General features: G+C 39.7%; 1 protein-coding gene and 1 non-coding gene across 6 annotated transcripts; one reads left to right on the top strand and one right to left on the bottom strand.

Moving 5' to 3' along the window:
* Window positions 1-413,097: 413,097 nt before the first annotated feature.
* SORCS1 (sortilin related VPS10 domain containing receptor 1) lies at window positions 413,098-993,484 on the top strand. Of its 5 annotated transcripts, none has more exons than XM_042238466.2 (27): window positions 413,098-413,889; window positions 628,371-628,438; window positions 724,883-724,982; window positions 783,260-783,418; window positions 805,357-805,430; window positions 836,234-836,298; window positions 856,314-856,432; window positions 859,573-859,662; window positions 866,862-867,041; window positions 877,041-877,187; window positions 884,920-885,022; window positions 885,287-885,363; window positions 887,705-887,796; window positions 889,069-889,176; window positions 890,662-890,779; window positions 892,270-892,400; window positions 894,999-895,112; window positions 910,697-910,868; window positions 937,270-937,456; window positions 949,365-949,498; window positions 951,721-951,844; window positions 957,520-957,632; window positions 962,422-962,553; window positions 971,881-971,980; window positions 988,069-988,174; window positions 988,299-988,459; window positions 990,239-993,484. In XM_042238466.2, exons 1-27 carry the CDS (start codon window positions 413,332-413,334, stop codon window positions 990,301-990,303), a joined length of 3,597 nt encoding a protein of 1,198 aa, XP_042094400.1. In that variant the 5' UTR covers window positions 413,098-413,331; the 3' UTR covers window positions 990,304-993,484. The 5 variants fall into 5 exon arrangements, with proteins under 5 accessions (XP_042094400.1, XP_042094404.1, XP_042094402.1 ...); XM_042238468.2 differs by having other exon boundaries at window positions 413,210-413,889; window positions 989,963-993,484; XM_042238469.2 differs by having other exon boundaries at window positions 413,274-413,889; window positions 993,199-993,392.
* TRNAW-CCA (transfer RNA tryptophan (anticodon CCA)) lies at window positions 955,674-955,746 on the bottom strand. Its single transcript has one exon. It is a non-coding gene; the product is annotated as a tRNA-Trp (tRNA).
* Window positions 993,485-1,153,433: the final 159,949 nt, after the last annotated feature.

Here is a 1,153,433-nt window from a genome sequence, read left to right as displayed (position 1 = left end):
TTATTCTTTCTCTTAAAATGCATTTCTAGAATGCAAGCAGAGAAAATAGTGACTATATAGGAAATAATGAACACCCTGATTAAATTTCCAAGAAATCCAACCAACAGTATGGTAAAATTCTTCATTATAAAGATATATGTAAAGGGCAACAAATTGTGCTTGAGAATATAAATTGCCTAGAGTGCTAAAAATGCTAGTTAAGCATTAATAAAGGTATAGAAGACATGCAAACTGTTTTTCATTAGATATATTTTGTTTCTGTATTCTAAAATAGGACAATAGTAACTTTCAACTTTTATTCAATAACAGATAAATCAGCTCATATATATTTTGATGTCACAAAGTATTGAAGCTTAAGATAAAACTCTGTCCAGTACTTATAGTCAAAAATAGTTGGTAAATAAATGGGTTAGGGTAAAAAGAAAAGTTCAGCAAATTAATGAAGTAGGGGTCTGCTTATGCTTCTAATGTGAAAGGTGACTCAATTTTCATTTGATCAGAGTTAATCATAAAAACTTAACTAAGGGAAGTCCTAAAGTAAACTAATATAAGAAGTTAAAACAGAAGTAAGAAGAGAAAAAACGTATTAATGGCCACTCATCACCATCAGGAGAGACCATCACACTGTTAACAAAGTATTACTCTTGATGGATAGAAACGTGCCTAATAAACTTGGCCGTTACATTTCTCTGCTCCATGCTTGAGATAGTTATTGATCTCTGCCTATGACACATATTTATGATGCCTTTGTCACCAGTCTTTGTGTAGCTTAAGAGGCTGGTGGTCTTGACTCATTCTTTCTACGCTATTCTTATATAACTATTCTTCAGAAGTGTTATTTGAAAGTCTGTGGTTTAACTGATTTGATGCATGGGTTCTAGGTGGCTAAAGGCATTTGCTCAGAATCAACTCCCCTTTACCACTTGATTTCGTATTAAACATGCCTGCCTATTGCTACATGTTCTCATTTGTCTCCTGCTCTGCTTCTACTTTATCATGCAGATTCAGGATGCATGTAAAGTGTCTCACTCTTTTTGCCCACACTGCAGCTCTTTGTCTCTAGATGGTCTAGATTTTAAAACATAGTACCTTTTTCTACTGGAGATTACAAAGATCACCAATTTTTCTCACTAAGCTCACTACAGGAACTCAGAGTATAACTTTATGCCACACTTACAAGCATGCAGACTTTACTTCAGTCCCTTTTGGAATAATATTTTTAATTAAGGAAAGCGAGGAATGAAAAGAGAGATGGAGTGAAGGAAAGAAGGAAACAAGGAAGGAAGGAAAGAAGAAGAGGTTTATGTTTTTCTATTTTTTATGCCTCCTAGCATAGCTCATAAGCAATATGCCCTTCTCACATCACTCTCAAACCAAGAAGACTAAAAGGGGTACATATGAATCTTGTGATTTATTTACTCTATAGAAAGTCCTTATTTTAAGGTTGAAATTAGAAAATAGATCATTTAAATAGTTGAACATAGGTGTCATTGCTGCTTTTCAAGCTTTCTGGGAAAGCTGCAAGATGACTGATATACCAGCTGTGGTTGAGAGGCAAGAAATCTGCCCCTTCACTCTTTACCCACCGTTTATAATCGTTGCGACTTTCTGTGATCATTTTCCCTGATTTTATGAGCTGTTGGTTTTTCATGAAGACATGCTTGATTGTCTCCAAGAGTTCTGTGTTCCAGCATTGTTTGCTGGACTTGCTCCAAATAGTGTAGTCCAAAAAAAAGATTCAGAGGGCTTCCCAGGTGGTGCTGGTGGTAAAGAATCCACCTGCCAATGCAGGAGAATCAAGAGATGTGAGTTCGATCCCTGAATTGGGAAGATCCTCTGGAGGAAGAAATGGCACCCTACTCCAGTATTCTTGCCTATCAATCCCCTGGACAAAGGAGCCTGGTGGGCTACAGTCCATGGGGCTGCAGAAATTCACATACCACTGAGCACATAAAAGAAAGATTCTAGGTGGTAGGTGGCATAGGTAGTGTGGTATGCTAAGGTAGCTGATTTGATTTTTATGGAGGTTTAATCCTAATCACTGAGCTATATCTGATTGCTGATCAAACTTTGTGATAGAGGTTCTCATTTATATTCTGTGCTGCTCATTGGTAAGCATAAGGGACCATTATAAGGAATGAAGGTACCTGCCCTTTGGGACAATAAAGTAGTTGCTTCTGTTGATTTAAAACAAATAGAGTGTCAGATATTTCTTAAGAAAAAATGGATTTATTGGAGGTCAATAGAGAATCGCAATTCAGCATCTGCCAAATATGGTTAATCATGTTTAAGTGCCCACATAGCAAGAGAAGAAAAATGCTTTTATAGAGGGTAAAAGGAAATCAGGAGAGCTATAGTAAACAAAAATGCCATAGATTTTCATTGGCTGAGTCCTTGCCAGGAAAAAAAAAAAGTGTGCTTTTTCTTCCCTTTGGCCTCTGAAATTGACAAAGGATGTGAGAGTTTCCCTTTCTTCTCTGTGACCTCTATTTAATTAAGGTTCCTATTAATTAATTTTTTACATTTCTCCTTTTGGATCAAGATCTTTCTCTGAAAACATCACTCATCAAGAGTCAGGTTTTCTAGCTTCTAGAAACCTTGGGGAAATTATCTCATCTAGTATTATTTGCTTCAATTTAAGGAAATTTTACTTTCAGTTTGCCAGATAATGTGCAGGTTGAGTCAAGTGTTTGGCATTTCCTTTAGATATGTCGCATGAATCCAAGAATCTATTCCTTGGAGTTTCGTAGCACAAGAATTTTTTAGCAGTACATAGATGGGGAAACAGTGTAAACAGTGTCAGACTTTATTTTCTTGGGCTCCAAAATCACTGCAGATGGTGACTGCAGCCATGAAATTAAAAGACGCTTACTCCTTGGAAGGAAAGTTATGACCAACCTAAATAGCATATTCAAAAGCAGAGACATTACTTTGCCAACAAAGGTCCGTCCAGTCAAGGCTATGGTTTTTCCTGTGGTCATGTATGGATGTGAGAGTTGGACTGTGAGGAAGGCTGAGCGCCAAAGAATTGATGCTTCTGAACTGTGGTTCTGGAGAAGACTCTTGAGAGTCCCTTGGACTGCAAGGAGATCCAACCAGTCCATTCTGAAGGAGATCAGCCCTGGCATTTCTTTGGAAAGAATGATGCTAAAGCTGAAACTCCAGTACTTTGGCCACCTCATGCGAAAAGTTGACTCACTGGAAAAGACTCTGATGCTGGGAGAGATTGGAAGCAGGAGGAGAAGGGTTCGACAGAGGATGAGATGGCTGGATGGCATCACTGACTCGATGGACGTGAGTCTGAGTGAACTCCGGGAGTTAGTGATGGACAGGGAGGCCTGGTGTGCTGCAATTCATGGGGTCACAAAGAGTTGGACACGACTGATTGACTGAACTGAACCGAACTGACCTGATAGGCAACTTCCCAGTGAGACTGAAGAGAGTTCTTCTGGAGATGTCTTTCCCAATAGATGAAATCTCCATCTGAGATAAGTCAGAGAAACCAGGTTGATAAGTTTGGCCGACTATTTTAAGTTCCTCAGCTACTCTGTGAGGTTGTTCACTTAGTTTGGAAAAATTTTTGTTCCTCGCAGTTCAGCTTTAGTCCAGGGGACATAAGAAATTAAGGATTTAGCTTTTGTATCCTAATAAGACTCAATTTTCAAGGGATAGTTTCTGATAAATTCAGAGGAAAAGGAAATGGGGAGAGTTTCAGAGGAAAAAAGAAGTACCAAGAGAGAAGTAGTATGGGGGAACTGAGAGTATGGAAGCGTTGAAGAATAAAAGGGAAGGAGGAAGATGACACCAGAGATGGAGCCTGAATGTGAGCATCTTAGGGAGAAAAACAAGCCGGTGTCGAGGCAGTCTGAGGCAAGAAAAAAAGGAATAAGAACCCGAGGCTCCTGGAGCCATATCTCTTTAACTGATTATTTTGGTTAGTCTTAAAAATCTTAGTTTGCAGAGAGGTGATTTCAGGCTACCGATAATGAAGAGAAGCCTCAGAGTATCAATCAAAATAAGCATTCCATTCAGTTCAAGAATTTTCTGAGTTATTGTAATCCAGTTTGGTTCTAACAAAGTTGAATTTGGGTATTTGAATTTCCCCATAATGGCCAATGATAATTTAAATTGCCTTTGTTCATGTAGGTCTATTTAGTTAAAACTGTATGTGAGGAAGGACCACAGTTTTTAAACATAAAATAAGCTGGCGTCTCTGTGCAGGGCCACCTTCAAAATATTTAGATAACTGGGGGCCACTTCTGAGAGATTATTTTTATAGAGTAAAAGAATGATTTTTAAACAGCTTATAGCTCAAACAGCTCAAATCAAACAAATTGCTATAGATACAGTCTGCAGGTCTAACACCAGCCAGTTCTTAGGAAACAGCTTGGTCCCAGAGAAGCCCACGCCACAAGCTTCTCATTCAGTTTCCAATTCTAAGGGAATTGGGCTGACAGCTGAATTTGCACCATTCAGTGCAGAAGAACCTGCTCCTGAAGGAATGGGCTAAGAGCATCTCAACCAGCTTTGTTTGAAACACTCTGATCTCAAAATCATAACAAAGCACCTTAACCAGAAGGAATACAACCTTAAAATACACCCCAAATAAAGCCTGGAGAGTTTCAAATGTGAAGGGTGTGAGGGCAAATTAAAGAGAAATGCTCAAATTCCAAAGTCTGTGAGAAAAGCAGTTGAGCTCAGTGGGCTCAATTTGTGGGCACTACATCTTTTTGCTCAGCAGCATTGGAGCCTTTGGAGGGGCAGGGAGGGATCTTCTCTGGTCCCTGTATCACAATGTTGATCATAAACAATAGACCATAAGATATTTCTCCAGCAAAAATGGGTTTATTCAGCATTAAATTGCAATTCAGGCTATGTAACCATGGCAAACCACGTGAAAGAGCACGTAGAGCAAGAGAAAGAGAACACTTTAACAGAGAAATAAAGAAAATTGGAAGGGCTACAGAAACAAACAGTTTAGGGTTGTTTATTGGCTAAGTTCTTCCAGGATAAAAGAGGGGTCTTTCTTCTTCCTGTTGGGTTCTGCTAATATTGCAGAGTGTGACAGTTTCCCCTTCTGGTATACTGATTTTATTTCATTAAGGTTTCTGTTTATTAATTTTGTATAACCCAAACTCATTGCTCTCTTTTCTAAAATACCGTTAATCTGAAATCCAAGATTGTAAAGAAAATGAGATTCCAATTAGAGAGATTTCCTAGTGTGAACAAGGCAATTATTAAAAATTGTTTTACAGCCTCCAAAACCAGATAGTTCAGAGCAAGTTCTGTGAAAAATACAGTTTCTTCATTTGTCTGTCTTTCTACCCTTTCCTGTCTGCACTGTGTCCCTCTTCTTATTCTAACTCTGATCGTTCCAAATTTGGTGTAACCAACACAACCCCTCCCCAATGCTTTGTCTCTTCTGTGAAGTATGTGACACTGCTATTAGGAGAATTTGACTGTTTGGAGTCTTAAAAGAGCATCTCAACTCGATATTTCTAACTGTGACCTATTTCTCTTCAGCAGACAGTTCTTTAGCTTCTAGAATCATCATGCCCTCCCCAGAACTCCTCTTCTTCAAACAATCTTCTCTTTCAATATTCATCAGCCCAGTAAATGATATCACTATCTCATTTGCAATCCAAGATATTTTTCCATTTTCTACTTTCTCAAACTTAGATCTAATTGTTACCAATAGTTGTTAACTTTGCATTCAGTGCTATTTCCCAAACTGTCAATACCTTGCCAACTAAAGAATTTCCCAGTGTATTTTTTCCAGCTGAATTACGGCAAGACTCACAAAGCTATTGACTCTAGTTTTTGTCCCTTATCATCCATATCCCCACCGTCCCTAGCACAATTTTACTACTATACAAATGGGATGTTGTTTCTTCTTGTTTAAAATTCCATGATGGTTTCCTACATCTCAGAGTGTAAAGCTCAACCTCCTTAGTTAAAATTACATACCAGCCTCTTCATGATCTGTCAGCTTTCTCGTATTATATGCTCGTCTTTCCCACTCATACCCTTTGGCTCTGTGCACATTTGAAGGTTCATGCTTCCAAATGACTCTGCACCAGTGCGCACACTATTTCTTCTCAAAATGCTTCACTTACCTTTCTTTCCCTAGAGAATCAGAACTGAGACCTCAAAACAATACTAAAATATTACCTTGTTCCCTTTCCAAATTGTGAACCAACTAATAACTTTTCCTTTGCATTTTAATTTTTATTCTTTAGTCTTGTGCTGTTTTCTAATTCAATATGTTCTGATGTTTCCACAGAACTGTGAATTTAGAATGTCATGGACTATTTAGAATTGATGAAATCATTCAAAAATAATAGAGGATACTTTTACTTCTAGCCAAGAAGAGGTAACTAAAGCTAAATTTACCTCACTGCACAAAATAACTAAAAACTGGAAAATAAAATATAAGAAACAACAGTTTTTAAGACATTGTAAACCTGAGGACAGTGATCTCTGAAAATGGACAAGGTTGACTGTGGTTAACAGCTTATTGCCTAGAGAGCACACCTGGGTGATAACACAGTGAGGGGAGTCCCCAGGGAAAGACTGGTGGTCTTCTTGAGTTGAGGAGATGAAGCTAGGCATCTTAATTTCATGGGTGCAGTCACTGTCTGCAGTGATTTTGGAGCCCAAGAAATAAAGTCTGTGACTGCTTCCATTGCTTCCCCATCTATTTTACAATATATCAGTTAAACTTTATCACAAAGATATTTTCCCATATATCCACATATTATCTGTAGTTCAGTCAAGGAAAATATATAAATCTAGTGTATATAAAATCTAGTGTAATATGAGGGCTTCCCTCATAGCTTAGTTGGTAAAGAATCCACCTGCATCGCAGGAGACTCCGGTTACCCACTCCAGTATTCTGGCCTCGCAAAGAGTAAGACACAACTGAGCGACCAACTTTCACTTTCATTTCAGTGTAATATTATGTAACTCATTATCTTGGTAGGTTAATGACAAATGGCACAGATAGACATTTGATTCCATATCCAGAATATAAATTCCTCAAAGCAAAGCTTATGCTACATGCTTTTAAGATATTAATCAGGATTTCTTAATTTTGGCACTGTGACCTTTCAGTTCAGTTCAGTCACTCAGTCGTGTCCGGCTCTTTGCGACCCCATGAAACACAGCACACCAGGCCTCCCTGTCCATCACCAACTCCCAGAGTTCACTCAGACTCACGTCCATCATGTCAGTGATGCCATCCAGCCATCTCATCCTCGGTCGTCCCCTTCTCCTCCTGCCTCCAATCCCTCCCAGCATCAGAGTCTTTTCCAATGAGTCAACTCTTCGCATGAGGTGGCCAAAGTACTGGAGTTTCAGCCTCAGCATCATTCCTTCCAAAGAAATGCCAGGGCTGATCTCCTTCAGAATGGACTGGTTGGATCTCCTTGCACTCCAAGGGACTCTGAAGAGTCTTTTCCAACACCACAGTTCAGAAGCATCAATTCTTTGGCGCTCAGCTTTCTTCACAGTCCAACTCTCACATCCATACATGACCACAGGAAAAACCATAGCCTTGACTAGATGGACCTTTGTTGGCAAAGTAATGTCTCTGCTTTTGAATATGCTATCTACGTTGGCCATAACTTTTCTTTCAAGGGGGCCGATAATTCTTGGTTGTGAGATCCTGTCCTATGCATTATAGTATGTTTAGCCACATGCTTGGTTTCTAGTCAGTAGATGCTAGTAGCATTTCTCCTCCACAGCTGTGACAACCAAAAATGTCTCCAGACACTGCCACATATCCTGTAAGGGCAAAATTGTCCCTGTGCTAAGAAAGACTAATGTAAATAAATTTTTAGCATAGTTCTTCAGCAGTATTTTAAACAGAAAATGGAGAGATATTTGGATGAGCATTCTTCCATGAGAGCAATGGCATATGAAAGAATGGTTGGCAGGACAGCTTGAAGGAGGAAATTGCATCTACATTCTGATGGAGTTCAGAGTATGTCACCTTGTCATATTGAATATTTTAAGGAGTCTGAGATAATGGCAGAAGCAAGGAGGTCTCCCTGACCTTTCTCTCTGCCATTCTCCCCAGAAGCAGGTCTTGAGACCCTCATGTGATGAGTGCCTTCCCTGTACTAGAAGAGGGAAGAAACATCCTTATCTCCAAGGCTGAGGGACTCCAAGAAGAACTCACAGAACAGACACTGTTAAATTTCTCTCACTTTACAACCCTTAGTTCATACTCTGTCCTATCACATTTCTCCACAGCTGTCCGCTCCCCATCAAACTGAGCATAAAGCACTCCACTGTAACCGTTTCTTTAGGTCTTTGTTTCCTTATGAAGGCTCCTATGTCACACAAAACTTCCATTGCATAAATGTATATGCTTTTCTCCTGTTATTCTGTCTTCTTCAGTTTAATTTTCCAACCCAGACAGGGGCCATGAGAAGGTCGAGGAAAATTTTTTATTCTCTTACATTTCTTTTTTTATTTGTATTGACGTATAGTTGGTTTACAACGTGGTGTTCGTTTACTCCTCTACATTTCTTATCTGTTATAACCCCAGAGCTGAAAATCCCCACATGCTCAAGATCAGAAACTGACTTATGGATTAATGAATTAGGAAATGAATGTCAATGAAAAATTTTAACTTGCAAATTGGACTTGCCAATTATTTTCAAATTCCTTATGGATATGCTCAATGGGAGAAAAAAAAAGTTATTTGTTGTGTTTGATGTTAAGAATGTTATCCCAAATCAGTACGTTTGATTCGACTCAGGAGAGTACAGTTCCAAATAAGGTAAAATGCTATGCTGTCTTTGCTGATTCAATTTTATTTCTCAATATATTCTTGCCTCTCTAGGGTAGGAATCTCATATCCCTTGATCACTGTTATGTTTCCCTCGCTAGCTGAGCGGCAGCTAAGTACTATACATTATTGAAAATTACATACACTCATATGTGAAAAAGTTTAGAAATTTTCAAATATAAAAGTAGAGAGTTCCCCATCATTGGAGATATTGCCCAAATGATTACATTTCCCAAATGATTACACAGTGTGGATCTTATAACAAGAAAGCTAGCATCAGATAGAAGTTGAACTATATGATCGGTAAGACTTTTTGCCTATTCTGACCATTATATTGTAGAGTTCCATTAACTTTATGCCTATAATTTGACTACTTTTTATACAAGTGTCCTAGCATTTCCCAAAAGATGAAGTACCTTGACATGTGAGATGAGAGAGCTGAACCTCTTGTCATGGGGCCATGAGATGAACCTTTTATTAATGGCTTAAAGACATTTAAAAAGTCCTTCTCTTCTTCTTCCAGATCATCTCACCCTGTTACATAAATTTCAGAATTTATAGGTTTCCCAGAACTGTTGTAAGAGGCCCCCTTGCTAGAGGCTAACTGAATAAATTTTTCTTCCTAAATGGTGGTTAACGACGGGGTTTCTCTCAGGGAATACACCACAGAAGCCAAGCTGTAGTCAATAAAACTTATGTTATTAAATGTTCCTCAAGTGCTGCTCCAAAGTGCCATGCAAATGTTACATACTGTGATGTGTGTGCATTCCCTTCCTTGCGGATGTATTAAGAGAGTAAATGGAGAGCAGTAACAGCAGTCTTTAGGGCCTCCTAGCTCCTGGAGTACCTTTTTCTGGGGACAAAATCACACTGGTTGAAATTCCTTTTCTGATGGAAATATTCTTTATTGGAAGACATCCCCAGAGCAGCATGGTCTGTTGCCACACACAAAAGAGCATCTTAGTTTTAAAAATAACACCTTCTGAAGTTTTCTTAATCTGTCTGGAAATGATTATGTGCCATTTGGGCATTTGCCAGCTTATTTCATCTCCATGCACATATTGCTTGATAAAATATAATTTATTGTTTTCATTTCTCAATATAAAAAAAGCATCAGCATTTGAGAGCGAATAAAAATAATAATTAGTAATAAACAATGGCTTCAGAATGCTGAAAAATCTGCAAAAGGGACTGCAGTAGATTATGAAAATGGTCATAATACTTTGTAATACCTCTGATTTAAAGATGAGGTTTCAATCCCTACCTGTTCTGCTGTGCTGTGGTATTTTGACTTGTCTGTGGCAAAGATGATGACGTTGTGCAAGTTCACAGTCAAGGCTGCAGGATAGCTTGCAGCTCCAGCTGTTAGTGCTTTTGTATTGTTACACCCCTGTGCGAAGAAATTGAGGCTTATAGACTCCCACTTTTGCCAAATTTGACAACCTGCCAAACAGGTTGGAAGTGAACATGTTCTTCCTCACCCAGTTGCTAGTCAGTCTGCTACCTATGGCCAACTGACTACAGACTTCTCTTCCAATAGTGTATATATGTTAATCCCAAATTCCCAATTCATGTCCCCTTCTCTTCCCTTTAGTTAGACATGTTTGTTTTCTATGTCTATGAATCTATTTCTCTTTTATAAATAAGTTCAGTTGCACAATTTTTTCAAGATACCACATATAAGTGACATCACATATTTGTCTTTCTACGTCTGATTTACTTCACTTTGTATGATAACCTCTATGTCTATCCATGCTGCTGCAAATGGCACCTTTTTCATTCATTTTATGGCTGAGTATTATTCCATAGTATATTTATGTGTGTGTACATGTGTTCTTTATCCATGTACCTGTCAGTGGACATTTAGGTGGCTTACATACTTGACTACTGTAAACAGTGCTGAAATGAACATGGAGGTGTATATATTTTTTTCAAATTAGAGTTTTCTCCAAAGTGGGAACGCTGGATCATATAGTAGCTATACTTTTAGTTTTTTAAGGACCCTCCATACTGTTCTCCATAATTGATGTGCCAATTTACATTCCCAACAACCAGTATAGGAGGGTTCCCTTTTCTCCACACCCTCTCCAGCATATATTATTTGTAGACTTTTTGATAATGGCCATTCTGATTGATATGATGTATCACCTCATTGTAGTTCTGACTCACATTTCTCTAATAATTAGCAGTGTTTGGTAGTGTTTCTTGTGCTTGTTGGCCATCTGTATGTCTTCTCTGGAGAAAAATCTATTTAAGTCTTCTACCCATTTTTTGATTGGGTTGTTTGCTTTTTTGATATTGAATTATACAAACTATTTGTATATTTTGAAAATCAGTCCCTTGTCAGTAGCATTGTTGTCAGCATTTTCTCTCATTCCGTGAATTGGCTTTTTGTTTTGCTTCTGGTTTCCTTTGTTATGCAAAAATTTTTAAGTTTACTTTGGTCTCATTTGTTTATTTTTCTTTTATTTTCATTACCCTAGGATACAGGTCCAAAAAGATATTGCTGAAATTTATGTCAAAAAGTGTTCTGCCTATGTCTTCCTCTAGGATTTTTATAGTATCTGGTCTTACATTTATCTATTTAATCCATCTGAGTTTATTTTTATACAGTACTAGAGAATGTTCTAATTTCATTCTTTTGCATGTAATTGTTCCATTTTCTCAGCACTACTTATTGAAAAGGCTGTGTTTTCTTCATTGTATATTCTTACTTCTTTTGTAGTAGATTAATTGACCACAAGTATGTAGCTTTATTTCTGGGCTTTCCATCCTGTTCTGTTGATCTTCATATCTATTTTTGTGTCACTAGCATACTGCTTTGATTACTGTAGATCTGTGGTATAGTCTGAAGTCAGGGAGCATGATTCCTCCAGTTTCATTCTTCTTTCTCAATATTATTTTTGCTATTCAGGGACTTTTTTGTTTCCATACAAATTTTAAAAGATTTTTCTTCTAATTCTATAAAAAATGCCTTTGGTAATTTGATAGGAATTTCATTGAATCTATAGCTTGTCTGGTGTAGTATGGCATTTTAACAATACTGATTCTTCCAATCTAAGACCACAGTATATCTTTATATGTGTTGAATATTGAAACAATCACGTTTGGTAAATGTGATTTTTTTCTTAGACGACACTTATAGTAAATTCAGTTTAAATCAGTCAAAGAACTCCCAGTTGACTCCCCCATTATTGTGAGCTACAAAAAAAAAAAAAAGGTGATTGTTTTAAGGTAACGAATTTTAGTATAATTTGTTACATAGCAAAAAATATCTGAAAAGTAAATTGCGCCATAGGAATGAGGTAATGTGGTGACAGATTTCAATCATATGCCTGTTTTTAACTTCTCTCCTAGAATGCAGATGTATCAAAGCAGAAAACTCACTTTTCTTGCTTGTGGCTATATGGCCAGTAACCAAGACAGTAAACAAGGAAGAGTTAATGAATCCAATTTAGTGGCAAATACTTTCAATGTGACACTGTATTAATTTTACACTATTCTATCCTGCTTTATATGCTAAGAAAACTGCTATCAAGAGGCAACCTCTGTCCAAGTCAAACTAAAGGTCTCTCGCATGAGTGTAAGTTGAATTTTCCTCTTATCCTGATACACAACATTACACAAGGATCTATAGTAAGTAGTCTTTCTCTATCCTCACCTCTTCTTTTTGTCTATAAAGTAGAATTTAACATACAGCATGCCTTGCCTCAATAGTCCAATAATTAATCAGTCACAGGTACCTTGTTACAACTGGTTTTAGAGCTGTGTTACTGTCAACTGTAGTATCTAAAGATACTTGTCTTTGGAGAAAATAATTTTATCTACAGTTAGACTGTGATAATGATATAAGAGACACAGCTCAGTTGTAGTCTGAAATAACTACTCATGAACAAGAACTTCATGCCCACTTCGGGGAATAAACTACTCTTGAGTGGACCATGATTTGGAAAAACAAAAAAGCTAGAGATTATATTTCCTTGATTAGGTATAGAAGATTAGCAAAATATTACCCTGACACATTCACAAAAGGCAACAGCAGTCTTATAAATTTTATAAACACAGATAAACCTGACAAGTCTTAAGCTAATATTGGATGAGTAATGTCAATGTATATGCAGGGAAAATAAATTAACAAACAAAAACAAAGACAACCTACTATTTCAATCAGTAGTGGAAAGAGTCAATGTTATAACTTAAATTTTAATAAATTCTGAACTTCGTATTTGATTGTTACTAACTACGGGCCACAGTTGACTAATTCATATTGTTTATGTAAAATAAATGAATATGTATTACATAAAAGAAAGGAAATACAATGTTTATCTTTTATTTAGTTAATAAATTGATGTGGGGAAATGATGGGATTAATCAGTTAATGTCTATCAATTTCCTACAAAAATTTTAAATTTCAAAATGTTGCTGATTAATAAACAGCAAGAAAATCTAACATTATGTTTTTCTAATATTCTAATAAAAATCTAATGTTCTGATTAGTAAATGCTATCCCTATGCCCCACCCCTCTAATGTGGATTCTTAGATCAGCAGCCACTAAAGACGAAAGATTTAAAATTAAAACACTATTTTACTACTGCAGCAAAGGCATGTATATATATATATATATGGTTAAAGACAGATAACCACCTTTTGAAAATATTTTAGTTTTTTCAGCATATAGTTGATTCAGATAATCACTTTTAAGCCTGTTCATCTAGCATTCCTTTGATTAAATGACTGATGCCCTTTAATCATGGTGAGGATGACAGGAGTAAGGTAGAACAACTAAGGAAGCAGAATAAAGAAGCTTAAATTAGTCCCCCTTTTCTCTGTGTTGTTCAACACTAGAAACACTAGCTGGCATCTAAGTATAGGTTTATATATGTACACAAATATGTATACATATATAACTAGTTCTACAGTTTCACTAGTCACATTTCAAGGGCTTGGTACCCACATGTGACTACTGCTTGGCATTTAAGGCAATGCAATATAGAAAATTTTTATCATCTCAGAGAAGTCTGTTAGAGAGCACTGTACTAGAGTATAATTTAATCAGTTTTGAATCCCACTCAAAAGCTATATACCACAGCCAAGTATGGATGAAATTTTATTTTAGATAAAAACTTTTGTTCATATTATTGTTTTAAATTGAAATATAGTTGATTTGCAATATTGTGTTAGTTATAGGTACACAGCAAAGTGATTCCATTATATGTATACCTATTTTCAGATTTTTATTTATTATGTTTTTATAATATATTACATATTGTTCCTGTGCTCTACAAAAAATATTTCTTATCTATTTTATACACAGTGGTGTTATCTGCTAATCCCATATTCCTAATTTATTTATGCCCCAAATTGAATGATCATGTTTTTTTTGTCTGTAAATCTATTTATGTATTGTAAATAAGTTTGTTTGTATTATTAATACTCTCTAGTTTTCCTCTAAGTTAAAAATGCATGTAGCAAAGCTTCTCATTGAATTTAAAATGTTTGTGCTCATGATGGCTCTTTAAGAAAAAGTATAATATATGCATTGATTTCTAAAGTTATTTAACCTAAGAAACCTATTTTTAAAGTTTTTCACTGGGATGTTCTTATTAAGAACTCACAGTTTTGTTGGCAACATTCAGTTTGCTTTATCAAAAAGTACCAGCTAGCAATACATAAATTATAGCAATCCTCCTCAAAAAGCCTCAGATTTTCTCTGCACCAGGGAAAGTTGCTCATCCAAGAAAAGTTTATGTTAATGGCAGAGCCTGAATATCTTCTCAAATTTTTTTCTTATCCTATAGATGTAGTAGATTATTAAAACTAAACATTCACTTATTGAATTTTAATAACTCAAAGAATACTGGTGTGGGTAGCCTATTCCCTTCTCCAGTGGATCTTCCCGATCTGGGAATCAAACTGGGGTCTCCTGTATTGCAGGCGGATTCTTTACCAACTGAGCTATCAGGGAAACCCAAACAGCAATAGACAAGGTTTTTTCAATCATTCTAACCTAAGTAAGGGTAAGGAGAGTTATTAAGATTCAGTTTCATAATAACTTTTGTGATCTATCAATTCCAAAGTGTTTACATCAGTCCTTTAAACTCATGAAGAAGAGAAAGAGTGACAGAAATTCAAATAACAAGATAGGTCTTGTTATTCCCCTTTCAGTTAGCAACCAAGGCTCACGTGTGTTTCTCTAACACAGAATTGGTTAGTGATGGAGCTGAGACGGAAAAACAAGACTTCTAATTCCAAAAAGCCTTTTCCTCCTTCTTCAGCCAAAACTCTACCAATGCAAGTGGCCCTTCTTGATGGGAAGAAAAGGAATTTTAGACTCACACAAAGAATAAGAGTTGGAATAGGTTATCCTGTTAAAAAAGAGTGCAATGAGAGGCAAAGAGCAGTCATCGGACCATAGGGATTCAGAAATCTGGCTGGAAATATATTTGTTTCTTTACTAGGGTTCAGTTCCACCACTTGAGAATGATTTTTTGAAACTCTTGGGTCTGCCTTCTCACCTCCTGGTTCTATTCTCTGAATCTTTTTTTCCTTTAATTGCAGTTCTTTTAAAATGTTCATGGGGTTCTTAATGTTTTGATGTTCTGTTTATTAAAAGAAATCACACCTGCAAATCTTTACAAGACAGGTTCCTCTCTGCTTGGGCTGAGAACCAGAATGCAGAAGACAATACTCTTTAAGATTCTTAAAAGCCTCTTTATCTTGTTAGCAGCGCCTATGAAGCATGGCTTTAAATTCTTTCAAAATCTTAACAAAAGACTTTGATTTTAAAACTTTTAAATGTTATTTATCCTGTTGACAATTTTTACTTTGAGAGAGGAATCTGGCTTTTGGATAGTATGGTAATTATAAAATAGGTTTTTTTTAAATCTAGAAAAGCCAAACTTATCTACATTTCATAAAATGTTACTCACAATCAGAATAGTTATGTATCCACATTCAAGATAGAAAGATAGATAGATGTCCATATTTTGTCAACAGTCATCAAAAGAGACAGATGGCACTTTCAATGATTTACTTAGTGATCATCTTAGCCAAACCACCAGCTCATTACATGTATTTTATATTTTCCATTTTACCCCAGGTGACAAAGTTGTTGCCAAGCTTTTTGCCACCATATTACAAGGTTGATTTTTATCCACACTCTAGTACTCATTTCTTCTCTGTCTTTCCAGCCTTCACCATAAGTCTGCCTAAACTTATTTTAACATGTCTACCACCCAGTCCAATTTCAGTGCCACATTTCATAAAGTTGTTTTTTTGTAGCACCCCAATACTAGCTACCAAATTCTATTCCAATAAGCTATTGTTTTGTAAAACATCACTCCAAAACCTAGTGGCTTAAATTATAAACATTGTAGTTCAGGGCTTTGGGCAAGGCTTGGGCTGTGTAATACTTCTGTTCACATGGAATGAATGTAGGTCAGTGGAATGCATTTGTCTGCAGGATGAGCTGGTCTGGAGGGTCCAAAACAGCTTCATTTACATCTCTTGTGACTCGGTGTGGACATTATGGAGATTTTAGGTTTGGATTTCTTACTCATTGGCTGATCACTCTCAGAGAGTTTTTTAAAGAGCCCTCCATGGGAGCTACATGCTTTTAATGACCTAGCATCAGATACCTCAAAACATTACTTTTCCATATATATTTGGTCAAGCAAGTTTACCAGGTTCAATAGCAGGGAATTATATATCTTCTAAGTACTAGGAAAAGTAGCAAATAATTTTTCAGTCACCTTTAATCATGAAAGTTGGTTTTTCATGGGACTGTGAAGTGTAGGTTCACACTGGATACAAATAAAAATTCCAGATAATTTTTTGTTCTCCCAAGAGTTTTTACTTCTCTACCAGTTTTTTCCCCCTCTGAAACCTTACTGTTGTCTGAAATTTATACATTTTTTCAATAGTCAGTTAGATTCTTTATGTTATAAATGACTCAAAATCTGACTAAAATAAGATATACAGATACACTTTTTTTTTTAAGTCTTGGTCCAAAGAATAAATTTTCTAACTCAAGTAACAGAAGAGACCATGGTGGCTGAATTCAGATGATATTTAAACCAGGGGACCAAATTATGCCATCAGGTCTCAGTATCTCCATTTTATGACTCTAAGCTGATTCAGTCGTAGGTCTATGCAATGGCAAATTTTCTACAAGATTTTTTAGGCCTGTATATTCCCATGTTCAAATCCAGTGACAAAGAAGCTTATATTTTCAGTAATTAGAAAATAGTTCCAGGATTAGTTCCGATTGGATTTGAAGCAATGATTGTGAACAGGAAAATATAAACAGTGGGCCAAGATCATGTGCCTGGGAACACATGCACTCCTGGAGCAATTCTGTGTGTGAAATCATCTGGATTCAAAAAGCATGAAAGTGGGACAGATGCTCCCATAGAAACAACATATTTTTACTAAGAAAATAGAGACGTGATGCCAAGAGGCAGATGCAACAACTTTCTATCACGCTTACGCTCTTACTTCATGTGAAGAACTGGCCCACACCAACTGAAGCTATTGAATCCATCCAAACCTTACAGGTCTGTCTACGATACCAATTCCTCTATGAAGCTGGCTTTGACTCATTCACCTGTTCTCTTTCCTGCACTGGATGCCCTTCAAAATTTAGGTCAAGTTAAATGTAAACTTTTTCATTTGGATTTATATAATAAGCCTTTCCTATAGTTGTTCTTGCACTTATGTTAGATTCTTCACAAATGTGTACCATTCTTAGAAGAAGAAGCTCTGTATTAGTCATCTTTGATGCCTTTGCAGACCTAGTCCGATAGCCTATACTTAGCAGATATATTGTAAAGATCTGTTGAATTAAATGAGCTTAGTGGACATGGAACAATAGACTGGTTCCAAATAGGGAAATGAGTACATCAAGGCTGTATATTGTCATCCTGCTTCTTTAACTTATATGCAGAGTACATCATGAGAAATGCTGGGCTAGATGAAGCACAATCTGAAAATCAAGATTGCCAGGAGAAATATCAATAACCTCAGATTTGCAAATGACACCACCCTTATGGCAGAAAGTGAAGAAGAATGAAAGAGCCTCTTGATGAAAGTGAAAGAGGAGAGTGAAAAAGCTGGCTTAAAACTCAACATTCAGAAAACGAAGATCATGCCATCCGGTCCCATCACTTCATGGCAATTAGATGGGGAAACAGTGGAAACAGTGGCTGACTTTACATTTCTTCGCTCCAAAATCAACTGCAGATGGTGATAGCAGCCATGAAATTAAATGACACTTACTCCTTGGAAGGAAAGTTATGACCAACCTAGACAGCATATTAAAAAGCAGAGACATTACTTGGCCAGCAAAGTTTGTCTAGTCAAGGCTATGGTTTTTCCGGTAGTCATGTGTGGATGTGAGAGTTGGACTATAAAGAAAGCTGAGCGCCAAAGAATGATGCTTTTGAACTGTGGTGTTGCAGAATACTCTTGAGAGTCCCTTGGACTGCAAGGAGATCCAACCCATCAATCCTAAAGAAAATAAGTCCTGAAAATTCATTGAAAGGACTGATGCTGAAGCTGAAACTCCAATAGTTTGGCCCCCTGATGCGAAGAACTGTCTCATTAGAAAATACCCTGATGCTGGGAGAGATTGAAGGCAAGAGGAGAAGGGGACCACAGAGGATGAGATGGTTGGATGGCATCACTGACTCAATGGATATGAGTTTGAGTAAACTCTGGGAGTTGGTGATGGATAGGGAGGCTTGACATGCTGCAGTCCATGGGGTCACAGAGTCAGACAGGACTGAGCAACTGATCTGAACTGAGTGACCCCATGATTATAAGATAGTAACTAAGGTTTCGTTATATATTTTTAAAATTTAACAATATTCTTTTAATTCCTTCTTTCTTTTTTTTTTTAAATTTTCTGCTGTGAATAGTTAAAGGTGATCCATGCAACTGATTCAAAAATTATGACAAGGGACTTTCCTGGTGGTTAAGACTTTGCTTTCCGGTGCAGGGGGTGTGGGTTCAACCCCTAGTACAGGAACTAAGATCCCACATGCCTCACACCCAAAAGAACAACCCAAAATATAAAACAGAAGCAATATTGTAACAAATTCAATGAAGACTTTATAAATGGTCCACATCATTTAAAAAAAAATATGAGAAGGTATCTTCTGAAGGGGTCTCTGAGTAAAATGTCTTCGGTCTTGAAAAAAAAGATTTTTTCCATGTCCTTGCTGAGATGTTTCATATTAATGGGACATATATAGCTATAGCAGATAATGTGTGGCCCTTAGTGGAGTTACCTTGACAGATAAGGCAAACACAATGAGTCTGGAAAAGCATAGATTAAAAGAGCACAAGCTGAGTTGCTGCTATCAGGCTTCTGTCTTAATAATCTATGAACTGCCAAACCCTTCATTTGATAAATGTGTTCATTGTTTAGGCCAGTGGTGTTGTGTTTACTTATTGTTTGTAGCCAAAAGCATCTCTATTAGTGACCAGAGTCTGGAATGGAATATGGGTTTATTGTTTTCCAACTTAGGGATTTTTCCAAGAGATTTTTATATTTAGTGAGAAAGAAGAACTCTGCCTCCTGGGAAATAGTGCCATTTGTGAGTCTGAGCTAACCTGATGGAGAGTATTGTTTCCCTGGATACCCATTTCACAGATATAATGCTTAGGAAATAACATGCTAGCATCTTTAGATAGCCTTGGAATAATAGAGCTGCATTCAGAATATAGTTTCTGTCCTTAACCATGTTTCATTTTTACCTCCTATCTTATCTGAGAACTGACCCTTTCTGGTGCAATGTATTATAGCAGATTTTTCTGCTTGTTATCTCAGCAATGCTAGGTAGGAGGTATGCTGGCTCTTGGTCACTTGATGTGTACAAAGTGATCGGCTGAGTGTGTGACTCCAGAGAAAACAAATCCCAAGAAGCAGAGAGGAAGAATGGGAAACAAAGGACAGAAAGAAAACTTTGGCCAATTCCGCCTCTAGGATGAAAACATCATCCTGATTTTTATGTTGAAATATGACCAGGTCTAGACTTAGAAATTGGTGGTGACTTGAACTTACAGTTCAGAGCTTTTGTGTGGATGAATGAGGAATATTTCATAAATCATAAGGCAGAAATTGTTCCTGGTCATTCTTTCCATCTTGCCATCTTAGCATGGCAATTATTTTGTGTGGGTATGCCCTGAACAGGTATTTAAATCAAGAAGCAGAGAAGGGAGTAGAGAATCATGTGACTGGACAATAGTTATTTTCCTTTGTTCAAGTTTTGGCTCCTTTGAGCTATGTTTCCTAAACATGGCACAGAATCAATTGTCACATTTTCTTAGAGAGTTGTGGTACCATTAAAACAAAATAAATAAAAAAACTAGTCAGTGCCTTCTTATTTGTTGTGATTTATTTTTCCAGTTTTATAAATTAAGCACCACAGTAAAATCCACCCTGACTTCTAAGTGATGGGCAGATGAAACTGAATTATAATTTAACTTCCACAGTTTTAACATGTGTTTTATTTCCCAAAGCAAAAATATAGCTCTGGAATTGGTATTTTCTTTCTTTTTCTTATGAGCTGATTAAGACCTTTTCAATTGGCATGATTTAATAAACTGCCCTTTTATTGTCTGTGTTTACAATGAATTTATTCATTAAATATTTATTGAACATTTACAATATGCTAGTCTTCCTGCTAGAGAGTGCATTAATTTCCTATCACTGATGTAACAAACTGCCACAACCCTAAAACAATACTATTTTTTCTTAAACTTCCAGGAGTCTAAAGTCTGAAATGAGTTTTACAGGCTAAAATCAAGGTGCCAGCACAGCTAGTTCCTTCTGAAGGCTGCAAGGAAGGCTCTGTGTCTTGCTGCTTCTACTTCTAGAGGCTACTGGCATTGCTTCATCCGTTGCTACATTCCTCCAGTCTGTCCTATCTGTCATCAGCCTCCTATTACTCATTGTGCTCTCCTGCATCCCATTTGTAAGGATTACTATGGTTAAATCAGACCTACCTGGATAGTCCAGTATAGTCTCCACATCTCAAGGTATTTAACTTAATTGCATTGCAAAATCCACTTTTCCTTATAAGGTAGTATTTACAGCTTTTGAGGAGTAGGAAGTGAAGATATCTTTTTCTGAAGAGGGCCACTTTATTAACACACTTAATTCCAGTGCTTTTATAAGAATAAATGCGAGAGAAATCCTTGTGAAATATGAGGTCAGAAGAGAGAAGATTTATATACAGCTGCTGCTAAGTCACTTCAGTCGTGTCCAACTCTGTGTGACCCCATAGATGGCAGTCCATCAAGATCCCCCGTCCCTGGGATTCTCCAAGCAAGAACATTGGAGTGGGTTGCCATTTTCTTCTCCAATGCATGAAAGTGAAAAGTGAAAGTGAAGTTGCTCAGTCGTATCCAACTTTTCGTGACCCCATGGACTGAAGCCTACCAGGCTCCTCTGTTCATGGGATTTTCCAGGCAAGAGTACTGGAGTGGGTTGCCATTGCCTGCTCCCTATATACAGCTGAGGACACAGTAAATGTTTACTAAAGGGGATGACTGAGCTGGAATTTGAAGTATGGGGATATTTGGGGCAGAAGTGATGCTAATTGAGATGTTTTTTAATACTTTCTGAGAGAGTAAGTGCTTTACGAATTCCTTCATTTGTTATAAGTGCCTCATGTTGTAGGAACTACTTTTATTCCATTGTGGTTATCAGGGGATAGGGAGATTTGCTCCAAATTACATAGTTCATGACTGGGCATGCTCTGCTGCAGGCGATCCAGGATGAGGTAATAGGAATGGTAAGGGCAAGGACATAGAGGCGAAAGGAAAATGACTTTACTTCCTCCACCCCCTACACCCATCACAATGGCCCCATGTATTAATACAAGTCTCAAGGCCCTGGTTGGGCAGAGAAGTTACCTTGTGCAACAAGAAATGTGGACACTAGAGACATCAGACACGACTGAGTGACTTCACTTTCAATTTTTACTTTCTGCTTTCATGCATTGGAGAAGGAAATGGCAACCCAATCCAGTGTTCTTGGCTGGAGAACCCCAGGGATGGGGGAGCCTGGTGGGCTGCCGTCTATGGGGTCGCACAGAGTCGGACACGACTGAAGCGACTTAGCAGCAGTAGCAGCAGCAGAGACATAGGAAAGCTAATGTATCCCAAAACTCTTAAAAAGAACTCTGCTTTTTTTTTTTTTTTCAGTTAGTAAAAAAAAAAAAATGTGTCATCTAGAAAATATTCATCTGGCATAACAAACTTTGTACTACAGTGTGACTTTAGTTAGCGATATTGTGTTGCATACTTGAAATTTGATTAAGAGGGAAATACTTAAGTGTTCTCACAGGAAAGAAAGAGGAAGGAAGAGGGAAAGAAAGAAAAGGAAAACAGTGACTATGATGTGATGGGTATCTTAATTAGCTTGATTATGGTGATTATTTCATAATGTATACATATATCAAAATCAAATTATATACCTCAAGCATGTATAATTTTATTTGTCAATCACATTTCAGTAAAACTGGGAAAAAAAGTGACTTCTAAAATTGGGTAGAAGAATCCCTTTTGCTGAGCCATGAAGCCTCTAATACATGGGTCAAAAGCATCCTCATTTTAGAGGAAGGTCTGGTACCAGTCCTCCTAGTAGATGATTGGAAAGGAAGATGATTGGAATGATCAGAAGGAAACTGAAACAAACACATGGCTATACCCACAGAGTTATACACTAACGGAAAGATGGCAGCATAACTTGTATTTATGCAACCACTAAAATTTTGATGTGAATCTTTAGACAAGGAAAGGTGCAGTATCTTGTTAACTGGAAAAAAATAGGTCACAGTCTCATAGTACTTCAGTTCAGTTCCGTCGCTCAGTCATGTCTGACTGTTTGTGACCCCATGTGCTGCAGCACGCCAGGTTTCCCTGTCTATCACAAGCACCTGGAGCTTGCAAAACTCATGTCCATTGAGTTGGTGATGCCATCCAACAATCTCATCCTCTGCCGTCCCCTTCTCCTCCTGCCTTCAATCTTTCCCAGCATCAGAGTCTTTTCCAAGGAGTCAGTTCTTTGCATCAGATAGCCAAAGTATTAGAGTTTCAGCTTCAGCATCAGTCCTTCTAATGAATATTCAGGACTGATTTCCTTGAGCATTGACTGGTTGGATCTCCTTGCAATTCAAGGGATTCTCAAGAGTCTTTTCCAACACCACAGTTCAAAAACACCAATTCTTCGGCACTCAGCTTTCTTTATGGTCCAACTCTCATATCCATACACGACTACTGGAAAAACCATAGCTTTGACTAGACAGATCTTTGTTGGAAAAATAACGTCTCTGCTTTTTAATATGCTGTCTAGGTTGGTCATAGCTTTTCTTCCAAGGAGCAGGCATCTTTTAATTTCATGGCTGCAGTCACTGTCTTCAGTGATTTTGGAGCCCAAGAAAATAAAGTCTATCACTGTTTCCATTGTTTCCCCATCTATTTGCCATGCAGTGATGGGATCGGATGCCATGATCTTAGTCTTCTGAATGTTGAGTTTTAAACTAGCTTTTTCACTCTCCTCTTTCACTTTCATCAAGAGGCTTTTTAGTTCTTCACTTTCTGCTATAAGGGTGGTGTCATCTGCATATCTGAGGTTATTGATATTTCTCCCGGCAATCTTGATTCCAGCTTGTGCTTCATCCAGCCCTGCATTTTGCATAATGTACTCTGCATATAAGTTAAATAAGCAGGGTGAGTGTATACAGCCTTGATGTACTCCTTTTCCTATTTGGAACCAGTCTGTTGTTTCATGTCCGGTTCTAACTGTTGCTTCTTATAGCAACTTAACACTTCAGTTTTGTCTAAAAATATGAGTACAGTACTTTGGATAAATGCTGAGAGAACAAACAAGCATTAGCTTTGGTTATATTTGCTTGTTGAGACTATAGATGATTTCTATTTGTTTTCTGTTTGTTTTCCTTTGGTTCTATCCTTACTGCCCACTCCAGCACCCCCCCCCCCCTTTTTAACACTGAACACAAATTTTATTTGTAGTAAAAAAAAAAAAAGATGTCAATAAAGAACTTTTGAAAGAGATCTTAACATTCTTTTTCCCCTCTACATCACTGTAAATGTTGAAAATAATTTATTGTATTATCTCAGGGATGTTCCTGGGGCCTCAAAAGAAAAAAGAAAGAAAGAAAAAAATGAACATTCCAGAGTGGAGAAGCATGAACATGAAAATGTTTGAGAAAACAAAGTAGGTTTTGCAGCTTTTCCTCACACTGACTTGTTTATCAGTGGGATGATTACAACAATGAAGTAGGAAGAAAAAAAATAGTTCAATTACACTTAATTAGTTCCAGTGGCTGTTGGCTATTTTAGCCCTCATTTATGAATATTATTAGCAGGCAGACTGAATCTTGTGTTGCAACCTATGTAAAACAGGTTTATTTTCCTTTCTTCATTTTTTTTTAATTCTTTGTTTGCTTTCCTTTTCCTTGGCAAACACTGCCAGAGTAATGGATTAAATTACTGTTAAGCCTATTTTATGAGATATTATTTTAGCAGGTCCTATAAGACAGTAATAAGGAGAAAATTCAATAATATTGGCATGATAAAGTGAAAACTATTAATAAGTAGAAAGAGTTCATCATAGTCATTAGATCTGAATGTTGGAAAGAAGCACAGTATGACAGAGGTTGGCAAAATTGCATTACCAAGTCATTTAATTTCTATATGGAATTTTTTAGTAAGTAATTAATATAAATAGTTCTGACTGGTTTTAAAAACCATGGATACTGACAAAAATAAAGGAGTAGATGATGGGAAGCAGATGGATCATTTAATTTATTTCTCAATTACAGTTGACATATCAGGCACAGAAACCTGCAAGTCATCTATTTCTTTATGGCCCATTTTGCAGCTGTGTTTATTGTCATAAGAAATAAATACATTATCTCATTAATGGAAAGCTGAATATTTTTTATTCCAAAAAGCACATTCAAATACAATGCTTCTTCTACAAAAGGAGCACAAAATGTGGGGAGGGAGAGGGTATTTGCCCAGCTGAATGCTGCAGAGGAGGAGGGCCTGTGTGGAGTGAAGGTTTCAGAAAATAAGATGTAGTCACAGCAAAGTGTAACCTGTTCTTGTTTAGATATGATCTACTAGTCATTCTCAGAGAGCCATGCTATCAAACAGAGTCACACTTGTAAATCTTTATGCATTTCCTAGTTAATGCATATTGTATCTGAGATGCAGATGGATAATAAACTTTATTACAGTACATTTTAGAGTCTCTTTTCAACTAGAAGTGCCAGAAAGACTGGAGGAAATATCAGAGCCTACTTCTAGTGCTGTATTTAATGTTGTAAAAACAATATACGTTGGATTAGGAACAAATAGGTGCTTTATTCTCAGGTGAACAGATGGACTATTACAGTCTAATGGTTTCCCCACTAGAATACTACAGTTTCTGGTGGGTTTTGTTTGGAGTGGTTGCTAAAGATTGACTCTAAGGATCAAAAGGCATACAGTTTTTGATTACTTACTGTTTCTTCACTTTGAATTAGGAACTCATCTGGTCTATAAGTATTCAATATAGGTAAGGATTATAAAAAATGGGAACGTAATTATTGAAAACACCATCTTTGGTTTTATTTGAACCTATAACCCATTAATTAATCCCATTCATTAATTCTCTTATTATATCCTTTGTTATCTAACCATATGGGTCACCTTTATTCAATAGTTGTATCCACTAAAAATACATGCAAACCAAATCTTGGGAATATTATATTTAATATACATATCCATAGAGATCTTTATACAAATCTTAAGTTTTTCACATTTTACTTTTATGACCTCAGATTATAGATCTATTACATTGATGCAAAAGTAATTGTGGTTTTACATTGCTGAAGTTTGCCATTTGATACTGGAATACATTCTTAAATAAATATGGTTATGTTATACTTCATTTTAATGTGCATTTCTTGCTTTATGTTTTTTGCTAATGACTTATTATGCTGTGCTGTGCTGTGCTTAGTTAGTCAGTCATGTCAGACTCTTTGAGACCCCATGGACTATAGCCCACCAGGCTCCTCTGACCGTGGGGATTCTCCAGGCAAGAATACTGGAGTGGGTTGGCTTGCCCTCCTCCAGGGGTGCCCTGCCCTCCTCCAGGGGATCTTCCCAACCCAAGGATCAAATCCAGGTCTCCCACACTGCACGGGGATTCTTTACCATCTGAGGCACCTGGGAAACCCAAAAATACTGGAATGGGTAGCCTATCCCTTCTCCGGGGGATCTTCCCGACCACGGTCTCCTGCATTGCAGATGGATTCTTTACCAGCTGAGGTACCAGGGAAGCCCAATGACTTATTACTTACTGTTTATTTTACATCTATTTTATACTATGGAAATGATGTTAGACCGAAAGCAAATTTGAGCAGTTTTTAAAATTAATGTTCAGAATGGGTGGTAAAGCAGCAAAGACAACTCACAATATCATCAATACATTTAGCCCTGGAACTGATTATTAATAAATGTACAGTGCAATGATGGTTCAAGAAATTTTGCAAAGGAGATGAGAGCCTTGAAGATGATGAGCATAATTACTGGCCATTGGAAGTTGACAATAATCAACTGAAAGCAATCATCAAAGCTGATCTAACAACTATATGAGAAGTTGCTAGAGAACTTAATGTTGACCATTCTATGGTCATTCAAAATTGAAGCAAATAGAAAAGGTGAAAAAGCTCAATAAGTGGGTGCCTCATGAACTGACTGAAAACAAAAAACAATCATCCTTTGAAGTGTCATTTTATTTCTTGCAACAACAACAGACAATTTCTTATTTCAACTGTGACATGTGATGAAAAGTGGATTTTGTATGACAACTGGCAATGAACAGCTCAGTGGTTGGACCAAGAAGAAGCTGTAAAGCATTTCCTAAAGCCAAACTTGCACAAGGGAAAAGGTCATGGTCACTATTTGGTGGCCTGCTGCCAGTCTAATCCATTATGACTTTCTGAATCTTGACAAAACAATTATGTATCAGCAAATCAATGAGATGCACTGAAAATTGCAATGCCTGGAGCTGGCATTGGTCAACAGAATGGGCCCAACTCTTCTCCGCAAAAACACCTGACCACACATTGCACAATCAATGCTTCAAAAGTTGAAGAAATTGGGCTACAAAGTTTTGCCTCATCTGCCGTATTCACCTGATTTCTCATTGACCAATTACCACTTCTTTAAGCATCTCAACAACTTTTTACAGAGAAAACACTTCCACAACCAGCAGGAGGCAGAAAATGCTTTTTAAGAGTTTGTCGAATCCTGAAGTGCATATTTTTACACTACAGGAATAGACAAAGTTATTTATCACTGGCAAAAGTGTGTTGATTGTAACGCTTCCTATTTTGATTAATAAAGATGTGTTTGAGCCTAGTTAAACAATAACAAATAGTATCATAAATTAATACCTCTGGCCCTCAGTTTTCTAATCTAAAACATAGGGATGATAAGAGTATTTCATTGTCTTGGGACATTAAATGAGATAATTCCTGTGAAAGATTAGAAAAATGCCTAGCCCAGAGTAGGCACTAAAATTACTGCTTTAATATTATAATATATATGACTGCATCATAACATGTTCATATTATATATTGTTATAATCTTTGGTATATAATGAAAAACATAAAATACTCCACTAAGGTGGGGAAATTTATTATATGTATCGTGTATCAGCTTCCTCAGTATGTAAGTTTTGAGCTTTGTGTTGGATAAATTCTTAAAGCAGACTATTTGTATACCAGTTTAGAATATAGAAAAAATGACTCATGTTCCAATAAAGCATGCTAATCCAATAAAACATAACTTCAAATACCTTGTATCTCCATATAAAGCTAAGGTACAAGCCTAATGTACAAACCCTAAAGCTTCAGAAAGATTGCCAATGATTGAGCTAAAGTTAAAACTTTGCTCTAATGATAAATTTGATGTCATTCAAGTCAATTGAGGGAGAGTGGTTTGGATGACAGCATATTCAAATATCTGCATATCCTATGACTATACACCTATCACACACATACACACATCTGGAATTTTGGGGTCTATGCATTTTTGGAGATCTAGTGTTGCCTGGCTACAGTGTTCTCATCCCAGAATACTTCCAAACGGTGTATGTATTTTATCTTTCGATGCATCTATAACAGAGAGAAAAGCTGACTAGAGAAGAGAAAGGAAAAGTTAGCAAAGGAGAGAGATTGGGTCTGATTCTGATTTGTAGGGTGCTAAAAAAGGCTTCAGGAGAAAAAATATGAAAGCCAGTGAATTGGTTACTATATGGTGTGTCATTTGATTGATGCTTTCTTCATGACTTCTAAGTCTTTTTTTCCCTTAAAAACCTCTAAATCTTCAGTGAAATAAAAGTTAGTGAATTAAGCGTGTGGCTATGGCATTGATGGGTTAAGCATTGAAAGACTGAACATTAAATCTGGTTTAGGGTCTAGGAAACAAATAAGGACACCCATCCCACAAAACAGGAGAAGTCGAGGAAACTGAGGCCCAAATGAAATTCAGAGAAATATTTTGGGGAGCTACAGACTCCCACAAGCCATGGGATTGTTTGTGTCCTATACTTAAGTAATTTTGCCTAGATCTTTAGCAAGCATCTGAATTGCAGTTACAATTTACAAGGCACTTACCACTGACAGTTTGTCCCCTAGATATGCTATGTGAGTAAGAGCATTGGCTCTCTAGACAGTGATAAAGAGGTAGGATGATGCTGCAGCTAAGTCCTCTGTAGAGTCATCTGTAGAGGATATTTTTATCTTTCAACAATGATGAACAAAGAGAATGCAGCCCAGTACTTCTGATTCTTCTCAGAAGTACAGTCTGTGAAACTCTGGGCTGTCTCTCTCTGTGAAGCTCAATTTTCCTGAGTTTATAGCTCAGCTTACTCATGAGCAAGCTCAGACAGTCATTCTCTTGATCCCCACCTGGTGGGGTGTTGCATGAATAATGATGACAACAAGGAAAAGCAGGCCTGAGGAACCATTGTTAGAAAGCAGGAGTGGCTGGCACAGGTGTTCAGGAATGTGAAAGGGTGTGTGGGTTCCTTTAAGATGCCAATTCCATGAGTCTCAGTAGGCAGCAGCTGGAAAGATAAATGAGGAAACAGAGTTTTAATTTCATACTTAAGTCACAATTACAATAGAAAATAAGTGAAAGGTGGTGACTGTTTCCCTACAGTGACTTTAAACTCATTTAAAAGTTATATGACTTGGCCATCAAGTGGCAAAAATTAAGACTGACATAGACGACTTCAAGTTTTTAGTTCAATGTTGCCTTCTTCAACATATATCATGTCTATCTCAAATTAGAACTAAGATTAGACATGAATTTGTGTATATTTAAAACACAAAACCTTGGAGAGAGTATTGGAAGTATCTGGCAGAGTATTGTATAGGCATGCCTGCATTTGAGCATGTCAGACAGATGATGAAGTTGCATCCAAACAAAATGCATGACAAAATTGATGATTTCTTCCTAAAAATGGATACTGTAATTAAGTTTGGCAGCCAAAAGAGAAAATTATCTGTTCACTATCATGATTATTACACTGATTAATTTGTTCTAAGGCAATTAGTTCAAGTAATCTTTTGAATACTGTTAGCTATAGATTTTATTAGACTGTATGTAACAGAAAGCCTATGATAATATCCTAGCCAAATGGAGATTATTGATACTTATGATGTAATAAGAATCCAAATTTGAGTAGTCCTAGGCTTCTGCAGCTGCTTTAGAAACCAGGGTCCGTCTGGCTTGCTTTCTTGCACAAAGGCTTCTCTCCTTCTTGCCTCAGTGACTGTTTCAGGTAGAAGAAAGAAGTAAAAAGGAACTGTAATGGTTGCATTAGCAAAGCAAAGGCTTTCCAGAAATTCCCAGTAGATATTTGCTTACACTTTGTTGGAGAGAAGAAAAGTGAAAAACAAGGGAGAAAGGGAAAGTTACATCCAACTAAATGCAGAGTTCCAAAGAATGGCAAGGAGAGACAAGAAGCCTTTCTTCCATGAATAGTGCATAAAACCAGAAGAAAACAACAGAAGGGGGAATACTAGAGATCTTTTCAGGAAAATTGGTCACAATAAAGTACAGAAAGAGTAGAGACCTTATAGACATTGAAGAGAGCAAGAACAGATGGAAAGAATACACAGAAGAACTGTAAAAAAAAAAAAAAGATCTTAACAAACCAGTTTACTATGATGGGTAGTCAGTCACCCAGAGCCAGACATTCTGGAGCGTGAAGTCAAGTGGGCCTTAGGAAGCACTGCTGTTAATAAAGCTAGTGGATGCAATGGAATTCCAGTAGAACTGTTCAAAACCCTAAAGGATGATGCCATCATGATGTTGCATTCAATATGGCAGCAAATCTGGAAGGCCTAGCAGTGGCCACAGGACTAGGAAAGGTCAATCTTCATCCCAATTCCCAAGAAGGGTAGTACTAAAGAATGTTCTAACCATCAGATAATTGCACTCATCTCCTATTCTAGTAGGTTCATGATTAAAATCTTGCATTCTAGGCTTCAGCATGTTAACCAAGAATTTCCAGATGTCCAATCTGGGTTTAGAAACATCAGAGAAACCAGAGATCAAATTGCCAACATTCGCTGGATCATAGAGAAAGCAACAGAATTCCACAAAAATATATACCTCTGTTTCATTGACTGCACTAAAGCTTTTGACTGTGTGGATCATAACAAATCATGGAAAGCTCTGATAGAGATGGGGACAGATCTTACCTGTCTCTTGAGAAACCTGTATGTGAGTCAAAAAGCAACAGTTAGAACCCTGTATGGAACAGGGTTCTTGATTGGTTCAAGACTGAGAAAGGAGTACAATCGTGCTGTCTGCTGTCACCCTGTTTGTTTAACCTATACGCTGGGCACATCATGAGAAATGCAGGGCTAGATGAGTTATAAGCTGGAATCAAGATAGGCTGGAGACTCATCAATGACCTCATGTATGTGGATGATACTGCTCTAATGGCAGAAAGCAAAGAGGAACTAAAAAGCCTCTTGATGAAGGAGGAGAGTGAAAGAGCTGGCTTAAGGCTAAATATTAAAAAATACTAAGATTGTGGCATCCAGCCCCATTACTTCATGGCAAATAGAAGGGGAAAAGGTGGACGTAGTGACAGATTTCCTCTTCTTGGGCTCTAAAATCACTGTGGATGATGGCCCTAGCCATGAAATCAGAAGACGATTGCTTTTTGGCAGGAAAGCTATGACAAACCTAGACAGGATGTTGAAAAGCAAAGACACGACTCTGCTGAAAAAGGTCCATATAGTCAAGACTATTATCTTTCCAGTGATCACGTACAGTTGTGAGACCTGGACGATAAAGAAGGTAAAATGCAAAAGAATTGATGTCTTCAAACTGTGGTGCTGGAGAAGACTCCTGAGAGTCCCTTGGACAGCAAGATCAAACCAGTCATTCTTAAGGGAGATCAATCCTGCATCCTCACAGGAAGGTCTGATGCTGAAACTGAAGCTCCAGTATTTTGCTCATATGATACAAACAGATGAGTCATTGGAAAAATCCTGATGCTGGGAAAGAGCAAGGGCTGAAAGAGAAGAGGCATCAGAGGATGAGATGGCTGGATGGCATCACTGATGCAATGGACATGAATTTGGGCAAACTTTAGGAGATGATGAGGGATGGGGAGGCCTGGCGTGCTGCACTCCATGGGGACGCACAGAATTGGACACTACTGGGTGACACTACTGCAGCCGTGAAATTAAAAGACGCTTACTCCTTGGAAGAAAAGTTATGACCAACCTAGATAGCATATTCAAAAGCAGAGATATTACTTTGCCGACTTAGGTCTGCCTAGTCAAGGCTATGCTTTTTCCTGTGGTCATGTATGGATGTGAGAGTTGGACTGTGGAGAAGGCTGAGCGCCGAAGAATTGATGCTTTTGAACTGTGGTGTTGGAGAAGTCTCTTGAGAGTCCCTTGGACTGCAAGGAGATCCAACCAGTCCATTCTGAAGGAGATCAGCCCTGGGATTTCTTTGAAAGGAGTAATGCTAAGACTGAAGCTCCAGTACTTTGGCCACCTCATGCGAAGAGTTGACTCATTGGAAAAGACTCTGATGCTGGGAGGGATTGGGGGCAGGAGGAGAAGGGGACGACAGACGATGAGATGGCTGGATGGCATCATGGACTCGATGGCAGTGAGTCTCAGTGAACTCCGGGAGTTGGTGATGGACAGGGAGGCCTGGCGTGCTGCGATTCATGGGGTCGCAAAGAGTGGGACACGACTGAGCAACTGAACTGAACTGAACTGAACTGAACTGGGTGACAACAACAATACTATGTCATTTGCCTTCTCTTACATTCAATAACTAGAAAAATTAAAAATTAGCTATGCTCATCACTAACCAAAATAAATAAAGTTTATATAAAAGAGAATAAAAGTAGAAAGGGTATCCTGAAGACAATGAGCCCTGTCTGCTCCTATGATGGTCTTGTTCAGATGAGCTTCTGCTGTGGAGGAATCTAAGCCATGAAGCAAATATTATTAGTTCATTTACTCACTAAGCAAATGTTGATTGAGTTATTATAATAGTGGTACAAAGGTTAGATACAGCCCATCCATTGAAGTATATTATGGTCCAGTGAGAGAAACAGACCCCGGATGATTGCCCAGCAATCTGGTCTCTGCTGTGAGTGGAGAACCATAGGCAGCCTACTAAATACAAGGGCAGCTGACCTCCCAGGAAGGCAGTGAGTGCAGTCTTTCCAGATTAGGGACCCTCTAAAGAAACACTTACACTTTACATTTCAAAAGGATGGTCTTGATTATCATGTCAATTAAGCTGTAGGAAATTTCAGAGTAGATGTGCTATGTTTTAACTATGTGATCTTGGTCAATTGCTTAATCTTTCTGAGTATCAATTTTCCTCTACTGTTTTTATGAAAATCTCAGGACTAATAGATTAAATGAGCTAATAATAAATGAAATGACCTTGCAGTGGTAACTACTAAATTATTGTTGACTGAAAACAAGACTTAGCACAAATTCTACCACAATCTCCATTTCATAGCTCAGGCCAATGTGGTTCTGAAATGTTATCTACCTTTTCAACAGTCTCACAGTCAACAAGTGAAAGAGCTGAGGCCCCTAGCCCAAGAAATCTGACTCTAAATGTTACCTGCTCTACACCATTTTCACCTCTACCTTGGCATTAAAAAACATCCAGTAGATACAGATTTTGCTGTGGATTGTAACATTCACACAACATCCATGAAGAAACTGTTTGTTTTATGAAGTCATCAAATTGGGGTATTTTGGTCTTTCTGTCCCATCACTTCACATCCAAGTGATCAGATTCAAACAACAATAATAGAAGATATCTCCTGTTTTGAAAGCACTGTAAAAGACACTAAGAGTACATTACCTATGATGGCAGATATAGTGAGACTCCCTGGTGGAACTCTCATATCTGAAAGTATTCTTGCTTTCAGGAATGTCTAATGTGTTTATAAATATTAGCTATTTTCCCCCAAGAGCTTTCAAAAAATACTTGAAATTATATTTAATGAAATGTACAACATGAGGATGGGAAACATTGAGGGCAGGAGGAGAAGGGGATGACAGAGGGTAAGCAGGTTGGATGGCATCACTGACTCAATGGACATGGGTTTGGGTGGACTCCAGGAGTTAGTAATGGACAGGGAGGCCTGCCATGCTGCGATTCATGGGGTCACAAAGAGTCACACATGACTGAGCGACTGAACTGCACTGAACAAATATCAAAACAGGGTGAAACTGTCTAACCCAAAATTCCAAATCAATGCAACAAAGCTCAAATATACCTAAATACAACCACCAAAAGAAAGAGAAGAATTAATTAATAATGAGTAATAGTGATGGGGTGAAATCAGAAAATCTAAATTTAAGGACTGCAATGTTGTTAGATATAACACTCAGTAATGATTTTCCTAGAATCAAAGACTTCCCTGTAGCTCAAATGGTAAAGAATCTGCCTGTGAGGCAGGAGACCAGGGTTCAGTCCCTCAGCTGGGAAGTTCCTCTGGAGAAGGAAATGGCAATCCACTCCAATACTCTTGCCTGGAGAATTCCATGGACAGAGAAGCCTTGAGGGCTACAGTCTGTGGGGTCGCAGAGTCGGACACGACTGAGTGACTAACACACAGAATCAAAGTAAAAACTTAAATAGGACATATGACAGAGTTCTTATTGCATAATAAAAGGAAGTGGTTCTTCCTATGTAATACAAGAATGGAAGCCAAATTTTAATATTTTCTTTTTCAAAAAGCAAAGATCATGGCATCTGGCCCCATCACTTCATGGCAAATAGAAGTGGAAACAATGGAAACATTGACAGACTTTATTTTCTTGGGCTCCAAATTACTATGGACAGTGGCTACAGCCATGAAATTAAAAGATGTTTGCTCTTTGGAAGAAAAGCAATGACTAACCTAGACAGTGTATTAAATAGCAAAAAGATTACTTTCCCTACAAAAGTCTGTATAGTCCACGTTTTTCCAATAAGTCATGTACACATGTGAGAGCTGGATAACAAAAAGGCTGAGCGCCAAAGAATTAGTGTTGGAGAAGACTCTTGAGAGTCCCTTGGACAGCAAGGAAATCAAACCAGTCAATCCTAAAGGAAATCAATCCTGAATATTCATTGGAAGGACTGATGCTGAAGCTGAAGTCCCAATTCTTTGGCCATCTGATGCAGAGAGTGGACTCATTGGAAAAGACCTGATGCTGGGAAAGATTGAATACAGGTGGAGAAGGGGACGACAGAGGAGATGGTTGGGTGGCATCACTGACTCAATGGACATGAGTTTGAGCAAACTCTGGGATATGATGAAGGACAGGGAAGCCTTGCATGCTGCAGTACAAGGGGTCTCAAAGAATCAGACATGACTGAGTGACTGAACAACAACTAAATTTGAAGTCACAAGAAGCCTAATTTTGTAAGTTTGTTAGGTTCTTGATATTTTAAAAATATAGATATCTTACTTATCAATGTTCTAAAAGAACTATTTTAAAGTAGGTAACTATCAACAGATGTGCCTAAGACCAAAATTGGTTTGATGCTAAGATATAGAGTAGACATGGAATCTTTTGAGGAACACATGTGTTCTGTTGCTCTGGACAAGCAGGGATCTGTAATTGTGTTGGTTCTATAAAATCAACAAGGGTCTCACACTAGTTACGACTTTGCAGGCAGCTGTCTACAGAGAATAAACCAATTACATCTCAGAGAAAGGGGCTGGAAACTCCAGCCTTGCCTTTAATTGGCATAATATTGTTTTCAAACATCTTTTCCCAATGTCCCCTAAGTATTTGAGAAACAAAGCTTGTTTTATGCTAATTTCAGTGAAATGAAGCAGGAAGACAAATACAGATACCTCTGTTATACTATCAGTTCAAAATTATTTTCAAGTAGTACTTAATTTTATCATTTTCATCTGTACATTCCTACCATTTTAGTTTATTAATTTTCTTCTACACTGTACCTGGCTGATAGCCTAGTGCAGTGTCTCCAGGGGAGAATTATTTTATGAGAGGAAAAACCCAACAATGCTGGGATGTGTTTATAAGTATACAACTTCTGTGTTTACTTAAGCATTGGAATGTCATATCAATGAAACAAAAACAGAAATGGAGTCCTTTGTGTGTGTGTGTGTGTGTGTGTGTGTGTGTGTGTGTGATTGGAGAACTGGATATTGGAGAGACTTGGAAGGCATCACATTTGGCAATCAATGGCTGGGGCTGGTATTTAAAGAAAGCCCACACATTCATTAAAATCACTGAACAAAAATCTCAGCTTCATATGAATAGACATAGTGTTTTTCCTATTTCATTTTTAATATATTTATGAGAGAAAAAAAATCTCACTTCATCACTGACAGTTCCATCAGAGCACTTTTGACTTACAATTGGCATGCAAATGCCTGGGTAAATTGTTCTGCAGATTAATTCCTATTTAGTGCAGAGGAACATCCCCAGGGAGACACAGCAGAATCACTGACCTGCACCGTATTAAACCCCCATAATCCAGAGATAGAAACTGCCTTGAAATAAAGGGTTGGGTGAGGAAGGTGGGGAGAGAGTATAGAGTTTTTACTATAGATGTGGAAGTGAGGGCCAGTGGTAAACCTTGGCTATATTTTTGATCTCGGATTCTCCAGATCTGCCCCCAGCCCTCAGCTTTATGTCTTACCCAAATGTTTCTTTAATTCCATTTTAATTTTATAGTAATAATAATGAATTTTAGTTTCCTAAATTATATATTCTTGTTGTTTCTTACCCATAGCATTCCTTTTTTCACCACTGTACGTGTAGATCAGACAAGCCAATAGCTAGTCATACCAGTTACAGTAAATTAAGGTCATATTGCTCATGTAAACTCGTCTCATATAAACTCAGAAAGTCTCCAATCCCTCTATCTGAATGTAGCTATATTGTATTGCATATCCATCAGCTTTTAATATCTTAAGTGGAGCCAGAATTCTCATATCATTTTCATAAGCTTACTCTATGAGATATTTAAGGTTTATACATGTAACAACCATTCCCAACATCAATCAACAAATACTAATGCTTCCTTCTAAGAGAAAGACATAGTGTTAACCTCCAAAAGACTTAAAAATAGCATCTCTGTTTTCATGGAGCTTACAGAACACAAGGGGTAACAGGACAACCATAACAAACCAGTTCTATCAGTCAGAAAATTAGGAAGTAAGAGCTCACAGTATCTATTTATATACTGATTCAATGAATATTAACGGTTACCCTGACCTGGCCTCTATGCTAGATTCTGCAACTACATTAATGAGTAAAACCCATAAGACTTTGCTTCCTTAAACTGCCAGTGTTTAATGAAGTGGCAAGCATTTAATAGTCAATCAAATAAATCATGCAATATCAAATTCTTTTGAAGAAATAGTCCAAACTACTATAAAGGAAAAAAACAAGAGGACTTAATTTATATTGGACTCTCAAGACACCCTGTCTGAAGATGTGAATTTTCTTCTGAATATGGGAATAAATGAAGTGAGGTGGAAAGAAAGGAATTCAAAATATTAGTTTGAACCCAGGAAAGACATGATATTGGTGCATTTAAAAATAGAAAGAATGCAGATGTATCATCCAGAGGAAGATAAATGTGATTAGATTTAAGACGGTAGGCAGGGTTGTTATGGGAGAGATGGAGCTTCAGTTTTGATGGACTGCTACAGAAAGTATTCTTCCTGTGATGGGGTAAAAAAGTGTGACCCTCTCTGTAGAGCAATGGTCGTGGTCCCAACAAATTTCATCAGTTATCGTCATCCATACTGAAGTTATTTCCAAAGCCCCTTGGAAAAGCAAACTATGAAATACATTAAATCAAAATTTATCTGAAAGAAGCTCAGCTATCTGCTTCAATTTTTCCTTTGGTTTCCCTCATGGAATAATATGGTTTCTGAGCATTCTTCCGTGCAGTTTTCCAGACATATTTTGGCATTTGGCGCCTGTCTAGTTCCTGGATGCTCAGTGATAAAATCGGATTATGGGAAAAGCTTTTTCATAAACATTCCTCCATGTCTTCCCCATACTGCATTTCTATTTCTCCCCCAAGTCCCATCCACATCAATATACGTACACCATTCCCTAGAAGGCAATGGCACCCCACTCCAGTACTCTTGCCTGGAGAATCCCACGGACGGAGGAGCCTGGCAGGCTACAGTCCATGGGGTTGCTAAGAGTCGGACATGACTGAGCAACTTCACTTTCACTTTTCACTATCATGCACTGGAAAAGGAAATGACAACCCCCTCCAGTATTCTTGCCTGGAGAGTCCCAGGGACAGGGGAGCCTGGTGGGCTGCCATCTATGGGTTCGCAGAGAGTCAGACACGACTGAAGTGACTTAGCAGCAGCAGCAGCAGAGAGACTGCAGTAATCTAAATGGTTAAAGCTCAGAGATTGTGCCATTTGAACTGAATGAGTCATGGCTTTTTTCTCTTTGTTCTCTTTATTGCCCATAAACACTGAACATTTAGACAATATATTTGATTTCCTAGCCTACTTTGAGGTTAGCTGGTACCTAAAGTAGGTCAATAGGAGAAGGAAATGGCAACCCACTGCAGTATTCTTGCCTGGAGAATCCCATGGACAGAGGAGCCTGGCAGGCTACAGTCCATGGGGTTGTAAGAATTGGACACGACTTAGCGACTAAACTGCCACCACCAAAGTAGGTCAATGGGAGCTAGAATAGGTTAAAGAGTAAACACTAGGAGAGATCAAATGTGGCAGAAGGTAAGATGGGAGAGGTAAGCAATCAATTTATGGAAGAAATGCATGAGAATATATTTCCCTTGCTCCCACTGAGCAGAGCCTTATGGGAGCATGCCTATATCAGTGACAGTTAGCTCAGATTCTGGAGGGCACAGACCTGGGGGTTGAAGCCAACAAGCTGAAGATGGCTAAGGAGAAAGATGGAAGCACTTGTTTATTGATGGTGCCAGTGTGATGCTTAATAAATAAACCCTGGGAAGACCGTCTATATATTCCTTAGTGACAAAATAGATTTATATATTCTAATTCAATTTTAATTGGACGATTCCATTAATTACAGCTGAAATCTATCTGATATGAGTCCATTATATACTTTGTGGGTTTCTTCACCCTACTGCCTTTTATACCATGTTTAATTTCCAACAATGCTAGAAGGAAGGTGATGCATTCTCCTTAAATTCTAAGAGATGGAGGAAATTTTAGAGGTAATAAATGAAGCTGATCTGTGAAAAGTACATAGACTGACTACATTTTGAAGCATATATAAATTATATTTATTCTGAACTTACATAAAACACACAATTTTGATTAAGGTAGATTTAATATCTAGGAAAATGTGAGCACTAGAAAGGACTGGACAGGAAACTGCATGCCCTCTGAGATGTAAGCATGCTGCTGTTGTTCAGTTGCTAAGTTGTGTCTGACTCTATGTCACCCTATAGACTGCAACATGCCGGGCTTCCCTATCCTTCACTATCTCCCAGAGTTTTCTCTATTTTTATGTCCATTGAGTCAGTGATGCTATCTAACCATTTCATCCTCTACCACTCTCTTCTCCTCCTACCCTCAATCTTTCCCAGCATCAGGATGTTTTCCAATGAATCAGCTCTTCTTGTACCAAGTAGTCAAAATATTGGAGCTTCAGCTTCAGTATCAGTCCTCCCAGTGAATATTCAGGCTTTATTTCCTTTAGGATTGGCTGTTTTGATCTCCCTGCTGTCCAAGGGGCTCTCAAGAGTCTCTTCTAGTACTGCAATTCAAAAGTATCATTTTTTTTTTGGTGCTCAGCCTTCTTTCTGGTTCAACTATTATATCCATGCATGGCTACTGGTAAAACCATAGCTCTGACTACAAATATTTGTTGGCAAAGTGATGTCTCTGCTTTTCAATATGCTGTCTAGGTTTGTCATAGGTTTTCTTTCAAGGAGCAAGCATCTTTTAATTTCATAGCTGCAGTTGTCATCCACAGTAATTTTGGAGGCCAAGAAAATAATTCTGTCACTGTTTCCAATTTTTCCCCTTTTATTTGCCATGAAGTGATGGGACCAGATGCCATGATCATAGTTTTTTGAATGATGAGTTTAAACCAGTCTTTTCACTCACCTCTTTCACCTTCATCAAGAGGCTCTTTAGTTCCTCTTCATGTTATGCCATTAGAGTGGTATCATCTGCATATCTTAAGATATAAGCATACCCTATTACAAAATAATACTCTTAACCAACTCAAGGCTCATTCAACTCTGACATTTGAGAAAGGCAGGCTCTAACACCTGCAATTGGTCCTCTGGGTGGGCTGCAGTTAATATAAACATGGCTAAATCAGGAAGTGCTATTCATGTCTCCTGACTCTTGTCAGCAACACTCAGTGGTCTAGGGAGCAACATTAAAACAATACTAGCCACATGACTAAATTGTGACTTTTGTGTTGGTTTAGTTACCTATTTGCCTCCAACTCATCTCTTGTCAATAGTATTGAGATTAGCTGAAAGAAGGTAATTGCTTCTCCTAGTACCTTGTAATAAACAGGTATTTTCCTCAGGGTAAATTCATGCACACCTCCAGTTATACTTGAGAATTTGGGGAATTTAAAAATGACACACATGTTATGACTTGTTGATTTTTTGTTCACGAGAGAACGTTTTTAATTTGTTTAATTATTTTTCAAGTTGGGTTTTGCTTCACACTTACTGACCTCTGGGAATCTTACTGTAATTTATCTATTGGCTGTGGCTGACCCTGTTGAATATAATGATCTAGATTATTAGTTTGATATTTTAAGAAATAAAGACAGCTTCATTATTGAGAAAAATTTACATGTTGATTATTTTATTTCCGAGAACATGGGCTGGTTACATGGAAATTACGGGAGTATAGTCAGTAAATTGATCCCCACAAGTGCACTGTGTCCCCTGGGCTGGACTGCTGTTCTTAGTAGCAGGATTTGTTGCTTAATTGCTTTCACCAGCATGTCAGGCTGAGGTTGAAAAACAAACAACATGTTTCAAAATGTCTTCTCTTCTAATTAAGTATGACGGAGTAATTTGCTTCAATCTTACACCAAGTCAGAGTTTGACAGTATTTTATTCTTCTTATAATGTTAAGAAAAGCAAGTTAATAAAAGCATGTAATAAAAATATGTGTCCTTGCACAATATTTTTAAATGAGATGTCCAAATGATTTTTACAATTTTGCTGAACTCACTGTTATAAATATTAATTTTTAAACTGATGTCATCCCTATATTATCATTAATGAACTAAGGAAAATGAGGTCTAGATGCTGAAATCATTTGGCAATTATTCAAAGAGTTGGAGTGTCTTCTCTCAGGAAGAATTATGAAAGGTGAAGTGTCATTGTTGGATGGAAACATATTTTATACATTCCTCAGTAATTGGGTAATCAGTGGAGTTATTTCTGATATTGGGAGTGCTGAGAATTCTTTACACAGACTATTAAGTAAAAGACTTTAACTCAACAACTATTACTATATCTTGACTGTGTTTTTGGAAGTCAGCCCTCCTGCCTCACACACATCAAGCCAGTTATAAAATTGAGATTACAGATAGTTTGCTACTCATGTATTAAAAACGCCTAGCATTTACTGAGGAAAATTAGGTTCAATGCTTGAAATTCATGATTCTCCAAACAATCCTGTAGGAAGTTGAAATACTATCCATTTTACCACTGTAGAGAATGAGGACCTAGGAATTTACAAATCATGTTCTGGAAGGGATTCGAATAGAGGCTTATTTTGTTATTTCACAGCTAAGATTTTAACCCTCTGTGCAACTCAATGTGCACACCTCTGAGCATGTATGCCTGCACACACATACACACACACACACACATACATACACACACATGCATATATGCAATTCAAGGTAGGTTGCTGTAGGGCTGATGCTAACTATTGTGAAGGAGTGGAGAAATAATTTACTAATTGGGTAAATTAATAAGACGCAAAGCCAATTGTTCCATTAAACTTTTCCTACCGTATTATAAAAGGATTTGGTGTCTGTTGCAAAGAACAACTATAAGACATGACTGTAGGCTCCAACTTGAAAGCCTGAAAGCAAAATTATGAGGCACCTCCTATGCCCAGATAGAGATGCACTAAAAACTACCTGAAGAAATCCAGTACAGACATGATCAGAGCATAATCCTGTTAATATTTGCTTTAAAATACTTACTTTTTAAATGCAGAAAATCATTTTAGATACAAACTTTGTAGTAAGCAATTATATACTAATTTCCCAATGAATTTTTAGAATGAATATGGCTAGCAGGAAATATCATGCTTAAGAATTTTTAACTCAAATATCTAAATATAATAATATTTTCATTTTAAAGATATTATTAAAAGATACTATAAAGTTGGTTTGGGTAAGGAGTAACTTGAAAAGGACAATTGTAAAAGTAAATACATATGACAATAAAAGTAAACAGGACCTAGATGAGCACTTAACACATGGTAGATGCTAATTCAATATTTGACAGATGACTGAATAGCAATTGTAATGCAAAATGATAAGTATTGCCTTGTAGTGTGTGAACATTTACTATGGTGAAAATTTCACTGGGCAATAGCAAAATGTCAGTGTCTTGAGATTTTATTTAAGGAATAATATATAAAAAGATGTTTATGGGGAAAATAGAAAAACATCTTGCATTTGAATCACATATAAAAATAATAGTTATTGTAAATAAGATTAAAAAAATTCTTCAGTGGCTTGTTTCATTTAAGATTAAGATTTTGAACAAATAATCACTATGAAATTTTTCAAAAATAATGAAAGATGATTTATTCCTCAAAGATGATATACCCAAGGACAGAGAAATACTTCCTTTTCTTTTCCAAATAAGTTTTAGATTTTTCATTTCATGAAATTATCTTAGGAAAAATTCCTTTATTTTACTTCTGTGTTCCAAAAATGAAAGATACCTTTTTCGGCCTAAGATTCTACTGGTTAAAAGTAATATTAAATTGAACTTTAAAAGACAGTGGGGTTTTTTTTACACTGACTTTTTTTCAAAATATAAAAGAGATATATTCAGAATCAATATTATCTTAGTGGTGACTGCTCAATGACTTGTATAAAATAATTAGTCTTGTTTAGAATAACAGGAAGCACACAACAGAAAATATAGTTAAGATTTAATTTTAAAGTAAGACAGCATGATTGCCTCTCTGGCAGAATAACAGAAGACAATATTCAGCTCATCCTTGTTAAATTATTAAACTAATTTCCTTTTTACAAAATCATCAAAGTTTGAAGCAGAAAACGGAAGTGGATTTCCAAGTGAAACTTCTCTAGCCAGCAACATGGTCAAAGAATTAAATTACTTTGGCTTAAATGCATTATATATTCATTGGGCTTATTATAGTCCAAATAAAAGATTTATTTTTTTTCTGTTAAGAATAAAGTTTAGTATGAAATACAGAACAGAAATTTACTAAACTTTTGCTTAATTTTGTACTCTTCTCAAATCTGCAGGATTTTTTTCTTTTCTTTTTTTTTCCAGATGATTCATAATAAGCTAATGAATCTAATTCATTCCGTTTGTATCAATGTTAACAACAGATGTTGTATGGAGTACTGGTTTTATGCAAGGCACTATGTGTGCTAGGAATTGGCGCTAGCGGCTGCTGACCTACTGAAAAAGACTAATTTGAAAGATGCAGTTATTTTCCAACTCCAGCAAAAGCAAAACTCTCTGACTTCTGTGCCAGGAAACTGAGGCTCGTTCACTCTGACAGGATTGGCACTCTTCTCAGACCCACTTAGAAGCTTTTTACCCAAATTATTGTATTAGGAAAATTATTGCTGCCCTTGCCTGAGTATTTACTTTGCAAATTATTCTTGCAAGGTCATTTTGGTTTCTGTGTAGTAGGAAAAGACTGTTTCTAAGTAGTAGGAGTTCAATATTTTTCCTGGGTTTTTCCCTCAGGAGCAGGTAAGTCAGGTTTAATGCTCACTTCATATTAGTGCATGTCCATTAGTGTATACCCCATGTCAGCACACACCTGATAATAGTCCATGTTATCATAGATCAGCCCACCTCATGGTAAGGTGTGTTCCATTTTAGTGTATGTCCTATGAGAGTGAGAATCCTTATTAGTGTATATTAGTGTACTTTTCATGTTATCCCTTGTTAATGCATACCTCAGATTTGCAGAAGTATCATTTTAGTGTGTATCCATGTTAATGCATGTCCCATGTTAGCTTACATATCAAGTTAGCACCCAGTCCATATAAACACATACATGCATGCTCAGTCACTCAGTTGTGTCCAACTCTTTGTGACCCCATGGACTGGAATCCACAAGATTGCTCTGTCCATGAAATTTTTCAGGCAATAATACTGGAGTGGTTTGCTGGAGCCTGGTAGGCTAGAGTCCATAGGATTGCAAAGAGTCATACACAACTGAGCAACTTTATTGGTTCACTGGGTTGACGGTTCCTCCTCGAGGGCGTCTTCCCTACCCGGGGATTGAAACCACCTGTCTTGTGTCACCTGCATTGGCAGGTGGATTCTTTACTACTCACCTGTGTGAGGAGGGTGGCTTCAAAATCACTTGGATGATGACTGCAGCCATAAAATGAAAAGATGCTTGCTCTTTGGAAGAAAGCTATGACAAACCTAGACAGTGTATTAAAAAGGAGTGACATTACTTTGCCAACAAAGGTCCATCTAGTCAAAGCTATGGTTTTTCCAGTAGTCAGGTACAGATGTGAGACTTGGACCATAAATAAGGCTGAGCACTCAAGAATTGATACTTTCAAAATGTGGTCTGGAGAAAACTCTTGGGAGCCCTTTGGACTTCAAGGACATCAAACCAGTCAATCCTAAAATAAATCAACACTGAATATTCATCTGGAAGGCATGATACTGAAGCTGAAGCTCCAATACTTTGGCTACCTGATGGGAAGACCTGACTCATTGGAAAAGACCCTGATGCTGGGAAAGATTGAAAGAAAAAGGAGAAGGGATTGGCAGAGGATAAGATGGTTAGACAGCTTCACTGCCTCAATGGACATGAATTTGAGCAAACTCTGGGAGATAGTGGAGGACAGAGGAACCTGGCCTGCTGCATTCCATCAGGTTGCAAAGAGTCAGACACAACTTGGCAACTGAACAACAACATATAAACACACTTTCTATTTACCATGTTAGTGCAAATCCCACTTTAGCACACATCTTATAATTCCCCACATTTAAGAATTGAGGTACAGAAGATCCAGAAATGGGGTTATTTCTAGGTAATGGCATTTGAGGTATAGATTTCTTCTATCTTTCCTCCTGCTTTTTTGGGTAATTTCTATGATCTAGGTCTCAGATGGGCATTCTGGCAGGAAAGGAGATGATTGAAAAATGGAATCAGTAACCTTCTTTGTGTCTTTTTGGCCAGTGTTGCCTTTTTGGCCTTTCTCTAATTACAAGACAGTCAAGGAATCTAGGGTTTTACCTTTTATAGATTCCTCAATAGGAAGAGGTAAGCGGAAAAGTGGGTGAAAAATAGAAATGGTGTGGAGGCGGTCCTAACATGGCGGAGGAATAAGATGGGGAGACCACTTTCTCTCCCACAAATTCATTGAAAGAACATTTGAGCACCGAGCAAATTCCACAGAACAACTTCTGAATGCTGGCAAAGGACATCAGGCACCCAGAAAAGCAGCCTATTGTCTTCGAAAGGAGGTAGGACAAAATATAAAAGATAAAAAGAGAGACAAAGAGGTAGGGACAGAGATCTGTCCCAGGAAGGGAGTCTTAAAAAAGAGAAAAGTTTACAAACACCAGGAAACACTCTCTCTGGAGGGTCTATGGCAAGCCTTGGAATCTCAGAGGGCAAAATAACAAGGAGGAAAAATAAATAAATAATTAAAACCCATAGATTACATGCCCAACAGCAACTCCCAGCGGTGCAACAGCCCAGATGCTTGCATCCTCCACTAGCAAGCCAGGGGGAGGGACAGGGAGGAGAGGGTGGCATTGCTTAGGACAAGGACCAGGCCTGATTGCCCTGAGGGCAATCTGAGGGAACTAGCTTGAGACAGCAATTCATACTGGGATAGCTACCCCATGATCCGGTGCAAAGCCCTAACCACCGCCAGGTACAGTCACAGAACAAAGGACTGAGCAGAGTTAGCCGGCTGCGGACCGGCCCATCCCCCGCCAGAGACAGGCAGGCGAGGGAAGCCAGAGCCAGAAGGGGGCAATTGCAGCCCCAGAGAGACATCCTATACCAAACTGCAAGCAGACTTCATTGCTAACCAAGACTTCTTGGGATTCTGGACGGTTGACATCGGCTGGGAGGGTCTCAGCTAGAGATCAGCTTCCCAGAAGAAAGGAGGCACCCCCCTTGTACACCCAGAAAACCGAGCGGCTGGGACAGGGAAGGGGATAAGTTGCAGCTTTCAACTGGGGTCGACTATGCACACCAAGGACCTGGTCACCTGAGCTGCTCGGACCTGGGACGGGTGCAAAACGCAGGCCCAACCAAGTCTGTGCCTTTGTGGAGTACCCGAGAACCTGAATCTGAGTGGCTTAGACCTGGGAAGTGCATGCAAACCAGGGCCTGCATCAGACAGTTCCCGGCAGAGCAACGTAGAGTCTAAGCAGTGTAGACTTGGAAAGCACACATGCCATGAGCAGGGGCAAACCCAGTGTGGCTGAATCACTGTGAACTCACGCCAGTGATATTTGTTTGCAGTCCTCCTCAAAGCACGACTGAATAAGCAGGCCTAAAAAAAGTGACCACCACCGTGCCCCTTGTGTCAGGGCAGAAATTAGACACTGAAGAGACGAGTAAACAGAAGAAGCTAACATAAACAGAGGGAACCACTTTGGAAGTGACAGGTGCAATAGATTAAAACCCTATCGTTAACACTGACTACATAGGAAGGGGCCTATAGACCATGAGAAGTACAAGCCGGACCAAGGAACTATCTGAAAATGGACTGACCCACACTGTCTGCAACAGCCCCAGAAAAAATCTTAGACATATTTTTACTCTTATCATTTTTAAAATTAAAAAAATAATTTATTATATTTAATTTTTTATTTTTAAGTCCCCATTACTCCTTTAATTTTAATTTTTATAACCTACTATTACCTTGCCACAAAAAAGAAAGACCCTATTTTTAAAGAAAACTTCATATATATATATATATTTTATAATTTCTGTGACTTTGTTTTTGTTGTTTTTTGTTTGTTTTAATATTGTATTTTTGAGAATCTAACCTCTACTCAAGATTTTTAATCTTTCCTCTTTGGATTTGTTATCAACTTTATACCTTTAAGAACCCAGTCTTCAGTACCCATTTTTACTTGGAAGCGAGGTTACTGGCCTGATTGTTCTCTCCCCCTTTTGACTCCCCTTTTTCTCCACCATGTCACCTCATCTCCTCTCTCCCCCTTTTCTTCTCTACCCAACTCTGTGAGTCTCTGTGTGTTCCGGGCTATGGAGAACACTTAGGGAACTGATTACTGACCGGATCTGTCTCTCTCCTTTTGATTCCCCCCTTTATCCTCCTGGCCACATCTCTCTCCTTCCTCCCTCTTCTCTTCTCTGTGTAACTCTGTGAACATTTCTGAGGGATCCAGACTGTGGAGAGCACATAGGGAAGTGATTACTGGCTAGCTTGCTCTCTCCCCTTTTGATCCCTCCTCTTATCCTCCTGAGGCTTCCCTGGGGGCTCAGATGATAAAGCATCTGCCTACAATGCAGGAGACCTGGGTTCAATCCCTGGCTTGGGAAGATCTCCGGAGGAAGAAATGGCAACCCGCTCCAATATTCTTACCTGGAAAATCCCATGGATGGAGGAGCCTGGTAGGCTACAGTTCATGGGGTCGCAAAGACACAGTCACTCAGACACAACTGAGTGACTTCACTCACTCTTCTCCTCCTGGTCACCTCTGTCTCCCTCTACCCTCTTCTCTTCTCTGTGTAACTCTGTGTACCTCTCCGAGTGTCCCTCACTGTGGAGAAACTTTTCATCATTAACCTAGATGTTTTATCATCCAGGAGGAGCTACCCCGCACCCGAGGCCAGAGGTGGTGGCTGGGCAGATCAACCCATGTCCAAGGATCCCTGGCTGTGCTGGCACAGGAGGGCCTAGAGGAGCTATCCCACGTTGAAGGTCAGGAAGGATGGTGGTGAGGAGATACCCTTCGTTCAAGGTAAGGAGCAGTGGCTGTGCTTTGTTGGAGAAGCCGTGATGAGATACTCCACGCGCAAGGTAAGAGAAACCCAAGTAAGATGGTAGGTGTTGCAAGAGGGCATCAGAGGGCAGTCACACTGAAACCATATTCACAGAAAACTAGTCAATCTAGTAACACTAGGACCACAGCCTTGTCTAACTCAATGAAACCAAGCCATGCCCGCGGGGCAACCCAAGATGGGCGGGTCATAGTGGAGAGGTCTGACAGAATGTGGTCCGCTGGAGAAGGGAATGGCAAACCACTTCAGTATTCTATCCTTGAGAACCCCATGAACAGTATGAAAGGCAAAATAATAGGATACCGAAAGAAGAACTCCCTAGGTCAGTAGGTGTCCAATACGCTACTGGAGATCAGTGGAGAAATAACTCCAGAAAGAAAGAAGGGATGAAGCCAAAGCAAAAACAATACCCAGCTGTCGATGTGACTGGTGATAGAAACAAAGTCCGATGCTATAAAGAGCAATATTGCATAGGAACCTGGAATGTCAGGTCCATGAATCAAGGCAAATTGGAAGTGGTCAAACAAGAGATGGCAAGAGTGAACGTCGACATTCTATTAATCAGCAAACTAAAATGGACTGGAATGGGTGAATTTAACCCATGACCATTATATCTACTACTGTGCACAGGAATCCCTGAGAAGAAATGGAGTAACTATCATGGTCAGCAAAAGAGTCCAAAATGCAGTACTTGGATGCAGTATCAAAAACGACAGAATGATCTCTGTTTGTTTCCAAGGGAAACCATTCAACGTCACCATAATCCAAGTCTATGCCCCAACCAGTAATGCTGAAGAAGCTGAAGTTGAACGGTTCTATGAAGACCTACAAGACCTTTGGGAACTAACACCCCAAAAAGATGTCCTTTTCATTACAGGGGACTGGAATGCAAAAGTAGGAAGTCAAGAAACACCTGGAGTAACAGGCAAATTTGGCCTTGGAATGCAGAGTGAAACAGGGCAAAGGCTAATAGTTTTGCCAAGAAAATGCACTGGTCATAGCAAACACCCTCTTCCAACAACACAAGCGAAGTCTCTACACATGGACATCACCAGATGGTCAACAGCGAAATCAGATTGATTATATTCTTTGCAGCCAAAGATGGAGAAGCTCCATACAGTCAGCAAAAACAAGACCAGGAGCTGACTGTGGCTCAGATCATGAATTCATTATTGCCAAATTCAGACTTAAATTGAAGAAAGTAGGGAAAACCACTAGACCATTCAGGTATGACCTAAAACAAATCCCTTATGATTATACAGTGGAAGTGAGAAATAGATTTAAGGACCTAGATCTGATAGATAGAATGCCTGATGAACTATTGAACAAGGTTCCTGACATTGTACAGGAGACAGGGATGAAGACCATCCCCATGGAAAAGAAATGCAAAAAAGCAACATTGCTGTCTGAGGAGGCCTTACAAATAGCTGTGAAAAGAAGAAAAGTGAAAAGCAAAGGAGAAAAGGAAAGATATTAGCATCTGAATGCAGAGTTCCAAAGAATAGCAAGAAGAGATAAGAAAGCTTCTTCAACGATCAATGCAAAGAAATAAAGGAAAAGAATAGACTGGGAAAGACTAGAGATCTCTTCAAGAAAATTAGAGATACCAAGGGAACATTTCACGCAAAGATAGGCTTGATAAAGGACAGAAATGGTCTGGACCTTACAGAAGGAGAAGACATTAAGAAGACGTGGCAAGAATACACAGAACTGTACAAAAAAGATCTTCAAGACCCGGATAATCACGATGGTGTTATCACTCATCTAGAGCCAGACATCCTGGAATGTGAAGTCAAGTGGGCCTTAGAAAGCATCACTACGAACAAAGCTAGTGGAGGTGATGGAATTCCAGTGGAGCTATTTCAAATCCTGAAAGATGATGCTGTGAAAGTACTGTACTCAATATGCCAGCAAATTTGGAAACCTAAGCAGTGGCCACAGGACTGGAAAAGGTCAGTTTTCATTCCAATTCCAAAGAAAGGCAATGCCAAAGAATGCTCAAACTATTGCACAATTGTACTTATCTCACACGCTAGTAAAATAATGCTTAAAATTCTCCAAGCCAGACTTCAGCAATATGTGAACCGTGAACTTCCTGATGTTCAAGCTGGTTTTAGAAAAGCAGAGGAACCAGAGATCAAACTGCAAAAATCCGCTGGATCATGGAAAAAGCAAAAGAGTTCCAGAAAACCATCTATTTCTGCTTTATTGACTATGCCAAAGCCTTTGACTGTGTGGATCACAATAAACTGTGGAAAATTCTTCAAGAGATGAGAATACCAAACCACCTGAACTGCCTCTTGAAAAATCTGTATGCAGGTCAGGAAGCAACAGTTAGAACTGGACATGGAACAACAGACTGGTTCCAAATAGGAAAAGGAGTACGTCAAGGCTGTATATTGTCACCGTGCTTATTTAACTTACATGCAGAGTACATCATGAGAAATGCTGGACTGGAAGAAACACAAGCTGGAATCAAGATTGCCAGGAGAAATATCAATAACCTCAGATATGCAGATGACACCACCCTCATGGCAGAAAGTGAAGAGGAACTAAAAAGCCTCTTGATGAAAATGAAAGACGAGTGTGAAAATGTTGGCTTAAAGCTCAACATTCTGAAAACAAATGTCATGGCATCCTGTCCCATCACTTCATGGGAAATAGATGGGAAACAGTGGAAACAGTGGCAGACTTTATGTTTTTGGGCTCCAAAACACTGCAGATGGTGACTGCAGCCATGAAATTAAAAGATGCTTACTCCTTGGAAGGAAAGTTATGACCAACCTAGATAGCATATTCAAAAGCAGAGACATTACTTTGCCAACAAAGGTCCGTCTAGTCAAGGCTATGGTTTTTCCAGTAATCATGTATGGATGTGAGAGTTGGACTGTGAAGAAGGCTGAGCGCCGAAGAATTGATGCTTTTGAACTGTGGTGTTGGAGAAGACTCTTGAGAGTTCCTTGGACCGCAAGGTGATCCAACATGTCCATTCTGAAGGAGGTCAGCCCTTGGATTTCTTTGGAAGAAATGATGCTAAAGCTGAAATTCCAGTGCTTTGGCCACCTCATGTGAAGAGTTGACTCATAGGAAAATACTTTGATGCTGGGAGGGATTGGGGGTAGGAGGAGAAGGGGACGACAGAGATGAGGATGAGCCAGGGGATGAGATGGCTGGATGGCATCACTAACTTAATGGACGTAAGTCTAAGTGAACTCCGGGATATGGTGATGGACAGGGAGGCCTGGCGTGCTGCAATTCATGGGGTCACAAAGAGTCAGACATGACTGAACGACTGTACTGAACTGTTGTATAGATGGAGAAGTCGTGAGGCTACTGTAAGAATAAGACTGAAAACCAGAGGCAGGAAGGCTTATGTCCAAATCCTGAGAACACAGAGAACTCCTGAATCCAGGGAACATTAATCGATAGGAGCTCATCAAATGCCTCCGTACCTACACTGAAACCAAGCACCACCCAAGGGCCAAGAAGCTCCAGAGCAAGATACACCATGCAAATTCTCCAGCAACACAGGAACATAACCCTGAGCCTCAAACCCATTGACATTTCAAAACTTATTACTGGACACTTCATTACACTCCAGAAAGAAGAAATCCAGCCCGACCGACCAGAACACCGACACAAGCTTCCCTAACCAAGAAACCTTGACAAGCCACCCATCCAACCCCACCCACAGCAAGGAACCGCCACCATAAAGAGAAATAAGCAACTGCCAGTATACAGAAAGGCCACCCCAAACACAGCAATATAAATAAGATGAAAAGGCAGAGGAATACCCAGCAGGTAAAAAACAGGATAAATGTCCACCAAACCAAACAAAAGAAGAAGAGATAGGGAATCTATCTGATAAAGAATTCCAAATAATGATAGTAAAAATGATCCAAAATCTTGAAAACAAATTGGAGTTACAGATAAATACCCTGGAGGCAAGGATTAAGAAGATGCAAGAAAGGTTTAACAAGGACCTAGAAGAAATAAAAAAGAGTCAATATATAATGAATAATAAAATAAATGAGATCAAAAACACTCTGGAGGGAACCAACAGTACAATAATGGAGGCAGAAGATAAGATAAGTGAGGTAGAAAATAGAATGGTAGAAATAAATGAAACAGAGAGGAAAAAAGAAAAATGAATTAAAAGAAATGAGGACAACCTCTGAGACCTCTGGGAAAATGTTGAACACCCCAACATTCAAATCATAGGAGTCCCAGAAGAAGACAAAAAGAAAGACCATGAGAAAATCCTTGAGGAGATAATAGTTGAAAACTTCCCTAAAATGGGGAAGGAAATAATCACCCAAGTCCAAGAAACACAGAGAGTCCCAAACAGGATAAACCCAAGGTGAAACACCCCAAGACATATATTAATCAACAAAGATCAAACACAAAGAACAAATATTAAAAGCAGCAAGGGAAAAACAACAAATAATACACAAGGGGATTCCCATAAGGATAACAGCTGTTCTTTCAATAGAAAGTCTTCAGGCCAGAAGGGAATGGCAGGACATACTTAAAGTGATGAAAGAAAATAACTTACAGCCCAGATTACTATACCCAGCAAGAATCTCTTTCAAATGTGAAGGAGAAATCAAAAGCTTTTCAGACAAGCAAAAGCTGAGAGAATTCAGCACCACCAAACCAGCTCTCCAACAAATGCTAAAGGATCTTCTCTAGACGGGAAACACAGAAAGTGTGTATAAACTTGAACCCAAAACAATAAAATAAATGGCAACGGGATCATACTTATCAGTAATTACCTTAAATTTAAATGGGTTGAATGCCCAACCAAAAGACAAAGACTGGCTAAATGGATACAAAAACAAGACCCCCATATACGTTGTCTACAAGAGACCCACCTCGAAACAAGGGACACATACAGACCGAAAGTGAAGGGCTGGAAAAAGATATTCCATGCAAATAGAAACCAAAAGAAAGCAGGAGTAGTAATACTCATATCAGATAAAATAGACTTTAAAACAAAGGCTGTGAAAAGAGACAAAGATGGGCACTACATAATGATCAAAGGATCAATCCAAGAAGATATAACAATTATAAATATACATGGACCCAACATTGGAGCACCACAATATGTAAGACAAATGCTAACAAGTATGAAAGGGGAAATTAACAATAACACAATAATAGTGGGATACTTTAATACCCCACTCACACCTATGGATAGATCAACTAAACAGAAAATCAACAAGGAAACACAAACTTTAAATGATACAATAGACCAGTTAGACCTAATTGATAGGACATTTGAAGTGAATTTCCTAATTGAAATGTCCCTAATAGGACATTTCACCCCAAAACAATGAATTTCACCTTTTTCTCAAGCGCACATGGAACCTTCTCCAGGATAGATAACATCCTGAGCCATAAATCTAGCCTTGTTAAATTCACAAAAATTGAAATCATTCCAAGCATCTTTTCTGATCACAATGCAGTAAGATTAGATCTCAATTACAGGAGAAAACTATTAAAAATCACAACATATGGAGGCTGAACAACACACTGTCGAATAACCAAAAATCACAGAAGAAATCAAAAAATATATCAAAATATGCATAGAAACGAATGAAAAACACACACACACATACAACAACCCAAAACCTATGGGATACTGTAAAAGTAGTACTAAGGGGAGGGTTCGTAGCAATACAGGCTTACCTCAAGAAACAAGAAAAAGGCAAATAAATAACCTAACTCTACACCTAAAGCAACTTGAAAAGGAAGAAATTATGAACCCCAGGGTTAGTAGAAGGAAAGAAATCTTAAAATTTATGGCAGAAATAAATGCAAAAGAAACAAAAGAGACCATAGCAAAAATCAGCAAAGCCAAAAGCTGGTTCTTGGAGAAGATAAATAAAATTGACAAACCATTAGCCAGACTCATCAAGAAACAAAAGGAGAAAAATAAAATCAACAAAATTAGAAATGAAAATGGAGAGATCACAACAGACAACACAGAAATACAAAGGATCATAAGAGACTATTATCAGCAATTATATGCAAATAAAACGGACAACTTGGAAAAAATGGACAAATTCTTAGAAAAGTACAACTTTCCAAAATTGAACCAGGAAGAAATGGGAAATCTTAATAGACCCATCACAAGCACAGAAATTGAAACTGTAATCAGAAATCTTCCAACAAACAAAAACTCAGGACCAGACAGCTTCACAGCTGAATTCTACCAAAAATTTAGAGAAGAACTAACACCTATCCTACGCAAACTCTTCCAGAGAATAGCAGAGGAAGGTAAACTTCCAAATTCATTCTATGAGGCCACCATCACCCTAATATCAAAACCTGACAAAGATGCCACATAAAAGAAAACTACAGGCCAATATCTCTGATGAACATAGATGCAAAAATCCTTAACAAAATTCTAGCAAACAGAATCCAACAACATATTAAAAAGATCATACGTCATGACCAAGTGTGCTTTATCCCAGGGATGCAAGGATTCTTCAATATCCGCAAATTAATCAGTGTGATACACCACATTAACAAAGTGAAAAATAAGCCATATGATTATCTCAATAGATGCAGAGAAGCCTTTGATAAAATTCAACATCCATTTAATATAAAAATCCTCCAGAGAGTAAGAATAGAAGGAACATCAGTTCAGTTCAGTTCAGTCGCTCAGTCATGTCCGACTTTTTGGGACCCCATGAATCGCAGCACGCCAGACGTTCCTGTCCATCACATACTCCCGGAGTTCACTCAACTCACTTCCATCGAGTCAGTGATGCCATTAAGCCATTTCATCCTCTGTCATCCCCTTCTTCTCCAGCCCCCAACCCCTCCCAGCATCAGAGTCTTTTCCAGTGAGTCAACTCTTCACATGAGGTGGCCAAAGTACTGGAGTTTCAGCTTTAGCATCATTCCTTCCAAAGAAATCCCAGGGTTGATCTCCTTCAGAATGGGCTGATTGGATCTCCTTGCAGTCCAAGGGACTCTCAAGAGTCTTCTCCAACACCACAGTTCAAAAGCATCAACTCTTCTGCACTCAGCTTTCTTCACAGTCCAACTCTCACATCCATACATGACCACTGGAAAAACAATAGCCTTGACTAGATGGACCTTTGTTGGCAAAGTAATGTCTCTGCTTTTCAATATGCTATCTAGGTTGGTCATAACTTTTCTTCCAAGGAGTAAGCGTCTTTTAATTTCATGGCTGCCATCACCATCTGCAGTGATTTTGGAGCTAAAAAAAGATAAAGTCTGCCACTGTTTCCACTGTTTCCCCATCTATTTCCCATGAAGTGATGGGACCAGAAGGAACATACCTCAACATAATAAAAGCTATATGTGACAAACCCTCAGGAAACATTATCCTCAATGGTGAAAAATTGAAAGTATTTGCCCTAAAGTCAGGAACAAGACAAGGATGCCCACTCTTACCACTACTATTCAACATAGTTTTGGAAGATTTGGCCACAGCAATCAAAGCAGAAAAGGAAGTAAAAGGAATCCAGATTGGAAAAAGAAGAAGTAAAACTCTCACCGTTTGCGGATGACATGATCCTCTACATAGAAAACCCTAAAGATGCCACCAGAAAATTACTAGAGCTAATCAGTGAATATAGTAAAATTGCAGGATATGATATTGACACACAGAAATCCCTTGTATTCCTATACACTTACAATGAGAAAACAGAGAAATTAAGGAAACAATTCCATTCACCATTGCAACAAAAAGAATAAAATACTTAGAAATATATTTACCTAAAGAAACAAAAGACCTATATATAGAAAACTATAAAACACTGGTGAAATAAATCAAAGAGGAAACAATTAGATGGAGAAATATACCGTGTTCATGGATTGGAAGAATCAATATAGTGAAAATGAGTATACTACCCAAAGCAATCTACAGATTCAATGCAATCCCTATCAAGCTACCAACGGCATTTTTCAGAGAACTAGAACAAATAATTTCACAATGTGTATGGAAATGCAGAAAACCTCGAATAGCCAAAGCATCTTGAGAAAGAAGAATGGAACTGGAGGAAACAACTTGCCTGACTTCAGTCTCTACTACAAAACCACAGTCATCAAGACAGTATGGTACCGGCACAAAGACAGAAATATAAATCAATGGAACAAAATAGAAAGCCCAGAGATAAATCCGCACACCTATGGACACTTTATCTTTGACAAAGGCAGCAGGAAAATACAATGGAGTAAAGACAATCTCTTTAAAAAGTGGTGCTGGCAAAACTGTTCAACCACTTGTAAAAGAATGAAACCAGAACACTTTTTAATACCATACAAAAAGATAAATTAAAAATGAATTAAAGATCTAAATGTAGGACCAGAAACTATTAAACTCCTGGAGGAAATCATAGGCAAAACACTCTCTGACATAAACCACAGCAGGATCCTCTATGACCCACCTCCCACAGTATTGGAAATAAAAGCAAATATAAACAAATGAGACCTAATTAAAATTGAAAGCTTCTGCATATCAAAGGAAACTATAAACAAGGTGAAAAGACAGCCTTCAGAATGGGAGAAAATAATAGCAAAAGAAGCAACAGACAAAGTTAATCTCAAAAATATGCAACCAACACCTGCAGCTCAATTCCAGAGAAATAAAAGACCCAATCAAAACGTGGGCCAAAGAACTAAATAGACATTTCTCCAAAGAAGACATAGAGGACTAACAAACACATGAAAAGATGCTCCATGTTACTCATTATCAGAGAAATGCAAATCAAAACCACAATGAGGTACCATTTCACACCAGTCAGAATGGCTGCTATCCAAAAGTCTACAAGCAATAAATGCTGGCGATGGTGTGGAGACAAGGGCACCCTCTTACACTGTTGGTGGGAATGCAAACTAGTATAGCCACTATGGAGAACAGTGTGGAGATTCCTTAAAAAACTGGAAATAGAACTGCCATATGACCCAGAGATCCCACTGCTGGGCATACACACTGAGGAAACCAGAATCGAAAGAGACACGTGTACCCCAACGTTCATTGCAGCACTGTTTATAATAGCCAGGACATGGAAGCAACCTAGATGTCCATCAGCAGACGAATGGATAAGAAAGCTGTGGTACATATACACAATGGAATATTACTCAGCCATGAAAAAGAATGCATTTGAATCAGTTCTAATAAGGTGGATGAAACTGAGCCTATTATACAGAGTGAAGTAAGTGAGAAAGAAAAACACCCATACAGTATACTAACACATATATATGGAATTCAGAAAGAAGGTAACAATAACCCTGTATGGAAGACAGCAAAAAAGACACAGATGTATTGAACAGTCTTTTGGACTCTGTGGGAGAGGGTGAGGGCAGGATGATATGGGAGAATGGCATTGAAACATGTAAAATATCATATGTGAAATGAATCACCAGTCCAGGTTTGATGCGTGATACAGGGTGCTTAGGGCTGGTGCTCTGGGTTGACTCAGAGGGATGGGATAGGGAGGAAGGTGGGAGGGGGGTTCAGGATAGGGAACACATGTACAGTCATGGCAGATTCAAGTCAATGTATGGCAAAACCAATACACTATTGTAAAGTAAAATTAATTAATTAATTAATTTTAAAAAATAGAAATGATGTGACCAGTGTAGTATCTGGTAGTGATTAGAATGTGTCAATACAGTTGACCCTTGAGCACCAGGCATAGCAGGATGGTTAGTGGTGCCAGCACTCTGCAGAGTAGAAAAATTATATTTTAAACATGTGATCTCTATATATGCTCCATCCCTCCCCATCCTCAGATCTGCATCTGACTCCACTAATCTTGGATCCTATAGTCTTAGTCTTTACTGCCAGGAGCCAGCACGGGAGGTCCCACCCATGACAAAGGTCATGAGGAAGAGCCCTGACAGGCAAAGGCGGGGTCAGGACTCAAAAGGATCCCCTAGATCTGCTTGAATATCTACCTCAAAACCAAAATCTGTCTGTTTACTGTTTGCTATACTATACTTTTCTGACATTAAGTGGGGGGTTGGGGGGGGCGGCTATCCCCGATCACCTTTCTCTAAAGAAAATTAACTTAGAGTTCTAGTTAATAAGTCTCTTGGGCTTAATTGGAGTGTTTCAGTTCAAACCCCTCTGATAGCTTTCTAACCTCCCTGACAGGTTCATCTGGACTTTTATAACTACTCATATGATAGTTTATAGCCTCCCAACCACGAGAGGCACAGGAAGCTTATAACGTTCTAGGAATGTAGAGCCTTTTGAGGAGTTAAAAATCATTATAATAGAACTGGTTAAGGGTTTCATTGTTGAGCCAATACTTGCTGCCAAGTTTTCATATCCTTTATTTGTTGTGTACCCAGAAGTGCATTAATTAATATAGTTGGTATATAGAAAAAACAAGTAGCAACATAGATCTTTGAGTTAAGTACGTTTTTTGTTGTAACCCACTGCACCTTTGTTCTATAAGGATGTAACTTTATTTAGGAGTTGAGGGTGATGCAGATTAAAGAAAAACACTTGAAGGGAAAATGAGTTTTTTGGTTGTTTAACATTCATCAAGGAAAAGAGCCATAAAATGTTAACAGGCCTCTTGGCCAGAAGATAATGTAAATCACCTGAGACCTTTTGCATATGGAAAAGTATGCAGAAAGAAAGCCTGGTATCAATAAGGGTCAGGACTGCTGCCCCTTCGTGACTCTGCATCTTCCATTATGTAAAACTTAGGGTATATAAGCACCTTTTGAAAATAAAGTTATGGGATTTTTGCACAAGCTTGGCCTCTCTCTTGTTAATTCTTTCTCTCTCTCTCTCTCTCTTTCTCCCTCTCCGTCCCTCTCTTTTTCAGGCTGATCCCTTGGAACACAAAGGCTCTCTGCATTCACTTTTCTGCCCAGGCTTCTAAGACCCACGTGAGAGGGAGCCCAAGGTGGGGCGCCCTCTGCTGTTCAAGCAGGCGCCTGTGGCCTACGTGAACAGAGCAAATCCCTTGTCTTGTGGCTTTTTTTGGTTTTCTGTGTAAACCAAGGAATATCAGCCTCTTTCTCTCCTCTATTTTCTTAACTGTTTTCTTATCTCTCTATATATATCTCTAAGTCTATAAGTCTATATCTATATACCTCTCTCACCTCGCTGTCCACACTTCGGATACCCTGGATCCAACCAGGGCTGGACCCCAGTAATTTACTATTTTAAAAAATTCATATATAAGTGGACCTGTGAAGTTTTAACTCATGTTCAAGAATCATCTGGACTCCTATATTTTATACAAGGAAGAGTTATATTAAGAAGTTACATTAAGAGTTTATATTAAGAAGAGTTATCACTAAAAGCTCTGTGCAAGTTATTTACAACTTCTGGATTTTGGGTTTTTCCAGTAGTCACATATGGATGTGAGAGTTGGATTACAAAGAAAGCTGAGCACCAAAGAATAGATGCTTTTGAACTGTGATGTTGGAGAAGACTCTTGAGAGTCCCTTGGACTGCAAAGAGATCCAACCAGTCCATCCTAAAGGAAATCAGTCCTGAATATTCATTGGAAGGACTGATGCTGAAGCTGAAACCCCAATACTTTGGCCACCTGATGAGAAGAGCTTATTCATATGAAAAGACCCTGATGCTGGGAAAGACTGAAGGCATGGTGAGAAGGGGATGACAGAGGATGAGATGGTTGGATGGCATCACTGACTCAATGGACGTGAGTTTGAGTAAACTCCTGGATTTGGTGATACAGAGAAGCCTGGCTTGCTGCAGTCCATGGGGTAGCAAAGAGTCAAGACATGACTAAGCAACTGAACTGAACTAAACTGAATATCTGATGTATTTCTTTTCAACTATGTGGGAGAGATTTTTTAATCAAGAAACTCAAATTATCTTAAAATTGTATTGAGTTAGTAAAGCACTGGTAAACAATCACTACTTATGACATCTACAAAGTAAAGAGATTTGAGGGACCAAGGTTATATCCTTTATTTACTTAAGATTGATTTATTTCATTTTTCTAGGCCCTTATGGCAGAAAGTGAAGAGGAACTAAAAAGCCACTTGATGAAAGTGAAAGAGGAGCATGAAAAAGTTGGCTTAAAGATCAACATTCAGAAAACGAAGATCATGGCTTCCGGTCCCATCACTTCATGGGAAATAGATGGGGAAACAGTGGAAACAGTGCCAGACTTTATGTTTTTGGGCTCCAAAATCACTGCAGATGATGACTGCAGCCATGAAATTAAAAGATGTTTACTCCTTGGAAGAAAAGTTATGACCAACCTAGACAGCATATTCAAAAGCAGAAACATTACTTTGCTGACTAAGGTCCGTCTAGTCAAGGCTATGGTTTTTCCAGTAGTCATGTATGGATGTGAGAGTTGTACTGTGAATAAGGCTGAGTGCTGAAGAATTGATGCTTTTGAACTGTGGTGTTGGAGAAGACTCTTGAGAGTCCCTTGAACTGCAAGGAGATCCAACCAGTCCATTCTGAAGGAGGTCAGCCCTGGGATTTCTTTGGAAAAATGATGCTAAAGCTGAAACTCCAGTACTTTGGCCACCTCATGCGAAGAGTTGACTCATTGGAAAAGACTCTGATGCTGGGAGGGATTGGGGGCAGGAGGAGAAGGGGATGACAGAGGATGAGATGACTGGATGGCATCATGAACTCCTTGGATGTGAGTCTGAGTGAACTCCGGGAGTTGGTGATGGACAGGGAGGCCTGGTGTGCTGCAATTCATGGGGTCACAAAGAGTCGGACACTACTGAGCCACTGAACTGAACTGAACTGAGGCCTAAAGTTTGATTTAGTCAGTTTGGTAAATGCCATTACATTACAGATAACTCTTTGAGATATCCTGGGTTTTCTACATTTGTCCAATGGACTTCCTGAAATCTGTTTCCCTCTCTAATATTTATTCCGGCATCCCTAAATGTCCTCTGTGGTTATACAAGCCTGCCCTGGGCATAGGTGTATGTATTGATGTGAGGCTGACTCTCAAGAGAGGTGATTCTTCCATATTTATTAAATCAGCTTCTTGACACAGTTCTATGTTAGCATGGTAGATGTAGGATATTTGTAGTCACATCTACTTTAACTTGGAGAAAGAGATGTCTACCCACTCCAGTATTCTTGTCTGGAGAATTCCATGGACAGAGGAACCTGGTGCACTACAGTCCATGGGAATGCAAAGGGTTGGACACAACTGAGTGACTAACTCTCTCTACTTTAAATTTCACTTTTCAAAGCACCTCACCTTGTGGAGCTTCAGGGACAAATTCAATCCTTAGCACTTCTCATTCTGATGTCTTACCCAGTTTCAGCTTTTGTTTTGTGTTATGTGCTTGTATATATGAACTTGGATTAAAAGTGGATTCCTAATGCTCTCTCCTGTCATCAGTGGGAATATCCACAGGAATCCAAAAGTGTTGAGAAAGTAGCAGTAATAGGGAGTCTTTCACTGTCTTGGCCTTCTGGTATTTTAGACCTCCTTCAGGTTGAAGATACTAACACAAAGTAGAAACTCTTTTTACTGTTTAAAAGTAACATTAATAACATGGAGAATATTAGTGAAAGATCAAAGAATGCACTTAATGTGCATCTAAAGATGTTAAAGTGAAATTGAAATTGTTAATCACTCAGTCATGTCTGACTCTTTTCGACCCCATGGACTGTAGCCTATCATGCTCTGTCCATGGAATTCTCCAGGCAAGAATACTGGAGTGGGTCACCATTTCCATCTCCAGGGGATCTTCCTGGCTCAGGGATCAAACATGGGCCTCCTGAATTGCAGGCAGATTCTTTACTGTCTGAGCCACCAGGGAAGCCCCAAAGAGGTTGAAGTTGGTTTTTTTATAAAGGAAAGCAGCAGGCATTAAAAACTGGGTTTCAGTTCAGCTCAGTCTCTCAGTCGTGTCTGACTCTTTGAGACCCCATGGAATACAGCACCCCAGGCTTCCCTGTCCATCACCAACTCCCAGAGCTTGCTCAAACTCAGGACCATTGAGTCAGTGATGCCATCCAACCATCTCATCGTCTGGCATCCCCTTCTCTTCCTGCCTTCAACCTTTCCCATCATTGGGGTCTTTTCCAATGAGTCAGCTATTCACATTAGATGGCCAAAGTATTGGATCTTCAGCTTCAGCATCAGTCCTTCCAGTGAGTATTCAGGACTGATTTCCTTTATGATGAACTGCTTTGATCTCCTTGCAGTCCAAGGGACTCTCAAGAGTCTTCTACAACACCACACTTCAAAAGCATCAATTCTTCAAAGCTCAGCTTTCTTTATGGTCCAGCTCTCACATCCATATATAACTACTGGAAAACCAAAGCTTTGACTAGATCTTTGTTAGAAAAGTAATGTCTCTGATTTTTAATATGCTGTCTAGGTTGGTCATAGCTTTTCTTCCAAGGAGCAAGCGTCTTTTAATCTCATGGCTGCAGTATGAGAGCATGATTGCTTACCGTTCATCTGCAGTGATTTTGGAGCCCAAGAAAATTAAAGTCTGTCACTGTTTCCATTGTTTCCCCATCTATTTGCCATGAAGTGATGGGACCAGGTGCCACGATCCTACTTTAGATGTAATATGAATAACAATGATCAAGAAGATAGAAAATGCTATTACTGTTTCTTAAGACTCTATCAACAGTTTGGAAAACCACATCACAATGTAAACTTATATACAGCTTCATTGTCAGCCCAATTGTCCAGGTTATTTAAAAATAATTAACTACAACTATTTACACTGCTCAAATAATTAACCCCAATGTTTTAAAAACTTGAATATAAGACTTGAAACCATAACAGTTCTAGAAGAAACACAGGGGGAAATTTTGTCTTGGTAATTATTTTGTGAATGTAATCTCTAAACTACAGGAAAAAAACAAGCAAAAATAAGCAAATTGGACTACAGAAAATTAAACAACTGCTGCAAAGCAAAGGAAACAATCAACAAAATGAAAAAACAATCAATGGAAGGAGAGAAAATATTTGCAAAAGATGTGATAAGGGTTAATATAAAAATGTAGAAAAAGGGTATATGTCTCAATAGCAAAAAAAAAAAAATCTTATTTAAAATTGGACAAAGCATTTGAATAGACATTTTTCCAAAGAAGACATACTAATGACTAGCAAGTACATGAAAAGGTTATTAGCATCACTAATCATCAGAGAAATGCAAATCAAAAACCATCAAATAGAATCTCACACCTGTTAGAATGGCTTTTATCAAAAAGACAAGAGCTAATTAAAAAAAAAAAAAAACCCACAAGAGGTAACGAGTGTTGATAAGGATGTGGAGAAAGGGAACACTTGTACACTATTGATAGGAATTTAAATTGACTTTACTTCTCGATATACATCTGAAGAAAATGAAGTCAATATCTCAAAGAGATATTTGCACTGCCATGTTCATTGCAGCATTGTTCACTATAGCCAAGATATGGAAGCATTCTAAGCGCATGTTGAGGCATAAATGGATAAAGAAAATTTTATATTATGGGCTTCCCTGGTGGCTCAGAGGCTAAAGCATCTGCCTGCAATGCGGGAGACCTGGGTTCGATCCCTGGGTTGGGAAGATCCAATATAATGAAATAATTTAGCCATGAGAAAGAAGGAAATCTGCCATTTGTAACAATGTGGATGAACCTAGAAGACTTTCAGTTCAGTTCAGTTATTCAGTCATGTCCAACTCTTAGCAACCCCATGGACTGCAGCACACCAGGCTTCCCTGTCCATTGCCAACTCCTGGAGGTTGTTCAGATTTATATCCATGGAGTCAGTGATGCCATCCAACCATCTCATCCTCTGTCATCCCCTTCTCTTCCTGTCTTCAATCTTTCCCAGCATCAGGGTCTTTTCCAATGAGTCAGTTCTTCACATCAGGTGGCCAAATTATTGGAGCTTCAGCTTCAGCATCAGTCCTTCCAATGAATATGGGAAGGATTAATATTGAATACAGCATATTAAGTGAATTTAACCAGAGAGAAACAGACAAACACTATATGATCTCACTTATCTTAAAAAAAAATAAATAAAGTTGATTCATAGACATGAAATAGAATGTTGGTTTACCAGGGGCTGAGTGATATGGTTGACTGGGAGATTCTGTAGAGGCCTTCAGTTATAAAATGAATATACTCTGGGGTTCTAATATAGAGCAAGTGGACTAAAGTTAATAATACTGCGTTATGTACTTGCATTTTGTTTAAAGAATATGTCTTCAGCATTCTCACTGCACACACACAGAAATAATGGTAAATATAGGAGGTGGTTGATTTGTTAACTAGCCTGATTGTGGTAATCATTTTACAGAATTTATGTACGTCAAATCATCATATTGCACACTTTGCTGCTGCTAAGTCGCTTCAGTCGTGTCCGGCTCTGTGCAATCCCATAGACGGCAGCCCACCAGGCTCCCCCATCCCTGGGATTCTCCAGGCAAGAACACTGGAGTGGATTGCCATTTCCTTCTCCAATGCATGAAAGTGAAAAGTGAAAATTGAACGTGAAGTCAGTGAGTCGTGTCAGACTCAGGGACCCCATGGACTGCAGCCCACTAGGCTCCTCCATCCATGGGATTTTCCAGGCAAGAGTACTGGAGTGGGGTGCCTTTGCCTTCTCCGATTGCACGCTTTAAACATACACAAATTTATTTGTCAATGATACCTCCTTAAAGCTCCATTATGCAGTATTTTCAAGCTTTAGGAGATCATTTGATTTATTTCAGGACAGACGATCGTTCTTACTCTTTTGGAAATGTTCTCTAGCTCTAGAATCTTTAATGTCCTCAATTTCCAAATTCAAAAAATGTCTTTGAATTTTAAAGTTAAAATCCAAACATAAAAAAGCTTACATCAACATTTCTGTGACATTTCTGTAACTCTCTCTCCCCTTTCCAGTTTTGCTCCCCCAGAGGAAAGTTCTTTTAAATGACTTAGAGATATTTATGTTGGTACTTCTAAATAATTTATGTACATTGATATGTTTAAATTTTCTTGGTTTGTCGAGTTTCTACATTATCTACTTATGTAGAATAATCACTGTGAAACACACCACTATATCTCTTCTTCCCCATTCTCCTAGTAGAGTTGTATCAAATGTTTTTTGTGTGTGCTCAGTTGCTCAGTTGTGTCCAACTCTTTGTGACCCCATTGACTGTAGCCCACCAGGCTCCTCTGTCCATGGGATTTTCCAGGCAAGAATGCTTGAGTGGGTAGCTATTCCCTTATCCCTGAGATCTTCCCAAACCTGGGATTGAACCTACATTTCCTGTGTTTCCTGCATTGGCAGGCAAACTCTTTTATCACTGAGCCACCTGGGAAGCCCCACCAGACGTTTTAGTTAAATGTGTAATCACCATTTAAATTGTTTTATAAATGGCTTATATTATTATATATCTGTTGCTCATCTGAATTTTTACATGTATGTTTTGTTGCGTATCATCTGCTCACTAAATAGATGAATAATACCAAATAATCATGGGCTTTTTTGAGGGAATATTTGGGGTCTCCTAGAGTTAATAATGATTGTTTTTTGCTTGCATAATCTATAGTGTGCTTACCATCATTTACTTTTGTTACTATTAATATGTGGAGATCAGTATTTTTACTATTGTTAGTTTCATTTTTGCTCCCATTTAACTTGATTAAGTCTTTCAGAGAATCTATAAGTTCTTTTTTTTTTTTTTACATAATTTCTCTAGAACCTTCCCTCCTGGAGCTTACATTCACCAGCCATTGTATGTGTTGCTCTTTTCCCTTACTCCAGAGTTATTGTTTCCTGAAACTTGTCTTTTCCTTTTATTGGATTTATTCCCCACATTTTGCTGGGAAACAACCTCATTAACTTTTAAAGAAAAAATTCTGGGAGAAAAAAAAAAATGAGTCATTGCATATCTTAAAAGGTTTTTGTTCTATCTTCATCCTTGCTTGACATTTTGGTTGAACATATAATTCTAGTATACAGTGATTTTCCCTCATAATATTACTGAAGCTATGGATCTGATGCCTTTGACACCTCCAGCTGTTGTTGTGAACCCTAGTGATATTCTGGTCTTTGTACTATTTCAGCCACTGTGGAATATTTTACAGTCTGCTCTTTATATCCCTGATGTTCTGAAATTCCAAAATATATTCCTAGATTTGAATTTATTTTTATTTATTGTGTTGAAATAATAGTTAACTCTTTCAATCTGCAAATTAGTGTCATTTCGTTTTTGGGAATTTGGAAAGTATGGTAAAAGTATTGTTTCCTACTATATTCACTGAAAACACATTTGCTTCTTGCTTCTTTGAGGCTCTGGGAACATTGTCTGACATAAACATGATGATTTCTAAACTCATGCCTCACTCCCCACCACCTCATAGCATGCTCAGTCCAAACACCATGCATTTTTCAGGCCCTCTCTTTTTCTTCCTTCCACTCATTCAAATTTTATTAGTCACCAGTGCTGAGCCCAAGTCCCAGGAGCTCTAGCAAAACCTCTGAAAATTCTAATTTTCATGTGTCTCTCATTTGGAATTTTGTTATCAACATCTCACATTTTAGCACCAAATTAAATGCATGGCCATAGCCGTGAGAGACAGTAAAGTTACTAGTTTTCTGTTGTTGTTGTTATTATTGTTCAGTCACTGAGTTGTATCCAACTCTTTGCGACCCCATGGACAACATCATACCAGGCCTCCCGGTCCTTCACTTTCTCCCAGAGTTTGCTCAAATTCATGTCCTTTGAATCAATGATGCCATCCAACCATTTCATCCTCTGCCATCTCCTTCTCTTCCTGCCCTCAATCTTTCCCAGCCCCACTGTCTTTTCTAATGAATCAGCTCTTCTCATCTGGTGGCCAAGTATTGGAACTTCAGCATCGGTCCTTGCCATGAATATTCAGGGTTGATTTCCCTTAGGATTGACTGGTTTGATCTCCTTGCAGTCCAAGGGACTCTCAAAAGTCTCCAGAACCACAATTCAGGAGCATCGTTCTCTAGTGCTCAGCCTTCTTTATGTTATACAACTTTCACATCCATGTATGACTACTGGAACAATCATACAGTAGTCTATACAGACCTTTGTCAGTAAAATGATGTCGTTTATTTTTAATACACTGTCTAGGTTTGTCATAGTTTTCCTTTCAAGGATTTTTTTTTACCAATCTCTTTCATTTAGTATCTCTCTCTTATTTTCTCCCTTTACTTTGAGGTCAAAATACTTTAGGTAACTTAAATAGCTTAGTAACTAATTATGATAATGTTGATAATAGTTGTAATAGGTTAGAACTTTAGTTTTTATAGAAAATCTAATATTGTTTCAAACATTTTCCCTTGATATCTTCTTCCACCACTTCATCTCCCAAATAAACTATACAAATTCTTTTCAATTTTCCCAACGCTACATCATTGTAAATTACTATGACATTTTCTTAGAGAAGACAAAAAAGTTTTCTGAATGCTTAAAAAAAATAAATTTAGAAAGTGAAGCCCTTCCTTTCTCATGATGTCTGAAATACAAGCAGGCTCCAATGAAAAGGAACAGGAATCAGTTTCAGTGTTCTCAATGCACACTTTGTTATTTTCCATCTAGTACAGTATATTAGATGCCATTAGCCATATCTAAGTAGGCAGGAAAAAACTATTTCCATTAGATGTTTTCACTCAGATGAGACTTTTTAGGTTTCTCTGTTCTACCTAATATGTGCATTTTAATTTAAATATATTCTTAATAAGAGCTGAAGAAAACTCATCTCACAAAATTACCAATGTGCATTGATTTCTATGTAATAACATATTTTAAAAATTCATCCAAATATTTCTTAGTCAAGGTCTTAAATAATCTACTTGTATTATTTTAAAATGTATTCAGTTGCATTTGTAATTATATAGAGCATTTTTAGTAGTGGAATACATGATGTGATTGCAAACTTTCCAACTTCTATTTCCAAGCACATTATCAGAATCCATGAAATACCAAAGAGTTTGCCTAAAACAGAGATCTTCAGGAAGCCACCTGATGAAAACCTAGGAGAGGCAAAGTTCTGAAGGTTAAGGAAATCAAAGGCAAATATAACTAGATACCAGAAAGTGAGGTTTTGAGATGGGAAATAAAAGAAATCCTAATTTACATACAGTACTTTGGAGGACATATGTTCTGAGATAAAATGCCAACTGCTTAATTTTCATATTCATGGAAAATCTTCACTTTCAATGCTTTCATTTCAAAGGAATCTGCCAGGGATGAGGAAGGAGGTTAATTTTGACATATGAGTGATAAAAATGAAATGTCAGATTTCTGGACATATCCTACTAAAGGTAAACTGATTGTTTCCCTCAAGACGGTGCTCACACTGTTTCACTGAGATGCCTACTCTCCGTTGAATCTAAGTAAACAGATAACTTGCATATAATCAATAAAGTGCAGCAGAAGGGACACTACGTGACTCTTAGGCCAGGTGCAGCTTCTACCTGATTTGTTGGAACACCTGTCTTTGTTGCCTGGCTACCATGTAAAGAGTTTACCTACCCCAAAGCATCCATACTTTGAAGAAGCCAAGCCAAATAGAATTATAATATGTAAATTTTAATGTTGGTAGTACTAATCTTTGAGTCATTCCTGTCATGTGAATGCATATGAATTATCCCTTTGATGATTCTAGCCTCCAACTGTAGCATCACCTCCAATTTCCAAGACTACCCACCATAGGCCCTAGACATCATGAAGAAGAGTAAGGTGCCCAACTGAATAATAATTAATTTCCCAACTTGTAGACTCTACCATAATAATAAAATGACTATTTTAAGCAAATGAGTTGAAGGATTGTTAATTTGCTACAAAGAAATTTAAACCAGAAAGACATTTCTGATTTGCAGTTTGGAGCATTTAAAAATTATATATGCACCACCATTGGACAAAGAATACAACAAGTTGAATGAAACAGGTGTGATTTCTTATTTGCTTTGTAAATTTTTAAGTGAGTTGGTTGGAGATAGAGAATGTAAATAATAAACCAAAGAATGTTTGTTTGAACCAATGTGTACTTTGAGCAGAATTTCACTTTACGTACTATTTCAAAGGCACTTCCCAGGTAGCTCAGTGGTAATGAATCAGTGCAGGAGACACAAGGAAGGTGAGTTCGACTTGTGGGTCAGGAAGATACCCTGGGGTAGGACATGCAAGCCATTCCAATACTCTTGCCTGGAAAATTCCATGGAAAGAGGAGCTTGGCAGATTGCAGTCCATGGGGTCACAAAGGGATGGACATGACTGAGCATGCATGAATGCACTATTTCAAAAAAGGATATGCAAATACCTTCCTTGATGCCCTTTCTCTTTATATTCATCCTGTTAGCATATTTTGCCATTTTGAGTCTTAATTTAAAAGTCCAGTTCCCAAGATTTTGTTCCACTTTCCACAGTGTCACAAAGAATGCTAGGGTACAGAAATATTGCTAGACTCTGAGCATCACATGCTTACTGACAATGAATGCCACCCTTTGGAGATGTCCTTAGGAAGAATTAAGATTCCAAACTGTGCTGTTTATGAATTTCATATTGCCTTTTGTCAGGAGACAGGACCTTTAATTAAACCTTGAGTTTTTACAGTAATGTGTTCTGCACCAGCCTGAATCTTGATCTCCACTGATGTGCTCTATTCTGTTTTACTCCACATCAGTGGACAGGTTGCAGCTCGCTTTTTTACAAGCATGTTTCATTTGAATTTGGAATGGATGCTTCAAAGTACAAGTGAAATGGACTGGCATTTTTCCTATTTTTCTAAAGCACCTAACCTTGGAGATAGCATTGCTTTTCCAAGGTTTAACAGCTAGTTAGTATCTCGTTTAGGACTAGAACCCACAGTAAAGAATTTAAGAGGTAATTTAACAAACTTAATGGAGAACCCCTCTAGCACCAAATATTAGGTTAATAAACCAATAAGACATTTTCTTGTTCAAAAAGACTGAAAGCATGCTCCAGAAAAGAGACTTTGCAGTCAGCATGGTAAAAAAAAACCTGAAGTCTGAACCGAGCACAATGAAATTACAGAGGGGGAAATAAATAATTTTGAGTTAAAAGGAAAAGCTGGAGTGTTTTTTTTTTTTAATTTATTTATTTTTAGTTGATTGATGGTTGCTTTACAATATTGGTTTGATTTCTGTCATACATCAACATGAATTAACCATAGGTGTACATATGTCCCTTCCCTCTTGAATCGCCCTCCCACCTCTCACCCATTCCCACCCCTCTAGTTATTACAGAGCCCCAGTTTGAGTCATATAGCAAATCCCCACTGGCTATCTATTTGCCTATATTAGTATATATGCTTCCATGCTACCTTCTCCATTCTAAGTCATTGAGGAGGAAAATTATGGTGTTGGCTATGAGCCAGAGGGGAGCAGTGCTCATGCTGTCATGCCCAACCCTTTGAGACCACATGTTCTGCAGTCTCCCAGGCTTCTCTGTCCATGCAGTTTCCCAGGCAGGAATACTGGAGTGAGTGGCCAATTCCTCCTCCAGGGAATCATCCTAACCCAGGATCAAACCCATATCTCCTGCATCTTCTGCATTACAGGCAGATTTTTTAACACTAAGCCACCAGGAAAGCCCAGAGGGGAACAGAGGAGCATTTAAATGTGTTCCAGTCTTAGGGAAGAGAATGAGCAAGGACTCAAAGCGCCTAGCCTATTGAGGGGGCCAGAGGGCATTGCACGTAACTAGAGTGGAATCCAAAAAATGCCGGTAGGGATACAAGCAGACTAATATATTGGTGTCCCTCTAGACCATTATAAATAAATAGATATCAGTGTAAGTACATGCACATACATCTGCAAATATTCATTTACTTTTTAAAGAGTGGTTTACTGTCAATTGAGATAAAGATAAGGAAAAAGATTATTATTAAACTGTTTGGTTTCTACTATAGTGAAAAGGTCACCTCTACCCTAATTTTGGACTTCCCTGGTGATTCAGATGGTAAAGCATCTCCCTGGGTTGGGAAGATCCCCTGGAGAAGGAAATGACAACCCACTCCAGTATTCTTGCCTGGAGAATACCATGGATGGAGGAACTTGGTAGGCTACAGTCCATGAGGTCGCAAAGAGTCAGACACGACTGAGCGACTTCACTTCACCATAATTTCACCTCTAGCTCATCTTTTGTTCCCTGGTTAGTGTCTCAGATTGAATTGTAATGACCAGATGATGAAATTTAGGCTTGCATTTCAGATGTCTCAATGTGTAACCCAAACAGTCCAGCAAAATGTTACTTAATAGCCAGTATAAAGTTTCCCCCAAATGAAATGTAGTCAGTGAAATATTTTCCTTATTGTAACAATTTGTGTACTGTTTTAGTGTACTGTTTAGTATAGATTAGTGTTCTGAGCAACTAGTTTCCCAGCATGTCCCAGCATGGCCCTTTGGGCTGAAGCATGGGTGTGTGAGGGGAATTGAAAGTGACAGAGGGGAAGGCTGATGGCAAATGGTCTTGTGTGTTTGGTTACAACATTTGAGTAAATTCTTCAGCCCATTGAAAGGGTCAGGGAGGAGGGAGTTCTGTGTGTGTGTGCGCACGCGCGCATGTGCCCATGGGCACATGCTGGACCTCCTCTGGGTCTGGCTCTGATTCCTCCTCTGGAATTAGTTTTTAATGCTTGGAAAACAATCTCACCGGTCTTATTTAGTCTATAACTTAACAGATAGTTTTAGCCATGAAATAACCTAACAGACTGTTTAAAATCTTGTTGCCACAAATTAAGTGGTTTCCATTTTCTTTCAGCTTCATTATTAATTTTAGTTACCTTGCCTTTAGAACCTAAATTCTTCCTTCCTAACTCACCCTCAGTATCCTGGTCTTTCTATACTAAGCCCAGGACTCTTTTCATAATATATACAGATTATAACTTTATTTTTTAATATAGAGACAAAGTTGTCTTTCCCTCATTGTCAATGTGCGTGCATGTGTGTGTGTGTGTGTGTGTGTGTGTGTGTGTGTGTGTGTGAGCTCAGTTCCATTCAGTTCAGTCACTTAGTCATGTCCGACTCTTTGAGACCCCATGGACCACAGCACCCCAGCCCTCCCGGTCTATCACCAACTCCCGGAGTTTACTCATCTCCATTGAGACAGTGATGCCATTTAACCATCTCATTCTCTGTCATTCCCTCGCTTCCTGCCTTCAATCTTGCCCAGCATCAGAGTCTTTTCCAAGGAGTCAGCTTTTCACATCAGGTGTCCAAAGTATTGAAGTTTCAGCTTCAACATCAGTCCTTCCAATTAACACTCAGGACTGATCTCTTTTAGGATGGACTGGTTGGATCTCCTTGCAGTCCAAGGGACTCTCAAGAGTCTTCTCCAACACCACAGTTCAAAAGCATCAATTCTTCTGCACTAGCTTTCTTTATAATTCAACTCTCATATCCATATATGACTACTGGAAAAACCATAGCCTCTATGAGACAGACCTTTGTTGGCAAAGTAATGTTTCTGCTTTTTAATATGCTGTCTAGGTTGGTCATAACTTTCCTTCCAAGGAGTAAATATAGTAATGCCCTACTGTCTGTGAACCCCATGGACTGTAGCCTGCCAGGCTCCTCTGCCCATAGAATTTTCCAGGCAAGAACACTGGTGTGGGTTGTCATTTCCTTCTCTAGGGATCTTCCCTACACAGGGATTGAACTCACATCTCTTACATCTCCTTCATTGACAAGCAGGTTCCTTACCACATTAAGTCAATAACTTGGCCAAAGTACTGTACTGTCTCAAAACTCTTCTTGTGAAATGACCTGAGTGACCTAAAGTAATCGTATCACAAGTTGTTGATGATCTCAGGAGACAAGGTACACAGAGAACTAGCACAGTGCACATGTAACAGATGTTCCATAATAGGTGCTAATAATAAGTTTCACTGGATTAGGTCAGGCAAAGGTGTGTCTCAATATAGCTCTGCTCCTATTGTGACAAGCTAAAGGGACTTAAGGCCTTCAACAGAGTAAGACATCATTGAACATTGTACCCCTATTAGATTTAATGATTTTCTTTCTTTTGAACTTTTTTTTTCCTGTAGAATATGTAGTGTCATTTCATTCTACCAAAAACTTTGAGCATGTGATTTCAGTATTCAGCTGTAAATCTGAGGACAGAGAGTAACTCATGAATTTTGACGCCAGTTGCTTTCTGAGTCTAGAACCCAACATGGAACCCATAGTGCATTTCACTTGGCCTCATTTCAAATGGCACAGTGCATTGCAGTGATACAAAGTACATATAAGTACAGTGCAGGCCATGATTATGTGGAACGTGTTCCATAATTTTAACAAAGCCAGGTATTACCTTGGTGTCTACTTTCATGTATATCCATTCTATTTAAGTCAGCTAAAAGAGCAATCAAGTTTCAGTGAATAAAGCTACTGCCTTGGAGAATTGGAAAGTATTTTCTTCTCTGACGGTGCATTGCTATATAATTTTCTGAGATATTGTTCATTCTAGGGACAAGATTGCTACATTATACAAGGCTCCTTTCAAATCCAAATGCGTTACGCCTAAGATTTTATGTTACTCACTTCTGTCATGTCCGAGTTTTGTGACCTCATTGACTGTAGCCCACCAGGCTCCTCTGTCCATAGGATTTCCCAGGGAAGAATACTGGAGTGAGTAGCCATTCACTTCTTCAGGGGATCTTCCAGATGCAGGGATCAAACATAGGTCTCCTGCATTGCAGGTGGGTTCTTCACCAAAGAGATATAAGAGGTGCTGATTTGATATCGTGTGTGGGGAAGATCCCCTTGAGGAGGGCATGACAACCCACTCCAGTATTCTTGCCTGAGAAATCCCATGGACATAGGAGCCTGGCAAACTATAGTCTAAGGTGTCACACAGAGATGGACACAACTAAAGTGACTTAGCATGCACCTACATAGCAGACTTCATACATTACACAAGGCTGCTTTCAAATCTAAATAGGTTACACCTAAGACTGCAGAAAACTTGGGAGGTGCCTCTATAGTCCCTCTAGTCCCTGACTGGAAAGGAACTTTGAAATAACTTATTTTCATGATTTCCAACCTTATTTTAGCTGCTGATACTTTTTTGCCTCTCTAAATCAATCTTGGACAATTAATTCAACACAAATAGTACATAGAAGCCAAGTCTCTGATTAAAGATCCAGATTTTCAGCTTAGCATCTCCCATTCCTAATACATGAAATTTTTTAAATGTGAAAAGTCACTTAACTTTTCTGAGCCTTATTTTTAATCTTTGAATGGGAAAAATAGCACCTGCCTTAGTTCACAGAGTGATTGTAAAAATCAAACAGGTAATTTATGGAAAAAATATCTTTAAATTTAATATATGTCTAGAATATTATCAAGGCATGAAAATGGAAGCACACAAGTTAACACATTTTAAAATTAATAAATTGTGGTATAATCTAGAAGTATTCTAAAAAATGTAGAGAATGAAATGTTCTTGGTAGTTTATGTAATGACTCTTTTCTGGATATTCTTTGCTCAACCCAAGAATTAGGATTTAGCATATTGGGGGCTTGGGGATAAGTATATACTTTCTGCTGCAAGTAGAACAGAGTAATGTGCATTTGCTCTTTCCTAGATTATCTTCTTTCCACTTTCCTCTTCTGTCTAAGTTCTTCATTCTTTTTCCTTCGTGTTAGGACCCATATTGTTTCTCAGGATACATTGGGTACATTGCTCACAATTGCCCAGTAAGGCTGGGGATCACACAGTCAGGATTTCATTAGCATGGTTTGTGTCTCAGGAGTCAGAACTTTGCTGTTGTGAATTCTGACCCCTCTGGCAGCTGTTTTGTTTCTTCATAGAGCACTCTCTACATTACAGCTTCCCTTGTGGCTCAGATGGTAAAGAATACATTATAGCACACTAAATGATCACCTGAAGTGGTAAAATCTTACTGGGATCCATATCTCTGGAGACTAACAATTTACTAATAGAACACTGTAAGTCCCTCTTCTCTCTTTCTTGCACATTTTGAATGGAAACCAAGTGTTCTGTGTAGAGAGAGGGAGAGAATCCTGAATGTGTTTAGTAGAAAGAGGAACATAGAAACAGCTTGTCTGTGAACAGGAGCTGTAACTTCTTGGGCTAAGATGTGTTTATCCATTTTCAAACCTGGCGGACTTTCTTGTGAAGGGTAAGATACGCAAACCCACAGGCTTCCTGTAAATGTGATGAGAAAATAAACTCTGTGCTCTAGAGGCAGCCCTGGTGCCTCCCGATGTCTCATGTCTCTGTACTGCCTCAGAAATCCAGTTTCTTATATGCATGCAGACATTCTGCTGCTTAGAGCAATAATCCAGTTATGCCAAAAGAGGTGGTGACAACAGCATTTCTATGTCTTGGTCTTGCCCTTCTAATTGTGATTGCTCATGAAGATATTGGCCTTCAGTCTATCTTTGGAATCAGCAGAAAACAACCATTTTCCATTCTGAAACAGGCATGATGACTGATTGGAGTAGGTATAAAAATCACTCTCTGCTTTATGATGTGTGGATTAATGAAAGTATTAAACCATTCTAATGATAGAGAAGGAAATTATTTCCACTGTAGTTGGAAGAAGTAAAACTGTTCAATCTTAAATTAAAGAGGTCTAAAACTTTGCAAGCTCATCAAAAGTGCATGGGCAACAAAGAGGTACAAGTTTATAACCCATTCTGGAGTACCTTAAGTTCTTAACATCTATCATTTTTCTGCTTCATTACTGTTGGTGTGCTTCTCAAAAGCTTCTGGGGAAACTAATTTTTGTAGAAAAGAATAAATAAATGTAGGTCAGGCTAATATGTTTTTTTCATAGGGAATATAGGGATTCCCCCCCCCATTTTATTAACTTGATGCCCGTTAATTTTATTTCATTGACACTGTTGCCTTTGTAACAGCTGGGTCCTGGCTTGAATGGTATGATCTACCGCTCAAAGATTAAATCTGAACGTGGACAAAATCCAAACAATGTCATTCTTGAGAAGGTCACAATTTGTGTGCATACCCCTTAAATTGGTGAGATTGGTCGAGTTTTGTTTGTAGAGTCAGCATAGGCTTGCAGAAAATAGGAATATAAAAAGTGATGTCAGATATATGTAGCAAGCATCTCCTGTTAACACTTTTTCCTCTCAGTCCTTCATCTGATTTCAGAAAAAATTACAGTCCCCAGTTTAACTCAGACTCTGACCAACTTTGCTTGAATTCCAAATCTGAGGGCACCTACCCTTTGCTTAATGAGGTTGTGTCCTAGGAAACTGATAGGAACTTGTTGGGCATTCATGCATGCACAATGAGAAAGTTCAGTCCATTAAGACCGTGGAACTACCTTAGCCACTGGGCGAGGAGCTTAGAAACATACACTTCCCTTTTCATTCCCTGGGCAAGACATTTAGAGAGCCATTTCACATCTTCTCAAAAGTCATCGTGGGGTCAATCATCCTAACTGTGTCCAAATCAATAACTTGTCCTTGTATTGGCTTCATTTCATTTCCCCTGTCTCTCATACCTGCTCTGTGAGGTTACAATAAATAGTAAACTACATTCTCAGAAAGTTTTATCTCACGCTCAGCTTTAAGGGGAACCCATACGAAGACAGGGCTTTCATGATAGCTCAGCTGCTAAAGAATTCATGTGCAATGGAGGAGACCCTTATCTGATCCCTGGGTTGGGAAGACCCCCTGGAGGAGGGCATGGCAACCCACTCTCGTATTCTTGCCTGGAGACTTCCCATGGACAGAGGAGGCTGGAGGGCTACAGTCCATGGGGTCACAGAGTTAAACATGACTGAGTGACTATGCATAGCACACAACATACACTAAGACATTTCTATTCTTTAAAAGATGTTATTTATGGGTCACATGTGCTGTTCTCACTTCTCTCCCCACCACTAATGAATCACAGAATTCTTCTACATTCAGCCAAGGAATGGCTTTACAAACCCTTTCATTATAAAGTCCAGATTTATCACTCTTTTTTATTTGGCACATATTAACCTTTCTCGCCTTATGAACCCTTCCTCTATTCCCGTGTTAACATGTCCTCTGCCTCTCTGGAATCAGTTGCTTTCTATAAGTGCATAAAGAACTAAGTCCTCCATCTGTCTCTTGTGTATTTCATTGTAGATACTGTGCAGCAGGCGAGGCTACTCTTTAGCCTGTTTCCCTTTCTTATGTGTCACTCAGTGGAATTTAGGATTCAATTTTCTGTCTCACAAAGTTTCAATCATTATTATATAGTCAGAGCTTTGATTACAGTAGAAACTTCAAATGTCACCTCTGAAAAGAACATGTTTCTACCATTTAAAACCACTGCCCAAGACCATTTGCCCCCAAACCTAAATTAGGTCCATCTCTACACTATCATTCTCCCAGAGACACTGCATGTTTTAGTTCAAGACGTTTTTTTTTTTTTTTCAATCTTTGACTTCATAATTTTTTCTCCAACTTACTCACATGGTATCCCAAAGTTTCCATTCCTGTATGCTAAATCAGACTTCTGAGATGCTAAACATGTTTTGATTTCTTGACTCCAAATTATTTTCCTCTTTCATCTCTGAAACCCTGTAAGTTTGTCCTTTAAACTAAAATGTGTAAAAATTACTTCCAGAGCTAAGAATGAGAAAACAGTATGGACATTCTGATACCTATTTTTCTCCAGTTATTTCAAAGTAGTGTGAAGGTGGCTTGTATCTCTGGATAATTATTACATCTTCGATATCATTGCACATCAGAGACTTACCATAAATAATTATTGATAGAAATTATTAATGGATAAATCATAATGGATAACATTCATTAATCCAATAATGGATCAACATCCATTAATTATTAATGGATATATTGAAAATGGCTGGAGGAAAGTCAATAATCTTGAATAAATATCTTGACAAAATGAAATGAAGAATCTAGGCAGTAGAGATGAGAGTTGTTCCTTAATCTCACATCTTGTAGGTTATTGTAAGTTTCTGAAATAAACCTTGAAAATTTCAATTAAAAAGAACATAAAGGGAAAAGCACGTCTCTGAATGCTCTCTACACATGGGCAGGGAGGAATGCTTTATGGGATATGACTGCCTGATGTGCTGCAATTCATGGGGTCACAAAGAGTCGGACACGACTGAGCGACTGAACTGAACTGAACTCTTATGCAAACTTGCCACTTCTTAGTCCACGTTTTATTCTGGTTGTTGCTGTACCTACCAGTACAGTTAGGTGTAAGCTGATAGCACTTATGCTGAGCTGCTTGTTTCTATCCCAGACATTGCCACTGACTCTGAATTGGATACCTGTAGAAATCCACTCAACCATTTTGATGCGTGTGCAAACCTAGACATGGAAGTTATTTAATACCCCAGTGAAAATCCTGCCATCAGTGATGAAGGAAACTAATACATAACAGTCCCTCTTTGTCCCTTTGTTGGAAAATCATGGTACTTCAGAAGATTCACAGTGAGGTTTAGTCAGTTACAATAAACTTAGTAAGTCATTCTTGAGCTAGTTTTCTTTCCTTCTATAATTCAGTCTTAGAAGACCTCATCTCAAATTCCCTGGGATTCCTTCTAACAACAAACGAAACAATATGCAAGTCTTCATCTGAGGCTTTAGTGGGATCTAATTTAAGATGGTCTGAATGAGAACTGGCCTAGAAAACAGACCTTCAGGACAGATTTCTGAAACTGGATCATTCACAGTTCAGTGACAAAAGGCTCCCCAATAGTGATGATAAGTGGATTGATGACAACACCTGGGATGTGAAATCATCATGATAAACCAGATTGTCACTAGTGGTACATTATAATTAGATGACATAAGAAGGTAAGGTACAAGCAGAAGATATTAAGAAGAGGTGGCAAGAATACACAGAAGAACTATACCAAAAAAAGATCTTAACGACTCAGATAACTGTGATGGTGTGATCCCTCACATAGAGCCAGACATCCTGGAATGCAAAGCTAAGTTGGCCTGGGAAAGTATCACTATGAACAAAGCTAGTGGAGGTGATGGAATTCCAGTTGAGCTATTTTCAAATCCTAAAAGATGATGCTGTGAAAGTGCTACACTCAATATGCCAGCAAATCTGGAAAACTGAGCAGTGGCCACAGGACTGGAAAAGGTCAGTTTTCATTCCAATCTCAAAGAAAGGCAATGCCAAAGAATGCTCAAACTACCGCACAATTAAACTCAGCTCACATGCTAGCAGAGTAGTGATCAAAATTCTTGAAGTCAGCCTTTAATAGTATGTGAACCATGAATTTCCAGATGTTCAAGCTGGTGTTAGAAAAGGCAGAGGAACCAGAGATCAAATTGCTAACATCCACTGGATCTTCAACAAAGCAAGAGAGTCCCAGAGAAAGATCTATTTCTGCTTTATTGACTATGCCCAAGCCTTTGACTATGTGCATCACAACAAACTGTGGAAAATTCTTCAAGAGATGGGAATACCAGACCACCTGACCTGCCTCCTGAGAAATCTTTATGCAGGTCAAGAAACAGTTAGAACTGGACATGGAACAACAGACCGGTTACAAATATGGAAAGGAGTAGGTCAAAGTTGTATATTGTCACCTTGCTAATTTAATTTATAGGCAGAGTATATCATGTGAAATGCCAGGCTGGATGAAGCACAAGCTGGAATCAAGATTGTTGGGGAAAATATCAATAACCTCATATATGCAGGTGACACCACCCTTATGGCGTAAGGCAAAGAAAGAACTAAAGTGCCTCTTGATGAAAATTAAAGAGAAGAGTGAAAAAATTGGCTTAGAACTCAACATTCAGAAATTGAAGATGATGGCATCTGGTCCCATCACTTCATGGCAAATAGACAGGGAAATAATGGAAATAGTTTAGTTCAGTTCAGTCACTCAGTCGTGTCTGACTCTTTGCTACCCTGTGGACTGAAGCACGCCAGGCCTCCCTGTCCATTATCAACTCCCAGAGTTTACCCAAACTGATGTCCATTGAGTCAGTGATGCCGTCCAACCATCTCATCTTCTGTAGTCCCTTTCTCCTCCCATCTTCAATCATTCCTAGCATTAGGGTCTTTTCAAATTAGTCAGTTCTTTGCATCACATGGACAAAGTATTGGAATTCAGCTTCAGCATCCGTCCTTCCAGTGAATATTCAGAACTGATTTCCTTTAGGATTGACTGGTTGGATCTCCTTGCCATCCAAGGGATTCTCAAGAGTCTTCTCCAACACCACAGTTCAAAACCATCAGTTCTTCAACACTCAGCTTTATTTATAGTATAAATCTCACATCCATACATGACTACTCTAAAAACCATCGCTTTGATTAGATATACATTTTTTGGCAAAGTAATGTCTCTGCTTTTTATTATGCTATCTAGGTTGGTCATAACTTTCCTTCCAAGGAGCAACCATCTTTTAGTTTCATGGCTGCAGTCACCATCTGAAGTAATGTTGGAGCTCAAAAAAATAAAGTCTGTCACTGTTTCCGTTGTTTCCCCATCTATTTCTCATGAAGTGATGGAACCAGATGCCATGGTCTTAGTTTTCTGAATGTTGAGCTTTAAGCTGACTTTTTCAGTCTCCTCTTTCACTTTCATCAAGAGGCTCTTTAGTTCTTCACTTTCTGACATAAGAGTGGTGTCATCAGAGTATATGAGGTTATTGATATTTCTTCCAGTAATCTTGATTCCAGCTTGTGCTTCATCCAGTCAAGGGTTTCTTGTATTCAGCATGATGTATTTGGCATATAAGTTAAATAAGCAGGGTGACAATATACAGCCTTAACGTACTACTTTCCCTATTTGGAACCAGTCTCTTGTTCCATGTCTAGTTCTAACTGTTGCTTCCTAACCTGCATAGAGATTGTTCAAGAAGCAGGAAAAGTTTTCTAGTATTCCCATCTCTTTCAGAATTTTCCACAGTTTATTGTGATCCACATAGTCAAAGGCTTGGACATAGTTAATAAAGCAGAAATAAATCTTTTTCTGGGACTCTCTTGCTTTGTTGAAGATCCAGTGGATGTTAGCAATTTGATCTCTGGTTCCTCTGCCTTTTCTAAAACCAGCTTGAACATCTGGAAGTTCATGTTTCACATACTGTTGAAGCCTGACTTTGAGAATTTTGAGCATTACATTGCTAGCATATGAGATGAGTGCAATTTTGTGGTAGTTTGAGCATTCTTTGGCATTGACTTTCTTTGGGATTGGAATGAAAACTGACCTTTTCCCATCCTGTGGCCACTGCTGAGTGTTCCAAATTTGCTGGCATATTGAGTGTAGCACTTTCACAGCATCATCTTTCAGTATTTGAAAAGCTCAACTGGAATTCCATCACCTCCACTAGCTTTGTTCGTAGTGATGTTTCCTAAGGTCCACTTGAGTTCTCATTCCAGGGTGTCTGTCTCTATGTGAGTGATCATACCATCACAGTTATGTGGGTCATTAAGGTCATTTTTGTACAGCACTTCTGTGTATTCTTGCCACCTCTTCTTAATATCTTCTGCTTCTGTTAGGTCCATACCATTTCTGTCTTTTATTAAGCCCATCTTGCATGAAATGTTTCCTTGGTATCTCTAATTTTCTTGAAGAGACCGCTAGTCTTTCCCATTCTATTGTTTTCCTCTATTACTTTGCACTGATCCCTGAGGAAGGCTATCTTATCTGTCCTTGCTATTCTTTGGAACTCTGCATTCAGATGCTTATACCTTTCCTTTTCTCCTTTGCTTTTTGCTTCTCTTCTTTTCACAGCTCTTTGCAAGTCCTCTGCGGACAGCCATTTTGCTTTTTTGCATTTGTTTTTCTTGGGGATGGTCTTGAACCCTGTTTCCAGTACAATGTCATGAACCTCTGTCCATAGTTCATCAGGCACTCTATCTATCAGATCTAGTCCGTTAAATCCATTTCTCACTTTTGCTGTATAATCATAAGGGATTTGATTTAGGCCATACCTCAATGGTCTAGTGGTTTTCCCTACTTTCTTCAATTTAAGTCTAATTTTGGCAATAAGGATTTCACGATCTGAGCTCCATTCAGCTCCCGGTCTTGTTTTTGCTGACTGTATAGAGCTTCTCCATCTTTGACTGCAAATAATATAATCAATCTGATTTCGCTGTTGACCATCTGGTGATGTCCATATGTAGAGTCTTCTCTTGCATTGTTGGAAGAGGGTGTTTGCTATGACCAGTGCATTTTGTTGGCAAAACTCTATTAGCTTTTGCCCTTCTTCACTCTGAATTCCAAGGCCAAATTTGCCTGTAACTCCAGGTGTTTCTTGACTTCCTACTGTTGTATGCCAGTCCCTTATAATGAAAAGAACATCTTTTTTGGGCTGTTAGTTCTAAACGGCCTTGTAGGTCTTCATAGAAGACAAGAAATGGGAACAGTGAGAGGCTTATTTTGAGGGGCTGTAAAATCATTGCAGATGGTGACTGCAGCCATGGAATTAAAAGATGCTTGCTCCTTGGAAGAAAGGCTATGACCAACCTATATAGCATATTAAAAAGTAGAGACATTGCTTTGCCAACAAATGTCCATCTATGTCCATCTATGTCAAAGCTATGGTTTTTCCAGTAGTCTTGTATGAATGTGAGAGTTGTACTATAAAGAAAGCTGAGCACTGAAGTATTGATGTTTTTGAAGTGTGGTGTTGGAGAAGACTCTTGAGAGTCTCTTGGACTGAAAGGAGATCCAAACAGTCAAACCTAAAGGAAAACAGTCCGGAATATTCATTGGAATGACTGATGCTGAAGCTGAAACTCCAATACTTTGGCCACCTTAAGCACAGAACTGATTCACTGAAAAAGACCCTGATGCTGAGAAAGATTGAGGGCAGGAGAAGGGAATAACAGAGTATGAGATGGTTGGATTTCATCACTCAATGGACATGAGTTGGACTCAATGTACATGAGTCTGAGCAATCTCTGGAAGTTGGTGCTGCACAGGGAAGCCTGACATGGTGCAGTCCTTAGGGTCGCAATGAGTCAGACACAACTGAGTGACTGAACTGGACTGAACTAAACTGAAGAATATAAGGTATTATCATATTTAATGATGCTATTTAAACAACCATTAAAAGGTGAATCATTCATTTATAAATGTTTTAGTGTTGATCGACAGCTTTTGAAATCTACAATAATGAATGCAACGTGCTCAGAGTTAGCCAGTTATCAACTCATGGCATGCTATGAGACTTAGAGTGGCTCTATGGTAGTATTTAAATAGATCTAGGACTCTAGAAGTGTCAGGGTGAATGTACTAAATATTAAGCTCAAGATTTAGCTTTAAAGCTAGGAGAGCTACAAAGTAGAGTGACAAAGCCTCAGTAAGTTTGATACAATATAAACAAAATTATGGGAGGTAACTGAAATCTTTGAAAAGGACATTTAATTGATCAGTATAAGTAAAGTGAATGCCTATATTTTCCCCTAAGAAACATGGCCAGAAGAAGCAGCAATATACTCCGTTTAAGAATTGGCCTTGTGGTACAGCCAGTAGTTCCCCTGTGTCAGATGCATTAAAAAATTGACATCTGTTCTTTTCAGTATTGGCCTCACCTTCCCTATCACAGTCACACTGATAATATGATTACATTTCAACTCAGCCCAAATAGAGAAATACAGTGCATATATTAGGAAAACACAGTTTATATCCTCCTCCCCGCCACCAATAGTGCAATATCTGCCTATTGTTTACCGGAAGAAAGTAAGAGGAGCATGTGTTAGGATGAACCTTGAGGATGTTGGACCAATGAGGCTAAACAAAATGCTGGGCAGAAGATAGACATGAGAGCTAGTGAACAGAAGGCTCACTGCAGGTGTCAAAATGAAAAATTATGCTGTCACTGAGTTTTCAAAGGAAAACCAGTCTTCATGGATTGAAAGAAAGACTGTGTCCCCTTTAAGAAGGATTCTAATGTCATTACCTGAACATATGATAAATAATGCATTCATGCTAAGTCGCTTCAGTCATGTCCAGCTCTTTGTTATTGTATGGACCATAGCCCGCCAAACTCTCCCATCCATGGGATTCTCCAGGTAAGACTACTGAAGGGAGTTGCCACACCTTCTTCCAGGGAATCTTCCCGACCCAGAGATTGAACCCACTTCTCTTAACGTTTCCCTTATTGGCAGGCAGTTTCTTTACCACTAGCATCACCTGGGAAGATTTATAGTCACTTACAGAAGACTTGTACTCTAGAGAAAGAATTGTGCCCATCATTACTTATTGACTTTTGGTAAGAAGTCTGAATTAATATTGAAATTAATGCTTTGGTACAACCAAAGTAGAATCCAATACAATGTGGATTTACAGAAGTCAGATCATAAGTGGAGTACTGGTAGGTTTAGTGGATTTAAAAACACACCCTAGAACCAGAGTACATAATTGGGATGTAGCCCTTGGCAAAATCCTACCATTGACTTCTTAGTGGAATACGAACAAGTCCTCCACACCTCCTCAATGAGATGACTTCCCAAAGTAAAGTATCAACACAATAGCCCTCCTTTTAGGGGCTTTTTGAAGGGACTCTAGCCTGTGACCAATGCCTCAATGCATAAGACAGATCTTCTTTCTAGATCTTCTTTCTAGATCTTCTGTTAGAAACTGTTGAGAAAGAGAACATCACTTACTGCTAACCTTGGCAATATTTGCTGCACACCTGTACCTGCAAAGGACCACCTTGCAGGGGAATATGCTCCAAAACAAAGCCATCACTGCATAAAAGCAGAAGGGAAATATGGAAAGAAATTGATTCCTAATACAGCTATTTGACCATGGATTCAGACTTCTTTAGGTTTCACATTTGGTTTGACCAAAATATTACATTGTGTTCTAAAGCCAATATGAATTATATTTTTGTCACAAGCAACCCAGGCATTTATTTCTGAGTTGTTTGGGCCAATGGTGACATTCACTTATCAGGCCACAGTTGTGGAAATTGCCTATTTACAGTTAAACTTGGGCATGGAGGTAGCAATGTATACTCCAGGATATTAATGAGTGTCAAACATTTGTATCCACTAATGAAGTAGTACCTATCTTTTAATGATCAGAGTAAATTAACAACACCTCTATGATTTTTTTTTCTTTTCCTACTGAGGAGGCAGAAATGACCAAGTGCAACTTCAGGTTTTAACCTGAACTCATGTTACCTAGTTAGGTGAGCTACCATCCCAGTTTGTCTAGGGCTGATGACAATTCTGGGAAGCAGGACTTTCTGTTTAAAACCTGGATGGTCCCATGCAAACCAGACAAGTTGGTCACCCTAACCTTAGTTAAGGTATTCCCTGATCAGAAAATAAAAGTCTCTATATCCATGGGAACACTATGAAAAAATGCCCTGAGTGGTTCACCGGGAGGGTTTGAAGCAGGCCACTCTTATCTTTGGGATTTTTTCATAAATTCCAGACCTGTATACTCTACTTATAGTAACAGTAATGCCATGTGATGACTGTTGGTTTAAGTTTAAAAAATACTACCTAATACCTAAAGTCAACACAATCTGGTGCCTCAGCTATGCCTTCAAGAGGCAACTATTACTGTAGTTTGTTCCACTAACCTTGATGTATTATGTCTCTTGAAGAGATTAACGGTTTGTCATAGCTTGAGAGCCTTCTTATGAATTGGTATTAATGTAAATGTTAGTGGATCTGAGCAGTTCGAAGGATGGACTATTTTAGAAACTCCCTGTGCCTGTTTAATGGAACACCTGTAGGACCTACTTAGCCATTTCTAATACCTGTGCAAGTCTGAAAATGGAAAAAAGTTAAAACTCAACAAGGTAATCTATGACCCAGGGTAAATATTCTCCTTTCCTATTCCTTGCACATAAAGTATTGAAGCTCTTTCTACATGGAGTCTCACAAAATCCCTTATGGGATCCAGCCCCATTTGCTCCTAGCAGTGATAAACTTGACAACACACTGCTAAGTTTGCTCCTCTTCCACCCCTGTTTCACCTCTGTTCCTTGGGAACAATTACCAAAATAAACTAGCTGCACACAGCCTTGTTTCAGACTATGATTTATAGGGTGTATGGGTGAGTTTCAGATATTATTAGCCTAAAACCAAAACCTTAACACTTTGTCTAAGGCAGAACTCTTCCTTGCAAGTGATAAAACTCTAATCAGAACTGGTTTAAACCCATGAGGTGACTCATTAGACAAATGACTTGTTAACTCAATGAACCTATGAGCCATGCTGTGTAGGGCCACCCAAGATGAATGGGTCATGGTGAAAAGTTCTAACAAAACATGACTCACTGGAGAAGGGAATGGCAAACCACTTCGGCATTCTTGCCTTGAGAACCCCATTAATAGTATGAAAAGGCAAAAAGATATGACGCTGAAAGATGGACTCCCTAGATCAGTATGTGCCCAATATGATACTAGAGGAGAGAGAAGAAATAGCTCCAGAAGGAATGAGAAGCTGATCCAGGGGAAACAACACCCAGTTGTGGATGTGTCTGGAGATGAAAGAAAAGTCCAATGCTGTAAAAAACAGCATAGGAACCTGGAATGTTAGGTCCATGAATAAAGATAAATTGGAAGTGGTCAAACATGGCAAGAAGATGGCAAGAGTGAAAATCAACATTTTAGGCATCAGTGAATTAAAATGGACCAGAATGGGTGAATTTAATTCAGATTACCATTATATCTACTACATTATATCCCTTAGAAGAAATGGAGTAGCCCTCATAATCAACAAAAGAGTCTGAAATGCAGTACTTGGGCGCAGTCTCAAAAATGACAGAATGATCTCTATTCATCTCCAAGGCAAACTATTTAATATCACAGTAATCCAAGTCTATACCCCAATGAATAAAACTGAAGAAGCTGCAGTTGAACGGTTCTATGAAGACCTTTAAGACCCTCTAGAACTAATACCTTAAAAAGATGTCCTTTTCATCATAGGGGACTGGAATGCAAAAGTAGGATGTCAAGAGATACCTGGAGTAACAGGCAAATTTGGCCTTGGAGCACAAAATGAAGCAGGGAAAAGGCTAATAGAGTTTTGTGAAGAGAACACAGTGGTCATAGCAAACACGCTCTTCTAAAAACACAAGAGACAACTCTAAACATGGGCATCACCAGATGGTCAATACTGAAATCAGATGAGTATATTCTTTGAAGCTGAAGATGGAGAAGCTCTATACAGTCAGCAAAAACAAGACCGGGATCTCACTGTGGCTCAGATTATGAAACCCTTAATGCCAAATTCAGACTTAAATTGAAGAAAGTAGGGAAAACCACTAGGCCATTCAGGTATGACCTAAAGCAAATCCTTTACAATTATACTGTGAAAGTGACAAATAGATTCAAGGAATTAGATCTGATAGACAGAGTGCCTGAAAAACTATGGACAGAGATTCATAACAGGGTACAGGAGGCAAGGATCAAAAAAATCCCTAAGAAAAAGAAATACAAAAAGGCAAAATGGTATTCTGAGGAGGCCTTACAAAGAACTGAGAAAAGAAGGGCAGCAAAAGGCAAAGGAAAAAGGGAAATATATATCTTACTGAAAGCAGAGATGCAAAGAATAGCAAGGAGAGATAAGAAAGCCTTCCTAAGTGAACAGTGCAAAGAAATAGAGGAAAACAATAAAATAAGAAAGACTATGTCAGGCTTTATTTTGGGGGGCTCCAAAATCACTGCAGATGGTGACTGCAGCCATGAAATTAAAATAGACACTTACTCCTTGGAAGAAAAGTTATGACCAACCTAGATACTATATTCAAAAGCAGAGACATCACTTTGCCGACTAAGGTCCGTCTAGTCAAGCCTATGGTTTTTCCAGTAGTCATGTATGGATGTGAGAGTTGGACCGTGAAGAAGGCTGAGTGCTGAAGAATTGATGCTTTTGAACTGTGGTGTTGGAGAAGACTCTTGAGAGTCCTTTGGACTGCAAGGAGATCCAACCAGTCCATTCTGAAGGAGATCAACTCTGGGATTTCTTTGGAAGGAATGATGCTAAAGCTGAAACTCCAATACTTTGGCCACCTCATGAGAAGAGCTGACTCATTGGAAAAGACTTTAATGCTCAGAGGGATTGGGGGTAGGAGGAGAAGGGGACGACAGAGGATGAGATGCCTGGATGGTATCACTGACTCGATGGACGTGAGTCTGAGTGAGCTCCGGGAGATGGTGATGGACAGGAAGGCCTGGCGTGCTGTGATTCATGGGGTTGCAAAGAGTCAGACATGACTGAGTGACTGAACTGAACTGATAGATCTCTTCAAGAAAATCAGAAATACCTAGGGAACATTTCATGCAAAGATGGACATAATAAAGGACAGAAACAATATGGACCCAACAGAAGCAGAAGATATTAAGAAGAGGTGGCAAGAATACACAAAACTATACAAAAAAGATCTTAATGACTCAGATAACTTTGATGGTGTGATCACTCACCTAGAGCCAGACATCTTGGAGTGCAAAGCTACATGGGCCTTAGAAAGTATCACTATGAACAAACCTAGTGGAGGTGATAGAATTCCAGCTGAGCTATTTCAAATTCTAAAAGATGATGCTGTGAAAGTGCTACACGCAATATGCCAGCAAGTTTGAAAAACTTAGCATTGGCCACAGGATTGGAAAAAGTCAGTTTTCATTCCAGTCCCAAAGAAAGGCAATGCCAAAAGTGTTCAAAGTACCGCAGAATTGCACTCATCTCACACACTAGCAATGTGATGCTCAAAACTAAAAAGTCTCTTGAAAAAAATGAAAGAGAAGAGTGAAAAAGTTGACTTAAAATTAAACATTCAAAAAATGAAGATCATGGCATCTGGTCCCATCACTTCATGGCAAATAGATGGAGAAACAATGGAAACAGTGACAGACCTTATTTTCTTGGCCACCAAAATCACTGCAGATGGTGACAGCAGCCATGCAATTAAAAGACACTTTTTCCTGGATGAAATGCTATTACAAACAAAGACAGAATATTATAAAGCAGAGACGTTACTTTGCCACCAAAGATCTGTATATTCAAAGCTATGGTTTTTCCACTAGTCATGTATGGATGTAAGAGATGGACCATAAAGAAGGCTAAGCACTGAAGAATTGTTGCTTTTGAACTGTGGTGTTGGAGAAGACTCTTGAGAGTCCTTTGGACTGCAAGGAGATCAAACCAGTCCATCCTAAAGGAAATCAACCCTGAATATTCATTAGATGAACTGATGCTGAAGTTGAAGCTCCAGTTCTTTGGCTGCCTGATACAAAGATCTGAGTCGTTGGAAAAGATCCTGATGCTGGGAAAGACTGAAGGCAGGAGGAAAAGGGAAAACAGAGGACTCAGTGGTTGGATGACATCACCAATTCAATGGACATGAGCTTGAACAAGCTCCCAGAGATTGTGAAGGACAGGGATGCCTACTGTGCTGTAGTCCTTGTGGTCTCAAGGAGTCAAACAGGACTGAGAGACTGAATAACAAGCAAGTCTGGACCCGGGGGCTCATATCATTTTATTCGTGTGTGGTCCTTTTGCATCTTTCTGCTTTGCTTATTTTCTCTGGTAGCTTCTTTTTAACTTGATTCCCTCTGTCCTCCACTGTCTCCCAGAGTTTGCTCAGATTTGCTTCCATTGAGTTGGTGGTGCTATCCAACCATCTTGTCCTCTGCTGCCTGTTTCTCCTTTTGCTTTCAGTCTTTCCCACCATAAGGGTCTTTTCAATGAGTGGGCACTTTGCTTTTCTAACCTCTGTCCCTAAACAAAACACTCAGCCCTCCTGCTGGGACTCCAGGTTCTCTTCCACTGCTCTTCCTGGTATACACACATTATGCCTCTAAGGTCAGCTAACACACCTCCAGTGCCCTCTGTGAGATTCTCCATTTCTTTACATGACCATCATTCAGGGAAAGTCACTCACTCCATCAGTACCATTTAACATTGTTATCTTTTGTGTGTGAGAGAGCATTCAAGCAGCAAGGGACACCTACCAGGGTCATCAGAATTCGCTGATGCATTTTGTCAAGTACCAGGGAGTCTCCATAATAAAAGAGAAGCAGGCTGAGACATTTTGAGTGGCTCAATTCATCATGGAACTAACAGGACATATGCGGTGGACGGATGGAAAAATACCAAGGGGATCAGGGAGAAATGTATTGCTAAAAAATGCCTAACAGAGCTTCTTTTTTTATGTTTACTTCACACGGCTAGGACTTGAAAATGGATCTGTTTTTCAGGAGCTCATGCAACAATTCTATCTTGAATCTCAAGGAAGTTGCAGTCTCTGCTTTCGCTGCTGCTTGTCAGCTGTGTGGTGGGGAAACAGAGCCATCTTGATTGGATCAGGGACTTCTCCACCTACTCATGTCAAAGGGACTAAAAAGTATTGCCTATTATAACTATTAAGTTGTCCATGGTTGGTGCTCAGTGCAGCCTATAGTGAAGGATTTGCTTCCTGGGTGTCCTAGTTAACTTTAGTGCCTGTCCTTGGGCTGCACCTAAATCTTACTTGTCATTTCGTCAAGCGGCATTATTTTATCACAATATGAATGAAGGGAGAGAGCATATTAGGTCAGTGCATGATGCCTTAATCTTACTGGAAAAGGGAATCACTGTGTATGGTTTATTCATGATAAGGTCAGGAATGTCATTTTCACGCTAAAGAGCACCCAGCAATGAGAGCATGACTCATGCAGTGTCAGGTGGGCCAGGTGCCCTGGAGGCCCTGCCAGACCCCTCCACCCCTTCTTATAGCTCCAGAAAGAAGATTAATTCCCAAAAGTCTCAAGTAGTGTGTTTCTTGATTTCTTCTCTAGCTCAATTTAGGATCTTCATTAAGTAGCTCTATCAGAAAGATCATGCGCCATTTTTCAGAGGGCACATTATTCCTAAACAAGATTATGTGCACAATGGCCTCACATTTAAATATCACACAGTAGATTTCTACCATAATTCCACATTTAATCTTGTCTTTCCACTGTCTATGGATTACATTCCAAATGTTTGGCTTGTCAAATTAAAATTTTCAGCATTCTGCCCCAACGTGATATTTCAACCATAGCTAAAAATCACACATTGTCCATTTCAAAACTATACTATGTCCACTGATGCCTAATGATGTTACAAATGTTTTTCATTCAGTGTGAAATTACCTTCTCTTACTTGGCATATTCTATATCTAGTCAGATGTCCAATATCCAAAGATTTATGAGAAATCTTTCTAAATTCAGCAAATGTTAATCCCTCCATCCCTTGTGCCTCTTAAGAAAAAGGGCTTATTTTTATTATATTAGAATTGTTAGTCACATTTTGCTACCAGATTTAGCTTTTGTCACTGCTTCACATAATTGGTTTGTAATAAATTTGTGCCTCCCTCTTGACATTTTTTCCTTTATGCCTTCCTTTCTTCTTCCTTTCTTATTTCATTCTTTTTGCCCCTTTATTTAATACATGTGTACTTATACTTGGAGAAGGCAATGGCACCCCACTCCAGTACTCTTGCCTGGAAAATCCCATGGACCGAGGAGCCTGGTAGGCTGCAGTCCATGGGATCGCTAAGAGTTGGACACGACTGAGCAACTTCACTGTCACTTTTTACTTTCATGCATTGGAGAAGGAAATGGCAACCCACTCCAGTGTTCTTGCCTGGAGAATCCCAGGGACAGGGGAGCCTGGTGGGCTGCCATCTATGGGGTCGCACAGAGTCGGACACGACTGAAGCGACTTAGCAGCAGTAGCAGCAGCAGCAGTACTTAAACTATTTATAGCTAACTACATGTTCAATACTGAAAAAAAAGACGGCCTTCCTGGCCTCATAGCATTTTCATTTCAGTGGTATGACTCCTGTGCCTCACGGTGTATGCTGAATAGTGATATGTTGTTGTTAGTTGTGTCTGACTTTTATGCGACCCCATGGACTGTAGCCCACCAGGCTCCTCTCTTCATGGGATTTCCAGGCAGGAATATTGAAGTGGGTTGCCATTTTCTTCTCCAGAGTAGTGATACTGACCATGGTATTTATGACAAAAGTTAGTTTTACAACTTGGAAGAAGGTCCTCATGAAAGTTAAGCTCTTACTCCCCTAGAGACTGTGAGATGAAGGACTCTCTCTTCCTTAGTGATTACATTTCACAGAAATGACTCTCAGATTCTTGAGAAGGATATAGAAAGCTAGCAAGAGGCTTTTAAAAAAAACTTTATGTCTGAAACAGACAGATTAAGAATTTACAATTGCAAATTTTCTAAAGAAACTATCTTAAGAAAAGGGAGGTCAGGGATCTCAAGTCAGGAAGAAGCCTGTCTAAAGGTGAGGTGAGCCGAGGGCAATGTTAAGTTCTCTCAGTGTGAGTGACTAGACTAGGACAATCTTGGATGAGACAACGTTGCTCTGCTCCTCGTAGTACCTCATTCTCCAGGAAAGTAACTCAGACTTGTCCCCATGTCAGATTCAGAGGTCAGAGAGTCAGAAATAGAGTCTGACAAGACTGCTTGGGGTCTAGGCTCAGACCTGGCATACTGTCGCACTACATTCCTTTGACCAAATTACAAGTCTTCTTATAAGAAACCTAAAAATGTGGCAATTAATTCCACTTTTAATGGAGGGAATAAGGAGGTATGGAAACGCAAGTCACTTTGGAAAATGCCATAGGCTGGAAAATCGGGGCATTTTGGCACCAAATTAATCAATCAAGTGATTCTCCTCACAGGACTGTAATTGCCAACGGCAGAAATACATATATTATTTTGAATCTCTGAAAACCAAGACTTACTTCTCTATAATCAGTAATACAGATTTTTTAAAATAGTATATTCTGAAACTTTCTCATAGCTACTAGTGTAGAAACCACTTAGTAATCCATGAATTATATTTTAGCAGTCTTGTATCTATTAACTTAAATTTCAAAAAAAATGAATGTGTTCCCTCTGCTCGTAGCCAGCATGTGAAGCTGAGTATTCAACATACTTTTCACAGTGCAGAGAGCCTGCCAACTTGCATATTGCTCCTAAACTTCTGTTTTCTCCCTGTGGTTTCTGTCTGTACTGTCTCCGCCTGTGGTATCACACGTTCACCCATATTGAATAGATCTCTTGGTTTGGGCTGAAGGTGGAAACTTGTGGGGATATTTAATGTGAAAGAATTCACAGGACTGATTGTCTATAATCATGCATGCTGGTAACTAAGTCGTTCAGTCATGTCCAACTCTGTGCGACCCCATGGATTGCAGCACACCAGACTCACCTATCCTTCACTCTCTCCCAGAGTTTACTCAAATTCATGTCCATTGAATTGGTGATGCCCTCCAACCATCTCATCCTCTGTCCAACCTTCTCCTCCTGCCCTCGTTCTTTCCCAGCATCAGGGTCTTTTCCAATGAATCAGCTCTTCGCATAAGGTGGCCTATGTATTGGAGCTTCAGCTTCAGCATCAGTCCTTCCAATGAATATTCAAGGTTGCTTTCCTTTAGGATTGACTGGTTTGCTCTCCTTGCTGTCCAAGGGACTCTCAAGAGTCTTCTCCAGCACCACAGTTCAAAAGCAATAATTCTTCACTGCTCAGCTTTCTTTATAGTCCAACTCTCACATCCATACATGACTACTGAAAAAAGCATAATTTGACTATATGGACCTTTGTCAGCAAAGTGATGTCTCCACTTTTTAATACACTGTCTAGGTTTGTCTAGGTAACTAAGTTATTGATACTCAATTTGAACACCTATAAATAAAAGTGTTGGATTTGGGTTTTTCCAGTTTTAGGTCCTCCCCTACCCTCGCCGGAATTTAGTACCTGTATGCAGTTTGTCATGAAACTTTTTGACAGAAACTTTCAGAGATATAAGCTCCTTTAAAAATCTTTGTGGTGTGTGATATTGTATGTATGATGTCTAGAATTATTATTGTTATTATTGTTCTCTTTAAATGAGTGTTTTTTATATGTCAGGCATACATTACCTTATTTAGTACCCGCCTCAGATAATCCAGTAAGAAATGTACTATTATCCTTATTTTACAACTGACATTAAAACTAAACAAAGCTCTTACACCGTTGGTGGGAATGCAAACTAGTACAGCCACTATGGAGAACAGTGTGGAGATTCCTTAAAAAATTGCAAATAGAACTGCCATATGACCCAGCAATCCTACTGGTGGGCATACACACCGAGGAAACCAGAATTGAAGGAGACACATGTACCCCAATGTTCATCACAGCACTGTTTATAACAGCCAGGACATGGAAACAACCCAGATGTCCATCAGCAGATGAATGGATAAGAAAGCTGTGGTACATATACACAATGGAGTATTACTCAGCCATTAAAAAGAATACATCTGAATCAGTTCTAATGAGATGGATGAAACTGGAGCCAATTATACAGAGTGAAGTAAGCCAGAAAGAAAAATACCAATACAGTATATTAACACATATATATGGAATTTAGAAAGATGGTAATGATAAATCTGTATGCGAGACAGCAAAAGAGACACAGATGTATAGAAGAGACTTTTGGACTGTGAGGGAGAGGGAGAGGGTGGGATGATTTGGGAGAATGGTACTGGAACATGTATACTATCATGTAATAAATGAATCGCCAGTCTGTGTTCGATACAGGATACAGGATGCTTGGGGCTGGTGCACGGGGATGATCCAGAGAGATGATATGGGGTGGGAGGTGGGAGGGGGGTTCATGATTGGGAGCTCATGTACACCCATGGCAGATTCATGTCAATGTATGGCAAAACCAATACAGTATTGTAAAGTAAAATAAAGTAAAAATAAAATTTAAAAAAAAAATAAAAAAATAAAACTAAACAAAGCAAACAAAAAGCTCTGAAACTTGAAAGGAGATTATCCAAGTTTCCATAACTAGGAAATTATTAAATCTTTGTTAGGTTTGGGTCTATATGTTTCCGGACTGCCCCAGTGACTTAGCAGTAAAGAATCTGGCTACAATATGGGAACCACAATACATGTGGGTTCAATCCCCAGGTCAGGAAGAACCCTTGGAGGAGGGCACAGCAATCCACTCCAGTTTTCTTGCCTGGAGAATTCCATGGTCAGAGGAGCCTGTTGTAGGCTACAGTCCATAGAATTGCAAAGAGTCGAACACAACTGAAGCATCTTAGCACGACATGGCACGGCATGTGATTCAAAGATCATGTTCTCTTACACCAGCTCTGTTCCCCTCTACATGCAGAATAAGAGCAAGCAACAGTTGGGCCTTTTCAGGAGTCTTTACAAGGTCCAGAAATATAAAAAGGACAAGTTTCCATTCTTGATCACTCCTATCCCAATCAATATATTCCCACTATGTTCTTTAAAACCAAACCTCTGTATCTTACCTTATCCAATGATAGTGTCAGAAACCTGATAATACTGTTTCCAATATTTATAGTTTCAAAGTATTTCCCATACATATGTTTCAATTTTAAATCTTTTCCACTAAGAAACTACTGAGTGTGACCTTAATTTCTGTGCTACAAATATGTATATATGTATTCTGAATATACCATATATTTACCGTGATTCTGGATTTCAAAATATAAATACATTTAGTCACAGTAATCCATAAATTAAAAGCCAAAATTCAGAGTGGCAGTGTACTGATATTGTCAACCTCTAAACAGACAGTGGAAAAAGACCCACAGTTTTTTGCCTTGCACTGAACCTTTGAAAGTGGAAATTGGTCATGCTTAGTCCTTTAGTTGTGTTTTTTTTTTTTTTTTTAATGGAGCTGGTCATTTCCTTAGAGGCACCACTAAAAGATGAGGAAAGCAAATAGTTCCACAAAAAACTGCACAGGAATCTTAAATTAATCTCCAGAGGCTGTGGAACCAGAGGGAAAACTGTTGGGAAGACTGCATATATTGCTTGCCTATGTTTATTTAATGTACATCGAAATGTTTTCCTGTGACCTTGACTTATATATTTGAAAATCCAATAAAATTTGGAAGCTTCTCTTTGTTTTGAGGAATGAATTTCAGAACTATATTTAGAGTGGCCAGCATTCTATATTATCACCGTGAGGGACATGTTAAAGGAGCAGAATCTATGTGTCAGAATCAAGCACTCGTATACATACACTGAATGCCCAATGGAGGCCACCTATTAAAAGCTCTGCTCTTGAGTAATTTGTCGAACAATTATGGATGCATATGTGTGTGTACAATTTATTAGTTGTGTGCATACTAAATAGTAAGTGCTTTAGAGACATCAACTCCCCACAAGCCCTAACAGGTTAGTATTATCTCCATGTGGTGGCTAACTAAATGATTGATTTAAAATGTACAATCTTTGAACATATAATCAGGATATATGTTTGTATGTATGCAGTGTGTTAGGCACAGTGGATGATAAAAAAAAATTTTGTGGAATCATTGGCAAAATAAGTGTTATATGAAATATCAGTAAATAACACAAAATATACTATTTTATCCCCAGCAGTAAAAGAGTTTCTAGGCAAAGGGAGTTCTTTTAGGGGAGGCCTAGCGGAAATAGCATAAGGGAACAACTTTTCCAATGGCGACAACCTCATAAGCAAAGACATTCAGGAGGAGAACTGTAATAACAACATTGTGAGTTCAAAGATTTGTATTATTTATCAATACTAATATTACAAAGGAGGGGCTAATGTTAATTAAGGGAAGGATGGATAATCTGGGAGAATTCTTCAGAAAACAATGCATTATAGACTGTTTGTCTCTTTGGAACTTTCTCTTCCTCTCCCTGTGATTCTGCTGTGGCTGCTAACCAAGGGATGTTCCACATTTCTTTCCTAGGAAAAGTTTGCACCAGCTCAGCCAATAGCACCCATTTTGAAGACTGAAGTGAATGGATAGCCTCTGTGATCATCAGCATTAAGGGCCACCTAGCAGTGCAGCTGCTGGAAGTCAGGGGACTAGTACCCCAGGACAGGATCCACCTAAGTCAGAACCCAAGCAGCAGCCACAGCGCTAAGAACCTGACAGAATTATGATGATGTAAAAGAGTCACCAAACACAGCCCTCCCCACAGGTATAATTTCAGCTCCTTTCTTTATCTTTCCATGAAGGAGAATTTCATAGCTTTAACCACAAGGGACAGAAAGACTTTGGGATCGCTAAACAAACAATAAATCAGGAGAACATTAATGTTTATTATAAAACATTCACAATGCATATTGTTCTACTTTGTCTTATTTAGACATCCTAAAGTGCATCAGAAGCTGGGTAAAAATGCATTTTTCAATCACCAAACATCATTTATTTAACTTGTGCTGCTGGTTTATTGTTTCTTTCATGGGAGTAGTTTCATATACTGCTGCTTTCAAGAGAGCACTTTCTTTCTCCCTCTCCCCTTTCTCCACCCCTCTCATCACTTCCATCTCTTTACCAGTCAGTTTATATGACCATTGTTCCTCTTTCCCTTTACTTCCTCATCACTTTCCGTCTCAGAAAGAGGATCTAACTCCAAACAGGGTGAGTGTGTTTGGTCTCTCAGTTGTGTCTGACTCTTTGTGACCTCATGGAACTTTCTTGCCAAGTTCTGCTCATGGAATTTTCCAGGCAAGAATGGAGTGGGTTGCCATTTCCTACTCCAGGAGATCTTCCCAACCCAGGGATCAAACCCAAGTCACTGATGTCTTCTCAATTGGCAGACAGATTATTTATCACTAGCATTGCCTGGGAAAATGATAAGAAACCTAGAAAATTATCTTCTAAAGGGGTTATTTTCATTTACCTCCAAATAACCTTTTTTTATTCCTGACCCACACCAAAACAAAAAGTGGTGACTTGCCTACCTTCACACCTTAAATGTAAGTAAGCTTTACGCATTATATGTGGTTTCTTATGTTCATGGCTTACACTACTAAAATTTGAAGTACTGGGTAGAGTAGAAATAAATCTGAGTTTATAAAGAGGTTTAACCTGTATTTGTTCCCAGTGGATCTTGTGCTCTGGATAGGCAGTGATTGGATAAGCTTCTCATGATTCATAGAAACATAAATAAATTTTCTAGTAACAGATTGCAGTTAGGTTCAGATTAAGCTTGTAATAACTATGTAGGCTTTGTTGACAAGGAGCTGTTTCAGACATCATAGGTGAGGAGGTGTGTTGAGACTTCCAGCTCAATGGCCAGTTCTGTCTCAAGTGTCCTCAAAAATATATACATGCAACTGATGAGGCCTATCACAGCTATTATAAAGCGCAAAATAAATCTCCAAGAAAGGCTTCGGATTCAACATGAATTCCTCTTATGTAGAATAAAATGTTCAGTCACTAAACTTAAGAAACACTGGTGTCTAAGCAAGAGGGGATGAGCTAGGTTTGCACCTAGAAGGAGTTAAGCTAGGCGATAGTAAAATCGTCTGACCAGATAGATGGAAAGACTTCAGAATGGAAGCCAAAAGGTAGTAATGGAAGCTACATCTCTCCAGGTCTGGACTGGACAGATTCTCACTCGTGGTAAAAAAAAAAAAAAAAAAAAAAGTCCCACAATGTCCTCACAAGATAACTTCTCATTACAAAACTAAATGTTAAGGCATGTGTTTGAGAAAAAGGCATAAGAAGAAATAGATTTGTTCCTCTTCTTTCTGCCTCTAATTCATAGCATAGAAAAGAAAGAGAGAGCAGATAATGAGGGAGATGGTGGGAAGAATGAGTGAATGAACATGGAAACATGATAAGAAGCAAGGAATAGGGAAGGCTGGAAGAAAGCTTAAGGCATATGTGTCAGTCATTTAGTGACCTGCAGGACAGGTGTAATCAGGTTGAAATGACAATCAATGGTATTCAGAGAATAAGAATAGGAAAGTTACTACAGTGGCGACTTTCAGCATGGGAGCTGGAATGCATGAAACCAGAAAAGGGATGTTGTTGCAAAGTCAGTCATCCTAGTTTTTTCTCGGTATCAGACCATGACTTAGACCTAGAGGGTTTCTTGTTAATTGCATGAGTCCTTGGTTCTTTTTGTAATCTGTTGGTAGTAGCACCTTTTTCTTTCTCCCTCTCCCTCTATTCTATTTTCCGTTTCTCTAAATTAGTGCATTAAATACTCTGATCATGAGACAACCACATGGTTGGTTCAAATGTCCCAGTTTGATACATGCTGATTATAGCCGAAAATAATGAAGGGAGGAAAGATCTGAAGTAAATGACGTAGATTCAGAGAGTGGAGAGATAAACCTGGGTGGGATATCCTGCATTAAAATGTATAAATGTCATAAATACTGCAGCTTTACTAAGTCTGTGAATCTTGCTGAGACTCAGTTTTCTCATCTTCTAAATGTGAGTAAACACATTTATCTTGTGATTGTGATGGAGAATGAAATACAGAAGTGCTTGACATGGTTCTTTCCACTGAATGTTACAATATTTCATAAAAATGAGGTACACAATCCAAGATTAAGTTCTTGATACTGAGGAAGAACAAGAGACAGTATAGGCTTCTAGAAAGAACTCTGGCTTAGGACATAGTTATTCCATCCCTTTGATGTACCAGCACTTTGCATTAGATATGCCATTTTGGTTTCCGAGTTTCAGTTTGTATATCTGCAAATGGAAATGATCTACTTTGTGGCTTTTTAAAAAGGATTATTTATAATGCCCAGGAAAGAACAACTCAGTCATAGAGAGGGATAATTTATGTGAAGAGGATATGGAAAGAGTATGTGTCCTTTTTATGCTGCCTCTTGAATTAGGCTATGGAGATCAAATTAATAATGAGTAGTTCAGGTAAAGTTTATCAATCCCTGAATAGAAGATGCAGAAATTGCTTTGACATATTACTTAAAGCTTGAGGAACACCTCTCATTAGCAATGGAATTAGTGTCTAATGTTGGAAATGGTGGGAAAAAACAGGGTAAACTGGTGAGCATGTTGACAACTACCAGCATGATTATCTTGTTAAAAAGGGCAAAGAAAATGTAAGAAACAAAGCTATCAGATAATCACCATAACAAGCAGTGTTTGCCCCTGTCAAATTGACTTGTCTTCCTGACTAAACATGCAGCCAGATTTCCAGGAGTTTTCAGATCCCAGAAAATTAACTTCTGGGAACCCAGGACATGGCTATTTGCCTCCTCTATATTCCACATTACTACTTCTCCGTGTTTCAGTCTCTCTCTCCTTCTCACTTTCCTCTTTGTAGAGCCCTTCTGTCTACTATGGAAGCCATATGATTGAAGAAGATAGCCCCCCTCAACTCTGAAATGTGTGTATTATAATCCCACACAAAAGTAACAACTCACTCCGTTCAAATCATCCCTGAGTCTGCATTCAGAACGCCTATTAGAGAGAAGGCAATGTTTGCTCAACCCGTATCGAAGGCCAATGGGTGATTCAATCTACTGTTCCAGAGGTTCAGGGTCATTCTGTGGTCAAGGAAAACAGTATGAGTTAGTACAGAACATAAATAAGCAAGTCTTGCCTAAGGAGATAGGGCCAGTTTCCTGTGCTACCAAGAGCACTTAGTGAGAGACTGTTTTTCTCACTCATTGACTCTGTTCACGTGAAGTGATGGGAGGTGGACGTATGGAAGAGAAGGAATGCTCAACTGGACCAAGTCAGAAGGGAGCAATTCGATGCAGTTTTCCCCTGCCAGCCAATCAGAATAACAGAGCGAACCAGACTTTTCCACCACTCTTGTCATGTTTCAGTTTCCCATCAGAATGTATTTATTGCTTAGTTTAAGCTAAGGATTTTCTTGGGGAGTCAGGGTGAAAGAAGTTTATCCTGACTTCCTGTTCAAATAAAGGAGCATAGCTAGAGTGAATGCACCAAATCTCATTAATATAAAAGCATTAGTCCAGTAATTATCTGTATTGATGGTTAATCAACTTTCCTATTAAGTGAAAGAATAAACTCCATGGTATTTTCCCACTCATTAAGGATACTGCCAGATGACAGTCTCTACATTTTCCTTTCTCTACACCCTAAATTGCAGAGATAAATTCTACTGTCATTTTTATGGAAGCCTCTATATGAATCTGAAACTTTTATTATGTTAGCATTTGCGTTGACAAATTTCCAAAACTAGGTAATTGTAAGGTCTTGTAAATCACCACACTTGTAAATCATCATCATCACCACATTAATGAAGAGTGACAGGAGAAGCTGACCAGAGCTATAGGGGTGTCAGACAGTCTTTGTCCTCTTTCTGAGTATCTTAGCCAGCCCCTACTCCTTCCTCCAGCTCAACTATCTGAGCAGCAGTTCAGAATAATTTCAGCAGAGGATTGGAAAATTGGTTATATCTCAGCTTAATAATGGATTAATAATGCTCTTTAGAATATGTGTTGTAAAGAATTCTGTGTTGTTTCTATATCGGCATTAAATCACTTGGAATATGATTGAAAATTGATGCGTAATTATGCTCAACCCAATCTCTCTCTCTCTCTCTCTCTTTCTCTCTCTCCACCCACTAACTACTGTATGAAATAGGTACTGTTATCTTTACAGGCCAGGCATCTGAGGGAGTAGTGAAATTGGGAATCTAGGCCAGGAAGTCTGAATTTAGTACTCTTAACCCCTGTGCTGTGATTCATGGGGTCGCAAAGAGTTGGACACGACTGAGAAACTGAACTGAACTGAACTGAACCCCTGTGCTATATAGGCTCCAGATTGTAGGGAATTAATGCTGATGGTGGAGCTAGTGGTAAAGAACCCACCTGCCAATGCAGGAGACAACAAGAGACTGGGGTTCGATTCCTGGGTTGGGAAGATCCCCTGGAGGAGGGCATAGCAACCCACTTCAGTATTCTTGCCTGGAGAATCCCCAGGGGCAGAGGAGCCTGGTGGGCTACAGTCCATAGGTTTACAAAGAGTCAGACACGACTAAAGTGACTTAGCATGCCCAGCCCGCATGAGGCACAGATGCAGGACAGTCAGGTAGAGAGTTTCGTGAGCTCCGTTACGTGCTCCTTCATACCCACCAGCCTCACTGCTAACTTAATTCAGATCCCTCCTTGTCTCTTTGACTTCCGCAGTAACCCTATGGGATAGTTGTAGTTACTCTTAAATATGCATCTTTAGGATGGTCACTCAGGACAGTGACCACTATAACGCTAAATAAGGAGAGCTCCAAGTATATTTTGCTCTTTAGTTAAGATATTGGCATTTGGAGAAGGGATCCATTGAATCATAAATGCAGATGCATTTGCAAGTCCCTCTTACATCTCAGCAATGGTATATTTCAATGAAGAAAAGTTAAAGGAACAAGTTAAGAAGAATTCTGGTTGCTGTGTTTATGTATATTTATTGTCAAATAGTATCAAATCCACTTTGTTGAAGGTAAATATTTTGTGAACTCATTTGTGTTTATAATTCTTATCTGTCAGTTATTTATGCTTTATTTTGAAAGGCAACAAATTCATAAAAATTATAGTATTAGAAAAACTTCCATCAACCTCTTTTCATTATTCTATGTAATTTGTGTTTAGAGAATTTGTTTCAGGTTGATTTATTTTTATCAAACCTTTGCTTGGAAACATCTCTTTTCTGCTTATGATCAGCACAAATAAATCTTATTCTCCTCTTTCCCAATCCATTTCCTAGGCAACACACACAGATGGTCAATAGTTCACAAAAGTAGGCAACAGACCATGTAAATAGCCTTCAAATTATTACCAGTGCATCTTCGTAATAAAGCCAAACTTCTGCATGAGAGCTGATTGCGTGTGCACACCTCCATATCATTTCCCCTGGGAAAGGCAACAACCAGTCTCCCCAGTACTATGTGATTTTAGCCTATTATCAGCATGACTGCTTCTCCACATCAGAGAAACATCAGAGAGCATCAGAGAAAGAAGCCTCAATTGGCAGGAAAGGGGTTCATTTTCTGTATTTTTTTTTCCAGAATCAGAAAGGTTTATCTATGAGAAATGAGAGGAAAGGGGATCTGTCAATGTGCCAAGTGGGAAGCCAGAACTGTGCCCACCTACCAGCTAGAAGAGAGGGAACACTCCATGACATAGTGGAATGAGTAAGGGCTATTATGCATACAGAGCCAGAATCAATCCTGTATGGATCATTCACCATCTGTGAGACCCTCAAGTAGGTTTCTTAATATTTTAAAGTTTATTTCCTCATCTGCAAAACAGAGATAATGACAGTCCAGATTGTTGTGCTGTTTAAATGAGATAATGTCCACAGTACTCTGGCAAAATGTCTGAATCAACATAGTTGTTCAGCAAAAGCCAGTTCACTACTGTCCAGTAGCTCCCAGCAGAAACTAAGATTTAATTTGAGTCCCAAATCCATCATTTCAGCAAAGGCCTTTGGTTAACTGCCAAATGAACTATTCTATAGGAGAAAGATGTCTTCTCTTTTGTTGAATACTAGGGCTTTCCTGGTGGCTCAGAGGTTAAAGCATCCGCCTGCAATGTGGGAGACCCGGGTTCGATCCCTGGGTCAGGAAGATCCCCTGGAGAAGGAAATGGTAACCCACTCCAGTATTCTTGCCTGGGAAATCCCATGGACACAGGAGCCTGGTGCCTACAGCCCACAGGGTCACAAACAGTTGGACAGGACTGAGCGACTTCACTTTCACTTTCAGTGATATCAAGGCTGGTATTTCTCCTTCTTTTCATATGTACATGTATGTGTGTGTGTTGGGTGCTTGAGTAGGGCTGTCCAATAATTTCAATGTTATTCTTCCTTCAATCCATTTAGCTCCCTCTAATTATTTAACTTGCCCTTTCTGCATAATTTTACCTTCTGCTCCCCTCCAATGTACACTTGAGAAATCATCACTTTTCCATACTCCATTCAGTTTGGGTAAATAATATATCCCGGTTCTAGGGGTAAGCATATAATTCAGTCTCTTGCCAGTTAATGCTTTTGTTGATCTTTTTATTATAGAAAATTCAAGAAGACCACCTTTTCCTCCATAGATGGTGGGTCAGAATCTAACATACAAAGAACTTTTCCCCAGAATGTGTCCAACATTGGGATAAAGGAAAGGAGAGTAGATTTTGTTGGCATGATTTGAGCCTTTAGATCCAGCTATATATGGAGAATGTGTAAGCACAGGATGCTAAAGGGTGAGAGACTTCTTTTCCAGACTGAGGTCAGGGAGCCAAAGATGTCTTCCCTGAGAGAAGTGTTTGTCCAGGGTTAGCCATGAAAAGAATGTAGGTAATGTGAGTCTTGAAAAAGAAGCACAAGTGCACCACTGCATTAATATGGAAGAGGAGAGAGGTCTTGGCAATGGGAAGAAATTAAGAAAGACTGGAGATGATGGGGCAAGTATATGGTGAAACATCTTTGTCATTGGCTTTTTCATATTTTTCTTTTTAACTCATCTCCCCTTAACAGCAAAAGTGAATGATGAAAAAGGTTTTCAACAATTAGTGGAAATATTCGAGACTACGGGTTTCTGAGGAAGGAACACTGAATTATCTGGATGATAAAACATTCAACAGTTCAAAGAAATGGGTAGAACAATATATCAATAGGGAAACAAATTAAAATACTATTTACTACCAGCAAAGTGGTTCTAAATTCCTAGCAGAGACAGAGAGGACTATTTTCTTCATATATATCTGTGCTTAAAGTGGTTTCTCATGCATTATGTAAAATATTCTCTCTTTCTATGCCTTCTCTGTTTCCTCCTTTAATCTATTCCTTTCTACCTCTTCTGGAAGAGCCCAGCAAATTCTTCCCATATAAGCCCAGCCTGCAGTTTACACTGTCTTCCATAGCTATTATTTTGCCACTATATGTACTGAAGTTCAATAAATATGTGTTGAATGAATGAATACATGAATATTAAATGAATGCATTGAATCATTTGTTTATTTATTCAGTAATTAACTATTGATCCCAGATTATTGGAAACTGAGGATTTGGAAGTAAAATCTTCATTCCTTGACCTCAAGGAGCTCACACTTTTGTGTACCAGTGGAGAGTTTCCTGAGAGCAGGATTTGTTTCTTCTAAATATTTCCCATTTTGATATAGTTACAGCATGAATACATTTGAATTGACTTACCCTATTTTGTGCATTATGAAAAAGGGGTCAAGTAATTTTCATTACTAGAGAGGTAGAGTTGCTCTGAAAGTGGGGTAAAGCCGTGTGTTTGGTGAGTTCCTTATATCTGCTATGAAAGAGTCAAAAGCATTGTAGGGCTCCAGAAGCCCTAGCTTGTTGAATGCTGAACACTTTGTATTTTCATACCACAGACCTCCCAGAACTGAAGTCCTGAGGTAAGGTTAGGGTTTACAAGTGACAGGATGCCTGGGATTGAGCTATATCATCTATAGTGTGAGCAAATATTGATATCCTCCTAAGGTTAATTGTCCCTTTTGGCTGCAATGTGGAATGATGTAAAAGCTGGGAAGAAGGAAGGAGAATTGCTTTCAGTTAAATAAATTTTTAATGCTAAGGTTCTAAATTATCCCAGTGTTAATAGATTTGCTTGAGTCATAATTCATGTCAGACTTGATCAACTTTGAATATTTTAACCAGATATGAGCTACAATTATGTATTCATTGTTACATTATAAGATACTTGAACATTAGAATTTTTCTGTTTATGGTGGAATTTTTTTATTTTCTATTTTTTGATAAAGAATATGTAGCACAAAGTGGAAGGTAGATGAAGGAATTTCAGTCTTTCTTATCAACTTTTAATTGGGAAAAGTTCCCTAGCTTCTCTGTGCCTCTGTCATCTCATCTAAAAAATGGCGATAATATTCCTGGTTGATTGAGCTGAAAGTTTATTCAGGATTCTGTGAGGACACTGTCATGGCTACTCCCTGCTCTCAACCTCCTTCTGACTCATTCTTTTCTTTTCTTTTTTTTTTTTTTTCTTTTTCTTTTTTTTTTTTTATTTTTTTTTAGTTTTTTATTTTTTAAATTTTACAATCTTTAATTCTTACATGCATTCCCAAACATGAACCCCCCTCCCACCTCCCTCCCCATAACATCTTTCTGGGTCATCCCCATGCACCAGCCCCAAGCATGCTGCATCCTGCGTCAGACATAGACTGGCGATTCAATTCACATGATAGTATACATGTTAGAATGTCATTCTCCCAAATCATCCCACCCTCTCCCTCTCCCTCTGAGTCCAAAAGTCCGTTATACACATCTGTGTCTCTTTCCCTGTCTTGCATACAGGGTCGTCATTGCCATCTTCCTAAATTCCATATATATGTGTTAGTATACTGTATTGGTGTTTTTCTTTCTGGCTTACTTCACTCTGTATAATCGGCTCCAGTTTCATCCATCTCATCAGAACTGATTCAAATGAATTCTTTTTAACGGCTGAGTAATACTCCATTGTGTATATGTACCACTGCTTTCTTATCCATTCATCTGCTGATGGACATCTAGGTTGTTTCCATGTCCTGGCTATTATAAACAGTGCTGCGATGAACATTGGGGTACATGTGTCTCTTTCAATTCTGGTTTCCTCGGTGTGTATGCCCAGAAGTGGGATTGCTGGGTCATAAGGTAGTTCTATTTGCAATTTTTTAAGGAATCTCCACACTGTTTTCCATAGTGGCTGTACTAGTTTGCATTCCCACCAACAGTGTAGGAGGGTTCCCTTTTCTCCACACCCTCTCCAGCATTTATTGCTTGCAGATTTTTGGATCGCAGCCATTCTGACTGGTGTGAAGTGGTTCCTCATTGTGGTTTTGATTTGCATTTCTCTAATAATGAGTGATGTTGAGCATCTTTTCATGTGTTTGTTAGCCATCCGTATGTCTTCTTTGGAGAAATGTCTATTTAGTTCTTTGGCCCATTTTTTGATTGGGTCGTTTATTTTTCTGGAGTTGAGCTGCAGAAGTTGCTTGTATATTTTTGAGATTAGTTGTTTGTCAGTTGCTTCATTTGCTATTATTTTCTCCCATTCAGATGGCTGTCTTTTCACCTTGCTTATATTTTCCTTTGTTGTGCAGAAGCTTTTTTTTTTTTTTAATTTTAGTTTTTTTTTTTTTTTAATTTTAGTTTTTTTTTTTTTAAATTTTAAAATCTTTAATTCTTACATGCATTCCCAAACATGAACCCCCCTCCCACCTCCCTCCCCATAACATCTTTCTGGGTCATCCCCATGCACCAGCCCCAAGCATGCTGCATCCTGCGTCAGACATAGACTGGCGATTCAATTCACTTGATAGTATACATGTTAGAATGTCATTCTCCCAAATCATCCCACCCTCTCCCTCTCCCTCTGAGTCCAAAAGTCCGTTATACACATCTGTGTCTCTTTCCCTGTCTTGCATACAGGGTCGTCACTGCCATCTTCCTAAATTCCATATATATGTGTTAGTATACTGTATTGGTGTTTTTCTTTCTGGCTTACTTCACTCTTTATAATCGGCTCCAGTTTCATCCATCTCATCAGAACTGATTCAAATGAATTCTTTTTAATGGCTGAGTAATACTCCATTGTGTATATGTACCACAGCTTTCTTATCCATTCATCTGCTGATGGACATCTAGGTTGTTTCCATGTCCTGGCTATTATAAACAGTGCTGCGATGAACATTGGGGTACATGTGTCTCTTTCAATTCTGGTTTCCTCGGTGTGTATGCCCAGAAGTGGGATTGCTGGGTCATAAGGTAGTTCTATTTGCAATTTTTTAAGGAATCTCCACACTGTTCTCCATAGTGGCTGTACTAGTTTGCATTCCCACCAACAGTGTAGGAGGGTTCCCTTTTCTCCACACCCTCTCCAGCATTTATTGCTTGCAGATTTTTGGATTGCAGCCATTCTGACTGGTGTGAAGTGGTACCTCATTGTGGTTTTGATTTGCATTTCTCTAATAATGAGTGATGTTGAGCATCTTTTCATGTGTTTGTTAGCCATCCATATGTCTTCTTTGGAGAAATGTCTATTTAGTTCTTTGGCCCATTTTTTGATTGGGTCGTATATTTTTCTGGAATTGAGCTGCATAAGTTGCTTGCATATTTTTGAGATTAGTTGTTTGTCAGTTGCTTCATTTGCTATTATTTTCTCCCATTCAGAAGGCTGTCTTTTCACCTTGCTTATATTTTCCTTTGTTGTGCAGAAGCTTTTAATTTTAATTAGATCCCATTTGTTTATTTTTGCTTTTATTTCCAGAATTCTGGGAGGTGGATCATAGAGGATCCTGCTGTGATTTATGTCTGAGAGTGTTTTGCCTATGTTCTCCTCTAGGAGTTTTATAGTTTCTGATCTTACATTTAGATCTTTAATCCATTTTGAGTTTATTTTTGTGTGGGGTGTTAGAAAGTGATCTAGTTTCATTCTTTTACAAGTGGTTGCCCAGTTTTCCCAGCACCACTTGTTAAAGAGATTGTCTTTACTCCATTGTATATTCTTGCCTCCTTTGTCAAAGATAAGGTGTCCATATGTGTGTGGATTTATCTCTGGGCTTTCTATTTTGTTCCATTGATCTATATGTCTGTCTTTGTGCCAGTACCATACTGTCTTGATGACTGTGGCTTTGTAGTAGAGCCTGAAGTCAGGCAAGTTGATTCCTCCAGTTCCATTCTTCTTTCTCAAGATTGCTTTGGCTATTCGAGGTTTTTTGTATTTTAATTAGATCCCATTGGTTTATTTTTGCTTTTATTTCCAGCATTCTGGGAGGTGGATCATAGAGGATCCTGCTGTGATTTATGTCTGAGAGTGTTTTGCCTATGTTCTCCTCTAGGAGTTTTATAGTTTCTGATCTTACATTTAGATCTTTAATCCATTTTGAGTTTATTTTGGTGTGCGGTGTTAGGAAGGTCATCAAGACAGTATGGTACTGGCACAAAGACAGACATATAGATCAATGGAACAAAATAGAAAGCCCAGAGATAAATCCACACACATATGGACACCTTATCTTTGACAAAGGAGGCAAGAATATACAATGGAGTAAAGACAATCTCTTTAACAAGTGGTGCTGGGAAAACTGGTCAACCACTTGTAAAAGAATGAAACTAGATCACTTCATTCTTTTCTTTGTATGTTGAATCTTGAGGCAGTCCTTCACATTGTATTTTCTCCCTAGATTGTACAATTATTGAGGCCAAAGATAAGACCTTATTTGTTATCGTCAAACAGCATAGGTACTAGTTAATGTACTTGGGAGAGAAGAGAGAGAAGGAGGAAAAATAATGTTTATTCATTTACTCATTCAGTAAATATATACAGGAGAAAGTATCATATGAATCCAGGTATTAGTAGTGTTTACACCAGTGAGACAATGTGGTTTCAACCTCAGCTGTCCTTGTGCTCCTCTCCTGGGAGAACAGTTTATGGGTATTATATCCACTTTATCATCTCACAAAACTCTTAAAGACCTAAAGCAGTGGAACATATCTAAACATCTACTGAATGGATTGGGGAACAGAAGATCAAGCTGGAAATATAATGACTGACAAGCTTTTCCTAGTGTTTTTCTCTGAGTACTAGTTTTCTCCAGCAAATGTGACAGGATTACTTGATGTCTGGGAAAGAGCATTCCCTCTTAGTTCAGTCTTGCTTTTGTTCTCTAGAACAAGTGTTTTATATAACCCATATATTCTATATATTAGCAAGTAAATATTTATAAACATAGAGTACAGTTGAAAGAATGTATGTTTTGGAAAGAGTAGATCCTAAGTTCTACCACCACAGCTCTACCACTGATAATCTAGGCCTTAAGAAAAATTGCTTAACTTCTCTGAACCTCACATTTCTCCTCTTAAATATCATATAACAATACCTACCTCATGGTGAGTCTTGAAATAATGAATGTCGATAGCCTGATCTGCGTGTAAGATAAGGGATAAGAAATAAAGACTCTAAAATGTTTAACATTCTAAAATGCCAAGATTCAGAAATCAAATTTGAATAAAATTCTCTATCTGACAAATATTAATCTGTTCTGTCATAAACCTAAATATAAATGTATCTGTCTTTATTTAGTTCTTTGTTGGTGGGAGAGAACTATACTCACTTTAGAATGAAAGTCAAGACTTGACAAACTCCCCAGCAAGAGTCCAGTCTTGGTAGCCACCTTTGGTCCAGGAGCACCTGCTGCTTCCCACTGGATCACACATTTCTGATGGAAGTGTTCTCTATGGATAGATGACAGGATGTCTCAGGTCATACCCCAAGTCAGGGAGCTGTTTCTAGAGTTAGTATGTTATGTCCTGAGATTCTGTAATCACTCAGCAGCCTCTCTTCACAGATTTAACTTCCTTCCAAATGACCTAATGTTGCAGATAAATGCTTCCTGTGGTATGGGAATTTATAACAGGCAGTAATTAATTACAGGTTAAGAAAATAAAATAGGAAATAAGGAAGTGATTTTAAAGTTCTAAACAGAGTCAAGGGTTGAATCTAAACAAATTGGCTTCCTGATGAAGCATTTCTCCAGGGGCTCTGCATAACCTTCTATTTTAATGAGCATTTATCAAGACTAGAGGCTTTTCTAGGCTGCTGCCACCCAGTTACCATGAAAAAAAAAAAAAAAGGCTGAAGAGTCTAAACTCTGTAACAGATCCAAGATTGCTGTATTCAAAAGGATATTATACTAAAAAAATTACACTACAGCCTGGGATAATTAATTTTTCCTTTCTCCAAGTTGCCGCCCAAGGGATCTTATTAGAATGTTATGATTGTGTAGAGTTGAGACTTGGAGTGGATGGGATTTGCTCCGTCAAAAGTCTCTCTAAATTAAAACTGAGGCTTCCTCATCTTCAAATCTGTTCTACTATAGCCCACTCAGCCAGGGAATTAAGAAATTTCTGTGTTTTTGTCAATTACAGAATGACTTATGTTTCAATTATTGATACCATAAGTGACCCTTTGATATTCTGAATCATTGAATTAGCCATTCAAAGATGGTCTTCTCTTTTAAGTGGTCATTATAAAGAACCTGCTGAACAGCAGGAGATGTGGGTTTGATTCCTATGTTGCGAAGATCCCCTGGAGAAGGAAATAACCACCCATTACTGAGCTGTATTTCTGCCCTGGGAAATCCCATGGACAGAGGAACCTGATGGGCTATAGTCCATGGGGTTGCAAAAGAGTCGATCATGACTTAGCAATTATACAACAACATATCTTTCTACTTAAAATAGGACATGTGCATGCAAGACATTACTTTGTACTGTATGCTTTTTAAATAATTGTATAAAGTAGTTCTAATATCACCACTGGCTGCTGTGAGAAGTGAAGACTTCCCAAAAGTCACAGTTAACCAATATTAAATAGGACTTTCAGTTCAGTTCAGTCACTCAGTCGTGTCCGACTCTTGCGACCCCATGAATCACAGCATGTCAGGCCTCCCAGTCCATCACCAAATCCCGGAGTTCACTCAGACTCACATCCATAGAGTCAGTGATGCCATCCAGCCATCTCATCCTCGGTCGTCCCCTTCTCCTCCTACCCCCAATTCCTCCCAGCATCAGAGTCTTTTCCAATGAGTCAACTCTTCCCATGAGGTGGCCAAAGTATTGGAGTTTCAGCTTTAGCATCATTTCTTCCAAAGAAATCCCAGGGCTGATCTCCTTCAGAATGGACTGGCTGGATATCCTTGCTGTCCAAGGGACTCTCAAGAGTCTTATCCAACACCACAGTTCAAAGCCATCGATTCTTTGGTGCTCAGCCTTCTTCACAGTCCAACTCTCACATCCATACATGACCACAGGAAAAACCATAGGCTTGACCTTAGTCGGCAAAGTAATGTCTCTGCTTTTGAATATACTATGTAGGTTGATCATAACTTTTCTTCCAAGGAGTAAGCGTCTTTTAATTTCATGGCTGCAATCACCATTTGCAGTGATTTTGGAGCCCAAAAAATAATGTCTGACACTGTTTCCACTGTTTCCCCATCTATTTGCCATGAAGTGATGGGACAGGATGCCATGATCTTGGTTTTCTGAATGTTGAGCTTTAGGCCAACTTTTTCACTCTCCACGTTCACTTGCATCAAGAGGCTTTTTTGTTCCTCTTCACTTTCTGCCATAAGGGTGGTGTCATCTGCATATTTGAGGTTATTGATATTTCTCCCGGCAATCTTGATTCCAGCTTGTGTTTCTTCCAACCCAGCATTTTTCATGATGTACTCTGCATATAAGTTAACTAAGCAGGGTGACAGTATACAGCCTTGATGTACTCCTTTTCCTATTTGAAACCAGTCTGTTGTTCCATGTCCAGTTCTAACTGTTGCTTCCTGACCTGCATACAGATTTCTCAAGAGGCAGGTCAGGTGGTCTGGTATTCCCATTTCTCTCAGAATTTTCCACAGTTTATTGTGATCCACACAGTCAAAGGCTTTGGCATAGTCAATAAAGCAGAAATAGATGTTTTTCTAGAACTCTTGCTTTTTTGATGATCCAGCGGATGTTGGCAATTTGATCTCTGGTTCCTCTGCCTTTTCTAAAACCAGCTTGAACCATTGGAAGTTCATGGTTCACGTATTGCTGAAGCCTGGCTTGGAGAATTTTGAGCATTACTAGCATGTGAGATGAGTGCAATTGTGTGGTACTTTGAGCATTCTTTGGCATTGCCTTCCTTTGGAATTAGGATGAAAACTAACCTTTTTCTGTCTTGTGGCCACTGCTGAGTTTTCCAAATTTGTTGGCATATGGAGTGCAGCACTTTCACAGCATCATCTTTCAGGATTTGAAACAGCTCCACTGGAATTCCATCACCTCCACTAGCTTTGTTCACAGCGATGCTTTCCAAGGCCCACTTGACTTCACATTCCAGGATGTCTGGCTCTAGATTAGTGATCACATCATCATGATTATCTGTGTCATGAAGATCTTTTTTGTACAGTTCTTCTGTGCATTCTTGCCACCTCTTCTTAATATCTTCTGCTTCTGTTAGGTCCAGACCATTTCTGTCCTTTGTCGAGTCCATCTTTGCATGAAATGTTCCCGTGGTATCTCTAATTTTCTTGAAGAGATCTCTAGTCTTTCCCATTCTGTTCTTTTCCTCTATTTCTTTGCATTGATCGCTGAAGAAGGCTTTCTTATCTCTTCTTGCTATTCTTTGGAACTCTGCATTCAGATGCTTATATCTTTCCTTTTCTCCTTTGCTTTTTGCCTCTCTTCTTTTCACAGCTATGTGTAAGGCCTCCCCAGACAGCCATGTTGCTTTTTTGCATTTCTTTTCCATGGGGATGGTCTTGATCCCTGTCTCCTGTACAATGTCACGAACCTCATTGCATAGTTCATCAGGCACTCTATCTATCAGATCTAGGCCCCTAAATCTATTTCTCACTTCTGCTGTATAATCATGAGGGATTTGATTTTTGGTCATACCTGAATGGTCTGCTTCCCTGGTGGCTCAGAGGTAAAAGTGTCTGCCTGCAATGCAGGAGACCTGGGTTTGATCCCTGGGTTGGAAAGATCCCCTGGAGAAGGAAATGGCAACCCACTCCAGTACTCTTGCCTGGAGAATCCCATTGAGGGAGGAGCCTGGTAGGCTACAGTGCACAGGGTTGCAAAGAGTCGGACATGGCTGAGCTACTTTACTTTACTTTTGAATGGTCTAGCGGTTTTCCCTACTTTCTTCAATTTAAGCCTGAATTTGGTAATAAGAAGTTCATGATCTGAGCCACAGTCAGCTCCTGGTCTTATTTTTGTTGACTCTATAGAGTCACCATGACCCGCCCATCTTGGGTTGCCCCGCAGGCATGGCTTGGTTTCATTGAGTTAGATGAGGCTGTGGTCCTAGTGTGATTAGATTGACTAGTTTTCTGTGAGTATGGTTTCAGTGTGTCTGCCCTCTGATGCCCTCTTGCAACACCTGCCATCTTACTTGGGTTTCTTTTACCTTGGGCTTGGGGTATCTCTTCACGGCTGATCCAGCAAAGTACAGCCATTTCTTCTTACCTTGCCTGAGGGGTATCTCCTTACCGCCGCCCTTCCTGATCTTCAATTTGGGAGGGCTGCTCTAGGCCCTCCTATGCCCACATGATGAGTGTCAAAAAATTATGTGGTTATGGTAAATAAAACCTCTATTAATCAGAATAGAGCATTTATGTAATATTAATATCCTAATATTCTATTAAATATTTTGGAATCAAAAATATGTTTTTTTGGTGGTATAACATTTTTGGTTTCCCTGGTGACTCAGTCCATAAAGAATCCACCTGCAATGCAGGAGACCTGGCTTTGATCCCTGAGTTGGTAAGATCCCCTGGAGAAGGAAATGGAAACCCATCTCAGTATTCTTGCCTGGGAAATCCCCTGGACAGAGGAGCCTGCCAGACTACAGTGCATGGGATTGCAAGAGTTGAACATGACTTTAGCAACTAAACCACTTAAACTACATAACACATTTACATTTCTACAGGTAGGAGTTGGTGTCTAATTCTACAGGCCTTGAATATATCCTGACCTTGGTGACTTGCTTATAGCAAATAGAGTGTAGCAAAATTATGCCTCACAACTTCTTTCAAGGCTGGATCATAAAAATATGTTAAAAGCCTTTGCCTAGCTTTCTCTTTTAGAACCCAAAATACTATGTAGGAAATCTGTCTGCTCTGAAGTTGCTATGCTGGGGAGACCACATGGATAAACTACTAGAGAAAGATGAAAATGCCTGAGGAGATCCAGCTGATTCATCCCCGAGGTCTGAGTCTTCCCAGTTCATGTACCAGACTTGTGGATAAAGACGTTTTTGAGGCAGGTTCAGCCCCAGCTGATGCCTGTCTTTAACTGCAAAGATGCCAAAGAAGGATTGCCTAGCTTAGTTCAGACAGTACCAAGAGCTATGCGAGACAATGATGTTAAAGTCTTGATCTTACCTCTAGTTTGGTGTATATTATTGCATAGTAATAAATAACCAAAATAGGAGAATAGTGACAGGAACAGCGTGGCTGGAGGGAAAAAAATATATATATATATATATATATATATATATATATATATATATATCATGCTGGGGTAAAAGTAAAATAAAACTGGAAAGTATGGTTAGACCAGACTAAGAGAACCTTGAATGTTGGGCTAAAGAGTTCAACATTTTCTCTTTAACAAAAATAAAATACTTGACATCTTCAGAAGACAATTATGGTAGGATGGTACAGACAATCACTTGGAAAGAGGTGACCAAGTCTGGGCAAGATAATTACTGGAAAGCTCTAAGTAGCACCATGAAAGCCCTAAAAGAGAGAAGTGAAGATAAAGAGACTGACTCTAAATTCTTTTTAAAAAATCCCATTTTAACTTGTGGGGGATCAAATACTCCTGACTTATTCTTGTTTTGTTATCTGTATAGTGTCTTACACATGCTGACACGTGGCAGTCCCACTGCATATATTCATGGGCAAGAAAACAATCGTGGCTTAATAAAAATACTTTGGGATTGATAGAGGGGGGACTTGGTTCTGTTATTGGCTTCACAACTTACTGATCATGTAAAAATTAAATAAACTCCACGGGACTCATTTTCTTCTATTGAAAATGCAATAATATTACATGCCTCAAAGGCTTGCTGCAAGCATCTAATCTTCATTTTAAACCTCTCCTTGGCCAATTATATATTACCTCTGCGATGTTGTATAGGCAGACCCTTCGAAACTCAAGTCTCTAACCCCAATCTGTCCCCCTAATTCAGAACAATATATCCACCTGACATGGCCTAGTGATAATTCAGAATAGACATATAAAATAAAATTAGCCATTTCCTTGTTTCAAATCCTCTACTGCCACACAGTCTAAAATATGCTCTTTCAAAGGGGCAGTGACTTAACTGAAAACTAAATTCCAGTGACAAAATCTGGCCCCAGTAAGAGACTATTAGAGGAAAATTGTTTGATTTGGGAAATTGTCTGACACTACTTACATTTTTTATCTCATACCCAGCTATCTCTTCTAACCAAATTTAGATGTACCCACGTTACCTAGTGAAAGCAGTGACTGATTTTCTTTTCTTGGGCTTCAAAATCACTATCAATGGTGACTACAGCCATGAAATTCAAAGATGCTTGTCCCTTGGAAGGAAAGCTATGACAAAATTAGACAGTGTATTAAAAAGCAGACTTGTCACTTTTCTGACAAAGGTCTGTATAGTCAAAGCTATGGCTTTTCCAGTTGTTATGTATGGATATGAGAGTTGGACTATAAAGAAGGATGAGTGCCGAAGAATTGATACTTTTGAACTTTGGTGCTAGAGAAGACTCTTGAAAGTCCCTTGGGCTAAAGGGGATCAAATAGTCAATCCTAAAGGAAATCAACCCTGAATATTCATTGAAAGGACTAATGCTGAAGCTGAAGCTCGAATACTTTGTCCACTTGATGCAAACAACAGTCTCATTGGAAAAATCTCCGATGCTGGGAAAGATTGAAGGTGAAAGGAGGAGGGGGTGGCAAAGGATGAGATAATTAGATGGCATGACTGACACAATGGACATAAATCTGAGCAAACTCCAGGAGGTAGTGGAGGGCAAAAGAGCCTGGCGTTCTATTGTCTAAAAGGTCACAAAGAGTCAGGCATAACTTGGCAACTGAAAGACAAGTTTCATCTTGTGCTTTCATTTATTGTTTAAATATGAATGAATTAATGAATGGCAAGAGTGATGTGCAGTGTAAATATGTGTAATTGATTGATTTAAAAGTCATATGCCCACATTAACATACTTTAGCTCACCTACAGCTAACTCAGCTGCAGTCCGAAGGAAACGACAAAATGTTACATAAAATATGTAACCAGAACACCTGATGATGTCATAGACAGTGTAGTGTCTGTGATTATATACCCATTGCCTGTTGTCTCCAGAATATCTCGATTTTCTTTACTTAGAAAGCACAAAGTATCTATGGTGACTGTGGGGATTCTCTGAAATCATAGGATGAAAACTCAAATCATAGTTGACACATGGGATTCTGAACAATATTAATTTGGACTTCTGAATTTGAAGAAAATCAGATGACACAGCTGAGTCTATATTTTGTAACCAAAGTGTTACAAAATGGATTATAAACAAACCATAAGGAAATAAACCTGTGATAATTTCCCCTTGCTGATGAAACTTGGAAAGGGATTCTAGACCAAGGATTTCTTTGTACCTCTGGACCTTACCAATTTCTCTTTGTACCTCTGGACCTTACTCTGTGATACCTCTTGTCAAGGAAAACTCTAAGCTAGATTTCAAATCAATCTTAATTAAGATTATAGCTAAGAACTTCCCTTCTAGTCGGAATAATTGAACTTTTACTCAGTGTAGGCCTGATGCATCATTTTACATAATAAGAGATGTGGAATAAATTGTAGCTCTTCATCCTAGAAGCTTCTTATAAGTCAGTGGGATGGAGAGTTTTGAAGAGTTTCTTCTGCTCATTTTCTTAGTGCTGTTCCCCACCCCCCTTTCTTTTTTTTAGCAGCCTGAACTGATTTACATTTTATATTTGGCAGGTTTGGAGGCAGCTGGGACAGAACCTAGGTTTACTGAGGGTGACTGAAGAAGCTTAGGCTGATGGAAAAACACAAGCCAAACTCTAATCTGCATAAAAGGAGGCCTGGTTGCCACCACCCAATATGTCACCTGTTTTCTGGCCATCCAAACTGGCTTCTGTCTTTCTTTCCAGATGATCATCTACATGAAGGTTCAGCTGTCTCTGATTGCAAGGAATAAGTCATGACTAGCTGGTGGTGCTAGTGCTAAAGAACCCATCTGTCAGTGCAGGAGACATGAGAGACAGGTTTGATCACTGTTTTGGGATGATCTCCCAGAGGATGTCTTGGCAAGCCCCTTCAGTATCCTTGCCTGGAGAATCCCATGGACAGAGGAGTCTGGTGGGCTACAATCCATAGGGTTGCAAAGTCAGACACCACTGAAGCGACTTAGCACAGCATGCACAAGGTAATGCTACTTACTTCTATACCCTAGATATAATAAAAGTGAAGTCATTGCTCCTCTCAAAATCCTTAAGAAATCATTCGTTAGGAAATGGTTAGAAGGACCCTAGATCATAATAAAAATAAATTACTTTTTTCAGTAGTCAAAAAAGCTGATACTTATATAAACTAAACTCATTAACACAAAAATATTTCAATGCAATTAGAGGCAATGTTTACCAAATAGAGCTATTTAATAACTATATTTGAAATGTGTTATTCATCTAAAATGCTAAGCATAAGCTATAGTCTCACTTACTCTCAATCCCAGAAATGCAAATAATATTTCTAAAAGCATAATGTTTCTTGAACACAATGAAGACAAAGCTAAGTAGATCAGTAACAAAGAAACTTCCTAGTTATAGTAGAAATTAAAAGGGAAAGGGCTGATTCCAGTTTCAGTAACACCCGGAGTACTTTGTATTATATTAAACTTCCTTAAATAAAAATTTAAAATTTCAGAAAAAAATCATAAAAATAAATTTGCAAGTATTATAGAATGAGAAAGAGCAGGCAAAAATGTGAGATTAATTGAGCTTCGAATGAAGGAAAAAACATGTGTGACATCTTTGTTTTATAGATTTTATCCTTGGGAGGCACTCCACATTATTATGACATACTTCTACTTTAGAAAGCTATAGGATTATAGGTGTGGTGTGGTAGATGACAGAAACTGTAGCTGCCATAGTGACTGGAAATTGAGAGAATAACTCAAAAAAGGAAAGAGCCACAGTTGGGACAGCTCCAATATTTACATATGAACTAGCCTCAAATCCATAGCCAACCCCTGAATTTCACATGTACAGGGAAAACTCCTAAAACTCAACAGAAGCAATCATGGAAAAACTGAAAATACTAAGTAGTAGAAATTTAAGCTACTCACTAACACAGGGGAGGGCTTCCCTTAAGGCTCAGATGGTAAAGAACCTGCCTGCAATGAAGGAGACCCTATTGAACTCCTGGGTTGAGAATATCCCTGGAGAAGGGAATGGCTACCCACTCCTGTATTCTTGCCTGGAGAATTCCGTGGACAGAGGAGCCTCATGGGCTATAGTCCATGGGGTCACAAAGAGTCAGAAACGACTGAAAGACTTTCACTCAATCACTCACAACAGGGGAAGATGAATGAAGAGTTTAGAGTTTGAATCCTACAAATTAAACAGGTGTGGTAAGAACACTGAGGTTTCCATTAAAACATCAGAGAGGCTAAGCCTTATGAATAGAGACTGGATCCCAGGACTAAGAATTCACCATAAGACTAAGGACAAATCTAAAGAAGAAGAAAAAAAAAACTGACAAATATAAGCAATGCAAAATTTCAATGTGATGAACTAATAATTTGTTTGCTAAGATAAAATGAACACTTCAAAGGAAGGTAGCAGAGGCTAGAGTCTACAGTGTACCATTTAAAATGTCCAATGTACAGTCAAAACTTTTTTAAAATGTGAAAAAACAACTATTTTAGCTAGGATTGAGAGAAAAAGCAGTCAATATAAAAAGTGTCACTATGACAGAGTTGCCAAATTAGCAGAAAAGAAGTGATCTCAAGGTGAAAAATCAACGGACTAATTCTTGTAAAACAAAGTAAATAGGAATTCTAGGATCTCAGAGTGAAATATTTAAATTGGAAAAATAGACCAATTGTCTTAACAGTCAATTGCAACTGCAAAAGAAAATAGGATAACGATCAGTAAAAATTACTCAATCTGAGAAGAGTGAAAAATAGATGAACAAAGACTCAATTACCTGTGAGATGAGGACCAGTGACTTACCATGTATATAATAGAACCCCTAGAGGAAGAGGAGGAAAAAGTAGTGGACTGCTTACTGAGAGTTACAATAATTATCATGCATTAAGACTGTGAAAAGAAGAGAAGCAAAAAACAAGGGAGAAAGGAAATATATAAGCATCTGAATGCAGAGTTCCAAAGAATAGCAAGCAGAGATGAGAAAGCCTTCCTCAGTGAGCAATGCAAAGAAATAGAGGAAAACAACAGAATGGGAAAGACTAGAGATCTCTTCAAGAAAATTAGTAATACCAAGGGAACATTCATGCAAAGATGGGCTCGATAAAGGACAGAAATGGTATGGACCTAACAGAAGCAGAAGAAATCAAGAAGAGGTGGTAAGAATACACAGAAGAACTATACAAAAAAGATCTTCATAACACAGATAATCACGATGGTGTGATCACTCACTTACAGCCAGACATCCTGGAATATGGAGTCAAGTGGGCCTTAGAAAGCATCGCTATGAACAAAGCTAGTGGAGGTGATGGAATTCCAGTGGAGCTGTTTCAAATCCTGAAAGATGATGCTGTGAAAGTGCTGCACTCAATATGCCAGCAAATTTGGAAAACTCAGCAGTGGCCACAGGACTGGAAAAGGTCAGTTTTCATTCCAATCCCAAAGAAAGGCAATGTCAAAAATGCTCAAAGTACCACACAATTGCACTCATCTCACATGCTAGTAAAGTAATGCTCAAAATTCTCCAAGCCAGGTTTCAGCAATATATGAACCATGAACTTCCTGATGTTCAAGCTGGTTTTAGAAAAGGCAGAGGAACCAGAGATCAAATTGCCAACATCTGCTGGATCATCGAAAAAGTAAGAGAGTTCCAGAAAAACATCTATTTCTGTTTTATTGACTATGCCAAAGCCTTTGACTGTGTGGATCACAATAAACTGTGGAAGATTCTTCAAGAGATGGGAATACCAGACCACCTGACCTGCCTCTTGAGAAACCTGTATGCAGGTCAGGAAGCAACAGTTAGAACTGGACATGGAACAACAGACTGGTTTCAAATAGAAAAAGGAGTACGTCAAGGCAGTATATTGTCACCCTGCTTAGTTAACTTATATGTAGAGTACATCATGAGAAATGCTGGGCTGGAAGAAGCATAAGCTGGAATCAAGATTGCCGGGAGAAATATCAATAACCTCAGATATGCAGATGACACCACCCTTATGGCAGAAAGTGAAGAGGAACGAAAAAGCCTCTTGATGAAAGTGAAAGAGGAGAGTGAAAACGTTGGCCTAAAGCTCAACATTCAGAAAACCAAGATCATGGCATCCTGTCCCATCACTTCATGGCAAATAGATGGGGAAACAGTGGAAACAGTGTCAGACTTTATTTTTTTGGGCTCCAAAATGACTGCAGATGGTGATTGCAGCCATGAAATTAAAAGACACTTACTCCTTGGAAGGAAAGTTATGACCAACCTAGATAGCATATTCAAAAGCAGAGACATTACTTTGCTGACTAAGGTCCATCTTGTCAAGGCTATGGTTTTTCCTGTGGTCATGTATGGATGTGAGAGTTGGACTGTGAAGAAGGCTGAGCGCCAAAGTATTCATGCTTTTCAACTGTGGTGTTGGAGAAGCCTCTTGAGAGTCCCTTGGACTGCAAGGAGATCCAACCAGTCCGTTCTGAAGGAGATCAGCCCTGGGATTTCTTTGGAAGGAATGATGCTAAAGCTGAAACTCCAGTACTTTGGCCACCTCTTGAGAAGAGTTGACTCATTGGAAAAGACTCTGATGCTGGGAGGGATTGGGGGCAGGAGGAGAAGGGGACGACAGAGGATGAGATGGTTGCATGGCATCACCAACTCGGTGGACACGAGTTTGAGTGTGATCTGGGAGTTGGTAATGGACAGTGAGGCCTGGTGTGCTGCGATTCATGGGGTTGCAATGAGTCGGACACGACTGAACAACTGCACTGAACTGAACTGAAGAACTTACCGTGTTCTAGGCATTATACTAAAGCCCTTTCATATAAAATGCCACCTTTATTTCTATGAACTCCATGTTTTAGGTATTAGTACACCCCAGTTTTATAGATGTGTAAAATGAGACTCAGAGAATTTAATTGACTTTCCCAGGTTCCTACAGTGACAGAGAAATCTAAATGCCACACAGTTTGAGTCCGACCAACCCCCATGCTTGTGCATCTGCCACATATTACCTATCATTAATGTAAGTTTCGTGAATTATTTCAAGTATTCTAAATCTGCTGCCAGTGCAGTTTTAATGGAGGTATTATTATTCATCCTCTACTATCAAACTAAGAAAGAAGTGTTCCAGGTATCATCTTGTCATAGCAAGATTTTTCAGGTTGGGAAAAAAAAAGATGTAATGTTTGAAAGCCAGTTGTCGTGAGCTTGCAAGAGCCAATTATACATATCTTTTTCCAGGTCCATGTTTAGTCACATCAGGCTAGTAGCTTGAAAATGGCATAGTACAACATCTACACTGTTCTACCATTGGCAAATATTATAAACTGGAGCTTTATTTCCCCTCCCATACTAGTTCCTCTCCCTCTCTACAGAGCCAGCTATAAACATTTGCAGTGTACCACTGACATTTAACAATATACCTCTGAGTCCTATCCTAATGACTTGAAATAAAATCTATTTTTCCATAAACATGCATACACACACACACACACAAATCAAAGATAACATGTATCTTCATGTACCATATACATCAAGAGGCAAATTTATCAATTTAGATTTCTCCCTATATGTGTTTGCCACTTTCTTCTCTGTATTGACCCCATTTCAAACAAACTCTTACTTTGTGATGAAAGATGGCTAGAGAATTTCCAAAAGAAACAAAAAACATCCCTCTCTTGCTCATTCCAAATACATCCTGATTAGTTTTATCAATTCTAAGTTTGTTCCCTATCTGCGCATCTAATTTTGTGGCTAAGAGAGAGGCTTAATCCTGAATCACACGCCTCCCTCTGGAGCTGGAAGTGGGGTCAGCCCCTCCCAGGGTATGGCACTTGAGATAATAGAAACTACAGTTCCTCCAAGGGAAATGACATTTTTACCAAAGGGGGATTCTAAGTTACATGGCTGAAATAATAATAGACATTCACTGCAGAACACAGCACATACATGAATATTCTATCTTAAACCATGTGTGGAATAGGAATCAGTATCGTTCCTAGGCCAAGGCATGAGAGAAGGCTGATAATACTGTTCTAAGATTATAGAGACTTTTGACCACTCTACAACACGCGAGTCTTTTATGCACACTGGAGGCCTCTCTCACACAACATCTTTCTTGCCACAGAAGTATTTGAATAGGATCTCAACCAAATTAATTAAGAATCTGCCTGCAATGCGGGAGATCTGTTTTTGATACCTGGGTTGGGAAGATCTCCTGGAGAAGGGGAAGGCTACCCACTCCAGTATTCTTGCCTGGAGAATTCCTTGGACTCTATAGTCCATGGGGTCACAAAGAGTCGGACATGACTGAGTGACTTTCACTTTCCTTTTCCTTTCAACCAAATTTCTTAGCAACCCAGTCTTGTCCACATCATGCCTTAGTGCAGTCTGGCCACTTAGCACAGTCCCAGAGCAGTGTGGATGAATGACACTAACCTGGTTAAAGGATGGGGAAAAAAACAAACAAACAAACAAAACAAAAACAAGGAAAAGCAAAAACTTTATTTTTCTAATGTTACAAGAGTATAAGCAAGAACATGAGTTTAATCTTCCATGGGTTTTTCAACCACGATCTGGGATTTAGCATAAGAAATATTAAATGCAATTTGAAACCTTGAAACAGAATGTGAATCTATGTTTTAGTTTTATTTAAAATGAATGAGGCTGCCAGTTCCCATTTCAGCAACAATATTTTATAAAGCTCTGCTTTGTAGATTGATCCTGCTGCACACATGGATTACCAGAGAGGTACTGCTGGGGGTTTCCAAAGCAGAGGAGTGGTCCTTTGAGACACAGCTACAGAATCAAGAAGAGGCAGGTAAATCTCTGGCTCTCAACTTATTTTTCCCTTTTTCACATCTACTTGCTTTTTCAATAGGGTCACATTGCTCTCACAAATGCTTCCTCTGCCTTGGATATGTTTGCTGCTGCTAAGTAGCTTCAGTCGTGTCCAACTCTGTGCGACCCCAGAGACAGCAGCCCACCAGGCTCCCCCGTCCCTGGGATTCTCCAGGCAAGAACACTGGAGTGGGTTGCCATTTCCTTCTTCAAAGCATGAAAGTGAAAAGTGAAAGTGAAGTTGCTCAGTCATGTCCGACTTCTAGCGAACCCATGGACTACAGCCTTCCATGCTCCTCCATCCATGGGATTTTCCAGGCAAGAGTACTGGATTGGGTTGCCATTACCTTCTCCAAGAGTACAAGAGATATATTTGCTATCTCCTTTTGCCCAAAATGAAGCTGGTCCCCATAATTCCAAACCAGGGTCAAAGTGAGGACAAGAGACTTTGTTGGTCAAATGTGTGGTCAGATTTCACTACTATAAAAAGATGTGTGTGTTCTCTATGTTGGATCAAGAGACCACTTTTTCTCAAAAACCAATGCTGTTTGAAATCACTGCGTCTCCGATCCTGTGACTGTGACTTTTGGAAGCACTTACACAAATGTGTATGCTCTTCATCTTCAATTGTTGTTGTTTTTGTCACTAAGGCCTGTCCAAGTCTTTTGAAACCCCATGGCCTGTAGCCCACCAGGTTCCTCTGTCCATGGGATTTCCCAGGCAAGAATACTAGAGTGGGTTGCCAGTTCCTTCTCATGGGGATCTTCCCAACCCAGAAATGGAACCCGCATTTCCTGCGTGGCAGGCAGACTCTTTTTCCCTGAGCCAAATACATCCTTTCAACTCTCTATTAATCTAAACTTTATTACAACTTCAGATTTATTCATACCATTCCTTTTCCCACCGCAATATCTCTTTCTCTTTCATCCATCCAATCTACATCCTGATCTCATTTTAAGACCTGCCTCATATCATATCCCCTCCTTCTCAAACCATTAGCTTCTATGATAGCTGATGACTGATACCCTTCAGGATTTGTGTTTACAGTGCTCAGTCATGTCTGAATTCTTTGCAACCCCATGTACTGTAGCCCACCAGGCTCCTCTATCCATGGGATTTCCCAGGCAAGAATACTGGGGTAGGTTGCCATTTCCTCCTCCACTTCCTGACCATCAGCGTGATTCATTTTAATATTTAATCATGAATTTTTTTTCTTGTGTATTTTTTGTGCTTTTTTTGTTTCAGTTTTTACATTTTTAGAGCCAAGGCCACCTCCACACACCTAAAGAGCTGGCCCCACAATTTTATATTCCTCATTATAATAGCATTTGTTGCTGTAGTGACCCCGATTACTTCCTTATACATTATCACATTTCTCTAACTACTGATTTCTTAATTCTCAAATTTGATGTATTTCAGTATTATCTAGGGGGATCAAAAAAAGAGAAAATGACACATTCCTGAGATTTATTCCTGAGGCTTCAGTTCAGAAGATCTCGGACAGATTCAGGTATTGTACTTTCTTTTTTATAAAATTAACCAAAATTATTCTGAGGCTCGTGACTCAAGACTGAACTCTGAAAAAATGTTTATATCAAACTTTTAATTTATTCTTTCCAGTGTCTTCCTGAGTCATTAGTAAATTGTTGTCCTAAAAGAAAAAAAAAAAAAAAAAACAAGAGAGAGAGTGTGAGAGAGAACATCCTGCTATCTACACAGCCACACAACTAAGCCTGAAAATAGAAGAGATTTATCTTCTGAATGTGAAGTTTAAAGACACCTCTCTGCCTCTGGGCCAGTAGATGCTGAGTGACCCAAATTTCTCTCACAACTGAATTGTCTTGATGAAAGGGTTCACAGAGAAGAGTCATATACTTGGATGGCCAATCAGTTGCACAACACTATCAGAATTTTCAAAGAATATTAGCTGGAATCCCAGGCTATCATTTGCCTAAGAAATCATGCAATATGATTATGAATCAGATTGGATTACTTATCACCATTTAGAAACATAAATCGGGGTGGAGAGTGGGGTCATCTCGTAGGTATAGGTTTCTTCATATTTATTTATCTTATAAGAAGCACTGGGGGTCAAATAGGAAGTTGAGATGCTTCAGTGGCTCATCCAGTGCCCACTTACAGCTCCAGTGAGGTTTTCATTTGTGAAGCTCCAGAGAGTATGGACCAGGGAGGCTCAGGAGAATGGTAGCAGAATGGTTACAATATCAATGGGCCATGCCGATTCCAAGAGACATGAGTCCTGATGCCCAGTCTCTATAAATTAACGATAACTATCTTTGTTAGACCCTTTGCTAAAAATTTTTATTCATTTTCTCATTTGAGTTTCCGAACACAATTACCATGGTCCATTTTGCAGCTGAAGAAACCATGTTACAGAAGATTAAATGATTTGCCTAATAGTGCAGAGCTTTTAAGTGGTAAAATGGGGATTTGAAGCAGGCAGGCTGACTCAGAGACTACACCGAACTACTAAAATATTGTGTAACTGCTTCATATGTTACAGATCTCAGATAACTTAATCTATATACACCTATTATATACGGGGTACCTATATGCTATATTCTATATATATGCTCTATTATATATGGGTACCTATATTCTGAGTACTGCATAGGACTAACCTATATTTCAAGTAAAACAAATTACGCAAGAGAGGCAAAGTAAAGTTAAATGCCTACAGTGCCCTGACACATAATATGGAGGATATAATTCCAGTTCAAAGGTAAGAAGCATTTACCTCCAACCCATTGTGGAAATGCTGATCTAAAATTGCAAGATCTCTTAATGTTGTTTTCTGGAAAAGCATGTGAAATATTTGAATTTTAAATATTAACTAAAAAGACTGATAAATTTAAAAAAATTTCTCTAGAATGCTAGCCTGACTTCTATGCATTGTACAAATGTAGCCTTATTCATAGAAGTAGGGTTTGTACTAGAAGAGAGAAGGAAATCTCTTAGCCAACCAGGATCTATAAGGTCTTGGCCCTATAATAGATCTGAGTGTGAGGTATCGTCAATGTATATTTTCTTAACATCTTCAATTCTAGACCATTCTAAATCTTCATATTCTATAGAATATGAGAAATCATAACCTTGATCTTGAGCAACTTACTTTATTGATATGATTGAGAATATGGAAATCACATAAATAAGATTGATAAAATTGATCTGAAATTTCTTTTGCAAAAGCTCATGGAAAGAACGTACTCCCTACCTGTTAGAAGCAATTGGAAATAAAATAATTTAAAAAATTAAACCTTATCAGGCATAAATTAGAAGAGAACTATAAGAATAAGGTCACTAAAACTCTACCAGTAGAAATATATTTGAGAAAATTGTTTAAAAAGAAGCTAGTATTCTAGGTAAAGGATTTTGTCAAAATGCATAGCCATATGGGAGAGAAGAGTCAGGAAGTTAAGTGTTTTCAAATAGCTATAGGTTGTTTTAATAGAGAGAAGATTCAAATTTTTCCTTGATAGATATAAGGGTTAGAGTTAGTATTGATTCAAAGTCAGCTTTTGCTTTGGTAAAGGGAAGCACTTCTCAAAAGTATCACATGTAGATAAGTCTGTGCCAAGAAATAGTGAGTTCCTCGTCACTAAAAATATATAAAGCAAAGCTAGAGGAACAAACATTAGGACTGCTGAAGGAGACATTTGAGCATTAAAAGATGGGGTGAATATAGTGCTGGTTTACAAACTTGACTGCTCATCAGAATCAACAAGATCTTGAAACACGGAATTATAAGAGAGTCTGATTCACTAGGTCTATGGGAAGTCTAGAACTTGTGTTTAGGATAAGCAATGGCTTCCCTGGTGACTCAGATAGTAAGGAATCTGCCTGCAATGCAGGAAACTCAGGTTTGATCCCTGGGTTGGGAAGATCCCTTGGAGAAAGGAATGGCTACCCACTCCAGTATTCTTGCCTGGAGAATCTCATGGACAGAGGAGCCTGGTGGGCTACAGTTTATGGGGTCACAAAGAGTCGGACACGACTGAGCAGCACCACACAGCATAGTACAGTGATGGAGCAGGAAGACGACTGCATATGCTGCCAAATGCATGTTGCATTCTATTTAAGAAGAAAGGTGCCCCTGGAATTAGGGATCCTGGAATAGCAGAAAGGAGGTGACTCCAGGAAGACGGTAACACCTATGGTAGCTTTGTGAGCCATGGCTCATGTAAAGTCTTCTGCCTCACCCAGAACAGTCATGATTACCTGTCTCCCAACCCACCCTAGAGCACTCAGAGCCTCCCATAGCCTATGAATGAAATTAATTCAAAGGACAAAAATAATGAAGAAGGAAGCTGCGAAAGAAGAATCTTTGGGGGCAAAAAATATTTTCCAAATGCAATGAGATTTATCTGATTAATGCCTTGGCTGCTTGCCTATATCTTCACTAAGAGGCAGACAGAATTTTCTGAAAAGGAGCTGATTGAGCAGGAATGTGGTGAATATATAAAGCATACTCAATGACAAACACAGTCATGGTGACTAGTTTCAGAGGAGGGGCAGTGCTCATGGCACAACAAATTTCCATTTCTGATGCCTCCTCAGCAGCAGAAAGCCAACAAGGGCACCTTATGATGATCAGATGGCTCTGTGAAACTCGTTAGTTTTATTTTCCCTCCAGGACAGGACAATGGAAATAAGAAAGACTTTTTTTTTTTTTTTTTTTTAGTCTAAAGCAGAAAAAATTTTGCTAAATTAAAAATAATTCTGGATAACTAAAGGTCAGTCAGATCTTATGGCTCTTTCTTCATTAACAACAACAAAAAAACATCCAGTATTGTTGCTTCAAGCTCTTTGTTTTTTGGAGTTTTTTTAATCAAATGGACATTCTGGCAGATGCCATCAGCAGGGCCAAGTAAGGCTCATGTTACATTACCAGAATCATAAATGGCCAGCTTTGCGTGCATGCTCACTTATATGTGGCTATTTGCAGTGCCATGAACCGTAGCCTACTATGCTCCTCTGTCCATGAAATTTTCCTAGGCAAGAATGCTGAGGTATTCTTTACTCTAAGGGGATCTTCCTGACCCAGGGATCAAACTTGCATCTCCTCCATTGGTAAACAGGTTGTTTACCACTGAGCCACCTGGAAAGCCAGCCAAGAAAAAAGACAATTTTATATATGTATGTATGTACAATTTTATATATGTATGTGACCAACCTAGACAGCATATTAAAAAGCAGAGACATTACTTTGTCAACAAAGGTCCATCTAGTCAAGGCTATGGTTTTTCCAGTAGTCATGTATGGATATGAGAGTTGGACTATAAAGCAAGCTGAGTGCCAAAGAATTGATGCTTTTGAACTGTGGTGTTGGGGAAGACTCTTGAGAATCCCTTGGACTTCAAGGAGATCCAACCAGTCCATTCTAAAGCAGATCAGTGCTGGGTGTTCTTTGGAAGGAATGATGCTAAAGCTGAAACTCCAGTACTTTGGCCACCTGATGTGAAGAGCTGACTCATTTGAAAAGACCCTGATGCTGGGAAAGATTAAGAGCAGGAGGAAAAGGAGATGACAGAGGATGAGATGGTTGGATGGCATCACTAACTCAATGGACATGGGTTTGGGTAGACTCGGTGTTGGTGACCGGACAGGGAGGCCTGGCGTGCTGCGATCCATGGGGTCACAAGGAGTTGGACACGACTAAGCGACTAAACTGAACTGATGTGTGTGTGTGTGTGTGTGTGTAGGTATGTATGTACATATAGGCTTCCCTGGTGTCTCAGACGGTAAAGAATCTGCCTGCAATGTGAGAGACTCAGGTTCGATCCCTGGGTTGGGAAGATGCCCTGGAAAGGGGAAGTGGCCCCCCATGGTAGTACTCTTGCCTAGAGAATCCACATGGACAGAGGAGCCTGTCAGGCTACAGTCCATGGGGTCGCAAAGAGTTAGACTCAGATGCAACTGAGTGACTTACACACACACACAAACACACACACACACATATACACAAGTCATATAATAATACTATAACTATATATATATATACTCACGTAATAGTATATCATAGGGCTTCCCAGGTGGTACTAGTGGTAAAGAATCCGCCTGTTAATGCAGGAGATGTAAGAGACATGCATTTGATCCCCGGGGTCGGGAAGGGCCCTGGGGAAGTGAATGGTAACCCATGCCAGTACTCTTGCCTGGAGAATTCCATGGTCAGAGGGGCCTGGAGGGCTACAGTCCTTGGGACCACAAAGAAATGGACAGGACTGAAGTGACAGCTCAAACACACACATATACTCATATAACAGCATTATAACTATATTTCAATCTTTTGAATAATACTTTTTCACTAGAGATTGACCTTTCTGGAAATAGCAATGGGACAATTGTACAGTATAATTTTGCTTACCGAGGTTCGATGTTCTTCAGAAATAAGACTGCAACAACAAAGGAAATCAGAAGGCCTCTGACACATGGTGATAGTTCTCTTTATGAACTGGACCATGTTGACATAATCTCTGAAGCACAGAGTATCTGTGAGATATCAAGAGAAACTATCTTCAGATCTTGTTAATGAATGTAATCTGGATGGTACAGAAAAAGATTAGATAGAAAACCAAGTTGGAGGCCTCTCATAATGAGACAGTAAGACTGTTGTTGAAAAGTTAACTGAGGCATGTTAAAAATTTTAAGATTCTATTTGAGCAAAAATCTATTTGGATTGGACAGTCCCAAATCAGAAAGGTTGGACGTGCTCCATTGACAGGAGCTAGGGGAAAGTCTCTATACTCCCTAGAAAAGAGACAGAAGCAAATCAAGGAAATTATGTGATTGGTGGTAGCTTAAGCAGCTACTTTATTTGAGAAAGCCTAGTTGGCTGTGATTGGTTGTCCGTAGATTTTCATTTCTTCACCTTGAGGTATTACAGACAAGTTTTGGTTTGCTTATGTAAGGAAATTGCTGCCTAAAAAATTCAAGCAACCTCAGTCTGATGGTTTCCTTGTTTAAATAATATAACAGTGTATAGCAGTAGATATTTGAAACTTGTTTCAGATAAGATTTGTGCCATTTACCATGGCATGTAAATAGCATGTACTCAATTAATGTTTGTTAAACTGGTTTGAATTTGGAATGTGAGTAGACATAGAAGTTAGAAATGATTACCAGATATAGTGCCTGAATCAGGGGTAGACAGACTACTTCCCAGAGGCCAGCTGCCTGTTTTTGTAAATAACATTTCTTTGGAACACAGGCATGCCCCTTTGTTTACATATGGTTTATTGCTGCTTTTGTGCTACAGGGGCAGAGTTTGAGTAGTCATAGCAGAGACCATATGACCTTCAAGTCTACAAGTCTAAAATAGTTACCCTATGGGACTTCATGGGATGTTTGCTGACATCTATTCTGCATATTTGTAATGGTGATGGTAAGAAACACAAGAAGTGGTTTCAAAGTGGGTGAAAGATAATGAGTTGAATTGCATCAGTTGGTTCTGCAAATAACTGTTATTGCTGCAAGTAAGAAAAAAATATAAAAGAGATCGTAACAAATATGTGTTGCCAGTGTTATATCAACAGATGATCTTTATATTTAAGAAATATGACATTTTATATTTTTAATGAACTGGACTCTTTAGTAAAGTGTGATCTGCAAGGCGGTCTGGAAATACAATATAAATAACATCCAGACATTAGGAAGGAAATGAATAATTATTATTATCACTTTTTCCCACATCTCAATACTGTTTTATGAAGAATAAAAAAGAGATCTATCAGAATTGTGTATTAGTCAGCATGCTATCAGGAATTAAAACTCCACTACTTATTTCAACAGTGTGAAATTATTACCAAAGTCAATCAGTCTGGGGTGTTCATTGGAAGGACTGATGTTGAAGCTGAAACTCCAATATTTTGGCCACCTCATGCAAAAAGTTGACTCACTGGAAAAGACCCTGATGCTGAGAGGGATTGAGGGCAGGAGGAGAAGGGGACGACCAAGGATGAGATGGCTGGATGGCATTGTCGACTCGATGGACACGAGTTTGGGTAAACTCCGAGAGTTGGTGATGGACAGGGAAGCCTGGTATGCTGCGATTCATGGGGTCGCAAAGAGTTGGACGCGACTGAGACACTGAACTGAACTGATTTAGGCAGAGAAAGGGGAGGTTAGCCTCCTTTGATACTGAAAGTCAGGATGCTTATGAAGAGACTCATAGACTAAGGAAAAAGACTCAACGTTTCACAGTTCTTAGCCTCACTCAAATCTATTCACTATTCTCACCAGTTTTCATAATCCCTTTCATCTTTAGTAATGCCTTGATTATCACATAACAGACTCTTCAAATGTGTGAATTTAACTTACATTGTAATTCTGCAACTCAAACAAATGTATTTTCAATAAAATTATCAGTAGGGTCATCCTTGCAGATAAAGAATTAGAGAATCTTTCAGGAACATCAAACATTCACTCTAATCCCTTGATAATCATTTAAACTAGAGGTTTAAAAGTCAGAGCTTATAATTTTCTATTTGTGATCTCTCCAGTACAGTCGCAAATAGCCTTACTGCTCCTATAGTCCTTAAAGCTACTATTACAACCATAGTAGTGAAGTACTTCACTGACTAGGTCCTTCAAAGCACCTACTTGGTAAACATAGCATCACATTCAAGCTTACTCTGAACCTCAGTAGATTCAGTTACACTCTAACACAAATATTTTACTGTGTGTGCTTTACCATTTATCATTCTTTACTAACCAGAGTATTAAGTGGACACATACTGCATTTTTACTAAACCTGTATAAATATTTTGTTTCATTATTTACATATATGCTATTATATATATATATATATATATATATATATATATATATATAATATAATACTTTGATTTTTAGGGGGCTTCCCAGGTGGTGCTAGTCATAAAGAACATGTCTTCCATGCAGGAGATGCAAGAGACATGAAATGGATCCCTGGGGTGGGGAAGATCTCAACCTATGGCAACCTGCTTCAGTATTCTTGCTGGAGAATCCCATGGACAGGGGAGCCGGGGGCAGGGGGGCTGCTGTCCATAGAGTTGCAAAGAATCAGATAAGACTGATGCAACTTAGCATGCACACACATGCACTTTGGTTGTTAGAGATTAATATTACCTTGTGATTTTGATAAATTAATTAGCCTCCTCTAGCAGTTGTTTTGCAAATTTTATAAAACTGTTCAGTCAGTTCAGTTCAGTCACTCAGTCGTGTCCGACTCTTTGTGACCCCATGAATCGCAGCATGCCAGGCCTCCCTGTCCATCACCATACCCCAGAGTTCACTCAGACTCACGTCCATCGAGTCCATGATGCCATCCAGCCGTCTCATCCTCCGTCGTCCCCTTCTCCTCCTGCCCCCAATCCCTCCCAGCATCAGAGTCTTTTCCTATGAGTCAACACTTCGCATGAGGTGGCCAAAGTACTGGAGCTTCAGCTTTAGCATCATTCCCTCCAAAGAAATCCCAGGGCTGATCTCCTTCAGAATGGACGAGTTGGATCTCCTTGCAGTCCAAAGGACTCTCAAGAGTCTTCTCCAGCACCACAGTTCAAAAGCATCAATTCTTCAACATTCAGCCTTCTTCACAATCCAACTCTCACATCCATACATGACCACAGGAAAAATCATAGCCTTGATTAGACGGACCTTAGTCGGCAAAGTAACGTTTCTGCTTTTGAATATGCTATCTAGGTTGATCATAACTTTTCTTCCAAGGAGTAAGTGTCTTTTAATTTCATGGCTGCAGTCACCATCTGCAGTGATTTTGGAACCCCCAAAAATAAAGTCTGACACTGTTTCCACTGTTTCCCCATCTATTTCCCATGAAGTGATGGGACTGGATGCCATGATCTTCCTTTTCTAAATGTTGAGCTTTAAGACAACTTTTTCGCTCTCCTCTTTTACTTTCATCAAGAGGCTTTTTAGCTCCTCTTCACTTTCTGCCATAAGGGTGCTGTCATCTGCATATCTGAGGTTACTGATATTTCTCCTGGCAATCTTGATTCCAGTTTGTGTTTCTTCCAGTCCAGCATTTCTCATGATGTGCTCTGCATATAAGTTAACTAAGCAGGGTGACAATATACAGCCTTGACATACTCCTTTTCCTATTAGGAACCAGTCTGTTGTTCTATGTCCAGTTCTACGTGTTGCTTCCTGAGCTGCCTACAGATTTCTCAAGAGGCAGGTCAGGTGGTCTGTATTCCCATCTCTCTCAGAATTTTCCACAGTTTATTGTAATCTACACAGTCAAAGGCTTTGGCATAGTCAAGAAAGCAGAAATAGATGTTTTTCTGGAACTCTCTTGCTTTTTCCATGATCCAGTGGATGTTGGCAATTTGATCTCTGGTTCCTCTGCCTTTTCTAAAACCAGCTTGAACATCAGGGAGTTCACGGTTCATGTATTGCTGAAGCCTGTCTTGGAGAATTTTGAGCATTATTTTACTAGCTTGTGAGATGAGTGCAATTGTGCTGTAGTTTGAGCATTCTTTGGCATTGCCTTTCTTTGGGATTGGAATGAAAACTGACCCTTTCCAGTCCTGTGGCTACTGCTGAGTTTTCCAAATTTGCTGGCATATTGAGTGCAGCACTTTCAATTTCAATTCATTTTATTTTATTGATTGTATTTCTGTGTCAATGATTTTATTTCTTCATGTCAGTGATTGACCTCTGGTATAATGTCACAGTGGCTGTGACGGACCACACACAAGCCTGGCAGAGAGGGGGCAATGACCGAGACTGCCAGATTGTGATGGCTCAGGAGCGGCCGAGAGGTTCTCCTTGAACTCAATGTTCAAGGTCAGCAGGGGCGACCTCATCCAAGGTAGGGAGCAGTGGGTTACGTGTTGCAAGAGGGCAACAGAGGGCAGACACACTGAAACCATAATCACAGAAAACTAGCCAATCTAATCACATGGACCACAGCCATGTCTAACTCAAAAAACCAAGCCATGATGTGTGGGGCTGCCCAAGATGGACGGGTCATGGTGGAGAGGTCTGATAGAATGTGGTCCACTGGAGAAGGGAATGGCAAACCACTTCAATATTCTTGCCTTGAGAATCCCATGAACAGTATGAAAGAGCAAAATGATAGGATACTGAATGAGAAACTCCCCAGGCCAGTAGGTGCCCAATATGCTACTGGAGATCACTGGAGAAATAACTCCAGGAAGAATGAAAGGATGGAGCCAAAGCAAAAACAATACCCAGCTGTGGATGTGACTGGTGATAGAAGCAAGGTCCGATGCTGTAATGAGCAATATTGCATAGGAACCTGGAATGTTAGGTCCATGAATCAAGGCAAATTGGAAGTGGTCAAATAGGAGATGGCAAGAGTGAACATCAACATTCTAGGAATCAGCAAACTAAAATGGACTGGAATGGGTGAATTTAACTCAGAAGACCATTATATCTACTACTGAGGGCAGGAATCCCTCAGAAGAAATGGAGTAGCTATCATGGTCAACAAAAGAGTCCAAAATGCAGTACTTGGATGCAATCTCAAAAATGACAGAATGATCTCTGTTCGTTTCCAAGGCAAACCATTCAATATCACGGTGATCCAAGCCTATGCCCCAACCAGTAATGCTGAATAAGCTGAATTTGAACAGTTCTATCAAGACCTACAAGACCTTTTAGAACTAACACCCCCAAAAGATGTCCTTTTCATTGTACGGAACTAGAATGCAAAACTAGGAAGTTAAGAAACACCTGGGGGAACAGGCAAATGCGGCCTTGGATTAAGGAATGAAGCAGGGCAAAGGCTAATAGAGTTTTGCCAAGAGAACACACTGGTCATAGCAAACACCCTCTTCCAACAACACAAGAGAAGACCCTATACATGGACATCACCAGATGGTCAACAGCAAAATCAGATTGATTATATTATTTGCAGCCAAAGATGGAGAAGCTCTATACAGTCAGCAAAAACAAGACCGGGAGCTGACTGTGGCTCAGATCATGAATTCTTTATTGCCAAATTCAGACTTAAATTGAAGAAAGTGGGGGAAACCACTAGACTATTCAGGTAGGACCTAAATCAAATCCCTTATGATTATACAGTGGAAGTGAGAAATAGATTTAAGGGACTAGATCTGATAGACAGAGTGCCTTATGAACTATGGGTGGAGGTTCGTGACATTGTACAGGACACAGGGATCAAGACCATCCCCATCGAAAAGAAATGCGAAAAAGCAAAATGGCTGTCTGAGGAAGCCTTAAAATAGCAGTGAAAAGAAGAAAAATGAAAAGCAAAGGAGAAAAGGAAAGATATAAGCATCTGAATGCTTTGGCCACCTCATGCGAAGAGTTGACTCATTCGAAAAAAGCCTGATGCTGGGAGGGATTGCAGGCAGAAGGAGAATGGGACGACAGAGAATGAGATGGCTGGATGCATCGCTGACTTGATGGACAAGAATTTGGGTAGTCTCTGGGAGTTTTGTTGGACAGGGATGCCTGGCATGCTGTGACGTTGGGTCGCAAAGAGTTGGACATGACTGAGCGACTGAACAGAACTGAACTGATAATTTTGAACAGAAGAGGAAAGAGGAAGCATGTGTGTTTGCTTCTTTATCTTAAAGACAAAGCATCCACTATTTCACTATTTGGTATATGATGTTTTCTGGGAGTTAAGCCTTAGGAAGACTTCCCAGTTGCGTTGGTGGTAAAGAACCCTCTTGCCAATGCAGGAGAGGCAAGAGAAAGGGGTTCAATCCCTGGGTTTATAGAATCGCAAGGGTCTATAGTGTCGCAAAGAGTCAGACTTGACTGAAGAGACTTAGCACACATGTGGGTTTATATATATCTGTATCTATCCTTTTTTATTATATTGAGAAAATTCTCTTCTATTCTTAGCCTCTAAGAGTTTGTTTATTTTATAATGGGTAAAATTTGAGCTTTTCAAATACACTTGTATAAACATTGAAATGATCATATGGTTGAATAGATTCCTGCCATATAACTTCAGTTCAGTTCAGTCACTCAGTCGTGTCCGACTCTTTGCGACCCCATGAATCGCAGCATGCCAGGCGTTTCTGTTCATCACCAACTCCTGGAGTTCACTCAGACTCACATCCATCAAGTGCATGATGCCATCCAGCCACATCATCCTCGGTCGTACCCTTCTCCTCCTGCCCCCAATTCCTCCCAGCATCAGAGTCTTTTCCAATGAGTCAACTCTTCACATGAGGTGGCCAAGTACTGGAGTTTCAGCTTCAGCATCATTCCTTCCAAGGAAATCCCAGGGCTGATCTCCTTCAGAATGGACTAGTTGGATCTCCTTGCAGTCTAAGAGACTCTCAAGAATCTTCTCCAACACCACAGTTCAAAAGCATCAATTCTTCAGCGCTCAGCCTTCTTCACAGTCCAACACTCACATCCATACATGACCACAGGAAAAACCATAGCCTTGATTAGACGGACCTTAGTCGGCACAGTAATGTCTCTGCTTTTGAATATGCTATCTAGGTTGGTCATAACTTTTCTTCCAAGGAGTAAGCATCTTTTAATTTCATGGCTGCAGTCACCATCTGCAGTGATTTTGGAGCTGTATGTCTTATTGCTAAGTTATTTTGACAATTAGTTATCTTAGGTCTGCTTGTTTGAAAATTATTATTTAGAGAATTTGTTTTTTTTATAAATTATAACTCTGACCAGATAGTTTTCTGTTCTTTGTTTGATCTCGCTTTCAGTATTTTGAAATATTAAAGATGTGGCTTTGTTTTCTAGTTTGCCCACTTCCTGAAAAAAGAAGTATGGCAATCCATATATTTTTTCCTTTTGTATTTCATGTTTATTTTCTCTGGCTACATTCAAGATTATTCCTTTATCTTCATATTTCAGAAGTTTCAATATGACATGTTAATGTGGTGTGCATCTGTTTTAATTTGGTCTTTTTTAAAATTCTAAATAAGGATTTCTGAATTTCATGGTTCTATATTTTGTCATCATTTATTAATCTTAGAAAATTATTGACCACTATCACATCAAACAGTTTTTGAGCAAACATTTCTCCTTTCCTTCCATTTGGGACCCCAATTACATATGTTGGATGCAAGATATTGTCCCATGACAGTTTGCTACTTTCATCACTGTTTTCTTCAGCTTTTGTTTTATTTTAGATAATTTATGTTAACTTATTTTCAAACGTGCTGATCCTTCCTGCGCTGTGATTGTGTCATTGGAAAAATTTTTGATAATACTACATATGTTGTATGCCTATTTATAATAACTTTATTTACACAAGCCCTCCTTAATTCACAAAGCTTCAGTAATACATACACATGTTAGGAGAATCCACAGTGTGCAAGTAACTTAAATATAATGTGTCATCCTAACCCAAATAAAGCATCTATGAAAAATATGCATGTAAGGTTGTTCACATGAAGGTACTGGACAACCTACATCTTTTGTGGTAAAATAGAAAAGGCAGAAAAATAGGTTTATTAACTAGCATTTGAAGCTGACATTGTGCTTGGGTTAAAACACCCTCACACCTAAATTGGCCTCATATGAATAGTAAATCATTGCTACATACCCCCATGCTATAATGGAAGGAGGTTCCTGGAGCACAAAATATTTCTTTAAAGTGTTCCTAAGTAAACTCCCTTCCTCCTATAGCCTTTCAAGGATAAATATGTGTATATAATAATATTATATACCAAATTTTATAAATAAGAGTTAGCTCTCTTTGCATCATGTGGCCAAAGCATTGGAGCTTCAGCTTCATCAGTCCTTCAAATGAATATTCATGGTTGATTTCCTTTAGGATTGACTGGTTTGATCTCCTTGCTGTCCAAGGGACTCTCAAGAGTCTTCTCCACCACATTATGAAAGCATCAGTTCTTTGGTGCTTAGCGGTCTTCATGGTCCAACTCTCACATCCATACATGGTTACTGGAAAAACCATAGCTTTGACTGTATGAGCCTTTGTCTTTGTTGGCAAAGTAATATCTCTGCTTTTTAATATACTGCATAGGTTGGTCATAACTTTTCTTTCAAGGAGCAAGCATCTTTTAATTTCATAGTTGCAGTTACTATCTGTGGTGATTTTGGAGCCCCAAGAAAATAAAGTCTGTCACTGTTTCCATTGTTTCCCCATCTATTTGCCATGAAGTGATAGGACCAGATGCCATGATCTTAGTTTTTGGAATACTGAGTTTTAAGCCAGCTTTTTTCACTCTGCTCTTTTACCTTCATCAAGAGACTTTTTAGTACCTCTTCACTTTCAACATTAGGGTGATGTCATCTGCATATCTCAGGTAACTGATATTTCTCCTGGCAATCTTGATTCCAGCTTATGTTTCATCCAGGCTGACATTTCACATTATATTCATTGGAAAGATTGATGCTGAAGCTGAAGCTCCAATACTTGGCCACCTGATGTGAAGAGCTGACTCATTGGAAAGACCCTGATGTTGGAAAAGATTGAAGGCAGGAGGAGAAGGGGATGACCAAGGATGAGATGGTTGATGGCATCACTGACTCAATGGACAGCAGTTTGAGTAAGCTCTGGGAGATGGTGAAGGACAGGGAAGCCTGATGTGCTGCAGTCCATGGGGTCACAAAGAGTCAGACACGACCAAGCAACTAAACAGCAAGAACTTTGCGTGCAAGTTAAATAAGCAGGGTGACAATATACATACTTGATGTACTCTTTTCCCAATTTGAAACCAGTGCATTGTTCCATATCTGGTTCTAACTCTTGCTTCCTGACCTGCATACAGGTTTCTCAGAAGGCAGGTAAAGTGGTCTGGTATTCTGATCTCTTTAAGAGTTTTCGACACTTTGATGTAATTCACATAGTCAAAAGTTTTAGCGTAGTCAATGAAGCAGAAGCAGATGTTTTTCTGGAACTCCTTTGCTATTCTATCATCCACTGGATATTGGTTCTTTGATCTCTGGTTCCTCTGCCTTTTTAAACCCAACTTATACAACTGGAAGTTCACAGTTCACATACTGTTGATGCCTAGCTTGATTTTGAGCATTACCTTGCTAGCATGTGAAATGAATGCAATTGTATGGTAGTCTGAACATTCTTTGGCATTGTCTTTCTTTGGGATTAGAATGAAAACTGAACTTTTCCAATCCTGTGGCCACTGCTGAATTTTCCAAATTTGCTGGCATATTGAGTGCACAATTTAACAGCTTCTCCTTTAGGATTCGAAATAGCTGTGCTGGAATTCCATCACTTCCATAACTTTGTTCATAGTATTACTTCCTAAGGCCCACTCGACTTCATATTCCAGGATGTCTGGCTCTAGGTGAGTGACCACACCATCGTGGTTATCTGGGTCATCAAGACCTTTTTTGTGTACTTCTTCTGTGTATTTTTGCCACCTCTTCTTAATATCTTCTGCTTATTTTAGGTCCATACCATTTCTGTCCTTTATTGTGCCCATCATTGCATGAAATGTTCCCTTGGTATCTCTGATTTTCTTGAAGAGATCTCTAGTCATTCCCATTCTATTGTTTTCCTCTATTTTTTTGCATTGGTCACTGAGGAATTCTTTTTCATCTCTCCTTGCTATTCTGTGGAATGCTGCATTCAGATGGGTATATCTTTCCTTTTCTCCTTTGCCTTTTGCGTCTCTTCTTTTCTCAGCTATTTGTAAGGCCTCCTCAGACAATCATTTTACCTTTGCATTTCTTTTTCTTTGGGATAGTTTTGATCATATCTCCTGTACAATGTTATAAACCTCAGAGTACTAGAACTATGGATGGAGGTCCTTAACGGCAAATATAGTTATATATTCTATTGGGTTAACCAAAAACATGGATAACCTTGAACAAACTTTTTGCCCAACTGAATATTTACGTACAGTAGGAAGGTAAAATATGTGCCAGTATGGTTTTACTATTCTGTTACCTTAGTTAAGAAAACCTTTATTTGTATGTGCATGCAGAATAGTCCAGGTATATATATGCATAAGTATTTTCATATTTTCATCTATTTCATAGTGTTTGGGCTTAAATAGCAGGTTAATCTGTAAAGACATTACTCCAAATCAAATAAATTCTCATTCCACTTGTTATAAAATCATTTTGTTAAGTAAAATTCAAAGTAATATAATAAATAATTATGTGAGAAGACAAACATAAAACAAAAATATTATTTAACAAGAGGAAATGGCTTATCTTTCATAGTGAAACAGTATATGGGAACTCAAATGAAATAGTCAAAAGAGTAGAACTATTTTGACTATCCAGTCAAAAAGAGTAGTACCACTCAAAATTCTCAATTCCTCACTCTCTGTTGTATTATTCTTCCTGTATAGGCCACAAAAATATACCAGAGATGATGAAATATTATTCCTTCTAGAGGAAAATAAAGGAGTCAGAAGTGTTTTTGCAATAGTTAAATGTTATATATAAACCATGTTCTTCAGAATAAAGACAAATAGAGAAAATGTGTTGGACTAGAAAGGTTTTAAGAGAGACAAATAAGAAGGAAAGCAAAGCACTAGATTTGGAAAATCAAACTATAAATTGGGAGACAGAAATTCTGGACTTCTCTCAAGTTTCTGTGTCTACAAATAATTATATCAATTGCCAGATAACCCAGAGCAAACAGGAGGAAGAGTCACAGAAATAATTTGGACTCAAAAGCAAGGATTTAGGAAAGTGAAACTTATCAGGCTGAAAAATCCAGATAGAAAGTTTGGAAGTGGAATGTATTGTTAAAATTCTAGCCCTCTTGTGCATTCCCTGATCAATGAGCAAGTTTAGGGGATTTGAATAAGAAACAAAATATATGGGAAAACAATCTCCTCTGCAAATTGTAAGTACTGTCTCAAGGTCAAACAGCATATTCTCAACACCAAAAATGGTGATATTTCTAGAAAGAACAAAGCAGTCAGACTAATAAGGGCTGCTATGAAAGCCCATGTGCTTAAAATAGGAAATGAGCCTCATTCCCATGCTTATTGCTCTTGGAAATTTAGAAAATTGGCAGATTTAACAAAATGTAGACATCACATTTCCATCAGATGTTGATGATGATAAATTCCAAACATCTTGATTTCTCAATTCTGATATTTTTATCATAAATCAACCTATGCATGATTCTTTGACTGACTGTGGGTTTGAAATCAATTGAATGTTTTAGAATCAAAAAGTCAACTGTCTGTTTCTTGAGCCAAGGTTTTGCTGGATCACAGCTGTTTTGATACAAGGTTCTTGAGGCAGGCCTGAGTTATCAACTGTTACGCTAGTCAGTACTCAGGTGCCAGAATATGACCTAGAAGCTGACTGAGTAAATAATTCCAATGAACTAAAAAATTTCAATCCTTTAGCAACTATGGATTCATGACTACATATATTTATTCCAGGTAAAGCTGAAACCTGATATTCCTTAACTTCACAAGAAAAGCTCATATTCATTGAACTAGTCATTGGTACAAGGGACTCAAAGCTAAATGAGGCACAATCCCTCCCCTCATTATCCTCACTTATAGTTGTTTGAGAGCTTTGAAGGTTCTATGTTGTATAATACACTTTATTATATAGATATCCTAGGATTTGATGATATTACCCAGAAGTGTGATATTAGCCAAAAGAATGATATTAGCCAGGAGGTCAGATTTGCATGTAATTGAATTTATTCCAAGAAAAATGTGAATATTTGAATTAGAGACAAGTGAAAGAGATGGGAATACCAGACCACCTGCCCTGCCTCTTGAGAAACTTATATGCAGGTCAGGAAGCAACAGTTAGAACTGGACATGGAACAACAGACTGGCTCCAGAAAGGAAAAAGAGTACGTCAAGGCTGCATATTGTCACCCTGCTTATTTAACTTATATGCAGAGTACATCATGAGAAATGCTGGGCTGGAAGAAACACAAGCTGGAATCAAGATTGCTGGGAGAAATATCAATAACCTCAGATATGTGGATGACACCACCCTTATGGCAGAAAGTGAAGAGGAACTAAAAGCTTCTTGATGAAAGTAAAAGAGGATAGTGAAAAAGTTGGCTTAAAGCTCAACATTCAGAAAATGAAGATCATGGCATCTGGTCCCATCACTTCATGGGAAATAGATGGGGAAACTGGAAACAGTGTCAGACTTTATTTTGGGGGGCTCCAAAATCACTGCAGGTGGTGATTGCAGCCATGAAATTAAAAGATGCTTACTCCTTGGAAGAAAAGTTATGACCAACCTAGATAGCATATTCAAAAGCAGAGACATTACTTTGTCAACAAATGTCCATCTAGTCAAGGCTATGGTTTTCCCAGGGGTCAAATGCATCAGTTCTTCGGTGCTCAGCCTTCTTTACAGTCTAACTCTCACATCTATACATGACCACAGGAAAAACCATAGCCTTGACTAGGCGGACCTTAGTCAGCAAAGTAATGTCTCTGCTTTTGAATATGCTATCTAGGTTGGTCATAACTTTTCTTCCAAGGAGTAAGCGTCTTTTAATTTCATGGCTGCAGTCACCATCTGCAGTGATTTTGGAGCCCTAAAAAATAAAGTCTGACACTGTTTCTACTGTTTCCCCATCTATTTCCCAGGAAGTGATGGGAGCAGATGCCATGATCTTTGTTTTCTGAATGTTGAGCTTTAAGCTAACTTTTCACTCTCCTCTTTCACTTTCATGAAGAGGCTTTTTAGCTCCTCTTCACTTTCTGCCATAAGGGTGATGTCATCTGCATATCTGAGGTTATTAATATTTCTCCTGGCAATCTTGAGGGTCCCTTGGACTGCAAGGAGATCCAACCAGTCCATTCTGAAGGAGATCAAACCTGGGATTTCTTTGGAAGGAATGATGCTAAAGCTGAAGCTCCAGTACTTTGAACACCTCATGCGAAGAGTTGATTTATTGGAAAAGACTCTGATGCTGGGAGGGATTGAGGGCAGGAGGAGAAGGGGACGACCGAGGATGAGATGGCTGGATGGCATCATGGACGCGATGGACGTGAGTCTGAGTGAACTCCGGGAGATGGTGATGGACAGTGAGGCCTGGTGTGCTGCAATTCATGGGGTCGCAAAGAGTCGGACACGACTGAGCAACTGAACTGAACTGAACTGTATGGATGTGACAGTTGGATTGTGAAGAAAGCTGAGCACTGAAGAATTGATGCTTTTGAACTGTGGTTTTGTAGAAGACTCTTGAGAGTCCCTTGGCCTACAAGGAAATTCACCCAATCCATCCTAGGGAAGATCAGTCCTGGGTGTTCATGGACAGACTGATGCTAAAGCTGAAACTCCAGTACTTTGGCCACATCATGTGAAGAGTTGACTCATTGGAAAAGACCCTGATGCTGGGAGGGATTGTGGGCAGGAGAAGAAGGGGACGACAGAGGATGAGATGGCAGGATGGCATCGCTAACTTGATGGACATGAGTTCCAGCATGAAACAGGGGTTGTGGAATGTAGAGGTTAAGCAAGAATTCAGTTCAGTTCAGTCATTCAGTCATGTCCAACTTTTGTGACCCATGAACCACAGCACACCAGGCGTCACTGTCCATCACCAACTCCTGGAGTTCATCCAAACCCATTTCCATTGAGTCGGTGATGCCATCTAACCATCTCATCTTCTGTCGTCCTCTTCTCCTCTTGCCCTCATTCTTTCCCAGGATCAGTGTCTTTTCAAATGAGTCAGCTCTTTGCATCAGGTGGCTAAAGTATTGGAGTTTCAGCTTCAACATCAGTCCTACCAATGAACACCCAGGACTGATCTCCTTTAGTCACTTAAAGGTAGAGTTATAGGACTTGTGGAACAACTGTGGAGAGAGGTGAGTGAGAGTAGGGATTGTGGATGGTTCCATGGTGTTAGGTTTGGGCAACTGGATAATCGTATCATTCATCAAAATATGAATCATAGGAAGAAGAAGGACAATATTAGAAGGAAGTAATGTTTACGTTTTTTTCAGGTCAAGAGGAATTTCTGAGTTATCTGTGTAAAGATATTTGCAGGAATATATGGGTTTTGAATTCAGTTGTGCAATGACCCAGGATGTATTGAGATTTTTTTACCTTAGGAGGGATTGCCTTAGTGCAGATGTAGAGAAGAAATTTAATCATAAGATGGGTGTTTAGGTTAAATGCCACACATATTGACTGATATGTTATAAAGGTTAGGTTGTAGTACTGGAATATTTAGTAATATATCTGCTTACATTAGTACCTAATAATGATGATGTTATCCACTTACCTAATAATGATGATAACATACATAGGATTTTTTTAAAATGGCTCCTATGGTCCTCTCCTCCCAGCATCCACACCCTTTGATACATTAGTGTCCCTTTGTACCTCCTCTTATCATCATGAGCAGTAGGAGTTCAGTTCAGTTGCTCAGTCATGTCCGACTCTTTGTGACCCCATGAACCACAGCATGCCAGGCCTCCCTGTTCATCACCAACTGCCAGAGTCTACCCAAACCCATGTCCATTGAGTAGGTGATGCCATCCAACCATCTCATCCTCTGTCGTCCCCTTCTCCTCCTGCTCTCAATATTTCCCAGCATCAGGGTCTTTTCAAATAAATCAGTTCTTCACATCAGATGGCCAAAGTATTGCAGTAGGAGTACCCAACCTTAAATCTGGGCCAACTGTCCCCTTACTTTAGATGATAGAATTCATCGCAAGTTCTGAGTTGAAGTTTCAAGATGTCTTACATACTTCTACTCTCTGTCTCTTCAAACATCACCACTACCGTGATAGGAAGTCCAAGCTAATCTGTTGGAGCATGAAAAATGATGTGGATTAAAGTCCCTGCTGACCCAGCCAAGGCCATTACAAAGCAACTAACTAGCAGCTGACATACCAACTGTAGCATAACCAAGCCCTATGGCACTTCCCACTGACCTCTAGTCTCTTCAGCAATAGCAAATGCTTGTTATTTCAATCCACTAATTTTTTTAATATTTTCCTGACTGCTAAAACCTCTTTGAATGTTTAAATCATGGAGTTTTTTAAAGGAATTCTGAAAAAAATATTAATCAGAATATAAGGTCTAAAAAGATTTCAGTGATTAAATAGATATTCAGTTACATGAAAAAGTGGCTTTTGTGTTCTGTGATGCATATATATATGACATGTTCATATATTTAGGTTATGAATATTCATATTAATATGTTCACATTGTCATACATTAAGCACAGGAACATTTTTCCTGGTATCTGAATCACTTGTTGTAAAGAAATAGTCATTCAGATCCTTGGGATTCAGATCCAAGGCTAAATTCCATTGTGTACACTCATTATTATCATGGCCCAGAGCAGAGGCCCCTTTACTCTTCACTTTCCTCAATATTTTTCCTATTTTTCGTAAGCTCGTGCAGTTATGAGGTGAGGTGAGGTGCAGCCGCTCAGTCGTGTCCGACTCTTTGCGACCCCGTGGGCTGTAGCCTACCAGCCTTCTCCGTCCATGGGATTCTCCAGGCAAGAATACTGGAGTGGGTTACCATTTCCTTCTCCAGGGGATTTTCCCAACCCAGGGATCGAACCTGGGTCCCCTGCATTGGAGGCAGACACTTTAACCTATGAGCCACCAGGGAAGCTAATAATGGGCAACTTACACCTTGTGTGTGTGTGCTAAGTTTCTTCAGTCGTATTACACAGCCCTGTGGACTAAAGCCTGCCAGACTCCTCTGTCCATGGGATTCTCCAGGGAAGAATACTGGAGTGGGTTGCCATTCCATCCTCCAGGGGATCCTCCCAACCCAGGGATTGAACCTGTGTCTCTTAAGTCTCCTGCACTGGCAGGTGGGTTCTTTACCACTAAGTACCACCTAAATGTGGTACTGTGAAGAAGGCTGAATGCCGAAGAATTGATGCGTTTGAATTGTGGTGTTGGAGAAGACTCTTGAGAGTCCCTTGGACTGCAAGGAGATCCAACCAGTCCATTCTGAAGGAGATCAACCCTGGGATTTCTTTGGAAGGAATGATGCTAAAGCTGAAGCTCCAGTACTTTGGACACCTCATGCAAAGAGTTGACTCATTGGAAAAGACTCTGATGCTGGGAGGGATTGGGGGCAGGAGGAGAAGGGGACGACCAAGGATGAGATGGCTGAATGGCATCATGGACTCGATGAACGTGAGTCTGAGTGAACTCTGGGAGATGGTGATGGACAGGGAGGCCTGGCGTGCTGCAATTCATGCGGTCACAAAGAGTCGGACACAACTGAGCAACTGAACTGAACTGAACTGAACCACCTAACTAAGAACAGATATATTCAGGAGAATTTTCATCAAAATAGTTATAAAGGGATACTGCTCTGCCCCCTCAATCTCCAATACTTTCAGCATTTCTTTAAAAGATGATTTCTAATTAAAAAGAGATTCTGATAAAATTGTTCCATTGACCACATGCTACCACTGACGAGGAGCCCATGAGAGAAGGACTATGGCTTGTCCTTGTACAGCTTCCACATGCTCTGTTTTAGATCCATGTGGGCCCATCTCGTTGACTGGATAAAAGATATTTTTCAGTAAATGATTTTCAGGCCCAAATCAGTCTACCAGCCCATTCACTCTTGGCCCAGTCTTCTACTCTGGATTTAAACTGGACTGCTTCCTATATATCACAGCCTTCCTGCTAAACTGCACTCTTCTAAGGTCCCAGGCAGCCTGAGATTCAGAGAGTGGACCAGCTTCTTAAAATCACATAAAGCCTTCTTGCCTAAGGCTGGCTCTGATGGGCCCAGCTTTCAGGGCTGGTCAAGGCTCTTTATTGAGGACATAGGACTTTGCTCTGCTCTGACATGACCGTGTTTCTCTTGGGGTCCCAGGTTCCACTGTCTCTTTTTACTTGACTATTGTATCCCCTTTCCAGTCTGCCTTAATAGTCCCAGTTCTGTTTGATGAATTCATAAAGATAAATAAAAATAGGCAGGCTTCCTGCATGCATGGGTCTTGTTCTTGTTTTTAAAGTGGGATCAATTTTCAACTGGGCTTCCCAGGTGAATCCACCTGTCAATGCAAGAAACACAAGAGATCACCTAGGATATGGCAACCTGCTCCAGTATTCTTGCCTGGAATATTCCATGGACAGAGTAGCCTGGCAGAGCTACAGTCCATGGGGTCACAGAGAGTCCCCACACCTGAGCCACTGAGCATGCATGCACATAATTTTCAGCTGTGACTTTCTGTGCCCTATAGGGGAGTGGAAGCCTTCCATTAATGCTATCTTAAGGGATGACATTTCTGCAGGTAAACATGTAATCACAAATTGAAACTATTACTTATCATCCAACCCCTACCCTGTAAATGAGCACAATTGATCTGATAGTAAGGTCAGGAGGCGCTCTGACTTCAATGTGAAAATCTAAATTTGTACAACTAAATCCAAATATTAATGCCATTCTCTTCAGAATACAAAAGTACTAAAAATACAAGTTAAAAGTGTTGACAAGGATGTGGAAAAATTGGTAACCTCATACACTGCTGGTAGGAATGTTGAGTGGCATAGTTGCTTTGGAAAATAATTTGTAACTTCCCTAAATAGTTAAGCCTATAATCATCATATAAATCAGAAATTCCTCAACAGAGTGTACTCCCAAGAGAAATAAGATCATGTGTCTACCCCAAAATTTGTATATAAATGTCCATAGCAGCATTGTTTATGATAACCAAAATCTTTATACAATTCAAATGTCCATCAATTGATGAAGGAATAAGTAAGATGTGGTATGACCACTGATGGAATATTGTTTGGTAATAAAAAAAATGTGAAGTACTGATAGATTCTACAGCATAGATGAACCTTGAAAACATAAAAAGCAAAAGAGGCCAAACACAAAAATAAGCATGTATTTTAAATTCCGTTTATATAAAATATCAAGAACAGACAAATCTATAGAGACTGAAACAGATTACTAAGAAGGGCTGAGGAGGTTTGGTTGAAGGCTGAGTAGTGTAGCATTTATTTTGGGGACAATGAAAATGTTCTAAAATTAGATGTGGTGATGGATGCTTGTTTGTGTGGATATATATTGAAAGCCATTGAAATGACGTATGGTGTGTGAATTACATCTCAGTAAACTGCTTTAAAAAATGAAACAAAATAAGCCTTTAAATGTTCAGAATATTCATTGCAATTTTCCCTCAAATATTGAATTGTGCTAGTGAATTGCCATGATGGATAAAATGAGATTCAGGTTTTAAAGCCTATTACTGTAGTATAAAATAAGGCCCTGAGGTGTGAGAATTGAGTAGATTATATTGCCGCCTGTGGCCCAGTGAAGTCTCTTTTCAAAGTGGAGAAGTCCCATAAATCTATCAGCCTGATTTTTCCCTATAGGACTTATTGGCATGAATCAAATACAAAGCCCCTGAAATGTTTCTTACAATCATCTCCCTGAGAGTCAACCCTTTTAGCTGCTAATCCAACTTTAATTGCTCTTGACATAGGTGAAATTAGGGAACACAACAAATACAATCTAGGATGATCCCTCAAGTCTATGAAGGTTCACCATCAACAAGATTTTACTGTCTGAGTAAATATATATATATACACAGATATAGGTATTTAGTAAAGTGTTTCATATGTATACATATGTATATGTAGAACATATACATTATACATATATATTTACTTATTTATATATTCTTTACCATTCATATTATTGTTCAGTCTCTCAATCATGGCTGACTCTTTGCAACTTCATGGACTGCAGCACACCAGGTTTCCCTGCCTTTCACCAACTCCCGAAGCTTTCTGAAACTCATGTCCATTAAGTCAGTAATGCCATCCAGCTGTCTTTTCCTCTATCATCCCTTTCCGCTCCTGCCTTCAGTCTTTCCCAGCATCAGTGTCTTCTCTAATGAAGCAGCTTTTTGCACCAGGTGGCCAAAGTATTGAACTTCAGCGTCAGCATCAGTCCTTACAATGAATATTCAGGGTTGATTTCCTTTAGAATTGACTGGTTTGGTATCCTTGCAGTCCAAGGGACTCTCAGGAGTCTTCTCCAACACCACAGTTCAAAAGCATCAATTCTTCAGGGCTCAGCCATGGTAAACAATCGGGTGGTCCTAGTGATAAAGAACCCACCTGCCAAGGCAAGAGACACAGGAGACTTGGGTTCGATCCCTGGGTCAGGAAGGAGGGAATGGCAACGCACTCCAGTATTCTTGCCTGGAGAATCCCACTGACAGAGGAGCCTTGAAAGCTATGGTCCATAGGGTCACAAAGAGTTGGACACAATTGAAGCAACTTAGCATTCACATGTATGCATGCACACACACATATATACACATATACATACTTGGTTGGTGTACCCTAAAGGATGGTGACCTTCCTTTATAAAAAATTGTGCAACTTTAAAGTCAAGCTATTGTCCTTAGTAAAGATAGTTTGTGATCCTCTTGGGGAAGCTAGAGTGACACCAGAGGATGGGGATAAGAGAGGTGCCATAACAACCCAGTGTGCCCTTCTTATGGAGGATTAAACCTGTACAGCTATAACCTGTTATTCTCATTCCTATTACAGTGAATTGATCTTTATTTCGTGTTTTCAAGAAAAGTTTGTCTTCAGTTAATATTGGGTTTTAAATAGCAAATCTTGGCTTTAGTGCTTTGTTGGTAATCTCTCTGAATTCTTCATACCATCTTCGTTGGGGGCTGCCATGTCCCAAGGATATAGAACCTTTAGTGTTCCAGGAGACTATCTTCATCCAAGATTTAGTTAAATCTGTGGACCCAGATCTATCTCATCAGCCTTGAAGTCAGAGATAACTAGAGGTTCTGTCTGTTGATGTCTCTTCTCTGATATTAGTCATTTGTCAGTTTTAAAGTTTTTATTTCACTAATCTAAGACCACCAGCCTTGTACTAGCATCTTATCTGACATGGGGTCATTGGATGCTATTCTTGTACCTTGGAAGATTATAGTCTGTGCAGAGGGTGTGGTGATGTGTATGTGTGTGTGTGTGTGTGTGTGTGTGTGTGTGTGTGTGTGTGTGTTTGTGAGACAGAGAGAGAGGAATATATTAAGAAGAGCAAAGTTATTAAGCAGTGTAGTAATATAATTCACTCAGTTTATAGTCACAAAAGCTAACCTTATAATCATCTTAGTTGGGAGATGATACAGAATAAGCCACAGGTTTCTCTAAATCTCATTTTTCTAATCTGAAAAATCAGCAAAAATAGTGAATCAGTTACAGCCTTGTCCTGAAGATAAAATATGTACGATACATGAAATTACTGTAAATATAAGGCAGTCTTTTACAACACTAATTTATGTGACCCCTGGTTCAGATGGTATGTGTATTAAAGGTTCAGAAGAGGGAAGAGCAGCCTTTCACACTGTGTGGGTCCTAACCAATGCTCCGCTTCCCTCCTCATGAATGTGGTGTCCTATATTTTGATTATTTTCCTTCACAAAAATAAAGTCTCTCTTCAAGCTGTTTCAAACCATGGAGCAGCCAGGGCAGGCTCTGAGCATCCCACAGTGTGAATCAGCCAAGTACTTCCTTTTCTCTCTGCATTTTCAATAGAATGCAGGCAGCTGACCCTCTGAGAACAGGCTCCAACTATAAGCTCAATTATGTGAAATATGCACCCTGGGGCACTTGCAGCTGCCAATGGAGGGAATTTGGGAAATTAGATTGAGAAATTGGATTGAAGTTGTAAGCACTGCCAATTTGCATTTTCCAAAGCTTCTAGAGACTGAGACTACCACTTAAAGGATTAATGGGTAAATGTGTTGACTCCCTTGCAAGATTTTTGCTGCTATTAAATAAATTTCTTAACTAAGGATCAGTTCCTTTCATGAAAGTAGCATTGCACTGGCCTGAATGCATGCAAACAACCCATAACCTTGTTCCATTGAGGCAGCCAAAATATGACCGTCAGTGAAGCAGGACAGAAACCTATTATACGTTGCTTTAAGATTTGACTACTTGAGCAACATATATGCCTTTTGCCTGAAGCTAGATTATGCTGCAAAAATGTGCCCTAATCCAAGATGGTTAATTCTAAACTGGATCTTAAGATGTGAATGGAGATTTCTACTGCAGACACCCTAATATATTATAAAACCAGCAGATGATTTTGGGGGGATTTTGAGGCACATTACTCAGATTTCCTATTCCTGACCATCAGTGATGGTCTTTACATTAATCAAAAAACAATCCCTCCAGGCTCTTCTGTCCATGGGATTCTCTAAGCAAGAATCCTGGAGCGGGTTACCATGCCTTCCCCCAGGGGATCGTCGCAACCCAGGGGTCTTTTACATCTCTTGCATTGGCACTAGTGCCGCCAGGGAAACCCGTCCTCACTCCTACTTGTAATTGAAAAAAAACACCAAGAAAAGATCTAGTATAAGCCATTTACCCCGCATGTGTGCTGTGTGCTCAGTGGCTTCAGTTGTGTCAAAGAGTTTGCGACTCCACAGATTGTAGACTCCCAGGCTCCTAAGTCCATGGGATTCTCTAGGCAAGAATTCTTGAGTGGGTTCCATGCCCTCCTCCAGGGGATCTTCCCAACCCAGGGATTGAACCCACATCTCCTGCATCTTCTGCATTTGAGGTGGATTCATTACCCACTAAGTCAGTCACCTGGGAAGCCCTTATCCCGTATCATGACTTTCAGTTAGGAAGGTGAAATCACTGTGAAAGCATGAGTTTTACTTTGAGTGTCAACCGAAATCAGTGGTGATGATCTGGGAGTACTTCATTAAGAGAGATTCTGAGGTCATTTCTACACTCAAAGTGGGTTTCTTGTTGGAAAGTAAAGTGCTTTGAAGGAGGTGCAAGGATCAATCATCAAGGACTACTCTAAGTTTCAGTTCAGTTCAGTTGCTCCGTCGTGTCTGACTCTTTGCGACCCGATGAATCGCAGCATGCCAGGCCTCCCTGTCCATCACCAACTCCTGGAGTTCACTCAGATTCACGTCCATCGAGTCAGTATTGCCATCCAGCCATCTCATTCTCTGTCGTCCCCTTCTCCTGCCCCCAATCCCTCCCAGCATCAGAGTCTTTTCCAATGAGTCAACTCTTCGCATGAGGTGGCCAAAGTACTGGAGTTTCAGCTTTAGCATCATTCCTTCCAAAGAAATTCCAGGGCTGATCTCCTTCAGAATGGACTGGTTGGATCTCCTTGCAGTCCAAGGGACTCTCAAGAGTCTTCTCCAACACCACAGTTCAAAAGTTTCAATTCTTCGGCGCTCTGCCTTCTTCACAGTCCAACTCTCACATCCATACATGATTAGAGGAAAAACAATAGCCTTGATTAGACGGAACTCAGTCAGCAATGTCTCTGCTTTTAAATATGCTATCTAGGTTGGTCATGACTTTTCTTCCAAGGAGTAAGCGTCTTCTAATTTCATGCTTGCAGTCACCATCTGCAGTGATTTTGGAGCCCCAAAAAACAAAGTCTGACACTGTTTCCACTGTTTCCCCATCTATTTCCCATGAAGTGATGGAACTGGATGCCGTGATCTTCATTTTCTGAATGTTGAGCTTTAAGCCAACTTTTTCACTCTCCTCTTTCACTTTCATCAAGAGGCTTTTTAGTTCCTCTTCACTTTCTGCATAAGGGTGGTGTCATCTGCATATCTGAGGTTATTGATACTTCTCCCGGCAATCTTGATTCCAGCTTTAGCTTCCTCCAGTCCAGCGTTTCCCATGATGTATGCTGCATATAGGTTAACTAAGCAGGGTGACAATATACAGCCTTGATGTACTCCTTTTCCTATTTGGAACCAGTCTGTTGTTCCATGTCCAGTTCTAACTGTTGCTTCCTGAGCTGCCTACAGATTTCTCAAGAGGCAGGTCAGGTGGTCTGGTATTCCCATCTCCCTCAGAATTTTCCACAGTTTATTGTGATCCACACAGTCAAAGGCTTTGGCTTAGTCAATAAAGCAGAAATAGATGTCTTCCTGGAACTCTCTTGCTTTTTCCATGATCCATCGGATGTTGACAATTTGATCTCTGGTTCCTCCGCCTTTTCTAAAACCAGCTTGAACATCAAGGAGTTCACTGCCCACGTATTGCTGAAGCCTGTCTTGGAGAATTTTGAACATTACTTTACTAGCATGTAAGATGAGTGCAATTGTGTGGTAGTTTGAACATTCTTTGGCATTGCCTTTCTTTGGGATTGGAATGAAAACTGACCTTTCTCAGTCCTGGGGCCACTGCTGAGTTTTCCAAAGCTGCTGGCATATTGAGTGCAACACTTTCACAGCATCATCTTTCAGGATTTGAAACAGCTCAACTGGAATTCCATCACCTCCACTAGCTTTGTTGGTAGTGATGCTTTCTAAGGCCCACTTGACTTCACATTCCAGGATGTCTGGCTCTAGATGAGTGATCACACCATTGTGATTATCTGGGTCATGAAGATCTTTTTTGTACAGTTTTTCTTAATATCTTCTTAATATCTTCTGCTTCTGTTAGGTCCATACCATTACTGTCCTTTATCGAGTCCATCTTTGCATGAAATGTTCCCTTGGTATCTCTAATTTTCTTGAAGAGATCTCTAGTCTTTCCCATTCTATTGTTTTCCTCTATTTCTTTACATTGATCGCTGAAGAAGGCTTTTTTATTTCTTCTTGCTATTCTTTGGAACTCTGCATTCAGATGCTTATATCTTTCCTTTTCTCCTTGGCTTTTTGCCTCTCTTCTTTTCACAGCTATTTGTAAGGCCTCCCCAGACAGCCATTTTGATTTTTTGAATTTCTTTTCCAGGGGATGGTCTTCATCCCTGTCTCCTGTATAATGTCACGAACCTCATTCCATAGTTCATCAGGCACTCTATCTATCAGATCTAGGCCCTTAAACCTATTTCTCACTTCTACTGTATAATCATGAGGGATTTGATTTTTGGTCATACCTGAATGGTCTAGCAGTTTTCCCTACTTTTTTCAATTTAAGTCTGAAATTGGGAATAAGGAGTTCATGATCTGAGCCACAGTCAGCTCCTGGTCTTGTTTTTGTTGACTGTATAGAGCTTCTCCATCTTTGGCTGCAAAGAATATAATCAATCTGATTTCGCTATTGACCATCTGGTGATGTCCATGTGTAGAGTCTTCTCTTGCATTGTTGAAAGAGGGTGTTTGCTATGACGAGTGCATTTTCTTGGCAAAACTCTATTAGTCTTTGCCCTGCTTCATTCCACATTCCAAGGCCTAATTTGCCTGTTACTCCAGGTGTTTCTTGACTTCCTACTTTTGCATTCCAGTCCCCTATAATGAAAAGGACATATTTTTTGGGCGTTAGTTCTAAAAGGTCTTGTAGGTATTCATAGAACCATTCAACTTCAGCTTCTTCAGCATTACTGGTTGGAGTATAGACTTGGATTACTGTGATATTGAATGGTTTGCCTTGGAGACGAACAGAGATCATTCTATCATTTTTGAGATTGCATCCAAGTACTGCATTTCGGACTCTTTTGTTGACCATGATGGCTACTCCATTTCTTTTGAGGTGTTCCTGCCCGCAGTAGTAGACATAATGGTCTTCTGAGTTAAATTCACCCATTGCAATCCATTTTAGTTTGCTGATTCCTAGAATGTCGATGTTCACTCTTGCCATCTGTTTGACCACTTCCAATTTGCCTTGATTCATGGACCTGACATTCCAGGTTCCTATGCAATATTGTTATTTACAGCATCGGACCTTGCTTCTATCACCAGTCACATCCACAGCTGGGTATTGTTTCTGCTTTGGCTTCATCCCTTCATTCTTTCTGGAGTTATTTCTCCACTGATCTCCAGTAGCATATTGGGCACCTACTGACCTGGGGAGTTCCTCTTTCAGTATCCTATCATTTTGCCTTTTCATGCTGTTTATGGGGTTCTCAAGGCCAGAATATTGAAGTGGTTTGCCATTCCCTTCACCAGTGGACCACATCCCTTATTCTCAAAACAATCTGTAATCTCTTAGAACTCTAAGCCAAACTTTAAAGGAACATTAGTCTTTTTTCATGATTCATTAGTGGGAAATGGGGGAATCCTCTGTTGACACAGCTCCCTCAGTGGCACAAGATAAGAGTTTTTCACATGCATTCACACCAACATTATCCTACTTGGAGGGAAAAGACTGGCCTTTATTTACTGAAATGTATTACATTTAGTTATAGCTCACATCTTACTTTCAAAGCAGAAAATTTTATTTCTTCAATTTTTGTCACCCCATAAGAAATATTCCTGTAAAATTTCTGGTATGGGGTCTTTCCACTTCAGTATGAATTAGAGTGGGTGATATCTGATCTTTAGAATGGGAAATAGGTTTCAACCTGGATACCTCCACTGATCACTTGAGGCTGCCTGGGGTAATGTACTGATGAAGATAGGAGACTATGTTCCAGGTGGGGCAGGGATGAAGGAATCCATCAGTTGACTATCAACGTCTACCATAGGCATAAGAATGGAAGAGTGGAAGCTGATGTCTTATATCATTGGCTAGTAAGAATGTATTATTGAATGTAAAGAACACCCAAGACTTGTCTCTACACTAACCTTTGTTTCTAACACATTGTCTGATAATGGTGAGTGATGTTACCACTGATCAAGATAATCTCCAAAATAAAGAAATGCAAAAAGGCAAAATGGTTGTCTGAGGAGGCCTTACAAATAGCTGAGAAAAGTGAAGGGCTAAGGAGAAAATGAAAGATATACCCATTTGAATGCAGAGTTCCAAAGAACAGCAAGGAGAAATAAGAAAGCCTTCCTTAGTGATCAATGCAAAGGAATAGGGAAAAACAATAGAATGGGAAAGACCAGAGATCTCTTCAAGAGAAATACCATTAGAGATATCAAGGGAACATTTCATGCAATGATGGGCACAATAAAGGACAGAAATGGTGTGGAGCTAAAATAAGCAGAAGATATTAAGAAGAGGTGGCAGGAATACACAGAAGAACTACACAAAAGAGATCTTCATGACCCAGATGATCACGATGGTGTGATCATTCACCTAGAGCCAGATATCCTGGAATTTGAAGTCAAGTGGGCCTTAGGAAGCATCACTACGAACAAAGTTAGTGGAGATGATGGAATTCCAGTTGAGCTATTTCAAATCCTGAAAGATGATGCTGTTAAAATGCTGTACTCAATATGCCAGCAAATTTGGAAAACTCAGCAGTGGCCACAGGACTAGAAAAGGTCAGTTTTCATTCCAATCCCAAAGAAGGCAATGCCAAAGAATGTTCAAACTATCACATAACTGCACTCATCTCACACACTAGCAAAGTAATGCTCAAAATTCTCCAAGCAAGGCTTCAACAGTATGTGAACTCTGAACTTTCAGATGTTCAAGCTGGGTTTAGAAAAAGCAGAGGAACCAGAGATCAAATTGCCAACATCCATTGCATCATTGAAAAAGCATGAGAGTTCCAGAAAAACATCTACTTCTGCTTCATTGACTAGGACAAAGCCTTTGACTGTGTGGATCACAACAAACTGGAAAATTCTTGAAGAGATGGGACTATCAGGCCACCTGACCTGCCTCCCTAGAAATCTTTTATGCAGGTCAACAAGCAACAGTTAGAATTGTACATGGAACAATAGACTGGTTCCAAATTGGGAAAGAAGTACATCAAGGCTGTATATTGTCACCGTGCTTATTTAACTTATATGCACAGTACATCATAAGGATTGCTGGACTGGATGAAGCACAAGGTGGAATTAAGATTTCTGGGAGAAATATCAACAACCTCAGATATGCAGATGACACCACACTTTGGCAGAAAGTGAAGAAGAGCCCCTTGATGAAAGCGAAAGAAGAGAGTGAAAAAGTTTGCTTAAAACTCAACATTCAGAAAACTAAGATATGGCATCTGGTGGCATCACTTCATGGCAAATAGATGGGGGAACAGTGGAAATAGTGACAGCCTTTATTTTGAGGGGCTCCAAAATCACGGCAGATGGTGACTGCAGCCATGAAATTAAAAGATGCTTGCTCCTTGGAAGAAAAGTTTTGACCAACATAGACAGCATATTAAAAAGCAGAGACATTAGTTTGCTAACAAAGATCTGGCTAGTCAAAGCTGTGGCTTTTTCCAGTAGTCATGTATGGATGTGAGATTTGGACTATAAAGAAAGCTGAGCCCCGAAGAATTGATGCTTTTAACTGTGACGTTGGAGAAGACACTTGAGAGTCCCCTGGACTGCAAGGAGATCCAACCAATCCATCCTAAAGGAAATTAGTGCTGAATATTCATTGGAAGGACTGATGCTGAAGCTGAAACACCAATATGCAGAACTGATTCATTTGAAAACACCCTGATGCTGGGAAAGATTAAAGGTGGGTGGAGAAGGGGATGACAGAGGATTAGATGTTTGCATGGTATCGCTACTCAATGGACATGAGGTTGAGTAAACTCTGGGAGTTGGTAATGGCCTGAGAGATCTGGCATGCTGCAGTCAATGGGGCTGCAAAGAGTCGGGCATGAATGAGCAACTGGACTGAACTGAACTGATATTACCATTTGAGCTTTAATCAGTAAGTATTAGAAGGCTGTTTACTAATACATAATATCACAGGATATTTTTTATGGTCTTTTACATTTTATTCTAATATAATTTCAGGCTTATAAAAAGTTATAAGAGTTGTACGAAGAAGGTGTATATATCATTTCCAAATATTAATATGGTCTCTCTTGTTTTCCCTTTCTGTGTGCATACACATACAACTGTGTTGACACTGTTACTTGCTCCCTCTTCATGCCTCCCTCTGCCTTACCTTCTCTCTCTTCTCTTTGTCTTTCACGTGTTTATATATCTGCCTGCAATCTATCTCTACAGATGCTTATGCTGCTGCTGCTGCTGCTGCTAAGTCACTTCAGTCGTGTGCAACTCTGTGCGACCCCATAGACAGCAGCCCACCAGGCTCCCCCGTCCCTGGGATTCTCCAGGCAAGAATACTGGAGTGGGTTGTCGTTTCCTTCTCCAATGCATGAAAGTGAAAGTGAAGTCGCTCAGTCGTGTCCAAATCTTAGTGACCCCATGGACTGCAGCCCACCAGGCTCCTCTGTCCATGGGATTTTCCAGCCAAGAGTACTGGAGTGGGGTGCCATTGCCTTCTCCGACACATGCTTATACATGTGTATATTTTTTTAAACTTTCAAATAATTAAAAATAGAACTGCCATATGATCTGGTGGTCCCACTTCTGGGTATATATCCAAAAGACATGAAATCAGTATCTGCACTCCCATGTTTTTTGCGTCATTGTTCACAATACCAAGACTTGGAAACACCCTAAGTGTCCCTTCATGGAAGGATGAATGTGATAGAGATCTATCTATAACTATATCTATGATGGGACATTATTCAATCCTAGAAAGGGACAAAATTCTTCCATTTGCAGCAACCTGAATGAACATGGAAGACATTACACTAAGTGTAATGTCAGAGACAGAAATACAAATACTGTGTTACCTCACCTGTATATGAAATCTAAGAAAGTCTATCTCACAGACATATCTTATTTACCACTATTTTACATACCAGTTTTAACATCTATTAATGAATTTTGCTTGAAAAAAATTTATAATGATTATTGCCAGTTGACAATTTTCTATACTTACTACTTAGATTTTTACTTTATAATAAGAAAGAACTTTTCATTTATTTATATAGAAGTGGACTCATTAATTATTTTAGTATATGGGTTAGCAATTCTTTACTATCATTATATTTTTAAATATGCTCAAATGATCTCAGATTTAGCAAATGGTGCCCATGAAGCTGGTACTCTTTGAACACTTCTTTACTTTATGGCACAAAATAATATTCTAGCATATCTTGCTCTGTTCTACCCTATCTCTGAAATCAACCACTTCTCCACAGTTTCCTAGATTCTTTTTTAAATTAATTTTTATTGAACTATAGTTGCCTTACAATATTGTATAAGTTTGTAATCCTAGATTCTTTAAATAGAAAATGATATAAGAAATCAAGATCAGTGCTCCGTGTTACTTGAGGATCACTGCTTCTAAGCTCTCTTAATGCACAGAGTTAGCAACTATATGTACATACAAATACGTATACACAGGTACATAAAAACTCATGCATTTATACCTCTACGTATTTCTCAATTTATCTATATTTATTGATGTATCTATATACATACACACACGCACACACATATATATGAATATGTATTCTGAACCAAACATCTATAATTATCTTTGTTTATATTAAAATCATAAGTTCATACTGATACTACCAACTCCAATGAGATACTAGAGTTCATAATGTTCTTCTCCCTTTCAAACACTTCTTATGACAATGAGAAACCTGCCTCCAATTTGCTACAATATAGTTGCTTAATTTGCTTAGCCTCAGAAAACACAGAAAGTTGTTTTCAGAATTGTTAACCCATCATTTTGTGAAAAAGAAACCTAACCAAAGTCCAACGTATTTTAGAACTAATTTTGTCTTTAGCCTGAGGCATATAATCTAAATACTGAAAAGTTGAAAAGTTACCTGATTTAGCTTTTTTCCCCCCCTCTTTGTAATGCGGTTACACTATTTCTCCAGATATAGCCTGTAAAATGCTTCTAGTTGTACTGTGTTTCAGAAATCCCTCATACACATTTTTTTGTTTTTGAGAATTTGAAACATTCACAGTATTGTAAAATTCAGTGTTCAAAACGGTATGCTCAGAGAAGCATCATGTCCCGTCTTATACTTCTGTACTTTCCAGCTTTCTTACCCATATCATGTAAGTGACTGAAATTATGGATCTGTGGTTTATATTCCTGTGTTTTTTATATGTATAATTAAAAAATACAGGCATATTTTCTCATTTCCCTGTCTTTCTTACACAAAGAACAGCATACTTCATAAAGTTGTCTGTATTTTGAGTTTTTCACTAAATTGTTTATCTGAAAAATTACTCCATGTTACAGAGATCTTTCTCATTCCAATTATTTTATTCTGGCTGTATTTTACTACATTTTGTGACTATACCACCAATTACTGAACTGTTTTTTCTATGTATTAGCACATAAGATGTTGTCAGTATTTTGCATTTTTAATCAACATTGCAATGCATACCCCCTTACGCATGAATTTTCCTATTTTAGGAGATATATCTTCAGAGTAAATTTGTAGAAATTGGATTTTTAGGCCTCAATGTGAGCACACATGTCTTTTTGTTGAAAAAGAAAATTTTTCCTCTATAAGTTTATTAGCAAAGTTTATTTCAAATAGCATCACATGAATATCAGAGTGACTGCTTCTCCACATCTCCACCAGCAAAGTATTATATATTGTGTGTGGGTGCATGCTTGCTCAGTCATTTCAGTCATGTCTGACACTTTGCAACCCTATGGACTGTAGCCTGCCAGGCTCCTCTGTCCATGGGATTCTCCATGCAAGAGTACTGGAGTGGGTTGCCAGGCCCTCCTCCAGGGTATTTTGCTGCCCCAGGGATTGAACCGGTGTCTTCTGCATCTTCTTCATCCTAGGCAGATTCTTTACCACTAAGCCACCCCACAAGCCCATTATATATCACCATATTTATTTTATTCTTGCCAATCTGATATATAAGAAATGGTAACCCAGCACAGTTTTATTTTCTGTTTTGCCAGTATGAGAGAGATTAAATATAGTTTCATATCTTTATACATTTCCTGAGAATTATTTGAAAATGTGTATTGCCTCTTCTTTGTCATACTTTGGGCAATTTGTCAAATGTATTCAGAATTCTTTACATCAAGAATATTAATTCATTTGAGATATACATTGCAAATTTTGTTTTCACCTGTGTTTTTAATTTGGATATAAGAAAATGTTGCCATTCAATTACTATTATGATGTTAAATTAATTAATATTCTATTCTACTGAATCTAGACATGAAAAGACCTCAAATATAATGACTAATGCCACTAAATAAATAGGAAAATTGAGCTTCAAAGAGACCAAATTGTCCAAAATCAATATATAATGTGCGTGTATATAAACAGCTGTGTTAGTCTCTCAGTCTTTTCCCATTCTTTGCCACTCCACGGACTATAGCCCACCAGGCTCTGCCCATGGGATCCTCCAGGCAAGAATACTGGAGTGGGTTGCCATGGCCTATTCCAGGGGATAAAAACAGATAAATACAACATATATACACATTTTACATATACATGTATAAAATAAACCATATACATTTAAACTTTTATTTTTTTAACGCAGGGCCCAATCCCCAGCAGTGCCTAGAACTTGAAGTACAAAGAGGTTGGGGCTGGACCCCTTTCCCTTCCCTCCTCCTCCCTCCACCCCCAGGCTCTGCAGGCACCCATAGGTGCCCACAGGTACTGACGACTGGCCTCATCAACCAGCTCTTCCACTGGCTCAGGAGCTGCTGGGACCATGAGGCATTGCGCAGCAGATGGATAGCCACGTGTTGGTAGGCGGGGTTGTCGAGTGAGGGCTAGTTGCGGGGCACATGAACCATCTCGTGCTGGTGGGCGGGGTCATCCACGAGGGCGTGAGGAGGTGGGCTGCATGCAGCTGACAGTTTCCTTTCTCTCCTGTGGAGCTGTGAAGGGTTGGTAGCTACCTGTCCATGCTGGCCTGTTTCATGCTCCCCACCGAGGTCTTGTCGCGGGCCACTGGCCAGGGCACACCCTCCAGCCACTGGGATTGCCCAGCTTGTCCCTGTTCACAGGTTTGTGCTGAGCCACGAGGCCATGGTCTGATGGCCAGTGTCCGCAGTGCGTCCTTAACATTGCTGGGCCGAAGCCCCTATGCAGGCAGGGCCAGGAAGTCGCCCACCACGTGGCAGGACAGGTAAGCGGCAATTTGATAAATGTAACCATAAATGTTTAAACTTATTAAACTGGTTGTTCCTGAGGATACGGTGATGAGGATAATCAGAGATGATTGACCTTGTCAGCAAAGTTATTGTGACTATTTCTAACGGAGTAAGAAATGAGCTACCACTTAAAGTATGCGTTAATTAGGAGATGATTGAAGGAGAGTAGGATCGTAGACCAAAAAGAAGACAGTGTGTCTGTGGAGGACAGTGATTGTAAGGAGCAGAGGCAGACAAGCTAGTTGGCTGTCACCTGAGAGAAAGGGCAGAAGGGTATGAGGGGCCTGTAGAGAGAGAGAGTGGCTAATTGATGTGGTTCTTGAAGCAAAAATTAAATCATTTAAAGTGAAGAAAGGGAGATGACAAGATCTTGTTTTGCTTTGTAAGCAACCAGATTATTTGTCAAATGAAGAATTGATAGAGTGGGACTAACTTAAAAATATATATATTGAAGTCTAGTTGATTTATAATGTGTTAATTTCTGCTGTGTGGCAAAGTAATTCAGTTATGCAGGTGTATACATTATTTTTCATATTCTTTTCCATTATGGTTTGTCACAGGGTATTGAATGTAGTTCCCTGTACTATACTATAGGACCTTTTTAAAAATCCATCTTATATATGTAATAGTTAGCATGTGCTACTTGCAAACTCCAAGCCCAGCTCTCCCCTACTCTCTTCCCAGTTGTCAACAAGTCTGTTCTCTATGTCTGTGAACCCGTTTCTATTTCATAGATACATTCATTTGTGTCATATTTTAGATTTTACATATTAGTGATATGGTATTTATCGTTCTCTTTCTTCAGTTAGCATGATAATCTCTAGGTCTATCCCTGTTGCTGGAAGTGGCATTATTTCATTCTTTTTTATGGCTAAGTAGTATTCCCTTGTGTATATATGCCACATATTTATCCATTCCTCTGTCAATGGGTGTTTAGGCTGTTGCCATGTTTTGGCTGCCGTGAACAGTACTATTACGAACATAGGGGAACATGCATCTTTCTGAAATATGGTTTTGTCTGGATATATGCCCAGGAGTGGGATTGCTGGATTACATGGCCAGTCTGTTTTTAGTTTTTTGAGGAAACTCCATACTGTTTTCTATAGTAGCTGCACCAATTTATATTCAGAGTGGGGCATTCTTGAATTGAGGTAATGGATTCAGAAACTCTTGATCCAAGCAAAGTTTTTACTGATGTGTTTATGATATAGATTCTTTAATCAAAATTTAGCTTTGAGTTCTTTCTGTGTGTCAGGCCCTGGATTCTGGGCTAGAAGTAGAAAGATGTAGATAGCTATAAACAATATTTAAGTGCTATAATGTACAGTACACCTTTATAAATTGTATGTGAAGTGTAAGGAGGCTATTTTTAGGATGACACTCAAGTTTCTGGCTTGTGAAAACAAAACATACTTCCCTTGTAGCTCAGCTGATAAAGAATTTGCCTGCAATGCAGGAGACCCAGGTTCGAGCCCTGGGTTAGGAAGATCCCCTGGAGAAGGGAAAGAATACTCCGGTATTCTGACCTAGAGAATTCCATGAACTATGTAGTCCATGGGGTTGCAAAGAGTTGGACATGACTGAGGGAATTTCACTTCACTTCACTATGTTTGGGGAGGAAATTCAAGTCTTTGGACTGGACATTTTGAGAATTTATAGTTATTAAGACAGTGTTTGGAAGATGTCAAAGATACACCTAGTCAATTGAATTCAGAATGCAAGAGATTTGTGTGTCAGAGATGCAGGCCAGCTTACGAGTTGCCTGCAAATAGTTGGTATTCAACAGTGTTGGTAGGTAAGATCCTCTAGGGAGAGTGAATATAATAGGAGGAAAAGAGCAGAGCTTGTATTTAGCCTTGAGGGGCAGTAAGCTTGGCAAGATATTTAAGAGGGAAGCTAGAATAGCATAGTGCCATGGAAACTAATTGGCTGTAGTTTTGAAAGAAGCAGGAATGTATATACTGATAGTGTCGAGTAATTCTAATAAAGCAAATAAAGAAGAACCAAAATTATTCATCTGATTTAGTTAAACAGATCCCATTCTTGAACTTCATAAAAGCTGGGGAGTGAGGGAGAGGTGAGGAAGTGGAAGCAAATGGGGGAAGTTTGGCTGAAAGGAGGAAAATGGGAGATTAAAAGTTGGAAATTTTTCAATGAAAACATGTAAGTTTTCTTTGGGTCTGAGATTCTAATTTTTTTTCTCCATTTAGTTTAGTTTCCTGCTTTATCAAACCTCCCAGATGTGGATTTTTGGTTTTCATAGGTAGTACCCCCAACGATCAGTTAAGAGAACTCACCCAGGTTCCGCAGTACACATGAAGATCTCACAATAAGCAAGTCATTTCAGAGAATAAATGCCCAGGTTGCTGTTGGAAGGGTTCCCAGGATGGGAAGATAACATTTAACAACCACCATAAGGGTTTTATCTTTATTAACCAAAGTGCAACTCTGGGGAACATCTCAATATGAATAAATGATGCATTTGCTAATGCGGCCAGCATTCAAAAGTTACAAATTTATTGCTTTACATGACAAGTAATAGTGACAGTTCTCTTTTCCTAAATAATATATCTCATTAACTGAAGCTGTGTGTTTTCTTAACACTAACTCACTCAGTGCTGTCACTTTTCTAAACACAAACTGCTTGAAACTGATAGATATTCTTTATGATCCCTGAAACTCTGCATCTCTACAACTCCTTTTGTTTTTGAGTGAGTTTTATTGCGGCAAAGAGGTTGCAAACTAAGACTTGTCACTTTCTGGTGGCAGTAATTTAGCATCTAATGAGCAAAATTCATAAGGCCCCCCAAAAGCTCAGTAGCTCAGGAGCTGATGCTGGGGGCACAAATGGAATTGACTTTAAAAGGCAGTGAATGTGACTCAGAAATGGAAATCAAGCTGAGAAAGAATTCTCCAGTGTGTATGTGAGAAGGAACAAAAAGGAAATACTGAATTCTGACAATTAGAAGAAGTTAAACCAACTAAAATGGGCAGCTGATGTCTTGCTAGTAATGTTAATAAAACAATAATCATGATATTAACAATAGCCCTCATTTATCAAGTGCCAGAGACTGTTTGAAAGCTCAACTTGTTTCATCATTCCGTTGTGAATTTTGCAAATGTTTTAATTTCTTGAAACTCCAATTATAAATCTAAAAAATGGAAATAAACATAATGACTGAAGTCACAAAGCAAGCTTCAAGTCATTGATTTTAAATCTAGGTTCATTGTTCAAACGCTTAACCATTATGTGCATCATTAAACGTGTAATAAGGATCTTTCCACACATGGCTACAAATAAGCTATGTGATTCAGTAAGGGAGAGGCTAAGTGAAAGGTTTAGGTACGAATTTTGCCCCATATGTAAAGTAAGGAGATTGAACTAGACAAATTATCCAGTCTTATTCAGAGTGAATCATTTATCCTTTCTATTGCGAGAAATTTCTGCAGAATGGCTGCATCTAAAATCCCTACTGTCACTGCTGGAGAAAACAAAACTTTAATAGTCATTCACAGCCAAGGCTCCAGATGTATAAACAAAGAATTAAAAAGATGAATGAATGAATGATCAAAGGTCTATGTTGGTGGCACTATTTTAAGTGCTATGGAAATATAATAGCAATAGTAAGAATCAGAGTCAAGGCAGAGATAACAGTTTCCTCTGACATCCCTGACCTGAGATATTTTCCTATATAAGAATTCTTAGGCTGGGTGGAATACTTCGATGTCATCAGAAGGATCTGTCCCTCATTGTTGGTGCAATGAATCTAATGTTTTCTTCTTCCATTTTAGTTTACCAGTATGCAGTGTTCCTGAAATTCATAATGTATTTTCCAATAGATTGACTCTTACTGATGCAATTAGGTGGCTATCCTTAAGTACAGATATGTTCATAAGTCTAAACTTATTTTAATATCAGGATCTCTGGGACCAAAGAGTGCATTTGAACATCAAATACAACTTCATAATGCATATCATATATTGGAAAACTTTATATTCAAATCAATTTTCTCTGATGTCAGTACTAATATATTGAATTTTTGCTTAATATTTATTTGGCTTATTTTTTGTGTTATTTCTCTTTGGTGTATCTCTTATAATCTGTATATGAAATGGTTATTTAAAAATCTGGAACACATTTTTTAAACATGAAAATAGAATCAATTTATTAACTTACCATTGCATTTATATTTCAGTTCTATTGGTTTTTTTCATCATTTATCTCACTTTCCCCTCCTCCCTTCTTCCTACATTCTGTTGTCTTTACCATCTTTTTCTCAACTACTTTATTTTTTCTATAGATATTTGCTATTTTGTCTTATTCATTTGAAAATTGTAATAATTATTTTGTAGTCTCTTTTACTTTGTTTTCTTTTGATTTATTAGAAAGGATGATTGATTTTATTCTATAAATTCTATTTAATATTTATATTTTAATCTCATCTCATTTTTAACATATTTTTATTTTTAAAAATAATAATAAGGTTGTGAAAGCAACCCAGGTGTTCATCAGTGAATGAATGGATAAATAAAATTCTGTATATATAACAGGAGAATATTGTGCAGTCGTAAAAGGAAAAGAAATTCGATATATGCTCCAACATGGATAAACCTTGAAGACATTACATTAAGTGAAATAAGCCAGTCACAAAAAGGTTATTATATGATTCCACTTACATGAGGTACTTAGGAGACAGAAAATAGAACAGTAGTTGTCAGGAGCTGAGGGGAAGGGAAGACTGATGTCTTCTTGTTTAATCAGTATAAAGTTGAAATTTCACAATATGAGAGTTGTGGAGATGGATGGTGGTAATGTTAGAATAATTTTTATGTATTTAATGTCACTGAACTAAACACTTAAAGGTGGTTCTGGTGGTAAATTTTTTGTTTGTGCATTTTACAAAAAATAGAAAATTTGGGAAACAACCCTATGGTGATGCGTTTTGCTTTGTTTTCCTGTGGCTGGTTCATGCACTCGTGGATTTCTACTGAGTTTTAAAATTTGTTCTGCCAGGAATCTAGGAATTCATTGATTCTAGATGAGTTTTGTTGCCAATGCCTCAAACAGAAATTTCAAATTCATGCAGTTCTTTAAAATGTGAGTCACAAGCTATCTGTGGTCCAGATTTAAGTAGTGATTTCTTGAAGTTTTGTTTGTTTGTTTTTTAAATCTCCTTTTGTCCAAATACTATCACAAATACTGCTTATTTCAGCAGCTAGAAGGAAAGGGAGTATCTCATCAATTTGGCAAAGAGAGATGAATGTCAGAAGTGAATTAACCAAGATTATTCATAATTTGAAAACAGAAATTAAATGTTTAGTCTTATATTTATAGTTTTCAGTTACTTCATGTTTTTATATATCTATGCATGAACTCATGCCATGAGTTAAAAATACAGAATTAACATATGGTAAAAAAAAAAGGAAATAAAAAACTATTAAAGTATTAGTTAACTGAAATACTTTCTAATCCAATAATTCTACTTAGGAATTTACCCTAAGGATATAACTGGAGAAGTGTTTAAAGAAATACATATATATATATATATATATATATACACACACACACACATATATATGACTGTGTATATGAATGTTTATCACAGCATTGTTGATTATATTAGAAAATCTGAACCAAAGTACAGTCCAGTGATGACTAGTTAAATTATGACATCAATACAATAGAATATGATAAAGCTATTAAAATGATGTTATGTAAATATATTTATGGAGGTAGAAATATGTTTATATTTAGTTGTTTTTATAAGTTACAAGATGTTATTTTATAAATCCACTTTTTAAAGAAAAATTACAGAGAGAAAAATATGTAGAAGCTTACATATCAAAATTAATCGATTTTTATATTGTGTTTAATAATTTTTATTTTCTGCTTTATGATTATTTTTAAATTTTCATTCAATGCATACATAATTTTATGCAAAGTACTTATCAATGAAGATTTTGAGTATTTAAGATATTTTTCTTTAGTTAGGTTTTGCTGAAATGAGTACTTGCAACTGGCTAACAAATATGAAACCTAGAATCTTAATTTTTTTTTCAACTGAGATCCAATTAGTCAAGCTAATATCTAGCTTTTAGAATTAAAATGTGATCATCTGAATAATTCATGAATTGGTTTTTTCCTGCTTCCTGCTGGGGTCATGGTACCCACCCATGGGCTGTCCAGAATTGGAGAGAAAACAAAGCTTCTCTTGCATGGGAGCTACAATAGAAATGTCATATTCATTTTCATCGTGAGTCATTCTACACCCACTCACATCTCTTTCCTGATACAGAGCAAACACTTAAGGATTCCTTCTGTGACATTCTGACTTCAAAATTTATCCTCCTTTAAGTCTATTCTTCTGTCTTATAAGACGTCGTCAAATGGAAGAAATATGACTCTCTGAGCATCTTGTCTCCCAGAGAAAATTTCCTTGTTAGAATGGAGGCAGTGTGGCCTCAGGGCCCCTTGTAGATAGCTCTCCTTCATTTTGTGAAACTATGAAAAAAGACCTAAGTGAGAGTCATAGCTCAGCTTATGCTAACTGGCTTGAGAATGCTAACTGCTAATTGCTAAGTAGGTAATATAAAACATGCATTATGACAGCATTATTTTAAAAAATATTGCATTTGATCAAATTGTACTAAAGTGTTTATATTAGATTGTGTTGATGAACTGATCTGAAAATATTGAGTGCTGTGAATGCCAGTAAATTAACTGTAGAGTGAATTATTCTATAATGATGAAGACTGGGATCTTAACATTCTTTCTTCTTACTCTGAAACTCCTTTTATTATTTTTTGTTTTATAATTATTCCACATTCAAATTAAACAACATATGTATCAAGGCACTTACTTTCTTCTGTCTCTGCAGTTTTAGATATGTCCTTCATTCTACTTTGAATGCCTTCTCTTTTTATATTGCTTATGGAGCTCCTGTCCTACCAAATATTGCCTCCCAGAACCTTAATTGCCTTGCCTCCAGAAGCAAGGGTCCTTTCTTTTCAGATGAATGGTGTGTCTTAGTGCCTAGCATATATCCGATCTAAGTTGAGACCTAATGAAAGCTAGTTGCTTTAACAAATCAATGGATAGACTCTAATATATAGCCCATAAGGTATATCTATACATTTACATATAGCTATTTAGTTACAGCACATGTAAGTATATAGATATAGCACATTTTTTTTAATGCCTTACATTTCTTGGGAGCACACATTTTCTTCCTGTTTTGATGCTAAGTCATTTTAGGCCAGGGATTAAGTCATTGGTATTTCTGTTCTCTTTTATTGCAACAGTGATAGTCACAGTTTTTCACATAGGTTAGGAATTCAATCAAATTGATTAAATACAAGACGTATATAAATGAATATACTTATTGCCATTGTGCATGTTTTATACCATTCATATTGCAGTATTCTGTTACAGTGTATTATATGTCTTTTCATTTTTATTGAATAGTAAATCAATCGAAGAAAAAACTTGCATCTTGTACATATTTATACATACTTTACCTTTTTCCACTTTCTGTGTCTGAAGTTGATCTCTCATCATGCACTCATATTGTGTTTGTTGAATAAATGAGTAAATGCACAAAAAGATACCTTCACATCCTTCCAGTCAGCCTTTTATTTACTCTCTTTTTCTTGTATTTGAGGTATCTCATCCATGCCAAACATTAACTTTACTCACTGTATATTCCAAGTACTCAGCCCAGCCCTGCTCACAATCAACTCCATGTGTTTGTCTCTATACTCATAGAAGAGCTCATAATTTAGAGTAGTTGGAGGAGGTAGAATTCATGCTTAGCTTTAAGAGAAAAGAGTGCTCACAGTCTCCCTCTCTATCATGATGATAATGATTGGATTGTACTTACTTTGGGGCATGGCTAGAAACTGAGTTTATAGCAGGAAGGGTTAGGCTAGGCTGCTCTGAACACAGATCCATACTTTGGGTTCTGAGGACACATCCAGATGACAAAATTGAGAGATCAGTCTTGAAAAAGCTAGAGAACTTGAAGATTATGGTCCGGGCAAGATGGGAATTTGGGAAGTTTGGCAGCACAGAGGAATCCAGGACTGGCACCATTCCGAAATGAAAGGAGTCAAGCATTTGGCAAATGGAAAACTTTCTGGAAATGACCTTGATTAATGCTTTCAGTTTAAGAGTAAAGGAATAGCAAATTCACACTTAAAGAATATAAGAAGGAAACAGAGCTATTATGGCATGAAAAGGACAAATCACAAAATAAAATGCTAGTAATATAGACATAGTAATTAAGAACTTTTATTCATTCAGCAGCATTATTAATAATGAAAAGGAAAATCACAGATAAGGAGAAAAAATTTTCAATATGTTTAATAAATGGCTTGCTACCAAAATACATAAATAACTCCTTCAAAGTTATCATTTAGAGGTTAATACCAACAGAAAATAGATAAAATAATTGAAGCACTTTTTCACAGAATGAGATAAGGCAAATAACTGCATAAAAAAGGGTGTTCAAATCCCTGTCATTATGATATGTGAATTAAAACTATTGTGAAATACCTGTACATGTACTAAACAAAATTACTAAAATGATAAAGACAGACAGTAGTAAGCATAGATGATAATGAATCTAGAAACTCTCTTACTGCTGGTTTGAGTGTAAATCTGTTAAAACACCATTTAAAACACTTCACAGCAAGCAAAACTGAATCTGTGCATATTTTATAAAGTAATGATCATATTCCTAGGTATCTACCCAAAAGAAATTCTGAAACTTCAAAAGATCTGTGCAAGAATTTCCAATAATAGTTAAATAAATCATAGTATATTTTTATGTTGAGCTAAAAATCAGTAAGAATGAGTGAACTATAACTGTACACAGCCATATGAGTGCATCTCCTAGTAAATAGTGAGTAAAGTACATACCATATGATCACAGACAATGGTAACCTATAATACTAGAAATTAATGTAATAATTACTTTTGGTTATAGGGATGGGGCAGGCAGTGGATAGATAAAGAACATAAGACTTTTCATTATGAGAATATTGTAAATTTGATTTTGGTGCTAGATTCAGACATTTATTTTATAAAAATTAGTTTTGTTCTATTTTAATTTTTCCTTTTTGGTGTGTGAATTCAAAAATAAACATCTGAAGCATCTAAAAGGTTATTTGTCATTTTCTCTACCCATGTCTTTTTCTTTTATTCCTTTCCCCTTCACTCTCTCTACATTAATTTCTTATTCTTCTTTTCTATTTTTCTTTATTTTATCTCATCTGTTTTCTCAATCTGCCCCATCAAATACTTCTGTTAATTGAAGCTCGTGGACTGTGGGTTTCCTGACTGAGCCCAGACTTTCTGTGTCTCTACACTTCTCTACCTGTTAAGAGTGCCCTCTGCCCTTGTCTCTGTTTCTCTGATGATGCCCAAACTTCATGAACCACTAGATCCCCATTTCTACCATGAATCCTTCTCTTAGTTCTCCAGCTGGCATAGACAGCTCCCTCTTCAGAGATTCTGTCTTACACACTTGCCACTTACCTACCATTGCACAGATGGTATATGTACCTCAAAATATACATTTGTGGAGACATATATGCCCAGCAAATAGTAAGTTCTCAGGCAGTGCTTGTTGATCAATTCATGGTGGCTGGAGAGAAAATGGGAACCAGAGACATGTACTTTCACAGGCTTATTTGATCCGTCTTGTAATTCTTTCAATAATCTGTTCTCTGTACATTTTCTGTTATGACTTGTCCTTCATTGTTTCTTGGTTCTCTATTTTATTTTCCTCCTGTTTTATTCTCTCACTTCCCTTATCCTTTGCCAGGAGGTCGTATCCTTTTTTTCCTATTCTTTCTTTGAAAGATTTCCAAGGCTCTGAAACCCCCTCCTCCTCCTTTCTCACCCTCCTCTTCAGTTCACCCACCCACACACTCTTAAGTAATTCAAGTTTTATTTAGAATGAGTAAAAATAAAATTGCTCCAGGGCACAGACCATGTAGGCCAAGCTTTGCCTGGAGACAGTATTTACAGCTGAGTGATAAACTGGGATTGTTATCAAGGGGTTGACAGCCTGTTAACTAAAGCAAGGCTAGAAATTTTGTCATAAGAATTGCTGAACATGGGAGAGTAAATACTTAATGGCTCCTGCAGTAAAAATAAGTGTGTAAATAGCAACCAGCATAATAAGAATTACTATGGTCAGTTTGGGGACTGAATTGTGATAAGGGTAAGCCTATGAGGACAGACTCACCCTGGCTTGAAGACATTACATCCAGAATAAGACCAGGATCTGTTGGAAGTCTAGGCTGACAGATTCTGCAATATGGGGGTCTAAGAGCTTGTCCCTAGACAAATAGTAGCTGAGTAACTCTTTCTAAAGCTACAGAGTTTCCTGTCTCAAAGTAATAAAAGTATAATAAAGACTGGGATTCAGATAAAGAGAACAAGGCAAGAAGCTAGTTTTGCAGACTGGATCACAGATTCCCCCCACCCACACCCAGGAACCCAGAAGAAATAATTTATTAGGTTCAGTGAATGAAATCCAAGTTCCTTCTGTGTCCAGGGATGAGCTACATTTCCCCTTGCTCTTAGACTTAGCTATGTTCTTAAGTTGTGACCAATAAAATGTAGGGGAGAGGAAGTTGTATATGACCCCCAGGCTTGCCTGTTAATACTGACTCATGCACACTCCCATCCTCCTTTCCCCAGCTGTGGCTGATTGGAGAAAAATTTGATATAGTGGTTCTCAATATAGAAGCCTAGAATGTTGAGTTACTCCTTAAAGAGGGTCATTCAGAAAACAAAGAAAGAAAGAAAGAAAAATTAGAAACAGACACGTCTACTTGCACTCAAAAAACCTTTCTCAGCTTGTAGATTGCATAAGACATCAGCTTTCATTTTGTTAAGAAGTTAAAAATGGACAGAAATTAGCCTACCATGACAAATTATAGGATTATAGAATAGTCGATAGTAAGCCTGACCAGCATGGTTCATGGGTTGATTATGATCTTCCAGTTTTTGCCATTCTTCTTTTTTGTTTTGTGTTTTGTTTCCTGGTTGGTTTAAAAGTCCTCTTTATTCCTAGAAAACAATCCCAAACCTCATTCGATGTGATTTGGATCAGTGGACTCCCACATCCTCCATATTTAGGGGTGATACATGATTCAGGCCTGTATAGTCAGCATATTCAGTCTCTCAGCATCTTAGTTATACAGGGATTCATGATCAAAAAATGGGTTCAGTCAAAATGAATCTTTCTGATAGCTAAGTAGTTACAAGAATGTCAAGCTGGATCTTCAGAGGGTCTTTATGAGGGAAAAAAAAAGCCATCCTGAGAATGAAGCTAACATGGCTATTCAGTTGCCCAGTCATGTGCAACTCTTTCTGAACCCCATGGACTGCAGTACACCAAGCCCCCTGTCCTTCACCAGCTCCCAGAGTTGCCCAAGTTCATGTTCATTGCATTGATGATGCCATCAAGCCATTTCATCCTCTGATGCCCTCTTCTTCTTCTGCCCTTGGATCTTCCCAGAATCAGGAAATTTTCCAGTGAGTCGTCTGTTTGCATCAGATGACCAAAATACTGGAGCTTCAGCTTCAGCATCATTCCTTCTTGTGAGTATTCAGGGTGGATCCAACATTCAGAAAACGAAGATCATGGCATCTGGTCCCATCACTTCATGGGAAATAGACGGGGAAACAATGGAAACAATGTCAGACTTTATTTTGGGGGGCTCCAAAATCACTGCAGATGGTGATTCAGCCATGAAATTAAAAGACACTTATTCCTTGGAAGGAAAGTTATAACCAACCTAGATAGCATATTGAAAAGCAGAGACATTACTTTGCCAACAAAGGTCCGTCTAGTCAAGGCTATGGTTTTTCCAGTGGACATGTATGGATGTGAAAGTTGGACTGTGAAGAAAGCTGAGCACCGAAGAATTGATGCTTTTGAACGGTGGAGTTGGAGAAGCCTCTTGAGAGTCCCTTGGACTGCGAGGAGATCCAGCCAATCCATTCTAAAGATCAGTCCTGGCTGTTCTTTGGAAGGACTGATGCTAAAGCTGAAACTGCAATACTTTGGCCACTTCATGCGAAGAGCTGACTCATTGGAAAAGACCCTGATGCTGGGAGGGATTAGGGGCAGGATGAGAAAGGGATGATAGAGGATGAGATGGCTGGATGGCATCACTGACTTTATGGACATGAGTTTGGGGAAACTCAGGAAGTTGGTGATGGACAGGGAGGACTGGCCTACTGCTATTCATGGGGTTGCAAAGAGTCGGACACAACTGAGAGACTGAACTGAACTGAACTCCCTTAAGATTGACTGGTTTGATCTCCTTGCTTTCCAAGGAACTCTCAGGAGTCTTCCTCAGCAGCACAGTTTGAAGGCATAAATTCTTTAGTGTTCTGCCTTCTTTACAGTCCAGTTCTCACAACCATACATGACCAGTGGGAAGACCATAGCCTTGAATATACAATCCTTTGTGAGCAGAGTGATGTCTCTGCTTTTCAACACACTGTCTAGGTTTGTCATCGCTTTCCTGTCAAGAGGCTATTGTCTTCTGATTTCATGATTGTAGTCACTGTCCACAGTAATTTTGGAGCCCAAGCAGAGGAAATCTGTCACTACTTCTACCTTTTCCCCTTTTATTCATGCAGTAATTGCACAGGGCCAGATGCCATGATCTTAGTTTTTTTGTTTCTTTTTTTTTAAATATTTAGTCTTAAGCCAGCTCTTTCACTCTCCTCCTTCACCCTCATCAAGAGGCTCTTTAGGTCACGTTCTTCCATTAGAATCATATAATCCACATACTGGAAGTTGTTTACGTTTCTCCCACCTATCTTGATTCCAGCTTGTAACTCATCCAGCCCAGCACTTTTCATGATGTGCTCTGCGTACAGTTTAAACAAACAGGGTGATATCAGACAGCCCTGTTGTACTCCTTTCTCAATCTTGAACCAATCAGTTATTCCATACATTCTAACTGTTGCTTCTTGACCTGCATACAAGTTTATCAGGAGACAAGTAAGATGGTTTGGTATTTCCATCTCTCCAGACCGTGAAATTCCTGATTTTCAAGCTGGTTTTAGAAAAGGCAGAGGAACCAGAGATCAAATTGTTAACATCCGCTGGATCATGGAAAAAGCAAGAGAGTTCCAGAAAAAACATCTGTTTCTGTTTTATTGACTATGCCAAAGCCTTTGACTGTGTGGATCACAATAAACTGTGGAAAATTCTGAAAGAGATGGGAATGCCAGACCACCTGACCTGGCTCTTGAGAAATCTGTATGCAGGTCAGGAAGCAACAGTTAGAACTGGACATGGAACAACAGATTGGTTTCAAATAGGAAAAGGAGAATGTCAAGGCTGTATATTGTCACCCTGCTTATTTAACTTATATGCAGAGTACATCATGAGAAATGCTGGACTGGAAGAAACAAACACAAGCTGGAATCAAGATTGCCGGGAGAAATATCAATAACCTCAGATATGCAGATGACACCACCCTTATGGCAGAAAGTGAAGAGGAGCTAAAAAGCCTCTTGATATCAGTGAAAGTGGAGAGTGAAAAAGTTGGCTTAAAGTTCAACATTCAGAAAACGAAGATCGTGGCATCCTGTCCCATCACTTCATGGGAAATAGTTGGGGAAACAGTGGAAACAGTGTCAGACTTTATTTGGGGGGGGGGGGCTCAAAAATCACTGCAGATGGTGACTGCAGCCATGAAATTAAAAGACGCTTACTCCTTGGAAGAAAAGTCATGACCAACCTAGATAGCATATTCAAAAGCAGAGACGTTACTATGCCAACTAAGGTCCATCTAGTCAAGGCTATGGTTTTTCCTGTGGTCATGTATGGATGTGAGAGTTGGACTGTGAAGAAGGCTGAGTGCCGAAGATTGATGCTTTCGAACTGTGGTGTTGGAGAAGACTCTTGAGAGTCCCTTGGACTACAAGGAGATCCAACCAGTCCATTCTGAAGGAGCTCAGCCCTGGGATTTCTTTGGAAGGAATGATGCTAAAGCTGAACCTCTAGTACTTTGGCCACCTCATGCGAAGAAATGACTCATTGGAAAAGACTCTGATGCTGGGAGGGATTGAGGGAAGGAGGAAAAGCAGACAACAGAGGATGAAATGGCTGGATGGCATCACTGACTAGATGGACGTGAGTCTCAGTGAACTCCGGGAATTGGTGATGAACAGGGAGGCCTGGCATCCTGCGATTCATGGGGTCGCAAAGAGTCAGACACGACTGAGCAACTGAACTGAACTGAACTGAACTGAACTGAACTAAACTGAACTGAAGAGCTTATTAAAAAGCAGAGACATTACTTTGTCAACAAAGGTTCCTCTAGTCAAGGCTATGGTTTTTTCCAGTGGTCATGTATGGATGTGAGAGTTGGACTATAAAGAAAGCTGAGCGCAGAAGAATTGATGCTTTTGAACTGTGGTATTAGAGAAGACTCTTTAGAATCCCTTGGACTGCAAGGAGATCCAACCAGTCCATCCTAAAGGAGATCAGTCTTGGGTGTTTATTGGAAGGACAGATGTTGAAGCTGAAACTCAATACTTTGGCCACCTGATGTTAAGAGCTGACTCATTTGAAAAGACCCTGATGCTGAGAAAGATTGAGGGCAAGAAGAGAAGGAGAGAACCGAGGATGAAATGGATGGATGGCATGACCGACTCAATGGACATGAGTTTGGGTTAACTCCGGGAGTTGGTATTGGACAGGGAAGCCTGGCGTGCTGCGGTTCATGGGCTCGCAAAGAGTCGGACACAACTGAGTGACTGAACTGAACTAAGAGCTTTCCACAGTTTGTCATGATCCACATGGTCAAAGGCTTTAACATAGTTGATGAAACAGAGATAGATGTTTTATGAAATTCCCTTGCTTTTTCTATCACCCAGCAGACATTGGCGATTTGATCTCTAGTCCCTCTGCCTTTTCTAAACCCAGCTTGGACATCTGGAAGTCTTTGGTTTGCAAAATGCTGAAGTGTAGCATGCAAAATTTTTAAGCTTGACCTTACTAGCATGGGAGATGAGTGCAGTTGTCAAATGGTTAGCACGTTCTTTGGTGCTAACATAGTAGAAAGCAAAACTGAGACAGAGATAGCTTCTTGATAACATTATTTGAACACACAAATCCAACTATTCCTGATTGAAGCAGCTTTGAACATTTTATTGATGTAGGCAATTTTTCTTTCAAGAAAGTGCAAGCGGACTTTCCTGAGAAACAGAATAAAAATAAATGATTTGAACCTTTTTACCTGACTTCTTGGTCTTCCCAGGTGGCTCAGGGGTAAAAAGGACTTCTGCCAGTGCAGGAGACACAAGAGACTTGGGTTTGATGCCTGAGTCACGAACGTTCCTTGGAGTAGGAAATGGCAACCCACTCCAGTGTTGTTGCGTGGAAAATTCCAGGGACAGAGGAACCTGATGGGCTGCAGTCCACAGGGTTGCAGAGAGTCAGACACAACGGAGCGTACACACACACACACACACACACACACACACACACCTAACTTTTTATCCAGGTTGGATAAAGTAGTTCCAGATAAAGTTAAAAATGAGAAGAGAAAATGTGTGGAGCAGGATATCTCCCTATCTGGTCATCATTCAAAAGGACATATAATACTGAGTTATTACAGAGAGAAAACTCAATAAATGTTTCTGATGGATCAAGTATATATCTCACACCATGCAAATAATATCTGACTATAATTTTTTATTTCATATACAATCCTAATCATAAATCTTCCTTATACTTAGTATGACAGTATGGTTTATTATTCAAGCTGACATACTTTTGAGAGTGAAATAACTGTTAATAATTACACTGAATAACATGTATAAACCAATTATTCCAGGGCAAAGCTGGGCATATTTTCTCCTACATATAAATACAAAATTTTGATGTGAACTTATACAGAAACTATTTGCTCAAATCCCAGTGATAATACCCAGTTCTCAATTTGTCTCTTTAGAATATAGACAACAATAAAGTGAAGTATGAGTATGAAAATGGTAAGTATGATAATACTTACGAGGAACTTAAGTATTATCCAGTGAGGTTTTCAGTCCTCCTAGTATAAAAAATATTTTGTGAATATATGTGTGTGCATATATATGTGTCAGTGAATTTTTATGAAGACATTGACCATAAGAAGCTCTGAAGTCATTGTGATCTTCTAGAAAATAATTCTTACTCTATTCAAATTCTTAACAGGCTGTTCTAAAGTTCTTTCTTTTTTATCCACCTATTGATTAAGGATCTGTTTATTAAATTTTTAGTGGTTTGTTCACTGTGCTGAGACATAGACCAATAATAAGCAGTTAAAGAAAAAGGGGAAAAAACGCTCAGAAAACCAATAAGAGGTTCATATAAATGAAGCAAATGTGTCACTTTTTAAGATATATTAAATGTTGCATGAGGGTAGAAGGGATTTAACAAAAAGAAGAATGAATCCAAACACTGAAAGGCCAAAATTTTGGAATTTTGCCTTCTTATCTGTAGTCAAGTCAGCAGGAAGGCTTTTAAGTATGTGAGTGAGCTGGTTCTGAAGACTATATGGTGGCTATGATACCATAGGGCTGCAGTTAATGATGAAAATAAGAATAATGATCATGAACATCTGCTGGACTTCTGCTATTGTCTGGCTGTTGTTACAGTGTTTTACATGTTTTAACTCATGTAATCATCATACAATCCAGTAAATTAGTTATTTCTACTCACCCCATTTTATATCAGAGGAAAACAAGACATTAAAATGTCAAGGCACTGTTCAGTGTCATCAAGATTACAAATAATTTTACTGAGATTCAAATCCAGACTTTTTCTTCAGATTCCACATGGAATCACTAAATTAGAAGAGCTTCTGAAATGAACAGACCTCAGCTAAGGAGAATAAACATAGGAAAAATGTGAAGAAACAAGGTACAAGGTGTAACTTCAGAGTTGCAAGATTTTGATTTTCTAATTATATGGCAGTGTGATGGCAAGTTCCAGAAAGAGGAAAGAACTGGGGATCATTTTACATTTATATCTAGAACTGTTTAACGATGGTATCAGAGAAGAACTCCAACTTCATAAAGCCAGAAGGAATAAGAACATGGATAAGCCAGCAAGCAAGCTGGCCTGCATTAGCTGCGTGGGTACAAAAAGTAGACAGTGAGACTCGATGGATCTGAGTAAGACAGGATGTCAATCACTGCACAGCAAGGAAATAGCCAGGCTCTGAACACAGTAGCACTGATCTCCTACCCCCAAGGTTCACAGAGTGATGTGATGGGCTTGATGGCATCTACACACTGAGTGGATTGTACTGCAGCTGGGCCAAGGGCAAGTAAATAGGACAGTCCCCAGTCTCCAGGGATTAAATGGTAGAACTAAAGTCATGCTACCTCAGTCTTGGACAAACTAATTGCCTACACAAGTAGCAGCAGAAATGGCTCAGGATCAGAGGATAATTAGGCCTTGAGGTTTGGCATATCCAAGAATGGGTAAGAACATCAGGGCCGTGACCGGCAGCCTCTCCTAACAGTGATGACTTAGTCAAGATAAGAACTACATACTGCTCATTTTTTAAGAAAAGGTAATAATTTCAGTATATATGAGAATGTAATGAATTAGAGATACTATTAGGATATCCAGAAAGAGCTACACTCCTAAAACCAGTGAGAAAAATTGGGAGTGAAAGCAAACATTCAGTAATTACGAGTAGGTAGTTAAAGCCATACAGAGAAGGCAATGGCAACCCACTCCAGTACTCTTGCCTGGAAAATCCCATGGATGGAGAAGCCTGGTAGGCTGCAGTCCATGAGGTCGCTGAGTCGGGCACGACTGAGCAACTTCACTTTCACGCATTGGAGAAGGAAATGGCAACCCACTCCAGTGTTCTTGCCTGGAGAATCCCAGGGACCGGGAAGCCTGGTGGGCTGCCGTCTATGGGGTCGCACAGTCGCACACGACTGAAGCGACTTAGCAGCAGCAGCAGTTAAAGCCACAGCTGAAGAAAAAATAAATGGAATTCTTTTTTGCTTTACTTGCCTAAAAACATGAAGAAATGAATCCCGATTGAAATGAATCCCGATTTCTCTTTCCTGTCTGTATTTCCCACTTCTTTAAAGCCCAACTCAAGCGTGACCCCTAGTGCAGTTTTTAGGACAGTATTGCCATTCACTGATATTAGGGATTGGCAGACTAACTGGCAGGTAAATGAAACATGTTTTTGTGTATGTATGTGTGTGTGAAATGTTATCTAAGAACATTCATTTTCCTCATATGAGTTCCTATAGCATGTACTATCGTGATCATTTATTAGTTCCCATGTGTATAAAACCTTTTGCAACTCATTTTTTTCCTACTTATGTTCCATTGGCTTGGAAAATATTTAAGGACAAGGGCTACTATTAAGTGAACATCTTTATATTCCCCACAGCTTCCAGCAAACTGCCTTGTCTGAGATTAGTACTAAACAAAGGCCTTCATTTTGACACAAGCAAGCAGAAGCACAGTACATATTTTGTGTTTGTATCTATGTTCCCCAAAGAGGAAAATGTCAAAGAAATAGCTTTCATATTTGACCATTAAGTATGTGTCCATCACAGTACTCCTCTCATTATCTACATTTTCTCATTTAATAACATTTAATCACAGCAAACCAGAAAGGCTAGCATTATTATCCCCTTTAAACAGATGATGAAACTGGGACTCAGAAAGAATAAATCATTTGTCTAGAAATATAAAGACAGAGAACAGGAACTGGGTTTTATGCCTAATATATCCAGATCCAAACCCCATATTAAACACAAGTATAACTTGTTTACACTTTTTATACTGCTGCTTTCTTTGAGAAAGTCATAGCTGTTAACCAATAGCTGTTATTTCTAGAATCTAAATTTTAGGAATAAGACTGTCCCTTTCCAGATTACAGCCAACGAGTAAGCCTTAAGTGCAGCCAAAAATGAAGGACCTGAACACCACAGGTGTTAGGGAAGTTCCAAATTAATGGTCTGCCCAGCTCACCCTACACAGCAAGACATGGCTACATCTACTTTCCTAAGGGTTAAGAGGCTGAGGATGATGAAAGCAGATCCTCTATGCTCCCTCCTCTTGATGATAGGAACAGCAGGGCCCTGCCCAACTCATTTGCTGGTCAAGGTGACATTATTAGTAGTAGTCAAGGGTTTTTCATCCACCAAGTCTTCTTAAACCCCATTACTGAATGGAAGTTTTCATCTCAGACAGTTGACCTTTTGGTAGCCTGCTCAGACTATGAAGCAGTCTAATCATTTAGGCCAGGTTACTCCATGTTTATACAGGCTGCTTTGGCAGCTTCCAAAAGACCTCCAGCAGCCTGAAGTCCTTTCATCAAATCTTACTCATCTCTAATCTTCGTGTATATTTACTTGCATTTTATACTTTATTTCCTGCCAGCTACCAATTATGGTAAATATTAGAATGATTTATGAACAACTAATTTCTAAGCAAACACCCTAATTAATCTTCACAGAAATCCCATGAGAAACCTTGTGCCCCTATTTTTCAGATTAGAAAGCTGACACTTAGGCATTTGAAGTGACATGCACAAGCTTACTCTGACAATAAGTAGCATCACTTCAGAGGTGAATTCAGCTCCTGTTAATCTAATTGCTTCTCTACAGCAAAGCTGCCTGTCAAATAACACTTTGCATTTGTTTAGTGCTTTACAGTTTAAAATTTCTCACCACATAGATGATCTGACCTCATCCTTTACAGTGGCCCTGATGAATAAGGAAGGCAGGCAATATTCTCTTCTTTTATAGAGGAAGAAACTGAGGCCCAAAGAGTTTAAAATACCTGTTTGAAGGAACTTAGCAAGTGAGTACCTGAGCCGAAGCTGAAAGCTGCTCTCAAGAGAGTCCCATCATTGCTCTTTCGAGTGCCATTCTACAAGGCCACTTATTCCAGAAAGTTCCATTTTCTAACTGTGTCTTTCCTGTCAATGAGAAAAGGACGTAATCATGTTACATTTTCAAAGGAACATGCAGTCGACTGAGAAAGTAATATTTAGGTGGCACAAAGATGGTGCAGATGGAAGGAAGATAGCACAGTGGAGAGCTCTTGAGTACCCTGATGCCAAGAAGTACCCTGCTGCTCAAGGAACAGCATGTGAGAATCAGGCCTCTGGCTGCAAGGGCTTTGTGTTGTAGCCATACAAGCCCTATAGCAAAACTTTGTAGCCTGACTTTGGCATCCAGTAGATTCAAGGCCATGTCAAATGACCTTGGGCTATTTACATGTCTTACTTCAGTACCAGTTTCTTCATCTGAGAACTGAGGTAAAAATAATGCCTACTTCATGGAAAATTTGGGAGGAGGAGGATGTAAATAAACATGTCACAAATACACAGTATTTTGTGACTGAAGAGAAGGAGAATGAAACGAGGGTGCACATATGAATGGAGGTGATGATGTGTGTGAGTGGAACGGAAAGGAAATAGACAGGAGATTGAAGTCTGGCTTTATCTACTGCCTGTGTCCAGAACTTATTGTGAGTTTAAAATATCAAATTTATTCTGCTTCTCTCAGTCTTGTATTGACATGACAATTTGCAAGGCAGTTTCATAGAAATACCTAGAAACTAATCTTCACAGCCATCAAAGAGAGATACTAGAGGGGAAATTTACCCCACCTTATCCATATTGTCTGTTCTGTATATGCCCACTAGACAGGGAAAGGAACATATCCATGGAATGATGAGAGGGAGAGCTCAGAAAAAGATTTTTTAGGCCAATATACCCATTTTTGTGGGACTTACATAGCACAGCCACAGAACTTGGGCTTGAGAAAAATGTTAGAAGTCATTCATCCATCTTCTAGCCAACTCTGGACATCCCTGTGATGATTTTGATGTTGAGTTCTCTTCACAATCTCAAATTTTTTCCTTTGGCAGAATTTTTCACCTTTGCTCAAACATTCCTCTAGGCCCAAATTCCAGTATTTACCTTATTCTCTTTTCTATTCATCTAAACAAGAGGACTCTGTTCCACCCAATAGGATTTACTCACTGACAGTTAAATCAACCTACATTTCCAAATGCTATATCCTGCATATTTAATTACTAGGTTTGGAATATCTTTTCTCTCCTTTCATCTAAGCTAGATGTATTCATCCTGTGAGGAATAATTTATATTTTTCCCCACATATGATCCATCCTTAGCTCACACCAATCTCTCCTTTTAATTTTAAGCCCATATTTTTATTCAGATTGTTTGGCAGTTGATCATACATAGAGTTGCTTGTGATTCATTAACATGTACTCATGCCTCACTCTCGTACCCATATTGTCTCCTCCATAAGAAAAAGAAAGATCATTTTAATTTTTTGTCACCTACATTGTATAGGCTGCCGCCTAGCAAGTATTAATATTTAGAAAAATATTATTTGAACAATACCTTTAAATTAAAAAGAATAATCTTTCTTGGCATTGTAATTGATTCAGCACAGCATAATTAATAATGTCTTGTGTGATAAATAATGATAGTGCCCATTTATTGGGCACTTATTTGACAATCCCTGTTGTACATGCTCTGAATGGAATATCTAGTCTTATAGTTGTAATAACTCAACCCATGGCAAAATAGAGGAAGAGAGAAGTTAAGTTGCCAAAAGTACACATCTAGTAAGATGGTGGGGTTGAGTGTTGATCCCAGGCTGTCTAATCTCAGAGACCACATTTTAAAACTACTTCTTTCCCTGGTGGCTCAATTGGTAAAGAATCCAGCTATAATACAGGAGACTGCTGGAAATGCAGGAGACCTGGGTTCAATTCCCTGGAGAAGGAAATGGCAACCCACTCCAATATTCTTGTCTGAGAAATCCCAAGGACAGAGGAGCATGGCAGGCTACAGTCCATGGGGTTGCAAGAGTTGGACATGACTTAGCGACTAAACTACTACTTATATTTCTCCTTAGTACTTGGTTGACCCTGGAATTCCTTTACAAGCAGTAGATCCTTGTAAAAAAGAGATTTGTTGCTGGTCATAGTGTTGAGTGATAAGATGACATGCTGCTTCTGCTGCTGCTGCTGCTAAGTCGCTTCAGTCGTGTCCGACTCTGTGCAACCCCATGGACAGCAGCCCACCAGGCTTTCCTGTCCCTGGGATTCTCCAGGCAAGAACACTGGAGTGGGTTGCCATTTCCTTCTCCAATGCATGAAAGTGAAAAGTGAAAGGGAAGTCACTCAGTCATGTCTGACTCATAGCAACCCCATGAACTACAGCCTACCAGGCTCCTCCATCCATGGGATTTTCCAGGCAAGAGTACTGGATTGGGGTGCCATCACTTTCTCCAGACAAGATGCCATGGGGGAAAGCTATTCTCATCTAAGATTTCTGGAAAATAATTGTTTCTGAATAGAGATTTCCACTCCAGTTTTATTCTGTCATATCTACAGTGAAAGAAGAAGTGACATTAAATGCATGTACTTTTATACCTGCTCCCAGCATTTTGCCCTGGATTCCCCTTTCCATAATTATCCTTATTTCTTTCTTGTAAAACATATAATACCCAAATAACAGAAAGGCCTCCTGTGTTACCATTCCCATTTCCTGGGTGATTCTTCCTCACTCTATTCAATATACTCAACTCATTCATTCACTCAACCTAGCTCTTGTTACTTCTTTTGAGTCAGTTGCTATCTTAGACACAGTGAATAGAGTAGGGAACAGGACCAAGTGTCATCTCATGGAGTTTACATTTTATTCTATGAGAAGGAAGTCAATATTCATATATGAGGGGGAATAGCTAGTACAGATGTAGAGCTTATGAACAAGTGAGACAGTGAAATAAGTGATAGTAGGGACCCATGATAAGGCAGGAGAAGATGGGATGCAGAGCACAGGCCAGATTAGCCTCGGGCAGGAGGGTCTTTGGCTCCACCATCACTAGAGGGAAAGAGAATGGTAGCCAGAGTGCGAGCACTAGTTATCTTCTCTGAGCAGGTTGAGATGGACTTTCAAGGCAAGTAGATAAAGTTCAAAATAACCACCACAGGAGAGGGGTGTTCTGTGAAAAGAAACATTGAAAGAGGAGGGGAGTGATGTTGAGAGCCTGTTTGTGTTTTATAACCACAAAATTTATGGGCATGCCAAATTTCATGGGTTGAGTAATGATGAAGTCCCAGAAGTATTCCACGCATTCCAGGGTCACATCAACTCTCCTGCCATATTTTCAACTACACTTGGTTTTTAAAATATTCGTTAATATGTCTGATGATCACCTGAGTTTGGGAACCATTAATTTGCATCACTTGCATTTCATCTCATCCCAGCCTCCTGAATCAACATTTCCAACGAATAAACAATGAGGTATAGGGGAGGAGGTTGGGATCTCCTCTGTCAACAAGCTGAGGCTTTAGGCAAATCACCTCTCCACTCTGTTTCTTCATCTATAGAAGAATGGAGAGTAGGTTAGAAGATCCCCCAAGTACCTTCCCCTCTGCTGTTCTTTGATCCAGGTAAGAGAAAGTAGTGTGAAATGAAAAGACAGCAGCATCTTGACCAGTTACCCTTCCTCTCTCCCTCCCTCAGCCTCCTTGAAATCCAGAAAGCAAAGCCTATACTCTCTCCCCCTTTATCTCTCTTTGCGCTTAAGGGATGTCTGAGCTAAGGCATGCTGCGAGATCAAGAGAAGCGAGGACTGCCTTTAACAGATTTCCTCTGTACATTAATGTCACAAGTGACAAGACAATTTTTACAGGGAAAAGAGGAAATGTACTTGTTTTGTGGGAATGAAAGTTAGAGATTAAAACTTGAAGATTCACAGAGCGTTTTGGGGAACTTTAAAGACAACTCTACCCTAAGAAAACTCTTAGATTTCCAGGGGGGGAGCTGTTTAGTCTATTTTCTGTCTGTAATCTTTTATGGCCTTTATGAGAAAAATGGTTGCATGTTACTCATAGTAACCAAGATGAAAAAAGAAATGAAAGTTGGTAGCTCTGTGATAGATTTAAGAGATCTTGATGCCAAGCCTCTTCCTTAAAGGAGTTATAGAGGAGCTGACTGGGTCTGTGTCCTCCAGTCACTAAGGTATACATCAGGACTAATAAAAATGAGGACATGTATTGCGTGTATTAAAGCCCTGTTATTAGGTTGGCACAGACATAATTGTGATTTTTACATTGTTGAAATTTGCCACTTGATATTGGAATACATTCTTAAATGTGGTTTGTTATGCATCATTTTATTTTATTTTTTACTATTTCCTTTTTTAAAAATTTATTTTAATTGGAGGCTAATTATTTTACAATATTGTATTGGTTTTGACATACATCAGCATGAATCCACCACAGGTGTACACGTGTTCCCCATCCTAAACCCCTCTCCCACCTCCCTCCCCATATCATCCCTCTGGGTCATCCCAGTGCACCAGCCCTGAGCATCCTGTATCCTGCATCGAACCTGAGAGGGAGAGGGTGGGATGTTATGCATCATGTTAACACACATTTCTTACTTTATGTTTTTTTGCTAATGATTTATTACCTGCTGTTTATTTTCTATTTACTTTAGGCTATGGAAATGATGTTAGACAAAAAGCAAATTTGAGCAATTTTCTTATTTGAGTTCAAAATGGGTGGCAAAACCCCGAAGACAACTTGCAGCATCAACAACGCATTTGGCCCAGGAACTGCTAACAAACGTATGGTGCAGTGGTGGTTAAGAAGTTTTGTATATGTACCACAGCTTTCTTATCCATTCGTCTGCTGATGGACATCTAGGTTGCTTCCATGTCCTGGCTATTATAAACAGTGCTGCGATGAACATTGGGGTACACGTGTCTCTCTTGATTCTGGTTTCCTCAGTGTGTATGCCCAGCGGTGGGATTGCTGGGTCATAAGGCAGTTCTATTTCCAGTTTTTTAAGGAATCTCCACACTGTTCTCCAAATAGTGGCTGTACTAGTTTGCATTCCCACCAACAGTGTAAGAGGGTTCCCTTTTCTCCACACCCTCTCCAGCATTTATTGCTTGTAGACTTTCGGATAGCAGACATTCTGACTGGCGTGAAATGGTACCTCATTGTGGTTTTGATTTGCATTTCTCTGATAATGAGTGATGTTGAGCATCTTTTCACGTGTTTGTTAGCCATCTGTATGTCTTCTTCGGAGACTGGAACCTATTATACAAAGTGAAGTAAGCCAGAAATAAAAACACCAGTACAGTATACTAATGCATATATATGCAATTTAGAAAGATGGTAACGATAACCCTGTATGCAAGACAGCAAAAGAGACACAGATGTACAGAACAGTCTTTTGAACTCTGTGGGAGAGGGCGAGGGTGGGATGATTTGGGGGAATGGTATTGAAACATGTATATTATCATATGTGAAGTGAATTGCCAGTCCAGGTTCAATGCATGAGACAGGGTGCTCAGGGCTGGTGCACTGGGATGACCCAGAGGGATGGGATGGGGAGGGAGGTGGGAGGGGGGCTCAGGATGGGGAACACATGTACACTCGAGGCGGATTCATGTCAATGTATGGCAAAACCACTACAATATTGTAATTACCCTTCAATTAAAATAAATTTATATTAGCAACAACAAAAAAAAAAGTTTTGCAAAGGAGACAAGAGCCTTGAAGATGAGGAGCGTAGTTGGCAGCCAACAGAAGTTGCTAACCACCAACTGAGAGCAACACCAAAGCTGAACTTCTTACAACTGCAGGAGAAGTTGCCGAAAGAACTCAACTTTGACCATATTGCAGTCATTCAGCATTTGAAGCAAATTGGAAAGGTAAAAAGCTTGATAAGTGGGTGCCTCATGAGCTGATGGCAAATCAAAAAAAAAAAAATCTCGGTTTTGAAGTGTCATCTTCTCTGATTCTGGACAACAACATACTATTTCTTGATTGGATTGTGACTTGTGATGAAAAGCATGTTTCACATGACAGCCGGTGATGACCAGCTCAGTGACTGGACTGAGAAGAAGCTCCAAAGCACTTCGCAATGCCAAATTTGCACACAGAAAAATAGGTCAGGGTCCCTGGTGGGCTGCTGCCCTTCTGATCCACTATAGCTTTCTGAATCCTGGCAAAACTATTACATCTGAGAAGTATGCTCAGCAAATTGATGAGATGCACTAAAAACTGCAATGCCTAAAGCCGACACTGGCCAACAGAAAGGGCCTGATTCTTTTCAACTACAGTGCCTGACCACACGTCCCACAACCAGTGCTTCAAAGGTTGAATGAGTTGGGCTATAAAGTTTTTCCTCATCTGCTATATTCTTCTGACCTCTTGCCAACCGACTACCACTTCTTCAAACGTCTTGACAACTTTCCACAGAGAAAATAATTCCATAACCAGCAGGACAGAAAAAAACACTTTCCAAGTGTTTATCAAATCCCGAAGCATGGATTTTTATGCTACAGCAATAAACAAACATTTGTCATTGGCAAAAATATGTTGATTATAATGGTTCTTGTTTTGATTAGTAAAGATTTGTTTAAACCTAGTTATAATGAATTAAAATGCATTCTCTGAAACCGCAGTTACTTTTGCACCAACCTTATTAATAGAACAGATATCCAATACTTATATAATATGAAGGCGAGTTCTCGTAAAACTCTATAACAGAGAAAAATACCTTTTTCTCTATTCATTTATTCTCTCCATTTACTCTCTCTCTTTTGCTATCTCAAATTCTTCTTATCTCCAAGCATGTGTCAGTATCCTCAATCTTTAAGTACTATCTCTTGGATTGTTTGTTACTAATTCATTTCTCTATTATTCTTAATAGAGTTTTCAAGAGTCTTTTAAACAAATGACACCATCTCAAAATCCTCACCTGTTATTAACCATTAGACCTGTCATAAAATGGGAACTCTCTATTTCCATGAAAACTACTCCCAGCAAGTAAATCAACAACCTCCATGTTGCTTGATCCAGTACAGGCTTCAATTTCCATCTTAATCTTTTGACCACATTCAACACGCATAATTGACTGTTACTATTTCTAACTTCTGTGATACTATACTCATTCAATTTTTTTATAACTCGTGGACCATTCCGTTAGTCTGTGTGTGCATACACACACACATGCGTGTATGTATGCCCACAGATGTATATATGGAGTAGGGGCAATATGCATAAAAGTAAATACTTAGCACTTTCATTCAATGATTTATTTCCATACGCACACATTTGTGTAATGACCATCCAAACAAAGATATAGAATATTTTTAGAAGTTTCTCGTGTCACTTCCCAGGCAATACACTTCTCAAAGAGGTAAGTACTGTTCTGACTTCTGTAAACATATATTGCAAGGCTCCCAGGAGCAGCAGGAGATGGCAAGGCACATTAGTCCACACGTCTCTGTGTGAGAACCATTCTTCTAATATCCCACTGACCAAATCAAGTAACATGGGCAAGCCAGGTTAACGGTGGAGTAAGAGATCCCCCTTTTTATTAAGAGGAACTGCAAAGGCACATTACAAAGGAATGTTTCCACTTTTGCTAAATATACAGAGAGAGGAGGAAGATAGAGAGATGTGTCTGTGTATTGTCTCCCTGTTTACCACCACTTTTGATGTGGGTAACATTTCACCATGACAGGGACCAAGCCTACAGTGTTTTCCTATTGGTCTTTAGTGCCTAGTCCACTGGCTGTTGCATAGATATTAATAAATATTAATAAATATTGTGTTCAAGGGGGACAGATGACTAATGGTTGGTATGTATTTAAGTTCAGATTTCATAACTCTCATTTGGTGCTTAGAGAAAGGCCTTTCAACAGAGTTTTGTAGATCTGCAGAAACAAGGAACGCAGGGTAGTTAGTATGCAGATTATAAATATGGCTGATTATTATAAACAGATTAAGCCGAGGTGACAGTCTTCTCCAAATTTCTACGTTCCAATGCAAGAAAAGATCTGTATTCTTTTGCTTTCTTAAAAGAACCATGCTTCTGTTTTGTTTACTTCTTTGTTTTCTGGAGAACTTTTTATTGTCTCTTTAGTTTTTGATTACATTGGATAAAACTGACAGTGATAATAACAGCTAGCATTTGTTGAGTGCTTTCAATATGGCCCACCTGCAGTGCAGGTGACCCCAGTTCGATTCCTGGGTCCGGAAGATCTGCTGGAGAAGGGATGGTCTACCCACTCCAGTATTCTTGGGTTTCCCTGGTGGCTCAGCTGGTAAAGAATGCAACTGCAATGCAGGAGATGTGCATTCGATCCCTGGGTTGGGAATATCGCCTGAAGAAGGGAAAGGCTACCCAGTCCAGTATTCTGGCCTGGAGAATTCCATGGACTCTGTAATCCATGGAGTTACAAAGAGTCTGACACAACTGAGGGACTTTCACTTTCAATATGGTAAGCACTGGGCAATTATTACATTTAATAATTGCATGTAATTATTAAAATTACAATTTAATTTTTTTAGTTTTTTATTTTTTAATTTTAAAATATTTAATTCTTACATGCGTTCCCAAACATGAACCCCCCTCCCACCTCCCTCCCCATAACATCTCTGTGGGTCATCCCCATGCACCAGCCCCAAGCATGCTGTATCCTGCGTCAGACATAGACTGGCGATTCAATTCTTACATGATAGTATACATGTTAGAATGCCATTCTCCCAAACCATCCCACGCTCTCCCTCTCCCTCTGAGTCCAAAAGTCCGTTATACACATCTGTGTCTTTTTTCCTGTCTTGCATACAGGGTCGTCATTGCCATCTTTCTAAATTCCATATGTATGTGTTAGTATATTGTATTGGTGTTTTTCTTTCTGGCTTACTTCACTCTGTATAATCGGCTCCAGTTTCATCCATCTCATCAGAACTGATTCAAATGAATTCTTTTTAACGGCTGAGTAATTTAATTTTACAATTAATAAATAATAATTCAATTATTGCATTTAATTCTCAAAACTTTTCTATGTAGCAATATTGTTATTGTCCCCATCTCATTGGCTAGGATACTGAGACTAAGAGAAATGAAGTAACTTTCTTATGGTATCAAAGAAACAATGTGGTGGAACTAGGACTCAAACACAAGACTGTTTCCAAGCTCATTATCTTAAGTGCTATGCATCCTGGCTCTCGTGATTATATTTATTTGGAACTTTTAGAGTTAAAATTTAGTGGAATTTATCTGCAAAAACAAGTTTTTAGAATTATGTACAACTTTTAATGTTTCCTGGTTCAACATCCAAAATTTGAAATGTCTCTGCAGTGTACTTGACAAGCACTTGCCTCATTATTTTTGTAATCTCATCAGTGATAAGGGAGCTAACAACTTTACTAGAAAGCCTATGACATTTCTAGGGTAGAAAATTTATTTTACAACCAGAGTGAGCTTGAAACCCAACAGATCCTCTTGAGTTTGTAGGTGGGCTAATCTTATAGTCACCCATCTTAGTGTCAGTGAATTAGTAACTGGAAATCAAAAATAGGCATCTAATGGAAATTAAGTTGAGATGCATTCATTTGATTACTGGAAAATCATTTATGGCTTCCCACCTCAGAACTCAGTATTTAAATTTACATGTCAGATCATAAGTGAGTGAACAGACTTGGGATGGTATGTTGACTGCATACTGGGGAGGAGGACAAAAGAGTGAAAAGGTCTGGTCACCAGGCTCTGTAATTGGGGCAGGTACTCAACACTCAAAGAAACAAAGTAGGTGGACCCCTACTCCCAAGATTCCAATTCAGTACACATTCCTTTCTGCTTAAAATAACCCTGTTGATGTTAGATTCTCCCCAGTATCTCTTTCTAAATTAGATTTGTTTAGAAGGATCAGAAGCCTCCAGGGGATCTTCCCAACCCAGGGATCGAACCCAGGTCTCCTGTATTGCAGGCAAATGCTTTAACATCTGAGCCACCAGGGAAGCCAAGAGAATTGGCAAATGAAATAAAATATTCTCTCAGTATTGCCAGCTTTGGAGTGTACGGTGTTTGGGAGTGTGCAAATATGTGTGGATTCGGGAAGATGAAACAAAATTCTTCTCCAGAAATCATGAAGCATGAGAAGTTCCCCACCCGTGTCTCAACAAGAACTCACACATCATCACTTGGGAAGGAGTTAGACTCCTCTCATAGCAAAACTGAAGTAAAGGATTGTAAATATCAGTGTTATTTCTTTCAATAACTGCTATTGCAGATCTGTTTCACAGAACATTCTCCCTGGAATTAGTCCCTGAGGAAAAGATTTTATCCTCCCCTGCCCCCTCATCCTTTGGTCCTGGAAAACTGAAGAATACAATTGTCCTCTTGTTTGGACATCTATAAAACCCATTAGCTTATTAAAGGATGTGGCAAGTACAAAAATTGAAACAAACCACACTCTTAAACATAACTATATATCACTGATTTCCCCAAATAAAACTTTTTAGTAGGCTATGGGACTACTGTCAGGAAACACAAGCTACCGCTTACTGTTGCTCAAGTCGTACACTGTGCAAGTTGAGGATGACTGTTGCCTTTCTCTTCTCCTAAATTTGTGTAGCTATTACAACAATTTTCCGGCAGATGGCAATAAAATTTCTTAAGGTAGGGATGCCTCCCCCCCGCAACTCACCTAAATTCACCCTTTACAGATGCAATGAAAATATCACGACTCATTTTAGAGCCATGGTCTTCACTGGCAGTGGAAGAGATTCTGCAAACCAGGACATGGTTCTTTTAAGGTAATAAGCTGAGTTGTATTCCTTGAGGGTTTTTTAAAGACATAAAATTAGTGTTCCAGGAAACATTAAACTCAATTGCCCTCACATACCCCAATACCTTCAACCAGAGACTTTTTTTTTTTTTTGCTTTCTCTTCTTTAGAATCATAATAAAACCAGTCAGCAAACAGATGGGTTTCATCCCTGACCTGAGACAGTGAGCCATGCCAAACACCAGAGTTCTTTGCCCCAGGGCAGTGGGATTCATGGACTTCATTAATTCTAAGAGTCCAGTTACCTGTGAATTTATAGAGGTCACCTGCTGCAGGGATTGGACATTGAGCTGGTAGACAGGGTGTCTTGTTTCTGATTCTGACTTTGTGACACATATGATTATGATATATCAATGGCCTCCTATTTACCTCAATTTTCTCATGGGGAAAATTGAGATGATCATATCCATCATTTCTGTCTGTCTTAATTGTGGAGTTGGGATACAGTAAATTGACCAAAAAAATGTGGAAGGTCATTATAGACCATAATTTACTATATAAAACATAAAGGTTTTTAAAATACTATTTCAATTTTGTCTTTAAGGCAAAGATCACGAGGTCTAGTCTTTAAAGGACCAGTTAGGTAGTTGTGCCAGCTATTAAGCTATTGATTCTTAACTTCCAACCCACCTTTCTTTACACTGTTTTGTAACCTTCGGTTATGAAAACAGTATTTTAGCTTAAAAGCCACTGCAAACTCTGTCTACAGAAGCAACAAAAGGAGACGGAGAGGTTAGAGGAGGGTCAAATAATTTACTCTTTTTGTTTTGCTTCCTTTTCCTATTTTACTGCAATTCCTGTTTTTTGTTCTGTTCCTACTTCTGCATTTCCGATTTTATCACTACCAGCATAGCATTTCTCTACCTCAGTAACCACAGTACATTCCAGAACGAGCAGTTAATTCCAGTTTGCAGATTGTCAAACTTTTGCAGATTGTCTCATCATACCTCCTCCAGACACCCACACAAGGCAATGCCCTTTTCTGCAAAAGTCCAGGTTGCAGCCTCAGAGGTTGATTTCATCTCTGCAGGGGCCCTCCCACAGAGTTTCAGGTTTAACAAGTACAGTCTCTTTCCTGATTTTCTCCCAGCCCCAGGGGTGGCAACTGCTTATAGCTGTGTAATTTCCAGTTCCTCAACTGGCTCCTGATTAATACAGAAATATAAATTACTGAAGTAAGCTTGGTCTAATTGTTATTCTTGCATACTTACATTTGATTTGTGTAGTAAACACACAGTGGTCTTTTATTTGCATAGATTTACGTGATCTTCCTCTATTTATTGTCCAGTCTTTCTTTCTGCCTTTTAATGAAGCATGTAATGTTCTCACACTAGCTCAGTTTATCCATGCCTGCTAAGCATATGTCCAACGAATATTTCACTTAACATTAGTGGAAAAGTTAAGCACAGCTGTAACAAACAAGGACAACTATCACGGGAACTCAGGATTTCGGGGAAATTGGGAGAGATGGAGAAAGTGACAGACTAGAGATTGCACACCAAAGGTGATGACTGACTCAGTTCCTGCCGACTGTTACCAGGGAGGCGTGAGCTTATGTCCCTGTGTCCCCACATTTTTCAAAAGAAGCCAGAAATCCAGAGCTTTGTATCCTAAATTTAAGTGCACTTAAAGTTACTGGAAAATAATTTTAAATATCATGCTGGCCAGAATCATGTAAACCAAACAGTAGCCATCTGTGGTCAGATCTTGCCCAGTACCTGTCAGAGTTGCTTTGTAATAGCATTTGATCTTATTTCTATAAACCAAGTTTTCATGCACACACTCATACTTTCAGATAATCACATTACAACAGAAGAATGAACACCTTGTATCTAAGAAGAAAAGCACAGTTATTAATGGAAAGCATTGATCTCATAATCATGATTTCAGAAAAGACCTATTAAGAAGTTATCTTTATAACTGAATCAGTTCAAGGGAAAGTTGCTGTTGAAAGGTTTTGAGGAATAGAAGCTAGATTAGAAACAAAATGCTTTAAATTAACTTTTTAAAATCACTTGAATATACTTGGCATTTTCTTCTAAAATATAAACCTCAGAATAGTAATAGCAAGTTCCAACCCATGAACAGTACAGCAGTTACTTGTACAGAGACACTGCTGTTCACTAGGGGACTTATGATAAGTTTTGGAAAATGCTGATGGCAGGCTATTACCTTTCCAATACTGTATGATTTTAGAACTTTTTAATTGTATGGAACTGAAACAGATTTGGAGTAAAGGATATTATTGCATGTGATGGTGGGTTGTAAGCATAGTGTTTACAATAATGGGAAGATGCCTGTTTTAGTTTCAGTTCAGTTCAGTCGCTCAGTCGTGTCTGACTTTTTGTGACCCCATGTATCACAGTACGCCAGGCCTCCCTGTTCATCACCAGTTCCCGGAGTTCACTTAGACTCACGTCCATCGAGTCAGTGATGCCATCCAGCCATCTCATCCTCTGTCGTCCCCTTCTCCTCCTGCCCCCAATCCCTCCCAGCATCAGAGTCTTTTCCAGTGAGTCAACTCTTCGCATGAGGTGGCCAAAGCACTGGAGTTTCAGCTTTAACATCATTCCTTCCAAAGAAATCCATTTAAAGTCAATTAATTTGTCAACAAATTATTCATTCCATTGGGCCACCTACTAGTCAGCTGAGAAACTGTGAAGGATGCTTTTCTCTTCCTCTTCACTTCTGGTCAACCTGTTTAAATTACCTAGATTCCCTCCCTATCTTATTCCATTTCCACCTGTCAGAGCAGTACTGAATTTTCACTGCTCACTTAGGTAGATAACCTTTTCTAAAAAGACCATTTTTAAGCAGTTTTAGCTTCACAGCAACATTGAAAAGAAGGTATTGAGATTTCCTAGAAATTAATGAACTAACTGACACACTGTAATTACCTAAAGTCCATAATTTACCTTATGGTCCATTTTTGGTGGTGTACGTTTTGTGGGTTTAATGTGAATGACATGTGTCCATTATTATAGTGTCATACAGTGTGTTTTCACAGTCCTAAAAATCCTCTGGGCTCTGCCTCTTAGTGTTTACTCTTGTCTCCCACATCTGACAATCTTGTGTCTTTTCCAGAATTCCGTTTATTTGGAATAGTACAGTAAATAGTCTTTTTAGATTGGTTTCTTTAAACTGTTAATGTGCATTTAGGTTTTCTGCATATCTTTCATGGTCTGATGGTTTCTTTTTAGTACCAAGTAATGTTTTATTGTTACTATATTTCATAGTTTATTTATCCACTCATCTACTGTAGCACATCCTAGTTGCTTCTAAGTTGGGACAATTATGATTAAGGCTGCTGTAACCATATATTTGTTGGTTTTTAAGTGGATATAAGTTATCAGCTTCTTTAAATAGATACAAAAGGATGTAATTGATGGATCATATAGTAAGAATATGTTTTTGCTGGTTCACATCCTTACCAGTGTTTGGTGACATCAGTATACTGGATTTAGGTCATTCCAGTAGCTATGTAATGGTATCCCATTGTTGCTTTAATTTGCATTTCCCTAATGACACATGATGTAGAGCATCTTTAAATATGCTAATTTGCAATTTTTATATGTTCTTGGAACAAGCATCTGTTGAGATTTTTGGTCCATTTTTTATTAAATTGTTTTCTTGTTGTTGACTTTAGAGTTTTTTGTATAATTTGAATGCCAGTCTTTATCACATATCTTTTGCAAATATTTTCTCTCAATGTGTAGCTTATCATCTTTTGATACTGTCTTTCACAGAGCAAAAGTCCAGCTTATCGTTTAACTGTTTTATGGATTTTGACTTTGGCATTGCATTGAAAAAGCCATCCCTATACCCACAATCATCTAGGTTTTTGTAGAGTTGGTTTTGGTGAAGAGTATAAGATCTGTGTCTAAATTCTTTTTCTTTTTGCATAGGGATATCCAGATTTTCTAGCACCATTACTTGTAAAGACTATATTTGCCCTGCTTTGCTTTTGCTTGTTTGTCAAAATTAGTTGACTGTATTTGTGTGGGTTTATTTCTGACCTCAGTACCATTAATCTACTGTGTACTTTTTCACCAACACGACATAGTCTTGCTTACTGAATCTTTATTGTGATTCTTGATGTCAGGTCGTTCAAGCCTCCACCATGTTTTCCTTCAATATTATGTCAGCTATTTTGCATTTTTTCTTTCCATATAGTTTACAAACTTTTAAATATCTTTCATTGATTTCTCTAAATTGTTTTGTTTTCTTTGTTGTCTCTTGGTAGACTCTGTGTAGTTGGCTCCCATGATTTTGTACTCTGTCTTCCTTCTAAGAATCCTTTCAGTGAGACTTTCCACTGCCTCTGCTTAAATATTTTATTTTTGAGATTTAATTTTCAGTTCCTTTGCTTCTTTCTCAATATCCCTATGCTGAGCAATTTTATTAAACTTTTCACTTTAATTAAAATATATGTTCTGATAGATCCTAAAATTATAGGTTGAGTTCCATCCTCTTTACTTGATTTCAGACAAATCACTCTACTTCACTGTTCAGTTCAGTTCAGTTCAGTCGCTCCGTTGTGTCCAACTCTTTGCAACCCCAAGAATCGCAGCACTCCAGGCCTCCTTGTCCATTACCATCTCCTGGAGTTCACTCAGACTCACGTCCATCGAGTCTGTGATGCCATCCAGCCATCTCATCCTCTGATGTCCCCTCTTCCTCCTTCGCCCAATCCCTCCCACCATCAGAGTCTTTTCCAATGAGTCAACTCTTCGCCTGAGGTGGCCAAAGTACTGGAGTTTCAGTTTTAGCATCATTCCTTCCAAAGAACACCCAGGGCTGATCTCCTTTAGAATGGACTGGTTGGATCTCCTTGCAGTCCAAGGAACTCTCAAGAGTCTTCTCCAACACCACAGTTCAAAAGCATCAATTCTTCAGCATTCAGCTTTCTTCACAGTCCAACTCACATCCATACGTGACCACTGGAAAGACCATAACCTTGACTAGGCGGACCTTTTTTGGCAATGTCTCTGCTTTTGAATATGCTATCTAGGTTGGTCATAACTTTTCTTCCAAGGAATAAGCGTCTTTTAATTTCATGGCTACAATCACCATCTGCAGTGATTTTGGAGCCCAAAATTATAATAAAGTCTGACGCTGTTTCCATTGTTTCCCCATCTATTTCCCATGAAGTGATGGACCAGATGCCATGATCTCGTTGTTGGACATCCAAATGGCCATCAGTTAGGCATCTTCACTTCCAAATCAACCATCAGTCACTAGACTCACTTGTTTCTTTCCTTATAGTATTTATCAAGTCTTTCTAACTTATCCCCATTCCCACAACTGCTGTCATCTCAATTGAGGCCATAATGCCTCTCTTACCTGAATTCCTGCTACAAACTGTGAACAAGTCTTGTAGGCTCAAATCCTGCCATAAACCAACCAATTCTCCACATCATGGCTAAAAAGTTTTACCAAAGCTCAATTATGAGCCACTGTCCAGCTTACAAAACATGCATTGACTTGGCTTATAAATATTATCGTCATCTAACCTGTGATTGACTTTATGGCTTTCTTTATATATTTCCTTTTGCATCTTTTACTCCTGTGTTAATACAAGCAATTGCCATTTCACTGAAATTGCCTTAATCTTCAATTTAATATGTCAACTGATTGGAGATTCCAAACCTCTTTTCCATCCTTCTATTAAGTATTCTTAATAGAAGGCCATCTAAGATATGGGGGGAAAACCTTGATTCAAAGTCATCCAGGTACAGTTATAAATTCTTGTTGTACACTCAATAGCTTTATAATTTTGTGTAACAGAGTATTCTTTCTGCATCATCCATAAAATGAGGATTATAGTATCTACTTCCCAGAATTTTTGTGATGATTAAATGAAATAATGCATGTAAAGTGATGGACACGAAGTAGGTGCTCTTGAAATGGAAAGAGCCTTGATGGCGGAAGCAATGATAATGAAGGTGCTGAGGGATGACAATGACAGGGGAATAATGATGGTGTTACAAATGCCTTGGTCAGGATGCAGACTCTGGACCTTCTAGCTTTATAGTCCAAATATAGCACTGAGGCCTGGCCAGTCTCTCCAGGCTTCTTTGGCCTCCATAATCTCTGACCTTCTCCAGCATGAAAATGTGTACCACCACAAAATTCATTTCAGAAACACATTCACCTTGAAGGGTTAGCTTCTGCTTGATGTATTTTCTTACTCAGGGATATTAATCACGTTTTGAATTTTACTATAGTATTTGGAAGCTCACAGATATTTTTCTTATTAAGTCAATCAATATGCACAATATACTTGAATTAAATCATGCCACATAGCAAGCCCTATATAAATTTTAGCTGCTATTAATATTTGTATCAAACCTATTATCAGTATTACATGTTACTTCATGTAATTCTTGCAACAACATACTATGAAGTAAGTAGAGTGGATTTTTAAATTCCCAATGAACAGAATAAGATACTCCACCTTAGAAAAACCTAGTGATTGCTAGCATTTAGCTTTCTGCTCAAAGATGGGATATTTCTTTGCTTAAGATGACTTTTCCCAGCACCTGGTGCTTGGCTCCTCACATAGCAGGTGCTCTCCATCGCTATTGTTAAATGCTTATGTAGCTGATTTGGAAAGACCATAGGAAAACATTGGCTCAGAAGCCCATTTAGGTCTAAGTCAAGTATAACATCCATATTATATACAAAAATAAGAATGAATAACTTGATTCAAACATGTATATACAAATAAATGACAACTAAAACTAGATGCTATATAAACTGTATGAAAGCTTTGCTTGAAATCACAAGGTCTGTAATATGTGCTGACCCTTCAGATATCCTCAAATGACTTTAACTGCTTTTTTAAGAAAAGTCTGAAAACGGCTAGTGATCAATACAATACTTAGGGAAATGAACAACAGAAGTAAGTTTCCAGGCTCTTGACTGGGACAAAAATGAGATGATCTCAATGATTATCTCTTCAGATAAGGTTCACTTATGAGTAGACCTTGGTGTTTCCCTTTATAGAATGTAGTAAAAGAGGCAGAGACATGTAAACTGCTTAACTCACAACAATAACTTGTTAAAAAAACAACAACACATATTTAACTGAGGTCAAGAAAAACAAGTGTTCTAAAGTAATTCTGGGAAAGATTGAGGGCAAGAGGAGAAGGGGGAGACAGAGGATGAGATGGTTGGGTGGCATCACTGACTCAATGGACATGAGTTTGAGTAAACTCAGGGAGATGGTGAAGAACAGGGGAGGCTGGCGTGCTGCAGTCCACAGGGTCACAAAGAGCTGCACATGACTTAGTGAGTGAACAACAACAACAAGAGTGACTTGAGCCCAGTGGTGGGGGAGCATCTGCATTCTCAAGGGCCACCAAGCTCAGGCAGACTTTGCACTAGAAGGGTATGGGGGGGGGGGCGGCATGGGGCAGTGTCTGTGCTACATCAATAATTCATAGAACTCCAACCATTTTTTTAAACAGTGTTCATCACTCAATATCTAGTATTATTTTGATAAATGCACCAGGATAATTTAAGGTGATAACTGGTGAAGGAGTATATGAGCTTCTCTCTGTATGATTTTTGCAACTTTTCTATAAATCTAAAATTATTCAAAAATAAAATTTTTATTTTAAGTTATACATTATGTTTTCCATTAGAGTGCCAAGCATACAAAGGATGACTTGGATAATTAGGGAATGTTTCCAAGAGAAAATGATTGTTAAAGTCTTTGTGAAAAATGAGTAGTGGTAAGTAAGTTGGGGCAGGGATAGGGAAGTAAATATTTAATAGCCTAATGTTTTTTTCCAAATAACATTTCACATCTTGCTGTGTCAATTACTGAATTTCATCAGTTTTATTCGGTACAAGTAGTTTCTGGACTAGATATACACTAAATTATTTTGTTATGAATATTTAGGGTATTAATATTTTTCCCCTTTTTGTAACCAAATCTGTAGGAAACATTATTTCCACTTACATTTTAAGAACTTGTTTAATTTTCTCCCAGTAAACTGTAATCTTCCTGAGAACAACAGCTGTGCTTATCTTGTTTACTCATTAGTCCCCAAAATATGGTATAATACTTAATAAAACTTCATTGAATAAATGAAGATGTAGTGTATGAAAAGCCATGAAGGAGGGAAAAAAAACAGTAAGGCATGTAAGAAGCTTAAAAGTAGTGTTTTTATAGCTGGAATGAAGGATGCCCATTGTGAAATTTGAGGAGACAGGAAATAAATTGAAGGGGTGACATTCACCCTCCAATACAGTCAACAAAATGTTTATTTCAGACACAGTCTGTGTCCTGCATTGTAACTAAAAAGTAAGGAATATATTTGCTCACCCAGGGAGTTTTTTAAGATTGTAGGAACTACAATATGAAGGACTTTTCTTTCTCTTTGTCTTAAAAACTGTAAGAAGCTTTTGAAATATTTTAAAATAGGAATCTTATATCTTTGCATCAGCTGTAGTTCTGTAGAAAGAAACAGAAAAAGGCAATATTAGGAAACAGAAGCTCAGTTAGAAGTTTGTTGCACTAGTCTGGGTAGAAATGATGGATGCTTCCACTAAATTAATTGTTTAGAGACTACAAAGGAGTGGGGTCTGGAGGGGCAGCTAAGATTAGGAGGATGTGATGTGGTGGCACCTGTGAGAGGAAATTTAAGAGGAAGACACTGGATTAAGATCAGCTAGGAGTCAGCATCAGCTATACTATATAACTGATTTGTTGTGGAGAAAGACGAGAAAAGAAATGGAATATGGATCACAATTTGATGGCTTGCATCATTGGATGAGGGGTGGAAATAGCACACACTGAGAAACATAAATTGAGGACAGTGCAGTCTGTTATGGGTATGGAAAGGTCTTTTGGAATACATTTGAGTTAGATTTCACTCTAAAGCTCCTAGGTGAAGATGCCCAGAGAGTGCTTGAGTATCCTGATTTCTAGGGAGAGAGCTCTGGCTGGAGATACAGATGTATGTAAATATTGATTTGAATGGCCATATCTCTAGTCTTTTATATAATCATTGTAAGTGAGTTTACTCAGGGACACTAAGGAGACAAGAAGGAAAGATAACCTAGAGTGGACCGTGGAGAATGCCAGTGTTCAAGATAAGAAAAAGAGGAGCATAAAAAAACACATTTGGTGGAGCGTGGGGCGTTCGTGTTCACAGCTGAATTCTACCAAAAATTTCGAGAAGAGCTAACACCTATCCTACTCAAACTCTTCCAGAAAATTGCAGAGGAAGGTAAACTTCCAAACTCATTCTATGAGGCCACCATCACCCTAATACCAAAACCTGACAAAGATGTCACAAAAAAAGAAAACTACAGGCCAATATCTCTGATGAACATAGATGCAAAAATCCTCAACAAAATTCTAGCAATCAGAATCCAACAACACATTAAAAAGATCATACACCATGACCAAGTGGGCTTTATCCCAGGGATGCAAGGATTCTTCAATATCCGCAAATCAATCAATGTAATTCACCACATTAACAAATTGAAAAATAAAAACCATATGATTATCTCAATAGATGCAGAGAAGGCCTTTGACAAAATTCAACATCCATTTATGATAAAAACTCTCCAGAAAGCAGGAATAGAAGGAACATATCTCAACATAATAAAAGCTATCTATGACAAACCCACAGCAAACATTATCCTCAATGGTGAAAAATTGAAAGCATTTCCCTAAAGTCAGGAACAAGACAAGGGTGTCCACTTTCACCGCTACTATTCAACATAGTTCTGGAAGTTTTGGCCACAGCAATCAGAGCAGAAAAAGAAATAAAAGGAATCCAAATTGGAAAAGAAGAAGTAAAACTCTCACTATTTGCAGATGACATGATCCTCTACATGGAAAACCCTAAAGACTCCACCAGAAAATTACTAGAGCTAATCAATGAATATAGTAAAGTTGCAGGATATAAAATCAACACACAGAAATCCCTTGCATTCCTATACACGAATAATGAGAAAGTAGAAAAGAAATTAAGGAAACAATTCCATTCACCATTGCAACGAAAAGAATAAAATACTTAGGAATACATCTACCTAAAGAAACTAAAGACCTATATATAGAAAACTATAAAACACTGATGAAAGAAATCAAAGAGGACACTAATAGATGGAGAAATATACCATGTTCATGGATTGGAAGAATCAATATAGTGAAAATGAGTATACTACCCAAAGCAATTTACAAATTCAATGCAATCCCTATCAAGCTACCAGCCACATTTTTCACAGAACTAGAACAAATAATTTCAAGATTTGTATGGAAATACAAAAAACCTCGAATAGCCAAAGCAATCTTGAGAAAGAAGAATGGAACTGGAGGAATCAACTTGCCTGACTTCAGGCTCTACTACAAAGCCACAGTCATCAAGACAGTATGGTACTGGCACAAAGACAGACATATAGATCAATGGAACAAAATAGAAAGCCCAGAGATAAATCCACACACATATGGACACCTTATCTTTGACAAAGGAGGCAAGAATATACAATGGAGTAAAGACAATCTCATTAACAAGTGGTGCTGGGAAAACTGGTCAACCACTTGTAAAAGAATGAAACTAGATCACTTTCTAACACCGCACACAAAAATAAACTCAAAATGGATTAAAGATCTAAATGTAAGATCAGAAACTATAAAACTCCTAGAGGAGAACATAGGCAAAACACTCTCAGACATAAATCACAGCAGGATCCTCTATGATCCACCTCCCAGAATGCTGGAAATAAAAGCAAAAATAAACAAATGGGATCTAATTAAAATTAAAAGCTTCTGCACAACAAAGGAAAATATAAGCAAGGTGAAAAGACAGCCTTCTGAATGGGAGAAAATAATAGCAAATGAAGCAACTGACAAACAACTAATCTCAAAAATATACAAGCAACTTCTGCAGCTCAACTCCAGAAAAATAAACGACCCAATCAAAAAATGGGCCAAAGAACTAAATCGACATTTCTCCAAAGAAGACATACGGATGGCTAACAAACACATGAAAAGATGCTCAACATCACTCATTATTAGAGAAATGCAAATCAAAACCACAATGAGGTACCACTTCACACCAGTCAGAATGGCTGCGATCCAAAAATCTGCAAGCAATAAATGTTGGAGAGGGTGTGGAGAAAAGGGAACCCTCCTACACTGTTGGTGGGAATGCAAACTAGTACAGCCACTATGGAGAACAGTGTGGAGATTCCTTAAAAATTGCAAATAGAACTACCTTATGACCCAGCAATCCCACTTCTGGGCATACACACCGAGGAAACCAGAATTGAAAGAGACACATGTACCCCCAATGTTCATCGCAGCACTGTTTATAATAGCCAGGACATGGAAACAACCTAGATGTCCATCAGCAGATGAATGGATAAGAAAGCTTTGGTACATATACACAATGGAGTATTACTCAGCAGTTAAAAAGAATTCATTTGAATCAGTTCTGTTGAGATGGATGAAACTGGAGCCGATTATACAGAGTGAAGTAAGCCAGAAAGAAAAACACCAATACAGTATACTAACACATATATATGGAATTTAGGAAGATGGCAATGACGACCCTGTATGCAAGACAGGGAAAGAGACACAGATGTGTATAACGGACTTTTGGACTCAGAGGGAGAGGGAGAGGGTGGAATGATTTGGGAGAATGACATTCTAACATGTATACTATCATGTGAATTGAATCGCCAGTCTATGTCTGACGCAGGATGCAGCATGCTTGGGGCTGGTGCATGGGGATGACCCAGAAAGATGTTATGGGGAGGGAGGTGGGAGGGGGTTCATGTTTGGGAATGCATGTAAGAATTAAAGATTTTAAAATTTAAAAAATTTAAAAAAAATTAAATAAAAAAAATTAAAATTAAAAGCTTCTGCACAACAAAGGAAAATATAAGCAAGGTGAAAAGACAGCCTTCTGAATGGGAGAAAATAATAGCAAATGAAGCAACTGACAAACAACTAATCTCAAAAATATACAAGCAACTTATGCAGCTCAATTCCAGAAAAATAAAAGACCCAATCAAAAAATGGGCCAAAGAACTAAATAGACATTTCTCCAAAGAAGACATACGGATGGCTAACAAACACATGAAAAGATGCTCAACATCACTCATTATTAGAGAAATGCAAATCAAAACCACAATGAGGTACCACTTCACACCAGTCAGAATGGCTGCGATCCAAAAATCTGCAAGCAATAAATGCTGGAGAGGGTGTGGAGAAAGGGAACCCTCCTACACTGTTGGTGGGAATGCAAACTAGTACAGCCACTATGGAGAACAGTGTGGAGATTCCTTAAAAAATTGCAAATAGAACTACCTTATGACCCAGCAATCCCACTGCTGGGCATACACACCGAGGAAACCAGAATTGAAAGAGACACATGTACCCCAATGTTCATCGCAGCACTGTTTATAATAGCCAGGACATGGAAACAACCTAGATGTCCATCAGCAGATGAATGGATAAGAAAGCTTTGGTACATATGCACAATGGAGTATTACTCAGCCGTTAAAAAGAATTCATTTGAATCAGTTCTGATGAGATGGATGAAACTGGAGCCGATTATACAGAGTGAAGTAAGCCAGAAAGAAAAACACCAATACAGTATACTAACACATATATATGGAATTTAGGAAGATGGCAATGACGACCCTGTGTGCAAGACAGGGAAAGAGACACAGATGTGTATAACGGACTTTTGGACTCAGAGGGAGAGGGAGAGGGTGGGATGATTTGGGAGAATGACATTCTAACATGTATACTATCATGTGAATTGAATCGCCAGTCTATGTCTGACGCAGGATGCAGCATGCTTGGGGCTGGTGCATGGGGATGACCCAGAAAGATGTTATGGGGAGGGAGGTGGGAGGGGGGTTCATGTTTGGGAATGCATGTAAGAATTAAAGATTTTAAAATTTTAAAAATAAAAAACTAAAAAAAAAAAAAACACATTTGGAAGTCACGGTCAGAGTGGTGGCAGGGTTAATAGGTCAGAATGATTTAAGAGGTGTATTAAAGTGTAGTTCAGGAAGTAGGAATAATTCCACACTACCAAATGTGAATGAAGGAATCAAATAATGATGCTCTTATAAGTGATAGGATGTACACAATTGGGAAGTCATCCATAGTCTAAATTAGAGCAATCCTAGGCACTGTGCCAGTTCATAACAGGGAAAACTGCATTTAACTTATACAACAGCTTATGAGACAGGTAATATAATCCTAATTTTACAGATGAAGAAATGTTAGCTTAACTAACTGATTCACAGCCACACAACTAGAGATAAAACTCATAATCAGACCTAAGAATGCTGATGCCGAAAACTGCACCTTGAGCAACTAAGCTCTACTGTGCCACCCACTGACATACCTAATTATTTTCAATTTAGCACTGGACAGCTTAGAGTTTTATTGTATCCTTCAATTTTTCATAAACGTATTAATTCTCAAATGATACTCTGAAAGTATCCTTTGGACTAAGTCATATCATATGCCTCAGTGTGTTCCCCCAAGTTTTTAGTCCAAAACAAGTTACCCATAGGTGTCGCATAAATTCCATTCAACAACTTATATTGAAAAGAAATGAGCATTTAAAGCTTTGGAGTAAAGGCAGAGAAGCCAAATTGCAGTCCAGTGACACAAGTGGCAGATCGAAGGTCACAATCAACTCTATTGACTATAATCCCTGGTTCTAAGAACCAAGTCATTATACTTCTCTAATGATTTATGACTGAAATTTCCAAGGTTATAAGACTATGCTACACAAATGAGGTCATACTCACATCTCAGGGGCAGGTCCTTTGAGCTTAGAGTCTGGAAAAACTATTGTAGAAGGAGCATACTTTTCATCTTCCAGCTAATAAATAAATCACCAGTTGTTTTATATTTCAAAACATCTGAACAGCACTCCAGGGCTCTGTAAAGGTTTTGTTTTCTAGGTCCATGGCACGCAAGCCATTGTCTCAATTGTGTGCACGACTATCTACTTAAGAGACACCATGGATTTTGCATTCTTCTGAAAAAGTGGACACCATGGATATATTTTGCATAAAACTAGCTGCCATAATGTAATTAGAGGGGAAATAAATTTTACCATCTTGATGACAGCATGTGAAACCCAAACTAGGCAATATAGTTGGCTTTGAGAAAATGGAATCTTGTATTTTTTGACAGTGTAATTATTACCGTGTCAGCTTATTCAACTTTTTCATAAAATCACATAATACTTCGCAAAGATATTACTTTTGCCATCAAATATCACTTTGGGAAATGTTAATAATTTAGGAACTTCTTTCTATATTAAAAATGGCTAAATTACTAAATGCATGAAGTGCCATAACCTGAGAGTCCTCCCATCTTGAAAGTTTTGTTTGAATAGCTCAGTCCCAATGTGAAACATTGGAGAGGCTCAGAGACTCAGAGGGCAGCATTAAGTGTCTACTGTCTGGTACTGGGAACCCTGATAGTCAACAGCTCAGTCGCAAAGAATTTAGGAAAGTAGCCCTACTATTTTTACAAGAGAGTTTTCTCTCTAATAAAGTATTGTTATAAGTTCATTTTTTAAACATACCTAAAGGAATGTCTTGAAAGACTCTCATTTGAGGTAAAGTACACTGATAATTGACATTTCTTTTTACTCTTTTTTTTTTTTTTAACATTTTATTTTTTATTTATTTATTTATTTTTTTTTTAGTTTTTTATTTTTTAAATTTTAAAATCTTTAATTCTTACATGCATTCCCAAACATGAATCCCCCTCCCACCTCCCTCCCTATAACATCTTTCTGGGTCATCCCCATGCACCAGCCCCAAGCATGCTGCATCCTGCATCAGACATAGACTGGGGATTCAATTCACATGATAGTATACATGTTAGAAGGTCATTCTCCCAAATCATTCCACCCTCTCCCTCTCCCTCTGAGTCCAAAAGTCCGTTATACACATCTGTGTCTCTTTCCCTGTCTTGCATACAGGGTCGTCATTGCCATCTTCCTAAATTCCATATATATGTGTTAGTATACTGTATTGGTGTTTTTCTTTCTGGCTTACTTCACTCTGTATAATCGGCTCCAGTTTCATCCATCTCATCAGAACTGATTCAAATGAATTCTTTTAACGGCTGAGTAATACTCCATTGTGTATATGTACCACAGCTTTCTTATCCATTCATCTGCTGATGGACATCTAGGTTGTTTCCATGTCCTGGCTATTATAAACAGTGCTGCGATGAACATTGGGGTACATGTGTCTCTTTCAATTCTGGTTTCCTCGGTGTGTATGCCCAGCAGTGGGATTGCTGGGTCATTTTAAGTTGATTTTTAGAATTTATTTACATAAAGTAAAATTCACTGCTTTTGGTATAGACTAACATGAGTTTTCACCAACATATTCAGTCCTATATCTACTACCATAATAAAAATACAGATCAGTTCTTCCACCCCCTCCAAATTCCTTTGTTGTGCCCTTTTATATTCAATCTCCTCCACCCTATTCTAGTCACTGGCAGCCACTGAGCTGTTTTTCATTCCTGTAGTTTTGCTTTTCACTTTTGTATAAATAAAATTATACAGGAAGCAACATTTTGAGTCTGAATTTTTCATTTAGAATAATGCACTTGAGAGTCATCCATATCATGTGTATCAAAATAGTGTTGTGTAATTGAAGGATACTGTTTCATTGTATAGAATGCCGTAGCTTATTTATCCTGAAAAAATACATTTGTAATGCTATGATGGCAGTATAATAATGACAAATATGCAGGTGCTTTTTGTGTGTCAGGCATTATTCTAGCTCAGTCCACATACTGCCAGTTGGGGGAAGTCATTGAGAAGACGTGACCAAGAGTTTGACCTGTGAGTTGGACCTGGACAACTGGAGGCTCATCACCCTCTTTCCTGTCCTTAGAATATGCCTCCCGTTTGCCTTTTCCATTCCCAGAAGTTGCCCTAAGGATATAGCCTTGACATAATACTGTGGTAATGAGACTATCTGTACTGTTCTGAACCCGCTTAAGGCCTCTATATAAAATTTTAAGATTCTGACAGTGGGGGAGATGCAGAAATCCACTTATCTTGGGGGCCACCCAAAACAGCCTTGTAAGTAAGTTCCCTTGCTTATTAAACCTGCCACTTACAAATCTGAAGAAGTACGGCTGCTTCTTTCTTTGCTCTCTCTGTCCTCTGCATTAGGAAGGAAGTCTGTTTCATTTTACACCTGATAATTTCCTAAGAAGGTTCATAAATTAACAATACCTCACTTAATTTTGTCATCAAATCACTACTCAACTTCATAGAAAAGAAAATGGAGGCAAAGTATTATATTACCTCCCTAGGACCACACCATTTATAAATGTCATAACCTACACTTGAATCTGAGGAGGCAAACCAGAACCTATCGTTGTAACCACTATCATAAACTGCTCCCCAGTAATAGCTAACAATTATCGAGTTTTTCTTTGGACCATGGCAAGCATTTTCTCAATTGATTTTTACATGAATAAGGGTAGTTTGAGAAAAATGGAGTTTTCAGAGATTATGCAACTTGCCCCAAATCACACTGATAATATTACCTAATTTTCAACAAAATTGTGAAAACTAGGCCTCAGTACTTTTAGGGGTATTAAGTTTTGATCAGTTTCTGGCTTTCAATTGTTTTATAATATCTTACTACAACATTGCATTACCAATTCTTCTCAGCATGCAGAGAACGTTTTGCAATTCGGATAACTTGTTGGACATTGATACAAATCATCTTCCAGCTTTTAGGATTAGATAATAAAATATATTTGATACAAAAGATATCTAGTCTCTATCTTGATTTATTTCTGTCTGTGGAGAATTGGAAACTTTTTTTAAAGTCTACTATTCCTGATTCAAATTATGTGGAGTTGACATATGAAAAAAATTATATTTATTTTAACTTCATGTTGGTCCTAAAGAAGCTAAATCTTTATTCCAGAATACAACTAATAACAAAATTTGTTCCTGGATTGCTTATGTTATCACCTTATCATGAGCACTGTAGAACTGGAAACAACAATCTTCTGTAGAAATGACTAAAGGAAGGATCTGCTTTTATTTTTCAGCTGTTTAATAGTAGTAATAATATGGCTCATGACTTTAAGAAAAAGATCTTGAAGTACTCTGCTGCTGCTGCTGCTGCTAAGTCGCTTCAGTTGTGTCCGACTCTGTGCGACCCCATAGACGGCACCCCACCAGGCTCTGCCATCACTGCGACTCTCCAGGCAAGAACACTGGAGTGGGTTGCCATTTCCTTCTCCAATGCATGAAAGTGAAAAGTGAAATTGAAGTCACTCAGCCATGTCCGACTCTTAGCGACCCCATGGGCTGCAGCCTATCAGGCTCCTCCATCCACAGGATCTTCCAGACAAGAGTACTGGAGTGGGGTGCCATTGCCTTCTCCTACATATTATAATTAACACTTACTGTACTAAGGACATAGATATTATATCAATTTTATTGAAGCATAGGATATAGAAAGCAAATTTGAGGGCTTAGGGTTGAAGTCATGGCCTGCTGATAAAAATAATGTTTTCTGGTAGAGACAGATTTATTACATGAAAGACGGAAACAACGAGCAGCAAACTCTGTTACCTAACATTTCATCAAATTGGCACCCTGTACATCCCATTGGTCCTTTGGATTATTAATTTCTCACTAACTTGCTGTATGGACCTTCCCATATGGCTCAGTAGAATCTACCTGCCAGGCAGGAGACTCAAGTTCGATCCCCTGGGTCGAGAATATCTCATGAAGAAGGAAATGGCAAGTCACTCCAGTATTCTTGCTTAGAGAATCCCATGGACAGAAGCGCCTGGCAGGTTTTGGTCCATGGGGTCGCAAGAGTCAGACACGACTTAGTGACTAAACAGCAACAAGGACAACGGACTTGCTGTATAAGAAACATGTATCATGTATACTCTTTCCTACCCTCATTTCTGGATTCATTTATGATATATTATTGTATGGGGGCGATATCTTGTTTCTGAACAACCTTAAACATTGTGGTCAGCTATCTCATCTATGATTTTTTAGTCCCATATATGTTTGGCTTAGTATAGGATATTTACCATGCAACAAAAGATGTGTTCTAAAGTGAGATTAGGACAGGACCAGCCTTAATATGGAGCAAGGATTATGGCACTGTTTCTAGTTCTTCATGTGAGTGGTAATTATCAACTACTTGCAAATTTTAGCTCAGTACAAGGTGATTTTTTTTTTAAATAATTGGAGTTGTCCAGAATAGATTCGTTTGCCTTTGTAGGCAGTGAATTATAAAGAAAAGATTCCTGCATATAGTGGGTGATTTGACTAGATGCAGAGCAAGGCTTCATCCAGTTCTAAGAATCTGACTAGAAAATTAGTTTCAACTTTTAATAATAAATTTATTGAGGTATAATTTACATATGATAAACTCAATGCTTAAAATATATAATTTGATATGTTTATTTTGCCATGTTAACCATTTTTAATTGTATAGTTCAGTAGTATTCAGTCAGTTCACACTGTTGTGCAACAGCTCTACAGAGCACTTTCATCAGCACATTCAGCAAAACTGAAACTCTATATCCAACAAACAACGCTCCACCCTCTTCTTCTGCCCAGATCTTGTAATCACCATTCTGTTTTTTGTTTCTGTAAATGCCTCATATAAATGCAATCCTACATCCTCGTCTTTCCTGTAATTGGTTTGTTTCACTTAGCATAGTGTCCTCAGCTGTCATCAGTGTTGCAGCAGGTGACAGGATGTCCTTCCTTGTTGATACTGAACAGTATTCCATTGTGTGTATATACCACATTGTCTTTATCATCGATGGCATCTGGGTTGCTTCTTCCTCTTGGCTATTGTCAACATACTGATATGAACATGGGCATGCAAGTATATCTTTGAAATCCTGTTTTCACTTATTTTACTTATCCAGAAGTGAGATTTCTGAATTATTTGGTAATTCTGTTTTAATTCTTTTGAGGAACCGCTATACTGTTTTCCATAGTCCATAGAAAATTTCCATTCCAATTAAACATTCCTGCTTACAGTGGTCATGGGTCTAAATCCTCCACATCCTCTGCAACATTTTAAAGAACATCTTGTTGTTCTTTAAAGTGGCCATTATAGTGGTTGTGAGATTTAGTTCAAACTCTTATAACTAGGAAGTTCATGAATTGAAAACCACAAAATTTTCCTGATTCAGATAATTTTCATTGTTACTAATTATAAATATCTTTGTACAAGCTACTTCACCTCTCCTTGCAGTTTTTCCAAGACATTAGATGAGAGTAAGAATAATAATAATACATACCCTAAAAATAGAGTTTTGTGTGTTATATGTGGTATATATAGAGACAGGTATATCTACAAACATAGTATGTTGAAAGATATAAATATAGATAAATATATGTGATGGGTGATTATACATGATTGAATACTTATGGTATTATAGATATACGGTGACTTCTTTGGCAAATTTTTCTACATAGCTGCCTTCCATTTTCTGTCAATCCCCACTTCCCTAGTGTTATGCCCAAGTTGCGAAATCTCCCAATAAGCACCAGGGAGCCGATATCCAATGCAAAAGCAAGAGAGTTTTTATTACCAAGCTCGAGCTGGGGCTCCCACCCGATACCGACGCAGCGGCTATAGGGAGGAGCCACGAGTTCTGGGTTACATTGCTTATATAGGGTATTCTCGCGCAAGAAATTTGAAAAACGGGAGTTTCTGGGTTGGGAGACTAATTGGTTACCTTCTGTGGAAGGGTTAGGTGTTGGTTTCTGATTGATTCTTATTTTCCCGGGCTGGCCCCAGGTTCTGATTGGTTCTCATTACCTAGGTAGACTACGTTAAGTCAGGAGATTTTGGTCTGGGGTCTGATTGGCTCGAGGGTGGTGGGGTGAGGTCAGGGGATTTTCAAAGGCTCCTGGATTTTTAAAGGCTCTTTTCCTGGACCCTTACAAAATGGAGTTTTTTGTTAACAAAATGGAGTAGCTTAGGTCCTTCACTAGGATCACATCCTAAATTAATTTTTTGCCTAGAGTCTTTGTTTCAGAGTCTGCTTCTAAGGAAATCAGACTAATACAAACACCTAAGCCTTTCAAATCATGCAAATATATTTATTTAAAGTTTGAATTAGGAGGAGTATATTTGATGAACCTAGCATAGTTCCTGAAAGTTGTCTTTATTACTTGTGTTACTATTTTGATGGTTATATTCATCATATAGAATGAAGAACAGTTAATAATTCTTTAACACCCTCCCCATCTCTTCCTGTTGAGGGAGAATGATAGCTCTATATAGGGCACTACACAATCAGAGGTTGAGAATCTCAGGCCTGAGCAAGACCAATAGCAGCACAAAGGCCATTTCTCCATGTCTGTTAGCAAATATAAGGGCTGTGTTTGACAGTCTCATTTGTTCCTCTGTATTTTCTCTCCTAATCATCAGAAGATGAGCAGTATGAAAAATGAGTAGAAATAAGAGTTTCTTTGCAGATTTAAAGAGTGTTTGAGCTTCCTGAGGGCGATTCCTGGAAAGAATTATGTAAGAGTGGATTTTTCTGTTCTGGTGAGGCCCACATCGAATGCTGTAATCTTTGGAAAATGGTAGGGATATAAATGAGTAGCAGTCAAAACATACTATAGGCATGAAGATGCAACCTCCTATTTTCTTATGAAATCCTTCCCTTTTATTGATTTCTGCCTGCTCTAACCTATCTCAATGATCATTTGGATCCTCTGGAGGTGGGATCAAAAGTGAATTTTTAAAAAAAAATGTCTTCCATCTTTGTCTGACAGCAACCTCTGCACAATTCAAGTTCCATATCTTCACTAAATCCTTCCTAGAAGTCACCCATCCCCAGATCAGTGTTTTTCTTCTCTTCCCCATGTTTCCATTGTGTTCTGTACTTCTGCCTTTGTGATTATCATTTTGTATTAAACTGCATTTACTCTCAGCCTGGATTGAATGTGTGCTCTTAGGGGATAGAAACAAAACTTTTTTTTTTTTTTTTCTCTCTCTCTTCCTCTGGGATTGAGCATAATGTATGGCATATATTTATAGATAAAAGTTTACATATTGTCATTAAATCTATAAACTGTTTTATTTCAGTGACTTGAGAGCAGTGGACATTACTGACCACCTACTCTGTGCTAGGCACTCTGCTAAATGCTTTATAAGATTCGTTTAATCTCACAAATGCTCTATACTTTATCAGTGGCTGCAAAACAAACCATCTTAAATTTAGTTGCTTAAAACAAAAGCCACTGAGCCTCTAAAGTTAATTTTCAGAGGGCACTGCCTTGGGCATGTGCAAGATCACCCTGGAATGACAGTGGTTGTAGCCAGTCTCTTTCTGACTTTGTAGCCAGTCTCTTTCTGACTGTCTCTCTCCCTACATTTTTGTTAAATTCTCTCTTTTAGTATGACACCTACCTGTTAGTCTCTATTCTTTTCTGGATCATTGCTCAGTTGATATTTACAATGCCACAACTAATATTGCTCAATTGATATTTCCACACAACCTGAACCAAGTAAATTTGTGACCTTTTACTGAACTAGTTTTTGAGACCAGTCCTTGAGATTTGTTTTGACCTAGTGGTGGACTTTTCTTAGTTGTCTCTTTCCTGTGTTCTCATGGGTAAACTAGGTGGCCTATGGTTTAGCTTCTTATTCTCGGGAAGTTACATGCCGCCTCTTATTTGCTGATCATCATAATATCCATTTTGGGGAGGGAAGTAGAGTTCCCTTGGGATTGAATTGCACCATACTTTGACAGATGATGCTGTGAAAGTGCTGCACTCAATATGCCAGCAAATTTGGAAAACTCAGCAGTGGCCACAGGACTGGAAAAGGTCAGTTTTCATTCCAATCCCAAAGAAAAGCAATGCCAAAGAATACTCAAATTGCTGCACAATTGCACTCATCTCACATGCTAGTAAAGTAATGCTCAACATTCTCCAAGCCAGGCTTCAACAATACATGAACCATGAACTTCCTGATGTTTAAGCTGGTTTTAGAAAAGGCAGAGGAACCAGAGATCAAATTGCCAACATCTGCTGGATCATCAAAAAAGCAAGAGAGTTCCAGAAAAACATCTATTTCTGCTTTATTGACTATGCCAAAGCCTTTGACTGTGTGGATCACAATAAACTGTGGAAAATTCTGAAAGAGATGGGAATATCAGACCACCTAACCTGCCTCTTGACAAACCTGTATGCAGGTCAGGAAGCAACAGTTAGAACTGGACATGGAACAACAGACTGGTTCCAAATAGGAAAAGGAGTACATAAAGGCTGTGTATTGTCACCCTGCTTATTTAACTTATATGCAGAGTACATCATGAGAAATGCTGGGCTGGAAGAAGCACAAGCTGGAATCAAGATTGCCGGGAGAAATATCAATAACCTCAGATATGCAGATGACACCACCCTTATGGCAGAAAGTGAAGAGGAACTAAAAAGCCTCCTGATGAAAGTGAAAGAGGAGAGTGAAAAAGTTGGCTTAAAGCTCAACATTCAGAAAATCAAGATCATGGCATCCGGTCCCATCACTTCATGGGAAAGAGATGGGGAAACAGTGGAAACAGTGTCAGACTTTATTTTTGGGGGCTCCAAAATCACTGCAGATGGAGACTGCAGCCATGAAATTAAAAGACGCTTACTCCTTGGAAGAAAAGTCATGACCGACCTAGATAGCATATTCAAAAGCAGAGACATTACTTTGCCGACTAAGGTCCGTCTAGTCAAGGCTATGGTTTTTCCTGTGGTCATGTATGGATGTGAGAGTTGGACTGTGAAGAAGGCTGAGCACCGAAGAATTGATGCTTTTGAACTGTGGTGTTGGAGAAGACTCTTGAGAGTCCCTTGGACTGCAAGGAGATCCAACCAGTCCATTCTGAAGGAGATCAGCCCTGGGATTTCTTTGGAAGGAATGATGCTAAAGCTGAAGCTCCAGTACTTTGGCCACCTCATGCAAAGAATTGACTCATTGGAAAAGACTCTGATTCTGGGAGGGACTGGTGACAGGAGGAGAAGGGGACAACAGAGGATGAGATGGCCAGGTATTGGAGCTTCAACTTCAACATTAGTCCATATTTAGGGTTGATTTCTTGCAAGATCGACTGGTTTGTCTCCTTGCAGGCCAAGGGACTCTAAAGAGTCTACTCTAGCACCACAGTTCAAAGGCATCAATGTTTTGTTTCTCAACCATTTTTATTGTCCTGCTTTCACATCTGTACATGACTACTGGAAAAACCAGAGCTTTGACAATACTGACCTTTGTTAGAAAGTAATGTCTCTGCTTTTTAATATGCTGTCAAGGTTTGTCACTGCTTTTCTTCCAAAGAACAAATGTCTTTTAATTTCATGGCTGCAGTCACTGTCCACAGTGATTTTGGAGCCTAAGAAAAAATCTGTCACTGTTGCCATTGTTTTCCCATCTATTTGCCATGAAGTGATGAGACCACATGCCATGATATTAATTTTTTGAATGTTGAGTTTTAAGCCAGATTTTTCACTCTCCCTCATCACCTTCATCAAGAAGCTCTTTAGTTCCTCTCTGCTTTCTGCCATAAGGGTGGTGTCATCTATACATCTGAGGTTATTGATATTTCTCCCTGCAATCTTGATTCCAGCTTGTGCTTCATCCAGCCTGACATTTTGTATGATGTACTCTGCATAGAAGTTAAATAAGTAGAGTGACAACATACAGCCTCTACATACTCCTTTCCCAATTTGAACCAGTCTTTTGTTCCATGTCCAGTTCTAACTGTTGCTTCTTGATCTGCACATGGTTTTTGCAGGAGCCAGGTAAGGTGATCTGGTATTCCCATCTCCTTAAGAATTTTCCACAGTTTGTTGTATCCACACAGTCAAAGGCTTTAGCATAATCAGTGAAGCAGAAATAGATGAATTTCTGGAATTCTCTTGCTTTATCTGTGATGCAGCGGATATTGGCAATTTGATCTCTGGTTCCTTTGCCTTTTCTAAATCCAGCGTGTCCATCTGAAAGTTCTCAGTTCACATACTGTTGAAGCCTAGCTGGAAGGATTTTAAGCATTACCTTGCTAGCTAGCATGTGAAATAAGCACAGTTGTATGGTAGTTTGAACATTCTTTGGCATTGCCCGTCTTTGGGATTGGAATGAAAACTGATCTTTTCCAATCCTGTGGCCACTGCTGAGTTTTCCAAATTTTCTGGCATGTTGAGTGCAGCAGTTTAACAGCATCATCTTTTAAGATTTTAAATAGCTCAGCTAGAATTCCATCACCTCCACTAGCTTTGTTTGTAGTGATGGCCACTTAACTTCACGCTGCAGGATATCTGGCCCTCAGTATTGATCACACCATTGTGGATTTTTTAGTTTTGATTGTGTAGGGTTGGTGCCCCTAATGTGTGTGTTGTTCCAGGGTCAACTGTACTCCTTAGAATGGTGTCCCAGGAATTTGGGGATAGCTCTTAAATGCTCAATGGGAATCATAATTGCCAGATTTTCTGTACTTGCTATTGGTGGCGACTAAATCACAGGACCCATGAAAGTTTTGAGGGATGACATGTCGAAATTGTAAATTTGGGGCCCATGTTACTTCTGAGGCTACATTAAACAAATATATGGCAGTGGACATTTCTGAGTGGATAATGATTGTGGAAACAAGTAACCCAAAACAAACTTAAGTAACTTCACAAAATTGCTGAAGCCACCCTGCCACCTATCTCGATAGTCTTCCCATGGTTGATCACTGCTCACCCTTTTAGAAACAGATCTGTGATACTTCAAAGGACAGTGGTTCTTGACCAGCAGCATAAGCATTAGAAAGGAACACTGTTCACACCCCACATTTATAAGTAAAATATACTTTACTGGATATTTTAGGAAAATCAGAAGAAGGGTTCTGAGTGCACATTCAGCCTGATGTCCTTGGAAGTTCTATCCTACTGTCTCTTTCCTTGTCTCCTCCTCTAGGGCTGTCTTGGGAGTTTCAAGTCCTTTTCTTTTATGAGTTGAGTTTTACCGTCACTTGGCATCAGGCCCTCAGAGTTCACCTCTGCACTTAACCCCTAACAAAATGAGTCAATAAAGCCATCTTCGACCAAGAGGGAAGTTGTGATTGTAGATGCCCATTTCAGAAGATAGAAGGCAAAGGAATTTGGGCCCATACCTAGAAGTGATAAGTCACTAAATAGGCCCTTGGGCTTCTCTGGTGGCTTAGACTGTAAGGAATCTGCCTGCGATGCAGGAGACCAGCTTCGATTCCTGGGTCAGGAAGATCCTCTGGAGAAGGGAATGGCAACACACTCCACTATTCTTGCCTGGAGAATTCCTTGGACAGACGAGCCTAGCAGGCTATAGTCCATGGGGTTGCAGAAAGTTGGGCATGACTGAACAACTAATACATAGGCCCTTGACCAGAAGTGTGACATGACATTAACATTGAATAATTCCTATGAATTACTTCCTATATACAGACATTTTCATATACAGCATTTGGTTTATTGGTATTTCAAAGATAAGAGAAGTGAGACTCAGAGAAAGCCTGAGTGATGACTTTCCCAGAGTCATATAGATTAAGTGAATGATAGAATTAAAATCTATGCCAGAACCCACATCCAAAGCTGGTGTCCTTTAAATAAAAATAAATTAGACAATTTTGTGTGAATAGGCACAATTATCAGGAAAAGAAAATTATTGGCCTTGAAGTGGCACTCTATTTTGGAAGGTGGGAGAAAATGGTGGGAGGTAGAGGTGAAACTCTCAGCAGATGAAGACTCCGCACAGGAAATACTCAGAAATACCCCAGGCTTCCAGTTTGTTCTGAATCAGTTGAGGACCAAGAGGTACCCAAAGCAAAGAGCAGCAGTTTAGCAGTCTGAACTTTCACAGCATCACCCTTCTCTGGGTTGTGAATCAGGTCCCAGAGAAATCACAGCAGGGCCAGGCAAGGTGGGAAATAGATATTTCCTCCCTGAATGTGAGCCAATGCAGCTTTGTCACTCCAGTCAGTTCCTATCAACTTTCTCGGCTGTGTTTATGTCCTCTTTGAGGTTTCTTGATTCCCTGCTGGGCCTCTAATAGACATGTGAACCCAGAGTGCAATTGTGAAGTCAAGAAGGGTGAGGCGAGGGTAACAAAGGAAAAAAGAAGGACAGAAGGAAAGGAGTCCATACACAAAATCCATATCTGTTCAGTGACATGATCCAGGAGTTTATAGGGTCACACAGCAGAGAGCCATCTCTGGCAGGCAGACATTTCTGTGGAACTTTGTGCAGGCCCACGCATCAATATGATTACAGGAAAATGTTGGCAGGCCCAGCAGGTCAGGCTGCCATTTTGATTCTAGGAAGATAGGAGCCACTCAAAGAGGATTTTGGACATCTTCTCTGTATGCTCTCTGGTCAAGCATGGCTTCTGTTCACAGTTCCATGAGGGTTATATTTTTTTGTGTTCGCAGAGACATGGCACACTCACCATTCCTTGTTTACATGGAATAGATTGCTCTTCTGTGGGTTGAATCTCTCTGCTGGAGATGAGCAATGGCCCTCAGTGCTTATACCATCTTATTTGAGATAGCTGTCAAGAATGGAGAATAGTAGATCCTATTTGAGTTTCAAGGATAAAATTAGGATATTCATAAAAGCATTGCAAATAATTGTGTTCACATGATTAGTTTTAGATATATTGCTCAGTAACCAATGCACTTTTATGAATAAGGAACTGGGATAAATTATTTTATATATTATCATTAACCCCGACCATGTACTTTTTTTTTTTAATTGAAGGTTAATTGCTTTACAGAATTTTGTGGTTTTCTGTCAAACATCAAGTATCAGCCATAGGTACACCCAAGGCCCCTTCCTCCCAAAACTCCCTCCCATTTGCCTCCCCATCCCATCCTTCTGGATTGTTACAGGGTCCCTCTTTGAGTTCCCTGAGTCATACAGCAAATTCCCATTGGCTATCTGTTTTTAAGTTTCCATGTTACTCTCCATACATCTCACCCTCTCCCTTCTCCCCTCCCTCCGTGTCCATAGATCTGTTCTCTATGTCTGTCTTTCCACTGTTGCCCTGAAAATGAATTCATCAATACCCTCTTTCTAGATTCCATATACATGTCAGTATACAATATTTATATTTCTCTTTCTGACTTACTTCACTCTGTATAATAGACTCTATATTCATCCACCTCATTAGAACTGACTCAAATGTGTTCCTTTTTATGGCTGAGTAGTATTCCATTGTGTATGTGCACCACTGCTTCTTTATCCATTCATCTGTCGATGGACATTTAGGCTGCTTCCATGTCCTAGCTATGATAAATAGTGCTGCAGTGAACATTGGGGTACATGTGTCTTTTTCTTTTTTTTTTTAATTTTTATTTTTACTTTATTTTACTTTACAATACTGTATTGGTTCTGCCATACATTGACATGAATCTGCCACGGGTGTACATGAGTTCCCAATCATGAAACCCCCCTCCCACCTCCCACCCCATATCATCTCTCTGGATCATTCCCGTGCACCAGCCCCAAGCATCCTGTATCCTGCATCGAACATAGACTGGCGATTCACTTATTACATGATAGTATACATGTTTCAATGTCATTCTCCCAAATCATCCCACCCTCTCCCTCTCCCTCACAGTCCAAAAGTCCGTTCTACACATCTGTGTCTCTTTTACTGTCTCGCATACAGGGTCATCATTACCATCTTTCTAAATTCCATATATATGTGTTAGTATACTGTATTGGTGTTTTTCTTTCTGGCTTACTTCGCTCTGTATAATTGGCTCCAGTTTCATCCATCTCATTATAACTGATTCAAATGTATTCTTTTTAATGGCTGGGTAATACTCCATTGTGTATGTGTACCAAAGCTTTCTTATCCATTCATCTGCTGATGGACATCTAGGTTGTTTCCATGTCCTGGCTATTATAAATAGTGCTGCAGTGAACATTGGGGTACATGTGTCTCTTTCTATTCTGGTTTCCTCGGTGTGTATGCCCAGCAGTGGGATTGCTGGGTCATAAGGTAGTTCTATTTGCAATTTTTTAAGGAATCTCCACACTGTTCTCTATAGTGGCTGTACTAGTTTGCATTCCCACCAACAGTGCAAGAGGGTTCCCTTTTCTCCACACCCTCTCCAGCATTTATTGCTTGTAGACTTTTGGATCGCAGCCATTCTGACTGGTGTGAAATGGTACTTCATTGTGGTCTTGATTTGCATTTCTCTGATAATGAGTGATGTTGAGCATCTTTTCATGTGTTTGTTAGCCATATGTACATCTTTTTTGGAGAAATGTCTATTTAGTTCTTTGGCCCATTTGTTGATTGGGTCATTTATTTTTCTGGAATTGAGCTGCATAAGTAGCTTGTATATTTTTGAGATTAGTTGTTTGTCAGTTGCTTCATTTGCTATTATTTTCTCCCATTCAGAAGGCTGTCTTTTCACCTTGCTTATAGTTTCCTTTGTTATGCAGAAGCTTTTAATTTTAATTAGATCCCATTTGTTTATTTTTGCTTTTATTTCCAGTATTCTGGGAGGTGGATCATAGAGGATCCTGCTGTGATTTATGTCAGAGAGTGTTTTGCCTATGTTCTCCTGTAGGAGTTTTATAGTTTCTGGTCTTACGTTTAGATCTTTAATCCATTTTGAGTTTATTTTTGTGTGTGGTGTTAGAAAGTGATCTAGTTTCATGCCTTTGCAAGTGGTTGACCAGTTTTCCCAGCACCACTTGTTAAAGAGATTGTCTTTTCTCCATTGTATATTCTTGCCTCCTTTGTCAAAGATAAGGTGTCCATAGGTGTCCTCAGGGTATATGCCTAATAGTGGGATTGCTTGGTCATATGGGTTTTATTCCTAGTTTTTTAAGGAATCTCCATACCATCTTCCATAGTGGCTGTATCAGTTTACATTCCCACCAGCAATGCAAGAGGGCTCACTTTTCTCCACACTTTCTCCAGCACTTATTGTTTATAGAATTTTTGATGATGGCCATTCTGATTGGTGTGAGGTGGTATCTCATTGTAGCTAACCATGTAGTTTTAAGTAAATATTATGTCTTCCAGTAAAAGAATTTGAACATTAGAGAGCTAAGTTTACTTGTCTAAGATAATACAGCTCACACATGGTAAAACTGGGATTAAAATTCTAGTTCCTCTCTCTGAAATGTTAATACTATCTCTACTGAATTCTCAATCAACAAAATATTCAGAGGTTTGTGTCACAGTAAGAGCTTTGTTTGGAGTCAGAAAAATTGAGTGTGCTCTATATGCTCTGTTTCCTAATAAGTTGTTGAAGGCTTGCTTTTTTTCCCCATAATTGACACATCTGATTCTTTTTTCTCAGAAAAGACATATAACAAAACACTGTATAGTATTCTTATCATATCAATTAATCAAACTTATCATCAGGTTTTTTCCCCCATATTTTACTCCTTATCCATAAAGTACTAAGTGCTGTATCAATCTTTCTCAGAAGGATAGTTTCTTTCTGAGACATCAGACAAGGAAGTTATGCAGCATGATTGCAAATGGGATAGACTTGGTCTCCATAGTGTAGAAGCGAAGTGGTGTCATTTCAAGGATCAGAGTTACATTTCAGTGGAAGAGAAGGTCAGAAGAGTGATAATGGACAAATTTAAAACACACGGGGCATCAGAGGGCTAGTGATCTAGTCCTAAATATTCTACTATCTCATGGAAGGACCCAGTAAGGAAGGCTTCTTCCCTTTGGGTCTCAGTGGAGTCACATATAGAAGGAATCATTTACTTAATTCGCATTTGTGTCTGCTAAGCGGTTTCAGTTGTGTCCAACTATGTGTGATCCCTTTGACTGTAGCCTTCTAGGCTCCTCTGTCCATGGGGTTCTCCAGGCAAAGATACTGGAGTCTGTTGCCATTTCCTTCTCCAGGGGATCTTCCTGACCCAGGGATCAAACCTGCATCTCTTAAGTCTCTTGCATTGGCAGGTGGGTTCTTTACCCCTAGTACCACCTGGGAAACCCAATTCACATTTACATCTGCTTAAATTTCAGACATATAGTTAGCAAAATTAGAAACTTATTTGAAAAAAAAAAGATAAGTGTAAATACATGTGAAGATAAAGGTATAAATAATTTATTCAAACCCTCTAGGAATTCTCATTTTGTTTGTAGGGATTACCAGTTGGTATAGGAATTCTGGGAATAAAATTAATAATTAGCAAAGAAAGGAATATCATTAATACCCTTAGCTCTGCAATAGAGTGGGCTACTGCAGGCAATAAATTTTTAAATTATCATTTAACATAGGCTTCCCTTTGAAATATATCCTGACCACTACAGAGTTCAAATTGTTCTAATAAACTTTATTCTGAACACCAGAATAATAATAGAGATAAGAAGCACTAAGTTGAAACCCAGTTAGTTACAATGACCACAGAATTTTAACAGCAGTGTTGTTGCTTAGGGTGCTATGATTCCACAGCATAAAAACACAGAATGTTAAGGGTGTCAGACAACGGGAAGACTAGGAGAATGTGAATTGGATCCACAAATTTCTGTTAAGACAGCATTTAGATAAGCACCCTATTTTTATCGTAAAGGCAAAAATCAATTATATTATCTTTCTAAAATGAATATATATATACATATGTATATATATTTGAGTAGTTGAAGATTAAGAGAAACAAATTCTTATACCCAGACACTTAGAAACCATGGTAGTCTCAGATCATGCAACTATTGTAGATGAATAGGAATCCTTTGCATAAAGTTAGAATGAAGCCCTGTCCTTGAACAGATACCAAAGTTTATTAAGGGTATGGAGGCACAGCACTTGGACAAGATAAGCAGCAAAAAGTATCCACTCACAGAAGTCAGTGCCCAAAGTTCCAAGACATGGTGTTAGAAAACTAAAATTTGTATTATGAGGATAGGAAAGCAAATTGCACAACACTTTTCCAAGTATTGGAAAGTATATTATCTTGAAAAGTTGAGAATAAGAAAATCTGTTACCTGGCAGTTACATGCTGGGGCTCTCCCTAGAGAAACTTGCTTACATTTTCACACATAGATATCTATAAGAGCATTCAATAATTTTTTAAAGTGAAGCAATCTAGATTCTACTCAATGGTAGAATGGATAAATAAATTGTACTATGGTCATACATTGAAGCACTATTCAGAAGCTAAAATGAATGAAATAAAAAAGTACCATCTAAGGTTGGACATCCTAGAAAAGAGACTCCAAGTCACACATTTCACACAGGAAGTTTACTGGGCATTGCTCTTGGGAACAACATCTGTTAGGGAATAAATGAAGCAGAACTGGACAGAAAATTTTCCTGCGGTAATACAGCCATAACAGAGACCTCAGTTAACCCCATGTGGGGCTTTGACACGGGGATGATTTTCAAAGTTATCCAAAATCTAGATAAGGGCCAGACCTCTGTACCTTAATTGGCTAATTATTGGATAGTTGCTCCTGGGAAAGTGTGACCCGGGGCAAGGCACATACTCACCTTTGGCTAAGGTCAATTCCTAGAAAAAGCAATCCCTGGAGAAGGTCTCAACTGAGAACAACCAATAGACAACAAGCACATCCAAATCCTGAGTGGCTCAGTTCTGAGATTTCTGAAAGAAAATATAAGAAGCATACCAAAACGTCCAGAATAGACATGCATCAAAGTGATTTTATATCCTAACATAATGTTGAAGCAAAAAGCAAGATACAGAAGAATACAGAAAAGCACAATGCAATCACTGTATAACATTTAAAAACATGAACAGTGATGCATGTTATGAGACATCCATAAATAAGAAATAAATGCATTAAATATGAATAGTAATGAAAATATCAAGTTCAATATAATAGTTACTACTGAATACAAAAGGAGATGTATGTATATTTTCACTATCTAGGTGTCTAGATGATGTATATTTAGTAATTCACAGAATTCTTTACAAATATTTATATGTTTGATATATTTTATTGGGAAATAATAAAACTTTAATCTGAAAAATAAAATTACGATTTTTAATAAACTCATTTATCCATCCACTTATTATATATATACACACATATATGTATATATATGTATATGCACATAGTTGTTTTATGGCTGAGTATTCCATTGTATATATGTACTATACATTTTATGTGTGTGTATATATATATATTATATAAAATACATTTTAAAACAGACCTTAGGTCTAAAATCAGCCTCTTAAATGCTAAGAGAAACAAGAGAAGTATAAGGTATGGCCCTTGTTCTCAAAGGGCTTTATCTAGTCTGGGAAATACAAGACCAACAAGAAAATTAAGACAATAATGTAAGATTTATGTAGTTGTTGGGCTTCCCTGGTGGCTGAGACAGGAAAGACTCTGCCTGCAATGCCAGAGATGGGATGTGAGCCTGGATCTGTAAGATCTCCAGGAGATGGGAATGGCTATCCACTGCAGTATTCTTGCTTGGAGAATTCCATGGATAGAGGAGCCTGGCAGGCTACAGACCATGGGTCACGCAGATTCAGACATGACTGAGCAACTAACACTTTCTTTCACTTTATGTAGTAGTCGTTGTTCAGTCTCTAAGTCATGCCCACTCTTTGCAATCCAGTGGACTGCAGCCCTAAGCCATGCCTGATTCTTTGCAACCCTGTGGACTGTAGCCTGACAGGCTTCCCTGTTCTCACTGTCTCCCAAAGTTTGCTCAAGCTCAGGTCCATTGAGTTGGTGATGCTATCCATCCATCTCACCCTCTGTCACCCTAATCTCCTCCTGCCCTAAACCTTTTTCAGCATCAGCATCTTTTCCACTGAATCAGCTCTTCACATGAGGTGGCCAAAGTATCAAGTGTTAGCATCAGTTCTTCCAGTGAATATTCAGGATTGATTTCCTTTAAGATTGACATGTTTGATCTCCTTGCTGTCCAAGGGACTCTAAAGAGTCTTCTCCAGTACCACAATTCAAAAACATCAGCCTTCTTTATGATTAAATTCTCACATCCATATGACTACTTGAAAAACCATAGCTTTGACTATACGGACCTTTGTGAGCAACATGATGTTTCTGCTTTTTAATATGCTGTCTAGTTCTGTATAGGATCAGGTGTCTTTTAATTTCATGGCTGCAGTCACCATCTGCAGCGATTTTTGAGCCCAGGAAAATAAAATCTGTCACTGCTTCCACTTTTTCCCCTTCTATTTGCCATGAAGTGATGGGAATAAATGCTCTGATCTTTGTTTTTTTTTTGAATGTTGAGTTTTAAGCCGGCTTTTTCACTCTCTTTCACCCTCATCAAGAGGTTCTTTAGTTCCTCTTGCTTTCTGCCACTAGAATGGCATCAGCTGCATTTCTGAAGTAGGTGATAGTTCACCTGGCAAACTTGATTCCAGCTTGTGATTCTTCCAGCCTGGGATTTTGCACAGTGTATTCTGCATGTACATTAAATAAGCAGGGTGACGATATGCAGCCTTGATGTACTCTTTTTCCAATTTTGAACCTTCCATTGTTCCATGTTCAGTTCTAACTGTTGCTTATTGACCCTCATATCAGTTTCTCAGGAGGCAGATAAGGTGATCTGGTATTCCCATCTCTTCAAGATTTCTCCACAGTTTGTTGTGATCCACACAGTCAGAGGTTTTAACATTATCACTGAAGCAGAAGTAGATTTTTCTTTGGAATTCCCTTGATTTCTCTATGATCCAACAATTGTTGGCAGTTTGATCTGTGGTTCCTCTGCCTTTTCTAAATCCAATTTGTACCTCTGTAAAAGTTTGGTTCATGTACTGCTGAAACCGAGCTTGAAGGATTTTGAGTGTTACCTTGCTAGCACAATGAGCACAACCGTACAGTAATTTGAGCATTCTTTGGAATTGCCTTTCTTTGGGAGTGGAGTGAAAACTGACCTTTTCCAGTCCTGTGGTTGTGCTGAATTTTCCAAATTTGCTGCCATATTGACTGTAGCACTTTAACAGCATCATCTTTTAGGATTTGAAATAGCTCAGTGGAATTTTCTCACATCCACTAGCTTTGTTCATAGTAATACTTCCTAAGGCCCACTTGTCTTCACACTTGATGATCTGGCTCTAGGTGAGTGACCCGACCATCATGGTTATCCAGGTCATTAAGACCTTTTTTGTATAGTTCTTCTGTGTATTCTTGCCACCTCTTCCTAATATTTTCTGCTTCTGTAAGATCCTTACCTTTTCTGTCGTTTCTCATGACCATCCTTGTGAAATGTTTTGTTGGTATCTCCAATTTTCTGGAAGAGATCTCTAGTCTTTCCCATTCTATTGTTTTCCTGTATCTTTGCACTGTTCACTTAAGAAGCAACTTTGTTATCTCTCCTTGCTATTCTCTGGAACTCTGCATTCAGTTGCATGTATCTTTCCTTCTCCTTTGCCTTTCACTTCTCTTTGTTTTTTTCTCAGCTATTTGTAAAGCCTCCTCAGACAACCACTTTGCCTTCTTGAATTTCTTTTTCTTGGGGATGGTTTTGGAAGATTTATGTAGGAGAACCTATGTATAAAGTGAAGATATTGCTTTAAACACTAGCACACGGTACAGGCTGTCTCTCAAGGACCTGGATAAAGTTAAAAGAATGTGAATGTGAAGCAAGAACACAGGAAAAATAAAACCCTCTTTGAGTTCTTCACTTTCCTTTCCAGGATGCAGAGAAATCTATTAACAACACCTCTGTTATTTCAAATGTTTCTTACAGTACCCTAAAATCCTACACCAAGAGTGATCTTCATTTATAGTATGTCTTTCATGAAAATATCACAACTCTTGTAGAGGGGTATCAATGATAGGACATGTATTAATCAGTCATTATGATATCCTGTGTAAGGTAATACTTGTAACTATGTTTCTACCTTAAGAACTTTTTATTTATGAAGGTATATATTTATACCAGAAGATATCTTTCTTCTTAGTGGAGAACCAAGTGATTTACTATAGGAGAGTTCTGGGTGCTTGACAACCAATTTTGAAGGATTGTATAAACAGGATTTACTTACCACTTAAAGGAATGGCCAGAACACCAGGGAGGACCTATCAGTACTGATATCTATACTTATATCTGTAATAACATCTCTGGCTGCCTTTAAAAATTGTTGTGCCATTGTCCTCCATGAATCTCCTTAAGCCCACAATTTGTTGTGCTTGATATTGTTTCATTGTTTATGTAGGAGATGCACTGGATAATTTTAGAGGTAACAATGTCCAAAATGACTTCTAGTCATGTGAACATAATGGGATAGCATTGTTGGTTTTTTTTTTTTTTTTTTTTTTTTTGCCTCTGTCCATAAATAATCTAGTTTGAGAGGCAAAGGCTGAGCGCTGAAGAATTGATGCTTTTGAACTGTGGTGTTGGAGAAGACTCTTGAGAGTCCCTTGGACTGCAAGGAGATAAAACCAGTCCATTCTGAAGGAGCTCAGCCCTGGGATTTCTTTGGAAGGAATGATGCTGAAGCTGAGCTCCAATACTTTGGCCACCTCATGCGAAGAGTTAACTCATTGGAAAAGACTCTGACGCTGGGAGGGATTGGGGGCAGGAGAAGAAGGGGACGACCGAGGATGAGATGGCTGGATGGCATCACGGACTCGATGGACGTGAGTCTGAGTGAACTCCGGGAGATGGTGATGGACAGGGAGGCCTGGCGTGCTGCAATTCATGGGGTCGCAAAGATTCGGACACGACTGAGCGACTGAACTGAACTGAACTGAGAAGCAAAGGAAAGTTCAATGTTGTGGTATATCAGTGTTCTAATAATTCTCCAAAAAATGTCTGATGCAACTGAGCCCATCCAAGGTTATGTTATTAAGCCACCGGTATTTGTGATACCTTCAAACCCAGCTGCTCATTCAGCTTTCATTTTTCCTTCGTGAGAAGCTATTTAATTTTGCGTTATATTTCACATGCTTTTGCATTTTTATTTTTATAACATCCTCATAAATTAGCGATATTTCATGAGGAAACTGAGGTCTAGAGAGACTATGATTTTGCCTTAGGTCAGATGGTGGCCATTACAAAACTAAATTTAGAACCAGAAAGTCTTTACCAGTTTTTTTAATCTACCTGGTGACTGGTCATTGAATATTGCATCGAAATGTGAACCAAGAAGTAATGTCAATAAGATGATAAAATATGAGCTACGATTACCACTCAACAGAAGTATAATTTTTTTTATTGGAGTATAGTTACTTTACACTGCTATGTCAGTTTCTGCTGTAAAACAAAGTGAATCAGTATATCCTCTTTTTATTTGAATTTCCTTCACTTATAGGTCACCACAGAGACCAAGTAGCGTTCCCTGTGCTATAGAGTAGGTTCTTATTAGTTATCTATTTTATACATAGTAGTATATGTATATATGTATTGTATTTGAAGAACTTTCTCATTGGAAAAGACCTAACTCTGAGAAAGATTGAAGGCAGGAGAAAGGGATGACAGAGGATGAGATGGTTGGATGGCATCACCAACTCGATGGACATGAGTTTGAGCCAGTTCCAGGAGTTGGTGATGGACCTACTCCAGGGAACCCTGGCATGCTGCAGTCCATGGGGTCATACAGAGTCAGACACAACTGAGTAACTGAACTGAATTGAGTGTATGTATATCAGTCTCAATCTCCCAATTCATCCCACCACCTTCCTTACACCTTGGTATCCATACATTCTTCTCTACATTTGTGTCTCTGTTTCTGATCTGCAAATAAGATTATCTTTGCCATTTTTCCAGATCCCACATATATGCATTAGTATATATTTGTTTTTGTTTTTCTTTCTGACTTACTTCACTCTATATGACAGCCTTTAGGTTCATCCATATCTCTGCAAATGACACAATTGTGTTCCTTGTTATGGCTGAGTAATATTACATTGTATATATGTAACAAATCATCTTTATCAAGTCCTCTGTTGATGGACATTTAGGTTGTATCCATGTACTGGGAACTGTAAATAGTGCTGCAGTGTACATTGGGGTCAATGTATCTTTTTTAATTATGGTTTTCTCTGGGTATATGCCCAGGAGTGGGATTGCTGGGTCATATAGTTACACTATTTTTAGTTTTTTAAGGATCCTATGTAATGTTCTTCATAATGACTGTATCACTTTACATTCCCACCAACAATGTAAAAGGGCTCCCTTTTCTCCACAGCCTCTCCAGAATTTATTGTTTGTAGACTTTTTGATGATGGCCATTCTAACTGGTGTGAAGTAATACCCCATTGTAGTTTTGATCTGCATTTCTCTAATAATTAGTGGTGTTGAGCATCTTTTCATGTCTTTTTTGGTCATCTGTATGTCTTCTTTGGAGAAATTCAGATTCATACTTTTGTGGGAGTCTATCTAGTCCAGCAATGAAATTCCAGCACAACTTTGGAGCTAAAACAATCGAGAATCAGTGCATCAAAGAAGGTGAGAAGAACAGTTTTACTTTACTTGTGTCACTCCTTCTCCAAGGTAGCATAGATCAGTACCTAGAGAGACCTTCTTGGCCTCTAATTCCTCCCACAAGTGAAAGTGAAAGCATAGGGTGAATGAGTCCCTGGGTGACCTGGCCATTACAGACACTGCCCAGAATGTCACTTCCTTCTTTCCTCAGCCAGATTACTGAGGAGATCAGCACCGCTGAGTCATTGGGAGAGGCTGAGACCAGGGGAGAGAAGTTGCACACCCTACCAATCCCACTAGGAGAAGGAAATGGCAACCCACTCCAGTACTCTTGCCTGGAAAATTCCATGGATGGAGGAGTCTGATAGGCTACAGTCCATGGGGTTGCAAAGAGTTGAACACTGCAGAGTGACTTCACTTTATTTCTTTCTATAGCTCCTTTTTGAGAAGGAAATGACAACCCAGTCCAGTGTTCTTGCCTGGAGAATCCCATGGATGGAGGGGTCTGGTAGGCTACAGTCTATGGGGTCGCAAAGAGTCATACATGACTAAGCAACTAACACACACACACACACACACACACACACACACACACACACACACACCCCAATTCCCTATAGACTTCAATGGGAAACCTTCCCATAAGCTACTTGGGACACCTTGATCGTGAACCCATCCCACATGATGCATGAGTATGTCAAATGCTTTGTGTCCCTCACTGTCACCCTCTCCAAGGTTGGATCCAAGTACACCCCTGTAGACACTGAGAACAGGTGTCTCAGACAACTTGACTCTGGGTGACTGAGAAAATGTACACAAAACTAAGCAAATCACACCACCCTAGGAAAAGAAATAAGAGATTATCAACACAAATTATTGCTTTGCAGAATAGAGAAGGTGTTCAATCTTAAGAAAAAAAAATCCCCCACAAGATGTGGAATGAGCACATTGATATATGAGAAAGAAATGTAAGAGAGTCTTCAATCCCTGTCCAGTCTGCTGGTAAAGGTGTTTCTCTGCCAAAACTAAATCATAGAGAGTGAAGGAGATGATTGCTTCTTCAGTTGCAAAGGCAGCAATTAAAGACTTCAAGGAACATGGAAAGTCAAGGAACCATGACACAAAAGGAACAAAATTATGTTCTTGTAGCCAATCTGAAAGAAATGGAGATCTGCAATTTGCCTAACAAAGAATTCAAAATAATTGTTTTACGGAAGCTCAGTGAGCTTCAAGAGAACACAGATAGAAATTCAACAAAATCAAAGAACAATACTTGAACAAAATGTATTCAATAAAGAAGTTCAATAAAAAATAGAAATCATAAGAAAACCAGAAATTCTAGAGCTTGGAATACAATGAATAAAATTAAAAATGCAGTAGTGAGACCCTTAGCAGTAGGCTGGATCAAGCAAAAGAAAGCCTAAGGATTTTATGGTACATCTTCAACAGAGCTAACATTCTTATAATGGTAGTCTCAGAAGATGAGTGAGAGAAAGAGGCAGAAAGTCTGTTTAAAGAAATAATGAATGGGAATTCCCTGGTGGTCCAATTGTCAGGACTCTGCTTTCACTGCCAAGGGCCTGCATTCACTCCCAGGGCTTGAGTTCAAATCAACCAGCAGGACCAAAAAGAAAGAAAAGAAAGAATGAAAGAAAGGATGAAAATCTCCCAAATCTGGTGAGATATATTTACATCCTGGTCCATGAAGATAAGAAATATACAATTAGGTTAAACCCCCAAATACTTCACAGATACATATTAAAATCAACCTGTCAAAAATTAAAGACAGTATAAACTTTCAGTTATAAGATGAATAAAGTCTGTAGGCAGTTATACCATAGTGACTATACTTGAAAATATTTCATTATATAATTGAAATTTGCTAAGGGAATAAAACTTGTGTTCTAAAAAAAAAGAAGGTAAATATGTGAGGTGATAGATGTGTTAATGAGCTTATGTAAATTAACTTGATATACTTAATATATATGTGTATCAAATCATCATGTTGTATGTATCAAATATAATTTGTCAATTGCATGTCAATAAAGATTAAATAAGAAATAAAAAAAAAACTAAAAAAAAATTAAAGACAGAAAAGATCTTTGAAAACAGCAAGAGAACCATTTCCAAGCTCGGTGTATGAGGTAACCACCACCCAGATACTAAAGCCAGACAAAGATTAAATGGATTGTTTGAGGATTTTACTATTGGGTTATATGAACTGTTTATATACCTTGGATATTAACTTGTGCTCAGATAAATAAAAATTTAAAAAATAAAAAATGACTGCATGTTTTCATGGGTAATGTTTGGGTAAATGTTAATCAATAAGTGCTCTCCCTCTTTCCCTGCTGTCTGGTATCATTCACTAATCAACTGAGTGACCTTAGATAAATAATTCCACTTCTCTATATTTAAATTACCCATTTTACATATTAATAGGGTTAGCTGAGACAAGTGTTTTTCAACATATGTTTGACAAGATACAGCAACAGCTGAAAGAATTCTGTCATCAAAGTGAAAGTCACTCAATCGTATCCAAATCTTTGCAACTTTTCCCCAGGCCAGAATACTGGAGTGGGTGGCCTTTTCCTTCTCCAGAGGATCTTGCCAACCTAAGGATAAAATCTGGGTATCCTGCATTGCAGGCAGATTCTTTACTAGCTGAGTCACCAAGGAAGCCCAAGAATACTGGAGTGGGTAGCCTATCCCTTCTCCAGGGTATCTTACTGACCCAGGAATCGAACTGGGGTATCCTGCATTGCAGGTGGGTTCTTTACCAGCTGAGATTCTGAACATATCTGGGGGGGGAATGTATTCAGTATCCCTTATATCTATTCTTTGTTGTTGTTCAGTCAGTAAGTTGTGTCCGACTCTCTGCATGGACCCCATGGACTCCAGCATGACAGGCTTCCCTGTCCTTCACTATCTCCCAGAGTTTGCTCAAACTCATGTCCTTTGAGTTGGTGATGCCTTCCAACCATCTCATCCTCTGTCATCTCCTTCTCCTCTTTCCCTCAATCTTTCCCAGCATCAGGGTATTTTCCAATGAATTGACTCTTCGCATCAAGTGACCAGTGTATTGGAGCTTCAGCTTCAGCATCAGTCCTTCCAGTGAATATTCAGGTTGATTCCCCTTAGGATTGACTGGTTTGATTTTGCCGTCCAAGGAACTCTCAAGAGACTTCTCCAGCGCCACAGTTCAAAAGCATCAATACTTCAGCACTTAGCCTTCTTTGTGGTCCACCTCTCACATCTGTACATGACTACTGGTAAAACCATAGCTTAGAGGTTAACCATTAATAATCTAAAGGCTCTGAAAATTTCTACATACCTATTAAAAAGTCTATTAGAAAAATTATTTGAGCGTCATTTTTAATGGTTGTCAGCCAATGATAGAGAATTTGCTAAGCAAATAAACTTGGAGTAAATTCAACATTTCTGTTGAGCCAGAAAATAAGAACCATGGCTTTCCTTACTGAGGGTAAGCTCCTTACTGCATGCAGAATTCGTCAGTTACAAATTCCTGTTAAGAAATATATCCATATAGATCTTGCTTACCCCCTTTCTAGGGAAATAATAGCTCTTCTTTCTCATCCCTAAATGTCATCTGTGCAGCAAAGCATAAATAAGAGCAGTAATCAGAAGAAATATGAAAATGATCTAGCTCAGAACAAAAGAACAGCAGATGGCAGATTTAACTTCTCTTTATAATGTACAGTGGGAGGAAATACTGAGGTGCATTTAGTCATTCTGATTTTTGACTAGAGGGAAAAGGAAGATCTAAGAGTGTTGCTCTTCAGGCACTTGAACATTTGTTGTGGGGCAGATTTATAACATCACAGAAGCTCATACTGTAAGAGAAAAAAGCACACTAACTCCATTAGCTTTATAATAACAGATTGCAGCCAGTTTATGACTGTGCATTTTACACTTAAAGAAAACTGAGTAATACAGTCCAGTGTTGGAGTTACCTTACAAAAGATTCTGGGTTCAATCCCTGGGTCTGGAAGATCCCCTGGAGAAGTGAATGGCTACCCACTCCAGTATTCTTGCCTGGAGAATTCCATGGAAAGAAGAGCCTGGTGGGCTACAGAGGGGTCCATGGGGTCACAAAGAGTTGGATACAGCTGAGCAACTAACACTTTCATTCACTTCACATAATCTTTATACATATACATCAGACATGTAATGACTACCCAGATACCCACATGCCCATGTAAGTGCAGAGCTCATGGATTTTTTTCTAAACCAAACATACCCATGCAGTCAACACTCAGATTAAAAACAGACCTCCACCAGCACCAGTGTCCTTTCCCTTATGATCTTTTCCACATTGGTCCCTACTGTATAGATGTAATATCCTTGCTGACAACATGTATTAGTTTTGACTGTTTTTGAAATTTACATTAGAGTAAAACTATGCAGTATTTACTCTTTCATGTGATTTCTTTAGTTCAATAAATATCAATATCATTGTGTATATGTCTTTACGTATTCAGCCATGGATTAGCAATTGAGAAATTTCCAGTTTGGGGCTATTATAAGGAATATTGCTACGTACATTCTGTCATTCCATATATTACCTTAAATTTTTATTTGGTCACATCTGTCATCTCTCTTTTCAGTGTTTCAGTGGTGCTCAGCTGTAATCACCCTGTTCTAGTTCAGTTCAGTTCAGTCTCTCAGTCGTGTCTGACTCTTTGCGACCCCATGAATAACAGCGCACCAGGCCTCCCTGTCCATCACCAACTCCCGGACCTCACTCAAACTCATGTCCATCGAGTCGGTGATGCCATCCAGCCATCTCATCCTCGGTCGTCCCCTTCTTCTCCTGCCCCCAATCCCTCCAAGCATCAGCGTCTTTTCCAATGAGTCAATTCTTCGCATGAGGTGGCCAAAGTATTGGAATTTCAGTTCTAAGGCCCTTGTAATTACTATTTTTCCCATACCTGTCAAATCCTTGAGGTACTGCACAACTCCTCCCGTCAGTATCTTGCCCCAGTTCAGCAGAGATAAAAGCCTTTGCCAGTGTAATTGCATGCCAGTGGTTATTTACCAGTATTCCACTTTCCACTAGTAATGGATGCCTGGTTTCCAGCTAGCCAAAAAGTGCTTCATATCCGGAGTCTTCTCCTTAGAAGAACAAGCTGTCTTAGGTCAGATTTTCTAAAAGGAGCCCCCAAACTTAGAGTATGTATTCAAGTGGATTAATTAAGTAAATGTTCACAGAGAAACTAGTAAGTGGGTGGAGAAAGTACCTCAATGAAAATAAAGCCAAGCTAGAATTCAATTTCAGTTGAAGCCCTGTTCTCCATCTGATTTCACAGGAAGAATCAGAATCTAAACAATTCAGAATTCGTCCTACATCGATAAAAGTTGAGCTTTTGTATTATTTACCAAGTATTTACTGGTCGTGAGCTGCTGTGAAACAGGGTGGGTGGTATGACTCATGAAAATCTCTAGAACTTCATAAAAACTAAGTGCCCCTCGTAGCCTAAAGGCATACTCTAAAGAAAGTTGGTGGAAGCCCGTAACAGGAAAGCTAATAGAAGCTCAAATATGATTTCAGGGGAATAGTAAAGGGGATTAGGATGAATCTGGGAAGAACACCAAGAGCATCTGCTGCACTTCTGTAGCTTTTCTGGCACCCAGAGAGCACTTTGGTAATGTAGTATCATGTTAGTACTGACGCCTGGGAATTTGCTTGGCATTAAATATTTTTTACATCCACTGTCTTCTTCATTTACAGTATCTAAGTAGGATAGGCAGAAGAGATATTATCTCTTATAATTGATGAAGAAATAGTTATAGGGTCATGAAATTAGTAAGTATCACAGATAGGGCCACAGCCAAATAGTCTGACTTCTTGTCCAAGTCTCTGGTTCTCCCATTAACGGATGCTCCTTATTATATCTTTGAGCATCCCCTAAACTTTTCACCTGTCCAAAGCAGTTTTCTATCTGTGAGTCACTTTTGCTGCCATCAGTCAGTTTTCAACAGAATTGATATCTGTAGTGCATCAAATTCCAAATATGTGATCAGCAATATGATAACAGACGCGGGTGACATAGGCTTCTGAGGTAGCGCTAGTGGTAAAGAACCCGCCTGCCAATGGAAGAACATAAGAGATGCAGGTTCCATCCCTGGGTCGGGAAGATCCTCTGGGGGGAGGGCATGGCAATCCACTCCAGTATTCTTGCCTGGAGAATCCCATGGACAGGGCCTGGAGGGCTATAGTCCATAGCGTTACAAGGAGGCGGACACGACTGAAGCGACTTAACATACACACAGAACAGGTAACACAAAAGAGAACAAGAGCAGCTCCTTTGTCTGTAATGGACTTATGATATGTTACATGTTGAATTGTGTCCCTAAAATGATATGTTAAAGACCTAACCCCCATTACCTGTGAATCTGCCCTTATATGGAAATAGGTTCTTTGTAGATTTACTCAGGTTAAGATAAGGTCTCGAGGGTGGGACTTCATCCAGCAAGACTGGTGTCCTCCACTAGAAGCCAGGGAAGAACAAGGAAGGATGCTTCCTCTACAGGCTTAAGGGAGCCTGGCCCTACTATCACCTTGAGTTCAGACTCCTGGCCGCCAGAAATTTGAGACGATAAATTTTTATTGTTGTAAGTCTGACAGACTGTGGCTCCGTTTTGGCAGCCATAGGAAACTAACACATGATTATTGAGGAAATACAAGAATATCAGGCATGATAAGACTTAGCATATGACTGATAAATGTAGAAGTGAAGTGAAGTCGAAGTGAAGTCGCTCAGTCATGCCCTACTCTTTGCGACCCCAAAGACAGTAGCCTGCACCAAGCTCCTCTGTCCATGGGATTTTCTAGGCAAGAGTACTGGAGTGGGTTGCCGTTAGACTTACTTTAGAATCTTGAAACTGGGAGGTCTAGGTTTTAACTTTGTATAAATCATTTGACCTCCTTGAATATTAAGTTCTTCATCAAAGGTATCTTGTTCCTGCCTCAGACATCAGTCAAGTGAAGGAGCAGTGAAGCAATGAGTAGTGAACAGTACTGCTGCTGCTGCTGCTAGGTCGCTTCGGTCGTGTCCGACTCTGTGCGACCCCATAGACAGCAGCCCACCAGGCTCCCTCGTCCTTTGGATTCTCCAGGCAAGAACGTTGGAGTGGATTGCCATTTCCTTCTCCAATGCATGAAAGGTGAACAGTACTACCTGCCCAGTTTCTGTCTTAACTTGAGAGGAGAGATTCACCTATTACTTTTTAATGCTGGTGTAAAAGCAAGAGTCTTTTTATAATTTTTTTGAAAATATTTCAAAAGCACCCAAAGATACAAAAAGTTCTCTGGAGTTGGGCTGCATTTAACTTCTCTTTGCAAATTTCTGGGAAGTTGCAGGCATTTAATTTGTTAGGCTTCCTTACTTAACTAACAGACATTCATATATCTGTGCCATATCAAAGAGAAGACAGAGATAAAATGAGGAGATTTTGTTATAAAGTTTGGGTGACGGTAGCTCCTCAGGAAAAAGCCAAGCCACAGTAAGGATATTAAAACCTGTGCAGAATTGTAAGAAATAATTTATGTCATGGGAATACTGCACCAAGGTACTGTGCATAGAAGACAGATGTTTGGAATTCAGGCCCTCCCAGAGAATGAAAAGTTCTGCATATATTCACAGCTGTCTCCTCTCAGGGTTAGGTTTTGCTCCAGAGCCAGTTTGAGAGTCTTATTTCAAATAAAAGCTCTTCTTCAATCTGTAATGAATTGAGATTCCAGCAGGTAGGACTCATTGAGTGAAATTGTTCCTTGCTCTGATACATTCATTCACATCTCTGAGCTATTTAGAGGAAATTATCCATAGGTTTTGTATTATTAGTTTAAAAGCTGTTGCAGTTGTTCTGTTTTCATCAGTGTAACTTTAAAACATGTTAGAGCATTAGTGGGAAAATATATTTTCAATACATCTAACTCTCTATTGCTGGAACTGGGACATCTGAAATTTTATTTTTCATTTATAACCAATTGCATAGATAAACTTGAGAAAAGTTAGCATTCTCCTAAAAATATCGTAAGCTGTAACTCCCGCTTGTTAAGCCCTTTATTAGACTTTGTCTGATCTGGGTATAGTGAGAGAGAAAAGGTGCCAAATTCCATTGTTGAAAGCTACTCTGTAATTGGTCACCTGGTTATATAAATTGAGTTTTTGAATTTCATGTAGAATTTGATCTACCATGCTAAATTCAAAATGGAATTCAAATTATCCTCTGAGTTGCATATAAGATTGTTTTTGTGAATATAATAAAAATATAAAAAGATATTCATGAAGGAAACATTGAAACGCTGGGGAAATAAGTGATGAGCATGTTAATGCCTTCATAGCGTGTCATATGGGTTTTCCTGTCAAGAAACTTTAAATATCTAAAAGAAGAGAATAAGTAAATGCCTAAATAAATAAATACTCCTAGGAAGTAAACGAATGAACTTTGAAAGAAAATGTAGTTGTATCTTATTATTTTGCTTCAGATGGTGATTGCAGCCATGAAATTAAAAACGCTTACTCCTTGCAAGGAAAGTTATGACCAACCTAGACAGCATATTCAAAAGCAAAGACATTGCTTTGCCAACAAAGGTCTGTCTAGTCAAGGCTATGATTTTTCCAGTAGTCATGTATGGATGTGAGAGTTGGACTGTGAAGAAAACTGAACAACAAAGAACTGATGCTTTTGAACTTTGGTGTTGAAGGAGACTCTTGAGAGTCCCTTGGACTGAAATGAGATCAGTCCTGGGATTTCTTTGGAAGGAATGATGCTAAAGCTGAAACTCCAGTACTTTGGCCACCTCATGCAAAGAGTTGACTCATTGGAAAAGACTCTGATGCTGGGAGGAATTGGGGGCAGGAGGAGAAGGGGATGACAGAGGATGAGATGGCTGGATGGCATCACCAACTCGATGGACATGAGTTTGAGTGAACTCCGGGAGTTGGTGATGGACAGAGAGGCTGGCCTGCTGCAATTCATGGAGTCGCAAAAAGTCAGACACAACTGAGCAACTAGACTGAACTGAACTGAAGCCAAAGCATTTTTTAGTTGATATTCTGTTTATTTGCTTCATTTGGTTTTGCTTTTCTTTTAAGAAATGAATGATTGTTGATCAGCATGAGGGAATGTGGACCTTTTTCTTCCCGAGGTCATTGCTGTAATGTTAAACATTCAATGTTTGTCTATAGTTAAGAGTAGTATATAGTTGATTTTTGCTTTTAAATAATCTGAAAACTGTCTTCTGGAATAATTCACCCAATTATAACTAATATTATTAATGAGATAGTAGGTTTATAGCTCCCATCTTTATTTTCCATTTGTCTTGTGTTTTCTGATACTTTTTGTTATTCTTTCTTTTCTTCATTTGAATTAACATTTGAATTAATTTATTTTATTTTATTAATACATTAGTTAAACATTTGTAAATGTTATTAGGTATTTTGGAAATGACAGAAGGCATGCTAGACTGATTAGAACCTAATGAAAATCATTACTTTTACCCTTTACTCTTCCTATTATAACTTTAAAATTTAAAAACAGTATGTACTTCATTTTTAAGTTGTCTTTCGTGGATTATCTGCTAAGTCAGACATTATTTTCTTTAACTACCTTTTGACTATCTTCTTATCCTGAGTACATGTACTTGAAAATTAACTTAGTTTTATTTTTTCCTTTAAAGATAGTGTCTATTATTGATATTAATACTATCAATAATTTTAATAATACTTCTTTCTCTCTGATTATCAGCATTGTTTGCATGATATACCAAAGTGCACGTTGTGTGTGACGTATATGTGTCCTGCTCAGTGTTTGATGAGCTCCTTTTGTTTTTAGATGTATCTTTTAATAGTGTAATACTTTCTCAAGCATTTTGTCTTCAGATATCAAATTTCACTCTCTTCACTCTCTTTTTTCTATGATTCCACTTACACATTTTTGCCATAGCCCAAATCTGATTGATTTTCATCTTGTACATTTTATAATTCTCTATATAATTCTTTATGGGAATTTTTGTTGGAATTGGTTGATTTTGTGTTCATGAGTTCTTCAGTTAGCTGATAATCTAGTGACTGAATAATAGCCCCTTCTTTTTTCCCCACTTGAATTGAAGTATAACATATACAATACTCACCAATTTAAAGTGTGTGATTTCAATGGGTTTTGATAAAAAAGGTGTACAATTTTGAGTCATAGAGAAAAACAAAAACTAAATGTTGAAACCAAAATTATCCTCAGAAAAAGTATCTGAGCTTTTTCTATCTTTGAAACCTCTTACAGCAATCTACAGTGATAATACATACACTGAAAGATATCTAGAGAGCTTTGAGACATTGCTAGTAGTTTAGAAGGCTTCTTAAGAGTAATTTCTATAATGTATTTAAAGCAACTATGATTATAAGGTATGACTATTTATCAAACTTAGCAAAACTCTCAGAAGTCATTCTGGAGCTTCATTATTCTACTTGTTGCTGACAGTAAGGAAACTTAGTTTTCTAAGTATGAGAGCATCTTAGGAATTTATGTCAGGCTTCTTACAGCTTCTTCAGTCATGAATCAGGAAACATCATTGCGATTTTCACCTCTGTCCAAATTTATAATGCTGCAGTTATAATTTAGTTTCAAATCACCTACCCTTCTTTTTACATGTATGTGAGAGTAGAGTTTAAAAGACAGTGTAATTCAGCATCTATTTTTCTTCATATAAAACAAGTTTTTAAACATTGAGTTGATGAGGAAATAGCATGGCAAAGGATAGATACAAATGTCCATTTTCAGACTCTAATGTGATAGGTAAATTCTAATAGGGAGTTAGTGGAATAAAGTGAAAGAAGGGCCAGGAATCACTATAAACAACTGTATTTTTCAGAGCAGCGGCATAGGGGTTGGGTATACCAACCCAAATTAGGGGGTTATAAAATCCAGGAGGAAGTATTAGGGTCTATTTCCATTCAATGTTTGTTGATTAAATTTAGAATTAACCTTAACGAAACAGAGAATTGCACAGTTTTATGAATCAATGTGTATTTTATTTTCTTTCCCCAAACAGTCTTTGTAAAGTTACATAAAGGAAATAAAACAGGAGAGGAGGGTATATTTATAAATACAGTGCAGTAAGGAGCAGGCTCCTGTTTCTACAAATCCTGGAGGAGGTGACCTCGTGGACTATTGTGATCATTACAGTCACCACGAAAGGCCAGCCAGCATTGTTGATGAACCTGGGCACTCGGTTTTACTGTTTTCTCACTTTATTCTTGTGTGAGATACCATCAGAAGGAGTGCTTGTTTTCATAGTGTACACACAAAAGATATGGAGCAAGTGGGGCTAATGACTTGAATATTAGGGACAGGAACCTGGCACTTTTTCCACAGAATTCCCCTGATTCAATTGTGAAAATGGATTTTCAAATCAAACAATTAAATCTCAATTTTGTGCCTACAACAGTAATCCTGTACAAATAAACTGATTTCTCAGAGACATGCCAGTTCAGTTCAGTTCAGTTCAGTTGCTTAATCGTGTCTGACTATTTGTGACCCCATGAATCGCAGCACGCCAGGCCTCCTTGTCCATCACCAACTACTGGAGTTCACTCATCCCATGTCCATCAAGTCAGTGATGCCATCCAGCCATCTCATCCTCTGTCGTCCCCTTCTCCTCCTGCCCCCAATCCCTCCCAGCATCAGAGTCTTTTCCAGTGAGTCAACTCTTCCTTTGAGTTGGCCAAAGTACTGGAGTTTCAGCTTTAGCATCATTCCTTCCAAAGAAATCCCAGGGTTGATCTCCTTCAGAATGGACTGGTTGGATCTCCTTGCAGTCCAAGAAACCCTCAAGAGTCTTCTCCAACACCAGAGTTTAAAAGCATCAATTCTTTGGTGCTCAGCCTTCTTCATAGTCCAATTCTCACATCCATACATGATCATTGGAAAAACCATACCCTTGACTAGACGGACCTTAGTTGGCAAACTAATGTCTCTGCTTTTGAATATGCTATCTAGGTTGATCATAACTTTCTCCCAAGGAGTAAGAGTCTTTTAATTTCATGGCTGCAGTCTCCATCTGCAATGATTTTGGAGCCCCCAGAAGTAAAGTCTGACACTGTTTCCCCATCTCTTTCCCATGAAGTGATGGGACCGGATGCCATGATCTTGGTTTTCTGAATGTTGAGCTTTAAGCCAACTTTTTCACTCTCCTCTTTCACTTTCATCAGGAGGCTTTTTAGTTCCTCTTCACTTTCTGCCATAAGGGTGGTGTCGTCTGCATATCTGAGGTTATTGATATTTCTCCCGGCAATCTTGATTCCAGCTTGTGTTTCTTCCAGTCCAGCATTTCTCATGATGTACTCTGCATAGAAGTTAACTAAGCAGGGTGACAATATACAGCCTTGATGTACTCCTTTTCCTGTTTGGAACCAATCTGTTGTTCCATGTCCAATTCTAACTGTTGCTTCCTGACCTGCATATAGGTTTCTCAAGAGGCAGGTCAGGTGGTCTGTATTCCCATCTCTTGAAGAATTTTCCACAGTTTATTGTGATCCACACAGTCAAAGGCTTTGGCATAGTCAATAAAGCAGAAATAGATGTTTTTCTGGAACTTTCTTGCTTTTTCCATGATCCAGCGGATGTTGGCAATTTGATCTCTGGTTCCTCTGCCTTTTTTAAAACCAGCTTGAACATCTGGAAGTTCACAGTTCACGTATTCCTGAAGCCTGGCTTGCAGAATTTTGAGCATTACTTTACTAGCATGTGAATAGCTCAACTGGAATTCCATCACCTCCACTAGCTTTGTTCATAGTGATGCTTTCTAAGGCCCACTTGACTTCACATTCCAGAATGTCTGGCTCTAGATGAGTGATCACACCATCGTGATTATCCAGGTCGTGAAAATCTTTTTTGTACAGTTCTTCTTGCCACCTCTTCTTAATGTCTTCTGTAGTCACCATCTATAAGTCTAAGCTAATAACTGATACTAGAGTTTTGTGAATTAAATACTATGATATGTATAAAATAATATGTGAAATACACAGTCTGGTCTGTATGATTAAGTGTATGGGAAAGAATCTTTAAAAGGAGGAGAGAAAGAAAGAATATCTTATCCTAAACAGGTTTTTAATCCACTTTTATTTACATTTTCAGTTTAAGAGAAACCTGATTCTCAGTATTCTAATCCAAATAATTACATAATTAAACAGCATATTTCCAGACTAATTTTCCAAAGAGCAATTTAATGGTTTACTTTTATAAATATGTGAGAATACAATGTAATTGTATTTTAACTTTTAGATCTGTTCAAGAATAATCACTGGAAAATGTTTAAGATTGAGGATCTAAATATTTTAGGTATTTAATGACACAGACAAGTAGCAGTTTCTACTATTTTCTTAATGTTAGGGAAGTGCATGACTGTGGCAGGGAGAAGGCAAATCAAACAGAAACAACATGTTTGAAAGTGACTGTTTCCCCCATCTCCCCAGATGGATGCAAGAACACGTGCACACACATAAACACACATACTCATACACACACGTGCATACACAAAGCAATTCCCTACAGCTCTTTTTCCTGGGCTCTGAACTTTTCTTCCCCATCAAAGTCATTCTTCCTTGTCCGTGAGGCAAAACCTGTGTTGCTACTGGATGGCCTTGTTCCTCCTTCCAGAAGATGGGGAATTCAGAAGATTCTTTTCTTTTGAACTGTCTCTGTACCTTTAACAGCTTCATTAAAATATTTTAGGATTTAAAAGCATCAAATTATAATTATGTTTTACATAAAGGTTACATTTACTAACATTCTGGAGACTGGTCCCTCTCCAACTTGGGATTGTCAGTGTGTGTTTTAGGTCATTGTGCTTAATGTTACTGGTAGTCTTCCAATTTCCTACCTGAAAGTATGTGCACAACAGCACTATAAACATTTCTGAGGTCTTAACAAGAGATGTTACAACCACGCCTTTGATGTACCTCTGCCATAAGACCGAGTTTTACATGGAGTGTGCATGCATGCTTAGTCACTCAGTGGTATCTGATTCTTTGTGACCCTGAGGACTACAGCCTGCCATGCTCCTCTGTCCATGGGGATTCTCCAGGCAAGAATACTGGAGTGGGTTGCCATGCCCTCCTCCAAGGGATCTTCCCATCAAGGGATCAAACCCAGGTCTCCTTTATTACAAACAGATTCTTTACCATCTAAGCCACCAGGGAAGCCCAAGAATACTGGAATGGGTAGCCTATCCCTTCTCTAGGGTATCTTCCTGACCCAGGAATCGAACCAGGGTCTCTTGCATTGCAGGCAGATTCTTTACCAGCTGAGCTACCAAAGAAGTCCTTTACATGTAATAATCAATACTTTATCTTATTCTGGAGCCATTTGTTACTTAGAGACCCTCTTCCCAGCAGAAGTGTTAAAACTTCTTGCTTGACTCATCTCCACAAAATTCTTTCTTGCTTTCCTTCATTCCATATTTGTGTCCATTTTTGTCCATAGTTCGAACTCAGAGTCTAACCAGTATCAGCAATTTTCCTTATTTCCACAGTCTTACATTACACTAAAATAATTTCAGAATTGCTTCACCCATACCACTTAAACTTAAGACAAAGAGCTTAGTTAACTTCCTCCCATCCCAAATGAGCATAAACAGGTAAATGAATCAAATTCTATGCATACAAATTCAGTTGAATTATGTTATTTTATTTTATTTTGTTCATTTTTCCTTTAATGTGGCCATATTGTCTATTTAGGATTAAATTGGATATATTTGTCTTGGTATGATTTGTTTCAGTTCTCTCCTTTTAATGGATTTAGTGGGATTTTTTGGTTTATTCATTTTATCTTATTTTAGGACATCAGATGCCTCCATAAATCAAAAGAGATACTGTGGCATCTCTTTATATAAATGTATCCCTTTTGTATTTTATAATGTCTTTTACTTTATTTCTCCCGCACACACGTTGAACTCATGATAGGTGTTTGCTTTGAGTCTCCTATCAAATTTTTAGTTCTTAGGGAAAGAGTATTCACACAGAGAAGGAGAAATGTTATTATCCCTAATGCAGAGCCATGGACACAGTTGAGCAACTGAACTGAACCGAACTGATAACAGAACCAGAAGTAACTCAGAATTGAAGCTCCATGGTTCTTGGTGGATATCTTAGAAAAGAACACATATATCCAATTGGTAGGGGTTTAAATTAGTTTTAAATTATCATTGCCTTGGATACTTAGTGACAGTGAGGTTCTCAGTGACCATAATTTACAACAATTATGAATTGCATGAATTATATGAATTACAACAATAAATAAGAAATTAAGAACATCATTTATAAGTACTTTGGCACACTAACTTAAAAAGGGGCTAGAGAAGAATATCATCCCATCATCCAGCAGGTATGAGGCTCTTAGGGATGTGCATGTCAAGATGTGTAGGGCAAAGGGGACCTCCATAAGGTCAACTGTGCAGTACTACCATAATTGACAATAGTATAATGTTAGCTAATAGTTTTTTGAGTCATATGTATATATACATACACACAGATATATCTATATCTATATCTATATCTATATCTATATCTATATCTATATCTATATCTATATCTGAGGAAGGCAATGGCACCCCACTCCAGTACTCTTGCCTGAAAAATCCACTGGACGGAGGAGCCTGGTAGGCTGCAGTCCATGGGGTCTCACAGAGTTGAACACAACTAAAGTGTCTTAGCAGCAGCATATCTTTATCTATACACACACATCACATCTTTTAAGAGTTGCTCTCTTTGGAAGAACTGAAGAAAATGCATGAAAAATAAAATTAAAAGAATGTCAATCTTTGGAAAATAATTATAATATCTGTTCTGTTTTGGCAGGGAAAAAAAAAAAAACAGGTAATTTATTTATTTATTTTTAAAATTTTGCCCCCCATTGGCCATTGTTAGCTCTAAGGACACAGCCACAGCCATAGCCACAGGATCTGTTAATATTGTGGTAATTAATCCATGCTGTATAATGTCTCATTATTTCAATGTATGCTTCCTGTGCATTGCCAAGATGCAATAAAAGAAAATTAAAATAACCAAAGAGGCATAATTTATGGCATTTTTTTCTAAAGCATGCTTTTAAATAACACTCCGTCAGAACAATGTCATCAAAGACATTTGGGGATTACATACTGTACTATTAATAAATAGTTGGGGTAAGATGAATTATGTTAGTAATGGCGAAGCAACTTAGATGTATATTTTATAGTGTGAAGAAATGGTTTCCTGGGGGAGGGTGTGAAACATCCTTCATTTGTCACCACATGAGCACAAATAAGTTATGGGAAAGAGGTACTGGGAAAAATGTCAGAAGATCTGTGAAGATAAGGATCAGGGGCCACCCCACCCACAAATTCAAGGATTTTTTTTTTTACTTTATTTTACTTTACAATACTATATTGGTTTTGCCATACATTGACATGAATCCACCACAGGTGTACATGCGTTCCCAAATATGAACCCCCCTCCCACCTCCCTCCCCATAACATCTCTCTGGGTCATCCCCATGCACCAGCCCCAAGCATCCTGTATCCTGTATCAACATAGACTGGCGATTCGTTTCTTACATGATAGTATACATGTTTCAATGCCATTCTCCCAAATCATCACACCGTCTCCCTCTCCCTCACAGTCCAAAGGTCCGATGTACACATCTGTGTCTCTTTCACTGTCTCACATACAGGGTCATCATTGCCATCTTTCTAAATTCCATATAAATGTGTTAGTATACTGTATTGGTGTTTTTCTTTCTGGCTTACTTCACTCTGCATAATCAGCTCCAGTTTCATCCATCTCATTAGAACTGATTCAAATGTATTCTTTTAATGGCTGAGTAATACTCCATTGTGTATATGTACCAAAGCTTTCTTATCCATTCATCTGCTGATGGACATCTAGGTTGTTTCCATGTCCTGGCTATTATAAACAGTGCTGCGATGAACACTGGGATACATGTGTCTCTTTCAATTCTGGTTTCCTCGGTGTGTATGCCCAGCGGTGGGATTGCTGGGTCATAAGGCAGTTCTATTTACAGTTTTTTAAGGAATCTCCACACTGTTTTCCATAGTGGCTGTACTAGTTTGCATTCCCACCAACAGTGTAGGAGGGTTCCCTTTTCTCCACACCCTCTCCAGCATTTATTGCTTGCTGACTTTTGAATCGCAGCCATTCTGACTGGTGTGAAGTGGTACCTCATTATGGTCTTGATTTGCATTTCTCTAATAATGAGTGATGTTGAGCATCTTTCCTTGTATTTGTTAGCCATCTGTATGTCTTCTTTGGAGAAATGTCTATTTAGTTCTTTGGCCCATTTTTTGATTGGGTCGCTTATTTTTCTGGAATTGAGCTGCATAAGTTGCTTGTATATTTTTGAGATGAGTTGTTTGTCAGTTGCTTCATTTGCTATTATTTTCTCCCATTCCGGAGGCTGTCTTTTCACCTTGCTTATAGTTTCTTTTGTTGTGCAAAAGCTTTTAATTTTAATTAGATCCCATTTGTTTATTTTTGCTTTTATTTCCAGAATTCTGGGGGGTGGATCATAGAGGATCCTGCTGTGATTTATGTCAGAGAGTGTTTTGCCTATGTTCTCCTCTAGGAGTTTTATAGTTTCTGGTCTTACATTTAGATCTTTAATCCATTTTGAGTTTATTTTTGTGTGTGGCGTTAGAAAGTGATCTAGTTTCATTCTTTTACAAGTGGTTGACCAGTTTTCTCAGCACCACTTGTTAAAGAGATTGCCTTTTCTCCATTGTATATTCTTGCCTCCTTAGTCAAAGATAAGATGTCCATAGGTGTGTGGATATATCCCTGGGCTTTCTATTTTGTTCCATTGATCTATATGTCTGTCTTTGTGCCAGTACCATACTGTCTTGATGAATGTGGCTTTGCCGTAGAGCCTGAAGTCAGGCAAGTTAATTCTTCCAGTTCCATTCTTCTTTCTTGAGATTGCTTTGGCTATTCGAGGTTTTTTGTATTTCCATACAAATCTTGAAATTATTTGTTCTAGTTCTGTGAAAAATATCGCTGGTAGCTTGATAGGGATTGCTTTGAATTTATAGATTGCTTTGGGTAGTATACTCATTTTCACTATATTGATTCTTCTGATCCATGAACATGGATTATTTCTCCATCTATTAGTGTCCTCTTTGATTTCTTTCATCAGTGTTTTATAGTTGTCTATATATAGGTCTTTAGTTTCTTTAGGTAGAGATATTCCTAAGTATTTTATTCTTTTTGTTGCAATGGTGAATGGAATTGTCTTTAATTTCTTTTTCTTTCTCATTATTCGTGTATAGGAATGCAAGGGATATCTGTGTGTTGATTTTATATCCTGCAACTTTACTATATTCATTGATTAGCTCTAGTAATTTTCTGGTGGAGTCTTTAGGGTTTTCTATGTAGAGGATCATGTCATCTGCAAATAGTGAGAGTTTTACTTCTTCTTTTCCAATTTGGATTCCTTTTATTTCTTTTTCTGCTCTGATTGCTGTGGCCAAAACTTCCAGAACTATGTTGAACAGTAGCGGTGACAGTGGGCACCCTTGTCTTGTTCCTGACTTTAGGGGAAATGCTTTCCATTTTTCACCATTGAGGATGTTTGCTGTGGGTTTGTCATATATAGCTTTTATTGTGTTGAGGTATGTTCCTTCTATTCCTGCTTTCTGGAGAGTTTTTATCATAAATGGATGTTGAATTTTGTCAAAGGCCTTCTCTGCATCTATTGAGATAATCATATGGCTTTTATTTTTCAATTTGTTAATGTGGTGAATTACATTGAATGATTTGCGGATATTGAAGAATCCTTGCATCCCTGGGATAAAGCCCACTTGGTCATGGTGTATGACCTTTTTAATATTTTGTTGGATTCTGATTGCTAGAACTTTGTTGAGGATTTTAGCATCTATGTTCATCAGTGATATTGGCCTGTAGTTTTCTTTTTTGTAGCATCTTTGTCAGGTTTTGGTATTAGGTTGATGGTGGCCTCATAGAATGAGTTTGGAAGTTTACCTTCCTCTGCTATTTTCTGGAAGAGTCTGAGTAGGATAGGTGTTAGCTCTTCTCGAAATATTTGGTAGAATTCAGCTGTGAAGCCATCTGGACCTGGGCTTTTGTTTGCTGGAAGATTTCTGATTACAGTTTCAATTTCCTGCTTTTGATGAGTCTGTTAAGATTTTTTATTTCTTCCTGGTTCAGTTTTGGAAAGTTGTACTTTTCTAAGAATTTGTCCATTTCTTCCACGTTGTCCATTTTATTGGCATATAATTGCTGATAGTAGTCTCTTATGATCCTTTGTGTTTCTGTGTTGTCTGTTGTGATCTCTCCATTTTCATTTCTAATTTTATTGATTTGATTTTTCTCTCTTTGCTTCTTGATGAGTCTGGCGAATGGTTTGTCAATTTTATTTATCCTTTCAAAGAACCAGCTTTTGGCTTTGTTGATTTTTGCTATGGTCTCTTTAGTTTCTTTTACATTTATTTCTGCCCTAATTTTTAAGATTTCTTTCCTTATATTAACTGTGGGGTTCTCCATTTCTTCCTTTTCTAGTTGCTTTAGGTGTAGAGTTAGGTTATTTATTTGACCTTTTCTTGTTTCTTGAGGTATGCCTGTATTGCTATGAACTTTCCTCTTAGCACTGCTTTTATAGTGTCCCACAGGTTTTGGGTTGTTGTGTTTTCATTTTCATTAGTTTCTATGCATATTTTGATTTCTTCTGTGATTTATTGGTTATTCAGAAGTGTGTTGTTCAGCCTCCATATGTTGGAATTTTTAATAGTTTTTCTCCTGTAATTGAGATCTAATCTTAATGCATTATGGTCAGAAAAGATGCTTGGAATGATTTTTTTTTTAATTTATCAAGTTTAGATTTATGGCCCAGGATGTGATCTATCCTGGAGAAGGTTCTGTGAGCACTTGAGAAAAAGGTGAAATTCATTGTTTTGGGGTGAAATGTCTTATAGATATCAATTAGGTCTAACTGGTCTATTGTATCATTTAAAGTTTGTGTTTCATTGTTAATTTTCTGTTTAGTTGATCTGTCCATAGGTGTGAGTGGGGTATTAAAGTCTCCCACTATTATTGTGTTATTGTTAATTTCCCCTTTCATACTTGTTAGCATTTGTCTTACATATTGCGGTGCTCCTATGTTGGGTGCATATATATTTATAATCGTTATATCTTCTTCTTGCATTGATCCTTTGATCATTATGTAGTGGCCTTCTTTGTCTCTTTTCACAGCCTTTGTTTTAAAGTCTATCTTATCGGATATGAGTATTGCCACTCCTGCTTTCTTTTGGTCTCTATTTGTGTGGTATATCTTTTTCCAGCCCTTCACTTTCAGTCTGTATGTGTCCCTTGTTTTGAGGTGGGTCTCTTGTAAGCAGCATATAGAGAGGTCTTGTTTTTGTATCCATTCAGCCAGTCTTTGCCTTTTGGTTGGGGCATTCAACGCATTTACATTTAAGGTAATTATTGATAAGTATGATCCTGTTACCATTTACTTTATTGTTTTGGGTTCAGGTTTATACACCCTTTTTGTGTTTCCTGTCTAGAGAATATCCTTTAGAATTTGTTGGAGAGCTGGTTTGGTGGTGCTGAATTCTCTCAGCTTTTGCTTGTCTGTAAAGCTTTTGATTTCTCCTTCGTATTTGAATGAGATCCTTGCTGGGTACAGTAATCTGGGCTGTAGGTTATTTTCTTTCATCACTTTAAGTATGTCTTGCCATTCCCTCCTGGCCTGAAGAGTTTCTATTGAAAGATCAGCTGTTATCCTTGTGGGATTCCCCTTGTGTGTTATTTGTTGTTTTTCCCTTGCTGCTTTTAATATTTGTTCTTTGTGTTTGATCTTTGTTAATTTGATTAATATGTGTCTTGGGGTGTTTGCCTTGGGTTTATCCTATGTGGAACTTTCTGTGTTTCTTGGACTTGGGTGATTATTTCCTTCCCCATTTTAGGGAAGTTTTCAACTATTATCTCCTCAAGGATTTTCTCATGGTCTTTCTTTTTGTCTTCTTCTTCTGGGATTCCTATAATTCAAACGTTGGAGCGTTTCATATTGTCCTGGAGGTCTCTGAGATTGTCCTCATTTCTTTTAATTCATTTTTCTTTTTTCCTCTCTGATTAATTTATTTCTACCATTCTATCTTCTATTTCACTAATCCTATCTTCTGCCTCCGTTATTCTACTATTTGTTGCCTCCAGAGTGTTTCTGATCTCATTTGTTGCATTATTCATTATATATTGACTCCTTCTTATTTCTTCTAGGTCCTTGTTAAACCTTTCTTGCATCTTCTCAATCCTTGTCTCCAGGCTATTTATCTGTGATTCCATTTTGATTTCAAGATTTTGGATCATTTTCACTATCAATATTCGGAATTCTTTCTCAGGTAGATTCCCTATCTCTTCCTCTTTTGTTTGGTTTGGTGGGCATTTCTCCTGTTCCTTTACCTGCTGAGTATTCCTCTGTCTCTTCATCTTGGTTATATTGGTGCGTTTGAGGTGGCCTTTCTATATTCTGGGAATTTGTGGAGTTCTCTTTATTATGGAGCTTCCTCACTGTGGGTGGGGTTGTATCAGTGACTTGTCAAGGTTTCCTGGTTAGGGAGGCTTGTGTTGGAGTTCTGGTGGGTGGAGCTGGGTTTCTTCTCTCTGGAGTGCAATGGAGTGGCCAGTAATGGGTTGTGAGATGTCAATGGTTTTGGAGTAACTTTGAGCTGCCTGTATATTGAAGCTCTGGGGTGTGTTCCTGTGTTGCTGGAGAATTTGCGTGGTATGTCTTGCTCTGGAACTTGTTGGCCCTTCTGTGGAGCTTGGTTTCAGTGTAGGTATGGAGGCGTTTGATGCACTCCTATTGATTAATTCCCTGAATTCAGGAATTCTCTGATGTTCTCAGGCTTTGGACTTAAGCCTCGTGCTTCTGGTTTTCAGTTTTGTTTTTACAGTAGCCTCTAGACTTCTCCATCTATACAGCACTGGTGATAAAACATCTAGGTTAAAGATGAAAAGTTTCTCCACATTGAGGGACACTCAGAGAGGTTCACTGAGTTACATGGAGAAAAGAAGAGGGAGAGGGTAGTTAGAGGTGACTGGAATGAGATGAGGTGGGATCAAAAGAGGAGAGAGCAAGCTAGCCAGTAATCACTTCTTTATGTGTGCTCCACAGTCTGGACCACTCAGAGGTGTCCACGGAGTTATACAGGGAAGAGGAGAGGGAGGAAGTAGACAGAGGTGGCCAGGAGGATAAAAGAGGGAAATGAAAAGGAGAGAGACAAATCCAGCCAGTAACCAGTTCCTTATGTGTTCTCCACCATCTGGAACACACAGAGATTCACAGAGTTGGATAGAGAAGAGAAGGGGAGGGAAGAGACAGAGGCCACCTGGTGGAGAAAAAGGAGAGTCCAAAGGAAGAGAGAGTGGTCAAGCCAGTAATCTCGCTCTCAGGTAAAATTGGGTAGTGAAGTTTGGGTTTTTAAATGTACAAAATTGACAACAAAAAACAAAAAGCAAAGATTAAAAATCTAGAGTAGAGGTTGGATTTTCAAAAATACAATATTAAAGGAAAGAAGAAGAAGGAAAAAAGAAAAAAAAAAAACAAGAAAACAAAAAACAAAGCCACAAGAATTATTAAAAAAAACACCACCAACAACCACACAAAGACTATATATGTTGTTTGCTTTAAAAAATAGCCTTTTTTTTTTTTGAAAAGTAATAGTAGGTTATAGAAATAAAAATTAGAGGACTTAACAATTTTTAAAAGTTAGGAAAAAAAAAAGAGAATGAAAAGAAGAAAAAACAACCCCACAACAGCATCAACAAAAAACAAAAACAAAAAAATAAAAATAAAAGTAAAAAGGAATGATTGTAAAAATAGTAAAGATATATCTGGCCCTTTCTCTGGTGTTGTGGGCAGTGTGGGGTCACTTCCAAGGCGGTTCCCTCTGTTTAACTTCTGTTTGCTGGACTCTTCAGTGTCTGATTTCCGTCCTGACACGGGGTGGGGTGGGCGGTGGTGGACACTTTTTTTTTTTTTTTTTTTTTTTAGGCTCACTTGTTCAGTCGCGCTGTGGGGAGGGAGGGATGCTGCAAACAAATAACACTGTCGTGTGCACGCAGTGTCTCAGCTCTGCTGAGCCTGTCCCTGCTTGCAGCGCACAAACCACTCAGGCTCTACGTTGCTCCACCGGGAACCATCTGAGGCCGGCCCTAGGCTGCATGCACCTTCCCAGTCTAAGCTGCTCAGGTTCGGCGCTCAGGTAGCCCTCAGAGGCACAGATTCGGTTGGGACTGCGTTTTGTGCCCTTCCCAGGTCCGAGTAGCTCAGGTGTTTGGCAAGCGCGGTCGCTCCAACTTGTCGCCTTTCCTGTCTCTGCTGCTCAGTTTTCTGGGTGTACCGTTGGGGCCCCTTGTGAGGCAGATGGTGACTGTCCAGCACCCCCAGAAGTCTTAGCAAAGAAGCCTGCTTGCAGTTTGGTAGGTAAAGTCTCTCCGGGGCTGCGATTGCCCCTTTCCAGCCTTTACAGCTCTGGCTCCCTGTCCCCGGGGGGGATGGTCTGCAGCCGGCTTTTTCCATTCTGTCCTTTGTTCTGTACGCGGTCCTGGCAGTGTCTTATGTTTGAGCTCTTCACGTGGTAGCTATCCCACAGTCTGGTTTGCTAGCCCAAGTTACTTCGTTCTGGTTATGCGTGGGGCGTTCCTGCCCGATTCTTACAAAGCACTGCAGCCCGCGCCTCCCGCGCCTCCCACGCCTCCCTCAAATTCAAGCATCTTTTGACTGAAGAGAGAACAATAACTATAGCAAACTGGTGGAGGGGGCTGGTAAAGCCAGCTTCCAGTTTCGTCCTGCTGTCTACAGAGAGTCGTGGTCATGGAGATCCTATCGTGGATAAATTAGTTCTCTGTCTCTAAGGTGATTCTTATGGCTTGGGGGTCCCTTATAAACACAATGGCTTCATTTAAAATCATGTCTGGATGTGTGCAAACCTTATTTCACCACATAGATCGGAACGGTACAAAGAACAAAAGAGTTGAGTGTTATGTGGGTGAGAAAAAAAAATAACAGGGACTAAAAAGAATACATTATACATTTTCATCGGAAAAGGCGATGGCACCCCACTCCAGTACTCTTGCCTGGAAAATCCCATGGACAAAGGAGCCTGGTGGGCTGCAGTCCATGGGCTCTCGAAGTCGGACACGACTGAGCGACTTCACTTTCACTTTTCACCTTCATGCATTGGAGAAGGAAATGGTAACCCATTCCAGTGTTCTTGCCTGGAGAATCCCAGGGACAGGGAAGCCTAGTGGGCTGCCATCTATAGGGTCACACAAAGAAGGACACGACTGAAGTGATTTAGCAGTATACATTTTCATTTCCATTTCATTTGTAGTTTTGATTTGCATTTCCCTGATAATTAGTGAAAAACAAAAGAAAGTACAACTGTAGGAACACTGGTATGATTCCACTTATGCAAGATACCTAGAACAGTCAAAGTCGTGGAGTCAGAAAGTACATTGGTAGATGCTAGGGGCCCAGGTGAGGGAGTCAGGAGGGGAATGAGGGATTCATGATTAATAGGGACAGTTTCAACTGAAAACTGTAATTTTCAGTCTACAGTTCCCTGTAGAGAGGGAACATACAGCTATGAGAAATATGCTCAACATGAGTAGATAAGGCAGATTTTCAAAACGGTTATACTGATACCCTCCAAATATAAGTATATAAGAATTTTGATTGAATATTAAAATAATAATCAGGTATTTTTCCATCTTTATCATTTTGACACTTCTGATGATTCTTTAGTGCTATTTTATTGTTTTAAGTTTGCATTTCTCTGGTGATAAATCTGAGTACTTTTCATAGCTTCATTAGCCCCTTGGATATCTTACTTTGATGTGTCTCAGCATCTCTTCTATCTTTCCTACTGAACTATCTCTGTATTTTTCTTATTGAATTTTAAGAGTCAATAATAAATATGATTAGTCTGTCTAACCCCTCTCACCCAAATTTTCTTACTCCGTGCAGGGTGCATTTTCTCTTTTAATTTGCATCTTTTAGTTGACTAGCATTCTCAATTTTAACACAGAAAAATTTATTATTTCCTTATTGTTAATTCTCTGCTTAAGAAAATCTAGTCAACGACAGCATTTTTTCTGATACTGTCGTTTAAAGCTTCTATCTTTCCTTCTTAAAGTAGGTTGCAACTAACCTAATTGGCAGAGATAACATCAGTTTACAAAATAGCATACTTTCCCACTTTTGTTGTATGTTAGGTTACCAAGTAAAAATGAGTGAATTTCTAGGAGTTTTACTTCATTCCATTGTTTATTTTATCTATTCTGTGCCAAGACAATGATGTGTTATTATAGTATGTAGTAGATTTTTTAAGGAGAAGGCAATGGTAACCCACTCCAGTACTCTTGACTGGAAAATCCCATGGATGGAGCAGCCTGGTAGACTGCAGTCCATGGGGTCGCAAAGAGTTGGACACGACTGAGCAACTTCACTCTCACTTTTCACTTTCATGCTTTGGAGAAGGAAATGGCAACCCACTCCAGTGTTCTTGCCTGGAGAATCCCAGGGACTGCAGAGCTTGGTGGGCTGCCATCTATGGAGTTTTACAGAGTCAGACACGACTGAAGTGACTTAACAGCAGTAGCAGCAGATTTTTTAAAGTCTTGATATTTTCAGTATAAGTCCATCAGCTTTGTTCTTCTTCAAGACTATCCTGACAATACTTGACCTTTTGCATTTCCACATACATTTTCTAAAGAATTTATTGGTTTCTGGGAAAATTACTAGAATTTTTAATGTAATAAAAATCACTGGCTCGATGGACATGAGTCTGAGTGAACTCCAGGAGTTGGTGATGGACAGGGAGGCCTAGCATGCTGCGATTGGGGTTGTAAAGAGTCGGATACAACTGAACTGAACTGAACTTATTGTAATTATATGGTATTTATAGATTATTTTGGAAGAACTGACATCTTTCCGGTACTTAGTCTGCCCATCTGTGAACAGGGATTGTTTTTCATTTTATTTTGGTCTTCTTTAATTTGTCTTACTTATGTTTCATAACTTTTGGGATAGATATCTTGCACAAGTATTAGAAGAGTTGTTCCTAGGTGATTTATTTTTAATACTAAAATAAAATCAAAACTGGAATCAACCGAATGACTTTCAACAGTAAAACAGATAAACTTTGGTACATTCATATATAAAAGCTAACCAGAAAAGTCTATGTGCTGTATGATAGCAGTTGCATGACAACTTGAGAAAGGCAAAATTACGGATATGGCAAAAAGATCACAGGGTGTTTGGAAGCTTCCCTCTTGGAACTTCATTGCTGCATCCCATAGGATTTGAGTCATCATGTTTTCATCTTCATTTGTCTCTAGGTGTGATAAACAATGTAACTTTATTGCAAACATGTGAATCACCATTTCTGAAGAATTTGAGGGGAAAGAGGCTGATCCAAGTAACTTTTGCAATTAGTGATATCTGTAACACTAAAAGCAAAAGAAACAATATATAAGTACCATACTTTAGTTGATAAAGCTGCTTCCTATGGTAGTATGACTTCACAATTTGATACCACTATACATGTTTACTGGAACTTAAAAATTAGCCAATTGGATCATGCATGACAGGAACAAAATTTCTCAGTGTTGGAGTAGAAATTTAAACGTAAGCAAGGTGGAGAAGCTAGACTGATCTGTGTGTTAATGGATTAGTGTTGGAGAGCTCAGTATACAATAATGTTTAGATTCAGTTCAGTGCAGTTCAGTTCAGTCACTCAGTAATGTCTGACTCTTCACGACCCCATGAATCGCAGCATGCCAGGCCTCCCTGTCCATCACCAACTCCCGGAGTTCACTCAGACTCACGTCCATCGAGTTCGTGATGCCATCCAGCCATCTCATCCTCGGTCGTCCCCTTCTCCTCCTGCCCCCAATCCCTCCCAGCATCAGAGTCTTTTCCAATGAGTCAACTCTTCGCATGAGGTGGCCAGAGTACTGGAATTTCAGCTTTAGCATCATTCCTTCCAAAGAAATCCCAGGGCTGATCTCCTTCAGAATGGACTGGTTGGATCTCCTTGCAGTCCAAGGGACTCTCAAGAGTCTTCTCTAACACCACAGTTCAAAAGCATCAATTCTTCGGTGCTCAGCCTTCTTCACAGTCCAACTCTCACATCCATACATGACTACTGGAAAAACCATAGCCTTGACTAGACGGACCTTAGTTGGCAAAGTAATGTCTCTGCTTTTGAATATGCTATCTAGGTGGGTCATAACTTTTCTTCCAAGGAGTAAGCGTCTTTTAATTTCATGGCTGCAGTCTCCATCTGCAGTGATTTTGGAGCCCAAGAAAATAAAGTCTGACACTGTTTCCACTGTTTCCCCATCTCTTTCCCATGAAGTGATGGGACCAGATGCCATGATCTTCGTTTTCTGAATGTTGAACTTTAAGCCGACTTTTTCACTCTCCACTTTCACTTTCATCAAGAGGCTTTTAAGCTCCTCTTTACTTTCTGCCATAAGGGTGGTGTCATCTGCATATCTAAGGTTATTGATATTTTTCCCGGCAATCTTGATTCCAGCTTGTGTTTCTTCCAGTCCAGCATCTCTCATGATGTACTCTGCATATAAGTTAAATAAGCAGGGTGACAATATACAGCCTTGATGTACTCCTTTTCCTATTTGGAACCAGTCTGTTGTTCCATGTCCAGTTCTAACTGTTGCTTCCTGACCTGCATACAGATTTCTTAGTGGTTACTTACAGGTATATCTATAGATGTAAGTATATGAATGAGTTAGTATTCGACTGGCCAAAAAGTTCCTTCAAGTTTTTTCATAAAATGTTTTTGGAAAACCTAATATATACGTGTATTTCATTGCTGTGTCAGGTGGGAGGGCTTAGAAATGATAGAAAGCCCATGATGCACGTATTACTTGATCTTTAATGCCTAGAAGCCAGCTGAAAAAAGGGTTCAACAGCCAAAGCAGGAACAACTGGGCAACAAGATAAAGTAGTTCTGGGTTACAACCCCAAGTATAAAATAAATATCATGAATCCATCCTGATAAATGATTGAATAAGTAAATAAACAAAAAAAGAAGAAGCAAATCTCCCAAGCAAAAGAATCCAAATAATTTATGTGCATCCTCTGTCCTCTCCAGATGTGAGATGGCTTTCTACTCTTTAAATGTGGGCTGCAAATAATGACCTTCTTCCAAAAAGTCCAGTAGGAAAAAGAGAGAGGAGGGAGAAAAATTTTACAGCGGAGAAATCTGACAAGACTTCAGCCAAGTGATCAAAGTCAATGTCAGCCATGATAGCCATGTTAATCATTGATACAATTTAATGAAAATGACCCTTTATTTAAACTTTCTTCTTTCTGCCCCCAACTCATAATACCAGTCTCTGCTTAGTTGCTCAGTTGTGTCTGACTCTTTGTGACCTTTTGACTATAGCCCACCTGGTTTCTCTGTCCATGGGATTTTTTCAGGCAGGAATACTGGACTGGGTTGCTGTTTCCTCCTCCATGGGATCTTCCTGACCTATGTATCAAACTCTCATCTCCTGCATTGCAGGCAGATTCTATACCCACTGAGGCATCAGAGAAACCCAGTCCTAGTCTAATCATGGGGAAAATATCATGCAATTTCTGTTTGTGAGACATTCTACCTGACCAGAACTCCTCAAAATTGTTTGGATCATAAAAAATCGAGGAAAGTCCAAGAACTCTCATAGTTCAGAGAAGTCTAAGGAGAAATCATAATTCAGTGTAATGCAGTGTGGTATCCTGCATGGGATTCAAAACAGTAAAAAGAAAAGAAAAGAGCACATTAATTTTAAAAAGGGAGGAGAAAAAAGGAAACCAGAATAAGATGTAGTCTTTAGGTAGTCATATTGCTTCAGAATTGGCTCATTAATTGTAACAAATGTACCATACTAATGTAAGATGTTAAAAATAATAAGGGAACCTGGGTTTGGGATTTTTGAGAATTTTCTGTGCTATTGCCATAGATGTGTGGGGTTTCTTTTGTGTGTGTGTGTGTTTTTTTTTAATCTATTCAAAACTATTCTACAATTGAAAGATATTTTAGGGGAAATTGAGAATCTTTTTCTCATTTTCCTTTGTCTTTAGGCTTCTGAATAAAATACATTATATATTTCTGTAATGACCTTGAATCCATAGACCTCATTAATTCACTTATTAAATTTAATTTTTTTAGATTTGTATTTGTATTTTTTTGGTTCAAAAATCAAATCATTTGAGAATAATGACAGGTTTTTTTTTTTTGGGGGGGGGTTGCTCCATTTTTAAACTATGTGCTTTCCTTTCATTTGTTTCTCTTGTGACATTAGTTAGGACTTCCAGTACACGCCACAATTTCCTGTCCTGTGTAATGTCCTTGTCACATTTTGGAATCAAAGTTAGCTGGCCTCAGAAAAGGACAGTTAAGAATTTGCCTTGCATTATTTTTTTTTTTCCTTTCTTTTTGGAAATGTCTGTTGAAGATTGATGGTACCCTTGTCTTAAGTACTTCTCTTAAATTACCAGTGAATTCATATGAATTTTTGGTTCTTCTTCAGAGGAGGTATATTTTTTAAATAACACTTTCAACTTCCACATAATCAAGAATCTTCAGTTCTATTCATTTTACTATAAGGTTCGGTCAGTTTCACTTTCTAAGTATTTTCTATCTCAATTTATTAAATATATTGGCATAAATTGTTCATAACATAAAGGGATTTATTTTCTTTTTGATACCCATAAGATTAGTAATGATGTTCCCTTTTGTGGGGGCTGGAAGAATGAAAAGGTAATAAAGAAAGAACATAGACAATATAAAGATAAGTTTAAATTTGATTGAATATCTAAAACAGCAAAAATGACAGAATCTTGAGGGGACTGTAACAGCATAAGCATGAGTAGAATATACTCTGACCATTGTAAACAATAGGTTTTTCTACATGACCAAAAAACCAGGAAGACTTTGGATACATCTGCAGATAATTCTGTGTTATGATCAAACGCAATATAGAAGAAAGCTAACCTCAACTACTTCTAATATTTATAGCCAGAGTAGGTAATAGCAACTGTGTGCTAATCAACATTTTTAGTAATGGTGGGAGCCTTGGTAATCAACCTTATGCCTCATATAATTGTAGTCAAAACTAAAATCAGGAAAGGAATAGAAAACCCTTAAGTTACATTTCACCACTTCATAATGTTGCTCTTGATTAACCCAGCTAGTTTGACTTTATTCAATTGCCAAACAAAGTCTTGAGCTACCAGTTGTCTGGTAGCTAACTACTTCATGTGAGGGCACCGTTCATATCCCTCATTTTGTCAGACTCCCAGAACTGGTAGTGTATGCCGAGTGGGGAAGATTAAGAATGAAGGAGCACTCCAATTATGATTTTCTTTCTTCTATACATTCCTGTTTTTCCATTTAAAGAAGACTGTTCAGATACACACTACTACATACAAAATAGATAAATGACAAGGTCCAACTGTATATCACAGGAAACTGTATTCAGATCCTGTGATAAATGATAATGGAAAAGGGAAGAAAAAGAATAAAGGAACAAAGGGAAAAGGGAAGGAAGAAAGAATGGAAATAATGTTATCAACAAATATAGAAAAATGTGAATAGTAAAATCTAAACATGCATGAGGTGATGTTTACTGCAAAAATGTTTAATCATTACTGTTTGTTTCCAAATAATTATAGTAAAATGCTGGAAATATTATTAAAGTGACTAGAAGAGACATTTATAGTCAAAATTCAAATTTTAGAAAAGAAAAAAAAGTCAAAACCAAGTATCTCACTTTCCAGTTGTGGAAGAAACTTAAAAAAAGGTAAATAAAGTACAAAAATTGAAATGGAAATAAATAAAATAGTTAAAGAAAGATACAATAAAATAGTGTACATTTTTTTAAATTTAAATTTATTTATTTTAATTGGAGGTTAATTACTTTACAATATTGTGTTGGTTTTGCCATACATCAACATGAATCCGCCACGGGTGTACACATGTTCCCTATCCTGACCCCCCCTCCCACCTCCCTCACCGTACCATCCCTCTGGGTCATCTCAGTGCACCAGCCCCAAGCATCCTGTATCCTGCATAGAACCTGGACTAGCGATTTGTTTCTTATATGATATTACACATGTTTCAATGCCATTCTCCCAAATCATCGCCCCTTCTCCCTTTCCCACAGAGTCCAAAAGACTGTTCTATACATCTGTGTCTCTTTTGCTGTCTCACATACAGGGTTATTGTTACCATCATTCTAAATTCCATATATATGCTTTAGTATACTGTATTGGTGTTTTTCTTTGTGGCTTACTTCACTGTGTTTATATGGGCTGCAATTTCATCTACCTCATTAGAACTGATTCAAATGTATTCTTTTTAATGACTGAGTAATACTCCATTGTGTGTATGTGCCACAGCTTTCTTATCCATTCAGCTGCTGATGGGCATCTAGGTTGCTTTCATGTCCTGGCTTTTATAAACAGTGCTGCCATGAATATTGGGGTACATGTGTTCTTTCAATTCTGGTTTCCTCGGTGTGTATGCCCAGCAGTGGGATTGCTGGCTCATAAGGCAGTTCTATTTCCAGTTTTTTAAGGAATCTCCACACTGTTCTCCAAAGTGGCTGTACTAGTTTGCATTCCCACCAACCGTGTAAGAGGGTTCCCTTTACTCCACACCCTCTCCAGTATTTATTACTTGTAGACTTTTGGATTGCAGCCATTCTGACTGTCATGAAATGGTATCTCTTTGTGGTTTTGATTTGCACTTCTCTGATAATGAGTGATGTTGAGCATCTTTTCATGTGTTTGTTAGCCATCTGTATGGCTTCTTTGGAGAAATGTCTATTTAGTTATTTGGCCCATTTTTCGATTGGGTCATTTATTTTTCTGGAATTGAGCTGCAGGGGTTGCTTGTATATTTTTGAGATTAGTTGTTTGTCAGTAGCTTCGTTTGCTATTATTTTCTCCCATTCTGAAGGCTGTCTTTTCACCTTGCTTATAGTTTCTTTTGTTGTGCAGAAGCTTTTAATTTTAATTAGATCCCATTTGTTTATTTTTAGTTTTATTTCCAATATTCTGGGAAGTGGGTCATAGAGGATCCTGCTGTGATTTATACCGGAGAGTGTTTTGCCTATGTTCTCCTCTAAGAGTTTTATAGTTTCTGGTCTTACATTTAGATCTTTAATCCATTTTGAGTTTATTTTTGTGTATGGTGTTAGAAAGTGATCTAGTTTCATTCTTTTACAAGTTGTTGACCAGTTTTCCCATCACCATTTGTTAAAAAGAGATTGTCTTTTCTCCATTGTATATTCTTGCCTCCTTTGTCAAAGATAAGGTGTCAATAGGTGTGTGGATTTACCTCTGGGCTTTCTATTTTGTTCCATTGATCTATATGTCTGTCTTTGTGCCAGTACCATACTGTCTTGATGACTGTGGCTTTGTAGTAGAGCCTGAAGTCAGGCAGGTTGATTCTTCCAGTTCCATTCTTCTTTCTCAAGATTGCTTTGGCTATTCAAGTTTTTTTTTTTTTTTGTATTTCCATACAAATTGTGAAATTATTTGTTCTAGTTCTGTGAAAAATATCGCTGGTAGCTTGATAGGGATTGCATTGAATTTGTAGATTGCTTTGGGTAGTATACTCATTTTCACTATATTGATTCTTCTGATCCATGAACATGGAATATTTCTCCATCTGTTAGTGTCCTCTTTGATTTCTTTCATCAGTGTTTTATAGTTTTCTATATATAGGTCTTTAGTTTCTTTAGGTAGATATATTCCTAAGTATTTTATTCTTTTCATTGCAATGGTGAATGGGATTGTTTCCTTAATTTCTTTTTCTACTTTCTTATTATTAGTGTATAGGAAGCAAGGGATTTCTGTGTGTTGATTTTATATCCTGCAAATTTACTATATTCATTGATTAGCTCTAGTAATTTTCTGGTGGAGTCTTTAGGGTTTTCTATGAAGAAGATCATGTCATCTGCAAATAGTGAGAGTTTTACTTCTTCTTTTCCAATTTGGATTCCTTTTATTTCTTTTTCTGCTCTGATTGCTGTGGCGAAAACTTCCAAAACTATGTGTGCTTTTTAACATAGGTACTAAAAAGATAGTCAAAAAAGCCAAAAGTTATTTCTTCATAGGGATTAAGAAATAATAAAGCCTTAAAATTCTGATCAAGGAGAGATGGACAGAGACAAAGAGAGAGAGAATTAACAATACGTATCAGTAGATAAGACTACAGATTCTGTAAACATTGCAAATAAAATAAAAACATATTTTGAAAAACTATGTGCACGTAAATTTTAAAACAAGTGTACAGATTTATTTTGAAAAACACAAAAAGTGATAGGAAGAAATGAGAAATTGCATAGTCCTTTATTTTAAAATGTAAATCTATATTTTAGTATTAAATAATTAAATGTATTTATTTCAAAACTACCTGGCTCAGCTATCAAATGGAAGAATATTTCTAAATTCTGCCATTTATTTAATGAATAAATAATGCCAGTTTTATACAAAAACTTCAGAGAAAAAGAAAACCCTTAAAACACTTCTCATTTCTTTGAGGCAGGCATAGCTTTGATATCAAAACTTGGTAGAATTATAACAGTAAAATAATATCACAAGGTTCAGTCTGTATTAACATAGGTTCAAAATTCCTAAAAAAATTATTAACAAAATTACTATAAGGAAATTTTAGTTAAAATATTAATATGTACAACAATCACATGGGATTTATTTTAGTAGTGTGTTGGTTAATCATTTGAAAGTACTTGATTGCATTACACATCAAAGATTTTTTTAGACATATATTACCATAATTGATGAACATGCATTTGATAAATTTCACCACCCATTCAAAAACTGTCAGCAAGTTAAGAATAGATGGGAATTTCTTTTCAGTAGTGCCCTGGATGTCCTAGCCAGTACAATAAGGCAATAAGGTAGACTACTATCTGATAGACAGATGGCAGATATAAAAGTAAATGTCAGTAAATAAAGAAAAAAAACCTTTATTAATCAATTTTAAAAATTCTATATTGAAAGTTTTTTAAAAAGAAATCTACCAACAAACTGAAAATTGTAAACAAATTTAACAAAGTTCCTGAATACATTTCCAACTGTAAGATCAAATGTGTTTCTACATGTTAGCAATAAAAAATAATAGAAATACAATTTCAATAAATGAAATTTACCACATAAAAATAAATATTTATGAATAAATCAAAAAAATCACTTCTACACTGAAACAGAATGTGTTGCTGTGGGAAATTATAGAATAAATAATTTGGAAGATAAGTAATGCCCATGAATCAAAAATCTAAACAATGGTAGAATGTCAGTTTTCCTTAAATTTATCTATAGGTTCAAGCCATTCCATTCAAATTTATAATAGAAAATCTAACTAATTAACATTTTGTAAATGTATTAAGATTGGCATTCTGGATCTGAAATTTACATGGAAATAAAAAATGTCTGTAAGAACCAAGACAATCTTAAAGAAGAGCAAAGAGCAATTGTGCTACTAGATATCAATATAAAACACAATAATTGTTTCAGTGTTCTTTTGGCAGAAATGACGACAAGTGGGCAGAGAGAGTATAATAGAGTCCCAAAACAGATCAATATATGATGGGCACTTTGTTGCTGTTATTCAATCACTTAGTTATGTCCAACTCTTGGCAACTCCGTGGACTACAGCACACCAGGCTTCCCTGTCTTTCACCATCTCCTGGAGCTTGCTCAAACTCATGTCCATTGAATCAGTGAAGCCATCCAACCATCTCATCCTCTGTCATCCCCTTCTTCTCCTGCCTTCAATCTTTCCCAGCATCAGGGTCTTTTCAAATGAGTCAGCTCTTTGTATCAGTTGGCTAAAGTATTGGAGTTCCAGCTTCATCATCAGTCCTTACAATGAATATTCAAGACTGATTTCCTTTAGGATGGACTGGTTGGATCTCCTTGCTGTCCAAGGGACTTTCAAGAGTCTTCTCCAACACCATAGTTCAAAAACATCAATTCTTTGTTGCTCAGCTTTCTTTATAGTCCAACTCTCACATCCATATGTGACTACTGGTAAAACCATACCTTTGGCTAGACAGAACTTTGTCAGCAAAGTAATGTGTCTGCTTTTCAATATGCTGTCTAGTTGGTCATAGCTTTTCTTCCAAGCAGAAAGTGTCTTTTAATTTCATGGCTGCAGTCACCATCTGCAGTGATTTTGTAGCTCAAAAAAAATAAAGTCTTTCACTATTTCCATTGTTTCCCCATCGATTTGCCGTGAAGTGATGGGACCAGATGCCATGCTCTTAGTTTTTTGAATGTCGAGTTTTAAGCCAGCTTTTTCACTCTCCTCCTTCACTTTCATCAAGAGGCCCTTTAATTCCTCTTCACTTTCTGCTGTAAGGGTGGGGTCATCTGCATATCTGAGGTTATTGATATTTCTCTCAGCAATCTTGATTCCAGCTTGTGCTTCATCCAGCCCAGCATTTCTCATGATGTAATCTGCATATAAGTGCATTGAAACATACCCAAGAGAACATAAATCCACCAAAATATGAATTTACCTTTCTTCATAATGGCTCAAACCTAGAAATTACACATGTCCATTAGCAGTAGAATAGATAAATTTTTGTACATCCATCAAAAGAACAAAGTACTGATACACATGACTACATGGAAGAAATTCACAAAGTTTATGTTCAGCTATAGAAGCCAGATACATGTCGTACAATTCTGCTTATATGATGCTTAACAACAGATTAAAATAATCTGTGCATTAGAATTTCGAAAAGATTACCTCTGTGGAAGTATTGACTTAGATATCAGGGCTTTGTGGAGGTCTGGAAATAGTCTATACCTTTTGTGTTTACCCAGGTGATTACATATGAAAAATGTATTGAGCTATGTGCATAAGATACTTTATTATGCCTTTCGTTTAATAAAGGGAAAAAGAGAAGTAAGAATTTATGAATGAATGAATGAAGCATATGCTGTGCTACCTCATCTTGTGTTTATTAAGCACACCTGACCATAGCCTATCAGGAAAGGATGATTGGTGCTGTCTTTAATGTCCTGAGTGATCATGATGTCTATTTTACTGTGAAGGAGGTAAGCAGAATGCAGTTGACCATGGGATCCACTCACTGTACCGTATACTACCTCTCAGACATTACCTGCTAATGGAGTATTGATATAACCTCATTAAAGTTTATCTGAGGCATCAGGTGAGGATGATCCTCTGAGGAGTTGAGGTGTTGTCCCTTAAACTTTATGTTATACTTTGAAACAACAGGTTTTATGTAGGGTAGTTTCCCAAACAGGTAAAAAGTGTGGGTAAGCAAATCAGAAGATGGATTTAGAAATGTATTCACTCACCATCATTCTCAAAGATACATCTGGAAACTCTCTTCTCCATTGTATTAGTTCAGTTTTCCAGGACGAGGATGCTTCCACTAAAAAACGAAATGAAAGTTCTATTAAACCTGACAAAATAGATGCTGTTGGTCATTTGGCTTCTTCCTGTGTGATATAAGCAGGAAAAGAAAGGAACTACTATTCTGATAGAAGTAATCTTCTCAATTATCATGAGATCTGGTTGCTATTAGATAATAGATAGGAAGAGATGCCTGTAATTTAGGGTATTCACTGCGATCTATTTTGGTACTTCTATCCCCAGCAACAGCCCTAAAGGGGCAATTACAACCAGAGCTTAACAAGGACATAATAAATAGATCAGACCTTGTAAGAATACACATCTGATTTATGCCACAGGATAATCAGTCTAGAGGAGCCAAAGTGCAGGACTAATTTTAAGGGGATTTTAGAATGTTTGGTAGAGAACAGGGTGTTTAAAGCAAAGGGTATCCCAACAACAAGTGCTGTAGAAGAAGCTATATTCTTTGTCTCTATCTCCATCTCTGTCTCTCTCCCTTTTAAATATAATAGGCCATACATCATTGAAGTATCAATGAAAAGTTGAGCTAAATTTAATATGGTGCTGGGTGGATGCATGGTGAAGAAGATGGACTGTAGCAGACACTGTGCTGCTCAGCACAGAACCATGCTCTCCTCCAAATATCCTCACATGTATGTCTGTCTTGAAGGTCACTTCTACCAGCTTTGCCTACATATCAAGTATGCTGAACATTCCAGAGAGTCAGTATCACCTGGGAGCAACCTTCAACAAATGAGGAATGGATAGTAATATACAAATGCTGTCTCAGTTTTTGGGTAAATCTGAGAAACATGAATGGCACTAGCTTCAAGAGTTGTCCAAAACCAATAAGCCTTGTACAACCAGTGGTACCTTGCTTCATGTGCATCTTCTATTAATTGCCTCCACTTACCTATAGCTTATCCCCACTTATCTACCAGAGTGTCTTAGAATTACCTCTGATAGAATCCTTATGTCAAAACTGGCTTCTTAGAGGACACAAAACAGAGTGCTATATGCAGTATTGCTTCATATATTTTTAAACACAACAAAAAGCTATACGTCACGAAATGCATTTATTGTGCCTTTGATGGCAACTGTTCATTAAAAAAAAAAAAAAAAGCAAACATTGAGTTTAAAAGATAGGGGAAAAGGCCCCAGCTTTAGTTACTAGGTGATCTTGAAAAAGTCATGTAACATCTCTCGATGTCATTTTTTTCCATTGTGAAATGAACTCTTGATGCAAAACTAGTACTATATAATTCAGTTATTTGCATTATTCTACTGAATTTTTTTTTTCCACTCCTACCCTTTTTCTTCTGTTTCTCTCAGGCATGGCCTCTGCACCACATCATTTTCAAATACATTATACAAATTATATTTTTGTCTGGTTACTATGGTGATCAGTGCATCTCGAATGCTCGGTTAGAAGTGCTGAATTTTGTTCTCATCAAAAATAATTCTTATTGTTCCTGTTATACCTTGCAGAAAGTAGAGAAACCTATGAACTGGTGACTGGTAGAACTTGAGCATCTGAACACTTGCTGAAACCCCTGCGGTAAGAGAAGGAGAGGCAGAGACGAAGGAGTACAAGGTAGTGGCCCCCTTAATAATTGAAAAGTAATTTTGAACAAAGGATCAGTGATTTTCTATAACTCTGGGACAATTTACCTCTACTTTTAGCAGTGAGCCAATTAAGTAGGTGGTGAGTGAGGACTACTGAAAGATAAAAAAGCGTTTGAAAGTTGCAGTTAAATTTCAGACTAGTCAGATTTTCCAGGGCATAATTCTTTAAGTGACAAATAATAGACTCATGTGAATTTTCCTCTATCAGTATCTCTGACTCCAACCTAAAATACTTTCCACTAATGCTTCACAATGTCGATGAAACCCCTACACTTCCTTAAAAAGTATTTGTTTTCTGAGGTTTCTGTTTTCTGAGTTTACAAGATAGCATACCTTGGGCTGGATATAGGCCATATATAGGTTTTTTAAATAAGGTAACCAACAGTTCTAGTTTTCCCTGGATGCAGGACTTTCAGTTTTAAAACTGGGTCTATCCAAGGCAAGTCAGGATGAGTTGGTCACTCTAGTTTTTTTCTTTGAACTACGCAGTATTTAAAAAAATGATATTTTGAATCAATATCCCATATATTAAAATAGAGAAATTCTACATAGTTATTTAGAATTTGAATTTCTTTTGTAAAACCATACTTGGCAACATGGGGCCTTCAAAACCTCATAAGTATTTGAATGGCAGCTGTTCTTTCCAGAGTTGAGGTTAAAGCTCTCCACTTTGCTGCTATCCCCACTTCTCCCTGTTGTCTCCCAACAGTGTGACCAGGACACTATCTTCTCTCTGATGCTGTTTTTCTTATCTTCGCCTAACTTTTAACTATTTATAATACCTGCCTTGCCCCTTGGTGTTTTTAAGATCCCAAGCTACATTTTTCAAATGTCACTTTTTTTCTTTGCTATAAAGGTCCATCCTCTTGCTACACTCAGAGAACATATTCTTATATTTAAAGATGATTCAACCATGCTTTGACATACTCTAAAATTTGAGTCGAATATTTCCTTTTATACTTTTCCTCTCTTGCACATCAATAGAACATTCATCACATGATGGTTAAGTTATTTATTTATAAGTATTTCTATTTCCCTGGAAACTACTATATACAGAAGGAGAGACAGAGAGAGAAATAAACATTTAATGTATCATCAATGTACTTTTAGTATAAAATCTGCAAATTGTAAGTTGAAGGAGAGAGGTAATATGGAGTAAGCTTTGAAGAACGAAAAGAACTCATTTAGACAGGTACAATTCTGCTGATGAGGATGAAAATTCATAACACTTTGTATAGCAATGCAAAGAAAAGTGTGTGTTCCTAATGATCTATCAATTTCACTTCTCAACATCTGCCTTAGAGAAACAACTACACCTCATAATGCCTGCAGGGTGATGCTCCTTTTAGCTTTTATTCAGATTGTGAAGATTTGGAAACAAATGACAAAGAATGGAGAGAGAGTTAAATTGTGATATGTCTATTAGGAAATATTACTAGAATTCAAAGAAGAAGATAGATATTTACTATTTACTATCTTTTTAAGTCTTCAAAACAGCAATTTAAAAAAGCAAAACAAAATATGCTGTACCGAAATATTACATATACACAAATATAACTGAAACTATGTGTGTAAATATGCTAGGACATGCATTGAAAAAGAGTCTAAAAAAAATAAAAAATAAAAAATAAAAATAAAAATTAAAAAAAAAAAAAAAAAAGAGTCTAGAGGGAAACACCTAGGTGGTAAGAATGAGTATCTTAGGATGACAAAAAGATTTTAATGTCATCGGAGGGGTCTTGAAACTGAAAGTCACTCAGTCATGTCCGATTCTTTATGACCCCATGGACTATACAGTCTTTGGAATTCTCCAGGCCAGAATACTGTTCCCTTCTCCAGGGGATCTTCACAACCCAAGGACTGAACCCAGGTCTCCTGCATTGCAGGCAGATTCTTTACAAAGGGGGCTTAGGCTATTTAATCTTTTTTTTTTTTTTTTAAGAGGGAGAATTAAAAATACAGGAAAAGAAATAGCAAGCATTCATATTACTATCACTGATAATCACCCACTGTTAACTGTTGCTTTTTGCTTCCACTTAATCATTCAAAAATAAAATGCATGCTTATTATAAAAATCTTAAACACTGTGGAATAACACAGATAAGTGAAAATAACCCAGCTCAGAAAGCAAGTATATTTTTTATTAGATGTACATCATTCCAAAAAGTCTTCTTAAGACTGTAAACAAATAAACCCTGAGGTATATATACAGAATTATTTTCCAAGTGTGTCCTCATAATGCAAATTGATGCTCTTTTTAGTAAAAAAGTATAACAGAAGAGCGTAAACTAAAGCAGCTCTTGAATTTAAAGCATGTGATGCATTACCACAGAGACATTATTTCCTAAATTGTAGTTTAAACTCTAAATAATAAAAGATTAAGAAAAAAATGAGGGTAAAAACATAATATGTTTCTTTAACTTTGTGTTTGTTTTAAGGTAGTATCAGTTCACTCCTGCTGTGAGAGACAAGGATAATTGACTCCTTGTCTTCCCTTTTACCTTCTGATATTTCACTTTACATTGTCAATTCTAAGTCTGTTCTATAGCATAATTTGATATAGTTTGGCCTATAAATTTATTAACTATTCACCATCAGTTCTTTGGTGCAGTTTATCTATTCCTGAGAGGTTTTTAAAATATCTTAAATCACAGTATTAGAACTTTTTTTAATTCAAGAAGGATTCACAGGTGTTTTATTCCCTGAGATATTTCATGTTTCAGATTGCCTGCCTATTGGCTTTGAATATTCTTAGATTACACTTGCTTATCTTCAGAACATTGTTTCTGTAGAGGAATCGGAGGTCTATCAGGTTTTTTTATCCTGTGTTTTTCTTTTTTCTTTTTTTTTTAACGTCTGAAGTGTCTTTCTTTATTCTTAAAGAGCTTAAATAGTAGCTTGTATATTTTGTATCACATTTCCATGGACAGTTTCACAGTCTTTCAATATTTAGATATACTGTACCCAATATTTGGATACAGTTTTTTGGGTTTTTTTAGGATATGTTTTATTAAGTAGCTAAATGAGTTTCTCTTTAATATTAACTCAAATACTCTAGTTATTCTTACATTGGAATGTGTTTATCAATTGTCCGTTTATCAGTGATCAGTTCTTATTTTAATGAATTAAAATTATTTTTAATGTAGTAACATCATATAAAAAAAAGCCAAGCAATTTCCCTATGTTCCTTGAAATGTTTTTTTTTTTCAATTTAGATCTGAATGTTTTTATTCTTCAGCATGTCTTTATTTTCTTCCTTTTCTTTCAATTAGATTACTTGATCTAGGGAATTCTTGGAAATTTTATCAGTCCCACACTTCACTGCATCACACTAAAATGTCACTGTTTTGTCAGAGACAGCCTGTTTGTTCCCTTTTTCACAAGTTTGTGATTCTCTTAAGTCAGTAAAAAGGTGAAACTTATTAATTGTGCTTCTTTCCCAGCTGGGTGTACTAGTAAGAATTCTCCGAATTTTATTGACATACTGAGAATGTTTGGGATTTTGGGGATCCAAGCAAGAATCAAAGTCTCACTGTAGCTCCCGACTTCACTCCAGACTCTCCTGTTCCTTTCGTGTTCCACCTGTTTTTGAAGACTACAAATTTCAGTTCTAAATCCTAGATTCATGAGACTCATTTGGGAATTTATTTTTTTACTGCAAATACCTAGGTTCTGTTTCTCACAAAATGGATCTGGGTTGAGAGGTGAACATCCTCTTGTTTTTTTTAAAAAAAAATTATTCGATAAATTCTAATAAGCAGGCAAGTTTTAGAACTACTACTACATCATTCTCGGCCTCTCTCCTTGTTTGACTCTATTAACAATTGCTTTTTAGGGAGTGGAGTTTTTTTTTTTTTTTCAGTTAATTAAGGGTAAGAATCTGAGAGACAGCATCAGTTCACTCTCTCAACATTGAAATACACTGCATTTTTCAGAATAGGCTATTTCTGTATCAAACAGTCTCCAGTATCAGTCCTATGACAATAGTTTTCGTAGCATTGTATAGAAAACATCTAACATAGATATTTTTGATGGTGTAACACTCCTGAGCAGTCAGAGACCATAGATATCCAGATTTTGGTTCCTCTACGTTCAACACATGATTTGGAAATTATGCTGTCATCATCCAGCTGGCAGGTGGGGGAATGGAGAGACGATAAACAAAGCACACTTCTCCTCACTGCCACTAGTCTGGAAGGCACTGTGTCATGTGAAGTGAAGTAGGTGCTCAGGCCCATAAGGACAACCAGCCACTGGCTACCACAGAGGCTCATTAATGATTGCACGGTTTTCCACAACAAATACTTGTGTATTATTAGCTACAACTAAATTCGGTCTCTAAATAAAGAAGAAATTAAATAATTTCGACAAAGAGATCAGGCAGTGAAGAGATCAGGTTGCTTAGAGAAAAGAGAGTTTTCTGAAGAAAAAAAATAATGGTGGATTGAAGAGAATAAACAAACCCCCAAAAGGAGAACATGGACTTCTAGGCAGATAAATTTAAATTGAATAGCATTGGCAACAGTAGCCACAAAGTTTCTTGGTCAGGGGCAGAAAAATGTATCAAACCATCATGAATTAGAGTTCGGAAAATCAAGCAAGATCTTTGCCAAATTCCCCAAAGATAGCAGACAATGATGGTATGTAGTTAGGCATTGTAGTTAGTCTTGTTCATGACTTCATGTCAGAACAGGTAAAATGACGTTCTGTTTTCTGTGCTCCCAAATCATTTCTTTGACCTTTAGGTACAGAATTAGAGAGTCAAGAATGTTTATAAGAAAAACAAATCTAGAAAGTAAAGCCAACAACAACCTCCAATTTCTTGTGGAAAAAGTGGTGACAAAGCTAGATAAATAAGGGTCTTCGTAATTTGGGAGGGAAGAATGGCTTTGCTTCCTGCAGATGTTTAGAATGAAACTATCTGTTGAAACAAAGCACCACTGAGTTCTCTCCCCAACAAATTCCCAGAGCTTCCATCTAAGAGGAAACTACTGAGGTTGTAGTCTGCAGCTGAATAACCTCACCATCTCTGTTTGTATTCTTCCCTGCCATACGCTATCTAATCTTTCAGAAACACTGGTGGAATGGTTCCCTGAAATGCGGTGCTGTCTGTTGGCTGGACCCCAGCTCTGAGTACACATTCTAACACAGTTCTTGGCACACGATAGGGGTTAGTCATACGAATAAATGCATGTTTACCTACTTTGCCTTCTGATAAATAGTCTTTGAAAAAATAGTATAATGGAAATACTTTGGAGTCTAGAGAACTGAGTCCTAATTTCCATTCTGTCTCTAACTTAAAATGTGGCCTTGAATCACTCTGAGGGTTTTGCAACCTGAAGAAACACCTGGTCTCCAATTTTTTTAAAAACCTAGCATTTTGTGGTTCTGTTTGTTTGCCAATCCTCTAGTTAATCTGTGTTGAATTTTGTGGTTTGTTTTTTTTAGTTTTTACAATGTTATGTTGGTTTCTGCCATACAACAATGCAACTCAGCCATAATTATACATATATCCCCTTCCTCTTTACCTTCCCTTTCCCCGCCTCCCATGTAGGTCAGCACAGAGCACCAGACAGGGCTCCCTTTGTTATACAGCAACTTCTCACCAGCTGTTCACTTTACACATAATAGTGTTTATATGTTGATGCTACTGTCTCCATCAGCGCTACTCTTTCCCTCCCCAATGGTGTCCACAGGCCCATTCACTACAGATGAACAGAAGAAGAAAATTAGAAAAAAGAGTCAATTCTTACATGATAGTATACATGTTAGAATGTCATTCTCCCAAATCATCCCACCCTCTCCCTCTCCCTCTGAGTCCAAAAGTCCGTTATACACTTCTGTGTCTCTTTCCCTGTCTTGCATACAGGGTATGTCTGACGCAGGATGCAGCATGCTTGGGGCTGGTGCATGGGGATGACCCAGAGAGATGTTATGGGGAGGGAGGTGGGAGGGGGGTTCATGTTTGGGAACGCATGTAAGAATTAAAGATATTAAAATTTTAAAAATGAAAAAAAAATAAATAAAAATAAATAAAAAATAAAATTTAAAGAAAAAAGAGTCAAATTTTGCTAATAGAATGTATTAAAATAAAATGGTTTTAATCAGTGCCTTGTTATTATATGAACTTCTAGTAATCATGTAGCGAAAAAACAAACATGTCTCCATCTCACCTTCTCTATGAAACTGAGCATACAGAGCACACATTCCCATTAACTGGGATGCTATATGTATTTCTTTCTCCTTGGGCTGTGTTGTCTTCTGGGGCTTAGGAGAGATGTTGACATTCACAGTTCACAGTCAGTAATGTATTGAAAATTAGCTGGACACTTGGAATATGCTAAGCAACTTAAAGTGTTGGAGACATTTCGAGACGTTAAAGCTAATCACTCCAACTGGAATTTATCCAGAACAGCCATGGAAAATGCATCGTGAAGATTTTATTGACTATAAGTGGCAAAGACCTTGATTTTATGTGTCCTCTAAATGACAACACCTCTCTTCTCCCAGTTGTCTGCCAAAAGTAGGGGAAGACAAATTGATCTTCTCAACAGAGATTACTTGGACCTAAAATGTCACAAAACCATTCTTGTGTGTGTGTGTGTGTGTGTGTGTGTGTGTGTGTGTGTGTGTGTTTCCAGAGGTAACAGCAACATAGAAAGTCTGTAGAAGGCCAAGTAATAGAGACTCAAAGTCTTGAGCTTCCCTGATTTCTAATTCTCAGCCTGCTAATTACTGACTGTGAGGCTTGGACAATAAATAAAGCAGATAGAGTACCTCATGAGAGTCCTCCCAAGAATCTTTAGGAGTCTCCAGGAATGCCCCCCATTTATTAGCCAGAATGTCTGTTCTGATGTCTTTTCCTGCTCTTTCTCAATTTCATCCACTTAAGGTCTTTATGATAACACCATTGTCTGTCTGGAGTACCAGCCCCTTATGCTGCAAAGTTCATCAGCCCTGAAAGGAACAACAGGTGTCTCTACAGCATGGGGGAAATTGTCCTTACCTGCTCTACACAGCCTTTTGTCTTCTAAACTCCACATTAACGTTACTTGGGCTATAGACTCATGGGGCTACCATTGAAATAGCTCCCTCACCATCTCTCTTAACCAGTCTCTCCTCAGGAACCTCAGTTGGTCCTCAAAACTGGACCAACTGACTGGACAAGGGGATGCATCCTCCTCTTTCTTTCCATCCCTCCCGTATCAACTGGCAGTCATGTATTTGTCTAGTCACTAGGTTGTGTTCGATTCTTTTGCAACCCCATGGACAGTAGCTCAACAGTCTCCTCTGCCCATGGTATTGTGCAGGCAAGAATACTGGAGTGGGTTGCCATTTCCTTCTCCAAGGAATCTTCCCAGCCTGGGGATCAAACCCGCATCTCATGCACTGGCAGGCAGGTTCTTTACCACTGAGATACCTGGGAAGCAACAATTAAATAACTACCTGCCCAAATCAAAGCCTAAGGAAGCAAAATCTATGCATGTCAGTTTATGCAATTGAGTGCTCTCAGGAGTCATTTCTCCATAGTTTTTTTTTTCTTTCTTTCCCCAAACAGCCCGGTCTGGATCCCATTCTGAGTCACTCAAGAGTCTCTGCTAAATGATAACTAAGGGAGATATAGCTGATGGAAGTTGTGGGCCCTGCCCAAAATCCTCCCTGCTGTGACTTTAGCAAAGAGTTTTGCTTCTTTAGAATGTTATCACTTCAGCAGAGGGTAGCCCTGCATTTCTTTGTGACTTAAGCAATGCCATTACTGCCTAGAGAATGGAGAGATAGGGGATTTACTGCTTGACAGACTTCTTAATAAGTCATTGGCCTCACAGAGGTGCTTTTCCTTAATTTATAGGGGAAGTGATCAATCACTGGGAAATACATCCTGCTCATTAAAGTGAGCCGTTGGCCTCTGGCCAACTCATCACCCTGAACTACAGGGTCTGGGACAAGGGAGTGAGGGACAGCCTGTCTCTGCCACTGATTTTCAGGGCACAATTATGAGTTTTATCATTGCATCAGAGGCCTCAAAGTGTATAAAAAAGCTGAGACTTGGAAAAACAGTTGTGTGGGATGATATATGAGAAGAGAAGAGATTTATATTTCATATGGTTACTGAAAGAAAGAAGCTTCCAGCTCTTCCTGAAAGTATAAATGATCCTTGTAACAGGGATCATCTGTAAGACTTGGAAACCTGATGCTCAAACTTGGGATTGTGAAATGTACAGTGAACACTAAGCTATCAAACTCCTACACCTTTCCTTTTCAGGGTAAGGGGAAAGGGCAGGAGTAAGATTAGAAGAAACAGGAAAGCAAGGGGAAGGACAGGAGGGACAGGAGGAGTGAAAGAAAAGAGAAATTGAACTCTTCAAATCAGGGAATGAGAAGAGAAAGCGGAAGTTAAAATCAGAAGGCATATTGTGTCTAAATTGCTCAGCAGTCTGGCAGACATGACTCAAATCTAATGTCATTCTTATTTTCAAATGTTCAGAATCACTAAGAAATCGCTGTTTTTCTCCCTGTCGTTTGTAGAAATGAAAAGAAAAAAAAAAAAAAAAAAAACAGACTTCAGGGCAGCTAGGCAAACATCCCATATCACACTTGCCTGAGCTTCAGCTGGTTCTTTGGACCCCAGAGAGGCAGCTTCTGGCTTACTGTTTCTTGACCCACAGGTCCCCTCAGTGAGCCCCTTGCCCTCTGGAGAAGAGGAGGGCCTTGGTGAGTAAGAGCAAACGGGAGCTATTTTGCTGTCTTACTTTTATCAAGGCATTGCTATAAGGGCTTCTGAAGATTAAATTATGAAATAACCCACCCTCCCCTGGTAATTTTGTTTCTTTCAGTCACGGCTCTTGTAGGAGAATCCATCTATCTCTCTCCCAGTACAATCTACTCTCAGAGACATTTCACGGTGAGATGTCAGTGGATTTATCTTTATGTAAACCCTAAGTCTAAAAGCATTAATTGCTAAAAGTAGAATTTAGTTTCAGTTTAGCCTGTGAGAAGTCTGTAGTTGTCCAAGATCCAGTGAAATCACCCTTGATGTGATCTCAAAAATCCTAAGAGACCTTGCCTCTCCCCAGGTTTCAGACCCTATATTCTACTGTGACGTTTCTTTTTTTTTTTCCCTCTCAAACCATCGTCCAATCAATACAGAGTCTTTTTATGTGTTCTTTCACCTAGAACTCTCTTTGACTGCTCATCACATAGTAAAATCAAGCTTAGCCTTTACATCTCAGCTCACCTGTCACTTCATGGAAGACTTCCCCACCTTCCCGGACTGGGGCAAACCTCCCTACTCCTGGTGCTGAAATTCCTGTGCACTACTCCTCTATAGCATTTACCATTTGTTTCTTATTGGAATCATTCTATCAATGGCTATCTTTTCCTCTCCATTGTAAATAAGGAGTCTGAAAGTATATATGCATTTTTAGCATTGTTTTCTCAGTACTAAATGCAAATCTAAGGGGGTAATATTCCAGACAAAAAGGCAAGATATTTTAAAAGCTGTAAAGTATGAATAAGTCTGACATGTCCCAGCCAGCAGAAGACAGAGAAATAGCAGAAGATGAGATCAGGGAGGAAGATAGGAACAGATCATGTAGAAACTCCAAGGTCTAGTTCCAGATTTTCTTCTAAACAAATGAGAAATGTTTGTTTTTCCATTTTTCCTCATTGAAAAGGAATATATATACATATATATATGTATATATATAAAGATATAAATTAAATGTATAAATTAAAATTTATATACATATATTTGTTTTATTTTACTTTTAATTTTTTCAAAAATACTATCAATTTCCCGTATACCTTTCAAGCAGCCTTCCATAATATAAACACCTGCACACTATCATCAAAATCAAGAAATTTACATTGATACCACTAACTAAACTACAGACTGGATTTCGTCAGTTTTACATGTACTGTGTGTGGGTGTCTCTATCTGTAGTACTATGAAATCACATCACATGTGTAGATTTATGTAACTAGCAATACAGGATATAGAACAATTCCATCATCACAAAGGAACAACCTCATGTTACCCTTTTATAGCCCCAATTACCAACCTTATATCTATCACTATGATTTTGTCATTTCTGCAGCGTCATATAAATGGAGTCATATACCATGTCACTTTCGCAGTTGGCTATTTTTGCTCAGCATAATGCCCTTGTTTATAGTCATCTTGCAGAGATGAAATGGACACCTGATGCAACATTTGGTTTGAATGTCAACATTTGATTTGGATGCTACACATTCACCAAGAGGGTATGGGAATGTTTATTGCTCACAGAATGTGGCTTTTTGGTGAAAGCATAATATTCTCCCAATCAGGTACAAAAATGTCTTGAAAAAAAAGCAGGGGCCAGCTATCTTTGGTTTATTATGATCAAGGAGTGGGACTGTGGTGAGGGTTACTAGATGCAGCCCAGGGATTTCAGTTTTGCATACCCAACTGCATTCTGTCTGGATGCAGAATTATATGATAGTTCCAGTGGCAACACACTCCAATATTCTTGCCTGGAGAATCCCATGGACAAAGGAGCCTGGTAGGCTATAGTCTAAAGGGTCACAAAGAGTCAGACATGACTGAGCGACTAAGCACACACACAACTCCCAAAACACAGGTACAACTGGACATCTACTCTGTGCCAAGGATTGTCCTTGATGTTGGAGACCAGAGATGATGAAGATGCTATACTTGCTCTTGTGAGCAGACAGATTTGCTTGCTTGAATTTGGGCATTATAAGCAGCTTTGGATGAAATAACTAAATATATGTTATAAAATACTTTTCTATTGTGCTCTGCTGTGAGGCTGTTGACTGGGTTCTTATCACCTCTACACTTCCCAAAATGCCTGAAACTTAATATATTTTTTATTAAAATAAGCATTTTGTCGGGAAGACAAAGCAAAAATAATGGAAAAACTTGAACAATATTATGAAGGTACAGTAAAATGCAGTAATGTAATTCAGATAACAAATATTTATTTACCTGAATTCCATTTTGGAAGGCAATATAAGAAATGAAATTCCTGTTTACCTTTTTTTTTTAAAAAAAAAGCAAACCTTGCTACGTTATGGGAAGGTGGCAAAAAAAAGGTGTACTGAAATCATTCTAGAACATTTAGAAAGAATATATGAACACACAAGGAAAGCAAAGCACATGTGGTGGGAACGCTAGCAGGTGCAAAATGCTCACTCTGCAGTATTTTGCAGACATTTAATTTATGCTTTGGGAAGCAAGCAACCCTGCATCATGGTTAGTAAGGGGAAAGGGTGCAGTTGAGGTTTGGCTACAAGTCATGAGATCCAAAAGGCAACAGGTATTTGTTTTGAATACATTTATGCTATAAAATAGCTATGATATTTGGCTACTGGAACATTTTGAAAAAAAAAATCTGCTCCTATCATTTATAATCATAACATCTCACTGGATATCAGACAGTCATCCCTTTCTTGCCTCAACCCTTCAGTGAAAATTGATAGGTTTTGCCTTCAAATTTCTATGTTGGGCTACTTATCGGTTTTAAACATATTGTTAGCTATCCTCTGTAAATTACATTTCTCTCTTAAATCTAAGAAAGAAAAAAAATTCTATTTTAGTTCCTGATAACTGCTAGGAGAGACGACTGGAGTCATTTGGATAGCGTGTTCTGCTCTACTGCCCATTTTAAAATGCCTCCAGTGTCCCTAAATTGTGTTCCTAGATAGTAAATTATCAGTTTTCTCTTCTATAGATTTTAACATATTCCCATCAAGTAATTTTATTACTAACTCCAACCACATGTTTGGGGTCTAATGGCCCTGTCTTATTTCCTGCTAGTTCCCAAATAATCCCCTTGGTTCAGAATTCTATCTTCTCTGCCTTCAGTCATCTCTCATAACCAACGGGCAAAACTATAATCTAGCCTTTGAGACTCTGGGGCACGGATGGATAATCACAGTTTTCTTTTTCCATGGCATTCTCCAGGCAAGAATACTGGAGTGAGTTGCCATTCCCTTCTCCAGGGGATCTTCCCAACCCAGGGATCAAGCCCCTGAGTCTCCTGCGGTTCCTGCATTGCAGGTCGAGTCCTTACTACTGAGCTTAAAAATAAACAGATTGCCTGTTATTTCTTCAACAAAAAAACAAAGCAAAACAAATGAGTTTATTCGGAATCAGTGGACAATTGCAATTTGGAGTCTGCAACCACAGCAAGCCACTTGCAAGCCCCTACACAGCAAGGGAAGGAGAACTCTATATATAGAGAAAAGAAAGTTGGGACTGCTACCCTCAGCAAAGAATATGTGTCTTTTCATTGGCTGTGGGGCTGAACTGTTGCCAGAGAAGAGGAATATTCCTTCTTCCTGATGGCTCTGCTAATCACTGGAAGTGAGAGCTCCCCCTACTGGTTTTCTGACTCTACATAATTGAAGTTTCTCTTTGTTAATTGTTCACATCCCAGATCATTGTACCTCAAAATCAGCTATCTGATAGCAGATCAGTGGAGCCTCGATGTGAAAACACAAGAGCATCCTGTTGCCTATTATTTAGAGTCAAATGTTTGTGGTCCCCAAGGCAGGCTTTTATCAAGTGGGGAGTTGACTTGGAAGCATTAATCATTGATGAGAACTTTCTCGTTAATGCTTTGTTTTGCATTTTGTTAGCCAGAACTCATTATTATTTAAAGGTATCTCTAGATATTCTGATGATTTTTATGAATACAACAAAATTCCAAGATTTTGTCTCCTCTCTCTTAGAGTCATCTTCTTAGAAGCTTGCAGGTATTTCACTCCACCTGTTCTCTTTCTCACTGTCTTCTATTTAGGCCTAAGAGAAAGACACTTCAGCAAAGATGTGGGTTCTGACTGGGTATGGTCAAGAAATTCAGCTGTGCCCATCAGTTTCCTGGGTCAGAAAAACACAAGTCAGACTTGGTGACAGAAAGAGGGCTGGGAAAGAGGTGAAAGCAAAGACTCACCTGAAACATTTTGGCCAATTGCAGTTTTGAGATGCCATTTTTGTTTTTTAATCTGGATGTAAAGGACTTAAAGTCTGCAGTTATTCTAAATGTGTTCTGTTGAGTTCCATAGTACATGGAAATGCCAACAATTCACAATTCATTTCTGACATGTCTTTTTCTTAATTTAAAGTTTAGACTTAATTAAAGAAAACTTTGGGTTTATCAGGCTTTCATGGGGTCATGTCCTTAATTCTTCTGATAATCCATTTGCCCAGCTGAAAAAGTAGAGTTATGTCACTTTAATCCTTTCAGAGTTTCTTAAGGTAGAATGTGACAGGCACATTCTACAAGATTTTGCCCTTAGGTTGTATCTTAATGGCAGTGTCCAGAGTTTGGGCTTTGCCCTAAAGTTTTATTTGAATGGACAAATATTTGAAATGATTGAAAACTTTGATTGTTATCTTGAAAGCTTGAAATGTTTGGGCTGTTTATCAGTTCAGTTCAGTTCAGTCGCTCAGTCGTATCCGACTCTTTGTGACCCCATGAATCACAGCACGCCAGGCCTCCCTGTCCATCACCAACTCCCAGAGTTCACTCAGATTCAGGTCCATCGAGTCGGTGATGCCATCCAGCCATCTCATCCTTTGTCTTCCCCTTCTCCTCCTGCCCCCAATTCCTCCCAGTATCAGAGTCTTTTCCAATGAGTCAACTCTTCACCCGAGGTGGCCAAGTACTGGAGTTTCAGCTTCAGCATCATTCCTTCCAAGGAAATCCCAAGGCTGATCTCCTGATCTTCAGAATGGACTGGTTGGATCTCCTTGCAGTCCAAGAGACTCTCAAGAGTCTTCTCCAACACCACAGTTCAAAAGCATCAATTCTTCGGCGCTCAGCCTTCTTCACAGTCCAACTCTCACATCCATACATGACCACAGGAAAAACCATAGCCTTGACTAGATGGACCTTAGTCAGCAAAGTAATGTTTCTGCTTTTGAATGTACTATCTAGGTCTATAGACCCTGTCAATTATATTTGCAAATCTTTTTTTATCTGAATTCATCAAATTCACTTAGTAGCCATCAGGTCACATTTTCAATATTACAACTCAAAACCATTTAGCTGAAGGTTCAAGATAATTAGTAATATCCTGTGTTTTCCAAGTTACCCCAGGGGATAGACATGCCAAATATGTTGCCGCTGCATAACTTGGGTTGCCACATTCTCAGCACCCTCTAAGTGTTTTCTCACTGTTCGTTACCAGTCCTAGAGACAATATTTTAGACTTCCGTTATGGTAATGTACCACTTTCAATACAAATTTCTGTATCAGTCAGCTAATGCACAATAATATTGCCTAATAAATCTTCCCAAGTATCAGCCACTTACAACAACCAGTACCTGTTCTTATTTTATGAGTCTGTACACTGCCTACAGTTTAGCTTATGGAGACTGACTTAGCTCCAGGCTCTAGGCCCATATATGTTTATTCTGAGGTCCAGATGGAAGGAACAGTAGCTATTCAGAGCATGTTCTTCTAACAGCAAATCATTGAAGCATAGAAGGACAAACTTCTGAGCACAGTTAAAACTTCTGCTTCTGTCATATCAATTTAAATTCCGTTGGCCAAAACATATTACATGCCATGCCCAAGGAGTAGTCTCTGCTCACCATGAAGCCATCACAAAGTTGTGATTGTTATTATTCTTCTATAGAAAAATGAGAAATTCTAGGAACAGCAATGGGAGAAGGAAATGGCAACCCACTCCAGTATTCTTGCCTGGAGAATCCCAGGGACAGAGGAGCCTGGAAGGCTGCTGTCCATAGGGCCACACAGAGTCAGACATGACTGAAGCGACTTAGCATGCATGCATGCATTAGAGAAGGAAATGGCAACCCGCTCCAGTGTTCTTGCCTGGAGAATCCCAGGGACAGAGGAGCCTAGTGGGCTGCCATCTATGGGGTCGCAGAGAGTCAGACACGACTGAAGCCACTTAGCAGCAGCAGGAGCAGGAACAGCAATGTAATCTACCATAGAATCCAACCCACTAGGCCAATGAGATAGCTTTTATTGAGATTGAACAGTTACTTTTGATCTAAAGAACTAAAGGACAGTCCTTTTTGCTATATAATTGAATTTGAGGGTAGGGAAAAGCTAGTCTAAAGAGAAAGAGCAGAATGAATCAGAACAACCACTGCATAAAGCGAAGTATGAGAGGCACAGAGGACTCCCTTGATCCTTGACATCTTTCCCTTTCCTGCTTTTAATTCCTTCCTGAGGCTCAAAAGTTTTCTTCTGCTTCTTAAAGACCCTTTCCTTAACCTTAAAATATATTTCAGTTTTATTTTTAAATTAGGTATATGTTTTTGGTCTTCAACCCCATTTCTGACAGAGTTCCTAAAACAATTGGAATTTCTTAACTGAGGAGATAAAGTATCTTTTGTTATGTTAATGTGATGGCCTTTGTTACCTATTAGGTAACCAAAGAAACAGGGCTGATTGCCAAAGAAGTTAACCATTTAATTAAGGTTTAGAACTTTCAGTCCCACCCCCAAACTCCAGGGAGGGAAAAAGGGCTGGGGACTGAGTTCAGTTGCCAATGACCAATAATTTATCAAGCATGTCTGTGTATCAAAGCCTCCTTAAAAACCCAAAAGGGTAGGGTTTTGCAGGCTTCAAGTGAGTGAACACACGGAGATTCAGGGAAAGCTGCACACTCAGAGAGAGCGTGGAAGCACTGAATCCTTTTCCATGTACCTTGTCCTGGGCATCCCTTCCATCTGGCCATTCCTGAGCTATTTCTTTTTATCATCAGTTGGTGATCTAGTAAGAAAAATGTTTCTTACTAGAAACATTTTTGAGATCTTGGCTCAAAAACATTTTTGAGATCAAGCCAACATTTTGGCTTGAGATCTTGAGCCATTCTAAAAAATTAAACAAACCAAAGATCGTGGTCACTGAAACTTTCAGTCTTATCTGGTAGGTCAGAAGCACTGGTGATGACCTAGTTTTGTCATGATCTAGGTTTGTGGTGATGACCTAGCCTCTGAAGTGGTTGTGGGAGGGAGTCTAGTAGGACTGAGCCTTTAACTTGTGAGATCGGATGCAGATCAGTTCAGTTGCTCAGCTGTGTCTGACTCTGCGACCCCATGGACTGCAGCATACCAAGCTTCCCTGTCCATCACCAACTCCTGGAGTTCACTCAAACTCACGTCCATCGAGTCAATGATGCCATCCAACCATCTCATGCTCTGTCATCCCCTTTTCCTCCCGCCTTCAGTCTTTCCCAGCATCAGGGTCTTTTCCAATGTGTCAGTCCTTCACTATGGACGATATACCTTTTTAGGGGAAAATGAAGGCCTTACCTCTTGACATTTTAATATCTATTGATCTTCAGTCTTATCCAGGTATTCACTGGCCTAAAACAGTTCTGTCCCTCTCCAGGGCTTTATGGCTGCTATGCTATGTCTTCATAGAATATTAGAACTGGAAAAAACCTTAGAGTTATTCATTTTCCAGATGAAAGAACAGACGACTGGAAAGATGAGGCGGCTTGCTCAAGGTCATTCAGCTAGTGGTGACAAGACTGATGTTATACTCTGTTTTACCCCATGTTTCACTTTGTCATCCAAACTAGTATCTGAAAATGAAGAACTTACAAATTTCTTTGGTTAGTTTCCTGCTAATTTCAGCAAAAACTACAACAATATACAACAAAGATAATAATAACAAAATGGTCTATTTTTCCAGCTTCTTCTTAGCTCCAGATGATGTACTTAGATATTAAATCTAAAGTTTTGTAGTCAGGAGACAGAAATACAAATGACTTTGAGTAGATTTCAGAAATCAGTATGAATTAAACACATTCATAGAACCCAAATATCTCTAAACGCCAATTATCTTTGAAGGGCCCACTACAGGATCCAATAAGAGAATAGAAAGGCCCTCCCAGAACCCCCACAAAACTCAAGACCCAGGAATACTCAGCAGGTAACCAGCAGTATGATCCAGAAACAGGCTTCATTAAAGCACATAGCAGTGTACAAAGCTAGACCACCTGCATTGTTGAGACCTAGAATTTGTTCAAAACAGATAGAATAAAAGAGAAAAAGGAAAAAAATTAAAAATCAAAGCTTTAGTTAGCTCCAAGAGAGATAGTTTGTGTTTGCTCTAATGTCCCATGAGAGGGTGTATTCATGAAGTAACTATGCCTGAAAATTTACAGCTGTGCAGTTGGCAGTTCAGATATAGGACCAAAATATATAGTGAGTTGGAGGATGAGCCTGGTGATTGCTAGCACCATATGTGGGAATAATGCTTGTGACTTAGATGTGGAAAATGTATGTTTTCAAATTTGAGACATCTGTAGGTACCATGTTTTGTACCATGCATACAGGTAACAAAGAGAATGGCTCAAGATGCTATATTCACAGGTAGTTATTACCAGAATCATCAAAACCTCAATGATTTGTGAGAGAAATAGGTAGTGAGTGCATTAGAGTTTCAGTCAACAGAGCTCACTAGGATTGAGGAGTTGAAGGAGGGCTTCCCAGGCCCCACAATTCTGGCTTGAGCTCTGCACTCCCACTCTGATTATCTTTTACTGGAATCTTTGGGTCCTCACCCTGATAGTTCAACATAGGTTGTTTTGGTAGTATCCTTGTTAAACACTTAAATCCAATCAGGAAGTTTTCTACAAATGGTGACCCTAAGACTGTTTCTAAGATTTCCTCATTGTGCTTTCAAATGATTAGTCTATGTGGAATACTCTTTATCAGCCCAGACTTAGCACACTGATTGTTTATATTCTTCTATTTACATGATTTTCAAGCTCCTATGTCTTCCTAAGAAAGGCCGTCAAACATTATTTATTCCTATTTCTACAAATGTCCAAGTCTTTTTTTTTCACCCCAGCAATAACTCTGAAATAGATTTCTTTCCTCCAGATTACTAATATCACTTATTTTTTACACTGCTACCTGCAAATACTGAATTTTAAAGTTACCACTGCCAATTTATTCATACCCTTGAGTGACTGAGCTTCTGAATGATTGAGGAATTATTCCTACCTATAATAGGGAATCTCTTCACTCTTCTCAGCCAGTCATTACATCAACATGAATTAGAATATCACAGTTAACCATATCACAATTAGTGAGCCATTAACAGAACTGCTCCGAGAGCCTCTTAATTTTTTCAAGATATAGTCAATTGTTGTTATCCTTAACTAGTAAATAGTATTATCATCAGTTTTTGCTGGTAAATATTTAACAATCAGCTCTCCAGGTAAACAGTCCTGATTTCAACTATTCACTGATTTCCATGGTGTAAATAGTCCCACCATGTCTGACTTAAAGCAGCATATTTGAGATGACTGAACACAGAATTGGGAAAAGAAGCTCACAATCAGCTCTTTTGAGCCCATATGAGGTGGTTCCAACAACACCAGTGAATAAGCATTATTTAACAATGCACATTTTGCTGTAACTGAATAAAGGTGTCATTATTTTTCAATGGGTTTACAGTTTGAGGAAAAAGAGCATATGCACACAAAGCATGCATATCTTCATATATATTCTAATGAAGTGTGAAGCATAGGGGGATTTTTTTTCAGAGTTCACAGTGGAAAGGTAATTATTAGTATGGATATTTTAGTATATGGAAAATGCCGTGCATGTTATCATGTTTAATAAGAAAAACAGAAGTCTATTACAAGGTATTTGCACATGCTTAAAATACTGCTTTGATGAGTTAAAAAGGCAGCAATTAAATTTCCATGTTGAGAACCCTTTTTTATTCAGTTCAAGTATTTTGAACAGCCACCCACAGGTCTCTGAATTTGGATGGTTACTCTCTGTTCATTCTCCAGGATGTAATGTACAAAGTGATTTATTCAACAAAAACGTGTATAACATACTCTACCAGGTACTGCACAAAGAACTACTGGTGAAAGAGAATGAAATGGACAAGTGGGAGGAACAATGATATTGATACGGCTGCATATTTACCTGCACAGTGGTATGATCATATCTGCTATGAAAGGAATGTGCAGGGTATTATGAGAACTCATGACAGGAAATTGATGTAGAATGGAAGTAGAAGTTCTCTGAAGATGTGATAATTAAACAATGACAGAAATTTTGAATGGAATTTAATTAGAGAAAGAGAAGAGTATTGGAAGGTACAGTAAAAGCCAAGGGAACTGTAGCACATATAATCTCCAAGGCACTGAGGGGTGACACATTTTAGAAAGTTGACTGTTGTGGACTGAATGCCAGGGAAGGGAAGATGGCCAGAGATGAAGCTGGAGAGACAAGGAAAAGCCAGATCAGGAAGTGTCTGGGGGATAGTTCCCTAGAATTTGAATTTTATTCCAAGAAGTAAGATAGTCACTGGGATTGGGGTTGGACAAAAAGTAAATGGGAGAGTGATATGATGAGAGGTCCCCTGAGGATCTCAAAAATATGGCATTAAACATACATAACATGAAGCAGGTCTTGATTCCATTTAGTACATTTCTGCTTTGGGGATGATATAAAGAAATACTTCTTTGAACATCACTCCTATTTCTGGGCATCTTTTTACCAAAAAAAAAAAAAAGGCCCAGATGCTAAGAATATCATCAGATGGTTTTATCTTTGTGGTGTCCATCTGGACAGGGCTCTCTAGACTATCTGACAGATGGGTGGGGGAGATCTGATGCTTTGTGTCTCTGAGAACAATAGAGACTTCCTGAGTGCTACCTGTCAGCCTCTTATTAGTTACAGGAATCCAGTACTTTGAGAATGCGGAGTTCAAAAGTGATGGAGAGGAAGATGCTTTGGGGGTGGGGGATGGGAGGGGAGTGGTTGTCTGTGGACAAAGCAGCAGATTTGTTCCAGTTTTAGAATTTGGAGGAGAGTTCTGTTAGCTCTGCACCAAGATTTCCCAACCCCTCTAGCATAAATGCTCAAAGTTCTGTTGTGAGTGTTAACCTGGATAGAAGTAGATTTTTAAGTGGTTAAATATCAATTTGAAGTTAACAACCTGAGACTTGACCATATTCATAGAAATTACCTAAATAAGCAGCTTGAGGTTCATTTCACACAGAGAGGGAGAGGAATTAGACCGGAGATTTGGTATTGATTCTCAGCTGCTGCTGCCTCCTCAGCTCCATTGATGGCTATTGGGGACATGTTTTATTTTTGTCTACTCTGAACTCATCCTTTCTTACAATGCGTCCCGGTAATACAAGCTTCCTCTCTGCCTCCTCCTATCAAAACAAACAAAGAAATTTCCTCGCTTCACTAGATGCCGCTTCTGCTTTGTTTCTTGACTTTCAAAATTTTTATTCTTACTGATTTTTTTATGGTGGTAAGATTGAGTAAAGGGAAATGTCTCAAGAATTCAACACAAGAATATCATATTGTGAACTCCCTAACAGTCAGCTCCATTATATGATAGAATAAAATCCCAGGAGGTATAGTAAGAGGGCAGTCATCTGCATTACTTAAAACTCAGCTGGACAAAAAGTCATGGAAAATGTGCTACCAGGACCGTCAGAGCTTCAGCCAAATGAGAATGAAGAAAGTGAACCTGAAAGATTTAGCTTCTATCCTCATTTCAGTTTTTCTCTAGGCTGAACTGTGAAGCCCCTGCTAAAGTCAGCTATATGTGTGCTTATTTGCTCAGTCATATCTGACTCTTTGCCATCCCATGGTCTGTAGACTGCCAAGCCTCTCTACTCATGGGATTCTCCAGGCAAGAATACTACAGTGGGTTGCTATTTGCTTCTCCAGGTTATCTCCCCAACCCAGGGATCAAACCAGGATCCCTTGTATTGCAGATGGATTTACTGTTTGAGCCATCTGGGAAGTCCAAAATCAGCTATTATCTATAAACAAAAAATTTCTTGTTTCACTGCTGCCACGTTCCTTATACTAGGGGGAAAAGCAATTCTTCCTTCAGTGATCAAGAAGCAGCATAGATGCTCAGTTAAAAAATTTCAGATCCAAGTTGTAATTCTGGGCCTGTTCCCAATTCTGTAGCAATCCTATGGAAATGATATGGGAAAGGTCAGTATGTAACACTTCTACAAATGTACCTAATTATATTATACATTTCTTCCTAAAAATTTTATCCACAAATCAGTAATGCTTTCACCTCACACGAAAAAACACTATTTTCTGATTATAAGGTATTATAACAATTACTCTATTTATGTATTTCTTTCTTTGTTTTTTTAATATGTATCAGCTAAAAGTCTGGCTCCAGACCAAAATCCTATGTGATCTTTCAGCCTAGTCATTGGCAATTCCAGAGCTTTGCTTGGCAGGCCCTGGGGGAGGGGAAGGTAGCTGTCCTCCCCATGCAGACTTGGTGTACTGTCAGGGCATTTTCTTCAAGGACTGGAGCAAGCTGTAGTCAAGGACTCAGGCTCAGGAACTTGTATTCAGAGGTTTCCATGTTGAAAGCCTCTGCTGAGGCACTTCCTAGGAGATTTTGCCAACACCTCCTCATCAGAGGTCTTGGCTTAAGTACTTTTCCTCACTCTGAGTTTATCTTCATGCCTACCTCTTCCCTCCCTTTGATCCTAGGTCTTGTAAAAAGTCAGGAGCCTTTTCTGCAGAGCTCCTCCGTAGTGAGACGGTTCCCTCCTCTGTGATACATGTCATCTGAGCCAATCCAGGGCCCATTCTGTAGGCAAGATGGGACATTGTGGAGCTGATACATTTTTTAAAATCGCTTGCCTCTACTGTCTCAGAAGGGAAGAAAGGCTTGATCGCTAACTTCTGATTTGATCCACTGTCTCCTCATCTGACCAAACCAGCATTACATGACAGTAAAGAAAACTTTGTGACCCCAATTATGTGAGATGCATGCATCAATGTTTTGAAGTAAATCTGTGTCCCTATTGTCTAGCAGTCTAGGTACAAGGAAAGGTGAAGTGGCTTTCTATGACAATGGTGTAAGTATGGTAAATGCAGCCCTCATCCTTCCAAAAAAATTCAGTTAAAAAAATACTATGTTTTGATAAGCCAAAGTACCATATGCATAGCTCTCATAGTTTATGGAACTCTGTGGAAGACAAAATAATGTTCCCTCTAGAGATGTCCACATCCTAATCCTGGATCCTGTTATGTTATTTTGTGTGTGTGTATGTGTGTGCTCGCTCGCTCGGTCAGTTCAGTTCATTCACTCAGTCGTGTCCAACACTTTGTGACCCCATGGACTGCAGCATGCCAGGCTTCCCTGTCCATCATCAGCTCCCAGAGCTTACTCAAATTCATGTCCATCAAGTCGGTGATGCCATCCAACCATCTCATCCTCTGGCATTACCTTCTCCTCCTGCCTTCAATGTTTCCCAGCATCAGTATCTTTTCCAGTGAGTCAGTTCTTCACATCAGGTGGCCAGAGTATTGGAGTTTCAGCTTCAGCATCAGTCCTTCCAGTGAATATTCAGGACTGATTTCCCTTAGGCTGGATTGGTTGGATTTCTTTGTCATCCAAGGGACTTTCAAGAGTCTTCTTCAACACCACAGTTTTTCTTTGCTGCTCAGCTTCCCTTATAGTCCAACTCTCATATCCATACATGATTACTGGAAAAACAATAGTACTACATGGACCTTTGTTGGCAAAGTAATGTCTCTGCTTTTTACTGTACTGTCTAGGATAGTCATAGCTTTTCTTCCAAGGAGGAAGCATCTTTTAATTTCATGGCTGCTGCAGTGATTTTAGAGCCCAAGAAAATAAAGTCTGTCCCTGTTTCCATAACTTCCCCATCTATTTGCCATGAAATGATGGGACCAGATGCCATGATCTTTGTTGTTTGAATGTTGAGTTTTAAGCCAGCTTTTTTACTTTCCTCTTTCACCTTCATCAAGAGGCTCTTTATTTCCTCTTTGCTTTCTGCCATAAGGTTGGTGTCATCTGCATATCTGAGGTTACTGATATTTCTCTCTGCAATCTTGATTCCAGCTTGTGATTCACCCAGTCTGGAACGTCACATGATGTACTCTTCAAATTAAATAAGCAGGGTGACAATATACAACCTTGATGTACTCCTTTCCCAATTTGGAACAAGTGCATTGTTCCATCTCCAGTTCTAACGTGCTTCTTGACCTGAATACAGATTTCTCAGAAGGCAGGTAAGGTGGTCTGGTATTCCCATCTTTAAGAATTCTCCAGTTCGTGATGATCCACATAGTTAAAGGTTTTAAGTCAATGAAGCAGAAGTAGATGTTTTTCTTGTATTCTCTTGCTTTTTCTGTGATGTAATGGATGTTGACAATTTGATCTCTGGTTCCTCTTCCTGTTCTAAATCCAACTAGAACATCAGGATGTTCTCAGTTCATGTACTGTTGAAGACTAGCTTGAAGAAATTTCAGCATTACTTTGCTAGAGTGTGAGATGAGTGCAATGTTGCAGTAGTTTGAATGACAGGGGATGAAATGGTTGGATGGCATCACCAACTCGATGGTCATGTGTTTGAGCAAGCTTCAGGAGTTGGTGATGGACAGGGAAGCCTGGCATGATGCAGTCCATGGGGTCACAAAGAGTCGGCTACTGAGCTGAACTGAACTTAAACATTCTTTGACATCGTCTCTCTTTGGGATTGGAGTGAAAACTGACTTTTTCCAATCCTGTGGCCACTGCTCAGTTTTCCAAATTTGCTGGCATATTTAGTGCAGCTTTTTCACCACATCATCTTTTAGGATTTGAAGTAGCTTAGCTGGAATTCCATCACCTCCACTAGCTTTGTTCATAGTGATGCTTCCTAAGGCCCACTTGACTTCACACACCAGGATGTCTGGCACTACGTGAGTGATAACACCATCATGGGTAACTGGGTCATTGAGATCTTTTTTGTATAGTTCTGTGTATTCTTGCCACCTCTTCTTAATATCTTCTGCTTCTGTTAGGTCCATACCATTTCTGTCCTTTATTGTGCCCATTTTGCATGAAATGTTCCCTTGGTATCTCTAATTTTCTTGAAGAGATCTCTAGTCTTTCCTATTCTGCTATTTTCCTCTGTTCTCTGCATTGATCACTGAGGAAGCCTTTTTATCTCTCCTTGCTATTTGGAACTCTGCATTCAAATGGATATATCTTTCCTTTTCTCCTTTGCCTTTAGCTACTCTTCTTTTCTCATCTAATAGTAAGGTCTCCTCGGACCACCTTTTTTGCCTTTTTTCATTTTTCCCCCCCTTGGGGATGGTCTTGATCACTGCCTCCTATACAGTGTTGTGAACTTTTGTCCATAGTTTTTCAGGCACTTTGTCTATCAGATCTAATCCCTTGAATCTTTTTGTCACTTCCACTGTATAATTTTAAGGGATTTTATTTTGGTCATACATGAATTGTGTAGTGGTTTTTGCTCTTTCTTCAGTTTAAATCTGAATTTGGCAATTAGGAGTTCATGATCTGAGCTACAGTCAGCTCCTGGTCTTGTTTTTGCTAACCGTATAGAGCTTCTCCATCTTCAGCTGTGAAGAATGTAATCAATCTCATTTCAGTATTGACCACGTGGTGATGTTCATGTGTAGAGTCATCTCTTGTGTTGTTGAATGAGGGTGTTTGCTATGGCCAGTGTGGTCTCTTGACAAAACTCTGTTAGCCTTTGCCCTGCTTCATTTTGTATTTCAAAGCCAAATTTACCTGTTACTCCCAGTATCTCTCGATTTCCTACTTTTGCATTCCAGTCCCCTATGATGAAAAGGAAATCTTTTTGGGGTGTTAGTTCTAGAAGGTCTTGTAGGTCTTCATAAAACCATTGAACTTCAGCTTCTTCAGCATTACTAGTTGGGGCATAGACTTGGACTACTATGATATTGAATGGTTTGCCTTGGAAACCAATGGAGATCATTCTGTCATTTTTGAGATTGCATTCAAGTACTGCATTTTGGACTCTTTTGTGGACTGTGAGGGCTACTCCATTTCTTCTAAGGGATTTTTGCCTATAGCAACAATGGTAAACTAATGCAGGCTCTTTCATAAGCATCCTTTCACTTAAATAGCGAAACAGCTTCTTGATGTAGATATTATTATTATTATCTCTACCTGAAAAATTATATCCTATTTATAAGCTTTAGTTTGTCTATTTGGGGGAAATAATTTGCTTAGTCTTGCACAGCTGGTAAGAGACAGAGCTTAAACTCAAACATAGATCAATAAATCAAATCCCTATCTTTTTTCTATGATATTTTCCACCCTTCCCAAGTTTCTTTGGAACCTCAGAAATATTTAGATGTGTTTTATTGCTAATTCTTACTGCCTCTTACCCTCATCCTCTGTATATGCCTGGCCAAACAACCAAAAACATAAATACAATGTTTTAACCAGTACCCCAGAAGCAATTCGTGCTTGTCTACTTGCAAACAGCTTTAATGCACAAGGTAAGTGAAGTGAAGTGAAAGTCGCTCAGTTGTGTCCAACCCCATGGACTGATAGTGGAACTCTCCAGGCCAGAATATTGGAGTGGGTAGCTATTCCTTTCTCTAGGGGATCTTCCCAACCCAGGGATCAAACCCAGGTCTCCCATATTGCAGGCGGATTCTTTACTAACTGAGCCATAAAGGAAGTCCTATTCTCCAATACATTGATGAAATAAACGGTTCATATACACCAATCTTCAACTATAATTGTTTTTAATAGATAGTAGCTCTGATGTCATGTCTTCACTTCTTATTGCTAGACTCTACCACTTAATTCTGGAAGAGAAACATTCCCCAGGACTGACTGCAAAAGTGGAACACTAAAGATACAGTTGCAACCATCCAAGGGGTGACACAGAAATGCCTTTGGTATTAAAGCAATATCCAGAAGTAGACAATAACTTTGAATAGATCTCATTTACAAAGTAACCTCATATTATCCAAAACAAGGACACACACTGAGACACAGATAAATCCAGACAGACAGACAGACAGAGAGAGATCTCATAGTTTTCTGCTTGAGATTTAAAATGTCTCTTTGACTCTTCTCTCTCTGTCTTTTTTTTCCCCTAGGCTTGAAATTCTAATTTGCCCAAGCCTGAGGTCTAAAGCAAATTGGGCTCTGTATTTCAAGGATGTGACAAAGGTTGCATGCTGTGCTAAATCATTTTAGGATATCTCTTATGAAAATTCCTTGGGATTTTATGCAACTGGGATGAAGAATTTAACTTTGTACCTGATCATCATCATGATCAGTTTGAAGGACTCTCTGTCTCTGGCTCCCTGACCAAATCAGGTTCTACTGCTAAGAGGTCACACCACTTAAAGCCTTTCCCACGTGCTCTGAGAAAGCACCTGTGTGGGCAGGAACAACTTATGACTGATTTGAGTCAATGGGAGGTCCAAGCAATGTCTATCATCCCACTGTCACAAGCAAGAGCATGCTGTCTCCTACAAGTGACTGGTTCCTTCTGCCAACCATAGAGAACTATCAAAAACCTCACAGCCCTGCCCTAGAGGATGACAAGTTTATTTTTTTTTTTTTTTTTTTTTTTTTTTTTGTTAAGAATTATGTTTTTATTCGGTGGATTTTTCTTTTTTTTTTTTTTTTTTTTGTTTTTGTTTTTTTTTTTTTTTTTTTTTTTTTTTTTAGTTTTTTATTTTTTAAATTTTAAAATCTTTAATTCTTACATGCATTCCCAAACATGAACCCCCCTCCCACCTCCCCTCCCCATAACATCTTTCTGGGTCATCCCCATGCACCAGCCCCAAGCATGCTGCATCCTGCGTCAGACATAGACTGGCGATTCAATTCATATGATAGTATACATGTTAGAATGTCATTCTCCCAAATCATCCCACCCTCTCCCTCTCCCTCTGAGTCCAAAAGTCCGTTATACACAACTGTGTCTCTTTCCCTGTCTTGCATACAGGGTCGTCATTGCCATCTTCCTAAATTCCATATATATGTGTTAGTATACTGTATTGGTGTTTTTCTTTCTGGCTTACTTCACTCTGTATGATCGGCTCCAGTTTCATCCATCTCATCAGAACTGATTCAAATGAATTCTTTTTAACGGCTGAGTAATACTCCATTGTGTATATGTACCACAGCTTTCTTATCCATTCATCTGCTGATGGACATCTAGGTTGTTTCCATGTCCTGGCTATTATAAACAGTGCTGCGATGAACATTGGGGTACATGTGTCTCTTTCAATTCTGGTTTCCTCGGTGTGTATGCCCAGAAGTGGGATTGCTGGGTCATAAGGTAGTTCTATTTGCAATTTTTTAAGGAATCTCCACACTGTTTTCCATAGTGGCTGTACTAGTTTGCATTCCCACCAACAGTGTAGGAGGGTTCCCTTTTCTCCACACCCTCTCCAGCATTTATTGCTTGCAGATTTTTGGATCGCAGCCATTCTGACTGGTGTGAAGTGGTACCTCATTGTGGTTTTGATTTGCATTTCTCTAATAATGAGTGATGTTGAGCATCTTTTCATGTGTTTGTTAGCCATCCGTATGTCTTCTTTGGAGAAATGTCTATTTAGTTCTTTGGCCCATTTTTTGATTGGGTCGTTTATTTTTCTGGAGTTGAGCTGCAGAAGTTGCTTGTATATTTTTGAGATTAGTTGTTTGTCAGTTGCTTCATTTGCTATTATTTTCTCCCATTCCGAAGGCTGTCTTTTCACCTTGCTTATATTTTCCTTTGTTGTGCAGAAGCTTTTAATTTTAATTAGATCCCATTTGTTTATTTTTGCTTTTATTTCCAGAATTCTGGGAGGTGGATCATAGAGGATCCTGCTGTGATTTATGTCTGAGAGTGTTTTGCCTATGTTCTCCTCTAGGAGTTTTATAGTTTCTGATCTTACATTTAGATCTTTAATCCATTTTGAGTTTATTTTTGTGTGCGGTGTTAGAAAGTGATCTAGTTTCATTCTTTTACAAGTGGTTGACCAGTTTAAAAATAGCAAACTGGTGGACATGGAATGAATACTCTGAATAGCATGAACACTGCTTAGGAAGAGACCATGCCTCAGTAAAAAAGTAAATCAGACCTCCACTCTGTCATCATTCAATGATGAACTGCTCTATATTCATTCTTCATGTCTCCCCAGCAGAAGGGTTCTGCTTTGATCACCTGCCCATGTAGCTTTGTGTCTCTAATCTACTGTATATCTCTTTTTCCACTTAGCAGTTTCTGTATTACTGATCCAGTCTTTTATTTTTAACAAAGACTCATCTCAGAAAATAAAAAAAGAAAAAATTCTCAATTTTGTCTTTGGTTCCCTGAGAAAAGGTTGCTGTGATAAAAATAATAAAAACATTAATTCGTGTTCTCACTTAATTAATCGGGCCCAGCAGGCATGTATGGATATTCACATCTTTTTCAGATGAAAAAAAAAAAAAACTGAGCTTAAAGAAATTAAGTATATTTCTGAAGATTATATGCATACAGACCTGAGTCTGATTCATAACCAAATACTTTCTGCTGCTGCTGGGCAGGGTGAGAAGGCAAGATTGGTTTTCACAGTTGGTGAGTTCTTTGAGCCATATGCGTCCAAGCCCTTCCCATTTCATAACCACTACTATGATAAATGAGGACTGGGCTCAGGGGAAGTGAATGGAGATGCATTCTTAAAATGAGAAGGAGCCCAATGAAAAGGCCAGGCAGACTGCTAAACTGAGTTATCAGTCTAAATGGTTTAGACAGACAGAATTTGGACTCAAAGCTAATGATATATAAATTAGACCAAAGAGATAAAAGCTGAAGCAGAACAGGCAGAAGTTTAGAGATAGAGCCTGAATTCATTCCCCAAGCTGATTGGTATCAAGATGACATGTAATTATAATGAAACAATGTCTCTCTAAGAAGACATTAAAATAAATAAAATATAATAAACAAGAAAATAAACTAAGACTGACCTGTACTCCATATGGACAGTGTAGTTTGGTGACTTACAGGAGTGTTAATACAGAGAACTATTTTTTAAAATATTTTTTCATGGATATCAGGAAAAAATGAAGTTTAAATAGTATGTTTAATGCATAATTTTATATTTTCAATGAGGCTAAGTTTGGGGAGACAGAGACAGAGAAAGAAAGAATTTGAAGATAATGTCAGGAAGTACTGCTAAGTAAATGTGCGGTAAAATTATAGCAATTTGGATAAGGCAAAAGTTATTAAGCTCTTATGAGAATACTCTCTGAAAAGAGGAAAATCCTTTATAAATCAATGATAATTGCAACAATTCCAACTAAAAGAAACAGATGACTATACATTTAATTAAGTAGTACTTCTTGTGATTTCTCTTACAAACTCACCAATGTGCTGGTTCCGTTAATGTTTGACAACACAGGGGAAGATAAAATACCTACTATCCATCATGATGAAACAAATAGTCTTGTGAAGGCAAGATAAAGTCCATAGAAAATTTGGCAAAAAAAAATAAAATGTTGACTGTGAATCTGAGAGGCTCAGATGGTAAATCAGACACAAGAAGAAAGCATGGAAAAGACCAGAGAGGTTTCATGGAATGAAGGAAATATAGTCTGCCCCTTGAAGGATGTGTTGAATTTGCCTAAGTGTGGAGGAAAGAACAGTATAATAGAGTAAACCATGTTATTTAAGATGAAATTAGTAGGTTGCATTTCTTTAGAGATGTAGAAATGAGTTAGGTAGTAAGTAGGCATTAAAGAGGTAAGCTATATTGGGGAAAGTAATCTAACCAAAATTAATGTGTCCAGGTAATTCAGCCAACATAAAGGCTGTGCTCATTTCACATGCTAGCAAGGTAATGCTCAAAATCCTCCAAGCTAGGCTTCCATAGTATGTGAATGGAGAACTTCCAGGTTTACAGCTGGGTTTAGAAAAGGCAGAAAAACCAGACATCAAATTGCCGACATCTGTTGGATCACAGAAAAAGTGAGAGATTTCCAGAAACAAACAAACAAATGAAAAAAAAAGAAAAGAAAAAAAAACCTGCTTCATTGACTACACTAACGCTTTTGACTATGTGGATCACAGCAAAATGTGGAAAATTCTTAAAGGGATGGGAATACCAGACCACCTTACCTGCCTCCTGAGTAACCTGTATGCAGGTCAAGAAGCAACAATTAGAACTTGACCTGAAACAATAGACTAGTTCAAACTGGGAAAGGAGTATGTCAAGGCTGTATACTGTCACCCTGCTTATTTAAATTCTCTGCAGAGCACATCATGTGAAATGCCAGCTGGATGACTCACAAGCTGGAATCAAGATTGCTGGGAGAAATATCAACAACATCAGATATACAGATGATGCCTCTCTAATGACAGAAAGTGAAGAGGAACTAAAGACCTTTTGATGAAAGTGAAAGAAGAGAGTGAAAGAGGTAGCTTAAAACTCAGCTTTCAGTAAACGAAGATTATGACATCTGGTCCCATCACTTCTTGGCAAATTGATGGGGATAAAGTGGAAACAGTGGCATATTTTATCTTGTTGAGCTCCAAAATTATTGCTGATGGTGACTGCAGCCATGAAATTAGAAGACACTTGTTCCTTGGAAGGAAATTTTGACAAATCTAGACAATGTATTAAAAAGCAGAGACATCACTTTGCTGACAGAGGTCTGTCTATTCAAAGCTCTGGTTTTTCCAGTAGTCATGTATGTATGTGAGAGTTGAGCCATAAAGAAAGCTGATCACTGAAGAATTGATGCTTTTGAATTGTGGTGTTGGAGAAGATTCATGAGAGTCCATGGACAGCAAGGAGATCCAATCAGTCAATCCTAAAAGAAATCAACCCTGGATATTCATGGAAAGACTGATGCTGAAACTGAAGCTTCAATACCTTGGCCACCTGATGTGAAGAGCCGACTCACTGGAAAAGACCCTGATACTGGGAAAGGTTGAGGGCCGGAGGAGAAGGAGGCAACAGAGGATGAAATGATTGGATAGCATCACTGACTCAATGGAGATGAATTTGAGCAACTCCAGGAGATAATGAAGGGCAGGAAAACCTGGCATGCTGCAGCGCATGGCGTCACAAAGAGTTGGACACAACTTAGTGAATGAACACATATACACAAAGGTTTGGGATTACTGTCAGCTGGCAGAGTCTCTGGATTTATAGCGACATATTTTTCGTCTCACCAGCTTTTCGCTTCATGAATAGCTGGGCTCAAAGACTCACCTCTTTAAAACAGTCACTCTGACTGTAAAGTCTATGATGATGAAGATGAAAATACTTACTCATAAGGCCACTGAGACATGCTATAGCATATGCTATACGTCAGGCACTATACTAGAAAGCCTGAGGATATTGAAATGTCAGTTCCATTTAAGGCAATGTTCTGTCTTCAAACCAAACCAAAACAAACAAAAAAGCAAACTCACCATCTGGGAGGGAAAGCGGACAAATAAATGTCTGATTGTAATGTATTATGAAAATGGTAAGGGGACAATTAAGGACATTTCAAGGTATCATATGCAACAATTAACCAAATCACCATGGTCAGGGAAAAAGACAGTTAAGGGTGTTTGAGTAGTAACTGCAAAGACAAGTAGACATGAACAAAGTCAATTAAGCAGAGAAAGGTACCAAAAAGAAAGAGGGAAGACAATAAGTAAAAACAAAACTAAGAAGGAGCAATGTTCAGAGAGTAGTAAATGTTTCAGTGTACTGATATATAGGCAGCATTGAAATAGAAATTAAAGAATGAAGTTAGCAAGAAAGCAGAGATACAGCTTATCAAAACATGAATTAGATTAACCTTCCTTTAGAAAAGAACTATAGATACACATTAACACACAAACACATACACAAATATATACATGCATGATATATACGGTTAGATGTTTGTATTGAAGAGCACCAACTAAAGCAGCACCTGAGGGGCATGGTACTTGAAATAAGGGTAATACACAAGATGAAGGACACACTGATCTTGAGTTTTTCTGGGGACATTTTCTGGTTGGCAGTGCAGGGAATAGAGCCCCAGGCACTAAGTGTCAGTTTAGCGAACTGAAGAATCTAAAGAGTCAGAGACCAAACCTCAGGAACACGTGTATACCTGTGGCGGATTCATGTTGATGTATGGCAAAACCAATACAATATTGTAAAGTAATTAACCTCCAATTAAATACATTTTTATTAAAAAAAAAATATGAGTGACATTTTGGAGCAGAAGGAATCACAGAGAAACAAGTCTAAAAATCTGCATACAAATATCCTCAAGTCACTGAATAACTTCCAGATCCTTCACACAACAGGAAAAGTCCGTGAAACCCAGCACAAAAGCTTCGTAAATGAAAGAACAGAGCACAGATTTCTGGTGTCACTCAGAGCCGCGGTGATGAGGGGCACAGTTCAAACACTGCCAAGAGGGCCCTTGGTAAACACCTGGGGATTTGTGCTGAGACCCCAGAAGGACTTGGCATTAGAAATGAGAACGATTCCTAGGATTAAACACAAAACTAACATAGATCAATAAAGCTGAAAACTGTCCTTAAAAGGACAAAGGTCATTTACTGCAACACTACCTTTGTGACAGGAGAAAATGTGTGTTCACAGAAAGAAAACATCATCAAGATTTACTTTTTTTTTAATTCATAAATCCAGGATCCAATCAATAAATTACGATAATACATGGCAAAAATAAAGACTAAGTGACATCAAGTCAATAGAAAACAAGGAATAAAAGATTTTTTTTAAAAAATCAGGATTTTCAGAAAAGAACTTTAAAATAGTTACAATCAATACATTAAAAAAAAGAAAGGAGAGAATTGTGAGCAAAATACTTAAAACATTAAAATATATGAAGCTAAAAATTATAGAAATTGCCTATAAAATATATCCAAAGCTTAAAAATAATTATCCTAGATATAAATATGGAACTACCCCCCCCCCCCGCTGCAAAAAAAAAGAAAAAGAAGCACACAGGGAAGGTAAAAATGAGGATGTCACGCTTAGCTTTTTAGGATGTATACGGAAAATTCACTATACCGTGTGCTCCCCAACCCTTTTGGAGAGTAAAAGAAGCACTATTGGGTGGAGGGATACCAAACAGTGAAAACAAAGTTCTCAGTTAATGCTCTGTGGCCTTCCACTCTCTTGTCGTCCCTTCACTAGATGAAGTCTGCCCCAGGAAGTGGGCTGATGGGAGGAAGTGATCTTGGACAAGATAGTTCTCTTCAACCAAGGACAAATGGTATTGAAATGGAGCAGAGTGCTATGGCCCTTTCCCCTCATGTCCTCTGTCTGCCTTTTGTCTGTAGAAAAACTTTAACCAAAGACTCAGTTTAATCAGAGAAGTGAGAAAATGCAGAAACAAAGGAGAGCAAATAGGGCAAAATAAAAATAGTCATTAAGCAAAGTCAAAGACCTTAAATTCCTCCTCAACGGCTATCGATAGTATTCTGACCCATATTCAATGGGCTGCACTGTATATACGAAAATGCCCACCTGGTGGAAGAAGTTTGACCACATGATGCTCAGGCTATCTGATGTGAGCTGCTACCATTCCAGGAATTGGCCTAAAGGATATGAGAATGAACCAATCTTGGACATGAAGATTAATTGTACTTAAGACAATCAAGATGACACTGATCAGACCACTGCATAACCAACTTCAAAATGACTGTCAGAACCGATGGTGTTTCTCCATGTAACCCCCTCCTTCCACCTATATAGCCCCTCCCCTTGGAAACTCCCCTTTAACTCTTCAAAATTTCTTGCCTGCCAGTTGTCAGAAGAGGGGATGAGAGGACGTGGAGTTGGCCTCTCGACATGAATCCACCATTGCTCCTAGTGGCCTACCTCAGAAATAAAGCAAGCATTCCTTTCCACCATCCTTGCCTCTTTATTGGCTTTTGAGCAGCAAGCAATGGGACCCCACTTTAACTAACACTATGGAGAGAAACCAAGCTGTGTGCTGTTGGCTATTAACACTAGAGCTGTTGAGTGAATGAATGTTTCAGTCCTAAGAGGTTAGATCTGGGCAGTGCAATGCCATGTCTAGTACAGTTTTACCTCTTAGGTACTTGAATCTACAGAAATAGCCTGAAGATGTTGAGGGTTCAGACCAGACCATCTCAATAAAATGAATATTGCTGTAAAGTGACTGGGATGAACTTGTTGGTTTGCCAGTGCATAGAAAGTTATGTTTATATGGTGCGTGAAATAGCATTATGTCTAAAAAAAACAATGTACATATCTAAACTTAAAAATACACCATTTATTAAAAAAATGCTAATCCTCATCTGAGCCTTCAGGGAGTCATAATCTTCTTAAAATAGTAACATCAAAGATCAGTGATCGTGAATCACCATAACAAATGTAATAATAATGAAAAAGCTCAAAATATTGCAAGAATTACCAAAATGAGACACAGAGACACAAAGTGAGCAAATGCTAATGCGAAAATGGTACCAATAGACTTGCTTTAGGAAAGGTTGCCACAAACCTTTGGTTTGTTAAAAACAAAAACACTATCTTTGAAGTACAGTAAAGTAAGGCACCCTGGAGAAAGATATGGCTACCCATTCCAATATTTTTGCCTGGGAAACCCCATGGACAGAGGAGCCTGGCAGGCTACAGTCCATGGGGTCACACATGGACAAGAGTCAGACAACAACTGAGCAACTTTACACACACAAACACACAAAGTGAAACACTGTAAAATGAAGCATGTCTGTACTTGTATCTTAAAAGTTCATGAAGCAACTTCTTCAGGATTCTGGTAGACTTTTGTTTTCCCCTCTGGATGAATTGTATAAGGAGAATATTTATGGTATTAGAGTTTAACTATTCAGCTGCATTCTAGGCCAAAACTTAATATCGTCTACCATTGATTCTAGATTCCTCTCTCCTGGTACAGGTGAATTACCTGGTGGGGTGACAACCCCTCATTCCTAGCTGAGTCAGCAAGGCTTTTGTCTTTGAATCAGGGTGCTATGTTTGTTCATTTGCCATCATAGTCAGTCAGCAGATTCCTGAATGGGTCATTTAGATGTCAAACATGTCTCCCTGCCCTGTTTTACAATAGTAGACTGAACTCCCTCTTAATACACATGTCATGGTGGTGACTCCTTTCCTTGCCTGATGGTCTGAGAAGCTGAGAAAAAATGGGCAACAGTTTCTGCCGGCAATTTAGTAGCACTGCTGCTATCTGGAAATGAATACCTCTGAACTTACAGAGCCCAAGATTGTTGTTGTTGTTGTTTTTCTTGGAAGGCACTGGGTTTGTAAGGCTGAGATTATGATGGGGGTACTTGAGGATTCATAGACTTTCCAGAATCACCCTCTATTTGCCACATAGTAATAAAAGTATACCTGCTGTAGTCTCCTCCCAGGAAAAGGATGAACAGGCTTCCTTACTACTCCTTTTATCTAACTGTGAATATTAGAAAGAACTATAGAACCACAGGCAGGAAGCTGTGGTACCGGGCAGATCTAGGAAGAATGCCAGAATAAGTTACCTTCTCTGACATGAAGACTGCTCTTGAGGGATTATGGACATGAGCTATTTCCCACAATAGCCTCCCTTTCAAGGCTTTAGTTTTCCAAGTGTTGCCAGTGTTCCAATTTGGCTCCCAGGACATGATCTGATATTTACTGATGTGCATCATGACTAAAGTGAAAAGAAAATCAATAAGCTGTCCATCCAACATCTGATGCTAATGATACTTGCCTTTGGGTTCACCCGCCTCCATGCTGCAGGCTCCTGCTGCCTTGCTGTTCTTCTCCTGTTGCATCCTTGATGTTCTCAGTGTGCATTAAGAAGAGTCAGGGATGCCACCAGGATTGCATGTTTCCTCTGATTCACTGTACCTTCTGATCCTCCCGAGATTTTATTTCCAGCATAATCCTGGGGACACTTGGAATAACAATGAGAAGGCAGAATTTAGAATTTGGTGATCTAAAGCTCTCATCTTCTAACATCACTTTGGAAAAACATTTTACGCTTCACATTTCGGGACATCAGGCACCTCGTCTCTAAAAGGAAATATCAATTTCTCTTTCAGCTAAATACTTCTGTGATTCTATAAGATATTACAGGGATTTTAATTTGCCAAAGTTTTGCCAAAGGGAAATAAGTACTTTACATAATCCTGAAACTTTCCAAGGATGAAATATGCCTGATTCATTGCTATTTCTATCATATGGCATTGATTCTATCAGATCTGAGTTACTGATTGATGGATGAAGTTGAGTTTTTTTAGCCAGCTAATTTCATAAAATTTATAATGAAACAAAAATAGAATGAATGACATGGGACCAGTTATAGGGTGAGTCACATAACATTGGAGCTGCCCTAGTTAAACCTCAGCTTCTTTGGCTATAAATTAAGGACATTACCATGTCACAGGGTTTCCATAAGGTTATCTGATTTGATACTTATAAATCACGTAACACTGTGCCTAAGCTTCTTAACTGTTTAATATACCTTGTCACTTTTCTCAGGTTTTGATTGCAAGGTCAGTAATTATGTAAATAACAAGTAATATTCATGCTGACAGCAATTAGGAAGAATGTTCCTCTTCCTCCTTTGAATAACCATGAAAATACTGAGTTCTAAACCCCCAGCCCTCCTACACCTAAAGAAATTAAATGGGCCCTTAATGTTTAAGGGCCATCAATGCTATATAAATAAGGATGGAAAATGAAGTTCAAATGTTTGTCATCTCTGTTAAAATGTATTTTCTAGCCTCAAGGAACTTTAATACTACTGCCAAAGCCCCTGTCTTGTGCCACCTTATGCTCACAACATCCCTCCAGGTACCTCCTACCCTCCTTGCTAAGAGGAGAGTCTATGCAAATTTTAAAAAGTTTTTACGAAAGTTAAGTTTCATAAAATCCAATCAAATTATTTTTGTAGTTCTTCCTTATTAGGACCCATCTAAGAAAACTGTGGTTTCCCAAAATCCATGATTATTTCTCCTATAATTATTTTATTTTGGATGGTTTTGATTGAGTTAAATCATCCATTTTGGGGAAATTTATACATCTAGTGTGTGCTAAGGATCAAAGTTTGTGTTTTTTTTTCTTTTTCTAAATAGATATTCTGTTTTTTTCAGCTGCATTTTATAAAGATTATTCTTTCACACACTGAATTATCTTAACATCTGACATTTTTACTGCAAATCAACTGGGAATGTGTGTGTATTTCTTCTTCTTTCCTTGCTGTTCTGTTCAGTTGATCTATCTGTCTGATGAAAATATGACATTGTCTTAAATACTGTTAGGTAGTATGGTTCCCCAGCCTTTTCAAGATTATTTTGTACATTTTAAATCATTTACGTTTTCACAAACCATTTTAACAAATTACACCTTGTGAAAAAAACAACAACAACAACGCTGTTTGTATTTGACATAGGACCACTAGTACAGTACTGAATAGAAGTGATGAGTGTATATAACCTATAACTCCCAGTCTTAGGCAAGTGGTATTCGTTGTTATACCTTTAAACATGATTTTAGCTGTAGATTTTTCATAAATGTACTTCATCAGTTTTAGGAAGTTATTTTCTATTCTTTATTTAGTTTATACAATGAATATGTGTTGACTTTCAGCAAATGCTATTCAGCACATTTTTCCCTTGGAGAAGGAAATGGCAACCCACTCAATATTCTTGCCTGGGAAGTCCCATAGACAGAGGATCCTGGTAGGCTATAGTCTATGGGGCTGCAAAGAGCTGGACATGAGTTAGCAACTATAAAACAACAACAAATTCAGCATATATAAAATAATCATATTTTTCTCTTTTATTTCATTAATAAAGTAAATAGAATTGATTGCCGTTCACATGTTAAAAGAACATTGCTTCCTCATACAAATTCTACTGAGTCATTATTTTTATCAGTTTTACATATTGGATTTTATTTTTTAATATTATCTTAAAGATATTTCTGTCTAATTTCATGAGGAAACTTTGTTGGTAATGTTTATTCTTCATAGTGTCTATTTTATGAATAAGGATAAACTTGGTCCCATAAAATGTGTTGGGCAATATTTCTTTCTACCTGATGTTCTGAAAGAGTTAGTGTAGAATTTATATTATTTCCCCTTTATGTGTTTGATAGAATTAACCTAAAGGATTTTTGAAGCTTAATGTATTGCTGAAAGTGAAAATAATATATTGTATAATATATTATTTTAATATATTGCCTAATTATATAAATATATATCATGAATAAATTAATATTATAAATGTATAATAAATTAATATATAAATTAATATATTATTGAAAGTGAAGATAATATATTGTTGAAAGCTCAGTTATGTCTGTCTCTTTGATACTGGAGTGGGTAGCCTATCCTTTCTCTAGTGGATCTTCCCAACCCAGGAATCAAACCAGGGTCTCCTGCATTGCAGGAGCTATCTGGGAAGCCAGTTGAAGTAAATAGAATTTGCCTTCTTGTGCTAGTTTTCATAATTTGTGTCTTTTATGGAATGTTTACAGTAAAACTAAGCTGTCAAATTTATTGATATGCCTTTCTTCATAATATTCTGTTTTTCTCCCATTAAATAGCAGCTTTAATTAAATATACTTCACATATCAAGTAATTCCCTATATAATGTACAATTCAAAAATTTTTGTTTTGTTTCATTTTGGAAATTTTCTCTATTCCTTACGAACCACGACAGTCAGTTTTACAACATTTGTCAGTCCAGAAACAATTCCAGTACCCATCAAAGGTCGCTTTGCACTTTTCCCTACCAACCCCATTCCTAGGCAACCACTAATGTGATTTCTGTCCATGTATATTCTTATTCTCGACATTTCATATAAATGAAATCATGCAGGATGTCATATTTTTTTGTTAACTAACTTCTCCCACTTTCCATAATATTTTTAAGTTTCATCCATGTTTTAGCACGTGTTAGAACTTCATTTTTTTATTGTTGAATAATATCGCATTGTACAAATACACCGCTTTTAATTTTTCCATTCCTTAGTTGATAGACATTTGGATTGTATACATTCTTTACTTATTATGAATAATGGTTCTATGAACATTAGTGTACGAGTTTTTGTGTAGACATATTTTCAGTTATCTTGGATAAATACCTAGGAGTGGAATTTGCTGGGTCACATTGCGACTTTATGTTTAACCATTTGAGTAAGAACCAGACCATTTTACAAAATGGCTGAAACATTTTACATTCCTGCCAGCAATGAATAATTCCAGTTCCTCCACTTTCTTGCTGACACTTGTTATCCTGTCTTTTTTATTTTAGGCATTCTAGTATGTGTGACGTGGATTCTCACTGTGGCTAGTATTATTGAAAATCATTTCATTTGCTTATTGGACAAATGTATAACTTCTTTGTAGACATGAATATTCACATAGCAGTTAAGAATGTTTTGTAGATGTCTGTTAGTCCTTGTTGGATCATCAATTCAGTTCAGTTCAGTCGCTCAGTCATGTCCAACTCTTTGCGACCCCATAAACTGCAGCATCTCAGGCCTCCCTGTCCATCGCCGTCTCCCAGAGTTCACTCAAACTCACATCCATCAAGTCGGTTATGCCATCCAGCCATTTCATCCTCTGTCATCCCTTTTTCCTCCTGCCCCAAATCCCTCCGAGCATCAGAGTCTTTTCCAATGAGTCAACTCTTCCCATGAGGTGGCCAAAGTTCTGGAGTTTCAGCTTCAGCATCATTCCTTCCAAAGAAAACCCAGGGCTGATCTCCTTTAGAATGGACTGGTTGGATCTCCTTGCAGTCCAAGGGACTCTCAAGAGTCTTCTCCAACACCACAGTTCAAAAGCATCAATTCTTCATTACTCAGCTTTCTTCACAGTCCAACTCTCACATCCATACATGACCACAGGAAAAACCATAGCCTTGACTAGACGGAACTTTGTTGGCAAAGTAATGTCTCTGCTTTTTAATATGCTATCTAGAATGGTCATAACGTTCTTTCCAAGGAGTAATCATCTTACTTTCATGGCTGCAATCACCATCTGCAGTGATTTTGGAGCCCAGAAAAATAAAGTCTGACACTGTTTCCACTGTTTCCCCATCTCTTTCCCATGAAGTGATGGGACCAGATGCCATGATCTTGGTTTTCTGAATGTTGAGCTTTAAGCCAACTTTTTCACTCTCCTCTTTCACTGTCATCAGGAGGCTTTTTAGTTCCTCTTCACTTTCTGCCATAAGGGTGGTGTCATCTGTATATCTGAGGTTACTGAGATTTCTCCCAGCAATCTTGATTCCAGCTTGGTCTTCTTCTGGCCCAGCGTTTCTCATGATGTACTCTGCATATAAGTTAAATAAACCGGGTGACAATATACAGCCTTGATGTACTCCTTTTCCTGTTTGGAACCAGTTTGTTGTTCCATGTCCAGTTCTGACTGTTGCTTTCTGACCTGCATATAGGTTTCTCAAGAGTCAGGTCATGTGGTCTGGTATTCCCATCTCTTTCAGAATTTTCCACAGTTTATTGTGATCCACATAGTCAAAGGCTTTGACATAGTCAATAAAGCAGAAATAGATGTTTTTCTGGAACTCTCTTGCTTTTTCGATGATCCGGCGGATGTTGGCAATTTGATCTCTGGTTCCTCTGCCTTTTCAAAAACCAGCTTAAACATCTGGAAGTTCAGTATTGTTCAAAGCTTCCATTTTCTTGTTGATCTTCTGATTAATTTTTCTGTCATTTTGAAAGGGGTGCTAAAGTCTGCAACTGTTACTGTTGGATTGTCTGTTTCCCCTTTCAATTTTGTCCATTTTTATACTTCCTCGATTTTATTTTATTTTTTTATTTAAATTTTTATTTTTACTTTATTTTACTTTACAATACTCTATTGGTTTTGCCATACATTGACATGAATCCACCTCGGGTGTACATGTGTTCCCAAACATGAACCCCCCTCCCACCTCCCTCCCCATAACATCTCTCTGGGTCATCCCCGTGCACCAGCCCCAAGCATGCTGTATCCTGCATCAGACATAGACTGGCGGTTCAATTCTTACATGATAGTATACATGTTTCAATGCCATTCTCCCAAATCATCCCACCCTCTCCCTCTCCCTCTGAGTCCAAAAGTCTGCTATACACATCTGTGTCATTTTTGCTGTCTTGCATACAGGGTCATCATTGCCATCTTTCTAAATTCCATATATATGTGTTGGTATATGCATATATATTTATAATTATTCTATCTTCTTGAGAGATTAAACTTTATTTATTTATTTATTCATTTTATGCTCATAAAGCATTTTATTTTTTTCCCTTTTTTTTTCTTTTTAAAATTTTTTTCAATACTATATTGGTTTTGCCATACATTGACATGAATCCACCACAGGTGTACATGAGTTCCCCATCCTGAACCCCTCTCCCACCTCCCTCCCCATATCATCTCTCTGGGTCATCCCAGTGCACCAGCCCCAAGCATCCTGTATCCTGTATCGAACCTAGACTAGCAATTTGTTTCTTACATGATAGTATACGTGTTTCAATGCCTTTCTCCAAAATCATCCACCCTCTCCCTCTCCCACAGAGTCCAAAAGTCTATTCTTTACATCTGTGTCTCTTTTGCTGTCTCGCATACAGGGTTATCATTGCCATCTTTCTAAATTCCATATATATGTGTTACTATACTGTTTTGGTGTTTTTCTTTCTGGCTTACTTCACTCTGTATAATCGGCTCCAGTTTCATCCACCTCTAAACTTTATTTTTTTAATTGTGGTAAGAACACTTATGAGATATCCACTCTTGCAGGTTTTAAGTGTGCAATATATTGTCATGTGTAGGCAGAATATTTTGCAGCAGATCTCTAGAACTAATTTATCTTGAATACTAAACTTTTATACTCCTTGATTAACAACTCCACCTACCCCCTTCCACCCAGCTACTGGCAACTGCTCTTCTGATTTTTGCTTCTACAAGTTTAACTATTTTAGATACCTCATATAGGTGGAGTCATGCACCATTTGTCTTTCTGTGACTTGATTATTACATTTTGAATGTTATCAGGGTTCACTCATGTTGTCAATACTGCAGGATTTTTTTTTCTTTTTTGATACTGAATGATGAGCATTGTTTGTATACCTCCTTTTTATAACCCATTCACCTATTCAAAAACATTTAGATTCTTTCCATATCTTCATTATTGTCAATAGTGCTGCAGTAAAGAAGGCAATGGCACCCCACTCCAGTACTCTTGCCTGGAAAATCCCATGGACAGAGGAGCCTGGTGGGCTGCAGTCCATGGGGTCACTAAGAATCAGGCACGACTGAGCGATTTCACTTTCACGCATTGGAGAAGGAAACGGCAACCCACTCCAGTGTTCTTGCCTGGAGAATCCCAGGGACAGAGGAGCCTAGTGGGCTGCTGTCTAATGGGTCACACAGAGTCGAACACGACTAAAGCGACTTAGCAGCAGCAGCAAACATAGAGTACGGATTACTCTTCAAGATGCTGATTTCAACTCTTTGGGATAAATGCCAAGAAGTGGGATTTCTAGGTCATATAATAGTTATGTTTTTAATTTTCTGATGAACTTTTGCATTGTTTTTCTCAGTGGCTACATCATTTTGCTTTCCCATCGGCAAGTTCCATTTCTCCACATTATCATTAATAGTTGATATCTTTTGTTTTAGTGATAATAATTATCCAAACAGGTATGAGGCACTACCTCACTGTGGCTTTGATTTGAATTTATTACTCTGATAGATAGTGACATTGAGCATCTTTTCATATACATTAGACATTAGTATGTCTTTTTAGAGAAATGTCTACTCATGTTCTTAGTCCATTTTAAATCAAGTAATTAGTTTTTCTTTCATTTGAATTTTTTAATGTTAATATTTTAGAAATTAACCCTGTATCAGACATATGGATTGTAGTATCTTTGCTTTCTCCATAGATGATCCACTTTGCTTATTTTCGTCCTGAGTAGAAGCCTTTTAGTTTGATGCAGTCCCATTCATCTATTTTTGCTTTTGTTTTCTGTGATTTTCGTGAAATCATGAATACTCATGAAATCATTGGCAAGACAAATTCCATGCTTTTCCCCTATATTTTCTTGGAAGAATTTTAGTTTCAAATATTATGTTTGAGTCTTTAAATTTTGAGCTGATTTTTGTTTCTAGTATAAGATAAAGGCCCAGTTTGATTTTTTTGCAGGTGAATATTCACTTTTCCCAACACCATTTGTTGAAGACAGTATCCTATCCTTATAGTGTATCCTTGACACTCTTGTAGAACATCAGTTGGCCACACATGTGTGGGGCTATTTCTAGACTCTCTGTTCTGTTCCATTAACCTATGTCTGTCTTTATCTTGATAGCATGTTTAAGTGACTACAGCTTAATAATATATTTTGAAATCAGCCTGTGTAATGCCTACACAGTTGTCCATTTTCAGGATTTCTTTTTGTGTTTTACTCTCAGAGGCACTTTATTTAAAATTTAAAAATTAATATAAATTTTAGGAACTTCCCTGCTGGTCCAGTAGTTAAAACCTGCACTTCCACTCCACTCCAAGGGGAACATGTGCCATGAGGTGGGGCCAAAAAGTGAAAAAAAATAAATAAATAAAGTCATTTTTCCTACTTCTGTAAAAATGCATTTGGGATTTTTGATAAGGATTGCACTGAATTTGTAAATCACTTTGGGTAATATAAACATGTTAACAATATAAAGTGTTCTGATAGATGAACATGGGATTACTTTCAGTTTGTTTGTGTCTCATTTAATTTCTTTCATCAGGATTTGTAATATTCAGGGTACAGCATTTTACTTCCTTAGGTTTATTTTTAACTATTTTATTATTTTTAATGCTATTATAAATGGAATTGTTTTTGTAATTCTTTTTTCAGATATTTCATTATTAGTAGTAATTTTGTTATTTTGATTTTTGTATCCTGAAACTTTACTGTACTCATCTATTAGTTCTAACAGTATTCTGATGGAGACTGTGGGCTTTTCCATATATGAGTTCAAGTCATGTGCAAATAGAGGCAATTTTACTTTTCCCTCTGAGATTTTTGATGCCTCTTACTTATTTTTCTTGCCTCATTCCTAGGCTAGAATTTACAATACTATGCTAAAGATAAGCGGCGCGGGTAAGCAACCTTGTCTTCCTGATCTTATTGGAAAAGTTTTCAGTTTTTCGTTGTTGAGAATGTTAGCTCTTGGCTATTTATATATGAACTTTATTCAAATGGTAAAGAATCTTCCTGCAATGTGGGAGACACAAGTTCGATCCCTGGGTTGGGAGGATCCCCTGGGGAAGGAAATGGCAACCCCCTCCAGTATTCTTGCCTAGAGAATTGCATGGACAGAGGAGTCTGGCAGGATATAGTCCATGGGCCACAAACAGTTGGTCATGACTGAGCAAATATAGATAGATAGATGTTTGTTTAATCTCCTGCTATTCCTAGTTTGTTAATTTTAGGATTAAAGATTGCTGGATTTTGCTAAATGCTTTTTCAGCTTTTATTAGATGATCATGTAATTTTTATCCTTATTATTTTAATGTGGTGTATCACGTTAAATGAGTTTTTGTTTGTTGATCCTTTCTTGCATCCCCAGGGATAAATCCCAGTTGGTCATGGTGTATGATCTTTTGGATGTGTAGCTGAATTCGGTTTTGCATCTGTGTTCATATGGAATGTTTGCCTGTAATTTCCTTTTCTTGTAGTGTCTGTGTCTGGTTTTGGTATCGGGGTAATTCTAGCTTCATAAACTAAGTTTTGAAGTGTTTCCTCCTCTTTAATTTTGTGAAAGAGTTTCAGAAGGATTGCCTTTAATTCTTTAAATGTTAAGTAAAATGTGCCAGTGAAGCCATCTGGCCCTGAATTTTTCTTTTTTGGAAGGTTGTTGATTACTGATTCAATCTCCTTACCAGTTATTTTTCTGTACATTTCTAGGAAGATATCCAAGTTTTCCAGTTATTCAGTTCTTTGGTGTATAATTGTTCATAGCAATCTCTTACGATACTTTCTATTTCTGTGGCATCAGTTGTAATATCTCTACTTGCATTTGTTGATTTTGTTTCTGTACTCTCACTTTTTTCTTTGTTATTCTAACTAAAAGTTTGTTGATTTTATATTTTTTTCCAAAAAAGAACCTCAGTTTGTTGAGATTTTTTTCCTATTGTTTTCTGTTCTCTGTTTTACTTATCCCTGATCTAATCCTTATTATTGCCTTTTTCTACTAACTTCAGCCTTAATTCTCTCTTCCTTTTCTTGTTCCTTGAGGTATGAATTTATATTTTTTATTTGAGATCTTTCTTCTTTTTAAATGTAGATGTTTATTATTATGAACCTGTAGTACTGCTTTTGCCTCATCGCATTGATTTTGGTATGTGTGTTCATTTTTATTTGCTTTAAATTTTTTTCTAATTTCCCTTTTGATTTTCCCTTTGACACATTGGTTGTTCAGAAGTGTTCTATTTAATTTTCATATATTTGTGAATTTTTTGGTTTTCCTTTTACTGTTGACTTCTAGATTTTTTTCATTCTGGTTAGAAAAACTACATAGTATTATTTCAATCTTCTTAAACTTGTTAATCCTTGTGACCAATTATATGATCTATTGTGTAGAATACCTCATATGTACTTGAGAAGCATGACTTGTTCTGCTGCTGTTGGATTGAATATTAAATGTGTGTCTATAAGATCTGTTTGTTATATTGTTGTTATTTAGTTCCTAAGTCATGTCCAACTCTTTGCAACTCCACGGACTGCAGCATGCCAGCCTTCTCTGTCCTTTCCTGGAGTCTGCTCACACTCATGTCCATTGAGATGCTGATGCCAGCCAACCATCTCATCCTCTGTTGCCCCTTTCTCCTCCTGCCCTCAATCTTTCCCAGCATCAGGGTCTTTTCCAATTAATCAGCTCCTTGCATCTGATGGCCAAAATATTAGAGCTTCAACTTCAGCATCAGTCCTTCCAATGAATAGTCAGGGTTGATTTCCTTCAGGATTGACTGATTTGATCTCCTTCCTGTCCAAGGGACTCTCAAGAGTCTTCTCCAGCATCACAGTTCAAAACGTTAATTCTTTAGTGCTCAGCTTTCTTTATTGTCCAACTTTCACATCCATATATGACTACTGAAAAAACCATAACGTTGACTATATGGACCTTTGTCGGCAAAGTCATGTCACTGCTTTTCAATGCACTGTCTATGTTTGTCATAGCTTTTCTTCCAAGGAGCAAGCATCTTTTAATTTCATGGCTGCAGGTACCATCTGCAGTGATTTTGGAGCCCAGGAAAAGAAAATCTGTCACTGTTTCCACTTTTTCCCCATAGATTTGCCATGAAGTGATGGGACCAGATGCTTTGATCTTATTTTTTGAATGTTGAGTTTTAAGCCAGCTTTTTCACTCTCCTCTTTTACCCTCATCAAGAGGCTCTTTGGTTCCTCCTCACTTTCTGCCATTAGGGTGGTACAACCTGCATATCTGAGGTTGTTTATATTTCTGCCAGCACTCTTGATTCCAACTTGTGATTCATCCAGCACTGTTCAAGTCTTCTTTGTCTTTATTGATTTTTCCATCTGGTTATTCTGTTTATTACTGTAAGTGAGATACTGGAATCTCCCACTATTATCGTATTTCTGTGTATTTCTTCCTGCATTCTTGTCAATGTTTATATATTTGTATGCTTTGATACTATGTGTGTATTTATATTTATAACTGTAATATCTTTCTGGGAGTTTAGACCCATTATCTTTATATAATGTCCTTTTTCGTTTCCTGTGACAATATTTGACTTAATGTTTAATTTGTCTGAAATAAATATAGACATCCTGATCTCTTTTGGTTACTGTTTGCAAAAATGTCTTTTTCCAGCCTTGTGCTTTCAGCATATGTGAGTCTTTAAAATGAGTAATTTATAGACACCAACTCTTAGCCATGCTTTCTAGGAATTTAGTCTCTGCACCTTGCAGCTGAAGATAGTGTGACATACTGGAGATCTGCCCCACCCAATGAGATACCTTATCCTTTGACTGAGAACTAGCAGAGAAGAAACCTGTTTTCTCAGTCACACATCATCTGAAGTATTTCTTCATGCTGATCTGGGAGATGGGGCTGGAGGGAAAGGGTCATAGCTCAAGAAGCACAAACTCATTGTCCTTCCTAAGATTTAATTTATTTTCTTGAATAAATGTTTCTCCCATTGCTATATGCCCATATGATAAGTTCCATAGAATTTAAATTGTTGTTGTTATTCTTTTATATAAATAATAAAAATTTTGGGCTTCCCAGGTGGTGCTAGTGGTAAGAACCTGCCTGCCAATGCAGGAGACTTAAGAGATACAGGTTTGATCCCTGCGCCAGGAAGATTCCCTGGCGATGGAAATGGCAACCCACTCCAGTATTCTTGTCAGGAGAATCACATGCACAGAGGAGCCTGGTGGTCTACAGTCCGTAGGATTGCAGTGTCGGACATGATCAAAGTGACTTAGCACACATGGCTCTTTCACTGGGGAGTGGGTCCACAGATCTCCCACAGCAGTTCCAGGGGTGAGCAATTTCTCTTACTATCCTGTAAAGACTATAGGACTTGTAGTAATATACCACTTTTCACTCTGATATTGATAATGTGTATATTCTTTCTTTTTACTTCATTTCTAATTACTAATATTATTATAAAAAATCCAGGTGTTGATTTTATTGGATTTTCTCTATTTCTTAAATCTTTCTTATGTCACTGATTTCTACATTTCTACTATTTCCTCCCTACTCTTTATTCTGGGTTTAGTTTGTTCTCTTTCCTTTATCTCAAGTGAGAGTCTCAATTATTTATTTTTAGATTTTTTTTTCATTTTCTGACATAGGCATTTAAAGATAAGTACATGCGTGCTCAGTTGCTTCAGTCATGTCTGACTCTTTGCAACCCTATGGACTGTAACCCACTAGGCTGTGCATGGGATTCTCCAGGCAAGAATATTGGAATGGGTTGTCCTGCCCTCCTCCAGGGGATCTTCTCAACCCAGGGATCAAATCCATGTCTCCTGAGTCTCCTGCATTGCAGGTGGATTCTTTACCCACTGAACCACTTGGAAAGCCCCATTTAAAGTTATAGTTTCCTATAAGCACTGATTTAGCAATGGAGGCAAAGCAAAGTCAGCAGGTAAAAATACAACAATAGTTATATATTTTTGTTACTCTCTTGGCCTGAGAGCAAGTATTCAATAAAAGGAAATCATCTGGTACCTCCAACCTGCCATAAGGAAAATGAATACTTCTAATTCCTTGGTGATAATAGATACAGTTTATAAATGAGCTGTCAGATTTGAAAATAAGTTAAGAGAACAGGACATTGAAACATCCTATACTACCTAAAATATCCTCACCATTCACCTTCCTCTTTTATTAAACCATTCTTTAATGAGTACCTAGTCTATGCCAAGTACGGGACTAGGTCCAGGACACTACGCAGTGAACAGGACCTTGCTCTCAAAAAGTTCACAACTTAAGACACTGGCTGCTGCTACTGCTGCTAAGTCGCTTCAGTCGTGTCCGACTCTGTGTGACCCCATAGATGGCAGCCCACCAGGCTGCCCCGTCCCTGGGATTCTCCAGGCAAAAACACTGGAGTAGGTTGCCATTGCCTTCTCCGTTAGATACTGGCTATCCTTGTGCAAAACTAAATTGGCTTTCTAGATAGCAAACAGTTTAGGCTTCATATAATAGAATGTCTTCACTTCCAAACCTAATTTTTCAACTTCCTAACTTTGTAAAATTGAAATCAAATACTTGCTTTTCCTGTGTCTCAGGTTCTCCCTTGTCTTTGGAAACAAATTAGAATGCTACATGCCTCATATGGTTGTCGTGAAATCATTAAATATAAATAGTCAGTGCCTGCCAGAACATAGGTATTCATTTATGACCCCTTTCTATCATCAGTTGTTACATCTCTAAAGATCTCTGTACAAGACATAGAGAACACGATGGACCACTGTTCAGGGAATGTCAGAGAAGCCGGAGGTGGAAATGCCTAAGCAGATCCAGGCAGTGGTTTCAGGTATAAATCACTTAGTTTTTCAAGCTGTATAAATATTTATTTTGCATACGAGAGATCTTCTACAGCGCTATAACAAGGATAAATAGCTCTTTAGAACTGGGGACGTTTTAGGATTTCTAAGACCTTTGAGCATGGGGCTTAGAGTCCCTATTTTCTGAAAGAAGCACTCAGGTGTCTGGGTGTTATTTCAAGACTCATATTGGCTTTTTTTCTACTAATTTTATACTGCTCTGACATGCTTTATTGCCTGAGAATATGTCCAGCCTGTGAAGCTGGGAATTAATTTCCTAATTTGCATTTTCATGAAGTCAGGGATGCATTTTTCTTCAGGAGCACATGTCAGTTACTTGTAGAAAGAATTCAGTCTCAAGAAAACATGGGAATGATGTGAATACTATGAATGGAAGTCACAAACATATACATTTGTAGGGGAAGACATGTTTTAAGAAGCCATCTAAGAGAAAGACCCTGTTGTACCCCCTGTTGGCCAGTGTAGATACTATAACTTTTGGAAAGAGAGACATGACTATATAAATGTCTCAGATTTTAACTCCCAAACTTCCAGTTATTTGATGTGCCTGACCATATAGCTGTGAGAGCCTATGGGAATCTAAACTCTTACTTCGTATCCACATAAGAAAGAAAAAGGAGGTATAGGGGAGCAACATTTGCTACCCCAAGGTGTGTGTAATTGGCATGGGGATTAATTTAGGCTGTTAATTTTGAGAAACAGTAGATTTTGGAAGTTTTTTTCTTGTTACATTGCCTTAAAAAATGTAGAAAGAAGTCCTGTTCTTGAAATCACCAGAGATCTCTGCAAATAAATAGTCTAAGTGTGGGGAAACAATAAGACCTAGGGATCAGAGATTACTCTGTGTCCTGTCGTCTTTGCATGGCTCAGCAAACATTTGTTTACCAAAGGCTTGCTTTCATCTCCATGTGAGTTGCCCTTCTCCCTTTTGAAGCCCAAACCACTATCCCAGACATTCTGTTTTGTCTTTAGCTAAAAATGGTATTTAAGGTGGGGGTTTCAATCATTTGGGAGAGTTACTCAATTCTGGGTCTCTCCTATGTACACATGTTATTAAACTTTTATTTGCTTTTCTCCTGTTGGGCTGTCTCATATCAATCTATTCCTTAGATCAGCCTGAAGAACTTAAAAGTGTAGAAAAAATTTCTTCCTCCTTAACAATATATTTAAGTTTGTGCGTATATATACATACATTTACATATATTATATATATGTATTTATATAGCTATAGTTATTTTTAATATTCCAGCTTGTAATTGGAGGCAAATAACTCCTATTTTGGATATAATCTTCACATGTTTATCATAAAAGAATTAGTTACTGATTCAAATTCATAAATAAAATTTAAATTTCTAGTTTAAATATAACCAAGAAGTTGCCACCCTCCTTTAGTTCAATTTTAGACATCATGTTCTAGATTTACAGAAGTCTAGAAATAATTGGTGCCCATCTCATGATTTTACTTACTTTGAGTCAACTCAAGCAAAAAATATGTAATTTTGATTCTAAGAAGTCATTCCATTCAGCAAAGGCTATTCTATCCATGTAGTTGAAAAACTGGGCCAGCAATGATTCATAATTATAGATTACTATTTACTATAGACTAAATGTTTGTGTCCCTTCCGAAGTTCATATGTTGAAAGTTAATGCTCAATATGAAAATAAGAATGGGACCTTTGGGAGTTGATTTGGTCATGAGGATAGAGACATCATGAATGGGATTATTGTTTTTATAAAGAGATCACAAATATCCCCCTTGCCCTTCCTGCCATGTGAGGACACAGCCCAAAGAAGGCTGTCTGAGATCTAGGGAACAGCTCTTCTAGATAACAGACCTGCAAGCACCTTGCCTTTGAATTTTCTGGCCTGTGAAATATGAGAAATCAACTTCTGTTGTTTATAAGCCACCCAATCTATGGTATTTTGCTATAGCAGTGGTTATTATCACTGTAAGACACTATTACATGAGAAATAAGTAGGCTTTGGGGAATTGTTTCCATATGGGTAATTATGGCATGTAAATGTAAATGCAAAGGATAACAATACATTTTCCCCTTGAGATTAATTCCCATTTCTCATGTAGAAATGTTTCTCTCCACAGACAACATACTGATGATTTGGTTTTGTGGAGATGAAAAATTATTTTCTGCAGCATACATTTGTCACCTATAACTACTAAGAAATGTGTCCTTGAGATGGTCCTTCAAACTGAGAATTGTGTTCTTGCTTTTAAAAAATTTTAAGCAAATTCATGCACGTACCTGGGAATAGGTCTCCTCCCTTCTAATCCCAAGTGGTAGATATAGCTTTCTGATTTAAGATAGCATTTAAGACAGCATTCTGATTTAAGGTCTCTGTAATATCTTTGTCTTCCTTTTGGAAGTGTTCTTCCAAGAAGTGCAAAATAGGGAGAATTTCTTTTTGGTCCATAGTAGGTTTTTCTGAGTGTAAGAGGGAAGATGGAGGGAAGATGGCCAAGTGTTCCTAGGAACTATAGAAGTAGAATGCATTATTTTCCTACACAATCCAGGCACTCACTATCATTTGTTAATCTCAGAATCCCAGTGTTTTATAGTTTTCTATAGATAGGTCTTTAGTTTCTTTAGGTAGATATATTCCTAAGTATTTTATTCTTTTCGTTGCAATGGTGAATGGAATTGTTTCCTTAATTTCTTTTCTACTTTCTCATTATTCGTGTATAGGAATGCAAGGGATTTCTGTGTGTTGATTTTATATCCTGCAACTTTACTATATTCATTGATGAGCTCTAGTAATTTTCTGGTGGAGTCTTTAGGGTTTTCCATGTAGAGGATCATGTCATCTGCAAACAGTGAGAGTTTTACTTCTTCTTTTCCAATTTGGATTCCTTTTATTTCTTTTTCTGCTCTGATTGCTGTGGCCAAAACTTCCAGAACTATGTTGAATAGTAGCGGTGAAAGTGGACACCCTTGTCTTGTTCCTGACTTTAGGGGAAATGCTTTCCATTTTTCACCATTGAGGATAATGTTTGCTGTGGGTTTGTCATAGATAGCTTTTATTATGTTGAGGTATGTTCCTTCTATTCCTGCTTTCTGGAGAGTTTTTATCATAAATGGATGTTGAATTTTGTCAAAGGCCTTCTCTGCATCTATTGAGATAATCATATGGTTTTTATTTTCAATTTGTTAATGTGGTGAATTACATTGATTGATTTGCGGATATTGAAGAATCCTTGCATCCCTGGGATAAAGCCCACTTGGTCATGGTGTATGATCTTTTTAATGTGTTGTTGGATTCTGATTGCTAGAATTTTGTTGAGGATTTTTGCATCTATGTTCATCAGAGATATTGGCCTGTAGTTTTCTTTTTTTGTGACATCTTTGTCAGGTTTTGGTATTAGGGTGATGGTGGCCTCATAGAATGAGTTTGGAAGTTTACCTTCCTCTGCAATTTTCTGGAAGAGTTTGAGTAGGATAGGTGTTAGCTCTTCTCGAAATTTTTGGTAGAATTCAGCTGTGAAGCCATCTGGACCTGGGCTTTTGTTTGCTGGAAGATTTCTGATTACAGTATCAATTTCCGTGCTTGTGATGGGTCTGTTAAGATTTTCTATTTCTTCCTGGTTCAGTTTTGGAAAATTGTACTTTTCTAAGAATTTGTCCATTTCTTCCACGTTGTCCATTTTATAGGCATACAACTGCTGATAGTAGTCTCTTATGATCCTTTGTATTTCTGTGTTGTCTGTTGTGATCTCTCCATTTTCATTTCTAATTTTATTGATTTGATTTTTCTCTCTTTGCTTCTTGATGAGTCTGGCTAATGGTTTGTCAATTTTATTTATCCTTTCAAAGAACCAGCTTTTGGCTTTGTTGATTTTTGCTATGGTCTCTTTTGTTTCTTTTGCATTTATTTCTGCCCTAATTTTTAAGATTTCTTTCCTTCTACTTACTCTGGGGTTCTCCAATAGACATTTCTCCAAAGAAGACATATGGCTAACAAACACATGAAAAGATGCTCAACATCACTCATTATTAGAGAAATGCAAATCAAAACCACAATGAGGTACCACTTCACACCAGTCAGAATGGCTGCGATCCAAAAATCTGCAAGCAATAAATGCTGGAGAGGGTGTGGAGAAAAGGGAACCCTCCTACACTGTTGGTGGGAATGCAAACTAGTACAGCCACTATGGAGAACAGTGTGGAGATTCCTTAAAAAATTGCAAATAGAACTACCTTATGACCCAGCAATCCCACTTCTGGGCATACACACCGAGGAAACCAGAATTGAAAGAGCCACATGTACCCCAATGTTCATCGCAGCACTGTTTATAATAGCCAGGACATGGAAACAACCTAGATGTCCATCAGCAGATGAATGGATAAGAAAGCTGTGGTACATATACACAATGGAGTATTACTCAGCCGTTAAAAAGAATTCATTTGAATCAGTTCTGATGAGATGGATGAAACTGGAGCCGATTATACAGAGTGAAGTAAGCCAGAAAGAAAAACACCAATACAGTATACTAACACATATATATGGAATTTAGGAAGATGGCAATGACGACCCTGTATGCAAGACAGGGAAAGAGACACAGATGTGTATAACGGACTTTTGGACTCAGAGGGAGAGGGAGAGGGTGGGATGATTTGGGAGAATGACATTCTAACATGTATACTATCATGTGAATTGAATCACCAGTCTATGTCTGACGCAGGATGCAGCATGCTTGGGGCTGGTGCATGGGGATGACCCAGAAAGATGTTATGGGGAGGGAGGTGGGAGGGGGGTTCATGTTTGGGAATGCATGTAAGAATTAAAGATTTTAAAATTTAAAAAATAAAAAACTAAAAAAAAAAAAAGAAATAAATGTATTTTGCTTAAAAAAAAAAAAAAAGAATCCCAGGCATTCTTCCTAAATGTCGAACAGAGTTGTTTACCAGTGTCAGAGCAAGTCTTGCAATTATGAATCTAATGACTAAGATATTTAAAAAATGAAATAATAAAAACTTTAAGTGAGTTTTTTAACAGCTCATTGTCAGAAAGCAAGTGGCCTAACTGTTGCAAATACAAAGAAATGATCATAGCATCATTTTTAAACTGTAGAAATATCTTATTGAATGATGTCTAAGCTGCAGGATGACCAGAAATGCATGATAGCATCAGTCAGTACTTACTGAACTCAATGTCTAGACTAAAAAATCACGGTATAGAAGAGAACTAATGACAGGTCTATTTTCGGGGGGATGGTGGGTAGGGAGAAAGAGGAGGCGGGATGATGGGAAAGAGTCATCTACTTCAGCTTGAGAAGTTGGAGATCTTCGGGTTCTGATATCACCAGCATTATGTGATGATAATGCAGGGGACATGACAAGGGTAAACATAGCTCAGCTTCCAGGGTTCTTTCTATGTTCTTAAAAGCCTTTACAAATAAACATTTTTATGTTAAAATGTGCTAAAAATTCAAATGAGCAATTTGCATGTTTGAAAAATATGTCAATGTTGCAAGAAATTTTACTTATTGTTGTAAGTTGCTTAGGTTGAATCCCACACTTCACTTCTTTCTTCCATCAGGATATGTCAGGAAAGCAGAGTTAAGATGCCTTTTTCCAATTTTGAGATGACAAAAAGGGGACTCAGAAAACTAAAGTGAGTTATACAGACTACACAATAGCAGAGCTGAATCTGGGTTCCTCTTTCTCCTACTCTAGGACTCTTCCCCTGACCCACACAGGAATAGTGAGACAGCACAGATGGCTGCTGGGCAGATCTGGGCTGGCTGACTCTGGTTGATCCCTCTTGCTCCATCCTGAATCTCTGGATAAAGACAGATTCAGTGAATATTCTTCCAGAGGAGAAATCAGTCCCTGGGCTGTTGATGCCTTGTCCTCTGCAGAAGCAACATCTCATTCCTCCCATACTTTTTCTACTCTCCTGAAACACTTTCCCCCTGACAAGAGCCAGGTTCCCTCCTCTCTGCATGAACTTCCTCACTTACTTATTTTATGTAATAAATATTTGTAAACTGTTGTGTACCACATACCACTCCAGTTTTGTCACTAAGTTATGACCAACTCTTTGTGGCCCTATGGTCTGCAGCATGCTAGGCTTCCCGTCCTTCCCTATCTCCTGGAGTTTGGTCAAACTTATGTCCATTGAGTCAGTTGGTGATGCTATTCAACCATCCCACTCCTCTGTCACCTCCTTCTCCTCTTGCTCTCAATCTTTCCTAGCATCAGGGTCTTTTTCAAGGAGCTGACTCTCCCAATCAGGTGGTCATAAGTATTGGAGTTTCAGCTTCAGCATCAGTCCTTCCAATGAGTATTTAAGGTTGATTTTTTTAGGATCAACTGGTTTGATCTGCTTGCTGTCCAAGGGACTCTCAAGAGTCTTCTCCAGCACCACAGTTCGAAAGCATCAGTTCTTCAGCACTCAGCCTTCCTTATGGTCCAGCTTTCATATCCGTACATGAGCTTTGACTATATGGACTTTTGTCGGCAAAATGATGCCTTTACTTTTTAATACACTGCCTAGATTGTCATAACTTTATTCCAAAGAGCAAGCGTCTTTTACTTTCATGGCTGCAGTCACCATCTGTAGTGATTTTGGAGCCCAAGAAAATAAAGTCTGTCACTGTTTCCATTGTTTCCCTATCTATTTGCCATGAAGTGATGGGACCATATGCCATGAGCTTAGTGTTTTGAATGTTGAGTTTTAAGCCAGCTTTTTTTACTCTCCTCTTTCACCTTCATCAAGAGGTTCTTTAGTCCTTCTTCACTTTCTGACATTGGGATGATATCATCTACATATCTGAGGTTATTGATATTTCTCCCAGCAATCTTGATTCCAGCTTGTGCTTCATCCAGCCCAATATTTCACGTGATGTACCCTGCATATAAGTTAAATAAGCACGGTGACAATATACAGCCTTGACATACTCCTTTCTCAGTTTTGAACCAGTCCATTGTTCCATGTCCGGTTATAACTGTTGCTTCTTGACCTGCACACAAGTTTCTCAGGAGGCAGGTAAGGTGGTCTGGTATGATTGGTACATATGACCGCAGTTTTTAAAGACACGTAAATAATGTTTATAGAAGCTCTAATAGTGCAAATTGAAAACAGCCAAAAATATTTCCCAAGATAGGAACATGCATGTTAATAGTGACACAGAGCTAGCTAAGCCAGCTATCATCTCTTCCCTCTGTGGGCATGCAGTCTAACAGAATAGGGAAGGAGAGTGAATCTATAAATTTCACACACATGTCTTTTATGAGCCCCATCTCCGAACAAGAGTTTTACTTTCCTTGGCTTCGTTACACGTTTTATTGAGGAATTGCATACATGGCAGAAGGTGTCCAGATCTTAAATGGGCAGCTCAGTAATTTTTCATATCTGTATAGAACATTTCTAGTATCCTTAAGGCTCTCCCATGTAAAACACACCATGAATTAATCACTGTTTTGATATCCAACACCATGTATTATTTTTGCCTATTCTTGTTTTTTTTTTTAATTTAAAGTTAGTTGATTAAATTGTTGCATTAGTTACTGCTGTAGAGCAAAATGTATTAGTTATGCCTATATCCACTCTTTTTTTAGATTCTTTTTCCATATAGTTTACTAAAGTATTGAGATTTCCCTGTGCTATATGGATGAACCTAGAAACTGTCATACTGAGTGAAATAAGTCAGATAGAGAAAGACGAATATATGATATTCTTAAATATGTAATCTTAAAAAATGGTACAAAGGAACTTATTTACAAAATGGAAGTAGAGTCACAGATGTAGAAAACAAACTTATGGTTACCACGGAGAAAAGCATGGAGTGGATTGGGAGTGAGATGAACTGGGAGACTGGGACTGACAAATACACACTGCTGCTGCTGCTGCTGCTGCTGCTGCTGCTGCTGCTGCTGCTGCTGCTGCTGCTGCTGCTGCTGTTGCTGCTAAGTCGCTTCAGTCGTGTCTGATTCTGTGCGACCCCAGAGACAGCAGCCCACCAGGCTGCCCCGTCCCTGGGATTCTCCAGGCAAAAACACTGGCGTGGGTTGCCATTTCCTTTTCCAATGCATAAAAGTGAAAAGTGAAAATGAAGTCACTCAGTCGTGTCTGACTCTTAGCGACCCTATGGACTGCAGTCCACTAGGCTACTCCGTCCATGGGATTTTCCAGGCAAGAGTACTGGAGTGGGGTGAAATACACACTACTTTATATAAAATAGGTAACTAATAAGGACCTACTGTGTAGTACTTTGCCTATTTTTTAATTTCATTTATGTAGAATCATATAGTGTGTTTTCTTTGAAGGCGCTGGCTGATCTGTGTAATATCACATCTGTATGAGTCTCTTAAGTTATCCTGTTAATAATAGTTTATTTTGTTGAGTAGCACATCATTGCATCTATAGATCATAATTTACTTCTTCATTCATTTTGTGTAGACACTGAAGCTGGTGTACATTCTCAGACATCACGGTGGAGGAGCAAGTCCTTGTCATCATTCTCTCTTCTACTGAGTCCTTCAGAGGAGGGGAAAGATCCTGAATTTCAGAATCAAACCTGTTCATCAAAGTGCAAGTTGCAGAAAAAAAATATGTAAATAAATATGCAATGAAAAATTATATTCAAAATATCTCATCTTCATGCCACATCCCATATCTCCACACTTTTCATCTTCCTAATACAAACAATATATGAACATGTTTTTTTTTTCCCCTTTTAACACAGGATGCATTAAATTTTTATGTTCTTGAGCAGCTGAAGTAATGAACATGCCTTCTCACCATACCTAGATCCCAGTTATATTAATGGGCATCTTTGCAATTTCTCATACAGAATATATTTGCTTAGTTGGGAAATCATCATAACTTCTGATATGTATAGAGTATATTTTAGTTGACATGGAATTTTTATACAAATCATTTCATTTGATTCTCATTTTACAGAGATAGGAACTTTTTAATTAATATTTATTAAATGTCTACTCTGTGGCACCACTCTTCTGAATGCTGCAAATATAAAGTCGAGCAAAGCACATTTCCCCCCTTAATAAATTATTAGTCTGTTGCAAAGATAGATATATAAGCTAAATTAAAATACAAGGTGGCATAGGAACCCTAAAACACCGTAGCATTTTTACATCCACGAAAATAATAAATGTTACTGTACTATTATTCAAGAATTTTGGTAAACAACTCTACATAGGGCAGTCAGATGGAATGCATATTAGATATGAAACTTGAAGAAAGAGGAGGAATTCATCAAGACGACCTTGGGGAAAAAGAAAGGAAGCATTTTTAATAGAGATAACACCTGTGCAAAGGCCAGGTGGTATGATATAGTTTGGAGCATCAGCCCAAGGTCGTGCAAATATTTAAAGACAAAGCTTATGTTCAAATTCAGTGCTCTCTCTACAGGATATTTTCCCCCAGTTGTGTGTTTAAACTCTGACCAACACACTACCTTCAGTTTCCTGAATGAAATACTGTATGGGCAATGGCCTCTAAAATGGGTGCACACAGCAAATCATTAGCATTTTTATTTCAAGTCATATTACATTTGGGAAGAAATTGCTCTGTACTGACAAATTGCAACAGTTATGAACATGGTAATAACATAACAAGAATAATCAAATGCAATTGGAATGAAAATGCATCAGTTCAAGCTGGGCTTCAGCTTTTATAATGTTCATTCAAGTTTAATGTCCTTTATGATTTTCTGGAAGCTATGATAGACTGCTTGTGCAATTTGATTTTGTTTAGCAATTTGTGTTCCCAACCACAGCCTCAAATTTTTCAGAGGAAAACTAACCTGCGTTCTGTCATCTGGTCATAGGAATATACAAACTAAGCTCGGGCTAGGTTGAATTGAGTAAGGTTGAATAATTTATATTCATGCTCAATCTATTATCATCATCAAACTCAAATTGAGCTAGTTTAAGAGGATGTATAAATAACCTTTGAAAGCAATTTGCTCAAAATTTGGCCCTTTAATTGCTTCTCTCAGGCTGATCAGAGATGACGGAAACTTGTACGTTGTTGATGGTCCCGTTCTGGCTACTGTGGCCATTACTCTTGGTTGGTGACATTGATTTTCTGTTTCTTAAAAATGTGGGTAGTGTCTGCTAGGAAGTGAGTGGGAGGATAAATGACTTATTTTGAAGCTGCATTTTTTAAATGAAGTTCTTAATAATTTATTTATTTGGGCTGTACTGGGTCCCCATTGCTCTGTGAGCTTTTCTCTAGTTGCAGTGAGCAGGGGCTACTCTGTAGTTGTGGTACATGGGCTTCTCATGGCAATGCCTTCTCTTGTTGCAGAGCCTGGGCTCTAGGGGGAACAGACTTCAGTAGTGGAAGCACATGGGCTCAGTAGTTGTGGTTCCCAGGTTCACAGGCTCCATAGCTGTTCTGGTAACACTGAGGAGAGACATAGGAGACCTCTAGCTGCACCACTGACCTCCCTCATCTTTTCCTCTAGCCTTTTAATCTCAGTTAAAAAATACAGATACAGGGCTTTCTTGGTGACTCATTAGTGAAGAATCTACCAGCCAATGCAGGACTAGGGTTCAATCCCTGATCCAGGAAGATCTCACATGCCGTGGAACAACTAAGCCCATGCATCACAATTATTAAGGCTTTGCTCTAGAACCTGAGAGACACAACCACTGATCCATGAGAAGCCTGTGCACCACAACTAGAGAGTAACCCCTGATACAAAGACTTTATCCTCCCTGGCTTCTATTTCATTAGTTTTCTGTGTAAATAAAACAGCAAAACCTTTCTACTCTCTTTTTTCCATTTAAGGTCTATGGATGAAAATTGTAAGCCCACTACAGTAACTGATTTCCTAAGCAACCATCTTCTCAGCAAAGGAAGAGAACATGAAAACAGTAGGCTGATAAGTCACTAAAAGTTCATTATCAAATCCATTTGTTTTTACTACCTGCATTAGAAATGTACTTCTCATTAGCCTCTGTGTCAAGAATGTAGTCCTAGATATAACTAGGTAATTCTAGGAAGGGATAGGATGGCCTCTAAAGCACCACCCCCCAACTCTGTTGGTTCTTGGTGGAAATTGTAGTGAATCCACTATGATTCACTTCTTCTACTGTGACATCAGATACTCTATATACACTATAGCCTGGAGACATAATCCAGCCAAGTGCCTCTTCTATTTTGTGTATGTTGTTTCTTTATCTTATAAACCCACATGACCTGTGTGTTACAGAGATGCAGTGGTATTTCATGAATGCTGGATGGAAAGCAAGCCTTTAAAGGCACTCAAATGAAACATCACTCAATGGTGAACTTTACTCACTCAGTGTTTTCCTCTGGTTTTGCCTCCTTCAGGTCACTACCTGTATTTAGAAATAAAGTTTCATTGTAACATAGTTACACTCATTCATTTATGACTCAATGGCAGAGTTGAATGGATAGTTATGACAGAGATCATAGTTTGCCTGCAAAACCTAAAATATTTACTATTAGCATTTTATAGGAGAAAATTGCCAATTTCTCTATTCTAAGGAGCTTCAGACATAATGATCTTAATCCCTTATTTTATTTTCAGAAATGGGTGGCTTGGATGGGAAAGAATCTGTCTTTAATGCAGGAGACACAGATTTGATCCCTGGGTTGTGAAGATGCCCTGGAAATGGACTGGCTACCCACTCCAGTATTCTTGCCTGAAGAATCCCATGGACAGAGGAGCCTCATGGACTACAGTCCATGGGGTGGCAGGTAATTGTACATGACTGAGCAACTAACACTTTCTTTTCACTTTCAGACATAATGATCTTATTCCCTTATGTTATTTACATAAATATTTATTTCTGAGAGTTTAAATGTTATAATTTTTCCTTGAAGTTCAAATGAATCAAGGAAGTAGGTGAGAGTTAGCCCACTAAATTAACTGTTAAGTCCACAGTCATGAGAATTAGGAGCAAATTCTTTGTTTTACTACTACTGTTACTGTTATTATTATTAGCTTGCACTACCCTATATGAATGTCATTGTGCAAAGCACTTGAAAAATATCTCCTGTAATCCTCTCATCAACCTTATGTGAGATACAATGCTATCATGCCCATTTTACACAGGAGGAAATTGAAACTCAGCATTGCCACATAATTTGCCCATAAAACACACTTCCCCAAGTACATGATAGCCAAAAACTGGAGTCTGAGCCTTTCTGACCTCGACATTTATGATTTTAACAAAAAAGGAAAGCAGCCAAATGAAGTGTGTTCCATAGAGTTTCATTCAATAACTGAATTCATGAGATCATAGCAAATTCAACATGTATTTGAACTCCCCACTTACTCAAGGTAGTGTCAGTTCAGTTCATTTCAGTCACTCAATCATGTCTGACTCTTTATGACCCCATGGACTGCAGCAGGCCAGGCCTCCCTGTCCATCACCAACTCCCGGAGTTTACTCAAACTCATGTCCACTCAGTTGGTGATGCCTTCCAACCATCTCATCCTCTGTCATCCCCTTCTCCTGCCTTCAATCTTTCCCAGCATCAGGGTCTTTTCATATGAATCAGCTCTTCTCATCAGGTGGCCAAAGTACTGGGTTTTCAGCTTCAGCATCAGTTCTTCCAGTGAATATTCAGGACTGATTTCCTTTAGGATGGACTGGTTGGATCTCCTTGCAGTCCAAGGGACTCTCAAGAGTCTTCTCCAACACCATAGCTCAAACGCAGCAATTCTTCAGCGCTCAGCCTTCTTTATAGTCTAACTCTCACATCCATTTATGACTGCTAGAAAAGGCAGTATAGTAAATACCAAATGACACAGAACCATAAGTATGACAGAGATATGTTTTTAGGGAACCTCATTTTTGCTTAAAATGTGCTCCTGTTTAGAGAGTAAATACTTCATAAATGGACTTCCCAGGTGGCCCTAGTGGTAAAGAACCTACATGTATGCTAATACAGGAAATGCAAAAGATGTGGGTTTGATCCCTGTGTTGGGAAGACCCGCTGGAGGAGGCCATGGCAACCCACTCTAGTATTGCCTGGAGAATCCCATGGACAGAGAAGCCTGGCGGGCTACAGTTGCAAAAACTCAGACATGACCAAAGTGATTTAGCATTCATGCACACATTTCATTTAAAACTTCATGATTACCTCAAGCTTAATCTCTCTTATTAGTTAGCTTCCCTCTAAGCCTTAGCTAAATAAACTGGTTTCAATGGAGTTGATACAGAGGTATAGCTGTAGCACTTTGAGGACATCCTCTTTTAGAGCATGCAAATTTGGCTGCTAGGAAAGTAAAGGGTTATGGTTTTGAGTTATAAGACATCACAATATTAGAGTGTTGGTGAGGAAAAAAAATTTTCTCTACCTTCTAGGTTCTTCTAGCTGATCTAAGAATTAAATTGGCATAACACAGATTAACAGGAGAAAAATAAAAGATGTTTGACAAGTATATCTGGGAGAAACTGAGGAAAACTAAGTAGTCACCAAAATGACCTAACCCCTCACCTTAAATACCATCTTCAGCTAAAGACCAAAGAGGATGTTGAGGGTTGTAGTTTTGGATTTCAAAGAGGAGGAAGGCAGTTTACATGGATATGGAAAGGGAAATGCTTTGTAAACACTTGTTTACTGGGCTTTGTAGAGACAGTGGGTTGTCGTTCAGTCACTCATTGTGTCCAACACTGTGACCTCGTGTACTGCAGCATGCCAGGCTTCCCTGTTCTTCACTCTCTCCCAGAGGTTCCTCAAACTCATGTCCATTGAGTCCCTGATGCCATCTAATCATCTCATCCTAGGTCTCCCCCTTCTCCTGCTGCCCTCAGTCTTTCCCAAGATCAGGGTTTTTTCCAGTGAACCGGCTCTTTGCATCAGGTGGCCAAAGTATTGCAGTTTCAGCTTCAACATCAGTCCTTCCAATGAATAGTCAGAGTTCATTTCCTTTAGGATTGACTGGTTTGATCTCATTGCTGTCCACGGGACTCTCAAGAGTCTTCTCCAGCACCGCAGCTTGAAAGCATTAATTATTCAGTGTTCAGTCTTCTTTATGGTCCAACTCTCACATCTGTACATGACAAAACCATAACTTTGACTATACGGACTTTTGTTGGCAAAGTGATGCCTCTACTTTTTAACACACTATCTATCTAGGTTGTCATAGCTTTTCTTCCAAGGAGCAAGAGTCTTTTAATTTCAAGGCTGAGGTCACAATCAGCAATGATTTTGGAGCACTAAAAAATAAAATGTCACTGTTTCCATTTTTTACCCATCTATTTGCCAAGTGATGGGATCAGATGCCATGATCTTAGTTTTTTGAATGCTGAGTTTTAAGCTAGCTTTTCCACTGTCCTTTTTCACCTTCATCAAGAGGCTCTTTAGTTCTTCTTCACTCTCTGGTATAAGCATGGTGTCATCTGCGTATCTGAGGTTGTTGGTATTTCTCTCAGCAATCTTGATTCCATTCCAAAAAAGCTATGGTCAAAGCTATGGTTTTTCCACTAGTCATGTATGGATGTGAGAGTTGGACTATAAAGAAAGCTGAATGCTGAAGAATAGATGCTTTTGAACTGTATGTTGGAGAAGTGTTCTTGCCACCTCTCCTTAATATCTTCTGATTCTGTTAGGTCCTTACAATTTCTGTCCTTTATTGTGCTGCTCTTTGTAAGAAATGTTCCCTTGGTATCTCTAATTTTCTGAAGACTTCTCTAGTCTTTCCCATTCTATTGCTTTCCTCTATTTCTTTTTAGTGTTCAAAGGGACACAGACTCAATTCTTATTTCTAGGTCTTGCTGAGTTTCCCTCACCATCCTAGGTCATACTCTTTGCAGATATCTCTGGTGATAAGCTCTGCTCCAGAAAGAGGCCATTTACCTAAATTCTTTTAGGCAGTCAAAGGGAACATAGCAAGAAACATCTCTTGAGTCTTCATTTCTTAAAAATAATCAACCTAAATTAATCCTCATGTCAAATTTGAGGTAGTGGAGTTTTGCTCTCCTACAAAAGGGAACCTGAATATGGGGCAGGGGTGGCGTTATGTAAAGTACAAGGAGTTCCCTGAGTGTCAGTGTAGCTGAAAACATGAGAGCTTAGAGGAAAAAACAAGAAATTGACCCAGGCAGCCCTCAAATAGGAAACTTGCTTATTGGGCAATTTTATTAATACCAAACTGAATGGGAAATTTGGTGAGAAGGTAAGTGTAGAAATAGTGTCAAGTATTTCTAGAAAGTGATTGATTGGAAGGCCACGTCAGGTCCTGAATCAATGAAGCACACTCTGTGATGTAACTCAGGCAGCGGAAACAATAAGGGCGACACAATGCTGCCTCCAGGGTTGCCTCTGGTGGAATATCTCAGGGAGGAGATCATATGGGTGATGGATTTTATTTGCCAGCTTCTCTACCTCTCTGGTGTGAAGCTCTCTCTTGTCTAGTCTATTTGATGTTATCTTGGGGCCCATTACCTATTCCACACCCCATGTTCCCAACGATGAGGCCATTTCTGGGCCTGGGACTCTCTCAAGCTTCCAAATGAGAGAATGTCAAGTCGGTAAAGGGGGAAAATGCTTGCTTTTGCTTTTATGCTGCCAACCTTCATCTGTCCTGATGTCTTTGTCTTCCATATTCTGAATCTCATGTGAAGATGCCAAACTGAAAATAAGGGCTTTCAATCCACCAAGACTCTCTTTAATGTTTTAAAAAAACCTCTTAGTCAGAAATTGGTGCAGTACTGAAGCCATCAGGAGAAATGAAGACTGACAGTTTAATTTCACTAAATACTGTAAGAGAAAAGATGTCAGCCACAATGACTGGTGGGCCTGCCCTGGGTGATAGACGTGGACTATGCAGGAGAAAATTAATAGTTATTTTTTAAAATCTTTTCAAGACTTTACATGGAAAAACGTGGAGTGACTCCTCTGCGTGAGGACTTCAGGCTATATTTTGCTTCTTTCCCCCTGATTTCATTTTACCACATAAGCTAAATTGGACTTACTTATTTATGAATGCACAAAGGAAAATTTCAAAATGCCTCTTCGTGTTCATCTTGCTTGGGCTGTGTGCCCTCTGTGCATTCTCATCTCATACCATCTTTGAGGATGATGTCTCAGCAGTGACAAGTACATTTACAAGGCTCAGGTCTTCTCCATTCAGATGCTTCTCAATTTAGAATCCGTCAAACACATCAAGAACAAGAGGTCTGACATTATTGAAATAGCCAAGTAACACACACCATGTTCTTACTTTGGCTTGGAGACAGGGACTTCAACCTTGGAATTAATTGCAGAGGACAAGTTTACTCAACTGAAAAAGTATGACCAAAAAAATAAAAATAAAAATAAAAACCTCATCACAGTGGGGGAGGCAATAATAAAAATAAGAATTTCGAACAATTTAACCTTCATGTAAGTGAATTAGCGCATAGAGTGAGTTTTAAGGTGGAGATGGTTGGTATAAGGAGAGAATCTCATATATAACCTGTCAAGGGACAGGGCACCCAGGAAGCAGACTGTACAGGAAATATTTGAAGGCATACTACTAGGTCAACAGTGAAGGAAGCAAAATTTTCAAGGAAAAAATGAGTTGGGATGCAGTCATAATAAAAGACTCAGCTGCTCTTTTGCAGGACCCTGGATTGAGATGACCCAGCAGAGTCCTTTCAGTTTGGGGTAAGAAAGTGCTGGGCTTTCATACACCCATCTCAGCCCCCCGGGGAAGGGGTGTGACTTTGGGAAAGGTGTTTCTATTCAGCCTATGGTGTGATCTTGGGGGTACTCAGCTGTAAAATCTCAGTGTCCAAAAGTGTTGGCAACTGGAGCAACAAAGACTTTGGCCCAGATGTAGGGGAATTAGAAGATGCAATGTGGTTTCTGGAGAAGCTTCCACCTTGAGTCACATGAATTCCCCTTCATTTATGTCCTGGAAGATGCTCCGTCTGGGTTATGGTGGCTGCTTTCCCCAAAGTCAGCTCAAAAGAGGAAGGATAGTAGGACCAGGGAACCCCTACCACTGCTTGTCCGAAGGTCACAAACACACTTGTCATCTCCCTCTTCTATTAGCAATTCTAGATTTCACTTTGCTTGTCCAAGTGACGGACTAAGTAGGGTAACGCAGATCCTTATTCTTTAGAGCTTGAGGTACTTCTCAGGCTGTGGCTACTGTGCCTGTGTATTAATTACCCATGTTAGTATCAAAAGACACTTGTGTGGATCAGTTCAGTTCACTCAGTCGTGTCCAACTCTTTGTGACCCCATGGACTGCAGCACACCAGGCTTCCCTGTCCATCACCAACTCCTAGAGCTTGCTCAAACTCATGTCCATCGAGTTGGTGCTCTCATCCTTTGTCATCCCCTTCTCCTCCTGCCTTCAATCTTTCCCAGCATCAGGGTCTTTTTTTATGTGGATCAGTAGGGTGAAAATCCTATTTCTCCCTACCTCCAAGGTAGAAAACTATATCTACTTCTTCCCAGTGAACAGGGTCATGACCAGTGTTGTGACTCCTTCCCTTGCTTGCTGGTATCTCAGGAATTCCAAAGTTACTGAGTATCAGCCAAGGGCTATTGTTTTTAAAAATTAATACATCACTACCAATTATAAGGTCTAGCTTCAGAACCCAAGGGCGATACATTATGAATCTTCTATTTATGTGGACCAGGATATCCTGAAGGCCTTTTCTTACCACAGTCACTTCTGATACATAGGGCCTGGCATGTCCTGTAGACCAAGCAGCAGGGCTGCTTGCACCAAATCCCGGCCCTGCTACAGGGTCCCTTCCTGATGCCTTTGATGTGATCTGATGTGACTGTGGGTCAGTGCAGTATTCCCAGAGGTAGAAGATGCTGCGTCCAAAACCCAAAGAGGTCTACCAGACATTGCACTTCCTTCTTCATCATAAGCACCGTGAAATGCAGTAGTTTGTCCTTTCCTTGGGAAGTGATGCCCTGGTATGCCTCATTGGATCCCTAAATAATTCACTGATATAGCAAGATCCTGAATATTCATGGACTTTATCTCTTACTCTTTGACATGTGTGTCTTTTACCGAGTCGTCCAGTGAACTTGTCACTTCTTTCTTATCTGGTCTAATTAGCCTCAAGTCACAAATAAGTTGATTTGTGTCCTGCTCTGTGGGGTGTCCAGATGGCCTGGGTCTCCTCAGACTATGTAATAACATAGGGTAGGAGAGATTAATGATCTTTGAGCTTCTCGGTGAGGCTAATTCCCAGCTCATCAGCACATTCCTCATTGCTTTGGTAAATGGATTGTCTTTTAAGTCTTTCCAAGGAATAATACTCATCTGATGGATTTTTAAGACTTATATGCATGTAACTCTAACAAACCTACTTCTCTGAATCTTTTGAGTCCTTCATCTACATTTTCCCACAAAAATTCTGGCATGTCTTTTACATGCAGGCAGTTGTTTATTCCAGCTCCTCAGAGAGTATTCCCATTTCAATAAAGTCTCCAAAATCCACCCTTCATCCAGCACCTCAGAACTTTGTTCCATATATACTGTCCCAATTTCTGCCTATATATGCTTAACAGATCATACAGGTCTTTTAAAATATAGTTTATTTCCTCCCTTAATAACCCCAGCATTCCCTGGCTGGTTTTTGTCATGCATTAACTCTAGTTATTGATCAAGTAGTCAAGTGTGGAGGTTCTGATTAGCAAGGCAGAGTCTTCTACATAATCTTCAGATAAGAGTGGGGGTGGGGTTAACAGTGAGAAGTGATACACTTTTGTAGTTACAGATAACCTGAATGAATCTAATGAATCAACTTTTTTTTTTTTTTTTTTTTTTTTTTAGTTCATTAACCTGATCTCATTTCTCAGGATCCTATGATTTTCCAAATAAGATCTTAACCTTTGCTTAGCCAACCTATCAATTCTGAGATCCCCCACTCTATGAAGCTCTATTGGTCTTCTGAGTAAGTCCTGGGACTTGTCTTCATCTTTTTCAGCCCTTCAGCAGCAGGAGATATGAATCTGTTTAATGCTATTTAGAAGGTCTTCTGGCTTTCATTCTTAGCTGTTAATTGCTGGTCAACTGGCCCTCAGCCTTTCATTATCTTTCTTCAGAACATCTATTGCATTGAGGAACGGTGTCCTTCTGGCTCATATTTCCCAATATTTCTCAAATGACTTTTGGATCTTATACCTGCTAGTGCATTTATTTTTACAATAGCATCTCAGTTCATCATGAATAAAGTTTTAAAGTTGTCCTGCTCTCTTATTCCAGGGCCTATCTCTGATCCACATCACACCAAAGACGACATTCTCATTGTTACCCTGCTAATGTGTGCTTCAGCTCCAAAAACGCTCATTGGAGGACCTTCTCTCTCAGACCACTCCTGGACACAAGTGTCACAGGTTTTGTTCTTGGGAGTCAGAATCTGAGATGGAGATTGAAGTACAGGAAAAGTACAGGGAAGTACTCTTGGAACTAGCTTGGGGGGGGGAACATGAGACTGGACAGAGGGAGAATTTGAGCTGTGAGGCAGTCACAAGAAAAGGAATGAGAAAATCCTTCCAGAAACTCTGATGGTCATACAGCTTTCCCAGATTGGGGGAAGGCAACCAGAACTTCATCTCACACATCTACCTGTCCTCATATGTGGGTGCCCCTGGTAAGGGCAGTGTGATATACCATCAGTGATGGATAGTCTCTGGAGGATTTCCAGTGATGAGCCACCAGTAGCGCTCAGCCTTTCAAAGAATGGCTGCTCCAATCCTTAACCAGGAGAGTGTAGACACATCCCAATAGCCACCATCAGAACAGGAACAACTGTAAGATAATGAGAATGAGACCAGGATGAGACCATAAGGCCTCATGAGAAAAACTTAAGGGGCATGAAAATAATACTCTAGTCCAGTATTTTTAATCAAAATTAATGCAAAAACTTTGATGAACAAGATATCAAGTTTTTTAAAGACAGGATCGGTATTAGTGGTTTGTCTTTCACCTCAGGATCTAATATGACTTGGCACTGCCCTGATATGCATGGCTACCTTTGTTTTATTTGTTGATAATAACTCCTTGAAATATAATTAACTATTCATTAACCCCAAGAATGGTGAAATGATATTGAAAGCACAGCAAAAATTTGCTGAGATTAAATACAAGGGATTGAGCTAGAGACTTCAGTAAAGCACAAGCTCCAATATTTGCAAGACAAGGTCTTCTATCCCCTGTTTTACAGAGAAAACGTAATCCAAGAGATTAACAATTATAAAATATCTATTTTTATACAAATCATGTTTGATGATTTAAAATAAATCAATGTCGTTATTTTACAGTCAGACTGCAAACTCAGGAAATGACTCAGAAACATTGATAAAACTTCACGCTGGCTACTGAAAAATATCAGGTGTAAATAAGAACTTAGTAAAAGATTTTACTTGACATGCGACATGTGACAACTAGAGCTCTGGAGTCCCTCACCAGCCCTGCTCATATAGAAATAATACTTTGGGATTCAAGGTCCATATTAAATTCCATACTCCCAAGAATACTGTAGGCAGCCCTGACTACTGTTTTTCACCATTACAGTCACCATGAAACTTTTTACGTTCATCAGAGCACTTTTCACAGAATGCTAAGAGTTGGAATTACCTAAGGTTATGTATCTTTTCTCTATTATACAATCAATTCGCAGAAGATAGTGTAATTCATTCATTTTTGTCTCACATAAAAGGTAAAGGGTCATGTAAAAGTTTGAAAATTATTAGAAATAATAGATGCAACATGTATGCCCCTCTCTGACTGTTGATTGTCTGCCTCTCTCCGCTCTTCCTCTCCTTCTATGTCTATCTCTATCTCTGTGTTTATGTAGATACACATACACACACTTTTGACCTGTGGTCTCTTCAGAGAAAAATAAATTAATTCCAGCCTTTCTATCTGCACTAGCTTTCTAGGTGTGATCTATCCAAAAAGAAGACTAGACAGTTAGAAAAAAAGGAACAGCCTTTAGGTCATTTTTTCCACTAAACTGCAATTTTAGAACACATAATAGACACACTGTACACATTTTACTGACAACATTAAAGAGATGTGAAAATGAAAATAAAGATTGTGCATGTTTGTGTTTCTTAAATGGGATTCCCCTGAAACAGTTCCTGAGATGAAGAGTTGTGTGCAAATAATGTATTAGGGATGTGATCCCTGGAGAAATAAGGCAGAGAGGATCTCTAATACAAGACCTCTAAATATAAGAGAATATGAGCAAGACATTGCCAACACCCACTATAGTCTACCACCTAACACCACAAAAATACACTCCTTTATTACATTACATTAATTCTGTCCCATGATGCATCTTCAAGACTCCCTACCATTGCTGAGGGAAATTTCAAAAGGAAGTTTAGTAAGACTACACCCCTGACACTCTAGTTAATCTCCAGGATGTAACTGGTATTTATATGCTCCAGCCCCCCAAATTAGCTGACCTATTTCACATTCTATTTATTCTTTGCTTGTTGGCCTAGTGATAGCTAAGGTGAATGATGTCAGATTCGTGATCTCCAAAGAAGATTTAGCTTTGTGACCAGGGATCAGACTTGATCACTCAAGAGCTTTTGTGTAGCAGAGTTTGATTAAAGTAAGAAAAGTGACAGGGAAAGCTTCTGACATAGACATCAGAAGAGGGAGGGAGAGTGCCTCTCTTGCTAGTCTTTAGCAAGGGAATTATATACTTTTTAAATCAGTTATTACAATAAATCATAAGAATGTCTCAAGGTTGTAAAAATTTTACCAGACCCACTCACACAATTTATATTTTAGAACAGGATTAGAACTTAACAACAGAAAGATCCTACCAGATACTCTCCCATAATATACATTCTAAGATATCAGGATTAGTCAGAAGGTAGGCTGTATATTGTCACCCTGCTTATTTAACTTATATTCAGAGTACATCATGAGAAATTCTGGGCTGGATGAAGCCCAAGCTGGAATCAAGGTTTCTGGGAGAAAATAACAATAACCTCAGATGTGCAGATGATACCACCGTTATGACAAAAAAAAAAAAAAAACAAGGAAGAACTAAAGAGACTCTTGATGAAAATGAAACAAGAGAGTGAAAAAGTTGGATTAAAGCTCAATATCCAGAAAACTAAGATCATGGCATCTGGTCCCATCACTTCATGGCAAATGGATGGGGAAACAGTGGTGACTTTATTTTGGGGGGCTCCAAAATCACTGCAGATGGTGACTGCAGCCATGAAATTAAAAGACGCTTGCTCCTTGGAAGAAAAGTTATGACTGATCTAGACAGTATATTCATGGAAAATAGATGGGGAAACAGTGGAAACATTGTCAGACTTTCTTTTTTGGAGCTCCAAAATCACTGCAGATGGTGACTGCAGCCATGAAATTAAAAGACACTCCGTGGAAGAAAAGTTATGCCAACCTAGATAGCATATTCAAAAGCAGAGACATTACTTTGCCAACACAGGTCCAGCTAGTCAAGGCTATGGTTTTTCCAGTAGTCATGTATGGATGTGAGAGTTGGACTGTGAAGAAGGCTGAGCGCTGAAGAATTGATGCTTTTGAACTGTGGTGTTGGAGAAGCCTCTTGAGAGTCTCTTGGACTGCAGGGAGATCCAACCAGTCCATCCTGAAGGAGATCAGCCCTTGGATTTCTTTGGAAGGAATGATGCTGCAGCTGAAACTCCAGTACTTTGGCCACCTCGGGTGAAGAGTTGACTCATTGGAAAAGACTCTGATGCTGGGAGGGATTAAGGGCAGGAGGAGAAGGGGACGACAGAGGATGAGATGGCTGGATGGCATCACCGACTCGATGGACGTGAGTCTGGGTGAACTCTGGGAGTTGGTGATGGACAGGGAGGCCTGGCGTGCTGTGATTCATGGGGACGGAACTGAACTGAACTGAGACAGTGTATTAAAAAGCAGAGACATTATTTGCCAACAAAGGTCCGTCTAGTCAAGGCTATGGTTTTCCAGTAGTCATGTATGGATGTGAAAGATGGGCTATAAAGAAAGCTGAGCAATGAAGAATTGATGCTTTTGAACTGTGGTGTGAGAGAAGACTCTTGAGAGTCCCTTGAACTGCAAGGAGATCCATCAGTCCATCCTAAAGGAAATCAGCCCTGAATATTCAGTGAAAGGACTGAGGCTGAAGCTGAAACTCCAGTACTTTGGCCACTTGATGAGAAGAGCTGACTCATATGAAAAGACCCTGATGTTGGGAAAGATTGAAGGTAGGAGGAGACGGGGACAACAGAGGATGAGATGTTTGGATGGCATCACCGACTCGATGGACATGAGTTTGAGTAAACTCTGGGAGCTGGTGATGGACAGGGAGGCATGGAGTGCAGCAGTCCATGGGGTGGCAAAGAGTTGGACACGACTGAGCGACTGAACTGAACTGAACTTTCGGGAAGGAGACACTCTTAAAGCAGGATACATTGTTGTTATATAATCCTTAGTACAGAGTTTAAACTGAGTTGTTTGTTGTGTAATCATCAGTTCCAGGCTTAAAGAAAAAAAAAATCTTATGTGACTAAGACTAAGGAATGTAGAGAAGGAAAAAAATAGTCCTTTCCTCCTCCTTGAGAACCCCAGATCCCTCTCTCCTCAGGACTCCCAGACTTATCAGCCTGCCTAGGAATTGACTCTCTGGCTAGGTGACTGATCACATGGCACCATACAGACCTTAATTGCTGAAGCATCTAAATCCCAGGTTTCTATTCCCTTCTCAGGCTGTGTATACTGTAACTACCCATTCAGGAAGAAACCGTTAAGGAAGCATCAGGAGACCCCAGATGGATCATCTGGGTAGCTTGTTCCTCCTATCACCTTGTAGCAACAACTCTTATGTCCTCATGAGGATGAGGGTCCACTACTCCCATTAGGATTGTGCCTCTCTTCTTTGCCTTCTGGTTGACAGTCATGAGAAAATCAAAGTGATCAGGTAGCAGTGATTGCTTTAAGTTTAGTGAGACTCATGATGTGTCTCTTGGTGTAAGTTCCCTACTCATGGAATCAAGATCTCTCTTATCCTGTCCAATACTGTAACCCCTATCCACATGTGACTTAAGCCTTTGAAATGTGATTGGTACAACTGAGAGACAGAATTTAAAGTTTACTCAATTTCATTAAATTTAAGGTTAAATTTAAAAACTGAAACTGTAAATTGTGTGTGTGTATGTGTGTGAAACACAAATTCAGTTCAGTTGCTCAGTTGTGTCCAACTCTTTGCAACCCCATGCACTGCAGCACGCCAGGCCTTCCGGTCGATCACCAACTCCCAGGGTATACTCAAACTCATGTTCATCGAGTTGGTGATGCCATCCAACCATCTTATCCTCAGTTAATCCCCTTTTCCTCCTGCATTCAATCTTTCCCAGTATCAGGGTCTTTTCATATGAGTCAGTTCTTTGTATCAGGTGGCCAAAGTATTGGAGTTTCAGCTTCAACATTAATCCTTCCAATGAATATTCAGGACTGATTTCCTGTAGAATGGACTGATTGGATCTTCTTGCAGCCCAAGGGACTCTCAAGAGTCTTCTCCAACACCACAGTTCAAAAGCATCAATTCTTCAGTGCTCAGCTTTTTTTATAGTCCAACTCTCACATCCGTACATGACTACTGGAAAAACCATAGCTTTGACTAGATAGACCTTTTGGGCAAATAATGTTTCTGCTTTTTAATATGCTGTCTAGATTGGTCATAACTTTTCTTCCAAGGAGCAATCATGTTTTAATATCATGGCTGCAGTCACCATCTGCAGTGATTTTGGAGCCCCCAAAATAAAGTCTACCACTGTTTCCACTGTTTCCCAAACTATTTGCCATGAAGTGATGGGACCAGATGCCATGATCTTAGTTTTCTGAATGTTGAATTTTAAGCCAAGTTTTTCACTCTTCTCTTTCACTTTCATCAAGAGGCTCTTTAATTCTTCCTTGCTTTCTGCCATAACGGTGGTGTTATCTGCATATCTAAGTTTATTGATATTTCTCCCAGCAATCTTTATTCCAGCTTGTGCTTCTTCCTGCCAGTGTTTCTCATGATGCATTCTGCACATAAGTAAGCAGCGTGGCCATATACAGCCTTGACGCACTCCTTTCTCTATTTGAAACACAAATTGGGTGGTAGCATTTCACTTTAGTAGTGAAATACATAAGATATTATCATTTCATTAAAGTATGTTTTTAAGTTTTGTGTGTAATTTCCAGTATTATACATAAACATATTAACAGTCTAGATGATCCCAACAGATTGATTTAATTAGTATTTTTTCATACACATTGATGTAACATTTTGATGTGCTTATTTTAATGTTATGCAGACAGCAGGAATTAAGAGATACCTATGTGAATTGTAATTGGTAATTAAATTAAAGCACCTATTATTTAATTGCAATATAGTTATATTATATTTTAAAATAAATATGAATGAAATGTTACATTTAAAATGTAGACATATGTAGAATACAGTGGGGCCAGACCCATAATTAGCAGTTTTCTTTAAAAAAAAAAAAAGAGAGAGAGAGAGAAACTGGGAGAAAGTGTGTCATAAATTTCATATTGAATGACAATTGTAATTTTTTGACATACAGCAAAATAAATCTGTTATTCTGTGCATTTGAAAAAAATTACGATAAAGTGAACAATGTTGAGACATTCTCGTCAAATACATAGTAAAATTTGAGAAGTTTCTTGTCAAGCCATTAAAAAAAGCAATCAAAATTAGAAAACTGACATCAGAATTAAATATCCAAAAATAAAATTTTAAATGATTTTTAACAGGATCTTAAATTATAACTTTGACCAACTTTAAAATTGTACTGATGCATGAACACACACATACACAAATTAGATGGAAATATCATTGTTTCTGTTACATAAATTTTGTTGATAATCTGTGAAAAGCAGACTAGAAGATATTTCACAAAAAGTGAAAGGTTCCTACTTGGGCCACTAAACAGTTGCTCGTAAAATACCAGATCTTTCTGAAAAGATCAAAGACTACTTGATTCATACCTGAAGAAGTGAAGATCCTTTTCTTTAGCATTAAATGAGTTGTATGACATAGAAGATGTTGTCCTATTAATAATTAAAGTATATTTTGCCTCAAACAGCTTTAAAATTTGCAAAGAAATTGTCAATCGTTTGTCAATTTGAGGCCTAAAAAATGAACTCAGAGTACAGATATATTTTAATCTTTTACATGGGTCAAAAAAAGAATTTCAGGTTGATATTTAAAATGGTTGGTTCTGTCACAATAAGTGGTGCTTCAGCTTTGTTATGACTAACGTCCAGATGTATTAGATTTTAAAATGAGACTATTTTCCTTATTGTGTTATACAAATGAATGACACACACTTAAATTATTTATGATTTATACAGGTTTTTAAAGCAAGCTATAAGAAAAATATCATGGATATAGTGGTTAAAATTGCTCACTGTTTAAGTGCAAATGCCATGAATCATTATGACCAGTTGGTATAAGAGTTGAAAGCAAATCAATTGAATAATCTTATTGCCCCGTTAATGTCAACTGGTAGATTAATGAAATAATTTTATGAAAATTCACTGTATTTATTCCAATTCAAGATTTTTGAAAGAGAAGTAATTTTTAGTTCAGGCTACTATAACAGATATTATAGACTGGGTAGACAACAGATGTTTGTTTCTCAAAGTACTGAAAACTGGTGCCAAGATCAAGACACCAGCTGACCTGGTATCTGGGGAGAGCCCACTTCCTGACTTGTAGACAACCAGCTTCTTCTTGTGTTCTCACAGGCCCAAGAGAGAGAGTCAGAGAGGTCTGGCTCTTTTCGTAAGGGCATTAATCTTACTGTGAGGGCCTCACTCTCAGAAATTAATCTCACCCATTATACCTTAATGATGTGTTATAAAGGCCCCACCCCCAAAGAGCATCACATTGTGGATTGGGGTTTCAACATCTAAATTTGAAAGGAGCATAAACAATAAATCCATAGTAGTAACGTTTGCCAAATACCCACTAATCGAAGACAAAACTGGCAATGTGGTTTATACTTTTCTCACTGCATAAGAACAGATTTGAAGATTCAATGAAAGAAAGAGCTTATTTGTGAACTCCCCAGACAAATGTGATCATTTTTGTTAAGAATACACTTTTCATATCAATAAAAATTATTACTTTATATATTTTTATGACATAGATAAATGTGCAGACTATAACAGCCATAACTATAATCACCAATGTTATATACATGGTTTTAGAAACCACAAGAAAACGTTGAAGAATGCTTTGTTAATATCAGTAAGTTTAGTTTCTTTTCAATTTATAGCATATCCTTTGATTTTCATGTTAATGACTACAAGCTGATGCAAGAATTAGTAGTTTTATTTATAAACAGATGTCGTTTCACAATTGACAAACATTTTCTTCAAAGTCAAACCAGTTTTTTGAAAGAAAGATGAATTGTAGTTAATGTAGATGCAAAAAAACACTGAAGGAATTTTTTTTTTCCTTGATGCACTTACTGAAAACATTTTAAGTACCTTTGGAAGAACGTGGTTGTAAGAATCTAGACTTGTATCTTAGTATCCTCGTGGGACTGGTTCCAAGACCCACTGAGGAAACCAAAGGCCACAGATACTCAAGTCCCATAGTCAGCCCTCCATATACAGAGATTCCACATCTGCAGATTTAACCAACCACTGGCAATAAACATAGTATATGATCCTTTGTTGGTTGATTCTTGCGATCCAGAACTTGTGTATAACAAGGGTCACTGTATAGTTTTGGGTGGGGGGGGGGGGATGTGTTTAAGTGGACTCATGCAGGTAATCCCATGTGGTTCAAGGCTCACTGTACTTTTCAACTTTAAATTTTATAAAATTTGCTGCTGCTGCTGCTGCTAAGTCGCTTCAGTTGTGTCTAACTGTGCGACCCCATAGACAGCAGCCCACCAGGCTCCGCTATCCCTAGGATTCTCCAGGCAAGAATACTGGAGTGGGTTGCCATTTCCTTCTCCATTATAAAATTTAAATTCAGATCAAATATCTCTGATGAAAATTTAGTATCCAAATTAAGATGTGTTTTAGTAATAAAATATGTGCCAGAGTTTGGAGATTTAATTTGGAAACAAAGAATGTAAAATACATTGTTAGGAACTCAATATGTAATTACATGTTTAAGTAATATTTTGAGTATATTTGATTAAGTAAAATTTATTATTAGGCTTAGTTTCAAAGACTTCTTTTTATTTATTTAGATATGATTACTAGATAATTTTGGACTTCCCTTGTGGCTCAGCTGGTAAAGAATCCACCTGCAGTGTGGGAGACCTGGCCTCGATCCCTGGATTGGGAAGATCGTCTGGAGAAGGGAAAGGCTACTCACTCCAGTATTCTGGCCTGGAGAATTCCATGGACGGTATAGTCCATGGGGTCACAAAGAATCAGACATGACTGAGCAATTTTCACACAAGATAAGTTTAAATTAATTACACAGATTGCATCATATTTCTGTGGGAAAATACTGCACAGACAAGGGAAGCAGAAATTCCTTGAATAGTACACTAAAAATGATGGTGAATAGGTCCATTTCTAATTTTACCCTTGGTTGCCAGACTCATGTTTTCTAATTACTGAGGAGACACTGTTTAAAATACATACTTCATCCTGAAAGACTGCCTTATAAGACTCTGCCTTATAAGATATCATCTACAAATTGTTAATTTAGCTGCTACTTTAAAAGTCCATCCCAAACTTCTGTTAAGCCAACAGTATATGATAGGACTGTGGATTTCATGGGCACTGCTGACTGTTGTTCTATCCTCAAAATTACATGATCGCTTCATTTGAGGTGATGCCATCCACTATCTGATACTGTTGATTCAAGCAATGCATACTTTGTATGCTCTCAATCTTTTCAAGTTCACTGAGACTTGTTTTATGGCCCAAAGTATTGTCTTAGGCTTCCCAGGTGGCACCGGTGGTAAAGAACCTGCCTGTCAATACAGCTGACCTTTAAGAGACGTGTGTTAAATGCTTGAGTTGGGAAGATTCTCTGGAGTAGGAAATGGCAACCCACTGCAGCATTCTTGCCTGGAGAATTCCATGGACAGAGGAGCCTGGCTGGCTACAGTCCATGGGGTCACAAATAGCTGGACACAACTGAAGCAACTTCACACACACATATAGTCTATCTTGGTGAATGTTCTGTGAGCACAGGAAAGCAGTGCTTCTTCTATTGTTTTTGGCTTGTGCATTCTCTTATATTACATTGTTTGATTTTCCAATTGAAGGCAGCTATACACTTACTCTCATAGCATCTGGTCCCATCACTTCATGGGAAATAGATGGGGAAACAGTGGAAACAGTGTCAGACTTTATTTGGGGGGGCTCCAAAATCACTGCAGATGGTGCTTGCAGCCATGAAATTAAAAGACACTTACTCCTTGGAAGAATAGTTATGACCAACCTAGACAGCATATTCAAAAGCAGAGGCATTACTTTCTGGCTAAGGTCCATCTAGTCAAGGCTATGGTTTTTCCAGTAGTCATGTATGGATGTGAGAGTTGGACTGTGAAGAAGGCTGAGCGCTGAAGAATTGGTGCTTTTGAACTGTGGTGTTGGAGAAGACCCTTGAGAGTCCCTTGGACTGCAAGGAGATCCAACAAGTCCATTCTGAAGGAGATCAGCCCTGGATTTCTTTGGAAGGAATGATGCTAAAGCTGAAACTCCAGTACTTTGCCCACCTGATACAAATAGTTGACTCATTGGAAAATACTTTGATGCTGGGAGGGATTGGGCGCAGGAGGAGAAGGGGGCGACTGAGGATGAGATGGCTGGATGGCATCACCGATTAGATGAACGTGAGTCTGAGTGAACTCCAGGAGTTGGTGATGGACAGGGAGGCCTGGTGTGCTGTGATTCATGGGGTCGCAAAGAGTCAGACATGACTGAGAGACTGAACTGAACTGAACTGATACACTTGCTCCTTGGAAGGAAAGTTATGACCAACCTAGACAGCATATTCAAAAGCAGAGACGTTACTTTGCCAACAAACGTCCATCTAGTCAAGGCTGCGGTTTTTCTAGTGATCATGTATGGATGTGAGAGTTGGACTGTGAAGAAAGCTGAGCACCGAAGAATTGATTCTTTTGAACTGTGGTATCAGAGAAGACTCCTAAGAGTCCCTTGGACTACAAGGAGATCCAACCAGTCCATCCTAAAGAAGATCAGTCCTGGGTGTTCATTGGAAAGACTGATGTTGAAGCTGAAACTCCAATACTTTGGCCACCTGATGCGAAGAGTTGACTCATTGGAAAAGACCCTGATGCTGGGAAGGATTGGGGGCAGGAGGAGAAAGGGACGACAGAGGATGAGATGGCTGGATAGCATCACCAACTCGATGGACATGAGTTTGGGTAAACTTGGGGAGTTGGTGAGGGACAGGGAGTTCTGACGTTCTGCAGTTCATGGGGTCACAAAAAGTCAGACACGGCTGAGTGACTGAACTGAACTGAAGTGATAACGTTTGTTGGGGCTTTCTGATGTCTCAGATGGTAAAGAATCTGCCTACAATGCAGGAGACCCCAAGTGATTCCTGGATCAGAAGGTTCCCCTGGAGAAGGGAAGAATACTCCAGTATTCTTGCCTGGAGAATTCCATGGACAGAGGAGCATGGCAGGCCTTAGTCCATGGAGTCACAAAGAGTCAGGCATGACCAGCACACATACACTTGTTTTCTTTCCACCACCATTAACTAAGATAAAAGTATGTAAATCTCCAACAATAACTTTGTATTTATCTATTATAACTTTAGTTTTATTACCATTGATTTTGTGTTTTTTGAAGCTCTGTTATTGAGTATATGCACATTTAAACTTGTTATGTCTATTTGTTGAATGGATTTATTATTAAACCATATGCCCTTTATTCCCAGTAATCGTGTCTCAAAGTATACTTAAATGATAATAATATAGTTGGGGTATGTAAAAAAAGATACTGTATTTTCAAATATATTATTGCTAAGCCTTTTTTATTTAAGCCTGTAAGTATCTCCATATTTAAAATGCTCTGTAGACAGACTACATACTTGGTTCTTCTTTTTGTTATCAGTATAATACTATCTATCTTGTAATTAATGTGTTTAGAATATTTATATTTCATGTAATTATCAACCTAGTTAGAATTCAGTCAATTGTTTCACTATTTGTTTGGATACATCTAGATTTTTTCTTTCACTAGTTTCTTTTGGGTTGATTATATTGTTGAGTATTTCATTTTAACTTCAGTATTTGTTTGTCAGCTAGGCAGTTTTTGTCATTTTAAATTTTTATTAGCTATTTCAATATGGTTTCTAATTTTTTTGTGTGTGGCTATGCAGCTTGTGAGATATTAGTTTCCCCACCAGGAACTGAACTCAGGTCCACAGTAGTGAAAGTGCCAAATACTAATTACTGGACTGTCAGGGAATTACCTTATGGTTTCTAATAGGCAATGGCACCCCACTCCAGTACTCTTGCCTGGAAAATCCCATGGACAGCAGAGCCTGGTAGGCTGCAGTCCATGGAGTCGCAAAGAGCTCGGACATGACTGAGTGACTTCACTTTCACTTTTCACTTTCATGCATTGGAGAAGGAAATGGCAACCCACTCCAGTGTTCTTGCCTGGAGAATCCCAGGGCTGAGGGAGCCTGATGGGCTGCCGTCTATGGAGTCGCACACGACTGAAGCGACTTAGCAGCAGCAGCAGCAGACGTGACTGGCAGTCTTCAAATGATATTATACTATTTCATGTATATTTTGAGAACCTTCATATGCTCTATTCCATGACTTCCTTTGAGGGGTTATTGATATAAATTTTAATTTTGCTTTCAGTAGTCAATTTTTAAAAATTTCATAAAGATAATATAATGTTTTATATCTACCCACATATTAATCATTCTATTGCCCTTCATTCATTTGTATTCATGACCCAGATAACCGCAATGGTGTGATTACTCGCCTAGAGCCAGACATCCTGTAATGAGAAGTCAAGTGGGCCTTATTACCATCACTACAGTCAAAGCTAGTGGAGGTGATGGAATTCCAGTTGAGCTATGTCAAACCCTAAAAGTGATGCTGTGAAAGTGCTGCACTCAATATGCCAACAAATCTGGAAAATTCAGCAGTGGCCGCAGGACTGGGAAAGGTCAGTTTTCATTCCAATCCCAAAGAAAGGTAATGCCAAAGAATGTTCAAATTACCACACAATTGCACTCATCTCACAGGCTAGCAAAGTAATGCTCAATATTCTCCAAACCAGGCTTCAACAGTCTGTGAACTGTGACTTCCAGATGTTCAAACTGGATTTAGAAAAGGCAGAGGAACCAGAGATCAAATTGCCAGCATCTGTTGGATCATCAAAAAAGCAAGAGAGTTCCAGAGAAATATCTACTTCTGCTTTATTGACTATGTCAAACCCTTTGACTGTGTGGATTAGAAAAATATGAGGGAAACTCTTCAAGAGATAGGAGTACCAGACCACCCAACCTGCCTCCTGAGAAATCTGTATACAGGTCAAGTAGCAACATTTAGAACTCGACATGGAACAAGAGACTGGTTCCAAATAGGAAAAAGAGTACATCAAGGCTGTATATTGTCACCCTGTTATTTAACTTATTGCAGAGTATATCATGTGAAATGCCAGACTGCATGAAGCACTAGCTGGAATTAAGATTGCTGGGAGAAATATCAATAACCTCAGATACGCAGATGACACCACCCTTATGGCAGAAAGCAAGAAGAACTAAAGAGCCTCTTGATGAAAATGAAAGAGGAGAGTGAAAAAGTTGGATCAAAGCTCAACATTCAGAAAACTAACATCATGGCATCTGACCCCATCTCTTCATGGCAAATAGATGAGGAAACAATGGAAACAGTGAGAGACTTTATTTTGGGGGGCTCCAAAATCACTGCAGATGGTGAGTGTAGCCATGAAATCAAAACACACTTGCTCCTTGGAAGAAAAGTTATAAACAACCTAGACAGCATATTAAAAAGCAGAGATATTACTTTACCAGCAATGGTCCGTCTAGTCAAAGCTATGGTCTTTCCAGTAGTCATGCACAGATGTGAGAATTAGACAATAAAGAAAGCTGAGCACCAAAAAATTGATGCTTTGGAACTGTGGTGTTGGAGGAGACTCTTGAGAGTCCCTTGGACAGCAAGGAGGTTGAATCAGTCCATCCTAAAGAAATCAGTCCTGAATATTCATTGAAAGTACTGATGCTGAAGCTGAAACTCCAATACTTTGGCCACCTGATGCAAAAACCGACTCATTGGAAAAGACCCTGATGCTGGGAAAGATTGAAGGCAGGAGGAGAAGGGGATGACAGAGAATGGGATGGTTGGATGGCATCACTGACACAGTGGACATAGGTTTGAGTACACTCCGGGAGTTGATGATGGACAGTGAAGCCTGGTGTGCTGCAGTCCATGGGCTCACAAAGTCAGACATGACTGGTAACCAAACTGATTGACTAACTGCCAGTTTCCATCTGCTAGCATTCCCTCTCTAGAAAAATTATTTTAATTATTTATTTCATTTCAAGTATACTGGTGACAAATTATATCACCTATTTTCAATTTTAAAGTAATTACTACTTTGCCTTATCCCCTTGTTAAAGGATACTTTTGCTTCATAAAATTCTGTTGTATAGAAATTTTTTTTTCGTTCGATATTTCTGGCTTGCTATATATTTGCAAGTAGTTACGGTAATTCTTAACTTTTTTCCTCTAGACTTTTATACCCTAAAAAATTTTTTTGTCCTTGAGATGTTCTCCTTACCACTGACTTTCAGAAATGTGATTATAATTTACTTTACAGTGCTTTTGTTTGTGTTTATCCAGGTAGAATTCGTTGACTTTCTTAAATTTTTGCCTTGATGATTTTCATCAAATTTAAATTCTTTTCTGACATTTCTTCGTATTTTTTTCTGTCCCATATTCAACTTCTGGGATGATCCAAAAGTACATACAAGGGCCTGCACGTTGAGTTACCAATAAGTGCATCAGGAAGGGACATCTGAGTCAACAGGTGTCAATTAAAATTTCTTCCCTCAAAACTATAATTCCTATGAGTTTCCATTAAGCACTTAAAATGGAAGAAATGAGAGGTCCTAACTGGGATATAACATGGAATTACTCAGAAAACCTGTCCTTATGTAGAATAAAGTCTATGCACAAGAAAATAGGCAAGAAGGTCAAGAGAAAAAAGGAGAGGGACAGAATCGCGGCTTTGGTTCCTAAGGTCTTCACCAGGGCCTTTTATCTAATACACACAGTATTAGATAAAAATATGGTAGTAATGTTAAATTTACTGATGCTAGTAATTGTGTCATAGTTATGTTAAAAATTTGTGTGTGCCTGTGTGCTCAGTCACTTCAGTTGTGTCCAACTCATTGTGACCCCATGGACTATAGCCCACTAGGAGCCTCTGTCCATGGGATTCTCCAGCCAAGAATATTAGAGTGGGTTGCCATGCCTCCTTCAGAGGATCTTCCTGATGCAGGCATCAAACTTACATCTCTTATGTCTCCTGCATTGGCAGGTGGGTTTTTTTTTTTTTACCAAACTTATAATAATCATTAATAGTAGAATAATTATTATTATCATCATGATCATTACCATTTGTTGAATATATGCTGTGCTAAAGCTTTATATGCATTGCTCTCTTCAATTCTCATAAAACCCAGAGAGGAAGCCAGATCAGTAAAGGTTTGTTTTCATAAAGATTTTCCAATGTGGCTATCTCTAGGATTATAATCAGCTGACTATTGAATGTGGATGCATCTCTGTTATGAAATGAAGTTTAATTCTGCTGGAAAACAAATTATGTCTCTCAAACCTAAAGCACATCAGAATGGAATTAATGTAACCAGGATGAGAGGCTCAGGAGGGTATACTTGCATTCATGTGAAGTAGGGATTTAACAGGAAGTTCAGAAAGCATTAACTTGTTACTTGGTAACAAGAGGGAAAAGGCAGTACAAGGTGGTCATGGTCAAAAGTGCAATACAAACCCTGAGATGTGCGTGGTCCTGGAGCCAGCTCTGGCAATGATCAGATTTGTTGTATGTCCCCTTGGTAGGTTGCTTGACTCTCAGAGCTGACTTTCTTTACTTGTAATTGATAGAGTGAGAAAGTTTGTTCTGATCTGTGGTTCTTAACACTGGCTGCAGAGTTGAATAACCAGGAAAGCTTGACAAAGTAAAATAGCACAAGGCCCCAGGCAAGGCATACAAATCAAATCATTCCCTGGACGGTGGAGTCTGGAGATATTTATATCCCCAAGAGATTTGTGTTTCTGTTGTTGAGATATTTTCGTTGTTTAGTCACTGAGTCATGTTGGACTTGGAGAAGGAGATGGCACCCCACTCCAGTACTCTTGTCTGGAAAATCCCAAGGACAGAGAAGCCTGGTAGGCTGCAGTCAATGGGGTCGCTAAGAGTTGGATACAACTGAGAGACTTCACTTTAACTTTTCACTTTCATGCATTGGAGAAGGAAATGGCAACCCACTCTACTGTTCTTGCCTGGAGAATCTCATGGACGGGGAAGCCTAGTGGGCTTCCGTCTGTGGGGTCGCACAGAGTCGGACACAACTGTAGTGACTTAGCAGCAGCAGCAGCAGCAACACTTTGGACTCGTTTGCAACCCCGTGGACTGTAGCCCACCAGCCTCCTCTTTCCATAGGATTCTACAGCCAAGAATACTAATGGGTTGCCATTTCCTTCTCTGGTATTCAGTTCAGTTCAGTTCAGTCGCTTAGTCGTGTCCGAATCTGCAACCCCATGAATCGCAGCACGCCAGGCCTCCCTGTCCATCACCAACTCCCGGAGTTCACTCAGACTCATGTCCATTGAGTCAGTGATGCCATCCAGCCATCTCATACTCTGTCGTCCCCTTCTCCTCCTGCCCCCAATCCCTCCCAGCATCAGGGTCTTTTCCAATGAGTCAACTCTTCACATGAGGTGGCCAAAGTACTGGAGTTTCAGCTTTAGCATCATTCCTTCCAAAGAAATCCCAGGGCTGATCTCCTTCAGAATGGACTGGTTGGGTCTCCTTGCAGTCCAAGGGACTCTCAAGAGTCTTCTCCAAAACCACAGTTCAAAATCATCAATTCTTTGGCGCTCAGCCTTCTTCACAGTCCAACTCTCACATCCATACATGACCACAGGAAAAACCATAGCCTTGACTAGACGGACCTTAGTCGGCAAAGTAATGTCTCTGCTTTTGAACATGCTATCTAGGTTGGTCATAACTTTTCTTCCAAGGAGTAAGCGTCTTTTAATTTCATGGGTGCAGTCACCATCTGCAGTGATTTTGGAGCCCCCCAAAATAAAGTCTGACACTGTTTCCACTGTTTCTCCATCTATTTCCCATGAAGTGATGGGACCTGATATACTGTTTCCACTGTTTCCCCATCTATTTCCCATGAAGTGATGGGACCAGATGCCATGATCTTCGTTTTCTGAATGTTGAGCTTTAAGCCAACTTTTTCACTCTCCTCTTTCACTTTCATCAAGATACCTATGTGCAATAAAGCAAACAGATCTTACATGTATAGTTCAATGAATTTTTACCTTGTGTAATTACCTCCTGGATCAAAAATATAATAGAACTATGTCACTACTCCTTCTGGAGAAGAGAATGGCAGCCCACTCCAGTATTCTTACCTGGAGAATCCCATAGAAATGAGAGCCTGGTGGGCTACAGTCCATGGGGTCGCAAAGAGTCAGACACAAATGAGTGACTAACAGACACACACACACACACACACACACACATTCCACTACTCTAGAACACCCAGCTTCTCTTCCAGTTAATACTCCCCAACAAGGTAACCATGATGCTGATTTTCATCTCCACAGATCAGTTTTACTAGTTTCTGAATTTAATATAACTGGAATCAGTTTATCTTCTTTTCTGATTGGTTTCTTTCACTCAGTATTAAGCATGTACAGTGTATCCATGGGGCTACCCTGGTGGGTCAGATGAAAAAGAATCCATCTGCCATGCAGGAGACCCAGGTTCAATCCCTGGGTTGGGAAGAACCCCTGAAGAAGAAACTGGCAATCCACTCCAGTATTCTTGCCTGGAATATCTTGTGAACAGAGGAGCCTGTGGGCTACATTCCATGGGGTACCAAGAGTCAGACACACCTTAGCAATTAAACCACCACCCCCAATGTATCCAAAATTTGTTCATTTATTATTTCTTCATAGCATTCCATTATATGAATATGCCATAAGTTTTTAATTGTAGTTGATGGATATTTGAGTTGTTTCTAAAATATTACTTATTATAAATAGCACTTCTATGAACATTCTTGTCTAAGTCATTTGGAAGATACTGAGTATATACCTAGTAGGGGAACTGTTGGAGCAGTGGGCAACTCTTTATCTATCTTAGTAGGTACCACCAAAACATTTTTTAAAGTAGTTGAACCAGTGTACTTCTGTCAGCAATACATTAGTTACCCAGTTTTTTTGCCTTTTTATAAATATTTGGTATTGTCAGCCTTTGTAGTTTTAAGCCTTCAAGTGAGTGTAGTTGTATTACATTGTTTTGTTATTTATTTCAGGCTTTGGTTGGCTTGTTTGTAATTTCATTAATGACTGGAGAATTGAGGACCTTTATCTAAACTTGCAGACTCTAATGCATATAGACTTATAAACTAATAGACTTATAGACTGCTTCCCTCTCAGTTGGTAAAGAATCTGTCTGCAGTGCAGGAGACCCAGGTTTGATTCCTAGGTTGGGAAGATCTCCTGGAGAAAGAAATGGCAACCCACTGCAGTATTCTTGCCTGGATAATCCAGTGGACAGAGGAGCCTGGCAGGCCACATTCCATGGGGTGACAAAAGTTAGACAGGACTTAGCAACTAAACCACCAATATGCATATCCTCTTTGTGAAGGACTGTTGAGTTCTTTCTCCATTTTTAATAATTGTCATCTTCTCGTAGATTTGTAGAAGTTCTTCATCTATCCTTGATGCAAGACAGTTTTCAGATATATGGATAGCAAATATTTTCACCCAGGCAGTAGCTTGCTTTTTCACCATTTTAATAGCATCTTTCAATGAACAAAAGTTCTTAAGTTGAATGACTGCTGACACTGTTTGGGTTCTCTAGAAAGCAGGCTCTGAAAAAGCCTACTGTTCAAGTTGTTTGTATACTGTCCATTGGACCAACACTCATGGGAAGGAGGAGAAAATGAGAGATGTCTGTTAATAATAAATGCATGGGGAGCTCTGGAGTGTGTATTACCTCTTAGAGTTGTCCAGTGTTGGGACAGAATGTCAGAACTTGTATATATCTGTTTAAATGAGTTGGGTTTCCCTAGTGGCTCAGATGGTAAACAATCTGCCTGCAATGTGGGAGACCCAGGTTTGATCTCTGGGTCAGGAAGATCCCTTGGATAAGGGAATGGCTACCCATTGCAGTATTCTTGCCTGGAGAATGCCAAAGATAGAAGGGCCTGGCAGGCTGAAGTCCATGGGGTCACAAAGAGTCCAACACAACTCAGCAACTAAAACTTTCACTTTTTTCACTGGATCAGTCATTGATTGTAGCTGACCCTGGAAGAGCATGACCTTGGACAAGGTGGCTCTCTGTACTAGAGGCTGTCCCTAAAGTAGATGACAGCTGAGCACTGTCCACTGACAGCCCTCTCAGTAGCTGAGGCAACAGGTCCTTCCTTGAAGGGCCATCTGGGAGTCATATCTCTAAATCTACTTTAATATCTAAAACATAAATCTTTTATCTTATGGTAGTACTTTTCTGGTTATGTTTAAGGATTTTTTTGTCCACTTCAATATTATGAAAGTTTCCTGCTATGCTTTCTTCTTGAAGCTTTTAAATTGGTTCTTCATATTTAGGCCTTTAAATTTTGTTTATGGTAAGGCTTAAAGTCAAAGTTTCTTTCTTTCAGTATGGATATCTAATTGGAACAGCACATATAAAAGACCATTGTTTCCCCGCTGCATTTCAGTAATGTCTTTTTTATCTAAACCTGCATCCACAGTTGTGGCTTGATGTTTGAGATGGATTTTAAGCTATCTTTCTGGTCTGCATGTTTTAAGTATATGATAATGGATATTAGAATATGACTGAAAGTAAGTTATGCCATTAGTTAACCTGAAAGTGGTCAATAACAAAATATGCAACAAAAGAAGTTATGGCAACATAATAAACTTAGGGAAATGCTTTTGAGGCCAAACCAAACCTGATGAAATTGTATTTGAGTTTGGAGAAAGCAAACTGAATTGGTAATGGGATGATTTGGGAGAATGACATTCTAACATGTATACTATCATGTGAATTGAATCGCCAGTCTATGTCTGACGCAGGATGCAGCATGCTTGGGGCTGGTGCATGGGGATGACCCAGAAAGATGTTATGGGGAGGGAGGAGGGAGGGGGGTTCATGTTTGGGAATGCATGTAAGAATTAAAGATTTTAAAATTTAAAAAATTAAAAAAAATAAAATAAAATAAAATTAAAATTAAAATTAAAAATTAAAAAAAAAAAAGAAGATTTAGAAAAGGCAGAAGAAACAGAGATCGAATTACCAACATCCAGTGGATCATAGAAAAAGCAGGGGATTCCAGAAAACCATATACTTCTGCTTCCTTGACTATGCTAAAGTCTTTGTGTGGATCACAACAAATTGGAAAATTCTTAAGCAGATGAGAATACCAGACCACCTTACCTGTCTTCTGAGAAATCTGTATTTAGGTCAAGAAGCAACAGTTAGAACTGCACATGGAACAATGGATTGGTTCAAAATTGGGAAAGTAGTGTGTCAAGGCTATATATTGCCATCCTGCTTAATTATATGCAGAATACATCATATGAAATGCTGGGCTGAATGAATCACAAAATGCCATCAAGGTGCTGCATTCAATATTTCAGCAAATCTGGAAGACCCAGCAGTGGCCACAGGACTGGAAAAGGTCAATCCTCATCCCAATTCCCAAGAAGGTTAGTACTAAAGAATGTTCTAACCATCGCACAGTTGCATTCATCTCCCATCCTAGTGAGGTCATGCTTAAAATCTTACATGCTAGGTGTCAACATTACGCAAACCAAGAACTTCCAGATATTCAAGCTGGGTTTAGAAAAGGGAGAGGAACCAGAGATCAAATTGCCAGCATTTGCTGGATCATAGAGAAAGCAAGAGAATTCCAGAAAATACATTTACCTCTGTTTCATCAACTATGCTGAAGCCTTTCACTGCGTGGATCATAACAAACTGTGGAAAGCTCTTAAAGAGATGGGAATACCAGACCATCTTACTTGTCTCCTAAGAAACCTGTATGTGGGTCAAGAAGCAACAGCTAGAACCTCTGTATGGAACAACTGATTGGTTCAATATTGAGAAAGGAGTACAACAGGGCTGTCTGATGTCACCCTGTTTATTTAACCTGTACACTGAGCACATCATGAGAAATGCCGGGCTGGATGAGTTACAAGCTGGACTCAAGTTAGGCAGTAGAAACAGCAACAACCTCAGATATGCAGATGATACTGCTCTAATGGCAGAGAGCAAAGAGGAACTAAAGAGCTTCTTGATGAGGGTAAAGGAGGAGGGTGAAAGAGCTGGCTTAAAACTAAATATTAAGAAAACTAAGATCACGGCATCCAGCCCCATTACTTCATGGCAAATAGAAGGGGATAAGGTGGAAGTAGTGACAGATTTCCTCTTCTTGGGCTTTAAAATCACTGTGGATGGTGACTGCAGCATAGAATTAGCAGACAATTTCTTCTAGGCAGGAAAGCTATGATAAAGCTAGACAGTCTGTTGAAAAGCAGAGACATTTCTCTGATGACAAAGGTCTGTAGAGTCAAGGTTATGGTTTTCCCAGTGGTCACATTTGGTTCTGAGAACTGGACCATAAAGAAGGCAGAATGCCAAAGAATTGAGGCCTTTGAACTGTGGTGCTGGAGAAGACTCCTGAAAGTCCCCTGGATAGCGAGGACATCAAACCAGTCAATGTTAACGGAAATCAACCCTGAATACTCAGTGGAAGGACTGAAGCTGAAGCTGAAGCTCCAGTATTTTGGTGATCTGATATGAACAGCCAGTTCATTGGAAAAATCCCTGATGCCAGCAAAGATTGAGGGCAGAAGGAGAAGAGGGTATCAGAGGATGAGATCACTGGATGGCAACACTGATGCGATGGACATGAACTTGGGCAAACTTCGGGAGGTGGTGAGGGACAGAGAGGCCTGGCATGCTGCACTCCATAGGGTCACAAAGAGTCGGACATGACTGAATGATTGGACAACAGCAACATCAAGTCAATATATTGTCACTCTTCTTATTTAACTTATGTGCAGAGTACTTCATGTGAAATGCTGGGCTGGATGAATCACAAGCTGAGATCATGATTGCCAAGAGAAATTTCAACAATCTAAGATATGCAGATGTGATACCACTCTAATGGAAGAAAGGGCAGATGAACTAAAGGGCCTCTTGATGAGGGGCAAAGAGGAGAGTGAAAAAGCTGGTTTAAAACTCAATATTCAGAAAACTAAGACCATGGCATCTGGTCCCACCACTTCATGGCAAATAGATAGGGCAAATTGGAAACAATGCCAGACTTTATTTACTTGGGCTCCAAAATCACTGCAGACAGTGACTGCAGCCAGGAAATTAAAAGACACTTGCTCCTTGAACAAAAAACTATGATAAACCTAGACAGCATATTAAAAACCAGAGACATTAATTTGCTGACAAATGTCCATATAGTCAAACTATGGTTTTTCTAGTAGTCATGTATGGATGTGAGAGTTGGACCATAAAAAAGGCTGAGTGCCAGAGAATTGATGTTTTTGAATTGTGGTGCTGGAGAAGACTCTTGAGTATCCCTTGGACAGCAAGAAGTGCAATCCAGTAAATCCTAAAGGAAATCAACCCTAAATATTCACTGGAAAGACTGATGCTGAAGCTAAAGCTCCAATATTTTGATCAAATGATGGGAAGAGCCAACTCATTGGAAAAGACCCTGATGCTGGGAAAAACTGAGGGCAAGAGGAGAAGGGCACGACCGAGGACGAGATGGTTGGCTGGCATCCCAACTCAATAGACATGAGTCCATTTGAGCAAACTCTGGGAGATAGTGAAGGACAGGGAAGCCTGGTATACTGCAGTCCATGGGATCACAAAGAGTGAGACACGACTTAAGGACTGAATAATAATAATGGAGATTTGTTGGATATGTGCAAGTTATTGAAATTCAGCTGAAACACATATAAAATAGGTAGAGCTAATACTGGAAAAATCCTTCTTTAGAGCTGATTAAATACACAATAGGGATACTAATAAATTTTTCCATTGGGCATAAAAAAGTGCTGCTTGGAATCAGTAGCATTTTAATAAAGAGTGGGGAATGGAGAATATGTATAAGAGTTTAACTCAGGATTCAAGTTTTGAGAACATTTGGAAATTCCAGGAGGAATTCTGTAAGCAGAGCTTTTCATTTCACCCAGCAACACTGACGTCTGAGTGGTTCTCCACCCGCTCCTGGTTATTTCAACTCTCTATATAATTAGTCTTTTTTTAAAAAATCCTATCATTTAAGTGTCATCTGAACATAACCTCCTCTAGGAAGTCAGCTTTTATTAGTATCCCTTCCAACCCATCTCTGTTTGCCCTCATTATTTTACCATGTCAAACTGTCATCTAGGCTGTGAGCTTTACAAAGGAAAAGGCCATGAATTACATATTCCTTTATTGTCTTGTTCCTAGCTTATCACATGGCCTATATCACAATAGGTTATTGATAAATTTTTGTTAAATTGGACTAAATTATAACAAAGATACATAAAGTGGAGTCTTTTTCCCAGCTCAGAAGGCTAAAATGTGGCTTGGAACATAGTAGGTTCACAGCATCTCTAGTTAAGAGAAAAGTGTCTTTCTCATAACATTTTTATTTTAACACTATAGTGGTAATCATTTTGCAATGTATAAGTATATAAATTAATAGATGTATACCTTAAACTTATGAATTGATTATTTGTCAATTACAATTCATTAAATTTGGAAAAAATAAAATAAATGTTTTTTAGTTTTAGAACAATTTAAAAAGAAAAGTGAAAGAAAATTTAATTTATCATGTATGTGAGTTAGAGAAGTGAGGAAAAGTCAAATAGTACCAAATCATAGGGGAGTTCAGTTCAGTCGCTCAGTCGTGTCCGACTCTTTGCGACCCCATGAATCACAGCATGCCAGGCCTCCCTGTATCAAATCCCTATATTTGCTTTTTATTTGCCTTTGTGAGTGAAAAATAATGACCTAATAGACATGGGATAGAGTCCTAAAAAGTTGTATAACTGACTGATTTTCCAAAAGCCCATATTTCATAAAAATTATGTCTTTCTCACAAATTCACTTCTGATTCTGAAGAACATTTGGAAATTAGCTGTGGCTATGCATTTCAGCTTTCCAAGTCTCCAATTCATAAACAAGTGAGGTGATTTTTAAACAACATATACATATTTGATGATTTTATTTACATGAAATGTCCAGAATAGGTAAATCCTCAGGCTGGTAAATCCAAAGGATGGTGGAAGGGAGGCATATGGAGTGTTGGCTTAAAGAGTCTAGGGTTTTCTTTTGGGAAGATGAAAGTGTTTTGGAACTTAGTATATGTGATAGTTGACCAACATCGTGAATGCACTAAACACCACACAATTATACACTGAAAGGTGCTAAATTTTGTTTTATGAGACCTTCATCTCAATAAAACTTTAAAAAATTCATCGGAACATTTCGTAACTTTGAGAAATGTGATTTGCAGTGTTTTCAATAGTGCTTTCTGAAAGGGTGGTAGAAATTTCTCTTGGTGCCAGCAAGATGCAAGAGCCCCAGTTTCAGCCTGTGTGCCTGTCTGCATGTGTGCAAAAGGCATTTCAGTTAAAAATTCCCATTTCCTTGATTGTTTCTGAGTTACATTTTCTCTTTTTAAAAATTGTCTCTTTTTGTCCTGTACTTATTTACTGAGGTCCTATGTTTCTGTTGTTGTTTTGTATGTATCTTGTGAAATAAACATATTATTCCCTTTTCAAAAAATAAAATAAAATAAACAACATATTGACATTTAAGCCATGTACTCAGAAACTTTCACTTTCTTTAAAAAGGAGAAAATATACTTGTAACCTAGAGTAAGCAGTAAGTATATCCTTCTTTGTCAAATAATGAATAAAGAAATTTAAGACTATTAACAAAAATGATAGCTCTTGAAAGAATTTTTAATTGTTTTTTTTAAATTATTTTTGCCCTCATAAATACTAACTATAACATTTTTCAGTAGCCATCAAGTACATTTTTCTAGAATTGCAAGCATAACAAGATATATAAAACATACTGCTTTGGCCTGGGTTTTATGAAGCTTCATGGCTTAGGTGGTAAAGAATCTACCCACAATGCAGAAGACCTGGGTTCTACCCCTGGGTTGGGAAGATCCCCTGGAGAAGGGAAAGGCTACCCACTCCAGGATTCTGGCCTGGAGAATTCCATGGACTATACAGTCCATGGTGTTGCAAAGGGTCAGACACGACTGAGTGACTCACTCATTCACTGACTATGAAGCCAATATCAATCTTTTGTTTCATAAACTTCAGGCCGGTCATTACCCTAAATGCAGAATTTGTGCATTAAAACACATTGACAGGAATACAAATAAATAAATTCTCAGTGATACTAACCAGTAGGATTACAGAAGTGCAGGCTTCCCTCCCTCACCTGCAGAATGGAATTCAGGAAAAGTTGAAGAGTAGCCAGACCTTGGAGATAAATTTGATTTCTACTGACTCAGTGAATGACTCCCTTTTCACTGTTGTTTGTTTTACGGTGGTAAGAAGAGAAAGGACAAAGGTTTTCATTGAGCCTCAGGATATAAACTTAGGTTGATGTTGTTGAAAGTGCCAGTCCTAAATCAGGAGATCTGGAGGGTTTTCAGTTCAGTTCAGTCGCTTAGTTATGTCCAACTCTTTGCAACCCCATGGACTGTAGCACACCAGGCTTCCCTGTCCATCACCAACTCCTGGAGCCTACTCAAACTCATGTCCATCGAATCAGTGATGCCATCCAACCATCTTATCCTCTGTCGTCCCCTTCTCCTCCTACCTTCAATCTTTCCCAGCATCAGGATCTTTTCCAATGAGTCGGTTCTTCGCATCAGTCCTTCCAATGAATATTCAGGACTGATTTCCTTTAGGATGGACTGGTTGGATCTCCTTGCACTTCAAGGGACTTTCAAGTGTCTTCTCCAACACCACAGTTCAAAAGCATCAATTCTTCAATGCTCAGCTTTCTCTATAGTCCAACTGCTCTTATGACCTTGAGCAAATCATTCAACTCCACAGGACTCAGAATTTTTTGGTTCGGTTTCAGTTCTTTTTTTTCCCCTAGTATGTGAAATGACAGCACTGAATACTTTATAAAAAACATTAAAAATGGTCTTAGATCTGTAATTCTTAATACTTACAAAATATCTAACCACACCACTTAACCACTCATAACCTTAAAGAGAATTAAGTGTAAATATCATTATTGTAAATTCACAACTGAGTAAATTGATGCTAGTCTAGGGAAAAAAAAATATCACAACTGGCTACAAGTTGGTGAATCTGGTTCTAGACCTCATAACTTCTCATCATGTGACTTTTCTACTCCCCTAAACTGCTATTCAATGAAGAAAATGCAAACCCTATTTTTAATTGAACTTTCAAGTAAAACTGAGAAATAGTTCGTTTAGTCTCTTGACAATACCCAAGTACAAGGGAAGTGGGGAAACAAAGTCTTTAGTGAAATGGCTCTGTGTTGGACTAAAACTACTTTTTAAAATTAATTTATTTTAATTGGAGGCTAATTACTTTACAATATTGTAGTGGTTTTTGCCATACATTGACATGAATCAGCCATGGGTATATATGTGTCCCCCATCCTGACCCCCCTTCCCACCTCCCTCCTCATTCCATCCCTCAGGGTTGTCCCAGAGCACCGGCTTTGAGTGCCCTGTTTCATGCATCTAACTTGGACTGGTGATCTGTTTCACATACGGTAATATACATGTTTCAATGTGATTCTCTCAAATCACCCCACCCTCGCCTTCTCCCACGGAATCCAAAAGTCTGTTCTTTATATCTGTGTCTCTTTTCCTATCTCACATATAGGGTCTTCATTACCATCTTTCTAAATTCCATATATATGTGTTAATATATACTATCTTGGTGTTTTTCTTTCTGGCTTACTTCACTCTGTATAATAGTCTCTAGTTTCATCTACCTCTTTAGAACAGATTCAAATGTGTTCTTTTTAAAAGCTGACTAATATCCCATTGTGTATACATACCACAGTTTTCTTATCCATTCGTCTGCTGATGGACATCTAGGTTGCTTCTATGTCCTAGCTATTGTAAATAGTGCTGTGATGAACATTGAGGTACATGTGTCTCTTTCAATTCTGGTTTCCTCGGTATGCATGCCCAGCAATGGGATTGCTGGGTCATTTAGCAGTTCTGTTTCCAGTTTTGTAAGGAATCTCCACACTGTTCTCCTTAGTGTCTGTACTAGTTTGTGTTCCCACCAACAGTGTAAGCAGGTTCCCTTTTCTCTGTACCCTATCCAACATTTATTGTTTTTAGACTTTTTGATAGCAGTCATTCTGAATGATGTGAGATGGTACCTCATTATGGTTTTGATTTGCATTTCTCTGATAATGAGTGATGTTGAGCATCTTTTCATGTGTTTGTTAGCCATCTTTATGCCTTCTTTGGCGAAATGTCTGTTTAGTTCTTTGGCCCATTTTTTGATTGAGTCATTTATCTTTCTGGTACTGAGCTGCATGAGTCCCTTGTATATTTTTGAGATTAATTCTTTGTCAGTTGCTTCATTTGCTATTATTTTGTCCCATTCTAAAGGCTTTTTCACCTTGCTTATATAGCTTCTTTCATTGTGCAAAAGCTTTTAAGTTTAATTAGGTCCCACTTTTTTATTTTTGCTTTTCTTTCCAATATTCTGGGAGGTGGGTCATAAAGGATCGTCCTGTGATTTATGTCAAAGAGTGTTTTGCCTATGTTTTCCTCTACGAGTTTTATAGTTTCTGGTCTTACATTTAGATCTTTAATCCATTTTGAGTTTATTTTTGTATATGGTGTTACAAAGTGCTCTAATTTCATTCTTTTACAGATGGTTGACCAATTTTCACAGCACTACTTGTTAAAGAGTTTGTCTTTTCTCTATTGTATATTCTTGCCTCCTTCATCAAATATAAGGTGTCCATAGGTGCGTTAAATTATCTCTGGGCTTTCTATATTGTTTCATTGATCTATATTTCTGTCTTTGTGCAGTACCATACTGTCTTGATGACTGTAGCTTTGTAGTATAGTCTGAAGTCAGGCAGGTTGATTCCTCCAGGTCCATTCTTTTTTTCTCAAATTTGCTTTGGCTATTCAAAGTATTTTGTATTTCCATACAAATCTTGAAGTTATTTGTTCTAGTTCTGTGAAAAATACCATTTGTAGCTTGATAGGGATTGCATTGAATCTATAGATTGTTTTGGGTAGTATACTCATTTTCACTATATTGATTTTTCCAAGCCATGAACATGGTGTATTTCTCCATCTATTTGTTTCATCTTTGATTTCTTTCATCAGTGTTTTATAGTTTTCTATATATAGGTCTTTTGTTTCTTTAGGTAGATTTATTCCTAAGCATTTAATTCTTTTCATCACAGTGGTGAATGGAATTGTTTCCTTAATTTCTCTTTTTGTTTTCTCATTTGTTTTCGCTTTTGTTTTCTCATTATTAGTGTATAGTGTATAGAAATGCAAGAGATTTCTGTGTGTTAATTCCTGCAACTTTATTATACTCATTGATTAGCTCTAGTAATTTTCTGGTGGTGTCTTTAGGGTTTTCTATGTAGAGGATCATGTCATCTGCAAACAGTGAGAGTTGTACTTCTTTTCCAACCTGTATTTTTTTTATTTCTTTTTCTTCTCTGATTGTTATGGCTAAAACTTCCAAAACTATGTTGAATAATAGTGGTGAGAATGGGCACCCTTGTCTTGTTCCTGACTTTAAGGGAAATGCTTTCAATTTTCCACCATCGAGGATAATGTTTGTTTTGGGTTTATCATATATGGGTTTTATTATGTTGAGATATGTTCCTTATATGCCTGCTTTCTGGAGGGTTTTTATCATAAATGTATGTTGAATTTTGTCAAAGGCTTTCTCTGCATCTATTGAGATAATCGTATGTTTTTTTTATCTTTCAATTTGTTAATGTGGTGTATCACATTAATTAATTTGTGAATATTGAAGAATCCTTGCATTCTTATATGTGCTGTCTACAAGAGAACCACCTCAAACCAAGGGATACATACAGACTGAAAGTGAAGGGCTGTAAAAAGATATTTCATGCAAATGGATACCAAAAGAAAGCAGGAATAGCAATATTCATATCAAATAAAATAGACTTTGAAATAAAGGCTGTTAAAAGACACAAAGAGGGACACTACATAATGATCAAAGATCAATCCAAGAAGAAGATATAACAGTTATAAATATATATGCACCCAACATAGGAGCACCGCAACATGTAAGGCAAGTACTAACAAGTATGAAAGGGGAAATTAACAGTACACAGTAATAATGGGAGACTTTAATACCCTACTCACACTTATGGATAGATCAACCAAACAGAAAATCAGCAAGGAAACACAAACTCTAAATGATACAATGGACCAGTTAGACCTTATTGGTATCTATAGGACATTTCACCCCAAAACAATGAATTTCACCTTTTTCTTAAGTGCACATGGAACATTCTCCAGGATAGATCACATCCTGGGCCATAAATCTAGCCTTGGTAAATTCAAAATATGCATAGAAACAAAAATGAAAACACAACCACCCAAAACCTATGGGGTTCAGTAAAAGCAGTGCTAAGAGGAAGGTTCATAACAATACAAGCTTACCTCAAGAAACAAGAAAACACATGTACACCCATGGCTGATTCATGTCAATGTATGGCAGAACCACTACAATATTGTAAAGTAACTAGCCACCAATTAAATAAATTAAAAAAATAAAAATAATCTTGAAGCAAATAGCGCCTTTCCTTGTTTTAACAAAGCATACTTTTTTTAACCCTACTTTAAAAAAAGAAAAGAGAGAAAAATAAAAAAAAACTTTATACCCAAAGCAGCTAGAAAAAGAAGAAATGAACAACTCCAGAGTAGTAGAAGGGAAGAAATCATAAAAATTAAAGCAGAAATAAATGAAAAAGAAACAAGGAGACTATAGCAAAAATCAACAAAGCTAAAAGGTGGTTCTTTGAGAAGATAAATAAAATAGACAAACCATTAGCCAGACTCATCAAGAAAAAAGGGAGAAGGATCAAACCAACAAAATTAGAAATGAAAATGGAGAAATCACAACAGACAACACAGAAATACAAAGGATCATAAGAGACTACCATCAGCAACGATATGACAATGAAATGGACAACTTGGAAGAAATGGATGAACTCTAAGAAAAGTATAATCTTCCAAAACTGAACCAGGAAGAAATAGAAAACTCAGCATTGGCCACAGGACTGGAAAAGGTCAGTTTTCATTCCAATCCCAATGACGGGCAATGCCAAAGAATGTTCAAACTACCGTTCAGTTGCACTCATTTCACATGAAGCAAGTAATACTCAAAACCTTTCAAGCTAGGCTTCAACAGTATGTGAACCAAGCACTTCTAGATGCGCAAGCTGGATTTAGAAAAGGCAGAGGAACAAAGCAATCAAATTGCCAATATCCATTGGATCATAGAAAGAGAAAGAGAGTTCAAAAAAAACATCTACTTCTGCTTCCTTGGCTACACTAAACACTTTGTGTGGATCACAAGAAACAGTGGAAAATTCTTAAAGAGATGGGAATACCAGAACACCTGACCTGTCTCCTGTGAAACCTGTATGCAGGTCAAGAAGCAACAGTTATAACTGGACAAGGAACAGTGGACTGGTTCAAATTTGCAAATGAAGTATATAAAGGTTATATATTATCACCCTGCTTATTTAGTTTATATGCAGGGTATATCATGTGAAATGATGAGTTGGATGACTTATAAGCTGGAATCAAGATTATAGGGAGAAATATAAACAATCTCAGATATGGGAATGATACCACTCTAATGGGAAAAATAGAATAGGAACTACATAACCTCTTGAGGGGGGTGAAAGAGGAGAGTGAAAAAGCTGGCTTAAAATTCAACATTCAGAAAATGAAGATCATGACATCTGGTCCCATCATTTCATGGCAGATAGATGTAGAAAAAGTGGAAACAGTGACAAGCTTTATTTTCTTGGCCTCCAAATTCACTGTGGACAGTGACTACAGCCAGGAAATTAAAAGATACTTGCTCCTTGGAAGAAAAACTGTGATAAACCTAGACAGCATATTAAAACTCAGAGACATCACTTTGCTGACAAAGATCCAAATAATATGTCAAAGGTCTGGTTTTTCCATTAGTCATATACAGATGTGAGAGTTGGACCATAAAAAAAGGCTGAGTGCCTTTCAAATTGTGGTGCTAGAGGGAACTCTTGAGAGTCCCTTGGACAGCAAGGAAATCAAACCAGTCAGTCCTAAAGGAAATCAGCCCTGAATATTCATTGGAAGGACTAATGCTGAAGCTGAATCTCTAACACTTTGGCCACCTGAGGTAAAGAGCTTACTCACTGGAAAAGACCCTGATGCTGGGAAAGATTGAAGGCTAAAGAGAAGAGGGCAACAGAAGATGAGACAGTTGACTGACATCAATGATTCGATGAACATGAGTTTGAGCAAACTCCCGAGATAGTAAAGGAAGGGAAGCCTGGCATGCTACAGTCCATGGGGTCAGAGTCAGACAGGACTTACTGACTGAACAAGAACAACAATGTAGCAGATGTCATGCTGAACATTTCGTTCTCACAGTTTTGTTCTTTTGGCATAACATAGATGAAAATATGCTACTTGATAAAAGTGAAACTAATCATTGTAGGGCACCCAATAATAAGAGAAGGCAATGGCACCCCACGCCAGCACTCTTACCTAGAAAATCTCATGGATGGAGGAGCCTGGTGGGCTGCAGACCGCATGGACTGCAGAGTCAAACACGACTGAGCAACTTCACTTCACTTTCATGCATTGGAGAAGGAAATGGCAACCCACTCCAGTATTCTTGCCTGGAGAATCACAGGGATGGCAGAGCCTGGTGGGCTGCCATCTATGGGGTCACACAGAGTTGGACACAACTGAAGTGACTTAGCAGCAGCAGCTGCTGCAATAAGTGGATTAACCCCAGGCCTCTGCACCTTCAAATACCTTATTCAGCCAAAGATACTGGGGCATTCTAGTTGGAAATGACAACTATTACTTCATTCTCTGTATCATAGATGCCCTGGTGATTACCGGATACAAGTCCACATCTTCTTGGGAACCTCTCTCACATTCAGTAGCTTTCCAGATCATTGTTGTGGTTTTGTGGGTCTGATTCAGCCAGAGGTAAATAAAGTTGATGTAGGAGTAGGCATGTGAATTTTTGGTATGAGCTGTTTCTGGAAATGGCCTGATCACTTTGTTTAAATCCCATGACTAAAACTCAGTCCTTGGCTACATCTAGTGGCAAACTGTGTGTCACAGTCATACCAGCCCACATTCTTCTTCACCATGGTCTTGTACTTCCTGTCAAGGATGGAGTGAAGCATGAAGTACTGGAGAATTATTTCTACCCCTTTAGGTCTTTATTTTTACAAAGAAGCCAGTTAATTTCTCACAACCCCAAGCATGTGTGTAACTTCTCCATCACAGAGCTGACAATTCCCTGATGCTGTAAGTTCTTCCAAATTGTGAGATGTTTGGAAGAACACTTAGAAACAAGTTTATTTTCTCTCCTTTCCAAGCTCTGTCGTGGAAACCGAAGTGCTTATTTGAACATTATTGTAAAGTGACAAGGAAAAGATTTTATGTTATATAATTAGGGGGATTTCTCTATCACCCACAGAATAAAATCAAAATTCTGAACTTGGTTTTTCAGGGTCTTCTATTTATTTATTTTTCTCTTGCCATTCTTATCCTCAGAACTACAAGTTTTCCATGTTTTTGCTCCATGATTTTCTAACATCACATTTTTATTCAAACCATTTCTTTTGTCTTTAGTTGTCTTCACCTTTACAACTGCCATCCTTTCAAGAATCGTGTCTGGGTTTCCATAATTGGTCAGTAGCACACTCTGTCTCTCTCTCTCTTTCTCTGAATACCCTACATATTTGTAGTCATATTACTTCTCTCCCGCATTATAATCTTTTCTGAACCTGCCTTATCACCTGTATTAAACAACTATATTTGTTGAAGGCCAGAGGGAATCAGACTCTTTCAGTATGGAATTAGGTATACAAGGTGAATTTATCTATATTTACACAGTCCCTGTGACTTCCCTGATAACTCAGTTGGTATAGAATCTGCCTGCAATGCAGGAGACCCCAGTTTGATTCCTGGGTCAGGAAGATCCATTGGAGAAGGGATAGGCTACCCCCACCAGCATTCTTAGGCTTTTCTTATGGCTCAGCTGGTAAAGAATCTGCCTGCAATGCGGGAGACCTGGGTTGGATCCCTGGGTTGAGAAGATCCCCTGGAGAAGGGAAAGGCTACCAATCCAGTATTCTGGCCTGAGGAATTCCACTGACTACAGTCCATGGGGTTGCAAAGAGTCAGACATGACTGAGCGACTTTCGCTTAGTTCACTTACACAGTCCCAGAAGACTAAGTGACTTACTGATTAAATAGGTATGTTTGACCATGAAGAAAACTAAAATAATATGTTTAAAGATATTTATAGAGAGTTTTTTGTGTGTTTGAATTTTGAAGCTACTTTAACATTAAAAATTATCTCACTCATTATTAATTGACTAATAGAAACTTTGATTACCAAATATGTATCATTTATTACCGTGTCAATGTCCTGCTACTCTTGTCACTATTTACCACAAATAGTAGCTTAAAACAAAACAAACTTAATATTCTGTGATTCTGGTGGCCAATGTCTGAAATAGCTCTCTATGGACTAAAATCAAGGTGCTAGCGGGACTATTCCTTCCATAGGCTTGCAAGGAGAATCTCTTTCCTGACTTTTCTAACTTCTAGAGGCTACCTGCATTCATTATCTTGTCTTCTCCCTCTGTTTTCCAGCTAGCATCATATCATCTTCCAGCTTGTCTCTAATTACCACCCCTGTTCCCATCATCAAATGCCATCTCAAGATTTTTAATGTAATTGCATCTGCAAAGTCATTTTGGCATGTCATGTAAAACAGGTTCAAGCATTTGGATATGGACCTCTTTGGGTAACACCATTCTGTAATAAGTATCAAAACAAATGTGTAACCTCGTTGAGAATTAGTAATCAAAAATTTTGCAGCATTTTCTTCTATAATAGGGAAGAACTGTGCACTGTGACTCCAGGACTCTCCCTCTTTGGTATCATAAGTAGAATTTTAGGTTTGGTCCTAATACATAAATAAATAAACTTTTAATTATATTTTCAAGTTTCCAGGTAAAGACAAAAAAGAAACTTTTATTTTGATCCTGTAAAACATTTCCAGTTGACCACTGAGGCACACTTAATCATCATACATTTATAAAGCTATGAAATATTTACAATTCCATGCCTAAGGCAGATGTCCTATAATATTGTTGTTCCATGTTCCACAGTTCAACATTATGAATATAAACACTCAAATTGATGATTTCAAGCATGTTAATGAAAACAAACCTTTCCTTAAAATATTTTATTTAAAATTATTCATTTTTCATTCTAAATCATACTGTTTCCTAGACACTTCCAAAATGACATAAATAAGCCTAGCTTATAAAGTTTTATTTCAGCTAACATTTGATCTTTTGTCTCTATTATTTCCGTATAGGTAAGATTTCATAGGGGCTTCCCAGGTGGCTCAGGAGTAAAGAATCTGTCTGCCAATGCAGGTGACAAAGAAGATGTAGGTTCAATCCTTGGGTCAGGAAGATCCCCTGGAGAAGGAAATCGCAACTCACTTCAGTGTTATTGCCTGGAGAATCCCATGGACAGAGGAGCCTGGCAGGCTACAGTCAATGGGGTAGCTTTTCTTTATCAGATATGGTATAGCTATGCCATGATACATAATTTAAATAGGCATCTTTCCCTTATGGCAGAAAGTGAAGAGGAACTAAAAAGCCTCTTGATGAAAGTGAAAGAGGAGAGTGAAAAAGTTGGCTTAAAGCTCAACATTGAGAAAACGAAGATCATGGCATCCAGTCCCATCACTCCATGGGAAATAGATGGAGAAACAGTGGAAACAGTGTCAGACTTTATTTTGGGGGGCTCCAAAATCACTGCAGATGGTGCTTGCAGCCATGAAATTCAAAGATGCTTACTCCTTTGAAGAAAAGTTATGACCAACCTAGATAGCATATTCAAAAGCAGAGACATTACTTTGCCGACTAAGGTCCATCTAGTCAAGGCTATGGTTTTTCCAGTAGTCATGTATGGATGTGAGAGTTGGACTGTGAAGAAGGCTGAGCGCCGAAGAATTGATGCTTTCTAACTGTGGTGTTGGAGAAGACTCTTGAGAGTCCCTTGGACTGCAAGGAGATCGAACCAGTCCATTCTGAAGATCAGGAGATCAGCCCTGGGATTTCTTTGGAAGGAATGATGCTAAAGCAGAAACTCTAGTACTTTGGCCATTTCATGTGAAGAGTTGACTCATTGGAAAAGACTGATGCTGGGAGGGATTAGGGGCAGGAGAAGAAGGGGACGACCGAGGATGAGATGGCTGGATGGCATCACTGACTCGATGGACACGAGTCTGAGTGAACTCAGGAAGTTGGTGATGGACAGGGAGGCCTGGCACGCTGCGATTCATGGGGTCGCAAAGAGTTGGACATGACTGAGCAACTGAACTGAACTGAATGTGTATAGCTGGAGAAGACAATGGCAACCCACTGCAGTACTCTTGCCTGGAAAATCCCATGGACAGAGGAGCCTGGTATGCTGCAGTCCATGGGATCGCTAAGAGTCGGGCACGACTGAGTGACTTCACTTTCACGCATTGGAGAAGGAAATGGCAACCCACTCCAATATTCTTGCCTTGAGAATCCCAGGGACAAAGGAGCCTAGTGGGCTGCCATCTATGGGGTCGCACAGAGTTGGACACCACTGTAGTGACTTAATAGCAGCAATATGTATGATTGAGTATTTTTACTCTTCACCTGAAACATCACAACATTGTTAATCAGCTATACTCCAATACAAAATAATGGAGAAGGAAAAGGCAACCCACTCCAATATTCTTGCCTAGAAAATCCCATGGATAGAGGAGCCTGGTGGGCTACAATCCAGGGGGTCCCAAAGAGTCGAACATGACTGAATGACTAAGCATGTGAACACACAGGTATCTATAGCTGTCTATCTATACTGAGAGATAAAGAGATATAGATATAATTATTTTCCTAAGGTGATTTTCCTAGAAGGCTGAACAACTCTCCACTACTATTTTGGTGTCTCAAAAGCAGTTCTGGCTAAATAAATGAGTTTGTAGTCCCTGGGAAACTAGAATTTTGTAATAATTTTTGTAAAAAAAAAATGAGTCATACAAGAGAACTTTCCTTTGTGGAAGACTGAAACTGTTTTATGAACTTTTATATTAAATACATTTGTATTTGCCTAAGAGAATGTTCTGTAATGTTCTGTGAGGGACAGAACAGTATTTGGGAAGCCTACAACATACCAAAACTGTACCAGGTTCTGGGATATAATATTGAAAAAATTCGCATTGTCCCTGCCCTTAGGGAATTTATAGTCTGATAGGGAAGACAGGTATTAGTCAAATGATCACAGAAGTAGAGGTTTACAATTTTAATGAGTTCTAAGAAGAGGCAGGTGATGATATAAGGGTTTATGATAACTAGTAAGGAAGATCAGGAAGAGTTTCCCTGAGGATATGTTCTTTAGCTGAGACCTGAAGGATAAATGGGAGTGGTCAGGGGGGGAAGAGAAAAGCTAAAAGGTTCAAAGGTAGGGATGGTCACATGCTTAGGCCTATGTGCACAGCTGCCAGGGGCTGAGAGAAGGGTTGTGGAACAGGGTCACTACCATGACAGTATATGTAGAGGATGGGCAACATCAGATTATAGAGGCCCTGAGTCCATATTACATGTGAATCCATTGAAGGACTTAAAGGAGTGAGACACATTCTAAACAATGTGGAATTTTTTGAAGACCATCTTGTAGGAAGGAAGAAATGCAGAGGGACTTCATGGACATAAGAGGAAAATATTAAGAAAAGGAGGATAATAATATTCATACTCTCATTTAATTCTCTCTACTGTGTGCCAACCATTTCATTAAATCATCATATCTGATCCTAAGAATAAAAGTTCACTTCGAATCAATTCCAAATTTTCCTTGTCATCCTAACCTCTCACTGGCCTTTGGCCTTCAGAGGTATTATCTTTTCAGTGAAAATAACAAAGAAGAAAAATAATGGAGTAAAGGTCATCATTATGTGACCAGATACTTGAAAGCATGATGCTTATGTCAGTGGCCATTAGTTATTTCATTCAGCATGAGCTGGATATTAGAGCTCAAAGGCCAGCTGGTGGACCAGTCCCATGGCCTCACGGGTTAACTAGTTTCTGTTAAGTTCCAGACTCCCTCCTATGATGACCATGATGTGAATGTGGGTCTTTGTTAAAAGAGCACCAGCTGGCAGGGTGCCACAACTCCTGCAGAGTCTCATATCATATGACTTATTGAACATAGGTCGATGGTATTACTTTTATAAAGAATGAATAGTGCATTTTCTTACCATCTAGGTCATTATTGCCAATGACACCCAATATAAATCTGAGTTTCTAGTTCATACTACAGAACCATCTATAATGTAGTTATGGACTATTTAGAACTTAGTAAAGCAAGTAAAAATCTTACCTACTCATGATTTTAATCACTTTTTCATGAGCTTATGAGGTGGATGTTTGGATTATAATTAGTTGTAAGTACTCTCTATATACCAAAGGCATTCTAATTAAATATTTGAATCTATTACTCTTAATTTCTGTCTTCCTAATTAAACTGAACAGACTGTCTCCTGAGAATGGAGTCTCATTATTTGCCAGTCCTATCATATCCATGAATCCAAATGCAACTCATTACCTTTTTTTTTTTTTTGTCCTTTTCTTCAGTTGAAATCCCACCCAGACTTCAAGGTCATGCTACTAACAATACCATACCCATTTAGTTTTTGTTGAATATGGATTTTTAAGGTGGCTCTAATGGCTATTTTCTCTGAATCCTCAAATATTTCTCTGTCTCATTTGAATTATATCACATGTTACTTTCTGTATTACCTTCTAAAAACCATTAATACATTTTCACTGTTAGGTTAGTTAAAAGCAGAGATTTCCCCCCTCCCTACCCCCACCAGAAGTATCTAGTACAGCACATTGCAGGTATTCAATACATTGAGCTTAACAGATTTCAGGAGAGTCCCTGACATACCTAACTTGAGGCAATGTCCTCCCACGTTGCCTTGACTGCGGGAAAAGATGTTTCTCATGTTAAAGCTGGGCCAGGTTTCATTGCTGCCAAGCTAATAATAAATATGAATCTAGGCTTCTCAACTGAAAGAAGCTTTTTAGCTGAAATGATTCCAATCTCAAGTGTTAAAATGTGTGAAATGAGCCAAAAATAACAAGGAATGTCAATTGCTCTGTATAAAGGATTTTTTTTTCATTTCTACTTTTGAAGAGGTTAATTTTTGTTCTTCTTATAGAAGACACGATAAGATAAGCAAGGCTTGCTTTTGTTGGTTGGTTGGTTGCTTGGTTGGTTTCATTACCTGCATAAGAAAATCTTTCTTTCTAGTAGTTGATATGAAGAGCTTTTCATATTATGTGATATGTGTTAGTTTTGATAATATATAATATAATAGAAGTGTGAGCTTGATCAGGAGATGTAAAATGCCAGAGGATTAAACATGAGAGTTTTAACACAAAGAATTATTAGTTGTTGTAAAAGAGTAACTGTAAGATGTAAGGAAAATCTTCTGGTACTCTAGAGTACTTATGCAAGTATAAACTTGGAAGGAGTTCAGATCTCATTGGAGAAGGTATGTTTCAGCCCAGTGGATAGCAGAGAAGGTTCCTGATTTGGCCAGGCTGAAGTGGTTTGGATTTGCAGTAAATAGACCAGAGATAGGAGGAAATCAAAGCATTTAGGCTGTATGGCAGCTTGAAGATCTGCAGGGTCACCTAGGTCACAGGTAGGCAGCTTGAAGACTGTTCCATAGATAGTTGGCTTCTATTTCTAGAAAGCTGTTTAATAGCCATAACAAAGCTTAGGCTGCAGTGTTTCAGAGCAGTTACATTCTGGCTCATGCTGGGCAGATTCTACTAGATATCTTTGTGTGTATGTGTGCACGTTCACAGACACATGTGTATGTCTATGTATATGTGTATATACATATAAACATTTATACAAACCTATCTTTTATAAATAATGATATTTCAGATTCCAATCCAAAATAATATGGTGCACTGAAGTATTCTTTTTCCTCTTCCGTGTTTACAGCTCCTTTCTCCAGCAATGAGAACCATGGCTCCCCATTACATTCTATATATTTACTTATTTGCACAGTCTTAGAATACATGAAGGTGGTCTCATAACAGGAAACATACCATTGATAAGAAATAAACCTACTAGAGTTCTCTACTTGTGATTCTTTTTCCCTCCTTTTTGGTAAAACATTTGCAATTATACAATGAAATTCATACATATTAAGTATAAAATTCAATGCGTGCATGCATGCTTATTCGCTAAGTCGTGTCTGACTGCAACCCCATGGACTGTAGCCCGCCAGGCTCCTCTGGCCATGGGATTTCTCAGGCAAGAATACTGGAGTGGGTTGCCATTTCCTTCTCCAGGAGATCTTCCCAACCCAGAGACTGAACCTGCATCTCCAGAATTACTGGCGGGTTCTTTACCACTGAGCCACAAGGGAAGCCTTTAAAATTCAATACTTTTAAAATGCTTAAATTTTTGTCATGCCAGAAACTTGACTTGTGCCCCTTATCACTCAGTTATGCCCCAACCCACACAAAATATTTCTTTATATACTTTTGTTCAGTTCAGTTCAGTTCAGCCACTCAGTCATGTCTGACTCTTTGTGACCCCATGAATCTCAGCACGCCAGCCTCCCTGTCCATCACCAACACCTGGAGTTCACTCAAACTCATGTCCATCGAGTTGCTGATGCCATCTAGCCATCTCATCCTCTATTGTCCCCTTCTCCTCCTGCCCTCAATCTCTCCCTGCATCAAGGTCTTTTCAAATGAGTCAACTCTTCGCATCAGGTAGCCAAAGCGTTGGAGTTTTAGCTTTAGCATCAATCTTTCCAATGAATACCCAGGATTAATCTCCCTTAGGATGGACTGATTGGGCCTCCTTGCAGTCCAAGGGACTCTCAAGAGTCTTCTCCAACACCACAGTTCAAAAGCATCAATTCTTTGGTGCTCAACTTTCTTCACAGTCTAACTCTCACATCCATACACAACCACTAGAAAAACTGTAGCCTTGACTAGATGAACTTTTGTTGGCAAAGTAAGATCTCTGCTTTTTAATATGCTATCTAGGTTGGTGATATATATATCCTATTTTAGGATGCCACATAAATAAAATAATATTGAATATACTTTATTGTGTCTGGCTTCTTTTGCTTAATATAACATTTTAAAGTTTATCACGCTGTTGTGTAGAGCAATATCAATGCTTTTTTATTGCTCAGAATCATTCCATTTTGCTGAAAATGTATTCCATTACAATACATATTCTTGCACCACATTTTTTTGTATATTAATTTTCATTTATCTTAGAAAAGTACCTTGGTATGTATTCATGTTTACCTTAATAAAGATTTTTCAAATATTTTTCCATTTTCGCCACTACCACCAATGAACAAGGATGCTAGTTGCACTGCCTCAAGGTCAACATCTAGTGTTTCGAGACATTTTTGTTTGTTTGTTTTTGTCATCCCAGGCATATGACGTGCTATATCTTTGAGGGTTTCATTTGCATTTACCTACAAATATGATGTTCAGTGTTATTTCACGAACTTCCTGTTCACGGGAATATTGTTATGGACTGAGTGTGTCCCCTCAAAATTCATATGTTGAGTCTCTGCCCCTCACTTGGCTATATTTGGAGATGAGCCTCTAAGGAAGCAATTAAGGTTAAATGAAGTCATAAAAGTGAAATGCTGTTCGGGTAAGATTAGAGTCCTTATAAGAGCAGACACCAAGGCACTCTCCTTTGTCATCTCTCTCTCTCCTGTTCCTCTCTGCACAGGCAGGCTCTGAGGGAAGGTCATGTGAGCATGCAGTGAGATGATAACTAACCACTTCCCAAGGGGAAAGCCCTCACCAGACCTCACCCCACTGGCACCTTTGGTCTCAAACTTCTGGTTTGAGAACAATGTGGGAAAAAGTTTCTTCTCAGAACAATGTGAGAAAAAAATTCTTATTGTCTGTGATGTATTTGTTACTGTTTCTTAATTTTTGTTTGTTTTCCTATGACAGCCTAAGCTGACGGACACCTTTTTTTTTTTTTTTTTTGTGAAATGTCTATTCAATTTGTTTTTCCATGTGTTTTATTCAGGTTGTTTTCTCTTCTTATTGATTTATAGAAATGCCATCATATTTATATCTCAGGTAAATGGTATCAGTAATGGCTACTGTATTTCAGTATTTAACACGTGCTGGATACTGAATTATATGCTGTCTGCATTTTACTGCATTTAAGCATCAAAACACCTCTGTGAGGGAAAGTAATGTTATAATGCCATAAGATCTTACACAAGCCTCTCTGGTACTCAACTGGATTAATCCCTTCCCAGAATTTTACTAACCAAAATTATGCTGCTAGTAAACAGACCATTTGGTCTTTATATATAGATATAGATATGTGTATATCTTATATTTATATACATCTTTGGAACATTTCACAATTTGTCTCTTATTGCATATTAGCTGGTCAGTATGTAGAAGCGTGTGTGTTTGCATGAAAGTGTGTACAGGGAACTTGATAACACATATAATTACCCTCATGCTTCTTCTGTGTCCTCACTTTTGGATGGCTGTATAGCAAACTACTCCATAACTTGGTTAACTAAAACAACAATGATTTCTTATTTCTTATTCTGTGGATTGCTGGGCAATTCTTCTGCTGACTTCCCTTGCAGATCACTGGGCTCGCTGGTGCAGTTGAAGTCAGACATGGCCTGAAAGACTGGTTGCTCTAAAATGACGTCACTCAGTCATCTGTCACATGTGTCGCCTGTTTGCTGGGATGCCTCGGGTCTTCTCTACAAAGTGCGAAGTGTCTCATTGTTCTTGGATAGATCAGCTTCCATTTAGCTTGAGGATCTCAAGGCAGCCTGCTAACAGGAAAGGGCCAATATGGCCAATCCCGAATAAATATCTAAGAAGATTTGAGTGCACCTGTTAATGAAAGATGTGAGCATCTCAAAGTGGACTCATGGGGTTTTATTTTATAGATGACTGAATGATGATGTGGAAAGGCCAGTCCTGCTACTGCTGCTGCTAAGTCGCTTAAGTCGTGTCCAATTCTGTGTGACCCCACAGACGGCAGCCCACCAGGCTCCCCCGTCCCTGGGATTCTCCAGGCAAGAACACTGGAGGGGGTTGCCATTTCTTTCTCCAATGCATGAAAGTGAAAAGGGAAAGTGAAGTCTCTCAGTCGTCTGACTCTTAGCGACCCCATGGACTGCAGGCCACCAGGCTCCTCCATCCATGGGATTTTCCAGGCAAGAGTGCTGGAGTGGGGTGCCAGTGCCTTCTCCAAAGGCCAGTGCTGTTGAAAGACAAATATACTGTTACTCACAGGTCCTTTTGAAATGAGAGGGAAGGCACACCACACTGGTACAAAAGGGAAAAACAGTCAGTCAAGGGCACAGAGGATCTAGAGAAAGGCATGGGCACCACTTTTATTGAGGTTTCTGTGAGTAAGAAGGAAGGCAGGGTAAACACTGTACAACTGGCTAGTTTGAATAATTCAAGTGGGCTTTGGGGCACAGGGTTGGTTCCTGATTGTTTGGTATCTTTCCCTGTGTTGATTTAGGGTAGGAAAAATGTTGGCTTTATGTATGAAAGTAAGATAAAAGACTTGGTTAGGAGTGGGGTATAGACTCAGGAGTGGTTGGTTTATATATGAAAAATAGGCCGATATAAAAGCTGTTTACCATCTCTAAGAATTAGCTAGAGGGGTAGTCTCTCCCCAGTAAACAAGGGACTGCAAAATGTTATAAAGTATAGTAATCATAAGATATTGAAAATTTAAAAATATAATTAATCCAGTGAATAAGATTTTGTGCCCACTATTAATCTGGGGACCCCAAGTATCAGTGCTTTCTGTTAGCCCATGTCAGACAAGGATTAAACAAATCTTTTTCTTTTTCCATCAAATAATAATACTGATGGTTTACTGAGATCTGACTATGTACCAGGCATGTCACTGTTAGTACATTATGAATTTAAAAATCAACACCATTAATTCTCACATAAATCTCATAACATCATAACATCAACACTAGTACAATCTCTACTTTCTAGGCAAGTAAACCAGTTATAACATGAGAATTTTTTTCTTTTTGGATCTCAAGATCAGAAAATTGACTTAACTACTCTCACATTATCAGAGTTGACCTGTGCAATAAAAATGAGTTCTTAAGGAAAGGGAATGGCCTAGTCTTGGGGCAGAACAGGGCTTACTCTAATGTATTTTTATCATCATTTTAACAGTTATCAAAACAAAATACAGCCTTGAAGAAACTATTATAAAGGGACCATGCTTGGAGAATTTGTGCTGAAATTATAGCCTTTGTCTGTCTGATTCTAAAGCTTAAATATTTAACCACTGAATTCCATTTTCCTAAATAATAAGCTGTGGAAAGCATTCTCCATCTTTGTTCACTCTTGTATATTATCTCCTATATTAGAGGAGTTGCATATTTCCATAGTTTAAGTAACTCCAATTTAACTTCAAATTTAACTCACTTTGCTTTTTTTTTTAAATTGCTCTAAATCAGCCAAAGTCTCAGTCACAGACACACTTCCAACAAATTGAATGAAAAAAATGTGTGCAGAAAGAGTGTAAAATGATTCTAGTAGACTATGTAGTTGTCTGTCTTCCTGTTTCCATCTGGATTTCTCTGTAACTCTTAGCTATTTTGTTTTGGAAAGTAGCATTTCCACACTTTACAAAATAATGTTCCTTATTCTTTTAAATGCTAGTAATCTGTGGGCATTTCTGAGTATTTAAGACTTATTCTTAAAGAAACTATGTGCCTCATTCCACAGTCTTCCCTTTAAAATATTAATCCCATGAAACAGGTGGTGCCCAGTGTTGTAATTATAGTCTCTGGATTTGCTGGGTACATTTTTTGGAATTACTGCCAGCAGTTTCAGAGGTGGAGGGAAAGATAAATGAACAGAATAGTGTCCTCATCATGGAGGCCCAGGTCTGCAAGAAAAATCTTGGGAAATGCTACATCTCTGCCAATTGCATGCCTTTCATAGGCAGCATCATCTTCTTCCCATGAGAAGAGGCATGAGAATCTTGCTAGGAAGAAAATGAAATTTGAAAGGTAGGATTCCAGGCATATCCTCATATATTTTAGATCATAGTAACAGAACATTAAACAAACAATGATCCTAACAATAGTATACTTTGTATAGTGAAAGTTGCTCGGTCATGTCTGACTCTTTGTGACCCCATGGACTATACAGTCCATGGAATTCTCCAGGCCAGAATACTGGAGTGGGTAACCTTCCCCTTTTTCAGGGGATCTTCCCAACCCAGGGATCAAACCCAGGTCTCCTGCATTGCAGACCAGCTGAGCCACCAGGGAAGCCCAAGAATACTGGAGTGGGTAGCCTATCCCTTCTCCAGTGGGTCTTCCTGACCCAGGAATAGAACCGGGGTCTCTTGAATTGCAGACGGATTCTTTACCAACTGAGCTATCAGGGAAGCCCCTTATACTACACAGATATGCCAAATCCACCCTGGAATTAATTACTTTTGTTTTACCAATGAAAAATCATCATCATTAACTCTCCCAAATCTAAAACATCTTGAGATTAGATCAAATCTAAGACCTCTTGAGAAATCTGTATGCAGGTCAGGAAGCACCAGTTAGAACTGGACATGGAACAACAGACTGGTTCCAAATAGGAAAAGGAGTACATCAAAGCTGTATATTGCCACCCTGCTTATTTAACTTGTATGCAGAGTACATCATGAGAAATGCTAGACTGGGAGAAACACAAGCTGGAATCAAGATTGCAGGGAGAAATATCAATAATCTCAGATATGCAGATGAAACCACCCTTATGGGAGAAAGTGAAGAGGAACTAAAAAGCCTCTTGATGAAAGTGAAAGAGGAAAATGAAAAAGTTGGCTTAAAGCTCAACATTCAGAAAATGAAGATCATGGCATCTGGTCCCATCACTTCATGGGAAATAGATGGGGAAACAGTGTCAGACTTTATTTTTTGGGGCTCCAAAATCACTGCAGATGGGGACTGCAGCCATGAAATTAAAATATGCTTTCTCCTTGGAATAAAAGTTATGATCAACCCAGATAGGATATTCAAAAGCAGAGATATTACTTTGCCGACTAAGGTCCGTCTAGTCAAGACTATGGTTTTCCAGTGGTCATGTATGGATGTGAGAGTTGGACTGTGAAGAAGGCTGAGTGCTGAAGAATTGCTGCTTTTGAACTGTGGTGTTGGAGAAGACTCTTGAGAGTCCCTTGGACTGCAAGGAGATCCAACCAGTCCATTGTGAACGAGATCAGCCCTGGATTTCTTTGGAAGGAATGATACTAAAGCTGAAACTCCAGTACTTTGGCCACCTCACATGAAGAGTTGACTCATTGGAAAAGACTCTGATGCTGGGAGGGGTTGGGGGCAGGAGGAGAAGGGGACGACAGAGGATGAGATAGCTGGATGACATCACCGACTCAATAGAGGTGAGTCTGAGTGAACTTCAGGAGTTGGTGATGGACAGGGAGGCCTGGCATGCTGTGATTCATGGGGTCGCAAAGAGTCAGACACAACTGAGCGACTGAACTGAACTGAACTGAAGACCTTCTGAGAGATGGTCTAAGGCATAAAAGTAAATGCATTCTCTAGTATATTTTGTTTTTGTAGCCTGAAACTACAAGGGAACAATTCAGATGATGAAAATATCACTGCTTATTGACTCAAAGAATCTGAAGTCACAGATACAAGATACAAGGGAGAAAGAAGATCAATTTGTGTCAAAATCCTGGAGAATATTCAGATTTTTAAACTTAGGGATGATTTAAATGGACTTCATAGCAAAGATAGGCTTAAATAAAAATGTGAATGAATTAGCCATACTTTTTGTGGGCTTATGAAATTATATATATATATATATATATATATATATATATATATATATATATATATCATTGGAGATGTTAGGTGAGAAAAATTTGTACACATGGTATCATTATTAATTGGTTTGAGTTTTTTAACATTTTGAATAGTGAATCATCTCATTTTGTTCTTTGCAAGCATTTTCCTACTTTGGTTTCTGAATAAGAATGGTCAAGAAACCATTTAGCAAAATTAAAGTGAAGTTTCTCAGTCATGTCCGACTCTTTGGGACTCCTAGGACTGTAGTCTACCAGGCTCCTCCACCCATGGGATTTTCCAGGCAAGAATACTGGAGTGGGTTGCCATTTCCTTCTCCAGGAAATCTTCCCAACCCAGGGGTTGAACCTGGGTCTCCCTCATTGTAGGCAGACGCTTTACCGTCTGAGCCACCAGGTTGAAAAATATATTTCCATTTAAAACTCAAGTTTCAACAAGAAGGCTGAAACATGACTTATTTTAATAGAAAATAATTAATGTAATATAAATATTAGAGAACTGAATGAAGTGAAGAGAGGAATCTGAGGCATGAGAGACGCTGTGATAAAAGGAAACAACTATTATTTCTAGTGTTGAGTTAACAAAGGGAAGAAGCTGGGATTGTTGAATGTACAGGCTTGGAGAAGTGACTAAAGCCAGGTCTTTGAAGAAGACATACTGATTGATGACTCCTTGTACCTCAAAACATGTCCATGTAGAGGTGGGACTGAGACCATTGGTGAATGGTTGTACTACCCAAAAAATGGTGTTAAGAAATTAAAAGATGCTTGCTCCTTGGAAGAAAAGTCATGACAAACCTAGACAGCATGTTAAAAAGCAGAGACATCACTTTGCCAACAAAGGTCTATATAGTCAAATTTGTGGTTTTTCTAGTAGTCATGTATGGATGTGAGAGTTGGACAAGACTGAGCACCAGAGAATTGATGCTTTTGAATTGCGGTGCTGGAGAAGACTCTTGAGAGTCTCTTGAACAGCAAGGATACCAAACTTGTCAATCCTAAAGGAAATCAACCCTGAATATTCATGGAAAGATTGATGCAAAAGTTGAAGCTCTAATACTTTGGCCACCTGATGTGAAGAACTGACTCATTGGAAAAGACCCTGATGCTGGGAAAGATTGAGGGAAGGAGGAGAAGGGAGTGACAGAGGATGAGATAACTGGATGGCATCATCGACTTAATGCACTTGAGATTGAACAAACTCAGGGAGATAATGAAGGACAGGGAAGCCTGACATGCTGAAATACATGGGGTCACCAAGAGATGGCTATTGGCTGAGGGACTAAAGAACAGCAAAAAACATGCATTTCTATTAAGGGGCTCTGTCAATTGACACAGGCCAAGCTTTAGTTGATAGAAATCACAAGGGTCAGAAGAGGTTACCATCATCCCTTAGGTTCCAGTTGATCTGGTGGTTGAGCATTTCAGACTAATCTTTATCACTGAAATAGAACAATGAGTCTTTACAACTGATGTATTATCTTTGTTATTGTTGCTTCTCTTGCCCAATAGAATTTCTGCATTATTTTGTCCCCTTAAGATTATTATTTATTGAGACTTGTTCAAGGGCAAGCATTATGGTCAGGCTTAGATCACAATATGGCTTTAGGCCAAAAATGGCTTCTCTTATGTGAACAAAGTCATGCCTGGTTTACTTTCTTGGGAGACCCCCTACTTTATCTACTTACAGTTGCTTCTAGACTAAAATCATAGCAAAAGAACTTGGAGGTGAATGCTCCTGAAGCTGAAACTCCAACTACTAAGGAGTAGGGGTTGAACAGCTGATGTCTCATGATGTAACAAAGTAGAAACCTGATTCCATGTTGGATCTATTCCTTTAGCTCTAACTTTTGTTTTCAGTTGTGAGTGCTTAGCCATGCTGGCTCTTCATCTTTGTAAAGAATTGTTACCTATAGCCTGAAATATACACAATAACCCTTTCTCAAGACTCTGCCTCCAAGACTTGACGTTTAAATATTTAACCATTTTTTGTTCATGTAGAGAAAAAAAGTTACAGAACAGAGACTAGCACTTATCTTATTGAAAGTTTATAGGAACACTGTGACTAGATCAGACAGTTGAAAGAACAACGAATTGTCATATCCCCTTCCATAGCTGGCCAATACCAACATGTCTGCAACAACCAGCCACAACACCCCACTAATCTTTTAGTATAGAAGAAGCCTAAATTCTCCCTCACGTAAGAGGAGGGTGAAGAGGAGAGTGAAAAAGCTGGCTTAAAACTTAACATTCAAAAACTCTAAGATCATTTCATCTAGTCCCAAGATTTCATGGCAAATAGATGGCTAAAAAGTGGAAACAGTGACAAATTTTATTTTGGGGGGCTCCAGAATCACTGCAGGTGGTGAATGCAGCCAGGAAATTAAAAGATGCTTGCTCCTTGGAAGAAAAGCTATGTCAAACCTAGACAACATATTAAAAAGCAGACATCACTTTGCCGACAAAGGTCTGCATGGAAGTGAAAAGCTATGGAAGTGAAAGTTGCTCAGTCGTGTCCAACTCTTTGTGCCCCATGGACTATACAATCCATGGAATTCTCCAGGCCAGAATACTGGAGTGGGCAGCCTTTCCCTTCTCCAGAAGATCTTCCCAACCCAGGGATCAAAGCCAGGTCTCCTGCATTTTAGGCAGATTCTTTATCAGCTGAACCACAAGGGGTTTTCCAGTATTCATGTTAGGATGTGAGAGTTGGACCATAAAGAAGGCTGAGCGCTAAAAAAATGGATGCTTTCGAATTGTAGTGCTAGAGTAGATTCTTGAGACTCCCGTGGATGGCAAGGAGATCAATTTAGTCAATCCTAAATGAAATCGGTCCTGAATATTTACTGGAAAGACTAATGCTGAAGCTGAAGCTCCAATACTTTGGCCACCTGATGCAAAGAACTGACTCACTGGAAAAGACACTGATGCTAGGAAAGATTGAGGGCAGGAGGAGAAGGGGGTAAAAAAAGATGAGATGGTTGGATGGCATCACTAACTCAAAGTACTTGAGTTTAAGCAAACAGGGAGATAGTGAAGGAGAGGGAAACCTGGTGTGCTCTAGTTCATGGGGTTGTGAAGAGTCAGGCACAACTGTGCGACTGAACAAAGCAAGATGGTTCTTTGTGTAACTGGTCTGCCATCTCACTCTGCTCAACTTCCAAATAAAGACACTATTCCTTGCTCCAGCACTTCCTTTCTTAATTTACTGGCCTGTCCTGCAGTGAGGTGTATGAGCTTGGACTTGGTAGCAAGAGTTTCTCAGTGAAAGACTTAGAGTGACACATTCCAGTATATGTAAATTACCTGCAAGACACAATTGCCCTCACTGTTACTTCTATTTAATAATATTAATTCATGATGAAGCAACATGTCTCTTATCTTGCATATCTTAACATGCTTCAGACAATTGGAAATTAAGATATTCCACAAAGATAGTGTGTCGCTGAACATTCATGAAATTAATCTTCCACCATCTGCTCTACGTGTGCCTTATTTTTTTAATTTATTTTTAATTGGAAGATAATCACTTTACAGTATTGTGTTACCTTCTGCCATACAATGGCATAAATCAGCCATAAGTACACATACTTCCCCTCCCTCCTGAACTTTCCCTTCTACTCTCCACCACATCGTACCCATCTAGGTTGTCACAGAGCCCCAGGCTGAGCTTCCTGTGACCATACAGCATCTTCACACTTGCTGTCGATTTCTCTCACGGTAGTGTGTATATGTGAATGCTACTTTCCCAATTTGTTGCACCCTCTCCTTCCCCCACTATGTCCAAAGTCTGTTCTTAATTTCTGTGTCTCTATTCCTGCCCTGCAGATAGGTTCATCAGTACCATTTTTCTAGATTCCCTATATATGCATTAATATATGAAATTTGTTTTTCTTTTTCTGGCTTTCTTAGCTCTGTATAATAAGCTCTAGGTTCATCCACCTTACTAGAACTGACTCACATATGTTCCCTATTATGGCTGAGTAATATCCCACTGTATATATGTACCAAAACTTCTTTATCCATTTACCTGCTGATAAACATCTAGATTGCTCCCATGTCCTCGCTATTATAAATAGTGCTGCTGTTAACATTGGGGTACACATGCCTTTTTCAATTATGCTTTTTACATTGTGGTTTCCTGTTCTTCTCGTCTGATTGGCACAATGTCATAAGTGTAGCGGACACTGTCAAGATATCTGAAAAATATATTATGAATGACAGTAACAGAATTCATATTGCAATGATGCAAGTTTAGGAAATAAATTGTGGGATAAAATTAAACTGCCTTTATTGAAGAAATTTTGAAAACTGGAACAGAGGGGAAAAAAGCATTTGCTAGGTACGTGGCTGCATTCTAGGTACCAGAAAATGTGTTGATTAGCTCCTAAATTTACCTTTCCACATCTGAAATAGTAGTACCATTTGGAGTTGTCACCTAATGAAGTTTATGATAATCGCAGTGCGTTTTGGAGATCCTTCTCCCTTTCGCATAGGCTAATTAGGAAGACTAAATGGGGTGTGGTAGATATCAGCACTCATGAATATTTTGAGTTCTGGTTGGTGCCGTTGCACTATGCAATTTTCCTAGGAATACAATACAGTTTTTTCTTTTATTATTCTAATAAAGGAAAGGAAGTTCCAGGGGCTTCCATTTAGTTCTTCCTTTCACAGTAGCCCTCAATCAACGGGTCAGAGACAATATGTGGATTCTTATATTTGTTGTATCTATTACAATTATTCATTCAAAAAGTGAAAAAAATATTCATAGGATTTATTGCTAAAACTATTGAGCTTACTTTGATTAAAAAATGAGCCAAAACTCCATTTATTGCCTAAATTTTATTTGCCCCTAATTAACTGATAGACTGCTGTCACATTTGGGATTCCCAAAAATTATTGCCAGATCAAATATAATGTCTACTGATCTTGATAAGTGCTAACTTTTCCCATTTCCCTTTATTAAATGGTCTCCTGTCCCCTGGAGAAGGTATGCAGTCATATCTATATACATACTTGTGTCAGAATGTCAGGACCTATTGTTAAGAATAGATACCTCCATTGGTCTATGAAGGTTTTTTAAATGGCATGATCTGAATTCAAAGTGAATAGCCATGATTCTCCATGATAGTGTTGAAAAATCACCAGGACTGGAGTTTCACCTTTTAAAAAAATGTGGATGAATTAATCAAAATTAGGCCAACCATCTGTTATATTCCTAGAGGCATCAAAATTTGTTAGCAACCTCACTATAGGTCCAAAGAGTCTAATTTCTACAGCCTCCTACTGTTTGTTATGGTAAATATCCTGACATTGTCCATGGTGATATGCTATCCATTATCCTTTGTCTCCCTGAGATCCTGTTATACCTTTTGAAATAAGGGAGTTATTTCCCATCCTTATATACAATCTAGATAGTGAAGCTACCATAGAGCCTACCAAGGATATGAATGCTCTCATCATTAATGTATTTCTCAGTGCCTTAGTGATACTGTTACCTTGTAAGTACTCTTGGGGAATGTAGTGGGGAAATGATGAAATGCAGGCCTTGAATGTTGATTCTATACCACATTTCTATCTCCGTGAACTTTGTGTTCCTTCTTTTACATAATTCCATAGAAGTTCTAGCCTATTGGTAACATTAAATAAGGGAGAACGTTAAGTGCAAGTTTAATCAACCATCAGAAATGTTATAAACTTCTGCATATATATATGTATATATATACATATATAAAATATGTCCTGCTTTGTCTCTCTCTTTTTTTTTTTTTTCTTGTCTGCACCATGCCAGTGCCTTGCAGAATTTTAGTTTCAAAACCAAGGATTGAACCCAAGCCATGGCAATGAAAGCAGGAGCCATAGCTTGGACCACAAGGGAATTCCCTATCCTGCTTTATCTTTAAGGGGCTACCTTAAAAGCTGTTCGAATCATCTACTCTCATATTCCCCAGATTTCTGCTTGTATAAAGTAGCAAAATCTTTTTTTTTAAGTATTAGCTATTTTCTTCTTCATCTGATGTTGACCTTGTTCTAGAGGATTCCAAGCTATGACCCTAGGATTCTAATTCATTAGGATTCTAATTCATGACTCTAGTGACAGTAAACCACATGACCTGTGAACTTCCAGATGTTCAAGCTGGTTTTAGAAAAGGCAGAGGAACCAGAGATCAATTGCCAACATCCGCTGGATCATCGAAAAAGCAAGAGAGTTCCAGAAAAACATCTATTTCTGCTTTATTGACTATGCCAAAGACTTTGACTGTATGGATCACAATAAACTGTGGAAAATTCTGAAAGAGATGGGAATAGCGGACCATCTGACCTACCACTTGAGAAACCTATATGCAGGTCAGGAAGCACCAGTTAGAACTGGACATGGAACAATAGACTGGTTCCAAATAGGAAAAAGAGTACAACAAGGCTGTATATTGTCACCCTGCATGTTTAACTTATACACAGAGTACATCATGAGAAACACTGGGCTGGAAGAAGCATAAGCTGGAATCAAGATTGCTGGGAGAAATATCAATCACCTCAGATACGCAGATGACACCACCCTTATGGCAGAAAGTGAAGAAGAACTTAAAAAGCCTCTTGATGAAAGTGAAAGAGGAGAGTGAAAAGTTGGCTTAAAGCTCAACATTCAGAAAACTAAGATCATGGCATCCAGTTCCATCACTTCATGGCAAGTAGATGGGGAAACAGTGGCTGATTTTATTTTTCTGGGCTCCAAAATCACTGCAGATGGTGATTGCAGCCATGAAATTAAAAGACACTTACTCCTTGGAAGGAAAGTTATGACCAACCTAGACAGCATATTAAAAAGCAGAGACATTACTTTGTCAACAAAGGTCCAGCTAGTCAAGGCTATGGTTTTTGCAGTAGTCATGTATGGATGTGAGAGTTGGTCTGTGAAGAAAGCTGAGCACAGAAGAATTGATGCTTTTGAACTGTGGTGTTGGAGAAGACTCCTGAGAGTCCTTTGGACTGCAAGGAGATCCAACCAGTCCATCCTAAAGCAGATCAGTCCTGGGTGTTCATTGGAAGGACTGATGCTGAAGCTGAAACTCCAATACTTTGGCCCCCTGATGCGAAGATCTAACTCACTGGAAAAGCCCCTGATGCTGGAAAGATTGAGGGCAGGAGGAGAAGGGGATGATAGAGGATGAGATGGTTGGATGGCATCACCCACCGACTCAATGGACATGGGTTTAGGTGGACTGTGGGAGTTGGTGATGAACAGGGAGGCCTGGCATGGGGCCGCTTCATGGAGTTGCAAAGAGTCAGACACTACTGAGTGACTAAACTGAACTGACCAGTGGCAGTAATAGGTAAGTATATGGTAGAACTTCAAGATAATAAGCATTCCCCCATAGGTCAACTCTCCAGATAAACTAGGGCTTCACAGAAGAGATAGCTAGACTACAAAGAAACAAGAGGGAAGGCTGCTTCCATTGGGGAAAGAGAACTTAGGGCTTGATAAACGCACTGCAACTTGAAAATATTTTAAGTCAAACTGCATTTAATATACCTATATATATGTGTGTGTGTGTGTATATATATATATATATATATATATATATATATATATATATATGCTGATGTGCTGCTGCTGCTGCTGCTGCTGCTAAATAGCTTCAATTGTATCTGTCTCTGTCTCTGTGCGACCCCATAGATGGCAGCCCACCAGGCTCCTCTGTCCCTGGGATTTTCCAAGAAGAATAGTGAAGTGTGTTACCATTTCCTTCTCCACATATATATACATGTAGATATATGTATATGTATATGTATATGTATATGTATATATATATATAATAGAATACTACACAGCCACTTTTCTCATCAAAAAAGATGAAATACTGCCATTTGTGATGGGTATTCTGCCAAGTGAAATAAGTCAGGTGGAGAATGACAGGTACTATATATTTTCACTCTCATGTGGAATATAAAAAGCATAAAAATAAAAAAGTAAATAACCAAACCGAACAGAAACAAACCTGTAGTTACAGGGAACCAAAGCCATGATTCCTGGAGTAGAAGGATTAAGGGAAGGACAAAATGGGTAAAAAAGGGTCACTTGCATGGTGATAGATGGAAACTAAATTTTTAGTGGTGAACACACTCCCCTGGGTACAGATGTAGAAATAAAAGATTGTATACATGAAACATATAATGTTATAAACCAGGGTTATACCAATATGTTGCTAAGTCACTTCAGTTGTGTCTGACTCTTTGCAACCCTATGGACTATAGCCCACCAGGCTCCTCTGTCCATGGGATTTTCCATGCAAGAATACTGGAGTGGGTTGCCATTCCCTTCTCCAGGGGATCGTCCCAACCCAGGGATCGAACCCATGTCTCTTATGTCTCCTGCATTGGCAGGCAGGTTCTTACCACTAGCGCCACCTGGGAAGCTGGTTACCCCAGTAAATCTTATTTAAAAGAATAAGGGCCCACCAGAAGTTTCCTTCCCCGATAGCTCAGAATCTGCCTGCAATGCGGGAGACCTGTTGAATACACAACACTGTTTTCAAGTCCAACAACATAGATGAACAAATCCCAAATTCCCATCTTCCAGGATTTGTTTTCTGGGATCATTTTTACCAGTTTCTGTATTGTTCAGGTTCTAGTCAAGATATAAAACAATTCAGATAACTGAAAAAGCAAAAAGAGATATCTGAAGTATGACTGAAGTTTTAGCTTAAATAAGCAGCTAACACCCCTAGGACCTGGGAAAGCAGAGAAAGATGAGAGAAAAGGGGCTCCACACAGCTGGGACTCAGTCTTCTGAGGAGGAGGTAGACCAGACTGGACCTAGTGTCTCAGAATCTCAGTGAAGCACGGCCTTCAAGATGGAACTCCGAGGACACCTCCAAGATATTTTCAGAGGGACACTCGAGGCATAATTTCGTAGTGTGGGGGAAAAAATAAGCAAACTGTAATTAACCACTGATATCAAAACCAGCTACCACAGTGAGGATGAATTGTTTCTGTGGTGACACAAACAGCAAGTAGCAAGTTCATTCACAATTCTCCTCTCAGACTCTGTCTAGCTCCCCCTGTTGGTTGAGCCTAACAAACAGCAGTCAAAGGAGAGATGTAATTTGCACAGCCCCGGGCCTAGCTTTACAGAGTATAAAAGGGCAGGTTTTAAAGGGAGAGGTTGTTCAGTCACTCAGTCATGTCCCACTCTTTGCAACCCCATGGACTGCAGCCTGCCAGGCTCCTCTGTCCTCCACTATCTCTGGAGTTTGCTCAAACTCATGTCCATTGAGTAGGTGATGTGTAATCACCATATGCTGAATAATTCAAATAATCCCAATATCAAAGCAAACCACAGGTGTTACCTAAAAACAAGAATTAAAAGGTATATATTTGGCAGGAACTCAAACCAGGCTCCTCCATCCATGGGGGAGCCTGGTAGGCTGTGGTCCATGGGGTCGCTAGGAGTCGGACACGACTGAGTGACTTCACTTTCACTTTTCACTTTCATGCATTGGAGAAGGAAATGGCAACCCACTCCAGTGTTCTTGCCTGGAGAATCCCAGGGACGGGGGAGCCTGGTGGGCTGCCGACTATGGGGTCGCACAGAGTCGGACACGACTGAAGCGATTTAGCAGCAGCAGCAGCAGCAAGGGTTTGTTAATCTGAAGATAGCTTCCATATTATTGTGCAAGGAGGACTTTGTTTTTTCTTTATGATAGCATAACTGAGAATAAAATAATCATGTGCTTTTAAAAAACTCATCCTAATTAAAATGACATGAATTTTATGGTAATAAAATTGTGAGATTCTGGAACTGGTGACTAAGAGTATTTGCTGCATTTCTGTGCACAAGATATTTAAGAAAAGAATATGCCATCTGGATAAGGAGAATGAGATGTGGAAGAAGGAGCAGGTTCTCTGGATGACCTTTAGAATTCCCTCCTCAATCTTGATAGCATTTTGGTACGTTTTTCTAAAGACCAATTTTGATTTCAAATCATTTTTTAAATATCTGTCCTTATTACTAGCAGGACCTGCATTTGCATAGGGCTTGAAACTTTTTAAAAAACGTTCATACATGTAATGGTTTTCTGTGGCTGACATAACAGATTATCACAGATTTAGTGGCATAAGCAGTACAACTTTATTAGGAAGTCAAAAGTCTGAATGGTTCTCACTAGACTAAAATCAGGGCATTGGTGTTCCCCTGACTGTGTTCCTTGCCAGGGGCTCTGGAGGGAAAGAAATTTTCTTGTCATCTTTAGCTCTAGAGACCACCACATTCCATCACTTGGGACTCTCTTTCTCCATCTTAGAAGCCAGCAACTTTGTATCTCATTGACTGTTCTATATAGTCCTTGCTCCCACTGACCACATCTGGTCAACTTTAAGGACTCTGTGATTAGATTAGACAGGCCTGGATAATCTATATTTCTAGGTCCTTGTGTTAATCACTTGTGCAGAGTCCCTTTTCCAATGTAAATTAGTATATTCACAGTTTCTAGGGATTAGGACAAGGACATCTTTGGGTGTCATTATTCTGACCACCAAAATACTTACTGCCTTTTTGAGCTTCATAGTCATCTCATAGGAAGGCAAGGCAGGTATTTTACGGGTAAAGTTATCCTTACATAGACAAATTCTCAACATCACATTTCAAGCTAATTGCAAGAGCAGAACATGTATGTAAATTTCACACATTAATTTGTTTTTTGTAATGATGTCATGGATCATAACTGTCAACATTTAGAATTACAAAGCCCAGTTCTCTATAACACAGGTGAGGAAACAGAGCCTAAAGAATTAGTGCCGTACTCTATATCATAGTAACGCGTGTTGGACCTAGTACTTCAAGAAAGTGCCAGAAAGAAAAGCAAAAATTCTGTATTTATTACACCAATTTGCCCATACAAAATTGCTTGGTATCTTTATAAACTATTTTAAACATAAAATTCACAGCCAACATTTCTTTGGGCATCTGGGCACATGTCCACATGTGGACTTGCTACAGAATAGGCTTCACGTGCATGGAACTGGCTCAGGCCCGAATGTTTCATTCTTTTTTTTTTTTTTTTTTTAAGCATTTTTGGACTTGAACCAAATTGTTTAAGACTCAATCTGTGTGTAACCAATATGTTGAGCAAGCACGACTCCTGACATAATCAAAACACAACTTTATTTTTGTCTCTCACCATCCTTCTAAAATGTGTTCAGTTGTGATAATGTTTCTCTGCTTTCGGTTGAAAACGTCAAGTCCATGACATTTTTGCTTGCTTCTTTTGGTTAAAATATCCTGGAGCTATTTTAAGAAACAAACTGGCCCTAATTCAGAAGTCAGAATGCCCAGTTCAAGCTAATAATACAAACTTTGTGTTTGACTTAGCATTACAATGCTCTCACCTTCCCAGCCTGCAGAAGCCTGCAGAAGTCTACAGTAGGAAAGAAGAGCAAGGTTGACTTCTTTTGCATTTCCTTACCTTGTGCTTTTACTGCCCTCACTCCACCTCACTAGAGAGTTTTGACCCCTACACAGTTGGAGCAGGGTGAGGGTGGAGTGAAAAAGAAAAATGAAATTTTTGTTTAAACGGTAGTTTCGTGAGCTGGTTTTCTGCTCCCTGGGCTTGGCAACTGTTTAGAGCTGATCTTTTCTCTTTGAATGCTGTTAGAGTCTAGAGTTTCTTTACCGGGTCCCTCTGTCCTAGATCTCATACCCTGGGCATCATATTGTGGGTGGGGACTTGCCCTAATTTCAGTAACCCTAAATAACCATGGTTACTTCTTAGTTTTTTTGCTACAGGGCTTTGAAACTTTTTCCTGAACTGTCTTGGTGGCACTTCTAAACTGGATCTAAGGTGACTCCAGGTTAGATGTTTTTCTCCCACATGACCCACCTTTGGGCCAAAAGACCTTGGTACTGATCTATTTTTGAGGTGCAGGTTACTTGTAAGAAAACCACAAAACAGTTCTTCCAGGATCATAGGATTTCATTGGTAAGAGAGACTGAAATCTTTGATCACAGACATCATATATCAGGTTTCTTATGGCCTCAAGAACACATACACACCTGGTGGTGGTGGTTGAGTTGCTAAGTTTTGTCTGACTCCTGTGACCCTATGGACTGTAACCAGAGGCTCCTCTGTCCATGGGATTTTCCAGGCAAGAACACTGGAGTGGGTTGCCATTTCCTTCTCCAGAGGATCTCCCCAACCCAGGAATCAAACTCGACTCTCCCGTACTGCAGGCAGATTCTTTACCAAGCTAGCTACCGGGGAAGCCCTTATGTATATATTATCTAGTTGAAAGATTCAAGAGTTGTAGAACTAAAGACTTTCCTTTGAACATTTGCATATATCAATTTGGAAAGGTACTTTGGAATTTTCCATCTATTTGCCTAGGTACTTAGTTGAAATACCACCTTTAATTAACTTTTCCATGTGATTCATTGCCAACTTATTAAAATCCATATCCTGGATCAGTGGTTCTGAGAGTTTTGTGTGCATTCGAATCCCCTGTAAATTTTATAAACTTTCTACTTCTGATTCAGTGAGTCAGGTGAGGACAAATAAGTTACGTTTCTTAAAGTTCCCAGGTGGTTCTGGGGACCACACATTGAGTCCCACTCTCTGCTATAGCATAAGAGGATGCCTATATATCTCTGCTTTGGTCCTGCTTGGGAGTTAACATTTGAGACATATAGAAAAGTCACAGGTATAAAATTTCTATATATAAAAGATTTAATCACAGTAACCCTTCCTACCATCTTTGCTGATAGTAGTGTTATATTCAAAGGTAGGAACTTTGTTTCCAAATTGTAAATGAATTTACACAGCAGCATAATTGATTTTGTTTATCAATTTGCTATTTATTTAACTATTCAATATATTTGTCTATTGATCACCTGTATGTACCACATATTGTATCACTTTTTCAAAGTGTGACCTCTGGACTGCAGGCATGGAGCAGGGGTTCTTTTGCATGAATCAGAATCACCTGGAGGGTTTCCTAAAACACAGATGGCTGAGCTCCACCCCCAGAGTTTCTAATCTAGTAGGTCCGGGATGAGGAATGAGAATTTACATCTCCAACAGATTTCCAGTCATTACTAAGCAAATGTCAATAGACACTTCTAAATTGTCTTGAAATGTTAAGTAAGCATTTCTACTTCCTCTTCTCAGTTTTTTTTTAAAGAAAAATAGTATTTTTTAAAAAAGTGAAAGTCTCATGTAAATTATTTGAGATTATTTGTCAGCTAAAGAAAACGGCTTATTTTAGCAGCACAGAACATACAACCTTTGATGAGGAAAAGCTACAAATATAGTTCACAGGTCATTGTATTTACAGTGTTCTCTTTTTTCTCATTATTCTCTTTCTCCCAATTAGCTTTTTGAAAATCAAGTGAAGGGCTGTAGCTGACAATGATGGGCAAGAATTTCTCTTATCTAGTTAATAAAAATGAATCCTCACCTAAAAATGTTATATTCTTGCTGGCAATGATTAAAATCCAGTGGTGTATTTAAAAGGTTCCAGTGGATACACAGAACAAGAGAGCACTATGATATTTTAGAGTACTGACTGTAGCCAAAGTATGAGAATACCACCCCCCCCCATTGAAAACAAGTGTAAAACAGGCAATAACAAAAATTATTATTTTAGAAGTTCTTAGAAATAAACTGTGGATAGAGGGCAAAAAGCTATAACTCACCCAATGGGTTGAACTCCATATTTCCAGATTTTGTTTCTGAATCCATTTGCCAATTCATGCTTGGGGAATTTTCCCTAAAATAAGTCACACTGGGTCAAGGAGACAAACACTTGGGTTTAGGGTGGACCCAAAACAAAACAAAACAAAACAAAACTGGGACATTAAAAGAAGATACTACACAGAAAGTATACACATAAAGTAAGTAAAAATAATACACATGTTACCTCCTCTTGAGCAATTCATGATTTGCACATTGCAGGATAAAACTTCAGGAAAATCAGCAGAAAATCAGCTTAAAGATTAAAAAGCTGAACTGTGCAGTGATCCATTGGATCATCAAAAAAGCAAGAGAGTTCCAGAAAAACATCTGCTTTATTGACTATGCCAAAGCCTTTGACTGTGTGGATCACAACAAACTTTGGCAAATTTTTAATGGGATGGGAATACCAGAACACCTGACCTGCCTCATGAGAAATCTGTATGCAGGTCAAGAAGCAACAGTTAGAACCGGACATGAAACAATGGACTGGTTCCAAATTGGGAAAGGAGTATGTCAAGGCTGTATATTGCCACCCTGCTTATTTAAATTATATGCAGAGTACATCATGCAAAATGCCAAGCTGGATGAAGCACAAGCTGGAATCAAGTTTGCCAGGAGAAATATCAATAACCTAAGATAAATGGATGACACCACGGTTATGGAAGAAAGCAAAGGCGAACTAAAGAGCCTTTTGATGAAAGTGAAAGAAGAGAGTGAAAAAGTTGACTTAAAGCTCAACATTCAAAAAACAAAGATCATGGCATCCAGCCCCATCACTTCATGGTAAGGGAAACAATGGAAATAGTGAGAAACTTTATTTTTTTGGGTTCCAAAATCACTGCAGATGGTGACTGTAGCCATGAAACTAAAAGATGCTTGCTCCTTATAAGAAAAGATTGACCAACCTAGACAGAATATTAAAAACCAGAGACATTACTTTGCCAGCAAAAGTCTGTCTAGTCAAAGTTATGGTTTTTCCAAGAATCATGTATGGATGTGAGAGTTGGACTGTGAAGAAGGCTGAGGACCGAGGAAGTGATGCTTTTGAACTGCAGTGTTGGAGAAGACTCTTGAGAGTCCTTTGGACTGCAAGGAGATCCAACCAGTCTATTCTAAAGGAAATCAGTCCTGGGTGTTCTTTGGAAGGAATGATGCTGAGGCTGAAACTCTGGTACTTTGGCCACTTCTATGAAGAGCTGACTCATTGGAAAAGACTCTGATGCTGGGAGGGATTGGGGGCAGGAGGAGAAGGGGATGGCAGGGGATGATGTGGTTGCATGGCATCACTGACTCGATGGACTTGAGTTTAAGTGAACTCTTGGAGTTGGTGATTGACAGGAAGGCCTGGCATGCTGCAATTCATGGGGTCGCAAAGAGTTGGACACGACTGAGCGACTGAACTGAACTGCACTAATGACCAGATAAGCCCTCTTGTGGCTCAGAGGGTAAAGAGTCTGCCTGCAATGCAGAAAACCTGGGTTCTGTCTCTGGTTGGGATGATCCCCTGGAGAAGGAAATGACAACCCAGTCCAGTAATCTTGCCTGGAAAATCCCATGGAGGAGCCTGGCAGGTACAGTACTTGGAATTACAAAGAGTCAGACTGAGAGACTTCACTTTCTTTGTTTTCACTTTCAATGACCAGATATAAAATGATAAATGTAAATATTGTAGAACGCACTCCTCCAGTATGCTTGGAACATTTATCATTGATCATAAGATAGGCTAGTAAGCAATTTGTGACAAATTTTAAATGATTGAAACTACAGACAACATTTTTTTCTGATCACAATGGAAACAAACTAGAAATAAAAACAAATCAGTAACCCGAAAAACATGAATACTTCAAAATCAAAATTGTTAAGAGCTTATTAATCAAAAAATTAAGATGAAAATTAGAAAATTTAAACTGTATGATAATGAATGGGTCATATCAAAATGTGGGATGCAGCAAAAGTATTAATTAGAGGGAGGATATTTTTTAAGAGTGTGTGTGTGTATGTGTGCACACATGTGAGTGTGAAAAAAACTGGAAAAATAATACACCTTTTGAACTGTGGTGTTGGAGAAGACTCTTGAGAGTCTCTTGGACTGCAAGGAGGTCCAACCAGTCCATTCTAAACGAGATCAGAATGGGTGTTCATTGGAAGGACTGATGTTGAAGATGAAACTCCAATACTTTGGCCACCTGATGCCAAAAGCTGACTCATTGGAAAGGACGCTGATGCTGGGAAAGACTGAGGGCAGGAGGAGAAGGGGATGACAGAGGATTGAGAAGGTTGGATGGCATCACTGACTCAATGGACATGGGTTTGGGTGGACTGCGGGAGTTGGTGATGAACAGGGAGGCATGGAGGGCTGCAGTTCATGGGATCGCAAAGAGTCGGTCACGACTGAGCAACTTAACTGAACTGAACTACACCAAAAGAAGAGAAATATGATAAGAAATTAAGCCTGAGGTAAGAAAGGAAAGAAATTATTAAAGTAGAAATAAAGTAAAATATACAAAATTGGTATAGTAAAATGTTGTTTTTAAAAATTCACAAAATTGATATGCTTCTGGTAAGATGGATCAATACAAATGAAAGAGAACAAAAATTGCCAATTATAAAATCAAAAGAGTATATTAATATAAATCTAATAGATAAAACAATGAGTAGTATGATTGGATAATAAAAACAAATTTATGTTGATAGCTTTAAAATTCAGATTCAGTGTATAAATTATTTGAAAATCACAATGTATCAAAATTAATGCAAAATAAATTTTATATATGGTATGTATTTTAGAAATTGTATATGTAAATAAAATTTTCCCATGGAGTAAACTCCAGGCTCAGATTACTTCAATGGTTATTTCCCCTAAACAAATAAGGAAAAAAATGAAACTAATCTCATTCACATTCATCTAGAATGTAGAGAAAGTGGGAATAGATATCAACTTATTTTATGAAGCCAACATAATCTTAATTCCAAAATCTGGTATGAACAGTACACAAAAGAAAAATTAAGGAATGAGATATCTCATAAATATAATTTTTTAAACTCCTAAACAAAATGTAAACAGATCAGAATCACCAATAAAATAAAATGATAAATTATGTTAAAGTGGAGATGGTTCTAGGAATGCCAGATTAGTTAAACATTCTATAATAAATTTACAGCATCGAAACAAAGGAGGAAAATATATAACCATTTCAAAAGATGCATAAAAATCATGTTAGAAAATTTAAAGCCCATTCATAGTTTTTGAAAAGTCAGCCAACTGAGAATAAAACAAGTTTATTTAACATGATAATGTCACTTAGAGAACAATCCCCAGTAAACAACATTCTTCCTAGTGATTTCCAAGCCCACTGCCACCATTTCTATCCATCATTGTATACATAAATTAATAAGCACATGATAGAAATATTTGAGGGAAAGAAGTAAATTTTGCTTTGTGTATGATATCATTAGGCACATAGAAATTAAAAAATAATCTAAGAATTATTAGAATCAATAAGTAAAATTAACAAGGTCATTAAACACAAAATTAATGTAAATTAATTCTGTTTCAATATAATAGACATAATTAGTTGAAAATTAAGACAGATAATATTTGCAATGCCACCAAATAGCTCCAATATTGGGAATAAATTTATTAAAAGATGTACAGGATTTCTACACTAAAAACTAATAAATATTGCTGAGAAGACTGGAAGAATATCTAGGTAAATAAAAAGAAAGAATATATTTATGGACTGGAAGGCAGTATTTTTAAGATGTTAATTTCTGCTTAATTAATCTATAGACACATTGTAGTCCCACTAAAATGTCTAGCATTTTTTTAAGTGACAAGGTAATTCTCAAACAATCTGGAAGGACTAAGTAGAGGGGTTCACACCCAATATCAAGATTTATCATAAAAAGTTATAGTAATTAAGAAATATATTTTATTAGCACAGTTTTACAAACTGATCAATTAAGCTGATGAGAAAATTCAGAAACACAAATACACACATATAGTGTGTAGCCTATCCCTTCTCCAGGGGATCTTCCTGACCCAGGAATCGAACTGGTGTTTCCTGCATTGCAGGCAGATTCTTTACCAACTGAGCTATCATGCAAGCCCCAGTTAAGAAATGTTTTTTATTAGCACAGTTTTACAAACTGATCAATTAAGCAGAAGAGAAAGTTCAGAAACACAAATGCACAAATATAGTCATCTGGATATACAATAAGTATGTCACAACAGAAAAGTGGGGAAAGGATGGCCTTTTTAACTAATGATCATGGGTTAATTGGTATCCATATAAAACAACATTAACTTTCAGCTTTACTTCATACCATACATACAAAAGTAATCACATATGGATTATAGAAATAAATATGATAAGTGAACAATATAACTTATAGAGAAAATAGAATACATTCATGAATGTGGGGTAAGAAAACATTTCTTATGCAGAAAATAATAAGCATTAGCCATACAAAAAGTTTTGAATTGACAAACTGAATTCCATAAATATTAAGCACTTCTATTCATCAAAAGTTGACATATTTAAAATCCAAAATTTGGAACATTATTTGTGAAATTACTGCTCTTATCTATTAAAATATGTGTGGAAAAGGATTTGTGTTTAGATTGTGTGCTAAGTCTCTTCAATCATGTCTGACTCTTTGCAACACAATGGACTGTAGATCACTGGACTCCTCTGTCCATAAACTTCTCTAGGCAAGAATACTGGAGCAGGTAACCATTCTCTTCTCCAGGGGATCTTTCCAAACCAAGAATCGAACCCAGGTCTCTCACATTGCAACCAGATTCTTTACCATCTGAGCCATCAGAAAAAAAATGCCTACAAATCAATAGGAAAAAGACTGACCATCCAATAATTTTTAAAACTGACCAAAAGCCTGGAAAAAGTGCTTCAGAAAACAGAGTATTCAAAGGCCAGTAAATACTTTAAAAAGTACTCAGCATCATTATTCTTTAGGAAAATGAAAATTAAATGACTATGTGATACAGCTACACTTACCTGAATGGCCAAAAAAAAAAAAAAAAAAAAGTGTTGGTGAAGATGTGAAATAACTGAAAGTTTCATACATTGCTATTTGGAACAAACACTTTGAAAAACTGGCACCATACAGAAAAGTAAGCATACACCTTAGAACTCATTGATTCCCAACCACAAAATATATCCTAGAGCATATTTAGTTTATGTCTACTAAACGACATGCACAAAGATGCTTATGGCACTGTAATCCTAATAGCCAAAAGTAGACACTACTTAAATGTCTATCAACAGTGTAAGGAATAAATAAAGAGTTACAGTTCATGCTATGGAATACTGCACAGGAATAAAAAGGACCAATTTCTAGTACACACTATATGGGTAAAAAAAAAAAAAACTCGCAAATATAATATTGAATGGTAATAGCCAAACAAAAGATATATACTGATTGATTTTGTTAAATACACTCAAAAAGAGCACAATTAATCTATAGTTATAGAAGTCAAAATAGGCATTCTTTGTCGAGTCTGTATGCTTCGGTGTTGTTGACTGCCGGGGAGTGTGTGTATGTGAGTGCATGTGTGTATAAATATAAAATGACTGAAAATTTTAGTGAATACTTCGATATTCTTATGGATACAGGTTAAATTTCAAAGCAATTTAAAAATTGTTTAAATGCTAAAAGCATTGTCATTGTTATTGAGCAGAGTTCTTTACAAACTGCAGCTAAGAGCAATATGTTGGAAAAATATGATTTTTTTCAGTCCATGTTCTGTTTTAATTTACTTTATTCACTAATTCAACTTTTGTCTTTGGTGTCAATATAGCATTATGTGATACCAGTAGTGGACATCTGTGATTCATTCCAGTGATGATTAACTGATGATATTAAGAAATTCTACCAAAGAAATGAGAATCAGCTTTGTCATTTATTCATTCAACAAACATTTACCGAATGTCTTCTGTTTCTGCACTGCTTTAGATGCTAAGGCAAAGAGATAAATATACAAGACATAAAGGACCCATAACATAGAGGAGATTGTAGTCTAATGGAGGAGATAAATGAATAAGACAGATGATCAAAATAATGAAAATACAATGTCAGAACAGATACCAGGTGCCAAGAGCACATAGAAAAGAAACAGTGGTTACATGCTTAGCACTAAAATAATAGTACTGAAATATATAAGATAATTTCCATAATAAGAACCCTTAAAAAGCTATGGATAAATTTCAAACATTCCCTAATGAACAAGATCTAGGGTGTGATGACATAGGATATGCAGACAGCAATCAAGAATTATGCTACAAAGAATGGTTTGTAAGCACCATGAGGTTATCAATTCAGTTCAGTCACTCAGTCGTGTCCGACTCTTTGCAACTCCATAAATCGCAGCACACCAGGCCTCCCTGTCCATCACCAACTCACAGAGTTCACTCAGACTCATGTCCATCGAGTCAGTGATGCCATCCAGCCAGTGATGCCATCCAGCCATCTCATCCTCTGTCGTCCCCTTCTCCTCCTGCCCTCAATCCCTCCCAACATCAAAGACTTTTCCAATGAGTCAACTCCTCACATGAGGTGGCCAAAGTACTGAGTTTCAGCTTTAGCATCATTCCTACCAAAGATATCCCAGGGCTGATCACCTTCAGAATGGACTGGTTGGATCTCCTTGCAGTCCAAGGGACTCTCAGGAGTCTTCTCCAACACCACAGTTCAAAAGCATCAATTCTTTGGCGCTCAGCCTTCTTCACAGTCCAACTCTCACATCCATACATGAATACTGGAAAAACCATAGCCTTGACTAGATGGACCTTAGTGGGCAAAGTAATGTCTCTGCTTTTGAATATACTATGTAGGTTGGTCATAACTTTTCTTCCAAAGAGTAAGCGTCTTTTAATTTCATGGCTGCAGTCACCATCTGCAGTGATTTTGGAGCCCCCAAAAATAAAGTCTGACACTGTTTCCACTGTTTCCTCATCTATTTCCTATGAAGTGATGGGACCGGATGCCATGATCTTTGTTTTCTGAATGTTGAGCTTTAGGCCAACTTTTTCACTCTCCTCTTTCACTTTCATCAAGAGGCTTTTTAGTTCCTCTTCACTTTCTCCCATAAGGGTGGTGTCATCTGCATATCTGAGGTTATTGATATTTCTCCTGGCAATCTTGATTCCAGCTTGTGTTTCTTCCAGTCCAGCGTTTCTCCTGATGTACTCTGCATATAACTTAAATAAGCAGGGTGACAATATACAGCCTTGAGATACTCCTTTTCCTATTTGGAACCAGTCTGTTCCATGTCCAGTTCTAACTGTTGCTTCCTGACCTGCATACAGATTTCTCAAGAGGCAGGTCAGGTGGTCTGTATTCCCATCTCTTTCAGAATTTTCCACAGTTTATTGTGATCCACACAGTCAAAGGCTTTGGCATAGTCAATAAAGCAGAAATAGATGTTTTTCTGGAACTCTCTTGCTTTTTCCATGATCCAGCGGATGTTGGCAATTTGATCTCTTGTTCCTCTGCCTTTTCTAAAACCATCCATTCAGGAAACCAAAATTTAGAAATATTAGGAAATTGGTCTAGAAGATGGGGAATGGAATAAACAATTTTGATGTAGAGCATCTGCAGAAATCCAGCATTTGGCTAGCAGACATAAAACAGCTTAACAATGAACCGAATGCCTTCTTATTAATAGGTAGGGACTCATTAGACCTCCAGGACCTAGTCAGCTGCATTAGAACCATAGCTGACTAGAAAATGGACACACCTCAGCCCACAACGTGACTCAAACAATCATACCTGGTGATACTGAGGTGGTTAAACGTAGCTGAGCATTTCCTAATAGTTTGTTTGTTTGTTTTTTAATGGCAAACACTCCTGATTCTGCATCTGGGCATTTATCTAAGCTTGTTCATGACTTCAGACTTTGTAATAGCTCTATGATAAGTGGCATGTATTTATCCCATGATATATTAAATAAGGGATTCCTTTGACCTTTTCTAAAGTTAATTTTCATGTTGCAAAGACTAAGTCAAGTCCATGGTCAAAAGTTCAGTCTGCCCCCCAGTTTACTGCTGACCTCCTGGAAGCTTGTAAAGCTCAGGTGCAGATTCCTTGTACCACGATTCACATGGATGATTGGTTTGGCGTGAACCAAGAAGGCAGTAGTTTATTCCATCCATTCAATTTGCCTCCAAAGCAAAACTTCTGAGTTTCAGTCTGCTATCTGCTTCTCTTGTCATATATTATAGAGTACGATGGTCTTTAATTTTTGTTCTATATACAGCAGGAAATAAATTCATTTTTATTTAATTGAGTGGATTTTAACTTCTTGTCTGCCACCTAGGGAACGGTCCCAAATGAAAATTGGTATTAACAATGTGAAATACCTTTAACAACAACTAACAGGAATTGAGCATGGAACAGCTTTACACAAGGGAAGTGATATAGTTCCATTTTGCAGATTAGGCAACAGAGCTTCAGAAACTCAGATGATATTATACTGCTACAGAGTGGCCTCCATGGGATTTAAAACTGGAATCTTGACTTCAAAGTATAGGATTTTAATACACACTCTGTACGGTCTCCAAGCACCAGAGACAGATAGACACAATAACTTCCAGCTTTGGCCACTTCTCTTGCCTGCCTTGTCAGTGTACTTCTGCATTGCTCGCAGAGATTAACATACTGTCAGGATACTGGGACTCGTGAAGGCTGGAGCATGTCTGTGCTTTGTCCAGATGGAACAGAGAAATGGGAAGCAGCACACAGTAGTCAGCGCCTGCCCAGCTGTGCTGCTTATTCTTTGCCTTGTTTCCTCCTCCTCTTTGCATGCTCTTCTTGTGCTCTGAGAGAAATTTCCCAAAGATCTTATTTTCCATGGCTACTGTACATTTTATACAATTGTATTCTGCTGGAATATTCTGCCCTAGAAATCTACTTATTTTGGCTTCAGAGTTAACTCCATTCATCTTTGGATCAGTTCTTTGGAAGAAAGACAAAAATAACAAGACTTCTTGTGATATGGGAAGTTTGGGGTTATCATCTCAGTGGCCCTGAAAGAATTCGAAGGGAAGCTTTCCATTTTTCTTGTCTTCTCTTCTCTAGTTAGCACTCCCAAAGAAACAGAAGTGAAGTCTAGCTCCCACTGAGTTCATTGCTTCCTATTTGTACCTTCAAGGAGACTGGAATAGAAAAAGGATTACAAAGTTGGTTTTGTGATTTACTCTGTCAAAGCCTTTTAATGTTGGAGAAACAGGTGAGAGGGCAGAAGAGAGACAGAATGGTAGAAGTTACAATTTCTAGATCATTTTAAGACTATAATGGATTTTTTAAAAAGACGTTCTAAGAATTTGTGATAAAGGTATCTGGCACATACGCTCAGTCGTGTCTAACTTTGCAACCTCACTGACTGTAGTCCCCCAGGTTTCTCTGTTCATGGGATTCTCCAGGCAAGAATACTGGAGTGGATTGCCATTCCCTTCTCCAGAGGATCTTCCTGACCCAGGAATTGAACTCAGGTCTTCTGCACTGCAGTTAGATTCTTTACCATTTGAGCTACACGGAAGACCTTGCTCAAGGTTCAGTTCAGTAGCCCAGTCACGTCCGACTCTTTTCCACCCTATGGCATGCAGCACGCCAGGCTTCCACATCAACTCCCAGAGCTTACTCAAGCTCATGTCCATCAAGTCGGTGATACCATTCAACCATCTTATCCTCTGTTGTCCGCTTATCAACCCACCTTCAATCTTTCCCAGCATCAGGGTCTTTTCCAATGAATCAGTTCTTTGTATCAGGTGGCCAAAATATTGGAGTTTCAGCTTCAGCATCAGCCCTTCCAATGAATATTCAGGACTAATTTCCTTTAGGATGGACTGGTTGGATCTCCTTGCAGTCCAAAGGACTCTCAAAAGTCTTCTCCAGCACCACAGTCCAAAAGCGCCAATTCTTTGGCAGTCAGCTTTCTTTATAGTCCAACTCTCACATCCATAATGATTAGTGGAAAAACCATAGCTTGAACTAGATGGACCTTTGTTGGCAAAGAAATGTCCATGCTCTCTAAGTTGGTCATAACTTTTCTTTCAAGGAGCAAGCATCTTTTAATTTCATGGCTGCAGTTATCATCTGCAGTGATTTTGGAGCCCCCAAAATAAAGTCTCTCTCTGTTTCCGTTGTTTCCCCATATTTGCCATGAAGTTATGGGACTGAATGCCATGATCTTAGTTTTCTAAATGTTGAGTTTTAAGTTAACTTTTTCACTCTCCTCTTTCACTTTCATCAAGAGTCTCTTTAGTTCTTCTTCACTTTCTGCCATAAGGATGGTGTCATCTCTTTATCTTAGGTTACTGATATTTCTCCCAGCAATCTTGATTCCAACTTGTGCTTCATCCAGCCCAGCATTTCATATGATGTACTCTGCATACAAGTTAAATAAGCAGAGTGACAATACAGCCTTGTCATACTCCTTGACATACTCCTTTCCTGATTTGGAACCAGTGTGTTGTTCCATGTCCAGTTATGTTGCTTCTTGTCCTACATACAGATGTCTCATGAGGCAGGTCAGGTGGTCTGGTATACCCATCTCTTTCAGAATTTTCCACAGTTTATTGTGATCTACACAGTCAAAGGCTTTGGTATAGTCAATAAAGAAGAAGTAGATGTTTTTATGGAACTCTCTTGCTTTTTTGATGATCCAACAGATGTTGGCAATTTGAACTCTGGTTCCTCTACCTTTGCTAAATCCAGCTTGAACATCTTGAAATTCTTGGTTCATGTACTATTGAAGCCTGGCTTGGAGAATTTCAAGCATTACTTTGCTAGCGTGTGAGATGAGTGCAATTGTGTGGTAGTTTGAGCATTCTTTGGCATTGCCTTTCTTTGGGATTGGAATGAAAACTGACCTTTTCCAGTCCTGTGGCCACAGCTGAGTTTTCCAAATTTGCTGGCATATTGAGGGCAGCACTTTCACAGCATAATCTTTTAGGATATGAAATAGCTTAACTGGAATTCCATCACCTCTAGCTTTGTTCAGAGTGATGCTTCCTAAGGCCTACTTAACTTCACATTCTAGGATGTCTGGCTCTAGGTGACTGATCACACAGTCACCTGGGTCATGAAGATCCTTCTGTGTATTGTTGCCACCTCTTTTTAGTATCTTCTGCTTCTATTAGGTGCATAACATTTCTGTCCTTTATCGACCCATCTTTGCATGAAATGTTCCCTTGGTATCTCTAATTTTCTTGGAGAGGTCTCTAATCTTTTCCATTCTGTTATTTTCCTCTATTTTTTTTGCATTGATCACTGAGGAAGGTTTTCTTATCTCTCCTTGCTGTTCTTTGGAACTCTGCATTCAAATGGATATCTTTCCTTTTCTCAGTATATCTCTCTAAACAAACTTACTTTGTCATAGTCCATAGTCCACTTTCCACATTTTCTTTATTTCACATTTAGTAAAGACTATTCAAATGGAAAAAATGTCTATGCATATGTGAGTTCCCACAATGACAGTGATATTTTTTTCATGCATTTCTTTTCTTCTTTAACTACACAAGCTGTTTTTTGAAACCTGAAATGATTGTGTAAGAAATGTGCATAATTGCTAAACAAAACAATGTATAATTTTAATTCATGTATATATATATACAAATTGGGGGAGGTTTTGGACTAAATCAAGGGAAAAAGGATAAAAAATTTTAGTTCTAATTTTTTTTTTCTCTAACTCTATGACCTTGGATAGATTTCTTTATATTCTGTAAGATGCAGGCAAAAACTGCCCCCTACCTATCTTTTGGAGCTGCTGCAAGATTTATTAAACTAGGAGAAAAAAAAAAAAAGAAAAACTATTTAGAGGTCTGATAAGTGTTATATAAATACAAGGCAGTATTGTTATCTCCAAGAGGTGTAAGAATTTGAATTAAATTTCACAGCACCCTTATGAGTCAAGTAGATAATCTTAGACCTATTTTTACAGATAAGAGGGCTTAAACTCTTCTGTTACAGCCACTAGATTGGGTATAGGAGAAGAAATACAATTACTGAATTCAGAGCTATAGTACTTGTTGTTACCTGAATACATTTTAAAGGGCAGTTATAAAAAACATCCCATCATCCCCTTGGCAAGCAATGAGGATAGTCTGCATATTATCCTCCCATTTTCTTTCTATGGTTCTTACATGAAATTGATCTGAAATGTAAGACACCTTGTGTCAATGGTATCCAAGGGGAGCCAAGTATTTTGAGAGCTATTAAAAGACATTGTTCTAATGATGAGGCATATAATGTGATTTAGTGCAGCCAAAGCCAAAGTATCCATCAGACACAGAGAGACCTAGGAAAAGGGAAAAAGAGAAACCAATGTGACAGTTACTGACGTCAGTGAAGTAGCTTCTGTTACAGTGAATATACCACTGCATTCATATAAGGTGTATGTGGTTGTGACTATGTGGTGCATAACACTGCCCCTACCCCTTAACCAAATAAAAGATGATATAATTTGGAGAATACACATTTTCCTTTCAGCCTAAATAAACTCACTCACTTGTTTCCAAAACTAATTGTTCAACATTACTAAAAAATTATTCAAAGTGCTAATTAGAGTGGCTGACAAATAGTAAATTGCCACTAGGGAAGCCCCGATAAATGTTCCCTGTTATTATTTGGATTTGGAGTAAGAACAAAATGCATGAAATAATATCACTGTCATTGTGTGAACTCATATATCCATATATATATTCCCATTTAAATAGTCATACTAAATGTGAAATAAAGAAAACCTGGAATGTGGACTGTTGACTGTGACTAAGTAAGTTTATTTAGAGAGATATACTGAGAAAAGGAAAGATAAACCCATCTGAATGCAGAGTTCCAAAGAACAGCAAGGAGAGATAAGAAAGTCTTTCTCAGTGATCAATGCAAAGAAATAGAGGAAAATAATAGAATGTGAAAGACTAGAGATCTCTTCAAGAAAATTAGAGTCAAGAACACATTAGGAATAAGAGGCCTGGGTTGAAGCCTTGCCATGCATGAAATTGTCATGTGACTGCATTTAGTTATTTAACATAACCCTTAAAGTGGGAACAATGATAGTACTCACTCAGACAAATTTTGGAGAAAACCAAATGGGAAAGTACATGTGAAATCCTTAACATGGTCTCCAGCACATGGATGCACCTGATCCACAGAATGTCAACTCTTAGTCGTTGTGAAACTAAGGCTGTTATATTAGTTGCTGCTTTGCTAGCCAGTTATTTACTGCACACTTCCATGAGCCAGGCACCAAAGGAGGCTTTGGGAAAAGAAAGAAGAATAGGGGAGACATGGCCCATATCCACCTGTAGCTTTTGGCAGAAGTATTAACAAAGAAACACTCAAGTAAAATAATTGAAGCCTACAACATGCTAAGAAGGAACTAAGAATGTATGGATGCAGAAAATGTGGAAGGGATTTCTTCTTAGTTTAGGGAGTCAAGGAAAGTCTAAGGAAGTACATGTAGAGTGAAGTTTTCAAAGAAGTCAGCCATGTGAATGAGGGTAATGGTGGATATTACTCTCAGTAGGTGGAACAGCATTTGTAAAGGTCATGAGTTGAAAAAAAAAAAAAAAAGAACACTTTGGCACATGGGAGGAAGGAATTTCCAGAATGGCTTAATCATATGGAGAAAGAGTGCTGTCTAATATGACTGAGGAATGGGCAGAACCCAGCTCATGCTAGCCACATGGACCATGACGAGGAGTGTAGGTAGTCTGTTTGAAAAAGTAAGTCACTGAAAGGTTTTACGTACTGGCAAAACATTTTTTTATACTTTTGAAAGACCACCTTTGCTGCTTTGTAGGGCAAGGCATCTAAATTTTTTGATCATGCACACCAATCAGCATGTGACTCCAAACTGTTTATGTTCATATTCTCTCCTTCAATAGATAGATAGAGATAGGAATACATAAATAACATAAATATTTATGTGAATCAATAATTAAATTTAACTAGTCTACTCCCTGCACACAAATGAATCACCTTGTGGTGCCATGTTAGTACTTCTACCCCACTTCGGAGATGACTGTTGTAGAGAAAAGATGGAGCAAAGAAGTCTTCGAGTAGGGAGACTAACATGGAGACTATTGGACGAGACCAGGGTAGTCACCAATGATGGTATCTTACACTAGGTGATGGCATATTTTTCATATGCATAATGAAAAAGACCCCTAAGTGGAATTACAGCTCTATACTCTCTACTGGCCTTTGATATCAACTATTTTCCTAATAAAAGACCCATTCTTAGTGCATCATATTAATAAAACCTGTTGGGTTGTTGGGTTGCAAACACCTTGAAGTAGACTAACCCACTTTCCTCCATGAGTCGCCTATTTCCTGAGTCCTCTAGAAAAGCACGATAGTTTAGGGAGTTACTGGTACTTTCCCTTTCTGCTTGTTGACAAAAGTCCCCGATGATCAGAGCCATAAGAAAATGAATTTATAAAAAAAATAGTTAAAGTCAGTTTCTTCTACATCTGTGTAAACTTTTTCACAAATGGATGATTAAAATCAGGCATTAAAAAATACCTGTCTCTATAAATTCTCAGCAAATGAATTAAAATGCTCTCACATTAAAGGGATTATTGTAGAAGGTGTCTCCAAAAATGAGCATTGTAAACTCCCTGAGGACAAAATGTCAGCACTACTTGACAGGAAGAACTTCCTTTTGAAACCAAAACAATCTAAATTTTGGTAGGGTAATAATCAGACTAAAACCAGAAAATGTGACTCCACTAATTTATTTTGCTCTTTCCAGTCCTATATTTGGATGGGAGTTCATTTGGGTTCTGAGGCTTTAATCTGGTTTTTCTCTTTTGGAGGAATTTTCACAGATTGGAAAGGAGATTAGCAGGGCATAGAAAGAAGGTATTAAGCCAAGGATCCTGAAAAACTTTGAAAACCTTCCTGAGGAGAGGAAAACAACTGCTCCGGGTTTTGAAAAACAACACTTGCAATTTAAGAGGTAGGAGAACCTGTGGCTCACTTCTCCTCCATCTAGAAGACTCAATCCACCAGTAGTCCCTTTTTAGGAGGATTCATGTTTGGGTAGTAGTGGTCCTTTTGGAAGAACAGCCTGTGTCTCCTGTAATGGCAAATAGAACATTCTTTTGTTCTTTTAAGTATGCGATTTTAATGGCTGAGGAAACTGTGCTTTTTGCATTGGCACATTTCTTGGATTGATCATGAGAACAATCACTTGAACTGTTTTGTAGCACACCTCTGGCTTGGAAGAAGAGAAATTCTGCTTGGACAGAATTAAAGAGTAGTATTAATTGAAGAATAATGATCATTCCGTTACTTTCAAATTTGGTTTCCCCATCGCAAACCCGGGATTCAGATTTTTCAGTGAGGTTACCTTTGCAAAAATGAAAATGAACAAACATATAATGAGAAATTGGAAATTGTACTGTTTTGTTGTGGGATTCATTTATTCAATCAGTAAATACTCATGGAATAATTTAACAGCTACCATGTGATAAGAAAGTATTATCGGGCTCATGAAGACTACAAAGAAAGACATGAGAAGGTATTTCAACCCTTAGAAGCAACTTTCTGTTTGAAAATGGCCTGGATTTTTGAGAAATTCTTTGTAATTTTCAAAGCCCATTCACCTACTATAAATCTTCATGTGAACTTTTGAATAGTAGCAGGGGAGCTAGGCCGGGCAGACCATATAATCATACAATTATGGAATTTTAGGAGTGAAAGGATTTTTAAAGGTCATCTAATGCAACAACTTTGTTTTAAACCTGGGAAGCTGAGAGACTACTGCTTGTTTGAGATTCCACAGCAAGCTAATGGCAGAACATCCAGCATCCACATGAAGTTTGCCATTAGGAATCTAAAGGCCTGTGTTAATAGCTCTGGGTTAGGCACTAATGCCACAGGAAAAATGGAGCACCATGCTTCCTTTCCTGTATGCATTTACACACAGAACTGTATATAACAGACTTACAGTAAATGTGCTCAGTCATGTCTGTCTCTTCGTGACCACATGGACTGTAGCCAGGCTCCTCTGTCTATGGGATTTTCCAGGCAGGAATACTGGAGTCGGTTGCCACTCCCTTCTCCAGGGGATCTTCCCCACCTAAGAATCTAACCTGTGTCTGCTGCATTGGCAGGAAGATTCTTTACCACTGAGCCACCTGGGAAATCTATCTTACAATAAGTATTTATTGAATTAATGACTGACAGATTTCCTACCATATAGGACAGTGTCAAGTACTAAGGATAAAAGGCAACACCGAACTGGATACGTCTTCCAAGTTGCTCACAACATAGTCTTCCTGTCCTCAATGAGTGTGCAGTCTTTTAAGGAAACCCAAGGTATAGTCCACAAAATACAGTAAGATTGGGTTTAAATACATTGAGTACTTTAGGAGGTCAAGGAAGGAATCTAAGAGTGATAATTGATGAAAAAAATCCCTCAGACTACACACACACACACACACACACATCACATACCCGCGATATTTTAATTACATCATTCTCTGCTGATGCTGGGACACACACTGTTCCCAAGGTAAGGTCAAGATGCCAACTCGCTGAGACTAAGAGGAGAAGCCAACTCATCCTTATTCTCCAAACTGAAAATGACCAGAGAGGGGGATTTAAAAAAGAAAGAAACAGCCACAGAGACTGATAGAAACAATAAAACAGGAATAGGAAATCCCCAACACAGTGACCACTCCGCTGGCCGCCCCCACGGGAGGGGCACTCGGGCTCAGCGCAGAGCCAGGCGGCTGCTGGCGCGCAGAGCGCGCGGAGGCGAGGAGCGGGCGGCGGCGGCGCGGGCGAGCCCAAGGGGAGGGTCGGTGGCTCATCCAGTCCCCGCAGCCACCCGCGCGCAGCGCAGCTCGGGAGCGGGACGCGGCGCTCGGAGCCCCGGCAGCGCCCACCCTTCCTCCCGCGTCGCGCGCCAGCCCCCGCTCCGCCCGCGACTTCAGTTCGGCTCCACCCCCGAGTGGCGGCGGCTCGCTCTGTCCGAATCTGTGCTCGGCACCAACCCAGCCCGGGCAAGCGGCCGCCACCTGCCTCGCGCCGCCACGGCCCGCCCCCACCGCGGCCCAACTTGGATGGAGTTGGGGTCCTGAGCGCCTGCCCCTCGCAGCCGGCCAGCTGAGAGCCCTGCACGGCCGCCTCTGGTCCGGGACCCCTTCGCTCCTCTCCGCTCCCGCGATGGGAAAAGTTGGCGTCGGCGGCGTCTCCCCAGCCGGGCTGAGCGCGCTCCTCGCGGGCGCGGGGCTCTTGGTCCTCTGCGCCCCTGGCTCCAGCGGCGGCGGCTCCTGTTGTCCCCCGCGGCTTCCCAGCGCGGCTCCACGCTGGGCTCTGACCCCAGCGGGGCTTCCTCACCAGGGACCGCGAGGCAGAGCTCCTGCTACGCCCCTGCCCCAACTCGGACGCCCCCTGTTCGCAGTGGCCCCCGGAGACAGAGCGCTGTCCCTGGAGCGGGCGCCGGGCGCTGGGGCGTCGGTAGCGGTTGCTCCACGCTCTGGCCGGAAGAGACGGAGTGGAGAGGATCGAGAGAAGGCTGAGCGAGGAGAGGGGGCAAGTAGAAGCCCTCGGGGAGCGCCAAGGGACAGAGGGCAGCACGAGCCTGGGACTTTGGAGCGGGACCCGGACAAAGCCACTCGCTTCCGGCTGGAGGAGCTGAAACTGACCAGCACCACCTTCGCGCTGACGGGCGACTCAGCACACAACCAAGCCATGGTCCACTGGTCTGGCCACAACAGCAGCGTGAGTAAAATGGGACTGAGGGCGAAGGGGTGAAAGATGGAAAGGGTTAAAGTAAACTGTGTGATCTCATGGAGAATTTGGGGAAATGGGATTTGGGGACTTGAAAGATGCTGCAAATTAGTCTTCCCTGCCTCTTCCCCAAGGAGTTAAATGCCACCAACTAGGTGATTACCTCCCACCCCTTTCCCAGCAACACCGGAGCCCTCTCCAAACCTCTAACAAAGCTTCTTACAGGGCAGGCAGGTCTCTCTTTCCTGTTTCTTTGGTCTCATTGGAGTAGGATGGAGCCAAGACCAGACAAACAGAGGGGGTTAAAGTATTCTGAATGCAGAAATGAAAGGGTTAAACTTCCAGGCAGCCTCCTGTTCCCTCAAGTGACTTTCCTTTTACTTGCTAGACTTAAGGTTGAGAGCAAGTAAGATTTTTTTTTTTGAAGTCTTTATTTGTTGCCTTTTAATTTTATTTTTGTGTAGAGCTCCTAACCCCTTCTTGCTAGCACGGAAGAGAAATTCAGTGGATAATTAGCTGCCCTTAATGCATTCTGTTTCTGGGGACCAAGTGGATGCAAGTTTCAGGATGGGAACTCCCCAGCATCTTCTAACAGCATCAGCCAGTGTGTTTGGAGAGCTGGGGCTTTCCAGCCTGTGAATGAGTGGTTGTTCTCCGACTTGATCGGTCCCAGGAAGATCAGATATATCTCTGTGACAACAACTCCCTGTTCTCCTCCATTGCCTGACCTCCTGTAGTGAAGAGCTCGAATAAAGACTTCACTCTTGCTTTATTAAAGAAGGAGAGGGATTGCTGGATTTCCAGGAGGCTGATACTTGGGAGAGGACTGTGGTTGCAAGTCCATGAGCTGTGGCCAAGTCAGGGAAGGTCTTAGATTTTCGGAAAAACCTGAGTGTCTGGAATCTGAGGGAGCTATTCCAACTTAAACTGCACCTAGAAACTTCAAGGAGCTGAAATAGTTAAGAAAGAGCTTTGGTGGCAATAACTGTAGGTGATTTAAAAGTATGGAAACTTCTCCATGTTGCTGTTAAGCAGACAAGAACATAGAAACCAAGGACGGTAAAATGAAAAAGAAAAATCAAAGTTTCAGCTTCTATCGGATTACGGAGATTGTCGTATTTGTACTATGCACAAGCTGCGCATCCTGGTACATTTCAAAATGTTTTCAGTTGTGATGTAATTGCCAGAAACCTTCCCAGGGAAGTGCCACTTTAGTAAATTGTGTTCATTGTCAGCTTTTTTAATGTGAGTTGTGAACATTTAAAAATAAGAGCCTATCATTATGGATTCCTTGGGTACATAGACATAAATTGTATTAAATCAAACTGTGATAAATAATATTTTGTATCATATCTCTGAGAATATCAGCATGGCTTTCCCTACAGTTTAGCCTTTATGACCAAAGCTATGGTGCCCAGCACTGGTTTAATCAAATAATTGAGACAAATTCTTTTCATTCAAGTTCTGGAGACCCTTGCCTTCATTCCTGACCTTAACTATCATATCTTTCATATCATAATCACTAAAATTAATCCCCCAATTTGAACTTGAATCTTCTTAAACTGATGAAATAACTTTTGCTCTGTTTTAAGTGATTAACTCAAAGCCCTCAGCTTTAAGACGAGATTTTAAACACATCAGACATATTAGATCTTGTATCAAGAAGTAAAGGACCTTGGACTCAAAATGTTTCTGGCTTTTAATGAAATTCAAGCTGTAAAATATCACTCATTCATTAGACCTCTACTTTAGTTCACCCCTTGAAAGATCTTGGAAAGAGCAAGAAAAGGAGAGTACATCTTTGGCAAATTTTAGACTCCATTTAAGAAATGCTGTCAAGCCCTGCTGGCCCTTTTTAAACGGTGCTTATAAACCCAGCCAGGCTTATGGGTCAGGGCTTGGATGGGTGACATGTAAAGAAATTGGAGATGATGTAGGAAATAATCAAAGTGCTAAAAGTTGGAGCATTGAAATCATGTAAACTAATGAGATATCTATCCTAAATCTTCATTCTACAAGGTCATACCTTCCATCCCTGCCCACTTACATGCAAATTGTTGCAGTTTTTTTTTCTCAGTGTATACATATAGGTAGCAGAGGAAGAGAAACAGTGTTTGATCAGGATCTGCCACAAAGCTATCCCAGATTCCTAGGAGAGAGAAAGTTTAAAATATTTTTGGAAGTAAGGAAGGTGGAAAGTAACTTTTCTGGGCAACTTTGTGATGTGAAAAGCAGGATGGAGACCTGAGTTCTAATTCTGCCTTTTTTTGGTTTGATCCTGCTAAGCTGATTGCCTGAGTGTGGATTCCCTCATGTCTAAAACAGGAGGGGAGGATGCCTGTCAGATTCATTACTGAGAATTATGTGCCAGGATATACTTAAGAGGGCGTCGTGACTGTAGTGTAGTCTTTGTAATTCTCATCTCATGGCTCTGCACGTTCCCCCAGAGCAAGACATCCACTAACCTAACTGTAAGGACAGCAGTGAGTTGAGGGGGGCGGGGCTCTCATTTTCTTCTCCTTTAACTACCATCCCTTATGGATCCACCCCAACCCATTCAGGGCCAGAGGCAGTACACATCCTCTGAACCTGTCTCACCTTTAGCTAAAAGTCTTCGCTAAGTAGGGCTTCTGATGACAATAACATCTGCATTAAAGGTGTAAATGTATGGTAATTATAGGCTGCCTGTCAAACTTGTGAAGAATTCTGGATCCTTCTCCTAACTCTTTCCCTTCTCCTTCCTGCCCCCTCCTCTGTTGGACTTGTGCAGTTGGGTAAAGATATGACTGTTTTGCTTCATCTGTGGGTGTGATGTGATTCCTCTGTGCTGCAGTCTAGCTTGATGAAAAGTGTTGATGAAGTTGGTAGAACACCTGGGGGGGATCTTTTGGCATGAAAGGTGCTGGGTATGAATCATTTGTCATGAGCTTGGTGTCGTAAGCAAGAACATATTGTTCCTACCCTACTCATCCAAGGCATGCTGTGCCCTGATCTAAATTTACAGAGTAGTTCTTAGTTTGTTAAAATATATATTTATCTATACATATGTATGATGGGGAAGTGTTTATTCTTTATGTCCAAGGAATTTCAAAGTCCTATACTCATTAATCCTTATAATATCCCTGAGGCAGGTGTCAAGTGTTAATATCTCTTTTTTGTATTTTCATGCTGGAGTTAATTTGAATATTTCAGTTCAATCCTTGTCCCTTTCTCACTAAAAATAGTGTTACAAGATTCATTAATAGAGGCTTTTACTTGACATATTTTGCTATTATGATATTTTTAATACTGAATTTATCATAGTGAATGATGATCTGGTTGGTTTTTATGTACTTTTTTGCCTTTTGTTGTTCTGGGACTTGACATTTACTATCCATCCTTAGTGAATAAACTGAGTCCCAACTTGAGTCAGGTTTTGGGGTAGATGCCTGACATTCATCATTTCATTTAATTTTCACAAAAATTTTATGAGTAGGTGTTATTATCTCCATTGCATTAATGAGGAAACTGAGGCTTCAGAAAGTTAAATGATTTGCCAAGATATAACAGTTCAGGGGCAAAACAGACACCGACCCCCAGGTGATCTGACTTCAAAACCCCACAGAATGACTTGTCTTAGAGACGTTAAGGTGGGGTAGAAAAACCCAAACCCTTGAAGATCTGAATTTTAAAGACTCCTGTCTGGGACAGATTTTGCATGATGGTGGAGGAAGGCATAGTCTTAGCTGGAAACTCCATCTCTTTGTAGGAAAGCAAGGACTGTATAACATGTGCCTGTCACATTGCATTCTTTACCTTAAAGTAGTGATTTGGCTGTTCTCTTATCCGCCCACATCTTCATCTTTACTGAGACATGGGATCCGCACCTGGTGATTCATTGAGCACGAGGTAATGTGCCATCATTCAGCTTTCAGATCTGGTGTTCTTCAGGAATAGATTCCTTTTCTAAGTTAATTACAAATCTGATTTTATAGAGAGGTTGCCTATGAATACTTCATTTGACTATGTACTTTGATGTAATTTTTTAAACTTTTTCTAGAGTGAAATAATAAAGGATTTTAGATTTCTCTAGCAAGCCACATAAGACCTTTTTCTCTCATCAGTGCTTTATTCTGTTAATGAGTGTTAATGTGGTGTGACATGGAAGGCAATGAGTTTGGAAGCAGAGTTGAGTTTGAATGTTAGCTGTCCAGTTACCCAGCATGCTGCTTTGAGCAAGATCCTTAAATTCTTTGAGCTTCTGTTTTCTCAACTATAATATGGGGAGGGTGCATCTTTTTTTTTTTTTTCTTCTGAAGATTTGATATCACTTATACAAAGAGGCAGTACATAGCAAGCGCTCAATAAATGGTATTTCTTATTTTGTGTAGCAGAAATACATCTCTCCTAGTAATTAAGACCCCTGGGTTATAGTCTTGGCTATATACAAAAGTTAGACATGTCCTGATAGTCTATCAAACTTTTGTAGCCTCAATTTTATCCTCTGTAAAATGACATGATTATACCATAACATCACTGAAATCCCTTACAGACTGTAATCCAGTTTAAACAGTTTGTCAACCTGTAGGTATTTTGCACCTTCTACATCCAAATAAAGTGCACTGGGAGTATTCAAGATTCAGAAATGACGCACTGACCTATACTCTTGACCTATGAATGAGCAAGCCTTTCATTTCACAAGATTCTTCCTTTCTGTGGTTTATATGCATATCTTTAGTAGGAAATTAAGGCATTTGAGACCCAAGCAGGCATTCATTTCAATGTAGATTTGCAGCAAAATATAGTCTACTAGGTTTATTAAATCATATCTTCAGGTTAAGACCCTTGGTGAAAGTAAAAGTGTTAGTCACGCAGCTGTGTCCAACTCTTTGCAATCCATGCATTGTAGCATGCCAGGCTCCTCTGTCCATGGAATTCTCCAGGAAGAATACTGGAGTGGGTAGCCATTCCCTTCTCCAGGGGATCTTGCTGACCCAGGGATCAAATCTGGGTCTCCTGCATTGCAGGTGGATTCTTTACCATCTGAGCCACCAGTATCTTTGAACAAAAAAATTGCAACCTATTGTGAAATTGGAAAGTAAAGATCCCTTAAGATGTTTTAATGGGATTTTTTTTTTTAGAGTAAATTGACATTAGTGTTGACTTTGAAAATTATGTCCACATCCTTTTAAAGAAGGATCCCAGAAACTCCTAAGCTAGGGTAGAGAAGTTGATGCAGTTTTCTTATTTATTTCAGAGAATAGCAGTTGCTCATATTTAAGGTGGGCTTGTCATATGGCAACATTAAGGTAAGAAGCTTACACAAATTATACAAAGTATCATATTTACTTTTAATTGTATGAATATGCATTGAATCCTAATATTTGTCAGGCACTGATAGTAGGAACATATGTGGATTGATGCAAAAGGATGAGAAAAAATGATACCTGCCCTCAAAGAGCTTTCAGTCTGCTACCCAAAGAATGCCCTGAAGAAGCAGCAGAAGGTAAGTGTCCTCTGGGGTGTCAGATGCTATAGGAATTCATAGACAGGTTAGGCAGGCATCTTTTGTCTCTGGTGATCTCCAAACTTTATTGCAAAGTAGGTGCTTCAGCCGAACCTTAAAACACAGAGAAAATTTTGATTAAAAGACGGATATTATTACAAGGAATATTTTGAGCTGAACGGATGGCATGAGTAAATTTGAGAGTGGAGATGTAAACATTCCTATTTATATCAAGGAAATTAACCTACGTTAAATGTAAACTATATTTATGATTTTAATCTTAGAAATAGTTTCAAAAATATGCTTTAAGCATATACACACTCATCTTCTAGTGAGTTTGGCTGTATTCCAAGCCCAAATAGAAAATATTAATAAAAACCTGTATGGTCACTTGAGGGCATAACTGCCCTTATTTGCACATTAAATATCAGCTGGATTCATCATTGTTTCGTTTTTACTCTGACATTTTTCACACGCAGTTTTCGCCAACAGACTTTTGTTTGTTTGTTTTAAGTTCTTGGTTAGAAATATCACTAGCTGGGATGCCAGGAAGATAAATTAATTTGGCTTCCTGACAGCTTCTGTTGACTAAATGTATGTGAAATATTTGTCCCGTCTTTGTGTATGTCTCAATTACTGTTGTATACCTCTGGCTGGAAAAGTTGGTGAATGCCCCTGTGTGTCCTAGAGGGGAAACTAGCCAAACAGTATCCCTGAAGTGGCCAAAGGGATGGCAGAGAATTGGTGTGGTCAGTGTGAGGTGGAACCAGGCTCCATGAAAGGGCAGTGGTTACTCCCGAGGAGGAGTGCGCATTCCGCTCCTACGGAATGGATGGAACAGTCACATGGTTGGCGAGAAACAAAGCTGGACTCTTACTGTGCATGGTTTACAAGGAAAAAGAGAGCCTATTCTAAAATGTAGGTGGGGGGGAAAAAAGACGTCAATGCTCTGCAGGAACTCCTACATGAAATTTTGCATGTGTATGAAAGATATTGTGTCTATTTCTATAGCACTCCTGAATGTTGTTATACCACTTTAGATTGGTGATAGCCCTTTTCCTTTGCAAAATGCCTCAGTTTTCAAAGATGGGAACATTCCTTCGATGACTTCACTTTTCATTCTTGCAACAGTCCTAGGAGATAGAAAAGACAAATATCATCCACATTTCTCAAAGAGGGAAAGCAGGGTGTTGGTATTAAGCAGGTCTGTTAGTGGAAGGGGAAGGTCAAAAATGTTTTGTCGCATAGCACGACTGATTCTCAGCTTGGAACGCCACTGGCTTTCCACAGCCAGGAGTTAGGACGCAGCTGCATCCTGGCTTCACAGCTTGCCTCAAGCCCACGCACCTGTGTCTGCAGTGGTTGCCATCCCGGGGTGAAGTATGAATTGGCCGTGGAGCTCCTGAGTTCTAGGCTCAGTTATTTGAGTTATTTGGCCTGAGCTTCAGAGCAAGTGGCCTGGTCAAAAGTCATGCTCTTGGCATTGTTTAAGTCTTTTAAAAGGGACCCTAGAGGAAGATGATGGGACTTTTTTGCAAGTAAGGTCTCCAGCAATAACCTCCAGCAATAACCGTCTACCATGTGTGTTCCAGTGCTAATGATCTTCAGAGATGAGGTTACTTATTGCTGGGCTTATTGCAGCAGGCACTTGCAGAGAAAAGGGGGAGAGCGATCTCTTCCCCCTCTTTAATTGCCTTATGCCTATGAAATCTAGTTGAAAATAATACTACGTATGGTCTTGGTCAAAGGAATCTAGAGCTTCAACTTTGGGGAGCAGCGGTAGTCAAACTGAAGGGATGCCTTGTTGACTCCAATGGATTTAATTTGCTCAAGGATTATAATAGAGTTACCAGCTATTGCCTTTTCTACTTCTTCGAACTTTTGGGTGTGGGGATGAGGTTGAGGTGGGAGAAGGGAGCAGAGGAGAGTTTGCCACATTCTAGGGAGACTCTCTGCAGCCAGATAAGCTATATTGATTATAACAGAAATCGCTCTTAACAATAATAACATAAATAACCACCAATTTAGTGACCAGATTCCCTGGAAGTACATTCTGGAGCATCACCATGTTATTTCACTTCATCCTCACACCAGTCTTACACACTAGATATCATTATCCTTGTCTAAAGCTGAGGAAGTCAAGGCTTAATGATTTGGCCTGAGTTCACCCAGCTTGAAGTTGGTGGCAGTGAAAGAATTTTATTTTTGCCCTTTCTGGCTCCAGAACCTTTTCTGTTTGATCATGCTGTCCCTTCATCAGCGTTTACCTCTGAGTTTCTTTTAGAGATAATGCCGTAAGTCAGTGCAGAGAACTGTGGGAGAACTCTTGGCAAGAGTGCCCCTCTTTGGGGTACTTCCTTTGATGTCACCCCACTCTGAGGTCGCTGACCTGATATACTTTACTTGGAAATAAGCTGCTCCATGTTGGAGCTTGATCAAAGCCCTCCCCTCCACTCATCCTGTCCTCAGGAGCGGCTTGTCTGGGGTTATTAATATGTGTTATCTGGGAGGATGTGTGGATATGCTGACTGGTTTCTCCCTGATGGCTGATGACCCACGAGTGACAGTGTGGACAACTTGAACAGTCTTTAAGGGAGGTGCTTATAAGAAACAGATTTTCAGTCAACCAACTAATCATGTTGTGCCCTGAAGCCAGTGAATTGATGCCTGCAGTGGTCTTCCCCTAATCAGAATTGCAAGAGGCTACTGAGGCACGAAACTGCAGGCTGTGGATCCTGCTCCAGAGCCTGTAGAGGGAGGTGAAAAGCAAAAGGTCTTGCCCTACCTCTACACATTCCAAAATGCACTCTTGATTAGAATCATTAAAGGGGAGAAAAAGCTATTTTAGGCACGGTTGTCACTTTGCTTAGAAACCTATCTGCAGCCTTGTTTACCCTGCCTTGCATTTTGCTGAACTGACAGAGGATTTCTTAACTGAGTGGCCGTGGGATCCCTCCTTCGGCACCTAGGGCAGCGTTTTTCAATTCATCTTTTTGGGACCTGCTCTTGAATCTGCTGGTGGGGGCTGGGAATCTATGTTTTTCAACATAGATTTCTCAATGCCCTTAGGAACACTGAAGTTTGAAAATAATTTTCCTAAAATTTGTGTGTGAGTTTTGGGGTCTATGAACCCCTCCCGTTGTCTGCACAGTCTTAGGTCAGTATGCTTCACTTCTCTGCAAGGAGAGCTGAAGCCCAACTCTTGAATCACCTGCTCAATGAAAATTAGTCCCCAGTGGTGAGAGCCTGGTGGAAGGCTCTGTAAGAGAAAGGGAGACAGAAAATGGCACAGCACAGGTGCCCCAGGCAGAGAAAGGTGGTGCCTTTATGCAGATGGTGATGTTTCTATCACTGAGTATATCCTATGCAGTTATCTTTCCTGGATGTCCCTATGTCCTTGGGCAAAACAAGTGTCTAAAAGAGTATATTGTTGTACATATAACATTTAATGATTGGTTTGAATTCCTGTTCCTAGATACCTGAACTCTGGTGGTTAGCTTTGTAACTTTGGGTCTTATTTGCCACATGAGTTTAAAAGAAGTACCACTGGTGTACTTTCTCTATGGTTTTCTGATGGTTAAAAGAGAAAACAGATAGAAAAATGCTAAAAGTGGCATCTGCCGTATATTAAGAAATCAATAAAGGTTACCTGTTATTATTGTTGTTATCGCCATTACTTTGTTAGTATTAGTACTATTACTAACCATGCTTGAGTAGGACTTACTAAGAGATGTTTGTAATATGTTGCTCATTGCTTCTGTCTCTCCGTTTATGGTTTTGTTTTGTTTTGTTTTTTTTTCATTCCGGTTCCATTTTCTTATAATGATGCCAGGACTCTCATCTGCTCTTTTTGTCATGCCTTTCATCATCTATAACTATTTGCACACGATAGTCATTGTAGGGTTCTGGACCAAGATTCCAGTGTGTGAGTGGCAGGTTGGTAGTTTATACACCAATAAGCGTTTCTCTGACACCAGCTGCATGTCCAGTGCTTTAATTCTGACACTGTTTACCCAGAGGTCACATCAGATTTCAGGTTAAGGACTCAGTCCCACAAGACCATGCCCCACACTCCCCACTTCCAAGGTCAGCCCCAAGTGCAGGTAACCACCTGCACTTCTGACTGACAGGTTATAGATGGGAGGCTTCAACAGCTTCCTCTTTGTGTTTTGTTTAATTTGTTCGAGTGGCTCACAGAACTCAGAGAAGCTTTTCACTTACTAGCTCACCAGTTTATCATAAATGAATATAACTCAGGGACAGTAGATGGAAGAGATGCCCAGGACAAGGCATGGGGGAAGGGTGTGGGGCCTTCCTGTGCTGAGTGCACCACCCTTCTTGATCTCCAACTATTCCCCAACCCAGAGGCTCTTGGAACCCTGTCTTGAGTTTTTATGGAAGTTCCATTATACAGGAGCAATTAAATCATTGGCCACTGGGCATTGATTCAAACTTCTGCCCCCTTCCCCTCCCCAGAGGTCATGGGGGTTGGACTGAAAGTCTCAACCCTCTAATCACATGGTTACTATTTTGGCAATTAGCCTACACCCTTCCTTGTGGTCCAAAGTCACCTCATTGACATCTCATCACAGGAAAATCCAGGAGTTTTAGAAGTTCTGTGTCAGAAATGGGACTGAGCAAAATAATATAGTTTCATCATGAATCACGACATCACAACTAGCTTACTAAATATTTACTGTTTTGTTTGATATTTCCCTGGGAAAAACTGGCTTTCACCTAGAAGAGACAACTCATGACCATATGAGTGTTGTAGAATATTCAGCCATTAAAAGATTGCTTATGTGTCTCATATATATATGGAAACCTTCCACAAAATATAAGAAAGGGGAAATAAAAGAATATGTAAAAATAAAATTTAAAAATAGTACAGATGTAAGTGCTTCACAGGGGACTCAGTAGTAAAGCATCCTCCTGCCATTGCAGGAAATGCAGGTTCAACCCTTGGTTCGGGAAGATCCCCTGGAGGAGGAAATGGCAACCCACTCCAGCATTCTTGCCTGAGAAATCCCATGGGCAGAGGAGACTGGTGGGCTACAGTCCACGGGGTTGCAAAAGAGTCGGACACAACTCAGTGACTAAACAACAACAACAGATGTAAGCCCCACAAAGTATTTCTTGTTTTTTAAATAACTATTGTTCCCTTATATATCCCAAGACCCTAGAAATATACTTAGAAGTGGCTCAATACTTTGCAAAATATTATATAAAATTTCACTTGTGTAATAGAAATAGAGAGAAGGTATGGTTCAAAATGCTTGCCTACGATTATGAATGCTAGCATTGTAGCTGATTTTGTTTGCCCATGGTTTTGGTTTTATTGTTTTCCCATAAACGTGCATTGCTTGGTTATTTCTAAAGGCTATTTGAGAAATGAGAAAAAGAAAAAGAAACAAAACAGAGGAGAACAAGCAAGTTTATGAACTTGGCCTCATCAGGATTGCATTCCAGGCAAACTGAACTAGACAAAGAGCCCATGTCCAAGTTGCCTGATTTGCTTCCAGTCACTATTGTTGGAAAGGAGCTGGTGCCCGGGTTTTTTGTTGTTGTTGTTGTTCAAAGATGCAGGATCACTCCACACCTCTCTTCTAGTTGTGCAGCAGCAGGGGCTTCAGGACCGTTTGCATATCGTCCTCTTTGTAGATTCCAGACAGAGAGATCTGGAGGTAACTTCACCTACCTGACTATACCTCCGGGAAATTCGAGTAGCTTCTTGTCTCCAGTAAAGAAGCATGCCTTTTAATTTGCATCTCAGTCTCTTTCTTGATCTTGGGCTCCATCTCTCTATCATATATGTTTATATTAGCACATGCATCATAGTTGTGGGCATCTCTGTGCATTCACAGCCCTGGTGTCTTTAAGTTTCCACTCTTAAAAGTGAATTACTAGATGCTGCTGTATGGCCACAGTGAGAATGTTTGCTGATTGTGAGAGATGAATGGACAGAGATCTCCAGAATGAGGAAAAAGAACAAAGAAACCAAGAGGAAGAGATTGAGAGACAATGGAAACAGTGAGATGGAAAAAGAGAAGGAATAAGGGAGAGGACGAGACAGTACGACACCATGATAGAGGCAGAGAAAGACAGAGAGCAAGACATAGACAGGGAAAGTGGGCTGAAAAAGAGGATTATAAACAGAAGATGAGGTGCAAGGAGCAAGTGACTCTGTGGATTGAGAAAGGAAAACAGAGAGACAAAGACAGACTTGTAACCAAGGCGTAGAGACAGAGTAAGTCAGAGTTAGAGTTCAAAACAAGAGAAGAAAAATGTCAGCGAGTAGAGAGAAAAGTGAAAGTTTCTCAGCTGCATCCGACTCTTTATGACGCTGTGGATGGTAGCCCATCAGGCTCCTCTGTTCATGGAATTCTCCAAGCAAGAAGACTGGAGTAGGTTGCCATGCCCTTCTCCAGTGGATCTTCCTGACCCAGGGATCAAATCCTGGTCTCCTGCATTGCAGGCAGTTTCTTTACCATCTGAGGCACCAGGGAAGCCCTGAGTAGAGGGAACTTGTTATCAATTCATAATGTAGAACTAATTTCTACCTCTTCTGGCTGTATATTTCCTGCTACAGTGACAACATGTCCCTGGCCTTCGCTCTGGAGGTTTTCACACCCAGCCAGGTCACACCTAGCAGCGGCCCATCTTGCATGGGGGACAGCTTTTAGAGGCAAATATGCTGGTGAGTGGGGTGTGCAGTGGAAGAGGTGCATGTAGTGTTTATGTATTTTGAAAAACCTCTTAGATCCCATTGGGGAATAGGACTGATGGTCTGGATGTTAGAAAGGCAGCTTCTAACATTTTTTCTTCTATACTAGTCCATGCTATTTTGAGTTTTTAACATGGGCATGCATTTCTTTAATAATAAAAATCCTAAGACATGTTTTAAGTGGTTGACATGTCAGCATACTACTGAGTGCTGGGAATACAAGATAAATAAGGCCTGATCTTTACCCTTGAGGGTGCATATTCTTGTGGAAATAGACAGACACATAAGCAGATAAATAGCAATTTAGTGTGGTAAGTGCATAATAGCTATAATAGAGTTTAGTGAAAAGTGCTATGGGAGCAAAGATGAGTTGGGGACAATTAATTTTTTTCTGAGGATGGGAGGCAAGGCTTGAGGAAATGACATTCGAGCCAGGTCTTTATGCAAGATTAAGAGTTTGCAGAATAGGGCTGGGCAAGAGGTAAGGCCATGCCTACCCATTTTAAACTCTCCAGATCTTGAATCAACAAGCTGTGGTTAGAATGGTACTTTCCTTCTTTATCATCTAAGTGCCCAAGGTATTTGGAATCAAATTCACAGTATATTTTGGTATCAGGTTAGACACCCCAGTTTGAAATGTCCTCCTAAGTACTTAGTCTCAAACAGGCCGAAGGAATCTGATTTTTCCAAAGGGTGAAGTTATTCACCTGAATCCTTTCACTGCATGAGTGCTCGCCTATGCACACACGAAGATGCACAATTTTAAATGATTTCTGTCTTCTCTAGTCACAGTAGAATTTGATTAAATAAACACTCAAGGGATTTTTCCTTGGTCATTCTGTATGTTTTAAGTTCAAAGTGAGTGTTTATGTCATTTTCTTGATCTGGCTTCTCTAGTCAATATGTGGAACTCATTCAGAATGAGTTGGATGGTCACCACTTAGGATTGCAGTGTGATTATTCAAGGCAGCAGGAGAAAGCAGTGGACTATTTCACATCAGGGTCATCCAGACTTAAGTGGTTATGCCTTGCAAAGAGGACACACACAAAGTAAAGACATAGGAAATTTCCAAAGAATAGATTTGGCTTTTCACTGATTGTTCCCTTTACCTCCTTCTTGTCACAAAGAAGAAATAAGATAGAAAAGAACATAAGAGGGTAGCTGGTGAGGAAAGGCATGGCTAGAGTTGAGGGAGCATGTGTCCTTAGAACCAGATCACCACTTCATTAGTTCTGGAAAGACACTTCCCTGGACTTTGAGTTCTGCCCATTCCGTGGATATAACTTTCAAACAGACTATGGCTTGAGATGATGTTACAATGTCCAGATCTGCCTCTGAGGTTTCATGATTTAGGAATTTTTTACTAACATTTTGTGCTACTATAGTAGATTAAATGACTCAGGAATTTTATCATTTTGACAGAGAAGTGACTCGGGAATGATTTTTTCAGCTGATAGCAAATATGTCCTTAGATATATGAATGACTATCCCTAAGAGTAGGATAAAATCTGCTATGATCTGAATACTTGGATGTTGAAACCTAACTCCACAATGATGGTGTTAGGAGACAAAGTTTTCAGGAGGTAATTATATTATGAAGATGGAGCCCTTATGAATGACATTCAGTATATGTAAATGTCCTTAATTGCTCAGTCATGTCCGAATCTTTGCAACCACATGGACTGTAGCCCTCCAGGTTCCTCTGTCCATGGAGATTCTCCAGTCAAGAATACTGGAGTGGGTTGCTATGTCGTCCTCCAGGGGATCTTCCCACCCCAGGGATCAAACCCAGGCCTCCCATATTGCAGATGGATTCTTTACCATCTGAGCCACCAGAGAAGCCACTAGTACCCTTATAAAGGTGACCTAGGATGCTCCTTTGTCCTCTCTGTCACATGAGGACACAGCAGGAAGGCACCATCTATGCACTAGGAAGGGGGTCCTCACCAGAGACTGGATCTTATGACATTCTGATCTTAGGCTTCCTAGACTACAGAACCACAGAAAGAAACATCTGTCCTTTATAAATCACTTAATCTATGGTATTTTCTCACAGGTCTGAACAGACTAAGACAGGCTCTCTTCTAGTCACCTGTTTGTTTAATTTCATGTATGAAACTCTCCTTGATATTCATTTAACTTAAAGCCTTAGGGAAAAAGAAGGAAACATTATATTTGCCTTAAAAGCTCACCGCCTTTAGAAAGTACCTGAGTACCTCATATTCAGCCTAAATGTTGTTCTTGAAAATATCTGTAAAGAAGCAACAATGATTTCCCATTTAAAAATTAACTTATCTTTCTTTTGTAGGTGGGGTTTGCAGTAGTTTATTTAAGGCAAGGGTTGACAAACTACACCCCATGGGCCTGAAATGTCCTATCACTGTTTGCATATAACCCATAAGCGAAGAATTTTTTGTACTTTTAAATGACTAAGAAAATTAAAACAAAGAGTGATATATTGTGACACTTTAAATTTTTTGATACAAAGTTTTATTGGAATATGATAACTTATTGTCTACAACTACTTTCAGTCAAAACTGATAAAGTTGAGTAGTTGTGACAGAGACTGTATAGCTCATTGAAAGGGAAAGTGAAAGAAAGTGAAATCACTCAGTCATGTCAGACTCTTTGCGACCCCGTGGACTGTAGCCCACCAGGCTCCTCCATCCATGGGATTCTCCAGGCAAGAATACTGGAGTGGGTTGCCATTTCCTTCTCCAGGGGATCTTCCTGACCCAGGGATCGAACCCAGGTCTCCTGCATTGCAGGCAGATGCTTTAACCTCTGAGCCACAGCTCAAAAATTTGTCTTCTGGTCCTTACAGGAAAAGCTTTCTGACCCTGATTTGGGAAATTGGCGATAATGTAAGCAGTGAGGCACGATAAAGACACTGCAGATGCCACCTGCATGGTTGTTTTGTTTCATAGGCATAATACTCTTGCTGCTGCTGCTAAGTCGCTTCAGTTGTGTCCGACTCTGTGCGACCCCATAGACGGCAGCCCACCAGGCTCCCCCATCCCTGGGATTCTCCAGGCAAGAACACTGGAGCGGGCTGCCATTTCCTTCTCCAATGCATGAAAGTAAAAAGTGACAGTGAAGTCGCTCAGTCATGTCCGACTCTTCGCGACCGCATGGACTGCAGCCTACCAGGCTCCTCCGTCCATGGATTTTCCAGGCAAGAGTACTGGAGTGCGGTGCCATTGCCTTCTCCGCATTGGAAATTCCCAGTCCCAACATGGACCTTTCATTCTCACTTCTCGTCCCTTTGCTCATACTACTTCATGCCCAGTTAGATCTATTTCATGTTTTAAGTCCTTACTTGGATTTGCCTCCTGAAAATTTATCCATTACTTTCAAAGAGAAGTGATACCTGATTCTTATGAAAAGAGATCTTATACCCTGTTCAATCACTAAACATCATCTGGTTTGTAGTTAATGGTGAACTCCTTGAGGGAAAGATTGCATTTCATACATACCAATATCTGGCACATAGGAGATGCTTGATAAATGTACTTTAAAATATCAAAACACTAAAGCAGTATGCTGCTGCTGCTAAGTTGCTTCAGTCGTGTCTGACTCTGTGCGACCCCAGAGACGGCAGCGCACCAGGCTCCACCATCCCTGGGATTCTCCCGGCAAGAACCCTGGAGTGGGTTGCCATTTCCTTCTCCAATGCAAGAAAGTGAAAAGTGATAGTGAAGTCTCTCTGTCGTGTCCGACCCTTAGCAAACCATGGACTGCAGCCCGCCAGGTTCCTCCGTCCATGGGATTTTCCAGGCAAGACTACTGGAGTGGGTTATCATTGCCTTCTCCAAAAGCGCTATAGTATTGTTTTATTGACACTTTTTACATTTGGGAAAATAAATGGTCAGTTTTAAGATAGCAGGATGATGGGCTTTCTGGCTATTTTTCACTGACTCAATTCCTAAAGTATAAACTATGCAGATTACCTCATCCAAATAATTCTAGTATGGCCCCAGTGTAGAGAGAGATATTGAGATAGAGATTAAGAGCGAGAGGGAGAGACATGCAGAGTCACAGCTTTCTCATAGCAGGAATGGTAGCAATACCTCTTAAAGAGTTCTGATGAGCCAGCTACCAGGATGCTCTGATGGCTAATGAAGGCTTGAGGGAGAAAATGCCTTCATGCTCCACATTTAAGGAGCTGGATTGAGAACCAGTCCCCATATACAGAAGTCTCAGAAGAGCCAGAACATTTGAGAAAAATGAGCAGCTATTGCATTGTGAAAGATAAAATTGCATTTGTGGTAACGCACTGAAATGAGAGCACCATGACAATGAGAAAAGAATTATGGGTTAAAAACTGGATGGTCTTTCAGGCACATTTACCTGAGAGGGTAACTTGAGCCTTGCTGCTTTTCCAAGTGAGTTTAGACATAATAAAATTTCAGTTAAAGGTGGGTGAGGACTGCTAACTATCTAGGGCTCAGACTATAGCTAATATGATTTTAACCAATACTTGTTGGCTGTTTGCAGTGTGCCAGGCGCTATTCCTCGTAATACACATATTAGTAACAACAGGGAATAAATAGTGTCATTATCCCCATTTTAGAAATAAAGTAACTGAAAGATGGGAAGTTCAGTAACTTACCCAACATCACAGGGATAGCAGAATAGAGAACTGAAATTTAAATCCAGACTGTGATCTAAAAATCTAAATCTAAATCTAAAAATCTAAATCCAGTTGTGATCTAAAAATTCTCAGCTCTTGGACATTATATTCTACTGCATTTAGGACAGTATGGTGTTTTATCTCCAAGTAGCTTCACATTTTTCATGTAGTCAGCCATTCATTATTGAGTGCTGAATACCTGGCAAGCATATGCCAGACACTGGGGATTTATTTGTGATCAACCCCAGTGATAGTCCTTGGACTGAGAGCTTAGTGGTCCACCTGCTAACTATACAGGGGCTGAAAGGTTATGATCCAGGAGTATTTTTGAAAAGTAGACTTTTCAGAACTCTCAAAGCTTCCTCATTGCTTAGGGGTTAATTGAAAAAGTATGAAGGAATTTTTTTTTAATTAGATGAATATTATTGAGCAACAGGTAGCATGTTGGTTGGCATGGTTAAGATAACGCAAAAAATGTATTCATAGAAATCTGTATCTAAATAAATAGAAACATTTACAGTTCTCTTTATCATGGACATTGACAAATTAGTAGTTGTGTGTATGTGAAGAACAGTTATATGCCCACACATATTTGCTTCTGCCCCTATGTCTATATCACCAGGCATACTTATGCCTATAGCTAGATAATCTCTTTAGTGCCTTTGCGTTATTTTCACATTTTGAGTCAAATTCTGTTCTTCAAGGATATAATAAAACTATGGGATTTATTTTCTATGAAAACCAAAATGCTAGCTCCAATTGTATGACGAGGCAAACATTTTACGTGTAGATTAAAAAAATGATAAAAAATATTTCAAATCTAGTAGTGGCTATAAGCATTGAATTAGAAATAGAATTCAAATGAAGTTATCTAGCAAAGAATTTGGGACCTTTGCTTTTTGCTATAGTTCCTTCTCTCACTTGGAAAATACCCACTTCTATTTAAGACTGAGAAAGGAGTTTTTTCTCCAGATCAAGGATTGTTTAAGCTGTATTGTGATGTGTGCAACCTGCTGCATTTCAACCTAACAGCTAAGTTGTCTTAATTCATTCAGAACAAATTTGAATGGTCTGACCTTGATTTATTATTAAAACTAACTTATAGCCAAGTTGTTTGTGTTTTTAATAGACTTTCTTATTTTTAGGACTGCTAGCATTTTATTTATGCAAAACTGCTCGCAAAAGCATGGGCTTCTAATTAAGACCTATCATCTTTCTTTGTTAAAACATTTGGTGCATGGTGGTTAATTTTCCTGCACAGTAATCTAGTACTGGACAGAGTTTCTTAAAATGCAGTATCTGTACTGTGATAGAGACAGGAAACCAGAATAGTAAATGGGTTTTGCATCCTTTTGACAAGACCGTTTCTGCAACCTGGGATGACTGACAAAATATTTCCTTCCCAGAAGTCCTTGGTCCCTGGCCTTCCTCCAGTCTCCTCATTTTCTTCTTTAGGTGATTCAATTCAGCCACATACACTTCACTATTTCTGGTAATTCAAATAACTTGTACCATCAGGGAATGCCTAGTGTGTTTGCCCAGGATTTTCCTACCAAACAATCTGCTTTATTCATTGCTTGCCCATGTTTTAACACCACCTACCACCCACATCAGTATTTATCACATTATTTGCTGGTGGATATGAGCAGAGAATTTGCAATGCTTTTCACACCTCCCCCTTCATCCACAGAAAGACAGAGATTATCACCACTTTGCAGAAGAGAGAGGTAGATTAAATAGCACCAGGTACCCTTATGGCTTAATTCTTAAAAAAAAAAAAAAAAAAAAAAGGCAATGCAGAAAGACTTGGCGTACTGACATAGCTGTTCCTTTCTTTTCAAGAGGTGATGTGGATATTTGTCACATTGTGTCCTTATTGTCCCATAAAAAATGCAGGCAAGGAAACAAATGCAAAATTCCTCTGTGTCTCTTCTTATTTCTCAAAAATCCTGGCCTGTCCTGCACAGAAGAAAACAGATGAAGGGGGAGAGGAATGTCCAGGAGTTCAGCAGGTGGAGCTGTTCTCTATGAGATGGCGCTGAACCTGGCTTCTGCCTTGGGCTGCAGCCACCCACTGCTGAGTGCAGGCTAAGCCAAGGCCACAGGCTCTTATTTGTTTGGCAGATACAAACTAGCTGCAGGATCTTGTTCTGTCTTTAAATTCAGGTAGTGTTCCACAAGGGCTTCCCAGCTGGCTCAGGGGTAAAGAATCCACCTGCCAGTGCAGGAGAAACAGGTTCGATCCCTGGGTCGGGAAGATCCCCTGCAGAAGGAATTGGCAACCCACTCCAGTATTCTTGCCTGAAGAATCCCATAGACAAGAGAGCTTGGCGGGCTACAATCCATAGCATCGCAAAGAGTCGTACATGACTGCATGATGTTCCACAAGTGTATATCCTTGTATACAATAATGTGGGGACAGGGTTTGTCTGACTTACTCTGTGGCTGACCATTCTGGTACTCATCATCTACAGTCAGTAGAGTCTTAATTAAGAGGAAGGAGGGGGTAGTAATTAAAGATAGAGGCTGTGGTGCCCTGTACTTGTTTTCCATTTACTGACTCTGTGCTTTTTGTTGTCGCATGTAAATCTTACCATGCACTTAACTTTCTGGTGGGGCTGAGAATATAGAACTAGTCCTCCTCTCAAATGGCTTATAGTTTAAGGGGGAACGAATAGTTAAAATACAACTCGTTAAGTGCAATACATACAGAAGAGAAGAATTAGCCAGTTGATAGTGGAGTGAGGTAATGGATATCAGCAAGGACTTCCAAGAAGAGGTAGCATATTATGTCCTTGGTAAACAAAAAGGGATAGATAGGAGCTTTCAGGTGAAGAGAAAAAGTAGAAAATGTGCCATGTAGAAATATAGAAATCCCTATGGAATGATGGACACATGTGGCAGCTTACAGGCATGAGAAGGAATAGCCCATGAACGATATGAAATGGAAGTCAGGGGAGGGAGATGAGGCCAGAGATTAGGCTGGCATCCTATTACGGAGAGCCTTGCAAGCCAAACTGAAGGGACCAGGGAACGGCCTGATGAGCATCTCAGTTTGAAAGAATTGGATGGATTGGATGGGTGCAGTATTGGAGAAAGAGAGACTGGGGGGGAAACTCCTTGGAGAACCCATTCCCCCACTGCTTCCATTTGTGAGGTACTGAGTGGGCAGCTGGTGCCTGTCCATGGATGCTGGTGGTGCTTTGTGACTGTCACATACTTTCCCAAGATAACACTACAGAGGGTAGGACCAACACACACAGTCTGTCTATCACAAGATGTGCACCATCAGTAGTGAGATATTTTGTCTGGTATACCCTTTGCAAGGCCAGAAGCTAACTAGAGGGAAGCCTGTGCTGGGAGTCAGGATGCCTGGGTGTGGGCCCCTGTTCCATCACATGTGCCCTGTCTGCCCAACGAGAGTCATTTTACTTCTCTGGGGCTGTGTCCTCCATTAGAGAATGAAAATGTCACACTGCACAATAGCAAAGATCTCACCCATTTTATAGACTTATAAACATGACCCTACTTATGATCTAGTGATGAGAAGGACTTGAGCTGGTATTTAAACTTGAAGAAGAGCTCCAGGGGAAACTGGAATTTAGACAGCTGCTGCTGCTGCTGCTGCTGCTGCTGCTGCTGCTAAGTCATTTTAGTCGTGTCCGACTCTGTGCGACCCCATAGACGGCAGCCCACCAGGCTACCCCGTCCCTGGGATTCTCCAGGCAAGAACACTGGAGTGGGTTGCCATTTCCTTCTCTAATGCGTGAAAATGAAAAGTGAAAGAGAAGTCGCTCAGTCTGACTCTTAGCGACCCCATGGACTGCAGCCCACCAGGCTCATAACAACTGAGGGGACTTTGTAGGGATAAAGTATGAATTTGAACCATGTAAAAAATATTTTCCTATGGATCACTACACAGTTGAGTTCAGTACAGTTCACTCAGTCAAGCGTGTCTGACTCTTTATGACCCCACGAACTGCAGCATGCCAGGCCACCTTGTCCATCACCAACTCCCGGAGTTTACTCAAACTCATGTCCATTGAGTTGCTGATGCCATCCAACCATCTCATCCTCTGTCATCCGCTTCTCTTCCAGCCTTCAATCTTTCCCAGAATCGGGGTCTTTTCAAATGAGTCAGTTCTTCACATCAGGTGGCCAGAGTACTGGAGTTTCAGTTCAACATCAGTCCTTCCAATGAATATACAGGACTGATTTCCTTTAGGATGGGCTGGTTGGATCTCTTTGCTGTCCAAGGAACTCTCGAGTCTTCTCCAACACCACAGTTCAAAAGCATCAATTCTTCGGTGCTCAGTTTTCTTGATAGTTCAACTCTCACATCCATACATGATCACTGGAAAACAATAGCCTTGACTAGACCAACCTTTGTTGGCAAAGTAATGTCTCTGTTTTTTAATATGCTGTCTAGATTGGTCATAACTTTTCTTCCAAGGAGTAAGGGTCTTTTAATGTCATGGCTGTAGTCACCATCTGCAGTGATTTTGGAGCCCCCAAAATTAAAGTCTCTCACTGTTTCCACTGTTTCCCGTCTATTTGCCATGAAGTGATGGGACCGGATGCCATGGTCTTAGTTTTCTGAATGTTGAACTTTAATGCAACTTTTTTTTTTTTAATTTTAGTTTTTTATTTTTTAAATTTTAAAATCTTTAATTCTTACATGCATTCCCAAACATAACTTTTCACTCTCCTCTTTCACTTTCATTAAGAGGCTCTTTAGTTCTTCTTCACTTTCTGCCATAAGGGTGGTGTCATCTGCATATCTGAGATTATTGATATTTCTCCTTGCAATCTTGATTCCAGCTTGTGCTTCATCCAGCCCAATGTTTCTCATGATGTACTCTGCATATAAGTTAAATAAACAGGGTGACAATATACACCTCGATGTACTTCTTTCCCTATTTGTAACCAGTCTATTGCTCCATGTACTGTTTTAACTGTTGCTTCCTGACCTGCATATAGATTTCTCAAGAGGCAGTTCAGGTGGTCTGGTATGCCCATCTCTTTAAGAACTTTCCACAGTTTGTGATCATCCACATAGTCAAAGCCTTTGGCATAGTCAATAAAGCAGAAGTAGATGTTTTTTTGGAACCCTTGCTTTTTCAGTGATCCAACGGATGTTGGCAGTTTGACCTCTGGTTCCTCTGCCTTTTCTAAACCCAGCTTGAACATCTGGAAGTTCACAGTTCACATACTGTTGAAACCTGGCTTGGAGAATTTTGAGCATTACTTTACTAGCGTGTGAGTTGAGTACAATTGTGTGGTAGTTTGAGCATTCTTTGGCATTGCTCTTTCTTTGGGATTGGAATAAAAACTGACCTTTTCCAGTCCTGTGGTCACTGCTGAGTTTTCCAAATTTGCTGGCATATTGAGTACGGCCCTTTCACAGCATCATATTTTAGGATTTGAAATAGCTGAACTGGAATTTCATCCCCTCCACTAGCTTTGTTCATAGTGATGCTTCCTAAGCCCTGTTGACCTCACATTCCAGGATGTCTAGTTCTAGGTGAGTGATCACACCATGGTGGTTATCTGGATCATGAAGATCTTTTTTTTTTGTAAAGTTCTTCTGTGTGTTCTTGCCACCTCTTCTTAATATCATCTGCTTCTGTTAGATCCATGCCATTTCTGTCCTTTACTGAGCCCTGAACATTTGCATAAAATGTTCCCTTGGTATCTCTAAATTTCTTGAAGAGATCTCTAGTCTTTCCCATTCTATTGTTTTCCTCTATTTTTTTGTACTGATCACTGAGGAAGTCTTTTTTTATCTCTCCTTGCTATTCTTTGGAACTATGCATTGAAATGGGTATATCTTTCCTTTTCTTCTTTGCTTTTTGCTTCTCTTCTTTCCTCAGCTATTTGTAAGGCCTCCTCAAATAGCCATTTTCCTTTTTTGCATTTGTTTTTCTTGGGGATGGTCTTGCTCCCTGTCTCCTGTACAATTTCATGAACCTCTTTCCATAGTTCCTCATGCACTCTATCAAATATAATCCCTTAAATCTATTTCTTACTTCTACTGTATAATTGTAAGGGATTTCATTTAGATCACACCTGAATGTTCTAGTAGATTTCCCTACTTTCTTCAATTTAATATGAACTTGACAATAAGGAGTTCATGATCTGAACCACGGTCAGCTCTTGGTCTTGTTTTTGCTGACTGTATAGACCTTCTCCATCTTTGGCTGCAAAAAATATAATCAATCTGATTTCAGTATTTATCATCTGGTGATGTCCATGGTGTTGTTGGAAGAGAGTGTTTGCTATGACCAGTGCATTCTCTTGGCAAAACTTTATTAGCCTTTGCCCTGTTTCATTCTGCATTCCAAGGCCAAATTTGCCTGTTACTCCAGGTGTTTCTTGACTTCCTACTTTTGCATTCTAGTCCCCTATAATGAAAAGGAAATCTTTTTTGGATGTTAGTTCTAAAAGTTCTTGTAGGTCTTCATAGAACTGTTCAGCTTCAGCTTCTTCAGCATTACTGGTCAGAGTATGGACTTGGATTACCATGATACTGAATGGTTTGCCTTGGAAATGAACAGAGGTCATTCTGTCATTTTTGAGACTGCATCCAAGTACTGCATTTCGGACTCCTGTTGACCATGATGGCCACTCCATTTCTTCTAAGGGATTTCTGCCAACATTAGTAGATATAATGGTCATCTGAGTTAAATTCACCCATCCCAGTCCATTTTAGTTTGCTGATTCTTAAACTGTCAACATTCACTCTTGCTATCTCCTGTTTGACCACTTCCAATTTGCCTTGATTCATGGACCTAACATTCCAGGTTCCTATGCAGTGTTGCTCTTTACAACATCAGACTTTGCTTCCATCATCAGTCACATCCACAATTGGGTGTTGTTTTTGCTTTGGTTCCATCTCTTCATTCTTTCTGGAGTTATGTCTCCACTAATGTCCAGTAGCATATTGGACACCACCAACCTGGGGAGTTCATCTTTTGGTGTCCTATTATTTTTTTCACCTTTTCATGCTGTTTATGGAATTCTCAAGGCACGAATACTGAAGTGGTTTGCCATTCCCTTTTCCAGTGGACCACATTCTGTCAGAACTCTGCACCGTGACCCATCTGTCTTGGGTGACCCTACACGGCATGGCTCATAGTTTCATCTAGTTAGACAAGGGTTTGGTCCATGTGATCAGATTGGTTAGTTTTCTATGATTGTGGTTTTCAGTCTCTCTGCCCTATGATGGAGAAGAATAAGAGGCTTATGGAAGCTTCCTGATGGGAGAGACTGACTGAGGGGGAAACTGGGTCTTGTTCTGATGGGCGGGGCCATGACTACACAAATAGTGTGTAAATATAGGCTGTGGGTGAATCTACTGAGCATACAGGTGGTGCTTAATAAATATTCAAATCTTAAGCAGGTTTAAGGAACAGATGACATCTATTTTTCCCTATTTGCCATGCCTAATGCCAGAGCCCTTCTCACACTAATGCTCAAGAACACATCCATGAAGGAAGATATAAATGTCTTCTTCTGAGCATCGCTGAACATTTATGCAGGACCAGCATTTGTGGTTTCAGCTGCTCTTACAATGCATCTCTCTGGCCTACAAAGTCCAGGTTTCCCCCTCTATCTCCAGTAGGGTTCATAAAGTCAATCAGCAGTAGGAACTCTCTAGATGTCTTATCTCCCAGGCTCAGATTGAACATCTTTCCTCTTCCCAAACCTCTGCTGCATTTGGACACAAGAAAATGGAGAATGGCCACTGGTAAGCAGCCAATGAGAGGGCTAACACAGGATCCATGTTGTCAGAGTTGAGTGAGAAAGCTTTAGATGACTAAAGGATCTTCCCTGGTGGCTTAGATTGGAAAGAATCTACATGCAGTTCAGGAGACTGGGGTTTTATCCCTGGGTCAGGAAGATCCCCTGGGGAAGGGAATGGCTAACCCACTCCAATATTCTTGCCTGGATAATTCCATGGACAGAGGAACCTGGTGGGCTAAGTCCATAGGATTGCAAAGAGTTGGACATGACTGAGTGACTAACACAAAGGAACCAACCTGGTTGGGAGGATACTACATGGTACCCCATTCCTTGTCCACCATCTTTTCCCACTCCTCAGAATGAAAAAGCTTCAAATGTTCTGAGTCATCAAGAACACTTTTGCTTGTGGTGTTCCAAATCAAGGGGAACAAATGGAGCTGTCTTATAGGAAGGCGAACACTGGTGTTCATGACTGTACTTTATTCAAGGAAGGCAGGGGTGGTGATGAAGACAGATAAAGATACTGCTGCCTCAGCAGAGTTCCCTGAATGCAGGGCACACCACGGGGACTGTGCTGGGGGAAGCGCCTGTGTTCAGCAGGAAGCCTGGTATCCAGGGAGTCGCGATCAAAGGGGACAAATCCTCTCTGCCACCACCAGCCTTTAAAATAGACCCAATTAGGCCCAGGACTAGGAACCCAAGGGATTCCTCTGTCCCATGCCTGTTTTCATTCCGCTCTGCCTAAGACTTGTGCATGCACACAGGCAAGACATCGTGATAATAACTTTTTTGGGTATTCCATGATAAAGGGCCAGGAACAATTTTGAGTCAGTGATCTGAGGACTGCCCCAAAGCAAGTCTACATTACATAACCACTAACTTCTTGAAAATAGTCTAATAATCCCTGTGGGGCAAACTGCATCCCTTATCAGCTTATTCTGGTTGGAGAATGTAACAGTGCTAACAGTTGGCCTGGGAGGAAATGGTGATGTGTATGTCTTTACCTGGAAGAGAGAGTCACAAGTTTAATTTGTTCTAGTGTTAAATAACATGTGTGCCCCTCCTTCCATGATATCCATCACTGCGATAGTGACCAAGACAAAGCTTTGCCCGTGGGATGCTCAATGCAGATTCTTATGGACTCAGTTTGAATTCACATGGGGACTTTGCTAGACACTTTGACTCCTTCTTTTTCCACCAGTCTGATCTTGGTAATTGAGTGTTGTAAACTGTTGGGTCCCTTATGAAGCAGAAAGATCTCTGAGGTCAGTCCCTCCAGTGCTGTTGTTTCACAGATGAGAAATCTGAGGACTGTGGAGACTGAGCTAAATATGCTGTGAAAAACTTCAGAGTGTCGATGCCCTTGACTTTTGTAAAGAGTTTAAAACACTAGTGATGTGTTATGATGGTGAGAGATTGAGTTCAGATTCTTGGTTCTGCCATTTACTAGTTGGGCAACACTGGATAGGTCATTTAATTTTTCCAAGACTGTTTGTTCATCCATAAAATGAAATTAATGTCGCATCTACCTAACAGGGTTAACCTGAGTATTTCCAGAGATCATGTATGTCAAACATTTTGCACAATGCCAAGTCCAAATTAAGTACTTTGCTGTTCAATATTGGGATAATAAAATGCCTTTGAAGAGATCATAATTATAGATGTCTTGAAAATAATTTGTTACAGAAATATATGTATATTCCTTATCTGAAAGATTGATTAGATAGAAAGCCTTCATAATATAAGAATTTTCTACTAAAAGTAAGCCACAGAATGCATTCACTTAAAAAGCAACATTCATTGAGAACATTCAGAATTTGTGTTCAGTCTATGACAACACATTTTAATAAGAACAATTGTGTGTTCATTTGTTTAGAAAACTAACACTTAAAAGTCAACCACAAAGAAATAGATCACAGAAATGATAGTGTGAAATTATTGCTGATAGTAAAACTGTCATGAAATTAAAAGCTTGAATTTTAGCTGTTTTTAGCAGAGAACTCTTTTTCAAGGCTCCTTTGAAACCCTGTGTTGCTGGAATCTATATGCATGAAGGCTTTGTGATGGTAGTGGTAGACTTAATTTCACAGATTTTTCAAGGAAATTTTGGTTGCCAAACCTTGAGATACTTAGTGTTTGTTCAGGTAAACATAATTTTTCACATACTTTCTTTTTCAGCGATAGGCAAATGAAACTCACAAATGACTGGGATCAAGATCGAGATGGGTTTACTACAGGATTTAATTTGATTGCTGCTTCATCATTGCCTTTGTACAAATGGAGGAGGGGGATGTAAGGGTGACGAGAATCCCTAGAGGCCTGCGCACCTGGGTGTGCATCTTGTCCCCACTTTTCACCAGCTAGGTGACCTTGAACAAATCATGTGAACACTCTAGACATTTCTTCATCTTCAAATTCTTAAAATATAATTAGTGTTGATAGTGGCAAGACCAGAAGAGTGTTGTAAGAAACAAATGAGAGAACATACATTGTAAGAAACAAATGAGAGAACATACAGGAAGCTCTTTGTGTTCAGTTAGGTGTGTGGAGGTTCTGAAAACCTGCTGGTTATTATTAGCTTTATGTCCAGGCTGTTATTAGGTCTTGGTGACTCTGGGTTTCTCAGCAAGAACTGTGCGATCCCTAGAAATAGTTCAAGGAAGAGCTTGCCGAGCAGGCAGTACCCTTTTGTTTTAGAGAGTATGGATTACGTCAAAGCAGTCAGTTAGCAATGGGGCTGCCTGGAGTGCACAGCCTTCATTGAGTTCTCTGTCTCGGTGTCTGAAGACCTGACTGTACCATTAAGGTTCTATTTTCCCTTTCCCTCCGTCTTTCCTTTTCTCTTTCTTTGCCCCTCTCTCTTCCCTGTCCCTCTCCTTTGTGTCCCTGGGATTTGTTAAGAGTTCACTGCTATGTCACCCGTTGATTGCAGGGCCAGACCACAGGGTCTAGGTGGCAGTGTCTTTATTTCATTTGGAAAGATCTTAGAAGGATAAACAAATAATGGAAATTGTGTTTTGTTTTGGCTTTTTTTTCCCTCCCAGACTTTTCAAATTAGCTAGTCTTCCATCAGTAAGGCTAAAACTAAGTGCATACCACTGTCTGTTACCAGCTTGGTTTGTAATTTTAAAAATTGTGTTCATATATGTCTTTTCAAAGCCAGTGACTTTAATGTCCTCTTTTTTTTTTTTAACCTGGAATTTCTATCTAAAGAAAAAAAGAATATCCAGATGATTTAAGCAAATGAGGATTTAATTCTTCAGATTTAATCTTATTTCTGTGCTTAGATTCATAGCTTTAATCTGTAAACAAGCACATCATTAGGGAGATAGGTAATTACACAAATTAGATTGGAGAAACTTTGCCAGGGGAGATGGATTTTGTTTACCCTCATTTGTTTGGCACCAGAGGAATTTCTCACACAAAGAGAACATCTTGTGTGGCTCAAGAAGGGGAAAATAGTGAAAAGTCTAGGAAAGGAATTCTTTTGTCCCTGGGACTGAATCTTGAAGCAATGGGCTTTTGTCTAGCCACTTCATGGAGGTCAATCTGAGGTGAAGGACAGCAGAGAGCATGGAGCAGATAGAAGCACTGAGGTATCCCTTCTCAGGAGCCTGACACATGTTTATTGATTAAAATATGTTCTTTGACTTAAATACAAAGGCTTCTAAAATTTTAAGATGTGCTGTCCACATGTTGAAGTACGTCCATGAAGAATTAGTCAAATTGCTTTGGGGATCTTTACTCTTTCAAAGGATTTCTTAGATTTAGTGAGTACATGTTGTTCTCAAAGGGTGATTAGTCTACATGAGAAGAAAAATGTAAATATGAATTGATGTGTCTTTCTGCTCATTTTAAAAGGAGGGTCTGTAAGACTTGATGAGGGGTATAGACCGTAACCTTTGGCAGATATGATTGCTGAGGGTTGTAGCAGGCAGAGAAGGAGAAAAGGGAGGAATCACATTCTCTTTAGACAGATGGGTCCTCATAAAGAATAATGATAAATTTACAAAGACAGTTTGGCTTATGGAATCCACATGTTGTCTTTCTCTTATTGACATTAGGGAGCCAGTAAATACTGACAGTAAAATGTGACCTGAAGATAATCACAGTAAAATAAGAATGGTCAGGCATGAAGTTCAGAAAGGATTGGAGGGGTGGAGAGATCATTTAAAAAATGAAGCATTCATTTATTCTTTTTTTTTTTTAAGTTGTAAGTTGAGTACCTACTATATATTGGGCACCATATCAAGAATAGAAGATTCATTAGTAACAAATCAAATATGAATTTTGCCCTGAAAAATTTTAGAAATCATGACCTGAGAGAGATGATTATATCTTTAATTATTTTGGTGATAATGAGATTAGAAAGGCAAAATATTAATGTTGCCTATTTTTGAACTTTCTATAAATGGAACCATTACTATACATACGGTCTTGTAACTGGATTCTTTTGTGACATTCATATGAATCACTCCTTATAGTGGCAATAGTTTATTAATTCTTTTTGCTGTATTCCATCCTATGAGTATACCACAGTTTATCCACTCTCCCAAAGATGTACCTGAGTACCTTCCAGGTTTGGGCCAAATACTGCTGCTATGAACATTCTTATAAAAAATATTTACATTCTCATAAATAACTGTTTACATTCTTATAAAGAGCAGGAATTGTGATACATTCTGTGAAAGTGCATATCAAGAGGGTTTAACCTAATGGATAGGGCAGGAGAAACTTTCTGAGGATGTGAAAGTTGAATTAGGGGCAGTTCAGTTCAGCCAGAAAGAATGGTATTTACTGACACCCAGGGCAAGAAGAAGATTCAATTAGAGAACTCCTTTAGAGCAAGAATGTCTAGAAATATGTGGGACCCATGCAGTGGGCCTCCTTCAGCGTGCCCTCAGAACCTGTTGCCCATAGCACCCAAGGTCTACTCCATCCTCTCTGCCCTTCCCACTGTCCAGCCCCCTCCTCCTGTTTCTGGCTTCCAGGCTGGAGGAATGATTTCTGAGGCTCCAGATTGGTAACTACGGAAGGCAGAGATCCTCTGTGGGAGACAGAAGATGAGAGTGGCCCTGGGGAGCTCTGTGATTGCAAAGCCCCAGATTCTTCTGCTGGTGAAATACTTGTCTTCCAAAATGGAACCCTGGACATGGTATTTTATTAGGAGAGTTCAATCTTCGATCTTAGACTATCTGATGGAGTGATTTGAAGGGAATTTGTTCTAAATAGAATTGGATGAAACTGATTCTCCCAAAGGTGTTTTGCAAATAGAAAAAAAAATGGAAGTAGGGGAGGCTCGGTAGTGGGTGGGGAAGCAGTAAGTGTGCACTGGGCTAAGGGAGGTGTGCAAAGGCCAAGAGAATAACAGCAAGCTTGACCTCGCATCTGTTTCTACTTGGTTGTGAGAAAACTACAAATGGCTTACTCAGCAGATTCCTGTTCCTGGGCAAGGCACTATTGCAGACAGGCTAAGAAAGTGGACCCTGAGATCAGATGGCCTGGACTTGAACCCTGACACCTCTGTTTATTAGCTGGGTAATCCCGAGCATGCTTCAGCCTACCCATATCTCCATTCCTTCATATTTAATGTGACATGATATCAATAAAGGTGGTTCTGAGGGTAAGGTGATTACATATGAGGCACTTAGAACAGTGCCTGCTACATCTTGGCACCTTTGTAATTGTTAGATATTACTGTTAGTCAGACCCCATCACTTTTCCGCTGCAATTTTAGATAAGACACAGTCTCTTTGAGCCTCAGTTTCTTCATCTTTACTCACAATCTGAGCTCCTGGAGACGTTTATGTACCATTTATAATTCTCCAAAGCTGAGATGGTGCAATCACGTGGCCTGGTGCTGTGGGATGTTTTGTGTGCACCCGATGTTGACAACCGCATCCCCAGATTTGTCTAGCAGAACCCACTACTGTCAAGATGTGATGAAATGCAATCTGAACTCGATGCATTTTGTTTTCTTTGCAAGCTGTGTAGAACCATAGTTTGGATCAGAAAATAAAGATTTATGGCTTGTGTTCTATTCTCTCACTCCTTTTGGTTGTTATGATTTCAGTAGGTCCCTCTCATGGAAAGAAGCAGGGATTCTCTGTCTCTTTCTTGCATATGGGTTCACAAGCCACTCCCATGGAAAGTCTTGGCTGAAAGGTCCCCATACGTTTTGCATAAACATATTTCCAGCTTCCACCTTCTTGATTTCAAGTTATCTTTTCCCTTTTTAAAACAAGTTTCCTCTAGGACTTCAGGGTCTTTACTATTAAACAGGGGCTGTGGTTTACTTTCATTGTGATGAAGGACTTAAAAGAAAAACCAGAGGTTATTTATATGGAAACAGGATCATGCCAAGGGTGGGAAGAAATGAGAGGGAGCTCTGGAGACGCCTTCAGTTGCTATAACAACCATATGCACTATCTATTTTTCCTTCCCTCTTTGCTTTTAGTAGCCTATCTAATCTATCTTCTGGTTCTGATTCTAAAAATCACCTGGGATCATTTTACAAAAGGACATGAGATTTTTTTTCTTTAACAATGCTTGAAAAGAAGCACAAATGCAACAATGGCCCTCAAGTATTGTGGGTCTCCTACCTGCCAGGCGCTTTACTAGGTGTTTCATGTATGTCATTTTGCCGTAATTTCCTCTTTCTTCTAGAACACTGTGGAGAATATATTGCTTTCTGGCCATACAGTGTTAATCTGATATATTTATAGCCAGAGCCATTAGGAAATTCCCGGTGTGTGTTCTGAGTCTGAGCTTTAGAAGGAGCAGCAGGTGGTTGTGGGGAAGATAGTTTGATCACTGTCCTTTTACGATTTGTCCAGTGACTTCTGTTCATCATGTAGTGCCTTTGGTCACATAACGGTCTGGTTATCTCTCTCCTTGCTTTCCTGGTCTGTGTGCATCAGCCTCTAACCTCTTGCATGCTTTATCAGAAGAGAATACTGACCACTGTTACACTTCAGTGCCTCCACTTTTGCACCTACTGTATGCAAAACTCTGTGCTCATTGCCAAGGAGGGTGTGTAGACACTGTACACAGCCTGCTGGAATCCCTATTCCAAATGGAGAGAGAGTGACATACACAAACAATGCAAACCGTGTTGCAGTTGTGCTAAGTCTAACATGTATACTATCATGTGAATTGAATCGCCAGTCTATGTCTGACGCAGGATGCAGCATGCTTGGGGCTGGTGCATGGGGATGACCCAGAAAGATGTTATGGGGAGGGAGGTGGGAGGGGGGTTCATGTTTGGGAATGCATGTAAGAATTAAAGATTTTAAAATTTAAAAAATAAAAAACTAAAAAAAAAAATAATAATAATAATAAAATAAAATAAAAAAAAAAAATAAATAAATAAAAGAAACACGCACTGATTCAAGGAAGCTGAAGACCTTATTTCCCTCAGGATAAATTTACCATCACAACATTTACCTGTCGTTGTATAATAGTTCTTTCTGAACTTTATAGAATAGAACTTTCTGAGTGTCCGTTTTTGGCTCTTTGAATTCAAGGTGCAGACTTTCAGGAAGCACCTACTATGCGTGAGGCTCTCTGTTCAGCACAGAGATTACATATTTACATATGGAGTAGCATGAGTATGTTTTCAAAGCAACTTCTTTCAAAATTTTCATTGTATTGCATCTTTCTTATCTTAGGTAAAGCCACAGACACAAGACTAATGGCCAAGGCAATACAGCTATAAGCCACAATTAGGTTTTTAAAGATAAATTGGCTTTTGTCATTCCCCTGAAAGTCTTACACACTTCTTTTTCGGCGTATCTGGGCACCAGAATGATCAGTCCTGCCTTGAGATTTCCATGGGGCATTCCACCCCACCCCTCACATTGTGGTCTGGATACATTAATCTGCTGTGCAATGATGGGACGTAAAGCCTGAATGAGCCCTGTAGTCAGAGGCAGAGGGAGGGAAGGCTGGTTAGTAGGAGTTAATAGCTTACAGTTTAAGAGTTATAAGCAATTTTTAGTTAAATGATAGTTATTTCTCTATGCAGTGGGTTGTACCCCCTATGATTTCTTTCTTCCCCACATCTGTTCCCCACCTCCAGCCCTCATTCCCTTAGAATGAGAGTATGCTAGTTATTTGCCCAGGGCCAGTGAGACCCTCTGACCTCTTTATTGTTTTTAGTAGTAGTAGTTGAAGCATCAGTATGTAGGGAGAAAAAGCTAAATGACTCACACAGAAATTCCAGCAATTGGTGGCTTGGTGGCAGAAGTATTGGAATCCATAGCTCTGAATACTTTCCTTCTCTCAGCGGTTCTTTTTCATAGTGAAACAGAGCTGGAGGAAGCCAGTTATGTTTGCTAGAGAGAGAGAAACAGACAGATGATTTTAACTGGAATTGAAATCTGGTCATTTATTTAGGATTTCTCTTCTTTTCGAGATGTGGCTATACCCTATTCTGGTTTGCGGATTCCTGAAGTTCTTTTTTTTTTTTTTTTTTTTAGTTTTTTATTTTTTAAATTTTACAATCTTTAATTCTTACATGCATTCCCAAACATGAACCCCCCTCCCACCTCCCTCCCCATAACATCTTTCTGGGTCATCCCCATGCACCAAGATTTTCAAAAGTTGTGGTTGTATTCCAGAGTAGTGAAAGAGACACAAAGGGAAGGATGTCAGAAAAGCATCAGGGCTGAGTTGAAGGGCTCTTCCCACAAAGTCCTTCCTGCCGCCTAGATTTCTAACTCCTTCAAGATGTCTTCTATTCCTGACAAGGGGAAATGAAAACAAAACTGCTCTAAGACTCTTCCACAAGTGTGGCTGTTTTATCAAAGCAAAGAAAAGCCTGTGTGTTTGCTGAGGTAAGCTGTCCATGGGCTCATTTTCCTGTATTTTATTCTAAAATATAGGGGACAGAGGAAATAACAGAAATATGGTTACATACATGGAGTACCAACAGGGCTAGTGAAGATGGTAATCTTTGTGAATCTTGTTAATGCTTTAACAAACAGACAATACTCACAATCAGCACATTGATTCTTTGAATGGAAGCGGGCACGGAAGTGCTGCTTAAAATAAGTGTGTTGATTTTCACATTAAAGTAGGCCAAACTCTCTCTGTTTACAGTATTAATTTGCTTAGCAAGCCCTTTATTTCATTGACAGTAAGGAGATAAGCTTCAGCCCAGCTGTGATTGAATTATCTATCAAGCAACAGGTGTTTGTTGTCTGCTGTCTGTGTGCTAGTGATCGCTGGGCATCATGGTGTGTGCATAAGATAAAGTGGAAGTGTTATTCACTCAGTTGTGTCTGACTCTGCAACCCTGGAGACTGAAGCCTGCCAGGCTCCTCTGTTCATGGAATTCTCCAGGCAAGAATACTGGAGTGTGTTGCCATTTCCTTCTCTAGGGGATCTTCCTGATCTAGGGTTAGAACCAGGTCTCCTGCATTGCAGGAAGATTCTTTACCACCTGAGCCACTGTTCCTAACACTGTAAGACATATATATATCTTATTTATCTCCAGTTTTCTTTTTTTAAAAAGAGATTTACTCTCGAACTAAAGATACTATGTTAGCTCATTTAAAATTACATGCTTCCTAGTAGAAATGAACACATAGCCTACTAAACATTAAGTGGAGATATTGATACAGTGCTTTGTAGACCAAGGTGGGGTTCTCCCTGTATGTTTAAAGCTATGTAGGTTTGGGTAAGAAACATGGAATTTTCCATAAATGGGGAAAGGCCTGGAAATAGGAATAAAAAATGGGATTTTCTGGAGTTCACAGAAATTTGACTTTGTGGTGAGGAGGTGTGGATGAAGGGTGGAGATGATGAAAGAAGGGAGATGGTGAGAAAGGGAGAGACATGGGGAGCAGGGGTAGGGATGTTGAGAGAGCCTAACGATTGTGGGAGTCTTTAAATGCTAGGCAAAAGAGGATCATCATCCATTCTTACTCATTTGACTCTGAGAGGATTAATTTTTGAGGTTTTGCTTTACTGTTTCTTACAGGAAAGAAAGCAAAACTGAGGGAAAACTAGTTTTCTTTGTTTTGGTCAGCAGCTGCCATTCATGTTGGAAGGAGGCCCCCTAGGGAGCAGGCAAGGGAGATGAGAGATATTCCTTATCTTCGGCTGCGCGTTAGTTTCCCAGTCTATAAAATGGATGGGAAACAACTCAGTCAAAATAATTGTCCTGAGAGTACCGTTGTTCAGTATGGACTCTGCCGAGAAATATTCTAAATGGCAAAAGGGTGAAGCGCCTTTTCCAAGGTGCCATGTCATCCTAGAGATGCACTGAAGCCCAGCTGTGAGGATCAACAGTGTTTGAAGGAGTCTCTGCAGCTGGCAGTTTAGTTTTAGGAAAAGAAAGTGAGACTTGGAGGAGCTGGAACTGGTTAGAGAATAAAGCAGAAACATGATGTGAAAGATCCCAGTAAGAGACCTAGGAAAGGAGGGCATGCCAGTAATAATGGTTTTGTAAACTGGTATGTGTGTGCTAAGTTGCTTTATTCATGTCCAACTCTTTGCGATCCCATGGACTGTAGCCTGCCAGACTCAACTGTTCATGGGATTCTCCAGGCAAGAATACTGGAGAGGGTTGCCACGCCCTCCTCCAGCGCATCTTCCCGACTCAGGTATGGAACCCACGTCTCTAGCATGTAGATTAGCATGCAGGTTCTTTACCACTAGTACCACCTGGGAAGCAAATTGCTGGACAAGTACTGATAATGAGCCCAAATACAAGACAGCTCAGAATTAGGAGAAGTAGTATAAGGGGCAGGAGAAGGCACAGAGGGCCTGGCAAGCTATGTGTGGTGTCGGCAACAAGGAAGCCCTGAAAGTGAGTTCAGCTTCTAGCCCTTTCCACTTATATGAGGCTCCTAGAATAGACAATTCATGGAGGTAAAAGTAAAACAACAGTTACTAGCGGTTGGGAGACGGAGGGATGGAGAGGTGATTGTTTTAGGGGTGCAGAGTTTCTGTTTGGCATGGCATTACCATTCTGGAAATAGATAGTGGCAATGGACAGACAACACTGTTAATGTACCTAATGCCACTGAATTGCACACTTAAAAATGGTTAAAATGGTAAATTTTATGTTGTGCTTCAGTTCAGTTCAGTCACTCAGTCGTGTCTGATGGTGACCCCGTGAACTGCAGCACGCCAGGCCTCCCTGTCCATCACCAACTCCCAGAGTTCACCCAAACTCATGTCCATTGAGTCAGTGATGCTATCCAGCCATCTCATCCTCTGTCATTCTCTTCTCCTCCTGCCCCCAATCCCTCTCAGCATCAGAGTCTTTTCCAATGAGTCAACTCTTCGCATGAGGTGACTAAAGTACTGGAGTTTCAGCTTCAGCATCATTCCTTCCAAACAACACCCAGGACTGATCTCCTTTAGGATGGGCTGGTTGGATCTCCTTGCAGTCCAAGGGACTGTCAAGAGTCTTCTCCAACACCACAGTTCAAAGACATCAATTCTTTGGTGCTCAGCCCTCTTCACAGTCCAACTGTCACATCCATGCATGACTACTGGGAAAACCATAGCCTTGACTAGACGGACCTTTGTTGGCAAACTAATGTCTCTGCTTTTAAATATGCTATCGAGGTTGGTCATAACTTTCCTTCCAAGGAGTAAGCATCTTTTAATTTCATGGCTGCACTCACCATCTGCAGTGATTTTGGAGCCCAAAAAGATAAAGTCTGACACTGTTTCCACTGTTTCTCCATCTATTTCCCATGAAGTGATGGGACCAGATGCCATGATCTTCATTTTCTGAATGTTGAGCTTTAAGCCAACTTTTTCACTCTCCTCTTTCACTTTCATCAAGAGGCTCTTTAGTTCTTCTTCACTTTCTGCCATAAGGGTGGTGTCATTTGCACAGTGGTAAAAATGTTATGCTTATTTTACCACAATAAAAGATCTATTCCTTTCAGGATAAACAAAATAACTCCCAGAGTTGGAGGAGCTCTGTTGTTCAAAATCCACAAGGAAATCTGTTCAACTTTAAGCTGTGTTAAGAACCAAAAGTAAAAGCAGGAGTTGATATCAGAAAGATCCTAAGTGTTAAGATCTTTGTATTTTTATTTTCCTGTTGTTGCCTGTGTGCTGCACAAAAGCTCGTTGAGAGGCTGCCAAAAGCCATGAGAGGCTGCCATTATGATGCTGAATTTATTGCAATTATAGACACATTTTTTTCCCAGTTTATTCCTCTGGATAGATTTTGAATATTTTTGGTTAATTATTTAAAGTATGATTTGACACTTACAGTTATTTTTCTTCTGTCTCTGCTTGGAGATATTTTTCACTTTCGATTTTAAAGATATTAGAAGTATTGAGCTTAATTACAAGAAATACTGATGATTTGTTGCTAGGCAGTCAACTCTATAGCAGAGTCAACTTGTTCCTTCTGCAAATAAAAGCAGCTAGAAGACAAAGAATCCCAGTTTTTTGGAAAATTTGCTTTGCCCCTAAGGGCCCTTGTGTGGCTAGGTTTTCCAGATTTTCTCCCCACTGGTGGTTCTAATGAGAGTGTTTGGGTTCTCTTAACCTACAACGAAGTTTCCCCTGCAAGATTGGAAAACAGTGATTCCTTATTGCATGCGAAGCTCATCCTTTCTTCTCTGATAGGTTGGTCTTTTTTCCTCTGGATTATATAGAAAACTTAATATGTCTGAAGACATCATGTCTGTTAGTTATAGGGGGTGGACTCTCCTCTGTAATACGGAACAATGTAATTCCATCTCCACTAAATAAATAAACTGACACTGACAGCCCCAGAAACTCCTACTTCCGCAGGGTAGCACTCCTGTGAACGTCAGCGTATCATCAGTGGTCTCTCATGTAGAACCCAACAATAGCGATAGTGACAGTGAGAGCGAAACTAAAATCAATAAAGAAAAGAGGTTTCAGCCAAGGCATCAAAGAGGTTATTAGGGAGCCAGTGAGAAGGAATTAGAGGAGCCGTTGGGAAAGGTCTTAAAAATCTCCCTTTGAAGGAGTTTGAACTTGAATGTAAGATGGCAAGACCACATTCCCATCTTCAAATTAAGTGGCAAGTTGGGAAAAGAAGATAAAATATAAGTAAACTTAAATCATGCTCACAGGAAACATTTTCCTAGTTAATGAGTTAATCCATCCCCTACCTGGTTTCTCCCTAATGAACAAAGGCTGTTGTGTTGTTGTTCAGACTCCTGTGGAGCCGTTGAGAACAACAGGGTTATTTGTAAATACGTTCCTTTTCCTCCCTCCGTTTTATGCCAGTGTGCAATTGAGCCCAATCATTGTATTTCTCCAAACGTTGAAGGAACTGCCAGCTCTTGCTTGAGCCTGACTGATTTATTCCATGTTCTTTCGTCCCACAGCAACTAAATTCTAGTTAAATTTATTTTTGAACAAAGATAGTCAGCCTCCGAGAGAGGTTTTCTTTTAAATGAATGACAGCATACAGTTCCAAGACCATTCATTTGCTTATATCTATTTGCTGTATCTAGACAGCTATTATCATGCATGTGGTACTTCAGAACAATTTCCCCCAGTCTGCTGTCAGTAGCAACCAGCTGAAGGAGCCTGCTTCAGCCAGACTTGTGCTTGGCATCTTGAATCTGAACGACAGCTTTCCATATCACCTCGATATTTGGCCAAGCTCATCCTTGGAAACTAGTGCTGGGAAAGACCCTCCTTATTGCAAATAACTGATTGACTTAAGGGACTATAAATGTATATTTTATATTTTCTCCAACCATCTTATAAACAAGTTTGCAGAAATGAACTGTGTTCCTTCCCAGAGCATGTTCACTAGTGGCATCATATAGAAGTAAAACCCAGGAAACCTTACCAGGTACTGGGATAGTAATAGGTAAAGGTCAGGGAGAGAACTAGTGTTATCCAACAGCTTGGATCATCATTATGAAGCAGGGAGAGGACTAGGGAAATATTGTACTCCATCTCCAAGTTAAAGGGATATTAGAATTCAAGAAGTTCCAGGTAGGAACAGGTGTCCTTAAAAAAATAGTGTTGGCACTGATTAAGCAACACCCTGTGTGATGGGAGTGGGCAATGCTGTGGATGGTGAGGGTTTTTGTATGTTTGCTTGTTTGTCTTTGTAAACACATTGCATAGATCTCTTCCTTAGATTTATTCCTCACAAGATCTTCTTCTTACTTGCATTTTACAGAAGAGAAAACTGAGGTTCCATGAGGCTCAGAAACTTGTTTAGAGCCAAACAGCTGGTCCATGGGAGAGATGGAATCAAACACTTGTAGGCCTGATGATTCCAAGATCTTAACTATAAAGCCCATTTGGCCTTTCCTCCTTATCCATGCCAGTGAAAGTTCACTCTTGCATTTTGTAGGCTTCCCTAATTGTGAAAGGAGAATGGAACCTACTGTCAACCCTGCATTCTTTTCTCCCAAAGGACACTTCGGTCTCTGGTTGCTTTTGTGTAAATCCTGTCTCATATAGGGCATGATTTAGGTTAAATTTATATTTACCTGGAAGAAGGGATTAACACTCTGGAGCACAAAAATAGTGCTCCATTAATGTAATTATGTTGAGATCATAGCTCCTTGCCTAAAGAGATTTGTAGGAACTTATTCTTATCTTGGGGCTTCCCTGATGGCTCAGTGGTAAAGAACCTGCCTGCCAATGCAGGAGACGTGGGTTTGATCTGTGGGTTTGGAAGACCCTCTGGAGAAGGAAATGGCAACCCAATCTAGTATTCTTGCCAGAGGAGCCTGGTGGGCTACAGTCCATGGAATCATGAAAGAGTTGGACATGACTTAGCCACTAAAGCAACAATGCTTATCTTGGAGAACTTATAATCTAGTAGAAGCTTCGGAAGGAAAAGAAAGTAATGTGTGTTGAGAATCTTTTGAGTTCCAGTCGTTTTGACTGTTTTGCATAACTATTTTTATTCAGTCCTTGAAATAGGAAAGACACTATTAGCGTCCCCATTTTACAGTGAGACAAGTTTCCAAGATGATACATTATTGACCAAAGATTATAGCTAGTAAGTGAGAGGCAAGATTTAAACCCATATGTGCCTGACTCCAAAACTGGTCTTTGTTGTCATATTCACCCAACTGCCTACTGTATAAGACAGAGTGCCACCGATTCAGAAATTGTAATGGGTCCTACCAGAATGTGAGCATGAGGGGGGGGGGTGTGCTCCATACAGAAAGAAAGCATATGTGAGGTGACACAGAGTCAGAAAGGATAGAGTGTGTACAGAAGACATGATTAGAGCTTGCTCTTTTTTTTAAGTTCCTCCACTATCTTCTGGAAAATGTTTCCATCTTCCTACTATCTTGAAAATTAATCAGACAGTAGCCAAGATTATGCCATGTGGGAAAGATACACAAAAAGGATGTAGGAACACATAAGAAAATGAACGAAAAGAAATGCCAGTTACATTGGAAGCCCTACAAACAATAGGTCTCCTGAGAAAATCAAAGTAATGGTGGAGTCAAACGAAGGTGGTGTCAAGCAGACATATCCTGGAGAATTAGAATTCAAGGCATGGCATGGAAAGCAAAGAGAGCTGTAGGTAAGTGAAAATGCATTTATTGGTTCAAGCAATGTAACAAAAAGAAATGTCCTAAATGGCAACATAAAATCCTGGACCAGTTCATTTCTCTTACCTGGCAAGATCGGGCTCATTATCAGCAAGCTTCCTTGAAGAGCCAATGTACCATGGGCATTTTTTGCAGTTACTCATCTTCTCTGAATAATCAGCCTGTCATGAACAGGATTGAAGTTGGCATCTCATTTGCTGCTGAAGTCACCAAAGATCTGTAAATCATGTTAACCACCGCTGGGCTCAAAGAAGCAGGTGGAGGGTGTGGGGAAGGCTACTTGCCCATGGCGCTAAGTTGTACACTCTTCCCTTGCTGTTGCTATTTATGGTAAGTGGCCTGCTTACAAGTATTCTCCTGATTTGCTCATTAGTTCCTAACAAATCTTTTAGAGTCTTTTTTCTGTCATGAATAGACTGTGTCTCTTCTGCTTGGAATTGATTCATTAATACAATTATGTTGAGGTCACAGATCCTCCCTCATAACTGGGATACAGGGAAATGCCCACAATTAAAGGAGATAAAATCCACATCCATCAAAAGAAGTGCTCTGGCAGGGAGCAGAACTCTTGTGTCCCCTCTCCTTGGCATTTCATAATGAGCCTAGACACATGGAGACAGACTCTCTGCAGACAAGCAGGGAGAGGGTCCTAAGGAAAATTTCTGACTTCATTCTGGTCACTGAGGGTGGTTTAAGTCAAATGACTAGAATGCAGGAAATAATGGGGGTTCTTCTCTTAATGGTCAATGGGAGGTTAAATTTTTTTGTTTCTCATTAAGTTTTTATTTCAGTCTAGATTCCAGGAATTGTAATGAATTAGATACTTGTCTAAGATTTTTCCTGTGAACTGCAGTATTCTAAGTGGTACAGGAATGCTGTCAAAGATGCTGACCATATGTCCTTAAAGTCCTTAGAGTTTGTCTGGGCTGACAATCGAAATATTTTATTTAATTGCAGTTTTAAAATTTAGGAGAAGGCATTAGAGAGAGATTTGTTGTTTGTTTGTTTGTTTGTTTTAGAAAGGGTGAAGTAATTGTCTGCTTCCTTGGAGGAGGTCAGGCTCAAAGTGAGCTAAAAGTCAAAGGGGATATTGTGACAAAGACATATACCAGAAGGAAAGAAAAGGGACGAGTAGGTCAAAGAAGAGATAATAAAGTCAAGCAGAGATAAATGTGACCTTAAATAGCTATTTAATCACATTGAATCATGTTTAATCATGTATTATAGACAGTTACCGACATGTTAGTTTATTGGCAAATCACCTTAGGGACAGAGGAAGGAAGAGCATTCCAATTTAGAAGCATTGGTAGCATTTCTTCTGGGACCCGAAGCATTTCCCATAATGATGGTTTAATACAATCTTGGTCAATTACCTTTCTGTGAGCACTGGGGATGTGTGCCACCTTGCTAGAAATGTTAAAATCCCATTAAACTTCAGTTATTAGTAGCAGAAAGGAAAAAAAAAAAAAAAGAAATAAACCTGAGTGATTCAATTAAGACACAAGCGGCCAGATGTCTGTGGCACTGAATGAATTTTCCTGTTATGACCAAGAAATACTGATTTTCAAGCTGACTATTTTCCCCCTTATTCACTGTTATCATTGGCTTTCCAGCCTTCTAATGCTGCCCTAGTTGCCAGATTTTCAGAGATTCAGCCCATATCCAAACACGCTAATCAACTTCTGTATACAAAGATGATACAGCCACCACCAAGAAGACTGCTGAGCCATGACTAAGTATTCACACTCCCTTCCTTCCTTTGTTTCGAGAGTATAGATGAGGTGATATTGCTGGGGTTTGAAATACTGCTTCTTGGGGTCAAGAAGTTGGATCAGACTACATGACTTATGTGTAAGATGTATCTGTGTGTAGCTCACTAGCAATTTCCTAGAAATGAATATCCTTATGCAGAAAAAGCCACACAATGCAGGTTTGTTAAGGAAAGGAGTAAATCACCTCCAAAGGAGGCTCTTAGGTCCAGCTTTGCTGATACTCGGTGGTGGGTGAAGTGCTTAATTCTTGAGCACACCTGTTGTTGTTGTTCTATAAATTGAGGAGTGAAATCTGTGTGATTTCCAGGGATTCTTCTAGCAACCATGTTATATAATTTTGTGAAAGCATTCTACAAACACCAGGAAAGGCCAATACAAACCAATCAACAAACAAAAAGTACCCCCAAATCCTCGGATCTGCATATTAGATATCAGTGGATTTTCCCATAAGGTTAATTTTTACATTGACTCTTGTGTCCTTCTGTGTGCGTGGAGGGGGGGGGGGTCGGGGAGTGGGGTCCCTTAACTATTAATCCTGGAGGAGATCTAGCTGATTTTAATCATGTTGTGGTACTCAACGGCATTGTGTGAATGGATTTATTTTGGTTTGTCATTAATTTATAATTGATTAGTATTGCATTGGTAATATAAAATCAGGCTGATCTAGCAAGCTTGAATGAAGCCATTTCTCATCTCTGTTATTAATAAGTAGGATCCGGAGAGGCAGGCTCTTCTGGGCTGATTTGCTAAGGAAGCCCCTCTAGTGAGGATAGTCACAGATTGGTGGGATGCTTCAAGTTCATCCCAACTTCCCAATGGCACAGCCAAAACAATTTTCGTGTTGAACCTGCCAAATATCACTATCATCCTTTTAAATTTTGGGCTGAACAAATGAGCAAAGCTTCTAAGCCTTTCTGGAAAACAAAAAAAGAAAAGGGGCATTTTCGTTTTGAGAAAGCTTGGAGGAGTAGGCATTGAGTATTCAGCTCTCAACAACTGCATCTTGCTGACCAAAAGACTGACGGTTCCCTTGATCAAGTGGGAGAAATTATGTATGCCTTGTGAGTTTTGATAAGAGAAAATTATACATTTCATACAGAGCCTGGCCAGTTATTTACCAGGTTTGGATGTTTTTGTTTTTTTGGTGTTTTTTTTGGTACTATACCAGTGCTCAGATCAAACAGACTACCAATTCCCAGGAAAAAGTAGACAGGGAGGAGGTTCCACTATTCATGTTGTATTTACCTTCTTTTTCAGCTTTCCGCGATCAGTTATGAACACTTTGGAGCTAGCTTCAAGTTACCCATTTGAGAAACCTAAATTTCAAATCTGATCAGGGTTGATTCTTTTTTACATCAGCTCTCTGACAGGTTTCCCATGACATACCTGATCCTAACACTGCAATCAGGCTTGCTGAGAGAGTACGACTTAAATATATTTAGTAGAGACTTGTCTCCACTGCTGTGGTCAAAATTGGGAGCTCGAGCATTGCATCATGCCATGCTATTGAGGCCACCTGCTCACGTCTCTTTTTTTTTTTGAGGCTCAACAAAAAATATCTTCATGTCCCAGATAATCATGATGGTGTGATCACTCACCTAGAGCCAGACATCCTGGAATGTGCCTTAGGAAGCATCACTACAAACAAAGTTAGTGGAAGTGATGGAATCCCAGTTGAACTATTTCAAATCCTAAAAGATAATGCTGTGAAAGGGCTGCATTCAATATGCCAGCAAATTTGGAAAACTCAGCCGTGGCAACAGGACTGGAAAAGGTCAGTTTTCATTCCAATCCCAAAGAAAGGCAATGCCAAAGAATGCTCAAACTACAGCACAATTGCACTCATCTCACACGCTAGTAAAGTAATGCTCCAAATTCTCCAAGCCAGCCTTCAGCAATACGTGATCCGTGAACTTCCAGATGTTCAAGCTCGTTTTAGAAAAGGCAGAAGAATCAGAGATGAAATTGCCAACATCCACTGGATCATTGAAAAAGCATGAGCGTTCCAGAAAAACATCTACTTCTGCCTTATTGACTATGCCAAAGCCTTTGACTGTGTGAATCACAATAAACTGGAAAGTCCTGAAAGATATGGGAATACCAAACCACCTGACCTTCCTCCTGAGAAATCTGTATGTAGGTCAGGAAGCAACAGTTAGAACTGGACCTGGAACAGCAGACTGGTTCCAAATAGGAAAAGGAGTATGTCAAGGCTGTATATTGTCACTCTGCTTATTTAACTTATATGCAGAGTACATCATGAGAGACACTGGATTGGATGAAGCACAAGCTGGAATCCAGATTGCTGGGAGAAATATCAATAACTTCAGGTATGCAGATGACACCACCCTTATGGCAGAAAGCAAAGAAGAACTAAAGAGTCTCTTGATGACAGTGAAAGAGGAGAGTGAAAATGTTGGCTTAAAGCTCAACATTCAGAAAACTAAGATCATGGCATCTGGTCCTGTCACTTCATATCGAATAGATGGGGAAACATTGGAAACAGTGGCTGACTTTATTTTCAATTCAGTTCAGTCTCTCAGTCGTGTCCAATTCTTTGCGACCCCATGAGTCACAGCACGCCAGGCCTCCCTGTCCATCACCAACTCCTGGAGTTCACTCAGATTCACGGCCATTGAGTCAGTGATGCCAGCCAGCCATCTCATCCTCTATTGTCCCCTTCTCCTCCTGCCCCCAATCCCTCCCAGCATCAAAGTCTTTTCCAATGAGTCAACTCTTTGCATGAGGTGGCTAAAGTACTGGAGTTTCAGCTTCAGCATCATTCCTTCCAAAGAAATCCCAGGACTGATCTCCTTCCGAATGGACTGGTTGGATCTCCTTGCAGTCCAAGGGACTCTCAAGAGTCTTCTCCAACACCACAATTCAAAAGCATCAATTCTTCAGCGCTCAGCCTCCTTCACAGTCCAACACTCACATCCATACATGACTACTGGAAAAACCATAGCCTTGACTAGACAGACCTTAGTCGGCAAAGTAATGTCTCTGCTTTTGAACATGCTATCTAGGTTGGTCATAACTTTTCTTCCAAGGAGTAAGCGTCTTTTAATGTCATGGCTGCAGTCACCATCTGCAGTGATTTTGGAGCCCCCGAAAATAAAGTCTGACACTGTTTACACTATTTCCCCATCTATTTCCCACGACTTTATTAGTCCCTTGGACTGCAAGGAGATCCAACCAGTCCATCCTAAAGGAGGTCAGTCCTGGGTGTTGTTTGGAAGGCCTGATGTTGAAGCTGAAACTCCAATACTTTGGCCACCTGATGCGAAGAGCTGATTCATTGGAAAAGACTGTGATGCTGGGGAAGATTGAGAGCAGGAGGAGAAGGGGATGGCAGGGGATGATGTGGTTGGATGGCATCACTGACACAATGGACATGAGTTTGAGTAAACTCTATGAGTTGGTGATGGACAGGGAGGCCTGGCATGCTGCAGTTCATGGGGTTGCAAAGAGTTGGACATGACTGAGCAACTGAGCTGAACTGAGCTGAAGCTCAACCAGAACAATGATAGTGCGTTCTATAAGGACGCAAACAGTAAAGCATGGTGCAAAGGAGTTTTCATACATTTTATTATTTAATCCTCCTTCTAATCTCTATGGATAGATTTTAGCTTTGTCTCTATTTTGCAGACAAGAAAACTGAGGCTTAGAAAAGGCAATGTGTTCAAGTCATCTAGTTAATAAATGGGAAAGCAAAGATTTTAACCCATTTTTTGCTGTCTCCAGGGCCCCTATTTAAACACTAAGCTGTATCCTGTAGTATAAGAAGGAGGTCAAAGATTAACTTTGAGTTAAATTAAACATTAAAAAAATATCCAGTTAAAATATCATCTTCAACACTGGACCAGAGTCTTTTTATAATCTTGACACTGATTTGTGGTGAATTATGTTTATTGAGTATATCTCATGTGCTGGATTCTGGGCTAATATGGGGGATATATAAGTGAGTTTAAACTCATTTCATGTTTGTTGGTTTCGAAGTCTTCTGCCTTTTCACTTTCCATGTATTCACTTCAAGTTTCTCTAGTTGAACTACTTCCAAGAATTAACATTCACGTAGAGCTAGTCCATTTTAGTTTCTGTGTCCTATTTCTTGAATGGTACAGTTAGGACTTCCCTGGTAGGTCAGTGGTAAAGAATCCACCTGCCGATGCAGAAGACCTGAGTTTGATCCCTGATTCAGGAAGATCCCCTGAAGAAGGAAATGGCAACCTGCTCCAATATTCTTGCCTGGAAAATCCTATGGACAGAGAAATCTGGTGGGCTACAGTCCCTGGGGTAGCGAAGAGTCAGGTATGACCGAGCAACTAAAAAGCAACAGTGGTTATCTGGCATATTGCTTCACTACCATACACATATTATTTCATCTATTTTAAGCATTCAGCATTGTGTGGGGGCAAACCTGTAAATGCAACGACCAATGATTTCATTTTACAGTGGGAAGATGCAGCTACGTTTAGAGTCCTTTACCATGCACTCACTTCCAAGGTGGGAATTACCTTGGTTCTGTAAACACTTTGGACCTCATTCAGTTCGCTGCTTGTTGTTTTTTGTTTGAGTTTGTTTGTTTGGCAATTTGTCTCTGCCCTATAATTTTTAGAAGTCAGAAGAAATTGAAAAAGAGAGGGGGGAAGCATTGTGGATGTTAAGGAATGTATTTTTTCATCTTGAATGTGAGTGAAATCATCACTGGGAAAGCAGTGACAATGAGCATAAGGGGCTTGTTGAAATGACTGAAATCGTCTCTGCATCTCTAACTATGTCTAAAATGACATCAACAACGCTGAGGATTTGCTTATCATTATGCCGACTTGGGTTTTCTTTCCTGTTCCTCTTCGTGCCCAATTCATAGCTTATCTCTAGCTGCAGAACTCAGGCTGTTAAGAAAAGTGCTAAATTGGTGCTTCAGTTTAGACCATGAAACAAAAAAATTCTCCTGTTTTTGTTTTTACTTCTTAAAGAGATGATAGCCAGTTTATAATGACACTGAGGTTTCCCTGAAGCCGCCATCGTGCTATTGTGCTGCCAATATCAAAGCTAAAGACAGTGAACTTGAAAACTTTTTTCAATAAGTAACTAAATACTGCAGTTCTTCATTTATGAATCATTTAAAGTAGGTGTCTTGTGTTCTTCAGATTCACACACACATGCATGCACCAACACTCACAGTCCTGTTTTTTTGTTTTTTGTTTTAATCTATATTTGAGTAGCTTTTCCCCCACCTTTCCTGGTTTAGCGATCAGAGAGGCAGAACCTTGACGTTAGAGTAGAACTCCTGCTATTTTCTGCTCAGCAGTTCTCTTTCTGAATGGAAAAAAAGAAAGAGGAAGGAAATGCAAACAACCTTCTGATGGATTTACTTGAGGAAAAAAAAACAATGGAAGAAATAGCAGGGTTGACAAGGTCAGGAAAGGCAGGCGCTTGGTGTGTTTGGCTTAGGAGTGAGAATAGAGATGGAAATAAGGAAATAATTTGAAAGGATATTTCTTCTTATGAAGTGACCTCTTCATGCCCCCTGAAATGGATGGGACCAGAACCAGGCTTCCTAGCACTCCTCAAGCCTGGTACTAAGTGCAGACCAGCCCATCTACATTCATGGGCATCTAGTTGCTAATGGCTTCCCACGGGGGTGTGCCCTATCCACCAGTCAGTTTCTGCATGGAGATACACTTGCCTTCATTTCTTTTCCTCCTCTTTTGGGTTTGTTGTTGTTGTTGTTGTACAGTCAATGCATGAGCAGATAATTGTTGTAAAAGATGAAAACAACATAAAATAGTGGTTTCCTTAGGTCCCTTCTCCCTGTGCCCAAGCCATAGTTCCCTTACCAGAGTGAACCACTATACATCTTTTTCAGATAGTTTCTATTATGCATAGAGATACATATGCAAGGCAATAAAAATGCATGGTTTTCTTGTTTTTAAAATAACTAGTGTCATGCTGTCTATACTGTTATGCAAATTGTATCTTTTCTCTAAATGATATTTCTTGGGCATTTGCCATGATGTTACTTAAAGAATACCGTATGATGATTTTAGTATAGAATGGGGTTTAAAATGTGGATAAATCAAACTTAGCCATTTTACTGTTAACGTGTTTAACAGTAAAGTGATAATAGGCACTATCTAGCCTTCTCTGTTGGGTTTTTCTTGAAACAACTCCAAAGCTAGGTGGTGGTGATGGTGTTCATTCAGCAAGTCCTGTCCAACTTTCTGAGACCCCATGGACTGCAGCATGCCAGGCCTCCCTGTCCATCATCATCTCCTGGAGTTTGCCCAAGTTCATATCCATTGAATTGGTGATGCTATCCAACCATCTCCTCCTCTGCCACCATATTCTCCCTCTGCCTTCAATCTTTCCCAGTATCAGGGTCTTTTCCTGAGTCAGCTCTTTGCATCAGGTGGCCAAAGTATTAGAGCTTCAGCGTCAGTCCTTCCAATGAATATTCAGGGTTGATTTCCATTAGATTGACTGGTTTGATCTCCTTGCTGTCCAAGTGACTCTCAAGAATCTTCTCTAACACCAATCACTGCCTTGTTGTGGGAAGGGACTTGCGTAACCCAATGAAGCTATGAGCCATGACGTACGTGCAGGGCCACTTAAGACGGATGGGTCATATGGAGAGCTCTGACCACACATGGTTCACTGGAGGAAATTATGGCAAACCACTCTAGTATTCTTGCTGTGAGAACCCCATGAACTGTATAAAAAGCTAGGCAGGATCTTCCCAAATCCACCATCGTATGAATTTTGCACTGGGAAAACCTAATTTGTGGAGAGCAGGGAGAATGCTTATGTTCTTACGGTCAGTTCAGCTCTGGACTCCTGCTGTGCTTAAATCTGTACACTTTATGGTTCTCAAAATTTCATACATTTTTTGCTTAAGCAAAAATGTCCCTGAGGAGAGCCAGAAAGGAATTGTATTTTTCTGAGTTCCTGTGGTATGACAGGCACACTTTTTAAAAAATATATAAATTTATTTTTAATTGGAGGCTAATTACTTCAAAATATTATAGTGGTTTTGCCATACATTGACATGGATCTGCCACCAGTGTACATGTGTTCCCCATCCTGAATCACCCTTCCACCTCCCTCCCCATCCCATCCCTCTGGGTCATCCCAGTGCACCAGCCCTGAGCACCCTGTCTCGTGCATCAAACCTGGACTGGCGACCTGTTTCACATATGATAATAAACATGTTTCAATGCTATTCTCCCAAATCATCCTACCTTCTCCCTCTCCCACAGAGTCCAAAATACTGAGTCCAATATACATCTGTGTCTCTTTTGCTGTCTCATATACAGGGTTATCGTTACCATTTTTTAGATTCCATATATATGCATTAGTGTACTGTATTGATGTTTTTCTTTCTGGCTTACTTCACTCTGTATAATAGGCTCAAGTTTCATCCACCTCATTAGAACTGATTCTAATGCATTCTTTTTAATGGCTGAGTAATACTCCATTGTGTATATGTACCACAGCTTTCTTATCCATTCATCTGCTGATGGACATCTAGGTTGCTTCCATGTCCTGCCTATTATAAACGGTGCTGCGAAGAACATTGGGATACACGTGTCTCTTTCAATTCTGGTTTCCTTGGTGTGTATGCCCAGCAGTGGGATTACTGGGTCATATGGCAGTTCTATTTCCAGTTTTTAAAGTAATCTCCACACTGTTCTCCATAGTGGGTCAGGCACACTTATGAATGACATAATGTCATCCTGTGGCAATTCTGAGAAATAAGTGATACCATTCTTAGTTTATAAAGGGAAGGAAGTAACCTGCCTGATATTACATACACTAAGTGGTGCAGTCTAAAATTGAAATACTCTGGCTCCAAAAACATTTGGGATTTCCACTAGGCCATGCTACCTTCTAATTGAACTTCATTTTCAAATGCCTGCTCTTTTGCTCTTTGTGTGCATGCGTGCTAAGTTGCTTCAGTCGTGTCTGATTCTTTGTGACCCTACAGATTGTAGCTTACCAGGCTCCTCTGTCCATGGGATTCTCCAGGGAAGAATACTGGAGTGGGTTCCCATGCCCTCCTCCATAGAATCTTCCCAACTCAGGATCAAACCAGCATCTCTTGTGTCTCCTGAATTGTCAGGCAGGCTTTTTTTTTTTTTTTTTTTACCACTTGTGTCACCTGGGAAACCCCTTTTTCTCTTTCAGTTCAGTCAGTTTATTCTTTCTGTCGTGTCTGACTCTTTGCAACCCCATGGACTGCAGTACGCCAGGCTTCACTGTCCATTACCAACTCCCGGAGCTTGCTCAAACTCATGTCCTTCGGTGATACCATCCACCATTTCATCGTCTGTTGTCCCCTTCTCCTGCCTTCAATCTTTCCCAGCATCAGGGTCTTTTCCAGTGAGTCAGTTCTTTGCATCAGGTGGCAAAAGTATTGGAGCTTCAGCTTCAGCATCAGTCTTTCCAATGAATATTCAGGGTTGATTTCCTTCAGGATTGACTGGTTTGAGCTCTTTGCAGTCCAAGGGGATCTCAAGAGTCTTCTCCAACACCACAGTTCAAAAGCATCAGTTCTTTTCATTTCTCCATCCAGACCCTAGCAAAGCAATCACATCCCCATCTTCCTCTGCTTCTCTGCATAGATCAATGTCTGCTGCTATTTGTACTTGAGACTTGAAATACAGAACCTAGGGACTTTCTCACTGTGGTCTCCCCTACAAGGAATGTGTGAAAAGGAATGTTCTGTGGAAATTAAAATGGGTTTTCTTGAATGTGGTTAGTCTGCTTACCGCATTTTCAGTTGTAGCAATTTGGTGCCAGTGATGCATGGCTGGTTTAAGCAAGCGTGCTTTGCCTCTCAAGTTAGTCATCCCTGGTTTCATGGAAAGAATCCTCCCTTAGAGAAATAACAGGTGGGAAAGATCTATTAGGTTATTCTGTGCATTATGAGATTGCTTACTGCTATGAATTTGCCAGGTCTTTGCTTTTTCCCTATTCCAAGTGACCCATGTGATGTCTTTCATCTCTTTCTATAACTAATACCTATTACTGTTGGGATTTGCTTAGTCTAAGTGTCCTCTTATTTTGAATCTGCTAGTATAATCACTCTTACCATCAAAGAATAAAATAATCTAGCACTATACAATCATGTCTCCTAGGCACTTGTCTATAGGCAGATTAATTTTTTTATTAATTTGTTTCATTATTCATGAGTTCATTTATTTGTTCAGCAAATACAAACTAAATGCCTTCTCTGTATATCTCTATAAGAGATACCTTGTGACCTGGCAATGGATTTTGTGACGTATAATGGATTTCATGATATGAAATATATGATGTATAATGATGCACGGTAGTTAACATCCAATACCGACCCTCCAAGAGTTTGGCTTCTCATTATTTCTGTCACTAAATGTACTCACTTGCAAAGGTAATGACAGTATGAAGTGGAATTAATAACAGTGATGTAACATAGGAGATATGTTACAAAGCAGGTCATGACTAAAAGCCTGGTATTTATCCTTGATGGCATGTGTTTTGTGCTCTGAACAGGTAGATATCAGAATGAGCTGGAAGAGGTAATGGGCAGCTTACTAAGTGCATAGCAGGTTTTGGAGGGCTATGATCAGTTTGGGTGTAAATGAACAGTTCCATGCATAAAGACTCTCCAGCCTCCTTCAATTTCTACCACTGCGTTGTCTGATGATCAATACACATATTTTGTCTGAAGATTATTTTGACTTAATTTGTTACAGATCTAAGAATTACTGAGCTTTCCTCTTTGGTCAAGGATTAGGGGTTTATTTAATTTTACTGTTTCAACAATAACATAAGACAGTCAAGATACTCTTCATGTTACTAATAAAACAAAAGTCAAGGCCAATCAAGGCAATATAGATTTTTTCAAGGCCTCAGACATAGTAAGGTATTTCTGATTCCAAAGGCCATGCTTTATAATTCCTTAACTAGAGTATGCTAGGAGCCCTTGAAATGCAAATTTTACTTAAACCATATTCCTTCTTTAAAATCAAATGTATACTTCAGCAAAGTGCATGGAATGTACAAAGCAACAAAATTCTATAGATAAGCAATTACAGCACCTCTAATATGTCTTTACTGTATCTGAGTCCATCCTAATAACTTTTATCATTCATCTCTGAACCCTTACTAATTTTTTTGCACAATTTGGAAAGTGTACTTCAATGTTGGAAATTATACACGATGATATTTTGATATTTTGCCTTCTTCTCTTGCTTCCTTCGCTAGTGGATTTGTTACTTTAGGGATTTGTTTACTACCTTAATTGTGCTGGCTCTATGGCAAGTTAAATTAGGGTATATAGCAGTCAGAATAGATTAGTTGATGCTGCAATAACAAACAACCCCAAATTATCAGAGATTTGAAGCAGGAACCGTTTGTAGCTTATATTTCCAGTGTGAGTTATTTATGGAGGCTCTGCTCTGCATAATTATCACTCCAGGACCCAGGCATTAAAGAGTCCACTCTCTGTAACTTTTCTAATTGTTGACCCAGGAGGAGAGAGCCTATGGAGTATCTCACATTATAATTAAATGTTCTGATGTGGACGTTATATATGTCACTTCTTGTGATTGCTCATTGTCCAGGTCTAGTCACATGTCCCATTGATGTCCAGAAATAGATGGAACAATGAAGATGATAGAGTACTCAAGATATGGTTATTTCCGCAGGAGAGAACGTGGTTGATATTGCCCCTATCCTTAAAAGCTAAAAGAAGTAGAAGTAGACAAGAGGGTAAAACCAGAATAGATATAGTGAAAGTGAAGTCGCTCAGTCATGTCCGACTCTTTGCGAACCCATGGACTGTAGCCTATCAGGCTCCTCCATCCATGGGATTTTCCAGGCAAGAGTGCTGGAGTGGATTGCCATTTCCTTCTCCAGGGGATCTTCCCGACCCAGGAATCGAACCCGGGTCTCCCGCATTGCAGGCAGACGCTTTACCGTCTGAGCCACCAGGGAAGCAATGCACCTAGATATCATTTAGTCTGTGCACTCATCCATTGATCTGTTTATCCTTTTATATAAGTTTGTATAAAGTTTCTCACAACCTTCTGGAATAAAGGAGGGATACTTTTTAAATTGGAGGACCTTGGATATTAGGAAAATCAGTAGAGGAAAGTAATAAAGTGCAAGGATAAATCTTTTGTGGCCATGTGCATGTGATATGATATAGGAGAAGGCAATGGCACCCCACTCCAGTACTCTTGCCTGGAAAATCCCATGGACGGAGGAGCCTGGTAGGCTGCAGTCCATGCGGACACGACTGAGCGACTTCTCTTTCACTTTTCACTTTCATGCATTGGAGAAGGAAAAGGCAACCCACTTCAGTGTTCTTGCCTGGACAGTCCCAGGGACGGGGGAGCCTGGTGGGCTGTCGTCTATGGGGTCACACAGAGTCAGAAACGACTGAAGTGACTTAGCAGCAGCAGCAGCGGCATGTGATATAACACTATTTCTTGGATTATTCCCTAAATTCACTGTCAACTTTCTGGTAGCTAAATAATAAAATAATGCTCATGCTTTATAAGATTAGTAATATTTTGATTTTAAAAATCTGCTTAAGAATCTTTATTCCTGGTGCTAAGAGCTGACTGGATTTTTTTCTTCAGAACTCTGCAGAAGCCACTTCCTCAAGAGACACAATATCTTTTTCTTATCATTCAATTCAATATTTAGATGGGTGTCTTATGGAAGAGTGGCACTTCTTTGGGGCTAAATAACTGCAGAATCAATTGGTAGTTCTCAAGTGTGTCTGGTATCTTCTCGTAAAGCTTCTTTGCTGTAAACATCTTTGCCACAAACATTTTTGACACATTTTTTACTGTATAACTAATTGGCTCTAAAGCAGTTTTGCCATAAAAAGATAAAACAACTGATTGGCTGTTTGGTTGGACAGTTTGATTTCAACTGGTTGACTGTTTGGTTTCATTTCTCCATTGATGCAGTATTCCCATTTGTATATTACATGAATCTGAAAGAGGCTGAAGGACTCAAAGGCTCCGAGTTGAACCCACATTTCCTTAGAACTTTAGAATGTTTATCAACAGACATGTAACAATATGCCAGGAAGAAACAACAGTGCAGAAGGCTTTCACACTGTGATACAAAACTCATTTAAACAAATATACATTTCAGTGTTTTGAAACTAATACCCCTCTTAATGAAGGAAGACATTTTAGAAAAAAGAAAAAGTGTGATTCCTAGCAAGGAAATGGATCAACAAGCAAAAAGAAAAGTATAAAACACTATAAATGAAAGACTTTGAAGACAAGTGCTTAGATAGGACCCACAAAATAAAATCAGTCATTTGACCAGTGTTGCTGTGAATCTGTGGAGCTTCCCTGGTGACTCAGTGGTAAAGAATCTGCTGCAGTGCAGGAGACCCAGGTTCCATCCCTGGGTCGGGAAGATCTCCTGGAAGAGGACATGGCAACCCACTCCAATACTCTTGCCTGGAGAATTCCATGGACAGAGGAGCCCCGCAGGCTACAGGTTTGCAGAGTCGGACACGACTGAAGTGACCAAGCAGCAGCAGCCACCGCCATGAATCTACACCATTTTAAATGTATTCAAGTATTTGGTGTCTTTTTAATTTTGTTATGAAAAATGAATATCATTGAATGGCCCTCTTTTATTTTTTATTGTTGTCTCTTTTATGGCAAAATTACCTTATGGCCAATTAGTTATGTGGTGAAATATTTGCAGTGAAAATGCTGTGGCAGAGATGTTAATAGTAAAGAAGCTTAAGGTAAAAATACCTAGAACATCTATCAGGTCTGTTTTGAGCTCAATAAAAGGCATTTAATATTATCTGTTCATTGCATCTTTTCAACAACATATATTGAGCTTGTGATATGCTGGGATGGATTTGAAGAATACCAAGACTAGGTGTGTAACTGGATTAATTGACCTATTATATGATTATTATTGAAAGGGCGTCTTGTTCTTGTCAAATGAAGAATGGTGGTCTAGCATAAAATTATCCTAAGAGTGAGTCTAAAATTATCCTTAAAATGACTGTACACAGTAATGAGACAATATTTCACTCACTACAAAGTTAACTGTTAGTATTATTATTATACCTTCAAAAATATATGTTGATAATCAAGAAATAAAATCAGCTTTCTGTCCAGCATTTCCTCTCCTTATTGCTTCTTCTGTGTATAGCGTGGGCATACAGGCTGTTCCTGAATGCTCTTCTCTTCTTGATTCTGTCTTCCTCACAACTGAGGTTGTTTTACACTTGCCAGCCTCCTATTTCTTAGATCTGGCCACTGCCTCTTGACCTGCTCTTTCCTGCCATCTACACCCAGAGGTGACTCTTTAAAATGTGAGCCATACCTGTGTATCTGAATGGAACTTTCTTTCCTCCACCACTCAGAGAATTTGGTGAAGGAGGGCTGAGCAAAGGAAAGAATTTTTTCATACTCGTATCAGATAAGGTTAAGGGCTCTTCCAAAATGCCAAATCCTGGGAAGTCTTCCGAATTTCCCTTTTTTGGAGTGGACATCTTTGGTTTGGCCTATGAAACATGCTTTTTTTCTGGGAACATCATGGTGGTGATCTTTACCTTCCCACACTCCCAGTCCATGTGGTTATAGCAGAGCAGATCTCACAATCCAGATCCTGAGAGATACATGGCTCGGGTCTGTCACTGAATGTATAGCATCCCCTTGGCAGAAACATTGGCTCAGGAGAAGGAAGGTGACCAAAGCCAGTCTGTCCAAGCCATGGAGACTCACTTTCTAGACTGTTGTTGGAACTTATGGGTAATAGGGAATTTTTTTCAAATTAGGGCAGCTAAACAGGGAAGATATAAATTAAGTATAAGAAGATGGCAACTTGGTGAGAATTTGCTTAAGTATTATCCAACAGTAAGGAGAGCTGAGCTGAGAGGTGTGGAGAGGCTGATTTCTGACAACATCCGAGCACCTGCAGGCAGTCGTACCTGAGGATTCACTCCTTGAACTTCTCAGATCCGTGGACAATGTTCTTATTTGTTATTTAAGTTAGATAGAGTTGGGTTTCTGCCATTTGTGTCTAAACGTATTCTAACTAAGCCTCCCATCCATTGAAGCAGAGGAAAAACCACATCTGCAACACTTTTTCCAAATAGAGCAGTGGATGATAACTCAATGAACAATGAAACGATGGCCTGTTTAGAACTTGAGTTTGCTGTTCCCCTGGCCGTGGCCACAGGTGGTCTGGAGGATTTGGTCTCTGAGTCATGCAGGAAGGCACACAAAGGGGCATTATGGGGCTAATGGATGCCTCTCTGGGAGTCCCTCCTCTGCTTCCTGCTGGAATGTAAAAGCCTACACAATGCAGATGGCATATTTCATTAATACAAACAGAAGTCCAGGCAACAGATGCTTTGGGGACTGAGGGGAAAGGAGATCTCTATATTTCTCCAACAGCAACAATTTGGATGACAAATTTCTCCCACTGAGCATATTGAACCACAAGCAAGGAAACATGTAGTTTTCAAGCCTTAGGCAGTCTATGATATTTAAAAGTAGGAAGATCAAATTTAGTATTTTTGGACAAAGATTACTTATGCAGAGGAAGCCACGGTGGAAAGGAAAGAGCAGGAAAAAGTGAGGTATCTTTGTGAATTTCCCAGGGCTTCAGGTTGGCCACGGCATCTTGTGTTCTGTATCTGTCTAGAGAGCATATATTAATAAACCTTTGTCGGCACCATTCCCTTCACAGTGACAAAAGCCAAGCCAGGCCAATTATTTGCACATCAAGGGTTGGATTAGGATGGCTCCTGTTTCTTAGATCGTTTTGTGAGAAATGTAATGCACAGATGATTAATTACAGAGCAGATCCAGGCTTCTTTCTCTTTGTGATCAGGTTAAATCAAAATGCCCAAGTTTAATTTATGAAATGATGTCTAGGCGTAGTGATTAAAGAATTATAACAATTACACAATACTTTGTGCCCATATTCTCCTGAGCTCACTGTGACTTTGGACAGCCTCCCAGGAAGGAGTGTGGAAAAAAAGAATGGTATGGGGATAGAAAGAATAAAATAGGTAGACAGTGTTTTTGCACTATTTGATTCTATTTCCCTGAAGGGGGAGGGAAGATTGATCACAAGAATTTGATGGAAGTATTATTTTAATTTTTGTGACTCCTCAAATGCCAGTATGCCTAATGCCAGGAAAATATTGTGGACAGTGATCACAGGACATCTTTCTGCTCACAAAAAGTAAAGATTACACACATATATGTAGGCGTGTAAGCATCTGCCTCTAATGTGGGAGACCTGGGTTCGACCCCTGGGTCAGGAATATCCTCTGGAGAAAGAAATGGCAACCCACTCTAGTATTCTTGCCTGGAGAATACCATGGATGGAGGAGCCTGGTGGGCTACAATCCACGGGGTCGCAAAGAGTTGGACACAACTGAGCGACTTAACTTTATGTAGGCGTGTATGTGTGCCCTTCTAATTGTGTGTGTACATTTTTAGCCTATTCAATTGTCAGGGTAGAAAAGGCTGAATTAGTCTGAAGAACTATGTGTCTCTGCTAAGTGTCTTCAGTCATATCTGACTCTTTGAGGCCTTAGGGACTGTAGCCTGCCAGGCTCCTCTGTTCATGGGATTCTCCAGGGAAGAAAACTGGAGTGGGTCAACATGCCCTCCTCCAGGTGATAGTGCCAACCCAGGGATCGAACTCACGTCTCTTGTGTCTCCTGAACTGGCACGCACCACCTAGGAAGCCCAAAGAACTATAATTGATGGCTTTGTCCTTATTTATTTATTTACTCTTTTGCCTATAATAGGTAGATGGTCTGACTCCTCTGGTTTTGCAATGATTTTTCTTTCTTTTTTCTTTCTAGTGCTAAAGTAAAATCTTAAGCAATAACCACTCAGATATAGGAAGCAAAATAAAACACCTTTAACAAATCCATTAGGTTCCCTTTTCATGTATATCTCAATGGAGTGATAACCATTAAAAGTGTGAGCCATGTAGGAGTCAGTATTACACTGCTGCTAGAAACCAGTCTTCACTGGGTAGGAATTGTTTGTTCTTATTATCCTGGCCTAGATTGCTCACACCTTACATTTTTGATTGATTTCCCTGAATTCAGAGGTCTCCTCAAATCTATCCAGGAAGGTGAGATATGCAGCTTAGTTTACATAAGAAAAGCCATACATTTTCCTCTCTGTACTTAAAATCCTCTCATCATATCCGCAGTGTTTGAATAGTAAAATAAAATAATGAGAAGTACCTAAAATGCAATGATTATTATTAATCATCCATTTACCTGTTCATGCTTTACTTATGGATGCAACAGATACAGATTATATGATGCATTATGTCAGTTCTAGTCATTAGGAGAAAATGGTAACTAAGATAAATATAGTCTCTTATGATCCATAAAGGAAAGTTCTCTTTCTGTTTTGTCTAATCTGTGATGAAAATGTACATTGAGAATCCCATAGCAAGGGGAAAAAGATAGCAAATAGAGTCACTGTAAGTCAAGAACTGCATACTCAAAAATACCAAAGGGACCATGTAGATTACATATATGTACAAACTGGGTCAGCTGAGAATTGATAGGACATGATGAAACTTGTAGGTAACTAGAGAATGTCATGCTTAAAGATGTTCCAGTTTTTATTTTGAAGATTATTGAGTCAACTTTTCCCAAACACACACACACACACATTTAGTCCCTGGAAATCTTGTTTCTGGAAATATGTTATATAACATTCTCAAATTTGAGGCTATTGTTTTCATTCAAGAACATATGTCAAAAAATTTAAAAAAAAAGGAACATATGTCTATTGTTCCTCAGCAGAAAGAATTAGTATTTTTTTCCTAGGAAGGGAGACTTTTGAAGTAACATTAAGAATCTTGGCAGATAAACATTTACTCTTAAATGGATACTTTATTATCCTTTCTCCTGACTCCTCTGTAGGAGAGAGATTTAAAAACAATGTCAAGAGAGAATAATCAAGATCCAGCCCACTAACTACCAAGGTTGTGGGTTAGAACTAATGCTGACTCCTGTGGGTAATGTTCAGCTTGAATAACTAAAGAGAAGAACTGTTACCCTACCAACAAGGAAAACTTAAACCAACCCAATCAGGGTGATTTTCAGGCTTTTTTTGAGATTCTCACTAAATGCTGTTTTATTGTGTTCCTGGGCGCAGCAATAGCTTTGACTCTGTCATAAAGCCTGCCTAAGAGACTATTGACTTACTTATTATTACAGTTTACAAAATGCACCCATGCTTGAGAAACTTTCATTTGAATCTATATGAAGCAAAACCACTGAAATGCTTATTAAACTCACACCTCAAAAGCTTATAGACATTTCTTGAGTTTTTCTTTGTTTAGCAGAAGTGGTCATGTGACTCAGAAAGAGTAAAGCCTCTTAGGAGACAAAAATGTCTGTCTCTCTTTGCATGTGCAAATGTAAGACAGTTGTCATTTGTGGTTATGATTGCAACAAAATTAGCAGTAGGTGTAAATAATCACAGTATATTACAATTACAGAACCCACCTGCCAACGTAGGAGATGTAAGAGATGCGGGTTTGATCCATGGGTCAAGAAAATCCCCTGGAGGAGGGCATGGCAACCCACTCCATGCCTGGAGAATCCCATGGACAGAGGAGCCTTGTGGACTGCAGTTCATAGGGTCGCAAAGAGTCAGACACAACTGAAGTGACTTAGTACGCAGGCATGTAATTACATATTTTATTGTATTTCCTCTAGGATTTAAGATGAATGAGGTCAGGAGTCATGTCTGCTTTACTCATTATATTTCCTACTACAAATACAATGCCTGGCATATAGTATACACTTCATACATATCTGTTTGATCCATATAGAACAAATGAACGAATTAATCTGGGTTACTTTCTGCTCTAATAACATTGTGAATTTCTACTTTATCGTTTTATTATATGAACCCATAGTTCTTTGGTTCAACAATTTTAAGGAAAATGTATATGCCCTGGTGCCTCAGGTGGTAAAGAATCTGTCTGCAATGTAGAAGATTTGGATCCCATCCCTGGGTCTGAAAGATCCCCTGAAGAAGAGAATGGCTATCCACTCAATATTCTTGCCTGGAGAGTTCCATGGACCAAGGAGCCTGGTGGGTTATGGTCCATGGGGTTGCAAAGACTTGAACACGACTGAATGACTAACACTTTCACTTCTCATATTAAAAATATCTGAACACTGTTCAATAGAACATTCCATAATGATGAAAATATTTATACCTGTTCTCTTCAATATGGTAACCAACAGCCACATGTGACTATTAGCAGTTTAAATGTAACTAGTGTTACCGAGAAACTGAATTTGTAATTAATTTTTATATAATTTATATGGCTGCCATATTTGTATGGTGCATAGACCATTGACTTTAGGAAACATATTTCTTTTCCTATGGAATAGGGGCTCTGTGTATGAACATGCTTATGGAAAGGATCACATTTGTGTGTTTTTAATTATTCCTTCCTCAAAATCTTTGTCAATCAAGATCGGAGTCTGAATTAAAATAAAAAGAGACATATTATGTAGCATGCAGTTAACAGAGGAAGAACATATATCACGTATCAAGTTGCCTCTGAAGAACTTGCATTTGCTAATTAAGACCGAATGCAGCTGTTACTCTTCTGTGAAGCCTTCCTTTTCTGTGTCTTCTAGAGCCCCATAGAACTTTGTCAATACCTCTAAACCTATATATGGCTCTACTGTAGATTGTTTTCAAGGCAACTAAAACTTCCTTAATGAAATGGGCACTTTATCTTAAAAAAAAAAAAATGTACAGAAGCTCATAGCAGGTCTATGAACTCACACATGGTTGGTCTTTCATGAATAGTTACTGAGTGAAAGAGAACTTCCAGATGTTCAAGCTCATTTTAGAAAAGGCAGAGGAACCAGAGATGAAATTGCCAACATCTGCTGGACCATCAAAAAAGCAAGATAGTTCCAAAAAATATCTATTTCTGCTTTATTGACTATGCCAAAGCCTTTGACTGTGTGGATCACATTAAACTGTGGAAAATTATTCAAGACATGGGAATACCAGACCACCTGACCTGCCTCTTGAGAAATCTGTGTGCAGGCCAGGAAGCAACGGTAAGAACTGGACATGGAACAACAGACTGGTTCTAAATAGGAAAAGGAGTACGTCAAGGCTGCATATTGTTACCCTGCTTATTTAACTTATATGCAGAGTACATCATGAGAAATGCTGGGCTGGATGAAGCACAAGCTGGAATCAAGATTGCCGGGAGAAAGATCAATAACCTCAGATATGCAGATGACACCACCCTTATGGCAGAAGAGGAGAGTGAAAAAGTTGGCCTAAAGCTCAACATTCAGAAAACTAAGATCATGGCATCCGGTCCCATCACTTCATGGCAAATAGATGGGGAAACAGTGGAAACAGTGGCTGATTTTATTTTTCTGGGCTCCAAAATCACTGCAGATGGTGAATGCAGCCATGAAATTAAAAGATGTTTACTCCTTGGAAGGAAGTTTATGACCAACCTAGACAGCATATTAAAAAGCAGAGACATTACTTTGCCAACAAATGTCCATCTAGTCAAGGCTATGGTTTTTCCAGTGGTCACTTATGGATGGGAGAGTTGGACTATAAAGAAAGCTGAGCATAGAAGAATTGATGCTTTTGAACTATGGTGTTGGAGAAGACTCTTGAGAGTCCCTTGGACTGCAAGGAGATCCAACCAGTCTATCCTAAAGGAGATCAGTCCTGGGTGTTCATTGGAAGGACTGATGTTGAAGAAGAAACTCCAATACTTTGGCTACCTGATGCAAAGAGCTAACTCATTGGAAAAGACCCTTCTCCTGGGAGGTTGAGGGCAGGAGGAGAAGGGGATGGCAGAGGATGAGATGGTTGGATGGCATCACTGACTCAATGGGCATGGGTTTGGGTTGACTCCAGGAGTTGGTGATGGACCCAGAGGCCTGGCATGCTGTGGTTCATGGTGTTGCAAAGAATTGGACATGACTGAGCAACTGAACTGAACTGAACTGAAAAAGAATGAAGTTTGGGGTCAGCAAATGTGGGTTATAGACCAGTTCTGAGTCTCTGCCATTTACTTAGTGACTTACTTAATACTTCTAAGTTTCAGTTTTCTTATTTTTCAAACAGAGATATTAATATGTTTCCCAAGGATGACAGATGAGGATCACATGGAAGAAAGCATACCCTTGTAACAACCATTAAAAGTAGATCTAACTGTTATCATAATGGCTTTCAGATAGAAATCTCCAAGGACCTTATTTCAGTTCCAGGAAGAAGTTATACCAAAAGTGTTGGAAGTTTTGCCACAAGGCATTAGTTGAATTCCTCCCATTGCTTATAAAATTGTGTCATCTCCAAAAACAAGGTATTAGGTGAACCCAAGCAGAGAACAGTAAATTTCCTATTTTGACATACCTCCCTGCCATATGATACACACTAATATGCCAGGTCCTTATTTTTACAATTGATGAAGATAGCCTAAATACCTCATGGGGGAGAAAACCAAAACATACAAGTATTGCTCTGAACCATGATGTCAGCTCACCAGACTGCATTAGGAAAACTACTTGCTTTTAGTATGGCTAGCACCTCCTGGAAAACAGTGATTAATTCTGGGCCCCTCATTTTCTGCTGTGTGACCCTCTGGGTGTTCAGAGAAAAGCCATAGGATTAAGAGGCTGGGATGCATTGACTTGGGAGGCAAGATGAAACCACTAAATATACAGAAGTTGGCAAAGAAAGGTTCAATGAGAAATATCACAGTTATCGGCCAGTTGTTGTCTAACATAAAATGAAGAACAACCTAGATACTATGCCAGAAAAAAAAAAAAAAGATGCATTATAAAAGATGGCTATTTTGTAGCTTATCTAGTGATTGTTTGCATAAAAGTAAGCCATGACCTGCACAGGAAAGAATCCCATCACAATAGTGCTTTGCAGAAAATGTTCTTTCACATGGAGGATGTAGCAGATATTCATCAATGATCCTGCTGTGTAACAGGGAAAGAATGGGGAATTTTCACTTATTTATCTGATAGCATTCTTACAAAGTCTCGATGATGTAGACTTTTGTATGAATTGGTCTTGGCAGCAAAGAGAAGTGGAAATAAAGGAGAGTTTAGTGAAGGCACTATGCAGGAGCTGTTATTAAAGGAAACCAGTAAGCAATGCGGAAGCACAGAGGCACTAGCAACAGTGTCTAGTCATTACCTCTGACCCTGAAGAGGCAGAGAGAGAGCTAGGTGGACAGAGTGGAGAGGGAGCCAGAGCAGTGTGGGAAGCAGGAAATGGGAGAGACGCAGACATAGGCAGGAGTGTGGCCACTGCTAATCAGTAGAGGGGCAGATGCTAAAGGGTGATGTAGAACAGATGTGCTCTACCTCTCCAGTCTTGGAACTCTCGCCAGTCCCTCCCATTGACCCAGCCAGCAGCCACAGGGCAAAGGGGGCCCTGTTGATACAGCCCCTAATGTCAGCATCCTTTGGTCAGCAGTATGAGGAAGGAGGGTAGGGAAGGATCTGGACTAGCAAATGGATATTATCCAACCAGTTTTTGGTCTTTATTTTGTGAAAAGGAAAAATGCAATCCAGAATAACTAGATGATTTACTTAATGCCATGCAACAGAGAACTCAAACCACAGATTTCTGATTCCAGAGTGATTGTTTCTTAAGTTCTCCATTTCTCTTTCCCTTGTTTACAATAAAGTGCAGATTGGACCAAGTTCCTAGATTCCATCACATGAGCACCGAGGGTCTCGTTCAGTTCCTCAACAGAAGACTGTGTCCTAACATGACCATCTTTATGTCCAGTTCTATATCCCAGAACTTTACGTTCATCACAGGTAGGTATGCTGAGAACGAGCGTGAGTTTCTCTCTGTTGGAAGATTTCAATACTGAGGGAGGTTTTTTCTCTTTAAATACAGAATGAGGGGTTGAGGAAAATCAGTGTTTAGGTAGCATAGAAAATTGAATGGAGGAAGTGAGATAGGAGATTTAACCAGGAATTGGGGGTGGAGGTGATATGAATTTCTGATTGGTTATGTTAGGAATTTTGCCTTTAAAAATGTTGATAATTTTAGCAAACCTTTAACTGAGTGTGCATGATATGGCAAGCTGTGTTCTAAAACCTCTGTCTTTATGTACATAATCTTGGTTCCCAATAAGCAGCTGTTTACCTACTTACAGGTGAGAAAATGGAGGCGTTAAAAAAGTTGAAATTCATACCAGTAGTTTGTGGTGATCAGGATTTGACCCTAGTCATCTAGCTTACCTCATAGCAGGCTCTTTCAACCTTTTAATACCTATTGAAGCAAAACACAGAGGCTTTAAGATCATATTCCTCATTAAACATGGATGAAAAATAACTTCATCTATTTTTTCTGCAGTACAGCAATAACTTAGCCATATATTATCTGCCTTTAGAGTTATTGCAAACACTGGATAAGATATAATTTGTCTATTAGCAAATAGGAGTGATTGTGCCATTTTAGTATATTTTATAATGGAGACTTGTCATTGTTTCTAGTTAGATGAAAATAGGGACTAGGCAGTGAGGGTTTCATAAATACAAAAGGAAAATTCCTGGGCAAGTTGTGAAATGTATCTTTATTCTTGGGTTTTTATGCAAATTGAATCCCACACACCATTTGAAAATAACCGTGTTGGGGTTATATGGTTTATTGTAAGCAGGGCATGTACTATTTTTCATATTTGGCTTTATAATATTTTTATCTGAATCATTTTTACCATGCTCCTTGGAGAAGAGGTAACTTTTTTTGTGTAATTCCTCATGATTTCTGCCCTATACTTAGCCATTTGGTAACTTTCTAAAATTTTATTTTACTGAAAAATGCAGCACTGATAAATCATTGGTCTTCCATATAGAGTGGATTTAAAATTTATACACTCTGACTCAGGTAGGTAGAAATATAACTTTATTCCTTCATAACTGAATATTGCTTGCTCACCAATACCAATTTCTGCTTAAGGAAGGAATACTCTTATGCCACTTGAATTTATCTCACCCACTTCCAGTCTAAGTCTCTTGGTTTTAGGTTAAATCCAACTCTCTAGAGAAGATACTTACTCTTTCAGAGTTTTTTCCTTGCCTCTTCTCTTTCCCTCTTACTGTGGTCTAGCGGGACCATGAGTTCAGTGTTACATGTAGCGTGATGAAGTGGAGAGGAGCCTGGGATTCTTGCAGACTTTGGTTCTTACTTTGGTTCTTGCGGACTTCCACCAAAGAATGTCACTCCTGGCTCTTTCATGTTGACTGATTCTGGTGCAGCTGTGGATGAGATCAGTTACCTACTCCTTCCTTTTGTGATATGCATTGAGATCCATCTCCTGGTAGACTAAGCTCCCATCTTAATGCTTACTTGCATTTCCTACCACCCGCACCCCTGCCCTGCCAAGATCAGCTTGGCTGCCATTTAATCTCTAGCTTGGACCATCTACCCTAACTTCTTCTCCAGAGTTACCACCTCTTGATTAATGAGCAGCTGCTGCCTTTAGGAAAGATCTGTGTCTTACATTGGGGCCTTACATTAGGCCAAGTAGAATTTCCACATCTTTACTCCTTGAAGCTGCCCCATGTTGATGTGAGGCACTCTGAAAGACTGCCTCTGCCCATATTCTAGAAAGAAATCCCATGAGTCTGTCCTTCCCACAGATCACCAAACTTATCTATGACACTTCTGTTGTTCCCTCAACTGAAGATTTTCTCTGTAAATGGTGCAGGACTGGCTGTGTCAGGGACCATACCTACATCTGTGTTGTTCCTTGAATTCTTAGGGCTCTTCCCTCCAGGTCAAATGCCTCTCTTTCTCTCTCTTTTTATTTGGTCTGGCAAACCGCTCCTGTATTCTTCCTTACTCACTGCTTATCCTGTTCTCTGATTCTACCAACCACTGATATATGGAAGCTTAAAAAAATCAAAACAAAAGGCACTTCTCTCTTTCTTGTCTAATTGTTGCCAATCAAAATGTCTTGGGCTCTAAATCTCTTGTGTGGGCTGTGTCTTTGAAAAAATAACTACTTTTGGAAGTTGCAGTTGAATGAGGCATTTACATCTCTAGGCTGTATCTTCTGTTTCCTCTTTTGAACTTATATTGTCTCACTCTCCTGGTCTATTTTTAGTGAAAAAAGGACTGTATGGGGAAAAAATTGTCGAGAAAGAATATAATTTGGATAGTATTTATAAATATTAGCTAACCTTAGTAGTAGATTGGAGCTGCTTTAATGCCAATTTGGAAAAACACTTAATAGATATTTCCCAGTGAGTTGTTTCTCTCCCTGATTGAGAGATGTCCCTTAGCATGTTAATATTATGTATTAAGCTTTCTGTAGCAAATGTTTACCATGCATCACTGTTGGAGGGCTGGGGATATAGCAGAGAATAAAAGAAACAAAAAAGTTGCCCTCATAGAGTTGATAGTCTAAAAAACAAAAAATATATGGATAAGCAAAACATAAAGGACTTTCTATAGTCATCAATGTTATGGAAACAATATAGTAAGGAAGAACGGCAAAAAGTCTGGAAGAAGCAAGGCTTTTTGAAGTTTTAAATAAAGTGATGAAAGCTGAAAAATCTTCAAGAAGTGAGGGAGCAAGCCATATGGCGGATTGATGGTTCAGGCAGAGGAATAGCAAGTAGAGAGTTTCTGAGGCGGGAATAACCTTGTTGTGTTCAAGAAAGAGCAAGAAAACAGCAGCTGAAGCAGAGTAAGGCAGGGAAAAGACAGAAAGGAATGAAGTACAGAGGTCATGAAGGAAGAGAAGCGATGGGCAGCTCGTGGAAACCCTTGCGGGCCATCAGAGGGAATGCGGCTTTGATTCTGAGGGAGAAAGGGGTCCAATGGAAGTTTTTAGTCAAGAAATGACATGAAAGGCTCACTTTTTAACAGACTTTCCCTAGTCGAAAATAGGCTGGAGCAAAGGGTAAAATGAAGAGATTCCATGCAGGAAGCTATTTTAGAAACGGAAATAAGTGATAGAGCTAGTTCAGAACAGGGATGCAGTGCTATAAGTTACGTAAAGTGTGGGCGTGTTGGTTATATATGTGGACATCACCCAGACGCGTGGGGAACCCACACTGCATAATGGTTAAAACACACAGGTTCTCTGTGATCAGGCTGCTTATAGTTCAAGCACTTACTGTGAACTCTTGGAGAATTCCACTAAAGCCTAAGGCGCATGGGGCTTTAATGAGGATTAAATGAGAAATAACATGAAAAGCAAAAAAAAAAAAATTGTGCCTAGCTCATAAAATTCCAACCATTATCTGGCGCTATTAATGTCACAGTTTCTTTTACTGTTGAACTTGAAAAAAGCAAAGTTGTGATCATTTAGGGTGTTTGTTTGTTTTTCATTTTTGTTTTTCTCCCCATGGTTTGCTTTCAGTACATGTACCTGGCGATCTCCTCCCCCTTGAAAAAACAATCAGAAACAAACAAACAAAAAAAACCTTTCAGTGCTTTCAAGATTTATCTGGTATAGGTGCTTAGAAGTAAATACAGACCATCTGCTTCTTGAGGCCTGCGCTTGGTTTTCAATTTGAAAGCCAAGCAAAGATGCACTTAGGTATAAAATAATACATAAAAGTAAAAATTTGATAGATTTCTCATGTCAGGTTACTAAGTTGTTAAATAATTTCTTTGCTGATGCATAGTATACGTTTGGTTCCTGAGTGGGGACTCGGTAGGAAAAATAAAGGCTCTTAAGAGCCATTTGATTAGCAGATGTATTGGACTGCATCTTAATCATGTGCAAGCAGGGAGCATGATGACGCTGAAAGTCAACCAATAGCTGCTATGCTGGTAGCACTCAGTGTGTGCCAGGCCCTGGGCCACATCCATGAACTCTCATTCTGTAATATAGGTGATATTACTCCTACTATTTAGATAAGTGGGCTCAACACTACAGTTTCCAGAGATGTAAATAGCCATCTCTAGAAGAATTCTTATTTCACATCTTGGTTTTTCATTGCAGAATAGCTCAGCTCAATCTTGGGCAGCATTCACTCTTGATGTGCCCTTGGCATCTTATAATCTAACAGAGGGTGCATATAACAGTTAGTGAGGCTTTCCCTTTGCTGAGCTCACACTTTTCAGTTCCACTTAGCATGGATTCCAATCTTCCTACATAGGAGCATGTCTGATCTTCAGGTGTATGCATGTGCTCTCTTTACAACCACATTTCCATAGTTGGTTTAAGTGTGAGTTCTCCTCATCTTCCTTCATAAGCCAGCTTTCAGTACTGTTAAAGCATTTTTGCAGCTCTTCTTAAAATTCTTTTGCAGTTTCTTGCATCTTCTGGTCCTATCGATGCTCCCAAATGCACTGAGGTACAGACTATTTTGCACTCTGATGGTGTTCTTGGGGGGCTCACTCATGCACAAAGGCGGGATCATCAGAAAGTAAGTGATGGGTCATGAACACATGCAGCAGTAGTGTGGGTGTTGGGAGACAAGATGTTGCATTTCACCACTCCATCTTCACCGTGGAGTGAGCTGAAGAAAATACTGAAGCCATATGGACCATTTAGGCTGTGAGGGAGCAGGTTCCAGCTGTTAGATACAGATGGGGGTCTCCAGAGGTTATGATATCCTCAGCATTTGAAAGCTTTTAGGCTAGGAACTCAGAAGTAAGCATTACTGCAGAATGTGATTGACTTGTTTTCCACCTGGTACCTTAATGTAGCAACGAATTAACTCAGTCTCTGGAATTTCAAAGTCATGCTTAAACTGTTAAAGATGACTTTAAAAGAAACACTCCGTTCATTTTCCTGAGTTTGCAGAACTGCCCAAAGACCAGAGATGCACGTGAGAAATGTCAGACTTATCCTCCCAGAGATGGAAATCAATACCCCATTCTAAATCTACACCCCTCCTCTCTATATGAACCCATTAAATGATGCAATGATAGATTATTATAATCAGAATACTGATTCCATTTGAAGGGAGAAGGACCAGAGTTTACTTCGAATCCTAAGCCATTAGTCATCATTGATGCTGGGAACTCATAAACAAGTGGTGAGGATTAAGGGATTTATCAGAGAAGGCTCAGATTGGGCTACTCACCAGCTCCACTGCACAGGCAGTAAGGGATTAGTAGAGGAGTTACTGTCAGTAGCAGCTGCAGGACAAGATTTTTGATAAAACGTGGTTAAGGACAGCTTTATTAACTACTATTCTTGGTGTTTTCTCCGAGTTGCACCGTAATACAGGGCTGGAATCTCTCTCTTTTTTTTCCTCCAGAAACCCCATGCAGGGGGTAGTTTTTTTTTCCCTATATGATTGCTCTCTTTTAGGTCACTGGCAATCTCTCCTGTCATCATTTTACTTGCCATAGTGTGTGTATGTGTGTGTGTGTGTGTGTGTGTGTGTGTGTGTGTGTGTGTGTCTGTATACACATTAGAATAAATTTCTGGCTGTGTTGCTGGATCCTAGATCCAGCGTATCTCTCCACATCATGTCAGCTGTGAGATGGTGTGGTCAAGGGCAGGAGAGCACAGAGTGAAAAGCCTGGCTCGTGTGCCAGGCAGACTTGGGTTTTGCATCCCAGATTAGCATTTTACCAGTCAACCTCACTGGAACCCTGATTCATCAAAATAAAGGGTTTGGTCCAAATTAAGTGTGAGGTCAATGAGGCTGTTATTATTTATCAATTTATCATCTCTCCCAGGCCCAGCATCTCCCACCCCCAGATAAGCATCTAGGTTTAGTGTTGCTCTCCAACACAGCTGGAAAAGAATAACTAATGGCTACACATAGCTTTGAATGTTGTAATTTCGTACATTCATTTACTATCTTAAAAATATTGGAAGATATAAATTGTAATTCTTATCAGTCATCATCATCATTACTACTACCACCATTTTACATATGAGAAAGGGAAAGTAAGCAAAGCAGTGATCCAGTCCAAATTACAAATCTGAAGCACTCTCTCTTCCTAAAAAAAAAAAAAAAAAAAATAGAGGGATATTAGTCACACAACAAAACACTTAATTTGTCCCCAGCTTACATGTTAACTAGAGCCTGCTGCCTCCCATTCCACTTTCTTCCCCCACTTTACTCCCTCCCTCATAGAGCCCAGTGAGACTCACACTTCTCTAGGGTTCTCTCCCAGGATGGGTATATTGTGACAGGCCACTGGTGAGAAGAATACTCTTGGCATTCCTCGTCTCCTTACAAGGAACTGTGAGCAAGAGGAAAGGAGATCAAGAGGGCTTACTCGTCTCAGAGAGAGGCGTGGGCCGCTCTGTATGGAAGCCACCCAGGCTCCCCACCTCTTTTCACTCTATAATGCCATCCTGTCATTGTCAGCTGAGTTATGAAGTGAAGTAAACACAGACTTAAGAGATTTGGTGGATCTACAGATAATTCATTTTTCCTTCAAGTTTTCTGTTCAGAATTTTAAGTCTGAAAAGAGCTTTGGCAGCTTTAGAGTCATTTTGAAAATTGTAAAGACAGATGAATAGGTATTGCTAGACTTCGGTGGGTTTAAGACTGTAAGAACTTAGAGTAACTTGAATCTGGCTTTCTGCCATTTTTCTGAGTTCAGTGTGTTGGTGGATAAAGATGAGGCTTGGAAAGGTACAGAGGGGACAGATAACATATCCATTTTACACCTGGGAGAACTGATTTTGCCTTGGCTTTACTGCACTTAACTTGAACCTTGTTGTCTTTGTATTCCGGTATTTTACCCCAATTCATTTGTCCTTTCATTTATCATTATACACTCACCAGTTTGAGTGCCTGCTCAAGGTTTTGTTCTGTGCTTAGTGATGGGACATAGCAGTGAGAAGGACACACATTTTCTTACTCCTCAGAGATAGAGGAGTCTTTATTACTCCTTAAAATTCTGGGTTAGATGATATTAAAGCACAGGAATATGGTTTTTTTTTTTTACTTTATTTTACTTTACAATACTGTATTGGTTTTGCCATACATTGACATGAATCTAGGAATATGTTTTAGCTTCTGCAGATTTTTCAGGATTTTCAAAAGTCTACAGTTCTTTTTATTCCTCCCCTTCGGATTTTAGATTTTCATATTCCTGGGTTTAATTTAGACTGGTCTTTCCTAAAATGCAGAGGAGTAGACAATGGACAGCACTAATAGTAATTGGATGAAAATCACATAAAAGCTAAAAAAATCTAGGCTATTTTTTGTTCACTCCAAAAAAAGCATTCTTAGTTCATGTCAAGTACATCAGCTTTGCTATTTATTAGTGTATTCTATGAAAACATTGGTTTTAGCTTTTATTTTATTTCAGCAAAAATGCCAACAAAATAAAATTAGCAAGAGATAGATGAAACTGGAGCCGATTATACAGAGTGAAGTAAGCCAGAAAGAAAAACACCAATACAGTATACTAACACATATATATGGAATTTAGGAAGATGGCAATGACGACCCTGTATGCAAGACAGGGAAAGAGACACAGATGTGTATAATGGACTTTTGGACTCAGAGGGAGAGGGAGAGGGTGGGATGATTTGGGAGAATGACATTCTAACATGTATACTATCATGTAAGAATTGAATCGCCAGTCTATATCTGACGCAGGATGCAGCATGCTTGGGGCTGGTGCATGGGGATGACCCAGAGAGATGTTATGGGGAGGGAGGTGGGAGGGGGGTTCATGTTTGGGAACGCATGTAAGAATTAAAGAAAAAAAAATAAAAAATAAATTCCATATAAAACATAAAATAAAATAAAATGCTCTAAAAAGACAGAATTTTTCATATTTTTCATTGATTTAGTTTGGGATGATTAGTGATATTTTAGAAGTTAACCATTGGTTAGTACAGACTGGTTTTCAGGAGTGACTTGTACATTATAGATTCTAAGTCATATTCTTATTGCAATTTGAGTTTAGATAATAGCAGCAATTAAAATTAGTAATAGTGATAAATTATAGTAACATTGATAGTAATTTTTCAAAAAGCCTAGATAAAGGGGTGGAAGGGAAAGGTGCAGATCTCTCCTATAATCTAAGAAAAAGCTGAAGAGGAAGGTTCAGGAAAGGAGGAGGGCAACATGAGGGCCTACAGTATAAGTTGCAAATGAATTTTTATTCTCAGACCCTGATATTGATGTAACTTAAACTCTGCGTAATGATTTCAGTTTGGTTCAGTTCTCCATGAGCTGTGCCCAGAGAGACAGAGGCAGAAAGTTGCTGATCACCAAGTAGTGGCTTTGTGAGCTGATATTCTGATAAAAAATGAGTCAGACAGTTGAACAATATGCCTTCTTCATTACACCTTTGAGCCTGCCCTACTTATTTACACAGCTTCTCTTATATGCCAGAGGTACCCTAGCTTACCAATTCAGCTATCACACAAGATAAACAGAGTGCCAGTCATCCTCTACCCAACCAGGAAAAAACCTGAGTCTCACCCAGAGGCTGTACCTAGATGCAGTGTGATGAGCAGCTATAAAATCTGCTTGTCAGTCACTGAGTCTCCTAGGTGATGTGCTCACCTCCTAATTTTTTACTTGACCTTGTTGCACAGTTCGGAGATCTCTGGATAAAATGGTGAGTTTACCTATCACTAGTCGCACAGAGTCGGACACGACTGAAGTGACTCAGCAGCAGCAGCAGCAGTGCAACAATGGCACCCCACTCCAGTAGTCTTGCCTGGAAAATCCCATGGATGGAGGAGCCTGGTGGGCTGCAGTCCATGGGGTCGCTAAGAGTCAGACACGACTGAGCGACTTCACTTTCACTTTACTTTCATGCATTGGAGAAGGAAATGGCAGCCCACTCCAGTGTTATTGCCTTGAGAATCCCAGGGACGGGGGAGCCTGGTGGGCTGCCATCTATGGGGTCGCACAGAGTCGGACACGACTGAGCGACTTAGCAGCAGCAGCAGCAGCAGCGGTGCAACATGTATACAGTCTTTGGGGAAAAGAGTGGGAACAAAATAATTCAAACCATTTGAAAAATTAAAAATCACTTCAGTAAGACAATCACTTAACCCACAGCAACTAAGAAACTCAAGGAACCAAAAGGAAAACAGGCAGAGCCTTATAAGGAAGCTTTTTGTAGACACTAGTCCTTTGCTAATATTTATCTTTTGTCTACCCTTCATTCTAGATTTTTTATGTCTTTATGTTGAATGCAATGTTTACTCCTCAAATGTTTGACTCCCTGGTGGCTCTGCCTGTATAAGGTCCTTGTAATCTTTCAGTTAATCCTTGTTCCCTCGTTACTTGTCGTCACCTTCATCATCACTCCTACATAGTACTGTGCATATACCAGGTACAAGGAATTATAAGGCTTGGTGAGATCTACGTATGTGTTTATGTATGTCTGTAATGTGTATATAAGTATATATTTTACATATATATATATATATATATATATATATATATATATATATATATATAGTTGTTCAGTCACTCAGTCATGTCCGACTCTTTGTGACCCCATGGACGGCAGCACACCAGGCTTCCCTGTCTTTCACCATCTCCAGAGCTAGCTCAAACTCATGTCCGTTGAGTCAGTGATGCCATCCAACCATCTCGTACTCTGTCATCCCCTTCTCCTCCTGCCTTCAATCTTTCCCAGCATCAGGATCTTTTCTAATTAGCTGGCTCTTTGCTATTGGAGCTTCAGCTCCAGCATCAGTCCTTCCAATGAATATTCAGGACTGATTTTCTTTAGGATTGACAGGTTTCATCTTGCATTCCAAGGGACTCTCAAAAGTCTTCTCCAACACTACAGTTAAAAGGATCGATTCTTTGGCATTTAGCCTTTTTTATGGCCCAATTCTCACATCCATACATGACTACTGGAAAAACAATAGCTTTAACTAGACAGGCCTTTGTCAGTAAGTAATATCTCTGCTTTTTAATACACTGTCTAGATTTGTCATAGCTTTTCATTCAAGGAGCAAGCGTCTTTTAATTTCATGGCTGCAGTCACCATTTGCAGTGATTTTGGAGCCCAAGAACATAAAGTTTTCCACTATTTCCATTGTTGTGCCATCTATTTGCGTTGAGGTGGTGGGACTGGATGCCATGATCTTTGTTTTTTGAATGCTGAGTTTTAAGCCAGCTTTTTCACTCTCCTCTTTCACCTTCATCGAAAGGCTCTTTAGCTCCTTCATGTTCTGCCATAAGGGTGGTGTCATCTGCATATCTGAGCTTATTGATATTTCTCCCAGCAATCTTGATTCCAGCTTGTGCTTCATCCAGCCTGGCACTTTGCATGATGTACTCTGCATATAAGTTAAATAAGTAGGGTGACAATATACAGCCTTTTTTTTTAATATTGTCAAAAAATACCAGCCTTTTTTTGTCTGTTGTGTATTGTATATTTGTGTTTATGGCTAAGCATAGTGAGGTATATAATCCCAGTGTAAATCTTAGCTATTGTGTGTCAGTAACCTTAAAGTTACTTTCATCATTTATTTTTATTATAATTATGGCTTTTTACAGCTCAATTAAAATTAACTTTATTTTGTATTATTATTTTCTAATATCCTTTACACTGTACTTCTATCAATTCAGCTGTTTGTAAGGCCTCCTCAGACAACCATTTTGACTCTTTTTCTTGCCAATGGTCTTGATTACCACCTTCTGCACAATGTCACGAACTTCCATCCATAGTTCTTCAGGCACTCTGTCTATCAAATCTAATCCCATGAATCTATTTCTCACTTCCACTGTATAATTGTAAGGGATTTGATTTAGATCATAGCTGAATGGTCTAGTGGTTTTCCCTACTTTCTTTGATTTAAGTCTGATTTGGCAATTAGGAGTTCATGATCTGAGCCACAGTTAGTTCCCAGTCTTGTTTTTGCTGACTGTATAGAGCTTCTCCATCTTCGGCTGCAAAGAATATAATCAATCTGATTTCGGTATTGACCATCCGGTGTTGTCCATGTGTAGAGTCGTCTTCTGTGTTGTTGGAAGAGGATATTTGCTATGATTAGTGTGTTCTCTTGGCAAAACTCAATTAGCCTTTGCCCTGCTTCATTTTGTACTCCAAGGCCAAACTTGCCTGTTACTCCAGGTATCTGTTAACTTCCTACTGTTGCAGTCTAGTCACCTGTGATGAAAAGGGCATCTTTTTTTGGTGTTAGTCCTAGAAAATCTTGAAGGTCTTCATAGAACCATTCAACTCAGCTTCTTCAGCATTAGTCGTTGGGGCATAATAGTGAATTATTGTGATTTTGAATGGTTTGCCTTGGAGATGAACAGAGGTCATTCTCGTTTTTGAGACTGCACCCAAGTACTGCATTTCAGACTCCTTTGTTGACTGTGAGGGCTACTCCATTTCTTCTAAGGGATTCTCACCCACAGTAGTAGATATAATAGTCATCTGAATTAAATTCACTCATTCCAGTCTACTTTATGTGTGTGTGTGTGTGTGTGTGTGTGTGTGTATATAAAACTTATTCAATCTTTAAAACAATTCAAGAAATGATTTTTATAGGGAAAGATTCTTGTTTATTAAGATACATTAAATTGTTTCCTAATATAACAGCTGCTGCTGCTGCTAAGTCACTTCAGTCATGTCCAACTCTGTGCGACCCCATAGACGGCAGCCTATCGGCTCCCCCTTCCCTGGGATTCTCCAGGCAAGAACACGGGAGCAGGTTGCCATTTCCTTCTCCAATGCATGAAAGTGAAAAATGAAAGTGAAGTTGCCCAGTCGTGTCCAACTCTTAGCAATCCCATGGACTGCACCATACCAGGCTTTCTCCATCCATGGGATTTTCCAGGCAAGAGTACTAGGAAGTCATAAAACTAATCTACAGAACTCTTTCAGGGTCTTTCCATTATACCCTATTGCCTTTTACTTATGAAATGAAAACCATTTTTCTTCAGGAAAGCTGAACATGTAGGCAAAAGATAAAGCTGCTTAATAAAAACAGACTGGCTAGTGCCACTATGGAATGTCTTGTTTTCCAGAAAAAAAAAAAAGAAAAAGAAAATAATGAATCACCCTAATCTGCTGATAATGCTCTAAATTTGAGAGGCCAGCAAGCCACATGGTGGGAGGTTAAATGCAGTGGGTTTCTTGAATTTTGTTCAGGACAGGTATGTGTCCTTACCAAAAATGAGACTGAGACTCACAAAGTTAAAAGACAAGAATCACAGGCCAATAAAAATGAAATCTAGATTTTGTAATTCTTGGTCTAGTGTTCTTTATATCACTGCTAGTATTTCTAGGTGGAATTAAATAGTGTCATGTAACAGAGCTCTCTATTTCAAAGCCATGCTTTAGATCACTTAGTCTACCTAAAAACAATGATATAAATATTATTTCCATAGCTTTCTAATTTTATTTTAAGCCATGAGAAAGGCAAGCAAGCAAGCAAACAAACAGGAGTTTGGTTAGTTTCCCCACAGTCACACTGCTATGTGACACAGTCAAAATGTTTAATTTAGATCCACCTCACTCCTAATTCATGATGTTTCCACTCTGACATACTATTTATAGCTTGATAAATTTATCATTTTAAGAGATAGAAGACCCGGGATACATGTTTCAAAATATCTCAATATTTTAAGCTGTTAAATATTAACTTCTCTTGTTTATTAAGAACTCTAATCTCTTAGAGTGTAGACATCCCCACTCACTTCATCTGTGTCACTCACTGTATCATCTGTTCACACTGGAGATTTGATAGTGGATTAATTTTGCATCTGTATATTCACAACTTGGAATTTTTGTGGTTTTGGCTAGGTTTTTCCTTAATATACAGTGGATTAGGACTTCTGTGTGAATTGTGAAACTCTTAAATGATGATACGTCTCTAGAAAGCAATGAACACTCTAGGTATCATGCTTATATGAGAGTCCTCAGATGCTTCTCCAGTCTCTGAATTCTCTACACTGTGAAAGCAAGCTTTGAAAATCTGTATTTTGACAGCATCTGTGGAAGTGCTTTAAACTCGAAGTCACTTCCAGGCTTTAGAGTTCTTTATTCAGTCACATTCTCCTTTTGAACAATATGGCTTAGAAATTTGTTTGGTAATGGGGGAAAGGCCTTGGTTTTTTTATTGTCAAATTCCAATTGCTTTGTGAGTGATTGTAAAATGTAGAGCTAGTGTCTGTAATGCAATTGCCTCAGCATAATACAAAATGCTCATTGTCAGCTTCTCCTGAGAAAAAATAGTGTACTGCTGTTCTAAAGAATTCTGTTTATACTTCTCCAGTGTTCAGCCGAGTAGTATCTTTAAACGTGTAGGACCTTCAACGTGTAACATACATCTGGGTATCACGAAACTTCTGTATTTTCTGAGCTGGGAAATGGAGCAGATGCTCTTGGGAACCTGATTTACTTGCCCTATTTCTCTTCAAAAGAGACCCTGGCATTTGTTTCTCTTACATTTCCCCACAGTTGTGGTGTGCCCCCCTTATTGTGGTTTCTAATTAGGATACTGCTGCTGCTGCTGCTGCTGCTAAGTCGCTTCAGTCGTGTCCGACCCTGTGCGACCCCTGTGCAGCCCACCAGGCTCCCGCATCCCTGGGATTCTCCAGGCAAGAACACTGGAGTGGGTTGCCATTTCCTTCTCCAATAATTACCGTACTCCTTGATACTAAATACATTATTTAAGAGTTTCATCAAAATAAAGCACCGTGTGAGTTGTCCATAAAGGACAATCTATAAAGTGAGCCATTATCATGTTTCTGTGTTTTTGGAAGTAGATTTTGTGTTTCTTTGCAGAAGGTGAATCATTAAATTCTGCATAAGAATTCGCTCTCATCTGAGGAGACCTGTGTTGAGTCAATTGAGTTATATGTTGATGTTGTAGCCAGCTTTAGTTGGTTGAGTTTAAATGGGATTAGCTGAGGACAAATCCAAGTTTCCTAAAAAGCGCACAATGTAGTTTTCAGAATTTTTGAGATGTGATGGTTTAGAAAAGCTTAGCCAGAAGCCATATGGAATATCTCTGTTTCTTTCACTGTCTCTCTTTCTCTCTCCCTTTCTTCAAATGTGAATAAGTTAAAGGACTTCCCTCTTGTGTCCCTAAGATTTTATGTACCTGGACCTTGAGGTCTCTTCAAGAAAACAGAGGCTTGGGGGGCTTCATGCTTCTCTAACCTTTCACCAAGACCCAACATTGTATTGAGATATGAGCACATGATTTTAGAAGCTGTGCTTTAGAAAATTTGCATGAGCTTCAGTCTCTGTCAGATGGAGCATTAATGTTTGAGTAAACTTGTAATCAGAATCTCAGGAACCATGATTCTGCTATTTTTTTTAGGAGATGGAATAGAGTAGAGCTCCAAATAATTTGAACACTGTATTCTTTTTAGATAAATTCACAGTATTTTTGGAATGATGTATGTTTGAAGTTTATGAGTTGTAAGATTGATAGTCCTCAGAAATTTTACATGATAGGATGTTGCTTTAGACTTAAGTATTCTTCTCTTCACATGTGCTCTCCAAAATTCCAAGTTCCCCTTGGTGATGTGGGGCTGAGCCTTACCTGTAATAATACCAAACCTTCTTAAATATGGAAGCATCTGACTTTCATGGATCCCTTCTCACATCAGGTAATCCAGCTCTTGGATATTAAAGATCTTATGTAATAATAATAATAAAAAGTATTTCTCTGTGTAGTAAAGAAAGTAAACTATTTACCTTTGAACAAAACTGTATCTAAATTAAAAAACAATTAAAGCTTATGCAGATGACACCACCCTTATGGCAGAAAGTGAAGAGGAACAAAAAAGCCTCTTGATGAAAGTGAAAGTGGAGAGTGAAAAAGTTGGCTTAAAGCTCAACATTCAGAAAACTAAGATCATGGCATCTGCTCCCATCACTTCATGGGAAATTGATGGGGAAACAGTGGAGACAGTGTCAGACTTTATTTTTGGGGGCTCCAAAATCACTGCAGATGGTGACTGCAGCCATGAAATTAAAAGATGCTTACTCCTTGGAAGAAAAGTTATGACCAACCTAGATAGCATATTCAAAAGCAGAGAAATTACTTTGCCAACAAAGGTCCGTCTAGTTCAAGGCTATGGTTTTTCCTGTGGTCATGTATAGATGTGAGAGTTGGACTTTGGAGAAGGCTGAGTGCCAAAGAATTGATGCTTTTGAACTGTGGTGTTGGAGAAGACTCTTGAGAGTCCCTTGGACTGCAAGGAGATCCAACCAGTCCATTCTGAAGGAGATCAGCCCTGGGATTTCTTTGGAAGGAATGATGCTGAAGCTGAAATTCCAGTACTTTGGCCACCTCATGCGAAGAGTTGACTCATTGGAAAAGACTCTGATGCTGGGAGGGATTGGGTGCAGGAGGCGAAGGGGACAACAGAGGATGAGATGGCTAGATGGCATCACTGACTCGATGGACGTGAGTCTGAGTGAACTCCAGGAGTTGGTGATGGACGGGGAGGCCTGGCGTGCTGCGATTCATGGGGTCGCAAAGAGTCGGACACGACTGAGAGACTGAACTGAACTGAAAGCTTATCTAAAAATGTTTAAAAAGTGAAATAAATTTAAAAATTAAAATAAGCTCATCTTTAAGGGAAGTGTGAAAGTTAAGTTACAAACACATAAGGCTATTTCATTTCCACCTCAGAGCCCTTGAGGGCAGAGAGATCCCTGTTATGACAGCTGGGAAATCATGCTCTGACAACAGGCAACTCTTTGCTCCGAGGGTTTGTGGACGTGTAGGTGTGCTTAAAAAGCAAATTAATCCTGAAATGAATGTGAAGGAAAACTGTGCAATTCCACAACAAATTATACAATTACAAGTAGCTCTTCTGCTTCAAACATGCCAAATGGGAAATGATGCTGTCTCTTTGGAAGAATCTCTTTTTATCAGTTTTAAGCAGGTTATTTTCTCCACATACATAGAAACACAATCAGGTATATTATATTTGTGTGAGTTGAAAGATGATGAGAGGATTTTTCTAGCACTTTCCCATTTGTCCAGGTAGCTTACAACAATGGTTTGCTTTGTGGATTCTTCTCTATCATAGCCAGAGATGGGACCAGTGATTACTAACTAGCTCTTGTTTTTTCTTTTTTTTTTTTTTTTTTTCTCATTGATCTTATTAATGTTACTCCTTTTTATTCTGTTTCTCTCCATTATACATTGGGTTTTTTTTTTTCCTTTATGTATCTTCATGTACTTATGAGCTCTAAAAACCTGCTACATTTAAGAAATAGACCAAGTGATAGTCTAAGCAGGAACTACATAAAATATGATTCAGTTCAGTTCAGTTGTTCAGTTGTGTCTGACTCTTTGCGACCCCATGAATCGAAATATGATTAGCTTTTCTGAATATGATAGGATGCAGTTGTTATAAAAGGCACAGAGGAGAAAAGGCACAGTGCTGAAAGGAACTCAAGTCTTTCACCTACAGGAGGCTGACTTGGGGAGCGGTAGTTGAGAACCATTGTCAACATGGCAAATTTTGTGGGTAAGTGATAGGATGGTACAGTACAGTGATCAGCATATCCAAGCATTCACACTCTGTTCACATCACATATAAAAGGCAATCGAGTCAGTTCTCTTTATTTAAGTGAACTATACAAAATTCCCTGTGAAGAAATGCATTATGATCTCTTCTTAGATATCTTATTTTGGGTCAGCCTGTGGCTTGGTGACCTGAGAGTTGTTTCAGGAGATGTTCTCTTACTTTAGCATGATCCACTGAGTAATCACGTTATGATGAGATTGACCTCCTGCAGCACAACTATCATTCAAAAATACACACATACCTCTTATGTTCATAGCAGCACTAGTCACAATAGCCAAGACATGGAAACCACTTAAATGTCCACCAACAAACAGATGAATGGATAAAGAATATGTGGTACCTATAAACATTGGAATATTAGACATAAAAAAGAATGAAATGATGCCATTTGCTGCAACATGGACCTAGAGATTATCATACCAAGTGAAGTGAGTCAGAAAGAGAAAGACAAACACTATATAATATCACTTATATCTGGAATCTAACATATGACACAAATGAACTTATCTATGAAATAGATTAACAGACATAGAGAACAGACTTATTGTTGCCAAGGTGGAGGGAGGGGGTGAATTGGAACTTTGGTATTAGCAAAGGCAAGCTATTGTGTATAGAAAAGGTCCTACTGTATAGTACAGGGAACTATATCCAATATCCTGTGATAAACCATAATGAAAAAGAATATTAAAAAGAAGAATGTACATACATATACAAATGCACTTCAATAAAAACATTTAAAAAAAATGGTTGGCCTCCTGTAGAACAGAAAGGAAAAGATTAAAGAGGTAGTTTAGGGGTGGCTTCCCTGATAGCTCAGCTGGTAAAGAATCCATCTGCAATGCAGGACACCCTGGTTTGATTCCTGGGTCAGGAAGATCCCCTGGAAAAGGGATAGGCTACCCTCTCTAGTATTCTTAGGCTTCCCCTGTGGCTCAGATGGTAAAGATCCCACCCACAATGCAGAAGACCTGGGTTTGATCAATAGGTTTGGAAGACCCCCTGGAGGAGGGTATACTGGCAACGTACTCCAGTATTCTTGCCAGGAGAATCCCCATGGACAGAGAAGCCTGGAAGGTTACAGTCCATGGGGTCATAGAGTTGGACAAAACTGAGTGACTAAGCACAGCACAGGCCTGCAGGTTCTGGAATAAGACGGACTTGAAACTGAGTCGTGTCTACAGTACTTACTAGCTTTGTGACAAAGTTGACAACCTCTCTGAACCTCTGTGGATTCAGTTATAAAATGAGGATATCAATAATAGTTCTTAATATGGCAGTGAGACTTATCATCAGTGAGATGTAAGTGTAATGCATGTAACACCCTGTTTCTTAAGGAGTATATCAGCTATGATCAGCAAAGACAGATGGAGGAGCAGAGAGACGGTTCTAATGTAGAATAGCACCCTGGGGACCAACAGTGCCTTTTGAATTTTCTATAATCTCTTATTTTAAACATAATGTTTAAGGCATTCAGATAGACTATAATTAATTTAGGATATTGTATATTACTTTTATTGTTTTAACTATTGAGTTTTAAAGATGAATAAAGAGTAAAACTTGTTAAAGTTTGCTTTTCTAATTGTCATAACAGTGGGCCAACTTTTAGGTCTCTGTGTTTGAAGTGTTTCTGATGGAAGTGTGATACTTCTTCACATGTTTTGATTGGAGAAGGTCCTTCACATGCAAAGCTCTTTATAAAATGTTGCCCTGCTTGATTACCAAGGAGCAGATCGTACCAAGAAGTATGTTTTGACGAGACCACATAGGGGAGATACTGAAGGACAGGGAAGCCTGGCACGCTGCAGTCTATGGAGGTTGCAAAGAGTCAGACATAACTTAGTGTCCAAATGACAACACAAGGACTTGGAGATGGAATCATGGTTGTCAAAGAGTGTATGATTTTTTTAAAAAATTTAATTTAGGGAACTAAGTTGCCTTTAAATTGGAGGCATGATTGATGTTCAGAATCCCTTCTGGCTAATGCTAGAGTGAGATGCGTTCAAGGGAGATCATCTCATTTCACTTTTTGCCTACAGATTGCAGAAGGTATCTCAGGGAGAGATTTAGTGCCAAGGAACTTAGCAGAAAGCCCTCTCTTGGCAGGGGGATGACTACACACTGAAAACAACATTATTGTTTAGTGGCAGCCACTCAGAAAAAGCACTGGGGGTTTCGTCATTCATTGGAAGACTTGGAGGGTGCTAATAAAATACATTAGAGGCAGGTTGTTCAAAATAGTTCTAAAAATGGAAAAGAATCCAAATGTTTATTGCAGCAATTTTATTGCTGGGAAACACAGGCTTTATGACCAGAGTGTTTGTAATATATTCAGTTGGGTCTCTGAGGAATTTCAGGCTGGTGAGAATTATTTGGATTGCATGAGCATAATTATGTTACAATTTGAGAGCTAAATCTCTCTTTGTTTTTATCATACATTTTATTTTATTAATCTTTTAGATGGGAGCAGCTCATGAGGAAAATCGTTCGCCCGCCAAAGGCAGGAGCTGGGGTCTGTCCAAGACCTTCATTATTAGCCAGTAAATCCAGGTTTTGTGTCAGCTCAGAGTTCTCGCTTTGGTGAGGTTTTCGTGGCATCTGTGTTAAATTCCACTGAGTCGTCACTCCACCAAGGATTCTAGTCAGAGACAATGAGTTTCTTACACAGAATCTTCCTGGTTTGTCTCTGGAGAATCTCTTGCCTCAAATTTTTGTTATCCGTGTTCCAGAATTGAGGGTCAAAGATTTTTAGAGCGTTAATTAGCTGACATCCCAGCATCCAGCAAACTCTTTCTTTCCTTGTTTTTCCCTTGTTCTGTAAGATAAACAGCAAGTCTTTGGCAATGGTGGTTATTGGAGCAAATGGTGATTGCTCACTCTCTTGGTGTCTCCTGCAGGGATAAAGGCTATGATCTGCTGAAGCAGCACACAAAGCCAGCATTATAGAATGGGGCTCAAGCCAACATTATAGAATGGGGCTATTTAAAATATTTAAAAGATGTATAATCATTTAAAAGATACATAGCTCTTGTTTACTTAACATGTGACCCAATTACTAATAGGATCTATGTTAGCATACCTGTGGAACACCTCCCAAGAATGGTGACAATTCTATATTTTGTCAGAGATGTTACCACCTTCAGAGCATTGCCTTATGATTCCCACCACTATTTTTAATCAGTTAAATTCTTGAGTGCCCATTATGTATTTCATGAGAAATACAGTATCATAAAATGTGGCAAGTGGATTCAGTGAATTTAAGGCTAGTTCCAGGGAGACCTTACATAAATACAACTACAGTGAAACAATAAATGACTTTATAATTGTTCAGTACTAAATTATAAGATATGGGATGTTGTTGCTTTGGACGTTCAGAAGAGAGGGATGGTGGTTAGACAGTGGTGGTCCTTGAAGAATGGTCAGGTACAAAGGTATAAGTAATTCAAAGTGTGAAGAGTTTCCTAAACACAGATGGTGGAGAAAAATGCAAACAGCAGCCTGTGGGAGAAAATTGGGTGCTGAGGGAGTGTTAGGGAACTGGGTTGAATAGGAGAGGTGTGTCCAGACCAAAGGCATTCATTATTTTTGGAACCGTTTTCATCGCCAGAAAACTCTTCAGTCTGGGATCTGGCTGAGACTGTTATGCAGGAGGATTTCACATGCAAAGTCCATACCCCATAATTCAATGTCAAAGACAGTCTCCCCTCCCTTGGGTGACAAATTACCCTCTCTTTTCTAATCTTGTTTTGAATTCTCTGCAAGCTGAGTTAGAATGCTGGTGAATTGAATTAGTATTTTTTATCCCAAACATTTGTACTGTTCCAGGGTGGAACCCCCCTTTTTTGTCCTGTTTAACACTGTGACCTTTTTCTCTAAAAAGTTAACATTCTACAATGGAAGGTTTTCTTGCTAAATTAAAGAAAAGAGAACCATTTTCCCAAATAATTCTGTGATAGTATTTAATACTGTGCATCACATAGGAAAGACATTTCAAAGCTCATATATTGGCTTCCTCTAAATTTTTTGAATCTCTGTTAATACGCACTTTATATTGATTATAAGTGATGAGGGAATAGCAGTTCCATTTAACAGGTGGGAAGCATGACTTTTCCAGGCCTTGAATGCTAGTTTGGAATTTAAAAAATTTGTGAAAAAGGCTTATCTGATTTCCCAAATTATCAACCCAATTCTCTTCCTAAATTCTCACCTAACTCTTTTCCTAAATGGTCTCTTCTCCCCTAGTTGCCATATTCTCACCTAAATCTCTTCTTTCCGCCTTGATACATACAGCACGCATAGAGTAGATTGGCATTTGCTAGACTCAGCAAAGGGAAGCACTGTGTTTAAGAAGAGGGAGAGCTCTGGAGTCAGAGAGGTCAAGTTTGAGAACTGGCCCTGTGTTTCACCTCAGTGTGGCCTTGATCCGGTTATTCAGCTCTTCTGTGTTTCATTTCTCTTAACTGTAAAAACGTACAGTAGAGGTACGTGCTTAATACATTGCTGTGGGGATTAAGTGAGATATGATATATCAAATGCTTAGTACAAGGCTTGTTTTATAATAGTAAACATCAGCAGTTATTAATAACTATATTATGCTGGGTACAGCTAGTCTATTTTTATTGTATGATTATTTTTGTTTTATGTTTTCCTAAGCTCCATCTTACATTTCTTTTTGTGTAAATCTAGAAAATACCATAGTAAAGTGATACCTGTTAGTTTATGTTTGATAATAACTAGTGGTGGGCTAAGTAGTAAACTTAAAAGGATGATATAATTTTATAGTATGTATTTTTTAAACATTTAAAGATTGAGTTTAGGATTCATACTGCAGGTAACATTGATTATGCCACCTAATTCAAACTGTAAGTGTTTGTAAAAGCGGTATTCAATTTTGGGAATCTGATTACTGAATGAAATGTTTAAGTATATTCAAGACTGGGAACGTGGCTACACTACGTAGAAGACCTCAGAGACACATCACAGGAGAAAAACTAATAAAACGTCAGAGGGGGGGAATGAAAAAAAAAAAAACACATGAAAGTCTAAGTCAGTGGAGACTGAAAGTATGAAGGAAGAGGACTGGCGATGAAAAGTAGGACACATCCCTCCGAGGTAGAGTCATTAGAAGTAACAGATGCACATAATCAAGAAGCTGCTTTCATCTCGAAAAAGCAGAACAGATACAGGATGCGTGTCACATTTGAGTGGTGCAGTAGAAGGTCTTTCTCAAGATTTATTGAACAAACTAACTATTCTGATGAAGGAAATGTTTCATTCATTCCAAAGTCCTAGACACCTCCAGTATTGTGTGTGAGAAATGGCTTTGGGGATAATAACAGTGACCACTAGAACAATTAGAAAAATAAACTCCAGGGAACATCTAGGATGATGTTCACCATCTCACCATGATGTTCACCTCACTGGGAATCAACATCATACATACCTCTATTTCCTCACAAAAAATTGTATGATGCTCTCTCAAAAGCTCCATCACTGGACTCATTAAGTGTTGGTTCTGAGAACAAAGAGTAGATTATGCTTAGACTGAACCACAAGAATACACATTTCTTTACATGCTGTTGATTATTAGTAAATATTTGTTGGAAAAAGGAATTAAACTTTTTTCAAATGCTGCATGTTATGCTGGTACAGTTTTGTGATTTTTGGGGGGTGATATGTTTATTGTTTGGATGAGATGCCACAAGAAATATCAATGGGACAGGATGATATGTGCTAAGAAAAAATATTTTAAAAGTCTTCTGTAGTCAGATAGGCTTGCGATATTCTGACTTATGCAGTGTTAAATAGATTTCTTGACGGTACGACTTCAGAGGATTTAATATGCCTGTGTGCCTTGTGAATCATCAAGAAGTCTATATTGCTAAGCTTATTTCGCTATAGGCAAGCTTTTCAGAGTATCTCACAGTACTAATGTTTTGCTAAACACAGTCAAAAGCCAAGCAGGAGACTTTGATATTCACAATGTCATTAACTGGTTAGCGGCCCTCAGAAGCTGATGATCTGAGTTAATGTGTAGTTTTCTCTAGGTCAGCATCTAGGTTTCAGCCCTTGTATAGAATGTTTCTTTGTTTGTTAGTGCTGCTGCTGCTGCTGCTGTTGCTAAGTCGCTTCAGTCATGTCTGACTCTGTGCAACCTCATAGATGGCAGCCCACCAGGCTCCCCTGTCCCTGGGATTCTCCAGACAAGAACACTGCAGTGGGTTGCCATTTCCTTCTCCAGTGCATGAAAGTGAGAAGTGAAAGTGAAGTCGCTCAGTCATATCTGACCCTTCACGACCCCATGGACTGCAGCCTATTCAGCTGTTATTTTTCTTTTTAAACAGCAACATGTCCACCATGTGATTTGTATAGAAACAAGAGTGATTTGAGAACAGATTGTACTAAATGCTCCAGCTAGTGCAAAAGTTGCTCTTCATATAGCAAACTGAACTTTACTGAAACTTAGACAGATAGACCATTTGTATGTGAAACTTTGCATAAGAAGTGCATAGCTTTAGAAACATGAATGGAGAAATTCAGGACTCTGAAGGAAGTGTAATGTATTTGTGAATTTCTGATAATCATCATGATTTTCCCACTGAGGGTATTAATCTAGCTTCTGTTGGGTGGTAAGTTTACCCAGTTCTCTGTGCTATCTTTGGTACCAAGAACATTTACTCTAAAAAAGGCATTGGTTTCATTTTGCAAACAAGGAAACTGAGGTCCAGAGAGATCAAAACACTTGATAACCTCATCACACAGGACTGGAGTTTCAAAGCAAAGTCTGCCTACCTCCAAACTCTCTCGACTGCACTGTTCTTTTTAATAAGAAAGCAACTTTCTTAAATTAGGATTAACTGAAGAGTCACTATTTCTGACTTGTGATATCAGAATTTCAAGCCCTTTATTTTAATGTCTAAAATCCAGTATAATATGATTAGTTCTAAAACTTCACTATCTGATTTAGGGAACTCACAGTAATTATCTTGAAATTTTCTTCCAGGTTGTACTCAATAAGGCTGATTTTTATTGATGCCCACTGTCCCATTTTTGGATAGTTATGCCTTGAATAGCTACTGTCTAACAAATAGTGAACATTCAATAAATATGAGTTACCGTTATCAGAAACAGACATAGAGAATAGACTTATGGGCATGGGGAGAGGGGAGGAGAGGGTGATATGTATGGAAAGAGTAACATGGAAAGTTACATTACCATATGTAAAATAGATAGCCAACAGGAATTTGCTGTATGCCTCAGGAAGCTCGAACAGGGGCTCTGTATCAACCTAGAGGGGTGGGATGGGGAGGGAGATGGGAGGGAGGTTGAAAAGGGAGGGGATGTATGCATACCTATGGCTGATTCATGTTCAAGTTTAACAGAAAACGACAAAATTCTGTAAAGCAATTATCTTTTAATTAAAAAAATACATATAACTTTGAAAAAATAAAATATCAGGCAAAAATACAATAAAAAACAAATGTGAGTTATCATTATCTATGGTAAAGGTAGTGACAGCTTTTCTGCTATAGAATGCATGTTATTTAAAAAGTATCCAAGCCCACATTAAATGTTATGTTCTCCATGTAACCTTCTCTAGTATCCTGATTTAGAATATCTCTCCATCCCTTAAGTGTACATAGTGCTATATTTAGCATTTATAAATAGTGATATTTAGCATTTCTTTATTGTTTCTACAAGAGCTAGTGTGGTCTAGGTAAACACAAAGGCTTTGGAGTCAGAATGCCTGGCATTAAACGGTCCTCCCTCCACCATTTGTTATCTATATGACTTGGGTAATGTATTGATAGCTTAAATTTTCTGTGCTTCAGTTTCCTTGTCTGTAAAATGGAGATGCATATTAAAAATATCTCTTACATGCCATTGCAAACATTCAGTGTGTTAGTATATGTCAGGCTTCCAGGTGGCTCAGTCGTAAAGAATCCACCTGCCAACACAGGAGCTGCAGGAGACATGGGTTCGATCTCTGTCAGTAAGATCCCCTGGAGGAGGAAATAGCAACCCACTCCAGTATTCTCGCTGGGAAGTCCGATGGACAGAGGGGCCTGGCAGGCTGCAGTCCATGGGGTTGCAAAGAGTCAGACATGGCTGAGCGATTGAGCATGCACGCATGCAGGCATATGTTAGGCATTTGGATGAATGACTGGCAGCTGTTTCTACCCAGTAAATGGTAGCTGTTATTGAATTCAAGGAAAGCTTTACCCTCAACTGGATTATAAGCTCCTTAAGGACTAGGGCCAAACCTAATTCACCTCTGTCTGGCAAATTATAGGCACCAGATAAATATTTCCATTTGAGACATGCATTGAATGAATGCTTATGGAGATTTTCTCACAGTTTTGCTGTATTTTTCATTGCATTTCTAAAGAACTGTAAATGTCAGGTGAATGTCCCTTAGAAAATTAGTTGCACCTCTTTACCCTTTTATTCATGGTCTTTCTACCTTGGCTGATCCCATCTCTCCAAATCTTTCTCTCTGTTTAAAGTGGTATCCTTAGGGAAGAATTATATAATAATATCTGTGCTACATGTAATTGAAGTTGTAGCTCATTGTAATTAAAAGTAATTGAGACCATACAGTGAATGGATTTTAGCAGGAGCACAGCGGGCATCATGTAGACAGAGTATCTGGGTGCTTTCCCAGCCTGCTGAACCCCAGTAACTGCGGTGTTGGGAAACAATGAGCTTTTGTGTCAGTGTCCCCGAACATCACTGGGCGCCCTACTGGGGAAGTGACCTTTTAGACAGAGACTTGTTGTGTCCCTTGCTGGCTTTCAATAGTAGTGTAGATAGAGAGTACTTAAGAGACCAGGGTTGAGGGTCAGATCTGCAAGTGGCTACTGGAGCAATTATTTAAACTCCCCCAGTCTTGCCAGCTTCCTTTTTTATTGTTATTTTGTTTTGTTTTATTTTGTTTAGAAATGAGTATTATACTCAATCTCTAGAGTTGATCCAAATAACACATGCACTTTTATTTTTCTCTCTTTATATAGTATTAAGTGTTTTACTTCTCACTCTCTATAAATATCCATATGTATATGTGTCTTTCTCCACATACATGCACACACACACACACATACATACAATACCCACCATACACAAAGGGAGAGAGCAAGAGTGACAGCAAGAGAAAGAAAGGGAGGGAAATTTGTGTTACAGAGATTAAATGAAATAGTGCAGTTTAAATTAAATCACTACACTGTCTAGCATGTAGCAACTGTTTAATGCGTGTTGTTAGTATGTTAGATGTTCTAAGGCAACTGCATGGGTTAGGTGGGTAGAAACTTGTTTAATTATTGATTTGAAAATTAAAAAAAAAAATCTAGGGACCGTCACTGAGAGAATTTGGCTTGCCAGTTATTACAGCTCCAAACTCATATCTCTGTAGTTAGCTGGCTTTGAGAACCTGCAGCTGGGCCTTCCTTAACAGCCTTCCTGCTTCCTCGGGGCTCCATATTAGGCTCTGCCCATAAAGGATGCTAGAGAAAACCTACTAGGTTGGATGGGAAAGTAAGGACTCTTCTTTTCTTGCTTCTTTTGGGCCCCCATCTTCCAGTTTCTGTGAACAATACCCAATTAAAGAGCAAAGCTTTGTCACCTGGGCAGCAGGAACACTTTTCTGTAGCGGCAGTTGAATCTGGTTTGTAGTCTTTTCAACTCAGAGAATCAAGTTCTTCGTGCCACTCAGTGATAGCACATAAAGGCTATGGTTTTTCCAGTGGTCATGTATGGATGTGAGAGTTGGACTATAAAGAAAGCTGAGTGCCGAAGAATTGATGCTTTTGAACTGTGGTGTTGGAGAAGACTCTTGAGAGTCCCTTGGACTGCAAGGAGGTCCAACCAGTCCATCCTAAAGGAGATCAGTCCTGGGTGTTCATTGGAAGGACTGATGGTGCAGCTGAAACTCCAATACTTTGGCCACCTCATGTGAAGAGTTGACTCATTGGAAAAGACCCTGATGCTGGGAGGGATTGGGGGGCAGGAGGAGAAGGGGACGACAGAGGATGAGATGGCTGGATGGCATCACCAACTCGATGAACATGGGTTTGGGTAAACTCCGGGAGTTGATGATGGACAGAGAGGCCTGGCGTGTTGCAGTTCATGGGGTCACAAAGAGTCGGACACGACTGAGCGACTGAACTGAACTGAACAGTGATAACGCAAGAGCCAAGAGCACCTCCCCATAACAGGTCTGTTTCTAAGCTTTGATAATTCCAACCTCTTTTCACCTTCCTCTCAGCTCTCTATGATTATTGTCTCCATGATACCTCTTAGTTCTCTTGTGACACCTTCAGTTACCTAGTTAACAGTTTCATGCCTAGCTAACAGCTCTTCATTTTAAACTCCCTCTGTCATAAATGCTGTGGTTTCTGCCCGGTGAGTGGCCGAGTGATAGGTGTGTTAGGACCTGTCTCTGTTAGTAATGCCAAAGTTAATACTAGTTGGCTAAATGCTAATTGGGTAATGACTTGCTAAGTATAGTTCTTAGATCCAAGGATTAATCAGGAGGAACAATTTTTCCAGGGCTATTTGCCCTTTGCTGTTGTTGTTTTGTTGCCAAGTCGTGTCTCACTTTTTGCCGCCCCATGGACTGTAGCCCACCAGGCTCTTCTGTCCAATGGATTTCCTAGGCAAGAATACTGGGATGGTAGCCATTTCCTTCTCTGGGGAATCTTCCTGACTGAGGGATCAAACCTGCTGCTCCTGCATTGGCAGGCAGCTTCCTTACCGCTGAACCACCAGGGGCAGTTAATGCTTCTTAAAAAAATTATCGCATGTACCATGTGAACCTTAATTGTAGAGGATGTTCTCTTCCACACAGCAAGTTCCACAGAGGTGACATGACTGGCCCTAAGGCAGGTGTCCCTGAGTAAGTTCATTGTTTGCTTCCATATAATCTCTTACATTTGTGTGCAAAAGTTGAGTTCATGGAAACTTTTTGAAGGAGAGGTTTGTTTTTTCAGTAGTGTTTTTTTTTTTGTTTGTTTGTTTGTTTTTTACCTTTTAATGGAGCCTTGGCCCATAAAATGGAGAAGGAAATGGCAACCCACTCAAGTATTTGTGCCTGAAGAATCCCATGGATAGAGGAGCTGGGTGGGCTATGGTCCATAGGGTCACAAAGATTCGGGCACAACTGAAGCAACTTAGAGTGCATGCATCACCCATAAAAACTTGAGACACTCTTGCAGTTGGGTTATTGGAGATGAGGACAAGAAAAAAAGAAAAAAAGAAACTCAAAAATTATTTTGGGAGTGAACATAAAATAAGTACGTAAAAATCTCTCAGGATATGTCCTGCCCTGGAGGGTGCTGTTAGGGCGAGTACTTTCTCTTGCCTGCCAAGGTCCATGCTGCCTCTTTTGGCAGCATGGTTCTGAGCCAGATGGGTTGTGATTCTGACTCTTACTGGTCATTCCAGTGTGCCTGACCTTGAACTGGATAGAGCCAAAGCAAGTGTTTATATTTTGCTTCTTTGCATTTTTGGTGTTAATGCTTAGTAAATGCTGAGTGAAAACTTCCCTGTCACTTGACTCGAGGTCAGTAGCAAGCTTCATTTATGGAACCTTTTTTTTTTAAAGATATATTCTCTTGAAATGATCATTGGGAGATTTATATCACTCTCTTTTATAGCACATATATTCAGAGGATAAATATGTATTTGAAAATAAAATATAAATATATATTCAAATATAAACATATATATGAATTAGGTTTCTCTAATACGCAGTTATATAATCATGCCAACTAAGGTCCATCTAGTCAAGGCTATGGTTTTTCCAGTAGTCATGTATGGATGTGAGAGTTGGACTGTGAAGAAGGCTGAGCACCAAAGAATTGACACTTTTGAACTGTGGTGTTGGAGAAGACTCTTGAGAGTCCCTTGGACTGCAAGGAGATCCAACCAGTCCATTCTGAAGGAGATCAGCCCTGGGATTTCTTTGGAAGGAATGATGCTGAAGCTGAAACTCCAGTACTTTGGCCACCTCATGAGAAGAGTTAACTCATTGGAAAAGACTCTGATGCTGGGAGGGGTTGGGGGCAGAAGGAGAAGGGGGCGACAGAGGATGAGATGGCTGGATGGCATCACTGACTCGATGGACGTGAGTCAGAGTGAACTCCGGGAGTTGGTAATGGACAGGGAGGCCTGGCGTGCTGCGATTCATGGGGTCGCAAAGAGTCAGACATGACTGAGCGACTGAACTGAACTGAACTGAACTAAGAATGATCATTTTTGTTTTGAGAATTTTCCAGCAATCCATACAGTTATACAAATCAGGTATTATTTTTCTGTATTACTCATACCCTGTTAGAGTTGATAGAGTAGATTGAAAGAAAAAGGCATTTTAAAAATGGGAAAACTAAATTATTTGTCTTTCTTGAACTTTGACTTTGCAGCTACTGGTTCTGAACACAGTAGGAAGCCTAGTAAAAGATGCTTTAAATGGAGGATAAGTGCTCAAAACGGAGGTTTTAAATTCTGCAATTCTGCTCTGTTATTTTTCATTAACTCTTATTCTTTCAGAGTGAGCAAAGAGGCAGTTAAGTGTGACTGTAAAATGGTGCAGCCACTGTGGAAAAGTTCAGCAGTTCCTCAAAATTTAAACTTAGTTACCATATGATCCAGCAATTCCATTTGTAGGTATAGACTCAAAAGAATTTAAAACATATATTCACACACAAACAATTGTATATGAATGTTCGTAACAACATTATTCCTATTAGCCAAAATATGGAAACAGCCAATAAGTGTCAAGAAGTGAAGTGAAGTGACTCAGTCATGTCCAACTCTTTGTGACCCCATGGACTGTAGCCTACCAGCTTCCTCTGCTCATGGGATTTTCCAGACAATACTAGAGTGGGTTGCCATTTCCTTCTCCAGGGGAACTTCCTGACCCAGGGATCGAACCCGGATCTTCCACATTGTAGGCAGACGCTTGCTTTACCGCCTGAGCCACTAGAGTTTCCCTAAGATTAGCTTCTTGAATCTTAGAAAGTGGTTTCTCCAAGCTAGGAAGGGGAAAAGGATTCCAGTTACCAAAAGCTAGGCAGTCCTTGCCTTGTTTCCCAGCAGTGTTTTTGCAATACTGGCAAGGATTTTGAGAGGGAAAGAGAGAGGGGGTCTTAAGAGGGCAAAGCTATGCTGTCCCAAGCTTGCCAGGGAGACAGCAGAGAGTTTGCTTTTCTTCTTTTTTTTCCTTCCTTTTTCTCTGTTGACAGTTTTGTGGAATAGGGACTTCGAACTACCAAGGTCATCATCCATGTTATCACAGCCAATGCTTATGATAGTGCTCTTAATGTGCCAGATATGGTCTAAGCACATTACACATATTGCTTTAATTCTGACACCTATATGAAGTAGATACTCTTTATTATTTCCATTTTGTTAATGAAGAAAATGGGTGAGGATCACAGAATTAGAGTGAGTTGTCCAAGGTAACACAGTGACTGATTGAATGAATGGGATTCCAGTTGCTTTTAAAGTTACATGCCTTTCTTATTGATAAGTTACATCTTGTATGAAAGAAGGAATCTAGTATTTCCTTAAAAAGAAAAAAAAAAAGACAATTGTTTTTATGAACCAAATTTCACACTTGCTCTGCCTGAATGCCTGAAACACAACATTTCATAAATCTTATTAATATAACAATATATATACAAAAATTATACTAAGATGTCTTGGAATACTAAACTAGTTGATATCCCATTCCCAAGGAAGTGTTTATGACTAGTTCCTTGCAGAAGGGACAAGTCTAGCAGGCCAGTGTGACCTTCTCCCAGACTACTGGGCAAGGATCAGAAGATGGTAATCCGGATGGGTATTCAGACTAGCCAACATGTTGCCTGGGAAAAAAAAATTTGAACCAACCATCTACTTTTCTCCCTAGGATTTGCATCTGTACCCGCTTAGTAATAGGAGACAAGGCAAGGTACATTTAGAGAACAGATGAGTTCGTGAATGACAGAACCAGGGAATGACTTCAGATTCCCACAGGTAAAAGCCCTGCCATGGTCTCATCTCCAGAATAATTTTCAGTTTCAGCCTGGCCCCAAAGAAATCATGCTGCCCTATCAGCTCTGTGTAGTTTTACCATAATTCCACATGCCCTACCCATTTTAACATTCTTAGATTGAGTTTCTTGGCCTAGCAGAGAAGTGTGTATCTAATGTAGTGTTCAACCATTTCTGTATTAACCCCACATTTGAAGTATTAAGGTTGGTTAATTAACCAAGATTATGTTCTAGGCAGCACACTTATAGCCAGTAACAGGATTTTTCATATCCCAATAGTGACAAATCAACATATGTCATTTCTCTGTTTCATTCATTTATATGGTTGGAAATACACTATTTATTCTCCATTCTTTTCTCTCTTAGTATTTAATAGAGACCTGTTTTGGGTTTCTTAGAAACATTTCAGCAGTGTTGAAAAAATAATAATCAAAATGATTAAATAATGATAACACAGTAGTCATTTAAATCATGTGATGTAGGAGTCCAGGCTTAATCATCATTAACTAAATGACTTTTGATCCTTGAACTTCATTTCTCTCTAGCCTTGGGTCTCCAGCGCCTAGGGCGATAGATTCATTTGTGGAGCCTTGTAGCAGATGGCTGAGTTTTCACTTTCAGATAGCTATTATCTTTGAAAAGGAAGACTGAAGATGCTAAGTAATATTTACAGGCTTCCTTATGGTTTGCATAACACATTCTCATTTCAGTCAAAACCATTTTTATTTGGTAAAATGACTGCAGGATAATCAACATGGTAGCAACTCACAGAGTAGTTTTCTGCCTGAAGGAATTTGAGGTTCTTTGGAACACAGGGTCCAAAAACAACTCCACAGTGAAATGTAGGAGCTTATTTTATGGCTAAGTGACAACAGAAAATGCTTGTGATGCTTGGAACCCCAGGGTGGACAGATGCCCTCTCCGTTTCAGACAAAATGAGAAAAGGAGTCATCTAGGTTGATTTGATGCAAACTTAAGACTTGGAGAAAAATCATTAAAGTATTAATAACCATTAAAATTTCCACTTTTCTTCAAAGAAGTGTTTCCCTAGGGACTGATAACTTCCTTTTTGAAGGTTGAGAAATATGTTTTTGTTATAATAAGAAGATGGTAAGTTGTCCTAGCATCAAACAAGTTGGATTTGAATCCCATCTCTGCAATTTATTAGGCTTGGGAGCTTAAAAATTTAGGGAAATTTATGAAATGAGGGAAATAATAGTACTCACATTTAGAGTTTCTGTCGAGATTAAATAAGATTATGTATGAGAATATTCAGTATGGTATTAAAAGCCTGCAGCACTCACTAAATGTTAATGCTGATCTGTTTATTACTGTCTTTTGCCACATTCTCATGACTGAGTCAAAACATACTAGTTTATGTGTGCTGAATCCCCTTAGGATTTGTGGTATTGGTAGGAGAAGAAAATGCTCACTCAAATACAGTTATTTCTGAGATTTCAAAAGAAAGTGGTGTCGCCTTGTTTTGAGTTCCATACTCTGCTTTGACACTGTTTAGGAGGTGTCCTTATACCAGAAATCTGAGACCCAACTATCTCCTATTAAGTGGGAATCACAGTAAATGACATTTCCTGGTTGTCCTGAAGATGAATGGAGATGAATGGAAGCTATTTGCAAAAATAGCACTACAGAAATGCCATTTCCTTTCATCTGTACCAGTACCAGTCGGGGTTTATAATAAAGTCTGTGGATCGAGTTTCCAGAGATGATGTAATTAGACAAAAATACAGCAGTACGTCAACAACCACAAGAGGAAAGCACGGCTGCTGAGAGATGGGTAGGATCAGAAAGGTGGATCCCACTTCTAGATATATTGTTGATAAGCACATCTTCACAGAGAGTCAGTATGAATGAAATTCCAGCATATGAAGTGCAAATCAGTGTTCAGCAAGCTGTTTACATAAACTGGAGTTCAATATGAGGCAGGCTAGAGGGAAAGCTTCAGAGAGGAGTCACTGTACTGGCTATGACTTCTTGCCCTAAGTTCTGTTTCCTTGAGAACAGCTGGTAAATGAGCCAGAGTGGATCTGCTGCTCCTCACTCTTTCTCTCCTTCAGGTAGAAATTCATAATTTTGCACAACAAGCTGTTGAAGATGTAGAATTAATCAAGCCAAATGTGTTCATTGGGGGTTGGGTAGACAGGAAAGGACGGATAAATTTATCCCTTTCAGTTCAGGGCTTCCCTGATAGCTCTGCTGGTAAAGAATCCACCTGCAATGCAGGAGACCTGGGTTTGATCCTTGGGTTGGGAAGATCTCCTGGAGAAGGGAATGGCTACCCACTCCAGTATTCTGGCCTAGAGAATTCCATGAACGGTATAGTCCGTGGGGTTGCAAAGAGTCGGACATGACTGAGCAACTTTCACTTTTCAGTTCAGAGTTTAGAATCCTAAGATGGTGGGCCCAGTTGCTGGTACCTTATTTAATCTTTTCTATTCTTAACCAAGATAATTGTTTAAATGTTAAAATAGAAATGAGTTGAACTTCTTGGCAAAGCTGCAAGTAGCTGCCTAAAACAATTTTAAATATTTGTGAATGAAAACTACTAATTAGCGGAGGGAGTGAGGATGGAGTAGGGTGGTAGTGAACAGTTGCTTAATGTCATTCAACTCAATAAGTTTTAGCAAGTACTGAACTACTATACATTTTCAGCTTTTTCTTTTAATTGTTCTGCCTATTCTTCATTTATTTGAAGTATTTTAAAATTCATCCTGATTTCATTGTGACTGAAGAGTTACATCATGAACTTGGACAAGTACCCAGTGAGTTTCCATTTTTAATTGGGAATGAGATGACACTACCCTTATGGCAGAAAGTGAAGAGGAACTAAAAAGCCTCTTGATGAAAGTGAAAGTGGGGACTGAAAAAGTTGGCTTTAAGCTCAACATTCAGAAAACGAAAATCATGGCATCTGGTCCCATCACTTCATGGCAAATAGATGGGGAAACAGTGGAAACAGTGTCAGACTTTATTTTGGGGGGCTCCAAAATCACTGCAGATGGTGACTGCAGCCATGAAATTAAAAGACGCTTACTCCTTGGAAGGAAGGTTATGACCAACCTAGACAGCATATTCAAAAGCAGAGACATTACTTTGCCAATAAAGGTCCGTCTAGTCCAGGCTATGGTTTTTCCTCTGGTCATGTATGGATGTGAGAGTTGGACTGTGAAGAAAGCTGAGTGCTGAAGAATTGACGCGTTTGAACTGTGGTGTTGGAGAAGACTCTTGAGAGTCCCTTGGACTGCAAGGAGATCGAACCAGTCCATTCTGAAGGAGATCAGCCCTGGGATTTCTTTGGAGGGAATGATGCTAAAGGTGAAAATCCAGTATTTTGTCCACCTCATGTGAAGAGTTGACTCATTGGAAAAGACTCTGATGCTGGGAGGGGTTGGGGGCAGGAGGAGAAGGGGACGACAGAGGTTGAGATGGCTGGATGGCATCACTGACTCGATGGACATGAGTCTGAGTGAACTCCGGGCGTTGGTGATGGACAGGGAGGCCTGGCGTGCTGCGATTCATGGGGTCGCAAAGAGTCGAACACGACTGAGCGACTGAACTGACTAACTGAACTGACTGAGGGAACTGAAAAAAAAAAAGACAATTGCAAATTCATTCAAGTGTTTCACTGTGGTGTGATAAAGTTAAGGCTTTATCAAAATCTAAGCATGCATACATTCTTATGTACATAAATGTGAGAACACACACACATTTTATCCAACTTCCTAGTGTCTAGCAGTTATTTCTTTGGTTCAAGGAAAGATCATCTGCTTCGACTGATTTTCTGGTTTTATGGAAGCATATTTATTCCTGTATAGTTTGAAATAAGCAGTGTGGAATTTTTCCCTTTGCAAAAAGAATTATTTTGAAAAAAAGAAAAACAATAAAAATCAAAAACAAGACATTTCACTGAACCACAGTAAAACTCTAATGTCAAAACCCATACTTACCACTGACTTCACATTTCAAGATGCAGTATCTCTGACCTTGTTAAATTTATGGGAACTGGAAAGAAAAGGGGTATTAACATAGGAGAGAGGAAGTGATAAAAGCATGACATGCATCATGCTTTGCAGATTCATTCATCTGCAGATGATTTGCAGATTCGTTCCGTGTGCCCATGGAGTGGTCTCGTTTTCTTTGGTGGCAGTCTCTCTGGGGTGTTGGAACACCTAACATCTATTTCCTTGACCCTGAAATTCAGACCTCGTGTCTCAGCGAGGCTGTATTATTCTGAGCTATGACAGGTAGGTTAGCAATAGTTTTAGCTCCCTGTGGCTTTTTAGTCTTAAATCTCCTTATGTTTTCGTGAGTATTTGAATGAAAAAAAAGTGCCTTCAGTTAGTTTTAATTAGAACCTAAATGTGCCCCACCCCAAATTAATTTCAACTATCTAACTCATCTGTAATGCTATGACTGAAATAATAGAAAATGATACTATGGAGATATTAATAAATTTAAATATGTTAATATTAATAAAAATATAGTGAAGATGAAAGGAACAAGATGATTATTTCCTTCAGCTTGAGAAATTAAATTCAGTATTCATTGCTCTTATGAATATTATTATGTGAATATAAACTCTTTAAAGGAAATAAAACTGTATTTAAAATTATATACATGTAGCCTGCAAACTGTGTGGTTCTCGAGAGATTGCTTAGCTTCTCTGGGCCTCCGTTTCCTCATTGATAGATGAGGAAGTGGGGGCTACTGATGCTGTTTTAGAGGGTTGCTGTGTTCATTCACTGATATAAGAAAATGTTAAATACATTTTACAGTGTTTGATACAGAGTAAAAATGCGATAAAGTTTAGCTACTAATTTTGTTACCCATTCATATCAGTTTCTAATATTTGTTTCTCACTTATTATTCACTTAACCTTATTCTGTTAATGTTTCTCTAGTTTAATATAATCAGTATGCAATTTTTAATGATTCATTCATGCACTTGTTATGCCCTACTTATTTCCAAAATAACTTTAGATATTTTACATTATATGACACAGATAAAATGAAGCCATAGGTTATATGAGTGAAATAAAACAACCAAATTATTTAAAAGATGAAAGAATAATTATACCAGAACCTAGAGTTGGACAGGTATTATATTGGAACCCTGAATTTTGCTCTGAACTGCCCATACAAAGACAAAAAGGAAAAAGTGAATTATGGAACTTTCACTGTCCTATAAAGGGAAATATGTTGGTTTTCTAAGCATAGTTATTTCTCTTGTATTTCAGTCTAAATGGAATGTATTGCATTGGCTTTTATGTAAGGGATGTTGAAAAACCTAATAGGTATCTTTGTTATCAATTTTTCTACCGAGAAAGATCATTAATAGTTTTAAAACCATGTTCTTTTGATTTTTATAAGGTGGAAATAAGGATTTTTAATTAATATGTAGAATTTTGCTATGATATCAGAGTGATGTTTGCTTGGAAATTTTTTTACTCAAGTTTTCATGTGCTAAGCATCCATTATGCATGCATTTGTGAGCACATTATTTTTTCTTTAATTTGTTGATTATTTATCTGTATCCATTCTTTTACAATATAGATTATAGTTGCTAAGAATTGAGACTCGTAGGAATTCTTGTTGAGTACCATTAGATTCCTTGGTAGAGACTCTGAATTGCTTTCTTTTTTTTCAAGTTTCAAACCTCTTATTTTGTATTGGGATATAGCCACTTAACAATATGGTGGTAGTTTCAGGAAAACAGTGGTGGGACTCAGCCAAACATATAAATGTATCTATTCTCTCCCAAACCATCCTCCCATCCAGGCAGGCACATAACACTGTGTTCCATGTGCTATGGGGGGAATGAGTAGAGGGGCTTCTCTTGTGACTCAAATGGTGAAGAATCTGCCTGCAATGGAGGGAACCCCAGTTCATTCCTGGGTTGGGAAGACCCCCTGGAGAAGGAAATGGCAACCCACTCCTGTATTCTTGCTGGAGAAATCCATGAACAGAAGAGTCTAGCAGGCCACAATCCATATGGGGTTGCAAAGAGTTGGACACCACTAAGCAAATCACACACACACACACACACACACACACACACACACACACACACACACCATGTGCTATACAGTAGGTCTTTGTTGGTTATCCATTTTGAATATAGCAGCATGTACATTTGTTCAGTCATTCAGTCTTGTTCAACATTTTATGACCCCATGCACATCAGGCTTTCCTGTACTTCACCATCTCCCTGAGTTTGCTTAAATTCATGTCCATTGAGTCGGTGATACCATCCAACCATCTCATCCTCTATCATCCCCTACTCTTCCTGCCTTCAATTTTTCTTAGCATCAGGGTCTTTTCCATTCAGTCAGCTCTTTGCATCAGGTGGCCAAAGCTTCAGCTTCAGCATCAGTCCTTCCAGTGAATATTCAGGGTTAATCTCCTTTAAGATTGACGGGTTTGATCTCCTTGCAATCCAAGGGACTCCAAAGTTTCTTGTCCAAAACCACAGTTCAAAAGCATCAGTTCTTCAGTGCTCAGACTGAAAGAAATTGTCTACCTCTCACATTCGTACATGACTCCTGGGAAAACCATAGCTTTTACTATATGGACCTTTGCTGGCAAAGTAATGTCTCTGCTTTTTAATATGCTGTCTATGTTTGTCATTGCTTTTCCTCCGAGGAGCAAGTGTGTTTTAACTTTGTGGCTGCAGTCACCATCTGCAGTGATTTTGGAGCCCAAGAAAATAAAGTTTGCCACTGTTTCCATCGTTAACCCATATATTTGCTATGAAATGATGGGACTGGATGCCATGATATTAGTTTTCTGAATGTTGAGCTTTAAGTCAACTTTTTCACTCTCCTCTTTCACCTTCATCAAGAGGTTCTTTAGTTTCTCCTCACTTTCTGCCGTGAGGGTGGTGTCATATGTATATATGAAGTTATTGATATTTCTCCCAGCAATCTTGATTCTAACTTATGCTTCTTCCAGCCTAGCATTTCACATTTTGTACTTTGCATATAAGTTAAATAAGCAGGGTGACAATATACAGCCTTGACATACTCCTTTCCCAGTCCATTTTGAACCAGTCTATTGTTCCACGTCCAGTTCTAACTGTTGCTTCTTGACCTGCATACAGGTTTCTTAGAAGGGAAGTCAGGTGGTCTGGTATTCTCATCTCTTTAAGAATTTTCCACAGTTTGTTTTGATCCACACAGTCAAATGCTTTAGCATAATCAATGAAGAAGAATTTTTTTTTCTGGAATTCTCTTGCTTTTTCTATGATACAACAAATGTTGACAATTTGCTCTTTGGTTCCTCTGCCTTTTCTAAATCCAGCTTGCACATCTGGAAGTTCTTGGTCCACGTACTGTTGAAGCCTAGCTTGGAGGATTTTGCCTAGCTAGGATGTGAAATGAGTGCAGTTGTGTGGTAGTTTTAACATTCTTTGGCATTGCTCTTTTTAGGACTGAGATAAAAACTGACCTTTTCCACTCCTGTATACTTTGCTGAGTTTTCCAAATTTGCTGGCATATTGAGTGTAGCACTTTAATAGCATCATCTTTTAGGATTTGAAATAGCTCAGCTGGAGTTCTATCACCTCTACTAGCTTTGTTCAAAGTGATGCTTCCTAAGGCCCACTTGGCTCACAATCCAGGATGTCTGTCTCTAGGTGAGTGATTACACCATCGTAGTTATCTGAGTTAAGATCTTTTTTGTGTAGTTCTTATGTGTATTCTTGCCATCTCTTCTTAACATCTGCTCTGTTAGGTCCATACCATTTCTGTCCTTTATTGCATCAATTCTTTCATGAAATGTTCCTTTGGTATCTCTGATTTTCTTTTTCATTTTTTAAATTTAATTTATTTATTTTACTTTGCAATATTGTATTGGTTTTGCCATACATTGACTTGAATCGCCATGGGTGTACATGCGTTCCCCATCCTGAACCCTCCTCCCACCTCCCTCCCCATCCCATCCCTCTGGGTCATCCCAGTGCACCAGCCCCAAGCACCCTGTCAGTTCAGTTCAGTTCAGTCACTCAGTCATGTCCGACTCTGCGACCCCATGAATCGCAGCACGCCAGGCCTCCCTGTCCATCACCCTCCCAGAGTTCACTCAGACTCATGTCCATCGAGTCCGTGATGCCATCCAGCCATCTCATCCTCAGTCGTCCCCTTCTCCTGCTGCCCCCAATCCCTCCCAGCATCAGAGTCTTTTCTAATGAGTCAACTCTTCGCATGAGGTGGCCAAAGTACTGGAGTTTCAGCTTCAGCATCATTCCCTCCAAAGAAATCCCAGGGTTGATCTCCTTCAGAATGGACTGGTTGGATCTCCTTGCAGTCCAAGGGTCTCTTAAGAGTCTTCTCCAACACCACAGTTCAAAAGCATCAATTCTTCGGCACTCAGCTTTCTTCACAGTCCAACTCTCACATCCATACATGATCACAGGAAAAACCAGAGCCTTGACTAGACGGACCTTAGTCAGCAAAGTAATGTCCCTGCTTTTGAATATGCTGTCTAGGTTGGTCATAACTTTCCTTCCAAGGAGTAAGCGTCTTTTAATTTCATGGCTGCACTCACCATCTGCAGTGATTTTGGAGCCCAAAAAGATAAAGTCTGACACTGTTTCCACTGTTTCCCATCTATTTCCCATGAAGTGATGGGACCGGATGCCATGATCTTCGTTTTCTGAATGTTGAGCTTTAAGTCAACTTTTTCACTCTCCTCTTTCACTTTCATCAGGAGGCTTTTTAGTTCCTCTTCACTTTCTGCCATAAGGGTGGTGTCATCTGCATATCTGAGGTTATTGATATTTCTCCCGGCAATCTTGATTCCAGCTTGTGTTTCTTCCAGTCATGCATAAAACCTGGACTGGTGATTAGTTTCACATATGATATTTTACATGTTTCAATGCCATTCTCCCAAATCATCCCACCCTCTCCCTCTCCCGCAGAGTCCAAAAGACTGTTCTATACATTTGTGTCTCTTTTGCTGTCTTGCATACAGGGTTATCGTTACCTCCTTTCTAAATTCCATATATGTGCGTTAGTATACTATATTGGTGTTTTTTTCTTTCTGGCTTACTTCACTCTGTATAATAGGCTCCAGTTAAATCCACCTCATTAGAACTGATTCAAATGTATTCTTTTTAATGGCTGTACCACAGCTTTCTTATCCATTCATCTGCTGATGGACATCTAGGTTGCTTCCATGTCCTGGCTATTATAAACAGTGCTGCAATGAACATTGGGGTACACATGTCTCTTTCAATTCTGGTTTCCTTGGTGTGTATGCCCAGTAGTGGGATTGCTGGGTCATAAGGCAGTTCTATTTCCAGTTTTTTAAGGAATCTCCACACTGTTTTCCATAGTGGCTGTACTAGTTTGCATTCCCACCAACCATGTAAGAGGGTTCCCTTTTCTCCACATCCTCTCCAGTATCTATTGCTTGTAGACTTTTGGATAGCAGTCATTCTGACTGGCGTGAAATGGTACCTCATTGTGGTTTTGATTTGCATTTCTCTCATAATGAGTGATGTTGAGCATCTTTTTATGTGTTTGTTAGCCATATGTATGTCTTCTTTGGAGAAATGTCTATTTAGTTCTTTGGCCCATTTTTTGATTGGGTCTTATATTTTTCTGGAATTGAGCAGCAGGAGTTGCTTGTAAATTTTTGAGATTAATTCTTTGTCCATTGTCTGGTTTGTTAACTATTTTCTCCCATTCTGAAGGCTGTCTTTTCACCTTACTTATAGTTTCCTTTGTTGTGCAGAAGCTTTTAATTTTAATTAGGTCCCATTTCTTTATTTTTGCTTTTATTTCCAATATTCTGGGAGGTGGGTCATAGAGGATCCTGCTGTGGTTTATGTCGGAGAGTGTTTTGCCTATGTTTTCCTCTAGGAGTTTAATAGTTTCTGGTCTTAATGTTTAGATGTTTAATCCATTTTGAGTTTATTTTTGTGTATGGTGTTAGAAAGTGTTCTAGTTTCATTCTTTTACAAGTGGTTGACCAGTTTTCCCAGCACCACTTGTTAAAGAGATTGTCTTTTCTCCATTGTATATTCTTGCCTCCTTTGTCAAAGATGTCTTTCCCTGTCTGTTGTTTTCTTCTATTTCTTTGCATTTTTTACCTTGGTAGACTGACTTTTCTAAGTTCCCTGACTATTCCCCTCACAACCATAAGCTCTAAATTGGTTCATTTTTATGTCTAATTTTCCTTCCTGCCCCCTCCCCCAAAAAAGTTGTTTTTCCTTTTCGTGACGGAACTCATCACTAGTATAGTTCAGATATTTATCAGCAAGTTTACTATTATTTTTTACTCATAGCTGTTTCTGGGAGGAATAGAGATAGAAAATACATTTTCTTAAATTAACTTCAAAACAGAAGGTATATTTGAAACTGTGAGTACTTGAGCATTTTTAAGTCATTGGTTTAGGTGCTGGTGATGAAATAAAATTAACTAAAATATGAATTTTAAAAAAACTCTGTAAAAAATCTGGAGGAAGGTAACTAAATATGATAGGAGGCAGTAAAGAGAAAGCAAAAATGAGTTGTATTCAATATTTTCTTTTTCTCACGTAAAAAAATATTGTTTAATTTAGAATGAACTTGTGAGCTGGGTGTGTGTGGTCACAATCTCCACAAGGTAAAGGAAAAGGGTTTTTGGCAAAGGTATTGAATTGGGTGACTCCCTTTCATATCACTTTCCAGATGATGATAGTGGTAAAGAATCTGCCTGCCAGTGCAGAAGATGCAGGAGTCATGGGTTCAATCCCTGGGTTGAAAAGATCCCCTAGAGTAGGAAATGGCAACCCATTCTAGTATTCTTGCCTGGAAAATTCCATGGACAGAGGAGCCTGGTGGGCTATAAGTCCATGGGGCCACAGAGGATCAGACACGCTGAGCACAGCACACAGTATCCTTTCATGATCACAGGGAGTGGTTTTGAACAAAATGGGCTTTTCAGGGACTGAGGGCCTATTGGAGAAATAAGGACAGGACAATGCTGTGTGAGCAGAAGGCTGAGTAGGTCTGGAAGGTTCCCTTTGCATGTTTGGGACCCTAACTAAGTACAGGGCAATACAAATTATAGCCAAGAAATTCACTTGCATGTGTAAAATTAATTAATTTTAATCTCTTAAGAACCTCCCTCAATCCTTTTATCTCAGTTTTGCAGGTAAGATGGAAACAAAAAAAGAAGGTTGGATAGATCCTAAGTTATTGAGAACCAGATAAAGAGCCCTGAAGGTAGCAGGAGAACCTGGCTTCTGGAGTGTTCATTGTCATGTCCACCACCCTCTTCATTGTAATGCAGGGTGTTCACATGATTGTGTGTCTGTGTGTGTGTGTACAATGTGATGTGGCAGAGGATTTGTTAGCTGAGTAGAGCCATGTGCTGTCACCTATAAGGAATCTGTGTATGAGGACAAGTGCTAAATTAAGACCATTGTATCTGTCAGAAACAGTCTTTGACCCTCATGATAATCAAATCCAATGCACTTTGGCATTCTGATGTACTTTGTAATTGAATTTTATTTCATTTGATAGACTGTCTACTGCTGGGACCATGAGTAGATTATGAGGTTTTTTAATTTACTGGTTTTTGACATCCCCAAAACATGATGTAAAGTAGGATTTCTTCTGTCTGGGCTCGTGGAGCATAAGCCGGCTTGATGGCGGGAGGATGGGCCAGATGGACTTCTGAGGTCCCTTTCATTTTACAGAATTCATTATTGTCTCATCTCCTGTTGCTCCAAAGGTCCTTTCATAATAAAGCTCATAGGCAAAGCTCTAAACAGGCCCATCCTTTATACAGCATCCCTGAATTCTTTACAACAGCAGGACTGCAGATCCTTGAATCTGACATCCACAGCATTTCTGCAATGTTTTCCTTCGTTGTCAGTTATGACCTCGCATGAAATCCAGGCTTCTTGTTTTACTGGGATTTTGAGCATCTCTTCTGTCATCTGAGCAGTTCCCAGGCAGCAGAGAGCCTTTGTCTCCACCAGAGACAATATGCCTTTAAACAGTGTGAAACATCGCTAAGTAATTGCTTTTGTTTTAAGGTCCTTATCTTAGCATAGAAAACATTGAAAAATAAGATTGTGTGGGAAACTATAGCCACTTCATGTCGCAGTTTCAGCGAAACTAGACTGTTTGCATTTGTCACTTTTGCTGAAAGAGTGTCTTTATAATGTGTGCGTGGGATTTGCTTTCGCCCTCATGGTGGGAGCCAGCTCTATGGAGTGAAGCCCCTTGTTCTGAGCTTATTGGCTGGCCTTCCTGTAACCCTAGGCTCCAATGAGAAAACAACAAAGACAGGTTTTATGTTCTGTGTTAGAGATGATTTAGATTATGAGAAGGAATTTTCATACAGACACTAGTCATAGGAAACATATTCAGATCAATGAAAACATAATGGCTTATGGGTTTCCTGTCACAAGATGCATTACAGGGAAGAGTTTCAGTCTCTGAAAAAAAAAAACACAAAAAACAAAAAACAGCAAAAAACAGCACTACTATTAGCGATGTGCTTTTATCGTCAGTCATTTCCCTAGTTTTCTCTGAAAGGTTGAAACATGTATATCAGATTCAGATTTTCAGTGCTTTCAGTTGTACTACTTGAAAATAAAATCTTAAACAGTTGGAACCATAAGCCATAATTCTGTTAACTGGTACTTTAATGATATTTAATAGTTGCAGCATTTGCGAGTGCTAACCCTGATTTTCTAGTTCCCATGTGCCAGACACAGTTCTACATACACTGATTCATCACTGTGTGTGCCAGTAGAATTGTCACTTCCATCTTTAACCCATAAGGATCCTGAAGCTTGGAGATGGTGAGCAGCTTACTTATTAGACCAAACAGATGAGCAAGAGGGCTGAGATTCAAGCTCAGACATTCTGAATGGGGAGTCTCAGCTCCTTGAGACAGTACAGCATATGGCCTGGAGCACTTTCTGAATCACCAAAAAAAAATTAGAGTTAAGGTAATTTTATTGTTTATAATTTGTCACCTTCTATAGTTTTTGATTGATAGTCTTTGCTGACTATGTAATAAAAAGCCTCTGTTAGCTAGAATATTAGTCAGAAATACCTGTTTATCTGTCATGCTGGGTAAAAGTTGACTTTAGGTGTGTCTAATATCTTCGAAATAGGGCTGATGGATATATTTCTCTTATAGGAAGGCTGTGAGTCCTGTTCTATAATAGCTGTGTTATAAGAGTCTGTGTTCTCTTTCTTTTATCAATAACAACAGAAATGTTCTACAGATCAATGAGTTTCTTTTCATTGAAAGTGCTGTGCAATGAATGTCTGTGCGCACTCCCACCCCTCCCAGAACTGTATGCTGAAAGTTAACCCCCAAGGTGATGGTGTCTTCAGGTGAGGCTTTGGGAGAGGTGATTAGGTCATGAGTAGATTCCTCATGGATAGAGTTAATTGCCTTATTAAAGAGGCTCCAGAGAGCTCCTTGCTCCTCTGACGGTGTCCAGAAGACAGTTCACTAGAGCTAGGAAGTGAACAGAAGAATAAGTACTAATATATTGATCCCACTATGCTTCTATTTCCATGTATCATTTAAGAATGTAATTTTCAAGTGAACTGACTATAGCATTTGGAATCTCTAAGTTGAAATCAAGTCTTCTCTAAACTTTAATATTTTTCCTATGATTGCCCTTTGTTAAATGGTGGAATCTTTGCGTGAAATAAGATAGTGAAGCTCAGTTCTATTGGACATTGTGAGACACTGCAATCGGAGAGGGAAGCAAGAAGAGAGGGAAGGAAAGTAAGAGACGTGGCCACAGATAATATGTAGAAACTCTATACCTGACTCTAGTTTAACATGAGAAAGAATTACCTTGTTCAGGTTCAGGGGTTGAATGCACTTGCATCCTTGGAGGAGGTACAAATTGGGAAAGGTGAGCCTGTGATTTGGGGCTGTGACTCCCAAGAGGCAGAGACTGATAATGTTTTATAGGACAGACCTTTATCCCAGTTGATTCCTTTTTCTAACAGACTTGTTTATGGGGTTGTGTTTTAGTGTGTAAAGAATACATTTACTAGCTTTATAATAATCATTGGAAATTGATATTTGTATTCAAGATACTCATTTTATGAGCAAATTTTTTTCCCCCCCTGGGGGAAGTGTCTGTTCCATAAAGTGATTATGCCCTGATTACTTGAGAATAAACAATGCTGATTGTATCCTTTTCTTGTCTTTTGAACTCTGATGGTGTGTTTTTCACTTCTCTGTGTGACCCAGTCACATTCTTTGAAGTTTAATGAAGACATTTAGAATACAGAGAGAGGTCAGTGATCAAGCTGAGAATTCAGGACGGGGGAGGTTGTATGCTAGAGCTGATATGGAAAGTTTCTGGGCATATGATGGCAAGAAAACCACCAGGGCATGGTAAAAGAGGGATGGACAAAGAGACGTACAGAAAATAAAAATAAACGCAACTAAAACTGTTTCATTGTGAGCATATCAGTTAACTGTGGCCTTAGTGACATAAGCCGCCCATGTGTGACTGGGCTGTGGATATTCAATGGAAAACTATAGTAAGATCAGAGATAGAACCCCAGCTTTCTCTCTCTGCCTTGAAAGAAGTTTGGGCAAACAAAGAGTACATTTCATCATTGCATCAGCCAATTGAATCAACTCATTTCCCTTATTTCTTGCCTTCTTGCCCTTTGCCACTAATAAATGTGTTGAATGAAAAAGAAAACACTATTCTGCTTCCTATAAATCTTTGAATTAGCTACAAATGGGTCTGTGTTGATGACATGAGAGATGGTTTTCTCCTGTACTCATCAGCCATCTCATTTGGCAACTGCAGATTCTATGCCACCAGAATGCATAGTGCATTGTTCTATTTTCCAATAATTGGCAGAGAACAGTTGAAACTCAAAGAAAAGATCAGTGGCTGTGGAAGACATTATGTCTGGGTCTCCCTGACTGATGGCTCATAGCTCTCCCATCCTGCCCTGCACAGTGGGGCAGTGGCCACGTTCCCTGCTTTCCCCATGCAGAAAGAGAGTGAGCAGAGGGTGGTAAGTAACTTGTTCTTCTAGGACATGGGGGCGGTTTGTCATCTCAGGTCCTGGCCCATCGCTCAGCTCACTGAACCATACAAATACATCTCTTCATCGAGGCTTTTTACAAGCTCCTTTCCTCTTCCTAAGCACATTTTTATATAATGGTTGATGGGATGTGTGTTGTGATGAAAGCCCCCCAGACGGGTGTACTCTGTACCAGACAATGCGTACAAGGAGCTAGTTCCACAACTTCTCACATTACTTTCTGCCAAATGTCATAAAGAAACCGCTGGTTTCTGAAATTAAATAGCTTTGTTTCTCCATGCTTGGAGCCTAGAATGTCCAAGGGGGTGTGTAAAGAAGGGTAATCTCTCAAAGTAATCCCTCACGGGTGACTTTAGCCTTCAGGAAGGAGAAGATAGTTACCAGCTGGCTCCAGTAGCAACTCCTTTAAGTGGATATTTCTCCTCGTTTCTGCCCTGATACAGCTCACACTGAAGCAACTTGTGTTCCGTGGCCGTATCCTGATAATGTAAACTATTGCTGAAGAAACCACGAGACAGCTCTAGGTGTTAGTTAGAAATGTCTGGCTGTATTATTTTTCCTGTCTCCCATCACCCTGATGGGCTGCCCTTCCCTTTGAATCAAACTGCCATTGTGGCTGTCTGGTCGGAACTTAGTATGCTGCTGGTCCAGCGCCGTCACCAGGCTGGGTCCTGCAGAGTGCTCTTAACAGCGCTGTTATGCTCAGAGGAATATTCCCTGCCCCCTGGTGAAGTGTAACAATCTAAGATGAACTCTGTGCACTAGAAACCAGCACAACATTGTAAATTAGCTCTACTTCAATAATGAAAAAAAAAAACCCAAAAAAACAGGAATGTGTAACCTGACAACGACAAAAAGTGCCCGATGAATATTGCTTTGAACAAGGGTTTTCCTTTTAAGTACATTGCTTGCAAGTTATAAAAATGTACCAGTCTAAATCATCTTCTTTGCAAGTAACACACAAAATATTTGGGTAAGTATGAAGCTCTCTTCATCTCTTTTTCTGTTACTTTTGTTTTCTTTTGAACTTTTTATTTTGTATCAGGGTATAGCCGAATAACACCATTGTGATAGTTTCAGGTGACCAGCTAAAGGACTCAGCCATATATACAAGTATTCACTCTCCCCCAAACCCACTCCTCTCTGGGCCGCCCCACAACCTGGAGCAGAGTTCCCTGTGCTATACAGTAGGTCCCTGTTGGTTTCCCATTTTAAATATAGCAGTGTGTACATGTCTGTCCCCAGATCCCTAATTATCCTTTCCTCCTAGCAACCGCAAGTTCATTTTCTAAGTCTGTGAGTCTCTTTCTGTTTTGTAAGTTCATTTGTATCATTTCCTTTTACATTCCACATATAAGAGATGCCATACAATATTTCTTCTCTGTCTGACTTACTTTACTCCTATGACACTTTTCAAGTCCATCTATGTTGATGCAAATGGCATTATTTCATTCTTTTTAATAGCTGAGTAATATTCCATTGTATATATGTATCACATCTTCTTGATCCATTCCTCTGCTGATGGACATTTAGGTTGTGAAGCTCTCTTCTTTATTAAACCTGCCTCTAGAAATTGAACTCAGCACCTCTGCTCTGTGTCAGTGTCTTTCCTTTTTACCAGATCTGTGCTTCTCTTCTGCTCTCTGGCTTGATGTGAAAGGAGACTTGTGCTTGACTGTGGTTTACAACACAGAAGGTAACAGGGATGAAAGAGTGGGCAGCAAAATAAACCGGAGGAGAACAGGAGGATGGTACTGTTTGCTCTTAAAGGTTTTGTTAACGCATCTTCTCTCCCCCTGAAGTCTTTTCCAGTTCCTTGATTCAAAATCAGTCCCCTTCCACTTCTGTGCTCTTCAGTTTAGTTCAGTTCAGTCCAGTCACTCAGTCGTGTCTGACTCTTTGCAACCCCATGAATCGCAGCATGCCAGGCCTCGCTGTCCATCACCAACTCCCGGTGTTCACTCAGACTCACGTCCATCGAGTCAGTGATGCCATCCAGCCATCTCATCCTCGGTCGTCCCCTTCTCCTCCTGCCCCCAGTCCTTCCCAGCATCAGAGTCTTTTCCAAAGTGTAAACTCTTCGCATGAGGTGGCCAAAGTACTGGAGTTTCAGCTTCAGCATCATTCCCTCCAAAGAAATCCCAGGGCTGATCTCCTTCAGAATGGACTGGTTGGATCTCCTTGCAGTCCAAGGGACTCTCAAGAGTCTTCTCCAACACCACAGTTCAAAAGCATCAATTCTTTGGCGCTCAGCCTTCTTCACAGTCCGACTCGCACATCCATACATGACCACTGGAAAAACCATAGCCTTGACTAGACAGACCTTTGTTGGCAAGATAATGTCTCTGCTTTTCAATATGCTATCTAGGTTGGTCGTAACTTTTCTTCCAAGGAGTAAGCATCTTTTAATTTCATGGCTGCAGTCACCATCTGCAGTGATTTTGGAGCCCCCCAAAATAAAGTCTGACACTGTTTCCACTGTTTCCCCATCAATTTGCCATGAAGTGATGGGACCAGATGCCATGATCTTCATTTTCTGAATGTTGAGCTTTAAGCCAACTTTTTCACTCCCCACTTTCACTTTCATCAAGAGGCTCTTACCGGATTTTATTTCAGGTCCCCCATGGTCCTCACTGCATCTTCCATTTGTTAGATCTGAAGTATCTGTGATTATGTCTGATCTCTAACTCAAGCAGACTCTAGAGAGTCCTAATAAGAATAACTAACACTTAATGGATGTGAGAGTTGGACTGTGAAGAAAGCTGAGTGCCAAAGAATTGATGCTTTTGAACTGTGGTGTTGGAGAAGACTCTTGAGAGTCCCTTGGACTGCAAGGAGATCCAACCAGTCCATTCTGAAGGAGATCAGCCCTAGGATTTCTTTGGAAGGAATGATGCTAAAGCTGAAACTCCAGTACTTTGGCCACCTCATGCATAAAGTTGACTCATTGGAAAAGACTCTGATGCTGGGAGGGATTGGGGGCAGGAGGAGAAGGGGACGACAGAGGATGAGATGGCTGGATGGCATCACTGACTCGATGGATGTGAGTCTGAGTGAACTCTGGGAGTTGGTGATGAACAGGGAGGCCTGGCGTGCTGCGATTCATGGGGTCACAAAGAGTCGAACACGACTGAGCGACTGAACTGAACTGAACACTTAATAGGCATGTCTTAGTGACAGGGGCTCAAGAAATGTGATCTCAATGAATCTTTACCTAGTATGCCTTAGGAGCAGAGTCCATTATTCATTGTATTCTATAGATAAAACAGAGATGCTAAATGATTTGCTCAAGTCGGAGAGAAAATTAGTGTCAAGACTGAGGTTGACAACCCAGAACTCACTCTGGTCTGTGAACAGCCACTGCCCTGTGGTCTCTGCTTGGCTATCAGTTAATGAGTATCCAAGGGAGCAGAGTGCCCAGCCCTTGGCCCGGCCATTTCACTCCCTGCCACGGGCTGTTGTATTAGTCTTTCAGCAAGGTTCTAAATGTGACATTCCCCTGGATACCTGTGACTCCCAGTTAAAATCTCCCCTTTCTGTGTTCAGCCCCTGCCAAACTTTCCTTCTTTCTGTCATTGAACATGTGCTGATCTCTGTGGGCATTCCTGCCTTCTTCACCTGGTTCATTTCTTCTCTGCCTCCTGATGTCAACTGAAAGTTCCTCGTGTAATTTGCCAACAAAAGCACCCAACTGCATATTCTCACAGAACCTTTCTTTTACTAAAGTTGTTACAGTTAGAAGTCTTTGTTGTCTCAGGGCCCATGGCTGGTTTCGTTCATCACTGGATCCCCACAACTTATCACAGTGAAAATATCGAAGTTAAAAATATTCAGAAAACTAAGATCATGGCATCCGGTCCCATCACTTCATGGCAAGTTGATGGGGAAACAGTGGCTGACTTTATTTTGGGGGGGCTCCAAAATCACTGTAACTAGTGACTGCAGCCATGAAATTAAAAGACGCTTACTCCTTGAAAGAAAAGTTATGACCAACCTAGACAGCAAATTAAAAAGCAGAGACATTACTTTGCCAACAAAGGTCCGTCTAGTCAAGGCTATGGTTTTTCCAGTGGTCATGTATGAATGTGAGAGTTGGACTGTGAAGAAAGCTGAGCACTGAAGAACTGATGCTTTTGAACTGTGGTGTTGGAGAAGACTTGAGAGTCCCTTGGACTGCAAGGAGATCCAACCAGTCTATTCTAAAGGAGATCAGTCCTGGGTGTTCTTTGGAAGGACTGATGCTGAAGCTGAAATTCCAATACTTATCCTTATCCTTCTCTAGCCAATTATTGTGGAGGCTTTTCAAAACACGTATCACCCAAATCAGAGGTCTTCAACACTTGATGACTACAAAGTCACCTAGAGAGCTCTTAAAAATGTTATAGCTGTACCCAGTCCTGTTCAGCTACATTGGAATCTGTTTGGACTACATCCCTGGTATACGCATTTTTTATTCCCTTAGAGGATTCTTAAGTGAGAACTACTAATTTGAATAGTAATTACACACAATAGGGGCTCTGTAAAGACATGCTCTTTGCTGCCCAGGTATGTGGATCTCCTAAATACAGACAAGTGAAGTTTAGCAGGAGGTGAACTTGCCTGATGGAAGGGACTCTTGCAAACTCCTCGGAGTGATGGGAAGAAACCACCTTTTTATGGGACACAAGGGTTTCTGCTTGCTTGTGTTTTTAATAAACCTCTTTGATTTCTGAATCATTCGATTTGCCTGTTCTTTTGCCCTAGGCAGATTTTTGCAAGCATTTTCAGTAAACTCGGCATGAGGACTTTTGTATAGTTGTCTATATATATATATATATATATATATATATATGTTTCAAATAGTCTATTTAGCTCTTCAAAGTTGCAAACTAACCTTCCTTTCCAACTGGAGTGACTTTTTCAATTGACTGTGTTTTTCTGATTCAAAAAAGAAGTACACAAATGATAAAGATTAAATATTCATATTTGGTACACTGTGAAGTTCATATTTGACTAGCTGCTTAACCTTGGCCTGTCTGATTTCATTTACCAACAGCAAAATGTGACCTGTATTTTTATTTTTATTAATTTTTTTAGCAATAGACTTTAAATACTTTGAGTGATATTTTAAAACATCTCCTAAAAGCTGTTCTTATTTCAGCATAATAAATCATAGATATATAAACCCTGGAAGTATGCATTTTAAAACTTAAGTGGGGGGTACACATTGGAGAGACTAATGCATCAGGACTCATAGAAATCACAATTAAAGATTTTAAATAGAATTTGGCTTGAGACAGGGTTTCATAAGCATTTGAGGGAATGATTGAGTGGCTTTTAAGTGAGGGAAAAGTAATGGTTTTTTTCTGTAGGTTTTTAATTTACACATAAAAAATGTATTCCCAAGTGAGATATGTTGTTACCTCATGATTTTACCACACCTAGAAAGCAGTTGATTCCTGCTTTGTGCTGATTAGGTCCATAAAGTAATAATAAGCCACAGGGCTCCCAGTAAAAATGCAGAGAGAGGAAGGAGGAGAGTTCCGTTTTTGGTTATGAGTTTCTAGAGTTCAATGGGGCGGGGGGTGGTGGGAGTATTTTCTGCAACTATTGATCCCAAGTCTTTTCCTCCCACTAATATTCTAAAAGGACCTATTCTGCTCGGATATAATCCACAAATTTTGATGAAAACAGTTCCCATTGTAGGATAGAAGTTGCCAAGCAGCCAAAAAAAAAAAAAAAAAAAGAATTCATAGGGGACAAGTGAAAAGAAGACATATTCATGGGAAACTAGGGAACAGATTTGGGATTTCTGTAATATTGTTGTTCTGAAGAGTGCTTCTGTGGCTTTGGAGACTGGAATTCAATTTGTGTCTTTGCATCATCTTTTAAGGATGTGTTATGTGTATATATATATATATATATATATATATATATACATACATACATACATACATACACACACACACACATATTATTTATGGGCTTCCCAGGTGGCACAGTGGTAAAGATTCCTCTGCCAGTGCAGCAGATGCAGGAGATGTGGATTCGATCCCTGGGTCGGGAAGATGCTCTGGAGAAAGAAATGGCAATCCACTCCAGGATTCTCGCCTGGAAAATCAGGCACAACTTAGCAACTAAGCATTAACAATAGTGTGTGTGTGTGTGTGTGTGTGTGTGTGTGTGTGTGTGTGTGTGTGTGTGTGTGTGTATTCATTTATACCTGCCATGTACTTGGTGCCCAGTAAATCTTACAAGAATCTGAAGGTACAAAAATCTATGACAACCATCCTGGCTTGCCTTGAATGGCTTTTAGTTTATATCTGTTATTGTGGGGTATTATTTACAGTGCCCATCTCAAAAACATCCTAGTAAATTGATAATATATATAGTCACTTTCCTTAGAAGCAATATGTCCAACCTCTTGGGCTTGATTCCCTAAGGTGCAATTGATTAGGCAAATCTTGAAATTTGAAAATGATCTTTGATTTGGGCTGAAACATCATCCTCATGTCTGAAGTTGTGCCTAGATTCCCAGCACTGAGAAATGATAAATGAGTCTCTGTGTAACCAGCAAGCGTCCTCAGAGGTGGGTGAGGACCCGAGATATTTAACAGCTCCATTAATGACCTGGAAGAGCTTGATAAGCAGCTTGCTAATGAAACCTGCAGATGACACTTAATTGTGTAGGTGTTGGAAGTGAACAACTGAAGCATGAATTTAAAAAAGGCTCCAAGCCCAGGCAGGAGCTGGAACACAAAAGTCCACTTAGGCTAACTTTGTGAAGCAATTCTGCATCTCTGAGATTGTCAGTTCCTATGTAAACATTACATTAGTGATGCATCTGAAAATGCTTGGCATGAATGTGCAACTCCATATGAATTAGTTAATTCAGATTTTAAGTGCAGCATCATAACACCCAAAGTAATTCTTTCTTCCACTATTTTAAGAGTCCCTCAATCTACAATAAATATACTGCTGGGCATCAAGGGATCCATGACCCTCTTGAGATAGTTTACCTGGTATTTGCTGTGTGCCTGTGAGCACTGTGAGTGCATGGCTGGGTGTTTCTCTGGGAAGGGTGTCTTAGCTCTCATGCATGCATTCAATGGTGTTGTCAATCAGAAACACATTAAGAATCTCTATACTGGTCTGATGTGAATTGACGACTCATTAGAAAAGACCCTGATGCTGGGAAAGATTGAGGGCAGGAGGAGAAGGGGATGACACAGGGTGAGATCGTTGGATGCCGTCACCAACGCAATGGTCATGAGTCTGAGCAAACTCCAGGAAGTAGTGAAGGACAGGCCGGGTGTGTTGCAGAGTTGGACAGACCACAACGACTGGTCTGTGAGCTTCTTGTAAGTTGTTCTTGTTGCTGTTGTTTTTCACTACTCTGCCCACACACTGAACGTTCTGTACCTCCAACATGCCAGAATGGCTCTGAGCTCAGGGCCTGGGCAATTGCTGTTACTGTGCCGTTCTTAATAAAATATATTAATATTTTCTTGACTGGTAAAACTTCAGCTGTTTGGAAAGGTCTAAAGTGTTAACTCATCTTCAGGCACTTGCTATCACTATGCCTTCCTTTGTCTTCCTCACAAGACAAGAGTAGCTAAATATGGCATTTTCTCTCTTTTTTTTTCTTTCCTGTTTCCTTGTGTGCTACCATCCAGTAAATCACCAGTTCCTTGAGAACAGTGTCCTTGACTTTCTTGCTCATGGATCTATGATAGATCCTCAATGGCTATTTGTGCCAGGGAAGGAGGAAGGAAAGAAGGAAATTACTGTATATTACATAGTAGCTGTCACATAGTATATACCGTTTATATATAAATGGTTTAATGACTAAAGAACTGACAGGATATATGAATGATAAGCAAGACTCACTGAAAGTGAAAGTTGCTCAGTCGTGTCTGACTCTTCACCCCCATGGACTATGCAGTCCATGGAATTCTCCAGGCCAGAATACTGGAGTGGGTAGCCATTCCTTTCTCCAGGGGAATCTTCCCAACCCAGGGATCGAACCTAGTTCTCCCACATTGCAGGTGGATTTTTTTTTTACCAGCTGAGCCACAAGGGAAGCCCAAGACTCACTGAGATTGTTTTAAAGATGTGACGGGAAGGGTAAGACCTGAGCAGTGGAAAAATTCACCCTATTTTTCTTTGACACAATAGGGATTTTTACTCTCCAGCGAACAACACCTTTTCCATTATCCAGTTCATAGATAGTTCTAGGTGGTGCCTTTGGTTCTAAAAAGAAGCTATCCAGTCACATTTTCTCTGTGTTGTAGGGATGGACTGATCCATTTCTTGGATACACACAGGTGCTTTGGTTCAACAGCTGACAAGATGAACTCCTGGCATATCGAATTCTATCCAGAATTCAGTTTTCAGGAGAGATACACTAAAAGCATTGTGTGTCTGCTTTCATTTAACAGGACTAGAATTTTCCAGGAATGAGCCTAAATGGAGTGGCATTTTTATCACGGGGTTTCTGTTCTACAATCAAAATATGCCCTTCAAATCAGAAAGCAGTGTCCTAAATTCTCCTCCTCACAGGAGTCCTTCTCTTCTGATTGTGGAAAATGAATTTTTCCTTTTGGCTGAAGCCTTTACTCCTCTTCTTATTTGATGGATTCATATCTCACATCTGATTTACACTGTCAAGTGTTGAAAAGTCACCATTTTCTCTGAAAGCCTGAGAGCCCTGGATACTACGTTGCAGAATAAAGAAAATATCTGACCCTTATACGTGTCAGTTATTGAGCCAAATCTAGCAGTATCTAAGATTTGGAAAGATTAACAAGTGTATTGATATTTGTTTAGCTAAATCCCTCCCTTAGGCTAGTTTTTAAGAATTAAGTCTTTTGGTTGGTGAGACCTCTTCCCATAGGAACCTGTGCTTGTGGGCCCAGTTCTTTGAAATTCTTGGGATAAAATTATGTACTTGTGGAACAACAAATCCAATTTTATATACTAATACTCTTTATTAAGTGGGCTTGAAGTCAGAATTTGAAACAGAGGGATATAGCATTCATTTACTGATTATTCTCTCTTTATACAAGCCATTAGCTAGAGCTGGCATTTTAGTGGCATCGTGTATATGCCAAAAATACTGGAGAAAAGATTTCCTCTAAAAATCCAGATTCATTTCTAGACTCTTGTAATTTTTACTGCATAATTAACAATAGTGTTTGACACTGTCATCCTCTTGACAGACTCTAACTTGGAACATCTGGTGTTATTTAGCCAAGAGCCTGGTTCTATTCTCCCAGTACAAAAGGGTTCTGATTAATTAATCATTGCCCAACCTGAATAATACATTAAAGATAAACTTCAATGCTTAGGAAAAAAACAAAGGGAAAAGTTTTCTTATGTTACAGAAGATGGAATTTCCTATGAATAGAAATATTAAAATGAGTAAGTTTTAGCACTTACCCCAGGTCCTCAGCCGGAAGTGAAAGAGACAGAGTGTCTTCTTAGATAGCTATGGTTTGGGGTTCAACCAGCAGAGCTTACCACCTGCCCCAAGGTGTTTGTATCTCCTATCTTGGCACCTCTTCTTGACTTCAGTGCTTTTGTCTCACACCAAATGCATTCTGTGCCAAGAAGGATTCAAGGAGAGGGGAGTTCAGTGAGAGTCTAGGTGGTGAATTCTGTATGAACTTTATCTGTTTCATTCCCTAATGTGTACCCAGTGCCCACTGGAATCCCTAATCCCAGCAGGTGCTCAGTAGGTTGTTTGTTCAATTTACAAATGGAGATCCTTTTGCTATGCCAACCAGGTTTCTAAGCTATCATTACCCTCTTATCAAAGGCTAGAAATTGGTGCAATTTCTTTCTGTTTTTCTCTGTATAAATGTTGCTCTGTGACTCACAGAGACTTTATATCCAGAATCTTATAAAATGCCTTAAGTATATGATTTTCATTGGGTTAAATAATAACCTGTTTATGATTTGTATTGCTTTTTCTCTCTTTTTAATAGCCCTTTACATGGGTTTTTCAAACATAGAGTCTCTGCTACTGGCATTAAATGTGGCCCTCTTGGGTGACTTTGTCAAAATACACCCCCTCCATAAACACCTAATCTCTAGTTATGTCCGTTTTGTGACCTTTCATTTAGGCCTAATACAGATTGCTTTTGTATTCCATCCCAAAAGTTATCTCACCTGCAATCTGAATGGGTATGTAAAGTTGCACGTAACTAACATATTTGTGAGATATCCCACAGACTGAGGAGCCTGGTGGTCTACAGTCTATGGGGTCACAAAGAATTAGACATGATTTAGTGACTAAACAATAGCAGCAACTGTATTCTTACAATTCAATACAACTCCTGTATTCTTACCTGGAAAATCCCCTGGAGAGAGGAGCCCAGTGGGCCTCGATCCATGGGGTCACAAAAGAGTCAGATGCAACTTAGAGACTAAACATCAGGTTATCAGTTATTTATCCACTCAAACATATTAACTTTGCAAATATTAATCCAAGGCGAGGTCCTTATCACTGGAGATACAGCAGTGAATAAAAGAGAAGATTCCTGCTTTCATGGGTCTTCCATTCCTAACTAGAAGACAAATTAACAAATTAATATAGGCTATGCTATTTCAAGTGGTGGTAAGTGCTATGAAGAAAAGTAAGACAGAGTAAGTAGAAAGACAGTGAGATGCTATTCTCAGGTTATTTGTGTTTTTTCGAAGGAACTTACTGGGCATTATTTCTCTGGTAGCTCAGTTGGTAAAGAATCCGCCTGCAATGCAGGAGACCCCGGTTTGATTCCTGGTTCAGGAAGATCCCCTGGAGAAGGGAAAGGCTACCCACTCCAGTATGCTGGCCTGCAGAATTTCATGGGCTGTATAGTCCATGGGGTCGCAAAGAGTCGGACACGACTGAGCGAGTTTCACTTTCACTTCTCTGACTATGCTGTATAATGTAACAGGCCCCATCCTCATTCTCCATCCTCCTCTCTCTGCTTCCTTTACTTTCATAGTATTTACTGTCACCTGAAAAATTATTTATATATTTATTTATGGGCTTCCTGGGTAGCTCAGATGGTAAAGAATCTGCCTGCATTGCAGAAAGCCTGGATTCAATCCCCGAACCAGGAAGATCCCCGGGTGAAAGGAATGGCAACCCACTCCAGTATTCTTGCCTGGAGAACTCCATGGACAGACCATGAGTTTGCAAAGAGTTGGACACGACTAAGTGACTAATACTTATGTCTCATTCTTTGTACTTAACTTTCATTCTAATGATGGAGGTAGGAAATACATAAAAATAGCTAAAACATAATATGGAAAATAAGCAAGCCAATAAGAGAGGTGCAGAACAGTATCAAGGGGCGTTGAAGAAGTGAAAGGGCCCACCTGAGTAGCAGTAAAGGCTTCTCAGAAGAGGGGTGTCAGCGTGGGCCCAGGTGAGGGTGGGACTCTATTCACAGGAACAACTTGATCAAGGACATGGCATTGGGAAAATTCTGGCGATGCACCGAACTAACACATGGTCCACTTTGGCTTGAGTGCAGGGAGAGAGCCAGATACTCCTGAGAGAACAGCATAAAGTTCCCTTGGTGCCAAATTTTGAAGGGCTTCAAATGCCAAAGTGAGAAATTTGAATACAAGAGCCACTTAAAAATATATATATTTCAAACATGTCTCCTGATTATCAGAGTAATTGATTTTCATTATGTAAAGTGTAGACAGCTCCTAATAATAAAGTTTCAGGCCAACAGGTGAGTTAATCAGAGCTCTGGTAACAAAATAGTAACCCATCAGTGGTGTATAAACAATTGCAGAGTGGAAAGAGTTGCAGAATAATCATGTAAGTTTATTGACGTCACCCACAGTAGTTTTGTTTTGTTTTTAACTACGTGTCCTGCTGACGTCTGGGTTCTGTCTAAAATAAAATTGAATGCCAGATGGGCCTTTTCCAGAAACCTTATGAAATTCAAATACATAGCCACTATTGTGGTTAAGGGACTGAGAGACATCAGGTTTTCTCTATTTACTGCTCTTTCTTGCACCTTCTCCTTGAATGGCTGTCCAGAGTGTTGTGAATCCTCAAGGGATATTGATCCTAATTAAAGACCGAACTCTGGGAGGATTTTATTTTGTTTTTAAATTTTTATTTTGTATTGGGGTACAGCCGATTAATGATGTTGTGATAGTTTCAGGTGAACAGTGAAGGGACTCAGCCATGCATGCATCCATTCTCTCCCAAACCCCCTCACATCCAGACTTCCACGTAACATTGAGCAGCGTTCCCGGTGCTGCACAGTAGGTCCTTGGGTTAATGCCGTTTTAAATACAACAGTGTGTGCATGTCCATCCCAAACTCCCTAACTACTCCTTCCTCCTGGCAACCATAAGTTCATTCTCTGAATCTGTGAGTCTCTGTTTTATAAGTAAGTTTATCTGTATCATTTCTTTTTAGATTCTGGGAGGATTTTAAATCCCAGCAATTAATAGATGGATTTAGAAAGCCAAATGATCTCTTCTCGGGAATCCAAGTCCTTTATCTTTTTCAGATTCTTTGCTAGAATAATAAATGTCTTCCTTCTGATACACAAGAGACACAGTTCAGTACCTAATGTAAAGAGTTTATATTCCTTTGCATTTCTTCATCCTCTTTCTTGGCTGCATGCTGACTTTTATGGGTTCTAGGCACTTTGCCTTTGGGGCCTCTTTCTCCATAAAAATATATTACAATTATATTTCATGACTGCATTGGTATAAAAACAAATGTATAATGTTATGTACTAAATCATTTTTGAGCTAAAATATATATATATATTTTTTCTCTTTTGTGTCAAAATAAAACATTGCTCTGGTCCCCTAAAACTATTGTGAGCCTCAGGAACTCTACATGATGTGACTAAAGGGCCTGTTGGTCCTTTTTCCTACTTGTGGCGAATTGATGGTAAACAGAATTGAAAACCAATATGCATGGCTGAGCCCAAAGTCGTCCATACCCCCTAAAACTATAGATACAGACTTCAGGTTAGATATTGCAAACTTTGAAAACACCTCCAACTTGTACACTGGGAACATGGGGAAAGGTCAGATTCATGTTACTGACCTTTTATTTCCCATCAGTAGTGGCAGCTGCAATCTTTTATTTGCAGTGAATCTAGGAAAAAAGGTGAGGGGGCTCAGTACTTACATGAGAAGCACCAGAGCCAGTTAACAAGGTCCCTTTTAATGGAATTTCAGTTTTCTAGGTCCCATTTAATGGAATCAGATATTTTGGATCAGAATCTCAAGTGTTAGAGGCATACAAATCTTGTGTACACTTAAGCTTGTAGCCACTGTCCTACCAAACATCTGTCTTTCACAGGTTGTCAGTTTCGTGTTCATTCCTAAAGAGTCATTATTGTTGTTATTGTTCAGTTGCTAAGTTGTATCTGACTCTGTGTGCCCATGGACTGCAGCATACTAGGCTGCCCTGGTCTTCACTATCGTCCAGAGTTTGCTCAGATTCATGTCCATTGAGTTAGTGATGCTGTCTAAAACCTGTACAAATGCCATCCCCTTTCCAAAGCTCCTTTGGACCCTTTAATATAAAATTGGCCCCTTCAATATAAAATCGGCCCCTCCTTTCCTCATGCCCTGCCTGCATATCTGATATACCACCTATGGCACATTAGTGCATTTCTGTAGTTGTGACTATTAACTTGAGGGGAAAACACAGTCACACATACACACACACACACACACACACACACACACACACACTCAGTGTGAGATTATTTGGGGATTTACTGAGGACTATAGCCCAGGAGACAGCCTCTCAGATAGCTCTGAGGAACTGTGTCAAAGAGGTGAGGGGGAGGCCAGTATATATAGGATTTTGGCAAATCAAGCATAATCTTGGTAGAAGTTTACTGTTAGTCATGAGGAACTGATACCTCATTTAATTGTTTTAGTGCTTTTCTAAGTACGGGACAATGCAAGAATCTGGATTCATAAAAATATCTGTCTGAAGGCATTTTCTGCTAGTTTTCCCAGAGCACAGAGTGTCTTGTTCTCAATTCTTCACCCTGAATTCTTTTCAGGGTATACTGCAGGTCAGGAATTGCGGTGACAAATGACTCGTTTCTTAGAGAACTGGATGACAAGTGGGATTCCTTAGTTGACATGACTTTTCCTTTACCAGTTAGAATGTTTGTAAAAGCCGGGCTTATTTCTCATGTGCTTGTTCTTTTTACAAATAACAGCACTTGTTTCTTATAGGCAGAATACTTTTATTATTTAACTATATTTGCTTTTTGTGTTTATGTGAACGTGTCCGTGAAAGTGAAAATCTCTCAGTCATGTCCAACTCTTTGCGGCTCCATGGACTATACAGTCCATGAAATTCTCCAGGCTAGGTTACTGGAGTGGGTTGCCTTTCCCTTCCCAGGGGATCTTCCCAACCCAGGGATAGAACCCAGGTCTCCTGAATTGCAGGTGGATTATTTACCAGCTGAGCCACAGGGAAGCCCAAGAATACTGGAATGGGTAGCCTATCCCTTCTCCAGCAGATCTTTCTGACCCAGGAATTGAGAAGAAAGTGTCTGTATGTTTGCTTGTTTATGTATGTTGTCTGTTTATATTCTTAATCCTTAAGGCTAAACACAGAATCTAGCTAATGAGAAGCATGCAGGGTGAGATATCTTGATTTCTTTCTTTATTTTTATTTATTTTTAATAAGAATATAGCCAGTCATGTAATGAGTTACATAAAATTGAAATTCAGAAGCAAGGTGAAAATCATCAGAAAAATATTGCAAGCTAAAGTGAAAAGATTGCCTTCACCATAAATAGTTCTAGTAACAGGTCTTTTTTTTTTTCTGTAAAAGGAAGAAGAAAAAACCTAGAAAGGAATCAACGCTGAGTGTTGTAGGTGATCTGTGGTTGGTATGAGCATGGGTCAGGAAGCTGATGTGGGAAAGGTATGAGTGTCTAGATGAGAGAATATAAAAATGGACAAGCTCCATAACCCCTCCTTTTATGGAATTCACAGTCTAATGCAGACAAATTATCAAAGACCCAGAGACAGACACAGGCAGAGTTGCAGGGTGGGGTGAGTGGGGGGTGGGGGTTGGAGATGTAGTTCAGTTCATTGGATATTTATTGACTAAAACAAAGACACAGATCTTCCTTATGGAATTTTTGCTCTAGTAGGTAGACCGACATTAAGCATCAAATCCTACAATGAAAATTATAATCATGGGGAATTCCCTGGTGGTCTAATGGTTAGGACTCTGCACTTTTACTGCCTAATACCTAATGCATTTTTACTGCCTACTGCCTAATGCCTAGTCTCTGGTTTTAGAACTAAGATCCCACAAGCCATGCAGCATGGCCAAATAAATAAATAATTAAAGTTATAATTACAAATTCTGGTAAGCCTATAGGTCATTTCCCATGGAAAGGCTGGGGTCAAGGGGTGTGAGGGTGAAACATGAGACTGAAAAAATAAGTTAGGACCAGATTTTGGCAGCAAGGGGGAGAATGGCTTTGAAGGCCTCGATAACAAGCCCTGTAAGGAAGCGGAGAAAATAAGACATTATCTAGCTTTGGGGCTATGGAAGGAAGAGAAGATGCCCATCACCAGCTAAGAAAGATTCATTAACTCATCAATAGCTTTAAAGAAAATAAAAAGGCTATTGCTCTGTGTGTCTGTAGAGCTATTCTTCCTATAAATTCAGTGCAACTCTATCATATTTCCTGTGTGTCTTCATGAAAAGACCATTGTTTCATCTGGCAAGGAAGAACGTGAACTGTTCAAATGGCAAAATCAACATCTTTCAATATGAATCCCTCAGGTTGAATAACAACTTGTGACAGAAAAGACCTATTAAACTAACCATTACTAATACTATGCCCTCGTCCTTGATAACATGAATAAAGTTTATTCCTTTTCCTTAGATTCTTTCTAGCTCTTTGCCTAGTCTAGATTTGAATGACCGAGGATCCAGAAGTCTTTTAACAGTTCCTTGGAAACATTTTCTGGCAACTTGTTTTCTCCTAGGAAAGAGTTCTATGCTTAACTGAATTCTCTGTTTGAAGGATGACGGAAGATAATGAGGAATTCATCTTTTGGAATCTTCAGAATACTATTAAGATGGAATCCTCTAGCTCAAAAACTTGAATAAATAGATTTATGTTGAAATGGCCTAAGGATCTCTAACATGGTGTTCATGCCTGTCAGAGCTGTATCAGTATTTAGTGGTCAGTCATTGCTTGCTCACTGGCAAAAGAAGTTGGAGCTAAATCAGAGGTTTCCTGTGCACAGCATGAGAGCTCCATCTCTGCCTTTCCATGCCAAGGTAAATATCATTAGTCTTTTGTGACACATTCACACAACCTCGAAAAACATTCACTAAAAACAAATTTGAATTCGCATCAGAGAGAAAACTAACTTACCAGTCTAATTCTTGATGATCTCTATGGCTGTTTATCATTCTAGATGATACACGTCTCCTTGAAGTCTTCATTTTAGAATTTGGTGAATACCAGATCCCTTCCTGCCAGATGTGAGCTATTAATTATTATTATTATTGTTTGTAGTTCTTGTTTTGTTGATTTACTGGACCATTTTTCTTAGTACAATGCCAGAACTGATTACACCACACTCAAAGACAAAGTGAAATCTATAGGTATACATTCTAAATCACAGTGGAAGATCTGTGGCTGTGGAGTTTTCATCACCTTTTACTTAGTGTCATGGTTACAAGCCTAATTACAGAGGGTATGCTGAAGAGTTTGCTGTACTTTGAAGTTGAGATCATTGTAAGTTTTGAATACTATCATCTTTTTGCTTGAGATGGTGCATTTTCTCTTGCATTGCAGGCAGAGTCTTCACTGTCTAAGTCACCAGGGAAGCCCATTTTAAGGTTAATGAATCTTTATTATAGACTCAGACTTGATACTGGAACAGGTATTTAAATTTTAAAAAAGTTTTACATATTCCCCAAATGCCTTAAGAGCTGTTTTTTTCTTAACAAAACCTAAAAAATAGGTAGGAAACATATCATTATACCCACTTGAGATAAAGACATTGAGGCGGTGAATGTTTAATTGGTTTGTCTCCGGGAACACAGATACACCCTCTGAAAGTCCTATTTGGACCAGCTGGCTCAGAGGACTGTGATCTTACCCCTCTTCACTTTTCACTACTAGCTGGATTTACACACTGGACCTTTTATGTATAATTCTATTTGAATATAAGGCTAAACATATTTTTAAAAATCACTGGTAGAGAAGAAGGAGAAATTACCTGGGATTTTGAGTACATTTCACTTGCAAGTGAAAAACACAAATAGGACTCAAACTGACTCCTTAACAGATGGAAGGTACTGCTCCTGGAACTACAATGTCAAGGGATAGCCCTAGCTTATGGCCTCCTTAGGTCCCAGGGCTTTACTCAGCAGAAATCTCCCTGCCCAGCTTTCATCGCCATACTTCTCTATATTCGTCTCATCCTTGGCCAGAATCTTTCAGAAAGTGTCCAAGATAGCCAGCAGCCATGAAGTCTTCACCCACAGAAGAAAAGATCCTCTTTCCCAATGGCATTAACCAGAGTCCTGTGGCTGCCTCTCATTGCTTTCAGTAGGGCCATGTGTTCTCCTGGATAAATCACCTAAATATATATATGTTTTACACATGTGGCTTTTCCCCTCAAATACAAATTGCATCATATTAAACATTTGTTCTGAACTTGGATTTTTCTTCCTACCTAACAACACATTTTAGGGTTTTTTTTGTTTTTTGTTTTTGGTTTTTTTAGCTGTCAATACATGGAGATCAGTGTTTTCAACTGTTGTATGACATTACACTGAAAAAATGTAATATTGGTTATTTAATAATTTTACCAATAATGAACATGTAAATAATTTCAGTTACCTTTGTTATAGCAAATGATACATTAACAGAATTTTATATAGCCCGTGGGCTGCATATGAGATTATTTCTCTAGGATAGACCCCAGGAGACAGACATGATGGATTAAAAGCTATAAAATTTACAACTTTGATGAGTACCATTTGCCACTGAAAAATTTTCCCAGTCTCATGTTTTCAGGTTTTTGTCACTGCTGCTGCTAGTAGCAAATCCTTACTCGCTCTTGACCAGGTACTATGCTAAGTATTCTCAATTCATCCTTCAGTTCAGTTCAGTCACTCAGTCGTGTCCGACTCTTTGCGACCCCATGAATTGAAGCATGCCAGGCCTCCCTGTCCATCACCAACTCCCAGAGTTCACTCAAACTCACATCCATCAAGTCGGTGATGCCATCCAGCCATCTCATCCTCTATTCCTTTCTCCTCCTGCCCCCAACCCCTCCCAGCATCAGAGTCTTTTCCAATGAGTCAACTCTTCGCATGAGGTGGCCAAAGTACTGCAGTTTCAGCTTCAGCATCATTCCTTCCAATGAACACCTAGGACTGATCTCCTTTAGGATGGAGACTGGTTGGATCTCCTTGCAGTCCAAAGGACTCTCAAGAGCCTTCTCCAACACCACAGTTCAAAAGCATCAATTCTTCAGTGCTCAGCTTTCTTCATAGTCCAACTCTCACATCCATACATGACCACTGGAAAAACCATAGTCTTGACTAGACAGACCTTTGTTGGCAAAGTAATGTCTCTACTTTTCAATATGCTATCTAGGTTGGTGATAACTTTCCTTCCAAGGAGTAAGTGTCTTTTAATTTCATGGCTGCAGTCACCATCTGCAGTGATTTAATCCTTACTACAGCCCTAGTGAGGCAGGTAGCCTAGATGGTAAAGAATCTGCCTACAATGCAGGGGACCTAGATTCAATCCCTGGGTCAGGAAGATACCCTGAAGAAGGAAAGGACAACCCACGCCAGTATTCTTGCCTAGAAAATCCCATTAACAGAGGAGCCTGGTGGGCTATAGTCCGTGGGGTCACAAAGAGTCAGACATGACTGAGTCACTAACTTTAACAGCCCTAATAGGATTAGCCTGTGAGATACATGCTAATATCATCATTATCCTTTTACAGAAGAGTATATTGAGGCTTCGGTTTCCCAGTTGGCGTTAGTGGTAAAGAACCCGCCTGCCAGTGCAGGAGATGTAAGAGATGTGGGTTCAATCCCTGGATCGGGACGATTCCCTGGAGAAGGAAATTGTAACCTACTCCAGGATTCTTGCCTAGAGAATCCCATGGAGAGAAGAGCTTGGTGGACTACAGTCCATAGAGTCACAAAGAGTCAGACGTGACTTGAAGCTACTTAGCACAGCACAGCACATAATGAGGCTTAGAGAATTCTAGTTACTGGCCTAAATTTAGAAAGGTGTTTGTCTTGTCTTGATGAGCTAAAGATGAACTTTATATTCTAAACTTAGAGACCATATTACTTGGACTATCCTAAGTACTCAGGGAAAATGTTTATCCCTGAGTCTTGGGCCAAATACATTAAAGGAGAGAATCTACAAACTTTCTGCCCTTGAGTTCAGTATATGTGATTTGGATTCCATATAATATTCCTGCAGTTATTATCTGGCATAATTAAATGTGAAATGAAATAAAGTCAATAAAACAAAATCTCTGCTGACTTTCTCACTGATCTAAACATTAGCCACTCAGAGAAAATTAACACTGCAAGAAGAAAACTAGAAAACAAAACAGGCCATTAGTTAGAGCAATATACACATTTCCTGCAGTAGGATACATTTCTCTGTTGAATCACTGGCTTTTGTGTAAAATGGTTACTGTGCTGATGACAGTAGCTTAGAATCCTTGCAAGGTGTGTTATCACTTTTGTTGGCTACCTGGACTCAGTTGGTACTAAGAAGCCTTACTTTACTTAATCCTGTGAGGAAATGTGTTTGTTTAAGCTTCAGTCATAGTGTTCAGAATGTTTAGTTCTATTTAATGAAGATTGCAGCAGTGGGAGATTGTCTGGTCTTTTTAAAATATAGATCAGCTGCTGAGCTCTTAGGAGGTGGTTAATTGGTAACTGCTGAGTGGAAAAGGTGCCCACATGCCTCCCAACTGAACCCAGAGGAGAGTTGGAGAGAAAAAGTAGTCCACTTCCAGTGATTCTGGAAAGAATGAGCTGAGCTCAGTTATTATGACAACCAGGAAATAATCAGACCAGATTATTCTGAGAACCAGGAAATAATCAACCAGATTATTAAATCAAAGTGTCTTAAATTTAAGTCAAAGTGTCTTAAGACACTTACATTGAAAATGAAAGTGAAGTCGCTCAGTCCTGTCCGGCTCTTTGAGACTCCATGGACTGTAGCCTACCAGGCTGTTATGTTCATGGGATTTTCCAGGCAAGAGTGCTGGAATGGATTGCCATTTCCTTCTCCAGGGGATCTTCCCAACCCAGGGATCGAACCCGGGTCTCCCGAAGTGCAGGCAGACGATTTACCATCTGAGCCACCACATTAGAGAGTGTTAAAATATTCTTAGCACATTCCAATTTTAGAAGTTTCTATAGAACAAACAAGAAAGCAGTGTTATATGGGGCCAGAAATTGCAGTTAATAAAGAGGTTTGATATACCCTTTATTGCATACTTTTTGGAGTACCTCCATATTGCTTAGGCTTAATCATGTTTGATAATTTACTTATATTTCGCTCTGGTAAATTAGTCCTCTTTATTTTACTATAAACTCTTGTGACATTTCTCTAGCATATTTTAGCATTCTAGAATTAAAGCCTATCATGTTTTGACTCTGGTATTTTTTTCCTGCTATGTTGAATAACAAATTGATGCAGACCTGTTGGCAGGATTAGAAAGAGCAGTATAATATTGAATATTATGAAGATCTTAACTGTTTCAGCCTACAGGAGGCCAACTCCCCTCCCATAGATGGTGGATTTTTAGTTATAGCTTATTAGTATCCATGCAGTGCAAGTTTCTGTCCCATTTCTGACAGAAGTACTAACACGTATAGCCTTTGTTGCACTTGGAATGTGTATCATGCACTGGGCCATCTTAAATGTGTTTTATTTCATTTAATTCATGCCACCCCTTCAGGGAGGCTCTAAATTCACCTTCTTCCCCTTTTTACCAGTTAAAAGCAAACCAGATTTAAACTGCTCAACTGGAACTATAGTTATCAAGCAGCTAATTCAAAGCTACATCTCCCCCGTCTGACTCCAGGATTCGTTATACTACCTTACTGAGTGCTTGCTTTGTCTTCCCTGCTATTTCCTTTTTTCCCCTACTCATGTTCTACAACTTTAGGAGGAATTTCTTATGTTTTTTTGCTTGTTTGTTTGTTCTCTGTTTAATTTTTCAATTTGGAAAAACTTATGGAATCTCAATTTGGTACCTTTCACAAATGTTCTTTTTCCCTCCATAGCTTTGTTTGGTGACACATGGTCATAAAATCACTAAGCGGAGAAGTGAACAAATAAAGTATCCTCCACACAAAGAACATAGGAAGTTCCTTCTTTTAAAATTTTGTTTGGAAGTTCATTTCTCCTTTTAGCCTCTTCGACTGAAGCAATTGGGACTAATAATCCTTTTCTGATGTTTCCCTCAAAGGGATGCTGTAAGAATTGGATGAGTTGTTTTGCAGGAATAACAATATAATATTCAGTAATTTGAGGGTTGCACCAAGTCTCCCCATGACTTTTGCCTGGAAATAATTTTATTTGAGAAAAACATTGGGTTTCCTTACTCCCACAGCTCATTTATAAAATATGCCAATATTTATTCAAGCTTCTTCAGAACAAGAAGCCAGGTAGAAATGCAAACAGATTATGGTTGTTTAATTCTTATTAAGAGCTATCAGGGCTGGCTACTATAGACCTCTCCTCTCTCTCTAGGAGCTTGGATGCAGTGTATACCCCACAGTTCTATAACTTGTGTGACCATGGGAACATATTACAATAACTGAGTCTATTGGAAGGCCAGCTTCATTTCTTTAGTTTTAATTGAAAACAAAAATGACCAGATAGAATACTAGCAAAAATTGAGCCTTTTTATAAATGGAACCCTGAACAGTAAGGCAGGATGATGAGAGTACTACTTAAATATTTTATAACTTGAAATTTTTTTCACCAAGGTTTCTTTCACCATAATGAGTTAGGCAGTCTGAGTCTAGATATTTTAATAGGGGATAGTCAGGAGATGTGGAAAAGGAGAAAATATTATCTAAGGAGATCCCTAAAATCTCAGAGTTAAAGCTCTAGTTTTAACCAGTTCTTAACAGCTGTGGTTCTCACTTGGTTTGAAATCAACATTGTGAACATTTCCTGTGGGACCAGCTCATAGAGAAACAGTGACTGTCTGGGCCAGGCAACCTAAATAGCTTGATGAGGTCACCTAGAAGCTTGAGGGACCAGGGAATTTTAAATTCACATATGTAAATATCAGGAACTCCCTCCTCAGCATAAGTGTGTATGTGTATGTATGTGTGAGCATGAAGTATAGTGGCAATGGTTCCTCATTTCTACCTCTCAAATACTCCCTGTAATTGGTATCTAAAATGAAAGGACTGAAGATTTAGCATTTTTAACATCAAAGTTAAAAAATGAACTGAACTGATCCCTTAAAGGACTTCCCTGGTGGCTCAGATGGTAAAGCGTCTGTCTGCAATGCAGGAGACCTGGGTTCGATCCCTGGTTTAGGAAGATCCACTGGAGAAGGAAATGGCAATCCACTCCAGTACTATTGCCTGGAAAATCCCATGGACAGAGGAGCCTGGTAGGCTATAGTTCATGGGGTTGCAAAGAGTCAGACACGACTGAGCGACTTCATTTACGTTTTTTACTAACATAAAAGTACAAAAACACTTTCTCCTTCATAATCACAAAATTTAAAAAGTTTTGCACCCAGGGCAGGCTATTAATGTAACTCTATCCCTAGCAGATATAACAGCATGGCATAATATAAACATGGAAGCTTTAGGAATCACACTGTCTGGGTTCTAAGCCTGGTTCTGCCACTTACAATAAATATGAGTCTGAACTATAAACTGGGGATAGTAATTATGTTGATTTCATAGGCAGTTTGTGAGGATTAAAGGAAACCACCCGCATGTGGCATTTAAGAGTGTCATAATTTTAGAAGTGTCATTTCTTTAGCTATTAGTCAATTCTAAAACACTTCGGAGGTTTAATGATCTTCAGATGTGAAATAACTTAATTGACATGGGATTTCCCACTGACAGACAAAAACAATTTAGAGAAAAGGCCAAATTACAGGTGGCGTTTGCAATCAATCAGTGAACCTTGAACCTTGTCTCTGGAAATTTTCACTGGCAATGGAGCCCCAGATGATCAAATACTGTACATAGCATCCTAATTAACTTTTAATCTGCAACTAACGTGAAGTATCCTAGCAAACACCCTCTTCCAACAACACAAGAGAAGTCTCTACGCATGGCCATCACCAGATGGTCAATACCGAAATCAGATTGATTATATTCTTTGCAGCCAAAGATAAAGAAGCTCTATACAGTCAGCAAAAACAAGACCAGGAGCTGATTGTTGCTCAGAACATGAACTCCTTATTGCCAAATTCAGACTTAAACTGAAAAAGTAGGGAAAACCACTAGGCAATTCAGGTATGACCTAAATGAAATCCCTTATGATTATACAGTGGAAATGACAAATAGATTCAAGGGATTAGATCTGAAAGACAGAGTGCCTGAAGAACTATGGACAGAGGTTTGTGACATTGTATAGGAGGCAGTGATCAAGACCATCCCTAAGAAAAACAAATGCAAAAAGGTAAAATGGTTGTCTGATAAGGTCTAAAAGATAGCTGAGAAAAGAAGAGAAGCTAAAGGCAAAGAAGAAAAGGAAAGATATACCCATTTGAATGCAGAGTTCCAAAGAATAACAAGGAGAGATAAGAAAGCCTTCCTCAGTGATCAATGCAAAGAAATAGAGGAAAACAATAGAATGCAAAAACTAGTGATCTCTTCAAGAAAATTAGAGACACCAAGGGAACATTTCATGCAAAAATGAGCACATTAAAGGACAGAAATGGTATGGACCTAACAGAAAAAGAAGATATTAAGAAAAGGTGGCAAGAATACACAGGAGAACTACACAAAAAGATCTTCATGACCCACATAATCACGATGATGTGATCACTCACCTAGAGCCAGACATCCTGGAATTCGAAGTCAAGTGAGCCTTAGGAAGCATCACTACGAACAAAGCTAGTGGAGGTGATGGAATTCCAGTTAAATATTTCAAATCCTAAAAGATGATGCTGTGAAAGTGCTGCAGTCAATATACCAGCAAATTTGGAAAACTCCAGCAGTGGCCATGGAGCTGGAAGAAGTCAGTTTCCATTCCAATCCCAAAGAAAGGCAATGCCAAAGAATGCTCAAACTACCACACAATTGCACTCATCTCACACGCTAGCAAAGTAATGCTCAAAATCTCCAAGCCAAGCTTCAACAGTATGGGAACCGTGAACATCCAGGTGTTCAAGCTGGATTTAGAAAAGGCAGAAGAAGCAGAGATCAAATTGCCAACATCCGTTGAATCATCGAAAAATCAGGAGAGTTCCAGAAAAACATCTACTTCTGCTTTATTGATTATGCCAAAGCATTTGTGTGGATCACAATAAACCATGGAAATTTCTGAAAGAGATAAGAATACCAGACCACCTGACCTGCCTCCTGAGAAATCTATATGCAGGTCAAGAAGAAACAATTAGAACTGGACATGGAACAACAGACTGGTTCCAAACCTGGAAAGCAGTATATCAAGGCTGTATATTGTTACTCTGCTTATTTAATTTGTATGCAGAGTACATCATGCAAAACGCTGGGTTGGATGAAGCACAAGCTGGATATTGCCGGGAGAAATATCAATTACCTCAGATATGCAGATGACATGAACCTTATGCCAGAAAGTGAAGAAGAACTGAAGAGCCTCTTGATGAAAGTGAAAGAGGAGAGTGAAAAAGTTGGCTTAAAGCTCAACATTCAGAAAACAAAGATCATGGCATCTGGTCCCATCACTTCATAGCAAATAGATGGGGAAACAGTGAGAAACTTAATTTTGGGGGGCTCCAAAATCACTGCAGGTGGTGACTGCAGCCATGACATTAAAAGATGTTTGCTCCTTGGAAGGAAGGTTATGACCAACCTAGACAGCATATTAAAAAGCAGAGACATTACTTTACCAAGAAAGTTCCATCCTGTCAAAGCTACAGTTTTTCTAGTAGTCACACATGGATGTGAGAGTTGGACTATAAAGAAAACTGAGTGCCAAAGAATTGATGCTTTTGAACTGTGGTGTTGGAGAAGGCTTTTGAGAGTCCCTTGGACTGCAAGGAGATCCAACCAGTCCATCCTAAAGGAAATCAGTCCTGAATATTCTTTGGGAAGACTGATGCTGAAGCTGAAACTCTAGTACTTTGGCCATCTGATGGGAAGAACGGACTCATTGGAAAAGACCCTGATGCTGGGAAGGATTGAAGGTGGGAGGGAAAGGGGATCACAGAGGATGAGATGGTTGGATGGCATCATCAACGTGGTGAACATGAGTTTGAGTAGGCTCTCAGAGTTGGTAACAGACAGGAAAGCCTTGCATGCCACAGTCCATGGGGTTGCAAAAAGTTGGACATGACCGAGCGACTGAACTGAACTGAAATGTGAAGTATGGTTTTCCCTCCATTCTTCTACCAAAATATCATTCTACTGGTATGTGGTTTACTGAAGGATGGGACTGCGGGTCACTGAATTAAGTTGAAGAGTTGAAGGTGCTCTACTTAAATCAATGGGAAGAGATATTCTTGGTGAGAAGCAAAGCACCTGATCGCCTGTGCTACCCCTGCAAAATGTAGCCCTATATAACATTACATATGAAGAGTTTTTCTGAACGATTCACTGAAGCAAGATGCTCTAAGGTACCTTACCATAATAATGAAGGAGAATCTGTATCTCCACCTCTACAAAGATGTAGGGAGCTTGGAGATGAGCTGCAGCAGTGTCTTCCACCCCATATGGGATTGGTTGGGATTAAAAAGTTGGTAATCCATATCCAAACTCTTTTTTTTTTTGATACTACAAATGCCCAGTTGGAACTGTACATATATTAGTATTCATCATTTTACAGAAGAGCTAAATCATTCAGCTTTCTCATGGTACTCCTCTTAACGTGTTGAGGATCACACATGTTATCTCAGAGGAATTCAGATGTCAGGTTGGCATTTTCATATATTTCATTAACTGTTCTTGTTGTTGTTCAGTTGATCAGTCATGCACAGCTCTTTGTGACACCATGGACTGCAGCATGCCAGGCTTCCCTGTCCTTTGCCATCTCCCAGAGTTTGCTCAAATTCATGTCCATTGAGTCAATGATGCTACCCAAACTTCTTGTCCTCTGTCGCCCACTTCTCCTCTTGCCCTCAGTCTTTCCCAGCATCAGGGTCTTTTCCAGTGAATCAGCTCTTCGTATCAGGTGGCCAAAGATTTGGAGCTTCAGCTTCAGTATCAGTCATTTCAGTGGATATTCAGGGTTGACCTACTTGCAGTCCAAGGGACTCTCAAGAGTCTTCTCCAACACCACAGATCAAAAGCATCAATTCTTTGGTACTCAGCCTTCTTTACGGTCCAACTCTCACATCTATACATGACTACCGGAAGAACTATAGCTTTCACTATGCAGACCTTTGTCAGCAAAGTGATGCCTCTGCTTTTTAATACACTGTCTAGGTTTATCATAGTTTTTCTTCTAGGAAGCAAGTGTCTTTTAATTTCATGTCTGCAGTCATAGTCCACAGTGATTTTGAAGCCAAAATAAAAAGTCTGTCACTGTTTCCATATTTCCCCCATCTATTTACCATGAAGTGATGGGACTGGGTGCCATGATTTTAGTTTTCTGAATGTTGAGTTTTAAGCCAGCTTTTTCACTCTCCTCTTTCACCTTTATGAAGAGGCTCTTTAGTTTGTCTTTGCTTTCTGCCAGTAGGGTGGGGTTGTCTGCATATCTGAGGTTATTGGTATTTCTTCTGGCAGTCTTGAGCCAGCTTGTGCTTCATCCAGCCCAGTGTTTTGCATCATATATTCTGCATATAAGTTAAATAACCAGGGTGCAAATATACAGGCTGGATGTACTCCTTTCCCAATCTTGTCGGTCATTTTTTTTCCACTTTTGGTTCTACCTGTTGCTTCTTGACCTGCATACAAGTTTCTCAGGAGGCAGGTAAGGTGGTCTGGTATTCTGATCTCTTGAAGAATTTTCCACTGGTTGTTGTGATCCACACAGTCAAAGACTTTAGTGTAGTCATTGAGGCAGAAGTAGATTTATTTTTCTCAAATTATCTTGCTTTTTCTATGATCCAAAAGATGTTGGCATCTCTGGTTCCTCTACCTTTACTAAATCCAGCCCATACATCTGGAAGTCCTCGGTTCACATACCTGTTGCAGTCTAGCTAGAAGGATTTTGAGCATTACCTTGCTAGCATGTGAAATCAGTGCAGTTGTGTGGTAGTTTGAATATTCTTTGGCATTACTATTCTTTGAGATTGGAATGAAAACTAACCTTTCCTGTGGCCACTGCTGAGTGTTCCAAGTTTGCTGGCATATTGAGTGCAGCACTTTAACAGCATCATCTTTTAGTATTTGAAATAAATCAGCTGGAATCCCATCACCTTCACTACTTTGTTCACAGTGATGCTTCCCAAAGCCCACTTCACCTCACACTCCAGGATGTTTGGCTCTGGGTGAGTGACCACACCATCATGGTTATCTGGGTCGTTATGATCATTAAGATCTTTTTTGTATAGTTCTTTGTATTCTTTCCACCTCTTCTTAATCTCTTCTGGTTCTGTAAGGTCCTTACCTTTGTCTTTTATTTTGCCCATCTTTGCATGAAATGTTCTCTTGTTATCTCTAATATTCTTGAAGAGATCTCTCATCTTTCATTATTTCATTAATAAAACAGGTAAATGGATAACTAACCAGGTATTTATTTAAAAACAGAAGTGTATAAAATATGGTGTTTATGGAAGGAAATTTTGAAAGAATTTCTCATAGAAAAGAGGATAAGAGGCAATGTATTAGAAACCCACACCTGTCAGAGAGACAGACGTTTCTTCCATTGGTTAGCTTTTAGATGGAGTTGGAGAGAGCCTCCGTTTTCTCCACTGGAATTGTTAGTGTTGTTTGAAGTTGACAGATGAAAGAAGGACAGGTAGCAAGCTCATGGATGCCTCTCACCCATAAAACCTCATGGAGCCTCTGGGTTCCTCACTCCTGGCTCTTTTCTGATACTTGGAGCATGGCCACTGGTATTGACTCAATATTCTTGAGCTCCATCCAGACACCTCCCTTCCATTTCTGTTTATGAGATCTTTACTACACAGTCTAATTAAGACTGAATCAGGGTGCTTACAGATGTGACCAATAAGTGATTTTCCTGTTGGATTGCTCTGTCTGTCTCAGTATTTTCCAAACTGTCCTGTGGAAATCCTTTTCCGAATGTGTTTATGATGCTGATTAAGTTTCTCCAACTCACCACCAGTGAACTAGGGGATTAACTGGCTTATAATTGTATCTCATGTCTCCCAGAGTGTCAGGAGTGATTAATGGACCACAGGCAGCTGCCTTCCCAAACTCTGTATTTCATTATCCAGGAGGTGCACCGCCTCCAGGCCCCCTCACTCCACATGTCTGAAGAGTTCTTCTGGAAGCAGAAAACCCACTTGTTCTGTATACAGCAGAACTTGGAAAATAGGAGAATGGGGCTGAGGATTTAAGAAAAGGAGAAAAGTTTAACAAACTTCAAAGAAGTTAAGCAGCCAGCTAAACTCTGGAAGCATTTTTTATATTGTTAATGGGAGTATTTAATCTTTCTCATCTGTACTTTTTTTTCTGTATGCAAAATGAAGGATTTTTTTACCTTATTGAATTGTTATGCAATCCTTTACTGATGGAAGTAAGAGTTTAGCCTAGTTCTTGGCACCTAGAACTTAGTGTTTACCGTTAGACGTCAGTGCTTTTACTCAAGGTCTTCATTGTCACCCGTTGGCTGTAGAGACCACACTTCAGATAGCCTGTACTACGTTCCAGTCTGGACCCAAGCCATTGCATTTTGCAGCTATGAGACTGAGGCCCAGTGGGAAATAAGAATCCGAAAGGGGATAACGCGTGATATTGATATTGGTTGTTGGAATTGTACCTTCCTTTCAAGAGGAAGACGATGAGTTTTTTCTGCTGTCAGGTTGTGGGATGGTCAAGTGTGGTAGTGACTGTGGCAAAAAATCCTTCCAGAGGTCAGATTTTGCTTCTAGATTGCAGGCTGCCATAGTGAGTTGAAAGGTGTGATGCCGTCTGAACTGTGTTGTGAGCAGGGGATCAAAGGGAACTTACTTGTGTTATTCCAGCCTCATCTGATTGCTTCTGTCAGTGAACAGCTTCAGGTGACAACATCTCTGTTGTCATTTTTCTTTGGCATTGGACCCTGTGGCTATCATTTTGTCACTAAGTTGTGTCTGACGCTTTTGCCACCCCATGGAACGTAGCCCTCCAGGCTCCTCTGCCCATGCAGTTTTCCAGGCAAGAATACTGGAGTGGGTAGCCATTTCCTTCTCCAGGCAGTCTTTCTGACCCAGGGATCGAACTCAGGTCTCCAGCATTGGCAGGCAAAGTCTTTACCACTGAGCCACCTGGGAAACCCAGACCCTATGGAGAGGCACTCAATTCATAAGACCCCTCTTTTCTGGAGACATCTCCACATATTTGGGGCAACGAGGAGAGGTTCCCAGCAGTTTTGTTTATAGTAAGTGACTTACTTCAAACTTATAGTTGATTGAAATCAAATAGATTCCCCATCCCAGGGATGGAATTGGCACTGAGGGAGAGTAACTGTGTCTATAACTGCTAGAAACCCTGGTTGTTTTGAGGAGGCCATTTTCCACCCAGCATTTGGACTCAGAAGCAGGAGAGGAAATAAAATGCAGATAAACACAGAGAAATCAAGAAAAAAAAAAAAAAAGGACCAGGAATACTCTTGGAATCTTCATGATTTTCATGCCTGATTTCAGGCCAAGGCTTTCAATCCTTACCAGGCTCCTTTGTGCATATGGTAACTTCCCTTGTATTTTCTCTTTCTTATTTAATCTAGTTCGAGGCAGTGTCTGTTAATTGTTGCAATGGCAAGAGTCCTTACTATATATGTATGTCTATGCTGCAGTCCATGGGGTCACAAAGAGTTGGACACAACTGAGCATCTGAACTAAACTGAACTATGTGTCTTACATGTATTTATGCATTTTGAATGGAGCCCTGGGGAACAGGTCCACAGAGAAGAGGTGAGGCTGTGCTCTTGGGTCTGATTGTCAAAAGGTCACAGACAGTGCTGCTGAGTCCAGTGGGCTCTCCTTTCTGTCGTTGGCACCACCAGATTATGCATATGTCTGAGGTTCTGATGATAATGATAGAATAGCCTATGGAGAAGAGCAGCATAGCAGAGTTTGGCCGGATTTCTGACACTGGAAAATAGAAACATAGGGTCCTAGTGCAGAAAAGTTGGGAAAGGGAACCAAGGAGCAGCAGAGAGGTACTGAGTTTAGTGTGGAACACAAATATGCTTCTAGGTGTCAGAGGATCGCCCAGAGAAGATGACCTCTGAGCAGTTAAAAATAATGGTCAAAAAAGCCAGGACTCAGTGAAGATGTGATGTCTTTCACATTTTGAGGCTATAATGCAAAGTTCTTTTTTTCCTGTGAATATCATGGAAACCTTCCCCCAAAGTCAGTCATTTTCAATAATAGTGGAACTAAAGTCTTTCAGGGCAATTTGCCAAATGATATTACTCTGTGTCTCCAAGCCCTTAGTATTGATTCCTTAAATGACTGTGGACATGATCAATTGCTTTCAGATTGCTAATTTGATGAGTATTATGGGCTCTGGCTAGAAAAAAAACGTATCAGAAATGGAAAAAAATAAAATTTTGCAGAGGTTGTAAAGGATCACTGCAAAGTTACCTTTTAATGGAACCCAGTGAGGTAACTTAGCCATAAATGAAATAAGAAACTTATTGACATGCCTAATAGTTTTCACAATCTCTGATTATTTCAAGGGTTAGGGAAAGAAAAGATTGTGCTATCAGTATTTTCACATAAGGGGTGAGAAATGTCTGACTTTGATGTGATTTCATCTGTTTAGACATCTGCTTTAGCCTAGATGATAATGTCCTCCAGCTGAGCTAACTTGGCCCATTTGGACACATGCCAGTTTCTGGGAAAAGAACAGTTTGGAACCCTAGTTCTTTGTTCCTTTGTTCCTCTAAGGACAGCAATGAGAGGGGCGAGGTTCTAAGGTTCAGGTGAATTGCACAGATGTTCTTAGAAGACTCAGGACCCCTTGTGTATCCATCTGTGTCCCTTCTCACTCCTGATGTCTCTCCTGTTCCTTTTTTGTTTGCGATTTTGTGTCTTATTCCCCTAGTTCTTTACCAGCTGATCTTTCTTCTCTCTTGTAACATATTTCACCCTTCTGTCCATTTTTTCTCTGTATTTTTGGTATCTTTTCAGTTTTAACCTCAGTGTAATGTAAAAATGAATTTGGCCTTTAAAATGATTATTGTATTCCTTGAGTGAGTTTAGCTGCAAAATAAGCTCTTACTCTAACCTTTCATTATTCCTTCAAACAAACAAAGCCCCACTAATTAAATTTGCTCTTTTACTTCTGTGAAATTAGATTTAAATATGTCTTATTAATACATGTCTACGCCTATCATGTTTGTGATTTTCTCTTTCAGAGCATAGCTATGGGTATGGAAAACTTAGATACCTAAAGTAGCACATAGATAAAAAGCAAGAGGACTTTTGAATTGTACAAATTTTGGATTTTAATGTGGTTCGATTACTTAGTGTGTAATTGACCTCAAGCTGTGTGACCTCGAGCACGATACTGAACTCTGTTTTTGTATCTTTCACTTAGGCGTCAATATAATGTCTATCTCCTGGTGTAGTTAGGAGAATGAAGCCCTATTTTGTGATGCTGGCAGAGTATGTAGCCCAGGACTTTAAGCATTGTCAATAAATGTTTGCCATTATTATTAATATTATTATTAGACTTGTCTGAAATCACCTGGTACCAAGTACTAAATGTGGGTACTGGCGCTTGACCAGCAAAAGAAATGTTCTTGTGACTAAAAGAAATAACACAGAGTAGACCACTCGTGATGTTAAAATGATGGTTAAAATAATTTCAGAATCTGTTAGTTCTTGTATGTCATGGCAGTTTCCTCTGGACCTGCATAGCCCTCTAAAACTCACCTTTGGCACCTCTGTGTTCCTTTAGTGGCACTCCAGACATAATTTATATCAGCTCTTTATTGCCATGATGTGCCTTTCTGCCTCAGAGATATTCTCTCTGCCTTGAATGCAGTTGATGTTTTAGCACAGTCTAAAACAAGAATTAAGAGCCTACCTACCAACTTGAGAGTCCCTTGGACTGCAAGGAGATCCAGCCAGTCCATCCTAAAGGATATCAGTCCTAAGTGTTCATTGGAAGGACTGATGTTGAAGCTGAAACTCCAATACTTTGGCCACCTGATGCGAAGAGCTGACTCATTTGAAAAGACCCTGTTGCTGGGAAAGATTGAGGGCAGGAGGAGAAGGGGACAACAGGATGAGATTGATGGATGACATCACTGACTCAATGGACATGAGTTTGGGTAAACTCTGGGAGTTGGTGATGAGCAGGGAAGCCTGGTGTGCTGCAGTTCATGGGGTCGCAAAGAGTCAGACACAACTGAGTGACTGAACTGACTGACCAACCTAGAATTTGTATGTGTATTTATACATTCTGTTGTGTGTGCTTGGATTTGATTAATGTGTATTCCACAACCTTAATTGTAGCATCTGTGAAGTCAAAGGCCTCATTTCTTTATTTCTTCCCATATCCGGAATACCTAGTCCTGGCCTGGCACAAAATAAGAATTCAGTCCTTATTTACTGAGTTAATTGAATGTCCCATTGAGAATGTAAGTAGTATGCTTACCATATAGAGGCTTTCCTGTCAACCTTGGATTTGTGTTGTGAATGAGCAAGGTAACATTTACTGTGTGTTTACCGCATACGGTGGTTTGCAGAAATTGTAAGAAGAGGGACATGAAGACTGATGTTTGCAATAGAATGTTTGAGTAAGTAGTGCATGAGCAGGAGGCTGAGTAGGTGGATTTCATGGGATGTTTTCTGACTAATGAAACTGATAAACCCATGCTCTTGACTAGTAGAAGGGAATATTAACCTTCTTCTAAATTTTCACTCTAAAGAATGAAAATGCTTTATGGTAGTCACGCAGTATTACAGAAAGATGCCCATTGGCCAGTGAATGACCCAAACATCCTCTTAGAAAAGCGAACATAAACTCATGCTTGCCTTAGGGAGTTTTCTTTTACTGAGGGTCAGCTACTGATGGAAATCCTGTATGAGAGCACTTAGTACAGTATCTGTATATCTTGTGGGCTTAATATATACTAATTGCCCCAAAAAGCCATGTTATAACATTGTAGGGCTTCATTTGACTTAATATCTTAACATGGTCTGACTTCTTGATTTGTTATCTAGGAACTATGAGTGTTCATTTCCTAGTATCAAAGATCTTTGAATCAGAAAGACTTTGGAGATTGCCTAGTCCAACTGATTTCATTTAAATGATGAGCCAAGAGAAGCCATGAGAGGTAAAGTGACTTGGCAAAGGTCACTTGGCTGCTTCTTTGAGAAGTAAGCAGATGTAATCTGTTATGCCCCTGCAGTGAAATGAAGGGGAGAGTGAAAGAAAATGAGAACTGCTTAGAGGTAAGAAACTCGGGGGTACACATGACAACTGGAGATCACAGTCTTGTTTCCCATGATTGATTGGTTGATTTTTTAAAAAATATAATAATGCTTAGTTGAGTTGTGAATGGTTTTCTGAGGATTTACCTGCTATAGCCAACCACTCACCTGAACCAAGTATTGCTAATCTCCTTAAAAAAATTGGATTAACAGTGTTAGCTTCCACTTAATGAGCACTTGCCAAGTCCCAGGCAGGTAGAACGTTTACACTCAGTATTTCCCTTATAGTAGTGACTGCAATCACATGCGGGATAGAAGAGTTTTAAGGAAACTAAGGTTCCAGAGTCAAAATTACAGAAAAAGGAAGTTGTGCAGATGGGAGTCTAACACAGATCTGTCTGAATAGGAACTATTTTCTGTTCCCTGTCTGCTAACCCAAGTGAAAAAAAGATGGGGAATTCCACATTTAAGGCTAGTCAGATGAGCACGTTTATTTCTGCCTTCATATGTAAAGTCTGCCCTCCCAAATCTGTGGATGTGGAATCCATGGATACAAAGGGACTTGTATACAAAGGATACTGTAAGGGACTTGAGTATCCAGGGGTTTTGGTACCCTCAGGGAGTCCTGAATCCAATCCCCACAGATACCGAGGGGGAACTGTATGTTAGCCTAAACCCTGAAATTTCTTTTGAACTAGCTGAGTAGTTTCACCAGGTGAAAATACAGTGACCCCTGTTCTACCTGGCAGGAGTCAGTTGCTCTGGACAGCACCTCCCTCCCCATCAACAGTTGCTTAATTAGGTCAGTTTACCAGGAATAGAATAAAAATAAGTAGCAAATTTAACCCTAGTGTTTTTGTAAAAGTAACTTGTTTCATTCACCAAAACTCAGATATTCATTCTTTTGCTCACTCACCAACATAGTTTGAGAACTTCTTTTGTATCAAACACAGGTAGAGAAGTGAGGATTCAAATGAATAGGTCTCTGTTTTTCCCATCAAAGTGTTCACATTCTCACTGGGGCATGACAGGCAGGCCAACACATAATTGTGATGCAGTGAGATGGATACCTTGACAGAAATCTTTTTGCCACTGAGCGAGCGGGTTGTGTTTGGGTCTTGGGTAATTCTATATATAAGGACCTGCCAGCGGAGTTGAGGATGGGTACCTTTCCCTGCAGCACTTGGGTGATTGAAACTTCCGTGCTGCCCTTGCCCGTTCTGCTAATAAATCAGGCTGGATCACCAGTGTGGCTTTCCATGGATGTCCTTGAGGAAGGGTGTCACATAGCTGCTCAGGGATGAGTGTAATGGTTTATGACTTCAGCACCTGAAGTCCTATCACACAGCAAGTTCCCTGGAGATGGTGATCATACAGAACGAAAATTGCTTAGCTGGTGATAATGTCACGCTGCCATGCTGAGTTACACGGATTGCCTGATTCCTGCAGCTAAAAAACTCCTGGCTGATTAATTCTGATGCCATGTAAATAGAGCCGGTGTCAAGGAGATCGTAAATGAAAAAATGAATGCTTGGATGGGGACATTAGTGAGGAATAGAGAGCCACCATCACCCCTTTCATCCCTCAGGCGGCCCCTGACAACATCATTATCCAGGTGAGAGGAGGCTTATCACTCACCCAGGTCCTGAAAGGCTTCCAAATCTTCTTCCCCTACCCCGACCCTCCAGCCCTATTTTAAACAGTTAATATTTTACAAATCATGTAATCTGGCTTTCTCTTGCTTGCCAGGCCTCCAGGAATAATGGGACCACCCCAGTATAAGAAAGCCTGATCGTCAAGCACCTAAATTACTAACCAGATAAATTAGGGCATGAGTTATTCATACTGTTAAAGGACTCATTAGAGAATTCCTTTAAGACATACTCTCACATTTGACTTACAGAAATTTAATTGCTCATATAAGCTAGATCTCAAGTCTGCTGACACTCAGCTCATTAACTGGTTTAGAGCCAAGATGTGCGTGTCCAGCCGTGTCAGTTACGTTGCCTGTGTGGTCACATCACTGCCAATGTGAAGGGTCACGGGGGTGTCACATCATGCTGGGTGCTGTCTCCCACTGTCACGCTCGTGCTTCTCTTTTCTCTTTTTATCCTGGTCCTTCCCATTCTTTCCCTTCCAGTCTGTCTCTCTGTCTCTGGAAGAAAATATTTTGAGGATAGCTTCTGCTTCAAGCTTTTAATCAAGGCACCCCTTCCAAATAAATCTGTCGTTCTTCCAAATAAACCCATCACTCTGTTCACTTGAAAATTTTCATTTTGTTAAAGAAATTCAGGTAAATAATATTTTTCTCCATCTTGTTAAACTTCTTGGAAACATTCCAGTGTGTAAGTGAAGTTTAACTCACACTCAGAGATTTGGAATCATGTATCCCTTACCACGATGCTTGAGATTTCCTTGTAATGTGAGAGATCATATTCCTGTGGATGGTGGATTTTTAGGTGGGCTCCCATGGGGTCCCTGGGTGGGAGAGAGGAGAGCTTTTAAAGTTGCACGGAGAGAGGTTGATATCACTCTCAAGGCTGACATTCAGATGACCTTCTCCAGCCATGCACTGCTTATCTCTTCATGCCAGGATTATTTCTGCAATCCCTTCACTGGTCCTCCCACTTCTAGGCTCTTGCTCTTGCTTACTGCTCTTGTCAGATACACCTTCCTGAGGGGCTGTTTCATCCCATCAAAGACTCTCATGGCTTCCTGCTGCCTGTGGAAATAAGTTCCATCTCCTCATTCTGACATCTAGGGTCCTCCAGAAATTAACCTGCCCCTGACTGAATTTATCTTCCTGAAATGTGCCGTGGTTTTTAGATTCCCCTTGGAGTACCCTTGAGAAATTGACCATTTTGTTATACTCTATAATCAACTGGTTTTGTTTGGGGCCTAGTTTCCAGTGTATCTGATTCTCTTCATCTTCTCTACATACAAATATATTAAGCATTGTAAAACTTAATGCTATTATGCCTCTCATACCTTTAGCCCCCCAAATAGCTTCTGATAGTTTATTTCATCTTTAAGCTTCCAATATAAATTCAGTCACCTGATTTAATAGAAGGAGATTATCCTTGAGAGCCCCCTGAGTTAACATGTCTTCCCACAAGTCTTAACCACATCTCTGGGGTCTCTCTGAACCTTAAGCACTATTTATACCCATGCTGGCATTTCTATGGTTTGTTCCCTTCTTTTGAGACAGACTTTGCCATGATGGTAGTTCTAAATCTGGGTTTTAACTAGAATTTTCAAGTAGTTTTGTTTTACATTTAGTTTTCTTTATAACCTAACCATTCACAGAGGGTTTAAAAAAAAAAAAATTAACATTTTGAGTTCCTTTTTCTCCCTTGGCAAGCCATATAACAATGCTCCTCTTGCCTTTTAGGTTTCAGTTTTGTGACCCCTTATATAGCATCTGGCATAAGTCATTTGACATAATATTATCAGTAACATACTGTGCTTTATATCAGGTAATTTTATGGGCATTGTTCAGCTTCACAACTCTCCAATACTGAGAAGACTAACCCTCAGCTCCAAGCAAGCTAGTTAAATCTCCGCAGATTATTCTAAAATAGATACCTTTCTCATTCCTTACCTATTCAAATCCTTCCAGAATGTTTAATGATACTCAAGAATTATTATATTTCCCGTGTGGTAAATGTCTTGCAGTTACTATTCTTTCTAAGAGACCATGTCTTCTAAAGATGCACCCTCTGAAACAAGCACAGATAAAATTTATGGTACAGTGGGTTTCTTTTAATCCAAAATGCGGATGAAAATATGGGCAGAAGTACAAAGAAAACAAGATACACTATGCACTTTTCAACATAAATAAAGAGGTAAATGGATACAAGTTCAGTTACTGGGAATTGAGTTTATTTGGGAATAGCAGAGAAGTTACAGTTCAGGAATTGCATGTTATAGCAACCCTCAGGCAAGTTCCCTGAGGGTTGAGGGAGGTTGCACTCAAGCCAGTGGTGTAAAAAGTAGGATTTCAGCTGGAGTCCAAGCAGCGGACTCATTAGCTTGAAGATGGCAAGGGATTCCTGGTGGATGTTCATTGGTCAGGAGGTAAGTCTTGGTCTTCTCTAAGTTAGACATTTACAGAAATAAGTCTCTCAGTTCTTAAGGACTGCTCCCAGGGTGTATGTCTGAGATTCTTCATTTCATAAACCTCTGATTCCATGTTAGAGTGGAATCCTTTCACAGTTGGTAATTGCTGAGGCTTGCTGACAGTACTGTGTGCTAATAAGCACTCTCGAACTTAATGCATACCAATCACTTGAGGATCTTGTTAACATGCAGATTCTGATTAGGGAAATCTGGGGCTGGGCATGGAATCCTGTGTAGGTGACCCTATTTCATATCTGGATTTCACATCTTCACGTTCAACTAACCAAAGATCAAACATATTTGAAAAAAACAATCTAGCAAATTCCAAATTGCTGAACTTGAATTTGGTATGTGCTGACAATTATTTAATAGCATTTACTTTCTATTAGGTATTATAAGTAGCCTAGAGGTGATTTAATGTATATGTAACTAAGTGCATAGCTTGTGTGTGTGCAAATATGACTCCGTTTTGTAAGGGACTTGAGCATCTGCAGATTTGGGTGTCTGCGGGGGTCCTGGAACCAATCCTCACCCATCCCTCATGGATACCATGGGACAACTATATTTCTAAGAAAACTCCAGGTAATGCTGATGTGACTGATCCTCTGACTATACTTTTGAAAGCTTTGAGAAGTACAGTGTAATAATATCCTCTTTTCATTACTAAGTATTCACCATTTTCCAAAACAATCACAATTTCCTTCCATCCTTCTTCACCTAACTCAGATTCCATGACTTCCTTCGGGTACTTTCCCTAATTTCAGAACAAATTGATTTCTCTATGTTTTAAGATTCACTAGGCCTTCTGGTCTCTACATTATATTGATATATAACCAGATACTATCTTGAATTGTTAGTTTAAATGTGTGTTTTATTATTTTCTGAGACTGCAAAAATCCTCATGTCACAAGTTCTGCCTTAGGTATTTTATACCATTATATCCCCAGCACATTTTTATGTAGGGTTTGATTTGACTCATGGGGAGAAAAAAGTAGATATTGTCTAACTACTGAAATGCTAAAATGAGTGCAACCAATTAAAAACTCTAGAAAGATAGTTTGGGGATAGGGAGTGGCAGAAAAGTGAAAGAAAAATTCTTATTAGCCTGAGAGGGAAAGCCCCTGGTCGTTTCAGTTTGGGGTAAGAAGGTCAACCTTTCCTGGAAACTGTGGCATAGGGGTAACAGAGCCCTGTGCTGGCATCCCCTGACTGCAGTAGTGAGCTATGTGGCTGTAGCTTATGATAAAATTTGGTAGATGGTGTCTAGAATTATATGCCATGCTGTAGACTCAGTAATTGACACACCTCATCATTCACGTACAACGCTCATCCTAATACTGCAGGTAGTTATTATCACCTTTGGTTTCCCAAGTGCGTGTTTCCCTCTGAACCAGACAGACCATTTAACCTCTCTGAAGCTGGGCCACATCAGGGTGCAAACCTAGACCTCTGACACTGGAACCCAAGCCCTTCTTTAGTAGGGTCTCACTCTACTGAAAAGTGTCTCTAGTGTGGTCTGCTGAACTCAAGAGAGGACCGCCTAGCTCCTGTTTCTCTCTCCCCATCGCCTAAATCAAAATGTTAGGGATGGGAGGGCGGGGACTAGAAATGGACATTTAATGAAATTATTCAGATGGGCTTGGACACCCTTAAGCCTGTACAATCACTATGTTGTTCTCACTGGATGAATTATACACACACTTCATGTAGACTGAAATTCTGTTGACTTTAGGCATGCCCTCTGGTTTCCTACCTCTACATTTTTTTTTAAATCATTGTGATGTTTATGATATTTTGTATATAAAATATCAGGCCTAAAATAGACACTCAAAAGTGTTAGGACTTTCTTTAAAAAATTGGCTTACTTTTTTTTTAACGAGGATTTAGAAGAAAACTTAGTTAAGCCAAATGAAAGTTCTACATTTTGTAAGTATATATATAGTATGTGTGTGTAGAGAGAGTTAAATTAGGGAGGGTTAAAGCAGATTTGATTGAAAATTTGGTTCCCCCGGGGGGGGTGGGGGGAGGTGGGCAGTGCAGGAATCTTTTGTTTGGTAAGTTTAGGCATTACTACCTTCTGCTATCTAAAATTTCAAAAAATCACTTTCTATAAATCAACCACCTAGTCAAAAATGTGAAATTTTGCATAGCTCCCAAAATCCATTGAAGTGAAGTCACTCAGTTGTGTCCGACTCTTTGCGACCCTGTGGACGGTAGCCTACCAGGCTTCTCTGTCCATGGGATTCTCCAGGCAAGAATACTGGAGTAGGTTACCATTTCCTTCTCCAGGGGATCTTCCCGACCCAGGGATCAAACCCAGGTCTCTCTCATTGGAGGCAGACACCTTAACCTCTGAGCCACCAGGGAAGCCCAAAATCCATTAGAAAAGACTATTTCTAAATGTGTAGGAAAGAGAAACGACACAAATTGAAAGCATTTCTTTTCCACATTGTCTGAGGATTTCAATACAAAAATAAGCCCTAAAACTTATTTTAATAAGAGTTGCTTTAAAGTGCCTTTTGAGGAACATTGATTCCATCAGAATTAATAGCTGATGTTAATCACAAAAACATTTAGCATTGCCAGATTTAAACAGATTTCCTCACAGAAGAAATGCTTTGGTCTTTGATATACTAACATCTGTAGGAGCAAAAGTTTAATTCCTCAAACATGTAGGTATCAGATAGTTTCCTTCTCTCATCCCTTCTCTCTCCTCTAGGCATTGTAGAGAATAGATAATCCAGGAAATATGTCTGGACATCAGATTGTTGAAGTGAGTTAGCCCAAATTACAAAGTGAAAGTGTTATTTGCTTCAGTTCAGTTCAGTCGCTCAGTCGTGTCCAACTCTTTGTGACCCCATGAATCGCAGCATGCCAGGCCTCCCTGTCCCTCACCAACTCCCGGAGTTTACCCAAACTCATGTCCATTGAGTCGATGATGCCATCCAGCCATCTCATCCTCTGTCATCCCCTTCTCCTCCTGCCCCCAACCCCTCCCAGCATCAGGGTCTTTTCCAATGAGTTGACTCTTCACATGAGGTGGCCAAAGTACCGGAGTTGCAGCTTCAGCATCAGTCTTTCCAATGAAAACCCAGGACTACTCTCCTTTAGGATGGACTGGTTGGATCTCCTTGCAGTCCAAGGGACTCTCAAGAGTCTTCTCCAACACCACAGTTCAAAAGCATCAATTCTTCAGCACTCAGCTTTCTTCACAGTCCAGTTCTCACATCCATACATGACCACAGGAAAAACCATAGCTTTGACTAAACAGACCTTTGTTGGCAAAGTACTTACTGTCTCTGCTTTTTAATATGCTATCTAGGTTGGTGATAACTTTCCTTCCAAGGAGTAAGCATCTTTTAATTTCATGGCTGCAGTCACCATCTGCAGTGATTTTGGAGCCCCCCAAAATGAAGTCAGACACTGTTTCCACTGTTTCCCCATCTATTTCCCATGACATGATGGGACCAGATGCCATGATCTTAGTTTTCTGAATGTTGAGCTTTAAGCCAACTTTTTCATTCTCCTCTTGCCTCAGTTCAGTTCAGTTCAGCCACTCAGTCGTGTCCAACTCTTTGTGACCCCATGAATCGCAGCATGCCAGGCCTCCCTGTCCATTGCCAATTCCTGGCGTTCACTCAGACTCACATCCATCGAGTTAGTGATTCCATCCAGCCATCTCATCTCCTCTTGCCTAGGCGTGTCCAAATCTTCACAACCCCATGGACTGTAGCATACCAGGCTCTTCTGTCTGTGGAATTCTCCAGGCAAAAATTCTCTATTTTTGAACAAAATTCTACAGGCCCAAGTCATTTTGGGATTGTTTTCATTTCATACTACACTTCATTTACTACATGTAATTCTAACTAAAGGAGCCATTTAAACCCATTAGTAAAATCTTGAGATTAGAGACTGTGTGTTTGGTTAGCGTAAGAGGTAATGCCATTTGTCCTATTTGTATCTCCTTTTAGTCATTCTTGTCTGGACAGAGGAACTTGGCTAATTTGAGATAAAAGCACTCATCCCAAATTGACTTCAGTTCAGTGGTCATCATCACAGGGGACATGGGGTGACTCTTGCTAGAAAGAGAAACTAGAATGGCCTTGGCTCATTGAATTTTAGGTACATATTCTCAATGACTTCATTGCTTCTAAAAAGCCTTCTCGGACTTTCTGTAATTTTCCATGATTGCTTCTTCTTGGAATCCCAGAGTACTTACTCTGTTTGCAACTCTTGTTCTGGCATTTACTTGCCTTGTCAGACCAGCAGATTCCCATGTTGGAGCTGCTTCCCTAAGTAGATCATAAGTTCCAAAAGGGCAGAGTCATGTCCCAGTGGGCTCAGCACAGAGAACCGCAGGCATCACAAGTCTGACAGATACCTGCTGCTAGAGTGGAATGCACAGCGCATCTGTACTGGCCCTTGGCATTTGAGAAATTCCAGTGCTACATGTTGATTGAATGGTACTCTCCCTTTTGAGCTGTTAGGACTTTAAAAGGAACAGCTTCTATAAGGAGCTTGCAGAGACTGAAGTACGTAGCACAAGGAAAGGAATGGCAGAGTGCATGGGCTCCTGTCTAGCAGATCCTGACCTCTTTGGTTCAGTCTAGAACTTTGCAATGTAATTGCCTTTTCTAATTTGGAAAAGTTTAAAAAAATCGTAATGATAACATTTTTTGTGGATCCCAAACTCCTATTCCTGTAATAGACAGCCTAGCAATAAAAATGGATAGGGGAGGCGACTGTGAGCCTGAGAATACGCACTCCACTGACAGAGGAGCTGCTGCTGCTGCTGCTGCTAAGTCACTTCAGTCGTGTCCGACTGTGCGACCCCATAGACGGCAGCCCACCAGGCTCCCCCGTCCCTGGGATTCTCCAGGCAAGAACACTGGAGTGGGTTGCCATTTCCTTCTCCAATGCATGAAAGTGAAAAGTGAAAGTGAAGTTGCTCAGTCATGTCCGACTTAGTGACCTCATGGACTGCAGCCTACCAGGCTCCTCCATCCATGGGATTTTCCAGACAAGAGTACTGGAGTGGGGTGCCATTGCCTTCTCCGTGACAGAGGAGCAGTTACTTCTAAACATAGTTGTCGCCATCAGGAATTTGAGCCAAGCGTGATATGATCTTCAAATGTTAAAAATAGCAATACAAAGTTTAAAAAATAAGAATAACCTGAAATCATTATTCATAATGACAAATCTCCTGATTTTTGAGAAGTTTGTTTATTGAAATTTTACTATCTAACTCTACATCCTAAATGTACAATTTACTACTAGTCAGCATCATATATTTATATGTTGCTTAAGAGGCTCAAGAAAGAGGTGGTATACCTATAATTATGGCTGATTTTCATCATTGGACAGCAGAAACCAATACAACATTATAAAGCAATTTTCTTCCAATTAATAAAGAATTTATAAAATAGTTTTCCATCATCTCATGTGGTATTTACAGTATCCTATGAGATGGGCAGGAATCCCCTTCACAGATGTAAAACGTAAGGTTCAGATTGGTGAAGTGGGTTACCCAAAATTACACAAAGTGAGAGTGTTCGTTGCTCAGTCGTGTCCGACTTTCACAACCCCATGGGCTGTAGCCCACCAGGCTCCTCTGTTCATGGAATTCTCCAGGCAAAAATCTTCTATTGCCTGGAGAATTCCATGGAGTGGGTAGCCACTTACTTCTCCAGGGAATCTTCCCAACCCAGAGAGTGAAGCCAGGTCTCCTGCATTGCAGACAATTGATTGTTTTCACTGTCTGAGCCATCGGGAAGTAGCTGGGACTAGAACTCGGGACTCCCAATTTGTTCACTTGGTGTTCTAACAAACTGCCTTGTCACAAGCCTATATTTATATTTTTCTTTGTTTTTAAAATATATTTTCTTATAAAGTATAGCATATGCCTATAAAAATGCACTAATCATGAATTCACTGCACAATGAATGTTCACTAAGGGAATGTACCTAGAAAGCATCACCCCTCACAGAGATAGCGCATTCCCAGCATTCCAGGATTCCCTGCCATATCCCTGCCTTTCTCTCCAAGGCTAGCCAGTCTTCCCACTTCTTACTCAGTAGACTTGCGAGTGTTAAATTTTGCCTGTTCTTTTTCTTCGTGTAAAGAGAACTATACATTTTGTATTATTTCACGTCTTCTGCCCAGAGTTGTGTTACGGAAATTTATGTTTGCTCTTCTATGTAGCAGTAGTTTGTTCATTTCAATGCTTTGTAACATTTCATTGTATAAATATTCCACTGTTTATCAGTTTCCTTCTTTATGGATATATGCATAGTTTGTGGTTGCTACAAATAATGCTGAAATAAACATTCTTGCACTTGTCTTTAGCACCCAAACATATATATTTTTCTTGAATTATATATAGAAGTGGAATTTCTGCATTATATATAAAGCACTATTTATTATTTTTATTTTTAACGGCACAAGTTTTTCGTTGCTGTGTGTGGGCCTTCTCGAGTTGCAGTGAGTGGTGTCTACTTTCTAGCGGTGGTGCACAGGCCTCTCATTACAGTGACTTCTCTTGTTGCAGAGCATGGCCTCCATGGTGCACGGGCTTCAGCAGTTACGGCACACAGGCTTGGTAGCTGTGGCTTGTGGGCCTAGAGCTTGGGCTCAGTAGAACTTATGGTGCACGGGATTAGTTGTCCACCATGTGTGGAGTCTTCCCAGACCAGGGTTCAAACCTATGTCCCGTGCATTGGCAGGTGGCTTCTTAACCACTGGACACCCAGGGAAGTCCCAGCACTATTTATTTTGAATAAACACTGCCAAATAGTTTTCCAAAGTAATTAAATCAATGATCATATTCCCACCAGCAGTTTAGGAGAAATCCAGTGGCTCCACATTTTATGAATATAGTTTTGTCATGTCTTTCTAATTTTAACTATTCTGGTGGATATGTCTAGTTATATCATTATGGGCTTTCATTTGTGTTTCCCCAAATAATGAAATTAAGCATTTTTTCTGTTGTTTATAAGCTACCTGCTTGTTCTCTTTTGTCAACTCCTTGCTCATGTCCTCTGTTTTTTTTTTTTTTCTGTTAATCTTTTATTTTGATTGAAGTGTTCTTGATATATTCTAGACATGAGTCTTTTACCATTTATATGTATTGCAAATATCTTTTCCCCACTTGATGCCTTCTTTTTTCATTCTGTTGGTGGTTTTATTTCATGAGTAGAGCCTTCTCATTTTGAAACAGTCAGTTTACCTTTCCTTGCGTTGCTGGTTAATAGTTTGTAAGTCCTGTTTAATAAGTTCCCTTGTTTACTCCAAGGTCACAAAAAATATTCTTTTGTCTTATCATCCAGAAATTTTATTGTTGCCTTTCACATTTGCATCTACAATTCACCTAGAATTGATTTCTGTGTATGATACAAGTTAAGCATTAGGGACTACTTTTTCTGTAGACGTATCCAGTTGACCTGGTGCCACTTATTGAAAAGACTGTACTTCCCCCACTGTTCTGCTGTACAACCTGGTTATAAATCATATGTATATCTCTATGAATCTTTTTCTTAATTATCTCTTTCCAGTGGATTCATCCTTTTCATCTTCTCTTAATTAATTGTAGCTTTCTAGAAAATCCTAATATCTGGTAGTGAAAGACTTCTAAATTTCCCTTCCTATTTATGACACCCTTGGATCTTAGCCATTTTGTTTCCATCCATATTCATTTATAATCAACTGCTAATAGTATATTTTTGACTTAGGTATTTTTTAGTTCAAAGTTGTTCCCTTGAGATCTTTACCAATTTGTTGCCTTCAATCAGAAATGGTAGAAATAAAACTCTCACTCCTAATTTGTGCACATGCTCACAGGGAGATAATAGGGAAGATTTCATGCTAAACATACGTCTTTATTGTTTAAGAACATAGCTCATTCAGAAAGTCAGGGAGCCCCAGGTTAAATGTTACTACATTATTTCAGTTACTATTCTGAGATTATGTCAAAGTCCTTATATTATTTTCAGATGTAATATATCAATTCTCCACATTTTGTTTCTAGGATAGCTGTCCTTGTCCAAGCCAGGGGTGCTTCTACCTTCAACCCTTTTCACTGGCTGTGTCCTGGGTCTAGAACACCTTTCCTGAGCTACAAGGGCTCCCCAGTTGGTCCTAGTGATAAAGAACCTGCTTACCAATGCATGAGATGCTTGGGACAAGGGTTTGATCCCTGGGTTGGGAAGATTCCCCGGAGGAGGGCATGGCAGCCCTGGAGAATTCCATGGACTGGGGGGCTACAGTCCATAGGGTCTCAAAGAGTCAGACACGACTGAAGCAACTTAGCTTGCATGCACTGGTGTGCCTCACTCTCTCATCTTTCTCCAAACCATGCTTAAACATCACCTTGTCAATGAAGCCTAATTCTGGTTGAAATGGTAACTGCTAACCCCCCTTGCCTGCTCTATTTTGTGTGTGTGGTTACAGTAACTCTTTCACTTTCTGACCCAGTCTAATGTACTTCCTGATAAGGTTCCATCTAGTGTCTATCTTTCCACAATAGCAAATGTCTTGGCTTTGTAGCTACTGTATCCCAAGGGAAGAAAAGCATCCTGCATGTAGCACATGCTTAACAAATATTTGCAGAATGAATTAAATGAATGAAAGGTTTCCTTCTTAAGCTGTGTCTCTCTGTATGATTACATGGGGCAGTCTGGTGATGGGACTGCCTGTATAACTCAGTTGGTGTGCCTGAGGGTCTGTGGGTCTTTTTGGAAAGAACATCCTAATCCTAGGCATGGCATTTCAATCCAGTAAGATGTGGTTTTAATGTTTTTAGGGAAAGGATGACTCTGACCACACTGTAACATCAACTGTTCCTCCCTTTAGGAATTCATGTCTATATCCCAGATGAACCTTGGAAATAAAACATGACTTTTTTTTTTCCTATAGAAATTCTGTAAAATAAGAGGTTCTCAAACTTGAGTATTCATCAGAATCATTTGGAGGGCTATTAAAACACAGACTGTTAGAGTCTAACCCCAGTATTTATTAATTTCTCAAAATTTTGTCATGGGGCCAGATAATTTGCATTTCTACCATATTCCTAGATTATGCAGATGCTGCTGATCCAGGCCCCACCCTTGAGAACCCTGGCTGTAAGGTATCAGAGAGCAAAGGAGCTGGTTTCAGTACCTCCTTAGTTGTGACCCTAGGGAGGAAAGGAAATGGCTTGGTATGCTCCAGGCTTCCACTTTGCAATAGAAGAGTTTCCAAACTTTGACACTTTGAAGATACTTAAGAGCTCTGAAGTATTCAGTGAAAAGGACAGTGGTTCCTGGAAAAAGCTTGGTGCCCTGCAGCACCAAACAAAGGCCAGAAGAAAGGGTAGAAGAAGGTGGTGGATGCCTCATAAGGGAAGATCTTTCTCACTCCCACCCTCCCTCTAGTCCTCCGTTCCTTATTTTTTTGCTGAGCACGTTTGAGACACCTCCAAAGATGACCTGATAACACTGAGCAGACCTGTTCATGGGGACCTAGAGATTCTGAATGAGCAGGAGTCCAGTTGCAGTGGTTACACATTTTACAGACCTTTGAGCCCTGATGAGCTTGTTAGAAACAAAATCTTCAGTAACCTGGCCTGCATCCCTATAGCATGAGGAGGTCAGGCGCATTGGCAGGAGGAGGCCTGGAGGGAATTTATAGTGTCATTGCAGAGTCGATGTTTTATTTCATCCTGTCTTCCAACCAGAGGTTGGAAGAGGTTGGCCAGAGGTAGTTTGCAGACTCCACATCCTAATAAATACTCCTAAAGAGTTCTTTGCCTAGGCTTAATTACAGCATGCAAATATGCAGACAGCCCATTATTGGGCAGGTGTGGAAGGGAGAGGATTGAATGGAATACAGTATAGGTGGGTAATGACCTCCTATTCGCTCATCCACAGTATGAGTGAGTCTCCTGCTGGCTACCTGTGATTTGAGGTTACCTCAGAACTAATTATCTTCCTCGTGGTGGCAGGTTCCATCTCAGTGCTCTGTGGAGTTCTTGGCTAACTGTGAAACCTTTCCATGCCATTTACTTTAACTTCTGCCAGGCTTCTTGTTGAATTTCAATGAGGCCTGGGCTCTGGGTTAAATGCCATCGGAGTTACCCAACTTTTCCTAGATATTTGATTTCTCACGCTTCTCCAAACCTATTTAAGGCAGATGCAGTTTAGTTTGTGAACGGAACCCACCAGGGGCTATGGAGCAGTAACTAGACTTTGTTTTGTTCAATTCATCATTAATTAGCTATCTACTGTGTACCAGGTGCTCCTGTCAGCCCCTGGGGATACAGAAGTGAATGCTATTCTCTTGTTCTTCAGGAGCTCAGTCAAGGGAGGAAACTGGATACATTGACATAACGGCAGTGACGTGAACAGTGAACAGCCATTAAGGGATTATAGAAGAGCAACAAGCAGCTCAGCCCAGAGCGGGCAGGGGCAGCTTCTTAGTGACGTCATGACTTGTGATGCTTCTTTACTGTTCTGTAAGAATTAGGGAAATGAGAAAGAAGCAAGCCAAATACAGACAAAATGTTACAAATAAAAGCACGGGCATGGTGGGTCATATGGTATCTATGGGGAATTATAGTGTTAAGGTGGCAGAGGAGAAAGGATCACAATGAGTTAACAGTCCTTTTAACAGTCATTCAGGTTTATAGTATTGTTGGCTGAAAAAATACATGTCGCCTAAAAGTTGAGAGTTAGGTTTATTTGGTGGAAATCATGAGGACTTCAAGCCTGGGAGATAGCACCTCAGGTGACCAAGAGAGAACTCTTTCTGAGGAGGTGCGGAGAGGAGCCAGGCTACGTAGAAGTTTGCCGCAAGGGGCAGGTAATATGAATATTAAAAGATTACTGTTAATTAAGGAAAACCAGATTTCTTGCATTAAGAAATTTAGTGCTTTTCTATGTATGGAAAAATGCAAGCATTCGGGCTTACTGAACTCAGTTCTTTCATATGCATCTCAGCTATCTGAGGCCAAATCCTACTTTTTGATTGTTCTCATCCTTCATTCCTCGTTTACCATAAGTGGTGGCGGATGTGGCAGATGGCTGCCTCCTGTACTTTCTCACATTCCCCCACCCCCAACTCCTCAGCATTTACCAGGGAGGAAGTGGCTGATGGCTGCTGGATGGCTGATATTGTTTCATCTGCATTTGGAAGGCTGGGATCCCTCCTGGCTGTGACATGACTTGTTTACTGGTATAACAGAAAAGATTTCATTTCACAATATAGTGATAGAGTACATGGATTTTGAAAACAGATTGCCTGAGTTCAAATTCTAATTCTTCAACCAACTAGCTGTGTGGCCATGGGCAAATAAATTATCTGTGCAGGTTGCTTATCCTCTTGAGTCTTAGTCATTGCATGTAAAGTAAGGAGAATGATACTAACTTTCTCAGAGTTATTGTGAAAGAAAAATAAGTTGATACATGGAAAATGCTTAAGCATAGTAAGAGATAAATAAATGTTGCTGCTGCTGCTAAGTTGCTTCAGTCGTGTCCGACTCTGTGAGACCCCATAGACGGCAGCCCACCAGGCTCCACCGTCCCTGGGATTCTCCAGGCAAGAACACTGGAGTGGGTTGCCATTTCCTTCTCCAGTGCATGAAAGTGAAAAGTGAAAGTGAAATCCCTCAGTCTTGTCCGACTCTTCGTGACCCCATGGACTGCAGCCTACCAGGCTCCTCCATCCATGGGATTTTCCAGGCAAGAATACTGGAGTGGGTTGCCATTGCCTTCTCCGAAATAAATGTTAGTAGCTATTGTACTTACCTAGAGCAGGGCACCAAGCAAGGTGAATGGGCAGCTCATGCTCAAGAAAACCCAAACTCCCTTGTGGCTTTTAGGGAAGGGTTTTTAAGGGCAATATTTTGCAGTGAGGGTTGCACCTGGTGGACTTTCTTCTGATTGGTTGGTGGTTAGACAACAGGGTGATGTTTGGGGAATCTTAACCATCAGTCAGCCTTCTGGTTCCAACCAGTGTGAATTCTGCCTGCTTGTGCTCAGTATGTAGCCCATCTTCCACTGGATGGGCATCTTAGTTTCTTAGAACATCTCAAAGATATGTATCAGATTGTTATGCATATCACTTGAGGAGGAACTAGAGCTCTGTTTTACCACTGAACTATTTAAGCTATCATAGCTTTCCTTTCTTCACTGTTTTTCCTTTGTGTCTGCATTTCTCACTTCCCTAATTGCTACCTGCTTGAATCTGCTCTTGGGAACTCAGGGAATGTGCCTAGGAGGCTAAAGCCTTCTTCTACAATAAAATAAATGGGGGGCGGGGGGACAGGTGGAAGACTGGAACTTTAGTACCCAGGAGGGCCTCATACCTCCTGCTCAGTTTTAACCCTCCCCTTTAAGATTTGATACTCCTCAATCTTGAGGGTAATAGGGATGGTACTAGAAAGGGAATATGATTTTGGATAGGGAGGTTAGTCATAAACTCAGAAAAGGAACTTGGTGTAGGGGGACTTGGTTTTATTATTATTAAATATTTTTTATGCATCATCTCCCATTAGCCCTGTAAGCTGTAAGTATCTGCTTTTTTTTTTTTTTCTTTTTGACAAACCTGTCTGACTCCAGGACTCTGGCTTTTAATCATTATATTACACTGCAGTTCCAGAGATCTCTGTGGCAGGCTTCATATGTCTAGCGCAAAAAAAAAAAAAAAAAAAAATCAGGAAGGAAGTGTGTGAAATGAAACTAGTTTGAAACTCAAGGCTATTCCCTGAGGCCAAACCACAACTTGGGTATTGGGACACAGATGTGAAATTGATGCCAAACTAATGTCTCCGTTTCAGCCTTAGACAGAGTAACGTAGGAACACCTGAGATCCAGAACCATTGCAGAAATGTGTCACTCTGCCTGTTGCCTGGACAAAAATCCACATGCCAGATCATGTCATTCTCAGGCACTTGCTTCTGATGTTAAAAATTTCCACACAAGAGAGTGAAAGTATAATCATCTTTTATGTCTTGTTTTACCTTTTAGGAATGAGGATCTTATGATCTGACACTGATTATAAAGATTATAAAGGCAGTGAAATTTCAAAGTTTGAACAAATTCACCTTCTCAGTCCAGTATCTTCTAACCCAATATACTCCAATGAACTCCAGTATACTCCAGTAGTAAATGAACTGGTTCACTGTGACACACACTGAAGGAGCCTGGGGAGAGAGAACCCCTTGTTCAGGCGATGACTTTTAGTGTTTAGGGAAGTCAACAATAACTAAGCAGAAATTGTGTAGGGAGAAGAGGGTACATTGTCTCAGGTTCTCTGTAATATTCTACTGTACTGTCTAAAAAGTCTCTAATACCTCCTTGGGTCAGGCTTTTAGGAGGTGGGTACCTGTCAGGCTCTCCAGGGAGCTAGAATCCTAGGTTGTGCAGAGATGCAGGGTAAATCTTCTAGCTGCCAAGAATGAACAGGAGTCCAGGAAGCATGTAAAGGAGCCATCAGCAGGTGGTTTGCAGGGCGGAAGCAAAGACACAGCTTTTGCAGGAGAGAGAGAGCAACTCTTTGAAGTTTGCATGGATTTCTGTTAAGAAGACCAGGATGTGCTTTTCTTTTATGGTGGAAGGTCTCTTCTTGTAACCTGCTCTTGGTTAGTTTGACCTCTTTATTTCCCCTCAGACTTTCCAATTAGCACATTCTTCTTGCAGAAAGCAGCATTTGAATAAAGCGTGAAAGCAGTTAGTGTAAGCAGTTTGAGAAATATGAACTGGCATGTTTTTCTCACTGTGGCTGATGCTCTGTGAAAGTGAGAGTGGAACAAACCCAAAGGGGACTTCATTTTGTCCATGGCCAAAAAGTGGAGAGGTTGCTCAAGGGAGCTGCTATTCATGGGGCACCCATCGGCATGACACAGTGATTAGGGCAGAAGTGTACCTTTCTTTCCTCCTGAGGTTGTTCTGCTCAGCTGAGCACATAGGAATTGCACCTGTCATAGTAGGCAGCTCTTCCAGTGTCTCCACAATAACAGGGCTTCCCTCCAGATGGTCCAGTTGACTTAGACATTTTTCTGGTGAGGCATGTGAACAATCACTGTGTTCTTGTCTCTGTTGGGAAGATAAGTGATTTGAAAGTGCTGATGTGAGAGAAGCTAAAATGATCTGCAGGATGTGCTTGATATAGTGGGGGAAAACAAACAAACCATGGAGGGCAGCTCTGGCAATAGATACTGCAAAAGCCATAGCCATCAGAACTTTGAGCTCTGCCTTAGAAAAGAGATGCCAATATATTCAAAGATGTGAAAAGTGAAAGTGAAAGTCGCTCAGTCGAGTCCAGCTCTTTGCGACCCCATGGACTATACAGTCCATGTAATTTTCTAGGACAGAATACTGGAGCCTTTCCATTCTCCAGGAGATCTTCCCAACCCAAGGAACGAACCCAGGTCTCTCACATTGCAGGTGGATTCTTTATCAGATGAGCCACAAGTGAGCACTCCCCAAATGACCACAGCGCTAAAGCGAACTTTGTTATTCCCACCATTCCTACTCAACTTCCTTGAGCTGGGCTGATTTCCCAAGTTTTGGTTTTGATAGCTGAGGAAAGCTCCTAATGGAAGCTGATGCCACAGTCTTTGACATCACAGAGCTGTGGATAAACACATCTGCAGGAGAGATGAGCTGAGTGATGAATGTTGCTACCGATGCAGGATGTTTAACTGAATGGCGTTTTCTTTTCAAGAGTCATTCAGAGAAAACTAGAAAAGAAAAAAAAAAAAATCCTCTGCCTTGTGAGCAAGTAACTGGGTCTCGGATCAGTGGAGCATGATCAAGTGCAGCTGAAGTTTTCTTTCATACTCTGTCCTATAGAACAACTGTTTGAAAATGTTTCTGGCTCAGTGGGTTTTCAAACTTACTTAGCTGAGAACCAATATTATAAATGAAACCTTTTGTGAAATCTCCTTCACTTCACCCTCCCCAAAAGCTTTAAACAACATTTCACTGAACTTCAGATTCCCATGTGCTTAGTAAACCTCTGAATTCAAATGAGGTTATTTTGATAAACACAAATTTGAAACAGTGACTATTGCTCATATTAACCAACTGTATGATTGATACCATAGTTGTTGATGTTACTTTATTTTTTTTCAGAAATAAGAATATACTGGTTCACATAATTAAGTAGTTACGCATTGTAACAATTTTTCAACAACTGAAATCTCAGCCTCAAATGTTCTTACTGATCTTTGCAAATTGAATCACTCCCATCATTTAATAATTATTTGCATTCTTCAATAAGTAAAATCCCAATTTAAAAAAGTTGGAAAACAGATTCCTCAGCAAGTTAAAAATATTTTGGTTAGAAAATATTTTTATATATATTATAAGATAGTAATATTTTTCAGTCTTTTTTTACATGTGTATATTTTAGTACATTTCTCAGTGACTCAATTAATATCTCAAAATGTGAAATTTTATTTTGTTTTGTTTGCCAAGTGCAAACTAAATTTTCAGTAGCATTGTCCATGGTTGTAAACATTATGCCCTGCATTACCAGACTGTGCAGGCTCTGCTTACTAAAAACTTCACAATTCACAAGAATCTTGTTATAATTATATTCTATATTAGAGAGAAGCCAACAAAATGTAGTGATTTCTTGTCTCATTTGAAGTATACACACTTGCACCTTGCATTGATCAGAATTAATGAAGGGCTTCAGTGAAAAAATAGAAATTGTAACTCACTGCCCAAATAATTCTAAATGCCTGATCTAGTCAACAGTGTACAATGCATTATCCAATGCAGTTCTGATAGAAGAGAGCATCTTAAAAGTGGTGCTAGTCCAGGAAAGATACAAAGATTGCTTGAATCTATGTAGGGAATAACTTTTTAAGGGCCATGATATTTTAGTTTCTCCTGTTTTTTTTTTTTTTTCCAACACCAAAACATGTGTGAGTACATTTTTGCCATACTGGATCATGTGTTAAAAAAATTAACAAACAAAAAAACTGATCCATATTCTTAAGTGTTTCTATTGTATAAATACAGAAAAATTTAACCAAATTAAAAGATCTGCCTGATATCTCCTTATATGATCACAATTTACCAAAACAAGTAAAATGGAGAGAAAGCCATAATAACCTTTTTAATGTACAGTTGCATTCTCATGATCTCCTATAACCCAGACTTCAAGCAAATTCATCCAGAATGTAGAATTCACTTTCTTAGCTCCATCCTTGCACTACATTATCAAATAATTTTTTAAATTGCACCATAAAAAAAAAAATAAAAAAAAAATTGTACCATAACCTATATATCAAACTACGTATTGAGGTGTCAGTATCAGAAGAGGCATTCACAAACGTTTTTCTCTTGTGAGCACATTTCACTTTATGTGATGAAGCAATTTATACTGAACAATGTTATGACAAAATATTCATCAACATATTTGAATTTTCTTAGTATACATTTTTTTCAGTCATATTAATATGTTTAATTGATTCTGAGAGAATCTGGGTTACATATTTGTATTTTGTGTATCAGTGACCTTGTGATTTGCCTGGAACACTATTTTGTAAAATTTTACTATAAAAATTACATTGACTTGGACTTACATCACCTTAAAAAGTGAAAGGACTGATAAATGCTTATTGTGCTGTATTTTTATGAGTGACTTTATGGAAGATATTGGATACACTGCTATTTTAGGTATTATTGAAATTGCCATTGGCACCAGTTGAAGAATCATATGATGTCAGTATAGTATGAATTGCTATCTCATTTTGAAGCTGATCAATGTCATCACAGTCATTCTAATTTTTAAAAAATCCCTAAATGTAATGATACATTTCTAATGTAATTACTTAACCTGCAGTAAATAAAATGATATCAAAATTTAGATGACAGAAAAAATTGTATAATGATTATTATGGCAATACCTAAAACTTCCAGAAGCCCTGAAATTCTGTAATAAGCTGTGTATTCATTTGTTACTACACATTTATCAAATGTGATGATAAGGGCCGAAGCTTTGCATGGCCCTTAGCTGGGTGTGGCTCAGTGTGCTGGAGGAGCACGTTTACTGCTAGCATACTCATACACAGTGGACAAGCATTCATGCAGAATATTCCACTTATTTATTTCTGAGTTATCAACCACTCTAAAACATTATGACCGAAAGCCTCAACATTTGTTTATTTTCTTTTTTGGGGGGGAGCTCTGAAGTTAGGGCTGAAGTTAGGGCAGGGCTTGGCAGTGGCATTGCCACGCAGTGTCAGCTGGTGAGACTCACCTGGGACTGACTGGAGGATGGATGTTCAAGGTGCTCATTCATGTGATGGCCGAATGTTTCTGGCTCTTACCTGTGAGTTCATCCAGGACTGACAGCCAGGTGTCTTCTTTCTCTGCTGGGGCCTCTCCATAGGGTTATTTGGGTGTCCTTATGGCACGGAAGCTGGGCTTCAAGAGAGACAGTTTAAAGACACAGGAAGTGTAAGCTGACTGGTAAGGCTTTGTCTGGAATTTGGTACAGAATCACTTGTGTTATATTCTATTGTCAAAGCATTGAAAGAACCTGTGCAGATTCCCAGAATGAGGCAAGAGACCCTCTCTCTTCTTAGTGTGTGCATCTTAAGTTGCTTCTGTTGTGTCTGACTCTGCGACCCTATAGATTGTAGCCCACCAGGCTCCTTTGTTCTTCTGAGAAGTGGTGTCAGAGAATCTGTGACCATCTTTAATCACCACATAGAGTTACCGCCTTGATAGTCAGTGACTCTTCTCAGTTCAGTTCAGTTCAGTCGCTCAGTCATGTACAGCTCTTTGCCACCCCATGAATCACAGCACGCCAGGCTTCCCTGTCCATCACCAACTCCCGGAGTTCACTCAGATTCACGTCCATCGAGTCCGTGATGCCATCCAGCCATCTCATCCTCTGTCGTCCCCTTCTCCTCCTGCCCCCAATCCCTCCCAGCATCAGAGTCTGTTACAGTGAGTCAACTCGTCGCATGAGGTGGCCAAAGTACTGGCGTTTCAGCTTCAGCATCGTTCCTTCCAAAGAAATCCCAGGGCTGATCTCCTTCAGAATGGACTGGTTTGATCTCCTTGCAGTCCAAGGGACTCTCAAGAGTCTTCTCCAACACCACAGTTCAAAAGCATCAATTCTTCGGCACTCAGCCTTCTTCACAGTCCAGCTCTCACATCCATACATGACTACTGGAAAAACCATAGCCTTGACTAGACGGACCTTAGTCAGCAAAGTAATGTCTCTGCTTTTGAATATGCTATCTAGGTTGGTCATAACTTTTCTTCCAAGGAGTAAGCGTCTTTTAATTTCATGATAGCAGTCACCATCTGCAGTGATTTTGGAGCCCAGAAAAATAAAGTCTGACACTGTTTCCACTGTTTCCCCATCTATTCCCCATGAAGTGATGGGACTGGATGCCATGATCTTAGTTTTCTGAATGTTGAGCTTTAAGCCAACTTTTTCACTCTCCACTTTCACTTTCATCAGGAGGCTTTTTAGTTCCTCTTCACTTTCTGCCATAAGGGTGGTGTCATCTGCATATCTGAGGTTATTGATATTTCTCCCGGCAATCTTGATTCCAGCTTGTGTTTCTTCCAGTCCAGCATTTCTCATGATGTACTCTGCATAGAAGTTAAATAAGCAGGGTGACAATATACAGCCTTGACGTACTCCTTTTCCTATTTGGAACCAGTCTGTTGTTCCATGTCCAGTTCTAACTGCTGCTTCCTGACCTGCATACAGATTTCTCAAGAGGTAGGTCAGGTGGTCTGGTATTCCCATCTCTTTAAGAATTTTCCACAGTTTATTGTGATCCACCCAGTCAAGGGCTTCGGCATAGTCAATAAAGCAGAAATAGATGTTTTTCTGGAACTCTCTTGCTTTTTCCATGATGATTCTTCTCAAGGAATTTCAAATAATTACACCAGGATTGCAGTTAAAGTTGTAAACTGAGGTTAACAATGGAGAACAACTTAAACTAGAAAAAAAAATGAACACTTTTTCTCTGGAGTGTTAATGTTTGTTATAGAACACATTTGAGAACATAATTTTTAAAGTATAACTGTTAAAATTTATCAACAATAGTTTTAAAAGGAATGAGAATATTAGAAGAATCTAGAGTTCTGTGAAACATAATTTGAAACTTACTGTTTTTATGTACTCTTCTTTCAAAACCCAACACTTTTTCTTTCCTTAAATACATGTTTTGGATTTCCTACTTGTTCCCCTCCTGAGTTTCTTTAATTTCTTCATTATACTTTGCAGAGTGTTCCTGTACTACCTGTTCTTTTTTTGTTTTGATTTAATATATATCATCATTTATTAATTTACTTAACACATGTTTATTGATACCTCTGTGTGTGTATGTGTGCATGTGTTCTGAGTCACTCAATTGTGTCCAATTCTTTGTGACCGCATGTTGTAGCCCACCAGGCTCCTCTGTTCATGGCATTCTCCAGGCAAGAATACTGGAGTGGGTTGCCATTCCCTTCTCCAGGGATCCTCCTGATCCAGGGATCAAACCTGGGTCTCCTGCATTGCAGATGAATTCTTTACTGTCTGAGCCACCGAGGAAGCCCCTATTGACACCTACTCCATGTTAATCACAGGGTTGGCTGGGAATCAGAGACATGAGGCCATAAGTTGGAGTTTTCGATCTCTTTCCCCCTCACTGTTCTATCACAAGTTCTACAGCAGGACCTATATAATATGTTCTCAGTTAGTATGTGTTGAGTGAGGGAATGGGAGTTTCCAGTCTTCCATAAACTGAACACCTAATAGGAGAGACAGAAGTAAATCAGTTCCTAAAACTTGCTGTGATGATGTATTATAATAAATATATAAGTGTTATGGACATATGATAAGGAGCCTCAAGATTATACATCCCAGTCAAAAACAAATTATCACAAAATCAAGAATAGACAACTGATATATTTTTTAATCATAATAGTATTTAAGTGAAATATTTATTGATTCAAGTAATTCTAGATCTTCATTCAGATGGTTATCATTAGGCATCAAAAGATAGGTAAAAGGAGAACTATAGCTTCATTAATTTTAATGCCAGAAGATATCTCAAAGTCTTATGCCTATTTTTGTTATTCATTATTATTTTTATGATCCCACCTTGTTAAAAAAAAATTCCCTATGATTACACTGAAATCATATTGTATATGATGTGAAATCATATTGTGAAATATTCTTACTGTAGAAACTATGTAAAGTGCAAAAAAGTACAAAAAGGAAGTGAAATTGCCTATAAACCTCCAAGATAACTAAATTAACATATATATATATATATATATATACACAGCTGTATACATCTATAGAGATATTTATACAGATATATCTATGTGTTTGAGATAAATCTTATATCCTTTACTTTATGAAATATTTTTCAAAAAACTATAATTTTACTATCTATATTATTCTGTTATTTAAAATTTCTGTAATTTACTCAACCTCTGTTTTTAAAGTTTATGCATTATTCAGCTTCTTTTTCTATTATAAATAATGCTGTGATGAATTTTCTTATGCACATATCTTTGACCTTCTTTCAATTATTTGTTTTGAGTTGTTTGCTGTATTTGGTCTTTTTGATAACAGCCATGAATATTCTAGGACTCTTGTGCAGACATATTCTTTTTCAGATATTTGCATTAAAGTATCTGTGTAGGTAACTATTTGATTGGTCAACAACTGAAGAAAGTTCCTTCAGGACCAGATGACTTGCTGTTTTGTTCTGTTAAGGTAGTTCTTTGGCTGTCTTTAGAAACTTACTTTTACATACATACATGTGTGTACATGTGTGTGCACACACACACACATATAGGTGTGCATATGAGGATTTATATTTTTCTAAGTATTTCTACTATGATGGAGGCGACATGATCTACAGTTTTACAGATATTCAGCTCACAAGCCCGAGTATGGGCCTATAGAAGTCCAAGAGGGACTTCTCAGAGGAGCAGACACTTGAACAAAGTCAGGAAGAATATCTGGGAATTAACCAAAGAAGGGACCTGAAGGTTTGTTGTATAGAGAATCCAAACTTACATGTGGGAAATTAGAACACATAGAGACAATAGGATTCTCTGCTTTAAAAATGGATATGCTATGGACTGCTTTTTATTTGTTAATTTTGGGGGGAGGAAGTTTAAGAAACTATTAACTTTTGCTTTTTGTACAATGCTCTATAAAATGCACTTTTGATGGTATCACCAGATAAGTCTTTCAAAGGTACTTTTTTTGAGTATATAAAGACATTAAAGTTTATTCATATAGTAAAACACATTGTGGAGATTATTCTGGTGAAATACTTCTGTATATATTTATAATACATTTACTGGAAAATTATACAGTAAAATAGATTAGAAAATAGAAGGCATAATTAAATCACATTTATTTCTTGACAAATACAATTGTATATATTTAAGATGTAAAATGCGATGATTTGCTATCCATATATGTTATGAAAAGATTACCAAAGTCAAGATAATTAGCACATCCATTACCTCACAGAATTAACTCTGTGTGTGTGTGTGTACTGAGAATGTGTAAGATCCTCTGTCAGTAACTTTAAGTATGCAGAACCGAATTGTTAATTATAGTCATGGATCACTTTTTAATGGTGAAATTCTATAGTCACAGTATTTCCCTCCCTCTCCCTTCTCTTCTTCCATCTCTCCTTTCCTTCTTCCTTGCTCCCAAATATTTAGAACTGTATTAATTATGTAATGAGGGGCAGAGTGGTCCTGATCAGGAGTCAGGACCTTCCCTGGAACATGCTCTCCATCTCTTACAACTGCTGTCCTCACAGGCCAGAGACTCCTTCCAGAGTCACACAGACCCTGCAGATAATGTCATCACCGTGAGGGTTGTGGTGCAAGACTGTTGGTACATTTTTTATGCCTAGAACTTTAGATCTGAAAGAGATACCAGAAAAACATCAGACCTATTATTCCTTCTCAGGCATTTATCTAAATGAGTGATATTCTTGTTTTATGGGACAGCTAAAGCAGGAAGTGACTTCTCAGGATAGATGTAGATACAAATAGAAATGTAGAAATATATTTTATACCTAAACATATAAACATACATGTTCTTATATTGTTGCTCCATTGGAAGAATGCAAAGTGAAAAATTTTTTATGCAGATGAGTACTTTCTATAGGGGGCTTCCCTGGTGGCTCAGACAGTAAAGAATCTGCCTGCAATAGGGGAGACCTGGGTTTGATCCCTAGGTTGGGAAGATCCCCTGGAGAAGAGAATGGGCACCCACTCTAGTATTCTTGCCTGGAGAATTCCATAGACAGAGGACCCTGGTGGGCTTTAGTCCATGGGGTCGCAAAGAGACAGACACAACTGAGGGACTGACACTTTGATCTATAGAATAACTTCTTGTTGTAAGGAGTAGGCCCGAGGGATACATCCCTTAGCTGACTGTCATCAGAACACCAGTCCCCTCATGGGATCTCAGTAACAACCCTGCACTGACTGAGATGTGGCAGTCAATAGTGGGATAAAGACACGGGACACCTCAGTACTTTTGGGTAAATGTACCCATGTTATTTCTTCTGGGATTTAAACTCAGAGCTAAATTATGAAGTGACATAATTTTATGGTTGAGCTCTCCATAGACACAGATGAGATTCTCTGCTGAATGCAGCCTGGATTTGCTAGACACGATTATCTTAGTTCATTTGTAGGCAAGCGCAACATATATACAATTCATGTGAGATAGCATATTCAGGGAAGTTATGCTATTTTCTTAAATTCTCCCAGGTTTTTGCAGCTGTAGAAATGAGGACTCATTAACTACCGTTTCTGCTTCAGTATGTGCTGTGTGGGTTGGAAAAAGTTGCGCACAGCGAGACAGCCCCCAAAAGTGACTGTTTTCGAAGCTCCCTAAATTAGTCCTTGGGTAGGAGCTTTCCCAGGGCCTGGGTCTGACAGAATAATTAAAGGAGAATGGGAAGATTCACTCAATCCATAATTATTTTTTAGTTCCCATATAGTCTGACCTTACAAATTTAGAATTATTGAGAGAGATATTAGTTTGGCTTAATGAGGAGCATGAAAACTGTAACGTTTTAAATTGAAACATGGCTTTATTACTTCGGGCGATATTCAAAACCACAAACTAATAGCTTAACACCTTTTGTGGTGATGCTTGTGGGCCTGCTTTAATGATGAGATAGAGATGATTTTTAATTCACTCGAGGCCATTCCTTTCCCTGATTCGGCATACAAAGCCAGTGGTGTCTGCCATGTTCACTTACTATGTAACACTTTTTTGTTTAATTTACATATTCTCGGATTTTTTTTTTCAAAATCATAAAAGTGACGCATCACCACTGTAAGAAGCCAAAGGAAACTTAATTCTGTGAGAGAAAAGAGTTAATCAATTTCTTCCCTTCCAACTCAAATCTCAGGTATAACCACTAATAACAGTTTGGCATGAATCCTTGTGGCACCAGGTTTAACTGCCTTGGACAGAACACCCAGGAGATGCTCAGGGAATAGTTGTTAAACTAACTTGAAGCAGTCCCCTGCCTCTCCACAGCCTAAGTTTATCACTAACAGTATCCCACTATTTTTCATTCCTGTTAACCCCACCTCAGCTTGGACTTCTATGGCTTCGTTTTTAACTGAATTCTTTCCTGGGCTTCCCACTGACAGATTTGTCCTCTTGTATGCTTCATATGACGTTGGAATAATGGGTCTCAAGTTGCCTGTGCAGTCTTCCCTTGACCAAGAACCCTCCCACCACACCCCCTCAGTGCATAAAGCAAAGAGGATTGAGTGTAGATGCCTCTCCCTCTGGCCCCAGTCTAGCCTGACCACATATCCCATGCAGTTTTCTACCTTACCTCTGAAGTTCTAGACAAACTAGACTTTTGACATTTCTTGTCCATTGCTTGCCCCATCTTGCATCTCTGCTTATGTTTATGCTGATCCTCATCCTAGGATTCAATAAAATATTAATTTTAAGGAACTACTATGTTTAAGACAATGTAGAGGTTCATAAGATAGTATTACTATCCTTTAATATGAGAAATGTTTGGATAAGTATACAAGAAGCTCTAATAAGATAGTCTTTCCCCCATCTCCCACGATTTGTTTCCATATCAGCAACATCTTCATGTAGTAGTCTCTCAAAAGAATCACTGACATCTATCTTTTCTCCCCTCTTTGAAATTGGCATTGGTCCTTCTCCACAATCCACATTCCCATACTTCATATTTTGCCTCATGTTATAACTGTGTCGGTATGTTATTTCACCCACTAGACTGTAAATTTCCTTGAGGACAGGGATTGCGCCTTTCATTCATGGGTCCTTTGAAGCAAGCAAGTACTGAGAATAATGTGTTAAAATATGAGTTTATTAAAAAAAAGAAAAAAAAGAGTTTATTAATTTGTATTGTTCAGTGTTGTCTGTACCATCTAATTTAAATACTTACTTTGTGTAAGCCAGATGTTAGTGTGAGGCTTACTGAAACTCAAGTTTCAGGTAAAATTGTAGCTAAGGTTTCTGTTAGTTCTTAGGAATGTGGTGGTAGAGTATGTTCTTAGGACCACTTGGTATCCAGTTCATGGGTGTGCATCAGACACCATAAAATACAAATCATTGTCTGGTTGCTATAGTAACAGCTTTGGGGGAAAAAAATCACTTATTTCCAGTCTTTGTTAGTCTTGTAGGTTTAATTGAAGATTTGGCAGGAAATGGGGAGAAATTAGTGACACAGGCACGTAGGTTTCTACCATGACTCTTGTTAGATTTCTCTTTCTTTCCTCTCTTACCAGTACTCTCTTCTCCTCACCTGCTCCTTTCCAGTTTGTTTCAGAAACTCCAAACTTTGTCTCCCATGGCTCAGCTGGCGTCTGCTGAGACCTTTTTAAGAAAGTACCAAGTAAGAGAAAACAAATAGGAACAAAGAATATAAAACACACAAAAGATAAAAACCTACGATCCAGGTCTATTTCCAAAGACATTTCCTCCTAGGAGGAATTCTGGTGTCAGTCGTCAAGATAATACAATTTTCCCTTTCTTGTTACACTTGAGAAATTCATCTTCATCATGCATAAGTAAAATTCTGAGCTCAGCCCTTGGCTGAATTTGTAAGGCCTGAATTAAGGAGGTGTAGCCTTGAGGCCAGGAAATGGCAACCCACTCCAGCGTTCTTGCCTGGAGAATCCCAGGGACGGGGGGTCCTGGTGGGCTGCCGTCTATGAGGTCGCACAGAGTTGGACACAACTGAAGCGAGTTAGTAGCAGCAGCAGCAGTCTTGAGGCTACTGCCTGATCTGGAAACAAGAACGGCTCAGGAGTCCCTGAAGCTAAGTTATTGTTAGAAAGAGCTGAGCTTCTGCTGGTACAAATGGAAATAGTTTGTCTTAGAAGTCAACTCAAAGTGATTTCTCTTCTGACAGAGTGAAGAGATGGGCGAATAAATATGTACTCTAAACTCTGAAATCCTGTTTCTGCTGTGTAATTTAAGGCCAGGGACTAAGCCCGTTTTCTTAAATGAAACAAACGGCGCTATAAATGGTAATAGGAACAATGCATCTTCACTGTTTGATGTGACTCTGATGAGCTCCTGTTAATGAAACAGGACACAGCAGATGGAAAACGATCAGTGCTGAAGACGGAAGATAGGATTCCATATGAAAAACAGACTCGAGTGTCTAGAGAGATCATATCTCAGAGAAGAAAAATGATCTTTGTCTATTTGGGTGTGTATGGCACTGTGTTTGGCAATGTGTGTGTGTATGATGTGTGTGTGTATGTGATGGATGTGGGTGTTTATCCATGTATGTGTTAGGTAGTGGTGGTAAATGGGGTGTATGTGCCTGTGTGTGTGTTTGGTAGTGTATGTGTGTATGCTGGGTTATGTGTATTTCATGTATGTTTAAGTGCATATTTAGTGGTCTGAGATGCTAGGCATTCTGTGTGGGTTTCCATTAAGCCTGACTCCTATAAATCTATAGCTGTGGCTTCACTCTGCCTCTTAGGTAGGTATTTAGGGACCTGCCTTCATTTGACCAACTGTAAAACTTTAAAAGTTTAGTTGCTAGTTCTTTTTTTTTTCCCTGAGTAATTAATTTGTTATTGTTTTAAAGTTTCATTTTATGTTGAAGTATAGCCAATTAATGCTGTTGTGATAGTTTCAGGTGCACGGCTAGTTATTTCTTAAGATTTTAATTTGAATTCTTCTTGACTAACCTCAGATCTCAAGAATTATTCAGCACTAAAGTTCTGTAGTCAGTGACAAATGGGAGAACTGAAAAAGAATACAGGGGGGCTGCTATTTAATTGCTCATTTATTATCTTTACCATTTGATTCTACTCTAGAGGCTGTTAGCTTTACTAGCCACAGAAATTAATTTTTGCAAAGTCCAAAACTGTAGGAGCTCAATGTATCAGAGGGGTTATTTTTAGAAGCGATAAAACCGTTCCATTTGTTGTTTAAAATGAGGTAATGCTATGCATGTGTGGAGCGGGACAGAGTTTGGAAATATTTAGTGCTAATGAATAATTCAGTTTGATTTACTAGAGAAATGAAAGGCTATGGCATTCTGCCCTTCTCTTAATGTAAAAAAGATAATGGCTGTTTCACTTTAACGGTGTATCAGAAAGTATCTAATATAGCTTATGTTAATTCCAGGTCAAGTCATCAGCCTTTAAAAGTAGTTTAAGACTGGCTGTCATATTAAAGAACACTCAAAAAGAAAAGGAGAGTGAGATGAAATTGTGCTCAATAGTTCCTTTACCTCACCCATACCCAGGCCTCCTTACAGCTTTCCTTTAGTTTTATCTCTGCTGCATAGCTTTACAGTTTTAAGTATAGTTGATTTACAGTATTGTGTTTCAGATGCATAGAACAGAGATTCAGTTACACACACACATTTGTTGTTGTTCAGTCGCTAAGTTGTGTCTGACTGTTTGTGACCCCATTGACTGCAGCACGCCAGGCTTTCCTGTCGTCCACTGTCTCCTGGAGATTGCTCAGATTTATGTCCATTGAGCCGGTGATGCTATCTAACCATCTCATCCTCTGCTGCCCTCTGCTCCTTTGGCTTTTTTTTTAATGTGAATATGTTTATAATCTTTTTGAATTTGTTTCCCTTGCAGATTATTACATAATATTGAACATAGTTTTCTGTACTGTAGAGTAGGTCTTCCTTGGTTATCAAAATGTGTTCTTAACTAAAGAAAGTAGCCAGAGGTTGGGAATCCTGATCAGAAGAAAGGTGTTGTGAATGACCCCAGCAATTAAGGTGACCCAGCAGCTTCATTTGTGCTGTTATGCTGACACCTCAGAGGCTGAGATTTCAGAAGCTAAGCTTCATCCTGTAGCTGTTACTTGGCACAGAAAGTTCTATACCCCTTGACTGAGGAGCATTTTAATAAAAGACTAACAAGTCACGTAAAGGCAATGGATATGACCATGTGTGATTTATGTCTGTTAGAAGATGCTTATGAAATCTGTGAGCCTGACATCATCAATACCAGGAGGCTTTGCAGGTTAGGCTTCTGTTTTGTTTTTGTTTTCTGTTTTTCCTTCTAGTTGCATTGAATTGCAACTAGAAGTTGCATTGAATTGCTTCCTAAAGCAGAAGCAGACAGTGAAAGTATCTGCTGAATCCCTGAGAAGTAACCAGTATAAATGGTCTTAAATGCAGAGTCCATCCGTCCTTTCTCCTCTCCCTACCTGTGTAGCTGTGAATAGGGGAGGTGGATGTCAGGGATGGGGATCCTTGGGAGGCAGTTTAGTGTGATGGGAGAAGCACTTCACCAAACGAAAGTGTGGTTTTTAATTTACGGATGCTTATTTTTACTGAAAAAATGGTCAAATCATATTCTCCCACTTTGAACCACATTGTATATGTAGACTTAGGAAAAGTCATTCAGAGAGTGGCACAGACTTCTCTGGCTTCTGAGGCCCCTTAGGAGGTTTCCAGAGGTTTTCTGTCCTGGTTTTAGTTTTTCTTCATATGACTTGAAACATGTCCCTTGTTTTGCATGAGTATAAAGTGTTTGGAAATGATATAAATCGAAGGAGTGACTCTTTTTGCAGGCTGAGTTAGGGGATGACTCGGTGGCAATATGTCTACAACAGGAGAGGCTCGCTGTGATCAGAGAGAACTAGTGGGTCAGATTCGGTGAATTTGCGCCAGCAGTGAGGTTCCAGGAGCCTGTCGAAGCTGCAGGTGTGGAAAAATATGTCAGAAATTCAGAAGCAGTGGCCCTCATGAGCAGGACTGGGCATGCTGTGAGCAGCTTGGGCCAGAGACTGACAGCAAGGTGAAGGCTGGGTTCATCAACCATTTGTAACACACCTACTATGCACCAGACATTGTGCTGAGGATAAAGATAAATAATGTGAAGTAAATAATGTGAAGTTCTTCTCTCAGGGTAGTTAACATTCCTGAGAAAGAGGATATCAGAGCACTATTTTATGTAATTCCAGCTTTGTGGTCACAACATTACCCGACAACTTAAAGGCACCGACTGTTCTGGTGCAGTTTTGCAAAGAAAAAAAAAAGGATGTAAAAATAATTTTATATATTCCTCCTCCTCTTTCCTTTTCTCTAAATGAAGATCCAAAAAAATGCAATGAGAATGGAGTTCCATATGCTTCTTTTGTAATTTTCAGCATATTTCCTTTCATTTTAGAAAACATGATAGATATTCCTTTTTAACTGCCCTGGGCACTGGGCAAGTTTCCCTGAGCGGTAGAGACATGGAGTTTAAGTTCCTTGTAAACTGGACTTTGTCATTTCCCCCAAAAGTACCTTCACTAATCACATTATGTAGGTTACACACTCTGGTCAAATCATCCAGAATGATCACCATATTGCCTGTCTGCTGTTTTATCTTTAAGATCCCTCATTTGCAAATGGAACAATTGTAGCTCTGAAAACAGTATGCTTCTGATTTCTTGGTACAGACAGAGGCAGGTAGAAGAGGGTGGGTACTGGCTGTGAGAAGTTATGCATGTGACTTTAATGTGGAACTCAAACTGATTTCTAAGGATCCTAGGTTTCTCGTTTCCCCGTTACAGGGGAAAATCTGTGACTTGGTGGAAAATTACACATTATAGCACACCCTTCTGGTAGTTCTCCGACTCTGATTTTGTGAGAGCTAGTTTTTAAGTGTTTAAATTGTGTGTAGATAAATGATAACAACAAACCACAATTTTGCCTATGAAAAACATACCACATCCTGACCTGTAGAGACTCTACCAGTTCACTCAAGCCTCTGAAAGTAGTTTTGCCTCCTTTTGCATATTCATTTCAACACACTGTTAATCTATATACGATACGTTGATACTGTGTTGCACTTCTCCTTTGATTGGTTAAAACATCTTCCAAGTTCCCCCTTTATGAGTGTATGTGGTTATATATCTGTGTATGTTACTGATTGACTCACTTGGGCCTTATATGTAAATTGTGTTGTGAAAATTCTAGTGTTTTATTCAAATTAAAGCCCAAGTATGTTGAGCACATTATTCTAATGGTGGTGGGGGGAAAAAAGCCAAATAAATGCCATTGTGATTTATTTTTATATCTATATGATTTTACCATTTTTTGAAAAGTTACCTTTCAGAGCTGTGTTCTTATCACCATTGCTACTGTTCTGACTATTACTGTTGCTACAACTATTGCTTCCAGCGTGACTGATATTTTGGGGACAGTGTTTTAGTGCTCAGCTTCCCATGTAGTCCTAACTTTGGAATAAAAGAGCAACGTAATGCTCCAGAAAAGCAGCACCTTTATTAGCTTTTATTTAACTTTTAGTAACTAGTATTAACCTACCTCACCTGGCAAAATGAAGCTGAAATTCCCCATTTCCTGCTGCCCCTTCCCAATTTATAGGATAACTTGGTGTTTGCTTTGTCTATAGTAATCCCCACCAGAACTTAGCAACTTGATGAATGGATCCCATTAGTTTTCTTGCCTACCCAGACAGATGTGTAACTCTAAGATTCAGCAGGTTTGTTTCAGATTTCTAATTCATTCCTAAAACTGTTCCTTCTCCTTCCTTCTGTTATTCTACTCTCATTTTTTAACCCCTAATACCCACATGTATTTTATACCTCCTTTCAGTTATTACTAATAGTCTTCCCATTGACGAGGCTTTTGTTTGATCTTTTTGGGATTTACTGGGATGGTTTACTTTGCTTTCTTTGCCCAAAGGGTAGAGAGGAGGCAGAATGCATTTTGGTGCCTGCTCTGGGGTGTTTGTCAACGCTTAGCCAGATTGCTGCCAATGAATTATTGCCTGTTCATCGTTCCCTTCTCCTCAAAAATATTCAGCACCATTTCAGAATGTTATATCGTGAGTTCTTAAACCGTCACTGGTATTTTCACATTCAAGTAATGCTGCATAACACATTTGCCAGAAAAGTTTAACTTTAAGACCGATTACTTCTACTTCAGGGCAAAAACAGTTCAGTGGCATATACTTCTGTCCAAAATAGTTTTAATCAGCTGTTAAAATTAAATCATCATTTAAATTGATTGCATTTTTAAGAAAAATGGCTTAGAATCTTTTCTCAAAGTGTCTATTGACTTAAATATGGATCAACTGCTATAATTGTATCTCTGTAATCTTTGATATTTTTGTGATATCCTATTTTTTAAATTTCCTGATTACTTAGAGCTGAATTATATGCTGAGCCGTAACATGTGCTATTCTGTGCTTAGTGGCTCAGTCCTGTCCAACTCTTTGCGACCCCATGGACTGTAGCCTGCCAGGCTGCTCTGTCCATGATTATTCTTCAGGCAAGAAAACTGGAGTGGATTGCCATGCCCTCCTCCAGGGGATCTTCCCAAGCTAGGGACCAAACCTAGGTCTCCTGAATTGCAGGCAGATATTTTACCATCTGAGCCACCAGGGAAGCCCAAGAATACTGGAGTGGGTAACCCATCCCTTCTGCACGGGATCTTCCTGACCTACGAATCAAACTGGGGTCTTCTGAATTGCAGGCAGATTCTTTATCAGCTGAGCTGCCAGGAAAGCCCAAGCAGTGACTTACTGTTAGAGAAATTGATGCCTGATTATATTCTTTTTCTCTGGCTCTTGTTTTTAAGACATTCAGTATATTTTCTAAGGATTTTTGTCATGCTGTGGTCATTTTACATAAAGAGTTGACCACAAAAGAATCAATTCTGTAGGTAGGAGAATTTGAATAACATACAAATTGCTTGAAACTCCTTGGGACTACATTTAATTAGAGTTTGAATGAGCCTATATTAATTTTATCTTTCTTATCAGGATCATGAACTAGGAATATGTTTATTTTGAATGTTTCCTTTCATGTATCTTATTTCTCCTTTTTCATATCACCGCCTTAGATGAATTAAATTTACTTGGTTGATTGTATTCTTAGTCACTCAGTTGTGGCCAACTCTCTGTGGCTCCATGGGTTGTAACCCACCAGGCTCCTCTGTCCAGGGAATTTTTCAGGCAAGAATTCCAGAGCAGGTTGCCATTTCCTCTTCCAGGGGATCTTCCTGATGCAGGAATCGAATTACTCCTATGTCTTCTGCATTGGCAGGGGGATCCTTTACCATTAGCGCCATCTGGCAACTTGGTTGCTTATTAATTTCCAAAAGGGTAGGTTTTTTTTCCCTCTTATATACATTCAAATAAAGCATTGGTAGTTTCAGCTGTGAGTTTTGGGGTTATGGCAGCATGTCAGATTGGCGGTGATGTTTGTTACAGAATGAAGAAAAGTATTATCTAGTTTTCCAGCTTTGAAAATTTTTTTGTTTGAAAAAGGAATTCTTGGGCAATCCTCTAGAATCCAATGTTCTAATTCACAGTCCTGCCTGTATCATGTCCCCTCTGTCTTTGATAATTAAATCTTTTATTTCTTTGGGCCTCATATTTTCTGTGAAATAGCAATGATAAATAGTAATAGGATGCTTTGAGGGTTATATTGAATACAGTTTGCACTCAAATATAATCCAAACTACCAGTACAGCTCCATGTAAAATTGTCACAAACTGAAGCAAGCTGTCTGAGTGCAGTCATGAAAACTTTCTGAAAACAAAGGCATGGAAAAGAGCCTCCAGCCCTACTCGGGGAACTGAAGAGGCATTCATAACCTTGGCCCTGGAAATAGTGTCTAGACTTACCTTGAAAGTCCTGTGAGAAATTTGCGGGATCTTATAATTGACAGGAAAGCCTAGTATTGGGATCTGCAATACACATCATGAAAGCACTGTGCAGTTTCGCCATTGTAGAAAAAGCTGTAGGAAATGCATGATATGTTTCACTCTGTTATAATCCCTTGCTATTAAGTCCAAAATTGGCCTCTATTTTCCTGGCTTGAGCCTATACAGAAGAGCATTCCAGTTCCTCATTGTCATGACTAGGAGAGGAGGACTGAGCACTGTGAATGTTGGGGAAGCATCTCTTGTGCAAAGCCAGGGCTCCTTTATCATTGCTAGTGCTTTTAAGCCCATGCAGACTCTAGCTCTGAAGAGATGTACCCAAAACAAATTACAAACAAGCATCCAACCACTTATTTATTGTGATCCTGTGTTGATTGCTCAGGCCTCACCTTTTTATTTCCTGTATCTCTCTTCCTCTAAGTTATTGAAACAGTATTCATTCTGAGTCACATTGTGTAACATGGACTATTTAATTGGGTAAACTATTTCATCTCTTTCACATCTGTCACTGGTAGAAGTGGAAATAAGAAGACTGAAAAGAGTAATTTACTTTTACCATCAGAATCAGATTCTCAATGTAGAAATTAATGAGACGTTTGCATAATTTCGAAATGAAGCTGCCAGAAGAAAATGGAAAAATGATTTTATACAACCTCAATGTCTTGCTTTTTCTTTTTCCTCTTAACTCTCCTCTTTTTCTCCTCTGTTCTCTTTCTCCCTGCATAGGCCTTCCTTTTCCACCTTCTAGTGTTTTCTGTAACATACCTTCGAGTTAAAATCCAGCTCTGCTTCAACGGTAATGAACTTTTAGTCAAAGACTGATAATTATTTGTGATGCTCAAGGCTGAAATCAAGGATTCATCTTCCCTTGGTTCTCTTGACTTTGTTCCAAAGGCATAACTACTTTGTTAGTATAGCTGGCGGGCATAAGTTGAGGACTCATACAGAGAAGATCTATTCAGAGAAAATCAGTTTTCAAGTTAGAATTGCCTACTGCAATTAAGATTTTAAGCATTTCAGCCAAGCTCACCAATTAATCTGGCTAAACATCTATTCTTCTTGTTTCAGGTTCTAGTCCCTTATATCTGAGGAATGGAAAGGCCAGGATAAGGGTGTCAAGTCCCATCCAGCTTGTCAAACACATCATTGTGGAGAGAATTATTAAGCCATTTGACTTCTGCAACCAGCACACGGGGAAGCTAAAATAACACTCTCGCTTCTAGAACACATGCTGAGTAGGCATCAGCTTGGGTAGAAAGTTTTCTTGTATCCCAAGGGCCTTACATGTCAAATATAAAATGGAAGTCAAAGGCAATGGAAAATCAAACTCTGTGCTGACCTGGTATTTGACAAATGGCTAAACATAAGCAGAAGTCAGATTAGTTAGGCACATAGAATATTGAAGAGCTGAAAAGGTAGCAGCTTTCATTTCAACATGGTGTAGAATTTGTGCTCTGATGTGCTGCAGCTATCCGTGATTATGGATGTTGTGGTTGTTCAGTCATTCAGTCATGTCCAATTCTATGACCCCATGGACTGCTGTCCTTCACCATCTCTCAGAACTTGCTCAAACTCATGAACCCTGAGTTGGTGATGCCATCCAACCATGTCATCCTCTGTCATCCCCTTCTCCTCCTGCCTTCAATCTTTTCCAGCATCAGGGCCTTTTCCAATGAGTGAGCACTTTGTATCAGGTGGTCAAAATATTCGAGCTTCAGCTTTGGCATCAGTCCTTCCAATGAATATTTGGGGTTTATTTCCTTTGAGATTGACTGGTTTGATCTCCTTGCTGTCCTTGCTGGATGAATCTTGCTGGGTGAGATTATGGATGAGTCTTCCTCTAAGCAAAACCTATTTTGTCTTCCTCTAAGCAAAGACTATGAAAAGCACAAATGTTCATCATTCATTTTGCAAAGGATAATCTACCTCAATGAAAAGAAATGTCTAATAATATTTCTAAATTATAAACTCTTTTAATGGAAGTATAATCATTTTTGCATTTTTCATTGGTCATGTTTGCCTCTTTTATTTTAGGAATCATTTTACTCAGTGTCTTAAAAGTAGACCTTTTTCATTAACTGTGTGTGTGAGTGCAAAATGAAGAGGATTATAGGAAGAAATAGGAAGTGGAAAATGAAGGCTTAAATGCTCTCCAGTCTTCTTAAATCCTGTTATTTTTAATTGTAACTATTTGGTCCCCATTTACCTTTGTGATCTATGCAGTCATATACTATGATATCAGTAGCAGCATTCTTTCTGATCAAAGAATCATTTAAAACATGCAGGAGGCTTCCAAATCTGTGTAGACTGTGAGAATAATTTGAGTTTTCAGAGTAGAATGAAAGTTTGGTTCTTTCAGTCCTGGACTGGAAAAGATGTATTGGTTTAAAGGGACCTAGAGAGACTATCTCTTTGCCTCTGAGTGGATTATCTTAAAAACTATATGCTATTTCAGAGATGTCTTCATTACAAGGGTGTTTTTTGCAAGGTGACCCTTTTTCTTGTACCTGTTCAGTAAATATATGACCCATATTAACAACTGCAGATGACACTATCCTTATGCCTGCAGATGGTGACTGCAGCCATGAAATTAAAAGACACTTACTCCTTGGAAGAAAAGTTGTGACCAACCTAGATAGCATACTAAAAACTAGAGACATTATTTTGCCAACAAAGGTCCATCTAGTCAAGGCTATGGTTTTTCCAGTAGTCATGTATGGATGTGAGAGTTGGACTATAAAGAAAGCTGAGCACCGAAGATTTGACACTTTTGAACTGTGTTGTTGGAGAAGACTCTAAGAGTCCCTTGGACTGCAAGGAGATCCAACCAGCCCATCCTAAAGGAAATCAGTCTTGTATATTCATTGGAAAGACTGATGTTGAAGCTGAAACTCCAATACTCTGGCCACCTGATGCGAAGAACTGACTCATTTGAAAAGAGCCTGATGCTGGGAAAGATTGAAGGCGGGAGGAGAAGGGGACGACAGAGGATGAGATGGTTGGATGGCATCACCGACTCAATGGACATGAGTTTGAGTAAACCCTGGGAGTTGGTGATGGACAGGGAGGCTTGGCGGGCTGGAGTCCATGGGGTTGCAAAAGTCAGACATGACTGAGCAACTGAACTGAACTGAATATTAACAGCAACATGGATGGAGCTGAATTATCAATATGTGTACATAAAGAGAAGTTCTGCTTAAGAATGGACAATGTCAGTGAAGGCATAGTCAGAACTAATTGCTTAACTTGAAAGTACTGAGCGATGAGGGAGGGAGAATGGTGATGGTGGATAATAAGAAGAGGCTGTGCTGGGGAAATTGCACTATGGGTCCGAGTTAAAGTGTCAGCACTGTACTACTGAATGGAGACAGCATGGAGATGAGTGGTAGTGAAAAGAAGTAAGAGAGAGTGAACTACCATACATCAAGGCCACTGCTTACTGTTAGTGAACTTGACAGAATGAGGACACTGCCAAGGGGGACAGACAGCCTGAAGAGGGGCTTTAGGGAAGGCACTTGGAGTACTCTAATGTCATTTAAATTAGAGCAAAAAAGCCCCTCCTAAGGACATTTGATCCTTGTCTCATCAGTACACGATTATGTTTTATAGGATAACCTCCTCCTCTTTGCTCGGTATACTATAAGTTTACATGATGTGACTTCTGGCTGATTCCCCTGGAGGTTATTACAAAGTCTAAAGATATTTCTGTGTTACAATTGTGTTAAGGCATATTTTGAGACCTGATTTTATTTATTGCAGAGCATTGCAAGCATTTATACTGCTGTATGAGTGCTAAATATTAATTCCCCCCCCCCCTTTTTTTTCTCTCTATTGATACCCAGGTATCAGGTTAGAGTATAATTTCTGGGAAAGTAGTCAAACGCTTCCTAGGAACTGCCCTACTTTACTCTTAAGAGGCTTCCGTCTTGCTGAGTATTCTAAAATAAATAAATAAATAAATGTTTATCTACCCATTTTTCAATCCAGTGGCTTCCCTGGAAATGTTGAATTTCTCTCTAGAAGTAGACAGATTTTCTTGGATACTGAAAAATCCAGCTGATGAACTGGTGTAATCTCAGCCCTCTAGCTCTAGGTTATACGGAGCAGCCTCACCTTAGCCAGCAGCAAGCAGAGAGAATGTATTTTTCATACACCACCTGTCAGCTGAGATATGGATACTGCCCTTTTCCTGGTACCTCTCTGAGAAAGCAATAATTTAAAACCCACCTGTGTTTTAGATCTTAGGAGTAAGTAAATAGATTGATCCCTTTGCCTTGTGTAAATGCAGGTATGGTATAACTCACATTTTATAGAATAAAGGTGCTCTTCAAAGTTGTCATGTGAAGTAGAGTTCACGTCTACCTTTCCCATTACTTCTTCTGATGACTTAATTGGACACATTACAGGAAATTCACCAAGCATGGGAAGAAACGGCAGATGGATGGCTTCCCATATTCTTCTGTAATACAATGAAAGCAAAGGAGGATGAGTCTTGTGAAATGGCCTTACTCTAATAGAGTCAGTATATTTCTGGTTTTGTCACTTTTTGTTAAAGTTGGCAGTGACAGAATCCACCTTGAACAAAAGCAGAAAAGAATGAAAAGGATTCTAGAACATAAGTAAAAAATGTTATTTTGTAATAATAATAACAGCAACACTAATCTTCCAAAAGTTGATTAGAATTGAAAGGAGGATTTGGCACTTGTAAAAGACAAGACCTTTGTTTGTTTACTTTTAAGAAGGAGCCCTTAGGGTGAGAGAGGAATAGCTTGTATTGGACTAGTCTTCCTGTAAGTAATAATTATAATCTTAGAAGGAAAAGAAAAACTGTTTCATTGGAGAGGGAGTCAAGAGCAGAAACAGAAGGAGATTTAGCTCATGAGAAAAGGGAAAGGGACTAGGTGAGATCTGTGTTTATAGTTTTTGCCTGAGGGTCTTCCCCCATCCATATGGCACAGGGTCGTTAGACCTCGAGCAGAGGGTCAGTGGATGGAATTTGGGACTTTCACAGGCTAGTGATTGTGGAGGTATCTAAGAAATGAAGAAGCCACACAGATGAGAGCCTCAAAAATCTGTATCAAATTGTTGATTCCTGAATTCCAAGGAGCCAGCAGATGAGAACAGCTTGAAGACTAAAAGGGCTGAAAAGAGGTTTCAGCTGCTATTTGCTGCAGGGGAAACAGAGATAAGAGCTTGAATCTCAACTAAGAGCCTTAGTAAATACCTTGAGCCTACCATTAAGACACAGAAGGGACACACCTTAGGTATAAAGACTATGTACCAGGCTAAGGATTTTTCCAGAAGCCTAAGTGAAGAGCTGACTCATTTTAAAAGACCTTGATGCTGGGAAAGATTGAGGGCAGGAGAAGAAAGGGACAACAGAGGATGAGATGATTGGATGGCATCACTGACTCAATGGGCATGGGTTTGGGTGGACTCCAGGAGTTGGTGATGGACAGGGAGGCCTGGGTTGCTGCGGTTCATGGGGTCATGAAGAGTCAGACACAACTGAGTGACTGAACTGAACTGAAGTGAAAATACAAACTGCCTCATCAGTAAAGTGTAAAACCAAGCTCCTACAAGTTCCAGGGCTTCCCTTGTGGCTCAGCTGGTAAAGAATCTGCCTGCAATGTAGGAAACCTGGGTTTGATCCCTGGGTTGGGAAGATCCCTTGGAGAAGGAGAAGGCTACCCATGCCAGTATTCTGGCGTGGAGAATTCCATGGACTATATAGTCCATGGGGTCGCAAAGAGTCAGACACGGCTGAGTGACTTTCACTCTCATAAGTTCCAGGTGATCAGCCAGTGATATATATATATATCTATTAGGAGTAAAAAATAGCTATCTATTAGGAGTAAAAAAAAAAAAAACAAGTCATGAAAAGCTACCAGTCTATGTCCATACCACACATCATCCACAGTATTCAATGGATAGTAAAAGATTACTAGTCATGCAAAGAAAAGGGAAAGTGTCATCTATGGTCAAGGGAAAAAGTAGTCAAAACAACCAACCTAAGGATGGTCCAGATGTTAGAGTTAACAACAAAAATTTCAAACTATTGCAAATATGTTCAAGAACTTAAAGAAGAAGATGGTCATGCTGAGAGAATAGATGAAGATCTTAGACGAGAAATGGCAACTATCAGAAAAGAGCCAAATGGAAGTTCTAGAAGTGAAAAATGCTATATGAAATGAAAATATGTATTGGTGAGGAGAGTGGAGAGAGAGTAGGGAACTGTAAGAGAGGTGATAGAAATTATCCAATCTGAAGAACAGAGAAAAAATCTTCACCTCCAAAAACATACATATAAAACTCTCCCATTTGATTTAAAAATTAAGTATCTAAGAAGCTCAGCAAACACCAGATTGGATAGATACAAAGAAGCCACATTTAGCCATCTCATAGCCAAGTCAAGTTGCTGAAAAACAGTATTCATGTTTGAAAATTTATTTTAGACAAGGCTGTTACTTAATATGGAGTTGGTTAAGAAACTTGTAATTATTCCATCACAGTCACCAGTAGAGCTTAAGGATATGGAAGGATTGCTTGATCTGTGAGCAGAGAGAGCAGGATTTGAATTCTGGCATTGATGCTGAATGACTGACCTTTGGAGAAAAGGGCCCTCTGTATCACATTTCATAATCTCTAAGATTGTTGATAAGCAGAACTGCCCCTAGAGCTGGGATCAAGATTGACTGAGATTATAATATATGCACAGACTTAACAGAATGCCACATAAAACACACCCTGTAAATGTTCACATCCTTCCTTCTTTTCTTTCTTCTTTCTAGGCATTTGAAGTGTCTGTGAATATAAATGATTTTGGTTATTTTATATGGTAAAGACATATAGATATTTTATATGATAAAGACATGTTTCTCAGGCAAGAATACTGGAGTGGGTTGCCATTTCCTTCTCCAGGGGATCTTCTTGACCCAGAGATTGAACCAGGATCTCCTGCATTGCAGGCAAGTTGTTTACCACTGAGCCACCGAGGAAGCCCAAAGACATAGGGGTATATTTATGAGACAGAAAAATCCACTTTCTAAATCAAATGCCTAGATTTTTCAAAATATTTATTTCCACTTTCAAGGTGTGTTTCTACTTGTAAGGCTTTGGAGGACCTGCATGGAAAACATAGAACCCTGAAAATTTGCATATTTTTAAGCAACTTAATGAGAACATACTTCATGTTTGCTAGTGTTTTCATTGTATTCTGTGTGTCTGTGAGGTTTCAGGATTTTAAACATCTCTGAAATATGTTCAGAAGTATATGCTTATAAAGTCTCTTCTGTATCGTCTGGTACTGCATGAACAATGGTCAGAATGGTAACTCTTCCTATTAAGAATAGGAAGATCACTATTACTGCTTCATTTCTGGAAAATTAAGTTGGCTTAGTTGTAGCTAAAGCCTGGCATGCTGTAGTTCATGGGGTCGCAAAGAATTGGACACAACTTAGTGACTGAACAACGACAACAAAGCTTTGCAGGGAAATCTGAGAAATACTTAAGACTGGTTAGACAACTTACGTGTTAGTAAATAAGCTTGTGTCATTGGCAATATATTTCCAAATTGGTTTAAAAATAAACTAATTGCTCTCAACTATATATTATCAGTCTATCCTCTTGAAATCTCACCTTTTGATTATTGAAATCATGCTTCAGTGGCACTTCTTTGCTTTATGATTCTCTCTTATAACTCATTAAAATATATAGGCCTGTTTACATATGTGGTCTGTTGTTACCTCGAGTTCCTCTGGTGCATTGGTAAGTTCCATTTACCCAGAAATTGGTAAAAGTACTTAGATCTTGCATTAAAATTTCTTAACAATTGATCTTTTCATACTGTTCATGGGGTTCTCAAGGCAAGAATACTGAAGTGGTTTGCCATTCCCTTCTCCAGTGTCGGACACGACTGAGCGACTGAACTGAACTGAACTGACCAATTGGTCTTTATAAAACCTTTGGTCACTTTTATTTATTTTTTTTTAATTAATTGTTGCCCTATATATAAACACCAAGTTAGATGTGACCCTTACAAATTGCCATTAGGGCTCTGGACAAGTTGGAGATAACAGGAATTATTGATTCCCCTGCTGGGAAACGCCTCACGATTACTGCTGTTTAGGTGACTTTGCGATTGCTGCTATTTTGTGTCAAGTTCTTCAATTCAGACTTTTGGACTCAGAGGGAGAGGGAGAGGGTGGGATGATTTGGGAGAATGGCATTCTAACATGTATACTATCATGTAAGAATTGAATCGCCAGTCTATGTCTGACGCAGGGTGCAGCATGCTTGGGGCTGGTGCATGGGGATGACCCAGAGATGTTGTGGGGAGGGAGGTGGGAGGGGGGTTCATGTTTGGGAATGCATGTAAGAATTAAAGGTTTTAAAATTTTAAAAATAAAAAATAAAATAAATTAAAAAATTAAAAAAAAAGAATTTTGTGAGAAAGGCAGAGATGGCAGTGCATACTGTATAGACTTAAAGAAGTCCTCACCAGCAGTTATTATTTATAAGAATGGTTACTGATATAGGTACAATCTGGTTTCAAGGACCGTGGGCAGTGTTACTTAGGAAAACTCTAGTAGTGATAAAAAGGCAAATAAATCCCTGGAAAGCAGTACACACTTTTTACTTGAATAGTTGACCATATTCAATTGTTATATCACAGGAAAAAAAAAAAGTGCTGTTTTTGGTGGGGTCCCCATTGACTTATGGAAAGCAAAGAATGAATTATTTATTTTACTTTACTATAGATTTTCTAAAGTAGATATGCCATGTCTATCCACTATAGATTTTGGGGTTGTCTCCTGCCCATAAGACATATTAAATAAGAAACTAATATAAAAATTTGACAGTATATATAATTATTCTGAGTTGGTAAGGCAAAGCATTGTATATTATTGCCAAGGTAAATATTTAAAAGCTAGCAATATTTTGAATGTCCTTTTCTAGCACCTTTGGTATTTCGTTCATTTGACCAAAAGTTGGAAATACCCCTGTGCCTGGAAGCTAAGCACCAGTGATGTAAGATGAATATAAAAACATATTAGTGGGTGAGTTTTAACCAAACTCTGGTTAAAACCCAATAACATTAAAAGGCATTAAAATATGCTGATAAGCTTACAATCAGCAAACTGGACCTTCGCCTTTTCTGGAATATTTAACTGCTCTAGCTTTATCTTTTACCTGTGAAACTGATCCCTTTATGAAACTGAGAGCAAAAGAAGCAGAAACAGAAGGCAGCAGAGATCTTGTCTTAAGAGCCAGGTGCCTTGAAAAGATGTTTTTCTTACTGTTGAGTTCAGATGGATTTCTGGAAATGGTAATAATTTGAGAAGGGAGGAGTGTGCCCTTCCTCCCCATCCTTAAAATCTAAATTAGTTGTCTTGTCCTTGCAACTGGGCACAGTTCTCTATATTTCCACATTCTGTGGACTAATACTGTGAAAGCCTGGCTGTCCTGGTTAATGAATAGACAGTGTATTGAAGAAGCATGATCCTTACCCTGAAAAGAAGAAGCACAACTTTGTTAACAATCCTTCATATCAATATTTATTTGGCTCATTACATATCCCCCCTGTGATTAATGTGATTAATATATATTTAGACATTCTAATAAGTATTCATATTATTCATCAGTACAGTGAGAATTATATGCATTAAGTTGTGATTGAGTTTATTTTATTTTATTTTTTTGGTCAATTTTTTCTTTTTTTTTTTTTAATTTTAGTTTTTTATTTTTTAAATTTTAAAATCTTTAATTCTTACATGCATTCCCAAACATGAACCCCCTCCCACCTCCCCTCCCCATAACATCTTTCTGGGTCATCCCCATGCACCAGCCCCAAGCATGCTATATCCTGCGTCAGACATAGACTGGCGATTCAATTCACATGATAGTATACATGTTAGAATGTCATTCTCCCAAATCATCCCACCCTCTCCCTCTCCCTCTGAGTCCAAAAGTCCGTTATACACATCTGTGTCTCTTTCCCTGTCTTGCATACAGGGTCGTCATTGCCATCTTCCTAAATTCCATATATATGTGTTAGTATACTGTATTGGTGTTTTTCTTTCTGGCTTACTTCACTCTGTATAATCGGCTCCAGTTTCATCCATCTCATCAGAACTGATTCAAATGAATTCTTTTTAACTGCTGAGTAATACTCCATTGTGTATATGTACCACAGCTTTCTTATCCATTCATCTGCTGATGGACATCTAGGTTGTTTCCATGTCCTGGCTATTATAAACAGTGCTGCGATGAACATTGGGGTACATGTGTCTCTTTCAATTCTGGTTTCCTCGGTGTGTATGCCCAGAAGTGGGATTGCTGGGTCATAAGGTAGTTCTATTTGCAATTTTTAAGGAATCTCCACACTGTTCTCCATAGTGGCTGTACTAGTTTGCATTCCCACCAACAGTGTAGGAGGGTTCCCTTTTCTCCACACCCTCTCCAGCATTTATTGCTTGCAGATTTTTGGATCGCAGCCATTCTGACTGGTGTGAAGTGGTACCTCATTGTGGTTTTGATTTGCATTTCTCTAATAATGAGTGATGTTGAGCATCTTTTCATGTGTTTGTTAGCCATCCGTATGTCTTCTTTGGAGAAATGTCTATTTAGTTCTTTGGCCCATTTTTGATTGGGTCTTTTATTTTCTGGAATTGAGCTGCATAAGTTGCTTGTATATTTTTGAGATTAGTTGTTTGTCAGTTGCTTCATTTGCTATTATTTTCTCCCATTCAGAAGGCTGTCTTTTCACCTTGCTTATAGTTTCCTTTGTTGTGCAGAAGCTTTTAATTTTAATTAGATCCCATTTGTTTATTTTTGCTTTTATTTCCAGAATTCTGGGAGGAGGATCATAGAGGATCCTGCTGTGATTTATGTCTGAGAGTGTTTTGCCTATGTTCTCCTCTAGGAGTTTTATAGTTTCTGATCTTACATTTAGATCTTTAATCCATTTTGAGTTTATTTTTGTGTGCAGTGTTAGAAAGTGATCTAGTTTCATTCTTTTACAAGTGGTTGACCAGCTTTCCCAGCACCACTTGTTAAAGAGATTGTCTTTACTCCATTGTATATTCTTGCCTCCTTTGTCAAAGATAAGGTGTCCATATGTGTGTGGATTTATCTCTGGGCTTTCTATTTTGTTCCATTGATCTATATGTCTGTCTTTGTGCCAGTACCATACTGTCTTGATGACTGTGGCTTTGTAGTAGAGCCTGAAGTCAGGCAAGTTGATTCCTCCAGTTCCATTCTTCTTTCTCAAGATTGCTTTGGCTATTCGAGGTTTTTTGTATTTCCATACAAATCTTGAAATTATTTGTTCTAGTTCTGTGAAAATGTGGCTGGTAGCTTGATAGGGATTGCATTGAATTTGTAAATTGCTTTGGGTAGTATACTCATTTTCACTATATTGATTCTTCCAATCCATGAACATGGTATATTTCTCCATCTATTAGTGTCCTCTTTGATTTCTTTCATCAGTGTTTTATAGTTTTCTATATATAGGTCTTTAGTTTCTTTAGGAAGATATATTCCTAAGTATTTTATTCTTTTCGTTGCAATGGCGAATGGAATTGTTTCCTTAATTTCTTTTCTACTTTCTCATTATTCGTGTATAGGAATGCAAGGGATTTCTGTGTGTTGATTTTATATCCTGCAACTTTACTATATTCATTGATGAGCTCTAGTAATTTTCTGGTGGAGTCTTTAGGGTTTTCCATGTAGAGGATCATGTCATCTGCAAACAGTGAGAGTTTTACTTCTTCTTTTCCAATTTGGATTCCTTTTATTTCTTTTTCTGCTCTGATTGCTGTGGCCAAAACTTCCAGAACTATGTTGAATAGTAGCGGTGAAAGTGGACACCTTGTCTTGTTCCTGACTTTAGGGAAATGCTTTCAATTTTTCACCATTGAGGATAATGTTTGCTGTGGGTTTGTCATAGATAGCTTTTATTATGTTGAGGTATGTTCCTTCTATTCCTGCTTTCTGGAGAGTTTTTATGGATTGAGTTTAAAATTTGTATTTCCTTTGATCAGATTTCAGTAATGGCTTTTCTTGTTAAAAAATCCAATTCAGTCTCTTACACACAATCTAATCCAAGTCTATGTCCTGTTATACCTGACTACTTCTAGGTACCGAGATCTTTGCATAAATAATGACTACGGTTTGGCTAATATATTGATGTCTGATTCTTGGTGACCTGGGATTTGGAATTTTACAAAAATGGAAACCCATAGGTTTGAATGGGTCTTGGAGTCAGAAACTCAGGAATACTCAGTGAATGGTTGGTGCTTATGGGCTTTTCTAAGCTTCTCCCAGGGGATCCCTGAGAGTTTCCCTTCCCTAGGAACACTGAAGAATCAAATAGTCGGGGACACATTTACAGGGAAGGAGTTGACAGGAAGAACAGACAAACACAAAGCAAATAGTCTGTTAAAAGCCCCCTGGTACTGTGATGAGAAGCCCTGTCCTGCCTGCCCTCTCTTTGGATAACTGGCTATTTTTCTGAGCTCTGCCATTTTGTATCAACCTGCTCCAACCTGAAGCTGAAGACAGGGAAAAATATTATCAAAGATGAAAAATCAATTATTCTTTTAAATCCTGTGACTGTAAGTACCCAGGAAAGGTAATTTCATCATGTGCCTCTATCCTCTGTTTTAAAAGCACATTGGTTGTATGAAAAGATCAACTGCATCTCTATCATCAAAGTTCTTTACCCAGAATTAAATGAATGAGCTTCTGAAGGTTGCCTGAGAATTTTATTTACATCTATCGTTCATGAGGGGCTTCTCTAATGGCTCAGACAGTAAAGAATCTACCTGCAATGCAGGAGACCTGGGTTCGATAAGTAGTGTATGGAGTGTCCAAAGCTGTTATCAGATACTTCAAGTTTATAACCTCCCCCAAATCCAGGTGCAACAAGTTTGGTACTCATAATCTCACTAGAATTTAAATTTAATTATTTTCCCAAATAAAGCATTTGAACAAACTCCTGACAGAGCACAATTACAGCAAATATATTCTTATAAACAGGCTGAAACTCCTTTAGCTTTTGGTATGTGGTGCATTTCAGCAACTTTTGACTGCTCTATTTATTTATTTATTTGTTTGCTTGTTTAGGGGACAGCTTAAGCCTCATGAATATAATGTAAACACATTTTCTGGATCTTTGGGTTCCTGGGAAAATAGTCTTTATGCTAACACTGCTATCTGAACTATGGTCTTATTGGTTCAAATGCCTTGACACTTGTTAAAGAATTAGCTATGATGTACCATTCTGCATTTTTCCCTCCTTCCTCATATAAACATATGAATCCTTTAGTTCAAAGTTCAAGGAATCACACTTCAGTGAAATAAGTTAAAGCTGTTGGGGGAATGAGTGTTGAAAGAAAAGAGTGAAGAATTGATGACTTATTAACAGTTGTAGTTCTCCACCTTGAGTTATTGACGGTATGTGACATTATAACCTTACAAATTGCAATCTATAAACAGCTTAGCAAGTATGACCTTTGTATTACAATTGGTTTCACAAAGTCTTCAGCTTCTTACAAACAGCTGCCACCAGCATATTTTCTTATAGGCTGAGAAAAGAGTGGGGCATATAACCAGAAAACTGGGTGCTGTTTAGACAGAGCTCAGTGAAGGCCACTTAACAGGCAGATGTGATGGATGATGAGTGACAGCAAATTTCTCAGCCAGGGTGAAAGTCTTAGAAGTTTGCCTGTCATTGATTTACAGTCACCAAATAGAAAGAGCTAATTAGCTGAAGTTGGTTGACTTAGCACTTTCTCTCCTCCACTTTTGAAACAGGCATGGACTTAGAATTCATAAACAGGACAAAATCACTCCAGGGTATTTTTGCCAGTCTTTCTACCTACACTTGCTCCCCAGAATAGGAGGCGAGTCACCAAACTTTGATGTGAGATAGGGCTTGGTTTTTACTCTATGTCACAAATGGTAGAATCAATGTTTAGAGTTCCTTTATATGACTTTGGCAGAAAAATAAGTTGTAGACACGTAATCTATGTTTGCTCTAATATGCTATGTTTGGGTATAACACCTAGATATGGTCCAACATATTGGTCCATCATTATATCTGACTTATTCTTTTTTCTTTTTCTTCTTGGTTCAGTGCATACCTTTGTTAGGTTTTTCAAACATCCCCATTGCCTTTGTGCTGGAATACACTCAGGAGTGTTTGAAATCCCTCTGGAGTCATGAGAAATGAGTTCTATTACTCATCTGCCACCATTCAACAGTTTCAACTCGGGCAATTTATGTAACTTGTCTGGGCTGCAATTTCTCATAATGATACAAATCATGGTATCTAACATTTTGAGGGACTACTGTGTGCCAGTGCTTTACATATAATATTTCAGTTAATCCTTATAATAATCCTATAAAGTAGGTGCTAACATTATTCCACACCTCTTGATGAGGAAACTTATGGACGTTAACTGACCACTTAGGATGGTGACAGCTAGGACACAAGCCTGGCAGTCTGATTCCAAGGCCCAGACACTGAAGTTAAGGCTCACAAACTCAGATGTCCATAGGACCACACAAGGATGGTCAGAGAGTGATGGTATGGAGTTTGCCCCAGAGAATGGACAGCCCATATTCTATAAGCAAAGCTACTGCCCCTTCCTTCCAGCTGATTTTGCTGTGTAGGAATGTCACTTTAGCTGCTTTAGTTTTTTCTCCAAGAGAAGCAAGAATTTCAGCTTGGTATAAACTCCTGATTTTGAAATGCTGGCAACCAACTGTCTTTGTTTTTGAAACACATTGAAAATCAATATTGTATAGGACAAGCAAAACATGATTTGGGCCTGCTGTGGTTTGACAATCATCTACTGATCTATGATTTAAATGCCACCTACCCTGCTATATTATAAAATGACTAAATAATCTCTTAAGTACCTCCATCACCAAAATTCTCTAGAATAGCTCAAGCTTCCTGTTTCCATATGTGTGTGTTTTCAAATTGCTTTCTTCCAGCCCTTTTAGGAAAGTTTTTACAGTTAACAAAGTAGACCCTATCCTATTAGTGATGCTTCTATTCTTCTTAGCCTCATTTTTTCAAAACCTTAACAAGTTATCATAAATTCTTCCTCCTTTTTTCCTGTAATATCCAGTTAGTCCCACTTTCTTTTTTTGCTCTGTAATCTCTCTTCCTTTTGTTCTTTTCTTTCCATTTCTATTCTGCCACCCTGGTGCAAGCCTCCAAAATTTTACATCAGTGCCTTTAAATAGACTCTTAAGTGTTGTCTTAACTTTCAGGTACGTGTTGCTCTAATCCAGGAGTTGGCAAACTACAGCCTGGGGTGGGGTGGAGGTGGGGGGCCAGATTTGGCCCCTGGCCTGTTTTGTAAATAAAGGATCTTGGAACTCAGGCAATCCCATTTATAGTCACATCCTTTATGACTGCTTTCATGATCCAACTGCAGAACGAGTAGTTGCAGCAATTGCTTTGTCACCCACACGCCTAAAACGTTTACCACTGTGTTCTTTACGAGAAAGCTTGATGATACCTGGCTATCCATTCCGTTCATCACTATCAAATCTAACTTTGTATCCTCCATATCTCGTGTGTTACCTCTGTGCTCAAAATCTTTACTTGCTTTCCTATTTCACATATACACACAGTGACTGCTCAAGATTTCACAACTTGGTATTAGAGATGGTTCTAAAACGACCCTAGTCTGTGTTTACAGCCGTGTTGCAGCCTAGTCTGTGTTACACATCACTTTGATCTCCAATAAGGCTGGTTTAAATCATGAACCACAATACGCTCACCCTAATTCGGAACTTTTGAGAGTGCGCTGCAACCTAATGTGCAGAATAGTTTGCCCATCATACTTTGACTATGATTTCAGTGGGTATTTATGATTATAATTTATTACTGAGAACCTACTGTATGTTAAGGATGGCAGTAGGCTTGCACAATAATTTCTTTTGTCCTGGATTGACATACGTTTTTAAACACACATTTTGTGTGTTTAAAACTAAAAACTGCTACATTAAGTATTTACTCTTTGATCATATATTGAGGGCTCTTTTATGTCAGACTTTTTCCTAGCACAAGAAATTATATTTTAAAAAATAACAACTAGATCACAATCTAATGAACGAGACAGGTATGTCAATACTAAAAATGATGTGCTTAGCTGTAGTAGAAGCATACAATGCTGAAGGACAGATGAAGCCACAAATTCTATCCAGAGAGCCTGGGATGGCTTCACGGAGGCAATGGCATTGGAGCTGGGTATCCGAAGTTGAAAAAGCCAGAGACCTGAATATTTATGGTGGTTCAGAGAATAACAAGGAGGTCAGGGTTGCAGGAGATTGCACAAAGAATTGGCAAACGGATAAAACTCGAAAAGAGACGTGTGCTATATAGAATGGACCTTGGATGTCTTGTTGAAGAATAAGGAGTTAATCCTCTTGAGACAAAGGAAACCCTGAGAGTTTCTGAGCAGGAGTGTGACAATCAGATTCTACCTTTATTGTAAATTTCTGGGCGGGAGAAACTATATTTTATGTGTCTCTTTGTCTCCCATGGGTTCTACCAGCTCTACTTTGAACATAGTGAACCTTCAATAGAGCCGTCTATTGATTAATTTCTCCCTGAGAGGGGAGTGTTTCTGGCTGACTGGTAGCCAACAACATTTTGAATTTTCTCTGAGCTTGATAAAATGCTGACATCTAGTTTTTATTTTATTTTTTTTTAAGCAGCAAATATCATTAAGGTGATGAGAAGCATCAAATTCATGACATTTCTCTGCCTGTCATCTTCAGTCTAGTAACCAGAAATGTTGTTTGCAGTGTTCAGCAAATTTTTGGCAAAGCTGAAATGACCCAAAATAAGTTCCAAGTTCATTCTTTCTTAAACCACTTTGAAGTAGAGATGGGAAATACTGGTTCTCTAAACTCTTGAGGTTGACATCCTTTTAATAACTATTATTTAAGCCAAAGGGAAATGAAATAATTCAGAAACCTTTTAAGCTATTGATCGAATGGAAAGATTTTGTTCTTCCTACACTTGCCTAAACACTAAGCCCTCAGCCTTTTGAACTGTGACAGGAACGATCAACCTGTACCAATTGTTGCAAGTTACCAGGAGTGATGGAGGTCTCTGAGCATCAGAGCTTAGACTGTCAGACCTCAGGTTATGCTTATGATGGTGACTTTTAAGAAAGGGGAAAAAAGTTCAAAATTTGTAATCTGAGATAGTTTAGCCCTGTGGAAACTGTTTTGTTTTTTTTTTTCATTCCCTAACAAAAACTAGGGTTATGGTTTCATTCTGAGAACTTTATAAAGCTGGGGCAACAGAGCAGTTCCATCTCCAATCTGACTATAGGAAGAGTACCAGGGTCATTCTGTCTTCAACCTAAACTGGTTTCCCTTGCTATGTTAGATTTGGTGATCAGCAAGTCTGGTGAAGGATAGCACAAGCATCCTTGCCTTGCAGACTGAAAGTGGATTAAGTTTCTGGTCCATAGGACCAACTTCCCTAAGCGGCACAGGGTCTAGGAGGCACAGGGGGTGCATCTTGCATCCCTTGAAGCCTCTTCTGGTGCCCTTCTCTTGTTTCCCTCTCCACCCCTGGGATCTGCACCATGTCAACACACACTTGTCCACTCGGATATTGCGTGGGCTTCATACTCGCCATCCTCTGGTCCCTCGAATGCTTCTAAAGTGATTGTTCTCCTTTTCCTCGCCCCTTGACTAAACTAAGGTCTGAATACAGTGAAACCACCTCTGTGAAAACTTTTAGTTTCCCGCCCTCCTACTAGGCAAGTAAGTCGTCATAGCATTTTGTGTAATACTCCGTCACATCATATAAAGTGGTCTGAAGCCTATAGGATAGTGATCAACTCAAGGGCGTAAAACTCACTGTTTTGTTTCAGTAATGTGTCCAGGACACTTAGTTGTGCTTGGTCCACAGTCATTGCAATAATAAAATAATAATAGCTGTGATACAATAGCTCATTTACACTGTGTTTGTCACAGTATCAGATGCATTAGCTCAAGTAGGTGCTCATTTAATTAAATCTTATGGGTAAAGAAAAAAGTATCACTACTGAATCTCATTCAGACCTAGCCTCCTCCAGATCCAGAGAATCCCTTTGTGCAGGCGTATCAGCTTACCATTATTGGGTCTGCCTCCTGCCAGCAACTGCCATTCAATAATTCTGGCAAGTGGTATCTTTTCCTCGCGACAGAGTGCTAAACAGTGATTTATTGCTTGAATACACATTGCTTTCATGGAAGTGATTTGTTTAAAACAACAGTAAAGCGCTAAATAAATTATTCATTCCATGCTAATTCTTCACTTTTATGCGCTGTAGTAAGCGTCAAAATAAGCAGCCTGTAGGGCATTTTATTTTTTGCCACATTAATCTTGGACAGTTTAGAGGGGGAAAAAAGTAAGAGGGAGTCTAAAGAAGAAGTTCCATTTTCAAGAAAATAGATTTGTTGTTTCCTACTGCCTTGTTCAGCGGCCAGGCAGAGGTGCTGGCTGAGATGTCCCCTTCTACCAGTGGCTCTGAGTCTCCTGCTGAACTGCTGATTAGGCCCAGGGATCCCCTCACAGTCCTGTACCCGGCAGGGAGCACCTGGCAGTCATTTGCAATGGCCCAATTCTGTCCCAAGGCCAGGAAACTGGTTCTTTCCTGGGAGATTTGCATTTCCTCTGGTATATTAGGTGTTGGGTGGTGGTGTTGTTCAGTCTCTCAGTCATGTCCAACTCTTTGTGACCCCATGGACTGCAGCATGTCAGGCTTCCCTGTCCTTCAGTATCTCAAGGTGTTTTCCAGACTCATGTCCATTGAGTTGATGATGTCGTCCAACCATCTCATCTTCTGTTGCCCCCTTCTCCTCCTACCCTCAATCTTTCCCAACATCAAGGTCTTTTCCAACACTGGGTGCTGGGTTTCTAAATCTCATTGTGTGTCTTGATTTAGGATGAAAGCATTGAAAAGTAAGGGAAGCAGCAGTGATATACTTTTCCATTTTTGCAACTGCTTTCCCCCGTGGAATAGAGATACCATTTTTTCAGGCTTTACTTATTCTTCTTTACTAAAGTCTCATTTCCTGCGTTGGACATTTGAGTGACTTTCAGTTTATGAAGTCTTCATTATCAGAGTAGCAGATGGCTGGTCTTGTTGTAGATCTAGGGGAAGTCTGTTTCATCTTGTCTGACTATGAGACCTCCATGTTTTATCCCTACTGATGGGAAAGAACTGTGTCTTTCCAGCTTGTGAAATCCAGAGAGGTTCAGTGAGTGAGATGCTAAATTGATCCCTCTGCTTAGGATGCTGAAAGAGCTCATCCATCAAGACCTCTGGCTCTACATCAAAAGCCAGGAAGATCAAGGCTTAAATATGTGTGACTCAAGTCCCATCCTATCCCCTCTCCTATGTGAGAATAACTAACACTGTCGCCCTAGGGTTGCAAAGTGAATTTGTGTGGTGTGTGAAGCGCCTGGCTTGTAAGAGCTTGGAAAGATTCCATTTACATCTAGCTAGAGACTGTTCCTTTCTCTTTATTGCCACAGTGGTTAGTTCCCACAGCATTCAGTTGTAACCTGGCATATCTGTCTCTCCTGTGTCCTTAATGTGTAATGAGAGCAAGTACCTGTTTCTTATTTTTGCATCCTTGATAGCACTTACCAGAAGAAATACACACTGTGGTCAGTGCCTAGAGAAGGAGTTGGATGAATGGATGGATGGATGGATGGATAGATAGATAGATAGATAGACAGATAGATAGAATCAACATGCCTAAAGACAGACAGAGCTTAGTCTCAGACTAATTAAAAGCAAGAAGTATAATCTTGGAAACTCTTTAAAGCTGCTTCTTTCCCTCTCTAAAGACACCATTTTCAGTTCAGTTCAGTTACTCAGTCATGTCCAACTCTTTGTGACCCCATGGACTGCAGCACGCCAGGCTTCCTTGTCCATCACCAACTCCCAGAGCTTACTCAAACTCATGTCGATCCAGTTGGTGATGCCATCCAACCATCTCATCCTCTGTTTTCCCCTTCTCCTCCCGCCTTCAATCTTTCCCAGTATCACAGTTTTTTCCAGTGAGTCAGTAATTCACATCAGGTGGCCAAAGTATTGGAGTTTCAGGTTCAGCATCAGACCTTCCAATGAATATTCAGAACTGATTTCCTTTAGGATGGACTGGTTGGATCTCCTTGCAGTCCAAGGGACTTCTCCAACACGACAGTTCAAAAGCACCGATTCTTTGGCACTCAGCTTTCTTTATAGTCCAACTTTCACATCTATACATGACTACTGGAAAAACCATACCTTTGACTAGAAGGACCTTTGTTGGCAAGGTAATGTCTCTGCTTTTTAATATGCTGTCTATGTTGATCATAGTTTTTCTTCCAAGGAGCAAGCATCTTTTAATTTCATAGCTCCAGTCAGTGATTTTGGATACCCCAAAAGTAAAGTATGTCACTGTTTCCATTTTTTCCCCATCTATTTGCCATGAAGTGATGAGACCAGATGCCATGATCTTAGTTTTCTGAATGTTAAGTTTTAAGCCAACTTTTTCATTTTCCTCTTTCACTTTCATCAAGGGGCTTCTAGTTCTTCACTTTCTCCCATAAGTGTGGTGTCATCTGCATATCTGAGGTTATTGATATTTCTCCCGGCAATCTTGATTCCAGCCTGTGCTTCATCCAGCCCAACATTTCGTATGATGTACTCTGTATATAAGTTAGATAAGCAGGATGACAAAATACAGCCTTGACGTACTCCTTTCCCAATTTGGAACCAATGTGTTGTTCCCTGTCCAGTTACAACTGTTGCTTCTTGACCTACATACAGATTTCTCAGGAGGCAGGTCAGGTGGTCTGGTATTCCCATCTCTTTCATAATTTTCCACAGTTTGTAGTGATCCACACAGTCAAAGGCTTTGGCATTGTTATGACCCACTCCAGTGTTCTTGCCTGGAGAATCCCACTGATGGAAGAGCCTGGTGGGCTGCCATCTATGGGGTCGCACAAAGTCGGACACATCTGAAGAGACTTAGTAGCAGCAGCAGCAGCAGATGCTTTTCTGCAACTCTCTTGCTTTTTTGATGATCCAACGGATATTTGGAATTTGATCTCTGGTTCTTCTGCCTTTTCTAACACCAGCTTGCACATCTGGAATTTCATGATTCACATATTGCTGAAGCCGGTCTTGGAGAATTTTGAGTATTATTTTGCTAGTGTGTAAGATGAGTGCAATTGTGCAGTAGTTGGAGCATTGTTTGTCTTTGACTTTCTTTGGGATTGAAATGAAAACTGACCTTTTCCAGTCCTTTGGACTTGCTGAGTTTCCAAAGTTGCTGGCATATTGAGTACAGCACTTTTAACAGCATCATATTTTAGGATTTAAACACCTCAACTAGAATTCCATCACCTTCACTAGCTTTGTTCATAGTGATGTTTCTTGAGGCCCACCTGACTTCACATTCCAGGATGTCTGGCTCTAGGTGAGTGATCACACCATCATGATTATCTGGGTCATGAAGATCTTTTTTTGTATAGTTCTTCTGTGTATTCTTGCCACCTCTTCTTAATATCTTCTGCTTCTGTTAGGTCCATACCGTTTCTGTCCTTTACTGTGCTCATCTTTTAGTGAAATGTTCCCTTGGTATCTCTAGCTGTCTTGAAGAGATCTCTAGTCTTTTGCATTCTATTGTTTTCCTCTATTTCTTTGCATTGATCGCTGAGGAAGGCTTTCTGATCTCTTCTTGCTATTCTTTGGAACTCTGCATTCAAATGGGCATATCTTTCCTTTTCTCCCTTGCCTTTTGCTTCTCTTCTTTTCACAGCTATTTGTAAGGCATCCTCAGACAATCATTTTGCCTTTTTGCATTTCTTTTTCTTGGGGATGGTCTGAGCCCTGTCTCCTGTACAGTGTCATGAACCTCTGTCCATAATTCTTCAGGCACTCTGTCTATCAGATCTAATCCCTTGAAGCTATTTGTCACTTCCACTGTATAATCCTAAGGGATTTCATTTAAGTCATACCTGAATGGTCAAATCATTTTCCCTACTTTCTTCAATTTACATCTGATTTTGGTAATAAGGGGTTCATGATCTGAGACAGCCAGCTCCTGGGCTTGATTTTGCTGACTGTATAGAGTTTCTCCATCTTTGGTTGCAAAGAGTATAATCAGATTTCAGTATTGACCATCTGATGATATCCATGTGTAGAGTCTTCTCTTGTGTTGTTGGAAGAGGGTGTTTGCTATGACCAGTGTGTTCTCTTGGCAAAATTCTATTAGTCTTTGTCCTGCTTCATTCTGTACTCCAAGGCCAAATTTGCTTGTTACTCCAAGTATTTCTTGACTTCCTACTTTTGCATTCCAGTCTCCTATAATGAAAAGGACATCTTTTTGGGTTGTTAGTTCTAGAAGATCTTGTAGGTCTTCATAGAACCATTCAACTTCAGCTCCATCAGCATTACTGGTCGGGGCATAGACTTGGATTACTGTGATATTGAATGATTTGCCTTGGAAACTGACAGAGATCATTTTCAATTATGACACTTCATCCAAGTACTGCATTTCAGACTCTTTTTGTTGACCATGATGGCTACTCCATTTCTTCCTAGGGATTCTTGCCCACAGTAGTAGATGAGTAGAAAGAGGTTATGTTCAGTTCAGTTTAGTCACTCAGTTGTGTCCGACTCTGCGACCCCATGAATCACAGCACGCCAGGCCTCCTTGTCCATCACCAACTCCCAGAGTTCACTCAGACTCACGTCCATTGAATCAGTGATGCCATCCAGCCATCTCATCCTCTGTCGTCCCCTTTCTCTCCTGCCCCCAGTCCCTCCCAGCATCAGAGTCTTTAACAATGAGTCAACTCTTCACATGAGGTGGACAAAGTATTGGAGTTTCAGCTTCAGCATCATTCCTTCCAAAGAACACCCAGGACTGATCTCCTTTAAAATGGACTGGTTGGATCTCCTTGCAGTCCATGGGATTCTCAAGAGTCTTCTCCAACACCACAGTTCAAAAAACATCAATTCTTTGGTGCTCAGCTTTCTTCACAGTTCAACTCTCACATCCATACATGACCACTGGAAAAACCATAGCCTTGACTAGACAAATCTTAGTCGGCAAAATAATGTCTCTGCTTTTGAATATGCTGTCTAGGTTGGTCATAACTTTCCTTCCAAGGAGTAATTGTCTTTTAATTTCATGGCTGCAATCACCATCTGCAGTGATTTTGGAGTCCATAAAAATGAACTCTGACACTGTTTCCACTGTTTCCCCATCTATTTCCCATGAAGTGATGGGACCCAATTCCATGATCTTCATTTTCTGAATGTTGAGCTTTAAGCCAACTTTTCACTCTCCTTTTCACTTTTATCAAGAGGCTTTTTAGTTCCTCTTCACTTTCTGCCATAAGGGTGGTGTCATCTGTATATCTGAGGTTATTGATATTTCTCCCAGCAATCTTGACTCCAGCTTGTGTTTCTTCCATGTAGCATGGTATTAATAGTGAAGGACCTGATCTCTGGTCTCAGTTTGTTTGAGTTTAAATCCCAACTTTCCTACTTATGTACTACCTGATATTTCTTAAACTTTCTATAATCTTTTTTCTGAAAAGAGACCATAAAAAGAAAGGAAGACCTGTTGGCTTCACAGGATATTTAAAAATGAATATATATTATGTTATTCCAAATGCTTAGCAGAGTGACAGATTTTTCTTAAGTACTCAATAAGATGGTAAACTGGTGATAATAATTCAGTTAGAAAAAGCCATTCTAATTTTCTTGTTGTTCAGTTGCTCAGTCATGTCCAATTTGTGACCCCATGGACTGTAGTACACCAGCCTTCTAATTTTATCAATCCTATTTAATAAGAAAAAGGATAAGAAAAAAATTAAAGAAATTAACTAAAGTCATAAAAGGAATTAAAATTGGCTCCTTAACCAAAACCAATCCTTCTCAACTTCTAAGTTTGTGTCTCTACTCTGCCATCTATTCAGACTTTACTTGACTTTGTCCCTGTTGTACAGAGGAAGTTTTGAGAGGCCCATAGGAAATTATTGAAAGTCCTAGCATTCAGACTTTGATTTCAGATATGAACACTGACATATTTACATATTCCCAGGGCTTTCCTTTCTTAGACAGAAGAAATTCACAGAATGGGAATTGGGCCTCTACAGTGTCCTGGCCAAACTTTAGGTAGCTCACAGGTCTGTGCATGAAAGCTAATACTTTTGGATGAAAGGACAGGAAAATCAATAAATCTTTGGATTCAATCATAGACATGTTTTACAACTACTCACCCCTCCCAAAAGAGATATGCAGCATTGAATTATCTGTAGCATTTAATCCTTTAATCAGCTTGGACTTCTAAATGGATCCAAAGTGTTTGGAATGTCTTTCCTAAAATTGGAATTTCATGAAATGGTAGTGCTCTTGTGTTGCAATTACTCAGGTTTTTTCAGCCTACTCTGTTCCAGAGGCTTGCTGCAGTAATTGCTCATGTAACTGGAATATGTTTTTCATGCCTGGAAAAGTCCATCACCAATATCACTATAGTCAGTCAGTCAGTCAGACCATCAACAAATATTGATGTTCTTTAGGTCAGCAGGAGACCTCTGTCTCTAAGGAGGCATTAATATGATGTTGATTTGAATGTGCATGTTAAGAGGCATGTCATGCTTGGCCTTGTAGGTCATATGAAATTTTAACTCTAAGATCAGTGGGGGGCCATAGAAGTGCTCTAAAAAGTGGGAAAAGATGACCAGATTGCTATTTTCAAAAAGATTATAGTGGTAGCAGCACAGAAGGTGGCTTGAGGGAAGCAAGATGAGATCCTGGCAGAGATGTCTCAGGCATTGCACTGGGCTAGACCAGGCTCATGTGAGATTAGAGGGCAGAGGTTTGTAAGACTTAGTGATTGATTTCAGTTTTGGGAGAAAAGAGAGGGATGGCATCAAGGAAGACTCAGAACTCAAGCTTTAGCAATGACAGTGGCACTTGCTAATAAGCCTGGTGACCTTGAAGACCGAGTACTGAATGGGCCATAGATGTTATTATAATGGGAGCAGACCTTACAAGCTTGTAGTGTAGCCATGGGGGAAACTGAAGCCCAAAGTGGTACATTGGCTTCCTCAGTATCACAGTGTTATCAGCAGAGCTCAGGCTTAAATCCATATCACCTGTTTCATACCTATTCCTGCTGAAATGGAGAACTCCATTGAAAAGATTTAATGAGCATCTAATGTGGAATCTAGTAGGCCTTCCCTGGTGGCTCAGATGGGGAATCTCCCCAAAATGCGGGAGACACGGGTTTGACCCCTGGGTCAGGAAGGTCCCTTGGAGAAGGAAATGGTAACCCACTCTAGTATTCTTGCCTGGAGAATTCCATGGACAGAATAGCTTGGCGGGCTACAGTCTATGGTGTCACAAAGAGTTGGACCCAACTGAGCAACTAATAGTATGGAATGATACTTAAAGGTGGATTTATAGTGGAGTTAAGGAAGCTTAAGAGTCACAGCCTTCATAAGCGTGGGCTCCTGGGAGTGCTGGCAGTTTGAGGGAGTTGTAGATTGTTGCAGGTAGTGACGAGAAGTTAGGTTGAAATCAGAAGACATTCTTATTTCCTCATTTTCTGCCAAACTGCCTAAAGCTATCTCAGAATGAAAATATGCAAATCTTTAACGCACTGGTAATTTGTTGTCATCTAATTGGTCATTCTAATGAATATTGACTGTTAAATCTAATTTTACTAACAATTCTGTATTTTCTTAAAGTGAGGCCCCGTCAAGTTGCATGACTTTCATCCTCAGAAGACCTGGGTCCAGGCTTGGTCCTACCAATTTGTGTTACCCCTTCCAACTCTCCTGGCTCAGAACTGTCCCAATCCAGTCCTTCCTCCTGGACTTAGGAACCCCTGCTTCACGCCCCAAATTAGCATATGGTTTGTTAAGACTCTTCTTTACTCTCAGAAACTGCTTATTCAAAAACTGGTTCTAAAAGTGTAACCTACTGCATTTGTCAAATGAGGTGGTTGAAATTAGATCTTTCCAGTCCCTTCCTTCCAATTTTGTCCTAAGTTTCTTTCCAAAGAGTGGCAAAATGCTATTTTTTTCATAACCACCCACCGGCCATCTAGATGCCATTGTAGAGGATTAGAGTTAGAATCTTGTAGAAGCATTTTGATTCCATGAGTTAAAGACAAAGAACATATAAAAAGCTCTTAACTTCCATAGGATTTTTCCTCCAATAGAAACCTTGATTATTTATTAAAGTATTTGGCATGGGACTTAAAGATGTTTGTTGAATTTCACTTTTAAGTCAACTTTTTCAAGGCTCTGAATTTCCTTTTAGGCAAATTGTGTCTCTCCACACATTAGCACTCAGATAAGGCAAATAAAAAATCTGCTCATAGAGATATCAGTGGTTATTGTTTATTTAGCTCTCTTCATTTCTGGTCCACTTTAAGACTTTCCCATAGTAAAGGAAAACATTTGAACTTACCTTGTTTGAACCATCTCTCATTCTCCAGTGTGTTATTCTTGTTGCCTTGGTTAGTTGAAGTAGATATTAAATGAGAAAATTAAAAAAAAAAAAGGAGAGCTTACTTTTTCTTTTCATTCTTATTCTTAACCTGCTGAAATTCATATTCTGATGCTTGGATCACCATAATATGCATATCTCTTTATTAGCTTTCTGTGTGTTGTCTTAACCTTTAAAAGTGATATAAAACAAAAAAAAGAAATGAGTTCACCTCTTCAGACCCATGAATAACTATATAAAACCAAAGATAGAGAAGCGGAGAGGGAAAGTCTTGCTTTGTTTCTTTCTTTCAAAGCTAAATATAAGGAAGCAAGAACAGAAGGGCCCCTCATTGTTAACACGCTGTTTGCTGTTTAATGGTGCGTTCACCTTGCGAGTGGGTTCTCACAAAGGAAGAGGCTTGATATTTAGATAGCATCTCTACTTCAGACAGTGATTTGAGAGCTTGTAGATCTATCTTTCTCAGATCAGCGCCTCAGAGAAGTTGAAAAGGAATACGGCCATTATTCACATCCCCCTCTTTCCCTCCTATTCAGATTCAGGTTTGTACCCCTTTTACTTCAGTATATGGAAGGTTACTTCTCTTTCATTTTCTGGGTTTCCAGAGGGAAGATACTGCACTTTTTTTTTTAATTGTTTTGAAATTCTGAATTACGTTCTCTGCATTATGTGTGTTTCTATGCAAAGTACCAGGTAACCTAATTTGAATAGAGACTAACTCAGGGGAGAATGGTTTGGATATCATCTCCATTCCCTGCTAAGCCCTAAGAGGAGAATGAGGAGAAAACAGTATATAGTTTGTTTCTTTATGAAACAGTGGACTTGCAGAGGACATTTCCAGTAGGTTCTTTGTTCTACCTACCACCCACTAAGCTGCCAGCTTCTCTCCACCTATGCTCTAGCTTCATTTGCTTTCATGTCTTGAGACTTTGGCTTTAGGTTTCTGTTTCTTTTTAATATGTCTATTTTACTATCATTTTAATATTTTCTATTTCCCTATATAGTGAGATTTTGCCTTGAATAAGCATTTCCTCATATTTTGTGCAATCATTTTATCTCAATACTCTTCCAGGATGACATTGGTGCTGACATCTGGCTCTTCTTGAAAAAATACATCATTTAATTTAGCATCTCCCTACTTCCTCTGCTAAAATGCAGATGATTAAAATGGAGTATCATTTTGGGAAGAGTAATTGAAATAAAGGAAGGAGAGTATAGAATGGCCAACATTATCTACTAGATATGGATCTATGTTTGGAAAATTATCTTCTTTTTATTATTATTCAAAGAAGAAGAGAAGGAGAAGGAAAGAAAAAAAAGTATAAGAATGGCATATCTCAGTCAGTCTGTTTTGGTTTGGCATTCTAAGATAAATACATTTTGAAGGGAGTGCCTTTTTTTTTTTTTCAAATTGATATCATCCCCACTTTGGGAAACAGAAAAGCAAGTTGATGATCAGAGTTTCTGTTTTTAAGATTTCCATTCAAAAGCAACTTAGGTCTGGTGGGTTTAAGGATCTTGGATTTGTTTGTGAAATATAACGACCTGGCTCTAGGCTTATTACTAACAGGAGAAACCTTGACTTTCTCTAGATAGGGGCAAGAGATACAAGTTGCCTCCAATGTTGTTCAGTCACTAAATCTTATCTGACTCTTTGTGACCCAATGAAGTGCAGCATGCTAGGCTTCCCTGTTCCCCACTATCTCCCTGAGTTTGCTCAAACTCATGTCCATTGAGTCAGTGATGCCACCCAACCATCTCATCCTCAGCCACCCCCTTCTCCAGCCTTCAGTCTTTCCCAGCATCAAGGTCTTTTCCAGTGAGCTGGCTCTTATCAGCCTCTTCAGTATTGGAGCTTCAGCTTCAGCATCAGTCCTCCAATGAGATTTACAGTTTTTCTCACATGCAAATGACTGAGACAGTGGCCCACAGCTCCTGGACCAGCCTTTCACATTAGCCGCAAATGACCTCTACTGGGAAACAGACTCAGAGGAAGGACACATAGCAAATTTTACTAAAAAATGTTCCACTTTTCATGAAACCTTTTCTGTATTACAATTTGCCCTGTGTCTAGTGCTGAATGGCAACCCACTCCAGTACTCTTGCCCGGAAGGTCCCATGGACAGAGGAGCCTGGTGGGCTGCAGTCCATGGAGTCGCTAAGAGTCGGACACGACTGAGCGACTTCACTTTCACTTTTCACTTTCATGCTTTGGAGAGGAAATGGCAACCCACTCCAGTGTTCCTGCCTGGAGAATCCCAGAGACGGGGGAGCCTGGTGGGCTGCCGTCTATGGGGTTGCACAGAGTCGGACACGACTGAAGTGACTTAGCATCTAGTGTTGACTAGATTATCTGCATGCCCTCTTTGTGTCTACATCTCTGTTGACTGTCTTATCTTTTAAGTTCCCTGGGGAGGGATCCAGTGACTGACTCAAACCATTTTAGTGCCCTGTAGAGGATATCAATGAATAAACATTACACTAAATGATGTTCAGGCTTCTCTAAAACTGGAAGGTCACTTGGGGATTAAGAACTTTCCAGAGGCAAAAATCTACTAACAGCTTTCTAGCTGGCCCTGCACTCCTCATTCATCTCACTCTTTCTACTGGTTTTCATTTCAAATTATGTTTGTGTGTACTGAATTACTTCCATCTGATGACTTCAAGTATACTTCCATCTGATGACTTCAATGTGTGGTTGTGAGTGTGTTTGGGCATCATACCAACCTTTGAACTTCCCTCTGGGGCTTCTTAATCTAGTTTATTAGAAGTTACTGATTTCTTTGCCCTTTGATAGCTCAAATGGAACACAAGTATCAGTTCAGTTCAGTCACTCAGTCGTGTCCCACTCTTTGCGACCCCTTGAATCACAGCACGCCAGGCCTCCCTGTCCATCACCAACTCCCGGAGTTCACTCAGACTCGCGTCCATCGAGTCAGTGATGCCATCCAGCCGTCTCATCCTCGATCGTCCCCTTCTCCTCCTGCACCCAATCATTTACATAAATCTTCTTAAAATGTTGATATTATAAAACAATCTGTTGAAATTTGCAGTTCCCTTAGAATATCATCCATGTAGCCCCTTGACTCCATTAGAATCACACATGTCCTGAATCTAGCCTGAATGCCTCCTTTATAAGATGCTGTTCTTGATGATACTTTTCTTTCTTGCCTTCTAAAAGATATGCATGTTTTTCTTCTGCTACATACCTTTTCCTTCCTTATTTTTAACTATCTTTGTACAGCTCAGCCTCTCTACTAGACTGTGAGTTTCCAGAAACTGGTTCCTGAGACTCATTCCCTCATTGAGTCTTTATAGCACACATTTTTATCCCTGCTTCTTAAGAAGGCATAATAAATGTTTATTGAATTAAATATGTAGAATTTTACAGCTGAAAGTTCTTTCTTCTGAACAAAGCTCCCATTTTCTGGAAATTATAGACAGTTCTTATCCTTGGATTCATGATCCCCGTAGGATTCAGGAGATCAGGGGAATCGTTAATGGTATATTCATTGTTTTATGCTCATAGATTTTATTAGATCAGATTTTTAAAGAACTCATGGCTCCTTAAAAGAATGAGAACCTCTGTTTAAGTTGGAAAGTTGAATAAAGGCTTTCTGAGCCAAACACACACTCCAGAGCATGCATGTTTTAGGAAAACCACTGTTGTGAGTTTTCTTCCTTTCCCTAAAATTGGAGTACAAGGAAAACAACCAAAAACAAAACAACTTTCTGGCTGTTGAATATCCCTCTTACATTTTATCCAACTGTGCTATCCCTGTGAAAGATTGTTCCACATCTCTTTGGGACCCTGATTATCCTGTCCCCATATTCACTTCCATACACATCTTTAAAAACATCCAACCTAATGTCTCTGGCAGGGTGGTGCAGGGAGCAAAAAGGGTCATGTGCACCTGGGTGATGAGGGAACACCAGGGCCTACATTAAGGAAGGCTGGTTTAGGAGAATGCTTCAGCCCCTGAACCAGCTTGCTAACATCACCCATGTGGTTTTGCCAGTGCTCATTCAGAAGTGAATGAAGCCTCCTTCAGGGGAGCAGGATTATAAGCTCTGACAAGACCGAGTTCTTACGGGGTCTCCTTGTGCTTTACAAAGGCAGAACCCTGAGTCACTAATGACTGAGAACATTACACAAGAAAATGTCTTGATTTATAGACTAGGACTCCTCTTCATTATTCAGGATTTAGAACTATAGACCCTCAGGAATGAACAGACTTTAGGATCCTGTATTCAAAGTGCTCACTATCAAGAAGCCCAGGGCACAGTTTTGTTTCCTTTATGATTAGATTCCACCTCCACAGTTGGACACAGAGCAAGGAAAAAAAGAAAAACAAAAGATTAAAAAGAATTCATAACTGAAAAATGAGGAGACATGACCTACTTAGAAATTCTAAGATTTCCTGAGATGAGAGAGGGATGAGGTGGAGGTCAGTGGCCAGGCCAGGTGTCCTAGTGGGACTCAGATCTCCCTAAGTGTCCAGTGGTTCTCACAGCATGCAGAATGCTGTCACTTCAGTCATGTCTGACTCTTGTGATGTCATGGACTATAGCCCACCAGACTCCTCTGTTCATGGGATTCCCAAGTAAAAATACTGAGGTGGTTTGCCATGCCCTTCTCCAGGGCATATTCCTGACCCAGGGATCGAACCTGGGTATCCTGCATTGGCAGGCAGGTTCTTTACCACTAGCACCACCTGGGAAGCCTAAGAGCTACCCTAAATTCATAGTTTAAGAAGACTAGAAAGCTTACTAAACTCCTTCAGGAAAGCTTCTTAGTCCACTGCTGCTACCAACTGGGTTGCTACCTATAAGCAAAATAATTAGGAGAGGCCACACAAGAGAGTTCCAGAAAAGCATCTATTTATGTTTTACTGACTATGCCAAAGCCTTTGACTGTGTGGATCACAATAAACTGTGGAAAATTCTGAAAGAGATGGGAATACCAGATCACCAGACTTGCTTCTTGAGAAACCTGTATGCAGGTCAGGAAACAACAGTTAGAACTGGACATGGAACAACAGACTGGTTCCAAATAGGAACAGGAGTACGTCAAGGCTGTATATGGTCACCCTGCTTATTTAACTTATATGCAGAGTACATTATGAGAAACGCTGGGCTGGAAGAAGCACAAGCTGGAATCAAGATTGCCGGGAGAAATCTCAATAACCTCATATATGCAGATGACACCACCCTTATGGCAGAAAGTGAAGAAGAACTAAAGAGCCCCTTGATGAAAGTGAAAGAGGAGAGTGAAAAGTTGGCTTAAAGCTCAACATTCAGAAAATGAAGATCATGGCATATGGCCCCATCACTTCCTGGCAATTAGATGGGGAAGCAGTGGAAACAGTGGCTGATTTTATTTTGGGGGCTCCACAATCACTGCAGTTAGTGATTGCAGCCATGAAATTAAAAGACGCTTACTCCTTGGAAGGAAAGTTATGATTAACCTAGACAGCATATTAAAAAGCAGAGACATTACTTTGCCAACAAAGGTTTGTCTAGTCAAAGCTATGGTTTTTCCTGTAGTCATGTATGGATGTGAGAGTTGGACTATAAAGAAAGCTAAGCACAGAAGAATTGATGCTTTTGAACTGTGGTGTTGGAGAAGACTCTTGAGAGTCCCTTGGACTGCAAGGAGACCCAACCAGTCTATCCTAAAGGAGATCAGTCCTGGGTGTTCATTGGAAGGACTGATGTTGAAGCTGAAACTCCAATACTTTGGCCACCTGATGTGAATAGCTGACTCATTGGAAAAGACCCTGCTGCTGGGAAAGATTGAAGGCAAGAGGAGAAGGGGATGACAGAGGATGAGATGGTGGTATGGCATTGCCGACTCAATGGACATGATTTTGGGTTTTTCCCAAACAAACTTTTTGGTCAAACCCGATATTTATCAAATCAGCCTTGATCACATTGACTGGAATTTATACTTAAATGCTATACACGTGAACTTGGAATTAAACCTGTACATTAAAAGTATTTACCAAATGAATAAAAGTAAATGATCATTTATATGTATTTTTAGGTACATATGTTTTACTTGATTAATAGGTTCCAGCATTTTTTGTTTTGTTTGAAAAATACACAGAAATGATAGACAATAAAACTAGAATAGATGGACAATTGTGTTAACCTCTTTTACTCATCTAATGGTGATAGTTTTGGCTGTGACCCTTTAACAGATGCTAATTCTATAAAACAGTATTGGTAATTAACCAGAACAGAAAAACAAACAATAACAAATCAACCTTATATAATGACATATCACCATTCAGGAGTAAGGCGGTGAATAATGCATATAGATAGAAAAGGGGAAAAACAGAGGGGAAAAGAGAGTTCAAATAATCGATTGAAGCATAACTAAAGGTTAGCAGTTTTCCCTTCTTTCTTGCTTTCATTCTGAAAACGAAAGATTAGATTGATTCAAGCAGATATGCTTTGAAATGCCGTAAAGAACGCCTCATCTGGGGCAGTATTGACAAGCTGCCTGAGTGTATCACTGGCATTTTCATTTTACTAGCCCAGCAAGAAGAATCAGGAGGTGGATTTTTACCTCCGTGCCCGCCTGCCTGTGAATTGCTTAAACAACTTCTGCGTGCACGTGTGAGCGGCTCCACACTGTTACATGCTGGATTAAAAAGGTTCCTTCTCTGGGGCTCCAGTGGCTTCCCTCATCAGATGGATGGGAAATGCAGTTTGTGGCCGGCTGAACTTCATTATTTACTTTACTGCCATCTTGTATCAAGAGAGCAACTACCGAGAAACGCTTTATGCCCACACCCCCATTTTCTTGGCGGGGGATTTATAGGCCTGTTCGGCAAAATCATACCGAGGTAGAGCAACGACATCTCTGTGTCTTCAAACAAATAGCCACCCCGCTGTCACTGATCAGCGTTCCTGGGATGGCGGTGATTGAAATTTAGCACTTAGAGCAACTTAATTGGCACACGGATCTGTTAAGCATATGCCCCCACCGCAGGCCTGCCATCTGACATGCCCATAGGGCACCCAGCGCCTCGCACATGCTCACATTTTGCTAAGAAAGTCAATTTTGAACAGATCCTTGAAGGAAGTCTGTGCAGTGGTTAAAGAGCAAGGTGGCCTTAGAGCTCAGGTCCTCAGATTTGTGCCTGTTTTGGGGTGACCATGGTCCTTCATCCCCTTGAAGTTGGAACAAACCTAAGGCATGGAGTTCCAGTTCACTTGCTGTGAAAGAAGTGATCAGAATCCACTCGCTGGTGACTGTGTCTTCAGTAAAGCAGCCTTATGCTAGCAGAGTAGACCCATGAAGGATTCAGCAGCTCCTTGGCAGCTTGCTGGCTTGGAATTCAAGGTTAGACCGTTCTGTGCTCACTGTGGCTTCAACTGATCCCTTGGCCTTCAGAGGAAATCCAAAAAATCAATGTCAACATTTTTATGCTGAGTTGGAAACAACAGGACTGGGCCGAATGTTCTAGGTTATGACTACCAAGAGAGAAATACGAACCTCAACAGAAAACAAGGCAGAGCTATTAGGCTCTTCTCATTATGTAAGAAGAGCAAATAAGGGCTGAGACCATCCATGGTTAGAAACACGCTGCTCTGTTGAATCTTCCCCAGTGTCGTGGCACTCCTATGCTTCACTTAACCAGGCGGAGCTAGGTCAGGGCTGCAGGCAACAAAGGCAGCTGCTTTCTGATGCTACCATGATGGGCATGAGTTCTGGTGGATCCCAGACCACAGGCCTTATCTGTATTTATGTTCTTTTTCTGGCATCAGGCAAAATTCTGGGCTCCTAGTAAATGCTTAAAGAATGAGCTAAATTGTTTGGGTTCCTCTGAGTGAGGATGAAGAAAAGCAACAAGTTAAAATTATATGAAGATTTGCCAAAAAGCAAATGAAGCAAGTTTCAGTGTTAATTAATTGCACAGGCCCTTTCCCAGGATGTGCAGATTGGAACTCATGACTTTGTATTTTGTTTCTTATAATGAGCTGCCTAAATTCTGTAAGCTCTAGGACCCAGGTCCAGTTTTAGCTGTTTAAGGGAAGGCACTGGCAAGTGAAGTGAAATTTGCTCAGTCGTGTCTGACTCTTTGCAACCCCATGGGCTATACAGTCCGTGGAATTCTCTAGGCCCCAATACTGGAGTGGGTAGCCTTTCCCATCTCCAGGGGATCTTCCCAAGCCAGGGATCGAACCAAAGTCTCCTGCATTGCAGGCGGATTCTTTACCAGCTGAGCCACAAGGGAAGCCCAGGCGCTGGCAAACCCTTCCCCAATCCGTGTAAGTGGATGCTGCAACAATTCATTCAATTATGTTAAGCACCCGTTAAAGGAATTCTAAGCCCTCCCTTGGGCCATTTCAGTTCTATGAAATTGTAATTGTTTGAAACTAACCTCGATTTCTTCTTTTGCCTTCAGGTGATTCTCATTTTGACAAAGCTGTATGACTATAACCTGGGGAGCATCACCGAGAGCTCGCTTTGGAGGTAAGGAAATTGAGCTAATAGTTACTGTGTTATTTAAACATGATGCCCTTGGCCAGGCTGCTCCCTCCTCACCCATTTCCTAGTGAGAAGGTTTCTGGTTATATGTTCCCTTTCTTCTCTGTCAGCTCTTTGTTTTCCTTAACCATGTGGAGGGTTTTTGTTGTTGTTTTACCAGGGGCCAGATCCTTTCTTTCTATAGACCTCTTCTTTTGGTCAGAAGTCTTTTTGCTAAAGTGTTCATTAGGTTGTCTTTATGGATGTTGGTTCCCATAGTTCTCACCAATCGTGAGCTTATTGGAGTGGAAATGAAAGAATAAGGATGTCTTTGCAGAGGGGATCAGTATAACTCAAGGTCTGAAGAACTCAGGCAGGCTCCCAGCACACCAGTTTCACAGCTGCTTTTCTGTGGTTCTGCAGCACAGAGGTGTGCACACACACGTGCAAGCGTTTATTTCTGGGATTCACACTACTGAGCCATATATAGAGAGAGTGTATAGTGAGTGATTTTTCAAATGGATGAGCAAATTCTTTAAGAGCGTAGACTAACTCATTAGATTTGGCACAAAAGCAAGTCCTCAGATACCCAGACGGTTATTCTGTCCTCCTTTATTCTTGAAAACTATACATTCTCTTGTTTTGTTTCTTAAAAAAATCTGTTTGATTTATCTCATTCCTCTTTGGCTCTCCTCCAGTAGCCTGGGTCATGTGCTCAAACCCGAACTAGTCCCTGAAGTCTAGGAGAGAGCCTTCTCTGATTGGCCAGGCCTGGATCACATGATGATCCCTGAGCCTGAGAGGATGCAGACAGACTTCAGAGATGATATTCACACATAGACACATGTACTCTTTCACGCACATGCACAAACACAAAGGCAGAAGTGGTCTGTGGACAGACCAAAGTTAGTAGTTCCATTGACTCAGTTTGCAAGACCAGGAGAGATTGGCTGTTCGCTCTGAGTCTCTGTGCTGAGGTCTAGGGAGAAAGACTCCAGTCACCCTATTTTTCAGCTGCTCCCCCTGCTCCCAGTACACTTGACAGTGGCTGGGGAGGGAAAGCTGATTTTTATGGTAGCAGTTTGGTTGCAGGGCCTGCCTCTGTTGGCTAATGTGGTGGTCATACAAGAGGAGGCTCATGGATTGAATAGACACCCCAAAAGAATGTACCAGACCTTGCAAGAAGGTTATTCATTAAATTTCATTTTCACTTGATGTCTATTTTTTATTAGACTTGACACTATGTATAAGAAGCTCCAAATAAATTGTCCTATGCTCTGGGAGAGCCCTACTATACTAAAGAAAAGGCTAGATTCTGTTATTTTATTTGTTGTCAGGCATTTCAATTAGTGAGCTCTTTTCCCAATGAAGAGGTCAATTATGCAGAGTTTCTGTCCCAAGGAAATTTATGTAACTGAATTCAAGTGTAGGAGGTTTGATAGGAGCCTCTAAAAGTACAGTTCTTTAATACATTAAGGGCCTGACTCCTGCTGTATTGTTTAAATTCAGTACCTGTTTGTCAGTGTCTCTGAGTAAGCTTATGCTTCTTTGATCAATTTCTCTAATGTATGTGCATAAATGAAAATAAAAGCCAGCTTTTACTCTGTGGTGCATCTGCCATCTAAAGTGTTGTTGGTGTATTAGAAAATTAAAAGATGTGCAGTTCTGTCTCCGTGGGATAGAGGCAGAGCAGCCATAACTCTCACTCTGAATAGGCCTAGGAAGGGCACTCTGGAGGGATTTGAGGAACAGCTTGTCCTGGACTGCAGAAGCACACGTCCAGCATGCATCTCTCTCTCTGTTGGAGTACTATTACTGATGCCCCAGTCTAGGAGGACTATTCTTTTCTGGTCTTAAGGAATCAGGTTAGTGAAATAAAAAGACATCTCATTCCAGTGGTATCAGACCTCCCTTCTGAGAGAGCAAACTCCATGGGCTCTAGTTTGGGAAAATGTGGCAAGAGTGACCTGCTTACTTTTCCATCTTAGAACCAATTTCACTGGAGAATATACACATATGTGTACACACACACACACACATTCATAAAAACATACACATACATACACACACATATACACACATGCATGAAAAAGTGGAATGTTAGTCGCACAGCTGTGTCTGACTCTTTGCAGGCTCCGTTGTCCATGGAATTCTCCTGGCAGGAATACTGGAGTGGGTTGCCATGCCCTCCTCCAGGGGATTGTTTCAACCCAGGAATTAAACTCAGGTCTCCTGCATTGCAGGCAGATTCTTTACCATCTGAGCCTCCTACGAAACCTATATATATGCATGTATATATATGTATATACACATACATACATACATATATATATATATGCATATGTGTGAAAGTAGCTCAGTCATCTCTGCCTGTTTGCAACTCCATGGACTGTACAGTCCATGGAATTCTCCAGGCCAAAATACTGGGTAGCCTTTCCCTTCTCCAGGGGATCTTCCCAACCCAGGAATTGAACCCAGGTCTCCCGCATCGCAGGCAGATTCTTTACCAGCTGAGCCACCAGGGAAGCCCCATATATATGCATATATACCTATAATATGTACATGTATATACCCATATATATTCACTTTTCTAACATACCCAAAGTAATCCTTTACCTCATATGCCATGTTTTACATGTCTTATCATGTTCTGCATGTTTTATTATGTTCTACATGTCATATGCGGCAAATTATTACTGTGGGTGTTCTATTCTATTGCAACTGCTCACTTTAATACCTTATAGGAGACCATATACCTGAGTTAAAATGTAATTTAGGAAAGAGGAAAGGAGAAAGAAAAATTATTTAGAAAACTTCCCAGTTGCATTTCAGGGCTGCATTTTTCTGAGTGGCTCATGGCGCCCATATTCGGTCTTTAGGGACCCTTTTCTGGGTGTTAGCATAGGACAGGGACAGGCCTGGATGGGTCAAGGATGGGGACCAAGAAATGAGGTCCTCATGGCCCTATGTCTTCTAATTCAGTCCTACTGAAGGGGACTAGACTGCTCAGTGTTGACTCATTTTCTTTTTTTAAAAATTTTTTTAATTTTTATTTTTACTTTATTTTGCTTTACAATACTGTATAGGTTTTGCCATACATTGACATGACTCATTTTCTCCTGCACAAGCTTGTACTTTCTTCTCAGAAAAGCTGCCTATGCCTACAGTTGGGAGTTTACTAGGGGCACAGACCATATTTTAGAAATTCTCATGGCTTTCACAGCACTGGATTCAGGACATAGCACATAGATAATGCTCAATAAGTATCTGGTTTTGAAAAGGCTAGTAAGTATTACAATTTTATCTCTACTGCATGGTCATAGACATACGACTCTGTTTCTCACTCATTTATTCAACACAGATGAATTGATTAACTCCTCTGGGCCTTGTATTGTTCTTGTCTGGGAAAGGGAGGGTGGGTAAATACACAGATCCACAGCATATAGGCTTTGCCTTCTAGGACTTCGTTGTTTAGAGAGGCTAAGCTCTATGGACAGTTAAAAATGAGAGAGAACTGTACTTGTCTGTAACCTGCCTTATGTAATTATATTGAATAAGGTCCTTACACAGCACCCAGAACTGCCAGATCCCAGAATGTGTTTAATCTAATGTAAATAGACAAACTGTCATACAAATATTAAGTGTTAGCATAAAGATATGAGATAAGTGTTGCTTCTTTACTTTGCTCATGCTTGTATTTTCTCTTTTCAACTAGACTTTACATCCTTAAACCCAACACCATTCTGGTTTCATGGTAATGGCAGTGATACTTTGCTAATGAAAATGATGACAACAATAATAAAAGTTAACTTTGATCAAGCACTCAGGTTGTATTAGGCACTAAGCTCAGTGCTTGACATGCATTATTGCATCCTCCCAGTTCATTTTTACAGTATGCCAAGGTCACACAATGTGTAAATAATAGCCCACACACATACAGGCACATTAGTTAATAAACTTCATTCATTTCACTGCTTATTGATCACCTAGAGTCCTGTCTGCCTTCGGGTGGATTTTGCTCTAACTAAACAAACAACATTTTAATCATACATACATATATGGTTATTATCTATCTGCATCTTAAAATCAGAGTTTTCAAAGCATTATAACATTTTGAGTAGCATTTGCCCTATTCCAGAAAAATACTGGGCAACAGGGAACTGGTTTCTTGTCCAGCAAACAGATACATGGGCTTTCTGATTGAGCCTGTATTCTTTATAACTTTTACCAGCTGGGTAGTCCAAAAGAGGCAAGTGGCAAATGCCTCCAGGGTGTTAGGGTAGGAAAGAGGCCGAAAAGCAGCTGACCTTGCACTGGTGTTCTAGGGTTTTCAACCTTGCTGAATCAACAAACCTAGGCTGATGAGCGAGATGCCGCTATTCCAAATTAATGAGCTTTGGCTCCCAGTTGGTCTTGTCATTGATTACACCTTAATCCTGGAGCAGGTTGTTGATTTTGTTTTGTTTTGTGTGGTCCTTCACTCCAGGAGTCAAACTGAGAGGCAAAGGGGATAATCTGCCCCAGAACAATTAATTACACCCCAGGATCTTCTTCACTTTCCAGAGGATTAGGCTGTGAGACTCCGTAGAGCTGGTGGTTTTACCATATTGAAGCAAGATAAGCTTAAAGGTTGAGCTAAATAAAATGTCAAAATCTAGATACAGTATCTCTGAGAAGAAATGTATTAATCTTTCTTTTCCCTGTGCCAGGGTAATCAGCACTCTGCTGAGAGGCTTAGCTGGTGAGAAAGCCTCAGGCAGTTGTGAAGGGACTAAAGGTGTACTCTCTTAAAGGGACGCACAGCTTACCAAGGGTCTGTTGCAGAGCTTGCCTGGCCTGACTGATTCTCAAATTCACTGCTGTCCTATTTTCCAATCCACATGATACGTAAGCTTATGAAAAGATCTCCACCCTTATGGACTACGCAAGCAGCAATTCCTGCTTTTGTGGAATGAAGGTTAAAGTGGGGAAACGGGTTAGGCCATTTGGTTCAGCACTGGGAGCCAGCCCTGTTTCCTTGTCACCTGAGTCGCTTGGTTTAGCTTTGGGTGTTACAGCGACTGTCAAGAGAAGCGTCCCCATCACATCTTTGTGGACAGAATGCTGCAGAAGGCTTTGAGGCAGCTTCTGTGTGGGGTTGGCTGCAGCTAGTACTTCCTGGAGAGCTCCAGGGGTTCAGGCTGACAGAAGCTGACCTGAAGATGCTGACTTTTGGCCAACCCTGTGGATAATTCCCACTAGCTGGAAGTCTCTTCCTTCCCACTCCTCCTCCAGGGGAAAAGCAGAGAGTGACATGAATAGGCTGTTAGTCTCAGCGTGGAAGGATGTTTTCCACATAATTCAGCTTTCAGTCAGTTACAGTTACAAAGATTTAGAACAGGGATATGTGGGTGTGCTCAGTCAAATCTGACTCTTTGTGACCTCATGGACTGTAGCCCACCAGGCTCCTCTGTCCATGGGATTTTCCAGGCAAGAATACTGAAGTGGATTGCCATTTCCTTCTCTAGGAGATCTTCCCAACCTAGGGATTGAACCTGTGTCTCTTGAGGTTCCTGCATTGGCAGGTGGATTCTTTACCATTGTGCTACCTGGGAAGCCCCTGGCCAATGTAAGTGCTGCCAATGGCAACCTACTTCAGGACTCCATGGACAAGGAGCCTGGTGGGCTACAATCCATGGGGTCACAAAGAGTTGGATGCGACAGAGAGTGCAGGCGTGAGCACGCACGCGCACACACCCACACCCACACCCACACACACATGCCCTATACAGCCTGAAAAAGAAAAAAAAAGAATAAAGCTAGAGTGTGAAATTTCTCTGTAAAAGGGCTCTTCATGTCACACAAATCCAGTGATGTTAATCATCCCTTGCTGCACGTGTTTGCTGCGCTGTAAAGTCGCTCCAGTCGTGTCCGACTCTGTGCGACCCCATAGACGGCAGCCCACCAGGCTCCCCCGTCCCTGGGATTCTCCAGGCAAGAACACTGGAGTGGGTTGCCATTTCCTTCTCCAAAGCATGAAAGTGAAAAGTGAAAGTGAAGTTGCTCAGTCGTGTCCGACTCTTAGCGACCCCATGGACTGCAGCCTACCAGGCTCCTCTGTCCATGGGATTTTCCAGGCAAGAGTACTGGAGTGGGGTGCCATTGCCTTCTGTGCCTACCTAATGGCCCCCAGGAAAGAGGCAGGCTCCCCAGCCAGATCAGGAGGTGCCCTGAAGTCTAGACTCCTTTGACTTAATAACTCCTATTCCCACCCACATATTTGTGTCATAGAGAGCTACTTGTAGTTACTGGGCTTACAAATTCATTTTTTAATCTTATTTTTTAAGAAATCAAAGGAATGTATGCTCATTATAATGAGCCACACACTTAGAGGCAAAAGAATTGTTTGTCTTTTCCTTCCCACACAGATTGAGCTTCCCTGAGGTCAGTGATGCTAACCATTTTGGGTGATTCTGTCCCTATCATTGTGACCAGACTCAAAAATACCAAGAGATATATACACATATCAGGACCACTTTTTTTGTTTGTTTGAGCAAATAGGAGTAACTATTCACAGGACTCTGACAACCTGTTATTTTCACTTTACAGTGAGTCATGAGTGTCCGTCCAGATGAATACATTAAGAAAAATGGGTCAGGTTTATAAGCATCAATTAGTACGGATGTTGTATACTGAATTTAACTACTGCATGCTTAATTAACTTATGTAGTGCTTCTTTTGAGCCAGGAAGTGTTCTCAGTGCTTTTTTATCTTCATAACACCCCTATAAAGCGAGAATTACTAGTATCCCAGGTTTACAGATGGGAGAACTGAGACTTAGAAAAATTAAGTAATGGGCCCAGTGGTCATGCAAATGATAAGTGTGAGCTGGATCCTGAGTGTGCTCTCTTAACTCCATGCTATGCTTCTTCTCTATGGCCTTTTTATTTGATTTTTATTCTAATTTCTACAATATTACTATTCCATAAGTATGTGTTAGCCCCTCAGTTGTGTCCAACTCTTTGTGACCCCATGGACTGTAGCCTGCCAGGCTCCTCTGTTCATGGCATTCTCCAGGCAAGAATATTGGAGTGAGCAGCCAATCCCCTCTCCGGGGGATCTTCCCTACCCAGGGATCGAACCCAGGTCTCCTGCATTGCAAGTAGATTCTTTACCGTCGGAGCCATCAGGGAAGCCCTATTTATTACATATAGTGCTTCAATCAGCATGTTTGTAAACATGTTCTTACATTCTGGTAATTTTGTGTATGGAAATTACTCTAGAGTCCTAAAGGCGATATTGCTGTATTAAAACCTAATGCATTTATAATGTTAACAGATACCTGAGATTACTTTCCAAGATGGTTGGGATAATTCATATACCCACAGGCAACAACAGACTGTACATTTCCCTATAATATCACCAGCACTGGCTATTTTTTATACTTAAAATTTTGCTGTCTGTTTAGTGAAAATGGTGTCTTGATTGCAGTGTTCAAAGGGGTTTTCTGTGACTACCAGTGATACTGAGTATCTTTTCATATGTATATTGGTCTGTGACACTCTTGAATCCCTGTCTCCATCTCTCCTCTGTTTCTAAGCAAAGGTAATTGCTTCTTCCCCAATAATCCTGAGTGTATGATATACTTGGGCTTATAATGGTTATCAGGTGTATATTTATTTGGTTTGTTTTAATAAACATCTACTAACCCCCTTTTTTATGTCAGGCAGTGTGCTAGGTAGATACTAGGAGTCACAGATTGCTTGTTCCCTACAGAAATTCGAAACTAGTAAAGGGCAGACACTCCGTGGGTGGTCATAGAAGTGTGACAAACACAGCCCCAAAGTTATGCACGTGTCAGTGTCCCTGTTCATCTATTTCCACACCAGCCTGGAAACTCAGACTGTGACCGTCTCTTACTTATTTTTGTTCACGTGGCACCTAAAATGTAACTTGGCATGTATTAAGTTATTTTTATTTTTATTTTTTTGCTTAGAAATATTATGTGGAGTATTGGTTCAGGGTCTTCTCTGAAAGTCAGGTCTGTATTGTGTACTTATTTAATCCTAAATTTTTAAACTCAAGCCTTCCATATAGGAAATACTGTTTTCAATAATGTGCTACCTGACCTTGTGAAATATCATTGGATTGCGCTCAAAGAGTCAGAACACAGGCAGTGCCAAGTGTGAAGACTCCAGATTCAAGTCAAGGAATCCACTAATATCCATCGAACACCAGGCATGCACATTGGAGATTCTGTCAAAATCTTCCTGCATACCTCCTATTTCTGTAGGGATCTGGCTGAGTTCTGCCCAGAGATGCTGTTGGCTTTCCTGAGATCTCTGTGAGGGTCTGGCCTCAGATTGCATGTTTTCACTTCTCATTTGCCTCGGTGATTGGCTGTGCTGAGTTCTCCACTTCTCCTTTTAGTAAGTAATAGATGAGACACACACAAAAGCTACCATTGCCCTGAGGGTGTAGTAATTTTATCAATATGACCTTAGGAAAGAGTAAAGCAAGTGCAGAACAACTGGCATTCCAATATCAAGCCTGGTTATAAACTCAGAAAGTGGTTAAAGGATGTCAGTTTTGGTTTTCCTACCTTGCCATTGAACAGTACATGATGGAATCTTAACATCTATGTTGTCCCTTGAGATTGAGGTCAGTTCAGTTCAGTTCAGTTCAGTCGTGTCCGACTCTTTGTGACGCCATGAATCGCAGCACGCCAGGCCTCATGTCCATCACCATCTCCTGGAGTTCACTCAGACTCACGTCCATCGAGTCAGTGATGCCATCCAGCCATCTCATCCTCTGTCACCACCATCCAATTCCAATAGGAACCCAATGCTTCCATATCCTCATAGCCTCTCAAAACCTCACTTGATGCTTTGGTCTGTCCTTTGAAGTCAAAACTTGAGCTTATCATTAATAAGTAGGTAAACAGGGGCAGTTGGATGTTCTTTGGGTCTAGAGCTTTGCCCTGGGTACAAGGAAGGTCAAAAGATACCCAAGATAAAATTAAATTCTTAACTTTCACCAGCATACAATCTCATTATTCAGTCAACATGACTAGCTTGTGCTCATTTTTTAGGTCTCAGCCTGAATACCATCTTATTTTTAAAAAGTTATCGATGCCCACCTATTAAAAGGAGACTCTTTTTCTTTTTACCATAGCTTTTTGTTCCTGTCATTTACTGCATGTCCTGATGTCTACTGATTCTAGTTATCACTTGTTTATTGGCCGATGCCACCAGTAGAATATAAGCTCCCTGAAGGCAGAAATATTGTCTTACGTTCCACTGTATTTCAAATGCCCAGGAAAGTGCGTGCCACATAGACAGACATTCAAGTGAGATTTCTCAATTAATTGAATGTGTAAGTAAATACATGCCTAGAATCATGGTAAATTGTGTGAATCCAGATACATATAAGATTTGATTGTTGCTCTTAAGGAATTCACAGTGGGAGAGAGATAAATAGATGAGAAATTAGTGCATCGAATGTCATAATAGAGGTATTGTAATATGACCTGAGTTGAAGAAGGAAAAGGATATCTGATTTGAATCTTGAGGAACAAGTAAGAATCACACTAGTAAACGGGGCTGTTTATTGACTGGAATATAATATTATTCTAAGCATCTTTAAGAGATGATAGTCTGGCATATTAAAGAAACTGCACAGGATTGGAATATACTCTGTGTGTGTAATATTGGAATATACTCTGTATGGAGAGGATGTTTGGAGGTGATTTTGGAAAAATAGAGGTGGGATAATTCATATTTTTCTGTGCTAATTATTCTGATGTTTATTCCCATTGAAGTATCATTTTTTGGTTTGGGGCAAGGAGGAAACTTGATGAAATGTGAATTTTAGGAAAATAAATGACTCATGGTGTTATGCTGAGAATTTCACTTGGGAAAGAACAAAACTGGTAATCATGGGAACAGCAGTCAGTGGTATCAGAAGAGCTAAGAAGGGAGTGATTTATTTTAGGCCACAAAGGAAGGGATATGGGGTATGGAAGTGGGTAGCGGTGGTGATTTCAATAAATCTTTTAAAGTGAAAATGAATAGGGCTGTTGGATAAGGGAGAAGGTGAAAGGAAGAGACATGATTTTCTTGCCTTAGTCTTGGATAGTCCAGTGGGTGGCGAGGTTATTTACTACATACATCTGCTCTGTTGACACCTCCTGAGCACTTACTCTTAGTGAAGGAGAAAAGGATATGGAGGCAACTCTTTCAAGGAAGAAGTTTTGAAGGGACATAAAGGAAGACATGTAAAAATATGAAAGAGGTCATAGACTAAAGGAATATCTTCCTTTCCTTAAGTGAGGACAACCCTGTTTTATGGGGGTTGAATGACATTCTAACATGTATACTATCATGTAAGAATCGAATCGCCAGTCTATGTCTGACGCAGGATGCAGCATGCTTGGGGCTGGTGCATGGGGATGACCCAGAGAGATGTTATGGGGAGGGAGGAGGGAGGGGGGTTCATGTTTGGGAACACATGTAAGAATTAAAGATATTAAAATTTAAAAAAAAAAAAGAAAAAAGAAAAAAAAAGAAATATAAAAAGATTTAAAAAAAAGAAAGAAGAAAAAATAAAAGATAAAAAAAGAAAAAAAAAATGTAGAACTTAGGAGGCAGTAAAACTGGTCGAGGACTGAATGGCAGAGAGTATATGGATTGGACCTTCTATGGTTGGGGGGCCGGTAATCCAGCTATGGTGGATCAGGGTGGATGAGGAGCGGACCAGAGGGGGAGCACTGCTTCTCTTTCAGCAAGAAGGAAGTCAGGTGGTTTGGAGCAGCTGCTAAGGAGCCATGAGGAAGGCCTACTCAGGGAGAGCAGGGGTAGCTCTGGGTGATGCTGAGAGCCCAGCTGAGGCCACAGCCTGGGGGTCAGTGTGGCTGTTTTCACTCCAGTGAGCAGGGGACATCCTCAAGAAGGTAGTTGGTTGTGTTTTTCTGGAGCGGTGTTAGAGGACAGGACAGCAAGATGGCTGGGGGCAGTGAGTGGTAGAGAAGGGGATCTGTGCCGAACAGAGAAGAAAGTGAAGCTGGGGGTTGGGGGAGGACAAAGAGTGAACAGTAGGACCTCCCCCTCCCAATACAAGCATGTTTAAAAGCCTAAAGAACACTGAAGAAATAATATCTAGACTTTTTATAATATTAAACTTAGACTGTATCTAGCTTCCAGGGGACTCTGGGAAAAGGACCTGGTAAGAGACGTTGGCTTTAATCAGAAAAATTTTCTAAAAGATACTGTTAAGAAATCCACCCAGATCTGTAGGAGAAGGAGCTGCTATTTCTCCACGTGTATATGAAACAGCTGGATCTGTTTATCAGGCCTCCAACATTCTGAGTGAAAACTCACACTGTGGGGAAACACTGGGCAGCCTTCTCTGGTTGAGTTATATTAGATTTTTCTCTGTGAAGCTGCTGACTCCAAGGCTAAGACTTGTGGACCACACCTGGTAGCCACCGTGATGCCTTTAAGAAAATAGTGCCAGCCTAGATATCACATTGAAGTGATGTTGATTTCCTTTCTGGTTACTTTTTTCTTCTTATCACAATTTGCTCTGGAGCCCATGCCAAAAATGTGCTTCTTTGATATTAAAGTCTGCTTTTCAGAATTTAATTTTCTGGACTCTCAGTTGACCTTGGCTTCTCCTATCTTTATCCTGTTAGGTATTTATAGTCCTTGACTTTGATAACTCCATTTAGTAGCATTCTCAATAAAGGAAGCTCATTATGTGTTCCAGACATGGTGAACTACGTGTAGGTTCTGCCAAACAACATGTGCCCTTGGAAGGCTGTCCGTAAACAGGTCAGCGCGTTGGGCTCAAGCGTTGGATGTCCAGACATAAATCCAGGCTCTGTCCGCTTACTAGCTCTGAGATGATGGGAAGTTTTCTAATCTCTGTTTCATTTCCTCATCATGAAAGGGGATGCAATAGTATTTATCTAGTATAATTATAGTGACACTTATATTTTAAAAATGTGCATCACTTATTAATTACACAGTAAATAAATAAATAATCTAAAACCAATGAAAATCTTAGATCTTGTACTTCTGTGGTCTTTCCTTCTTCATCTGAAATGCCTTTTCCCTTAAGGCTATTTGTCTAGTAAATAATAATGATAGCCATTTATACAAATGATTTACTGTGTGTTAGACTCAGCTGGTAAGGAACCTGCCTGCCAGTGCAGAAGATACAGGAGACACGGGTCAAGAAGGTCCCCTGGGAAAGGAAATGGCAACCCACTCCAGTATTCTTGCCTGGGAAATCCCATGTACAGACGAGCCTGGCAGGCTACAGTCCATGGAGTTGCAAGGAGTCTGACATGACCTAGTGACAAGACAACAACAACAAAGACACTCCTCTAAGAACTTTATATGTATTAACCATAAGTGAATCCTCTCGATACCCTCCGAGTTTGGTTATATCATTATACACATTTTATAGATGAGGATACTGCTTAGAGTCACAAGAATACTAGGCAGTAGAGAAGAGATCCGAATTCAAGCAGTCTGGCTCCAGAGCCTGGCTTTGAACCCCAGAGGACCATCTCTTGTGTGACCCCTTTCTTGACCAGCACCTTCCACACAGAATAAATCACTGCTCATGTACTCTTTCTGGTACATATTTTCTGTACATAATTTCCTTTCTTGATGTATTACTTTGAGTCATTAGTACTTTCTGTATATTTATTCCCCTTACAGGGGCCATCTTGAAGCTTGCCTATTACGTTACTAACCTTTGTATCCATAGCACCAGTTATAGTTCTTGGCCCATTGTAGTTCTTCAGTAAAAAGAGCACCAGGACAATAGATTGGGGAGTTCAGTTAGTTCAGTTCAGTCGCTCAGTCGTGTCCGACTCTTTGTGACCCCAGAGGTTGCAGCATGTCAGGCCTCCTTGTCCATTACCAGCTCCCAGAGCTTTCTCAAATTCACGTCCATTGAGTCGGTGATGCTATCCAACCATCTCATCCTCTGTCGTCCCCTTCTCCTCACACTTTCAGTCTTTCAGAGAATCAGAGTCTTTTCAAATGAATCAGTTCTTCTCATCAGGTAGCCGAAGTATTGGAGTTTCAACTTCAACATCAGTCCTTCTAATGAATATTCAGGACTGGTTTCCTTTAGAATTGACTGGTTGAATCTCCCTGCAGTCCAAGGGATTCTCAAGAGTCTTCTCCAACACCACAGTTCAAAAGCATCAATTCTTCAGCACTCAGCTTTCTTTATAGCCCAACTCTCATATCCATACATGACTACTGGAAAAACCGTAGCTTTGACTAGATGGACCTTTATTGGCAAAGTAATGTCTCTGCTTTTTAATATGCTGTCTCGATTGGTCATAGTTTTTCTTTCAAGGAGCAAGTGTCTTTTAATTTCATGGCTGCAGTCACCATCTACAATGATTTTGGAGCCCCCCAAAATAAAGTCTGTCACTGTTTCCATTGTTTCCCCATCTATTTGCCATGAAGTGATGGGAGTGGATACCATGACTGAGGAGAGAAGACTTAAAAAACAAGTGAACTGTGTCATCTGTGGACATAATTAATTGATGCAAAGCTTGCAGCTTACTGTATATCACAAGTAATCAAAGGGTAACAAGAGTAGTTTAATCAAATGTCAAGTCTTGCTCTCATTCATTGCCATTGTACATGAAGGAGGTGGCAAATATTAATTTGATTCTGCCATGTAGGTTGATACTGCCATGCAGCTTGTCTGTAATTATGCTTCGGTGTATGTTGGAAGCTGATATTATTGTAAAGGGGAGATGAATTTATCCCTGTCAGTACCTCCTAGGGGTTTCCCTGATAGCTCAGTTGGTAAAGAATCCACCTGCAATGCAGGAGACCCCAGTTTAATTCCTGGGTCAGGAAGATCTCCTGGAGAAAGGGTAGGCTACCCACTCCAGTATTCTTGGACTTCCCTTGTGGCTCAGCTGGTAAAGAATCTGCCCTCAATGCGGGAGACCTGAGTTCAATCCCTGGGTTGGGAAAATCCGTTAGAGAAGGGAAAGGCTACCAACTCCAGTATTCTGGCCTGGAGGACTCCATGGAGTCCATGGAGTCAAAAAGGTCAGACATGGAGTCAAAAAGGGTGAGCAATTTTCACTTTCACTTTCTTTCAGTATCTCCTAGTTTCTTTTCCTTTGGCTACCATTGGGGGGTTGTTTAAAAACAAATGTAATGTTGAGCCCACTTGAATTCCTAATTCTGAGCCCTGCACACTGCGCTGTCACCAGAGAATAAACTTCACATAGGGGAAATAGGGGCCCCCATCAGACAGCAGTATGGTCTCTGACCAAAGCTAGGGGGGCCTTGTGTGTCAACGAAGCTGGCGCCTAGGGGTGGGGACTTCATCCTGTGTGTCATAGGGCACAAGGGATGAAACAGCATTACTGAAGAGTTTTAGGAAACCCGTTTTCTTATTTCAGGTGAAGTTTCTGAGCTACTGTTCATCCATAAATCAAGCTGGGGCATTTTCAGCTCTGTTCTCCTCTTTCCAAAGGGAAATGGTGTGCTGAAGAGTTATTCCTCAGCACGGCTTTATTTCTTTCTCCTGCTGGGATGTATTAGCAAGGTCATCACCTTTGGTTTATTGGCTTCAAACAATCTGTGATTGCAGAGGATTATGACTTCTTAGCTTGCAGAAGCAGGAGATGCAATCAATTCATGAAAGGCACAGGACTTTTTTTTTCTCTCTCTCTTTTAAAAAATGTATATTTATTTCTGCCAGCATTTCTGGAGACCAAGACTTAAAAGAGCTTTTTGAAAAGAATTTATCATTGAATGTCCTGCTTCATTGCTTCTTTCAAATAAGAACACTGAGCCAAGCCAATGTGAATTTAGATTTAACTCTGAGTTTGAAAGAAATGAGATGACTTCACAAAAGTCTTTCCCCCTTTCCTGACTCCAAACCAAATTAATTGGGAAATGTTTACTCATTACAGTATGCCAAACAGATACCCTTTGAAATAACTGGGGACTCAGATTAGTAATACCTACTGGTTGATGAATACATTCTCTTTGGTAAGGCAAGAAATTTTTTTGTCTGAAAAACTCTTAGAATTTGATTAGTATTTATTGAAATATCAGTTTTCTGACTTATATTGACTATATATCTAGCTTCTTGGATCACCCTTCCTTGGCCTGTTGTTGCCTTTCTCCTGGGTGGGAATCTATTGCTTCTAACTCAAAGATGTGTGAGCATTTAAACCCTCTTTCTTCCACACTGCATGGGATGTTTCCTCTTTGGAGGTTGCAGAAAACAATCACAAAGACCTGTGTCTTCAGAACTGAGCAAACTGATGTTTTCACATGGAAACTATACTTGTACCAGGGTGCAGTGGGCGCTGGTCTGCAGTAGCCTTGGCAAGCAGAGTTTTGCTGACACCAAGTACGTACTGCTGCACTCTTGATAGAGGCCTGGCCTCTGAGTTCCCCTTCTTGGCAACTCTACAGAGGTCAGAGGCTGATGCTCTGAGGCTGCGATGACACATGAATATGTGTACTCTGCCTTTACCCACCACTATTTTTGTTTAGGTCACTTTTACAGTACCTGCAAAACTAGAAGACTCTTCTTAAACAAAAACCCTGCTTACTTACTCACTGGGCAGTCTAAGCTCATGATTCATGACTCCTCCAATGACCAGGAAGCATGCAGGATCAGGGAGTGGGGGGCAATGAAGTCAACTATTATCTGGACTCAGAGCCTTTCATTCACCTGTGTTTCTCACCTTCTCCAGATATAACTCTTAAAGACAAATTCAAAATGAAAATCAGGGCCACTTCTCTTATTCCAAAGACTCACTGTAGCAGGGCAAATGTCAAGGTTTGGTACCATTCTGGTTTATAATGTGTGTGAGCTTAGTTGCTTAGCCATGTCTGATTCTTTGTGACCCCATGGACTGTAGCCCATCAGGTTCCTCTGTCCATGGGGATTCTCCAGGCAAGGATACTGGAGTGGGTTGCCATGCCCTCCTCCAGGGGATCTTCCCAACCCAGGGATCAAACCTAGATATCCCACATTGTAGGTTGGTTCTTTACTGTCTCAGCCACTGGGAAAGCCCAAGAATACTGGAATGGGTTAGCCTATCCCTTCTCCAGGGGAACTTTCTGACCCAGGAGTCAAACCGGGGTCTCCTGCATTGCAGGCAGATTCTCCACCAGCTGAACTACCAGGAAAGCCCAGCTTCTGGTTTATAAGGGCAAACATCAGACTGATGGGTAAGCCCCTGACATAGGCCTTGTAGACTAGAGCAGAGCAAGACTGACTTGGTTTCCTCTTCCCTCTACTTTCCAGGCCTCCTTTTGTCACTGCTTTGATACTTTCTGCTACCCAGTAGCCCCTATGGCCATTGGAAATAATGCTACCCTTCCTTTCTTTATGGATTCTTTATGCTTATAGAAAAGATAGCTGAGATGGTTATTTAGTCTCTTCAAGCCTCAGGCAAGGCTATCATTTCTGGTTCTCCTTTTCCTCATCTGATCAGTTAGAGTGATAATAGTTCAGCATTTCAGATTTAAGAGAACACACAAATGCTATTTGAAGATTTGATTGTATTCCATTGTATTTAACTAAGGGCAGCATTTTATCAAAAACAAGGTGTTCACAAAGAAATACTAGTGACTTTTTGTAGGACTGTGCCTTACCACGGCTGACAAGTCTCCTGCTTTGATTTCCACAATGCTTTTAAACTTGAGCCTTTCATTATACTCAAGGACAGTCTTTGCACTTGACGCTTTCTCTTGAGGAAATGCAGATACCATTTTCTTGTGGGGCTTGTGTCAAACCCGTCATCATCAAGGCCACATCTGTCTGGCAGAGGAAATCAGAGTTTAGTAAATTCCTGAACATTATCTCTGCTTCCAGTTTCCCGGTGTCCATGAGCACCTGCTCCTCCACCTCAGGTAGGTATATTGTGAGGAAAAATGTATTTGAAGCTCCAGATGCATAGAAGGGTCTCATTATATGTAAATTTCCTTTATTAATAGCATTTTCCCATACATACTTCTTTCCATGGTGCCTGAGGTTATTAGTATCGACCCACCAGAAAGATGTCCTGGATCTGAGAGAGAGCCAGATGTTAGATCCACTAACAAAACTAAAGCTCCTGTCTTAGATTTGAGTGTTTCTTCTGTACATTTCTTCTTAGATGTGTGTTGTTTGTGGATGCTGGATATGGGGAAGTGATTTACTTCTGTTGCTCAAGTCATGCAAGTAGTGCCCACAAGATACTGGTCAGGTCCCACGTGAAAAGAAGAAGGAAAAAGCTCACTAAAGTGCATGTGTCCCAACTCATGGCTTGGGGCCAAGTCACAATTTAGAAAGAAGGGGACTGGCTATTAAGTATATAATAAATAAGCTGCAACATGGGGAATATACAAGGATAACTGTAGCTGGAGTATAACCTTTACCAAGTTGCAAATCACCTTGTTGTACACCTTTAACATATAATGTTGAAAGTCAACTATAATCTAAAAAATAAAATAAAATTCCTATAATCATGGATACCAAGGCCCAAAAGCTTAATGACTATTAGGTGGCAGAGCCAGCACTGTAATCTACTCAGGTAGCACTCAGATCTCCTACCTGCACACATAAACAGAAATTGAGATTTTCAGCAATGCATCAGTATGTAAGAATAGTTGACTTCCTGCACCATCTAGCATAGATCACTTTGGCAGATTTTCAGGAGGTAGCTAAGAACAGTTAACATTCAGATGTGTCCAATCAGATGGTAATAGGGGTGTGTATTTAAAAGAATATAGCGTATCGGCTGCCAGTTCTTAAGTTTAATTTTAAAGGTTCAAAGTACTTTCTAGAAATGTTAGAAATTCTAGATGAAAATTGAATATGCTTCATCTCCTTGAATTTTCCTCAAACTTTTGTGAATATAATCAAAATTGAAAATCTGTTAGAGAGAGAACTGCTTTGGTCCCTCCTATGAAAAGTAAATAATATGTCCTGGGCATGTTTGAGATTTGGTGTGAACATGTCCTGTGTTGTAATCTTAGCACTGCCATTAATTGTGTGATCTTAGGCAAATGGTTTTATTTCATAGAGTCTTGGACTCCTCATTTATAACAAGAAAAGCTTGTACTACCTAATCTCTGATATTTAACCTAGCTTTAACATTCATATTTCTAAGAATGGTTGCCCCAAATTTTGCCATGTTTAAAGCTGATGTCCTCATATATTTTGGAATGTGAATGAGATTAGTACCCCCATTTCTTGAGGTGCTTTTTTTTTCCTTAAATGTGTCCATCGCAGCTCATTACTAGCTGATTAGAGACAGGCTGGTAAACTCTGGTTTTACAGGTAATAAGACTCATATTTCATGGTTATTATATTAGAGAATCTATATGCCAACTGAAAGTGATAGAAAACAGAATTAATGACCTTTACTAAATTACCTTATATCTTTGAAATTTAATTTGCATATTATATATTGGGGATGATAATGATTCTATCCATTAGGTTGCTGTAAAGAGTAAACATGTTTTTAAGAACTTGCCTGTTATATTTTAAGTGGTAGAAACATAGCTGAAACCTAGGTCTTTTGATTGTAAAGAAAAAGAAGAAAAAGAGTTAGTGATCATTTCCTGAAAAGCCTGTGAGAACCTCAGTATCCTCACCGTAAAATGGGTATGCCAAAAATTCTTTCCTGATCTAAGGTTACTATAAATACAAGGTATCAAGGGCTTCCTTGGTGGCTCAGATGGTAAAGAATCTGCCTGCAATGCAGGAGACCTGAGTTCAATCCCTGGAGGAAGATCTCCTGGAGGAGGGCATGCCATTCCACTCCAGTATTCTTGCCTGGAGAATCCCCATGGACAGAGGAGGCTGGCGGGCTACAGTCCATGGGGTCCCAAAGAAGCAGACATGACTGAGTGACTAAGCACACACACAGGTATCATGATAGCCCACAGGCTCTGCAGTTTATAAAGTGCTCTGTGGGTGTTGAAAGTGAAAGTGAAGTCGCTCAGTCGTGTCCAACTGAGGGTCCGTGTTAGGGATGTTGTTATCCCTAGTTGGGAGTGGGAGCGGGGAAAACTTGAATTCAGTGATTTCCTACACTGCGGCTGAGGGCACCCCAGATGCAACTGTCCAAATACCATTATAATTCACTAGATAATGGACTCCTGTAGAATATTTAGTTTGCAACTTTTTTGCCTTGTAGCATTGAAGCAGAGAACAATGTCTGCCACATAATGAGTCCTCAGAATTTCTTTAATGAGTCTGTGAATTAATGAATCACTGATTTATTTTAGTTTCTATCCTATTGATCATGGGCCTGCCGATATGCTGAGTACATTTCATACTCAGTGGCTCTTAATCCTGGGTACATTAGAATCTCCTGGGGAGCTTTTAAAAATATTATATATGTGGTCTCACCCGGGACTAATTGAATCAGAATCTCTGGGACTGAGCCTGAGACATAAGTAGTTTAAAAGCTACCCAAGTGATTTTAATGTGAGAGAGACACATAGAGTCAATGACTCTTGATCCATTGTTTTCCTGGGGTTTGTTTGACTGGGTTTTTTGCTAACATTGCCAATTACTTAACTTCTGGGCATGCAACTTTCAGTGACCATGTATTCCCATCTTGCCATTTGTCATGTCTAAGAATTTTCTACATTAACAAGGGTGCAAATTTATTATCCACATTAAGAGTGTGATCTGTTTTGCTTCTAGTCCTGAAACACAGTCATGCTGTCCATGTAAATCATAAGCTTAGATCCTTTTGTAGTGTGAAAGAAAACATGTCAATCGGGATGGAGAAAATTAATGTTGACTAAGATCACTGACATGCTGTAAATTGCAGAGGTCTGGGTCTCAGGCTGGTTTTAGAATAAAACAATTGGTAATCTCACTATAACATGAGATAAGGCAGTGCCTAGGAGGTGTTTTAAATTATAGCCTGATTCCTTTTTAAGTGTTTATTTGCAACTTTATTGGTATTAACCAGCTAAATATTGCCATTCCCATTAGGGGGAGTACTTATGTCAAAGGTATTTTGATTCTTCAAAGAGCAGACTCAATTTACATGTTTGCTGAAGATGTCATTGAAGTAAACTTGTCTGGATTAATCATAATTATGTTATTTTGTTTTTCATGGATGGTTAACATGTTCGTTCTTTTTTCATTCCTGGTCCCACTAAAGTGTCATTTTGCCCAAGAACCTAACATAAGTCATTTCATAGACAGGCGTACACACATGTGGTGAGGGCTAGGAGAAGAGACAGCTATCACTCTAAAGCAGTAACACATATCTTTGCTTTGTCACCCCATGACAAAGTTAAATAACAACTCAAGAGTCCAGTTATAACACAGGGTGACAGGAGTGCTGTGAGGTGCTTCAAGGAAGGATGATTAGATGCCAAATTAATGGAACCAGGGGAGCTCTTCGCAGCCAAATGTGAAGTTATTTTTACTCAAGGCAATGATTTCTACTCTGTTTTTTAAAAGCCTTAGGGTATCCCCGGGTGTTTCAAAAAATGTCATACAATTCTCAAAAATAATAACATACTTATAAAGCATATTGATATCATAGTATGGGGCTTCCCTCATAGCTCAGTCAGTAAAGAATCTGTCTGCAATGCAGGAGACCCAGGTTCGATTCCTGGGTCAGGAAGATCCCCTGGAGAAGGAAATGGCAACCCACTCCAATATTCTTGCCTGGAGAATCCCATGGACAGAGGAGCCTGGCAGGCTACAGTCCATGGGGTCGCAAGAGTCGGACACGACTTAGCGACTAAAGAGATAGAGAGAATCTCTTCCGTAACTGCTTGCTGCTGCTGTAGAGATGGTTGAAATTCACATTGTGTCACTGTTCCAAAAAGCAAGGAATGGACAGCCAATCAGCTCAACACATCATCTCCCCGTTAAGAATACCCCCAGAGTGTAACTGTCAGTGTCCCTGAGTCTGGAACATGCAACTCTGTGACTATTCCTGCTGTTCTGGAAGAATCTGCGTATTTCCCCCTAGACATTTTTCCTGTTTCATTGGCACACGTGACCCAGATTTGAAAGTGCGTTCATCTCGGATCACCCTTTTCTCTTTTTGCTCTTTCCTTTGATTCCAGAAATTCTTTAAAAATAACAGATGGTAATTAATAAACCACATGGCAGGCAGGAAAAGAAGGAGCAGCTGTGGGCGGATAGACTGTGCTGTCTGCAGATCGTTTACCAGGGCAGCGTGCTGACATGCCCAGCCCCTCAAGAAGGTCTTATCCCTGGTCTTAAACCAAAGTTATCTTGAAATTTCTGTTATTCATAACGTGTCATCCATGAAAACTGCAGGAGGCTGCCCCATGATGATGGCTCTGAGCTGGTGGCTGTCCGGTTCAGGAGTTAGAAACAAACAAACATCTGTATTTGTGCACTTGGGGAGGTGCCAACTTTCAGAGAAAGAACTTTACACTGGAGTCGAGCATGCTGAAACCGAGTTTTCTGCCCTTCTTACCAAGTATTTTCCCTACCCCCTCCACACTCTCCTCAGTGAGTTCTGAGATCCTTATCCTGCAGCTGCTTTTCGCGCTGTCCCATTGAATGGATTCCATTACTTTTCCATCTCGCCTGTATTGTAAAGCCTTTGCCGACAGGACAGCCTTTCTTTGTATGTCCCTCACCTACCGGAGTGCCTGACACATTAAGTAGGCTCATTAAAATTCATTAAATGGATAACTGAATGAATGAATAAAGACCCAGAAGAATATTTCTGGAATTTTCTAGGTATCGAGTCCAGGTGTAGTCTTCTCCCAAGTATCACTGACCCCTCAGAGTCTGCCAGGAGGGGAAGGGCAAGACAGGGATTTGCAAGTCTTCTCCAAATTAGGAACGAAATCAAGACACTCTTTTCCCAGGCTTTTCCAGAATCACACACTGGCCGTTTGAGGGAATCCCAAGGCCACTGTGTCTGCATTAATGTATCTGACAGCCAGCTCTACCGCAGTGACCCTAGGAAATCTGACTGCAAAGCTCCACTGAAATCTGCTGAGACTGTCCTCTCTTTGAAAGGCAGATTCCCTCACATCTGTCCTTGATTTGCTAAGGCTTTTTGATCAGATATGACTTGTGGAGGAGGTCATGGGAACATTAGATCTCTAGGCTTCCTGGACTTCTGATGGAAATTTATCTGAGAAAAATCTTAGATAAATCTGAGATTATTTAATCTCACTGTGAGATTAAAGCAAACAAAATAAGAGCCCTGACTCTTGAGGACAACCATGCTTTCCCAGATTCTATTAAGAAAAAGAAAAAAAAAAAAACAAGAAAATGCAAAGCAAGATGCACCTGATCCAATCACTTGCCACCCAGGCACAGCTCTCCTGTGTTGATGCTGTGCCTATGGAGTTCTTTTTCAATACAAAGATAATTTATAATGAGATGCATAAATGCATACATCCATGCATAAACCTGTAAATTCCAGCTTCTGCATATCCCCAGTGGCAAAATGAGGCAAGGCTAGCAGAGGGTTCTGCAAATAATTTGTATTCAGCAGCCAGGCCACTTACTTTGCAGGGTAAGCTGATGGCCGTTTACTCTAAATTTAATGACTCTGTTAGGAGTGACCTTTCTGGTGGTTTTCTAACCAATCAGTCGTAACCCTTTAATTGATTAATTTTCTTAAGCAAAAGGAGCCCCGTCACCCCTTCTCTCTTAGCAATCATTCATTTTCCACCACACTCAAAAGGATTAGTTTGGGAATTTTAGGGACCCTGCACCATTTATTTTCATCTTCCTGGCTAGAATCTAAGCAAATGCATATTCAGATATATACTGGGTGGAGGTGGGGGTGAGTGGTGGGGGTAGGGTCATTTGTTTGTTACAGAACCTTGCTGAGTACTCTAAAATTCAGCCAAGAATAGCAGCTTAAGTGACAAAATTTGATTTTCCTTACATTCAGGTCACTAAAACAATGGAGGCAAAATGAACCAGAAAGTCTACAAAACAGCCTGTTTTGGGGATCTGCTTTTCCAGAAACGGATTAAAACCCTGATCTGTCTTGATGTGGCTTCATTAGTAGACAGAAAGAAAGGGGAAGAAAAAGCCAGCACATTTTCTTTCATAAAAAGGCCATTTTAATATGGACAGAAAGTAAATACAAGCCATATTTCGGTGGAACTCCGTTATCTCTAATGGACCAATTCATATCTTTTTCTGTTCTCAGATCTCAGACCTTTTTTCCTTCTTTTTTAAAATATAATTTGAATTTTTCTATTAACTGTTACAGAGAGGCCTACATGTAATACATGGTGGAAAGGAAATGGAAAACGAATGAGCAATTTTAGAAGATTTTAGAAATCTTTTGTTCTGGAAAAATTCATTCTCTTCTGATCTTCAATATAATCCCCTTCTAAGTCCCTCCTCTAAGGCTAAGCCACCCTTGAACATGAAGCAGCTCTTCACCATTGAAGCGTATTCAGGGAGACAGAATGACACAGAAGGAACCATCAGTTTCTCACTTGGGAGAGTCACGTCTTTCCTATGAATGTTGTCATGTGTTTGTCATTGATATGCTTTAACAATATTCTTTAATTAGATGTAATTGCAAGAAAAAAATTCTCTGAAAAATTATGTATATACACATACCTAATTTAGGAAAAAACATGTAAACTGTGGAAAGTTTATATGCTAAGAAAAAAGATAAGAGTGAGAAAAAGTAGATCTAGCGGGTAGGTGGGTGGAAGCTGCCATCCGCCTCCTCCTCTGTGTGGGACAGACTTGCCTGTCCTTTTGCTGCTCTCTGCCTCCTCCCAGGAGGATGGAATAGCTCTGCCCATAGTCCCTCCAAATGCCAGATCACACACGCAGGTGGGACTCCTGCTTCAGTGAACCTGGACCTGGCCAGGACAGGATGCTGCACACTCCTCTTGTCTGGCCTCTCCCTCCCATCCAGGTACCTAGCTCAGAAGAACCCTGGCTATAACCGTAAAATATATTATTTTTCTTTTATGTTCTACTCCTAGTAACTGGATGAAGTCCATCATAACATACTTAAGCGTTAGTCATTGTCTCTTAGCTATATATATCTCCCTTAGAAATATTTTGGGAAGAATGGTTATTGTATAAGATGCTGGGTCTAATATCATCATAATGCTACTAAGCAGTAGTGAAGTGGTGATGTTGCTCAGTCATGTGCTACTCTTTGCGATCCCATGGACTATACAGTCCATGGAATTCTCCAGGCCAGAATACTGGAGTGTTCTGGAAGATTTCCCTTCTCCAGGGGATCTTCCCAACCCAGGGATCAAACCCACGTCTCCCACATTGCAAACGGATTCTTCACTGGCTGAGCCACAAGGGAAGCCCAAGAATACTGGAGTGGGTAGCCTGTCCCTTCTCCACCAGATCTTCCTAACCCAGGAATCAAACCAGGGTCTCCTGCATTGTAGGTAGATTCTTTACCAACTGAGCTATGAGGGAAATATTACTAAAGAATTGAAAAATTCTCTTACATCAGACTTAACTGTTAGATATGTGCCTATTTATACCTCTAGATAAGATTTCAGAATCTACTTCTGTATCTTACCTTCTTTCTTGATATTAGTTTTAACCATTTGAGATTCCCAATTTTAACCTTTTTTTAAAATATATATATATTTGATTTACAATATTGTGTTAGTTTTAGGTGTACAGCAAAGTGATTGAGTTATACATATCAGTTCAGTTCAATTCAGTTCAGTCGCTCAGTCGTGTCCGACTCTTTGTGACCCCATGAATCGCAGCACGCCAGGCCTCCCTGTCCATCACCATCTCCCGGAGTTCACTCAGACTCACGTCCATCGAGTCCATGATGCCATCTGGCCATCTCATCCTCAGTCATCCCCTTCTCCTCCTGCCCCCAATCCCTCCCAGCATCAGAGTCTTTTCCAATGAGTCAACTCTTCGCATGAGGTGACCAAAGTACTGGAGCTTCAGCTTTAGCATCATTCCTTCCAAAGAAATCCCAGGGCTGATCTCCTTCAGAATGGACTGGTTGGATCTCCTTACAGTCCAAGGGACTCTCAAGAGTCTTCTCCAACACCACAGTTCAAAAGCATCAATTCTTTGGCGCTCAGCCTTCTTCACAGTCCAACTCTCACTTCCATACATAACCACAGGAAAAACCATAGCCTTGACTACATGGACCTTAATCGGCAAAGTAATGTCTCTGCTTTTGAATATGCTGTCTAGGTTGGTCATAACTTTTCTTCCAAGGAGTAAGCGTCTTTTAATTTCATGGCTGCAATCACCATCTGCAGTGATTTTGGAGCCCCCAAAAATAGAGTCTGACACTGTTTCCACTGTTTCCCATCTATTTCCCATGAAGTGATGGGACCAGATGCCATGATCTTCGTTTTCTGAATGTTGAGCTTTAAGCCAACTTTTTCGCTCTCTTCTTTCACTTTCATCAAGAGGCTTTTAGCTCCTCTTCATTTTTTTTTTCATTATAGGTTTACAAGGTATTGAATATAGCTCCCTGTACTATACATTAAGGGGGCTTCCCAGGTGGCACAGTGGTAAAGAATCCGCTTACCAAGCAGGAGACACAGGTTTGATCCCTGGATCAGTAAGATCCCCTGGAGAAGGAAATGGCCACACACTCCAGTATTGTTGCCTGGAAAATCCTATGGCAGGCTACAGGCTACAGTCTGTACAGGCTACAGTTCACGGGGTCGCAAGTGTTAAATATGACTTAGCAACTAAACCACCACCACCGTTGTAGTGCGTTTCTGTTAATCTCATACTCCTAATTGATCCCCCTCTTTTCCCCTCTATAAACTACAGGGTGATTCTGTCACCAACCCTCTCACCTCAGGTGGACTCCAGCAGGGTCCTTCCCTTGCCTAGTGGCATTCGAGCCAATTGCCTTCAACCCAATGCTCAGCAAAGCAGAGCAGAAACTTTATTCCTTGATCGAAGAATGGAGAAAGGAGAGCTTATTCTCTAAAGATACCTGCTCCCCAAAGAGAGGAAAGTGGGAGACTTTTCAGGGGTAATAAGGCAGTTGGGTCTTCAAACTGGGGAAAAGGGTGGAGATCTCTAGGAACAGGGAGGGCCTGCCTGGTCCCTCAGGCATTCTTGCAAATTGTACTAATTGTGCCCAGCAAAGTACAAGCTCCTCCTTTGAGTGGGGATCTTAGCATAGTAACAAAGAAAAGGCAACTTCCTGACACTTGTAGGTTTCCTCTGCACTGCCCATCTCTTGCAGTTAGCCCGGAACTGGTTCAGAGCAGTGGACTGTCAGGTTGCCTTTGAGATGCACCTTTGACAAACATCAGATGTTTTGGAACAAGAATAGAAATGGATGAAAACAGATCTTCCTGTTCCCTGAATTATATGTGGGTGGCAGTTCAATGTAATGATACTGATAAAAGTTAACTTTATTATTTGCTAAGGACTTCACACAGATCTTCTCATTTTGTTCCCTGAAATATCCTCCCAGATAATCACAGTTGACCCTTAAACAATGTAAGCATTAGGAATAACCCTCCACACACTTGAAAATCTGTAAAAACTTATATTTGACCTTCTGTATACACAGTTCCTCTGTGTGTGTGTGGTTTCTCTATATCTGTGATTCAACATCCAAAGATTTAACCGACCATGGATCATATTATAGAAAAAACTGCATATCAGTGGACCAGCACAGTTCTAACCTGTGTTGTTCAAGGGCCAGGCACATTTTTTTTTTTCCTCCACTTTTCAAATGAGACATTGAGTCTCAGAAAGGCAAAGTGACTAATCCAATATTAAATGACTGGTAAGGAGGCAAATCAGTATTAAAACACAGTTCTCTTTGGCTCTAGTGGGTTTTTTTTCCCCCCAAGGCACACACATTATTTTAAACATGCATATTCTTAATGGCTGTGGCATAGTTTGTTGTATGCATCTACTTTAGTATTTTTTGTCTTAAAAATATAGTCCCTTGATTAACATTTATGTTGTTTCTATTTTTTCATTACCGTAAAAGATGCTACAGTGAACATAACTCCTAGTACATATGTTACTGTATGCTGTAGCTGGAATTAAATGCATTCGATGTCTCTAGATTTACTCCTGTATTCTCTTTAGATGGACAATATCCCATATGAACCTCAAGATTTACCAATAATGAAGTTACTATTTTTTTTAATGTCATGTTCTACTTTCATTTAATTTTACATTCTTGTCCTGATAATGTGTTTTTATGAAACATTTTAGGATCTTTTCTTAATAGCAGAGTCCTGGTAATGTGTTTATATGAAACATTGGTTTTGTGCACAGATTTCTAGGAACACCACTCTTTCAGAGTCTATATACTTGCCAAGGCAGTAGCTCCTTTCCATCAAGGAAATCTTAACCAAATCATCAGCTTCATTTTTCCACCAAACATACTGTCCCCAGGGCTCTAGTATTACCCCTGAAGATTCAGGACAGTTGTTCTCTGTTGAGTTGTTTGGTGGAAAGAAACATTTTCATCATAAAAAAAAAACACAGAAATAGACTTGGAGCAATTATATGCAAAATGCTGCATGAACTGATTGCAGGTTATTTAGACATGAAAGGAAAAACTAATTGTCTGAGCTGAAGCACATTAATTCTTCTCTCAAGCAGTCATTCAAAGGAGGGGACAGTGAGAAGAATTGTGTTCAGGGTTGGGGAGACTCTGGCATTTGTCCTGGGGCTTTTGAGCAGCTACACATCAGTGAGAAAGCCTGAGGCCATCAAGAGGGGATGCTTAAGAGCATGTGTATTTCAAGCCAATTTCATGCTAAGCAGGGAGCTGGTGTTATTTGGGTATTAAACTTTTGCTTCAGGGACAGCCAGTTAAATGTGGCAGTGGGTCCCATCCAGGAGTCCAAAAGCAGGAAGTAAATACCCTTCCATGTGGAAACATGGCATCCAGAGAGGATGGTATGGGTGGTGGCTGGTCAGCAGTGGACCTAGGGCAGAATCTGAAGCTTCTCTCTCTGGCTATCGAGGAAGATAGAATAGGGGAACAGGTCTTTGTGCTATACAACGGAAAACAACATAGAAGAATTGTTATTTATCCAGGATTGTGATGCTTTTCCTGCTCCAAATTAGCATTATTGCCAGAATTTGGGTATTTTAGTTTGCAAATACTCACTGATTACAGAATGATATTTCTGCTGTGTACTCTGTGATGCATACTACAGGATCGAGTGAAAGGATAATTAAAAAATAATATTTTAAGTAGATGTTTTAGAAACTATCTGTGTGTTTCTTTAAATGTCTTGCCTCTTCATGAAAGTGAAAGAGGAGAGTGAAAAAGTTGGCTTAAAGCTCAACATTCAGAAAACTAAGATCATGGCATCCGGTCCCATCACTTCATGGCAAATATATGGGGAAACAGTGGAAATAGTGGCTTAGTTTATTTTTCTGGGCTCCAAAATCACTGCAGATGGTGATTGTAGCCATGAAATTAAAAGATGCTTACTCCTTGAAAGGAAAGTTATGACCAACCTAAACAACATATTAAAAAGCAGAGACATTACTTTGTCAACAAAGGTCTGTCTAGTCAAGGCTATGGTTTCTCCAGTAGTCATCTATGGATGTGAGAGTTGGACTATGAAGAAAGCTGAGTGCCAAGGAATTGATGCTTTTGAACTGTGGTGTTGGAGAAGACTCTTGAGAGTCCCTTGGACTGCAAGGAGATCCAACCAGTCCATCCTAAAGGAGATCAGTCCTGGGTGTTCATTGGAAGGACTGATGTTGAAGCTGAACCTCCAATACTTTGGCCACCTGATGTGAAGAGCTGACTAATTTGAAAAGACCCTGATGCTGGGAAATATTGAGGGCACGAGGGGAAGGGGCTGGCAGAGGATGAGATGATTGGATGCATCACCGACTCAGTGGACATGGGTTTGGGTGGACTCTGGGAGTTGGTGATGGACAGGGAGGCCTGGTGGCTGCGGTTCATGGGGTCACAAAGAGTGGGACACGACTGAGTGACTGAACTGTCTAGCAAGTGAGCCAACAAATTGTCATTTTCCAGAAGTCAGAACAGAGATAAATATAACCCTAGATATTTATGAAAGTTACACAAATGGTACATTTTGCTTGTCTGATGTTTCAGAATAAAAAAGTGGGCAAAAGCCACAGACTGACAGAAAATAGTTGCAAAAAGCATCTGACATAGGGATGTTATCCAAAATATACAAAGTATGTTTAAAACTCAACTGTAAAAATGAACTAAAGTAGGTATGCAGATTGAAAATAAGCATGTGAATAAATGTCCATAATCATATGATATAAAGAAATTGAAAATTATAATAACAATATTTCACTACACATTTTTAGAATGGCTAAAATCCACAACATTGACAAAACCAAGTGCTCAGAAGGATGTAGGGTAACAGGAACTCTCATTCATTGCTGTTGCGAGTACAAAAAAATGGCATAGCCACTTTTGAGACAATTTGACAGTTTTTTGTTTTATAAAACTAAACATAATTTTGCCATATGATTCAGTAATTTTGCTCCTTCATATTTTCCCAAATAACTTGAAAATTTATTTCTGTACAAAAACCCTGCACATGGATGTTTATAGCAGTTTCATATATAATTGCCGAAACTTGGATGCAACAAGATTTCCTTTGTGGGTGAATGGATAAATAAACTGTGGTGTATCCAGACAATGAGTTATAAGTCATTTCTGAAAAGAGATGGGCTATCATACCATGAAAAGATATGGAGGGCCCTTAAATGCATGTTGCATGGCGAAAGCAGCTCATCTGAAAAGGCTTCATGGTTCCAACTGTATGACATTCTGGAAGGTATTAATACTATGGAGGCTATAAAAGAATCAGTCATTTCCAGGATCTTGGGAGAAAAAAACAGGGGAATAGTTAGAATATAGGTGGTATATTTAAGTCAGTGAAACTATTCTGTAAGATACTACAATGATGAGTTGTTGTTTAGTCTCTAAGTCATGTCCAACGCTTTTGTGATCCATGGACTGCAACCTGCCAGGTTCCTCTGTCCATGGGATTTCGCAGGCAAGAATATAGGAGTGGGTTATAATTTTCTTCTTCTGGGCAATGGTTGGTACATGTCATTATATTCATTTGCCAAAAGCCATATAATAAACACCAAGGGTGGACCCTAATGTGAGCTACGGGTTTGCAGTGATGTTGGTGTGTCAGTGTTGGTTCTTTATAACCAATTTACCACTCTGCTGCAGATGTTGATGATGAAGAGGACTGTGGGTGTTTGGAGGCCAAGGACATATGGGAACTCTCTGAACTTTTCACGTGTTTTTGTGATGAATCTAAACCTCTAAGAAAATGTGCTTAATTTTTTTTTTTTTTTTTTGCCAAAAAGCCTTTGAACAGTTTTATTATTTGATGGTCTCAATGACTTTCTGATCAGCAGTTTTATCTGCTTGTATTGTATGTTTACCCTTATAAACATTTCAAAGGGGGATTGGGGATCTGTAGATCCTGCTGCAGCCTTCATGTTGAAGTGAAGCTAACTCACAAGCCAGCCCTATAATTTCTTTCTCTGTTGAGGTTCTACATTGTGCACAATAATGGTTGCATGTTGAGTACATGACCCATGAAACCTGCCCCAAGAAAATAAAAACTTTGTTCTTGGCACAAAACGAAAGAGCCCAAAGTAGCTTATCGCTCTCATTCCTTTTCAAACCTTAATCTTCACCACCTGAGGAGGCCTGGCTATTCACTGCTGCTGCTATTGCTGCTAAGTTGCTTCAGTTATGCCTGACTCTGTGCGACCCCGCAGATGGCAGCCCACCAGCCTCCCCCGTCCCTGGGATTCTCCAGGCAAGAACACTGGAGTGGATTGCCATTTCCTTCTCCAATGCATGAAAGTGAAAAGTGAAAGTGAAGTCTCTCAGTGGTGTCCGACTCTTTGTGACCCCATGGACTGCAGCCCACCAGGCTCCTCCATCCATGGGATTTTCCAGGCAAGAGTACTGGAGTGGGGTGCCATTGCCTTATCTGGCTATTCACTAAGTCTGTCCATTTACAAGTGGCATTTTCAGATTCTTGACCTTTTTTTTATATATTTCTTAGTGTTTTCTACTTCTGGGACTTCAAAATTTCAGCAGATCAGAGGAGATTTCTCAACTTGGTGTAAGATAAAGCACACAGGAAAGCAATTTCTTAGATTTCCCTGGTGACAGTGAGGTGCTTGGATTATAGGAAGTAGGGCCCTAGAGAGAGACTTTCTAGAAATTCAGGCAATGTAAAAAAAAAAATAAGCATTGCTCAGATTGAATTTGTAATGGACAGAGGAAGGGTGTCAGCCTGCTTAGGTGGTTTTGCCTTCCTGGACACCAGACCCTTGATATTAATACTCACAAAGGGCTATAGGTACTTACAGATTCTACTGAGTGTATGTAATTTCTACTGAGGTGCCTATGCAATAGGTTCCAAGGGTAAGGGTGAAATAGCCACTCCCCTCCCTCTATAACCCTTACTAGCTGTTTGCTAGTTTACTAGGGAAATGATTGTGGGGAACTGTTTTAGGGCATTCATACTCTTCAAGCAAATAGAGAATATGCAAACAGGTCAGCAGGGTGAGAGAATTGTGTAAGGTGGGTATCCTTACAAAGAGATCTAGAGACAGTTATACTCTGAATCCCATCTTCCCTATTTCAGAAGTTCAATGCCTGTCACATCAGTTGAGCCTGGTAAAGATTAGGGAGGGAGAAACACTCAGTGGTACTTGCATGTGAGGAGATGGAGAGGATTTCATAAGAAAGAGTTGACAGAGTACTGGGCTGTTTCCTGTCCCCATGATGTTGTGGTGATGGCGTGGACATCAAGAGAACTTCACTTATACCCCCACCTCAGATTTGGTAATGCAAAAGACTGGAACTGCACCCTTGATTGGTACAATTAAAGTGGCATAACAATTGGGATCTGACTCTTGCCTGTAAAGGGGGAGAGGCAAGAGCTGACCACCTGCTAGATGGTGGGTCAGATAGCGTCTCGGTCCTTTGGTGCATTGAGTCTGGGGAAGCAGGGGTGTTTAGAAAGGACAGTGAAGGGGACAGGGTTCCGGGGTCCTCTCAAGTCACGTTTAGCAAGCCTGTCTGAAGGCACCAGGCGACCTCACAGTGGAATGAATGCCTTGGAATTGGACTTCTAGGTAACCACCCTCAGGGGAGAGGGTCTCCAAGAGCTGTAACCCTCCTGGTCATGGGAATTCAGGATAGGGGGCCCAGCTGAGGGCTCTGAAAACCTCATCAAGGAAAGAGTTATTTTCACTGTCTGTTATGCCCGGAGTGCTAGACACGACGCAGGAGGGAGAAAGGCCCTTGTTCCGTGTCCTTCTACCCTCTAGGGCTGTCCTGGAACAAGGCAGTGGGGAGCGATTTGAAGAAGCTTGATTAGACAACTCAGAGAGGTCCTGAAAGGAGTCAGGGAGCTCAATGTGGGAGGTATGAGCTGGAGAGGGAGAAAAGGAAGAGGATTAATACAGTCCAATGCAGCTTTTTGATTACTGTCTTCAGCTAGACATTTTATTTATTGAATTAAGACCATGCATATGTTATAAAGTGACTTTAGCACTATCTATTATGTTAAAATAAATAACATAAATAAATAAAAAATATAAAATAAATAAACATAAAAGGGATATATCAGTCATTTCATTCAAGAGTGTGGGAAGTTTGCTCCCAAAGAATAAAATTTAAAAGAAGATAGAAACAAAACTGTGTTTTAAGTCACCGGTCATGTTTGTTTAGCACCTGCTTACAGATACAGGTATGACCCTGGATGTTGGTCGTGGGCCGCCCCCTGCTGCTCATGCTCAGCATCTGGTTTTCTCTCTGCAGTGGCCTCTAGTCCTGGAACCCTGTGGTGATGGGAGTAACAGTTTATCGTTCAGTCACTCAGTTGTTTCTGAATCTATGTGACCCCATGGACTGCAGCACCCCATTAGGGTGGTGTCATCTGCATATCTGAGGTCGTTAATATTTCTCCAGGCAATCTTGATTCCAGCTTGTGCTTCATCCAGCCTGGCATTTTGCATAATGTACTCTGGGTATAAGTTAAATAAGCAGGATGACAGTATACAGCCTTGATGTACTCATTTCCCAATTTGCAACCAGTCCTTTGCTCCATGTCCAGTTCTAACTGTTGCTTCTTGACTTGTATACAGATTTCTCAGGAGGCAGGGAAGGTGGTCTGGTATTCCCATCTCTTTAAGAATTTTTCCACAGTTTGTTGTGATCTACATAGTCAAAGGCCTTAGCATAGTCAATGAATCAGAAGTAGATGTTTTTCTGGAATTCTCTAGCTTTTTCTGTGATCCAAATGATGTTGGCAATTTAATCTCTGAGTATAAAGCTCCTTTTTTAGAAGTGATATTGTAGCCTCCAAAGACGGGGGGGAGGAATTTGTCACCTACCCCCTGAAACCCTATCTAATGTCATGAACAACCTCTGGGAATGAAGCATGACCATTTTCAATGTGATTATACCTTAAACTTGAAGATACACTAAACCTGTCATGCACAATGTGAAATTGTGCTAAACTATATTTAGCATGACGGTGCCATTAGCTTCCAAATGGAAACCCTTTAGAGAAGGGACACTAGAACTAATTGTGTTGAAACCACAGGAATAATTGGGATTGTCTTGAGCAAGCCAGGACATATATGGTCAGTCCACCCATATCCTGCTGCTCTTAATCTATGTGGAAAAGTTTTATTTTATTTTTTTTTAATTTTGTTATTTTTGTTTTGCTAGAGGTGAGAGCTAAAATCCTATCCAACTTTTGTGCAGCTTTGTGCCATTTACCGTGTAGCACTATTGAGCCTCCCTTGAAGCAAGTAGCTTAGGGAATTTCCTGTTTATTTGCATCACAGGTGATGGTACTGTGGGTCACACACAGCCCTGTCATAATCCAGACAAAGCACTTAGATTGAGGTTTCCAATTATGAAGTGATGTATATGTCCTAGGAATCCTTACATGCTCCTGGTTTGAGGTCTCAGCAGATATTCTTTTCAAAGGCAGACTCTGCTCAAGAGTAAGAAAGAAAAATGATCACAACTGGCAGAAGAGAAGATGGGGAGCCACAAGGATTATTAGGTGTGTTCCCTATGAGAGACAGTGGGGTCAGAGTGGAAAGTACGTAAGATTTAAAATCAGAAGACGCATTTAAGTAAGTTGCCCTCGTGTTTTATTGTTATTCATTTGCTAAGTCCTGTCCAACTCGTTGCAACCCCATGGACTGCATGCAGCACACCAGGCTTCCCTGTCCTTCACCATCTCCCAGTTTGCTCAAACTCACGTCCATTAAGTCGGTGATGCCATGCAACCATCTCTTCCTCTGTCTCCCTCTTCTCTTCCTGCCTTCAGTCTTTCCCAGCATCTTTTCCAGTGAATTGGCTCTTTGCATCCAGTGGCCGAAGTATCAGAGCTTCAGCTTCAGCATCGGTCCTTCCAGTGAATATTCAGGGTTGATTTCCTTTAGGATTGGCTGGTTTGACCTCCTTGCTGTCCAAGGGACTCTCAAGAGTCTTCTCCAGCACCACAATTTGAAAGCATCAATTCCTTGCCCCCAAGCCTTCTTCATGGTCCAAGGCTCACATCCATACATGACTACTGGAAAAACCCTAGCTTTAACAATGCAGATTTTTGTCTGCAAAGTGAGACCTCGGATTTTTAGTACACTGTCTAGGTTTGTCATAGCTTTTCTTCCAAGGAGCAAGTGTCTTTTAATTTCATGGCCGCAGTCACCATTCACAGTGATTTTGGAGTTCAAGAAAATAAAATTTGCCACGAAGTGATAGGACCGGGTACCACGATCTTCGTTTTTTTAATGTTGAGTTTTAACCCTGCTTTTTCTCACTCTCCTCTTTCACCTTCATCAAGAGGGTCTTTAGTTCCTTTCCACTTTCTGCCATTAGTGTAGTATCATCTAATGGGTAAGATATAACAAGCATTACATTTTTCAATGAAAAGAATATTGACATCATTCATTCCCTCTTTGTAAATGTGATAAGTGATAAGTATTATAAAGGACATTAAAATGCATTCTGTATTATACAGCTTTCAAGCCATTCATTATGAAAGTTCCTGCTAGTTTTTTTCAACTACCACTAAAAATAAGAACTGAAGTTTTTTCCAGCCTTGTCTCTTCCTCTCTCTGCCTCTGAGCCCAGATGTCAAAACTTATGGTAAGGAGATAATTACTTGTTTTTCAGTCCTGTCACAATTTTAGACCAATACACTACTCAGTTCATCTTCCATCTCTCTCTCTCTCTGTGTATGTGTCTTTCACTGTTTGATTAAAAAAAAATGTATGTGCAGAGCAAATGGCAAAGTTCAACAGAAATTCTTTATTAAGGAGCCACTTTGCTCATGTCCTCTCGTGTATCGCAGAAGGCAGCACAATGAAACAGGTGCATATTCTTACCCCTCAGGGGGATGCAGCAGGCTGGAAGATTTTTTAAAAAATAGTTACAATGATGAGAACTTAATTGGTGAGCTCAGGGAATAGAAAATAAGATATAAATTCACCTAGTGTTCCAAGGATGTTCCAATGAGTTGCAGCAATTGAGAAAATAATTACTAAGGCAGAAGTTGCATAGGCTCCTGGCCAAGCTGGCTTCAGTTTCTAACACTTGAAGTGTGCACTGCTCATAGGTACTTGTTCTGTTCCTTGGCTATACTGAATTCCACCAAGATATTGAGGGACTCTGTGGATCCCAGAGGTGAAGCCAGTTTACCATCTGTTAATCAATATTGATCAAATTAAGTATTTAATCCAGTGATTCTCAGCAGGGTTCTAGGGGTGGATTTTGCTCTCAAGGATATTTAACAATGTCTGGGCACATTTTTGGTTGTTACAACTGAGGGTGGGTGTTTGCTACCAGCATCTGGTGGGTGGAGGCCAGGGATGTGACTACAGTATGCAAGGCAGCCACATGCAACAAAGAATTACTAGGTTAACAAAGAATTATTGGACCCAAATGTCTATAGTGCCAGAGCTGACAAAGCCTGGCTCACCTAACTATGAGGGATACAAAACAAATGAGACACATGATTTCAGACCTTGAGTGATTTAGAGCCCTAATCCAGAGGCTGGAACAATACACCCATCCATTAGTTGAAATAATTCCACATCCAGAAATATTTACTGAGTACTTACAATGTGCCAGGGACTCTGCAAGATTTTAGATGGTTTGTAGTTGTGCTAGGACCTTTTTTCAAGAGCTTTAGAATTTACTGAGTAGGACACTTGTTAAAGAGAAGACACACAAAATTCACTGTGTAATGGGAGAAATCATATTTGGAAGGGAAAAATCCCTGTTGCTCCAAGAAAGAATGACAGGAAGAATTTCTTTAGATTTGGTGATCAGGGCAAACCTCTCTGAGAACAAGATATTTAAGCTGAGAAAGCAAAGGAAGAGAAAGATAAGCAGAGAGAGGCAGGCATGTGCCTCAGGCTCTGAGAGAGGGGAAACACTTTTGATTTTGAGTGATTTGTGTGTATGTGGAGGGATGTGCCTGTGTATATAGATTCAGTATAGCCAAGCTAATAAACCTGGTAAGAATTCGGAAAAGGGAGAAATGAATAGAGAGAAAAGTCACCAGGGAATATCTGGAGGAAGGCATAGGAAGTTGGCTGGGGTAGGGTCGCACAGCAACAACTTGGAGAGAGACGTAAGTACGTCTCATTTTTTAAAAAGGGAAATAGAAAAATCTGGGCAAGTTGGGCTGAAATAAGACAAGGGAGTCATAAACGTTGGTTTTTAGCAGCCTGCTTTGAAAATGGGCCCTTTCTATTGTGACACTGCATGCTGCTGCTGCTGCTGCTAAGTCGCTTCAGCTGTGTCCGACCCTGTGCAACCCCGTGCGACCCCATAGACGGCAGCCCACCAGTCTCCACCGTCCTTGGGATTCTCCAGGCAAGAACACTGGAGTGGGTTGCCATTGTGACACTGCATGTGAGTGACCAAAAGAAAAAAAAGAAGAAATCTTTTGAAATGTAGGTCCTTCTTTTTAAAGGTATTGGTGCAAGCAACTTGGTGTTAAGAGATCTCTAGGCAAGAAAAAATCACATACTAAAAGCAAGGGCTTGGACCTGGAATGGCCAGTGGTGCTATGGAAAAAAATAAAACTTAACTGCTATCATCAACCATCCACTTCATTCACTCAATAAATACGTTTGAGTGCTTTTGACATACTAGACCCTGGGAGCATATTGGTGAGCAAAATCAGAAATAGTTTCAGCTTTCAGGAAGGTTACAGTTTAGTGGGAGAGCCACCTCTGAAATAAAAACAAAAATAAGCATGCATGTAGAGTTAAGTGCTGAGAGGAATGAATATTTGTCCTTATAAGAACCTATGATTGCAGCAATAATATTAAAAGACGCTTACTCCTTGGAAGGAAAGTTATGACCAACCTAAACAGCATATTAAAAAGCAGAGACATTACTTTGTCAACAAAGGTCTGTCTAGTCAAGGCTGTGGTTTTTCCAGTGATCATGTATGGATGTAAGAGTTGGACTATAAAGAAAGCTGAGTATAGAAGAACTGATGCTTTTGAACTGTGGTGTTGGAGAAGACTCTTGAGAGTCCCTTGGACTGCAAGGAGGTTCAACCAGTCCATCCTAAAGGAGATCAGTCCTGGGTGTTCATTGGAAGGACTGATGTTGAAGCTGAAACTCCAACACTTTGGCTACCTGATGCGAAGAGCTGACTCATTGGAAAAGACCCTGATGCTGGGAAAGATTGAGGGCAGAGGGAGAAGGGGACAACAGAGGAGGAGATGATTGGATGGCATCACTGACTCAATGGACATGGTTTTTGGGGGGACTCTGGGAGTTGGTGATGGACAGGGAGGCCTGGTGGCTGCAGTTCATGGGGTCGCAAAGAGTGGGACATGACTGAGCAACTGAACTGAACTGAACTGAACTGAACCTATGGTTAGAGGATTCTCACTGGAGAGTAGTGACGGGGCAGACTTTTCAGAGAAAGTGTTGAGCAAGAGGCAAGTAGAAATTGCCCAGGTGAAGTGGGGTGAGATGAAGGGTGCAAAGACTTCTGCAGAGGTATTGGCATATGGAGGGAGGAACCATGCAAGAAAGAAGGGAAGGAACTCCAGTGTTACTGGGATGGAGAGGGATCATGGGAAGTAGGGTGTGAAATGTGACCACACTACTAGGCAAGAGTAGGAAGGAGGAGGGAGGGAGCGAAAGTAGATTTGGGATGGGGGGTGCGGAGAAAGGGGCAAATATACACTTTGGAAGATCCCAGAGAAAATACTGTCAAATCGTGTAGGAAAATAGTGCAGAAAATCAGGAGAGGGATAGTGCATAGGGTAAGTTCATACTGATGGGAATGTATTAGTTTGTTCATATTCAAGAAATGCTCAGGAAGTAAATGGTAAGGATTGGGATAAACCGGTAAAAAAAAAATAAATAAATAGGGGAGTTAAGGATAAAAATGATAGGGGAGTCAAGGATAAAGGCTAGATGTCTTGCCTGACAGCAGGGTAGATGATGGTACTGTTCATCCAGAGAGGAATCTCTGAAATAGGATCCATTTTGGAGAAGAAGATCACAAGCTCAATTTTAGAAAAGCTGATTTTGAGGTATGTTTGAGACATCAAGGGGAATTATCAAATGCAGAGTTTCTGCTGCTGATAAGCAACAACTATGCTCCTGCTAAACTAAAAGGTGATACCCTTCAGTAGCAGCTGGCACATTGCCCTCATCACAGTTCCATTTTGTTAATCTGTAGACTTAAAAATTGTTGTATCCCAGCCCCGCCAGCTGAAAGTGCTGCCAACATGAAACTAAGCAGGGAGCCAAGAGAGTTTAAATAAAAAATCAATGTTGAGCATGTGTTGAGGGGAGAAAGAAAGTGAAGGATAAGGAATCAGATTTGCCAGGGCAAAGTGGAGGACACTTCCAGGACACATAATTTGGAGGAAGGGACATTGGGGAGTCTCACATTAGCCATTCATATGAGCCCTGAAGTAGCTGATTAATACTTTGCTGTCTAATGAGCTGATTGAATGATAGTTTATTTTGGAAAGGGATCTTCAGAGTTACCTAGATGAATCATGCCTGTTCAGTTCAGTTCAGCTCAGTTCAGTTGCTCAGTCGTGTTCAACTCTTTGCAACCCCTCCCTGTCCATCACCAACTCCTGGAGTTTACTTAAACTCATGTCCATCGAGTCGGTGATGCCATCCAGCCATCTCATCCTCTGTCGTCTCCTTCTCCTCCTGCCCCCAATCCCTCCCAGCATCAGGATCTTTTCCAGTGAGACAACTCTTCGCATGAGGTGGCCAAAGTATTGGAGTTTCAGCTTTAGCATCAGTCCTTCCAATGAACACCCAGGGCTGATCTCCTTCAGAATGGACTGGTTGGATCTCCTTGCAGTCCAACGGACTCTCAAGAGTCTTCTCCAACACCACAGTTCAAAAGCATCAATTCTTCTGTGCTCAGCTTTCTTCACAGTCCAACTCTCACATCCATACATGCCTGTTACTGTTGAGCAAATGGAAGTCTGGAGGGGATAAATGACTTATCCAGGTTTGCCCCACTTGTTAGTGACAGTGTGTGACTACCATCTAACTCAGTCTATTTCACAGTTAGATATGGCTTTGTCCCCCAGGATTTTGACTGTGAAGCGAGTGACCTGCAATATTATTTCACTACCTTAAATTTTGAATATAGATGTTGATCAAACAGTCTCAGGCCCCTTTAGTAAGGGAGAACATGTTTTTTGGCTTGTTGCCAGCACACAGTTATAAATCACCCCACTGAAATCCAGAATAGCTCAGATGATGATATGAACCCTAACCACGAATTTAGCAGTCCATTACGACATTCAACAATTTTAGTTTATCACTATTTCAGAGGGAAGAGGAAAACCCAGTATAAGAAACAAGCTAATAAATTTGTTTTTAAAACCCAGCAACTTCTTCTCTCCACTCTCAGCAAATGTTGTAAATTCAGGGCATTTATGATTTGCTGGAGGAAGCAAGCTCAATGTCAGAAGTGTTTTAATAGCCCTTGATTTACTGTTTAAGTGCTTGTTAGGATGATTGATGACAGTGTTTTGAAGCCAATCACAGACCTGGGAGAGATGGAAAATCATGGCTGTCTTCCTCTTGATTGGCTGTGTGTGGGGGTTGGTTTAGTTTGGTGAGGGGAACTTAGAAGCAACACAAGTGCTCAACCTATATTTCCTTTTCTCTTTGAGTGACAGCTGGCTCTTGTTTTTCCCTTTGTCACCTATAAAAATGTACGTTTACCACAAGGACATTTCTTAGGCTTCTGTCCCTCAAATCCACCTCCAGGAGTCACCCTGCTGAGTGGTAATAGCGTGGCTTGCTCTGGGGGCTTCACCCTGCCTTCAGGATTTACAAGAAAAATTATCCTTCTGTGTTAAGTCATGAACTCAGGCCAGACTGGCACTCCATCTCCCATGCCTCAACGTCCAAAAGCAAACCAGGTGGTGGAAGTGGTAATCAGCTTTGGTTTCCATTTGTTCAGGCCGTAATGACTGCCTCATCACACACACCACCCAACAGGGTGAGCTATGAAACCTGTGTCTCCTCGATGGAGAGAATTAAGTTGCATTTCACCCTGTGCTCATTTTCCAAATCTCCAGTGGCTGAAATCACGGAGAAGGCAGAATTGGGCTTTTGAGATGTAAATACTGTCACCAGCTACATGAAACTCTATGAAGTCAGTTCCTGAGTCTTTACTCACAAGACATTTAGATGAAGAATCATTGTGTTTCAGTTCCAGCAGCATTTTTCTTCCCTCTAAATCCAGCCACAGTGTTCGTCAATTTGTTTAATAATGCCTGGGGAGCCTTTGGTTCCCGTGTTGAATAATGAACGGTCAGACTGCCCACTGCTTTAAATACTTTGTAAATCTGTGTTCCCTTCTGTGCAGAAGGCAAATTGACAGGAAGGAGACTTTCTTTTTCTCATTCTAAAGAGAATTGGCATAGAGGAATTTGTTTTGGTAATGACACCTGACCAAAGGAAAGATACTTTTGAAATACAGCTCCTGCATATTTTTTCTTTTCTTTTCTTTTTTTAGTAGCATTGCCGTTGTAACAGAGGTTCACAGTCTATCAAAATCCTATATAAAGCTTTAGAAAAAATTCATTAATGCAGGTCCTATACCTGGATGCCTGGCTGGAACCCAGTTATGTATTTTTAAAGCTCATATAGTTTGGTTTTTCTTGTACAACCAGAGCAGAGACCCCTTCCCCACCCCCTGCCGCAAAATTTAAAAAAAAAAGGATTACATTGCCCCCCCCCCCACCAAAAAAAAAGTATGCAACAGCTCTTTAATTAATGTAATCACATGGAGAGCAGTGGTCCTAAGCTTTTGTGGACTTGGATGCTCTGGGGAGCCTGTTGAAATGCAAATTCAAATCAGAGACTCTGATTCTTGTGGGTCAGGGTGAGGACTGGAATCTATAACAAGATCTGTGCAGGCAGTAAAAAGATCATCAAATGAGAAAGTGTCCTGGCTGACTGTCAGTGGTTACTATTGTAGTTTGGTTGATTTTCTTTAGTTTCTTGTTTAATTATTGTGACTTAGAGGATTTAGTCACATTAAGTACATGCTGCTGCTGCTGCTGCTGCTTCTGCTGCTGCTAAGTCGCTTCAGTCGTGTCCGACGCTGTGCAACCCCTAGGTGAATTGTATTCCTACTTCTCTCCAGGTTCAGTAGGGACAATCTTACAGTCTGGCCGTGGTTCGCTGTAAGTGATGATTCCCAAGAAGGCTTCATATCTGAGGAGCTTTTGATGTAAACTGATGTTTATTTCCACCAGCGATCCTAGTTAAATTACTCTGGGATAAGGCTCAGACTGGTATTAAAAAAATAAATTCCTCATGGAATTCTAATGTGCAGCCACGATTGAAGTCCATTGGCCTAAAGAAAGATACAAAGCCAGAGAATTTCTCAGAAATGCAAAGTTCTGTAGCACTGTCTGTGCAAGTGGGGTCAGGACTTGGGGACTGTACTACCCAGTACTGAATTCAGGATCCTGGTTCTCTGATACTATGGCATGAAGCTCATCTGTTGATTGAAAAGAAAAAAAAATTGTCAAGAGAAGGAAAAAAGACATTTGCCGGTTTTGTTCTCATTTCTGAACTCTGTACCAAGACCCCGGGGCATCCCAGTGTGGCACTGGCTGGGCCACTCTCCCCCATGGAGTCCTTAGGAATGCATCATCTGGGGATCCGGTGGGTGAAGGAAACTCTCTTTCTTTGGAAAAGCCAGCTGTTCAGTTGTTGAAGTTAAATCTACAACTCCGAAGAGTTCTTGGACATCTCCTGAAAATCAGCACCGTCCACTGGCACAGAGCTTTACAGTTTACAAAACACTTTCATGTACATTTTCTCCCTTGACCTTTACAAAACATCTGTGAACTGTTTCAAGCAAGACAAAGGGAACTTAGAGAGTTTAAATGACTCTAAAATGGCAGACAACAATAACATATTGGATGATATTTGGGGGCAATAATTGAAGTCTTATGCTTCCTCTTCCAAATGCAGAAACTATCATCATAGTTGGAACGTGGATAAACATATTTAAAATGTTTGTTTCCAGCACTTATTTTATGAATGCTAAGCAGTGATTAACATCCCATGAGATCTGTAATTTTCTTGTTATTATCTTAGAGCAGGCCTAAGAAAAATACTTCAGTTGATTTAAAGAAAAAAAAAAAAAGGCAAAGTAAATAGTAAATAATAGCATGTGTTGTGGTCCAGGGATCAGGTGGAATCCTGGCAGTGACTCACAAATGACCGTAGTTGGAGCAATATTGCTCCAGTCACACTATCATTGTGTGTCTACACATATGCAGTAGATAATAGTAGTTTAACAGGTTAAAACTGTGCAGTGTAAATACAGGTTACTTGAGCTTTGTTTACGTTCTGTGGGGGAGACACTTGTATTAGCTGATGTTGTTCATAATAATTTATCTACATACTGCATACTTCTTACAGAGAGTGGTAAAGATGGGATATAAACTCATGTGTGGTTCTCTAAGGTGAACACTAAAGAGGGCTTACCCTGTGCCAGGTAACTGACAATCACCTTTTCTGCATCATCTCATTTATGCCTCATACGGACCCTTTACTCAATATTGTCATCAGCTGCGTTTTGTATATAAAGAGTCTAAGGCACAGAGTTGTGAAGTAGTTTATCTCAAAAGACACACTGGTAGAAAATAAAGCTCCTCATGTCAAGACCCCAGTTTTCAACTATATTCCTCCACTTCTACCATATTGGAGGCCTTTTTCAAATGAGAAGCAACATTAGATTTAAATTTGCAAGTAGGGGCTACAGAGAACAGAATTATTTAGCATAACCAATTTAGAAAAGTTGTTTTGCTTTGCTAAAGTGAAATGGTGTGGCTAAAAAAAAAAAAAAAAAATCCCCACTGAGTATATGGGAGTGAGTGGAAATTGCTAGAGAACTTTTAAAGTCGTTTTCCCTGCTGTGATATAAGCATGAATTCCTTCCCTCTGTGCCAAGCTCCGGACACTTAACTTTCCCCACAAATCAGCGACTGCATCACAGCAATACCTGCAGATATATTGTGCCAGTAGATATTTTTGGGTCTCTGTGTGGGGTAGTGTGTATATGCAGAGATGTCAAGGGAAGGGGACAGAATTTCATGGATTAGAGGGAAAGAAATAGCCACTGGATGTAATAAGTAAGAGAGAGGGGGAAACCAGCTTGGGGATGTATTAATTTTGAGAATGAAACATTATGAGAATGCATAAAAATCTCAAGAAGGAATTGGGGTAAAGAGAGGGAGACGTTAACGGGTAAATAAGCACACTTCCCTACTTGTACAGTACAGCCCATACAGTAACTAGAAAAGGCACATCTGTGTACTGCTTGGCAGAGGTGAGGTGGGGAATGTATTGTGTGGGTTTCAGAGTGTGTATGATGCTGTGGCCTACGGGTAACGGATCCCTCTCTCTAACTCTGTGCATGTGAGTCGGCATTTCTCTATCTAATTTTCTATTCCTGAGAATATAGTCTCTCTCTCTTCTCATCATTTTTTCTCCATCATGTATTCCCCAACTTTATACCTGTAGCCACTTTGTAAGGAAAAGAGGGTGACTTCTGACAAAAGGAAATGCATTCTTTTCACCACAGTGAAATCAGTGAGAGTCCTCAGCGTGAGATCAGTGGATTGAGGGCAAGCCAGGTAGCAAGGCAGCCAGCATAAAATTGAATGCAATCCTCAAGAAACCATGTGGTTCTGCGAATTTTCAAAAGGCTGTGTCAGAGCCTTCCTCCCAAATACCAAGGAGGCTAGGATCCTACCCCCAGGGAAGGAAGGGTGGTGAGGGCAAGCTACTGATGCTTGGTGGCTGTGGTGTGCTCTCAAGGAAAAGCTGGCTCCAGAAGATGGATGCTTTTCTTTCAAAGCATCTGAAGGAGTAAGGAAGTCAGGGAAGCTACAAGTACTGTGAAGATTAAAAAAAATAAATAAAAAAGAATGAAATGTTGAAAGATGGCAGGACAGGCTTGGATGGTAGAGCCTGAAGATCCCCGGAGCAGTCTTTAGAGGCGTCCCTAGATGCTGAGATGGTTCTTGAGGTCATCAGCGAACCACCTGGGAGCTGGCTAGGGAAGCGGCACGTGCAGCCTGTCTAGGATGGCTTCCATTACCGCAAAGGGAGCAGTTGTGTTGTGAGTTCCCTTCTGTGTTCAGGGTGTGCTGTGCCCGGGCCTTGGAGGGGACCCTCACCCACACAGTGAGGTTCATCAGCTGTGCAACTGAAGCAGGGATGCAGTCTCCATGTTATCCACACCAGCCCAGAGAAGGGGCAAAATTGGTCATTGAAATAAAACAGGATCCATGCTAAGGGCTCCTGGAAGCCTTCATTATTGATAGATAAGTTAGGGTAGCTTCAGATTTAACAGCTAAATCCTCCATAATTGTGTGTCTGCGAAATGTCTTAGTACACCTTAATGGTTAAAAATACCTATCCTATTTATTAGCCATTTCCAAGACTATTGGGAAGTTACTACAGGGGCCCTGGCATATGACCACAGATCATAACCCACAGAACTGTTTAGCTGACAGTACTGGGGAGAATGCAAATACGTGAATGTGACTCTGTGTGTGTGTGTGTGTGTGTGTGTGTGTGTGTGTGTGTGTGTGTGTGTGTGTGTGTGTGTGGAAACTGTCATGCTGAATGTGGAGGCGGAAGGATAGAAGTACAAATACACAGAGAGACATATAAGTACATGCATATAAATCATGGGTTGCTGACCACGAAAGGGAGACCTACAGCTAGAGAAAGTGGTTCAATAAGAACTCAAAGCAGCATATGCTGAGAGTCAAATGTTGGGTACATTCAAGCTTTCAGAGGAACAGTAATGATCTGTGTCTAGTTCAGCTTTCCTGGGAGATTCGGAAGCAGGACTGTCCTTACAGTGTGGGTAGACTTTATATATGTAGCATAATCTTTTTTGACTTTATTCATAATACCACTATTTTGTTTTTAGCAAATGGGTATACCTTTATCACTATTAAGATTATCAGAGTAACATTTACTTTTTAAATATTGGAAAATTGAAAACATGTGCAATCCACTGTAATCCCAGCACCCTCAGATAAGTACTTTTATTATGTGTATATATATTCTTCTTTATTTCTATGTGTGTAGACACAAATGGAGTTTAATCATAATACATTTGATCTATATCCTTTATTTTTTCTCAGATCAGTATATACTAATCACATTTCCATGTCCCAAAAAATCAATCTTTAATATTCTGTGATATTTATTTAATGGATATATCAAGCAATACTTATACCAACATCATCATCATTGGATATTAGATTCCTTTTGATGTGTTAATGTTGTGTGTAATACCAGGATAATATCCTTTGACCTGGCAGTTTCACTGCTGGGAAATAATGAGGAAATATTGTACATTTTCACTCAAAATGGTGTGAACGATTGCTCTATGGAATTGCTGCAGTGAATGTACACCTACAGACAGTTATCTGAGTTTCCCCATACACCTGACAAATGGTTATGACCATTCCTTTTCAGTCTTTGTGTGCTGGCTTGGAAACAGGGCATGGAGAAGTACTATTTGGGGTCTATATGACCTTCATAGTGTCTGGAGGCTGATTCTTTTCTATTACAGCAAGCTGGTCACTTGGCACATCCCTCTGTTAGGTTCAGACCCTACCCCAGCAAGTTAGCAGTGCCCTCTGTTAATTAGAGTTACTTTGGGGCTCAAGCAGAACATTGAATTTCTGGTTTGTATTTAAACTAGACTCACCTGTTGTTATAACTTACTGTTGTTGAACCTATTTCCCAGAAGGAGGGATAAGTGTTGATATGAGATAGTTGAGACTGGGGTTTTAAGAGGATAGAAATTGACTTGGGGATAACATCAGAGATACTGCCGAGTGCAGGTAGTGCAGATTATGGAAAGGACTGATAGTGAATTGAGACTGTTTTAAAGCATTCTAGAGCTTCCTAACTCTAAAATTCAGTATTTCCAGAACTGATATAGACTTGGCTGACTTTTGATACAATTTAGTCTTTCGACCTGTACATGCTCTGACACTTATATTACAGAGGGAAAAAGTGAGAATCAGAGAAGTGAAGGAATTTGACCAGTTACACAATGAAAGATTAGAAAACCAGAGTCCTGAAATGCTAAGCTTATTTATTCTTTCTTCCATTTTTCTTGATAACTGACCATTTCAATTACAAAATTACTTGAAGTAAAAATAGCATATTTTTAAATAATTTGCAAATTATCCTTAAACCATAACCTTTTAAGGGAGAGAGGAGATAGGGAAGAAGGACTAATAGTTTGTTAACTTTTAATAATCTTGCCCCACATTTCTCATAAGGTTTTAAGATTTTTCTTTATTATATTTTGATTATATTTATTTTTTTTAGAAATGTATTTGTCCTAGGCTTTCAAATATTCTGCTGTCAAATTGAATAGAGAGCTTTATATATTGTTTAAGCACTATGTATTTTTTCCTTCTCTAGTTTTATTTTTCTCATGATAAAATCACCAGATTCATATATTAAAGCTCACATTAATGTTTCCCTAAGAAGCAACTCCTGAACAATTTATTGAACAATTTTCATCTTTTTCTTTTTTCTCTTCTGTAAGTCTTTCTTTTGTCTTCATTTTTTTATTATTTTCTTCTTCTTGCTTTTTAAGTATTGTGGTTATTTTTGTACCTTATTAGATTTAATAAACATATATTTTTACTTTCACTTCAATTATTAAAACATTTTGAGTTTAAACATTTGCTTAGTTAAGCTGTGTTATATCACATCTTTTGATAGTAGTATTTGCATTTTCATTATTTTCTAATTAGTCTCTAATTGACGTTTTTATTTGCTCTTTCACTCAGTAATTCTTTTTGGAAAGTGTTTCTGATTTCTTATTCTAATACTACTTTTATTTAATAGTTTGTTTAATCTTATTTTACTTCTTGAAGTTAACAAATAATGTGGCTCAGTAAAAAGTCATGGATCCTGGCTTTCCTTCTTATTCTGTATCAGATGTCTAAATACAGGTTGACCTACAGGGATCCATCACATAGACCCATCTCCTATTTTGGGGAAACTTGGGTAGGATTTCTCCAAACTTGGCCAGGTTTAGCAGTAACTTTACTTTCCTACTTCTAAGGCTGTTCATCTTTCTCTGATTTCATGGGTTTCTCCAAGGAAGGGGAGGAAGATCTGGATGCCATTAGAATCCCGAAGTTATGTCAAGAACAGTAAATGATCTATTTCAGGTCTCAGTGTAAGTACCCAAGCTATGTGCCCGCCACGCTCCACCAGCTCAGGGATGTAACTTTTCTCACCACTAACCCTGAGCTTCCCTGGTGGTTCAGACAGTAAAGAATCTGCCTGCAGTGCAGGAGACTTGAGTTCAATCCCTGGGTTGGGAAGGCCCCCCTGGAGGAGGAAATGGCAACCCACTGCAGTATTCTTGCCTAGAGAATTCCATGGACAGAGGAGCCTGGTAGGCTATAGTCCATGGGGTCACAAAGAGTGAGACATGACTGAGTGACTAACATTTTCACTTTCAACCATGTGTATCTTTAATGCATTCTTCTGTTGGCGCTTTGTACTTTTCATCTTCCTGTTGAAATATGGATACCCTTTCCTCTAAGCTTTGAGAGGCTGTCTGGTTCTTACATGTCTCGATATCGTTCAGTTATTAAGTCATGTCTGACTCTTTGCAAGTCCATGACCATATTTAGCATGCCAGGCTTCTCTGTCCTTCTCCAGTTTGCTCAAACTCATGTCCATTGAGTCAGTGATGCCATCCAACCATCTCATCCTCTGTCTCCCCCTTCTCTTCCTGCTCTCAGTCTTTCCCAGCATCAGAGTATTTTCTAATGAGTCAGCTCTTTGCATCAGGTGGCCAAAGTATAGAAGCTTCAGCATCAGCCCTTCCAATGAATATTCAGGACTGATTTCCTTTAGGCTTGACCGGTTTGATTTCCTTGCTGTTCAAGGGACTCTCAATAGTCTTCTCTGGCAACACAACTTGAAAGCATCAGTTCTTTGGCACCTAGCTTTCTTTATGGTGCAACTCTCACATCTGTACATGATTGCTGAAAAAAGGAAACAGCTTTGACTATATGGACCTTTGTTGGCAAAGCGATGTCTTTGCTTTTTTAATACACCGTTTCAGTTTGCGTAGTTTTTCTTCCCAGGAGCAAGTGTCTTTTAATTTCATGGCTGCAGTCACCGTCTACAGTGATTTTGGAGCCTAAGAAAATAAAATCTGTCGGTTTCTACTTTTTCCCTATATATTTGCCATGAAGTGATGGGGCTAGATGCCATGATCTTCGTTTTTTAAATGCTGAGTTTTAAGCCAATTTTTTCACTCTTCTCTTTCACTCTCATCAGTTAGCTCTTTAGTTCCTCTTTGCTTTCTGTCATTAGAGTGGTGTCATCTGCATATCTGAGGCTGTTGATATTTCTCCCAGCAATCTTGATTCCATCTTGTGATCCTAAGTAGGCATTTCCCATGATGTACTCTATAGAAGTTAAATAAGCAAGGTGACAGTATACAGCCTTGATGTACTGCTTTCCCAATTTTGATCCAGTCCATTGTCCCATGTCCAGTTCTAACTGTTGCTTCTTGACATGCATATAGGTTTCTCAGGAGACAGGTATGGTGGTCTGGTATTCCCATCTCTTTAAGAATTTTCCATATACCTAACCATATGCCGTGTACACAAAAAGCACCAAATAAAAGTTACTGTTTTTTAATTGAAGTATATTTGATTTATAATATCATGTTAATTTCAGGTGTGCAACAAAGTAATTCAGTTACATATGTATTTTTTTCAGGTTATTTCCACCATGGGTTATTAGAAAATATTAGAGTGAATGTTGAGACCAAATTCAAATTTTAAATTGATGCAAATCTTGATTGAAAAATTTTGTGACTACCTATGACACAGGTGGGACTAAGCAGAGCTATATCTCTACTGATTGGAGAATTTCCCTGGTGTCAGCTATTGGAATTATTCCAGAGAAGTTTGAAGGAGTTGGATAACATCCATGATTCTAGTAGCAAATACATGAACTAGGCAATGTCAGTTAACTTTTCTCTAAACCAAAAGATTCTTTGTTCTCTTAGAGCTGAGACTCTTGATTTCTAGACTCTGAGTCAGGGTTGGGGAAAGAAGGGTGATTTTTCTTAATTATTACATAGCAAATAACAGCAACAAAGCAAAGCTACAGTAGTAAACAGGAAAATGAAACTATCTATCCCTATGTGTTTAGCCATGGATATAAATTATTAGAATTGCACATATCTCCAGTCCAGTTCTGAAACAAAATCAAACAAATGAAGAAAGGAAGTCTTTTCCCAAGCTAATGAGAAATCTCATAGTAAGTAGGATTTGATTTCTTTGTCCCACTGAGAATGTTGTTATTAACGTAATTTAAAGGTAATTAAAAATGCATTTAGTATAGTTGTTTTCCCTTCAAAATCTTTACTCTTCCTTGTCTCTGACAAAGTCCTGCTGAGTCAGTTTGATCTTACAAAATAAACACTGTTCATTAATTTAGAGAATTTTAGGCAAAATTATTAAGAAATGATGTGGGAAGTCAACACAGAGCCAAATCACAACAGAGTTGTCTTGGTTAGTATATATATATACATTTTTTTAAAACAGTTATTCTGCTGCAACTCTTGGAGATGGCAAGGAACAGCCAGGACTCTTAGTGAACCTCATTTTTCTCAATGCAGGGAAGCAGTTCCTTACCAGCTGTATTGGCTTGGCTTTGCTGCTTCTTATTCTTGACAGTCGCCTCCCTAATTGAAATTGCAGAAATAAAGGCCTTTAGAGGGGTCCATGAACACTTAGAATTAGCACATGCCCAATAGCCACAAGACACTCCAATGGTGAATATTATGACTGAAAATATGGAAGAGGAAAGGGGCATGCACCACCCAGATCTGGAGGAGTAACTAGACAAAAGGAGCGCCATGTAAATTTGTATTTTTATTTCACTTGCTTAAGATTTATTCTTGATTCAATGCTTGGGATCTCATTAGGCAGGAATAACCACCCATAGATTCACTTCCCAGGCATAGCCAATCAATATTTTTAAATAACTTCACATAAACATAAAAATTATGTGTGTATATTACAGAAAGTTTGGAAATTTTGAACATGTAAATAATAAAAATATGTAACTCATAATCCCATTACCGATTGTAATACTTATGAATCACTCACTATTTTCCTCCTGTCTTTTTTCTAGGTTTACTAGCATTAAAAAGTAAGTTCATATGATATATAAAACCATAAAACCTACATCTTCTTAATTTTTATGTATTATTTTTCATGTCAGTCCTAGTTTTCAAATCCTCATATTTTAATGTTTACCCTAAGTATTATAACATACGATTGATTAGTATTTTTCTTCTTTTTTCTTTTTTGTTGGCATTTAGGTGATTTCTTCTTAATTGGCCATTATAAATAATACTGTGGTGATTTTCAGGATGTATTTTTATTGTATGTATATGTGGGTGTTTTATATATATTCTTAAGGTAAATCTGTAAGGAAAGAAAGATACTGGATTAAAGGTTAGGGACTATTTTAAAAATTACTGCATCAAATTATAGGGTCTATATTAAGACTTCTATTATAAAAGGCTGAATTAATTTTCAAATATGTTCTACAAATTTATACTCCCACCAACATTATGCCAATTGCCTATATTACTAAATTTGCACATTATCTTATTTTAATCTTGGCTTATTTTTTTGAACACTTGGTGTAGCTTTGCTTGCTTAGGAAGTTGAACATTTTAATACGTTCTCCTTCCCATCTTTCATGTTGTAGATACATTTCTCTCTCTTACATGCCTTTCTACTTTGAATGGTTTTCATTAAGCAATCTATAGAAGTAATATTCTGCCTTGAGTGTTATATTGGACTGTTCTCTAGTTTTTTATGGATTAATCCCTCAGATCCTGGATGATCACTGTGATGGCAAGATTGTTCCTGCCAACTCTCTTGGGTGATGCTTGTGTTTGGCTCTATTGTTCTCTTAAGGAGAGAATTTAGCTTTCAACTGTAATGCATTGCTTGCTCAGCCATTTTAGGTGCTGGGCTATGACCTCTCCACAGGTCACCCTTTTAGACGGAGGGCAACATCAGCAACTGATGTGTGAACTTTTTAATTAAAGATACTCAAGTGTTAGTCACTCAGCCGTATGCAATTCTTTGCGATTGTAGCCCACCAGGCTCCTCTGTCCATGGAACTTTCCATGCAAGAATACTGGAGTGGGTTACCGTTCTCTTCACCAGGGCATCTTCCCCACCCAAGGACGGAACCCAGGTCTCCTGCATTGTAGGTGGGTTCTTTACAATCTGAGGCATGCTCCAGGGACCACCAAAAGAACTGAGCAGGCGAGGAAAGAGCCCACCAACCCCTTAAGATAGACTATCTCTTCAAAGGGACGCTCTGAACTTAAGGGAAGTTTAACCTGTCTGTTCCTCGGTTTCTGCATGTGTATAATAAGGACAATATCAATTTCTACTTCATGGAGTTATATAACTGTTTTTAAACTTAAAAATTAGTTTTTTTAACTTATTTTAAAATAATTTAAAAAATTATTTTAAAAATTTTTTTTAAACTTAAAAAAATTAATATCGGATACTGTCTTGCTTAGTTCCCCTAGAGACAGATTCTGACAGTAGGATTCTAGTACATAATTTATTTGCAGATGATTCCTAGAAATAAAATTTGGAGGGTAGGGAAGTGAGTCAGGTATAGAAAGTTATCCAACAAAAGATACATTATCCAACCAGTCAACACTGTGGGTGAATGAAACTTAATCTTATTGGGGAGCCTGGGAGTCAGTGTAAAACTGCCACCCCTGAGGTGTCTTATATAAGGAGTGAGGGAATTAGATTATTTGTATACCAAGTCTTATAAATCATTGATTGAGGGCTGCTGCATTGGAGTGGGAGGGGTTCCTCCTCTGATACCTTTTGCCTTCCTCTGTGATCATTGGTGGGGGAGGGGGACTGCTACCACCAGAGCAAAGCCACAGGCAGTTGGAAGTGGGGCCATTAGTACATTATAGTGGTGAGGTCAAGGAAACGTGGGGAGACGACCAGCAGCTTTGATACTGTTCCAATCCAAAGAAATTAAAGAGCCCTGGAGAGTTTATAACCTGAACATGGCTGTGATCATCATGCTCAAAGCAAGCAGTACTTGTGATTTTAGTTCTAGTATTCAACAGACACTGTAGCCAGACACAGTAAAAGCCACTGAGAATATAATGACTAAGATATAGTTTCTGAACTCAGATCGCTCACAGTCTGGTTATTAGAAACAAAGGAGTAAGTCAACAAAAACTATGATGTATGCATGCTGTTTCAAATTCAAGAAAAGGTGCAATGAAAATTCATAGGCGAGACAACTGTGAGAACTCTTGAGGGAAAGCCATGACTATTGACTGTGTGGTTTGTGGGAAGGTGGGGAGTGGTTCTGGTAGAGATGATTTTTCAGCTTTTTTGTGAATATGAGTAGATGATATAGCTTTGCAAAGAGGGAAGGGATGGACATCCTAGGGAGAAAAGTCTACATAATATGATGGGAATAGTAAATGAGAATGGCTTAACCTAGGATTTAAGGTAGTACTGCATACCTGGAAGGAAGGATTCAGTTAGTCAAGTAGTAATTTTTGAGTCTAGAGAGCCATACTGGTGCCAGGTCATGAAAGACCTTGTAAAGGAAATTGTGGGGACCTTGTGGAAATCGGAGGGGAGGAGATGGGGCAAAGATTTTTACACAGAGAGCTCTTTGGTAAATACTTTCAGTGTGGAAATGTTATTTTAAGGAACAAGGAGACCCGTTTAGGGGCAACTGTAGAAGTTTTAGCAAAAAAGGTAGTAAGCCCTGGTGAAAGTGAAAGTCGCTCGGTTGTGTCCAATTCTTTGTGACCCCATGGAATTCTGTAGGCCAGAATAACTGAGTGGGTAGCTTTTCACTCCTCCAGGGGATCTTCCCAACCCAGGCAGAATGGATTTAAGTACCAGGCTCCTCTGTCCATGGGATTTTCCAGGCAAGAGTACTGGAGTGGGGTGCTATTACCTTCTCCACAGTAAAGAGAATCAGATGGTAAAGCATCCACCTGCAATGCAGGAGACCTGGGTTTGATCCCTGGGTAGGGAAGATCTCCTGGAGGAGGGCATGGCAATCCACTCCAGTATTCTTGCCTGGAGAATCCCATGGACAGAGAAGCCTGGTGGGCTACAGTCCATGGGGTCACATAGAGTCAGACACTACTGAGCAACTAACACACAAAGAAAATCAAAGGAAGTGAGTTAGGCCTTGAGAGTTGGCAGTAAGATGAGTGAAATGAATTAGCCCTGGATATTTTTTCAAATTTCAGACTAGGGAACTGACTGCATGGCTATGCTACTCATCCTGTGTATATGCTGGACACAGAGATTGACAGTTTAGGGATGGGAGAACTGAAAGATGTAATAGGACAGTCAGTTCAATGCAGTTGTTCAGTCATGTCCGACTCTTTGCAACACCATGGACTGCAGAACACCAGGCCTCCCTGTCCGTCAGCAACTCACAGAGCTTACTCAAACTCATGTCCATTGAGTCGGTGATGCCATCCAACTATCTCATCCTCTGTCGTCCCCTTCTCCTCCCACCTTCAATCTTTCCCAGCATCAGGTCTTTTCCAATGAGTCAGTTCTTTGCATGAGGTGGCCAAAGTACTGGAGTTTCACCTTCAGCATCAGTCCTTCCAATGAATATTCAGGATTGATTGCCTTTAGGATGGACTGATTGGATCTCCTTGCAGTCCAAGGCACTCTCAAGAGTCTTCTCCAACACCACACAGTTCAAAAGCATCAAGTCTTCAACACTCAGCTTTCTTTATAGTCCAACTCTCACATCCATGCATGACTACTGGTAAAACTATAGATTTGACTAGACAGACCTTTGTTGGCAAAGTAATGTCTCTGCTTTTTAATAGGCTCTCTAGGTTAGTCATAACTTTTCTTCCAAGGAGCAAGTATCTTTTAATTTCATGGCTGCAGTCATCATCTGCAGTGATTTTAGAGCCGTAAAAAACAAAGTCTGTCACTGTTTTCACTGTTTCCTGATCTATTTGTCATGAAGTGATGGGACCAGATGCCATAATCTTAGTTTTCTGAATGTTGAGTTTTAAGCCAGCATTTTCACTTTTCTCTTTCGCTTTCATCAAGAGGCTCTTTACTTCTTTAGTAATAGGACAGGGTGGTACTTATTTTTCTTTCTTTGGCCTCTACCATTCCTTCCTTCCTTCTTTTCTCATTAGTGCCTCGTTGAATCCTCAGCCCCAATAGAACATATTTCACTTTTCTTGCCAAACCCATATTGTTAAATACCAGAGGCTCAGTGTGTAATTGATACAGGAAGTTTCATGGCTGCCTCTTGGGTGTCAACTGAAAGGAAGAGCAAATGGGTTGGGATAGGGTTAGTTTTTAACTACTACAGAAAAACAAACAAACATGATTTGGTCCTGAATTTCCATCCTAGCAGTACCACTACCTACAAGTAGGAGTACACTCCCCAGAAAGATGGTTGTGAGAATTGAATGACATAAGGAGTAAAAAGCTGTCTGACTTCCCTGTTAGCTTCCCTGGTAGCGTGCAATGTGGGAGACCTGCGATCAGTCCCTGGATTGGGAAGATCCCCTGGAGAAAGGCATGGCAACCCACTCCAGTATTCTTGCTTGGAGAATCCCCATGGGTAGAGGTGGGCTACAGTCCATGGAGTCACAAAGAGTTGGACATGACTGAGCATCTAGCACATGCACACACGAACTCGTAAGGACTGTGCAATTGCAAAAGCAAGTAATTCATAAATTAAGGCAAATGAATTAATAATAAGCCAGCATTGCCCTGATCAGAGGAGCCAAGACCATACAGTGGGTCCCTTACTTATGAACTAGGGAGAGACTACAAATAATTGTGCTTTAAGGTTTTTTGGGGGAAATAATAATAATAATAAAGGTGGAAATGGATGGCTTAAAAGAGAGCAAGAAACCATGAGCATAACAAATATTAATAAATTCAGGAGCCATTTTGTAGGGAGAAAGTAAGGAAGGGAAAAGAGAGAATAAGAATGATATAATCAGGCTAGCAGCCTCATGTATCTTTCACTCCCCCACAAGTCTGGCTGTGGCTCCTGTCACCACACCACCTACCTACCTCTCAGCAGTGTAACCTAGATCAGCACCCTGAGAACCCCCTCCCCCGCACATGCAAAAAACTTTATCTTCTAATCAGTGATAATGGCCATTTGTTTAACAGTGGGACAGCAGCTTCCTGTGCCAAAGGGGTTTTGGAATGGTTGGTCTCTCATGAATAAACAGAGGAAGAAGATTGTGGATGTGGGCAATTAACTAGTTTCTAATCTACCTGTGAAACTCCTGTATAGAAAGCCCAACAGAAGGACAGGAATCCTGCTGAAGAAATTAGCTGTCAGACATCTAATTAGGTGGGAGGATGATTAGTAGGCTTGGTGCTGTAGGTGGGTTTATTTTAATAGTGTTTGGGACATAGTTGGGCAGAACAGCAGCTGATCCGCATGGATTTAAAGAAATCTGAAGAGCAACAAGACAAGAATAGAAGCAGAGACAGGAGACATTTTCGGAACTTTTCCATCAAAGAACTGAGGCAGTGAGAGGGTTTCAGAGTGCTCTGGGAGCTTGTTGAGATAGTAGCCACGGCATTGCTCTCTTGAAGCTACCTGCATGTATGGTCAAGCCACTCAACACTCCCATTCTCTTGTTCTCTGTACATCCCCTGCCTGACCAGTACCTGCTTCACCTATACCCTATTCACAAGACTGACCTTCCAACATACTTGCCCCAGGCCCCAGCCAGCGATTCTTCTTATCAAAGATAGTAACTGATGAGCCAAGCTTACATCAGTTCCCAAATAACTGGCTGTTCCCCTCAGCCACTTTCCGGGAGTGAAGACTGCCGCTGTGTCCTGTCCGCCGTCCACTGCACTCGGTGGTGTGGTGGGGTGTTGCTCCAGGACCTTGCCTTCAGTGTGCAAGATCCCCCATCCATGAAACCTCTGATATCTCTGTTGCTGCCTCCAGGCTCTTTCTTGGGTCTTGGGTGGGCAAAGATAGACCTTGCAGGCCTGTGGGGTACAGCCTCAGTTCAGTTCAGTTTAGTTGCTCAGTCATGTCTGACTCTTTGCGACCCCATGAATCGCAGCACGCCAGGCCTCCCTGTCCATCACCAACTCCTAACGGTATGCAAATAAACATCGCCAAGTACTTCAGTAGGGCTGAAATCCCACCTAACGAATAGATGGTGGCCAAGCCAGCACCAGAGAACTGGAAGCAGGAACTTCAGTGACTGTCAGGTCAGGATACTGACAGCAAATGACCAAATTCCAAATGTTTCTTCCAATCTTGTGTTTCTTACTTAAAGTCACAATCCTGGGCTAGTGTGTCCCATTGTCTGAGCTTTGGCTGCTAGGTTCCCTCTTTGGCTTTACAGAGTGGAGAGGAGATTCTGAGCACCGTCAAATTCTACTTCTTGAAAGTTGCTCAGTCCTGTCTGACTCTTTGCGACCCCATGGACTATGCAGTCCATGGAATTCTCTAGGCCAAAATACTGGAGTGGGTAGCCTTTCCCTTCTCCAGGATTGAATTCTATAGAGAGAAGTAAACACCTGTTTGAAGCACCCAAACCAAGATTCCCCACAGTGACAGAGAGTTAATTCCCCATAAGGGAATTTGGATGTTGGGAAGGAGAACTGGATTATGAGTCATGCACACAGTCACAAAGACAAATATCCAGCGTGGAAGTGGTATGGAGATAGTAGAAAAGTGTAACCATAAAAATTTATGGTTTTATGATGGGACTGTCAAATATTAAGATTTCAGACCAGGGGGTTAATGAATAGACAAGGTGCATCCTTTTTTATGTGGGACATAGCTTAAGGGTAAACTGAAAGAAAGTCTAGAAAAGCAACAGCAGATTATTTATGGGCAATCAATATCCTCAGAGCCTTCTGACATTTCTGGGCTCAGTAACATAAATTAAAATAGTATTTGGGACATGAACATTTGAAATAGATTGGGAAGGGTGTCGGAATATTTCACTTCTCTCCATAAACTCCAACACAGGTCCAGCTCTGTCTTCTGTTTTGGGTGCTTTAGGGGGGAGAACTTGCCCAAGAATGAGCATCTAAAATGTCTGCAAAGTTTATCTTTTTTTAAACCTTGTGGTAAAAAAGAAAAAAATGCAGAATAGAAAATTTAACCATTTATAGGTTTATCAGTTCATTTCAGTTCAGTCACTCAGTTGTGTCTGACTCCTTGAGACCCCATGAACTGCAGCACTCCAGGCCTCCCTGTCCATCACCAACTCCTGGAGTCCACCCAAACCCATGTCCATTGTGTCGGTGATGCCATCCAACCATCTCATCCTCTGTCATCCCCTTCTCCTCCTGCCCTCAATCTTTCCCAGCATCAGGGTCTTTTCAAATGAGTCAGCTCTCCGCATCAGGTGGCCGAAGTATTGGGAGTTTCAACTTCAACATCAGTCCCTCCGATGAACACCCAGGACTGAGCTCCTTTAGAATGGACTGGTTGGATCTCCTTGCAGTCCAGGGGACTCTCAAGAGCCCTATCCAACACCACACTTCAAAAGCATCAATTCTTCTACACTCAGCTTTCTTTATAGTCCAACTCTCACATCCATAAATGACTACTGGAAAACCATAGCCTTGACTAGATGGACCTTTGTTGGCAGAGTAGTGTCTCTGCTTTTGAATATGCTGTCTAGGTTGGTCATAACTTTCCTTCCAAGGAGCAAGGGTCTTTTAATTACATGGCTGCAATCACCATCTGTAGTGATTTCGAAGCCCAGAAAAATAAAATCAGCCACTGTTTCCCCATCTATTTGCCGTGAAGTGATGGGACCAGATGCCATGATCATAGTTTTCTGAGTGTTGAGCTTTAAGACAACTTTTTCACTCTCCTCTTTTACTTTCATCAAGAGGCTCTTTAGTTCTTCTTCACTTTCTGCCATAAGGGTGGGGTCATCTGTATATCTGAGGTTATAGATATTTCTCCTGGCAGTCTTGATTCCAGCTTGTGCTTCTTCCAGCCCAGCGTTTCTCATGATGTACTCTGCATATAAGTTAAATAAGCAGGGTGACAATATACAGCCTTGATGTACTCCTTTTCCTATTTGGAACCAGTCTGTTGTTCCATGTCCAGTTCTAACTGTTGCTTCTTGACCTGTATACAGGTTTCTCAAGAGGCAGGTCAGGTGTCTGGTATTCCCATCTCTTCCAGAATTTTCCACAGTTTATTGTGATCCACATAGTCAAAGGCTTTGGCATAGTCAATAAAGCAGAAATAGATGTGTATCTGGAACTCTCTTGCTTTTTCGATGATCCAACAGATGTTGGCAATTTGATCTCTGGTTCCTCTGCCTTTTCTAAAACCAGTTTGAACATCTGAAAGTTCACAGTTCACATATTTCTGAAGCCTAGCTTGGAGAATTTTGAGCATTACTTTATCTAACATGTGAGATGAGTGCAATTGTGCAGTTGTTTGAGCATTACCTTTCTTTGGGATTGGAATGAAAACTGACCTTTTCCAGTCCTATGGCCACTGCTGAATCTCCAAATTTGTTTATTAAATATATTTACATTGTGGTAAATATATTTACATTCTGTTAAATATATTCACATTACTCTAAAGCAGATCTCCAAAACTTTTTTTTCCTGCATATGATGCTCTACACCCAGTAGACAAAGATCACCCTTTACTCTTCACCACAACCTGTGATAATCATCACTCTACTTGCTCTTTCTATGAATTTGACTACTTCAGATTCCTCAAATAAAAGGAATCATATAGTATCTGTCTTTTCATGACTAGCTTATGTCACTTCATATCCTCAAGGTTCATCCATGTTATAGCATGTGACAGAATTTCCTTTCTTTTCTACTGAATATATAACTCATATTTGTTCATACATTTATCCACTGATGGACATTTGGATTGCTTCCAACTCTTTGTTGTTGTGAATAGTGCTGTTACAGATACAAGTGTGCAAATATTTTTTGAGCCTGCTTTCAATTATGTTGACTTTATATGCAAAAGTAGGATAGTAGGATCATTGTAGTCATCAATCATGACAGTTCTATATCAGTTCAGTTCAGTTGCTCAGTCGAGTCTGACCTTTTGTGACCCCATGAAATGCAGCACGCCAGGGCTCCCTGTCCATCATCAACTCCCAGAGTCTACTCAAATTCATATCCATTGAGCCAGTGATGCCATCCAACCATGTCATCTTCTGTCATCCCCTTCTCCTCTTGCCTTCAATCCTTCCCAGCATCAGGGTCTTTTCCAATGAGTCAGCTCTTCACATCAGGTGGCCAAAGTATTGGAGTTTCAGCTTCAACATCAGTCCTTCCAATGAACACCCAGGACTGATCTCCTTTAGGATGGACTGGTTGGATCTCCTTACAGTCCAAGGGACTCTCAAGAGTCTTCTCTAACACCACAGTTCAAAAGCATCAATTCTTCTGCACTCAGCTTTCTTTATAGTCCAGCTCTCACATCCATACATGACTACTCGTGGTAATTCTATCTTCAGTTTTTTTTGTTTTTTGTTTTTTGAGTAACTGCCATACTGTTTTCTATAGTGGTTGTACCATTTTATAACCCCACCAGTAGTGTACAAGGTTTGTCAGCTTCATTTTTATCTTTTAAGGAAAAACTCCTCTAACTGTGGAAGAATTAGTATCTGGAGTAGGTGGGATCCCTAAAAGGCTGTTTTCCATCATTTCTTGGGAGTCCCCAGAGGTTTCAAAACCCCTGCTGAGAAGAGACGGGGCAGAAAAAGCCCATGAGGGACTTACAGGAGGTAAGCAAGTGATCATCTAACTCTGGGGTCTTAGCTACACTGAAATGACAAGTAGAGTAAGGTGAGTGAAGCCTAAAAGCTTGACTAGACCGAGTTTACCTGGGTATCCCTGTCAGGAATGCTCTCAGATGTCATAATATGCTGTCGTATTAGGCAGCATCTATTATGGAAAAAGCTAATATGTTGGAATACTTACAAAAGAAAGGTACGTGGAGTTCTGCTAGTAGCCATAGGAAACACAAAGTCTGATTATCCCCATTTTATGGGTTGAGAGAGCTGAGGTTTGTGGGAAAACAGCTTACCCAAAATTACACTGAGTGTTTTGTTTCCGAATGCAGCCAGATCTCTTAGCTTTTCTTCCAGGGTTTGGGATTCTCCATAACATGAGAGAATAACAAGTCAATGTTTATCTTATCTGTTTAGAAAGCTTCGTCTTGCTGGTATTATACATATCAAAACTAGGTATAACTCTGTTTGAAACTGCAGAGCAACTGCTTTTCTTGGTGGAAAATGTCCAGTTGACAGCTCCCTCAGTTTCTGTTCTTCCTTTGTAGGCTACACAGGTTTGTTCCATATAATCTTTGTAATCTCATCTTGGAGTTTTTGTCAGAGTTGCTGTAGTCAGTCATTTTTTTTTTTTCTTTCAATGAACCATAGTTGATTTACAATGTGTTAATTTCTTCTGTACAGCAAAGAGATTCAGTTATATATAAACATAAACTCTTTTTTGGTATTATTTTCCATTATGGCTTATCACAGGGTACTGAATATAGTTTCCTATGCTATACAGTAGGACCTTGTTTATCAGTCATGGGGTTCTTTTTGAAAGCCTGTTTCATTAAGGACCTGACCAAAGATCACCACATCTTATTTAATAAAGATGGTCTCTCCAACCCATATAATGGTCTTAGAATGTTCTCAGTATGGGTTGGAACTAGTGATTTAAAAGAAAAGTCTCCTACACAGGGCATAGAACAGCAGCCATCTTCTTCCCCCACCTTCACCATGTAAGCCTTCTCAGTCTCTCTACATGCACACAGCACACGCACACACCCCCACGAACTCCCCACATGCTGGCAGATTTTCCCAATTTCTATTTATTAAGTTACATTAACTGTGAAAATAAAATGTGTCACATGATCAAATGTTGCTAGATAAATATGAATTTGCCACCTGCTGCTTCACTCCTGCCCTTCTGGGAAAAAAAGGGATTGAATTTGCTGAGAAATTCCTCTGACTTTTTTTTTTTCACCTCTTAAAGAAGCTCCATATGCAGGGAGAAAGAGCTCCAGCTGTAGTAAGTAGTCAAAAGTCCATCTCTGTTATTAATGAAGAACTTCTATGTAATTAAAAGCTCCATTTTATAAGACAAACTTCCTGTTTACTTGCAAACTCATGTTTTATATCAGAACTGATGGTGTGTTTCAACCTCATGCTGCTGTCCTGAAGAGCTGGGGAAATCATTATACATTTTTGAAGACTATAAAGTGTTGAATAAAAATGTTTAGTTTATCATTTGAGCTAAACTCTCCCTTTGCTCCCCCCTTTTTTATTCTTTTCCACTCATATATATATATATGTATATATATACTCTTTTCCTCTGTAAATCTTTTAGGGGAAAAAAAAAGGAAATTACCTTTGTTGGTCCTTTGAAATTATCTGCACTTATTTTCTACTTATTTTTCACTAGATTAGATGTAGCATGTTGACAATAGCATCTTTTAATTTTAAAGCTATTTGGGGGTGTTTGCATCTTTGAATGTGAAAGCTTATATTGCTTTAGTTTATTTCATTCATTCCATAAATAATTATTAAGCATAGTATGTGCTAGCACCATGCTAGGTGCAGATAGTAAATTAATGATCAGGAGTATACATATCCCTTGCCCTCAGGGAGCTTTTAGGCAAAAGGAGGAGGAAAAAATATAGATAAGTAGCTTTAAATGAATTTAGCATTATAAAATCTGAGCTGAACTACATATTTTAGATCAAAAGAAGGGTTTTCATTTGTTTTATTGGTTTTATACGTTATAATTTTTTAAAGTACTTATTGAAGTGTAACCAGATTTTGTATCTGACAGCAAAAACTTTATCCTTTGAACCAGGCTCTGAGGAAATGGAAAAAGAAAGCTCCATCCTTTGGTGAGAGGGAGGGGAACGGTAGTTGATAAAGTTTTCAAATGAGTCCTTTTTCCCTTGCGATTCTATTGAGAGAGTTTTTGAAAAAAAAAAAAAAATATATATATATATATATATATATAATTTTTAATCCTGCAAAGTATTCATTTAAAACAGAGTTCCTATATATGGGGTTTAATTTATCTAAAGCCCTTTAGAATGTTAATACCACACACTATGACCTCTACAAGGATAAGACATATCCTTATTTGTATTTACATCTTGCCTGAAGGTGGCTTTATGAAAGGTTGTGAAATAATTTGAATTAATATACATATGAATGAATGAGTAAATAGATGGATGAATCAGGGGCTTTGATAAAGTCCCAAAATATGTGCCTACAACCTTTCTTATCCAAGTATCAAGGCTTTGATAACACTTTAGTAAATGATGGCACAGAATAGTTGAATGTGCTAGGTATTCTATAAGAGCACAGGAATGATAACCGTCCCTGAGCTTTCCCAGCTAATACTATGCAGTGATTGACTGAGGGAACTGTCTAGGGACCATCTGAAATGGGGAAACAGCCACATTTGTCTAAAATAAGTCAGACTCTAGGTGGCTTAGAATAAAAGGTTGTTTCAAGTCAGAGAAATAACATGCAGTTGCAATCTTATTTGAACAATTGTTTAATTCTAGCATCACCAAGGAGTGTTGGTGACCCATTGACATGTATCCTGGTTGATTTGACTGCAAGGGAAATCTTGGTCCATTTTGTTCAATTTTACATCTGAAGATTAGCTTAGTAGCAAACTCATATAGAGTATACATTGCCAGGAAACTTTTATCAAAGATATGGAGAAGGCTTTGTATCAGGCATATTCAGGGTCACGTGGAAATGTCCTCTGTCATAGAGTGTTAGATATGGAGTGAATTGGTCGGAATTAAGACCATACCAGTGCTTACCAAATTGGGAACTCTGCAGTGGAAGGAATAATTGATCTCTTGCCCAACAGGAAATGAGAGAACAATACATCTTTTAAAAAAGTTAGGCATGGGAGTAGATAGTGGAATAAAACTAGAGGTCTTTTAATTCTTCTTTTATGTCTTTGAAAAAGAATGGGGTGGATGGGTTTGTTTAGTCAAAACTAAAATAGGGCAAAGTCTATGGTGATGCTTCTTCATCTGTTTTAATCTATTATTCTGTGTAATTGCTAAAGAGGAAATCATGATGTCCAAATTCAAACTTCTGACTACTTCAATATAATGATATGGGTAAAGGAAAACTCCAATCTCAAATCTGTCAGTGAACAGTCATATATTTGGCACCTGCTGCATACAAGCATTATTGTTATTTCTGATCCCTCTATCAACTTTCTGCTCACTTGTTTATTTCTCATCCCAAAATACTTTTTCCCTAAATTTCAAAGGGACCACTGGTTAATAACACAATTTACCAGGTGCACTATAAAAACAGCTTCCTACCCCCTCCAGACCAATCATCAGCTTGATTAATTTAATCAAACATTCCAGTGTGACAGTTCATCCTAATTACCTAATAATATTCTATCCCTCAGCCCTCTTGGGACTGAGGTGTTTTTGTTGTGTAAAACAACGTAGTCACCATATTACATTTCTGGTCTTGAAGGCCTGGGGGCTACCCAAGTATGGGATAAATTTAAAAGATGTATTTCACTGAAAATTAATTGAAGAAAATGGGTCATAAATAATACTAAATAATCCCTGAATCTGGAACACATGCTGAGTGCTGGCCTTTTGCTGGAGCATTTGTGGTTGCTGGGATGTGGTACTGATGTTCCATAGAACAACTTATTCAGTCCCCTTGAGATAAGAACCCAAGATTCTATTTTAACCATCAGTTCAGTTCAGTTCAGTCGCTCAGTCGTGTCCGACTCTTTGCAACCCCATGGATCACAGATCATATAACCACAAACAGTGCCAATAATGGGCATTCTCTTTGGGTTTATAGTGCCACAAATTGGGGCCAGTTAACTGTGTTCTTCCATCCTTAAACCAAGAATGGACTTTGTTAATGTCAAAGCTTCTGGTGAGTAGAACTGAGAAAAGTCCTTTAGGTCTGTTCAGCATACTCCATTAGTTGTCCCCTGATTTATTTGACTGTCCTGTGTTCCTTTGTCTTCCTAAGATGTCATTTAGAAAAGTTTTCCCATCACTAATGCCTCTCAGGGTTGATTTTACATACTCATCACCAGTGATCACTTTTTAATTACATGGACCTTTGTTTTGTTTTCTTTCTCTCTCTCTCTCTCTTTTTTGTTTTTATTAAGATTCCTCTGAGGAAATTTTCCCCTTTCTGGGCCTAATCATGTTGTCAGATCAATTAAGGTAATTGACAGCAGGTTTATCACTTTCCTTAATCAGTAGTGCAGCCATTTTATTAGAGGGAAACAATCCCCAGATGATTTAGAGATACAAAAAAAGTTTCAATCTGTGTGAATAGAAGGAAAAAGAAAGTCAACCTGAAATGCCTGCATTCTGAATGAGAGAGGAAAATGGAAGACACAGCCAACGGTCTTTAGAGCCAGCCTCCATCAAAGAATAAGGCAGTGGTCCTCAGAAATGAGTATGCATCAAAATCACCTGGTAGGATTATTTAAAAATTCAGACTGCAGCTCTGACAAAAATGTAGGTATTTGGTAGAGCCCAGAAATCTGTCTTTTTATGAACATCTTAGATGATTCACCCCAGAAGGTTGTTCTTTGCACAGCGAGCTTTGAGAGGAAACATTAGTGCTCAGGTTTCAAAAAAGTAGGCAATTTAAACATAAAGTGAGGCCTAGGGCAGTGCTTCTTTTGTTTGAATGTGTGCGCAAGTCAGCTGGGGCTCTTGTTCCTCAGGTATGTGTACGGTATGACTGTATACCTTGCAGGTTTGCAGATGGTGGTGCTATGCTGGGCAGTGGAAAGCATTTGAGGTGGCAGGGTCCTTGAACCGTGGTCTCTTTTTTTGTGGTTCTTTAGTGCTGTGCCAAAAGGAGAGTTGGCAGGGGTGGTGGTCATGTCTGCCCATTAGAGCTACTAATGGTCATAAGGCAAGGAGGTTGGGCTTCCTGCCAATGTCGGCTGCCAGGGACACCAGAGAATGGGGCTTCGTCCCTAATGCCTCCGCCTGTTGTCTCAGAAAGTAGCATCATGATTTTTTCCATCATTCTCTAAAACTGTAAAAGGATTATGTCTAATTTCTGAATACATAACACAAAGACAGGCCTTTTTAAAAAAAAATCAATCTCCTACTGAAAGGAAATGTTTATTGCAATGACCTTGATGTTTTGCAAATAATTTTCTCCAGCAGTTCTTGAGACACATAGGCCTCTTTAAAGACAGCGCCTTGGGATTTTAACTACCTTAAAATTTTCCCAGATGCTTTCACATCTGTGGTGATTAATTTCTTATAGACGAGTTCTGTTTTATTCTGCCAGTGCCTAATTCAGTGCTTGGATAAGGTCTGGGAATTAATGGATTCTTCTATCTTTATGAACCTACAGTATAACCAAGGAGGAAAGATATCATTCCCTGCTTTGTATCATTGGCTTTATTTTTTTACATGCAAATAGCATATTCAGTCTGCAGAGAAGGCAATGGCACGCCACTCCAGTATTCTTGCCGGGAAAATCCCATGGATGAAGGAGCCTGGTAGGCTGTAGTCCACGGGGTCGCTAAGAGCTGGACACAACTGAGCGACTTCACTTTCACTTTTCACTTTTATGCATTGGAGAAGGAAATGGCAACCCACTCCAGTGTTCTTGCCTGGAGAATCCCAGGGACAGGAGAGCCTGGTGGGCTGCCGTCTATGGGGTCACACAGAGTCGGACACGACTGAAGTGACTTAGCAGCAGCAGCAGCAGCAGATTCAGTCAAGTGGACAGTAGGTTATACCTATCTGAGATAGTCATTGAAGTGACACTTAATTCATCATGGAATAAAAACCTGTGAGGCCAACAAAGCAAAATATTGTTTACCCTAATTTTATTTAATATCACCAGTTTATTAATTGATTTCTCAAGAGTAAAACTAGGATTCAAATTTTTCATTTAAGAAATACTTACTGGTCAACCTGCTGTTTGTGGATACACACCATATCTGTGCTCCTCATGGCCTCCATCTTTTGACTTCCTATCAGTGCCATTTCTCCCAAATGAAAAGACTCTAATCTCCTTAATAAACAGGCACCAGCCTCTCAAATACCTGCAAAATGTTGAGCAGGCCTTGGTCAGCTCGATCTTATCAAGAAGTCTAGAAAGTTAGAAGCCTGGAGAATTTACTTTATTAGACCACTGATATTTTATTCTCTGCATTCACTCTATAAAATATATACTAGTTTATGCCAGCTCTGAAGAATGGGAAAATGCTTGTGTTCCATGTATTTTCCTCTAAGAAACCAAAAACGATTCTCAACTTATTTTTCACTTGTCTTTATGACACCATGGACAGCTGGAAGGAGACAGCACTCATCCCATTTGTAGTTGATGAAACAAAAGCCCAGATAATTGGAGATTTGCTTCATGCCCTCCAGGTCAGTGATAGAGGAAAATCTAGAAACCAGTCCTGGCGACACAGAGTTTGGGTCTTTTTCTACTAGTCACTTCTTTAGGTACAGTGTATCTGTATGTGAGAGAAATAACATAAACACACTGGATATTCAGTAAATTGCCAACACATTAGGAAAAATAAATTTGTAATGAAAATAATAGTCATTTAAACATTATAGAGTGTAGTTTAAGAAAGTAAATCTCTAAAGTGTTCAACCCTAGATCCTTTGTCTTTTAAGAGCGATTCTGTTACTGTCACATAGAATATTTTATAAACTAATTCTTCATCCTACTACTACTAATTGACATTTATTGAAAGCCCACTATGTGCTAAGAATTTTGTATCTGCTTCTTTACTGGGAGGTTATATTTTAATCTGGAGTTTCACAACTGTGCTACAGTAATAACGTTTTTCATTTTCCTATAACTCTTTAATCCATCTAAGATTGCTGTATATCTGGTATAATGCTGTCATATTAATCTCTATTCTTTTTAGCTCAAAATAAAATAAAGGCAGAATGTGAATTATGGCTGAAATGAAATAGTGTTATTATTACAAAATAGTGTAAATCAACATATTTCTAATTTGATTTTTTATTATTCTATAGTTTTATCAATGTATTTAATTTTCTTGAATTATTGAAATACCTCATATTAATGTTTATTATCATTAATATATTTAATTCATGCTGTCTTATGTGATTGATGTGTGTGTCCATTGGTAATCTGTTTGTAAGACTTGTGGTAACTGATATACTTCATTTCAAGAGACTTTGACCCTTTGCGCACCACTGTGTTTTCAGGGTCATAGACGTTTCCTACATCCCCGGTTATCTCTTTCTAAATATTCTTTGCTTGGTGCCTGGCATATCTCTGGACACATGATAGCTTAATAAATAACTGCAGAGTACTGAAGCCTGCCACACCAGTCCTGACTTTGCTCAGTTATTTGGATTGTCTAATAAAGTTGAGCTTCCATATCTCACTTTGAGAGTAGGTGCTTCCACTTAAACCTGTCTGTGCTTTTGCACATTAGAGGTTCTAGGTTTTGGCGATGGAATGGATCTGCTACATAATCTCTCTATACGATTGGAAGTCAGTGCATTTAGTTTACTTCTAATGAATGATATCTGCAGAGCAGCTCCTCAGGATCTTTAATAACATCCATCCTTCTTCCATGACCAGCCTGGTAAGGCTGAGTTACAATGCGCTGAACAGATCAATAGTAATCACAGGGTGCTTGGAAAAGACTGCCTCCCCTATAATCTTGGGACAGCTTAGTTAGTGTTGCCACTCAACCCAGGATGAGGGTATGTGTGCGTATGTCGTGTGTGTGTGTGTGTGTGTGTGTGTGTGTTGTATTCAATTTTGATGATTTCTAAGAAAATAATCCCTCATGGCCTGCTCTTCTTCCTTATTAAATAAGCAGGTTAATGAGGCAGTGAGCGTCTCTGCTTCTCCTACTCTGAGGCTTCCCTTCACTTCTTCCCCCAGCAGTGCTCAGGTAGCCATATTAGTCGATCACATGTGCTAGACAATGAATGCAGTCTTTTTGTAAAATCTTCTAAATCTTGGTCCTTTGCTGTTGACCTTATGGTCAAATATCGTCTTTAAATATTTGGCCATGAGCCTTTTTCTTTGGAATAAAATATGAACTATTTAATAATTGAAGGCCAAAAAAGAAGGATATACAGTCCTGTTTGATCTGAGACTGACCTGAGGAAATTGAAAAATATCCTTTTTGTTTCTCTTTTCTCTAAGTTTGCTCTCTCTTTTTTTTATTATTTTTAAATAAAATAATTCATGTATGATGTACAAAATCAGAAGACATAGAGAAGCAAAAGGAAAAATATCCATAATGTGAACACTATTTGTCTAAATTATTTATGATATTTTTTTCTGTTCCATAAAGCTTTCCCCAGAAATTCAAAACAACATAGATTTTTTTTTTTTCCAACCGAAACACAAATTGTCTTCAGCATGACATGGGGACTAGGATTTTATCAAATGCTATCCTTAGTGATGATTACATGTTAATTTCCAATTGTTCAAGGGTGCTTTGTATCCCCAGAGAGGATTCATAAACTTCAGTATGTGCTTAAGAGCCCCCTCTACTTCTTTTCTCGATACTACATGTTCAAGTGCTGTGGTATTGAACTGATTCTATTTATCCACTAAGATAATGTGTTATTTTGTTTTTCCATTACCATATTCAGATAACCTTTTAGTATGAAAAACAAATCCTAACTCTTGAATAAATAATTATTTAGGTCTTCTTAAAAAAAATATTCTCGGTCTGCATTGTTGTTTGGGTGGCTTTCCTAATTGACAGCCAGTGGTGATATTCAGCATGGAAAGTGTTTGTGTCCAGATGAGTGCATGAAATGTAATTTGTCTGCTATGGGCTTTAACTGGCAAATGTTAGAAATTGACCTTTTCAACAGAAATTTACTTGGAAGTCCTAAGTGAAGCTCTGCTTTAAGCTAAATTTGTCGCTGACATGATTAAATTCTCTTAAATGTAGATCAATTACACGTATTATTAATGGGAATTGAAATCTCCCTAAATGGTAGCCATAAATTTAAAGGGGAGGGGAAGAATGTGAAGGTTAAGGTGCCTCATTCACCAGCTGGATAGTCTTATGCTATCATGAAACTCTATTTGAGACAAAGAAAGTTGTTTGTTCCACAGTAGTCTGTGGCTAGACTTCAGATTCTTGTATAAGGAGATGGAATATTAGGTTTTCCCGTCACTGGAATCCAGGAACTCCACATCTCACAGCTCATGGCCAGAAGGCCATACAGGTATTTAGAATGAGAGAAAGAAAGAGGAGAGGAAGATAAAGAATGAGGGGACTAAGATCCCACAAGCCTCATGACTTGGCAAAAAAGAAAAAAAAGGATGTAGAAAAAAAACACCAAAAACCTGATGGTTACCCCACAGGGAGAGGGAGCAGGAGTCAGCTGAGAGATTCAGACTGACATAAGAACCCTACTGTATGTAAAATAGATACCTAATAAGTGAAGTCACTCAGTCGAGTCCGACTCTTTGTGACCCCATGGACTGTAGCCTACCAGGCTCCTCCATCCGTGGGATTCTCCAGGCAAGAGTACTGGAGTGGATTGCCGTTTCCTTCTCCAGGAGATCTTCCCAACCCAGGGATCGAACCCAGGTCTTCTGCATTGCAGGCAGATGCTTTACCATCTGAGCCACCAGGGAAGACTGTTAGATACCTAATAAGGACCTACCTACTGTAGAACAAGGAGCTCTTCTCAATACTCTATATTGACCTATAAGGAAAAAGAGTCTAGAAAAGAGTGAATATGTGTATCTGTATAACTGGTTCACTTTGCTGTACAGTAGAAACTAACACAGCATTGTAAATCAACTATACTCCAAATTTTTTTTTTTTTTAAGAATAATTTCACTGGAAAAAAGAGTGAGGGAGGAAGGAGTCAAGTTTTGATACTTTCCTAGCTGATAATTTACTATAGAATTAAGGGGAGGGAGAAACAATATAGAAACGTGATCTGAGAAATGACTGATGTTCTCAGCAGGGAAAATAACAGTGTGTTGGCTCAGAACTCAGCTACTGGTCTATTATGAAGTTTGAGTGATGCTTTCTACCTTGATTAGAGATGCTAACCTCTGAAAACAATAAACAAACCAGTTTCTTCCAGCTGTGACGCTGTATAAGGGGTCAACTTACCTGGGTAAGGTTAGAAACATTGTAATTTTCTTTACTCTGGTGAGTCAGAGAAGCTTAAGTCAAAGATATGAGTAGTGCTGGCAACAGGAATGCATATCAGCTCCTATGCCCACTTAATCTTTGAACATGACATGGCATCTGCAAGATGAAAGAGACATGAAAACTCGAAGGGAAAAGGAAAAAAAAATACGTGAAGGTGTTATTAACATTGCTAATAATATATTCTAAACTTGTGAACATCACCTCTCATTCAGAGGTACTCTTAAGATTTATAATGTGCTTATGGAGATCAGACACATACCTCAGATTGTCGGCAAGTGGCTCTTCTAAAATCAAATCAGATCGAAAGACATCTGCTTACTCTGAAATGTCAATGACTTTCTACAAATGGCCAGGGGAGCAGGCTGGGTGCATAGCTCCCAAGTATGCTTGGGACGCCTTATGCCAAATCTCTTCTGAGTCTTTCAACAATTATTTTTGTAGATCACCTGGCTTTAGTGGACAGAGTGATATAATTTCTAATGTATACGTGGTGATAATTGTTCAATAGAGAGTCAGAATGAGACTTGACTCTGTGGTGTTTTTTCTGTGTTTTGGGGTTTAAATTTAGTCATTCAACCTCAACAGTCATCAAGGAGTTATTTAGTACAGAGCTTAGTACTGGCTATAATCTCTAGACAATATAATTTGATATTTATCCTATTCTTACTAAAGTTCTTTAGGAAAACCCTCTGTCAGGAAGACCACTGCTTTTTTTGGTCTATTGTTTGTTTTTTTTGCTACCCATCCCCCCCATTTAGATTTTGTGTATGTATGTAATCTCAGGGTGAAAAACAAAGGATCTGCAACTAGGAATTCTGGTCTAGAGAATCTAGAGCAGGGTCAGCAAGCTTTGGCCAAAATCTACCTACCATGTGTTTTCATGAGTTAATATTTATTGGAAAATGTCCACACCCATCTGTTTACATCTTGTCTGTGACTGCTTTTCAGCTACAACCACAGAGTTGAATAATTCTAAGAGAGACCCTTTATTTAGTGCTTCAGATTTATTGCTTCGTATTTAGTGTCTGGCCACTTACGAAAAAAAAAAAATGTTGTCAGACCCTGATTGAGATTATATTCCCAACAGTTTCCCCAGGTTGGTAACTGCAGGTTGAGTTACAAGCCATTCTCCAGGTATCTTGTTAAAGATGAGAGTTATGCACAGACATCCCAGGTACAACCGCAATACAATTTCACAGTAAATTCAGAGGCAGAGAATTTAGGCATTTATTGCCTTCATTGACCATCTGAAAGAGATAGTAACTTAGATTTCACTTTAGATGAACTTGCCCTCAGTGATCCCAGAGGAGATGGACCAATTCATATTAATTTATGTGTTCAGTGAACGTCTAGGGCCTGTGGCATACAATCATGTTCAGTACATGTTGGTTGAATGAATACAGGCATATCAAAGGGCCATAATCATTCCAATCCACTGGGGATTAATAGGATACCAGGTGAGAAATCTGTTTGGAGACTAGTGAGCTAGTAGACTGGCAGCTAAGTTTCATCCTCTCAGCTCCTGATGATAAGCCTATTGATCTTTAAGTAACTCAACTGTTCTTTTTTTTTTTTTTTCCCATAGTAAGTACACATTGGGATAGATAATAGCCCTGAGTTTTGCTATGTGGGATTTGAAGAAGGCATTGTTAGTATAAATCATGTTACTGGAACACATGATTAGAGATGTTAATGAATTTCATTTTCTGGTCTTTCAAAAATAATGTGATGCCAGCTCTTCTCTCTGAAAAGGTTAAAGACCAGGGGCAGGGTTTAGTCAGCTTAGACTCTATTTATCACCCTTGAAACTGTTGTTTCTAAGAGGGACCAGACAGAAGAATAGATATTTATTAAATAGTTACAGTATCCCAAAGTCATAATACTTCTTTTTTATCTTCATCCTAAACAGTAGTTAACTATTGTTCTTCTTTTGTAGGGAAAGAAGCTCAAACCTAGAGAAGATGGAAAAATTACCTCTAGTCACCTTGTGAATGAGGGTCTAGCTGTCTTCTCCCAAGCCCTAGTTCTTTCCATTGGACCACTACAGCCTGTCCTTTTCAAAGGAATTTATTTTGCTTTTAGAAAGTGAGGCTACTGCTTGGTTCTGAAGGTAGTAGCTGATTCTGGTGCAAAAAGAAATTCTAATATTTTTTTCCACTTTCTTCTACGTTTTGTTTGTTAACTTACTCTTTGTTCATTTCGTGTAGTTTCAAACACTCGAAACTTTTTCTCAAAATAGGTCATTCTACTTCTAGGAAGCTTAGTAAGTTGTAGATTCCTGGGCACTTCTAGAACCTATTGGATTATTAGCTCTGGGGTAGAGACCCAGGAATCTAAATTTTTAACAGTCTCCTTTCCTTACCCACACATCATAAATATCAAGCAGACCATCCTAGAGAGTTTGTTCTTTAATACCTTCAAAGACATGACGTAAGATATAGGAACTCTTCAACTTAGAAATATTTTTCCTAATTATATTTTTAGGATGTGTGTTCTTTTTTTTTTTTTTTTTAAATACAAAAAAGATTTTGTTCTAGTCCTTTAGTTCCAAGGCTAGTCTCTGGCTCATAATATTTTTAACAACAGTATTGCTGAAATGCAATAACTCTTTTTATGACTCACTGTCAGGGAGAACAAAGCAAGCTTGTATAACAAGTAAAATGGAGTCCTTGTACACAAAGACTTCATTTTGCACTATCATTGGAGTCTGATCAATATCTGTCCTGGGTTCCAAATAAGGGCAGGGGCTGCATTTTGCATTCCATCCACCTTAGCTACCAAGTGCCTAGTGCTGTCATTATCAATCTTGTCAGAACTAACCTCTCACATGAAACTGTGGTATATTTGTTTTGCTGTCTAGCAAAGTACTATAAATTTAGCTGCCAAAAAAAGCATGTGCTCACAGTTGTGTAGATCAAAAGCTCAGGTGAATCCTGCTGGTGTGCTGCTCAGGGTTTCACAAGGCTGAAATCAAAATCTCTACTGGCTGGACTTCCAGCTGGAGGCTTGGGGGAAGCATTCTCTCCCATGCTTCTGAGGCTGTAGGTCTGAGGTCATTGGCTGTGACTTTTTCTTTGCTGGCGGTCATCTGGTCCTGTCCTCTGCTCCTGGAGACCACCCACATCAGCTCTCACATGCCCTCTCCATCTTCGGCCCAACAATGTCACCTAGAGTCAATCTTCCTCATGCTTACTTTCCAACCTACTCTTCTGTTTATTTGTCTTTAAGAACACATGATATTGGGTCTGCCCAGATAATTTGGGATAATCTCTGATTTAACCAATCAGTAATCTCAATTATAAATACAAAGTCCTTTTTGTCATGTAATATAACATATCCACTAGGAAGAGGACATCTTTGAAGGGGGAGGCAATATTCTGCCAACCACACTCATCTACACACATCATTAAAAATAAATAAGAATACATTTCTTAACTGTAATGTAGGGATAAAAGAGTATAATGATGCAGTTTCAGTTCAGTTCAGTTCAGTCATTCAGTCGTGTCTGACTCTTTATGACCCATGAAATGCAACATGCCAGGAATCCCTGTCCATCACCAACTCCCAGAGTTTCCTCAAACTCATGTCCATTGAGTCAGTGATGCCATCCAATCATCTCATCCTCTGTTGTCCCCTCCTCCTCCTGCCCTCAATCTTTCCCAGAATCAAGGTCTTTTCTAATGAGTCAGTTCTTCGCATCAGGTGGCCAAAATATTGAAGTTTCAGCTTCAGCGTCAGTCAGGACTGATTTCCTTTAGGAAGGACTGGTTGGATCTCCTTGCTGTCCAAGAGTCTTCTCCAATACCACAGTTCAAAAGCATCAATTCTTCAGCACTGAGCTTTCTTTGTATTCCAACTCTCACATCCATACATGACCACTGGAAAAACCATAGCTTTGACTAGATGGACCTTTGTTGGCAAAGTAATGTCTCTGCTTTTTAATATGCTATCTAGGTTGGTCATAACTTTTCTTCCAAGGAGCAAGTGTCCTTTAATTACATGGCTGCAGTCACCATTTGCAGTGATTTTGGAGCCCCCAAAATAAAGTCTGTCACTGTTTCCACTGTTTAAATGTATTTTAGTATTTCGGTGTTTAGACAGTACACTATTAGAAGTAAGATTGTCAGAAAGAAGAGCTACAGTGAAGACAGACACAAGTGATCAGGTTTGGAAGCCTAAGTTCCCTGAGTAGCGTGGTCATCAGTTATGTAATTTTTAGAAATGGTGAAGCCCTCAGTTTAAAAAAAAAAAAAAGATGGAATACAATCTTCCCCCTAGTTACACTGGAGCCAGATTTTATAAAACATAGTATATGTTAATAATTGGAAAAATTATGTTTATATATAAAATGAAGTTTGCTGTTAGAGATATTTTTCTATAGAGAGAACCTAGTGGGACATTTTAAAATCATATGTGATGACACCTAGCATCCCCAGGCCCCCATCCTCAATCATTATGACAATGTTAGAACATCTGACACTTTTACAAAGGATCTCCTAGGGGAGAGTGGCGCCCCAGCTGAAAAGCACTGGGAGAGTGAGAAGGGGATTTTTTCAGCTCAGAAGTATTGATTGGTTGTATCTGGGTTTTTTAAAGAAACCCTTTCTGTTCTTGGGCTGTTCATAAAGCTTTAGTAACTCCCCAAAACAAATTCTCTAGGTCTCATATGACCTGGCCATGACTACCATAGGGCCGTGTGTAGGGAAGGGGTACGGGGTGAGTGAGGGAGACCTGAAATCTTCAGTTTGTTCTTGGGCAAGAGTGTTGAGGAGTTAATCTAAGACAGAGGTTGTGAGTATGGACTTTGATGCCAGAAGGACGGACACTTGAAACCAGTCCTACCCGTGGAGAAGTTGTGTGAGTGTGGCCACATTCTCATGTCTTTTGGAGCCCTTTCCCACCCCCCACCCCCGGCCCTGCATCTATACAGTACAGAAGACTGTCTGTCCGAATATCTTGCCAGGGGCTGTACAAGAAACCTCTGCTTTGTTCAGTCATGGCCCTCCCATTGCACCTTTTCTCTGCTCTACTGTTTCAGAGCAAGGTTCTACACATGGCAGTTGCTCCATCTTTGGTGGGCAATGGTTGTTGACTCTGCAGAGTTGCTATGCACATTGGTTTCCCAGACTAGACTCCCCCAGAATCTGCATATTCCCAGGTTCTTCTCCAGAGTTCTAATCAAGCCAGTTCCAGAAGTCCATCATGGTACATATATCAACCATTTACTTTATTTTCCACTGTTCACAGAACTTTTGCTGAGGACTGTGACTCTCTCTTAAATAGAGTTCCACCTCTTCAAGAGTAGATTAATGCTTGATTTTGCTCCTAAAGCCCATGAAGCAGCCCAATTTTGTTCTTTGAATTTTAGAAAAGATTGGTTCTTACTAATAATTTGTATAAAAACCCAGCTGTGGCAAAAAGAAAAGTTCTCTCTCAGGATCTTCAAACACATTTTACAGCAAACAGGGGTTGAAATGCCTTTGGGAGTATGAAAATAGTAACTGATTCTCATTAGCCTCGTCACTGTCAGAAATATTTGGTACATGGCTAATTACTTAAGGCCTGATGTTAGACACTGTACAAAGGAAATTGCCTCTATCCAAGGAAAGCTCCTTGCAGGAAAAAAAAAAAAAAACACCAACCTCTTAAAGATATGAAAACATCATATCTTCAGGTACATGCATGCTAAGTTGCTTCAGTTCAGTTCAGTTCATTTTAGTCACTCAGCCATGTCCGACTCTTTGCGACCCTATGAACTGCAGCATGCCAGGCCTCCAGATCCATCACCAACTCCCGGAATTCACTCAGATTCACATCCATCGAGTCAGTGATGCCATCCAGCCATCTCATCCTCTGTCGTCCCCTTCTCCTCCTGCCCCCAATCCCTCCCAGCATCAAAGACTTTTCCAATGAGTCAACTCTTCGCATGAGGTGGCCAAAGTACTGGAGTTTCAGCTTTAGCATCATTCCTTCCAAAGAAATCCCAGGGCTGATCTCCTTCAGAATGGACTGGTTGGATCTCTTTGTAGTCCAAGGGACTCTCAAGAGTCTTCTCCAACACCACAGTTCAAAAGCATCAATTCTTCGGCGCTCAGCCTTCTTCACAGTCCAACTCTCACATCCATACATGACCACAGGAAAAACCATAGCCTTGACTAGACAGGCCTTTGTTGGCAAAGTAATGTCTCTGCTCAGTCATGTCCTATTCTTTGTGACCCTATGGGCTGTAGCCCTCCAGGCTTCTCTGTCTGTGGGATTCTCTAGGCTAGAATACTGGAGTGGGGTGTCTTGTACTACTCCAGGGGTTATTTCCAACCCAGGGATCGAAACCTGCATCTCCTGTGTCTCCTGCATTGCAGGCAGATTCTTTACCTCTAGTGTCAGCTGGGAAGTCCTACATCTTAAGGTACCAGGATGGAAAGTGATTAGGTAGGTGTTCACAATGGTGGTATTTGCAAGAGACACAAGACGTTGCATGGTAATATGGGAGGGAAGTTAGCTCCCAGTTAACTACATAAATGATGCTGAGGATTGAATAACTTGAGCAAGGAGTCCTGGAGACCTCTTTCCTAAGGCAAACTCTGAACAGGATTTGGGGTGATCACTCTTCATTTTGAGAAAATTTGGTTCATACACCCTGGTGTGAAAATGCCAGGGCACCCTGTCTATCATTTCTCTGTCACCCCTCAGGTAGCTGGGACACACAATCTGCACTGCTGACCATTTTTCATCTGGGAAGCAGCCAAAGAGCCTGTTCTCTTGAGCCCTTGCACTGGCATCAATCTCCAGCTATGTGCTTTCATCTCACTTCCTGTAAAATTTCATCTGGCGATCCTGTGCTTCACCTAATGTTAGGCATAGGGGACCAACATATTGATTCATATTTTGAATCACAATTGTTGCTATAAGTAGCAAACTTTGTAATCTGGTAGATCCCTTGGATGCATAGTGATGGATGAGCTTCTGGTGATTAAAAAAAAAAAAAAAAAGGTCCATAACTCTGAAACTATAGCTCAAGTTGAAGTGAACGATAATCATAAAGCATAACTAATACACTGCTGAATTATTCATGTTGATTATACAAACTGCACCCTCAATGTCAAAGAAGCCATACTCCTTCCAGGGTCTCTGTAAGCAGAATGTCTCAGGAACTGTCTGGTCCTAAGAGAAAAGGAACTGTCAGGCGTGTGCTAAGGAAGAGTGTGAGTTGAAGAAATTATTATATAAGTTATACCTAGAAAAAATGATGCATAATGAATAGAAATTATTATAAAATGTTCATAGAAATAGTCATAGATTACTAGGTTTTGGTACAATTGATAACTTTCTGGTAGCCTGCAGGTATTCCTCACTGAAAAATCAAGCCCAGGAGTGAATCCTGGCCTGAGTCTGTTACCTGGGCCATATTTTTCATTTACTTGGACTCTTTGCTTTTTTACTTCTTTTATTTTCTAGTTTATTCTCCACACCATAGACAAAATGATCGTTATAAAATGTAGTCAATTTCAGACTTGGCTTTTACCACACCTTTCCTATGCCTTTTGGTTTCACATGGGAGAAAATCTAAACTTCTTACCATGTACTTTAAGGAAGACCTTACATGATCTAGGTCCTGTGTATTTCTCTGTATTCATCCCCCTCTAAGCTAAGAGCACACAAGTTTCTTGTGGTTTCTTGAATACACCTGAAGGCCTTTGTGTTTGTAGCTTCTTCTGCTTCCAATGGATGCTTACGTCATCTACTCATCAAGTTCTCCCAAAACCATCCGATCTATGTAGCCACCACACTGTCACTGTTTACAGCAGGACCCTCTTTTGTTTTCATCTTAGTATTTATGTAAACAGGAAAATATAAACATTTTTATTGATGGGATTGATTATCTCATGCTAAACTGCAGCCTCCTTGAGAACAGGATCCTTGCTTGGTTTATTGAATATTTTTGCCCTCATGTCCAGAATGGGACAATTCACTCCATTATTCTTGCCTGGAGAATTTCATGGACAGAGGAGCCAGGCAAGCTACAGTCCATGGGGTTGCAAAGAGTCGGGCACAACTGAGCGACTAATGCACATGTCCAGAACTGTATCTGTAATACATTATCCTCAGTTTACCTAATTGTTGAGTGACAAGCTCAGTGGCACACACACTTTATTATGAAAGTGACATGCATACATTTTTCCTTGCATATAGTATTACCACTTTAGTGATCTAGAGTCATTGCTTTCTTTGTTTAGTAGGTGACTAAGGCTTTACTGATCTGATTCCTTCCTTTCTCTTAGGATTCAAAATGGAAACCATCCCAGAATGCTGATAGCCTTAAATTTTAAGAGAAAGAAACCATGTCAGGCACCATGTTGACTGTTATTCTGGGGTCCAGACAGGGTTTTCTGTGATTATGCAAATCTTTTGACTCTCATATGCGGTGAGCTCATTGTATATTGGTAAATATTTATAAAGCTCTCTATATTGACTGTTTCCCAATCAGGTTGATTAGTGTTTCCTCTCAGCAACCTTGTGAGGTCAATCACCATTATTATTAAACAGCCCAGAGAGGTTGGGCAACTTGCCCAAGGTCACTCAGCAGGTCATTGGCAAAGCCTCATGGGCAACTTCAGAGCCCATTACTGTGACAAGTCCTGGCATTGATTCCTCTAGGAAGGGTGACCCCTAATCACTTTTCTTGTAAGGTAGGCATATAAACACTAACTGTTCTGAGGTGAAAGAAATGTGAAGGCCTTGAGTTGAAGGAGTTATTGGTGCAATTAGAAACTGGAGCCAGATATTGAAAATTGAAAATGCTGCTTAATGGAGGTGAATTGGAGGACATATTATTTTTGAGAGAATGAGAGAAATGTAGTTTGAAAAATAGGACTGTAAAAAGCAGAGATGTATGTAGAAAATCAATTTGGGTGGCTTTGGGAGATGAAAAATAGTAAGTTATAGGGCCAAAACCTTTCAGAAGCGTCTGGGTCAGGGTATTGGAAATAAGTTCTGTTCAGAAATAAGTTTAGTTCTCTGAAATAATATGTCACCAACTCACCTCCATCAAGCAGAGTTTCCTGATGTTCTGTGAGGGTGAAATCTAGTTTTCAAATACATAGTATTTCAGCCCTTGAAGCCCAGCATATGAATTCCACAAGTGCCCCTTGTAATCAACTTGCCTTACTATCTCTCCTGCAGGAATATGTATCAAGGAACATGATCTCAGTTTTAAGAAATCATGCTGCATCTCACGTTCCATTATTATTTTGGTGTTTTTCCCTTCCTTTAGGATTTAAGATATGTAGTTCTTGATAAATGGAGCTACATACTAAAAAAAGTTAAATGTAGTTCTAAATTGGTGAACTAACCATTTGTTGTTGTTCAGTCGCTCAGTCATGTCCCACTCTTTGCGACCCCATGGACTGTGGCACACCTTCACCATCTCCTGGAGTTTGCTCAGACTCATGTCCATCGAGTCCGTGATGCCATCCAGCCATCTCATCCTCTGTCATCCCCTTCTCCTCCTGCCTTCAATCTTTCCCAGCATCAGGGTCTTCACATCAGGTGGCCAAAGTGTTGGAGCTTTAGTTTCAGCATCAGTCCTTCCAGTGAATATTCTGGGTTGATTTCCTTTAGGATGGACTGGTTGGATCTCCTTGTAGTCCAAGGGACTCACAAGAGGTCTTTTCCAACACCACAGTTTGATTTGAAAGCATCTATTCTTCGATGCTCAGCCTTCTTTATGATCCAACACCCACATCTGTGCATGACTACTGGGAAAACCATAGCTTTGAGTATATGGACCTTTATCAACTAAATGATATCTCTACTTTTTAATATCCTGTCCAGCCATAAATCAGACATCCAGAGCTTGGACCTGACCCCATGCCCTTCCACTTGCTTTTTCCTCTCCCTGTAACACTCTTTCTCAACATGCATACCTTCCCACATATATCACTCAGATTTATCCTCAAATGTCTTATTAGTAAGACCTTCTCTGACTATAGGGCTTCCCTAGTAGCTCAGTTGGTAAAGAATCCACTGGCAATTCAGGAGACCCTGGTTCGATTCCTGGGTTGGGAAAATCCCCTGGAGAAGGGATAGGCTACCCACTCCAGTATTCTTGGGATTCCCTTGTGGCTCAACTGGTAAAGAACCCACCTGCAGTGCAGGAGACCTGGGTTCGATCCCTGGATTGGGAAGATCCCCTGGAGAACGGAAAGGCTACTCACTCCAGTATTCTTGCCTGGGGAATTCCATGGACAGAATATGGGTTTGCAAAGAGTTGGACACGACTGAGCTACTAATACTTATATGTTTCTAATCTGTCTCTTTCTGCTAGAGTGTAAGCTCCAAAGGAACAGCGATTTTGTATTTGTTTCTTCTTTTTCTGTTTTATTGCTGGTGTCAGAAACAAGGCCTGGAACCTAGGAGACACAGCACAGATAATTGTTGAATGAATGAATGGGCCATTATACTATATCAGTTCAGTTCAGTTCAGTTCAGTCACTCAGTTGTGTCCGACTCTTTGCGACCCCATGAATCCCAGCATGCCAGGCCTCCCTGTCCATCACCAACTCCCGGAGTTCACTCAGACTCACATCCATCGAGTCAGTGATGCCATCCAGCCATCTCATCCTCTGTTGTCCCCTTCTCCTCCTGCCCCCAATCCCTCCCAGCATCAGAGTCTTTTCCAATGAGTCAACTCTTCATATGAGGTGGCCAAAGTACTGGAGTTTCAGCTGCAGCATCATTCCTTCCAAAGAAATCCCAGGGCTGATCTTCAGAATGGACTGGTTGGATCTCCTTGCAGTCCAAGGGACTCTCAAGAGTCTTCTCCAACACCACAGTTCAAAAGCATCAATTCTTCGGCGCTCAGCCTTCTTCACAGTCCAACTCTCACATCCATACATGACTACTGGAAAAACCATAGCCTTGACTAGACGGACCTTAGTTGGCAAAGTTATGTCTCTGCTTTTGAATATGCTATTTAGGTTGGTCATAACTTTTCTTCCCAGGAGTAAGTGTCTTTGAATTTCATGGTTGCAATCACCATTTGCAGTGATTTTGGAGTCCCCCAAAATAAAGTCTGACACTGTTTCCACTGTTTCCCCATCTATTTCCCATGAAGTGATGGGACCAGATGCCATGATACTGTATCAGTGCACTCTAATATGTATATTAACTACACATTGTGTGTGATTATGAAGAATCAGAGTCTTGGACTTCTGGTGAGCATTTTTTAGCACCTATTAATAAGTATTCTGGTGCTACCAGTGCCCCAGTAAGTTTCAAGCCAAGAAACACCTGAGTGTTTTAATTTATACTGTGGTCATCTTGACATATTTAAGAATGAATGAAGGGACCATGGTAAGACTGTGGGCGAGACTGCCAGTTTTTCCTGGATGTTTGAATAAAATTGGCAAAGCTGAGGAAAGTAGGACCTGACAGTTTTCCTGGATATTTATGGACAAGTGTCAGTGTGGCCTGGAGTCATGGTGTAGGTTAGAGCTCCAGTTGGCTGGACCATCACATTTTCTGAGCAGAGTATTACCTGTAAGTGGGTTAGATATCACTGCACGAAGACTGGCAGGGATAAAGATCAATGACTAAAGTGTTTCTTGGCTTTCCTTTCAAATTTCATTCCATGAGGGATTCTGAAATGTATTCTCAGTAAGCACTATATATCATTTGTGTTTTTAATATCCTCTTTGACTGTTATCCCTCATCCTGGTCCCTTTCCTGAATGTAACCACTATTTTCAGTTTGATATGATTCCAAAGTGTGGTTACACATAATTTTGTATATATCTATGCTTCTGATTTAGTTTATTTTGTAATTATTTTTATTTTAAATTTTTATGTTTTATTTGTTTTTAGTTTTGGAGGAGAATTAACTTTTATATGTAGAATCATGTTTCTTACAGTATTAATGAATTCTAGGATGATTAAGCTTTATAATTATTTTTCTCTAATGAGATAACGGTACTTTTGCATATTTTATAGCCTGAAATTCTGAAAAATGCCTTAGCACATGAATCAAAAAACCTGTGTTCTCTTCATAACTTGGTCTCAACTGAATTCTTGGCTTAATTTACAGTGAGTCTTATCTTCTTTATCTGCAGAATCATAAGGTCAGACCTATTCAGTTGTGTAGTAATTGTACTTTATTGATTTCTGGAGGTAGTGTGAAAGTGTTAAAGGGTTACTAAAAGAGACCAACTAGGGTATCTGGGTGTGGGCTAGAGTGGACAACAGGGGGTTCAATGAATTTAACTCCTATGTGTCTACTATACAATTTGAAATATGTTTTGAATACCCCATTACTTTAATAAAAAATAAAAATAAAAACCACTAAACAGATCAAATTACCTCTAAGACTTAATTGAAGATCTATTTTAGAATCTTTAGCTTCCTTCACATTAATAGATGGAATTCCCCCAGTAAATAGTGATTATTTAAGAAACTATATGGAGTAATGAGGGCGTCCCTGGTGGCTCAGATAGTAAAGAACCTGGCTGCAATGCAGGAGAATCAGGTGAGATCCCTGGGTCAGGAAGATCCCATGGGGAAGGCAATGGCAACCCACCGCAGTATTCTTGCCTGAAGAATACCATGGACAGAGGAATCTGGCAGGCTATAGTCCATGGGGTCACAAAGAGTCAGACACAACTGAATGACTAACATGTTTACTTCACTTTTCATGCAGTAATGAACAAATTGTGTTTTCTATCCAGGCTCAATCATTTCATCTTTAAAGAAGCTAAATAGAAAGTAGACAACATGTAACAGATGAAGACGGTAAACCCTCCTCTTGAAACTCCAACCCCTGGTTGTCTCCTATGATTTGGGGATAGTGTTTTCCTCTAAGCCTTACTCCAGGCTTCACTATGGATATCAAGTTCCTCAAAACTACTCCTGCTACAGAAATTCTTGAATTTTGTAGTCATGAGTAGACATCAGTGGTTCAGTCCTCTCCAATTACATGTGGGGAAATAATTTACTCATTTCCAATTCACTTAATTTAATTTTTAGTCATCATGTGAGGTTGAGGCTTCTACCATGTATAGAAAAAAAAAAAACTCATAAAATATCCTTATATCATGACTCCCAGAGAACAACTTCCATTATTTAGGATAATTAATCATTTAAATATCAGGGAATCAAATAAATCCTATTATCACCACTAAATGACAAGTTGCTTATGCTTCCAGAATACATTTTTTTTTCATAGTTTTCACTGTATGTTCTGATTGAAAGACTGCTGCTGCTGCTGCTAAGTCGCTTCAGTCGTGTCCGACTCTGTGTGACCCCATAGACGGCAGCCCACCAGGCTCCCCTCTCCCTGGGATTCTCCAGGCAAGAACACTGGAGTGGGTTGCCATTTCCTTCTCCAATGCATGAAAGTGAAAAGTGAAAGTGAAGTCGCTCAGTCGTGTCTGACTCTTCGCAACCCCATGGACTGCAGCCTACCAGGCTCCTCCGCCCATGGGATTTTCCAGGCAAGAGTACTGGAGTGGGGTGCCATTGCCTTCTCCGGATTGAAGGACTAGGAGGACCAATTTACACTGGCTTCATTTAATAAATATTTTACTTATTTTTGCCTATTTCCAGGCAAGATAATCACAGTGCTCCTTTAGTCAACCAGCATGCCATGTGAGAGTGAAGTGAAGCACTCTGTCAGAAATAGCAAATGCTGATGAGCAGTTGCAGGTTAAATCCATTGTCTGATAAGGATTCTAAAGCAAGGAATATACATGTGGATGTGCTTTCATGTCTGGCACCGTTCAGTCTTCACAAGCAAAGGCATAAGCTGCAGTAGTCCCTAGAGCCGTCAGTGCCTTTAGAGTCTTGGTTTATTAGATGCTTGGGCTCAGGGTCCTCATTCAAATAGAAAACTGACTTTAGAATGATAATTGGCAAATGTCATAAACAGTAGTGGTTCCTCACTGGGGAAGAAGGTGATCTACATTCTGGGAGCTCTGTTAGAAAATGCTGTTGTTTTCCAGACAAACTATTCCTTCTTCCTATAACAAGCTGCTGCTGCTGCTGCTGCTAAGTCACTTCAGTCGTGTCTGACTCTGCATGACCCCATAGACGGCAGCCCACCAGGCTCCCCGTCCTGGGGATTCTCCAGGCAAGAACACTGGAGTGGGCTGCCATTTCCTTCTCCAATGCATGAAAGTGAAAAGTGAAAGTGAAGTCGCTCAGTCGTGCCTGACTCTTCACAACCCCATGGACTGCAGCCTACTAAGGCTCCTCTGTCCATGGGATTTTCCCGGCAAGAGTACTGGAGTGGGTGGCCATTGCCTTCTCCACCTATAACGAGCACAAAGCTTAAATGGACAAGCCACCTTGTGTCTGTATGAAGCTGGCTTCGGAGACTAAATGCCCAAGTTTGAATCCAGTCCCTGCTCATCATTGCTGTGTGGTATTGGCAAGTTGTTCTTCCTCTTTAAGTCTCAATCTCTACATCTGTAAAATGTAGATCTTCCCAGCTCTTAACTGGTAGGGTGTCATGAGGATTAAATGAGCTAGTCCTTACAAAGTGTTTGTCAGCCCAGGGTGTGGGATGTTTTAAGCATTCGGTGAATGTCCACTATTATTATTCATAAAATATTTGGCGCAGCCAGTTATGAGTGTAGCGTGTTGCAGCATGTGGGGATGTGACCTCAGCGTGGTCATGGAAGCATTGCATTGGATCAAAAATGCCTGGGGATTAGGGTCGTGTCAAAAGAGAGAACGCTCTAAAAAGCTGAGCAGACTTTCCTTTCTCCTAAATTTGTCTGTATCCTTGTAACTGATAAATGCATATTATGTTTTGCATTGCTCTATTTGTATATAATATTTAGTACATTAATGTTTTACTGACTATGCCAAAGCTTTTGACTGTGTGGATCACAATAAACTGTGAAAAATTCTGAAAGAGATGGGAATACCAGACCACCTGACCTGCTTCTTGAGAAACCTGTATACAGGTCAGGAAGCAACAGTTAGAACTGGACATGGAACAACAGACTGGTTCCAAATAGGGAAAGGAGTACGTCAAGGCTGTATACTGTCACCCTGCTTATTTAACTTCTATGCAGAGTACATCATGAGAAACGCTGGGCTGGAAGAAACACAAGCTGAGATCAAGATTGCCGGGAGAAATATCAATAACCTCAGATATGCAGATGACACCACCCTTATGGCAGAAAGTGAAGAGGAACTAAAGAGCCTCTTGATGAAAGTGAAAGAGGAGAGTGAAAAAGTTGGCTTAAAGCTCAACATTCAGAAAACAAAGATCATGGCATCTGGTCCCATCAGTTCATGTGAAATAGATGGGGAAACAGTGGAAACAGTGTCAGACTTTATTTTTTGGGGCTCCAAAATCACTGTAGATGGTGACTGCAGCCATGAAATTAAAAGACGCTTACTCCTTGGAAGAAAAGTTATGACCAACCTAGACAGCATATTCAAAAGCAGAGACATTACTTTGCCAACAAAGGTCCGTCTAATCAAGGCTATAGTTTTTCCAGTGGTCTGTATGGATGTGACAGTTGGACTGTGAACAAAGCTGAGTGCTGAAGAATTGATGCTTTTGAACTGTGGTGTTGGAGAAGACCCTTGAGAGTCCCTTGGACTGCAAGGAGGTCCAACCAGTCCATTCTGAAGGAGATCAACCCTGGGATTTCTTTGGAGGGAATGATGCTGAAGCTGAAACTCCAGTACTTTGGCCACCTCATGTGAAGAGTTGACTCCTTGGAAAAGACTCTGATGCTGGGAGGGATTGGGGGCAGGAGGAGAAGGGGACACCAGAGGATGAGATGGCTGGATGGCATCACTGACTCGATGGATGTGAGTCTGAGTGAACTCCGTGAGATGGTGATGGACAGGGAGGCCTGGCGTGCTGCGATTCATGGGGTCGCAGCGAGTCGGACACAACTGAGCGACTGAACCGAACTGAACTGAATGCATAATACATTTTACATACACAGTTTTATGCCTGCTTCCTAAGTAAGCCCCTAATTTCTCTTATATTTCTGCCTCAGCATTAATCCTGTCTGACTCAAACCAAGCAGGGAATCCTGAAATTTTCTTGCTCCCTCATCCTCCAAAAAGAAATGCATAAAAAGAGAATAATGTGAAATTTCTCGAATGATAGCTTCTGGTAATAGAGGAAAAGGTCTCAGGGTGTTCAATCAGCAACATTGTTTGAGCACCTTTTGAACACCATGGAGAAGCTATAACGGTGGAGAGAGAGACAGAAGAGTAAGCATAAATGCAGCTTGTTGTCTAGTCGCTGGCCATAAGGTGAGAGGGGAGCAGACCTAGATGAAGGTAATGCATGGCAAATATGGAAAGTAACAGAAGACAGGATTCAAGTGAGTTATGTGGGATATAAAGAAGAGTCATCCCATTCAGCAGAGGGCTATGAGAAGGCTCAATAAAGGAAGGGAAAAAGTATGAGTGAATTTTGATTGGGGAAATAAAGGGTGAAAGAATAAATGTAAACTAGCCCTGCCCTCAGAGAAGGTAGTCTATTAGCACTGAACACTTTGAGCATTGACAAATTTAGGCCAGCATAGACAGGTATGAGATGTTATAGAAGAAACAACAAAGGCTGCCAGTCAGCTGGCGTCGTCAGGAGAGGTATCCAGGGAAAGGAAAAGATGATAAGGATTGTGTGTCCTCTGCTCACCCCACCGCTGTCTCTTGTGCAGTGGGTATTATATTTGCAAAGACAGAGAGGAGGGAAAAGGAGGGAGTAGTGGTGTCTCCTGGATTATTGCAACAAGATCTAGCCAGTGCAAAGATGGCAATGTTCTGCCCCAGAGATGGAAGGAGAGCTGAAGTGGACGGTACAGATAAGAGACAGTGAGGATAGACAATTCTCTGTGTGTGTGTCAGAAGAAACTCGTAGACATTACCTTATTAAGAAAATTACTCTTCCCTGTACCTATGGCCCAAAAAGCTGAACAGAAAACATCTGACTAAGTTAATTTGCACTCCCTTTTTTAAGCAAAATACTCTGGGTATTGGTACCAGTTTGGATTATCTTTATACTCACTCAAAATGAACTGGGAGATATTTCAGTGGCAAGGGTAACTCCTTTCTTTAATGTTAAGTATAATAGATCTTTACTTACTGCAGAAATGTATGTGGGTAGCAATGTCTTCTAATCTATATCACCACTTTCCCACAGAGCAATATGCATGCAGTTACAGTCAGATACATTCCAGTTTCTTAGCTATCCTGTGTGACTGGAAACATCAAGAATACAGTGCAGTGCAGGGAACTATATTCCATATCCTGCGATAAACCATAATGGGAAAGAATATGTGTGTGTGTAATTGAATCCGTTTTTTTATACAGCAGAAATTAACACAACATTGTAAATCAACTATACTTCAATAAAATAAAAGAATGCAGTGTGATGATACAAGGAACCAGGAAGATGAGAGAGGACTTTCACAGCTTATTATTTAACAAGATATAAGTACTGTCCCTTCCATTAAAAAAAATAAACACTTTTCTATTACAAATTAAATGACATTCCAAATACTGTGTCATATGGCAAAGTGGAAAGTATCTGTATAGTAAACTGACATGCCTCCCCCAATCCTGCTGTTTAACCCCCTTTCCTCTGATTCTGCTGGTTAATCTGAAAAACTCAGGGAATCGAAGAAAACAGAGGGAAGCTTGTTCAGCTCTGGATACACTATAATGTCTCAGCAGCACTTTTAAATTATATGTTTAGGCTGACAGGCAGATGTATTTCAGGACAGAATCCTCAGAAAGCAGGAGACAATTTCCTTCAGCTCCACGTCATCGTTTGATGTAGATCACCTATTATATTCTCGAGGTATTATGAGAAATGGATTGGGAGATATTTTCTTGACAGTGGGTAGACTAATGGAATCTGGTGACTGTATTTAAAATGTGCAGAGGTTTGTTATAACATGGTAATAGAAATATCAATTGCACTGACAGGTGAAAAAAACCTGTCAATGAATGATAATGAAGTTATTTAAATGTCAACTCACTCGCAAACATTTTCCAAACCCTAAATTATTCTCACTGCTGTAACCTCATGCCTCCTGAGTTCCGCAGGAACAGAGTCTGTGATGTAGCCAGTGCAACTTTGCCTCTGGAAGCTATTTGTATGCCACCAAATGCACCAGGGACAGTGGAGGTGGCTGCTCTTAATGATTTTAGGAAAGAAACAAAACACAGAAGCTGCAGATTCTTGAATTAGAGTTAAACACTGTTCCTCTTTCAGGACATCTCATTTGAGCTGATTTGAGTGATGCCTTGATATTTCTTGTCCCTGGACTTCGCTCTACAGCTTGAGTCTTGTTTTTGTGACCTTGGCATTATGGCATGGTGTGTCTGGGAGAGAGTATATTCCCTCTCTGGGGCCTGGAAGTGAAGGAAGGTGTCAAGTTATGTGGATATTTTCTAAAAGCCTTTTTGAAGAAGAAGCCTAGTTTATCCTCAATTCAAAGAGGGTGTCCATCAGGCTTCATGCATTCATTCACCTTCTGTCTATAGAAGGCACCTGCTATGTACCAGCATTGTCCTGAGGACCGGGGACTTGGAAATGAACAGAGATGTGTGCTTTCCTATGGTGCTTACAGTGGCCAGGTTACAAATGCCAGGCAGAGGTTGCTCCATTAAACAATAGAGGGGCATGGAGCATGCTGACCACCATAGTCCCGCTTGAGCCTGCAGAGTCCATTGTATCTGCTCATAACAAAGACTTCAGTGATTCTTGCCTGAATAGCTGAGCTTCTTAATTTTGACTTTGTGGAAATCCCGTGGGCCACACGAAAAGAGCAAACATCTGTGAAGTCAGTCACTCAGCCAAAACAATTAGGTTTCACAAGTGTCTGGGGCACTCTTCTGAGAGCTCGGAAGACAGCAGTCCGCAAGACATCTTTCCTACCCTCATGACGCTTGTATTCTGGTGGGAGAATTTTGTTTTTTACAATAAAAAATAAGTAAAAATCTTTCAGATGTGGGTAAAGACTATGAGGAGAAAATAAAAGAGGCTAAGGAGGAGCAGTGTATTAGGAGAGGGGGGTCGCTGAAAGAAACGAGGGGCCATCTGTCAGGGTATCTAGATAAAGAGCTCTCCAAGGGCAAGAATAACAAGACAGGCGTGGGCAGGAATCAGGGGGAGAGGGGAAAAGGAGAGATACTAGGAATGGGAATCTCAGGATTATATTGCAGTCCTATTAGATGCAGAAGTCAATATTATTTGTCTATAGCAAGTCTGGAGTTTGTATGGAGACAGGACACTGACTGGTTACCCAGCTTGTGAGCTCATAAGTCCCATTCTGTTTGACTTCAAGTCGTTGCTCTTCCATTCAGCTGTGACGTCTTGGTAATCTTCATGAGCCATCATCACATCATTGACAGGTTGACCCATTCACCTTGTCCATATTTCTAGCCTCCCCAGGAGCCTAAGTGGGCCACATCAAGGATCGCTTTCTTTGTGCCTTGTTGTGAGAGTTTCTGTTTAGACTTTTCTTAATATGGCTTCTGGCAGATCCTCTGGATTTTTACTAAATATGAAGAGAATCCAGGTTTGGGCCTACCCCATGGGGAACTTCTAATAATTTCAGTTCATATTCCTTTTTTAAAACTAGGCTTTGTAAATACATTTCCTTTTTCCTCTTGTAGCTTTTGAGAGAGGAAATGTAGCATGAGGTTAAAGATACAGCCCTTAGTGGGTGCCCCACCTCCAAGTTCTGTGGCCTTAGTTAAGTAGGTTGGTTATACATGTGGGCCTTCCTTATCTATAGCATATGACTAATACCAGTCTGCCTCTCATGGGATTCTGAAGGAGCTGAAGAGCTTAGATCACACTGTAAGCACCCAATAAATGTACATTTATAATATCTGTTAGGATTCTTAAATGTAATAATCTATTCAGCAGTAGAATCCTGACACAGTTGTTATAGAAGCAGAGTACAGAATCTTTTATCAAGTTCTCTCCTTACCTCTCTGATCCAAGTTCTGCACAAAACTGCTAACATTTATCCCTCAAAATATGATAGGCTAAATGTGGTTACATTTCAAAATCGTAATAGCTTCATGAGATAGTCTTATCTTCTAAGCAAACTAACTCTAACTCATTTTCAGTGATTGAGATTTTCCTTGAGGATTCACATGATGGGTTTTAGTGAATGTTGGCCAAAGAATGCTAAAAATCATCAAGAAAAAGAATGAGTGATAAAATGAGTAACAAAAGCTATAATTTGTAGATGGTTTATTACATACCAGCCATTGTGCTCAGCTCTTTTTATGGATTAATTTAGTTTACAGATGATTCTGTGCTTATTTATTATCCCATTTGATGATATAAGATTGTAGTAGAGGAAATCCAATCACACACTTTATTTCTGCCACTCCTTGTGGAAACTAGCTGTGCCCAGTGTTCATCCCTTGGAGACTCTGTCATCTCAAAAAGATCATAAGTTCTTGGAAAGCAGGGGCCATGCCTTGAATGTGGTTTCTCCATCCCTCAGAGAAGCTCTTCTCAGGTCTATGCATATAGTAAATACTTAAATAAAGACATGCTTTCAAATGTTCTAAAAGTCCCTAAGATGCATTTGTTGAAAAGGGTAAAGATTAAGGATCAAACACAAGAGCCTGCAGTCCTTGATTTAATCATTTGCTATTTGTTTTCCTGAGACACTTATTTTTTAAGCTTTCTGTATCTTCTAGCACAGTATAGGTGTTGACAGAAGCTATGTTTTTAATCTGTAATAAGCCAGCTTATAAACACAACCTGAAAAAATGCTTGCTTTGGAATGTTTTAAAAAATAGTACAATTGGAGGATGCAAGGCTGCATCTTAAATATGTCTGTGTATGGTACCTATTTTTAAGATTGCTTCCTTTTTGCCTTCATAGCAACAGTCACTTTATAGTTAGCATAACCGGCATTTCTCTTGGCAAATTTGATTTATTTTAAATATTTTTATTGTTCTCCTTTTCTTATGAAACCAAGAGCGCCATAATCTTTGTTTGGCTTTTTTTTTTTTTTGGTCTTTCGTACAGTTTCCCAAAGTATATTGTTCAGACGACTAATCTCATTAGGTATCTCTCACGAATGGATCCTATAATCAAATATGTTTTGAATATGCTTCATGAAATATGCATGTAAGAGGTTCACAGTGTATATTAGAATAATAAAATTTATGTATGTATGTAAGAATAATAAAAATTCTAAGTTCTGAAGTTAAGAAACGTTAAATTTTGCCTAATCAAGTGTTTCCTAACATTTTTTTGATCTGGGATGATACTCCTCTCCCCTGTATTTAGAGATGACACTTAAAATATTTAACAGCTAGTGCACTGGCTCAACAGCCAGCCTGCTGCTCAACTGTCTGTCTCTTCTCTGTTCTTTCCGAGCCCACATCCCTAGGAGACTGAATTTCCCACATTTGACCATGCAGGCATGACTGGAAGCATCTGTTGGCTATGAAGGGAGTTTGGGTTTGCAGATGGACCCTAGGAATTGCCTTCCAGGGTGCAGTCCCTCCTCCGAGGTCACTGTCTCCTCCACTGGGGCTCAGGCTGACTGTCATAGGCAGTGGCATTCAGAACAGGTGCTGGAGCAAGTGTCCTGGGTCACACAGTGACACTCTGCTATTTCAGCCCTCAATCTTTCGGTTGCTGGGACTGTAAGGAGATCTGGGCATTTTCCAAGGAGAGGCCCTGGTGATGAGGCTGGTAGAAGTAGCTACTCAGAGAATGTGGTACACTAAACTATTTGCCAACTGGTTTGCAATCATCGAGTGTCTTCACTCCTGTATCACTGTACCAGTGTATCCCAGCTGGTTGGTTGTTTTACCCATGAAACTTGTCAACACTCTGTGTAATTCTGGTTCTGCGGGACAGCCACAGACAATTGCTTGTCTGTGACATTTGGGGTATATGGAAATACATCAGTTTTTTTTTTCCCTTTCTATTAGTTACTATAATACCATAGTGTTTAAACATTTAATTTGGCTTGAATTGAGAACAAATTTTGATTCACTTTTTGAGCTTTGAAAAATAAAGGGGCAAAAATGGCACCAAAAATAATAGCAGATACCTGAAGTTTCTGGGCTACTGATGTTAAAATAAAAGTTCCCAGTAACATTGTAAGTTATCTGAAAAAGGAGTCGTTCATGTAAATCTGAATTAGTCACTCCATTACCATCTTTCACACTTGGATTTCAGTTAAGTGTGCGCTCGTGTGCACACACACACACACACACACACACAGAGTTTGCCCTTGTAGTTGTAGTTTGTGTTTTGAATGTAAAAATATTCTTGAGTAGCTCAGAGACTGAGTTGATAGAAATTATGGGAAACTATTTTTCATGCTTTTATAAACTGATCCCTGCTTCTCCTTTCTTTTATCCCACTAGAAAAACATGAACTGTTCTCTCATCCCCAACACAGTTCTATCAATTTCTGCCTACCACAAAATTTATCAATGTGGAAGTATTTATATATTTAATCCTCTTCCCATCACCCCTCCATAGATTTTGCAATTATGTTTTTTGTTCTTGAACTTGTATCATTAAGAATACAAATAGAAAACGTTATCCAATAAAAGGAGCTAGAGAAAGACTATTGAAATTTTGGAGACAAGCGAGTCTGAGTAAGAAGAGAAAGTTGACTCAGTATAACCACGGAGAGAGTGGGAAAAACTGGTCAAACACTAGGATTAGACTCAATAAGGAAAGAAGCCTCAGATATTTCTTAGAAAATAGCAGGAATTTTCATGTCTAGATGAGTCTGATAAGAAAAAAATATATGGAAGGAGAATTTAAAGAAGTTTGTCATAGTTAATAGATGAGCTCTTCTGTAAAGAGATTAGGAATATTCTTAAATATTCTTGGTTATTAAGCAAGCATTTGTTCTATTGGGCTAAAGCCCAGACTGGTCCTGAGGAAATCTAGTTATATATTTGGATTATATAAGGTGACTTCTGTTTTTTGATGCTCTGACTGCAGCTAACCCCTGAGCAATAGAGATTTGAACTCTGTGTGTATCCACTTATACAGATTTTTTTAGTAGTAAATACTGTTGATTCTACAATGTGTGTTTGGTTGAATCCTTGGATGCAGAACCACAGTGGAGAAACTGTGTATATAGGAGGCCAGTGATAAGTTGTATGCTGATTTTTGACTACAGGAATTGTTGGCACCCCAACCCCCTTATTATTCAAGTATCAACTCTACATCCCTTTTCTAAAACCCTACCCATTTTCCATTTTCAAGATCCAAAGTCCTTCTAAGAAACTTTTCATAATACCCCAATCTTCAGTGATTTGGAGTGTAATCTAAATTCTATAAAGTGTTTTCTATATTTACTTACTTATAATTTATGTATATAATATGTATTTTAGTCTCAGTTCAGTTCAGTCACTCAGTCATGTCCGACTCTTTGTGACCCCATGAATCGCAGCACACCAGGCCTGCCTGTCCATCACCAACTCCCGGAGTTCACTCAGACTCACATCCATCGAGTCAGTGATGCCATCCAGCCATCTCAGCCTCTGTCGTTCCCTTCTCCTCCTGCCCCCAATCCCTCCCAGCATCAGAGTCTTTTCCAATGAATCAACTCTTCGCATGAGGTGGCCAAAGTACTGGAGTTTCAGCTGTAGCATCATTCCTTCCAAAAGAAATCCCAGGGCTGATCTCCTTCAGAATGGACTGGTTGGATCTCCTTGCAGTCCAAGGGACTCTCAAGAGTCTTCTCCAACACCACAGTTCAAAAGCATCAATTCTTTGGTGCTCAGCCTTCTTCACAGTCCAACTCTCACATCCATACATGACTACTGGAAAACCATAGCCTTGACTAGATGGACCTTAGTCAGCAAACTAATGTCTTGCTTTTGAATATGCTATCTAGGTTGGTCATAACTTTTCTTCCCAGGAGTAAGTGTCTTTGAATTTCATGGCTGCAATCACCATCTGCAGTGATTTTGGAGCCCCCCAAAATTAAGTCTGATACTGTTTCCACTGTTTCCCCGTCTATTTCCCATGAAGTGATGGGACTGGATGCTATGATCTTCATTTTCAAATATCATCTAAAATATTTATCTATCTTATATAAATACTTTTTGGTAAAGAGCTCCCTGTATCTCTAGCCATAGCAACTTCTTAATTCCTTAATTCCTAGCTAATATGTTTTATAGCTTTCTAGCTCTGGTGCCTGATCCTGAGTAGGCTCTTAATGTATGATATTGAGGTTGATAACAGACAACTCTTCTATTTCATCTTTATGGGGAAATATGAAACTTCTATCATATCATAAATAAGTTTAAATAATTGCATTTTTGTGATTTTTCTGATTAAACCAACTTTATTTTCTGAGTCTTGTTAATTTTCATCTCTTTTGTTACATATAACACATTACCACTTTCTTTTTCTGCCTTTCAAAGCCATTGGATTCTTGAAAGTAGGGCCTGTGTCCTGGAACATAGCACAGAGCCTAGTTCATTTTAGAGGCTCTACAAATGTGAATGGATGAATTGCATTTTCTTTGGGAATCTCCTATTTGTGTAAAGAAGCTGACAGATTTTATATTTGTTCCCTTTAAATTTAAAAAAATAAAAGCTGTGGTATAATGTAACATAGAGCTTAGAGTCAGAAAGGAAAGTGAAAGTGAAGTCACTCAGTCGTGTCCAACTCTTTGCGACCCCGAGGACAGTAACCTACCAGGCTCCTCTGTCCATGGGGTTCTCCAGGCAAGAATACTGGAGTGGGTTGCCATTCAAAATACCTAGAGTCAAATTCTAACTGACTTTGAAAAAATCATTCATGTTCTCTCAACCACTTTCTTCAAATTTAGATAATATTTCCTATTGAACTTGGTTGCAATGATGATCTAATAAGATGTACAATTCCGAAATATATAATAGACTTATACAGAGAAGGTGATTAAGGTCTGTATATTCAGTCTAAATTAATAAGTCATTGACCAATGTCAAGAAAAGATGAGAGAATCTCCAAAAACGACAAAGTCAGTGCCAAGACGTAATATCCTCCCAACTCCAGGTGGCTTAACACTGGAAAAGGCCACCGAGTAGAACTGTGAAATTTCGCTTACTATTAAGACATCTTCTTATTCTTAAATAATAAGAAAAGACTGAATGACCTTTGGAGAGACTAGCCCACCATATATCCTATGACTCATGAAAGAAAACACAATTTGTAGATAAATCAGCAGAACCTACTTTTCCACTGTGCCAAAGATAAAGCAGAATTCTGAAAATGTCAGATCTAAGTAAAAGGTCTTTATTTCTTAATCTGGTTTCAAGGAATACCCTCATTCTTAATCTTTGAAAATTAAACACATTCTCAATGCAATGCACGTACCTTAAGGAGCAGTGAGAGATGGAGTTTTAATTTTTACCAATTCAATTTAAATGCAAATGTTAACCACTCACATGATGCTACTGTGTACATAATTAAGCATCATTATATACTACATGAATCATTTAGAAACCTCTGGAGAGCCATTCTACTATGTAAAACATGCATTACATTGACAAGCAGGCAAATGATGTATACTTCTGTCCTCATTAATGCTCCTTTTGAATTATAGGTCAACCGATTATGGGACAACCTATGAGAAGCTGAATGATAAAGTTGGGTTGAAAACGATTTTAAGCTATCTCTACGTGTGTCCTACCAACAAGCGTAAGGTAAGAAGTGTGTATTCAGCATGCTGTTTATTCATGATGTGACTTCTGTCTTGGCTGGCTCATCTCTCTAAACCACCTAAAAATCCATTACAGTTAAGCTTCAAGAGATATAAAGATGAACTGATGGATGTTAAGGTGGTAAAATGTCCGACACATCATAATTTTCAGATCAGCAGCTGTGAATGTAGGAGAGAGAGAAGCAGGCATATCATTATCATTTCCAAAAGGCAGCTATAGGGAATGTCCTGTTGTGTGGACATTCCAGACTCTTACAAGAGCTCTGACCAGTTAGTGGCAGGAATTATAATGAAGCATGGCAAAACAAAAGATAGGATTTTCATGGAATGTCCACCTCTATTCCCTTGACATAGAATAAATAGATTGACGAGAATTGAAGTGAACGCATTGTCCTAAGCAGGTTGGAAGTTTCATTTCAAAAGTTTATTCAGATTGCATACAAATGTCAGGTTGAAGACAATGCTGGAAGGAACCCTGAAGATCATCATGTACGACATACTAATTTTACAGATGAGGAAACTAGAGTTCAAAGAAAGAAAATCACTTGCCTCCATCACAGAGTTATAGGCACAGCTGAGACAAGAATCCAGCTTTCTTGCTTGGCGATCATCCTGTTTCCACTGCATTATACTGCTGTTATGATGAGAGGTTATTTACTCTTCAGTGAAAAGTGACAGTGTTATTGCTCAATCATGTCCAGCTCTTAGCAACCTCATGGACGCTCCTCAGTCCAGGCTCCTCTGTTCTAGGAATTCTCCAGGCAAGAATACAGGAGTGGGTAGCCATTCCCTTCTCCAGGGGATCTTCCCGAATCAGGGTCTCCTGCTTTGTAGGCAGATTCTTTACCATCTGATGTACCAGAGAGCTGTCATGAACATAGGGTTTATTTATTCTTCAGAGAGGGATGTTATTTTCTTAGGAAGAAAATAATATTTGCTTTTAAATGAGAAAAACCTATTTAGTTTAGGAGGAGAGTGGTGTTGCATTCGTTGTCTAGTTTTAAAAATTTGCACTATCAGAATCTGACATATAATTTCTAGGTATTATATAAGTTATATGAATAGATAGGAATATCTATCAGGAAATTTAAAAAGGTTGTTCATTTGTCCCAAGCCATATTCTCTTATGTTGGTAGCCCTGATACCTATGTTCTCATTTCAGATCTGTCAATAGGTACTATCATTGACCTTGAGTAGGTAGGCACTACATTTTGTCATCTGGCCCGTGGAAGGTAGATTAGTGCATCTCTAAATAGTCATCCTCAACTCTAGCTGTAGATGCAGAGCAATGGGCATTGTAGGGTGTGCAAACCTCTACCCTACCACTGTTGCTCTGGCTTAGGGCTCAGGGAACTGTATCTTATGCAAGTTCCTCGGGTGCTTCTAATATATATCTGGGTTTAAGAACCACCTAGATAGGGTGTGATATTTCTTCTGGGTCTACACATTTCAAGTTTTTCAGTTGGAGCAGCATAATTTCCCATTGTGCATAGACTCTGAAGTCAGATGGCTTGAGTAAAAACCCAGCTAAGCCAATTAACAAGTATATAACTAAGGCGATTTCCTTAATCTCTCCTAGCACAGTGTCATCAAATTCAAAATAAGCATAATTATAGTACCTACCTCAGGAGGAAAGTTTTAAGGCCTACATTAACTAAGGCACTTCAAGTATTTAGCACAGAATAGCTAAGGCCTTATCATGTTTTCTCTTCGCTTTATTCTCCTTTGCTCATCTTTCTTCTCCTCCTTCAGCAAATAGTTACTGGAAATAATAGTAGTGACCATCCTCTATAAATATCAGTGTTTAGTAGACTTTCTACAATGATAGAAATGTTCCTCTAAGCTGTCCAGTGCTATAGACGCTAGGCACTTGGGGCTATTACTTAAATTATGGCTAGTGTGCCTGTGGAGCCAGATTTTACATTTAATTTCATTTTAGTTAATTTGAATGTAAATAGCCACGTGTGGCTGTTGGCCACAGTATTGGGGAGCACAGCTAAGTAATGTCAACCTCTCAAATTTAGAGATTTACCCTGAACATTCCTATCTTGCCCTTCCTGGCTGATGACTGGTCCAGCATCAACAATTACATCTAAACAATTTTGATCTGTTGTATGCAGTCCTAAATTGAGGAGCTGAACTTATATCCCCTATTTTTTATAATGAAATTTAGCTGTGTTTGTTGGCTTTGAATCAATTATTATAATCTCTATTGATTTTTCCTCTAGTTCACATTTTTAGTAAATTTTATTTAATAATCAACCAACTGTAGGCACCATAATATATAGAAATAAATAAGCCAGCTTTCCACCTTAAAAGATCCTGTATTCTAGTAGTAAATGCAATATGACTTTTTTTGTAACTAAGAAGTCTCTGACTCTGCTTGCACCTAGCAGGTGTCTTTGGGTGAGTCGTTTACATTTGTAAAGTGATATAGTCAAAATAAAGGAATTTACATCTAGAAGAGACCTTAGAATTGTTCTGATCTAGGGATAGTCTCTGTTTTATTCATGCCATTAGAAAGGAATATGGTTTTTAAAAGTCACATGTCAAGTATTGAATGTCAGCATAGGCTTTTCTGTAGCAGCAGAGTAAGTGCTAGTGACCTGAAAGCTACAAGATTGTTAGCAGGAACAGGACTTGAAGAATGAGGTCTCAAGTCCAGATGTAGCTCCTAAAACTAGAAGGAAATCCTAGACGTAATACAGAAAGGCGCCCTGCCATCAAACTTATTGATGTAAATATATCAATGTCAGTCAGGGTGCATAGTGAACTATATAGTTACTCACAGGACTTTCAAAAAGACATTTGGCTATGGGCATTTAGCTGCAATTAACACCCAGCTATTCCTTTTTCCAGAGAAAAAGAAACTGTTGCCCATGACTCTGAGAACAGCTTTCTCAGTGCAGGTTCCCTTCCAGAAGCAGAGGCAGGCCTGAGCTGTTTAAATCACAATGTTTATGGGTGAACCTAAGAGAAGGGATCTTTTCCTCTACAGATAAATGAGGCTTTCAGGGTCACTTTCTGAGATGCTGATAGATTTAAGAAATATTGGAGGACGATGAAGGTCTTTACAATGGTGCAAAAATCAATAAAGTTGACATAGCAGTATATTTGTGTTCAGTTTTTCTACTTATGAGGTGAATTTATCACCATGAAATATGGACTTTCCCCCCCAAAGGGACATACTTGAACCAAAGAGATAGTACCTGCCCAACATTTTACAGTGTGAATATATTTCCCCCAATCAATGAGAGTTTGTGTTTAAAAAAAAATGCAGAAGAAGAAAAGAAATACCAGGCTCTATTAATTATGCAGGACAAAGGCATTCAGCTTTGCTCTGATTCTCCTAAGACTTCTACATCCTCCAGTGAAAAGGCAGTCTCCTTTAAAGGATTGTATTAATTTTTTTAAGTCTCTGGGGTACTGTCTAGCAAGTTAACATCTTTTGTACCAGATACTTCTCTCTCCTCTTCATATCAGTGAGAGCAATTGGAATAAAACTGACATCGGAGTAACTGTCTTACATTCCCAGGAACCTGTTTTGCCTTCCTGTTCTTCTTGCTATTTTTAGCAGCTTGTCAGGACAAGCACAGTTCTTCAATCAACATGTCTCCAGCAGTGGGCATCATGCCCTGGTTTTCCAGGCAGCTTGTTAGGGGCATTACTGGGATCAGCCTCTAGAACAAAATAGGCCCATATTTTCAGTTTAAATTGATGATCATTCATTGGCTGTTTCTCTGCAAGCCTGCTGTAAATTACAGCAGCTTTCCTTGGAGTTGTCTGTTACAGTAAAAACTATAATCTCATCTTAGGTCAGTCTAGGCAATCTGAACTGACTGACAGACACAGAAATCTGGCTCGCAGGTATTATCCTAGCTCAAGCATCCTCTATGTCAGAGGAACTCCGCACCTGACCTCAGATATATGAGGTAGGCTCAAAAGTTCTAAGAGTGAGTGGGTACAGGTGCCAGAGGAGAGGCAGGCTACCTGTCTGTCACCATGCCTCCAAGGGAATGCACTCCCCCACCCACCCAGTTCATGATAAATCCCAAGGCTTGCTGGATTCAGAAGTAGTTTATTGGCTACCTATATATAATCTTCTGTGAGGAAAGATGATTTAACCTGTACCTGAAATGGACATCTGGGATGTAGAGGATGATGGGGAAAAGCAATACAAATGTATCAAAGAAAAAAAAAATCAATACTGAAATCTAAGTCTTACTCTTATATTCTCACTGAGTTTATTTGTGTTCTGCCTAAAAAAGGAAAACTTCTTTATACTCCATGTGCATCTATCCGTAAAACCTTACCCATCACTCCCAACCAACCTTAGCTATGCTCCCTTCATGCAGTGTTGTAGAACATCTTCAAGGATTAAAGAATACAAAATCCTAAGTGGAATCTATCAGGAGAGAGAAGAAAAGAAAGTGTTTTGTTTTGCTTTTTTTCAAAAACTCAGAACAGCCAATTCATTTAGTTGTTATATGCTTGTACTCTCTGTACAGTATGTTCCCAGCAAAGAAAAGACCTAGAGATTATTTGTTCTTTATGTTTCCTGTGCCCCCTGCATATCCCAGTTCCTTCTCCTTTCTGTGTTATCACCACTTAATTAGTATTGTTCCTGCTGAGAGAGCCTTCCAAGACTTTCATCCTATAAATAGGATCCTGGCTCTCCAGAACACATTGATCATTCTTGCTGGTCTCTTGATACATGCCAACATGAAACACTGTTTGCATTTTCTCCAGATGTTTAGGTTTTAATTACCATACTGTATGTGGCACTTTCTAAATAAGCATGTGATTATTGACTTGTTGCCTCTTCTTTTTATATCCTGGGCTTAATTCCTCTTGTCATTTGCTTGTCACATATATATCATGTATATATGTGACCTTTTCCTGGAGAAGGAAATGGCAGCCCACTCCAGCCTTCTTGCCTGGAAAATCCCATGGGCAGAGGGGCCTGGGGGGCTACAGTCCATAGAGTCACAAAGAGTTGGACATGACTGAAGTGACTTAGCATGCATGTGACCTTTTGGGACTGAAGAGAAGTGTGCTTGGCAGTGTCCTCATCTTCTCTTAGGAAGAATCATGAAATTGTTGAATCAGGACCTAAAAGATGTTGGACATTTTAACATTCTCCTTTTGCATTTAGCAGATAGGGAAACTGAGTCTTGAGAGTTTAGTATCTTGCCTGAGGCTGCATGCAGCTGGCAAATAAACAACAAAGATGATTAACCCTTTAAGTGGTAGTTGCTCAGTCATGTCCCATTCTTAGCAGACCCCATGGACTGTAGCCCACCAGGCTTCTCTGTCCATGGGATTCTCCAGGCAAGAATACTAGAGTGGGTTGCCATTCCCTTCTCCAGAGGAATCTTCCCGACCCAGGGATCCGACCCAGGTCTTCTGCATTGCAAGTAGATTCTTTACTGTCTGAGTTAAAGTCATCCTCAAATGCCACCTATTCCATAAAACTGAATCAATTCCGCTAACAAAACTTTCTCACTCCCCCTGATCTCCCAGGCATCTGCTTCTGTTTCCAGCTCTTCTCTCTCCTGATTATAATTGTTTTTGACCCTGTGTAATCACCCCTTTAGCACACAGGGTCCTAGATGGGATATTGTGGCTTGATCCACTTTCCTGTCTCTAACAATCAGAGCGCAAGGTTTTGGGGTCCAGTCATGTCCAACACATGGCTGAAGATATGAGTTGAACTTAGGTGGGTTTTGGACTCCTAGGCTGGATCTTGAAAAGAAAAATACAATGTGAAACTAGCTTTGACTCATTTACTTTCTCTAATTATAAAATTAATTTTTCTATGTAAATAAATAAGGACAGTTAAAAGGAAAAAAAAATCCCTGTAGGTTTTAATAATTTCTAAGTCATAGTTTTATCATTTTTATAATTTTATATATAATTTTATCTTTTCTAGCCAAGAAGAGCATGATTAATATTTAAAATTCCAGGACTTTGCATAGCACTCACTCGGCATTATCTGGTGAGGCCGAGGGGAGCAAGTGTATTGTATAATACATCAAAGGGGGTGCGTGGCATTTCCCTTGGCAGACAGGCAACACTTGCTCATTCTACCCTAACTCTTTTATCTGTCCCTTTGTACACAAGATCATGCATTTGCCTCTAATCTTTTAAAAAATAATGTATGTTTCATTCATAAAGAAGTACAATACATGAATCCAGAAACAGAACGGAAGTTGTATTTTCCAAACTTCAGTAGAAGTGACTTTTCTGTGGTTTTTTTTTTTTTTTTTTTTTTTTGGAAACAAATACTAACTTGCCTGCATTTACTCTGGGCAATGATGGCTAAAGGGAGAGATCACGTCCTTTGATCCTTCCTGGGTACAGCTGAGTGTTTATACTGTTTCAGTCCATCAAACATTGTTCTGTTCTTTTCTTGAGCCTTCAAAAATCAAATCAAATCCAAGAAAGCACGCCACATCTACATTGTTTTCCTCTGGGTGATGTTCCAACGGTTGTCCAAGCCCCTGGGTTTCAAATAAGCTACAGAATAATAAGTGCAAAGTGCTCTGTTTGAAATGGGCTGAGTGCCAGGACTAGTGCCCACCTGCAAACTCCCCTGTCACTCCAGGGTGGCCCTGGGGAGCCCTCGGGAGCTCCTGGGATCCACAGAACACAGTGGTAAAACAGAAATAAAGAAAAAAAATGAAACCACTGATCTAAGCCATTCCCCCTCTGTATGTGGAACTACACTCGAAACAGCCATGTACTTTGTGCTATTTTATATAAATCAAAGCACTTATAATAACACTCATAGATTTAAAAATCTTATCAAACTGGTCTATTTTCTTTTAACACAGTGTGGTACAGAGTAGGTACACAGTTGATTTTTATTGACTTTTATCTCTAACACTAATTTAAAAAGGAAAGAAAAGAAAGGCAGACTTAGAATGTGCCTGGTTTTCCAGAACTTACCAGGTTAACTAGTAATTCACTGTTCTATTTCATGAAGCTTTAAGTAGCAAAGCATATCATTTTGTTGTTCTTAGAAAGAAGCTTCTTGCATACTTAAGATCATGTATTTATTATTCCTCATTTGTAAGATGTTGTGTCTATCACATATAATGTGTCTGATACATTAAATATTAATTATGAATCACTGATATAAAAGGAAACAACGAACACATCTGCATAAAGGTGAGTTTATAATGTTGATGCTATAATTCAGAGTTTTATTAGCCAAATAAGTAGAATGGTTATAAATACCCAGTAGTGAGTGTAGTAAAAGTTGCTCTGTTGTGTCCAACTCTTTGTGACCCCATGGACTGTAATGTGCCAGGCCCCTCTGTCCATGGGATTCTCCAGGCAAGAATATTGGAATGGGTAGCTGTTCCCTTTTCCAGGGAATCTTCCCAACCCAGGGATCGAACCCAGGTCTCCTGCATTACAGGTGGATTCTTTACCATCTGAGCCACCAGGGAAGCCCTATAAATACCCAGAGGTCAACCATTTCTAAGTTTAGGTAATGCCTTCTAGTTGACTCTAGGTGGTATGTCTTTCCCAAAGAGGGTGGGGGAATAGAACTTTGTCTTTTGGTGTTATTCCTTTTTAACAAATGTATTTAATGAGGGCAGAGATAGCCTGCATTAATCTTGAAATATCATAAAGTAAGAGTGATCTGGAAACTGAATGCTTCTTATACCAACAAATGCGTCTCAGAAGATAGTTGTTTTTGTAGGCCAGTGAACAGAAGTTTTTTCAAAAATGGAAAGAAACCTGTATCAGAGGCTGGTCATCCTTCAAATATGCCAAATAGGCTACCTGCGTAACCTTCTTTGGGGAGCAGATCTTTTTTTATTTAGTTATCTACTTCCTTATTTATTTATTTTTGATTCATCATCTGTCCTTATTAGAATTCTTGTTCTCTGAAGTCTGACTGGCCTAATGTTAAATGCCCATCCATTACCCTTTTATGAAGGTCAGATGCATTATTTCAGGTCTTTTCAACATTCTGGTCTGTTTGCTTCCTGGATGCTCCCTGTGGTTTCTCAGAGGTTTCCATCATTCAGTGTTTGACATACTGTATCTAGAACATTTGTTTCTCGTGAATAGCCCTTGCTGCTCTCGTGATGGATGGAGATGAATGCCCGCTGCTACAGGAAATGTGCCATATTTACTAGGGTGGGGATATTTCACTCCAATATATCAGATCTACTCCAAGCTTTCTTTTGGTGCTGTCAGGAAAAACAGAGTCGATGTTGATGAATCTTTAATAAAATCACTATTTTTTTTTTCTTCCCTGGAGAAATTAAGAGAATACCTCTAGCCTCAGGAGCTGGATTGCTTCCATTTAAACAATTCCTTTTTCTGACCTGACCTTCCTTTTGACCAAATCTTCTTTTGATAGTTTTTCCCTCTGTTCTTCTAGCAATCCACCTCTCACTGTGCTGGGTCACTAGCTGCTAACATGTTTCTTGTTCCATAACCCTCCAACTCAACTACTTAAAACAGGTTTCACAGGACAAAATACCGTAACTTGTTGGTACAAGATGGGCTATGATCTTCATAGGCAAAAAAGCCTGTAGTACAGCGTATACAGTCTGATGCCTGGGCCAGAGCAGTCTCTTCTTTACCTGCTTGGGGTTGTGTGCGCTTCTTTGGCCCTGGAATACTAAGTGTCTCCATGATTGACAGCATCTCCCAACCAGGAAATGAGCATACCTGTTGTGGAGAAAAGGACTATTGCAGACGAATCCAAAAAGTATAGAATGGGGGAAAATAAAACAGCCTGAATACACTGTCTCTCACAGATAAGAGAAAAGTTATAGGAGGAAAGACACAGGTGTTAAGCTCAAAGGGATGATGGTAGAGGTTAGTACAAAACATTTAGAAAACAAAATGGTGATGAGAGAAAGGTAGTAAAAGCACAATGAACTCATAAAGTTGAAGAAAAAGAAAAAATAAAATCATATGTATTCTCAGCAGTAGATTAAGAATGTCTTGAGATCTATGAGAGAGGAGGACTGGCTCATTCACTAGGAACTTATTAAGATTTTCAGAGGGAGTATAATTTACCTTTATCTCTCTGCTCTTCCTGAGTACTTTCAAAGGGGGAAAAGATGTTGATGGCCGTGGCCGAAATTGGTTTTGCCAGCAAGGAAAAACGATTTAGACTCAAGCGTGGAGGAGTAGCAGGCCTAGATACAGGCTCCCCAGCTCCCTAGTGGCAGATTCAAATATCATCGCCACTGCCTGCGCTTAGTGAACTTTTGTCCTTTTAATGCTGTCTCCCTTGGCTGCTCCCCATCCCTCTAGGGAATGGGCTCTTCTATGTATGTGGACATCTGCTGGTGTCTGCACTTGTCAGGTGCTTCCACTCAGCATCCATCTTCAGTTACCATGGAGCTGCACTTTGTCATTTGAAGGCACTCATGGTGAATTTTTGCTTAGTAGAGTTGTGTCCGACTCTTTGCGACCCCATGGATGGTAGACCGACAGGTTCCTCTCTGTCCATGGGGTTCTCCAGGCAAGAATACTGGAGTGGGTTGCCCTGCATTTCTCCAGGGCATCTTCCCAACCCAGGGATCAAACCTGCATCTCTTACGTCTCCTGCACTGGCAGGCGGGTTCTTTACCACTAACGCCACTTGGGAAGCCCCAGTAGAGTCATGGTCATGTGTAATAGTTGATGTAATACACCCTGAAGCTGGTCTGACTTTAAATTCCAGCTAGGCCACATACTAGGTACGTACCCTTAGACAAGGTTTCATTTGTTGGTTTGTTTCTTATTAACCTCACCACAATACTGTTTCCTTATCTCTAAAACAAAATGATCGTGTCCATATCAAGAGTTATTGATAGTTAGGAGAAGAGTTATATCAAGTGAAGAACAGTACCTGACACACAGCAAGTAGTTAGTCTCATTGCTATCATTTTCATCTGTTTCAAATTATATGGTTATGCCTGATGCTATCATTTGTCAACTCAGCCAATCTTTTTAAATGACTATATTGTGCCATATCTTTTTTAAGAACTAGGAAGCAGAATAGAAATGAAAGACTTTGTCTTTGCTCTTAAGGATTGTACTGTCTGGCAGAGGGGATGAGTATATAAACAGTCAACTACAGCACAGAAGTTATGAATCATAAGAGTTATGTACATAGAACTCTATTTTGGGGACCCAAGAAAGGCTTCACAGAGGAGCAAATATTTGTCAAAGGGGAAGGGAAAAGAAGATGAAGAGTATCTTTCAGTGTATGTGTTGTGAGAAACCAGTGTTCACAGATCACAGCACATACATAGTTTGATTGATTTGCAGATATTAAATAGATAAGCATGTACTTATTTTGACTCTCTGTACCTATCTTCTGTACATATATAAATGGAAATATATATGAGTATACTGACTAATCAAACCAAAATTAAAGTCCTCATGACCCAATTAAATTAGAATTCTAACATAATAATATAATTTTTTAAATTATTATAAATTTTCACCTCTCTTTATAAAATCAATAAACAGGCCAGAATGACATTATTAAAATTGAATTAATAAAACTAAAATTTACCTTATAAATTTGACATATTCAGCATTTATCTCAACTATTTATCAGACAGAACTATTGATGAGGTTTGGAGGTACACATTTAAGAAATCAATTTACATATTTTATTGAATACCTTGGCTTGTACTCAGTTCTTTGCAAGTGTTCAGTGCAGTTCAGTCATTCAGTCATGTCCGACTCTTTGCAACCCCATGGACTGCAGCTCTCCAGGCCTCCCTGTCCAACACCAATTCCTGGAGTTTACTCAAAGTCATGTCCATTGAGTTGGTGATACCATCTAACCATCTCATCCTCTGTCATCCCCTTATCCTCCTGCCTTCAATCTTTCCCAGCATCAGGGTCTTTTCAAATGAGTCAGCTCTTCATATCAGGTGGCCAAAGTATTGGAGTTTCAGCATCATTCCTTCCAATGAATGCTGCTGCTGCTAAGTCGCTTCAGTTGTGTCCGACTCTATGCGACCCCATAGACAGCAGCCCACCAGGCACCGCCATCCCTGGGATTCTCCAGGCAAGAACACTGGAGTGGGTTGCCATTTCCTTCTCCAATGCATGAAAGTGAAAAGTAAGAGTGAAGTCACTCAGTCATGTCCAACTCTTCACAGCCCCATGGACTGCAGCCTACCAGGCTCCTCCATCCATGGGATTTTCCAAGGAAGAGTACTAGAGTGGGTTGCCATTACCTTCTCCGAATATTCAGGACTGATCTCCTTTAGAAAAGCATCAATTCTTTGGCTCTCAGCTTTCTTTATAGTCCAAGTCTCACATCCATACATGACTATTGGAAAAAGTATAACTGTATTGGTGAATTAAAAAACAAACAAACAAACAAACAAAAAAACAGTGTGAACTTCACATTGCCCTTATGGAGTTTGCATTCCCTTTGTGAGGATACACTTAATGAACAGTGCTGGATAGAAGATGATGAATTACGTGGTACAGATGGCAAAGGCTCTTAGAATCTGGAGAGGACTGCAGTCTAAGATGATCAGAAAAACATCAGGAGAAGGCTTAGATTGACCAATGAAGCAGACCAGTATTACAAAGGGTCATGGCATTCACAGAAAATATATATAATTATTTGTACCAACAATTATTGAGTGCTAGGCAGTAGATAACCACAGAGGTGGTGGCCCAGTTGTAAAAAAAAAAAAAAAAAAAATCCATCTGCCGGTTCAGGAGACACAGGAGATGTGGGTTCAATCCCTGGGTCAGGAAGATCCTCTGGAGAAGGAAATGCAACCTACTCCAGTATTCTTGCCTGGAGAATCCCATGGACAAGGGAGCCTGGTGGGCTACAGTCTGTGGGGTTGCAAAGAGTCAGACATGACTTAGTGACTTAGCATGTATACACAGGCAGGCAGTAGAAATATGAACATCCATACAGCAGGGCCCTGTCTGCAAAGACAGGCAGGTAGAGATGAGTATGGTGTTGGCATTGGTTTAGGCACTGTACCTTTGGTTTTCTGAAATCTCAATAATCTGATAATATATTTTATATGCCTTATTCTTTTTGTATCTTAGAAGTGCTCCTTACAATGCTCCTTTGATACATTGTTTATCCTAATCAGTTCAGTTCAGTCGCTCAGCCATGTCTGACTCTGCAACCCCATGAACCGCAGCATGCCAGGCCTCCCTGTCCATCACCAACTCCTGGAGTCCACCCAAACCCATGTCCATTGAGTCAGTGATGCCATCCAACCATCTCATCCTCTGTCGTCCCCTTCTCTTCCTGCCCTCAATCTTTCCCAGCATCAGGGTCTTTTCAAATGAGTCAGCTCTTTGCATCAGGTGGCCAAAGTATTGGAGTTTCTAACATCAGTCCTACCAATGAACACTCAGGACTGATCTCCTTTAGGATAGACTGGTTGGATCTCTTTGCAGTCCAAGGGACTCTCAAGAGTCTTCTCTAACACCGCAGTTCAAAAGCATCAATTCTTCGGTGCTCAGCCTTCTTTATGACCACTGGAAAAACCATAGCCTTGACTAGACAGACCTTTGCTGACAAAGTAATGTCTCTGCTTTTTAATGTGCTGTCTAGGTTGGTCATAACTTTCCTTCCAAGGAGCAAGGGTCTTTTAATTTCATGGCTGCAATCACCATCTGCAGTGATTTTGGAGCCCAGAAAAATAAAGTCAGCCACAGTTTCCACTGTTTCCCCATCTATTTGCCAGGAAGTGACAGGGCTGGATGCCATGATCTTCGTTTTCTGAATGTTGAGCTTTAAGCCAAACTTTTCACTCTCCACTTTCACTTTCATCAGGAGGCTTTTTAGTTCCTCTTCACTTTCTGCCATAAGGGTGGTGTCATCTGCATATCTGAGGTTATTGATATTTCTCCCAGCAATCTTGATTCCAGCTTGTGCTTCTTCCAGCCCAGTGTTTCTCATGATTTACTCTGCATAGAAGTTAAATAAGCAGGGTGACAATATACAGCCTTGACGTACTCTTTTTCCTATTTGGAACCAGTCTGTTGTTCCATGTCCAGTTCTGACTGTTGCTTCCTGACCTGCATACAGGTTTCTCAAGAGGCAGGTCAGGTGGTCTGCTATTCCCATCTCTTTCAGAATTTTCCACAGTTAGCCTAATGGTTGAGTTTAAAACTATAGGAAACTTATTAAACACTTAGGAGAGCACCCAGGTCAGGGGGTAGGTGAATACTGGGGGTGATGGTGAAATGAGAAGAATGACCCAGGTCCGGGGAGCAGGTGAATACTGGGGGATGATTGTGAAATGAGAGGAATGGGGTGAAACATGGTCATAAGAGAAGCACTCTGAATAGTTAAGGGGGCTCAGTCAGGTCCTTCTGATCTGGGGGATCGGCAGGGGATGCTGGTGTTTCAATTAGTAGTTGTTCACCATTTTTGCCACTACTTTTAAAAAGGGGCCAAAAATTCTCTTGAAAAAACAACAGTAATAAATGCTGATGCTTTCCTCTCCAGTAACCCAAATTTCACAAGGATGATTATAGCTTTAGGATCAAACCACCCATCCAGCTTGACTCAAATAATCAGCATGTTTGAATTCCGGAGGCATCTAGGAAAAGAGCCAAACTTCTGCTGGACTTCCCTGGTAGCTCAGACAGTAAAAATCCACCTGCAGTGCGGGAGACCTGGGTTCAATTCCTGGGTCAGGAAGATCCCCTGGAGGACAGCATGGCAACTCACTCCAGTGTTCTTGACTGGAGAATCCCATGGACAGAGGATCCTGGTGGGCTACAGTCCATGGGGTCCCACAGAGCCACACACAATTGAACGACTAAGCACATCTGCTGGGAAAAAATACACGGGACCTCAAGAAGGCACTTGTCTGATATGAGAAGCAGTCTGTTTGCTTTTGAAACCTTTTGTGGTGTGTTTGTGTGTACTCTACTCTTACGGTTTATGACTGCATTATTTAACCATCAGATTTACATATTTTCTCAACTGGTTACTACTGGCTCTGTTTCCAGGGCCCAAGCCCTTCCTGCTTCTATTTGGAAGCATTACTGACATTTACAAACTCCCATGGAGGACTCAGTCAATTACCACCATAGACACCCATTGTTCCAAGAGAGTTGACCTTTACCCCTGGGCACCAATTAAAATCTATTGCTTCTTACCCCCGCAGTGCTTGCTGTAATTTTGGCTCCATGCCTGGTGTAATTGGTGGGATGCTTTCTTCTTAGATGAAGAATCTTATTTTTCTTCCCCAAACCCTAAGACATTGACTTGTGAATGGAAACGTATGTTTTCTCTGGAAGAAAAAGAAGCAGACCCCCAGAGTTAACAAGTTTTCAATTCAATCACCTTTTGTGTCAACACAGAAGAAGACCCTAAATAAATAAAATAATTAGGCAGAAATTGGGACATTGCCTGCAGGTTTACTCTAGACTCACATATCAGCAGAGCTCACCAATTACTTCAAGATGGTGATTTGTTGCTAATTGCAGGGCCATTCTGCCGTAGGCATAGTTGGCCTGTTCCATGGCAGGCTGTCAGAGGGACTGAAGCCCCAGAGTGCAGACGTCAGGCACAGAGCCCTCTGCACGTTAAATTATATGTATTACTAGTGCATATCTGGGATGGTAGCCTTTTAGGTAATCTTAAACTTCTCTCTGTCTTTAATGGAATGTGAGATCAGGGCATTTAGAGCCAGAGTAGTTTGTCAGATCGCAGATGTTCCTCATGAGAAGATTGATATCTCTGGTCGACAATAGCCTTAAGATGTGCTAATTTAAGGGAATAAACTTGATAATGTATTCAGAGGTTTATCATCTCCTTTGTAATTATTTCCACTCTTGACTTCTATTTCCTCCATCTTCTGTTGTGATGAAGGTGTGATGCTACTGACATTTTGATGAAGTATGAAGCCAAATTCTACCAAACCAGTTATTTTAGTAGAAGTGGCCATCTGTAAACACAGTGGCCCAGGAAGGAGTCTCTCTGTACTCACACTGAGACAAGAAGTCCTGATTTGCTAGAAGTAAATGGAGCTTGAAATTTGCCTCTCATTGTTTCGTTTGAAATTCCAGATCTAAGCAAGTTGAAGTTGGACAGAAAGCACCATCCTCTTCTTATAGAAATAGCCACTTTCTCCCACCTCCTCCCTGCACTGCTAGTGCAAACAACCAGACAGAAAATGAAATTAATTCTTTGATTTGCAGAAGGGAAAACAGTTCCCGCAGTTTTATTATCCTCCCCCATTTCCCCTGTCTTTACTAGTTGAAATTTTATAGACTCGTGAAGATTACACTTGTATGAGGGCTTAAATTTCCTAGGAGCTACGACACTGTTTTTCCCACTTCAGAGGTCTTGGTAGAGCCCAAGAGTCTAGCACGGTGAGAGGGGATCATCTGGATCCCTGGAGGGCCATGTGAGCACCCATTTCCCAGCAACCAATGGGAGCTGGTTAAGTTCATATGATAAAGCCCAGAAGATTATCCAACCCAAACCATTTGGCTCCATTTATTACAAAGTTTCACCCATGGTTCATTATGTTCCTCCTATACAAACCCAACTCAGGGGAATTACAAAGAAGTCTGAAATAAATACACAGGAGAGAACAGTGTTGAAATTGGATATTACCTGTCTTCAACTGCTTAGTTCATTTCTCCTTTCATTTCCATCCCTTCTTCTCTCCCTCCCTCCTTTCTTCTTCCCTTCTTTGTGCCCATCTTTCCTTCTTTCTCTCCCAAAGCTCGTTTATATGAAAGAGGGAGTAATGAGAACACCTTATATATTTAAAACAGAATAGGTTTTCAAAATGTTTAGATATGTGTGTAATCATCTCATCTTTACAAAAACTTTGTGAGGTGGGGATAGGAAAAGTCACGTTATTTTACATCTCACACCCAGTGAGTAGCTGGTAGTCTTTAATTAGACTTTGCATTTTGGGTCTGTATTTCTTCTCTCTTAGTTTACATTTTCCAAACATTGCTGCAGTTTGCTAGTCTCAGGCTAAGCGCTGATTCCTCTATAGAACTTTAATGAATTTCATGTATTAAATACAAATTATATAATCTCAGATAAAATGCAAAGCACAGAGCAAAAGTAAAGGCACAACCATATGTCACATTTTAAGTCAGCTTGTATAAAATCATCCAGCCTCTAGCTTATCATTTCTTGATAGCAGCCTTGACAGCTTTACAGGATAAGCCTGATTTCTTAAAAAATCTGAAAAAGATTCCACATAGAGAGTCCTTATTTTAACCCCAGGTTCTGGTACTGGCTCCCAGGAAGAACTCAGTCAATATTTGCTACTAAAAAAAGCAAAACTACAACAGAAAAAAAAAAAAAAAAAAAAACCTTAAGCAAACAAATTAAGGTTTGTTGAATGAATGAAAAAATGAATGAATGAGTAAGTAAAAGGAAATTCAAGAATTTTTTTTTTCCTTAGTATCTCTAAGGTTAGAGGCGCCAACAATAATCAGGATAGATTTACTATGGCAGGAGGATGGGCGGTGACCCTCACAGCACTTTCCTCCTCTGTCATACAAATCCTGTAATGGGCATTATCCCTTGCCTGGCCTCTGAGCTTCCCTGCAGGCCCAATAGGCCTTCTGTGTACTTACAATTTATATCATTCTGGGTTGTTATTTTTTACCAGAAGGAATGTAGATCAGAAACGCACCCATCCCATCACCATATCCATGACCAGGGACATGAAGAATAAAGTAACCACCCAGTTTACTGTTTCCTTCTCCAATGCATGAAAGTGAAAAGTGAAAGTGAAGTCTCTCAGTCGTGTCCGACTCTTTGTGACCCCATGGATTGCAGCCTATCAGGCTCCTCCATCCATGAGATAACAGCTAGTTATAACTGGAAACTCCCCTTAAGCCTCTTAAATTAAGTGGGTTTGAAGTAACCCAGACTCACACTTTTCAGAGAAATAGTAGAACAACGGTGCATGCTTCTCAAGTCGGTGATTATAATAAACTGCAAGCTGTAAGATATGCACATGGGAAATGTACTGAGAACATTCCCATGCATGATGACAGTTGATGCAGAAAGGAAACAAAACAAAACTTTGAAACCAGGGTAACTGCCATTAATGACATTTTATGCTGAGAAAACTAAGGCTCGGAGAGTGGGTTGTCCAGATTGTGTAGCTGATGCTTACATGAGGACTTGACAACATGGAAATTTTCCTAAGCTTTTTGCTTCACATTTACCCTCCCTGAATATTAACTAAAGAGTATAATCTCCCTAGGGCCACAGTTATTTCTTCTAATGGTGCATGTGAGATACTTCCTTCTGCTCAATGAAGCAAGAGCAGTAACACTAATTCTATTTTTGGCCATTTATAAAGACTACTGTGATTTCCCTGGTGGCTCAGACGGTGAAGAATCTGCCTGCATTGCAGGACGCCCAGGTTCAATCCCTGAGTCAGGAAGATCCCCTGGAGAAGGGAATGGCTACCCACTCAAATATTCTTGCCTGGAGAATTCCATGGGCAGAGGAGCCTAGCGGGCTACAGTCCATGGGGGTCACAAGGAGTCAGACATGACTTCACAACTAACACACTTTCATCCAACACACTGTGGCTTGAATGTTCTAGTATCTTTGGATTTCTCTATACATATATATGAAAATACTTGAAGATATATCCACTTGTCTTTCCAAGATTCACAGGAAGTAGTGACTAAATTAGTAACGAGATACCTAAATCTCAGCATATATGAGAATCATCTAGAGAATTTGTTGAAATTGTAGACTATGAGGGCCTTTTTTTCAGAAATTCTGGGTCAGAAGCTCTGAGAATCTGCATTTGCAAACCAGGCACCACCTGCCAACCCTCCCCCCATAATTCTTTTGCATATGGACCTAAGGCCAGACTTTACTGAACAGAGATGAACTGTCCTGACAGTAACATGTCATTTTTTCAAGAAATCTCTTGGTTTTGTTTTTCTTTATAAAATAAGTAGGTAAAACTCTTAATGTTGGTGACCTGACTATAAAATACATGTTATGTATTTGGAACCAGCTGCCCTCTACTGGACAGTGGAAATTTTGATGTGAAATTAGATTGTTTCTCTCCACGTGTCCCTTTGACATTAAGACTGGGTTCCTTATGCCCCTAGCAGAAAGACAGCTGTGTTAGGCACTCAACCACCATATGGAATAAAGGTCCAGAACACACAGACGCATTTGGGGCATCTCTGAGATTTAAGGAAGTGATGAAACCTAGTCTCAGGAGTGGATTAGGAAAGCTCAAGATGCAGGCGACATGGTGCCCTTCTACTCTTCTACTGGAGAATGTAGTGGAGGGGCTAGAATAAGCATTCATAGAACAGCTTGCAATGTAACTTTGCAGAGGTGCGGGAGGCTTCTTTTACAGTATTTTCTAAGGTGTTTGATAAGCTCAGGGAGGGGAGCTTCTTGAAATTTTATTTTTTGAGAGTTCTACTCCATTATTCCAGAATTCTAATTCCATTCCTTTGCACAGCAAGTGACTCTGTCTTGGTATGAAACACAGGTAGCCCACACAGGCTTATTAGATACAAACTGCTATTCAAACATCCCATGAGAGAGCTACATGAAAAAATGCAGGTGTTTTTTGAAAAACGAGTTTAGGAATAAATTCTAACACGTGCCATGGCCTGCAGGAAGAGTGAAAAGAGGGGTTATCATTGCTTTGAGATTGGACCAGTGAAAGGGTAATTTTAAGGAAGCATTGATATGTGAACTTTCATCTATCACTGAACTCTATCTAACTTTTCCACCTTCCAAGAAAGAAGAATGGTAGTAAACATGGATGCTTTTTATTTCATGTCTGTGAGATCTCTTCCCCACCCAATAACACTAGTTAAGCAAAATGTATTGAAACACACACACACAACATTAACAAGGAGAAAACGACTCTTGTTTGGAAAGAGGCATGAATGCAAAGAGAGGGTTCTCTCACTTTCATCCAGGGCCAGGTGCTCAGACCAGCCTACCAAACAGATTCTCGAGATTTTGGTCACAGAGAAGGAGAGTTTGTGAAGGCTGTAGAATGAGTCGGAGAATAAATGCGCTGGGCACCACCAGATGCTCCTTTTCTAGCCCCGTTCTTTGTACTCAGCAGCTCAGCCTTCCTCTGCCCCAGCCTCTCCAAAGCTAAGCTGTCACTCGTCTCTGCTTTGTGGTTTGGCTGTCATGTCTTTCAACTCCCTGCCTTTTGACAAGTGGAATTGAACGGGGCTGGCAGGGGGATCCTGGCAAGATGTGAGAGCTCCATGGGAGACCAGTACAGATCGGATCCCACTGTCTTCTCAAAAGGGCAGCCTGACTGTGGAGTCTCTCAGCCAAGAGAAGAGTAAGGTCCTCCATCCCTGGCACTTTCTGTCCCTTTGCCAAGGCCAAAGTCAAACTTCATTTCTGATGTCCAGGAACTTGGAGGAGGCTGTTAGTCTGGGAGGATTTTTCCCTTAGGTTTTGTTTTTTATGTATTTTAAAAAAATTATATATCTACATAGCCCCTCCCTCCAAAGCAAACAAACAAAATTAAAAAACAAACAAACAAAGGGAGAAAGTGTAGCTTGGCTAGGAGAAAATTACGTAAAGAAGGGATCTGAGTCTGATGACCGAGCTGGAATCCCACATCTTGTTTTCTTTACAACTGGCCCTAAAGTGGGCAACTGCTTTGAAACCTCTCGACTTCTCTCTGAACAAGTTCAGTATCCTTTTTATTTCTATTTGCTCTCCTGGTTTAACTCTAAAGTTTTGTAGGAAAACAGGAAGAAATACTGTGACTGCTGTATGTGGCAGCCGGGAAGGGGATGAACGCATCAGGGGATGTGACAACTGCCCTCCCTGCTCCAGGTGACAGGTGAAGAGTGTGGCTCCTGGAGGCAGCCAGCCTCCACCTAAATCCCAGCTTCAGTGGCTTTAGCACATGTGCTGGAGGGACATACTCCTCTGTGCAGTGGGGAAGATCACATGGATGAGGGGTGTGAATATGAAATGAAACAGCACACTCTGTATACCTGGTATTAATATAATACTGTAAATAAACTATACCTCAATAAAAATAAAAAAGAAAATGAGACAAAGAAACCAAACTGTGACTGCCCTTGAGTACAGACTGTATATTAGACCCACATTTTCTTTCAAGACACTAGGTTTTTGCCTTTTGTAAGCTCAAAATCCAGTGGACATTTCGATTCTGATGTGACCTTTGTGGGCAAATTCAAAGTGCAATTGAAAAGTAAATTCCCTCCTCCCTACCCCATGGAAGATCATGTAGGGAGCTTTTGCTACAAGGGACAGATGGCCCTATTTTAGGCAATCATGAGGAGTGCTTGGACCAGTCTTGGAGAAAGCGAAGCCCAGAGGGGTTTGAGCCATTTCTTTTGAGATGCAAATAAAGTGGTTTTATTTCAGAACCCTGAACATCTTATTCCATCTAGAATATGGAGAAAGTACTAATTCTCCTTCATCTCAGGATCATTAAGAGAAAAATGCAATTGTATATCAAAAGATACTTTGATAGTTGAAAAATAAGGTTCAGATATACACAATCAGTGATTTTATAGTTATTTGCAAGATGATTTTTTGGGAAAAACTTGACCATGGGGAAGGAGGATGTGCTTTATCTGGAAGCTGAGATATGGAAAACGTGAATGGGGAAAGTAAAAAGAAGCAGGAAGCAGATTACTGGAGGATTACATCTTGCGGTCGTTGGGAAAGAGGCGGGGGTCTCAATTTGTACAAAATTATAACAGGAAAGGACCACCTATAATGCAGAAGGAATTTTAGAAAGAAAACAAAGACACCTAACTAGCATGAAGGCAGCAGAATCTTCTGGTTTTAATTACCACCCTTGTTAACAAAAGTCATCATCCATCACTTTGCCTTAAATATACTCTTCTCTGATGTATGTACAAAGCCGCAGTTTTGGGTACCATTATTTCTTCATCTGTGAGTAGGGATAATACATGTATCCTGTTAGCTCATTACATGGTAGCACGGACCAGGAAGTCACAAACACAGAGGGGCACTTATTTATTGAATTAAATTACATATTCTAAAACTACATTAATACTATGATGAGGAAACTTGAGAGAGTCTGTGATTAGTCCCTACAGGACAGGCTTTTGGAGGGCTGTTTGAAAGAGAAAATTTTTCAGCTGGACATCAGACAAGGAGAAGACTTCAAGAATGCTTTGATATTGTAAGCTAATGAAAGAATCATTGCAGATGATGAAGGAGGCTATGATGACTAGGTTTATTGTACATATTCTGCAAGTGACTTAACTCCAGAAACTCGATTTTAACCCCAAAGTAGTTGAAGCTCAGCAGCTGGTATCTTATTGGCAGAAGAACCCACGAAGATGGCAGGAGAATAGGCTTTTGTCATAAACTGCCTAGTGGAATCCAATTACTTGGAATTAATATCACAACTCTTGCAGAATGTTTCCAGGGAGCCTTAATGACTCTGAGTGGTCAGGACCTCCTTTTGCATCTCAGTGAAAAGCCTGCAAAACTACAGCAGAAATCAGCAGCCAAGAGAAGTCACTGTTCTTGTATAGAGCTGCAGACTCAGCATCTGAGCCCAAAGGGGAGGGGCAGACAAGAGGGCCTTTGGGCTTTTGAGGTGGAGATGGCAACCCGAGTCCCAGTGCTTAGTCAGTGAACCAGTTTATTGTATCATGTCTTATGGACCATTTAAACTGAAGTTTACATTTTCAAAAGGGACAGCTTCTTATTCAATGTTGTGGTTTGGTCTCTATCCAGACACAACCATCAGGAGGAGAAAAGTGTTTTTTGTTTGCTTGTTTGTTTTTTAACATATCCAGCCCTGAATCCTCCTATGGGCTTCTAATGTAGAGCTAGTGGTAAAGAATCTGCTTGCCAAAGCAGGAGATGTAAAAGATGGAGGTTCAATCCCTGGGTCAAGAAGATCCCCTGGAGGAGGGCATGGCAACCCACTCTAGTGTGCTTGACTGGAGAATCCCATGGACAGAGGAGACTGGTGGGCTACAGTCCATGGGGCTCATGAGGAGCTGGACACAACTGAAGTGACTTAGGACAGAATACAGCAGCACACTGCATCCTCCTAAGTGATGGAAACCCTGTCTCCATTACTTATTTCTTTTCTTCCTAAGCAGATCCATGTTAGCAAAAAAAAAAAAACCAAAAAAACAAAAAAAAAAACTTTGGTAGTGTCATTGACCTACATTACAGTACAAGCGAAGCAGCTACAGAAGTAATCTAAAGGGAAAGATGAGAAAGAAAGGGAAAGCTTGTTAGGTTCCCCTGAGTTAATCTCATTGTGCTTAATTTCCAAGAGAAGGATGGTAAACATATGTGCTTTTCTCACATGCCTTTATTGATATTCTATTCAGGGCTCTGAAAATTAAAATACAGTGTCTCAGCTCCACTTTTAGCAGGATACTAAGTGAGTGGGGCAGGATGTTGAAAAGAGCCAAGCAATTATGCATTTGTCATGGGTGATAGGGAAGGTGGAGTTTCCTTCTTTATTTGAAAGGCTTCCTCTCCCATCAAATAGGCTCTCATCCCACAGGACTTTGCTTGCTGAATAATTTGTCGTTTCAGCATTGTTCTGAATACCCGAGTGTAGAGGTGACTCCATCAGACACTGTTTTCTTTATTTCCTGTAGGTTATTGTGGTATGCAAAAGATATACTAATAAGATAAAATAAAAACTAATAAATGCCATGCCCAAACACCACACGGACACATAAATCGGTTTTCTGATGGCATGACTGTTGGGAGCTCTGCATGACAAGCCAGTCAACAGGCTGAATGACCTTGAGCAACTTGTCTAATCTTCCTGGCATGTGGGAGTAAAACAACATCATAGGATTTTTTTTTTTTAAGGAGTTAAACCGATAGTAACCTTAAGATCTCATGTAAATGCTGTGGGTCCTTACTAATTAACATATTGTAGTTTCTTTGATGCCTAGCCTACTGCAATCTATTCTCTTTACCTGATCTTTATACTTTGTAAAACTAACTAGTAATTTGCAGCTGCTGGCTTTCTGCATGGGGGCCCTGAAGGTAATAGATTCTAAGCCTTACCTCTCCAAGGAGTAAGTTAATCCTTTAAAATCTCATCATCCTTATCCTTCTGATACTTGTTTGATAACATCCTTTAATCTAACCAATTGATTTGTTATCTCTAAACACCATTTTCATCTAATTTGCAGCTATGATGTCCATTAGCAAGTGATTACAGTGAGTGAACTTAAATGCTGTATATTGAGAAATAAAATGCCTTTTCAAGTTCTTTGAAAGGCCTGGAAGTGATAAATCTGTAATTCTTAGGAAGGCTTAAGAGGTTATGACAATTGGATCCTAAGGTTGATACAAATGGTTTTTCAGTTCAATATCTCATATTTATAGTTCTCACATAATCTTTGGGCATGAGTGAAAGGTCATTCTGGAAATAGTAAATAACCAGGAACTGTTTGCAAAAAGTATAAATAAGTACCCTTTTCATAGAGCACTTATGTCCCATATCATGGGTTATCTATCTTTAGAAATAGTGATATTCTTTCCCAGAATATCTACTTTATTTCTGAGTATCTCTCTGTGTTGTGGGGTTGCTGCCATGTAGCATGTCCATTAAGAGATCCACATATTTCAGTATCATTTGTGGGTGTGACATGCTAGGGGATTTTAGTGCTCTATTTATGTGAATGTTCAGATAACTGAAGCTTATCTTTAGAAGGCGATAGTACCTTCCCTCCTTCTATTTTACTTAAAAAGTTTTCAAAATTATATCCTCACCTTCCTTATTAAACAAAGCACTCTATATTTATTATTTCCTTCATTATATGAAGTGTGAATATATTATTATTCTTTCCAGTGGCTGTGGTATGTGTCATCTATCTCCTATATTGATTTTTTTTTTTTCTTTTCAGTAAACTGCTTCTCTTACTTCTGTTTATCATACAGAAGAATTTGTCCTTGGAAAATAGCTCTCTCAAAGCTACATTCTTAAGGTTTTCACTATGCTATTTTTAAAAGGAATTTTCAAATAGGAAATAAGAAAAAAAAATAAAAGTTTTGTAAAGACTTAAATTGAAACAATTATATTTTGATTAAGTGCTTATTAAAGCGAAGGACTTCTGTGAACCTCTGAACTTGCACCTTTCATATTAACCTGTAGCATTTCTCTGACAAAGAGGCCCATTCTTTCTAAATGCCATCAATTTTCCCTGCCTGGCTTCTTATTCACATCCTGTAATACTTTCAGATGCTGGTGTTTGCTTATTACTGATGCATCACGGTGAAACTATAGCTTGATTCTCCCAAACTTCTAGGATGCAGCTTTGCTAGAATTATAGCTATATTGGAAGTTCCTTGCAGCATCTTCAGAGTAGGGTCACCCAGTATATCTGAAGCAGAGAAGAACTAGGTACCTTCTGATGAAAAATGAAAAGAATTGGGAAGCATCTTCTTGCCCCTGCTTCCATCCTCCCTTCCTCCAGAATGGGTGACAGAGCCCCACAGAAATGGGCCAGATTTCCATCATTATGACATTCCTAGGTTGGCCAAGAGCCTTCCATTGAGAAAAGAGCATGGCCCAGAGTCACACCACATGCTCCACTAATGACACCGAGCTGAGTGAATAATGTGCCTCCTGGTCTGGGGTAGGGATGTTAACAATGGGCTTCGAAGGGCAATGTAAAATATATCTGAAGGGAAACACATGCTATCATGGATTTTCAAATTGCTTTCAGGCCACTCAACTCTGTTTGTCAAGGTTTTATGGTCCTCTGCCAAACGCCCAGCCATGTCACAGACAAAGCCACACTCTTTAATTGATTGAGCCATCACTTATTGACCATCTACTATATGTGGGTATGGAATAAGGTGAGCAGGGTATATTTTCTCTATGTTCGCAATCTAGTAAAAGATGTATGTTATACCATATTGGAAATACTTAATTTCTAATTGATATGTCATGTAGAAAGCAGGTTTCCTTAAATAAAAGCTCATGGGAAGAGAATCTGACCCAGATTTAGGGTAGGCAGAGGGTTAGGAAAAGGGCTTCCCTGATAGCTCATAGTAAAGAATGCACCTGCAGTGTGGGAGACCTGGGTCTGATCCCTGGGTTGGAAAGAAGGGAGAAGGGAAAGGCTACCTACTCCAGTATTCTGTTCTGGAGAATTCCATCCATGGACTGTATAGTCCAAGGAGTTGCAAAGAGTCAGACACGACTGAGCAACTCTAAGGCATTCCAGGGGAGTGATAGAGGAATTAGGAAAATAAAGAGATATCAGCTTATTCTTAGTAGAGGGGGGAAGAAAATCCATCTGGCTGAGCAAACAGCAGTGAGAAAGAACAGTCAAGGGCTAGCAGACAGTCCCTGAGAGTCACTTAGAGTTGTGGTTGGAAAAACTGAGTTATGCAAACCAGGGGTCAGATCATGAAAGGTTTTGTATACCATGCTGAGGATGTTAAATACTGTGCTGAAAGGGACAGGATTACATTGTAAATTTTAGACAGAAGATGAGCACAATCATATATCTGTAAAGTCCTGGTGCAAAAGGCTAAGAGGCAGGAGGAGTTTTCACCCTGAAGAATTTCAAGAATTCCCTCATTCCTTCATTGCCTTTCCAAGATTCTGAGATGAAAGCTGTGTTCCCACTGCTATTAATAACAAACTCTTTATACTTACTTAACATTTGCTCAGAGATGTCTGTGGAAGAATTTAGCTTTGGCGATTTAAATACAAAATTTCTCTGAATCTGGGAATAGTATTACCTGAGCTTCAAGTTCAGGAAGATTGCAGGGGTATCTGTAGATGTTTTGCTTTCCTGAAACCAGGTGTTTAGGTGTGCAGCTGGCGTACTTTCCTTCTTCTCTTGTCCCGGGTGACATCCAAGGCACGTGCAGGCTGGATCCATGACATCACTGACCTAGAAGTTTCTTCTTCTCAAGTGTTGTTTCCAGACGTCCAAATCTCAAAACATAATCCTCCCTTGTCTGTTCCGAAAAACATTTCACTATACATTTTCTCCCAGAGCATGAGATTAATTATTTCCATACACACAGCTGTTAATTATATATCCAAACTGCGATTGATGTGGCAACTTGCCGAATTAGTCCCCAGGCACACTGTCTCCGTTTTTGAATAAGAGATTTTCTTTGATGCAGTGATTATGACAAGTGCTTTTCCAACCTCTCTCACACATCAGTTTGTTTGAATAACTTGCACCTTGCCCAGCTTTCTCTAACAAAACACTGGGATTCTAAATGTTCTCCTTTTTTGACACTATTCCCACAAATTGGCCCCGTATCCTTCTCAATTTTAACCTGTAAGATAGGCTAATTGTTAAATGGTTGCATGTCAGTTTCACTCACAGAAATCATCCATACAGTAGATGTTTGGAGATTTTGATATGAAAAATGTCCTTGTACAAATCAACCATAATAAAAAACTTTCTCCAGTAATTCTCTGCTGCAAGCCTAGATTGGGAACCAGGGAGAAGATGTACAGTAATCTATCTCGTTGCATCCCTTGGCTGTTACAATTCCGACAGATACTGCCCTCTGAACCCCTTTTTGTCAGTGCTTCATAACTTGCAGAGAATGTTCTACTCTTCCTACCTTATTCGCATCAATCAATAAACAATATACTAGCTGGAGAGAAGCCAAGATGTGTCATTGTGATAATGAGGTCTAAAGAGCTGATAGATGTTAGGGAAGAGATACTGAGCATTTCCAGTACCCAGAACAGCTTGGATTCTAACAACCTTCAGCCATTGCTATCAAGAGGATAGGATCTAATTATTCAAAGATACAAAGTATTGTGAGAGTGAAAGTCTGGCAGCAAGATTGTGTGTGTTTCTGAGTGTGTGTGTGTTGATGAATGCTTATAAGCCTATTATAATAAATGCGCTAAGAATTATAGAGAGGTGCCCCAACTTTGCATATTTCCTCACTATACAGTATTTTCCAAATAACTATATGCTTCTTTTATAACATAAAATGTACTTGTTTGTAAGGCATGGGTATTTACAGGATTGATTTTGTCATCATAAATCATCTATTTCATCAAAAACTCTTATTTTAAACCCATGATTTTCACCTCTTGGCAAAATTTTTAAGTGTCTCCTTTTCACTCTTGCAAGCAAGTTGATTTCACTTTGGTGAACAGAGGTCTGGGCCTAAGGTCTGTGCTCCATCTTGGTTTCCACTTCTCTTACAGACAGTGCGGCCCTCACGTGTGATCAGGTAAAGAGAGGTAACCCAGTCCTACTAACCAGAAGGGACAAGATATCCCTGAATGAAGGATGGTTCTTTTCTTCCTGTGTTATCTGCATTTATACCAACAGGTCCTGCACGGGTTTTTGTTTGTTTGTTTGTTTGTTTTTAATTGTATAAAGTCAGTGAGCACTACTTCATTGCTGGCTTTTCTCTAGAGGCAAACCCCCCTGAAACCAAGCTTATTCCTCATACTCTCTGTGCTGCCCCTTTGGCAGCACATTTTCTAATCCTCTCTTCTAGAGCATCTATACCCTGTGTGGACTTCGTCTTTATTCTTGGGATGCTTACTTTCTATTTTAGAAGTTATAACCTATACTTCGGAGAAGGCAATGGCAACCCACTCCAGTACTCTTGCCTGGAAAATCCCATGGGCAAAGGACCCTGGTAGGCTGCAGTCCATGGGGTCGCACAGAGTTGGATACGACTGAGCAACTTCACTTTCACTTTTCATTTTCATGCATTGGAGAAGGAAATGGCAACCCTCTCCAGTGTTCTTGCCTGGAGAATCCCAGGGACAGGGGAGCCTAATGGGCTGCCGTCTATGGGGTCGCGCAGAGTCGGACACGACTGAAGCGACTTAGCAGCAGCAGCAGCAACCTATACTTCAGTAAAGGAACTGACAACATAAGGCATCACAGGTCAGTAGCTTAGAGCCATATATCTCTCACATGCCTGAGTAACTAGCACATTGAATCTCCTCAACATTATTGTTGTTCAGTTGCCCAGTCATGTTCCAGCTCTTTGCAATCCTATGGACTACAGCATGCGAGGCCTCCCTGTCCCTCACCATTTCCTGGAGTTTGCCCAAGTTCATGCTCATTGGATCAGTGATGCCATCCAGCCAGCTCATCCTCTGATGCACTCTCCTCCTTCTGCTCTCAGTCTTTACTAGCATCAGTGAATTTTTCGATGAGTCATCTGTTCACATCAGGTGACCAAAATACTGGATCTTCAGCTTCAGCCTTGTCTTTCCAGTGAATATTCAGGGTCGATCTCCCTTAAGATTGACTAGTTTGATTTCTTTGCTGTCCAAGGGACTTTTAGGAGTCTTCTCTAGCACCACAGTTCAAAGGCATCAATTCTTTGGCATTCTGCCTTTTTTATGGTCCAGTTCTCACAACCATATGTGATCACTGGGAAGACCATAGCCTTGACTATGTGGACCTTTACCGGCAGAGTAACGTCTCTGCTTTTCAACACACTATCTGGGTTTGTCATCACTTTCCTTCCAAAAACTGATCGTCTTCTGATTTCATGACTGCAGTCACCATCCAAAGTGATTTTGGAGCCCAAGAAGAGGAAATCTGCTGGAGTCCAACTCCAGCAACCAGGGATTCAACCTGAAGAGGTGGACGGTGTTGGCGAATGAGACAGCCTCTCATTTTTCTATGGACTGCCTGTTTATTTCACGTTTAAGATTCTCTTTTATACTTTTACAAAAGCATTAGGCCAGAGGGTTGACATTTTCAGATCCCCCTCTCCCAGATTTATTATCTCCATAAATCATTGTTGCTCTTCAAATAGAGTTCCTGCTTCAGTGATCCTCTCGGAATCAGCCTTATCATCTATTATCTACCTCTTCTAATGTGTCCTATAGTCAACTTGTGATTACATTGTAACTCATGCTACATTCCTCAGTTTACTACTTAGCTTCCTAAATCCTGTTTGCCCCTAACATCCTGAGCTCACTATCTCTTAAAAAGGCTTCTAGCTATAGTGTCTCTAAAAATTCCTAACTTCTATAAGCGATAGTAAAATATGCTAACTTTACAACATTCCTTAAATCTTTAACTTCTAACTATTTTAATTATTTCTAAGCCCTAAATTCAGTAAACTCCTCTGCCATAACATTCTCCTCACAAATAGACTTCGGATATCAGTCTCTCCCATGGTCTCAAGCTGCGGCCTATGTGCTCATCCTGGAACACTTTTTTGTAAAAGTCCTTGAACAAATGTCAATGATTAACTTTATGAATTATTTTCTGAGCAATGCTACAGAAGGCTTTGTGCCTTCTCATGCTTCTCTCAAGAACAATAAGCACTTTAATATTCCTTTTCAGTCAACTCAGCTGAGGAGAGGAAAAGACAAGTCAGAATTACAAGGCCTAACTCCTTCATCCTGGGATCTGTGCCTGCGGAATGAGGAGAGGGGGCTGGGGACCGTGCCTCCATTTTGTCACTAATGCCTAACACGGCTCCCAATAGAAATCTGTCATTATTTCCACCTTTCCCTCTTCTATTTGCCATGCAGTAATGCGGCTGGATGCCGTGACCTTAGTTTTGTTAATATTTAGTCTTAAGCCTGCTCTTTCACTCTCCTCCTTCACCCTCATCAAGGGGCTCTTTAGTTCCTCTTTGCTTTCTGCCATTAGAATGGTATCATCTGCCTATATGAGGTTGTTGATGTTTCTCCCACCTGTTCTGACTCCAGCTTGTAATTCATCCAGGCTGGCATGTCTCCTGATGTGCTCAGCATATAGGTTAACCAAACAGGGTGACAACAGACAGACCTGTTGTCATCCTTTCTCGATTTTGAACCAATCAGTTGTTCCATACAGGGTTCCAGCTGTTGCTTCTTGACCTGCATACAGGTTTCTCAAGAGGCAAGTAAGATGGTCTGGTATTCCCATCTCTCTAAGAGCTTTCCACAGTTGTCACGATCCACACAGTCAAAGGCTTTCGCATCATCAATGAAACAGAGATAGATATTTTCCTGAAATGTCCTTACTTTATCTATAATCCAGCGAATGTTGGCCAGAGAAGGCAATGGCACCCCACTCCAGTACTCTTGCCTGGAAAATCCCATGGACAGAGGAGCCTGGTAGGCTGCGGTCCATGGGGTCGCTAAGAGTCAGACACGACTGAGCGACTTCAATTTCACTTTTCACTTTCATGCATTGGAGAAGGAAATGGTAACCCTCTCCAGTGTTCTTGCCTGGAGAATCTCAGGGACGGGGGAGCCTGGTGGGCTGCCATCTATGGGGTCACACAGAGTCAGACACAACTGAAGCAACTTAGCAGTAGTAGCAGCGAATGTTGGCAATTTGCTCTCTAGTTCCTCTTCCTTTTCTAAACCCAGCTTGGACATCTGGAAGTTCTTGATTTGCATAATGCTGAAGCCTAGCATGCAAGATTTAAAGCATGACCTTACTAGCATGGGAGATGAGTACAGTTGTCTGATGGTTAGCACATTCTTTGATATGAATTGGGATTTGAGAATTGGGATGACGACTGACCTTTTCCAGTCCTGTGGCCACTGCTGGATCTTCCAGATTTGCTGATGTAATGAATGCAAAACCTTGATGGCATCATCCATTAGGAATTTGAATAGTTTTGAAATTTCATTGTGTCCACTAGCTTTATTAACAGTGGTGCTTCTTAAGGCCCACTTGACTTCACACTCAAGAATGTTTGGACCTGGGTGACTAACCACACCATCGTAGTAATCCGGTTCATTAGGATCTATTTTTATACAGTTCTTCGGTGTATTCTTTTCATCTCTTCCTCATCTACTAGGACTCTACCATTTTTATCCTTTATTGTGTCCATCTTTGGGCAGAATGTTCCATTGATATTTCCAATTTTCCTGATGAGATCTCAAGTCTTTCCCCTTCTGTTGTTTTCTTCTATTTTTAAGCATTGTTCATTGAGGAAGGCCTTCTCATCTCTTCTAGCTATTTTTCTGGAACTCTGAGTTTGATTGGATATACCCTTCCTTCTCTCCTTTGCTTTTCATTTATCTTTATTCTGATATTTTGTAAAACCTCCTCAGATAACCACTTTGCCTTCTTGCTTTTCTCTTTCTTTGGGATGGTTTTGTTCAACCCTCTTGTACAATATTACAGATCTCTATCCATAGTTCTTGAGGCACACTGTTAGCTAGATCTAGCCCCTTGAATCTATTTGTTACCTCTACTGTGAATTCATACAGGATTTGATTTAAGTCGTACCTGGCTGGCCTGTTGTTTTTCTGTGTTCTCTTCTGTTTAAGCTGAATTTTACTGTGAGAAGTGGATGATCTGAGTCAGGTCTTGCTTTTGCTGTGTACAGCTTCTCCATCTTTGTCTACAAAGAATGTAATCAGTTTTATTTTGGTATTGACCATTTGGTAGTGTACCTGTGTAAAGTCATCTCTTGTGTTGTTGAAAGGGGTCTTTTCTATGACTAGTGCATACTCTTGGCAGAATTCAGTTAACCTTTCAGTTCAGTTCAGTGCAGTTGCTCAGTCATGTCCGACTCTTTGTGACCCCGTAAATTGCAGCACACCAGGCCTCCCTGTCCATCACCAATTCCCGGAGTTCACTCAAATTCACATCCATCAAGTCGGTGATGCCATCCAGCCATCTCATCTTCTGTTGTACCCTTTTCCTCCTGCCCCCAATCCCTCCCAGCATCAGAGTCTTTTCCAGTGAGTCAACTCTTCACATGAGGTGGCCAAAGTACTGGAGTTTTAGCTTTAGCCTCATTCCTTCCAATGAACACCCAGGACTGATCTCCTTTAGGATGGACTGGTTGGACCTCCTTGCAGTCCAAGGGACTCTCAAGAGTCTTCTCCAACACCACAGTTCAAAAGCATCAATTCTTCGGTGCTCACAGTCCAACTTTCTTTCACAGTCCAGCTTTCTTCACAGTCCAACTCTCACATCCATACATGACCACTGGAACAACCATGGCCTTGACTAGATGGAACTTTGTTGGCAAAGTAATGTCTCTGCTTTTCAATATGCTATCTAGGTTGGTTATAACTTTCCTTCCAAGGAGTAAGCGTCTTTTAATTTCATGGCTGCAGTCACCATCTGAAGTGATTTTGGAGCCCCCAAAAATAAAGTCTGACACTGTTTCCACTGTTTCTCCATCGATTTCCCATGAACTGATGGGACCAGATGCCATGATCTTCATTTTCTGAATGTTGAGCTTTAAGCCAACTTTTTCACTCTCGTCTTTCACTTTCATCAAGAGGCTTTTTAGCTCCTCTTCACTTTCTGCCATAAGGGTGGTGTCATCTGCATATCTGAGGTTATTGATATTTCTCCCGGCAATCTTGATTCCAGCTTGTGCTTCTTCCAGTCCAGCGTTTCTCATGATGTACTCTGCATAAAAGTTAAATAAGCAGGGTGACAATATACAGCCTTGACGTACTCCTTTTCCTATTTGGATCCAGTCTGTTGTTCCATGTCCAGTTCTAACTGTTGCTTCCTGACCTGCATAGAGGTTAACTTTTACTCTGCTTCATTTTGTTCTCCAAGGCCAAACCTGCCTGTTACTCCAGATATATCTTGACTTCCTACTTTTGTATTCCAGTCCCCGATGATGAATAGAACATTTTCCTAGGTGTTAGTTCTAGGAGGTCTTCATAGAAAGATCTATGAAGATCTTTGAATCTCCTTAATACATGCTTATAAATTCAAGATGAGGCTGTTTGACATAAGGGGTAAAAACTTTGACACTGCCTACACTGAATCCTGGTTTGGCCACTTATTATCTGTGTAATGTTAGGTTGGTCACTAAATTTCTCTGTCTCTGTATAGCAATCCATAAAATGGCAATAGTAATAGTAACTGACTGATACTTCTTCCCAGGTGGTTCAGTGGTAAAGAATCCACTTGCCAGTGCAGAAGATGCAGGAGGCGTGGGTTTGATCCCTGGGTTGGGAAGATCCCTGGAGAAGGGCATGGCAACCCACACTAGCATTCTTGCCTGGAGAATCCCATGGACAGAAGAGCCTGGGGGGCTACAGTTCCTGGGATTGTAAAAAGTCAGACACAACTGAGCATACACGCATGCCAAACCCTTAGAATGGGTCCTAGCACTTAGTAAGGCCTCTTAAATATGATGCTATGTGGATTAGTAAAAAACTAAAAATTATAGTTCAATTATAAAGTGTATGGGCTTCCCAGGTAGTGATAGTATAAAGAACCTGCCTGCCAGTGTAGGAGACATAAAAGACATATAAAGCACATAGATGAATTTAGTTTAATGCCCCAAATAGTACTATTTAGAGACTTTCTCCCTCCATTCTCTTTCCTTTCTTCCCTACTCTCCCTCCTTCCTTATTTTTCTTTCTTTGTCCCAACTGCTCTCCTTAAAATTTGAACTGGGACACATATGTAATGTAATAATATGCAAATATTCAGCACTCATCTAAATACTTAATGAATTAGTTAATGAATAAAATATCCCAAAGTATTTTTTGCTTCTTTGTTTTATTAAATTATGTTTCTGTCCATTTTATCACCAAATATCGATTAACAATATACTATGTAGAAGAGAGTAGAGGAAGGAGAAAGATCCCATGTCTGGTATCCGTACTCCAGTCTGGTAGAGGAGATACACAAAGCAACGGCAACACCAACATTGAGTGCTTGGCTTGGGGAGATAGCACTGCACCCAGTGTGCTTTTGAAGAATAGGGGAGAGTCACCTCACCCAGCTTGCTGTTTCTTCCCAAGATGGCCCTATAACCTGTTAGGTCCAACTTTTTGACCCCTCAGTCTCTGGTGTTGGTGGTTCCCTTGTAAACTACAGCACGTGGACACAGTAGCCCCTTATTATGGTTTTGTTTACAGCCCTAGAAGTGTTCTGGCAGACATGATATCAACCTTTAGGAAGTCTTGCATTTGTATATTGACTTTATATAAATATTGTTTAGGGAACACTTAATTATTTTCAAGATTATTAATGGAGGTAGACAGTTGCTTCAACAGTATATGAGTCCTTCTTGGGTGTTTAGTTATTTATTAATAGACCATCTTTTCTTGCTTAAGAGACTGGACCCATAACTTAGAGCTAAAGTGCTAGAAGACACCAATCACTACAAGGTGATTAGAGATGAGACAGCATATTCAGTTGCAATGGTGCATCAAAATCAGGAGTTCAGTCTATGTAAATTGCAGCAAAATAGGGCAGGCAGACACTTTTGATTCCTTGGAATAGGGCTTGATTTATCCCTTTAACCAAATACTACACATGGCAATGCAGGTGATAGTTCAGTCTTCAGTCATGTAGATCTTTTCCTGGCTCTAAGAATCCTAGGTTTCCTTGCAGGAAGTTGAAGAATAAAGTGACAGAAGGTAGTTCCCCTTTTAAGAAATGGTACCTCATATTTCAAAGAAAGGTGAAATAAACTTTTGTGTCAGCTTCGTTTCTTGGCCAATCTTTGCCTATTGTTCAATTATATGCATACATATTTTTTATGGACTATTGTGTGCTTATTAGCTTTACTTTCTACACATTTATGCCACTCTGGGGATGTACTCTTCCCTCAGTGTCTGGACTGCTCTATCATCAGAGCCCCTGTCTGCAAAAGCCGTCGACTGGGAATGGCTGGCTGCTTGGGCTTGGGTAAAAGCAAATTGACCATCTGTCTGGAGTTGGTGTAGACGCATAACAGAGATAATTCTGGATAATATTCAGTTTGATGTTTTACCCCAAAGGTGGTTAGAGGGGTTTTGTTTTATGTTTTTTTTCAGTAGACCTGGTTTAAAAATTCATGGCTGCACCTGGTTGTTTGCTCCTATCCTCTGTTTTTCAAATATTCTGGCACAGCCAAAACCCCCCTCAGCAAGAGACTAAATTGGAAAAGGATTGTATTCAGAGATTAGAAGAAAATCTGTGCAATTTTCAGGAAAATCACCTAAGTGTAGGTATCATGAACTGAGAAGATGGGGTGTTTTTCAGGTCAGGATTTCCAAAAGTTAGCATCATGTGGTTCAATTTTCAATCAGTCTTAAAGCAACGCATCCTTTAACTAAGTAATATATTTGAAACATGGAAATTTGGGTTGGATCCTATTGTCTATGATTTCCAAAATGGCTCAGAGGTGTTTGATGGACTAGATGCAGACAAGAAGAGCCAGACCAAAATGGCACTATTTTCCCCAGTAGACAATCTTCCAATCTCTTAAAGATGATAGATCAGTGAGAAAAAACAGTTGTTATTTAATCAGAGAAAGGTTCCTATCTCTTCTGTGTAAAATTTATTCTTGATTGGAATTAAAAACTCTGGTTCAGCTATGGATGAGCCAGATTAAATTTGGTGAGGATCCAGAGATCTCAGTTTCCGATCAATTAAGCTGTAATGGTTTCTATTTCCCAGACTTCTCTGTCTTTCTCTCTATCCTTTTCTTCGGGGAAAGTGAAGAAAGATATTTAACCTCAAGGCTGAACTTTAATAAACAAAGTGACCTTTACATTTTAGCTAGAAGAGGTAACTATAATCTTATAGGTTTCATTGACAGCTGAGCCTGGATGGGGTGGAACTTAAGTTTATAATGCAGCACTAGAAGAATTTACCTTCAGGGAAAAAACAAATTTGATAAAGGAACTGGTGAGAAATGTCTTCTGTCAAGAAGATCTATATCTTCTTAAAAATTTGCAATTCTAGATTGAGAAGCATACTAAAGTTTCTGTGATTTAAAACTTCCATTTAGCACAAACTTTCTTTCTGCTGTTCTTCTTACCATAAGTTAACTTGATTTCAGCAAACCTGAATGGTCAATATGTAAATTAAGAAATTATCCACTCGACACAAAAAAACAGCACATACCTCTTTTAGGTAACAGGTGTTCCTTGCACATTATGCTAAATAAGGGCAAAACTTAAGACTCAAATACCAGGAAATAGTGCCAAGAAAAGATAATTTGAAGATAAACAGAATGATATTTTTTGGCATAGGTAATATTATTTATAGGTATTAGGAATTTGATTCACTAAAATTTGATTTGTCTACCTCATTAGAATGTATCTTTCACCCCAAAATAGTTGCATATTGTGTGAACTGAAAGAGATACTAGAAACTAACTTTATCTTCCAACTCAGCATTTTAAGATAATGACATCTGGGCTCAGAGAGGTTTAGGTGACTTTTTAATGTCCCAGAACCAACCAGTGGCAGAAGTGGACCACACTTCCCATTTCACTGTACACTTCCTTCCCCCTTGACCATCAAGTAGTTCAACCACTCTACAGACTATTCCCTTTTGGAACACTGGACTCCTCTACTAGTCCTGTAGTTATGGCACATTTTTAACTTTTATTTTGCATAACTTGAATACATGGACCAAGCATCTTGTTCCCCAGAAACACCAAGGATAACAAAAAAGACCATCATTCAGAATAGATTTGGTTTTGGCCATCTTTCCCAACAAGAAGGGTCGTAAGAGCCAAAGGTTCTTTTCACACTGGGAACAGGACAACATTGCCTGATCTGTTCCTTACTGTCCCCATCCTTATTCTTTTGTATCTTGAGATTCATCTAAAGCTACAGAAAGCCCAGAGCCAGTTATAAGAGTGAACTAACAACTTTCCCATGTCTTCTGTGAGCCAGCGATGTAGACAATCCATTGGTAGTTCCTAAAGTCTGTTTCTCAGGGCCCTAGTTCTCTAGAAGCTCTGTGAACAAAAACAGATTTTGTCCCCAAATACATTCAGCAGATGTTAAAAAAGTATCTCCCTTTTTGCTTCCAAATGTGCTCTTCAGACACTTTAGTGAGTCAAATAAACCTTAATTTTTTTCTTTATTTGACTGTTCCTCAAATTTACATGAATATTAAATCTTTATGATATTGTAACTATGAATTTTGCTTAGAAAATGCTGAGCTCTGTGCTTAGGTTTTGTGTAATTGTAGTAGACATTCTGTGAAATGGACATTTTCAGCTGCATTTCATAGCGATGAGATAAAGAATCAGATAATAAGTGATTTATCAATGTCTCATCAGTAGTAAGAATTAAGAATCAAAATCAAGTCTGTGTTCATAGCCCCTGCAGAAGTCTCAGTTCCAATACCTATTGGCTTGAACAGGTAACTGAGATGTGACTAGGGATTCTCTGGACACAGGATTTTTATTTCAAAGAAAAAAAAATGAGACAGCGTATGAATTGAGGAAGTGAGGAATATCCCCAGCATCTAATGTAATCTGTGTCTTCTCAATCTGTTGTTGATGGCCCATTTTTAATTGCAGCAAGAACATAGTACTTTTCTCTTTTATTTAAGCTCTGAATTTACACTGTGTTGTTTTGTTTCTCTCTCTCTCTTATTAATGACAGAAACCAATAGATCCAGCTTTTAGTATCGAAAAGGCAACAGAGGATAATGTGGAGTGCAGTAAACCAGAGAAGAGATGCCCTCTCTCTATAGGACACAGCAGCTCTAAAGCTCTTGTTGATTCTGACCTTATGGGAATATGGTCCCAGTCATTCTGCACATTGCTGAAAAATCAACTGATCAACAGTTCTCTTTGAATTAGCATTATTTACATCAAAAAGAACTTGGGGGCTGGTCGGAGTCATCCTATAGACCATGAGTTTTAGCCTCTGTTTTTCACTGTGCTACTTGCCAAGAGGGCGTAGGGGGTAGAGAAGGCTCTCACTGAAATGATTCTTTGTAGCTTTATGGTGTTCTTTGTGGCAGTTCCACATTGTGTGGCTTGAGGAATTTGTTGAACACTGAAAAGGTACTGTGCTCATTTACATTGGCAAGTGTTAAACTGGGGAGACATATGTTTTCTTTATTCTCCCCTCCTGTTAAATCCTTGAAGAGCTTTGGTTGTGAGACTTGGCTTTCTTTTTCAAGGGGCATGTTTCTGAATCTTTTTTTTTTTTCTTCTTTTTTCCTGAATCTCCAACACTTTCAAATTTGGCTGGAATTAACTATAAAATATGATTGACATTCTGGTATATTGGAATCATTGTGGTAATGCTTAATCACCCAACTCTGAGGATACCTTTATTTGGTCTAAGATCATTTGTGTATGTTCCTGATACTTCTCTTAGCTGAACTGATACAACAACCTTTTAAGTGAGTGTCTTGCCTCCAAATGTTTTCTGTGTAATCCGACTTCTATATTACCTCCACAGTGGTCATTCTGCATGACCTACAATGGAGTCTTTTTTTTCCCCCCTACTTTAAAACCTTGAATTTGCTCAGAATAAATAGACTCTCTTCCTATTTAAGTCAAAACCCCTTTAAGTGGCTAGTGAAGCTCTTTTACCTTGACTGTAGATCGCTTTTAGGCTGTAGAGCACCAGTGCTGCGATGGGAAATTGCTAAAGAATTTCAGAGAATCTGCCTGCAATGCAGTAGACTTGAGTCCCATCACTGGGTTGGAAAGATCCCCTGAAGAAGACAATGACTACCCACTCCAGTATTCTTGCCTGGAGAATTCCATGACAGAAGAGCCTGGTGGGCTACAGTCCATGGGGTCACAAATAGCTGGACACAACTGACCAGCCTCAGACCATTTTACCTAACTTCTGCCATGCTGAGGAACTTGCTACTACCTGAGCGTATTGTGTGGGCTCCCACTTCTCTGATCTTGTTTAGGTTGACTCCTCTGCCATGAGATCCTTCCCACCCCTTCTGTCAAGTACCTGTACATCCTTCAAAATCCACTATGGCATCAAATGCCCTATGGCTCCTTCCCTCCTTCCAACACCAGGGAAAGAGGTGCTTCTTTGTGTTTTCTCTCAATGTTTGGTATGTGTTAGTACCTGTATGGCTGCACTTTTCCCGCTGAGTTTTATCTGTTTCTGTGTCAGAGCCAGTTGTAAAGGATTCACAGAGCAGTAAAACATTTAGTGTCTCATTTGTAATTTAATCCCCAGTCTTAAAAACAGTAGTTATCACTTGGTACCTAAAACTTACTTAAATAAATTAGAAAGGTGGGGAGAAAGAGGGAGAGAAGAAAGAAATGGGGGTAAAGTAAAAAAATTTTTTTGCAAAGAATCATGTTTTTCTATCCACTCTTGAAATACCTGAAGCCTGAATGTAAGAATTTTAATTGTTGAGGTCATTTCTGTATTTTTGGTAAAATATCCTGTAGATAAGACAGGCTTTATAAGGTTCTGTTTAGTGCCTTGACTATGAATTGACTGTAAATTGTACTGAAGAAGGAAAATACAGTTTAGTTGACATTTTCTCTTGTGTTTTAGACAAATTTACACACGTTGGTTAATAACCGCTCCAAGCTCATGGTCACTGGTTAGAAGACCTGATTATTTTGTGGGCTTATGTTTAAAAGGCAGACCTGGGGACCAGGTTCTTGGGTGTGAGCCATGCAAATGCCAGAAATGCTCTGAAATTGTCTTGAAGAAATTATCACGTCCTTCCCCGCCTAATTTCACTCCCTTGAGGTTTGCTTCAATTTCAGGTTGGAATATCTTAATTAACATTTGTAAAGCACATTTGTAGTGCTTCAGTGAAAATGTCATGTATGTATAAAATCTTTTTAAATAGTAACTTAACAAATTTGTGGAATTTTTGTGTATGTAGTGAAGTCTTTTTTAACATCTTACAATTTATGATAAATGGATGACAGGGAAAGTTTGCCTGTGAATTGATGATTTAGTCAAAATGGAGAAATCATGTTTCTCTGGGGCTGCTTTATTCAGGGAACACAATTACTGAGGTGCCGTGCAGTTCAGAGTTTTTAATCTCATAAATGTCTTCAAACTTGAAATGCTCACCTGGGTCCCCTATGTATGTGGATGTATAATATGTGCAGATGATACTTTATTACTTTTTTCTAGAAACTTAGATGAAGATTGAAAATGTGCATAAATAGACTGTTATAAATAAACTATGAAGTAGGAATGGCATTCTAATATAAATCAATTAGAAAAGAGGAAACAATCATGATTTAAAATGGGGACAAAATATGAACTTGGCAATCTACCAAATGAGGATATTCAAATGACTAAAAACACGTGACAAAAGGAAGGAAATGAGAAAAAAACAAATTTGCTATCTTTAGTAGTGTGTCTTGACACAAAATGCACCATTTTCAAAGTTAGCCTAGTAAGTAAAGTAAGTAAATGTCGCTCAGTCATGTCCGATTCTTTGCGACCCCATGGACTATAGCCTACCAGGTTCCTCTGTCCATGGGATTTTCCAGGCAAGAATACTGGAGTGGGTTACCATTTCACTTAGAGAGCATTATAAAAAGAAAGCAAGAATAAAAAAAGGTATTGGTGATAGGTACTTCCCATGTCCCTGATGAGGGAACCATGAATTAGCATTCTCTATTTCTGAAAGACATTTGGTATTATGTATCAAGAGGGGTGACAAAATTCCTGTTCTTTGATCCATAAATTCAACTGCACTCTAAGGAAATTGTTGTTGTTGTCGTTTAGTCACTTAGCCATGTCTGACTCTTTGTGACACCATAGACTGCAGCATGCCAGGCTTCCCTGTCCTTCACTATCTCTTGGAGTTTGTTCAAACCCATGTCCATTGAGTCAGTGATGCCATCCAACCATCTCATCTTCTCTCTCCTCTTTCTTCTCCTGCCTTCAACCTTTCCCAGCATCAGGGTCTTTTCCAGTGAGTCAGCTCTTTGCACCAGGTGGCCAAAGTATTGGAGCTTCAGCTTCAACAACAGTCCTTGGAAGAAATAATAGTTGATATACAGAAGTATTGATGTATTCTTTATCATCTGATGGCTCAGACAGTAAAGAATCTGCCATCAGTATAGGAGATCCAGGTTCAATACCTGGGTTGAGAAGATCCCCTGGAGAAGAGAATGGCTACCCACTCCAGTATTCTTGCCTGGAGAATCCCATGGACAGAGGAGCCTGGCAAGCTACAGTCCATGAGGTTGCAAAGAATCAGACATGACTGAATGCTTAAGACTTCACTTCATAGAAGTATTAATTTACATTAGGTCATAACATTATCATAGTGAAATTTAAGAGCCTTCTAATAAGCGATTAATTGCGTAGTAGTATATCCATACAACCAAGTTCTGTGTAGCCAATAAAAAATGGTAATACTGAAGAATATTCAATAGCCTGGAAAATGTTTTAAAGTGGCTAAAGCAGGTTAAAAAGCAGAAAGTGTCACTTTGTACTCTCTCTTGCTATGTAAATCAATTGCTCCCTTTTTTCCTCCTCCACCGTGTGTGTGTGTGTGTGTGTGTGTGTGTGTCTTTCTTTGTCTCCTCTCCTATTTATGTATGTTTATATCTATATGTTCATAGAAGCAAAGATCGAAAGTCACTCAGTCATGTCCACCTCTTTGCAACCCATAGAATTCTCCAAGCCAGAAAACTTGAGTGGGTAGCCTTTCCCTTCTCCAAGGGATCTTCCAAACCCAGGGATCAAACCCAGGTCTCCTGCATTACAGGTGAATTCTTTACCAGCTGAGCCACAAGGGAAGCCCCTACATACATAAAAGATGTTTTATGAAGAACATACGTAAAAGATGTTTGCAAAGGTTCTATGAAGGCAAAATTTTTGTTCTTTTTGAACTCTTTTAGGGAACCCTTTTATTCCTTTTGAATCAGTGGGCTGAAAAATACCACTGAAGTCAAGAGGGCTGGTTTTGTGGCTATTTTCTTAAAGTGTGGATCTCCCATTGGTAGTAACATGGAGCAGATGAGTGTTTTATAGGGTTGGAGTAGTAGCAGTAAGAATTGAGCTACGCAGCAGGATACATATAAAATAAAAAATATATAATAAAAATTGTAGACAGTTTTATACCAGCCTGTGTATGATGAAAATTGAACTTGATGTATGTTTCTGGGACATGTTTACCATTCAGCCATTCACCTTCAGACACAAATGGTCTTCTGTTGTTTCTGTTGGTCCAAGGCTACCTAAAAAGTCACTGAGTTTATTTTAAGACCTAAGAGAACAATAAATATTCTGTTTTCAATTGCTAGATCGTGTCATAATTGGTATCACTGCTTTCGTTGTGACTATAAAAGGACAAAAGTTGTTTTTGCTTTTAAGAAACCCATTTTTTTTAAATAGCATGAGATCCTTAATTAAATGACAGGGTTGTAATGCCAAGGTAAGGGCTGTCATATTGAAGAGTTACTTATGTACATTTTAATGAACATCTAACAGATCTATTCTTCTATAATTTAATCTGGGTAATTTATATACCCTGAAAATCCAGACTGGAGTTTCTTGACCTTGGGTTTCTTGATGTCTCTGAGACTAATGATAAATTCATTTAGGCTTCAATAAATATGCACCTTGAATTGCTACCAGATTGGGAATCTATAGCCTTCAAAAATTTAAGGTAATAGCTATTTCACAGCCAAAATCCATTGAAAAATCTGAAAATCTCAAAATTATCTGTATTCCAGATATATTATGATTATGTGAAGACTTTTTGCGACCTGATGAGCTACAGGGTTCCATATCCTTCACTCTCTCCCAGAGTTTATTCAAACTCAGGTCCACTGAGTCACTGATAACGCCCAACCATCTCTTCCTCTGCTGCCCCCCTTCTCCTCTTGCCCTCAATCTTCCCAGCATCAGGATCTTTTCAAATTAGTTGACTGTTTGCATCAGGTGTCCAAAGTATCGGAGCTTCAGGTCCAGCATCATTCCTTCCAATGAATATTCAGGGTTGATTTTCTTTAGGATTGACTAGTTTGATCTCCTTCCTGTCCAAGGGACTCTAAAGAGTCTTCTCCAGCACCACAATTCAAAAGCATCAATTCTTTAGCCCTCAGCCTTCTTTATGATCCAATTCTCACATCCATACATGGCTGCCATCAATTCTTGCCATCCTGTGTGTGCATATGCCTTTCCCATCTTGAGAGGTAGAGTTAATTTTTTTCTTCCCTTTAAATCGAACTCAGAATTACTGATATGTTTTATCAATAGAATGGGGGCAAAATGGATGTGTAGAACTTCTGAGGGTAGGTCATAAGAAGCCTTGCAGCTTCCACTGGAGTTTCTTGAATCACTCTTGGGACCTCATACTGGGAGAAGCCAGCCACCAATTATGAAGCCCAACAACCATGAAACTGTAGTATTCTGTGAAGTTCAAGCCACATGGAAAGGGCCTGAAGGATGGGATTCAACATAAAGAAGAAGAGAGAGGCTAAGATACAACACCCGAGTGAAAAAAACATTTAGAAAGTGGAACCTCCAGTTCCAGCCACTGCAGTTGACATCAAGTGGATGTGAGACTCACTACCTAGCTGAGCATTTATGGAATCCTTGACCCATAAAACCAAAAAAAAAAAAAAAAAAGATGGTTGTCTTAAGCCTCTATTCTGATATAGTGTGTTGCACAGCAATCAATAAGTGAACAGAGGTTGCTTTCTCTATCATGACGGATGAGTTCTACTGCTTCTGAGTTACATGTTTTGAAATGGAATTAACCCAAGATATAGAACTACCATGCAATCATAGAAAAAAAAAAAAACAACTTAAAACATTACATTAGTATGTATTGTCTGCTCTGAAGGAAGGAAAAGAAGAAAAGAGAAGCAGCAGCAGCAGAATGTAATTATGCTCTGGGGCAGCTTGATGAAGCATATTCACCCTGTTCTGCCTCTCAGAAACAACTTGATCAGTGTCTATCATTAAATAATTAAGGAACTAAAAAAATCACATGAAATAGATTTCCTTGTTAACTTCTTCTGGATGATGCCCTCCAGCCCAGTCTTCCTGAGAGCTCTGCAGAGGAGCCAGAAGGCAAATCACACTCCGCAATTTGCAAATCCCATTGAAGAGAAACCCCTGGTGGTCGCCACTGTCTTCTCAGAAAAGCTTTCATAGACAAATACATTAGTAAGGTCTCATGTGTCTGACTTTTCATTATAGGGGACTGGAATCCAAAAGTAGAAAGTCAAGAAACACCTGGAGTACAGGTGAATTTGGCCTTGGAGTACAGAATGAAGCAAGGCAAAGGCTAATAGAGTTCTGCCAAGAGAACGCACTGGTCAGAGCAAACACCCTCTTCCAACAACACAAGAGAAGACTCTACACATGGACATCACCAGATGGTCGACAATGAAATCAGATTGATTATATTCTTTGCAGCCAAAGATGAAGAAGCTCTATACAGTCAGCAAAAACAAGACTAGGAGCTGACTGTGGCTCAGATCATGAACTCCTTATTGCCAAATTCAGACTGAAAATGAAGAAAGAGGCAAAAACCACTAGACCATTAAGTTCAGTTCAGTTCAGTCACTCAGTTGTGTCTGACTCTTTGAGACCCCATGAATCACAGCACGCCAGGCCTCCCTGTCCATCACCAACTCCCAGAGTTCACTCAAACTCATGTCCATTGAGTTGGTGATGCCATCCAGCCATCTCATCCTGTCGTCCCCTTCTCCTCCTGCCCTCAATCCCTCCCAGCATCAGAGTCTTTTCCAATGAGTCAACTCTTTCAATGAGGTGACCAAAGTACTGGAGTTTCAGCTTTAGCATCATTCCTTCTAAAGAACACCCAAGGCTGATCTCTTCAGAATGGACTGGTTGGATCTCCTTGCAGTCCAAGGGACTCTCAAGAGTCTTCTCCAACACTACAGTTCAAAAGCATCAATTCTTCGGCACTCAGCTTTCTTCACAGTCCAAGTCTCACATCCATACATGACTACTGGAAAAACCATAGCCTTGACTAGATGGACCTTTGTTGGCAAAGTAGTGTCTCTACTTTTCAATATGCTATCTAGGTTGGTCATAACTTTTCTTCCAAGGAATAAGTGTCTTTTAATTTCATGGCTGCAATCACCATCTGCGGTGATTTTGGAGCCCCCCAAAATAAACTCTGACACTGTTTCCAATGTTTCCCCATCTATTTGCCAGGAAGTGATGGGACCAGACGCCATGATCTTCATTTTCTGAATGTTGAGCTTTAAGCCAAATTTTTCACTCTCGTCTTTCACTGTCATCAAGAGGCTTTCTAGTTCCTCTTCACTTTCTGCCATAAGGGTGGTGTCATCTGCATATCTGAGGTTATTGATATTTCTCCCAGCAATCTTGATTCCAGCTTGTGCTTCATCCAGCCCACGAGTGTTAGGTCCATGAATCAAGGCAAATTGGAAGTGGTCAAACAGGAGATGACAAGACCAAACGTTGACATTCTAGGAATCAGCGAACTAAAATAGACTGAAGTGGTGAATTTAACTCAAATGACCACTATATCTACTACTGCGGCAGGAATCCCTTACAAGAAATGGAGTAGCCATCATGGTCAACAAAAGAGTCTGAAATGCAGTACTTGAATGCAATCTCAAAAATGACAGAATGATCTCTGTTCGTTTCCAAGGCAAACCGTTCAATATCACAGTAATCCAAGTCTATGCCCCAACCAGTAATGCTGAAGAAGCTGAAGTTGAATTGTTCTATGAAGACCTACAAGATCTTTTAGAACTAACACCCCAAAAAGATGTCCTTTTCATTATAGGGGACTGGAATGCAAAAGTAGGAAGTCAAGAAACACCTGCAGTAACAGACTATTCAGGTATGACCTAAATCAAATCCCTTATGACTTCCCCTGGATGTGGGAAATAGATTGAAGGGACTAGATCTGATAGACAGAGTGTCTGATTAACTATGGGCAGAGGTTCATGACATTTTACAGGAAACAGGAATCAAGACCATCCCCAAGAAAAAGAAATGCAAAAAAATAAAATGGGTGGCCTTACAAATAGCAGTGAAAAGAAGAGAAGCGAAAAGCCAAGGAGAAAAGGAAAAATATAAGCATCTGAATGCAGAGTTCCAAAGAATAGCAAGAAGAGATAAGAAAGCCTTCCTCAACAATCAATGCAAAGAAATAGAGGGAAACAATAGAATGGGAAAGACTAGAGATCTCTTCAAGAAAACTAGAAAACCAAGGGAACATTTCATGCAAAGATGGGCTCGATGAAGGACAGAAATGGTAGGGACCTAACAAAAGTAGAAGATATTAAGAAGAGATGGCAAGAATACACAGAAGAACTGTACAAAAAAGGTCTTCATGACCCAGATAATCACAATGGTGTGATCACACACTTAGAGCCAGACATCCTGGAATGTGAAGTCAAGTGGGCCTTAGAAAGCATCACTACGAACAAAGCTAGTGGAGATGATGGAATTCCAGTTGAGCTGCTTCAAATCCTGAAAGATGATGCTGTGAAAGTGCTGCACTCAATATGCCAGCAAATTTGGAAAACTCAGCAGTGGCCACAGGACTGGAAAAGGTCAGTTTTCATTCCAATCCCAAAGAAAGGCAATACCAAAGAATGTTCAAACTACCACACAATTGCACTCATCTCACATGCTAGTAAAGTAATGCTCAAAATTCTCCAAGCCAGACTTCAGCAATACATGAACTGTGAACTTCCAGATGTTCAAGCTGGTTTTAGAAAAGGCAGAGGAACCAGAGATCAAATTGCTAACATCCACTGGATCACGGAAAAAGCAAGAGAGTTCCAGATACACATCTATTTCTGCTTTATTGACTATGCCAAAGGCTTTGACTGTGTGGATCACAATAAACTGTGGAAAATTCTGAGAGAGATGGGAATACCAGACCACCTGACCTGCCTCTTGAGAAACCTATATGCAGGTTAGGAAGCAACAGTTAGAACTGGACATGGAACAACAGGCTGGTTCCAAATAGGAAAAGGAGTACGTCAAGGCTGTATATTGTCACCCTGCTTATTTAACTTCTATGCAGAGTACATCATGAGAAACTCTGGGCTGGAAGAAGCACAAGCTGGAATATAAATTGCCAGGAGAAATATCAATAACCTCAGATATGCAGATGACACCACCCTTATGGCAGAAAGTGAAAAAGAACTTGATGAAAGTGAAAGAGGAGAGTGAAAAAGTTGGCTTAAAGCTCAGCATTCATAAAACTAAGATCATGGCATCTGGTCCCATCACTTCCTGGCAAATAGATGGGGAAACAGTGGACACTGTGGCTGACTTTATTTTTTTGGGCTCCAAAATCACTGCAGATGGTGATTGTAGCCATGAAATTAAACGATGTTTACTCCTTGGAAGAAAAGTTATGACCAACCTAGATAGCATATTGAAAACCAGAGACATTACTTTGCCAACAAAGGTCCATCTAGTTAAGGCTATGGTTTTTCCAGTAGTAATGTATAGAGGTGAGAGTTGGACTATAAAGAAAGCTGAGCACTGAAGAATTGATGCTTTTGAACTGTGGTGTTGGAGAAGACTCTTGAGAGTCCCTTGGACTGCAAGGAGATCCAACCAGTCCATCCTAAAGGAGATCAGTCCTGGGTGTTCATTTGTAGGACTGATGTTGAAGCTGAAACTCCAATACTTTGGCCACCTGATGCGAAGAGCTGACTCATTTGGAATAGACCCTGATGCTGGGAAAGATTGAGGGCAGGAAGAGAAGGGGATGACAAAGGAGGAGATAGTTGGATGACATCACCGACTTAATGGACATGGGTTTGGGTGAACTCTGGGAGTTGGTGATGGACAGGGTGGCCTGGTGTGCTGCGGTTCATGGGGTGCAAAGAGTCGGACACGACTGAATGACTGAACTGAATTGAACCTGTGTCTGAGACTTCATTAATCTTCCCCAGTACACCCTGGTATATTTGTCTGCTTACCATGAATCATTAATACAAGTAAGTAAAATTAACCATACCCCCTAGGATGATGATGCTCGATGTGCAAAGGATGAAGAATATGGGTATGTTCTGTTCACTGATTTTCAGAGTGGATTCATTCCTATTGGCTCTTCCTCTCATTCTCCTGATTTTCTACTTGACATTTATTCAATCTCTAAAATCAAATGCAGTTTAAGAGATTTTACCCCAAATGGTGTGTCTCTCACCTAAATCAATGTTAAAATATACTGATAGCTTCTCTTCTTGCTCTTTCTCTCCATCTCCTTCTCCTTTATCATTTCTAGTGGAATAAAGAGATTTCTTATCATTAAATGAACATCATTTCTTGTAAAGTTTCCTGTGAGCAAAGAAGATGAATGTCCGTTTCTCCCCACATCATGGCTCCCTCTGATAGCAGCTTACATTTTAAAATGATGTGACCTTTTGCCATTTATAGATCTTCTGGGATTTAAGAGAGAAGTTACTCTGGGACTTGTAATGACCATGGAAGTGTATTCTGATTGAGTTTGAGCTGAGGCTATGGATAATGCTGCAGTTTTTTAAGTCAATGCAAATATTCTCAAGGTATTTAATCAGTCTCCATAGTGACTGCAAGAATAAAAATGTCTCTCAAATTTTTACATCATTCTTTTCCTTTAAAATACCTTTAAAAAAAAAAGTAGATGACACAATACTTAGCCTCAATGAATAGTTCATATACTGTACTATACTCTTAGCATGATAATAGCAATTTCTCCCTCTAGCAAAGATAGTTTATTTTTAAAATGCCAATTAGACTTAGGGTCTGTTTGTGCAGAAAATTACATTACATTGTAATGGTTTTTATTGGCTTTTAGCGTAAACTTTTTTGAGAACAAGATGTACTATCATTCAATCAGGGCTTTTTTGACCATTTCTATAATTTATTTTTTCACCCATTATTCTAATAAAGCATAAAACCATTTCTATGGGGGAGTGATGCTGAAGAATAAAGGAGGCCAGCACCATTGTAAAAAATCTGAGTGTGAACCAGGCCTGGGCATTTTGCTTCAGTGGATTTATATTTAAAGCCCCTCCCCAGATTATCTGTATTTTTTCAAGAATATCTTACCAATCATCTTGTTATTGAAACTCTAGTATTTAAGTCCTGGTCCCTTACTGCCCCATCCTTCTTCCCATCTAGGCAATATTTTCATGAGATATTTGTAATACAAGGGTTTTTTCTTTCTTTTTTAGAACTTGACCATTTCATTTTATCTGAACATTCAGCACCAAATGTGACAGTCTTTGTGAAGTAATAATGGTAACATTGGCACAAAACAACTCTGCTTTCACACAGATGGTCTTATTTGACCCCATAAGCAGCTTTGCCACTGATTAGCTGTGTGCCCTAGAGCAAATCACCTCATTCCTCAAAGCCTCCTTTCCTCATCTGTCACATGCACATAATATCTATCTGAAGTATTTTAAGTCTAGTGAGATGCTGTGTTTTAAAGGTTTAGTGGAGTGTGTGGCACATAGTACATGTTCAGTGAATGTAAACTTAGTGTGTAGTATCCCTACCCTCAATGCTGAAAAGGAGGCTCAGAATGAGATTGAATTGTGAGCTCTTAAAAATGGCTTAACAAATATGGCAGAAATGAAACTCAAATCTGCCTTCCCAGTTAGGGCTTATGAGACACTGTGATTATTTGGTTTGTTACATTATGGTTTGTTTTTTCTGCTTCTCATGGCATGAATGGGATTCACTAAACTCACCTTCTTCCTCTTTTCTGAGGGAGTGCACACATCCACAGCAACACTGACAAGGGGCATGTTTAGGATTTGGTCATGCCTCTTCTTGTGGAAAACAAATGTGTGGTTCAAGCTCCCCGCCTTCAGCCCTGCATACCAACCTGCCTCTCTGCATGCAGAGGGTCATAGTAGTGGGAGCCTAGTCTCACAGTGAAATGGTGTATTTTAGTTTGAGATTGTCTGAGTTAACCCAGAAGAGAGGGTTGTTGTCTGTGGTCCCAAGAGAATCAGAAGCAGTGTTCCATAAAGTTTCTTTCTTGAATTGTTTTTCAAGAAGTGTAACACATATTTTATTACTGGTGAATCTTACTCTTCTGTGTACCTCACAGGGTTTGGCAAAATGAGTACTGAATGAATTATTGTTATCATTGCATAATAAGTAGTAGGTCTTCTATCAAGAGAAGTGTGAAGGGCTGAAATTGTTTGATACACTTCTTGAAAACCCCCTTTATCCCCCCTGAGACATCAAAGTCTTTATTAAAGTAAAAAGACTTCATTAAAGAAAAAAAATAGTTTAAAAGTGAGCTTAAAGAATACAGTGAAAACGTTTCTCTGCAATTTCATTGAATCCATATTTCAGATCACAGGAAGCTGGTCTATTGCTCAAATGGTCTCTCGGCCTCTTAGTATTGAATGACCCTCCCTTGTGTTAATGAACATGGATGGATTAAGGACTGTGAGATGAGCTTCCCTGAGTTCATGGGAGAGGGTGAGAGTGGGACTCATATCGAGTATTTGCTTGCTGGGTCCATCTTTCTACAGACTCATTTCTGACAGTGTTTACTTGATTAAACCTTTTTCTTTTTCATCACTTTCCTCTCCTTTTCTCACTATTGTTCATACTTCAGTCATTTATTTTTCATGAGTCATGTTGGAAGCCTGTATAACTTTCTTTAATACCATCCTCTAAACAGCTACCAGTTGCTAAGCACTTGTTGCTCTCACCCTCAACTCATCCATCCACATTGATCAACCTATTATTCACTTGCTCCGATTACATTTCACATAATTTGTTTTTTATACTGGAGCTAAAGGTTTGCAAATAGCTTCTTATGCTATTTTATAGATTTCTGTTTGAATAGAGTGGCTAGATAACTAGAGTGCCCAATTGCTGCCCTTGCTATTATTCTTGGTCATTGTCATTTTCACTATGGAAATTATTTATTGTGCACCTGTGACGTGGGCATCTGGATCTGAGTAAGCCTTGAGCAAAGAAACAGATGACACCAGTGCATTCCCTCTTGGTTCTACCATGAACGGCAGGAGTGACAAACAAGCAAATGAACAGTGAACAACATAAAATAAATACTCTTTGCTTAAGGACCAAGGAAATGGTGGGAAAACATATATGCCTAGTGGTGGTGAGTGTCTGTTTGTCACTCAGGCATGGCTGACTCTGTGACCCCATGGACTGTAGCCAGGCTCCCCTGCCCATGGAACTCTTCAGGCAAGAATATGGGAGTGGGTAGCCATTTCCTTCTCCAGCTGCCTCTTATTAACTCCATGCTGCCTTAACAGGTATATGATACAATTCTAAAAACAACATACACCTAGGAAAAGAATTGGGAGAGCTAAATAGTAGGACATTCCTCAGGAATGTCCTGATTAGACACCTGGAAGGATCAGAAAGCTACGAGGCAACCTTTTGTAGAAGTACATCATGTAGCCATAAGTTGAATCTGGAGCGAGTCAAAGAGACATTTATTTTTTGATGACACTGAGGTTTCAGGGGGACTGATATCAAAAAAAAGAGAGAAGTGACATATTTGAAATCTATAAATTACATTTCATGTTCATTTGTCACCTCTGGGAAAAGCAAACAAAGTCTCTTCTTTCCCCCTGAAGTGGATGATGAATGGTTACTTAGAGTTGGGTGGTGTAAGCCCTTGTCGCCATTATTGACTTGCTGTAGAAAGTAGCTCATCTATAGTCGTAAAGCATGCAGTGTGCCCTCCAAGGCATGAGTGAACTGGTTCTGATCACTAATGGGCTGATCTGAACAGACTAATTACTTTCCTATTAAAGACAGACTCTTCCTGATGTCTCTACTCTCTTTGCTTCCAAGTAGAAAGCAGGGACTTGTTTAAGAGACTGGAACTCTCAATGGCACAGGGATCCAAGGACAAAGAGGACTCATTCATTTGTTCATTTATAAATATGTATGGACCTACTATGGATCAAGCTTTATGCTGAGCAAATAAGTCCTCCTTTTAGAGAGCTCACTGCAGGAATCCTGCTGACTTTGGAGTCATGCCTTTTATAGAGGTCTTTTAGAGTTCTGTCACGGAGATCATATTTCAGAATACAGAGTATTAAACATAGCAAAACATTATTATTCAAACTCATAGGAAGAGCCAAAGGAAGGTAGAGAGCCAATGTAAACTGGCAAAAACAGGGATCACTGACCATATTTAAGGAATGTAGTTGATTATTTTTTGAAGAATAGTCACTAATTTGAAGTTACTATTTTGATAGTAGAATACCTTCTTGAGAAGATAGGACTTTATCTATAAATGGCATCATTTACATCTAATGATTGGATCACACTTATTACTTACATTGTATCTTTTTTTCTCAAATGGGTTAGACATTTTCTATTTAGATCTTACTTAAATTCTCTGTTTGCTTACTAACATATTTAATTTTCATAACCTACAAAATGACAGAACAAACTTGAACTAATGGAAATATAATTACTGGAGGATTCTAATTTGAAGACTAAAATAATAAGATTCTACTAATCCAGTTAATGAAAAAGTTGGCTTAAAACTCAACATCCAGAAAACTAAGATCATGGCATCCAGTCCCATCACACCATGGCAAATAGATGGGGAAACAATGACAGACTTTATTTTTTTAGGCTCCCAAATCACTGCAGATGGTGAGCGCAGCCATGAAATTAAAAGACGCTTGCAAAAAATTAAAATAAAATAAAATAAAAGACGCTTGCTCCTTGGAAGAAAAGCTGTGATCAATCTAGACAACATATTAAAAGCAGAGACATTACTTTGCCAACAAAGATCCGTCTAGTCAAAGATATGTTTTTTCCGATATAAGCATCCGAATGCAGAGTTCCAAAGAATAGCAAGAAGAGATAAGAAAGCCTTCTTCAGCGATCAATGCAAAGAAATAGAGGAAAACAACAGAATGGGAAAGACTAGAGATTTCTTTAAGAAAATTAGAGATACCAAGGGAACATTTTATGCAAAGATGGGCTCGATAAAGGACAGAAATGGTATGGACCTAACAGAAGCAGAAGATATTAAGAAGAGGTGGCAAGAATACACAGAAAGATCTTCACGACCCAGATAATCAAGATGATGTGATCACTAATCTAGAGCCAGACATCTTGGAATGTGAAGTCAAGTGGGCCTTAGAAAGCATCACTATGAACAAAGCTAGTGGAGGTGTTGGAATTCCAGTTGAGCTGTTTCAAATCCTGAAAGATGATGCTGTGAAAGTGCTGCACTCAATATGCCAGCAAATTTGGAAAACTCAGCAGTGGCCACAGGACTGGAAAAGGTCAGTTTTCATTCCAATCCCAAAGAAAGGCAATGCCAAAGAATGCTCAAACTACCGCACAAATTGCACTCATCTATCTCACATGCTAGTAAAGTAGTGCTCAAAATTCTCCAAGCCAGACTTCAGCAATATGTGAACCGTGAACCCCCTGATGTTCAAGTTGGTTTTAGAAAAGGCAGAGGAACCAGAGATCAAATTGCCAACATCCGCTGGATCATTGAAAAAGCAAGAGAGTTCCAGAAAAGCATCTATTTCTGCTTTATTGACTATGCCAAAGGCTTTGACTGTGTGGATCACAATAAACTGTGGAAAATTCTGAAAGAGATGGGAATACCAGACCACCTAACGTGCCTCTTGAGAAATCTGTATGCAGGTTAGGAAGCAACAGTTAGAACTGGACATGGAACAACAGGCTGGTTCCAAATAGGAAAAGGAGTATGTCAAGGCTGTATATTGTCACCCTGCTTATTTAACTTCTATGCAGAGTACATCATGAGAAACGCTGGGCTGGAAGAAACACAAGCTGGAATCAAGATTGCCGGGAGAAATCCCAGTAACCTCAAATATGCAGATGACACCACCCTTATGGCAGAAAGTGAAGAGGAACTAAAAAGCCTCTTGTTGAAAGTGAAAGTGGAGAGTGAAAAAGTTGGCTTGAAGCTCAACATTCAGAAAACTAAGATCATGGCATCTGGTCCCATCACTTCATGGGAAATAGATGGGGAAACAGTGGAAACAGTGTCAGACTTTATTTTTGGGGGCTCCAAAATCACTGCAGATGGTGATTGCAGCCATGAAATTAAAAGACTCTTACTCCTTGGAAGAAAAGTTATGACCCACCGAGATAGTATATTCAAAAGCACAGACAGTCCTTTGCTGACTAAGGTCCATCTAGTCAAGGCTATGGCTTTTCCTGTGGTCATGTATGGATGTGAGAGTTAGACTGTGAAGAAGGCTGAGTGCCGAAGAATTGATGCTTTTGAACTGTGGTGTTGGAGAAGACTCTTGAGAGTCCCTTGGACTGCAAGGAGATCCAACCAGTCCATTCTCAAGGAGATCAACCCTGGGATTTCTTTGGAGGGAATGATGCTAAAGCTGAAACTCCAGTACTTTGGCCACCTCATGCGAAGAGTTAACTTATTGGAAAAGACTCTGATGCTGGGAGGGATTGGGGGCAGGAGAAGAAGGGGACGACAGAGGATGAGATGGCTGGATGGCATCACGGACTCGATGGACTTGAGTCTGAGTGAACTCCGTGAGATGGTGATGGACAGGGAGGCCTGGCGTGCTGCGATTCATGGGGTCTCAAAGAGTCGGACACAACTGAGCGACTGAACTGGACTGAACTGAAATGAATAGTCATGTATGGATGTGAGAGTTGGACTATAAAGAAAGCTGAGTGGCAAAGAATTGATGCTTTTGAACTGTGGTGTTGGAGAAGACTCTTGAGAGTCCTTTGGACTGCAAGGAGATCCAACCAGTCCATCCTAAAGGAAATCAGTCCTGAATATTCATTGGAAGCACTCATGCTAAAGCTGAAACTCTATAGACTTTGGCCACCTGATGGATGCGAAGAACTGACTCATTGAAAAATATCCTGATTCTGGGAAAGATTGAAGGCAGGAGGAGAAGGGGAAGCAGAGGATGAGATGGTTGGATGGCATCACCAACGCGATGGACATGAGTTTGAGTAGGCTCCGGGAGTTGGTGATGGACAGGGAGGCTTGGCGTGCTGCAGCGCATGGGGTCAGAGTCAGACAGGAATGAGTGACTGAACTGAACTGAATCCAGTGAATAATTCATCAAGTGCTTTCTATGGTTCAACCACTGAATCAATTGTAACCTAATTGTGTTAAAGGTTGTAACTAACTAATTGAAAAACATTGTATACAGTGGTGTGTATTAATTAATGTGTGTATGCATTTGTACTTTTATTGTTCAGCTAGAAATGAATATGCCATGCCAAGTCACTTCAGTCGTGTCCGACTCTGTGCCACCCCATAGACGGCAGCCCACCAGGCTCCCTCGTTCCTGGGATTCTCCAGGCAAGAACACAGGAGTGGGTTGCCATTTCCTTCTCCAATGCATGAAAGTGAAAAGTGAAAGTGAAGTCGCACAGTGGTGTCTGACCCTTAGCGACCCCATGGACTGCAGCCTACCAGGCTCCTCCGTCCATGGGATTTTCCAGCCAAGAGTACTGGAGTGGGGTGCCATTCCCTTCTCTGAGAAATGAATATAGGTAATGATAGTAAATGAAAAAAGGAAAACAATGAAAAATTCAATCCGTGATATGATATGTAGCTATGGATACAGAAGTAGTAGAAGGGGGCACAAACATGATTTAACATGTTGAAGGGTTGGTTAGGGTCAATGCATTTTTCATTTATTTTGAATTCTACTAAAAATGGATCCAGACTGACCTGTTTGTTTTGAGTAAATTTAAGCAGAGATATGAAAGGGGAACCACTGGAAAGTTGGTGTAGTACAGATACATCTAAAATTCTTACAGAGGGATCTCCTGACATCTTCTATAATATCTGAAGTGTCAAGTTCCCAAGCAGAGGGTTTTATGTAAGAATGTATAGAAATCATGAGATTTTGACCTACATATTTTTCATACCCAGAAGAAAAACACGGAAGCTAGGAGTTTTATTTATTCAATAGTAAATATCCATATGTTTGGAAATATTTGCATGATTTTACCTCTCCCGTCCCATGTTACTTGGATACAGAATATCTCATACAGATGACTCAGAGCATAAATGAGTATCAAAATATTCTAAATAAATGATAAATTAAAAGCAGCTTGATATCAGTATATTCTAGGCCTAGGTTTTTATTTTGATGAAGTAATCTGCCAGGAGAAGCAGGTGGTGGGATCCGCACTCGTGGGAAGAGAGTAAAACATATTCTGGTTTACAGAGAAATAGAAAATCAGAGGGGGAAAATCACCTTGCCTGAGACAATAGATGCTCTATAAAATTGAACCTTTTCATATTATCATGGAAATTACTTGTTGGCAGTGGTGCAAAAAGGCTGTTATATATTATTGTTAATTGTGGTTGGAGACACAAAGCAATATGATCATTTGATGACTTATTTGTTATCTAGAAAATGACAGCTTTTATGTGTCAGTAAATAGGAAATCACCTGGAAATATTCTTGTGAATTTAGGAACCATCTGATCCTCCTTGCTTAATGCATACAATAGACTTTAATGATGCCATGGAAGTTTGTACTTAGCAGATTATCTGCTGGTTCCACACCAGACACCCAAAAGGGGAACACTGTCTGCTTGGTGACTGCAAGACAGAGAAATCTATAACTTTGTCAGGAGTTATGTTCGATGGACAGTGGCTTCACTGGAATACAGGATGAGAGGCAATTAGTCTCCAGTTTTGTGTGCGCTCTCCAACTTGTCCAGACAGGGGCTGACAGCCTTGGCGTTCCGTTCACTCCACCACATTCCTTTCTCCTCTTCAAGAAGGGCAGGGAGGAAAACAGCAAGGAACCTAAATCCATCCTTGACTACATAAACACATTCCGGCTGAGTGTGTCTGGTATGCGGTTCTTGTGTGCCATTTGCTGTGACAGGACACGTCTTTGGAAGATGGCACTATCTTGAGGTTTTAATATGATTGCCTCCAGTGCCTGAGAAAGCCCTGTGTGTTTGCCTGACACTCTGCTCTTTTATGACAGGGCTGTAGTTTTTTCTTTTTCTTTTTTTCTTTCTCTCTCTTTCTCTCCTTTCCCTGGAACTGCAGCATCCTCAGCTGGTAATCTTAAACCCTGGGCTGCAGAGGTTTCTCTTCATATGGCCACACATTAAATACATCTTTCATGCCTCTCTGAACCAAACTCGGAGAGTGCCAATTAATAAGTTGATGGGGAAGAAGTCAATGGGTAGCATTAAGGCCACCTGTCTGGAGGCGTTAGGTGTGCACTTTGAGTGAAGGGCAACCTGCAGAGTCTGGAATGAGGTGTTTATCACATTCCTAGAGGCAGAAAATGAGAGAATAAAAAGCAGTTTACAGGGCAGCTCCTGCATCTTGCTCCCATTGTTCTTCACACTGCTCTGGCCAAGGTTAACCCTCAAAAGGAGAAAATCCCAAGCCTCTGGAGCTGTGACTTTTTACATGAGTCTAGTGTATTCTCGTGTCAAAGGCTAAAGATGGAGAGGGCATTCAATGACTTTTTTTCCCATGGAACTTCCGTTTATATCTGTTCAAACTGTTCAGAGCATCTTTCTAAATCTTTGTGACTACTCTGAAAACTCTTTTCATCCATCCCTTTTACTCATGTTCATTAATTTGGTAAATATCTATTGAGTATATAATATATGCTGGACCTCATTCTAGCTGCTGGGAATATACCCATGGGGGATGAAAACAGAGAAATGTCAAGTATCACTATTCTCATGGAATTATTTTCTAAAGAAAGTATATAGACAACAAATAAATACTCAGAGGAGGCATTTGAATACACAGCCTTTGACTCAAGATTCAGAAAATCAGGCTAAAGGCAGGATGATGTGGGAGATTGTTAATATGAATAGAAGTGTAAGGTGAGTGCAGAGAAAAAGAGTGAGCCAGGCAGTCAGGCAAGAAAAGGAAAATTTATTAGAGGGAAAAGAGAGGGTGACTGGCCCTTAAGGAGAACCAGCATCCTCCTTTCTAACGGAGTTCCCACCAATGAAAAATTCTCTAAAGAAATGGTCACCTAGCCAGAGGTCTGGAATCTGGTGGTCTCGCAGCTTTGAGAAGATAGGCACCAGTGAGATAACAGGATGCCATTTGGGCAATTTGGTCAGTCTCAAGGATCACTCTGATTTATTATTTGTTTGCAAGGTCAGCATAATGAGCCATCTTGTCAGTGAGAACCATGTGGACCCTATCAAGAAGGGCTTGTAATAAGAGAAAAATCTAATGGACTGAAATCCCACTGCTATTGGTACTCCTTTCCAGCTTTCTCACAAATACCGGTGACAAATCTTGCTCTCTCATCCCCCCAAATGGAAACTAGATAGGACTCAGTAGGAAGGAGGCTTGAGGTCAGGAGAATAATAGAAAATATTTCAGATTAAGGAAATAACATTTGGGGAGGGGAGGTCAAGGAGCCCTATAGGAGGAAAGAAAACTCACTCCTCCCTTTCTTCTCACCCACCCCCACCCCCCACCCCCCACCCCTGCTTTCAACTTGTCCTACCGCTTTCCTTTCTTGGTGAAAACATTTTTGTCACCTTGGTCCAAGGCAGGAGAGTGAACCTGGCAGTCAAGGTCATTGCCCAGTTGTTCTTCACCTGCTCATTTTCCCTTTGTCAAAAATTTAGCTCATCTTCAAGCTTTGTAAATTTACTCTTCTCTTGTTTTCTTTCCCATAATCTGCCACAGATTATGCTGCTCACAGACCCAGAGATTGAGAGCAGTTTACTGATCAGCTCGGACGAAGGGGCAACCTATCAAAAATACCGGCTGAACTTTTACATCCAGAGCTTACTTTTCCACCCTAAACAAGAAGACTGGATTCTGGCATACAGCCAAGACCAAAAGGTGAGTGGCGATCACCTTGCTCGAGACAGTGGTGCATGGTTGTCCTAGGGAACAACAACCACTTAGTCATCTCTGTATTTCATCTCAGTGGGCAGGTTACGTGCAGGAGCTTGAACCCTGTGCCAGTAGGGCAAGGAGCAGGAATGTGGATCTCAGGCTGCTTGTCTGAGCTGTGTAAATGTCTGAAAGAGCATGCAAAGGAAAAGCTAGACCATCAGGAAGATGTTGCGGAGAAACTTCTTACCTGGAAGTTTCAGTCCATCGACAGCCCCCGACCCCCATGAAATCTGAGACAGTTTTGTGTGTGAGAGATATAATCATTTTTTGTAAAGGACCCCATAGGTTTTCTCAGAGCCTTAAAGGGCTGGATGGCTCTGAAAGAGTTAAGTGCAATAGCTAGCGACTTGTTAAAATAGTGAGAGAAATGTACATAGATGACATTCAGAATCAGGTAATCCAGGACTTTTCTTCTCTTGGTGGTTAGGCTGAAGGAGAAGTCTATTTTTTAAGAAGGCATTGATTGATGTTATGCAATTGTATGTTATAAGCATGTTATGTTTATTGTATGTTCATGTGTGTATGCAAGTGCATGGCAATATGTATATGTATTTTATGGGATAAATACTGTCAAATATATCATGTACTCTATACTGCAGTTGGGCTTCTTTAGTGACTCAAATGTTAAAGAATTCACCTGCAATGTGGGAGAGTCATGTTCGATCCCTGAGTCAGGAAGATCACGTGGAGAAGGGATGGCTACCCACTGCAGTATTCTTGCTTGAGAATTCCATGGACAGAGAAGCCTAGCAGGCTACAGTTATAAAATACATATAGCCCCTGCTTTTAAGGAACTTACATTTTCAGGTAGACAATAAGGCTGACAACAGCAAATACAATCAGATTAGAATTAGAAGAAATAAAATATACAGAGGCAAATGTGAGAGAAAACCTAAAAAAAAAAAAAAAAAGCCAAAAGGAACATAGCTAAAATATTGGAATGCTTTTTGTGAAATGCATGGTTCAGTGAGGTCATTCTGAACATTCTCTTTAGAGGACTTGTAAGTTACAAAGGACGTATATTTAAAGAAATATTGGACTTAGCTGAGTGAGGAGGGTGTTTGAGGATTTTATCCATCTGGACTGGTATAGACGTGTTGGGGTTCTTCCTGATGAGAGAGGAATGATACTAGCAACTTTTCAAGGTCTCTAACTGACATGAGCATTTTTTGAGGAGGCAAATTAAAATTCTTAGGATTGGAGTTTTATTCATGCTGCCCTTACTGCCAAATAAAATCACATTAGCCTAAAAATAGAAAAGATTTGCAATTAGTATTTTTTCCTCTTGAGCAGCCTGGCTCCCCTTTCAGCAGAATGTACAATTTCATTCCTGGAGTCAAGCCACCGTGCATTTGGTCCAGGATGGTGCAGTTACCAGAGGCAAAGCTGAGCAGCTCAGAACACAGAGTATTAGACATTTAATCCACTGGGCTTTTGTATTGTATTTGACAGTTGGTTAATTTTCCCCTGATGCCAGAGGCACAGTGAGGGCCAGATTTACCTGGCTGAGTGAAAACTGTGCATCTTTGCAGTTGTGTTGGAAGAAAAGGCCAAAAATGTAACCCTTCATGTGCCAGCACTTCAGACAGCAGCCCCATGACCACAGTGGCAGAGTGAATTACCTCGGAGAAGTTAGGGCATGTGGGAGTTATAGCCCCAACTCGGCCACGTATGGTACTTGGGGTCAGCCTTCTTTGCCTTAAAATGTGTTTGTGTGGGTAGTTATAATTGCAGATGCACTTGGATGAGACTGAAAAAGATTAGGCTCTGTTTTACGTGCTCAGCATGGTGCATTGTTGGTATAAAATAGCTATATCGAGAAGTATTTGGTCAACCTAGGGAAGGAAAATAAACACACATGAGTTCAGTAGTCTAAGAGGGACTAACAAGGCAGGGAGAGCCTTCATTCACATATGAGTGAAGAGTGAGTGAAGTCGCTCAGTTGTGTCCGACTCTGCGACCACATGGACTGTAGCCTACCAAGCTCCCCTGTCCATGGGATTTTCCAGGCAGTAGTACTGGAGTGGATTGCCATTTCCTTCTCCAGGGGATCTTCCCGACTCAGGAATCGAACCCTGGTCTCCCACATTGTAGACAGACGCTTTACCGTCTGAGCCACCAGGGAAGTCATTCATGTATAGTAGATACCCAATCAGAGTTAGTTCATGGATTCTATGAACCTGGCAACCCGAAGTTTAGGAGATGGAGATCTTATAAAATGATTTCACCTGGACTTTAATGAATATGTCATATTTCTTCTTGGGGGGGAGGCACACTTTACACAAGAGCAATGTCATAAACAATAATGTAAGTTTGTATAGTTAGAAAACTCATGTTAACAGGATCATGAATATGTTGATTTGGCTGAAACTGAAATTATGGAAAGTTAATTATGCATGTACTCCTGGACCCAATCTTTTTTTTTTTTTTTTTACCCTTTAGACTGTTAGGAAAAATAATTCTTTTTTTTTTTTTTTTCCAATTAGGAGCCTTTTGAACATTTTGGTCAGTGGATTTATGTGTTCAGAGCTATAGATTACAAAAATTAACCTGGCAGTAGTATTACGATGAACTGAGGCATTATGAGGTCAAAACCAAGAAGACCCGTTAGGGTGATATCATAGAATCCTTGGTCTGGACCAGACCAAATGAATTCTGTCATTTTACATGTAGAGGGAGCCTTAACAGTCTTTGTTCTGTATGTAGCTGACAAACCAAAAATCTGAGAAGATTTTTCCCCAAAGGGGAAAATACTCATTAGTAACACATGTCTAAGTTAGGCAACTGGAATCTGAGTATGAAAATTAATAGAGTTCTACTAAATGGATGGTGATGTTTAGAGATATCACCAAAGGGGTAGAAGTCAGCCTATCGGCTAAGCTCTGTTTCTCTAGAGGAGAATGAAGGAAAGATGATCCTGGGAACAAAGAATTATGAGAAACCCACTAACAGAAGTAGGGGTGATGGACGGGGAGGCCTGGCGTGCTGCGATTCATGGGGTTGCAAAGAGTCGGACACGACTGAGCGACTGAACTGAACTGAACTGAAGGGCTCCATATGTCAGGATGTGAATCACAGAATGAGGAGTGGTCCATTAGCAATGAGGGGATCCGGGTGCAGTCATTCGATGAGCCATTAACTGGTGGAGTTGGCCTAAAGACAAGTGGAGAAGATGTGTGGCCACTCCAGTGGGCCAGTGATATGGAAATAGCAGCTGTCAGTCACCCACAAATCACAGAGCTTTTAGCTCCAATGAGAGGCAGCAGTGGGCCCCAATGAGGGCCCCATGCCGGTGCTGGCAGGTGAGTGACTTTGGAAAACAGGAACATTCATTCTTCCATGTAAGTATTGCTCATCACTGTGCATGACAGTCACTGCTGCTGCAGAGCTCTCAGCAAAGATGGTGGCTTAAGTGCTGGGATTCACTCTGCTGAGTGCTATTTCCCATCAGTCTGTGGTGAAATACTGTGGGTTAGAAAGCACGGAGGTGGCAGCTGCATTAGAGCTCCCCTGCGCACAGACCTCCTCACCTCTCTCCCATCGTTGGCTGTCAGACTTTCGAAGCATACTTCCTCTTTTGAATATACAGCCACCTTTGCTTTTCCCTTATTTTCCTGCCATGGCTTTCTTTCTCCTTCCGTGAATGAGGCTTTGAGCCCCCCAAGGACACAGTCTGGATCTCTGGCTCACAGGAAAGAGTCCATATGGGCCGCGGCACTCTGCCCTGACTGCATCTCATCTTGAGTGTCTGGACTCTCAGCGGACGTTTTTTGATGTGAGCATTTTAAGGGACTTGAAAGAGTTTGGTTGAACAGATTGTCCTTTCTGGCCCAAGATAGAGTTTTAGTGGCCATCAATTCCATAGGAAGCCAGATTAAAAAAAAAAAAGAGAAGAGCTTTTAATCAGAGAGAAATGTGTATAGCCAAATGCCCTTGAAATCCATAAAACCAGGATATTTTGATATTTTAGCCTTTTTTTTAGATAAAGAAATCTACCTGTGATATTCAATATCTAGGTGGTTGCCAAGAGGTAAAAGTGTTCTTGAATGAGCATGTGACTCTCAAGCCACCACTAGAAGAATTGAAAGGAAAAGGCTTGAGACCCATTGATGCTCTAAAAGAAGTAACCTGCCTTCTTAAAAAGCCCTGTTGGGGGACTTCCGTGGTCTAGACACAGGTGATAGACTCCTTGGCCTCTGAATGTGAGGCTGTGCCTTTGGAAAGCCCTGAGATTTTCAGAAAAATAAATGTTACAGACATTATGGAAAGTTTGTGCCAAATGGGCCAAGGTTACCCCGTCACGTATAGTCACACCCTTTCAGCTTCTTACAAACCAGCAGTGAATCACTGTGGATGCTGTGAAGAATTCTGCGGTGAAGAATTCCAAAAGCACCAACCATCTCACGCTCCTTCATTTATTTGTTATGTCTGTAATTAAGTGGTAGGCAAACCAAACATTCTGCTCATTGCTTTTGTGTCTTTGCATTTGGAAACCGAACAGCTGGGAAAAGAAAGATACAGAGCTTCCCCTTCCTTCCATGTTCCCCTACCTCTTCTTGCCTCAGTGCAGGAAACCACCCAAGCAAGACTTAGCAGTAGGCTGAGTCTGCCAGATTACATCTTTATTTTAATTTGGCAATAAACTAGTGTACAAACTGTGCTATAAAACATTGCCTCCAACAGCATCTCTCAGTCTGTCTTAAACACCTCACTAAACATGATGTGTTGGGAAACATTGGAAATGAGAGAAAACAAGACGCAGATGTGACTGAAAGGAAATAAAAAATAGAAATTTGTTAAGAATAGGCATCTTAATCAGTTCTGCTGACCATCCGGGGGTGCTGGGCTCGAGGCCTGTCTGTTAGGGGTTGCACTGAGGAGTGATTTGTATAGGGGAGGGTCTGCAGTGTTGTGAAATCAATGTGAACACTCCCCAGGCTCAGACTGCCTGGTTGCTGGGGAGGAGAGACTCTCTTGTTTGGCTTATTCATACTGGCAAGGCCCTTTCCTTGGGCAGCTTTGCAGACCTACCTGCCGCCCCGACTGTGAGCAGAAGGAATCACTTTTCTCCCGTCCTCGGCAGCCAGCTTCTTCTCCCCACCCCTGTGGATGCCCACGTCCTTCTAGGCCACAAACTCAGTTCCTCCACAGACAAGCAAGAATCTGACTGAACAGAGCAGCTGGGTTTGAGCTGTGGGAGACTGGGGCGCAGGTGTGCATTCAGGAGGGTGGGTGGATTGAGGTAGGGGATCTTGGTCAGCTTCAGCCTACTGTTCTTGCCACCAAGAATGACTCATCTGATGTCATCAGACTTTTCAGAGTTTTTCGAGAGGAGTAATTCTGTTTTGTTTGAAATGTGATATTTGTAAATTGTTTGTAACGAACTCAAAAACTTAAAGCAGAGAACTGTGCAGAGCAAGTGAACCTCATCTGCTGCCTTGTATTAGTCCCCAAATCACTTTTTTTTTCTCTTATTTCCCCATCTTTCTCATCATCTTTGTTTTCCTCTTGTTCATGGATCTTCCTGTCAGTGTTATTTCAGGAGGTGTTCAGTTGTTTTGTGAATTAAAAAAAAAAATGCATCCAAATGAGTGATCAATTCTGTGGAGGGAGGACAAGACCTTTAGGACAGTTTGGTGGGTCACTGTTCATTTAGTGGCAGTTCTAGAATACTCATGAGTTTGTATGGTCTCACTTGTTCCAAAGCCCTATGAGTCAACAGTCCAAGTAATACCATGTGGGAGCTTTCAGGATCTCTGTTCTACTCTATATTACAAACTATCAAAGTTTACGAATTAAATGAGAAGTCTTCAGGCTTGCAGAGTGGCCTCACCTTCAGGATTTTAGCAAATATGTGTAGGATATACAAAAGACACAACTGTTAAGGAGGAGAACGTGTTTTGATACGGAAACCCTTTTCACAAATAATTAAAACCCTGAATATTAACAGCAACATTCTCTATATAAATGAAGACTGAATTTGAGTTAAAATCATATTGATAGAAAAGGAAAATTATACTGCAAGTATGTTTGAGGGCATACAATGGAATTTTAGTAACTTGCCTAATAGTACATTTTTAAAAGAACTGCTTTTAGTTTTCTCTTTTCTTTCTTTATATGAGTCCAGAAATTTTATTTAAACAGTTTTATATCTATTTCTTAAAAAAAACAAAACACTTTCTTTTATTTCTTTTAATCCTTTCTACTTTTCCTGACTGGGCACTAACAGAAGACCATTGCTTATCACAACTGCTTTGAATGCCAGGAATTCCCTGGGAAATAATGACTGCTCAACAAGAGAAGAGATGTCAGCAGTTTCCAACACTCGGTAATATTCGTTTCTTATCAGTGATAGACAACACAGCAAGTGAGGCAGGAACATCAGCTCTCTACTCTGTCAGGCCCTGCAGATGGCTGTGTGACCTTCAGCAAGTCACTTAACTTTTAGAGTTTCTCCAGCTGTGAAATGGAAGTAATAATAGTACCTGGCTCACAGGACTGTTTGAAGATGCTGAGATAATGTATGTAAAACACTCAACACAGTGCCTGGCACATGGTTCTTCAAAGACCTAGGAGAGAGAGCCACCTGGTGTGCCACAACTAGATACAAACACAAGGCCGCTTTAGCAGCAATCCAGGATTGTCTTCCCCACATACGAGAAGTTATAGAAACTTTAGTCAATGTTGACTATACTCTTAGTGGCTAAAAGGTACCATTGAACCAGAATGAATGAAGCAAGCGAGAACCAATATTTGGTCCTAAGAAAATATTATCGATTATAATAGCAGTATGCCATTACATATTAATGTATTTGCCTTCACAGCAACTCTATTTGTTTTTGAATAGACCTAGCAGCCCTTTCATGTCAAAAGGGCAAGCTTGAAATAAAATATAAATAGATCCTTCAAATTCAGCCCCCGGAGGATATTCAAATAATTTTTGCACAACACTTGGGAGACTGATACCTACCTAAAGCCATCACTTTTCCCAAGGCACTGCATTAAGTAAAAAGGCACTCAGTTATTTATAAGAAATACGTACAGTGTTATATACCATGCTGCTTTGGCAAGATTTCCATGTGCTTGAAATTTCCCAATGTCAGAGCTGATTTCTAACCTCATGAATATATTAGTAATTTAAGTATCCAAGTACAAAACTGGCAATTAGACTGGAAACCAGGGAGCTTGCTAAATGTCAACCCCAATGCTTGTTTATAAAACAAATTCTCAAGCCGAAATGTCATCCTATGCAAACACAGAAGTCCTGTGTTCACCTTAGCTAACTTGTTTAACCAGGTTGTAGCATTATTTTTCAGTTGCTACATAAAGCAGATTGATCTATCTATTCCCAAGTTTGAATAAACAGGCTGCAAGAATTAGGAGAAATGGACATTTTAAAATGAGTGATTAGGACTAAGGTTTGGACAGACAGAATTATGCTCTTTTTAGCTAGTTGAGCTTAATTTATTTCAAATAAATTACATTTTTGCTTGTGTTTTGTAGCTAGCTTTTTTGATCTGTTCTAACCACCACTTGTCTAAATGGATTAAGATGCTTCTTAAATCCAGGCATCCATCCAGGGAACTTTGAAAGACATTTGACATCCTAAGAGGGCATGGACCTCTTCTTAAACCTGTCTCTCGTAGTGGTCCTTTAGAAATCCAGTAAGTGACATTTTCCTGTATTTTTCCTTTTCAAGAGTGTGTGTAACCAACAGTGTTGCCACGGAGGGGAGTGGTTTGGGGAGAAGGAAGGTTCGGCCTTATAGACAGACACATTTTGTGAACTTATGACTCTGAATTTCACATTAAAAAAAAATTCAATGTTACCTTGTCCAACTTCCTCTTTTCAGCATAAGAGGATATTGTAAGTACAAATTATAAACGGCACACTCAGTGGTCTAAGAGACCCAGAGGCCCAGGCAGGATCTCATAGCTGGCAAGAGGAAGAGAAACTGGAAGTCAGAAACCAGCCTCCTGAAACAACCAGATCCTGTACTGTAAAATAGTACCAGATGAAAAGTCACAAATTCAAATCGGCAAGGCTCACTCACCTGACTTACTTAATTTCAGTGCCTGCCTGCTGATCTCATTGCAGGCATGATGAGAAAATGTCCCAGCATAAGACTTGTGGTCCAAAGTCAGATGCCCCCAGCTACTCCAGGAACAGCCAGGCTAAGCAATATCCAACCTCAGAGGCAAGGGACATGGATGTGTTGTCTAGGATCCTTCCTTGCTTCCTGAAAGTCAGGAAGAAAATAGCAATCACACCTGCTTCTCCTTGCCATTCCTTGTTTTTTTCCAGGGTCTGTGGGCAGTTCAGGCTGGAGGCAGTGATCAGCAGGAAGAGGAAAGGCTGAGAACTAGCACTGACCCTTCACTCCATAGTAAACTCTCTGCCAGGCCTTTCACATTGATTCCTCAACTTCTTTCTTACATGAAACATTGACTTTATCTTTATGCCTATTTAATATTTGGGGAATCTGAGGCTCCAAAAGGTTAAGAAAATTCCCCAGGGTGGTTGATAGAGCTAGGAGTCTAATCCAGGTTTGATTCTCTTCATACTCTGTCCTCACTGCACCAAACACTGCCTCCCTAGAAAAGCCATTGTGATATTTTCTTTTCTTTAATTGCCTTTTTTTTTTCAATTTTGTTTAACCATATTCCCCATGTCCAACCTACTGTGCGACCCATTCCCTCTGGCAGATGCTGTAGTATGCATTTCAAAGCTGAGTTTCACAGCAGAGGGAAAACTGCTGTTTGAAGATCATGCAACAGAGGAAGGGAGAGCAAGAAGGGAACTGTCCCTGGCTGGTTCCCAGGCAGCAAACAGTCCCTTGTGACTCAGCAGGCCAGCTTGTGTCATAAGCACTGTGACCCCTGCTCACCTCCTCCAACCTTGCACCAGCTCTGGTCCCAGGGGTCTATGTGTAAAATTTCCCCTTGCCCAGCAAAATGACTAGAGCTTTCAGAAGTGAATCCTTCTGTAAATTGGTGCAGCCACTGTGGAAAACAGTATGGAGATTCCTTTAAAAATTGAAAATAGAACTACTGTATGATCCAACAATCCCACTCCTGGGCATTTATCCAGAAAAGACTCTCAAAAAGATACATATGCTTCATGGGGCCTCTCTGGTGGCTCAGCGGTAAAGAATCTGTCTGCCAGTGCATGAGATACAGGTTCAATCCCTGATCTGGGGAGATCCCACATGCCACAGGGCAGCTAAACCTGTGTGCCTCAGCTATGCAGCCTGTGTGCCTCAGCTATGCAGCCTGTGCTCTAGATCCTGGGAGCCACAGCTGCTGAGGCCATGTGCTGCAACTGCTGAAGCCCATGTGCCCCAGAGCCTGTGCTCTGTAACAAGAGAAGCCACCACAATGAGAAGTTTATGTACCACAACTAGAGAGTAGCCCATGCAGTATGAAGACCAAGCACAGCCAAAAGTAAATAAACAGAATTGTTTTACAGAAGATACATACACCCCGATGTTCATAGCAGCACTCTTTGCAACAGTCAAGACACAGAAGCAGTCTAAATGTCCATTGACAAATGAATAGATAAGGTATGTCACACACACAGACACACACACACACACACACACACGCACAGATGCAATCACTCAGCCATAAAAAAAAAAAAGAAATAATGCCGTTTGCAGCAACACGGATGGACCTAGAGATTATCATATTAAGTAAAGTAAGTCTGGCAGACAAATACTGTATATCACTTATATGTGGAATCTTATAAAATGACACAAATGAACTTATTTGCAAAACAGAAAGGCTCACAGACATAGGAAAAACAAACTTATGGTTATCAAAGGGGAAAGAGGAGTAGGGGGAAGATAAAACAGGAGTTTGAGATTAACGGGTATCCACTACTATATATAAAATTGATAAACAAGTTTCTATTATATATTATAGGGAACTGTATTCAAAATCTTGTTATAACCTATAGTGGAAAGAGTATGTAAAAAGAATGTGTTTATGAATAAAACAATCACGTTGCTGTACACCAAATGCTAGCACAACATTGAAAACCGATTATACTTCAATGAAAAATTAAAAACTGGAATGAAATAAATAAAAATAAATCAGTAGTCCTTGGAATGATTAGATGAAATATTTAGATATTCTAGAAAAGTCTCTAAAGCCCATCATTCAAATTTGAGACAAAATTTATAGTTGCCTGTGTGTGTATAGCACAGAGAGTCATAGTCATCATCTTGCAATAACCTATAACAGGAAAGAATCTGAAATAGAATTCACAAACCCATGCATGTGTGTGTATATATATAAGCTATACTTAAATGAAATGACCCTCTCTTATACTCAGTCTTGGTCAGATTTTTTCTTTTTAAAATTTTGTTTATTGTTATTATTGTTCTTCTTCCCTTTCCTTGTTCCCAAATCCAGGGGCCCTGGCTTATCCAGGCACCCATCTCTTCCCTGCTCTGCTCAGCCACTTGCTAACTGCTTTCTCCCCTCTGTCCCATCTCTACATGGCTATTGGGTCTATCTTACGGAAGCACACGTCCAGTATGTTCCAAGCAACAAGTGTTTCCTCCTGCTTATTTTTATCTCTCAAAACTTGCTAAGTTTCATCATTTATGCATTTAAATAATGGGACAATTACATGGTTATTGAGAGTTACTCATTTTTTCCTGTCAGTGTCTAGATATGAGGCATTTGTGATATAGATGCTTAGCATCTAATTGTTTTATCTATTCTCTATTTCTACATCTATATTATAGAACCTTTAAGCCTAAGATTCTACTTGAAAATTTCCCTAAGTACCTCCAGATCCGGGAGCACAGGAAATGGCCACAAATTGAACTGGCCCACTGTTACCTATTGACCCTTGCTGCCCAATCCACCCAAGTTCCATAGGTTTAACCCCCCAATCCTGCCAAACAGGACTGTGGGGCACGTGACAGACTTCATTGCCAGCTGGGGATGGCCAGTGACAGGTTTGATAAATCCAACCTTGGGAGAATTTGATGGAGCTGGTGACATGTCATCATTCCTGCTCACTCTTCATCAGCAAAGCTTTGCGGCCCCTTATTTTTTGACCTCATTGTCCGTTGAGTCCCGTCTCCATTAGCTCCCCATGAGTTTGGTTGGATTGCCTCCACCCAATCTGTTCCCAGGCTGTGTTTATAGCCTCTGCTCCCACTTCACTTTCCTTTACTCACACCTGCCAAGCTGAGTCTCGCATAGTTGACAAAAGAAGAACAAAGACACCGCTCTACCTTTTGTCTCAGGCTTCCCTGGTGGCTCAGGTGGTAAAGCGTCTGCCTGCAATTTGGGAGACCCGGGTTCAATCCCCGGGTCAGGAAGATCCCCTGGAGAAAGAAATGGCAACCCACTCCACTACTGTTGCCTGGAAAATTCCAGGATAGAATGGATAGAGGAGCCTAATAGGCTACAGTCCATGGGGTCGCAAAGAGTCAGACACAACTGAGCGACTTCACTTTAACTTTTTCTGCTCTGTTTATTTGCTCAGATTGACCCACTTGTCCTAAAACAGTCTTTCCTCACACTGTCATACTGAGAGATTTTAACTGTATGCCCAGTCCCACCGTGAGAACTTGGGGAGACTTCCCGCTTTTACTGTCTTACATAAGCCACCACAGCAATCTGGACAAAATATAACACATTACTACATATCATGTATGACAGATGCTGAGAAGTTTGCCTTTTCTCTGAGGAACTTGCATCTCTTGGAGGTGGGGGAGCTGGTCTGGGAAGGGGGTCATGGTTCTGTATCTATTCCTGTCCCCACTGGCCAAGGAGAAGACTTGTGTCAGAACTGGATGAAGTTTGAGGTCCCTTATGATGTGATTTCCCACTAACAGTGTACTCTGGCCTCCTTTGCTGTGTAACCAGAGCATGAGAGCCCATCTCTGAAGACTATGGATTTCTCTGGGTTGCTCTTCTTCTTCCTGTGGAGGCTAGTAGAGGAAGGAGCTTGATATTTGCAATGCCCCAGGGCTGGCACTATAAATTTACTGGAAGTCCTCAAGGCCCCATCTCTTTTCTTGTTAAAAAGAATGCAATAACAGCAGTGAGAACTGGAGCGTCATGAGGTGACTGACTGCTTTGTCCCCAGACCATCCCCAGGGTGGTATTAGGATGAGGCAGATCAAATACAACTGGCAGGGTCTTCTGTCAGCCTTTTCAGGAAGGGCAATTTGCAAGCCTCCTGCCTCTGAAACTATTAAGGGCAGAGCCGCAGAGTGGAGGGAGCAGGCAGCCTTGAAGAGAGCCAACCGCAGGAAGTGTTCCTCCAACCTGGAAGCCTCTGCAGGAGACCACGTGGAGGAGACCCAGGACCTGCCTCCTGATGAGAAAATCGCCATGGGGACCTTTGTGGTGAAAGCATCCAAACCCATCAATCCGAGACTGAAACTCTTCCCTGGTGGCCCAGGTGATAAAGAATCTGCTTGCCATGCACGAGACCTGGGTTCAGTTCCTGGGACAAGAAGATCCCTTGGAGAAGGAAATGGCAACTCGCTCCAATATTCTTGTCTGGAGAATCCCCATGGACAGAGGAGCCTGGCGGGCTACAGTCCATGGGGTCACAAAGAGTCAGACTTTACTGAGCAGCTTTCACTTTCAAAGACTGAAACATGCCATCACTCTTACCTTCTGCCAAAGGGTGTCCTTGATTTCCTAGCTGCTAAAGAAAATCCCTAATAGGTCCCTGTCTTAATGCTATAAAATGAAGGGCTGCGTTGATCTGATTTAGAACAATTGAGAAGACTTTCCAGGGACAGCAATGCTTGCAAGCTTTTGCATCACCACAAAGAAGGTGAATATCTATTCAAAAAAAGATGCTGTTCTGCTCGCGATTCAGCCAAAATGTGAATGGTAAGAAGACAGAAAATGAAAGTTGCAAGGAGCTGCTCTCATACCCCACTTCTTCCAGCCCTTCTTATTTTGCTGTCAATTAGGAATCCTGAGCACTGTTGGTGGATCTCAACTTGCCCAGCCCCAAGCTGTTTGTCCCCGTGTGGCTTCCCTCTTTATTCTCCATTGGAGCCTTTGCCCCTCAGCCAACTTGCAGCTCTCCAGGATGGCACCAGAGAGGACTGTACAGTTGGTTGAAAGCTGGTAATAAAACCAACCCTTGAAATTGCATCCTTTGCAATTAATTGTTTTTTAATCTGCATTCTTCATATGGCAGACAAAGACAGATGGCAAGAAAACAAGCCAATGTGATGATGATCAAGTTATTAAAAAAAAAAAAAAAAAAGGAAAGAAGGACCGACTAACTCTTCAGGGGAGGAACTGGCAGGAAGAAGTGTTGAAAGCCCCCACACTAGGGTAATAACAGAGTGGAGAGTTGGACCTTGAGCTGCTAATACATCTTGAGCTTAGATGAGCAATGAGTTTTTGCTCATTAACTTACATTTACTGAGGTGGAGAGGTGGTCTCAGACAGTTTAGAGTGATTCTAAACTGGAAGAATCATCTGCCTTTCATTCTTTAGTTAACTAGAATCCTTCCCTTCTCCCTGTCTAAAATGTCTACTCCTTCCATTTTCTTTTTGCTAATATTTTGTACCAGGATTAGTAAAAAAAATTAAAAAAAAAAAAAAAAAAAGATCTAAACCCTTCCAAGAAGGCATTTGGGAGGTCATGACAGAGGATTAGTAGACAAGCACTGCTCTCCTAAAACTAGTTCAGACAGTCTTTTCTGCCCCCTGATCATTCTTCTTCTCTTTCTCTAGGTTTGACACTGCTGGAGAAAGCTGTGGATGCTTTCTCTGATGTGACAAGTAGTAATGATAGTTCTCAGTTCTGTGTTCTGACAGTCAAAAGAAACCTTGGAGCTACACACAGATAGGGAGGAAAATAAATCTTATTTAGGTGCTGCCACCACTATGAATTTTCTTAAAGGACATTGACTCTTTCTACACAGAAAGCCTTCCACTGGTGGCTGAGATAGTCACTGGGTGAAACAAACAAAAAAAAAGGCTTGGGTAGCACTCTCTATTTTGTGGAGGAAAACTTTGCTGTCAGACTCTGCAGGTTTAATGAACACGTTAACTTGGATGGCTGTGAGTTGTTTTCTCCTTTTCTTGGTGTGACATCAGGCTGAACAATTAAATTCTTAGAGAGGAAAGGTTTGAAGTAGTATGTGGAGTATACAGAGCAGCTCTGTCTAAGGGTGAATATATAAGACCTTGCCTTCAAATCCTTGGGAATTTCAAATGTGCTGATATTTATAGTTTCATTTGTTGGTTTTAGGTACAGGCCTCTAGCTATGGATCCATGGAAGTAAAACATCTTCCTCTGCTAAATTACCTTTGTCTGTTCTTTGGGAAACCTGAGTGTTTTACTAGGTAGATCCATCACTAGGGAATTTGCATGATGTAAAGTCAATACTTTATTTTTCCCTGTTGGTCATCTGCTATGTGCAAGGCACTGTGTAGATACAAAAAGATGGAATTCCAGACATAAAAACTTTGTGATCTCATCAGAGAGGGAAGGGATGATCTCAGATATTTTAGAGTGAGTTTAGATAGGTAGGGATTTCTGTCTTGCATTATAAAAGGCTCTCTTGAAAGGTTACTAAGAAAGTTAAATATACGGACTATAGTTTGATAGCATTTCTTATACCATAGTTCTTTGGAAATGAGACCACTAGGAAATCTCAGTGTGTAGGAGAGGGTTCATAGAAAAAATGTCCTCTCATCTGGATCTAAAAAGAAGACTGGCATTGTGGTAGGCAAGCCTTGAAGCCACCTCTGCCAGAGTGGGTAGTACCAGGGAAGGCATGGCAGGGGACATGTGCCCAGGTGTGAATGGAAAGGGGAGAAACAAGTCCACTGTCACGAGAGGGTACCTTTTGAGATAGGAAACTATAAAAAATGTCACTGAGCTGAATAAGAGAGGCTTGGTTTATTGGATTGTTCAATGTGCCCACTGCTTGAGGGGCCTCTAGATGCTCACAAATAACAAAGCATCTCCTTGAAGAGGATAAAAACAAATATCATGGGACATACCTGACTGGTCCACAGGTTCTGAATCCAAGCCCAGAGGGATCAATTTAAAAAGACATAGAGGAAAACACACACACACACAAACACACACATAAATGCTGGCACCCAACAATTCCTCACTGTGATGAATTCTATGTGAAGACAGAGGTAGCAATCCCTTGGTGTAGCTGTAGGAGAGCTCAGAATTTATATATGATTTTCAGAATATATATGAGTCTAGCCTTCACACAGAATTATTATTTCATATGACCCTGATTCTCTTACATTTGCATAAATCTTTGTATATAAATATAGATACTAACATACATTTATAAATAGCTATAGGCATACACAGTGGCATGATTTCTGTTCCCTTTGAACTCATAGAAAGCAGTGCAGCTCTGGGTTTTAATTTTTTTAAAAAAGATGGTGCAAGAGGAGAGGAAACCACAAGACACTCAGGATCAAATGATCACTGTTCTGATCCAAGTTTGAATATTAAAACGCAAGTGTTCGGGACGTAGTGGGAAGCAGAACATGCACCCTCTGTCTGCTTGGCGTCTGAATTAAGAGGGAGGATGTTGTTGTGTCCTCTGTTACCCCACAAGGGGAACTGTCTCCCCTTTCTCCTCGGCACTCTTAAAATGAATCAAGCATGAAATGTACCCAGGAAGCCTAGCCCCAACCCAGGCATTGTAGGGCAGGGAAAAATAATAAGACTTGAAAGGAAAAGTCACAGATTCTTCTTGGCTGAATGCCCAAATACTGAGTAGCTGGGACCAAGTGAGCACCTCGCTTTGGTAGCCAAATACTTCAGCCTCTTTTTGGACTTCAGGATGTGTTTTGATCCAATGTACACAATGTCGTAGCAGGCTCTTCCAAGGGTCAGTAAATGCTCACTTGAGCCGACTTACTTCTTGGACATGCCTGGTACATCTGCAGCCGTGGTGAGTCACTTGGTGAGTCATTTGACCCTCCATTGAGCGCTGAGGCTGGGGAGGGCGGACAGTCATGGTACTCAATACACAGTGACTCACCATCCATTCACTGTGGGATCTGGCACTTGCAGTGGTGGATGACTGGGATGTGAGTGGGTTACAGACCAGGCACATAGCAGAAAGGAGATGTTCCAAAATGATATTTTCAAATCAGCCGGCCAGACATCCGTGGGAACTGGAATGCCTCGAGCAATAGGAATCTCTGGGCAGCCATCAGAGGACACTTCTAGAAGCAAAAGAACAACAACAATGACAACAACAGAAATACCAAGAAAGGTTCCTGTAAAACCATCCTGGGTATAGTGCTGTGAAATTACTGGAGAGGAGCATGAGTAGGAGTGAGGCGACAATGAAGAACAAGATGTAAGAGAAGAAAGACATCTGGAGGGGAAGGAGTATGCTGAGGGTTAGACCCTGTGTCTTGAGCAGTGTTTCTTTGTGGTTGCCCTTGGAAAGCACTGTAGCAAATGGACTTGAAATCTCCCCAGCTGTGTAACCATTGGTAAAATGGCCATAATAGCTTTATATATTACTGGGAGGGATGGTATGTGGATTAAGGAATGTATGAGAAGCACTTGAATTATAGTAAGAGCTTAGTCCATGCAGGTTGCTGTTAGAGCCTGGAGTTCCTCTCAGTTCATTTCAGTCACTCAGTCGTGTCTGACTCTTTGTGACCCCATGAATCACAGCACGCCAGGCCTCCCTGTCGATTATCAACTCCCGGAGTTCACTTCCATTGAGTCAGTGATGCCATCCAGCCATCTCATCCTTGGTCACCCCCTTCTCCTCCTGCCCCCAATCCCTCCCAGCATCAGAGTCTTTAACAATGAGTCAACTCTTCGCATGAGGTGGCCAAAGTACTGGAGTTTCAGCTGTAGCATCATTCCTTCCAAAGAACATCCAGGGCTGATCTCTTCAGAATGGATTGGTTGGATCTCCTTGCAGTCCAAGGGACTCTCAAGAGTCTTCTCCAACACCACAGTTCAAAAGCATCAATTCTTCGGCACTCAGCCTTCTTCACAGTCCAACTCTCACATCCATACATGACCACAGGAAAACCATAGCCTTGACTAGATGGACCTTTGTTGGGAAAGTAATGTCTCTGCTTTTGAATATGCTATCTAGGTTGGTCATAACTTTTCTTCCAAGGAGTAAGCGTCTTTTAATTTCATGGCTGCAGTCACCATGTGCAGTGATTTTGGAGTCCCTAAAAATAAAGTCTGACACTGTTTCCACTGTTTCCCCATCTATGTCCCATGAAGTGATGGGACTGGATGCCATGATCTTGGTTTTCTGAATGTTGAGCTTTAAGCCAACTTTTTCACTCTCCTCTTTCACTTTCATCAAGAGGCTTTTAGTTCCTCTTCACTTTCTGCCATAAGGGTGGTGTCATCTGCATATCTGAGGTTATAGATATTTCTCCCGGCAATCTTAATTTCAGCTTGTGTTTCTTCCAATCCAGTATTTCTCATGATGTACTTTGCATATAAGTTAAATAACCAGGGTGACAATATACAGCCTTGATGTACTCCTTTTCCTATTTGAAACCAGTCTGTTGTTTCGTGTCCAGTTCTAACTGTTGCTTCCTGACCTGCATACAGATTTCTCAAGAGGCATGTTAGGTGGTCTGGTATTCCCATCTCTTTCAGAATTTTCCACAGTTTTTTGTGATTCACACAATCAAAAGCTTTGGCATAGTCAATAAAGCAGAAATAGATGCTTTTCTGGCACTCTCTTGCTTTTCCATGATCCAGCGGATGTTGGCAATTTGATCTCTGGTTCCTCTGCCTTTTCTAAAACCAGCTTGAACATCAGGAAGTTCATAGTTCACGTATTGCTGAAGCCTGGCTTGGGGAATTTTGAGCACTACTTTACTAACATGTGAGATGAGTGCATTTATGCGGTAGTTTGAGCATTCTTTGGCATTGCCTTTCTTTGAGATTGGAATGAAAACTGACCTTTTCCAGTCCTGTGGCCACTGCTGAGTTTTCCAAATTTGCTGGCATATTGAGTGCAGCACTTTCAAAGCATCATCTTTCAGGATTTGAAATAGCTCCACTGGAATGCCATCACCTCCACTAGCTTTGTTCATAGTGATGCTTCCTAAGGGCCACTTGACTTCACATTCCAGGATGTCTGGCTCTAGATGAGTGATCACACCATCTTGATTATCTGGGTCATGAAGATCTTTTTTGTACAGTTATTCTGTGTATTCTTGCCATCTCTTCTTAATATCTTCTGCTTCTGTTAGGTCCATACCATTTCTGTCCTTTATCGAGCCCATCTTTGCATGAAATGTTCCCTTAGTATCTCTAATTTTCTCAAAGAGATCTGTAGTCTTTCCCATTCTGTTGTTTTCCTCTATTTCTTTGCATTGATCGTTGAAGAAGGCTTTCTTATCTCTTCTTGCTAATCTTTGGAACTCTGCATTCAGATGCTTATATCTTTCCTTTTCTCCTTTGCTTTTCGCCTCTCTTCTTTTCACAGCTATTTGTAAGGCCTCCCCAGACAGACATTTTGCTTTTTTGCTTCTTTTCCATGGGGATGGTCTTGATCCTTGTCTCCTGTACAATGTCATGAACCTCATTCCATAGTTCATCAGGCACTCTATCTATCAGATCTAGGCCCTTAAATCTATATTTCACTTCCACTGTATAATCATAAGGGATTTGATTGAGGTTATACCTGAATGGTCTAGTGGTTTTCCCTAGTTTCATCAATTTAAGTCTGAATTTGGCAATAAGGAGTTCATGATCTGAGCCATAGTCAGCTCCTGGTCTTGTTTTTGTTGACTGTATAGAGCTTCTCCATCTTTGGCTGCAAAGAATATAATCAATATGATTTTGGTGTTGATCATCTGGTGATGTCCATGTGTAGAGTCTCCTCTTGTGTTGTTGGAAGAGGGTGTTTGCTATGACCAGTGCATTTTCTTGGCAAAACTCTATTAGTCTTTGCCCTGCTTCATTCTGCATTCCAAGGCCAAATTTGCCTGTTACTCCAGGTGTTTCTTTGGAGAAGACAATGGCACCCCACTCCAGTACTCTTGCCTGGAAAGTCCCATAGACGGAGGAGCCTGGTAGGCTGCAGTCCATGGGGTCACTAAGAGTCAGACACGACTGAGTGACTTCACTTTCACATTTCACTTCCATGCATTGGAGAAGGAAATGGCAACCCACTCCAGTACTCTTGCCTGGAGAATCCCAGGGACGGGGGAGCCTGTCGGGCTGCCGTCTATGGGGTCGCACAGAGCTGGACACGACGGAAGCGACTTAGCAGCAGCAGCAGCCAGGTGTTTCTTGACTTCCTACTTTTGCATTCCATTCCCCTATAATGAAAAGGAAATCTCCTTTGGGTGTTAGTTCTAAAAGGTCTTGTACGTCTTCATAGAACCGTTCAACTTCAGCTTCTTCAGCGTTACTGGTTGGGGCATAGCCTTGGATTACTGTGATATTGAATGGTTTGCCTTGGAAACAAACAGAGATCATTCTGGCATTTTTGAGATTGCATCCAAGTACTGCATTTCGGACTCTTTTGTTGACCATGATGGCTACTCCATTTCTTCCGAGGGATTCCTGCCTGCAGTAGTAGATATAATGGTCATCTGAGTTAAATTCACCCATTCCAGTCCATTTTAGTTTGCTGATTCCTAGAATGTCAGCATTCGCTCTTGCCGTCTCTTGTTTGACCACTTCCAATTTGTCTTGATTCATGGACCTGACATTCCAGGTTCTTATGCAATATTGCTCTTTATAGCATCAGACCTTGCTTCTATCACCAGTCACATCCGCAGCCTGGTGTTGTTTTTGCTTTGGCTCCATCCCTTCATTCTTTCTGGAGTTATTTCTCCTGATCTCTAGTAGCGTGTTGGGCACCTACTGACCTGGGGAGTTCCTCTTTTGTATCCTATCATTTTGCCTTTTCATACTGTTCATGGGGTTCTCAAGGCAAGAATACTGAAGTGGCTTGCCATTCCCTTCTCCAGTGGACCACATTCTGTCAGACCTCTCCGCCATGACCCGCCCATCTTGGGTTGCCCCGCGGACATGGCTTAGTTTCGTTGAGTTAGACAAGGCTGTGGTCCTAGTGTGATTAGATTGAGTAGTTTTCTGTGAGTATGGTTTCAGTGTGTCTGCCCTCTGATGCCCTCTTGCAGCACCTACCATCTTACTTGGGTATCTCTTACCTTGGGTGTGGGATATCTCTTCACGGCTCCTCCAGCAAAGTGCAGCCACTGCTCCTTACCTTGGACAAAGGGTATCTCCTCACCATTGCCCTTCCTGACCTTCAACGTGGAATAGCTCCTCTAGGCCCTCCTGCGCCTGCGCAGCCACCGCCCCTTGGACATGAGGTTGTTCCTCCCGGCCGCTGCCCCTGGCCTCGGGCTCAGGGTGGCTCCTCCCAGCTGCTGCCCCTGGCCTCGGATGTGGGGTAACTCCTCTTGGCTGCCGCCCTTCGGGCCTGGGGTCCTCCCAGCTTCTGCCCCTGGCATTGGACGCGGGGTAGCTCTTCTCCGCCGTTCCTGCGCCGTCACAGTCTGGCACTCTCGTCCGCTGCCCCTGCCCTCGGATGTGGGATAGCTCCTCTCGGCTGCTGCCCTTCGGGTCTGGGGTCCTCCCAGCTTCTGTCCCTGGCCTTGGACATGGGGTAGCTCTTCTTGGCCGCGCTTCGTGCGCCGGGCGCAGCCGCCCGCACTTAAGGTGCGGAGTTCCTCTACTCTGTTTAAAAAGCCATCACTGGCTCCTTCTACCTGCAGGGCCGGATTTTCTTCCCCATAACTTGCCATTCAAAGCCTTTTCAAGTTGCCAGTTCAGTTCAGTCACTCAGTTGTGTCTGACTCTGCAACCGCATGGACTGTAGCACGCCAGACTTCCCTGTCCATCACCAACTCTCAGAGTTTGCTCAAGCTCATGTCCATCGACTCAGTGATGCCATCCAACCATCTCATCCTCTGTTGTCCCCTTCTCTTCCTGCCTTCAATCTTTCCCAGCATCAGGGTCTTTTCCAGTGAGTCAGTTCTTCACATCAGGTTGCCAAAGTATTGGAGCTTCAGCTTCAGCGTCAGTCCTTCTAATGAATGTTAAAGACTGATTCCCTTTGAGATGGTCTGGTTTGATCTCCTTGCAGTCCAAGGGACTCTCAAGAGTCTTCTCTAACATCGCAGTTGAAAAGCATCAGTTCTTTGGTGCTCAGCTTTCTTTATGGTCCAACTCTCACATCCATACATGACTACTGGAAAAACTATAGCTTTGAATACATGTATGTTTGATAAGCCACATTTATTCAAATACTATGCCTGATTTCTCACCTCTTATCCATGCTATTCCCTTTGTGAGTACTGCTTGTCTTATCTTTGTCAGTTTGAATTCTGCCATTCATTCACATCCATGGTGAGTCACCATACATCTCAGAAGCATCCCTAATTGATTTCTGAATCCCCTTCCTCTGAATTTCTTCATCTGGTGATTGCATGCATTGTTCATTATCTTTTGTCAGATTTGGGTTATATTATTGGCTTTCTGAGAGCCAGGTCTAGGTTTTGGGCTTCTTTGTATTTCAGACAACAGTCTGCTATTCCAGGGCCAGTAATACAGCTTACCAGGCAGAATGGGGTATGAATCCCAATTTATTTTAATATTTAGTGGGCATGTGATTTCCAACAAATCACTTAATCTTTGTGAGCTTCAGTTTGCTCAACTATAAAATGGAGATATCAATGTCTTGCAGGATCTACATGGAGAATAGAGATGATACATGGGGCACTCATCTGGCATAGGAAGGGTAATTAATAAATGGAAGATGTTATTATTATTATCATTATCATTAATCCAGTGAATTATGTTTTATGCGTTCAGTGTACCATGTCGTCCTGGTGCTGAATATTTTGTCTTCTCTACAGTTATACAGCTCTGCTGAATTTGGGAGAAGGTGGCAGCTTATCCAGGAAGCGGTTGTACCAAACAGATTCTACTGGTAAGTCTCACTCTGTTTACTAGCATATTGAGATATCACCTGGGAAAACGAGCATTGGAATCTTCCCACCCAGAACTCTCACATGAAGTCTGTTCTTATCGGGATACACCCACATTCTGTAGGGCAGAAGGTGACATTGGATTGGTAAACATGGCAAGGGAATGTGAAAGCAGTATCAGAAATTACTTTTAAAAAATGAGATCAATGGTAGCAAGAGCTATGAAAATGTTGTTTTCTTATATTTTGGTGAAACTTTGAGACAGACCCTTAAAGACATTTTAATAGTGATTTTTTATTACTAAAAGCATTATACACATATATAATACATGTACAGATTAAAGACTTTCGGTGTAAATAAGTAGATCTTAATTAGTCTAAAAGCAGATCATCTTCCCATTCCTGATTTCGACTCTTTTAAGTATTCTTTTCATCATATGGTACGCAACCAATGTTTCCAGTTTCTCGCTTCTCCTTCCCTAAACATTCTATGAATACCTAAGCATGTGTAAATACAAAACATTCTAGTTAATGTTGATATTACTTATCAATCCCTTTTGAATTTATAGCCTAGACCATATAAAAGATGTGATTCTGTCTTACCCTGATTTATCTAACCTGCCTGTGGAATAAACGTTTAGGTTACTTCCAGATTTCTGCTGGTATAAACAGTGGTCTGTGGAACTAGCTCAGACAGGAGTTTAAATATCCTTTGTTCACATCATTGAGAATTACTGGGGCAATGACCTTTTAGAAGCCAGTGAGCTTCCTTCAACCAGGACAGTGAAAGTTGCCTCCCTTTTATTCCTCTTAAAATCATGCTACCTTTCATCAGCCTTGCAACTTCCATGTACCTAATAGCTTCCCTCACCACTCCAATTCTCTCACTTCAAAGAGGAATGCATTTTTATTTTTCTCATTCTCAAATACTGCCCTAAGACTCCTGTGGGAGGTGAAAGCCAGAGAACAGATAAGTCTCTTAACACTAGTGAAACTGCCTGAAAAAGTGAAAGACAAGTCATTTGCAAACAAACTGGCTCGAAGATAACACAAAGAGACTTCTGTATGGAAAGATACCTTTTCTCCCATCACAGAGATGTTGATAACTAAATAGGGTTTCAGTTGCATAGAAGTCACCACCTCTTCACTGCTGCTTCCACTCAGGAATGACTGAAGTTTTGTTTCTGACATCTAAATTGGCCTCTCCCTTCTCTGGGAAAACAGTTCTAACTGTCACTGAATCTCCCTTTTCGGATTAGCATTTCTTCTCTTCCTCACTTATTCATTTTGTTTCTTATTCATGAGACACTTTGCGTCTCCATGCGCATCTCCTTATAAATTATAAAGTCACTTTTTGGAAAGAGGGTCCATGTGTTTTGTTTTGTTTATTTTCATTTCCTCCTTTATTGGGTGTTTTGTTCATAGAATAAATAAATAATAATATGCACAGAATAAATAAAGACTAAAATAAATTAATATGGTTCCCCTAATTTAACCTGGAGATGGAGTCAATGCTTCACCAATGAGAAAGTATGAGAGACTGATCTTTCTTTAAGTCCAGCTTCCAAGTGACTGAAAACATTCGCACATGGACCAAGCAGTGGAAGGTAAAAACTTCATGAAAGTCTGGAGACAGAAACAAAGAAAAACATTGATCCAAAAAAAAAGGGAAAGTGAGATGAGAGAATTTCCCATGTTAAGTGGTGGTATTTTCCAGCTCACTGGGGGCTAGTTTACACACATTTTGGGGATATAAACAATTCCATCATTGCTTTGGCTGGTAGTAATTGAAAACCCATTATCTCTTCTTGGAATGGGGGTCTTCCATCGGTGACCAAATGTTATTATATAAATATTATTATACAAATTTTATTTATTATACAAATATTATACCAAGTCCTTGTAACCACATATCATATCATTATCTTGATAAAAACTTTATACATGGTCATATATAAATTCTAATTAATCTGTCTGCTGAGTGAAATAAATGATACCCCTCCTCTGCCTTTGGGAATAGAGACCTCTTCTCCATTCAAGCTCTGACGTTGTGATAGGCATTATTCAAACTTAAGCAATGTAATCCTCAGAACAATTTTATGAAGTAAGCCTTGCATTATCCTCCCTAACAGAAAAGGAATCTTTGGCATGGAGAGGTTAAATAATTTAGCCAAGGTCACCCAGCCAAAAAGCCACAAAGCCAGGATTAAGATTCAGGCAGAATGGCTTCAGAGCCCATAAGCTAGTGAATCAATGGACTCTGCCACTTCTTGGACCTTTTCTGGGCTGGAGCTGTGAACTCTGGAAATCTAGACTGTTTTAGGCAGGTGAGTAGGAAACCCAAGGCTCTTTTGGCCACCATGCCTGTGTGCGTATCCCTCCAATGGGGCTTGGAAAGTGGGCCCTCTGGATTTTCCTGAGAAAGCATGAGACCTTGTAAGTTGCACAGTGCACCTGACTGTTGATGAAATATGTTGGTCTCTGTCCCCATGGTCTGTATTTTCTGACTCTGAGGATCTTCCTATGGCTGGCAAAAAGGTGTCAATCGAAGCAATATTTGTTAGACTCTTGGAAATCAGGTTTTTTTTTTTTTTATTATTATATAAGAACTACTGGGTTATCTAGGATTATTCAGCAAATTAATTGAAAGAAGCTCTCTTTAATCATTTCTGCTTAAAGCCTGGCTGTGGGAGTGTAGAGGGGACTGAGGGGAACTTTTATAGTGCTGAACTTATATGTGACACTGGATAATAACATAGCATTTCCCATGGAGAAAAATGAAGATGAATTCATATCTTTTCCTCATCACCTAGTGCACTTAAGGCATATCTTTATTTTTGGCGGCAATAGTACTCCTACCCCTGGAACTAGTCAGTGGTAATTGTAAAGCAGTTTTGGAATATAAGAACTTATCCTTATGCTTATGGTGGTTGTTGGTAGTACCATCATACTGACATACATATGAACTTTCTTCCAAGGAGTTTAAATTGCTTCCAAAATTGATTTGCATGTTTAGGGCATCTTATAAAATGTATCTTAGCACAATGCTGCCTTAAATAGAATAGGTGTATTTTTATTCAACTAACTGTTATAATGGTCTTGTTCTTTACTACATCAGAAATCAATTATACTGGGAGGTAGTACAGCTGGGAATTTAAGGGGCTCAGAGATACTGAGGTATGAGTTCTAGTTTTGCCATTTACTAAGTAAGGAGTCATGAGTAAGTTTAGTTCTGTGTGCCCCTTATTTTTTTCCCTCTGTAAAGTGAAGATAATTAATACCTACTTAGTTAAATGAGATGTTTCTTGTGAATTGGTTATATGCCTGACACCTAAGAACTGTATTGAGTCCCTACTGGCTTACAGTAATATCAACTGATTTTTTTACATCTTTTAGTTTTGTTTTTCCCCCAAGTTGGCTTCATTCTCAAGTTAGATTTCACCATTTATTATAGCAATGATGGACATCATCAAATTTAGTCTTACAGTCTGACAGTTTGAAAACTTCATCAAACCATTCTGCCTCTTTCCTCGCATTTCCAGGGATTGAATCCAAGTAGTCTGGCTTGGACCAGAGCTATATAAGATGGTTCATTACTAATGTAGGTCAGACACGTATCTTTTCTGGGAATTGAAATAGGAGGTGGTATAGAGTCTCAGTCAAACTACATAGCTCAAAGATAAAAGAGAGAAGGTTCCTAAAAAGGAAGGAAAAAAGATTCTGTTATCATAAAATAAAAAGATAGATTTTCATTAGGGAGAAAATAAGATGGGAGAGCTAGGTGTTAGTAAGCTAATGTTCCAGAATAGGGATAGGTATTTGTTAAGTAACAACAGTGGTCCAAGTATGTGATTTTGTTGTTATTCAACTGCTAAGTCATGTCCAACTCTTTGCAACCCCATAGACTGCAGCATGCCAAACTTCCCTGTCCCTCACTATCTTCTACAGTTTGCTCAGATTCATGTCCGTTGAGTTGGTGATGCTATCTAACCGTTTCATCCTCTGCTGCCCTCTTCTTCTTTTGTCTTCTGTCTTTCCCGGCATCAGGGTCTTTCCCAATGAGTCATCTCTTTGCATCAGGTGACCAGAGTATTGGAGCTTCAGCATCAGTCTTTCCAATGAATATTCATGGTTGATTTCCTTTAGGATTGAGTGGTTTGATCTCCTTTCAGTCCAAGGGACTCCCAAGAGTCTTCTCCAGCACCACAATTTGAAGGCATCAGTTCTTCTGCACTCAGCCTTTTTTATGGTCCAACTCTCAAAACCATACATGACTGCTAGAAAAATCATAGTTTTGACTATATGGACCTTTGTTGGCAAATCGATGTCTCTGCTTTTTAATACACTCTCTATTTCAAGGAGCAAGCATCTTTTAATTTTCATGGCTGCAGTTACCATCTGCAGTAATTTTGGAGCCCAGGAAAATAAAATCTATCATTGCCTCCACTTTTTCCTATCTATTTGCCATAAAGTGATGGGACTGGATGCCATGATCTTAGCTTTTTGAATGTTGAGTTTTAAGCCAGCTTTTTTACTCTCCTCTTTCACCCTCATCAAGAGTCTCTTTAGTTCCTTTTCATTTTCTGCCATTAGAGTGGTATTATCTGTATCTCTGAGGTTGTTGATATTTCTCCTGGCAATCTTATTTCCAGCTTTTGATTCACCCAGCCAGACATTTCACATGATTTACTCTCTTATAAGTTAAATAAACAGGGTCACAATACAGGGTCATACTCCTTTCCCAATTTTGACCCAGTCCATGGTTTCATGTAAGGTTCTAACTGTTGCTTCTTGACCTGCATACAGGTTTCTCAGGAGACAGGTAAAGTAGTCTGGTATTCCCATCTCTTTAAGAATTTTCCACAGTTCATTGTGATCCACATAGTCAGATGCTTTAGCATAGTTAATGGAAAAGTGAAAGTGGCTTAGTCGTGTCCGACTCTTTGTGACTGTACAGTCCATGGAATTTTCCAGGCCGGAATACTGGAGTGGGTAGCCTTTCCCTTCTCCAGGGGATCTTCCCAACACAGGGATCGAACCCAGGTCTCCCACATTGCAGGCTTTACCAGCTGAGCCACAAGGGAAGCCCAGTGATGCAGAAGTAGATGTTCTTCTGGAATGCCCTTGCTTTCTCTGCTAATTTGATTGCTGGTTCCTCTGTCTTTTCTTTTAAAAATAATTAATTTATTTTAATTAGAGAATAGCTGCTTTAGAATATTGTGATGGGTTTTGCTATACATCAACATGAATTAGCCATAGGTATACTTGTGTCCCTCCAGTCCTGAACCCCCCGCCCCCTTCCCTCCCCACCCCATACCTCCAGGTTGTCACAGAGCACAGGCCCTGGGTGCCCTGCTTCACGCTTTGAACTTGCAGTGGTTGTACTAGATCTTACATCTGGAAGGTCTCAATTCATATACTGCTGTAGCCTAGCTTGAAGGCACATGATAAGTCACACCATTTGATCCTCACAATAAGATTGTGGGGTAGGGATTTTTATTCCCTTGATGATGAAATAGAATGGTGATATAGTTTATGCAACATAGTATGTAGTATACCAAGTTTTGAACTTGGTCTGTCTAGATCCATGACTCTTGCTTGCAACAGTAAAGATCAGCCCCAAATTCAAGAGTTACGTGTGTACTCAGTCATTTCTTTTGTGTCGGATTCTTTGTGAACCCCTTGTATCCCTCCATAATAGCTGTTAATTTAACACTTCAGTGGGACTTTCCTGGTGGCTCAGACGGTAAAGACTCTGCCTGTAACAGACAACCCAGGTTTGATCCCTGGGTGGGGAAGATCCCCTGGAGAAGGAAATGGCTACCCACTCCAGTATTCTTCCTTGGAGAATCCCATGGACAGAGGAGCCTGGAGGGCTACAGTCCATGGGGTCCCAGAGTCGGACCCGACTGAATGACTAACATACAAACACACACTTTCTAACAGTTTAATAGATAAAAAACCAAGGTATTGCATTTAATACTGAAGAAGACTGTGGAAAGGAGAACCAGTGGTGCCCACATGCCTTGCAGAAGTGAAGCTTCTGTCAGGAACCAAGTTTACTATTTAAGAAGTTGATGAATATGGTTTGTTGGAATAGGATTCAAATTTAGGATAGAGGAATGGAAGGTAGTTTTTATTATAAACCACTCAGCAATCTATTGGGCTTCCCTGTTAGTAAGTTGGTAAAGAATCTGCCTGCAAGGCAGGAGATCCGGGATCGATCCCTAAGTCAGGAAGATGCCCTGGAGAAGAAAATGACCACCCACTCCAGTGTTCTTATCTGGAGAATCCCATGGACAGAGGAGCCTGGCAGGCTACAGTCCATGGGATTGCAAGAGTCAGACACAACTTGGTGACTGAACTACTACAGCGATCTATTATCTGTGCAAAAGACAAGGCAGTCTTAGAGCTGTTTCACTTAATTTCAAATAGGCTCAAGCATACCACCTTACTCAAGCAACGTATTGATTATGTTGTTCTGACGTACAGGGGGCTGGCTGGAAACAGAGACAGCTGAATGGCGGATTACATATTTTTTGTAACTAATTCACACATGAAAATTAAGAGTCGGCTCGACAGTAAACCTTCTGTTATTTTACAATGCCATCCTTGCTTCAGTGATGTCCCTCAGGGGGTGTATGCCAGCTGTATTGTAGCAGAGGGATCCAGGAACATTTCTGGCTCCATTTTCAGTGTGTTTGAGCAAGTTTATACATTCTCATTTGTCCGTATGGTTCAATGTCAGTCAGTATCAGTGACTCCCATCCCACATCTTTGGCCACAAGTCTCATTTCTTGAGCACTTACTGTATGCCAGCCTCTGTGCTGAGTGCTTTGCATATGTCGTTTTAATTCGCCAGGACAATGATGTAAAGTAATTTATTGATCAAAACCTCTTCAAAATATGTAATAGAAAAAGGAAACCTGTTTTAAGGGGGGAAAAAGCAATATTGGCTCATGGATCTGAAAAATAAGGTCTACCTTTTTCTAGACTACCTGATGCGGGGGCTCAGTGCAATCATGTTTTCTCTTTCTATGTATTTTTTGTTTGTTTGCTTCCAAAGGCATTCGATTTTTATTGGCATAGGATTGATTTACAGTATTGCTAGTTTCAGGTGCACAGCAAAGTGATTCAGTTACACATGAAGTCATCAGCTCCTACCCAGGGTCCTTTCATCTAACCTCAGGCATAAGAGGCAGATCCATAAACTTTCATTAGTATATCTGGCTACAGTCAGAAAACACTCCAGGACTTGAAATAGTTTTCCTCTCTGATTCTGACTCATATCGCTCCTACTCATCATCTAGTCTTTGTTGAATATTGCTGCCAAGCCTATTTCAGCATTTTATTTTGCCTTGTTTGACAGTTTGTTTTATGTTCACCAGGTTACCATGTGAACCATGACCCTACCTCTTCCTCCTTCAGATGTGCTGGCATTCAACCCAGCATCTCTACCTCTAAGCCACTCTCACAAAAGGGACTTGAATGGGATAAGGCATGAGATAACTAAGTCTTTTCTCTTTCCTCAGATGGGTTTAATGGATTCAATAATAAAAGAACTCTCTCTGCTTTTCCTTTCCCAGGTTTTGCAAACTGGAAATAGGGTAAAATCTAATGATGTTACAAACACACACACACTTATATGTACACATATATATGTATATGAAGTAAAACTCTATGTTATCAAAATAACTAGAAGATATAATACGATATTTGATGGCATTAGATTAGATAGAGTTATGGCTATTTCTTAAAGATGCTCTGCTGTATTCTCTACTCACATCTGTGAAGCCAGTCATTTTCTGTAGAGAATAACACCACCACTCACTTTCAGTTTTATGTGAGCCAGTAGTGTGACATCCCACCATTCAAAATCAGCTTTTTCTACAGGCTTCCATATTTCTGTATTCCCTGTATCCTAGCCTTAGCACCTTAGAGTCATATTCAACTCCGCTCTCATACTCACCTCCTCTTAAATCTTTGGGTTTCCAAGTCCCACAGGTTCTACCTCCAGGAAGTTTTACCTGCCCAGCTGCTCTTCCATTCTCCCTAGCATTATACGGATTCAGCACCACCTTCCCTCCCACTAGGAATAGTAAAAAAGCCTCTCCATCCATCTCCTCCTATCGCACTACTGCCTCAGGAACTATGTACGCATTTCCCTGGTCAAGTATCTGTCTTATTTCTCATGGCTTAAAGCATAACATTAAAAAGAATAAGAATGTAACCTGGTTCTTACAAACCTGAGCTCAAATATACATTTTTCTGGCCCTTCTGCCTTGCTCCCAATTCTGTGTGCCAAAATCTTAAAGGCTAAGTAAGTAATTCTAAGTACTGCTTAGTCTATGTACCAATCTATACCTCTTGTGTCTATGGTTTTAAACATATTCCTACCTGAGGATAAACTGTCCTTTTGTTTGTTTGTTTGTTTTTGCAGTGATTCATTTTTAATACCTACTATGTGTCAGGATATTTTTTTCTTTGAATATAAAGGTAATATGTGAGGGTCTTTGTCATTATTAGGATCACAGTATTGGACTGTTATGTCCTTTTACTGAGGACTGCCTCTACTATGTAGCCTTCTTTGGTTCTGGCTTCTTATTTTTTTAGGCAGTAAGAATCTCTTCCTTTGAATTTAAATGTGATCATGTCACAAATAAAAAGTAATACATCATAGTGTCGGTCGTATTACAGGTCTGTTTGTAGGATTAGGAGAAAGAACATAGTAGTAATAGTAATCGCTCAGTTGTGTCCAACTCTTTTGCAACCCCATGGACTATAGCTCACAAGGCTTCTCTGACCATGGAATTCTCCAGGCAAGAATGCTGGAGTGGGTATCTACTCCCTTCTCCAGGAGATCTTCCTGACCCAGGGATCGAAACTGAGTCTCCTGCATTGCAGGCGGGTTCTTTACCATCTCAGCCAACAGGGAAGCCCTAGAGCCATCATATGCAGCTTCTAATCTGAGCTTCACTATCTACTACCTGGGAGATCCTGAAAAACTGCTTCACCTGCCAGAGCTTACTTTCCTTCTTCCATATCTTATTTTGAGAATCAAAAATAGCATATTATGTTATTATTAAGTAATTTAGCACTTAGTATGTTCTTTGTATCTATCTTTTGGTTTCATTTGTTTCTCCTGCTAAAAGATAAATTCCTTAAGGACCAGCACTGTCTTTAACATATTTCCATCTTGTGTGCAAAAATAGATGGATAGCAGAAATTTTAGTGTGCACACACACATACATACCACACACGCACACACACAAATGCACACAAGGCAGTGAAATTCATCGACTACACATATACTTGTATATGCACAAACATAAACCTTTAGATTGAAACACATCTTGAACGGATGTTATTTATCAGGAAATCATAATAGATAACCTGTGTTTTCCTTCCAGCCTGAAAAGGTTAGATTTCTAAGCCACTGAAGCCATCAAAGTATATATTGAAGGAGGGAGAGGGGGAATTCTGGATTAGTAAAAGGAACACTTTTCTATGCAATAGGTTATTTATTAATTCAACAGGCTGTCTTAAGGAGTCATGAGATCCATGTTAGCAGAGGAATTTAAGCAAAAACAAAGTGGCTGCCTCTTAGACTGCTCTCACAGAGAGCTCTGCCAAAGAATGTCGAGAGATCCTCTACATACTTCAGAATATGGAATTCAGAAGAAGAAACCCTCCTTTCTTTGGAGTATGGACTTTCTTCTCTCTTCTTTTGTACTCCTCATCCTCCCAGGCAGTCTCTTCTGTTCTGAGCCTCTGAGATGAACCATGTGTGTGGCTTGGGTAAGAGCAGAGAGAAGTAGCAGAAAATCATGCCCAAGATCACATGCCAGGAGCTGCAGTGGGGCATTTCTGGTACCTGTACTAGGCATGCTGGATAAGAGGATTTTCATTATCCTTGAGAGGGTTGCTGTTTAATCTTTTTTTTTTTTTCCTGTTAATGAGCTCCACTTCAGTGGTATTTCCCTATCCACTTGCACCTTCCTCCACTTTTTTTTTTCTTCCTCCACTTCTTAATCTCTTCCTATGATTAGCAGGTTTTCTCTACAAATTAAGTTAAATTTCCCCTGCTACACTCTGAGCCCATCACTTTTCTCATGACCTTCATTCACTAATGGCCGTCATTGATTCCTGTCCTCCTTATCTTGATGACTTCTTGTCTCCAAGGACGGCAGCTCCTCCATCACTGAGCAGCTGAGATTCAGTCCTTTCTCTAGATTCCCTCTGAGAACTCTTATGATGGCAGAGTACAAGAGAGGGCAGCGGAAGGCCAAAAGAAAGGGTAAAATCCTCATAATTATGACTTCCTAATTTAGACTAATTAAAAAAAAAAACTGACTAAGCTCTGGTGATTAGGCCTTGCTTAGTCTTCAAGTTCAAGAGCCTCTGGATTTGTCCAGTGTCTCCATATGCAGTTTCTGTTGCTCAGTCACTGTCCACCTTGTATGTTCTCTTTTGTCAGTGAGAGGTGGCGTTTGGTGTTTCAGAGTAAGGGCTCTGGAGTCAGGATTCTTTTTGTTAGAATTTTGTTAGAATCCTATTATCAAAGGTGTCACAATGAGCTGTTTAACTTCTTTAAGCCTTGTCATCCTCATCTGTATAATGGTTATCATAATAGTGGCCTCCTCATATATTTGTTGTCAAGATTAAAATGAGATTTGAGGTTAAAATCTAAACACATGATACATGATGAATAAATATTAACTATTATTTAAAAGAGGAATAGTGACAAGTTGGGTATTAATGAGTTTCTGAAATGTGGCCATCTCATTTTGATATTCAGTTTAATCCTTTATGGTTTCAATAGGCATTTTTAATATGTGTGTGTGTGTTTTACATTTTTGTTGTGCCAGAATTTGGAACAATGGATAGAAAAACAGCTTATAATTTTGTAGCTTCTCGAATAGTTGAAAACTCTTATCCAGTTCATTTAATTTACATCAGTTGAGTCATTTTCAGAACTAACACCTGTCCGTGAAGGTAGGGGATACAGCCCCTGCCCCAGGGGGGCCTGCAGCTGATGGGGTGGGGTTGTGAAGGGAAGACCCTACAGAAGTCTGTGGAAGGATATTGCCCCTGCATAGCTGCCCCTCTGTGAGTGGCAGCCAAGCATCTGACTTGGAACCCAGGGTCACGAGACTGTCAGTCTGAAAAATAAAAAGGCCGGGCGTGTAACTGGAAAGGGAAGAGCACGGGCAAGCAAGACAGAACCCTCCAGTCCTTCTGGAACACCTCCCATCACCTCTAGCCAAAAGGACGTTCAGAGTGAGGTGGCCGCAGCTTCTCTCCTGCGTTGCTGATCTCACGCGTTTCCTTTCAGTCAGTTCTAACTAGAAGCCATACAGAGACTCTGGAAAATATACTTGCAGCTTTGCCAAGATGATCCAGTGCAAAATCACCACAGTATACCCACTGAAAATGTGGCTCCTGCAAACAGTCAATGTATGGCAAAACCGATACAGTATTGTAAAGCAAAATAAAGTAAAAATAAAAATTAAAAAAATAATAAAAATTTAAAAAAGAAAGTGAAAGAGGAGAGTGAAAAAGTTGGCTTAAAAAAAAAAAAGAAAATGTGGCTCCTGTTCACATCATTAACCATATGTAACCTCCAAATGAAAAGAGAAACATTACAGCCGTGTCTAGCATGAGAGAACCCTCCATGTAACTTAAAACATGATAAATATCTTCCTAAAAAGATTAAAAACCATTGCCCATGTCATAGAGTCTGTCTTTGGGTGATATTCCTTCTCTAGTGAATCATAGTTCCCCCTTCTTTATTCTGTAGTTAAAAACTGACATATAATGTAAGCCACTAATAATAAATTTCATGTTGAAACAGAGAAATGGGAAAGAGAAAAAAGAAGGATTCACAAGCACACATGCACAAAAATATTCACATTAAATTAGATCAGGGTGGGTCTCTAGGCCATGGTTCCTAAGGAAAGGAATTTATCTGTTAATAGATCAATGGTGAGAAGAAATTTCGGTAGAAATCCTACCGAAAATTTAGGATAGTGAAGTACCCAGAACAGTCCCTAGTGTATCCATATAATTTCAAATTTAAACTTTTATGGAATGAAGATGCACCCTCATTTTGTATATCTGTCAAAATAATTCTTCTCATTAAACTTTATCATTTCAATAATTATACCTACTGATTTAAGAGATGTTAAAATAAAAAAATAATGAACATTTTGGAATTGATGAAATGAGTGAACAATAAATATTTGTTGAATGAGTGCAAGGTGAGGAATGGGTGTTGGAGATGGAATAACCATGGGTATTTATTTTCCAAATCAAAGTTTAGGTGAGTGAGTGAGTGAGTCTCTTAGTCATGTCCAATTCTTTGCAGCCCCATGGACTGTACAGTCCATGGGATTCTCCAGGCTAGAATACTGGAGTGGGTAGCTTTTCCCTTCTCCAGGGGACCTTCCTAACCCAGGGATCAAACCCAGGTCTCCTGCATTGCAGGTAGATTCTTTACCAGCTGAACCACAAAGGAAGCACAAGATTACTGGAGTGGGTAGAGTTGTCTGAATAGAAAATTAATGAGATGTGGAATGATGAATTCTAGACAGGAGGGTAGTCAAATGACCCCAAACCTGGCTCATTTGACTAGGTAGGAATGAAACTCAGAATGACCTGAGGAAGATCATAAAAGCAACTGTAAGACAGGCGAATCCTTACAGATGACTAGCCCTGATATGTTTATGCATCAGAATCTCAGGATTCTTCAAAAACTTAAGGCTCATAACATCTTATTTCTGACTCGCGGGAATCCCTTCTATAAAATTTTAAGTTAAGTGGCTGAAAACAGCCTTTTGTATTGAGAATGGAACTTTGTCTATCAGGATCTATCTTTCTTTAAAAATAATAAGTAGAGGAAATAGACTATTCCCACCATTTTTTATTGTTGGCTCTGGCACTTAAAACATCAACACCTCTAAACAGAATGATCCCATAATTTAGAGAAAGCTATCGAGGTTTTCAGGGGCATGGCAAGATGTGCCCTGGGGTGGGGGGAAAAACTTGCTGCAGCATTTATGAGATTTATGGGAAAGGATTTTACATGAGGGCTGAAGTTTAAGGCAGATAAATCCCAGAAGACAAATACCACCAATAATTGAATTACAAAACCATTATCATGTGCTGAACAGAGCAACTTTATGACTCTATTGTGACAAGATGGAACTTGTTAGAATATTTATGTGCCTGGGATAGCTTCTGCACCACCAATCCAGAGAACAAGCTGGCTCTTCCATGTGCCTCCTATGAGCAGTTAGCCTTCCTGAGTAATTCAGTATCCAAGGAAAACAAGATACTTCAGAGAGAGGGCTCCAAAACAGACATAGCCTACTTCACATCTGACCTTGAATTTCAAGGTCAGCTCCTGGGTCCAACACATTTCTGTTGTCAGCTGAAATCAGGCTCTTCCCATGGTAATCTGGCCAGTTAAACAATAAATAAAGATTCTGGCTGTCTTCATTGTTTTCTACTTCTAAACAAACGAAGAGTAAAAACATGCCAGTAATAAGAACCATTTTTTCTGATCTTAACAAGTCTTTGAAAAATCATATACCTTCATCTTTTGTGATTATTTAAATCTATGAATAAGACTCTTGACAGTGGCAATGAAATGGTAGTTTTACTTTTTTTATAGGATGAAGTAATGACAGGACCAATCCATTCCTCATGATGACTATAACTTAGTTAAAACAGATTAGGTTCCCGTTTATAGTTTCGCTATAACTGAGTATATCCTTATAAGATTTGGGTAGTTTTCTCCAATTTTTTTAAATTTAGAAATAATTTCAGGATTGCAGAATTGCAAAGAATGAGAGCTCTTATATACCCTTCCTGATGGCTTACACCTTATATAACCATGTTGTGATATTCATAACTAGGAAATTAACATTTGTTTAATACTATCCACTAAACTGGAGACTTTATGTGGATCTTTCCAGGTTTTCTACCAATGCTCTATTGTTTCCCCATCCAGAATCCAAATAATAATCCAACATTGCATTTATATGTCATTCCTTTTTCTGTCTCCTCAAATCTCCTGTCTTTCCTTGTCTTTGATAACCTGGACAATTTTGAAGTATGCTAATCAGGTGTTTTATAGAATGTTCCTCAAATTGAATTAGTCTGATATTTTCTCATGATTATAGGTTTATATATTCTTGGGAAGAATATCACAGAAATGGTGTGTGCTTCTCATGACATCACATCAAAGAATGATACAAGTATCAATATGTATGTTTTATTACCAAAGATGGTAACCTTGATCACTTGATTGAGGTGGTATCTGCCAGGTTTGTCCATTGCTTAGTTATTATTTCCCCTGTTCCAACATCTGTTTCTTAGCAGCAAGTCCCTGAATCCAGTTCCCATTCCAGCAAAGGAGAATCCAGCTCTAACTCCTGGCAGGAGTATCAAAGACTGGATGAACATATGTTAAAATTTCCATCATCATTAAGTCTTTTGAGAGGGATACTTTGAGGCTGTGCTTTTCACTCACTAATTTTAGGATGTATCCGTCAGCCTTGCCTGCAGCAGTTATGACTGTGGTATTCTAATGGAAATTTTTCATATTAGTCATCTCATGTATGTGTTCATTGAAATTCTGTCAGGAACAACTGTCCCATTTGACAATTTATTTAATGTATAGCGCTGTTTAATTGCTCAGCCAATGAACTGACCAAAAAAGATAGTTAATAAGCCCAATTCTGGATTGTGTTTTTTTATTTCTTCTTCACCTCAGGAATCTCCATGCGCTGTCTCTGGGTTTGTGGTCAAATAATCCCTGTTAGGCATTAAGATGCCACCTGCTAATTCAAGGCAAGATCTCTCTGCCTAATAAAGTCCTTCTTAAAGGAAAGTTTTAAAGTCTGACTGGGGATGAAGCAGTCAGAGGCGAATGCTTTTCCCCAGTGACATATTTGCTTTATTGACTGTGGAGGTGGGGACTCCCTCGGGAGTTCTGATCTCCCCCGTCTGTTCAGTTGGGCATCCCACAGCATCTTCGCCCTGAGGAGGGAGGCTTGGGGGTACTGCATGAGTGTGCCCACACATGCATGCTCCTGCACACAAAGAGGCACGCTTTTGCCTCTTTCTCTCTCTCTTCTATCCTGGCTATGGAAAAAAAATGCAGGCTTGCTACTCCCCGAAAAAGAAAACAAACCTCCATAAAGTTTACTGACTCTGCTATTCAAGAGTGATTTTAACTCCTAAGACAAAGAATGAAAAGAAAAGGAATATTTTTTCATGAGAAAGATCACTGGGGAGTGAGTCAAGACCCAGGTTAGCAGTTTCAACCTGACACTGTCTGAATGGTGTGACCTTGGATGAGATATTTCCTCTCTTGATACTTTGGTTTCTATAACTGTGACATACAGTGTTTTGACTATGTCATCTCTAACAGTCTTTTCATCTCTACAGGTTTACTGTTGACAACAATGTTAGCTTTACGTATTCTTTCTTTTACTCGTCACAACAGTCTTAAGTAGTATTATTATCAACCTTTCTACAGATGGTACATGGAGTTATAGAGAAGTCAGATTCCAATCTGATTGTGTATCATTTTTTAGCCATATGACCTCAGGCAAGTAAATTGCTTTCAGGGCCAACACCGCCTTTCTCTTATCTCACCATTATTTTTCCTGAAATTGTGTTGCATGTGAAGTTTCTAGGCACACAATATATATTCTTACCCAAGTTGCTGACAGTTGACAGACAGGACACCAGCAGTGGCACAGCCTTACAAACCATATGTGATATCCATCCTACACTTAACAAATGGACACTAGTCATTGATCAACAGCATTTGACAGAAGATTTTTTTTCTAATGTAGTTAAAGCCCCTTATAGTTCATATGTTTTTTCCTACACAACTTTCAAGAAATGGTATATTATACATAATATACACTTGATATATATTTATAGTTATTCACTCTCTTCTGTGTTGAAATCTAAACATGAAGAGCAGGGATTTTCCTCTGTTTTATTTATTGCTAAACCATCATCACCTAGAGCTACCAATGGCACATTATTGGCATTCAATAAATATTTGTTGAACTCATTCATTCATTAAAAATTTAATTGAGAATCTGCTGTCTGCCCTCCTGGGGAGGACAGTGTTAAAGATTTAATACTTTATTATTTTTTCTTTTTTAATTAATTATTTTTAATATAATTTATTTATTGTAATTGGAGGTTAATTACTTTACAATATTGTATTGGTTTTTCCATACATCAACATCAAGATGAATCTGCCACAGGTATACACGTGTTCCCCATCCTGAACCCCCCTCCCTATCCCTCCCTGTGCCATCCCTCTGGGTCATCCCAGTGCACCAGCCCCAAGCATCCAGTATACTGCATCGAACCTGGACTGGTGATTCATTTCTTATATGATATTATACATGTTTCAGTGCCATTCTCCCAAATCATCCCACCCTCACCCTCTCCCACAGAGTCCAAAAGACTGTTCTATACATCTGTGTCTCTTTTGCTGTCTCACATACAGGGTTATCATTATGATCTTTTTAAATTCCTTATATATGTGTTAGTATACTGTATTGGTGTTTTTCTTTCTGGCTTACTTCACTCTGTATAATAGGCTCCAGTTTCATCCACCTCATTAGAATTGATTCAAATGAATTCTTTTTAATGGCTGAGTAATACTCCATTGTGTATATGTATCACAGCTTTCTCATCCATTCGTCTGCTGATGGTCATCTAGGTTGTTTCCATGTCCTGGCTATTATTAACAGTGCTGTGATGAACATTGGGGTACACATGTCTCTTTCAATTCTGGTTTCCTCGGTGTGTCTGCCCAGCAGTGGGGTTGCTGGGTCATAAGGCAGTTCTATTTGCAATTTTTTAAGGAATCTCCACACTGTTCTCCATAGTGGCTGTACTAGTTTGCATTCCCACCAACCATGTAAGAGGGTTCCCTTTTCTCCACACCCTCTCCAGCATTTATTGCTTGTAGACTTTTGGATAGCAGCCATTCTGACTGGCATGAAATGGTACCTCACTGTGGTTTTGATTTGCATTTCTCTGATAATGAGTGATGTTGAGCATCTTTTCACGTGTTTGTTAGCCATCTGTATGTCTTCTTTGGAGAAATGTCTATTTAGTTCTTTGGCCCACTTTTTGATTGGGTCATTTATTTTTCTGGAATTGAGCTGCAGGAGTTGCTTGTATATTTTTGAGATTAATTCTTTGTCAGTTGCTTCATTTGCTATTATTTTCTCCCATTCTGAAGGCTGTCTTTTCACCTTGCTTATTGTTTCCTTTGTTGTACAAAAGCTTTTAATTTTAATTAGATCCCATTTGTTTATTTTTGCTTTTATTTCCAATATTCTGGGAGGTGGGTCATAGAGGATCCTGCTGTGATTTATGTCAGAGAGTGTTTTTCCTATGTTCTCCTCTAAGAGTTTAACAGTTTCTGATCTTACGTTTAGATCTTTAATCCATTTTGAGTTTATTTTTGTGTATGGTGTTAGAAAGTGATCTAGTTTCATTCTTTTACAAGTGGTTGATCAGTTTTCCCATCACCATTTGTTAAAGAGATTGTCTTTTCTCCATTGTATATTCTTGCCTCCTTTGTCAAAGATAAGGTGTCCGTAGGTGCATAAATCTTTAAATGTTAAAGATGCCCCAGGAATCCTCAGTCTAGAGCAATGGTCTCCATGGTGAGTTACCTGTGACCCCACCCCAGGGATGGACAAGATGATTCATGGAGACATGAGAAGAAAGTATTAGAATTTCTGACTTTTTGCTTTCTTTTATTTTGATTTCTATTTTCAGTATATTTTCTTAAGTGAATATGTAAATACCATAGTGCATTTGCAATTCCACCTGAGCTATCTCAAATCCTAAAAGATGATGCTATTAAAGTGCTACACTCAATATGTCAGCAAAATTGGAAAACTGAGCAGTGGCCATAGGACTGGAAAATGTCAGTTTTCATTTCAGTCCCAAAGAAAGGCAATGCCAAAGAATGTTCAAGCTCCTGCACAACTGTACTCATTTCACATGCTAGCAAGATAATGCTCATCAGGCTAGGCTTCAGCAGTATGTGAACTTCCAGATGTACAAGCTGGATTTAGAAAAGGCAGAGGAACCAAAAATCAAATTGCCAACATCCATTGGATCACAGAAAAATGAAGGGAATTCCAAAAAAAAAAAAAAAAGCATTTACTTCTGCTTCATGGACTACACTAAAGTCTTTGACTATGTGAATCACAACAAACTGGAAAATTCTTAAAGAGATGGGAATACCAGACCATCTTACTTATCTCCTGAGAAATCTGGTTGCAGATCAAGAAGCAGCAGTTAGAACCTTATGTAGAACAACAGACTGGTTCAAAATTGGAAAGCAGTACAACAAGGCAGAATATTGTCACCTTATTTGTTTAACTTATATGCAAAATACATCATGAGAAATGCCAGGCTGGATGAATCACAGACTGGAATCAAGATTGCTGGGAGAAATATCAACAACCTCAGAAACACAGATGATGCTACTCTTTTGGCAGAAAGTGAGGAGGAACTAAAGAGCCTCTTGATGAAGGTGAAAGAGGAGAATGAAAAAGCTTGCTTTGTACTCAACATTCAAAAAACTAAGACCATGGGATATGGTCCCATCACTTCATGGCAAATAGAAGGGGAAGAAGTATAAACAGTGAGAGATTTTTTTTTCTTGGGTTCCAAAATCACTGTGGATGGTGACTGCAGCCATAAAATTAAGAGATACTTGCTCCTTGGAAGAAAAGCTATGACAAACCTAGACAGCATATTAAAAAGTAGAGACATCACTTTGCTGACAAAGTCTGTATAGTCAAAGCTATGGTTTCTCCAGCAGTCATGTATGAATGTTAGAGTTGGATAATAAAGAAGGCTAAGTGCCAAAAAATTCATGTCTTTGAATTGTGGTGCTGAATAAGACTCTTGAGAGTCCCTTGGACAGCAAGGGGATCAAATTAGTCAATCCTAAAGGAAATCAACCCTAAATTTTCACTGGAAAGACTGATGCTGAAGCTGAAGCTCTAATACTTTGGCCATCTGATGGGAAGAGTTGACTCAGTGGAAAAAACCCTGATGCTGGGAAAGGTTGAAGGCAAAATGAGAAGAGAGTGGCAGAGGATGAGATGGTTAGATAGCATCACCAACTCAGTGGGCATGAATCTGAGCAAACTCTGGAAGACAGTGAAAGACAGGGAAGCCTGGCGTGCTACAGTCCATATGATTGCAGGCAGTCAAACACAACTTAGCCAATGAGTAACAACAACAACTAGTGCATTTCCACAACTTATTACTAGTAACTTATTACTAGAAGCTCTCGACTGAGCTGCATCTGGCTGTTTTAAGAATTAAAAAAGGGGAGATGCCGGGAGCCAGTGGGAGGAACTCCACCCATGGCAAAGGTCATGAGGAAGGAGGCTTCGGCATACGCAAAGGCGGATTGAGCCTCAGGAAACCCCCTGTTCCCGAGCATCTACCCCCAAAACCAGGGTCTGCCTACTTTACTGTTTCATGCTCTCACCTCTGACTTTATGGGCGGCTGACCCCCATTACCTCTCTCGGAGAAGGAGTTAACTTACAGCTCCAAGTCAATAAAAATTCTTGGGCGTGACAAGAGTGTTTCAACTTATGAACTCCTCTGAAGGTTATCTACCTGCCTGTACAGGTTCATCCGGCCACATGTGGTTGTTTACAGCCTCCCAATAATGAGAGGCATGAGATGTTTTAGACTTACTAAAGGCAGATTCTTTTGGGAAGTTAGAAATTATTGGTATAGTGGGTTGGTTAGGAATTATATTGGTGAAGGGTTTTTCATTTGTTATGCCAATAATTGCTGCTAATTCTCTGCCCTGGGTGTGACAAGGGTGTCTCAGGTCAAACCTCTCTGCCGGCAGACTAGCTTGTGTGACAGGATTATACACACTCCTGCCACTATGCACGTGATTGTTTACTACCTCTCAACAATAAACAGTACAGAGAGTTTGGAGTATTTTGAAAGTCTTAAGTAGCATAGGGCTTTTCTCATTGTTGAGTCAATGATTGCCACCAGGCCTCCATATCCTTAGGCACCTGGGACTATATTAATGTATTTGGAATATAGAAAAGGAAATATAGTAGTTTTTGATGTTAGCAATACTAGACTTTTTGAGTTAATGAGTTTTCTCTTTTGTTATAGATCACTGTACTTTGTTATAAATCACTGTGTCCTTGCTATGTAAAAATGTAACTTTATCACTATCTTAAGACTAAATAGACCTTAAGGAGAACATTGGTGAAGGGTTTTCATTTGTTGGGCTGATGTTTGCTGCTAAATCTCCATATTCCCTGCCCTTATAATGAATATAACTAGCATATAGGAGAAATAAGTATTAACCTTTAAGATTAATCATGTTAACCTTAGGTTAAATAAATTCCTTTCTTAGTTGTAACCCACTACACCCACACCCTATAGGAATGCAACTTTATCTGCTACCTTCAGAGGGTAGCACCTGGTTTAAGAAAAAACACCCTTGGAAAAATAAGTTTTTTGCTTATCAGAAAGAAAGGGTCATAAAATGTCAGCAGGTCTCATGGCCAGAAGATGATGTAAAACCCCTAAGACCTTTTTTTATACATTTATGTGAAGCACCTGATTTTGATAAAGGTCAGGACTGCTGACCCCTGCGTGAATCTGTATTCATCCCTATGTATAACAAAAGGTATATAAGCAAACCTAATAAATAAATAAATCAGATCAGTTTCTGGAAAGACTGATTCCCCCATGTCATTTCTTTCTTGCTCCCCGTTTTTCTGGCTGAATTCCCATCTGGAGCGTGGGTGCCCGCCACGTCTACTTACTTGCCCCAGCTTTTAAGTTCCATGCGAGAAGGAGCCCAAGGAGGGACACCTTCCAATATTCAAGTGACGCCGGTGGCCCAACGTAGATGGTGCAAATTCCTTGTCTTGGGGTCTTATTGGTATCCCACGTAAAGCAAGTTATTCAGCCTCTTTTTCTCCACTAATATTTCCTACTATTTTCTGGCTGAATTCCCATCTGGTACGTGGGTACTCACCAAGCCTGCTAATTTTGCCTGGGCTTCTAAGATCGGACCGGGGAGGCCTCAGTGCCTCCTCTCCTTCGGGAGAACGGAAAGACGCCTGTGGCCTATGTAGATGGTGATTGGTATTCCATGTAAACCAAGTTATTCAGTGTCCTTTTCTCCGCTAATTTTCCAATCTCTCTCTATATCTGTAATTAAATAAGTTTTTTCCTAGGATGCTGATTCCGTCCCCACCTTCAAATTACCCTGAATCCACCGGGGCTGGACCCTGGCAGGGTATGTGCTCTTTTTTTGTTTTCTCTTGCTTGATGTGTTCAAACAAAAATTTGGAGGTTTCTGCCCTTTGTATTCTCTTATGGAACATAATTTCTCTGGGTTAGACTGTCTCCAGCAGCAAATTAGTCAGGTTTCCATTCCTTTACACTCATTTTCTGCCTTCTGGTCTGAAGTTCTCTGTCTGTAACAAATATGAAAATAAAGGAGAATTGAAGTTCTCTCCTCTCCTTGTTTCCCATTAATACAGTCCCTTCAGTCCGAATCAGGACCTTTACACCTTCCTCTCATTGAATTTACAGTGGGCACAAATACACACCTCCTGGTATCCCTGGCATTTTTTCCTCTTATACTATCACAACTTTAGCCTTCCAAGCACTCTTTCTTAAGATGGTATACAAGTTGTAAGTGTCCTGAAATTTGAGAAAACTCCATGTATCCTGATCATGCAAATACCACTTTTCTCCCCTTCTGTCCCTTTGTCATTTGCACACATTAATTACATCCACTTTATTCTTCCTTCCCTGACTGTAGAAATTTTCTTGTTTTTATTAATAGTATTGGTTTATTACTATTAATAATAATGCATAAATACATCTTCCATGTTATTGTTAAATAAATTACTGATAAGTATACTGATCCCTTTGACTATTTCTCTACAATTCTAAAAATTCCAGAGGTGACTTCCATTATGAATTTTGAATGTACATTTCCAGTAGCATTTGTTTTACCTTTATATGCATTTTGACTTTGAGCTAGTCAATATAAGATAGATAAATTTGGTATTTTCATTTAATAGGCTGCAATAAAATAGAGACCTCTCTCATTAATTTTGTGTTCTGGCATGGAACAGTCTCTAAGATACATCTTTGAGTAAAATTAACAAGTTGCTAAAAATACATAGGGTATGCTACCAGTATAGTTTCAAAACACAAGAAGAAACCTGCCTTAAAAATGCTGTGTGCTCCTCTTTTACCTCCATCCCACTTTCTTTGATAATTTAAGGTATTTTTCTCTGTATCTTACTGACACAGTCGTTTCTGTTTCAGGATCAGGCTCATGACCTGGTCATGTTCCCTGGTATCTCTCTAGACTTTCTCATTTGCATTCAGAAACAACAAAGACAAAGATGGGGAGGCACCATAAAAGTGGGGAAATAAGAAGGAGAGAGGAAATTCAACCAATGGAGTAAGAAGTAAAGTCATTACATTAAAAGATGGGAAAGTGGGAAAGAGGAGGGAAAGTGGGAAGGAGGCAGGAAACTGTAGAGGAATGGTTTGTCCCAACCAGTTTAGAAGACCGGTTGATGTCTGCAGAGACCCGTGCTTACTTCTAAGCCCTTTCATTTCTCTTTCAACTTTCCGTTTTCTTTCTACTGAGCACTTTGTGTAACAAAACCTCACCTCCCACTGCCCCCCTGAGCTTTATGTATTCCCTCATTCTGAGTCAAACATCCTATTCTTCACTTTGCTCTCTTTTGTCTGTCTGTCTCTCTCCCCTGCATTTTGTTATAAATGTCATATAAATTAATGGTCAGACGTCTCATTTGGGGAGTAGGAATGACAAAATGCAGACTGTAAAGAGCTTAAGGGTGTTGGCCGTGCTGATCCTTTGTAGCCATTATGCATTTAACAAACTAAGCAGCATTTTCATTTGTCTGCCTCTATTTATTTGTTATTTGTAGTAGCTACCATTGTTTCAGTAACTCCGGGAGTTGGTGACGGACAGGGAGGCCTGGCATGCTGCAATTCATGGGGTCGCAAAGAGTCGGACACTGAGCGACTGAACTGATTGACCAGTGTGTCTGGAAAACCAGTATAACCATGTGGAGATCAGAAAAAAGCAAGCAAGCATGTTTCTCAGGCTTACAGGAGAGGTTAAAATGCCACCTTTAAGATACTTTTTATTTTTTCCTAGCTCATTTCTCCCATAAGATGAGACCTCAGGCCCAGCTGCTTTGTTTAGGAGTGAAAACTATAGCTTTAACTAAGACTTGCCTAATGGTGTTTATCTCTGAGAGCCTAACTGTAGTGTTATGTGAAGAGGAAACCCTTGACTACAGAAGAGACCAGAGGATCCAGCCGCCAATACAGGCATGCACTTGGCTGCTGCTCCCAGCAGTAGATGGGGCCACTCGCTTTGTTTATGGGAAGCCTGCGGGAACATGAATGCTTCTTCTAAAACAAAAAGGAGGAGGGCAGGTGTCTCTAACTCTCAAGCCTCTGTCTCTCTGCAGATCCCTCCCGACTCCTCCCTTGGCCATTAGCTGCAAATCTGACTCTGAATAAATAGGCGCTATCCCATCATAGTGTTTATTTTTTAATACTTGCTCCGTGGTTATCTCCATCAGTACATTTTGTGGATCCACGACATTTATTGAGTAGTATATTAAGCTGGTATAAACTCAGACAAAATGCCAGGAGAATGATAAATTAGTGACATTTTTGAGTTTCTCTGTAGAAAATGTCTACAAAGGCTGCATTTGGCTGATTGTATTTCAGAAGGCTGATGTTTCACTGCTAACTTCACAGCGCAGTATATCAGAGTGAGCATTTTATTTGCATTCTTGACTATGATAATCCTTAGGTTTTATTCCAAAATGGCTCCTAAATGTGAGCACTGGCTTAAGATACTGGAAGCATAGATGCAGGAGTCTGGCTTGACCTTGTTTTTATCAATACAGCTGAGTCTACTATACCCTGAGGGCTTTCATGTTCCTTGGGCAGAGAGACCTACACATGGATAGATGAGGACACAAGTTATTTGGAGACGTTTATAAACTTATGTGCATAACTTTCTTCAGTGCCATCCTGTGGCTTTTAGAATCAAATACAAAACCTTGACATGATGTTGTTGCTGTTTAGTTGCAAAGTCATGTCCAACTCTTTGCAACCCCATTGACTGTAACCCACCAATCGCCTCTGTCCATGGGATTTCCCAGGCAAGAATACTGGAGTGGATTGCTGTTTCTTTCTCCGGGGGATCTTCCCCACCCATGGATCAAATCCATGTCTCCTGTATCAGCAATGGGTTCTTTACCAGTGAGCCACCAAGGAAGTGCTAACATGATGTACACAGTGCCTAAATTTTCATTTCATCTTCTGTTGATCTACTGTGAAAACTTAGCCATGTTTACTGTTTACATGCTAGTAGATACCTCTATGGATCAACTTCTACCTGACCTGTGGCCTTTTTCAGTTCAGTTCAGTTCAGTCGCTCAGTCGTGTCCGACTCTTTGCGACCCCATGAATCACAGCACGCCAGGCCTTCCTGTCCATCACCATCTCCCAGAGTTCACTCAGACTCATGTCAATCAAGTCCGTGATGCCATCTAGCCATCTCATCCTCGGTCGTCCCCTTCTCCTCCTGCCCCCAATCTCTCCCAGCATCAGAGTCTTTTCCAATGAGTCAACTCTTCGCATGAGGTGGCCAAAGTACTAGAGCTTCAGCTTTAGCATGATTCCTTCCAAAGAAATCCCAGGGTTGATCTCCTTCAGAATGGACTGGTTGGATCTCCTTGCAGTCCAAGGGACCCTCAAGAGTCTTCTCCAACACCAAGTTAAAAAGCATCAATTCTTCGGCACTCAACCTTCTTCACAGTCCAACTCTCACATCCATACATGACTACTGGAAAAACCATAGCCTTGACTAGACAGACCTTAGTCGGCAAAGTAATGTCTCTGCTTTTGAATGTACTATCTAGGTTGGTCATAACTTTTCTTCCAAGGAGTAAGTGTCTTTGAATTTCATGGCTGCAGTTACCATCTGCAGTGATTTTGGAGCCCCCAAAATTAAAGTCTGACACTGTTTCTACTGTTTCCCCATCTATTTGCCATGAAGTGATGGGACTGGATGCCATGATCTTCGTTTTCTGAATGTTGAGCTTTAAGCCAACTTTTTACTCTCCTCTTTCACTTTCATCAAGAGGCTTTTTAGCTCCTCTTCACTTTCTGCCATAAGGGTGGTGTCATCTGCTATCTGAGGTTATTGATATTTCTCCCGGCAATCTTGATTCCAGCTTGTGTTTCTTCCAGTCCAGCATTTCTCATGATGTACTCTGCATAGAAGTTAAATAAGCAGGGTGACAATATACAGCCTTGACGTACTTCTTTTCCTATTTGGAACCAGTCTATTGTTCCGTGTCCAGTTCTAACTATTGCTTCCTGGCCTACATACAGATTTCTCAAGAGGCAGGTTAGGTGGTCTGATATTCCCATCTCTTTCAGAATTTTCTACAGTTTATTGTGATCCACACAGTCAAAGGCTTTGGCATAGTCAATAAAGCAAACATAGATGTTTTTTTGGAACTCTCTTGCTTTTTCCATAGTCCAGCAGATGTTGGCAATTTGGTCTCTGGAGAATTTTGAACATTACTTTACTAGCATGTGAGATGGGTGCAATTGTGTGGTAGTTTGAGCATTCTTTGGCGTTGCCTTTCTTTGGGACTGGAATGAAAACTGACCTTTTCCAGTCCTGTGGCCACTGCTGAGTTTTCCAAATTTGCTGGCATATTGAGTGAAGCACTTTCACAGCATCATCTTTCAGGATTTGAAACAGCTCAACTGGAATTCCATCATCTGCACTAGCTTTGTTCGTAGTGATGCTTTCTAAGGCCCACTTGAATTCACATTCCAAGATGTCTGGCTCTAGATTAGTGATCACATCATCATGATTATTTGGGTCTTGAAGATCTTTTTGTACAGTTCTTCCATGTATTCTTGCCACTTCTTCTTAATATCTTCTGCTTCTGTTAGGTCCATACCATTTCTGTCCTTTATCGAGCCCATCTTTGCATGAAATGTTCCCTTGGTATCTCTAATTTTCTTGAAGAAAAGAAGTGGCCTTTTTACTTGATATTTATCTCTAATGCTCTGCCACTCCCTCTAGCCATTGATCATATCATTACATATCCATGAAAATTCAATCTATTTTACTCTGAAGGCTTATGGAACATTCTCCTGCAGACATTTCTCCTATGTCTTCAAATACCAACTTGAATATTAGAACTCTTGTCCAACTGGATTACTGTCTCTGCCATAGCTGTATATAAAGCTGGGGAATCTGTAGCCCTTGTTCTTACCACATAAGAGGACATTGGAATATTTCACTAAATAAATAAGAGAATTCATTCATTCATATGGTTGATCTCTGGGCTACTGACTCTTTCATTTTGTCTGTTGACTCATGATGAGAAATCATTTCTGTTAATGAGGTACCCATGATAACCTAAGAAGCTTTTATTACCAACATGAATTTTAATTTTCACATGAGGATTAATATCCCCCATCTATCTACACATTATTGCTGTGAGCCAGGAATCTCTTAAGTGCTTTAGATGTATATTCTAGGAAAATTTATTTTAGTCTCATTTTATCCTTAAAAAATAAAAGCACAGAGATGTTAAGTAACTGAATGTCAAACATGCAGATAAACTGAGAAATGCTGATATGGCTTGCTTTGTACTTCATTATTCAAAAGCAGTTGGTAAACATGTATTGAATATCTATGTATGGCATGCATGGTACCTAGCACAGTTTGAGCTTGTCTGTCAATAAGAGCAAATGAGTCACCACTTGAAACATGGCCTAATCTGTGCTATGCAAAAGAATGTGCAAAGTTCTGGATGTCTCAGAAGGGATAACTATCTTAGTTTAAGTGGCACCCCCACTGGGGAAATAGTTTTCAACTTCATTCATGTGCAGCAGAGCCACAAACCATAAGAGTTAAGAAGGCAGAAGAAGGGTAAGAGGTCATTCCAGGCAGAGGTGCTGATATGTGCAAAGCACGCATGAAGATATTCCTTAACTTCATTGAAATTCAGCTCCAGAAGGGAATTCATTTTCCCAATTAGACATAAAGACAATATAAAAATATACAAGATATAGCCACCTACTGTCTTTTTATGTAATTAAAGGACCCTGCACCAATATTTTTCATCTCATTTTCATAGAGAGATTCTTTCAGAGTCCCAGAATTGAACAACCCAATATAATATTGGATATTATAGTAAATATTGACCAGTGTAAATATGTCTATATATCTGTTGAGGAAACATTCTTCTCTATGCTCTGGTAAGCACAGAGAAAGTAGTGATAAAAACAGAGCACCTGCCTTTTGGGAGCTCAGTGAAGTAAGAGAAGCAGTTATGCAAAGAGATCCAGCAAATCATTATGAACCATGATGGGGATGGTGCAGGGCAATCTGGAAGCATAAAGCAAAGCGGCCCAAACCTTTGTGCTTAATACCTGAAATCAGAGTTACTAACATGATTGGGTAGAGATTCTTAATGCCGTTTTTGAGATCTCACTTCAAATATGAGATCATCAAGAGAATATTTTGAATTAAAATGACTGTTTATGCTGGTTTTCTCTGACTTCTTATTTTTTTAGTTTTTTTTTTTGAGGTTTAATTGACAAATAGACTTGTGATATGTTTCATGTACAATGTGATGATTTGATACACACATACATTATGAAAGGATTTCCATAATTGAGTTAACATTAATTACCTCACCTGTTTATCTTTTGTGTGTGTGATGTGTAAGAACACTTAAATTCTACTATCTTAGCAAACTGCAATTGTATAATACATTGTTCTTCATTATAGTCACCATGTTATACATTAGGTCCTCAGACCTTATTCATCTTTTAACTGAAAGGTTGTGCATTTTTATCATTTTCTCCCCATTCTTCCATCCCCCAAAGTCTCTGGCAACCACCTGTCATTATTGTCATTATTGTCATCAGCATCATCATTAAGCCCAACAACTGGTCTTAAAACATACAGAAAACCATTCAATTCTAAAGCTCCAACTAAAATGCATAAATGAGCCAGAAAATGATATTTTGCAGGTCATCTGCAGTGATGTGTTTCCACAAGGGTCTGGTCAATGACAGCACCATTAACACCAGCACCTCTGTGAACATTTAACATTGTTTGGCTTCCGCTCTTGAGAACTCACCAGTGCCACAAAGTAAAAGCAACAGTAATTCTTTATAATCTGTGACTGCAGATCTAAGAGGCACCGTTAGGCCTCCAGGAAAAAGGACGAGCACATCAGCAAATAAAACCTGTGGTCTGACTTTACAGTTTTATTTTGTTACTGCAGTTTTACTATACCTGGGAAAATCTTAGGCGAGGTAAGGAAGTTGGTAGCCACGGTAGATTTTGGAGCGACAAAGGACTCTGTTTTGTCCCTGTCTCGTTTCATTAGTTAATAAGAGGAACATGTCACTTGAAACAACAGCTCCTGCCTTTAGAGATAATAAAAGATCTTAAGAGATTTTGATTTGAGGTCATGAGCACATGGAAAGATGAAACTAGATACAGAATAATCATTTTGCCTCCTGTTGACCCTAACCACAAGCCAAGCAGGTTATTTAGTTTGCAGGGGAGTGCACCACTGTTTATGGGATGCCAGCATCATAGATGTTGGTCATTTCAAGGAAGAAACTTGTGGCAATTAAGGAGGGAAGTGACAAACATGTTACTACCTAGTAATAATTTACAAAAACCAGTTACCTGCTGAGCTTTCTGGTTTGAGGGTTGTTGGGAGCTTGTCTTTATTTTTAGTGCTCATGACTGTGGTCTCATCAGTAGAGGTTGATTGAACCCAGTCAATGCTTCAGTTTGGGCAGTGGAGTGCTACCAACCATAGATAAGCAGTCACTACAGTGGATGGTGAAAATGTCACATCTTCCCATGTTCAGATTCTAACCAGGCGAAATGACCAAGTGCATGTCCTCTGTGTCTTTGGGGGGAATTATAAAACCCTTGCTGGGACCATTCTGCCGCCTGGGAGAAGAAAAATACAGAGTTTAATTTTTCAGGCATAGGCTCTGAGTTTTAGGCTATGTGTCAATCAAAGAAAAGTTACCGACAGTGATAATAGGGCCTTAGGAGACTCCTTAAGATGAACAGAGACTAATCAGGCTAAGCTTCAGACTCGGAGTTGGAAGATAAGGTCAAATGAGAAGTGTTCTGGGGATGCCCATAGGATAGTGATTAATTTACTTACTTAGAAGAGCTCACAGACCATCATACACTCTCCCTATCTTCCTCCTCCCTTACCTTCCCCCCATTCCTTCTTTCAGTGTTTGAATATCTATTATGTTAGAGCTCAGGCTCTATTTTATTCATTTATACATATGAATATAAAGTGTTTGAAGCAAAACTCCTCCATGGCTCTCAGTTTGATGTAGGGGGCTGGGTGCTTTTACACTGGGAAAGACAAAAATAACTCTAGCACACTGTTATAGGGTTTATATTTTAAAAAAGAAATATTTGTGGTAGGAAGAGAAAAATTTTCCTGGTGTAACTGGGGACTAGGGAATGGAGGAAGTGACATTTCAGATGTGCCTTAGAATAAGAGTCAAGGAAGACGAGGTGAACCTGGAAAACAGCCTTTCATGCTGGAGAGAAAAGCACACAGAGGCTCACAGAGGCTAAGGAAGGGCAAGAGACACTTTCAGAAGTGGCACGTCTTCCCCTATAGCAGGAGGTGACAGCAGAAGCGAGATGCACCTAGGGTACCACACTGAGTCCTGAATGTTTTCACCATTTACATTTTCCCACATGGATTTGATGGTGGAGCTGAGGGGCTCAAAGGAGGCAAAAGGAGACCGGTTTTAAGGCATGTTACCACCTTCCACTTGGAAATGAAACAAATAAATGAAAGTTGTGCAAGTCCTGATAAAATTATAGACAATCCCAAGGTTAATTAATCTTGTTGAATGAAAGTCTTACGAGATGGAGTATGATGGCCCATATTACTTATGTAACAGAATAATTATTTTCTATTTAATATGGCTCACTGCAAGATAAGACTAAGTAATATGTGCCTCCAAGGCATTTTAAATAGACTTGTCGTTTACTTACATTTGTGGCATCCAGTACACATCAGAAAGCAAATGCACCTGCATTTCCCCCTCAAACTGGTTCAAATACACAGAGAATGGTCACCCTGCGCTGTTCTGTCCACTACATTTGTTGGGTCACATGGTCTGTTCATAGGATAGTAGTAGATAGTTCTGCACATTTCAAATAAAAGTATTAATTAGATCGGTTTGCCATGTAGATCACTGTTCAAGTCATCCAGCTAAAGCAGCTTGCCTGGCATCTGCCGGCTAAGTCTTGAAAGTTTAATATACTGTCAGTGAGATTGTTGCATATGACATGTGTGGGACTTATTTGCAAATCTGAGATAATAACACACAATATCCTTGCCAGAGTTAAGCCTGGCCTCCATCAAATAAAGGTTTCATTATCAGCTTTATTTGAAGTGGAAATTTTACTGTCAGGCTCTATCTATAAATACAGTAGATGTATCCCAAGGATCGTGGCTTTAAAGTCCTGTGGATGTTAGTATAATAGTTTGTGGGGCTCAGCTGAGTTTCTCTGGGGCATGTGGGGTTTCATTAATGTTGATATTTCTCCATCATTTAGGTCTGTGATGGGGTCGAACAAGGATCCGGACCTTGTGCATCTAGAGGCCAGAACTGTGGATGGTCGTAAGTAAAGGCACTTTTCCGTGATGCTCATAGTAATAATTTGTTTTCTGGATCTGCCATGAATTACATCTGTGTTAAGGGAAATCACAGTGGCACTAATCTAAGTCATTTGGACCTGAGGACTTTTTTTGTTTAGTAATCTAGAGTTGTCTTGATAATTGTCTACAACTCTCATCCAATCAGGGGGTTTTTCTTTGCAGGTGATGAGAAAATCCCCAAATCCCTTATTGCTAAAGTAAACATGTATTATTATTGTGTTCAGTTCAGTTCAGTCGCTCAGTTGTGTCCAACTCTTTGTGACCCCATGGACTGCAGTACGTCAGGCTTCCCTGTCCATCACCAACTTTCGGAGCTTACTCAAACTCATGTCCATAGAGTTGGTGATGCCACCCAACCATCTCATCCTCTGTCATCCCCTTGTTACTGCTGCTCTTCTGATGTGATTTTTTCTACCAGTTTCCTTGTTTTGTCAGATATCATCCAGGCAATGCCTCACGGTCTAGTGGGAGATTCACAGAATACTTGGTTTGTAGGAAAGAATCGAGCAGCAGAAGGGAAAAGTCAGTTGGTAGCTCTGAACGCCCCTGGTTAGATTGGCTGAGTGAAGGATTGCGTTTCCTGACTTTAGCACTCGATGTGGAGGGAGTTGAAGATTCACAATCCAAACACATGTCTGTATGGCTCACAAGTTCACTCTCTTGTGTGACCTTGAAAGTCTTTATGCCTCTGTTTCTTCACCGTAAATTGAAGAAGTTAATAACAGTGATTCCTTCGGTAGCTAATATTTACTGAGTACTTGCCCTATACTAAGAATCTTGCTAAGGGATTTCTATACTTTAACACAACTATCTTCACAACTTATATGTGGTTCCCATTTTATGGATGAAGCAATCAAGGCATAGGAAGTTTAAGTAATATGGTTAAATGACGTGGATTTCCTTCCCCTTCTTTGGTCCTAAGGATCTCCAGAAGGGCTGAGCATTTCCAAGGGTTCTACTAGGCCCAAGATGGGTGCTGCAGGTGAAAGAGTAAGGGGGAACTATAGAGAAGAAAAAAAGGATGAGAGAGAAAAGGCAAGTGAAAAGGAAGAGGTCTCCAGTGTAGAGAAGAGGAAGAGAATGGATTCTCCAGTCACCATGGAGCCGGAAGGCTGGTAGAGGTTGTCCAGCACTGAGCAGAGGGCTATAATCCAATTTTGGAGATCTTCCCTCCTTCAAAACTACCCCTCACAGTTCACAGACACTACCATCACTGACACTGAGCCTGTCTACATGCCGTCCACTCTTCTGATGCAAAGGTAGATGATACCCATGGCTTACCAGCTCACAGCTGAAAGCAGCTGGTCACCGCAGCATCCACACTCTCCAGAAACCACACCTCCTCCATCACTGTGCACTCACAGGGAGATCATTTCATCTCCAGAGGTTTCTTTCCCTGTGTAATGGATGAATATATATCCTTTGGCTGAATAGTTGGGGGACAGATTAGGGTCCAAGCTGACCATCTCCTTTCTCCTTATAAACTCAGGAAGGGCTGTGATATATAATGTGCCCAGATTGTACCTGACACAGAATAACCTCAGCAATTTAGAGCTGCTTCCTCTCCTCTTTTAAAGTGGCCTCTCTCTGGTGGTGACCAGAGCTGAATGTTACCTTGGATTCCAAGGTTCAGTTTTCAGTACACAGTAGCCAGAGTTGCCTTTTCTGAGGTCAGAAGTTACAGTGTCATCTGTCCGTTTTCTCTGTCTCATTTCACTCTGGGCCCTCCTAACCTGGGGGTCTGTGGGTTTGCTTTTAATTCTTAGACCTGCAAGGTCTATCTCCCTATAAGGCTCCAATACCTGGTGTTTCCTCTCCTTGAAATTCATTTTGTCCCTCTTCCCTGACCAGTTCAGTATAACTCATCACTGGGAATCATCCAGGTATCCAGTTAAACATCCATTTTTTTAAAATAACTTTTAATTCTGAAATAATTTTAAACTCACATGAAGCGAAAGTTCGTCAGTCATGTCTGACTCTTTGCAACCGCATAGACTGTAGCCCTCCAGGCTCCTCTGTCCATGGAATTCTCCAGGCAAGAATACCGGAGTGGTAATACCAGAGCCTTTCCCTTCTCCAGGGGATCTTCCTGACCCAGGGATTGAACCTAGGTCTCCTGAATTGCAGGCAGATTCTTAACCATCTGAGCCAAAAGGGAAGCCCCTTAGACTCACATAGATGTTACACACACACACAACACACACACACACACACACACACACACACACACACACACAAATAGTAGAGTTCCCTCAAGTCCTCCACCCAGCTTCCTCCAATGATAACATCTAATATAACCACAGAATTATATCAAACCAGAGAAAGCATCCCTGGTTTCTTAAGACTTCTTAAGGAAGTCTTTCTTGAACTTCTAATCTAAATTTGTTTATTTTGTGTTTGCTTTCATCCAACTCCATTATTTATCTTTCTGGTGCTCATCTTAGCTTGAAATTACACATTCCATTTACATGGTTATTTGATAACTTTTCCTCTCCACCAGCCTGTAAGTAAGTTCTGTGAGTGCAGGAATCAAGCATACCTTTGCTTGATAGTGCGTCTCCAGCACATTCCACAGGGGCTCCATGTAGAGAGAGCTTACTGGATAACGAATACGTAGTTGACCAATTTTCAGTCAACTGGCTACCTAAACTCACTTACAGGTTTTATGAAAAATCTAGTGCCCTGCGTCTCAAACTTGAGCATGCATACAACCCACCTAGGGATCTTGTTAAAAATGTGGATTCTGATTCAGTAAGGGCCCAAGAGTCTGCAGGTGAAGCTGCTGCCAATGGTCTGTAGAACATGCTTAAAGTAACAAAGTCTCACAATGAAAAACTAATGAAAGAGCTTTAGGGTCTGTCTCCCATGACCACACTCCTTGTTTAGAAAGCTCTGAATGAAATTGGTAGCATCCCAGTTTGCTTCTGTTTTCCAGCTTTGGGGGATTCGGCTGCTTTCTGGCTTGTGGCATCTAATGCTCTCACCCTGCATCCTAAAAGCAACAAGACAGTCACTTTCCCTGATTGGCACGTTTTCTCTCACCCAGCAACATTCCTGTGCTCCTTGCAGGCATGGAGGCTGATAATGCCAAACTGTCCTCTCAGGCTCAGCTTTCACAAGGCATGAAATACATCAGTTCTAATTTTATTTATTTATTGTACTTTTTTTTTTTTGCAAAGGCAGCATCTTCAGAAACTATCCAAGAGTGAAAATTAAATATAGGGGTTTAATTTGAAACGTTATCCCTATCAAAACAAAAGAGGAGAAAAAAACACAAAACCTACCATTGAAATAAAGGATATAAGCATAACACCTGACCTGACTCAGTGTAAAAAGGATTTTTTTTTTTTTTTGGTATCATCTTCCCTCTGTCTGTCTGTGTCTCTCCGAGAGAGTCAGTAACCATGGCTTCAGATCAAAGAAATAGAGAGGAGGAGGAAAGAAAGAGAGAAAACAGAGAGGTCCAAGTAGCAAACTGTTAGTAAAAATAACTGAGCGTGTATTTATCAGAATCAGACTCCAGGCTAGTCGGTTACTCCCAGAAATCCAGAATCTATGTTATCTCTCTCTCCGCATTCTGGGATTGGGTTTCCTCTTTTGTTTCTCCATCCTTTCTCACTGTTTAGTATATGAAACCCATCATTTGTATTCGAGGTCATACATCTAGGAGAACATATGCCCAAGTAATACAATTTTTAAAAGGTTTGTAGCAAGTTGTTTTTTTCTGATTTTAATGGGTTTAGGAATTTTGTCACCAATTCACTGAAACATGTGACACACAACGAAATCCCTCCTTATTTTGCTCATCACCTTGGGATGGATGGCAAATGCTTATTTGAGCTTGCTGTTGGAAGTTTAGTTTTAGTCTCATTTCAGATCTCCCTAGATTACATTTTATAATTAATTTCTGTTTCAATTGAAATCTCCATATTTGAGGGGAGATGAGCTCTGGAAAGCCTTTGTTCTATGAGGGTCTTTGGCCGACATAGATGTTTCTTGCTGACTATGCTCTGAAATCTGGATGTTTTGTAGTTTACACCCGTGACAAGGATGTTATTCTTTCTTGTACTACCTCTCTGCCTTGGGAGGCAAGCTGGAGAGAGCAACCTCAATTACAGTCAATCATGGGTTGTATTATTGGAAAATTCTGAACGTATTTATTGTACTTGGCATTTGTTACTGGCCCTTGCATTCAACTGTGGACAAACTGATATATTGTCATCCTGGAAACAAAGATTTTACTGTTTAAATACTATGTGTGTGTGTGTGGGGGGGGGAGAGAATGTGTACACACATATGGATGGCATGTACCTAATACATTAAAACTGCTACCCAGAATATGAAAATTGTACAAAGGAAACATACATTCTATTGATTTACCTAATATAGATATGTGTGTGTGTAAATGTAATGTATATAATGAGAAAATGTTGACCAAACTGTTAGATTGAAATCTTGAAAGGTCACATCTTATTTAATCTTGGTTCTGTGTATAAAGCATAGCTCAGAGCATGGTACATTTAACATATATTGACTTAATGAAAATCTCCTTGTCACTGTATGGGCAGGTTTTCATAAAGAAGGGGCTGTAACCACAGGGTGTCTAGTCCCATAGGTCTAATGGATGAGATGAGCATGAGAAACTCACAGCTTCCTGAAATCCTGTGCCACGTTGTATGTATGCATAATCTGGGGGAAAAGAGCAAAACTTTTATCACAATTCTTTGCACGATAATTATCCATGGGCCTATAGTCTTATATTTGTGCTTGTCTATAGACATTATCTTGTCAGAGAACCTGCAATACCAAGTTTGAGCTTTCTTGCTTCTCCATTTTATTTCTGGAATGAAAGACCTGGCCAGTGACCTGAATGTTTTCTGTACCCATGATGATCCATGCCAGCAGGGACAGGGGATGGGGGACAATTACTGGTCTCCTTGTCTATTTACATGAGTCACTAACCTTGTAACAGCTTGCCATAGGACTAATCTTCACTGAGGAAAAACAAGCTTAGCCCTTTACTAAACTGTAAAAATGACTGCCCCCAAACTCTGAAATGAAACTCAAACCAGTATCTTATAAGCTGAGATAAAAATCAAAGGAAACTCCCAACTTTGTATAACCACTATCCCACTAATTCCAGCTATAGGTGAGAACTGGATATCTCATTTCAACTTTTTTGTTTTCCACCCCTCCGATCAAATTTCCATATTGAATGTCTTGCATGTCAACACCTGGATCAGGGACCCCTGCTGAGACACTGTGGGAAGTTGACAGAGACCTCAGTTCTCATCAGTCCCCAGTGTATTAGCAATGAAGTGGTTTGAGGTTATACTATAAGCGTCAATCACTTTTATACCAACAGAAGTAGCAACACTGACAATAACAAGGAGAAGCAGTACTCCACTGTATCAAGTGAAAAGTAGGTCCACTTTCTGACTGTCATTCCCATTCCCTAAAGTTGGTATTTTTAAAAAAGTATGTCTTCTATTGTTGTTGGAAATTTAGTTTTAGTCTCATTTCAGATCTCCCTAGGTTATATTTTCTAATTAATTTCTGTTGTAATTGAAATCTCCATATTTGAGGGGAGATGAGCTCTGGAAAACTTTTGCTCTATGAGGGTCTGTGACTGACATAGACATTTCTTGCTGACTGTGCTCTGAAATCTGGATTTCATATTTTTTTTGACTTATACAGAGAAATGTATGTGTATACATACATACACACTCACAAATATTCATTTTATAAAACTCTTATGCCAAATTTGGTCTGGGCAAATTCAATAGCAAGTTAAAAATCTTTCCATATACTATATATACGTTTAACAGTCCTGAATATTCACTGGAAGGATGGATGCTGAAGCTGAAACTCCAATACTTTGGCCACCTGATGCGAAGAACTGACTCATTTGAAAAGACCCTGATGCTGGGAAAGATTGAGGGCAGGAGGAGAAGCAGATGACAGAGGATAAGATGGTTGGATGACATCACCGACCCAATAGACATGAGTTTGAGTAAACTCTGGGAGTTGGCGATGGACAGGGAGGCCTGGCGTGCTGCAGTCCATGGGAGTGCAAAGATTCGGACACAACTGAGCGACTGAACTGAACTGAACTGACTGAGCCACTTAATGACTAATCACGACATAGGAACTCCATTATACAATCAACTATAATTTTGTTAATCACTATCCCTGATGACTCAGATGGTTAGGAATCTGCCTGCAATGCAGGAGACCTGGTTTCCGTCCCTGGGTCAGGAAGATCCCATGGAGAAGGGAATGGCTAGCCATTCCAGTATTCTTGCCTGGATAATTCCAGGGACAGTGGAGCCTGGAAGGCTACAGTCCATGGGGTCTCAAAGAGTCAGTCATGACTGAGTGACTAACACTTCCCCACATCTCTAATAGACATATAGATGTTTGGCTATTTCAAACAATGTTGATACATACATGTACACACATGTTACTTACTTGGTTGGTAAGCATTCAGACAAGTGTAGGGAGCAAGCACTGCTCAAAGAAAAATTACCAAAGGGAAATTCTTAGGCCTGAGAGTGCATACATTTTTAATTTTCATAGACATTGTCACAATACCCTCTGAAACAGCTGCATCATTGCATACTCTCTGAATATGAGAATGCCTGTGTTTACAAGCCCTCAGTAGTCCAGGAAATTATGAAAGATGTTTTAAATATAGCCCGTCTGATGAGCAAAAATGTGGCATATCCGTATTGTTTCTGTTTGCATTTATTTAATTAAGAGTGAGGTATTATATTTACCTAATTATTTGCATTTCCTTTTCAATGACCCTTCCCAAGGTATCAGATCTTTTTAATGTTCTTTCTAGAGAAGATCAAAATTTTTGCATTTTATTCAAATCTAAAAAATACCAAACTTGCTACCAGAGTCCCAACAATACTGGTACACCAATTGGCATTAATAGACCCCATGTTTCATAGCCTTCTTTTACCTTCTTCTTAAAAAGTTAATCTATTAATCACTTTTAGGCTTTTAGGGTAGGGCTGGGGAGTAGGTTAGAAGTTTCCACTAATGGTCAGCTTTATATACTGATAGCTCTCCATCAGTGGAGCCGAATCCGGCCTCTATATCCTGATACTGAATTAAATCTTAGAAACAAGAGTTTGGGGCCTAGTAGAAAAGAATAGATAGCTGTGTTGCTTTGCAGGCAAAAGGGGCCACAACAAGCTAATGCCCTCAAAATTGTATGTCCTCACCTGGAGGCGGGTAGTGAATAGTTTTATAGTAATGCTTCCAAGAGGGTGTGGCCATGATCAGCAGGTGGACATTCTTCTGATTGGTTTGGTGGTAAGGTAAGTGGGAGTCAGCATCATCAACCATCTAGTTCCAATGGGTCTGGGGTCTGTGTGCTTGTGGGCAGCATACAGTTAGTTTCTCCCACCTGGTGAGGGTTTCAGTATCTGCAAGACAGCTGGAAGATATTGTTTTGCATATCAGTTGAGGAACCTTCCCTCAGGAACCTTCCCTGAGGCTGCACTATTGTTTCTAGACTGTTCATCTCCAGTCTCAGCATCCCCCGCCCTTCCTTAATTAGCAACTGTTTGAACCTCCTGTTGGAACTCAGTGGAGGTCTTGGAGACTGAAAGAAGCCTGTTTCCAGTAATCCAGAGATGGGGGACATAGAAGGCTTTTGTGCCCAGGAGCCCCACAGGGTCCTTCTTGGTTTCCTCACTTCCCAATAGATTTACCAAATGCTTTCTTACCTCTCCTTCCTTATCCTCAAATCAAGCTTCCAGGCTTAGCGAGTTCAATGGTACCTACCACTTTGACCCTATTTTTCATATTGCAAAAGTCTGTTGATTTCAAAGACTATTGATGTCAACTTGGCCTCTCTGATTTGTCAGCCTAAGGACAGCCCTGAAAACCAACCAGAAAAGCATGAAATAAGATAACACGGGCCTCCCCACACAGCAGTGAAAAGCCTGGCAGTGACAGTGCAGTCACAGGCTCAGCTGGGCAGCTTTCAAATTGGGTCCTTTGTATCCATTATGTGCCACTTCCCCTGCCTCCTGGGTGCCCACCCATGTGTGAGGAGGTCTGTGCCCTCAACTCCCAGCCTGAGGAGGAGAACACAGATGTACACGAGAGAAATTTGTCATCTCCAGATGGTGTGTGTGTGTGTGTATGTGTGTGTGTGTGTGTGTGTGTGTGTGTGTGTGTGTGTATGTTCCAAGAAAATGTTACTAATGGATACTGAAATGTGAATTTCACATCATTTTCACAGGTCGTGAAATGTTATCCTTCTTAGGATTTTTTTCAACCGTTTAAAAATGTGAAAGCCATCCTTGGTTCAAGCATCACACGAAAATAGATGACAAGCTGTATTTGGATGGACCAGAGTTATGTCAGCCTCTGAACTACATGGTTGCAAACACAGTTAAAGCCCAAAGTGCCTGTTCCCGAAATGTATCCTCTGATAACCCCAACTAACCATTCTCCTTAAATGGGTATCTATCGCTCCTAAATCCACATTAGTCACTCAGTTGTGTCCGACTCTTTGCAATGGTATGGACTGTAGCCCACCAAACTCACGTACTATTATCTTATGTGTAATATTGATTTCTATATTTCACACTTCATAGAAGTGGTGCCATGGCTTGTATACCCTTCCACCTTATTGCCTGGTACTTTGATTGGTGCTCTGTCCATGGTGCTGAATGGAGCTCCAGTGCAATTTTTTTTCACTGCTGTATTTCTTTACACTGTGTGATGATTCTGCTTATGTTATTCATTCCTATGATAGTGAATAGGAATTTAGGTTGCTGCCTGCTAATTCCTTTCTTTGCATGTCTCATCTCTTTCCACCTTCACCTTGACCTTGTTAGATCTCCAAATCTTAACTCTAGGACAAAGGACTGGATTTCTACTGGGTCTTCAAGCTCCTCCAAGACTCAGCAACACCAGTTCCTAAAACATACAATTTCTAAGAGTTTGAGAAATTTCTTGTGTTTCTGATTCCCAATTTAAAGCAAAACCAAAAGGTACATTGTAAAGGTCTTGCCATTTTTTTCATACCACCACTCTTCCTTTGCCCCATATGTTCTTAAGCAGCCAGGATGCCAGGGCTGTGCATTATACTCCTACTATTTGTCTGTTGCTGTTGCTCTAGATACTTTTTGGCTACACTACTTACAGCAACTGTTGGGAATAGGTCCTCCCTCCTTTCTTTCCCTCGCACCTTTTTCCCACTTTCATTTTTATTCTCTTTCTTTCCTTTAATTATTTTCCTCATTGTAACTATGAGGAAAATGAGGTTTGCAGTGATTACATATTTTTGATTATATATTTTTGCCAATGCTGCAGGGCCAAAATTTGAAGCCAGGTCTGTTTTATTCCAGAGCTGTTTATTATTCATTTGAAAGGCATTGTTGGACATTGGTGGTATGCCAGGTGCCCTTCTAGGCATGAATGAGGGGGGATAAGGGATGTTCCAAAGGCCCCACTCTCATCAAGCTTACCTTCCAGTTAGGGGAGACAGGTTATGAGCATATGCATACTGCTAGATGGTGATAAGTTCTAGAAAGTGAAAAGCAAAGTCTATAAAGAGGGGCTGGTTGGAGAGGGGGAGCTGTCAAAGAAAGAATGTTTGATAAGGTGGCATTTGGTATTTCAGCTAAGTCTTTATGTAAGTAAGGGAGAGCGGTGGGTCTGCCACATGGACGAGCATTGTAGACAGTGGAACAGCATGTGTGAAGGATTTGGCCTATGGACATGCAGGAATAGCAGGGAGGCAGGGTGGCTGGAATACAGAAAAGACAAAATGTGTCATATCTTTCTATTTATTCCACTGCAGAAGGCAGGGATTGTGCCTACTGATCTTTCAGTTCAGTTCAGTCACTCAGTCGAGTCCAGCTCTTTGTGATCCCATGGACTGCAGAACACCAGGCTTCCCTGTCCATCACCAGTTCCTGGAGCTTGCTCAAACTTATGTCCATCAAGTCAGTGATGCCGTCCAGCCATCTCATCCTCTGTCGTCCCCTTCTCTTGCCTTCAATCTTTCCCAGCATCAGGGTCTTTTTTAATGAGTCAGTTCTTCATATTAAGTAGCCAAAGTATTGGAACTTAAGCTTCAGCATCAGTCCTTCCAATGAATATTCAGGACTGTTTTCTTTTAGGATTGATTGGTTTGATCTCCTTGCAGTCCAAGGGACTCTCAGGAGTCTTCTCCAACACCCAGTTCAAAATCATCAGCTCTTTGGCACTCGGCTTTGTAATGGTCCAACTCTCACATCCATACATGACTACGGTGAAAAACCATAGCTTTAACTAGATGGACCTTTTGTTGGTAAAGTAATGTCTCTGCTTCTTAAAATACTGTCTAGGCTCGTCATAGCTTTTCTTCCAAGGAGCAAGTGTCTTGTAATTTCATGGCTGCAGTCACCATCTGCAGTGATTTTGGAGCCCAAGAAAATAAAATCTGTCACTGTTTCCATTGTTTCCTCATCTATTTGCCATGAAGTGATGGGCCTGGATGCCATGGTGTTAGTTTTTTTGCATGCTGAGTTTTAAGCCAGTTTTTTAAACCTTCTCTTTCACTTTCATCAAGAGGCTCTTTAGTTCATCTTTGCTTTCTGCCATAAGGGTGGTGCCATGTGCGTATCTGAGGTTATTGATGTTTCTCACGGCAGTTTTAATTCCAGCTTGTGCTTCATCCAGTCTGGCATTTTGCATGATGCACTCTGCCTACAAGTTAAATCATCAAGGTGAAAGTATACAGCCTTGACATACTCCTTTCTCAATTTGGAACCAGTCCGTTGTTCCATCTCTGGTTCTTTCCGTTGCTTCTTGACCTGCAGCTTTCTCATGAGGCAGGTTAAGGTGGTCTGGTATTCCCATCTCTTGAAGAATTTTCCACAGTTTGTTGTGATCTACATAGTCAAAGGCTTTAACATAGTCAATGAAACAGAACTAGATGTTTTTCTGTTGATTTTTATTAAACATTTATCATGTACCAAGCATGATATTCAGTATTGAGTATGATGAAAATAGCAAGTTAGTATAGACATGGTGGATTGAATATACCCACATGTTTCATCGGCCATTCCTTGAACCTGCCCTCTGTCCTCATATAACACATGAACACATGTAATGAGTAGTATACACCCATCCCCCAGAAACTCTGGAGAAGCCATGCTGTGTATTTTCTCTCCCATGTGCAAAGATGCTTTCATTTCTTTCTCCCTCCCCTCCCTCCTTCCCTCCATTTCCCACTTTCACTCCTATTTTCTTTCTTTCTTAGTATTTGTCCATTTTGCTGTCTCTGCCTCTCCCTCTCCCACCCCACCCACTTCATTGTAAATTCAGTTTGGAAAATTACTGGAATGAGCTTGCCCCTGGGTTTTTCATGGCTGGGTGAACCTTATGGATAGCTTAATTTCTTTTCTTGGCTTAAACTGGACTTCTAGTGTGGTGTTCTCACAAGACAGACAGCTAGCCCTCCCTGAGCCTGTCCCCAGTTCTTTCTCATGCCTCTGTGCTCTGGCCATTGCTCCTGCTTTCTGGAGTGATGTCCCCCCTCACTCCTCATCTCCATTCCAAGCAGCCTTCTAGGCTTTTCTCAGCTTTTCCATGAAGTGTTCCATGGGTGTGCCCATCATCATCTCTACACCAGTAGTTATCCCTCTGTGAGTCAGTCAATAGTAAAATGGTTGCTGTTCTACAGCCCAGGAGAGCACAGCAGGTCTACAGCTCTGTATGACTCAAAGTAAAATAAAAGCAGAGTCACAGAAGAAATCCCCACACAGAGTAAATCCTCTGTGGAGAGGTTTGGAGACTAGACACCCGTCACCTGGGGGCCCACACACCTGCCCCTGAGCTCCTCGTAATGCACTCCCCCACTATATTATTCTTGGTGAGGGGCTTTCTGTACTTCTACAAAATTATCCTGCCCTCTTGTTTTCTCTCATGTCCCCAGTTCCTAGCCCCATGCTTGACAAAAATAGTGTATGATTCCAGAGCTTTCTATGTAGTAAGCATGGCCTCCTGAATGTCCAAAGACTAACAATACAAGCCAGCATTTAGAAAGTCACACTGGGCTGAAATCAGGAGATTGCCTAGAAGAAAGCAATGCCACAAGCTCATCATACCGGAGGAAATTTGATCCAAGTTTGTAATTTTCACAGAAATTTCTTGTCCTCAATATAGTCTTTCAGGGGTCAATGCTGGAGTCTCACTTTTGAAGATCTCAGTTTCTAACTGGTATGTGCCGCAGAGGGTGCTAGACCCAGTTGGGAATGAAGTTTCTATGAGCACAAGATTGTTGAAACATGTATATGTTTGTGTGTGTGTGTGTGTTGTGGTTGGAAACTTTGATAGGAACATTCTAAAACAAACAATAGGACTGTAGAAAGAACGAAATAAAAATTTACAAACAGATTATGGGCTTTAAAAACTATTCTGCTTTAAGTTGAAAATTAATGGGGGATGGGAAAGAGTTTTAAAGTGTTTATGCTTACCAGCTTGGTTTTTGGTTTTATTTAAGACTAAAGTTTTGCAATATTAAACTGTTGTCCCTAAGCGTTGAGTTCTTTACCTGTAAAAGGTACCTTACTCTGGATTTTTTCCAAACTTTAAAAGAGAAAAAGCACGTGATGCACTCAGCACAGTTCCTGACCCAGAGGAGAGGTGGCTCTGGTGGTTTTGGAGGTTAATGCCACTCTTACTATAAATGAAGCCATTCTTGGAAGGAGAGATCTGCCTGAGCCTCTGGAAAATCTCCACAGAAAGCAGCCCAGGAAGTGTTAGGAGAAGATCACAGGAAAGGAAGAGGCAGTTCAAGCCCCAGGAGGGAGCTCTCTGAATGAACACAGAGTGTCAGTCAGCAATGCAAATGCTGTTTAGAAAAGGCAGAAACCCCGGAGACACAGACTTGCCAGCAGCATCACAGAGTTTTGATTGCTTGGGCAAGAGTGAGAAGGAAACAGGTCCCAGTGGGTAAAGGATGGTAAAGACCTTCAGATCTTAAAGTCAATAGTCTGATTTTTACCATCCTCCTTTGATTCTAAAATTCTAAGAAGCTTCATCTTATAGAGAAAAAGTCTGAAGCCTCGTCTGGTAAATGACCTTCTCAGAGTCACACAGCCTGTGAAAGAGAAAGAGACCGAGCTCAGACCTAGCCCTTCACTCCAAGGGGAGGGAGACCCTGCACAGCAACAGGGCTGCAGGCAGGCCACCCCGCATGCCAGGTGGCAGGATGACTTCTGGGTCATCTCATATCCGAGTTACCTTCCAGTTCTGCCTGACCACTACCTGCACAGAATACTTCTTTAGTTACACCGAGAATGCTTCTTCATGGTGTTTTAAAATTTCACATAAATAAATTAACCCAAATCAAAACATGAATATTAAAGAAAGCTATTGGGAGAATGGCATTGAAGCATGTATAATACCATATAAGAAACGAATCATCAGTCTAGGTTCGATGCAGGGTACAGGATGCTTGGGGCTGGTGCACTGGGATGACCCAGAGGGATGGTATGGGGAGGGAGGTGGGAGGGGGTTCAGGATTGGGAACACGTGTATAGCTGTGGCAGAATCATGTTGATGTATGGCAAAACCAATACAATATTGTAAAGTTAAAAAAATAGTAACAATAAAATAAAATTTAAAAAAAAAAAGAAAGAAAGCTATTGTCTCAGGTAGAAATGTCTATAGTACTTTGCAATCGGTTCCCTTGAGACACAGTGAGCATACTGGTGATGAAAGCTGGGGATGGGGGACTTTGATCACAACCCCAGCTTCCACCGTGTGAGCACAGTCCAGCCTGACTCCAGACTGAATACATTTCCCGACTGTGGTTTTAAGCTCTCACAACCACTAGCGAGACGGCTCCTGTTTATACCTATCTTACAGACTTGAGCGGTAAAATGATTTGCTTAGGTTTACCAAGCTAAGCCTGCATTTAAGCCACTATACCCCTGCTCCAAGCCTGGCCTTTAAAAAGCAGCTTCCCTTCTTTAGAGCAGCACCGATCTGGGGGCATGGAAACTGCATTATGCCAAGCAGCAGCTGTTGCAGAGAGTGAGGGAGCTTAGAAAGAGCAGCACAGTGTCCTAATTACCTGCGGCAAGGAAAACATCTGCGTGGGAAAAGTAATGAAATTAATTCTAAAGTCTAGCGGTTGCCTACATTAATTGACGTTAATTAATGCCAAATTACAAGACACCTCCTATGGAATCGCATCATACACTCACCAGAATTGAATATGGAAAGAGTTCATCACACTTAATGCTATTACAGCAAGCCCCAAGGGGAATAAGAATGATCGGTCCCTCATTATGAAGTGCAGCCAATTTCTTTTTGTTTCCATTAGGAGGGGAACGAGAACAAACCAGGAGCACTTTACCATGGGCAGGCGGTTGGAATTGATCGGTTCCCCTTCAGCTTGTGGATTTCACTTTGAGCCACTCCGAGCAAGACATGGTTTCAAGACCTCTTCCCGGAGCTTTTCTTGGGTGCTTTGGTTGTACATTTTAAAATTCTCAGCATAAGAACAGCTCATTGAACATGTCTGCCTCACTGTGTGGCATGGGGAGTGGAGAGGGATGGAACAAGCAAAGGAGTCAGAGACAGTTCTCTAATTCTTAGGAGTAGAATCCCACAAGCCCACCATGACCCTTGGGCCGCCTTCCCTGGCTGCGAAGTGCTGGCCAGAGATTTGCATGCTGTCTGATCGTCTGCCTCTCTCATGTAACTGCCTCTGTACTAGCGTTGACGTCTAGTATATATTTATTATTCATTTTCCCCGTGCAAACATACATATGTAGATATCTATATATACCACTTGCACAAAATCGTGTCCATATGCACATATTTTGGTAACCTACTTTTTAAAAACTTTTATTTTGGAATAATTTTAGATAAACAGAGAAGTTACCAAGATAGTGCAGCTTTACCCAGCATCCCTTAATGCGAACATCTTATACAACCATGATCTATTTTTCAAAGCTAATAAATTAACATTGATACAACATTATTAGTTGATAACTATTTTATTTTATAAAATGTATTAAGAATGTCTATAAATCCTCTTATAAGGATTCATAACAAGCTATGCATGTTCTACAATCTATTTAGCTGTGCCTCAACTGTTGGCCATTTTGTTTTCTCTTACCTTTTTAAATTATAAACAACACTATGATGACTATCAAAGTAACTAAATCTTTGCATGGTTCATTAATTATTTCTTCAAGTCAAATTCTCAGAAATGAACTCACAGTCAAAAGAGATTTTAATAAATGTTGATCCGTATTGACAAATTACCTCATGAAAACATACAGTTGTTCTTTCTTCTTTCTCCTTTTCCTTTGTATCTAGGTTTGTCCATTGATAATTTGAAGCCAAAACATACTTAACGGAAATTGGCCTCAGACTTGCCGGGGTTTTTCATGCAATGTAGTGGGAATAAGCTGGAGAAGGGAATGGCAACCCACTCCAGTACTCTTGCCTGGAAAAATCCCATGGACAGAGGAGCCTGGTAGGCTGCAGTCCATGGGGTCACGAAGAGTCGGACAAGACTGAGGGATTTCACTTTCACTTTTCACTTTCATGCACTGGAGAAGGAAATGGCAACCCACTCCAGTGTTCTTGCCTGGAGAATCCCAGGGATGGGGGAGCCTGGTGGGCTGCCGTCTATGGGGTCTCACAGAGTCGGACACGACTGAAGCGACTCAGCAGCAGCAGCAGCCGCAGTGGGAATAAACCAGACTTGGAGTCTGGCCAACCCAGTGTGAAAACCCATTCTGCCCTTTCTATAATCTCTAGGAGCTTCGCTCTCTTTACTTGCAAAGTCAGTTGATAAATTATATGCCAGAGTATTGTGACGATTAAGTGTACCAAATGAATGTGAACATGCTTTAGAGTACTTGGCACATAAATTCGCAGCAAATATTAGTTTCCCTATTCTTTTAATTTCTCCCCAAATCCCTCAGATTCATAATTTCCATATAGTTAAGTTATAAATATAAAGAGTTTATTTTTATATTTTCCATCTTATGTTTGTTCAGGGACCTTTGAAGAGAAAGTTGAAATCTTAAGAAAGAAATTATTAGACAACACTACAAATAAAACAAGCACGGTGTACTCATCAAGAAATCCTATGAGTGGCAGTCTTACGAATTCTAATTGGAAAGTTGTATTTGTAATCTGAAGCCCGAGACTTCCTCAGTCAGAACCTTTGATTCAGATTGTTTTCATTCATTATCTCATGTAACAAGAAGCTTGAGAAAGGGCAGCTCTGGGTTCAGTACAGTCAGACGCTCAGTGATGTCATCAGGCAATGGGCCCTTTCCATCTCTTTGTCGTATTCATTGTGGAAGCTCAACTGTAAGACTCCTCCGTGCACAGAAAGGCTAGAGCACTTCCAGACATCATATTGACACAGTGTTGTATGGGGGCTGAAGAAGGTTTTCTGCTGTGCCTCCCTGTAGCCCCTTATAACTTCTTGTTTACTAGAACTGGGTTTAAAAGGCCTCTCCTAAAGCAAATGATAGTAGGTGGAGTAGAAGACTTGGAGCAAACACAGACCCGAGAGAATTATTCCCAGCAGATCAGAGCTTCTGAGTGACATGGGAGAAAGATGAGCCACCAGATCCATATTGGCTTTTTTGGCAAAGAGGTAGGGAGGAATGAGTGTTGGACCAGATACCAGCAGTAATCAATAGTGAAATATAACTGGAATACTCAAATTCAGTTTTTTAAAGGACTTACAATGTGCCCCAACACGATCTAATCATTGTGAAAGGTTGCAGAAGAGAAAATAGAAACATTACAGTTTTTGTACAACTTCTGAGTTTCAAATCATTTAGCATATATATTATTTCAGTTAATTCTTAGAACCAAACTATGAGATAGTTGACACTGGCATCCTCATTTGAGAAATGACAGTGAAGAGACTCAGGGAGGTGAAGCGGTGTTCTCTGAGTGATGCAACTAGGAAGTGACCATGGCAGAGCTCAAACCCGGGTCTCACAGATGCCAGTCTCCATTTCTATGACCCTGAGCTGCCTTCTGAAAGGCAGGCGTCAACTGAAAGCTCTGCAAGGGTCTGATGGGGTATGAAATGGCGAGGGAAAGATTTTGTGTCCCACAAAGAGAAGTGTTCTGGGAGGAGATGAGTCCCAGAAATTCTCTTCAGAGATGAAGATCATGAATTATGTCCTAAAATGAAACTTTAATAATTAAAGTTATGATAATTAATGGAATCAAGATTGCCGGGAGAAATATCAATAACCTCAGATATGCAGATGACACCACCCTTATGGCAGAAAGTGAAGAGGAACTAAAAAGCCTCTTGATGAAAGTGAAAGAGGAGAGTGAAAAAGTTGGCCTAAAGCTCAACATTCAGAAAACGAAGATCATGGCATCCAGTCCCATCACTTCATGGGAAATAGATGGAGAAACAGTGGTAACAGTGTCAGACTTTATTTTTTGGGGCTCCAAAATCACTGCAGATGGTGACTGCAGCCATGAAATTAAAAGACGCTTACTCCTTGGAAGAAAAGTTATGACCAACCTAGATAGTACATTCAAAAGCAGAGACATTACTTTGCTGACTAAGGTCCGTCTAGTCAAGGCTATGGTTTTTCCTGTGGTCATGTATGGATGTGAGAGTGGGACTGTGAAGAAGGCTGAGCACCGAAGAATTGATGCTTTTGAACTGTGGTGTTGGAGAAGACTCTTGAGAGTCCCTTGGACTGCAAGGAGATCCAACCAGTCCATTCTGAGGGAGATCAACCCTGGGATTTCTTTGAAAGGACTGATGCTGAAGCTGAAACTCCAGTACTTTGGCCTCCTCATGCGAAGAGTTGACTCATTGGAAAAGACTCTGATGCTGGGAGGGATTGGGGGCAGGAGGAGAAGGGGACGACAGGGGATGAGATGGCTGGATGGCATCACTGACTCGATGGATGTGAGTCTGAGTGAACTCCGTGAGATGGTGATGGACAGGCAGGCCTGGCGTGCTGCGATTCATGGGGTCACAAAGAGTCAGACACAACTGAGAAACTGAACTGAACTGATAATTAATTAATATAATTAATAATTAAAATTGCATACATTTATATAATTTATATAATTATAATTTTATATAAAATTTTATATTTTATATAAAATTTTTATAATTATAATTATATACAATATAATACATAAGATAATATATAAATATAACATGTTTGGAATATATGATTTTAACATAATATATATTTATAATTTATATAAATTTACATATTTATAGTTACAATTAATATAATTAATTAATATAAGAATGCCTAAAAAAGTCGATGGGGAAGGGAGAGTGGAAGTCTTTTCCTTAGTCGTTCTTTGGAGGACTAGATGGGTTAAAATATATACTTGAGAGCTATTTCCATCCCCGCACTTGGTAGCAGGATAAAGGAAGACTGGATAAAGCTCTCCTCCTTCCCTCTCAGAACTTATCAGCAACTGTCAGCCATTGGTCAGTTGGAGCAAATGTGCATGTCGCCCCCTCGTGGCACTGCTTATAGAGTACACGTTTGCCCAGGTTAAAGTAATGCTAGAAAAGTGTTCTTGGCTGGCGAATCCCAGGGACGGCGGAGCCTGGTGGGCTGCCGTCTATGGGGTCACACAGAGTCGGACACGACTGAAGTGACTTAGCAGTAGCAGCAGCAGTGCTAGAAATTTCCTTCAGGGAAGTCGTTAGTGAATCCTTATATCCAACACAGCATACAATTGCCTACCCCCATTTCATGTAAATAATCATGTCCTTATTTCTCCATTTGGAAGAGTATATTTCTTCATACATCCTTGTATGTCCTAAAATCAAACTCACTCATTCATTAAACATCAGAAAAAGGTAAAATAATTTCCTTTTTCGTTCAAAAAGACATATTCCAGTAAAGTGGCATGTTCCAAAGAATATTTATTTATTATGTACTATGTGCTAATTTGTTTCATACTTCGATTGTGATAAGTTCCATGAAGGGAATTAATAGGATGGAGTATTGTTGAAAAGCAATCATAGGAGACCCCCAGAAATAACAGTAAGCTGAAATCTAGACCTTTTTTAGAGAACAACCTGGGGAGAAGCCTTTAGAACAGAGGGAATACAAATGTAAAGCCTCTTAAGTGGCAGAAAATTTGGCCAAATTTTTAAACATATTTTAGGCCAGATTAGAAGAATCACTTGGAGAGAAGAGATTAGCATGAGGGGAGGTTGAAGCAGCACTGACGGAAGGTTTGAAGTGACGTCTGATTCACAGAGAGGGCAGAACAGCTGTGGCTGAAAAACAAGACAGCCTCCCTGGTACAATATATTACTCCTGTCCACAGCAGGGGTCAAATCTGTTAAGAGTCCTTTTTACTGGCATGTGTATCACCTGCTCTCATCTCAGGTGAGAGGCAGGGTCTTAGTTTCCTCAACTATAAAATGAGAGCAATGTTTTTGAGTATGGAAGGTCTTCTCAATTCTGTTTTATTTCCAATTAGTAATAGAAGAAAAACCTTTATCTTGACCTAGGGCCTTATTGTTTATAACAGTGTACTTCTAGTACGAGATGACCAATGATTGCATGTATGTTTGTATGTTTCCCTATTTATCAGAGTATGGAGGTGAATCCTATTAATAAGGAAAATAACTAAAAGAGCACAAGTATTATTGCCAGCTTTTGAATTTTTTTTTCACTTTGGTTTGGAAGGAAAAAAAAATAGTTAATAGAATTTAGTATTCTAGGATGACAGGAGTTGGTGGAGGCACTGGGAAATGGTGGTGGTGTTGATGGCAAGTGAGTAAAATAATCATGAAAATTTAAACAATGATAATAACAACAGTAATATAGTTATTAGAGAATGTGAGGTTTGTTGCAAGAATTGCAGAAAGCAAGAGAATGGAAAATGTCTACTCTGACTCTGTATACTGTGTGTAGACCACCCCACCCGCATTTTTTCTTTTTTTTTTTTTTTCAGATTCACAATACCTAACATGCCGAATGCAGAACTGCACAGAGGCCAACAGAAATAAACCTTTCCCAGGCTACATTGACCCAGACTCTCTGATTGTCCAGGATGATTATGTGTTTGTTCAGGTATGAAAGATCCGCTTCCGCTGATTATCTCACAGACATTTCCCTTCCCTGCTTCTAATGCAGCCCCTTCACCTGCCTGCCCTCCCTGAAGAACAACAGAGAAAGAAGCAAAGGCATTCTTTTTTTAACAAAAGGAACATTACCAAGTTGAAGCTTCTATACTAACAGAATAGTAATTCCTTCTATTGCCTGTGAATGTGAAGTTATTGCTTCTTAGTGAAAGAATTCGGAGATAAAGTAATTGGTAAGAAGTGGATGTATTTGGAGAGAAACATAGTCCACAGACAGTGTGTGGGCCATCTCAGAGGGTAAGTGAGAGTTTAGAGGTATGGCGCAGTTAGTTTTTACAGCCTGGGTAATTTCATAGGCTAATCCGTGGGAGGATTATTCCAGTTATTTGGGGGAAGAACCGGCATTTCCAGGAACTGGGCCGTCACCCACTTTTGACCTCTCATGGTTGCCCTCAGAACTGTCTGGCACTGGTTGGTGTGTCTTTTAGCGTGCTAATGTAGTCAGTGAGTGTATAATGCAGCTCGCGGTGCCTTGGAAACACAATCTTCCCGCCATCTTGGACCCAGTTGGTTCTAATCAGTCTTTGTCATGTCTTATGAAGTGTCATTCTTTGAAAGGTTCTGCCCTGCCCTCTTCCCTCCTGTTTCACTTCCTTGGGGCAGTGTCTGGAGGATGTGTTAAAACAGGGTCCTGGGGACATTGCCCTGAATACTCAGGTTGTCCCCAGAGCTACGCACACTTACATTCATCCTCGTCACATCCCCTGCACTCCAGAGAGGCTCCCTTCAGTCGTCAATGGGACTGAGCAGATACGTCAGTCTCTTCCTAGAGCAGTCAGCCAACAAGCCCCCTCTTCAGAACCTGCCTTAAAAATAGCCAGGCGGTCACACGCTGTGGGGTGGCTGGAGGTGGTTAGCCAGTAATCAGCCATTATTGTCAGGCACTGCAGTGATTAGGATCAAGAGAATGCAGAGGAGACATTCAGGTGGGTGTTTCACTTCCAGAGAGAGCAGAGAACAGTTTGAGGAACTGAGGGCTCAGGGGCAATTAGAAGACAGAAGGAACAAGTATCCTTTGGTTTCATTTTGCAGTTAATAAAACTTTAAACTTGTTTGGACAAAACATTTAAAAACTCAGTTGTTGCTTCTCATGTTGCTCTTCATGTTAAAATTGACAAAGTTACTATTGCTAAATAGTTTATATATAATACACATGCTGCTAAGTCGCTTCAGTCGTGTCCGACTCTGTGCGACCCCACAGACGGCAGCCCACCAGGCTCCCCCGACCCTGGGATTCTCCAGGCAAGAACACTGGAGTGGGTTGCCATTTCCTTCTCCAATGCAGGAAAGTGAAAAGTGAAAGTGAAGTCGCTCAGTCATGTCCGACTCCTAGCGACCCCATGGACTGCAGCCTACCAGGCTCCTCTGCCCATGGGGTTTTCCAGGCAAGAGTACTGGAGTGGGGTGCCATTGCCTTTTTTCACTATGATTGAGACATTCTAGACACTACTGTATTTACTTGGGCAAGAAATTATAATTTAGAATATTTGATCCCATATATTGAAAAGCAAATGTTCAAATTCCTTGTACTTTTAAACTATTTCACAATTTTACACACACACACACACACACACACACACACACACTTCCTTTTTTCTTCAGGAAAATGAGTAATGAGCACTCTGATAACTTCAGCATCAAATTATCAAGTGACATTAAAATGGAAAATGGTTACCCATATTGGTTCTATATATAATTCATTTCTCCATCAGTGTTGCTTCCAGAGACCTTTCCTATTTTCTATTAACAATTTATAATCCACATATATGATGTACAAATGAGAATCAAGTGTGCATTTAGAGTTTTATATATATTTTTACCCAGGCCGCTATGAATATATAACCCATTGCTAGGACTGAGAGAGAGCTGGCCACATCATGGTGACTATGTAACTTTCCAGTCACAGTTTTATGTGTCTGATGAAAATTCACCCAGAGCATTTGTTGACATTCTGAGTATGCAAACCAACTGACTTCAAACTCCAGGTGTTTATATGAGTTAAGAGTGGCAACAGGAATCCAGAGAAACTGAGAGTAAAATGGTGGTTTTCAGAGGCTAGGGAAATGGGGAGATGCTGGTCAAAGGGTATACATGTCTAGCTATAAGTTCTGGGGATGTAGTATACAGCATGGTGGCTACTATATTATATACTTGAAAATTATTAAGAGAATAAGTCAGAAATGTTATCAACATACACACAGACATACACATATACAATCTTAATTAGATGAAAAGACAGAGGTGATTGCTAACCTTATATGTGGTAAACATTTCATAATATATATGCATCAAATCATATTGTACACTTTAAAACTGCATATGTTATGTGTCAATAATATCTCATTAAAGGTGGATTAAGGGAGAGTTTGGCAGTGCAGCCCTGATACCTCATTCCTCATGGTGCTCAACTGAGATGGAGACCACACTGCTCCTCCCCCTCCCTCAGACCCACAGGGTTTTTTGGGCTGTAGATCCTGGACGGACCTGGGGCGGTAGCTCACCATTCTCTTCTGGCGGGGGAGATGGAGAATGAGTTAGAACCATGGTCCTGGCTTGGCTTTCCGTCTAGCACGTCAGCAGCACTGCTGTGTGGGGGACGTGCACACAGCCAATTGTGCGACTGCCCCAAACTGGAATTCAGTGCCCGGGGATGGGGGCTCCGGCCCTGCCACTGTGTGACCTGGCCCATTCCCATTTGGTATGGCACAAGGACCTGTTGGTGTGGTCACAGTCTTGGGGCTAGAGAGAGCTGGGTTGCTGAGGGGCTCTGATCCCATATACCCTCAGGCTTGTGTCAGTTAAAAGAAAAATAACCAAAATTCTTTCCTGACTTCTGAGCCACAGGGCAAGTCGAAGAATTGTGTTTCTGTCAAGGGGGTTCACGTTGGGCCTCTGACCAACTCACACACACCGAGTTGTTTTGGAACTGGATGCCAGAGCTTTACGCTTGCCCACAGTAGTCACTCACGCTGTTGCGTTGGTACCTACCCCTTCCGTGCAGGGACTGTTCTTCTGTGACCTGTAACTGTGGTAGTGACTCATTTTACCACCTTGGTGTTTTCATTGCAGCTGACATCAGGGGGACGGCCACATTACTACGTGTCCTACCGAAGGAATGCGTTTGCCCAGATGAAGCTCCCCAAATATGCTTTGCCCAAGGTATGGCCTGATCAGCTTCTCTATTTCAGTACCTATTCTTTTTCCCAAGGACACTTTCAGTCTCTTGTAGTTATTTTTTAAAAATCCCCCATCTCCATTTCTCAAATTCACTTATATTCTTTTTCGCCAATCTCACTATCTTCCTTTCTCTCTCAGTGGTCCCTCCCTCTCATAGCCCTCTTTTCCTCTCTCTTTCTCTGATTCTTCGGAATTCTTACTGTAGGGACATCTGAGTAAACTGATAACTGATTTGCTTTTGCTTAAGTGGTATACATTGGTTTTTAGCAAAACAGAAACTATGCTTTGGACACACAGTATATCAGAGCAACAGGTGTGATACATATGTATTCTGACCTGTTATTATTTATAAAGTGATACAGTCACTATATCACAGATACAGTGATACAGCTTCTGACCTTTGTTTTCCCTCCCAGTGGAACTTATGAGACTAGTTGTCTTTAGGGTTCAGCGACACAGCTAATTTTTAAAACCTCCCCCAAAACGTACTCTTTTGAAAATAGAGGCAGACAAGAGACTCCCAACAGCTAACATCCCCAGGCTGTCTCTCCATAAACACTGAAGAACTGTGTTAATACGGAGCGCCACCTAGTGGAAGCGAAACTTATTTAGGAGCTCAAAGTTGTGGATTTGCTGTCTTGTTGCCACTGTGATGTATTTTAAGTGGCTGTAAATTGTTAATGCATCGTGCCTTTTTTTCTAGCAACAACCACTGAAATGTGTCTTCATTTAAAAAAGATTTTATTGCAGTATAGTTTATTTGCAGTATTATATTAGCTTCAGGTGTATAACATAGTGAGTCAATATTTTTTCTAGGTTATATACTCCATTTAAAGTTATTATAAAATAATGGCTATATTTTCTTGTACCGTATAATGTACCCTTATTTATTTTATACATAGTAGTTTATGTCTCTGAATCTCATGCCTTTATCTATCCCCTTTACCATTGCCTTTCCCCACTGGTAACCACTCTTGTTCTCTGTATCTGTGACTCTGCTCCTCTTTTGTTACATACATTTGTTTGCCTTATTTTTTAGATTCCACATATAAGCAATAGCAGAGAATGTGTCTTTCTCTAACTTATTTCATAAGCATGATTCTCTCTTGGTCCATCCTCACTGTCACAAAAGGCAAGATTTCACTAATTTTTATGACTGAGTAATATTCCATTGTATGTTGATATGTATAATGGGGTACATACGTGTACACACACATGTGTGTAGTTACATGTATATATATTTGGGTGCATTTATCTTTTTGATTAGTGTTTTGTGTTCTTTGACTATATACCCAGCAGTGAAATTGCTGGATCGTGTGGTAGTTCTATTTTTAGTTTTTTGAGGAACCGCCGTACTATTCTTCACAGCGACTGCACCAATTTACATTCCCACCAACAGTATACAAGGGTTCTCTTTTCTCTGTATCCTTGCTAATGCTTTGTAGACTTTTTGATGATAGCCATTCTGACATGTGGGTGTGTTGATCATGAAACAAGGGAGATGTATGTGGCTATAAGAAGGGGATAGTGTAGGTTTGAATGCAGCTCAGCTTTGAAATCTTTGGTTGAACAAAGAGCATCAATAACTTCTTTTCAATTGTATTTCCATGACTCTGTGTCTTGCGTTTTTATCCCTGAGTTTGTAATATGCTTTCTTGGACCAATACCAGCTTCCTGCCCGGGGACCCTGTGATAGATCCAGCACAAGGGCACAGCAGGTCTTCTCTCCCAGGAGAGCCAGTGGCTTCTCCAGGCAGAATTCTCCTTCTTGGCCATCACTCTGCCCCTAACCCTAGCGTAGTGAGAGGTGAGCTGTAAACCTCAGCCCATTAGAGATAATAACACACATTAAATTATGCTGTTAACTTCAAAAAACTATTTCCATGTGAGTAGTTACTATTTTCAGCTGCTAAGAGATTAATAACAGTGGTAATTGCCCAGAACTCTATGCCTGTGCCTGTATATGTTTAAATGCTCCTCATTCGTGATTTAGCTTGAACTATTTTACAAAAAGACAAACACAACATTGGAGTTGTGCTTTAGATGAGAATTTGGTAAAGTCAGTAAAAGAAAAATTCAGTGTTGTTAACATTTCCCTCGGTAATCTTTTAGGGAAGTCCATGAGGGAGATGATCATGGTATCTTGGTAAGTTCAACAGAGATGGTGGTTTTGTTTTGTTTTGTTTCCCTTGAGCACTGAAATAAGTTTCTGACTTTGATTGACCAACAAATGAAGTAGTTGGCTTGCAAGATTTACACCTTTAAAAACAAGAATACACTCAATGCAGTGAGATGCTTCTGTTCAAGAGGCATGTGGGAATTGGGACCAAATCAGGAAACAGCATATCTGAGCCACTCATCTCTTGCTTACTTCCTCTTGGGAATATACTTTGTGAGTGGAATAAGTTTCAGCTAAACTAAATGCTGCTTGCTGCAGAATCAAGGCTAAAATAGGTCTGTGGACTCCCAGACCAGCATTCCTTGTATTATACTCTTCTACTCTCAAAATAAACTAATAGAGTCTATAACTAAAAGGGAGCAGCACCGCCCACCCCCCAGATTTTTATACACTGAATAGCGTCCAAAGAAAAAGTCCCATTGATCTAAGTTGTCTCAGAAATGGTAGTTTAAAATCAAAGAAATCACTTTGGGCCCTTGGCTGGAGTGTTAGGAATTGCATACTTTGCATTGCTTTTTCATTGGCATCACACCAATCACTGTGGATCATCGCACCCAGTGGTATTGTGCCAAGCTGGAAGGAGAAGTTTTACTTTGAGCCTAAATCAGCTATCTGCACCCCATCCCCACTCCACTGTCCCAGATGAGCGTTTTCCATTACTCAGTCTCATCTGAGGTCTGAGGATAAGAATGCAGTGATTAAATTAGCTTGTTCCCAGAAAAATCATAGCCACTATAGCAAATGAATATATTATTTGGTCCGAGTAGGTGTTTATTATTTAAAGCAAAGAGATACCTCATTACAATCCCATTATACCTTCAAAGAGAAGCCTCAGCTTGGTTGGAGTGATCCATGGCAAAGATGCATGTTTCATGACCTGCTATCAAACCTTTTCCTGCTGCAGCAGGAAAGGAGCAAAGCTCCATGCTCCCTGAAGGAACGGAGACAAAAGCCAGCACTTCCATGATCAGATTTTCTTTAGTCATCCCCTTCCATTGCATCAGCTCTAAAAAGACTGAGGTTAACCTGGGCTGTATTAAAAAATAATAATAATACAGTGGCAAAGATGATCGGAAAGCAGGGGTGGGGAGATTTTAATATTGCTGTTACTGTTAAGAGCATGAGGCCCAGCAGAAGGAGAGCTAGTGACCATTTTCCTCCCTTGACATACTTGGAGCTCATTCTGAGCTACTCAAGTGAGATAAATGAGGCAATACATATGAAAGTGCTTTGAGCATTTTGGAGGACAGATACTCTATAAAAGCAAGGTAATATTATTATTAGTATGGATCTAGTTGTCTGTGTTGGAGAAGATCGATGTGAACTGGGGTGTGGGTGATGAAAAGGCTGCTTGATTCACAGCGAGAGACCCTAATTCCAGACCTAGATCTGTCACTCACCTGCTCTGAACCTTGGGAGGGTTTATCAGTTTCTGTTTGTTTGTTTTTTTTTTTCTTCTTCTTTTTTTTTTTTTTTTTGCATTTTTAAAATACAGAGCTTAGATTCACAATAATACTTTCTCAAATGTGTTACTCAATAAAATGCCTTTAGAGATGCTTCATGAAGATTTGGTTTATGATTGAAAGTTTAAAAAAGGAAATAAACTTCATTCCATGCTCCTTGTCTGGGGACTACTAGAAGCTCACCAGTATTTAAAGGTTCTAGGATGTCCTGCAAGCAAGAAAGCTGTATAATTTGCATTCATCAAAACATTTTACAAAGGGAACCATTAAAAAAAAAACAAACTTAAAATCCAACAATATTGATGTCCTATGGAACGGACATTGGGAAATGCTCTAAAAGATCTCAGAGTTCACTTCTTGGTCTAAAATTTTGTGTCTCAGTACGAGCTTTCAACATGAAGTGCCATTTTGGGAGAAATAGCATGTTTTCCTGATATAAGTGGATGTAGACAAGAAAAGGGAAGATGGTATTTAAATATGTCATAGGTTTCAGTTAAAATATTTAAGACTAATGTCATCTGTCATTTTTAAACAGTCTATTCCATAAAATTAGATTGTATTCAGAGAAAGAGATCTGTCCTTGGCCCTTATCTGGTGATGACCATTTAATCTGTTGTTTTTTTAATTAATTGATTTTTAATTAAAGGATAATTGCTTTACAACGTTGTATTGGTTTCTGCCATACATCAACATGAATCAGCCATAGTTCTGTGAATAGTTCTCTAAGTGACTTAAACGCTTAAAAGCATCCATGTTTTCTCTTCCACATCTACCAAGGACAAGTTTAAGTGGGCTGGGATAATATCGATGATTTACTCTGGCCCCTAAGATTATTTAATGCATCATCTATTTGTGGCCCAGACCTCGGAGGTTCACGAGGGCACTGATTCACTCCAAAGACACAGAGGTGGGAATTAGTTATGTGATGTTCAGGTTAGTGCTGAAATATTTTAGCTTGAACTCAGGGATGATGCTACACCCTGCTGACAAGGAAGAAAACATGAATTGGGAGTAGTTGTTTAAGGGTTCGAAATGCTAGTGTAAGGATATTAATATTTGTCTTGTAAGAAATGAGGAACCATTGGCCCTCCATGGATGAATGACCTTTGGGCTAATTTCCACAGTTAATTGTTTCCATTAGGAAAAAAAAATCATGTGGATGAACCACTTTTTTATTAAGTGTATTAGTGTATATATGATATATATAAATATAATATTTCAATACCCTAATATTTGCAATGAACAGAAAAGCCAAATCCACCTGGCTCAATCAACAAAGGAGATTTAAGGTTTGTGTAACTAAAATAGCTAGCATGTATGGTTCCAGGCATTGTTTGTTAAATGCTTAATACTTACTAACTGATTTAATCCTTTCAACTCCATGAAGGACATACTATTATCTCTAGTTTACAAGTAGAAATTCTGAGGCACAAAGTTCTGTTCACACAGCTAAATTTCAGAGCTAGGATTTGAACTTAGCTTTATTTAAAGACCATTCTTTTAATCATTTTGCTTTACTGTCCTCTCCAGCAAGTTCACACGTGGCCAGACTTCTTAGGTATTCACGTTCAGAGACTCCAAGAGTGTCACAGAATTTGAACCATCTCTCTTTACCTTTTGTTTTGTTTTCTTTTCTTTTTTTAAAATTCTTTATTAAATCATACCTACTTTTTTTCTGGATTGGCTTATTCTCTACCTGCAAGATATATCTCTAACAGATCTAGATTTTATTTTTTTATTCTGACTGCTTGCAAACTGACAGTAAAATATACTTTCTCTCTCCGTGTAGTAATTCACAGTCATTCTAGAATGATGTCTTACTGAGCTTGCTTGGGTGGAATGCCCATTGCCAGTCCAACAGTCAGCGTTCCCTGAATGCTAGGCCTGCAAGATCATTTCTGGTGCTGAGGGTGGGAGAAAGTAGCAAAGACTGAGCATAGAGGGAAATTTGTCTGAGAGGGATGAGAATCTTTTTCAAAGAACATCAAGCTATCATTGCCAGAAGAAATGTACGTAAGAAAAATAAAAGGTACATAAGTAAAGTCATACATTGGACAACTTTTATACCAAACCTCACTTTGCATTATCGACCACCTTGGATCCATGGGCAGGATTCATTGGTGGGCTCCTGCCTCTGGATTGTTTCTATAAAATTGTAATCAGACTCCAGAGTATGGCAGTAAGGTCTGAAAAGGGGTCAGGAACATGAAACCCTTTGAGTAAGGACTTCTTCCTTCTAGAATCACATGAGTTCACTATGATCAACTTGAAAGAGGAATCTGTGTCTAAAACACACTTGAAGCTGAATTGCTGACTGACTGATTGAGAGAATATGGGCAGAGGTTACAATGAGAAATTTACAAGTTAGGTAGAATTGGAATTGTTGTCAAGGAAAACTGACAGGTCTCCGGAAGCCTTTCAAGGAGAATGTATGGTTGCTCTTGGAGAGTCTGAGCACTGAGCTACGCAAAGGCCAGGGATCTTTTCAGGTTGCTCTTCTACCTTTAGGCTTATGTGCAATTCTGGTTTTGTTTTGTTTTATTTTGATTTTGGGTTTTTAAAGTGATACCAATATATGTACCACCTTGGGTGAAGGGGGAAAGATTGCTGAGAGCAATGAGCTGGCATCCTTGAGGGAGACGGCAAGCCCTGGTCTGAGACAGCCTCTTCCTGAACACCTACTCCTCTGTGGTCAGAAGTTGGGGAGAAAGGATTCAGAACCGCCACCCCAGGGGGTTCTGCTCACTGCCTCTCATTACCTCTGCCTTGTTTCTATCTTCCAGGACAACCAGAGGCTGAAAACATCATCAATTATGCAGAGCGTTTTTTCCCTCTTTTATTTAAGGTTTCCTGCTGAACTTCTCAAGGTACAGGTTTAGATAAGCTAAGACCTGGAATGCTCATTAACCTGAAGGCTAGTACTCTGGGGTCTCAGGTAAACATTTTTCCTCTGGGACTTCTAGGGCTTGCTGAGCCTTAGGGAAGTGCTTCTCCAACTTGGGTGTGCATATTATCCATCCACAGATCTTATTAAGATACAGGTTTCTATTGGACAGGTGAGGCCTGAGGTTCTGTGTGTCTAACAGTCTTACAGGTGATGGTCATGCTGCTGTTCCATAGACCACACTGAGAGATGCAAAGCTTGTCTGTTTTCTCTCTGTCCCTTGTTCTGTCCTATATATGCCTTCTGAGCATGTACTCAGTGTTTTGCAAATTTATCAGGATGCCTGATTCTCCAAAGTCATACATCTTTGAGAAATTATCCTTCAAATTATCTAATGAGGCAATTAAATGGTAACTGAGCTACCAAGCACCTCTCTGTCTTATTTTCTGATGACCTCACCTTGTAAGCGACAACGGAAATATGTGACTAGCACTCAACTAATGGTTGTTTCACAGATACACACAAGGAAAATCTCTATCTTCCTCACGCTACCTACATGCCTGTCCTGGTGTTCCTCGTCTTCACATTATGTGGATACATGCCAGGGGCACGTATAAAATGTTCTTCCTCTTCCCTTCCCTGTGCCTTTCCTTAGGACATGCACGTCATCAGCACTGATGAGAACCAAGTGTTTGCAGCGGTCCAAGAGTGGAACCAGAATGACACGTACAACCTCTACATCTCAGACACACGCGGAGTCTACTTCACCCTGGCCTTAGAGAATGTCCAGAGCAGCAGAGGCCCTGAGGGCAACGTCATGATTGACCTCTATGAGGTATGTCACAAGGCATTTGGGGTCTTCAGCCACTGCAGTGCTGTGACCGGCAGTTGAAGGCTACGGGTTGGCCCTTCCCTCAGTCATTTTAATGACTAGTTCCTTATGTGGCCTTGGTCTGTTTGGGAGAGGGAGGGGATTGCAGAACATTTATATTGGTTAATTTGCAATTCATAAGACATCTCTGGGAGGGATTCTTTGTTGACCAAGTCCAGAAGACTTGGAAAGTATCTGGGGAAGCAGTCAGGTAATTAAAAGGTTTGAATAAGAGTGGGCCTAGTATGAAGCTTGAAAATAGTCTTAAAGGACTAATGGATGTCAGGGGTAGAGCAAGGAAGTGACCGGCAGTGCTCTCTTACGTCTCATAAGAAAGAACTAAGAGAACATCTTTGCACTGCATCAGAGCACACTCCCTTGACAAATGCTTTACTTATTTAGGTCATGAAGAATATTGAGCAGAATTCCCTGTGCTATTCAGTAGATCCTTGTTTGTTACCTATTTTAAATATAGCAGTGTGTCCTTGTCAATCCCAAACTCTCAGTCTATCCTTCATATATGTGTAACTGAATCACATTGCTGTACATGTGAAATTAACACAACATTGTTAATCAACTATGCTCCAATACAAAATAAAACTTGAAAATTATTGTAGCTAAATATTGGGGAAAAAAAGAAGACACTCACTTGGATTTGAAGACCTTTCTGACTACATAACCTCTACAAGCTGATTGTCATCTTCTCAGGGGTCCAATGTATGAGATAAGATTCATATGTCTTTCTTTTCCTAAAGAGGGCTAAGGAGGAGAAACAAAAAGCAGAGTTTACCAGATTTCCTTAAGGGAACTCTGACCCTTTTTTTCTCAGAAGGACCAGGTTCAAAATAAAGTCATGTGGTGGCTCAGTTAGCTTTCACGACAAACACCAACACTTTACTGGCTATTTAAAGTAGAGTCAGGTAAAAGAAAGCTGCTATTTGGGGACGGATTTTATCCATGCGTCAGTCTTGTGCTATGAAGGATTCATAGTGGGTTTTAATGAGCCATTACAAAAGTCATATTTGGAATTTGGGAAGTACAAACATCTACTTATATTCTATTGAAAAAATAGTTATAAAACTGATTTAAATGCGTTCAGTCACAATGATACTGTCATTTATTTGAGGATAAGCTCAGAGAATATAAGTTGTTTGTGTGATGAGTAGAAAGGGAATCATATCCAGTTATGTCAAAGAAAAAAACCAATTTCACTTAAGAAACATAAACCTATCACTGGAATTCTTTTAATGCTCTCTATATTCCTTCATCTTTAGATATTTTGGGGAATTTTCTTCTAGTATCTAAACTTCTCTGTATATATAAAGGCATGTTAGCAAACTGTAAGCACAACTCAGAGCTCAAGTATTTGTAATGGAAATTACAGTAGACAGCATAAGACATAGTTTGTGTGTATATATTTAGGAAAATACCCTGCAAACTTTTTATGCAGTCACAAATTTCTTCCACTTCATTTCCTGCCCATGTTCCAGATAAGTATAGTATCATATATCTCAGCCTCAAACTGAACATGTATTCTGGAAAACATTTACATATTCTAGTGATTTACTTTTAAATCCATGTTGGATAAAATTGTGATTTAGGGTGTAAATTTTGGAGTCAAGCAGGCTGGGTTTAAATCCTGACCATGTCACATATATATCTCCGTGAGATAAATCCAACAACTTTTGAGCCTTAGTCTCCTTGTTTAAAATAAGGGGATAAATGTAATATCTACTTGGTAGGATTTCATTGAGGATGAAATAAGCTAATCTTCTTAAAGTACTATGAACAGTGCCTGAAATATAGCAATACTCAACAGATTATAGATAGCATAATCAATATTACATTCCAGTGAGTTTAAGCCTGAAAACAATGTTCTAGTCTTATAATCTTAAAACCAACCCATATTATTTAAATGCTCAACGTACTTCCACTGTTCAGGATCTCTATTCCTTCCTGTGTTGCAGTTAGCAAGGCCACATGCCATCCTCTATCACCAAAGTTGTCTTCTTATGACACGCTTCATGCTCAGTCATGTCTGACTCTTCTCAGAGTGTGTAACCCTATAGACTAGAGTCCTCCAGGGTTCTCTGTCCATGGGATTTCCCAGGCAAGAATACTGGAGTGGGTTGCCATTTCCTTCTCCATGGGATCTTCCCAACCAGTGATTGAACCCGGGTCTCCTGCATTGCAGGCAGATTCTTTACCATCTGAACCTTTTCTTATAAACAAATGTAAATTGCCACATTTTGGTCCTCTTTTGTAAATGTCATATAAACATTTAAACTTTAAGTGTGTTTTTTTTGAAATACCACACATTTTCTTGCTTTGATCCAGCATTTACAGTGGGAATATCTCGCTTCGAGAGTGTGAAATCTACTCAACTGTCCCACACTAATCAGCCTCGGATCTGTCCCTGCTCTCTTGAAAACATTTTCTGATTTTCAGGTGGCGTTTTTCCTTCCTGATGACCTTCTCCCTCTTTTTAAGTCCATGTGGAATAGTTTCTCTGGTTAATTTTATTTTCTGCCAAAATGGAGAACATTTTAATTAGTCCCTTGATGATGGACTTTGTCATGTCCTATTATTTGCAATTGTTTCCGTGAATGGTTTTCTGAAATCAAAAATTACTAACAGGCAGGGACTGAGAAGAGGAACCAGAGTGACTGAACATGGCCAGCCATTTTTCGGTAACCTTTATGTCCTCCCTTTGCATCTCTCCTTTCGGTTGACTGTCTGTAGGAAAGCTGCTGGCTCTTATTACCCTCACTTTGAACGGTGGTGGGCCTACATTATGTAAAGGTGTTCTGCATCCTGGGGCCAGGGGAAGAAGAGGCTTTGTTTTATTAACCTGGCAGTTCACAGAAACTTGATTTGAAATTGATGTGATCAGAACAGCAATGCCATATAGGCCAATTACGTAGATAGAAAGAATATTGGCTGACACGGAACCTGGCACAAGTGTTCCTTAAAGCTGATTGTTCTGCCTAGCAGGAAGCTGAAAGCCATCCAGCATGAATTTCCCCATCGAACGGCAATGAATGATGAGTGGTTAGAGATAAATGAGAAGTAAGAAAATCCATAAATGAATTAATGAGGAGAGATGAGCAACACGCCAGGAGGGGGTGACAGAGAGAGAATATATAGAATGCACGTCTGCCCACGTTTTGGGGGGGACAGAGGAAGGTGACTTGCACTCTTGGCTTCTACGTGCTGATCACCTGCTGTTCTCATGTGCTCTTTAAATTATGTGAGCCGAGGTGAACTGTGTAATATGACTGTGTGATGAGTCTGTGTATCAGGCATATGTATTGTTGGCGAGTCTGTGTGGGAAATGCAGAGGGAGGCACAGTTCTCATGAAAAATAATCATTTTATGCACTCTCTCCTTGGATCCTTATAACAAATGAGGTTCTCTCTACACCAGAACCATGTGTATGTATGTATTGAGATAGGGAAATGTTGGGGACAAAGTGTTAGGGCTCTATCTTACATGGTTTAGTTATTGAAATACCAAAAATTCCCCTCAGTATGAGGTAACCACTGCCATGGACCCCATTCATGAAGAGTCAAGATGTGAGTCAGGAAAGTTGGCCTCAGAGCAAAAATGCTGGGTAGTGATTTTTGTTGAGGAAATATCACAGTAAATAGATAATATTTGGGATACCACTTAGGATACCATTTAAACACTTTATAAAGAAGCTTTTAAATTATCTCATTCAATCTATATATTAACTTTATGACACAGAGACTGTAATCATCACTCTTGTTTATAAGTAAATGGAGGCAGAGAAAATGCAATAATTTTTTATAAGATTACAAAGCTCATAACTGTCAGGATTAGGATCTGCATTCTAGAGTGTGCAGTCTTTTAACCAGAAACTATTGTGTGTCTCTAGAAAGATCAGCCTTCAGGCCTCTATTTGATTGTGGCCAAGTAGTAACCATAAGATAGAAGCCCATTAGAGAGCAGCATAAATCATATTAGACGATACCTACAGGAGAGATCAGACGGGAAGAAGAAAATGGTCTGGGAAAAAGCCAACATGAACAGAATCAGCAGATGACGGTTTTGGACCTATTCACCATTTACTAAACCAAGTCCTGAGCCTGCAGTTTAAGCAAATTCACCCTATGTTATCCTGAAACTCCCAATTTTGCCTGGTGGATGTGTTCATGCAAGAGAATCCTAGAAACAAGTGTCCTAAAATTCTGTCATTCCCGAGGAGCACAAATTCTCCGGTAGCACCATGTGGAGCAGATCACAGAAGACAGCAGGCCTGATGGTGGCCGGAGCAAAAGAGCTGTGATGAGTGTGTCTGAGACATGTGGTTCCTGGTATATCCATCTGGAGCGGATGATGATACGGAGTCTGACAGCTTTGGGCAATATCCTCCCTCTTCTGGGAAGGGGATATTAATTAATGATGATGGCGAGCCCTTTGGTTTAATGGACAATGACAGTTCACCCCAGCCAAGCAGAAGGGGTTGTGTTGAGAATGAAGCCACCTGGCTGCGAATTCAGAATGCACGGAATGCATGCATGCAGGAGTGAGGCACAGTGGGCGGCATGACAGACGTAACTGGTGAGTGGTGCATGTTGTCACACACATAGTGTCTTCCGTAAGTTATGAGCTGCTGCTGCTGCTGCTAAGTCGATTCAGTCATGTCTGACTCTGTGAGACCCCATAGACTGCAGCCCACCAGGCTCCCCCGTCCCTGGGATTCTTCAGGCAAGAACACTGGAGTGGGTTGCCATTTCCTTCTCCAATGCAGGAAAGTGAAAAGTGAAAGGCAAGTTGCTCAGTGGTGTCCGACTCTTAGTGACTGCAGCCCACCAGGCTCCTCCATCCATGGGATTTTCCAGCCAAGAGTACTGGAGTGGGGTGCCATTGCCTGCTCCAATGTTATGAGTACCTCTCTCTATACGAGAAAGCTCCACAATTCTGAGGATGTAGCTACACCTTGATTCTCGGGAAAAGATTACCTCTTACAATCCAGTGTAAGAGGTAGGGAAGAAAATTCCTCTCCCATTTAGGACATAGTTATTGCAAGACATAGAATATACCCTCTAATTATTTAAGGTGATTCTCTCCCTGGGTAGGTGAGTGCTGCCTGACCAAGACAACAGGGAAGGCAAAAATACTTAGTCTTTGTTGGGAGTGGGTTCTCTGATGGCAAAGGCACTGGCTGGGTATGTGTCTCTCCTGGCTGGGATTCTCTCTTTAGAACAAAAAATATCCTGTCTCCAAAGACATTATGGTGGCAATATGTTCTCTTTCCCGCCATTGTCATTGATTCATTTTTAAAATTCTCTTCTAAGTTTGACATTTCAGATTCATAATTAAAGTCTGAGATAGAGAGGTTGGGAGGAATCAGCTCCCAGTCAGCATCAGGGAAATAAGCAAAAATTGCTGTGCAGGAATCTTTCTAACATGGCCACCATGTGGAATGTATGAAAGATCTGGGGTAGGAAAGCACCTTCTAGGGAAAGAAACAAAGGAGATATCTGGAGTTCTTTCTTTAAATCACCAAAGAAATCTAAGTCCCAGTACCTGGCATATTCTGACTCTCAAAAAACACCTGCAGAGTGAATGTATACTTCCTTAGACATTCTAAGTGCTATTTTCCTGGTACTTAGAACATATAAGTGATGGATATTAAAAATATTAATTGAGCAACTACTGAGTACATGTACTGAAGAATGAATAAAAAGCAATTTCCTGTAATATCTGCATTTAACATTTCTCTCAGGATGAGAGAGAAGTTTGAAGAACTAGTATTGCCAAAGGGTTAGGTTCTTGGGTTCTCAAGTTAGACACACTGATGTGGAGTTCGTTCCTAAGGTTCTTGGGGGAATGGCCTTAGAGTGATTGGCCCCATCCAGACTTTGGTTCTTGCATGTGTAGAATGAGGGTGCAATGAGTCTACCACTTACACTGCATGGGGAGATGGATGTGCACTTGCTTGCAAAAAGCCTTTCATGTCATGTCTGACATTTCTTAAGTATTTAATCCATTTGGGGCACTGTGAATTTGTTCTCTCTTCTAATGAAGAATTCTTACTACCTAGTTCACTAAAAACAAAAGTAGCACTTCTTGTATAAAGTGACTTTCAATTATTAATTTCAATGAGAGAATATGGTGGATTGAATGATAATCCAGAAGTTATACCCGAGTGAGACATGATGATGTGAGAGATGACAGGAGAATCTAGGAAGAATTCACATGTGGTAAGAAGTTTGAGGAGTACCAGACACATTTCCAGGAAGACCGTTGCCCTTGAGAAGCTTACATGGTTGTTGAGAGCCGAGATGTAGATAGCATCTGTGTGAGAGACATATTGAAGGACAGAGAAGAAGAGATGGGGACAGTCAGGATCAAAAAAGAGGTTCTGGCTTCTGGTAAAGACTTACTGAGCTGGGTCTTGAAGGATGGGTAGGGAGAGGTCAGCATTGGGATGCTGTCCCAGGAAGTGGGGGTAGCCTTCATGATCAAAGAAAGGAAGACAAGAGAAGTAATGGTGGCACGTTGAGGCTGATATCCTGAGGTCAGGGCTTTGTGTTGTCTTGAGGTTTGAACTCTGACACTTTATGTTGAAAAATCTAATCAATGTGGTATTTTTGGCTTGTAGGATGTTAGAGAATAAGAAATAATTACTAATTAACTTTGAAACTTTTGGTATCATATTCCCCCATATGACAAAGAAATAAAAGTGGCTTCTCAACATACTCAGCATCTTTGTGCAGAATTGAGACAGGCAGAAGAGGTAATAGCAGCTCTTCCCTGAAGCGAGGCAGACTGCCAGCAGTGGGATATGCCATCTCCACAAGCATATCTTCCTGACCTCTGTGTTTATGTGAAGGCATGCTCCCAGTGGGAATACTACTCCACCCTCCACCCCGCAACCTGCCCTGTCATCACACCACAGCCCACCCCAGTGCACAGATGGGCTCATGATGCGGATGCAGAGGGAGTTGTCTGGAAACAAAAATGTGTACCCTCATCCTCAGCAGAAACCTAGACCTTAGACACACACACACACACACACACACACACATTAATACATATATGCATATATGTACGTACATACACACACACATATACACATATTCCACGTTTTTGGTATTAATACTGCTCCCTTAGTATCCAGAGTCCACAGTAAGAGGGTAGAAGTTCTAGAAACATAATGAGACCTCATAACAAGCCTGCACTGTGACAGGCAGGTGGGCTTCTCAGGCTCAGGGAAAAGGAACCATGAGTGGCACAAAAACCTAACAGCAGGCAAGGGTGCCCATCTTTGCAGACCAAGCCAAAGAAGCCTAAATAAACAGAGAAATAGGATAAAAATACACTCCAAATGGGATTTTCCTGGATTAAGTGCCTTGGCCACAAGAGGAAAATAAGCAGACCTTCTTCAGCTCTATCCTTTATTGTGATACATCCCCCTGGCTTTGCTAAGTTTGTACTCCTCAAGATAAGCCTGAAGGCCAGGTTGCCAGAGATGAATTACAAAGCTCTAGAGGCATTTGATAAAGCCAGACAATTGGGGGCCAATAAAGTCACCCGCTTCTGCAAATCAAATGCACCAGCTTCTAAACACGTGTAGCCCTGCTCTGACACCTGGGCCAAAAGAGGAATGGGGCGGGAAGTGGCAAGGGAACTACTGGAATGGGTAATGTTTTTTTTCCTTCTCTATGTCCTATAAACTACAGTGTTGCATTGTCCATGTTTGGTACTGCTATGGAGGGAAGATGGGTACAACTGTGGGAAAATTCTGATTTATGAAATCAAAGCTTTAAAGAATTGTCCGTATAGTGTCATTTAAATATGTAGCAGCCTCTCGAACATATGCAAGACCAACATGGGCTTCCCTGGTTTGTAATCCTTATGGAGCCAGTGTAGTGAATAAATAAACGTTGTTTGCAATTAACATGCCATTGTTAAGAGGTAGAGTATTTCTGGAAATTTACGTCTTCCACATTTGTGGAGGATCCACAGTGTGTAAAAAAGTATTCTGGCTACTGTTACAGGCCCCAAATGAAGCTTGTTTTCCTAAGTAGTTCAAAGTATTCCCCCCAGCAACTCATTTATACCATTTATTTGCTTAACAAACTTGTTGTTGCAAAAGAGTGCAAAGTTGGCTCAACTCTAAATTATCCCAGATGCCAAAACAGCAGGTACGAACTAATGAGGTTTGACTGTGTCAAAAGCAAAGGCAAAACGTGCGTGTTCTATTGATCGAAGCCCAGCCTCTTTGAATTGACAGTCAGAGCCGTATTTGCTGAAAGAATGTTGGAAGTCTAACAGATTTGGGTGTGAACCCCAAGTCTTTGTTATCCTCAGCAATTAGATTTCATTTATGCCTCAGTTTCCTCATCTGTAGAATCAGGATGATAGGTGCTGTACAGGTTTATAGCAAATATTGGAGGTTTTACCTAAAAAGGACTGGGTTTAGTGTTTTGTACATGGCAAGAACTGAAACCATGGTTTCATCCTTCTGCTTAAATTTTTTCGTATTATAATATAAAGGACCTGAGTTAAGTTAAATGGGTTCAGGTATTCTTTCTAGCTTATTCATTTAGTCTCTGCTTGTGCTCCAGAAAGCCACTTAATCTAAGTTTCTATTCCCTCATCCTTAGATGAGGCTATATCTCCTTGGCTTTCGTGAGGATTAAATGAGATAACCTTTGCAGACTGTTAGAATGCACCTGTCAACACATTTCAGACCCTTTTCTCACTACCAAGTTTTCCTGGATTGTTATAATTTAAAGTAGACTCAATTATGCATAAATATGTTGAATTCTAAAACACGTGAAAAATATGACACACAATTAATGATTTCTTCCTGCACAGTTTTGGCAACTTCTTTATCATTGCATTTTTCCTAAGATATAAAAAAGAAAAAGTAATCATGTCTGTAGAGTCAAATAAATAATAAGGGCTGTTTATGGTAGGATTAATAGTATTATAGAAATTGAGGAGGAATTGTTTGACAATTTAGGAAAACCACTACTTCTTTATGTTTAAAAGCTGTTTGCATTTGCTTAATGTATTTTGGTAGTTTAATAGATATTTTACAGAAAAAAAATAGTGATAGTCATTGGATCCAGAGTTTGCACTGATCTCTTTTCATTGCCCAAGGCTATAAATAGTGCAGTGATTTCATCATTAAGGGCAGGGGCTGTGAAACCACAGAGCTCTGGGTTAAAATCCTTGGTCTGCCTCTTACCATTTATATGACATTAGGTGTTATGATCCTGGGCAACTCACTTTACCTGAATGAGCCTCAGTTTCCTCAATTGTGAAACAGAGTAAATGATATTTACCCAAAAGGACTTTTGCAATAATTGAAGAAGATAAAGTATTTAAGACTATCAGTGCTTGCCTAAAATAAAATAAAAGTTGTCGCTGTTAAGTCACTAAGTCTTGTCTGACTCTTGGCGACCCCATGGACTATAGCATGCCAGGCTCCTCTGTTCTCCACTATTTCCTGGAGTGTGCTCAAATTCATGTCCATTGAGTTGGTGATGCTTTCTAACCATCTCATCCTTTGCCACCCTCTTCTCCTTTTGCCTTCAATCTTTCCAAGCATCAGGGTCTTTTCCAGTGAGCCAGTGCTTCGTATCAGGTGGCCAAAGTATTGTACCCCCTATTTGTTTATCATTTGCCAAGCACAGAGCCAACAGCATCAGTTTATCTCTAGGCAGCTGTAAGCTACTGTCAACCTACCTTAGAGGAGATAAGACTGTCAAACTTGCACTGGGCTCGCCTTGGCATAGGGGTCATGGGGCCGTTACATTGTCTCTCACAGCCCGGGGAGTCATGCATAAGCACAACCCTCACTCTCATTCCTTTAAGACAAGTGATCACAGTTAAGTTTGATAGTCTGGTTTCTTTTTTAAGGAAAATAATTACATTTCTTCTCAAATTGAGGTATTTTTCAGCCATGTCAATTTTTCCCAGGTAGCAGGGATAAAGGGAATGTTCTTGGCTAACAAGAAGATTGACAACCAAGTGAAGACTTTCATCACATACAACAAAGGCAGAGACTGGCGTTTGCTGCAGGCTCCAGACACAGACCTAAGAGGGGACCCTGTGCACTGCTTGCTGGTGAGTCTTCATATGGGGGTGAAATGCCCCACGTACTGAGGACTGGAGATGGAGGTAAAAAAGCAGAGGCACATGACCCCAGGGCTTCTTGCTCAACTGATGAACAGGAGCGGATGGGGAAGGGTGTGAAGGCGGATATAGGTAAGAGTCACAGCTTTGCTGCTTGTGATGGACCAAAGCCATAAGAAAACATAAGTAAGGTTCTTGCTTATTTCCAAGGATGTTCAGTTGCTGTCCAATTTCTGATAAGGACCACATATTGTAGCGTAAGGGAAACTATGATAGTTTCCATTTGTGGTGGGAAAAGATACGCTTACTTTCCCATGAATAACCTGTTAAGGATCTAACGACAGACAAATTCAGCTGTAAAGTTGATGGACTGAATGCAGAATTGTGTAAGTATATTTTCCAGTGGATATGCTTATTCATATTTTCAGAGAAATTTATGCCTCAAACAAAGATAAGGATCACTGATTTAAATCCTGAATCGGAACTCTTTATAATATGTTCCATTCATGTATGTCATTATATAAAGCTGGTATTGATAAACTATGGTCTGTGGGGCAAATCTAGCCTACTGCTTATTTTCTAAATAAAATTTTATTGGAACACAGTCATGCTTAACTACCTGTACATTGTCTATGGGTGCTTTTGCTTTATAGTGGCAGAGTTGAGTAGCCATGGGAAACTGTGTGTTCCATCAATGAGATATTTACTATCTGATGCTTAAAAACAAATTTTTTGACCCAGACTTTGAAATATGTCTTGTAAAAACTTGTCTAGCATTGGGGCAGTAAGTAGATTAGATCAAATTATTTTTCTATTTGATTATATGATGGTGTCCAAGAGGAGAATCACAAATGTGTCTTGCCTTCAAGGAGTTTGCTGTCTACTTGAGAGAGAATAGATTAATGAGTGAATGATTATAAGGTCACATCCTACTTTTCTTAGTATTTATGATACTTGCCCTTTACTTGACACATGAGTTTGATACTGAGTGAATGAAGGAGGGGAGCCAGGGGTTAATTGTAAAAATAATATATCATTAAATGCTAATTTCTAAAAAACAAATCCAAAGTTTCATTTAAATTCGTAAAAGGGAGAGAGCAGTCTGTAAAGCTAGAGAAGAGACCTCTTAGTTTTAGTAAGAAGGGCGTGATATATACCAGTTATTCACACCCACCAAACAATCCCAGCTTTATTTAATGTTATGCACACTGAGCATGCTTCCTTCTGTCCCATGAAGTCTGAGCGGTCACTTTGCAGGTTCGTCTCCTATAGCTGTAGGCAGGTCACCCTCCCAATGGAGAAGATGCCACAGCCATCAGTTCAGTTCAGTTCAGTCACTCAGTCGTGTCCGACTCTTTGCGACCCCATGAATCGCAGCACGCCAGGCCTCCCTGTCCATCACCAACTCCCAGAGTTCACTCAGACTCACATCCATCGAGTCCGTAATGCCATCCAGCCATCTCATCCTCTGTCGTCCACTTCTCCTCCTGCCCCCAATCCCTCCCAGCATCAGAGTCTTTTCCAATGAGTCAACAGCCATAGCTTGCCCTTATTAGCTGCAGAGGATATCACAGCTGTCATCATGCATCAGGGGAAGCAGTCTGACATTCTGCCTCCCGCTCAGCTTATATCCCTATTAGTGGCAACTTGCGGGGGGGAAAAAGCCAGTTGTTACTCAGTACACAAATCCAGTTACAGAGTAAGTGAATGCAGCAGTTATGTATTGAATGCCTACTCTATTCAAGGCATATAGCATTTAAAAATATTTATTTATTTTTAATTGATTGATGATTGGTTTACAGTATTGGTTTGATTCCTGTCATGCATCAAGATGAATTAACCATAGGTGTACATTATGTCCTCTCCCACTTGAATTTTCCTCATACCTCCCGCCCATTCCCACCCCTCTAGATTATTACAGAGCACCAGTGTGAGTTCCCTGAGTCATACAGCAAATTCCCACTGGCTATTTATAAGGCAAATAGCATTTTAAAAACATGCCCGCCTTCCTCATTCAGCTGTTCCAAGTTGAAGCCAAAGATGCAGGAGATGTCCCAGGGGCTTAATGCCGTCGTCCATCCCATCATGCATGTTGATGACTGCATGCCCGTGAGAAAGAGTCAACTGTGTCACCTAAAGAGGCTTTCCTGGGTGCTCTGGCATCATAAATGGACCATTAGAAATGCCTCTTACACAAAGCACTTAGTGAGACATTCCTTGCTCCGCCCCCAGCCCAGAGTTAGGAAGTCTAACTGCTGTGCCTCCGAGTTATAAGTGCTGTATCAGCTTACATCCCCATCTCCGCTGAGACCATCCTAATACAAGCATCATCATTCCTCCCTTTCCCTACAGTGACAGCTGCTCCTCCTGTCTCTACCTGGCAACTTCATCTCACCATAGCAGCCAATGCCACCTTTTTTTCCCCCTTAAATCTAACTTCATTGCGTTTAAATATGCATACATAAAAGCATTTAAAGAGTTTAGTGATAAATCTTGACAAATGTATAGACCCGTGTAATGGCTACCGCAGTCAAGATACAACATTTTAATCACTCTAAAAAATTGCTCTGTGCCTCTTCACAGTCAGTACCCACACCCTTGGCCCTAGACAACCTCCGATTTGCTTTCTTTCATGAGAGATTAGATTGTTCTTTTCTAAAATTTTACCTATAGGTGTCAACTTGAACTTTAAAAATTCAGACCATGTCCCTCCTTTTACTTAACCTTCTAATGACTTTCTAATTCAGATGGAATGAAATTCAGATATTTGACTGTTGCCTGCAAGATTCCACATGGTCTGGCCCCTGTCCATTTCTCCTGCCTGGTCTCTGGACTCTCTCTCCTTACCCACTGGCCATGGTGAGGGCAGCGATCGCGCCTTTCCATACCATTGGCTCACCTCACTCTTATGTTTTAGGCTCTGCATCTGCCATTATATTTTATCTCCTAAAATGCCCTTCTTCTGGTATGACTTTTTTCTTGGCATTCAGACCCTTGTTTGAGAACCTTCATCTCAGGAGCTTCCTTGAGCATCCTCTGAAACTGCACTTGGTCCAGTGTTGTCTTTTTTTTTTTTTTTAATTCAGGATCTTTCTCACTCTGAAATCAGCACATGCATCTGTTGACTTGCTAGTATATCTCCTCCCACTCACTGTGAGCTCCACAAGCATAGGGACCATGGCACTCTTTTTGGTCACTCCAAAGAGTTAGCTCAAGAGCCATACTTGACACATGGTGGGTGCTTAATGCTTGTGTTGGGGAGGGTGTTGTCTTTGTTTCAGTCAGACATGCCATCGACAGATGTTTGAGTTTCATATTTGGACTTTAGGGGAAGGCTTTCCTTGCCATTGATAGTCACACTGGAAAATGTGTTATAATAGCCACCTTCTGAAGTTCATGTGCACCAGTTGACCCCACAGTTAACAGAATCACTAGGCTCATTAAGACTGAGGAAAAATCAGTGAAGGAGATATAGATATATGGTACCCAAGAGTCTTTTGGCCTTCCTCCCTCTTTAATCTCATTATTTAATGTAATTTAAATCTGAGCTCTAGAAAACAGGCAGTAGAATGAGGAGAAGAAAATGAAAAAAATGAAGAAGAAACAGCAAAAAAACTCATACAACTCTGCCAAGGCACAGAGTAAGAAAGATCTTTGAGCTTCAGGAGACCCAGACTGTTAAAAACTTCCTTAGGTTTGGGAGCTGGTAGCAGAGAGGAGATAAACAGAGATTTTAGATTGTGAATACTTGGAAAGTGACAGTGTCACTGGAAACACAGTCTAGTGATTAGAAAAGAGATTTGTCTTTTTTTCCCCCCAGCAGAGTTGTTGCAAATGTGGAACAAGTTCAGAATTGCAGCCCCAAATGGAATGTTCCTGGTAAAATATATTATATAGAAATAAGACATCCAGGGTAATCTGGGCTGTATTTTTAGGACTTTCAGACTGATTGCCTGGAGGGCTCAGCTGGGATTTCCTTCCCCTGAAGACCACATTGTACAGTTGGATGGGGTGTTATAGGTCATGGTCTACCTGACTGCAGAACCTCAGGATTGGGCTCCCTAGAGGCAAAATGTGAGCTGAGCCTGTGACAAATCCTTGGGCCCCAAGGGAAAGCCTAGTGTTTCATGGAGAGAAACCATGCCTTCTTGATGGGTTCAGTTAGCGGCTTCCTCCTGGAGCTAAGCTGCAGCCGGGAGGCTCGACCCTGCTTCCTGCTCCTCTGCACGGGTTGCAGCTTTCCATATTCTGCTGAATCTGAGCAGTGCTGAATGCCTTACACCCAGCCAGCTGGCTGAGGGCCACCCTCTTCTTTGTCCCCGACTCCTTACAAAAACTTCAATGGATCCCACGCTCCAACTCAAGATCAGAAACTGTACAAGTGCGTGTGTAGGATGTCTTGTGTGTGTAGGATGTCTTGTGTGTGTAGGATGTCTTGGATCACTTAACCCTTCTCTGCCGGTCACCCACAGTGCCAGGAAGACAGCAATTCATTCGCAGATCAATTGACTTGAACAGGCATTCACTGAACACTTGCAGTGGCCAAAGGATTTTGTTGGTTAAAATAAGAAATACAAGAACAGGGCCAAAGAAAGGTGATTGGGGTCTAGAGGTCCACGGTATACTTCAAGAGCATGTGAACTCCCTTGATTTGAATGCAAACCTTTGTGTGTGCTTCCTTTGTGCACTTTTTTTGGGAAAGAGTCCTCAGTTTGCATCAGAATTTCAAAATCTGTGCTTGACCCCAGAAAGATTGATGACTAAGGATCTAGTTGCTCCTTGTATTGACCAGCTGGTGATACTCTATGCCCTATACCTATGTGTGAGTCAGAACCACAGGCAGCTTCCAAACACATGTGTTGGTCCCTCCGTTCTTGTAGGTCAGCTCCTAAATCATGGTGATTTCAGTGTACAGTTTTGTAGATTTTTAATATGAGAAGTGAAGGGAAATAGATAAAGGTCTTTGAGATAAGCTGTGTTTTAACTCATACTAAATTAGAGATAACTCATGCTGCAGTCCATGGGGTCGCAAGTTGGACATGACTGAGCCACTGAACTGGAAAGATACTCAGTATATGTTCCCTAATGAGGGAAAAGAAGGCAGGAGGGCAGAAATGGACAAAGTGCTTCCTGCCTGAGCAAAATGTGCCTAAGAACTGGAAGGCATTGTTCCATGTTTTCCAGGAGTTTGCAGTGGTTTGAGAGACAGTATAACAACCTCTCTATCAATCTTTGGTGACCTCATCTTAATAAATATCCCAAATTGTTCAAGTGTAAATGTTTAAGTTTAAAAAGTGAAGATGAATCACTTAATATCGTTTTTCTGCAAGGTGGACCATGTAACTTTCTAGAAAAAAATGGAAGAAAGGGAAAAAAAAAACAAAAACAAAAAAACCATAGAATATTTCCCTTGTACCAGTTGGGGGCAATCCAGTTCTACAAATGTGCAAGTGAGGGAAAAAAAAAAAAAAAGTACACGAAAGAGAGCGTTTGTAATGTTGCTGCTACTGCATGAACTGATGTCCTTTCTTCCCAAATTAATTTTTATCAGGCCTCTGAAAGCCATAGCAACAGAGCAGTGCTGAAATGACCAGCTGAAAATGCTCTCTTTCTCATGTAACGGCAAGTGCCCTCTCATACATAATCCTTGGGCCAGGTGACGACTTAGTTTCACAGTCTTCCGGACTGCGGGGTGATGAAGCATGTGACCAGTGGCTGACTTAAGATTGCCACCCGGGTGCTCTCTTGGACAGGGCTATCCTGCTCTGTTGGTACAAAAGGCCATCCACTAAGCCCCTGTGTCTAAGTATAGTAGTAATCGTTTCTTTGAATACCGTGGAGATTCTCACGTTATTCTGGTAATGTGGTTCATAACAATACCTAAGCCCATGTGCTTCTAGCATTGTTCTGAGTAGAACAGTAAAGTAAGGTCTTTCATGCCCTAAAGTTTAAGTATTTATTGATTGTCTTTTTTAGATTCTATGTGAGGTTTTACAGAAGATGTAAAGTAATACTTGATGTTTTCTCTTTATTTGTCGAGTGTATCTCTTAGGGCGATAAAACTCTGCATACTCGATGACATGATCCAGGATTGTGCGTGGTAAAATAAGCTGTGGTAAATCAGAGACAGCAAGATCTGATAGGTTGCAGTTGTCAGGCACATTTTTATGGAAACATGGTTTGACACCTCTGGTTATCCTGTCTCAGCATCTGCCTGAGAGTTGGTCAACACTTCCCTGGGGCCTCTGTAGGATGCAGTACCCTCGCTAATCTTCCTCTTGGACAAAAGGCAGCCAGGTTTTGGGGTCTGACTGTTTTTTTTCTTTCAGGGGTGGTCTTCTTTACCCTTATGGAACATTGCAGAGTACAAGTTCCATTTTTGAAAGTTGTACATGAAATTGTCATGCAAAGCCAACCATTTGTTATGGTAATCATTGCTTGGGAGTTTACTCCCTGTGTCGGCAGTGATGGAAATACCCTACTGTGACCCATCCTGTCATTTCACCAGTGTTTCAGCTGCTTTTACTTCTGAGTTTCATTTTCAGTTTGTCATTTACTCTATCCCATCTAAATGTAATCGCTGCATCTCTGTCGCTCTCCGAATATCTGCTGGCTGAGACTTAACAGAGCAGAATGAAAGTAATAACAGAGGTGCACTGGTGATTTCAAAACTCAAGTCGATAAGATTAGAAAATAATCTTCCTGAGAGATGAAAAGTGACGTGGGTTCAGTCACAAACTTGTCGATGATTCAGTACAAGACCGCTTTTAAATGAAATTTGTGTGAGATTTATTATCCTGTTTTTTTTTTTTTGAAAACTGTTGATGTCTTCATCTGAAAACTTGATCAAGTTTTGTATTCACAAACAAGTCCCTTAAATTTTCATTTAAATTGTTGTCTCTTGTGTGTTTCATCTACAAGAACTTCTATGTTGAATTACACTGAATCTGATAATATCCTTACACAGAACTATGTCAGTTATCTGGCAGATGTAAGGACAGTTCCACGTGTCATACAGCTTCTTCTACAGAACTGAGACCAAGGCTTCATATGACTAAGTGACTTCTTCAGAGCACCCCTAGCCTGGCTGCGCTTTCTGTCCAGTCTCAAACCCCATTTCTCCTCATTGGTCTTACCCAACTACCTGTTGTATTACAGCTCCACTCTTCTGCTCCTTTTCTTTGTTGCCTGAAATGTCCTTTATCCTCTGAGCATCTCATCTGCAATTCAAATCCTACCCACCTTTGCCTCAGACACCATTTTCTCCTTGAAATTTCCCCTTAACCGAAGTTAAATGTAGGCTCCTAACCCCTAGAATTTCATATTTTGTCTGTACTTATCTCATGGCTGTTAAAATATATTCCTTCATGGTAATCAATAGAAAGATCTTAAATTGTTACTCCTTAGTGGCAGAGACCAAACTTTAGTCAGTGGTAAGTCTTTCATAAAACTACACCATGTGTTTTACAGATAAAGTATTAAAATGTTTGTCGAATGGCCAAATGGCAGTTATATCAGTAGACTAGACTTGAAATGAAAATGCTCTCTCCTTCAACAGTTTGGCAGCTGTCTTATACTTAGTGGGCACCAGATATCTGTGGAATGAAAAGTGGGGGGATGGATGGGTGGGATGGTTGAATGAACGGATAGGAGCTCTGAATCTGAGCTTTAAACAACCGTTTAAATGGTGTACTTTCATGATCCTCATTTCTCCTCTTCTCAGCCCTATTGCTCCCTACATCTTCACCTTAAGGTCTCTGAGAATCCCTACACATCAGGGATCATCGCCAGCAGAGACACAGCCCCCAGCATCATAGTGGCTTCAGGTAAGCAGCTTGCCTGGTTTGCTCACTGCTATAAATTGTATTTATTTTAAGAAGCCCAGTAGCTGTGCTTGGAACTTAATGAGCAAGCTAAAAATATTTTTGAAAGGCACCTAAGCCACCGATCCTGAAGCAAGTATGCTGAAAACCCCTGCTCAGATAGTGTTTGCAGTGGAAATCCACCTCGGGCAGTGCACACTGCCAGCACAGACCATCGTTAGCTTTTGCAGAAAGTTCTCTTCACTAATGGTGATGTGCTCTCTCCAGGTAATATAGGTTCTGAGTTGTCAGACAGTGACATCAGCATGTTTGTCTCTTCAGATGCGGGAAACACTTGGAGGCAGGTAAGAAAGTATCCTGGTTAAGTTACTGGTGTTTAAATGTGTTAAAAACTGTCCAGATTGTTTCAGTTCTGGGAACTTAGTCACACATAAATCCTAAAGCTTCTCAATGTGTTTATTTCCTTTTTTGTTTTATGCATGGCTTACGGAAGTTCTGAGTTCAACAAATATTTATGAAATTTGATTTCTTTGCGTGATGAGTGAGCCTTTGCATGCATGCCTAGTCACTTTCATCATGTCTGACTCTGTGCAACTCTATAGACTGTAGTCCGCCAGGCTCCTCTGTCCATGAGATACTGTAGCCAAGAATACTAGAGTGGCTTGCCATGCCTTTCTCCAGGGGATCTTCCTGACCCAGGGATCAAACCTGGGTCTCCTGTATTGTAAGAGGATTCTTTACCGTCTGAGCCACTAGGAAAGTCCTAAAAAATTGACACTTTATCACAGCCTATATGTAAGAAAGTTTAAAAGTAACAATGAAACCAAATTAGATATGACTGAATTTTCCCCTTAAAAGAAAGCTGGAAATCTAGAGAGTTTATTATGTAGGGAACATGAAGCCTGGAAGGGAGATTATCTATCTAATGCCGGGTTACTTCTGTAAATTCCTCTTGCCTTGAAGTCAGAATAGAGGAGAATGCAGTGATTCAGAAAAAGCCATTACCCAGGTGGTGCTCTGAGATGTTTAAAGCTCATGTGCAGAAGACAGAGTAATAAGCATCAGGGCGCATATGTTAGGGAGAGTAGAAACGGAATCACTTTCAGCCAGTGTGTTTAGCTTAAATGCTTCCCCTTTCTTCTGAATGAAAATTAGATACTCCTAGCTTATAAAACAGGCGCTTAATGAGGTTTAGCAGTCCTAACAAAATAGGTGCCTAATGCTTGGTTGTTACACTTCAATAAATATGCTTTAATAAGCCACTGACATTTAATTATCATACAATAACTAGCACCATAAATTGAAATCTAATGCACAGGTAATCACATAGCAGTGAGAATACTGCGCTTTAAATTTTAGACAGAGATGCCCATGTTACGGTCTAGTTACCATCTCCTAGCTTCATAGATCTGCACTGTGATTCACATATTTTGAGAAGAGTGGGGCAGGAAAGAAACTTGCTTAAGAAATTCCAGGGGTTTTGATCTTGGAGATATATGCACTCAGTCACTCAGTCATGGCCAGTTCTTTGCAATCCCATAGACTGTAGCCCTCCAGGCTCCTCTGTCCATGGAATTTGCCAGATAAGAATGCTCAAGTGGGTTGCCATTTCCTTCTCCATGGATATATATAAGAACAGGCATTATTAAGCTTCCTATGGACAATAGTTAGAGGCCAGGGTCACATTTTTTTCCTTCTAACATCTCAAACAAAGCAAATAAGTCTCTCCTATAGTCCTGGGGTACATCTTGAATGTAAGAAGTAGACAGAGTGGCAACAATTATGTCTATAGTGTAATCACAGACAAGACTATACTAACAGAGTGACTGTGAGAAAAAAAGATGCATCTTGTATGGGGAGGTCTTAGAAATTGTCTCCAGCCAGTCTGCATTTGACCTCAGATTCCTCCCTCCACATACAGAAAGAGACTCGATGACAATGTACCCAAAGGTATGATCTCGTTTTGATCAGAATTACTCTATGACTCACTAGAGAATCCGTGAGTTGAACAGGAACATCTGTCCCCTGTAACACTTGGAAACTTTGAAGTAATTGCATGTGGAAAGGACACTGTCTTTCGCCCCGTCCTGGCATCATCCATTATCGTCTACCTGGTCCTAGGCAAGTCACCACTTCTTTCTAAACCTTCGTTTTCTCATCTGTGAAAATGAGAGTATTGGAATAGAGTGTCTCCAAGGTTTCTCTGATCTAAAGATGTGACCCAGTGTAACCGTTGCACAAATGTCAACATAATCATAAATGGAACCCAATAGAGCTCACCACAAAATGACAGAAATAGAAATATGAATACATAACTCTTCATCATTATTTAAATTTCTCTTGTGGAGCACCTAAAATCATTTTATGGAACTCCAGTGGTACATGTCACCCACCTGGGGAAGCATTGTTCATAACTGTGTCTCTCCACAGATTTGGGGAGACCCAGTTCTATCATGCCTACCAGGCTCCCCCATCCCTGGGATTCTCCAGGCAAGAATACTGGAGTCTATGGGGTTGCACAGAATCGGACACGACTGAAGCGACTTAGCAGCAGCAGCAGCAGCAGCAGTTCTATCATGGGGGCTCATGGAGAGATTATTTTTCCTCAAATGAAGACTAATTCTCTGAACCCTGGGTGTGTGTGTGGCGGGGTGGGGGGCTGTGTATGTGCTTTTCCTCTTCCAGATCTTTGAAGAAGAACACAGTGTTTTGTATCTGGATCAAGGTGGAGTCCTGGTTGCCATGAAGCACACATCTCTCCCAATTCGACATCTCTGGTAAAGGCACCTGTTGCCCCTAAATCCTGTACCCAGGCCTGGTTGCACACAGCTAAGACCAGTCTAAGTCAAGCTGACAGACGATAACTGTGCTTGGAGTAAATTATCATGGTCTCCTGGAGTATAACTTATACCTTTGCTTTATTATAAGAAGCAAGAGGAAAGGAGAGAGAGAGAGTGAGAAAGAGAAAGGAGCTTACTTCTGCCCTTTAGAGAGGAATTATATATGGTTTTGGAATGTGACAGCTCCCCTCTCCCCCATCAGTACCTCCAGCGCCGCACTCTTCCAGTACAGTCATGGGTAGGATGGTTGTCAAGGATAATCTCTGAATAGCTTAATTTCTCACAGCCACCTATCCCAAATATTGTCTCCTGAAGTTTAATGTTTGCATTCACTGTGTTCATTCTGCACAGAGATCAGCAGTGCGTGTCACTTCTGCTCTGATCCCATTTGGCCTCATTTTTGCGGGCAGGAGAGGGTGGTTTTCTGAAACTCTCCCTGTCGGTCTTCTATAGATGAACATGCAAGGCCTAACTTCCAGAGGGGTTTTCAATAGATTCCTTTATCTGTGTTTTTGAAAATGGCTCTCTCCACAGGCGGGTTCATTCAAAGTGAGAGGCTTGATTTTCCCTCCAGGGTTGGTTTCTTTGGTGGACCAAAGGGAAAGCTGCAGAAATAAGAGAACCAGAGGCTTAGCCTGAGGGAAGGCATCCCAGAGAAAGGCAGAGGAAAGGAAACAACATCCTGTATGACCATCAGAGATGCAGAGTCCTCTCTTACTTTCAAGAGCCTGTTCTGCACCCCGTCGCTCAGTGGGTCAGCCAGGATTTGTAACAATGTACGAAGGATACCACTAAGGGTTTGATCACATGGAGGTGGCTGATTCAAGTCCATCACAGTGGTCTCAGAAGGTGACTGTTCTCAGAATCACCTGCAAGCCTTGCTGCTAGATGACTGCAGGGTTTTAGAGAGGGTCACATTGAGATCTAAGACCTAATAAGATATCCAAATTAAAAAAAATTCTATCAGCGACTTACCATTCCCATTTCATACAGCTCTCCACTGATGTTATAATACATCTGGGCCCCAAATCACTTGGCTAGCTGTATATCCACCTTCTGATGTAATTAAGAACACTTATTCATATCAAAGGCTCACTTTGACAATGCCCCAGGTACTTCTAAAATATATTCTGTCCTGGTTGGTAGTATCTTTTCTTTGAAAGGATTTTCTTTTGAGAGCCTATGACTGTTATTTTTTTCTGTCATCAGGTTGAGTTTTGATGAAGGGAGATCTTGGAGCAAATACAGTTTCACATCTATTCCCCTTTTTGTGGATGGGGTTCTGGGTGAACCTGGGGAAGAGACTCTCATCATGACGTAAGTGGAAAACCGTGTTGTCTTCTGGTCTTCATAGAAATCCAGAAACGTGTGGTTTTTAGCTGAGCCTGTTCGCCTTGCTGCTTTCAGTTTTAAAGTTGCTAGCAAAGGCAGTGCATCTTACTTCATGATTCCCTAGCAAAGAAGAAAGAACAATGCAGGCATCCATTTCCTTGGCTCTTTGCTAGCTATTAGGAGACCTGTACTGTGGACTGGCAGCAACGTGGTACAGCTTATTTCTTCCTATACGGAATGAGCTTAGGGAAATTAGACGGGATTTTTTTTTTCAATAGAAGTTAAAGCTATTAATTTAAAACTTTAATTATAAACACGCTTGATATACAGACAATCACAGGCATATAAGAATGATTTCACTTTAAGACAGAACACAGAGCTTGATCACAACCCCACAAAGGATGTTATTTTTCCCTGGCTCTTTACCTAACCCAATTGTGAGGCATATTAGGGGAACCACGAGAACAGTCTGTTCTTGTGAAATTACATTTGCGCTCGTTCTTGTCTGGAAAGTGATGATCATTAATTTGTGAAAGGCTTGATTAATGGCTTGCCTGCCTGTGGGTTTCAAAACATGAGCTTTGAATTTGAAATATGAAACTCTGATTTTTTCTTCTCCTGGAAAAACAGAAGTGGAAAACAGAGAGGGAAGATTTTAAAGCAGTTGATCCCGTCGACAGTGAAAATTTTTAAATCAAAGTGAATAGTTGTTACATTTTCTGATATTTTTTCTCCTTTTTTAACAGTAGAAAAGAGCAACAAAAATTAATATGCCTAACAGTTACACTTTTGCCCAGTGGGTTAACCATTTATTATAATTTATCTTTATTCAGTTTTTATATTTACAAAACACAGATGAAAAAAGCTGATTGTAAAGGCTGCCTTGTAGCTTTTATTCACATTTACAATAGGTGATTCAAACACTTCATTAAGTAGCTGAGCTTCTCTGAGTCAGGAGAGTAGAATGAACAGGGTAGGAAGTAGTTATACCTCTTCAACCTTGTTGCCTACTTCTCCTTGGGAATGGTGGGAAGATAAAATAGAATGGAAACCACGGGACCAGGTAGATTAAATGCAAGAGAACCTGTATGTGTAATCTTGGACTGCACAGAAGGCAGGCTTTGTGATTGTTTTCTCATTTTTATCTTTTCTTTCTGGTCAACAGTTCTTGTTGTACAATATATAGCAGCAGGCTTTTAGTCTAATACCCCTGGGTTTTAACTATACCGGTTCTTGGTGATTTGTCTTTGGTTTTTAAAACTTGTTGAGCCTCAGGTTACCCACAGGTAAAGTGGAGTCAATAATAGCAACCCTCCTTGGAAATGTATTTTGGGGATCAAATAATACGACCGATATAAGATGCTTAGCATTGTGCTAACCTCGTAGTAAATATTCATAACTGTAAATATTTATAACTGTAGTTGTAACTGTCAGCATTGCTATTATTGTGAGTATTTGTATCATCTGCAGAGTGTTTGGACACTTCAGTCACCGCTCTGAATGGCAGCTAGTCAAAGTGGACTACAAGTCCATTTTCGATAGGCGTTGTGCCGAGGAGGACTACAGACCCTGGCAGCTGCACAGCCAGGTAGGGGGACAAGTGTCCTGGGTGGGAGGCATGGAGAGTACTGGGGGAAAGATCGTCATTCATATGTAGGAATCAGGGTTCTCTGGGCAAAAATGTCCATCTGGTGGTTCCTTATGTGTTCTGTGTGCCATGGCAGTGAACAGACTCGACATTTATAGCTGTTGTGAAGTAATTTATGTTTTTATTCTACTAGGGTATAATGAGATAAAATTCAAAAGGGCTTGGGTTAGACTTATGACTCAAAACAAAACACCGACTCAGCACAGAGATCCAAACATAATTTATCTGAGCATGTCATCTGTTTGCAGGGTGTGGGAGCAGGGGTGAGGAAAGGCTCTTCAGTTTTATCTAGCAATGCAAACAGAGACATAGAACAGCAAAATTAGGCTGAGTGAGGAGCGCCAGTAAAATTCTTCCTCCCCACCACTGTGATTCCCTGGGATTAGGCAGTGCTTCATGCCTCCTTCCAAGGTTCTTGTGTTATAAGGTTGTGGAATTAGTAGGAAAATTTCCTTCATCCTGGCCCCTCTGCTATTTCGCACATATTGTTGATAGAATGCTTGGATGAAAGCATCTCTCTTTTGATTTCCCAAGAACTCATTCTGCCAGCCTCTCAAAGGACATAGCTGGGGCCCTTGCTTGCAAAGCCATCACTGTGTTGAGAAAGTAACACAACATATACTCCAAACCTAGATTAAGTTGTATATTTATGTGTCGATGTGTAGTGCAGCTGGTTAAAGTGAGCTTGCTCAAAAAAGACAGTATCGAGTAGCTTAGACAAAAGTCTGTCTGTCCCTTTGGACACACACACACAGAGCTGGGTTTGACAATGGGAGCTACATCAGCTAGAATCACCCACTTTTCTTGGAGGCTCAATAATGAAAGGATTGCTCATTCACATAGCTGATATTTTCCCCTTTGGAGTGCATGGACATTGTAATATTCAAAGCGTTTATTTATTTTGTGGAGAAACACTGAATTTAGTGCTATTGGTTATCTTGTAGAGGGATGTAAGATCAGTGCAGTAAAATTGTGTGGGCAGAGGCATAACAAACCGAGGCAAAATAGACCATTATGTTTCTTAGCAATATTCTTCTTTCATATGCACATAAATGATCATGTGCCAATCTTTTATTACAGAAGAAGTCAACTTAATTACCATAGAGTTGTTGGTAATACACTGTCACAGCCTGCGTCTTAGTTACCTGTGTGTCCCTCATAGCCTTCTACCCAACACCTCGCCAAGTAAGGATTTGCTGAAAACAGAGTTCAGGACATTTTGACACTCTCGGGGCTTCTTAGGATTAACTTTGCCGTCACGTTCTGTAATAGGACTCTAGACATTGAAAAGAAAATGCTGTTAGCACAAAGCAGACTCCCCATGTCCAGATTATCCTAAGATTTGAGACCATCTCCCTGGACTGTCCTAGTGTGGAGTAGGGAAGGTCATACCTATGGGCCAACAGTGTGAGATTCTTGTCTCCTTACAGGGGGAAGCATGCATCATGGGAGCGAAGAGGATATATAAGAAGAGAAAATCCGAGCGGAAATGCATGCAGGGAAAATATGCAGGCGCCATGGAGTCTGAGCCCTGTGTCTGCACAGAGGCTGATTTTGACTGGTGAGCTTGCGCTGTTAGCCCATGTAGTCACTGCATATTTCAAACCCATGTGGGCCTTAAATGAAAGTTTAGATTTGAATAGTGACATGCATAGATCCAAGTGATAAACCTCACGTTTGTGTGAATTACCATGTGGGGACATCATGGCTTACTGGTTATGTGTGTGTGTGTATATACAGAAAAAAACAGGGATTTCTTTAGGCTTAAGGAGGACTCAGGAGATAGCTGGTAATTATCTTCACACATTTGACAGATCTCAGGACAAAAAGAGAAGCCAGATCCACTCTGAGTCTCTTCTGACTGAAACACTCAAACAATAAGGGGACGTTTCAGGAGCAAATATATGTGTGTTCAAGGTAAAAATCTTTCTAGAATCTAGGGTTTCTGCTAGTGAAATTGCGGTCATTTAGGGCAGTGCATTTTCTATACCTGGAGGTTTTCAATTAGTGGCTAACTGACTATTGCTTATGAAAGCCTTGGAATATTTTTCTGAATTCAGTGTAAGGATGGAGTCACTGGCATTGCCATCTGTGGCTTTATGAACCTAGCAGCAGAAGAGCCTTTTCCTGTTACGAGTATTAACCTAGTTTAAACTGGAAAATGAGTGCAACATTTAGATGTTAAATATTCTCAGAGTGCCACAACATGGTTTTTGGAGCTTTACTTAAGCAGAAAACTAGCTTGTGGGGCCAATGATGTGCTCGCTTTGTTCTAGTTTTGACTGTCAGATGAGGTTGAAAGATGACTGACGATGAATAGGTGGTAACCAACGCTCTTGATCATGTCCATCCCATTTTCAGTCTCTTTATTTTCCTCCTCCTTTTAAAAATGTATTTATATGTTTTTGGTTTAGAGAAAGCAATTGCTAAATGTGTATGTCAGTGTTAATAATTGGACTTAACCAGCAGAAGAAACAAAGACATTTACTTAAAAGTATTAGCTGGGTAGCAATCATCAGCCACATGTCTGATCATCAGAGTATCAGTGATTGGGCTGAGATACTGTGTACATGCATGTAACATGACTTAGAAAAAGGAAGCATCTCTCACGGTAGACCTCTAGGGGCATTCTCTGAATAAATAGTGCTGGCCAGTCCTGGCTCGTTGGCTGCCAGTACTCAGACATATAACCCAAGGCCATTCCTGTCTTGTTGGTAGAGAAGGCAAGCCAAGAGGCAGTGCTGTCTCTCTCTGGGCTCTGCTGGAGGCAAACAGAGCTTCAGTTATACTGGGACTCACAGGGAATTCTGCAGGGGCCTCCCCAGCCCTGATTTTCCTTTTAGTCAGTGCAACACTGTTACAATGACAAAAATATTTCATCTCTGTCCTACCTTTCAGGATTGACATCCTGAACTGCATTCGCAGGGAGAACTTGCGTGGAATGTTTGTCATTCATCATGTGCCTCTTTCGGAGACCTGCCTGCTTCTCCTTTATTCACTGTATTTAAGGAGGATCCTTACGGGGAGTTAACGTTTTATCTTATAGCTTTGACTTTGGCCTTCCCAAACAGTGATTTTTTTTTGGCAAAGGTGTTTGTCCCTGAATGTTCTCTCTCAGTTTGGCTCTCCCCCGGACATCCCTCTGCTAGACGGCCTTACCTGTTATTCGTGATTTCCTGAAATGAACACAGAATGTCCTGTAGGCAGAGTCCCGGAAGTCCTTCTACCCATGCTGTGTTGCACCAGAATCAAACCCAGCTGGTATGGGCAGAATTCTGAGAACCAACTGCCTGGTGACAGGCCCCTGAGCAAGCTAGTTCTTCTTTCCCAACCTTTGTGTGCCAGCATCTCGCCTCCATCACACAGATGGGCCAGTTTATACCTGTGCTTGCCATCGCTGCCTGCAATTTGTCTGTGCGTGAGGAGGTGCGATGTATTGCCATTCTCTGTGCCCAGCTTTATCTTTTATAAGCCAAGAAAGTTGACTCAGAGGTTCCTGGAGGCAAGAATGCAAGGAGGCTGAGAGAAAACTCTTTGTTTTCAAACTAGGGAAAATTTAAAGCAGTTGGTGGCGTTAACTGAATAGGAACACTCCCGAAGTACATTGCCTTTCCTGCTGTGACTTTGAAGCAAATGGCTTGTGCTCAGAGAGACCTGGCTCAGCTCTCCTTAGTAGATCCAGACGTCTTAGAAGAGCACCACAAAGACAGTGCTAGTAATGAGGATTATGCCACTTGTGGATGCCTTATGTTTTCCAATGCAGTTGTCACGGAGGACTGGGCTTCCACCATCATAGCTTTCTTGGGGCCCAACCACAATCACTATTGTGTCTCCCCTTGATGAGAACAACATCTATGCTCCTGGCTGAAAGGTGTTTAATAGGAATTACTGGGCACTGAACTTTCATCTCTATACATGCGTCTCTGTGGCTTCCAAGCTAGCATTTCTCAAAATGGATTCTGTAGAATGTTTTCTTGGGTAATTGATAGATAGAAAGAAAGACTGCATTTTTGGAAAGGCATTAATTTAGTGAATGCCTGCCTTTTTTTTTTTTTTTAAATTAATTGACCAGTGTAGAAATTGGCTGTGGACTGACTTAAATTATTCTCAGTAATGTTGCCACCTACTGAAAGGCTTCTCTCATTTTTTTCCCCAACAGTGACTATGGTTATGAGCGACACAGCAATGGTCAGTGCCTGCCAGCCTTTTGGTTCAATCCATCCTCTCTGTCGAAGGACTGCAGCTTGGGGCAGAGTTACCTCAATAGTACTGGGTGAGTGCCGGAAACATTGGCCTGAGGAGGTCATCTACTGCTGCTTTTCAGCATGCAATAAACTTATAGAATCACTTCTGATCAAAGACCAGGTCTGTTTCATTATAGCACCAGTTTATTCACTTTTGTTCATTTTAATCAGCACAAATTTGCATTAATAGTGCAAATTCCATCTGAGAATAAGATTCCAGTTGCAAATGAAGACACAGAACAGGTTACATGAAGATAGCAATGATGATAATATACAAATTGCTTCATTTTTTGATCCCTATTTCACAACTATTTAGTTAGATGACACTACCTTTTATCTTGCAGCATCCCTGTGTGAAAGGTCAAACAAATATTTCCTATGTGCATTTCCTGCTTTATAGATGTGGAAACTAGAGGCAGAAAAGAAGCTCATTGACTTTTCAAGAGTATGCTGGTGTTAGCAGAAATGTGTTCCATTTTCTTTCTATCCAGTCTTGACACATTGAAGACATGCATTCTGATCTTTATAAATCTGGAATCAGATTTGAAAATTTTGTGTTGAATGATATGTGTTGTGGGATTTTTCCAATATTATTTAAGAAACACCATAAAAAGGAAAACCGTGTGGTGACTTTCCCAAAATTGTAACTAATATTTATAGACTTAGGAAACTACTGTGTGGAACTTATTTGGAATCTAATTCCAGCAATCTATCAAAAGACATTTTTGAGCCATTTGGGAAGCTAAGTATGGTCTGGTGACTAGTGATGTATTCATCAGGATGTTCCAAAGATATGCTTTTCTATCTCCAATTGGAGATATATATGTATATATAAACAGATTTGTTAAAAGGACTGGGAGCACCCAGCTACGGAGGTGGGCAAGTTCAAATCCTGATATCTATAGGGGGAGTTGGCAAGCTGGAGACGGGTTGTTTCTAGGCACAGTCTGAGCACTGATGGTGAACCAGGGAAGCTAACAGTATAGTTTCTGTCTGAAGACCAGCAAGGCCAAAACTGATGTTTCCATCTAAGTGTGAAGCCAAGAAGGAAGCCATTGTTCAGTTTGAAGACAGTTAGGAAGGAAAGGGCTGGAAGAAGAGGGAGAGGGAGGGGGGGGGGGGGCAGGCACTCACCAGTAGGCCAGCACCGCTTGACAGCTGCCCTTCTCATTTCTCATGAGAGCTGCCATCCGGAGGAGAGGACATTCATGTTCTTGTACTTTTGTATTTTAAATATGTACTTTTTTGAATTAAAAAAAAATCACCAAAATAACATATACTACTCTCAGAATAGTATATACTACTCGGTGGCTATTACCTGAGAGCATCTCACCCTAAGGGACTTTTGTTGAGTTATCACATCTGCTGGTTTCATCCATTCCATTCAAACTTTTTTCAGAAGGAGAGAAAGGAAACATAGACATGCACATCAAATATTCGTATCTATGATTGAATAAGTAATAAGCTCCGATTTATTTGCACTGTAACACAAAATTTGAGAAAAATGCAAGTAACATTTTTACAGCAAAGGGTCAGTGAGGTCTTGAGCATCTAGTACCATGTGAAAAATTGAAAAAGGCTGCTGAAATCACTCAACTTAATGGTGAAGAAATGCCAGAGAAAGAAGTTGTATCACTTGCGTGTAGGAACATGTTTAGACATTGTAAAGAGCACTGGGAGCCCCTGAAGCTGATTTCAGAATTGATTTTTTTTTCCACAGCATTAGTCAAGGGAGTTATGCTATTCTCTCTTTGGTATTAATGAGAAGAGGCTGAAGTACAGAGGGATGTAAATTTTATCAAGTGCTACTGAAACCACTGTAATAAGGCAGAAAAAGAAGGTCTATGAACCCTTACTTTTCACTTTATTAAGAATGTATATGTATTTTCATTTTATAATTATATACATGTATCAATATTTACATGCACACTTAGACACACATATTTTTAGCTACTCCTAAACAGATTTCACCATTCCTTTGGTGAACTCAGTATGTGAAACCCAAATAAATCCTAACACATATTTAATAAAACATCAGAGATGAGTAATTTATATATTCTATTCAATGGAAGTTTTCATCTATGCCCTAAAAGATAAAAATTTCAGCTATAAATGGTTCAGCAGCAGTCGGTGCGTTGTTGTTCATCACTCAGTCGTGTCTGACTCTTGGTGACCCATGGACTGCCACACGCCAGGCTTCCCTGTCTTTCGCCGTCTCCTAGAGTTTGCTCAAACTCTTGTCCATTGCGTTGGTGATGCATTCCAACCATCTCATCCTCTGTCATCCCCTTCTCCTCCTGCCCTCAATCTTTCCCAGCATCACGGTCTTTTCCAGTGAGTCAGTTCTTTGCATCAGGTGGTCAAAGTATTGGAAATTCAGCTTCAGCATCAGTCCTTCCAATGAATATTCAGGATTGATTTCCTTTAGGATTGACTGATTTGATCTCCTTGTGGTCCAAGGGGCTCTCCAAGAGTCTTCTTCAACACCACAGTTCAGAAGCATTAATTCTCTGGTGCTCAGCTTTCTTTATGGTCCAACTCTCACATCCATACATGACTACTTGAAAAACCATAGCTTTGACTCAGCAGTAGGTATCCAGGTATATAAATGCTTGTCAATGCAATTATGTTTATTAATTACAACATCACTTCCTAGTGCTCCCCCTCCACTCTCAGAGGGTTGTTCCTGTCAGTGGCTATTACCTGAGAGCATCTCACCCTAAAGGATTTTTGTTATCACATCTGCTGGCTTCATCCATTCCATTGAAACATATTGCAGAAAATCATCAGCATTAGTGAGCTACTTTGTGTAAAGGGGACATATAAATACCAACCATCAGCAAGTAGGACAAAGGCGCTCTTGAAAGTAAGGGGCTCACAGGTGGAAGAGTAACCACCCTCATAGCACCCTGTGGCCTAAGTTTGGGAGGAAGGGTATCAATCATAACCTCACTGATTGACATATTATCTATACATTTGCATCAGGAATAGGGAGACTATTAGCTGAGACAGAGTCCTGAGGTCATCCTCAAAGAAGACTCCATACCATCAAATTTCCATTTGCAGGGTCTGTAGCCAACTCAAGAGTGAGTAAGAGGTAATGTGTAGATGAAACTGAAAAAGAACATTCTGTCTTTCTTGTTTTTAACTTTATTTTGTGTTGCGGTATAGCTGATTAACAATGTTGTGATGATTTCAGGTGAACCGTAAAAGGACTTAGCCATATGTGTGTGTGTGTGTGTGTGTGTGTGTGTGTGAGTGTGTGTATCCAGTCTCTCCCAAACTCCCTCCCATCCAGACTGCCACATAGCATTGAGCAGAGTACCCTGTGCTATATAGTAGGTCCTTGTTGGTTATCCATTTTAAATATAGCAGTATGAACATGTTCATCCCAAATTCCCTAACTATCCCTCTGTCTCCTCCTTCCCCCCTACACAGCAACCATAAATCCCTTCTCTAAGTCTGTGAGTCCCTCTTTGTCATGTAATTAATTTCCTTTGTAGAGTCCATGTATAAGGGATGTCATATGCTATTTCTCCTCCTCTTCCTTACTTCACTAAGTATGAAAATCTCTAGGTCTGTCCATGTTGCTGCAGATCTTTTTGACCATCTTAATGCCACTCCAGCCCCTGATCCCAGATGCCACCTGGCTATATGTTGATTTGGTGGCATTTCATAAGTACAGATTCTCAATAAGGTGGTAGCCACTACCGTGCTGCAATCAAACATTTAGCTTTTCACTTAGAGGTATTTAATTACAAAAATTATATACATATGTTTTCTGTGTTTAAAAAGCAAATTTAGATTATCATCCCAGTCCTGGCCTCCTTTCCTACACAGCTGTGATCTGTTTGATATGCATGTTTCTAAACAGTTTCTTTTTCATTTGTCAGGGAATAATTAAGTGAAAAGACATACAAAATTAATTTGGTTGTTTTTATATGCAGCTTCCTACTAGATGTATTATTCTTTTATGTGCCTTTTTCATTCAAAAATGCATCTTAGACATCTTTTGATGTCAGAGTTTATGAGGCTTCTTTCCATCTAATTTCTTTTTACCCCTTAGGATTCAGGCACCAGGAGTTATGTAGTAATCCCTTTCATGGACGTTTTGATCATTTCCTATTTTCTGCCACTATAAACAATGCTACAGTTATCTTTCTCATACTATAATACTTGTTATTAAAACCCTGCAACAATAATTTGAGTCTCTTTTGGCAGCTGAAGGTCTTTCTGCTAGCTGCTAAAGCAAATTCCATCCAGTCAGCTGATTCCTTCTTAGACCTGGGTATCTAGGCATTGCCAAATATCTCCCGCATAAGAGTGGAAACACCAGCTTCCTGCCCACACACTGCCTGTGAATCCCATGCGTAAGATATTCAGTTGTATTAACTTCCATCCACCTTTAAAATACAAATGCCAGTGGATTCTGTAAGGAAACACTAGGAGGAAGGGTAAGCAGGATTCCCAAATTAAGAAGGTGTGAGGACATGAGTTTGAGTAAACTCCTGGAGTTGGTGATGGACAGGGAGGCCTGGTGTGCTGCAGTCCATGGGGTCACAAAGGGTTGGACACAACTGAGCAACTTAACTGAACTGAACTGAGGCAGGTTACTGGAGGTAAAGGAACAAGAAATGAGCCAGGTGAAAGGGCCAGGCTGGTAGTTTTAAGGAGCCATAGTGCCCCTAAGTCTCTCCAGTGCCCATTTTAACCGATCCACGGGCATCTCTGGTTGTCAGCACAGAATATGTAGTATTAACTTCAGGCTGAGATGAAGTGCTGAGGAGTCACAGGGCAGGATTGGCTTGAGAGTTCTTGCCTCCAATAGATTTCACTTGTCATGTGCCTGACTTGCTTCACCCAGTCCTCACAATAGGGCACACGCTGCGGCTATGCAGTCAGACTTGGGTTGACCAGGTCTGCAAAACAGCCATCCCTTGTCAATAAAGCTTAACGAGCAGATCTGCCAGTAGCACCTTTCTGCACGTTTACTTGAAGGCACGCAGGCAAACTTTCCTTTTATTTTTGTTAAGACCTCACTTTATAAATGGTTATGGTGGCTCTCATAGTCAGCTTATTATGCTGTACAGATAGCCCTGTTCTCAGATTCACTCCCTTCTCCATGATGGAAACATCCTAGCATCAGTTGTTATTATGCTCAATAGAAATGCTCTTTTGAGGAGATGCCAAAATTGTTATCAGTTTCCCTGTGTAGAAATGAATGGGTGTGCAGTTTCCTTTTAGCTCTTGGAAAGATCTTAGAAAGACAGAATAAGAGCTGAAATGGGTGTAAAGTATCCCTCCAGTGGCTGTAGCTACCAGTCCTCAGCTCTTAGCCCAGTGATGTAAGGTGTCCAGTGTCCACACCACGACACAGCACGTGAGCACGGTTCTGCCACGCTGTCTCTGCCACTTTTCACCTGCTCCTTCATGCCTCCCACAAGCCACTCCACGGAAAGCCAGGAGGCTGGTACTAGGCCTTCCATCTACTGTGGCTAGAGAGTGAACTCTAAGGCAGGAGGTGTTGCTTGGTAAAGAACAGAGTTATTTTAGAATGAAACAATCTCTGCCTTCATCTTTAGCAAGTCGCTTCCTTTCTTGAGCCTTAGTTTCCTAAACTGTGAAATTTTACTATTTGCTTTTGGGGGTTGATTAAATGTGATACTTTATATGAAGCCTGCAGCACAGTACCTAGTGATAGTAGTCACTTTTCCAAATGTAGAACATCGCCAGCAGTGGTCATCTAAGGGCTCCTCTGGAGTGAAGGTAAAAAGAGGGGGGAAATTTCCCTTTATTGTGTATCTGTAGTCCAGACATTTGATACATAATAGTCATGAGAGTCCTGAGATCTAGGACACATTTAAAATCAGGACCTGTTTTGTCATCTGTAAAGCTGAAATAACGCCTTGCATAGGCTCATAAACTCACAGAATTCAAAGCATTGTACTCCAAAATGCATGTCTGCCTCCAAGACGACTCAAGGCAGATAAGACATTTACCTGATTAATAAATGATTCCCTTTTGTTTAAACAGAATGAAATCAGTATTCATCTGTGTGTCATCTGGCATTTAGTGCTGAAATAACTCCAAATTCATTTTCTCTTTGTTACTCCATTGATAACTATAAATATCTCAGTTTGCAAATACAAAAGCCCAAGCCTATTTAGTTATACTATACATACTATATGGACATGAGTTTGAGTGAACTCTGGGAATCGGTGATGGAAGCCTGGCATGGTGCAGTTCATGGGGTCGCAACTAAGCGACCGAACTGAATTGAACTGGTACATACTATGTACTACACATTTATACTATGTTCTTGGGCATGAACTTGGGCAAAATTTGGGAGAAAGTGAGGGATGAGGAGGCCTGGGTTACTGCAGTCCATGGGGTCTCAAAGAGTTGGACACAACTTAGCAACTGAGTAATAACAATAGCTATTTCAAATCCTAAAAGACGATGCTGTGAAAGTGCTGCACTCAATATGTCAGCAAATTTGAAAACTCAGCAGAGGCCACAGGACTGGAAAAGGTCAGTTTTCATTCCAATCCCAAATAAAGGCAATGCAAAAGAATGTTCAAACTACAACACAGTTGCACTCATCTCACATGCTAGTAAAGCAATGCTCAAAATTCTCCAAGCCAGGCTTCAGCAATACGTGAACTGTGAACTTCCAGAAGTTCAAGCTGGTTTTAGAAAAGGCAGAGGAACCAGAGATCAAATTCCCAACATCTGCTGGATCATCGAAAAAGTAAGAGAGTTCCAGAAAAACATCCATTTCTGCTTCATTGACTATGCTAAGCCTCTGACTGTGTGGATCACAGTAAACTGTGGAAAATTCTTCAAGAGATGGGAATACCAGACCACCTGGCCTGCCGCTTGAGAAACCTGTATGCAGGTTAGGAAGCAACAGTTAGAACTGGACATGGAACAACAGACTGGTTCCAAATAGGAAAAGGAGTATATCAAGGCTGTATATTGTCACCCTGCTTATTTAATTTATATGTAGAGTACCTCATGAGAAACGCTGAGCTGGAAGAAGCACAAGCTGGAATCCAGATTGCCGGGAATATATCAATAACCTCAGATATGCAGATGACACCACCCTTATGGGAGAAAGTGAAGAAGAGCTAAAGAGCCTCTTGATGAAAGTGAAAGAGGAGAGTGAAAAAGCTGTCTTAAAGCTCAACATTCAGAAAATGAAGATCATGGCATCTGGTCCCATCACTTCATGGCAAATAGATGGGGAAACAGTGAGAGACTTTATTTTGGGGGGCTTCAAAATCACTACAGATGGTGATTGCAGCCATGAAATTAAAAGACACTTGCTCCTTGGAAGGAAAGTTGTGACCAACCTAGCTGCTACTACTAAGTCCCTTCAGTCGTGTCCAACTCTATGTGACCCCATAGATGGTAGCCCACCAGGCTCCCCCAGCCCTGGGATTCTCCAGGCAAGAACACTAGAGTGGGTTGACATTTCCTTCTCCAATGCATGAAAGTGAGAAGTGAAAATGAAGTCACTCAGTCCTGTCCAACTCTTAATGACCCCATGGACTGCAGCCTACCAGACTCTTCCATCCATGGGATTTTCCAGGCAAGAGTACTGGAGTGTGGTGCCATTGCCTTCTCTGGACCAACCTAGACAGCATATTAAAAAGCAGAGACATTACTTTGTCAACAAAGGTCCATCTAATCAAGGCTGTGGTTTATCCAGTCATCATGTATGGATGTGACAGTTGGACTCTAAAGAAAGCTGAGCGCCAAAGAATTGATGCTTTTGACCTGTGGTGTTGGAGAAGACTCTTGAGAATCCCTTGGACTGCAAGGAGATCCAACCAGTCCATCCTAAAGGAGATCAGTCCTGGGTGTTCATTGGAAGGACTAATGTTGAAGCTGAAATTCCAATACTTTGGCCACCTGATGTGAAGAGCTGACTCATTGAAAAAGACCCTGATGCTGGGAAAGATTGAGGGCAGGAGGAGAAGGGGATAACAAAGGATGAGATGGTTGGATGGCATCACCGACTCAATGGACATGAGTTTGGGTAATCTCTGGGAGTTGGTGATGGACAGGGAGGTCTGGCGTGCTGCTGTTCATGGGGTCACAAGGAGTCGGACATGACTGAGCAGCTGAACTGAAGTGATACTTGTGAATGGTTAAATTTTGTTTACACTGTTTCAGGTCCAGAGAACGTGATACGATTTCAGTTGCTAAATTAACTAGAACATTGCTTGTTTCATGCCAACCATGAAAGATTCCATAAGTAAAAAATAAAGTGGGCATTGGGCTTGTTTATTGTAAGAAACGAAGATAATCTTATCAAGGAACAGATTTCTTTTTGCTACTAAGCTAGAGATATTTCTAGATGTGTTTTTAAGAAAGTAGGTATAGAAATTTTTGTCTGTGAAGTTTCTTTAGGGGAGCCATTAATCTCTTCTGGAATAATATAAGTATACAGTGATGGTTTTTGTTGTTCCTCAATGTTAGTTTCTCAATATTCAATGGGAATATTTAATTAATAATTTTAAGAAAGATCTATAAATAGCATTAATTCAGTATCTATATAAGAATATTCCGTGGGTCCAGGAAAATATATCATGTATATATACACATAAATTATAGAAAAACAGTTATCTCCATACTCTCACATACACTTAGAATGTTTTAAAAATGCTTTCTATAAACATAATCCTCTCTACATGAGCTATGAAAACACTTAGACCCTAGCTATCCTGCCATCACCCTGGGCTTGCTATTTCCAGGGCCCTAGGGGCTGTGTTCGTTTCCAAGTGATCTTATTTTTTATCCTGGTAGGGTTCTTGATGTTCAGTCTGATTTATTCAGCAACATATGTCAGTGTACATCACAGAGAATAATTGGCCCTAAAAGTGGTCCATGTGTTTCATGTCCACAGAAAGGAAATCACTTGCAGTGTTTGCAGACCCAAAACTTCAGGGGCCCATGTAGCTGTTTTTTTTTTTTTTTTTTGGAAAGCACCCATTCAGTTTTGCAGCAGATGCTCTAGACTTGTCAGCTGCTACAGAATTGATTCTTCAGAATCTATTTCTTAGATACATGTTCCCACATATTTACAGGATGGCATTAGGGTTGGAAATGAAGAAGGTGAATGGAGATCAGGTTTCTCACACCACTGTCCTTGCCCAGTGGCATTGGGAATAAAAATCCTCATCCAGGTCGTATGGCATCATGGCAAGAGAGCTCCCAACCCAGTCCAGAGCCCCTGACCACTGCTTGCCAGCTGTGTGACCCTGGGAAGCCCTCTAAACTCTTATCTCTCTCTCTCTTTTTTTTCCTTATGTGCAAAACAGAGGGATTGTGTTGATCTTTGACCCCTTCAGGCTCTGACATGTCCATAATCTATCTGAACTGACCAGTATTAGCATTCCTTGGACTGCAGATGTTTTAGAAGTAGGGACATTTTCCTTTTATGAATTTGTTATGTAACTAGTTGACTGTAGTGGATTCCAGGAGCCATCCTCCTGATGCTGTCATTTAGTTTAACTCAGCTGTATGTCCCACTTCATCACGTTGGCATTCAGAATGATGTTGCATTCTATTTAGTGTTCTTGTTGAATGACTTGCGCTTCCATCCTACTTAGTGTAAGAAAAGTTTTCTTCCCCTCACCTGTCTTCTGCCCAGTGACACTCCCCTGAGCCCAAGGCCTGCCTATTCTGTTTAAGGGGAAGGTTCTGAGAGCTATTGCCTTGAGGAGAGAAACTTGGAGAACCTGCTTAAACCGTCAGGGAACCCTGTTATTTCTGACTGTTGGGGTATGACTGCTACATAGCACTATTGCTGAAATATGAGCACACTGAGTCTAGAAAGACTTACTTGAAGTGTTAGCCATGCACTGTAGCCAGAACCAGCTCCCTTCTGTCTCCAGGGCTGGCCCCATTTCTCATTTCAAGTCAGGTGTTATTGTAAGAGGAAAGTTTTTCCTTGAAAACAAGGACACATGGTACAATCCAAGAAACTAAACAAATGTATTCTTTTCATTGTGCTCACAAATGAGGGACACCAGAGCTCAGTGACAGTAAGTCCTACCTTGGCTAATAGAAAACCTAGAGTTCCACCTCTTTCTTGGTCATAACATGTAGTAACTACTGTGAAAAAAGAGAAGAGATAATGTAATAAGAAGATATAATGTCTGCACTGATTTTTAATGAATGAATAGAAGCTTGACAGGGTAAAGATCATCCCAGGGAGGGACGTCCCACCGACAGAAGGCAAGTAGCCTTTAGCCTGGCCTGAGCTTAGGAGGTATGCAGGGCAGTGAAAAGAGTTAAGCTTAAAAAATTCATCAACCACAAATCATGAAACTATCTTTTAAAGCCAAACCTTACTCTTTGTGACTAAAACATGGGCAGCTTGAACAATATTAAGGAAGGAATTGATGTGATCCAGTTTGATCTGAAGCTAATCTTGGCAGTGAGAGCATGGCTTCTACTTTCAGGGAACTTGTATAATGCTGTACTTAGTTGCTCAGTCCTGTCTGACTCTTTGCATCCCCATGGACTATAGCCCGCCAGACTCCTCTGTCCATGGGATTCTTCAGGCAAGAATACTGGAGTGGATTGCCATGCCCTCATCCAGGGGATCTTTTCAACCCAGAAATCAAACCCAGAAATCAAACCAGTCTCCTGCATGGCAGGCAGCTGTGATAGCTGGCATTCTTTACCAGCTGTGATAGCAAGCCAACATTTAAATTTTTAATTAAGTAAATAAGTGAATTACTCGGTTGTGTCCAACTCTTTGTGCCCAACCCCATGGACTGTAGTCTGCCAGGCTCCTCCATCCATGGGATTCTCCAGGCAAGAATACTGGAGTGGGTTGCCATTTCCTTCTCCAGGGAAACTTTCTGATCCAGTGATCGAATCTGGGACTCCCTCTTTGCAGGCAGACTCTTTACCATCTGAGCCACCAGGGAATTAGTATTTAAAACATTAAATGCTATTTTTTTTACTACCTTATGCTAGTTAATATTTATTAAGGTCTTGCAATGTGGCATATTTTTTCTATGTCCTTTTGAATGCATTATCTCATTTAATCCTCCCAAGAATTTTAGGAACAGTTTCTGTAATTATACCTATTTTATAGGCAGAGAACCCAAACGTTAGAGTCTGGGTAAATTGCCCAAGTTTATATAATGTGTAATAGCCTGCATTTAAACTCAGGCAGTTTGGTTCCAGAACACTAGTTTTAACCACCGGGGCAGTGATCTTTAATCCTGGCTGCACAGTAGAATCACCAGGGGAAATTAAAAACAAAAGCACACTGATGCCCAGAATCCTCATTTAAACTGATTTCTGTGGGCAGAGTCTTAACATCACAGAGATGGTTGTGACTGACTAAGCCAGACTATATTGTCACCTTACCATACACGGAATAGTCACAAACATCTATAGCAAACATCTGTACCAAAATTGTAAGTTAAAAAAAAAACCTGCTAAACAGCCAAATCACATGATATGATGAATTTTGATCCTTTTTCCGATTTTACTCTCACAAAGAAAACCTTCATCTTTTTAAAGACTGAGAGGCAGTGCAGAAGCAAAATCAAAGAGGGTAGGGGTAAAAAGGAAAAGGTGACAGAGAGTATCAAGAAAAGAAGAAAGAGAATAGCTGAAATTGGGGTTGTTGGAGTAATAAGACACCATCTACTGATGAGCAGTCGGTAATATCAAAGGCGTATTTGTGGAATGTTTCCTTTCAGTAATTGTGCAAAGACTCCCTTGCCATTGCAAAGCACTTTTCTTCTTGGCAGACTGAAGAATGTTTTACCAACTAAATGCATCCCAGTAATATTCAGAGCTTAGGTCCAACATAATCATAAGTTGCCTTGTTATTGTAGAGGTAAGCAGCCCCATTTAATAACATATAAAATGTATTATTCATTTATGTAACTCAGACCCAGGGACAGCTGCTGGGATGAAAATAGAACCATTCTGTAATGCACAAAGCAGGTGTGTGCTTACTTGAGTAAATGAACTCTGTATTTCTGCTCAATTTTCTTGTAAATTTCAGAGACTGGTCTGATAGGGCTAATGTGAAGCCATTTTCATCCAGGAAATAAAATGGTCTCAGAATGGTTTTTAATGAGCATTGAAAAAATTACCAACAGTCTTCTCTGTGGCAGAATACCAGAGGAATGGATTCATGCTTTGTATTTAAGCAGAACTCCTTTTGCTACAGGCTTCAGGGAAACCCAGGGTGGTGATTGGTCAGAACAGTGACACATAAAAGAAGTGTTCTCTAGCTGATGATGCCAGTGGTGATAGTGAGCCCATGCCTCCAGAGCTCCTCGCCAAGACAGAGTCACAGGTGTGATTGGACGCTAAGTGATTAAAGTTATAACGTGCCTTTAATGTGCATTGTACCTGGCTTCTGAAACACACAGGGAGTTTGTGATGCGGTTTAACTCACTGGGATGCCACAATTACTGTATGACGTTGCTGGTCACTTCTCTGCCACCATTGCTGGTACCAGAATGTCACCATTCTCCCATGTCCGCATCTTTTTTTTTTTTCCCCCCAGCTTCCCTTATTTTCTTTCAAATCAGCATACAGTCATAAGCACCTACATAGACTTTTCAGAATACTTAATATCAGAGAGGATGATTTGAAGATGTTCAGACATGGCAGTGACCAGTCAGAATGAGTAGGGATCTCAGTACAGGAGCAGGATTTAGGAAGCTCCTCTGGTGGCTCAGAGGTTAAAGCGTCTGCCTCCAACTCGGGAGACGTGGGTTCGATCCCTGGGTCAGGAAAATCACCTGGAGAAGGAAATAGCAACCCACTCTAGTATTCTTGCCTGGAGAATCCCATGGACGGAAGAGCCTGGTAGGCTACAGTCCACGGGGTCGCAAAGAGTCGGACACGACTGAGCGACTTCACCTTCACCTTCACCTTCACCTTGGTGTATTAGGTGTTAACCCATTCACTGCTGGATTGCCAGGAAAAGCAAGGACTCCAAGGATAGGGGTTAATATAGCTGGGTTGGTGGGTGTGGTGCCTGCAGGGTTTGGGGCCAGTGATGATAGCCAATTTCTAGACAGTTATTTCAACATTTAAACTGTATACAGTCATCCCAGTGTGGACCTAGTGATCATCAGCCTTGCGTGTCTGCAGCACAAGTATGCCCTCAATGAGGAGCTTAAAGTTCACAGTCACACGAAGGAAGAAAATCATACAAGACATTACTGATTCCTATAAAGTAAATCATAAGGATTCCTGTAAGAGATAACACATATCTCACCTAATTTAAAGAGCTAGTACAGTACAGTGGTAACAAATACATATATCCTAGATCCAAATTGTCTAGATGCTGGCTGTGTGATCTTGAGAAAACTAGTTAAGTTCTATGAATCTTAATTTCTTCATCTATTCATTGGGAGTAATGATACCTTCTTTATTAGGGATAGTTTGAAAGCAAATCATGTTAAGAACTTAGCACAGTGTCTAGAACATATTAGTGAAAGGGTTAGTTGCTCAGTCGTGTCTAACTCTTTGCAATCCTTGGACTGTAGCCCACCAGGTTCCTCTGTCCATGAAATTCTCCAGGCAAGAATACTGGAGTGGGTAGCCATTCCCTTATCCAGGGGATCTTCCCAACCCAGGGAATGAACCTGGGTCTCCTGCATTGCAGGCAGATTCTTTACTATCTGACTGCCAGGAAAGCCCAAACATATTAGTATTCTCTAAATTTGAACGTCTTATGATTTTACTTTCACAATCAGGAAAAGAGAGGAGATAAGGTGCCACTTAAAGTGTGGATAAGTTTTAGGCAGCTGATTAGGCAAAAAGTTGGACATAGAAGCAGAGAGAACAAAAGAAAGCACTTTCAAGAGGATTGAAAAGAAAAGTTTGGCTAAAGCAGAATGAGCTGGCTGGGGAGAAAGAGTCCAGAAAAGTAGAACCAAGTTAGTTTATGGAGGGCTTCAGCCCCAAGTTAGAGGATTTATGATTTATCTTAAGGAAATGGGAATTTGTGAAGGTTGTGAACAGAGAGGATAGATAATAATGTTAAGTAAAAATAACTGATAACATTTCATAATCACTTGCTAATTGTCAGGGTGGTTTGAAGTGTTCTGTGTACATTAATCCATTTCATGCTTATGGTTACCCTATGAGGTGAGTTTAATATTAATACTTGGCCTTACAGTCACCAAAAGTGTTCAAAGTGCTTTCCCAGATGGTATTTAATTCTATTTTCTCAATCGTGCTTTTAAGTAGTCAGTCTTGAAACTTAAGGACAGAGAAAGGACTTTGGCTAGATTTGAAGTAGGTGGTAAGGAATAGCCCGCACACTGCCAGATTTTGTAAATAAAGTTTTATTAGAACCCAGATTCATTTTTTTCTTTTATGCATTCTCTATGTCCACTTTAATGTTACAACCCTAGAGTTGAGTACTTGTGACTAGAGCTATATAACCTGCAAAGCTAAAACATTTATTCCCTGGCACTTTATGTGAAAAGTTTGTCAAATTGTGGTCTAGAAGAATGGAAAGACCTTGGACTTTTGACTGCTTCCATTTTGAGATCTACCAGAACCTTCCTCAGGTAGATTGGAGAAACCAAATATGTGAATACATAATGTGGCTGCTGTGGACTCCACACAAAAAAAGATGATGAATGTATAACATTGGACCTCAAAAGTCTTAAAGAAAACCCATAGATTCTAATATACCATAAATCTGATAAATTGTATAGGACAAATTGGTAGCATAATTCTTTTTTTTTTTCCTAGAAAGGCTAAAACAAGAAAAAAGCAAAATAGAGGGAGGATTTACTCAATCTATAGTCTAAAGTTTCCTTAATGTGAAATTTCAATAGTTTAGACATTATATCCCATGAAATGTTGAGTAGAAACTCTCGAGTTTAGCCACCTTTCTGTACTGTACCATGAGTGCAACAGCTTGTACAGTACCTAATGTTGAGACATATAATGCATAATAATCTATTCTTTCTTTGAACTATACCTTCCTTTATAATATATACATGTATATATTGCAATATATATAGTACTCATTCTGACCTTTAATTATGTAGCCTTTGAAGTATTTTCTGGATTATCCATGTATAGATGGTAAAAAATCCACCTGCAATGCAGGAGACCTGGGTTCAATCCCTGGGTAGGGAAGATCCTCTGGAGGAGGGCATGGCAACCCATTCCAGTATTCTTGCCTGGAGAATCCGCATGAACAGAGGAGCCTGGTGGGCTACAGCCCAGGGGGTTGCAAAAAGTTGGACATGACTGAGCAACTAAGTACACATCTTTTCACCTGGATTATAAACCTATTGAGGGTAAGGAAAGACCACGTCTTCTCCTGCTATGCATTTCCCACAACTCCAAAGTGAAATTGTCTATCAACTAAGTGAACAAAAGCATAAATTAGAACGTTAATAATGATGCACTATGTTCCTATGACGATTTGCCTCTCTGTTGGGTGCTTACTATAAACAAACTGTAATCTTCCTGACACCATGAAAGGTAGTTATTGCTAGCCCTCAGGGCTAGGCAGAAGGTTTGAAAAGTTGAGAGTGATCCAAATTATCACGAACTGAATTACAATTTGAGCTTTTTTCCCATTTAGGTATAGAAAGGTGGTTTCCAATAACTGCACCGATGGAGTGAGAGAACAGTACACAGCCAAGCCACAGAAGTGCCCAGGGAAGGCCCCGCGGGGGCTCCGGATCGTCACTGCTGATGGAAAGCTGACGGCGGAACAAGGGCACAACGTTACTCTTATGGTACAGCTGGAAGAGGTAGGACCGGGTCCCGTCTCCCCTCTACTTTCTAGAGCCAATGACTTTCCTTAAGAAATCATGATTTGGTTTACATGTCTTTTTGTTTACATAGGTATATTTTTTAATTTTAAATTTCATTTAAAATTTGTATTCTCCTTTTAGTTCCTTGGTATTTGTTGTTATAAGTTTGCCTTCTCTGACACAGTTCTGTTACTTTTATTTCACTGCAAGTTGGTCTTCATTCTTACTGAACCTGTAACTTCTTAGGGATTCTGCCTGGATTTAATCTTCTATTATTGGCCCTTTTAGCAAAATGTTTTCTCAGAATACATTAATAGTATTCCCAGAACAGCTTAACACATATACATACTGAACTAACCTAAAAGCTGCTAATGCTGTCTTCCTCCTTTAATCTGAGGTCATGGCTTTTCTTTCTAAAGACAACATTAACCAGTCATACATATAGCATCCAGACCAATCTAAACTAATTGAATATAATTTCCCTGACATTTGGGAGGTTTATTGTTTTACTATTAATAGTTCCTTAGGAATATTATTATAAACATCAATTATTGTTTGCCAAACTTCAGTTATCTGAAGTTTCTGAGTAATTAGATGGTAGAATAAGATGTCTTTTATATTACATATTTTAGAATGTTTACGGCATGTTTGTCGTCTTGCAAATGAGGAAGATGGCTGTTACGCCCAGTGTCCGAGTCCCCAAAACTGAGAGAATAAGACATCCACAGCAATGCAAAAGCATAAAGGGGTTTATTGCTAGCTTGAGCCAGGGCTCCTGTCACATCCAACATAGTGGAGTAAAACAAAAGCCCCAAGCCCAGATTTACAGCAGTATTTATAAGTTTAGAACAAAGACAGGGAGTTGGCAAGGGTTGATTGGCTGCAGGGGTTTCCTGGTATTTACTGATTGGCCAGTCATCATCCCTCTGATTGGCCAGAGTTATCATCTCTCTGATTGGCCAGAGTTATCATCTCTCTGATTGGCCAGAGTTACCATCTCTCTGATTGGCCAGAGTTACCATCCCCAGAAGTCCCTGAAGCATGACTCAGGGATTATTTTTGGCCTAGTGCACCTCTCTGAGCCTGTCATGGCTCTGGTGAGGTTGTAACAATGGCCTCTAAAGGATAAACACCTTCACTAAATGATCTTAATTACTAAACCAGGCTGTCCTACCTTCAGTGTTTTCTGTGTACCTAAAATATGGCCAATGCCACTTTCAGCCATGTGAATGCAAAGGAATCTGAAAAGTTCACAATGACATCAGGATAAAGATATACAACATTGTTTTCTCCCCTTTTCTTCTGATAGTTCAGTGACTCTCCATCTCTAATAAACATAAAAATTACCTGGTGAGCATGTTAAAACAGTTTTCTGGGCTGCAACTTCAAAGATTCTCATACAGGAGGTTGAGGTAAGACTCAGGAATATCCTTTTCTAACAGGGTCATATGTTATGCATTTTGCTTCAAGAAAAAAGAAAGAAAGAAATAAGGGCAACATCAAGAGGCCCAGACCAGTCCAAGAGGCTCTAGAGGGTGACATGAAGGGGAAAAGATGTAGTTAGGATTACATTGTCAGGTTTACTCAAAATACTTAGTATTATAATTTCCATAGAAAAAGCTGTGATCTAATGAGCTGGAATTCTTGGCTCCAGTGATGCTGTTGCTTTCAGTTCAAGGACCACTTAGACAAGCACTGCTCTAACCTAATATCTTTTTTCCTGTCTCCTTAGTAAGTGCCTTTTAACCATACCCAGTTTCCTAAACACTAAGTTTCCCCAGTGTTCTTCAGTTGGAACTAGAAAGAGATGGGCCAGTTTAGGCTAGTTGGAATTACTTGCATTTCACAGAAATAAATCTTGGGGGAGCTTCTGCCTGAGGCTATGACAGACTAGCTTGCTGCAAACCAAATACATATGTATTATTTAGAGCAGGAGTTAGAGTGGGAAAGAGAGAAACACACATGGAGAAGGAGGAAGAGGACTTAAGAAATTTCAATTCTTTTCTTGAGAGATAGGAAACTCATTGTGATGAGTTATGCTGTAATTCATGTTGTATTTCCCCTCAAGAACTTTGCCAGTTCATCTGTCACACTGTTTAAGAGGTCAGATTTCAGATTCCCAGTAGAAGGTCAGACCAGAAGTGTTGCCTAAACATCTGTTGGTAGACTCGAGGTTGGGAAGATAAAGACTGGACTTCAGAGTAACCAAGTCAGCTGGGACTGATGATCTCAAATCCCAGAGAGGAGAGGAGTGTAGAGAAGTTATACAGGATTCTGTGTTCTTTGTTTCCTTGGGGGATTCCATGGTGGCTTAATTGGTACAGAATCTGCCTGCAATGTGGGAGACCCAGGTTCAACCACGGGGTTGGGAAGATCCCCTGGGGGAGGGCATGGCTATCCACTCCAGTATTCTTGCCTGGAGGATTCCATGGATAGAGGAGCCTGGAAGACTACAATCCATGTGGTTGCAGAGTTGGACACAACTGAGCCACTAACACTTTTCTCTTTCACTTTTGTTTCCTTGAATTATTTGACAGTATGTGAGGGATGCAGATAAAACAGCAGGTAATCACTTAGGATGTGAAGTCAAACATAGTTTTTAGAAGTATTACATTTTGAGGAGATAGAAAAAAATTGAGTTCAGAGACTATCAAGGGGAAAGCCCTGGTGAATGATACAAGACTAGGTCCTGTAGACTTCTCTATGCTAAGAGTAAGGACCGAGCGGAATTAGACCAGACTCCCTACACCCTGAAATCCCACCTGAAATTATTTCAGTCTAATCATTATTAGAATGATTTCCCCCCATTTTAAATGTCAGAAACTGTAACAAATCCTCTTTAGAGGAAAATAACATATACCGGCAGCTTTACTACTTTTTTTTTTTCATGTAAAATTTAGGGTATTTAAATAACCACAGATATATCAAGAATCAGGACCAAGAACAGGAAAAAAAAACAACATAAAAAAGAGCACATTTCCTGAGATATGATTAATATGTTTATGAATATGGGACAAGATATAAAATTTAATCCCACAGCAGTCATCAGTAGGTAGCGGCAATCAAATGGAAGTCGTAGAACCATAGGTATAGGTACTGATATTAAGAACTTAGAGGGGTTTGTAGTAGATTGAACCCAGGTGAGTGAAGGATCCGTTTATTAGAAGCAATGACAGTAGGGAATATAGCATTTGGAACTTAAGAGGAAAAGAGGAGAAAATAGGGAAAAGAATAATGAGACCAAAGGAAATGGTGGAAAGAGTGAACACAGTCATCTTGAAGGGGAGGAACTGGTAAGGAGCCAGAATTATTTTTGGAGAGATAATGTCAGCGAGTTTTCCAAAAGCTGGCAAAAGATATCAGCATATCAACACAGAGATTCAAGAGAATCTGTAGACTCAAAGCAGGGTATTTTAGATACTGTGTTCAAACTACTGACATCATCTAAAAACAAGAGAAAATTTTAAAGCAGCGCAGACAAAAATGGAATGACATGTTTGAAGTGCTGAGGGAAAAATAGTGAAACTAAAGCAAAACCATTTTTCAGACAAGCAAAAATTAGAATGAGTCATATAAGCTGATTTCTGTGAAAAGAAACACTAAAGGTAATTGTCCAGGAATAAACAAAGTGACCCCAGGCAAAAGCACAGAAATAATGGAAAGAATGAAGAATAAGAAAGATGGTGGATATGCTGGTGAACTGAAGTCAACAGTGATTTTGTAGACCAATCATGTTAATCCGTTGTGGGACTTAAAATACATGCAGAATTAAAATACATGACAATAATAATATGGTATGTGAAAAGAATTAAATGTAATTAAAGTGGTTTAAGCTCCATGAAATATCTGTGAAGAAGTATTGATAAAAATACTCTTTTATATTAGAACCAGCGTGTTCAGAAAGTGTGCTTTAATATCTAGTCACAAGTTAAAAATGGTAAGGTAATGCTGAACTATCAAACTACTGATAGGAGAACTGGATGAATATTAAGTGCCTCATTAATCAAAATAAAGTAGAAAAGAGAGAAGAGGAGACATGCTATCATTGAGACAAATTGAACAGATTTGAAAATGGCATATGTAGTTATATAAAACAAATAATTAGTTATTTTTGTGTCTTGCTTAAGAAATGTGTCTAGCCCAAGACTGTGAAGATATCATATCACATTTTTTTCTTTAGCTTTCACATTTAAGCCTAAGATCCATTTTGAACAAAATTGTTTCAGGCAAGGGCCAAAATTTATGTATTTTTTCCATATATGTAGCCAGTTGACCCAGTACCATTGAAAGACAAATATTTTCACACTGAATTTCTATATGGTCAATTCATTTATGACATAGTAATATACATATATATGTGCACATAAGTATGTGCTTTATGCCACATGAGACTGCAGTACAGTAGGTAATGTACTATCTTTTCAGTAAATGGTGCTGCAGCATTGAGTATGAGGGAACATGTGAATCTTGACCTCTCAAAACACACCAAAATAATATTAGCTGGACTGTCAGTCTAATTTTGAAAGAGAAAACTAGGGTACTTAAAGGAAAACATGCAAGGATATCTTCATGACCGTGGATTAGGAAAATATTTTTTAACAGGAAAGAAAACCTAATATAAAGAAAAATATGATTTACTAAGATTACATTAAAATTGAGAATTTCTTTTCTTCAACAGTCATTATTTTAAAAACCGTAAAGGTGAAATCTAGAGGGGAAGAAGTTATTTTCAGTATACACTTTCAATAAGGGACTCATACCCAGAAAAATATAAATAAATCCTACAAATCAATAAGAAAAATTCCATCAACCTAGTAGAAAATGTACAAATGATTTAGAAATCTCAAAGAGGGTAACCACATAGCCAATAAGCATATGAAAAAATTACCAACACCACCGCCTATCCAGAGAATGCAACTTAGAACTATAATAGATTATTCCTATGTACCTATCAGAAGACTGGTATTTTAAAAGACTAACAATATCAAGTGGTGCTGTTGGGGCAACTGGTCAGTCATCCAGTGCTGTTAGGCATGTTGGTTGGCACCCTGGAGACCAGCTTGACATGAAATGCTATACCTGAATACGTGCACAACCTAAGAGCCCCATTTCCACTCCAAAGATATATTTATCAGAAATGCATACAGTGCAAACTATTATATATAGGATGAGAAAACAACAATGTCCTATTGTATAGCACAGGGAACTGCATTCAATATCCTGTGATAAGCCATAATGGAAAAGAATATGAAAAAGTAAATATATATACATATGTATAACTGAATCACTTTGTTGTGCAGGACAAATTAACTCAACATTGTAAATCCAACTATGCTTCAATAAAACTTAAAAACAAAGAGAAATGCATACAAATGTGCATAAGAATGTATGTAGAATAATATGCATAGCAGAGGAATTCCTAAGAGCTCAAAAACTGAAAATAAACATCCGTCAATATTAGCACAGAGAAATAAATGATAATATACATATAAAATGGAACATCATACAACAATGAAAAAGAACAAACTACTGCTACGTACAGAAACTTGAATGAATCGCATAGCTACTATTGAGCTAAAGGAATCAGACTGAAAAAATGCATATTATATGTCTTCCTAGTTAAACGGCAAAAAAATAAGCAAAGCTGATTTATGGTGATGAGAATAAGTATTACTTTTGGAGGGGGAGTGGCAGGGACAGTTTCTGGACTAGTCACAATTTAAAATTTCTTGGTGATTAATGAATGCATATACTTTATAAAATTCAGGTTGTATATTTAATGGTATGCATATGTTTCTATATCCATAGCATGTTCAACAAGAAGCTGACTTAAAAATCATTTTAGAAATTCAAATAAAATGGAATACTTTGTATTTAGATCTTTAAGCAGTAAGGAAACAGGCAACTGTTAAGGAGGTATTCATTTTCCAGACTAATCCCATATCCTGTGGTGAAGGTGAAGGCCCCTTTCCCAAAGACGTAAGGAAACTGATTATACAACTCAGAAGAACATTATCTTTTGAAGCAATAGACATCAATGCTGGAGCAGGATTCAGAATTTAGATTTTTATTTCATTTTGAAGAATGCAGTAGAGGAAAATCTGAAATAAGAAATCAGTCCTGGTCAGCTCCAACCTGTGTGCACCCTCCAGGGACAGAGGCCAGGCTCTCATCTATTTAATGTCATTTTCCATGCAACCAGGATGATCAGGCAACTCAAACTTGGCTGAGTGATGTGGGAACAAATTGGGGAATCTGGTTCTAAGATGTGTAAAGTCATGCCTTCTGGGCACAAAAAGGGGGAAAAAAATAACAAGTCAGTTCATTCCACTTGAATGGGCAAAGCTGCAAGAGCAAGGATGAATCCGATGCCTGTAGCTGTCAGAATCAGCCCCTTGATTTTTTTGTCTCCTAGTGCAGAGCACAAAGCCTTAAGGACTGTCCCCATATAAGGAGGCCCCAGAGAGCTCACATTTGATTGTGAGATTCTGTGCTCATGAATCACAAGCTCTCCTTAAAGAAACACCATCAAGTTCTCTGTTAATCTCTGGATTATATATGTAGGCAGAGCTGAGGCATGTGATAAGCAATGTGAAACACAGAAGGGCAGAAAGTCTTATAGAACCTGGGGAGCATTGAGACTTGAAAAAAAGATCCCATTTGTGAGTGCTTACATGGATTGTCTCATATAGATCCTGCAGTGGGTAAGTAAGTATTACTGTTATCATTTTATAGATGGTACGGTGGAAGCACAGAAAGGCAGAGTAACTCACCTAAGATCACACAGCCAGCTACAGTAATGGAGCCAGGAGTCAAATCCAGGACCTATGGTATCCTGCCTTTTTATCACTTGTCTATAGTGGAAACAACCATTTTTCTGGCAAAGAACTTCATGTAGTTCCCAAGGCTTCCTAGAAACACTTGGCTGGGGCAGGTAGTAACAAAGATCAAGGAGTAGAAAGAATAGGCTAAATTATCTATGTCCAAGCCAAGCTGGGCTATGGCTGCAGCTAAATTCTCTCTCTTTTTTTTTTTTACTCATCTTTTTTTTTTTTAATTGAAGGATAATTGCTTTACAGAATTTTGTTATTTTCTGTCAAACCTCAAAATGAATCAGCCATAGGTATACATATATACCCTACCTTTTGAATCTCCTCCCATCCCCACCCCACCCCCCCATCCCACTCATCAGTATGTAAACCAAGATTTCCTTCTGGATTTTCTGAGAATATCCATGGCTTTTGAGATCAGCTTCTTGAAAACCATTTCAGCAATGAGAGAAGCCAAATCTGCTCTTGGGTGTCCTCCTCTTTGCAAAACTATGCCTTTATTGAATGACTACAGTATTTCTGCTGCTGCTGCTGCTAAGTCGCTTCAGTCGTGACCGACTCTGTGCGACCCCATAGACGGCAGCCCACCAGGCTCCCCCGTCCCTGGGATTCTCCAGGCAAGAGCACTGGAATGGGTTGCCATTTCCTTCTCCAAAGCATAAAAGTGAAAAGTGAAAATTGAAAGTGAAGTCGCTCAGTCATGTCTGATTCTAGCACTGTTTTATCCCCTCTAAAAAATGTTGGAAAACAGAATATGAATGCAATACTTGAGGACTTTAACATCTATGTATACCAAGCTTCTCCAGAATCTTGGGTGTGAATTTGGCTATAATATTGCTTAATTAAATTTAAAACAAAAAAAAACTCTTATGTATGCTACTGGTAATACATGTGTTCTCTACATCCTCGTCAAAATTTCTGAATTCACTTCTCATTTCAATTTGTTTCTAAATTTACTTTGAGTAGAGTGTCTGACTTGCTCTCATATCTAGTGCCAGTTCTTCATAACAGTGGGGATATCAATGCCACACTTCTGATGCCCCCAAAGCGGCAAGTCCTCCAGGTGCCACAAGAGGTCTCAGCTACATTTTGATATGACACTGTAGTGTGATTACTGAGATGTGGGCAGAAGATTTCCAAGCCAGGGTGATACTTTATCATTTGGACACCAAGGATCATGCTTCTGCATCTCATGGTTTATTCTGGTTCAACTTTCTTCTCCAAGTTTGTCTCATGTCTGTGGGGCTAGGTTAGGTTAAGGACTAGGTTAGGTTAAGGACTGACCCCTCCACCTTCGTCCTCAGCTCTGTGTGTGTATGTGCTTAGTCGCCGTTGTGTCTGACTCCTTGCAGCCCCATGAACTGTAGCCCCCCAGGCTCCTCTGTCCATGGGATTCTCCAGGCAAGAATACAGGAGTGGGTTGCCATGCCCTCCTCCAGGGGATCTTCCCAACCCAGGGACTGAACCTACCCTATCTTTGTCCTCAAGTTACGTACATATAACGCACCCTTGCCCTCGCCCCCACTCACACACACACACTAAGCTGTGTCCCCTTTGTGTATCAGCTAAAACACTAGAGACCTGAGGAGTCAACTGTTCTACCAGTTAGTTATGTATGTGTGTTTATTTGTTCTTCAACAAATATTTTATGGCTTCCAACCTTGTAGGAACTCAAACCCTTCAAATACTTTTCATTTGTGAGTAGACATATTTCAGCTTGTGGAACTACATGTTTTGGACTAACTAGGACCTCTGCTGTATCAAATTTTAAGTAGAAATTTAAACATACAATATAGAAAGTACTAAGTAGTTTGTATTTGTTCAAAACAAAAAAAATAATTTATTGGATGCATTATAATAAAATCTGTATTAGATTATTATAAATATCTATATTACTAATATATAATAGCAACCTTCTCTTTTCTGACATCTCCAAATAAATGATCAATATTATTAAGACATGAATCATGTCCTGCCTGGTTGTAACTCTGCTCACCATGTTGTCTGCAATATTGGTAGGAACTCAATAAATGTGTGTGGATTTGAACAGGCTTCCTCCAGGAGAGTAGAGATAAAGCCTAAACTTGAAAAGGCTCTTAAGATTCGAATAAAACCCTAAACATGTTAGTCTTCATCTGAAATCTAAAGCCCTTCCTTTGTTCTGTATTAGTGCATGTCCTAATTCTAACATAATATCAGTGAAAACCTTGCTAAAACCAGAGCAAAGAAGAGAACTTCTTACTGACTGTAGAATAGCAAAGGTACACTGATGCTTATAGCTCTGTGTACTGTAGCTGAGACCTGAGCCACAATTTTTCCAATTTGAGGAATGCAAGAAATGTGATCACTTTTCGTAAATGGCCTGTGAAGCTATCCTCCCCCCGCCCCCACACATACATCTAGGTGACACAATGACTCCATACATAAACCCTTCAAAACCATACAGCTTGGTTACTCAGAGAACCACAGAATTCTGTTAATGCTGATGAAAAGCCCCCTTGTCAGGAACCCCATGTCTGCTGCTTTGAGGGTTCTCTGCAAATATACGAGAATAAAAGAATCTTTACTGGAAGCAACAAGGCGAACGAGCCAGTCTTGCTTCCATCCCAGACCTACTCATTGTGGAGGATCCAAGAATACACGCATGTGAACACCCACACTCACACTACAATATGCATTTGTGCATCACTGTTTTCTTAAGGACAAAGAACAATGATCCAGGAACAACCACGAGGGGAGAGGAAGAGTCCATGAAGCTGTGTTTAAGAAGCTTAACATTTTACATTTTGTAATGGCTCCTGAATTTTAGGAAGCTGATCAAAAGTGTTCTGCAGAGAGACCCCAGCAGCATCCAATGAGTGGTAGCATCTGTCTGGAGACTTGCTTAAGATGGATATCCCCTGGACCACTAATGAGCACCTAATGAGTCTATGGACTTTCAATGTGATAACCCAGCTTTCTAGGGAAATCCAATGTGACAACCTGAAGGCACAGGATGAATGGTGAAGGCCCTAATCAGTCTTAAGAACTCAACAAAAGTGATTTGGAAGGCAGTCATTTGAGAGGACTGCTAGGCGGAAGTAGTGTCTGCATGTTACGGGAGATAATTAAATCTGTTTTAAACAGCTGTAAGAATAAAGAGATGCAATTCACTGCATAATTTAAGACTTTTAAATTAAATCTGAGGCAGGGGACTAAAATTAAAAACTTTGATCCGTATCTCATTGTTTTAATACTTCAATTTACATACAAAGACTGGAACTTAATAAGGAAAATTCATGATTATAACTTCTTCTGTGAGATTTAACTTGGAAATGTGAAGGCTGTGTCCTCATTAAATGGATTTCAATGAGCTGTAATTTCACATACATTGAAAGACTTACAGCCACATAAAAGTAACCACAGTGTAATAACACCTCATAAATTTTGCAGAATGCTGCCCGCCATCAGATGGTAGAAAAGAGGACTTTTGATAATTGTGTGTGTGAGTGTGTGTGTGTGTGTGTGTGTGTGTGTGTGTGTATGAGAGAGAGAGAGAGAGAGAGAGAGAGAGAGAGAGAAACTCATCTGTTGAATTGATAAAGGGAGCTGACCTACTTTTTCATTTGGAGAAAGAGTTGGCATGAAGAGTTCGCAGGAAGTGTAAAGTCCAGGCAGGTATGCATCACTTTCTAAGCCAGCCCAGATCTGACTCAGAAGATTCAGCTGTTTTCTTCTGCACAAAGGAATGGAAGCTGATTTCAATGAGCCATGGAGATTTAAGAGGCTTTCTCATGTATTATTCCTTACTCCATGCAGCTTTGTTCTCTTTGACTCTAAGCAAGGTAATTGAGGCACTTCATTTCTTCTCCCTTGTTGCTTTGGGTTAAATAGGAAAGAAGGAAATGAGGCAGGCAATATAGATTGTCTTTAGCCAGAGGCCTGATGCCTGAAGTTCAGTTGAATTCAGGTTAGCAGCTCTAAGGTTCTGCTTTTCTGTTCGCTCAGTACCTGTTCCACATGCATTGGTATATTTCTATCCTTTAGGGTTTCAGAGAATAGATGTTTGCAAAGCACTTCAGTCTGCCTTGACAAGCAAAGAGAGATACTTGGTTCATTACCGAGAGTTTCAATACAGTGATCATCCAAGGGCCGGAGTCATGAAATTGTCTTCAGTTTGGATTTTCAATCTTTCAGCATGTCTGCTTGAGGCCCTCCACCACAGGGGCCCACTACCCCTCGAATCAGGGCTGAAGCCACACAATCTTGCCCAAGTGCATAACTTCCTCAGATTTCTGGCTTTACACTCTGTCATTCATTATTCCATAACTGTGTCTTACCAGCTCACTCCTCAGTGTAATCCACCATTCACCTATAATGGAGAATCTCCATCACAGCACTCGGATAAGTTCTGCATCTTCACTGAAGAGTGGAGATTATTTCAGCAGCCTGAAGAGATGTTGGAATATTATGGATGTCCAGTAACGCCAATTGAAAGAATAGTATAATTATTAAAATAGCAGGTTACCCAGTCTAGAAATGACAACTAGAATCATCACCATTCTGCTCATCTTTAATTTATAGGTAAAGGAATTGAGGTCCAATTGTAAAATGCATTTCAGAGGACAGTTAACTATGTCTTCTAACTTCCAGGTCACCACCTGCCTTCTGTAGGGCACTCCTTCCACATATAATACACCTGTAGATCTCTGTAAAGTCACTGAAATCTCATCAACCTAATAACTTGGGAAAGTGATGAAGTGATATCTGGGCAAGAAATCATATATCCACTTTATAGGCAGGATCCCATGACTCAAGTCTACCAAGTGATGGCTAAATACAGAAGTTCTGAAACCTACTTAAAAATGTTGGCAGCATAACATAAAACAGTGTAGTAATTCCAGTGCCGCCATTGTGGTGGTGGTGGTGGTTGTGTGTCTGCGTGTGTGTGTGCGTGCAATATCATTGGTTAATATGGTATTCACCAGTGTAAAAATGTTATCTCTGGGTGTCATGATTATGAGCAATTTGAACTTTCTTCTTCCAAATCTCATCCTCATTCTATAGTTTTCTCAAAGAATTCATTATGGCTTTTCTCTTTGTTCTTTCTTCTAATAAGGTTAACATATTTTTTTCATATTTTAAAACTAGAAAAGAAACATAGATTTATTCCCAAAGGAATCTTCCTACTGTTCTTTCTTTTAAAATGAAATTGTTCTTATGACATACCCAAATGTTTACTTTTAGAGTGATTTTTTAAAAATCATTCAAAACCACTTACACAATGTACATCATTGAGCAGCCTCAGAGTTTTCCTGCCAAAGCCTGCTGGGGTGATTCCTGAGGCCGCAACGGCAGCAGACAGCAGAGCAGTGTCCTTTACCACCTGAAAAAGGTTTCAAAAGCATGATGGATCAAGGTTCTGATGGCTCTATACCACAGTGTCTGGATGGAGTAAGGAGGCTTCTGTTTATAGTCATTTATCTACTTATACAAGCCAAATGTTGACTAACATTATTCTGTTCTATTCAGACAAGCACAGAAGACATAAAAAGGAAATTTGGAAATTTGCTGTTCATTTAGACACATGGTGCTACAGTTTATTTGTAAGTGAGAAGGTGAACTGTTTTGTGATGTTGTAATAGCAAGTTCTTAGTCTGAGCATTAGATCCAGAAGTATCTGGATATTTAGTTAGGCAAGCTCCAAAAATCATAGTCCTCAAAGAAAGGTCTAGCCATCTGTATTTCATCAGAAAGAAGATAAAGTGCTCATCCAGTCAGATTATTTGGTGGGTCCACAATCGGGTCTCTCTGGTATCACTGGCCTTGTCAGACCCAAATTTTTCTGGTAAAATCATAAAACCCCATGGACCACCCTCCATACTGTTGTGAATGTTCTCCCTTAAGGTCAAAGGATCCAAATTCAATGTTGCCTTTACTCTCAGAGAAGCCGGAGGGTCTGCACATTTGGAGAGGTGCCTGCGCTATTATTGAAAAGCATCTCTGAATAGGCAAGGGGATGGGGATAATTCTATATTTTGCAATTGTGCCAATACCTAGATATCTTGGAATTATATATAAAGCTCGGTTTTGAACTTAAAAAGAAGCCCATAGGGCATGCTTCAAACCAGACCACCAGAAAACACTGTCCCAGCTCATCTGGTGAGGCAGCCTCAGCTTTCAGTAATAGTAATACCGCTTGGAAGAGCTGCCAGAGAGGACCCAGAACCAGCAACAGAAGATAGAGCATGCGCAATGGCTCCTTATCATAGACTGCTGTTGCCCTAGGCTAGGACTCTGTTGACTGGTATACAATGGCAGGTCCAACAGTTTCAGCAGTTGATTCCTGTTTACAGTCATCTCACTCTTTGTCAAGCATTCATGGGTCTTTACAAATGTATTTTGTAGTCTCCATGGTATTCCTGTGTATTACATGGGTATCTACTTACATGACTTTTTAATGTAGAATTTGATCTGTGCTGGCATTCCTCTAAAGAGTTTTCATTACTGGAGCTTACAATCACTCTCAGGTCTTACCTGTCTATCAATTTGTTCTTCAGTGTCCTTCTGGCAAAGAGCACAATGAGTATCTATCTTCTGTGAAAAAGAAGTTCACAGAACTCCTTAAGTTAACTTCTTCTTGAGTTAAGAAGAGCTTGGTTCAAACTCATCTTGTGACTCTAGACAAATTATAGCAGTCTTTCAGGCCTGAGTCTTAATAGGGTTGAAGATTCAATGAGAAACTACACAGAGAACAGTCGTTACTATTTCTAGGACAGAAAACTTTCGAGAAATGTGCTCTCTCTTTTCCCTTAGTGACCGTCAGGGGATATTCTAGAACAGTCTTAACTTTACAGTCCATGTAAGAAGTCACATGCCAGAGTTCATTCTTACTGAATACGCACAAGGGGAATAGCACTTCTCTCCATGAACTCCTTTACACCAGCTGACAAAATCTCTTCTTTGGAGACCAGAGCAGCATTATACCGTGGTTTTCTCCTTTTTGTTTCCTGCTGAGACCTTGCCAGTCTGAATCTAAAGCTGCTAACCTGTCTCATACCCTGGAGTAAGATACACAAGCCAAAGGCAGATTACTTTTTGTTTTCTAATTTGTTTTACTGAGGTATATTTAATTTGTAGTGTTTGTTAATTTCTGCTGTACAGTAAAGGAATTTACTTATATGGGTATATTCTTTTTCATAAAGCTTTATCACAAGACATTGACTATAGTCCCCCGGGCTATACAGAAGGACCTTATTGTCTACCCATTCTGTATATAATAGTTTGCATCTGCTAATCCCAGACTCCCAGTCCATGCCTCCCCTGTCCCCACCTTCTTGGCCGCCAGGAGTCTTTTCTCTCTGTGAGTCTGTTTCTGTTCCATGGATAAGTTCGTTTGGGTCATATTTTAGATTGCACAGGGAAGTGATATCATATGGTATCTGAATTTCTCTCTCTAACTTATTCACCTAGTTTAATCATCTCTGGGTCCATCCATGTTGCTGCCAATGGCATTATTTCGTTCCTTTTGATAGCTACTCCGCCCTGTGTAGGTACCACCTCTTCTGTATCCCTTCATCTGTTGATGGAAATTTAGGTTGTTTCCATGTCTTGGCTATTGGGAAGAGTGATGCTCTGAATGTAGGGATGCATGTATCTTTTTGAATTATAGCTTAATCCAGATATATGCTTAGGAGTGGGATTGCTGGATCTTATGGTAATTCTATTTTTGGTTTTTTGAGGAACCACTATACTGTTTTGTCATAGTGGCTGCACCAATTTACATTCCCAAAAGGTATGTTATTTTTAGTTCACACCTCCCACCCTGCCCAAATACGTTTACTCTTAAGAAGAAAAGGCTGAAATGCCTGATTTTTGATTCTGGCATTTAATGTTACCGAGTGATGGTTTTAGAAAAGGCAGAGGAACCAGAGATCAAATTGTCAACATCTGCTGGATCATGGAAAAGCAAGAGAGTTCCAGAAAAAACATCTATTTCTGCTTTATTGACTATGCCAAAGCCTTTGACTGTGTGGATCACAATAAACTGTGAAAAATTTTGAAAGAAATGGGAATACCAGACCACCTGACCTGACTCTTGAAAAACCTATATGCAGGTCAGGAAGCAACAGTAAGAACTGGACATGGAAAAGACTGGTTCCAAATAGGAAAAGGAGTACGTCAAGGCCGTATATTGTCACCCTGCTTAGTTAACTTCTATGCAGAGTACATCATGAGAAACGCTGGACTGAAAGAAGCACAAGCTGGAATCAAGATTGCCGGGAGAAATATCAATAACCTCAGATATGCAGATGACACCATCCTTATGGCAGAAAGTGAAGAGGAACTAAAAGCCTCTTGATGAAAGAGAAAGAGGAGAGTGAAAAAGTTGGCTTAAAGCTCAACATTCAGAAAATGAAGATCATGGCATCTGGTCCCATCACTTCATGGGAAATAGATGGGGAAACAGTAGAAACAGTGTCAGACTTTATTTTTGGGAGGCTCCAAAATCACTGCAGATGGTGACTGCAGCCATGAAATTAAAAGATGCTTACTCCTTGGAAGGAAAGTTATGACCAACCTAGATAGCATATTAAAAAGCAGAGACATTACTTTGCCAACAAAGGTCCATCTAGTCAAGGCCATGGTCTTTCCAGCGGTCATGTATGAATGTGAGAGTTGGACTGTGAAGAAAGCTGAGCGTCAAAGAACTGATGCTTTTGAACTGTGGTATTGGAGAAGACTCTTGAGAGTCCCTTGGACTGCAAGGAGATCCAACCAGTCCATTCTGAAGAGATCAGCCCTGGGATTTCTTTGGAAGGACTGATGCTAAAGCTAAAACTCCAGTCCTTTGGCCACCTCATGCAGAGTTGACTCATTGGAAAAGACTCTAATGCTGGAAGGGATTGAGGGCAGGAGGAAAAAGGGATGACAGAGGATGAGATGGCTGGATGGCATCACCAACTCGATGAATGTGAGTTTGAGTGAACTCTGAGAGTTGGTGATGGACAGGAAGCCCTGGCGTGCTGCGATTCATGGGGTCGCAAAGAGTCGGACCTGACTGAGCGACTGAACTGAATTTCGCTGAACTGAGTGATAATGTTGTTCAAATATTGTGATCAAAAGAATAAAATAACAACAGAAATCTAAAGCCAGAGTTGGCTGTATCCCATCATCAGTGTCTGTTTTGCTGCCACTGCTGCTAAGTCGCTTCAGTCGTGTCCGACTGTGCAGCCTCATAGACGGCAGCCCACTTAGGCTCCTCTGTCCCTGGGATTCTCCAGGCAAGAATACTGCAGTGGGTTGCCACTTCCTTCTCCAGTCAGTGTCTGTGTTACCTCCTGGTTATTTCCTTGTTACTCAGTCAATATTTAAGCGTTAAGAGTAACAGTACGGTTATGGTGTTGTGTTTTGTGCTGTTTCTTGTGTCGTGGCCTACTCCACCTCTCCTTTTAAATTTGGTGAAATATTAGTTTCCCCTCTTTACTCTTCTCTTTTAATCCTGCTGATCTTCCTCTGCCCCTCATGTCATTTCACCCCTGGGGTAGTCAGTGTTAACAGACTGGGCTATTTTAATGATCACATTTATGCTCATGCAAACATATACAGACATACAGACTTACAGGACATATAATGTGTTGTCTTATGCATCTGAAAACAGGTTATACCATAGGTGATTGACTTCAATGCAGTTTTTGCTGCATAAACTTTAAAGCCCCTTCCAAGACTGAATTTCAGTAAAGCTTTTGTCAGGCCTGCCCTTGAGCTTTGCAAGGACCAACCTCTGACAAACGAGTCCAGTTTCTATCTGCAGTGGCTCCCTAATGACTTCCAGAGTGTCTTGGAGTCTCATTTCTGCACCAAGGCTGTCAGTGTTGAGTTACTTTAGCATTTGTTTTCCCATTTTTCTCTAAAGCCCTGTTACAGGAACTGATAAGTTCACACACCTTTCATTCCTCAGGTTAATCTTGGCCTCATTGCGGCCATTTGATCTATTTGCTTTTCTATTATAGAAGTCAGTGCTGCCCTTGGAGAAACCCCATATGGATTTCGTGTGGCTTTTGGTCCTTCCTTGGGAACTTCTTTTGGCCTAGTATTCTCAGTTATATGTCTATATTAGGGCACAGGACCAAATGCATTATGTCTAAAGAAATTTATTTGACAGTGTAGATATTTCCCAGCCTAAGTTGTGTTTCAGGAATGTTGACTTGTCATTTATGAGATTGAATACCTAATAAGTACCTCTCAGTGATACACAAGATTTTCCTGATCAGTAACTCAGTTCAGTTCAGTCTCCCAGTTGTGGCCAAATCTATGCAACCACATGGACTGCAGCACACCAGGCTTCCCTGTCTATCACCAACTCCCAGAGCTTGCTCAAACTTATGTTTATTGAGTTGGTGATGCCAAACAACCACCTCATCCTTTGTTGTTCCCTTCTCCTCCTACCTTCAATCTTTCCCAGCATAAGGGTCTCTTCTAATGAGTCAGTTCTTCACTATCAGGCAGCCAAAGTATTGGAGCTTCAGCTTCAGCATCTGTCCTTCCAATGAATATTCAGGACTGATTTCCTTTAGGATTGACTGGGTTGGATCTCCTTGCTGTCCAAGAGACTCTCAAGAATCTTCTCCAACATCACAGATCAAAACATTCAATACTTTGGAGCTCAGTTTTCTTTATGGTCCAACTCTCACATCCATGCATGACTACTGGAAAAACCATAGCTTTGACCATAGCTTTTGACTAGTCAAACCATAGCTTTGACTAGATGGAAAAACCATAGCTTCCATCTAGTCAAATGTCTCTGCTTTTTAATATGCTGTCTAGGTTGGTCATAGCTTTTCTTCAAAGGAGCAAGCATCTTTTAATTTCATGACCACAATCACCATCTGCAGTGATTTTTGAGCCTAAGAAAATATAGTCTCTCACTGTTTCCATTATTTCCCCATCTATTTGCCATGAAGTGATGGGACCAGATGCCATGATCTTCATTTTTTGAATGTTGAGTTTTAAGCCAGCTTTTTCACTCTTGTCTTCACATTCATCAAGAGAATCTTTAGTTCCTCTTTGCTTTCTTCCATAAAGGCAGTGTAATCTGCATATCTCAGATATTACTCTTTGATATTACTGATATTGCTATCTGCAAACTTGATTCCAGCTGTGCGTCATCCAGTCTGGCATTTCACATGATGTGCTGTGCATATAATTTAAATAATCAGGGTGACAATATACAGTCCTGATGTACTCCTTTCCCAATTTGAAACCAGCCCATTGTTCCATATCCAATTCTAACTGTTGCTTCTTGACTGCATATAGATTTCTCAGGAGTCAGGTAAGGTGCTGTGGCATTTCTATCTCTTTAAGAATGGCCCACAGTTTGTTGGGATCCACACAGTCAAAGGCTTTGATGTAGTCAATGAAGCAGAAGTAGATGCTTTTCTGGAATTCTCTTCCTTTTTTCTATGATCCAGCATATGTTCAACATTCAGAAAACTAAGATCATGGCATCCGGTCCCATCACTTCATGGCGAATAGATGGAAAACAGGGGAAACAGTGGTAGACTTTATTTTGGGGGCTCCAAATCACTGCAGATGATGACTGCAGCCATGAAATTAAAAGATGCTTATTCCTTGGAAGAAAAGTTATGACCAACCTAGAAAGCATGTTAAAAAGCAGAGACATCACGTTGCCAATAAAGGTCCGTCTAGTCAAAGCTAGTTTTTCCAGTAGTTATGTATGGATGTGAGAGTTGGACTATAAAGAAAACTGAGCACTGAGGAATTGATGGTTTTGAACTGTGGTGTTGGAAAACACTCTTGAGAGTCCCTTGGACAGCAAGGAGATCCAACCAGTCCATCCTAAAGGAAATCAGTCCTGAATATTCATTAGAAGGACTGATGTTGAAGCTGAAACTCCAGTACTTTGGCCACCTGATGCGAAGAGCTGACTCACTGGAAAAGACCATGTTGCTGGGAAAGATTGAAGGTGGAAGAAGAAGGGGACAACAGAGGATGAGATGCTTGGATGGTATCACTGACACAATGGACATGAGTTTGAATAAACTCAGGGAGTTGGTGATGGACAGGGAGGCCTGGTGTGCTGCAGTCCATGGGGTTGCAAAGAGTTGGACACAACTGAGTGAGTGAACTGAACTGAATGTATGTTGGCAATTTGATGTCTGGTTTCTCTGTCGTTTCTAAATCTAACTTGAACATCTGGAAGTTCATGGTTCATGTCCTGTTGAAGCCTTGCTTGGAGAATTTTGAGTATTACTTTCCTAGTGTGTGAGATGAGTGCAATTGTACAGAAGTTTGAACATTTTTTGGCATTGCCTTTCTTTGGGATTGGAATGAAAATTGACCTTTCCAGTCCTGTGGCCACTGCTGAGTTTTCCCAATTTGCTGGCATATTGAGTGCAGTACTTTCACAGCATCATCTTTTAGGATCTGAAATAGCTCAACTGGAATTCCATCACCTCCACTAAGCTTTGTTTGTAGTGATGCTTCCTAAGGCCCAGTTCACTTCACACCCCAGGATATCCGGCTCCAGGTGAGTGATCACACCATCATAGTTATCTGGGTCATGAAGATCCTTTTTGTATAAAATTCTTTTGTGTATTCTTGCCGCCTCTTCTTAATATCTTCTGCTTCTATAAGGTCCATATGTTTTCTGTCCTTTATTGTGTCCATCTTTGAATGAAATGTTGACTTGGTGTCTCTAATTTTTTAGTCTTCACCATTCTACTGTTTTCTTCTCTTTCTTTGCACTTATCACTTAGGAAGGCTTTCTTATCTCTCCTTACAAGTCTTTGGAGCTCTGCATTCAGATGGATATATCCTTCCTTTTCTCCATTGCCTTTCATTTCTCTTCTTTTCTCAGTTATTTGTAAGGCCTCCTCAGACAACCATTTTGTCTTTTTGCATTTCTTTTTCTTGGGGATGGTTTTGATCACTACCTCCTGTACAATGTCATGAACCTCTGTCCATAGTTTTTCAGGCACTCCGTCTATCAGATCTAGTCTTGTGAATCTATTTGTCACTTCCACTGTATAATTGTAAGTGATTTGATTTAGGTCCTACTTGAATGATCTAGTGGTTTTCCCTACTTTCTTCAATTTAAATCCTAATTTTGCAATAAGGAATTCATGATCTGCGCCACAGTCAGCTCCTTGTCTTGTTTTTGCTGACTGTATAGAGCTTCTCCATCTTTGGCTGCAAAGAATGTAATCAATCTGATTTCAGTATTGACCATTTGGTGACATCCTTGTGTAGAGTTGTCTCTTGTGTTGTTGGAAGAGGGTGTTTGCTTTGATCAGTGCATTCTCTTTGCAAAACTCTGTTAGCCTTTGCCCTGCATCATTTTGTACTTCAAGGGCAAACTTGTCTGTTACTCCAGGTATCTCTCAGTTATCTACTTTCACATTCCAGTCCCTTATGATGAAAAGGACATCTATTTTTGTATCAATTCTAGAAGGTCTTGTAGGACCTATAGAACCATTCAGCTTCAACTTCTTTGGCATTATCAGATGGGCCATAGACTTGGATTACTGTGATTTTGAATGGTTTGCCTTAGAAACAGATCGTTCTGTCATTTTTGAGATTGCATGTAAGTATTGCATTTGAGACTCTTTTGTTGGCTATGGGGGCTACTCCATTTCTTCTAAGGGGTTCTTTCCCACAGCAGTAGATATAATGGTCATCTGAGTTAAATTCACCCATTCCAGTCCATTTTAGTTCACTGATTCCTAGAATGTCGATGTTTACTCTTACCGTCACCTGTTTGACCACTTCCAATCTACCTTGATTCATGGACCTTGATTCATGGGCTTCTCTCTCAGTTGGTAAAGAATCCACCTGCAATGCAAGAGAGCCTGGTTCGATTCCTGGGTTGGGAAGATCTTCTGGAGAAGGAATAGGCTACCCACTCCAGTATTCTGGCCTGGAAAATACCATGAGTCCATGGGGTTGCAAAGAGTTGGACATGAATGAGCAACTTTTACATGGACCTAACATTCCAGATTTCTATGCAATGTTGTTCTTTACAACATTGGACTTTACTTCCATCACTAGTCACATCCACAGCTGGGCCTTGTTTTTGCTTTGGCTGTCTCTTCATTCTTTCTGAAGTTATTTCTCTACTCTTCTTCAGTAGCATATTGGGCACCTACTGACCTGGGAAGTTCATCTTTCAGTGTCCTATCTCTTTTTCCTTTTTATACAATTCATGGGTTTCTTAAGGCAAGAATACTGAAGTGATTTGCTATTCCCTTCTCCAGTAGACCATGTTTTGTCAGAACTCTCCACCATGACCCGTCCGTCTTGGGTGACCCTACATGGCATGGCTCATAATTTCATTGAGCTGGACAAGGCTGTCATCCATGTGATCAGTTTGGTTAGTTTTTTGTGATTGTGGTTTATGAATGCCTATTGTTTATTATCTGTCTTCTTTGCAGCTTAAACATGATACTGCTTCATCAGAGGGAAGACATAAGGATGGTGTATGGAGTTCACAACCCATCTTTCCATTTCCATAAGCAAAAATATTGTCAGAGAGGGAAATGGTCAATGCTAGGAATCAAATCTAACAAGAAAAGAAAGTGAAGCTTGCCTTTGTTATCTCCTCTCTCTCTCTGAAAGGCGTCACAAATAAATTCCAATTAAAGAAACTCCTGAAGGACTGTTTTGCAGAGATAAGTTAAACCACAGGTCATCTTAGGCCTGTTTTGAGCCTCTCACCAGCTGTGGGACTTCTGGCATCTCATTTAACCAGTCCATGCTCCAGTCTCCTGGTGTCAGAGATAGAAATAGCATCTGCCCTAGCTATCTCCCAGAGTCCCAACAGCCAAACAAACAAGTTAGAAATGTACAGTGTTCATGTTTTTTTTGTTTGTTTGTTTTTCGTAAAATTTCAAAATTTATTGAACAGAAAAGAATCATCTGTGTTAGGTCCTGAGACTGCAGCCAGCCCTTAAGGACACATCTCAGCTCTTTATACAAGCTACCCTCATATTATCCAGCCACTTGTTTTCCCAGAGACTAACCTTGACTGAGTGTACTGTGGGACTTTTGTGATTGTGCATCAGTCACTAACTGTGAGTTTAGTCCTTCCATTCCTGACTCTGTTAGCTCACCCTTAGCACTCAGAATCCTAAAACATACTGGGAAACTTTGACTATTATGCCAAGGTGTGATAGGAATGGCATCAGCTTGTGCTGCACTACATTCATCTTCAGATGAATTCAATCACAAGAAAACCTAATGTTCAACAGTCTGAACTAGTGTTCCTCAACCTTTGGTGCAACCCAGCATCAGTTGGGGGCCTGCTCAGCAGGACCGAGCATCCTCCCCAAAGGCCCCAAACCAGGAGGTGGGCTTGGATGTGAACTGGGTATCAGATTTTTTTTTTCTTTTAATTTCTATAAGAGGTGTTGTTATCAAAGACTGAGATTCACTGATTTCAAAACCAGTAAACTATGGGAATTACTTTTGGCAGGAAGGTGAATGCAATTTCCTGTTGCAACTCATATATCAATCTGCCTATCATCTACCTTGAACTATCCCCTAATTGGCTTCCTGGAATACTCGGGCCTTCTTCCAATGCATTCTCCATATTATAGCCAGAGTGATTGTTTTGAATTAAAAATATTATCCTGTCATCTTCCCTCAAACTCTGACTTCAATCACTTTGAGTTCTTCCCATTGCTCTTAAGAGAAATATTGAAGTCAGAAACTTGGCCCACAAGTCCTGGAATGTCATTGTCTTCCATCTAATTTTACATGTTCCTACTGTGTCTGTATCATCAGCTTCCTTTAACCGTACCACCATTTTCTGCCACAGGGCCCTTGCACATCCAGTTCCCTCCATCCCCTATTGCCTGGACTCCTCACCTCCATGTCACCTGCTCATGTCCTTTGTTTGGTTAATTTCTTTTCTTCAGGCCTTCTCAGCTCAGATATCACTCCTTCTGGGTAGCCTTTCTTGAAGTTCTCATTTGGGTCAAATTTTCAACTCTCCACCTCTCCCTACCGAACAAGCTTACTATACAAGCTTACAGCACCATGGATCTCTCCTTCACATCATCCCCTAGAATAACTTTTTATTTGCATAATTATTGAAGTCTATTTGTCTCACTAGTCTCTTTGCTCAAGAAAGTGGGGACCACATCTATTTTGTTTGGTTGATTATAATATCTTGGCATAATTTTCCACATTTAGGGCCTGATACAAGAAAGACACCTAAAAATATCTGTCAGCTGGCTGAATGAATGAATGACCAGACAGCCTATTAAAGCAAGGCAGGCATGGCTAATCAAATGGTGACCTAGGACTTAGGCATTCTTTTCTTTGCCCTGTTTCTTGTTCTCTAAAAGGAATTGGTATCCCTGCCTGAGATGGTAATAGCAGCCCAAGAAAGTTAGAGGTTGAGGACAGTAAGCCCCAAAGTGATGCAGCTACAGCTGTGTTAGTCTTCCCAAGCACCTGAGAGCCCCTGAAAGCACAAGATCCAGTGTGCTTGACCCAAGTGGGAAAAACAGCAACAACAGGGATGAATCACCAGTGAGACTTGGCCCCTGGATTCTCTCGGCACGTACTGCAGAGTACTAAGAGGTCTGCACCCACCCACATCAAAGGCCTTGGGGACTTCATGTTTGATTGGGGGATCCCACGTCTTTATCCACAGGGGCTCTCAGATGTGTGGTAACCTAATATACTTATATCTATATATCTGTATCTCCATCCTTGTTCAGTTCAGTTCAGTTCAGTTCGGTCGCTCAGTCATGTCCGACTCTTTGCAGCTCCATGAACTGCAGCACGCCAAGTCTCCCTGTCCATCACCAACTCCCGGAGTTTACCCAAACTCATGTCCATTGAGTCGGTGATGCCATCCAACCATCTCATCCTCTGTTGTCCCCTTCTGCTCCTGCCTTCAATCTTTCCCAGCATCAGGGTCTTTTCAAAAGAGAGTCAGCTCTTCGCATCAGGTGGCCAAAGTATTGGAGTTTCTGCTTCAACATCAGTCGTTCCAATGAACACCCAGGACTGATCTCCTTTAGGATGGACTGGTTGGATCTCCTTGCAGTCCAAGAGACTCTCAAGAGTCTTCTCCAACACCACAGTTCAAAAGCATCAATTCTTCGGCGCTCAGCTTTCTTTATAGTCCAACTCTCACATCCATACATGACCACTGGAAAAACCATAGCCTTGACTAGACGGACCTTCCATCCTTGTACCTGACCTTATTCTCTCAAAGCCTGGCCCCTCTGCTCTAATGGCAGCCCTATTGGTGCACTAACCCAAACGCTGTGTAGCTCCCTGGTTTCCCCTGTGATCCAGACAGGGAGCATTGTCAGCAGCACTGGAGAACCAGGAATGCTATCAGGCTGTCAGACAGGAGATATCCAGGCAGAACTTGGGAGGAGCTTCAAGTAACTGACAAGAAGTCTAAGCCCAGGTCTGTAGGAGAGTGATGAACACCAGACAGAGAGACCAAGGTAAGGTAGACTCCATCTGAGACAGCCAGAGCTGTACTTGCCCCAGTCATGTCTGTAGCTGCTCTCTCTCAGCAGATACTGAAGTGGAATCAGCAGAGACACGAATCTCCCTTCTGTCTTCTTGCAGTTGGTAACCCTACTTTATGACCATTCTTATCTCCAGAAAGAACCCTGTAACTTTCTTTCCCTCTCTGTCTCTCAACCTCTTTCTTTCTCAGGAACCATATTGCTAGTTTCATCCCATAGATAATCTGGTTAACCCTAGCTACTTCTGGTATTTCCCTGAGACACTCCCCCCACCCCAAATGTAGTAGATTTTAATATGGGTTCTTCCTCCATGCCCAACCTAGGGTTGGCTAGCAGCAGCTCTGTTGAAAATCCAGAAAACATGGGAGGAAACTGACCAGAAGCAGAGTGAGAAACTGATCAGTCCAGTTTAGTTGTCCAAGTGAAGGACAAGTTAGCAAGCTTGGCTGACATTTGTATTTAATAGCGGAGGGAATTCAGGTAATTGTACAACACCTGGACTTGTGGTTATCTGTTTTGTAATTTTGAATGGGGTTTCTTTTTTCCCACCCTAGGGGAGATTTGTGCCCATGTACTTATAGAGGGTTAGCTGCCGTGTACATCCTCACACAATGCTTGGCTGGGCACAAATCAGAAGAGTAGGTCACATAGATTCATAGGATTTGAACTGCTTTTCCTTTCCCTGTGAATTAATCTTTTAAATGTCAACATTTTAAACTTGCCCTTTTCAAAAAATATGATACCGTGTGAACCTTACTTAATCGAAAATACATTTCTAGTTCAAAGGTTTTTCGTTTTCTTCCCCCACTCTACCCCAAATGGAGAAAGCTAACAAAACAGATACATGCACGCGTGCACACACACACACACACACACACACACACACACACACAACTTGTTAAAGGATGAGTTATCTGTGAGGGATGCTGGGTATTGTCAGTTTTTCTAAGAAACTTTGTTCTTTAAGAATCTCAACTAATTCCACAAGCTATTTTTTTTTAAGCAGGTCTGGGTATAAAGCAGACTTTATCTTCTCCTGCATACTTGTGGGAAATTTAGAATCATATGACTTCAGTCAAGCTTTAAAAGGGATATAGCAGATCTTTCATAGCTGCATTGTTTTTACAGTCATTCATTTTGGTATCAAATTGTACAGGTTACTGATTATTCACATGTCTTCTATAATAACTCTTTGAGTTAAGATAGGAAGACACTAATATGCCCATTTCACAGATTAGGTAACTGAGACCAAAGGAGACTGCTTGACATACATAAGTCATCCAGCTGGTTAATGAAATGACAGGATTTGAGCCCAGAGGAGCTGTCAATGCTTAATCCACGTATAGTGAATTAAATGCAAGTCCAAGGAGAAGGGTTTAAGTCCCAAGACTGCTGCAGCTAAATAGCTGCAGTAACCTTGAACAAATGGTTAAACCTTCTTTCACTTCAGCTTCCTCATCTGTAAAGTGGACAAATATTGCCTGCTTTTTTCTTCAGACTGAGATTCCATAAAGAATAAAGTGAGATCATTTTGATAGTAGAAAACACTGAAGTATAAAAGAATTAGCCATCATTATCTTAACTATCAGTAATAATAGGGCTGAGTCCAGTGTCAGGCAAGGTGTCCCCTGTCCTTTCTCCAAAACAGTTAGGGAACCAGAAATAAAGACAGAAATGTGGGGACCCTGAGCACATGGGAAGTGACCCTTGACAGTGTCAGGTAGGCTGAATTTTTGAAACTGTGTATGTAAACCTTTTATTGATGTGGATGATCAGACTGTAAACAAAGGCTTCAGAGGAAATGAATATCAAATTGAAGCTGATAATCAAACAATATTCTGAACCTTAGAACTTTTGGGAGTTGGTACCTTTCAGGTTTGGAGGGTATCCACCTTCGTAAACTCCTGTCTCCTAGGGAATTTCACAGGGATCCCGTCACACAGACACAGGCTCCCAGCTGCAGGACGGAACTGAGGCTGCCTTATTCCTGAGTTGGGGCTCTGATAAGCTTCAGCCCTGGAGAAGCAACAGCCACACACTGACCCCCCTTCCTCTGGTGTTGTCTTTCAGGGTGACGTCCAGAGGACACTCATCCAGGTGGACTTCGGGGATGGCATCGCAGTGTCTTATGTCAACCTCAGCTCCATGGAAGATGGGATCAAACACGTCTATCACAATGTGGGCATTTTCCGGGTGACCGTGCAGGTGGACAACAGTCTGGGGTCTGACAGCGCCGTCCTGTACTTACATGTAACTTGTATGTTATTACTGTTGTTGGTTTATGACATATCTTACATATTGTGTCCTTTGAAAAATATAATCCAAAACCAGGTATCTAGAAGAAGCCCCTTAGTTATTTTAGCAGCTGAGGAAAGGAGACTGAGAGTGCAGAGAAAGCAAGAAGAAACCAGGGCATGACTGAAAGGTCTGGACTCTGGTTTGCTTCAGATTGTTCTTTTGCACTGATTCTGCCGCTTCTGGACACTTCTTAGAGATGGTACTGTTTGTCTATGCTGAGCCTGAGCAACCTGCTGAGCTGGTTGATTTAATATGGATTTGTGAGGGTTTTGGGGGGTCAGAGATGTTTGAGAACAATCCAAATTATCACAAGTAATGGGATTTCGCCCCATCTGCTTATTCTTCTCTTTCCTTGTTTTATCTCACTAATAATAATCATGTTAGACTTTTGTTTTCCTTTCTTTCAAGTATGTTTCCTAGATTTGCTCTGTGATGATTTGGTCTTAGAAAGTGGTATAGAGCAAAAGAGGGTAAACAATGGAGAGGAAGCTGCGTTAAGAAGTAGTTTCAAAAAGTGATAAAGGTTTTTCCCCATTGAGGAATTCAGAGGGTTCCTAATGAAACAAAGGTGAGTCCTAAGCTGTGTTTGGTAAAAAAAGGTTTGCTGTGAGTGCCTCTTATGCTAGGGTGTATCAGTTCAGTTCAGTTCAGTCGCTCAGTCATGTCCGACTCTTTGTGACCCCATGAATCGCAGCACGCTAGGCCTCCCTGTCCATCACCAACTCCCAGAGTTCACTCAAACTGATGTCCATCAAGTCGATGATGCCATCCAGCCATCTCATCCTCTGTCGTCCCCTTCTCCTCCTACCCTCAATCCCTCCCAGCATGAGGGTCTTTTCCAAGGAGTCAACCCTACGCATGAGGTGGCCAAAGTACTGGTGTTTCTGCTTTAGCATCAGTCCTTCCAATGAACACCCAGGACTGATCTCCTTTAGGATGGACTGGTTGGATCTCTTTGCAGTCCAAGGGACTCTCAAGAGTCTTCTCCAATATCACAGTTCAAAAGCATCAATTCTTCGGCACTCAGCTTTCTTCACAGTCCAACTCTCATATCCATACATGACCACAGAAAAACCATAGCCTTGACTAGATGGACCTTAGTCGGCAAAGTAATGTCTCTGCTTTTTAATATGCTGTCTAGGTTGGTCATAACTTTTCTTCCAAGGAGTAAGCGTCTTTTAATTTCATGGCTGCAATCACCATCTACAGTAATTTTGGAGCCCAAAGAAATAAAGTCTGACACTGTTTCCACTGTTTCCCCATCTATTTCCTATAAAAGTGATGGGACCAGATGCCATGATATTAGCTTTCTGAATGTTGAGCTTTAAGCCAACTTTTTCACTCTCCACTTTCACTTTCATCAAGAGGCTTTTTTGTTCCTTTTCACTTTCTGCCATAAGGGTGGTGTCATCTGCATATCTGAGGTTATTGATATTTCTCCCGGCAATCTTGATTCCAGCTTGTGCTTCTTCCAGTCCAGCGTTTCTCATGATGTATTCTGCATATAAGTTAAATAAGCAGGGTGACAATATACAGCCTTGACATACTCCTTTTCCTATTTGGAACCAGTCTGTTGTTCCATGTCCAGTTCTAACTCTTCCTCCCTGACCTGCATACAGGTTTCTCCAGAGGCAAGTCAGGTGGTCTGGTATTCCCATCTCTTTAAAAATTTTCCACAGTTTATTGTGATCCACACAGTCAAAGGCTTTGGTATAGTCTATATGGTTGTCCCCAAAAAAGTATCAGTTCAGTTCAGTTCAGTCACTCAGTTATGTCTGACTCTGCAACCCCATGGAATGCAGCATTCTAGGCCTCCCTGTCCATCACCAGCTCCTGGAGTTTACCCAAACTCATGTCCGTTGAGTCAGTGATGCCATCCAACCATCTCATCCTCTGTTGTCCCCTTCTCCTCCTGCCCTCAATCTTTCGCAGCATCAGGGTCTTTTCAAATGAGTCAGCTCTTTGCATCGGGTGGCCAAAGTATTGAAGTTTCAGCTTCAACGTCAGTCTTTCCAATGAACACTCAGGACTGATCTCCTTTAGGATGGACTGGTTGGATCTCCTTGAAGTCCAAGGGACTCTCAAGAGTCTTCTCCAACACCACAGTTCAAAAGCATCAATTCTTTGGCACTCAGGTTTCTTCACAGTCCAACTCTCACATCCATACATGACCACTGGAGAAACCAAAGAAGGATAGGGGACCTACTTAGTTTGCTGGAGAAATGGTTTACTTTCAAATGAAAGTTAGTCTCTATATGAATGATCCTGTTTAAATTCCAAGTTCGAGGTCAGGAGTATTAAGGCTGGGCTGTATTCCATGCCTCTTAATTGACCCTTGCCCACTGGAGCAAACTGGCTACACAAGGGACCAAGTAGACTCCCTCTGTTAAGCTTCTGTGGTCCAGCAGGAGGACAGGGCAATTTAGAGGTCCCCAAGAGTACTGAGATTTCCTGCTCTATCAGCCATTCGTGATCCTCATCTCCTGTACACTCAAGACTCAAGGGCTTTGGAGAAACCCACCCGTCCTTCTTTGAGTTTAAGCAGAGTTCTGCAAGGTGCCGCCTGTGCCAATGCCACATCCCCCTTTCAGCTAATGTTAGTTAGGCTCTTACTATGTGCCAGGGTTTATGCTAAACCTACTCTTTATGTGTTTGACCTTTCTTTTCAGAACAACCCTATCAAGTAGGCACTCCCTGGAAGACTACATTACAAAGAACTGTGCAGTTCAGAAAGCTTAAGTTGCCCATTCGGGGTGCAGGCCTACTGTTTGTAGGGCCAGGCTTCAGACTCAGTTCTCCCTGCCTCTGGAATCCTAGCCCGTGGTCACTAGGTTATTATAGGTGCCAGCGTAGGCTGGGGGTCAGAGGAAGTCGTCAGCCCTTATTCCCCTCCATGGCTTTGTACATCATCCTGAAGGAACATGTAGGTTAGAGGCAGGGCATTTCTCCAGCTGTTCAACTACACAGGTTCAAGCTCCCTTCCTGCTGACTGCCGCTCCTGAGCTGTCCTCGACAGTCTTCCTGGAGTTGCTGCTTACTAAGAGGTAATTCTTCTCTATATTTCAGTATTTATGGGGGCACAAGTGATAATATGCTAGGAGTAATCCTAAAATATTTAAAAGTGAAGTGAAAGTCGCTCATCCACGTCTGACTCTTTGCGACTCCATGGACTATACAGTCCATGAAATTCTCCAGGCAAGAATCCTGGAGTGGGTAGCCGTTCCCTTCTCCAGGGGATCTTCCCAACCCAGGTCTCTTGCATTGCAAGCAGATTCTTTACCAGCTGAGCCACCAGGGAAGCCCAAAATATTTTAAAATTACATCACAAACCTTTGTTAATAGTAACAAAAATAAATTGCCACACAAATGACAGCTGAGAATGGTTGCCTACCTGGCAGTTATCATTCCACACAGCTTATTCTTTGAGGTTTTGTTAGAGATTTACTCTCCTGAAGAATCACAGTTATTATATTCCATACCCCATATGTGTATCAAACATCCCTGGACTCTAAGCATGTGTCAATAGTGATTTAAAATTCAGCAGCAGCTTGCCATCTCAGTTTCTCAGGGTCTCTCATAGTCAACCACAGCTCCGTGCCCCAATCTGCCCTGTGGACTCTCCATCACCCTACATACGGTCATATCCCACGAGGGAACCTCCCTCTCCTGCTCTCTCCTGGGCTTACTGAATCCTGGGAAGGAAAAGAGCATTTTCACCTCTGCTCCAGATGAAGGGCTGCGGAAGCCAAGATTTCTGAAAGAAACGAGCCATTTGTTCACTTGCAATTTCTTTTCATCTCATTAGGCTGATTGAATGGCTTGAGCGATTTGACCTCAACCTCAGTAGCAGATGATCTGTGATGGAAAGTGTTGTGTTCTGATTCTAATTTTATCAGACTCATCTTGGGTCAAGTGATCGAATAAGCAGGACTCATATCAGGGGACCCCCTTCTAAGCCTGGTCTTGGGGATAAAAATTAACTTTTGTACTAACTGTATGAAAGCAGGATTATGTTTTATGTTTCCATTTTGTCACATATATTTAAAAACCACAACATGAGCAGTGCCAGCAGGTTCTAACAGCTTTGCTAGGGCTTCTCTCCTAAAGGACCCGTTGTGTTCTACCATATGTGTGAACATTTTTTAGGGCTTCCCAGGTGGCGCTGGAGGTAAAGAACCTGCCTGCCAACGCAGGAGACATAAGAGACATGGGTATCATCCCTGTGTGGGAAGATTCCCCTGGAGGAGAGCATGGCAACCCACTCCACTGTTCTTGCCTGGAGAATTCCATGGACAGAGGAGCCTAGCATGCTATAGTCCATAGGACTGCTAAGATTTATATACACCTAAAGCAACTTAGCATTCACGCATCAACATCTTTGTTTATCCTCACACATCTACCATCTTGGGCAACATTTGGCCTTTCTTTCAGATGGTAAAAGCAAAGATTAGAGAAGTACTGTGATTTGACACTATTTTATACTAAGAGGAAGTCATGATGAAATCATAATTGACTTCCATTCCCCCAAATCTGAAGTGTGGAGGGTAGCATGGCGGTTTTGAGTGCCACAGTGACAGAAGGGATATATGGCTTTGTAGGAAAAATAGAAGCCAGCACTGCACAAGTTGGCCCTTGTTAAGTAGAGATGCTGGCCTGAACTCCTGGCCAAGTCACTGCATTGCTTTGAAGCTAGTTTTTCTCCTCCATTACATAAGAAATGCACGTCTTATTTCCCAAAGGTTCTATAAAGCATCTTATGCTGTGCCCTGCCAACTGGCCAAGCTTGATTTTCCATTATGATGCAGCAGGTGCATTAGTACTTAGTGGGTTCTGAGCAAAAGCTCAGTTCAGCTCCCCTAGCCTGCCCTCTATTCCTCTCACCCAGTCCTCCTCCCCTGTACCCAGGGCTCTTCCTAAAAGCTGCACAGCCTGTCTTATACACACACTACCTCTTCTTTCCAGTTCAGAAATATGCTTTTGTTCTAAATCAAAGGTTCTTAAGTACTGGTTTGCAGAGGTCATCAGAAGCAAGTGGAGATGATGTTCCTGCTGTAACATAGGGCTGGGCGGCTCTCTGGGGGCAGCTGGGTAATCTACTGTATCCTGACAGCGGAGAATCTCTTGGGGAATGCATTCACTGTTCTCTGCTAGCTTGCAAACTAATGAGACCTGGGATGCAGCCAGGTTTGCCTTCAGCTGCATGGGACTGGGAATTTAGAGGACATGCAGATTTCTGTTCAGAAAGCTGCCCTCTCTCAGCCAGTCTTGCGTAAAAAAAAAAAAAAAAAAAAATCACTGAAGATTTTGCAAACTTGCAGAATAGGAGGTGGAAAAAAGGTGAGGGGGGTGTTTCCGATACTTCCTGAACCTCTCTCCTCAACTACCCTGTTACCAAGATGTCCTTTACAGATATCTCTCTGTCCCCAGCTTAGGGTAAAGTGATCAGTTCTTGAAAACCTTTGTAGCTTTGTTATCACACGGTCATTTTATTGGCCAGAGAATGTCAGACCTAGGCTTTGTAAGATGTGGTTAAGGAGCCTCCTGCCCTGGAATCAAATGATAAAAATGTAGTGCCCTGATTCCCTTCCCAGACCTACCGGACTAAAATTTCTGGAAGTGTGGCTTCAATTTGAGAGCTAAATCCTGCACATTTGTATGAACAGATAATGTGTGTGTGTGTGTGTGTGTGTGTGTGTGTGTGTGTAAGTATGTATGTATATATATGCAAGAAGGAAGTTATATGAACACACATGGACATTCTTCAGAGCCTAAAGTGACAGCTGCCTAAAGTGACATACTCTGCCTTCAACAGCTGAGTATGAGCCTCAAGCCCAGTGAAGTTTAAGATACTCTGTTGCAGGATCTTCAAACTTTGAATTTCTTTTGTTTCTTCTATTAGGTATTTTTTTTTAATGTTTCAGGTTTGGTTCAGTTGCTAAGTTGTGACCCACTCTTGTCCCACAGACTGTAGCCCGCCAGGCTCCTCTGTCCGTGAGATCGCCCAGGCAAGAATACTGGAATGGGGAGCCATTGCTTTCTCCAGGGGATCTTCCCAACCCAGGGATCGGACCTGTATCTCCCGCACTGGCAGTCAGATTCTTTACCACTGAGCCACCAGGGAAGCCCAGCATTTCAGACAAACAGCAATATGACATGTAGGTCTTCAGAACAAATGCCAGAGGCAGGTCAGAGTGATCAGTTCTCCCAGCCACATTGAGATTCATAAGGAATAGTACAGCGCCACCTGCTGTCCACTCTGTGTATTGCGTGCACCTGTCCGAGGAAGCGGTGTCTGTTAGCTTGTTCCGCTCTCAGCTGAGTGTGGCTAGCCAGCCAGAGGCTTCCACGGGTTAGACTTTCACTTCCAAGGTTCCGTTAGGGCAGGTCCCTCTGTGCAGAAAAATGAGAGTTGAAAGCTCGGCTTTGAAGCAACAGGAATCAGGTATATTAAACAGATAAAAAGCAAGAGGACTTAGCTACCTGAGAGCTAAATGCCACGCAGCCGTATGAACAGATGATGTGTGGGTGTGCGTGTGCGTGCGTGCATGTGTGTGTATGTCTATATACGCAAGATGAAAGTTATACAAACACACGCAGACATTCTTCAGCATCTAACGGACCTGCTGAGAGTCCTGAATGCCAGTTAGACCTCATTTGCTCTTGTTCCTTGCCTGTGTCTCTTGGTATCCTCACACCTGACAGGCCACCTCCTTCTCAAGGTCTGTGCCCTGCCCTTACCCTGGAGCTTACCAAGGAGATGCACAGTGCCCTTATACATGCTATTCAGGTGACTGGTCAAATGTCATTGCTTCTGAGAGACTTTGCTTGACTACCCATCAAAAATAGCATGCTCTCACTAGCCCTGCTCCTTGCAGTCACTGCCTCCCTCAATAATACATAAGCACCATCGAGGGACAGATGTCCCAGCACCTAGAGTAATGCCTGGCACACAGTAGCACTCGAAAACTACTGAGTGGAGGGATGACCATATTTCAGGAACAAGATTCAGCTTTGTCATTAAGAGGACACAGACATTATCCTTATTTTGACCTTTGGGACTTTAAAAATGTTTGAATGCTCAAGAGAGACCAAGATGAAGCCTTTAAGGATGGAAATGGCTGGTCTCCCTGAGCTTAGCTAGTTCTCACAGTCTAGCTGATTCAGGTAACTCTGACTGGGGAGTCAGGAGGAATGTCACAGAGGAGGGGACAGGTGCCATCACAAAGGTGTGTAAGTAAGGTCCTCAGGGGGCACAGGGAACCTGCTGGAGCACATCACGTGATGAGGGACGGCAGGAGCCATGCAATAAACAAGAGCCTGTGTAACAAGCATGTCCTGCTGTCTGCATCATGTCTGAGTCATCAGTAAGTATAATAGCTCTTTTGTTAACATGGGTCTTAGCAGGCATTTGTCAGCTGGCCCAGGCTCTGAACTTAACTGTTTTGGTTCACACCCTGGAGTGGAGGAAGGTGACCTTCCTCTGTTAGTTCATCTCTGCATGGAGCTGATAATAATGCCTACTTCATAAGGTTATTATGAAGATTAAATGAGAACAAGAAGTCGTTCAGACTATGTGGTACACAGCCACCGCTCAGTAAATGTTACCCTTTTATTATTTCATTGAACAATTCTGACTTATGATCAACTACTTCTTATCATATGGCTTGTAAACCGGAAAATTAGTTCCGTTCTCCTGGTCTCCCAGCCTCTAATCTTTATAAAGAGAGGAAAACACACACGAAAGCAGAAACAGGAAATTATGTTTTTGTTCACTTTGCTCTTTGTTCGCTAAGTCGTATCCAACTCTTTCTTACCCTGTTTTGTTCAGTGACCCAGCCAATAACGCAGCACCTGCTAGGTCTCAGGACCTGCACATATCTGTGTGTGTGCTCAGTCACTTATTTATGTCCAACTCTTTGCGGCCCCATGGACTACAGCCACCAGACTCCTCTGTCCACGCAGCACACATCTGTGTGTGTGTGCTTAGTCACTTAGTCGTGCCCAACTCTTTGCAGCCCCATGGACTGTAGACTCCTCTGTCCATGCGATTTTCTATATATGTAAAGATGAATATGAAGGACTGGTCCCTCCAAAAGTTTTCAGCCTGTGTTCTCTATCTCAGAAATTTTAGATCTGTATGTGTTAGCTATCTTATTATTATGATTATATAATGGAAATTTTCATTTTGAGCATGTGAGTAGCATCGCTCTCTGGAAATATCACTCTCACAACAAGTTGGAGGGTGAGAAGGCACATAGTCATTGCTATACAATGCATGAATGTATAATGTGTACTCATACATATGCAGGAAAGAACTTCCACAAACACACAGATACATCTCTCTGGGCCTTCAAGGCCAATGTGCTCTATGTCCTGATTATCTCTGAGATCTCATTGTCTTATACACTTTCCCTCCATTTATTTCTCCATTTCTCACTATTCTTCCAACATGGAGATCCCTCTCCTCCTCTGAGTCTTTGGACTTCCTCTGCCCTTGCCCTGGATCGTATGTTTTATTCTAAGTGATGGGGCCATCTGGGACTTAATCTAGCTTATGTATTAATTTTTAAATCTTTATTTATTTAGTTGTGGCACATGAGATCTTTAGTTGTAGCACATGGGATCTAGTTCCCCAGCCAGGGCTCAAACCTGGGCACCCTGCACTGGGAGTGTAGAGTCTTAGCCACTGGACCGCCAGGGAAGTCCCCAGTTTATGTATTATCAAGGGAGGCAGGCTTTGACACACAGAGCAGGAGGGTGGATTAGAATGGGGAAAGGTTTAGTTAAGTTCACTTCAGTTCAGTTGCTCAGTCATGTCTGACTCTTTGTGACCCTATGGATTGTAATACACCAGGCCTCCCTGTCCATCATAAACTCCTGGAGTTTACTCAAACGCATGTCCTTTGAGTCAGTGATGCCATCCAAGCATCTCATCCTTTGTCATCTCCTTCTCCTCCTACCTTCAATTTTTCCCAGCATCAGGGTCTTTTCCAATGAGTTTGTTTTTCACATCAGGTGGCCAAAGTATTGGAGTTTCAGCTTCAGCATCAGTCCTTCCAATGAATATTCAGGACTGATTTCCTTTAGGATGGACTGGCTGGATCTCCTTGCAGTCCAAGGGACTCTCAAGAGTCTTCTCCAACACCATAGTTCAAAAGTATCAATTTTTTGACATTCAACTTTCTTTATAGTCCAACTATGAAGAAATGTATGGCTACTGGAAAAACCATAGCTTTGACTAGACGGACCTTTGTTGGCAAAGTAATGTCTCTGCTTTTTAATATGCTGTCTAGGTTGGTTGTAGCTTTTCTTCCAAGGAGCAAGCGTCTTTTAATTTCATGGCTACAGTCACCATCTGCAGTGATTTTGGAGCCCCCAAAATATAAAGTCTGTCACTGTTTTCATTGCTTCCCCATCTATTTGCCATGAATTGATGGGACAGGATGCCATGATCTTCGTTTTCTGAATGCTGAGTTTTAAGCCAACATTTTCACTCTCCTGTTTCACTGTCATCAAGAGGCTCTTTAGTTCTTCTTCACTTTCTGCCATAAGGGTTGTGCCATCTGCATATCTGAGGTTCTTGGTATTTCTCCTGGCAATCTTGATTCCAGCTTGTGCTTTATCCAGCCCAGCGTTTCTCATGATGTACTCTGCATATAAGTTAAAAAAGCAAGGTGACAATATACAGCCTTGACATAATCTTTTCCTGATTTGGAACCAGTTTGTTGTTCCATGTCCAGTTCTAACTCTAGCTTCCTGATCTGCATACAGATTTCTCAGAAGGCAGGCAGGTGGTCTGGTATTCCCATCTCTTTAAGAATTTTCCACAGTTCGTTGTGATCCATACAGTCAAAGGCTTTGGCATAGCCAATAAAGCAGAAATAGATGTTTTTCTAGAACTCTCTTGCCTTTTTGATATTCCAGCAGATGTTGACAATTTGATCTCTGGTTCCTCTGCCTTTTCTAAATCCATCTTGAACATCTGGAAGTTCACGGTTCATGTACTGTTGAAGCCTGCCTTGGAGAATTTTGAGCATTACTTTGCTAGCATGTGAGATGAGTACAATTGTGCAGTAGTTTGAGGATTTTTTTGGCATTGCTTTTATTTGGGATTGGAATGAAAACTGAGCTTTTCCAGTCCTGTGGCCACTGATGAGTTTTCGCTGGTATATTGAGTGCAGCACTTTCACAGCATCATCTTTTAGGATTTGAAACAGCTCAACTGGAATTCCATCACCTCCACTAGCTTTGTTCATAGTGATGCTTCCTAAGGCCCACTTGACTCTCATTCCATGATGTCTGGCTCTAGGGGAAAGGTTAGAGCCTGTAAAATCCGTGAGAAAGTTCTACTGCTTCAGGTGAGACTGGTGTATAGTGTATGAACCAGGGCAGGATGCAAAAAGCTCTGAGAGAGAATTTATGAAACCAAATCAGTGGTTTCCTAAATGGATGTTGGCAGCAAAGAAATAAGGAATCAAGACTGACCTTCTGTTTCTGGGTTGTTCCCCTGAATTAACACTGATGTTATTCATCAAGATTGAAGTATACAGAATGGTGGGGGGGGGGTGGGGGAGGCAGCGTATTTCATAGGAATATCTGGCTGTTAATTGAGTCTGGGAGCTTCCAAGGTGGTGCTAGTGGTAAAGAACCTGCCTGCCAATGCAGGAGATGCAAGAGATGTGAGTTCAATCCCTGAGTCAGGAAGATCCCCTGGAGGAGGAAATGGCTACCCACTACAGTATTCTTGCCTGGAAAATTCCATGGACAGCGGAGCCTGGCAGATTATAGTCCATAGAGCTGCAAAGAGTCGGACATGGCTGAGCATAAATAAACAACTGAATCTGGAGTCAAGAAGGTGGTTTGGAGCCCTAAGCACGTGGTTCATAGTTGAAGGTCAGAGTGTGGATGGTATCCCTCAGCAGAAAAGAAGATGGAGAAAGAGGTCAAAGACTTACTCTAGAAAATACATCATATGGTCAACTAGAGGGGATAGTGATTAAAGCAGGTGCAGAGGCCTGAGTACCACTTTCTTCTCCATCTCATGAATACAGGTGGTGGTGGTGGATTTTTGTCATGTTCCCCTCAAAGGAGAATGCATTTTGTCTGGTAACAGTGACTTGAAGAGAAAGTCAGGGGATCTTAGGGTAGGTCTAGTGGTTCTCCAGGAAAAGGATACTGTTATCTTTGTGGGTTTGTACATCTGACTAAAGTTTCTGGTCCACTGGGCCTCTATAGGTAGAATCATCCTACGTTTTGGCTGAGTGCATCCTGAGAACGTGAGGACCACAGAACTCTCTCTCTGCCCCCTCATGCCTGTCTTTGTCCTGGACAGGCTCAGCTCAGCCCTGTGCTTACCTAACCAGGATGCTACACAGACACTCACACAAACACAGTTAGATACAAACACATATTTCCATAACTCAGATACATCTTTAAAATCCAATAAAGACTACAAAATAATTACATGTAGAAAGTTTTGGGGATTTGTATAATAGCCATCCCCAACCCCCACCCAACATGGGTTCTGGGAGGTTTCTTGGAAACACTTTGCATCTCTCTCTGTGAAATCTCATATTATTCCTGTTCCTTTAAGGACTTCATCAATCACTTGTAACTTTTTAAGCTTTTACACAGAAATAACTCAGGATTTAGACCTGGAAGAAAGATCTATAAATGGAAAGGATGGAGACACAATTGTTCCCAACATGTCCCTTTCCCCCAAAGTAGGGGTGGCACCTGAGCACTTCCTTCTGGGAACATGACTGATGTTTTGGAGGCTTCCAGAAGGAATGTGGATTCAGAGCAGGGAGTGCAGAGCAGAGAGAGCTCTTCCCTCTCCATGCCTCCTCTCTCCTCTCTTGCCTCAGGTCCCCTGGAGCATGTGCACCTGTCTCTTCCCTTTGTCACAACGAAGAACAAAGAGGTCAACGCAACTGCCGTGCTGTGGCCCAGCCAAGTGGGCACCCTCACTTACGTGTGGTGGTACGGGAACAACACCGAGGTGAGTTGGCTTTCCGGGCAGGGCCTGTGTGGCTCCTCTTGGAGCAGTAAAGGGAAAGAAATCACTTATACTAACTCAAGAGCCCAGGAGTTGTGGCAACCTTGGGAATGGTAGGCTCTGAGAGCCCCACTCATCTCTTCAGTATGTCTCTGTCTCTCTTACGCCTACACCTCTACTCTTACCCCTGCCTTCCTGTGAGTCAGGGTTCCACATGGGCTTTACTCTGCAGTGACCCTCAGCAGCAGCCTGAGCTTTCTGTTGTCACAGCTCAGTGGAGCAAATGAGCCATCTTTCCCAAAATTCTAACAGGAATCCCGGAACAGAGTAATAATACCGGCCATGCCTTGATCATGGTGCTCGTGGCAGAAACAGAGCTGTTCAAGTCAACCTTCCTAGATCTGTCAAGAAGAGAAGGGAGGGAATGGCTTCTCAAAAGGAGAAGAGACCAGTGGACACCAGACAGACAAGAGCCACAGATGTCTGAGCAGCCCGCCCCTCGCCCCTTGTTCTCCATTCTGGATCAGACATGGGCCCCCCTGCCCTATGGCCCCTCCACCCCATGACTCCCCAGCCTGGATCAGAAATGGCCCCCTCTTTAGCTCAGCTTCCTGCTCTAAGTTTCTTTCAAACACTTGCTGTGATCCAAAGTCAGCAGCAAGTTCAAACCAGTGGAGACCTTGGACCTCATGTACCCCGAGTCCTTCATTTTACCGATGAGGAAAGTGAGGAGGACACAGATGAAGTGGCTTCCTCCAGTCTCACTCAGCTACTTCACGCAGATCCATGGCCTTTCTCATGCCTGTCTGGGTTTCTCTCCCCCGCACACCAGGCTGCATGCGCTGGTTCAGTTTGGAACTCACTCCATCCTCAGAAATTAAAATTTGCTTGCAAATGTCAGTAAAGGCAGTAGAACTGAAGCTTGGCATCATCTTCCCGAGAGGACCCAGACCAATGGCTCTGAATGGAGAGCTTCATCTTCTTGCAGCAGAGGTGCCATTGCTTATAACTTTGCTCTTCAAACGCAATGCTTCTTGTGTGAATACAAATCTCTTTCTACCCCGGAGCTGAGTGTTGGCTTTAACTGGAGCCATAATTTCACACAAGCCCAGGGAGGAAACCTCTCCTGACACCAGACCCGCTGCGTGCCTGGCAGTCAAAGGAATCTCTCACCTCTCCTGCTGACATAAATCAGCTGAAAAGAAGCCCTTTTTTATTTCTTCTGAAACTGTACATGCAAATTGGGTCCAGATTGGACCCACTATCCGCAGGAGAAGAGAAATCTGCGTTACTTGCTTGAATGCTAGTACTAGGAGGTGAAACTATTAAATAACTTACTTGCTGCTGCTTCTTTTCTTGAGCTTTTAGCAGAAAAAGAAATTCTCAACAGATTCTGTTAAGCAGACTTCTTATGCTGGGCTTTCGTCTACCTTCTGCTACACAGGGAGTTAAATGAATTTTGATTTTTAAACTAATTAAAGAAAAGACAGGAATGAACTGTTTGTGGGGAGCGAGTGGAGGGAGGTCAGGAGCCTAATAATACTTTCCCCAGAATCCTGGTGTCCAGTTGCATGACAGGAACTGATCCAAATCTTTTTTTTTTTTTTTTGAGTGTTCAAACCACGATCCAATTAGTACTTGTTTCCATAGCAGCTTCTTCCAGGAAATTGCTGATGGGGCTTCTCAGAGCAAACCAAGCCACACAAGGGCAACACCCATCGAATTAGCATAGTTTTGGTGTCCGCCGTCGCTGCATTCCATTGTAATTTTATGTAAGCAGCGCACCCTGGAGGGAAGCACTGGCAGCTTACACACTTTCAGTGACTGTGGCTTAAATCTGGATTCATATGAGCCCCTTCTTTTGGCTTGATTTTAATGTTGCCTTGGATTAAGGGATCTGCTTGATGAGTAGGTTATTGACAGAGAGACACCCCACCAGCAGGCAAGGCCTATTGATCTTCCCAGTCCTGAATCAGGATTGTAGCAGAAGAGAGGTGTCAGATTCACAAGGAATGAGCAGAGTTTCTTGGCGGTCATGTCTCTGGTAGTCCCCTTCTGGACTGGACCCGAGGTGACAGGGAGGCATAGGTGGAGTCAGTCACATAGGAGGCGCCCTAGAAAGAGCCTCCACTAATTTAAGGAGCTTGGTGGTGGTTCAGAGTTGGTGCCTATCTTGGGTATAACTGAAAATCTCTCCCGTCACTCTATGTCCTCATTTGCTTTAGCCCCTGATCACCTTGGAGGGAAGCATAGCATTCAAGTTTACTTCTGAAGGGATGAACACCATCACAGTGCAGGTCTCAGCTGGGAATGCCATCCTGCAAGACACGAAGACCATCGCAGTTTACGGTGAGTGGTCCATCTGCTGATCCATCACTGTCCGCCTCCATCACTCAGATGAGATGGTTTGGTACCTTGGCACCAGAGGCCATGCTAGCTTATTAATCTACCCAGAGAACAGACGGTAGTGGTTGAGAAAGAGCTGAGTCAAGTCTCATCTCCTCTTTTGAGAAAGGTGTGGTTCACCAGCAAAGTAGGGATCACAAAACCCCAAGACTGTTCAAGACTGTTTGTTGCCTTTTTTTTTTTTTTTTTGGAACTGGCTCTGGTGCCATAGAGTAAGTGTATACTCAACTACCTTAGGTACAAAAGAGTGAATTTCATTATATGGAAGGCTGATTCACTCCATTTGATATTTTTGTGATGTTTAAAGATTTAAACCTATTATAAATGAAAATGGTTAATATTGAACCTTTATTGTTTTAAGTTCAAACATAGAGTCTTGATCATTAAGAAGAATCTGCCAATGTCTAAATGCTCTGAAAATCTCTTCCATAAATATGTATCATTTAAAAATCACTCTACTGGTTTAAAAGCAAGGGAGGGGTCATAACAAGCACATGTGGTGAGCGATTGTGGACAGAATACTAGTTTGAACAAACAGCTGTACAGAACACTCTTGTCCTCAGTCGGGGAAACTGAATGTGGTCAGGGTATCACATGAAATGAAAATTTACTGAAAAGGAAAGGTGGGATCCTTGATGGGAAATGATATTCAAAAAAAAATACCAGTTTATACAAATTGATTTCATTCCCCCCCCCCCCCCCCGTGGAAAGATAGTCAGATGGATCTGCACTAAGTGCTTTAGTAGATGATAAAAATATGAACTTTTATTGTTAATAGGAAAATGGTACTAATGCATCCCAGAAAATAAAAATTTAAAGAGCAGGAATTTAAAAGAAAATAAGGAAATAAATGCTGTGCAGAGAGAGCAAAAGGGAGGATCGAGTGAGGGAGGGAAAGCGAGATGAGAGACTGAAAGAGATAGAGAGACTGAGGCGGAGACACATGAACTCATGGTCCAAGTAGTATCAGTTGCCCCAGTTCTAGAATTTATTGATTCTCATGCAGGTCCTATTTTTCATTTCTGATTTTGCCAACTTGACCTTCAAATTCAGAAAGCAGTTTGTAAGCAACTTTGAACACGTCTGAGGACACTGCTCCTCCTCGTGTGGCCGCCTGTTAGATTTCATAGTGTTTCCTCCCTCCCCCAGCCCCTGAAGAGGTTTGAGAAGCCCCAGCAGTAAGCAGGGTTGTGGTTTGCCTCCAAGGTCCCATCAGTGAGGAGACCTCTTAGCCAAGTGGCCTGAATAGAGGAGAGCTTTTGTTTCTCTTTCCTCTCCATCTCCTTTCTATGCTATAGGAATGTATCTAGTTGGTAGCCAATATCATTACCTCATTGTTTTTTTTTTTTTTCCAGAGAGGTAATTAACTTGCTCCAGCTAGTAAGTGGTGGAGCTGGGCTTCCAACCATCAAGACCTAGGGCCCAGTGCTCTGAAATTACCCTTTTGGCTGGCTCTCATTCTTTTCTATCCAATGCTCTCTTTCTTTCCGCCCTCCCTCCGGGATGTCACCTGTGTCACTAATGGGCACTGACCCATTAGTCCAACAGCTACCTCCCCATTAGAACCACAGACCGAACTTGGACTTCTCTGGTCCAACCCGCTAGTACAGCGTTAGGAAATTGTGGTCCCCAAATGGAAAGTTACTGTCTTAAAGTCATCCCTATTCAGTGACAGGTTGAATAATAATGATGATGGTTGGTAGTGATAGAAATTAACATTGATGCATCTTTCACTGGTGTTTATTCTAAGCATTGGATATATAAGATCTGTTTTATTGAATCCTATGAACAGGCTTATCAGAAATATGATTATCCCTCTTTTACAAGTGAAAAATGTAAGTATAATAGCCAGAGCATAAGAATTCTGAATCTAGAGAGAATGTTTCCCTTGATGACTACCTTCTATCCCTTGCTATGCTTAGTTCTTCCTCTTCCTAAAAATCCCTTGAAAGACATCATTCCAGAGTGGGTCATTCACCATCAAATGGGTTCTCTTCATTAAAAGGGATCCCTTGACTACAAGCTTGAACAGGGAAAGTGCTCTCTGCTTCCTGTAGCCAAATTCCTGAGTTTTTCAGCATCCATAATCATCTTTGGTCAGATGGGTTGTCCAGGGTTTCACATGTATAACTGGAAAATTCTAATGATATGTGTGACCTATTAAAAGGAAACTGTATCACAGGAAATTAAATAGGCAAGACTGAGCTTGACAGAAACAAAAGGCAGGGAGAGTTTTAAACTCTGGGATAAGCTGGCAGAAAGTGCTGGAGGACTCAGGGGGATTGAGTTATCTCTGGGGTTAGAACACAAGGGTTTACTTAGGAAACTTGGTTCCTACCCTCCCAGAGGTGGGGCACTGTCTTTCTTAATGATACCATTTCAAAGATGGTTCCTGGGTCCTTGAGAAAGGCATTCCTGGTTGCAGAAGATTTACATCTTAAAAGTTCACAGAAAGAATGTATAATAGCAAGTTTCTAAAAGAAATGCTCCAAGAAAGGGGAGGTCAGAGTCTGAAGTCTGGAAGAAACCGGTTCAAGTTTAATTAAGCTTTGGGGAAATTTAAGATCCTTATGGTCAGACCAAAGGAGGTAGCATATTTGAGAAGCTGGCAGAGGAAAGATTGCCTACCCAAAGACATACAGTAGACTGTAGGAAAGAAAATTTGGTTTGCATGGTTCTCCTTCCTTTGCTTCAGGGCTCAAGTTTGCCCTTAAATGCAACAAAGAAAATGTAAATGTGTAGAATTCATCTCTCTCAGCAGCTGCAAAAAATACATATATTATTGACGTTTACCCTTTTCAGTCCTCCCACATGCATCCCCTATTTGTTGAATAAACTTAAAGATAACATTTCTCTGCCCTGCTGTTTAGCATGCTAAGGAATAATAGAGGGAGCTGCACCATTTTTCTCATCTGTGTCTCTTTATTAAGATAAATATCTTCTTTTGAGATGAAGTCTGCACAATTTGGTTAAGAGGTTCGAGGAAAGTGAAAATGACAAACACGTACATCTTCAAAGGGAAATGTTAGGACCCAGCGGGTCATTCCTTGGCACTGCCATTTCCCATGCTGCTAATTAATATGCATTTCCTTCTTCTCCATCAGAATTGAAGTGGGAATGTTCACCTTGGTGACCAGTGACTCAAAATAGTCAAACTTTGAAAAATACATCTTTGGAATAAGCTGACTGCCTTAAATGCAGTCCTGATCATGTGTATGTCTTCAATGCCTGCTCCTGAGAAGTCGTTAGCAGTGTTAGGAAATGCACACGTGGGTTTTTGAGTTTCCTGAATGTGTCTTTGGTGTTACCAGTGTTGCTGAGCCCCTCCTGAAATATAAGAACATGCTTAAAACAAGAAAGAAATGTTTGTTGAATAATAAAGGCATAAACTACAGAGATGTTCATGCCTTCATTTATTCAACAAAAATGTATTAATTAAGTGACCCCTGGCCACTGGAAACCTACCATGAAGGCACTACCCCTGGGCACTGTCCCGAAGGGCCAGGAACACTGTGCCCCCATCCTCACTGAACTAATATTCCTGTGTGGGAGACAGACAACAAAAACATTTATTTATTTAAAGCTTTTTTTGGAGTATAGTTGATTTAGAGTACTGTGTTAGTTTCAGGTGTGAAAGTGAAAGAAAGTGGAGTCGCTCAGTTGTGTCCGACTCTTTGCGACCTCTTGGATTGTAGCCTACCAGGCTTCTCCGTCCATGGGATTCTACAGGCAAGAGCACTGGAGTGGGTTACCATTTCCTTCTCCAGGGGATCTTCCTGACCCAGGGATCAAACCTGGGTCTCCTGCATTGGAGGCAGACGCTTTAACCTCTGAGCCACCAGGGAAACCCAGTTTCAGGTGTATAGCAAAGCAAATCAATTATACGTATGCGTGAAAGTGAAGTCCAGTCTGACTCTTTGCGACTCCATGGATTGTAGCCTACAAGGCTCCTCAGTCCATGGAATTTTCCAGGCAAGAGTACTGGAGTGCGTTGCCATTTCCTTCTCCAGGGGGTCTTCCCAACCCAGGGATCGAATCCAGGTCTCTGGCACTGCAGGCAGACACTTTACTGTCTAAGCCACCAGGAAAGCCCATACATATGCATAAATCCACTCTTTTTTCAGTTCTTCTCCCATATAGGCCATTACAGAGTATTGAGCAGAGTTCCCTGTGCTACACAGTGGGTTCCTTATTAGTTATCTGTTTTATATACAGCAGTGTGTATATGTCAATCCCCACCTCCCAATTTGTCCCTCCCCCCTTATCCCCCAAACAAAATAATTTAAATAGTAAGAAGTTTGGTGAAGACAAATAGGGTCACATGATGAAAGGTATTAGCACATCGGTGAAAGGGAGGATACCTGAGGTTGCTGGAGGGAAGGGCTCCTCTCAGGAGAGACTGAAGGCTGAAAAGGAGCTGAGCAGGCTATCCTCTGGGGAAGTAGAAGCATGGTAACGTGGGAAGAAGCTTAGCAGACTGAGGGACATGGGGAAGGATGGCGTCATGGAGTGCAGGGCAGCCCACAGGACGTGTGGCAGGAGGCAGCTGTTGCTGGTTTGTGTGGCACTAGGGAGGACATGATATGAATCTGAATTTATTCTAAGTGCAGTGTGGAACCTCCCACAGATTTCAGGGGAGCAGTGTGATCTGAGTAGACTGTGTGATAAGACCCCCTCAGGGCTGTGCTCTGAAACCCATCACCATGTTAGGACCAAGGCTGCACCATCCAGCCAGTGACTGAATGCAGTAGGAATACTAAGGTGAGCCCATTCCTGGGACACAGGGCTCCTCTGGCTGACTTCAGCTCATGGGTCTCCCATCAGTCTCGCTGAACCTTCCTCCCTCTCTTGCACTGTGTCATATATGCGGCATGGTCTGACGGTACTCCAAGATCCTCTGCTTTCCTCCCCATATTCTGTTAAAGACAATTCTCCTCACAAAATCATCGCCTTTATAATTTCATCTACTTTCTGGGGGACCAAGATTAACTCAGAGGCTACTGTGACAACTAGCAAAATCCTTGAAATAGAGAGTTGAAAATTCCTTTCAGTGAAATTCCCATGCAAACAAAATTTATCGATAGAGTGACTATGATGAATTTTATAATTATATAATCATACAATAATTATTATATTATAATAATGAAAGTATGTGCAGAGCACAGCTGTACCATAAAAAAGAAAAGTAAAATGTGGTGGGAAGAGTATTAAGTCAGTGAGAACTCAAACTAGAGCTTGAGTGTTGCATGCGTGGAAGGTGGGAAGAGGGGACCATTCTGGGAAAGCGGCTGTGTGTTCAAAGGCCCAGGGGCAGAAACCTGTGATGCAGTCAGAGTGCTCCAGGTGTGTGCCTTTAGCGTCCAGGAGCACAAGGGCTAGAACTGGGGACAATGCACAAAGCTGTGGAGTGAAGCATGGGTCACAGACTAAAGCTTTGGCCTGGAAAAGGAGCTCAGAGGTAAGAAGGATGGGATGTTGACCTTGCCTTCTAGTAAGGCCTTTCTGGTGAGTGTGGAGGACAAGGACCCTGCATTAGGGCTTTGCATAAAATAGAAAGTATAACAGATTTCCTGAGAGGCCGATCTGACATAGTAACCCCTCTACTCTGGCGTCCACAGAGGAATTCCGATCTCTTCGCCTGTCCTTTTCTCCAAACCTGGACGATTACAATCCAGATATCCCTGAGTGGAGGAGAGACGTCAGCCGAGTCATCAAAAAGGCCTTGGTGGAGGTGAGTGTGGCCAGCTCCTTCTGGCCCAGTCTGATGCCTGCAAAGCTGAGCCCCCCATGTGCAGACATGTCACAGGTGCCACGGGGGACAGGAAATGGAATAATCACGGGGTCCTTACCCTTTATGTTCTGCTTAGAGAAGACCACGGCAATATGTGACGGTCATGGCAGAATTCACAGTTAGCTGTCAGTATGTGTAAATAGCTACTGGGCATAATACTGAAAGGCATAGAGTGAATACCGTTAGTAAGAGCAACCTGGGTTCCAGCCCCCTGAATGCCCAGCACAGCAGCACAGTGAGTACCCAGCACAGGAAGGTAGTCATCTTACTATGTCCCAGTTCTTTCTAACAGCATTCCTTTCCCACAACAGCCCCAGGAGCAAAATATTATTGTCTCTATTTGTTGATTAAGCAGTTGAGGTTCAGAGAAGTTAAATAACTTGTCTAAAGCCTCACAGCTAATAAGTGACAAAGCCACAAAATTAAAGTGAAGGATCTGAATCCAATCTGGTTTCTGGGAGGGTAACTAGGTGGTAAGGTCCATCCCCTTCTGAACAAATGTCACCCACAATTTGACAAGACATCTTCATCTAGGCACATTCCGCCTGCATACTCCACTTCCATAAACAATCAGAGAAATGAATATCTGCTCATATAGCTGCTTGGGTTTATTGCACAAACCCAGGAAATTAGAAATGACTTTTCCCTAACATCTACTCTTGGTGGTTATTCTTCAGTCGCTCAGTCATGTCTGACTCTCTGTGACCCCATGGACTGAAGCATGCCAGGCTTCCCTGTCCTTTACTGTCTTCCGGAGTTTGCTCAAACTCTTGTCCATTGAGTCCATGATGCCATCCAACAGTCTCATCCTCTGTTGCTCCCTTCTCCTCCTGCCCTCAATCTTTCCCAGTATTGAGGTCTTTTCTTTGGTCGACTCTTTTCATCAGGTCAACACTTCACATTGGGTGGCCAATGTATTAGAGCTTCAGCTTCAGCATCAGTCCTTTCAATGAATATTCAGGACTGATTTCCTTTAGAATTGACTGAAATTGATCTCCTTAGTGTCCAAGGGACTCTCAGGAGTCTTCTTCAGCACCACAGATTGAAAGCATTAATCGAAAGCATCAATTCTTTGGTGCTCAGCCTTCTTTATGGTCCACCTCTCACATCCATACATGACTTCTGGAAAAACCATAGCTTTGACTAGCTGGACCTTTTTCGGCAAAGTGATGTCTCTATTTTTTAATATGCTGTCGAGGTTTGTCATAGCTTTTCTTCCAAGGAACAAGCGTCTTTTAATTTCATGGCTGTTATCACCATCTGCAGTGATTTTGGCTCCCAAGAAAATGAGGTCTACTCTTAGCCTAAAAGAAAAGTCAATTTAGGATTAGTTATACATTCTCTCTTGCACCTGAGGCATGGTGCCTCACGACACAAAGGGGTGAGAAGAATTAAAGCCATTCAGATAACCTCCACCCAGAAAACTGATCTCACATTCAGCCTTTTGGCAAAGAGCTGATATTCCCTATAATCATACCATTGTCTTTGTGGATATTCATTTAGCACTTTAAAAATTCAAGAAACTCTTCTCAATGTTTTGCATTTTTAGACACATATAATCACAAAAAAGAAACCTAGCTTATGATATAGAAATGGATAGTATGATTATCCCCATTTTACAGGTGAATAGAGGCAAATAACTTGCCCAAAGTTGTACAGCTTAAAATCAGGCTCTGGAGTCAGACCTCAAGGTTTAAATCTTGATCAAGTAGTTTTCTGCCCACTCCACTCTGCTGGGTCCTTTGTCTTGTTAAATGGAGAGACGAGAGTAATTGGAATAGTGGGATGGGGAAGGGTTATTTTCTCTGCCTCCGGGTAAATGCCATCTCACCTTTGTCTTAACGACTCTGAGCATCAATGACATTGTCAATGGCTAAACATTGTGGCCACCAGGGGGCGAAGCTACCAAACCACAGGCCCCTTTATCCTTGGAGCTGCTTGTCACTAGGGTGACAACTGGTTTCTCTTCTCTGCTGTCCTAGAGAGATGACTTATAGCCTTCAGTGAACTCACAACCCACCTCCTTCAGAGATCTGTGTCCCTGTAGATCTCCTAGGCAGCTGTCCAACACCCCCAGGTGACTTATCAACCAAGCATTAGTTCAGCAGTGATGTTTTCCAGGCTGTTTTCTCTTCACATTAATTTTAAGGGGATCGGATGCTCTGGGCTGCCACCCTTCCACCAGCTGTCCACTAGGTTATATTTGACTGCTCATTAGTATTTCTAGGCCGCTGCAGAGCATAATCAGCTAAATTCAGAACAAACAGGTTGGCTTCACATCCCTCAGAATAAGAGGTGATGGAGTGGAGGGAGTTTTGAAGACTCCATGGTTACCCAATCCTAAGAGGCAGCTGAACCAGCCCTGGTTCCTAGCTCCCCACCTTGGCTTTGAGAGAGTAAATATTCTCAGTCACTTCCTTAAGTCCTAAAGAACACACCCTATTGCCAGGTGTCCCCTAATAAGCTCTATAAGAAGCTCAACTGGATGTCAACTTAATTGTAGTTTTCTTCCTATTCATTCTGTAATGGAATTCAATATGTAAATCAGTTGCCTTTTTCCGCATCAACTGGGGTTTTTCTATTGATATTTTGCAATGGGATCTCTAATTGAAAGTCCTTCAGTAAACATTGTCAATGATAAGGATGAGTTTAGACATAATATTTGAGTTTAGCATCCTGGAGGGCTGTAAAACAGCACGATACCAGCTGGGACAGGAGCTGCTTTGTGTGTCAGAAGGAAAAGGCAGGAGAGCCCTGGTAAAGGACAGAGGCATCATGGCCAGATCAAGGTTCCAAACTGAGTGTCACCACTGGTTACTTAGATGGCATCGAGCCACTGTTGAGCTTTCCTTCGTCTACTGTCTGTCCCGTAGCAGAAATAGGGATGTACCGTCCAGATTCCCCTTATGGGAGATACAGTTGCCTTAGCTACTGGGAGAGCTGTGGGCAAAGGTTTCAGCTGCCTTCCCCCCACATTGTGTCCTTTTCTGAGAGGCTCATGTCCAGTGATGCCCTCAGCTCAACCTCAGGCAAATCTGAAGGGCCATTCTCATTCCCTGCAAGGTTGTCTGAGGCTGTTGTTGACCTTTATCATAGCTCAGCTTCTCCCTCTACCCATTCTTGCTTCCTTGCCTTCAGTTGTATAGCTGTTGATTCTAAGAATGTCCCCTAATAAACACCCTACATGCTAAGCTCAGAGTCAGCTTCCTGGGGACTTGCAACCCGAGTCTTCACCTGCACAGAGAGGTATAGTAATACATGCTTTAAAGAGTGCTTGTGGGAGATTGCATTACATTATATTAAGAAGTTCTTAGGACAATGCCAGACACATGGTAAAGATCCAGTAAATGGAATTTCTTACTACTTGAAGAAAGATATAAAGGTAGATTTCGGAACCCAACAATCACCTAACTGGAAATCGTGAAAAAATATACTGAAATGAGTGGACTTTATGTTGTTCTAGAACTTCATGATGTTCTAGCAGCAAATGTATAGAAAAGATATTCGGCAGAGATGCACAGAAACATTTGCAAGAAAAGACTGGATGTTGCGAAATTGTAGATGAGTCTATTCAGTTAAGCATAAGATGACTGTGTGAGCTGTGGATAATTAGTGTAGGAAGGAAAGGTGGGACCATATTGCTGAAGACTTTGAATGTAAATCTAATCCACTTGGCAATGGTAATTTGTGCATGAATTTGGATGGGGACGCACTATCTGAGTTGGACTATAGGGGGATAAATTGTTAAGTATTGATAGTAGTCTGTCTCCTGGAGATGGGGAGGCTGTTGTAAAGCTTGAGGGGAGTGAACATAGAGGCTGAATTGAGATATTAACAAGGCAGGGGTGGAGGGATTTTAAATAGAAAGGAACCAATAGGATCACTTGTCAATATCTCACAAGCTGCTTAGATAGGATGTTGAAAGGAAAGTGCCATGTCATAGGTGAGACAAGGCTTCCCACTGAGGTATCTGGGAGAAGAGTGCCTCCATTCATCCACATGCAGAATGAAGATTTTGGAGTAAATGTGAGAAGTTCTTGTACAACAAACAAATGACATTCTGACTGAATGCTCCAGAGAAATGCCGAAATTGTAGCCAACTGAATTCTAGAACCATCTAAAAAGTAGGCTCAGTAAAGAGGAAGTTTTTGAGTGATGTGCGTGATTTTAATAGAAGATTGAAGGGTAGCAGGGGGAGGGGCTAAGAGAGCTTCCTTAGCTGATCACTGGGGTCTGATGCTTTGGAGAACTCAACAGATACCTGTAGGCTGTGGTCTGGGGCGTGCTGTTAGGTTAGGTGATAGAGGTATGCCTGGTGGATTTGGAGAGAATGCTGGTGCTTTGAGGAAGGAGGGAGCTAGGTTAGAAAATGTTATATCTCCAGGGTCAGAAGATAAGGCTCAGTGACGGCCTTCTCACTGACAGGGTCCACTTACTTTTACAAGGAAGGTTCTACCATTATGCCACTTTTTAATTTGAGAGGATGCAAAGTATTTAAGGTCTCATGGGGATAGAGCAGGGGACCAGACTGCAGAGTCTGGCTTGAACCCATTTCTGGCCCTTGCATCCCTCCCCCACAAGTGCACCCAGGACTCTGCCTTCACACCCCATCTCCACACCTGTGTGCCTTCTTACTACACCACCCTCCAACTCCCCCCGAACACGTGGTTCGCTCTCATCAGCTTTCTTTCCCCCAGGACTCACGTGTGCCTCTGTGTCTCTCCCTCAGGCCACCGGGGTTCCGGGCCAGCACATCTTGGTGGCAGTGCTGCCTGGCCTGCCCACCGCTGCCGAGCTCTTTGTCTTACCCCATCAGGACCCCACAGGAGAAAACAAAAGGCCAACCGAGGACCTGGAGCAGGTGAGTCCCTAGGTAGCATGCCAGCTTCTCCCTCTCCGAGCCACGACCCCACTAGTGCCTGACCAGGACAGCAGCTCTGGGGGTTCCCACTTGCGGACCCTTCCACTTTCCCATCGTCCCTAAAGAAAGTTAATCTTGGGCTTTAACTACAGCATCACCAGGGAACATGTGCAAGAGTGTGTATTGTCAGCAGTGGCTAAACCACTCAGGGTCTATCCATCTACAGTGTTTACAGTAGACAAGATAAATCCGTGTACTGACGTGGCAAACTGTCCCAGGTATTAGGTGGCAGGAAAAACACAAGAGGCTGAACCATGTGTAGAAGTCGAATCGATTTATGTTGCTTCACATACCTGCAGCCTGAGAATCAAAGTGAAAGTGAAGTCACTCAGTTGTATCTGGCTCTTTGCAACCCTATGGGCTGTAGCCTGTCAGGCTCCTCTGTCTGTGGGATTTTCCAGGCAAGGATACTAGAGTGGGTTGCCACTTTCTCCTCCAGGGATCAAACTTAGGTGCCTGGATCTTCCTGACCCAGGGATTGAACTCAGGTCTCCCACGTTGCAGGCAGACTCTTTACCGTCTGAGCCATGACAGAATCCCTGAGAATCAAATGGCATATCTTTATAAAAAGGCACAGCTTTTATACAAATCATGAGTCCTCTTTATCGCCACCAGTCTATGATGATTTGAGTTGATAATGAATGAGTAATGTTGACTCCAAGTACCTGCCCTGGCTATATGGGATTTGCTTTCCTCATCTCTAGCACCTCTGGAGTATTAGAGTGTCTATGTGTGTGTGTGTGTGTGTGTGTGTGTGTGTGTGTGTGTATGGGTGTGTGAGAGAGAGGTTCTCTCTCTTCTACTCCCTTAGGTCTTTTTTCTCCTGTTCTTCCTTTTAACTTCATATTATCCATCTCTGTAGTGAGGATTGGGCTTCCCAGGTGCTGCTAGTGGTAACGAACCTGCCTGCCAATGCAGGTAGGTGTAAGAGACACGGATTCGATCCCTGGGTTGGGAAGATCCCTCAGAGGAGGGCAACCCACTCCAGTATTCTTGGATACAGGATCCCACGGACAGAGAAGCTTTGGTGGGCTATGATCCATATGGTCACCGAGAGTCAGACACGACTGAACCAACTTAACACACTCGCATAGTGAGGATTATTACTATGATGATGTCATTATTGTTGTTCTTATTCTTCACTCAGTTAAAATGATCCGTCTTGGCCTGGTCACCCTGTTGGAAACTATATGACTTTGGTTTCTCAATGCTCTCTGACAGATATATTAAAAACAGGATTCCTGTCAGATACTAAGTAAATATTAACTTTTTCTCCTTTTAGTACTTGGATCTTTTCAGTTGACTTAGAATTAACCCATAATCTAGTCCCTTGATCTCTAGTCTCCAAGATGACTTGAGAAACCTCTATCACAGCCTTGTTAGCAACAACCCCAAATTACAACCTGGCCCACCTCCTAGGACACACCCACCTTTCAACAGTTGCTGTCTCAGTTGGCAGAAGACTCACATCTATATATTTTTTCATGTGTAAATAACAGAGCTGTCAAGGAAAGCCCCAGTGAACCCCATCTCCTAGTGAATTGCACTTGAACATCAGACAGCAGGGAACCCATCAACTTTGCGTCTGACTTTGCTCAGCCCTCACTTTCAGCTTCCGGTTGTATTCTGTAAATTATTCTCTGCACCTGCAGTTCAGTGGGAGGAAAAATGATGTGTTTCTTATCACCACACTGCTGATGAGACTAAGAGGGGTGTAGATCCCTATCCAGGGCATTTAGGTTGAAACATGTATATTTGTGCCTCCTCTGAAAATCTGGTGGCTTGCCTATGAAATCCAGAATATCATCTTCTCAGTATGGAGGAGTCCAGGTTTAGAGCCAGCTAAGTTCCCAGGTACCACATCATCTGCATATCTCAATTTCCAATACTTTTCATTCTCTCTCTAAAATATAGTTTCTAGATGTTTATTTGAGAGAAAATGTAGGAAGAAGAGGCATGTGTTCTCTGAAAGTTGGTTTACTTGTGTGAGGGTATATCTTGCTCTAACTGTCTGTTTTCCCTAGAGTTCTTCTTTCTCTTTATCTTGTCAGAGTGTCTTCTCCAGAGACATTCTCAGAGACCTGAGTGAGTGTCCCTGAGGCAGCCAAGTCTCATGTACTGATGAGCCATTAATCAGAGACCCAAAGGCAGCTGGCTTGGCTTGCTCGAAAGCTGTGGAACTTAACATTCAGTGCCCATGTAGCAAGTTCAGATATGTTTTAGAAAGACCACAGGTTTGGAGAAATATAGACCAGGTTTCTAGTTTCAGCTCTTATATCCATTGCTTGTATCTTATAGATGAGGAAAATTCAGAAAAGATCAATAATCCAGCCAAAATCACATAATCAATAATACCTGTCTCATGGGGTGTTTGACAGATCATTAAAGAAATGAGGCAGCAAAGCCCTTGACTATGGAGGTTACTCAGTAAATGGGAAATAGATCACGGTTACATTTATGGACATTTTGTGGTAGGAGAGTATATGAGAAATGCAAAAAATATATATAGGCATATTAAAGACTAGTATAGTCCAGGGCATGCATTGGCAGAAAGAAGATGGTGACAATAAGGAGAAAAAGATTAATGAATGGAATTACAGGAAAGAACAAAGATAGCAGGGAACAGAAAGAACACGTCAGTGAGTAAACTAGAGGGAAGATGACTCATCTAAGTTATCAGGCAGATGGATGGCATTGAGGGAAAGCAGCAGAGTACCAAGGGAGACTGTAACTTTAGCTAAGGGAATTGCCAGTGTAGCAGCCTTATGCAGGAATGAAACTAATTTCAGTGACCAAGCCCAGCATATGAGAAATCAGTGTCTTATGGAAACTGTTACTACCCAATTAATAAGTACAGTAATGAAATCAGCATGTAAACTGTGTCAAGAATAGCAATACAGGTGCTGCCCACAGGAATCCTATAGTTATGATCCTAAGAGAGGTCCTTTAATTCTTCTTTCTGACTCAGTCACTTTGAAATTGATGAGTTCAGACCCCAACAGGGAGCTGTGAATTGCCTGAGGAGACGCAACTCTTTAAGGAGGAGATTCTAGTTCTGTTCCTGCAACTGACCCTCAAGTCTAGTGGTCCCCTTGTTCCATGATGCTGCCCATGTGGATTTGGGTACCACTTGACTTCTGCAAGGCCCCCAGGTATCAAGGCTGCTGCCCCAGGAAATGAGCAACAGATGCTTTGCTTTGAGTTTTGTAGGGATTTTTTTTTTCTCTGATGAAATGAACATATATTCTGTTCAAACAAATTTCACTGGAAATTTGCAGTTATGAGCTTATTTAGTTGGGAAGTCCAGCTCAGGCATGGATAACTCAGAGAGGACGCATCATCAGCTTACTCCCCTGTCTTTGTCTGCCCCTCTTTCTCTCTTTCTGTTGTGACCACACGAGAAGTCTGTCTGAGAATGAAGCCGGCACACAGGGAGACGAGAATGGCCCCGGGAAGCCCCACCCAGCCTTTCATTTAGTCATCTTATCAATTCCATTCAAAAGACAGTTCCTCTTCCTGAGTGCACCCCGAAAGCCTAGGGTGATAATTCTCACAGGCTCGACCTCGGTAAAGTGAAGATGTCTCAACTAGCCTGGTAGTCAGAAGGCTAGGGCTCTGTCAGTGATAACTCAATATGTCATACCCTCCCCCAGATCAGGAGTTAAGGGAGCCCCTCCTAAATCAAATGGGCTGAGAATAAAGAAGGACACGGGTCCTTAAAGAAAAATATGGGTGGGGAGAGAGAAGGAACTGGAGGCAGGCAAAAGCAACTGACTTCCTTTGTCATAAATTACATAGAAATTGCAACTGAGTGCAAAGTGAAAAGGACAACCAGGACCCCACTCCTTTAAAGGCTGCACTCTGAATTAGATGGAACTTGGGAAGAGCTGGCTTTATTCTCTCTCTCTCAATACTCTGGCTCCTTTCTTGTCAAGTTACTGCACAGACTCTCAGCAGGGGAAAAAGTGGGACCTGGCCAGGTGGACCCTGATGACTGGGCAGGGAGGTCCCCCACAAAGGGCTCTTGGCTCTCCTCCCTTACTTCCTCTAACAGCATTGCCCAGGGAGGACAGATGCTGGCTTAGATCGAGTTATCTTGTCTGTGAAATAAATTGAAAACTCCTCACAGTGAGAAGCACTTGACCTTGTTATCTGGATAACGGTGGGCTGGGTTAATCAAGTGACCTCTGTCTGGGAGGGTTCCACCACTCTTGACTTCACATCTCCAGAGAGTGAGAAAAGACTCACTTGCCCTTAGCTGGCCTCATCAGGGATAGACCCTCTTGCTACCTGGGGTCAGCTGCTCAGGTGTGGAGCATACTCCACCCCCTGCACCACTTGCTAGCTTCTCTCTGAGTCCTCAGAGGTGAGCAGATTTGTATCTGGCTTTCCTGGAAGGAGAAAGGACCATCATGCTGTGTTTGTGATGCTGTGCTGGGGAGATAGAGAGCCTGCATGTTGTCTTGCTGAATCCTTAAAGGGTATGGACGCATTTAAAAGGAACAGAATGACTATGGATGAAATGTCAACCACCAACAACGAATTTCCTCTTAGTTGTTTGTGTTGTCATATACATTTGACAGGTGCAGAAACCAAAATCCAGGGAAAGAAAAAGAGCCTCTTAAAATGGAACAGGTTATTGGCAATAATTTTAGAAATTAAAGATTCATTGTGAAATGTAATAAATAATCCTAGACCATTTTCAATATACTCAGTCTGCCCTGTCCAGATTTTTCAAAGAGAGAGGTTGTAGAAATATTTTGAAGTTCACCAGGAAGGTCACAAAAACAGGAAGTTATCATCGAAAGAATAGATAAGAGCTGTGCTGAAAGAATACAGCGAAAGGAGGAGAGAAGTTTGGAGCTGGTGATGGGGAATTTAGGGCAAGGAAGTGAACTGGGCCACATTATTTCTTCATTATGTCATCCAGGAAGAACTTCTTAGACACTGTAGTCAAGCTGATGCTTTGGTGCTAACAAAGAATAGAACTGATAAGTAGAAGTCCCATTTGGCTCCATCGCTTCTTCCCTGTATTAACCCAGAAATCATGATAATTGGGAAAGATCTTTCTCTGTTAATTCCAAAAGCAATATCTTTCAATTACTCTTTAAAGAGGCCTTAATAACTTAATAGGATCAGGCGTGACTGTGTCCATTCCAAGGTAATCCCAGGCAAGTCTCCTTCTAAACCTGGCACCAAAATGTTCCTTACGTTCAGTAGGGTTTCCATCCCTCCTCTCAACTTCAGATAAGCATTAGTTGTGTGGCCCACTATAGGTTTGCCATTGGTAAATCTGCTAAAGCCCATCTGAGTGTGTATTAATACTTTCACTCTGTACCATTTCTTTGGGTGTCATGTTTCATAAATTACCACTGCTCTGCTGTCCTTAAGCTTCTCTTTCTTCCTGTTTCAGCATTTGACACTTCCATTCTCATGATCTGAGAGTCGATTTTCCTCTGTTGGTTTTATTAAGCATTGTTTGGATGTTGAATGTGTTCTTTCTGTGGTAGCGATCTATTCTGTCGACCAACCATCTCCAGCTCACCACTTCTGGGTACCAGTAGGGTTATACCCATGAGTCTCTTCTGTGAGCAGAGCCGTGTGATTAATTCTGGCCAATGAAGTGGGAGCAGAAGCGATGCATCACTTCCAAGCTGAAGTATTCAAATTTTGTCTCTAGAACCCAGAGAACTCTTTTTTCCCCTCCTCTGGTGGTGTGTACAGTTGAGGGGGCTGATCTACCAGCCGATGTCCCTGTGTGACTATAATGAGCACAGCATCACATCTTCCTGCAGTGGATATGGAGCGCTAAGCAGAAAGCACACTTCCTTTGTTTCAAGTCCTCAAAACTGTAACATCGTTACCTCAGCCTGACCCCTGTTCTGATTACCACACTCCAATTTCATGCTTGTGTAGAAGCTGAGAAGGAGAATTGATGTTTTCCATGTACCTGGTCCCTTCCACAGCACCCTTTTGAAAGCGTCTTTCCAAGTATTTGTATTGAGTTGCCACTGTCTATTTAAGTGGTAGTTTAAATGACATGTGGGTTGCACTTGAATCATAGGCATATTCCATCAAATAGGCAGACACCAAGAATAATAGATTTTCCTTTGCTCATGATTATTTAGCTGTAGGAGAGTAGGAAATGGAGAGCAGCAGAAGAGGGGTGACACTACAAAGGTAAATGAAATTTGCTAGGAAGACACATTTGCACTGGACAGAGAAAGAAAAATGAACAGATTCAGCTTGTTTCAGGAGGACCGAGCTCCCGGCAATTACACACTATTTCACGCGAGTCTTTATCATGCAAGCTTGTGTTCTTTCATTTAGGCTGTCACCACACTGTTCTATAGTCGCAGTTTATTCTATTCCTTTCATGGCCAAAGGCTCTCACAAACATTATAAATTATATTAACTGTTGAATAGAATGTAGCAGTCCTGAGGCTATGGTTAGGAATTGCCTGTAGCTCCAATTGGTCAGATGACACAGGCCTGGTGTTATAAATCATGTGCTTCACAGTTAGATGAGAAATAGAAGCATAGTTAATGATATGCTATAATTTTTTATCTCCTAAATGTGCTCAGCTGGACCTCCCCCTATATACTTTTTGTGTCTTTGTCAGCTGGCTCGAGGGAAATGTTTTTTATGGAAATGCCCTGAGATTAGGAGTCAAACAGAATGAAATTCTAGTCTCAATTCTTCAAATATTAACAGGATAAACTTAGGAGTGTCCTTTAGGCTTCATGTTGCTTTCAATGGAGCTATGTTGTGCTAGGAAAAAAAATACTGCGAAACGTGTAACTTTGCCAATAGAAAGTGTTCAATGCATAGATACTATATATTATATATATGAAAAATATATAATAATTCACAAATAATGAAGACAATACAGGATAAACACTTCTGCAGGTGGCATGGGAAACATTTAAAATATTGTCAAAATCTGTCAACAGTTTCGTATCCATTTACTCGCATAGAGAAATGCATGGTTCTAATTGAGCTCATTCTTGTATGCAGTGTAAATTTTATTTAGTTCTATTTCTGTGCATAAGTTCTTTCGCATACCACAAAGTATGTTATCTTTTTTGTGTGTTGTTTGACGCAAAATGAAATCCATGAAATATACTTTCGCTGTTTCCATTTTTGCATAGCCTGTTTAATTTTGTAAATGATACAGATAAAGCCGATGAAGCACTGTTATAAACCAGAACAAATTTGGGAAGTTAATTATTTTCTTCAAGGGACTCTCCTGGAGATTATAAATTAGAAGTATATTGTTCAGATGAACACTTTTCTGGTTTATTATCTATATCTCTTTCTTGAGGAAGAAACGTTATCAGGGAGAAGAAATACATATCACTTCAGCAAGTTGGAAGAGAGATGTCTTTCTCATGCATATACACAGTCCCGTTTTGTTCATGGGATGGACTCTGAAAAACAGGACAATTTCTTAATTGCTTCCGATGTTTTCTTATTCAAGTTAAGATATTTTTTCTGCAAATACAATTACATATGTATGTGCACATATGTATGTGTATATACATAAGCATGTGTATGTACATAAGCATATTAATTTTATACATGATTATATATTTCACACATATATATATACACATTTCTCTGTGTATATGTTTATTTAAGAGCCAAACCTTTCTGTTTAACCTCTAGTGAAATTCACCATCAAATTCTTAGAAAGGTCTTACTGATTGAATGATAAGAATAAGATAGAATAGGAGCTTGCACACTGTAACACTTTACAGAACACAGAGGAAAACATTCTACACAATCTGTGTTAGAAATCTACTCTTCCTATAAACCTTGAGCATTCTGGAAGTTTCTCATTACCCAGGAAAAAGAGTAGCTTATACAGAAAGAATAAAGCTGTTTCAACATAATTTTATCACAACCTTGTTTTCCTGCACAGTCTGCTAAATGGAAATATTTGAGAGGCTGAGCTTGAACTGGATCCCAGGTGCGTGACATAGGTCACAGGTCACTGACAGTCATCCCAAGTTCTTGCTATTAAGCAGAGAAATTCATGTGCAGGGCAGTTCAGTTCCGTCACTGAACAGGGACCTCTGCGAGAGACCCTGTGCTTGAAAACAAAGCTGTCAGGCCCTGCTTAATTGATAAAAGGATCAAAGGTGTCATTTTGGCAACTCAGTGGACTGAGTGAAAGTCCATAAATATAAAAAGAAAAATAATTTAAGAACTTAACTAGCAGAATGATATTCAGAAAGCATCTAACTAGACTTAAATAGCATATGAAATAGAACATTACATTGGGTCTTAGAACATTAAAAATGAGGCAAGGAGACCAGATAATAGGAGTATCATTTTCTCTGATAGCTTTTCACAAATTACTCAAAAGGATGAGTGAAAGAGCATACTGATCTGGTTGTTTGTCTTTTTTTTTTTTAACTTTAAACACATTAATAGTTTTACCTTGTCTAGAAAATCTGGCCTTATACTGTTACTGCTAAAACAAGGTCCTTTGTCATTTGTTGGAGTTAAATATTTCATGACCCAGAATTCTGTGGGTCTGCCCAGCACAGATGCATCAGCCTGAGGAGTGGTTTTGGGTTCATAGTATGAAACAAGAGTCGGCCAACATGTTAAGTTGTGGTTATGCTTTGTTTCAAATGTATAATTTATTATACATTTGAAATAAATACATGCAGGGTATCCTGGCCTGCTACAGTTCATGAGGGCTCTCAAAGAGTTGGACACGACTTAGCAGCTGAACTACAACATCAGAAGTTATTATTTTAGTAGAGCAATGTTTATCATCAACAAATACCCATGAACTGCCTGTTCTTGGAAGGTTGGGTAAGAGGAGGGAAGCAAAATAGGTAATAAGATGGAGTTTACTATCAAAAAGTAAAATAAATGGGTCTGAATCTCATCAGAATTTGTAAATTCTACATATTTGCTTCTTTTAAGGCCTTGTGTATAACAAATGCGCTCTCAAAGAAACCCAGGGTGATTTTTTAAAACTAATACCATGGTAATTTTTTAACAGTAGAAATGATCTGATTTCCTAATTGTCCTATTTTGTAGCAATTCGAATATAAAGTCATGTCATGCTTAGACGATAATTCTATCCACATATTCTGGACTAAAAACTTAAAATCATATACAGCTCACTTATATCACTGCCAGGTACAATATCAGGATGCCTTGATCAGCATGGTAAATATTGCTCAGCACATTTGTATGTAGTTAGTGTGACAACTTTAGTGGCACTCACTCTCTTTTCCTTTCAGATATCAGAACTGCTGATTCACAAGCTCAACCAAAACTCCGTGCACTTTGAGCTGAAGCCGGGGGTCCAAGTCCTTGTCCACGCAGCCCACTTAACAGCAGGTCAGTGTTCCCATCCCTGGATTCTGGCTAGTGCCTCTGGCAGAAGGGGATCCCAATTTGTTTCAGCAAAACAAGACTAACTGGTGCCACTGCTGATCAGAAATAGGGCTTCGTTCTTTGGAGGTTCTCTTGCTTGTCTTTTTTTTTTTTTTTCTTTAATGGGGACCAGCAAGGTGAGAGAAAAGGGTGATTTTCCTGCCTGGTTCATGGCAAAAACCATCACTGAATCACTTAAAATTCCCTCAAATAATAGCATCTTACAGAACTCTTGAAAATAAAGTTAACTTAAAACTTTACAAGTAATTTTTTTTTCTGGTCTTTCTGTAAGACTTTATTTTTAAATCATTCATGCTATGAAGAACTTTCTTTCAGTTTGGGATAAAGAGGCACAATAGAAATAGCTGAGACTTAGGAGCTGTCCAGGGCCATAGCCAGGAGCTGAACCCCAGGTTGGTCAGTATCTTACAAATGAATGAATGTCATTGAACTTCTGTCTCTTCACTTGTAAAAGATGATGGGGAAAATATTCTTTCTAAGGCCATATAGAAGTCTCAATAGTAATTGAGGTAGTTCCAAGTATATAGAAATAGATATTATTGTGCTATATTAATAATAAATTAACACCATGTATTGGGTCCTTATTTTTGCAGAGTGCTATACCGGTATTGCATAAAGGCCAGTAGGCAATGGCTTTTGCCTTCAGAAAGTATAATCTAGTTGTGGTGTTTCAGAGTTTGGTGGTGGCAGTGGTGGTGATACTTTGGGGTGGGGGAAGTGGGCAGTAGGGGGTTCTCTGAACAAGTGAAATGCATAAACGCCTTTATAGAGAGGCAGTAGCACATTTCTGACAACCCCCTGGGAAATCCCATGGATGGAGGAGCCTGGTAGGATCTGACACGACTGAGCAACTTCACTTCTGCTTAAGCACATTTCTGGGTGCTTGGACTTTGCAGTTTTGCAGCCAGACCATTGGTTTCAGTCTCGCTCCATCACTTGCTTAGTATATAGACTCTGAGAGGAGACTTCTCTATAGCATCTGTAATAATGGAATTGTGTGAGGGTCAAGTTAGGTTATACACATAGGGTAATGCCTGGTGCAGAGTCAGGTGTTATTTTTCCTTTTATCCTTTTTTATTATTAACAATCAAAGTTTTATGATAAATTTAAAGCAGTGGTAAATCACAGCCATTCAAAATGACACAGGAAAGCTTCATGGAGGAGGTGGTCTTTGGGTAGGACCTTGAAAGATGGATAGGATTGAACTGAAGAGATTATTCCAAGCATAATCTTGGAATAATCAGGGAGGGAACACGAAAGCCCTGAGGGCTTTGGGTATGCTGAATAAGTGGGGACAAGGAGCAGGTTTTTCCAATTCCATTCTCTGGTTTCCTGGAGGTTCCTGGAGGTGTGCTTAGGTCTAGAAGAAGCCCAAGAAGGTTGGCCATTGGCCTCTTTTCTACTTGGATTCCATCTTGTTACTTTATTAGGATTTCATAAAATGTTTTTCTTTAAAAAGAAAAAAACACTGACTTAAAAAACAAACATATAGAAGTCACTGTACTAAGCATGGGGCATGGAGGTGGAAGGTGGAAACATGCCAGGCTGAGCTACTTCTTCTTCCTGTGGTGGACTCTGGGAAGCCGTGGAGACCTAGGAGCGGAGATGTGCCTGATTCAGAGTGTCACTTGAGAAAGGTGACTCTTAGGAGCAAGGATTGAGTAGAGCCAGCTTGCTATTCTGCAGCAAATGAATGCAGTCAGTTGCATCCATCAACAGACATTTATTGATTGAGTTGCTGGCTACTCTGAGCCAAGAAGTGTTCTCAACATGAGATAGAGCCTCTGACTTCATGAAGGTTCCATCAGTGTAGAAGGCTGAGCAGGTAACATATTGAAAATGACACTTTACAAATCATACTGATGGTGAAAAGGTCCTGAAGAAAATAAGAAAATATAAGAGAGTAGAAAGGGACTTCCCCAGTGGCCCAATGGTAAAGAATCTGCCTGCAGTGCAAGAGACACAGGTTTGATCCCTAGGTCGGAAAGATCCCCTGGAGTAGGAAATGGCAACCCACTCCAGTATTCTTGCCTGGAGAATCCCCATGCACAGAGGAGAGTCTGGCAGGCTACAGTCCATGGGCTCGCAAAGAGTTGGGCATGACTGAGCATGTGCACAGAGAGTAGAAACCAACAACGGAGCACCTGTGAGGGCAGGCTGTAAGCCTAAGGCCTGAACAAACTTCCCGCAGAGTGTTTGATGATCTTCTTGGCTGTTTCCTGCCAAGAAGGTTGACCTTTGATCTTTGGTGAGCAGTGGTGGCACATGGCAGTTACACATAGTTGGTTAAACTGGAAAACAAAGTCCAGAAACATCCCTTGTTATCAGCCCAGTGGCCATGCCACTGACAGTTGTCATATCACACTCCAAAGATGGTTTGATTAGTTTCCTAAATTTGAATCTTACTTTATATATTAGTTAAGGATGCCTTTCTGTGATGACATCTGGGATCTAGAATTTTTAAAAAAAGATAGAAATCCAAAAAGTGGCTAATGATCTGAAACTGCTTTAACCAGTGACTTGGCCTGGAAAATTTATACAGCAAAGGTATCTATGGATCCATAGTTCCATGGAGGAAAGAAAAGGTCATTCCTGATAACCAGGAAAGAATAATTCCACTGGTCTAAGTTCCAGTTGGCAAAGAGTAATGAAAAGTTGGGAAGATCTAGAAAATTTATCCAATTGATATTCATGGTTCATCCTTTAGCTGGAGATATGGAGAACAGTACTCAGATCCGTCAGAGGAGGGGCTGGCAAAAGGGAGTTGTATTACTGGGAACTTAGGTAAACATGCTGAGATTGGAAGGAGAGACCTCTGCAGCATAGATATGTATTCTGCAGGGTTACCAAGGGAACAAAAGGAAACTGTAGTTTGAGGCAAAAGCCCAAACTTAGACTGGGCCATTTTGGAGAGAGTGAGAAAATTATCTGGCTTTCAGTCATCAGGGCTGCCCCAGGTTCTTCTGATAGTATCTCTCATACACCTTTCTGCAGTGTAATTCGAAACCTGATCACCTGGCCTTTTGTGCTTCCTAGGATGACCAGAGTGAATATACACTTATATGTGGGTAATCAGCTCCAGTTTGAAGAATAAAAGAAGAGACTGTCAAGGGCTGATGTAGGAATTGAGTCTTGGAAATTTTCGCTGTATTGATTTTAGCCATGTTGTCATAATAGTGTTAGGACTGGCAGTTCCGAGGGAGAGAGGTACAAAGTTACTCTCAGCCAGGCTTTCATATGTAAAAGACAAGCTTGTGTTAAGGCTGGCACTCTTCAATGACTGTGATGAGGAAATTGAATATAGGAGAGATCAGTTTCGTGTTGGAGATTGTTCCTAAGTTAACTCTAACTACCTGATTTTTTTTTTTTAACTGTTAGAACAGAGGGTAGACTATGGTACCAAGACAGTGGAGGGAATTCTCCTTTCACACATAGAAAATTTGGCATGTTGGGTAGGCAATCAGTTGGATTGAGAGAGTTGCCATCATTTGTTTAAATTGAAATTAACACATTCATATTGGGATGGCTAGGAAGATAAAGCAGAAAAATATCCCCTTTCTTGCCTGGGTGAAAGAAGACATGACGAGGAAGAGAATTTGATGCCGAACTTCCACCTCAGCTCCCTTCCCTTTCCTTTCATCCCCCTTACAGGCAGGAGAAAACAAAAATAAAATACAATCTCAAAAAAGGGAAGAAGGACCACTGCTTGCAACATTTCATGTCTCATAAGCAGGATTGCTAATACCTTCCCAGGGACCATTCCAGCACACCGCTGCATACTATTAATTGCTTAGCAGATGTTCAACAGCCTTCTTTTAAAAATATTTGAGCCAGAGTATATTGCTGGTGGGAGAGGCAATGCATAATTTAGTTGATCTCCAAGGAAAAAGAAATGTCTCCTTTCAGGAATTTACTAGCCTTGCTTTGTTTTTCAAATTCAGGTCCCTGTTTGCTTTTATGGGAACACAAGGTAAGCGTTTCCAGGTACCTGGATGTCATTAGAGACTGGATTTCGTTTGTTTCCCCCACGTGTTCTGTTTGGGAATGCATTAACTTTGGTATCTAAGTGAGCTAAACTCTGAATGCAGCCCTTGTTTTGTTTCTAGCTCTTCCCGTGCCTCTCAGTTTCTGTACGATTCCCTCCTGGGGTCCTCACCGCTCCTGAGAGCGGCGTTCCTGAAACTCTCTTGAAGAAAGTAAATATTTCAGATTGTGTGAGAATAAGAAGGGATGAGGAGCTGTTATAAGAAGTTTGAGAGAGGGCCATGCCTTGAGTGGCTCTCTTTGGCTTTTAGGACCCCATGGCAGCTGGTGCCACGTTTAGCAGACAGAGGGAGTATGACTCAGTCAAGCTGGGGGCTGGACTGGAAACACTGGTGTTTTGATGGAAGTGTACTTTTGCTCATGGTATTCCCAATTGGAATATTACTCCCCTTTCTCTAATTTTCTACATCTTTTAAGTGTCTTTATATTTTAAGGCTCAGCTCAATGTTAACCTTTACATGTTGTCTTTCTGGAACCCTTTACCTGGATATCATCTATCCCTTGTCAGAACTCACATGGGATTTTTTTAAGCTCTGTCTGTCTAATCTTCATCATCTCTCCTATTTAATTTCCTGAGGATACAGTTCACCATGTCTTTGTAGTGTCTCTATCATTGTATCTAGCACAGAAAATTGCATATATCATGTGTTCAGTAAATATTGCTTTTACAAATAATTAGACATATAGTTAATTTATAAACTATAGTTCAGTTCAATTCAGTCACTCAGTCATGTCTGACTCTTTGCGACCCCATGGACTGCAATATGCCAGACTTCCCTATCCATTACCAACTCCCGGAGCTTGCTCAGACTCATGTCCATCGAGTCAGTAATGCCATCCAACCATCTCATCCTCTGTCGTCCCCTTCTCCTTCCACCTTCAAACTTTCCCAGCATCAGGTCTTTTCAAATGAGTCAGTTCTTCACATCAGGTGGCCGAAGTATTGGAGCTTCAGCTTCAGCATCAGTCCTTCCGATGAATATTCAGAACTATTTCCTTTAGGATGGACTGGCTGGATCTCTTTGCAGTCCAAGGGACTCTCAAGAGTCTTCTCCAGCACCACAGTTCAAAAGCATCAATTCTTCAGCACTCAGCTTTCTTTATAGTCCAACTCTCATATCCATACACGGCTACTGAAAAAATCATAGCTTGGACTAAATAGACCTTTGTTGGCAAAGTAACGTTTCTGCTTTTTAATATGCTGTCTAGGTTGGTCATAACTTTTCTTCCAAGGAGTAAGCATCTTTTAATTTCCTGGCTGCAGTCACCATCTGCAGTGATTTGGGAGCCCCCCAAAATAAAAAGTCTGTCACTGTTTCCATTGTTTCCCTATCTATTTTCCATGAAGTGATGGGACCAGATGCCATGATCTTAGTTTTCTGAATGCTGAGTTTTAAGCTGGCTTTTTCACTCTCCTCTTTCACTTTCATCAAGAGGCTCTTTAGTTCTTCACTTTCTGCCATAAGGGTGGTGTCATCTACATATCTGAGGTTATTGATATTTCTTTTGCCAATCTTGATTCCAGCTTGTGCTTCATTCAGCCTGGTATTTTGCATGATGTACGCTGCATATAAGTTAAATAAGCAGGGTGACAAGGTACAGACTTTGACTAGGTGGATCACAACAAACTGGAAAATTCTTCAAGAGATGGGAATACCAGACCACCTTACCTGCCTCCTGAGAAATCTGTATGCATGTCAAGAAGCAACAGTTAGAACCAGACATGGAACAACAGACTGGTCCAAATCGGGAAAGGAGTACGTTAAGGCTGTATAACCTATAGAGATATGTTCAAAACTCTTATCTTCTCGGTTACCTTTGGATTCAGTGTGTTGGACTATGAACCGGTCTCCATGTCATGTTATAATGTGTGTGTGTGTTACCCACTCAGTCACGTCTGACTTTGTGATCCCCTGGAATATAGCTGTCCAGGCTCCTCTGTCCATGGAATTTTCCTGGCAAGAATACTAGAGTGGTTTGCCATTCCTTTCTCCAAGAGTCTTGTTTTAATACCTCTTACCCAATAATGGAGGAGCCTTGCCTTCATTTAAATAGTAAGCTTCCCAGGAAAACCCACCTCTGTGCTTTCATTATGTCAGATATCTTTTTTAAGATGTACGATAGTTGTTGATATGCATGTTGCGGAAAATGGGTGAGTTGAAGGAAAATTGGAGCTCTATAAAGGAGAGGTCCTAAAGAAATGGCAGAGGGACTGGCAAGAGAGATGTTCCTGAAAGATACAGAAGCAAATTTAACTTATTGGCCATTATTTTACCAGAATAGTAAAATAAGGAGCAAAGCAAGCTCTGTCTCCTTTCATGACAGAGCTCAGGGTCTCAAACCTTAGATCACACTACCCTTACCTGATCAAACAAACCAGACCTTCTTCACATCTTTTGTAATGTCTCCCTTGAGTTCTCTCTTATCCATGTTTTTACCCTGGCCTTCTTTTTATTGATTGATTGACTGATTGATTTTTTCCTGTATTTTAAGAGCTGTGATGTGTGATGTAGGGATGGTTTAGGGAGAGTTTTTCCAACAAGACTCACAGGAAGTCTTGGGATCTGCGGCAGAACATTTGATGCCTGTAGGTAATTACAGCAGAACAAACCTGGGCTGTTAACAAAATATCCCTAAGATGCCAATAGTTTCCTCATTGCTTCTGGTAACTTGGGATTTACTCAAGGGCACACAGTTCATTTCCAGTTTATCATCTTACTTCTCCACATGACTCTGTACCTTGCTACACAATGATTCCTTTAAAACTATGGTTTTTCCAGAGATATGAAATAAACTAGTACTCTTGCTCAGTGTACACTGGCTTGATCTGGGGCCCACATACTAGTTGCGTGAAGCTTTCCTAATTTTAAATCAAGAGGATGAAGAGCATTGCATGTGGAAGATTCAATGAAAAAGAGCCTTCATGCTGAATAGGAGTTCACTCAAAGCAGAGAAAATAAACCTGCCAGGTTGAGGGGCTATGCTGAGCAGAAGCAGAAAAAAGTTAGGTTTGTGTGTAAAGTGATCCATAATGTGACATGTTTGTGGCATTTAGATACCCTCAAATATTCCTAGCTGAATATTAACTGAAGATATAATTATAAACAGGATACAATTCATGGGAATTAAATGTGTCATTATTTGATATGTCATTTATATTATACACTTTGTTCATCATCCCTGCATAATGTGAGAAAACTCTCATCAACACACGTTTAGTTTACTGTTACAAAGTATGATACATATGATAAAGGAAAGAAGGGGCAGATAATTGGATTTTCTAAGACCATAGGTCAATAGCCAACAATCCTTTCTCATTTTACAAAGTATTTACCCATTTTACAAGGATTTTTCAACTGTAGTAGCAAGAGACGGTCATTTAGTTGATAGCATTGGAAACCTGGAATCTCTTTTATAGTGGCCAAAGCAGGTAACTGCCATGGTCGTGTTAGCTTGGTACTAGCGTCAGTCGCTTGGTCATGTCTGACTCTTTGCAGCCCCCTGGACTGTAACCCACCTGGGTCCTCTGTCCATGGAATTTTCCAGGCAAGAAAATGGGGTGGGTTGCCATTCCCTTCTCCAGGGGATCTTCCTCCCAACCCAGGGATTGAACCCAGGTCTCCTGCATTGCAGGCATATTCTTTATGCCACCAGAAAAGCAAGTGTCATAAAACAGACAAGTGCTGGTGGTGCTGGTTTAGTCACTAAGTCGTGTCCCAGTCTTGTGACCCCATGGACTGTAGCCTGCCGGGCTTCTCTGTCTGCAGGATTCTCCAGGCAAGAACACTAGAGTGGATTGCCATTTCCTTCTCCAAAACAGACAAGTAAAGAACCGTAATAGGAAGCTGGGACTAGGAGGTGGGCACTCAGGTGAAGAGACCAGGACCAGACTATGCTTTAAACTGTGAGCTTTAGTTTATCACCTTTTAGTAGATTGCCAGGTGAAGGGAATCTGCTGACAGGTAATTAACTGAAGTTTTAATTGCTGATACAAACCTCTCACGCTACACCAAAGTCTGTAACTTTGTTCCTGTGAGGACCCATGGTCAAAATTAATTCAGCAATTATATTTGGGAATGGGGGTGGGGACAGGGGGCAGAGGATGGGGAGAAAGTAGCTTAAAAAAACGTATTGTTTCTCCTTTGGTAGAAGAGATGAGAGCAGTGAGACTAGAAGTTAATGCCTCAGCAAGCAAAGGGAAACACTACATTTTATTTGAGGACACAGAGCCTTCACTAGATGAATTCATATTAAATGACAACCAACAGCACTTAGGGATTTTGTGCATTTCACAGGAGTTATTTATTGGATAAATAAACTAAACCTTGAGAGATGAGACTTCTATACAGTGCGACTGGAAAAGCTGGTGCTAACTGGTTCACTCAAAACATTTGGGATAAATATCCGCCTGTACTTCGGCTGAAAATCTCTTTATAGCTTAGGGTAGGCAATCCCTGCTTGCTGTGTGTCACAGTTTCGGAGGAAGCTTCATCAAAGTTGAACTTCTTCAGGCCTCACTATGCGTTCCTGGAATCAGAATCCCAGGGACCTTTGGGAATCTGCCTTTGTAACAGGTTCCCCAAGAGATGTTTATGCAGCCAGGCCTTTCATCAGTCTCAGCAGCTGCTCTTACAAGCATTCTGCAGACAGAAATCTATCTGTGTAACAAGGAAAGGTGCTCGTCTATCTCCAGCAATAAATCTGATTTACAACTCAGGGCATCCACTCAAAACAGAGGCATGATTCTTAAAAAAAAAAAAAAAAGCCCTTGATATTAAGTGTAGGAGGAAATTAGTAATAAACATTAAAATCTAATTCCTTGGCGTATTTGGAGCCAATTTGATTGGCCGAATGGGTAGATGACGGTGGGAGTAAGGGGAAAAAAATGAAACCTGCCTCTGAATGCGGGATAGACTCTATCCATAATCTAGATGGATGGCAAAGGCCAACCAAGAGCTGTGGCCGTGAAGCAGTTGAAAAATGATTAAAGCGTGAACCAGAATGTTAGTAGCAGAACAGCCATGGGTTTTATAAAAGTTAAACAAGTGATATTATCTCAGTGTTGTTAATGTGCTAGTGTGAACAGAAAATGATACATCCACACCTCTCTGTATTTCTGCACATATTAGAGAATCAGGGTGCTCTTCCACTCTTAGCTTTGTGGTGGGGGTCACTGTTCTTCTGGGGTTTTGGATACTGACTGGTAAAAAAAATGTAAAAGCTTAATATTTCTCAAAGCCTCAAATCGCAGGTTGAAATTTTTAAAAATGTAATACCACATAACTGCTCTCAACCCCTCCTATCTGTCTAGCAGTTGCCTTGTTTAAACTATTATGTTTAGGAAGCCTGTCCTTTGTCAAGGGTATGTGTGGGTTTTTAATAAAACTGTTATCTTGTGTTATCTTAGCCTCCATGGTTGCTTCTGACTGGTTCAATTTCTTTTCAGGTGTAATAAAAAGATATTATCACTGAGATGTTAGAGAATTAATATTTCCCAGCTTCGCTTCCTACCTCTGGATATGTTATGAATCAATGTGGAAAGGGATAAGGTCCTCAGAATTTCAGTCTAGGTCAAGATACATCATGAATTCTGCCCAACAGTTAACATTAAGAAAGACTCTTTCACTTGAAGGCAGAATTAGCATGAGTCCAGAAGCTTTAGAAAACACAGTATCATATAAGCCGCATTGTTATACATGCAGATGCCCAATTGTGAAGTTGTGGAGCTCAGAACTGTAAAGTGAAATAGATGGTTACAATAACATTTTCCATTTAGGGATGGAATTAGCACTAGTGAAATTCTTCCACAACCAATAAATTTATCTGCCTCTTTAGTCTCTGGTTGCCTTATGATCTACATGGTTATCATTTACAAGTCTTTTGTGAGTAAAGTCATGCTTGTAATATTTTTCCTTCCTTCTGTTTTTCCTCTCAATCTTTTTTTACTCTACGCATTACTAGGTTGTTTCACAGACATGTGGACCCAGTGGTTTTTGACAGTGATTAAGCTGTTATGGTATTATGATAAGTAATAACAGGTGCTGAGATATTAAATATATCCCTTTCCCAAAGGTGACTAAATGAATGTGATACTTTCATAAATATGCCAGGGACCAGCAATGAAGCAGTTCATTAGCTTCTGAAGATTCATAACCTTTTTCTTTTTCTAAGATTTCCTGGGTCTATAGAAAGGCATGAATGACTGTAGGTTAACTGCCCTGAAGATGTACCCAGAATTTCCTGGGCAGAGAATAGTCAGATGAACAGTTCGGAAACAGTACAATCATATGTCAGATTGGAAATAAGCCACAGTTAGGATGCAGGAGATGCAGTTCCCTTCAGGGAAGGCCTTCCAGAGAAAGTGGCACAACCAAAGAAGCTAGGAGAACACATACACAATACAGAGAATATGCCAGAATCTAGGACAAGCTACCTTTCAGGCACTGTTTCTTATATCTACAGGGACCAAGGCTGTCTTCTTCAGCACCACAGACTGAAAGCATTGATTGAAAGCATCAATTCTTTGGTGCTCAGCCTTCTTTATGGTCCAGCTCTCACATCCATACATGACCACTGGAAAAGCCATAGCTTTGACTAGATGGATCTTTGCTGGCAAAGTAATATCTCTGCTTTTTAATACTCTGTCTAGGTTTGTCATAGCTTTTCTTCCAAGGAGTAAGAGTCTTTTAATTTCATGGCTGCAGTCACCATCCGCAGTGATTTTGGAGCCCAAGAAAATAAAGTCTGTCACTGTTTCCATTGTTTCCCCATCTATTTGCCATGAAGTGATGGGACTGGATGCCATGATCTTAGTTTTTTGAATGTTGAATTTAAAGCTAGCTTTTTCATTCTCCATTTTTACCTTCATCAAGAGGCTCTTTAATTCCTCTTCACTTTCTGCCATTAGGGTGATGTCATTTGCATATATGAGGTTATTGATATTTCTCCTGGCAATCTCAATTCCAGCTTGTACTTCATCCTGCTCAGCATTACTCATGATATACTCTGCAAAGAAGTTAAATATCCAGGGTGACAATATACAGCCTTGATATACTCCTTTCCCAATTTCCAACCAGTCTATTGTTCCATATCTGACCCTAACTATTGCTTCTTGACCTGCATAGCGGTCTCTCAGGAGGCAGGTAAGATGGTCTGGTATCCCCATCTCTTGAAGAATCTTCTACAGTTTGTTGTGATCCACACAGTCAAAGGCTTTAGTGTAGTCAATGAAGCAGAAATAGATGTTTTTCTGGTATTCTCTGGCTTTTTCTGTGATCCGATGGATGTTGGTAATTTGATCTCTGGGTTTTTCTAAATCCAGCTTGTACGTCTGAAAGTTCTTGGTTTAAACCACCGCTCAGTTGCACTCAGTTCACGTGCTAGCAAGGTAATACTCAAAATCCTCCAAGCTAGACTTCAACAGTATGTGAACTGAGAACTCCAGGTTTGGATTTGAATTAGAAGGAAGGGCTGTTAGACAAATGAGGGTGCTCTGTCATAAGGCTCCATAAACCCTTCCTGTGATCTAGATAAACTTTCTCTGTTCCAGTCCCATATAACTTTAATTTCTGAAAAAGAGATTTCAGACCACATGTATTTCGTGATATTCAAGGCATGTAAGTAAAGGCTGGCTTAGGTCTGCTTTAGAGGCGAGAGAGGAAAAATCAATCGAAGTTTGGCAAACTTGAACTTGCTTTTGTAACTTCTTGACAGCACTAACTTCTGGATTAGAAATGCAATATGAGTCCAAAGTTCCAGGGTCATAGAGCAGGTAGAAGATTTCCAAGAAAGTCCCTTTGGTAGAATGAGTGTAGTACAGACCACGGTAAGGATATTTGCGGAGCTTCACCAGGGTGATGCTGCCATATTGCTGACTTTCAAACTGGGAAATAACCTAAAGGGGCAAGGTTGCAGCCAAGGGGATTAGTGATGCTCTGGATGAAGCATTCCCTAAAGCATGTTGTGTGGACCCAGGTCAGCAAAGGGTATGTGCTCTGACGACTTTATGAACCCCTGTGATGAAGTCATGTGAGTTTCCTTCCTGTAGGACTGCTGTGAACTTTCATATACTGAATCTCCAAGATGGGGAATGTCATATATACAGTTTCCCTAAATTATCTGGCCATGAACTCTAGTTATCTTTCAGGGCTTGTCCTCTATAGAGTACACTTTTAGAAATAGAATAGCAAGGTTTTAAAGCCATTGGGCATGTACCATCTGCCAGACACCATGTTAGTATTTTATAAATTCCATCTTATTTTATTCTCACAGCCTTCTAAAATAGGCACTAGTTTTATCTCCATTTTGCAGATGAGGAAACTGAGGTTCAGTGTAAGTCATTTAGTGTGTCGGCAAGTGGCCAAGTAAGAATCTGATTTCAAAAAGGTACCATATCAGTTATTTCACCCTAAACTTAAGGTTCTGAGTTCACTCTCCTCTCGTATACTCAAGCCTCAAGCTGTGACCTTACTTAGCACTCACTGTGTATGGATCACTTTTCACAAGAATTCTTGTTATTCCTGTAAGCATCGCTATTATCGTAATCAGTCTGGGTCCTCATGAATAGAATGTAATAATTCAGTGCATTTCTGCAGGATTGTAGAAACGACATGTACCAGCATCAGCCTTAGAACTGTCGAGTCACATACTGTACTGCTATGTCCATGCTTTATGGTGTGTGTCAACTGTGGCCAATAAACCACTCAGCATTTGCCCCTTCTACCTTGTTTAGGCTGTAATTGGAGAGGGATTTATTTATGCTTATTGAGCAGACAGTAAGCTGAAGCTCATTTATCATGAGTGTTCATTCCTCAGCAAAACGCATACAAACCCACCTAGTAATGTTGGGCAAACTGTGATATGCATCCAAGGTTGTGTGGAGTAGCAATAGTCCTGTTTATCTTCAGACACACATCGGCAAGCAGGAGTCGCCCACGAAGCACAGAGGGCAGCAGTACTCAACCTCTCACTGCTGCTGCCTGCTCCTTGCCGCTGAGCAGGGACTCGTGATGCAAAGATGGTCGAGGGAGTGCATGCACTTTAGACCTCGGGATACAGAAGCTCATTTTCCCAAAATAATGTGCTAATTTCTTAACATTGTTAATGCTGCCTACTTGTAAATGATGATTTTAGTGGGAATCATTTAGATTTGAAAGATTTCAGCTTGTGATGGGGAGATAGAGGAGGAGGAAGGGGAGAGAAGGGACACAGAGTCCATTTGTGTGTTTGCTTTCTGTGTCAGTGAGAACCTGGCTGCGGCAATTTCCTCACTTTAGTTCTACCTTTATTTCAAATGCCAACCCTTTCAAGCGGCCTTAGTATTCTTCCTGCTTTCTCCATAACACTGATGTTCTGCTTGTTCTGAAAGGGCATTCAGCTGGAAATCAGAGGTTTAGCTAATACAGCTACTTGCCTTGACTCATCCTTATATTCCACAGCTTCTCCCTGGGCCTCCCTTAATTCCCTGTCAAATGTGGGGTTTGCATTAGAAGATTGCCTTTAATTGCTTTCCAGTATTATTTCCAAAAGTGTTAGGATGGTATTGTGATAATGTCCAGAGAGAAACAGAGTGAGACTTTTATCTTTTAGAGTTACAGAGGAAATTATCTAATAGCTGAGACTTGCTTCAACATAACCCAGTGTTGGGCTTGTGGGCGCTGGACAGGGGTAGAAATAAAATAACATTGTCTTTGGGTTGATGGTTATTGAAGAGTGATGGATGCATGAGGGTTCATTCTCTATGTACACTTATCACTGATAAACTGTTGTTTAGTTGCTAGGTTGCATGTGACTCTTTGACAACCCTGCCAGGCTCTTCTGTCTGTGCAATTTCCCAGGCAAGAATGCTGGAGTGGGTTGCCATTTCCTTCTCCAGGGGATCTTCCTGACCCAGGGACTGAACCCGTGTCTCCTGCATTGGCAGACAGATTCTTTACCACTGAGCCTCCAGGGAAGCCCACCACCCATTAAATACACGCATGCCTATGTATGTGCATATACACGTTATCAGAGTTTAAGAGGGTATGACCTAGGATTCTAATTGGTCCTTTGAAAACATCAGACTACTTTGACCTTGTCACTTGTTAATTTGCTTCATGTGCTTTACTTTTAGCCTTTATCCCCATTCTCAGAAATCTCCTGCTGAAATTATCCCAGGGTTGATGTATATAGAAAAGTGTGTGTATGTGTGTGTGTGAGAGAGAAAGAGAGAGAAGAGGGACTTTAAGTCTTAGTGCTCCCATTTACTAGTCCTGAGTCCTTTGGAGCAACATTAACCAGTGAGGCCCTCACCGTTCCTGTCTGTTCAGTGGGGATCACCGCCCTGCCCTCCACAGTGAAAGTCAGTTGCGGTAATGTCTATGACAAATGGAAGGTGTTCTTTCCCCACTGACCTTCTACCCATTGTGATGTGAGTGTTGAAGTATTCCTGGACCCTTTGCACTGCGTTTGCCTAAGTAAATGGAAGAGACTTTATTTTTCAGTTTCGAGCCAAAAGTGCATTTGCCTTGGGTGTTCTGTTCAGTGAGGCCCTCCTGTCTCCTCACACACACTTCACAGCTTAAGTGCTGCTTGACTTAGGGAGGAGAATCAGAGATGTAGCTTCATTTTAGCCCTTCCTAAAAGCTAATTCTACTAAAACAATAAACCTGTTTTCTGACAAAGAGGGCTTGATTTGTATTTTTCTCCAACACTGGTATATGGAATTTCCAGTCATAGTTACCGCACGCCTGGGATGTAATCGTTGAATCACCAGACAGAGCAGAAGCAGCCTTGGGTCATGTTTGAAACCATCAGCATTGCAGACACCTATCCTGAAGTTTTGTATCTGGGTGACCAGGACATTCTACTCTTGGCTTTCAACAGAGAAGAGCCACAGAAAATGGTGCTTAAAGGTCACCTGCATTCCTGGATATTGGGCTTTGCTTAAATTGACGGAAGGTAAAGGTCAGTGTCCAGGCTTCTGAGGGCTATGTGTGGTTTGCCTTTTATTCTGGAGCTACGCTATGTTTGCAAAATGGCAGTGTTCGAGAGGGTGAAAATTAATTGCAAAGTCACTAAAGTAGAGCAGGCTGACCCTGGGGCTAGAGGAGGGGGGTTTGGAGGTGGAGAGAGATGCTCCCCAGAGCCGCACTCTAGGAGTGAGGTTAGGGAGGGAGAATCTTTCATGGATGCCAAGACATCTGTTCAGCCCAAGAGGAGAACTCACTGCCTCTGAGAGACTGGCGCCTCCTGGCACGAGCTGTCTGGACTTTGGCAAGTTACAGAGACGATGCCGGATTTCACCTCTTTCCTCCTGCATCAGAGCAGCTGCCCTCGTAAAATATTCACTTAGCCATCAGTTTCCTATGTGTAAAAATATAAGCAACCAGTTCTCTCACATGACAACTGCTGGGATAGGAGTGAGAGGGGTTGGATAATTCATGAAAGTATTCCTGCTGGAGGTGTTTCTGCTTTTCTGCATTAGTTAGTGGGAAAAGCTTGCATTCAGAGTATAGAAAAATTTAAAAATCATATTATAAATATTGATTCAAAGCAATAAAAGCTGAGACTCATAAAGGGCTTACTATGTGCCTAGCAATGTTATCCGTGCTTTACATACATCAATTCATTTAATCCTCACAAAAACCCAATGAGACATGTACTTTTATTTTCAGCTCCCTCCCTCAGGCATGGGAAGGTGAAGTAACTTGCCCAGCAGCTAACAACCAGCCTGTGGTAGGGCAGGCCTTGGACCTAAGCAGGCCGGCTCCACAGTCTGTGCTTGAAATCATTCCACTGCACTTCTTCAGCAGGCCAGTTGGAGCATTCTGGGGCCTGGGACAGGCTCAGATTTACCCACATGTCCAGCCATGTGAGGTACATCTTGTGTGCACATCCCACACGGCATTGTGGGATGCACCATGCCTCCGTGTGAGCTCCCCAAGCCTGTCACAGAGTCACACCCACCCCCTGCCTGCCGGTAACTGTGCCTTGCTTTTCCCCCCTAGCCCCGCTGGTGGACCTCACTCCAACCCACAGTGGCTCTGCCATGCTGATGCTGCTGTCCGTGGTGTTTGTGGGGCTGGCGGTGTTCGTCATCTACAAGTTCAAAAGGTGGGTGTCCCCCTCCACCATCTCCCTCCTTCCCTCCTCCTTCTCCCCAACAGGTTCAGAAGCATTTGTGGCCATGGTGTACACGTCCCATGCACGGCAGTGATGGTTTCTGTTAATGTTTTAGGAAGATCCCGGGGATTAATGTTTATGCCCAGATGCAGAATGAGAAAGAACGAGAGATGGTCAGTCGAGTCAGTCACCCTGAAAGCAGGCCCTATGTCCCTCAGACTGAACTCAGGAGGCCTGGCCAGCTGATAGATGAGAAGGTGGAGTCCCAGCTCATAGGTAAATAATTCCTGGTAGCCCTCAGCTCTTCAGCCTGAGTAGTCAATGGCTGGCTCTCTCTCTAACCTCTCTCTGGCTTGACGTAACCACTTTCTATTTTCTAACATCTCTGAGAGAAACAGCTAAGATGCCTCTTTCCCTGCTTCCTTCCTTTAGAAAAGAGAGAGGAAAAAAAAAGCTTTCTCGCTCCTATCTAGTTTTTTTCTTTTCTGAGTTTATTCCTTTTTTGCAAAAATGCTTGCTGAAACATTGGACTTCAAGTGTTCTTGGGCAAAGAGCATAGTATGTGCTGTAACAATATATGAGAAGGACAGAGCTCAGAGGCTAGAGCTGCTGATCCTAGAAGGCTGTGAAGGTTTTGGGAGCCAGGATTTATAATGACCAGAGCAAGCCATGGCACCCCCACCTGGAGACAGTTCTAAGGACGGCAGACTGCTCCAGAACACATGTAAAAGAAAGACTGATCACCCTAGGTGTTTTTTTTTTTTTTTTAAACTAGCTTTAAACTAAAACTGTCCTCCAGGAAACATGGAGCCTAAAAATTCTGAGGACAAGAGCCATCAAGTTGGCAGGACATGTCAGGAGTGAAGTTTCCTGGAGAGAGCATTGGAGGGTTAGATTGTTCTAGAGCAGCTGGAAGATTTCTTCCTCCTTTTCACCTGTGCCCTACCAGAAGTCTTAAAATGGATTTCAACATAATTCAGTAGGGCTCACGCTGCCTGGAAAGAAAGCATGGGAATCTAACAGCTAGGTGTAGAAAGTCTCAGGGTAATTGCTATATTCTACTATTTATTGTAGAGGAAATTTCCCAGGAAATTAGGTAAATCCGTGAAGCCACCACTGTGATCAGTTTCTCTCCCAGTCTCCTCCTGTCTGGTGGCCATAGAGTTGAAGCTGTAAATGTTCCCATTTAGACCCTGCATTGCTGACTCTGATGGATACATTGTTATATAATCATTCATGCTTTACTCTGATGTGATAATGCCAAACCACCTAGAAGGTCCTTACCTAGGACTGTTAATCTGAAACCTGGAAAAGAAAGAAAAAAAAGTGCTTAGAGGGAAACAGCATCCTCTCTTAAAACGAGTTCTTTGGCTGTATTAAGGGGAAATTTAAATGTGCTGCCTGGCTTGTATGGGAGGTAATAATAACAACAGCCCCCACATCGGGTGTCCAGTTTTCACAGCGTGCTTCCTTTTATTTGGGGAGACAAGGTGATAAATGAGTCATTGCTTTGGGTTAAAAAGAAAAAGGTTTTCTGGTCTTCAAGTCCAGAGAAGCATTCACCCTGTCTATTTATTTCTAAAGCTTCTAAGTGCGTTTTTGTGGGTCGTTTGGTTTTCAATCCCATTTCCACTGGGTGTGAAGCACAGGCACTGTTTGCTTTATTAAAGCAGCAATCCCTCCTTCACCAGGAGCAGCTCCCAGCGCGTTGCAACGTGTCTGACACCTTTCCATTTTCCAGTGTCATTAAGTGAGTAAGTGTTACACGTTTTCTCTTAGGAGAGTAGCTTTACCCTCCCCTCCCTCCCCTTCTACTCAACCTGGTGACTCATCTCTCCGATTGCAAAGAGCAAGACACGCCACTCCACCTTCAACGCCAAAGCGGGGATCGGCTGGGGCTCAATTTGCCATTTAAGGAAAACCCCCAAAGGCTACAGGCGACCTGCTGATCAGGAAAGAATTTCGCTCTTGTCAAGTGCATCCTTCTCCATGACCACTAACTTTGTGTTTTTTTTTTTTTTTTTTCCTTTGTTGTTCTGTTTCCTATCTTGCCAGGAAGTATTTCCATAGTTGCTGAGAATCAAAGCACAAAAGAAATCCCTACCTATGTAAATGTTTGACTGGAGGACGCCAGTAAAAACAAAAACAAACAAATAAAATAAAAACAATCAAAATCCAAACAGACAAACAAACACTCACTGCATCGGGACTTTTTAATTCTTCAGACACAACAAGGGTTTTTAGCTTTAAGCCTGTGCATGTGGACAGTACCTTGAGAACATGCTTGGAGGGGCAGTGTACAGGTGCTCTATTTTAATGGAAAAAACACTCCCCTCCCCCTTTCTTCTTCTCTCTCTTTTTTCTGATCGGTCGTGTTTGTAGAAAATTCCTAACATATATAGGCCAAGGAAATCTGCATGTATTTTTGGAAATATTCTTGGCTCTAGATTTAACAGCTCTTTTAGCACTATAGGCTGATGGGTGGATTAGCCACCCCGGCTCTTTTCACAAGACACAAAGACATGCACAGGAGTTCAAAACCCTGAGCTGTTTCTCTGTTCCACTTTCCTTGTTGCTATTTTCCCCTTCTAAGTTATCTTGGGGAGCTCTGTTGGCTGACAGCGGTCACAAGGTGGCCTTCTCCATTCTGAGCGGCCATAGGGACAAAGAAGCAACTTCAGGTTCCATGGATGCAGGCAGAATAGGGAAGGAAGGAAGGAAGGCAAGGGGCAAGTGTGTTAAAAGTGGACCTGGGTCTCCCGTTCCCCCTTCCAATCATGACGACCTCTCCTCTAGCTTTCCCTACTCCTGCCCTGTGTAGGAAACAGAATCTCAGTTACCCGTATTCTGACCTTCCCATTTGTCTGCTCTCCGCCTGTGGTCATGATCTGTCAAAGCCTTTGTATCTCTTCCTTCCAGTCCCCAACTTATCCTACCACAGCTCCTGCCTTTTCCTCCCAAACACGTTGCTAGATTCTGGACTTTCATCCTGATGTTCCTTAAAAACTGACTTCGCCTCTGCCACCCTGCCTCCACCACCCAAAGTTTCTGATCTTTGTGTCAGCTTTGAACATGCCCACGCATGCAGCCTCCATATACATCCTGCCCTGCAAGGGTCAGCTTCATGTATTTTTTTTTTTTTTTTTTGTCTCCTCCTGTAGAACCTGCCTTTTCTAAGTATCCTTGCCTTTCCCCACCTGGAAACGCATAATGTGTGTGAAAGAGTTGAGAGATGCAAAGCAATTCCAACCTGGCCCATGTATCTTAGAAAAGAAAGTGTAAGAATGAATGATGGTTTTTCCTCACAGCTTAACAAACATCTCCTGCAGTCAGATTCCAGAAGATTCTTGTGAGAAATGTTCTGCATGTGTTACTGTGTGGCAGGGCAATTTCCTCCTGTGATGGTTGCTATTACCCAGTAGTTCTCTTACAGTAGAGTGAAATTATTTGTAAAATAAAACCGATGTTAAGCAGAAGAAGAACCTAGTTAATGGATTTAATGTTTAAGAGTGTCAAAAAGTCTAAGAACGTATGGAGGTCTTGCCCTATTGGAATGGGATTGTGATTATGTAGGATAATCCTAGACTTCTTACACGTATGCTCTCTGCTCTGTGAGTTTCATAGTATCAGCAAAGGACAATTTAATAAGCGTAAAGGGGTGGAGTGAGCAGACTCAAGCAGATTGGCTCAAAGCAGGAAGAAACCCCCGTTCTCCCAGGGCCATCAGGAAAGAAGGTCCAGAGAGAGTGGGAACCAAAAGTATGTCCAACAGCAGCCCTTGGAGTATTATGGATTGGATAAAGCCCACTCTAAAATATAAGATAAAGGACAGTGGCAGTGTCCTAGACATCCTGATGACCCCTGCCTTTGTGTAGCTCGAGTAAGGAAGAGTAGCAAAGCTTCACTCAGAAGTTAAGCAAGCAGAAGTGTTTACGGTTGAAGATGCTTGGTATGAATCTGGGAAACAGATTATGCCTGAGGCCGCCATCTATTTGTAGAACTCAATTGATCCCCAACCTGCCAGGCTTCCTATCCCATCAGAAACATTTTCACTGATCTTCTTTGGTTGGAGCCTCCCAAATTTAATCTGGAAGACAGTGTTTGGAAACCAAATGAGGCTCATGCACAACAGAACAGGGAGTCATCAGAGTTGCAGTTCAATTAATTTTAATTGGAAAACTATGAAAAAGGGAATAACACTCAATCTAGCACAGTGCCTTGCTTAGAATAGGTATTAAGAAAATTGTGCGTTGGAAAAATAAATGAATACATGAGAAGACATAGGGAAGAATGGGCTTGTAAGTCCTCGTCTAAAGCAGAGGTGGGGATGAGATGTCTGGCATTTTGGGAAGTGATCACTGACGGCCAGCTCTAGATTCAGCATCTCCAAGGTCCTCATGTTCCTCTCCTTAGAGCTCCTTCCCACCTATAGGAGGCTGGTGAGGCAAAGTATATTGCTCAGAGGGGATCTTACTGTTCATATGATCTAGCTCCATGGTTCTCAAAGTGTGGCACCCAGAGACCAGCAGTATCAGCATCACCTCGGACTTGTTAGAAATGCAGATTTTATGTTCCCTTAACCTCAGACCGACTGAATTAGAAACTGCAGAGTTGGGGCCCAGAAGACTGTTTTTACAAGCTCTTCAAGTGGTTCTGAAATACACTAAAGTTTGAGAACCATCATAGGAGGCCACACCAGCTCAATCCCAAAGAAAAAGTAGTGATGAGAGCCTGCCAATGGAAGGGACCCAAGTGCCTACCTACTCACTAACAGCAGGTACAAACACATTGAGGAGTTTGGTGGGCTCACGGCCAGAGGAATGGGTGGGGAGGGATGGATGGGAAAGGTAAGATTCAGGGCAAACTGCGAATCTGATATTAAAACATTTTCCAAAATCCCAGAGGGCAAACTGAGCATGCTCCACTCTGAACTACCCAACCAAGGTTTCCTCCTTTGCCTTATTTTTAATTGGATTCACTCTCCAAAATGCAGAGTTTGCTTTGCTTTTTTTCAGAAGTTCCAAACAGCAACTTTGAGAGCAATGGGGTGCTTGGCAGCTGTTCTGTGTTTTCCAGGATTCCAACTGAGCATTGAAATTCCCTCATTTGCCAACTTATTTTTATAGGAAGCCAATTAAAAAAAGAAAAAAAACAAAGTTTTCTTATAGTATTGGAACTACTTCTAATTTTAAAATGACTTTTTTGATGTATTTTTTGTTAAATACTATGTAGTGTAATGTATAATTGCTCTTGTTTATTGCTTTTACAATCATATTTATTAAACAGATAATGTCTCTAAAATCTATGCCTTGAGGTGTTTCTTTTATTCCAAACCTCAGTGTTCAGTCCAGATATAGAAGCGCTAAATCTATAGGGTTTCGTAAAGGCTAAATGCATGCGAGTTTAGTAAGCACCACAGGTTTGAGGGCTTTGCGTTTGGGGGGTTTTGGTTTTTGCTTTTGAAGTAGGATATATAGTCTACTGTCTGAATTCTACCCACATTTCAGTTGACTGTATAATGTCTGTTGCTTTACTATTGCTATATTCTATTTAAAAATCACCCTAAGCTGGTTGCATTGGAATGAGTACCATTCTTACCTTTTGTTGCTTTAAAATGAGAAATTATTGACATGGAACAAATTTATTCAAATTTGTTCAGAAGCTTGTAGTTACTGAAGGGCCAAACCTGCATATAATGGACTGAAACTTGGGGAGAGGAAAGAGCTCAAATGCTAGAGTAATTATGGCTTTGCTACAGGAATCAGGACAATGGAGTTTTCCTCCCACCGCCAGCAGCTGTGTGACCTTGAGCAGATCTTTAGTGTCCTCCTGTGGATAATTTAAAGGAAAAGAACACCTCCCAGAACTGTATTCTGAGTGGGCGAGTCATGCCCAAGAGTTCCAAATAGCTGACTTAAACTTGGTGGAAAATAAAGAAGTGGACTGGATCCAAATCCTTTTGGCCTTGTGGTGTGTTTTCTCGGTCAACGTTTTGTACTTGTGTTTCGTTTAAACATTTGTGCAGACACAAAGCCCCCCAAAACCTTTTCGAAGACCTGCCAGGCTTAGAATGGCATTGCCTCGTTAGAGCAGCCTCAGCATGCATAGGAATTTCTGTTATTTTCAGGTGAGCTTTCACCTCTCCTTTAACACAGACTAAACTTTCTTTCTGACCCCTCATTATTTTCCAGGCCTATACTGTTTTTCTCCATCAGGAGCAACTTAGCTCCTGTGTCACTGAGGGTGAAAGTGAAAGTCGCTCAGTCGTGTCTGACTCTTTGTGACTCCATGGACAGTCCATGGAATTCTCCAGGCCAGAATACTGGAGTGGGTAGCCTTTCCCTTCTTCAGGGGAACTTCCCAACCCAGAAATTGAACCCAGATCTCCCGCATTGCAGGCAAATTCTTTCTCAGCTGAGCTAGAATTCATAGTACATCACTGAGGGTACAGGCAGTCAAACAAAAGTCATCCCTGGAGATTTCAGACAGGATTTAATTTCAGACAGGAAATTTGTTGCTTGAATAACTGAAGAGCCAGCATGCCAAATAGGGGAAGGTGAAACAACTCCAAGATAAACATCAACAAGAGGCCTCTATCTTCCCTGGGCTGAAAAAACAAAGAGACCCCCAGAGCCCGGGACCCAGGACCACCAGATGGAAGCTGAAGTCATGGAGGCCGTGTCTGGAAGAAACTGGAGCCACGGAGGACACACAGCATTTGCCAGCATTGCGGCCTCAGCAGAAGGGAGGGCGTGGAGGAGCTTGCCCTAGGCCTCCCATCTCCTGCCAATGTTTCCCACTAGCTCAACCCAGCCACACACAAGGCAGTGGGCAGTGGAGCCTGGAAAATAGATTTCTGAGTTACTAAGTAGAAAAAGGAGGAGTGGAAAGTGGACTTGAGAAACACAGATGGATAATTGGCACAGCGCTTGTTTCAAGTTCTGCCCACTTCAACGAATCTCCTTCCACCCAAAGGTGCTTACTAAATAGTCGGTGCTCCTTTCTCTATGCCATTCTTTCACATGTAAGCCTTTAAGCAACACATATTTAAAATGTGGCATTATGTTTATGTATGCCCTTCTATACCTTTCTCACCAAGTTCTATGCTCACTTGCTGCTGCTGCTGCTAAGTCGCTTCAATCGTGTCCAACTCTGTGCGACCCCATAGACAGCAGCCCACCAGGCTCCCCCGTCCCTGGGGAGAATCTTCTATTTTTCATTTTACCCCTTCGGCCTGTAGCTGGCAGCACTGGACATCACCATTAGAGGGCACTAGATAAATGTTTGCTGAAACAACCTTGGATTTTCAGTTTGGTGTTGCAAGTCCATTTCATTTAGCAAAGACCTCTAAGATGCCCTCCTGAGTCAGACTCCCCTACCCAGACAGCACCTCCAATTACATGTTCAGTTGGTGTTTGTCAAGCATCAACACATCCTTGCCCTTCGTCTCTGATACCACTCAAGCTGCTGTATTCAGGGAGCTACTCTTATGTATTAATTTAAGAGAAATAATTGCTGTTTAGAAAAAAAAAAAAAAAAAACCTCTCTAGAATGTAGCATGAAAAACAAAGGCCTAAGTCTGGTTTCTGAACCCTTATGTAATTTGTCTTCTATTTCTTAGGGGTTAATAGTACTTTGAAAAAGAGTGTTAGGCTCACTCTTTCATAATGGGGGAATCCCAAATTAATTCCAGATGATCATATATAAGGAAATAGCTGCTATAGTTTTCATGTTAAGCACACGAAAAAGGATCTTTGGTTTACAAAACAAATAGTTATTAATCCATCATGGTGCAGACTTTTTAGGTGGTTATAATACAGCTGTGAACAAAGCTGATAATATGTCTGCCTTCATAGGGATATAGCCTAATAGGGGCAAATAAGAAAATTTAATATAACATGGACGATGCTATCCTGTATATAATTTAGAGATATTTACAGGTAAATAAACAGGGAGCAGAGTGACTGAGGGTGGGAGAGGAGGAAGTTGGTCCCCAGCTTCTCTGGGATCTGAAAGCTGAAAAGGAACTAGTCATTCAGAGACGTATACATTGTTAAATGGTTAAGAAATACTCAGATATAACACTTATCTTAAAGAGGACCTGCCATTTGCTTGTGAAAGTGGTCACTGGAGCCCTGATAGCTTGTGGTATTTTAAAGGTGTAGAAGGCGTGATCGGAAATCCAGTAGAAGATTGTGCTGCTGAATGGATGGCATGGCTCCTAACACAGGAGGCAGATGGAGGCCACTGGCAGGTGCATGTATGTGCTAAAAGTAGCTTGGATATACTGGTAAAAGGAAGACGTCTCACTTGACAGCAAAGGGGAAAGATAGGAAATGCGCCAGTTCTCCTTTCCTCCCCCTCAGCATTAGCCTAAGGACTTCTGCTCTGGACACCTCACTCTGCAGACCTTAGAACATCACCCACTTTCTAGCAGCCACAACTGATATTTAGAAATATGATTTTGGCCCCAAGAATGTTCAGCTGTGGTAAAAACTCATTGTTAAAGAGGATGATAGTATGAAAAGGTAAGATGAGAGTATGAAAAGGTTTGATGATAGTATGAAAAGGTAAGATGATAGTATGAAAAGGTAAGATGATAGTATGAAAAGGTAAGATGATAGTATGAAAAGGTAAGATGATAGTATGAAAAGGTAAGATGATAGTATGAAAAGGCATGATGACAGTATGAAAAGGTAAGATGATAGTATGAAAAGGTATGATGAAAGTATGAAAAGGTAAGACGATAGTATGAAAAGGTAAGATGATAGTATGAAAAGGTATGATGAAACTATAAAAAAGTAAGATGATAGTATGAAAAAGTAAGATGATAGTATGAGAAGGTATGATTGTTGTTGTTTAGTCTCTCAGTCATTTCCAGCTCTTTGTGACCCCATGGACTTCAGCACAGCAGGTTTCTCTGTCTTTCACCATGCCCTAGAGTTTACTCAAATTCATGTCCATTGACTCAGTGATGCCATCCAACCATCCAACCATGTCATCCTCTGTTTCCCTCTTCTCCTCTTGCCCTCAATTTTTCCCAGCATCAGGGTCTTTTCTAATGACTCAGCTCTTTGCATCAGATGGCCAAAGTATTGGAGCTTCAGCTTCAGTATCAGTCCTTCCAGTGAATATTCAGGGTTGATTTCCTTTAGGATTGACTGGTTTGATCTCCTTCCAGTCCGAGGGACTCTCAAAAGTTTTTTCCAACACCACAGTCTGAAAGCATCTATTCTTGAGTCATCTAGATAATAAACACACTCTGTGAACAATAATATTTCAAAAGATGCATCTGGAGATGTCCTGATGAAAGCTTTCTGCCCATGTAAACATTAAAAAGAACTCAGTAGACAGTATTTTTAAATCAACTATTTAACAATAATACATAGTGTACATCTGTATAATAAAGTAAAATGTTTCAGTAAAATTGTTTTTTCTAAAAAACTTGTAATAGCCTGAGAAAATTCTCAGGCAATGTTAAGAGGAAGCAGAATTTAAGACTTCATGTAGTATGAAAATAGCTTCTACAAAAAATAAGTAGGGGCAGACCGTCAGGTTGACATATAGTAACACTGGTTATTTCTAACTTGTAAAAATGCCAGGTTTTTAAAAATTCTACATCTTTATATATTTGCTATACTTTTCTAAAATGAACGTATGTTACTCATATGGCCAGAAAAATACTATTTTAAATACAATACATAAGAAATATAGAACAGATCTAAAATATATTTATTATACTAATTATGTAATTATTATGAATAGTTCTATATATAATATGTATAGTTTATAGAAAAGTTCAAAATTGTTGGCAATGTATACTTAAATATCTTTAGTAACTTAAAAATAACTTCTCTAGGTAAAAAATACTTTTTGTTTCATTTTTGTCAATTTATATTTATATTGAGGTGAAAACATTTTGCTGTTATGGTACTTGGTTTAATTCAGAAAATTTCAAATGTTTAAAAATTTTAAACTGTATAACATGCTGTGTGTGTGTGTAATATATGTGTATGTATTATACATGTATATATACACAATTGAACATAATAAAATGTTGCCATATAAATATAATGTAAATATGTGCATTATTCACATATGTGCACATGCATGTAGAAATAATTAACAAGGGAAATAACTAACATGAGTTTTTTTATCTTTTCACATGAGTTTTTGGTTTTTTTTTTCTCCATAGAAATAATCTGAAAATACTCTCAGGAAACCTAGAGAGACAGGTAACTATTGAATTCTTTTTATTTTTTTAAATAGGACAGAGAAATAATCACAAAGTTATTTGGTCTACCCAGTATAGCATCCCAATTTTTAGATGTATTTCCAAACGTTCTGTAAGTATCATTTCTTCTTTTTAACCTCTTAATTTTATACAACATGTTATAAGGATGCTGGGACTTTGGGACAGGAGGATAGGAAAGATTTAATCTAAGTAGGAGATAATGACCTATAAAAGAAGAGGAGACAAAGGAGGTGATGGGATAGTACATTTTTTATGTTATAAAGAATAAGTGATTTAAAACATGCAAATACTTCAGAGTAATATGTTCATTTAAATAATGCGGGAACCCTGATCTGGAGAGTTTAAGTCCCATGTCCAGGGTCACATAGCCAGTAGGATAGTAAAGTCAGAATTCCAACCCAGAACTCCTAATGGGCATGTCCCCTCCTTTTTTCACTCTACCACCCTCCTTCCTGCCCTCCTCCAGGTAAGCCACAAATAGGAGATGGTTTAAAATAGAAAAATTATGTGTTCACACAGTTCCCTCCTCCAGATATAGTGGTGAGAAAGTTTACACAAGGAAAAGAGTTATCGTTCTTTTGAAAGCTCACTATAAATCCTGTCTCAGCCTTTGCAGTTGAGTTTCACAAACAAAGACTTGGACCTTTTGACCTTGCTTGACTGGTACACAGGGAAGATAGGCCGCCTAAGCCCTCCCAGAGGAAAGAACTGATATTTGCTACTAACTCCGGTAAACAACGAGATATAGAGGAAGTGTTTTCCAAATTCCAATACGAAGTAACCTGAAACCCAGCAGCTCATGTGCCACCCAGGGGAGCTGCATGTAAATTGTAGAAACAGACATGGTTGGTACACTGGAGACTGGCTTCCTTACTGTTTCTGAAGCCTCTGAATGAGGTTTCTTCCCAGTGCCCTCACTGCAGGGCAAGATCTTCCATCCTCACTTTGGCCCTTCCTCACTTTTGGAGTGAAAAGTAATAACCCAGAACGAAGCCTTGCTGCTGCTAAGTCGCTTCAGTCGTGTCCGACTCTGTGCGACCCCATAGACAACAGCCCACCAGCCTCCCCCGTCCCTGGGATTCTCCAGGCAAGAACACTGGAGTGGGTTGCCATTTCCTTCTCCAATTTGTGAAAGTGAAAACTGAAAGTGAAGTCACTTAGTTGTGTCTGACTCGTAGCGGCCCCATGGACTGCAGCCTAGCAGGCTCTCCTACCCATGGGATTTTCCAGGCAAGAGTACTGCAGTGGGTTGCCATTGCCTTCTCCAATTAAGCCTTGAGGTTTTATTATATACAAGCATACTTGACCAAGCATGTTTTTATTTGTAACTGATGAGAGTCCACAATATTATTACAAATAGGAAAAAACTGATTGGTTTGGGATGTCCCACTCAGTCATGGTACATCATGAGACTTAAGTGGGAAGGGAGACTAAAGCAAGCCTGGAAAGGGCTGAGGAGGCAGGGCTGACACAGGTGCAGGGCCACTTCTTGACCTCAGTGTACTATCTAAACAGGCATAAAAAATCTAGATTGTGTTTAGCCCAATTCTATAGGTGAAACATGCAACCTAACAATTCCAGTCATCGATTACATGAAAAGTCAGGCTGGTGGATGTAATATAGGTGTCCTCAATTATCTGTATCTGTATCTCTTATCAATAAGACTCTACTGAGTGTCCTGAAGTTGGGAGGCCAGTAAGGTCTGACCCTGAGGGACAGGGGATAGCAGAAACCAATCAAGGCACCTGGCTTCGATTTAAGTGGATTCTTAGCAGAACAGAATAGGGGGCTAAAGTTCATTCAAAAAACTGAAAGCAAGGCCAAATATCTAGGTCTGAGCTATGTGATAGAATAACTAGGATTTGATAAGAAAGCAAAAAAAAACAAAAAAAAAAAAAACCAAGCACACTGGACCCACAATTAGAGCATCCCAACTTCTCGCAAACAGACTTCTCCCAGACTGAGCTTGTGACGCCTAATACACACTTCAATCCTAGTAGCATTGGTTCTGGGACAATGTGGATTCCACTTCCTCCAAACCTTCTGGGAATGAATCATATAGTAATCTCAGAGCTTCTTGGACAGTCTCTCAGAAAGTGATAGGAAGAAAGAGCCAGATGAGAGTAACTGTCCATTAGTTATCAAGCTCAAACAGATCTTGTCTACACTTTCTTCTTCTCCACTTCCTCCACACTATTCCTCTTCCTTTAGCATCTGCACTGACCTGGGTTCCAGCTCTGTATAATTTTGTTGTTATTGTTTAGTTGCTAAATCATGTCAGACTCTTTTGCAACCACATGGACTGTAGCCTGCCAGGCTCCTCTGTCCAAGGGAGTTCCCAGGCAAGAATACAAAAGTGGGCTGCCATTTCCTTCTCTGCGGGATCTTCCTGACCCGGGGATTGAACCCACACCTCTAGCATTGGCAGGAGGGTCCTTTATTACTGAGCCACCTGGGGAGCCCCTTTACGATTTGGGGAGACAACAAATAAATCCAGTGTACGGTAACTGACTCACCTTGAACTCTTCAGTAGGAAGAACTTTTCAGTGAGCACGCAGGTCTGTGTGCTCTGTGTGTAGGCAGATGCACTCCTTTTGGTATAATGTGTGGTAGGCAGTTTCTGGGAAAAACAAAAGCAATGCCAGATGGTTTATTAGGTATATTGCAGTGGTCCACTCTGCATAATTTTATAGGCATTACAAATGGGACTGCCATCCATCCTCTCCTGGGAAGCAGAGGCAGAAAGTAACTCAGCAGCCGGAGTCCAAATTTTCAGTGCTTGGGGAATATCTTTATTAAGAATCAAGTCTGCCAGAACTGCTTGGCTAGAATTAGAGACTCAGAATTCTAGAGCTGGAGGGGAAATAAGAAATCATTCTGAGTATTTCTTAAGCACTGACTAGGTGCTGGGTCTCATGCTAGAGTGTGGATTTAGCCAGTCATCTCCTGTGACTGAGATTTTTTTCTCATGGACACATAACAAGTTAGATCATAGCACAGACTCCTGCAACCAGATTAAAGCCTCTTTTCTGCAGCACATTGTTAGCCTCTGTTCTCTCCATGATACCTTTCCTCTCCCATCGTTGAAGAACACAGACAAGATCCTTGAAATGAATAGAAAAGAATCCAGGAGAAGTGAGAAAAATGACTACCACAAACCCAGGATCTGAGGGTGTAGAATGGCCCTCAGTCCTTGAAAAATAGAGTGCGTCTCTTCATTTGCTTTGTCAGTTTTTTCAACACACAGGATCTGAATAGCTGCTAAATCACAGGACAGTCACTAAGGTGTGTAACTTTAAAGAAGCAATCTAAGCCATCAACTAGTAATTAAAAAAAAAAAACAACAAACAAATTCTAACCTTTATTTACATGATTCAAGGAATATCACTGGGCATGTGAGTCATAACTTTAGCAACAATTTTCAAGCCTTTTTCATGCCCTGATTTTTCTTACAACTGTTTTGCAACTCTGTGCTGCATGCTCAGAGCATTTTCGACTCTGTGTGACACTATGGACTATAGCTCATTTGAATAAATCTTGCTGGAGAATTATATATGTTAATAAGTCACCCAAAACTCTATAGGAGAAAGTAGATTCAACCCCATTAGGCAATATGTTCAACTTGAGAAACAAGGGATAAAAAGAAGTTAAACATTAATATGAAATTTAGGGCATAGAGAATAACAACGCTGTTTAAAAAAGAGGGTCTTGGCAAAGATAACACATGATATCAGGTTTAGATACCTCGCATACAAGAGGCAGTAAAGACACACTGAAGGCAGTGGAGAGGAGCACCAGCAGATTTTGTTGTTATTTTAGTTGCTCAATCATGTCTGACTCTTTTGAGACCCCATGGACTGGAACCCGCCAGGTTCCTCTATCCATGAGATTTTCCAGGCAAGAATGTTGGAGTGGGTTGCCATTTCCTTCTCCAGGGGATCTTCCTGGACCAGGGATCAAATCTCTTGCATTGATAGGCAGATTCTTTACCACTGAGCCACCAAGAAGGCTACTAGAGATATACAAGGAAATTGAGCATTATAGAAGTAGACAAAACTATAAAATCCCAGACATTCAATTCTCTTTAGTGCAGGGAAAAAAAATTCTTCATACATCATTAGGTCTGGAAGGTGTTCTGTGAACAAGAGGTGTAGTTGTAATGGTCATCGTATGTCTTAAAGATGCATTTGAGTTATGTTCAGTCTCTGTTTTGAAGGAAGAGGGTGGCAAATATAGTGTGTTTTAGAAAATTTTGTTAACAGTTATTTTAAAAGACTTTGGCATTTAAGCAGGTATGGTTCTCTTACTTTCAAGTGAAAATAAGAAAACCTCATCTATGTATACTCCTAATGCCCGATGATGGCATGTAAATAAACTAAATGGGGTGTGAAACTTCCATATTTCAGTTATCCTAAAGAAACCAGCAAATCTGGAGGTTTGATTTGTAGATTGTCTTTTTATAATGTTTGATCATTCTTTGTTCTTCAGTTCAAGTTTAACCCATTTCTCACTAGGGCCAGCTACTTAGAAACTAGTAATGCTAGTGAACAGGATTACTAAACTGAATGCTATTCATGAGCTTGGAGTCCCTAATGTCAGAGCCTCGATTCACAGGTTACTAGTGGATTTGCCTTTACCTAAGATCAGTATACTGGTATGAATGTGACTCTTGGAGTTAGATCTTGATCAAAGTCCTGGATTTTCCTCTTACTGATTGTGTAGGCATGGGCAATTGTTCTTTTCATTCCTTGCCCTCCCTCTCTTCTGTTTTCTCTTCCTTTATCCTTTTTCTTCTTAAAGCCAGTTGCATAAAATTAAATATACAGCAACCTTGAGTGGTTACTATATAGTTTAAAACCATGATCTATGGAAACTATTTAGTGCAATCTGTATACTAAGAACTCAGTAAATGCTAGTCAGGAATTCCAGGAGCAATAAGGAATACTAGCACAATCAGTTCAGTTCAGTCGCTCAGTCGTGTCCGACTCTTTGCGACCCCATGAATCGCAGCATGCCAGGCCTCACTGTTCATCACCATCCCCCGGAGTTCACCCAAACTCATGTCCATCGAGTTGGTGATGCCATCCAGCCATCTCATCCTCTGTCGTCCCCTTCTCCTCCTGCTCCCAATCCCTCCCAGCATCAGGGTCTTTTCCAATGAGTCAACACTTCACTTGAGGTGGCCAAAGTATTGGAGTTTCAGCTTTAGCATCTGTCCTTCCAATGACTAGCACAGTACAATAGTACAAATGTTCCTGTATCTGGATGATAAGTATGACTTAAATTCAGTATCATTAAGTATTAGCTAAGGTCCCAGAGAAACAGAACAAATAGGATATATTCATAGATTTGTTTTAAATGGTTCATGAGATGACGGTGGCTAGCAAGTCTGAAATCTGTGGAACAGACCAACAGACTGGAAGTTCTGATGAATATTTACTCATAAGACAGTCTGGAGACACATTTCCCTCCTCCTCTGGAAAGCTCAATCTTTTCTCTAAATGCTTTCAACTTATTGGATGAGGCCCACCCACATTATGGCAGCATAATCTGCTGTCTTCAGTCTACCAATTTAAATATTTATCACATTCAAAAAATACTTCACAGTGACTTTGAGACTACATTTGACCAAACAACTGGTCACTGTAGCCAAATGGACAGTCACTAATTATCACATGTTATCAGCATAACTCCCTGAAATATGCACTGGTCTGGCAGTTAGGTTAACTGAGCTGTTCCTTTGATTCCTCTTTCTCTCTCAGTTCCTGGTCAAGTTACTTATTTCTCCGAGACTTGGATTTATCCTATAGTAGATATTGTCCTTCCAGTTTTCCATATCCCTTTCTAGATGATCAATATGATTGTCTCCATGTAGAAGTATTGGTAGATTGTCATTGTCTGTCCAAGACATACCAAACAAATAAGTGATAGTCTTAAAGAGGCAAATGTGACTTTTTTCTGGTTCTTTCAGTTTGGCACCTAGGGAGCTGAGAAATATTTACAAGTCACTGCCCACTGTAAGGGCATATCAGGTGGCTGACTCATGCCCGGCTACTCAGTTCTCATGGACAGTTGAGCAAAAATAGGCTTTAATTCATCCATATACACGTTAAGATAATTTAAATGGACAGTGTGCATCAGGACTTGAGATGTTCCCATTGTGAACTCAGAGGCATCAGGCAGGAGAAACTGAAAGTCCACTCTTCCTACAACAGCTGCTGGTAAGGAGGACTCAACTGGCTTTTTATTTTTTTGGCTAAAATTTAAAGCATTGACTGTTTTTACACAAGCACATTATCCACAAGGTGAAAACATGGAGAGAAACAGAAAAGTATAGAGAAACGGAAAAAATATAGAAAATAAAGATTTTTTAAAAATGAATTTTTAATTCAATTTTTTAAGAAGGAAAAGGAAAAGAAAGAAGAGGAAGAAAGGAGGGACAGAAAAGAAGTAGAGATAAATTTTTCCAGGCACATCATGCATGAAATTATCCTGTCATCAACTTCACAGAGGTATGGATCCATGTATGGTGAGGAGCATTCAGAGGACTGGAGAGGCCACCCATTGCTGCTTCAGTGGACCTCCAGGCAGGGCAGAGATGCCTGGGAGTCCTCTGAGAAGGAAGGGGTATGTGTTGGGTATTTTGCTTTCTAAGAAACCAAGATACTGTAGTGAATTTAATTACAAGTCTAAGTGCAGGAGCCATAGAATTAAAAATGGCTAATTGAAGAAAACAAAGGAGATTCATATCTATGGTCAGGGTGGGAATAATTTTCAAATATTAAGGAGATTGGAACAAGTGTCATGAACTAGCAGGAGACAGAAGGTTAACATTCAGCTAGGGATTTCTAGAAAACAGTGGCCCTGCAGGAACTGGGCCCAAGCCAAACGCAATAGAGGCTGAGAGCAGAGAAAAGAGGGCAGTCACACCCCTAACCAAACAAAACAGTCTAATTGCAAAAAAAACCCAGATGACCTGAAGTATAATATAATCCTAAGTTCTTTTAAAATTTTCCCCTTCAACTATATGTAAGAGAAGCATTTTTACCTGAATTTCTTTAAGGAAGGGGGTTTAAAAAGATGGTGATCTAAAAGTCTCTCTGATCACCATAACAAGGCTACTACATTCCTTTTTCAGGAATAGGAATGGTATAGAAAATATAATGTATTACATAGAGAGTGGATAACATTCTCAATTGGCTGAACATCCACTGTAATAAGGAGTCCTCTGGGATATAAGGCTGAAGAGATATATTGTAGAGTGCCTTGAATACCAGACTAAAAAGACAGGACTTTATCTAGTGGGAAGTCTGTTTCCAAAGCCTTTGGAAAGTTTTAGCTTTGACATGGTATCATTAGAATGCTCCCTTTAAAGTGGTCCTTGGAGCAGGATGAAAGATAGATGAAAGATAACTAATAGATTAGTTGTCTGTTGATGCTTAAGACATGACCTCAGTAAGTACCAGTTTAAAGCAACAAACAATTATGTTCTCACAGTTTCCAAGGGGCAAGGATCCAGGAGTGAATTAGTAAGATGGTTCTGACTCAAGGTAACACAGGAGGTGGCAGTCAAGCTGTTGGCCAGGACTATAATCACAGGAGGACTTCAGAAGGCTGGAGGATCTACAAAGGTAGCTCGGTCTCATGGCTCTCCTAGAAGTCCTTAGATTCTCACCATACAGCCCTCTCTACAGGGCTAGCTGACACTCTCGTGGCATCGTGGGTGACCTCCCCTGGAGTGAATGATCCAAGGTCAAGGAAGAGGAGAGGAAGCCTGGTGCTTTTAATGACCTAGTCTCTGAAGTCTCACACAGTCACTTCTATTTATTAGAATTTGATCAACTAAATTGAACCTACGTTCAAGAGGAACTCCACCTCTTGAAGGGAGAGAGAGAAAAGGATTTAAGTAAAACCAATATAGATAGCTTAGCATCCGCATGTTATAGAGATTGTGCCACCTGGTACCTCCCATCTCAAGAGGTATTCGGGACAGGAAACAAAGTATTAATCGAAGTCTAGTGCAATGGTGAAGAGGACCAAACAGATTTTCGCTAAAGCCGTGTGATGAAAAAATGAATGTCAGGGACAACATATATGAGATATATTAAGAAGAAATATTTCAGGGACAACATATATAATATATATTAAGAAGAAATATTTTAGGAAGATATGTTATAAATTAAATGTAAATAAGGAAGGAAAACAAGGATTATTTTTAAATTTCTTATTTGTAAATTCAGTTCAGTTCATACCTTATGACCCAGCAATCCCACTGCTGGGCATACACACCGAGGAAACCAGAATTGAAAGAGACACATGTACCCCAATGTTCATCGCAGCACTGTTTATAATAGCCAGGACATGGAAACAACCTAGATGTCCAACAGCAGATGAACGGATAAGAAAGCCATGGTACGTATACACAATGGAGTATTACTCAGCTGTTAAAAAGAATACATTTGAATCAGTTCTGATGAGATGGATGAAACTGGAGCCGATTATACAGAGTGAAGTAAGCCAGAAAGAAAAACACCAATACAGTATTCTAACACATATATATGGAATTTAGAAAGATGGCAATGACGACCCTGTATGCAAGACAGCAAAAAAGACACAGATGTGTATAACAGACTTTTGGACTCAGAGGGAGAGGGTGAGGGTGGGATGATTTGGGAGAATGGCATTGTAACATGTATACTATCATGTAAGAATCGAATCGCCAGTCTATGTCCGACGCAGGATACAGCATGCTTGGGGCTGGTGCACAGTGATGACCCAGAGAGATGTTATGGGGAGGGAGGTGGGAGGGGGGTTCATGTTTGGGAACGCATGTACACCCGTGGTGGATTCATGTCAATGTATGGCAAAACCAATACAGTATTGTAAATTAAAATAAAGTAAAATAAAATAAAATAAAATAAATTCAGTTCAGTTCAGTTCAGTTGCTCAGTAGTGTCCAACACTTTGCCACTACATGGACTGCTGCATGCCAGGCTTCCCTGTCTATCACCAACTCCCGGAGGTTACTCAAACTCATGTCCATTGAGTCGGTAATACTATCCAACCATCTCATCCTCTGTCATGCCCTTCTCCTACCACCTTCAGTCTTTCCCAGCATCAGGGTCTTTTCATATGAGTCAGTTCTTCACATCAGGTGGTCAAAGTATTGGAGTTTCAGCTTTAGCATCAGTCCTTCCAATGAATATTCAGGACTAGTTTCCCTTAGGATTGACTAGTTGGATCTCCTTACAGTCTAAGGGATTCTCAACAGTCTTCTCCAACACCACAGTTCAAAAGCATCAATTCTTCGGCATTCAGCTTTCTTTATAGTCCAACTCTTACATCCATACATGAGTACTGGAAAAACCATAGATTTGACTAGATGGACCTTTGTTGGCAAAGTAATATCTCTGCTTTTTAATATGCTGTCTAGTTTGGCCATAGCTTTTTTTCAAAGGAGCAAGTGTCTTTTAAGTTCATGGTGGCGGTTGCCATCTGCAGTGATTTTGGAGCCCCCCAAAATTGAAAAAAAATGCAAATTACCTGTGATAATCAGACCAGAATAGAGAGAATTAGTCTGATGATGATGTCTTTCATACAAATAAGGAAGTCAGGGCGAGTGCTGAGGAAAGATGGGGGTGATGATGAGTTTACTTTCAGAAATGTTGCGTTTATGATACTGTGGGGCATATCATGTGCTAACACTAGCAGACTGTTGAAACACTAGCCTGGAAAACTGAACTGTGAGTCTAGGAAAGGGACTGACATGGCCATCGCCTCAACTTGAGCAGTAAGAGAAAACAGACAATAAACAGGCTGGTTGAGGGAGAAAGAGGGAAGAAGCCTCAGTTCACACTCAGGGGAAATACTGACGTTTGAGGAAAGGGAGAAAGAAACAGAACTGTTGAAACTGACCAGGAAGAGAATTTGGAATCACTCGGGACCCAAGAGATAACACTATTGTAGGAGGAAAGGGAAGATGGACTCATCTGACCCTGTCCCATGCTGAGAGGTCAGGAAGTGTGGATTGTGTGGATAACTGTGTCTGGAAAGAATGCCATCTGTGGCCTCTAATAGTAATAACTGAGAAGGAAAGTGAAGCAAAACCCAGATGGTACAGTATTGAGTGGTGAGTAAAAAACTTCAGTGGTATGCTAAAAGCAGTTTAAAAATTGGCTCTCTAGGGTAGGGCCTGTTTTGAAGCATTGCTGAATTTCATGGTATAAATACTTTCATCATAGCCATTTACAAGCTATCAATGATTTAACAGTTGTCTCCAAGATTCCTGAAAATTTAACAGTTAGTTCTCATTAGCCTGTATGCTCTGGTTGCAGCACATCACCAGAAGGACTGAAAGATGAATAGGCATACAGGCATTCTTTCAAACATCTTTGGAAACCGACCTGGTAACTTACACTTATGCTCTGCAAACATGGAAAGGCAAGAGATCCTCTCAGAAAGCTTCCGGAAATCCTCATATTATCAAGAGGCCAGAGGAAATCTCTCTTGGCTCCGCCCTTTGTGCCCCTTTCTAGGAGTGTTCCGTGGGCACCTGGGGTGCACAGGGCCATCTGGAGTTCACTTTCCCTTAGTCTCCTTGTCCTTCCTCTTCATCACTCTTCCTCTAGGGGACCTCAGAGCAGCTACATTTTTCCATGACCAGTCTTTTGCCTTAAACACTCAATTCTTCATGGGTGAAGTATCTAAAAATATAAGCAAACTTCTCATTTTCTAATATCTGTCATCTTGTCATCTCTCACAGTAGAATTTTGGCATGTCATGCTTAAATCCATCTTCCTCACCAGGGATAAGAACAATGATAAATAAAGGGACAAAAAGAGAATCATGTCCTCCCACACTTAGAATATATAAAAGGAGACTTCAGAGTGGAAGAGTAGCTACCCATTACTCCCTCTGCCAGAGCCCTCCTATTTCTCACTATCATCCTGTTCATGATCACAATGACCCTAATCAGTGACCTCTATCCTGGGCCGCCATGCCTCCACCAGTGCAATCAACAAAGATAGGGTCTCTCTTCTATTCTGTAAGCACTTCTTCTGTGCCAGAGGATAATGTGTTTACTGGAGAGTTTTGAAGAAACTCAGAGCCAACATTTATTCATGATGTATGTTCTTCCAAGCTTAAAATTATCAGACTTGAAAGCTGTGTGATTTTAAAGCAAATTGATCAAGACCACAAGTGTTAATAAAATGCATGGCTACAGTCTGTATATTAACTATGATCTTGGAGGAAATACATTTGGGAATCCTACACCAGTATTTTGCATTTGAGCTAAGAATTCTCATTTTTTAAATGAAACTTTATTGTGATTATTAACCTGCAGAAATTTTAATTATCCTTTCAATGCTTGAAAGTTCATAATGGAGAGGTGCCAGAAAAATCCCACTGCTAATTAAATCCAACTGAATATTTCCTTCACCTGAAGATATAAAAGTGCTTCTTGTTTGTCAAATCCCTTTCAGCCAAATAACCACTTAACTAATCTCAAATTGAATATCTTGTTTAAGATTTTGAATTATCCTTTCTCTCCAGGGAGCTGCTGTTGAATATTATAATAGCATCATCCAGGGAAATATCTCTTACCCTCCTGACTGGAGGAAAGGGGAAAATACATGTTTCTTTATATCACTGAGTAGACTGAAATCTGGGAGAATGAATAGACTGACAGTTTGAAGCAAAAGAACATATTAGAAGGTGGGAATAAATTCGCTCACAATGAGGAAGAAAGGAGTTGGGTCTTTTTGCTTTGGACTACTGTGACTCTTTCTGAGAATGCTAAATTAATGGCTTCTGTAATCATGACTCTGGGCTTCCTTGGGGGCTCAGCGGTAAAGAATCCACCTGACAAGCAGGAGATGCAGGTTCGATCCTTGGGTTGGGAAGATCCACTGGAGAAGAAAGTGGCAACCCACTCCAGGATTCTTGCCTGGGAAATCCCATGGACAGAGGAGACTACAGTCCACGGGGTTGCAAAGAACTGGACACAACTTAGTAACGACTCTAACTCACCAAACAGTGACCTGGAAATCCTTTATGTCATAGGAAGGTCAGAATGACCTGGACGTCAGCATATCATGTGAGGGAAAAGAGAATCAGATCGGGTTCTGTCACTTGCCAGCTTTGTGGCCTTCAATAATTCACTTAAATGCTTTGAACTCCAGTTCAAATGACATCTGAGATGTGTCTCACACAGAGCCTGCCTTTATACCATTTATGCCTGTTTAATTGAAATAGCATCAATAAAAGAATATTATAAAACTAGCTCATGTTATTCTTCTGCTCCTGCTGTGGAATGGCTACCATCCTTCAGACTAAAGCCCCCAGTCCTTTCAATGATCTGCATATGACTTTCCATTGCTGCTTTGACCTCAGCTCCTGTGCTCTTGCTGTCCCAGCCTGATCCCTCCTCTATTCCATAGAAATACTCTCCTACTATAGTCCTCCCTGGGGGAGGAAATGGCAACCCACTCCAGTGTTTCCCTGGAGAATCCTCATGGACAGAGGAGTCTGGCAGGTTGCTGTTCATGGGGTCACAAAGAGTTGGAGTCGACTGAAGCTACTTAGCATGCACTATAGGCCTTTGTGGGTTTCCCTGGTGGCTCAGACGGTAAAGAAACTGCTTGCAGTGCAGGAGATCCCTGGGTTGAGAAGATCCCCTGGAGAAGGGAATGGCAACCCACTCCAGTATTCTTGCCAGGAGAATCCTCCAGACAGAAGAACATGGACAGAGTCCATGGCGTCACAAAGAGCTGGACCGACTGAGAGACTGACATACACACAGCCCTCTGTGCTCATACTGGTGCCACTTATTGGAATGTTCTTTTCCTAGTTTTCTACAGGACTTGTCCTTTCACTTAAATCTCAGTGGAGTCTTGAAAGTTCAACGCTTCACTACTGCTAGCACTTCCTGTTGTCTCATGGAAATATCTTTGATTATTGCTTTTGTGTGTTAGTTTGATAGGTGTTTTGGGAGGAGATTAACGTTTAAATCACTGAATTTTTAGTAAACTGACTGCCATCCATAATATGGGTGCATCTCTTCCGATAAGATGAAGGCTTGAATAGAATAAAAATATTAATGAAAAGACAACCTACTGAGGTATTTGTTAATGATAGCACCCATAATAGACTAATATCCACCATATACAGAGACCGCATACAACTCAGCATCAATTAAAAAAATGGGCAGAAGAACTGAGTAGATATTTTTCCAAAGAGGACCTGCAGGTAGCCAATAGACACGTGAAAAGATACTCAACATCACTCATCATCAGGAGAATGCGCATTAAAACCACAATGAGATATCACCTCACAGCTGCCAAAATGTCCATCATCAAAATGAACACGAATACCAAAAATGTCGGCAAAAAAAGGGGAACCCTTGTACACTGTTGGTGGGAATTGGTAAACTGGTGCAGCCACTATGGAAAACAGTATGGAAATTTCTCAACTAAAACTAAAATTACCATATAACCCAGCAATTCCACTGCTGGGTGAATATTTGGAAAAACAGTAGTTCAAAAAGATACATTCCCCAGTGTTCATAGCAACATGACTTGCAGTTACCAAGATATGGTAGGGCTTCCCTGGTGGCTCAGAGGTTAAAGCGTCTGCCTGCAATGTGGGAGACCTGGGTTTGATCCCTGGGTCGGGAAGATCCCCTGGAGAATGAAATGGCAACCCACTCCAGTATTCTTGCCTGGAGAATCCCATGGACGGAGGAGCCTGGTGGGCTACAGTCCACGGGGTCCTCAAAGAGTCAGACACGACTGAGCAACTTCACTTTCTTTCAAGATATGGTAACAACCTAAGTGCCCATCAAGAGATAAATGAATTAAAATGTAGTGTATACACACACACAGACACACACACACACACACACACACAGACACACACAGACACACACACACATGATGAAATACCACTCAGCCATAAAAAAGAATGAAACATTGCCATTTCAGCAATATGGATGGATTTGGAAGGCATTATATTGGATGTAAAAAGTTAGAGAAATAAAAATACTGTATGATATCACTTATATGTGAAATCTAAAAAATGCAACAAACTAGTGAATAAAAAGAAAAAGAAGCAGACTCATATACAGAGAACAAATTTGTGGTTACTAGTTGCAGGGGAATAATAAAGGTAGGAGTGGGAGACACAAATTTTGGATATAAGATAGTCTCAAGACGTATTGTACAATACAGGGAATCTACCCAATATTTTGTAATAACTATGAATGTAAAGTAACCTTTAAAAATTGTATAAAACATTGGGGGGAAAAATAAAACACAAGGGGGAAAAAAGACTGGGCAAGAGAAACTTGTCCAGCAGACTGCTTTTGGAGAGAAAGTACATCATCAGGTTTCCTGGGTCTCCAAGCTGCCCTCGTTCAGACTAGAACTAAACCATCAGCCTTCCTAGATCTCCAGCCTGCTGGCCTGCACTGCAAATTTTACACTTTCAAGTTCAAGTCAAGGTGTTGATTTTAATCCAACATAAAATCTCCAAATCCCTGGCCACTGTAGTAGCAACTACAGTTGCAGTTTAGGTTCTGCAAGCCAAGTTGTCTCAGACTGATGGCTAAATTACTGCTTCATTTTTGGAGCTCCTACCATAGTCCTAATCCCTTCTCCTGTCTCCCACTTAACAGAGCTCTGAAACAAGGTTTGGTTTGATATATTCATTGATGAGAAGATCTAGCATTGAAGCCAACAGAAGGAAAACATTATTATGAGATCAGAAAGAGACCTCCGTTTTTGCTTACTGTTTCAACAGTCTTTGTTACACGTATCCATTGTTATTTTTGTGTGTGTGAAAAGCATATAATATTTATCATCTTAACTATTTTTATGTGTACAGTAGAGCAGTATAACAGTTTTCAAGAACATTTTCATCTTGCAAAACTGAAATTCTACAACCGTGAAACAACAACCCCTCTTCTCCCTTCCTTCAGCCTCTGGAAACCATCATTTTACTTCCTGGTATCTTTTCTTATAAAGGAACTAATCCCTAATCATATGAGAAATAATTGAGGGACCAGGAATGCTTAGGGTGTGTCTAGGGAACTGAAGCGACTTAGCAGCAGGGGCAGGGAACTTGAGAATTACTCTTATGCATCAGATATTTGCTATGAATGTCTTCTGAACAGACTGCTTCAAATCTCATTTGGAGGAAGGTGGGATATGATTGATTAAAAAAAAATTTTGGATTATTTCAGTGGCTGGCATAAGAGTCAGCTCTTGGAAAGTACAAGAAGAAAAAATTTAGGGCAACATAAGGAGGCTTGTGGTAACAGAACTGTCTTATGGGATAAGATTCTTTGGGGAAGACAGAGTTCCATACTACTACAGATATTCAAATATAAGCTGTTAATAAAACAAAAGAATTTTGTTAAAGGTCATCAGACACCATAGAAAGATGGTAAAGGATAAAAGGATGAAATTTCTGTGTGGCTTTGGGAAAGATGAAAACTATAGTTCATTATCTATTTGACATGACACAAACACAAAATTCCGTGTTTTATATGAGATCTAGATACTCTGTTGAAAATTCAAACTCTCATAAACATAGTCAAGCATAGTATTCCTTTCCAAAATGTAAACTACAGGGAATTCCATGGCATTCCAGTAGTTAGGCCTTGGTGCTTTCATTGCCAAGACCCAGGTTCGATCCTTTGTCAGGGATCTAAGATCCCACAAACTGTGCAGCCAGAAAAAAAAAAAAAAGGTGTGGTAGCTGAAGGGGCTTTCTTCTATTCCTGGCCATAATACAGCATAAAGAACCACCATAAACAATTGTAAAATTGGGAACAATATATTAACAGACTATATTTGAAGTAAAATTTATCATATGGCCTACGTGGCAACCCACTCCAGTGTTCTTGCCTGGAGAATCCCATAGACACAGGAGTCTTGCACATTACAGTCCATGAAGTCGCAAAGGGTCAGACACGAGCGAAGCAACTTAGCACCTAGTCCTCCAGGACTTTCAAAAATGAGGTTTTTCCATATCCTCTCTGACCCCAGAGCAATAGCACCGACTTTTCCCAGGATTAAAGCTGAGTTGAACTGAGCCATCCATTCCCTCTCTACTCTGCTTGAGGCATAGGGCTCCCGTATACATAGGACTGGTTATGATACAGACTGATTGAGCCTGGTCAAGCTACTTACCATGCTGCCTAGGACTTCGATCTCCCTCCAAGGTCAGAACAATAGCAGGGCAAATGACTAGAATTCAAGTGCTCTTAGAGACCTAGAGAGTCAGAGTACGCAATGCATGGTATCTAAGTATTAGGTTAAGCCTTGATCCTTTCCACTGTAGATTTGACTCTGAACAAGGTCTGTGCCAATAGGTCAAACCTGTTCCACCATGAAAAATCTAAGTGAAAGTTTTACAGTTAATGAAATGAAGGCAATATTGTGTGCTTTAGAAAGTCCATAACAACCCAGTTTAGGTCCAAGCTTTATTTACAACACTGTTGATAACTTTAGGTTTCTCACTTCCACTGAGCTCAGTTCTCTCAACACAGTACTGTAAAACCTTTCATTGATAACTTTGCTCTGTGTTGGTATATTGCCTTTTTCAATTGTAAAACATTTTCTTTCCAATTAACTAATGTACACTAGTTGTTTTGCCAAAATTCAGCCTCTGTACACTGGTGCCAGATGAAATCTGGGGGATAGACTTTGGGGTGAAGTAGAAAGAAATAGCTTTATTGCTTTGCCAGGCAGAGGGGACCACAGCAGGCTAATGCCCTCAAGACTATGTGTCCCATCTTGGAGCAGGTACTGAGGAATCTTACAGTGTTCACGGAGCAGGCCATGATCAGCTCATGGACATTCTTCTAATTGTTTGGTGGTGAGGTGATTAGAAATCAGCGTCATCAACCTTCTGGTTCTAACCCATCTGGGGTCTAGATGCTTATGAGGAGCATACAGTTAACTTCTTCCACCTGGTGGGGGTTTCAGTATCTGCAAAATAGCTCAAAGGATATGGCTCAGAATATTATCTATAGCCTTTGCATGCGTGCTTCAGTCGTGTCCGACTCTTTGTGACCCCACAGACTGGAGTCAATGGGTTACCATTTCCTCCTCCGGGGATCTACCTGACCCAGGTATCAAACCTGAGTCTCCCGCATTGCAGGCAGATTCTTTACCATCTGTGCCTTGAAGAAGTACTAAGGGTCATTGATTTTGTTTAATGGCTAAATTATTTTTAGTTTATCTTGCTTGACAGTTTTCTTTTCTTTCTGCATTTCTTCACTTCTCTGATTAGATGTTTTCTTTGACTGAAGTTTTTCTACACACAAAAGGCAGGTAGAAGGCACAGGTGGGGGCCAGTTCTGCGGAGGCCTCAGGGTCCTCCCGCTTGGATACAGTTGTCTCCTGTATTAATGTGCTTCACAGCCGGATTTTCAGTTACTGGCGGCCCCTTGCAAGTCTGAATTCTGTAGCATTTCCCCAGTGGTGCTTCATTCAGTCTTAGAAACATTATAGGCAAAAACGTTCTCATCAGGAACTTAGCTTTTTCATACTAGTCCTCTGACCTTTAATATCACTGGTGGTGTATCTTCTAGAGCAATTTTCCTTCTTGGTGCAGTATACAGTTTACCAATGATAAATGCACAATTTTAGATGTTACATAGATCACTTTTTAAACATGTCATTGTTCTGTGTTCATTTTAGTAGGCATTATAAAATACATAAGTAGAACATGAATCCTATAATTTCACAGATAATTTTAAAGACTAGGTTTGGAATAGAAACCGAGTTGGAAAATAAAGATGTAAGTAAAATTTTTAATTAATATATGAAGAACATAGATATGGCAAAAATCATCAAGGTGGTATGGAAATGCTTGGATTTTGTGAGTGGGAGAAACTAGTTTCAAGTGCACAGTGGACAGGGAAGTCTGATGCGCTGAAGTCCATGGGGTCACAAAGAATCAGACATAACTTAGCGACTGAACAACAATGAAGCATTCTGATTTTTAGTGTTGTATTATATAGCCAGGCTTCCCAGGTGGCTCAGTGGTGGGAAAGCTGCCTGCCAACGCAGGAAACACAAGAGACTTGGGTTCGATCCCTGGGTTGGGAAGATCCCCTGGGGGAGGAAATGGCAACCCACTCCAGTATCCTTGCCTGGAGAATCCCATGGACAGAAGAGCCTGGCGGGCTACCATCCAAGGGGTCACAAAGAGTCAGATACAACTGAGCACAGCACAGTCCAATACTTAGCCACTCTCTGCACCGCCCATCCTCCCCTCTCCTAACAGACACAACCTTCAGGCATTGGTCATGACCGCAGACAGGCACACATACACTTCCAGTAATAAACCTTCCAGCCGGAGGATATTTTAATGATTGAAATGATTTACACCTGAACCTAATGGGCTCGAGGAGAGGTGCCCAGATCTCCGAGCTGATCTCCTGACCTCTCCCAGGTAGCAAACTCTGGTTTGTCAAGAGAAGAGCCTAGGAAATGGGTTTCAGGGTATTTGGGGGTGATTTATGAGCTTACAAACTAGGTTATGAGTAGGAAATAAGTGCCATTTATCAGCTCTCTGGGGTCACCAGCAAAGAGCTGAAGGAAGAGCTGGCTCCAAGGCCTAATAACGAAACAGTGCTCACCTTCCTGAAGGGGTTGGGGTGGGCAGGGAACTCGGCTCCACTATAGCCAGAGGCGGGGGCCTCATTTTATTTCTCAGCATATACTCCCTTTGCCAAGATAAGTTTCAGTTTCATTTGGAAATATTAACAGAAAAAAAAGGACATGTCAAAATTAATGTTGAGAATTGCTGTTATGAATAAAAAATTGTGCCAAATTACCACTTCAGATTTAATTTGATGTGTAGCATGGTGCCAAGGAACTTGGAACATTTGTAGGTTGTTGGGAAATAGTTACAAGTGGCAAACAGCTTCCTCCACCACCCTCTTCTCCTCTCTTCCCTCTCCTCTATAACATCTCCTCTGGGAGAAATGGGTCCTGGATCTGTGTGTGGGTTGAAGTGGGTGGGGACCTTGATAGATATCTAAAGGGCCTGGGCTGACTCTACGAAATTGTTAGATTGTTTCTAATTTGCATGTCATATGAAGGGTTTTAAGGTCCCAGATTTTAAACAGTAGGAACTGCTTAAACTCAGATCCCTAATGTTTGAATTCCCATTTCTTAGGGCAGAAAAGATTTTTAAAAATCTGCCTATCTTTATAACCTCCTGTATCCAAAATCCCTTAAGAACAGCATGACAAAGCATTTTTGAGGTTTTTTTTTAAAGCTTTTTTAAAAAAATCAAGAAACAAGTTAACTTTTGCTTTTGTTTATGTTGAGCATTATTCTGAAATAGGTTGATTTGTGTCATTTCTTTTCCTCTGTTCCCCACATTTTGACTTCAAAGCAAGTCAGATTGTAATGTCAAATCTGGACAGAAATGCGTGAATTTGAACCATTGAAATGAGTCATTTGTTTTTCTGAAAGTGTTAGTTGCTCAGTCATGTCTGACTCAGCAACCGCCTGGACTGTAGCCCACCAGGTTCCTCTGTCCATGGGATTCTCTAGGTGAGAATACTGAAGTCTTTCCTTCTCCAGGGGATCTTTCTGACCCAGGGATCGAACCCAGGTCTGGCAATATCATATGTATTATATTATCCATTTTATATTCATATAACTATACATTTTGAAAGAATCTGAGGGGGCATTGATTTACCTTTGTACAAGAGAAACCGAGGTCAACAGAAAAGTCGCTTCCCCAAGTTCACATAGGCCCTGAATAATAGGAATTCTGATTCTTCCTGCTTTCCCTCTGAGGTCAGGATATTTGCCATGACAGACCTCTGTCTCATATAGCAGGGGTAGGGTCTATATTCCAGAAAAGACTCTGCTTTTTTTTCCCTCTAGAACAAATATCTTGAGTGTTTGGTGAGTGCACTTGGCTTGAAAGCTACTCTTGAAATTTTAATGTGTTTTCTTGTCAGTCAACCAAATTTCCAAACTCCTGTTCTGCTTCTGTGCCCTGAGTCTAACTGCCTTCAGCACTGCCAGTGTGAGATCGTCCTTTCTTAATGGGCCACAGTGGAGTGAGGGCTGAATACCGGCTGCCTGGCGTGTGCAGCAGAATATAAAAAGGGAAGGAGCCGTCCACAGGCTGAGAGATAATGCAAATATCAGGCTCTCCTGGGGGCAGAAGACCTAACCAGTGAAGTATTCAGAGGAAGCTTAGCCAGAGGCCGCACCCCAGGAATCATGTAAGTTACCTATTTACTCATTTATTTACACAACGCATAATATTGACCGCCTTTATATCAATGCACTCTACTAGATGCTATGGAGAATGTAAAAATAAATTGCTTATATATTCCTATCCCATAAATTGAAGTAGAAATCCTCACCTAAAAAATTCTGAAGAGGAGCTGTGACAAATAGAAAAAGTTAATGCGAAAGAACCAAATGAGAGGCCTAGGTTTAAAAAATTGTTGTATAATTTCCATATAGTGAAGAGTTTATTATGACGAATTGCAACACTAATTGACATTTCTTGCTCACTTATTACATGTCAAGCACATATATGTGCTTATTTAAATTCTAACAGTATACTCTATATTTCTCCTTGAAAGGATAAGAATACTAAACCTTGGTAAGTTTCAACTAACAAGCCCAAACTCACACAGCTGTGAATTATTGGAGCCAAGTGTTAACTCTAGGGACTTCAATTAACAGCCAAATTCTGACAAAAGTAGGCTTCATGGAAGGCATGACAGTGAACCAATGACTGAGATTGGAGTAGATAAGGATGAGAGAGAAGGGCAGATCGCTAGCAGGGAATATGAATCAGGGGCAGTAAAAGCCCATGGTTTAGGAAGCTTGTAAATTATGCCCAGATCACAACTGTTGGGATCTTATAACTACAACTACCATGCTGATAGGTCCCAGTCCCAAAGAAATGGGTCCCAATCCCAAAGAAAGGCAGTGACAAAGAATGTTCAAAGTACTGCACAATTGCACTCATTTCACATGATAGTAAAGTAATGCTCAAAATTCTCTAAGTCAGGCTTCAACAATATGTGAACCATGAGCTTCCAGATGTTCTAGCTGGATTTAAAAAAAGGGAGAGGAACCAGAGATCAAATCCCCAGCATCTGTTGGATCACTGAAAATGCAAGAGAGTTCCAGAAAAACAGCTACTTTTGCTTTATTGACTACAACAAAGGCTTTGACTGTGTCGATCACAACAAACTGTGGAACATTCATTCTTCAAGAGATGGGAATACCAGACCACCTGACCTGCCTCCTGAGAAATCTGTATGCAGGTCAAGAAGCAACAGTTAGAACTGGACATGGAACAACAGACTGGTTCCAAATCAGGAAACAAATACGTCAAGACTGTATATTGTCACCCTGCTTATTTAACTTATATGCAGAGCACATCATGTGAAATGCCAAGCTGGATAAAGCACAAGCTAGAATCAAGATTGCTAGGAGAAATATCAATAACCTTATATATGCAGATGCTGCTGCTGCTAAGTCGCTTCAGTTGTGTCTGACTCTGTGCGACCCCATAGACGGAAGTCCACCAGGCTCTGCTGTCCCTGGGATTCTCCAGGCAAGAACACTGGAGTGGGTTGCCATTTCTTTCTCCAATGCATGAAAGTGAAAAGTGAAAGTGAAGTCACTCAGTCATGTCGGACTCTTAGTGACCCCATGGACTGCAGCCTACCAGGCTCCTAGATGACACCACCTTTATGGCAGAAAGTGAAGAAGAACTAAAGAACCTCTTAATGAAAGTGAAAGCTGCTGCTGCTGCTCAGTCGCTTCAGCCGTGTCCGACTCTGTGTGACCCCATAGATGGCAGCCCACCAGTCTTCCCTGTCCCTGGGATTCTCCAGGCAAGAACACTGGAGTGGGTTGCCATTTCCTTCTCCAAAGCATGAAAGTGAAAAGTGAAAGTGAAGTCACTTAGTTGTGTCGGACTCTTAGCGACTCCATGAACTGCAGCCTACCAGGCTCCTCTATCCATGGGATTTTCCAGGCAAGAGTACTGGAGTGGGGTGCCAGTGCCTTCTCCGAAAGTGAAAGAGGAGAGTGAAAAAGTTGACTTAAAACTCAACATTCAGGAAACTAAGATCATGGCATCCATCCCATCACTTCATGGCAAATAGATGGGGGAACAATATAAACAGTGACAGACTTTACTTTCTTTGCCTCCCAAATCACTGCAGATGATGACTGCCACCATGAAATTAAAAGATGCTTGCTCCTTGGAAGAAAAGCTATGATCAACCTAGACAGCGTATTAAAAAGCAGAGGCATTACTTTACCTACAATGGTCTATCTAGTCAAAGCTATGGTTTTTCCAGTAGTCATGTATGGATGTAAGAGTTGGACTATGAAGAAAGCCAAGTGTCAAAGAATTGATGCTTTTGAACTGTGGTGTTGGAGAAGACTCTTGAGAGTCCGTTGGACTGCAAGGAGATCCATCCAGTCAATCCTAAAGGAAATCATTCGTGAATATTCATTGGAAGGACTGATGCTGAAGCTGAAGCTCCAATACTTTGGGCACCTGATGCGAAGAACTGACTCATTGGAAAAGACCCTGTTACTGGGAAAGACTGAAAGCAAGAGGAGAAGGGGACAACAGAGGATGAGATGGCTAGATGGCATCACTGACTCTATGGACATGAGTTTGAGTAAGCTCCAGGAGTTGGTGATGGACAGGGAAGCCTGGCCTGCTGAAGTCCATGGTGTCACAAAGAGTCAGACATGAATGAGAGACTGAACTGAACTGAACTGGACTGACCATGCTGATAGTACACTGCAGCAGGACCCAACAGGCTAGTTGTTCAGAATACTTTGATCTGGATACACAGAAAGGGATTGAGTCCCACATCAAGATAGATGACATAGAGTTACTGTTCATTGCTACTTCAGCTACAGCCAAAAAGAGACATGTCTGTTGAGTTGTTGTGGTTTGTTTTTTCATTCCTCTGCCCTAGGCTCTGGGTAATATTACTGATCAGACACTCTATACCTAAGAAAATCAACCTGTAATGGGGGGGATAGAAAGGTTTGTCTTAGATCTGTCTTCCAAAACATAGTCTTCATCAAAAAGCAGCACAAAACAAGTCAATGCTGTAGCTTTTTAAGAGCAACTCTTGTACTGTACAGTGGAAGACAGAATTGAAATGAGCTCCCCAGATGAAATAGAGATAAGATGATCTTAGAATTGAATAGTGTTCTCTTCTTTTTCTAAGTGGTATTGGATATAATCTTATTTTAAAATTCTATCTAGTAGTCTCGGCCCATCTTCAAAGATGACTAATCTGAGTCAACAGAGTCAAAGATTTTGCCAAAGTAATGAACATGTAAGTGAAAAAAAGTGAGCTGGAGTAGAGGTCTCTGGATTCAAACCAGAAGGTGTTTGCTCTTGCTATTGTCTTCCCTTTACATTATGCAGTTCAGTCACTCAGTCCTGTCCGATTCTTTATGACCTCATGGACCACAGCAAGACAGGCTTCCCTGTCCATCACCAACTCCTGGAGCTTACTCAAACTCATGTCCGTAGAGTCAGTGATGCAATCTAACCATCTCATCCTCCGTTATCCCCTTCTCCTCCTGCTTTCAATCTTTCCCAACATCAGGGTCTTTTCCAATGAATCGGTTCTTTGCATCAGGTGGCCAAAGTATTGGAGCTTCAGCTTCAGCATCAGTCCTTCCAATGAATATTCACGACTGATTTCCTTTAGGATTGACTGGCTGGATCTCCTTGCAGTCCAAGGGATTCCCAAGAGTCTTCTCCAACACCACAGTTCAAAAGCATCAATTCTTCGGCGCTCAGATTTCTTTATAGTCCAACTCTCACATCCATACATGACTACTGGAAAAACCATAGCTTTGACTAGATGGACCATTATAGGTAAAGTAATGCCTCTGCTTTTTAATATGCTGTCTAGGTTGATCATAGCTCTTCTTCCAAGGAGCAAGCATCTTTTAATTTCATGGCTGCAGTCACCATCTGCAGTGATTTGGGAGACCAACAAAGTAAAGTCTGTCACTGTTTCCCCATCTATTTTTGTTTACCCATCTATTTGCCATGAAGGGATGAGACTGGATGACATGATCTTTGTTTTTTGAATGTTGAGCTTTAAGCCAGCTTTTTCACTCTCCTCTTTCACTTTCATCAAGAGGCTCTTTAGTTCTTCTTCACCTTCTGCCATAAGGATGGTATCATCTGCATATATGAGGTTATTGATATTTCTCCTACCAATCTTGATTCCAGTTTGTGCTTCATCCAGCCTGGCATTTCACATGATGTGCTCTGCATATAAGTTAAATAAGCAGGGTGACAATATACAGCCTTGATGTATCCGTTTCCTGATTTAGAACCAATCTGTTCCATGTCCAGTTCTAACTGTTGCTTCTTGACCTGCATACAGACTTCTCAGGAGGCAGGTCAGGTGGTCTGGTATTTCCCATCTCTTGAAGAATGTCCACAGTTTGTTGTGATCTGCACAGTCAAAGGCTTTGATGTAGTCAGCGAAGCAGAAGTAGATATTTTTTTGGAACTCTCTTGCCTTATTGATGATTCAGTGGTTGTTGGGGATTTGATCTCTGGTTCCTCTGCCTTTTCTAAATCCAGCTTGAACATCTGGAAGTTTATGGTTCATGCACTGTTGATGCCTGGCTTGGAGAATTTTGAGCATTACTTTGCTAGCTAGCATGTGAGATGAGTGCAATTCTGCAGTACTTTAAACAATCTTTGGCATTGCCTTTCTTTAGGATTGAAATGAAAACTGACCTTTTCTAGTCCTGTGGCCACTACTGAGTTTCCCAGATTGCTGGCGTATTGAGTGCAGCACTTTCACAGCATCATCTTTTAGGGTTTGAAGTAGCTCAACTGGAATTCCATCACCTCCACTAGCTTTGTCCATAGTGATGCTTCCTAAGGCCCACTTGCCTTCACATTCTAGGATGTCTGGCTCTAGGTGAGTGATCACACCACCATGGTTATCTGGGTCATGAAGATCTTTTCTGTATATTCTTCTGTGTATTCTTCCCACCTCTTCTTAATATCATCTGCTTCTGTTAGGTCCATACCATGTCTGTCCTTTACTGTGCCCATCTTTGCATGTGATGTTCTCTTTGTATCTCTCATTTTGTTGAGGAGACCTCTAGTCTTTCCCATTCTATTGTTTTCCTCTGTTTCTTTGCATTGATTGCTTAGGAAGGCTTTCTTATCTCTCCTTGCTATTCTTTGGAACTCTGCATTCAGTGCGTATACTTTTCATTTTCTCCTTTGCCTTTAGCTTCTCTTCTTTTCTAAGCTATTTGTAAGGCCTCCTCAGATAACCATTTTGCCTTTCTTTTTCTTGGGGATGATCTTGATCACTGTCTGCTGTACAATGTCACAAACCTCTACATTTAATGTCATACAAACCTCAGGCACTCAGATCTAATCCCTTAAATCTATTTGTCATTTCTACTGTATAATCATAAGGGATTTGATTTAGGTCATACCTGAATGATCTAGTGTTTTCCCCTACTTTTTTCAATTTATTTTTGAATTTGGCCATACGGGGTTCATGATCTGTGCCATAGTCAGCTCCCGGTCTTGTTTTTGCTGATGTATACAGGTTCTCCATCTTTGGCTGCAAAGAATATAATCAGTCTGATTTCGGGATTGACCATCTGGTGATGTTCATGTGTAGGATCTTTTCTTGTGTTGCTGGAAGAGGGTATTTGCTATGACCAGTGGGTTGTCTTGGCAAATCTCTTAGCCTTTGACATGCTTCATTTTGTACTCCAAGGCTAAATATGCCTGTTACTCCAGGTATTTCTTGACTTCCTACTTTTGCATTCCAGTCCCCTATAATGAAAAGGACATCTCTTTTGGGTGTTAGTTTTAGAAGGTCTTGTAGGTCTTCATAGAACCATTCAACTGCAGCTTCTTCAGCATTCCTGTTTGGAGCATAGGCTTGGATTACTGTGATATTGCATGGTTTGCTTGGAAAGGAACAGAGCTCATTCTGTCATTTTTGAGATTGCATCTTAGTACTACATTTCAGACTCTTTTGCTGACTATTATGGCTACTCCATTTCTTCTAGTTGATTCTTGCCCACAGTAGTAGATATAATGGTTATCTGATTTAAATTCACCTATTCCAGTCCATTTTAGTTCACTGATTACTAAAATGTTGATATTCACTCTTGCAATTTCCTGTTTGACCACTTCCAGTTTGCCTTGATTCATGGACCTAACATCCCAGGTTTTTATGCAATATTGTTCTTCACAGCATCAGACTTTACTTCCATCACCAGTCACATCCGTAACTGGGCATTGTTTTTGCTTTGGCTCCATCTCTTCATTCTTTCTGGAGTTATTCTCAACTGATCTCCTATAGCATATTTGTCACCTACAGACCTGCAGAGTTCATCTTTCAGTGTCCTATCTTTTTGCCTTTTCATACTGTCCATGGGGTTCTCAAGGCAAGAATACTGAAGTCTTTTACCATTGCCTTCTCCAGTGGACCACATTTTGTCGAAACACTCCACCATGACCTGTCTGTCTTGGGTGGCCCTACACGGCATGGTTCATAGTTTCATTGAGTTAGACAAGGCTGTGGCCCATGTGATCAGATTGTTAGTTTCTGGTAATTGTTTTTTTCATTCTCTCTGCCCTCTGATGTAGAAGGATAAAAGGCTTGGGAGAGACTGACTGAGGGGGAAACTGGGTCTTTTTCTGATGGATGGGGCCATGCTCAGTAAATCTTTAATCCAATTTTCGGTTGATACATCGTTTGTAGTATCACTGGGTTTTTAATTAATTGTTATTATTATCGAACCCTTCTCATGTTTAAGAAAACAAAAGTCAAAAATCTTGCATTGCCATAGTTGGTTACTAACAAGTTTGAATATTTAATGTTTCTGTTGAGTCGAAAGCCCACTTCCCTTGAAAACAGCCATTTGAATTCAGCAAAATGGATGAAAGATGAGCATTGACTTACACCAAAGTGTGCTGCATTCACTGAAAACACTCTTGAGTTTTCTGTGGTTTGTATGAGGTCATTTAATGATTGACTCTCCCGTTATTGATTCAATCCCCAGGTTGGGAAGATCCCCTGGAGAAGGGAAAGGCTACCCACTCCAGTGTTCTGGCCTAGAGAATTCCATAGACTGTATAGTCCACGGGATTGCAAAAAGTCGGATAAATTGAGTGACTTTCACTTTCACTTTCTCCTGTTATTGATAAAGAAGAGATTCTTACAACTGTATGGTCTTCTTCCTCTGCAGTAGCTCATTTTCAAGGGGCTGGGAGGCTATGATGGTGATATCAAATTGATGACACTTAGCAACTTCTCTCCTTGCAGCTCTGAGAGCCTGTTTTATGTTCAGATCAGTGAGAAGAAGGCCTCACTGCTCTTCAGAATGACATATACATTGCCAATAATTACTTTCCTAAAATGGAAAAGGAAATTAAAATTAAAGACTGAGTGTAGAAGAGGGTGGCAGGTTTTTGGAAAAGTGTATCAGCAATTTGAAGCATGAATAATTAATTTTGTCTTGAGATTAAGTTCAGTCTGCGTTTATAGTCTGCTTAAAAAAAAACAAAACTCTAATGGGGTCTAAATAAATTCAGTATCAATTTAAACTATTAGAGGAAGTTAAATCAAAATAATTAGGATATTAAAATACTTTGTGCATTTCCAATCACTGCCTTATTGAAGCTCTGGATCTTTTCCAAGGAACAATAATAGCATGAATATATTAGGATATTTGCTTCTCTGAGAATGTGACTGTTTGCTCATGTAAAGATGATTGAGAACTTGCAGGAGACAGAAAGCCAGATGAATATGTTGGCATAGTTAAGAGAGTAGGTGCTATATACATGATAAATTATTTTGTACATATAGATTAAAAACAGCATAGTGACAGTTTACTATTAAAATAGTTTAACTTGATTATTCTTTATTTATAGTAATTGCTTAATTCTATACTGTAGTAAGAAAGGCATTGTTTTTGTGGCATTTTCAATTACTGTAGAATGAGTAGGCAAAATCTGAGTAAGGTTAAGGTGAACTGCAATAGAACCCAGAGCTTGGTCATTTGTTTGTTGTGCTTATGGCTGACAACTCTCACTGCAATTTAAATGGAGATAAGGGATTTTTCCTCTGTGTGACTTATTAGGATCACGTCCTCACACCCCTCCCTCCAACACTATTTATTTTTACTTGGAACATAGTAAGCACAATTGAGACAAATGCAAACAATTTTGAGATATACTTTACCCCTTTTCTGAAGCAGCAGGTCATTTGTTTATAATCAGTTTTGGTGAATCTATTTAGTAACTGCCATGGTGGAATGCCTATCAATATTTGAGAGTTCATGAACTCTCTGGAGTTAATTATTTTGGGGGCTTGGAGGAATTGGTCTGTAAGTGATTTGTCTGCAATATTTCAGTGGTATTTTGTTTCTTTTTTTTTTTTTCTCCTAAGCACTTCTTAGCTCACCTGCATTTACTATTGTATTTGAAGAATATTATTAATTAGCCCAGTATAAATATGATTTGATGATCAAGCAGTGGATACCAGAGCTGCCAGACTATTACTGTGGCAATTTATACCTTGCTTTCCTATGTTTTCCAGAGAGGGAAGGAGAAAAGACAGACTTTCAGGGCATTTTAAGTAATTTATTCTGAAACTGAAACATTGCATTGAGTACTTTGCTTCTTGGAGAATCAGACTGAGTGAAAGTCGCTGGGTGGTGTCCGACTCTTTTCGACCCCATGGGCTATACAGTCCATGGAATTCTCCAGGCCAGAGTACTGGAGTGGGTAGCCATTCCCTTCTCCAGGGGATCTTCCAAACCCAGGTCTCCTACATTACAGGCAGATTCTTTACCAGCTGAGCCACCAGGAAAGCCCAAGAATACTGGAGTGGGTAGCCTATCATTCTCCAGCAGATATCGCCGACCCAAGAATCAAACTGGGGTCTCCTGCATTGTAGGTGGATTCTTTATCAGCTGAGCTACCAGGAAAGCCCCCACAGAATATAGAGAAAAGCTTGCAAAAACTCCAACAGATCAAAAAGCATAATTTCTAGTAATAATACAAATGATCCAGGAAAACAATAATTATTTGAGCTCCAACCTTATCAATGATACAATAAACAATATTTAACAAGCAACTTCAAGTTATTCTTAGTAAAATTATGAAGAATCGAATCGCCAGTCTATGTCTGACGCAGGATACAGCATGCTTGGGGCTGGTGCATGGGGATGACCCACAGAGATGTTATGGGGAGGGAGGTGGGAGGGGGGTTCATGTTTGGGAACGCATGTAAGAATTAAAGATTTTAAAATTTAAAAAAAAAGTCAAAAATAAATAAATAAATAAATAAATAAATAAAATAACCTAAAATTACAGTTGATATGTTGACAATATATTAACTTATGTTAAAATATTATTTTGAAAAACTTTCAGCAATGCAATTAGTCTTCCTTCTTGAAATAGTCAACTACTTTAATGATACATTAAGCTTTGAAAGGGACCTACTTTTGTCAAAACAGAAGTAGGTCAAGATAAGAGAAGCAATTGATTTAGCACCTCTAGCATAAAATTTCGCCATCTTCAGATCAATATTAAAAACACATTTGCATTTTGTCTTTTATTTATATACATATATATATATATTTCTTATATAACAAAAATACTTATTGAAGATAAAATAAACTGTTCAATAGAAAAAAAAAAAAGAAAATGTTTGTGTAGCCTAATGAAAATGAATAATGAGTACTTAATTCTCCCCCCCTCTCTCTCTCTCTCATATATAAAAAGCAGAGACATTACTTTGCCAACAAAGGTCCATCTAGTCAAAGTTATGGCTTTTCAGTAGTCATTATGGATGTGAGAGTTGGACTATAAAGAAAGCTGAGCGCTGAAGAATTGATGCTTTTGAACTGTGGTGTTGGAGAAGACTCTTGAGAGTCCCTTGGACTGCAAGGAGATTCAACCAGTCCATCCTAAAGGGAAGGACTGATGCTGAAGCTGAAACTCCAATACTTTGGCCAGCTGGTGCGAAGAACTGACTCATTGGAAAAGACCCTGAAGTTGGGAAAGATTGGAAGCAGGAGGAGAGGGGGACAACAGAGGATGAGATGGTTTGATTGTATCACTGAGTCAATGAACATGAGTTTGAGTAAGCTCCAGGATGGACAGGGAAGCCTGGCATGCTGCGGTCCATGGGGTTGCAAAGAGTCGGACACAACTGAGTGACTGAACTGATATGTATACACAAACATAGCATTTTCTCTTGCTTGAAATACTCTTCCCAGTTTGTAATGTCAGTGAAAATGCATTGTTTCTCTGCTTCATTAGAAAAGGGTTGTTATGCTTTCAAAATAGAAATGTTTTATATATCTGTATATAAATCTATATATTCTAAAGTATGGCTGAGCATCAGCAGCTGGAAAATCATATCTTTAAAGCCTTTTGTCTCACTTCAGAGGATTCAGTTGGAAAAAGCTCTAGCACTTCTTTTTCTGAATTAATTTTCATAGTATTCCTAATAGAGAAACAATATCTGCATCTGTCCTAGGACAATGCTTACTCATCTATGTCACTTTTTTTCCTTTGGGGTCTGCCTATGCTTCAATTCACCATATGCACAGTAAAACTAAAGTCTCCTTCTTTCAGTCTTCCTTGGAACGTGGATAAATACTGTATAAGAGAAGCCAGAAAGATTGACAAGAGGAAGACATGTCAATATGGTGGAAAAGCACTGGGTTTGGGGCCAGATAGTCCTGTGTTGTCTTGCTGATACCTTGAGTGGCCTTGGGTGAGTGGCTATATTTCACTAAGCTTCCATTCTCTTACTTGTAAAATAAAGAATTAATAATACCTACTTTTGGACATGAATCCGGTAAACCCCGGGAGATGATAGTGAAGGACAGGGAAGCCTGGAGTGCTGTAGTCCATGGGGTCTCAAAGTGTCAGACACAGCTTGGCAACTACACAACAACAATGACAAATACCTACCTTGCAAGTTTCTCATAAGTAGTGAGGTTAGTTTATATCAAGTGTCTATGACAGTGCATGGTAGATAGTGTGTAGTCAATAATTATTGGCTAGAGACAATCACCAGAGGCTTCCCTGGTGGCTCAGCGGTTAAAGCACCTGCCTCCAATGCGGGAGACCCGGGTTCGATCCCTGGGTCGGGAAGATCCCCTGGAGAAGGAAATGGCAGTCCACTCCAGTATTCTTGCCTGGAGAATCCCATGGACGGAGAAGCCTGGTAGGCTTCGACTGAGTGACTTCACCTCACCTCAGAGACAATCAAGGTTATAGTTATTGCCACAGTAGCATTTGCATCCAGGCTGTGTTATTTTGCTATAGGTGATCATCAGTGATGTATTCATGAATTATTATTATTTTAAAATGTCAGAGTCTTAAAACCAATGCCTCCATGTACTATCTAGATAGTTTGGATGAGTGTTTCAGACAAGGTGTGATGTGAGGGATGACATGTGCTCAGGGAGGCAGCAAGCAACTGCAGCCCCTGAAACACCAGAAAACACATACCCTGTCTAGAGTGGGCAGGCACTGCTTCCTTCCAGCTGATTTTTCTCCTTCAGCAAACAGAAGTTTCAGTGTTAACCAAGCTTTCTATTTTTTTCCGGGAAAATTCAGAAATCTGAATAATGCAAAATATCCTCCTTTCAATATTGGCAACAAACTAAAAAGTGTTATGTGTAGCAACAGTGTCAGGCTGAGCAAAACATGATGATTGCAGGACAAAGTTAGCCTATGGATACTCTTTAAAATCTAGATAAGAGACAGCAATACAGCTAATATTTATATAGCCTGTACCATATCCTCAAGGGATTAGATCTGATAGAGTCCCTGAAGAACTACGGGATGGAGGTTCATGACATTATACAGGAGGCAGTGATCAAGACCATCCCTAAGAAAAAGAAATGAAAAAAGACAAAATGGTTATCTGAGGAGGCCTTACAAATAGCTGAGAAAAGAAGAGAAGCTAAAGGCAAAGGAGAAGATGGAAGATATATCCATCTGAATGCAGAGTTCCAAAGAGTAGCAAGGAGAGATAAAGTCTTCCTCAGCAATGCAAAGAAATAGAGGAAAACAACAGAATGGGAAAGACTAGAGATCTCTTCAAGAAAATTAGAGATGCAAATAGAACACTTCCTGCAAAGATAGGCTCAAAAAAGGACAGAAATGGTATGGACCTAACAGAAGAAGATATTAAGAAGACATGGCAAGAATACACAGAAGAACTGTACCAAAAAGATCATCATGACCCAGATAACCACGGTGATGTGATCACTCACCTGGAGCCAGACATCCTGAAATGTGAAGGCAAGTGGGCCTTAGGAACCATCACTAGTGGAGGTGATGGAATTCCAAATGAGCTATTTCAAATCCTAAAAGATGATGCTGTAAAAATGCTGCACTCAATATGCCAGCAAATTGAGAAAACTCAGTAGTGGCCACAGAACTGGAAAAGGTCAGTTTTCATTCCACTCCTAAAGAAAGGCAATGCCAAAGATTGTTTAAAGTACTGCAGAATTGCACTCATCTCACACACTAGCAAAGTAATGCTCAAAATTATCCAAGCCAGGCATCAACAGTATGTGAACCGTAAAATTCCAGATGTTCAAGCTGGATTTAGAAAAGGCAGAGGAACCAGAGATCAAATTCCCAACATCCACTGGATCATTGATAAAGCAAGAGAGTTCCAGAAAAACATCTACTTCTCCTTATTGATTATGCGAAAGCCTTTGACTGTGGATCAGCACTGACTGTGGAAAATTCTGAAAGAGATGGGAATCCCAGACCACCTGACCTGCCTCCTGAGAAATCTGTATGGAGGTCAAGAAGCAACAGTTAGGACTGGACCTGGAACAACAGACTATTTGCAAATCGGGAAAGGAATATGTTCAGTTCAGTTCAGTCGCTCAGTCGTGTCCGACTCTTTGCGACCCCATGAATCGCAGCATGCCAGGCCTCCCTGTCCATCACCACCTCCTGGAGTTCACTGAGACTCACATCCATCGAGTCAGTGATGCCATCCAGCCATCTCATCCTCTGTCGTCCCCTTCTCCTCCTGCCCTAAATCCCTCCCAGCATCAGAGTCTTTTCCAATGAGTCAACTCTTCACGTGAGGTGGCCAAAGTACTGGAGTTTCAGCTTCAGCATCATTCCTTCCAAAGAAATCCCAGGGCTGATCTCCTTCAGAATGGACTGGTTGGATCTCCTTGCAGTCCAAAGGACTCTCAAGAGTCTTCTCCAACACCGCAGTTCAAAAGCATCAGTTCTTCAGCACTCAGCCTTCTTCACAGTCCAACTCTCACATCTATACATGACCACAGGAAAAACCATAGCCTTGACTAGATGGACCTTAGTCAGCAAAGTAATGTCTCTGCTTTTGAATATGCTGTCTAAGTTGGTCATAACTTTTCTTCCAAGGAGTAAGTGTCTTTTAATTTCATGGCATATGTTAAGGTTATATATTGTCACCCTGCTTAGTTAACTTATATGCAGAGCACATCTTGCGAAATGCTGGGCTGGATGAAGCACAAGCTGGAATCAAGATTGCCTGGAGAAATATCATTAACTTCAGATAAGCAGATGATACCACTCTTATGACAGAAAGTGAAGAAGAACTAAAGAGCATCTTGATGAAAGAGGAGAGTGAAAACGTTGGCTTAAATCTCAACATTCAGAAAACTAAGATTATGGCATCCGGTCCCTTGAAATTAAAAGATGCTTGCTCCTTGGAAGAAAAGCTGTGACCAACCTAGACAGCATATTAAAAAATAGAAGCATTACTAGTCAAAGCTATGGATTTTCCAGTAGTCATGTATGGGTGTGAGAGTTTGCTTATATAGAAAGCTGAGTGCTGAAAAATTGATGCTTTTGAACTGTGGTGTTGGAGAAGACTCTTGGGAATCCCTTGGACTGAAAGGATATCAAACCAGTCAATCCTAAAGGAAATCAGTCCTGAATATTCATTGGAAGGACTGATCCTGAAGCTAAAGTTCCAATACTCTGGCCACCTGATGCAAAGAATTGACTCATTGGAAAAGACCCTGATGCTGGGAAAGATTGAAGACAGGAGAAGGGGATGACAGAGGATGAGATAGTTGGATGGCATCACCTACTCGATGGACATGAATTTGAGCAAGCTCTGGTAGTTATTGATTGACAGGGAAGCCTGGCGTGCTGCAGTCTATGGGGTCACAAAGATTTGGGCATGACTGCGCAACTGAACTGAACTGAACCATATCCTCAGTGGACTCACTATTAAGTTCTTTACATCTACTAGCATATTTAAACCTTCCAATGGTGCAGTATAATTGGTATTTATAATCAGTTTTATTTTTATCAAGTGCACTTTATAGATAAGTGTGTAGAAACCAAGAAAAACAAGAAAACTTGCCCAAGGTCTCTCAGTTATTTACAATAGAATTCGGACCTGAGCCTGTGTAATCTGGTTGCAAACTTTGCATTTGACCCTAGGATTTATAGGGTAAAGTAAGAGATTCCTCTTATTTATAGGAACCATTTTTAATGAGATCTTAAAGGATAAAATTCTGTAGGACTTAAAAATTCATTTTAGGCATCCACCATGAAATAATGTCGATTCAGTATGTTCAAAATCAGAACCTGAATATAGAGCTATGGTAAAGATATATAAATTGTAGACCTTGTCTTCAAAGTAATTTTAGTTTGTATGAGAAGAAATGTGTGACTAGCCAAGTATCATGATATAAGAGGGAATCCAGGGGACGTTTGTGAAGGCTTTTGGTGTTGGGGTGGGGATTTGATTAGCAGTTAATGAATGGCTCTACAGTTAATGAATGGCAACATTTTACCTATATTCTAAAAAACAGGTTATATGTCAATGGATAGATGAAAATACTAGGGGTCAGTGTAAGCTAAGGTTTTGTGGCAGCAAAGAGGTGAAGAATAGGTGCTTTGAACTATGGTGTTGGAGGAGACTCTCAAGAGTCTCTTGGACTGCAAGGAGATCCAATCAGTCCATCCTAAAGTAAATTAGTCTTGAATAGTCATTGGAAGGACTGATGCTGAAGCTGAAACTCTAATACTTTGGCCACCTGATGTAAGGAACTAACTCTTTGGAAAAGACCCTGATGCTGGGAAAGATTGAAGACAGGAGAAGAGGATGACAGAGAATGAGATAGTTGGATGGCATCACCTACTCGATGGACATGAATTTGAACAAGCTCCAGGAGTCGGTGATGGACAAGGAAGCTTGGAGTGCTACAGTCTGTGGGGCTCAAAGAGTCAGACATGACTGAATGATTGAACTGAAGGAATATCCCAGTTGTCTATAAATAGGATTTATAGAGGAAGAAGAAGGTAGACAGATACCTGAGGGGTAAGATATGCTTGCTGACATGTTGTTTTCTCCCTGTTGCATCTATGAATTCATGCCCTAATCATTACGCACACACATAGAACAAAATGTTAACAACAAACTGACATGAAGTTTCCAGAAAAGCCAGAATATCTCAAATAACTCCACAGTGTCAGTTTTGTAAATGATTCACTATTAGTACCCCAGAGTAGAATTATGAACAACCAGAGACAGAGGCACAGATAATCTCCTGTCCTTACTTCATTTACAAAATACAAATCATAGGAGGTATCTTTCCTAGAAGGAGACCACTGAAAGGAAAGATATATTTTAATAAAACAGAAGGAGATTATAAATGGCATGAGTGTGAGCTGAGAATTCATGGACCTCTACCGAGACTGAATTAGAATTCTCCAGTCACTACAAGAGTGACATAAGCTTGCTGTAGTTGTTACGTAGCCGTAGTAACTTCAAAACTTCTTATAATTAAGTGTTAATTTCTCAAATAAAATATTCATGCTTAATATTTACCACTACTAGATAGAAATAGTTCTGTTCCTTTTTCTTGTATTTAAAAATGGTTATTTTTAAAATATAAAGGCAATTTCAAGTCTGTTCTGAAGCTATTATGACCCAATACATGATACTTAGAAAAATAAGCTAAGAATGTGAAGCAAGTTTCTCTTTCATTTTGGCTCTTAAATCTCCTTGTTAAATCATCTCTTCAAGTTAACGTGTTTTATGTTTACATAGTGTTCAGCACAGTGCATGGCAGATAAAACTGCTCTGTGCGTTTGGCAATGATAACAGTGTTACTTGCTGTTATTATTTCTATCGTTGGCTGCAGCAGATCTCCTTCCAGCCTGCACTGGAAAACTCTCATTCTAAATTTATCTTGGTCATTAACCCCTCCCAAGATGGTGCTGGATTCATGAAGTCTGACAAGGCAGAGTTTAGACAATACCCTATGGAAGGCCATTGAATTTCAGCACCAATCACTTTGAATCTATTGATTTGCTGCCAAAGCCTTTAATTTGCTGTGTTAAGTCACAACTGTTAAAATTGTCAACCCAAATTTTCCCCGTCAAATAAAAAGGATTACAACACAAATTACATTTTAAAAATGCACATTTCTTATTTATTTTCTTACCTTGTTATTTTCCCCAGGGGTTGGGAGAAATGGTTCAAGAAGGACCTATCTTTAAAGTTATTTTAGTCCTGATTCTATCTAGCCCTTTCCTGGACTCATTTAGTCTGCTTGATTTTTAAGTCATGATTATGTCCTCCAGACACCAATTCATGACATCCTTCCAAAGAATTGTTCATTAAAACCTAATTTTTACTTTCTAATGCTGGCTTTTTAGCTAATGAAATCTGCAGTAATTATAAATATCCATCTTGCAAAGCCTCAGAATTATTGGCATTTATATATAAAGTCAAGCAATGGGAGAATGATATTAACATTGAAGTTAGCTCTTTCCTTTTCATTTCAATGAAGTGAAGTCAGTACATATATAGCTATGCATATTTAAATAAAAGAATCTCGTTTAGCTCCTTTCAATATTTTTACACTGTCATTAGACTCTTTTGAATGGTACCCAGGGGAGACCACATCTAATTTAAGCTTCATGGTAGGAAAGACATCAGGAAACTTCAGATTCATTATTTAGCTTGATGATCTGAAAAAACTGGGGAAAGTTTCTGTGATATTGGGCTCTGATCTACTGAAGGTGCCCTGGAGTGATAGCTTTCTCTCATTTTTTATGAATTATCAGAGGAAGTTTTATCAAAAAGACAAATCATTTATGAAAAAGTTAGAATACTTCCCTAGCTCATGAGTTTAAGCTTTGCATAAGCAGAATAAGCTCTCAATTCCCTTGGCACTAACCATGTGGAGCAAGAGCATGCCTCCTGATATGACAGCAGTAGATCCACAGAGTCAGTGCTGATCTGTGTCCATTCCGTACATTTCAAAGTGAGCATCAGGTGATGGATGTGGGCGGGCCACAAAGTATGAGTTCCACTGTAGCTGACTGTCTCTTGGAAAGGAAAATGGATATATTATGGTGTAGTGGAAAGAGGACAGACTTTGCCCAAGGATACAGGGTTAGAAAGTGACAAAGCCATGATTCAAATCCAGGTTTGCTGAATGCCAAATTTATATAATATATCTGAGCCTCCATTTTATTATCTGCAAAATGAGAATAATAAAGTCTACTTTAGTAGTCCTGATCCAAAGGTTAGATAAGCATTATCCACCATTTATTGAATGCTTTTGAAATAACAGCTTACTGTTTTCATTTAATACCAATTGTGCCCTGGGGACTAGAATGGGAAAATTAGCTACTGTTCTTCAGTGATGGAATAAAGTCCATTGCCCCCTAGAACAAAGCATGAAATGAAGCCCATTGTTCACAAGCAGATAGGTTGCAGTTTCCCTCCCTTAGGCTGGTGCTTCAGACTAATGCAAATATATACTTCATATATCTTCCTTGGAGATAATTGAATGGGAAAGAAAAACTTCTGGGCTCTGAACTGAACTTCTGCTTTGGGAGGGCATGACGTCAACATCAAAGGATACTTTCAATAAAAATATTCTTTGTTCTTCTAGCATAAAATGAGAGAAGAATTAACAAAATTACTTCCTCTTATTTCCACACCAGACTTAATTTCAAATACCTTGGCTAAATCTCATAGTTTTCTGTCCAGTATTTCATGAAGGGTTGTAATGACTAAACTTGAATCTCACCTCAAGTAGTCCTTAGTCTTCACAGATTGAGTAAATCCTTCATATTGTTTTGCTTGTTTATTCTTGTTTTAGCTTTAATGAAAAACATGAATTGTTTTCTTGGGACTTTCCATACAAGTTACCATAGTAATAATAAGTCAAAATACATTGTTTTAGGACCACGAACTCATATGATTTTTGAGTTTCAGTGTTACCGATTCATCATTTCTTTATGCAGAGTTCAAAGCAAATTCTGTGTGTATATACCTATATGGGCATATATATACACACACAAAAGTATACATTATCATACATATATATTAATATATTCATTAGCTTAAAATATCAGTTCAGTTCAGTTGCTTAGTCATGTCTAACTCCTTGCAACCCCATGAATTGCAGCATGCCAGGCCTCCCTGTCTATCACCAACTCCCGAAGTCCACCCAAACCCATGTCCATCGAGTCGGTGATGCCATCCAGCCATCTCAACCTCCGTCATCCCTTCTCCTCCTGCCCCTAATCCTTGCCAGCATCAGGGTCCTTTCCAATTAGTCAACTCTTCGCATGAGGTGGCCAAAGTATTGGAGTTTCAGCTTCAGCATCAGTCCCTCCAATGAACACCCAGGACTGATCTCCCTTAGGATGGACTGGTTAGATCTTCTTGCAGTCCAAGAGACTCTCAAGAGTCTTCTCCAACACCACAGTTCAAAAGCATCAATTCTTCAGCGCTCAGCTTTCTTCGCTGTCCAACTCTCACATCCATACATGACCACTGGAAAACCATAGCCTTGACTAGACAGGCCTTTGTTGGCAAAGGAATGTCTCTGCTTTTAAATATGCTATCTAGGTTGGTCATAACTTTCCTTCCAAGGAGTAAGTGTCTTTTAATTTCATGGCTGCAATCACCATCTGCAGTGATTTTGGAACCCCCCAAAATAGTCTGACACTGTTTCCACTGTTTCCTCATCTATTTCCCATGAAGTGATGGGACCAGATGCCATGATATTAGTTTTCTGAATGTTGAGCTTTAATGTTGAGCCAACTTTTTCACTCTCCTCTTTCACTTTCATCAAGAGGCTTTTTAGTTCCTCTTCACTTTCTGCCATAATGGTGATGTCATGTGCATATCTGAGGTTATTGATATTTCTCCTGGCAATCTTGATTCCAGCTTCTGCTTCTTCCAGCCCAGCATTTCTCATGATGTACTCTACATATAAGTTAAATAAGCAGGGTGACAATATACAGCCTTGATGTACTCCTTTTCCTATTTGGGACCAGTCTGTTGTTCCATGTCCAGTTCTAACTGTTGCTTCTTGAATTGCATACAGGTTTCTCAAGAAACAGGTCAGATGGTCTGGTATTCCCATCTCTTGAAGAATTTTCCACAGTTTATTGTGATCCACATAGTCAAAAGCCTAGCATATATTTAGTATTAATTAGTCGGCATTTACGGAGAAGGCAATGGCACCCCACTCCAGTACTCTTGCCTGGAAAATCCCATGGATGGAGGAGCCTGGTAAGCTGCAGTCCATGGGGTCGCTGAGAGTCAGACATGACTGAGCGACTTTACTTTCACTTTTCACTTCCATGCATTGGAGAAGGAAATGGCAACCCACTTCAGTGTTCTTGCCTGGAGAATCCCAGGGACGGGGGAGCCTAGTGGGCTGCCATTTGTGGGGTCTCAGAGAGTCGGACACGACTGAAGTGACTTAGCAGCAGCAGCAGCAGTGGGCATTTGGGCTTCCCTGATAGCTCGGTTGGTAAAGAATCCACCTTCAACACAGGGTACTCCGGTTTAATTCCTGAGTTGGGAAGATCTGCTGGAGAAAAGATAGGCTACCCACTCTAGTGTTCTTGGGCTTCCCTGGTGGCTCAGCTGGTAAAGAATCTGCATGCAATGCAAGAGAGCTGAGTTCAATCCGTGGGTTGGGAAGATTCCCTGGACAAGGGAAAGGCTACCTACTCCAGTATTCTGGCCTGAAGAATTCCATGGACTGTCTAGTCCATGGGGTCACAAAGAGTTGGACTTGACTCAGCAACTGTCACTGGAAATCTGCAGAGCAAAAGTAATAAAGAAATAATTTGTTCTTTTTCTTATTCTCTGAGCTCTTAAAGAGGATTCAGGAAGACATGATTAACAAGAGAAACTAAGTTACTAGAGAATGAAAAAACAAGATTATAGATGTAAAAGGTATAATATAGTATTAAAAATTGTTTTTTCTTAATAAATGACTACTATGTACCAAGCACTGTGCCCTTATTACCACATAAAAAAATGACGTATGATTTTCATCAAATTCAACAAGATAGATATAATAAGTCAAAGGGAAGAATTAGAGATTGTGAATATTAACATGACCTGTTAAGGCCACTTCCCAAATTTATGGTAGAGGAATGGCTGGAATCAAATGAAGTGAGGTCTATTCACAGTTCTCAACCATCTTAGTCAAACCAAAAATCAAAGGGAAATCAATATTGAATGAAAGTAAGTAGAGGAAATCTGTGTTCTCTCCTTACATCTATCTGTGAGCCTGTTCTAGGGTACAAGCTTCTATAATGCAGTATCTCTTTGTAAAACAAGTTCTTTAATGATTTTATACTGGTAGTGAAATTATGCATTTTTCGTAAATATTAAGGTCCTTGGAAGTGTATGGATTAGAAACATGAACTCATTTACTGGGTAAAATGAGAATACATCTGCATTTAGGGGACACATAAAGCTGAGGGGCCACTAAACTCATAAGATTTAACCATTTGTTTTACAATCAAAGAACTGAAATTTAGCATTGTGTTCAATTCTGTGGATGGGCTTGAAAAGGGAGTCAAAAAAACTAGAATATATTTTAAAATAGAACATATTTAAATGAACAAACACGTGATACTTAGCATTCTGAAAAAACATGGCAGTGTTTATGCTGGTTTATTCCACTCATTTAGCCATTTCTTCCACACATATTTATTCTATGGCTCTGTGTTAAGTTATGCATATATGTTGCAAAACAAAACAGCAGGGAGTTTACAGTCTTCTCAGTAATAAAAAAGCTCTAAGAGTTTTGAGTCAAAAGATTTGCGTTGTCTACATTGTTAATTGTTTGTTTACGTGTTGATCCTTCTGTTAGAATATAGGAATTTTAGAAGCTGGACCTTCATTCTACTAATATTTGCATCCCTGGCAGGTGGCAACTTTGTATCTCTGCGCAGAGTAAGTTATCAGTGAATGAAAGAGAAATTGATGAGATGAATAGTTTGAAAACACTCCACAGATTACCGGAGTCTAAGTACTGAAGGCTGAATGGTATTTGGATAGAGAGAAGGGAGCAAAAATATCTGCAGCATGGAAAGATGGATGACATAAATCCATCTTTATGTCATCCATGGAATGGATAGAGAATAATGATTGTTGAAAGGTATTGGATGAGTAAGGCATGAGCACCAAAGCAAGGAAAAGATAAAGTCATGGTAAAGAGAACGGTGGGCATTGGGGTTCACAGGCCACAGATCATGGAAATCTTTGAAAGTCAGCATAAAAAAATTGAAATTCACAGGTATTTAAGTAGGGAATGAAGGGCTTTGAGCAGCAGAGTGAGATGGTAAGAACAATGACCGATCATGAAAGTTGGACAGAGAGGCACAAAATGAACAGGAAAATTGACCGGACAGATCCCATGTGACTGATGTCGAAAACAGAGCAGTCATATAATGACTTCCAGTAATCTGACTCCATCATCCACGGTCTATCTTACAAAGGCTAGTAAGTCTCATGAAATTAGATATTTGCAGACCTATTCATTTATTCAATATACACTTCTTGAACCTCTGTCGTATATCAGAGAATATACAATTTGTGGGGATTCAAGTGTTCAGAAACTGATTAGGAATGTGAAGCTGAAGCACTCAGAATCAAAATGGTCAAGTCAGATCTCTAATTTTATCTATAAAATATTTGAATTGAGGACACTTTCTTTTATAATGTCTTATAATTGATTACAAGAATTGATTATTCTTTCAACCACAGCACCAAACTCAGTTGTATTACACTGTCATGGCACAATTTTGTGGGGTTCTATCTGAACATTGTTGCTAAAGCAATAATAAATGGAGTCAGTATCATCCTACACCTTCCATTTTCTGAGAAGAATGACAAAACTTCTGTTGTAATTGCATGTTAAAAATTGCATAAGTAGGGCTAGGCAGAGAAGCTTAAAATATGTATTATTTTGTTACCGCTGTTGGTTTCACTCTGCTAATGACATGAAATTATATCCCAAAGGTCAGTATTAATCACTGTGTTGATTTCTTCTGGAAGAAGTAGACTGCTATAGTGTACATTAAAGAAATTCAAGGAAAAAGAAAGTAAGCCTAGAGTCATTCGCAGACAACCAGGGGAAGAACAAATACATCTGAGGCCTTGTGACTTCATGTTTCTAGGGATGTAGTTGCCCTGATTTGCAAATGTAAAGATGACAGGAAAACCTGACTATTTAAGGAATAATTCATAAAACATAGGGTGCCTATAGCATGCTATTATCAACATACAACGGTAACAAGACTATCTCAGGAGTAAACAAGGGATCATAATAGTGACAGAATTTTACTGTGGTTATTGTTGTTTGTTGTGTTCACCTATAAGAATTCCATTTTCCTCTAATTCTTCCTGATAAGGTCACGATTAAATTATGTCTGCCTTAATTTGTGCCTTTTCTACTTTTTCCTCTACAGTTTAAATGTTATTTATAAAATCAGCAAAAAAGTTGTGAAAATGTCATTCAGTCCAAGTGTTTGTTGCTCAGTCGTGTCCGACTCTTTGCAGTCCCATGGACTGTATCTGACCAGGCTCCTCTGTCCATGGAATTCTCCAGGTAAGAATACTGGAGTGGGTTTCCATGCCCTCCTCTATGGGATATTCCCAACCCAGGGACTGAACCCAGGTCTCCCACCATGCAGGTGTATTCTTTACTGTCTGAGCCACTGGAGCAACCCAATACAATTTAAAGTCGTTTTCAAAGTTCACTATCTTCTGTTAAGGCCATCAGGCACTTGCTCACATGCTATGTCATCTTTTTCTGGTCCATATTTTTGCTTGCACTAACTTCCATAGTCCACATCCTCCAATGCAGAAGACTAAGAGAGACATGATACTTCACCTCACTACTTTTGTTTTTAAGGATTTTTTTTTTTTTGATATGGACCATTTTTAAAGTCTTTATTGAATTTGTTATTGTTTCTATTTTATGCTTTTTGCTTTTTGGCCACAAGACATGTGGGCTCATAGCTCCCCAACCAGGGATCGAAGCCTTACCCCTGCACTGGAAGGCAAAGCCTTAACCACTGGACCTCGAGGGAAGTCCCTCACCCCACTACTTTTGACTTATTCTATTATCCAATTTACAAAGTAAAACTACCTCATTTCCTCAATGTTTTCACAAAGTTCAGTAGCATGGTTCTTTTACTTATTTATTTTTTGCTGATTTTAAGAATCCTAACCAGTCTACTCAACTGTCAGATATAAATTTATGAAAACTGGGCAATACTCTTCACTACTCAAGATTTCTCTTCCTCTTCACTATCATTCTCTTTTTCTTGGACCAACCTAGTTCTCCTCAACTCTCTTTTCTCTTAAAATAAGTTATTTCTCAAAAGGCTTCTGGAGGACCTGCTTTACTCATTTTCAGACATGATCAGATAAATCTGAAACCTTGAAAAAAATTTTAATTTAGCTTCCAACTTGGAAGCACCCACTGATCTAGGTACACTATTATTAGTTTATATATTTTGCATTCAAAATGTTTTTCCACTGTGTACCAGAATTGATATGTAGAATAAATTTCAATTGTAATATTGTCACAAAGGCCCTGGATAATATTTTTCCCTATATTTTGAATTTAATGATTAATTTGAAACAGAATGAAGATCAAATTTGGATCAGTGTTATTTTCAATTTTAATTTTTAGTAATTTGAATATTTAATAGTGAGTGTTTTTGTGACTTGAGTGTAAGTATCTTGTTATATACCTCCACTGAGGATGCTAGAATCAATATCTGATTACCTAAACAAGGAATAGAGTGAAAAAAGTGACATAATCAGAGACCTTTCATTATTGATGCTTGAATCTGGACTGTGAGAGAAGTTTGTATCTATAATATCATAATATAGTATTCAGTCTCAAAATAAGTGTATCAGTGTCAGGCTCGTAATTGGTCAGGTCCCAAATTCTCTGACTGATATAATTATTTGCTTCAACATCAGGTTGCTGCAGTGTTCACGTAAAAATAGTCCATGTATATATTTTTTTAATTTAAATTTTTATTTTTACTTTATTTTACTTTACAATACTGTATTGGTTTTGGCATACATTGACATGAATCTGCCACGGGTGTACATGAGCTCCCAAACATGAACCCCCTCCCACCTCCCACCCCACATTATCCCTCCAGATCATCCCCGTGCACCAGCCCCAAGCATCCTGCATCCTGCATCAAACATAGACTGGCGATTCGTTTCTTACATGATAGCATACATGTTTCAATGCCATTCTCCCAAATCATCCTACCCTCTCCCTCTCCCTCAGAGTCCATGTATTCTTGAATATTTGCAGTTTCTGAATTGTGAAACTTCATGCATCCCTTTAAAATTGTTTTAATTTGAAAACTGAGAATGAAGTTGAAGGCACAACTTATTAGAAGCCATAACTAGCACTCAATGACCCACAGTGTAAGCCTGATTTATTATACAAATACAGAGCCAGAATAATATATTCTGTTTAATCATGCAGGATTCTTTTTTGTTTGATGGAGTGGCCAGGCACATAAATGAATATTCTATGAATTCAAAATCTACTTCAAAAAGGGAAGTATTTATATAGGGCTGTGAGAACAAGGTGCCAAAACTGTGATTTACAGAATATGCTTGGTCAATGTTAGAAAACAGTTTGTTTTTAAACAACTGACTTGTATAATGAGAAAATTACCAGAAGCTTTTAGCTACTCAGGTTATTTAAGTGAAAGATGAATTCATCCATTTTGAGATATATAAAACCCATTGATTACTTGACTTGATTATTTAAACCTCATGGCTCAAGAATCTTGTCTGACAGATATATCTTCCCTTCACTCAGAATTTATTATTGAGGAATGATTTTATGATACTGCAGCATTTCAGGTAAGCAGTGTTCTCTCAACAAACATGAGGAGATAATTCACAAAGGCAAATGATAGTATATTTAGAGGCCAGCAGTGTTTCTTGGCAGCTATTAACCATTCCCACACCAGTGCCCAAACTCATATTGCAGATCTAAAACCTGAATTCAGTGGAAGAACCATGATAAGTTTTGTTTCTAGCATTTTCCTCAGGGTCCAAATATCTTGCAGCAAAATTAATTTTTTAATATAAGGACTAAAACACATATCAGAGAAGAATAATTGGGAAAGTGAATATATGAATCATTGCTGGGATTTTGTTGCTGGCACCCCACTCCAGTACTCTTGCCTGGAAAATCCCATGGACGGAGGAGCCTGGTAGGCTGCAGTCCATGGGGTCACTAAGAGTCAGACATGACTGAGTGACTTCACATTCATTTTTCACTTTCATGCATTGGAGAAGGAAATGGCAACCCACTCCAGTGTTCTTGCCTGGAGAATCCCAGGGACAGGGGAGCCTGGTAGGCTGCCGTCTCTGGGGTCGCACAGAGTTAGACACGACTGAAGCGACTTAGCAGCAGCAGCAGGTTGTTTGAAGAGATAAAAACAAATATTGTAAAATTATGTTATTCCTTTCCGTTAACCATTAAGGTAAGTACTATCATCTGTACCTTATAGATGAAAAATCTTCAGAGAAGTTAAGTAACTTTTTCAGTGTCATTCAATTGAGAAATAGCAGGGTTAGGATATCAAATGGATTGTTTCCTTTCCACCTGCTCTTAGAGAAGGATCATCAGTGATTTTAGAGCTTGATTTTTTAAAAGTTTAAGAAGAGTATTACAGTAAAATATGTACAGGAAATAACCACACAGAATATAAAAATTTGTAATAACATATCATTAAAGTGCCAACAGAAAGTTAACTTATATAATATGATAGTTATCTTCTAGTTCATTTCAAAAATCACATCAGTAATTACAACTAAGTTGGTAAAGCTTGCAGTATTCCTTGCAATTATGTAAAATGGAAACTGAGCAAACATCTCACAGATTCTCTGCTATCTCTCCAAACCGTAAGAAATTGATGAATTCATCTGAGAAAAAAGTTAGGTGGAGTTTTCTTTGGGGGGGGGACCCTAAAAGGATACAATTTGCACTCAAACTGGCTTGTGTGGTTTGTAACTTCTGAAGAAAGCCAATGCCGAGATTAACTTGTGATGTTCTTAACATTATGATGACCATTTGCCTCCCAGTATGTTAATATAGAAGCAATCTCTGAAAAGCACTTCTCATTACTGAAATAATAATAATGCAGAATGTTGTGCAAAGTGTGTTCATATGATTGCTGCATTTTAAAGAGACTTTGATGCTTCAGGGCCATCCTTAAGAAATAATATTCAAGAGTATTTTAAAATAATTCTGGCTATTTACTTCATCCATTCTTGTCATATCCTTTATACTCTAATTTTTGTAATTCTTCCATAAGACAGTTAAATGCAGACACAATTTTTGCTTTTAAAAGTTTACTTCTACTACTCTATGCCTATTTTAAGTTTTATATATATTTGTTCTGTTTTTGTCATTGGTTGCCATGAGGACAGATGAGCTACTTTGCTCAATATGATGGATAGTCTTCTGGTTCTGTGGTTTGGGAAAAAAGAGGAACAGATTTCACAAAACCCACTTCATGTTCTTATTTAAAATAAGGCCGAGAAGAATAGGAATGAGAAGAGATCCTCTGATGTTTGTTGCCCACATGGCTTTTGCTCTTGCATTTCTTTCCTGCATCTGTATGGTTACGAGCATGTCCTTCTTTCCATGGCACCCCATGTGCCATGGTTGGCAGTGCCAGATATTGGGGGCAGGGCTTGTGCAAGATCCAGTTGTTGGTCAAGGTAGTGTCCCGTTGAACTTTAGCCAGTGGACTGTGATACCTCCGCCAAGTAGAGCCCACTGGTGTTTTGCTTTTGTTTTTCTAGTGCCTAGTATGTTACCACCCTGCTCCAGTACTCTTGCTTGGAACATCCCATGGATGGAGGAGCCTGGTGGGCTGCAGTCCATGGGGTCTTGAAGAGTCAGACACAACTGAGCGACTTCACTTTCACTTTTCACTTTTATGCATTGGAAAAGGAAATGGCAACCCACTTCAGTGTTCTTGCCTGGAGAATCCCAGGGAGGGGGCAGCTTGGTGGGCTGCCGTCTGTGGGGTCGCATAGAATCGGATATGACTGAAGTGACTTAGCAGCAGCAGCAGCAGCAGCAACAGCAGCAGCATGTTACCACATATACAACACATTACCAGGATGTACAACAAAATTCACTTATGTTGGAATGAGACTGGCAGTGCCACCTCTTCCAACTCTCTACATCTAGATGTGCTCATACCAGCAGCGTGTGACGCCTTATGCTTATGTGAAGGGACTAGAAACTTCTTAGAAGTGATAGCCATACTGCTTGATGGGGCTTGTTGGAATCAGGACACTGAAGTTTGGGGTAGTTCCTGTGCATTCTGAAAGAGACACATTTCGTGGAGGTATGGTAGGAGGATGAACAGGGAAAGAAATAAACTGTGCTTAGATTCTTTAATGGACACATAAGCACAATAGGAAGGAGGTGTCAGAAACTTTCTACAGAGGTTTGAAATAAATAATTATATCAGTGACTTCACAGTAAATAATTATATCAGTGACTTCACAGGGTTATTATGAAGGGTCTGTGCTGGGAATCATATAAAGAATAGCAATTAAGACAAAGTATCTTTGATGAGCTGGGTAAGTATTAAAATAGAGAATCATTTTCACAGGTTAATCTCTCTTTGTACCTCTGTTCATAATTCGCATATAATTTACACAGACTGCATCAAATTGCTACATAATTAGAAGCATACAGGCTGCAGAGTTTAATCTTAATAATGTTTAGATGGCCTTCTCTGGTGGCTCAGATGGTAGAGGATCTGTCTGAGCTGCAGAAGACCTGGGTTCAATCCTTGGGTCAGGAAAATTTCTCCCTCTCCATCTCTTTTAAATTTTTGTTGATGTATAGTTGCTTTACAATGAGTTCCCTGTGCTATATATAGTAGGTTCTCATTTAGTTATCTGTTTTATACATAGGATCAATAGTGTATACACACACACACAAACACATAGCCAAAAATGTATGGTTGTATGATTTATAAACCTTTCTCCATAAATGTGGACTGGAGATTGTGCAGGGAGTGGGGCTATTCAAGAGTCATTCTTTACTCTGAGATATGCATGACAACAGCAGCTACAACTATAAGCCGATTAGGTAGATAAATGACAGCACAAGTGCACTAACGTTGTGTTCCATTTGTTTCAATTGTATTTAATGTGAGTGGCGTTCTGTATTTCCCATAAAATGAGGTTTCTAATCAAGGCACAAATGATCTTCTAATTAACCATCTTTGATACTCTGGGATAAAATCTAGTTTTGTTTAGGGAAATCAAGTAAGTGTTCGAATCATCCTAGCCTTTACCATGTGTCTCCTTTAACCTCTTTCCCTGACTCTGACATCAGAGCCAGAAAATTAGTGCTTATACACTGTGAGCCTCATGCAATCACTGAGTAAATTATGCCAGTATCTTTACCAGCCAGGCTTATTATAAAACTCTGAATTGTGACTTGGTCATATTTTCTACTTTTGTATCCAGTGGCTTTGATTCTCAACACAGTGCTTGTAAAAGCATTACCTAGCCAGTGATTCTTAAACCTGACTGCATATTATAATCACCTATGAGGTTTTTAAAAACCACAGATGCTCAAGTTCCTATTCTGAAACAATATGATAAGAGCTCTTGATGATGGATCCTATGGCATATGATTATAATATGCACCAAAGTTGGGAATCACTGACAGAGACCAAAGGCCAGCAATATTCTTCTTAGAGGGCCAGATGGAAAACGTTGTGGACTGTGGCACAACTACTCGGCCCTCTTACAAGTGTACAACTCTGTCATAAACGCAGCCATAAACAACATGTAAACAAATAGTAGCACATACTCTCAGTAAAACTATTTATAGCCATGACACTGTGATTTATAAGAAATATATATTTGGTCTTGGTTTTGTTCCTGACAGCTCCTAAAAGTTTTGGAATCCCCTGAGAGAACTCAAAGGTGTCTTTTGTTATGTTAATGAAGTGACTTTTGATCCATACCCATGGTTTCCTGGAGAACCAACCATAGGATTAGAGGGTAGGAACTTTCAGCCTGACCCTCCTGATTTCCCTGGTGAGGAGAAAGGATGGAGGATGAATCAATCCTGATGGCCTATGATTTAATCAACCATTCCTATGTCATGAAGCATCCTCTTTAAAAAAGACCCACAAAGACAGGGTTAGGAGAGTTTCTGGTTTGGTGAAAACATGGAGATTTAGGGAAAGTTCCACACTAAGAGAGAGTACAGAAATTAGGTTCCTTTTACCCACACCTCATCCTATGCATCTCCTCCAATGTGGCTGTTCTTGAGTTCTAGCCTTTCATAATAAATTGGTAGTTCAGACGGTAAAGCGGGACAGTAAAGACGGTAGCTCCTACAATGCGGGAGACCTGGGTTCGATCCCTGGGTTGAGAAGATCCCCTGGAGAAGGAAATGGCAACCCACTCCAGTGCTCTTGCCTGGAAAATCCCATGGACTGAGGAGCCTGGTAGGCTACAGTCCATGGGGTTGCAAAGAATCGGACACGACTGAGCCGCTTCACTTCAGGAGTAAGTAAAATGCTTCTCTGAGTTCTATGAACTGCTCTAGCAACTTAATCAAACCCAAGGAGAAGATCCTTGGAACCTCCAATCTGTAACCAGTTGGTTGGCATTATGGGAAACCACCTGGGATTTTGACTGTTGTCTTGTGTGTGTGTGTGTGTGTGTGTGTGTGTGTGTGTATGCATATGGGGCGAATGAGGGACAGTCTTCTGGGACTGAGCCTTTAACCTGTAGAATCAGATGCTCTCTCCAGGTAAATAGTGTTATAATTGAATTAAATTGTAGTACCCCCAAATGGTGTCACAGAGAATTATTTGAGTCAGGTACTTCCCATCAACACACATGCCCTTTGTAATTGGGTCCCAGGATCCTTGCAGTAACCACAGGCAGCAAGCCAAATTTGGCCTGACCTTAAGGATTTCAGTTAGCAGTCCATTAATTCTGATTTTTGGGGCTTCTCAGATGGCTCAGTATTAAAGCATCCACCTGCAATGCAGAAGACATAGGTTTGATCCCTTGGTTGGAAAGACACCCTGGAGGAGGAAATGCTGCAGTATTCTTGCCTGGAAAATGCCATGGGCTGAGGAGCTTGGTGGGCTACAATCCAAAGGGTCGCAAAGAGTTGGACATGACTGAGTAACTGAGCACACACAAATACCCCATGGCCTAGAAGTACAGCAGTGGAATGTTCAATGGCTCAGAAAAAAGAGGGAGGGAAACAGAGTTAAGCTTTCCAGCTATGATGTTATGACAATCTTAATGATGCTGGTGGGAGCAGAAGTGTAAGGAGAACACAGATTCAAGAGTCTTATTGAGTCTACTTCACGGTTCAGAAGTAGAGGATGACTGAATGGGAAGAATGAAGGAAGAAGTCGAGATTAATGTTTTCTAAATAGGAATTTCATGAAGAGCACTAAGGAGGTCTCAAGCAGGAGATGATCTGTGGTGATACTTTGCTTGCTTTGTGGTGGGTTCAATCTAACCATGTTCTGTTGGACGTATTCAGAACAGAGCTGTCTTGCAGGCAGTTGGAAATGTGGGAATTAATCAAAACTGAATAGGAACTCTGCAACTCCATAAATGGGACAACTCTGAAAATGAAGAGAAGAGAATGCCTAATACCACTTCCTTTACTGTTGCCTCGATATTTGGTCAGGGCAAGGCAGGTGATGACAGAAATGCTCAGTTGTGCATGAGATCTAATTCACTCCAGCGACTAACTTTCACACACTATGATATGTGAGGTTTTAGTTCCTCGATCAGGGATCAAACTCATGCTCTCTGCATTGGAAGCTTGGAGTCTTAATCCATAGACCATCAGGTCCCAGTGACCTTTATTTTTAGAATGACTAAATTCTCAGTTGTCTGTGGCTACAACACCATAACCTTTCCCTTCCGAAAAAGAGACCTACACCAAAACAGAGAAAATACACACACACACAAGCAGTTGAACTCATGAATTCCTATGAAACCAGTTTTATATACCTAGTTAGTAATCAGCTGGAATAAATGCAACTTGTCTTATTACTTAGCAATTTTGAATTCTATTTCACTCTGTAGCCCTATTTACAGTGACCATGTTCCTGAATTATGATAATAAATTTGTTTCTGGTATAATTATTTTTTCTACAATCATACTCAAGTTTTCTTTATTTTCTAGGACTTTTGAAAAATCATCCTTCAAGTGAATAATGTCAATCTTTGTCCCAACAATCTACTACAACCACAGCTTATACCACTGAACCTTTAAAAGTGGCTGTTGATCTGTGTGTGCTAAGTCGCTTCAGTCGTGTCCAACTCTTTGTGACCTATGGACTGTAGCCCACCAGGCTCCTCTGTCCTTGGGGTTCTCCAGACAAGAATACTGGAACTGGTTGCCATGCCCTCCTTCAGGGGTTCTTCTGGACCCAGGTTTCAAACCCAAGTCTCTTTCTCCTGCATTGGCAGGTGGGTTCTTTACCACAAGTGCCACCTGGGAAGCTCTGACTGTTCTAGTTACTCTTAAAATAGAGAATTGTTTAGTTTAAATAATCACCTTGTGGTGATAGAGAAGGCACTTTTATGCTTCTTCAGGAGGATTTATTATCAGGTTGAAAAAAACAAACAAAATTTTATTCAATAGTAACAAATACTGTCTATTATCTTCACCCATTCTTTTACCAGTTTTTTTAGTGTCTGGTTTCCGGTTGAGTAACAATTTCCAGTTGTACTATCACTCAAAGCATGAATATCCTTTCTTAACTATATCTTTATCCTATTCCTTAAAAAAAAAAGAGTAAATTCCTACATTTCAGTGACAGATGTCAAATCCTGTCTTAACTATATCTTTATCCTGTTCCTTTAAAAATAAACCTTTTATGATGAAGCTAATAGCCACTTGAAGAGGGAGATTAAGTAAAACCCATCTCTCTTTTGTTACAACCAGAAACCTTCTCACCAGTAATTATTATGTGGCAGCTTTCATTTTAGAAGTTACCAATACATGGAATCACAGCAATCCATCTGTAATACCATTGGTGTATCAAAAAAAAAAAATAATAAGGGAAATTGCAGGGACAAAAAAAAAGAAAAAGAATTCTGTGTCTGAAGCAAAACAAACAGAGCATACAGGGTCCCCAAGAGGGTTTTTAATCAGCATAAACAATATCAACTTAGCGATGATATCTCACAAAATTAGAAATGAAAAGGGTCTTGTTCTTGGTAGGTGTGCTATAAAAACAGAATATACTGCCACATGCCAGGTGTTGCTGGTGACATTTTGTTAAAAATGTAGGTTCTCTCTTGGAAAATGTTTTCTTTGTTCAGTTGAGGCTACTGTTATCTCATCAAGAATAACACACTCATCATTAATTCCTCATAACAAACAGCATTTCCTACTCTTAATCAAATGCAACTCAACTCAAAGGGGCTTAAGCAAAAATTCTTGCATACCTTCCTTTCTCAAAATTGTGTCACTGAAAGGCCCAGTATTGGGGTTTGCTTTATTCACAACCGAATATACGACCTCAGAGAATAATTGAGGTTAGTCTATTTCTCTCCACATCTAAGTTCTGTTCTCATCCTACCCTATTTCCTTGGGCAGGCTCCTACTCTGCTGTGGTACACACAACCAGCTCCAAGATTTTATATTCTCAGTTGAGCATTGCCAGTAATTACTACACTTGCATTTCATTGACAGATGTCAGGCCCATGTCTGAATCAGTTACTCCAGCTGAATGACACTGAATGTGTCTAATTGACCAGGTGTGGGTCATTGTCAGACATGGGATGAAAATCCAAGAAGGATGGTTTTATATTGGAACAGCAGGGTGCAGTTATTGGTATATGGGCAAATGGACTCCAAACCCATACAAACAAACACTGTCAAAACTCTATCAGTCTTAGAAATGTTTTAAGTAGTGGCTTTCCTTGACTTGCTTTGTGAGGAAAGCCACTTTCATTCCTCAGACAAGAATCCCTCTCATCTCCTGGCATTTTCATAGCACTCAAAGGTGTTTCCACCATAGCCTTTCTTACATTGTTACATAATTATCATTGACACTATTATTTCCATAGGCATCTTTCTTTCCCATTGAAATGCAAGATTTTTGAAAGCAGAAAAAAAAGGAGGTTTTGCCTTCTTATATAAACTTCAACAGTGCCCACACAGTAGAGTCTCAATAAACATTCATAAGTGGTTCTTATATTTTACAACCATTTCCCTTTCTTTTTTTCCAACAAGTCCAGGTTTTCTTCCTCTGCGAAGATTGTTCTGATGATTTTTAATTTTACCCTTTACTTTCTAAAATAAAAATATTTTCTAAAATGCATTAATTCAATCAATAAGGGAAACAATGTCATCTCCTCCATAAGTCTTTCTTAAGCATCTTGGTTTTTATAGATGCCTGTCTATTAAATGTTAATTAATAACTTTTTAAATGTCATTAATGCCATTTTATGAGTTTTTATATCATGTCTATTGGACTGTATTGAAATGCCATATCTTATCTAATCTTCTTCTGTAACTCTTCAGAGCCATTATATGAATGCTTGGTTAATATGTGGCACATTGGAAAGTGTGAAGCACAAAAAATCAAAGGGAAAAAAATATATATTGAGATGAAGTTTCAAATGGCTGAAAAGACCTCAACTAAATAGATACATAGTGATATAAATTAACATGCTGTGCTGTGCTTAGTTGCTCAGTCCTGTCTGACTCTTTGTGAACACATGGACTGTAGCCTGTCAGGCTCCTCTGTCCATGGAGATTCTCCAGGCAAGAATACTGGAGTGGGTTGCCATGCCTTCCTCCAGATCTTCCCAACCCAGGAACTGGACCCAGGTTGTCAGCCTTGCAGCCAAATTCTTCACCAGCTGAACTACCAATAGTCAAATCCATTTGAAGTAAGTATAGGTGACATTTCTTCATTTCCTCATTTTCTAGCACAGATAGGTTTTCTTTATGTGATTAAGAAAAAGCAGATTTTTAAAAATTCTAAAGGAGGCCCTTGATGACAGATGGTGAACTGATTTATCAGTAATAAAAATAATATAATATTTATTCTTTCTATATGTTTAACTCTCTTTTAATGACAATTGGTTCAGAATGGTGGCAGAAATGAGGGAGATTTTCTGTGATATCCTTAAACTCCACCAATGGAATTTACTGAGAATTTATCTTATTCTGTAGTCTCACAGAGGCAGAACCTGAGACAAAGATTAGAGGGCAAATAGTTTAGTCTGTAAATGAGGTTAAGTGAGAAGGAAAAGGGAAAAAAGTACTAAGTCGGGAAATGAGTGCGTCAAGGCTGTATATTGTCATCCTGCTTATTTAACTTACATGCAGAGTACATCATGAGGAATGCTGGACTAGGTGAAGCACAAGCTGGAATCAAGATTGCTGGGAGAAATATCAATAACCTCAGATATGCAGATGACACCACCCTCATGGTAGAAAGTGAAGAACTAAAGAGCCTCTTGATGAAAGTGAAAGAGGAGAGTGAAAAAGTTGGCTTAAAACTCAACATTCAGAAAACTAAGATCATGGCTTCTGGTCCCATCACTACATGGGAAATGGATGGGGAAACAGTGGAAACAGTGTCAGACTTTACTTTTTTGGGCTCCCAAATCACTGCAGATGGTGACTGCAGCCATGAAATTAAGAGAGTTGCTCCTTGGAAGAAAAGTTATGAGTAACCTAGACAGCATATTGGAAAGCAGAGATATTACTTTGCCAACAAAGGTCTGTTTGGTCAAAGCTATGGCTTTTCCAGTAGCCATGTATAGATGTTAAGAGCTGGACTATAAAGAAAGCTGAGTGTTGAAGAACTGATGCTTTTGAACTGTGGTGTTGGAGAAGACTCTTGAGAGTCCCTTGGACTGCAAGGAGATCCAACCAATCCATCCTAAATGAAATCAGTCCTGAACACTCATTGGAAGGACTGATGCTGAAGCTGAAGCTCCAATTCTTTGGCCACCTGATGCAAAGAACTGACTCATTTGAAAAGACCTGATGCTGGGAAAGATTGAAGGTGGTAGGAAAAGGGGATGACAGAGGATGGCATGATTGGATGGCATCATCAACTCAATGGACATGAATTTGAGTAAACTTTGGGAGTTGGTGATGGATGATCAACTTCCCTAGGCCTGGCATGCTGCAGTCCATGGGGTTGCAAAGAGTTGGACACAACTGAGCAACTGAACTGAACTGAATTAATCATTTCCAAGATGGCGCTTTCTCCTTCTGGGGAGCTCTGTAAACAGTGAAGACTGTGGCCTCAGAGTTACCCCAACCTAGAGATGGGGAAATTGGACTACTTATATAACAACTTCCTGTCATCAGGGCTTCCCTGAGAGCTCAGTTAGTAAAGAATCTGCCTACAATGCAGGAGACCCCAGTTTGATTACTGGTCAGGAAGATCTACTGGAGAAGGGATAGGCTACCCACTCCAGTATTCTTAGGCTTCCCTTGTGGCTCAGCTGGTAAAGGATCTACCTGCAGTGCAAGAGACCTGGGTTTGATCCCTGGGTTGGGAAGATCCCCTGGAGAAGGGAAAGGCTACCCACTCCAGTATTTTGGCCAAGAGAATTCCATGGACTTTATAATCTATGGGGTCACAAAGATTCAGGCAGAACTGAGCAACTTTCACTTCACTTCCTGTCATCATTGGGAAAAGTCATCATTTGGGAACTGTTGTTGTTTTTTTTTAATTGAAATATTAGTTGATTTGCAATGCTGTGTTAGTTTCAGGTACACAGCAAATATATATATATATATATATATATGTATATATATATATATATATATATATATATTCTTTTTCAGATTATTTTCCCATATAGGTTATTATGAAATACTGATTATAATTCCTTGTGCTATATAGTACATTCTTATTATTTATCTCTTTTATATATAGTAGTGTGTATATGTTACTTCTAAATTTCTAATTTATCCCATCCCACCACCTTTCCCTTTGGAAACTCTAAGTTTGTTTTCTATATCTGCAAGTTTGCTTCTATCTTAAAAATAAGCTCATTTGTGTCATTTTCTTTTAGTTGCACATATAAGTGATTGCCAGGGTCCAGCCCCCGCAGGATCCAGGGGAGCCGGAAGGAGAAATGGCGTCGGCAATGATTTAGAGAGAGAGACAAAGAAAGAATGTTGCAGATAAGAGAATAGATGAGAGAAAGAAAGAAAGAAAGAAAGAAAGAAAGAAAGAAAGAAAGAAAGAAAGAAAGAAAGAAAGAAAGAAAAGAAAGACACAGGGTGACCAAGCTTCGGTGAGCGGGACCCATTACTTTATTTTCAAAAGGAACTTTTATACCTTAACTTGTACATAGAGGGAAATGAAAGATGTAAAGTCATACAGAGTCACCCCAAACATTACATCTGTTTTGTCTTGATCAAAACCAGGATTTTTTCTGCATATCTTTCCCATAAACAATGTTGTGTACATTATCTTTTGGCTTTGGAGGCCTGTGAACATTTTATGACCCTCTTTTGATAAAGGCTGCTCAACCAGAAAACTTATTTTCCCTCAAAGTGTTTTTTCTTTGTATTTCTAATCTATCTCAGCCTCAGAAAATGCTAAACAGAATTACATTTCTCACGGGGCAAAGGTGCAGTGAGTTACTACAAAGAAAGAATCAATTAGCTCAAAGGTCTGATGTGGTTAATTTCAAGGCTACACTTGTTTTTCTTACATTCCAACTATGTTCACTAATGCACTCCCAGGTGCACAGTGGATAAGAGATATGGGAACTTAGCAACAAGCATTGGCTCAACAGTGAAATGCTACACCAGCATTACTCTAATAGTTTTTAACTCTTTAAAAGGCTCTATGTTTTAGGCTTCCCGTGCCTCTCACAGTTGGGAGGCTGTGAACAATCATATGTGTAGCTGCAAGAGTCTGGATAAACCTGCCAAGCAAGCTAGAATGCTAACAGAGGGGGTTTGGATTGAAATATTCCTCTCATGTCCAGGAGACTTATTAGCTAGAGCCCTAAGTTGATTTTCTCCAGAGAAAGGTGGTCGGGGATAGCCACCTGTATGTCAGGAGAGTTAGTGAAAGGCACAAAACAGTAAGACAGACAGATTCTGGTTTTGGGGTAAATGCTCAAGCAGGTCCAGAGAGCCCCTCGAATCCTGATCCACCTTTGCCTGTCAGGTCTTCTTGCATGACCTTTGTCATGGGTGGGATCTCCCGTGGTGGCTCCCAGCAAGTGATGTCATATCTGTCTTTGTCTCACTCACTTCATTTGGTATGATAATCTACATGTTGCTTTCCTACAAATGGAATTTTTTCATTATTTTTTATAGCTAAGTAGTATTCCATCATACATATATATATATCATATATATATATATATATATATATTTATACACACACACACATATATGCACCATATTTTCTTTATCTGTCTATCTGTTGGTAGACATTTATATGTGTATCCCAAAGTTCATTGGAACCTCAGTAAGAGCTGTTCTTGATAGGCATTAATTCACTGACACCTCAGGCCTGCAGCTTACATGGTCAGAGAGGCTCTGGAGCCACAGAAAAAGATGAATGGTAAAGAGATTTATGTACTGGTAGTTGAAATTCTAGCTCATGTGTACTGGAATAGAAAAGGTCAAGTGATATGTCTGGGGCCTAACAGTGTCTGGTCTACAGCTTTGTTAGGGTAAATTGTATAGTGGACATTGAAACCCTCAAGTAAAATCAGATAACAATAATTCTGATATTGAGATGGCCTGAAAGGCTGTTTATGTAACTAATACGTATGTTTAACTTGATTACAGTACCAAGTCTAGTTTAATAAACCAATATGCAAAATTTGGAGACCCATGTGAGGTCACATTGATATCTCTGTGGAGCTCACATTGAATGCCTCCCACTTATCAGTTATATATTAGCTACTTTTTATAATTCATGTATTTATTCAAGACTCAACATTCTATGAGGCAACATCATGTGTTATCATCTGCACAAGTCATTGTGGTACAGCTGAGATCAGAGAGATTTTGAAGTCAAGCATAACTAGATTCAATTTCTAGCTATGCTAATGAATAGCTAATACTTTGGGGCAAGTTATTTAGTATCATTGAACTTCAGGTTCCCAACCTATGTAATGCAGAGAATATTAAAGACTCAACAGACACAACGGCTACATGCACATACATATAGTACCAGCAGAGGTCCTGGTAGGTAGTAGATATTCAGTAAAATCTTAATTTTCACCAATAGGAAAAAATGGAATATTAAGAAAAGTAGACTTTTTTTCTTTTTTTGAAAAGTAGACTTCTAACGAGCATACAGGTAGTAAGTGTTGGAGCTAAAAATAAATCCAGATCCATGACACAAAATGCAAATGTAATTCCACATCAGTCATGGCTAGAGATCTGTGCCTCTACTTTTTCTCTCATAGATGCCATTCCATTGGTAACTATGATTATTGTCCCTGATTCACAAAACCAAGCCCTCCCATTGAGATCTATTATCATCCAATTTATGTTTCAGAAGTTTAAATTGCTAATTGAATGATTTCAACACAAACTTTATATTTGAATCTTAGCTTCATTTGAAGTGTTATTCTGCTGTAAGTATCTTGCAATAGAAGTGGGATATATTTAACCCCATCAGTAGTACTTGCATTTTATTAAAATGATGTAGCCAAGAGTTTGGCTCTGAAACTAGACTGTTTGGGTTTGAATCCCATTCTACCATTTGCTAGCTGCATGGGTGCCTCATAAAATATGCAGATTCTTTTTACCGCAGAAAAGATCAAATGAGGGACTACTTAGAGAGTGCTTAAAATGATGCCTGTTTCCATAGTAAAAGCTCAGTGATGATGGTTTAGTTGCTAAGTCATGTCCGATTCTTGTGACCCCATGGACTGTAGCCCACCAGGCTCCTCCGTCCATAGGGTTTTCCAGGCAAGAATACTGGAGTGGGTTGCCATTTCCTTCTCCAGGGGATCTTCCTGAACCAGGGGTTGAACCCAGATCTCCTGCACTATAGGCAGATTCTTTACCAACTGAGCAACCACAGAAACCCAAAAGCTCAATAAATATTATCATTTGGAAGAAAATCTTCCTAAAACACTGTGTGATAATTCTATAAAATTAATCCATAAAGAAGTGTGGAGTTAAGAAATTTGACTGAGAATTTAAGTCCTTGGAATAATAATTGAGAAGAAAGAAATAAGAGGATCAGGACTAGAAATGAGTCTTTCATAGTCAAGAGATAGTTATGCAGACAAAGAACAAAACTGAAACTACAACCAAAAGAATCAAAGACTGTTCCCTCATGATGTAATGTTTCCATAAGCCTCAAGTCAAGAATAGGCTGGTTGGCATGAAGATTTTGTAGCCAGTCAGTGCCCCCCACCCCGCCAATGGGAACAAAAGCAGGTAATTAATCAAATGGGTACTTAAAAGATGATATCAGATGTGACAGAGAGCATAAATGGTAAGACTTTGTACGGTATATGTTATAAATGAAATTTAGTCCTTGGAAATTATATGTCACTTAATCTATGTCCAGTGGGCTACAAATGATTGACCTGGAACCTGGATCAGGAGAGGGTGGGGCATACTGACCCACCCTGCTTGGAATCACTGTCTCTTTCTGGTCCTCTTATTCAGTCTGTTTGATTCTGCAACAGTGATTATTCACCTGGAGACTTCCTCTGTTTCTCTCCTCCATGCTGAATTCCTTTAGTGTATCTGGACCACCCTGGAATTTAACTCTAGTTTGGGATAAAATTCTTTCCCAAGTGTCTTCACTGACACAATGCCTGTCAAAAGTAATAGCTGGGTATCTCATTACAGAGGGTTTGGAAAACTTTGTAATGCCTACAGAATGTTCAAATGCAGAACCAGTTGACAGCCTGCCACACCAATGGGACTCAGATGACCTCTGAAGGCAGTTGTCTAATTCCCAAAGTCAGTCTAACAGCATTTTTCTCTGAACCCATTTCACTGTTACCTGAACTGAATTGATTATAAATGCATATGGGTACCATGGAAACATAGAGGATGCTTTGAGAGTTCATTGTAGAGAAGATCTGAGTTAGTCTTGGAAGGGACATTTAAACTGACCTGCATGAGTAGGAGTGAAGTAAGAACATTCCAGAGGTGAAACTCTAAAGGAGGGTTTTTTTTTTTTTCTTTTCTTTTGAGAAGTTAATAGAATTTTGGTTCAACTTATGGAGTCTGTCTGTAGCAAAGTCTAGTCAGCAGACTGCCAGGGATTAGAGGTAAATACGCACCTAGGATCAGTATAACCAGAAGATATACAATCCATGCATTCAAGTGCAGAAGGTTTCCAGACCCAACTTATGCACTCTGTTCCCCAATGTGGTTTTGACTTGGTTAAATTGTTCATTCTTAATACATTTTCTTCAGAGTGGTAGCTCCTTTCTCAGACCAGAACCCAGAACTGATTAATCTTTTAATGCAACTGACTTCATACAATACTGGCTTGATGGTTTAGTCTTTGAATCAAAGAACCAAGGCAGTGAAAGAAGAGAAAGAGTAAGAGAAGAGGTTGACATCATATGAAGGAGAAGAAAGATGTAACACAAAGAGAAATCTTAGGTCCGAGAGTACTGTTCCAGAGCAGATGGCAAACCCCAGGCAAACTGAATGAGAAAGATTGCCTCAGTAATATCCTGTTATCTATAGCTCTCTCACCTTCTACTTCTCTCTCCAGGATTTTATATGTTCTTAAACCTTTCATGTAACTCCCATCTTTGCCTCCCTTTGATCTCAATATATTTTCTGCTCCAGGAGTTTATACCTCTCCCATGTTCTATTTCCTTAATACTTCTGGTCTAATCTGTGTGAAAAAGAAAAATAAACTGATGTTAAATTCATAACTATTGATAAAATGAGAACTCTTCCAAGGCACTTCTGGTTTTTTTTTTCTTTTTAAAATTTTATTGAATTAGAGTTAATTTGCAATGCTCTGTTTAATTTCTGCTATACAGCAAAGTAACTCCATTATATTAGGTTGACCAAAAATCTTATTTGTGTTTTCCATACCATGTTACAGAAAACTATAGCAAACTTTTCATCCACCCAATACATATATATTATTTTTCATACTATTTTCCACTGTGGTTTATCACAGGATGTTGAATACAGTTCTCTGTCCTTACAGTAGGACCTTGTTGTTTTTCCATCCTATATATAATTGTTTGCATCTGCTAATCCCAACTTCCCAATCCTTCCCTTCGAAACCCCTCCCTTCCTCTTGGCAACAATTCTGTTCTCTATACTTCTGAGCCTGTTTATGTTTTGTAGACAAGTTCATTTGTGTTGTATTTTTGATTCCATATACAAGTGATTTAAGGTATTTGTCTTTCTATTTCTGACTTACTTCACTTAACACAATAATCTGTAGGTCCATCCATGTTGCTACAAACGGCATTATTTCATTCTTGTTAGTGGCTGAGTAATATTCCATCACTTGTATACATGTGTGTGTGTGTGTGTGTGTGTACATATGCACCACACCTTCATTATCCATCTGTTGATGGACATTTAGGTTGTTTCTGCTTTGTGGCTATTGTAAATAGTGCTGCTACAAAGGACCTTCTGTTTTTCAAAAACTATTTAATCCAAATATATTTAATTGATAGAATGGTTTCAGGATAAGCGAGGAGGGAAGATATTTTAACACTTGGACTCCTAGAAAACATACAGACCAATGTTTCTCAGGAGACTGTCGACAAGCTAGCTGTCCTTGCCTTCTTTGCTTGACCCAAAGAATCTCTTAACAAGTTTTAAGAATTTTCTTTCTTAAAGAGAAATATCTATGTGATTTCTAAAATTTTCTTTTTTCCCCCCTCCTGCTGGTATATTACTTCCATTGAAGGTGGAACTCTCAAGTCACCTTTATATTCTTTTACCCTTCCTCCCATTTTCCAGTCTCTCCCTGACAATAAGAAGTCAACATGCAACAATCTTCAAAGTAATGCATTTTTCCCATTTCCCTTCTAAGGGTCATCACATTAAAAAAATGTTTGTTTTTTTTTCCTATTTATTTTGAAGTAAAGAAAGCATGACTTTTCTTTTTCTTTTCCTAAAAATAGAAAGTCATGGTTGCATTTATCCATGATTATGACATGGAAGCCTCTAATGAGCTTTTTTAAACTTGGGCTATTTTCTGTAGATGTGCAGTTGAGACAACTTTCAACTTGTCCATCCCCAAGTTGAAACCAAACTTATCTCCCCTTCATAATAACAGGAACTTTGTGAACAGATTTCTTTTAAATAATACAAGATATCAAATTTTCAAGGAGCTCACTGTCATTCTGATGACATTTATACAGGAGAAGCTGGGGTGAGAGGGGAGACTTCCAGTCACAGGGAAGATCTGTGGCCTGAAATGACACTGGAGGGACTCAGTGGAGAAGAAGATAAAAAGACTGTGACATGGAAACACTGAGGGGTTTTGATTATTTCATCATGTGGCCCAATAGGCAGCACATTCAGCAAGATGAGGATTAGCATAATGTAAGGAGACCAGAAGTAAGGAACCGGAAAACTGAACAGAGAGCAGTGAAAAGATTCTTCACCTAGAAGACAGATCAGGGTAGAATGTGAAAGAAAAAAGGGAATTCCCGTCATTCAGACACCACATTCTCTTAGAATTGGCCCCCATCCTCAATACAGTATGCCTCTAAGGCAGGAAGATCCTAAGAGCCAAGATATTTAATAGATTTTTCAGAGTGTCAGGGAATTTTTTTTCTTTTATAACTCAAACAACTTAGGAAAAATGTAACTTTTTTAAAAGACAAATTCCATTTACGAATGGATCAGTAACAATGCCAAGTTGTCAGAATTTTAAAACCTGTGAGGAAAGATGGAAGACATTTGCTTCATAATTACCGGAATTTGGGTGACATCACCCAGTGCTAATTGCTTCTTCACAATTGAAAAAGGGCTTGTTAAAATCGATTTAGTTGGATTTAACACACAGTCCAAGAGCAGGTAAATGGAAATGATGTGCTCTATAAAGAAGGTGCTATTAAAAGAAGTAGATAGTTGTCCATGATGCCACTCCATAAAATAGACATGAAGAAGTTAAAATAAGTACAAAAAGGTGATGAACTATTATAAGCCAGTAACAACTGAATCATGTCCTAGGAGAAAAATGGGAATTTATAATGTACTTTCAAGATCTTAATGAGAAATTCATAGGTATGTTAAACCAAATATGATTATTTTCCTTTCCTTTAAAAACATACTGACTTTATGTCTTTCTTTGAGTAGTCTTTCCAATTTTTCTTACTGATAATTTCTGTAGTAAAGACATCGACAGTGATGGTCAAAGCGAAGAAGATTTTTTTCTTGTCTTTTTCAATGAAGATATTGAACTGTGATACATTTTGTTTCAAGGAAAGAAGTGTGTTCAGTGGTCTTCATTTTGTTCCTAGAGTGATTCTGGATCATTTGGCAGTGGGTCCATCAGATTTTCTTTAGGGTTATCTTAGCATACAGTTGTATTTGGGTGATATCTGGAATTTTACAGTAGCCTCTGTGTAAGGTTTAGCAGCAGAAACTAGGAAAGGAAGTCAAGAGAGAAGCTCTTTGTACTATCATTGTAGTTCATACTTCAGGTACTTTCAGTTTTTACTTAGGAGGACAAGGAGTTTGGGAAATCTCATTATATCATGTGTATGCAGTTCTGGCATCAGGATGACTGTGCAAGACAGGCTTCTGAAACCTCTCTCTCAGATGCACTGACAAGGTGGTCAGAAGGTCCCCAGAGATTTCACAGGCTGGATACAACATGTAGAGTAATAAGCTGGGTCTGTGCTTGCTCAGATATGCAGATGACACCACCCGTATGGCAGAAAGTGAAGAGGAACTAAAGAGCCTCTTGAAGAAAGTGAAAGAGGAGAGTGAAAAAGTTGGCTTAAAGCTCAACATTCAGAAAATGAAGATCATGGCATCTGGTCCCAGCACTACATGGGAAATTGATGGGGAAACAGTGGAAACAGTGTCAGATTTTATTTTTTTGGGCTCCAAAATCACTGCAGATAGTGACTGCGGCCATGAAATTAAAAGATGCATACTCCTTGGAAGGAAAGTTATGACCAACCTAGATAGCATATTGAAAAGCAGAGACATTACTTTGCCAACAAAGGTCCATCTAGTCAAGGCTATGGTTTTTCCAGTGGTCATGTATTGCCGGGGTCCAGCCCTGGTGGATCCAGGGTGATTCGAAGGTGGGAGGACGGAGTTGGCATCTTTGGAAAATACATATTTAATCACAGATATAGAGAGATTAGAAATGGATAGTGTAGTAGGAAGATTAGTGGAGAAAAAGAGGCTGAATAACTTGGATTACCTGGAATAGCATCCATGCTCCAGATGGGAATTCAGCCAGAAAAATGGGAGCAATAAAGAAGCGACATGGGGAATCAGTCTTTCCGGAAACTGATCCGATTTCTTTATTTTTGGGTTTGCTTATATACCTTTTGTTACACATAGGGATGAATACAGAGTCATGCGGGGTCAGCAGTCCTGACCTTTATCAAAATCAGGTGCTTCACATAAATGTATAAAAAAGGTCTTAGGAATATTACATCATCTTCTGGCCATGAGTGAAACCTGCTGACATTTTATGATCCTTTCTTTCTGATAACCAAAAACTTATTTCTTCCAAGGGTGTTTTTTCTTAAACCAGGCACCACCCTCCAGATAAAGTTGCGTTCCTATAGGGTGAGGGTGTAGTGAGTTACAATCAAGAAAGGAATTTATTTAACCCAAGGTTAACATGATTAGTCTTAAAGGTTAATACTTATTTCTCCTATATGTTAGTTATATTCATTAGAAGGGTAGGGAACATGGAGATTTAGCAGCAAACATCAGCCCAACAAATGAAAATCCTTTCACCAATGCTCCCCTTAAGATCTATTTAGTCTTAAGATATGATAAAGTTACATTCTTACATAGCAAGGACACAGTGATTTATAACAAAGTACAGTGATCTATTACAAAAGAGAAAATCCATTAACTCAAAAAGTCTAGTATTGCTAACATCAATGTATGGATGTGAGAGTTGGACTGTGAAGAAGGCTGAATGCCGAAGAAGTGATGCCTTTGAACTGTGGTGTTGGAGAAGACTCTTGAGAGTCCCTTGGACTGCAAGGAGATCCAACCAGTCCATTCTGAAGGAGATCAGCCCTGGGTGTTCTTTGGAAGGAATAATGCTAAAGCTGAAGCTCCAGTATTTTGGCCACCTCATGTGAAGAGTTGACTCATTGGAAAAGACTCTGATGCTGGGAGGGATTGGGGGCAGGAGGAAAAGGGGACGACAGAGGATGAGATGGCTGGATGGCATCACTGACTCGATGGATGTGAGTTTAAGTGAACTCCAGTGATGGTGATGGACAGGGAGGCCTGGCGTGCTGCAATTCATGGGGTTGCAAAGAGTTGGACATGACTGAGCAACTGAACTGAACTGAACTGTGCTTGCCATTGCCATATTTATACATTGTGCTCCCTTTTCTCGTGTGAGTCAAGGTGCAGTCGTCATGTTTGCTCCAGCTGTCATCACGTGGTTAGAGTAAGAATGCTTGTCTTCCTCCTTCTATTCCTCCCTCCTTTCCTGCCTTCAGTCCTTCCTTCCTCTCTCCCTTTCTCTTTTTTCCCCTTCCTTCTTTTCTGCCTGCATCAGGCATCAGATGACATAAAAAATTAAAGTCACTTTAGATCAAATAATCTGGAAGGTGAGCTAGTTCATTATTTTGAATTATTTTGCTGCAGGCAATCAGTTCAGTTCAGTCACTCAGTCGTGACCCTTTTCTTCAGTCGACTCTTTGTGACCCTATGAACCACAGCATGCCAGGCCTCCCTGTCCATCACAAACTCCCAGAGTTTACCCAAACTCATGTCCATAGAGTCGGTGATGCCATCCAACCATCTCATCCTCTATCATCCCATTCTCCTCCTGCACTCAATCTTTCCTAGCATCAGGGTCTTTTCAAATGAGTCAGCTTTTTGCATCAGCTGGCCAAAATATTGGAGTTTCAGCTTCAACATCAGTCCTTCCAATGAACACTTAGGACTGATCTCCTTTAGGATGGACTGGTTGGATCTCCCTGCAGTCCAAAGGACTCTTAAGAGTTTTCTCCAACACCACAGTTCAAAAGTATCAATTCTTCAGTGCTCAGCTTTCTTTATAGTCCAACACTCACATCTGTACATGACTACTGGAAAAACCATAGCCTTGACTAGATGGACCTTTGTTGGCAAAGTAATGTCTCTGCTTTTTAATATGCTATCTGGGTTGGTCATAACTTTACTTCCAAGGAGTTAAGTACCTTTTAATTTCATGGCTGCAGTCACCATCTGCAGTGATTTTGGAGCCCCCCAAAATAAAGTTAGCCACTGTTTCCCCATCTATTTGCCATGAAGTGATGGGACCGGATGCAGGCAATAGAAACTAACAATGTTGAGACCTTGGGATTCTGGAAAACAGCAAAATTTAAGAAATCCTCTAACCCTTGTATGGTTCTGGAAAACAGTTTATGACAAAGAATGATCCCTCCCCATATGACTTAAATAGACTTCTGGATGCCTTTCTTATTTACTTATCATGAGATCAGATACAGATTTATAAATTCCAATTTTTTGCCTCCTAAATGATTCACTCAAATGCTTGTCTCCACTGATCAGTTGGAATGATGTGCTCTTTAATCATATTTGGTTAAATTTCTTTCCCTTCCCTCAGACCCCCTACTTTGACTCACCCTCAGCCTGACCCTGCAAACAACTTAACAGTGCTCAGAGAGTAGGCTGGTCTCAGGGTAAAACATTCTCTGATATACAATCCATTAAACTACCCATTCACTCCATTTTTCTATACCTGTTTTTTTTTTTTTTTGTCTGAACTTGCATACTCCTCTCCATACAGAAGAACTCTATCCAACCTTTAAGAACACTTACATATCTTAAGATCTGAGCACTCTCCTTATTGTAATAATCCCCTCTCTACCTCTTCATCCCTTGCAATAATCATTTTGAATAAAGTCTGGATTTTGTTTGTTTGTTTGACAAAAACGAAGTAGATAAAGTCAAAAGAAGATGTGAGGCAATGCAAGGACATGAGGCAGTTAACTGAATAAATGGGTCTTCAGTTCAGTTCAGTTGCTCAGTCTTGTCCGACTCTTTGTGACCCCATGAATCGAAGCACACCAGGCCTCCCTGTCCATAACCATCTCCCGGAGTTCACTCAGATTCACGTCCATCGAGTCAGTGATGCCATCCAGCCATCTCATCCTCTGTCATTCCCTTCTCCTCCTGCCCCCAATCCCTCCCAGCATCAGAGTCTTTTCCAGTGAGTCAACTCTTTGCATGAGGTGGCCAAAGTACTGGAGTTTCAGCTTTAGCATCATTCCTTCCAAAGGAATCCCAGGGTTGATCTCCTTCAGAATGGACTGGTTGGATCTCCTTGAAGTCCAAGGGACTTAGAGTGGGACAAAATCTAAGTAGAGATAATGAAACTTGGAGGAGAGTTTGTTTAGATATCCACAGTTTGGACAGACCACCTCTATACATTCTTTGTCCTTGTATTCCTCACAAGAGACAAATTCCAGGGACAGGGAGTTAGTCTTGCCTGACTCTGATCAGCAGTGGGCACATAGGGCTCCCAGATCAGAAGTCCCACTGATACCATATACAACAGAGGAAGGGTGATTCCTCAAAAGCTGTGATCTCGTCCCAAGAAAGAAGAAAACTATTGGCTAGGTAAAGACAATGGTAGTTTACTACAGGTAAGAATTTTACCTGGGAAGCTTGGCACATTTAGATTTTCCACAAAAACTTAATTACAGCATATGAGGGGATTACAGATGCTGGTACCACTGACACGTTTCTATGCCAAGACAGCTCATGGCTTGTCTGAAAATTGGGGTCACTTTGATATATGCATCCCCATCCTTTGTCAAACAAATAAAATATGAACAATTATATAATTCTTTCTGTATACTTATATCTCAGGAGCCCAGTCTATGCTACAGAAGCAGGGGAAGTTATAGCTATGCAGTTGACTTTCTGTAACCAGTGTGTAATCCACAGGTCTACATAAGAGAGATATAGTGTCCTCAAAGATTTGCTGACAATCTTCAACTTTATAAGCAACTGCACAGAACTATTTCTCTCTGGCCTTATATTTTCTCTCATTTATTTTAGCAATGTACAGGCATGGGCTAAATTATGAGAGCCTTTTCCCTACCAAAAAGCATGTTATATTTCAAATATATTTCAACTAATCTAGACTTTGGTCTGTAGGATGAAGCCTACTTCTTTTAGTCAAAAGCAAGGCATTTCAAGAAATTTCTTCTGTATATCTGAGAGTTAGGAAGAGAGTGAGCAAGGAGAGAGAAAGAGATAGTTTTTCATTTTAAAAAGACTAACATGATTTTTTTAAAAACAGGGATAGATTGTCACTAAGATTTGCTTAGAAGTCATCTGTGTGTGGAAGTGTTAGCCACTCAGTCATGTCCAAGTGTTTGTGGCCCCATGAACTGTAGCCCAACAGGCTCCTCTGTCCATGGAATTCTCCAGGCAAGAATGTTGGAGTGGGTAGCCATTCCCTTCTCCAGGGGATTTTTCTGACCCTGAGACTGAACCCAGGTCTCCCATAGTGCAAGCAGATTCTTTACCATCTGAGTCACCAAGGAAGCCCAGAAGTCACACATGCATGCATGCTAAGTTGCTTCAGTCGTGTTTGACTCTTTGCGACCCTACAGACTATAGCCTCTCAGGCTTCTCTGTCCATAGGATTCTCCAGGCAAGAATACTGGAATGGGTTGCCATTTCCTCCTCCAGGGGATCTTCCCAACCCAAGGACTGAACCCACTATTTTTGTATCTCTTGCATTGGTAAGTTCTTTACCACTAGCACCACCTGGGAAGCCCAGAAGTCGCATACATGTTTGTAGTGTAGGGCAATTTCTAGAGCTGTTACTGAGCTGAGCCTGCTAGTTAATTTCATGTCAGAACTCAGCTGAAAGTAGCAAGATATGCGTCCTTTTCTAAGGTGCCTTATGGCAGGAGAAGTCAGAGTTTAGTTTCGCTGATTCACAGACCAATATGAATCAACTCAGATTCAGCTGATAGAAGGCAGTAGGGTCATGAATCGGCTGGATTCATGGCTCAGATATAATACTCTGTCCATCAGTTTAGACAGAACCATGAGGAAAACAAACAAACAAAAAGAAATAATAATATACTACTACTGTCATCAAATTTTTGTGGGAAGATCTAGAGGTGAAAGAGCAATTAGGTTAGAAGAAGGTCACAGGTACTTATGAGGCTTCTAGAAAGTGGAAAGGACTACTCTAACATTCGTAACGGATTCAACAAACTCAGATTGGTTAAGGCAGATCTTGCATATCTGCAAAAGCAATATTATTAATACTATGAAACTAGATTTCTTGGTTTAAATACTAGCTCTACTATTTGCTAATTGTATTTCCTCAAATTACTGGAATTCACTGAGTTATGCTCATTGAAAAGAGGGTAAACAGTAGCTACTTCATAGTTTGTTTCTGAGGAAATTAAAATTGTTGTAGAATGCTTAAGAATTTCTGTCATATAGTAAATTTTCACTAAATGCTAGTACTTTTTATTACTGTTATTATTACTGTTATTCCATAATGACCCACAGATAATAATAATTATTTGCTTTGGGAAAGTCAGTTTCTCTGAACCTCTCGTATAAAATGTAAAAATGCAATTTTAACTATTGATCTCTCTGTGATTATTTCTAGTTTACAGGATCCCTTCAAAATGTGACATTATGTAATCCACACAAGAATGCAAGGAGAAGGCAAGTGAGATTGTTTTCATTTTATAGATGAGATAGTAGAGGCCCAGAGAGATTAAGTGACTTGCCCAATTATGACATAAAGGCAACATTTGTGCTAGAAAGTCCTCTCTACTTTCTACCATGATTTCTAGAATTGCCCTAAACATAAAGATGCTTGTAGTGTTTGTCTTGTTGAAGCATTTAAGTTAGTGAACAGAAACCCATTCATTACATATCTCTCTCTCTGATTCCATGGTAACTATATAACACTATGTGCTTAGTTGTGCTTAGCTCCTCAGTCATGTCCAACTCTTCGTGACCCCTTAGACTGCAGCCCTCCAGGCTCCTCTGTCCATGGGGATTCTCCAGGCAAGAATACTGGAATGGGTTGCCATGCCCTCCTCCAAGGGATCTTCCCAGCCGAGGGATCAAACCCAGGTCTCCCACATTGCAGGCGTATTCTTTATGGACTCAGCCATCAGGAAAGCCCATTTGACAGTGTAGTTATGTCAGTTCGAGCAGGAGATCTTGATTTATTGCTGAAGAGCATCACACCCTTCCTATTCTGCTCCTCTGGCTTATTGAGCGTATATTTTCATATATGCTCCAAATTGATTTTTTTCCAGTACCTCTGGGATCACTTGATCTGGTGGTGAAGCCAGGGCATGACTCAGTCACCTACTAAGGGGTGAAACCAGATGGAGATCTTTATGAAACTTGTTCAGACTAATTTCTAATGTCATGGTTCTTCTCAGTAGCATGAACTCCAATGCCAGAGTCTTTTGCAATGGTTTATTAACCTGTCAGAGGCATATCTATGAATAATAATGAATTCAAGGAGACGATATTACCTTGCATCTGAAAGAGTGTGTTGGAGAGTTTTTCCTGCCCTCACTTTCACCCTATAGAATGAGACTTCCCTGCTGCCTTGCATCCTCTCAACAACTCAACACCAGTGTCTGATAACCAAACAAATAGTAGCATTAGATTATCGCCAATAGCTTGTTACAAGACAGGAAGGATGCCTTTAATTCCCTAGCAGCACAGGTATGCTTTCCATGAGCAGGAATTTCAAGACAGTGTCAGTTACCCTGACAGAACAAGCTCAGATTGACAGGAAATGTCACCCATCAGCTTCTCAAGGGTCTATGAAAGCTTTTATGTATCATTACTCATCTTTAAATAAAATACAGCTAAGGCTGACACTCAGACTTGTAATGAGAGGAGCACCATTGATGTTTTCTGTATAGTAATACAGGAAACACATTCAGAAAATTGCCAGAGAAGAAGAGCCATCATTTTTAATGGGAAATAGCAGCCATCGGGTACTTATTGGTATCCACTTTATTCAGCCCTTGGCTAGACATGATGTGGGAGACTTGGAACAAGTAAATGAAGCTGAGGTATCTTTTAGGAATTCATGACTTCTCTGGGGATGTAAAATATATATACTGGAGATAATTTGTAAAAATCATGAATGAACTGAAAGCTAAATTGAAGCACCGGCAAGTGTGTGTATGTGTATGTGTATGTGTGTGTGATAAAGGGAATATGTATTTTGAGTAATCGGGAAAGGAACAGCTATCCTAGAGGAAAAATGTATGGTCAAGAAGAGAGATTAAATCAATTCTCTCCTGACCACAGAAGGCTCAGTGTTAACCATTTTGCTTCTGTTAGATGAGGGAAGGATAAATTTATCAGAAGGAATACCTAAGTCACTTGAATGAAAGTTTTTCAATTTTTCACTCGCCTATAGTAAACTGATACATTTATACTGGTATGATGCTACACAGTGGGTGGAGGTATTGGTTTGGCCAAAAAGTTTGTTCAGGTTTTTACATATGATGTGACAGAAAAAATCAAACGTACTTTTTGGCCAACCATTTATGTTGGTCTTGTGACTTGGCAAATGAATTTTTAATGGATGCAATGGGAGCAGGAGCTTGATGCGTGATCTTGAGATTTCTCTTGTGTCTTTTGATCTTCTTGGTAACGCCGGTCACTTAAGTATTTTCCCTTTTGCCCCGACCTGAAAAGGAACATGCATAGAGCCAAATCTAAGCCCACCACTAGAGTGTATCCAAGCACAGCTGACTCCCACTGTCCTGAAGAACAGCACACCAGCAGAGATCCAGTTAGACATCAGTTTGGTTTTAACCTGAAGATAAGAGCTGGAGAATAAATACTTGTTACAAGCCACTGAGATATTGAAATCTTTTGCTATAGAGCAAATGCTAGTAAAGAAACTAAGGTTGACCTCATATATCAATAAAGTTTAACCTACTGAGGAAATAATGGTTTGTGTTTAAGTATATTCCAGTAACTCGAATAAGTGTCTTGAGAGAAGTAAAAAATATTCAAGGGAACAGGGGGCACAGAGATGAGAGGCTTCAGGTTAACAAAGACTTTCTGAAAGTGACAGTGATATCCTTAAAGGAAAGTTAGGTTGTGAGCAGATTGTGGAGAGGCAAGGGAAGCATGGAGAAGGGATCCTTAATGTCAGCATATATAGTTGCTTTTTTTTTCATTGTAACCCATGTGCATGATATTAAGCTTTGATTGCTGTGGCCTCCTCATCAAAGACAGCTGTTTCCAATTTACCCATTGCCAGATAGAAGGAGCCCGGCTGTCCCGCCCAGGAAGTTCCTTTTATTTTTTCTCTTTTAAGAACTCTCTGGTTGACTTAGTATCTGATCCTTTGTTTCCTAGTTTTTCCCTTCTCACTTTTACTTCCCAAGAAAGAATGAAGCTATGAAATCCTAGAAATCCTACCCTGAACCCTGATAAAGGCAGAGCCCCATGCCTGAGGATGCTTTTTCTCTACCTGCGGGCTTGCTGTGTGGTTCCAGGCATGCCCTGTATCCTCCAGGACTTGTGAGTAATAAATCTCATTTGTGCTTTTGTTTTCAAAGTCCCCTGATGGTTTGTTGCTGAAGTATGTCTTGCAATGGAAGTAAGAACCACGCGTCTGGTCAGCTAGAACATTGACCCCAATAAGGAAAATGTTTGTGGGAGCCTCTTTTGCCAGGGCCCAGTTGAGTGGCCCTGGGTTTTTCTAGCCAATAGCATCAGTATGGAAAGATCAAGTTTGTCGCTGTTTAGTCGCTAAGTCTAGATCCTGGCACAGTATTCCTGTTTAGACTGGAAAATGCTGGGAGCAGGAGGCGGTGTGTAAATGCGGCAGTGTCTTTATTTTCTTTTGCTGTTACTGAGCCAGGTTCCCTTGCATAAATGAACTGAGTGCTAAACTGAAGCACAAGTAAGTGTGTGCCAAGACTTAGAGGTTGGCAGCAGAGAACTGGTTTCTCCGCAAGGCAGCCAAGAGAGAGGATGGGAGAACAAATCTCAATCTGCCTCCATAAGGATACATTTTAGGGATTTTCATGAGATGAAGAGGCAGGCAGAAAGGTCACGGGAAGTAAGAATGTTGGGTAATCGGCGACCTGTGCAGGTGCAACTGAGCTATGCTTCTTCAAAGGTTGCATGCTCAGAAAATGATGGAGTTAGCACATTCTAGGGGTGGGGTTTTTGCTCCTGTGATGTCAAAAGGTCACCGATTGGACACTCTCATTCCCAGGTGGAGGGTCAGTGGTCCCAAACAGTTTAACTGGCTAGAGCTCAAATGGAACAGAAACTGACTCCAAATTCCTGTAGAACAACTCAGGCAAACATCTTATAGACACTTAAGTCAGAGATACTATCTCCAGGGGTGGTGAAAGTGTCTTGTAACTTATTTTTTAGGCCATGTTATGCTTGGAGGATATGCAAATATTGTAGAAACAGTTACAAGGAGCTTGATCGGTGAAGACAGGTTACAGCTTATTATGTATTAAGCAAGTTATAGTTGAATGGCTCTGATGATTACCCTCGGTTTCATTGCTGCCATAACAAATTAGTGCAAATTTAGTGACTTGGAGTGATATCTGCCGTCTCAAAGTTGTGTAGGGCAGAAGTTCCTCTGCTTGGAGTCTCACAAGCCAGTATTGAGATACTGTGTTGGCACAGCTGTGGTCCTTTCAGGCTCACCCAGGCTGAAAGGAGCCCAGATTCAAAATTGGCCAGGTTCAGCTTCTTGGAGTTCCAGAACTGAGGTCCTCATTTCCTTCCTGGCTGTCAGACGGAGACTGATCTGATTTTCATTGCTGCTTGCATTCCTCTCATGGTTTCCATGGGGCCTCTGTCTACAGCAGTGGTTGGATCTGTGGGTGGAGTCTGTGTCCTGCTTTCTGATTTCTCCTCCTTCCTCTTCCATTATTTCCTTCAGATCCTTCTGCTTTCCCATTCTGCTTTTAAGGGCTGGTGTGATTACATTGTACCCATCCAGATAATCAGGAATAATCTCCCTATTTTAAAATCAGTTGAGTAGTAATTTTGATTTCATCTTCAAAGTCTTTTCACAGCAGAACCTAGGTTAGTGTTTGATTTAATAATCAGAGGATAGAAATCGAATTTGGGAAGTAGGGGAACTGCTTTGGAATTCTACCACCATTGTAGATATATAAGAAGTTTAACCATAGTTGAATATGCCAAAGGAAACAGGTAAGTGGATGTAGGGAGATAAGCCTGGACATGTAATCAGGGCTTGAAAGTGGAAATCTTTATATGTTAGGACAAAGGCAGTAGGGAGCAATGGAAGTTTCTTGTGCAGAGCAGTCATGAAATCAGAATTACATATGAGAATAAGTGATTACAGGACATCATCAGTATATTTTGTTTGGAGGAAGTTGCCAAGAAGAGTAATTCTAGTTTATAGTTTATTGTAGTTGTGCATTGACATCTTAATAAGCTCTCATTGTGGTTTTAGTAGTAATTATAAGACAGACATAAAAGTCCACGAGGGTCAAACATAAGACCTTGGCCCATGAGTAATTAGAATGGAAATTAAAGGAGGAAGAAGGGTCAGGGTAACTCTGATTTCAGGCATCAGTGATTAGAAATAAGGTGATGCTATTTCTAAAGATCATTCCTGGGTGTTCTTTGGAAGGACTGATGCTAAAGCTGAAATGCCAGTACTTTGGCCACCTCACGCATAGAGTTGACTGATTGGAAAACACTCTGATGCTGGGAGGGATTGAGTGCAGGAGGAGGAGGGGATGACAGAGGATGAGATGGCTGGATGTCAACACCGACTTGATGGACGTGAGTTTGAGTGAACTCTGGGAGTTGGTGATGGACAGGGAGGCCTGGAGTGCTGTGATTCATGGGGTTGCAGAGAGTTGGACAGAACTGAGCAACTGAACTGATTCCAAATAGAGAATAAAATGCATGGGAAGAAGGTTAGTGTTCCCAACAGGTAGTTAGAAATATGGTAATCTGGGCTAGAGATACTGATTTGGCAGTTGTTTAAAAAAAAAAAAAAGAATGCTGAAGTCTGGGGGCACTTACAAGACCAACAGAAGTGATTTGCAAGGAGATAGGGAAGGAGTGAAATCAGACCTTGAGAACAAAAGGTTGAAGAATGTCTATATCTTGTGAGTAGGAATAAGAATCGGGTACAGTGAAGGACACTGAGACAGCTATCATGGGAATCATAGAGGAAAGGTAAAAAATTCTGGTGCCATCAAAGGTGAACATGAGAGAATTTCAGGAACTAAGTGAGGGACAGTGATGTAAACTGCAGAAAAAATCAGTTAATTCCTGTCTCTGGTAGGCATTAGGGGATTACTGAAAACCAGTTTGTTCTAACAGATGAATAAAGATCTCATGTGCATTAAGATTTCAAGATTCCTGAAAACACGTGTAGCTGTGTTTTTAATTGTGCCCTTCATTTGAAGAAAACTACTAAAAGTTGCCCTCTAAGTTGCTGATAAGGAAATGTCTCTTGGTTTCAAAAATATCTAGGTAATTCAGGCAATGATGAGGAAATAGAAATTAGACTCCTTTCCCTTGCATTTTTAGGGGACAGAAGTTTTCCTAAAAAGCATTGTTTCAGCTGCCAGAGAACTAGTGACCCTTCCCAGGAAAGAACATTTTCAAAATGGAGTGTCATACCTTTGACATGTTACAGGTGAATGTTTTTCATATATTTCTGATGTAAAGAGAAGGAAAAACAAAGTGATTCTTGGTTACTACTAGACAATGGGAAAGCAGTTAACCCTCTTCAACTGTACAAATCTCTGAAGTACCAGCTATCCACCCTCAAAAGTGTTCTGCACAAAGTGCTCCGGAACAAAAATTTCAGAACTGTGAATGTAATGTGAAATATTAAGATTCTTAATTGTCCTCAATATGAACATAGTGTATATATATAGTGTATATATATATATTATCATAGAATTGTTTACATGGCTCCCTGGTGTTTTTTCCATTGAAGTTTGCAACCAAGGATGTTGTTATTGTTCAGTCACTATGTTGTGTCCAACTCCTTTCAACCCCACAGACTGCAACCTGTCAAGTTCCTCTGTCCATGGGATTTCCTAGGCAAGAATTCTGGAGTGGTTGCATTTCTTTCTCCAAGGGATCTTCCTGACCCCGGGGTAGAACCTGCATCTCCTGCATTTGTAGGTGGATTCTTTACTACTGAGCCACCTGGGAAACCCAATCAGACATGAATTTCGTGCTATTTAGTAAAAACTGTGTCCCCAGCTCCACTCTTCCAGACTGTAGCAGACATACAGACATAGCCAGTTCCCTATGCAGTAGATTTTTAACAGAACCGTGCTTTTGTTTGGGTAATCCACCCTCTTAAACATGGCCATATGTCTCAGTAAGCCAGTTCCAGTAATCTTACTCTTCTCTTCCTCTGAGTGCTTTGGAAATAGATGTGTGGTACAATTCTGACTAAAGACAGGCAAGGGAAAGTCTTCTGGGGACACTTCTAGGAAAGCTCAAACTACTTGTAGTAAGAGACAAAAGAAAGAAATGGTTTCTTTTGTTCTGTTGGAAACTTTAATCTCTGAAACTTATCTCTAGAATCATGGAAACCATATGTTGACTCTCAGGGCAAAACCAGCAAGCGAAGAATGGCTGGGGAAAGGGGAAATGGCACATGTGTTCTTGACATTCTTAAGCTGATGCATGACCCATTTTGAAGTTGTTCTAACTTGGAATTTCTTAGGAGTTATTTTTCTTAATATTAAGAATATTTTGAGTTGACTTTTGTCTTATCAAAAATGTATTAACTGATCATCTGCTTTCCCAGTCTCTCTATGAACACCATGCTATGATATGCTAAGTCACTTCAGTTGTGTCCGACTCTGTGCGATCCCATAGATGACAGCCCACCAAGCTCCCCCATCCTGGGGATTCTCCAGGCAAGAACACTGGAGTAGGTTGCCATTTCCTTCTCCAATGCATGAAAGTGAAAAGTGAAAGGAAAGTCACTCAGTTGTGTCCGAGTCTTCGAGACCCCATGGCCTGCAGCCTACCAGGCTCCTCCGCCCATGGGATTTTCCAGGCAAGAGTACTGGAGTGGGGTGCCACTGCCTTCTCTGTAAGAATACCATAGGGTGTGCTTAAGGAGTCAGTAGGATAGAAGGGCAGAAAATCTGAAAGTCTAGGCCTTGGGACCATTTCAACACTGGTCCAGGGAATACTATTCTGCATTTTCAGAGAACTAAAAGCAGAGGAAAAAACCTCCTTTCCCATCTTATTAACATACATAGCTTCTCAGGTACAATTTAAAAATGGAGACATATAGAGGAAAACTAAAGCACAGTAGGACCAGTAACTGGTATTATTCAAATTCCATATCAGAAATTGAATCAAACAAGCTCTTGATTATTTTACCGTTTCAAAGCAGAAGGTTCTGGGTATGGAGTTCTCAGCAAAGGGGCCGGAGTAGACTGAGTATGTAAAAATCAAGAGAGTGAATAATAAAACTTCCTAGAGTTCTGTGATTTCAACAAATTCATTGAACTGTACTTTGACCAGAAACCAGAGATCTTAGCATGAGCTTCTCACATGCTTAATAGGGGTAAAATGTAGTTTAGCACACACTTAGAGACCTAATTAATCTTTCAGAAGATAGCTTTCACCTGAATGAGGAGTGTAAATTAGAAATTGTCACAAAAATACGTGCCATTTTTTGATGCAAGCTGAACCAGATGATTGGATATAATTACTGTTGAAAATATAATTACAAAGCAACTATACTTATGATAAACTTCTAAGGCTTCACTGAGGAGTCAAGAGATTATGTATTCTTGGACATAAAGTCAGCAGAGAATGCATATGAAAAGCATATGCTTCCCAAAAATTTATGTTATAGTACCACAAACCCACCACATATTAGAAATCAAGGGAAAAGAAAGGACAAACAAAATATAGTATGGCATTGATCTCAGGGCACAAGTTAGAGAATTAATAAACAGTCCTTTGATCAGCATAGTATCGTGTTTGGGATAATTTTTCAGTTCAGTTGCTCAGTCATGTCCAACTCTATGTAACCCCATGGATTGCAGCACACCAGGCTTCTCTGTCCGTCACCCAAACCCCGAGCTTACTCAAACTAATGTCCATTGAGTCAGTGAGGCCATCCAACTATCTCATCCTCTGTCAGCCCTTCTCCCCCCACCTTCAATCTTTCCCAGCATCAGTTCAGTTCAGTTCAGTCACTCAGTTGTATCTGACTCTTTGCGACCCCATGAACCGCAGCACACCAGGCCTCCCTGTCCATCACCAACTCCCGGAGTTTACTCACACTCATGTCCATTGAGTTGGTGATGCCATCCAACGATCTCATCTTCTGTCAACCCCTTCTCCTCCTGCCTTCAATCTTTCCCAGCATCAGAATCTTTTTAAATGAGTCAGTTCTTTGCATCAGGTGCCCAAAGTATTGGAGCTTCAGCTTCAGTATCAGTCCTTAAAATGAACACCCAGGACTGATCTCTAGGATGGACTGGTTGGATCTTCTTGCAGTCCAAGGGACTCTCAAGAGTCTTCTCCAACACCACAGTTCAAAAGCATCAATTCTTTAGCACTCAGCTTTCTTTATAGTCCAACTCTCATAGCCATACATGACTAACCATAGCCTTGACTAGATGGACATTTGTTGGCAAAGTAATGTCTCTGCTTTTTGATATGCTGTCTAGTTTGGTCATAGCTTTTCTTCCAGGGAGCAAGCATGTTTTAATTTCATGGCTGCAGTCACCATCTGCAGTGATTTGGGAGCCCCCCAAAATAAATTCTCTGACTGGTTCCATCGTTTCCTTATCTATTTGCCATTAAATGATGGGACCGGATGCCAAGATCTTAGTTTTCTGAATTTTGAGTTTTAAACCAACTTTTTCACTCTCCTCCTTCACTTTCATCTAGAGGCTCTTTAGTTCTTCACTTTCTGCTATAAGGGTGATGTCATCTGCATATATGAGGTTATTGATATTTCTCCTGGCAATCTTGATTTCAGCTTGTGCTTCATCCAGCCCAGCATTTCACATGATATATTCTGCATATAAGTTAAATAAGCAGGGTGACAATATACAGCCTTGAACATACTCCTTTCCTGATTTGGAACCAGTCTGCTCCAAGTCCAGTTCCATGTCCAGTTCTGACTATTGTTTCTTGTCCTGCATACAGATTTCTCAGGAGGCACATCAGTTGGTCTGGTATTCCCATCTCTTGAATAATTTTCCACAGTTTATAGTGATCCATATAGTCAAAGTCTTTGGTATAGTCAATAAAGCAGAAGTAGATGTTTTTCTGGAACTCTTGTTTTTTTGATAATTCAACGGATGTTGCCAATCTGATATCTGGTTCCTCTGCCTCTTCTGCAACCAGATTGAACATTTGGAAGTTTGTGGTTCATGTACTGTTGAAGCCTGGCTTGGAGAATTTTAAGCATTACTTTACTAGCGTGTGATATAAGTGCAACTATGGGGTAGTTTGAACATTCTTTGGCATTGCCTTTATTTGGTATTGGGATGAAAACTGACCTTTTCCAGTCCTGTGGTCACTGCTGAGTTTTCCCAATTTCCTGGCATATTGAGTTCTGCACTTTTACAGCATCATCTATTAGGATTTGAAAGAGCTCTCAACTGGGATTCCATCACCTCCACTATCTTTGTTGTAATGATGCTTCCTAAGGCCCAGTTGATTTCGCATTCTAGGATGTCTGGCTCTAGGTGAGTGATTACACCAGAGTGGTTATCTGAGTCATGAAGATCGTTTTGGTATAGTTCTTCTGTGTAATCTTGCCACCTCTTCTTAATATCGTCTGCTTCTGTTAGATCCATACCATTGCTGTCCTTTATCGAGCCCTTCTTTGCAAGAAAAGTTCCCTTGGTATCTCTAATTTTCTTGAAGAGATATCTAGTCTTTCCCACTCTATTATTTCCCTCTATTTCTTTGCATTGATCACTGAGGAAGGCTTTCGTATCTCTCCTTGCTATTCTTTGGAACTCTGCATTCAGATGGGTATATCTTTCCTTTTCTTCTTTGCTTTTAGCTTCTCTTCTTTTCTTGGCTATTTGTAAGGCCTCCTCAGATAACCATTTTGGCTTTTTTCATTTCTTTCTCTTGGGTATGGTCTTGATCATTGCCTTTTGTACAATGAACCTCCATCCATAGTTCATTAGGCACTCTGTCTATCAGATGTAGTTTTGTGAATCTGTCACTTCCTCTGTATAATCATAAGATATTTGATTTAGTTCATACCTGAATGGTCTAGTGGCTTTCTAAACTTTCTTCAATTTAAGTCTGAATTTGGCAATAAATTCATGATCTGAGCCACAATCAGCTCCAGGTCTTGTTTTTGATGACTGTATAGAGCTTCTCCATTTGGATGCAAAGAATATAATCAATCTTATTTCAGTATTGACCATCTGGTGATGTCCATGTGCAGTCTTCCCTTGTGTTGTTGGAAGAGGGTGTTTGCCATGACCAGTGTGTTCTCTTGGCAAAACTCTCTTAGCCTTTTGCCTGCTTCATGCTTCAAGGCCAAATCTGCTGTTACTCCAGGTACTCTTGACTTCCTACTTTTGCATTCCAGTCCCCTGTAATGAAAAAGACATCTTTTGGGGGTGTTAATTCTAGCGGATCTTGGAGGACTTCATAGAACCATTCAACATCAGCTTCTTCAGTATTATTGTTCAGGACTTAGAGTTGGGTTACTGTGGTTTTGAATGGTTGCCTTGGAAATGAACAGAACTCACTCTTGTCATTTTTAAGATTGCATACAAGTACTGCATTTCAGACTTTTTCGTTGATTATGATGGCTACTCTACTTCCTCTAAGGGATTCTTGCTCACAATAGTAGATATAATGGTCATCTTAGTTAAATTCACCCATTCCAGTCCGTTTTAGTTCACTGATTCCTAAAATGTTGATGTTCACTCTTGCCATCTCCTGTTTGACCACCTCCAATTTGCCTTGATTCATGGACCTAACATTCCAGTTTCCTATGCAATATTACTCGTTACAGCATTGGACTTATTTCCATCACCAGTCACATCCACAACTGGGTGTTGTTTTTGCTTTGGCTCCATCTCTTCATTCTTTCTGGAGTTATTTCTCAACTGATCTCCCATAGTGTATTGGTCACCTACGGACCTGGGGAGTTCATCTTTCAGTGTCCTATCTTTTTGCCTTTTCATGCTGTTCTTGGGGTTCTCAAAGCAAGAATACTGAAGTGATTTGCCATTTCCTTCTCCATGGACCACGGTTTGTCATAACTCTCCACTATGACCTGTCCATCTTGGGTGGCCCTACACAGCATGGCTCATAGTTTCATTGAGTTAGACAAGGGGTCGACTTATATATTCTTTGTTAATTTGACACTCCTTATATTGAAATAGAATGCAGATGATAGTCTCTTCCCATTCAGAAGTTTACTTAATCCCTTGAAGGCAAGAAGTAAAGGGGTCGAATGTATGGTGTGTATACGCATACATATGCATGTATGTGTTTGGTCATGCTGTACATCAGGAAAAAGTGAAGCTTCTTTCATGCAGGGTAAAGTAGGTCTTCAGCTTTGGCCAGCACATTTTATTCACATCCAGGGGTTGTGGCTACCATAATGAAAAGTGTAGGTCTACAAAGAGTATTAACATGCTTTTGATATGATCACAAGACATAATTCAAAATGGGCCAGACGTGCAGAGATAGGGTGGTCCTAGGGTAGGTTCCAGGCTTCCCTGGTAGCTCAACTGGTAAAGAATCTGCCTACAGAGCTTCACCCACATATATTGTAGTGGAAGCCTCATATGCCTTTCAGTCTGGACTCTCCCTCAGAACACCTAAACCAAGATGCAATACTGAAGTTTTTAATCCTGAGAAATTCTGGTATAAAGGAAGAAGTGTTTGGTACAAATAGTAGGCTAAACATGAATTTAATACCACTTCTAATATTATTGAACAAGGAATTCACAAAAGGATTATAATGAAAAACAGTTAATTCAATTCATTCAAATAATTCTAAAATAGTCCCATAGATTTAAGATAATTTAAGATGAGAATTTGAAAAACTATTGCGATATCAGTAAAACTAGGATTTCATTTAACCACCAACAGAATGGCCAGAAAATCCTTTCGACTCTATAGTTATAGTGCCCATGCTAGATTTTCAAAGGAGACAGTTGCAGTTTAATAAATGCAGCCATTGGTAAAGATCTGGAAAACAGAGCATGAACACTCTTTTGGCTCACATCATGATGATGACAAATATTCACTATTTTTGTATTGAATTTATTGTATTAAAAGATTACTAGCTATTATTTGTATTTGGGATGGTCTCTGAGTGGATTTTAATTCAAGGAAACAAATTTAAAAGGCTAGAAAAATGTCATCCACATGTATCACAGTAGTACATTTTAACAAATTGTCACCAACTTTAAACAACAAACAGCCTCCATTTTCACCACTTTTGTATAGGGTACATTCAGTGGCTCCTGGATCGAGTCAATCTAGAAATGCCTTGAGAACAGCTGCTCCAACAGAATTTTGGCTCATTGGGTTTCTGTCAAAACTCAGAACTACAAATACTTCTATGAAGATGGGAGGCAAGGGAAAGCTTCAAGAGTGGAAATGATTTTAAAGCTGAAAATAACTGGCATTGGCTTTGGCACAGGAGGTGTGTGTGTGTGTATAATTTTTTTTTGTTGTTGTTCCTAATTCAATTCATTCAGAGTCCTTTAAATTTAGTCTGTTACTTCTATCAAAAATCTTATCATTAGGAAGCCTATTTTTTCATTATTATGTTTTTTGTTTCATTTAATATGAAGGAGATGAAGGGGAGAGGGTTACCCATCGGAGGTAGGTAGAGGCAATATATACAGTGATTAGCATTTGGGCTTTAATGTCAGGTTCCCCAGGGTTGAATTCCAGTAGTTGTGCTACTGGAAGTATGACCCTCTCTACCTTGGAGCGAAAGGAGACTGGTAACAGTGCAACTTCCTAGAGTCGTTTTGAGAGCTAAGGGTTAATACATACAAAGAACAGCCCCTGAAATGTAATAAATACTCAGTATCATTAAACAGCTCCTTTAATTTAGTTCATTACTAAGAAGTCCCTTTCCTTGCCATACTCAGCTAACTCATATTTTTCTCTTTGATTTTTTTTTTTAATATATAGGTGACATTCACTTCTTTAGAACTACTCAAATCATCAAGACATAAGTTTCAACAATCTTGATGACATTTCAATCTTAAGTGGGTCGGAGTCTACAAATCCACTCTGGAGAGCTCTCCAGGATTCTACATCAGCAGATAAGTACACCTCTTTGAGAGTGAGAAGAGCCAGCTTGCTGCAGTAGAGTTGGCAAAAGTTTCTGAAGGAGTTGTGAAATCTTTGGGTGTGGAGCCCACATGTTCTTTGATAGGCTGTCATCTTTCATCAGGCTTATATTTATTCCTAAAGACATTTTTAGTTCTTAAAAGTTTACTCATTTTGTTTTGGACATCCAGCTTGAGAGGTTGCTATAGCTCCTAATTCTCTTCAGTCCTCTGCATATGAAATTCCTTTCAGGTAATAACTCTGACCTGGGATAAGTACTAAGTGATTTGCTAACATGATAAAAATAGTAAACCACAGGAGATGGGTAGCCCTCTGAAACTGTGATTTCTCATAGCACTTTCTCTTGATGGCAGAACCTTTCATCCAGGGAATAGATACGATTATTTTAGTACCTTTTAAAGAGAGAATTTGTAGGGTATTTGAGGTATGAAAACTTGCATAGTTTGACTAACAGAAGGTCAAGTTTTGTTTTGTTTTGTTTTTTTTTCCTTGAGGTGGGACTATTTGAACAATTGCTCCTACCTCTTTGATTCTTGTATCAAGGCTAGGAGTAAACTTACATAAAAACAATTCTGATTATGGCCATATTCAAGAAAGCTACTTTTATACATCTGTTTTGAAATGGGAGGTATTAGCTGACATAAATGACCTGATTTTTCACAAACTTCATGTCTTCAGCTACAGCCTTTCTTTATTTCAAGAAGACAATTAAATGTCTGCATTTCTCAATCAGAGCCCTCATGGCATGTAATTAAGTAATGAAACTCATTATTAGGAAAGGTTTTATATTGGATTCTAGGTGGGAGAAGTGACTTAAGAAAGCTTTGCACAAAGAAAAGATGTGTGACAAGGAGGAAATAATGTAGATAGAATGACTAATGAACTTGCTCTTGTTTCAAATTATAGCATTATGCCTTACAGAGAGGGTTAAAAAAGGGTTGTATTTATAAAGCATTTTTTGAAAAATGTTATTGATTCTATTGTAAGACCTACAGCAATTCTCAAATTTTAGTCTTCATAAGAATTACTGATGCTGATTAAAATGGCAGGTTTCTTTGTCTCACATATGAGCTACGAGATGAGGAATATGAATTTTACACACAATGAAATTTGAGACACATTGACATTACGTATTCCCCTCCACATTTCCCCCTGATTTTTTGTTATTAAATTTGCCTTCACTGAATCTCAACTAGAGCCATCACCTCCCATTTCTTTTTTTTTAATCCTCCAATTTTTTTTGAGATAAAAGTGTGTATATTTAAGGTGTACCAGGGCTTCTCTTGTGGCTCAGTGGTAAAGAATCCGCCTGCCAGTGCAGGAGACGTGGGTTTGATCCCTGGGTCAGGAAGATTGCCTAGAGAAGGAAATGGCAACCTGCTCCAGTATTCTTGCCTGGAGAATTCCGTGGACAGAGGAGCCTGGCGGGCTACAGTCCATGGTGTCACAAAGACTGGGACAAGACTTAGCAACTGAACACGCATTTGAAGTGTACAAAGTAATGATTTGAATCCAGTATTCTTGCCTGGAGAATTCCATCAACAGAGGAACCTGGCAGGCTACAAGTCCATGAGGTCGCAAAGAGTCAGACACGACGAGTGACTAACACATATTACACACAACACACACACACAAACATTGTGAAATTATTACCACAATCGGGTTCATTAAATCACTCATCACCTCACAAAGTTATCTTTGTGTGTGTGTGTGGAGAATGTTTAATTAAGTTCCACATTTTTAGAAAAATTATTCAAGACAGCACTAACTATAACCACCATGCTGTACATTTGTGCCCCAGAAATTGTTCATTTTAAAACTGAAACTTGTATTCTTTGATCAGCGTCTCTCCATTTCTCCCACTCCTTAGCCCCTGCTAACCACATTCTGTCCTTTGTTCCTACAAGCTGGACATTTCCCTTACTTTTGAGATTCCACATGTAAGTGAGATCTGGCTTATCTCAGTATAGTGTCTTGCAGATTCATCCATGTTGTTGCAAGTGCCAGGGTTCGTTTCTTTCTATCTACTGAATGGTATTCCATTATAATATATAAACCACATATTCTTTATTCATCTCTTGGACACTTAGGTTGTTTCTACATCTTGGCTATGGTGAATAATATTGCAGTGAATATGAGAGTGCAGCTATTGCTTCAAAATTCTGATTTCAATTCCTTTGAAATGACTGGATCACATATTAGTTTTAATTTCTTTGAGGAACCTCCATACTATTTTCCCTAAAGGCCATACCAATTTACATTCCCACCAAATGGGACACAAAGATTCCCTTTCTCCACATCCTCATCAACAGTTTTTACCAGATATGTTGTTCTTAGTAAATGCCATCTTAACAAGAAAGAGATGATACCATGCTGCGGCTTTGCATTTCCCTGAAGGTTAGTCATATTGAGCATCTTTTGATGTAACTCTTGGTCATTTGTATGTCATATTTGGAAAAATTTCAATTTAAGTCCTTGGTCTATTTTTAAAATTATATTATTTGTGGTTTTGTTTTTGTTTGAGTCATATGAGTTTCTTAATATATTTTGAATATTTGCCAGATATTTATTTGGTTTGTAAATGCTTTCTCCCATTGCATAGGTTGCATTTAACTTTGTTAATTATTCCCTTTGCTATAAAGAAGCTTTTTAGTTTGTAGTTCAACTTATTTTTATGTTTTTCTTGTTGTGTCATATCCAAAAAAATTGTTTCTAAGACCAATGCCAGTGAGTGTTCCCTATGTTTTCTTCTAGGAATTTTAGTTTCAAGTCTTACATTTAAGTATCAGTTCTAATGAGGTGGATGAAACTGGAGCCAATTATACAGAATGAAGTAAGCCAGAAAGAAAAACACCAATACAGTATACTAACACATATATATGGAATTTAGAAAGATGGTAATGATAACCCTGTATGTGAGACAGCAAAAGAGACACAGATGTAAAGAACAGACTTTTGGACTCTGTGGGAGAGGGAGAGGGTGGGATGATTTGGGAGAATGGCATTGAAACATGTATACTATCATGTAAGAAATGAATAGCTAGTCTAGGTTAGATACAGGATGCTTGGGGCTGGTGCACTGGGATGACCCAGAGAGATGATATAGGAAGGGTAGTGGGAGGGGGGTTCAGGGTTGGGAACTCATGTATACCTGTGGTGGATTCATGTCAATGTATGGCAAAACCAATACAGTATTGTAAAGTTAAAAAAAAAAAAAAGAGGGAGAAAACAGAAGGTATCTATCAGTACAAACAACAGTTAGACTACTCATGCAAGCCAGCAGACAAAAATCCCACCATCACTAACATGTCATCTGCAAAGCAGGGTGAGAACAGCCTGGAGCTGAAGTGAACACAGGAAGAGCACAGGACAGCACCAGGGAACGACAAAAGCAGGTCCTAAGAGGAGAAAAGGCCACAGTCCCAGGGGCGGGGGGAGAGGGGGACAAGAAGGGAAAGGGAAGAGAGCAGTGCCAGAGGAGCCAACAGCAGAGGAGCACTCCCGAGAAGAGAGCTGGTGAACACCATCTCCTGTTAACAGCAGGTAAACACCGTAACTCTTGAGAACTCGGCATTCCATTTTAAATTAGGAAGCTGTCTTTTAAGAATTCCGTCCCAATACTGCAATGATCAGAGATCCATGATCCCTACTTCGTAAGGAAGAAGAAGCAGTGAAAGGCAACAGAGGCAGTGTATGCATCACAGCAGTTGCCAAAGGAACCAAGAGGGAAGAAGACAGAGGTGATTAGAGTGCAGCAGGGTGAAGACTTCTTTCAAGAAAGAAGAAACAAAATGAACGCGTTATGATTTCAGTCTGACTTACCACTATCTTGTTCCCACTCCTTAGAATATCTCTAATGAATTAAAATTTCTTTCATTTGTCTTCTGTGACATAAAAAAAAGAAATACCATGTTTTTAGGCACTAATTGTCATAAACACCTCAAATACCAAAATAAAAATTTCGAATGAGAAAAAAATAAAAATAAAAGTATTTCAAATTTTTGTAAATCTTATTCTTTTGCATATGGAGTTCCAGTTTTCCCCACACTCTATTGAAGGGACTCTTCTTTTCTAATTGTGTATTTTTGACACGTTTGTCAAAGATTGGTTGACTGTTTATACGTGGGTCCATTTCTGGGCCTTCCATTCTATTCCATCAGTCCATGTGTCTGTTATTATGCCAATACCATACTGTTTTGATTACTGTCATTTTGGTTGCATAGTTTGAAATTAGGAAAATATGTGTGATGCCTCCAGTTTTATTCTTCTGACTCAAGAGTGCTTTTAGCTATTAGGGATCTTTTGTGGTTCTGTATAAATTTTAGGCTTGGCTTTTCTATTTCTGTGAAAAAATATCATTGGAATTTCAATAGAGATTGCATTGAATCTGTAGATTGCTTTAGGTAGTATGGACATTTTAATAACTTTTTTCAGTTCATGAATGGGGTTATTTTTCATTTATTTTGTATCTCTCAATTTCTTTAATGTTTTATCATTTTCAATAAACATATCTTTCACTGCTGGCAATATTATTTACCCATTTAAAATAAATTCTTAGATATTTAGAGTTGCTAAAGTCAATAGGAACTTTGGTCTAGTTGAAGGAGAAAGCAGACAGAATAGCCTCCATCCTGGGCCAGACTGTGGACTTTGAGCTATATGCCCATTATCTATGCAAATGACATACAAACTGGAAAACCAGACCCCCACCCGCCTGCTGAGTGGAAGAGCCTCTGGGCTCATACCTAGACTCTCCAATGCCTAAAAGAACACCCTAATTATCTGTGTAACTGAATAGAATCATAAATTCTATTATGCTTATTGGGGTATGGCCACAGACCTATTGATAATTGTCCACTGTTAATTACCTAGGCTTAAGGCATACGACGACAGAGAAGGCAAAGGCAACCCACTCCAGTACTCTTGCCTGGGAAATCCCATGGGCGGAGGAGCCTGGTAGGCTGCAGTCTCTGGGGTCGCAAAGAGTCGGATACGACTAAGCTACTTCACTTTCACTTTTCACTTTCATGCATTGGAGAAGGAAATGGCAACCCACTCCAGTGTTCTTGCCTGGAGAATCCCAGGGATGGGGCCTGGTGGGCTGCCGTCTATGGGGTCGCACAGAGTCGGACACGACTAAAGTGACTTAGCACTAGCAGCAAGGTGTACAAATCACGGGTTTAAGGAATACGAATCATGGGTTAACTTTGATTGTATCTTTCTTTTCCTTTGTTCAGACTAGTTTCAGAGAATTTGGGGAGGTGGGTTTGAGCACGTACACTTAGGGTATATAAGGTTTTCACAAAAACTGGTCAGTCTCCTGGGCTAAAAAGAGACTCTGCCTTGGGCCTGCTGGTATAATAAACTGCACTCCACTATCTGCATTGTCCTTCTAAGTGAGTTCATTTCCCGGAACGTGTGGCTACAACATAGTCATTGTAACATTTAATTTGTAGTGACCTTCTGTCAAGTACAGAATATCTGGTCCTGAGGTCCAGGACATAGAAACTGCCTCAATATGCTCTTGGTCAAATAAAAGACACAGAAAAGCTCACAGATACCTGAGGTTGATCAGTAAACTGTGAGAGGCGTACACAGGAGGCATTGGGGAAGGATATGTGGCCTAACTTTAGGGATGTGGGAAGGGTCAGGAATTATAAAAGAAATGGCATTGAGGTGCGTATGTCTTTTCAAAGCACTATTTACAATAGTCAAGACAAGGAAGCAACCCATAAAGTGACCATGAACAGAAGGTTGAATTAATAAGATGTGGTGTATATAATATATACAATGAAATATTACTCAGCCATATGAAAAGTGAAATTCTGCCATTTGCAGCAACATGAATGAACCTAGAGACATTCATGTATTCAAGTAGAGACACCATAGCTTATCCTAGTGATGCTGCAATATAGAATGTCTACCAGCACAGCACAGTCTATAGGTTAAATAAACCTATTCTAAATAAAGGCAGCAGAGGGTGGTGGTTAGGGGGTTAGAATGTGGATTCAGGTGCCCAGGATTAAGTCTGAGCCCTGCCACATTTTTGTCTGTGTGACCTTTGGTAAATGATTTGATGTCTTTAAGCCTTGATATATATATATATATATATATATATATATATATATATATATATATATATATAATCAGTTCAGTTCAGTCACTCAGTAGTGTCCAACTCTTTGCAACCCTATGAACCACAGCATGCCAGGCTTCCCTATCCATCACCACTGCTGGAGTCTACCCAAACACATGTCCATTGAGTCGGTGATGCCATCCAGCCATCTCATCCGCTGTCGTCCCCTTCTCCTCCTGCCCTCAATCTTTCCCAGCATCAGGGTCTTTTCAAATGAATCAGCTCTTTGCATCAGGTGGCCAAAATATTGGAGTTTCAGCTTCAACGTCAGTCCTTCCAATGAACACCCAGGACTGATCTCCTTTAGGTTGGACTGGTTGGATCTCCTTGCAGTTCAAGGGACTCTCAAGAGTCTTCTCCAACACCATAGTTCAAAAGCATCAATTCTTTTGTGCTCAGCTTTCTTTACAGTTCAACTCACATCCATTCATGACTACTGGAAAAACCATAGCCTTGACTAGATGGACTTTTGTTGACAAAGTAATGTCTCTCCTTTTTAATATGTAGATTATAATAAATCTACTTCTCAACAGTACTGAGAATCAAATGAAGCTATACACTATAATGTGTTGAATTGTGCCCCCTAACCTCGCTCTCCAAAAGTATATTGAAGACTTAACCTTCTCAGAATGTATCACCTTAGTGTTAGTTGCATATTCATGTCTGACTCTTTGCAACCCCTTAGACTGTAGCCCTCCAGGCTCCTCTATCTATGGAATTCTCCAGGCAAGAATACTGGAGTGGGTTGCCATTCCCATCTCCAGGGGATCTTTCAGACTCAAGGATCAAATCCATGTCTCCTGAATTGCAGGCAGATTCTTTACCAACTGAGTTGCCTGGGAAGTCCCATATATGTATAGCTTATTTCTGGAAGAATAATGAAGAAATTGGTTATAATGTTTCCTCTGTGGAAAGCATCTAGGGTACTATAGACCATATGAATAGTCACATTTTACTGTGTTCCTGTTTATTCCATTTGAAACTATCATTTGGATATATTTTTAAATTAAAATTGAAATTAAAAAAGAAAAACATGAGCATGAGAATAGCTTCTGTCTGATAGGTTGAAAGACTGAGATATAGGCATATGTTATCATTGTGCCTGGCCATTAAAAAGCCCTCCAAAATATCATGATTATTACCACAGTTGCTCTTGAGAATCCCCAGAGGATTGATCCCAGGACCTCTGGTGGGTACTGATATTCAGGAATGCTCAAGTCCCTTATGTAAAATAGCATAATATTTGCAGGTAATATAAACACATTCTCACATATACTTTAAATTATGTCTAAATCACTGAAAATACCTCATATAATACAAATGCTATATAAATAATTACCAGCAGGTGGTAAATTCAAGTTTTGTTTTGGGGAACTTCCTAGAAAAAAAAAATTTTTTTTTTAATATTTTTGATCCATGGTTTGTTGAATTCGGTTCTGCCAGAGTACCCATTTTCATGTGATCAGGTTAGAAAGAGCTCAGAGAATTTGGTCTCTGGGTGCTCCTAAGACTCTCCACCAACAGAAGGTTTCTTAGCTCCAAGGTTTACTGAATGTCTCCTGTGTGGAGTTAAGATCTCATTTCATGTTTGGGTAAAAGTTTTCAGTATAAGGGAGAAATCCCAAAAGAGAAATTCAAGCTTTGGAGCAAAGACTTTACAAGTGAATTTTTGTCCTCTAAACTAGAATGTCAAAAGAAGGCAGATTCCCTAAAGACTTGGTTATTGCCATTAGCAACTGTCTAGCAAAACCAGAATCATTAAGGATAGTTTGAAAGTGTTTAATTTATGCACTGCACAAAATTCTATTTTTTTTCCTCGTGTTAAATTTGAATAGAAAAATTAGAGTCTTAAAGGGCAATCTTTAGCCAGGAGCTAACTTAGGCTGGACTCATCTTGTTCCTTCGCAGATACCCTTTATGTGTGGATTTATTCTAGGAGCAACTGTGAGTCAAACTATATCCCACTTAATTTCAGCAGACAGGTGATAGGAAACCTGTTTTGTTTTCTTCCGCTGTACCTAGCTAAACACAATGCTCCCTTTAATTGGTGATTCGTGGGTAAACAACTAGACTACCACCCATTAGTGGCTGAGCTTATAACTCTGAGGCCATTCATTGGAAATGAGTTGAGAAATTTGATATCCATTGAAAACTTGCTCTCATAATATCATCTAACATAATGACCTGCAAAAACAAACAAAAACTCAACACTGGGAAAAAATTTTGTTTTTATTAAACACCTATGCTGTATACAGTTAAATGTGCTGCTGCAGTAGATATGGGTATGGCCTTGACATCCACTTAACTTTGATGGGAAAATCTCTCTCCATCTTGACAAGACAGCATACTCTTAAGAGCACAAGCAGCCTATGGAAAGTAATAATTCTAAGTTTATTTCCTTGGTGCCTTGGGTTCTTCTTTCATTATGCTCTCATTTTTAGTTGGTTAATTGTATTTTCCAGCCTTTACATTGCATGGCAAATAGGAAACCCATTTTAGTGTAAAAGCATCCATCAATTGTTATTGGTGAAACACTCAAGTTATTAGTTACCTTGGAACCAGAGCAAAGAATAATGGGTTTGGTTTCTCACTTTAGTTGCTTTCAGAAGTATATGCTGTCACAAGATAACTTAGATTTTATTTTCTCAAGGTTGTACAACTAAGATAATATGAACTCTTTCTCAGATAAGTCTGTCTATGTCCTTAAGTGTCAACTAGAAAGTTAAATTCAAGCTTCTAAAATTGTAGCTTCAGGCTTGTAGTTCATTGCTCCCTTCGCAATCATATTTTCATGCATTTATTCTTGCGTGCGTGTTTGTTTTTAACCAACATTTAGTTAGGGGTCAGCTGAGAAATGGGAGGGAAAAATAGGAATGACAATGCAAAACCTGATAGGAAGAATATTTGATTTAGGAAACAGACAAATAAACAGATGATTCTGAACATTGCCTAAATGGTAAATAAAGATGTTCTAGGAAGGCAGAGGAGGGGCACTTAATCTAGATGGGGATGTGGTGAGGAATAAGTGAATATTTCCAGGGAAAACTGACATCTGAATAGAGTTGCAAAAGATAGCTGGATGTTGCCTACATAAAGAGTAACTCAAATTTACTGTTTTTGAGGCTCAGTTACTTCTTGCAACTTACAAGGATATGGTAAAATTAAAATCCAGTGGAAAAACTTATAAGAGAAAAAGATCTATTTATGTTAAAAAAAAAAAAACCAAAAACAGTGAGCCTGGAGTACTTGATAGAGGAGAATCTGTAATGAGACTCTGACTGGGAAGGAAAGATGAGAGAAATACTCTTGAGTTTTAACTTCCCCTTGGGCATAAGGATTAACTTTTATTGACCTGAAAAATCACTTGGGACACTGTAATGATTTCTGGATTCTTTCCTCCATGAATTCTGATTTAGCAGGTGTGGGGGAGGCTCAGATATATGAATTTGTAGCATACCACCCAGGCAGGTACCAGTTTCTCTCCCCTGAAATTTTGTTCCCATCACCATATCCTTTGCTCTCCGTCTACTAACACACCCATGAGAGGCTGGCATTTTGAAAAGAATTTTTGTGAAAACCAAGCAACAGCAGAAAAGGTATTAAAAAAAAGAGAGACTCATACAACTAGTTAAGCTTATGTAGCTAAAGGACCTGCTGCTACTGTAAGGAAAATCTAGACTTCAGATTTAGAACAGCTTTATGAGACCTTTCTTGGAATTCTTTCCCTTTGAGTAAATTTCCCTGGGAGACATCTCACATCTTATTTCCTGAACCTAAAAGTCTGTCAGTTGTTCACTGCACCTCTAACTCTTTGAGCATAAACATTTATTTACTTTTACCTTCATTGCCCACCTGGAGTCCTTCAGCTGCGTTTGTTTTTCCTGTTCAAAGGAATGCCCTCATCTTTGTGCTGTGCTGTGCTAAATCACTTCAGTCATGTTCGACTCTTTGTTACCCTATGGACTGTAGCCCTCCAGTCTCCTCTATCCATGGGTTCTCCAGGGAAGAATATTGGAGTAGGTTGCCATGCCTTCTTCCAGGGGATCTTCCCAACCCAGGGACTGAACCTATATCTCTCATGTCTTCTGCCTTGATAGGTGGATTCTTTACCACCAGTGCCACCACCCTCCTCCTTAGCTGAGTATAAAGATGTATTAATAACTTGAATCAGCTGACACTCTATCCCCTCTACCCAGTGAGGGGCCTTTGTGTAATCATTTCTAATGATAGTGGTACAGGTTAGAGAGACCTTCACTGTGAAGTGATGCCTATGACATTGCCCTTGCACATATACCAACCCAAGCAAATGCATACTGCCTAACTGATTTTGTTGAATAAGAGAAGAAGAATAAGAGAAGTCATTGTGAATGATTCAGAGGCACTTGTGTCTCAGAACACTGACATCCTGTTATCTAGGAAGACAAATGTGATTTCTTAACCCAGATCTTTTATTTGGCATCAGGAAAAGTGACTTTGTCAAGGTGCTGTTTCATAAACTCATTGAAATAAGAAGTTACCTGAAGTTATTATCTTCTTGTGATCACTTCAGAAATGATTGATTGACGAGGGCTTATTGGAATGGTAACTAGGCTACTCTCTTTGAGAAATCACAAGTGTCAAAGTGAAATAGTAATTTGGAAATACATTCATCCCACAACATTTTAGGAGTGCTGTGCCGTAAGATTTAGAGATAGAGGAGTAAAAATGTTGTCCACTAAGAGCTTATAAGTGAACCTTCACATGAGGTAGCAGTAACCACATGATATAGCAAAACCACACTTGATTTGAAAAAAAATATGAGCTGCATTTCTACTGCTGCATATAAACTAGTAGACCTTTAGACTAAGTCTCAGGCACAAAATGAGGACGTTTCTCCAAAGTGATGGGCCTAGAGAAGTAAGTAATTCAGTGATGTCAGTTCTGAACTGAATATGAAAATCTGGGTTGTGCTGAAAAGTCCCCAGCTGTCTGACCAAGCACAGAGACCCAGGCAGGGAGATTTGTAATTTTGATTTGGTTCAGAATCTTCAAGACAACGCACACTTTTATATTTGAAAATTTGGATCTCTGATATGGACAATGCAATAGGGGAAAAGCCTACTACAGAGCTGTGTGCCAGCTTGTCTCTTTCATTTTTCCTTTGATGTCTCTGAGACTGTGTTCCAAAGATGAATCAGATGGGCGCATTCTCCTGAGAAGGCTGCTCAATGAGGAGGATACAATAACCTTTGAAAAAAGAAAGATGAAATGCTGATGAGCCAACACAGGAATTAACATTTAAATATTGCCTCTGTACCAGTTCACAATATTGGTAACAACAACGATAATTATCATCGTATTTCAGAAAGCTGTTAGTCTCAGAGTGGGTGTGGAAAGTCAAACAGGAGAATGAACTTCCTCTTTCTGACTGACAGTTTGGAGGCAATTCTTTATTACCCTAGCTTTATTGAAGAAAATCTTCTTGAAAAATCTTAAGCAAAGTCCAAAAATATAAATTCTGTTAAAATAGAAAGCAAACCTAATTCAGAATATTTAGCTACTGCAAAATTATTCTTCTTGGCTCCATAAATGCACACTAAAAACATTAAAAAGTTATTTTAAAAAGCAAAATAAAAATACATTGTACATCTATTCATCAGTATGAAATGTTAATATATGCTCAAAAGTAATTCAACATTTTTTACTGAGGATGTTTTTGTGTAGATACTGAAAAGAGTAATAGGTCTAACAAGCATCGGTAAGATATGACCCCTGCCCTCTTGAAACTTACATCCATTGACCTCAGATCTCTTCACATCTCCAACCTCTAGTTTATTCCATAGTCAATCTCATCAGTCTCAAGTCTTTAATATTAAGTATAAACTACTGTCTCCCAAAATATCTTTAGTCTGAACCTATCTTTAGGACTTCAGATTCATGCATCTAACTCCCTGATCGACACCTTTACTGAGATAATGATTGGATGTGTCAAATTAACTCTGTAAAAGAACTTTTGTTCTTTTCTCATGAGCCATGTCTCTGTCAATCCATTTTCCTCTTCTTTTCTTCAGCCACAAAATGCTAACTTCATTCTTCTGGTTGATCTTGCTGAAAAGCCTATGGTCATCTGTGACCATTTATTCATATTCTCTCTCACCCTTTTTCTCTCATGATTTACTTATACCCAATCTAAAACATATTCTATAATGATAAACCTGAACTATAGTCCATCCTAAAGGAGATCAGTCCTGAGTGTTCATTGGAAGGACTGAGGCTGAAGCTGAAACTCCAATACTTCGGCCACCTGATGCAAAGAGCTGACTCATTTGAAAAGACCCTGATGCTGGGAAAGATTGAGGGCAGGAGGAAAAGGGGATGACAGAGGATGAGATGGTTGGATGGCATCACTGACTCAGTGGACATGGGTTTGGGTGGACTCTGGGAGTTGGTGATCGACAGGGAGGCCTGGGGAGCTGTGGTTCATGGGGTCACAAAGAGTTGGACACGACTGAGCTACTGAACTAAACTGATATTCCTGATTCTGTGGTTTCTAAATATTATTTCTACTCTTACACAGTCCATGGAATTCTCCAGGCCAGAATACTGGGTGGGTAGCTATTCCCTGCTCCAGGGGATCTTCCCAACCCAGGATCAAACCCAGGTCTCGCACATTGCAGGTGAGTTCTTTACCAGCTGCGCCACCAGGGAAGCCCATTATACTGTGCTAAGTGACCACATTTCCTTACCTGGAATATTGAGATCACTACCAGTTGGTCTCACTTTCCAATGTTGAGCATTATTGCATATTTTCCATAGAGCAACCAGATGGAAAAATTAGAAAATGTTAATTCTTTATACTTCTTGCTGAAAACCCTTTAGTGATTATCTACTTCCTTCTACATTAAAAAAAAAAAAAGCTACAATCATAATATGCTTGGCCTGCTCACATCCCCCTCCAACTCTGTAATATCATTTTGCTTGTTATCCACACCCTTCCATTATAAGCACATTTTCTCCCCCAGAATTTTTTTTTCTTTTGCATTTAGTCTTCATTTGATGCATATGTTCTTCCCCCACAAACACTTGCATACTACTTCTTTAATTTTATTTAACTCTTTTAAATTTTACTTTGTCAGAGTGGCCTTCCTTGACCCAACTCTGAAGAACAGAGCATTCACCCTCCATGCTCTGCTTTAACAAAAAAATTTTTTTAGTATTTCTCATACTTCTAACCATCTGTAATTATTATAATAGTCTCTATTATTCCAAGATTCCATACTTATAAATTCTTGTACTTGCTAAAGCATGTTTGTGACCCCATAATCAATGATTGCAGCACTTTCTTGGCTATTCACAGACAAGTTCTAAGTGGTGAAAAAGTCCAAAGCAGACATTGCTTGCTGAGGTTGAACAAGGTGCTTCTTTGCCCTCTTCCTTCAGCTCTTATACAACATACACGTGCCCTTGGTGCAATCTGTTAGGCACATTTTTGTCATTTTTAAATTTTTGTTATTGATTTTGTTGTGTAAGCCAGCTTAAGTGTGTCTTAGTGTTCCTAAGTACATCCTAAAGGAGATCAGTCTTGGGTGGTCATTGGAGGGACTGATGTTGAAGCTGAAAGTCCAATACTTTGGCCACCTGATGTGAAGAGCTGACTCATTTGAAAAGACCCTGATGCTGGGAAAGATTGAAGGTGGGAGGAGAAGGGGATGACAGAGGATGAGATAGTTTGATGGCATCACCGACACAATGGACGTGAGTTTGGGTGGACTCTGGGAGTTGGTGATGGACAGGGAGGCCTGGCGTACTGTGGTTCATGGGGTTGCAAAGAGTCGGACACGACTGAGCAACTGAACTGCACTGAAGTATGAGAAACCTGTGATGTGCCTTACAGAAGAAATACCTGTATTAGATAAGCTTTGTTCAGGCATGAATCAAAGTATTGCTGGTCTTGAATTCAGTGTTAATGAATCTGTAATATATGTTAAATAAGATATATTTAAACATAAACATATATAAAGCAAGGTTATGTATTATTTGTTTGATGAAAATGTTGTGACCAGAGGCTTGCAGGTACCTAATCCCTGTTTCCCTTAGAATCAGTGGTTCAGTATTCACTAACTCAGTGTTTGTGGTGACTTTATAAAATATAACTACTGCAAAAAAGAATTGAGAGATAATAATCAATGAAAATTGATGGTATTTTTTTCAATTTCTTTATTTCTAGAACAAAACATAAATTTATGAGAACAAGAACTTTGTTTTTCACTTTTATATAGCCAATGCTCAGAATAGTGCCTGACACAAAATAGGTGCTCACTAAATATTTAATGATGTAATGAATGGAAGAAAGATAATTCTATTGTGAGAGAAACTCAATATGTTGATATGTGAGAAATCCAATAAGCGAGTAAACACACACACACACACATAATGAGACAGTCTCTGAAGGTGCTAAGTAGGGTGATGAGAGTAATTGACAGGCGAGGTGTGCTCATTTGACCTGAGACCTAAAAGGGAAGAATAAGTCAGCCATGAGAAGCTTATTGTAGGCAGAGAGAATAAGAAGGGAAGACACACAGAGAAAGGGATGGCAGCAGAGTATTAATAATAAAATGAAGACACTGTGAACAATAGAAGAATGGTGCAGATAAGAGAGAAGTTGGTTGAGGCTAGAGCAGAAAAGCATTCTTTCAGATAGTCTGAGAGAATCCAGACTCATATGAAAGACTTCGTTGTTCAGTTTCTAAGTCTGACTTGAGACCTCATGGTCTACAGCATGCCAGGTTTCCCTGTCCTTCACTATCTCCCAGAGTTTGCTCAAACTGATGTTCATTGAGTCGATGATGCCATCCTACCATCTTATCCTTTTTCACCCCATGCCCTGTGCTCAATCTTTCCCAGCATCAGGGTCTTTTCCAATGATCTGGCTCTAGGCATCAGGTGGCCAAAGTATTGGAGCTTTAGCATGAGTCTTTCCAATGAATATTCAGAACTGGTTTCCTTTAGGATTGACTGGTTTGATCTCCTTGTTCTCCAAACAAATCTCAAGAGTCTTCTCCAGCACCAGTTTCAAAGCATCAATTCTTCAGTGCTAAAACTTCTTTATGGTCCAACTCTGACATGCATACTTGATTACTGAAAAAAAAAACATAGCTTTGAGTATACAGACCTCTGTCAGCAAAGTGATGTCTGTGCTTTTTAATATGCTATGTATATTTGTCATAGCTTTCCTTCCAAGGAGGCATCTTTCAGTTCAGTTCAGTCGCTCAGTCATGTTCAGCTCTTTGCATCCCCATGGACTGCAGCATGTCAGGCCTCCCTGTCCATCACAAACTCCAAGAGTTTGCTGAAACTCACGTCTATTGAGTCGGTGTGCCATCCAACCATCTCATTCTCTCATCTCCTTCTCCTTCTGCTTTCAATCTTTCCTAGCATCAGGGTATTCCAAATAAGTCAGTTGTTCTTTGCATCAGGTGGCCAAAGTTTTGGAGTTTCAGCTTCAACATCAGTCCTTCCAATGAATATTCAGGACTGATTTCTTTTGGGATGGACTGGTTGGATCTCCGTGCAGTCCAAGGGACTCTCAGGGTTTTCTCCAACACCACAGTCTGAAAGTATCAATTCTTCAGTGCTAAGCTTTCTTTATAGTCCAACCCTCACATCCATACATGACCACTGGAAAATGATAACTTTGAATAGATGGATCATTGTTGGCAAAGTAATGTCTCTGCCTTTTAATATGATATCTATGTTGATCATTGGAGAAGGCAATGGCAACCCAATCCAGTACTCTTGCCTGGAAAATCCCATGGACAGAAGAGCCTAGTAGGCTGTAGTCCATGGGGTCGCTAAGAGTCAAACACAACTGAGTGACTTCACTTTCAATTTTCACTTTCATGCATTGGAGAAGGAAATAGCAACCCACTCCACTGTTCTTGCCTGGAGAATCCCAGGGATGGGGGAGCCTGGTGGGCTGCCATCTATGGGGTCTCACAGAGTCGGACACAACTGAAGCGATTTAGTAGTAGTAGTAGTAGACTGGTCATAATTTTTCTTCAAAAGAGAAAGTGCCTTTTAATTTCATGGCTGCAGTCACCATTTGCAGTGATTTTGGAGCCCCCCAAAATAAAGTCTGCTGCTGTTTCCATTGTCTCCCCGTCTATATGCCACAAAGTGATGGGACCAAATGCCATGATCTTCTTTTCTGAATGTTGAGCTTTAAGCCAACTTTTTCACTCTCCTCTTTCACTTTCATCAAGAGGCTCTTTAGTTCTTTACTTTCAGCCATAATGGTGGTGTCATCTGTATATCTGAGGATATTGATATTTCTCTTGGCAATCTTGATTCCAGCTTTTGCTTCATCCAGGCCAGCATTTCACATGATGTACTCTACATATAAGTTAAATAAGCAGGGTGACAATATACAGCCTTGATGTACTCCTTTCCCGATGTGGAACCAGTCTATTGTTCCATGTCCAGTTCTAACTGTTGCTTCCTGACCTGCATATAGATATCTCAGGAGGAAGGTAGGGTGGTCTGGTATTCCCAGCTCTTGAAGAATTTCCAAAGTTTATAGTGATCCACATAGTCAAAGGCTTTGGCATCGTCAATAAAGCAGAAATAGATGTTTTCTGGAACTCTCTTGCTTTTTCAATGATCCAACAGATGTTGACAATTTGATCTCTGGTTTCTCTGCCTTTTCTAAAACCAGGTTGAACATGTGGAAGTTCATGGTTCATGTATTGCTGAAGCCTTGCTTGGAGAATTTTGAGCATTACTTTACTAGCATGTGAGATGAGTGCAATTGTGTGATAGTTTGAGCATTCTTTGACACTGCCTTTCTTTGGGACTGGAATGAAAACTGACCTTTTCCAGTCCTGTGGCCACTGCTGAGTTTTCCAAATTTGCTGGCATATTGAGTGCAGCACTTTCACAGCATCATCTTTTAGGATTTGAAATAGCTCAACTGGAATTCTGTCATCTCCACTAGCTTTGTTTGTAATGATGCTTCCTAAGGCCCACTTGACTTCGCATTCCAGCATGTCTGACTCTCAGTGAGTGATCACACCATCACGATTATCTAGGTCAAGAAAATTTTTTTTGTATAGTTCTGTGTATTGCCACCTCTTCTTAATATCTTCTGCTTCTTTTAGGTCCCTCCCATTTCTGTCCTTTATTGAGTCCATTTTTTGCATGAAATGTTCCCTTGGTATCTCTAATTTTCTTGAAGAGCTCTCTAGTCTTTCTCATTCTGTTGTTTTACTCTATTTGTTTGCACTGATCACTGAGGAAGGCTTTCTTATCTCTCCTTACTATTCTTTGGAACTCTGCATTCCAATAGGTATATCTTTCCTTTTCTCCTTTGCCTTTAGCTTCTCTTCTTTTCACAGCTGTTTGTAAGGCCTCCTTAGACAGCCATTTTGCTTTTTTGCATTCCTTTTCCTTGAGGGTGGTCTTGATCCTTGTCTCCTATACAATGTCACCAACCTCTGTCCATAGTTCATCAGTCAATCTGTCTATCTTATGTAATCCCTTAAATCTATTTCTCACTTCTACTGTATAATTGTAAGGGATTTGATTTAGGTCATACCTGATGGTCTAGTGGTTTTCCATATTGTCTTCAATTTACATCTGAATTTGACAATATGAAGTTCATGATTTGAGCCGCAGTCAGCTCCCGGTCTTATTTTTGCTGACTGTATAGAGCATGTCCATCTTTGGCTGCAAAGAATGTAATCAGTCTGATTTTGGTGTTGACCATCTAGTGATGTCCATGTGTAGAGTCTTCTCTTGTGTTTTTGGAAGAGGGTATTTGCTATGACCAGTGCATTCTCTTCACAGAACTCTATTAGCTTTTGCCCTGCTTCATTCTGTGCTCTGAGACCAAATTTGCCTGTTATTCTAGGTGTTTCTTGACTTCCTGCTTTTGCATTCCACTCCCCTGTAATGAAAAGGACATCTTTTGGGGGTGTTATTTTTAGAAGGTCTTGTAGGTCTTCATAGAACCATTCAATTTCAGCTTCTTCAGCATTATTGATAGGGGCATAGATTTGGATTACCGTGGTTTTGAATGGTTTGCCTTGGAAACTAACAGAGATCATCCTGCCATTTTTGAGACTGCATCCAGGTACTGCATTTCAGACTCTTTGACTATGATGGCTACTCCATTTTTTCTAAGGGATTCTTGCCCACTATAGCAGATATTATGGTCATCTGAATTAAATTCACCCATTCCAGTCCATTTTAGTTTGCTGATTCCTGAAACATTGCCCTTCACTCTTGCCATCTCCTGTTTGACCACTTCCAATTTGCCTTGATTCATGGACCTAACATCCCAGGTTCCTATGCAATATTGCTCTTTACAGCATCGGACCTTGCTTCGATCACCAGTCACATCCACAGCTTGGTGTTGTTTTTGCTTTAGCTCCGTCTCTTCATTCTTTCTGCAGCTATTTCTCCACTGATCTCCAGTAGCATATTGGTCACCTACTGACCTGGGGTGTTCATCTTTCAGTGTCCTATCTTTTGCCTTTTCATATTGTTCATGGGGTTCTCAAGGCAAGAATACTGAAGTAGTTTGCCGTTCCCTTCTCCAGATGACCACAATTTGTCATAACTCTCCATGACCATGACCCATCCATCTTGGGTGGGCCTACATGGCATGGCTCATAGTTTCATTGAGTTAGATAAGTCTGACAGCTTTTTACCAGATGACATACCAGACAGCTTTTCTGAGATGGGGTTATAGTTGCTTCCAGGAGGTATACAGGCTCCCATGAGGCTACCAGTCTGAGTTCTTACAATAGAAATGCAGAATCTATACTGGAATTTGCAGTGGAGAGCATGTACTAAAACAATACCTTTGACCAAAGAACTGTTACCCTTTGGGAAAGGTCCTCTTCTTCAAACAGTTGTTCAAATTTGGAAAAAAAAAAAAAACAGACAAACTGGAATGAAAGGAAATGCTTTTCTGGTCAGAATGATACATCACGTGAAGTTTGGTGACCTAGAAATGAGGGACTGGCAAATGTTGTAATCAGATTTTCAGTTTCATTAAGGACAATATTTTTAAAAATTCTAGACAGGGCTCAGCATTTAGAGTGTGCTGGGTTATTGATAGTTTTGAAGTGTGTATGTAAGAAAAATTTTATCTCCAATAATATATTTCCCTAGGTATCTCTATTAAAAATTATTTAGGAATAAAAGAGTTTGAAGTTTTGTTTGGATAGCTGGTTGTTGTTACTGTTGATACAGTCTCTAGGCTGAAAAGAATCTCAGAGATGATCCTGCTCACCTCATTACTACTATAAAAGTTACTAGTGTTAGGAATGTCTAAAAAGTTTAACTTCCATGAAGAAAATCTGATTTCTAGTGGCCTCTAAGATCACTGTGTTGAGATGGATGCTGGTGTGGAACCTGGACTCAAAGGGTACTGTGATCAACTACTCTAGGTTTATGAGGGGGTACCTATGTAATGTGCCAAAATTTGGCCATGCCTAAAATAAGCTGGTCTGAAAAAATAGCCTCTGCTGGTGCATTAACATATATAAAAATGAGCACGGGAATAGTATCAGACAGATATGGCTTCAAATCTTGTCGCACAAATTCTAACATCATGTGCTTTAAAAACTACATAAACATCACTAATCTCTTTCCATGGAGGGTAATAATGTCTATCTTCCATGTGAATTAAATAAAATATTGAATAGAAGTGCATAGCATATGGCTGAAACTTGGTAAATATTCAGTTCAGTCGCTCAGTCGTGTCCGACTCTTTGAGACCCCATGAATCACAGCACGCCAGGCCTCCCTGTCCATCACGTTCTCCCGGAGTTCACTCAGACTCACGCCCATCAAGTCCGTGATTCCATCCAGCCATCTCATCCTGGGTCATCCCCTTCTCCTCCTGCCCCCAATCCCTCCCAGCATCAGAGTCTTTAACAATGAGTCAACTCTTCGTATGAGGTAGCCGAAGCACTGGAGCTTCAGCTTTAGCATCATTCCTTCCAAAGAACACCTAGGGCTGATCTCCTTCAGAATGGATTGGTTGGATCTCCTTGCAGTCCAAGGGGCTCTCAAGAGTCTTCTCCAACACCACAGTTCAAAAGCATCAATTCTTCGATGCTCAGCCTTCTTCACAGTCCATACATGACCACTGGAGAAACCATAGCCTTCACTAGATGGACCTTAGTAGGCAAAGTAATGTCTCTGCTTTTGAATATGCTGTCTAGGTTGGTCATAACTTTTCTTCCAAGGAGTAAGCGTCTTTTAATTTCATGGCTGTAATCACCATCTGCAGTGATTTTGGAGCCCCCCAAAATAAAGTCTGACACTGTTTCCACTGTTTCCCCATCTATTTCCCATGAAGTGATGGGACCAGATGCCATGATCTTCGTTTTCTGAATGTTGAGCTTTAAGCCATCTTTTTCGCTCTCCTCTTTCACTTTCATCAAGAGGCTTTTTAGCTCCTCTTCACTTTCTGCCATAAGGGTGTTGTCATCTGCATATCTGAGGTTATTGATATTTCTCCTGGTGATCTTGATTCCAGCTTGTGTGTGTTTCTTCTAGTCCAGCATTTCTCATGATGTACTTTGCATAGAAGTTAACTAAGCAGGGTGACAATACACAGCCTTGACATACTCCTTTCCCCATTTGGAACCAGTCTGTTGTTCCATGTCCAGTTCTAACTGTTGCTTCCTGACCTGCATACAGATTTCTCAAGGGGCAGGTAAATATTAGCTCTCTTTAAATTTTCCTTTCCTACTATCACTAGGGAAGGGATTTGTTGCAAGGGCTCAATGGTCATTTTTAGCATGATAATCCCTTTATGGACCTTTCTTAGAATTTGAGATACACTTCTGAAGTTACCTTCCTTCATGTATTTAGCATTCCATCCTTCTCTTACTCTCCCCATTCAGTTTACATAATGTCTGTTGATTATTGTCCACTACACCTCTCATTAGTGTTGAAATCAGGAGATATCTGGCTTCCCTCATGGCTCAGAAGGTAAAGAATCTGCCTATAATGCAGGAGATCTAGGTTGGATCCTTGGGTTGGGAAAATCCCCTGGAGAAGGGCAATACAACCCACTCTAGTATTCTTGCCTGGAGAATCCCATGTACAGAGGAACCTGGCGGGCTGCAGTCCATGGCGTCTCAGAGTCAGACATGACTGTGTGACTAAGCACACACACACAGGAGACATTCAGGGATGGCCCTTCACTTTGTATCATTCTTGTCCTGTCCATACACCTCTAACAGCTCTCCTACTAAGAAACCCTCAATTTTCTTTTTAAATAAAAAAGAGCAGCCTGATAAGTATAAAATAGCCAAAATAATTTCTTTCTCTCAGAGATATCTGTTACTTTGAAATGGGTTTTCTGTGAGAAATTTTGTTAAAACAAAGTTTGAGATCTTCTTGACCCAGGGATTGAACCATGGTCTCCCACATTTTAGGCAGATTCTTTACTGTCTGATCCACCGGGGAAATCCAAAACAAAGATTAAATTTAAATATTTTAGGTGTTAGGAAAGAAACCATATGTACTATTAATCTGGGGGTAGACCTTGCTGATCTTACACTGTCATTCAACACTTTTTAAAATTAATTCCATCTTTTAGCATGTTTCATTTCTGTGTGCAGGTAAGGACCAAGCACACTATAATTCTGAAAAGGAAACTGTGCCCTTTGTAACTCTTAAGAAATAGAGAAAATTGGGAAGACATGGATTCTGTTTTGTATTTACCCAGTGGGTATCACAAAACTTAAATGGTAAGAGTTATGGAAGTACTAACACCTAGAAGATCACCTTTAGCAGCAAAAATGATGGGAAAAGGCTTCAAGGTAAAGTGTGCATTGGGAATTTGCCTTGATGAATGGAGAAATCTAAGTAGATGTGGGTTAAGTTAGAAGGGAAATAATTTTTAGATAAAGTGGTAATTTATGAAAATGTGCCAGATATGTTCAGGAAATGATACTGTGGCTGGATTTAGGGTATATGTATGTATAGGACAGACATGGGTCAGACTACAGAGATATTTAAAAGTTAGGTGTCAGTGTTGATGGATTAAAAATAATAGAGAATCATTAATTTTTAATAAAGAAGACAGTTTAGAAAACAGTGTTTCATGAAGGAAAAAAACTAGGAAAAAAAAAAGAACAGCTTGGCATTGTCATTCTATACAAATGCCATGGAGCTGGGAAAAATAGATTAGAAATATACCCTTAAGGGGCTAGTATTAGGGTAAGAAAAGAGCATGTAGGCCCTGAGTTACAACAGTGAGGGTTGGAATATAAATGTAAGTTACATTGGGATTTGTACATAAGCTTTGTAAATTATGTTTATTTGCATAAATAATTTAGATCTATACTTGCATGTTAAATTAAGTCTTGGAATGGATGTGCATGGACAGCTTACTTGGATGTAGAATGACCACATTAGAAGTGCATTGAGTGCTAAGTCTATTCAGCCATATCCAACTCTTTGTGAGCCTATGGACTGTAGCCTACCAGGCTTCTCTGTCCATGGGATTCTCCAGGCAAGAATACTGGAGTGCGTTGTCGTGCCCTCCTCCAGGGGATCTTCCTAACCCAAGGATCAAACCCATGTCTCCTGTGTCTCCTTCATTGACAGGTGGGTTCTTTACCACTAGCCCCACCTGGGAAGCCCAGAAACACGTTACTGTTAACAAATAAAACAACAACAAAACTTGTTGACATTTAATATTTTCAACGTGGTTGAATTGTGAATAAAAAAAAAAATTGCTTCCCATATCTGAAATAGTACATTAAATTTATGTTTCAGAGAAGGAGTGAAAAAAGCCATCAGTCATCCACGTAAAATATGCATGTCAAGAGAGCGTACACTGGGTGCCATTTTATCACATCTTCTCTACATGGTTTTTGGTCAAGTGAAATGATTTATCAGCTTGCACTAAATTGCCAATTCTCAGATAATGTATACCTCCAGCTCAGATCATTTGAAAGGATTTATCTTTTGTGGAACACTACACACAAAGTGGCATTGTTTTTCTTCTGTGACTTTGCTTACAGAGGAGACATTAAATACACAAAACTATTGATTTTCTTGTTTCACAAATGCTTTCAAAGCTCTTAACTTGACCTTCTCCAACCAAGGGCAACCATTTTACATTTGTCAGTGATCACATGCAGTTTCAGAATATTTCACTCCAGCTGACTATGCTTTCTCTTGCCTTCTTTGGATGATGAGGACTCGAGATTGAACTGAAAGCAGAAAGGAGAACATGATAAACAGTATCAGATATCTAGAACTAGTATTTAAAGATTTTTTACTATGTTGAATCTTCAAATCTGTGAACACAGTATATGCTTTTATTTTGATCTTCTTTGATTTATTTTATCAGAGTTTTATAGATTTTAGATTAAAATTGTACATATTGTCCCAGATTTATAACAAAATATTTTATTGTAAAGCTATAATTTTTGAACAGGTATAATTTATTAAATATAAATATACAATCATGAATTGATATTATGTAGAGGTGTGATTGGTTTTGTATGTTGACTTTGTAACTTTTGACCTTGATACTCTCACTTAATAGAGAAATTTCTTTTGGGTAGATTTATTAGGATTTTTCTAGGTAGGCAAATCTGTCATTTGTGAATAGGGACACATTTCTTCCTTTCCAATTTGTACTGGCTTTAGAAAAGGCAGAAGAATGAGAGATCAAATGACCAACATCCACTGGATCATCAAAAAAGCAAGAGAATTCCAGAAGAACATCTCTTTCTGCTTTATTGACTATGCCAAAGCCTTTGACTGTGTGGATCACAATAAACTGTGGAAAATTCTCCGAAAGATGGGAATACCAGACCACCTGACCTGCCTTTTGAGAAACCTATATGCAGGTCAGAAAGCAACAGTTAGAACTGGACATGGAACAACAGACTGGTTCCAAATAGGAAAAGGAGCATGTCAAGGCTGTATATTGTCACCCTGCTTGTTTAACTTATATGCAGAAAACATCATTGGAAATTCTGGGCTGGAAGAAGCATAAGCTGGAATCAAGATTGCCGGGAGAAATATCAATATCCTCAGATATGCAGATGACACTACCCTTATGGCAGAAAGTGAAGACGAACTGAAAAGCCGCTTGATGAAAGTGAAAGAGAAGAGTGAAAAAGATGGCTTAAAGCTCAACATTCAGAAAATGAAGATCATGGCATCTGGTCCCATCATTTCATGGCAAATAAATGGGGAAACAGTGGCTGACTTTATTTTTGGGGGTTCCAAAATCACTGCAGATGGTAATTGCAACCATGAAATAAAAGACACTTACTCCTTGGAAGGAAAGTTATGACCAATCTAGACAGCATATTAAAAAGCAGAGACATTACTTTGTCAACAAAGGTCTGTCTAGTCAAAGCTATGGTTTTTCCGGTGGTCATGTATGGATGTGAAATTTGGACTATAAAGAAAGCTGAGTGCCGAAGAATTGATGCTTTTGAACTGTGGTGTTGGAGAAGACTCTTGAGAGTCCCTTGGACTGCAAGGAGGTCCAACCAGTCCATCCTAAAGGAGGTCAGTCCTGGGTGTTCACTGGAAGGATTACGTTGAAGCTGAAACTCCAATATTTTGGCCACCTGATGCGAAGAGCTGACTCATTTGAAAAGACTCTGATGCTGGGAAAGATTGAAGGCAGGAGGAGAAGGGGATGACAAAGGGATGAGATAGTTGGATAGTATCACTGACTCAATGGACATGGGTTTGGGCAGACTCTGGCAGTTGGTGATGGACAGGGAGGCCTGGTGTGCTGCAGTTCATGGGATTGCAAGAGTTGGACATGACTGAATGACTGAACTGAACTGAACTTTTTGTTAATTTACATTAAACAATACAATATTGATACAATATTGTGCATAGCTTTATTTTTCTTCACTTATTAAGCTATTAATAGAATTTCTCATATAAAGTTGGTTAGGAATAGTGAGAGGAGATGTTCTTGCCTTGTTACTGATAATAATAATTAAAAAAAACCGGTAAGAATCAAGTATATTAGCAGTAGGTTTAATTTTTACATAGATGTCCTTTATCATTTCTTTAGGAATTTTATTTATAGTTTGCCAAAAATTTTTATTACAAACAGATACTGAATTTTGTTAAGTGCTTTTTATAAATCAGGTGAGAATCATGTGGTCTTTCTCTTTTAGATCATTAATAAGATGAGTTACATTGAATTTTTTTTCAGATGTTCAACAAATCTTGCATTTTTGGATAAAACCTTTTTGGTTGATATGTATTACTATTCATATATGGTGTTAAATTTGATTCACTTGAAAGTTTGATTAAGAACTTGGCATATATTTTTATTAAATCCATTATCGTGTAGTTTTCCTCTACTGTTTTGTCTGGTTTAAATCATTAATTATGGCCTCTTTGTATGAGTAGGGAATGGTTCCTTGTTTTAGATTTCTGGAAGAGTTTATATAGAATAGATGTGATTTCTTCTTTAGTGAATGGTAGGATTTACCAGTGAAACAAGCTGGGCCTGAATATTTCTATTTCAGAGATTTTAACTCTGAATTCAGTATATTTAGTAATTTAAGTTTTATTCAGTTATCTAATTTGTCTTGTTTGAGTTAGGGCAATTTGCTTTTTCAAGGCATTGGATCCAAATTGTCAACTATATGTACAGAGTTATTGTAGTATTCCCTCAGTATGGTTTTAATACTTACAAGATTTATAGCAATAGCCATACTTTCAAACCTTATAAAATTAGGTTTGATATTTTCCCTGGTCTCTCTTGTTTGAGGTTTACCAATTTTATTGATCTCTTCAAGGATCTCTATTTTTCAATTTTCAATTTCACTAGTTTCTACTATTTATTGTTTATTTTCTTCTGCTTGCTTTGGGTTTATTTTGGTTTTATTTTCTTGTTCTTATTTCTCAATGTGGAATGTTAGACTTTTCTTTCAAAACAGTTTTTTGTTCCCCTAGCTTTATTGGTATATAGTCAGCAAAAAGAAATTGTATATATTTAAGTTGTACAATCTAATACTTCAATATATGTATACATTGTGAAATAATCATCATAATTAAACTAGTTAATATACTCGTAACCTCAAACAGTTTCATTTTGTGTGTGTTGAACACTTAAGACTTACCTTCTTGTCAAATTTCATTTATACAGTTCATTATTAACCACGGTCAACATGCTGGACACTAGTATCCTAGAACTCCATCTTGTGTAAGGGAAACTTTGCCCCCCTTGGCTTAAATCTCCCCATTTCCCACATCTCTTTACTTTATTGGTATAAATTTCTCCCGTGCACTGCTTTAGCAGCATCCCTGGTGGCTCCGATGGTAAAGCGTCTTTCTACAATACGGGAGACCCAGGTTTGAGCCCTGGGTTGGGAAGATCCCCTGGAGAAGGAAATGGCAATCCACTCCAGTACTATTGCCTAGAAAATCCCATGGACAGAGGAGCCTGATAGGCCCCAGTCTATGGGGTTGCAAAGAGTCGGACACGACTGAGCGACTTCACTTCACTTCACAACATTTTATATGTTGTGCTTTCCTTTTCAGATAAAGTATTTTCTAATTTTATTCCTTGATTTTTCTCATTGACCTAAGGTTTTTTGAGATGTATGTTGCTTAATTTTAAAATATTTTCACTTTTCCTTTATTTTTTGATGATTGATTTATAAATTTCATTACAGTCAGAAAAGATATTTTTTTATGAGTTCAAGTTTTCCAGACTTGTGCAGTTTATTTTATGGCCCAGAGTATGGTCCATTTTAGTGAATGTTTCATGTGCACTTGGAAACAATGTATGCTCCATGTCAGATAGTGCTGACGTGTTTTTCTCAGTTTTTCCATTCTACAGTTGAAATAGCCCTTTGGTTTCTGGAATCCCCTCTTGGATTGGGAGAATTAAAGTTATTCTTTTATGATAGTGGAGTAGAAAATCAGAGGAAAAATAGGTCCCTGAAAACTTTTTGAAACAAAGTCACTCACCAGGCCTGGATTGACAAACTAAAATATATATAAATATATAAATAATATATAATAGAAGATTTTATTTAACTTAAAGTATAAAGAGTTTGGGCTTTTTGTTACTTTCCTGAACCTAATTCCAATTATTTCCTTATACTATATTGTTCTCTATATCTTTTAATGTATTTGGTTTATGGTGATAGGCGTCAGTAACATTAATAACTTTGTAAATTTATGACAGCAATTTTTATAGGTTATCTGTAATTACTTCTGTTTCCTTCACTTATTTATGATTGGTGGTATTATATTTTGTTCATTACAATTAGCTCTTCATCACAAATCATTTAAAATCTATTACTTGTTCTCTCATTTAGCTCTGCCAGTTGCCTTGTAATCTCTTCCATTCTATATCTTGGCCTTTTGACTTTGTCATCATTGACTATTACAATTTCTGGTTTATTTAACATTGTTTCCAAGATTCCTCACTCATAAGGAAGACAAAGAAAATTTGCTCTGTGGAAGTGCCTTGACTTTGAAGCCATTGGTTGACTTTCCCTGTCAGGGTGCTACAAATGAATTATGATATATCAAGGACACAGCTTAGAAGGGATTGTATCCCCCATGTTGCAAAGACCTAGAAGAGTAGTTTTTGGATGAGTTAGTTTATTACTTTGCAGTAAAACACATGCAACTTATGACCTATTAATATTTTACTCTCTTCCTGGGCAATTACATTCAACTGAGGCCTTCCCCACCATCCGGCATCAACTCACTTTTTAAGTTTTACAACTGTTTTCTTCATTTGTACTCAAATCCTATGAAAGTCTATGGGCTAGGGATCAGAATTATACCAATATCTGGTGAGGGGAAAAAATAAACTCATATATCCTTCAAACTTTTCAAAGGTTAAATTAACTGACTCTGAGCACCAATAATGTTAGCCTATTTTAGGGAAAGAGCTGTCTTTCCAACTCATCTCCTACATAAATCTATTGGAAAATAGATATAAGACTGTGACCCTGAAAAAAATAAAAAAAAATTAGAAAATAAAACTGGAGGGCTTAAAAACAACAGAATTTTATTATCTCAAAATTTTTGAGTACAGGATCAATGTATTAGAAGGATCAGTTCTTTTTAACACACTATCCATTCCATGTCTGTATCCTACGTTGGTGGCCAGTAATCTTTGGTGTTCTTGGGTTGTAGCAATGTAACTTCTGCCTCCAACTGCACTTGACCTTGTCCTCAGTATATCCCTGTTTCTCAAGTTTCCGTCTGCCTTTCTTTTATAAGAACACCTCAATCATCCCAGGATTCTTAACTTAATAATATCTACAAAGATATTTTTCCAAAAAAAATTACATTTATAGATTTTGGAGGTTAGGACATGGGCATTACTTTTTGGGGAATCACTATTCAACCCATTTAATGTGCATCAAAGCAGTCAATACTAAAAGAAATTAACTCTGATTATTTTTTGGAAGGACTGATGCTGAAGCTCCAATACTCTGGCCACCTGATGTGAAGAACTGACTTATTGAAAAAGACCCTGATGCTAGAAAAGATTGAGGGCAGAAGGAGAAGAGGGCAACAGAGGATGAGATGGTTGGATAGCATCACCAACTCATTGGACATGAGTTTGAGCAAACTTCGGAGATAGTGAAGGACAGTGAAGCCTGGCATGCTGCAGTCCATGGGGTTGCAAAGAGTTGGACATGACTGAGTGGCTGAACAACAAAAAAATGTGGATTACATGTTTGGTTATTTATATTTAGGTGTTTCATTTTCATATTTGGAAGCTATAAGAGAAGTCACAGGAGAGGAACAGTGTATCTTCCATAGAACCAAGGGGAGATGGTACAAGTTGGAATATTCAGAGTAGGAAAGAGATGCTCTGTAAATACAGACTTCACACTATGTTATGAACTCCTATGTGTATCTCCTCAGAATATTGCCATTCTTATTGTACAGAGTGAATATAGGTATTTTATTTCATGCAAAGAGGTTACTTTACACAAAATCATTATTTTCACTCTAGGATTTCAATGTAATGTAATACTTTCAAAAATAGCTGTTAATTAAAAGCAGGTAAGAGTACACTTGGGTAAAATAAGCGTGTAAGGTCTGAATGATCTGTCATCTAAGGTGTTAATGGATTTTGTTGGAAAACTTGCTGAACCACTGCTGATGGTTATTTGTGAAAATTTACTGAGAACTGGGAAATATAGAACTGAATGCCGACATTGTATCAGTTTTCTAGGATAGAAGTAACAGCCATCATGGTAATTATGGCTCAGTGAATGTAACTCATATGCTTCAATAATGGGACAACTATTAAAGAGAAGAACCTGTAAAAAACCTCTCAAAGGTAACAAAATCATGAACAATAAATAGAATTGGTTTATAAAGAAAAAAATTGACAGATGGGATGTAATAGCTTTTTGATAGGATTGCCAAATTAATAGACTATGGAAAGGAAGTGATGGTAATATGTTTTTATTTTATTATATGTGATAGTCTCTAGTGAATTTTACATCAGTTCAAATTTTCTGGAAAATGAGTAGTGCCTTGTGGGTTGAAAGCTACTTAAGGTCTCAAACAGTAGAAAATCAACTGCAAAGTATCTAGTTTGGGAGCAAGTAGGATATTCTGATCCATTTGAGTTTAAAATGAAGCTGAATTTATTAAATCATTTGAGATCTCAAAGAGATAATTTTGTTGGTAGAAACTTTTATCAGTTTAGGGGAATGAAAAATGTAACACATTTATGCATGCCAAAAGACGCACTCAATGGCCATTTTTCTTTCTTTTAAATGTAAAGTAGGAAGGTGATAGAATTGGAAAATAAAGTGATCTAGTAACTAAAAGTGAGACAAATTATTGGAACTTGGGCTTCAATTCAGCTCTGAATGCTATAGTCTAAGAGGCTCTTTGTTTCCTTCATTTTTGATAAAAGCTATTTTAAAAGCATATTTTCTTATTTTAGTTGTTTGATTCTTAAAAGAGTTTCCCTTGGGATGGTTTGATGCAATAGAGCGGAAAGAGGTTTTTTAAGTTTGAAAGGATATGATATATACTGGTGTGATATTAAGGATTTGGATAGGAGAGAAGGTGTAATAGGGTCATTGTTGTTCTTCAATTACTAAGTCGTGTCTGACTCTTGGCAGCCCCATGGACTGCAGCACACCAGGCTCCTCTGTTCTTTGCTATCTCCCAGAGTTTGCTCAAATAGACCTAAAAAATTGGGATTGAGAAAATTTTGTTAAAAATATTGCATAAATGATAGAATAGCATTGTGTAATATTTCCTATGTATTTAAAAGAAATAAAATGATATGATAAATTAATTAAAAATCAAAATGCAAAGTTTTCTATATAGCATGTGCTTAGCTAGATAAACAGTATGCAGAAAAGTGCAGGAGGTAACTTAAAATTATAATCATTATTCTTTTTGTGTGTTAGGATTACTAATGATCTTTATTTTTTGTGAGTGCTGACTTTTTCAAAATTTCCGCCATAAAAATGCCATACAGCGTTAATCAACCTTCTGAGAAGACATACTTTTTTTAAAAAAATATTTTAAATTTTTATTTTTACTTTATTTTACTTTACAATACTGTATTGGTTTTGCCATACATTGACATGAATCCACCACGGGTATATGTACAAAATAAGTTTCCTTGAAATAGGACACAAAATTTGAGTTAAGAGCAAGCAATTTTTAAGTATTTGTGATAGGAACTATATGTAGATTATTTCCTTTAATCTGTAAAATAATCTTTTGTGGTAGATGTCAATTCTAATTGTCCCTTTGCAAATATGGCTTTGGGTTTTGGATAGCACATTGATTGAAAGATGCCAAATGAATAAATCAAAGACAGTTTAGAAAAGAAGAGAATGATTAAAGAGCTCTGGGTCCTGATTTATGATGTGAGACAGAGTTTATAGAGAGTTCTGTCAGGCATAAATGTGGTCAGAGAGATAAAGTAAGAACATAAAATGTCACAATTATTTAAAGAGTACAGAGCAGGTAAAGTTGGTGAAAGGTATTGAATCACCACAGGATACTGAAGCATAAAATATTCCACTGTGGAGTCAGATCTGATTCTAATGAGGGCCATAGTTTTAAAACAAATATTTGGTATTTTCCATTAAAAGTAATACTTGTGAGCAAAGCATTGACTTTGTAATAGCAAGAGAAGCTAGAGAAATCCTAAGAACAGGTGTGAAAATACAAATCCAGTAATTTCCATTGGGGCACTGATTAAAAATGGGAGATGGCTCTTAATAATGGATCAAAGCAGTGGATGCTAACTAAATTCATCAGAAGATAACCCTATAGGTACCATTATAAATGATGTTTCAGATTGATTATACCTAGGCCTACTTGTCAGGCTTAAGGCCACAAAAACAGAGTCAACCAAAAATTATGTCACTGATTGAAATGTAATAGGTAACATACTTAACCACCTATGAAATGTTCTTGCCAAAAAATCAAACTTGAATCTGATCATGATTCTAGATTTAACATTGGGTTCCAAGCAATATAGGAAATGAAGGGACATGGGGATACAAATTTTTAAAAATCCGTAAAATAGCAGAGAACAAAAATCCAATTTCTGTGACATAATATCTGCAGGAAATAAAAAGCCGGAAGAGGGAAAATACTTATTTCTGTTTAGAATGTGAAGCAATAGAAACTCTTCATTAATTACTAGTGGAATTCAAAATGTTACTTCAATTTGGAAGACAGCTTGTCATTTTCTTACAAAACTAAAGTCTTACTATATAATGCAGCTATTGTGCTAATAGGTGTTTACCCAACTCATGTGAAAATACCTGTGTACTTAAAACTGTTAATAACAGCTTCATTTTATAATTGCCAAAAACTGAATGTAATTAAAATGTCTTTCAGTAATTGAATGCATAAACAAACTGTGGTATATCCATACAGTGAAGTTTTCAGTGTTAATAACAAATGAGCTATTGAGTCATGAAGATGTGACATGGATAAATATTGGGTATATATTTCTAAATGAAAACAGGCAGTCTAAAGTTATATAACATATGATTATAATTATCTGACATCCTGGTAAAGGTAAAACTGTATATACAGTTTAAAAAAATCAGTGGTTGTCAGGAATTTGGAAGGAGAAAGGATTGAACAGGCAAAACACTGAGGACTTTTTAGGTTGGTTTATTTGTTCTGTATGATACTGTATGTGGGTGTATGAAAGTATGCATTTGTCAAATTTCATTGAACTTGCAGTTAGAGACATCAATGTTAACTTATATTTAACTTAATATGCATAAAAATGGTTACATAGAAATATAAATAGATATGTGAATGTACATGTGTAATATACACAAGTATGTTTTCTTTGCTGTGTTAGCTGAAAATGCTTAGAAAATGATACCCCAGTAACAATGAGCACATCTAGTACCCACATTTTGGTTTCTAATATGATTCTCCAATAAAAGGAACCAAGATCCTTAGAGAATTGATTGATTCCAGGACTGCAGTATGAAATATTCATGATAAGGCTAGAGATCTTACTTTGTCTGAAAGTACTTAAAAATAAATCAAGGGCATGTTACAGGAACACACAAGGCTATTGAAGAAGCTACTCCAAGGGCTATACCTAGAAAACTTTGAGCAAGAAAAAGTTATATTGAATTATAAGCACAAAACAAAATATGTTGTTTTATAACCCAAAAGATAAAATAAATATTTATGAGTTCATACTGATAAAAACAATTGAAACCATATATAAATAGAGGAGAAATGAAAACTGCTCCATGCAAAAGGATTCCAAATAGTTATATGAATATTCTGCCCTCAAGAAGGCGAAGAATAATTGCCTAGGACTTCCCTGGTGGCTCAGATGGTAAAGCGTCTGTCTACAATGTGGGAGACCTGGGTTTGATCCCTGGGTTGGGAAGAGTCTCTGGAGAAGAAAATGACAACCCACTCCAGTACTCTTGCCTAGAAAATCCCGTGGATGGAGGAGCCTGGTGTCCATGGGGTCGCAAAGAGTCGGACATGACTGAGCAACTTCACTTTCACTTCAAGTATGGACGGCATATAAGTGCTTCCCTTTCAAAGAGTACAGTATGGAAGAAGCTAGATGGCAAGAGGAGAATAACCCCATAGTGGAGAAAGTACTTCAGCAAGGTAATCAAGGTCAACATTAACATTGGCAGGCTTTGGAGATAGTACATGCTTTGGGTACGATGGATGAAAATGGCGCCTTATCTCTGTGGTCTTCTCCCCAAATTCATAATTCAATTTAATCTTGAGAAACTATCTGACAAATTCAAGGAGAGGGGCATTCTACAAAATGCTTGACTAGTAATCTTCAAAACTGTCAAGTCATCGATAACAAGGAAAAGGAAGACCTGTCACAGCCAAGAAAAGTCCAAGGAGACATGATGACTAATGTAATGGGGTATTTTACCTGGGGTCCTGGGACAGAAAAAGACATTAGGAAAAATCTAAGGAAATCTAAGCAAAGTATGGACTCTATTGTACTGTTAGTCACTCAGTCGTGTCCAGCTCTTTGCAACCCCATGGACAGGCTCCTCTATCCATGGGATTCTCCAGACAAGAATACTGGAGTGGATTCCCATTCCCTTCTCCCGGGAATCTTCCCAACCCAGTCATCGAACCTGGATCTCCTGCATTGCAGGCAGATTCTTTACTGTCTGAGCTACAGGAAAGCCCAATATATCAGTACTGGTTTATTAATTATAGCGAAGTATCATAGTAATGCATCTGTGCTAAAACACTTCAGTCGTGTCCTACACTTTGCGACCCTGTGGACTGTAGCCTGCCAGGCTCCTCTGTCCAAGGGAATATCCAGCCAAGAATACTGAAATGGGTTGCCATGCCCTGCTCCAGGGGATCTGCCCGACCCAGGGTTCAAACCATCGTCTCTTATGCTTACTGCATTTGTAGGTGTGCTCTTTACCACGCGTGCCACCATAGTAATGCAGACTGTTAATAGAGGACAATGGGTGAGACATATGTGAATATTTGTACTATTTTCTCAAATTTCCTGTAAACCTAAAACTATTCAAAATAAAGTTTACTAAAAAATTTTGTGGTATTTCTTTAGATTATAATTTAAAGAAACTTACTATATACAAGCTTCCCTTGTGACTCAGCTGGTAGAGAATCCACCTGCAATGTGGGAGGCCTGGGTTTGATCCCTGGGTTGGAAGATCCTCTGGAGAAGCGAACAGCTACCCACTCCAGTATTCCGGCCTGGAGAATTCTGTGGACTTTATAGTCCATGGGGTCGCAAGGAGTTGGACATGACTGAGCAATTTTCACTTTCACTATACAAAAAAAAAAAAAAAGAAATTTAAATAGTGACTGGATATTTGATATTGCAGAGTTATTTTGCATTTTATTAGCATATATCAAATTCCATTTTTAAGAATTTTATACAGAAGTGTTCGCAGAAGAAATTATATGATAACCCAATTTGGAAAGAGGATGAAAGACATAGGAGGTTTGCATAAAATAAGATTGACCATGTGTTTGTTACTAATTGTTAAAAGTATGTGATGGATTTTGGGAGTTTATTACACAATCCTTTTTACTTCTGTGTATATTTTATATGTTTTAGAAGGAAAAAATGTTTTTTAAAGCTTAGGAAACATATATATGAAAGAAAATAAAAGAAGAATTCAGGGAACCTAAAAAGACGCTGCCATGGATTTCAGGCAGTGTGGTGCAAATATAGTCTGAGTTTCTTTCTTAACTGCGGTGTTGTGGAAGTTCGTGTCCTAAATGGTTTTAGGTGTCTAGAAAGAAATATAATGCTCATGTTTAGGATGATTTCTGAGGGCAAAGGGAAGGTTAGTCTCTGGAAGTGTTTGATTTAACTAGTTTTGAACCATTTCATCAAAAACATTTTTGCCTTAAACATCTGTCGCAACTCATAATCCATTGACAAAGTTCATGAACATAAATGTAAAACAAGCTTTTGTTTTATGAGCCTTAAATTATTTTTTGAAAAATAGACACCAATTTTGTTGGGGAGGGGTAGTTCTTTTAACTTTATCTCTTATTCATCTATGCTTAAATATATTTGTGTGTGTGTGTGTGTGTGTGTGTGTGTGTGTATCTGCTGCCTCCTTCTCCTCCTGCCCTCAATCTTTCCCAGCATCAGGGTCTTTTCCAATGAGCTGGCTCTTTGCATCAGGTGGCCAAAGTATTAGAGCTTCAGCATCAGTCCTTCCAGTGAGTGTTCAGGGTTGATTTCCTTTAGGATTGACTGAGTTGATCTCCTTGCTGTCCAAGGGACACTCAAGAGTCTTCTCCAGGACCACAGTTCAAAAGCATCAATTGTTCAGTGCTCAGCTTTCTTTATAGTCCAGCTTTCACATCCATGCATGACTACTGGGAAAATTATAGTTTTGCCTATACGGACCTTTGTCAGCCAAGTGATGCCTCTGATTTTTAATATACTATCTAGGTTTATCATAGCTTTTTACCCAAGGAACAGTGTCTTTTAATTTCATGGCTGCAGTCACTGTCCATTTCTTTGTATTTGGAAGCTCAGAGTAGATGTGATATAAATGTTTGTGGGTCTAGTAAACAATAGAAATTTTCCCCTCAAGACACTATGTTGCATCTTAAACCCCAAATGGTTTCTTGGTTAACAAGAAAAAAGAAGCAAGATCATCAGCCTACAGCAGTTGTTTCCAAAAGCCAGTGAATCATAGATCAATCAAGAGAGTTGCATCATCGTCACTCTGAGAATGTAAAATATTCAAGCCACCACCCCAGAGGGTTTGACTTTAATTTATGGATGTGTCCCAGAATTCACAAGTATGGCCCAAGAAGATTAGCACTGAGGAAGGCATTTGTGCTCATATGAAATTGATGTTTTCTGGCTTTAGGCAGAGGTTTTCCACCATAGCTGCACATTACAATCACCTGGAATGCTTTCAAATTAAGCCCATGCAGGGGTCCCACCTCTAGAGATGTGGGGGTAATTAGATTAGGCCCTAGTATTAGCATTTTCAGAGACTCCTTAGGTAGCTCTAATGTGCAGTTAGAATTGGGAACTACTAAATGGACATCCTTTTAAAATTCCATTCATTAAAACCACTTGAAGTGTATCATTCTGCCCTCTTATTTAAGTCATTTTCCATGTTTTTTCTTTCTCTTCTCTTATCCCATTCCACCTCCCACTCAAACCATCAGATTCTTTTTAGCTGGTGTAATTTTTCCCCCAGTTGGTTTTTAAGAATTTGTACTTGATGAAAATGGCTAGTAGATTGAGTTTACCTCTGAAGGCTGCATGGTGGAGGTGGAACAGGCAGTGTGGGGAGGGAGTAGATAGTGAGATTTTTACAGCAGCATCCCTATTTATCTTCATAATGAACAAAAGAGCTGAAAAAAGTCTTTTAAAAATGCTTTATATTTTCAAGATAACTAACTCTGTATTAGTAAAAACTAATTCTTTGGTCATGTTTCAAATAGATCAGCACAAAAAGTAGATTTGAGAATCAAAACAGGAAACAAATACCTGTGGGTCATGTTGCCTGTTTCCTGGGAACCCAACATGTCTTGCCCCCTCAATCTACGAATGCCATCTTTCCACTTGGTATTTTCCTGCTCTCTTTCCTAAGAATTTATCACTTTGCCAGAACTGAGATTTGACTTCAGAAGTGTTTCAATGCTTGGTCAAAAGCAGCAACAAATATTTGCCTTTGAATCATTCTGCCATCAATTTGAGACATGAGTGTGATGCATAATTTCATCTTTCAAAATGAAAGAGAATAAAATATAGCAGTATATCTACTTTTAAGTGGGGGATTTCTGGACCTTTGCCTCCTTTCAGATATATACAATTGACAGGCATGGATCCACTCATCCCTAGTATATCACAGATGCGTATGTTTTCAGCCTCAAATAATTGCAGTTGAAAAAAAATTAATGAGAGAAAATGTTCTATCTTGGCCTTGGATTAATTAGGTCCTCAAGGTTCCAGCAGCTGAGCCAACAAGTTTTAGAAGCAAAAGAATGCTATTCCCAGAATACAAAGCATAAGGATGCATACAACCTCCATCTACGGGAGATGACAATGAAACTTGTGGCTGCTTTTTTCAAATTGGCCTCTATCTGGGGGGTTCCATTTGTTTTCCTGTTGCAGGGGCTTTTGATATGAGGGTCACAAATATGACCAATGGAATACTGGTGAGGAAATTAGCATGTTGACACCAATTAATTCATTGTTATTACAGTGATATTCCTGAACAAACAATACATATTAGTTTTTGAAGCACAAAATGTGTCCCAGAAAATATCTCCCTTATTTTGAGGTTTCTTTTAATATCTCCTTTGTTATATAGATTTCTAAGCTTTTAGGGATTTTGAATGAATTTTTGGATTTGAAAGTAGTCAAAGAGAATCGTGCTGGACAGACCCTAGTGTCACATCCAACCATCCCTACCCTCTTGTGTTCACATCCTTGTGTGATCCCTCCCCATGAGAGTAGGTAGGGTCTCTGGCTTTCTTTTCACCAGTAGCCTATGGAAAAGATGATGGAATGTTATTTCCATTTTTCATTGTTATGTGGGATTTCGTTTAGCATATTGAACCATGGATTTTGTGACGTAAATGGCCATTTGGAAAAGCCCATGCAGCAAAGAACTTCAGGGTGCCTTTAGGCCTCTAGGACTTGAGAGAGGCTTCTAGCTGTCAGTTAGCAAAAACCTTAGACCCATGAGTCTAAGGAAATGGATTTTCTGACAACTTAGATAACTTTGAAGCTGATTATTCATAATCAAGCCTTCAGATGAGAATGCAGCCCTTGAACCTGTTGATTGTAGCCTTGTGAGACCCCAAACAGAGGACTAAGCTAAAGCATGTTCAGATTCTTAATTTTCATAAACTGTGAAAAAGAGATAATGTGTTTTCTTTGAAGCCTCTGCATTTGTAGTAACTTATGTAACAATTAAGCTTCCCTGGTGGCTCAAATGGTAAAGTGTCTGCCTATAATGCAGGAGACCTGGATTCGGTCCCTGGGTTGGGAAGATCCCCTGGAGAAGGAAATGGCAATCCACTACAGTACTCTCGCCTGGAAAATTCCATGGATGGAGGAGCCTAGGAGGCTACAGTCCAAAGAGTCGGACACAACTGAGCAACTTCACTGGTTCACTGGTTCATACAACAATTAAAGACTAACAAAGTGACTCTTCTGGAGGAGTTTAAACTACTAAATTATCCTAGTTGTCATTTACTTACCTGAACCATGCAGTTAAGAAATGACAATTTAATTCCACAGCAGGATCACTATTTTCTGAGTTGGCCATGATCATTATTAAAATTGAGGACTTCCCCTCATTTCTACCAGACACCAAACTTTTGGTAGAAAATAGTTTTTCTATCATGTTTTTAATGTGTTCTTACTATGATACATTGGCATTATGTAATTTTTTCCCCTATTTTCATAAATTTTCATCATAGGGAAAAGAAGAATCTTAATTTCTCATCAATGAAAGTATTAATTCCTGTTTGGCATTACCCAAGGATCACTTTTGGAAAGTAACAAAGGATTTTTTTTTTTTAAACAGAACTGGAGCTTCTAGGGCTTGATAAATTTATTTACCTTGTTAGTGGCTATTCAGTTGTTACAGCTCACAGTAGGTGACTCAGTCTTTAAAGTAGGACAATGATACAATACATTTCCAATCAGTGGCTAGAAGGAAGGTCGTAGCCCACATAATGTAGAATTAGGTACATTGATAAAGAAAAAGGTCTGCATTATTGCATATAGATATAGATTGCCCAAAAGTTGGGAAGGCATAACTGTTACTATCTCTGTCCAATCATAATTTTATATTTGTCTTTACACTCTTAAAAATGTGATATAGTCATTTTTAGTCATCTGTGATATAACTGCAAAGTGAAAGTGAAGTCACTCAGTCGTGTCTGACTCTTTGTGACCCCGTGGACTGTAGCCTACCAAGCTCCTCTGTCCATGGGATTCTCCAGGCAAGAATACTGGAGTGGGTTGCCATTTCCTTCTCCAGGGGATCTTCCCGACCCAGGGATCAAACCTGGATTTCCTGCACTGGAGGCAGATGCTTTAACCTCTGCAGAGAAGTTAATAACTGCAGAGAAGTTAATAAAACATATTTAAAACTGTGAGATGATATTAAGACTGAGAAAATGTAATTTCACAATTCTAGTTGGTCCAGCATCTTTGCTGATTTTTACAAAGTGCAAAGTATATCCTTTTGCAAGGCTATTTTTCCTTTACATAAAATAACTAATACTCAAATTTTATATACTTCCATGAGGTGACCCTTGTTCCTCCGTCATAGCCTAAACCTCTGTTTCAAAAGTAATATCCTTTTTTTTTAACTAAGAAATTGACAATGCTACTCATACTAGCATATAGATAGATATTGATAGAGCTCTCTATACCATCAATAGATGTGTGAGATAACAGGTATGTGTATATCTATTCAACTATGTATCTAGCTATTTATGGATCAATCCATCTAGCTAAACTCCTAATTTTATACTATTGCTCTATGTATCTCTCCTTATACTGCTGCTATATAAATTACTACAGCTTTATGTAACTTAAAATTAGGAAGCGAGTTCTCCAACTTTGTTCTTTATAATAAAAACTTTTGTCTATTCTGGGTCCTTCACATGTCTAAATGACTTTTAGGCTCAACTGCATATTAAAAAGCAGAGACATTACTTTGTCAACAAAGGTCCGTCTAGTCAAGGCTATGGTTTTTCCATTGGTCATGTATGGATGTGAGAGTTGGACTGTGAAGAAAGCTGAGCGCTGAAGAATTGATACTTTTGAACTGTGGTGTTGGAGAAGACTCTTGAGAGTCCATTGGACTGCAAGGAGATCCAACAAGTCCATCCTAAAGGAAATCAGTCCTGAATATTCATTGAAAGGACTGATGCTAAAGCTGAAACTCCAATACTTTGGCCACCTCATGCGAGGAGTTGACTCATTGGAAAAGACCCTGATGCTGGGAGGGATTGGAGGCAGGAGGCGAAGGGGACGACAGAGGATGAGATGGCTGGATGGCATCACTGACTCGATGGACATGAGTTTGAGTAAATTCTGGGAGTTGGTGATGGACAGGGAAGCCTAGCGTGCTGCGATTCATGGGGTTGCAAAGAGTCAGACACAACTGAGCAACTGAACTGAACTGAACTCAGTTTCTAGAAAAACAGCAGTTGAGATTTTTGATAAACAATTTGGGGATTATTGTCCTCTTTGTGGGTTTCCCAGGTGGTTCTAGTGGTTTAAGATGCTGCCTGCAAATGCAGGAGACATAAAAAGCGTGGTTTCAATCCCTGGGTTAAGAAGATCCCCTGCAGGAGGACATGGCAATCCACTCCAGTGGGCTGGAGAATCCCATGGATAGAGGGGCCTGGCGGGCTGCAGTCCATAGGGCCATACAGTCGGATATGACTGAAGTGACTTAGTACGCAGGGGCTCACATCTTTTTTGTAAGATTAAGTTTTCCAATTCATGGAGACAGGATGTTTCTGTTTTTCTAAGCTTTTGTTCCTTTCTTTCAACAATGTTTTGTACTTTTCAGTGTATAAGTCTTACACTTCTCTTACACAACTTAATCAATAGTTATTCCTAAGTGTTTTATTACTGCTGATGCTATTTTAATTACAAGTGTTTCCTTAATTTTATTTTCAGATTGTTCACTGCTAGTGCATAGAAATGCAGTAGTTGAATTTTGTGTGTAGATCTTTTTATCTGTCAACTTGCTAAACTCCTTTATCAGCTCTAATAGTTTATTTTATGGATTGCTTAGTATTTTCTGTGTACAAGTTCAGATCATTTGTAAACAGAGATAATTTTCCATTTTTATTTCCAAAATGCATACCTTTCTTTCCTTTTTTTCCCTCCCATAATTTCCTGTTCTGCAGTGCAGTTCTGAACAGAAGTAATCAGAATGGATGTATATGGCGTGTTTCTGATCATAGAGGGAGGCATTTCAGTCTATCACCATTTAGGATAGAGTTGTTCAGTTTCTCAGTCATGACCAACTCTTTGTTAACTCCATGAACTGCAGCAGGCCAGGCTTCCCTGTCCTTCACCATCTCTTGGAGTTTGCCCAGACTCATGTCCATTGAGCTAGTGATGCCATCCAACCATCTTAATTCTGTCACCCTTACCCCTTCTCCTCTTGCCCTCAGTCTTTCCCAGCATCAGGGTCTTTTCCAGTGAGTCAACTCTTTGCATCAGGTGGCCAAAGTATCAGAGCTTCAGCTTCAGAATCAGTCCTTCCAATGAATATTCAGGATTGATTTTCTTTAGGATTGACTGGTTTGATGTCCTTGCTGTCCAAGGGACTCTCCAGAGTTTTCTCCAGCACTACAATTTGAAAGAATCAGTTCTTCAGTGCTCAACCTTCTTTATGGTCTGGCTCTCACATCCATACATGATTATTGGAAAAACCATAGTTTTGACTCTATGGACCTTTATTGGCAAAGTGATGTCTCTACCTTTTAATATGCTATCTAGGTTTGTCACAGCCTTTTTCCAAGGAGCAAGTGTCTTTTAATTTCATAAAAAGTTACTGTATGTTTTTACAGCTAACTTTATCATTTTGAGGAAGTTCTATTCTTAGATTGTTGATGATTTTTCTCATGAAAGTGTGTTTGACTTTGTCAAATTTTTCTGTGTTGAGATTACATTTTGTGTTTATTAAATATATAGGCTTTTTTCTATTCTATATATATTATATTGATATTCATATGTTGAATCAACCTGGGATTCCTGCATAAATCTCACATGGTTGTGGGGTATAATGTTTTTCATATGCTTTGGTTATATTTTATTGAGGATTGTGTGGCAGTATTTATGAGCAATATTGATCTTTAGTTTGATCTCTGGTTTTCTTGCCTTTTAATGCTTTGCTTAGTATTGTTATAAAGATAGTACTGGCATCATAAAATGATCTGGGAAGCATTTTCTCCTTGTCTAATTTTTGACAGAGTTTGCAAAGGAGTAGTGTTAATTCATTTTAAAATGTATGATAGAATTCACCAGTTTAGCTCTCTGGTACTGGACTTTTCCTGTGAGAATAAATAAATATATATTTATATATATTTTAATTACAAACTCAATCCTTTTTTATGTCTAGCTAGAATTTTGATTTTTAAAAATAAGGTTTAGTTTTGAATATTTCTAGAAAGTTCTTCATTTTATCTTGTTACTTATTGACATGTTTATAACAATTGTTTATGGTAATTCCGTAAAATCTTTTTGTTTCTCTAAGATGAGTAGTATCTCCTTTTTATTCCCAGTTTTAGTAATTTGAGTCTTTTTGTCATGGATAATCTATCCAAATAATTTTTCAATTATGTTGATAACAAAAAATTCTTTGTTTTGCTTTTTTCTCTAGTTGCTTTCTATTATTTATTTTCCCTCATTAATTCCTACTTCTGTTTGCTTTGGAGCTAATCTGTTCTTCTTTAGCTAGTTCTCTTTCCTTGAAAATTGCTTTTGCTGCATGTATAAGTTTTAGTATTTTGTGTTTTATTTTCTTTCATCACAAATATTTGCTAATTTCATGATGACTTATTTTTTTAACTACTATTTATGAGTGTATTGCTTAATTTCCATATTTTTCTATATACTCCAAATTTCTTTTTGTTATTCATTTTATTTCATTCCATTGTCAGAGAACATACTTTGTACGATCTCAAATCTTTTAGGTGTATTGCTCTTTCCTGGTGGTCTACTGGTTAGTGTTTGGTACTCTCAATATCATGGCTTGTCTTCATTCCCTGGTTGGGGAACCGAGATATCCCACAGGCTGCATGGCACAGCCAAAAAAGGAAAGAAAAGAAATACATTGAAACTTACTTTATGGACAGCATCTACTCTGTCCTGGAAAATGCTATGTGTACACAGGGGAATAATTTGTATTCTACTGCTTTTGAATGGTACTATTCTATAAATATCCATCAGGTCTAATTGACATATTATTCAAGTCTTCCATTGCCAATCTTCAGTATTATTTTTCAATACATAATTGAATTGTAGTACTGAAATCTTTTACCGTTATTGTTGAATCACCCATTTCTCTGCTTTCAAGTTTTCAGTTGTAACTTTTTTTGCGTCATGTATTTTGGACTGTACTTTTAGAGGCTTATATATTTATATTTGTTATATCTTCTTAACAGGTTGCTAGATTTATCATTATAAAATGATGTTTGTCTCTGGTAAACAATTTTGTCTTTAACTTTATTTATTTAATATTAGTATACCCATTCCAGGTTTTCTTTTGTTAATATTTCATGGTATATATGTTTTTTCATCCTTTCAAATTATTTGTGTCTTTGAATCAGTATGTAGTTAAATCACTTAAACTGTTTTCTACTTAACTTTTAATTTTGATATTTAATCCATTTAAGTGTAATGTTAATAAATACCTATAATGTAAGATTTGCATGTTTAACTTGTTGTTTTCTATTTGTCATATATATTTTATTAATCTATTTCTCAGTTAATACCTTCTTTATATTAAAGAGGTATGGTCTTGTGTACTATTTTAATTCTTCTTTTATTTCTTTTACTATGTCATTTTAAAAATTAATTATTGGTTCTAGGATTAATAATCAACATCACAATTTTAACAGCCTACTTTTATTAATGAAAACATAATTATAACAATATGTTAAAACTTTGTTCCTTCATTGCCTCATTCCCTCCTCCCTCCTTTCTGCTATTATTACCTTACAAATTATATATCTTTACACTGCATGTTCATATCAATCCAGATTCATAATTAATGCTTTATGCAGCTATATCTTATAAAATATAAGCAATTGTTATAATAAAAATATACTTTTAATATTTACTTATGTAATTATTTTTAATGGTGCACTTTAATTTTTTATGTGAGTTTTATTATCTAATGTTGATTCATTTCAGCCTTAAGAACCCCCTTATACATTTTGTTTTGGCAGATTTGCTATGGAAAAGTCATCTTAGATCAGTTTATTTGAGAATATCTTAATTTGACTTTCATATTTAGAAGATAGTTAATATAGAATTCTTGGTTAACAATCTCCCTTTTAATTTTTAGTTTCTTTTGAACTTTGTATCACCTCACTAGTCTCCATGATTTCTGCAACTAAATCCACTGTTAACCTTGTTGACAAGCCCTCGGAAACCAGGAGATGCTTCTCTTTTGCTGCTTTCAAGATCATTTCTTTCTCTTTGATAGTTTGATTATGATGTGTCTGTGTGTATATATCTTTGAGTTTTCCTCCTTGGAATTTGTTGAGCTGTTTGGCTATGTAGATTAATCTTATTCAACTAATATTTTGACTCCATAACTCATATTTGGTTCTTTTAAAAAGAATTTCTAATTTTAGACATTCTCTATTTGGTTAGATATCATTTTCATGTTTTGCTTTAGTTCTTTAGACATGGTTTCATTTAGGGCTTTCAACATGTTTGATGTACCTGATTTAAAGTTGTTGTTTAGTGAGTGCAGTTCTGGGTTTCTGCAAGCTCAGTTTCTATCGATTGTTCTATTTTGTTTTTCCTCTATGGACCTTATTTCTTTCCGTGCATCGCTTACAATTTTTAAGAAATGGACATTTTAAATAACATAATGTGACAACTGTAGAAATAAGATTCTTCCCATTTTCCAGTGTTTATTTGTCGCTGTTTAGTGAGTTTTCTGAATTATGTAAAATCTGGACTCTTCCATATGTGGCCACTAATGCTGCGTTCAGTTAGCTTAGCAATCAGTTAAGAATTGGACAGATATTTCTTTTGACCCCTGGAACCTATGAGTCTGTCTTTGTTGAGAGCTTCACGCATATGTTTGATATTTTCAACACTTAGCCATGCAGTTTACAGCTCTGTGTTAGCACTTAAGTTTCTGCTTGCACAGACTCAAGGTTGGGCCAGAAGTGAGATGTTAAGGGCATTTTCAGGTCTTTTCTGAGCATATGCACTGCCCTATGCATGGCCTTCTGCTTTCCTAGAAATAGTTTTTGAACTTTTTAGATCTACCTATGACTATTTCATTCCCTGATTTTCTCATTAAGCTTTTTGGTTAGCCAATTTTTCTGCCCTGTTATAAAGCACTTCAGGCACCCGCAGTGCTGAGCAATCTCTGGTTTTCAGTAAATGCCTTAGGAAAGAGGCTTTTTGTACTGTGTGTGCTGAATCAAGTTAAATAACATCAGCCTTGCAAATGTGGTCTTTCAGGGAGCTAACAGGTCAAATAATGAGAATTCCCTGGAGGCTGGGCTTTGAGGAAGCTCTAACCCTATAACCCTGTTCTGCCTCTTCAATGTCTTTTTTTTTTTTTTTTTAGCTGACTGTGTACTATCAGTTTTCAAGGGTACTGCAGATCTGACCAGGAACCTGGGAATAGTGCGAGTTAAATTGCCACAAATCCTGAAGTCCTTACTGAGAATCAGCTGTTTTTCCCAGAGCAGTATTCCCTAGATTGCTTCAAACCCTTGGTTAATTTCCAGAGTCCTAAAAAAAGCTTTGTTTCTGTTTTTGCCAATGTTCTTGTGGCTTTTATGGAAGAGATAATTTGGTTTAAATCTGGTCCTCACTCTATCAGTTTACTGACATCTGCACCATTAAATGGAGATTTTAATGAAAGTTTCCGCAAACATATTATGATATTTTCACAAAATATATTACATAATGATAGTATATGCTTGAGTTCATAATTCTGAGACACAGAGACAGAGCTAGAGAGGTTTGTGTGGGGATATTGATGTTGTTCAGCCGCTAAGTTGTGTCCGATTCTTTGTGACCCCCATGGACTGTAGCATGCCAGGCTTCTCTATCTTTCACTATTTCTCAGAGTTTGCTCTGACCATTGAGTCAGACATGCCATCTACCCATCTCATTGCCTTCCCCTAAATTCTTGAATGACATCTGTGAGATCTTTATTTTCAGTTTCAACAATATCAAAATATCTCTAGGTTGTTTATATCTCAGTTAGGTTCAGTTCAGTCACTCAGTCGTGTCCAACTCTTTGTGACCCCATGAATTGCAGCACGCCAGGCCTCCCTGTCTATCACCAACTCCTGGAGTTTACTCAAACTCATGTCCATCGAGCTGATGATGCCATCCGGCCATCTCATCCTCTGTCATCCCCTTCTCCTCCTACCTCCAATCCCTCCCAGCATCAGGGACTTTTCCAGTGAGTCAACTCTTCGCATGAGGTGGCCAAAGTATTGGAGTCTAAGTTTTAGCATCAGTCCTTCCAATGAACACCCAGGACTGATCTCGTCTCGAATGGACTGGTTGGATCTCTTTGCAGTCCAAGGGACTCTCAAGAGTCTTCTCCAACACCACAGTTCAAAAGCATCAATTCTTCAGCGCTCAGCTTTCTTCACAGTCCAACTCTCACATCCATACATGACCAAAGAAAAAACCATAGCCTTGACTAGATGGACCTTAGTCAGCAAAGTAATGTCTCTGCTTTTGAATATGCTATCTAGGTTGGTCATAACTTTCCTTCCAAGGAGTAAGCATCTTTTAATTTCATGGCTGCAGTCACCATCTGCAGTGATATTGAAGCCCCCCAAAATAAAGTCTGACACTGTTTCCACTGTTTCCCCATCTATTTCCCATGAAGTGATGGGACCAGAAGCCATGATCTTAGTTTTCTGAATGTTGAGCTTTTACAGTCTCCTCTTTCTCTTTCATCAAGAGGCTTTTTAGTTACTCTTCACTTTCTGCCATAAGGGTGGTGTCATTTGCATATCTGAGGTTATTGATATTTCTCCTGGCAATCTTGATTCCAGCTTGTGCTTCTTCCAGTTCAGCATTTCTCATGATGTACTCTGCATATAAGTTAACTAAGCAGGGTGACAATATACAGCCTTGACGTACTCCTTTTCCTATTTGGAACCAGTCTGTTGTTCCATGTCCAGTTCTAACTGTTGCTTCCTGACCTGCATATAGGTTTCTCAAGAGGCAGGTCAGGTGGTCTGGTATTCCCATTTCTTTCAAAATTTTCCACAGTTTATTGTGATCCACACAGTCAAAGGCTTTGGCATAGTCAATAAAGCAGAAATAGATGTTTTTCTAGAACTCTCTTGCTTTTTCCATGATCCAGCAGATGTTGGCAATCTGATCTCTGGTTCCTCTGCCTTTTCTAAAACCAGCTTGAACATCTGGAAGTTCATGGTTCATGTATTGCTGAAGCCTTGCTTGGAGAATTTTGAGCATTACTTTACTAGCGTGTGAGATGAGTGCAATTGTGCAGTAATTTGAGCATTCTTTGGCATTGCCTTTCTTTTGGGTGGGAATGAAAACTAACCTTTTCCAGTCCTGTGGCCACTGCTGAGTTTTCCAAATTTGCTGGCATATTGAGTGCTGCACTTTCACAGCATCATCTTTCCGGATTTGAAATAGCTCCACTGGAATTCCATCACCTCCACTAGCTTTGTTTGTAGTGATGCTTTCTAAGGCCCACTTAGCTTCATATTCCAGGATGTCTGGCTCTAGCTGAGTGATCACACCATGGTGATTATCTGGGTCATGAAGATATTTGTTGTACAGTTCTTCCATGTATTCTTGCCACCTCTTCTTAATATCTTCTGCTTCTGTTAGGTCCATACCATTTCTGTCATTTATCGAGCCCATCTTTGCATGAAATGTTCCCTTGGTATCTCTAATTTTCTTGAAGTGATCTCTAGTCTTTCCCATTCTGTTGTTTTCCTCTATTTCTTTGCATTGATCACTGAGGAAGGCCTTCTTATCTCTGCTTGCTATTCTTTGGAAGTCTGCATTCAGATGCTTATATCTTTCCTTTTCTCCTTTGCTTTTTGCTTCTCTTCTATTCACAGCTATTTTTGAGGCCTCCTCAGACAGCCATTTTGCTTTTTTTGCATTTCTTTTTCATGGGGATGGTCTTGATCCCTGTCTCCTTTACAATGTCACAAACCTCCATCCATAGTTCATCAGGCACTCTGTCTATCAGATCTAGTCTCTTAAATCTGTTTCTCACTTCCACTGTATAATCATGAAGGATTTGATTTAGGTCTTACCTGAATGGTCTAGTGGTTTTCCCTACTTTCTTCAATTTATGCCTGAATTTGGCAATAAGGAGTTCATGATCTGAGCCACAGTCAGCTCCTGGTCTTGTTTTTGCTGACTGTTAGAGCTTCTCCATCTTTGGCTGCAAAGAATATAATCAGTCTGTTTTCGGTGTTGACCATCTGGTGATGTCCATGTGTAGAGTCTTCTCTTGTGTTGTTGGAAGAGGGTGTTTGCTATGACCATTGTTTTCTCTTGGCAAAACTCTGTTAGCCTTTGCCCTGCTTCATTCTGTACTTCAAGGCCAAATTTGCCTGTTACTCCAGGTCTTTCTTGACTTCCTACTCAGTACTTGGTTAAATATCTTAGAAAGATAGAAACCAACCTATCCAAGAGATTTTAGCTGAAAATGGATCTTAGATTGCTCTCCTTGTATTTACATGCTGAGGAAGATGAAGTGCTAGCTACAAAAGGCATCTTATCTTGGAGAGCATTATCAGTGTTCCTTTCTGCTTATACTTCTGAAACAAGTAACTTTCACTTTATTCCTGTGATCCCTCTCTACTATTTATTTATTAATGATTTAGTTAACCTAACCAACCAACCAACCAACCAACCAACCAAACAATTTACTTTTCTTATGCAAAAGAGATTTTAAAAAATTTTTGCAGGTTAACCTATTTTTGAAAATTTAAAGTATACAAATAATAAATAACCAATGGATAGAAAGTAAAAGATACAGATATGTAAAGGGAAGAAGTGAAAGCCAACTTAGAGTCTACCACCAAGAAATTATTACTTCTAAAACTTAGTTATATATTTCCAGATTTTCCCATGTGAATATGCATGCAGATGTGTTAAAGATATTAACATGCATGTAGAATTATTTGTCAGAATATATTATATCTTATTACTGTTTAAAATATAAATTATATTCCATATGGGATGTATGATTCCATTTTTTAATGATTGTCCCTCACTCATTTAACCCTCTACTGTGGTTTAAGTAATAAATATTTGGGTTTATTTATATCCAAGCTCAGAGAAGGCAATGGCGACCCACTCCAGTATTCTTGCCTGGAAAATCCCATTGGTGGAGGATCCTGATAGGCTGCAGTCCCTGCGGTCGCTAAGAGTCAGACATGACTGAGCGACTTCACTTTCACTTTTCACTTTCATGCATTGGAGAAGAAAATGGCAACCCACTCCAGTGTTCTTACCTGGAGAAAACCAGGGATGGGGGAGCCTGGTGGGCTGCCGTCTATGGGGTCGCACAGAGTCGAACATGACTGAAGCGACTTAGCAGCAGCAGCAGTATATCCAAGCTATTGGATATTAGTCTGCTTATATTAATGCCTATCATTAGAATCATGATAATAAATGAGCTAAATATTTGTTTTCATATTTGATAATTTATTTATAATGAAAACTTCACAAAGCTGGTATCAATGGATCAATGACTTTTATTGGACTTTTGACACATGGAACTAAATTTATAAGATGTAACTAAGCAATTTGCATTCTAAGCAGAAGGTTACTGAGTCTTAGCATTACCTTTGATCTTTGCCAGTCTTTGTATTCTGTTTTAAAGAACTTCTCTTTAAAAGCTAGAGCCCTAGAGCTTTTTTATTTTAATGTTTGTTTTTTCCCAATATTTTCATGTTTAGGCTAGTGGGTGTTTTTCTCCATTCATATGAAGAACTTTTGATATATTTAGGATATTTAGACTTTTTGTTTCATATATTGTAGTTTGGCCATTAAAATTGCATATGTGTGTGTGTGTAACAAAGGAAAAGCAAAAGAAGGGTAAGGGCTAGGGTATATATACATATAAAATATTTATTTTAAGGTATTGACTGATGGGACTATGGAGGCTCATTTAACTATGGAATATCTGCAGGGTGAACTAGCAAGCTGGAATACCTGATGTTAAAATTCAAGTCCAAAGGCCATCTACTGGCAGAATTCCCTGTAACTCAAGGGATGTCAGTCATTTTTTCTGTTCAAACTTTTCAGCTATTGGAATGAGACTCGCTCACATTATGAAGGGCAATCTGTTTCACTCAGAGTCCACTGATTTAAATGTTAATTGCAACCAAAAACACCCTCCAAGAAACAACCAGAGTGTTTGACTACTCATCTGAACACTATGGCCCAGACAACTTGACAAGTAAACTTAGCTACATGGATGTATTGTGTCTGACTTTTCTGTTCAAGGTCTTTTTCCTTGAACAAAGATTTTATAAGTGCTACTGTCATGATTAGCATTTATATTTTTAATCTGCATGTAATTTACTAAGGTAGATAATGTGAGGCTTAGATATCATTTTATTATTTTTAGTGGTTAGGCAATTCCTTTAGCATTATGTGGTAAACAGAATAAATGACACCCAGTGATGTTTATGTTGGGCTTCCCTGGTGGCTCAGTGATAAAGAATCTGCTTGCAGTGCAGGAGCCTCAGGAGACTTGGGTTTGATCCCTGGTTTGGAAGATCCCCTGGAGGAGAGCATGGCAACCCACTCCAGTATTCTTGCCTGGAGAATCCCATGGACAGAGGAGTTTGGCAGGCTGCAGTCCATAGGGTTGAGCATATACAATGATGCTTATATACCTATCTCCTGAACTAGTGAATATGTTATCTTACATGGAAAAAAGAATTCTTCACATATGACATTGTTAAGGATCTTGCCATGGCGTATTATCCTGAATTATAAGGATGAGTCCAGCATAATCACAAGAGACCAGATAAAAGGGAAGCAAAGTTGTCAAAGATGATTGATACAGTGTCAGAAACACAGATTGGAGAAATGCACTTTGAAGATGGAAGCATGGGCCATGAGCCAAGTAATGCAGGAACCATCTAGGAGCCAGAAAAAAAAAAAAGAAATGGATACCTGGAGCCTTCAGAAAGCACATTGCCTTGTGGACTTCTATCCTCCAGAACTGTAAGATAATAAATTTGTGTTCTTTTAAGCCACTAAATATACCCGTGGCGGATTCATGTTGATGTATGGCAAAACCAATACAATATTGTAAAGTAATTAGCCTCCAATTAAAATAAATAAATTTATATAAAGAAAGCAAGAGGAAACTAATGCACATTATTGATTGAATAATTCATCACTTACTGACTTGATATTTGGCAATTATTATAACTTTTCCAGGGATGATATTTAGCAAATGACAAACAGGTATATTTTAATCATGAATCAGGTTTCCTTATAGCTTTCCATCTCAGAGGCCTATGAGGTCTTTTACCCCATATAAAGAGAAAGGAGGTATTTGGCAAGACAATTGTCCTTATCAAGCAACCAGAGAGATATTTCCTTTTTTTTTTTTTTTTTTTAGTCTGTAAAGAACAAAACTCAGACTCAGCTTTCACATTTCTCTTCTCTTAGAAAAGACATATCCCTTTACCTAGACTAGCTAGGCAAACTCTTGTTGCTAAATACTAGAATAAAATGCCACAAGGGCATTAAAGAAAAGTTCATTCTTTTTATCCCAGAAGGGATTAAAATGAAGGAAGGGAGAAGAAAGCAATAGGAAGAGAGATGCTCATAGATGAATCCTGTCCAGGTTTGAGTGGAGGGAAAAATAGTAGCACAGGTACTTTCTTCCACACTCTGGAAGAAGCTTGTCTGCATAGCTTCCCTACCTAATAATGTGAGATCCAAGCAGAGCTAAGGTGGGAGGGGCATTGTTTAGTGAAAAGAGTGGATTTAATAGTCTCCACTCATGAGCCTCCCTAAGCCTCCATATGTCTGGATACAGATTTTAGAGTCAGATCTGCTCTGATGCTCACCACATGCTTCTCAATGGTGGCTGACAGCCTAGGCCAGAGGGTAGGAAGAGAATCTGGCAACTGCAGAAATTCTTGATGGCAGATTCAGCGGAGGGAAGCTTCTTGAGCAGGTAGGGTCTACTAGGTTAGGGAAGGCACGCTGAACATGCCCAGGGACTGAGAAAGGAGAAACCACATGTTCATTAGCTATCACATGGTCTGAGATGCCATGCTTCTCATGTAGATCATTAGAGCAGACTCCTGAATGGTTTCCCTGTTTCTACTTTAATTCTTTCATAGTCTGTTCTCCATGTATATACTTATTAACTCTGCTCAAAACCCTCTGAAACCAGTGAGATTTTTTCTGTCTCACAAAGAGTAAAAGCCAAAGTCCTATATAAACTATCCTGCACTACCTTTTCTATGTCCTTTTCTACCACTTGGCCTCTCAATTCTTCCTCTTCTGCTCCTCTGGCTTCCTTTGTTTTCCCTTCTGATATGCTAAGTACACTCCCTCCTCAAGACCTTTGCACTTGCCTTTCTCTTTCCTAGAAATCTCTTCTAGGATATATGCATACTCATGTCATCATTTCCTTCCAGTCTACTCAAATACCACTTTTTGGAGAGTCATTGGCCCATGACGTTATATAAAATAGCACCCACAACATGACTTACTCCCCACCTCCCATTTCCTCTTTCATTTTGCTTCTATGTACCATCATCTGATAGGATGTATTTGTTCCAGCTTTTTTTTTTTTTTTCCCCACTAGAATATGGGAAGAACAATGCATGGGGTATGGTGGAGACTCAGTATACATTTGTTGATTTCAATGAATTAATCAGTCACAGCCAACAGAACTGTAGTAGACTGCCTGTTCTTTTTTTTAAAATTTATTTTTTATTGAAGGATAATTGCTATACAGAATTTTGCTGTTTTCTGTCAAAGCTCAACATGAATCAGCCATAGGAATACATATATCCCCTCCCTTTTGAAACTCTCCCCATCCCATCCCTCTAGGTTGATACAGAGCCCCTGTTTGAGTTTCCTGAGCCATACAGCAAATGCCCGTTGGCTATTTTACATGTGGTAATATAAGTTTCCATGTTACTCTTCCATACATCTCACCTTCTCCTTCCCTCTCCCCATGTCCATAAGTTTATTCTCTATGTCTGTTTCTCCACTGTCACCCTGTAAATAAATTCTTCAGTACCATTTTTCTAGATTCCATGTATATGTGTTAGAATATGGTATTTATCTTTCTGTTTCTGATTCACTTCACTCTGTATAATAGGTTCTAGATTCATCCACCTCATTAGAACTGACTCAAATGTGACCCTTTTATGGCTGAGTAATATTCCATTGTGTATATATAACACACCTTCTCTATCCATTCATCTGTTAATGGGCACCTATGTTGCTTCCATGTTCTAGCTATTGTAAATAGTGCTGCAATGAACAATGGGATACGTGTCTTTTTCAATTTTGGTTTCCTCAGGGTATATGCCTAAGAGTGGGATTGCTGGGTCATATGGTGGTTTTATTCCTAGTTTTTTAAGGAATCTCCGTACTGTCTTCCATAGTGGCTGTATCAATTTACATTCCCACCAACATGCAGGAGTGTTCCATTTTCTCCACACCCTTTCCAGCATTTATTGTTTGTAGACTTTTTGATGATGGCCATTCTGACTGGTGTGAAGTGATAACTCATTGTAGTTTTGATTTGCATTTCTCTAATAATGAGCAACGTTGAGCATCTTTTCATGTGTTTGTTAGCCATCTGTATGTCTTCTTCGGAGAAATGTCTGTTTAGGTCTTTTCCCCACTTTTTCATTGGGTTGTCTGTTTTTCTGGTATTGAATAGTATGTGATGCTTGTATATTTTGGAAATTAATCCTTTGTCAGTTGTTTCATTTGGTATTATTTTCTCCCATTCTGAGGGGTGTCTTTTCACCTTTCTTATAGTTTCCTTTGCTGTGCAAAAGCTTTTACTTTTGTTTTTATTTCCATTACTTTAGGAGGTGGGTCATAGAGGATCTTGATTTGATTTATGTCATCGAGTGTTCTGCCTATGTTTTCCTTTAAGAGATTTATAGTTTCTGGTCTTACGTGTAGGTCTTTAATCCATTTTGAGTTTGTCTTTGTGTATGGTGTTAGGAAATGTTCTAATTTCATTCTTTCAAATGTAGCTATCCAGTTTTCCCAGCACTATTTATCAAACAGGCTGTCTTTGCCCCATTTTATATTCTTGCCTCCTTTGTAAAAAATAAGGTACACATAGGTGCATGGGTTTATTTCTGGGCTCTCTATCTTGTTCCATTGGTCTATATTTCTGCTTTTGTGCCAGTACCATACCGTCCTGATGACTGTAGCTTTGTAGTATAACATGAAGTCAGGAAGCTTGATTCTTCCAGCTCCATTCTTTCTTAAGACTGCCTTGGCTATTTGGGGTCTTTTGTGTTTCCATATGAATTGTGAATTTTTTTTGTTCTAATTTTGTTAAAAATCTGTAGATTTCATTTGGTAGTATAGTCATTTTCACAATATTGATTCTTCCTACCCAGGAACTTGGACTATCTCTCAATCTGTTTGTGACATCTTTGATTTCTTTCATTAGTGTCTTATAATTTTCTGTGTACAGATTTTTTTTATCTCCTTAGGTAAGTTTATTCCTAGATATTTAATTCTTTTTGTTGCAATAGTGAATGGGGTTGATTCCTTAATTGCTCTTTCTGATTTTTCATTGTTAGTGTATAGAAATGCAAGTGACTTCTATGTATTGATTTTGTATCCTGAAACTTTGCTAAATTCACTGATTAGCTCTAGTAATTTTCGATACTATCTTTAGGGTTTTCTATGTACAGTATCATGTCAACTGCAACAGTGAGAGCTTTACTTCTTTTATGATCTGCATTCCTTCTATTGTTTTTTCTTCTCTGATTGCTATAGCTAGGACTTCCAGAACTATGTTGAATAATAGTAGTGAAAGTGGACACACTTGTCTTTTTCCTGATCTTAGGGGGAATGCTTTCAGTTTTTCACCATTGAGAATAATGTTTGCTGTAGGCTTATCTCATATAGTATTTACTATGTTGAGGTAGGTTACTTTGATGCCCATTTTTTTGAAGGGTTTTAATTGTAAATAGGTGCTGAATTTTGTCAAAGGCTTTTTCTGCATCCATTGAGATGTTTATATGGTTATTTTCTTTCAATTTGTTAGTATGGTGTATCAAATTGATTGATTTCTATATATTGAAGGATCCTTGCATCCCTGGAATAAACCCAACTTGATCACGGTGTATGAGCTTTTTGATGTGTTGCTGAATTCTGTTGGCAAAATTTTAGGATTTTTGCATCTATATTCATCAGTGATTTTGGCCTGTAGTTTTCTTTTTTGTTTGTTGTCTTTGTCTGGTTTTGGTATCAGGGTGATGGTGGCCTCGTAGAATGAGTTTGGAAGTGTTCCTTCCTCTGCAATTTTTTTGAAAGAGCTTTAGAAGGATAGGCATTAGCTCTTCTCTAAATGATTGATAGAATTCTCCTGTGAAACCATCTGTTCCTGGGCTTTTGTTTTTTGGGAGATTTTTGATCACAGTTTCAATTTCAGTGCTTGTAATTGGGTTGTTCATAATTTCTATTTCTTCCTGGTTCAGTCATGGAAGAATGAACTTTTCTAAGAATCCGTCCATTTCTTCCAGGTTATCTATTTTATCGCCATATAGTTGTCCATAGTAGTCTCTTATAATCCTTTGTATTTCTGCATTGTCTGTTGTAATCTCTCCTTTTGCATTTCTAATTTTGTTGATTTGATTCTTCTCTTTTTTCTTGATGAATCTGGCTAATGGTTTGTCAATTTTGTTCTTCTTCTCAAAGAACCAGCTTTTAGTTTTATTTATCTTTACTATTGTTTCTTTCATTTCTTTTTCATTTATTTCTGCTTGGATCTTTATGATTTCTTTCCTTCTACTAATTTTCAGTTTTTTTTTTTTCTTTTTCCAGTTGCTTTAGGTGTAAAGTTAGGTTGTGTCTTCAGTGTTTTTCTGATTTCTTGAGTTAGGATTGTATTGCTATAAACTTCCCTCTTAGAACTGCTTTTGCTGCATCCCATAGGTTTTGAGTTGTCATGTTTTCACTGTCATTTGTTTCTAGAATTTTTTTTTAATTTCTCTTTTGATTTCTTCAGTAGTCTGTTGGTTATTTAGAAATGTGTTGTTTAATCTCCATGTGTTTGTGTTTCTTACAAGTTTTTTTCTTGTAACTGATATCTAGTCTCATAGCATTGTGGTCAGAGAAGATGCTTGATACAATTTCAATTTTCTTAAATTTACTGAGATTTTATTTGTGACCCAAAATGTGGTCTATCCTGGAGAATGTTCCATGTGCACTTGAGAAGAAGGTGTATTCTTCTGCATTTGGATGAAATATCCTGAAGATAACCATGATAACATCTATCATTTAAAGCTTGTATTTCCTTCTTAATTTTCTGTTTTGATGATCTGTGCATTGGTGTGAGTGGGGTATTAAAGTCTCCTACTATTATTGTGTTACTGTCAGTTTCTCCTTTTGTCTGCTAGTGTTGGGTCTTATGTTTTGAGGTGCTCCTATGTTGGATGCATAGATATTTACAATTTTTATGTCTTTCTGTTGGATTGATCCCTTGATCGTTATGTAGTGTCCTTCCTTATCTCTTGTAATCGTCTTTATTTTAAGGTCTATTTTATCTGAGTATTACTACTCTGGCTTTCTTTTGCTTCCCATTTGCATGGAATATATTTTTCCATCCTCTTACTTTCAATCTATATGTGTCTTGAGGTCTGAAGTGGGTTTCTTGTAAACAGCATATATATGGGCCTTGTTTTTGTATCCATTTCGCCAGTTTGTGTCTTTTGGTTGGAGCATTTAATCCATTTACATTTAAAGTAATTATTCATATGTATGCTCCAATTGTCATTTTATAATTGGTTGGGGTTGATTTTATTGATCTTTTTTCTTCTGTTATATTTCTTCACTATAGAAGTCCGTTTAACATTTGTTGTAAAGCTGGTTGAATTGTCTTAACTTTTGCCTGTCTGAAAAGCTTTTTATTTCTCCATCAATTTTGAATGAGATTCTTGCTGGGTACAGCAATCTTGGTTGTAGATTTTTCCCTTTCAGTACTTTAAAATATATCTTGCCATTCCCTTCTGGCCTGCAGAGTTTCTGCTGAAAGATCATCTATTAAGTGTATGGGATTTCCCTTGTATGTTACTTGTTGCTTCTCCCTTGCTGCTTTTAATATTCTTTCTTTGTGTTTAGTCATTTTTAGTTTGATTAGTATGTGTCTTGGCTTATTTCTCCTTGGGTTTATCCTGTATGGGACTCTTTGTCCCTCTTGGACTTGATTGGCTATTTCCTTTTCCATGTTGGGGAAATTTTCAGCTATAATCTCTTCAAAATTTCTCTCATACCCTATCTTTTTCTCTTCTTCTTCTGGGACCCCTGTAATTAGAATGTTGGTGCATTTGATATGGTCCCAGAGGTCTCTGAAACTGTCCTCAGCTCTTTTCATTCTTTTATTTTATTCTGCTCTTCAGAAGTTATTTCCACCATTTCATCTTCCAGCTCACTGATTTGTTCTTCTGCTTCAGATATTCTGCTATTGATTCCTTCTAGAGTATTTTTAATTTCAGTAATTGTGTTGTCTGTCTTTGTATATTTATTCTTTAATTCTTATAGGTCTTTGTTAATTGATTCTTGCATTTTCTCCATTTTGTTTTCAAGGTTTTTGATCATCTTTACTATCATTATTCTGATTTTTTTCTCAGGTAATTTTTCTGTTTCCTCTTCATTTATTTGGACTTCTGTGTTTCTAGTTTGTTCCTTCATTTGTGCAGCATTTCTCTGATTTTTCTTTTTTTTTTTTTAATTTAAGTTATTGTGTTTGAGGTATCCTTTTCCCAGGCTTCAAGGAAAGTTGAATTCTTTCCTTGAAGAAGATTGAATTATTTCTTCCTTTTCATTTCTGCCCTCCTAAGGTTGGCCCAGTGGTTTGTGTGTTTTGTATAGGGTGAAATTTGTGTTGAGTTTTTGTTTGTTTGTTTGTTTGTTTGTTTTTCCTCTGATGGGCAAGGCTGAGTGAGGTACTCCTGTCTGCTGTTAATTTGGTTGGTATTTTTGTTTTACTTGTTGTTTAGATGAGGCATCCTGCCCAGGGTGCTACTGGTGGTTGGGTGATGCTGGGTCTTGTATTCAAGTGGTTTCCTTTGTGTGAGTTCTCACTATTTGATACTCCATAGGGTTAGTTCTCTGGTAGTCTAGGGTCTTGGAGTCAGTACTCCCATTCCAAAGGCTCAGGGTTTGATCTCTGGTCAGGAATGAAGATTCCACAAGTGGTTTGTTATAGCATTAAGGGAGAGTAAAACAAATATCCAAAAATGAGAAACTACAGATGAACCTCTGACAAATTGCAGTTACAAAATCAGGCAAATAATAATCAAAATAATGGCATATACACATATACATATACACCCATGAGCAAACTGAAAACAGTACAACAAAAATCAAGTACAGTATATTGATCTGGTGAATAAAGGAAATAAAAAATTATATTTACCAGCTATGAACAAAAGTAACTTAAGCACAAAATGGTAAACAAAACTAAAGTAAGGTGCCAAGTGGGGAAATAAAGCAATGAAAACAAAAATAACAAATATGTTGAGAGGAAAGTAAGAAAGAAAAGAAAGAAAGAATAGATATGCAACGTTAAATTGAGGAAGATGAAGAAGATTTATATACATTAAAGACTAACTGTGAGGTTAGAACAGTAGGAAAAGCAAACAAAGACATAAATGTAGAAAAAATAATGGTTTATAAAATTTTAAAAAAAGAGTAAAGAAAAAAAAAAAACACACAGGAAAACTCCACAGCACTGTAAAAGCCCAATGTATAGATAGAAATTGATGACAACAATAAAAAAAAAAAAAGGCTGAGGAAAAAGAAAAAAAAAGGCTCAAAAGCTTAATTGAATTTCTTAGTGCCAATAAAATTGACAACTACAATGGAGGGAGGAGGGGAGGGAAAAATCCAAAAAATCTATAGAACAAGTCAAAAAGTAAGAATAATAAAAGTTTAAAAGTTTTTCTTGAGTCACTGCTGTCAGAGTCCTTTCCCAAGATGGGAATCACAGTCCACCTTACCTTCTTATGATACCCTCCAACACTGTATTGATCTCTGGACCTGCTGTGGAGGCTGCTCAGATTCCAATCTGGTCCTGCTCCTGTGTCTTCTTGCCTCCAATGTCCACAGCTATCAGAGCTAGTATGTTTTCTTTTGTGGGAGCTCTCAATGTCCTTTTATATATTCCATAGACATAGAGTCTGCTTAGTTGATCATGTGGATTTAACCTGCAGCTTCTAGAGCTGGTGGGAAGGTTTGGGGTCTTCTTCCTTAACCACACTGGCCCTGGGTTTCAATTGTGGTTTTATTTCCACCTCTATGTACATGTGGGTCATCCATTGGGGTTTAGCTCCTAAGGCTTCCCTGGAGGGCTTGGGTTCACCCCTGTGAGGGCCAGGTCTGGAAGTGGTGCATCTACTTGGGTCTCAGGGGTTCTGGCAGCACCAGGTACTCAGGGGGTTGGTGGCTAGGGCAGTGGGAAATATAGTGCTCTAGAAGGGTATGGCAAACAACATTGGCCAATACGCTCCAGTATTCTTGCCTGGAGAAACCCCTGTCTGACAGAGAAGCCTGGCAGGCCACAGTCTTCAGGGTTGCAAGAGCCATATAGGACTGAAGAGACCCTGCATGCATAAACATAAGACCTTTTTTTTTTTTTTTTTTAACTGTGGCCACTCTGTCCCAGTGACAGTTGAGTGTGAAGGTGGTGCAGCTGCTTGGCTTGCAGGGACCTTGGCAGCTCTAAGTGTTCAGGAACCTTGGCAGGAGTTATGGCTCGATCAGAGTCTTTTTTTGGAGCCTCTTGTAGCTGGTGATCAGAAGGCCCCCTTGGCCAGTCTTTCTCCATAGATTTGCCCATTTGGGCACTTAGAGGGATCCCTTGCCTGGGGTCTGTCTCTGTTGTTTGGCATGTCAGGCAAATAGAGGGACCCCCCTGACTAGGGACCTACTCTGTAGACTGGTGCCCTACTCTGTAGACTGGTGCCCTACTCTGTAGACTGGTGCATCAGGAACTTAAAGGGGCACCCTAGGTGGGGTCCTGCTCTGTAGTTCAGTGCATCAGGTGTTAGATGGGCTAGTCTCTCTATTGTTCAGCTGCTGATGCTGGCATGTGGAGAGAGAGGCTATGGTGATGGCTCCACCTACTATGCATGACTCAGCAGTATCACCTTGCTTCCATAGCTGGCTGGCTTTCCTCCATAGGTAGTTCCCACTGCGATCTCCACTCTCAAATCCCCTCAATCTGTCTCTCCGTAGTCAACAGCAACCCTCGCACTAGGATTGCTCCATAATCCCTAAACTCCAGCTTGCAGCCACTGTCCCTTCCAGGAGACCTGTGTTCCTGCCTGCATTTGTATGGCTGTGGCAAGGACTGTCTGATTCTTATTCCATTTAGGCTGCCACAAATCATCTGTTTCACTCTCAGCCTTAAATGTTTCTCCTCTGACAATTGCCTGGATGTGGGATTGGACCCCTGCTTCAGTTCCCCCACCTGCCAAGGATAGGTCCAGTCCTACTAATACTCCTTTTTTTCCCCCCTAGTTCCTGAGTCCTATCGAGTTTTGTGTGGTTCTATATATTTTTTTGCATTCCCTCCCCCATAACATCTTTCTGGGTCATCCCCATGCACTAATTCACATGATAGTATACATGTTAGAATGTCATTCTCCCAAATCATCCCACCCTCTCCCTCTCCCTCTGAGTCCAAAAGTCCGTTATACACATCTGTGTCTCTTTCCCTGTCTTGCATACAGGGTCGTCATTGCCATCTTCCCAAATTCCATATATATGTGTTAGTATACTGTATTGGTGTTTTTCTTTCTGGCTTACTTCACTCTGTATAATCGGCTCCAGTTTCATCCATCTCATCAGAACTGATTCAAATGAATTCTTTTTAACGGCTGAGTAATACTATATATTCTTTCAGAGAAGGCAATGGCAACCCATTCCAGTACTCTTGCCTGGAAAATCCCATGGATGGAGAAGCCTGGTAGTCTGCAGTCCATGGGGTCGCTAGGACTTGGACACCACTGAGCGGCTTCACTTTCACTTTTCACTTTCATGCATTGGAGAAGGAAATGGCAACCCACTCCAGTGTTCTTGCCTGGAGAATCCCAGGGACAGGGGAGCCTGGTGGGCTGCCGTCTATGGGGTCACACAGAGTCGGACACGACTGAAGTGACTTAGCAGCATATATTCTTTTCCACTGGTCAGGTCCTCCTTTCCACTTCCAGCTGGTGTTCTGCATGCACTTCTGGGTCTGAAGGTGTATTCCTGATGTATTCGTGGAGAGAGATGTACTCCACATACACCTACTCCTCTGCCATCTAGTTCTCAATGTCTGTTCTTTAATATTGAAGAATAAAGTGCAGCTATTTGGGATACCTCTGTTTTTGAACTAAATTTCTTCCTGTTAATTTAAAGTGAGGGCCACATCTATGCATTTCCAATTGTGGCCTTGTACTCAATATTTAGGCAACAGTCTCCTATTAATGATAAAGGGAAGAACAAATTATAAATTCTACTTTAATTTGAGACGTCAAAGAGAAAAGAGCTCTGTTGCTTTTATAAAGCAGGGATGTTCATGCCATCTCATTGTTATTAAAAATCTTCCATAAGTTTTATTCTCTCAAGAGCACTGCCTGGCTGATTTTTTCCTCTCATATTATATTTTCTTTTGCCTCTGGTATAATTAAACATTGCATGAAAATGAATAATGGTAGAGTACATATTTTTCCAAGAATGGTGCTTAGGTCTGTGAACATATAAATGTCCTGCTATGGTAGATTTGATCCCATGCCAATACCTTCCAAAATACGTTGACTACCACAAAGTGATTGCTGTTCTTTAGTATATTGAAAAATGTATGCTTATACTTTTCCCCCTAGAGTATTTGTGCTATAAGTCATATAAATAAATGATACTGTGAGGGATGAGGCTATCTGAAACTTACTATTGCTCCTGAGTCCTCAGAGTCCCAGTTCATTGACTGGACCCAGAGGATCTTCATAGTAGTTTCATGAAGTGCCTAGTTTTGAGGTAGAATTCAGTTCTGGGTACTGAATAATTTATGGCTTATTAACAGTGAATAATGAACCTTGTAGGATCAGCTTCTTGCTACTCTTGTTCTGCTAATAACAGATTCCTGAACTTCCATGAATTAAATTCAACTATATTTCTGGGAATATGATGATAAAATGAAAGAATAATGACTGTTGACTGATGAATTTATTGAAGATGGTTTGTTCCACTTAGTTTTAGATTGTCAGCATCTACTCTCTTAAAAGCATTGGATTTCAATTTGTAACATATTAGATGTATCTTTTAAACAAATGAGCTTTGGAAAGTATCAATGTCTTAGATAAGCCCCTGCATACTAACTTCTATACCACATTTTACCTACAATTTATGACTTCTCTGAAATGTTTAAACAACTTTCTGAACACAAAATGATTTAGACCATGACTTTTCTAAGCCTTAAAATCGTTGGCTTTAAAGCATACTGTACCTCTGCAATCAAAGACAGCCAGGAATGTTTTGTGGTGTTCCATGTCTAATTATGGGGAAAAAAAAGAGAGTTCCAGAAAAACATCTATTTCTGCTTTATTGACTATGCCAAAGCCTTTGACTGTGTGGATCACAATAAACTGTGGAAAATTCTGAAAGAGATAGGAATACCAGACCACCTGACCTGCCTCTTGAGAAGCCTATCTGCAGGTCAGGAAGCAATAGTTAGAACTGGACATGGAACAACAGACTGGTTTCAAATAGGAAAAGGAGTACGTCAAGGCTGTATATTGGCACCCTGCTTATTTAACTTATATGCAGAGTACGTCATGAGAAAGGCTGGGCTGGAAGAAGCACAAGCTGAAATCAAGATTGTTGGGAGAAGTCTGAATAACCTCAGATATGCAGATGATACCGCCCTTATGGCAGAAAGTGAAGAGGAACTAAAATGCCTCTTGATGAAAGTGAAAGAGGAGAGTGGAAAAAGTTGGCTTAAAGCTCAACATTCAGAAAATGAAGATCATGGCATCTGGTCCCATCACTTCATGGGAAATAGATGGGGAAACATTGGAAACAGTGTCATACTTTATTTTGGGGGGCCTCAAAATCACTGCAGATGGTGATTGCAGCCATGAAATTAAAACACGCTTATTCCTTGGAAGGAAAGTTATGACCAACCTAGACAGCATATTAAAAAGCAGAGACATTACTTGGACAACAAAGATCCATCTAGTTAAGGCTATGGTTTTTCCAGTGGTCATGTATGGATGTGAGAGTTGGACTGTGAAGAAAGCTGAACACCGAAGAATTGATGCTTTTGAACTGTGGTGTTAGAGAAGACACTTGAAAGTCCCTTGGACTGCAAGGAGATCCAACCAGTCCATTCTAATGGAGACCAGTCCTGGGTGTTCATTGGAAGGACTGATGTTGAAGCTGAAATTCCAATACTTTGGCCATCTGATCTGAACAGTTGACTCATTTGAAAAGACCCTGATGCTGAGAATGATTTAGGGAAGGAGGTCAAGGGGACATCAGAGGATGAGATTGTTGGATGCTATCACCAATACAATGGACATGGATTTGGGTGAATTCTGGAAGTTGGTGATGGACAGGGAGGCCTGGCGTGCTGTGGTTCACAGGGTCACAAAGAGTCGGACATGACTACCCAACTGAACTGAACTGATGTTGTCCAAGAGAATTCAATGAGGATTATTTTATGCTTATATAAGATTCCTTCAGAACAAGGGCAAAAAATGTGGGTGTATAAAAGTGACTTTTTCAAAGGCCCCCTTAATTCTAATACTCAATTAAAAATTATCTTTTGAGAAGCCCCTTGAAACTGGAAAATATAATAAATCAAAGACCCTCAAGTATACAAAGTTTATCTAGCTGCTCTGCAGAAGTTTTGCCAAGTCAAGTCATGATACTCAAGAAATAATATTTCAAACGACAGCTCTGTAAATCTAAGGAGGATATAAGTCAAGAAGGGTAAGTACAGACCAGGATCTAGCTAGCTTAAAAAATATGAATGAGGCTTATGCATTTTCCTCTTCACATAAAAATACTTTTTGGAAGAGGTATTGACTGAGGAAAGAAGTTCTGTATCCAGGCAACTAGTGTATTGCAGAATAAATTAAGAAGGAGAGCAGGGCATTGGTTGTAAGGAATGATTTTTTTTTTCTTTCTCTGCAAAGCATCCATACTGGACTTATAATATTCAGTATGAAGATTGTTTAGCTAGACCTGAAGTTCTTCTGTGGTCATAATAATACACCATCTTAATGTTAAAGAAAAAAGTTATGCTTTGGTGTGTTGTGAAGAAGAGGTAAATAGTCATCAAAGGCAGAAACTTTGATTAGTTAAGATGGGTACTTAAAGAAACTTGGCTATTCTGTATTTGTATGTATTAGTTTGCTGGAGCTGCCATTGCTACCTAATGAAACATGGCATTCACTCGCCTGTGTGCTGTAAACCCAAGCTACTGACACTAAGCTGTGATGAAGGAAAGTTCAGGGTTTATTGTAAGACACCAGATATGGAGTCTGGGACAGATAGTGCTAAAAAAGTAAGAACTCTCTGATGGATTTCAGCAAAGCATTTTCAGAGCATGGTGAGGGGCATCTCAAGATCTTTGATCAGCTCGTGCACAATACTGATTGGTTGATGGTGGGGTAACAAGGCGGTGCCATTGGGTTTGACAATATTATTCCTTAGTACCAATAGATCTGAGGGTTATGTGCTCAAGGTTACTAAGTAGTTAACTTCTTCCCTTTGGCGGGGTTTTAGCATCTGTAAAATAGCTCAGGAAGTGTGTATAAGATGCTATTATCTACGTGCTTCAGAGAGGAGCTAAAGCAGGGGACTTGGGGGAGGGTTTGCTCCAGGAAAGTTCCATAGGGCCCTGCTCTGTTACACCATAACAAAATACCACGGACTTGGTGACTTTTAAACAAGAGACATCTATTTTCTTACAGTTCTAGAGATGACAAATCTAAGATCAAGGCTTTGGGAGGCTTGATTTCTTCCAAGGTCTCTCTCCGTGGCTTGCAGATGGCCACCTTCCTGTTGTACCTCTACATGAACTTTCCTCCGTGCATATGCCTTCCTGGTATCTCGACCTCTTATGAGAAGAGCAGTCATATTGGATTAGGCCCCAGTGTAATGGCCTAATTTTAACTTAATGTCTTTAATGACCCTATTTCCAAATACAGTCACATTTTGAGGTACTAGGGTATCAGCAGATTAGTTTTGAGAGGAGGAGCATATTTGAGCCCATAATGCTGCACAAGAAATGAAAAATGCTGACTTGATTATAAACACTTAAAAGGAGATAAATACCTAAACCTGAGATTCAACTAAGAATGCTGGAAAGACATTTTTTGGAATGCCTGCAGTAGGTCACTTATACAAGGGAACTGTTAGGTTGTGAATCTGAAATAGTTACCAGCCCTGTTTATGTTATGATCCCTGGATAGTTGTCATTCTCTGAAACAGACTCCTCCCATAATCAGTTGGAATGGTCTCATGTGCCAGATTCCCGAACAGCAGAGTACTCTTGATCTCTGAGTCTCCTTACTTGCCTCACATACTACACTCCAGTATCCCTGCCCCTTAGAAGCTTAAGTACTAACCAGGGAAGACTAGACTGGCTTCTCCAGGTGTAGCTATCCTTAGAGTCTCATTTCTCCTTCCTAACACATGTAATAATTGCAATATAATTTTCAAGTTTTTTTTTAATGTTTGCCTTTTCTGCCATCTTATGAGAGTATGATGGATAGCTGTACACCTGGTAAATCTAAGATACAGTAGATGCTCAATGATTATTTTCTGAATCAATTAATGAATGAAAATTCAGTCAGTATTCTGTGTGTGTGTGTGTGCACGCTCAGTCATGTCTCTTTGTGACCCCATGGAATGTAGCTCTCCTGATTCCTCTGTCTGTGAAATTTTCCAGGCAAGAATAAGTATCCTTTAGTCTCTTGCCATGTGCTCAGCACATAGCATGGTTTTCCTGTGAGAACAATGCTGTAGGATCCCCAACCTTAAAGAACAGGAGAACCAAAGGGAAGACAAAGCAAAATGAGTGAAATAAAATTGGATATTTGAATGTATGGTTCTGATGAGATTATCATAGGGGATAAAAGTTTCTTGAAGTCGGTGGGTTATTAACTGGACTAGGAAATACAAGATACATCTAGATAAGGAATGGATGGGGTGGTCATAGCATTAAAGCATAAGAGTTATGACAATACATAGGACTTAGGCAGGCAAATATATTTTGCTTTCATTTATGAGATAAAGCCCTCTTTGTTTTTCTGAAATAAAGATCTCTTTTAAAAAGTGGCATGGGTTGTTACTTTTTCCCCAGCACATTACTAAGCAGATGACAGTCACTGATTTTGGCTAAATGAACAAATTGCCCATGAACACACACATACACACACATTTCCCAAAAGTGGGATTGGAGGAAAAGAAACTTGATTGTTGACAGTGATTAGTGGTGAACTCCTCAATTAAGTAGTGCCAGATGGATAAAACTTTCAAGTCTGTTTCACACTGAAAGCCAGTTGGCAAAGTTTCACCAAATTAGCTATTAATATTATGGTATTTTTTTTGTATCTTCCTTATGCCAATCAGTACATAAAAATAAAAGATAATTAACCTAAAACCAATACCAGTTAAAATGTGTAAAAAGCTCCAAAGAACCTTTTTGTGCTAGAAAAACGCAAGAGAAGTGTTTGGAAAAGAGGAAAGGGGAGTGAACAGATAAAATTAGCAATGTAACTACCAATTTAACAAGGATTGACTAAGCTCCATAAAGACAGGGACTAGCTAGATCCATTTAGTTCAGCATTATGTCCTGTGGTCCTACAAAGTGCTTCACTCAGAGAGACGTTTAATAGATACTTTACATATAAATACGTAATGTATAAGTACTTGTATAATGCAGATTATTTACCATCTGAGCCACCAGGGAAGCCCATAATGAGTATTTACTATCTAATAACTTTAACCCTATTTATGTCAATAAACACTTCCTGATCGTTGACTCCATCAAAAGCAAAAACAAAACTCAAGGGGAAAGATTCAGGAAAAGGATCAAAATTGCCAATTCTATCTAATATATAACACAAATGAAAACCTATCTATGAAAGAGACTCACAGACACATAGAACAGACTTGTGGTTGCCATGAGCGAAGGGTGTGTGTGGGGGATGGATTGAGAATTTGGGTTTAGCAGATGCAAACCATTATATATAGAATGGATAAACACCAAGGTCCTACTGTTTAGTGTAGCAAACTATATTCAATATCCTGGGATCAATCATAATGTAAAGGATTTAAAGAAGAATATGCACACACATACGCATATATAACAATTACTTTGCTGTATGGCAACCCACTCCAGTGTTCTTGCCTGGAGAATCCCAGGGACAGGGGAGCCTGGTGGGCTGCTGTCTATGGGGTCGCACAGAATCGGACACAACTGAAGCGACTTAGCAGCAGCAGCAGCACAGCAGAAATTAACACAACCTTGCAAATGAACTATGCTCCAGTTAAAAAAATTGGCAAGTCCAGGTAGCCTAGAACTAAGGTCTGGATCTCAGACAACTGAGAAAAGAAATTAGCATGTGATTGTGGGGAAAGATTTGTATTTCAAACCTAGCCTTTTGGAGGTTCAAGCAAGCACTCTGGAGAAAATGATACAACCTGGGGATAACACCTGAAATTTCACCAAGACTCAGTCATAGGGCATTTGCACCGACAAGAACCTTTAATCCACTGGCTCCTTTTCTCTATATGGCTTCACATTTTCTCCCATTACACAACTCTGTAATTTTCAGTAACCCTAGTTTTAAGAAATACTTCAATTTGTTATCTGTAGCTCAGTAAGACAATTCTACTGCATCATTTAAAGCATCTGTCCCTTTTGGATGGAGGAGGTGTGGATCATCCTGAAATGCTGACATCTTCCTTATGAGGCTGTTTCCTGGGTTATACTAATGAAACTGCTGATCAGGCCTTCAAAAAAAAAAAAAAAGGAAAAGAGAGAAGCTATAAATGTTTTTTTTTTTTTCTTTTTAAATCAAACCCTTCAGAACTTTTAGAAACAAAAACTTTGAAATAGTCATACCCCAGATCTCCCTTCCTATTTCTTTCTACCTGTCCTGCCCTTAGACTGATGTAAGCACCATTATCTCTGATTGGGACCACAGCAGAAGCTTTCTAAGTGTCCTGCTTTGACTCTTGCTCTCTTCCTGTCTTTCTGTTCACACTGGAGTCAAAATCATCTTGCAATTTGTTTCATTATGACAGCCCTCTAGCAAAAGTCTTTAGTTTCAACTCACTCTTAAAGGAAAGACAAAAATCCGTAATGGTGTGGTTACTGACCCCGAGCTTATCTCTTGATGCTGTTGTTCCATCACTAAGTTGTGTCCGACTCTTTGCGACCCTATGGACTGCAGCATGCCAGGCTTCCCTGTCCTTCACTATCTCCTGGAGTTTGCTCAAATTCACATCCATTGAGTCAGTGATGCTCTTTAACTATCTCATCCTCTGGGGCTTCCCTGGTGGCTCAGATGGTAAAGAATCAGCCTGCAATGCAGAAGACTGGGATTCGATCCCTGCATCAGGAAGATCCTCTGAAGTAGGGTACTGCTTCTCACTCCAGTATTCTTGCCTGGAAAATTCCATAGATGGAGAAGCCTAGCAGGCTACAGTCCACAGGGTCCCAAAGAGTTGAACATGACTGAGTAATTAGCATTATCTTCTGATCGGCATCCCTTTTTAGTGCTTTCACACCTCAAATGGGGTTGACCTGTGTAACTAACAAGATTTCGTGGAAATGATAGAATGTGACTTCTGAAGTTAAGTTGTAAAATATGTTCTGGCTTCTACCTTATTTTGTTATTAGCTCTTGAGTTGCTTACTCTGGAGGAAGCCAGCTGTCATGTCTTGAGGACCTGCAAGCAGCTACATGGAGATATTCACCTAGTAGGAAGGAAGGATCCTGCTGACAAACGGTACTGCTTTCCAAGTATGGCTGAGACATCTTGTGAGGGGATCCTCTAATCCAGTCAATTTTCCTGAGTCCTGCACTGTGGATAAGAGCTCAGCTGTAGCTTCACGGGAGCCCTTGAGGCAGAAATGCCAAGCTAATCCCCTCTGAGATTCCTTACACCACAAAATGTAGGAGACAATACATATTTATTGTTTTAAGCTGCTAGGTTTGCTCATGACTTGTTGTTCTGTTCTTCTGTAGTATCAGATCACATATATGTCCTAGAAGAACCCAAATCATCTCTTTCAGACCTCCTCTCTTAGTTTCATATGGACCACACTCCTATTGACACACAACTTCAACCAGGCTGATGGGATTTTACATTCTTACTTTATCTGCTGTACTCTGTTATTTCACTTTTCATTTAAAAATGAAAAGTTTATGTTTTCCTGTTTATAAACAGGAAAACAGTAAATCTAATTTCAATGAACTGGAAAAAGTTTTCAAAAGAAAATTTCATGGTCCAAAATCTAAAAAATGTTCTTGTCTAAATTGAAGTGTAACTCTTGCAACTTGAGGGACCTATGAAGAATTTCAAATGGTGATGAGCTTGAAAACAAAATTTATGTAATTAAAAAAAATTCTGTTTGACTATAGTCTACTTTAGGAGATAACTTATTCAGGAAAATAACTTAGAGGAAAAAGGTATAACCGTGAAAGCACTTTTATGTAAGGCTTTCCACTCTGAATATAGTATTCAGTATCTGTCCAAAGAGCCATCCTAGTGTTAAGTACAGGATGCCTTCACATTTTTCTTCCTCTGAGCAATGAAGCCTATAGAAGCCCCTGTGCATAATTCCTTGTAAAGTGGTGAGCTGGGAATTAGAGAACAATCATAATTTGCTAATTTTTCTAAAATGCATTTAAAAATCCTTTCACATTAATCTCTGTGATTCACCAAGAAGGGAGGCAGGCTGCAACATTTAAATGATTGAAAATGATGCTGGTGGCCTTCTGTAAAATCTGATTACAGCTTCAATGATTGATAGCTTGCCATTAGCAAAGAAAGGGGAAAAGCTTAGAAATTGAAGAGAGTAAATCAAGCAAAATCTTTTTAGTTTATAGTGAACACTTAGACATGATTCAAAAATGTTTTAACCCAGATTTCATTCTCTGTAAATATATGTTGCCTTTGCATACGAAGTATTCATTTCAATGACTTCTCCCTGAGTTGTGCTTTAATCTTGTCTTCAAGAAAGTCCATCTTGGTCTGCCAGCTTCTCCAGACTTTGAAGCTGGTGTGATTTACTTAAGTGGCAATGTACCACTTTATCTGTATTTCTGTTCTCATTTGGTGGGTCCTAAGGAATGCATATTGCTATTGCTGGAGAGATGGGGACACTGGAAAAATTCAGAAATGAGTCTTTTGCTCGGAAACTTCCTTGAATTTGCTAAATGCTCTGTGTCAGTTTGACAGATAGGACACACTGTTATAGCTCATTAGTTTGAGCATTAGTGAATCAATTTTACATTCCTACCTTTCCATAGCATCCTAGACCAGAAAAGACAATTCATGGTATACCACAACTATAAAGGAGTTCTTCCAGAGATTTAAACACAGAGTAACTACCATGGTATGATTATGTATCCCCTGACACATGAACAGGCCATCTTGTAGCAAATTTCCAGCATGCAGTTAAAAGGATATACAGTTATGAAAAAGTATTTGTATATTTACATATCATCTTTGTATGTGTATGAGATACTTAGCACTGTTTGAAGTATTGAATGACCCCACTATGTCTTTATAGACAAACATATTGACAAGCTGATGTTTACTGTATGCCAACATTGTAACAAATGACTAAATGTCATTGTTATGGGCACTTATTACATGTTAGAGTCGACATTTATATATACCTGCCGTGTA

Source organism: Ovis aries, chromosome 22 (genome assembly GCF_016772045.2).
Source record: "Ovis aries strain OAR_USU_Benz2616 breed Rambouillet chromosome 22, ARS-UI_Ramb_v3.0, whole genome shotgun sequence".
Classification (NCBI taxonomy): domain Eukaryota; kingdom Metazoa; phylum Chordata; class Mammalia; order Artiodactyla; family Bovidae; genus Ovis; species Ovis aries.
This window is presented reverse-complemented; position numbering and strand designations above follow the sequence as displayed.

Excerpts from the sequence above, each read along its gene's own strand:
- SORCS1 (XM_042238469.2), top strand. The coding sequence starts at position 413,332 with ATGGGAAAAGTTGGCGTCGGCGGCGTCTCCCCAGCCGGGCTGAGCGCG. Across the intron at positions 892,401-894,998 it reads ACAGAGGCTGATTTTGACTG|TGACTATGGTTATGAGCGAC; the intron begins GTGAGCTTGCGC and ends TTTCCCCAACAG. Across the intron at positions 951,845-957,519 it reads GAAGACCATCGCAGTTTACG|AGGAATTCCGATCTCTTCGC; the intron begins GTGAGTGGTCCA and ends TGGCGTCCACAG.